Source organism: Bubalus bubalis, chromosome 12, assembly GCF_019923935.1.
Source record: "Bubalus bubalis isolate 160015118507 breed Murrah chromosome 12, NDDB_SH_1, whole genome shotgun sequence".
NCBI lineage: Eukaryota > Metazoa > Chordata > Mammalia > Artiodactyla > Bovidae > Bubalus > Bubalus bubalis.
Genome location: NC_059168.1, coordinates 35029390 through 36182822, shown reverse-complemented (window position 1 = coordinate 36182822; position 1153433 = coordinate 35029390). Strand labels below are relative to the sequence as shown.

Sequence of the window (1153433 nt, the reverse complement as noted above, 5' to 3'; positions counted from 1 at the left end):
AGCCTAGTTCCTACCACTAACTCTAGAAACTGATACCCAAAAGCCTGCTTGAAACTTCACATAGGATCTCGTAGGCAAACTTAATATTGCCAGTATGGAACTCATGATTGCTTTTTCTCAAACCTGGTCCTACACTGTTTTTCCCATCTTAAGGACCCTACCATACATGCATTACCAGAGACAGAAATTTTGGAGTCATTTGTGACTCTTTCCTTTCTCTCACACCACATTCTATAATCAAATCTTGTTAATTCTACCTCAGAATATTTCTCAAATCTGACCAAGTCTCATTTTCTCAGTCTGAAACAAGCCATCATCTGGACTGCTGAACAGCCTCGTAATTAGCCTCCCTATTACCATTCTTATCTCTGAATAATCTATTCTCCATTCAGGGTCAGAAAGATCCCTTGAAAGTTTAAATCAAAGGATGTCATTTTCGTGATTAAAAACTTTTCTACTGATACCCATTGCACTTAAGAGCAAATCTAGATTCTTGGCCCACTTATTGAGTTAGAGACAGAGTAGATTTTCTTGCATTGTGAAAAAGGTTGACTTGATCAAGAAACTGTGTGAAGGTCAGGGTACTTGGAGCAGAACGGGCATGGGGAGAGGGGCAGGGATCAAGATATGAGATAAAATATTAAGAGAGGTAGGGGGTGTTTCTTGCAGGGCCTTGTTTTTGAATATTTGTTACATAAATCTGTGCTGGCATATGGAAGCAAAAGTCATACAGCACTAAAATATTCTCTAGCGAACTTGATCATTTATAAAACAAGCCTCTACTTAAATATTTTTCCATACAAAACTCTAGTGCTTATTTTCCCCCACCCTGGCTCATTCAGTGGCCCTTCAGTTAAAAGCTCATTGTTTGAACTTTGAGGTTATGGTAAACATCCAAAAATATCAACCAAACAAATCAAATGAATCAAAAAGAATTTAACTACAGATTCTGCAATAGGTACAAGATTTCATTAAGTTTATGAAAGTGATATTAGAGAATTCTTCAAATCATATACAATGCTATTGGTAACTGAGGCTCCACAATCATACCAGTTAACAATGGAAACAAAGAAACAGAAATGTGTTTCCAGAAGGCATCATCTGAATATCAAGCAGTGAAGGGAGGTCATTAGAAAAATTGATGAGGCTCTTGATAATTTTTGAAGAAATGACTTTCTCTGCATATGAAGAGAATGAAGGAAAATAAAGGGGCCACAGACTGGGAAAAAATATTTGCAAATCACATATATGATACAGGATTTATCCCCAGAATATATAGAGAACTATCAAAACTTAATAATGAAAAAACAAAAAGGGGGAAAATATTTTAATAGATGCTTCACCAAGAAAGATATATGAATGCTAAATCAGCATGCAAAAAGATGCTCATTGTTATTAGTTATTAGGAAAAGGCAAATTGGAAGCACAAGGAGATACTACTATATTCCTACTAGAAAGGCTAAAGTTATTAATAAAAAGACTGACCATAAAGTGTTGGAAAAACATAATACAGCATAACCACATTGGAAAACAGCTTGCAGTTTCTTAAAAAGTTATACATATACCTACCATATGATCCAGCCATTCACCTCCCAGGTACTTATCCCAAAGGAAAGGAAATAAATGTCAGTACAAAGACTTATGTATTAACATTCACAACAGCTTTATTTGTAGCAGCCAGAAACTGGAAATAACTGAAACATTTATTATCAGATGAATGGATGGGCACATTGTGGTATATTCAAACAATGAAACAGTAATCAGCAAGTGTTTGAGAGAAAACATAAAATCACACTAACCTTGAAGAAGACTGTGCAGTCACTTGATCATCGGCATCAGTGGGGATTTGTTCAAGTGCAAATTCTCAGGGTCCACTTTACACCTACTGAATCAGAAATTCTCGGGGTGGGAGCTCTCTCAACCCTGCCCTAGGCTCATTTGCTGAAAGTATCAGTGAGGGTTCCTGATATGTCAGTGTTCTTTATTGTCAGTAATCTTCTATTGGCTAATTTAAGTTGAATATAAATTTATTGGAAAGCATCAGATAACTTGCAGATTTGGCAAGAAATGATAAGGAACAGTCTCAGACAAGAGACCAGGGTCAAAGGAGTCAGGGTAGTGAAATAGACTGCTTGAGATGCTGCTGACACCACCAATGTATGCCATATATTCTGTTTGACACAGTGGTCACTGTAGATGGTCACTGTTCCTGAAGGGCTGAACACACAGCCACGAATGCCAGGCTGCCTACACTACAGCTACCACAGATCCATCCATCATCCCCTCATCTTGGCATTACTTGCTCAAGATTCAAAGTACATGGTGGCCAAACCTGGATCACAAGGCTGTCGGGGAGTGATTAGAGGGGGACTCCTTAGGCTTCTGAGGGAGGAGCTTACTTCTCACCAAGACCTATGCAATGGGGCAGGGCTGGGGGGGTTGCAGTTTCCTAAATCTAGCACATGGGTTCAGATGCTGCGTAGTCAGACAGTTACAGATGCCCACTACTTTAAGTGTTCTGAATACAGTCAATTAGGTATATTTTTCAGACAGTTCAGTCGCTTAGTTGTGTCCGACTCTTTGCGACCTCATGAATTGAAGCATGCCAGGCCTCCCTGTCCATCACCAACTCCCGGAGTTCACTCAAACTCACGTCCATCAAGTCCATGATGCCATCCAGACATCTCATCCTCTGTCGTCCCCTTCTCCTCCTGCCCCCAATCCCTCCCAGCATCAGAGTCTTTTCCAATGAGTCAACTCTTCGCATCAGGTGGCCAAAGCATTGGAGTTTCAGCTTTAGCATCATTCCTTCCAAAGAACACCCAGGACTGATCTCCTTTAGATGGACTGGTTGGATCTCCTTGCAGTCCATGGGACTCTCAAGAGTCTTCTCCAAACCACAGTTCAAAAGCATCAATTCTCCAGCGCTCAGCTTTCTTCACAGTCCAACTCTCATATCCATACAAGACCACTTGGAAAACCACAGCCTTGACTAGAAGGATCTTTGGTGGCAAAGTAATGTCTCTGCTTTTGAATATGCTATCTAGGTTGGTCATAACTTTGGCAGGACCATATTCTGGCAGAATTAGTCAAATATGTTGTTTGTATTACTAATTATGGACTTAAGAACTGTCCAAAATATTTCCTCCTTATTTCTGGAAAGATATGTCTTTTCATACAAGTATTGGCTCACAGTGGTCTACAAGAGTAGATGGTGCCAGTATGTACCTTTCTGCTGCATGTTTGAGTGAACACTATGAAATAAAATGATTGGGTTCAGAACACTGCCACTTTGACTAAACTCTTAGTGGCCTTCAAATAGTGTTATTTAAAACTGAATTAATTGGACATTCACAGGCATACCTCCCACAAATATAACTCAAAATGGATCATGGACTTCAGTTCAGTTCAGTTTAGTTCAGTCGCTCAGTCATGTCCGACTCTTTGCAACCCCATGAATTGCAGCATGCCAGGCCTCCCTGTCCATCACCAACTCCTGGAGTTCATCCAAACTCATGTGCATCGAGTTGGTGATACCATCGAGCCATCTCATCCTCTGTCATCCCCTTCTCCTCCTGCCCCCAATCCCTCCCAGCTTCAGGGTCTTTTCCAATGAGTCAACTCTTTGCATGAGGTGGCCAAAGTATTGGAGTTTGAGCCTCAGCATCAGTCCTTCCAATGAACATCCAGGACTGGTCTCCTTTAGGATGGACTGGCTGGATCTCCTTGCAGTCCAAGGGACTCACAAGAGTCTTCTCCAACACCACAGTTCAAAAGCATCAATTCTTTGGCGCTCAGCTTTCTTCACAGTCCAACTCTCACATCCATACATGACCACTGGAAAAACCATAGCCTTGACTAGATGTACTTACATACAAAACATAAAACTATTAGAAAAAAATCTTTGAATCTATGACAAGGCCAAGTTCTTAGATTTGACACCAAAGGTTTGAACCATGAAAGGAAAATATTGACAAAATGGACCCTATCAAAATTCAATGCTTTTACTCTGCAAAAGGCCCTATTTAAGGGGCCTCCCTGGTGGCTCAGTGGTAAAGAATCTGCCTGCCAATGCAGGAGACACCAGTTCAATCCCTGGCCCAGGAAGATCCCACATGTTGCAGAGCAACTAAACTCTTGTACCACAACTATGGAGCTTGTGCTAGAGAGCCCAGGAGCCACAACTACTGAACCCATGTTCGTTCCCCAACTACTGAAACCCGCACGCCCTAGAGTCCCTGCTCAGCAGCAAGAGAAGCCATCAAAATGAGAAATCCAAGCACTGCAACTAGAGAGTAGCCCCCTCTGCAACTAGAGAAAAGCCCCTGCAGTAACAAAGACTCAGCACAGCCAAAATAAAATAAATGAAAAAAATTTAAACAGACCCTAATAAGAGGATGAAAAGACAAGCTACACACAAGGAGAAAATATCTGAAAGTCACCTGTCTGACAAAGGAATAGCAATTGGAATATATAAAGAACTCTCAAAACTCAACAGTAAAAAAACAAGCAATCCAATTAGAAAGCAGGCAAAAAACATAAGCAGAGATCTCACCAAAGAAGACATGCAAGTGGCCAAGAAGCCCATGAAAACACGCTCAGCAACATTAGCCAAAAGGAAAATGCAAATTAAGTCCACAATGAGACATCACTCGCACTTATCAAAATGGTTAAAATAAACAGTAACAACAACAAATGTTGGCAAGGATGCAGAGAAACTGGATTACTCATACATAGCTGGTAAGAATGTAATATGGTACAGCTACTCTGGAAAACATTTTGGTAGTTTCTTATTTATAAAACTAAACATGCAATCCAGCATGACCCAGCAATTGTACTTCTGGGCATTTATCCCAGAGAAATTAAAACTTACGTTCACATAAAAACCTGTAGACAAATATTCATAGCAGCTTTATTTGGAATAGGCAAAACCAACCCAGATGTCCTTCAACGGTGAATGGCTGAACGGAATATGGTACATCTGTACCATGGACTGCTATTCAGCAATAAAAGGGAACAAACTATTAGTACATGCAACAACCTGGATGAATTTCTACGGAATTATGCTGAGCAGGAAAAGACCCAATCCCACAAGGTTACACCCTGCATTATTCTATTTATATTAACAGCCTTGGAATGATAAAATTATAAATTTAATTATAAATGATAAAATTATAAATAGAGGACAGATTAGTAATTTTCCAGGCATTAGAGGCATGGGAGGAGTCAGGAAAGTGAATGGGAATCTTAAGGGCAACAGGAAGGATTTTTGTGGTGATGGAAATGTTCTTGTCTTGCTTGAGAGTATTGATGTAAATATCTTGATTTTGACATTGATCACAAAAAATACCAGTTTTGGGAAACTGGGCAAAGCATATAAGGGATCTCTCTGTATTATTTCTATGACTATATAGGAATCTACAAAATAAAATCTCAAAATAAAAAGATTAATTTATAGGAATTCTCAGGCAGTCCAGTGGTCAGGACTTACCACTCTCACCAGCAGGGGCCTGGGTTTGATCCCTAGTCAAGGAACTAAGATTCTGCAAGCTGTGGTATGCATCAAAAAAAAAAAAAAAAAACAAAAAGAGAGAGAGAAGAAAAAAAGATTAATTTACAAAACAAAGCAAGAACTGAAAAAAATGAATTAGATTCTGAGTCCAGAAAAGCAGCCCACTGTCTGAATGGGAATGAGCTAACACTATTTCCGTCAACACCACCACACACAGATCATGACTTCATTGCTGTTGTTTAGTCGCTAAGTGGTGTCTGACTCTTTGCAACCCCACGGACTGTAGCCCACCAGGCTCCTCTGTCCATGGGATTTCCCAGGCAAGAATACTGGAGTGGGTTGCAACTTCCTTCTCCAGGGGATCTTCCCGACCCAGGGATGAACCTGTGTTTCTCGCGCTGGCAGGCGGATCCTTTGGAAAGGCCGTCTACTCTCTGTGGGTGGGGATGAGCTACTACCATGGTCACCATCATACACAGACACATGGCTACTTGTTACCTATTATCAGTTTACTGTCTTGCCTCTTCTTTTGCCATTATCCGCCCTTTCTGTGCTCTTACCTCATTATACTCACTGCTCCCTGGCCGAACTGGGCTTACTGAAAACGCTAGGGCTTCTGCATAATGACGACTCTGCCTGGGGTGTACCTATCCAGTTGACTTCAAGACCCTAACAGCCCCCATTCAGGTCCCCCAAATATTTGGTTACTTCCCGCAATACTGTATTTGTATATCTCAAATAGCTTTTAGGATAAAGTCCAAAATTCTTAACCCAACGTACAAGGTATTACATGATCTAACTCTGCTTGCATCCTTAGCCTTATCTGCCACTCTCACCTTCTCTCCTAAGCACAGTGATCTTTTCTGAGTTTCTCAAGAGAAGTTCTTCCCCCACCTCAAGCCTCCCTTCATACTGTTTTTCTAGTCAGATCATTTCTATTATCTGTCTCCACAACTCTTCATTCACCAACTACTACTTCCTCAAAGAAATCTTTCTAGGCCTCCCAGTCTAGGCTAGGTCTCCTTGTTTTACACAATCAGAGCAGCCTTTATTCTATGAAAGCATTTAACAGAAGTGTAATTAAATACCTACAGAATGGATTGTTTACTGTCTGACTGCCCCATCAGACAATGAGCTCAGTAATGTCAGGGGCCACACAGACATAGATCTTTTGGGAAAATATTTTACATTAAATTTTAAGTTGTGTGTATTCCTAGCATATAAATCCCTTGAACCTGTTTCCATTTAATGCCACACACAACACACACACACACACACACACACACACACACACACACAAAACCTTGTATGAATGGTTGGAGGTATGGAAATTATGGAAAGTAGGTAGCCAGAATTCCATATTTGATTTAAAGTGGTACTGAGAAAGGGACAACAGAAGCCTTGTAAACAGAAGTAGTTTAGCAGAGGCAAAAGTTTAGAGCTGGGAATGACCATAAATACAGAAGCCTCCATCCTCCAAAACTGAGCAGAACTATTGGATGAGGCATTGATTTCTCACAGTCTATAGAGAGGTTTATGCTATGCTATGCTAAGTCACTTCAGTCGTGTCCAACTCTGTGCGACCCCACAGACGGCAGCCCACCAGGCTCCCCCGTCCCTCGGATTCTCCAAGCAAGAACACTGGAGTGGGTTGCCATTTCCTTCTCCAATGCATGAAAGTGAAAAGTGAAAGTGAAGTCGCTCAGTCATGTCCAGCTCTTAGCGACCCCATGGATTGCAGCGTAACAGGCTCCTCCGTCCATGGGATTTTCCAAGCAAGAGTACTGGAGTGGGGTGCCATTGCCTTCTCTGATAGAGAGGTTTACATGAGTTTTATCTAGAGCTCTTAAGAGATAGAAAGATCACAGATGACATTTGGTTACAATTTTATCTACTTACTTGTCTGTCAGCCCACTAGATAGTGAACCCCTTGAGGACAAGTACTATGTCATTCATCTTATGATCTCAAACTTGGTACTCAAGAGGCACTTAATAAATGTTTGCTGAATAAATGAATATATTGATATAATTCACTATGGAGAATTCAAGATTTATTACAGTACCCCTCTTATGAGTCTGTAAATTTCAAAAGTGATTCTTCTTAGTACAAAGTAAAAGACTGCAAAGGGTAGCATTCCAAGTATACGATAACGTATGAGTGTCTTGCTGGTATTCATATTATTCATGCAGACAATCCCATTCTCCGTCCATGAGCAAGGACTGTTCTATTTATGTTAAAACTGAGGTAGGTGGAAAGAATGTACATCCTCTTTGTGCATTTGTTATTATCTCTCCAATGACTCTATTGTTAATTTCTTCAACTACTGTTAAAAAGTACAGTACATCTCTTTACTATATTTGATCATGAGGGAAGCTACGACCTCCTACATTATTCACAGCTTGTCAAAAAAGAAGAAAACAAAGAGCTTCAGTTTGTTGAAAAACCCTTTTTTGCATTTAAATATCAAATAGGTTTTTTTACAAATAATAAAAAATAGATTATGTTTAAATCATCAATAAATAGAGCTGATGGATAGACATCATCAATGGCCATTTATGTGATATGAGGATTCTAAAAAATGCTCTCGTGCCTGTGTGTATGCTAAGTCGCTTCAGTCGCGTGCGACTCTTTAAAACCCTACAGACTGCAGCCCGGCAGGCTCCGATTACCCATAATTACTCTCTTTTGTGGCTTCCCTGGTGGCTCAGGGGTAAAAAATAGGCTGCAAGGCAAGAGAGGCAGGAGAGGCAAGTTTGATCCCTGGGTCAGGAAGATCCCTTGGAGAAGGAAATGGCAACATACTCCAGTATTCTTACCTGGGAAATCCCACTGGACAGAGGAGCCTGGTGGGCTACATTTCATGGTCACAAAAGAGTCAAACACAACTTAGAGACTAAACAACTTCCTTTTGCTCCCACGATGTCTAATATTTTAGAGTAGAAGTTCATTCCTTAAAGGTCTCTAGTTCCAGTAGCATGGCAGACTGAGTTAATGCAAAACCCCTCTTATACAGGAATGGTATATTAAACATAAAAGTAAGTGGTAACCATAGATGAGTTCATACACAGAAAAGGAAAATTTCTGGATGCTGAAACAAAGAAGAAAGGAAAGCCAGAGTGATAAGTGTATGAGTTAACCCTGCATCAACTTTGGGGTAGTTATTTGATCTGGAAACAGCAAGTGAATTGGGCTTTAATATCCACTCAAGGATAGAAGTTAAAGTCTTGAACCTAAGGGAGTTGGAAGTGAAATAATGCATAAAAACAGAACTCTCCATAATGTTGAATTCCCAGGCCTGTAACTTGCATAGGACAGAAATCCAAGTTAATACTAGCTGGAAAATGAACATAAATATTGGTTAGTACAAATCTATGATACTTTTGTGGATCTGGTATAAGCAAACAAAAAATCACTCTGGGTCACATGAGACTTCCACAGTGGGGGGTGGGGGGGGCGGAAAGGGGACAAGCCATTTGAAGATGATCTCAAATATAAAAAGTTATAAAACACAAGTAAATGAGCCATCATGAACAAAAGTCAGCAAACACACAACACATTATTATTAGAAATAATAGAAAGAATGTCCAAATAAGATGGCTCAGTGGTCAAGAATCTGCCTGCAATGCAGGAGATGCAGATTTGATCCCTAGGTTAGGAAGATCCCCTGGAGGAGGGGGATATGGCAACCCACTCCAGTATTCTTGCCTGGGAAATGCCATGGACAGAGGACCCTGGTGGGTTACAGCCCAAAGGTTGCAAAGAGTTGGACATGACTGGGCATGGAAAATTATTAAATTAAGTATGTCTAAAATGGTTAAACGGAGAAGGCAATGGCACCCCACTCCAGTACTCTTGCCTGGAAAATCCCATAGACGGAGGAGCCTGGTAGGCTGCAGTCCATGGGGTCGCTAGGAGTTGGACACGACTGAGCGACTTCACTTTCACTTTTCACTTTCCTGCATTGGAGAAGGAAATGGCAACCCACTCCAGTGTTCTTGCCTGGAGAATCCCAGGGACGGGGGAGCCTGGTGGGCTGCCGTCTATGGGGTCGCACAGAGTCGGACACGACTGAAGCGACTTAGCAGCAGCAGCAGCAGCAGCAAAATGGTTAAAATAGTCAGTCAGTGAAGTTGCTCAGTTGTGTCCGACTCTTTGCAATCCCATGGACTGTAGCCTACCAGGCTCCTCCATCCATGGAATTTTCCAGGCAAGAGTACTGGAGTGGGTTGCCATCTCCTTCTCCAGGGGGTGTTCCTGACCCAGGGATCAAACCCAGGTCTCCCGCATTGCAAGCAGAGGCTTTACTATCTGAGCTACCAGGGAAGCTAGACATTGGAACCATAAAGTAGTCCAAAGTAGTCACAGTTCCAAAGTAGTCATTGGAACCATAAAGAACAAAACTCAATGAAAAACAAAATAGGATACCTGAAAAAGAACTTAGTAGAAATTCCAAACTGTAAAATATAATCTTTGGAATTAGCTCAATGGACAAGTTAAACTGCAGATCAATACAAATGAACCAAGTTTGGGACTTCTCTGGTGGTCCAGTGGTTAAGAATCTGCTTTCCAAGGCAGGGGACACAGATTTGATCTCTTGTCTGGTAACTAAGATCCCATGTGCCTTGGGGCAACTAGACCCTGTACCACAACTACAGAGCCCAGGCAAAGCAACTACTGAAGCCACCATGCTCTACAGCCTTTGCTCTGCAACAAGAGACAAGAGAAGCCTGCTCACTGTAACTAGAAGCTTGTGCATCGCAATGAAGACCCAGCACAGACAAAATAAAATAAATAATAAAAAACAAGTGAACTAAGTTGTAAGAATTATAAGTAATAGATATGATAAAGTTAAAGCTCAACATTCACAAAACTAAGATCATGACATCTGGTCCCATCACTTCATGGGAAATAGATAGGGAAACAGTGGAAACCGTGTCAGACTTTATTTTTTGGGGCTCCAAAATCACTGCAGATGGTGATTGCAGCCATGAAATTAAAAGACGCTTACTCCTTGGAAGGAAAGTTATGACAAACCTAGATAGCATATTCAAAAGCAGAGACATTACTTTGCCAACAAAGGTCCATCTAGTCAAGGCTATGGTTTTTCCAGTGGTCATGTATGGATGTGAGAGTTGGACTGTGAAGAAGGCTGAGCGCTGAAGAATTGATGCTTTTGAACTGTGGTGTTGGAGAAGACTCTTGAGAGTCCCTTGGACTGCAAGGAGATCCAACCTGTCCATCCTAAAGGAGACCAGTCCTGGGTGTTCATTGGAAGGACTGATGCTGAGGCTCAAACTCCAATACTTTGGCCACCTCATGCAAAGAGTTGACTCATTGGAAAAGACTCTGATGCTGGGAGGAATTGGGGGCAGGAGGAGGAGGAGACGACAGAGGATGAGATGGCTGGATGGTATCACCGACTCCATGCACATGAGTTTGGGTGAACTCCAGGAGTTGGTGATGGACACGGAGGCCTGGCATGCTGCGATTCATGGGGTTGCAAAGAGTCGGACATGACTGAGCGACTGAACTGAACTGAACTGAACTGAAAAGTTATCTGGAATGAGGTAGAGAGACAAAGACTTGCAAAATATTGAGTAAGAAATTTAACACCAGAATGAAAAGTACAACGCAGGTCTGATGGAATTCTATAAGGAGAGAAGAGGAACAAAACGATTGTGAAAATAGCTGAAAATTTTGCATGACTGGTAAACCATAAGAATCTTTTATGAAACAAATCCACGGCAAGATAAATTAAAAAAAAAAAACAAACCTACAGCTAGCTCCATTGTAGTGAAATGGTAAAATGTCCAAGAAACAGAACAACTAAAATAATCACGGGAAAATTCATTGTTAGCTGTGATTGCCTTCTTATTAAAAGTTGAGTTCTAAATATACTCTAATTGGTAAAATGGGTATTATGGCTGGATTAGAGGGTTTTTGGTTGAAAAATTCAAAACTTAAAAATCATATAGGAACTAGAGGAAAAAAAACCCCTCATTTCTCAAATCCAATAATCTTGTGACTTTAATAACTGTTGCACGACAGGAGTTTAGGTATTTGATTAGAGTCTTTCTAATAGAATTCAAATATTTCTAAGTATTATGCTCTGACAACAGAGATTCATCTATTAATACCCTGTCAAAATACCCCTGCCCCTGGTCCCAAATACATCATATACAGAAAAAACCAAGGCAGGAGAAGGCATGAAACTAACAACCTGTCCTTTTTGTTCACTAATAAGTGGTTGATCATGTAGTGGGCCAGCAAGTACATCCATGTCATAAATATCTGATGATAATTATCTCTGCCAAATCCTCCAGCTTGAGGAGAAGCCTCTCTCTTTAGAATGTTTTTCATGAAGGGCTACTGCACTTTCGAGGTCTTCCAAGAAAAGTGATCACAGTCTATTTCCTAGAGGAGTCTGATAAGAAGTCAGAGTCTCCCTCTGTGGAAGGTCTGGCTGAAAGCATACTGAGTTGTTATCCTTTGGCAGAGTATCCTGAGCTCTGGGAGATAAAAAATGCCTGGGAGTTGGTCTGAGAAGAGAAAATTAACTCCAGACTTTGCATACCATCTCTAATGATGAGTAGTAGCCTTGGTCTTCTGGAGAAACTTAAGGTCTCCTGCCTTTCTCACCTGAAGGGGTCTGAATGGTGTTTTCTATTAAACTTCACATAGAATAACAGGGACTTCATCTTTTTTTGCTCCAATAATTCTTTTGATCTTTCCAGTTCAGACATCCATTCCCAGGGAAACTGAGATCACCTGGAACCACTGCTTCACCTCTTCTCTCTTCTTAGACTTCAACCAATTTAGATGTTAACCATTCTCTTTCAAATTCTCAACTCCAAGATCTCTTCTTATTCAATGAGATAAAGAGGATAAAGCACAGGCTGAGGGAAGTGCTCAAGAAATGACAGCTAAAACCACTACCGTCACTACTGCTAACATATATAACCTCTTGCTTGTCATTTGATCATATCAGCCTGTATAGCATATAATCCTGGGCTGTTAAACATTATTGTAGAAATAATAGGTCACTAATGGAGTCACTGGGTCGTGCAGTCAGATAATGGTAAATTCATGCTTCCACCCTTAACTACCAAGCAATTCTGTTTTTTTAGTCAATTTTCTGAATTCTAAGATGACTCCAAACCCTTTTCCCAACTCCTCAAATCTCCTATCCCCCACTTTCTCCCATCACTGTCATTCTCTTGCTTCACCAAAAATAAAAATAAATAGAAACCACCAGAAAGACCCCCAACTTCCAGGCACCAAATTTGCAAACGCCTTTGCTTTTGCACCTTTTTTCCCCTGCTTTCCTCCTCTGCCAACAGAAGGAGAGGATGGTTTACTACTAAAGGCCAGTGAATCCATGCTCTCTCCCACTCTCTGCATCTTCACCCACGTATTTTCAATCTCTCTCTCCACTGGTGCCTTCTCATCAATATTTCAACAGTCCACTTTCAAAAATTCTTTTCATTCCAGCTACCTTATTTTTCTCTTGTTCTTCCCACCCAAACTATCAAAAAATGTTGTCCACCTTGGATGTCTCTGTTTACTTCCCATTCATCCTTTATCATTGCAATCTGCTTTTTCCATTCCTACATTCCACTGAAACTGTTATTTGCTTTATCAGTAACTCCAATAAGCCATTCTCTGATCTCATTTAACCTCCCAGCCACCTTTGCTATTATTAACCAATTCCTCTAACTGAAACAGTTTTTTAAAAAGCTCACTTTCCTAGAACACTTACCTCTCAGACTGCTTCTTTGAGTATACTTTGCAGTCTCTCTCCTTTCTGCTGCTGCTACTGCTAAGTCGCTTCAGTCGTGTCCGACTCTGTGCGACCCCATAGACGGCAGCCCACCAGGCTCCCCCGTCCCTGGGATTCTCCAGGCAAGAACACTGGAGTGGGTTGCCATTTCCTTCTCCAATGCAGGAAAGTGAAAAGTGAAAGTGAAGTTGCTCAGTCGTGTCCGACTCTTCACAACCCCATGGACTGCAGCCTAAAAGGCTCCTCCGTCCATGGGATTTTCTAGGCAAGAGTACTGGAGTGGGGTGCCATCTCTTCTTTCTATCCATCTCTAAACATGGAGCTCCTTAAGACTGTGATCAAGGGCTCTATTCATACTATTAAATTAATTAAACAAGGAGGCCATTAGACCAAGGTGTCTCTAATGCCTTGGTGGGCTATGTAAGCAAACCCAAGTCTAAGTGTGTACATGCCTCAAGATCATGAAATCTAAACACTAAAGACAACAATCAAAGATAGCTAACTAGGCTTTCAGCTGTAGCCAATCAAATAATTTCCTTCCTTTGCTTCTGCACTTCTCATTCCCTGGCTTCTGTCCCTGCTCCAGGTTTGGTGTTGCCCAATTCCAATCAATTTTTGCTCATGTAAATCCTAAAGTTTTTTACTATGCCTCCGTTTATCTTTTAACAATACTCTATATCTCATTCCCTCCAATTCACCTATATGCTATATCCCCTTTTAGATGACCCTCCTGATCCATACATGAAAATATTTTCTAATTCCTTAGGCATTCTGCCTCCATTGATGTTTCTGCTGTGCTTTATATCTGTTTCCCAACCCAAAAATCTGACACCATCCTGACTTTTTCCCTGTTTCACTCTTCATATCCTATCAACTATGAAACTCAGGTCATTCTTGCTGAAATAGCTCTTGAATCATTTCAACCAACATGCAGCCCACCATTATGTCACATCTCCTTAAGGGATCTGCCAGTTTCCGACCCTGTCTGTTCTAATCCATCTCCACACAATATCAGAGTGATTCTTCAGAAATGTAAATTATACCATACCACTCTTATGCTTAAAATTTTTCAGCTTCTTGTTGCCTTTAAGATAAAGCTCTATAAACCCCTTAGTATGTCCTTCGAAGTCTCATTCTTCACTCCCCTCTCTGCAAGCAATCTTTATTTTGAACTTTGAATTCCTAGAATGCAAGGCTGCAGTCTGAGCTGCTTCCTCAGCTCTTTTTTCTAAATTGCCTATTTAATTAAACTATAATTGCTTTGCATAATTGTGTTCGTTTCTGCCAAACATCAACATGAATCAGCCATAGGTATATGTCCCTTCCCTCTTGAACGCTGTTTTTTCTTCTAATAAATTTTACACTCAATCCTTAAGCTCAACTTTAGGTATCATTTCTAGAACTACCTGACACTCCGTTCTGTTTCAAGTCCTCTTTAGATGTTCTCAAGACATCCTATACTTATCTAGCAATTAAGAGCAGTACTGTTCTGTAATTGCTTACTCTTCAATCAACAGCTCCACATTACTGTAAAGTCCTTGGAAGGCAGAAACCAGGTGTTCTGAAACTGCACCTCAAGGGCCTAAAAGGAGTGTCTGACACACAGCAGTGGCTCAATTAATGTTTGTTGAATATTTATTGAATTCCTTTTTCTGAAACGAAGGCGGCCAGAAGAACGCCAGAAAGACGAGATTTTAAAGGGGACAGGGTAAAAAGTCTATAAGTTACAAGTGGGGTGGACAGAGTACCTAGGTTTTTCCATAAACGGCGTGGGGCACTACGCCGTCTGTTTGCCTCCACCGAGGCCACGGCGACTTAGGGCTCGCGAGGCAGTCGCAGAGAGCGCGCGCGACCCCACGCAAGGAAGGACAATAGCTTGGAACTCAGCCTCGTGTTTCCGGTGGGACAGGCTCGCGCTCGGCCGGTGAGACCTGGGGGTCGGGGCTTCGAGCCCGGCCCACGGCGAGGAAGGCGCGGCACCCAGGGTTGCCGCCGCACCGTCGCGCCGCCGCCGCCGCCGCCGCCGCCGCCGCCGCCCCCTCCTCCCTCACCGTCGCCCCGCCCCGCCCCGCCCCGGAAGTGACCTGAGGCCCATCCGGAACCTCCGGGCCGGGTGGTGCAGCGTCACCAGCCTAGCCGGTGCGGGGCGGGCGGAGCGGCCGCTGCAGCCGCCAACGAACCCGGGACCGCGCGGGGACAGCAGCGAGCCGGCCAGGGCAGGGGGCCCAGCGATCGGGCCGAGGGCGACGGGCCGCCGGCGGCCGCAGGGCGACGACGACGCGGAGGAGGCGGAGCCCGGAGAGGGGTGGGGGCCGGGGAGGGATAGGGTGGGAGGGGGTTAGGGGGCTGTTCCTGGTCTCATGGAGCCGGCCGAACGGGCGGGCGGCAGGGATCCCCTGGAGCCGGGCGGGCGCCCGGGTCCGGACCCCCAAGGCTTCGTCCCGCAGAAGGAGATCGTCTACAACAAGCTGCTGCCCTACGCCGAGCGGCTGGACGCCGAGTCCGACTTGCAGCTGGCCCAGATCAAAAGCAACCTGGGCCGGGCGGTGCAGCTTCAAGAGCTGTGGCCTGGGGGCCTCTTCTGGACCAGGAAACTCTCCACGTAGGTGTGCCAGGGCTTGCAGGATGGGCCGGAGGCAAAGGCTCGGTGTGAGGGCGTCCGCGGTCGTGGGGAGGCTCTTTGTCCGCAGCGGACCGCTGGACACCCCCCGACTCTGCCTCGGTTCGGGCGGATCGTTTCTGTGCAGTAAGCCCCAGAGTCGCGACTCGAGCCTCCCTGCCGCTTTCCCACGGGATCTCCCCGGTCCTCACCAGCCCGCTACGTCCTTAGCAGGTGCTTCTCCCCAAGGTTTCGGGTTGTTGTCTTCCGATATTCGGGGCCCCAGGGAGCCGGAAGGCCACTGGACCCCCAGGGAAAGAGATGGGCGGTCCCCCAAGGGTTCTTCTTGAACCTTTGCGGGTGACGGGAGGGAGCAGAGGATTCGGGCGAACAACTTTTGACTTTTCCTGGTGTTGCCTCCGGTTCTTTCTTCCCCTACGGTTCCCTGCCTCTTCTTATCTCTCAATTCGTGTCTGATAACTTTCTGAATGGGAAGGAGGCCGTAGGGAACTTGTAGGTTCTGCTTTTGGGGGCTTTCTCAGGCTTTGTGGGTTTGCTTGAAAAGATTGATTTAAAATCAGCCCTCAGCGCGTTCTTGGGCCGTGTACCAGACGTTGATGTTGAGAATGGCGAGTCTGAGAACCTCGGGAAAAGTGTGTGTTACTCCTGTGTGACATTTCCTTTGGAAATGTGCGATACTAAGGAAAACAGAGAAGAGAGCTGTCAGGTTGTCCTGGGCGTTATTAGTATCGGGCTTGTGTTAGTTTATGCGCTGTTCAGATGAATATAGATTACTTAAATCAGTTTCAGTTCTATTCTTTGTTACTTTGGCGGGGGGCGAGGGGGGGGCATAACCTGGCTGTAAACAGAGTAAAATACAATTGGGGGAAAGGTTAGAGACTTTATTTGCTAGGTGGGCATCTTCACTGTGTCAGAAGAACTTTTTTAAAAAAAGAATTTTGCTGTATCTTGTTTGGTTAACTGTACATAAAATACGGTAACATTATATGTTCACGCTTGTGGGTATGGATGGGTGAACACACAAGACATAAGTCACTTATCCAGTGTTTACCCAAATCTGCTGAGTGAATTGGGTGATGACTCAGGGTTTTGCAATGCAATAGTCTTCTCTACATTTCCTCACAGGATGATTCTTATCGGCCAATTATTAGGGAGCCTCTGACAAATTTCTCATTCCTAAATGGCTGTGGTGGTGGGAATAATTACTTTTTAAATTAAGGAGTAAAACTAAAACAGTTAGTTTGCCCTTTTCAAAGAGTGACCATAAAATGTCAAGGTTAACAACTCTTCTCTTGATTAGAGTGTAAAGAAGTTTGTGGTACGGAGAAGAATCACTTTTAGTCACAACAGAAGAATGTTTTATAAATGATTACAATTCATAGTTTTTTTCAAGTGAGTTTCCTAGGTTTTTGCATTACTTGGGCACTGTAAAAATAAAGTTATTTTGTCAGTTCCAGTAATTCCTCATTTTAATCACTTAGATTTTTCAGAGAATAATCATTTTTGGGACACAAACAGCTCCTTTTAGAATCAGGATGTATAAATAGACCAGTCTGTGAATTTGTATCAGGTTTGGATATATTGAGAATCTACACAGGCATAGTTAAGCACTTTTTTTCTGACATTTTTATTGTTACTAAGCTTGGCAAATTAACGCCAGGATATTTATTGTTTTGGGCTTGTTAGGTATCTTTACCTGGAAAGGGCTAAAAATACAGTGGGGAACAGTCCTTGGTGTTTAGGGCAAGATTGCAGTTATATGGCTTAAAAACCTGCAAACCTCAAACCATTTATTTTTTAATTAACCAGGAAGAAGTGCTAGTAGATAGAATTTTATTTTGGAACCTTGTTTAAATTCTGCAAGCTGATTCTTGGGATTGCGCTATGACATTTTGAACTTGGTGGGACATGTTGTAATCTTGGGTGTATTTTTTTCTCCTGTCGTGTTAAGGTGACCTGCTTATAGTTGTGCTTGTTTTTTAAGCCTTGTGTGTGTTGCACAAGTTTACATCTACATGAGGCCAAAACATGTGATGATCGCTGGTAGTTGCCTTAGTAGTGACCATACGTAGTACTTTGTAGAAAAATGGAAAGTAGTAGTGAAAATAAAATCTAATTTCTCCCACTAGCTCTGTGATTGTGTGTCAGTATGCGTGTGAGAGAAGTGAGGGAGATGGACTAAATTATTCCTGAGAAACATTCCTGCTCTGGTATGATTTTTTTTTTTTTATCCTGTAAAGCCTAAAATAAGCCAGTGTGTATCTTTCTACAAGGACTGTTGGAGCAGTTTGTAAAGTACTGGAAATAGTTGCCCAGATCAAGTGCATTCCCAAAGAAGCCCAGAATGTAAATACTGTTCAGGGATACTGGGAGTGGATCCCCGACCAGTACATCCCCAATCTTGGTGTTGCAGGACTGGGTAGAGTTCTCCTTCAGGAGATACTCAGACTCTCCCCTCCAATTTTTTTTTTTTTTACTTTCTGTTTTATTTTGATGGCTGTAATTACCTTTCAATCCTTCTTAAGACTTGCAGGTCTTTTTAGCAGTTCTCTGTGAAGAAAAGTTATTTCTGTGTATTTTAGAAATTGTCATCGTGATATAATTCAAGGTCTCTTGTTCAGACAGCTTAAAGTATTAGTACTGCCTGTTGAGGAGAGATTGTGTGACATAATACATGAGGGGACTAGTTTTTAAGAAGCAAGGAAACAAATCAGCGAAAAGAGGTACAAACTAGTGGTCTTTGGAACATAGTTGTCAAGACACCTCCTGGACACTGAGCGAAAGATATCTGTAAATAATTGGTGTGGCCCATGTGGAGAATGAAAGGAGTTGAAGAAAGGTAATCTTGAAGTTTGCTTTTTCTTCCTTGTCCTCTTGGACTTTTCCTGAGAGGCAGTGAAGTCTAGGCAAAAGAGGTTTATCTGTACCTGGCTTTGCTGCTGTTGCCATCTTGGTCTTGCTTAACCTTTCTTAGCTTTAGAGTCCTTTTCTGGAGAGTGGGAGTGTAGACTAGAAATGGTTTTTCAAACCTAAACTTAGCAGCAGACTGTTTCATAAAAGCAAAATATTAAACACAAATTTCGATCATTTCTTTTGTGTTTCTTATTTTTAAGTAGAATTTTTATTTTAGCAGAATATGTAAGTTTGGAGTATTATGGAACAAATTTAGATGCTTTGTTTCAGTGGAAATGTTACAATTTTCTGCTGTTTTATAATGAAATGATTGTATTACACTGAGAATCATTTCATTTGCTAATTAAACTGTAGTTCCCATGGTTAATTATTATTAAGAATATTATGTGGCCTTACTAGATAGGAATTGGATTAAACTGAATCATGTATTTAATTAGATTATATAACCACTGGGAACTTGTTTATTCAAGATATACATTATCAAATATATTAACCTCCTCTCTGGAAAGTAATTCGTGACCACAGGAACACCCAAATCACATCATCTCTCTGTTGGAGAAGAAAGAAGAAAATGCTAAACACTAAATCTCAGTTGTCCATTAATATGATGTACTTAACAGAATATCTAATATTTGAGTATTGAAATTGTGAAGTACACAATAAAGATAAGCTTTTTATTTGTAAAAGATTCTTGAAATCTTGGCAAATTGCCATATTCGTCAGTGAGAACCAGTTAGAGAAAGTGATAGAAATAGAAAAAAGTTTGTCTTTGTTATTAAATGGCCACACTCAAAACAGGACCCTAAATTTTGTAGTGAGAAAGTTGATTGTTCATAGGGAAAAACAAAATAAATGAATTAATTGATTTTGGAGACAAGAATTTTTCTGCTAAAGTTGTATGATGAGTTATCTTTCACGTTTTTGTTTTGTTTTAAATTAGCATACTATTCTTTAGAGCAGATTTAGGTTCAGAGCAAAATTGAGCAGAAAGTGCAGAGTTCTCATTTACCCCCTGTCCCTACATAGGCATGCGTTTGATTTTTCATAGCAATGTCAAACATCGATTTTTAAAAATATTTGAGGCCCTTCCCATTTTCCAGGGATTTTTCTTTTAACATGTCTTGTCAGTTTTCTTTTCTCTAGCTAACTGGCTGCTTCTGCCAGAGTCTCATTTGTCATTGACAGATTCTTTTTTTTTTTTTTTTCTTTTTGAGTTTTAAAGATAGAGTGAAACATTCTATTAGATTACATGTATATTGAACTTAGCATGTTAAGATTTAAAAAAAATATCACCAGTAGAGATTAAATAGCTTGCTAAAGTCACATTTTGCCAAGTGGCAAATCCCATTAAAATTTTTTTAATTAATTAATTTTAATTGGAGGCTAATTACTTCACAGTATTGTGGTGGTTTTTATAATACATTGACATGAATCAGCCACAGGTGTGCATGTGTCCCCCATCCCTCCCAACCCTCTGGGTTGTCCCAGTGCACCGACTTGGAGTGCCCTGTTTCATGCATCAAACTTGGACTGCTGATCTATTTCACATATGGTAATATACAAGTTTCAATGCTGTTCTCTCAAATCATCCCACCCTTGCCTTCTCCCACAGAGTCCAAAAGTTTGTTCTTTATATCTGTGTCTCTTTTGCTGTCTTGCGTATACAGTCGTTGTTACCATCTTTCTAAATTCCATATTATATGTGTTAATATACTGTATTGGTGTTTTTCTTTCTGACTTACTTCACTCTGTATTATAGGCTCCAGTTTCATCCACCTCATTAGAACTGATTCAAATGTGTTCTTTTTAGTAGCTGAGTAATATTCCACTGTGTATATGTACCACAACTTTCTTACCACTTGTCTGCCAGTGGACATCTAGGTTACTTCCATGTCCTAGCTATTGTAAACAGTGCTGCGATGAACACTGGAGTACTTGTGTCTGTTTCAGTTTTGGCTTCCTCGGTGTGTATGCCCAGCAGTGGGATTGCTGGGTCATATGGCAATTCTATTTACAGTTTTTTAAGGAGTCTCCACACTGTTCTCCATAGTGGCTGTACTAGTTTGCATTCCCACCAACAGTATAAGAAGGTTCCTTTTTCTCCACACCCTTTCCAGTATTTATTGTTTGTAGACTTTTTGATATAGCAGCCATTCTGGCCAGGGTGGGATGGTACTTTATTGTGGTTTTGATTTGCATTTCTCTGATGAAGAGTGATGTTGAGCATCTTTTCATGTTTTTGTTAGCCATCTATGTGTCTTCTTTGGAGAAATGTCTGTTTAGTTCTTTGGCCCATTTTTTGATTGGGTCGTTTATTTTTCTGGTATTGAGGTGCATGAGCTGTTTGTATATTTTTGAGATTAATTCTTTGTCAGTTGCTTCAGTTGCTATTTTTTTCTCCCACTCTGAAGGCTGTCTTTTCACCTTGCTTATAGTTACCTTCATTGTGCAAAAGCTTTTAAGTTTAATTAGGTCCCATTTGTTTATTTTTGCTTTTATTTCCATAGAGGGTCATAGAAGATCTTGCTATGATTTATGTCAGAGAGTGTTTTGCCTATGTTTTTCTCTAGGAGTTTTATAGTTTCTAGTCTTACATTTAGATCTTTAATCCATTTTGAGTTTATTTTTGTGTATGGTGTTAGAAAGTGTTCTAGTTTCATTCTTTTACAAGTGGTTGGCCAGTTTTCCCAGCACCACTTGTTAAAGAGATTGCCATTTCTCCATTGTATATTTTTGGCTCCTTTGTCATTGACAGATTCTGATGTGAATAGTTGTCTGACTTTTTTCTTTAAGTATTTTTTATTATGGAAAAATGCTAAACATACACAAGAGAGGAAAGAATAATATAATGAACCTGGGTGTACCCATCACCCATGTTCAGCAGTTATCAACTCAGGGCCAATCATGTTCCTCCTACCACCACACCCTTAGACCTTTTTTTTTTTTTTTGAAGCATATTCTTCATTCATAAATATTTCTGGTATATATCTTTAAGGGAGGAGGAATGAAACAAAAAATCAATACCAATGTCATTATCAAACTTTAAAAAAGTAACAATTTATGTTGATCAGCCTCATGAAGTTGATTTGACTTTTTTGTAGAATTTGTGATTTTACTCTTGAGTTTCCATTTCATTTGCATGGTTTTGTTTAAGGTTTACTGTAAACAGACCTTGTGGACAGAGAGAAAAATAGTTCATTCATGAATGTTTTCATATTGTAACATCTTTCTTTCCCCCTCAACTTTGAAGACATAGAATCAGTCCTGGGGTAACAAGGTCTGCCTTGAATTATCTCTTCTTTTGCTTTTGGCTGTACTCTGAGGTTCATACATTAATACACAGCCTGATGCAAAGTAGTAGAGGCAGGAGTCTGAGCAAATTATTTTGTGAGTGCCTTGTATGGGATGGGCACTGTTTTTGACAATGGGGTTATATCAGTGAAAGAATTTTGCCCTCCAGGGAAGTTCCAGAGTGTTCTTTTTCTTTTAGTGCACATTTTTGTTCATTTAGAACAGAGCAAGCAAGGTATAACTCCATCAAAAAATTGGAGGGTGAAGAAAATATGAATGCTAAGCTCATTACTTAAAAATTCACACTCTTGACAAGTATGTTTTTCATGCCCTACATTGAGACACTGAAAAAGGCAGTTAGAAAAAAATTGGTAGAACAGTACCATTTGTTTTCTTTTGAGATCTGAATTTATTACTTAAAAACAATTTCTTCAAGTGGTCTTGATAAAGTGTTTATTAAATGAAATTGTCTTGAAGTAAATGGTCTTAACTGAAGTGAAAGGCAAATTCCTAATGTTTTTAAGGGGCAATTACTAGTGAATAAGTGCACGACTTCTAAACCTGTTGTTGTCATTGTAGAACCTAGAGGTTCTCTTTCTGCTGTTAAATGCTACTCATTTCTAGTGAACCTCCCTCCCCAATTTTAAATATAAAATTCAAATCTGTGTTTCCCTTTAGCCTTTGTAGAAAATTTAGACCTAAATCTCTTGTGTACCATGTGAAAAGCAAGCTGAGAACATGATAATGAGAGCAACATCTAGCAAACAACAACCAAAACCCTCTGCATTCATTGAGACTGGCCTCTGAATGTTAAAAGCAGCGCATACTATAAATATTCCCATTTGGAATCCTAAAGTTGGCTACTTCCATATTCGGCCTAGGCATTTCTTCCCTTTTAGTGTACTCTCTTGTGATTCCTTATTCATTCTTTTACATTCTTTGTGTACCTGCCTTCCCTCTACTGTGAGCTCTTTTGGGGTCAGAGTCTTTGATATTGACCTCTCCTTCATCGCACTGCCAATGGCACCCCACTCCAGTACTCTTGCCTGGAAAATCCCATGGACAGAGGAGCCTGGTGGGCTGCAGTCCATGGGGTCGCTAGGAGTCAGACATGACTGAGTGACTTCACTTTCACTTTTCACTTTCATGCATTGGAGAAGGAAATAGCAACCCACTCCAGTGTTCTTGCCTAGAGAATTCCAGGGACGGGGGAGCCTGGTGGGCTGCCATCTATGGGGTCGCACAGAGTCAGACACACTGAAGCGACTTAGCAGCAGCAGCAGCATTGCAGCCCCGGCATATTGGATAGCATATATACATTCATAGGTACTCAGTAATGTTAGAATTAACAGTTTTGTTGTCAACTAAAACATTATGCAGTTTCTAATGAATTATTACTTTGACAGTCAAAATGGAGAAAAATGAATTTGGGGTGAGATCTATTTTAATATTGACTTCCCTGGTGGCTCAGACGGTAAAGCGTCTGTCTACAATGCGGGAGACCTGGGTTCGATCCCTGGGTCGGGAAGATTCCCTGGAGAAGGAAAAAGGCAACCCACTCCAGTACTCTTGCCTAGAAAATCCCATGGACGGAGGAGCTTGGTGCAGGCTACTGTCCATGGGGTCGCAAAGAGTTGGGCACAACTGAGCAACTTCACTTCTATTTTAATATTGGGTTCAAAAGAAAGTGTATATTTAACCAAAGAAGTGGAGGGAAGGAGCCATCTTGGTTGAGGAAGAGAATGGTGTAACCTAAAGAGAGAGGGAGTGTAAAGGGAATGGGTTTTAACAGTTATTTAGAGAAGAGAGCAGATTGTATCGGTTGCATCAGGGACTTTGAAATCCTCATTTAAAAATAAAGCTATCATTATTGTTAAATATTTAGTGTTTAAAAATTTAGAGTATCATTACTACAATTTTTTGATAGATGAACCATAAAATTTTGTAATGGTCATTACCTTTTTATGCCAATTTGGCTTTAAAAATAATAATAATACCTAGATCCTAAATTTTAGAGTTAAGAAAATGTAATAAAGGCCTTTTCCCTTTCTAAGAAAAAAACTTAACACCATTGCAGCTGTGAAATGGATGTGAAAATAGTATTTTAGTTCAAGTAAGTTGGAAATTGCTTAAGAATTATTAAAAATGCTTTATAATCTTGTAATGGTAGGCAGCTTAAATAGAATGTTAGTAATCTTTGGGTTGTTAAGTGTGGGTGTTTCATTTCATTTTCTGACAATTCTCTTTTTTCCTTTCTACTTAATTTTTTTAGTTGAAGTATAGTTGATTTTCGATATATGTTACAGGTATACAAGATGATTCACAATTTTTAAAGACTGTACTCCATTTATGAAGCGAGAATCACTCAGTCGTGTCCAACTCTTTGCGACCCCTTGGACTATACAGTCCATGGAATTCTCCAGGTCAGAATACTGGAGTGGATAGCCTTTCCCTTTTCCAAGGGATCTTCCCAACCCGGGGATTGAACCCAGGTCTCCCACATTGCAGGTGAATTCTTTATCAGCTTAGCCACAAAGGAATCCATTTATAGTTACTGTAAAATATTGGTTATATTCCTTGTATTGTACAGTATGTCCTTGTAGCTTATTTTATACATAACAGTTTGTACTTCTTAATTCTCTCCTCCTATATTGCCCCTCCCTCTTACCTTTCCCCACTGGTAACCACTAATTCTCTGTATGACATTTTCCTTTTTTTAAGCCAGGGATGAAGGAAGTTTTTATAGCAAGAAATTTTATGAATGTTCATGAGTGCTTGTATTTGGACACATCCCTGAAGAGTTTAGTTGGCATAGCTTGTGTTCTAAGGGAAGGTAGGTTATTTCCAGAGATCCTAGTTAATAAAATGTTCTCAAAGTTCTGTCAACATATACAAAACAGAGGTCCCTGTTTGGTGTATAGCAGGAGAAAAATTGTGATTTAACAATCTAGGAATGATTTTAGAAGTGTGATTTTTAAAATAAAGTTTAACAGACAGATATCCTAAGACCTTTTCACTGTGTTTTTTTTTTGTTTGTTTGTTTGTGTGTGAAATTCTCATCATATTTTATCCAAAGGTTCATTTTTAAGTGTTTTAACCCGAATTTGGGGTTATGACCAAAGACCTGTGAATTCAGTTTGGTAGGTCTCAACCACTTTGGGTGTGATTTGGTTTGGTTTGTTGAACTAGACTAAGATTATTAGAGTGACTTTAGAAGTAATAAAGGTGAATGATCATGACCTTTGTTTCAATTATACATATGTTTTTGTGTATGCTACATTCTATATTTATTACTGTGGATTGTGGCCAAAAAATTTTGAAAGCTACTCATTTTTCAAGTTTCTTTCAATACTTTAGATATATAATCCACACCTACTTATTGAGCTATCAAGATACAAAAGATGAAAATAAAAAGTCTCAACGGTTTAAAAATATCAGTGCGAGTATGCACGCTCAGTCGTGTCCAACTCTTTGTGACCGTGTGGACTGTAGCCTGCCAGGCTTCTCTGTCCACGGGATTCTCCAACCAAGACTACTGGAGTGGGTTGCTATGTCCTCCTCCAGGGAATTTTCCTGACCCAAGGAAAGGAAAGGAGACCCAGGTCTCCCACATTGCAGGCAGATTCTTGACCGCTGAGGCACCAAGGAAGCCCCCAAAATATCAGTAACCTAAGGGATTTTACAAGAGACCATTCCCCATTACCACTGGAGTGGGTAGCCATTCCCTGATCAGGGGATCTTCCTGACCTAGGAATTAAACCCAGGTCTCTTGCATTGCTTCCCTGATTGCTCAGTTGGTAAAGAATCCGCCTGCAATGAGGGAGACCTGGGTTCGATCTCTGGGTTGGGAAGATCCCCTGGAGAAGGGAAAGGCTACCCACTCTAGTATTCTGGCCTGGAGAATTCCATAGACAGTCCATGGGGTTGCAGAGTTGGACACGACTGAGCGACTTTCACTTTCACTTTGCCTCCTGCATTGCAGGCAGATTCTTTGCCAACTGAGCCACAGGGAAGCCCCATAGATTGTTAAATGAGTGGTATAGATACTACTTACCATCTGTTGAGGGCTCAGTATGTGCCAGCAGTATGCTAAAGGCTTTATATTTGTTATTTCATTTGATTTTCACAATTAACTGTAGGTACATTTATTATCTCAGCTTCCCTGGTAGCTCAAACAGTAAAGCATCTGCCTGCAGTGTGGGAGACCTGGGTTCGATCCCTGGGTCGGGAAGATCCCCTGGAGAAGGAAATGGCAACCCACTCCAGTACTCTTGCCTAGAAAATTCTCTGGATGGAGGAGCCTGGTAGGCTACAGTCCATGGGATTGCAAAGAGTTGGACACAACTGAGCAACTTCACTGACTGACATTTATTATCTCAGTTTTACCTTTGAAGAAATGAATCTTACGTTATGTAACAGCCAATTTGCTTGCTGACCACAGTGCTTTTGCTCTTAACCATATGTCCAGAGTAAGGAAAGCTGCCTGGGCTGTATCACCTGGGAAAACTGCAGCTGAGCCTTGAGATAAGATTTGATTAGGTAAGGAGGAATTTGGAGGAAGATGTTTAATGTGTGGGAACAGAGGTGGAGCAAATTGAGCACACGTGTTAGTCTGTACTCAGACCATCATATTGAAATAATCAGTTGTCTGTCTCTCTCTCTAGGCTGCATGCTGTAGGGCCATTTGTTATTTATTTTTGTTTCCATTGCCTGTTGCCATGTCTGGCTCTTAAATGATAGTACAACATTTCAAGAAATGAATGCCACTCTTCTATGCTTCAAGAGAGAAGCAACTGGGAGAAAAATAGAGGCATCATTAGGTGTTAATAGTGAATGACTTTACTAGAGATTGTTGTGTCAATTTTAGTAAGTCGTAGAGGACATAACTCTGACATATAATATGCTGAAGCTCCAGTGTGTTATTCAGCCTGTGGTAGGTGGGGGTTAAGAGGAGAGTAAACCTCGGGTCTCTTTGTTCCTTTAGTGCCTTCCATCAGAGGTATTATGCTACACTTGATAAAGATGACAGACCTGGCTTTCAGGGTTTTGGAAACCTACTCTCAGTGTGTTAAACGAGTTTGTTTAACTTGGTCAGATATTCATTGTCAGTTTGAAGGTTTTTTTGTTTTTTGTTTTAAAAACAGAACTAGCCGTGGAGGAGCTACAATACTTAAGTCATTGTATTTCTCAAGGTGTACTTGTACAGTCGGTTGCAAAAAAGTTTCTCAGTGTTCACCTTGTTTCATCTCTGGTAAGAGCTGAGAGTTAAATATTAGTGATACAGAGGTCCCTGCCACCACATTTTATAGGCATTGAACAGTGGTTTGAGCTTTCGTTGAGTAAAAAAAAATAAATAAGCAGTAAACAATATCTATATTATCATTAATTTGTGTTTTTGAAAAGTATATACATATGTACATTTGTATATAAAGTCTGGAAGGATATTATCTAGGCTATTAACAGTCATAGGCAACAATTTTCAAATTTGTATGCTTGCTGTACTATTTGAATCATTTAAATAAGTATATATTGCTTTCCTGATAAAATAATAACTCCCCCCCTCCCCAGTAATATTTTCCTCTCAGTTCTCAAGGATGCAACTTATAGTTGGTTAAAAAAATGAAGAAAATGTATAGGTTTATTGTCCCATCCACAGATTTCCAGCATGGTTCAGTATAGATGTTGAAGGAACATTGTCTTATAATCTATAACTTAACTCATTATTTATTCTCTGGGTTGCCCCCCCCCCCTTTTTTAAGGTATTAATTTTTTATATTCTTTAAAGGCAAATTATCTTAAGACTATACGTTTAGCCTCACAAGTAGTTAGAGAAATATAAATTGAAACATTGTATTAGTGTTATATTTTTAATGATTTAAGTGGATTTTAAAAAGCATAAATTATGCTCCCATCAGTCTGCTTAGGTGCTGCTACTGCTGCTAAGTTGCTTCAGTCGTGTCCGACTCCGTGCGACACCACAGACGGCAGCCCACCAGGCTAGGCCGTCCTTGGGAGTCTCCAGGCAAGAACACTGGAGTGGGTTGCCATTTCCTTCTCCAATACATGAAAGTGAAAAGTGAAAGTGAAGTCGCTCAGTCGTGTTGACTCCTAGCGACACCATGGACTGCAGCCCACCAGGCTCCTCCATCCATGGGATTCTCCAGGCGAGAGTACTGGATGGGGTGCCATTGGTGCAGTGGTTCTCAAACATAGCGAGACATCTGGGAAACTTAGAAGAAAACAGCTGGTACCTGGAGCCCCATTCTAGCATAGTTAAATCACTGTCTTTCATGCCCATTAATCAGTTATCTATCCCCATAGCCTTGTGAGGAAACCCAGGTTTCATACACATGCACTGAAGGTTAAATGACTTGCCCATGGGACTGACATAGAGCAGTTTGAATCTAAGAATTCAAAGTTTTCTAAGAAAAACTTGTAGAACCAATTTGTTCATGCTTGCTTGGCTATTGTGTTGAAATACATAACTGTTCTCTCTATCCAGAGTTGATGATAATGTTGGGAGTTGCAAAGCAACTTAACATGGAAATGTAAGACATCCTCCCCTGTAGATAGCACCTTTGTTGCCTTCGTCCCAAGCAGCAGTCACTTGGAATTAACATCCTTATTTGGTTGTTTGTGATAATCTATTCCTTTTCTTGATCCTCAGTTTGATTTTTTTGAAGGGGAAATAGAACAAGTAATGTTCTTTTGGCTGTGTCTTCTTTTTTTTTTTTTTTTAATTTATTTTTAATCACTTTACAATGTTGTATTGTTTTCTCTTGTACAACAATATGAATCAACCATAAGTATATATTTATCCCCTCCCTCTCCAGCCTCCCTCCCACCCCACCAGCTGTGTCTTCTTGTCACAGAAGGTTGCTTTTCTTGCTGTGTTCCTCTACCTAGAGCTGTCTTTTGTGCCTCTTGCCACCTCTTTCCCCAGCTGCTCAGATGATACTGAACTTTAGTTCCCTATTCAGAGTCATGACAGCTCTCTAATCTTTCAAGATTGGGTCCAATAATCACTTACATATAATGAAACTTTTGGTTAAAAAAAATCACAAAATTCTAATGATAAACTGCATTTATGCCCCTCCTTCAGTATATTACTTAGTTTTCTGCTAAATGTCTCCTTACATCTGATTTTGAGTTCTTGACCTAAAGGAACAATTTGGGTCATACTGTACATGTCATTTGTTCTAGAAATGCTTTTTGAATAAACACATAATTGAGCGAAAAGAGGAGAGGTGGGTTTATGAGGAAACCTTTCATTTTATCTGTTCATTTACTGTTTCTAGCAGTGAGAAGCTATATCTACATTTTTAACATAATGTATTTCAGGACTTAGTCATGGAATGAAGTCAAAGTAATTCTCCTTTAGATTTATCTGATAATTTTACCTTTTTAAATTTTTTCTATTTCGTGGCACCTTCGGAACAGCGGTTCCCTGGTGGCTCAGACGGTAAAGAACCCACCTTCAATGCAGGAAACCTGGGTTTGATCCCTGGGTTGGGAAGATCCCCTGGAGAAGGGAACAGCTACCCACTTCAGTATTCTGGCCCGGAGAATTCCGTGGACAGAGGAATCTGGCAGGCTGCAGTCCATAGGGTTGCAAAGAGTTGGACATGACTGAGCGACTTGTACTTAGGAACAGGAGAGAAAGACTGGAGCTGATATGGTGTATAGATAGTATATATGTTTATTTTTTTGGTAGAGGGAGGAGTTGAAGTTACTGTGTGAAATAAATTAATTTTGGAGTTGGTCAAGGATTTCATTGATCATCTTAGTTTTCCTGGCTATAAAATACTTGTCGTTTAGCCCTAGCTGTCAGGTATTAAAACACATTTTAAAAAATTCTGTTGTCTACAATTTTTTTTTTTTTTTTTTTTTTTGCATTTGTGGGTGTCTCTTTAAAAAGTTTTTCTTGGAGTATAGTCGATTTACACTGTTGTGTTAGTTTCAGTTGTACAGCAAAGTAAGTTGTACATATATTCACTCTTTTTTAGATTCTTTTCCCATATAAGCCATTATAGAGTATTGAGTAGAATTCCCTGTTATGCCTCACTTTTTATTCAAATATTTTACATTTTAGTACAGTTTTTATTATGTTAAAATTAACTCTTGCACTTTTCTTTAGAGATATTTCTAATTAATCATTTGTTGGTAATATGAATGGAGCAGTATTCAACTATTGTTCTTTTTTATTTGGGAGCCATACAGGAAGCCTACTGACTTTTACAAAAACTGTTCTGCAAATTTTCTTATGTAGTCTGAAAGCGGTTTTTTAGTTGATTGTTTCAGGGCTCCCTGGTGGCTCAGATGATAAAGAATCCCCTTGCCATGCTGGAGATGCAGGTTCGATCCCTGGATTGGGAAGATCCCCTGGAGAAAGGGAATGGCAACCCACCCCTGTATTCTTGCCTGGAGAATCCCATGGACAGAGGAGCCTGGCAGGCTATAGTCCATGGAGTCCCAGAGAGCTGGACATGACTGAGTGACTAACACTTTCAGATGTTTTAGGTATAATTATAGCATTGACGTCATACTATTCTGCCTTTCCTGAAACAATTATCCCTATTTTTGTTTCCTAGTTTACTCTTTAATCTAGATTCAGAATAATGCTGATTGATAACAGTAAGAATAGTCATTATTGACTGAATATGATTTTAAAGGAAGTACCTCATGGAGGAGTCTACCTTAAGTCTGAAAGGGATTATTTAATTGACTCATATGCATGCCTTTCAATGATTTGGTTTCTTTTTGTTACACTTGATTAATATTTTCTAATTTACATTTTATTGTAATCAGACTCAGGCCAATGTAATATCCACATGTTAGAATTAAGTAAGGTTTTGTTTGTAGTGTATTTTACAACCAGTGTTTATAGGTGTTCCACAAAAAGATCGAAAAAAAGGCATAGTTTCTGTAAGCTTACAATTTTTATTTGTGTCTTTTAAAGTCAGCTTTACTAATTATATAATTCTAATTACATTTCCACTTCTGCTTTAGTGGAAGTCAGATTGAAGTGGTAAAGACACACAGTAATTTATTTTGTAGCTGTTCTTCAGCACATAAAGTTTAATTTTCTGTTTCAGGACTGTATAATAGTTGATATTGTATAATTGTATCAGGAGATGAGTAACCTCTGATGTTCCTTTTTGTGATGTTAGTGGCCATCCTGCATCTGTTATAGATGGCAAAATGGTGATACCTTTTATTCTTTATGAACTTAATTTGAACATCTTTTGCAGTTAATTATTGTGATTTATGGGGCTTCCCTGGTGGCTCAGATGATAAAGCGTCTGCCTGCAATGCGGGAGGCCCCGGGTTCAATCCCTGGGTTGGGAAGATCCCCCGTAGAAGGAAATGGCAACCCACTCTAATATTCTTGCCTGGAGAATCCCATGGACAGAGGACCCTGATAGGCTACAGTCCATGGGGTCGCAAAGAGTCAGACATGACTGAGCAACTTCACTTCATTTATTGTGATTTATGGTCTCACTTTTGGCTGATGAGAACAACTTGACTCCTATGCTCTTTATTTAAAAAATTGCTTTGGCCACTGTGCTGCTTGCAAAATCTTACTTCCCCCACCAGGAATTGAATTTGGACCACAGCAGTGAAAGCGCTGAATCCTAACCACTGGACCTCCAAGGAATCTCTCCTGTGCCCTTTTAAGTAGGAGTTGAGTAGTCTTTGATAAAGGGTCTTTTAATTAAGATAATAGTAGAAATGCAGAAATATTAATTACCTAGTTATAAGCATTGTACAACAGAAGTTGATATGAAATATTTTTACATGTTAATTTTAATTATAATAGATATTGCCTGTTTCCTTTAAAACAGTTTGTATAAACAGAGGTATACAGAAGAACATGAGTCAGTATGATCATGAAGAAGTAATATTTTATAGTGTTTGTTTTATTTTTTAATCCTAATGCATGAAAGTTTCTTTTTGTTTACATATTGTGAATGTTTTGTATCATGATATTTTATATGATGTTACATTTGACGTCCATAAAATTCTTTGAAAACAATTTTAAATGACTGCACTGTAGTCTAAAGGCACAAACCACAAATTTATTTAACAAATGAATTTAACAAATCATTCCTTTATCAGAGTTTTAGGTTTTTTTCCAAGAAATACTTATTATTGCAAATGTGCATTGAAAAGATTTTTGGTATTTTGACTTTGATATTCTGAATTTTTATTTAGGGTGTATTGCTGGATGTGATTTTTTTTTTTTTTTAAATCATCCACAAATGCTTTTAAGTACTTTCAATGACAGTATTTAAATTCTGGCTTTTAAAATTTCAAGTTAAAGTTTCATTTTTTGTCTTGTAAGTAGGACTACCCAAAGTAAAGCACTTACTTAAGATTAAATTTCTTTGCCAAATGTCTTATATGTTTTATAATAACACAGTCTTAATGTTGCTTTAAAATGATGTTAATTTTACTTTTATTTGTGGATATATTTAGAACCTTAGAAACCAAGTGATTGCTTGAAGAAAAATAATTGATGAACGACAAAGCCTGTATTGAAAACCAATTATTTTTAGCCTCTAGTTAAGCTCTAATTCTTAGTTCATGTCAATAGTACTGTATAATTTTATACTTTTTACTTAAATTTTCTAGAAATATATAGTAAACTTATCTTCAGGATGTATAGTAGAAAACCGTGACAGCATTGCACATTTGATTATATAATGACTGTTCCTGGTATGCCGCTGTCTTTACTTGAGATTAAAACGTAAAGCGTTTTACTGATAACACTATAAGGTTGTGAGGAGGAAGCAGTTGAAAAGTGCTTCTGTATTTTACTGTGTTTTCTTGCTGTGGGAGGATGGAAGCTAATGACTTGTCATCTATATATTCTGGATAGTTTAAGAAGATATCCTATTTGAAAATTCAATCATGACTGTTATTAAGGTTTTGAAGTATTTTAATAGAAATTTTTAGTCCTAAAATTTAATGTGCAAATTAATTGGGAAAAGGGAATGGACTGTCTCTAAATACAATCTAAAGTAGAATTTTTGAATAAATATAAGGAAAAACAACTAGAGTAGTTTTAAGTGAAGACTCTCAGTCTCCACTCTGAATATTTTTTTAAATTTCCTTTTTCAAGAAAGAAAAAAGAAGCAACTTTATTGCATTTACCACTCCCAGTATTTTTGATGGACTAGTTTTGGTGGGCTTCCCTGGTGGCTCAGATGGTAAAAAATCTGCCTGCAATGCAGGAGACTTGGGTTTGATCCCTGGATTGGGAGGATTCCCTGGAGAAAGGGAATGGCAACTCACTCCAGTATTCTTGCCTGGAGAATCCCATGGACAGAGGAGCCTGGCAGGGTACAGAGTCCATGGGGTTGCAAAGAATCGGACACAACTGAGTGATTAACACATACAGTTTTAAGATAGAGCCCAGGAATGTGTGTCTTAAACAGTCTAATGTCTAGTGAACATTTATGAGGTGATGTCAAGTTTTTCCAGAGTGGCTGTAAAAAGTGGTTTTGTCCTATTCTCACCCGAACTGGGTATTGTGGGCTTTTTAATTTCAGCCAGTACGGTGGTGTGAAGTGGTACCCTATTGTAGTTTTAATTTGCATTTACTGATGAGTGATGATGTTGAGTGCCTTTTCATGTGCTCACCAAGTCATCTGGATGTTGGCTTTCCAGAAGTGCCTACCTGAGTCTTTTGCCCATTTTTTTTTTTTTTTAATTTGTTTGTGCTATTTCTTATTGACTTGTAGGAGTTCTAATGCAGTTTGAGTGAGTGCTTTATCAGATAGGTATGTGTTCCAAATATCTGATTCCAAGTATCTTCGAAATGTCTTTCACTTTTCATGGTATTTAATTGTGAATAGAAGTTCCTGATTTTAATGAAGACCAGTTAACTTTCTTCTTTTAGTACTTCTGTGCTTTTCAGAAGTAGTATTCTTGGGCTGTGTTTTGATAAATTCTGAGACAGGAATTACTTTCTGGTTGGGAAGAACTATTTGCTGTTAACAGGGGAAATAAGTTTCTGAGTAATCCCCCTAAAGTTTTTGGTTTTGTTAGCAGTCCTAGCTCCTCTGAGGATTCCCCTGTTGGTCTTCTCATAGTATTGAATTTTGGAGTTTATGAATTTTATGTCCTTCATTTTTACACAATTTATATACTACAGCAAAAGTGATGTGCTTGTAGGTAAATTATTTCAAAGGCTTAGAGCAGTGTTTCTCCAGTTTTTCCACAGAAATGTCTTAGCCACAGGGGAGAGTAAGTGCCTAACCACAGGGGCACTTGGAGCCCTGACAAGGCCTGAGGTAGCCACTGGGAACAAGAGATGTTTCTTAGCAAAATTCTGTTTTATCTTTAAGATATATGCTGTTTCTTATGGATACGGTTTGTTTTCATTTGAAAGTAGCATTTAGATGATTCTAGCTTTTACTCCTCAATTTAGAGTGAAATTGAGAGAGACTTCAGGAGTTTGTACCAGGCTTTTTAAGCAGTCTGAAGTACCTCTGGCAGCCCTGGGCTTAGGGTCTTTGTGTATTGTCTTCATTAGCCCAGTTACTTTCCCTGGCCTAGGTGCTTAAGAAACATTCACTGAAAGGTAAAACTACATCTCTGGTCTCATTGCTGCTTACCCTATACTGGTTAGTTGTCTAGTACTAAGGTGAAATCATGGGATTATACCTTGGATGGACAGACAAGAGCTGAATAAATATGCAGCAGCCTGAGAAAATAAAGAGTGCTTTTACTGAACCAAGAATTTTGAGGATTTTCTAGAAAAAGAAAAACAATTATTCTCACTTTAGAAATTAAATGTGAGTTTAATTTGATCATAGTTAATGGGAAGTGCTAAAAATCATATAAGGAATATTAATGCTTTTTTGTTGATTTGTGTATTTGTCTGTAGAATGGTCTTCCTCAAAGGATTTTATGATTTTAGGCATCCAGTAATTTGTTCTAAGTTTAAGTTTGGTTTCTAAGTAGTTAATCCTTAACTATGCCATGGTCATTCTTGCTTTTGGGGACACTTTTTCCTTCAGTTTGCTTATAGTTGACACTTTTGATTACATTGAGTCTCTAAAGTTAAAAAAAAGAATGAAAACGTACAATTTTGAGATTAAAAACTGTACTTTTTGTAGCAATTTAATTTTATTATAGTTATGAGTCTAGAAACAAATAGTACAAGTTAGATAACTTGCTGTATTGTTTTAGATTCTTAGTAAGCCTGCATCAAAGATTCTTGTGGTTAAAACAGTAAACTTTTATGTCTATACTCTTTTCTTCTGTTTTATTGTGCTTTGATATGGTGTTTTAAATTAGTTTCAGTAAGTCCTTAAATAGGTTGTTATCTTGAATGAGCATTGTTTAATAAGGGAAAGGTCCAGACGGATTCTTTTAAGGTTATTGTGACAAAAAGCCAGTTAAGACCATACAACAATAAAGCATCAGTGTTATAATTGGTCATTAGAATTTTTTTTCCCCTAACTTTAAACTTTTTATTTTGTATTGGGGTATAGCCAGTCAACAGTGTTGTGGTTGTTTCAGGTGGACAGCAGAGGGACTCAGCCATACATGTACACATACCCATTCTCCCCCGGACTCCACTCCCATCCAGGCTGGCACGGAACAGTGAGCACAGTGCCACGTGCTTATACAGCAGGTCCTTTGATTATCCATTTTGAATATAGCAGTGTGTTCATGACCTTCCCAAAGGCCCTGACTATCCCTCCCTGCAACCATAAGTTCATTTTTTTAAGTCTGTGAGTCTCTTCCTGTTTGTAAGTAAGTTCATTTGTATCAGTTTTTTAAAAAAAATCCCACATATAAGAGATGTCATACGTGATTTCTCCTCTGTTTGACTTACTTCACTCAGTGTGATACTCTCTAGGTCCACCATGTTGCTGCAGTAGCATTACTTCATCCTTTTTAATGGCTGAGTAATATTCCATTGTATATATGTGCCACATCTTCTTTATCCATTCCTCTGTTGATGAACATTTAAGTTGCTTCCATGTCTTGGCTATTGTAAACAGTGCTGCAATGAACATTGGAGTGCGTGTATCTTTTCAGATCATGTTTTTCTCTGGATACATGCCCAGGAATGGGATTGCAGGTCATTAAAGGTTGATGAGAATTCAGTTATCATTAGAGGTTTCTTGTCAATAAAATACTTATTGGTAATCTCTCAATTAAAATCCCGAGTAAATCTTTCCTGCACAATGATGAATGGGTACAAAATAACATCAAAGACATTTGAAATTAAAGTGTAGCAATACATATTGTTTTTAATTGTGGCAAGCTCTTAGATTTACCCTCTTAACAACTTTTAAGTATACTATGTTGGAGAAGGCAATGGCACCCCACTACAGTACTCTTGCCTGGAAAATCCCATGGATGGAGGAGCCTGGTAGGCTGCAGTCCATGGGGTCGCTAAGAGTCGGACATGACTGAGGGACTTCACTTTAACTTTTTACTTTCATGCATTGGAGAAGGAAATGGCAACCCACTCCAGTGTTCTTGCCTGGAGAATCCCAGGTACGGGGGAGCCTGGTGGGCTCCCGTCTATGGGGTCGCACAGAGTTGGACACAACTGAAGTGACTTAGCAGCAGCAGCAGCATGTGGTATTGTTAAGGGTGTACAATGTTATGCCACAGATCTCTAGGACTTTTTCATCTTGTATGACTGAAACCCTGTTATCTCCCTGTCTCTGCCTTCCCAGCCCCTGGCAACCATCATTCTGTTTCTGTGAGTTTGATTATTTTAGATATTACATATAAGTGGTAATCATCCAGTATTTGACTTTTTTTGATGTCTTATTTCACTTAGCATAATGTCCTCAAGGTCCATCTATGTTTTAGCATGTGATGGCCTTCTTCTTAAAGGCTGAATAATATTCCTACACATATATATATATGTGTGTGTATGTGTGTGTACATACACACACACACACCCATATTTTCTTTATCCATCTGTTGATGGACATTTACATTACTTCTGCACCTTGGGCATGTGACTAATGCCCCAATGAACAAAAATGTGTCACCATATATCTATTTTTAAAGTCTGTATCAATTTTTCTTTTGCAGATATATTCGACTTTATGGGAGAAAATTTAGCAAAGAAGATCATGTTCTTTTTATCAAGTTATTATATGAGCTGGTATCAATTCCAAAACTGGAAATCAGCATGATGCAGGGATTTGCCCGTCTCTTGATCAACTTGTTAAAGTAAGTCCATTTGTTGTAATTTCTGGTAAGATTTTTTTCTTTCTTCAAGATTTAAGGGAATGAGGAGAGCCAAGTGTTCTTTGCTAAGACCAAGTCCCAGGTTACCATTTTGGAGAAAGATTGCTGAAGACTTTATCATAAGTTTAAACTACATGTGTTAATTAACCTTTTAACTAAAATTCTTTTTCCTCCATGAAGCCTTCTCTTCTCTAGCACACACTAAACTATATGTTGTCTGATTGTTTCATTTATACTAATTAGCTTTCCTTATGTAAGTTGTAAGTTCCTTGCGAAGACAGAAACTTTTCTTATCCTGGACACCCAGCACAATTCCAGAAACAGGGAGTATTCCATAGATAGTACGGGAAAGTATGAAATTCATCTACAATAATGGTGGCACATATTGTAATGCCACTTTTTTCAATTATTAATTTATTTTAATTGGAGGCTAATTACTTTACAGTATTGTAGTGGTTTTTGCCATACATTGACATGAATCAGCCATGGGTGTCTATGTCCCTATAGGATTCAGGTCCCCTATCCTGAACCCCCCTCTCGCCTCCCTCCCCATCCCACCCCTCAGGGTTGTCCCAGTGCACCGACTTTGAGTGCCCTGTTTCATGCATCAAACTTGGACTGGTGATCTATTTCACATACGATAATATACATTTCAATGCTGTTATCTCAAATCATCCCACCCTTGCCTTCTGCCACAGAGTCCAAAAGTCTGTTCTTTTTATCTGTATCTCTTTTGCTGTCTCACATATAGTGTCATTGTTACCATCTTTCTAAATTCCTTATATATGCGTTAATATACTGTATTGGTATTTTTCTTTCTGACTTACTTCACTCTGTATAATAGGCTCCAGTTTCATCCACCTCATTAGAGCTGATTCAAATGCGTTCTTTTTAGTAGCTGAGTAATAGTCCACTGTGTATATGTACCACAGCTTTCTTATCCATTCATCTGCTGATGGACATCTAGGTTGCTTCCATGTCCTGGCTATTATAAACAGTGCTGCGATGAACACTGGGGTACCCGTGTCTCTTTCAATTCTGGTTTCCTCAGTGTGTATGCCCAGCAGTGGGATTTCTGGGTCATATGGCAGGTCTGTTTCCAGTTTTGTAAGGAATCGCCATGCTGTTCTCCATAATGGCTGTGTAATGCCTCTTTTTATGCGGTGCCCTTTGAGGTTTGAGCAGCAGCAAAAGTCCTGTGCGTTGTTCTTCCTGCTGACATGTTTTACCAGTGAATGGCTGAGGATGGGGGAAAGCAAAACCCACTGTGATGACAGCAGCATTTAACAACTGCCTGCCCTGTATAGTGTGTAATGTGCACGCTCTTTCTTTAATTAGGAAAAAGGAACTTCTTTCAAGAGATGATTTGGAGTTACCTTGGCGACCACTTTATGACATGGTGGAAAGAATATTATATTCTAAGACAGAACACCTGGGATTAAATTGGTTTCCTAAGTAAGTATTTCCATTTAAAGTACTTTTGGGAGAGCACTTTTGGGGCTTGATCTTAGTTGAGAAATGTTGGGTTACTTGAGATAAGCAAGCAATATACATTTTAATGTGCTCATTTCTATGTAACTTGACTCCTAAAACCATTTATTGCCCTCTTGAAATTAAAAGATGCTCCTTGGAAGAAGAGCTATGACAAACCTAGACAGCATATTAAAAAGCAGAGACATTACTTTGCCAACAAAGGTCCATCTAGTCAAAGCAGTGGTTTTTCCAGTAGTCATGTATGGACTGCTGGAGAATTGGACTATAAACAAAGCTGAGTGCCAAAGAATTGATGCTTTTGAACTGTGGTGTTGGAGAAGAGTCATGAGAGTCCCTTAGACTGCAAGGAGATCCAACCAGTCCATCCTAAAGGAAATCAGTCCTGAATATTCATTGGAAAGTCTGATGCTGAAGCTGAAACTCTAATGCTTTGGCTACCTCATGGGAAGAACTGATTCATTGGAGAAGACTCTGATGCTGGGAAAGATTGAAGGCAGGAGGAGAAAGGAATGGCAGGATGAAATGGTTGGGTGGCATCACTGACTCAATGGACTTGAGTTTGAATAAGCTCTGGGAGTTGGTGACAGACAGGGAGGCCTGGTGTGCTGCAGCCCATGGGATTGCAAAGAGTTGGATACGACTGAGCCACTGAACTGAACTGAACTTATACCTGAAACTGCAGTTAAGAATTTCCCACCACTGTATCTCTTAACAACTAAAGTTCATCAGCATACTGGCCAAAGAAAACGAGAGATTTTTGTTTGAAATCTAGTATTTTGTCACTAAAAGTAATGCACATTTGGCATTCTTCATAGTATATCCATGTGTGTTTTAATTCTTTAGCTAAAATGAATGCTTCAGAGAGGAGCTTTGCCTATTCCAGGGGGACCCACATCCCAGAGCACACACACTTGTAGTTAAAGAAGCATCAGTTTCAGTGAATGACTATTCTTAGAGCACGGTCAAATGTGCTCCTTGGTTTATATAATTTCCTAGTAATGTTTAGACATTCCAAGATTATAAATCTCTGGGTGTTTATGGCTTCTTGTGCATACATCTTGACTCTTCCAGATCTCTCATTTTGGTACGTTTTGTATTTTATTCAGAACCTTTACAGAGCACAGTGTGATGATCTGTCCTTTTTTGAATAATAGTGATTTCAGACTTGACTGCACAGTGTCAATTTTCCCTGTTAACAATTTGTCCAGTTGTGATCTACCCCTTAAATTTCTTAATCTTTGCATGTTTTACTTGAATTTGTAATTGAGGTTTATTTTTAGGAAATCTTTTCTTCAACTTTTAATAGCTATTTCCTTTTATTGTCTAGAGTAGTTTGTTTTATATATGTATGTACTCATTTCCTGAAGAACATAATTTTATATGCCTGTATTTTTCCTTTCTCTCTTTTATAAATTAAATCTTTAAACATTTACTTCTTTCTTTTTTCTCTCAGTCCTAGACATGTTTACATGCCTACCCAGGTCAGTGCATTTAATTATTAGGCTTCACTTAAGTCAGCAGTCTTAAGTGAATTTATTTGGAAAATGACGGCAAATGGCAGACTCTAAAAGATATTCATGTCATAGGTAAATAGTGAAATGATTTAATGAAAAGAGTAAATAAATATAGGTAATTGTGAACTTATTAGGCCCTAACTCTTTTTGGACAGTGGTCACAAATATAATGGTCAGAAGGCATTTATTTCCTGAAGACTCCATGTGTTAAAACAAAGAAACCCATTTCAGTGATTAAAAATGGGAAAACCTGTCATAAAACTAAATGGTAAAATGTCCAAATGTGTTTTTACTAATATTTATTATGAAAACCCAAAATTTAACATGAAGGATTACTTTTGAGTTTTATTTCTGCTGGAAGGAGCGTAGCACAGACTGGATTGACTAGACCTTAAAATAACGAGCCTATTGAACTTTTGATTAGAATCACCATTTCATAGATTTCAGGAACCTTTAAACTGTGTTCAAATCAGTTATCTTTCTGACATTTTCCTGGTTGATTTTTTGACTACCTCTGAAAGTGTTTGATAAATCATGTGGGAGAGAAAGCAATTCCTTCAGTAATTTCTCCTTTTTCAGTAGTTCTTTTACTTGCTTCTTTATAACCAAGTGTCATACCTCCTGTCCTGACAGGTGTAACTTTCCAGAGGCAGCCACTTTTTTTTTTAAGTATTATATGGTTATTCATGAATACCTGTGGCTTTCCTCTCTAGCAATGCCACTGTTTTCCTGGAAATTTTGTTAAAGCTTATAACTGTTAGTGTTAGTTATTGTTTGTAGTTCTTCCCATTCATCTTGATACTAATTACCAAGTTATTTCCGTAACTTCACGTTATCCCTGTTGTTATGGAAACCTTCCTTAAAAGTTTCACCTTAACTGTTCTTGGTATTTTGAGGAGACATCGAGTCTTTGCCAAAATCTTTTGCTTTAAAGCCATGACTCTTGACTGAAATAGACTCAGCAACTCCTGTTGTATTCTATAGATAACTATTCCAAAGTGAAATTCATAAGTTACATGACCTTTCTACACTCAAAAATAAATATAAATTATGTTTTAACCAAAAAAGAAATAATGGGAAAAGAAATAAAGGGAAAGATATCCCAATTGAATGCAGAGTTTCAGAGACTAGGAAGGAGAAATAAGAAGGCCTTCTTAAATGAACAGTGCAGAGAAATAAAGGAAAACAATAGAATGGGAAAGACTAGAGATATCTTCAAGAAACTTGGAACATTTCATACAAGGATGGGCATGGTAAAGGAAAGAAAAGGTAAGGACCTAACAGAAACAGAAGAGATGAAGAAGAGGTGGCAAGAATACACAGAAGAACTATACAAAAAAGGTCAAAGACCCTAATAACCACCATGGTATGGTCAGTCACCTAGAGCCGAACATCCTGGAGTATAAAATCAAGTGGGCCTTAGAAAGCATCACTATGAACAAAGCTAGTGAAGGTGATGGAATTCCAGTTGAGCCGATGATCCTGTTAAGGTGCTACACTCATTATGTCAGCAAATTTGGAAAACTTTGCAGTGTCCATAGGACTGGAAAAGGTCATTTTTCATTCCAAAGAAGGGCAGTGCCAAAAAATTGTCAAGCTACTGTACAGTTAGGCTCATTTCACATACTAGCAGGGTTATGCTGAAAATCCTTCAAGTTAGGCTTTATCAGTATGTGAACAAAGAACTTCCAGATGTATAAGCTGGATTTAGAAAAGGCAGAGGAACTAGAGATCAAATTGCCAACATCTATTGGATCATCGAAAAAGTGAGAGTTCCAGAAAAACATCTACTTCTGCTTCATTGACTATGCTAAATAAAGCCTTTGTGTGGATCACAACAAACTGTGGAAAATTCTTAAAGAGATGTGAATACCAGACCACCTTACCTGCTTCCTGTGAAACCTTTATGCAGGTCAAGAAGCAGCAGATAGAACTGGACATGGAACAACTGATTGGTTCAAAATTGAGAGAAGAGTATGAAAAGGCTGTATATTGTCAACCTGCTTATTTAACTTACATGCAGAATACATCGTGCCAAATGCCAGGCTGGATGAAGAACAAGCTGGAATCAAGATTGCTGGGAGAAATACCAATAACCTCAGATATGCAGATGATACCACTCTAATGGCAGAAAGTGAAGAGCTAAAGAGCCTCTTGATGAAGGAGAAAGAGTAGAGTGAAAATGCTGGCTTGAATCTCAACATTCGAAAAATGAAGATCATGTCATCTGACCCCATCACTTCATGGCAAATAGAAGGGGAAAAAGTGGAGGCAATGACAGACTTTATTTTCTTGGACTCCAAAATCACTGCAGATGGTGACTGCAGCTGTGAAATTAAAAGACATGTGCTCCTTGGAAAGAAAGCTATGACAAACCTAGACAGCGTATTAAGAAGCAGAAACATTACTTTGCCGAAAAAGGTACATCTAGTCAAAGCTATGATTTTTCCAGTAGTTATGTACAGATATGAGAGTTGGACCATAAAGACGGCTGAGTGTCAAAAATTGGTGCTTTTGAATTGTGGTGCTGGAGAAGACTCTTGAGAATCCCTTGAATAGCAAAGATCAAACCAGTCAATCCTAAAGGAAATCAGTCCTGAATATTCTTTGGAAGGTCTGATGGTGAAGCTGAAGCTCCAATACTTTGGCTACCTGATGCAAAGAGCCGACTCATTGGAAAAGACCCTGATGGTGGGAAAGATTGAAAGCAAAAGAAGAGGGTGGCAGAGAATGAGATAGTTAAATAACATCACCGACTCAATGGACATGAATTTGAGCAAACTCGGGGAGATAGTGGAGGACAGAGGAGCCAATGTGCTACAGTCCATGGATTGCAAAGAGTCAGACACAGCTTAATAACTGAACAACAACAAAGTTTACTTGAAGCAATCTGTATTTCAAACATGCATGCACTATTACACTGTAAAACAGTATGATATTCAGGTTTTACATCTATTTATAATGAGTAAGTTTGAATTTATAAGTAAAAAAGGTCAAAACATTCTGTATCAGAAGTACAAGAAAAGGTAAGAGCAGTATTTTTAGTGGACATTAAAATAACATTTAGTACTAGGATACAAAATAACAGATCATACATCTGATGAGAGAGAGAGAAATAACTTTTAACCTCAGACTACTGCTTGGGAAAAAAGGAAGTAAGATACTCTGGCAGGTGAGCTGGCCTTATTTATAACATAGTGAAAAAATGAGAGTGTTAGTTGCTCAGTCATGTCTGACTCTTTGTGACCCCATAGACTGTAGCCCACAAAGCTCCTCTCCATGGACTTCTCCAGGCAGGAATACCAGAGTGGGTAGTCATTCCCTTCTCCAGGGGATCTTCTCAATCCAGGGATCAAACTCTGGTCTCTCGCATTGCAGACACATTCTTCAGGGTCTGAACCCCCAGCGAAGCCCCTATTTATAACATAGTGTCACAGTGATTCTTTATGTAATTATGTGGGATAGTTACTAGTATTTCCGAAGATTATTTTTGAACATTATTACATGTGAAAGAAACAGAGGCAAAGGATGAATTGAGAGAAGACACATTAGTATATGAAGCCATATAAAATTTGTGCAGTTGACTTTTGCCAACATAAATAATGTCAGTGTGTAATTTTTACAGCATGAATAGCCTTTTGTGCCCTACCCAAAAAGGATGACAGTCCAAAAAAAACATGAAGCATTTCAACAACAAAACTATTAATGAAGTTCTGTGACATCCTCATTTTTTATGTATCACTAACTGCCAATGATACTTGGTTCTAAGACTTAATCATTAATATTAGTTACATGTAGTGAAGTCGCTCAGTCGTGTCCGACTCTTTGCGACTCCATGGATTTTTGCCCACCAGGCTCCTTGGTCCATGGGATTTTCCAGGCATGAATACTGGAGTGGGTTGCCATTTCCTTCTCCAGGGGATCTTCCCGACCCTGGGATTGAATCCAGGTCTCCAGCATTGTAGGCAGACGCTTTACCATCTGAGCTACCAGGGAATATTTATATGCAAATCTGCTGTCTATGGGGTCGCACAGAGTCGGACACGACTGATGTGACTTAGCAGTAGCAAAAGTATATGCTCAAGGATTTGGTTTTGGCAAATCAGATGTGGCAACAGAATTGCCATTATGCTGTAGTTTTTTTCTTTAGAAATCATGAATAACCTTAGGTAAAATTTTCAGCAAAACCGAGTATAGCCTTCCTTCAATTTATATGTTAGTTGTATTCCTAGAGATTCGATGTCTGTTAATAAACTGAAAAATAGTTAACGTTAAAACAGCTATCTTTTATGTTCAAAAAGTTTTAATCTATATGACCATGTATTGAGATATTTGAAAGTCTTGCAATAATAATTTTTTGTTGGGTTTGGCTGTTCCGTGAATTGCCGGATATCTGGTATACATGGCTTTAATCACTAAAGTTTCAATGAGTCCTCCCTACTAATTGTGATAATCAGAAATGTCCCTTACATTTCCAGAATGCTCCCTGCATGTGGTTAAAGTCTTAGGGATTTGTTTTCTCTTTTCTTGCTTCCATGCAAGTTAAAGTTTCCTGCCTCATTAATCAGCCCTTCCTGTTTTCTTATCACTAGTCCAGCACTTTCTTTTTTTCTGTTTTTAATTCTGTAAGATGCAGGTCTTTTAGTTTCCAAACCAGTATTCTTCCTGTTCCTGTGCATCTCAGACTGTCCACTTAATACCTCCTATCCTTTCCCCAAAGAGGTTTCCTAAGAGGTATGGTATGAGGAACTTCTTGGAATTTTTACGTTTTATCTTAAACATTCATATCTTTATTAAGCTTATTAAGTCATGTTTTCATAAGTAAAAATTTCTTCCCTATGTATCTCTTAACTAAAGTTGATGCTCCAAGAAGATGAGCTATATTAGCCTAGTGGCTTGAAGTACTTACATGCCGGGCTGTATGCTTCCACTAAAAGGAGCACACGTTGCGAAGTGCAGCTCTGTTGATGCACCTCTTTTTAAAACTGGTGATTATTGTTCCAGTTTTAAGGAATCAGAAAGAATACTGGGAACTACTTTTGAGGGGGCACTTTCTTGGTGAGAGGCCGCACTGTAGGACAAAATGTGAAGCTTAATGTGTCTTCTGTTTAAAAAACAAGGTAGAAAATTATACTTAGAACAGTTTTTCAGGACTATAATTCTTGATTCATTGTCTCTCATTTCTTGTAATCTTTTTACTGTTATTATCATATTTTACTTCTCTGCAAAGGAGAACCTGTTACCGTATTTCCATTCAGGTCACACTATATAAAGTTATAACAATTAACTTTGGAAGATTTTTGAATTCTTTGGTTCTTGGACTTTTCTTCATCACATTTACCTGGATTTTTAATACCAGAGGAATCAAATGGTCTTGGTTCTTATGCCGAAATATTAGAGATACTATTTGGAGAGCCAGATAACAGTACTTTTTGTTCCTCACAGATAGTCTCTGTCCACTGAATTTCTAAGGGGGGGAGGGGGGGTCACTGAAAACATTTAAAAACGTACTTTCCACTTAAGATTCTATTTATCAATAATACAGTAGAATAGCAAGTGTTCATAAACAAGGGATAGAAGTGTGACTTTTTATAAACATTTTATTTTAGAAAATTTCTTAAAGAACCCTTTAATATGGCATGCTTTTGGAATTGGTATTTTGTTTTGAGTACTTTCGTCTTAGATGTATTCTGACACATTTTGAAACAGTTCTGTCAGCTGACTGCATGTGTTCATAACTATTTTTAGAATACTATTTTAGTAATCAAAAGTGAAAGGTTGCTTCATTTGTTAACTGTTTGTCTTTCAAGTCTTAAACTCCTGTGCCTTATGTATTTGTCTTTACTGAAACCACTGCTTAGAATGCCATGCATTTCAACATGATTTTAAAAGCTGGTTCCATTGTTTGGAACAAGGATTATAAACTTGCTTCTCCTTTCCCTTGTTCTTCTCTGTCCCATCCTCCTCCTCCTCCTTTGCTTCCTTTCCCTCTTTGTCCTCCTTTCTTTTTGCCTCAGGGGCAAAATACCCTTTTTACTCTCATCTGTTTTACTTTCTACTGGAGAAACAATCTGTAGGGGTTTTGTTTATTATTATTCAATAGAAAAATTAAAATTGGGGAAGATCTAGGTAGCTGTGAACTTACTACTAGCAACTTAAGAGCTGCTTATTGTTTACTTCATAAAAGAAGCATTTGAATCTTCGGGTCATGGTTTTATGTCATGAAACAGTGTTCCATGCACTTAATTGGAGAAGCATATTACAAGTTACAAATGTAGGCAGCTCACTAAGGAAAGGAGAAGAGGGCACATCATGAGATGGTTGGATGACTTCACAGATTCAATGGACATAAACTTAGGCAAACTCTGAGAGATGGTGATGAACAGGGAGGCCTGGCATGCTGCAGTCATGGGGTCACAAAGAGTCAGATACGACTTGGCGACTGAACAACAACAAAATTTTGTGTGAAGTGGCTGTGATGAATGACTGCTTGCTGATAAGCAGTGTTAGATTTTAAAAGATTAGCTTTGAGATGGCTAGTGTTTGACTAACTGATGGTAGATTTGTTTGATTTAGGAAAAACAGGAAACAATGGATGTATTAAGTTACAGGGAGGTTGAAGGAGAGGTATGTAGAATATACCAGGGTTACAGTTTCCTAGTTCATTTATAAAAAAGCCAGTCTGATTACTCTGAAGTTAATTTTTAGCTCAAGAATTGTGAAGTGAAGCTGAATGTTCTTCTGGCCATAGGCAGTCCATACTACTCTCATTTTGACTATATCATTTGCTGTACATTTCTTTGATTTCGTCATGAACATTGTCCAGGTTTATATAAGTCCACTATCTCAGTAACTGGAGGCCAAAGCTTTTGGCTTTCCTCAGGCTTCTCGGCTACATATTTGGCATTTACTTTATTAACATAAGGAATCATAAGGAACTTGCTTCTCAAAAAGAAAAATTCACACCGAGTCATTTGTTGAAACTGGGACAAGAGCTCAAGAATTGGGACAGGAACTTACGTTCTGCCCTGATAAATAGGGTGACAGTTGGGGGAAGACTTTCCTATTTTGATGCCATTTCCTAAATATAAATTAATAGCTACTCAGAGGCAGTAGAACAAGTGTAAAAGCAAAATTAGTACAAAATTTTAGTTCTTGAGATTGAAAATATAATTTATGTTGGCTAAATATGAAATAATTATAGTTAACATTTATTGTGCTTAATTCTGGGCCAGGTAACTGCTTTCTTTACCTTATCTTGTTTAATTTTTGTAAAAGCCTTGAGAGGTGGGTATTACTGCTTTTATACAGATATGAGGCTATATAATATTTCTCTCCTAGTAAATAGTTGGACAAGTGTTCACCTTCAAATCTATCTGACTCTGAGCCTAAGCTGTGAACCATTCATTACATGATATACTGTGGCTTTCTTTCCAACCTAACATGCCTTTATTAAGAGGGAAGAGGGTTTGAGAAAACCCACCCAAAGCTTAGTTCCTCTGTTAGATCCCTTTTGATTGATTAAAAAAGAAGAAGTGTTTTGAATTGTTGTCACCTTAACATTAGAAATTTCCAACAGTTGGGAAACTTTAGTGATTATTCACTCCCTCTAAAAATTAGTGAAATATAATCTAGTAGCATCTGGTCTTAACCTTTTATTTTATTTTTAAACAGAAACATTGTTCCCTTCATCTTGAGAGATTACAAGAATCACAAAAGGTCACTATACAGATATCACAGGTTAGAGAGATTGTACCCTTTTCTGGATAAAGAGCATAAATCCATTGGCACAGGCTTATATATAAGGAGGGGTTGAATTTGACTTCATTTAGATGAACTGAATCACATTCCCACAACACCCCATTCCTCTAGTGAGTGGAGTGACAGCTATCAAGTCTTACAGTTAACCACCTGTTCTTCTGAAGCGTGAAGGGAACTGGAGAAAGCAGAGCTATGCAGCCTTTTGTGACTGGTTTTCTAGAATCATTTTTGATATTATATGAAAGTTTGTTGGTAGAATAGAAAAGTTACCAGTAAGCATAGCAGGTTTTCTGTGTTGTACTATCAAATAGAAATACTGCCACAGAAATAGTTAAAAATAAATGTAAAGTTAACATGAAAACAGACATTAGGAAGTATAGAATTATAGATCTTCTGCTTATTTCCTTGAATCATAAGTTTACCATTTTAGAATTTTTTTTTTTTAGAATTATCTTTTTTTAAAATCTATGTTTAAATTGATCTCTTGTTTTGTTTGTAACCTGATGGACCTTCACATCTTATCTATGAGTTCTAAAATTTGTTTCTCAGTGGGGGTCTTCAGTCCAAACTAAAAGAAGGTCCAAAGATCCATGCTTTTATTTATTGCCCTGATAGAAAAGGTTTATAGAGCTTTGTAAATGAATAAATATATAAATCTATTAGTAATATATGTATATATGTAAATGAACACAGCCTTGTTATAAGCCCTTCAGAAATGCCCAGGAGTAAAAATCATAGCTGTGGTCTTCAGGGAGTTGTAAATGTAGTTGGAGAGAAGTTTGCCCCCCTCTCCCCACCTTTTTAAAAAAAAAAACACAAACAAACTAGGCAAGCTTAGATGTTGCCTCAAGTAAACTCTGTTTCTGAATTGGTGAGGTTTTTTTTGTGAGAGAAGTTAATATCTGTCTTTGATAATCAGAAAATGCTCCACGATGGCTCTCTAGCCATGTGGTCATCTTTTTTATTTTAGAATTACCTCATGTAATTAGTAGCCCAGTTTCCTCTTCAGTTAATTTTGTTCTAAATATTTACTTTTGAAATTAAAGAAGATTCTTACTGCTTCAAGTAATGAAGTTAATAGTTTTCTTTCTCGGTTATATACTACATTGATTACTTGTGCTGAGTTTGGTTTGTGTTATTCCTTAGAATTTCCTTAAGAATTTCTTAAGATTAGTTCTTAAGCTTTCAGAGACGTTGGATAGACTTCTGGACTTAAGAATTCCAAGAAGCTTAATGAGAAAGTGTCAGGTGGAAGCACTGCCTAAAAGTTACCTCTTTCCCCCATAATTTGTTCTTTTGAAATGTAGGGACTAGCTTTATTTTTACTTGTGTGCATCACAGTATAAGTAGGCACACATTTATTTTAAAATTCCAATTCAAAATCACTCTTTGTTTTGTTGATTTGTATTTGACCTCTTTTGACTGTGGCCTAGTTAATATTTGAAGTATTCCATTCTGGTGATGTGTGTTTAAACTAGTACACACTAGACTTTTCATTAAAATAGAAGTGTTATTTATAAGTTCATATACCAGTGTTTATTTTGCTTTACTAAAGTCACTTGAACCACCTACAAGTTGGAAAATAAATTACAGCCTTTAATATTCATCAACTAACTTTTTAAGTAGCTGGTCAAAAAGGTGGCTGTTGTTATTTTGATAATTGTTCCTGGCAATAAAGTGCCTTGGAGGGTTATAAAATTCTCACCGGTAGGATACAGAAAACTAGTCTCCAGCAGCTGCTGATAGAAGCACTCTAGACTTTGCTGTTTGTTTGAAGCCTCTGAGCATACTTCTTGATGTGATGTGTTGATAAGTATGGTCATTGCGCCCACTTGATGTGTTGATAAGTATGGTCATTGTAAAGATTGAAGATGATTTGCCCTTTTTCCAGTTTTCTTCCCTTTCGTTCATTGTATAGAATGAACAAAATGAAGACAAAGGAAAGAGTAGATTACAGCATTTAGGTAGTCATTAGACTTTTATGCATATGAAAGAGAAGGATTAGTTATTGCGTGTATACAGATAATATCTAACTGTGTATCTTAGAGATATTTATTAATTGAATTATATCTTTTCTTAAAATATACCAACCTAATTTACCAAATGGCTTTTTCCCCCCAGTTCTGTAGAAAATGTTCTCAAAACACTCGTGAAGAGCTGCCGACCGTAAGTAGCTTCTCAATTTATAAATCTTCTTATTGTTTCTGTGGACTTTTCCCCATCTGTAGTATGCCTTGAAAAGGAAATTAAAGATATAAATAATGTCTGACATTGGGATGTTAGTCACTGAGCACAGTATTATTTCCAACTCTTGAACTGAACTTTTCAGATTTCATTTATAAATTCAGAAAGGTTTAAGTGGTGTGGGTGTCAGTCACCCATTAGAAAGTAAGAATGCAGTAATGTGTGTATAACTGGCTTCATTTGAAAGATATCCCTGGAGTATTGTTACTAAAGTCAAAATTATTTTCCAAAATGAGCCTTGTAGGTATTATATAAATATGAATAATAAGAAGATGGCCCATATGTTTTTTTTTTTCCATTTCAGTAGAATGTTTGACTTTGAATATCCCATATTCTGATGTTTAAAGATAAATGTGGATAGAATTTAGTTTAATTAAAGTCTAGATGTATGGTCTTGAACTGTTTTTTCATTCTTATTTATCAGGCTGTTCTAAGACATATACTTCTGCTATGAATGCAGTGAATTCTTTTGAATGGAAATTTGTGTATTTATCATATGCTTATTATAAGAGTTGAAATTAGCTTATAGATCAGATTTTGTTGCTGACCTACTATACTACTCAGTCTTGGACAAATGTATTTTCAAGATATAGAATGTCTCCTTTTTAAGAAGCTTAAGAACTAACCTAAGTTATTCGATAAACTACTAGTGAGCATTGTCATTTTGTGAAATTTGATCATCACTGAGGTATTTACTGGTTTTTAGGTTCTTAGGTAATTTGTAGAATGCCAAGCTTTTATTCTGGGTTACTTGGCTGACAGTTGACTATGAAAAATTAGGAAGAGGATTTAGTGTATAAGATCTTTGAAGATAGGCAGTGAAGTGTGATTCTAGTAACACAGAGATATAAAGATATAATAAGATTAATAATACAATGTATAGGCCAAACCTCCAAGTGTATTTGAAAGGGTTTCCTTTTTTTGGCCCATATTCAAACCTGAAATTTTAAGATGCTTGTCATTATTTTAAACCCCAGTTGCCTCCCCATTTGGGTATCCGTTCCATACCCAAATGGATAATGGGTCCTCATTATCCGCTTGTCTTCATTTTGTGTTTGTCTGTACACTTCCACTTTTATTTTTCTGAATCTTCCGTGCCCCAGGGATGCTCCTGCCCATATCTTAGAGTTTTAGAATGTTAGAGCCTGTAGGACCAGATCATCTAGCTTAGTCGTTTCTTATACACAGGAGAACTCAGGGTCTAGTGAGGGTAAATGGTTTGTTCCTTAGGTGCCAAGAGGTTCCTGGGCTGATATTCTTTCTCACTTTGCTGATTATCTGTTTCTTATATAGACTGGGTTCCCTGTGACAGGATTTTTTTTTTTTTTCTTATTGCTGTTATATAGCACACAGGAACAAAAAAATACCAGCAATCATGTTTTAAATTTGTAGGTGATTTGAATCCGAGATTTATCAGCTTTATAGCATTTTTCCAGGTCCAAAGACAAGAAGAAAATTTACCTTATCTAACTTAAGTGTGACAGGCTGTTTATTTTAGAATTGTAAAAATGTGTGTTTCTTGTCAGCTAACTTGACATTGGTAGTGTGTGATATTATCTTATGAGTACATTCCCCTTTTCCCCCTTTTTTGTCAGTCATATAATGATGTAGAGCTTTTAGTCAATGATCAAGTACACGAAAACTTTCTTTTTTATTAGGTATTTTCCAGCAGATGCCACAGCTGAGATGCTAGAAGAATGGCGGCCTTTAATGTGTCCTTTTGATGTAACAATGCAAAAGGCCATCACTTATTTTGAAATATTTCTTCCTACCTCCCTTCCTCCAGAACTTCATCATAAAGGTTTTAAGTAAGTGTGTATATATATATATGCGTGTGTGTGTATGTGTATCGATAGATTCTAGAATATAGTAGGGAATGCATATATGTATGTATGCACACATGCACATATACATATATATATATGTATGTATGTAGGCAAACTAGTACAGTAATAAGTAAAAAAGAAATTACCAACTCAAGCATTATGTTTCTTACACTTGAAATGTGTGTGAAAGCTAAAACAAATATCGGTTTACAGATAAAGAGAAAATAAGGCATTTATATATCAAACCACATAAAATGTGGGCTTTCAAAGATATTGGGAGAGAAAGAATGTTAACTGCAAAAAGGAATCGAAAATTTCAATAAATAGGCAGTGATGGAAAGGTTACATTGCATAGAGTTTAGGGAAGGGAAAAATGTTTTTTAAACCTTGATTTTAACCCTCATCATGTAGTATAGTTTTTCTTGGGTTTCTCTTTCTCATAACTGCAGGTATATAATAAACCCTAGAATGAAAAATACTTAGATTGTACTTTTATGAAAAAAGTAACAGGTATAAAAAAAAACTAGAAGGATAATAGAACATATCAGTATATTATGGGTGGGAGGGCTATTATGCTTGGCCCTCCCACCATCTCTCCCAGCATGTTTTCTATAGTGAGATGTCACATCTTTTATATCTGTCAAGTCAGAAATTTTGTATCTAGCTATATATTTATGAAATTTTAGTTTTAATTACAAACTTCTAAAAACTTTTAATTTCTTTGACATTTGTGAAAATTTGTTAATATTCAAGTGTGTTTTTGCCCCTGTATTCTCTTCACTTTCTTTACTTTGAGATATTTTTTCCCACTTTAATTTAACTGCTTCTAAAACTTTGTGACTCATTTCTTTTATGGAACTATTACTGTGGTGCTAGTTAATGCTGTAATTACTAGTTGGCCTATTAAAGAAAAGAGAGTAAGGGAGAGTTGCAGGAACAGGTAGTAAAAGGAAAGCATTAAAGGAGAAGGGCATGGAGAGGAAGGAGAAGCTTAACAGTGTTAGATAAGGATAGACAGTTATTTAGCAATGAAGTAGAAATTTGATGAGATTATTCCTTTTAGCTTAAATAAATTGAAAAGGGAATATTCAGACAAAAGTAATCTTTTGTTCCATTAAGTTTGTAACTATCAGTGTTATTTTTTCAAGGTTGTGTAGTATCAGTAAGAATAATAGATTAAAAAAAAAATACAAAAGATACCTGGCTTTAAACCACTTTCTGTAAATCACTTGCTATTCATAACATTTTTCTTTTCAGACTTTGGTTTGATGAATTAATTGGCCTTTGGGTTTCAGTGCAAAATCTCCCACAGTGGGAGGGGGTGAGTATCCCATTTTTTTTCTTATATACATTTTAGTTTGGAAGTAACTATCAGATCATTTGATAAGTAACTTCAGTTCCGTCGCTCAGTTGTGTCTGACTCTGCGACCCCATGGACTGCAGCATGCCAGGCTTCTCTGTCCCATCACCAACTCTTAGAGCTTGCTCAAGCTCATGTCCATTGAGTTGGTGATGCCATCCAACCATCTCATCTTTCCTTGTCCCCTTCTCAGTTCCTTAAAATTGGCTATTAGCAATGTTGTAATCAGTTTTTTAGAATTGTATTTGCTGTATTCTAATGGCACCCCACTCCAGTACTCTTGCCTGGAAAATCCCATGGACGGAGGAGCCTGGTAGGCTGCGGTCCATGGGGTCTCTAGAATCAGACACGACTGAGTGACTTCACTTTCACTTTTCACTTTCATGCATTGGAGAAGGAAATGGCAACCCACTCCAGTGTTCGTGCCTGGAGAATCCCAGGGACGGGGGAGCCTGGTGGGCTGCCGTCTATGGGGTTGCACAGAGTCGGACACGACTGTAGCGACTTAGCAGCAAGAGAACTAGACATTTCTTTATTTTGGTTTTATCACTATCTGGAAGTATGTGCATGTACTGTGAAGTAGATGAAGAGGAAGGCCCTGTTGTACCCCCATTCGTGTGGTGCTGGACACCTGGTGGATGTTTTCTATGTGTATTTGATTAAAGACTTCTTTATCTGTTTTTTGCACTGTGGATGATGCTTTGTCATCTCCTTTTTTAACAAATAAGCATTTCAACTGCATTTGATTTTATATGGGTGATAAGAATCAGGACCTAAATTTGGAGATTTGAAAAGACTGAGATATAAATATTAAATTCAGTTGTGCCAATAATGAATATTCTGAAAAGAACAAATGGATAAAGGATGTGACTGTGACCCCTAAAAGCAACAAATGTATTTACTTAACTGTCTTTCTTTTTTGTTTACTTTCAGCAACTAGTAAATCTCTTTGCTCGATTGGCTACAGATAATATAGGGTACATAGATTGGGATCCATATGTCCCAAAGGTAAGTAAGAACATTTGAACAAGTACAGTAGCACTGACATCATCTTCACATCTTGAAGAAGTGTGTGTGGTTGCTGATTTCTAGCGCCACAGAAACAATCAAATGCTTTGATTGTTAGTAAAAACGTAAGTAATTTATAAGGATGGGTCATTTATTTTCAGAAAGTAATTAGATCATATCAAGTTATCATAAATGTTTGATTTTTTTTGTCTTACCAATGCAGGGCATGAACTCTTTAAGTTTCAGAGTGAGTAATTTATAAAGTACTAAGCATATTATTCAAGGTGTCATACATTGGTCCCTTCCAGTGAATTTTTTGTACTATATTATTAGTTCTTCTAGAGTATTCCCCACTTTTAAAATTACATTGTATACCTTCCTGGAGTAAATAAAGCTGGACAATGTCTCTAGGGGTGTTGCATCTTGGGTGTTGTTTACCATGCAGGAGAATCATCTTGGAGCTTCAGGAGGCGTGTGGTCGGGCTGTGGTTGGTTCTGGTGCACACGGGGACTAGAGCAGGGCTGGGGAGCAGCAGAAGGCAGATGCTCCCACTGCCTGTGCTTGTGCTGCCTTCCTCTGTTGCCAGCCAGTAGAAACTAAGATGGAGAAGTAAATTTCTCCCACCTGTAGCCCCCATATTTGACATATTTAATTATGTTTTAAATATAAATCTAATTGTATTAAGATATTACATGACTGATTGAAATGCAGATTAGGGGAAAATCAAGTCTTAAAGTTTAAAGAGGTAGAGAAATCAGCTAGAAAATATTTTTGTGCATCCTTGGCTTGGAATGAAAGCATAGGAAGAATAATTTTGTGTGCATTTAGAGAGGCAGAAAGTAGTCAAAATATTTCACATTGAATTACAGTTACCTACTGTTTGCCTTTTTATGCTTAACTATGTGCCATTGGCCTGTTTTGGGATACCTGAATATGAGTGCTTCATAACTGCATGCCTGTGACCTCAGAGTGTCATTTTAAAAGGTATACAGTTATTTATATGAATTCCTAAGGAATAAAGCAAATTACCAAACAGTATGTCATAAAAACCAATCAAATGAAAATATATACAGTAACACCAATATATAACACGTAGGTTATTTAATGAACGAATTACTTGCTATTTGTCAATAGTTATCCTTAATTCTTTTTTTCTTTTTAAAGGTATTTACAAGAATTCTGAGAAGCTTGAACCTCCCAGTGGGAAGCAGTCAAGTGTTAGTTCCAAGATTTTTAACAAATGCTTATGATATAGGACATGCTGTAGTATGGATCACTGCCATGATGGTTTGTAGTAAATTGTTTGTTTTATATAGTTCCTATAAATTTTGGGTTAACCATACAGAAATTCTGCATAATTGCAGAAGTCTAAATTAGTGGCTTAGTTGGTCATTTGATTCTTGGATGTTTTCTGATGCAGTAAACTTATGTTTCTCAGACTCAGAATGTGGTCATAACGTACCATTTATAAATCTCCTTAAATAATGGACCTTTAAAGTAAGGGTCAGAAGTTCAGAGTTTGATTATAATGATCGTTTTGTAGTGTATAGAAATATCAAATCACTGTGTTATGTACGGGAACTAACAGTGTTGTAGGTCAATTATACTCTAAGTAGGGGGACAGTGTTTCAAGAGATTCAGAATGTCTGTAACAGTTTTACAGACTGAGAACCAGTGTCGTGGGTAAAAGAGCTTTCCCAAGTCAATTGGTGAAGGTGAGATTTGAAAGCAGAGTTTGGCATATGCTCAGTATTAATGCATTTATTGTCAGTGTTCACATAAAACATTATACTGAACACAAAGCTTGTTGACAAAGTAATTTTAGTGAAGGGAAAGAAGCATAAAGGATTATTTTTCCGACATCATTGAAGAGAAGTAAAAATACAGTCTACATTTTTATATCATCTTTCAAATAAAAGTATTAGAACAACTTTTATACCATAATTCTCTAAGTTTTCATTCATATTGCCTCGCAGTTATCTCCTTTTTGAATTATTCTGCATGTGATACTTGATATTGTTCTGTTTGCTATTTTCTCCCTGGTTACACTGCTCAGTTGGCTGTTTTTGTTGAAAAGACAAAATAGTTGTGAGAAGTTTGGCTCTTAAATTATATAATATTTATTTTTGCCTGTGCTGGGTTTTCGTAGCTGTGGGGGCTACTCTCCAGCTGCAGTGCGCGGGCTTCTCCCTTGGTGGCTTCTCTTGTTGTGGGGCATAGATTTTAGGGTGCATGGGCTTCAGTAGTTGCGGCTCCCGGACTTTAGAGCACAGGCTAGATAGTTGTGGCACACGGCCTTAGTTGCTCCAGATCATATGGGGTCTTCCCAGATCTGGGATCGAACCTGTATTTTCTGCATTGGCAGGCAGATTCTTTACCACAGAGCCAGCAGAGAAACTCAGAAGTTCAGATAGTAAATTTCATTGTAAGATTAAAAGAAAAGAAACTTTCAAGCTTTTCTTTTTTGGTTGTTATTTTATTATTAAACAGAGGGGAAATTCCATTTTCTTTCTGATATTCAATAAGAGCAAAAACATTTGGATACTTATTATCTTTTTTAAGCAGTGAGTTGGAACTTGGACTTTAGGGGCCACAGGATTAGATAGTGATTGGCATCATTTTAGTTACTGTTGCTCACACAGTTGTTTGTATTAGCAGCTTCATTTTCTGTTAAATATGAATATTTAATATAATTAAAAGTCAACAATGCTAATTACTGTTAGAAGTTTGAAAATTTTGTTGGTATTTTGCTATGGAATTATGGTCTCAATAGTTTGATCTAAATTGGGAAATGTGAGTGTGGGTTTCATTTCAGCAGAAGGAAATGCTCCTGGTGTAGCTGGATAGTCTACTTTAGGTCTGTGCTGATTCTTTTTTTAATTGAAATATAGTTTATGTCTAATACTATGTTTTGAGTATGTGACACAGTGACTTGATATTTGCATACATTATGAATCTGTGCTGTTTCTTGAAAAAGATCATCTTGAAACAGACAGTTTCAAGGCCTTTATTATTATATTTTAGTCCTATATTCCCAAGGTTGTTCAACTTGGTGAAGTGAATGTTAGCCTTTTCCTCCTTTCCGCCTCCCCCTGCAACCCTAGTCATATTGCTTTTGGTTGGTTGTTTTGTGTGTTTGTTTTGGTAATAGATTAAGAAAAAAAAATCTTTTTCTTTTGAGTCAAAATATGGTCAAATATAACAAGTTTAATCACTTTAAACATTTAGAAGTACTAATAAATATGTGAATGCATTTGTGTACATCTATATTTCCTGCAATGAGAAATTCTTCAGTTCTTCAGTCATTTAAGGAATGCTTTTTATGCTTAATGTGGCATACTTGGTTATTTTAAGATGAATACCTTAGCTGCAAAAGTTTTTTAACTGCAAACAGTAAAAGATACTGTTAACTCTGAATTGAAAGATATCTTTTCCATTTTATGATTCGATTTCAATAAGTTGCCCTTATTTTGAGTAGACTGTCTTGAATTGACTTGTATGAAATTCATCTGGGAATTGTTTCTGACTTTTATTCAGAGGTAGAACTGGTTTTTGCCAGCAGGATGAATGTGAGCCACGTTAGTGATTTGTGTATAGGCCTGGGCCTGTTCACTCCTTGAATTTTACAGAATTACGTGGGTACTAATATTGCTGCTCTTTTATCTGAACAGGGTGGACCAAGTAAGCTAGTGCAAAAGCACTTAGCTGGTTTGTTTAACAGCATCACATCTTTTTATCATCCTTCAAATAATGGCCGCTGGCTGGTGAGTAATGTTCATATTTTACTCTGACGGTTTGGAATTTTATTTTAAGATATAGTCACATGTGACTACTCCTATTGTGTACATTTTCTGTCGTTCAACTAAGCTTTTCCTGTGTGAGCATGATTATGTTTACATTAAGGTGCCGTGTTTATAGAACATATAGAAATAAATACTAGTAACTGGTGACAGAATGCCACAAAACAGTGGAATCATCTTTTCGGTTTTATTGTGTGTATGCTTTTTTTTAAGTTGCTGGGTTATGGCTTTTCAAGTTTGACTCATGTGATGCTAGAAATTAAAACTGAAATTTGAAAGTGGTTATTATTATCGATGATTAATTGGTAAGAGTATTTTATTCTACCTAGTTAGACCATACAGGTTCTTTGTAATAAGATTATACAAACTGTTAAACAACAAGGTCCTAGTGTAGCACAGGTGACTATATTTAATGTCCTGTGATAAACCGTAAAGGAAAAGAATATGAAAAAGAATATATGTGTATAACTGAGTCACTTGGCTGTACAGCAGAAATTAACAGCATTATAAATCAACTATACTTCAATAAAATTAAAAAAATAAAAAGATAGGTTGTATTTAAAAATTATTATATAAGCTGTTATTTGAAAAATTTTTACTTGGGACAGTAGAGAGGAACTGTGAGTATCTCTGTGAGAACGACAACCTACCTAGGACCTTCTGCTTCTGTGTCCCCAGAACAAGTTAATGAAACTACTTCAGCGGTTGCCAAACAGTGTTGTTAGAAGATTACATCGTGAAAGATACAAGAAACCTTCTTGGTTAACTCCTGTGCCTGATAGCCATAAGCTTACAGATCAAGATGTTACAGACTTTGTACAATGCATTATTCAGCCTGTCCTCTTGGCTATGTTTAGCAAAACTGGTAGTTTAGAAGCAGCCCAGGCTCTGCAGAACCTTGCACTCATGAGACCGGAGTTAGTAATACCCCCTGTACTTGAAAGGTAAGTGTAGATTCACATGTTTCATTGAAGCCTCAGCTGTGTTCACTGTTACTCTGGTTATCTGTCTCTTCTACTCTTCTGCTTGGCTTTCTTTTCTTTTCTGTGGCTTGTTTTGCTATCTTGGTACTTATTCCTGTTTCTAGAGGGGAAACAAGATATTTTAACCTAATGATTGGTAACTTGATAAAGATTTATTGACGAGAAAAAGAAAACTGACATGAAATGAATATTTTGACTTATGTGCTCATTTTAGTTATTGAAGTTTTTGCTCATAAATAAACGTCTGGCTGTTTTGTTTCACAAAATGTGAGTGTCACTAAATATTGAGAACATGGCAGTGACAATAATTCTGGATGTCTGCTTCTTAGGGTCAGTGATAGAGAAGAAAATTTGTTTAGCTTTATTATTTTCATGTATTGTATGTATAACTTTGTGTGAATTATTTCTACTGTGTCAATTTCATTGTATTAATTTTGTTTTGTATGTTGGAATAGTAACAAAAATAGTTCTCCATTTGCCTCTTGGTTGTCATAATACAAGCTTGGTGTGCTTCACAGGAGAGAGCCACTCTCAGTGGTCTTGAGTGTTCATGAGCAGATTGCTTAAGCTTTCTTTTATTCATTCTTTGCTGCCTGAACTTCAGGTTTAGGATTCTTCTCTAAATGGCTTTGTTAAAAGCAGAAGAAGAATGATAGATTTTGGAGCCCAGAGGGATCTAATGGCTTGAGTTTCCTAAGACTCAGATTTGTCCAAGGTCCTTACTGGCAGCATGCAGATGACAGCCTGTTTTCTGACTCACCGTTGAGAAAGGAAAATTGGTGACATTTACTTGGCGAAGGGTATCCTACCAAAATGAGGCTCCATTATTTGTAATTGGAGTTGCTTGTGCTATCTTGCCCTGTCTTCTTTGCCATAAATATTTAAGTTGGGCGTCACTGTTCCAACCTCCTCTGTCTTTTTGTGTACATGTCTTAGGGCATTGAAACTTCGAGCGTGTCCAACTTAATTAGGAAATGGGATGAGAAAGTTAGGCAGTTTCTGCTCTATCTTCAGCCTTCACTCTTCATTGCCACTTGGTCTCCATGTGGCAGCAGGAGCTCTTGGTCAGTGGCGGGTCCCCTGATTTTCTTTGGAGAGGAGAGACTTGCCTCAAGGGACGACTTCAGTTGTTTGCAGAATTAAAATTTTGAACTCTGAGGTGTTTTGTTATTCCTTTGCTTTCCGTTTGTTTTGCCTTATTTCATTGTTTTCCAGGTGATGAATTATGACTGGTGAGATAAATTTTTAGTTGAAGGAACAAAGCTTATAAATACAAATACGATTATCTGTCACATTTTTCTTTAGTTAATTTTTGGACAAATTTAATCTCAACCAAGATGCTAAATTGACAGAATTGACAATACAATGATACTTTTTGAGACTCAGTTTTAATTTTGTCCTGTTTAGAAGTGGCTTGGCTAGCATTTTTTGTAGATTTTTCTTTTCCTCTTTTAGAAAAACAGAAACTTTTTTTTTTTTTTTTAAACCACACCACATGCTTTGTGGGATCTTAGTTTCCTGACCAAAGATTGAATCTGGGCCACCAAGGCAATGAAAGCATCGGAGTCCTAACCACTGGACTGCTAGGGAATCTCCAAGTTAAAGTCTTTTAAAAAGTAAAAAATTTTAGACACTTGATTTTACATTTCCTGAAGACATCTCTGCTAAAGCATTTTTGGCTTGTTGTATTCATCTTTTAAAATAAACATAGGTTTGGTTATATTTTTTAATTCTAGTTAGAAATCCTCCTTTTTTCCTACTTTATTTAGAAATTTCCTTATTTATTTACCTTTTCTATTAAGAAGAACTTAAACTGAGTGCGTTTCGGACTTTTTTCCCCTGTAGGAGAGAGTCTCAAAAGTGAAATCACTGAACCATAGAGTGAGTGTTCTTAGTTCTTAAATACTGACTTAGTGATCAAAGATTGCATCTGTCTTATTCCCCCTGTTTTATTCACTCTATTGTTAAGAATATTCTCTTATGTTTTTGAGAGCTGATTTCCAGCTTTAGAACACAGTCCTTTTTTAAAGTATAAAATAGGAAACACTAGAACATTTTATTAAGATTGTTTTTTCCTTTAAAAGGGAAGAGTGGAATAGTTGTGTGTTATTGCTGATTTCTAATAATCACTGATGATTAGATTAGATGCAGTCCTGTTGGAATGTTGGAATGGATTAAGATGCTGAAAGAATATAGAAATCTACCAGCTAATATTATTTACACTGTGGAATTGGCATGAGGAACTGTGGTGAGATGTCAGGGAATTAGGGAAACATGTACCTTTCCTTTATTTCTGTGATTCTGTTAACCTTGAAAGCAAATGTTCACTCAGAATACTCTGCTAGCAGACAAACCTTTAATCCAAAATGCAGTTTATGAATTTAGTAAATTGTTTAATGTGTTACATATGTTTATCTGTCATGGAAAATTTTTTCAATTCTGTTTTCAAACTGCAGAACATATCCTGCACTCGAGACTTTAACAGAACCTCACCAGCTCACAGCTACTTTAAGTTGTGTCATTGGAGTAGCCCGCAGTTTGGTATCAGGGGGCAAGTGGTTTCCTGAAGGTCCAACACACATGCTACCTCTGTTGATGAGAGCATTACCTGGGGTGGATCCAAATGACTTTAGTAAATGCATGGTGAGCATATTTGTAATTCTGTTTTCTATGTAAGTTTTAATTGTGTAAGTGGATATCCTGTTACTTTTTCTTCAGATATTCTTTAGAATACAGTAAAGTGTAACATTTCTTAATGGTAGCAGAATTATACCTGCAGATGCCCAAGTTTATACCCATGAACACTTAGTTGATCTATATCAGGTCTTCCTTAGGTTAAGTCATTTCCCGTAACTTGAATGCATTTATGATCATACAGTGTTTTAAAGCTTATTATAGATTTCCTTTTCTGTGTAAGCAGATCCATTAAAAATGATAGCATATGATTATTTGTACTTCTCTTTGCACTGGTCACAAGGAGCATGATAAAAATTACTGGGTGTGAAATGCTAGATTCCCTTAATATACAAGCCTGACTTACATATTGTTCATCTTCCCTCTTCCCTGGTCTCCAGCTTCTCCATTAGCATTTTCTATCTACACTTAGTTAACATTACATTTTTGGTGGGAAGCCAAGTAACTTCTTAGTGACCAAAGGTTAGAGAACTTTGTGCTTAAATCTAATAAATAACTGTATGAAAATAAATTTAGTACAACTTCATTACTCAGTTAACAACTAGTTAATTGTGAGGAACCTTAAAATGTTCAGTTCTAAGCAAAAAGCTTTCAGAAAAATTGTTGTGGTATTTCCCTCAGAATAATTTCTTTGGTACTTGGTAGTAGCTTATGGTATATGTGTACTTTGGAATTAGAACTCTATGTAATTAATGTTTGCTCTTTTGCATCTTTCCACAGATCACATTCCAGTTTATAGCAACATTTTCCACCCTGGTGCCTTTAGTAGATTGCTCATCTGTACTGCAGGAAAGAAATGACCTCACAGAAGTAAGGATGCTTTCTGCTTGTAAAAAGATTGGTCAGCTGAGTTCTAATTCCTACTGTATATGAATAGTAATATTTGAAAGTTTAAAAGCAGCTTTGCAGAGGTGCTGACAAATTAAAATTACTGTTTTGTGACTTGAATGATATGAATGGAGGGCCAGGTCATCACTGGTAGGATAGTCTGCGGAGCACCCACCAAAGAGGGTGGGTGAAAATAGGCTATTCCAGTAAACAACTGAAATGAAAAGGTGTATTTCAACTTTTTGTCTTGTTAAGCAAAAGGTGATGGCATTTTGTTAGGAATAAATCTGTTGAGGAAATTGGCATCATTACTGTCTGGTTTTTTCAGAACTATTTTCTTTGTGACATGTATGTTTTTACCTTACTTTTGGCATTTAGATGGTTAGCTAGTGAGATAATCCTTTATACATGCGCAAGCAGTTTGAAAACCGTTACTGATTTTTAAAATATGGCTGCCTGAACTTCTGTTTTTGGCCCTTACAAAATATGTTAATTACTACTTATTTTGGTTCCTGGGAAGTAGATGAGTTATTCTAAGTTGATAGGGGAATTTGGTGCTGTTTCTCACAGTGCTCAGTGTAATAATGTAGTATTAGACATATTTTGTAGACTATAGTTGAGTTTTATTCTGGGGGAAAAAATGAAAGCCTATTTGAAAATTTTCTGCACATTGACATATTACAGGTAGAGCGAGAACTTTGTTCTGCCACAGCTGAATTTGAGGATTTCGTCTTACAGTTTATGGACAGGTAAGCAAGTACCTCAGATCTATTTAATATCTGATAGATATTAAAAAATAACAATGTCCTGTCTCAGCAGACTTTAGCCTTGCTCTGCATTGCAACCTGTACTTAATTACTATGCAAGGGTGGTGCTGCTTCTGAGGTTACAAAGGGACAATTGATTTGTGAGCCATGTACAAATGAAATACCTATCATTTGCATTATCTTGACAATAGAGATTTATCTAATCAAATCAACCAAAAAAGTTAAGCCAGTTCTTAGTTGCTAAAATTTTATTTTCTTTGGGTTATTTAGATGCTTTGGACTCATAGAAAGTAGCACGTTGGAGCAAACAAGAGAAGAGACAGAGACTGAGAAAATGACTCACTTGGAGAGTTTGGTCGAATTAGGTCTGTCTTCTACGTTTAGTACAATCCTCACACAATGTTCCAAAGAAATATTTATGGTAAGAGTGCATTGCTGCAGAGAGCTAAATTCCAACTTGTATTTTTATTTGATGCTTTAAAAATTGAACTTCAGGTTACTTGTGTGCATATCATACCAGCTTCTCCTTCCTTTCCATGTTAAAATTTGAAAAAGATGAGGAATTCCTGGCAGTCGGATAGTTACAACTCCATGCTTCCGCTGCATGGAGCATGGGTTCAGTCCCCAGTGGGCAGCTAAGATCCCACATGCTGTGTGGTATGGCCAAAATAATAACAATAAATATATGTTAAAAAAGGCATCTTCAAACAGACACATAAAATTATATATCCATCAGTTGATGAAAATGTAATGAGAGGCTTATGGGAACTTAATCCTGTGTTTCCACTAAGAACTTTGGTTCAGTATTTGCTAATTCAGTGCCCACAGCAATTTTGTAGAGCATAACTACTACGCATAACAAGAGTTGACTGTGAAGAAACTTTATATATTTTTATTCCTTTACTTTGTTTCCATTTCTGTTTGTTCTTTCTCCATCTGAGATTATCATTATACAGTGTTTGTCCTTGTTAAAAGCTAAACTGCCTTTCAGCTGCATGAGATATTTACTAAGGTTATGTTAGTATAAAGAAGTTAACATAAATAATCTCTTATTTAACCAGAGTCTTCTGAAAGGAGTTGTTTATAATTTTCAGCCTTGTCAATCCATGTCTAGAGCTAATTCCTTCATTCAGTAATTAAAATTATCTAATTGTAAAATTAAGTAGAATGCTTCACATCATTTAGAGGAGAGAGAAATACTTACAGTTTGTAGTTGTCAGAATAACAAACTAAATATTAGATACTCCTCAATATTCCCTCTGTTTTAAATTGATCAGCAAGATAATTACATTGCATTTGCTTCCAGCAGCTTTAGTTTTGTGTTCAGCATTTCTATAGCAAATAAAATCTTGTGCCTCAAGTGTTTTGGTCACATTAGGGTCTTGTACAAAGGCTGTTCATAGACCTGAATGTAATATTATTAAATCTATATATATTCAGGTGGTTAAATTTTTCCTACTTGATTATTTTTTAGTATAGTCTGAGTAACATTTTCTTTCATGTTTAAAAAGATGTTTCATTTTTTAAAAAATGCTAGTTAGACATTTTCATTTTTACATTATCTTTTAATAGGTGGCCCTTCAGAAGGTTTTTAATTTTTCTATTTCACATATATTTGAAACAAGAGTCGCAGGACGCATGGTGGCAGACATGTGCCGTGCTGCAGTCAAGGTGAGTTGGGGTTTTTTGGACCGATGAAGTAATGAATCAATAGCCAGCAGTTTTGTGTGGTTAATTATTTTAGACATGCTTGTCATTCTTAAAATACACATATTTCTTTCATAGCTGCTTACAGCCCTTATTTGTCTCTGAAAATAGTGCTGGTGTGTACTTGTGACTGTTAAATATTTGTGCTTCTCAAAAAAAACTTACTTATACAAACAAATATGTTTTCAGTGCTGCCCAGAGGAATCTTTGAAGCTATTTGTTCCCCACTGCTGCAGTGTTATAACTCAGCTTACAATGAGTAAGTCTTAAGGTTATTATCTATATTTATGATTTTGGAACTTTTTCTTGGTGTCTACAACTCTACTGATGAAAACAGATTCTCTAAGCTGTGCAGTGTTTTAATTTTGCAGTTTGGGGTGAAATTGCTTAAAACAAGGTTATCATCCAGATTGACAGGTAGCTTAGAAATTTTACCCTATTAAATTAATGTTTTCATACATACAAGAACCATTCAGAGGTTGCCATAAAAATAAAAGGTATTTTGTGAGATGTGAAGGGGCAGGAGTCCTGGTTGGTGTGTTTATCTTTTGAAAATTGAGTTTCCACCTCCGCTGGAGCAAGCCCAGCTTAACAACGAAAGAATGAAAAGCTTCCTAAAACAGACTTTTCTCAGCTATTAGAAGTATTAAATATAAATATTTTTAAATGATGGATTTCATTGGATGTTGTTTTTTTTCCCCACTGATACTATTTTGCTATTTTTAGATGATGATGTGTTAAATGAAGAAGAGCTAGATAAGGAGTTACTATGGAATCTTCAACTTTTGTCTGAGGTATTGTAAATCTGTGGAATAAGAAAATATTTCTGTGAAAATGTTGAGTTGCTCTGAGGATGTATCCTCTGTTTTTGAAAAATTGACTTCCAAACATGTAAAGTTAGATTTGAATCTGACTACAAAAAGCAGATAATCCCATTTTCTTGTTTTGAAAGGAGTATGATAATGGTTGACTACTTCATGCCTAATGTTTTTTACTCTAATGTGGATAACTCATTAATTGAAAAATTTATCAGATTTAGCATCTTCCCCTTCCCCATATTTTAAATTTGGCCATCAATCAAACTTCAGTTTCCTGTGCAATTTAGTTCAGGAACCAAAGAACAGAGAAATCCAATTCAGTTTTGTCTCTTCAGGGGGTACACTCTTGAAAAGGATGTTACTATGGCACTTAAGAGCCTAAACACAGAAAATGCGTTTTTGATGTTAAGAAAGATTCATTGTTAGAAGATAATTAAAATGACAATCTTAAAATTAATTAAATCCATTTTAAGAAACATTGTCACTATTTTAGACAACTTTAGTAGCCAAACGTAGACTTTAAATATTGATTCCTGATCTTCTAAACAGAGTATCTTCAAATGTTTTCTTCCTAGATTACTCGAGTGGATGGGAAGAAGTTGCTTCTTTATAGGGAGCAGCTTGTAAAGATTCTCCAAAGAACCCTACATTTAACCTGTAAGCAGGGTTACACTCTGTCTTGTAACCTTTTGCATCACCTTCTTCGTTCTACTACACTTATCTACCCTACCGAGTACTGCAGTGTGCCAGGCGGCTTTGACAAGCCTCCTTCTGAATACTTTCCTATCAAGGCAAGCATTTTCAATAATCTAGGATTCCAGGATATATTGGGTTATTTTTCTAAGGGATTCAAAGTGTGGGTTTTTCCCCTGTTGTGTACAAATGTGTTGCTTTTTTAAAAAAAATTTCTTTATTTTTAACATAGATTACTAAAACTATTATTAAAATGTTTTAAACTTGAAAAGTGAGATGTAACTTGAGGGCAGAGTGCAATCATAGCCTCATAGAAACTTACTGTTACTGTTTCAGTAAACTCACATTTGAGTGGCTCTTCAGGGAGGCCTTTTTTAGGAATGATAATGAAGGAATCATGTGATGTCTAATTTTTTTTGGTGTGCATTTGTTTCATTAGGTTTGGTTTGCTTATACATTTTCTTTTAAGCCTTTTAAATTATGTGTGTGTGTTTCCCCCCTCCCCCCACTCAACTTCTCAAATTGCTGGTTAAATGCTGTCTTGTAGGACTGGGGTAAACCAGGGGACTTGTGGAATTTGGGAATCCAGTGGCATGTTCCTTCTTCTGAAGAGGTGGCTTTCGCCTTCTATCTGTTGGACTCTTTCCTTCAGCCTGAGCTCATCAAACTCCAGCGTTGTGGGGATGGAGAACTCGAAATGTCTAGGTTAGTTTTCCTTTATAATCAGTTAGTGATTGTATAGTTGTGGACTAAAACATTCTTTTCACACCTCTCCCTCTCTCTGTGGCATATCAGATGTATTCATTTTCAAGGTGTATTTTGGATGCCCCCCATAAATGTGATTAGAAAATCATTTAAGATGGTTTATAGTTTAGCAACAGAAAGTTTCTCATAATTAAACATCTGAAATAGGAAAGCTCGGAGTTTTTTCTAGTTTGATTTTAGTGCCTTCTGCTTAACATATTGTGCATATTTTGGGGAGTGTGTATAAATATGCCTGCTTTGTAAGGAAATGCCTGTTTTTCTAGATTCACTGTAGCTTTTACTGGCTCATTTCTTTTTAGGCATTCATATTTTGGTATTACTATTACCTAGAGAAATATCCCTGCGATTTTTTTTTTCTGTTCCAAAGAGCTTTAACAACAAACAGTTATTTGAAACTGCTTTATATATAGTAAGAAAATTAGCATGTATCAAATAACAAGAAATTTTTAATAAGCAAATCCACTAGGAATGGGCTTGGAAGAGGAAGAAGTATAATTGACTTATGTCAGCTGTGTGTTACTCTGAACTGCTTTTTGGAGTAAATGTTTACCTAGTCTGTTTTAAAATTTTGGCCTTGCTGTATGGCTTGTGGGATCTTAGTTCCCTGACCAGGAATTGAACCTGGGCCCTCAGCAGTGAAAGTGCTGTGTCCTAACCACTGGACTGCCAGAGCAGTCCCTGTGTTAAGTCACTTCAGTTGTATCTAACTCAGTGCAACCCCATGGACTGTAGCCCTCCAGGCTTCTCTGTCCGTGGGGATTCTTCAGGCAGGAATACTGGAGTGGCTTGCCATGCCCTACTTCATCCATTTTAAAAGATAGACTGTAGTAGGGAATCTTCTATAATAGTTTTCCCTTTTGTTAGTGGTTGTAATCTTTGGATAAACAGGGAATTAGATTCAGAATTGCTTCACAAAGGGCAAGCAGTTGTTGTTACTTGTGATTATTTAGATTATTTAAATGTAAGTAGGTCTGATATTATCAGTAAATATCTGTTTAATTATCTTGTACTATTAAGTGGGTAAACTGAAAATGTTCATCATTTTTATGGCTTAATTTTATATATTCCCACTTGATAAAAAAGTTCTTGTACTTCACCTTAGACTCTGCAAGGCTTTTGTTAAATAGAGATTTGGAGTCTTCTCAAATATGAAAATGGTTTTTATTTCTTCTAGAGATGATGTTCTTCAGAGTCTGACTATAGTCCACAACTGTTTAATTGGCTCAGGAAACCTCCTACCTCCATTGAAAGGAGAGCCGGTTACTAACTTGTAAGTAAAGATAACTATTTTATACATTTTGCTGTTTTGCCATTTGGCATATATTTTAAGACTTAGTCACATAATGAGTCACTGGTTCTGTTATTGGTTTGTTTCTGTATAACTTTAACCTTTTTGTCAATGTTAGGCTAAAAATAACTGAGCACAGTTTAGGTCTATAAACTTTAGGGCTTTATTCAGGTTTTGCATATGGTACTAGGATCAAATAACTTCTAGTGATAATCACTTGTAAAATATCAACTTACAGCTATTAAGTCTGTTAGGTTACTGAGTTAATTGAGATAAATTCTTTTTGAAAAGAAAGAAAAGCACTTTTTTTGGGGTCTACCACTGGTAAGGATTTTGTAGCAAAAAACCTGGGGTAGTTTATTTTTAATAAAAATTTGTTCTCTGTTTTTCATTGATGTTGAACCTTTGAGACCCACCAAGTTGCTTTTATTAATTTAAGTGCTTTTCAGAGTATTATTTTGAATGAATGCCTTGATTTAGTCCATTGTCAGTACTACCATTTAAGTTGAAAAAATTAAAATGAAATCAGCAATATCCAACTTGTAGGTCACTTACCAAGTACGTAGATGCTAGTCTCAGCATCCCATCTTAGATCATTTTCTCTGAACTCCAATATCTTATTGCTGAGAAAGTTGCTGAAAATCACACAAAAATAAGGAAGGAACCTTTGCCCTCTGAGAAGAACACAAGGGGAGAATCATTTGTTGATTTTGCAACAAGAATCTTAAGCTTCAAGGAGGGGTTTTAAAATGGCTTGCTTGTCTTTCCGTTTCCTACATAATTAGTCATTTGGAGTCATACTTTATTCATAATTCCCACTTATTTCACTTATCTAAAAACTGTTTCTAGGTACTGAACTTTTTAGATTACTCATTAGATTTAAGAGGGAGAAGTAGGGTCATTTCAGGTCAGGAAATCAATTTTAAGTTTGTCTAGAAATTTACTGAATTCTTTTAAAGAACTTTTGTTTTTTATCAAGCTTTATAGTTTGATATAAGAGCAACTTTACCAAAATTCACTTTTTCAAGAGATTCTAAACACTGTTTTAAAGTGAGAGACCTACAGAAATGGTTTTGACTTTCCTGATGCTCTTTAACAATATATAATATAGTGGGAACATAACTTAAGGCTAAGGCGTACCAAAAAGCTGCTTCACACATCAATTGATTATATCAGTAAACTTAGTTCTGCTTAAACATGTTGAGAAGGGTGGTCCTTTAATTCAATAGTTTGTCAAAGAACAAAGGCATGTACCTTTTGTGTATGTAATTAGAGGACTCTTTAGTATTGAATGATGATTAGGATACATTTCTGAAGGGTCAGCTCAAGAGGCTTAGAGGTTTCGGTTGAAGTCCATATCAGCATAGAGCCAAGTGCTCTATGTTAGTAAAAGGAAGCAAAGTCTTTATCCTCTCCGACTAATGTGCGTCAGGACAAAGGTCCATATATTTGGTTATTACAAAGCTAGTTAGATTTGTATATAATGAAATGCATTTTCAATAAGGAAAACAGTGCCTAATTATAAAAAGTGTATTAAGACCCCCTTTACTGTACATTATAAGCTATAAAATTGACACGAGTATCCCTTTATAGGTTTTTTTCCAGGAAAGATAATTTAGACTTAAAAGTGTGGTGTTTAGGGACTTCCCAGATGATCCAGGGGTTAAGAATCTGCCTTTCAATTAAGGGGACGTGGGATCCATCCTTGGCTGGGGAACCGAGATCATGCATGCCACGGGGCTGCAGAACCCATGTTTCTTACCTAGAGAGCCTTCATGCTGCACCCAAGAGCTCTTGTGCCATAACTAAGACCCAACACAACCATGAATAAATAAATAAATATTTGTTCAACATGTTGTATTTAAAATTTTTCACTTAGAGTAAAAATTTAACGTAATAAAATATAATGAAGTAATACAAAATTATGTTAATATAAATATGTTTATATATTTTAATGTTTTGATTGTAAATATAAAATGTTTTCTTGTATATTTAATAGCACATAGTAATGAAATAAAATATAAAACAAGGAAAACTTCAGTCATTTTAATCCTTGAACGATACACATATTTAGGGTTCTTTGTAGTTACATACCCTACTCAGGGTCATGATTATACAAAGGACAGTCAGAGATGAATGAGCATTTCTTTGCCTTTGAATTGTAAGAAAAGAGAGTTTGTAAAGTCTTCCCTGGGCTTGAATTAGTTTGTAACAGAATTCTTTTTTTTTAAAACCAACTTCTAACTGGGATCACCTTCGTCTGAAATTTTAATTTATTTTGGCAATGTGTGAGTTTTTACATTGACTTTATATAACATTTCACCTTTTTTTTGCAGATAGTAAGATAGTTTTCACCAAAGTATAATAAAACAAAGTTGGCCTTTTAAATTTCTAAAACGCTTATCGTAGTACAGTCAATAATTATTAAAATCTCTTCAGTGTAAATTGATTTGAAAGAGCTAATCAAATAATGTCAGTTGATGGTGCCATTGTTGTGTGATGGTAAATCATACTGCCTAGTGTGAAGGAAGAAGATCTGCAGCTTAATTCTTGGAGATGATCAGTAGCAGGTCAATTGGAAACTAGGAGATGAAAAGAACTCTTTATTTTGGGCATGAGTTACTCCAAAGGAGATAGAATAAAATTTACCTAGTTGGGGAGAAAGGGAAACACGTAACGGTGACCAGTGGTTTAGTGTAATGCCTGAGATGTCTAAGGAAGTCACTCCTGTTAATGTCAAGAGTGACTGTGGTAATTGGCTGTGGTATTGTAGGACATTATGCATTTTCTGAAATACCAGACCAATTTTTGGAAGTGCCTAGCAGCTCAGTTCTTTTTTAAAAAAAATTAACCTTATATATATATATATATATATATTTTTTTTACATAAATCTCAGGTAAAATATTCTAGCTGCTTTAATTATTTTTTTGTCAGATCACTTATTATTAAGTTTGTCTTACACATGTATTAGTAGTATTGGTCTTCTGGCAAATAAAAAACCACGAGTTTAGTTCTGAATTTTCCTGTAAGGAACTCTTAGTTCCTGATAGAGTATATGGGATGGTCTCAAAACCCCATTGTTGAGGGAAATAGCTACCACATGTGAAAAACAATTTTCTGTGCTATGTAATGATAGAGACTGAAAAAAAAAAAAATGAAAAGCTTAGATTAGATGAGTTGATTGTCCTAAGTATTAATTACATACCTAATGGTATCTACATTTTACTTTTTGGCCTTTTGCATTATAAGGTTACTAAGTATCTTGTACATACTATAAATTTTACTGTTTCAAAGGTTGGATGAAATAAGGGCCTTTGAGAGCAATTAAGAGTAAATTATTTTAGTTCAGTTTGAAATTTTAACAGTTTTGTCAGATACCAAGGTTACTGAATTAATCTTAAAATGTGACCTCTCTATTTTGCTCTTGGAACCTTTAGTTAATGATGTCATAGAAATACCTGTGATATAATTTATACTCATAGTTCTGCCTTTAAAGGTGTGGAAATTGGATTATGTCTTTTCAGGGTCATATAGGAATTTTGGACACTTGCTTTAATCCTCAAATCGTCATTAATTTCTCCTTTTGCAGTCCATTCTTTAGACTCTTTTAGGTCTAACCAGCTATCGCAGGATGCAAAAAACTAACATCTGTAAAAACAGGGTTACTCAAGGTAGAGGAGTCATCATTTTTCATCTCAAATATTTCTTCTTTACTTTGTGCCCCCTTTCCTCTGATAGATCTGTTAAGTCATTCTTAGTTAAATCATTCTTAGGATCTCAGCTTTTACTAACTTTTTACTGGAAAGAAAAAAATTCATACTTAAGGTCTAAGAGTTGAGACCGTTTCATGAATATGTGAAAGGATGTGTTGTTATGCGCTGAGGGGCAGGGCTAGCTAACCTCTCTTGGCACCTCCAGGAAACTACCCAGCTCTGCTGGGGGAGCTGCACACAGAAAAGGAAACAGTTACTACTCCACGGTGAGTAACCCTGTTTTCTCCTTATTTCACCTTCTGACTGTTTTCATTGATTTTTAAAAATTTGTGTGTCAGACATGGAAGTAGTTCTTAGGCTCCGAGTTCATTTTAAACCTAGCGGTATGTAAGGTTCTCTTTACTTGGCAAACCGTTTCACATGGTAGAGCAAGAGCCAGCCTTTCATTTGTGTTTATAGCTATTGCCGGTGCCCAGGATTGAACAGGATAACAGAACACAGAAATAGGTCAGTTGTCTGTTGTGAAACACTTGTTACCTTGAGGGGAAAAAAAAGATCTGTTAGTGGCTTGGCTTTTATACCTTTTATGTTTGTTTTCATTTGGGAGGGGAGGGATTTGGGGAAGGGTAAGCTGTTCTTCCATTTACAGACAGGAAGAATTATTGTTTGCAGTTGTTCTGTGACAGTTCAGCTAGCTTCCATTTGCGTATTTGATTTGTATTGTATATTTTGTTTTTATGTTATTGGTCATTTCTTCCTTTTTCATCATCCTTTCTTTCCCACCAGTGATTATTTTGATAGTTCTACTCTAATCAGATCTAAAGATTGTCATCCTGTGGTACAAGTAACATCGTTGTAGAAAACTTTGTTTTTTAAGTGGTGCAAATGTTAAACACATTTTATTATAAATTAGGTGGCTTGGTGGTACTGTGTAGTTGCTGTGAACCTGATTTAACTTGATTATTATTGTATAGTTAATATTATTTATAATATGCTGTGTTGAGTTTGTCAGAATTTTATTTTTATATTACTGTTTGTAAAAATGAACCAATGAATGAGTAGAATGAATTTCACTTGAGGTGGAAGAGTCATGGTATTTGATTTAAATTATATGTATTGTTACTACAGTATTTAATCAGAATGCAGATCTATAATTGTTGATGGCACTTTAAATCTACTTGGCGAAAATTATGTACATAACTAAAAGTTACAAGAGCAGTTTTAAGTATGGGAGAGTACAGCCCAGCGCACATAGACTTAAAATGTAGTAGCCGCAAAGAGATACGAGTCTTATTTGAGTAATGGAGAGAGATTTCTTTTAGAAAATTCTTCTTTTAAAGAAAGATCAGAAGAAATATTTAATATAAATATTTGTACTGAGAAACATTCAGTGTCAAAGGTGTCAGTACAGTTTAATTAATTTGTTAGATAAGAGATCAATTAAAGCTTAATCTTAGATAAATAAGCATAAAAGAAACTTGAGATGGATAAAAACAGATACAGCTGAAATATGTGTCTAAACAGATGCCTTCTATGCACTTCAGATATGTAAGATGTGTTTTTATTCAGGTTTTAAAAGTAAAAGCTGAAGCCATTTTAATTTAAATAAACTACTTAAATATTTTAAAATCCCATACAGGTTGATATGTTTTTAAATAATTGTGTAATAAGTGATAGTATTTTTTCAGTTTTCTGATAGGGAAACAATTCAGAGTGACACATGGATTTTTACAATTAGCATTGGGACCCTTAGATGAGACTTGTTTTTAAATGTGGTTACGGTGTAATTCGGAGAAGGCAATGGCAACCCACTCCAGTACTCTTGCCTTGAAAATCCTATGGACAGAGGAGCCTGGTAGGCTGCAGTCCAGGGGGTTGCGAAGAGTCGGACACGACTGAGCGACTTCACTTTCACTATGCACGTTCATGCATTGGAGAAGAAAATGGCAACCCACTCCAGTGCTCTTGACTGGAGAATCCCAGGGACGGGGTAGCCTGCTGGGCTGCTGTCTATGGGGTCGCACAGAGTCAGACACGACTGAAGCGACTTAGCAGCAGCAGCAGCAACAGTGTAATTGGCAGTAGTAGAAGCAGAAAGGCATAATAAAAAAACATTTCAGATTCCTAACTGATAGCCTTTTGTTTGGTTGTGTGTTTGATACAGTACAAAAATTTTCAGGATAGTTTATTATAGAGATTGCTTTTTAAAAACTCATTTGTTAAGAGTAGTTTTGTGACAATAATTAGAATGCATGCTTGGTTCAATATTATGTGATACTAGACATGGGTTGGGCAAGGTACAGTTGTATTACGTTTATTAGCAGCAAGGAGGAGACCTGTGTTCTCCTGTCATAGCTTGTGACAAGTATTTCCCTTGCTCTGTGGGGGTGGGGATTAACAGTTTTATGCCTAATGCTTGTTACTCTTTGAGCACAGCCTTTTCTCTTTCTTGGTGAAATCTAATTTCAGTAAAGATATTGAACTCCCCTTGAAGTTCACTGTGAAAGAATCTGATCTTATTTTTTACTGACTAGACTCTATGCATATATATTTTTCAATCATACACATTTTTACAGAATGTTCAAGTTCGCATGCTGTTGCCAAAAGCTGAAACTTTATGGAGTGAAAACAAGATTTTAAGAAGAATTTAAATTTGAACTTGAAATTCTCTGAAAAGCAAATTAACATTTTATATTAAGAAATATTACCATTCTTTGTTTATATTCTGTAGATTTAGTTTTGAAACTTGAGACAGTACTATTGCCGTCCTAGGCACTACATCATAGCAAGGAACATAGTTAAATAATTGGGTTTTAGTAATCTTAATGTTATTTACCCATTTAGATAAATCCCAGAATCCATAGCAACCAATTATTAGGATAGAGATAACTTAGCTCAACTTAAAAAAAAAAAAAAAAAAAAATGCAGTATCGGCGGGGGGTGTTGATTTAAAAATAGTGTTTTTCTTCTTTACAAGTAGTAGTTCATGAATTACAAGCAATAATTATAAAACCTCTATTTATTACTAATTAGGCCTATATAGGATACGCTTATCTCATGTTTCCTTGGCAATTTGCTCCTTTCTTCCTTTTCTTAGAAAGTAGTAAAATCTTTGTTTATAAAAAGTTATTGAATTGAATCATAGTTTGAAATAAAATGTTTTTCATTAAAGAAAATTTATATTTCAGATATAAAAATTCATATTCCCCAGTAGAATCTGTCCTTAGGTACCTAAAATGTGACTTTGAATGTAGTATTTTTACATCTGAACATCTTCAGAAGTAGTGGTATTTTATTGCAGATGTTAGGAGAGATCACTTTAGCTGGTTGTAAGAGGAAGAGTAATGATTATCTAAAGAAGCTTGTCTGCTGTATATTTTACAGTAAAATTTGATGGTGATTTTTTGGTGTTTATTTTAACCATTATTATAACATTGAAAGTTTACTTTTCCTTGTATAAATGTTTATCATCAGTCTTAAGCTTTTACACTTGTATATTGAATATCAGTGTTATGTTCATTTGGGCAGTGAATCCCCCCCAAAGTCATTACATTTAATTAACATTTTTTTGAAGATGAATAATACTGTACTTACTGAAACAGATAGACCATTTAGTCTTCAGAAGGCTAGAGTAAAGAATTGAAGTGTTGAAGATGAGAGATCTGTGTTAAAGATGATCATCTAAACATTCTAGCAATGACATTTTTCCCTTTAAACCTCCTTTTTGGTATTGTTAATAAATACAGGCATTCTTGTCTTTATACAGGGTACCAAGTATGGTGTCTTTGGAAGAGACAAAGTTATATACTGGACTTGAATATGGTATGTGAATCCTAATCTGAGTAAATCTGTGTGGATTATTTTTATCAGTTACTTTATAAGAGTTAAGATGGGATAATACTGTAGTTACAACTTTTCTAGTCTCTATGTAAAATGAGTATTAATTACACAATATTATCTTTGCTTTTTCTGGAGAAAGTGGGAAATTATTATATAAAGAATAGCCATTAAAGGATAGATGCTTTCTATGTGCAAAGGGAGACTTCCATATATTGTAATGCTCACTTATGGTTAGAATTGTTATTTTATACTTGAGCTAAACCCTTATATATTTGATTTATGCAAAACATTTAGCATTAATTTAATGTTCTGAATCTAACATTAATAAATTTAACACTTCCTTATTGGAGTTCATTGCATATATTAATTAATTAAATGTAATTTTTGTTTGTTTGATTTGGGTCACCACAACTGATTAAAGAATCTTACGCATTTTTGGTCCGTAATTAGTGACTAGAGCCTTTGAAATATTGGCAGAGACAGTTTTGTCTCCCTCCTCCTTGCCTGCCTAATAATAAAGGTTTATAAGCAGGTTCTTATAACTGTGCAGATTTTAAAAGATATTCTGTATCATGCCAAGCTACTAACCAACTATGATAAAGACAGACCCATTTAAAAAAAATTTTTTTTATTGGAGATATAGTTGCAATTAATTTACAGTGTTGTATTAATTTGAAGTGTACAGCAAAGTGAATCTGTTACACATATGTATCTACTTTTTTAGATTCTTTTCCATGACCCATTTATTTTCTTCCTGGATACATTATCTCTTCTTGACATAACTGTTAGTATAAACTTGAAAGCTCTGTCTGGGCTGCATTAAGTGTGTGTAAAATGCCTTTTCTCATTTTTTACAAATAGATCTATCCAGAGAGAACTACCGGGAAACAATTGCTAGGGTCATAAGGAAACTTCTTAGTAAGTACATACATGTATTTATTTTTTTTTTTACTAAGTATTTAGAAATTTTATAACATATGTGCTTTTACTTAACTATTTAAAAATTATAAATGGTGAGAATATCAGGTGGTGGGTTTTTTCCCCCCTGTTCTTTTCTAGTATATCAGGAGTCCTATGGTAATTTAAAATATTTTAACAAAAATTCTTTTCCTCCTATTATAGACCACATACTTAATAATTCAGAAGATGATACCAAGTCCTTGTTTCTTATCATAAAGGTACAATTGTTATTTACACAGTTGCATGGTTATTAATACGACCAGATTTGATGTGACAACTCATAAATATAAAATCTGAAATTCTTTGGCACAGATTATTGGAGACCTTTTGCAGTTCCAAGGATCTCACAAGCATGAATTTGACTCTCGTTGGAAAAGCTTTAACCTAGTAAAGAAATCAATGGAAAATCGGGTCAGTATTTTCACTTAAAACTCAGAATTTATTTTAAAGGTATATAATACTGATATAACCACCTAATTTAGCATTTGTTTAGCATACAGAGGAAGTTTCCCTGTAAGTAAAAATAGTAGATTTTCAAATACTATATCCTGGTATAATCAAAAGGATCCTGGAAATAAATATACTTTACTGAAACCTCTTCTGTCAATTTCCGTGCTAGTCTCTGAACTCTCAATGGCAATTTGGAGTATGATAACTTGGCAACCGCATTCTCATTATCATATAAGAACCTAAAGGGATGAAAAGTAGGAATTGTCCATAGGCATGAATTTAAAGCATCATGTTTTATTTAATCTTAATTGGTTCTCCAGGAGAGATCAATATAAGATCTCCTGGAAGCACGGAAGAAAGAATAACTTAAATCAACCATTTGAAGATCATAGCACAGTTCTTCATTGGGAGACTTTTTTTGGAAATTGAGACTGTAAAGGTTTTACGAGTTTGTTGTTTAGGCATGGGATACTTCATATTTTAAACAAAGAGATTGACATGGGGAAAGGCAGGGAGATGTACCAACATGGCATGCCTTAGGGAGCACTAGTTGTAGGAAAGAGTGGCAGGAGGTAAACTAGGTCAGTTCTAGTTTTGTCCCAAGAATGTGCTCCAGTTTTACATTCAGCAGTGGGGAAGTCATTAAAAGTTCTTAAGTAGATCTGATGTGAATATTGAAAGGATCAATATTAAATTCAGTGGATTTTAAAAAGCTCTGCCACTGCTGTAAGAATAAGCAGTAGGCAAACGAGCCTGGAAGTCAGGAGGCTTTAATAGTAGTTCAGATGGGAAAGCATAGCCTGTGCTAGGGTGGAGGTAAGGGGACTTGAAAATGAAAGAATTGGCGGGGGCTTGATAACCAATCAGTATCACAGTAATCCAAGCCTATGCCCCAACCAGTAACACTGAAGAAGCTGAAGTTGAACGGTTCTGTGAAGACCTACAAGACCTTTTAGAACTAACACCCAAAAAAGATGTCCTTTTCATTATAGGGGACTGGAATGCAAAAGTAGGAAGTCAAAAAACACCTGGAGTAACAGGCAAATTTGGCCTTGGAATACTGAATGAAGCAGGGCAAAGACTAATAGAGTTTTGCCAAGAAAATGCACTGGTCATAACAAACACCCTCTTCCAACAACACAAGAGAAGACTACACATGGATATCACCAGATGGTCAACACCAAAATCAGATTGATTATATTCTTTGCAGCCAAAGATGGAGAAGCTCTATATAGTCAACAAAAACAAGACTGAGAGCTGACTGTGGCTCAGATCATGAACTCCTTATTGCCAAATTCAGGCTGAAATTGAAGAAAGTAGGGAAAACCACTAGACCATTCAGGTATGGCCTAAATCAAATGCCTTATGATTATAAGTGGAAGTGAGAAATAGATTTAAGGGCCTAGATCTGATAGACAGAGTGCCTGATGAACTATGGACAGAGGTTCATGACATTGTACAGGAGACAGGGATCAAGACCATCCCCATGGAAAAGAAATGCAAAAAAGCAAAATGGCTGTCTGGGGAGGCCTTACAAATAGCTGTGAAAAGAAGAGAAGTGAAAAGCAAAGGAGAAAAGGACAGATATAAACATCTGAATGCAGAGTTCCAAAGAATAGCAAGGAGAGATAAGAAAGCCTTCCTCAGCAATCAATGCAAAGAAATAGAGGAAAACAACAGAATGGGAAAGACTAGAGATCTCATCAAGAAAATTAGAGATACCAAGGGAACATTTCATGCAAAGATGGGCTCGATAAAGGACAGAAATGGTATGGACCTAACGGAAGCAGAAGATATTAAGAAGAGGTGGCAAGAATACACAGAGGAACTGTACAAAAAAGATCTTCACGACCAAGATAATCACAGTGTGATCACTCACCTAGAGCCAGACATCCTGGAATGTGAAGTCAAGTGGGCCTTAGAAAGCATCACTACGCTGGTGCATTGGGATGACTCAGAAGGATGGCATGGGGAGGGAGGTGGGAGGGGCGTTCAGGATTGGGAACACGTGTACACCCGTGGTGGATTCATGTTGATGTATGGCAAAACCAATACAATATTGTAGAGTAATTAGCCTATAATTAAAATAAATAAATTTAAATTAAAAAAAGAAAAAGCATCACTACGAACAAAGCTAGTGGAGGTGATGGAATTCCAGTTGAGCTATTTCAAATCCTGAAAGATGATGCTGTGAAAGTGCTGCACTCAACATGCCAGCAAATTTAGAAAACTCAGCAGTGGCCACAGGACTGGAAAAGGTCAGTTTTCATTCCAGTCCCAAAGAAAGGCAATGCCAAAGATGCTCAAACTACTGCACAATTGCACTCATCTCACATGCTAGTAAAGTAATGCTCAAAATTCTCCAAGCCAGGCTTAAGCAATACGTGAACCATGAACTTCCTGATGTTCAAGCTGGTTTTAGAAAAGGCAGAGGAACCAGAGATCAAATTACCAATATCCACTGGATCATGGAAAAAGGAAGAGAGTTCCAGAGAAACATCTATTTCTGCTTTATTGACTATGCCAAAGCCTTTGACTGTGTGGATCACAATAAACTGTGGAAAATTCTGAAAGAGATGGGAATACCAGACCACCTGACCTGCCTCTTGAGAAAACTGTATGCATGTCAGGAAGCAACAGTTAGAACAGGACATGGAACAACAGACTGGTTCCAAATAGGAAAAGGAGTACGTCAAGGCTGTATATTGTCACCCTACTTATTTAACTTATATGCAGAGTACATCATGAGAAACGCTGGGCTGGAAAAAGCACAAGCTGGAATCAAGATTGCTGGGAGAAATATTGATAACCTCAGATATGCAGATGACACCACCCTTATGGCAGAAAGTGAAGAGGAACTCAAAAGCCTCTTGATGAAAGTGAAAGAGGAGAGTGAAAAAGTTGGCTTAAAGCTCAACATTCAGAAAACGAAGATCATGGCATCTGGTCCCATCACTTCATGGCAAATAGATGGGGAAACACTGGAAACAGTGTCAGACATTATTTTTGGGGGCTCCAAAATCACTGCAGATGGTGACTGCAGCCATGAAATTAAAAGACGCTTACTCCTTGGAGGAAAAGTTATGACCAACCTAGATAGCATATTGAGAAGCAGAGACATGACTTTGCCAACAAAGGTCCATCTAGTCAAGGCTGTGGTTTTTCCAGTGGTCATGTATGGATGTGAGAGTTGGACTGTGAAGAAAGCTGAGCGCCAAAGAATTGATGCTTTTGAACTGTGGTGTTGGAGAAGACTCTTGAGAGTCCCTTGGACTGCAAGGAGATCCAGCCAGTCCATTCTGAAGGAGATCAGTCCTGGGATTTCTTTGGAAGGAATGATGCTAAAGCTGCAAGTCCAGTACTTTGGCCACCTCATGCGAAGAGTTGACTCATTGGAAAAGACACCGATGCTGGGAGGGATTGAGGGCAGGAGGCGAAGGGGACGACAGAGGATGAGATGGCTGGATGGCATCACTGGCTCGATGGACATGAGTCTGAGTGAACTCTGAGAGTTGGTAATGGACAGGGAGGCCTGGCGTGCTGAGATTCATGGGGTCGCAAAGAGTTGGACACGACTGAGTGACTGAACTGAACTGAACTGATAACCAATGAGATAAAGGTGTAAAAGAGGAATCTGGGTTCCAGACTTCTTCCTTTAGTGACTGGGTAGAAGATTGAGGGTAGGGGAAAATTTAAAAGATAATTTTTACAAAAGTAAAGGATGTTATATTCTGTAGTAAACATACACAATTACCCAGAAAGGCTATTTATAAATGTAATGGAGTCAATGACTTTTTTTAGGGGCTGGTGTTGTATTTATAGTATTAGTATTGTATTTGGGTGAATAAAGACCAGCTGCACTGCTCTCCCACACATGGATTTGTTAATAAATCATCAGAAAAAGTGGGTGTTGGATGAGCTATTTAAAGGGAGTATTCCTATAATTAGCCATAAAATTAATAATATATTTTTAAATATGTCTCATATTATTTTAGTATAAGTGAAATACCTACAAAATACTGCCCGCAAGCCCTTCCTGTACCTTCTTTGAGCTAATTTTTTGTTAAGGGATTCAGAGGACCCCATTGTTGAGGCATTCATGGAAGATGTTGAAGTGTTTGCTACTCTTTTTTTCAGCTCCATGGGAAAAAACAACATATCAGAGCACTATTGATTGACAGAGTAATGTTGCAGCATGAGGTAAATAGCTTTTTAAAATCAAGATACCTTTTGTGGGGAGGGGCATGCCTTGCATGCGGCTTGTGAGACCTCAGTTCACTAGCTAGGGATTCAACCTGAGCCACAGCAGTGAAAACCTGGAATGCTAACCACTAGGCCGCCAAGGAACTCACCATGATGACTTTTTTTAAATGACAGTTTTTTCAGATACATATTTAATTATTGGTGTTATGTCATAATTAAATGAACTTGTACTAAAAACTTTGAGATTTGATTTACACTGGTCTCTTTTTTAGCTGCGAACACTAACTGTTGAGGGTTGCGAATACAAAAAGATACATCAAGAGATGATTAGAGATCTTCTTCGTTTATCTACAAGTTCATACAGTCAGGTAAGGCTAGTCCACACACTCGGGCGTGTCCCCCTCTTACCCATTTTGTAACACTCCATCTAAAGTATCCCCATTTTAAGGAAGGGATAGTTAGGGAGTTTGGGAATGTCACATGTACACTGCTGTGTTTAAAATGGATAACCAACAAGGATCTACTGTAAAACACGTGGAACTCTGCTCAGTGTTAGGTGGCAGAACAGATGGAAGGGAAGTTTTGGGGGGAGTGGATACATGTACATGTATGGTGAGTGCCTTTGCTGTCTGCCTAAAACTGGCACAACACTGTTAATCAGCTATACTCTGATACTGAATAAAAAGTTTTTTTAAAAAATTAAGTATCCCCATTTTAACAAGGGATTTAAATAATTTATTAGCATCAAAAGTTTATGTTTTAAATTACAAATATATTCAAATTAGTTTTGCTTCTCTTTTTAAAATAACATTTATTTTTGCTGTTTATAATTGCTTCTCAAAATTTTTTTTGAAAAATATAACTAAAGTAGATAATGCTAATGTAGCCAGTGTAATGTTGAAACCACTTAAATCATATTATGAATACCAGCCTTTGAAGGCCATATAATTCTTCCATGCCATTATGCCCGAGTTTAGGAAGCTGATACCATGTGAATTGTGGGGTGCATCCTTTTAGGTAGCATAGGACCAAAAATTCATAAGAGATTTATAAATAGCCAGTGAGTCTGTAAATTAGGAAACCAGTCTAACCCAGAGATTTTTGCCTGAAGTATTATTTTTAAAAGTTTGAAAAATGTACAGTGTATTGCTTTTTACTATAATGAGCTGTTGTTCATTACTGTTTAGTTCATGGGTTATGAATTTATACTGAATCTTTTGTTTGGGTTCAAAATATGTGGCCTATACCTAAGGTTTGCATTAAAAAGTTTAAGTTGTTTTGTGTTTTGGAAAGTCTTTGATTTTCCTCATGTAGACACAAAAGACAGTCTGACTTTTCTCATTAAGAATACACTCAGAATAAAAAGTTTAATAGTCTGCTGATTATGTTACTGAACAAATGCATATCAGTTCCATTCAGTCTCTCTTTTACCAAAAATGATTGAATGAGTGTAACTTAAACTTTGGATGTAGTTGGTGGTAGTTTGCTTTCCTTCTGATAAAAAGATGATTATTTACTCATTTTTGTTATGCGCTTTGGTATATTTTTCTGTTATTACAACAGCATGTAAATTACTACTGCTTTGTTTTAAACATTCATATGGAATTTTTTTTGTCGTTTTTCTGCCATTTAATAAGCGTCTGTTCATTACTCTTTCTTTAGGTCAGAAATAAGGCCCAGCAAACATTTTTTGCTGCCTTGGGAGCATATAACTTCTGTTGCAGAGATATCATTCCCTTGGTTTTGGGGTTCTTACGACCTGATAGACAAGATGTCACTCAACAGCAGTTCAAGGTACAGTGTTTTTGTTTTTACTACAAAATTTTTCAGCTGTGGAGAAAAGCTGAAAGAATTTCACAGTGATGGAATTGCTCACCCCCAAGGCAGGTATCTAATTCAAGACAGTTATAGACAGTCTAACTCATTGGGTGATATGTTGTTGAGAGCAGTTTAAATGGACAAAATCAGACGGGTCAAGTAAGATTAAAATTGGAAACTGTGAAATCAGTAAAATCGAAGTTACAGTGACCTTATAAGAACCGTAAAGAGGATTAGAGTCCAAGGTGGTTAAGAAGCCAGATTCGAATTGTGAATGTTCAGGAAATAAAATGATTTGATCCTAATGTCTCTTTTTATTAAAACGCATGCATACTTAGTCACGTCTGACTCTTTGCGACTGTATAGAGTGTAATCCGCTAGGCTCCTCTGTCCATGGGATTTCTCAGGCAAGAATGTTTAGAGTGGGTTGCCATTTCCTCCTCAAGGGAATCTTCCCAACCCAGGGATTGAACCTGCATCTCCTGTGTATCCTTCATTGCAGGCAGTCTTTGCTCGCTGAGCCTTTGAGGACATCCTCAGTAAAATAGGGTACCTTAAAAAGAGGAATCTACTGTCATCAGAATCATTTTGATTAATTGAACTCCTATTTGTTGTTGTGCAGTCACTAAGTTGTGTCTGACTGTGACGCCACGAACTGCAGCACGCAGGCTTCCCTGTCCTTCACCTTCTCCCAGAGCTGCTCACGCTCATGTCCTTTGAGTCAGTGATGCCACCCAACTATCTCGTCCTCTGTCATCCCCTTCTTCTGTCTTCCATCTTTCCCAGCATCAGGATCTCTTCTAATGAATCGGCTCTGTGCATCAGATGGCCAAATTATTGGAGCTTCAGCTTCAGCATCAGTCCTTCCAATGAATATTTAAGATTGATTTCCTTTAGAATTGACTGCTTTAATCTCCTTGCGGCCCAAGGAACTCGCAAGAGTCTTCTCCAGCACCACAGTTCAAAAGCATCAATTCTTTGGCAGTCAGCCTTCTTTATGGTCCAACTCTCAGATCCATGCATCACTACTGGAAAAATAATAGCTTTGACTATACGGACCTTATTAGTATTAATAAAAAGTATGCAGTATAATTAAGTAACCTAATTTTTATATAATTAGGGAGATCCTCGGCAACCAGATTTAACTACTATTTTTTTAAGTACTCCAGGCATTATACCCTAAAATGCAAAGAGTGGCAGATTTCACAGCCTTTATAAATGTAGTAGCAGAGAATTAGAATGGAAGCTAATAAAAGCACATCTTTACATTTCTATACTAATAACCGTTCTTTGAGCTAACCATCTGTTAAATGACTTAGAGAAAATATTACTGGATTGCATTTAAGTAACATGTTAAATGTGTGAACCTGTTTTACTAACCAATACCAAGCATTTAAATAATCAGTGTTGAGTAGATGTGAAAACAACACGTAGGTTTGTTGGCTACAACTAAACCGTGCCTTAGTTCTCAACTTCATTTTTTCCTGCAGGGTGCCTTGTATTGTCTCCTTGGAAATCACAGTGGTGTATGCTTGGCAAACCTTCATGATTGGGACTGTATTGTACAGACTTGGCCAGCAATTGTTTCTTCTGGGCTTAGCCAAGCAATGTCCCTGGAAAAGCCATCGATAGTGAGGCTGTTTGATGATCTTGCAGAAAAGATTCATCGGCAATATGAAACAATTGGCTTGGACTTCACAGTAAGCAAAATGATTTTTTAAATTCAAACTTTAGTGCAAACACTGCTTTGTTAAAATGCTCTGATTTTTCTAGTCTGTTTTTCAGTAATCATTTTCTTGGCATTTCTTTTTTTTTTTTTAAGCATTTTATTTCTCTTTCCTTTTAATGCTTTAGTGATCATTACTGTAAATGGCAGGGAGAAGTAGAAAGTTGAAGCATGGCCAGGAGAGAACTGCGTGGTTTTCTACCAAGAGGCCACAAAGTAGATTACATTGTTGGTATTTGCCATTATTCCTGGTATATCTGTGGCCTCATTTTTCTGAAAGTTGGTTCTGTTTTAGGAGGTCAGTTTTACTAGTCAAAGTCACAGAAGATTGACTACAGGGTTCATAATTTATAGGAAGATTAAAATTGGATGATTTGACAAATGAAAAAGTAAGTATCGGGTTCAGTAGAGCTAAGATGAGGATGCAGAGCAGATTATCATCTAAAAATTTTCAAATGCCTATTTACACACCCAACAGAATTGGGGATGGGTAAGAGACGTGAGTACAGTTGAATCCCCCTCTTTTCGAAAGTTATTTTGTTTTACATCTGTCCTCAGTTTTAAAAACCACTGCTCTAAATGTATACCTTTTTTGCAAAATATACTCTATTTGTAACTGTCAGATTATACTTTCTTTTTAAATTTTTTTTTTAAACTTGAGATGTAACTCACATACAAAAACCTTTTTAACAGAACAGTTGTGTGCTTATAATCACAATAGTCTATTCTCAGGGTTGTACAACCATCAGTACTCTCATTCTAGAACATTATAATTACTCAAATAAAGAAACCTTATACCCAGTAATAGTTGCTTCCCATTTCCCCATACCCCTGCTGCTGCTGCTGCTAAGTCGCTTCAGTCGTGTCCGACTCTGTGCGACCCCATAGACGGCAGCCCACCAGGCTCCCCCGTCCCTGGGATTCTCCAGGCAAGAACACTGGAGTGGGTTGCCATTTCCTTCTCCAATGCATGACAGTGAAAAGTGAAAGTGAAGTCCCTCAGTCATGTCCGACTTTTCGCGACCCCATGGACTGCAGCCCACCAGGCTCCTCCGTCCATGGGATTCTCCAGGCAAGAGTACTGGAGTGGGGTGCCATGGCCTTCTCTGTCCCCATATCCCTAGTCTCTGGAAACTACTGACTTGCTCTTTTTCTCTGTCAATTTGCCTATTATGGCCATTACATGTAAATGGAATTATACAATTTGTGGCCGATTATATCTGGCTTCTGTCACTTAGCATAATGTTGTTAAGATTTATCCACGGTATGTCCATACTTCATTTTCTTCCTGGCTTTTCTTTTTAATAAGATTCCAAAGTCATGTGTTGGAATAGCAGAATTACTTCAGCAATCAAAAAACCCCTCTATCAACCAGACAATGCTTAGCTCAGAAGAAATTAAAGAAGGACTTAAACGCCAACAAGAGAGGAATGTTGATGCCCTGAGGTAATTATTAATGCCTGCTTATCCAGATGTGTAACATTATAGACAGTAGGTTTTAAATATCTCTCAGATAGCGATGCACTATAACTACCTAATGAGATTTACACATTGTACTGAAGAGAAACCAAAGTGTTAGGTAGTTATCGTGAAGATCTGTTTGTCACTTTTAGCTATGGAGATAGAAAAACACCATCTTAAAATAATCATGTCATATGTTTTTTCAACATGAATTGATTTTTCTTGTAGTATACATATTCCACTCATTAAATCTTAAGTTCAATATTTATCTTGTCATAGCTCTTACAGTAGTAAGCTTTTGATCAAGTTTATATGAATTTGTTATCACGATATTAGTAAATTGCTTTTAGATTTTTGGAACCAAAGTACTTCAGCATTAACACTCAAGCAGGAGCTTTCCCAACTTTATTATTTTCTTTGCCTTATAAATGTACTCATTAATTTTTTTCCCCAGCATTTCTATATAAATAATAAACTTTATAGTCTACCTCATGTATACCTGGGTGTTGTGTAAGTAGACCACTCCTGATCACCACTCACAGATTTCCTTTTGAATGCCCACCCAGGAACAGTTCAATTGCTCAGTGTACCTAGCACTACTTTTTTTTCCTCTCTCTACTTTTTCCTCTCTTTTCTTATTTGCTTTTTGGTGTCAACCGTCTGCTTACTTCACTCTGGCTTATTTTTCATCAGACCCTTTATAGTCTGGTAATGAGGATGGTGAATTTGGCAGGAATTTGAATTACATTGCATTTTTGATATTCATCTTAGCATTGTATTAAAATAGTAGCTCACCTGAATTTTTTTTTTTTAAGGAACTATGAAAATTTGGTTAACACTTTGCTAGATGGTGTGGAGCAGAGAAATTTGTAAGTGCAAAAAAAAGGATTTTTTTAATTCCCAATGCTTTTATCTTCAATGTTATAGGGGATTTCTATCCTGAAGACCATGAATGAGTATCAGTGTGTTTTCTGATTTTTTTTCCCACTCTCCCCTTTTCAGGCCCTGGAAATTTGAGCATATAGGCATTGGGCTTTTGTCTCTACTCTTGAGAGATGACAGAGTGTTGCCTCTTCGTGCCATACGTTTTTTTGTTGAGAATCTCAACCATGATGCAATTGTAGTTCGAAAGGTACATATTTTATTTTAGCTATAATCTTGCGTTTGAGAATTTTTACATGTTGAAGTGTATTGATTTGAAATCTACCTCTCTTGGATCAGAGATGGTAATAATTCATCCAACAAATACATGAAGAGGTGTTCTCAGACGCTGTGAATTTCAACACTGGGGATATAGCAGGAAACACATTTATAGGTTATTGGACAGCCTGACTTTGAAAAATTAACCACAGGTATATTATAACATGTTACAGGAAGGAAAAGGTGTCTGAGGGATAAAGATTTTTGGTTTTACTTGAAAACTATCTGAGGCGGGTGACCTGGCCTGGCACATTGGGAAAAGATCCCTAGGAAGAAATGTCTAGGCTGAGAGAGGAAGAATAAGCAGGAACAAAGAAAGGATACAGGTTGTTTAGGCAGAGCCTTGCATGGGTTGAGGGTTCAACAGTAAGAACTGCAAAACGACTCAGCCCAAATCAGAGTTAGCACTCATGTGACTGTGCCGTCAGTGGGTGAGGTATTTCTCTGCTTTTGAGAGAAACAAAACTCAGCTTCTGCTTTGGGTCAAGGTAGCAACCCTTTGAGAGATGTAAAATGTACCTTACCTGCTTCTTTTCTAGATGGCAATCTCAGCTGTTGCTGGTATTCTTAAGCAGCTAAAAAGAACCCACAAAAAACTGACCATCAGTCCCTATGAAATCAGTAAGTATTTCCAAATGTGATGAATAGTGCTGCTTTTTTTTTTTTTTTTGAATAGTGCTTCTTAGTCAGACTTGGAAAACTTCTTTGAAATGTATAAATTATAGTTCTTGATCCAAATATTTTTCTGTACCAAGTATAGGAGATTTTTTTTTTACTTAAAAAAACTTGTTTGGCTGTGCCAGAGCTCAGTTGTAGCACGCAAGATCTTTGTTTTAACATACTAGATGTTCAGTTGCAGCATGCAAGCTCTAAGTTGTGATATGTAGGATCTAGTTCTCTGACCAGGGATCGAACCCAGACTCCCTCCATGGGGAGTACAGAGTCTTAGCCACTGGACACCAGGGAAAGCCCCTAGGAAGACTTTAATTCTAAGTATGAAATAATATTATAAAGGGAAAACAGTTGACCTAGTAAAAACTAGTGATAGCGATATTTATAAAACAGATGGCTCTTTATGTCTTTATAATACGTAAAATGTGTACCTTTTACACACTCTGGATACATGTTATCTACTTCTTATTTATCTCAGCAGTTAAGCAGTTGTACTAGTTATTTCTCAAACAGTATTTCACAGACTTAAATACCATTACCGTTAATTCTTCAATAAATGTTTAGGGGCAAAGTTAATTTGATTTTGGAAGAAATATTTTTTGGGGGCTGCACCTCATGCTTAGTTCTGGGATCTTAGTTCTGTGACCAATAATTGAACCCAGGCCCTCGGCAGTGAGCATGCCAAATCCTAACCAAATTTATCATTTGACTTATCAAATTTGTTTTAATCTCTGGTAACTCCTGAGATATTCAAACAGCTATCTTCAGTTTTCCTCCCTACCCCATTTTAGGAGGGGAGTTTAGCTATGCGCCACCATCTTTATTTTGGAAGAGAGAGAGAGAATGTGAAAGTGTACACATGGTGAAATGTAAAAATTGAAGGCATCTGGTTGAAGGATACTTGGGAATTCTTTGAGCTTTGTAATTAATTCAAGCCTAATTGAATTAATCAAACCTAACAAAATTAATTTTTTAAATTTTGGTAAAAGGAATGAAGTACGGATCAAACTTGATTTTTTTTTCCCCCTCAGATAACTATCCCAGCACCATTTAGTAGATGATAAGCCCATTTTTCCTCTTCTGATTTGAAATGCTTCATATGTATGTGGTTTTTTGCTTGAGTGAATTTTCATAGAATCTTGTTAGGAAGATAAAGTCACACTAGCACTGTGGATTGGTTGTTGAGAATAATTATTGCACAGATATTTTGAAGTTCATCAAATGTAATTGTCTTTTCCTTAGGTGGATATCCTAAACCCACCCAGATTGTTGCTGGTGATAGGCCTGATAACCACTGGTTGCATTATGATAGCAAAAGCATACCCAGAACTAAAAAAGAATGGGAGTCAAGTTGCTTTGTGGAAAAAACTCATTGGGGATACTACACCTGGCCACAGTAAGTTGCAGCTTGCCACGCACCTTACTACTGAACAGCTTATCTTCAATAAAATTTGTTTTGTCATCTGGATTTCTGTGGACGTGCTGAGGCAGTTGAAGCATAGGCACTCTGTCACCAAAGATACACAATCTCTAGCTTTTCTGCTCTTTTTTTCTTTGTTCTTGTCAACGCTGTGCCTCATCCTGCCTCTATTCTTGTCTTTCTTCTGAAACCCTTAGACTTTCTTAGTCCTACCGTTACACTTCTAAGGAGTTTAATAGTTGCTCTGAATTATATTCTTGCCTATTAAAAAAATACTACACCTGTCTAAACCAGCCCCAAGAAATACTTCTTTGTCTTTTATTGACTCTAGTAATCTATGTTATTAGGATGCGTGACCTGATAGATTTTTATTTTATTTTATTTATTTATTTTTTAATTTATTTTAATTGGAGGCTAATTACTGTATAATACTGTAGTGGTTTTTGCCATACATTGACATGAATCAGCCATCGTTGTACATCTGTTCCCATCCTGAACCCCCTCCCACCTCCCTCCCTATCCCTCCCTCAGGGTCATCCCAGTGCACCAGCCCTGAGCACCCTGTCTCATGCATCGAACCTGGACTGGCGATCTGTTTCACATATGAAAATATACATGTTTCAATGCTGTTCTCTCAAATCATCCTACCCTGGCCTTCTCCCACAGAGTCCAAAAGACTGTTCTATACATCTGTGTCTCTTTTGCTGTCTTGCATATAGGGTCATTGTTGCCATCTTTCTAAATTTCACATATATGCATTAGTATACTGTATTGCTGTTTTTCTTTCTGACTTACTTCACTCTGTATAATAGGCTCCAATTCATCCACCTCATTAGAACTGATTCAAATGTATTCTTTTTAATGGCTGAGTAATATTCCATTGTGTATATGTACCACAACTTTCTTATCCATTCGTCTGCCAGTGGACATCTCATGCTTTTTATCCATGAAGCTCTAATGTTGTTTTCTATCTATGTGTGTTACCAATACAAACTCTTACTTTGTAGGAATATGGTTGTTTATGCTGGTGTGGAGGAGCAACCTAAGCTTGGCAGAAGCAGGGAGGATTTGACAGAGGTAAGCATCTAATTTCACCATTTGTGAACACACCTGGTTCACATGTGTCTTGCTTTTGGCTATTGATTTATTAGAACTTCGTTCACGTTTTTCTCCCCCAAATTTGTGTCCTGCAGTGTAGTACAGTAAGTGCCGGCAAATGTATACTCCCTTTCTCCCCCTGCCCCAACCCTCCTCCCTTCTCTTAGGACCAGCTGACACAAGGCTTATGTCTCTAAGTCACTCTCAAGTTACTGCCTAATTAGCACTCACTTAGGTACTGACTTTTAGTTTTTTATTGCATATAAATGGTGGATAATCAGTGAATAATTATTGATAGATTTAAGTTGGAACCTCTCAGTCTTCATAGAACTTCTTTATCATTTTGAAGAATTTTAAATTTATGTCTTCCTCAGTTACATTTATGCTGTAGCTTCTGTTTTGTAATTCTGAACAAAGTTTACTTTTAACTTATGGCAGTTTATAAATATGGAAATAAATTCGAATAAATTTTAATCCCTGAATGTTCTCTCTCTTTTTTTTTTTTTTTCAATTTTATAGGCAGAACAGATTATATTTGATCATTTTTCTGATCCTAAATTTGTCGAACAGTTAATTACCTTTCTATCTTTAGAAGACAGAAAAGGAAAGGATAAATTTAATCCTCGACGTTTTTGCCTCTTTAAGGTAACTATTATTTATATACCCTTTTCATAAAGCTTAGTGATTCTCAGTTTGTAGGTTTGTGAGTTCTAAAGTATTTGATCAAAGTTTGAGTTTAGTCATCTGTTACCTTTGTTTAAAATTACTTTCGAAGTAATGCCTGTCATATTCATCTTGGCTTAAGGTTTAGGACTCAAAAAACCAGGCTTTTTAGTGTTTATCTCTAATATTTGTAATTAGCAGTAGAGATAAAATACCAAAACCCACAAGACTGTATGCATTTCATATTTGTTTGATTTTTCTTGAGGTGTGTGTGATATTTGTAAGATCAAAAAGATTATTAAGTTTTATTTCATTGATTATATTTTAATGTGATGTGGCAAATGACAAGTGGTTTTATCATTTTAACTTACAGACATTGTTAAAGCAGTTAAGTTCTAAGGTGAGAACATGGATTATTTTAAGCACAGTAGTAATATAGTAAACAAATATGAGCCTGTTATAATGGAGATGTAGTCATTTGAGTACTGAAGAACTTTTTCTTTATTTGCATAGGGTATATTCAGAAATTTTGATGATGCCTTCCTGCCAGTTCTGAAGCCCCATTTAGAACGTTTGGTTGCAGATTCACATGAGAGCACCCAGCGATGTGTTGCAGAAATTATAGCTGGCTTAATCAGAGGCTCTAAGCATTGGACATTTGAAAAGGTGATGTAATTTGTAGAGCACATTTCTTGAAGTTGCATTGTCCATTTGTGTAGCAATTCCCAACGCATTGGGTATTAACACCTGGATCAGTCCCCTCAACCTCCTCTGCCCCTCTGCCCGTGTTCAAGTGCCACCTTGGGGCCAGCAGTCCTGCTGAGGGAGTCTGATGGGGGTGGTGGTGGGAACAGCAGTGGGGCGCCCAGCAGTCCTGTGTGCTTATCTCATCTCCACGGGGTCAGCCTGCGGTGCCCATGCCCTCCAAAATGGACAGCAGAGTATGTGTTGATCAAAACATTTTCACTGCTGCACCGAGGAGACACGCATCTTTTAAAAAAAAAAATGATATTAGCACCTAAAAGATTAAACGTTTGACTCCATATTGCTTTTCTTCCCTGATAGCTCAGTTCGTAAAGAATCTGCCTGCAATGCGGGAGACCTGGGTTTGATCCCTGGGTTGGGAAGATCCCTTGGAGAAGGGAAAGGCTACCCACTCCAGTATTCTGGCCTGGAGAATTCCATGGACTGTATAGTCCAAGTGGTCGCAAAGAGTCAGACACGACTGAGCAACTTTCACTTTTGACTCTCTATTGCTTTAGAGTATAGGTCACAAAGTCGTGTTCTGTATGTGGCATTGAATATCTTTTACAATTTGAATTATTTTCCATCCAGGTATGTCATGCAAAAAGAACTTTAGTTTCTCTTGAAAAATAGGAAGCTCCTGGAATCCTGGTCTCATGTTGCTGCACTGTATCAGTTGGCTGGGGCTGTGCATGAGCGTCTCCCTTCATGAGGCACTCTCTAGCTTCTCCTTAAATCTTTTCTCATAGCCTCTGTGCTACTTTACTCATTTGGTCTTGTAGATGGTTTTGAATTTGACAGCCTTGTTTTGAATATCCCTCTTTTGAATTGTAAGATTAAGTTTTACATATCCACCTCAAGGTTAGTTTCTTTCCTAGCAAAATGCACTAGACTGAAAATAACCTGGTAAAATGTTCAGAATGCCTGAAAACATTCATATTTAATTACACGTAGGAGGATTATGAACACTTTTTAATATATTAATATGTTATTTTATACTTATTCAAATCATGTATTAAATAAAAGAATTTGTTAGTTTGTAACATTGACATTTTCCTGGCATATCATGAAACAGTTTTATGTAAACATGTTAATATGTAGCCTTGTCATCCTTTCTCTATCATTTTTGAGTTACCTCAATCCCAGAATACAGCTCCTCTCCTTTTTAGTTGTTATAAAATATAGCTTGTTTTTCTTTTTATTCAGAGTCTAATGCTAAACTGGAAATTTTATCGCAAACCATCTCTTCCCCATTTGTCTTTACATAGGTCCTTTTGACTAAAGTAGGGTTCATGGACCTGTAGCTTAAGCATCACTTGGGAATCAGAATCTGCATTTTGTCAAGGATATTTGTGCTCTCACTAAACTATGAGAAGTAGTTCAGTGTTTAGACCCATATATTCACTGCCTGTGTAACTGGAACACATTTTTAAATGCTATTTATATTAACCCCAAACTTGGAATATAAAGATGATGCTTTCAGGTAATACTAAATTGTATTGAAATGTCATTGGTTCCTGTATTAGAATTCAGTCCTGTGACTGTAAGCATGCAAAATACAGAGATGATTGAGGTTTTGTTTTAGCTCAGTGTACTATGTTATTCAGACATTTGAATAGATAACTTCTCAATAGTAGGAGAGATTTTGTAAGGAACCATATAAGTTGTCTCCTCTTTTCTTTTTTTTTGCGGGGGGAAGAGGGGAGGAAATTGCTATATTATCTGGCCATGTTTTCATGTATCATGATACCTTCTTCGATTCTTTGGGTCTTTTAAGAAATAAAGGAAAGATCAGTTTGTGTATTTGTATGTGTGGGTTTGCAGGAACAGATAGTTGAAGGAAAGTGTTCTGAGTATCGTTAACTTCTATATTTTATTTGAGTAGGTGGAGAAGCTTTGGGAACTTCTATGTCCTCTACTTCGAACAGCATTGTCCAACATTACAGTAGAAACTTACAACGACTGGGGAACTTGTATAGCAACATCCTGTGTAAGTTTTCCTCTTCATTTTTGTGTCTCACTAATGATCTATTCTAACTATTTCATACCCCATCTCAAAATATGTAAAATCTCATATTTCTTGATCCTGAAATTTTGTCCTTTTACATAACTGGAGAGATGGTGCTGTTTAGCCTTTTAAACAAGCCTTGAGTGATAACTCTTAAGTAATAATTATACCTTCTCTGCCATGATAATTGCATTTTTAGATTAAATGACAAGCCAAATCATATACCTAGAAGTGTCACTTATATATAGTAAAAGCCAGATGATACAAGGTTATAGGTGTCATTTTTGACACCAGAAACGTGCAGAGCAGTTATGCTTTGATTTAAAACAGTCTGATTAGCTGACAGTTTTCTCACTGTTGCTCTTCCTAACGTCAGCTACATTTGGATTTGACTCACCCATAAGTTTTAATTTGATTTTCTTCCTCAAGACTTAGGTTTGTTTATATTTCTAAAGTAAGGATGTCTGATTTATTTGCAGAATTATATGGCCCCTGTTTGAATTGCTACTTTATGTTTTCAACACAGGAAAGCAGAGATCCCCGGAAACTTCATTGGCTTTTTGAACTGCTGTTGGAATCACCACTGAGTGGCGAAGGAGGATCCTTTGTAGATGCATGGTAAATAAGAAGGAAACTGAGGAGGTTAACAAAAGAAAACATCTTTGTTCTTGATGTAGAAGTGCAAGTGAAGCTCTAAACCTCTAACAGCTACATATCGTAACCCTGTTCTTCTGGGAGATGACCATAGTCCATTTACATACAACTTATGATGCTACGTAGAGTTATTTCTCACTTGAGAACAAGTAGGAGAAATGAAGGCAGCCTGAGCAGTTCAAACATAAAGTAGGTCCGGCCTACTCTATTGTTAACATCTTTTCTATCAGGACGGCTCTTTTGTACCATTATGATATTACTAACTTCCTTATCACGTGATCTAATTTTTTACACTTTCCTATTAGGAAAGAAGATAGTAATCGTTTTAAGGAAAAACATACTTGGGCATAAGGAGCTGTAAAACAAATTACTGAACAATAGAAGGAAATCTAGATAATCCTGTTAATAAGAAAAGTCATTTATTATTAATATTAATTAGTAAGGAAACTTCTAATGCTTAGAGATTAACTCAGTGAGTATTCTAAAGTCTGTTTCTTTTGTCTGTATAGTAGTGGAGATGAAATGGGATACAGAGAAAATGATGTAGAAAAAAATAATAAAATCTTCCTAAAGATGCTGTTCTAAACTGTCAGCTTGAAAATGAAACAATTTTAGGTAGAATACAGACTGTTAACATGTAAAGGCAGAACTTCCCTTGTGTTCGAGTGTTAAGACCCTGCACTTCCACTGAAGGGGCATGGGTTTGATCCCTGGCTAGGGAACTAAAATCCCACATGCCACAGAGTTGGGGAGTGGGGGACAGGTAAAGGTGGAGAGGGGCACTAACCCAGCTCTCATTTGTTTTGATTTTTAGTCGACTCTATGTCCTCCAAGGCGGCCTTGCCCAGCAAGAGTGGAGAGTGCCTGAGTTATTGCATAGACTACTGAAGTATTTGGAGCCCAAACTCACCCAGGTTTACAAAAATGTCAGGGAAAGAATAGGGAGGTGGGTATTATTTTCCCTGTGGTATGGTATACCTCTTGAGTTCTTTTTATTAAATTTTGGTGTCAAATAATACATACTGTTTATGTTACTGTTGAGTTTTGTGATATACTTTTCTTCAGATTTTGTTTTATATTGTGTTGTGGGACCTTAGATGAGAGGCTCTGAACGGAAGGAGACCACAGTTCGATTCCTGGGTTGGAACAATCCCCTGGAGAAGGGAATGGCAATCCACTTCAGTATTCTTGCTTGGAGAATTCCATGGACAGAGGAGCCTGTGGGCTACAGTCCTTGGGGTCCCAAAGAGTCCGACTTGACTGAACAACTACACTTGCACTTTCTGAATGTGAAATAGAATGGTACTGTGCTCACAAGCAAGTGGGGAGTGGTCGCCACACTGCAGTTTTTAATACCTCAGAGTTGTAGGCACAGGCTCAAGTTGTAGGCACAAGTCCCTCTCCAGCCATTGTCCTGGGCAGATTTACTTTGGTTGGATCATACTTTTGAACCTTAGTTTTATCCACAATGTGGGATCTATTCTTACTGTATGTATTTTATTTTACAGTGTGCTGACCTATATATTCATGATAGATGTTTCTTTGCCAAACACTGCACCAACAGCATCACCTCGTGTCCCTGAATTTACTGCTCGAATTCTAGAGAAGTTGAAACCCCTCATGGATGTAGATGAAGAAATTCAGAACCATGTTATGGAAGAAAATGGAATTGGTGAAGAAGATGAACGAACCCAGGGCATTAAACTCTTAAAAACTAGTGAGTGGCTCAAATTAGTAGAAACTCCCTTGAAAAACAGATACTTTAGATTATCCTATTGACTTTTTTCTCTTTTTTTCAATTATTATGGTAAAATGTACATAATATGAAATTGACAGTTGAGTGGCACCAAATACTTTACAGTGTTGTACAGCCATCACTTTCACCCATCTTTGTACGCTTTTCATCTTGCAAAACTGAAGCTCTGTACCCGTTAAAAAATAGCTCCTCATTCTCCCCTCCCTCAGCCTCTGACAACCTTCAATCTACTTTCTGTCTCTATAATATGCCTATTCTAGGTATCTCATGTAAGGAGAATCATAAAATATTTCTCCTTTTATGTCTGGCTTTTTTCACTTTGTGTAATGTTTTCAGTGTTTTTCTATTCATAGACTTTTAGGTTGCTTATGCCTTTTGGCTATTATGAATAGTATTTCTATGAATGTTAATGTAAAGTTACATTTGAGTCTCTGCTTTCATGTCTTTTGGGTATTGAAAGCAGAATTGCTATACCATAGGGTAATTGTATGTTTAATTTTTTGAGGAGCCACCAAGATATTTTCCACAGTGGCCTCACCATTTTATATTCCAACCAGCAGTGTTAGAAAGATTTCAACGTTTCCACCTTTTGGCCAACACTTGTTTTCTGTTTTTATGACAACAGCTCTCCTAGTAGATGTGAAGAAGGTATCTTGTTTTGATTTGCAGTGCCCTCATTTTTCATTTTTGTTTCTTTTCATTTCCATTTTTGTTTCTTCTTTGGAGAAATGTCAAGGTCTTTGCCCAGTTTTGAATTAGGTTGTTTTGTTGTTTTTGAGTTGTAGATCATTACTAGGAGTGTAAACAACTAATTTCATTATCATTTTTGCTTTGTGAGGATGTTTGAAGGCTGGTTTTCATCTGTACTTCATGTGGTTGTTTGTAGATAAATAGTTATCAATAGTTAGCCGATTGATTCTTTTGAAAGTGATTTCAGTTCCCTGGATTGGTTGATAACCTTTGTTAAGGATCCTGTCACACTGCTGATCAAATCTGTGAAGTAACACAGATGATCTCTTTCTTTACATTGAAGAGCTCTCAGAGTGGTTGTCTGGGTTGCACTATATCATAGAATTATTCTACCTTATGTAGTCTCGAACTCAGTAGTGAAGACTGACTCTTTGTTTTTCTTTCCATAAGTTTTGAAATGGCTGATGGCAAGTGCAGGAAGATCATTCTCTACAGCAGTTGCAGAACAACTTCAGCTTCTGCCTTTGTTCTTTAAGGTAAGTTTATGTCTGAACTTAAAGCTGCATCCCCTTTTGACCTTCAAAAGAAATTATTATCAGAGGGTTTATAAGTTTTCGGGCTGTATGATTTGTGTACATCTCTAAAAAAAGTCATCACAGGAAAATCATTAGGTGATCAGTTCAATCATTCAGTCATTTCCGACTCTTTGCGACCCCATGAACCGCAGCACACCAAGCCTCCCTGTCCATCACCAACTCCCGGAGTCCACCTAAATCCATGTCCATTGAGTTGGTGATGCCATCTAACAGTCTCATCCTCTGTCGTCCCCTTCTCCTCCTGCCCTCAATCTTTCCCAGCATCAGGGTCTTTTCAAATGAGTCAGCGCTTCATCAGGTGGCCAAAGTATTGGAGCTTCAGCTTCAACACCAGTCCTTCCAATAAACAGCCAGGTCTGATCTCCTTTAGGATGGACTGGTTGGATCTCCTTGCAGTCCAGGGGACTCTCAAGAGTCTTTTCCAACACCACAGTTCAAAAGCATCAGTTCTTTGGCTCTCAGCTTTCTTCATAGTCCAGCTCTCACATCCATACATGACTACTGGAAAACCCATAGCATTGACTAGACGGACCTTTGTTGGCAAAGTAACGTCTCTGCTTTTTAATGTGCTGTCTAGGTTGGTCATAACTTTCCTTCCAAGGAATAAGTGTCTTAATTTCATGGCTGCAGTCACCATCTGCAGTGATTTTGGAGCCCCAAAAAATTAAGTCTGACACTGTTTCCACTGTTTCCTCATCTATTTGCCATGGAGCGGTGGGACCAGATGCCATGATCTTAGTTTTCTGAATGTTGAGCTTTAAGCCAACTTTTTCACTCTCCTCTTTCACTTTCATCAAGAGGCTCTTTAGTTCTTTCCTTTCTGCCATAAGGGTGGTGTCATCTGTATATCTGAGGTTATTGATATTTCTCCCAGCAATCTTGATTCCAGTTTGTGCTTCCTCCAGCCCAGCATGTCTCATGATGAACTCTGCATATAAGTTAAATAGGCCAGGTGACAATATACAGCCTTGATGTACTCCCTTTCCTATTTGGAACCAGTCTGTTGTTCCATGTCCAGTAACTGTTGCTTCCTGACCTGCATACAGGTTTCTCAAGAGGCAGGTCAGGTGGTCTGGGATTCCCATCTCTTTCAGAATTTCCCACAGTTTATCCACACAGTCAAAGGCTTTGGCATAGTCAGTAAAGCAGAAATAGATGTTTTTCTGGAACTCTCTTGCTTTTTCCATGATCCAGTGGATGTTGGCAGTTTGATCTCTGGTTCCTCTGCCTTTTCTAAAACCAGCTTGAACATCTGGAAGTTCACGGTTCACATATTGCTGAAGCCTGGCTTAGAGAATTTTGAGCATTACTTTACTAGCATGTGAGATGAGTGCAATTGTGAGGTAGTTTGAGCATTCTTTGGCATTGCCTCTCTTTGGGATTGGAATGAAAACTGACTTTTTCCAGTCCTGTGGCCACTGCTGAGTTTTCCAAATTTGCTGGCATATTGAGTGCAACAGTTTCATAGGATCATCTTTCAGGATTTGAAATAGCTCAACTGGAATTCCATTACCTCCACTAGCTTTGTTCATAGTGATGCTTCCTAACGTCCACTTCACATTCCAGGATGTCTGGCTCTAGGTGAGTGTGAGTGATGACACCATCGTGATTATCTGGGTCGTGAAGATCTTTTTTGTATAGTTCTTCTGTGTATTCTTGCCACCTCTTCTTAATATCTTCTGCTTCTGTTAGGTCCATACCATTTCTGTCCTTTATTGAGTCCATCTTTGCATAAAATGTTCCCTTGGTATCTCCAATTTTCTTGAAGAGATCTCTAGTCTTTCCCATTCTATTGTTTTCCTCTATTTCTTTGCATTGATCACTGAGGGAGGCTTTCTTATCTCTCTTTGCTATTCTTTGGAACTCTGCATTCAAATGGGTATATCTTGGGGATGGTCTTGATTCCTGTCTACTGTACAGTGTCTCGAACCTCCATTCATAGTTCATCAGGCACTCTGTCTATCAGATCTAGTCCCTTAAATCTATTTCTCACTTCCACTGTATAATCATAAGGGATTTGATTTAGGTCATACCTGAATGGTCTGGTAGTTTTCCCCACTTTCTTCAATTTGAGTCTGAATTTGGCAATAAGGAGTTCATGATCTGAGCCACAGTCAGCTCCCGGTCTTGTTTTTGCTGACTGTATAGAGCTTCTCCATCTTTGGCTGCAAAGAATATAATCAATCTGATTTTGGTGTTGACCATCTGGTGATGTCCATGTGTAGAGTCTTCTCTTGTGTTGTTGGAAGAGGGTGTTTCCTATGACCAGTGCATTCTCTTGGCAGAACTCTATTAGCCTTTGCCCTGCTTCATTTTGTACTCCAAGGCCATATTTGCCTGTTACTCCAGTAGCTTCTTGACTTCTTACTTTTGTGTTCCAGTCCCCTCTAATGAAAAGGACATCTTTTTTTGGGTATTCTAGAAGGTCTTATAGGTCTTCATAGAACCGTTCAGCTTCTTCAGCGTTACTGGTAGAGGCTTAGACTTGGATTACCGTGATATTGAATGGTTTGCCTTGGAAATGAACAGAGGTCATTCTGTCGTTTTTGAGGTTGCATCCAAGTACTGCATTTCAGACTCTTTTGTTGACTGTGATGGCTACTCCGTTTCTTCTAAGGGATTCCTGCCCACAGTAGTAGATATAATGGTCATCTGAGTTAAATTCACCCATTCTAGTCCATCTTGGTTCGCTGATTCCTAGAATGTCAATGTTCACTCTTGCCATCTCCTGTTTGACCACTTCCAATTTGCCTTGATTCATGGACCTGACATTCCAGGTTCCTATGCAATATTGCTGTTTACAGCATTGAACCTTGCTTCTATCACCAGTCTCATCCACAACTGGGTGTTATTTTTGCTTTGGCTCCATCCCTTCATTCTTTCTGGAGTTATTTCTCCACTGATCTCCAGTAGCATATTGGGCAGCTACCGACCTGGGGAGTTCATCTTTCAGCGTCCTGTCTTTTTGCCTTTTCATACTGTTCATGAGATTCTCAAGGCAAGAATATGAAGTGGGTTGCCATTCCCTTCTCCAGTGGACCACATTCTGTCAGACCTCTCCACCATGACCTGTCTATCTTAGGTGGCCCCACAGGGCATGGCTTAGTTTCATTGAGTTAGACAAGGCTGTGGGTCTGTGATCAGATTGGCTAGTTTTCTGTGATCGTGTTTTCAGTCTGTCTGCCCTCTGATGCCCTCTCTCAGTGCCTACCATCTTACTTGGGTTTCTCTTACCTGAACATGGGGTATCTCTTCACGGCTGCTCCAGCAAAGCACAGCCACTGCTCCTTACCTTGGATATGGGGTAGGTCCTCTTGGCTGCCGCCCCGACCTTGGACGTGGGGTAGGTGCTCTTGGCTGCCGCCCCGACCTTGGACGTGGGGTAGCTCCTCTTGGCCACTCCTGCGCCGTCGCAGCTGCCGCTCCTGTGCCATCGAGTGGTTAAATATTTGTTGAAATTATCTTTTTAATATTAGGTAAGAGTAAGATTTTGACAGTTAATGTGAAAAGTCTAAAGACAGAATATTGTTTCACTGAGAGCCAATTTGCAAGTAATAATAGTTTAGGAAAATACTGCTTGCTTAAAAAAAAGTTACAGTGGCATTTTTGAATATAACTGTTTCTGACTTTTTAATTCAATGTGTAATAAATCCAAAAATCAAAATGTTCAGTATATTGTATTTGGGTTTCCCTGGTGGCTCAGATGGTAAAGAACCTGCCTGCAATGTGGGAGACCAGGGTTCAATCCCTGGGTCAGGAAGATTCCCTGGAGAAAGGAATGCAGCCCACTCCAGTACTCTTGCCTGGAGAATTCCTTGGACAGAGGAGCTTGGCAGGCTACAGTCCATGGGGGTCGCAAAGAGTTGGACACGATTAAAGTGACTTAACATGCATGCATATTGTATTTATTTTATAATGTTGAATGGCACTGTATATCGTTGGTTCTAACAAACACTCGCAGACAGTAACTTGTCTCCATTGATCATATTGAAGTTTTATTTGCTGCAAGATACAACCTGAGGTGGTTTTAATCATTCATCCAATCAGTGAATGAAGCTGGTAAACTAAGATTAATGTAGTAGTTTCCAGAATTATAGTTGATAGTGATGCTGTGGTTGGTTGTGGATAAGTATAGTCTTATTGCAGATTGGGAAGGCTTAGTACAAATATCACCACTATGTGACAGCTATTGGTCAGTCCAGTTGTTGCTGTTTAAGAACCAGGGCCCTTGTTACTATTTATAAGCAAATGACACGCTAAACTTCTGATCTGCCACAGTGTGTTTTGTCTTTAGGAGATTCCAAAAGATAACACTCCTGGTAATTTTCAAAGGATTCACTACTAAAATACTTTTTAAAGTGCTCTGTAGGGCCTGATGCCCAGAATACCTTTGGGGTCTTCTCTATATAAAAGTGGACGGTGGCTATTAGTATATGTATATATACGCCTTTGTTACTTGTGAGTCCTTGGTGTAGATTTGATTTGTCTTTAGGGCAGTGGTGCTTAAAGTTTTTTCCACTGCCTTTCACAGTGGGTATGGAATGAGCTTATAGTTTCGTTAGTGGGTAATACGCAATGAATGTTAGACCAGCTGGAGTTCCACCCCCTTTCTTCACTCAGAGAAAAAGTCAGAAAGCAAATAGTGTATGAGAATGAGATTGATAGGACGGTTTCAATCCACTTGAAATTTATAAAAAATGTAAATCACTAGAATGCTGTACTGCATAGTTTGCTAGTAATGGGCCTAACAGTTGACCTCAGTATACAAATATTGAGGTTGAGAACCTCTTTTAGGTCTTCGTGGTAAAAGGGGTCCGGGTTATGCAGGTCTCACAGCACAGATGAACAGCATTATTGTGTAGACAGATGAGATGTACAGAATAAAGGTAAAGAGAGGACTATGCAGTTGACTAAACTATAGGAGGAGCACAGAAATAGTGGAGATGAGATCAGTAGTTCTGTTTTGGACACATTTGAGATATTTATTTGATTCTAAATGAACTATTGTTTTTCCTGTCCCATGAAAAGCAGTTTTATACCCCCTTCCCCAAAATAACCCTTGGAAATACAAGGTGCAAGTTTCAGTTGTTTGTGTACTCTACTTTAAGATTCTCTATTTTGCTTCAGAATGAGAGAAGAGGATTTTTAACCAAGAATAATTAACAGAGCACAGGCTTTGAATAGAGATCTAGTTTAAAATCCTTTCTGTGACAGGCGCTGTTTTTTGGTGGTCTTAAGACAAGCTACTGAACATCTAAGGTTATCTTCTTCTATGTAGTGTGAATAATAGCAGTATCCCTCACGAGGTGGAAATAAGATAGTGCCTGTGACCTAGAGAGCACAGTGTAAAATGTCTGTTACAAGTCTTTAACCAAACTTTAACCTGGAATAATCAAGAGCTCAAATGCTAATGGTCAGGGCGAGAAAGGGGACGTGTTTCCATCTAAAGGAGCAGCACTTTCTACAGGTTAGCACAGTTTAATGGCAGTTGAATCTGATCTGTGATACACTAAAAATAATAAATTTGTATGATAATGCAAAAGAAAGATTAGGATCATTCCTTTTTTATACCATTATGTTCTTATTTTGTATTTTGGTTGTAAGCATTAGAAACTAAGTGACTGTGCCAACAAAACTAGTAAATTAGCTCAATTACCCAGAGATACCTGCATAGTTCGTAGAATGGAAGTAACAGCTTAAGAACAGAGTAGGAACCACAGCAGCTCTGAAGACCTGGGTAACAGCATCTCATAGTCTCTTCAGGGTGCTGTCTCCTTGCATCTTTCTCTTCAAGATTAAGATACTCAGAAGAAAAAGTGTGCTAATACATGATCTCTTTCTCTTTAAAAAATATGGTTTGAACCGAGAAATGTACAGAATAAACCTAGGTCATCTTGTCATACCAGAAACCAAGGATGCTGTAGTTTTTAAAGGACTTGGAGCCAGTTTGAGCTCTATAAAAAAGAGTAACCACAGTGGGTTAAAACCATCAAATTTGTTGAAATGCATTGGTTCTTAATGATACTTTAAAAAATTGTTCCATTTTTCACATCTGGAGGTTAGGGAAATCATTCTGAATAAGAAAGAGGTTTTTGTATAAAACATTCCACTGTTGTTTAGTTGCCAAGTCATGTCCAATTCTTTTGCAACCCCATGGACTGTAGCCCGCCAGGCTCCTTTGACCATGGAATTTCCCAGGCAGAATCTTGGAGTGGGTAGCCGTTTCCTTCTCCCGGGGATCTCCGATCTCCCTGATCCAGGGATTGAACGCATGTTTCCTGCATCAGCAGGTGAATTCTTTACCACTAGTCACCAGAGAAGCCCATAAAGCATTCTAGGCAACAACGAAAAAGGAATGAGTGTCACTATTTTGGAAACTTATGTTTTTATAATAGTTGATCGCAAAAAGAGAAAACTGGATGTAAGTGAAGGAAATACACAATACTATTAATACTTATATTGTGCCCAGTCAGACTTGAATAAAATCAGACCTCTGGATCTAATGGCTTCTTTACAGGACAAACTAGAGCCAGTGGATGCCGCAAAGGAATGTAGTCAGGAAAGGGAGGTCATAATAAGGGAGACTGTAAAAACAAAGGACCTACCCCATCCCCCTTGTTTTAAAAGAAAGGAATTTTGAAAGCAGGTAGAGGAAATTTATAGATTCTTCTTAAATATTAAGAGACATTCCAAATGCAGTGTTGTATGGTTATTATGTTGAACCAGATTCCCCCAAAGTAATGGTGATAACATGTATGAAATACTTGGAGAAATTTGAGCACTACTGAACATATTTTAGCTGTAATGAGTGTTTATGTATAATTTCATGACATGTTTTTTAAATAAGAGACTTTGTCTTTCAGTGATAAAAATAAAATACTTATGGATGAAATATGTTTGGTATTTGTTTCAAATAATTGAGGGAGGGGGAACAATAGGGGAGCAAAAAATGAAAGGAATAGCCATGAATTTGTCATTGTTGAAGAATTGGTTGATTCATGGGAATTCATTAAACTGTTCTTTAGTTTTGTATATGTTTGTTTTTTCCGTAGAAGTTGTTAAAAATGTGATTTCTTTCATGTAAGGATGCCTTTGTACTTACTGGCTGTTTTTTAATTTATGTCTTTGTTTTGTTTTGTTCTTGTTGTTCTCTAGATTGCCCCAGTGGAAAATGACAATAGCTATGATGAACTGAAAAGAGATGCAAAGTTATGTTTATCACTAATGTCTCAGGGGTTGCTTTACCCTCATCAAGTGCCTTTGGTACTTCAGGTGCTAAATCAAGTAAGAGTATATATCAGAAACTTATATCTTTGGTTAGGATTTTGGTTTACCATTCTAAGAATTTCACAAAGTCACCTGTGATACACCCACACAATACCTGCTATTTGCATTCATTGTGAATCTTCTTTTAGCATGAGAGGAGACTTATGTCGGCCAAAGAAACAGATTTAGAATCTGTACATGGCTTTGCCACCAACGTCTGTGACTTTGTGCAGGTCACTCAACCCCCATGTTTTCTGTATACATAAAGAGCTAATTCTTGGGACACCTTGGATACAAAGTGCTTATTGGGGTGGGGGTGAGCATTCTCTTTTACCATTTCCCCTTTATTTTATTCACTTCTGTTTTCTGATCTGTGGTAAAAAGACCTAAGTGAGTGTCTATTTTCTGGCATTTTTATTTATTTATTTTTTTAAATTTAAATTTTTTTTTTTTTTTGCCACACTGCATGGCATGTGGAATCTGTGGGATCTTAGTTCCCCAGCCAGGGATCAAACCTGCACCCCTGGCAGTGGAAGCTCAGAGTCTTAACCACCACAGAAGTCCCACAGCTGCATTTTTAGTGTACTCTGTGCTCAGCTTTACCCAGTTATATGTGTGTTATATAGAAAATGGACACTTTCCCTCAGTTTTCAGATTTTTAAGTTTGATTACAGCTGAAAGATATTTTTTAATAGCCTCAAATGGTATTTTTTTATGCAGTAGACTATAATAGTTCTCCATTTTGTTTGCTTTAACTACCCTACTTACTACTATCAAAAGTAAAATACAATAATATGCAACCCTTGGAGGAGTTAAGTCATTAATTATAAATAACACTTCTAAAATTGACTTTCATCCATGTGTTCCTTTCCTTTCACTCTCATTCGTACATTCAGAATACGTAACTTCAGCTGACACAGCTTGTGTGCCCTTTTGTTTAGAAGGAAATACAAGATGAGCTTGCTCTGGCTGTACATGTAAAAGTAGAGTTACATTGGAAATTTCTATTATTTGTGGATAATGCCACTGTCATCTCATGTTCTGGTCATTTCTACTAATTTCTCATTCACAGACAGCAAGAAGCAGTTCTTGGCATGCTAGATACACAGTGCTGACCTACCTCCAGACCATGGTATTTTATAACCTCTTTATTTTCCTAAACAATGAAGATGCAGTTAAAGACATCAGGTGGCTGGTTATAAGTCTTTTGGAGGATGAACAGCTAGAGGTAAAATTTAAGTTATGGCAAACTGAAATTTGAATAAATTTAAAGAAAGCATTTTGGTGCCTCTAAAAGAGTATTTACACACTAATATGTAAAGTAACTCTAATTTTAACATAGCCCTGTGTAATTAGTTTTGATACCCCAAGTGTAAACAAACACTGGACACATTCTTGTTCTGGCTTCTCTTTGCAGTTGGGCAGATAACATTGATGAACCAAAGTCTTCTTATCTATGAAATTGCAAATGATAACACTCTACTTATTTTACTGATTTTTAAAGGGCTAATGGGTATGTGTATGAGAGCAGTTTCAAGAGAATGAAAATCTACACATAGGTGCTGTTATTCAGTAGATTTAAGGAAAGATTGTTATCCCTGTTTATTTTCCTTGGTAGAGAAATCGAAGTCAGCTTTTGCTAAGGAAACATTAATATTTGTACAAAAAGACCATGTTAGTTCACATCAGCCTAATGCAAGAAAAGCATGATGTGATAATTATGGAATAAGACGTAACTTTCTAAATTGGCCTTAGGTTAAGAAAAAGTAATTGAAAGTTTTGTGAAGTTTTTGTTTATTTTATTTTGTGGACTTTATGGGTTTTCCATATAGTGGAGCATTCCCAGTGATTATATATATTTTATTTGAGAGCACTGAAAATACATTTGTATCTATAGGAAACTGGGACTGGAAACCTATTAATTTTGCATTCCAGCTTGCTTGTGTCCTTCGGAGCAGATGTGTCTAGTTACTGAGTACTCACACCGTAGCCGTAACTCTGACAAGCTCCAGTTAAAATATTTGCAGCTCTCTGTAAATTGTTTTAGAGAGGTTTTTTTTTTCTTTTTTTTTTCCATTAAAGAATAGAAATGGAAAGGTGGAAATCTCCAAGGACAGTGTTTCCTACCTTTAGATATTATAGCAAAATGGACTGTTTTCTGGATCTTGTTTTAGAACACTTTTATAGATTATTTTTGTGTTTTATTCCATGTGGTAGGCTTAAACTTAGCTGTTACTCTATGCAACCAAGTATGAAATAATAAAAACTTTTATAATGTATTTCATATATTATAATGAAAATAGCAAAGAATATGTTAAGTACCCCCAAACTATCACACTGAAAAATTGAAGAAAAAATGTTTTGAAGGAATAAGTGGCAAAGCATTTTTTCAAATTATTACTGCCTTACAACTGTTTAGGAGAAACTATTGTGATGTGTGTAACTTTTTACAGCTTTTTTTTGTCTTCCCAAAACTTGAGTTCCCACTTCAATTTGAAAAAACTATTAGTATTTCTATAGACTGCATTTATAGTCTTAAAACAGCCTATGAAGTTTGTAAGAATTAAAACAGATATAAATTTCTACTGTGTATGCCAATTATAGAAATTATCCTGTGTCTTTATTACCAATGAAAATAACAATGGCAGTTGTTTCAAGAGATGTAGAGTCTAGGAAAGTTTGATTTTAATGTCAGGCTCTGGCACTGCTTTTACAGTTAAACTCCAGATAAGAAAAACTCAGTCAGTGGGGAAAGAATGTATGGAAAATTTTTTATAGCGTGGGTAAGCGTTTACTTTCTGTAAGCCTAGTGTTGTGACTCATCTGTTTTGAGGCCAGGACCCTTTAAGAGCCTGATGGATTCTCCATTAAGAAACTGCAAAAGAGCATTTACACAGTTTGAATACAAATATCAGGGCAAGTCCCCACCCCAGTTCCCACACCACCCTCCCTACCTCCCCAGGCTTAGGATCTCAAGTCTAATGGAAGTGATTATCTCTACAGGTTAGAGAAATGGCTGCTACCACCTTAAGTGGTCTGTTACAGTGTAACTTCCTTACCATGGACAGTCCTATGCAGATTCATTTTGAGCAACTTTGCAAAACAAAACTACCGAAGAAAAGGAAGCGTGACCCTGGTTTTGTAGGAGATACGATTCCTTCTGCAGGTAACAATACTGGTAGAAAATACCGTTTGGGAAGTAACCGGGCTTGCTCAACAAATATTTATTGGATGCTTGTAGGAGCCTGGTGGGCTGCAGTCCATGGGGTCACTAGAGTCGGACACAACTGAGCGACTTCATTTTCACTTTTCACTTTCATGCATTGAGATGGAAATGGCAACCCACTCCAGTGTTCTTGCCTGGAGAATCCCAGGGATGGGGAGCCTGGTGGGCTGCCGTCTCTGGGGTCGCACAGAGTCGGACACGACTGAAGCGACTTAGCAGCATGCTAGGTACCAGGAATAGCTGCTGTTGAGCTTTGCATATATAGAAGGGAAGACCTGGGATATAAAGGCTAAAATTGAGAAAGGTACCAAGGAATGTGTACATTGCTGCATACAGCTATTAGAGTAAATCAAGTCTGTACCCACTCACCTGAAATTGCTTTATAAAGAGAGGTATCCAGAATTAGTTATTTTTGAGGGTTAAAATATTTGTTTTTAGAATTTACAACTTATGTGTGGTGCTAGTGGCAAAGAATCCATCTGCCAGTGAAGGAGACATAAGAGACACGGGTTCAATTCCTGGGTCAGGAAGATCCTTGGAGGAGGGCATGGCAACCCACTCCATTATTCTTGTTTGAAGAGGCCCATGGACAGAGGAGCCTGGTGGGCTACTGTCCATAAGGTCTCAAAGAGTTGGACACAACGGAAGCAACTTAGCACACACACACTGAGAGAAGAAACTAAGTAGACAAAACAATTCTTGCTTTCATTTGGAGAGGGGAATATCATTACTTCACTAGGCATTTGGTGAGAGGGTGAGAAGACTCATTCTATAGAAGCTTGCACTCTAATTGAGCATCAAGGTAAACAAGACAGTGAGATCTGATTGACTATGTCATGTTTAAAGAGAAATTTAAATGTCATAGCCAAAAAGCATCTGATCTATGTTATTGAAGTATAGTTAATTTAGAATGTTGTGTTAATTTCTTCTATACAGCAAAGTAACTCAGTTCAGTTCAGTCGCTCATTTGTGTCCAACTCTGAGACCCCATGGACTGCAGCACACCAGGCCTCCCTGTCTATCACCAACTCCCAGAGTTTACCCACACTCTTGTCCATTGAGTTGGTGATGCCATCTAACCATCTCATCCTCTGTTGTTCCCTTTTCCTCCTGCCTTCAATCTTTTCTAGCATCAGGATCTTTTCAAATGAGTCAGCTCTTCGCATCAGGTGGCCAAAGTATTAGAGTTTCTGCTTCAACATCAGTCTTTCCAATGAACACTTAGGACTAATTTCCTTTCGGATGGACTAGTTGGATCTCCTTGCAGTCCAAGGGACTCTCAAGAGTCTTCTCCAACACCACAGTTCAAAAGCATCAGTTCTTTGGCTCTCAGCTTTCTTCATAGTCCAGCTCTCACATCCATACATGACTACTGGAAAACCCATAGCATTGACTAGACAGACCTTTGTTGGCAAAGTAACGTCTCTGCTTTTTAATGTGCTGTCTAGGTTGGTCATAACTTTCCTTCCAAGGAATAAGTGTCTTAATTTCATGGCTGCAGTCACCATCTGCAGTGATTTTGGAGCCCCAAAAAATAAAGTCTGACACTGTTTCCACTGTTTCCTCATCTATTTGCCATGGAGCGGTGGGACCGGATGCCATGATCTTAGTTTTCTGAATGTTGAGCTTTAAGCCAACTTTTTCACTCTCCTCTTTCACTTTCATCAAGAGGCTCTTTAGTTCTTTCCTTTCTGCCATAAGGGTGGTGTCATCTGCATAGCTGAGGTTATTGATATTTCTCTCTGCAATCTTGGTTCCAGCTTGTGCTTTATCCAGTCCAGCATTTCTCATGATGTACTCTGCATATAAGTTAAATAAGCAGGGTGACAATATACAGCCTTGACATACTCCTTTTCCTATTTGGAACCAATCTGTTGTTCCATGTGCAGTTCTAACTGTTGCTTCCTGACCTACATTCAGGTTTCTCAAGAGGCAGGTCAGGTGGTCTGGTATTCCCATCTCTTTCAGAATTTCCCACAGTTTATTGTGATCCACACAGTCAAAGGCTTTGGCATAGTCAATAAAGCAGAAATAGATGTTTTTCTGGAACACTCTTGCTTTTTTGAGGATCCAGTGGATGTTGGCAATTTGATCTCTGGTTCCTCTGCCTTTTCTAAAAGCAGCTTGAACATCAGGAAGTTCACGGTTCACATATTGCTGAAGCCTGGCTTAGAGAATTTTGAGCATTACTTTACTAGCGTGTGAGATGAGTGCAATTGTGCGGTAGTTTGAGCATTCTTTGGCATTACCTTTCTTTGGGATTGGAATGAAAACTGACCTTTTTCAGTCCTGTGGCCACTGCTGAGTTTTCCAAATTTGCTGGCAGCATCCTCTTTTAGGATTTGAAATAGCTCAACTGGAATCCCATTACTCAGTTGTATATATTTTTTCTTCATATTCTTTTTCATTATGGTTTGTCATTGGATGTTGAATATAGTTCCCCACTCTGTACAGGGAGACCCTAGTGTTTATCTGTCCTGTGTTCAGTTGTTTCCCTTTGGTAATCCCAAAATCCAATCTTCTCCCTCTCCCCAAAAACACAAGTCTGTTCTCTTTGTCTAGCAGGGTTTTAATTATGTCATATAGTTACCTAATGGGAATTTCCGATAACATAACAGTGAAAGTGTTAGTCGCTCAGTTGTGTCTGACTCTTAGTGACCCCATGGACTGTATTCCACCAGACTCCTCTGTCCAAATAAAATACCAGCATACAATAAATTCTAGTTTTTTTTAAGTTGAACACTTTGTTTTTAATAATTAAGTACCAAAGTATTTTTAGGTCTGTACTGAGAATTTGAAAGCACTTTAACTTGTATCACTGAAAAGAAAGAATAGAGAGCCTATAAAATATAGGATGCAGGATGTTTTAGTTTAGGCTTAAAAGCATGTTTTTGATAACGTGTGCATATCCAGGGTCATTTAAAGGCAGAAATTCACACATTGGAAACAGCTAGCATAATTGAAAACTAATTTTATCTCACTGTAGCAAGTACAATAGAGTCCTGTACATATCTGTTTATATAAATGCTTTTTTCTTTGCAGAGTTGGTGAAACGCCATGCTGGGGTGCTGGGACTGGGTGCGTGTGTTCTTTCTAGTCCTTACGATGTTCCCACCTGGATGCCCCAGCTCCTTATGAATCTCAGTGCACATCTGAATGACCCTCAGCCAATCGAGGTAAAAGTCTCCTTTGTTGGTTTCTTTGCACATATATTAACAGTGATAATTTTCTAAGAAACCATTTAGACTAATAATTTTCTATATACTCTGGGCCGTCATCTTCGATAAGGTTACTACTACTGCCTCTGCCAGAGCCAAGTCTGCTCATCAGTAGTTTCTAAAGTCTTGCAGAGACCCCACTGTTTTCTATATTTGAGATCTTTTGTTAGCAAGAAAATTACCATGTCTTGTGTCCTTCCCAGTCCAGTGGAAGCAAAGTGTATTGCCAGTGTTGTCAGGATATTTAAATTTTATACTTCTGTTTCGCTTGCATTTTATACCTAGGAAGTATCTAACCAAAGGCTAATGTTAAACAGGAAAATGTGATGGTATTATTTACTGAACGCCTGTGTTCCTACATTAAACAACTTGGAAGACCAATAACTTTGTTCTTTTCACTTTGACTAAGTATATATTAACTATATATTGAAACTGATTTAACAATGTGGTATGAGTTCTAATCATTTGTCCTAAAGTGAAGCTAGTACCAATTCTAAAGAAATAATTGTGGTGGCTTTTTGAGGTAAGTTTGGTTTATTGGTTGTGTAGCGCTTGGTGAAGTGTAAGATCTGAAGTCCCGAAGGATTGTTACTTAAAGGTCTCCTGAACATAACCCTGGAGAGGTTAAAGTGAAATGTATGTGGGTTGCTTATCCTACAGATGACTGTAAAGAAGACATTATCCAATTTCCGAAGGACACACCATGACAACTGGCAAGAACACAAACAGCAATTCACTGACGACCAGCTGCTCGTTCTCACCGATCTCCTTGTGTCACCCTGCTATTATGCATAGAAAGGTGAGGCAGCGAAGTATACAGAAGTCTGTTTTCACGACTTTTGCTGTGACCCAGTGGAAGTTCCCGGAGAATTTTATACTTTTTTTTTTCTCTGCTTTAGGTATTAAGCAGAGAATTGATGTGACCGCTTTTACGGGCTTATGGTTAAATAGAAGAAAAGAGCTCTTACTCATAATTGCCTCTGAGTGGGGCCTGGCCATTTTGGGTTGTCCTAGGGATTCTGGGTTCTACAGTTGTGAAAATATTTCATCTCGGTTCTTAAGTATTTGTTATCCATTCTGTATTATAGAGGTAGGACCCAGAAGCCTTTCTATTGAAATAGGATGAAAAAAGATTTCATTTATTTGCCTCTTTGAGTTGGATATTCTGTTGTCTAACTGAAGCTTTTTCCCCCCCTTTTTCCTCCTTGATACAGATGAGTAGTCCTCACTTCGAGCTCTTTTCATCAAAAATTCCAGATCCTCAGGTACCATCTGTGGTGGCTTTCTGCAGGTTTAAAAACTGCCACTGTTGAGTTCTCATTGTTTTGGTGGTTTCTTTGTCTGGTCTAATTAGTACGAGTTCCACAGATTCTCAGCTGCCATTTGATTTCCTAACTTGTCCGGAAGTATTTCCAGTATATTGATCACTTTTTCTTTGAGGCATCTGACAAAGCCACAATGTCTCACTAGAAATAATTACCCAGTATGATCATGACATACAAGACCAGACAGAGTCTAGGAACTCATTATGAAACCATTTACTTGGAATGGAGAATGCCCATCTGTAATACAGGTCCTGTCATTTCATTCATCTCAAATTATTTTGAATTCTTTGCAAATGGCTGTTGAGTTTAGATGGTGGTAGGGCTGTGAGCCATAAATCTGAAGCGTTGAGAGCCTTGGGCCTGGAGAGCCATGAAGAGGGAAAGAAAAGAGGGCAAGTCTCGAACTCAGCCAAGAACCTGATGGATTGCTCGACCAAGACACAGAAGTGAAGTCTGTGTCCACGTGTCTCCCACAGACTGGAGTTTTTGGTGCTGAATAGAAGAGCAGTTGCTGAAAAACCAGGGGTTTGGTGAATAAATTTTTGATTGATTGTTATGTATGCATACAAGTGTGTGATTTTGAAAATAAACAGCAACAACAATAAAAACCCTGACTGAATGATTTTTACCTGTATTCTTTACAAATATTGTTTGACCCTCTTTGAAAACTGTTATACTTTACTAATGGAAGACTGCTGTGTTTGCGGAAATTCTGTAATCTTTTTCTCCCTCCCCCTGCCCTTTTTTTTTTTTGGCCTGCAGAATCGTTGAGAGACTAATAAGTCTTAATATTTAATTGACTTGTTTAATAAATGTTACATAGATGTAAAAGACTGTATAAACTGTAGAGACAGCATTGGCAAGACTTTGTACAGATGCAATCTTACAAAACACCATTGTGTAATTAACTTGTAAAGATTCACATGTAGCTCTTTATTATAGTGACTTTTGGCTTTTGTACCAATTGAATGGCATTTTTTGTGTGTTTTTAAATTATTTTCTTTATCTTTTCATGCTCCAAAAGCTGAGGTGTGGGTTTGTTTGAGTTCATTTATCCTTAGAATGTCTGAATTTTTATGTAACTTTTTTGTGTGTATCTCTAAATGCGAACACCACGTGTTTGCCTGTGACCAGTTTATAGAATGCAAGGTATCTTCTAGGTTGAAGTACTTCACAAGGTGGTGAACGTCATCTTGCAGCACACCCTGTACAGTCTTCCTTAAAGGAACACTACGGTATATTTTTTAGTATCTACTTGCTGAGTGACTTGATACAGGCCTAAGCACAGCAGAGGTCCTGGTACAGTATTTAAGTGTCAGCATACACAGGCGTAATCCCTGTATAGAGTAGTGCCAACCTGATTATTTCAATTGTGTAACTAGTTTAAAACCCAATAAATGGACTGTTTTTAACACCTGGTTTTTGGTCTTCATTACAAGGAGAAGACAGTTCTGGAGCCAATGACTGTGGATTCCTTTTGCATTCATAGATCTGGATCTATAAATTCATGCCCTCTGACCAGAGTGAATCATTTAGATCAGACCTGCCCAGCTACAGTAGCTCGTAGCCACATGTGACTGTTTACATTTAAATTAAAAATTACTCCGTCTCAATAGCCACATTTCACACGTTCATTAGCCACTCGGGGCTAGTGGTTACCCTGTTCAGTAGGCACATGAGTGCTGTCAGCATGGAAAGTTCGACAACACTTATCTGGGTGATTGATTCTCAGATTGATGGGCCTGGAATGTGAATTTCAGTTCATACTCCCAGCTTATGATACTGATACCTGGTCCTGAAATCATACTTTGAGCAGTGAGGCTTTATGTTATATTGACCACTTCAGTTTCGTCCTAGCTAAGCTGTATTTAGGTGAAATTCCTAAAGTGGGGAAGTTTTAAAAATACAACATACTAGGTACCCACTGTGGCCCTCAATCAGAGTTCTTCTGGTTGGGACTCCGGTATCAGTGTTTTTTAAAAATTCCGTCAGTGCTTCAGTTGTGTGGCCATGATTGAGAACCACTGGTGAAGACCCCGAAGGCCCGTTCGAGACCTAAAATCAAGGTACCTTAATGAGTTTTTAAAATGCCCCCGGTGATTCTAATACCAGGTTTAGCAGTTGCTTATTACTTGGATACCTTAACTGCTTATATTGGGAATTACTTACCTCCTAAACGTTCTGTCAGTGACCTCAGGAATGAAAAGGAGGAGCGGGAGAAAAGGGATGAATGGCAACTGTTGTCTAAATATGCTGCATTCAAAAGGATGGAGAAGGACAGCAGGAACCATTTTAAGGGAAGGCCAGCGTTGGACAGGGAGGCCTGGACTGCTGCAATTCATGGGGTTGCAAAGAGTTGGACATGACACGACTGAGCGACTGAACTGAACTGAGTGTTAAGACTTTGGGGAAAGGTGTGTGAAGGCAGACCAAACTGCTGATTGGGCCTGGAAGATTTAGTTAAGGCTGGTTTTGGGTGGGGGTGAGTGGTAGGTAGAAGTAAGGGGAAGAGAAAGCCTGCATTCTTAATGTTGTAAGAGCCAATAAATCGTCTTTAGTTTCCAAATGCATCCTTTAAAAAAGAAAGACTTTGCAAGTTGTGTTTCAAAATTTGGGAGGAAAATTTACCTACTTCTCTTACTGTGAATGATCAGTAATGTGGCCAGAAAAGACCAGTGAGGTATTTTGTCTTACTGGAAAAATTAGCTTTCTGTGGTCTTTGTAATTGTTTTTGTGGCCAAAGGCCACCTGTCCTATTAATGTAACTGGAGTATTCCATCATAGTTGAACGTCAAGGTTTTCAGCTTTCTCTGCTGCAGATCACACCACAGTGAACATTTTCATACCTTCATGCTTAAACTTTCTTATGTTCAAGTATTTCCTTAGGATAAATTCCAAGGAGTGAGATTTGTGGGTCATGAATTTAAACATTTTTAGGGCTCTGATGTTCTTTCCTCAAAGTGCACGTGTCAGTTTCCATTGTCAGTGTGTACCAGAATGGTAGTTTCCCTGCAAACTGATAGTCTGTCCCTATCTTAACATATTTTTAGTCAGCCCTGTTTGTTTATTTGTAGATTTTCCACTTTCTGACTGTGAAGCCAGTGTTCTTTCCAGTTTGACACACTGCTGGTACATTCTGTAGACATAATTATAGTAGCTTTAGTCTTGTTGATACTAGTTTTGGAACTGGTGATTCCAGATTCTGTTCTAGACCGTCTGATCTTTTACAACTTATGACTATGTGTGTGTGTCCAGTATGAGATAATTTTTCCCATAAGTGTAACTCGTGGCATTCTCGCCAAGACCTATTGTAATATCCTTCTGTCATATGGCCACATGCCTGGAAACGAGCTGGAAATTATGCAATAGCTAATTTATATGGAGAGGAGTGTAACATTAGGTTAGTTTCCACTTTGAATGGCAATTCCACTCTAAATACTAAACGATGTTTTTTGGTCGATTATTTCTAGCCTCTGAGGTCACCATTACAACATAGATTAGAATTGCTGCAAGTGGTAGGGGAGTAGACTATTTTGTGGGAATTGGAAATTTTCCTTGAAGTTATTTGTAAATTCTGATAACACAATCAACTCCTGGACAGAATATCTACCTCATAAATTATCCAGCCCTCTTGATTTTTCTTTTGATGAAAGCAGAGTGGGGGGGCGGTGACTTAGGGAAAATACATTATACACATAAATCAAATTCTTTGGTACTTGTTGGTACCAAACAGTTCTGTTTTAAAAGATAACCGTTAGCCAAAATAAAGAGTTTCGATGGCAATACCCTAAGTACTTCGCTTGAATGGAATTCTCAAGATCCTAGTTAGCAGGCTGGCACACAAGCAAAAAAGGGCTTAACCCTCTTCCTTTTGTCTCCCAGTAGCAAACATACTTGGGAATGCTACTTGTTTGCTCTTGAGACTACAAGCCACATAATGAGTTCATTATTTTGGACACACTGGACTGTAGGATGGGAGGTTGGTTACTTTTTTGGTTCCTGTTCTTTCTTACTAAAACTAGCTTATCTAGTTTTGCATACATGGCTTTTCAAGATGTTTTACATTCAACATGGCATTGAGTGATGTCCATGATTTCTTGGCTTTTGCCCATTTCCTACCCATTTGCATGGGTACTTTCTTTGCAATTTGCTTATGTTTCCTAATAGATACTTCCTTCTCAGTGAGAGAAGGAAAAAAAATAATAATAATGTTAAAGTTGGTTTGACTTGAAGTCTGTTACAGTGACGTGATTTACAAATTCTGGGTCTCCAGGTACCACCCTGGAAGGGGACGCCAGTTTAATCTAGGAGCAAAGTATTAGCTGCAGCGTAGAGAGGAGCTAGGCAGGCGCACTTGGAAGCACCAGGAATGGGGAGAGGTGGGCGGCGGCGGGCCGGCCAGAAGCCCAGGGAAGGCCCTGGACCCCGCTAAGACCGACGTGAAGCCACCACCCCCGCCTTGTCCACGGTCTTCACTCTCTAAGGCCAAGGCCTCCATGGGTCACGCTGTGTGCTATCGGCGCCCCCACCTTTGCCCTCCTCTCCCCCCAGTCCGCCCCACTCTTCCTCCATATGTCAGCTCTTGCCAGCCTCAGGGAGCCCCCACTTCCGAGCGGCAAAACGGCGCGCCTGAGACCGCGCGGCGCGGGGAACGGAGGTCGCGGCGGCGGGAGCTGCCGGCCCCGGTGCACCACGAGGCGGCCAGGGCGCGGGGGCAGGCGGGGCACAGAGCCCGAGTGTCCAGCGGAGGGGGCGGCGCCCTCGGCGTCTCCGTAACTGCGCCTCCGCGCCCCGGCTCGCCGCGGCTCCCGGGATGCGCGGAGGCGGCGGCGATGGCCATGATGCCTCCAGCTCGGCATCCGCCGGGGCGGCGGGCGAAGCTGGGGTCTGGGCTGCGAGATGGAGGAGGAGGGGCGGCGCTGCGGCCACCAGGCAGGTGAGAGGCCGCGGGCCCCCGGAGGAGGACGACCCCGCGGGCACCGGGAGGGCCGCCGGGTGAGGGAGCCGGCAGCCGCGTGGGTTCGGGCCCGGCCGCCGCGCACCTGCGCTCCTGGCGAGGCCTGCGGAGAAACCATCTCGCTCCTGCCTTGCGCGTCCCCAGGCCCCGAGGGGCCGGTGGAACCCCTCCTCCACCACCCATACCCTGCCTGAACCCTCCTCACCTCACCGACCCTTTCCAGAATCCTTTACATGCTTCCCTAGACCGGCCTAGGCCCTCCTCCATAACCTTCTCCAGCCCCGGAGCCCCTACCCATCTCAAGTCCCCAGTCGGGGTCGCCATGCCCTCCCAGCAGTCTCCTAGTCCAGCCTCATCCTCAGGAGGATGCTCCACAGCCTCCCATCTCCCTCACCAAACGACCCTACCCGACCCCATCAGCCGCTCCGGGCTTCAAAAGTAGTTTAGTGGGGAGAAAGAGCATGGCCTCTGAAACGCAGATAAGTCTGGCTTGAATCTTAGTGACCTTGGACAAGTCATCTGACTTCTCTGCCGTTTTCCAGATATCTCAATACAAATCCAGTGGGAGTAATAACAGTAGTACAAAACCTTGTTCTCTTGTGAGGGTTAGAGTCTGAAAATGCTTGCCCTGGAGGAATTGAAGGCATTATTTGGTGCGGGGGTGGGGGGCGGGTGGGGGGAGAGTTGGAAGAAACCAGATCATGAGTTGACTTGTAGAAGCTCATGTAAAATGTTTGATATGTACTAAACTATTAAGATAACACACTAAATTATCAGAGGCTCTTCACACATATCATAATGCGAAATCATTGATGTACATTTTCACTTACTATTCCTCGCTTACTAGTTACTTGAGGGTCTCTCCTCCTTAGTTGTAATAAGATGCATATAATATGATTTCATTCCTTCTTATTATGTCCAATATGCCTTCTTCTTAAGACTGATGTTCCAACTTAAAATTTTTCCGATTTTATTATTTTTATTGCATCTTCTTCCAGGCCCTATTTATGCTCCCAGAGATAAAGAGTAGCTTGTATGCTTGCATTGAAAACAATGTTGGTAACCTCTATTTAATATTTAGGAATAAGTAGCAGATGCATTCATTTACACCCCACCCCAAATAACTGAGTTTTATAATTCTGCCAGCATAGCTTTGTCCCAAATTGTTATCTCAGCCTCCTTTTTCTTAAAGTCTCAAAAGTTAGTACTAAGACATAGGTTTACTTTCCCCTCACTTCCTTATTACTTCAAAAGTTTCTCTGCCAAAACCTTTACTTCTGATATGTCTTCTTCTTTTTCTCTCTTTTCTCTTCCCTGTCTCTGATTCCTTCCTTTTTTTCCTAATTATCCCAAATCAGAGTGATTTATAATTACCTGTACCAAACAATAATTTTTCAACCTCGCCAAAAAGGTACATGCAAATATATATACAGATATGTACATGGAACTTTGAGTTGGGAAGGAATTGCAATACCTACTTCATAGGGTTATAATGAGAATAAAATAAAGTTGATAACCTATGTAAAGCTTCTAGTAGAAGTCTCTGGCATACAATAACCACCCAATGCATTATAGCTGCTGTAACTGTCTTCTGACCTGGGACTCCCTGCCTTGATTGCTTTGCTATTTTGTTTAGCTTGGTGGTGTGCAGCCTTTAGAGAGTAACTGCTTAGGTTCAAATGCATGCTCTGCCTCTTTAAGATAGGTGCTCTCTCTGCCTCAGTTTCCTCATCTGTAAAACAGAGGTAAGTTATACTGTCTGTCTTAGGGTTGTGACGATCTGATAAGTCAGTAGTGTGGAGCACCGGGAGCAGTGCCTGGCACATCACAAGCATTTAGTAAAGGGAACATACTAATGATGATACTGCCCCAGAATTCCTGACTCAGAATTCTTTTATCAATCTATTGAAAAAATTATAATTGGAGAGAAAGTAAAAGTTGCCCCTCAACTCCTCCAAAATTTTTTTTTCCTTCTGCCTCTTATCTTTGGCTAATGTTGATGCTTCATCATTCTGTTTTCCCCTTTCCAAATGTCTCCCAGCCTGGACTCTTCATAACTTCCATCAATCACTTCTTTTTTTTTTTAAATAATTTTCATTTATTTATTTATTTTTGGCTGTGCTGGGTCTTTGTTGCTGCATGGGGTTTTTCTCTAGTTGCAGAGAGCAGAGGTTACTCTCTAGTTGTGGTGCATAGGCTTCTCACTGTGATGGCTTCGCTGGTGGAGCCCGGGCTCTTGAGTGCACAGGCTGCAGGGGTTGCAGCACATGGGCTCGGTAGTTGTGGCTCCCAGGCCCTAGAACACAGGCTCAATAGTTGGGGCACACAGGCGTAGTTGTTCCGAGGCATGTGGGATTTTCCTGGACCGGGGATTGAACCCGTGTCTTCTGCACTGACAGGCAGAGTCTTTACCACTGAGCCACCAGGGAAGCCCACCCCATCCTTTATTATTACTCACTCGATATTTCTCTTAGCATCCTAATTCCAGACTTCATCCTTCTAATGTTCCCAACCCAAATTCCTGCTTCCCTCTTCAGAAGTCAGGGGAATTTTCTATAAACAGGAGTATCACCTTTCTGCTTCTACAAATTGGATTTTCTCTTCTACCCCCTTTTTCATTGGTTAACCCCAATCTTCCAATTAACAAAAACTTAACAGTAAAAGTTTTTTTTCTTTCACTACACAGGTATTATAAAGTGTTCAGAAATGGGCACACAGTCTTTAAGTGAAAACAATAAGCTGTCCATTATTATTATTATTTAATTCTAATCATCAGGAAACTAAAGATCAGGACTAGTTCTTCTCTCCCGTAGAACTCTTACAAGGAAAGTACAGAAAAGTTGGTCCTACTTCCCAGTAGAGAAATACATGATATTTTCATGATCTGTACTTCTTGACCATTGAGAATATATAAGAGGTTATCTTCTTCCTTCATGAAGGACACAAGTTAGTTTTATGGATCTCCCCAGGACTGAAATGTGTCTGAGGCTGGAACAGGTGTACCTATTGCTGAATGCTGGGAGACTTCTGTATCGGGTGGTTCCTAACTCCTGCTTGAAGCTCCCAGTAATCCCTCACTGATCTGGCCCCTTCCTCTGCACCCTATGATTCAGCAACTAAAGGATTTACCCCTGGCTTCGCTGGAGGCCCTGGGACTCAGCTTCAGCTGGTGGTTAAATATTCTGAACATCACCCATGGACCTCCCCAGTACCATTGGTTATTCTTAAAATGCTGGATTAAAGCACATTCTTTTTGGTTGCCAAGAGCTTTGGATGTACCACTGGAAGCATCTTTGGGAGTAGGGTGGACACCAGGCCAATGGGGCTTTGCGATTTTGAACAACAAAAGACTGTGTGAAGGTATTTTAAATCTCATTGCAAGATGGGAAGAGAAAATTAAAAGACCAAAACGAAAAGTAAATTATTCTTTAGAAGTAGATGCTGTGTCGTGCTCATCTGTGCACCCTGAGTACCTGGTGTAAAGCTGGCAGAGAGTACGCGCACGTAGATATAAACTGGATGAATGCATGTACTGGGTGAATGTATGCATCCTGCTTCATCATGAGGATATTCCTGCTGGGATCATGATAACTCACATTTATATACAGTTTACAGAGCAAACTGGTAAAAATCCCAAATATAATTCTGACATCATTCATTACTTCCATTTATATAGTCCTACACAAAGTTCTTTTCCAGAGGAGAATATGGAGTTGGCCAAGAAATCACAAGCAGGGAGAAAATATAAATAATGGAAAATAAAGGATTCTTCCTAGAGAAAGAAACCGGATTTGTTAGTGATGTGTGGAAGTTTTGTAAAAGGCCACAGTATGCTTCAGTGGTACCCTCTTGCTTATGGGTTTCTCCGGTGGCTCGGACGGTAAAGAATCTGGCTGTAGTACAGGAGACCTGGGTTCAATCCCTGGGTTGGGAAGATCCCCTGGAGAAGGGCATAGCAACCCACTCCAGTATTCTTGCCTGGAGAATTCCATGAACAGAGGAGCCTGGCAGGCTACAGTCCATGGGCAAAGCACAGAGTCGGACATGACTGAGTGACTTTCACTCTTGCTTATATGTCAAGCACATGCTGTTTTTTGCTTCAGTCCTTCTGCTGTGAAGACCTGCTCCCTTCTCCCAGCCTGTCTGTCCCCCACTCCATACCCCTCACCTTTCACCCACCTAGCCCTTCCTCATGAAGACCCCCTTAGCCTCTCTCAGCCTGCTCCCTGGCCTGGATCAATCCCCCCTTCTCTTCTCTCCACACTTCACTGCCATCAACTGATTTGCCACATTTGGCTATAATTACATAGATTGATCTGCTCCAACTAGACTGTGATCTCTTTGGTAGAGAGGTTATATTCTTGGTGTCCAATGTCTGGTATCAGAATTTCTGAAGGTAACGTCTGCACACTCACCCTTTAATTACAATCTCAAGGGGGCTAGGCCTCAGTATCTTGTTTTCTTTTTTTTAACCTGCTTTCCAGCTGATGCTTAAACTAGTTTGAAAACCCCTGTGTCCTAAAACCTAAACTTAGCTGGATGAATATATTTCAAGGTACCTATGTCTTTTCTGTGTGGGGCTTTGGGAGGAGAAATGCTTTCTGGGCACTGGGTCAGAGCTGAAAAAGCCTAGTGCTTTTGTAAAAGATCACGAGATCACTCTGCTGTCTCCATTCATTCCTTTCTGTTTCTGGGGATGCATTTTTGTGCGCAGGCTTTTCTGCCTTGGGCCCCTTTTGTCAGTCGTCGCTCGTCTGTGAGTTGAGGCCCTGACTGCCTTCCCACAGAAGGAAGAGTCGTCTCTGAAGATGAACTCAACAGGCCACCTTCAGAATGTGCCCAACACCACCCTGCTCCACGTGCCTCACGCCCAGGGAGGGAACAGTACCAGTATCCGGGAGGGTCTCCAGGAACCCGTCCACATGGCCACCTTGGTGACCTGTACCTTTCTGCTCGCAGTCATCTTCTGCCTGGGCTCTTACGGCAACTTCATTGTCTTCTTGTCCTTCTTCGATCCGGCCTTCAGGAAATTCAGAACCAACTTTGATTTCATGATCCTGAACCTGTCCTTCTGTGACCTCTTCATTTGTTGCGTGACGGCCCCCATGTTCACCTTCGTGTTGTTCTTCAGCTCAGCCAGTGGCATACCGGACACTTTCTGCTTCACCTTCCACCTCACCAGCTCGGGCTTCATCATCATGTCCCTCAAGACAGTGGCAGTGATTGCCCTGCACCGGCTCCGCATGGTGTTGGGGAAGCAGCCCAACCGCACGGCCTCCTTCCCCTGCACCTTGCTCCTCACTCTGCTCCTCTGGACCACCAGTTTCACCCTCGCCACCTTGGCCACCCTGAAAACCAGCAAATCACACCTCTGCCTTCCCATGTCCAGTCTGATCGCCGGAGAAGGGAAAGCCATCCTGTCTCTCTACGTGGTCGACTTCACCTTTTGTGTGGCGGTGGTCTTCGTGTCCTACGTCATGATTGCTCAGACACTGCGGAAGAATGCTCAAGTCAGAAAGTGCCCTGCTGTGATCACCGTTGACGCTTCCAGACCACAGCCTTTCATGGGGGCCCCTGTGAAGGGAGGTGGCGAGCCCATCCAGTGTACCATGCCGGCTCTGTACAGGAACCAGAATTACAACAAACTGCAGCACGTTCAGACCCATGGATACACCAAGAGTCCCAACCAGCTGCCAACCCCTGCGGCCAGCCGGCTGCAGCTGGTATCAGCTGTCAATCTGTCCGCGGCTAAGGACTCCAGGGCAGTGGTCACCTGTGTGATCATTGTGCTTTCGGTCCTGGTGTGCTGTCTTCCGCTGGGGATTTCCTTGGTGCAGGTGGTTCTGTCCAGCAATGGGAGCTTCATCCTTTACCAGTTTGAACTGTTGGGGTTTACGCTTATATTTCTCAAGTCAGGATTAAATCCTTTTATATATTCTCGGAACAGTGCAGGGCTGAGAAGGAAAGTGCTGTGGTGCCTCCAGTACATCGGTCTGGGTTTTTTCTGCTGCAAACAGAAGACCCGACTTCGTGCCATGGGAAAAGGGAACCTCGAAGTCAACAGAAACAAATCCTCCCATCATGAAACAAATTCTGCCTACATGTTGTCTCCAAAGCCCCAGAAGAAATTTGTGGACCAGGCCTGTGGCCCAAGTCACTCAAAGGAAAGTGTGGTCAGTCCTAAGATGTCTGCTGGACATCAACACTATGGTCAGAGCAGCTCTACCCCCATCAACACTCGGATTGAGCCGTATTATAGTATCTACAACAGCAGCCCATCCCAGGAGGAGAGCATCCCACATAACTTACAGCCAGTAAACTCCTTTGGGTTTGCCAATTCATATATTGCCATGCATTATCACACCACTAATGATTTAATGCAAGAATATGACAGCACATCAGCCAAGCAGATTCCAGTCCCCTCTGTTTAGAGTCGTGGAGGCTAGCGAATCTTATATAAACTGTTTTGGTTTCTGATACTAATTGATTTTTTAAAAATTTTGGGAGACCAGAGGTACATCAAAACTTAAAGACCTAGACAGTTGACACTTAGGACTATCTTTTATCTGAAGTATTGGCATCTCTTGGTTTGCTTTGCAGTTTCTTGACATTTTAAGAGTAGATGAAAAAGTATTATTTTACACCTGACCTGTACTCCAATCTTTTGTACTAAATTTTTAAATAGATGCCAGGGAATGGTTTTGCTACTGTATTAAAGTAGGGAAGGAACTGATTATGATCATTTGAGCCAATGTTATGATTCTTTGAAGTATGAGCTGGATTTTTTAAAGACTATGAAGGTATCATCTTTACTGAGGTATTATTTTTATTAACTGGATTATAAATTTTAATCCTTTGAAGCATTCAAATGGGGTCAATATTTTTCTTTTTTGGTAGCAGGCTTATTGGAATAAATAACACATTGTTAAATCAGAAATGTATTATTTATAGCTGTATTTACCAAAAATGCACAAGCATTAGTTACTTTCTTTTCATAAGACAGTCATCTAAGAATAAAGTACTATGATTATTACCATTTCTAATTATAGATATTATTCTTTTGTGTCAGCTGAGTAGCTGTATAGTTCTTTCAAAAAGAAATCCGTTTTTTCTTGCTAAAAATGAATTATTCTATTTCAGAATGATCTTACCCAAGAAACTTAGTAAAGAGGACTGCATCTCTAGTAGAGTGATGCTCTTCTTGGGAGAGCAGGCGCTAACTGTGGTCATCTCATCAGGGTGCTGTTCTGTCATGTGGGGAGTGGGCTAGACTGTTGTATGTGTTAGACAATCTTTAATTATTGTCTAAGAAGGCGTAAGGATGAAATGGGGGTGTTTCAACTTATGCTTTCCTTCTGTGTGAGGATGGTTTGTTCACAACCTGACAAAGAGTATCTAAATAACTATTTAGAAAAAAATTTTTTGATCTTTGTTTATATATTACCATGGTAGAAAAATTCTTAAGATGATCTGTTTTCAAACTAATTGTGTTACTTCTCTCCCATGAGTCTTAAACTGGACATGGGCAGTAAGGGGAAATAGATTAAGTATTTCTACACTTTAAACTAATTTTATTATATACTCAGTGATGCCTAGCATAACAACTGTAAACTTATTTTTTTAATGTAAAAATGTTTTCATGATGTAGTTGACTTTTGAACTCAGTACGATTTTGGAACTATAGCTTCTAGAAAAGATGAGCATCAAGATACAAAACCTATCTTTATAAATTGCTATATTCAAGAACTGTTACTACAGATTGGAAGGCACTTTGTCCCTTTGGATGAAAGGTGTTCAGGTTATAGCATCCTCTCCCATGCTGTTCCTAAAATCAGAGATTATGAGAGGCATGGAGAAGATAGTTAATACTCAATTAGAACTCTCCTCAGTCTCGTCTAATAATTCTGACCTTCCAGTATCAACCAGTCATTTCTATTTCCAAGGTTTAAGTATGAGATATGGATTTTATTTTGTTTTTAAATTCAATTTTTAGGACTCTCTCCTTCCCTTCCCTCTCTCCCTTCTATCCTTTATTTTTACTATTAAATTTTATAACAGAAGAAAAAATATCCACTCTCACTTTTTTTTTTGGTAATTGAATGCTATTTTTGGAAGTCACATGACCTATTTCAATTGTGCTTTTATATTTTTAATACAACTCTGTTTTCATTTGTTAATATTACCATGAAATAGTTTGATATATAACCTCTTTTTAACAAAGAATTAGGAAATCTAATATCCTCTCCCAAGATCATTTGAAGAATGGTGGCAAATGAGGAATTAAACATTTATCTAAATTCAGAACCTGGTATTTATTTCAGTAAGCCAAACAGCTTTTAAGTAATAACATTAATCAAGAAGCTATTTCATACTTTTTAAGGTATGAATCTCTTTTTGGCCAAGCGTTTCAAATGTGACTCAATAAAAGATATTTTTAAAAATTTTCTATTGTACTTGTAAAACTAAAAATTACAGGTTTCCTTTGTGACTTTTGAGTTTGAGATGATTTTGACCCATGTTTGGCAGGTAAAAATCATAGCATAAAGAAAATTAAGCATGTGCATATGAGGTTTCAGTCTCTTTATGCTCATCAAGAAATTATGGATTTAACTTGCATGAAGTACATAGTGGGCTAGATTCTTTATATCTCTGTATCTATGTCTATATGTAGGTATATGTAGATATAGATATAGAGGTAGGAATATGTAACTTGTCTCTTCATAAGTTATATATGTCTAGCCATATCTATATCTACCTGGAGATAAAGATATAAATAGGCATATATAACTTCTTCATAAGGGCTAAAATGAAAACTTTTATAAAAGTAATGAGAATTCACTTATATGACTAATTAAGCAGGGCATATTAATTAGTTCTCTTGATGCTTTATTGTGATGCAAAGTATGTGATTCAAACATTTTATAATTGTTCTGATGTTAACCATTAAGCCAGATTTGTATTACTGATGCTTTTAATGTTCTTTTAAACTGATGTTTGGAAAATAAAAATAATGAAAATCCTGACATTTCTGAAAATCAGACTGCAATACTTTTATGTTCCTGTTCAATCACTTAAAAACCATCAGAGAATAGCTGTGTTGAAACTCCGAGAAAGTTCTTTTCCTTAAAAGACGAAATAGCTTGTTTGACCACATTTTGTAGCATGCATTTATACTCAGAATAACTGGGAATAATTAGCTCCAAAGGTTATTTACTAAACTAGGTTTATCACCTAGAGGGAAAATTTCTGACTAAACATTTCAAACACTTCTCTGAAATGACATGAATCTGGTAAAAGATACAGAGTTCTGGATATTTCAGTTTATCAATCAGGGTTTGATTTTAAGAATCAGGAAACATTAGTTTAAGAAGAAAAGGACTGAATATAGGAAGTCAGATGTCTTCTCAATCATTAGAAGGTCAAGGCTCTTCGACAATGGGTCTTCAGGAAAATTCCAAATAAATGCTACCAATAGCCAGCAGAGCTGCTCCTTCTGCTATAGCCAGGAAGGGAGGGATTCAGGAGATTTCCTTGGACCTTGGACTTCAAGGACACTGGCTGCTACACTGCCACTACCTTTACAGCCAATCTTGTTGACACCTCCAAAGCAAATGCTGAACATCAAAGCAGTGCTGCGGAAAAACATTGGTACCGGACCTTTAGTTGGCAGAACCCAACTTGCCTTTAAAACCTGAGGTTCCGAGAACCTGGAAAGTGTGGTTACACTAAAAAGGTAAACTGAAAAGAGGTTCAGGAAAGATCATGAGTTCCAATCCACTCCATCTTCAAGGGGGTCCATCTTTTTGGTGCTCAACATTTATAGCCACTCCTTTAGCTGTGCGTCCAAAGAACACCAGCAAGAACAGCGCCACTCACAACTGCTCTCATTTAAACAAAAGCATGCTTCTCTCCTCCACAGGAAAGATGCAAAGTCCAAACAACTACCCTCATTCTTGCAATGAACTTTTCTAGTTCAGTCAAAAATCTCAACTTTATATTCTGTAACATAAGGATGAGATTGTAAAGTTTACCACTGAATGGTCAGGCCACTCAAGAGGGCTGCTGTCTTGCTGCTTGTACATCCTGTGCCTGCCCTACCAGCACCCTGTGTACATGGCTAACCTTCCTACAGGCTTGCTCCAGGCCCCAGCTAGTGATTGTTTCTGTGAAAGAGGGAGTGGTGTGCCTTTCCACTAGTTTAACTAGGGTAACTAATGAGCCCACCTGATGTCAATTCCCCCATCACTGGTCATCTCCCTGCACTCTGGCATAGACTGCCGTCTTGTCCTGCCTGCTCACTGCTGCCCATGGTGGGGTGTCACTCCAGGACCTTGCTTCAGTTCCTATGATCCATTAAACCATTTGATACTGACCAGGGTTCTTGGCCTTCCCTAGTCAACACAAATTGATAAGAGGCCTGTCACAGTAGTGGGGAGAGAAAATAAGTAACAGTTCCCTTGCTCACTCCCAGAGGTGAGGAGAGCTGGTTTCTTATATGGGGTGAGGGTAGGGGTAGTCCAGAGGTCAGGCCATAGGGGTGGCTTAGGTGTTTTTCTAACCTCTTTATTGATGTTGAGTCCAGGGGGCATGCACAGTACCTTGCTTTTTCTCCCGATACACCCTGGTTGTTTTGTTTTCTTTTTTTGCTAAGTCATGTCTAACTCTGTGACCCCACAGATTGTAGCCCACCAGGCTCCTCTGTCCATGGGGACTGAAACCTTGTTTTTATTCCCAGCTCTCCAGAAGCAGCAGTTGGTTTTTTTTTTTTTTTTTTTGGACCTTTTGTATTTTTGTCCAGAATTTGCCTGAACTGTGCATCATGCAGTTACGTTCAGTCCCTTACAGTTTCTTTGTATTATGTTGTTCGAGGAGACATTTGTCCAGGTGCAAACATTGCAGCAAAGGTCCCAGGTCCCGGCCTGTCATACACTGAGTCTCTGCTGCTGACTCCTGGCTCTTCAGCCTTGAAGCTGGGCAAGCACAGGCCTTATAGGCCTGTAGGGTCCAGCTCCCAAACCAACAAACACATATAGAAAGCAGCAGGAAAAATGGGGTTAAGAATAGGAATTTGGTGGAAATGTATCATAAGGAAGAAGACATGGGAGCTAATATAGGCCTGCCTAGCTTCTTTCTTTCTTTATTTTTGGCCGTGTTGGGTCTTAAGTGCAGAGGGTGGCTCTTCATTGCAGTGCATGGGCTTCTCTCTAGTTGTGATGTGCAGGCTTAGTTGCCACACAGCATGTGGGGTCTTAGTTCCCTGATCAGGGATCAGCCCCCATCTCCTAGATTGGAAGATAGATTCTTAACCACTGGATCACCGGGGAAGTCCCAGGCCTTACTAGCTTTTGATCAGGAAGTCGAAACTTCTTCCACCATTCCCTACTTCTTATCCCTTCCTCTGAGAAAATAAATAACTTTTATAAAATAGTGGAGGGAAGGAAATACTAAGAAAACAAAACTTAAGGAACATAAAGCAGGATTACAGAAATAAGACAGCAAAAAAATGTAAATGCCTTATGTTGCTTACAAAAGACAAAGGTCCTTGAATTATAAATGATATGCAGGGAGTTCCCTGCCAGTCCGGTGGCTCAGATGGTAAAGCGTCTGCCTACAATGTGGGAGACCTGGGTTCAAACCCTGGGTTGGGAAGATCTCCTGGAGAAGGAAATGGCAACCCACTCCAGTATTCTTGCCTGAAAAATCCCATGGAGGGAGGAGCCTGGTAGGGTACAGTCCATGGGGTCACAAAGAATCAGACAAGACTGAGCGACTTCACTTTTGCTTTCACTTTCCCTGTCAGTCCAGTGGTTGGGACTCTGCACTTGCATTGCTGAGGGCCTGGATTCAATCCCAGTTCGGAGAGCTAGAATTCCCACAAGTCAGGTGGCACAGTTGTAAGAAAAAAAAGATGTGCAAAATTTGTTGCTTGGAATAGATAAATGTAAGATAAACTGATGTAAAAATTAAAAGATAGGGAAAGTAGATCATGCTTTGATGAAAAAAAAGAAGGGCATTACAACATTAATAGCAGAGAAGAACTGAAAACAAACCCATATTAAAGAAGAGAATAAATATTGATAAATAGAACACCCAAATAGTAAAATAATAACAGTATTCATTCATTCAGTGGATATTTAATGAGTACTCTGTGCCAGGAACTTGAGATACACTGAAGTTTCTGTTCTCCAGATAGTTACATTATGCTGACAAAGATAAACAGGTTCAGTTCAGTTCAGTCACTCAGTCGTGTCCGACTCTTCGCAACCCCATGAACTGCAGCATGCCAGGCCTCCCTGTCCATCACCAACTCCCGGAGTTTACCCAAACTCATGTCCATTGAGGCAGTGATGCCATCCTGCCATCTCATCCTCTGTCATCCCCTTCTCCTCCTGCCCTCAATCTTTCCCAGCATCAGGGTCTTTTCAAATGAGTCAGCTCTTTGCATCAGGTGGCCAAAGTATTGGAGTTTCAGCTTCAACATCAGTCCTTCCAATGAACACTCAGGACTGATCTCCTTTAGGATGCACTGGTTGGATCTCCTTGCAGTCCAAGAGACTCTCAAGAGTCTTTTCCAACACCACAGTTCAAAAGCATCAATTCTTTGGGGCTCAGCTTTCTTTACAGTCCAAATCTCACATCCATACATGACTACAGGAAAAATCATAGCCTTGACTAGATGCACCTTTGCTGACAAAGTCATGTCTCTGCTTTTTAATATGCTGTCTAGGTTGGTCATAACTTTCCTTCCCAGGAGTAAGCATCTTTTAATTTCATGCCTGCAGTCACCATCTGCAGTGATTTTGGAGCCCCCAAAAATAAAGTCAGCCACTGTTTCCACTATTTCCCCATCTATTTGCTATGGAGTGATGGGACTGGATGCCATGATCTTAGTTTTCTGAATGTTGAGCTTTAAGCCAACTCTTTCACTCTCCTCTTTCACTTTCATCAAGAGGCTCTTTAGTTCTTCTTCACTTTCTGCCATTCTTCATCTGCATATTTGAGGTTATCGATATTTCTCCCCACAATCTTGATTCCAGCTTGTGCTTCATCCAATCCAGTGTTTCTCATGATGTACTCTGCATATAAGTTAAATAAGCAGGATGACAATATACAGCCTTGACGTACTCCTTTTCCTATTTGGAACCAGTCTGTTGTCCATGTCCAGTTCTAACTGTTGCTTCCTGACCTGCATACAGGTTTCTCAAGAGGCAGGTCAGGTGGTCTGGTATTCCCATCTCTTTCAGAATTTTTTACAGTTTATTGTGATCCACACAGTTAAAGGCTTTGGCAGAGTCAATAAAGCATAAACTGGTTAACCAATAAGTATATAATTTTTATATAGTGCTATGTTCTATGAAGAAAAACAAAATAGTTAAGACAGAGAAAGTGTCAGGGATGTTATTTTTATGCAGGGAAGTTAGAAACTACTTGGGACAATAATAGAATTGACTACAGTATTATTTTTATTATAATTTAGTTTTAATTTCCATTATTATATTGATTTTAAGCTACATTAAATTGATTTTAAGATGCATCTTCAATTTAATAACAGCTTTGGAGAATAAGTAAACATTATTCAATTCAAGATAGATCTGAATTTCCATTATTATATTTCTTTGGGTCAACAAATTATTTAGAAGTGATTTTCTTGGTTTCCAAATGTTATATTTCAATTACTGGTTTTTAACTTGATGACACCATGGCAAGTGAGATCTATACAATTCCAGCCCTTGAAAATTACTTGACATTTGCTTTATGTTCTCGTATATATGGACAGTTTGTTTAAATGATCTGAGTATACTTGAAAAGTATGTGTATTTTGAAATTGTTGAGTAAAATGTTTTCTAGAGGTTCATTCGTTCAAGTCTATTGGTTCTGTAGTTCATATTCATATTTTGTTTGCTTGATCCAAAGAGAGAGGGCAACAAAAGTGCTTATGCACGGAAGGTAGACTACTAGTATGTGGTTGGTGTGCGTGAGGACCATGCAGAATAGTTTAGAAAGGGGAGAGAGAACTGGTTACTTGCTGGGTTGTTACAGTGGAGGTCAGTGAGGGGAGCTGCTATGGGAGTGTTATTTTAAAAATTCAGAAAATAAGATTGTAGGTATTACTCAAAATTCACTTCTGAACCTTATTACTATGTAAGCATGCATTTGTACAAAGTTATAATCAGAATGTATATCTTATCTTCTGTTTTTTTCCTGTTGAAGTGATCACATTATCAAACTTTTGAAGAGCAGATTCATTGTTGAATACTGTTGAAATTACTCCCAAACCTATATCTGTTCAAGGAAAGTAAGGTGGAGGAAAATTGCCTTCAGGCAACCTAGCAAATAAGAAAGAGAGTTGGGAATTGAATATTTCCTTATAGACTGCTCTTATAGAACTTTTTTAAGGCATCAAAACTGTGTTGGCAACAAGGAGTGTATGTCTTGGTGGAAGGTTTAAATTTAGAAACTCCAGGTGGGGCTAATAGTAAAGAATCCACCTGTCAATGCAGGAGATGTAAGAGACATGGGTTCGATCCTTGTGCTGGGAAGATCCCCTGGAGGAGGAAATGGCACCCCACTCCTGTATTCTTGCTGGGAGAATCCCATGGACAGAGGAGCCTGATGGGCTGTAGACCACTGGGTCACAAAGAGTCGGACATGACCAGAGTCTGAGCATGAGCACTTCTTGATCTAAGAGTTATTCTAGACAAAAGAATTTGTCTCCTGTTTTAGTAACATTGTTAACCTCATCTGATTCACCACCCACTGTCCACTTTCTCACTACAGCCCTGCTTCTTAAGTGATAAAAAGTGCTCCACTGTACCACCAATATGCATTCTACAAGTTCGGACTGTGAAAATGCACAAGAGCAGGTACTAACAATAGCCACTGGGCTTACAGGATAGTGTGTTACTGTTACTGTGTTAGTCGCTCTGTCATGTCCAACTCTTTGTGACCCCATGGACTATAGCCTGCCAGGCTCCTCTATCCGTGGGATCCTCCAGGCAAGAATACTAGAGTGCATAGCCATTTCCTTCTCCAAGGGATCTTCCTAACCCAGGAGATTGACCAATTTCAGAGGTTACAATGTGAAAAATTGCTTATCTTAGAACTGGTAATATAGAACGTTCAGTATGAGCTAAGGGAAAACACAGAATTACGGTCCTCATAAATAATTTTAAGGATCTTTCTTTGACACTAAGATTTTGAATAGTTCCTTGGGCAGCCACTCTTTACATCTAAAATCAATTCCTTCATAAGATTCCAGATAGGAATTCTTTTTTAAAATGAGAATGGGCAGTAATGAAAGGGCAGTGGTCTTCCAAAGAAACAGCAGAATGAGGCCATAAATAGCCTTCTCAAGCAGCTCAGTTGTAGGGGCCTGAAAATGAGCATCTACTAACTGGTTCCCTTTGTCCTGCTCCAGATACTTGCACTCCAGTTTGAAGATCTCTCCTCCCCTAGGCCACCAAGCACTTCAGGGTGGCAGCAGGTTCAGATTCCCACCAGATTTAACTTTGGACTGTGGCTCATCCTTGAGTAAGTCTCCATAACTCAGCCAAGCCAGGTTGTGGAGTCTCCCCTTTCAAGGTCATCCTCTTCATTCTGTTTATTGCCAATAATACATGGAGACTACAGTGGGACATTTTGATTCTCAGAGGTATGTTTTTTCTCCCTTATTCACTTAAAGCAGTTGTTGTTTTTCTTCTCCATTAACGAAAGAGGTCTGTGGTCTCATAAGAAAGATTTGTTCTCACTGCCTTCCTACTGGAGTTCAAGAAGAAAGGCCAAGAGTCAGCGAAGACTGTTTACAATAGCTAGGACCTGGACGCAACCTAGATGTCCACTGACAGATGAGAACAAGATATGGTACATACATTCAATGGAATATTACTCAGCCATAAAAAGAATGAGTTTGAGTCAGTTCTAGTGAGGTGGATGAATCTAGAGCCTATTATACAGAGTGAAGTAAGTCAGAAAGAGAAAAACAAATATCATCTATTAACGTGTATATATGGAATCTAGAAAAATGGAATTGATGAACCTATTTGCAGGGAAGGAATGGAGACTCCAATATAGAGAATGGACTTGTGAACACAGTAGGGGAAAGAAAGAGTGAGATGAATGGAGAAAGTAGCACTGACATATATACACTACCATGTATAAAAGAGATAGCTGGTGAGAAGTTGCTATACACACAGGGAGCCCAGCCTGGTGCTCTGATGACCTAGAGGGGAGATTGCAGGGAGGGGAGGGAGGCTCAAGAGGGAGGTGATATGTGTATAATTATGACTTATTTGCATTGTTGTATGGCAGAAACCAACACAACATTGCTAAGCCATTTTCCTCCATTAAAAAAAAAATCAGTGAAGACATCAGGTCTGTGGAATGGTGAGAGGAGAGGAAGGCAGGTGGTTAGGTAAAATGCTCACCTCTCCAGGGATCCAGGCTCTAAAGAGGGCAGGCCTAGACTGAGTTTACAACCACGGGCAAAGCAGCCAAACTCCACCACGGGGAGGACTCCGCCTTGACAGGTGACTGGGGAATGTGCTTCAGCGTGGACGAGTCAGCAGCATTGGCCCAAGGGTGAAGTCTGATTGAAGTGAGGGCTTGAAGCCAGATGCGGTAATTTTTGAGGGGTTGGAGAAGGGACAGGAGATGCAGAAAGATAGGAAACTAGGCCCCTACTTCCTCACCAACCCCTAAATATGGATTTGTTGATTGAGAAGCAGGTGCTGGCAGTGATTGTGATATTCAGTGCTTCAATACCGCTTAAACACTAATAACAATCATTTTATCTCTCTAATCCTAACCTCTCCCTGAGCTCCATGCTGGTCTATCAAGCTGCCTATTCAACAACTCCACTTGGATGTCTAATAGATGCCTCAGATTTTATTTTGTTAAATTAGATTATTTTTTCTTTTTTTTTTTTTTCCTGTGCTGGGTCCTTGTTACAGCGTGGGGGCTCAAGCTGTCGTGGTGCATAGGCTTAGTTGCCCCACAGCATGTGGGATCTTAATTCCCCAATCAGGGATCAAATACATGTCCCCTGCATTGGAAGGAAGATTCTTAACCACTGGACCATAAGGGAAGTCTCAGGTCTTAAATTTTAATGTGTACAAAGCTGAATTCGTGATTAGAACTCACTTCCCACCAAACTTGTGCCTCCTGCTGTTTTATCAGCTCAGTAAACAGCACAGAAATGACCAGTGCATAGCTTTGTCAGAGCCCTTGACTCTTCTTTTTCTTGCGTGCCATGTCGAATTGATAGAGCAATCCTGAATTATCGTGAAAATACACTCTGAATCCAACTATTTCTCAGCTCCTTCCTCCCTATAATGCAGCCACGGCAAGGGCTTCGGGTGATATGCTGGGGCCACACAGGCTTCCTGGCTCTTTCTCACATGCTTCTACTTTGTTTCCATGTCAGGGAATTAATTTCCCCAAGAATGCTTCAGTCTGGAATGGTCTTCCCCCAGGGCCTTTCCTCGTTTCCACATTCAACACAGCTCACCACCCCAACACTATATGTCCCTCTGCTATATTTTATTTTCTCCACGATTCTTATTCCCCAACATTATGTTACTGTATTAGTCTGCTCGGGCTTCCATAACCAAACCACAGACTAAGTGGCTTAAATAACAGAAATTAATTTTCTCAAAATTCAGGAGGCTAGAATTCCAAGGTCAAGATGCCATCAGGATTGGTTTCTTGTAATGTCTCTTTTCCTGGCTTGTGGAAGGCTGTCTTCTCAGCATGTCCTCACATGGCCTGTTCTCTGTGTGTGCATGGAGGGAGAGGTTTAAGGGGTCTCTGGTGTCTCATCCTCTTCTTATAAGGACACTAATCCTATCAGATTAGGGCCCCCCTTGTGACCTAATGTAACATTAATTCCGTCCTTAAAGGCCTTATCTCCAGAAACAGTCACAATGTGGGTTAAGAGCTTCAAACAAGAATTTGGGGGTGGGGGAGGGCACCCTTCAGTTCATAATAGTTACACTTGATTGTTTACTGTCTCACCATTAGAAAAAACTCTAATAAGGCAAGTTCAATTCAGTTCAGTCACTCAGTCGTGTCCAACTCTTTGCGACCCCATGAATCGCAGCACGCCAGGCCTCCCTGTCCGTCACCAACTCCTGGAGTTCACCCAGACTCAAGTCCATTGAGTCAGTGATGCCATCCAGCCATCTCATCCTCTGCCGTCCCCTTCTCCTCCTGCCCCCAATCCCTCCCAGCATCAGAGTCTTTTCCAATGAGTCAACTCTTCGCATGAGGTGGCCAAAGTACTGGAGTTTCAGCTTTAGCATCATTCCTTCCAAAGAAATCCCAGGACTAATCTCCTTCAGAATGGACTGGTTGGATCTCCTTGCAGTCCAAGGGACTCTCAAGAGTCTTCTCCAACACCACAGTTCAAAAGCATCAATTCTTTGGTGCTCAGCTTTCTTCACAGTCCAACTGTTTGTCTATTTTGATCAGCATGGTATTCCTAATACCTGTTAGTTCTTGGCCCTGGTGGGCTTCCAGTGATGACTGTTGACTAAATGAATCATATAATACATGATTGAGTGGATAAAGCCCATAAGTGATGTCAACCCAGGTTTCTGACTGGCTTACATTTTCCCCATGGTTGTTACTTTTGTATCTCTCTCTGTATTCCCAGGATGATTATCAGCAGGTCACTGATGAAAGGGGATATAGGTCTTGATTTAGAAGGAATACAAGGCACATTGTTTCTCTGTTTACTCAGTTAGGAGACCAGCTCTAAAGGCATCTTGTCTCAAGGGACCACCCTGGCTGCCCTGGAGATGCCAGACAACCTGCATTCATTCTCATTTGAATTTCTTGGCTCATAATGCAGCCTGAGGACTCTGAGGATGAAAGAAAACTTCAGCAACCACAAAGGAGTTAAGGAGAAAAGGAGTAACTGGTTCTTGGAGGGACAAAAGAGAGGATACAAATTGCTTTAAAGTAGATGACAATTTGAATAAAGGTACAGATTCAGAGAGATTTTACTTTTAATAAGAGATAGTTAACAGGTAATCTATTTAGGTCCAATGTCTTTGAGATTAATTTTACCAAAGTAAAAATATCACTTTATTGTTTATGGAAAAAATAGTGAATTTTCCTTCCTTTATTCCAATAAAGAATTCTGATTAAAAAAAAATACACTTATATGGTGCCAAGATAAGTTCAGTTTGTTTCTCTGAGTTCCATTTCTGTGACGGTTTGCCCTTTTGACACTTTCTAGAACCTTCAGCTGCTTGTAGCATGCTGATGAGTGGGGATCTTTCAAATGGGAACCTTGATTCTCATGCAAAGCCTGATGTTTTGCAAAATGTACCTTGTTCAGATGCCAGAAAGGCCTTAAAAAGTAGAGCAGTTCACAAAGAGGGCTTTATGCCTGTCTTCTGGGGCCGTGAAACTAGGATAGGTTTTGTAAACTGTATAAATGCTTTGGATTCAATACATTTCATATCTGACATTAACAAGAATTCACAAAAGCTTCTTGCTCATTTGATTGGGTTTAGCAACAGTGTATGTCAAAGAAATGTAAGAACTGATTTTATTAGTATTACTCTGAGGAAAGGTATGACTGGGAATTGTATTCTTCACAGAGAACCATAATGTTAGACATTTTCTTTGAGGAGTTCAAACTACCTCAGAACTAGCATGTTTTTAGTTCATGGGGTGGAGACTGAAAGTTTAATTTTCTTGGGAATTCCCTGGTGGTCCATTGGTTAGCTTAGGACTTGGCGTTATCACTGCTGTTTCAATCCCTGGTCAGGGAAATAAGATCCCACAAGCTGGGTGGCAAGGCCAAAAGAAGAGAAAAAATAATTTTCTTAACTTTGAGGTCAGGGGCTTTACTCAGTCATTGCCCACAAGTGGGGGAAATGAAACCCCGAAAGGAGACACAATGTACTCCTGTTAGGAAGGAGAAGCCTCAAATGGAACCATAGGAAAGCAGTGTAAGGCATCAACAAATTAAATAATGTGTGAGTGTGGGGGACACTTGAGTGAAAAAGAATACAGGCAGAAAAACTGGATAATTCTACTCCTTTCTTTCTCAACCATTGTAAAATTAAGGAAAATATTTTTTTCCTCCAAGCACCAAGCACTGAAAAATAAGGACTGTTAGGAGACCCATGGGAATTGGAATAGTTGAGTTAGATTTTATAAGGTGTGGTTAAGAGAGAAGGAGGGCTTCCCTGGTGGCTCAGGGGTAAAGAATTTGCCTGCCAATGCAGGAGACACGGCACAGGTTCAATCCCTGGGTTGGCAAGATCCCTTGAAGAGGGGAATGGCAACTTACTCCAGTATTCTTGCCTGGAAAATCCCATGAGCAGAGGAACCTGGTGAGCTACAGTCCATAAGGTCACAAAGTCGGAACGACTGAGCAACTCACACACGCACACACATACTTAGGTTTACACGCTTAAGGAACAGAAAGAGTTGGGCACAACTTAGTGACTAAAAAACAACAAGGAGGATGAAATGTCAGTCATTTACTCAGCAAATAATTGTAGAGTGTCAGTTTTATGCAAGGTCTGAGGGGAAACAGACATATTCTTTACTCTGATAAATACGAGATAAAGGAATTTTTATCATTTAAATCATAAATACAATCTGGATCTAGAGGATCTAGTTGCTCTTGCATTGTTTACTATCACAAGAGGATTATCAAAGAAGGTAGAATTTGATGGCATTTAACCAAGCCATAATTTCCAATTATTCTTGTTAGTGAACTTTCATTCGCCAGATTTGTGGGTTGCATTAGCTTAAGAAAGGTTAGTGGGGCGGGAGGGAAAGGGTGTCATATATTACCAGGACAAAATCAGTCATTTCCTGCTCCTTGCAGGACATTTTGCTGAGTCCCTCTCAGGTGGAAGATGATAATCGAGAATGGTTAACTGGCCAGATGCTCTGTGACTAGAAAGCACTGTGGCATATTATGTACAAACATGGACTCTGGAATCTAAACTGGTTCAAATGCTGGCTCAGCCAACTGTAGTTTAGTTCAACTCTTGTAGCCTTATTTTCCTTACCTGTGAGTTAAAGATAGTAATCCTGACTCACAGGGCTGTGAACATAGCATATCTATGGGCTTAGCCTAGTGCCTACTATTCAATAAATGTTCAAGAAGTGACAGTTACTTTTATTGTTATAAAAGCAGAGTCTGCGTTTCTACCTCAGGGGCATGGGGTCAATCCGTGGGTCAGAGAACTAGGACCTGCATGACACAGTGAGGCCAGGGGCAAAAAAAATAAAAAAAAAGCAGAGTCTGGGATACCCTGTTATCTGAAATTCAAATAATGACTCAAAATTGTTCACAGCTGGCTCCTTTGAGGAGTGACACTTTCTTGGAGGTGGTTAATGGAAGTTTTTCCAACCGATGATTCATTAAGATGGCTTAAGAACATTAATAACTGTTAAGTATGAAAAACTAATCCAGGAAAAAAATGTCTTCCAATTTCCTTGACCAATTATTAGTATTTTCTAATCTATGGGATAATATTTGGAGCTGATAGAATTTTTAAGTGTATCACAATCTTTTAAAAATTATTGATTATCTAGTTTTGGCTGTGCTGGGTGGGTCTTCGTTGCTGCATGTACGCTTTCTCTAGCTGTGGTGTGTGGGCTTCTTATTGCAGCGGCTTCTCTTGTTGTGGAGCTCGGGCACCCAGTAGGTTCAGTGCATGGACTTAGTTGCCCTGTGGCATATGCAATCTTCCTGAACCACGTATTGAACCCAGGTCCCCCACACTGGCAGTCCCTCAACCACTGTACCACAGGGAAGTCCTTGGATAGAATTCTTAAATGAGTAAGTTGGCCTTTATTGCGATTAAAGACCACTGGAGACTAATTTGCAAACCACTATTTTATTGAGGACAGGGAAGCTTTTAGAATCTATCAAAGTTCATTTATTTTTGGCTGTGTTACTCAGTAAATTTAGATAGTAAAACAGATTTGACTCACTGGGTTGTATAATCTAGTTTGTTGGACTTTCAAGGAGTTTAATTTTTAGTATTCTTTCTTTACAAAATGAAAATTATGTTTGTGATTCAGGCAAATATACAAGAAGCTATATTTTGTCTTAAATTTAAGGCAAAGCATAGTCTATTGAAAGGTGTTGGAAAGCAATATAACATATTTGAAATATATAATGTAGTATATGATTAGACGTGAGAGATTTCATAGTCTCACAAATGTCTTCCATAGTTGAGATGATTAACATTTCTAGAACTTTCGTTTGATTTACTTGCTTTTGATGAACTTTTTCACATATAAAAAATTCTAGAATTCTTGAAAGTTTACAAATTGGTGTGGATGCAAAACACCACAAGCCCTATATTCCATGTTAGTAATTTTGCCTCTCTCCTTTGCATTTTGTACGTCCTTGTTTATTGTTTTTTTTTTTTTCCATTTTGTTAAGTTCTGAGATTGTCAGGCCAGCCTTTATTTGCCTTGGGTTAGGGTTGTGTTAGCTATTTGGTGCAACTGGGTTAGTAATTTGGCCTGTTTATGTACTACCAAGTTTAAGCTTTGTCAGAAATCATGTCAGGCCTTTTTTGTATATCAGACTAACTGAAAAGGATAGTTCACCAAGAACTATACACAAAGTTTACTATTCAGTTTAGCCAAGATAATTTGTTGCCTTTGTTGCCAGTCTTTTTAATCAAGGATGACTGAACTGAACTGAACTGAATAGGGGTATGAGTATATAAACAAGGCCCCATCTAGTGGTATTTTGAAGAAAAGCAGGTAAAGCTGAAAAAAGTTGGAAAGAAGTCTGTCACAACCTGTCCCTTGGACTGAAAGATCCAGCTTGTCAATTCTAAAGGAAATCGGTCCTGAATATTCATTGGAAGGACTAATGCTGAAGCTGAAACTCCAATACTTTGGCCACCTGATGCCAAGAACTGACTATTGGAAAAGACCCTGATGCTGGGAAAGATTGAAGGTGGGAGAAGGGGACAACAGGATGAAATGGTTGGATGGCATCACCGACTCTATGGACATGAGTTTGAGTAGGTTCCGGGAGTTGGTGATGGACAGGAAAGCCTGGCGTGCTGAAGTCCATGGGGTCGCAGAGTTGGACACAACTGAACTTACTATTCTTCAACCTTCCTGTAAAGATGAGGTGCTGGTTATTTTCCAGATACCCTAATCAGGAAGGCTAGGATGTGTGAAATTGTTTTAAGTGCCTAAGTCAGTAATCCTCAAGCAGAGGAGAATTTATTGAAAATAAAGAGAACCACTCAGAAACATTCAAAATGCATATAAATAGGCTCTGGCATAAAGAATCTGATTTAGCACCCACCTTAATAGATTGGGCTTCCCTGTGGCTCACCTGGTAAAGAATCCGCCTGCAATGTGGGAGACCTGGGCTCAACTCGAGTTGGGAAGATCCCTTGGAGAAGGGAATGGCTACCTACTCCAGTGTTCTGGTCTGAAGAATTCCATGGACTGTATCTAGTCCATGGGGTCGCAAAGAGTCAGACATGACTAAGCAACTTTCACTTCACTTAATAGAGATTCCACTTTAAGGAAGACTTCTCAAAGTCCATTAGGCATATTATAGGTGAGCCTCTTTTCCTTCCTATTAGGTATTCAGCCCACTTACATGGAAGAATGGCTGCACAATTGAGGTAGCAACAAACAATTTGGAAATCAAAAGATTTCACAGACTACTGATAGGGGACCCGAGTTTATAATAGAAGAGTTATGGAGATACCTGGTCTAGTGCACCTCTCAAAGAAGTTTAAGCTGTTAGCCAAAACAGAAGACTGACAATTTTTATTATGACTTCTATTTTTAAGAATCTTCTGTAGTAAACAATTCCAATACAGTTTTTCAGAATTCCCCTCCCCCAACCCACTGCTCTTACAAAATAAAGAGTTTGGCTTTGACACTGCTGCTGCTGCTGCTAAGTCGCTTCAGTCGTGTCTGACTGTGTGACCCCATAGACAGCAGCCCACCAGGCTCCCCCGTCCCTGGGATTCTCCAGGCAAGAACACTGGAGTGGGTTGCCATTTCCTTCTCCAATGCATGAAAGTGAAAAGAGAAAGGGAAGTCGCTCAGTCGTGTCCAACTCTTCATGACCCCATGGACTATAGCCTACCAGGCTCCTCCATCCATGGGATTTGCCAGGCAAGAGTACTGGAGTGGGGTGCCATTGCCTTCTCCGGTTTTGACACTAACCTTTCACAATTCTAACTCTCTCCTTTTATACCTATAATATAAATGAGAAGGTAAATCTGTTTGTCTTAATTGATACAATAAATATAATTTTATAATTTATTAAAGAAATACATTTTAATGGCTTTGGTCTCTGATCTTATTATGTCAGTAGGAGACAAGGGAAGTACTAGGAAGATAAACTAACACTTACTGGGAACCTGGTGTCGAATACTGGGGCTAGGCTTTTTAAAAATAGAGAAAATTAATACACTGATACAACCACCTTATGAAGTAATAAGCAGTCTCTCTACAAAAGAGGAAGCGAGGCTGGAAATGGTTAACTGCTCTGTCCAGGATCACATAGTTAGTAAGTCAAAGAGAGTATCTGGGCCTAAGTGTGGATTCAAAGTACATGCTTATTACTGTGTGTGCTGCTTCCTGCTATTAAAACGTACAGAAAGCCTTCTAACAGTCAACTGTATTCACCTTATCTCAAATTAAAATATCTTTGACCAGACTGCTGAAAAGGAAGAAAAGTAAAAAATTTTACGGCTGCTTTTCTGTCCTTATTTGGACATGTATGCTCAAAATACAACAGGATGATGTGTGAAACAGAGTAATGGAGAAAATAAAGAAACTGAATAACCTGCCATTGACTACATGACAACACTGCTTGTGGACAGTTTATTCACTTTAAAATAGACACTGTGATATAAAGTTGTCCAGAACTAAAATCTGTAGTATATAGTAGGCAAGTACAAAGGACAGCTGGCACAGTGTGCTTTGTTAAGATAAATCATTCTAAGTCAAAAGGTAAGAATGATTTACTGTCTATACCAGGTACAGATTTTGGGGGAAAACACACTCATGTCAAGGAGATATGATATAGATAGAAACAGATAAAAGTTCTGAAAGAGAAGCAACCCATTGCAATAAGAGTCTCTTGAAGTTAATGGAGGAAAAGAAAATTTACACATGAGGCTTCACAGTGTGCCCAGTTTCTGGTTTAATACCTGGCAGAGAGCAGTTGCTAAATAAAAATTTGCTAAAAGGATTTCAGGCACTAGAATTTACATATTTAATAGTCTCTCATTTAAACAACCTATCAATTTCTTTCTTCATTATCTACTAGCTATATATAATTTACATAATAAATCTATTATTTAAAAACTTTCAATAGGTACAACAATTATATGACATTTCATTAGGATGAACTCTAAATTGCTTGGACAAGATTTATTTTGGAATCACATTATCCAAGCAAAGAAAGACACACAATCAGTTCCTAAGACACAACAAAAATGAAAAAGGTGAGACAAACGTCTGCCTTAGAAGTTTATCAATAACCTCTTATATACACATATATATTCACAAAGTGGTTGAGAGTCCTTTTATACAATCTTTTATATGAGGTCCATGACTGAGAGCTCTGTAACAGGACAATGGTCAGACAATCATCGTGACTTCCAATGGTTTTTTTCCCCTGAACTTTGTTATCCTTTAGTTGGGGAGAGAAAGAAGTCCATTTTCATCTGCTGTATCTAAAATTTTACAGATCACTGGAGATTCAACCTAAAGAACAATGAAAATAAAACCATTTTAAAGTTGCTAAGATGAATACTTTATTCGGTATTCTGCTGAATGAATACATATAAATTTGGTAAATGTATATGAGTCCTTCTTTTGGATAAGTCATCCAATGTTATTTCTACAAAGTGAATTTTTTAGACAACAATTTTTAGTCATCCATATAAAATGCTAGATAGGTAAATAGTTATTTTTAAGTAAAAGATGTAAGAAAGAAAAGAAGCAAAGGGCAAGAATAAGAAAGAAATACATAGCTACGTCTTACATAACAAAATGTAGAAGAATATGGCAAAATAATCAGTTGCACCATTCAAGAAAAGGGTAAAGAAAAATGGCCAAGGATGGGCCAGGTGTTAAAATGATCAGATTTAAGATAATGATAATAAATATAATGGAGGAAATTAGAGGAAATAAGTGGAAAACATAGACAACATGTGTGAATAGATGGGGGATTTTAACAGAGAAAATAAAACCATAAAAAAAAAAAAACCGAAGAGGAATGTTAGAAATGAAAAATATAGCAGGGATAAATTCATTCAGAGGTGGACAGGGACACAGAAGAGGAAAGAGTCAATAAACTTGGAGATAATTCAATAGAAATGATGTGACCCAAACTGACACAAGAAAAAGGTAAGAATAAGATAAAAGAAGATTTGGGGACAACTTGAAATTAGCATATTTTAATCAGAGCCCCAGAAATAGATGACGGGCAAAATTTTTCCAAAACTCAGACTCAACACTTAGGAACTTGGCATTTTAAAAAATTTTATAAATTATACCTCAATAAAAAAGATGTCAATTTTTACAGAGGTGATATGAGGGCTATATTAAATTCTGGAGACTACTGAATGTCCTTTCTAGACTTAATGCTAAACATTAAAATGTGGCCCCAAACTGAATTCCTGAATATTAGTTTTCCACTTACCCCAAGGATATACTGACAAGAGTGAGGCTCTAGCATATATACAGTGACAGCATGAGGAGAATCTGATTCTTTACACCTAAAACAGAGAGTACTTTAAGGTATTGCCCAAACCACACAAAATTATTTTTTTTTCTTTTCAAGGATAAAAATATCTTGTAAGTGGTTCTATACAATTAATAACTGAAATAGCCTAATTTGACAATAACTATTAAAATAATAACAATTACAATTATGATTTTACTATCTTATAATAAAACGATTTTCTGAAAAATTCATAATATTAATAAATATAATTATATCTTATATAAACTTTTGCCCATAGGAGGAAAATTAAAGAGAAAGGCATAAAGCATGATTTGATGGTCTAACTTACTTTAGTTTTACAGTCACCTGTCTTGGTTTGTCAGTAATATCACAAATATCTCCATTTCCATAAAAATGTGACACCATCCTGAGTCAGAAAAACAAACAAGTTTTATTACTTTCACTCATTCAGAGTAACTTTAATGGGTAGGGTGAGATGGTTAGAGGGCTCAATTTTGCAACTATATTCCTTAAAAATACATATTTTAAGGTTATGTCACAGAGAAAGTCTTTCAGGTTCTATAGAATATCAAATTGAGATACTTCTTACTGATTTAATTAATAAGAATGATCTTATTAATAACTTGCATATTATTTGCTGCTGCTAAGTAACTTCAGTTGTGTCTGACTCTGTGCGACCCCATAGACGGCAGCCCACCAGGCTCCCCCGTCCCTGGGATTCTCCAGGCAAGAACACTAGAGTGGGTTGCCATTTCCTGCTCCAATGCATGAAAGTGAAAGGTGAAAGTGAAGTCACTCAGTCGTCTCCGACTCTTAGCATGGACTGCAGCCTACCAGGCTCCTCCGTCCATGGGATTTTCCAGGCAAGAGTAATGGAGTGGGGTGCCATTGCCTTCTCCTGCATATTATTTACTTGTATACAAATAGTTAAGGTTAAACTGCTTTTTAAAAAGTTTTCTTTTAAAGTTAAGCACTTCCCCAGCTCCTCTTTTCCCCTATTCTGAATATTGTTTACTTTGTCAGTTTTCCCTTCTTCCTACCCTCCATTTAGCTGCACTCCTTAAAATAATGTAATGCAGGAGTAAGAAGGTAAAGCCTATGCTAAGCTATAAATCCCAAAGAGCAGGAACTAAACAAAAGTTTAATTTTGTTAGCCTCATACATCTGTGCTTCAACATTTGTTGCACATGATACCATGAGCTACTTTCACTTGAAAAACATAAACATTTAAAAAATATTTGATCTGTTTAGTATATTAACACTTAAATGAATATCTCTTAACTTTGCTAATTTTGATTTTGGTCAGTCCAAGAAGTCAGTACATTCTGAAAACAGATCTCTCAATACCATCTGTGCTAGGAAGGACAAAGTTAACATCTGAGAAGGAAAAAGAATGAATGATTTAAAATTCACTGGGTAATGGACTATAAGCAAAGCTAAAGCTTAGTTATTCTTGGGTAAGAAGAAATTAATTTCCTTCTGCTATAACAAGATAAACCTAATAGTCCAAAGAAATGTTGAGGCAGTTTTTCAAAAAAAACATTGTTTAACTATTTTCAATCATTACTGCACAACGGTTAAATAACAAAGGAGAATGCTAGAGTATATTTAAAGAGAATTAAGTAACTTAAAGAGGTAAAGATTATACATGAAGGGGTAAAATGCTTTATGACAGGGTTAGACCTAATACCTGGAATTGCAGCGGTGTAACACTAACACCAACACTGTCAAAGGAAGTAGTCCAAGTTCGCTGCATGCAATTGCCAGGCACTACACTTTACACCAATTACCTCATTTAAATGTCATAACAGTTCTCTGAGGCAAATACTGCTAGACATGAAAAGTGAGGCTTGCAAAGACTATGTAATTTGCCCAGGGTAGTAGGTGAATTGCTAGTGTTTGAATCCAAGGTATCTGACTTCAGAAACTCCTCTTTAACTATTACGCTGTGTTTCCTCTTAAAAAAAAACTAACCTAAAAAATGTCCCAGAAAAAAAATAACAAAAAGATTTTACTTTAAATTAACGTTTTCCAATATTCTGAGTTTCAAATATTCTAAGATCCAGAGACAAATAAAGTTAGTATTTACCTGACTGTCTGGGTACCATCATCTTGAAGGTGATAGGCTCTGGCGGTATTCTTCTTAGCCCATTCAATATGTTCTTCTTGGTTCCATGTCCCCACAACCACAGAGGTTTTCCCACTATCCTTGTCCTAATATATGAAAAAATATTTGTGACAATGAATGTTTGGTGACATCAAGGTGACATTTATGCTGATGGGCTATAAGCTACAGAACTTATCTTCAACTGCACACTGGATATCTATGTTTAGATGTAATAATGTTAGTCAAACTTGATGAGGAGAAATTTGAGCTCATTACTGTTTATTTCTTGTTTCTCTGAATTATGAAACTGGCACTTTCTAGTCAGGTTAAGTCCAGATGTAGTTATTGTGACTCTGTTGCCTTTCACTCTACATTTATCAGTCCTGTCACTTTCCTGGAGATGTTCTTGGCTTCACTCTTCTATTGGTCTATTATTACCAGCATCTCACCCCTCAACTACGAGTTTACTCTCTCACACCTAGATACTGTAACTACATACTACTGTGATTCCTACTTCAATCTCTGGCCTCTATCTCTTACTCGTTATACAAGTTTCCATATTATTCATTTGATGATGCACCCCATACTGCCCTTTACATGGACTTCTTCCTTCTCTCTCATTTTTCTTTCCTTCCTGTCTTCCTTTTTTCCTTTGTATTTTATGCCAGGGACCATGTTGGGTACTAATATACATATGATGAGTAGAATTAAAAACCCTTACAGAGGCAAAAAGGCACAGCCACTGTATAGTGGAGCTTACTGCCTAGTGGAAGAGACAGAGCCATTAAACATTCTTTTAGCAACCACACCGTAGATTCCTAGATAGACAGGTATTAGATTGGCATAGTAAACTGTTTAATAAGAGGTTGGATATAGAGATTGTCTGGGTTTGAATTCTGGTTTCACCATTTACTCCCTATGTGATTTTAGGCAAGTTACTAAATCTTTGCTTCAGTTTCCTTATCTTAGAATAACACTACTCATCTCTTATGAGCATTACATGAGTTAATATGTGTAAAGCACTTAGAATAGTGCCTGGTATACAGTGAGTACTATGTCTGTTAGCTACTATTATTTTTCTATACCCCAAAGTTCCCACCAGAGTTCCTCAAAAAGTTCTAGGTTATACTACCTTAGCTTAAGTAAGTGTGATAAAACCTAGTGTTGGCAAGTGTATAGGAAAACAGTCATTAATGGGAATGTAAACGATCCAACCTTTGGAGGCAACTGTTCAGTATGCATCTATTCTGACCCACCAAGTACATTTCTAGATGTGTGTACTATGAGCGTACTTGCAAAAGTTTACAAACGCAACTATTTAAAAATGTTCACTAAGACGCTATCACAGCAGAAACTGGAAACAACTCAAAGATCATCAATAGAGATCTAATTAATACACTGTGTGTATAGGCATAATTCTCTGTACCTGCTGAAATAAATGAAATCAGTTGTTGCTGACATGGAAAGATCTCCAAGATACTAGGTGAAAAGAACAAGTGCATTCAGTATATCCCGTCTGTATAAATAAAAAGGTTATATCAAATTTATGTATATGCATTATTTTTTCCCCTTTTGGTTGTTAACTAAGAAAATGTTAACAGCTGTTACTTTTGAAAAATGGGACAATAGTGGAGGAGAATTTTACTTTTCATTCTATTCTATATTGCTGGCATATATTCCTTTAATTAAAAAAAAAAAAAACAACCAGTGGGTATTATCTGGACTGTACTTAGATGGTACTGTATCTTTTTTGTATTAATAAATGTTATTAAAAAATACATCTACAGATGTAAAACATCTACAAAGCAGCAAGAATAAGAGGAAAGCATGATGAAATGGGACAGCACAGGTTTAATGGAAGAAAAAAAAAGTCTTAGTTTACAGATGCCACATGTATTTTTTTAGAATGATTTAAATGTGGAAAGTGAGTTGATCTTTCCTGATATGATCCATCATGGAATTTAAGATCAGCTCAAAACATCTCAAGAGGGCAAATATGGTATTTTCTAATTACCAGTTGTTATTTATTTTGGGGAATAAAGAGCCTTTTAAAACAACCAAATCAATATTTATTAATGTTCGTCTTCAGGGTCTAGTAGTTTACCTTACTAAATGAAGTACAATTCAGAATTTAAGCAGCTTTGATTCAAGTGTGAGAGAATGCTGATTTATGACACTATAAAAGAATAAAGAGCATTTAATCTTAAAACTTAAACTTGGATCATATGGAACCTTCTTTTAGCTGAGAAACTTGCTGTATCTATCCTATTTTACTGACACTAGTGACAACATTCTATCTTACCATTCACTTTCTTAAATATGAGTTATAAAATGGCTAATTTCTTAGCCAAAGCTGAAGAGGTTAGTCACAGTACTATATTATTCTCCCAGACTGACAGTAATGCAAGAATCTGAGTAGTTAACAAACCAAGTTACTTTAAGATGACTGATGTAGTCTTAACTAACAACAAGCTTTCCATTTCCCAGAATTTAGAGATGTTTTGTTGAATATTTCCATATTAAAATCATCTTATATTTAAAAGTAACACCAATCCCACTCCTCTATTTTTCCACAAAAGATTTTTCAAGCTTTAAACCATTTAGTGATAGAATGATATAAATACTGTGCCATACCTCATGGTATTGATGTACGTGTTTGCCATAGCAGAATTCATATTTCCACCAACCAACACCCTACAGGAAAGGAAACAGATCAAGTTTCAGTACAGAGAAAGGGGTACTGGGGTTTTTCTTAATATTGCCACGTGATAGTAATGAACATATATGTAGTAAAAAAATTTGTACCAGCAATAATATGGTTGAAAATCACAATTAAAAATTACTAATAAACTTAAAAAATGGACAGAGAATAACCTTCTTGGTAAAATAAAGTAAAATGAAAATTCTACTTATAAGCATATTTTGCACTGACGCTCTGAGTCAGAGGCAGAATTCCACCTTTGCAGATATTAGCTCAAGTTTTAAATGAGCTAATGTAGGGTCATAACCAAAATACAGGCTATACAATCACTGGTGCCCATTCTAGCAATTAGCCAGAATCACACACGAATTACTTATTTAAATATATATGTATTTTTTTATCAAGTAAAGGTCAAGTTTTAGCCTGTGAGTAAAGAGAAATCATAATGACTATGCCTTATAGTGAGATGTAGAGAAATGTCTGCTGGAAAGCTTCCAGAATCCTGCCATTTCTCTACAGACAAAAAATCTTTTTCAGTGCTGCTAATGTCTCTTGATAAATAACATACAAAGTGAAAGCTGTAAGATAAATACTTAAACTGAAGGGTTATTTCTCACCCCATGAAAGCAATAGGAACCACTAAGGAACTCTTTTATGAGCTGGTCATCTGTCAATTTGGATATGTGGGTTGTTCCAACAGTGAGCATTGGCTGAGAACCAACAGCAATGGGTTTGTGGATTGCTGGAAATCTCTCTTCCTTAGTTGATTGCAAATCTTCCTAAAATTAAACAAACACATATTTACAGGCTTCAGTATGACTTAAATTAACTTTAGAAAATTTGGAAAATAAAAGTTGTCCACTCATTTTTATTGTGCTTTAAGAAAATGAATTTTGCAACACTTAATAGCATAGAGAAAGCTCTAGTCAAGTGTTAGTTCCATCTACCAGTTAGGGGTATGGTGACCATTCTTAACAATACAGGGATAATTTCTACTTCGTATGTTTTGTCTCATTACTCTTAAGTACTTCACTATCTGTTAGATTTTATATTTTGTTTAAAAAAATGTGGTTACTATCTATAAAGAAAGGATAATAAGCAGTCTAATAAAGGGCTAAGTGGGAACGAATATGAATGTTAGTTGTAATTATTCAAATGTAGCAGGACCTGGTTGCTGCCCTGGAGCAAACTGTGGTGTAATAAAGGAAGGGTACAGGGAATAGCAGATTCAGAGGTATGGGTGATTCAAACAGACTGATGAAGAACTGAAACATAAAGACTTCACAAAGAGAAAACCCTTGCTTAATTCATGAAACATTAATAATCTGTGACTTATGTGAAGGTCTGTTATGTGTTGTGTGGACGTGCACATGAACCTGAGAAAGCGGTAAGAGCAAAGATGTGTGGTATGGTATGAGAGTTAAAACCAAAGACAGAAGCAGGCACTACATGCTGGAAAACTGTGTAATGCCAAGTCTGAACATTAACTTTTAGGTTTTAGACAAAGATATGGTATGATCAGATTTTTAAGTAATTACTTTTGCAGTCACAGGGAAGAAGGGATAGTAACAAACCTGGAGGTGGAGAGTCAAGTTAGGAGCTCAGAAACCCAGGCCAGAGATGAAGAGACTCAAATGTAAGGGAGTGACAAGCGGGGTGGAGAGAAGAGGACAGTTATGAAAGAAGTCAATGATTTAGAAGCTGGACGTTATCTGGGTGCTGACAGTGAGCAGAGGGGAAATGAATCTAGACCACAACTGAAGGAATGAGTGTACCAGTGAACTGAATAAAACAACAATAAAGAAATTAAACAGTAAAATGTATGTAGTTACTGTAGTTGCCATTGGCCAGTTGTGGTTCTTTTCTTGTTTTCATCTTGTATAACAGGAGTCACTGGATGGTTATGTTGGAAACCAATGAGCTTATCCTCTCTCTTCTTCAATGTTAAGAACAAAGACTGCCAAGATGCCTTCTTGTTTATTTTTAAAAAAACCTTGACTTTTACATGGCTCTTTCTACATTTATAGAATGTAGGCTCCTTCTACATTCAGAGCCTATACTATGCTCCTGGCACTATTTTAAATGCTGAATATTAAAAATGAAGGAGACATAGTTACTACTCATAAGAAGATAAGGTCTAATAGAGTAAAGCAATTACTTAGAATACATGAGACTTATAGTAAGGTCAGTGAAGAAAAGAATACTGCACAGTGAAACCTGTAGCTGAGAAAAGGGGAAGAGGTAAGAAGAAACATGACCATTTATTAATGTTTCTTTAGGACAGAACATCTACTTTTATTTTAAGGAAAATTACCCCAATAAAAGCAAGATGATAGTAGTTTCTGAATCAGGGTTTGGAAATTCAGAAAATAGATTCTTAATAAATCCAGTCATTTCCAAATTAATGTGGTATAATAACATAGGGCTTCCACTGTGGCTCAGTGGTAAAGAATCTGCTTGCCAATGCAGGAGAGGTGGGTTTGATCCCTGGATTGGGAAGATTCCCCAGAGAAGGAAATGGCAACCCACTCCAGCATTCTTGCCTGGGAAATCCCAAGGACGGAGGAGCCTGGCAGGCTATAGCCCAAGGGGTCACAAAGAATCAGATACAACAATCGGAGAGCCAAATATATATTTTGTTTAAAAAAAATTCTTTATGGTAAAGCTTAGTTCATACTTGAAAGGCAAACCATATGCCAAATATTAAAAAAAAAGTTATGTGTAATAAATTAAATTTCTAAAAAAAATTATTCTGAAATAAAGATGACCAGTTCTAAGTAATTACTCACAGTATTACCTAAGATTTCATACACAACATGTACTATCAAGATGCTAGGTATTTTGAAAGCATTATAGCTATCACCTATAGCTTTAAAAATTTTTTTCTCAACTTGTGGATTTAACTCATAAAAGAAAAATAAACTGGCACTTCTTCCTTGAAGAATAATTAAAGTTGGGTTTGTGAAGAATTTTGATGGGACTGACTTTTTTAAGTACTCGTTAGTACTGAAATCATTATTAAGAAGAAGATGAGAAAATAATTACATTTCCAATCTTTCAATACAGCACTTCAAATCAAATGTAGATTATGGTTAAGATAATGTTTCCTCCTTATCATAATAGCAGAGTTCACAACATCCACAAAGAGTCTGGCAATATTTTCACAATTAGTATTCAAGAGGAAGGGGTGATAAAGGCCTTGTTACTGCTGCTGCTGCTAAGTCGCTTCAGTCGTGTCCGACTCTGTGCGACCCCATAGACAGCAGCCCACCAGGCTCCCTCGTCCCTGGGATTCTCCAGGCAAGAACAAAGGCCTTGTAGTTAAATGTTAATTAACCCACTGTTAAATATTAACAGCATACTAGGTGGCACCCCACTCCAGTACTCTTGCCTGGAAAATCCCATGGATGGAGGGGCCTGGTGGGCTGTAGTCCATGCGGTCGCTAGGAATCGGACATGACTGAGCGACTTCCCTTTCACTTTTCACTTTGATGAATTAGAGAAGGAAATGGCAACCCACTCCAGTGTTCTTGCCTGGAGAATCCCAGGGACGGGGGAGCCTGGTGGGCTGCCGTCTATGGGGTCGCACAGAGTCGGACACGACTGAAGCGACTTGGCAGCAGCAGCAGGTATCACACAACAAGCTGGAAACTCCAAGTAATGAAAATTTAAAAAATCTTCCCTCCCTTTTAATGAAGAACCATAGGAAAAACAACCTATTTTAACCATGTAAGTGCTATAATGGAGGGCCGAATAAAATACACGCTCACAGAAGAGGAAAGATGGATCTCATATGCAGGTAATCCATTAGAAATCCTGGTTCATTTGCAAACAAAGTAACACTGAAAGCAGATGTTCATGCTTACCCCTGATGAGTTTCTATTAGTTCATCAGGTGCAGGGAGGGAGGGGAGAAGACAACAGAAGAAGAGGGAAAACAGTATATCCACAGGCAAGGAGGTTGGAAGGAATGTGGTACTTTTAGGAAATGCTTAAGTTGTTCAAAATAGCTGGTATCAAAGGAATGGAAATGAGAGATGAGGCTGAAGCCAGATCATGAATGGTCCTCTATTCTTCTTTGATAAAATGATTGTATGAACAACAATTTCATTTTGAGGTATCAGTTCAGTCGCTCAGTCGTGTCTGACTCTTTGTGACCCCATGAACTGCAGCATGCCAGGTTTCCCTATCCATCACCAACTGCTGGAGTCTACCCAAACCCATGCCCATTGAGTCGGCAATGCCATCCAACCATCTCATCCTCTGCCGTCCCCTTCTCCTCCTGCCCTCAATCTTTCCCAGCATCAGTGTCTTCTCAAATGAGTCACCTCTTCACATTAGGTGGCCAAAGTATTGGTGTTTCACCTTCAACATCACTCTTTCCAATGAACACCCAGGACTGATCTCCTTTAGGATGGACTTACAGATCACGTTAAATACCAAATGGTTAAATAAATTATCAAATGTGCATTTCAGACAGAACATTTTATCAGCTGTGTGGGAAGGATTAGAAGGAAGATGTGTGAGATTAGTTTTAGGTCTTAAGAAATGATGAAGTTCTGAACTAAAGACAGGTTTGAAAAGCAGTCAGAGGATAACACTGATAGCATTGAGAGATAAGCAAAATGACTTAGGTTTCTGACTTGGACAACTGGGTAGAGCATACAGCTTTAAAAGGAATGGTGAAGACAAGAAACGTGTCACTGTGAAAGAGGAAAAAAAGATAAGTCTGAGATAATTGAAAATGTATACATGTCCAATAGGCAGATGAAAAGGGAAGATGGCATATCAAAAGGGAAAAGCAGTAGAGACAAGTGGTTAAGAGGGACAGATTCTAGAATCAGACTGCTTTGATTGTAATCTCTAACCCATCACTTATCACTTCCCCTCTGAACCTCAGTTCCCTAACCTGTGAAGGTGGGTAATACTATATCTTATATGCTGTTGTAAGGATTAGATAATAGCTGTAAGGACTCAATTGTTGTTTAGTTGCTAAGTCTGACTCTTTTGCGACTCCATGTACTGTAGCCCGCCAGGCTTGTCTGTCCATGCGATTTCCCAGGCAAGAATACTGGAGTGGGTAGCCACTCCCTTCTTCAGTAAAGATTCAATACATGTTAATAATTGTGATTGTGATTTGTAGATGTATATTTATAATACACAGGCATGGAAATGGAAGTTGAAAGAATAGTCCTGGATGAGCTCACCTAAGGAGACAATGTACAAAAAGGAGAGAAAGGACCTGTGAACAGAACCAAGGGAACTGTAACATTTTAAGAAGCAGGAATTAGAGAAAGAGCTAGTACACAGGAGAAGAGAACCAGTGAGATAATGAACTGAAGCAAAGAAAGGAGAAAAAGTTCAAGCTTCAAATGTTCAGCTAAGATCAAGTTATGCACATGTCCAGCAAATTTAGAACCAAAGACAGCTGTTGATCTTAGTAAGAACCATTTAAGGAGAATGATAGAATGATGGTTTGATAAATAGCAATGAGTTGAAGAATAAATAAAGTATTAAGAGATGGGTTGTAGTCTATTTTTTTCAAGACGCTTAGCTGGGAAGTTCGTTTAACTAGCTGAAAAATTTAACTGAAATGAACAGGATGCCAAACTTTAAAATATTATGGAATCATGAGTGTAAGAAAATGCTAAAATAGTCTGGGAAGTACTAGAATAAGGAAAATTAAAATCAAGAGAATTGGAATTGACAATTTTGAGTCAGGAAAATAAATTACTATTACCATACTACAGAAATCATTAAAATACTGACATATGCTATGATTTTTGGAAATGGAAGCACTGAGAAAACACTGTTCGATAATTCTCATACCTCTTTGTTTCTCCTAAAAGGCACCCTTAGTATTTCTTCCTGTTGTTCCAACTGTCTCAGGGTGAGGGGTTTAAACGGCGATCCTGGTAGTGACTGGCAAAATATGTCATTCACAGGAGATGCTCTGAATCTGTTCAGTGAAAACAAAGTGTTAAAGCTAAGCATACAACATTTTAAATCGTGTGCATTTCATGTTTAAAATATTAAATCCACATCCTACCTATATTTAGGATGATTGCACAAGAGTGGTGTCAAAATGACAACTTCATATTCACAAGTTGTAACTTCAGCTACTGAAAGAATTTCATGCTTAGATTCAGGATGACATATGTACATCACAGTACTTGATCTGGGCCGGTTCTGTTTCAAACTACAAGGTGTACCATTTCCCATTCCCACTGGATAGTAGGGTGTCATCTGACCTTCGATATTTTTAGTGGGAATCTTAAAAAAAGAGTATAAGACAGACTTTTCATTAGAAATAGAGGTGGGGTGAGAATGGGAGAAGCACTTATTCTGAAAGGAAGAAAACTACATTTTATTTATAAACTAACATTTATTTAATATAATGGTAACACTTCTGTATTTTCTATAAGCTCTCCTAATGTTCTTTTGGTTCATATTCTTACTTAATATATACATATTTTCAGGGCTAATTTAATACAGCATAGAAGAAAATTTTCACTTGGTGCTAAAATTAAGATGTACATTTATATAAAGGATTACAAAAACATATTTAATATGAATTATCTTCAATAGTTACAAAGAAAGAGACCAGGATAAAATACACAAACTTCCTATACTGGGCTGGTCAAAGCTTTCTTCACTAAACCCTCAGTGGATGCCTGTGTTAGAATTTAGATTCTAGAAGTCTGAAGTTTGATTTGTCAAAAAGTGGGGCTACACAGTTAATACTATCTTCTAAAACAGAAATCTAAATATTACACTGATTCATCAGTCTGGTTACTCGTCTTTCCTGTTATTAACAGACACACTTCTCAGCATATAAACTCTTAAGTAAATCTATTCAAGGCCAACAAAAGACAAATGAAGACATTTTTATGGAATGGGAGAATAAAGGAGATCATCTCAGAAGACAAGGATTATTAAGGAGTTAGCTCCCACACTTTTATCAACAAACACAAGAAAAATTACATGGACGGGCTTTAAAAAGACGTTGTTAATAGTATCTCCAAGCAAGCTCTTTGGAGGCAGGGAGCTTATCTTGTATCACTTTGGTACCCTGTCAGTGCTATATCCAAAACAGGCAATAAATAAAAGATTCTAGAGAAAAATATTTTGAGGTTTCTTGTATGCTGTTTTCATGCTAATGTCTGGAATTAGAAAATCCTGGGTTCAAATCCCAGCTCTGAATTCACCAGCCTTATGACTTTGACCCAATTTCAGTTCTTGTCATTTGTAAAACCAGAATAATAATATATACTCAAAGGCTATAGGGAGAATTGAGCATTACTCTTGATTATATGTCTTGCACATCATCTGGCTTATAAACCAGGGCTCAAAAATGTGAGTTTTCTTCCCTTACCCTTTCCTCTTCCTTTATCATTTCACACTTTGAATTTCATCTTGCTATACTCCAGAGCCTAAATATTTTGAGATAAATGTTTTATCTCAAAGGTAGTCTGTAAAATTAAAACCTTTTAAAATAGCAATGCTATGTGTGTCTATGCACAGCTAATCAATTCCTCCAAAGCCACCTTTTTAAATTACAGGCACCCCTTTTAAGTAATTTGTAAGACTTTTTGCCATTTTACTTTACTTCTAATAAAAGTATCATTATGATATGAAACCATTTGTAGGAATATTCTCCAACAGTAAGTTATTTAACTTTATGGAAATTTTAAGGATTCAGAAATCATTCTTTAAACCACAAGGGCACTTAAAATTGTAATTAGTCACCCTAAGGAATAGTTCTTTTTTAAACAACCCTACTTTTCAGTCATCAATTATGCATTCAGATTCAATAAACATTCATGAAAGGTTTGTATTATATCTAGCATTCTACTTTGCACTGCAGAATAAAGAGATAAAAGACAGTCCCTGCTTTTAAGAGGCTTGCAGTCTGGTAGCTTGTTATTTACACATACAGTTTATCTGTTTTACCCACAAGAGATAGGGTTCAAACAAAAGAAAAAAAATGTAGAAGCTCCTATTATAATTGCTTGCAATGTTAAATAGAGGGGAAGAACCACCGCTAAGCACAGAAGTGATTTAATGCTATTACAGAAACTTTCCCAGACACATCTTTGATAAATTCATTTATTTTTGTACGATCTTAAAAGTAAATAAAAGCAATATAGGATAACTTTTGCAGAAAAACCTAACAGATTGCAAATTTTCTTTTACCAAATCCTTTGACGTATTTGATAGACAGTTAAAGAACACCTGGCTATATTCTGTCAATTAAGTTACATAAATTTGTGTTTAGCTGTTCAGAGTAAAAAATCACCAATTATCACTTGCCTCTTTCGATTTTTCCTCTTCTTCTGCTTCTTGTTCTGTGGATTAATACAAAAGCAAGTATAAATAATGAGTGGTGACTTATATACAAGACATAAAATGACTAAGTCTTCAATTTGTAACCTTAAACTTCTTTCTAAAGAAGACTCAAAGCATACACATAATTTTTATCTTACTACTTTAAGCTAATTTTCTTGAAATGGTTTCTTTTGAAAGAACAGTCATTTAATCATTTTATCTTTATCTAGGAAATAGTCTATTTGAGGCATAAAAACTGGTCACAAGTTTTCTTCTAAAATGTTTTTATCTCAGTGAAAGGTTTATTCTTAAAAGAGTTGGCCAATTTGAATAATAGAGATCAATAAAAACATTTCATAATTTGAGGGATTTATCTACATGTCTATTTCCATATATAAAGACTTTGCTTAAACCAAGCAAAAGCTAACACTATATAAATATAACACTGACATGTATATCTCACCAGATTTAAAAATTAATAGGTAGAAAAAAAGCAACAATGTTTGTTAAAGCAAAAAATAATGGAAAGATCTCTTTGAAAAGGTTTTCTAAGGCATTGTTTAGAAATTTAACTGTTTTACAATTCATAAAGTCTCCAAGAAGATCTTTTATTTTTTTTAATCGATTGGCTGCATCATGTGGCATGTGATATTTCAAGTTTCCTGACCAGGGACTGAACCTGTGCCCCCTGCACTGGAAGCGTGGAGTCTGTAACCACTAGACCATCAGAGAAGTCCTTCCCACAAGATCTTTTAAATTCCAATTTGAATATATACTTTAAACCAAATACTAACATTATTACTAAATCACTCTGTAGAAACAAACCTTTTTCAGATAGAAGGTTCTTAGCCAACATATTTCCAAGGTAGTACTCGTGAATATTTACTTTCTATATTAAAAAAAAAAAATGTAGTAAGTATTTTTCAAATACATTTTTAAAGAACACAAATTAAAAAAAAAATCTCATTATTACAGTTTTCATTTTACAATGTTCCATATTTTATAGTTTGAAGAAAAAAATACCTGACCACTTTCTTTCTCTTCATGGTACTGCCGAACGTGTTTTCCGTGACATACTTCATAAGTCCAGTAAGACTCAATCTAAGAGAGATGGATGTATACAAAAGCCACATAACTCAACTGAATTACTTTTTGATATTTTAAGCAACTGAGTAGATTTCTCCCAAGATTTAGAATAAACTTTCATTAAATGAAAGTTATTACTATGCCTCAGAAAATATGAAATTTCTGAAGCCTATTCACTGTTTTCACTAATTAGATAAAAGTAAAAATTCTGTGAAGCAAATAGGTCTACACCTGGGGTCTGTAATCAACACCCAGCCAAGGGACCATTTTCCACACAGCCTAAAAGATAACAATGAGCACTTTTTATTAAAATTGTATACAAGGAAACTTTCTTTTGATCTGAAAAACATTCAAAGCAGTTTGGTAAGTGATATATTTGATAAGTGATATTACTGGGTGTTTGACGCATATACAATACTATACAGGAATTTAAACTTTCAAGGGTTTATTGGCTGCTGGAAAATTTATTTTCTAATTATCAAGTGAACATAAAATACATACTCTGTAGGAGCAACTGCTTTGTTTAAATAGGGGCTCCAACAGCTCTCTTGGATTCGGGCCTTTATAATCCTTTTCTTCTTCCTATGAAAGAATTAAGAGTTTAATATCGTTAGTCAGGAGCTTTCTTCAACTCTGCTGTTTAGCTATTAACTCATTGGTCAAGTCACAAATGCTTGGAAATAAAAGGGGAAAAAGTCAAAAGATTTAATAAGATCCTATGGTATGCCATTTCTTTCAAAAGAATTGAAATATATGCAGCAACATGGATGGACCTAGAGATTTCTATATTGAGTGAAGTCACACAGAGAAAGATAACTATCATATGGTATTGCTTATATGTGGAATCTAAAAAAATGGTACAAATGAACTTATTTACCAAAAAGAGAGTCACAGATGTAGAAAACAAACTTATGGCTACCAGGGGGGAAGGGCGGGGGGAGGGAGATAAACTAGGGGATCAAAACTGACAGATACAAACTATTATATATAAAATAGATAACTGTTAATAGTAAGAACCTACTGTATAGCACAGAGAACTCTACTCAATACTCTGTAATGGACTACATGGGAAAACAATCTAAAAAAGAATGTATATATGTAATGTGTAACTGATTCACTTTGCTATATACCTGAAACTAACACAACACTGTAAACCAACTATACTCCAATTAAAAAAAAAAAGAACTGAAGTATAAAACACAGAGCCATAGAAAAATTTTCAATTCTTCCTTTTCTTAGAAAAAGGTTTCTGAGTATCAGTTTCCTGAACAATTCTTATACACCTACTTGAGAATTTCTAGCTATAAAAGCCTCAAATAGTTGAATCTTACATAATACACTGGGAAGTTTTAAGATACTTCTCAGTTTTCTAATTTTACATTTCATACTCGAATGCCATAAATATGTGTATAATTGTGTATGTGTATATTTGTGTCTTAAGGTTTAAAACAAAATGAAATAGATAGCTGTCTTTCACAGATCTTAAATCTGAACAAAACTTCTTAAGAAAGCACTCAATGAGTTTAATACTTCCATTTTGGAGATTGTGAAAATATTCTGTAATTAGCTCAAAAAATTGATTGAGTGGAGGAATTGAGTTTCAAATTTGTTCAGGTTCCACAGCTAACTATAGCCTATACCTCAGCCTCCTGGCTCCTAGGCTGGTGTCTTTTCCATTTTACCATGCTGCCTCTGTTTCATCTTGAAAGAAGTCATTGCCTTAAAGGATGGATAAGAGGCAGTTAGCGCACTTTAGGAGGAAGAAACGGGCAAGAGCTAAGGTAATGAGAAAGTACAAGGTACCTACAGATTTATTTACTAGCAGTTCTTTATAAAAAATGTCACATATACATAATCTAAGAATTCAGGAATAATGGGATTACTATTTTTATGGTAAGACAGCATTACTGAGAAACCTGTTGCTCAATTTTATTTTAAAGTATGAAGTTGCAATGTTTTAAATAAATGTTTGGTAACAGGAATTATCAATGTATTTACAAAAACTTACCTCGTCCCCACTTGCCACAAGGGGAAGAATGCATTTATATTTTTCTTTATGTGTAGTTGTCATGATGACATAATTATCTTCTTTATACAAAACTCCAGTTGTAGGCTAGAAATAGAACAAAAAAATGTACATTATTTTCTCTGATTAAACTAAACTATAACTTATCATTTCAACAGAGGGTTTTCAAACCTATTTACTTCCAAAGGCAGGAAAAAAGTCTACATATTTTTTAATGATAAAATGGAGACAACAGATTTTTTCTTGGTGTTACAATGTAACAGAAAAAAAAAAGGAACAAAAATATAGTTTGGAGTATAAAGGAAAAAAGGAAAAAAAGTAGTAATGCAACAGACTGAAGTTATAATATGGATTAAAAAGCATTTAGAGGCAGTGAATGTTCATGGATACACCATCACTGAATACTTATTACCACCTATACATGAGTCTACAGCAACTTACAAACATACCCTCAATTCTTTTTGATGGGACCTCTGAACCTAAGATAGTGCAATAATTTTCATATATGGGTAACATATGGATAAATGACTATGAATCCTCTGTGCTAATTTAACTTTTTTAGTATGTATAAGGGTCAGCAAATTTTTCCTGTAAAGGGCCAGATAGTAAATATTTTAGGCTTTGTGGGTCATATGATCTCTATTGCAACTACAATGGCACCCCACTCCAGTACTCTTGCCTGGAAAATCCCATGGACGGAGGAGCCTGGTGGGCTGCAGTCCATGGGGTCACTGAGGGTCGGACATGACTGAGCGACTTCACTTTCACTTTTCACTTTCATGCATTGGAGAAGGAAATGGCAACCCACTCCAGTGTTCTTGCCTGGAGAATCCCAGGGATGGGGGAGCCTGGTGGGCTGCCGTCTATGGGGTCGCACAGAGTCGGACACGACTGAAGTGACTTAGCAGCAGCAGCAGCTATACCATTGTAGGAAATAAGTACACAGGCATTATTATGTAAATGAATAAGCATGGATGTTCTGAGAAAAAAAAAAAAAACCCAAAAAACCTTACAGAAATCAGGTTTGGAGTGCGCCAGCCTAAAGGTGTATTTTGCTGACTCATGGTATATATCAACAAGACTATCGTTAAAGTGTTCTACAGTATAAAACCAAACAAATTCACAAATCAAAAAGAACCAACACAATTCAAATGAACATTTCAATTACTATAACTGGTATTATTTTACAAAAAAGAAATCTCTGCTTTGTGACAGAAAATATATCACTAACTACTAAGGCAGATGGAGAAGGAAATGGCAACCCACTCCAGTATTCTTGCCTGGAGATTTCCACGGACAGAGGAGCCTGGCGGGCTACAGTCCATGGGGTCACCAGAGTCGGACACAACTTAGTGACTAAACCACCACCACCACCACTAAGACAGACGTTTTCAAAGTCTATGAGCAGTATTCTGTGGCAATTCAGTTCTCTCTTTTCTCTTCTGACAGTAGATAAAATCACTAAACTATTTGGCAATCCCTAGTAATGAAAGAACCACTCTTATTACAGACCTCTACTCTTTCCTCAATTTAACAAAACAACTCTTAACTATAATAAAACCAGTAGTACTTGAAACTTTAAGTACTTGAAACCTTAAACACAAATAGAAATCAGGGCCATGTTTTCCCAAGATAATAAAGCAAAACAAAAAACAGCAGTAAATACTGACTGTATGAGCTATATGACAGTACCATTTGAGCCCTTTACATTATTATCTCATCAATGCTCAAAACAAGCATTGTACCCATTTTACTGAAAAGGAAACTGAAGCCCAGGGCTTAAATAATTTGTCCAAGGTAACACAGTTAGTAAACAGCACAGCCCAGAGAAGAAACCTAGCAGACTGGTTTAACATATTTGAATCAGCTTTGGTTAACATTTTCTTAGATTACTATACAGCGTGTGCTTGCATATTAAGTCGCTTCAGTCATGTCCTGGACTATAACCAAGGATCCTTATTTAAAAGAACATTATAAGTGAAGACAGGAATCAAAGAGATTTGAAAGTGAGAGTTGCAAAGCCAAATTTATGATAAAGGGATCCTTAGAAACATTTATTCAGTTTAGCCAACAAACTGCTGTTAAGACATAACATTTGTATCTTTTGGTATTTTTCAGATATAGTCAGAACATATGATGGTGAGTTGTGCAAAGAATGACTCACATTCATTTAGCTAGCAATAGATGACTTGAAGTTTTGTCAAATCATTCCTGTACTGCAGTGAAGGTGGACAGTAGCATATGTCTTAAATGCATTCCTTTCTATTTGTGAAGTACCTGCAATCTAATGTTCAGAACTGGATTAAATAGCAATACTGACTCATTTACTAAAATGTTCAGAACAGTGCTAACAATGGAAAAAGAAACTGCTTGTTTGGAACCACAGCAAAGAAAGACAATTCTTTCTTTGTAATTAAAACTATAATCTTGCGTTTTATGTCTATATGATGAAATTTATTCCTTGTTTTTAAGGTTTAGGTAAAAGGTAACAGAAATAGAAACCATCTCTATTCTTATTTGAAGATTTGTTGTTGCTGCAAAGATTTATTTTTCATTAGTTTAGGAAAGGCTGCTGCTGCTAAGTGGCGTCAGTCGTGTCCGACTCTGTGTGACCCCATAGACGGCAGCCCACCAGGCTCCTCTGTCCCTGGGATGCTCCAGGCAAGAGTACTGGAGTGGGTTGCCATTGCCTTCTCCATAGGAAAGGCTATTTTCCTCCTCAATAGAACAGACCAAATAACATTTCTTCTATCTGAAAACTCTTTGCTGAAATAGTGTATCATTTATTGGGATCACAAAGTAAACATTTTAAACAAATTTTACCCGACTTTTTTTTTTTTCCTTCACTTCTAATTACAAAGAAGTTTTAATAATGACTTTTTAACAATGGACTTTTTAATAATGGAAATTAGAGGAGAAAAGCTAACTTTTTGGCTTTTAACTTAAAAAAATTTCTGCTTCCTTTTGATTTTGTAAAATAGGTTTTTACTTAAAAAATGAATTCTGAATGCACAAAATCACAGACAGTGTTTAAAAAAACTTGTTTTATATAACTTGACACCTTACAGTATTTCCAGTGCAAGAGGCAATATTAGCGATATGATAAAAATCAGATTTTAATATAATTAGACTAATCAAGGAGGGGTGTAGTCTTCAAGATTAAGGAACCTGAAAAGTATCTTGGCAAGTGTGAAATTTCTAATGCTTGACACAAGTCTGGAGGAATTAAGACAGAGGATGAGAAAGAAAGCTATCCTGGAGAATCTGTAAAATAAACTCAATGGTACAACTTGTTAAGATATAGGACATGATTCATACCATGGAGATGGTCACCATTTCCCCCAAAGGTAGCATTTGTTTTCAAATGGGAATACATTTCTGTATTAGCAAAAGAAGTTGAAAGAAAATTAGACTTATTTTGCAGTTTTCCTTTGGAGATGTTCATGAATTCTGTGTGAAGTAATGAATAATTGAACATTTTAAAGACACAGAGATGATGTTTCAGAAGGAAAATACACACAAAACCAAAACTGACTGCTAAAAACCAGTAAAGAAAGAATATCATAATCATGAATTATTGGAAACATTAAAAAATGTATATATTTTTGGCATTTGATAATTTTTCTAAGTAAATTTGAAAGATGATGTATCATTCTGATATATCTGAATGGCAAGAGAATATAAAGCACAGAAGAGTTTTAAAGATTAAAAAACCTGAGATCTTTTAATCCAATCCCTCTCAGTTTCAGGTGGTAGAGAGAGAAAGGATCTTTATCCTAGTTCATTCAGCTGCTTAGTTACACACAAATGTCCATCCAACTGGCCTATAAAACAAAATGACGGTGCCAGGTGTGGAGGGCTGTAGTTTCAATTACACAAAGTAGGGAAGTGAAGCCTTGAGATTAAGAAAATGTTAAAAAAAGATCAATGATAATGGTTCTTGAGGCTTATTTTTGCGGGAGGGCGATAGGCCTTTTGCTAAGGCATAGGAAAATGTCTTTGGTTTTTTCCTAAAATAACTCAAACTTAAAAAAAAAAGGAAAAAAATGCTTCCCAAATTTTCAAACAAGCCCATCTTAGATTATGCTTTATTGTCAAATAAAAATAATTAAAAACAAAATTTCAAAATAAAATTGTTAAGATATAGGAAAGGTTGGTCCACCATACATTTAAATCCTTTTCCATCACCTTTTGCAGCCAGCAAACAACAGTGCCAGAAAGAAAACGGAACAGTTTGGTAATAACTTCTAAAAAGGCTAGTTTTAGTCACCTGCATATAGGTCAGTAACTTTTTAGGGCCATATACTAGCATGCCTTTTTTAATTTAAAAAAAAAAAAAAACCACATTGATGTAGAGTAAAAAATTTTAATGACCACATTCTTTAAACATTTGCCAAGTTCATGCCTAGTGTGCTCTTCAGAAATAATCAGAGGTTGGACTAAAATATTCTCATCTCCAAGTTGTAGCTGACTTATAACAAACTTATATAAACATTTTAATATATTAGTATTTTCTGAATAAGAAACCTACTGTATAGAACTGGGAACTCTCTTTAATGCTCTGTAATGACCTATAGTGGAACAGAATCTAAAAAAGAGTGGATATATGTATATGTATATAGCGTATATGTGTAACTGATTCAGTTTGTTGTACAGCAGAAACTAACACAACATTGTAAATCAACTATACTTCAATAAAAATTAATTAAAAATATCTCCTGGCATTAATGCAAAGACAAATTGGCTTCCCAGAGAAATACCTACTTAAATTTAAGAATCACTGAACTATCAGAATGGAAGAACTGAAAACAGAAAGGAGAAACAAACCAGGTATGAAATATTAGCTAAAACCAACACCAGCAAATAGAAATCTGGGTTGTGGAAATGACGACATCCCTTATCCTGGGACATTCTGTGCTGATATGATAGTATCACATATTCATGTTTTAGTGATATAGTAACAGAACAATATACTAAAATAGTCTTCCAAGTAGAACGACTGCAGATAATTGGAATAAGAATTAAAAAAAAAACAAAAAAACTTTTCAGGGGCAGGTGGGCTGTTACATTTTCTCTGATTTCCATTTTAAATAAATGAATTAATTACCATACGGTAAGTATCACAAGAGCCTATTTTTTATTGGCCGACAATGGATAGGAAGACTTTTCGGAAGTCCACTTCCCAAAGGAAGGACTGCAAATATTCATTACTTCGAGATTATAAATACGTTTTTCAATGTAGGAAAACTGACCATAAAATCTCATGTTCTGGAGTCTTAAGTAACAGTTATAATACATCAAAACTGTAAAGGACATTCTGCATAGTGTCGTTAACATGTCACCGGCCAAACAGCCCTCTCAGAGACAACTTGGAAGGGAAAAGAGCTGTGCGGTATATGTATACTGTGCATATACGAGAGAGAACACGAGTATGAGAAAGGGAACTCATATCCACAGTACAACTGACTGTGTAGGAAGGGTGTGTAATACTCCTTGAAAGAGAGAAGGTTGCTGGTGGAGGAAGAGCTGCAGGTGACTTGCCAGAGAGAAAACAGATGCGCCTGACGTGGTTCTAGAAAAGCTGCTTCCACGGGGGGGGGAGTGTTGGTAAACTGGAGAGACGGATTTCTTTAAAAGGGAGAACAGGTGACCCCTGGATCCTGAATGTGTAGGCATGGAGGCACATCCACACTACGTGTTTGCTAAGCACTTGCTGTATGAATGAACGAACGCGGGGTTAATGAAGCTTTGGACTAGGAATGAAGCATGCGCCTGCAGAAGAGGTTCTAGGGGAAAAAAGCGTAGAATACCGAGAGAAGGGGCCGAACTCTTAAGTGCCAGGAAGAAGAGAGATGGCTACCGGGTTCGCAAGGGCACTGACCAGAGAGAACTCGGTGCCGGGCCAGTTGACTCGGAAAGGTATGTCATCGCTGAGCTGGGGTAGCGCTCGGCCGCCTCCGGACGCCTCCAGGAGACCGCAGAGGACCAGTAACACCGGCCCGCCTGGGACCAGACTCCGCGCGCCGCCGCCTCCTTCCTCCATCCTCCGCCGCCGAGTTCTCCAGCCGCCGCCACAACCTCCTCGGCCCACAGAGGAGAGGAGGGGGAGGAGGAGGAGGCGGCGGCGGGACTACCAAGCGTCCAGGCAGCCCGGGGCCCAACCGCCGCCACGTCTCCTTCCGGAGAGCCCGGCAACGCCGTCCCCGCCCCCTTGGGCTTCCCACCACCGTTTCCGGGGCCGGTGGTGTATCAACATCCGGGGCCGCCGAACCGTCTGCCTACGGAAGCCTGGACGGCGGTAGCGCTTCTCTTGTTGACCACAACTGCGGTCCGGCGGCGGAGAGCGAACGCAGTGGCTTGCCAGGAGTGGACGCCCAAAGACTGGGCCTTGGGCCAGCCGTTTCCTCGGCGGCGAAGTAGCAGCACGGAGAGCTGGTGAGTCCGGGAGGCGGGCGGCTCTCAGCACAGAGTAGGCGGCGGCTTGGCCCTCATGGAGCAGCCACCGGAGAGCGGGGCTGGTGCAGGTATTCAGATGAGAAAATTCGAGGTGGCGAAGAGAAGTGAGAAGTGGTGGTGTTTCTGACTACTCTTCCCTCTCGCTGCTCCTGTTTTCCCTTTTCTCCGCACGTAGCGTCTGTACACTTTTATCTTTCCCGCTGGAAGTTTCTCTCCGCCTTTTACTGTGGGCCGTGGTCACCTGAGTACTTTCTGCTCCTGACTAACAGAGAGTAGATGGCTAAGTTTCTGCAGCTGTGGGTTCGGGGATACTGAGCCGAGAATACCGGTCGTCCCTCCGTATAAGAATTCTACGCTTCTCCGAGGGTGGCCCAGATGCAGACTCTCCTCTTGGGGAGGGCAGCTAGATTTTCCCTGCGTTTTTACCCGACGTGGGGCTCTCCCTTCATCCCAGAGTTGAAGCGCTGTGTCGCTGTTTTATGTAGGAAGCCGATACGTTTCTTTAGGTAAAGTTCAAGGCCATGTGACCCTAAGGTTATGAATTCACATAAGACTTAGACACCTCTCACCGTATTCAAAATAACACACAAAGTTTTGCATTCTCCCCGTCATTAAAAGAAATGCCATTGTTTTAATCTCTAATATAATGGGTTTGGGTAAACTTCGGGAGTTGTTGATGGACCGGGAGGCCTGGCGTGCTGCGGTCCATGGGGTCGCAAATAGTCGGACACGACTGAGCGATTGAACTGAACTGATAATGGGTCATACAGCGTCAAATATAGAGCATTTATCGTTGTCTTTCTGGAGGTGAGAAAAGCTAGACCTTCGTGCTAGATTTGCTAAAGACTGTCGTCCGTCGTGTGTTCTCTCTGCCCCTGCAATTTGCTCCAAGTCAAAAAGCAGGAAGAACATCCTTTTTCTATTTTTTGTTTTGAAAGTTTCCTATTTCTTTTTTAACATAAGGAATCCACGGCATAAAAGAAAATTAATTTTTTTCTAGAATTGAGATGTTGTTCATTGATTTACCTATTGATGTTTAGTGTGTATGTGAACAGTGGGCTTGGTAAATGGCAAATAAATGAATCTCTGTCCTCTGTCTCATGGTATAGCAAGGCAAATTACACAGACAAATAATGGTAGCCTATTATGGTAATGATAAAATAGTTAACACTTACATCACATTCCTTCTGTGCACTCGTTTAAGTACTTTATTATGCTGCTGCTGCTGCTAAGTCGCTTCAATCCTGTCCGACTCTGTGACTCCATAAACGGCAGCCCACCAGGCTCTTCTGTCCCTGGGATTCTCCAGGCAAGAACACTGGAGTGGGTTGCCATTTCTTTCTCCAATGCATGAAAGTGAAAAGTGAAAATGAAGTCGCTCGGTCGTGTCAGACTCTTAGTGACCCCATGGACTGCAGCCTACCAGGCTCCTCCATCCATGAGATTTTCCAGGCAAGAGTACTGGAGTGGGTTGCCATTGCCTTCTCTGACTTTATTATGAGCCAGGTACTATTAGATTATGGGCTTCCCTGGTGGCTCAGTGGTTAAGAACCTGCCTGCCAATGCAGGAGATGAGGGTTCCACCCCTGGGTGGGGAAGATCCAATGGAGAAGGAGACGGCAATCCACTCCAGTGTTCTTGCCTGGAAAATCCCATGGGTGGAGGAGCCTGGTGGCCTACAGTCCATGGGGTCTCAAAGAGTCAGACATGACTGAACGATTAAAACAGCAATAAACTATAGATTATAGAGTAGAGGGATGTTAAATTATATAATAGAGTAGATGTTAGATATAAGGAAGGACAGAAATTGGGTAAGAAAGTCTTGCCAGGAGAAGTGACATTACGATTGGGGTTTTAAGGATTTATAGGAGTTTATCAGGCAGCACCATCCTTCTAGGTGGTCCCTTAGGGCTTTTCAGTGTAGTCAGAGTATAGGGCAGAGTGGAGTCAGAGAAGATTAATGGTGTCTTAGAGCAACAGTTCCAATTAATTCAGTTCAAGATTAATTCCAAATGGATTAGATACTTAAATGAATAACAAAAAGAAAACAATAGGTATTAAGATTGTATATGGGTCTCCTTCCTTAATAAAAATTTAGTCAGTTGTCACACACATAAAAAAAGAAAACAATAGGAAAAAATTTAGAGGAATAATTTAGTGATCTTGTTATGTTGGTGGTGGTTTAGTCACTGAGTCGTGTCTGACTCTTGCAACCCCATGGATTGTAGCCTGCCACGCTCCTCTGTCCTCTGTCCATGGGATTTCCCAGGCAAGAATACTGGAGTGGGTTGTCATTTTCTACTCCAGGGGATTTTCCTGTCCCAGGGATTGAAGTCAGGTCTTCTGTATTGCAGGCAGGTTCTTTACGAACTGAGCCACTAGGGAAGCCTGATCTGTAAGAGAGGAAACCCTGAAATCATGGAGGAAAAAAGATGTATTTGACTAAATAGAAATGAAAAGCATTTGTCTACCCAGATTTAGTCTTTGGGACTGTAGTAATGGAAGCTCCAATAACAGCAAAACACTCAAGATAATTTCTGGTAAAGGTCATTGCTGCTTAGAAACTAGGGTTATGTAAAAGAAAATGACTCTGAAATATGCTACTGAGGTAGATGGTCAGACTTGTGTGAGGAAGTGACAGCTGAGTTATGATTTGAAATGAGGAGGAGGAAGCCACACAGTAGTTTCTAGCAGGAAAAGCTTGTGTTGGAGGGATTGAAAGAAGGCTGGTGTTGATGGAGTGAAAGAGGGCACTTTGTAGATGAAGTTTGAGAGGCTGGAAGAGGCCAGCTGGGCACAGATCTGTAAGTAGGAGAGCGATGTGGTCTGATGTACGTTCATGAAGATCATTATGGTTGCTGTGTGGAAAATGGACTGTAGGGGATGTTGTTGGCTGAATTGTGTTCCTCAAAAGGATATGTTGAAGTCTTAACCCCTGGAACCTGCAAGTGTGAACTTACTTGGGAATCGGATCTTTGCAGATGTAAAGTTAAGGTCATACTGACTGAAAGTGGGCCCCAATACAATGTCTAATGTCTTTATAAGAAGAAGGAAATTTGGACACAGAGAGGATGGAGGCAGAGATTGGAGTGATGTGTCTACAAACCAACTAAAATTTGCCAGCGACCACCAGTAGTTAGGAGAAGGCAGTGGCACCCCACTCCAGTACTCTTGCCTGGAAAATCCCATGGACAGAGGAGCCTGGTAGGCTGTAGTTCATGGGGTCGCTGGGAGTCAGAGATGACTGAGCGACTTCACTTTCACTTTTCACTTTCCTGCATTGGAGAAGGCAATGGCACCCCACTCCAGTACTCTTGCCTGGAAAATCCCATGGACAGAGGAGCCTGGTAGGCTGTAGTTCATGGGGTCGCTGGGAGTCAGAGATGACTGAACGACTTCACTTGCACTTTTCACTTGCCTGCATTGGAGAAGGAAATGGCAACCCACTCCAGTGTTCTTCCCTGGAGAATCCCAGGGACGGGGGAGCCTGGTGGGCTGCAGTGTATGGGGTCACACAGAGTCGGACACGACTGAAGTGACTTAGCGGCAGCGGCAGCGACCAGTAGTTAGGAAGAGATAGGGACAAATCCTCTCCTAGAGGTTTCAGGGAGATTTTGGCTCTGCTGACACCTCGATTTCAAACTTCTAACTTCTAAAACTGTGAAGCAGTACCTTTCTGTTGTTTTAAGCTACCAGGTCTGTGGTAGTTTGTATGACAGTGCTAGGAAGCTAATGTAGGGGCTAAGTGTGGCGACAGGGAGACCAGTTAGGAAGCTGTGGAAATGGGGAGCAATAGTCTACTTTGGAATGTATTTTTTGAGTAGAACATCTTGAATTTCCTGGTGGATTAGATGTGGCATGTTCTTACAGAGATGAATTAATGATGCTTTGCTGACAAAGGTCCATATAGTCAAAGCTATAGTTTTTCTAGTAGTCATGTACGGATGTGAGAGTTGGACCATAGAGAAGGCTGAGTGCCGAAGAATTGACGCTTTTGAACTGTGGTGCTGGAGTAGACTCTTGAGGGTCCCTTGGACTGCAAGGAGATCAAACCAGTCAATTCTAAATCAACTCTGAATATTCATTGGAAGGACTGATGCTAAAGCTGAAGTGCCAATACTTTGGCCATCTGTTGTGAAGAGCCAGCTCATTGGAAAAGACCCTGATGCTGGGAAGGATAGAGGGCAGGAGGAGAAGGAGATGACAGAGGACAAGATGGTTGGATGGCACCACTGACTCAATGGGCATGAGTTTGAGCAAACTGGGAGACAGTGAAGGACAGGGAAGCCTGGTGTGCTGCAGTCCATGGGGCTGCAAAGGGTCAGATTTGACTGAGCGACTAAACAACTATGTTTTATGAGGAACTGGTGGTGAAGTTTACTGAAACAGGGAAGAAAATAATGTGGACTGATGGGAATCATGTGTTTTGTTTGTTTTACTTTTTATTTTGAAGTGATTTCAGACTTACATAAAATTTATTTGTAAGAATCAAGCCTAGATTCTCCAGTTATTAACATTTTATATATGTGGTTTGCTTGCAATAATAATAATTTTGGAATCAATGGTTCTATTTTGGACATGTCAAGTCTTATTACTTTTTAAAATTTATTTTAATTGGAGTATAATTGATTTACTGGACGTGTTAAGTTTTAGATGTCATCAGTTAGACATCCAAGTAGAGCTAACATGTTGATTAAACCTGAGGCACAGGTGGGGAGGTCAGAGCTGGAGTTATAAATTTTGATGTTATTTGCATGTGCCTGTGTGCTAAGTTGCTTCAGTCTGTCTAACTCTTTGTGACTGTATGGACTGTAGCCCACCAGCCTCCTCTGTCCTTGGAATTTCCCAGGCAAGAATACTGGAGTGGGTTGCCATTGCTTTTTCCTGCCTGACCCAGGGATTGAACATGCATCTCTTTTGTCTCCTGCATTGGCAAGAGGGTTCTTTACCTCTAGCGTCACCTGGGGAGCTCTATATGCACGTAGGTATATTTAAAGCCATAGTGCTGGTTGCAATCCTTGAGGGAAAAGATGAGGATAACAAAAGGAAGAGGAGTCATTGCAACATTAGATACTGAACAGCATTGAAGAATTAACAAAATGGACTGGGGAGGCATGCCCAGTAAAGAAAGAAAGTCAGAAAGCTGAGATATCAAAGAAGTCAAGAGAAAGAGCTGTACCAGTTAAGTAAATGCTTTGAGGAGTTGTAGATGATGAGGATAAGTAAGTAAGCAGTGTATTTGGCAGCATGGTGGAGGAGTAGAGGAGAAAAAAGGCTTGATTGGACTGAAGTGGAGGGCTTGTTTATCTGTACATTAAGTTAAAAACATTATGCTTTTGCATTTCAGCAGAGCATATGCCAGTTTCTAAAAGCCTTGGTGCTGTTGACATTTTGGGCCGGGTAATCCTTTGTTGTGAGGGGCTGTCTTGCGTATCATATGATGTTTAGTAGTATCCCTGGCTTCTGTCCACTAGATGGTAGTAGCAGCCTTACTCCCTCCCCCTTTGCCAGCCAAGTTGTGACAATCAAAAATGTCTGCAGACGTTGCCAGATGTCCCTTGGCAGGCAGGATGGCCCATGGTTGAGAATGTATTTCTGGTTTAGACTTTAAAATGAAAAGCTTGAATATTAATGGTAAAGCTTTAGGCAGTAGCTCACTGAGTGAGAAGATATTTAGTGTCAAGCAGGGGACCTTTCTAGCACTGTAAAAATTTTACAACTGTAGTGAATACCTGCTTTGCCTGTAAGGCAAGTGTCTTGTTTGCATTATATCTTTGATGATTCCGTAAGACACTTAATCTTACCTTATATTGATGTCATTATTATGCATATCAGTTACCATAGAGGATTTTGAATATAAATATGTAGAAGATTGTCCTGAATCTGTATTAACCCCATCATTACCTAGAAATTATTTTGAAAAAATAGTCAATATTGCTTCATTTGATAGTCTTGACTTTTTTCATGTAAGTATGGTACAGAAAACACAGTCTTAAATTTTGTTTAACTTTCTGCTTCATGGATTCCAGGATAATGCCCCTTAATCCGACAAAGCTACCTTTTTCTGCCTGCAACGGAATTAGTCTTAATATGGCAATTTTCAGTTAGCCGCAGAATTATAGATCTGGGGAGAGAGCAAGAAAGTTGTGCAGTTATTTATCTAATAAATATGGTTTGGAGGCACTGTCCTCAGTTCGAAGGGTGTTATAAAAATGCTGTTGTTAAGCTGCTAAGTCGTGTCTGACTCTTGCGACCCCATGGACTGTAGCCCATTAGCCTCCTCCATCCAGGTGCTATAGAGATAAAATATTGCAGACATTCAAAAGAGGGGTGATTACTTTTAGTGAGAGATAGGGTGAATGAAGTGTGAAAACCAATTAAATAGTCTCTGTTTTAATATGTGACAAGGGGGTCATTTTATGTTTGTGGGAAAAGGATGTTTTAATAGATTCTGCTGGTGTAATTCACCTATAGGAAAACCAACCAGATCCCCTCATCATAAAATATGTAAAAAGTAAATTGTGGGAATTCCTTGGAAGTGCAGTGGGAATTCCTTGGCAGTGTAGTGGTTAGGACTCAGTGTCACTCCCAAAGGCCTGGGTTCCATCCTTGGTTGGGGAATTAAGATCCTACAAGCTGTGCTGCACAGCCTAAAAAATAAAAAAGTAAATTGTAAATGTGTTAAAGATACATATTCATATGAAGCAATTAGGAGAATATTTGTATAATTGAAGTAGGGATGATGTTTTTTAGTAAGATAGGAAATCTAGGTGCTGTAAAAGGAAAGATAGACCTGCTATAATAAACTTTTTAAAATTAGTAATTTTTAAAATTAAAAATGTGCAAACCTTTTGGCCTAGTGATTTTATTTTTTTGGACTCTCATTTAGAAGCAAAAATCCTGACACTTAAGGATGTATGTATAAAGGTAATTCATTGTGGCATTAGCTGTAATGACAGAAATTACCTTTGCATATCTTATTTTCTAATAATAAGGCATGGCTGAATAATTACATGCGAACTCTATACAACCGAATTAAGTGAGGCGATTAGGAGCAGGGGCTCAGGGGTTAGGCCAGTGAAATTCTGATCCTACCTACTGCATGTGTGACCTTGGGTACATTACTTAACCTCTTTAGAGCTCAGTTTTCTTACCTTTAAAATGGAGAAAATAACAAATGTAAGATGTAAGAACTATTAAGAAGATTCATATTTACTATGTATTTTATTAATTTAATAGATGTTGTGCCCAGGTACTATTTTAAGCACTTTATAGATATTAAATTTATAATTGACTTATTTCTCATAATAACCCTCAAAGTTAGATTTTATTGTTTTCTCATTTTACTGATGAGGAAACTGAATCACAAGAGAGGTTAGTATGTTCTAATATAATTCACGCACAGGTATAAAATTCTATATCTCTGCCATATTATAAAATATGGCTGAATAAAATTATAAATTTTTTTTCAAATTGAAATTTTTATGAGAAAGAAATGAGAACTAACCAGATGGGCTTTGAGTTAAAAGTTATCCCAGATCTCTATATTGTTTCTCATTTAGAAATATAAAGGGAAAAATCGATAAAAATAAAGACATTTGCTCAACTTTAACAGCTGGCATGCAGTCTGAGGTTGTTTATCAGTAATTACTCCAGAGACTGTGAGACAGTGATTGCCCTTTTCTGTTAATTTCCAATACTGAACTTTTTTCTCTCCCAATTTCTCCTTTATATATAATTTACTCTGTGGTAATAAGAAGACTTTAGAGGACTGGGATACACATTTTGGGAAAAATAAATGATGAGAAAAGCTTTGGCCTTCGGACATTTTTGGTTAAAATGCAGCATGTATACCGGTGACAGAATGCCAGCAAATACACAGATGGGAATATGAATACTGGATGCACTCATTTCTTAGGTACAAGGAAAAAAGGGAGATTGGAAATTTGATTTCAAACCAAGCTAGAATGTTTCTGTTTTCAATCCCATGCCTTATACTTTTGTTCATGTTTTTTCCTAAGAATTTTCTGTTAGAATGAGTTTTTAAAGCATAGTGTATGCAACACCTGTGTATAAATAGCTGTGTAGCATTCTTGCCAAGCCTGGGTATAAGAAACTTATCAAACAAAAAATGTGGCACATTCTACAAGACAACTGGCCTAAACATTGAAAAAAACTCAATGACTAGGAATATAAAAAGACTTTTCTATAAATATGTATATTATTGTCTATTATCTGTATACTAAGATATATACTGTTATCACATCTTAGAAAAATAACACTGGTTTCAACTTTCACCATTTATTGGCCTTCCCCCCCATGTAGGATCCAATCAAAGGTTATGCCTTGTATTTAATTGTCTTAAAGTCTGTTTTATTTTTAAAAGTTTTTATTGGAGTATAGTTGATTTACAACTTTGTGTTGCTTTCAGGTGTACAACAAAATTAATCTATAATATAGATATATACACACATACAGTTTTTTATGATCTTTTCCCATATAGGCTATTACAGAGTATTAGATAGAGTTCCCTGTGCTGTACAGTAAGGTCTTAGTAATTATCTATTTTATATATAGTAGTGTGTATGTCAGACCCAATTTAAAATCTGTTTTAAACTATAACAGTTCCCCTTGGCCACTGCTTTTAGAGCTCTCTCTTAAGTTTTTTGTATTATTAACGAAATAACTGCTGCCAATTAAATTTATGACTTGCCATCTAGTGTAAGACTCATCTTGATTTCAGAAGTCTGAAAGTGAAATAAATACATTAACACAATATGGCAACTTGCCCAAAGTCATAGCACTGGCAAGCAGTGGAACTGGATCTCAAAGCCAAGCAGTCTTGCTCCTGAATCTGTTCTTTTGGCCATTTCTCAGTGCTGCCATTTTGTTTTTAGTGAGTTACTGCATGTAAGGCTATTTTTAGTACAGTGCCTTCATTACATATTAAGTATGTAATGTGTGTAGCTTTTAATATAATTTTCAGTACTTCCCAGTTTGCTACTACTATATGTTTATTACATTTGCATTCTGACTTTATTCAGTTTTTCTGTGCTTTGTTTATAGGTTGATTCTCAAACTTCACAATATTGTTTATGCAACTACCATTCACTATAAAATCCAGAGGTGTAATTTGAACTGCAGAGAAGGAAATGTAATTGTGTCAGTCCTCTACCGTTTAAAATGTCCCCTTAGCTCTCTAAAATTAGTACCATCTTTGCTAAGTGAGTCCATTTTGCTCTTAAAGATATATTTTGAGCTCTGAAACACTTCGTTCTAATTACACTAGTTGCTTTTCAAATCTGATGCGTATTTATCTATTACCTATCTGTATATCTATATTTTTTCCTGTAACTCTCCTGGGTTAAATCTACTTTTTTATGTTATTCCACATCATCCTTATTTCACATTTCTCTCCCACCTTGTTGGGGTATAAATAATTACAAGTAATTTTTTTAAGGAAAAAATATAAAGTAGATATTTTAATTTTCCCAGGCCTGGTATATCTGAAAATGCATTCATCTTGCCTTCTCAGTTAATAGTTTGGGAATAGAATTCATAGTTCAATCATTTTGTTTTGCTTGAAACTTTGAAGATCATTCCTTTGCAGCTTGCTATCTAATATATCTGATGAGAATCTCAAAGCTAGTCTGATTCTCCTTCTTTGCAACTAATATTCCTTTTCCTCTGGGATATTTTATTAAACTTTTTTTGTCATTGGTTTTATCATGTTTTATACATGAACTGTGAACTTCCAGATGTTCAAGCTGGTTTTAGAAAAGGCAGAGGAACCAGAGATCAAATTACCAACATCCGCTGGATCATGGAAAAAGCAAGAGAGTTCCAGAAAAACATCTATTTCTGCTTTATTGACTATGCCAAAGCCTGTGACTGTGTGGATCACAATAAACTGTGGAAAATTCTGAAAGAGATGGGAATACCACAGCACCTGACCTGCCTCTTGAGAAACCTATATGCAGGTCAGGAAGCAACAGTTAGAACTGGACATGGGACAACAGACTGTTTCCAAATAGGAAAAGGAGTACATCAAGGCTGTATATTGTCACTGTGGTTATTTAACTTATATGCAGAGTACATCATGAGAAGCGCTGGGCTGGAAGAAGCACAAGCTGGAACCAAGATTGCTGGGAGAAATATCAATCACCTCAGATATGCAGATGACACCACCCTTATGGCAGAAAATGAAGAGGAACTAAAAAGCCTCTTGATGAAAGTGAAAGAGGAGAGTGAAAAAGTTGGCTTAAAGCTCAACATTCAGAAAATGAAGATCATGGCATCTGGTCCCATCACTTCATGGGAAATAGATGGAGAAACAGTGGAAACAGTGTCAGACTTAATTTTTTTGGGCTCCAAAATTGTGACTGCAGCCATGAAATTAAAAGATGCTTACTCCTTGGAAGGAAAGTTATGACCAACCTAGATAGCATGTTAAAAAGCAGAGATACTACTTTGCCAACAAAGGTCTGTCTAGTCAAGGCTATGGTTTTTCCAGTGGTCATGTATGGATGTGAGAGTTGGACTGTGAAGAAAGCTGAGCACTGAAGAATTGATGCTTTTGAACTGTGGTGTTGGAGAAGACTCTTGAGAGTCCCTTGGACTGCAAGGAGATCCAACCAGTCCATTTTAAAGGAGATCAGCCCTGGGATTTCTTTGGAAGGAATGATGCTGAAGCTGGAACTCCAGTACTTTGGCCACCTCATGCGAAGAGTTGACTCATTGGAAAAGACTCTGATGCTGGGAGGGATTGGGGACAGGAGAAGGGGACGACAGAGGATGAGATGGCTGGATGGCATCACCAACTCGATGGACATGAGTTTGAGTGAACTCCGGGAGTTGGTGATGGACAGGGAGACCTGGCGTGCTGTGATTCATGGGGTCGCAAAGAGTCGAACACGACTGATCGACTGAACTGAACTGATGAGATATTTCTTTCTAGCTGTGGATCTTTTTTCACTTATCCTTCATTGCACCCCTTGAGTCCTATTTGTTCACTTCTGGGAAATTTTCTAATATTATTTCTTCAATTATGTTTTCCTTGGGCTTCCCTGGTGGCTCACGAGGTAAAGAATCAGCCTGCAATGCGGGAGACCTGGGTTCGATCCCTGGGTTGGGAAGATCCCCTGGAGAAGGGAAAGGCTAACCACTCCAGTATTCTGGCCTGAGAATCCCATGGACAGAGGAACCTGGCAGGTTCCATGGGGTAGCAAAGAGTCGGACAGGACTGAGTGACTTTCACTTTCACTTTCCATTTTCTCTGTTCTATTCAGAATACCATTTGGATAGATTCTTCCAAGTAGAAAAAAGACAAAAAAAATTAGGTAATATGGAAGATCAGTTCAAGAGATCAGTTTCCTTTGATTATCAGTTCTCTTTTTTGAATATCTTTTGTCAGTGTGGTTTTTTTTTCTTTCCTGTTTCCATAGTTTCTTTCCAATTGCTCATTTTTAATAAATGCAGCATCTTCATGAATTTCTTTGAGGATAGCACTTACAAATGTTAAACATTTATAAGTTTAAAAGCTCTGCTTCCTTAAGGTGAGTTGATTGTTTTTATCCTTTTGTGCTTTTGCCATTCCTCAAAAGTATTAAAAAAAAAAAAAAAAAAGGATTTTTGAGCTTTTTGTAAGTGTGCAGAGTGTCAATTGTTGGGCCTCACTTTACTGTGAAATGAAGAAAAGAGGGTGAAATGAAGAAAAAGAGCTGTTCTTCCTCCTCCCTGTGCCCATTTGAAGAAGGCTTTATTGAGCATGAAGGTGTTCTGATGCTTTCAGGATAGATGGTTAAATTAAAAAAAAAAAAAAAGTTGTGTTTTAAGCCTGACACCAGCTTTGTTGCTGCTGGCTTCTGTGTGTAGAGGAATGAGATAAAGGTTTGGTGTGTCCATCTCATATGGATGTTTTACGTGTCCCAAGCTTTGTCCTGCAGCCCCCTTCTGCTGTCGCTAGGTTTGGTTCTTCTCCAGACTCTGTTGGAGGCAAGGCTTCTGTGCGGCTGCAGCTTGCTCATGTGTGCGCATGCTCACCTGTGCACCTGCATGTTGGTTCTAGACTGCAGTTTTCTCTGTTCTTGCTTCACCCTCAGTATAATCCCCCCTGCTTTCTCTTTCCAGAATGCTTGCATGCACTTCAGTGGGACTTTGATAGGAAGTGAAAGAAAATGCACACATGCTTAGTTTGTCTTATATAAAGTAGGTAATTGATAGGTATTGTTGAATAAATCAGGGTTATTGAGAAAAATTGGGCAAAACATACTTCTTTTTAAATTAAAAAAAAGACTTATGACCTTAGAATACAGGTACTTAAATGAATCCTTTTTTCAAAAAATGTTTATTTATTTGGCTGTGCCCGGTCTTAGTTTCGGCAAGTAGGATCTTTGATCTTCCTTTTGGCATGTGAGATCTTTTATTGTGATATGCTGACTGTTTTTGCATCATATGGAATCTAGTTCCTGAACCAGGGATCGAACCTGGAACCCCTGCTTGGGAACTTGGAGTCTTAGCCACTAGACCACCAGGGAAGCCCCAGATAAATCCTTTTAATTCTTTTAACTTATCCTGTTTCAGGAAAGAATCTAATTGGGGTTAAAACTTAAAAGGTGGGGGCGGAAAGGAACCTGCCATCTCTCACTTTTCCCCCTACCAGAATTAAAGGGCTTAATTCCATTTTGTTCCTTTATAGTGCTCAGCACAGTGCTTAGCATGTTCTAGTAATCAGTGATAGTTAATATGTTCTTTTAACTTAAACTCTTTTTATCTCTTGTTGGGGATTAATATGTGTAAAGTACTTAGAGTAGATTTTCGCATTTGCAGTAAGTGCTCCATACGTGTTAGCTACTATTCTTTGCTACATGAACAGCTGTTTTTTGTTTTGTTTTTTTTTTTCTGTGAAGCTTTCTCTGATCTTTTTTTTTTTGCTTTCTCTGATCTTGTTAGTTTGAGTTAACAATTTATCTGTCTCTATTTTGCTTATATTTTATGTCCCAGTCCTTATGGTGAGTAACATTGATTTGCTTGCTTGTGCATCTCTCCAGCAAATGTGCTTCTTGATAGCTGGGAGCTATCTTTTTCTTTTTGTATTAATTTACTCTTTATTTTTGGCTGTGCTGGGTCTTTGTTGCTCAGCAAGGTTTTTTTTCTAGTTGAGGCCAACATCTGGGGACTACTGTTTGTTTCAGTGCGAGGACTTCTCGTTGAGGTGGCTTCTCTTATTGTGGAGCATGGACTCTAGGTGCAGAGACTTCGGTAGTTGTGGCTCTCGGGCTCAGTCGTGGCAGCTCGAGGACTCAATAGTTGTGGCGCATGAGCTGAGTTGCCCATGGCATGTGGGATCTTCCAGGACCAGGGACCTCACCTGCGTCCCCTGAATTGGCAGGGGAATTCTTAACCATGGCACTACCAGGGAAGTCCTGAGCTATATTATTTATCCAGGTAGTGTTGGTGCATAAGTTATTGTTTGCCACCTATCATTAGTCCCTCTTTTTTGCTGGGTCTTAATGATTGAGGAGGGTGGTGTGACTGGAGCATGGAGAGTGTGCATTAGTAGGAAGTGAAATGTGACAAGTATGTTGACACTAGATTGTAAGTAGTTGAATACCAGATTAAAGAATTTGAGCTTTATTTCATATGCTCTGGGAGGCATTTTCATTACTGACTAGATTAGTTCCATATTTTAGAAAAATAATTGTGAGTGCAGAGTATAGAACGTGATGCAAAGAAGACATAAGATTAGAGGCAAGAAGATGTAGGAAACTCTTGCTCTTGCTGTATTACAAGGTTCTTATTTTAGTTAAGAAATCTTACAGCTCATGCTTGAACGATGTCTTAACCAACACAAAACCTAAGTCACATCACAGATAACTTCAGGGCTTCCTTGCTGACTTAGCTTTGAGTTCTTATTAAGATCCAACCAGTCCATTCTGAAGGAGATCAGCCCTGGGATTTCTTTGGAAAGAATGATGCTAAAGCTAAAACTCCAGTACTTTGGCCACTTCATGCGAAGAGTTGACTCATTGGAAAAGACTGATGCTGGGAGGGATTGGGGGCAGGAGGAGAAGGGGACGACAGAGGATGAGATGGCTGGATGGCATCACTGACTCGATGGACGTGAGTCTGGGTGAACTCCGGGAGTTGGTGATGGACAGGGAGGCCTGGCGTGTTGCGATCCATGGGGTCGCAAAGAGTTGGACATGACTGAGCGACTGATCTGATCTGATCTGATATATGTTTTAATAATGCTAAAATTTAATAGAAACAAGGCACACAACTACAACAGTGAAAGTGCTGCACGCAACATGCCAACAAATTTGAAAAACTCAGCAGTGGCCACAGGACTGGAAAAGGTCAGTTTTCATTCCAATCCCAAAGAAAGGCAATGCCAAAGAATGCTCAAACTGCTGCTCAATTGCACGCATCTTATGTGCTGGCAGTGTAATGCTCAAAATCCTCCAAGCCAGGCTTCAACAGTAGGTAAACTGGGAACTTCCACATGTTCAAGCTGGATTAAGAAAGAGCAGAGGAACCAGAGATCAAATTGCCATATTCGTTGGATCATCAAAAAAGCAAGAGTTCCAGAAAAACATCTACTTCTGCTTTATTGACTACACGGAAGCCTTTGACTGTGTGGATCACAACAAACTGTAGAAAATTCTCAAAGAGATGGGAATACCAGGTTACCTTACCTGGCTCCTGAGAGATCTGTATGCAGGTCAGGAAGCAACAGTTAGAACTGGACATGAAACAACAAACTGGTTCCAAATTAGGAAAGGAGTACGTCAAGGCTGTATATTGTCACCCTGCTTATTTGACTTATATACCGAGTACATTATGTGAAATGCCGGGCTGGGTGAAGGACAAGCTGGAATCAAGATTGTTGGGAGAAATATCAGTAACCTCAGATATGCAAATGACACCACCCTTATGGCAGAAAGCGAAGAAGAACTAAAGAGCCCCTTGATGAAAGTGAAAGAGGAGAGTGAAAAAGTTGGCTTAAAACTCAGCATTCAGAAAAATAAGATCATGGCATCCAGTCCCATCACCTCATGGCAAATAGATGGGGAAACAATGGAAACAGTGACAGACTTTATCTTTTTGGGCTCCAAAATCACTGCAGATGGTGACTGTAGCCATGAAATTAAAAGACACTTACTCCTTGGAAGAAAAGCTATGACCAACCTAGACAGCATATTAAAAAGCAGAGACACTACTTTGCCAGCAAAGGTTTGTCTAGTCGAAGCTATGGTTTTTCCAGTAGTCTTGTATGGATGTGAGAGTTGGACCATAAAGAAAGCTGAACACCAAAGAATTGATGCTTTTAAACTGTGGTGTTGGAGAAGACTCTTTCCCTTGGATTGCAAGGAGATCCAACCAGTCAATCCTAAAGGAAATCAATCCTGAATATTCATTGGAAGGACTGATGCTGAAGCTGAAACTCCCAATACTTGGGCACCTGATGTGAAGAACTGACTCATTTGAAAAGACCCTGATGCTGGGAAAGATTGAAGGCGGGAGAAGGGGACCAAAGAGGATGAAATGGTTGGATGGCATCACCGACTGGATAGACATGAGTTTGAACAAGCTGTGGGAGTTGATGTTGGATAGGGAAGCCTGGTGTGCTGCAGTCCATGGAGTTGCAGAGAGTTGGACATGACTTAGGGACTGAACTGAATTGAACTGAACAAAACTACATTTTAAAAAAATTGTGAAAATATTCATTTTCTACAAAAGCCAATAATTGGTGATGTTTTAAACTTGTTTGTTGTGTTTTCTATCCATTGTTCAACATTTAATGTGTACTGTGTGCATGGAAGTAATGTGGAACAAATTTTTTTTGTTTGGGAAAGGAGATGAATTGTTTTTCATACATTAAATTTGAGGTGTTTATATAGCTCAGCTGGAAGTACCTTACATAGATGTATGAGTTGTAAAGAGTTTGAGGAAGTAGACTAGTGATCGAAAGTTTACTAAGGATGGTAATCAAAGCCTAGGACTCTTATCAGTTTGCATATCTGATAAACAATAGTCAAAGATGTAAATAGAAATGCAGCAGAAGTGTTGAGCTTTTTTGCTTTGCAACACTCTGCCACACTTCCTTGTATTTCTGTTTACGTCTTTGACTATTGTTTATCAGATACACACACTGATCGAGGGATATCATTAGTGTCTGATGCATCAGAGTTGTAAAGAAAGATGAAGACTCAGATCTTTGGGTGGAATCAGAAAATCATTGGAGACCAGAGACTACACGGAGTGGGTGGAGAACAGCAGAATAAAGTTAGATCGGAGGGACATTTCCAATAAGGAAATAAAAAAAATCTTGTGCGTAGTGTGATTTTATTTTAAAGCCTTAGAAATTCATAAAAATAGATTGTTAGGGAGTTCCCTGGTGGTCCAGTGGCTAAGACTTTGCGCTCCCAATGCAGGAGGGGCTGGTTTCAATCCCTGGTCAGGGACTAGGTCCTACATGTAGTACCTAAAGATCTGCATGCTGCAACTAAGATCCGTTGCAGCCAAATAAACAATAAATATAAAAATACAGATTGTTAAAAGCTGAAAAAATTCACAGAAAATATAGTTAATTTTTGTTGAAAAAAATAATTGGAATATCCTATTTTGTATGTAAATTTTTATGTGATGTGATGAGAAGGAATTTTAAGTACATTTATCATATAACTGACTTTGAAAGAATCAGGGATATAAATTATAGGAGTAAGATGCTTACATTGATATTCACAACTACTCCAGTTACAATTTAAAAAAAAATTTGTTTTTATGAAAAAGATAAATTAATATGATAGAATAAAATTTTGACTATTCAGTGTTTTAAAATCAGTCTTGAAGGAATAGATCACGTTCATGCTTTCAAATATTCAGTGTTCACATCACAGCAAACTTGATTTCCCTAAATGATAATAACTTTTTATGTATGGAGATGGTATCTAGACTGTGCTTACAGTTCTTAGTAGATTGAAGAGTAACTGTTATTTATTTGGGAGTGGGGAAAGGAGATATAGTGGCCTGGAGCAGGAGGAGAAAGATCTACTTTAATATCCTCTCCATTATACAGATTTTTATTAAAATTTTCTTTTCTCAATATAAGGTTTATACTCATACTTTTCTTGAATTCCTAAAATTTAACACCTAACTAAGATTTGCCTCTTGAGAAATTATTATGCAGGTCAGGAAGCAACAGTTAGAACTGGACATGGAACAACAGACTGGTTCCAAATAGGAAAAGGAGTACATCGAGGCTGTGTATTGTCACCCTGCTTATTTAACTTATATGCAGAGTACATCATGAGAAACGCTGGGCTGGAAGAAGCACAAGCTGGAATCAAGATTGCCAGGAGAAATATCAATAACCTCAGATATGCAGATGACACCACCCTTATGGCAGAAAGTGAAGAGGAACTCAAAAGCCTCTTGATGAAGGTGAAAGAGGAGAGTGTAAAAGTTGGCTTTAAACTCAACATTCAGAAAATGAAGATCATGGCATCTGGTCCCATCACTTCATGGGAAACAGATGGGGAAACAGTGGAACAGTGTCAGACTTTATTTTTTTGGGCTCCAAAATCACTGCAGATGGTGACAGCAGCCATGAAATTAAAAGATGCTTACTCCTTAGAAGAAAAGTTATGACCAACCTAGATAGCATATTGAAAAGCAGAGACATGACTTTGCCAACAAAGGTCCGTCTAGTCAAGGCTATGGTTTTTCCAGTGGTCATGTATGGATGTGAGAACTGGACTGTAAAGAAAGCTGAGCGCCGAAAAATTGATGCTTTTGTTGGAGAAGACTCTTGAGAGTCCCTTGGACTGCAAGGAGATCCAACCAATCCATTCTGAAGAAGATCAGCCCTGGGATTTCTTTGGAAAGAATGATGCTGAGGCTGAAACTCCAGTACTTTGGCCACCTCATGCGAAGAGTTGACTCATTGGAAAAAAACTGATGCTGGGAGGGATTGGGGGCAGGAGGAGAAGGGGACGACAGAGGATGAGATGGCTGGATGGCATCACTGACTCGATGGACGTGAGTCTGAGTGAACTCCGGGAGTTGGTGATGGACTGGGAGGCCTGGCATGCTGCGATTCTTGGGGTCGCAAAGAGTTGAACACGACTGAGCGACTGAACTGAAGATTTGTTCTCTGAGGACTGAGTCTGAGTTATGTGTGATGAGGGGAGAATGAGAGAGACTGCTTGGGAAGGGAGGTCCCAGAGCTATAAAGAGACTTGCGCTTTTGCTAACAAAAATAACTTTTGCTCTAGATAGCTTACTACCTTTATGATAGATTCTTAGTCACTTGTGGGCTCCAGACCCTAGCTGCCAATTTAGTATTGTTTATCTTATCCATTTTAGTTATGTTTCTCCCCATCGCAGTGGAAATGAATGTTCCTGTTCCTGGGCTCTTTGGATCATGGTCTCCCTATAAATGTTGATGGTATATCACATGTGTATTTTCTAGTTAACTTCTATTAATAACTAAAAGTCTAGAAAGATACAAATGTGGCCCGATCCCAAAGTAATCCCTCTCCCTTGATATGTAACATGTATTAAATGGTAAAAGAATCACATTGGGAATTACAAATTTCTTTGGACTTAGGTTTATTTGTAGAATGAAAGGCTGAATCTCTGAATACATCTGTGTGATTCTGAGCTATGTATGGCATGTGACTCTTGGACAGGCTAATATTTGTGGGAATCTGTATACATCTATCAAAATTAATATCTCTATCTAACAAGCCACATATTATTTCATTACACACACAAAAAAGATGTAGGTTAGTAAAGATGTGGATTTTTAAATATATTGTAGACTCTTGCGCTTTAACAGAGACACGGACTTCTGCTTCTTACTGGATGTGTACTTGTATACAAGTTACTGTGAAAACAAGCTGAGAGGATGCTCCTGTGTGTAAAGTGCCTAGTACATCCTTATGAAATATTCATTAATGAATGTTAGTGCTTTTCTTGTTGTATAGGACAAGAGAAATGCCTTCTAGAAAGCTAATACTGAAAATGTTGGAAAATATTTTAAATTTTATATAGCTGACTAAATTACCAAGTAAGGTATTTATAACAAATTAAAAAAAAAAAACATGAAAAGGGCAGCTTTATTTTACATGAACAACTTTGGTACTAATTATTAGTTTCACATTAAATCTAATGTGATACTGAAATTCTTCTCATGTTGAAAGATTTTAGAGAGACTGCATGTCCTGTTGAGAAGGAAATCACTTCTAATAAGAACTGATCTGATTAGTCTGAATCAAGATTACTTTTGCATGTGTTAATTATACATGGTTCCTAGGTGGGTAGCATCATCACACTATTTAGTGGATACCTTTGTTAAGTGACAAGATGTAAGAAGGAAAAAAAAAAACTGTAGCAAATGATCAGGTAACACCACTTCTTACTTTAAAAAATTACAATTCTAAATGCCATTTCAAACAGCAAACTTTCATTATATATGTTTCTGTTAATTTGTAATATCAAAAAGCCTATCTTTTTTTTTAAAGTTTCAGTATAAGATTAATACAAATTGAATGATAAATTGTTAGACATAATTTGTATAATTTGTGCTTTTCTAGCTGAAAGGGTTTTTACTGTGTAGTCAAATACATTTATTCAAAAAAGGAGAGATACAGTACATTATAATTCCAAGGAAATTTTTATATTAGAATGCTAACTTTTTGGCTTAAATTGGAGTTTCATTTAAAATCTAAACAAAGAAGTTCACGATCAAGGCCAAAATCTTGTCTATATTACCATACATATCTAATTATACGTTATTTTAAGCTTATTTATTTTAAACCATGATTACAGAGTAACATATGGGAATATATTAAAGGCATAGTCTTATTATAATTACTGGACTTTTGGTCTAATTCTCCACAACTTTAAAATAGTATTGCAATATGAAACAACAGAATTGTATTTATTTAGATAAAAACAAGATCTGAACTGAGTCCTTCATTGTATTTTTCTAAAGAACTTCTCATGAGCAAGTATTCAATATCATATAGCTGGAGAATCATTCATTATATTATTGAAATGAATTTTTTCTTTAACTATATCCCAATATTTTGAGTATGTATGAGTTTCAGGCCAACTGCAATTAAACTATGAATTTAGATATTATCTTGACTACAACATTAAACACAACTAAGATTATCAAGTAAACATGTTTACAAATCATATTGCCATTGTGTAATGAAGCCATTCTCTGAAGATTAAAAGTTCTGCTTGTTTGGAAAAATCAATTAGGTCTTTTTATGCAATTGAAGTTCTGCTTTCCTTCTAAACGTTCCTTTACTAATTTTTCTAAAGAGAAAAGATGCTCATCTGCATCTTCTGGCACAAGGCTTCTCATAGAATTTGCAAGTTCAAAAAGATATTCTGTATTTTTTCCACTTGGACCAGCTGCATTAAAAATTTGTTCAGCGATGTCTTCCAGAGGTGCAGGACCAAGATAATTAGGATTATCACATGTTCCAATATATAGCAACACACTGAATGGTTCTGTTGTGGAATCTTTTGGATAAAAAATGACTGTTGTGGTCCTGTAGCCTCCTTTCTCTCTGAAATCAAGGTATGCTTTTACTTCTTCTTCCTTTCCTACTGGCAGTTTGTAAGCAACACCCCATACAGAACCCTGTTGAAAAATGAAAAGAAAGTTTTATGTAGTATTTACAAGGCTAAAATAGGTGAAGATAGATTATGAGCTAGAAGGTATCTTCTATATTCTTAGAAATCAGTGCAGTTTTGCTTCCCTTAATGTACAATGAAGAGGTATATACTAAATAATAAAGGAAATAAGCATTTTAAATTCTTCAATCTGAATAATTAATTTCCTTATATACAAGGATAATTATATTTGTTTAAATTTTTAAAATTATGTCTTTTAACTAATGGGACTTAAATGAAAAATATCAGATCTTCATTTAGTCATTAAAAATATAGTTCTAAATCTTTAATCCATAAGCATTTCACTGATAGTATGCTGAAACCCACTGGAGTGGGTTGCCATTTCCTTCTCCAGTGAATCTTCCTGACCCAGGGATCAAACCAACATCTGCATTGATAGGTGGATTCTTTACTGCTGAGCCACTAGGGAAGCCCTTATAATATATTAGTTGTTCCCTTGTTTGCAAAAAGTGTTCTATATTTTTTTTATTATTATTTTTGTTAACACTAAAAGCCATTCACTTTTATTAATAACCATGTATTGATTTCACACATAGTTGAAATAAAACCTTTTACAATCCATGGTATGATCCATGATTAAATACACATCAAAAGTACAGAGAAAGATATTCATTTTTTTATATAATGATGTGAGATTTGTGATTTTTACAGCTTACCAAACAAAGCCTAGGAAGCACTTAGCAAGCATGATATACACTAATTCCATGCCTTTTCCAGGAGGCATTTCTAATATGTTTCTAGGTTGCTGCTAAGTCACTTCAGTCGTGTCCGACTCTGTGCAACCCCATAGACGGCAGCCCACCGGGCTCCCCCCGTCCCTGGGATTCTCCAGGCAAGAACACTGGAGTGGGCTGCCATTTCCTTCTCCGAGTTCTGTATTTTAAAAGCTCTGTAATAAAGTAATCAACTATTAAGGCAATAGGTTCATTTATTTGTTCATTTCTTCACTGAGTAAACTTTCAAATATCCTCAGTAAATTACTCCATCCAGAATAGTAAATGGCAAACTCTTTGTCTAGGGAGCCTATGAACAGTGTCAGTAAAAGCAATGTACTTTAGCTGCAAAGATTTTTTGTAGTATCAATAAAATGTCTGTGATACAAGCAAGATTTATAGTTTGTAACACATTTTTTAGTTTCTTGACAACTTTTAATTATTAAACTTCAGGTTGCTAAGTATTTTGAATAAATTTACATTCTGTAGGAACAAAGTACCTTTTATTACCTCTAATTAGGAGTTTTAGTTACCAGTTTGGAGCCATTTTTTATGGATGTTTTTCCTAATGTAAGTTATGAAAGCATTTCATAATTTCACCATTATTCATCTGCTGTTGCTAGCTGCTTGATTTTTATTATTTTTGCTGCTTTGATTTTTATATATCAAAGATCTTTCTAAAGTTAAATACTTCACAATGTAAAATTTGGATCTCAATAAAATGCTTGAAAATATTTAAGAAACAGAGAACTATCACATAAGTAAGTTTTCTAGTACTCCATACTTTTTAAAAAACCTGTTGTGCTATCGATAAGATTAGGCAGTAAAGAAAGTGATAATTCATGACTGAGATTTTTGCTGAAATATTAGACTCCTAGCAAATGTGAGGAAAGCTTTAAGGCTTTCATTTAATTCTTTGTGTTCATCTGGCTGTCTGAGGGTTGGCTCCATTAATGTCAAAGTGAAGTCGCTCAGTCTTGTCTGACTCTTTGCGACCCTGTGGACTGTAACCCAGCAGGCTCCTCAGTCCATGGGATTCTCCAGGCAAGAATACTGGAGTGGGTTGCCATTTCCTTCTCCAATTAATGTCAAAGGAGACCATAAAATTCTCAGTCAACAAACTCATCAAGAAGGGAAAAATGAGACTACGCGCCATTGGCTTTTCGTTGTCTACCTTGAATTCTGCATCCCAACTTTTCCCAGCACGTAAGAAGATATACAGCTAATACAGAGAGGAATTTCTAGGCTCAGTGTAGTTCAAGTTATCTGTGATGACTGCTAATAAGATTTTACTGATTATTAAAACTGTGAAACATGTTAACACTTTATGATTAAAGACTATACAAAAAAGAATTATTATACCATACCGCAGGGTCTTCAACAAGAGTCACAACTCTTCCAGGCTGTTTTAAGAAAAGTAAAAAAAAAAAAAAAAAAAAAAAAATTTTTTCCTGAATTAAAGTTCATTAACTGAGCATTAGCAACTTACTGTTGACATGGAATATTTTAACTTCATTTGTTTATACTGAGCACTTTTTAAAAAGTACTTATTTTTTATGATAAATTTTAAAGAGAATTAAAAGAATCTATCTTATCCAAACTATCTTGGCCTTTTAAAAAAATTCTCTTAAATTTGTGTATAATAGGTATATTGTATTCACTTAGAACGGATATTAAAAAACACACCTGTGACTGAAATCAAAAGCAAAAGGAAGAAGCAACTATAATAAATATTCTTATCACTTTTTTCCTCTTCAGGGAATAAAGATTGCTATAGTGTTCCACTGAGGAACAAAACATGAAATTCCAGGGTACTTTCCTATAGAGAAGTGGTTCTCAAGTGTAGATAAAAATTACTTGGAGGTAGTTTCTGATTCTGTAAGTCTGGAACAGTCTGAGAATTTCCTTTTTTTTTTTTTTAATACAAGTCCTACCTCGTGTCAAAGGTTGTGTATTTATTGACATTAGTGAGAAAGTTGTAAGCCACAGCTTTACCTACTTGTATGCCTGCTGTGTGACACAGAGTGAACCTACACCATTCAGATATTTGTGCTATCCTTGTTTCTATTTCCCTCTAGTCTTTGTCCATTTGTATAGATAATTTGTAATCATGGAACACATGGAATTTTGGATTATGTTTTTAATTTAATTTTCCTGTTAGTCTTCTGATACTTATTAACAGGTGCATGACACTCTACCATCATCAGTGAGCTATAATTTAAACATCTTTGTACTGCTGGACATTTATATTTTGCTTTTTTTCTATTTAAGATAATGCTACAGTGAGGATACATATATTGATAAGGGGTCATGTAGGAATTGCCGTATTACCTTCGATTTCAAAGTGATTTTGGAACTATTTATTGAATACCTATTCTTTGTTGGAGAGACGATAAAACTGATTCTGGTTTTTAAAAGCTTATATTGTAAGTCTGGAATATGAACTTATTAACATATGAAATAGGTAGAGAATACTTAAGGGTTGTGATGTATGCTGTTTATTAAGTGAAGTAATAATTCTGAGTCTTGGGTGGTCAGAAAGAAAGACACAATTCTGAGTAAGGGTCTAGAAGCAGAATTAAACCAGGCCAAAGTGTCTGACTTTAGCAGAGGCTTCTCCATGAATGGAAGATGATTCAGAAAGATAACTGGAGAAATAGTCAAATTTGAAAGCTGAAGATTGGAGTTGAAATTGGGGGACAATGGAGAAAACAAGCCACTGAAATTTGGGAGAAACAGGAAATGAGGCGCTACTGTAGCACTCAAGTTAGTAGGTGACTGGCATGATAAAAGCAGATGCTTTGGGAAGATCGGTGTGTTAATTTGCTGTTCAGTCACTCAGCTGTGTCTGACTCTTTGTGACCCCCATAGACTGCAGCATGCCAGACTTCCCTGTCCTTCACCATCTCCCGGAGCTTGCTCAAACTCATGTCCACTGAGTCAGTGATGCCATCCAACCATCTCGTCCTCTGTTGTTCCCTTCTCCTTCAGCCTTCAGTTTTTCCCAGCATCAGGGTCCATCAATACAAGGATGTTCATGGCGGTAAAGTATATAGTATGCACATTTAAGTGGGAAGGAGGTAGACTGTGAACAAGTAGTGTTAGTGGTCTGTGGGACAAGCTGTGCTCTCCACCTTTCCTTGCTTCCCCTTTAACCAGCTTAGTCACTAATTCTTGGTAGCTTTATCTTCTGATTATTTTCTAAATTTGTTTTCTCATCATCCTTTAGTTTCCTCAGGGTTTTCGCTCTCTGTCTCCAGTTTGTTCTACATGGCCCTAGGTTGACTTTTTGTTGCAAAAATTGGGTTTTGAGTTTTCCTGTGCTTTAAATTTTTCAGGGTTATAATATTCTACAGAATAAAAATTCCTTTGCATGAGTTAACTACAAACCTCACTTCTTACCACTTTCCTTCTCAAGCTGTAATGAATTATTTATAATTTTTCAGTTCAGTCGCTCAGTCGTGTCCAACTCTTTGCGACCCATGGACTGCAGCATGCCAAGCCTCCCTGTCCATCACCAACTCTCAGAGCTTGCTTAAACTCATGTCCATCCAGTCGGTGCTGCCATCCAACCATCTCATCCTCTGTTGTCCCCTTCTCCTCCTCCCTTCAATCTTTCCCAGCATCAGGGTCTTTTCACATGAGTCAGTTCTTCTCATCAGGTGGCCAAAATATTGGAGTTTCAGCTTCAGCATCAGTCCTTCTAATGAATATTCAGGACTGATTTCCTTTAGGATTGACTGGTTGGATCTCATTGCAGTCCAAGGGACTCTCAAGAGTCTTCTCTAACACCACAGTTCAAAAGCATCAATTCTTGGGCACTCAGCTTTCTTTATAGTCCAACTCTCACATCCATACATGACTATTGGAAAAACCATAGCTTTAACTGGACGGACCTTTGTTGGCAAAATAATGTCTCTGCTTTTTAATGTGCTGTCTAGCTTGGTCATAGCTTTTCTTCCAAGGAGCAAGTGACTTTTAATTTCATGGCTGCAGTCACCATCTGCAGTGATTTTGGAGCCCAAGAAAATAAAGCCTGTCACGGTTTGCATTGTTTTCCCATCTATTTGCCATAAAGTGATGGGACCTTTACAAACATTCATATCTTTGAATATACCAGTGCCCAGAGTGGAATGGGCTTCCCTGGTGGCTCAGACGTTAAAAGAGTCCGCCCGCAATACGGAGACCTGGGTTCAATCCCTGGGTTGGGAAGATGCCCTGGAGGAGGGTGTGGAACCCACTCCAGTATTCTTGCCTGGAGAATCCCCATGGACAGAGGAGCCTGGTGGGCTATAGTCCATGGGGTCGCAGAGTCGGACATGACTGGTGACTAGGCACAGCACAGCATTGCACAGCAGAGTGGAATGCCCTTCTTTAGAATCCCTTGGATATCCTCCTGCCACTCTTTTTTTGTAAAGGCTTGGCTGTCTTTTGAGGCAACTTTGCAGCAGCTCCTTCTAAACTCTCATTGCACCTTTTCTCTTACAGCACTTATTAGGTATTGTTGTTTGCATAGGTGTTTTCCATTTATATGTGGGCGCTCAGTAGTAATTGTTGAAAGGGGAGAGGTAGTCAAGTCCTTGATGTAGGTGGTGACAATTGAAACAGAAAACAAAGAGCATATGTAGGGAATCATTAAGGGAAAATAGATGGGTCCCTTTGACTGCTTATGGATGAAATACACATAGACTATTGACACTACTGATATATTTACCCAGAAATATTTTATAAAACTTAAGCTGTTTGTTCCTATTATTATTGGGGAAACAATGTTAATTTGAAAGTGTACTTAAATTTTGGGGGGAGGGCATTGAAACTGAAGAAGGGGTCTTGAAAGGTGAATAGGATTGGAGGATGTGAAATATGAGCCATGTTGGGTCCTTTCATTGGGTAATGAGTAATGTTTCTGATCACCATCTAGAAATGTTAGAGATTTAGTAAATATTCATGATCATCTCTTGTGTTAAAATGTTTTCTCTTTTTGAAATTGAAATATATTCTTTCTGATGTGAACACTTTTTCACATTTAAATAAATCCTTAATTTGATAAAAAATTGCTAGTTTTGTTAGAAATAAATGAGATGCTTAATTAAACTTAGGAAGATATTAAAGTTTAATGAAGCTAAAAAGAAAGCATAATTAGGAAAGGAAGTAGGTTTGGCATTTTTCCTACAAATGTCACATTACAGTATGTAGAAATGAGTCCAACATTTGTTTAGTAACATCACATTTCATATGTACTGATGACTAGCTCACTAGGAGCTTATGTTGCTGTAAAAAACATAGTGCTATGTAGAATCGACATTATTCTGCTAATTTGCTAGGTATTTCTGTAGCCTTTTGTATTTCTGTTTGTCATACAGTTAATATTTATATAAGGCTTGTGCTCCATTATAATAGAAAATGTGAAGTAAAATAATGTTCTTTCTGCTAAAAGCAGAACAGTATATTTAGAAAATGTTTGATGCTTTAGGTTTTCCTTCAATATGCTAGGATGGGTTCTTTAAATAAAAATTGGTATCAAACTGTTAGCCATTGCAGCACCCCCACCCCCAACTTTCCTACCTTATATTTTAGAATATTTAAGTAAAAAGAGATATTGATTTTATAGCTACCTTCTTTAATATTTTATTAAAGACTCATGAATTGTTGTATTGACTTGGCAATTTCTTATCATCAGTTTGTTTTGACAGTGTACATAACTCAGTGTGCTGTGTAACAAACATTTTGGTTGAGAGTAGAGTACTGAAATATGCTGTTCTAACCATTTTCTTAAGTATTTAATACTTGGTTTTTTAAACTGAAGCCTAGTAAGGCATTCCTTTGCAGAATGGCAGTTTTAAGCTCTCAAATCTGACAACTCAAAAGGCATTTTATTTAACTTTAAAGTCTTAAATGTTATTTTACAATATTCTTGGAGATAGTTTGGACATGAAATCTCTTTTGGCCTGTAAATTTGCATTTGGTGGTAAATCACTCCCCTGTTTTCAAGTCATTGTCTACCTTAAAGCCAGATTCTTAATTTACCAACTCTAGTTGAGGTAGAATGGCTTTTTTTTTTTTTTTATGATTTTAATGCTGTGTCTCATTTATGAGCAGGTGCAAACTACAGCCTTCTTCTCTTCCCTTTTCCATGATGCAAGACTACAGGTATTTCTTTGGAATTAACCTCAATCTCTTTCTACATCTGATTTCTAGCATTTTAGATTTCCTGCTTTTGAGCCAGTATTAATTTTTTTTTAAAGAAAGTGGTAAACTCATATAATTCTTAGTATTTTAGACAACATATAAGCAATTAAACATTTTGTACTCTTTTAAAAGTTAGCTATAATAAGTGTTCAACTTATCCAAATTATTACCCAAAATTTAGTTTTCCTTATGGATTACTTGTCTTGCAGACAAAAACGAGGCTGATTTGCATAAGCAGTGAGCTGTTATTCTCTGTATTTACAGTGTATTAAGATAAATGTCCCTGCATAACTGACTGAAGAATGGATCAGAGAACTTAATTTCACATTTACAATTTAGAGGAGAACCACTGAAGAAAAAACATTAATGTTGGATATAGTATTGGTACTGTGCTACTTAGGTAACAAAGCCGGACTTAACTTCTGAAGTACCTGACAACCAAGGTGGTCAACATAAGTTCCTTTATAACCAGAGATAATTTTGGAAACTAGTTTTTCTGTGACCATAGGTGTCATAAAACCTTTGGAAAGATATAAAGAAATCCCAGAAATAACATGCACGTTTAAACTCAGACCAATGAAAATCTGGCAGAATGTAAAAATGCCAACAAACTTAATTGCTAAGAAGCTGAATTTACTAGTTGATTTTAGTATTTCAACTCCGTGGTGACAGGAAGGTTTATCTTCCCACCTTTTTGTGGCGGGGGTGGGGGTGGGGAGGGAGGGTAGCTGCCAAGAAATGGCAGGATCCCCTCTCAGCACGTTAGCCTTGTGGGAGCTTGTGCCCACGTTTCTTGCCTCCTCAAGAAGTAACTGCCGCCAGCATCTCCAGCGGCTTCAAAAGGACTGCCCTTGGTTTAGGATCCCAGAGTAGGGGGCAGGTGGCCGAGGAAGGTGCACAGAGGTAGCAGCAGTATCCTTAACCTACTGACCTTCGGCGGTGGGGTGTGAGTCCTGCAGAGCTGGACAAGGACTTGAGGAACAGTACTCCGGGGACAGTAAATGTGGGGGACAGGTTGCGCCTCACCTTGCCAGGAACTCCGCGGTGGTCGGTGCTGCCCTGCCAGAAGCGCCTGCTGTAGCCTGAGATATAGCCAACCAGCTTGTCCTGATAGGGGAAGTCCACCTTCCAGATGAGAGACCCGTAACCAAAAACCCACATCCTTCCCTTGCTTTTCCTCCGTGGTGGCTGGCGGTGGTGGCGGCGGCGGCGGCAGCGGCCGTCCCCTCTTCGTGGTCTCTGAGCTGCTGTCTTGGAGGTGCTGCCGGCAAGAGTCTACGACTTTCCGGACGCAAGAAACCGGCTGCGTAGGCGCAAAGCCCGCACTCCTTCTTGGGGGCGCAAAGCACACTGGGACTTGCAGTTCGCGGAACGGTTTCCTACTCTGTCTCAGTCAACGTTGTTATTTTGTCTCCTTGTTTAGGGTATTTGGAAGCATTGATTTCCTCTCTGGTAAGCAATGGATTTTTCAGCCGCCTCTGTTTATCACCCTACTTTTCCTGAGGTGCGTGTAGTCAGAAGACTACCGTACCCACAATCCTTTTAGTGTGGCTTTAAGGTTGGGTGTATTTACTTTTTTCAAATGGGAGGAGGAGAGAGAGGGTGGGTATCTTGGGTGGCGTGGTTTAGATACACGGAGACGAACTGTTTATGGGCACCTTATGTGGCACGTAGAAAGACATTTCTTATGCTTTGAAAACTGGATTTCTGCCCATTTAACAAGAGCTAGGGGAATGCAAGCTCGGATTGTAATCTGTATTTGACTTTATTTACATTAAAAAAATCTTTTTTACCTTTCACAAACAAAGTTTACTACAGAAGTTTTGTGGCTATGGAAGCGCTATCATTTCAGCAAAAACTGCTTATAAAAATTTTCTGTGTGAAACGATCTTAGTCATCTTTAGTATACTCAGAAACTCACTCAGAAAAATGTAGATAAATGTTTTTAGCTTGTGCATAGGCTTTGGAAGCCATATGTGGGACCTCCTGGGATCTGTGTACGTTTCTCTGTTGAAGAATTGAACAGATTTCATGAATTTATCCCGCAGGTCAAGTATCCTAAAAAACGTTTTGATCTTCAGGTTAGAGCTGCTGCTCGGAAATACTGTTCAGGAAGCTCACTTGGGCCATCAAGGCCATGTTTATGTATGTGAGAACAGAAGCCTAAAGAAATGCTTGTTCTTTTTTAATGTTTTATAGTCTTCAACTGTGTAAAAGAATACTAGAACATCCAGGTTCAAAGAGTATTATTTATACTCTTTAAGAAGTCAGCAGAAAAATGTCACAAAGAAAAACTTAATTTAAGAGTAACCAGGTCTTAACTTTCTTCAAATTGTGGTTTCACATTGCCTGGAATGGTTAGTTTCCCTCTCCCAATTTTTCTGAAAAATTTCAAACATACAGAAAAGTTAGAAATACAGAGTGTGGTGACCATTTATGTCCTCCACATGGATCCAATAATTAACATTTTGCCACAGTTGCTTTACCTTTTATTTCTCTTTATATACTTTTAAATCTGAAATGTCTGAAGCTGCTTGTGCTGTGACTTAACTGCTAAAATAATTCTAAGAATAAGGACATTCTCTTAATAACCAGAGTGCCAATATTACATCTAAGAAAATAAACAATAATTACATCATCAAATATTTATTCTGTGTTCAGATTTCCTTAATTGCCTCAAAATTTATTTTTATAGCTGATATTTTACCAGTTTAGGTCCAGCTGAGGTATATTTATCATACATATTTGTTAGTACATTATATGTATTTTCTTTGTATTCTCTTTTAGTCTAGAACATAGGTTTTATTGAAAGAGATCTTTATTTATTTGCCTTGGTTGCACACATGGGCTCTTCAGTTTTGTTGAGACATCCAAAATATTAGTCACAGCATGTAGGATCTAGTTTCCTGAGTAGGGATTGAACTCTAGCACCCTGCATTGGAAACTTGGGATTTTAGCTACTGAACCAGCAAGGAAGTCCCTAAGTAAGATAAACAGTTTATTCATGTTAACTTGTTGTATTAAGGGTTGAAGAGAATGATCCTGCTATTATAGTACATTTCTTTTGGACTCTCTTTCTCTTAAGTGCAAAGATATCCAGTTCTGTTAATTTTTTTCAGATTACTGCATATTAATCTGGATCTATTAACAGTATTTGTAACTGTGAGAAAAGCCAGAAGGGATGCTTACTTGTTTTTACTTGAATGCTGTTTTTAATGTCTTTGGAATAGTATTCTTGTGTGTGTGTGTGTGTGTGTGTGTGATTTTCCTATGTAGAAAAAAAAGTTTTTTTCTCTTAGATGAATATGTTTATAAATTGTCCTAAAATGTGTGATTTGTTCTTTTTTGTGAAACTTGGATGTAATGGCCCTCGCTACAAGTAGTGTGGTTCAGAAATGTACAGTTTAGCATTCAAGATTCTCCATAATTTGGCTACCTCTGTAATCTCAGTTTTCTACTGTGTACCTAATCCTTCCCAAGTGAATTGATTGCTTCCTTTACTCTCTGGACCTTACTCACCCTTGCTTGTTCATTTCCATACTTTTGGTTATGTTTTTTCCTTCTGTCTAGAAATGCTCTTTTGCATGTTATCTCAGTGTCACAGCCTCCCTTATCTTTTAGGTACAGCTTGAAGTAGTTTTCCCCTGCTTGACTACTCATGACTCTCTATCTATACTTCTCTTATGGCGCTTTCTGTTTTCTATTTTGAATCACATATATTTATTGTTTCTGTGAGATGGTACATAACGAGATAGAATCTATGTCTTTGTGATCTTATATGTTCCTTATTGCTGATCATTTAATTGGTGTTCAGTAAATAATTATTAACTGAATAATTAAATGTTCTGTAGTAGTAAATATCTTCACTTTCTTAGTAATGGACCAGTTGATTCAATCAGATTAAATCATAGCTAACATTAGCTCTCTATAGAATCAGTTCCTGCAGATACAGTTTTAATATTTAAATATGACCATTGTGTGTGTGCTCAGTCGCATCTGACTTTTCGTGACCCCATTGACTGTAGCCTGCCAGGATCCTCTGTCCATGGAATTTTCCAGGCAAAAATACTAGAGTGAGTTGCCGTTACCTGCTTAAAAGGATCTTCCCAACCCAGAGATTGAGCTGAGTCTCCTGCATGTGAATCCTGCATTTGCAGGCGCTTTCTTTACCTCTGTGCCATGCCACCTTGGAAGCCCCAAATATGACCATGCTACTACTGCTAAGTCATGTCAGTTGTGTCTGACTCTGTGCGACCCCATAGATGGCAGCTCACCAGGCTCCCATTCCTGGGATTCTCCAGGCAAGAATATGGAGTGGGTTGCCATTTTCTTCTCCAGTGCATGAAAGTGAAAAGTGAAAGTGAAGTGGCTCAGTCATGTCCAACTCTTCGCGATCCCATGGACTGTAGCCTACCAGGCTCCTCCGTCCATGGGATTTCCCAGGTAAGAGTACTGGAGTGGGTTGCCATTGCCTTCTCCAAAATATGACCATGCTGCTGCTACGTTGCTTCAGTCGTGTCCGACTCTACGCGACCCCATAGATGGCAGCTCACCAGGCTCCCATTCCTGGGATTCTCCAGGCAAGAATATGGAGTGGGTTGCCATTTTCTTCTCCAGTGCATGAAAGTGAAAAGTGAAAGTGAAGTGGCTCAGTCATGTCCAACTCTTAGCAACCCCATGGACTGCAGCCTACCAGGCTCCTCCATCCATGGGATTTTCCAGGCTAGAGTACTAGAGTGGTTTGCCATTGCCTTCTCCAAATATGACCATAGATACGTTTAAATTTTTCTAGCAGTACAAGAAATACTGTGTATGCTTACTTTTAACCTCTTTGCTCAAATCCACCTTTCTGATTAAATTATTTAGAATATGGCTGTAGAAACCTTTTTACCCATACTGGACTAGACATGTTAGCGTTTCCTGAACTACCTCCTAAGATCTTTAGAAAAACTGAAGGAAGGATGAAACTGAAGTGTTACTGAGAAAGGGCTACCCCTTGGGAGATAACCATTGCCCTGAAATCCTGGGTCTTAGCCCAATCTGCCTCATAGCTTGACTAACAAGAAATTGTCTTTGTAAGAGTCACATTCTGAGCTATACAGGACACTGACTCCAGGGGAACTTGAGATGAACTTTGAAGGGAGATTGTGAGAAGAGGGTAGTAATTCTGTGAAAAACTTTCTGGGCTGGTTTAGAAAAGCTGAACCCATCTCTTTATGATGCTCTTTGTTCATTTTAGCATATTCGGTCAGTGGGGCTGTTTGATCAAGGAAAGAGAACCTGAGAGTTTCGCTCCTTCTGGAAAGGACTTGCAGGTGCAGAAAAACTAGAATTACTGCTTATTTTTGTTCTTTAAAAAAAGTCTTTCACTTCTTTCTGTTTTTTTTGTGTTTAGCTTTTTCCTGTAAAGGGCTATGAAATTAATTCTTGAAGCTGAATGTTACTGGTAGTTAAATGGCCATCCCTACACAGTAGAGTATACATTTGGGGTTAACTGAGGGCCTTACGCTCTCTCATCAACAGCATTCCAATGACTGTATTTTGTTGGAGTCTGAATGGAAGAAGAAGGCTGCAGGAAAAAGTTGTTCAGACAAGGAGTGATAGAACACTTTAAACTCCCTTGATACCTTTAATATGAGCACTCTAAGGAATCCTACCCCAAACAGAGACTTCCTGGTTTAGTCTAGCAGAGGTGATGACATGACAGGTTGCTATCTCTACCTCAGGCTCTTCCTCAGCACTTATGTAATAGATGCCACAGATCAGCTGTGATCTTTTAATATTTAGGAGTACAGTATTTATTGATGATAGTGTTTTCTTTCTACCTTGTTTTGTAGATTGGTCAAAAGAATGGATTTTACAGAGGCATATGCTGATACATGCTCCACGGTTGGACTTGCTGCCAGAGAAGGCAATGTTAAAGTATTAAGAAAACTGCTCAAAAAGGGGCGTAGCATTGATGTTGCTGATAACAGGGGATGGATGCCAATTCACGAAGCAGCTTATCACAACTCTGTAGAATGTTTGCGGATGTTAATTCGTGCAGGTAAAGTTAATTCACCGTATGAAAGGCTGGACTTACAAGCTGTATTAATAAAAAAAGTGGTAATACATGACTTACTAACAGTAATATTTGTTTACCTTTCTGTAGTCATACAGTGACTGCCTCTGTGTTATTAAGAATGGTTAGATTGCCCACCTTGAATTATGTAAGCATGGTGTTTCAGCTACACATCTATAAATGTTGTCCTTTATATGTAGGTGCTTCTGCCTGGCTGATTTTTCTTGCTAAGCTAGGTGATATGGCAAAAGTATCTGCTGTTTTAATTTAAGTATTTGGTAGTTACTGGTTATGTTTATTTTTTATTCTTTCTCCAAAGAAAAAGAGCAGTGCTGCTGAAATTGAGGATGTGAGTATATTAGTCTTTTTTAGAAATACTTTATGGTTTCCTTAATTTTGGGACTCAGCAATTAGTTTGCTTTTATATTTAATGAGATACAGAAGAGAGCGGGACGGACAAGATCTCTGCTTTTATGGTGTTTTTAATCCTGTGAGGGTGGGAACAGACAATAAATACCTAAGCAGTTAAACAAGATAATTTCAAAAGGCGAAAGTGTTGTGGAAAAATAAAACAGAGTAATGGGACAGAGAGTAATCATGTACATCTTTTTCCAGCTCTGTATTTGATTGACTTCATGCTCATAGGTTGTGATCATGCTCATAGGTTGAGGTCAGCTATGTGGAAGTGTTTTTACCCCAGAACTCAGCCAGTGCTACAAACCAATACCATAAACTTTTTTTTCCTTCTCCCTCTGAGCCAGTTACACATTTGCCAGCACACTGCTGAGTGAAGAGCTCAGTAAATGAGACTAAGCAAAGAGTTTGACACTTAGGAAACAGGGCATGGAAAGAGAGCTAATGGTGATTGAGCCCTGCTTTGTGGCAATCATTGTACTAGGTGCTTGATTTACATTATTTATCTAATAAATACAAAGCTGCTATTGAGGCTTTGTTATACCCATTTTATTGTTGAAAAGATCAAGCAAGGCTTAGAGAAATGGACTTGTCAAAACTTATATAATGAACTAGGAAATTTGACTTGAATCCTTTTCTCTGACTCATGTTTTCCCACTATAGCATGCTTCCAGTGTTTAATCAAAATAAGCATTTTTAACGTTCAGTTAATTTAAACTGAGATTGAACATAACACTCCATGTTATGACATTTGGTGCACTGTTTACGTTTCATTAATCATGGAAACTCAGATTTTTCTTTTCTTTATACTTACCAAAACCAGGCATAGCTATTCAGAAGGTAGTCTTTTAGGGCTATAGCTCATCAAAATTACTGATTTCCTCATGGATTAGAAAGAAAATAATCCTTACAGTGTTTTTGGCTTGGCTTTTTGTTTGTTTTGTTTTAAGGGATGAGTGATAGGAAGGCTAAAGTCTCTAAAAATCATGATGCAGGCAGTTTGTCATGGTTGCTTTTTAAATCACATGTTCTAGAGTCTTATAGTTGAACGTTTAAAGGTACTAAAAAAATAAGATTTATGACTCAAATTTTAAAATGCATGTGTTCAGAATTTGTTTGAAGTTAATTCTATAGCTTGAATTCCCAAACTATCTCCGGTGACAAAGGCATGGATTTGAATATTTGTTTCTGGTTAAAAAGCTCATTCTAGATACACTGTTATCTCTTTCTACATCAGTGTTTCCTTTTTTTCTTTTTGGCCACTCAGAACGTGGGATCTTAGTTTCCCGATCAGGGATTGAACCCACACCCTCTGCATTGGGAACAAGGAGTCTTAACTATCGGAGCACAGGGAAGTACCCCCACATCAGTTTTATGTTATAATTTTTTTTTCCTTTTAGCTGCTGAATAAAATTAAGCATGCTTTTGACTTAATATGTTTGAACTGGCTATGTAAATCATTTGTGTTTTCTTTTAGAAATTAAAAATACCATCTTCATTGTTAATGACTGTTTTTTTTTTAGACTTGATGTTTTTAGAGGATAAGATGGCCACCCATAGTTAACATAGTTGATATAAAGGTCAAATAAAAATCTCTTGCTATTTTTATTAGAGTTCACTATTATGAAATAAATTTTGGATAAATCTAATTTACTTGCAATATATACACAAGGATTAGGGTGGACTCATTTGAAAAGACCCAGATGTTGGGAAAGATTGAAGGCAGGAGGAAAAGGGGACGACAGAGGATGAGATGGTTAGATGGCATCACCGACTCAATGGGCATGAGTTTGGGTAAACTCTGGGAGTTGGTGATAGACAGGGAGGCCTGGTGTGCTGTGGTTCATGGGGTCGCAAAGAGTCAGACATGACTGAGCAACTGAACTGAACTGATGAAGAATTTCAGTAGTACGTGAACTGTGAACTTCCAGATGTTCAAGCTGGATTTAGAAAAGGTAGAGGAACCAGAGATCAGATTGCCAGCATCCGCTGGATCATTGAAAGCAAGAGAGTTCCAGAAAAACATCTATTTCTGCTTTATTAACTATGCCAAAGCCTTTGACTGTGTGGACCACAACAAACTGTGGAAAATTCTGAAAGAGATGGGAATACCAGACCACCTGTCCTGCCTCCTGAGAAATCTGTATGCTGGTCAAGAAGCAACAGTTAGAACTTGACATGGAACAATAAACTGGGTCCAGATTGGGAAAGGAGTACATCAAGGGTGTATATTGTTACACTGCTTATTTAACTTACATGCAGAGTACATCATGAGAAAAACTGGGCTGGATGAAGCACAAGCTGGAATCAAGATTGCCGGGAGAAATATCAATAACCTCAGATATACAGATGACACCACCCTTATGGCAGAAAGCGAAGAAGAACTAAAGAGCCTCTTGATGAAAGTGAAAGGAGAGTGCAAAACTTGGCTTAAAACTCACCATACAGAAAATGAAGATCATGGCATCCGGTCCCATCACTTAATGGCAAATATGGGCCAACAGTGGAAACAGTAACAGACTTTATTTTTTTCAGGGGCCAAAATTACTGCAGATGGTGACTGCAGCCATGAAATTAAAAGTCACTGGCTCCTTGGAACAAAAGTTATGACCAACCTAGATAGCATATTAAAAAGCAGAAATATTACTTTCCCAACAAAGGTCTGTCTAGTCAAACCTATGTATAGATGTGAGAGCTGAACCATAAAGAAAGCTAAGCGCCAAAGAATTGATGCTTTTGAACTGTGGTGTTGGAGAAGACTCTTGAGAGTCCCTTGGACTGCACAGAGATCCAACCAGTCCATCCGAAAGAAAATCAGTCCAGAATATTCATTGCAAGGACTGATGCTGAAGTCCAATATTTTGGCCACCAGGTGCGAAGAGCTGACTCATTTGAAAAGACCCTGATGCTGGGAAAGATTGAAGGTGGGTGGAGAAGGGGACGACAGAGGATGAGATGGTTGGGTGGCATCACCAACTCAATGGACGTGAGCTTAAGTAAACTCTGGGAGTTGATGATGGACAGGGAGGCCTGGTGTGCTGCAGTCCATGGGGTTGCAGAGTTGGACATAACTGAGTGAGTGAACTGACTGACTGACTGATGGAGAGAAGAAACAGGATTTTCAGAGGGTAGGAGCATGTATATGACTTGTTCTAGCAGGTGGTGACATTTTTGGTCTCAGTCTTCTTTGAGTTTGGTTGTTCTGTATGGTTCTGATTCACTAACTAGAAAAATCCAACTAAAATGAAACAAAAGGTCTATATAACCTATTACTCACTTTCAGAAATGTTTTCTGAATTCCCCTGCCTCATCCCTTAAAGTTCGTACTTTATTCAGGTCCTCTGCCTTTTAAAGAAAGATTATAATTAGAACTTTTCTGAGTGATTCAAAAAAAAAAAAAAAAAAAAGACCAGTGGAGATTGGTCAACATACAACGTAACTGACTACGTTGTAAAAGTCTAGCTAGCATACAGTTTCATATAAGGAGGTATTTTTAAAGTGATGGTGACCTCTGAGCATTTCTAGTCTTAAAGGGTGAAGTGAGGTTTCTTCTGCTGCTGATGACAGTGGCATCTTCCTATCTGTACCAGTTAACCTGGTATTGTGGGTTAATCTTAGAAGTTTCCAAAGCAGGTTTGACATTTCTGTCGTTCTTTATGCTTTCTATACCCTTGTTTTATATGATTCATAATTCTCTTGTCCTTTTGTGGCTCAGCTCTTGCATTATATTGTCTTTTATTATATAATTTCTGCCTTTTTGAACTTCATCTAATATTAGTGACCTGTCAGAGATTCCTAAAGCATTCTATTAGTACACTAAAGTATGAAGGTGCTCAGGCCTAGAAAAAATAATGGAAGAGTCTTAAATGGTGAGAAAGGCTTTGGCTTACCATTATTTTGGATCCAGAATCTAGCCTAGAAATCAGTCATACATGGCCTTCTCATTCAAGTTGGAGAAAACTCAAGTGTAGTATGGATTACTTAGAAGTTTAATATGCATATATATGTATATATTATATATATATATAAAAAATATATTTCACTTTAGCTTTCTGTATAAAGTTTTAGCACAAATCACAAATTTGCTTTTCTTCTTTCTTGTATTGGAAGTTTGGTGTAATTGGTATTGACAGTTAATCATGCCGTTCTATATTAAACTATTTGCTGACTAAAGGTTACTTAAACTTTTGTAATTAATTATAACGTTATGAACAAGTGTGTTTACGTGGTAAATAAATGATCTAACTCATAGTGCTTTATATTAGTTCATATTAAGAAAATATTACGCTGGGTATGATAACAGATATTAGAAATCCTTAGATAAATAAGGCAATTTAGCTTAGTGAATGTGTATTCAGGGTTATTGCAATCATTGTCAAGACTATCATGACAGAGGAAGAGAGCTGGCTAAACTTTGAACATAATGATAGTGAGAATTTATAGTCAAGGAACAGAGTGAGGAGATTCATGAATGGAAAACCAGTAAGAGGGGGTAGCAGAGTAGGGGGATTCTTGCTAAACTGACTCAGCAGGATTTTTTCTGGAACTGTGCTAGGGAGGCCAAAGATACGACTGGGGAGTGTGGGGCCTGGGACGGGGTCTAGATCTATTCAAGAAGGCTCAGAAGAGACTGGCTAAAGTTTTATCAAGGAGAGGATCGTCATCACTCCCCAGCCTCCTTACTGGCCTCCCTTCAGGTCCTCCTGCTCTCTGTTCTCCTTTCACATAAGGAGTATTCTTCACTGCCTCTCCTTCCCCAGCACCTGCTCATCACTGAAATGTCAGCTCATGGGTCCCCTGCCCTCGGAAGTCTTCGTTGATCTCACAGACCTCAGGCTGGGTCTTCCTAACTAAAGATCATGCAGAAACTGTTAGAATATCTCCTGCATTAATAGAGATTAGGATGGGGACTCTTTATTACAGTCTCAGCCTGTTGTCACAAAGGCATCACCACCACTGGAGGTTCTGTGAGCAGAGCATGAATACAGATGACTGGGAAACTGCTTGGGTATTTGTTTAAAAGTGTTAAGTTAATGAAAATTGCTTATTACGCTATTTTGCAATTTAAAAATAAAGAGTGAAAAATTAAAAGATTCAAAACCAAGTTAATGTGTTGCTTTGAACTCTTAGTTCTTTATCAAGCTCTACAGCTATGTCGATCTCTGCATTAATTTAAAAAGTACTCGTGGGTGTATTCCCTCATGTTTTGTAGATTGTTTTTGTTAATAACAAGTAATACAATTAAGTTTAAGGGGGAAAAAAAGAGTTGTGTTCAGATGGACCACATTATTCTATTATTCTAAGTTTAACACATGGTTTAATTTTTAAAGTCTAGGCTCCCCTCAATATTTTCCTTGTTTTATTTTTCTAAATTCTTTGTTATTCTTATCTACTCTCCCCAACCCCTATCAACATCAGTCACTTTACTAGTATAAAACCAGTCAATCAAGTAACATTCAGTTCTGTTGACATTTTGCTTAGAATTATAATAAATTTATTATTATTTTGGGAAGAATCAGCATCTCTATCATGTTGAAATTTTCTTTTTGGGAGCTATTTATGTATCTGTATCGAACCTATATCTCTGTATAAATGTTCTATAGAAAATTTCAACATATATAGAAATAGATTACAGTTTTGTTTTTTTTTTTTTAATTTGTTTATTTGGCTGTACCAGGTTTTAGTTGTGGCATGCAAATTCTTAGTTAGAGCATGTGGGACCTAGGTCCCTGACTAGGGATTGAAACCAGGCCCCCTGCATTGGGAGTGTGGAATTTTAGCTACTGGCTCACCAGGAAGTCCCTTAATGTGATAGTTTTGTGGATAGCTGAATAAATGTCTGTTTCTGACTTATCTGGGGAACACTTTCTTGGTGATAGGAACTTTTAAAATAAAACTACTCTATCTTGCCATTTAGTTGTGTATCTTATAAAGTTGGGGGCTGATTTTTTAAATTTGTGTTGTAGCTTAGACCCCCAGTAGTGAGTTATGATTATAAGAATTACTTAGAACCAATGATTATTTTAGTCAGGAGCATTAGTTTTAATTCTGATATTTCAAGAAAGATACTACTTAAAAATTGTCTACTTTTTGTTTTTATCAGTACTCTCAGAAATGCCTTCCCCAGTCATCTTACAGCCCATCCCTCTATTGTGGGTTTAGAATCTGATTGTTTTGGAAGCCAAGTAAGAAAGTCACTTAATATTACCTTTTGTTGTGGAGTTTCAGAAAATTTAATGTGGACATTATTTCCATAACTTGAGTTACCAAAACTTAGAGATTTTCTTAACAAACCCCAGAAAACTTAAAAGTCAGTTAATTCATAAGTTGCTTATTTATTGTTGGTTACAATTCAATTTATTTGGAGTGCATTTTATTATTTAGAAATGCAGTCTTCATTAGTGAGTAGAATGTAGTTTTAGCTTAGAAAAGGTGTATTTTAAACTGCCTTCATCTTATTAGTTGAGTGCAAAGAAATAATGCTACAAATGAGACCATTTTCCTCATGGAAATTCGGAAATTCAAAAAATCAAGTTTGTTAATATTTCAGTAAATCTTTAATCTTGCTCTTATGTTTCCTTTTAATTCCTGCCACTCTCTTTCCCTCAATTACCAAAAAATAGAGGAGAAATGAGTATGTGGGCAGAATCTGTGTTAAGACTACTGGAGAGCTGTTTACACTGTGACCCGTATAGAACTTTTTCTTGGTTTTCTAGAGTTTTAAACTACAAGACCTCCCATTTATACTTATCTTTTAATATTTTATTAAATTCTTCTTAGAATCTTTGCTTTTTAATCCCAAGAAATAGAAGTGATATCTTCTAATTGATAGTTTATTCTTTCATAGATTCATCTGAAAACTACATCAAGACAAAGACATTTGAGGGCTTCTGTGCATTACATCTTGCTGCAAGTCAGGGACATTGGAAGATCATACAGATTCTTTTAGAAGCTGGGGCAGATCCGAATGCTACTACTTTAGAGGAAACCACACCACTGTTTTTAGGTGAAGTATGTTATTTATGTTACAGATAAGAATTTTTATTTTTTTATTTTATATTTTGCTTAAGAAACTAAGTCAGATTTTACCTCAAGCTGTTGTATGTACGGCAAATATTATATTGCCATTTCTTTGATTTTGAAACCAGAAAGGTGTTTTTAAAGGTTCTTCTTCATTTTCTACCCTTGAGTGATAGCATCTGGGAATAATCTTTTTTGGGGGGGAGGATATCTTTAAATGTCTATTTAAAGTTATAAAATCTTTTGTAAATTGTAGTCACCATTATTGTTCTCAGTGTTGCTCTGAAGACCAGGTACAGTTTAAATTGTAGCAGTAGTTACAAGGTTACCTGTGAATATTTTATGTTTGCTTCTGTGTTTTCTTAGCATTAAAAAATTAAAGTTTTATGGAAGAAATTAACAGGCTAAATCTTTAATGCCAGTTAATTTGTTGCCTATATGGATCACTATTCAGGCTTATTCCTTTATGGTCTATTTTTTAATTCATTAAGAACAGAGGCCAAAGTCTAAAGGGCATACTTCCAGTACCTGTCTTTTATTCTTCCCTCCTTATCTTTCATCATATTTGTCTTCAAGCACTCTGTGGTCCGTAAAGTTTAGTGGAACGTGAGAAAATTAAGAGAATAAATTATTTATATAGAATCAAAGTATTTGGACTATAGTTTGGTTATGCCACATGTTATTTGTAAGTTCACTTGTTTACTGTATGATTCAGTTTCCTCACTTACAAAATGAGAGTAATAGTACCCACCTAGTCTTTATTAGGCTGCAAATAAAATGTCTATGAAAATAATTTTTTCCTTGTGAATTTAAAAATACATATTCTTAAAATTTGTGTACAGTAGAATTCATTCTTTTTAGTGAACAGTTGTATGAGTTTTGATGTATGTATAAAAATGTGTAATGACAGTGATAATCAAGACACAGAAGAGTTCATCACCTTCCAGAATTTCATCATGTTTCATATTTTTATCAGCGTTCTCTCCTAACTTTACGCCTACAACCACTGATCTGTTTTCTGTTTTCATCCCTATATTTTGCTCTTTTTTTGGCCCTGCCGTATGGCTTGGGGAAATCTAAGTTCCTTGACCAAGGATTGAATCTAGGCCATGGCAGTGGAAGCCCAGAGTCCTAACCACAAGACTACCAGGGAACTCCCCTGTAGTTTGCTTTTTAACAAAATGTCATAAATATATGGGCTTCACTGGTGACTCAGACGGTAAAGAATCTGCCTGCAGTGTGGGAGACCTGGGTTCAATCCCATGGTTGGGAAGATCCCTTGGAGGAGGGCATGGCAACCCACTCTAGTATTCTTGTCTAGAGAGTACTCACGGACAGAGGAGCCTGGTGGACTGTAGTCTGTGGGGTCACAAAGAGTGAAACACGACTGAGTGACTAAGCACATAAATATATATGAAATAATACAACATGGGACTTTTGAGACTGACTTCTTTCACTTAGCATGCTGCTTTTGAGCAACATACATATTGTTGCATGTATCAATAATTCTTTCATTATTGCTAAGTAGTATTCCATTGTATGAGTGCACCACAGTGTATCCATTTATCAATTGATGGACATTTGAATTGTGATGTTCAGTGTTCAGTGATTGTGAATAAATCGCTACAAACTTTTGCATGTAGGTTTTGTTTTAAATATAAGGTTTCATTTCTCTTAAATTAATATTTAGGATTGTTAGGTCATGTGGTAAGCATATATTTAACTTTGGAAAAGTTTGGAAGTGAAGTGAAGTGAAGTCACTCAGTCGTGTCTGACTCTTTGCGACCCCATGGACTGTAGCCTACCAGGCTCCTCCGTCCGTGGGATTTTTCAGGCAAGAATACTGGAGTGGACTGCAGTTTCCTTCTCCAGGAGATTTTCCCGACCCAGGGATTGAACCCAGGTCTCCCACACTGTAGGCAGACACTTTACTGTCTGAGCCACCAGGGAAGTCCAAGTATATATTGAACTTTGGAAAAGTTTGGAAATTTCTTACAAAGTGACTCTACCATTTTGCATTCTCTCCAGTAATGTTTGAGTTTCAGTTGCCCCACATCCTTACCATGTCATTTGGAACTGACAGCTTTTTCTTTTGCTTTTTTACATTTTAGTCATTTTAATAGGAATTAGTGGTATCTCGTTGTGATTTTAATTTGTATTTTTCGTGATTGCTAATGACATTGAACATCTTTTCTTGTGACTGTCATTTTTCCTTTTTTTTTCTATTCTGTTATTAGACAAAAGTGTGTTTTGTTTTGAAATAATTTCAGATTTATGGAAATAACATTACAAAGATTCTTATATGCCTTTCACCCAAAGTTTGTTCTTTTGTCTTTGTCCACTGTATCATTTTTTCTCACTGTATACCCATATGTCATTTATTGGAAGCATTTTTAGATTAAATTATACACAGAAAGCTTCTTTACCTACTTTTGTGTGAACTTCCTAGAGGCAATGAAATTCTTTTATATATCTGCTATAAAGTAATCAAGATCAGGAAGTTAACATTGATGCAGTACTTTATTTAATCTACAGATTGTATGTAATTTGCAGATTTCTCAGTTTTGCCAGTTGTTCCACTACTCTCCTTTTCAGCAAATAAATTTTTTTTTATTGGTTCCGGGTCAGTCCAGGATTATTTTTTATATTTAGATATTATGTCTCTTTAGCCTCCTGTAACAGTTTTTCAGTCCTTATCTTTTATGATTTTAACATTTTTGAAGAGTTTAGGCAATTTGTTTTGTAAAATGTCTTTTAGTTTGGATTTCTCTCATGTTTTTTCTTGGGAAAGTGCAGGTAATGTATTTCTCCAGGAATACCACAGAAGTGAAATGATAGTGCATTTTATCAGGAAGAAAATGATCTATTACTGATGATATTAATTTATAAAAGTGTTTTCAATATGTGATATATACTGTTATGAAGATGTTTCATGGAGGCCTTGCTGTAATATGATTTGTATTTCCTGAGGGGGAGATTACTTTTATATAAAGTTTCTTTTTTCCCACATTCACATTTGATCCACCTTGAATATTCTGTACAACTGCATAGAAAGCTTAAGCTTTCACTGAGGCTGTGCTGTGTGCTATCTTTATTCATAGAGACGTGAACAAAATGAATCAAGACCTGTCAGAGATAAAGGGTTCAGAGTATTAAAAGAGGGAAACAAAAGTCACCCTGGGATGACAGGGGAAGATATTGTGTGTAGAGTACTGTATTAATAGTAACAATAATACTTATTTATCAGAAAAGTGTACTAAGCCCTGTGTCAGGTGTTTTAGGTGAATTGCCTTTATTTTAAACTGCAATTCTATGAAATATGTACTGTTATTATTTCAACTCTCACAGATGAGGTGATGTAAAAACACTGTATTTTAGAATCAGGAGTGCTGTATATAAGTTTTGATCTTGCTGTTGCTTGTGCATTGGTTAGAATAGCGTTTCCCGAATTGATTCAGTGAGCTAATACATGTTCATTGACAGAAGGATTCCAGATCAACATACATTTGAGAAATACTATGTCTTGTATTCCCCCAATGCAGAAAAACAGAAAACAGTAGCCATGTAGTTTTATGTGTCTACCTAGTCTGTATCCACTGTGCTCCATGTTATCCTATTTTAGTATCTTCATAGTTCTTATCACTGGCTGCAGTTATATATTTGCTACTTTGTTTATTGACTCCCCTCATTAGAAACAATGTTCCATGAGAGCAGGGATTATATTTTGTTCACTGTCCTAACTCCCAAACTTAGATCAGAGGCTGGGATACCATAAAGTGAAAGTGAAAGTCTCTCAATCGTGTCCTACTCTTTGCAACCCCATGAACTATACAGCCCATGGAATTCTCTAGGCCAGAATACTGGAGTGGATAGCCTTTCTTTTCTCCAGGGGATCTTCCCAACCCAGGGATCGAACCCAGGTCTCCTGCATTGCAGACAAGTTCTTTATCATCTGAGCCACCAGGGAAGCTTCCTACTAAATATAAATATTTAGTGATTTATATTTCAGGATATAGTTAACTTGCAATTTTTATGTTAATGGAGGAAGAGTGATCAAGATAATTCAAACCAGCGAATAACTTTTAATCACTTATTTTCAGTCATTTATTAGGATTTATTTAGCTTAAATAAATCCTATAAATTCTGTACTGCTAAATAGGATTTATTTAGTTTCTTTGGCAGCAAATTTTCCACCCTAATTATGTTTTGTATCGGGTAATACAGAAATATTTTGACTTAAGCAGTGACTTTAAACCAAGGAGATGTAGTACATAGAGTACTTCTACATGCTCAAGTACTGCATCAGTTGTTTTAGATTCTTGTTTGGAAGTAGGGAAGTAGAGTATTTTTTAAAAAGGAAGAGAATAGGAAAAGTACAAGCCTGAGCTTTTGCAAAAACATAGTGATGTAAATGGATATATGACTCTCCAGTTAGGTATTTCTTTTTTTTTTTAATTTTTTTTTGGAGGATAATTGCTTTACAATATTGTACTGGTTTCTGCCATATATCAACATAAATCAGCCACAGGTATTCATATAGCTCCTGGCTCTTGCACCTCCCTCCCATCTCCCACCCCATCCCACCCCTCTAGGTTGTCACAGAGCACTGGGTGTACTCCCTGTGTCATTGAGCAAATCCCTACTGACTATCTGTTTGACATATGGCAATATGTATGTTTCAGTACTATTCTCTCAAATCATCCTACCCTCTCCTTCTCCCACTGAGTTCAAAAGTCTATTCTTCATGTCTGTGTCTCCTTTTCTTCCCTGCATGTAGGATCGTCAGTATTGTCTTTCTAGATTCCATGTGTATGTGTTAATAATTAAGATATTTGTCTCTTTCTGACTTACTTCACTCTGTACAATAGGCTCTAGGTTTATCCACCTCATGAGGACTGACAGGTACCAGACCACCTGACCTGCCTCTTGAGAAATCTGTATGCAGATCAGGAAGCAACAGTTAGAACTGGACATGGAACAACAGACTGGTTCCAAATAGGAAAAGGAGTGCGTCAAGGCTGTATATTGTCACCCTGCTTATTAAACTTATATGCAGAGTACATCATGAGAAATGCTGGACTGGAGGAAGCATAAGCTGGAATCAAGATTGCTGGGAGAAATATCAATAACCTCAGATATGCAGATGACACCACACTTATGGCAGAAAGTGAAGAGGAACTCAAAAGCCTCTTGATGAAGGTGAAAGAGGAGAGTGTAAAAGTTGGCTTAAAGCTCAACATTCAGAAAACGAAAATCATGGCATCCGGTCCCGTCACTTCATGGGAAATAGATGGGGAAACAGTGGAACAGTGTCAGACTTTATTTTTTTGGGCTCCAAAATCACTGCATATGGTGACTGCAGCCGTGAAATTAAAAGACGCTTCCTCCTTGGAAGAAAAGTTATGACCAACCTAGACAGCATATTGAAAAACAGAGACATTACTTTGCCGTCTAGTCAAGGCTATGGTTTTTCCTGTGGTCATGTATGGATGTGAGAGTTGGACTGTGAAGAAAGCTGAGTGCCGAAGAATTGATGCTTTTGAACTGTGGTGTTGGAGAAGACTCTTGAGAGTCCCTTGGACTGCAAGGAGATCCAACCAGTCCATTCTGAAGATCAGCCGTGGGATTTCTTTGGAAGGAATGATGCTAAAGTTGAAACTCCAGTACTTTGGCCACCTCATGCAAAGAGTTGACTCATTGGAAAAGACTGATGCTGGGAGGGATTGGGGGCAGGAGGAGAAGGGGACGACAGAGGATGAGATGGCTGGATGGCATCACTGACTCAATGGACGTGAGTCTGAGTGAACTCCGGGAGTTGGTGATGGACAGGGAGGCCTGGTGTGCTGCAATTCATGGGGTTGCAAAGAGTCGGACATGACTGAGCAACTGAACTGAACTGAACTGAATGTGCAACAGTTAGAACTGGACATGGAACAACAGACTGGTTCCAAATAGGAAAAGGAGTATGTCAAGGCTGTATATTGTCACCCTATTTCTCTTATATGCAGAGTACATCATGAGAAATACTGGGCTGGAAGAAGCACAAGCTGGAACCAAGATTGCCGGTAGAAATATCAATAATCTCAGATATGCAGATGACACCACCCTTATGGCAGAAAGTGAAGAGGAACTCAAAAGCCTCTTGATGAAAGTGAAAGTGGAGAGTGCAAAAGTTGGCTTAAAGCTCAACATTCAGAAATGAAAATCATGGCATCTGGTCCCATCACTTCATGGGAAATAGATGGGGAAACAGTGGAACAGTGTCAGACTTTATTTTTTTGGGCTCCAAAATCACTGAAGATGGTGATTGCAGCCATGAAATTAAAAGACGCTTACTCCTTGAAAGAAAATTTATGACCAACCTAGATAGCATGTTAAAAAGCAGAGACATTACTTTGCCAACAAAGGTCTGTCTAGTCAAGGCTGTGGTTTTTCCAGTGGTCATGTATGGATGTGAGAGTTGGACTGTGAAGAAAGCTGAGTGCCGAAGAATTGATGCTTTTGAACTGTGGTGTTGGAGAAGACTCCTGAGAGTCCCTTGGACTGCAAGGAGATCCAACCAGTCCATCCTAAAGGAGATCAGTCCTGGGTGTTCATTAGAAGGACTGATGCTAAAGCTGAAACTCCAATACTTTGGCCACCTCATGCGAAGAGTTGACTCACTCATTGGAAAAGACTCTGATGCTGGGAGGTATTGGGGGCAGGAGGATAAGGGGACGACAGAGGATGAGATGGCTGGATGGCATCACTGACTCGATGGACACAAGTTTGGATAAACTCTGGGAGTTGGTAATGGACAGGGAGGCCTGGCGTGTTGCGATTCATGGGGTCGCAAAGAGTCAGACATGACTGAGTGACTGAACTGAACTGAATGTGCCATTATATATCCTCCTCATGGATGGTTGGATGGCATCAACAATGAAATGGACAGAACTTGGACAAACTCTGGGAGATGATGAGGTACAGGGAAGCCTGGCATGCCGAAGTCCATGGGGTTGTGAAGAGTTGGACATTACTTAGCAATTGAAGAACAACAATGTTCCATTGTATATATGTACCACAATTTCTGTGTCCATTCATCTGTCGACGGACATCTAGGTTGTTTCTATGTCCTAGCTTTTGTAAAAAGTGCTACAAAGAATTTTGGGGTACTTGTGTCTCTTTCAGTTATGGTTTTTTCAGGGTGTATGCTCAGGAGTGGGATTGTTGGGTCATACGGTAATTCTGGCTTCTCAGGTGGCACTGGTTGTAAAGAACCTGCTTGCCACTGCATGAGACGTAAGAGATGCGGATTTGATCCCTGAGTCAGAAAGATCCCTTGGAGGAGGGCATGGCAGCCCACTCCAGTATTATTCTCTAGAGAATCCCATGAACAGAGGAGCCTGAAGGGCTACAGTCCATATGGTTGCAAAGAGTCAGACATGATGGAAGCGACTTAGCATGCACACACACACGCATGGTAGTTCTATTCCTAGTTTTTTTTTTTTTTTTTAAGGAATCTCTATACTGTTCTCCATAGTAGTTGTATCAGTTTATGTTCTCACCAACAGTGCAAGAGTGTTTCCTTTTCTCCACATCCTGTCCAGTATTGTTTTTAGATTTTTTAATGATGGCCATTCTGACAGATGTGAGGTGATACCTCATTGTAGTTTTGATTTACATTTCTCCAATAATGAGCAATGTTGAGCATCCTTTAATGTGTTTACTAGCCAGTTGTATGTCTTCTTTGGAGAAATATCTGTTTAGGTCTTCTGTCCATTTTTTGATTGGGTTGTTTTTCTGGTATTGAGCTGCATAAACTGCTTGTGTATTTTGGAGATAATCCTTTGTCAGTTGTTTTGTTTGCAATTGTTTTCTGAGGATTGTCTTTTAATCTTGTTTATTGTTTCCTTTGCTGTGCAAAAGCTTTTAAGTTTAATCAAGTCCCATTTGTTTACTTTTGTTTTTATTTCAGTTACTCTAGGAGGTGGGTTAAAGAGGATCTTGCTGTTAGTATGTCAAAGAGTGTACTGCATATATTTTCCTCTAAGTGCTTTATAGTTTTTGGCCTTACATTTAAATCTTTAATCCATTTTGAGTTTATTTTTGTATTTGGTATTAAAAAGTGTCCTTGTTTTATTTTTTTTACATGTAGCTGTCCAGTTTTCCCAGCACCATTTATTGAAGAGGCTTTTTTCCATTGTATAATCTTGCCTCCTTTGTCAAAAATAAGGTGCCCATAGGTGCATGGGTTTATCTCTGGGGTTTCTGTCTTGTTCCATGGGTTTGTATTTCTGTTTTTGTGCCAGTACCATACTGTCTTAATGACTGTAGCTTTGTAGTAGAGTCTGAAGTCAGGAAGGTTGATTTCTCCAGCTTCATTCTTCTTTCTCAAGATTGCTTTGGCTATTCAGGGTCTTTTGTGTTTCCATACAAATTGTGAAATTTTTTGTTCTATTTCTGTGAAAAATACCATTGGTAGTTTGATAGGAATTTCATTGAATCTGTAGATTACTTTGGGTAGTATAGTCATTTTCACAGTATTGATTCTTCTGATCCAAGAATATGGTATATCTCTCCATCTGTTTGTGTCATCTGGAATTTCTTTCATCAGTGTCTTGTAGTTTCTGCATACAGGTCTTTTGTCTCCTTAGGTAGATTAATCCCTTGGTATTTTACTCCTTTTGTTGCATTTGGTGTTTCTTAAGTAAGGTGATCTAGGCTCTAGTGTCTGGTCTGCACTGTGAAATAAGACAAATTTTAGTAATCTGCTTTGCTTGCCTGTATCTTTCTCCCTCTTTTAAATAACTGTAGTGATCTGTGTTTCACTCTATAGTGGAAGAGTCTTTTTTTTTTTTAATTAATAGAAAATCCAGAACACTTCAAGGTTTGAACCAAACTATGGATGATAATTTCTAGATGAGGAAGAGTGGTTGGACCACCTGGACTTAAAGTGAGAAAGAGGAACTGCCCATGTAGTATAGCTTCTTTCCCCATCTGTAGAGTTTATCTTCCAAAGTTGTTCATTGCTGAAACTTTGGAGTATGTTGCCTCTTCCCCCAAGGGAAGCTATATTCCCCTTGCATGTCATTGTACCTATCCTGTGGCTCAGAGTGAACTTAAACTGGGTGATCAATGGATAGAAATTTAATACAGAATTCTGAAAACTGCAGGTAGCTGGAAAAGTCATCAACATCAATGGTGTGTCACTGTGATTGAACTGAAGGCTGAATGCAGAGAGTTAGAAAATTTATTACTCCACTGTTTGTAATGGGAATATCTTCCCTGTACAGAACTCACCAAGATTTTCATAAAATTGAGTTTGGAAGGCAGATTTTCAGTTAGATGGCAGTAAGAATTAAATTGAGAAAACCCCACAAGAAAGGGGAAATGTACCAAACATCTCTGTATCTTTCCACATGAAAATTGTTCTTACAGAACATCATTTGCTACATGCAACTTAAAGTTTATGTTTGACAAGGAGTCTGCCCTTTATTTCTTTTCTTGCCTTCTTTCCCAGCTACTTTTCCTTTGCTTCATAAATGCATTCACAGTAAGTATTCTAAACTGCTTTGTAAATAAGAATACCTTTATGTATAAATATAGAAGATTCTAAGTGAAAATATAGCTGATTATGAAGGAAATAGGTTTTCTCTTTATTTTGCTAAATTTAAAACAACACTGATAAATTGGAAGCTAAAATCCAACCTACTGTGACTTCATAGGACAGTTTTCTGTGATAACTGCACAACATGCTGTTTTGGCTTTTGATGGACCATTTTTCATTTTTTGTTCTTCAGAGTCTGCTTAGTCTGTGTAACCTTCAACATTAAACGTAACCTTCAACATTAAACATAACCTTCAACATATTTATTAGTAAAGTGTTTTATAAACAATGTTATGTGAGGCTGCCTATTTCAATGTGTATGTTTGCTCAGTCATGCAGCTGTTACAACTCCATGGATTGTAGCCCGCCAGGCGCCTCTGTCCATGGAATTCCCCAGGAAAGATTACTGGAATGGGTCACCGTTTTCTCCTCCAGAGTTTCTTCTTGATCCAGGGATTGAACCTGCCTCTTCTGTGTCTCTTGCATTGGCAAGAGGATTCTTTATCACTGAGCCTCCTGGGAAGAGGTGCCTATTTCAACATTAAATATATAAAATATGTCATACTTAAGCTCATGTGGCTTATCCTTTGATTCTGTTGGTATATTACAGAGTTGAACAAACCAACATAGATTTCATTTTTCACTTGTATTTTCATGGATCAGTGATTATTCATAGAGTTATTTTTTGAGGTGCTATGAATTTTGAGGTTTAGCATTCATATATTTAATATTAATTAAACTTAATCTTTGGAGTTATTTTTAGATCTTTAAATAGAATGATTAATCATCTTCTTCAAGGATTGTAACCTTAGCATTTTTATTTGAGGGCATGTTCTTGAAAAGAGAAGTTTGAGTTTTCTCAGGTTTGAAGTATGGCTGTTCACTAAAAGGTTACATTTTAAAAATGTTAATTTCTTGTTCTGTTTACTTTCTTGATGTAAAATATCATACTGTTTTATGTTTTAAGACTATATGTTTTTGTTCCATAAGGTAAGCATGCTGCTGCTAAGTCGCTTCAGTCGTGTCCGACTCTGTGTGACCCCATAGACGGCAGCCCACCAGGCTCCCCTGCCCCTGGGATTCTCCAGGCAGGAACACTGGAGTGGGTTGCCATTACTGGCATCTTAATACCTTCATTTTATTTTTTCTTATAGTTCTGTGATTAAATAGCTTAGAAGTTTATCAGCAGTTATTTTGCCATGATTTTTCCAGTCTTGCTTGGAAGACTAAATTGTTTTCTTGAAATGAGTCATCTAAAAGGACCCATGAAGATAATGTTCCTCGAATTCTTTCATATTCATAATTGAATAATGATTTTATTTATTTTTAAATTATTTTTGGCTGTGTGGCTCGACTTGTGGGATCTTAGTTCCCCGATCAATGATTGAAATGGGCCCTCAGCAGTGAAGTGCAGAGTCCTAACTGCTGGACCACCAGAGAATTAAATGATTTTATATTAATATAGCAGTTTAATTAGGTAAATTTGGGACACATTTTTTTGAGAAACTTTGTAGTGGATATTTATTATATTCTAGAGTTGAAGTTGGAGGCCTCTGATTTTCTTTTTATAGTGGCAGTATTTTGTGTCTTTCAGAGTTTTCTGAGACATGAAATGCTATTTCAATATTTATTTTAGTAAGTCTTTCTGTAATTATATCTTTAAATATTTATTCTGTTATTATGATGGTCTTCTTGGGCTCCAGTTATTAGTTTATTGTTTGTCCTTTTTCATATCTATCATTTACTCTAAACCTGTTGTGTTTGTTTTTACTTTTCCTGCTTTGTTCCTTTTCAGAAATGTCTGTTTTCTTTAGTATTTTTTACAGTTTCAATTGCATTTCTATGATAACTTAATTTTTTCCAGGTCTTTTCTAAACTGTCCAGGTTTATATTACATCAGATATTATCCAGTCATCTTTTACCTGAGCACTTATATCTCAGTTCGGTTCAGTCGCTCAGTCACGTCGGACTCTTTGCGACCCCATGGACTGCAGGATGCCAGGCTTCCCTGTCCATCACCAACTCCCAGAGTTTACTCAAACTCATGTCCTTTGAGTGGGTGATGGCACCAAAATCTCATCTTCTGTAGTCCCTTTCTCCACCCACCTTCAGTCTTTCCCATGCATGCTAAGTCACTTCAGTCATGTCCGACTCTGTGTGACCCCATAGACGGAAGCCCACCAGGCTCCCCCGTCCCTGGGATTCTCCAGGCAAGAACATTGGAGTGGGTTGCCATTTCCTTCTCCAATGCATGAAAGTGAAAAGTGAAAGTGAAGTCGCTCAGTCGTGTCCGACCCTCAGTGACCCCATGGACTGTAGCCTTCCAGGCTCCTCTGTCCATGGGATTTTCCAGACAGGAGTAATGGAGTGGGGTGCCATTGCCTTCTCTGAATCTTTCCCAGCATCAGGGTTTTTTCAAATGAGTCAGCTCTTTGCATCAGGTGGCCAAAATATTGGAGTTTCAGCTTCAGCATCAGTCCTTGCAATGAATATTCTGGACTGATTTCCTTTCGGATGGACTGGTTGGATCTCTGTGCAGTCCAACGGACTCTCAAGAGTCTTCTCCAACACCACAGTTCAAAAGCATCAATTCTTTGGCTCTCACTTTCTTTATGGTTCAGCTCTCACATCCATACATGATTGTTGGAAAAACAATAGGTTTGACTAGATGGACCTTTGTTGGGAAAGTAATATTTCTGCTTTTTAAATATGCTGTCTAGGTTGGTCATAACTTTCCTTCAAGGAGTAAGCGTCTTTTTATTTCATGGCTACAGTCACCATCTGCAGTGATTTTGGAACCCCCCAAAATAAAGTCAGCCACTGTTTCTATTGTTTCTCCATCTATTTGCCATGAAGTGATGGGACCCGATGCCATGATCTTAGTTTTCTGAATGTTGAGTTTAAAGCCAACTTTTTCACTCTCCTTCACTTTCATCAAGAGGTTCTTTAGTTCTTCTTCACTTTCTGCCATAAGGGTGGTGTCGTCTGCATATCTGAGGTTATTGATATTTCTCCTGGCAGTCTTGATTCCAGCTTGTGCTTCATCTAGCCCAGCGTTTCTCATGATGTACTCCACAGTTAAATAAGCAGGGTGACGATATACAGCCTTGACGTACTCCTTTTCCTATTTGGGACCAGTCTGTTGTTCCATGTACAGTTCTAACTATTGCTTCCTGAGCTGCATGTTCTCAAGAGGCAGGTCAGGTGGTCTGGTATGCCCATCTCTTTCAGAATTTCCCACAGTTTATTGTGATCCACACAGTCAAAGGCTTTGGCATAGTCAATAAAGCAGAATTAGATGTTTTACTGGAATTCTTTTGCTTTTTCAGTGCTCCATCAGATGTTGGCAATTTGAAATCTGGTTCCTCTGCCTTTTCTAAAGCCAGTTTGAACATCTGGAAATTCACAGTTCACGTATTATTGAAGCCTCGCTTGGAGAATTTTGAGCATTACTTTACTAGCGTGTGAGATGAGTGTTATTTCGCAGTAGTTTGAGCATTCTTTGGCATTGCCTTTCCTTGGAATTGAAATGAAAATTAACCTTTTCCAGTCCTGTGGCCACTGCTGAGTTTTCCAGATTTGCTGGCATATTGAGTGCAGCACTTTCACAGCTTCATCTTTTAGGATTTGAAATAGCTCAACCTGAATTCCATCACCTCCACTAGCTTTGTTCGTAGTGATGCTTCCTAAGGCCCACTTGACTTCACATTCCAGGATGTCTGGTTCTAGGTGAGTGATCAAACCATCATGATTATCTGGGTTGTAAAGATCTTTTTTGTGTAGTTTTTCCTTGTATTCTTATCACCTCTTCTTAATATCTTCTGCTTCTGTTAGTCCATACCATTTCTGTCCTTATTGAGCCCATCTTTGCATGAAATGTCCCCTTGGTATGTCTGATTTTCTTAAAGAGATCTCTAGTCTTTCCCATTCTATTATTTTCCTCTATTTCTTTGCATTGATCACTGAGGAAGGCTTTCTTATCTGTTCTTGCTATTCTTTGAACTCTGCATTCAAATGGGTATATCTTTGCTTATCTCCTATCTTATCTTTGCTTTTTGCTTCTCTTCTTTTCACAGCTATTTGTAAGGCCTCCTCAGACAGCCATTTTGCTTTTTTTGGATTTCCTTTTCTTGGGATGGTCTTGATCCCTGTCTCCGGTACAATGTCATGAACGTCCGTCCTTAGTTCATCAGGCACTCTATCAGATCTAGTCCCTTAAATCTATTTCTCACTTCTACTGTATAATCGTAAGGAATTTGATTTGGGTCATACCTGAATGGTCCAGTGGTTTTCCCTAATTTCTTCAATTTAAGTCTGAATTTGGTAATAAGGAGTTCATGATCTGAGCCATAGTCAGCTTCTGGTCTCCTTTTTGCTGCCTGTATAGAGCTTCTCCATCTTTGGCTGCAAAGAATATAAATAGTCTGATTTCGGTATTGACCTTCTGGTGATGTCCATGTGTAGAGTCTTCTATTGTGTTGTTGGAAGAGGGTGTTTGCTATGACCAGTGGCACAACTCTGTTAGCCTTTGCCCTGCTTCATTCTGTACTCCAAGGCCAAATTTGCCTGTTACTCCAGGTGTTTCTTGACTTCCTACTTTTGCATTCCAGTCCCCTATAATGAAAAGGACATCTTTTTCGGGTGTTAGTTCTAGAAGGTCTTGTAGGTCTTCATAGAACCATTCAACATCAGCTTCTTCAGCGTTAATGGTTGGGGCATAGACTTGGATTACTGTGATATTGAATGGTTTGCCTTGGAAATGAACAGAGATCATTCTGTCGTTTTTGAGATTGCATCCAAGTACTGCATTTCAGACTCTCGTTGACTGTGATGGCTACTCCATTTCTTCTAAGGGACTATTGCCCACAGTAGTAATGGTCATAATGGTCATCTGAGTTAAATTCACCCATTCCAGCCCAGTTTAGTTTGCTGATTCCTAAAATGTCGACGTTCATTCTTGCCATCTCCTGTTTGACCATTTCCAATTTGCCTTGATTCATGGACCTAATGTTCCAGGTTCCTATGCAATATTGCTCTTTACAGCATCAGATCCTGCTTCCATCACCAGTCTCATTCACAACTGGGTGTTGTTGTTGCTTTGGCTCCATCTCTTCTTTCTTTCTGAAGTTATTTCTCTACTGATCTCCAATTGTGCCTTTTTACACCAGCTTCATTTTTTTCCTCTTAAAATTTACAGCAAAAGGTTTAGCCACAGTTTTCATTCATTTTCTGGCAGTATTTTTATAATAAGAGTTTTGTGTTTTTGCTGTGTTTTTTGGTCTACCAATAGTTTTCCCCATAACTTTCTTCCCCCTTTTTGGTGTCTTTAATAGATGTGTGCTTGTTCCTTTGTGATAACTTATCTGGAAATGTGAGATTTTTGCCTAGATTTCACCTTTGTTTTAGGAGAATTTCAATAGGACGGAGCTTGAGCCACGTTCCACACTGGCTAATTTTCCTTTTGACTCATGGTTTTCAGAGAAGGTGCTGGCGACCCACTCCATTACTCATGCCTGGAAAATCCCACGGATGGAGGAGCCTGTTAGGCTGCAGTCCATGGGGTCACTAAAAATCGGACATAACTGAGCGACTTCACTTTCACTTTTCACTTTCATGCATTGGAGAAGGAAATGGCAACCCACTCCAGTGTTCTTGCCTGAAGAATCCCAGGGACAGGGGAGCCTGGTGGGCTGCCGTCTATGGGGTTGCACAGAGTCGGACATGACTGATGTGACTTAGCAGCAACAGCAGCAGCATGGTTTTTGGGTGTGAATTCATTTGTTGTTCAGTTCCTCAGTCATGTTTGACTCTTTGTGATCCCATGTAGCACACCAGGCTTTCCTGTCCTTCACTATCTCCTAGAGTTTGCTCAGACTCATGTCCGTTGAGTCAATAATACCATCCATCCTTCTCATCCTATTTTGTCCCCTTCTCCTACTGTCCTCAATACTTTCCCAAAAGCATCATGGTTGTTTTAGAAAAGGCAAAGGAACCAGAGATCATATTGCCAATATCCAGTGGATCATTGAAAAAGCTAGAGAGTTCCAGAAAAACATCTATTTCTGCTTTATTGACTACACCAGTGCCTTTGACTATGTGGATCACAACAAACTGTGGAAAATTCTGAAAGAGATGGGAATACCAGACCACCTGACCTGCCTCTTGAGAAACCTGTATGCAGGTCAGGAAGCAACAGTTAGAACTGGACATGGAACAACAGACTGGTTCTGAATGTGTCAAGGCTGTATATTGTCACCCTGTTTATTTAACTTATATGCAGAGTACATCATGAGAAACACTGGGCTGGATGAAGCACAAGCTGGAATCAAGAATCCTGGGAGAAATATCAATAACCTCAGATATGCAGATGACACCACCCACAAAGAAGAACTAAAGAGCCTGTTGATGAAAGTGAAGGAGGAGAGTGAAAAGTTGGCTTAAAACTCAACATTCAGAAAACTAAGATAATGGCACCTGGTCCCATAACTTCATGACAAATAGATGGGGAAACAGTGGAAACAGTATCAGACTTTATTTTTTTGGACTCCAAAATCACTGCAGATGGTGACTGCAGCCATGAAATTAAAAAATGCTTCCTCCTTGTAAGAAAAGTTATGACCAACCTAGACAGCATATTGAAAAGCAGAGACATTACTTTGTCAACAAAGGTCCGTCTAGTCAATGCTATGGTTTTTCCAGTAGTCATGTATGGATGTGAGAGTTGGACTATAAAGAAAGCTGAGCACCGAAGAATTGATGTTTTGAACTGTGGTGTTGGAGAAGACTCTTGAGAGTCCCTTGAACCGCAAGGAGATCCAACCAGTCCATCCTAAAGGAAATCAGTCCTGAATATTCATTGGAAGGACCGATGCTGAAGCCAAAGCTCCAATACTTTGGCCACTTGATGCGAAGAGCTGACTCATTTGAAAGGACCCTGATGCTGGGAAAGATTGAAGGCGGGTGGAGAAGGGGACGACAGAGGATGAGATGGTTAGATGGCATTACCGACTCAATGGACATGATTTTGGGTAAACTCCGGGAGTTGGTGATGGACAGGAACACCTGGTGTGCTGAAGTCCATGGGGTTGCAAAGAGTCGGACATGACTGAGTGACTGAAGTGAAGTGAACTGAACTGAACTTTTCCAATGAGTGAATTCATTATCTTTCACTGATTAGTTGATATAGGCAGCTGTGGGGGTTTTGCAAGGCAGCTTCACTTCGTGCAAGTCCAGACCAACTAGTCCTACAAGTGTAGCATGTTTGTGTTATTCCTTATTTAGACCCAGCTCTTCTGACTTTGAGATTTCAACTCTGTCCATATGTATTCTTCCTTCCAGTTCATGAATCTTATCCCTCTGCTGGACATTTATGTTTTGCCCCTCAGAGGGAGCCTCCATCTCACCTCTGAGAAGTTTACTTTGCTGGCTACTTGTGAGAGGTGCAGTTGACACTTTCTGCCCTTTGTCCCACAAGTACCCACGATTAACCTCTGTTTTGAAAGCTCCTACCTATTTTTGATCTGAAGTTTTAGTGGGATTTGTAGTTTTGCTAAAAATGCAGAATGTGTTATTTCTTATTTTCTTTGCTGATTTTGGATTAATTGCTCTTTAATGCTTTCTAAGAAGAGTAAGGGGAACTACTTTATCCACAGTATTAATATTGGAAGCCCATATTTTTAAAGTAAGACAAAAATTCTTGATGTCAGTAGTTTGTATAGTTTAATATTCTAGTATATGGTAGAAATAGACTTAAATGAGCCATTCCTCACCCCATCCTGCTCATACAATGCAATCTCTGTTCTCTTTAGATACCATAGAGCAGTGCTACTCAAAAATGTCAGTGTGTTGATAAGGGGCTTGAGCCATAACGTAAATCAGTGATTTACATTTGTGCAATTTCCTTCATCAAAATAGTTTTCTTTCAAGAAAAATGTCAGCTGAACTAAACAATATGTTTTATGGACATAATTGATTTATATTCTGGTAAAAATTTCTCATTTTGTTGAGGACTGATAACAGTTGACCAACAGGCTATGAACAGGATTGAGTAGCACTGCTGTACAGTATGGATGTGTGGCTGTTAGGTGGGATCATTGCATAGTTAATGCAGTTGTTCCTTTGTTTATGATTATTATTGCCACTAGCCAATTGTGTAATGAACATCACTGGTTAGCATGGCTGAAATAAAAGTGTTGCTTTTCTATAATTAGGAGTCTTTGGGATGAGGGATGTTTTGCCATATACTTTTTCTTTGCTAGGGACTCCTCAGTGTAGTGGTTTATTTCTCTAAGCCATACTGTGGAGAGATCATGCAGAGGTGGCTCCTTTAAGGAGGATACTGCTTTATGAGAATTTCAGGAATGTGAATTGGATAATTATAAAGAGTTGTAGAATTCACTGTTATAATTCTGGATGAATATGTAAATTTAAAGATGTGCTGTCTAAAATGTTTCTCTCAGCTCTGTTGGTGGGGAGACATGTGGAGAAATAATAAAATAGTAGAATTTTAGTTTTTTGTCTCCTAAGACTTCCATGTGATTGAAAGATGTGCTTTTCTGGATATGGTCTCTGTTGTCTAATTGCCCATTTGACTTCTCTGTATCAGAAATAGAGACATATCATGGAATTAGGTACTTTCATAAGCTTTGTTATTAATATATTCTTAACATAATAAACTTTGCCCATGAGGTCATGGTTTTTCCTATCAATATACCTTTTTAAGATTGTTAGTTATTGGGAGACACCAGATCCTTTATAAGAAGTGAACTTTTCATTATAACTTTAGAAAAATATTTTCTAAGCAATAAAATACTACATTTTAGACCAAAGATTGGCTCCTCTTGTGGTTCAGCTGGTAAAGAATCCACCTGCAATGTGGGAGACCTGGGTTTGAACCCTGGGTTAGTTTTGTTTGTTTTTTAATTTTATGTCAATTTAGTAGTTCTCCCTTATCTGTGGAGCATATGTTGTTCCAAGATCAGCAGTGGATGCTGGAAACCTCAGATTATACCAAACCATGTGTGTACTGTTTTTTCCTATAAATGTATACCTATGATAAAGTTTGGAGAAGGCAATGGCACCCCACTCCAGTACTCTTGCCTGGAAAATCCCATGGACAGAGGAGCCTGGTAGGCTGCAGCCCATGGGGTCGCTAATAGTCGGACACGACTGAGCGACTTCACTTTCACTTTTCACTTTCATGCATTGGAGAAGGAAATGGCAACCCACTCCAGTGTTCTTGCCTGGAGAATCCCAGGGACGAGGGAGCCTGCTGGGCTGCCGTCTGTGGGGTCGCACAGAGTCGGACACGACTGAAGCGACTTAGCAGTAGCAGCAGCATGATAAAGTTTAACTTAAATTAGGCCCAGGAAGAGATTAATGGGCTTTCCTGGTGGCTCAGCTGGTAAAGAATCCAACTGCAATGCAGGAGACCTAGGTTCAATCCCTGGGTTGGGAAGATCCCCTGGTGAAGGGGAACGCTACCCACTCCAGTATTCTGGCCTGGAGAATTCCATGGACTATAGTCCATGGGGTTGCAAAGAAGTCAGACATGACTGTGCGACTTTCCTTTTCACTTCTCAGACTAAAGCTTCAGGGCCAAGACACATTATAGAAATATATTTGAATATATAGGAACAGTGCTTGAAACTATGTATATATCTTTAATGGGAAAGACTTACTTTAACTGTTCTGATTATAAAATTTGTTTATTTTTTGGCTTCTCCAACTTTATTTTTTATATTTGAATTTAATTCTTTTTTAACACTGCAAATATTTTGTATTGGAGTATAGCCAATTAACAATGTGATAGTTTTGTGAATGGTGAAGGGACTCAGCCATATGTATATATGATTCCATTCTACCTTAAACCCCCACCCCCATCCAGGCTGGCACATAACATTGAGCAGAGATCCATGTGCTATACAATAAGGTTTTGTTGGTTATCCCATTCTGATTATAAAATTTAATTATGAGATAAATACCTGTGGGTAGTCCAGCTTACCCAGTGACATTTTTGAAATAATTTTCCATCTTTGCCAGTCACTTTATTAAAATGAAAGTTTGAAACTAACATGTACCATCAGTGGAGTTAGTATAGTACTTTGCTGTCCTAGGAATAGGTAATCTTAGAAAAACATAAAATCTGAGGTCATAGAATTCGTAGGATGAATTCACAACAGTGGAAAAAAATTTATTTTTCATTGCTTGTCTAGATTCCTTTCTAGTGCCACCAGATGTCAGTGTAATCACAGGACCAGAGAAATACACAGTAGATAAAGTTGTTGCAAATATTCTTTTTTGCTTTGTGAAAGAGATAGGGAAAAGGTTTGCACAGATTAGATAAGCAATGAAAATTATTTTATTGTTGAATTATATAGAAAAATGAAGTGCATAATGGAGAATAGATGCAGAACTTCAGAGTGTAGATGCAGTTAAAAATTCATGTATAAATCAAAGGTACTAATATAATATATAGGTAATCTCTGAGACCCCTCAGAAATCACCAACTTCTTGCTGTAAGTGGAGGAGATGTCCAGCCTGTGGTTAAACTGTTCTATACATGCTTCATTTCAGTTCATTTCAGTTGCTCAGTCGTGTCTGACTCTTTGTGACCCCATGAATCTCAGCACGCCAGGCCTCCCTGTCCATCACCAACTCCCGAGTTCACTCAGACTCAGGTCCGTCGGGTCAGTGATGCCATCAAGCCATCTCATCCTCTGTCGTCCCCTTCTCCTCCTGCCCCCAATCCCTCCCAGCATCAGAGTCTTTTCCATTGAGTCAACTCTTCGCATGAGGTGGCCAAAGTACTGGAGTTTCAGCTTTAGCATCATTCCTTCCAAAGAAATCCCAGGGCTGATCTCCTTCAGAATGGACTGGTTGGATCTCCTTGCAGTCCAAGGGACTCTCAAGAGTCTTCTTCAACACCACAGTTTAAAAGCATCAATTCTTCGGCGCTCAGCCTTCTTCACAGTCCAACTCTCACATCCATACATGACCACTGGAAAAACCATAGCCTTGACTAGACGAACCTTTGTTGGCAAAGTAGTGTTTCTGCTTTTCAATATGCTGTCTAGGTTGGTCATAACTTTCCTTCCAAGGAGTAGGCGCCTTTTAATTTCATGGCTGCAGTCACCATCTGCAGTGATTTTGGAGCCCCCCAAAATAAAGTCTGACACTGTTTCCACTGTTTGCCTATCTGTTTGCCATGAAGTGATGGGACCAGATGCCATGATCTTCATTTTCTGAATGTTGAGCTTTAAGCCAACTTTTTCATTCTCCTCTTTCACTTTCATCAAGAGGCTTTTTAGTTCCTCTTCACTTTCTGCCATAAGGGTGGTGTCATCTGCATATCTATACAGCCTTACTGATCATGATATTTCTCAGTAGAATTGTGGTCAAAATCTGAGCCTCAAGATGAAAGAGTATATTTCTAGCTTGTAGATGTAAAACTCAACTCACTACAATTTTTGCGTTTCGACAGAACTTGTCTACAGGAGTTCCTTAGAACACAGTGTCACTTTTGGCGTTTTTCCAAAAGAGCATTCAGTAGGATAATCACGTTTTTAAAAGTCCTTCCTTTAGAAATTTATTCTTTAATGAATGCTGCATTAAATAATGATCATTGCTTACTATTTTTAGTTTGAGTTTCTTATTCCTAGATTTATTACTTATATTTTGTGTAGCTCTTTATTTCTTACCCTGTTTCTCCCAGATGAGAATCCTGTGTTGAGTCCACGTGTTCATGAAGTCTTTGTGTGGGCCTTGTGACTGCACTCAGTGTGCTCCATGCCTCAGCCTAGTTTTGATTTTGGTTAGAAGTTTCATGTGCGGCTGCTTCCATTTCCTTCATTTCATCTTTTCAACAATATTTGATATTCAGGTTATGTTATCCCAGATTACTTCTTTTTCCCTCTTAAATATAGGAAATGGAAAAACTGTGTTTCTTCAACAGTATAAATGTCTCCCTATAAATTATTGCAGGAAATGATGTTCTCATATCATTTTTGCTTTCTTAGACTTCAGTTTGTACAGTTTCTTCAGCACAGTAGTCTGACCTGTTGTGGGAAGAGCAGTGTCCCTGTCCTCAGAGCTTCTGGTTTTTCTTTTCTGCTGTCTCAGCTAGAGTCTTATAGACAGAATCTGTTTGGATTGAAGAAAGGAAAGCCTTTCTCTCCACTCTCTGTATTGCCTGGGGTCTGTCTTCAAAATGAGATGTTTTATTTCATCTTTATTCTTTATCCTTGAACTTTGGTCCCTGTTGGATGGCAGTGTAATATCAAATCTTATGATTCTACTTTCTTTTTCTCTTTGAGAATCCACAGTACTTTTCCAGGTTCCAGAATTACTCATTTCCTTTCTCTCCTTGAACACCTGTCTCAAACCATAGGAACCACAACTAATGGCCTGGCCCCCTGTCCTCATTGCCAGGCATGTATCTTGGAGGTAGATATGCCTAGTATTCTAGGTTAAATTCCAGTTCAGTTAAATTCTAAAATCTAGACCAAAGCTGTCCGGTGGAACTTGCTGCTACTGCTGCTGCTAAGTCACTTCAGTCATGTCCGACTCTGTGTGACCTCATGAACAGCAGCCCACCAGGCTCTCCCATCCCTGGGATTCTCCAGGCAAGAACACTGGAGTGGGTTGCCATTTCCTTCTCCAATGCATGAAAGTGAAAAGTGAAAGTGAAGCCTCTCAGTCGTGTCCAACTCTTCGCAACCCCATGGACTGCAGCCCACCAGGCTCCTCCATCCATGGGACTCTCCAGGCAAGAGTACTGGAGTGGGGTGCCATCATCTTCTCCGATGAATGAGTCTACCTATTTGTAAAAATGTGACTGATGAAAACAGTGCAATCACTAGGTTAACACACTGTGTGAGTTCAGTTGTCAAGAGGGACCAACTCAAAGGACATCACACAATCTATAAACCAGCTGGAAGGAGCCATCCAGACTTTGCCCTGCCGAACCGTTTCTGGGCGATGATTAGACAAGTCCTCATAGATGATATACTGTGTGCAGAAGCGCTGATCAGAACCAAGTTTGGCATGGTATGCGACTGTATTGATGGTTTGAGTCACGTCACTGTCTGGCTTGGGCTTTCTAATGAGGATGTGGGCCCCACTGGCTGCGACAAGCTTAAAAAGGTTGTCCTTTGGATAGTGTTTGAAGGTTCCCCCAAAATAGAAGTAACATCCATCAAACCACTTTGGCAACAGCTGTTCTCTGTTGAGCCTGCTTTTCTGTGGTCCTTCAGGAATTTCAACTTTTCTTCCTGTTCACATTCTTTGCTTGGTAGACATGCTTTCACCCATTCGAATTTTAGGATCCAGCATCCACTGAGAATTCCAAGCATACATTTCAGGGTGCTTTGAACTGTATCACCAGGAACAATGATATGAGTTACTGTACTGTCAAACTCAGCACATTTTTTAGCCTTAAGAACCCTTGCAATCTCCAGAAATTGAGAGCAAGAATGAAGTGTAGTGACTCCTGAGAAGACAGTCTCTGCAAACTATCTTCCGTCCAAGAAATCCTTGCCATTAGGTTGTAATGGGAAGTGTGGGCATCACAACAGAATTTCCAGTCCTGTTTCTAAGAGATGCAGAAGCAGCAGTCAGAGCACTGGTGGAAACTCTGTTAAGCAAACAGTGCTCTCAGAAACATGCCATTGCCTGGCTGTTCTTCACCACCTTCAAACAAAGTTGGTGACACATTAAGGAGGAAAAGCCGTACTGTATTGGATGAATCCGTTAGCCTTTCACCAGCTACACTGCCTTCTACACTGAACAGTCCAAGTTACAGACGAATGATGTGTAGTCCCTCAGCAACAAAGCTGTGGCCCATTAGCCTTACAGCTGTGAAGAGAAATCATCGAGGAGAGACTTTGCTCCATATTGCTTCAATTAAGGGTGACATCCCTTCTGTTGAATACCTCTTACAAAGTGGAAGCGACCCAAATGTTAAAGACCATGCCAGATGGACACATTGCACTAAGCCTGCAGTCACGAGCACCTGAAGGTGGTGGAGTTGCTGCTCCAGCACAAGGCGTTGGTGAGCACCGCTGGGTTTCAGAATGACTCACCTCTTCATGACGCAGTGAAGCAGGGGCATGTGCACATTGTCAAGCTGTTACTTGCCTTGGAGGCTCCAGGGAGGCAGTCAACATATTTGGTCTGCGACCTGTGGATTATGCAGACAGTAAAAATATGAAATCGCTGTTGCTGCTACCGGAGAAGAAGGAATCATCATCAACCAGTCATTGCTCAGTAGTAAACACTGGTCAGCATCGGGATGGGCCTCTTGCACTTATAGGCAGTGGACTTTCTTCCGAACAACAGAAAATGCTCAGTGAGCTTGCAACAATTCTTAAGGCTAAAAAATGTGCTGAGTTTGACAGTACAGTAACTCTTGAAAGTGTCCTAAATTTGTACTGTCCAATCACTAGCCTAGTGTGGATCTTGAACAGTTTCCATGAGGCTAGTTTGATTGAGGTATTCAAATTTTCATTTAATTTTAATTAATCAGATTTAAGTAGCCACATATGGCTGCTGGCTTCTGCATTGGAGAGTGCAGCTCTTCGTACATCCTTAAATGAGCTATAGTCCTCTTCTGTCTTTGGAATGTTGGTCCTCTTTGCCATAGCATGTAGTACTAGGTGGGTCCCATGTAGAGAGGTGAGGGAACAAAGAAGACACCAACTTATTCTGTCAACTTTGCTTATCAGTAGGATGGTAGAAATTGCAACTGAATTTCCCTCATTATTCTCAGTTGATTAGGTGATTATCAGACTTATGCTCCAAACCATCTAAAGAAGTGTCTTTAGGTCTGTGAAAACTTTGACAGGAAGTGGAAGGACAAAAAAAAAGTGTAAAGGTTCTGTGTTAATAAACATCTGCCTACCTGTAGACCCAGTTCTGTTTTTTGAAAGAGAGAAAAATCAGGTAAGTGAATGACTGTTCATAGAGGAGGTGACCATGGAAAGAAAGGATTATGGGCTTTGAATTCCTATTTTGAATGGGAAATAGTGTATATGTTTGTAAGATCAGTTATGGCTGTGGAGGAGGAAAGTTAAACACAAGCATTTATTAAACTAATAAAGCTGATTTGTGGGTGATTATCATGGAGGAAATAATTTGGACAGTAAATTGGGGAAACCTGAGAGTCTGCACTCTCATTTTGAAGGGGACCTGAATATGCAGTTCCTGTAATGCTGGTGATGTTTGCTGCAGTTAATTGGGTTGATGGTCAGAAGAATTGATTCCGCAAAGGCGACAGACTGACCTTAGGGTACATGGAGTGTTGGTGACCAGTAAGAGAAGTTTAATCAGAGGTCTGTATAATTGAGGTAATTTTAATTATGGCCTAATTCCTCATGATTGAAAAGCTAATAACCTTCTGAGTATCCTATTTGTAGAGTTTGTTAGGAAGAGAAGTTGACCAGTAGTTTATCAGGAAGTGGGTAAGGGGACTGAGGGAGGGAAAAAAGGAACATTTATTGAGCACTTAATATATTTTACTTATATTAATTATTTAGTCAAAATAAAAACCCCTAGGTAAGTAGATTAGTCCTGTTTTATAAGTGTGAATGAGGGAATAACTTGCTCATAGCTGGGCAGAGTGCCTGACTACACAGTCTGTGTTCTTTCCATTAGAGTTAGGACACCATTATGATCCTAAATTATAATTCAGATATGTTTGAGACATCTGAGCATTTGTGTGAGCATGAACCAGTAGATGGCAAATTTGGGGGTAGAATTAATGGTTTTCAGGTGGGGATTTTTATTTGCGTGACCGGGAGGTAGGGGGGCTTTTGGGAAACATGGGTATTGGAGAACAGCCTGGAATTCATATTTGAGCCCTGTAGTGAGAGGAGCTGAAAGCAGAAGGTGAAGGATATGTTTCTGTGAGCAGCTCTGAGAGGAACAGGGTTATTAGTGGCCCTACGCTGTAGGAGGCTTAGGGACAGAACATGTTGAAGGTTAGGGTACAGGGCATCTTTTCCACGGGTGCTCAGATACATAGCATGTTGCCTATACAGTGGGACTGCAGGGAAACCAGCAGTACTTCGGCATCTTGCATATTCAGAATTGGGAGATAAACCTATGGCCTGGGTGACATTCTCATTGGCACTGTGCCAGTTATAAACTTCAAATGGCCTTTACAACTGTGAACCACCAGGAAGGTGTCTCAGAGCAGAAGATGACAGGTTTAGGAGACTAGAACTAGTCTTTGTTGGGGTAGAATTTGTTAGGTAATGCAGTTTCCATATAATGCAGATGGGGCCATGAGCTAGTGAAAAATACTAAAAACTTTTATTGTGAAGCATTTAAAATGTATTTGAAAAGAGAATATAGTGAACTCCAGTATACTGTCAGCCAGTTATAGCTGTTATCAAATTGTTTCTTCTGTAACCCCAATGTCAGGATTTGAAATTGTAGTTTACAGTTAACGTGACTTGACTTGTACCCAAGTTAATGAGTCCCAAAGGAACTCAGAACAAAGACAGTGTTATATTTTGTTTATTTATTCATATCTTGACGACTTTCAAAGAGAATTTGAGGTAACTGATGCTTAAGGTAAGAGTAAACATTACACATCTACCAGAATGGCTAAAAAAGAAAAGATTGAAAATGCAGAGTGTTTATGAGAATGTGGAGCAACTGGAAGATAGATTGCTGGTGGGAGTGTGAATTTGTTTTAGCCACTTTGAGAAACTGTTTGGAAGAATTTACTAAAGCTAAATATGTACATATCTTCTGTCCCAACAATTCCATCCTTTGGAATATATGCAAAAGTAATGTGTATCACTGTTCACTAAAAGTGACATGTACTAGAATATTCTTATTGTTGCACACTCTTTAACAGCCCCAGACAGAAAGCTATCCAAACAGCATCTACCAGCAATAGAGCGGGTAAATAAATTGTGTTCTATTTACACAATTGCACAATTACACAATTTACACAATTACACAATGAAATGGTATACGGCAACAAAAAGGAGTGATCGGCAACTGGAGGCAATAATACTGACAGATCTTATTAATATAATGTTGAACCAGAGAAGCTAGATGTAATAGAGTTCAGATCTTCCTCAACTTAGGAAAGGGTTACATCCCAGTAAACCCACTGTAAGCTGAAAATGTTGTAAGTTAAAAATCCACTTAATACATCTAGCCTACCAGACGTCATTGCCTAGTCTAGCCTACCTTAAATGTGCTCATGACACGTTCATTAGCCTACATTGTGCCTTACATTAGGCACAAACATCTTATACAAAGCTTGTGTTATAATAAAGTGTTAAATATCTCATGTAACTTATTGAAACTATACTGAAAGTGAAAAACAGAATGGTTGCGAGTGTGTCATTTGTTTATCCTCGTGATTTGTGGCTGGCTGTTGGGGAGCTGCAGCTTGCTGCCACTGTCCAGTGTTGTGAAAGATGGTCATACCACATGTTGCTAGCCCAATCAAAATTCAAAGTGCAGTTTCTTCTGAATGTGTCTCCCTTTTACATCATTGTAAAGTCAAAAAATCATTGTTGAACCATCTTAAGTTGGGGACTGTCTGTATTTTCTGGCTCTTTGCAGAAAGTTTGCTGACTCCTATTCTTTTTAATATTACCGGGACTAGTTGAGGGAGTCCTAACTAATAGCTGGGAAGCTTGGTCTCCAGTCTGATAGACATTAGCTCTGTGACATTGGGCAGATCACTCAACTCCTCAAGATTTATGTTCCGAACAAGCAGGTGATGAGCTGTGCTCCTAGAAGTTGCTACAAATTCATTTTTCCTTAAAAAAAAAAAAAAAAGGCAAAAACACCTAACTTTTTTCAGGACTTACAAAATTTGACTTCTTTCTACCTTTGTTGCTTTATTTCCTCTCCTAACCATCTTATTATTCCTTACACATACTCAGCTCTTCTACCTCACTGCCTTTACACTTCTTATTTCCTGTTTGGAGTACTCGCCTTCCACTTTTTTGCATGCTTACTGCTTCTTGTCTCTCTCTGTTCAGAAGTTTCTCTTTCAAAGAGATGATGTCTGTCCCATTTTCTACTGTGGCATTCTCCCAACCAAGTACTAACCAGGTCCGACCCTGCTTAGCTTCCGAGATCAGACCATAGCATTCTCAAACTCAGTTACTGCCTGTTACTTTACCTGGTTAGTTTCACTTTTTTTTTTTTTCCCAAAAAATAATTTCACAGTTACTTTTGTTAGAACTTATTTTATCAGTGTGCTTACTTATTATCAGTCCCACTAGAATAGAAGTTCCATGAAGGCAACTACTTTGTAGGTTGGTTGCTTTCTATGCCTCTTGTGCTTAGTACTGTCTTTGGCACGGTTGAATGATTGGATTAATTATTGACTATTGCTGAGTCTTAAAGGACATGGTAAAATGGTCAGTTTTCTTTTGAATGCAAATAAGAGCCCTGGTGATTGGATTAATTATTGACTATTGCTGAGTCTTAAAGGACATGGTAAAATGGTCAGTTTTCTTTTGAATACAAATAAGAGCCCTGGACTGGAAAAGGTCAGTTTTCATTTCAATCCCAAAGAAAGGCAATGCCAAAGAATGCTCAAACTACCACACAGTTGCACTCATCTCACACGCTAGTAAAGCAATACTCAGAATTCTCCAGGCTTCAGCAATACATGAACCGTGAACTTCCAGAAGTTCAAGCTGGATTTAGAAAAGTCAGAGGAATGAGAGATCACATTGCCAACATCTGTTGGATTATTGAAAAAACAAAAGAGTTCCAGAAAAACATCTATTTCTGCTTTATTGACTATGCCAAAGCCTTTGACTGTGTGGATCACAATAAACTGTGGAAAAGTCTGAAAGAGATGAGAGTACCAGACCACCTGACCTGCCTCTTAAGAAACCTGTATGCAGGTCAGGAAGCAACAGTTAGAACTGGACATGGAACAACAGACTGTTTCCAAATAGGAAAAGGAGTACATCAAGGCTGTATATTGTCACCCTGCTTATTTAACTTATATGCAGAGTACATCCTGAGAAACGCTAGGCTCAATGAAGCACAAGCTGGAATCAAGATTGCTGGGAGAAATATCAATAACCTCAGATATGCAGATGACACCACCCATATGGCAGAAAGTAAAGAAGAACTAAAGAGCTTCTTGATGAACGAGAAAGAGGAGAGTGAAAAAGTTGGCTTGACGCTCAACGTTCAAAAAAATAAGATCATGGCCTCTGGTCCCATCACTTCATGGGAAATAGATGGGGAGCAGTGGGAACAGTATCAGACTTTATATTTTTGGGCTCCAAAATCACTACAGATGGTGACTGCAGCCATGAAATTAAGACTCCTTGGAAGGAAAGTTATGACCAACCTGCTGCTGCTTCTAAGTTGCTTCAGTCGTGTCCGACTCTGTGTGACCCCATAGACGGCAGCCCACCAGGCTCCCCTGTCCCCGAGATTCACCAGGCAAGAACACTGGAGTGGCTTGCCATTTCCTTCTCCAGTGGATGAAAGTGTAAAGTGAAAGTGAAGTCACTCAGTTGTGTCCGACTCTTAGCGACGCCACGACTGCAGCCCACCAGGCTCCTCCGTCCATGGGATTTTCCAGGCAAGAGTACTGGAGTGGGTTGCCATTGCCTTCTCCCAACCTAGACAGCATATTAAAAAGCAGAGACTTTAGTCAACAAAGGTCTGTCTAGTCAAGGCTATGATTTTTTCCAGTAGTCATGTATGGATGTGAGAGTTGGACTATAAAGAAAGCTGAGCCCCGAAGAATTGATGCTTTTGAACTGTGGTGTTGGAGAAGACTCTTGAGAGTCCCTGGAACTGCAAGGAGATCTAACCAGTCCATCCTAAAGGAAATCAGTCCTGAACATTCATTGGAAGGACTGATGCTGAAGCTGAAACTTCAGTACTTTGGTTACCTGATGCCAAGAACTGACTCTTTTGAAAAGACCCTGATGTTGGACAACAGAGGATGAGATGGTTGCATAACATCACCGACACAATGGACATGATTTTGGGTAAACTCCAGGAGTTGTTGATGGACAGGAAGGCCTGGCGTGCTGCTGTTCATGGGGTCGCAAAGAGTTGGACATGACTCAGTGACTGAACTGAACTGAACTGAAGAGCCCTGGAAAAAAATTAAACTATTATTATAGCTAAGTTGGTTTCAGTGGCTTGTTGTTTGCACCCCCTTTTATAATCATTTAAATTCTTCCACAGAGCTGTCAAGTATGTGTATATAATCATCCTTAACTTACATATAATGTGAAGTCTTAAGTACAGTGACTACTTCCAAAACACTGGTTTGCTGATTTTCTGGGATCTGTAAGTGAATATGGCTTTTGTTTTTGTTTTTAAAATCAAATTTTGTAAAATTTCAGGCATTATTTCTTCAAGTATGTTTTTTTGGTGCCTGATTCTTATTCTTTTCTCCTGGGACTCCAGCTAATGTATGGTGCACTGTTTGATGTTGTGCACAGGGCCCTAATATACAGTTGGTTTTCCTTTAGTGTTTTTTTTCCCTCTCTCATTTCTTTAGATTGGATGATTTATATTAATGTCTTCAAGATCATCAACTCTTCTACTATCTCTGTTCTTTCAAGCACATCTGTTTCTTTTTTCAGTTCTAGAATTTCCATTTAGTTCTTTTTTTTTTTTTTTAAGTTTTTTCCCTCTGCTCAGATTCTCTCTCTAGGCTCTCTGTATACCATAGATATTAACATATTTTTATAGTAGCTGCTTTAGTTAATCTATTCAATCCAGAATCTGGACCGTCTTGGGGTTAGTTTCTCCTTACTACTTTCTGACTTGTATACTGGACATTGTGGATAGTATTTCATAGAGACTTGAATTTTGTTATCCTCTGAGAAATAATGATTTTTTTCTTTTTTAAAATAATAGATTATTTACTGGCTTATCACCTTAAATATGTTTAGATTTGGTTTTATGCTCTGTTGAGATCATATTTTCCAGGTCTGACCTCCAGGAGGACTCCACTCCCATCCTCTGCCTGCATTTTGATCAGAGCTTATTTAGGCTTTATTAGAGAAGGTCTGGAAAATCCCATGGATGGAGGAGCCTGGTAGGCTACAGTCCATGGGGTCTCTAAGAGTCAGACACGACTGAGCGACTTCACTTTCACTTTTCACTTTCATGCATGGGAGAACGAAATGGCAACCCGCTCCAGTGTTCTTGCCTGGAGAATCCCAGGGACGGGGGAGCCTGGTGGGCTGCCGTCTATGGGGTCGCAGAGAGTCGGACACTACTGAAGCGACTTAGCAGCAGCAGCAGCAGCAGAGAAGGTCTAGAGTAGTGCTTAGTCTTAGATGTCTTTATTCCGAGGGCTCTGCCTTTTGGATTTCTTAGATAGATGCCCGGAGTGTTAATGAGGTATTGAAGTAGCAAGCCATGTGGTTTCACCACTCTGACCGGGCCAGAACTCCTAGGAGTTCCATTGCCCCTCAGCGCTGTTTGTCTTCTGGTTGTCTGTTCCACTCTTAACTCTTTAGCAGTTCTCTGGTAAGATTCATCTTCCTTGTACATGTGTAACCCGAACCTCAGGAAGGATTCTTTGCAGACTTCCACAGTGGGACTTCCCCTCAGCACAGTTCTCTTTTCTCTTGGGCTTTGCCCCGCCAATTTCAACTGCTTAAACTCTGATCTCTCAGCTCAGCGGACTGCTGCACTCTTCTGGGCTGTTTCCTGTTCTTGGAGTATTCTTTCTTCAACCTTACTCTTTTTATGCCTGGACTTGAGCTCACTGCCCCATAATCTAGAAATGTCCCCAGGCAGATGGCTGGGGTCATCATGGATCTCACCTCATGTATTTCCTTCCCTTTCTTTAGGAGTCACAGTCTTTTGCCCATGGTTTAATACTAGAAAAAGTTGTTCTCTGTTTTCTATTGTTACAATGGCTCGTTTAGTGCCGTTATATTGTCATATCAAGAAATACAGTTCTGAAACCTGTTCTGTTTGGAGAGGAATGAATTCTTAAAAAGAGAAAATCTCATTTTATTTTAGATATTTACGTTTCATTCACCTAGTCAATGCTTATTTGTTGTTGGTCTTTTGTCTGAGATTGGCCTTGAGCACGTAAGGGGAAGGGGACCCAGTTTCTCTCCTCAAGAAGCACAGTTTCCTTATGATAAGGAGGAACAAATATTAAGTTCAAATTTGGGTATTTTTTTAAATTAACTTTTATTGAAGCATAATACACTTGGTCATGGAATGGTTCCCACTACCCCTCCAGTTTGTTAACTTGTTATATAAGAATAAGAAGTTACTCAGTTCTTCCAAAGGAGAGGCTTTGATGGTAGTGTTACCAGCCAGGGTTCTTGGCCTCCTTAACCAATAGAAATTGATCAGAGGCCAGACTAGAAATTCAAGCAAGGCTTTATTGGAGCCCCTGCTATAGCAGTGGGAGTGAGAACAAACAGCAGGTTCCCTTGCTCATTTCCTAAGTGGGGGCGAGCTTGTTCCTTATGTGGGGTGTGGGTAGGAGCGTGAGGAGAGTTTGGGCCAGAGGAGTGGCTTAGGTAGCTTGCCAGCGTCTTATGTGGTGGTGTGTGCAGGGGGCCTGCGCAGTACCCTGCTTTTGCCCCTGACCCCCTTTTGCTCTAGGCTCTTCAGAAGTGGCATTTGGGTTTTTTAGTCTCTCTTGTCCAGAATTTGCTCCATCTATGCATGCATAGTACTTTTTAGTAGCACACAATCTCTTGTTATTGTTGCTCGAGGAGATGTTTGTCCAGGTGCAAGCATGATAGCAGGTCTCAGGTCTCAGCCTGTCTCAGTAGGGTGTAAGCTCTAAATACACTTTTCTAAACCACTATTTTTTAATTATTACCTGTTAGTTAACCAGTTGCTTTGAGATAATTAGCCAAAGGTATAAAAGTACTGCTTTGCCACTGAGAAATTTTTTCACTAGACATACAGAAATCAGATATCTTAGTGTATTTATGATACTAAAATTTTTCTCTCTGACTTCTGTACTATATTTAATAATCAAAACAAAATTTTTTTCTACTTTCATTTTTAGAAGGTCAGCCTAATTCATGGAAACAATCTTATTTTCACTCTGTTTCATATATCACCACTGACAACCTGATAATCTTCAACTCAGGGTCTTGACTGTAGAGTGATTTTTGCCAGCAGTCACTGATAATGATGTATGAATTGGATATGAAACAAATTTACTTCCTTTTCTATCCTGACCTCCACCCCAAAATAGGTTGATTTTAATTGATTATAGAAAAATAACTTAGCTTGAAAAACTGTCATTCTTTGCCTGATAAAATGTCCTTGAATATTAACTTAGAAATAAGAGAAGTTAGGTTAAACTACTTCAGTGATACTATTTCAACCAAGGTGTTTGAATATCTGAAACCTTCCAGTATAAGAGAATTCTTGATTAAAGAACTTCTTTATCCTTATGAGGGAAATTTAAGGATTTTATCTTTCCATTGTTTCATCTATATTACCATTTTTCAAGTGTGGTCCTTTGTCCAAATGTCTAGTGCCTTTTTAACTTTTGACTGAGACTTGTTGATTCTAACTTCTTGCCTCCTACAACAGTAGAAGATATAGAATAACTGTATGCTTGAAATGAAATTGAAAATCTTGTTTTTCAAAACACGTTTCCCGTCATCAGGCACAGAAATCAGAGCTTCCTATATACATCTCTGCTATCCTTGTAGGTACTGATATTTCTTCACAGATACAGTTCTAAAAAGTTAGTGTAATAGCCTGATACCTACAGAATTCACAGTGTACATAATTTGCTAATGGTGTATGTGTGTACTTACTTTGTTAATGTCTAACTATCTTCTGGCGTTCTATTTTTTCATTAACTCCTCCAGAATTTCCCTTCATAACAAAATTTTGTGGTGGATAATATTGTTAAAGTTCAGCCCCACTGTTTGTTGTATCAAGTTAATAGCATTATACCTATGTCCATCCTCATTAGGTAGGGTTCAGTTCAGTTCAGTTCAGTCGCTCAGTTGTGTCCGACTCTGCGACCCCATGAATCGCAGCACGCCAGGCTTCCCTGTCCATCACCAACTCCTGGAATTCACTCAAACTCACGTTCATCGAGTCAGTGATGCCATCCAGCCATCTTGTCCTCTGTTGTCCCCTTCTCCTCCTGCCCCCAATCCCTCCCAGCATCAGAGTCTTTTCCAATGAGTCAACTCTTCGCATCAGGTGGCCAAAGTACTGGAGTTTCAGCTTTAGCATCATTCCTTCCAAAGAAATCCCAGGGCTGATCTCCTTCAGAATGGACTGGTTAGATCTCCTTGCAGTCCAAGGGACTCTCAAGAGTCTTCTCCAACACCACAGTTCAAAAGCATCAATTCTTCGGCACTCAGCTTTCTTCACAGTCCAACTCTCACATCCATACATGCCCACTGGAAAAACCAGAGCCTTGACTAGGCGGATCTTTGTTGGCAAAGTTATGTCTCTGCTTTTGAATATGCTGTCTAGGTTGGTCATAACTTTTCTTCCAAGGAGTAAGCGTCTTTTAATTTCATGGCTGCAGTCACCATCTGCAGTGATTTTAGGTCTCTATCGGAGAAGGCAATGGCACCCCACTCCAGTACTCTTGCCTGGAAAATCCCATGGACGGAGGAGCCTGGTAGGCTGCAGTCCATGGGGTCGCTAAGAGTCGCACACGACTGAGCGACTTCACTTTAACTTTTCACTTTCGTGCACTGGAGAAGGAAATGGCAACCCACTCCAGTGTTCTTGCCTGGAGAATCCCAGGGACGGGGGAGCCTGGTGGGCTGCCGTCTATGGGGTCGCACAGAGTCGGCCACGACTGAAGTGACTTAGCATAGCATAGGCATGCAAACTCTTCCTTCAAATAATCTATTTTAGTGGAACTTGGGAGTTATTTAGTAGAACCCTGCTTATTTGAACTAAAAGGGGACTCCAGACAAACTTAGGAGTGTTGTTAAAGAAATGCATATTATTTCACTACATGCATTTCTTTAACAACACTCCTAAGTTTGTCTGGAGTCCCCTTTTAGTTCAAATAAGCAGGGTTCTACTAAATTTTCACTGGTTAATAAAAGAACATCATTGTAACAAAGAGTGTTGTTTATTATGCTAAAAATATCTAAAGTACAGACTTGGAGTATTATGCTTTCAGTTTGCTTGTCAGTTACTGTTGTCATTTGTGATGAAATGGTAATAATAGCCAATGTTTCAATTCTTTTGAGACCGTTTCTCCAGACTGATGCTGTTTCTTCTTACCTGTTCATCCCATGCCCCTTCCAGTTACATTTTTAACAAAATAGAAACATATTGTCTCCATTATCAGAGAGAATAAATATTTGCCTCTTGCTTCCATTTCCTCTATATCTTTTAAGATACAATTGACAATAATTTTGTGTGTGTTCCAAAAGAGTATATATATTAAGGATTTGGGTTGAGATAATTGTGATAAATGTTTTATACTTGAAGAAGGAGTACACATATGTTTTGATTTGTTGATAGAAATGGTCACAGTATTGTGAGTTCTGGGCTGAATAAATGATGGAAACATCCCCAGAGTGCCCAGTCATACAAACATGCCTTTTTACTGATGATAATTTTTTTAACTGCTGTGTTGCAGCTGTTGAAAATGGACAGATAGATGTGTTAAGGCTGCTGCTTCGATATGGAGCAAATGTTAATGGATCCCATTCTATGAGTGGATGGAACGCCTTGCACCAGGCTAGTTTTCAGGTAAACTCTGCATTTATTATTTCATTTCCATGTAAATTGTGTGTTTTACCCTTTTAAAATGACAATTCTATATAGTCTTTGCTTCCTACTTGCCTGTGATTTATGGTGGTTCATGCAGTACAGAAAGGCAGTCTAAATGGTAATGATCATTCTGAATAAGCCTGCTGCTCGTAGTTCTAGCAGCTTTGGGCTGCAGGGATTATGTAAGTTTTTCAAATGTTGATAGCATAGTTAAGAGGCCATCAGAATATTTGGGATATATAAATTGATAGGAGCAATGGCTTATTATATTTATAGCACTTTGTTTAGATAACTGTGATAACACCTTAGTGCTTGGGCTTGCAAACTAATTTTGCAGGATTTTATAAGGATTCTAATTCCTAGAGATCGTTGTTTTATCTGTTTATGTTTAATGGGCTAGCTTAAGGTACAGAATAATGATTAACACTTTCTTCCCATTGCCCAAAACACTTTTAAAAAAGAGTTTTCCTTTAGGGAGGATAAAAAGCATATACACACACAACAATAAAAAAAGAGATATCTTCTATTTTCTTTGTTTTCTCATTTAAAATATGAATCTGTGCCTTAGGGAAATGCTGAGATCATAAAATTGCTTCTTAAAAAAGGAGCAAACAAGGAATGCCAGGATGACTTTGGAATCACACCTTTATTTGTGGCTGCTCAGTATGGCAAGCTAGAAAGCTTGAGCATACTTATATCGTCGGGTAAGACTGATCCGTTAGCCTTTGCACTATTACGATCATGAGTTTAATGCTGTTTCTTCCTAGGAAGAGTAATTCTTAACTAAATATAAATCAGGTTCTGAAATTTATTGTCTTATGTTAGTGGTAAATAAGAGTACGTACAAGTTAATTTGTAAGCCTGGTTACTAAGTCTCTATTAACTAACATGATACAATGCACAACTATTAACTTACCTCAGGAGAACCTTAATGATCTATTGCTAAAGCAGGTTTATTGGCAAGTTGAATGATGGGGCTGTCCTTCATTATAGCTACCTGAACGGTTCCAACTTTCTCGGGCACATGACTAATACAGTCTTAATTAATCTTTTAGATAGCTATTTTGTACATTAACCCTCTGACTTGTGTATTTTGGTTAATTGTGTGATATTTAAATGGGTTTATTTCAAAGCCTGTTTACACTATTATGTTAATAAATAGCAACATAAACCTGCTTAAAAGTTTTTCAGTGACAACCATTACATATTCAGCACTTGGTCAGAGAAGATGGTGTTGAGGTGGCATGCTTATTACTCTGTGAAATTTCTGTGACCAGAAACATTTGTTTTATAAGGGCTCTTCAGTTCTTCTGACACCATTGCTGTGCGCACAGTGCTAACCTGACAAAATATGGATAGTCAAGAGCAGATGGGAGAGACACCGGATTTGCCACCACACAATGTTTTTTTAATACCTAGGCTTTTCACATATCTTCTATAATATCTAAACTTTTAATAAATTACCAAAACGAAGTTTATTTAGAGCACATATTTTCTTATTTCTGCTTTCTCCTTATAAACCTTGAAATACTCAGGTTAACATAGTAAGCAAGAGAAACAAGCATTCGTTAAGTGTAAAATTAAGATATGTTACAAATATCAGGTCTGTAAATCTTTGGAGTTGAGATAATCCCTAAAATCATTTATTCAAGCATGTATTTTGTTGTTGTATTAAGAATCCCAGACTCTGAGCTGTTTAAGTGACGTGCCAAAGATCTACAATAGAAGCTATTCACTGGTGGAATCGGGACTCGGACACAGGACTTTGATTTCTCATCTTCCTTCCTCTGTGCTGTACCTTCCCACAGACTGTCATGATGCATTTTATGACTTCCAGTCCCCAAAATTCCAATTATTAGTGTGTAATACTTAGAATGAAATAGGTTAAACTGCAGGTTAGTTACTCTCTCCTCATGCTAAGCCTGTCTCCTGGAACACTAAGCACCTGTTTTTTTTTTTTTCCTCTCTGAATAGTTATGAACAGCAAGTTGAAAAGGTATATAGGTATGTTTATAATGTAACTATACATGTTTCTAACTCTTTAAAATGACTTTCAGTGAATTCTTCCTCATTACCCAACTTTTTTTACCTGAAATTTTACAAAGACTGGTTCCTTATTCTTATACATTAAAATTGTCAATCAAAACAAAATATTGCTTAAAAAAGAAAGTTAAGTAGGTTTCTTTTTTGACTTAATCTTTCCTCAGCTATAGTGTTCATTTCTTTCTAATGCTGACAGTAGGTGAGGCATCCACCTTGTACAAGTCAAGAAGATTCAGTGTATCTAGATGTGTTGAATACCCAGTTGGAATTTCTGACTCTTCCGTGAATTCTGACTTACCATTTGTATTTTGCATTGTTCTTACGCATGTCAGGGCTTTGGTTTATTCAAGGTGTATTTATGAAACCTCCTTTTAAATAAAAAATTGTCTTCCCCCTTGAGGATGATGATTTTTCCACTGAGGTGTATTCCAGAAATTTAAAAATTTTCATGGTCATGTATTAACACACACATACTTAGCATACTTAGCACATTATTTGTCCATGAGAAAAGTTTAAGGAAGTCTGCTATTTTTGAAACCTTCACAGAAATTGAGGTCACTAAACTTTTTCACATCTTTATACATTTGCTTCTAAATAATTGATTAGATTTATGCTTAAAAATTCAGCTTAGAAATCCATTTAAATAGAGCCTTTTCCTTTTATTGTGGGCTCTGTTCATCACACACTGGTCATGAAGAAAAGGAATGTAATAGAGAGTATAGTCAACATTAGTTTAAAGTTATAGCCCCTGTGTATATCATTTCTACTGGAATTTTTTTCACGACTCAGCCTGAATCAATTAGTGGCATCTATAAAGTCTCATAATTTAGATTTTTTTTCTTATTCTTTCAATAATGATCAGAAATGTTATCTGTATTTGATGATTTGCATATTTTTTTAAATGATTGCTTATTAGACCCTCAGAGTGTTTGTTGGAGGAAGGGTTAGAATGAAATGAATCCTTCATAGGGTAAAATTCATATTTTAGCTTAAAAATGAATTCTAAAATATTAATCTTTTTTTTCTTGTTAACATAAAAGCAAAAACAATTTAAATGATTACCAATAAGAAATTGAAAATTAATGTTTCAACAACAGTATCCATTAAGGAGGACAATCTGTTGTACTATGAAAGCCTTGTAAGGCAGCTGCTTTGAATTGTTTGTTGATTGTCTTTTTTTTATTTTTGCATTAAAGAGGGTTATATGTTAAATGTTTTATTTTAGGTGCAAATGTCAATTGTCAAGCTTTGGACAAAGCTACTCCCTTGTTCATTGCTGCTCAAGAGGGCCACACAGACTGTGTGGAGCTTTTGCTCTCCAGTGGGGCAGATCCTGATCTTTACTGTAATGAGGACAATTGGCAGCTACCTATACATGCAGCTGCACAGATGGGCCATACAAAGTAAGTGCTAAAAATGAAAAGTAAAAATGGTCTCATAATTCAGAGCTAGTAAGAAATTAGATCTTCTGGACCAGACCCTTTACCTCCAGGCATAATCTTTGATGTTCCCTTCTCTGCTGATTTGCTTAATGGTTAGGTCCACCCCCGCATCTGTCTCCCATGCCATCCCCTGAAGTTCATAGTCTTGCACTTTCTTAGAGTGAGGCAGAATGGCCCAGGAGACTGTCTCAGGGTGTTAAATCTTCCCTCTGACTTGCTTAAGCTACTCTTCCACTCCTTTCCAGTTTTATCCTAGACATCTTGAGGTACTGATCTGATGACTTTATTCAATGTACTTATATTACCTCCCTGACCCCAGAAAGGTTTTGGATTTGTGATCTCTGTTGGAGTTCTTTTTCGTGGGGTCTAGGCAGTCCTCCACATCTTGAACCCTTTGACTGGACTTCTCTTTGTCTGATTTCAAATTCAACCTGGTTCTTTATTCTGCCTCTGTTACTCTTCTTCCCTAGCCAGAAAGTCAAATGAAATTTTTGGAGAGAGAGAGAGACTTAAAGAAAGTTGAAACTCCCTGAAATTGGGAGTTCTAAGAATCTTAGAAATTATTAAACCTGGTTTTACCTTGAGAATATGGCAGCCTATCTTAATATGGATTGGTACCAAACAGTTTTTTTTTTTTTTTTTTTTTAATTTTATTTTATTTTTAAACTTTACATAACTGTATTAGTTTTGCCAAATATCCAAATGAATCCACCACAGGTATACATGTGTTCCCCATCCTGAACCCTCCTCCCTCCTCCCTCCCCATTCCATCCCTCTGGGTCGTCCCAGTGCACCAGCCCCAAGCATCCAGTATCATGCATCGAACCTGGACTGGCAACTCGTTTCATACATGATATTTTACATGTTTCAATGCCATTCTCCCAAATCTTCCCACCCTCTCCCTCTCTCACAGAGTCCATAAGACTGTTCTATACATCAGTGTCTCTTTTGCTGTCTCGTACACAGGGTTATTGTTATCATCTTTCTAAATTCCATATATATGTGTTAGTATACTGTATTGGTGTTTTTCTTTCTGGCTTACTTCACTCTGTATAATAGGCTCCAGTTTCATCCACCTCATTAGAACTGATTCAAATGTATTCTTTAAAAATATATATTTAAAGTTTTTAGAGTCTTATTACTGCAGTAGTAATTTTTATAGCTATTGTTGTTGCTGTTGCTGTTGTTGCTGCGTCGCTTCAGTCGTGTGCGACTCTGTGCGACCCCGTGGACTGCAGCCAACCAGGCTTCTCCGCCCATGGGATTCTCCAGGCAAGAACACTGGAGTGGGTTGCCATTTCCTTCTGCAATGCATGAAAGTGGAAAGTGAAAGTGAAGTCGCTCAGTCGTGTCTGACTCTTAGCGACCCCATGGACTGCAGTCTACCAGGCTCTTCCGTCCATGGGATTTTCCAGGCAAGAGTACTGGAGTGGGTTGCCATTGCCTTCTCCCAAGCTATTGTTAGTATTATTTAATTTAAAAAGTAATAGTGAAATGGTCTTGTCTTTAGTATTTAATATGTTTGTATAGTAGAAAAGCAGATGCTGTAATTAGGTTATTATGCCACTAGGTGTCATGGTATTTTACTGTTTTCTTAAACATATTTGTAATCTTGTTTGTGCCTTGTTGAAGAATTTGGTCATGGACAGGAAGGCCTGGCATGCTGCAATCCATGGGGTTGCAAAGAGTCGGACACGACTGAGCTACTGAACTGAACTGAAGAGTATATTTTTTCCAACTCACTTAAACATTTTTAACACATTTTTTACATGTAAGAGACACTCGACAGGTTCTTTATTGTAGCAAAATACTTAGGTTTAAAAATTTGATGTTTTTCTTAACTCTTGATATTTTATTTAATCATAAATCTACAGTTATACTCTGAGCTTAAAATTGATTTCAGAACCCTCTTGAGAATTTGCCCTTATTTGTTCTCAATTTTGAGAATTCTGTTGGTCACTGATGATTTTCTTCATAGTAAATATAGGCTCTCCTTAAATATTGTTATCTTAGTCCTATTTTACCTAAGGAAAAGTGGCAAGGAGAAAGAATGTTACAAATATACTTTGGTGTAGCTCTCCCTTTCTTTTCCCAGAAAGAGGAGAATTTCTGGCTTATATTATCCTTATAGTGTAGGCTAGTCCTTTCTCTCCAGCTGAGTGCTGGAGGTAAGTCTACAAATAATCTAAGAACTTTTTAATGATTTTTGTTTAGAACTTTCTCTCGTTAGCAACCGGTCTTTTAAATAAATCTGCCATAACACATAAAAGAACTCATATTCTTTTCTGAGAATAGAATATTTTAGCAGAAATTCTGATTTCTTCCTGATGTAAATACTGTTCATTTCATGTCTCTTATCATCCTAAAAAATTCTTACTAATTAGAAAAATAAAACTTTGGTTGCTACTTTACAAAGGAAAATAATTTATTGTCTTGATATAAGTTTGTATTTAGTGTAATGAAGTTTTAAATAATTTATTAGATCCTAAAATATCTCATATAAAATTTGAATTCTGGGGACTCGAGTAGTGGTGGTAATGTAAACAATTAGTAAAAAAATTAAAAAGGACAATATGTTACCTAGTTACTTTTATAGGAACATTATTTAGTTTTTCAAATATGTTTCAGGGCCTTCTTATGAAGCAACAGTAATAAGCATTTTGGAGTATGTAGCTTGTAATAATTTATTGTACGTAGAAAGTACACTGAAGACAGACAGACTTCTTAAATTCAATCAATGGGTGACTCAAACTATGTCCTGTAGAAATGTCTGCAATTATGTATATACAGAAACATACTTCTGAATTTGTGTATTTGCAGAATCTTGGACTTGTTAATACCACTCACTAACCGGGTTTGTGACACTGGGCCAAACAAAGTGAGTCCTGTGTACTCAGCAGTGCTTGGAGGGCATGAGGAGTGCCTGGAAATGTTGCTCCAGTCTGGCTACAGCCCAGATGCCCAGATGTGCCTCGTCTTTGGATTCAGTTCTCCCTTGTGTATGGCTTTCCAAAAGGAGTATGTATATCTACTTTACTTTCATTCTTTTTGGCTGTATGGAGATGTGTTTCCAAATGATTTTCTTTTGTGATAAAATAGCATGTCTTAGAGCTAAATTGGGAACTTAAAAACAGAAAAACAGACAAAAACAAAAGCCTCTATGATGTACCTTTGGTGGTTTCACTAATCAAACTATAACAAAGACAAGGTGATGATGTCAGGTTTTTTTCCTTTTCTCTTTGGAGCTGGATGATGTTTTTTGGTGTAGCAATTTTAGGGGATATATTTAATATATTAAAGTAAATGCAGGAATTCTCTGATGTCTTTGATCTTCAAAACACTTCAAGAATTAAAACAAACTTTAAGTTATACAATGACTAAGGCCTGAGGATTTAATGTTTAACATGGTGACTATAACTGACAACATTGAATTATAAAATTGAAATTTGCTGAGAGTAGAACTTAAATGCTCTCAAAAAGATAATTATATGAGGCGATAAATGTTTCCATGATGTATATGTGTATCAAATCACCACATTTTATACTTTAAATATCTTGCAATCTTATTTGTCAGTTATACCTCAGTAAAACTGAGATAAAAAGATAAAAAAGATTTTAAAATTTGTCAAGTATTGTATTGACTGTTTCAGGTTATTTGTCATTTGAAATTTATAAGCCTTGTTAAGAATCTAAAATAAAACTTTATTTTTATAGATATTATAGCACTTTTAATGTATTTGGTATATAGCATTTATTTCTGTAGGTCACACTAATTAAATTTAAAAATTTTAATGTTTCTTTTGCTAGTCTACCATGATCCTATGAGTAGAATAAATGAAGAATTATTGATAGATTATTGATTAGCTTCTGGCCAAACTAGACAAGATTTGTCTATCTGACTCATAAGGTTTTAAAATAGAATAAATAAAAAAAGGCTTTATGTAAGAAAAGCCATATTGAGTAAAATCTGTGGTCCAACCAATAGTAAAATAAGTTGTGCAGCTAGAAGCTGTTATTTTTAATGATGCAAAAGAGGTTTGTGGGCTAATCTCAAATTTCATTGGCTTTCCTAAATTCACCATTACGGATTGCTAGCTATGACTTAAAAATTTATCAAGAACTTATTTGCTAAGCTTTTCTTTCTCTATCATCTCAACATTTGCTGTTTAAAATAGTAGTTCATTTTTATTTGTTCTGAACTTAAGCTTCTAGGTACACACTGTACTCTGAGTATTGTAGTTTTGGTTAATCTAGTATCTGGGATCCACTCTGTGCATAACTTTCATGATTTCATAGTTCACTATATAGTTTCTTTGGTTTTATCTTTCTAAACAGGAGGCCTAGTTACTTTAGTTTGCCTCACTAGGGCTGTACTGTTGACTTTAGTTGATTCAGTTGTTATTATATATATGTTTCCATTTTTTTTTATTATTAGATTAGAATTGAACATTTTTTTATTTGATAAGAACATAATAGTTTTGTATAGTTGTATGTCTGTGTGTCCAGCATATCAAGAATCTGTTTTAGCCTTCATCTTAGCTTTTGGAGGAATGATATTTTTGGTTCTTCTGTCATAGCAGCTTAGCTCATAGTCTTATAAGTGTAGTTTGAATTAAACATGTTAAACCATAGCAGTGCTCCTATTAACACCAAAATACCTTAAAATGAATGTTTTTCTGGCCTGAGGAATTGGGTAGAATAGAACCCTCTGGGACAGGGTATGAGGGAAATCCTGGAGAAAGAGAGCTGGAGAAAAGGTTTTCTTGATTCTGTGTACAAACCTACATATGTCCAGGGCCTATCCAACCTTTGAATTCACAGGGCAGAAATTATTGACAACAAGATTTGAACTATCACCCAAGTCTCAGGTCCAAGTGGCACATTTCATGGGGCCAGACTCAAAGCAGCATAGCAAAGGCTTGAGAACTGAATTTGCATTGAAGTAACTGTCTGTAGAGGTGAAAAAGAAATTGTAGTCTAAACCTAACTAGGTTATATACCTCCTAAAACAAACAAACACATTCAGTATTATGGTCAAAGAATTATAGCAGGACCCAGGGCCCAGAGTCTACACACAGCATTACTATTCATAATATCCAGGATACAATCTAAAATTACTTGACAGAACCAGAAAAATATGACCAATTTTAGAGGGAAAAGACAATTAACATGTGTCAGCCCTGAGATGATGTAGATGTTGGAAATATGTAATGAGGTAAACACACTTGAAATAAATGGAAAGGTAGATATTTTCAGCTTAGAAGTAAAAATTAGAACCAAATGGACTTTTTAATAAAAACTGAAAAGTGTAATATCTGAAATGAAAAGTTAGCTGTATGAGCTTCATAGTGGAATGGAATTGACAGAGGAAAGAGTCAGTTACCTTGCAGATAGACCAATATAAATTATCCAAACAGAAGAACAGAGAAAAAGAAGATTGGGGGGACAGAAAAGAATAGAGCCTCAGGGACCTGAGGGACAATATCATCAGTGTTGACATTCATGTCATTAGGATCCAGAAGAGAGGAGGAGATTGTGACCGATAATGGACAAACACATCCCAACATTAGATAAGGACACAAGTTTATAGATTTAAGAAGCTAAGTAAACCAAAATATGAGAAGCTCAAAGAAAAGCATGCTTACAAAATAATCAAACTGTTGGAAACTTAAAGAAGTAACATTGTGGTTTATGGTGGTCTTTGGTCACAGACATGAGCAATTAGACTTCGTTTTTTACTATTCTTGGCAGTGTTGCTATGTGAAGTGGCCCTATGTATCATAATTGAAATCTTTTTTAGTGACTTTAAAAGGACTTGTCATGTATTTGATTCCATGTGGGAACTTATAATTGGAGCAAATGTATTTTTAATTAGTAAGGTAGGTTTTCAGTAAGAAAACTCGCTGGAAAATGCTATTTGTTAGTCCATAGGAAAAAAGCCAAAACATCAGAATATCTCTTTGATGAGGGTACATTCTCTCTGTCTTTACAGTTTACTTTTTATTTGTTTGCCAGAGCCATGGCAGTAGACTTAATTTTGAAACATCTTTGCCATTATTTACCTACCCAGTGGGAAATTTAATTGAAAGGGAAACATTTCCCAAGAGACTAAGGCTAAGAGATGGTAGCTTTATTATCACATATGCTCACATTTAATATTTGTATATACATATAGTGCACTGCACAGTGTCTGGCACATCAGAAAAAAATATCAAGGTTAATTCTCTTCTTCATTTCTGGAGGACATATCTTTTGCCATCCTCTGTTTATCTAAGAATAGCATCAATTAAACTTTTAGTCTTTAAACATTTACATAAGCTAATGTCAAATTCTTAGTTTGCATGTAATCGCTCTACATAAATGGGAAAATCATTTGATTATTTTGAAATTCAGTGTAAAGCTGATCGAGCAAGAAAACTGTGAATTCTTCCAGTAGGTTTTGTTTTAGTATTTCAAGAGGGTAACATAGATAGTGCCTGGGGAAAGAAATTGAAAAATTTGTTAATTTTTTTATTTCTTTCAATATGCATCTGAAAATTTGAGTTCTCTAGGTTACATACTTAAAATTATTTAAATTAATTAGAATTACCTTTCTAAAGGACAATTGACTAATTTTGTTTAAAAATAGCTTTTTGTTCTGTTTCTTCTTAAGCCAGTGTATGAATTTCCTGTATTACATTTACCAATTATGAATAAGAATTTGAGTTTTGGTCACAAAAATAATACCAGGGAACTTGGAAGACTATTTTCCAAAATTAATAATTAGATATTTGAACTTTCAGATATTTGGTAATAGATAATAAGTTTAGTGGTGTAAGTTTTTTTCTAACATTACAATAGTAAAAAATGTTGATCAGTTTTCACAATCAGTAACCAGACCAAAAAATAAAAAATAATTGCAAGCCATAATGGAAACATGATTAACCTAACAATATAAAATAATTACATGCAGTTTGGGGAATTAAGTAGAGTGATATGGAAAGTGGAAGTGCATACATGCACATGTTTTCGTGTCGTTCCCCCCCCCCCCCCCCCCCGCCCCCGGCCAGTCTGTGTTTTTGGTTGGTGCATTTAATCCATTTACATTTAAAATAATTATCAATACATATGATCCTATTCGGAGAAGGCAATGGCAACCCACTCCAGTACTCTTGCCTGGAAAATCCCATGGACAGAGGAACCTGGTAGGCTGCAGTCCATGAGTCGCTAAGAGTCTGATATGACTCAGCGACTTCACTTTTACTTTTCACTTTCATGCATTGGAGAAGGAAATGGCAACCCACTCCAGTGTTCTTGCCTGGAGAATCCCAGGGACGGGGGAGCCTGGTGGGCTTCCGTCTGTGGGGTTGCACAGAGTTGGACACGACTGAAGTGACTTAGCATCAGCAGCAGCATGATTCTATTATGGTTTTCTAATTTGTTTCAAGTTTATTTTGTGTAGATCTTATCCTCCTTTTGTGTTTCCTGCCTAGAGAAGTTCCTTTAGCATTTGTTGTAAAGCTGGTTTGGTGGTACTGAATTCTCTTAACTTTTGCTTGTCTGTAAAGCTTTTGATTTCTCCATCAAATCTGAACTAGAGCCTTGCTGGGTAGAATATTCTTGGTTGCAGGTTCTTCCCTCATCACTTTAAAATATATTGTGCCATTCCCTACTGGCTTGTAGAGTTTCTGTTGAGAAATCAGCTGATAACCTATGGAAGTTCCCTTATATGTTATTTGTCGTTTGCCCCTTGTTGCTTTTAATATTTTTGTCTTTAATTTTCACCAGTTTGATTACTATGTGTCTTGATGTGTTCCTCCTTGGGTTTATTCTGCCTGGGACTCTCTATGCTTCTTGGACATGGTTGACTATTTCCTTTCCCAAATTAGGCAAGTTTTCAGCTATTATCTCTTCAAATATTTTCTCAGATCCTGTCTCTCTCCTCTCCTTCTGGGACCCTATAATGTAAATGTCAGTGCATTTAATGTTGTCTTAGAGGTCTTTTAGGTTGTCCTCATATTTTTTTTTTCATCCTTTTTTTAATATTCTGTTCTGTGGCAGTGATTTCCACCATTCTGTCTTCCCAGTCACTTATCTGTCCTTTTGCCTCAGTTATTCTGCTGTTGATTCTTCCAGTGTATTGTTCATCTCTGTTTGTTCTTTAGTTCTTCTAGGTCTTTGGTAAACATTTCTTGCATCTTCTCCATTCTGTTTCCAAGATCCTGGATCATCTTCACTGTCATTATTCTGAATTCTTTTTCTGGAAGGTTGCTTATCTCTATTTTATTTAGTTGCTTTTCTGAGATTTTTATCTTATCCCTTCATCTGGGACATGATCCTCTGCCTTTTCATTTTGCTTAATTTTCTGTGATATGGTTTTCATTCTGGTGACTGTGGGATTTTCTTGCTTCTTCTGTCTGCCTTCTGGTGGATGGGGTGTCTTGTCGTGGTTTCTCCTTTGTCTTTGGACATGGGGTATCTTTTTTTGGTGAGTTCCAGTGTCCTGTCAGCAGTTGTTCAATGGCTAGTTGCAGTTTCAGTGCTCTGCTATCTTGAATTGATCTCCAGTTTTGTTTTGTTTTATTTTGGCTATGCTGAGTCTTTGTTGCTGAGTGGGGTTTTCTCTAGTTACAGGGAGCGAGGCTACCCTTCTTTGTGGTACGTGGTCTTCTCCTTTTGGTATCCTTTCTTGTTGTGGAGCATGGGCTCTAGGGCACAGGGCTTCAGTCGTTGTGGCATGTGGGTTCAGTAGTTGCAGTCCCTGAGCTCTAGGGCTTCAATAGTTGTGGTGCATGGGCTTAGTTGCTTCATGGTATGTGAGATCTTCCTGGACCAGGGATTGAACCCACAACTGCATTGGCAGGCAGATTTCTTTACCACTGATCCATCAGGGAAGCCTGTGGTATGAGTTTTGAAATTTTATTTGTATAGTAACAATGTGTTATTATAGTAATGTTGGTTTGGTATAAGATCATTGTATAAAAGATTTAATCAACGCTTATCTGACTTTAGTTATTAATGAGTCAAAAGTTTTTTTTAAGTTAGTTTATTTTAATTGGAGGATAATTACTTTACAATATTGTGGTGGTTTTTGCCATACATTGACATGAATCAACCATGAGTGCACATGTATCCCCCCATCCTGAACCTCCCTCCCACCTCCCTCCCCACCCCATCCCTCTGGATTGTCCCAGAGCACCAGTTTGGGGTACCCTGCTTCATGTATTGAACTTACACTAGTCATCTATTTTATATATGGTAATATACATGTTTCAGTGCTATTCTCTCAAATCATCCCACCCTCGCTTTCTTCTACACAGTCCAAAAGTCTGTTCTTTACACCTGTGTCTCTTTTGCTGCCTTGCATATAGGATTGTCATTAATGTCTTTCTAAATTCCATATATATGTGTTAATATACTGTATTGGTGTTTCTCTTTTTGATTCATTTCACTCTGTGTAATAGGCTCCAGTTTCACCCACTTCATTAGAACTGACTCAAATGTGTTCTTTTTCTTAGCTGAGTAAAACTCCATTGTGTTTATGTACCTTACTGTTTTTCTGCCGATGGACATCGAGGTTGATTCCATGTCTTAGCTATTGTAAACAGTGCTACAGTGAACATTGGGTACCTGTGTCTCTTTCAATTCTGCTTTCCTCAGTGTGTATGTCCAGAAGTGGATTGTTGGGTCGTATGGCAGTTCTATTTCCAGTTTTTTAAGGAATCTCCACACTGTTCTCCATAGTAGCTGTATCAGTTTGCATTCCCACCAACAGTGTTTTCTCCACACCCTCTCCAGCATTTATTGTTTGTAAACTTTTTGATGGCAGCCATTCTGACCAGTGTGAGATGGTACCTCATTGTGGTTTTGATTTGCATTTCTCTGATAATGAGTGATGTTGAGCATCTTTTCCTGGTTAATTAGCCACTTGTATGTCTTCTTTGGAGAAATGTTAGTTTAGTTATTTGGCTCACTTTTTGATTGGTTTGTTCATTTTTCTGGTATTGAGTTGTATGAACTGCTTGCATACTTTGTCAGTTGTTTCCTTTGCTATTATTTTCTCCCATTCTGAAGGCTGCCTTTTCACCTTGCTTATAGTTTCCAAAACTTTTGTTTTCTTATTTGTATGTTTTCTGGCATTTCTCCTGAGATCTAGAAATTTAACATTTCTGATGCTCTTTGCACTGTTGGCCTGTTACGTTATGGTAAAGTTATCTGCTTTTACAAACAGTATAATTAATATCAAAAAGTGATGAAGATAATAAATAATGGCTCTGGGTTTTCCTTTATTTTTTGTTTTATTCAGCCAATTTAACTTTTTAGCTCAGGATTAGCATTCTGAAACATTTTTACTGAGTATCCCTTGGAGAGAATAGGCTTCTATTTGAAGCAGTGACCTTTAGCTCTTCTCATACTCCAAAGCATGATGGAAAGTTGTCTTGTCTCCTCCACTACTGTACAAAAGAATTCCTTATCCTTTGGGGCTAACAAGTTAACAGCTTCAGTGACATGAAGCCAGTCTTTCAGGGGCATAGCTGAGTAATTCAACTCAAATGAGAAAATACAAGAAAATGACTTCTTTAACTGGAATGGGTGAAAGAGATGGGAAGTTGAGAAATTACAGGAAATTTAAACAAATATTAATGCCTTTTATATATGGCTGTAGAAAGGGCTCCTGGCTTAACTGACCTGATTATGTTTTTCTAATCAATACTGATCATTGTTATCCCGCTAATTTTATAAAAATAATTGTGTCCATTCTTATCATTATATCACACATGAATACATCTGACACAATGTAATGTTTTTATTTTATTTTCAGCTGATGGTTAAAAGCCATTCAGTAAAACTTACTATATGACCTTTTAATAATTCAGCTAAAAAGTCGGTTGTAGGTTTTGTTGGGTTATTAAGATATTTGTCCATTTCCATTTGTTTAAAAGAAACCTTATTAACATGTTGAATTTCCTTTTACTGTGCTTCTTTTTTATCTGAGCCTGTTTCTGTGCATAGTTTTGAACTTAAAAGGGCAGTATGATGGAAAATGTACAAGCCCCCAAGTAAGGTTTAGACATTGCTTTTTTGGTTTTTAAACTTCTCTTTCTCTGTGTATTATAGTTTTCACTGTTACATAATATGAAGTCTCTTAATGTGTCATAAGTAGTTCTTGATATTTGTGTTAAATAAGAAGGACTACTCTAGGACTTGAAGAGTTTTTCTTATTCACCATCAGGGCTTGAAAGAGAATTTGTATTAAGTGTTAAGAGGAACACATACATATTCCCATGTAATTTATATTTTAACCAAAGTTTTATCTAAGCCTTTATCTTGCTAACTGACATGTAATAATCAAGGGCATTGTAGAGCACTGAAGTTACTTGAGTTGCTGGAGCTTGTTATGTATATTTGAGATGTATAATGTAACAGAAGCTCAGGGCATGCTGAAAAAGTTTTATGATCCTCCAGTTGTATTTTGTGTTTATTATTGACCATGTAAATGGTAGTTCTGTTGAAAAAGGGTTTATAATGTAGCAGTAGGTAGTTTATAAAAGCCTTTTAGGAGTGTGCTCTTATTCCTTCTAATACAAGGCAGTGTGATAACTGGAAGGAGTTAGAACTGTGTTTTGTAGAATACTCTTTCTATACATTGTTAATAGATAATACATAGGATAAAATGGGTTCTTTAGTTAATTAAGTTTGGAATACACAGGGTTAAGCAGTGGTAATTAGATTTGTTTCCTGAAGGGCTTCTAAGAATTTTTCTTATGGTGGTGTGTTTTATGAATTCCTAAGGAGGGATGAGTCTACCAAAGTTTGAAAAATTTGGAAACATAGGATGAACTTTACAATAAATACACTATTATTCCTGTGTTTACAGACTTTTGGGGCATTTTATATCCTCTTTATTATGCTTTTTTCTGATTAATGATTGGATCCATTGCTTTAATTCTAAAGGTACTTCCTCTGAAGTGTATCCAGAGTTTGAAGAAAAATACTTGCGCATACATTTTAAAAATGTAACTAGCATACTGTTTAAGTTCATCCTGTATTTCTCTCTTATATGGACTAGTGTATACTATAAAGGGTCTCTCAAATATTTTAATTATGGAGGCTTTTTTAACATAGATCATTTGCAGGGACTAGTGTTCCATGGAACATACTTGAAGAAACAGATCTGGCCTTAAAATAATTCCCAATTTGACTATTTCCTGAGATGTTTTGTTTTTATAATGTAGGAGAGATATTTCTGATATTTGTGATATCATATTCACTGTTGGATTTTGATTTGCTATTATTATCCCAGTTTTACAAATTACTAGTTTTGTGATTAAGTTTCAGTTTTTGCATCTAGAGTGGAGGTGGTAATAAAAGTTACTTTTTAGGGTTATTGTGAATATTAAGGCAAATCTTCCATGTAACACATTTATCATAGTTGCCTGGTGTAGAACAGATAAAGGTTGTTATTATGGAGAGTTATATGTGCACATGTTCTTCTAACATTTAGAGATGGTTGGTTGGTTTATCAATGGCCTTGTCCTTAAATTTTTCTTAGCATGAATCACATGGCGAGATGCTATATTTGAAACTTGAATGGGAAAGCCTCTTGGTTTTATAGTTTTTTTCCTAAACAGAAAATAGATTCTCTAGCTATCTGTGGCACTTAATATAACAGGGGCATTTAGGGCTCTCATTTACCTTTGTATCTGCAAAAATACGTCGTCCTCTCTGAGGGCTAAAGCACCTGTGGTTAGGCCATTGATACTTTCACGTTGCTTGAGGGAAGAGTTCAGCCAGTTTCTGAAGTGCACATGTAAACATATATGCCTTGAAAATTAAGGGTTCTTGAGAATTGTGTATCACATTTTTAATGAGGCAGTGTCTCCAGCTTTTCCCACTTTCCTATATGTTTGTTGGAATGTGTCCAACAGTCCATGTCATGTGTTACTCATCTGTTTTGTGGTGGAATCAGCAAGTAATAACTGCTGGATAATGAGAGCCTAATGAGGTCAGAGTGGTTGAAAGAAATCGCTTATAACTGTTTAAAACCATCAGTCAGACGTATATCCTGTAAGAGTGGATATGGATACATATGCATGGTTGAGTCACTACACTGTTACCTGAAACTGTCACAGGATTGTTTGTTAATCGGCTAAACCCCAATACAAAAAAAAAGTATATCCTTTAGCGTTTCTTGTGGTGCAGGACTGTTGGCAATAAATTCTTTTAGCTTTCCTGTATCTGAAAATAGCCATAAGAAAGAAAAGTATATACAGGGCTCTTTTCAAGAACAGTGATAAGAATGATGGTGTTTCCAGGAACAAATATCAATATATACTAGACAGACAACAAAGTTAATTAATTTTTATAAAGAAAATTTTAGAATTATAGCTTTTTATTTTCTAATTGTTATGTATATTGTTGATAATAAAGAGAATTAGTATTTAATCTTTTAACTGAAGAAAAGAAGCACAAATTGGAGAGCAAATAAAACAGATTTACAAAAATTTACATAAGTGATATATATGTATATGATGTTTAACTGCTTTGAAACCTTGGACTCAAGTTCTCAGAAGTAGTTGGTCTCACATGACAATGGTTTAAATGTTTTATATTTGTTTTTTATATTCTTTTTATGATTCTTAATTATTTAGGTTCTTTAATACTATGAATAATGAATTTTTTTTATTTCTTGTTATTTAAAATAGCATTAATGTCAATTTCAGAGGGAGACTTATTTTATTCTTGCATATTTTCTTTCACAGCTGTCTGCGTAGTGAATGTACATGTTTATTGAACTTTGTTAAAGTTATATCATAAACAGTTTTTTAAATGTGATCACATAACCATCATAATTTTGGTTTTTAATGACTATGTCATATTTTGCACATATCTCCTCCTCTGTTAAACAGTTAATTTATTTAAAAAATCTGTTATAGACAATACTGTGGTTAATATATTTGTGCAAATAACATATAATTTATTTTTGTCTCAGGTAGATTCCCAGGATTCATGTTTATTATATTTAAATTTGTGGCATTTTACTTTGCATATCATTTTGTTTTACAAATACTTATATAATGCTAATTCTGTGTGCCAGGATGGTTAAGTAACTTGCTCAAAGTCACACAGCTAGTAAGTGGCTGAGCAGTCTGGCTCCAGTCTGTGCTCTTTATAACTTTGCTATAATACCTCTTTTGACACCTTTTGCCAATTAGCTCTCTCATAAAAAAGTTAAACTTACTTTCAGTCATTTTAAGCACAACTTAGCAGGATGATAATTTTTAAAACAGGTAACCAATTCAGCAGGTATAAAATAATACACTTTCATTCAGTAAAACACTTGATAAAGATTAATTTTAAAAAATGTAAAGCTTTAAGTTTTTGTTCATAAAAAAGGCTATTTGATTGCTATCTACCACTAGAAATTTAAAAGAAAGAGGGAAATTGATCCTGTCTTTTTTGACTGATCATATTGTTTATTAACTTTGTTTAGCAAGTATTTTGTAGTATAGATAATTAATTGTGCATAAAAAATCACAATTTGAAGAGTTTTACTTGTCAGTGATAATTTTATTTAAGGTAAGTGTTTTAAATTCTAAGGGCATGACTTGTTCATAGTTGAAAATTAAAAACCATGCAACGTGGTGTAAATTAAAAGACACTTACTCCTTGGAAGGTAAGTTATGACCAACCTAGATAGCATATTCAAAAGCAGAGACATTACTTTGCCAACAAAGGTTCATCTAGTCAAGGCTATGGTTTTTCCTGTGGTCATGTGTGGATGTGAGAGTTGGACTGTGAAGAAGGCTGAGCGCCGAAGAATTGATGCTTTTGAACTGTGGTGTTGGAGAAGACTCTTGAGAGTCCCTTGGACTGCAAGGAGATCCAACCAGTCCATTCTGAAGGAGATCAGCCCTGGGATTTCTTTGGAAGGAATGATGCTGAAGCTGAAACTCCAGTACTTTGGCCACCTCATGCGAAGAGCTGACTCATTGGAAAAGACTCTGATGCTGGGAGGGATTGGGGGCAGGAGGAGAAGGGGACGACAGAGGATGAGATGGCTGGATGGCATCACTGACTCAATGGATGTGAGTCTGAGTGAACTCTGGGAGTTGGTGATGGACAGGGAAGCCTGGCGTGCTGCGATTCATGGGGTGGCAAAGAGTCAGACACGACTGAGCGACTGAACTGAACTGAACTGAGTCTCAATCCACTGGACATGTAAAACCATCCACTATCACATCTGCCATTCTTTTTTTAAATTATTTTTAATTGAAAGATAATCACAATATTGTGTTGGTTTCTGCTGTACATCTAATTACAGTGTTGTGTTGATTTCTGATATACATCAACATGGATTAGCCATAGGTATACATATGTCCCCTCCCTCTTTAGCATCTGCTATTCTTATTTTCCAGTCATAACTACTATTAACTATTTGTAAGAATTTTTTTTAATTTGAAAATCTTCTCTTCCCTTCCCCTTCCCCCCCTTCCCCTACCTTCCTTTCTTTTTACTGATGGAGCTGTGACTTCTTTGGAATTGTAAATATTCTTTTGAAGTATGGAGCTCAGCTAAATGAACTTCATTTGGCATACTGCCTGAAGTATGAGAGGTTTTCAGTATTTCGCTACTTTTTGAAGAAATGTTGCCCATCGACACCATGGGACCATATATCTGAATTTATAAATCACGCAATTAAAGCACAGACAAAATATAAAGAATGGTTGCCATCTCTGCTACTTGCTGGATTTGACCCACTGAATCTACTGTGCAGTTCCTGGTAAGAAATCCTACTACTGTGGACTTGACTCTTTTCATTTCCCCCAATTTCTTGAAATCCCTGTGTTTGGAAGAGACAGTTACTGTGTGTGTTTTGATTGTGATGGCTGTGTTGGGATGAAAGAATTGGGGACCTGCTAATAGTGAGATTGAATGTAAGGATTGTTTATTGCTAAGTCATGTCTGACTCTTTTGTGACCTCATGGACTGTAGCCCACCAAGCCCCACTGTTCTTGGGATTTTTCAGGCAAGAATACTGGAATGGGTTGCCATTTCCTTCACCAGGGGATCTTCCCAACTCAGGGATTGAACCTGCATCTCCTGCTTGGAAGGCAAATTCTTTACCACTGAGCCACTGGGAAGCCCTGAATGTAAGGATAGAATCCTAGAAAAAGGTCAGAGGCGGTTAGAAGAGAACAGAAAGGAGTGGGTGCCAGTGAATCCTCTCAAAAGGGCTGTTTCTTCTAATTGGGCCATCCCTCATGCTTCTTTTAAAATGCCTGCAACAGAATGGTTGTAGCAGCTTTGGTGATTTCTAGCATCCCTTAGTCAACTAGATGGACACGCCTATCCTGTAGCGTCTTGTCTGTTTGAACTTAGTCTCTCTCAATAAATACTGATTTCTGAAGCAGCTGAGGATACAACTGTTTACCTCAAGTGGTTTCCCAGAAGGGCATTGCCTATGAGTGATTATATGAAAGTTGAGTCAGAATTTTTCTAGGGCAAAAGGATAAAAGTTGTTCTATAAGCCTTTGCAGGAGTTACGTGTCTAGATGAACTGAGAAATTATTGATAATTGTAGCAGTGAGAGAACTCTTTTGGCCTGATAATTTGAGTCAAGTGAGAAAATAGAATAAAAGTCTCTAGGAATATAGAGAACATGGGGTGTTTTATAAAATTTCAATGAAATATTTGGAAGATTTCATTTTTGTGCTTCAGAACTACCATTTACTAAAATAATTTTTGGGCAAGTACTGAAATTTTGGATTTCAGCAGAAGAGTGCTTTGATATCTTGTTATTTAAATTTTGCTTTTCAAAGTGGTCCTCTCTGGGATTCATGCAGGCAACACTGGTGCTTCCTACTTGTAAATTTAATTTGCATTTCTGTGACTCCATCTTCTACCTGGTGGCCTCTCCATCTATATTGTAAAGAAAAGATCTTTATTTGGCAGGATCCCAGTATATCACCTTTTTATTATGTCTACCATAATATAGAATTCAACAATTTTCTCTAAGCAGAGATTTAAAATTTTAGGTTTAGGACTATCATGTCTTTCTGATACTGAATGTTTCAGTTTGGTGGCTTGTGAGGAAAAACTGCTATCTGATAGGTGGTTTGAGGAATATAGAAGTAAAGCAAAATTTAGATACATGTTCTAATCTCCACTTTACTTTTTGTTTATAATTTGCAATGGTTTGAGTCCCTGATTGTATTTACTTCTTTTTCCAGCAGTTGATTGATTAATACATCATTATCTGTCAAGTACTCATTGTTGTAACTCTCTGTATACCATTTCAATAAATTTTCACAAAAATTCATAGTATTTTTTGATAACTGAGATATAAAACTATTGACAATTAATTGAGAAATATAATTTTTAAAAGTTATTTGTATATGTTTACTTGTCCTAAGAAACCCCCTTTACATGTGCACATGTGCGTGCACACATACACTCACTGCTGAGATATGAATACTCACTACTGAATGCTATATCTAGCTATTAACAGAGCTATTTAAGTACCTTTAACTTTTTACTTAGTGGATTTTATTGTTGTGTCTGGGCTTCTGACAACTAGTAGCAGTTGCCCCTCACCATTCCCTCCCCAAAATGCTTCTGTAAATCCAGCTCATAGAGATACCGTGGGCAGTCCTGGCAGGGTGTTCCCTTTCCTCTGTCACTCCATTTTGTTCTTACTCCCGAGGCACCCGCATTTTTCTCAGCCACACTCCTTGTGTTTTACTACTGAAGCTACTTACTCGGCTCCATCTTACTTCCTATTACTTTCAGCCTTCATGCTCCATTCTGATTTTTAGTTTGTTTATTTCTTTAACCAACACTTAAAATATTGCCTGATATACAGTAGCTACTATGATTGATTCTTTACTGTTAACTCATTTAATATAAAATATAGTAGACACTATTATCATTAATTTATGGAGAAGGAAATTGAGGCACAGAGTGTTCGACATACTTGCCAAAGTTCACACAGCTATTTAGTGCTAGAGCTTAAGATTTGGACCCAGGCTGTCCAGTAGTATAGCTCAAGTCTGTCTTTGTAGCCCCTATGCTATTCTACCTTAGTCCTGTGTATCCTCAGGATTGTGATAATTTTGTCACTTAATTTCAGGTACCTTGTTAGTCTCTCAGTTGTGTCTGACTGTTTTCAACCCCATGGACCCTGTGTCCATGAAATTCTGCAGGCAAGAATACTGGAGTGGGTATCCATTCCCTTCTCCAGGGGATCTTCCCAACCCAGGAATCGCTCCCGGGTCACTTGCATTTTAGACAGAATCTTTACCATCTGAGTGACAAGGGTACTTTAATCTGTTGCCTAAACTGGAGGAATCTGGGCCAACTTTTCTCTTTCCTATTCCTAAATTAAGAATAACCTATATAAGGAAAAAATTAAATGTATCCTCTTTTCTTTCCCTCCTCGGACAACTACATAGACTGTTGGAAGAAAAGGGAATTATTTAGCTTTATCCTCCTAAAAGGCTTCTAAAATCGTCTTCTATCCCTAGTTCTTCTATGGGGTTCCCTGCCCCTCATGTGAAAACTTGCCTATTTGAGATTTTTTTGTGGTAATAAGCCACTGGATTTGTGCTTTGTTTATTGGATGTGTTTGGATAGAAAAAAGTTAATAAACAGTAAACTACAGATTATTTTTAGTAAATTGTAAAACTTTCAGCTATTTGAATTGAGAACAAAAATTGTGTGTATTTTACTCTGAAGGAATAACTTTAGTTACTTTATTAGAAAAAACACGATAGAAAATTTCACTTTAGCAGTAAAAATGCATAACACGGTCAAATTTTTGTTCGCTTATCTTTTATTGAATGGATAAAGCCAGTGTTTATGCTGAATGTGATGAATGTTTTGCTTTCTTTGATCAGTTTACATTCAAAGATCTGTTTTAAAAAATTATCCCATAAAAATTCCAATATGTTGTTAAAGTGGATTTTGGTTGTATTTTATTTATATCACATGTATGTCGGTTGCTTAATCTTTGTCATGTCAATTACAAATGTCTTTCCTAGATATTGCTTGTCTTAAATAGTCTTTAAAAATGTATCTGACTAAATAATTGCCTGTCACAATATAAGCTGCAGAGTTGAAATATTTTAATGCAAGACTAGGTTTCCCTCTCACCATCAGTGCAATAGACAAATAATAGAAAGTGAATGTCATCTGTGCATTTAGTTGATTAACTGTCAGTCATTTATGATTGTACATCTGCTTTGTACAATGTAGTGGTTAATGTAGTGCAGTAACAATACATTTTTAGTGGCACTGTCAGCATTGGTAAAATACTCAACATTGTATTAACTAAAGCTGTGTAAACAGATTTATTGTGTGTGTTTTTAGATAACTGCATAAAAATGACTTTGTGTTTGATCACAGTGAGATTTAAACCACATTAAGGTAGAAAAATGAAACCATTAGAAAAGAAATAAGGAACCAGAACTGAGAAACCTTTGGTGTGGGTTCCTAGAAAGTGAAGGAGATTGTTTGCCTTTGAATATATTTTATCATTTCATGTATTCTCAGTATTTTCTGATAAATTGTGACTTCACTGAGAACTTCTTGAGAAGTAAAATGTTTCCCCGAGTGTTTGTGCTGTAGTTTCTTTTTCCTTATATGAGTTTGCTTTTTTTTTTTTTTTTTTTGCATTTCTTTTCCATGGGGATGGTCTTGATCCCTGTCTCCTGTGCAGTGTCACGAACCTCATTCCATAGTTCATCAGGCACTCTATCTATCAGATCTAGGCCCTTAAATCTATTTCTCACTTCCACTGTATAATCATAAGGGATTTGATTTAGGTCATACCTGAATGGTCTAGTGGTTTTCCCTACTTTCTTCAATTTCAGTCTGCATTTGGCAATAAGGAGTTCATGATCTGAGCCACAGTTAGCTCCTGGTCTTGTTTTTGCTGACTGTATAGAGCTTCTCCATCTTTGGCTGCAAAGAATAGAAGCAGTCTGATTTCGGTGTTGACCATCTGGTGATGTCCGTGTGTAGAGTCTTCTCTTGTGTTGTTGGAAGAGGGTGTTTGCTACTGGGATTTCTTTGGAAGGAATGATGCTAAAGCTGAAACTCCAGTACTTTGGCTACCTCATGGGAAGAGTTGACTCATTGGGAAAGACTCTGATGCTGGGAGGGATTGAGGGCAAGAGGAGAAGGGGACGACAGAGGATGAGATGGCTGGATGGCATCACTGACTCGATGGATGTGAGTCTGAGTGAACTCTGGGAGTTGGTGATGGACAGGGAGGTCTGGCGTGCTGCGATTCATGGGGTTGCAAAGAGTCGGACACGACTGAGTGACTGATCTGATCTGCTCTGATATGAGTTTGCATGTTAGAGAATTAAAAATTTGGGAAATAATTTTCATACTCTAATCAGTCATTTCAGGAATACTTTGGACCCTGAATTACATAAAGTAAGTTGTCTTTGAGATGACAAGTTTAGAGTATTATTCAGTTTGTTTCTTTTTATTTTGCCCTTTCTTTTGTCCTTGCTCAGTAATGTCTCCAAAAAAGCGACCTTGAAAAGAATTTCTGGTTTTGAAGTAGTCACCAGAGACCCTAATGATTTTATTTTTCTTCAAACAGTGTGATGTTAGGGGAGTATCTAATTGAGTACAAGATGAGTAATCTTATTAGAATTTAAGTTGTCTTTACGCTTTGACTAAATTTCATGTGTACAATGTTATAAGGCCCACTGAGAATATAATACTGAAAATTCCAAGTGGGTTCTAGTAATATGAAATATTTATATAGTATTTTATAGTTTTAAAAGTCTGTTCAGCTATTTTTATGAACAGTCTCCTGAAATACACAGGGTAAGTGTTATTCTCATTTTAGAGACCAGTGTCTAGGGCTTAAAGAATTTAGGCAACATGTTTGTAAGTAGTAGAAGTGTTGTTAGAAATCAGAACTTTTCTTAGGTCATTGGCCTTTCCATTAGGATTCAAGTACTTACAAAATTTGGGAAGTCTCTTTTGGGTAGATTGGTAGGAAATCTGACATTATTTTGAAAAAAGAGAAGTAGAACTGTTTATCTTCACTTCTTTCAGTCCTTAAAGACAAAACTTGTTCTGGTAATCCTCTAGAGTCATATCTATAACGGGGAAGGTTCTTGGGAAATAATTTTCATACTCTATAATCAGTCATTTCAGGGATACTTTGGACCCTGAATTACATAAAGTAAGTTGTCTTTGAGATGACAAGTTTAGAGTATTACTCAGTTTGTTTCTTTTTATTAGAACCGTTGTAGTAAATAAATCTCTGAGGGTTGGTCAGAAATAGGCTGTCTCTCCCATACACCAGTTTAGGGACAGCTTTGGCTTCCCTAATAGCTCAGTTGGTAAAGAATCTGCCTGCAATGCAGGAGACCCCAGTTCGATTCCTGAGTCAGGAAGATCCACTGGAGAAGGGATAGGTTACCCACTGCCATCTTGGGCTTTCCTTGTGAGTCAGCTGGTAAAGAATCCGCCTGCAATGCAGAAGACCTGGGTTCAATACCTGGGTTGGGACGATCCCCTGGAGAAGGGAGAGGCTACCCACTCCAGTATTCTGGCCTGGAGAATTCCAAGGACTGTATGGTCCATGGGGTCACAAAGAGTCAGACATGACTGAGTGACTTCCACTTTTGGGTGTTTAGGCTTTATCCTTTCACTGTTAAGTGTCTGTAAGGATGACCAATCTAGATTTCGCAAGATGGTCCACTTGGGAGGAAATAATGGCATATCCACTAATGACAGTGACACTAAATCTGTCTTTTCTCACCACTGCTGCTGGGGAATAGCAAGGCGTTCTATCTCTGCTAGAGTGAGCGACTTCACATTCACTTTTCACTTTCATGAATTGGAGAAGGAAATGGCAACCCACTCCAGTGTTCTTGCCTGGAGAATCCCAGGGACAGGGGAGCCTGGTGGGCTGCCATCTATGGGGTCGCACAGAGTCAGACACGACTGAAGCGACTTAGCAGCAGCAGCAGCAGAGTAGAAACTCCTCTTGTCATCTTTCAGACAACTACATGCACAGTCACTTGAGTTTCGTGTAGGAACCTGATTTGATGATTTTTCCATATCCACTGAACTTGCCTTTTGTTTCATTAATATTTTCTTTGCTGCAGTTGTCTGTCTGCCTCCACATCAGGATGTTGTAAGAATTGGTATATGGTATTTGTTTTCACAGTGAACCTTTGGTGAATTTTGTATCTAAATGTGTATTAATATCTTGCCAATGTAGGATTGACTCAGTCAGTGATGACATTCTTATCTTCACTTTGGAGTTTACTAATTGGAGGAGACTTCCTCCAGCTGTTGAAAAGATGCTCTCTGCTCGTGCCTCAAACTCCTCTTGGGCTCTACAGCAACATATTGGTAAGAAAGTACAATTTTTAAATATATGTCACTACTTTTTTTTCTCTGTCTTCACTAGCTGTGTTGTAATTTTAAGTGATAAGACCCACTGGAGAACATAATTAAATTGGACATCATTTGCATTTTCTTTATGTGGGGAGAGGATGATGGGACTGTGAGGGAGATCATAGTAATTTCCTTAAACATAAATCATATCTGATTTTATAAGTTTAGCCTAAGGAGTGTGTAAAGAATAACAGGTATTCAGTGATATTTTAATGATACCCTTTTGTTTTTAGTAGGGTTATGCAAGCAAAAGTGAATCCTAAAAATTGTGTTGGTCAATATTTAGTTTGTGGTCAGAAAAATGCTAAATGTAATTTTCCTCTTTGGAGTGTGTGTTGATGTGTGTGCTCTCTTTAATATTTTATTGTCTCTAAAAGGAAGTATCACCATTCTTTATTGTTAACTTTTCTTACTGAATGTATGCCAGTGTGTTGGTAAGATATAACTGTGCAGGTGAGCTGGGTAGAAATTTTGTGAATTGATTGATATTTTAAATGACTATTTTAAAACAAATTATCAACTTACTCTCACTTAAAAAAAAAAAGCTTTTAAGCTAGTTAAAAAAGAAAGAGGACGCAATAGAAGATTATACACAAGGGAGCCGAATTAAACTAAATATAACCTAGGCAAAGTATTTCTATTTACTTATGTAGATTTATTTTAATCTATTTTGTTCACCAGATTATGTCTTAAGTTAGGAAAATTATTTCTTCATTACTATTTTTGCATGAAATATCACTCTTCATAAAACATGTTGAGTAGGTTTTCAAAAAGTGAACTTAGCATATGTAGAAATATCTTCTAATTTCTTGGAAAATTACATTTAAGTAAATTTTCTCAGTCAAAAACAGACATTCAGGAAAATATATTCTTGAACTGAGGTATATTCAAACTCTTAGGTTTATTTTTGCAGAAAAAGTATAATCTCTTTGGAGTCTCTAAACCTTCCAGTACAGAATTTCTTAAATGATAATGTTAGAAAGCTCATGTGCATGAGAGAATTGTATCTGCTCTTGCTAATTATGTATGCAGTGGTAGAGGGCAAATATCTATTTGGGAACAAAAAGGCAAAAAGAAGGAGCATATGCCAAGTGGGAATGGCACCCCACTCCAGTACTCTTGCCTGGAAAATCCCATGGATGGAGGAGCCTGGTAGGCTGCAGTCATACTTATGGGGTCGCTAAGAGTCGGACATGACTGAGCGACTTTACTTTCACTTTTCACTTTCATGCATTGGAGAAGGAAATGACAAGCCACTCCAGTGCTCTTGCCTGGAGAATCCCAGGGACGGCGGAGCCTGATGGGCTGCCTTCTGTGGGGTCGCACAGAGTCAGACACGACTGAAGCGACTTGGCAGCACAGCAGTAGCAGCAGCATCAGTTAGTAAAGATATATGAGAGTTTATTCTGAAGACTTTAACATATGGCAGGTTTGTCTAGATGAAGGTAAGAATTGTACATGAATGCATTATCCTGTGGTAGACTAAATCCATCAAGGGCTTCTTGTTTAATTAGGCACTAGGTGGAGCTTGCTAGGGTAATAATCATCATCTCTTAAGAGGATTTTATTTCGGCTGAAGATTTACAAAAGCCTTTCTCAGAGGTATTAATGTAGCTAATGCTTGTCTAGTCTGTTTCTCTTGCCACAACCTCTTTTGGTTCCAGTCCCATATATCCAACTGACTTTTGGACATCTCTTCTTGGTATCCCACATTTTGACATATTCAGAATTTGAACTTGTCATTTTTCCTATAAATCCTGATGTTCCTTCTGTCTGTTTCCTCGTTCAGAAGGTGAGGTGATTTGAGAGTGCTGCTTACCAAGAGAGTGGGTTATTCCTGGCAGCTGTTTGTTATTTGTTTCATCCCTCGCAGAGGTATTCAACAGGAGTGATTTTTGCTCCCCACAAGGGATAGTTTGATTGCCACAATTGGTAGGGGTGCTGTTGCCATCTAGGGGACAGAAGCCAGGGAGATGCTGCTAAATACCCTACAGTGTACAGGACAGCCCCCACAACAAAGAATACCTGACCTGAATGTTGCTAGTGACCAGGTTTAGAAACCCTGATCCACCTTGACTCTATGTTACCCAGTGTTATAAAGGTCTTTTACTCCTATATCAGGAAGACTTTTAAAACCCTGTTCTTACTGCAGACTACTCAAGAAATGCTTGTGTTCTTGGTTTCCCAAGATATTCTCAGTTATTCCAGATATTCCACTGAGAATATCTTCTGCAGGTAACGGGAGCTGTTATGATGATAGATTTTAAGTAAGGCTGGAAGGAAAAGATATGCCTGTCTACTCACTTGCCTGAGTTTCAAATGGGATTGTGATTCTCTTTCTTTCTGTAGTTCAAGACTGTCTTCATGTACCCAACTCTTTTTTTCTTTAGTTTTCAGGACATGCAGTTTCTGTATGTTGGTCATCTGTACTCTTCCCTCCTTTATTTGGATTTTGAGATACAGGATTTCTAAGCAAAAGCATGGCCAGAGTTTTAACACCGAAGGTGGTGAGCTCAGAAACACAGTTCTTTGATTACCTTCTAAGTATAGGACAGTCTTGCTTTCACCCCAGTTTCTCCAGTAACTTATCATGGTTTTGAAAGCTACCTTGTCAAAATATTTTGATTTTTTTTGGAAAGGATGCTTCTTGTGGCTCTGCTACTATTGGTAAGCCCCTAGAATAATCTCAGTTCTCTAGCTCCTTTAGGTATACCAGTATCTTTCCCAAGGGAAAGATTTTCTCTATTCTTTTCCTAAGCTCTTTTCAAGTCTTGGAGATGCCTTATACTTGCTCAAAATTCTCCATTCCTCATCCTTTTCCTCCTTAAAAACATAGCACCTTGCCCTGATAGTTTAAAAATAAAAGAAACAGTCAGTTCCTTGCTGCTCATCTTTTACTCATTTAGTCAGATTTGTTTTCAGATGTTCTTTTGCATTAGAAAGGAAAGTATACTGGGTAAAATTTGCTGACTGGTTGCAGTTTTAATAGCAATTTTTTGATCATGTACCTGTATATACCTCTTAGAAACATCATTTTAAATGTACATAGCAATACACTTCTTAATAAAAAAAAAAATGCAAACCTCTGGCCAGCTGACCAAGATCAAGCCTAGGTGATTATGTGCTTCTGGGAAAAGCACTTGGCTTTAGTTCATCCTGAACCTTTAGTGATCAAATATGAACAATTCTATCCAGAGTATTACATGGATCTGGATTCTACAAAGGATCCTATAAGGGCCCCTTGAAACTCTCGACTTATTTTTTTCAGTGTTCTTCTGTTTTGTTCTCAATAGGATTTAAAACAGTTTATACGTATAGATTATCACACAAAAAACAGTAAAACAAGTTCAAAGTGGAAGCAAAAGAAAAGCATGGAGTCAGGAAATGTTTATCAGTGTAATCTGAAACTTGTCTGTGGATACACTGTAAATTTGGCTGTGACTGAGCTCTACAGTTCTTGCTCTAGGTTACAGAGTTCATAACATAAAACAAACTCATTGCTTAGAAGTACAGATATTCTTGGATGTTGTGCTAGACAGTTGCCTAGAAAACATCTTGGTAGCCATGGTTTCTTTATGTTACCAGTTTCCATTGTGGCCTGTTGCTGTCATACCAAGATATTGAATTACCATGATAATTCAATAAAAGGACTTCTTAAGGGGGCCTTGGTACTCAGGTCTCTGTTGCTCTGACTTGACTGGGGCTAGATTTATACTATCTGGAGGGTACCCGAGTGTACTTTGAGCAGTTGTCTCTAAATACTGTAATGCTACTCTCAGTTTTAAATAAGTTATAGTTAGCAATGCATTCAAAATTAGACTACCTAAGAAGTATTAGAGTGCAGCTGCTTTGTGTTGCAGACTGAGAGCATATTTCTAGGAAACAGTCGATCTTAAAAGTAGAGGTAAAAGAGAAATGAAAAAATAAAGGTTGATAGGCTAAGTATTCTATTGTGAAACCCAGCAAACACATAAGAACTCCTGCCTAAATATGGTAGACTGAGTGAGTATAAAAGTTTATTTATTTTTTATTATTTTTTTATAAATTTATTCATTTTAATTGAAGGCTAATTACTTTACAATATTGTAGTGATTTTGCCATACATTGACAAATATTCCAAGTTTGAACCAAGTTTCCTATGAAACTTTAAGCAGCACTGCTAGTTTTGAGCAATGCTCCTTGTTCATATACTCTTTAAGAAAAACCATTTGTGGTCAGTACATCAAGCTAACTATTTGTGGTAACTTATCTTGTGAGATTGTTATATTTACAGTTAAAAACTAGGGAATAACAACCAGAAACAAAATATAGGTTTAGGAGTCAGTCAGTCAGTTCCATCCCTCAGTCATGCCGGACTCTTTGCGACCCCATGGACTGCAGCACACCGGGCTTGCCTGTCCATCACCAACTCCTGGAGCTTGCTCAAACTCATGTCCATCGAGTTGGTGATGCCATCCAACCGTCTCATCCTCTGTCATCCCCTTCTTCTCCTGCCTTCAGTCTTTCCCAGCATCAGGGTCTTTTCCAGTGAGTCATTTCTTCACATCAGGTGCCCAAAGTATTGGAGTTTCAGCTTCAGCATCAGTCCTTCCAATGAATATTCAGGGCTGATTTCCTTTAGGATTGACTGGTTTGATCTTGCAGTCCAAGGGACTCTCAAGAGGCTTATCCAATACCACAGTTCAAAAGCATCTGTTCTTTGGCACTCAGCTTTCTTTATGGTCCAACTCTCACATCCATGCAGGATTACTGGAAAAACCATAGCTTTGACTAGATGGACCTTTGTTGGCAAAAGTAATGTCTCTGCTTTTTAATATGCTGTCTAGCTTGGTCATAGCTGTTCTTCCAAGGAGCAAGTGTCTTTCAATTTCATGGCTGCAGTCAACATCTGCAGTGATTTTGGAGTCCAAGAAAATAAAGTCTGTCACTGTTTCCACTGTTTCCCATCTATTTGCCATGAAGTGATGGGACTGGATGCCATGATCTTAGTTTTCTGAATATTGAGTTTTAAGCCAACTTTTTCACTCTCTTCTTTCACTTTTATCAAGAGGCTCTTCAGTTCTTATGTGCTTTCTGCCATAGGGCAGTGTTATCTGCATGTCTGAGGTTATTGGTATTTCTCCCAGCAATCTTGATTCCAGCTTGTGCTTCATCCAGCCCGGAATTTCACATGATATACTCTGCATATAAGTTAAATAAGCAGGGTGACAATATACAGCCTTGATGTACTCCTTTCTCAATTTGGAACCAGTCCATTGTGTCCATGTCTGGTTCTAACTGTTGCTTCTTGACCTGCATACAGGATTTCTCAGGAGGCAGGTTAAGGTGGAGAAGGGAAGGGCAAACCACTTCAGGATTCTTGCCTTGAGAACCCCATGAACAGTATGAAAAGGTTTGGGAATAGTTGATCCTTTCTGGTAGTAATTTGTTCCCTGCTTTATTGAGATATAATTGACATATAACATAGTATAAGTTTAAAGTGTACCTTTTTAGTAATAATTAGCTAGCATTCCAATTGCCTACTCAAGCCATATCTGGTTTAAAGTAATCAGGCATACCAGTTTTCAAAAGAACATTTGATTTTCTGTTCTCTATGAAGAGCATGTTTCTTATTCAAAAGTAGTGCATGAAGTTACTTGTTAAAAAGTTGGATGTTCAGGTACAAATTTATTTCAGGCTAATGGAAAATTTTAACTCTTCTGACTGTTTAACTCCATGGTAATGATATGGTGCCAGTCTGCCTGGACATCAGGTAGAGTAAAGTGGTTAAAGATTGGAGCTCTGGAACTATACACTTCTACTACTTTCTAATTGTTCAGTTCAGTTCAGTTGCTCAGTCGTGTCTGACTCTTTGGGACCCCATGAATTGCAGCATGCCAGGCCTCCCTCTCCACCAACTCCCGGAGTTCACCCAAACCCACGTCCATCGAGTCGGTGATGCCATCCAGCCATCTCATCCTCTTTCATCCCCTTTTCCTCCTGCCCCCGACCCCTCCCAGCATCAGAGTCTTTTCCAATGAGTCAGCTCTTCGCATGAGGTGGCCAAAGTACTGGAGTTTCAGCTTTAGCATCATTCCTTCCAAAGAAATCCCAGGACTGATCTCCTTCAGAATGGACTGGTTGGATCTCCTTGCAGTCCAAGGGACTCTCAAGAGTCTTCTCCAACACCACAGTTCAAAAGCATCAATTCTTCAGTGCTCAGCTTTCTTCACAGTCCAACTCTCACATCCATACATGACCACTGGAAAAACCATAGCCTTGACTAGATGGACCTTTGTTAGCAAAGTAATGTCTCTGCTTTTGAATATGCTAGGTTGGTCATAACTTTCCTTCCAAGTAGAGAGGTTATTTAATATCTCTGAGCCTTGATTTCCTCAGTTATAAGAAGAAGTAATAATAATATCTCCCTTACATTGTTGTCACAATAAGTTTTGTCATTATGGCAGAGATGGACTGTATTTATTTTTAATTGGAGGATAATTGCTTTACAATGTTGTGTTGGTTTCTGCTGTACAACAGTGTCAGTCAGCCATAAGTATACATATATTCCCTCGCTCTTGAGCCTCCCTTTTACCCCACTCCCTAATCCTACCTCTCTAGGTGGTCACAGAGCATCAGACTTAGCTCCTTGTGTTATATAGCAACTTCTCAACTACCTATCTGTTTACACATGTTAATGTATATATTTTGATGCTACAGAGACAGACCTCATATAATTGAGTTTCGTTTCATTTTGCTCTTCCTTAGAACACAGGAAGAATGCATTGTTCTTCTTTTTATGTGATTGGTTTAAGTGGGCAAAGCATACGTCATATTGGATGTGAATACTCAGTGCTGTCACTTTCCTTTGCTGGGAAAATCTGAAAGCCATGTTTGAGATGACAGTGACACGAGATAGAAGTAGCCTGGAACACTGAGTTGTCACTTCAGGACACTTCCCTTGGAGAATCACCTGACCCAAAGAGGATTTGTATGAGCAAGAAATAAACGTTTGTTGTATTCGAAGACACTGGGTTTTAGAGTGTATGTGTTATCACAGCATAACACAGCCTGTAACCAAACTAACCTGTAATCAGATCCTGCCCCAGAGTTATTGACCAGGGACAGACCATTGAAAGCTATGCATGTGTGCTGTCACTTCAGTCATGTCCAGCTCTTTGTGACCCATGGACTGTAGCCCACCAGGCTCTCTGTCCATGAGATTTCCCAGGTAAAATACCGGAGTGAGTTGCCATTTCCTTCTCCAGCGGATCTTCCCAACCTAGGGATTGAACCTGCATCTCCTGCTTGGCAGGCAAATTCTTTACCATCTGAGCCATCAGGGAGGCCCAAGTTAAATAAGCACAGTGACAATATACAGCCTTGACGTACTCCTTTCTCAAATTTGAACCAGTCCATTGTTCCATGTCCCATTCTAACTGTTGCTTCTTGTCCTGCACACAGGTTTCTCAGGAGTCAGGTATACCTCAATTAAAAATAAAACCCATTAGTAATTGCCTGTCATCTTTAAAAACTGAACATGTGACCTTCTATTTGTAGAGTAGGAAACTTGTGACCTCCCAGACGTGAGCCATGTTATGAGCCTTCACAACTTAAGCAGAATCGTGCTTTGCTTAACAGTGTCCTGCACACTGCCCTTATTACTGGATTTAAGAGCCAAGCTTGTGGTTTTTATTTCTTGTTTGTTTTTTAAGTTAAGTTTATAGTTAAATTTTAACAAGATTCCATATACTCATTTATAATTTCATAATTTTAGCTTTACACAGCCTCTTATAAATCCAAGTGATGGATTTTAGTTTTGTGTGTGTGTGTGTGTGTGTGTGTGTGTGTGTGTCTATGTGGTGGGGAAATCTGACGTAGCAAATCCACATTTGCTGGGACATTTTGCTGTTAAAACTGATTTGATTTTGTCAGCAATCAGTTGCTAAGCTAAGAGGAGAAAATGTTGCCCTAGAACAACTTAATGTTGCTAAGATACTTAATGTCCTAAGTATCACATCAGGTCACCAGTATTATTTAAAGCCCATTTTACTGTTCCCATATACTGCATTGGATATATATGCAGGCAGACCCCTGGGACAGCTATATCCTAGTTAAAAGAAAATTCTTTTTCAGATCCCAAATATTTATTTTATGGTGGGAGGGCAGACAGGACAGAAACTTTAGTTTTTGATAACTTGTTCATTTGAGAACTTGTAACCACTCAATCTGTAGTTTTAGTTAGTTCTAAATGTGGAGCATAAGCATAAGTCTTTAGTGAAGAGAATCTATCATGTAAATATTTCTGTAGGTGCACATTTACAAATTTAGCTGTTTATATTTATTAATTGCTAGTGAGTGAGTCCTTTAATTATATGTCAGCTATGTATCAGATACTGATTTAGAATCTGTGAATGAAAAACACAACTCTTTAGTGGAATGGCTAAAAGGGAATGATGCAGGGTCATGGCAGAATTTCTTTTTAAGGTGAGAGACACTTGAACATATACATTAAGGGATCTCAGTTTTTTTCAGAAAAACATTAAGGATTTGGAGATTAAAAACAATAGCTTATATAATAAGATTTCAGATAAGCCAGAAGGAGATGGGTAGACTCAAATAGTCCCCTTCCTTTGAGAAGAAGAGACGAGAGTGAGTAGATACAGATAAGTTTATAGTTTGAGTATTTGAGAAAGAGCGCATAGAAGATTTCCTGTTTTTACTTAGGAGTAGGAGATAAAATCTTGCTGAAAAGGAAATTGAAGTGAGAATTTGGTAGGAGAGCCTTGATTTAGAATGGTGGTTGTGGGAAACTGGGAACCAGTATAAGAGATTTGCCGAGCAGCCCTGTAGACCTTGTGGAAGTTGAAAGTGGTATACTTTATATGGTTATTTTTTCCTCAGATTGCTTCATTTTCTGTGTATTGGAAAGAAGGAAAATGGTTAGATTGGTCTGGGAATTGTCAGAGCAGGTACAGCAGAGTTGAGGATGATAAAATAGGGTAAGTGATAGGCCTGTGGATGCCAAGTAAGAAATCAGAAAGGAAAGGGATCTGGTAAATTTGACAGCAGGAGAAGTTGGGGCCCATGGTCTCAATAATATTAATGACCAGGGGTAGTGACAGTAAGGGAGAGTACACTCTGGAAGGATAGGAAGTGGCGTATGTTGGAATTTAAAGACAGAAAAATGCGAGTCTGAAGATGGTGCAGAAGGACTGAAATTGCCACTGAGGCACTATGATAGGTGTGACAAGTTGTGGAAGAATGAGAAAATTATAGCTCAGAAATTGATCAAGGAGGTAAGTTTTGGGGGAGGATCAGGCTTCTGTGAGGACAAGAGGTGAAAAGAGTGTTCTGTACAGGGTTCTAGATGAAGGTGGGCTTGTATATGATAAAATGAGGGGTTCCTGATAACTTTATGGAAAGGTTTTGGGGAGAGTTAAAATCTATAATATTGAGCTTAATTAATCTTTTCTCATTGTCTCAGACTGCTGTTTTTATTAATAGTTCCCTAAATAAGTTAGGGGAATGAAGAATGAATTTTTATTTTCTAAAAGAGCTGAGACCATGATTTATTTTTTCACTTGATTACTATAGGAAAATGCTTATGCTGGATGATTTTACTTAATTTTCAAGTCTTCCAGGCTTGAGAGAGAGGCATCTTAAAAACGGGAGAGAGGAAGATAAAATTGCTTATTGGTGATCAAGTTCCTTTTTACTTTCTCTTTTCTGTAATAGTGAGGTTATAGTTGTAAGAATTGAACTTTGATTTTTTTTTTCCCACTTAGCATATATGGCTGAGTGTCTTGTACATATGGGTTAGGTTAGTGCTTCCAAAAGTGAATGACCTGGCATCCATATTTGTGATGTACCTTAGTGAATTGTAGTTTAGATTTGACTGTTCAGTGGCTCTGTGGTTACATCATCTAGTTTTAACTTAACTAATTCTCGAAAATTGGTTAACTGGCTTAAAAAGATTTCTGTGAAAAAATGTTTTATGTGAATAATGCTAAATAAAGGTATCAGTACAAGTGAACCACCAAGTAATCATAGAACTACCTCCTGTTCTTCCCAGATAGTCATGTCATATGATGAAAATACTGACCACCCAATCTAAGCTGACAGCAAGTTCAAAAGTATCAAGAAAAGTATTTAAAATATAGTTCACCTTAGAAAAATAAATAAAAGATGGTTCACTTTTACTCATGTTAGCAGTGAGCCTTGATGTATGTAATGTGCATTGAGATAATAAGGAAATGAAAATATTGTAATCAGCAGGACACTCTTAATGAAAGCATCCAAAACATAAGTTCTGTGATTTTACATGAATATTTAAGTCATATGATGCTCAGTCATTGTTTTTATAAACTGACTAATAGTGAAAAAACAAAAAGTTACATACCATTGGGGAAATGCATGTTCTTATTGACACAGTAAAACACACTGAAATAATATCAGGACAAAGTAAAATGTATTTCTTGTTAGCAAATACTGTTGAAAGGAGTGTAGTAAACATTGCTAAAGAGTTAAAAGAATAAAAATATAATCCTGCAAGTAGGATGTGTGGTACATTAAGTTGGAAGAATATAACTGCCTCAGCTTAGAGTATTTGTTAAGATTCTGCTTCAATTAAAAAAAAAATACAGTTGCTTTTCTGAGAGTCACTAAAGGAAATATATACCAGAAATGATATATTTGTAACAATGATGACTTATTTAATAGAATTTTTTTTGTTGTTGTTTGGAAAGCTGTGTAAGACTGTCTACTGATGGAGTGGTTTACTTTTCAGTAAATGTGAGGAAATGGAGATAACATCACAAATGAAATGAGTTGATTGCATCATTAAGAGTCAGGCTAATACAGGAAAGGAATTGAAACCAGAATTGCTTGAAGTATTAATAATATTGTTGTGAGTAATTTTATAAAAAACACAACCTTTAACATATATAGAATCTTTGTAGTACTTTATTAAAAAGAGTCCTTTAACTTAATGATAAATTACATACTTTGGGGAAAATACAGCTGTTCGTCTTTAATCTTTTTTTCCTTGAGGATAAATAGCTATGAATAGAATAAAACCTAATACATATATCATGAAATTCTATTGATTTAAGGTAAAAATGATATTGTAACTGAATGAAAAGGCAACAGCTTTTTGAAAGAAATTTTGCTACGAGATGATCTTAAAAACAGATGCTAAGAAATATTTCTATTATTACAAGATTTTCTTTTCAAAAACAATGTACATGACCTAAGTGTGTATTGACACACTTAAACTACATGGAAATAATTTCCTAAGATTTTGAATACATTTAATAATAATGTGAAAAAATGAAACTTTCTAATTAGCTTGTAAACTGATACCAGGGAAAATAGAAATTTGGCAGATGAATTTTGATAAAAGTTTTGCATAATATAGTGACTTGCCATGTTAGATATGGACCTAACAGAAGTAGAAGATACTAAGATGAGATGGCAAGAATATACAGAAGAACTATACCAAAAAGATCTTCATGACCCAGATAATCACGATGGTGTGATCACTCACCTAGAGCCAGACATCCTGGAATGAGAAATCAAGTGGGCCTTAGGAAGCATCACTAGGAACAAAGCTAGTGGAGGTGATGGAATTCCAGTTGAGCTATTTCAAATCCTAAAAGATGATGCTGTGAAAGTGCTGCACTCAATATGCCAGCAAATCTGGAAAACTCAGCAGTGGCCACAGGACTGGAAGAGGTCAGTTTTCATTCCAATCCCAAAGAAAGGCAATGCCAAAGAATGCTTAAACTATCGCACAGTTGCACTCATCTCACACGCTAGTAAAGTAATGCTCGAAATTCTCCAAGCCAGGGCTTCAACATTACGTGAACCATGAACTTCCACATGTTCAAGATGGATTTAGAAAAGGCAGAGGAACCAGAGGTCAAATTACCAACATCTGCTGGATCATCGAAAAAGCAAAAGGGTTCCAGAAAAATGTCTATTTCTGCTTTATTGACTATGCCAAAGCCTTTGACTGTGTGGATTGCAACAAACTGTGGAGAAACAAACTTACAGAGAAGGGAATACCAGACCACCTGACCTGCCTCTTGAGAAATCTGTGTGCAGGTCAGGAAGCAACGGTTAGAACTGGACATGGAACAACAGACTGGTTCCAAATAGGGAAAGGAGTATGTCAAGGCTGAATATTGTCACCCCGCTTATTTAACTTATATGCAGAGTACATCATGCAAAATGCTGGGCTGGATGAAGCACAAGCTGGAATCAAGATTGCTGGGAGAAATATCAATAACCTCAGATATGCAAATTACACCAGCCTTATGGCAGAAAGTGAAGAACTAAAGAGTCTCTTGATGAAAGTGAAAGAGGAGAGTGAAAAAGCTGGCTTAAAACTCATCATTCAGAAAACTAAGATCATGGCATCCAGTCCCACCACTATATGACAAATGGATGGGGAAACAGTGGAAACAGTGACAGACTATTTTTTTCCGGGGCAAAAATCACTGCAGATGGTGACTACAGCCATGAAATAAAAAGACACTTACTCCTTGAAAGAAAAGTTACGACCAACCTAGACAGCATATTAAAAAGCAGAGACATTATTTTGCCAACAAAGGTCCATCTAGTCAAGGCTGTGGTTTTTCCAGTAGTCAGTCATATATGGATGTGAGAGTTAGACCATAAAGAAAGCTGAGCGTCAAAGAATTGATGCTTTTGAACTGTGGTGTTGGAGAAGACTCTTGAGAGTCCCTTGGACTGAAAGGAGATCCAACCAGTTCATCCTAAAAGAAGTCAGTCCTGAATATTCATTGGAAGGACTGATGCTGAAGCTGAAACTTCAATACTATGACTACCTGTTGCGAAGAGCTGACTCATTTGAAAAGACCCTGATACTGGGAAGGATTGAAGGCAGAAGGAGAAGGGGACAACAGAGGATGAGATGGTTGGATGGCATCACTGACTTAGTGGACATGAGTTTGAGTAAACTTCAGGAGTTGGTGATGGACAGGGATGCCTGGTATGCTGCAGTCTGTGGGGTTGCAATGAGTTGGACACGACTGAGCAGCTGAACTGAACTGAAATATCCACACATTGGAGTTAAGTACTCAAAAGACTTTTCACTAATTGAGTGTGTAGCCAAAACATTTCAATTTCACTAGATTAGAAGATGCTTAGGATTTGTATGATATATTGTACAGTTTATAATGTTTTGATTCAGAGAGGTGTCAATTATGTTCATAGTATAGATGAGACATTATGCCCATTTCATAGAAGAGGAGCTGAAGGTTGAAGCACTTAAATGACTTGTTGAAAGTCACACAACTGGTTAATAATGACTCCTCAACTCCAGCTCAGCTTCCCTGATAGCTCAGTTGGTACAGAATCTTCCTGCAGTGTAGGAGACCCCGGTTTGATTCCTGGGTTGGGAATATCTGCTGGAGAAGGGATAGGCTACTCACTGCAGTATTTTGGGGCTTCCCTTGTGGCTCAACTGGTAAAGAATCCGTCTGCAATGCGGTATACCTGGGTTCGATTCCTGGGTTGGGAATGTCCCCTGTAGAAGGAAAGGCTACCCACTCCAGTATTCTGGGCTGGAAAATTCCTTGGACTGTACAGTCCATGGGGTCACAAAGAGTTGGACATGACTGAGTGACTTTCACTTTTGCTTCACAACTCCAGCTCAGGGCTTGTTACTAGGTGGTGCACTTTCCATTCATTCTCTTCATTGCTGTTCTGCTGGTCATTCTTTAAGTTTTCATTTCCTGTCCTAATCTATCTCTCTCTTTTTTTTTTTTTTTCCTAATCTATCTCTTATTTATACTCCAGCATCTTTAGATAGTTTCTTTTTATATTTGTTTAAGTTTTTAGTTGTAGTAAGTGGAAGAGAGAGAGAGACTGTACAAGTAAGTTAAGGAAGACTGAGAACAAAAGGATGGAACCATAAAGACATTATATTAGTGATGAAAATACACATTGTAGTAGATGGCCCAGAAGTTAGATGAATGCATTTGATGTGGAAAACCCTGCAGAGGAACCATAGAAATAAAGTCAAGGCAGATACATCATTTAAATATTGGCATGAGGGCAGGCTAGTGATGAAATGGTTCTGGAAAATATAGGTAATGGGTTTGTATGATGTATATGTATTGCTGTACTATAGTAAACTTGGCATTAACAAGCATAATTAAGAATTTTGGGGTTTATTTTGATCATTTTCATTTTACTACAATTTCATATAACATGTGGCCTTCTATTTTGATTGTTATTTGTGCATACGACAAAGTTAACAAAATTGAAAACTTCTATGTAGAAATGAATAGGTAAAGGTTGCTTGTCTGCTCATAGATCTGTAAGTAAACTGGGTTTAACATATTAACTTGAAAATGATTGGGTCAGAAAAGTGACCCAAATATAGTGTGGTTTTATACATCATTTTCTAGACTATGATCAGTGCCATAATGTTGGAAAAGAGAGATTTATTTAACAAATCTGATTTTAACAGGTTTTTATGAAATTTATGTTTTACATACAATTTCTGGGCTTTTCCATATTATAAATTCAAGGCTTGTCTTGATCTTCTCTCAGTCTAGTGGCAACACATCTGGAAATACTATGCATCACTAAAACTTTCATAGGAATTTTGCATGCCTTGAAATATTACATATATGCTTATACAATTCCCTTAGTATTCACTGGCATATTAAACTAAGATGGCATTGATGAATATATTACTGTCTATGTTAAAATGAATATAGTTCTTACCTTTAACTGTTTATCAGGCCAGTGATCTATTGTGCTCACAAGAGGAAAATCAAAATAGTGCATTAAAAGTAGAATCAGTAACTGGAGTAACTATACTCTTTCCTTTTTAAAATTATTAAATGGAAAGATCTCTTGACATTTATAATAGTTTCAGTGGTTTAGAAGATGTTAAGAGAATTATTTGGGAAGGAAAGTTACGACCAACCTAGATAGCATATTCAAAAGCAGAGACATTACTTTGCCAGCAAACGTCCATGTAGTCAAGGCTATGGTTTTTCCAGTAGTCATGTATGGATGTGAGAGTCGGACTGTGAAGAAAGCTGAGCACTGAAGAACTGATGCTTTTGAACTGTGGTGTTGGAGAAGACTCTAGAGAGTCCCTTGGACTGCAAGGAGATCAACCAGTCCATTCTAAAGGAGATCAGCCCTGGGATTTCTTTGGAAGGCGTGATGCTGAAGCTGAAACTCCAGTACTTTGGCCACCTGATGCGAAGAGTTGACTCATTGGAAAAGACTCTGATGCTGGGAGGGATTGGGGGCAGGAGGAGAAGGGGGCAACAGAGGATGAGATGGCTGGATGGCATCACCAATTTGATGGACATGAGTTTGAGTGAACTTCAGGAGCTGGTGATGGACAGACAGGGAGGCCTGGCATGCTGCAATTCATGGGGTCGCAAAAAGAGTTGGACATGATTGAGCGACTGAACTGAACTGAACTGAACTGATCACCAGTTTAGAAAACCCTAGACATGGGGTGCAATCATTTGGATCTGGTATCAGCTCTGTTGTTTCTGTACAGTGTCAACATGGGCAAGTCATATAAGCTTCCCATAATAAATGTGTAAGTGTGAAAATGTTAGTACTTAGTCGTGTCCAACTCTTTGTGACCCCATGAATTGTAGCCCACCAGGCTCCTGTCCATGGACTTCTCTAGGCAAGAATACTGGAGTGGGTAGCCATTCCCTTCTCCAGGGGATCTTGCCAACCCAGGGATGGAACCTGGATCTCCTGCATTGTAGGCAGATTCTTTACCATCTGAGCCAGCAGGAAAGTCCCTAATAAAAGTGTACTGGTCCAGTTTGGCTTGATCACAGATGATTAAGCTTTCTACACACATACCCGCATAAACAGATGAATGGTTTATTTGGTTGTAAAAGATAGAGCAATAGGGCTCCTGTGATGTAGTCAGATGGCTCTGAAAGGCTTGTCTGCACTACAGGAGACTGTGGGACAGCTAGAGGCACACTCCTTGGTCAGACTGAGGAGTTTGTAAGTCAGTGTAGTCTGTCAAATTGATGAAGCTGGAGAAATATTAAGGATTCCTTAGCTCTGAGCCAGCCGCTCTCCTCCAGGTTGCACAGCCATCCTTTATCTTCCTTTTGGATTTTTAATAGCTCTCTACATTAACAAGAATGTGCAGAAAGAAAGGTTTCAGTTTAACCAGGTGCATACTAAACTGTAATATAATATGAGTAGAAATTATCTTAAACAGTCTCACTTTAACTCACGTGCTCTGTAGTCTTACCATTTTCTCTGTCAGTTCCTTCTGGCTGTGCCCATGGCATAATCAGTGTTTGCAGTGCTTAGGACATTTTGTCTGTACCAACCGAGGTGTGGGTGCTTACCAAGAATCAGTTGTGCTCATTTCTGAAACTTTTATTACATTTGTGCATATCCAGTGACATTAGGGCCAACTATTGTTCATGATCTCAGAGGAAGAGAGGGCTTCCTTATGTGTAACAGTTGAACATGGGCCACCTACTTGTTGAAGTTGAACCCTACTTACTACTCCTTTGGAAAACTGTTGGGGTTTGCAGTTTGAGCTTGGTTTCCAAATGGTTTCCTGCTGATCACTCCAGTGTTCCCCTTATCTATGTTTTCTCATCTTGGAAGTGAGACTGATTCTTCCTATAAGTTTACAGATAAGCGGAAAATTTTAAAGAGTATTAAATATGGAAACAGCGGAAGTAAATGTTCTCTATATTGTTGTGCTGTAGTCTTATTTTTATAGTGGGGAATCTATGTGACTCATGCTTTAAGGGAATACTCTTCTTAGACTTTGGTTTTATTTACAAAATAAGATAACTCTGTTGCTTTTCTAATTTGGCATTTTGAAACACTATGACTTGAGTTACCCAAATTCTGAATGAACTAAACTTAAACCGGTAAGCTTAAACTAAAATCTAAGATGATGGACTAACTTCAGTGATTTGGAAGATATTACTGATGGCAGAGAACTAGCATGTCTCAGGCCCTGTGGGTTATTATTAAAGAACCCTAGACTTGAAGTCAGACCAGCAGGTCTGATATCAGTTGGGCTCTTGATTGTACTTGTCTTTACTGCTCTGATCCTGGTCTGGTAATCTTTGGTTCATTTCACAGGCATTTATAAAAGATTTCTTGCACTTACAAAAGGCATTAGGTTTAATTCACATAAAACCAGTATCTGTTTTTAGTACGCCTAGTTTTCATGAACATTAACTTCTTTAGTTAACACTTTTCATGTTAGTAAAACCACTGTCATGTGATTCTTAATTAAGCATATGTGGGTTATCCTTTTAATTGGTTATTAGCTTTTAGCAGCAGGGGTTTTAGCATGTATACATATACATGCATGTTTTGGGGTCATATGCACTTGAGTTTGAATCCTGGTCTACCATGTATTAGATGTTTGGCCTTTGAAAAGTTACTTAAATCTCTTGTTCTCTTGTCTCTATGAGAGCATGCAAATATGTACCTCACAGTAAAGGAAGATAAAAATAGAATGTGTATGGGCATATGGCATAGTAGGCTTTCAGTAAAGGTTCCTTTTCTCTCTCTATCAATTTTAAAATTTCATTCTATATCATGGATAAAAAGAGCAAAACGAATATAAGCTACATATTTATTCACTTGATGTGGTACGTCTGGAGACCATTTGCAGCGAGAGTGAGTGGGAAGTAACGTTTGCTATTGTGCCCTTCTATCGTTTCTAAAGTTAGATCACCCATTTCTTAAGTCCCAGCTGGTATTGCCAGATACTTAGAATTTGAACATTAATTCTATATGGTGCTGGGTATTGACTTTGGAATGTGTGGCCAGAAATTGGAGGAAGAAGAACCAGGAAAGTTGTAAAATGAATAAATAAATGGAGTTTATTTTGGTCATCTTGGCTCAAGTAATCTTTCAAAAGTAAGTCTAAGTAACATACCACTTGTTTTTACTAACAGAGGTGAGGGGGAAAAAGGGCATTTACCTTAATGGATTGTTACACTTTCTGGTTCAACATTTTTATCTTTCTTTTTATGTTTGTTTCTCCAGCCTCTGTTCCATCCCTGACCCACCTTTGTCGTTTGGAAATTTGGTCCCGTCTAAAACTAGGACACCTACAGTCTGATGACTTTATCCGTCAATTGCCTCTTCCCAGAAGCCTACATGATTATTTGCTCTATGCAGAGGTTTTGAGGATGAATGAAGTTCCAGAACTGGCAGTTTTTCAAGATGGAGAAATCAGTGAAACCACTTAACACAGTTTTTGTCTTACTCTGAAAACCACCAAGATAAGGAGCCATGGAGTACAAATTCTTCACAATTTTATGGTCACAAAAGATGATTTTTGTTTGTGTGGTTGGTTAGGCTTTAGAGGGCAGTGGTTTAATGGAAATGTTTACAACTAGGCTACCTGGTAAAAAAAAAAGTGTTGTAAACTTCATGTAAGTTACTTTATTGCAGTTTTATCATCAGTACTCTTTATGTTGTAATATTCATTTTCTGCTTTATTCTGTTAATGAACTGTGAATGCTGCTTCTAGTGCTAAACATGGCCTATTTCCACCTATGATTCTGTGTTTACCTAGGGCTAGAGCTTAGAAGAAAAGGCATAAGTCTTCACTGGAAGTATACACACAGTGAAGTTGAGTATCTCTTATGTTTATAAAAGAACTGTATTATATTCTGTTCTCATCTCTTAATTTATTTGAAATTCATTGGCTTTTCACAGGTAAACTCAGGGGAGAATTCTCTTTTTAAAGACTATAGAAAATAAATCATTTTGCTGTTTATTTTTTCCCCCCAGTTCTTTGATACTCTTTTTGGCTAAAAAAAGATTCCTGTTTCTGCAAAGGCAAGAACAGACTTAAATTCAAAGACATGTTGAAAAAAATTAGGTCGATATTGAGATAAATGTGCATTTTACCACATTTACTTAGTATTAATTAGGAGACTGGGAGAGACATTTCTGTGGTATCTTTTTTAAAGAAAGAAAGGTATGTATTTCTGAGTTGCTCACGATCAGATGAAACATTGCAGGTCCATTCAGTCTCCAGATCAGAGGGCAGCTTTAATCTTATGAAGCAGTGGTTGCTAGTTCTGTTAATGTTATAGTGTGTTTCCTTTTTACTATCTGGGTACGTTATCAAATAGTCCATGAAATTTAAACCTTAGAGACTAGGTTAATGAGATACTACCTCATTGGTTTTACACTTGTTTGCTAAGAATCTAGAGTCAGAGAGGACTGAATGTTGTATCAAGTGAGCTATGATAAGAGGCTGTGGGCATTTGTCTTGAGAGAAAGGTTTAGGAAAGCATACTGTCATGTTAGACAACTAGAGATGGGGTCCAAGGGAAGGCAAGTATTCTATCCTATTTGGATTCTGTGACTTAAGATAGATGGGAGTGGGTCAGTCAGATTCATCTCTGATAGACTTTTGCTATTTGATAAAAGCAGTGATGATGGCATACCAAATGATGGAGACATTAAGGTCCAAAAGGATAACTAAATTCAGCTTAGATTGGAACTACAGTTGCTGCCTGTGGGGTGGAAATAGAGTTTGAAGTGGGTATACATGCAGAAGTAAGGGTGTATAGGGAAGAAACAGGTGGAAATTCTAATAGTAAATTCTAAAAAAAAAGTGTGTACTATGTAGTATTTTTTAAATGTCTGTATCTTTATTTTTTTTAAACCCTAATAGTCTTTGCTTTTAACATAATCAGTTTTTTGTTAGGGTCCAGTGTACATAGAATGTTTATCTTGAATCTTTTCATGGTTTTTGGGTGAAATCTTTTCATATGTTTTTGTGTATGTTTAAATATGTAATAAATTCAACTATTCATAACTTATCATTGAGCTCTTATTCTTAAAAACTTAAAAATATTTCAGATACATTAGACCCTTAGTATTTAAAGTATAAATGATTTTACTTATTGTATGCAATATCTTTCTTTTAGGCTATTTTATAATACATAAATATTATTTTTATGACTAATAGCAAGGACTCAGTAAGAAATCCAATCCAGAAGTATCTAAAAGTAAGTAAATTACACTAACAACTTCTGATCAAAATGATACATCCAGGTAGTGTGAACTTGAAGCTCTGCCCTACATGTACCATGGTGCTTTAGTATTCTTAAAGTCTCAGTGAGCCTGATGAAGAACTCCATACAGTGGTTTTCTAATGGTGGTACATAGTATCAGAGCAGGACACAAATTGGTTTTAATAACAGTTGTCAAGAGTTTATCCTACATTGATTTGATGTTGTCCCTTAAGTGCATTTCCTGCTCAACATTCCTGTCATAGGACATCTTTCTGTGATGATTTCATATAATAATGGTAATCTGGACATCACATTTTCTTAAGTAAACTTTTTATTGACATTTAACACATATAAGAAAAGTATACATATCATAAGTATACAAACTGATTATAGTTGACCCTTGAACAACATGGGAGTTAATGGACTCCTACCCTCTACAGAGTTGAAAATCTGCTTATGACTTGCAGTCAGCTGTCTATATCTCTGAATTCAATTATGGATCTAATCAAGTATGGTAGTTTGGATTGCAGATTGTGTAGTATTGTAGTGTCACTGTTGAAAAAAGTCTGTGTATAAGTAAACCTGCACCAGCTCAAACATGTTGAAGGGTCTACTATATTTTTACAAAATGAAAATGTCTGTGTAATCAGCATGCAGTTCAAGAAGCAGAACATTATTAGCATGCTGGAAGTTCCTTTTGTGGCCCTTTTAGTCTCTGTGTTCTTGCCAGAAAGGTAACCACTCTTCTGGGGTTTAGCACCAACAATCTGTTTTTCCTGGAATCATCCACTATGCCCTCTTTAGTTTCCTCCTACTTTTGTGTGCATTTTCCGATTCATTTATGTTATCATGTATAATAATAGTCATTGTACATCATTTCTTTGTTTCCCTCTCCCTTTTGCCCATGTAGCAAGTGTCTTGATATGCAGCTTTCTGCATCCCAGATCAGTTACCTACCTCCATGTCCCATGACCACTTGTGACATTGATAATATGTTACATGATCAGTTGATATCTCAAACTTTGGATCTGTTCTCGCCTAAGTTTATCTGTAAACCTGTATGAAAATTGTAATACTTCATAGATCTTGAAGTATAGTCTCAGGTACAGTTTCAAGACCTCTGAGTACTTTTGATTGGTTATTCTAAAATTCTACTATAATTGTGTTGGGCCTCAAAAGCTTATAAATAATAACTGTGATAAGAATGTAAATAACTGTGTCTTCTGAAACAGTGGACTTGGTTCCATCAGCATGAGGTATAGAAAGAAGTTGAAAAAGTCTGTCTAAAAGTTTGTCTTTCATTTTTTATGCTCCTCTTTATTCTTGGAGACCTTCATGGATCACAGCCTTGTCTTGGCGAAGGGGCTTTTGTAACTCATTGAGGCTATGAGCCATGCTATGTAGGACCACCCAAAATAGATGGGTCATAGTGAAGAATTCTGACAAAATGTGATCCTCCGGAGGAGAGAATGGCAATCCACTCCAGTGTTCCTGCCTGGAGAACCTCATGAACAGTATAAAAAGGCAAAAAGATGTGTGATACTGGAAGATAAGGCCCCTCAGGTCAGAACATATCTAGTATGCTCTTGGGGAAGAGTGGAGGGCAATTTCAAATAGTTCCAGAAAGAATGTAGCAACTGGGCCAAAGTGGAAACAACGTTCAATTGTGGATCTGTCTGATGGTGAAAGTAAAGTCCAGTGCTGTAAAGAAGAATATCGCAAAGGAACCTAGAATGAATCAAAGTAAATTAGACATGGTCAAGGAGGAAATGGCAAGATCGAACATCAATATCTTAGGGATCAGTGAACTAAAATGGACGGAAATGGGTGAGTTTAATTTAGATGACCATTATATCTACTACTGTGGGCAAGAATCTCTTAGAAGAAATGGAGTAGCCCTCATGGTCAATGGAAGAGCCTGAAATGCAGTACTTGGGAGTAGCCTCAAAAATGACGGAATGATCTCAGTTTGTTTCCAAGGCAAACCATTCAACATCAAAGTAATCCGAGTCTATGCCCCAACCACTAATGCTGAAGAAGCTGAAGTTGACCAATTCTGTGAGGACCTACAACACATTCTAGAACTAACACCCAAAAAAGATGCCCTTTTCATCAAAGGGGGTTGGAATGCAAAAGTAGGAAGTCAAGAGATAACTGAATAACAGGCAAGTTTGGCCTTGGAGTACAAAGTGAAGCAGGGCAAAGGCTAACAGAGTTTTGTCAAGAGAACACATTGGTAATAGCAAACACCCTTTTCCAGAAACCCAAGAGATGACTCTACACATGGACATTTCTAAATGGTCAATAATGAAATTATATTGATTGTGTTCTTTGCAACTGACTCATTTGAAAAGACCCTGATGCTGGGAATGATTGAAGGTGGGAGAAGAAGGGGACGACAGAGGATGAGACGGTTGGATGGCATCATCGACTCAATGGACATGAGTTTGAGTAAACTCTTGGAGTTGGTGATGGACAGGGGAGGCTTGGCATGCTGCAGTCCATGGGGTCGCAAAGAGTTAGACATGACTGAGTGACTGAACTGAACTGATTGGACCAGGTGCCATGATCTTAGTTTTCTGAATGTTGGGTTTTTTAAGTTGCCATTATCTTCCTTACCTCCACCATAGTTTGGCCTCAGGTCAAGCAACAGGGACCAGAGATCAAATTGCCAACATCTGTTGGATCATCAAAGCAAGAGAGTTCCAGAAAAACATCTGCTTTGTTGACTATGCCAAAGCCTTTGACTGTGTTGATCACAATAAACTGTGGAAAATTCTGAAAGAGATGGGAATACCAGACCACCTGACCTGCCTCTTGAGAAATCTGTATGCAGTTGAGGAAGCAACAGTTAGAACTGGACATGGAACAACAGCCTGGTTCCAAATAGGAAAAGGAGTATGTGAAGGCTGTATATTGTCACCATGCTTATTTAATTTCTCTGCAGAGTACATCATGAGAAACTCTGGCCTGGATGAAACACAAGCTAGAATTAAGATTGCTGGGGAAATGTTAATACCCTCAGGTATGCAGATGACACCAGCCTTATAGCAGAAAGTGAAGAAGAACTAAAGAGCCTGTTGATGAAAGTGAAAGAGGAGAGTGAAAAAGTTGGCTTAAAGCTCAACATTCAGAAAACTAAGATCATGGCATCTGGTCCCATCAATTCATGGCAAATAGGTATATAAACAGTGACAGACTATTTTTGGGGGCTCTGAAATCACTGCAGATGGTGACTGCAGCCATGAAATTAAAAGATGCTTACTCCTTGGAAGGAAAGTTATGACCAACGTAGACAGCATGTTAAAAAGCATCTAGTCAAGGCTATGGTTTTTCCAGTAGTCATATATGGATGTGAGAGTTGGACTATAAAGAAAGCTGAGCTCCGAAGAATTGATGCTTTTGAACTGTGGTGTTGAAGAAGACTCTTGAGAGTCCCTTGGACTGCAAGGAGATCTAACCAGTCCATCCTAAAGGAGATCAGTCCTGGGTGTTCATTGGAAGGACTAATGTTGAAGCTGAAACTTAAGTACTTTGGCTACCTGATGCGAAGAGCTGACTCATTTGAAAAGACCCTGATGCTGGGAAAGATTGAGGGTGGGAGGAGAAGGGGATGACAGAAGATGAGATAGTTGGATGGTATCACTGACTCAGTGGACATGGGTTTGAGTAGGCTCCATGAGTTGGTGATGGACAGGGAGGCCTGGCGTGCTGCAGTCCATGGGGTTGCAAAGAGTTGGACACTGAGAAGCAACAGGGAGGGAACACAGCCCCGCCCATCAAAGAAAATTGGATTAAAGATTTACAGAACAGGGCCCCGCCCATCAGAACAAGACCCAGTTTCCCCCCTCAAGACAGTGTGTCCCATCAGCAAATTTCCATAGCCTCTTATCCTTCTCCATCAGAGGGCAGACAGAATGAAAGCCACAATCACAGAAAACTAACCAAACTGATCACGTGGACCACAGCCTTGTCTAGCTCAATGAAACTATGAGCCATGCTGTGTAGGGCCACCCAATATGGATGGGTCATGGTGGAGAGTTCTGACAAAACGTGGTGCACTGGAGAAGGGAATGGCAAACCACTTTGGTATTCTTGCCTTAACCCCACGAACAGTATGAAAAGGTAAAAAGGTATGACACTGAAAGATGAACTCCCCAGGTTGGCAGGTGCCCAATATGCTAACTGGAGATCAGTGGAGTAATAACTCCAGAATGAAGAGATGGAGCCAAAGCAAAAACAACACCCATTTGTGGATGTGACAGGTGATGGAAGTAAAGTCTGATGCTGTAAAGAGCAATATTGCATAGGAACTTTGAATGTTAGGTCCATGAATCAAGGCAAATTGCAAGTGGTTAAACAGGAGATGGCAAGAGTGAACATTGATATTTTAGAAATCAGTGAGCTAAAATGGACTGTAATGGGTGAATTTAACTCAGATGACCATCATATCTACTTCTGATGGCAAGAATCCCTTAGAAGAAATGGAGTAGCTATCATAGTCAGCTGAGCAGGATAAAAACATTCTTTTTTAAAAATTCTGTATCATTTGCATTAAAGGAGCAATACAAAGAAATGAAAACTGCTGAATGGGCAAAGACTAGAGCTCTCTTCCAAGAAAATTGGAGATACTGGGGAACATTTCATGTGAAGTTGGGTGTGATAAAGGACAGAAATGGTAAGGACCTAACAGAGGCAGAAGAGATTAAGAAAAGGTGGCAATAACAGAAGAACTATATAATAAAGGTCTTAATGACTCAGATAACCAGATGGTGTGATCACTTATCTAGAGCCATACATCCTGAAGTGTGATGTCAAGTGGGCCATAGGACGCATTACTTCGGACAAAGCTAGTGGAACCGATGGAATTCCTGCTGAACTCTTTCAAATCCTAAAAGATGGTGCTGTTAAAGTGCTGCACTCAATATGCCAACAAATTTGGAAAATTCAGCAGTGGCCACAGGACTGGAAAAGTTCAATTTTCATTCCAGTCCCAAGGAAGGGCAATGCCCCACCAAAGGGCAATGCCAACGAATGTTCAAGTGAAGTGAAAGTTGCTCAGTTGTGTCTGACTCTTGCCACCCCATGGACTATACAGTCCGTGGAATTCTCTAGGCCAGAATACTGAAGTGGGTAGCCTTTCCCTTCTCCAGGGGATCTTCTCAACCCAGGGATTGAACTCAAATCTCCCACATTGCAGGTGGATTCTTTACTAGCTGAGCCACAAGGGAAGTCCAAGTGGATCACAACAAACTGGAAAGTTCTTAAAGAGATGGGAGTACTAGACCACCTAACCTGTCTCCCGAGAAACTTGTATGCAGGTCTAAAAGCAACAGTTAGAATTTGACATGGAACAATGGACTGGTTCAAAACTGTGAAAGGACTATGACAAGGCTGTATATTGTCGTCCTGCTTATTTAACTCATATGCAGAGTACATCATGTGAAAAGTTGAGTTGGACGCATTCCAAGCTAGAATTAAGATTGCTGTGAAATATCAATAACCTCAGATATGTAGATGGTATCACTCTGATGGTAAAACTAACAAGGAACTAGGGCTTCTCTGTTGGTTCAGACGGTAAAGGATCCTCCTGCATTGTGGGAGACCTACGTTCGATCCCTGGGTTGGGAAAATCCTTTGGAGGAGGGCATGGCAACCCACTCCAGTATTCTTGCCTGCAGAATCCCCATGGACATTGGAGCATGACGAGCTACAGTCTATGGGGTTGCAAAGAGTTGGACATGACTGAGCGACTAAGCACAGCATAGCAAAGAGGAACTAAAGAGCTTCTTGATGAGGGTGAAAGAGGAGAGTGAAAAAGCTAGCTTGAAACTCAACATTTAAAAAATTAAGATCATGACATCGGGATCCATCACTTCATGGAAAATAGAAGGTGAAAAAGTGGAAGCAGGGATAGATTTTCTTTCCTTGGGCTTCAAAAATCACTGTGGACAGTGACTACAGCCCTGAAATTAAAAGATCCTTGCTCCTTGGAAGGAAAGCTACGAGAAACCTAGACAGCATATTAAAAAGCAGAGACATCGCTGTGCTGACCGAGATTCACATAGTCAAAGCTGTGGTTTTTCCAGTAGTCATACATGGATGTGAGAATTGGACCATCAAGAAGGCTGAGCGCCAAAGAATTGGTGCTTTTGAACTGTGGTGCTGGAGAAAACTCTTGAAGGTCCTTTGGACAGCAGAGAGATCAAACCAGTCAATTCTAAAGGAAGTCAACCCTGAATATTCATTGGAAGGACTTTAGCTAAGGCTGAAGCTTCAATACTGTGGCCACCTGATGGGATGAGCTGACTCATCGGAAGACCCTGATGCTAGGAAGGATTGTAGGCAGCAGGAGAGGGGAGTCGGAGAGGATGAGATGGTTAGATAGCATCACTGAGTCAATGGATATGAATTTGAGCACACTCCAGGAGATAATAGTGGAGGACAGAGGAGCCTGGCATGCTGCAGTCCATGTGGTTGCCAAGAATCAGACACTACTTAGCAACTGAACAGCAACAACTATATTGTTGGAGGTATATTCCCCTAATTATATTTCTTGTTTGATCATAGAAATATTTGAAGAAGCACTTTCAGTTTGATTATTATCTTAGTACTAGCAGGTCTATAGTACTGTTGTGGAAAGATTTTAAATGATGTGAATGGTTAGGTAAAAGGCTAGTGTCAAGTTTCTAGCAATATAGCCATTTTCAATTGTGTGATCGAGTGTTTTAGATCTAACTCTTAGGGAGAATAACCAGTAAAATGTCACACTGGCTTCCATTTTCATTGGTTCATCTTCAATTAAAGTAAATGGAACCTCACCCTGCTCGCTTATCCAAATACTCAATTTAAAAAGGATCTCTAAGCCAAAGGGATCTCTAAAACTTTACCTTTGACCCTTTGGTACTAGTAATTCCCCTGACTTTTCCTGTGCCAGAGCACTTGCCTCCTCCTTTTTCTCTTACCCCAAGCAGCCACATAACTGAGGTGTCAAGATTATGTGTAAGTGAGAGTCCAAACCAGTAAATTGCATTATCCATTACTCTGTGTGACCTGGATACTTATTTGAAAGATAACCTGGAGTGAGTGTCCCTGCATCAGGAAAGGAGTGCTAAGTACAGTGAACTAGAGCTATATAGAGCTAATACCAGATGTCTGAGTTTATACCTACATATTCTCCCTAGAAAGTGGTGTTTATGACTTCAGGTAAATAGGGCCCATGCTTGAAGGCTTAGAGACTGTCATAATAGTATATGAACATGCTTGGTATTTTTCTCTTTATCCTTTTTCATTTTTTAATAAAACATCTAAGGAAAATTTAATATTCCTGTGTGCAACTTTGGGGTTTTTTTGTTTTGCTTTCTCTTCCATTTAGAGATGGAAGAGAAAGCCTCGTTTCTTTTTGAGGCTATTGTTCATCTATATATTATTATTGTTGTTAATTAAATGAAAAGTGGTCATTGAATCATAATACCTGGAAATAAGTAAACGTTTTCTTTTTTGTTGGAGTTAATAAAAACCTGTGGCTTTCATGAGACAGGGAACTGATTATGCTTAGTATTTTTGTTACATTTTGGTAGGAAAATGTATAGCCTTGTTTGTAATGACATGTCAGTGTTTACACTGAGAGGAGGCCAGTCTGAATTATATTTTTTATAGAAACATATACATATAGCCATAAGAATAATAGCATTTTAAGTGTTGCATTTTAAAAGGAAAAAATTATTAAAACTCAGGAAGAAAAGGGAAGAAGGAAGATGGAGCTATAGTCCTATAATCCAAACTTAGTATTTCTATTTACTTATATGTTGTAATATTTTCTTTCCCTTACATTTATAAAAATCTGTATAAAACTTTGAGGACAGTTTTTGTTTTTTCATAGTTAAAATCAGTCTCACTTTACCATTTTGTACCTTTTTCTATATTGTTACTGATACCTGTAGCCAGGCTCAAGCCATGACTTATTACAAATTATGAGTTGGTAGGAAAGAAAAATAATGAGGCATTTCTGACTTGATTTCTTTCTTAAGACAGCTGCATAAAGCAAACAACCCTTTCCTCTTTGTGTGAGAAGAAAAAGAATGGAGGTGAGAGCCTGTGCTAGTCATCTGGTCCAGCCCAGGATAGTTATGTGATTGCATAGCCTCTGCAGTACTCTGTTATAACTATGTACAGTGTGTGTTTTTAAGGATGGAATTTGAAATACCATTGTTGCAGTAAAAATTAGTGTCTGCATGATTTTTCTGTCTCTTGGCTTCTTTTTCATGCATATCACTAATAGATAAAGCAGAACAGGTGGTAATTGCCATTGGCGCACTGTGACTTGTGAATAGCATCTGTTTATGTCTTTTTTACCATCAAATGGTTAGCATAACCTTCTCTTCACTACTTTTCTATATGGATGATGAAAGTCTTATCATGAGTCATTGTAAGGTGCTAATTAACACTCTTTTTCTAATATGATGGAATAGGTGAAGAAGAAAGTCCATCTGGTCTCTAAATATGACTATGATTTGAATCAAACTATTAAACAGAAGTCTTAATACTTTTGAGGTTATTTTGGAATATTGGATCAAGTAATATGTGCCAAAGAGATCAATTGCATGCCAGAGTAGTTCCATAAATAGATGCATTCGTTAGTAACATGCAAGCTAAATTTAGATTTTGACACGTCAAAATTATTTATTTTAGACAATAAAACATTCAAATCCTTATGGTCATCTAGCTTATAATTACTTCATTTTATTCAGCCCACTCTTGAATGTCTTAGTGTCATGTTTGTTTATGTGTGCTGATGTAAGTGCATACCTTTTTATTTATTATGAAAAGTTCAAAGCATATGAAAAAAATAAGAATTATATAATGAGCTTCCATGTTCCCATCACCCAGCTTTCATAATTATCACCTCATGGCCACTCTTTGCTTTCCCCCACAAGTTCCCTTTCTTCCATATCCATTTTGAAATGAATTGCAGACATAACATTGGTAAATATATTAGTATATATCCTTAGAAGTCAGATTCCCTTCTAAAAAGCATAATGATAATACCATCATTATACCAACTTAAAAATGAATAATTTCTTCATATCAAATATCCAGTTAGTATTTGCATGTTTTTAATTGATTGGTAGCTTTTTAAATGGTTTTCTTAAATCCAGATCCAAAAATATCACTGTGATGTGATTTTTTTCTTTGAAATTTTTTGGTTGAAAATACTAGGTTGTTTTCTTACAGAGTTTCCCATGGTTGACATTTTGCTAATTGCTTACTCATACTGTCATTTAACATATTCTCTGGTTTTTTTCTTGTCTTAGTTATATATTCCTGTGTAATACATTGCCTCAAATTTAGCAGCTAAAATAATAATTAACTATGTAACTTATTTTATACATAGTAGTTTGTAACTTTTTTTAATTTTTTATTTTATTTTTAAACTTTAAAAAATTGTATTAGTTTTGCCAAATATCAAAATGAATCCGCCACAGGTATACATGTGTTCCCCATCCTAAACCCTCCTCCCTCCTCCCTCCTCCCTCCCCATACCATCCCTCTGGGTCGTCCCAGTGCACTAGCCCCAAGCATCCAGTATCGTGCATCGAACCTGGACTGGCAGCTCGTTTCATACATGATATTTTACGTTTCAATGCCATTCTCCCAAATCTTCCCACCCTCTCCCTCTCCCACAGAGTCCATAAGACTGTTCTATATATCAGTGTCTCTTTTGCTGTCTCGTACACAGGGTTATTGTTACCATCTTTCTAAATTCCGTATATATGCGTTAGTATACTGTATTGGTGTTTTTCTTTCTGGCTTACTTCACTCTGTATAATAGGCTCCAGTTTCATCCACCTCATTAGAACTGATTCAAATGTATTCTTTTTAATGGCTGAGTAATACTCCATTATGTATATGTACCACCACTTTCTTATCCATTCATCTGCTGATGAACATCTAGGTTGCTTCCATGTCCTGGCTATTATAAACAGTGCTGCGATGAACATTGGGGTACACGTGTCTCTTTCCCTTCTGGTTTCCTCAGTGTGTATGCCCAGCAGTGGGATTGCTGGATCATAAGGCAGGTCTATTTCCAGTTTTTTAAGGAATCTCCACACTGTTCTCCATAGTGGCTGTACTAGTTTGCACTCCCAACAACAGTGTAAGAGGGTTCCCTTTTCTCCACACCCTCTCCAGCATTTATTACTTGTAGACTTTTGGATCGCAGCCATTCTGACTGGTGTGAGATGGTACCTCATAGTGGTTTTGATTTGCATTTCTCTGATAATGAGTGATGTTGAGCATCTTTTCATGTGTTTGTTAGCCATCTGTATGTCTTCTTTGGAGAAATGTCTATTTAGTTCTTTGGCCCATTTTTTGATTGGGTCATTTATTTTTCTGGAGTTGAGCTGTAGGAGTTGCTTGTATATTTTTGAGATTAGTTGTTTGTCAGTTGCTTTATTTGCTATTATTCTCTCCCATTCTGAAGGCTGTCTTTTCACCTTGCTAATAGTTTCCTTTGATGTGCAGAAGCTTTGAAGTTTAATTAGGTCCCATTTGTTTATTTTTGCTTTGATTTCCAATATTCTGGGAGGTGGGTCATAGAGGATCCTGCTGTGATGTATGTCAGAGAGTGTTTTGCCTATGTTCTCCTCTAGGAGTTTTATAGTTTCTGGTCTTACGTTGAGATCTTTAATCCATTTTGAGTTTATTTTTGTGTATGGTGTTAGAAAGTGTTCTAGTTTCATTCTTTTACAAGTGGTTGACCATATGTCCCAGCACCACTTGTTAGAGATTGTCTTTAATCCATTGTATATTCTTGCCTCCTTTGTCAAAGATAAGGTGTCCATATGTGCGTGGATTTATCTCTGGGCTTTCTATTTTGTTCCATTGATCTATATTTCTGTCTTTGTGCCAGTACCATACTGTCTTGATAACTGTGGCTTTGTAGTAGAGCCTGAAGTCTGGTAGGTTGATTGCTCCAGTTCCATTCTTCTTTCTCAAGATCGCTTTGACTATTCGAGGTTTTTTGTATTTCCATACAAATTGTGAAATTATTTGTTCTAGCTCTGTGAAGAATACTGTTGGTAGCTTGATAGGGATTGCATTGAATCTATAGATTGCTTTGGGTAGTATACTCATTTTCACTATATTGATTCTTCCAATCCATGAACATGGTATATTTCTCCATCTGTTAGTGTCCTCTTTGATTTCTTTCACCAGTGTTTTATAGTTTTCTATATATAGGTCTTTAGTTTCTTTAGGTAGATATATTCCTAAGTATTTTATTCTTTCCGTTGCAATGGTGAATGGAATTGTTTCCTTAATTTCTCTTTCTGTTTTCTCATTATTAGTGTATAGGAATGCAAGGGATTTCTGTGTGTTGATTTTATATCCAGCAACTTTACTATAGTCATTGATTAGTTCTAGTAATTTTCTGGTGGAGTCTTTAGGGTTTTCTATGTAGAGGATCATGTCATCTGCAAATAGTGAGAGTTTTACTTCTTCTTTTCCAATTTGGATTCCTTTTATTTCTTTTTCTGCTCTGATTGCTGTGGCCAAAACTTCCAAAACTATGTTGAATAGTAATGGTGAAAGTGGGCACCCTTGTCTTGTTCCTGACTTTAGAGGAAATGCTTTCAATTTTTCACCACTGAGGATAATGTTTGCTGTGGGTTTGTCATATAGAGCTTTTATTATGTTGAGGTATGTTCCTTCTATTCCTGCTTTCTTGAGAGTTTTTATCGTAAATGGATGTTGAATTTTGTCAAAGGCTTTCTCTGCATCTATTGAGATAATCATATGGTTTTTATTTTTCAATTTGTTAATGTGGTGTATTACATTGATTGATTTGCGGATATTGAAGAATCCTTGCATCCCTGGGATAAAGCCCACTTGGTCATGGTGTATGATCTTTTTAATGTGTTGTTGGATTCTGATTGCTAGAATTTTGTTAAGGATTTTTGCATCTATGTTCATCAGTGATATTGGCCTGTAGTTTTCTTTTTTTGTGGGATCTTTGTCAGGTTTTGGTATTAGGGTGATGGTGGCCTCATAGAATGAGTTTGGAAGTTTACCTTCCTCTGCCATTTTCTGGAAGAGTTTGAGCAGGATAGGTGTTAGCTCTTCTCTAAATTTTTGGTAGAATTCAGCTGTGAAGCCGTCTGGACCTGGGCTTTTGTTTGCTGGAAGATTTTTTTTATTACAGTTTCAATTTCCGTGCTTGTGATGGGTCTGTTAAGATTTTCTATTTCTTCCTGGTCCAGTTTTGGAAAGTTGTACTTTTCTAAGAATTTGTCCATTTCTTCCACGTTGTCCATTTTATTGGCATATAATTGTTGATAGTAGTCTCTTATGATCCTTTGTATTTCTGTGTTGTCTGTTGTGATCTCTCCATTTTCATTTCTAATTTTATTGATTTGATTTTTCTCCCTTTGTTTCTTGATGAGTCTGGCTAATGGTTTGTCAATTTTATTTATCCTTTCAAAGAACCAGCTTTTGGCTTTGTTGATTTTTGCTATGGTCTCTTTTGTTTCTTTTGCATTTATTTCTGCTCTAATTTTTAAGATTTATTTCCTTCTACTAAGCCTGGGGTTCTTCATTTCTTCCTTTTCTAGTTGCTTTAGGTGTAGAGTTAGGTTATTTATTTGACTTTTTTCTTGTTTCTTGAGGTGTGCCTGTATTGCTATGAACTTTCCCCTTAGGACTGCTTTTACCGTGTCCCACAGGTTTTGGGTTGTTGTGTTTTCATTTTCATTCGTTTCTATGCAAATTTTAATTTCTTTTTTGATTTCTTCTGTGATTTGTTGGTTATTCAGCAGCGTGTTGTTCAGCCTTCATATGTTGGAATTTTTAATAGTTTTTCTCCTGTAATTGAGATCTAATGTTACTGCATTGTGGTCAGAAAAGATGCTTGGAATGATTTCTATTTTTTTGAATTTACCAAGGCTAGCTTTATGGCCCAGGATGTGATCTATCCTGGAGAAGGTTCCATGTGCGCTTGAGAAAAAGGTGAAATTCATTGTTTTGGGATGAAATGTCCTATAGATATCAATTAGGTCTAACTGGTCTATTGTATCATTTAAAGTTTGTGTTTTCTTGTTAATTTTCTGTTTAGTTGATCTATCCATAGGTGTGAGTGGGGTATTAAAGTCTCCCACTATTATTGTGTTATTGTTAATTTCTCCTTTCATACTTGTTAGCATTTGTCTTACATACTGCGGTGCTCCCGTGTTGGGTGCGTATATATTTATAATTGTTATATCTTCTTCTTGAATTGATCCTTTGATCATTATGTAGTGACCTTCTTTGTCTCTTTTCACAGGCTTTGTTTTAAAGTCTATTTTATCTGATATGAGTATTGCTACTCCTGCTTTCTTTTGGTCCCTATCTGCATGGAAAATCTTTTTCCAGCCCTTCACTTTCAGTCTGTATGTGTCCCCTGTTTTGAGGTGGGTCTCTTGTAGACAACATATGTAGGGGTCTTGTTTTTGTATCCATTCAGCCAGTCTTTGTGTTTTTGTTGGGGCATTCAACCCATTTACGTTTAAGGTAATTACTGATAAGTATGATCCCGTTGCCATTTACTTTATTGTTTTGGGTTCGAATTTATACACCGTTTTTGTGTTTCCTGTCTAGAGAATATCCTTTAGCATTTGTTGGAGAGCTGGTTTGGTGGTGCAGAATTCTCTCAGCTTTTGCTTGTCTGAAAAGCTTTTGATTTCTCCTTCATACTTGAATGAGATCCTTGCTGGGTACAATAATCTGGACTGTAGGTTATTATCTTTCATCATTTTAAGTATGTCTTGCCATTCCCTCCTGGCTTGAAGAGTTTCTATTGAAAGATCAGCTGTTATCCTTATGGGAATTCCCTTGTGTGTTATTTGTTGTTTTTCCCTTGCTGCTTTTAATATTTGATCTTTGTTAATTTCAGGCCAGGTTCTTACTCTAAGCGATGCAGCCCGCGCCACGCCTCCGTGCCCAGCCCCCGCTTGCTAATGGCGTGTGCAGGAGTCTGCGCTGCTTCTCCACTGGGGGAGTTACCGTAGGGCTCGCAATCTGCGAGTTTTAATTGTTTATTTTTTCTCCCTGTTGTGTTGCCCTCTGTGCTTCCAAAGCTCGGCACAGATTCGGCAGTGAGAAGGTTTCCTGGTGTTTGGAAACTTCTCTCTTTTTAAGACTCCCTTCCTGGGACGGAACTCCGTCCCTCCCTCTTTTGTCTCTTTTTTTGTCTTTTATATTTTTTCCTACCTCCTTTCGAAGACTTGGGTTGCTTTTCTGGGTGCCTGATGTCCTCTGCCAGCATTCAGAAGTTGTTTTATGGAGTTTACTCGACGTTTAAATGCTCTTTTGATGAATTTGTGGGGGAGAAAGTGTTCTCCCTGTCCTACTCCTCCACCATCTTGGCTCCTCCCCTGAGTTTGTACCATTTTATCCCCTACCACTATCATGCCCTTCCCCTCTTCGCTCTTCCAACCTGTAACCACTAGTTTGTTCAGTAGTGGTTTATTCACTGTATCTGTAAGTCTTTCTGTTATATTCATTCATTTCATTTTTTTAGATTCTGCATATAAGTGATAACATACAGTATTTGACTTCACTAAGCATAATACAGTCCAGGTCCATCTATGTTATTGCAGATGGCAAAACAAAACCTTGTGTGCACCAGGAACCAAGGATCCCACGAGACTGAGCCAGACCTGCCTTTGAGTGTTTGAGTGTCTCCTGCAGAGGCACAGGTCAGCAGTGGCCTGCCACTGGGATAGGGGCTCTGGGTGCAACAGACCAGAACAGAGGCGTGGCATGTGGCATCAGTCCTCTTGGAGGACATCACCATTATCTCACCATAGAGCCACTGAGCAGAGTACCCACAAACTGGAAAACAATTATACCAAAGAAGTTCTCACATTGTTGGGAAAGTTGTAGGGCCCACGACAGGTTTCCAAACCTGGGGATCTGGCAAAGGAACTGAGAACCCCCAGGGAATTTGACTTTGAGATCCAGTGGGATATGATTACAGAACTTCCACAGGACTGGGGAAACAGAATGTTGGAGGGCACAAAGAAAATCTTGGGCACATCATGACCCAGGAGAAAGGAGCAGTAACCCCAAAAGAGACTGAGCCAGGCTTGTCTGTGAGTGTTCAGCAATCTCTGTCCAAAGCATGGTTAGACTGTGGCCTGCTGTAGGGATGAGGCACTGAATACAACAATCCTGGAGCCACAGCATTCTGGCATAAGTCCTTTCAAAGAAGGCTGCCAGCAGCACCATTACCCCTACCATAGTGTGGCCTGAGGCCAAATGCTGGGAGGAAACACAGCCCATCCATCAACAGAAAATTGGATTAAAGATTTACTGAGCATCAGATCAGATCAGTCGCTAAATCATGTCCGACTCTTTGCGACCCCAAAAATTGCAGCACGCCAAGCCTCCCTGTCCATCACCAACTCCTGGAGTTCACTCAGACCCACGTCCATTGAGTCAGTGATGCCATCCAGCCATCTCATCCTCTGTCGTCCCCTTCTCCTCTTGCCCCCAATCCCTCCCAGCATCAGAGTCTTTTCCAATGAGTCAACTCTTCGCATGAGGTGCCAAAGTACTGGAGTTTCATCTTTAGCATCATTCCTTCCAAAGAAATCCCAGGGCTGATCTCCTTCAGAATGGACTGGTTGGATCTCCGTGCAGTCCAAGGGACTCTCATGAGTCTTCTCCAACACCATAGTTCAAAAGCATCAATTCTTTGGTGCTCAGCCTTCTTCACAGTCCAACTCTCATATCCATACATGACCACAGGAAAAACCATAGCCTTTACTAGATGGACCTTTGTTGGCAAATTAATGTCTCTGCTTTTGAATATGCTGTCTAGGTTGGTCAAAACTTTCCTTCCAAGGAGTAAGCGTCTTTTAATTTCATGGCTGCACTCACCATCTGTAGTGATTTTGGAGCCCAAAAAAATAAAGTCTGACACTGTTTCCCCATCTATTTCCCATGAAGTGATGGGACCAGATGCCATGATCTTTGTTTTCTGTATGTTGAGCTTTAAGCCAACTTTTTCACTCTCCACTTTCACTTTCATCAAGAGGCTTTTTAGTTCCTCTTCACTTTCTGCCATTAGGGTGGTGTCATCCGCATATCTGAGGTTATTGATATTTCTCCCGGCAATCTTGATTCCAGTTTGTGTTTCTTCCAGTCCAGCATTTCTCATGATGTACTCTGCATATAAGTTAAATAGACAGGGTGACAATATATAGCCTTGATGTACTCCTTTTCCTATTTGGAACCAGTCTGTTCCATGTCCAGTTCTAACTGTTGCTTCTTGACGTGCATACAAATTTCTCAAGAGGCAGATCAGGTGGTCTGGTATTCCCATCTCTTTCAGAATTTTCTACAGTTTATTGTGATCCACACAGTCAAAGGCTTTGGCATAGTCAATAAATCAGAAATAGATGTTTTTCTGGAACTCTCTTGCTTTTTCCATGATCCAGCGGATATTGGCAATTTGATCTCTGGTTCCTCTGCCTTTTCGAAAACCAGCTTGAACATCAGGAAATTCATGGTTCACATATTGCTGAAGCCTGGCTTGAAGAAGTTTGAGCATTACTTTACTAGCGTGTGAGATGAGTGCAATTGTGCGGTAGTTTGAGCATTCTTTGGCATTGCCTTTCTTTGGGATTGGAATGAAAACCGACCTTTTCCAGTCCTGTGGCCACTGCTGAGTTTTCCACATTTGCTGGCATATTGAGTGCAGCACTTTCACAGCATCATCTTTCAGGATTTGGAATAGCTCAACTGGAATTCTATCACCTCCATTAGCTTTGTTTGTAGTGACGCTTTCTAAGGCCTAGTTGACTTCACATTCCAGGATGTCTGGCTCTAGGTCAGTGATCACACCATCGTGATTATCTGGGTTGTGAAGATCTTTTTGGTATAGTTCTTCTGTATATTCTTGCCATCTCTTCTTAATATCTTCTGCTTCTGTCAGGTCCATACCATTTCTGCCCTTTATCGAGCCCATCTTTGCATGAAATGTTCCTTTGGTATCTCTGATTTTCTTCAAGAGATCTCTAGTCTTTCCAATTCTGTTGTTTTCCTGTATTTCTTTGCATTGATCGCTGAAGAAGGCTTTCTTATCTCCTCTTGCTATTCTTTGGAACTCTGCATTCAGATGTTTATATCTTTCCTTTTCTCCTTTGCTTTTTGCTTCTCTTCTTTTCACAGCTATTTGTAAGGCCTCCCCAGACAGCCATTTTGCTTTTTTGCATTTCTTTTCCACGGGGATGGTCTTGATCCCTGTCTCCTGTACAATGTAATGAGCTTCAGTCCATAGTTCATCAGGAACTCTATCTATCAGATCTAGGCCCTTAAATCTATTTCTCACTTCCACTGTATAATCATAAGGGATTTGATTTAGGTCATACCTGAATGGTCTAGTGGTTTTCCCTACTTTCTTCAATTTCAGTCTGAATTTGGCAATAAGGAGTTCATGGTCTGAGCCACAGTCAGCTCCTGGTCTTGTTATTGCTGACTGTATGGAGCTTCTCCATCTTTGGCTGCAGAGAATATAATCAATCTGATTTTGGTGTTGACCATCTGGTGATGTCCATGTGTAGAGTCTTCTCTTGTGTTGTTGGAAGAGGGTGTTTGTTATGACCCGTGCATTTTCTTGGCAAAACTCTATTAGTTTACTGAGCATGTCCCCACGCATCAGAGCAAGACCAGATTCCCACACAGCCAGTCCCTCCCATCAGGAAGCTTCCACAAACCTCTTGCACTTATCCATCATTGGGCAGATGAGAATGAAAACCACAATTACAGAAAACTAACCAAATTGATCACATGAATCATAGCCTTGTCTAACTCAATGAAACCATGAGCCTTGCTGTTGTAGGCCCACCCAAGATGGACGGGTCATCGTGGAGAGTTCTGATAAAATGTGGTCCACTGGAGAAGGAGATGGCAAACCAATTCAGTATTTTTGCCTTGAGAACCCCATGAACAGAATGAAAAGGCAAAAAGATAGGACACCAAAAGATGAACTCCCCAGGTCGTTAAGTTCCCAATATGCTACTGGAGAAGGGTGGAGAAATAGCTCCAGAAAGAATGAAGAGGCTGAGCCAAAGTGAAAACAATGCCCAGTTGTGGATGTGACTGGCGATGGAAATAAAGTCCAATGCTGTAAAGAACAATATTGAATAGGAACCTGGAATGTTAGGTCCATGAATCAGGATAAATTGGAAGTGGTCAAACAGGATATGGGAAGAGTGAACATCAACATTTTAGAACCAGTGAACTAAAATGGACCAGAATGGATGAATTTAATTCAGATGACCATTATTTCTACTACTGTGAGCAAGAATCCCTTAGAAGAAATGGTGTAGCCCTCAAAGTCAACAAAAGAGTCTGAAATGCAGTACTTGGGTGCATCCTCAAAAATGACAGAATGATCTCTTCATTTCCAAGGCAGACCACTCAGTATCATAATTAAGTTTATGCCTCAACCACTAATGCTGAAGAAGCTGAAGTTGAATGGTTCTATGAATACCTACAAGACCTAGAAAGAACTAACACCCAAAAAGGATGTCCTTTTCATCATAGGGGACTGAAATGCAAAAGTAGGAAGTCAGGAGATACCCAGAGTGACAGGCAAATTTGGCCTTGGAGTACACAATGAATGAAACAGGGTAAAGGGTAGCAGAGTTTTGCCAAGAGAACTCACTGGTCATAGCAAACATCCTCTTCCCACAACATAAGCAATGACTCTACACATAGACATCCCCAGAAAGTCAATACCGAAATCAGATTGATTATTTCCTTTGCAGCCAAAGATGGAGAAGCTCTATGCAATCAGCAAAAATGAGACCAGGAGCTGACTGTAGCTCAGATCATGAACTCATTGCCAAATTCAGACTTAAATTGAAGAAAGTAGAGAAAACCCCTAGACCATCCACATATGACCTACATCAAATCCCTTATGATTATACAGTGGAGGTGACAAATAGATTCAAGGGATTAGATAGAGTGCCTGAAGAACTGTGGACTGAGGTTTGTAACACTGTACAGGAGATGGTGATCAAAACCATCCCCAAGAAAAAGAAATGCAGAAAGGCAAAATGGTTGTCTGAGGAGGCCTTACGAATAATTGAGGGGAGAAGAATAGTGAAAGGCAAAGGAGAAAAGGAAAGAGATATCCATCTGAATGCAGAGTTGTAAAGAATAGCAAGGAGAAAGATTTCTCAGTAATCAGTGCAGAGAGATAGAGGAAAACAATAGAATGGGAAAGACTAGAGATGTCGTCAAGAAAATTAGAGATACCAAGGGAACATTTCATGCAAAAATGGGCTCAATAAAGGACAGAAATGGTATGGACCTAACAGAAGCAAAAGATATTAAGAAGAGGTGGCAAGAATACACAGAACTGTACAAAAAAGATTTTAATGAGCCAGATAACCACGATGGTATGATCACTCAGCTAGAGCCAGACATCCTGGAATGTGAAGTCAAGTGGGCCTTAAGAAACATTACTATGAACAAAGCTAGTGGATATGATGGAATTCCAGCTGAGCTATTTCAGATCCTAAAAGACAATGTGTTAAAGTGCTGCACTCAATATGCCAGCAAATTTAGAAAACTCTGCAGTGGCCACAGACTGGTAAAGGTCAGTTTTCATTCCAATCTCAAAGGCAGTGCCAAAGAATGTTCAAAGTGCTGCACAGTTGCACTCATCTCACATGGTAGTAAAGTAATGCTCAAAATTCTCCAAGCCAGGCTTCAACAATACATGAACTGTGAGCTTCCAGATGTTCAAGCTGGATTTAGAAAAGGCAGAGGAACCAGAGATCAGATTGCCAATATCCACTGGATCATAGAAAAAGCAGAATTCCAGAAAAACATCTGCTTCATTGACTACAGTAAAGCCTTTGTGTGGATCATGATGAACTGGGCAAAATTTTTGGAGACGGGACTACTAGCCCACCTTACCTGTCTCCTGAGAAATCTGAGGCAACATTTGGAATCAGACATGGAATAACAGACTGTACCAAATTGGGAAAGGAGTATGTCAAGGCAGTATACTGTCACCCAGCTTATTTAATGCCTATGCAGAGTACATCGTGCGAAATGCCGGGCTGGATGAAGCACAAGCTGGAATCAAGATTGCCAGGTGAAATATCAATAACCTGAGATATGCAGATAACACCACCCTTATGGCAGAAAGTGAATAGGAACTAAAGAGCCTCTTGAATGAAGGTAAAAGAGGAGAGTGAAAAAGCTGGCTTAAAACTCAGCATTCAGAAAACGAAGATCATGGCATCCAGTCCCATCTCTTCATGGCAAATAGATGGGGAAACAGTGGAAACAATGACATACTTTATTTTCTTGGACTCCAAAATCACTGCAGATGTTGACTGCAGCCATGAAATTAAAAGATGCTTGCTCCTTGGAAGAAAAGCTATGGCAAATCTAGACAGCATATTAAAAAGCAGAGACATTACTTTGCTGACAAAGGTCCATTTAGTCAAAGCTGTGATTTTTCCAGTAGTCATGTATGGATGTGAGAGTTGGACCATAAAGAAAGCTGAGCATGGAAGAATTGATGCTTTTGAACTGCGGTGCTGGAGGAGATTCTTGAGAGTCCCTTGGACTGCAAGGAGATCAAACCAGTCAATCCTAAAGGAAATCAATCCTGAATATTCATTGGAAGGACTGGTGCTGAATTTGAAACTCCAATACTTGGGCCACCTGATGCAAAGAACTGACTCACTGGAAAAGACCCTGATGCTGGGAAAGATTGAAGGCAGGTGGAGAAGGGGACAACAGAGGATGAGATGGTTGGATGGCGGCACTAACTCGATAAACATGAGTTTGAGCAAGCTCTGTGAGTTGGTGATGGACAGGGAGGCCTGGCGTGCTGCAGGCCATTGGGTGGCAAAGAGTCAGACACGACTGAGCAACTGAACTGAAAATGTCTTGTTTTTGGCTGAATAGTATTTGTGTGTATGTGTGTGATCTTCTTTATTTATTCACTGTTGATGATTTTTTTTCTTATCTTGCTTATTGTAAAAAATGCTGAGCAGTACTTTGGGGTACATATATCTTTTTGAAGTAGTGTTTTCATTTTCTTTAGATATATACCCAAGAATAGAGTTGCTTGATCATATGGTAGTTCTGTTTTTAGTTTTTTGAGAGACTTCCATGTTGTTTTCCAACCAGGCTAAACCAATTTGCTTTCCTTCCAACAATGTACTAGAGGTTTCCTTTTTTCTACATCCTCTCTAACATTTGTTATTTGTGGTATTTTTGTTGATAGCCATTTTGACAAGTGTGAGGTAATAATAGCTTATTGTTGTTTTGAGATGCATTTCTCTCATTATTAGTGATGTTGGGTATCTTTTTATATACCTGTTGGCCATTGTTATATCTTCTTCCTAAAAATATGTGTACTGGTCTTCTGCCAATAACTTAAGTTGTTTGGTTTTTTGATATTGAATTGTAGGAATTGTCTTATATTTTGGATTCCAATCTCTTTTCATTTATATCATTTGCAAATAATTTCTCTCATTTAGTAGGCTGTCTTTTTGTTTTGTCAATGGTTTCCTTTTTTTAGGTCCCAATTGTTTATTTTTGCTTTTGTTTCCTTTTCCTTAGCAGACTGGTCCCCCTAAATATTACTACCATGTATTCCAATGAGTGTTCTACCAACTTTTTCTCCTAGGAGTTTCAGTTTTTGGTCTTACATTTCCTGAAGCTATCTTTTTAATCCACTATTCTTATTTCTATAGTCAAAGGTTGCATAGTTCGCAGAGCCCAGTGCAAAATGAGAACATGGGGCTTTTTGTTCAAATTTCAGGATGGGAACAACAGACCATTGAACCCAACATGGAGCCATTCTAGAGCACAGAGACCTGTGTGATGGCACAGATGATAAAATCAACCGTGGATTTAGAGACTTGATTAGATTGACATCTGATTCTTACACACTTTTTTCCCTTACACTACTGCTTCATAGCTGAAGAGAACTTTATTTCTGTGATGTTGGCAGCCACTAGTGATTCTTAGCTAGATCTATTAATTAATTATAGATTCATTTTTCTACTGGCTGTAATACTTTAAAAAAGAGAACTTCCCTTAATTATTTGGTTATCCTGACATCTAATACATATAGGAAAATAGTACAATGCTTGGTTCTTTTGAACAATGAATTGATTCTCTAATTTTTTAAAAAAGATGATCGATAATTTTTTATTATTAACATGAACATGGATTTTTTTTAGTATATTGTAATCCATTGTAGTTATTACCCTTATTGATAGTCAGATTGTTCCATTTTAAGCTAACAAGTAGGCTTTGATAGTTTTCTTTTCTGATGATAAGAAATTCTGTTTATTGTGTCTTGTTTCCTTCCTCAGAACTGGAATTAGCTACTTTTCTAAAGAGCTTTGTTTACTTTTTTCAGAGATGCTATTTATAGACTATAATACACATAGAGATTAATCTCAGCATTAGGGATGTTCACTTCTTCTAGTTTCATCATTGTTCAGTGAACAGAACTAAGAAATAAGTATATGTTAATTCTGTTCATATTCTGCAAATTGATTCTTCAAATCCAGGAGTACATTTTTAAACTATAACTTCAGTGGTCTTACATCTGCTCATTTCCTTTGTTTTATGTTGAAAATCCTACTTCTCAGTGATGATAACAATAACCCATTTGTTTTATACAAGATTTACACACAGTAGTCTCAATAACATTTTCTACACTACCATCAATAATATTATAATATTGTTTAAAAATTTCCTCCCTCTCAGGTTCTTTTTGTTATTTAAGTGTATCTCACTAGGGTTATGGGGCTTCCCTAGTGGCTCAGAGGTAAAGAACCCGTCTGCAATGCAGAAGCCACAGGAGACGTGGGTTCAATCCCTGTGTCAGAAGATCCCCCAGAGAAGGGTATGGCACCCCACTCCAGAATTCCTGCCAGGGGAATCCCGTGGACAGAAGAACTTGGTGGGCTACAGTCCATAGGGTCACAAAGAGTTGGCCACGACCACAGCAACTTAGCATGCATGCACACACACAGGGTTGTATGGTCAAATTGTTGTTTCAGTCACTTGAATACACAGGATTATATGTTTGATTTTCAGTCTTATAAGGATTTTTAAAATTTAATGTTGCTTCATAATTGTAAGAGGTATTTATATGGTTCAAAGTTAAATGTAAAGAAAAAAAGTATATTCAGATAAATCTGGCTTCTGTTTCCTGTTCATCCTCTTTTCTGACTCTTTCAAGAGAAGTTTTTTTTGGTATATTTTATAATTTTTTAAAATTTGTTTGAAACAAAAGCATATGTTTTCAAAGCCCTTCCTTATATAGGGGTAGTATATACAGTTTTCTCCATCTATTTCATTTAATAATGTATCCTGGAAATAATTCTATAGTAGTATATAGTCTTAATTTCTCTTCACAGCAGCAGTGCTGATATACCATGATTTATTCAGCATTTCCCCTATTGATGAACATTTGGATTATTTCCAGTCTTTTGCTTTTAAAACTTGTGCTACAGTGAATAGTTTTGTGCTCTTTGTGTGTGGTTTTTTTTTTTTTTTTGGCCAGTTTTGCTTTGGAAGATTCCTAAAATTGGGATTGCTGTGTCAAAAGGTAAAATGCATACATGAATTTGCCGGATACTGCCAAATTCCCCTTCAGAGGCAAATAGTGTATACCTGTAATGTAGGAGAGTGTTATTAGAGAAGATTGTAAAACTCTTAGCTATTTGCCAACCTGATAGGTGAAAAATATGTATCAGTATAGTTTCAGTCTGTATTTCTCTAATGGAATATCTTTTCCGTGGATGGTAGGAATGGATCCAATATTAATGATTTCTTTAAAATGTATATGGATATCCTAACAACATTTATTAGAAAATTCATCTTTTCCCCTTTTATTGAGATACTACTACTGACACTACATATCAGTACACTTTTTTGTTTTCCACTCTCGTGTCTTCTGATTATGCACGTGTACTGAACTGTTTTAATAATAGAGGACTTGTAGTATGTCTTAAAAACCTGACAAGACCAACTCCTCACATTGATATCTTCTTTTCTTTGTGACTGTTTTCCCTTTTTGTTCTTTCAGGCTAAATTTATTAATTAGTTTAGAGAAAAGTGACTTCTGAATGATGTGTCTTCTGATGATGTAATGTGCAAGAACACTGTTTTACCTGCTGTTCAAATTTACTTTTATATCTTTCAGAAGTATTTCCTAGTCTTCTTCATTTATGCTTTTTAACTGGGTTTTTGTTTATAAATATGAAAGCTGTTGATTTTGTGTTAATTTTGTCATCTACCACTTTACTAATGTCTCTGTTTTTAGTAAGCTTTCCCGTTGATTTCCATTGAATTACTATTATTGTTTCTACAAATATATCATTATGCCATCTAAACACACAGCTGTTTCCATCTTCCTTTCAGTTCTTAAACCTCAAAACTTCCTCTTATCGAATCATACTGATCAGTGCTTCCATCCTTTGGAGTGCTTCTGGATAGGTGAACACCTTGAGGTGCTGGGACAGCGGTGCACCTAGAGGAGTTATGGAAGTTCCTCGCCTCTTGTCACCTTCCTTGCACCATGCAGCTCTTTCATTTGGCCTCTCCTGAGCCATATTCTTTGTAATAAATGAGTAACAGTAAGCAAAGTGCTTTCCTGAGTTCTTTGGCCCATCCTAGGAAATTATTGAACCTGGGGAGAGGGTTGTGAGAACCCCCAGTTTATAGCCAGTTGGTTAGAAGTATGACAGGCTTGGACTTGTGACTGGGTCTGAAATAGGGATACTGAGCCCATAACTTGTGGGACCTGACACTTACTCTTGGTAGATAGTTTCAGAATTGAATAAAGTTGTAGTACACCCAACTGGTGCCAGAGAATTAGTGAGTGTAGGGGGAAAAAAACATACATTTGGTGTCAAAAGTGAAATAAATATTAAGAGTAATGAGAAAAATAAATGTTGTATATAGAGGACTGGAAGGAAATGTTTTTTTCCTCCTCTATTACTTAGTGTTGACTGTTCTGGATTCATTTTCCCAGGTGAATGCCATTTCAACATATAGGCAAAAGATTTTTTTTTAATTCTTAAATTTTTAGTCTTTTCTGAATTCCATTTCTTTAGTTCTCTTCTTCAGTGACTCTCTGTTGTATACATTTTGAAATCTACTTTGTCTACCTTCTGAACCCATTGCTTTCCTTCAAATTATTATTTTTTTCATTTCCTTTTGAATTAAGTTTTTTTTTTTCCTTTTCATCTTTTATTTCTCTTTCAGCATTACTGATTGTGCATATTTGCTGTGTGTTCCTTCTGGTTTAGTATTTACTTCGGAAATAAATTTTTTTAACTTTAAATTGTTTTCTAAATTTTTTCTTCTCTCTTTTCAAATCTGCAGTCCTCTCATTTGAGTTTTTTCTAATTCTGGTTAAATGTCTGATCATCTTTTTAGTTTCTTCTTTAATTTTCATTTTGAAATACAAGGTTATAGTTCCCATGACATTCCCATGCCATGTCTCTCTGGCATGCTTATATTATCAGTATGGTGCTACTCTTGTCATTCTCTTTTATCTTTATATTTGCTTTTAATGGAATTCTACCCTTTTCCATTGCTTTTTTTGTATTGAATAGATATTTTCTAGTGTACGAGTTTAATTCCCTTGTCATTCCTTTTACTATGTATTTTTGAATTATTTTCTTAGTGGTTGCTCTGGGGATTAACACCACAGTCTGTAACAATCTAGCTCAGGTTAATATCAGTTTAAGTTCAATATTCAGAAACTTGACTTCTATATAGCTCTATTTCCCCCTCCTTTGTGCTGTTATTGTCATTCAATTAAATCTTTATGCATTGTGTGTGTGTTCCTTTCTAACCATTGCTAGATTTTATGGAGGCCAGATACCTTGTGTCTTTAATTCATAAGACTTTGGATCAAAAGCTGAATTTAAAAACTTGAGAAACTAATCTGAGTAAACTCACCTGCAGTTTGGCTTGATGCATACTTGTCCTTAGTCCTGAGCCTATTGTTAGGATAAACAAGTCTGGGGGTTGGGCTTTGAGAGAGGATTGAGTATAATTTGCATGTGGGGGGGATGTAAATAATTTTTGGTTTACAGAGTGAACTCTAAATTGACAGGCCTCCCATCAAAACAGTTTTGGGTATGAATTGGCTTTAGCTTTAGTGACTTGCTTCTAGCCAATAGAATGTGTTAGAAGTTATAAGAGGCTAGGTCATAAGACACTAGAGGGTTTGTTCTGTGCTCATTTGCATTCTCCCTCTCACCTCACCCTTAAAACTTAGCTGCCTAGGTGTTGTGGCCAACAGCCTCAGCAAAAGTTTCCACCAACAATCAGTATCAACCACCAGACATAAGCTAATAGGTTTTCAGGTGCTCCCACTCAAACTTTGAGCTTCCCCAATTGTCACTGGGCCTACCCTGATGGCTCAGTGGGTAAAGAATCTACCTGCAATGCCAGGGACACAGGAGATGCAGGTTTGATCCCAGGTGAGGAAGATTCCCCTGGAAGAGAAAAATGGAAACCCACTCCAGTATCTTGCCTGAAAATGCCCACAGACCATGGGGTGGCAAAGAATTGAGCACAACTAAGCAACTAAGCATTATCATCAGTAGACACTAAGTGGAAGATCTTTGAGCTGTCCCCACCAATTGCTGCTCCAATTGCAGATTTGTGAGCAAAATAAATGTTTTAATCCACTACTTGAGGTGATTTTTAAAGCATCAGTACTCACCTCCAAGTATGTGTGAAAATTACTCAGTCATGGCCAACTGTTTGTGACCCCTTGAACTATACAGTCCATGGAATTCTCCAGGCCAGAATACTGGAGTGGGTAGGCACTCCCTTCTCCAGGGGATCTTCCCAACCCAGGGATCGAACCCAGGTCTCCCAGATTCCAGGAGGATTCTTTACCAGCGGAGCCACCAGGGAAGCCCAAGAATACTGGAATGGATAGCCTATCCCTTCTCCAGCAGATCTTCTCATCCCAGGAATCAACCCGGGGTGTCCTGCATTGCAGGCAGATTCTTTACCAGCTGAGCTACCAGGTACCTACCACCCAATTAAAGTCATAGCTAACATTGTTTCATTTATATTCCCACCCATTTTCCCAACTAGTTTGAAGCAGATTCTGAAATTCATATCATTTCTTCCACAGATATATGTATGTATGTATAGGTATATATACACACACAAATACTCTTTTTAAACAACATAAACATAATGTTTTTTTAATCACATCTAACAGTTACTGAATATTGTCAAAGAGCCAATGTTTGAGTTTCCCTACTCACAAATTTTTTTTAACACATTATTTGTTTGAATCAGGATACAATTAAATCCCACATTCTATAATCAGTGTGTCTTTTAATCTCTTAAAAGTCTATAGGTTTCCTCAACATTTTAAAGGACCTCCTTTGTACAACGTTTTAGGACGTTTGTACACTAAGATCAGTTCAGTTCAGTTCAGTCGCTCAGTCATGTCCGACTCTTTGTGACCCCGTGAATCGCAGCACGCCAAGCCTCCCTGTCCATCACCGACTCCCGAAGTTCACCCAAACTCATGTCCCTCGAGTCAGTGATGCCATCCAGCCATCTCATCCTCTGTCGTCCCTTTCTCCTCCTGCCCCCAATCCCTCCCAGCATCAGAGTCTTTTCCAATGAGTCAACTCTTCGCATGAGGTGGCCAAAGTACTGGAGTTTCAGCTTCAGCATCAGTCCTTCCAATGAACACCCAGGACCGATCTCCTTTAGGATGGACTGGTTGGATCTCCGTGCAGTCCAAGGGACTCTCAAGAGTCTTCTCCAACACCATGATTCAAAAGCATCAATTCTTTGGTGCTCAGCTTTCTTCACAGTCCAACTCTCACATCCGTACATGACCACTGGAAAAACCATAACCCTGACTAGACGGACCTTTGTTGGCAAAGTAATGTCTCTGCTTTTATAGATAGCCTTAAATTACTTAGTACAAAAGAGATATGCAAAGACTATGAAACGAAGAATATGATGACAGAAACTGGATGAATATAGTGTTGAAAGATTTGAAAAAATAAAAAAAAAATACTTTTATCATCTTCAGGCTGTAGGGGCTGTGGTATTCAGAGACCTATGCAAGGCAGAAAAAAGACAAAAATAAAGAATGGAAAGTTTCACCATGTCCCAAAAGACTTCACAGATGTCAAGTGTAATGAGCCAAAGGAGTAAAATATCTGTTTTTTCATTATTTCCCTTAGAACAACTCCATTTGAGACTATTGATCCTTGCAGCCAGTTTGAGCTTTCATTCTCAAGTCTTTATAGTTCTTCATCTGCCAAAGCTTCTAAGATAATTTGAATCACAAACTCACAAAATTACTGAGGAGCCCTTTAAAATTGAGATTTTACTCTGGGGGAAGATAGATGTGAGAGCAGTTTTACTGTAACAAGAGTAACCATAAATATTTCAAGTGTGATTCAGACAGAGAGGGGGACACCTCAGCAGAAGGGATTTTCTTGCTTATTCAATGTTGGTGGTACATTGGGCTGTGCAAGACCAGTTGTTCCTGTTTACAAAAAATGCAGATAATAGTGGTCTTGACAGTGCTTTGACTATCTCTCTCCAGAATATTTCTAAATCTAAATGGGATGCTTTTTAAGTGGTTCAGAGGGCAGTTTATTCATTTTGTCCTTTTTTAATCCCCTAAAGACTCACTGCAAGAAATAGGGGATATTTATGATCTGTGACTAATACCTAGTAATGGTGATGAACAATGACTTTTGTCACTTAAGAGCTACTTGAAGAAGGAGAAAGACCTTCAGTGATCATCCGCAGGGCATTTTTAAAATTTAATAAACTACTGTTACTGCTTCAGTAATAAAAGTGTAATGGTTTGTTAGACATAAAAGTTGCATGAAATTTATTTAAAGACAATTTTGGGGTCAGAATGGGAGAGTTACACATGTAATTATCTTGTTGATCAAGGTGAAAAAGAATAACTTGGTTTTAGTGAAAAACATAAGACAGCATGCTTATTTTATTTTCTTTATTTATTATGGCCTTGGGAAGATATTAGATATTGGTAGTGGCTGCAGTTTCAGAGCAATAATCCTATGGCAATAAGACTTCATATCATTTAAATAGATTGGGCTTTGGAGGGGAGGAGATGGGTGTAGAATTCTAGAGAGCACTGGCAATCAAATGAACTTTTTGTTGAGCTTAGACAGTAGCATGTTCAGGCTCAGGATGATTTGGGTAGTCAGAACTTCTTCCCAGGATCTTTTGAGTCCAAACACGAATAGCTACAGGATTGGGGGCAACCCCCACAGTTAATGGGTGACACCTTAATTTTATCTAGAGGTCAGAATTGGAAAGACCCAGTAACTATATCAACCATCCAAAAAAAAAAAAAAAAAAAAACACCCCACAAAACCCTGAGATTGCTTAGCTACCCAAAAGTTGCTATTTTCTTCTTTATTGTCTAATATAAATAGCCATTATCTTTGTACTAGCTGTATATTGCTACATAACAAATAACCACAAATATAATGCTTTATAACACCACACATTTATTATCTTACAATTTCTGCAGATCAGGAATCTGGACAGATTAGCTGAGTCTTTTGCTTCAGGGTTTCTCACGATTTTCTTTTTTTCCCTTTTTAAAATTTATTTATTTATTGGCTGTGTTGCATCCTCACTGCTGTGTGCGAGCTTTCTCTAATTGTGGTGAGCAGGGGCTACTTGCTAGTTGCACTACAAGGGCTTCTCGTTGAGGTGTTTTTTCTTGTTTCACAGCACTGCCCCTAAGGTGCATGGGCTTAAGTAGTTGCAGCTTGAGGACTCCAGAGCACAGGTTCAGTAGTTGTGGCACATGGGCTCAGTTGCCCCGTGGCATGTTGGATCTTTCCAGACCAGGGATGGAACCAGTGTCCCCTGCATTGCAAGGTGGATTCTTGACCATTGGACCACCAGGGAAGTCCTTTCATGATTTTCAATCAAGGTGTCATCTAGGGTTAAGGTCTCATCTAATAGCTTTACTGGAGAAGGCAATGGCACCCCACTCTAGTACTCTTGCCTGGAAAACCCCATGGACGGAGGAGCCTGGTAGGCTGCAGTCCGTGGGGTCGCTAAGTCGGACACGACTGAGCAACTTCACTTTCACTTTTCACTTTCATGCATTGGAGAAGGAAATGGCAACCCACTCCAGTGTTCTTGCCTGGAGAATCCCAGGGACAGGAGAGCCTGGTGGGCTGCAGTCCATGGGGTCGCACAGAGTTGGACACGACTGAAGCGACTTAGCAGCAGCAGCAGAGAAGCATCTGCTTCTAGGTTCATGTAGTTGTTGGGAGGATTTAGATCTTTGCAGCCTGTTGAACTGAAGGCTGCAATTTCTTGCTGACTATTGAGCAGAGATCAACTTCACTCTTAGTTACCTGTTGACCAGAGGCCACACCCAGTTCCTTGCCACATGAATCTCCCTGACATGGATGCTTGCTTCATCAAAGCATGCAAGGCAAAAAGGCAATAAAGAGAGTTTGCTGGCAAGGCAAAAGTCACTACTGTGTAACTTAATCATGAGAGTGACGGATCTTTGCCATCTTCTATTTTTAAATGCAAGTCACAGGTCACATCCACACTAAATGGATTACATAAAGTGTGAACACCAGGAGGTATTGACAGTTGTGAGCTATTTCAGAGTTGGCCTACCACAAATATTATTTTATTAATATTAAAAGATATGTTCTTTTAGAAAATAAAAGCAGTATGGATAAATTTAAAAAGAATCCTGCAATCTCACTATCCAGAGACAAAACCACTAATATTGGTATATATTCTTCCAGCCTTTTTTCTACTTTGTATGTTATTAAAATGAACAAAAATGTAGTCATAACGTGATACACTTTTGGATAATCTATCTCATTTAATTCTTTAAGGATTCTTGCAAGATACTAAATAAACTCTGATACCATTTTAAATGGCAGCATGTATTTTTGCCATAATTTAAACTTAGTTTACTTAACCAAGGGTTACCAACTTTTTATGTAAAGAGAAAGATAGTAAATATTTTAGGCTTTGGGGGCCATACAGCCTTTGGCAACTACCCAACTCATAATTTCCATATGTTATAAAATATTATCCTTCTTTTGATTTGTTTTATCATTAAGATGTCAAAACTATTCTTTGGTCATAGACTGGATGAAAAACTGGTGAGTTGGGATTGGCCTGTGAGTCATAGTTTGGTTTATCCTATTACTTCTAGATAGATATTCTAAGAGTTTCGTATTTTTGGTACTATAATTAGTACTTAGACTAACATCTTGTTAGCTAAATCTATGAGCCTATTTATGATTACTTACTGAGGACAAATTCCACTTCCACTTTTTATTTATTTATTATTGAGGTATGCGTGCTTTCTCAGTTGTGTCCAACTCTTTGCAACCCCATGGACTGCAACCTACCAGGCTCCTGTGTCCATGGAATTTTCCAAGCAAGAATACTGGAGTGGGTTGCTATTTCCTATTCCAAGGAATTTTCCCGACCCAGGGATCAAACCCACACCTCCTATAGCTCCTGCATTGGTAGGCAGATTCTTTACCACTGAGCCATCTGAAAAGCATTATTGAGGTATATATACTGCTGCTACTGCTACTGCTACTGCTAAGTCAATTCAGTCGTGTCTGACTCTGTGTGACCCTATAGATGGCAGCCCACCAGGCTCCCCTGTCCCTGGGATTCTCCAGGCAAGAACACTGGAGTGGGTTGCCATTTCCTTCTCCAATGCATGAAAGTGAAAAGTGAAAGTGAAGTCGCTCAGTCATGTCTGACTCTTAGCGACCCCATGGACTGCAGCCCACCAGGCTGCTCCATCCATGGGATTTTCCAGGCAAGAGTACTGGAGTGGGGTGCCATTGAGGTATATATAGTTGATTTTAATATAGTAGTTTCTGGTGTACAACATAATGATTCAAACTTTTATAATTGGATTACACTCCAATAACATGGTTATTATAAAGTGTTAGCTATGTTCCCTGTGCTGTACAAAATATCCTTGTATCTTACTATTTTATACATTGTAAATTTGTATCTCTTTATCCTCTACTCCTATCTTGTCCCTCCTACTAACCACTTCTCTCCTCACTGGTAACCAACTAGTTTGTTCTCTATATTTGTGACTCTGTTTCTTTATTGTTATATTCACTAGTTTGTTTTATTTTTTAGATTGTGAGTGATAATATACAGTATTTGTCTTTCTCTGTCTGACTTATTTCACTAAGCATAGTACCCTCTAAGTCCATCCATGTTGCTGCAAATGGCAAAATTTCATTCTTTTTATGACTTAGTAATTTTTCACTAAGTATATATATGTGTGTGTATATATATACCACATATTTCACTGTGTGTGTATATATATATATATATATATACCTCATATGGACTGTTCATGGTCTTATATATGTACATGGACTATATATGGACTGTACATCGTCTTATATAAAAAGACTGTACATTGAGTTATACATGGTCTACACATGGACTTTATAGTCCACAGGGTTGCAAAGAGTTGGACATGACTGAGCAACTTTCACTTTCACTTTCATCTTCTTTATGCATGTATCTGTTGATGTACACTTAGGTTGTTTCCATATCTTGGCTATTGTGAATAATGCTAAGCACAACATTGAGGTGGATGCATCTTTTCAAATTAGTGTTTTTATTTTCTTTGGCTGTATATGCAGGAGTGAAATTGCTAGATCATATGTATTTCTGGTTTTAGTTTTTTGAAGGACCTCTATATTATTTTCCATCCTGGTGAAACCAATTTACATTCCCTCCAACAATGTACTAAAGTTCCCTTTCCTCCACACTCTTGCTAGCATTTGTTATTTGTAGTCTTTTTGATGATAACCATTCTGACAGATGTGAGGTAATACCTCATTGTGGTTTTGATTTACATATCTCTGATGATTAATTGAATATCCTTTCATATACCTGTTGGCCATCTGTATGTCATCTTTGGAAAAATGTCTATTCAGTTCTTCTACCCATTTTTTAATTGGGTTGTTTGTTTTATTGATATTTAGAGCTGTTTATATATTTTGAATACTAGCTGTTTATCAGCCATGTCATTTGCAACTATTATCTCCCATTCAGTATGTTGGCTTTCCATTTTATTGATTTCCTTTGCTATGAAAAAGCATTTAAGTTTAGGTCCAATTTGTTTATTTTTACTTTTGTTTCCTTTGTCTTCAGAGACAGATCCAAAAATATATTTTTGTGTCAAAGAGTATCCTGTGTTTGCTTTCTTCTAGAAGTTTTGTGGTTTCTGGTCTTAAATTTAGGTCTTTAATCATATTTAGTTTATATTTGTATATGGTGCAAAAAAAAGTTCTAATTTCGTTCTTTTACATGTAGCTGTCCAGTTTTCCCAGCAGTTCTTATTGAAGAGACTGTCTTTTCTCCATTGTAGATTCTTGCCTCCTTTGTTATAGATTGATTAACCATAAGTATGGGTTTATTTCTGGGCTCTTTTATTCTGTTCCAATGAGCTATGTAGCTCTTTTGTGTCAGTACCATACTGTTTTGATGACAATGGCTTTGTGATATAGTCTGAAGACAGTGTGATGCCTCCAGCTCTGCTCTTCTTTCTAAAGATTGATGTAGCTATTTGTGGTCTTTTGTACTTCCATACAAAATTTAAAAGTATTTGTTGTGAAACTGTGAAAAATGCCAGCATCTTCATTTTTTGCCTTGTCTGTTCTCTCAGACCCCTTGGGGAAGATGTATCATTTAGGTGCATTCTCTGGGAAGAGTTTAACTGGATCTCTGCGGTCATAGAGCAGGTCTTGTATTCCCGACAGGGGTGCATAGAGGCCAATGGGCTCACGTGTGTTTTTGCTTTTTTTTTAAATTAATTAATTTTAATTGTTTTTTAAATTATTTTATTTTTAAAAATTTATTTATTTTAATTGGAGGCTATTACTTTACAATATTGTAGTGGTTTTTCCATACACCAACATGAATCAGCCATGGGTGTACATGTGTTCCCCATCCTGAACCCCCCTCCCACCTCCCTCCACATACTATCCCTCTGGGTCATCCCAGTGCACCAGTCCTGAGCACCCTGTCTCATGCATCAAACCTGGACTGGCGATCTGTTTCAAACATGATAATATACATGTTTCAAAGCTATTGTCTCAAATCATCCCACCCTTGCCTTCTCCCACAGAGTCCCAAAGACTGTTGTATACATCTGTGTCTCTTTTGCTATCTCACATATAGGGTTATTGTTACCATCTTTCTAAATTCCATATATATGTGTTACTATACTGTATTGGTGTTTTTCTTTCTGGCTTACTTCACTCTGTATAATAGGCTCTAGTTTCATCCACCTCATTAGAACTGATTCAAATATATTCTTTCTAATGGCCGAGTAATATTCCATTGTGTATATATACTACAGCTTTCTTATCCAGTCGTCTGCTGATGGACATCTGGGTAGCTTCCATGTCCTGGCTATTACAAACAGTGCTGCAATGAACATTGGGGTACACGTGTCTCTTTCAATTCTGGATTCCTCGGTGTGTATGCCCAGCAGTGGGATTGCTGGGTCATATGGCAGTTCTATTTCCAGTTTTTTAAGGAATCTCCACACTGTTCTCCATAGTGGCTGTACTAGTTTGCACTCCCAACAACAGTGTAAGAGGGTTCCCTTTTCTCCACACCCGCTAGAGCATTTATTGTTTGTAGACTTTTGGATAGCAGCCATTCTGACTGGCGTGAAATGGTACCTCATTGTGGTTTTGATTTGCATTTCTCTGATAATGAGTGATGTTGAGCATCTTCTCATGTGTTTGTTAGCCATCTGTATGTCTTCTTTGGAGAAATGTCTATTTAGTTTTTTGGCCCATTTTTTGATTGGGTAATTTATTTTTCTGGAATTGAGCTGCAGGAGTTGCTTGTATATTTTTGAGATTAATGCTTTGTCAGTTGCTTTGTTTGCTATTATTTTCTCCCATTCTGAAGGCTGTCTTTTCACCTTGCTTACAGTTTCCTTTGTGGTGCAGAAGCTTTTAATTTTAATTAGGTCCCATTTGTTTATTTTTGCTTTTATTTCCATTACTCTGGGAGGTGGGTCATAGAGGATCCTGCTGTGATTTATGTCGGAGAGTGTTTTGCCTATGTTTTCCTCTAAGAGTTTAACAACATTAATCTTCCAGTCCATGAATGCAGTATCTCTTTCCATTTGCTTGTGTAATCTTCAATTTCTTTTTTTAAAAATTGTCTTATAGTTTTCTGAATATAGGTCTTTTATCTCCTTCAGTTCAGTTCAGTCGTTCAGCCGTGTCCGACTCTTTGTGACCCCATGAATCACAGCACCCCAGGCCTCCCTGTCCATTGCCAACTCCCGGAGTTCACTCAGACTCATGTCCATCGAGTCAGTGATGCCATCCAGCCATCTCATCCTGTGTCGTCCCCCCGACCCCTCCCAGCATCAGAGTCTTTTCCAATGAGGCAACTCTTCGCATGAGGTGGCCAAAGTACTGGACTTTCAGCTTTAGCATCATTCCTTCCAAAGAAATCCCAGCGCTGATCTCCTTCAGAATGGACTGGTTGGATCTCCTTGCAGTCCAAGGGACTCTCAAGAGTCTTCTTCAACACCACAGTTCAAAAGCATCAATTCTTTGGCGCTCAGCCTTCTTCACAGTCCAACTCACATCCATACATGACCACAGGAAAAACCATAGCCTTGACTAGACAGACCTTTGTTAGCAAAGTAATGTCTCTGCTTTTGAATATGCCATCTAGGTTGGTCATAACTTTTCTTCCAAGGAGTAAGTGTCTTTTAAGTTCATGGCTGCAGTCACCATCTGCAGTGATTTTGGAGCCCCCAAAAATAAAGTCTGCCACTGTTTCCACTGTTTCCTCATCTATTTCCCATGAACTGATGGGACAAGAAGCCATGATCTTCGTTTTCTGAATGTTGAGTTTTAAGCCAACTTCTTCACTCTCCTCTTTCACTTTCATCAAGAGGCTTTTTAGGTCCTCTTCACTTTCTGCCATAAGGATGGTGTTATCTGCATATCTGAGGTTATTGATATTTCTCCCAGCAGCCTTGATTCCAGCTTGTGCTTCTTCCAGCCCAGCGTTTCTCATGATGTACTCTGCATATAAGTTAAATAAACAGGGTGACAATATACAGCCTTGATGTACTCCTTTTCCTATTTGGAACCAGTCTGTTGTGCCATGTCCAGTTCTAACTGTTGCTGCCTGACCTGCATACAGATTTCTCAAGAGGCAGGTCAGGTGGTCTGGTATTCCGATCTCTTTCAGAATTTTCCACAGTTTATTGTGATCCACACAGTCAAAGGCTTTGGTATAGTCAATAAATCAGAAATAGATGTTTTTCTGGAACTCTCTTGCTTTTTCCATGATCCAGCGGATGTTGGCAATTTGATCTCTGGTTCCTCTTCCTTTTCTAAAACCAGCTTGAACATCAAGAAGTTCATGGTTCACATATTGCTGAAGCCTGGCTTGGAGAATTTATATCTTTAAGTAGGTTTATTGCTTGATATTTTATTCTACTTAATTCAGTTGCAAATGAGATTATTTCCTTAATTTCTCTTTCTGATATTTTGTTGTTAGTATATAGAAATGCAACAGATTTCTATTATTTATTTTATATCCTGTAACTTTATCAAGTTAATTGATGAATTCTAATAGCTTTTTTGGTGGCATTTTTAGGATATTCTATGTATAGTATCATATTATCTAGTAACAGTGACAGTTTCACCTCTTCCTTTCCAGCTTGGATTCCTTTATTTCTCTTTTGGTCTAATAGCTGATGCTTGTTGTTGTTATTCAGTCACTAAGTCCTGTCCGACTCTTTGTGATCCCATGGACTGCAGCACCCCAGGCTTCCCTGTCCTTCACTATCTTTCTGAGCGTGTTCAAACTCATGTCCATTGAGTTGGTGATGCCATCCAACCATCTCATCGTCTGTCGCACCCATCTCCTCCTGCCCTCAACCTTTTCCAGCATCAGGGCCTTTTCCAGTGAGTCAGCTCTTTGCATCAGGTGGCCAAAATGTTGGAGCTTCAGCATCAGTCCTTCCAATGAATATTCAGGGTTGATTTCCTTTAGGCTTGACTGGTTTGATCTCCTTGCAGTCCAAGGGACTGTCAGGAGTCTTCTCTTCTCCAACACCACAGTTCAAAACCATCAGATTTTCAGTCCTCAGCCTTCTTTGTGGTACAGCTCTCAACATCTATACATGACTATTGGGAAAAATATGATAACTTTGACTAGATGGACCTTCACCAGGAAAGTGATGTCTCTGCTTTTTTAATATGCTTTCTAGGTTTGTCATCTTTTCTTCCAAGGAGCAAGCATCCTTTAATTTCATGGTTGCAGTCACTGTGTAAGGTGATTTTGGAGCCCAAGAACAAAAAGTCTGTCACTGTTTCCTTTTCTCCCCATCTATTTGCCATGAAGTGATGGGACCAGATGCCACAATCTTAGTTTTTTTAATGTTGAGTTTTAAGCCAATGCTATGCTGAATAAACGGAGAAGGCAATGGCACCCCACTCCAGTACTTTTGCCTGGAAAATCCCATGGACGGAGGAGCCTGGTAGGCTCCAGTCCATGGGGTCGCTAAGAGTCAGACACGACTGAGCGACTTCACTTTCACTTTTCACTTTCATGCATTGGAGAAGGAAATGGCGACCCACTCCAGTGTTCTTGCCTGGAGAATCCCAGGGACAGAGGAGCCTGGTGGGCTGCTGTCTATGGGGTCGCACAGAGTCAGACACGACTGAAGCGACTTAGCAGCAGCAGCAGCATGCTAAATAAAAGTTATGATAATGAGCAGGCCTTCTTGTCTTGTTCCTTATTTTGGAGGAAATGCTTTCAGCTTTTTGTTGTGTGATATAAACTGTGGCTTATTATATATGCCCTTTATTATGTAGAGCTTTGTTCTTTCTAGAACTACTTTCTGGAGAGTTTTTAAAAAAATTATAAATGGACATCGAATTTTGGCACAAGAGTTTTCTGCATCTGTTTATATGACCATATTGTTTTTGTTCTTCAGTTTGTTAATGTGGTGTATTGCACTGATTGATTTGTAGATATTGAAATATCTGTGTATCCTATGGATAAATCCTACTTGAACATGGTGCATGATCCTTTAAATGTATTGTTGAATTCAGTTTGCTGATATTTTGTAGAGGATTTTTGTCTCTGTGTTCATCAGGGATATTGGCCTCTAATTTTCTTTTTATGTGGTATCTGTCTGATTTTGATATCAGAGTGATTCTAGGCTCGTAGAGTGAATTCATGAGCATTCCTTTTTCTGCAGTTTTTTGGAATAGTTTGGCAAGGATAGGCAGTAACTCCTCTCTAAATGTTGGGTAGAATTACCTATGAAACTGTCTGGTCCTGGAGTTTTGTTTTTTGGGAGGTTTTTTCTTATTATTCCTGATTCAATTTCATTATTAATAGTGGTCTGTTAATATTTTCTATCTCTTTCTGGTTCAGTTTTAGGAGATTGTACATTTCTAGTAGTTGATCTATTTCTTCCAGGTTGTCCATTTTATTGCCATGTTGTTGTTTGTAGTGGTTTGTTTTTCTTCATATTTTTGTGTTGGCATTTGTAACTTCTCTATTTTCATTTCAGATTTGTGTCCATTCTCTTTTTTTTTTTTTTTTCTTGATGAGTCTGGCTAAAGGCTTATCAATTTTGTTTATCTTTTCATATAAATAGAGGTCCCAGAGCTGGTTTTGGACCACTGGTGCACGGTGTGGCCAATTCCTGACACAGTTGGTTGTCTGGATGGTGATGTTCTAAAGCTTGTGTTGGCCTGCTGGTGGGTGAACTGGGTCCTCCCATGGCAGGCCGTGGGGCTGAGGTTGTCCTAGGGCTTGTGTCCACCCACTTGTGTGTGAAGCTGGTCCTGAGGCTAGAGCAGACTTGATGGAGGGTGGTGCCTGGGCCCAGGGCATTCTGGGGCTTATGCCTACCCCACTGCTGGGCAGGGCTGGGTCCTGCTATCTGGTTGCAGGGCTTTTGGGGTTTTGATTTTAGTGCCTACACAGTGGTGTGTGGGTTGTATCCTGAACCCTCTACTGGCTGTAGGTTCAGGGTGTCTTAAGACAGCCTGTCTGCTGGTGGTTGGGGGTGTGTGGACCTGCCCAGTTAATTGCTTGGCATGAGGCATCACAGTACTGGTACCTACAGGCTGGTCGGTGGGGCTGGGTCTGGGTCTCAAGCCTAATAGGCTGGAGGAAGGATTCCAAAATGGGCCCTTGCTATCACCAGTGTCCACATGGTAGAATGAGCTCCCCAAAATGGCTGCTGACAGTATCTGCATCCCCATGATGAGCTCCGTTGCTTCCTACCTCTCCTGGGACTCTCCAAAATTAGCAAGTAGGTCTGACCCAGACTCCTTTTAAATTACTGCTTCCACCCTGCGTCCTAGAGTGCATATGATTTTGATGTGTGCTCTTTAAGGCCGGAGTGTCTATTTTCCACAGTCCTCTGAATATCCTGAAAGTAAACTCCACTGGACTTCAAAACCAAACCTTCTGGGGGCTTGTCTCCCAGTACAGATTCCCTGGCTGGGGAACTTGATGTGGAACTCAGATCCCTTGCTTCTTGGGCCGAAATTCTGCAATGGTAATTATTCTTCCTTTTGTGGGCCGCTCACCTGGGGCTGTGAGTCTTGAGTATACTGCAGCTACACCCCTCTTACCTGTCTTGTAGTTCCTTCTTCATATCTTCAGTTGTCTTTTCTGGTAGGTTCCAATCTTTGTCATCGATACTTCTGCAAATAGTTGTAATTTTGGTGTGCCTATGAGAGGATATAAGCTTAGGGTCTTTCTACTCTGTCATCTTGAGAACTCCCAGAGGATGCATTTCTGAAAGTGTAATTATTGGGCCAAAAGTTAGGCACATACAACTTTTAAAAAAATTTTATTATTTCTCTCTTTGCTGTGCTGGGTCTTGGTTGCAGCACACAGGATCTTTGATCATTTCTGCAGCACTTGGGATCTTTTAGTTGCAGCATGTGAGATCTAGTTCCCTATGTGGGGATCGAACCCAGTCCTCCTGTATTAGAAGCGTGAAGTCTCAGCCAGTGGACCACGGGGAAGTTCCTAACTTTGCACATAATTGGTAAGTTACCCTCTACAAAGGTAGTGTAAAGTCCATCCTCCTACCAAAATATGTCTGTCTTCTCTACCACTGGGTATTGTCTTTTTAGGAATCATTGCCAATTCGATAGGTTAAAAAATGTCAAAGAATTTCCCTTTTTACAAATAGTTTAGATTATATTTTAAATTAACATTTGAAAATTTTATTTCAGATCTGTGGTTTTTTTTCTTCCTCACTGTACATCTGGATGTCCTAAGATAACTTTCTCAGTTGAAATGACATGCATATGACTGAGAGCCACTTAGCTATTAAGAATCAGTAGTATTCTGCTTATGCCTGGTACAGGAAATTATTGATTACAACACTGGTAAAATCTCTCCCTGTTTGAGCCATTGACTTTATATCACCAGAGGGAAAATAAATAAGTTGGCAATATAGACATTTTATAGTATTTAAGATAATATGCTAATTATACCAAAGAAGGAAATATGCCAATAGCTTTGGGCTATTTTGGTGAATGAAAAAAATGTAAATTTCAAAAATGTAAATCCATATCTATATTTATATATACTGTATCTTTCACGGCTTGATTCTGTTTTCTTCTTAAAGCTCAGATGTGTTCATGTCACTTCTGTTATTAATTTTTTTCTGATTCCTTTTTTTGCTATGAAATCTAGACTTTTTCGTATAATATTGAAGATTAAATAAGAACCATTTCAGTCTTTTAAATTTCATATACTGCTGCTCTTCCATAGGAAGTAATACTGAAAATAATATCAAGCAACATTTATGAAGGTTTAAATGATAAACCAGATATTGGGGTAAGTGCTTTGAGATAGATATTATTTTTACTATTTTAAAGATGGGAAAATAGGTTTAGTGACTGTAAGTAGCTTTCCCAAGATCAAATGCTAAGTAGAATTTACTTTTCCCTCGCACCTGGCCTCACTACCCTAAATAGTAAAATATATTTATTCTTTGGTAATGTAAGGTTCTCAGTTGACTGCCCTGTCTAGCAGAGTCCAGCAGGGTCTCAGAGAAAAGGTGTTTTCTCCCCTCTGCTTTGGAGGACTTAGAGTTCCATTTGGTTCAGCAAATTATTTCAAATAACAGTGATGGAGATGAACTTTGGAACAATATGCTAATTTCCCTCTTCTGGACACATGGAATATAGCAGAATGCCCAAGATGGGAAACAGAGCACCCATAGAGTATTTCATTGGATAATAAAATTCTTCAGTGGTTTTTTTTGAATTGATGATCTTTGGCAGTTATATATTTTATTTTTATACTCCATGACAAAATGCAGCAATAATAATTTAGGGCATGAGGGACAGTAATAGGTTGTCAATTATTATTACTTTTAATGAAATGACAGTCTCATTGGAAATGATGGGGGATTAATGATTTAAGCAATAAGCCAAAATCGTTCCACCTTGTCCAAAAGAGATTGAAGAAACATCTCCCTTCTCAATAACTTTTCCTCCCTCTGGTTTAGAGGACATGATTTGAAAGCTGAAGAAATGCCTAAATTTGTTAGGGAGGATAACATGACTCTACAAATTGCTGGGGTTCCTCCCTCCCTGCTGTTGTATATGAAATAACTATGAGCTCTGTTGAAGATGCCAATACTGCATAGTGTACATTGTTGCCAGTGGCAATGCTTGGCATCTGAAGAGTCATTCTATGCATATAAACCTGAGGCTTCTTATTAGAAAGCCCTAAGGTAAACAGTCCTAGGGCATTGCTGGTTCCTGACTCCCCTTCCTATCACACAAAGGACATTCCTTTATAAGGAATTGCTGAAGGGACTTTATCCCTTTCAGTCATTTTCTCACATTGGATTCTGCATCAGGAGGCTCACAGAGGAACATTATTTGAAATTTTACTTATCAAGAAAATTTGCAAAGGAACTATGATAGTGTTTAGTTTTTCACCACCCAAAGTATGCAAAAGTGTATGGTTCATTCATTAGCCTTTGTCATAAAATATTCTTATTGGTGTTCAGTTGCTCAGTCGTGTCCGACTCTTTGCAATCCCATGGACTGCAGCACTCCAGGCCTATAGAAGGAAAAAAATGGATCCCAAGTTTTTCCCTGCCTCCTTCTTTTCCTTCCATTTATTGAGAGACAAGTATCCATGTGAGGTTGGTGACTTTCTTGACTCGCTGTATAGTTAAAGCTACTGGAAAGCTGTATAAAGAAAGGCACAGCAACAGCCTTTTCACAAGCAGAAGATTGTTCCAGATGCATCTCTTCTCACTGGCCTCTTAGGATCTTAGATTTGGTTGGTTCTGTTGGCTTTAGTGGACGCTTGGTCTTCACTTCTAGCCTCTTTCTATAGTGATTCAGGTGGATGGTCTGCCTGGGTTTCAGTTTGGCTCTTCTCAAGATGTTGCAGCTCACCTATGGGTAAGTTATAGACCTCTCTGTGCCCAGGCTCTGGATATCTCCCACCTGGCCCAGACTACAGCCACTGGGCTTCCACTTCCCTGGAAAGAGGGCACTGAATTCAAGGCAGTGTTGAAGGTACTGAGGGAAGAGGTACTTGAGGGGAATATAAAAAATTAGCAGGTAATGTTTCCTACTCTTTAGAAGTTATAGTCAGGAAGGATAGATGAGTGGCACACTTGAAAGATAATTTATGATTTAAATAATATGATTCGTTCTAATGAGGTGGATGAAACTGAAGCCTATTATACAGAGTGAAGTAAGCCAGAAAGAAAGACACCAATACAGTATACTAATGCATATATATGGAATTTAGAAAGATGGTAACGATAACCCTGTATGCGAGACAGCAAAAGAGACACAGATGTATAGAACAGCCTTTTGGACTCTGTGGGAGAGGGCGAGGGTGGGATGATTTGGGAGAATGGCATTTAAACATGTATAATATCATATGTGGAATGTATCACCAGTCCAGGTTCAATGCAGGATACAGGATGCTTGGGGCTGGTGCACTGGGATGACCCAGAGGGGTGGTACGGGGAGGGAGGTGGGAGGGGGGTTCAGGATGGGGAACATGTGTACATCCGTGGCGGGTTCATGTTGATGTAGGGAAAAACCAATACAATATTGTAAAGTAATTAGCCTCCAATTAAAATATGTATATTATATTAAAATATTTATATTAAATATATTTATATTAATAAATATAATATATTTATTATATATTATATTTATATAAATATAATATATTATATATATATATGATTTGTTCTAATGAGGTGAATGAAACTGGAGCCTATTATACACAGTGAAGTAAGCCAGAAAGACACCAATACAGTATACTAATGCATATATATGGAATTTAGGTATATATATATAAAATTATATATAATATATAATATAATATATATTATAATTAATATAGTGTTTATTATATATAATATATTATAAAATATAATATATTATATTAATAAATATATATTTATTATATTTATATATAATATAATATATTTATATTTAAAAAATAAATACTATGATTCATAGGAAATTATAGGATAGCTATGAAAAGCATTCAGCAAGTATTTATTGTGTATCTATGCTCACAGTATTTTTTATTTTTCTAGCTGTGTTGTACTGTAATTATTATTGGCTATAGTTGAGAGAGAATATGTCCTGTTAATATTTTGGTATTGGCTTAGTATATATTATATGAGGTATATTTATTTTAATGAAATTGATTAGAATATGCTTAATTAAAAGTCGTACTTATGCAGAGTACATCATGAGAAATGCTGGGCTGGAAGAAGCACAAGCTGGAATCAAGATTGCTGGGAGAAATGTCAATAACCTCAGATATGCAGATGACACCACACTTACGGCAGAAAGTGAAGAGGAACTAAAAAGCCTCTTGATGAAAGTGAAAGTGGAGAGTGAGAGAGTTGGCTTAAAACTCAACATTCAGAAAACGAAGATCATGGCATCTGATCCCATCACTTCATGGGAAATAGATGGGGAAACAGTGGAAACAGTGTCAGACATTATTTTTTTGGGCTCCAAAATCACTGTAGATGGTGATTGCAGCCATGAAATTAAAAGATGCTTACTCCTTGGAAAGAAAGTTATTACCAACCTAGATAGCATATTGAAAACAAGAGACATTACTTTGCCAACAAAGGTCCGTTTAGTCAAGGCCATGGTTTTTCCAGTGGTCATGTATGGATGTGAGAGTTGGACTGTGAAGAAAACTGAGCGCCGAAGAATTGATGCTTTTGAACTGTGGTGTTGGAGAAGACTCTTGAGAGTCCCTTGGACTGTGAGGAGATCCAACCAGTCCATTCTAAAGGAGATCAGCCCTGGGTGTTCTTTGGAAGGACTGATGCTAAAGCTGAAACTCCAATACTTTGGCCACCTCATGCAAAGAGTTGACTCATTGGAAAAGACTCTGATGCTGGGAGGGATTGGGGGCAGGAGGAAAAGGGGACAACAGAGGATGAGATGGCTGGATGGCATCACTGACTCAATGGACGTGAGTCTGAGTGAACTCCGGGAATTGCTGATGGACAGGGAGGCCTAGCGTGCTGCAATTCATGGGGTTGCAAAGAGTCGGACACGACTGAGTGACTGAACTGACTGACTGATTAACTGACTTATGTTTTATATTTAGTTTTGAAATTTCATGCTTTCAGTATATCTAATGGGAAAAAATTAAGCATTTGTGGTTTTTTTGGTTTGTTTTATTGACAACAAATTACATAATACTGAATATGCTTTAATTTTGAATTATTTAGAATGCACATTGTGGGCTTAACCTCAGGGGAGATCAGATGAGGCTTGTAGACACATTGGAATATAAATGCATTACCCAGATATAAGTGGATTTATGGTGAATATGGTATTGGATAGTATATTAAATTATACATTGAATAATTTATATTCAATGTATATGTATCTTCAAGATATATATAAAGCACCTGGCCCTGCTGCCAAGGTGCACAGTAGCCCCTTCAAATTGCCTAGAGAGTATAACTGTTATTGAGAGTTTTCAGTGTGCCAAAGAACTAAGACAAGGATCCAACTAAGCAGAATGTGAAGAGCTTAAGTGCAAGGGTAGTGGGAGGAAGAACTGTATTGAGAATTGAGTAGCCTAATAAAGAAAAACATTCCAGAAGGAAGGGAAAAATTGCCAGTTAATTTCTTGGCAAGGATGTAGTTTTATTTTGATCCTCATGTTGCAAGCATCTTCACTTAGCAGTTTAGATGCTAAGATGGAATTATGTTCAGTGACTAAAGTACTCCACTTGTTTCTTAAGTTCACAGCCATCTTAGAAAGTATTATAGTACTTAAAGTGTTCTGGAGACTTGGTCATTAAATATTTTGTGTGAAATGTGACATGCTGAAAAGTTTCAGAAATTGAGATATGGAGAGGAAGATCAAACTTCCCATGGGTTGCTCTTTCCTGCCCACACAGAAACGTTTTTTTAATACAACTCTGACCATATACTAGTGTTTGCTGATTGGGATACATGTATTTTGCTATTTTATACCCCTTTCCTCTCTCAAATTTGGTACTCTAGTATGCTCCAGTGTTCTTGCCTGGAGAATCCCAGGGATGGCAGAGCCTGGTGGGCTGCCGTCTATAGGGTTGCACAGAGTTGGACACAACTGAAGTGACTTAGCAGCAGCAGCGCAGTATGAAATAAAATGTATTTTCATAAACAAAGCGATTTTCCCCTTGTAATACTACTTCAGGGTATTTTAAAATATATGTACCAGTCAGTCCTAAAGGAAATCAATACCTGAATATTCATTAGAAGGACTGATACTGAAGCTGAAGTGCCAGTACTTTGGCTACCTGATGCAGAGAGCTGACTCATTGGAAAAGACCCTGATGCTGGGAAAGATTGAAGGAAAGAGGAGCAAAGGGCAGCAGAGGATGAGATGGCTAGATAGCATCACCAACTCAATGGATATGAATTTGAACAAACTGCAGGAGATAGTGAAGGACAGGGAAGCCTGGTGTGCTGTAGTCCATGGGGTTGCAAAGAGTCAGACATGATTTAGCGACTAAACAACAACAAATGTTGAAAGTACTTGAATGTTTTCCTCAAGGAAATTTCTGTGTAAAAGTATGGTGTATGTTATACATGTGTACATATGGGCTGGTGAAGATCTGTGTTAGAAAGGGCAGTCTCGTATATGCAGTCTTTTGGCCCCCACTTGGTGGTGTAAGAATGAACCTTGGGCTTAGAACACTTCCTCACTAAGAGACAAAGCTTCCTCACTAAGCTTGTGCTGGGTTTATCAACTTGTATGGGAACATCTTTCCCTTTTCAGGCTCAATGCATGCTCTTTTGTCTCCTTTAGAAGTTTGTTTCATATAGCACTTGTCCTCCAGAAGAGTGAACAGGGTCTTTCTACCGTGGTACCTGAGAGGTGCAACATAGGAAAATTGCCCTGAATATGTTTCTGGTAGAGACCCACAGGCTGTGGGGGGTTGACACCCACTATTGAAGATAATCTTCCATTGTCTTTTCTCTATGTGTAAAGAATTCTTTCATCCAGGGCTTGACTGCATTGTATTCTTCTTGACTAATCTGACACTAAGATGCAATAGGCAGAAGCATGTAGAGTCCTGCCCTGGAATTTGTAAACTGATTCGAAGTAATCTGCTTGACAGTCTCAAAAGGAGCTAGAAGAGTGCAAGTGATTTTATCTGAGATTGGCTTGCTGATATGGATTGAATATTTATTTGTACCTCCTCTAAAGTCATATGTTGAAGTCTTAATTCCTAATGGAGGTTGGGTTCTTGGGAGATAATTAGGTTTAGATATGTCATGAAATTGGCACTCCTTTGATGGTATTAGTGCCCTTTATAAGAAAAGGAAGATATTAGAAGGCCCCTCTTTCTCTATCATGTGGCTTTACTGAACTAAAAGTTCATTCAGTAAAAGAACTCTTACCAAGAACTGAGTCTGCTGGCATCTTGATTTTGGACTTAGCCTCCAGACTATGAGAAATAAATGTTAAGCCATGGGTAAGTATATTGTCAAAAATAAAATCTTTCTAATGCTGTTTTTTAAAATAATGGAAATATTGGTATACCCTAGACAGCAGAATTGGATGACCCTGAGCTTATCTCCTTCGGTGAAAGTGGAAGTTACTCAGTCATGTCCGACTCTCTGTGACCCCATCAACTGTAGCTTGCCAGGCTCCTCTGTCCATGAAATTCTCCAGGCAAGGATACTAGAGTGGGTAGCCATTCCCTTCTTCAGGGGATCTTCCCAACCCAGGGATTGAATGCAGGTCTCCCCCATTGCAGGTGGATTCTTTACTGTCTGAGCCACCAAGGCAACCCATAGGCACACCAAAATTACAACTATTTGCAGAGCAACTATCTATGAGAACAACCTAAAGACTAGCAGAAAAGAGTTTCTACAACTAAAGATATAAAAAAAGAAACAAGACAAGTAGGAGGGGTGGAAATGCAGTAGAGTCAAGACCCACACTTGCAAATGGGTGACCCATAGGCAGAATAATCACAATTGCAGAGGTTCTCTCCAAGGAGTGAGGCATCTGAGACCCACATCAAGCTCCCCAACCCAGGATTCCTGTACCAGAAAGACAAGCCACCAGAATGTCTGGTTTTGAAAACCAGTATGGGGCTTCCATATAGGAGAGCCAGAAACGTAGGAAATGGAGCCTCTGCACTTCAAAGGTGCACACAGTATTCCACAGGCTCTGACTTCCAGTGAAGAGGCAGTAATTTGAAAGGAGCCTGGGTCAGACTCAGAGGGCCTTCTGGAGAGGCAGAAAGCGGCTGAGATTTTCCCTGGAAACATATAGACGTTGGTGGCAGCCATTTTTGGAGCTTGTTTTATCATGAAGACACTGGTGCTGGCAAGCACCATTTTAGAGTCCTCCCTCTAACCTATTAATGCTAAAGGCTTAATTATCTGCCAGTGAACTGACACCAGCCTTGGGCCCTCTGTGACCTAGAGCTGTTCCTCCTACCTGTAGGCTGGCACCAGCCCCAGACCCTCATAACACCATACAACCAGCTGCTCCAGGACCTAGCCCCACGTAGCAGCTGGTCAGCACCAGCCCCATGACCCCCTGGACCACAGTCAATTGTGCCTGTACAAGGCTCCACCCACCAGTGATCTGGCGTAAACCCCCTTGGGACTGGCAACCAGCTGTCCCAGGACCTGCTTAACAGCTACTGCATGAGCCGGGGCCTGGAAGTCAACCAGACTGCAGTGTGCCCACAGTTGTCAGTCCTACAATGAAAGAGCCCATGCAGGCCATTTGGGGGCACACCAGAAGGGAGTGTGCATCTGGATCTCACAGGATATCCTATATAAGGCTACTTCTCCAAGATCAGGAAATGTAACTGACCTACCTAATGCATAGAAATAAAACAGAATTAGGCAAAATGAGTACATAGAGGAATATGTTTCAAATGAAGGAACAAAACTAAACCCCAGAAAAAGAACCAAGCAAAGTGAGGATAAAGAATCTACCCAATAAAGATTTCAAGGTAATAATCATAAAGATGCTCAATGAAATTGGGAGAAAAATAATCACAATGAGAAGTTTGGAAAACAGTTGGAAACTGTTGGAAAATATAATTAAGAACCAAACAAAACTATATATATAGTAACAGATAAAACACACTAGGAGTCAACACTAGCTTAGATGATACAAAGCAACAGATTAACAAACTGGAGGACAGAACCAATTAGTAGTGGAAATTACTAATGCTGAATAGAAACAATAAAAAAGAATGTAAAAATATGAGGATAGTTTAAGAGACCTCTGGGACAATATTAAATATACTAATATTTGCCTTATAGAAACACAGAAGAAGAAGAGAGTGAAAGGGGCAGGGAACTTATTTGAGGACATACTAGCTGAAAACTTAACCTGAGAAAGGAAACTGACAGCCAAGTTCAAAAAGCAGAGTGTTCTAAAACAGAATCAACCCCAAGAGGACTATACCAAAATGCATTATAATTAAGATGAAAAAAATTAAAGATACAGAGAGAATTTTAAAAGCAACAATGGAAAAACAACTAAAATATGTTCAAGGGAACATGCATAAGACTAGCTGCTGACTTTTCAGGATAAACTTCACAAGCCAGAAGGGAGTGACTTGATATATTCAAAGTGATGGAAAGAAAAAAGCCCATGACCAAGAATATTGTACCTGGCAAAGCTATTAATCAGATTGAAGGAGATATAAAAGAATTTTACAGATGAACAAAGGCTAAAATATTTCAGCACCACTCTAATTGGAAGATAGAAGACCACAACTAGAAATAGGAAAATTCTGAAAGGAACAATATTGTTAGTAATGGTAAAAGTAAAGGTAGCAAATCAACCACTTATAAAGCTAATAGATTAAAAGACAAAAGTAGTAAAGTCAACTCGGATTGACCCTTAAATAGCATGGGGATTAGGGACGCACATGCTTTGAGCAGTTGAAAATACACATGTAACTTATAGTTATCCCTCATATATAAGCTTCCATGTCCACAGTTCCTTCATATTTGAGGTTCCACATCTTTGGATCTAACCAACCACTGATTGTGTAGTATTTACTATTCAAAAAGATCCACATAGAATTGTACCTGTGGAGTTTAAACATGATTTGCTCCAGGGTCAACTCTATATTCATAAAATGTAGTTAAGGGATACACAAAACAAGTATATAAAATGTTGTCAAAAACAGTAAGCATAGTGGGGGAGTAAAAATGCAAGGCTATTAAAATGTGTTCAAACTTATGAGATCATCAACTTGAAATAATTATGTGTGTGTGTATTTTTGTTCAGTTGCCAAGGCGTGTCCAACTCTTTGTCCCCCCATGGGCTGTGCATGTGTGTATACTCATGGTAAAACAATCTCAAAATCTTGTAATAGATAAAATAGACAAAGATAAATGAATCCAAACACAAAAATAAAATAGTCCTCAGAATCAAGGGAAGAAAGCAAAAGAAGAAGAAATAGAAAAGAGCTACAGAAATAACCTGAAAACAACAAAAGGACAGTAAGTACACAGACTAGATGCTCCTATCAAGACAGAGAAATTGATTCCAAAACAAGACCCATATGTATGCTGCCTACATATATATGAAGATACTCACTTAAGATCTAAAGACAGACTGAAAGTGAGGAAATGAAAAAAGATCTTCCATGCAAATGGATATGAAAAGAAACCCAGAGTAGCTGTATTTATTTCTGACTAAACAGATATTGAAACAAAGACTATAAAAGGCAAAGAAGGACATTCCATTTCCAGTTCAGTTGCTCAGTCGTGTCTGGCTCTGTGACCCCATGAACCGCAGCACGCCAGGCCTCCCTGTCCATCACCAACTCCCAGAGTCTACCCAAACCCATGTCTGTTGAGTTGGTGATGCCATCCAACCATCTCATCCTCTGTCGTCCCCTTCTCCTCCTGCCCTAAATCTTTCCCAGCATCAGGGTCTTTTCAAAATAGTCAGCTCTTCTCATCAGGTGGCCAAAGTATTGGAGTTTCAGCTTCAACATCAATCCTTCCAATGAACACCCAGGACTGATCTCCTTTAGGATGGACTGGTTGGATCTCCTTGCAGTCCAAGGGACTTCCAAAAGTCTTCTCCAACACCGCAGTTCAAAAGCATCCATTCTTCGGCGCTCAGCTTTCTTCACAGTCCAACTCTCACATCCACACATGACCACTGAAAAAACCATACCTTGACTAGATGGACCTTTGTTGACAAAGTAATGTCTCTTCTTTTGAATATGCTATCTAGGTTGGTCATAACTTTCCTTCCAAGGAGTAAGCATCTTTTAATTTCATGGCTGCAATCACCATCTGCATTGATTTTGGAGCCCCAAAAATAAAACCAGCCACTGTTTCCGCATCTATTTGCCATGAACTGATGGGACCAGATGCCATGATCTTCGTTTTCTGAATGTTGAGCTGTAAGCCAACTTTTTCACTCTCCTCTTTCACTTTCCTCAAGAGGCTCTTTAGTTCTTCTTCACTTTCTGCCATAAGGGTGGTGTCATCTGCATATCTGAGGTTATTGATATTTCTCCTGGCAATCTTGATTCCAGCTTATGCTTCATCCAGCCCAGTGTTTCTCATGATGTACTCTGCATAGAAGTTAAATAAGCAGAGTGACAATTTGCAGCCTTGATGTACTCCTTTTCCTATTTGGAACCAGTCTGTTGTTCCATGTCCAGTTCTAACTGTTGCTTCCTGACCTGCATACAGGTTTCTCAAGAGGTAGGTCAGGTGGTCTGGTACTCCTGTTTCTTTCAGAATTTTCCACAGTTTATTGTGATCCACAGAATCAAAGGCTTTGGCATAGTCAATAAAGCAGAAATAGATGTTTTCCTGGAATTCTCTTGCTTTTTCAATGATGCAGCGGATGTTGGCAATTTGATCTCTGGTTCCTCTGCTTTTTCTAAAACCAGCTTAAACATCTGGAAATTCACAGTTCACGTATTGCTGAAGCTTGGCTTGGAGAATTTTGAGCATTACTTTACTAGCATGTGAGATGAGTGCAATTGTGTGGTAGTTTGAGCATTCTTTGGCATTGCCTTTCTTTGGGGTTGGGATGAAAACTGATCTTTTCATCCTGTGGCCACTGCTGAGTTTTCCAAATTTGCTGACATATTAAGTGCAGCACTTTCACAGCATCCTCTTTCAGTATTTGAAATAACTCAACTGGAATTCCATCACCTCCACTAGCTTTGTTCGTAGTGATGCTTCCTAAGGCCCACTTGATTTTACATTCCAGGATGTCTGGCTGTAGGACAAAACATAATGATAAAGAGATTGAATCAATAAGATATAACAATTGTAGATATGAACCTAGCATAGGAGTATTTAAATACATAAAGAATACATTAACAAACATACAAGAGATTGACAGCAACACAATTATAGAAAGGGGCTGTATCACCCCACTTACATCAATAGCTTATCCAGACAGAAAATCAGAAAACATTGATCTTAAATGACACATTTTATTTGACGGGCTTAATAGATGTATAGAGGACATTCAATCTAAAAACAATATAGATTCTTTTCAAGTGCACAGGGAACATTCTTCAGGATAGATCATATGCTAGGCCACAAAGGAAGCCTCACTAAATTTAAGAGGGTTGGAATCGTATCAAGCACCTTTTTGACCACTGTAATATGAGATTAGAAATCAACTACAAAAAAAATAAAAAATAAAAAAGGGAAAAAAGTGTAAAAGAAACCTGCAAAAAACACAAACACGTGGAGGCTAAACAATATGCTATTAAACAACTAATGAATCACTGGAGAAATCAAAGAGGAATTTAATAAAATTCCATGGAGATGAAAACACAATGATCCAGAATGTATGTGACAAAGCACATAAAGCACTTCTCTAAAAGAGTTTATAGTGATATCAGCATATCTCAAGAAACAAGAAAAATCTCAAACCTTAAACCAAAAGGAACTAGAAAAAGAACAAAACCAACATTAGAAGGAAAGAAATTATAAATTCAGAGTTGAAATAGATGAAATAGAGGCTGAAAAGAGAGTAGAAAAGATCTATGAAACAGCTGACTCTTTGAAAAGAAGAAAAAAATCAGTGAGCATTTAGCCAGACTCATGAACAGAGAGCACAAATCAATAAAATCAGAAATTAAAGAGAATTTGCAACAGACACCACAGTAATACTAAGAATAATAAAAGTTTATGATAAGCAGTTATATACCAATAAAATGAACAGCCTAAAAGAAATGGATAAATTCCTATAAATATACAATCTCCAAAGACTGAATCAGGTAACAAATTCATTACTTTATATGAATTTGAATCAGTGGTGAAGCGAACAAACTCCTAATAAACAAAAGCCCAGGACCAGATGCCATCACAAGTGAATTCTACCATGCATTTGAAGAAGAGTTTACACCTATCTTTTCCAAAAAATTGAAAAGTAAGAAGGGCTACTGAGGGACTGCCTTGGTGGTCCAGTGGTTAAGAATCACCTGGCAATGCAGGGACATGGGTTTGATCTGTGGTCCAGGAACTAAGATCCCACATGTCATGGGGCTGCTAAGCCCATGCCCCACATGGGATCCCTTGCACTCTAGAACCCCTGAGCCAAAACTACTGAAGCCTGCATGCCCTAGAGCCCATGCTCCACAAGAGAAGCCACCACAATGAGAAGCCCATACACCACAACTAGAGAAAGCCTGCACAACAACAAAAAGCTCGTGGGCCACAACAAAGAACCAGCACAGCCAAAAATAAAAAATAAACCGCCAAACTAAACTAAAGTGCTTCTGAGCTAGTGATATGAGATCAGCATCACTGACACCAAAACCAAAGATATCACAAAAAAGAAAAATACAGGTCAATATTGCATATGAACATTAATGCAAAAATTCTCAACAAAATATTAGCAAACCAAATTCAACAGTATATTAAAAGGACCATGATTAGGGGCTTCCCAGATGGCTCAGTGGTAAAGAATTTGCCTGCCAATGCAGGAGACACTGGTTTGATCCCTGGGTCAGGAAGATCTCCTAGGAGGAAATGGCAGCCCACTCCAATATTCTTGCCTGGAGGATCCCATGGACAGAAGAGACTGGCAGGCTACAGTCCATGGGGTTGCAGAGAGTTGGCTATGACTCAGTGATTGAACTCACACTCATGCAACCATGGTCACATGGGATTTATCCCAGGGATGCAAGAATGGCTTAATATCTGCAAATCAATTTGTGATACTTCATATTAACAAATTAAGAATAATAATCATATAATCATTATAAAAAATTATGCAGAAAAGTATTTTGACAAAATTCAACAATGATTTAGTATAAGAACTTTCAACAAAGTGGTTATAGAAGGAATATACCTCAATAAAATAAAGGCCATACAAAGTACAAACCTAAAACAAACATCATACTGAACAGTGAAAAACAAAGTATTTCCCCTAATACCAGGAACAAGGCATGAATGCCCACTCTTGCTATTTTTATTCATCATAATATTGGCCTATAGTCCTAGCCATAGTCATAGCCACAGCAATCAGACAAGAAAAAAGAAATAAAAGGAATCCAAATTGGAAAGAAGTAAAACTATCACTGTTTTGCAGATGTTTGCAGATGTCCTAATACTATATGTATAAAATCCTAAGGACACCAGCAAAAAACTGTTGAAGTAGTAAATGAATTCAATAAATTAGCAGGACACAAAATTAATAAAAATCTGTTGTGTTTCTATACTAACAATAAACTTTCAGAGAAATTAAGAGAACAGTCATACTTATAATCACATGAAAAAGAACAAAATACCTGGGAGTAAATCAAACTGAGAAATAAAAGACCTGTACTCAGAAAACTATAAGACATTGATGAAAGAAATTGAAGACAATGCAAATAAATGGGAAGACATTTTGTACTCTTGAATTTCAGGAACTAACATTGTTAAAATGAGCATATTACCCAAGGCAATCTACAGATTCAATGCAATCCCAATCAAAATACCAGCAGACCAAGAGTATATTCTAAGGAGTGTAATTCTAAAAGAATTAAGTCAGAGAAGACAAATACCATGTGATTTCACTTATGTATGGACTAAAAAACAAATGAGGAAACATAATAAAACAGAAACGAACTCACAGAGAACAAACACGTGGTTTCCAGAGGGAAGAGAATGGGGGGATGAGTGAAATAGGTCAGGAAGATTTAGAGGTACAAACTTGCAGTTATTAAATAAATCATGGGGATATATATGTACAGTGTAGGGCATAAAGCCAATATTACAATAATCCATATGGTGACATGATACATATAATTTTCAAGGTTATTTTGTAATGTATAAAAATGTTGGTCAGTTTTGTACCTAAAAGTAATATAATAATGTAAGTCTGTTACATTTCAAATAAAAATAGATTAAAAAAAATACATTAGAGCCACTATTTTATTTCATTCAAATCAGGCCTGAAGGAAAATGAATAAGACATAGAGACTTGAGGTCTTTCTAGGAATTACCCAAGGAATGAAGGATTTTCTATGGCATTATGGACACCAGGTTGAATAGTTTCCCATGATAACTATATAGTATATTTGAAGTTAATGGTTACATTCCAAAGTAGGTAACATTAGAGTTGGAGCTTCAGCTTCAGCATCAGTCCTTCCAATGAATATTCAGGGTTGATTTCCTTTAGGATTGACTGGTTTGATCTCCTTGCAGTCCAAAGGACTCTCTAGAGTCTTCTCCAACACTACAATTAGAAAGCATCAATTCTTCACACTCAGCCTTCTTTATGATCCAGCTCTCACATCTGTACAAGACTACTGGAAAAACCATAGCTTTGACTATGCAGAACTTTGTCGGAAAAGTAATGTCTCTGCTTTTTAATATGCTATCTAGGTTGGTCATAGTTTTTCTTCCAATGAGCAAGCATCTTTTAATTTCATGGCTGCAGTCACCATTTGCAGTGATTTTGGAGCCCCCCCAAAAAAATCTGTCACTGTTTCCATTGTTTCCCCATCTATTGGCCATAAAGTGATGGGACCAGCTGCCATGATCTTTGTTTTCTGAATGTTGAATTTTAAGCCAGGTTTTTCACTCATCTCTTTAACCTTCATCAAGAGGTTCTTTAGTTCCTCCTTGCTTTCTGCCATAAGAGTTTTTTCATCTACATATATGAGATTATTGATATTTCTCCTGGCAGTCTTGATTCCAGCTTGTGTTTCGTCCAGGTTGGCATTTTGCATGATGTACTGTGCATATATTAAATAAGCATGCTGATGATATACAGCCTTGATGTATCCCTTTCCCAATTTTGAACTAGTCCATTGTTCCATGTCTGGTTCTAACTGTTGCTTCTTGACCTACATGCAGGTTTCTCAGGAGGCAGCCAAAGTAATCTGATATTCCCATCACTTTAAGAATTTTCCACTGTTTGTTGGGATCCACACAGTCAAAGGCTTTAGTGTAGTCAATGAAGCAAAAGCAGATGTTTTTCTGGAATTCCTTTGCTTTTTCTATGATCCAATGAATGTTGGCAATTTGCTATGGTTTCTCTCCATTTTCTAAATCCAGCTTGTACATCTGGAAGTTCTTGGTTCATGTACTATTAAAGTCTAGCTTGGAAGATTTTGAGCATTACCTTGCTAGCATGTGAAATGAGTACAATTTTGTGGTAGTTTGAGCATTCTTTGGCATTGCCCTTCTTTGGGATTGGAATGAAAACTGGCCTTTCCAGTACTGTGGCCACTGCTGAATTTTCCAAATCTGCTGGCATACTGAGTGCAGCACATTCACAGCTTTTAGGGTTTGAAATAGTTCAGCTGAAATTCCATCACATCCACTAGCTTTGTTTGTAGTAATGCTTCCTAAGACCCACTTGACTTCATAATCGAGGATGTCTGGCTCTAGGTGAGTGATCACACTGTTGTGGTTGTCTGGGTCATTAAGATCTTTTTAGTATAATTCTTCCATGTATTCTTGCCACCTGTTCTTAATATCTTCTGCTTCTGTTAGGTCTATACTGTTTCTGCAGAGAAGAAAATCCCATGGACTGAGGAGCCTGGTAGGCTGCAGTCCATGGGGTCGCTAAGAGTCGGACACGACTGAGCGACTTCACTTTCACTTTTCACTTTCATGCATTGAAGAAGGAAATGGCAACCCACTCCAGTGTTCTTGCCTGGAGAATCCCTGGGATGGGAGAGCCTGGTGGTCTGACGTCTTTGGGGTCGCACAGAGTTGGACACAACTGAAATGACTTAGCAGCATACTGTTTCTGTCCTTTACTGAGCCCATCTTTGCATGACATGTTCCCTTCCATCTCTAATTTTCTTGAAGAGATCTTTAATCTTTCCCATTCTATTGTTTTCCTCTATTTCTTTGCATTGTTCACTTAGGAAGGCGTTCTTATCTCTCCTTGCTATTCTTTAGAACTGTGAATTCACATGGGTATATCTTCCTTTTCTCCCATGCGTTTCACTTTTCTTCTTTTTTTTTCCTCAGCCATTTGTAAGGCCTCCTCAGACAACCATTTTACCTTTTTGCATTTCTTTTTCTTGTGGATGGTTTAGATGGAAAAAGACCCTGTTGCTGGGAAAGACTGAAGGCAGGAGGAGAAGGAGACAATGAAGGATGAGATGGTTGGATGGCATCACGGACTCAATGGACATGAGTTTGAGCAAGCTCCAGAAGATGGTGAAGGACATGGAAGCCTGGCATGCTACAGGCCATGGGGTTGCAAAGAGTTGGACATTACTGAGCTACTGAACAACAAAGGTGTGTGTTGTGCTCACTTAGTCTTGTCTGTCTCTTTGACCCCATGGACTGTAATCAGACAGGCTCCTCTGTTCATGGAATTTTCCAGGCAAGAATACTGAAGTGGGTTGCCATTTCCTACTCCAGGAGATCTTCCCAACCTATGGCTCACACCCATGTCCTTTGGATCTCCTTTATTGGCAGGTGGATTCTTCATCATTGCACCACCTAATGTGTTACAAATATATTCAAGGGTTGACCCTTGAACAACATGACGGTTAAGTCACTGACATTGTGCAGTCAAAAATATGAGCATAACTTTGCAGTCAGCACGTATCCATAGTTCTGTTTCTTTGATTCTGCATCTGAGGATTGTACCAACTGAAGGTTGTGTAGTCTTATGGTATGTATTTATTGAAGAAAATCTGTGAATCAGTGACCTATGCAGGTCAAACCCATGTTGTTCAAGGGTCAAATGTAATCTGTGGGTTTTGGCTATAAAATACTAAGTATGATGGTCACAAGACATGGAAAAGATATAACTTTCTTCAAGGGCCAGTTCCCAGCCTTTAAGTTCTTGTTTTCCACCAGGATCTTGTTTTCATAGTATGGCACATATAACACCTACCACTGAGTTTTGCAACTGTTGGTAAAAAGCAAGTTGCAAGAATTCAGAGAGTTCTTTTACTTGCTATTTGTTTAAATTGTCTTTGTAACCTTGAACTTGTCACCTAATTCTTCATTCTTATTTGAAAAACCAGAAACTGTGTTGCACAGGGGTTTTTTGAAGACTTGATAATTGTAAATTATCAAAAAAGTGAACTATTAGGTGATGAAGCACACATGTATGTATGTTTATTGTAGAACTTGGTCTTATGTGCTCATTACTTTGCAACATGATTTTACAGTTTTCTCTGGGTCACTCTTTTCCTTCCTCTGAACAAAGTTATGTGTGGTTTCTGAAATCCTTATTTCCTGTAACTAAAGATTTTGTAAAGAGTGTACACTAGAGTACTGTAGTTGCTCTGAAGATTTAAAAAGGTATGTATTTATTCTGAGTATTGATTTAATAAGATATATTTGTTAATAAAAAGATTTATTTTTTTATTTTGACTGCACTGGTCTTCGTTGCTGCACACAGGCTTTCTTTTGTTGTGGTGAGCAGGGGGTGGGCTGCTCAGTGTGATGGCTTCTCTTGTTGTGGAGTACGAGCCCTAGGCCCACAGGTTTCGGTAGTTGCGGCTCATGGACTCAGAAGTTGTGGCTTGCGGACTTCAGAGTGCTGGCTCAATAGTTATGGCATAAGGTCTTAGTTGACCCACAGCATGTGGGTCAGGATCTTCCCAGATCTGGGATTGAACCCGTGTTCCCTGCATTGGCAGGCAGATTCTTTACCATTGGACCACCGAGGAAGCCCATTTTTACACTACATGAGTGCAGGTTTCTCAAATGCTGAGTTTCTCACAATGGGAGCATTTATCTCCCATTAATTTGTTCTTTTGCTAAAATCTTCCATTACTCTTTAGTATTGTAAGGCCGAAACATGGTAAGCTGCTGCATGATAATCTGAATTTTCAGCCCCAAGTACTCTTAAAGCTTTCATGACTACCTTTTTCTTTCCAGTTTTAACTGCTTCCTCTGCTCACTGCTCTCCATGCATGTTTGACACATGTGGTCATTCTTGCCCCTCCTTGGAATGTTGCCCTGCTCTCCTTTCTTATCTGAGACTTACCCATTTTGCAAAGCACAGCTTATGGCTACCCTGATCTCTTCCCTGTAGGATGTGTTCTCCCTCTTTTGAGTATCTGTCTACTTGTTCCTTCATCCATCTTTCTCCCATCTTTGTTTTGTCTCAAGAATGGATTGGAAGATCCATTATGAATGCAACTCTATTTATACTTCTTTGAATCTCCTTAATTTCTAAGTTTTGCAAACCTAAGTATGATTAGTTGATGGATGTTGTGGATACACTATTTGATTCCACCCACTAGTATTGGGAATAATGTTTAATATTTCCCCAATGAGACTATTTCATATTTTAAAACTTTTTAAGCTTGTTATTTTGTACTGTGGTATAGCAGTTAACAGTGTTATGATAGTTTCAAGTTAAAAGCAAAGGGACTCAGCCATACATATGACATAACATTAAATAGAGTTCCAAATACTATACATAGTAGGTCTTTGTTGCTTATCCATTTTAAATATTGCAGCATGTACATGTCCATCCCAAATTCCCTATCTTCTCCTCCCAGCAACCATTGTTTATTCTCTAAGCCAATGAGACTATTTCAGATAAGTCATATAAGGTTACCAAAGGATGAACAAAAGATAAGATAAATATCACTGGTGAAATTAATGTATACATTTAAATTTTGAAATGCTCAATATAAAAGAGACCACAAAATTGCTTGTGTTTATTAGTATCATGAATTTCTTTAGTGAAGTCTTTTTTTTTCATGTTAATCTCAGACTCCTAATTTATCTCCCCTCACTTCAGTGAAGTCTTTAATTCCTAACCATATGTAATTTTTAGTGCAACTAAAAAGTAGAATTCAACCCTGAAACTGGCTAGTTCTTTTGGCAGACAATTATATGCTTAAACTTGAATTTCCCCTAAGCTATTTGCTTCTTTATTTAAGTATTTCTTCATAACTTTACCATTTCTTAAATATGTTATTTCATTCATTCAATAGTTTTGCATTCACTGAAGGTTAAAACAGGCCACAATGAGTAAACACATTAATAAAGTGATTATTCTACAGGAAGTAAGCAGAGGAACTTAGATATCATGAGTCCAGTGAAGAGCATTCCAGAGGAAAGGAATAGTAAGCATAAACTTCTGGAGGTAGAAGAACTTCAGTAATGGAAAGAAAATCACTGTGATGGTCCACTGTGAGGCAGGGTGAGAATAAGAAGAACCAAAGTTGAGGAAGGGGCCAAAGGCTGGATCAAGCAAGTCCTCATGGGTCACAAGAGGAGTTTGGGTTTTATTTAAAAGACAATGGGAAGCCTTTGAATGGTCTGAGGCAGAGCAGTGATATGATCTGATTGAATTTTGAAAAGGATCTCTCAGCCTATTATGGGAAGAATGAATTGGAAGGATCATGAGCAGAAGGAAAAAGGCCTGTCAAGAGATTGGTGCCATGGTGGCTTGGGCCAGAGTGTCAGCAGTGGAGATGAAGAGGAGTGTATAGTTTTGTTTCCTTTTTTTTTTTCTTCTGAGTGTATGGTTTTGAGGTAAATTTGGAGATGGAACCCACAGAAGTTGGTGGTAGATGGGATGTGGCGGGTGAGGTAAGGGATGAATACCATGACTTTTCACCTATATGCATACTTACTCCCCCAGTCATTTTTGCTTTTACTAAATATAAGACTTTCAGATCTTAAAGAAAGACTAACAAAATGAATAGAGAAACAAATGCATTCATGGCTTTAAAAATACTGTGAAGTACTTGCTTAAAATTCTGAACACTTACTTGGTCTTACAGTGGATTTTGGCCAAAGGCAGTAAAATTATAACATGCACATCGGGTGCATAGCTGGCCAGTTTGTGGGATCATTTTGAAAAGTATAATGAAAAATGTTTCTGTCTCTTGAACCACTTCCGAATGTAATGTAAGTTCTACCAGTCCAACTAATTTTATATGCACAGAAAGTGGTACAACTCCACAGGAAATATAAATTTTTCATTGACTAGCAGCCTGTAACTGCTTTAAGTGTAATTACACATTTTTCATTTAAGATCAATTTCACAGAATCATTTTTATGACCTAAGGCTGCCTTCTTAATAATTGGGTGCAGCTAATTTATTAGGGTTTGCATGTGTTGGTATTGCTGTCATTCTTGCCTGGGTTTAATAGAAACAGGCTTCACATGGATATGGAAAAGACTCTGTGGTTTCGTATTTATTTCCCTTATGCCAATCCAGTGAACCCTGTTTTGTTTCTTGGCATATACAGTTCAGTAGATATAACCTGTTCTTCAAACATCTCAGTAGACAGATGATGATATTTTCCATCCAATACCAGGGAAGATGCCCCCTCAGAACACTAAATATGATCTATCTCAGTTGAAGCAGCGTGAATAATTCATGAAGTTTAGGAATAATCAGGTTCTAGGCTTTGGGAAATTTTTAGTTGATGTGAAAAGGTTAACTTTTTTTTTTTCATTAAAGGAAAAGATCCTAAGAAGCTGTCTTCTGTGGCAAGATTCAAGTATTGTAGAGATTCCAGTAAAGCAGTACAGGGCTGGGGGTAGGTAGGGAACCATGTCATTTTCTGCAGAGGGATGTGTACTTTTATACACACTTAATTCAATATATTTGTTTTAACCTTCATCTCCTCTCTTATGTAAATAGAGCAAGAGGCCTGACTTCACTGACTGGGAGGAGTCTAGAATTAAGCGTTGCATCCCAAAGCTCGAGTTCTTTGTCATATGAACCATTAGGATGAACTTGGCCCTTGGGAATTTGTCTTCTGACTGTGCTCTGAGTCAGGAGTCCTAGAGAAGTAACCAACAGTCTTGCCCAAGGAGGCTCTTTGTGGACTGTGACTCCACTGTCTATTTCTTCTAGTAAGGGCAGCTTGGATTTTTCAGTCTTCCTTCCATGAGAGATATAGATCTTTTCCTTTTTCTCAAGTATGCTAACAGCGGATCAATGTAGATGTTAAGTATGAAAATGATACATTAGTCCTGCATGAGAAGTTGACCAGCAGGACAGTAGTCTGTGAAGTGGCAAAACTGATGCTTCTAGGAAGAGCATTTTATTGGTAGGACTGTGTGGAGGAAAGGCGTTTGGCAATGGTACTTTGGGTAGGTTTTGAGTGAATTAGGGAATTTGGATGAACAGTTAGAAAGGAGAGGGCATTTTAAAAGGCTAGTGATGGGAATGGACATGGCTTGTTAGGTAATAGTGGGGATATCAGTTTGGCATGCACAGGAGGTCTATACCAAGGATATACATTTGGGGCCAGGTTATAGAGCCTTTGAATGCTGGAGTGAGGCATTTGGACTGAAGGCAGTGGTGAACTTTTGAAGTCTTTTGGGTAGGGACAACATAACCAGTATTTAGGAAACAGGGTTAGTAGCAGGATTTGAAGTTAGTTGGTAAAGAAAGAACTCCAGGGGGGGTTCTAAGATTTTTGGCCAGTGCACTTGACTTTAGGGTTAGTTACATGACCACACATGTAGGGAAATTCAATGGTCTTTTCTCCTTATGAATTCCAGTGATGGGCCCCATTTCCTCAACCTCCAAAATGAAGAGCCACTTAGAGCAGCAGGTGAGGCTCCTTGCAGCATTTCTCCTGAAATATAAATGGCAGGATAGCATTTATGGCAGAAACTTGGACAGTGTTACTTCAGAATTGATCATAATTGCCCTATGACTTTGCACTTGCTCCTGCAGCATGTTGGAACATGGAGTGCATAGTCTTGTGAGCTTTCCTTATCTTTGACCAGACCATGCATCCACAAGATGGCCTGAGATCTCCAGACACTGATATTTGGGGGTTTTGTCCCAAAGCTCCTTGGGACACTTGTTCCTTGGAAGGAAAGCTATGACAAACCTAGACAGCATATTAAAAAGCAAAGATATCACTTTGCTGACAAACGTCTGTATAGTCAAAGCTATGGTTTTTCCAGTAGTCATGTACAGATATGAGAACTGGACCATAAAAAAGGCTGAACACTGAAGAACTGATGCTTTCGAATTGTGGTGCTAGAGAAGACTCTTGAAGCTCCCTTGGACTGCAAGGAGATCAAACAAGTCAATCCTAAAGGAAATCAACCATAAATATTCATTGGAATGACTGATGCTAAAGCTGAATCTCAATATTTTGGCCATGTGATATGAAGAGCCAAATAATTGGAAAAGACCTTGATGTTGGAAAAGATTGAAGGAAAAAGGAGAGGATGGCGACAGAGGATTAGATGATTAGATAGCATCACCGACTCAATGGACATGAACTGGAGCAAGCTCCAGGAGATAGTGGAGGACAGTGAAGCCTGATGTTCTGCAGTCCCTGAGATCACAAAGAGTCCATGGGCTCACAAAGAATACAACTTAGCGATTGAATAACAACAACAACCCAAAGCTCCAGGGTACATAGGAAAGCTGGGAAAACAGCATAAATGTTGAAAATTAGGCAAGGACTTCAAGTCAGAGGACTGTGAATTCCCTCAGGGCACAAATCCATTTCACTATGCTCATCCATAGTATATATACAGTAGTGATGAATACATATCTTGTACACACACTCATTGGTACAGCATCTGGCACACAGTAAGTGCTTTACAACATCTGTTGAATGAATAAGTGAATGTTGTTGAATACTCTGCACATCCTCTGGACCTCCCGGCTGCCTCACTGGATGAGCTATCTGTGTGTATGCATGTATGTTTGTATCTACTTATCTATCTTTCTAGAGAGAGATTGAGGTAGACTAAGACCAAGATCTTACCAAGGTCTTACATCAGACTATGTCCTTAAGGAAAATCAGTGAGAACTGAATGAATGAGGGAGAGAGAAATGGTCATTTGTAGGACTGTATGATCAGCAGCTTGAGGCCTACATGAGATTGGTTCTCTGGTCTAGTTCCCTGGGGCTTTTGGAGGACCGACTGAGAGATGAAACCTTATAATGGCTTTAAAACAACCCCTTTACAATGTTAGGCTTCCTTCCATGTTTTATGGTTAGAACTATGGCTCTGTGGCTCAGTGACCTGTCCAGAAATGTTGTTTACCATGTTTGTGGACCAAACGAAGAACGGGATGGTGTCATCCTAGGGCCAAGGCCATGCTTGAAATAATAGAGATAAAGCTAGTGGATCAGGTTTGGGTCTTAACCATGAAAAGCTTTGTTTACATCGGAGCTTGGACTGTCTCCATTGGAGGGAGCCATTGCAAAATTTTAAAGAAGGTAACTGTAATCCTCTCATGTATATTTTAGAAACATAACATGGTTGAAATGTACATGGAATTGGAGAAGAAAAAAATGGAAAGCAGAGAAATCAGTAAGAATGCCATTAGCATGCCCAGGAGACCAGTGCGGTGAGGTAAAGGTGATTTTTCAGAATTTCTCTATCTGATGTCATGTTGTGGGGATGCAGTTTGGTCAATGATGCAGCTAAATCTACAAAATGGCAGAATTCTTCTATATTTCCACTATAGTTTAGTAAGTTAGGGGGTTAGTTATGTCCATCAATAAATCGACAAATTGTTAGTCTGGGATTTTGCCATCTGGCGGAATTGCATCTCCTTATATTTTATTCTTTGCCAAAAGGCATGTTTTTGGTTATATTGCTTTTATACTTGTAGAAGTTGAGTTGGAATCACATAAAATATAACAGAGCATTATTTACTGAGAAGCACTAAAGAGATGGACCCCTCATACCTCAAAGTAGTTGCCTGATCCATCATAGCATACAAGATGTAGCTAGGGAGGAATTTAGGATTGGGCTCACCTTCACAAAGGGTAATAAACATACAGGTTCCCTGGCTTTGGTCAGATGCACTGTGAGAACTGTTCTTTGCTTAGCCTGTTAAATTTCTTTTTCCTCCATGCACCTACCTGACATAATCACAATTCCTGGGACTGCACGGGTGTGGTCTGAGTTTAGTCAGAGCCAGGTATGTGAAGTAGCTTTTTAAACATAAGTTTGGTGGAAGAATCTGATAATTGTGTTCTTAGCTAAAAGGAAGGGGAAGCCGTCATCATTTGTTTTCACTCCATGAATCCCTTTTTTTTTGCGGTCCCAGAGTTACAGCTTCTGGAGTAATCATGAAAGAAAGGGAGAAGATAGCCCAGTTTTGACAAAAGCATGGTAATTAAGAAATAAAAAATTTCTTCTTCTTGATTGAAGGATCAGCTAACAGCCTTGCTTAGTGCTAATTTGGAGGTCCCACCTGTCAGAGAAAGCTCACCTCTAGCATTTTTAGACCAGGGTTTGGCAAACTTGTCCTGTCAAAGGCCAGGTGGGTAAAATTTCAGCCTTTGTAGGCTATACAAAGGCTTCTGTCAAGATTCTCAACTCTGCCACTGTAGTGAGGACAGTAGCCACAGACTATACCTAACTGAATAAGCATGGCTGTGCTCTAATAACTCTTCATTTATAAAATAGGTGGTGGCAAGATGTGGCCTATGAGCTGTGGTTTGCTGACTGCTAGTCTAGGTGATACCTATATAATAGAGAAGTGGCTTAAGGTAGATATGACTTCATTATCAGACTTATACTACATCCCCCACCCACCACCTAGTTTTTCATGTTTGCCGCTAGGTGCCTTCCTATGGAGAAGGCAATGGCACCCCACTCCAGTACTCTTGCCTGGAAAATCCCATGGACAGAGGAGCCTGGTAGGCTGCAGTCCATGGGGTTGCTAGGAGTCGGACACGACTGAGCAACTTCACTTTCACTTTTCACTTTCATGCATCGGAGAAGGAAATGGCAATCCACTCCAGTGTTCTTGCCTGGAGAATCCCAGGGACAGGGGAGCCTGGTGGGCTGCCGTCTATGGGGTCGCACAGAGTCGGACATGACTGAAGCGACTTAGCAGCAGTAGCAGCAGCAGCCTTCCTACAAATAAAACAGAAAATTATGTCAGCCTCCAAACTTTGCAGCTTGATTTATTTAAGAACTGCAACCATGTCAAGGTAAATAAAAGAAATGCCAGAAGTCATTATGGGTATGTTGGCAAATATCATATTTGTTGATGGACTGGATAAATGCTAATCATGGGATAGTGGGTGATCATATAAACAGGTAGAAATTTATCTTTTTTATTCTTTTGGTATACTCAAAAGAGGACTGTTGTTTGTTTGTTTGTTTGCATGGCTGTGAATACTTGGGTTTCTTAGTTCATGTTCCATTGACTTTCCAGCTCTGGTTTTATCATTGCTCCTAGGTTATGATGCTGCACTGGGGACCATTAGGTATTAGGTTGCCTTTCTATTTTTTTTTTAATAGGTGAGAAAACCCATTGTATTCAACCCCTCTTATGCACTTGTTTATATAGTCTGTCTTGCCTGTTTCTTGTTCTAGTTCTACAGATCCCTGAGTGATGTCACCTGGTACAACCTATAGCATCTTGCTCCCCACTCAGGGTTTTCTAGTTGAACACTGCTGTGGACACCCATGCCCACACCACAATCCATGAATAGTGAACTTTCAACAAATGGGTATGGGAACCAGCAGATAAATTCTTTACCTTTCTCTCCTATGTGGGATGATCCTGAAATGCTGTTTATACAACTTCTCGAGGATGCAGTCCTACAAATCAAGCAACCAGTCACACTTAGTGGTGTGACCAGTTCCATGATGCATCAGTGTATTGGCTCTTGGTCCTTCTGCACTCTTCTGTCCTTCCCTCCTGTTTTCTGGAATCTTACTTTTTAATTAAATACTAGCTACAAGTCTTCTGGCTCAGGCTCTGCTTTCTGGGGAACCCAGGCAAGGTCTCTGCTCTAGGAATAAAACAGCTTACAAACCAAAGGAATTGCCAGCCCTAAGAGAACACATGCAGGAGAAGATCTTGTGGATGTCTTGTAGGGAAGAAATGCAGGTGCGGAATATAAGCCTGGGGGAAGCAGCTCCTCAACTGGATTACTCAGCAGCTTGATGGCACTAACAGTCCCATTTAAAATATATATATATTTTTGGCTGCATTAGGTCTTTGTTGAGGTGTGCAGGATCTTTGCTGTGTGACACGGGTTTCTGTCTAGTTGCCGTGCATGGACTCTAGTTTGTGTCATGCAGGCTCTCTAGTTGAGGCGCCCAGGCTCAGTAGTTGCGGCATGCAGGCCTAATTGCCCCACAATGTATGGGATCTTAGTTCCCTGACTAGGGATTGAACCTGTGCCTCCTGTGTTGGAAGGTGGATTCTTAATCGCTGGGCCACTAGGGAAGTTCCAGGATCCCATTGTTTGTTGTAAGGGAGGTGGTGATCACCCTGGCACGTGGTACTGCAGTCATTCATGCTTCTTTCACCCTAGTTCACTGGGATGCTGTACAGGTGGAAGAAGAGGTCCTGGGTAATGTGGTGAGTATACTGATGGAGCAGTGTGGGGCGTGATGAGGACGATGGAGTGCTATGGCTTCTGTTAACTGCATTACTCTTATTTTATACAAGTCTTTAAAAAATTTCTTTTATTGAAGTATAGTTGATGTACAGTAAGTGACTGAGTTATATATATGTATATGAAGTGAAGTGAAGTTGCTCAGTCATGTCCGACTCTTTGCGGCCCCATGGACTATAGCCTACCAGGTTCCTCTGTCCATGGGATTTTCCAGGCAAGAATACTGGAGTGGGTTGCCATTTCCTTCTCCAGGGGATCTTCCCAATCCAGGGATCGAACCCGGGTCTCCTGCATTGCAGGCAGATGCTTTACCCTCTAAGCCACCAGGGAAGTCCATATACGTATATATGTGTGTGTATACACACACACACACACACACACACACACACACACACACTTTCTTTTCATATTCTTTTCCATTTTGGTTTATCTCAGGATACTGAGTGCAGTACCCTATACTATACAGTGAGACCTTGTTCTTTATCCATTCTCTATTTATAATACTTTGTGTCTGTTAATCCCAAACTCCCAATCCTTCCCTCCCCTACTCACCTCCCCCTTGGCAACCACAGGTCTGTCCTCTCTGTGAAGTCTGTTTCTGTTTTGTAGGTAAGGTAGTTTATGTCATATTTTAGATTCCACATATAACTGATACATGTGGTATTTGTGTCTCTCTTTCTGACTTACTTAGTATGATAATCTTCCTTCCATATTGCCACAAATGATGTTATTTAATTAGTTTTTCTGGCTGGGTAGTATTCCATTGTATATATGTACCACATCATCTTTATCCATTCCTCTGTCAATAGACATGTAGGTTGCTTCTGTGTCTTGGCTATTGCAAACAGTGCTTCAGTGAACATAGGGGTGCAAGCAGCCTTTTGAATTCTAGTTTTGTCCAAATATTGTTCAGGGGTGGGATTTCAGGGTCACATGGCAACTCTGTTGTTATTTTTTTGAGTAATTTCCATACTGTTTTCCACAGTGGTTGTACCAATTTACATCCCCACCAAAAGTGTGGGAGAGTCCCCTTTTCTCTATACCCTCCCCAAACATTTGTAGAGTTTTTTTAATGAGGGCCATTCTGACTGGTGTGAGGTGGAACCTCACTGTAAGTTTGAGTATGCATTTCTCTAGTAGTTAGCGATATTCAGCATCTTTTTATGTTTAACTGCGTTACTCTTAAAAACAAATAAAAAAGACAGTAGTAGACTATTATAGTCAACTTCCAATGCATGACATGCTTTGAAGCCAGAAGGCCTCTGATGACAGCCCTGAAGGAGGCTGTCGCCACTTGCAGATTCAGGAAGGCTGCGTGGAATTGTAAGGATCTCGTTAGAAGAGTGGCAGAGCTACAAATGAGGCTGAATGAGTAAGCCCAGCAGGTCTTTTTTGTCAGAGTCAAGGCCGTGGTTGGAAACAAGTGGGGCCCAAAGGCTTGAGATGGACCCATTTGGTAGATGTGTCTGAGAACAGTACATCCCCAGATTGTCCTGAAGGCCCCAGGATGGCAGAATTAGCCCCTGTAGTCCGTGAAAATGACCTCACCTGAGGCAGATCCTTGAAAGAAAATGCTCATTCTCAAGATCTGTCCCTCCCACACTTGTAAATCTCCAGCTGATAAAGTAAGGTCTTCCCACTCCAGTACTCTTGCCTGGAAAATCCCATGGACGCAGGAGCCTGCAGTCCATGGGGTCACTGAGGGTCGGACACGACTGAGCGACTTCACTTTCACTTTTCACTTTCATGCATTGGAGAAGGAAATGGCAACCCACTCCAGTATTCTTGCCTGGAGAATCCCAGGGACAGGGGGAGCCTGGTGGGCTGCCATCTATGGGGTCTCACAGAGTCGGACACGACTGAAGCAACTTAGCAGCAGCAGCAGCACAGCCTAAAAAGGGAAGAAGTAGCTTAGATGCCAAAGGTATTGCAGATCTTGGAGGAACCTGTATAGGAGGGGATCTTGTGCGTGGGTGACTGCAGAGTCTGGATGGAGAGACTTTATTGACACAGGGCACTCACCTGTGCCTCTAGGCTCAATGTTCTGGCAGTAACATCTGGAATCAGCACAGAAAGCCATGGGAACTGCCTCTGCTTCACTTCTCTTAGTGCTTCCTCCTCTGATCTTACTGATGATTTCACTTGCACCTGGAGGACCCATTTTGCCTGATGGTCTCACATCTTAAGAATTCGCTCAGAACACAAAGTAACCGCTGGCTGATATTTGTTCTGGCTTATTTTTGTGAGTCTGTAGGAGGGAAGGATGGTGTACTCTGTTCTGCATTTTCTAACACATCCTCATCTCAACCCTGGCGCATGTGCCTCCCTTCTCTGTGAACAGCCTTGGCCAGCAGCCTCAGGAGGCATTGAGGATGTAACTCATAGCAAGCAGAATGTGGCACTGTCACGGAGGCTCAGGGTTCCCAGCTGGGTATGTGACATCTCAGAAGGTGGGAAGAATTCTGTTCCAAATCTGATCTTAGGATTGGAACCAAGTTCTAGCAATCCCTTCTCACAGAGACATAAGGATGGTGAGAAAAAATAAATGAGGAATATCATGGCAAAGCAGGATGCCCACTCTTGGTCTGGCCTAATGCCTTAATGGGAAGGTATACTGCTCGCAGCTACCCTGTTTCCAGCTAATGTTGTTGTGAATAATTATTACTTTCCCTCCAGTAATGGTCCTTCCAGCTCATTTACCCAGCAGTAAAGATTCTGATTCAGCATTGTCTCTTTTTTTTAAAACCAGCCTCTAGGATTTTTCTATTACTTTTCTTGATCGTATTAGTTTCATGCTTCAGCTGTTCATGCTTCTATAACTGCATCTGCATTTTTGTCTCCAGTCCCAGGCTGATTTCAAACAATATCATCAGTGTTAGAGCCTTAGAAGGGGAAAAAATGAAAAGCTCCAAGTAGATTGAGTGGCAAAAAAAGAATGAGACAACATCTGGGCCATCAAAAGCCCCTACTGCTCAAACCTCCTGGTTCGCAAATGAATTTATAGTGAGTTTATTCACATATTTTCATTTGAATGTGTCCCCTAACCTCATTCCTAGTTTTGAGGCAATGATAAAATATATTTTTTCCCAGCTTGGTCTTTTCCTTCCTGATGAGCTTCGATTAGAGGCTCTAAACTTCTTAGGGCTTGTTGAAAAGCTATGAACTTTGTTACCTTGAAACCTACTTGATGAAAACAAAAGAAGTTGTGCTTAACCTCTCTTAGCAGCTCATCAGTTGCTTTTCTTCAAAGGTTCAGCCCTGAGTTTGGCTCTTGCAGTCAGAGAAATTCACCAGATTGGAAATACATGTTAACCTGCAGTGCCACAGGTACATTCCAATCTCAGAATTGTGACCATACCGTTGTACCGTTATTAGTTGTGTTATACTAAGTAAGTTATTTCACCTCTCTGAGCTTCCTTCTGTCAGTTGTAAAATCTTACTGAGCTGATGCAAGGTTAAAGTTTGCTAAGCGACTCACATAGAGCACATAGTAGGTATACAGTATATGATTGTTTATATCAGATAAGAAGGCAAGTTGTGTATATGTTGGTGCTTCTGCATCTAGTGTCTGCTTACTTGCAGCCTAGGATTGGGTTTGCACAGTACATCAAAAAACAGACTTTAAAAGACCAATAAGAATTTCATGGAGAGAAAGAAAAAGCACTGGTATTTATTTATTACTATCAAACAAATTTGTTTTTTTATATGCTGAGCAGATCCTCCTCAAGCAAAATTATCAATGAAATAGGCACACCATTAGATTAGGAGATACATCGTCAAGTACAATCAACTTATTTGCCCATCACAGCTAAGTATTACACAACACACAGAAGAATAACAACTAATATTTATGGGTCACTTTGTATATTCCAGGTGCTTGATGATTAATATTTCATCCAATCCTCACAACTATCCTGGGAAGCAGGCACTGTTAGCTCCTGTGTGTTCCCAGGGAGGACCCTGAACCTGAGAGAAGATGGGTAACTGATGAGTCACCTGGAGCCTCACGGCCTGTGGTTAAGGAGCAGCTGTACCTCAGCCCAGGTCTCTGACTCAAAGTTCTGACTCAGGTTGCCCTGCTGCTCCCTTCTCTGGTGCGTTATCATGATGACCTTTAACACCAGGCGAGCAGCAGTACTGCCTTAGCTGCAGCCCTACTGGGGACACTGCAAGCCATATTGAAGCCTAAGGCACAACACAAATGTGTATCTCTAGATACACTGATCAAAATATCTTTCTACATTTTGAAACACTCTATTGTCAACTGTCATAAACATGCAGAGTTGGGGACACAATGGCCCCTCTGCCTGGAAACCTTGGGCTAATAGGAAAGTAGTGTTTATGTTGCAAAATAAGAGTCTTAAGCAAACAAACAACAGCAGCCTACTTTATTTAAAATTTTGATACTTTGTTCATCATGGAATTTTTCAGTATTAATTTTGATTTTTAAAAGTACCACATTAAAATATTACATATCTCGATTATAGAGTTTTTTGGTGTCCCTTCACATTTTTGTGCTTGAGATACAAGCCTCACACACCTCACCTGAATCTTGGCCCTGCTTAGTTGGAGTAAAATTTCAAGGAGAGAATTGTCTTTGTTTTTTTTTTTTGTTTGTTTGTTTTTTAACCTAGCTGAAGGGAAGATGAGGGATGAGACTCCCAAGGGCAGAAGCAACCAACAGTGACCACTAAATTGAGCTATAGGGACAAGGAGGGGAATTTGATTTTGTTTTCTTTCTCTGAAAGAAAGAGGGAAAGAGAGAAGGAAGGAAGGATGGTGATACAGAGCCAGTGATGTGAAGAGTAGCTGGGCTGGGTGGGGAGCAGGGCCAGGAACACTCCCAGGTCTAAAGTGGCTGCAGACAGTTGTGAATGATGCCATGTATGGTTCCATTTGAAAAGGCATGTGTCCTTGTGGTGTGAACTGTCGTTGCCTCACTGAAATCTTCACTAAATCAGATTTAACCCATATACATTTCAGGTTGTTCAGATTAAAAAAGGGACTAAGTTCATGCTTCATGAGTGTTGTGGGGAACAGATCAATTTCAGCAGGATCCTGGAGGCAGAGGGCCTAGGCGAACCTGATTCCCTGGGAATTTGTACAAATTGTGGGAAAGCCCTGCAGTCTCTCTCTGGTGGAGTTCTGTGGGATGGTGGAAGTGGATGAATCCCTCCTCTTTCTGAAGTCTCCCTGCTGCTCTGCTCTCTGCTCGATAAAACTCACCGGACTATTAGGCAAGTTTATGAAACTTTTATTGAAGGGACAAGGGAGTCTCAGAAGAGTGGTTCTCTGTGAGCCTTATCTTACTCAGAACCACACAAATGGGGAGGCCTTTTCAGGCTTAGAACTTGGCTAGGAGGGCATTTTGTCCTTCCCTCCAATCTCACTCCCATGGGACACCCCTCTTCAAGGCCCTGAGTCAGGCTTGCTCCCAAGCCACACTCTGTGATGTTCAGCAGCAGCTCTGCTGTTGGGGGCTTCCTGCAACTGCAATAGCAACCAGTGTCTTAGGCTTTTGCCAAGGGTTGTGGTGAGGTATACGGTGGCCCCTGGGCCTGTACATGGGGGTCAGTGTGGGTGCTCTGAATGAGGATCTGTTTTGCTAGAAAGGCATTTCCATGGCTGATTTTCTTACTCACCTCCTTAAGAAGTAAGCCCCCTCACCAGAGTAAGCATTCATTTTTCTTAGAAACCACACAGTTCAGTCTCATAGGACAAGGAATGTTTTCCCTATCCAGCTTGGCTTTGGCTTTGCAGTTTTCAGAAGAGTAGGTCCTATCATTGCTGGGCTGAGAAAACATTTGGCTCTTTCCTGCCTCACCTGGGCCTGACTTGTTTCAGAGAGAAACCATGTCTGCTGTAAACATTATTTTTATTATCTGATTGGCACCAGTTCCAATCACACTTCATTAATTCCACTCATCCCTTTGCAAGTTAATATTAAAACCACACATGATTTGGGAGTGAATAACTTTTTACACCCCTTACCCAAAGTAAAAGTTCTTATAAGCACAAATATCTGACCAGTCACTGTTTCAGTCATGATGTAATTCTTGTCCCAAGTCGATCATTTCTTCTTGGAAATAAAATTAAACATGTAATAGAGTAATAGAGTGACCTTGTGTTCCCCAGTTGGTCCCTTAACACTCACACACACTTCTTTTACCTGCCATACTCCAGTGGGGATATTCTATGCCAGCCAAGCCATTTTCCTTTCTGTTCCCCAAATGTGCTATTTTTATTCCTTTATAGATGAATGTAAACTTCTCTAGCAGCAGACCTACAAGTACAGTTTACTTTACCATTCAAAGTGGATGTACATTGTCCTCTGAAATTATTGGTTGGGATTATATTGCTTCTCTTGCAATTATTAAACATTTCTAACCAATACCTCCAGACTCTACCCTTTCTTCTGTAAATATTTGACCATTATAGAATTTCAATAGTAACATAAATGGAATGTTTATAATATGCCAGGCACTGAGACCAGACTTTTACGTGTTAAGAGACATCCTGATTGAATACAAATCTCTGGAGTCAGGGAGTCTAATATTCAAGCTGAGGCCCTGCTGTGTACTTTGATCACCTTGAGAAAATGCTTAAACTCTTTAGTTTATGCATCTGTAAAATGAGGATACTTACAAGTATCTTGTGCAGAACACAAGACCTTCAAGATCTGGTCACCACTTTCCCTTCTTAGTCACTCGTCTGCTCAGGAAGCTTCTGTTCCAACCAGTTATGTTCTTGGACACAACAGGTTCTTCCTTTTCTCCATGGCTTTGCAGGTGAGGGTACTGTTTGCTCACTGTAGAATGTTCTTCCCTCTGTTCATGGCTGTCATGAATTCTCAAGTCATTAGCCTAAGGAAAGCCTTAGAAAGCCTTCCCCTACCCATTGAGGGCAGGACCATTGAGTCCTGTCGTCTTTTAACTTACTTTGCAGAGTTACTGATGTTTTTCCTTGTCTGTCTGTCTTTCTAGATAGTAGGATCTTTAATACTGAGCCCTGAGTTCCAGTTTTTTGTCCTCAGGAGGAGTCGTGTATTTCTACCTTTTAGGCTCAAATTGATGAACAGACAAATCACAGAAAAGGAAATCTGAGTAGTTTAATAAACTTATGAAAAGCAGCTCAACCTCACTGGTGATGAGGAAAAGTTTAAAACCACAGTTAGATGTCACTCCATACTTTTCAGAGTGACAAAAATTAAAAAGTCTGATAAAACCTTTTTTTATCTGCAAAGATGTGGGCAGCAGATCCTGCCATGCACTGGTGATGGGAGTGGCAACTAGAACAATCACTTTGGAGTAATTCTACAACAGCAAGTAAATATGGAGATGTGAGTGTGTTAAGATCCAACAATTCTAGTCATAAATATTGCACAAGAAGAAAAGTACAAGTGTTTTCATTGTGGCATTATTTGCAATGCTGAAAGTCGAAGATGATTTAAATGCTCATCACCAAAAGAACAGATAATATATCATGATGTGTTTATGAAGTGAGATACTATATGTATCAACATGATAAATTTCACACACTCACCATGAGTAAAAAATAAATTGTAAAGGATGCAGTGTATCATTTACTTAAAGTTTAAATAAGCATGCAAAACAATATCAAATATTATTTAAGTACACCAGCATATGTAGAAAAAAATATAAAGGGATGCTCATGAATGATACACCAAAATAAAGTTTATGGTCATCTCTGTGAGAGAGGGAGCAAAATGAACATAGGAGCCTAATGTATTTGAAATGTTTTATTCTTAATCTGTGTAGTGGGAACATAGATGTTCACTTTATTGTTCTTAATTACTCTATTGTCTCTGGTACTTAATTTTTTTCAAATGAACAAATCTTTCATTATTAAAATAACTTTTAAGGCCCAGGTATTGGACTTGGACTTGAATTAAAATCCTTATTCTTCTCTTTGATATCATGACTTGACTATGTTTTAATAGGATCCCTGTTAAATAGACTGAAAAGCATCAAAAGAAAAAGCAGGAAGGCCGGACAGGAAGCTTTTGTGGGAATCAAGGTGAATCTTAATTTCCCCATAAATAAAATGAAGATAGTAAGTCCATATTCCACAGAGTTATGTTAAAGTCAAATGAGATTAACTCAGGTCAGGAAGATAACTCAGCATCTGACACATATATTGAATATTCAATTAATACTACCTGTGATAAACCTAGAAGACTCTTATAAATTTGTTAAATTTCAAATGAAATAATGTCAGTTGCCATAGGGGGTCAAGGAGAGGGAGGAATGGGTAAAGGTGGTCAAAAGGTACAAACTTCCAGTTATAAGATAAATAAGTTCTGGGGATGTAATATCTACCATAGTAACTATAGCTGACAATACAGAAATACATATTTGGAAGTTTTAAGAGAATAGATCTTAAAAATTCTCATAATAAGAAAAAAAATTATGTTCGCGTGAGATGATGGATGTTGACTGGAGTTATTGTGGTGATCATTGTGCAATATATGCATATATCATGTCATTATGTTGTACATCTTAAACTATACAATGTTATGTGTCAGTTATATTTGCAATAAAACTGGAAGAAAAATGATATTAGTTATCAATAACAAATATAACATCAGTTCCCTTTCTGCCCACCAGACTCCTCAAACCCTCAGTCCTAAAGGTGAATGTTGCATCCAGGTTTTCAGGTTTAGAGTTTCATTATGTCTTTTCTTTAGGTCATGGCTACACAGGTCAATATTTGTCTTTAAAGTTGGGTTAATGTCCCTGATTTCTTGGCTAATTTGCATAATTGAGGTGCTCTGGGCAGGGTCTATATAAATACATGGTTTGTTCAACTCAGAGGAGAGTATTGACACATTAAATGTTCTCTCTCACCCACATGCACACCCTTTGCAGTTCATCCTGCCCCTTGCATTACTCTTCTTGCTTTAAGTTTTTATTGGCTTTCAGGTTACTTCAAACTGAATCCCCTTAGCCCACGCCACTCTGTTGCCCATGCTAGCCTTCCTTTCCATCCTTTCTCTGCCCCAGCAAAACTGCTTCCACCACTGCATCAACAATCAGGTGTCAGGACAGCCCTGAAATGTGCAGGCCTGTTGTCAGTCTGACCTCTCATGGAGGGATAGAAAAATCAAGGAACCAAGGACAGATCTCCCATGCCTGCTGCAGAGGAGAATAATATAAAGAATAGTGCAGTAGTAACTAGGCAGACATCAGAAAGCTGGGTCAGGCAACACGCCAAATTTTGTAATAAATTTTGTAATAATTCCCTCCTACTATTTAATTGAATAATAGCTGTAAAGTCAGTTATGAACATCATGACTTAATTTTCTAATTAATTGAAACTACATAGAGAATCTAAAAGTCTTAGGAAACAAATCTTTCTGTGCTGCAAACCTTGCTCAAATATCCTGGAGCTGAAATTCCAGGATTCAAATCCCAGCTCTGCCTCTACACAGAGAGGTAAGTATTTAACTTATGACCTTTGGTAAAACATATTATCTCTGTGCCTCTTTAAAATAGGGGGAATACTGTCTATTTCACAGGTTTGTTGTAAAGATTAAGTAATTGATTATGTATAATTTTAAGTGATATGTGTAATCTTAAATGAAGATTATATATAAATCATATAATCCCTAATAATAGAAAGTATGCAATAATTATTAGCTCTTATGCTCTGCCTGCAATGTGGGAGACCCAGGTTCAGTTCCTGGGTTGGGAAGATCCCCTGGAAAAGGGCATGGCTACCCACTCCAGTATTCTTGCCTGGAGAACTCCATGGACAAAGGAGCCTGGTGAGCTACAGTCCATGAAGTCACAAAGAGTTGGACATGACTGAGTGACTAACACTTCTCTTCATTCTCTGCCTAATCTGATTGGACCAGAAAGTCTTTTGTGTCTTCATGTTAGTTGTTCATATTTTATTTTATTTTTTTAAAATTTAAATTTATTTATTTTAATTGGAGGCTAATTACTTTACAATATTGTATTGGTTTTGCCATACATCAACATGAATCCTCCACGGGTGTACACATGCTCCCCATCCTGAACCTCCCTCCCACCTCCCTCCCTGTACCATTCCCTCTGGGTCATCCCAGTGCACCAGCCCCAAGAATCCTGAATCCTGCATCAAACCTGGACTGGTGATTCATTTTTTTTTTTTTTTCTCTCCTTTTTTTTTTTTTTAATTTTATTTTATTTTTAAACTTTACATAATTGTATTAGTTTTGCCAAATATCAAAATGAATCCGCCACAGGTATACATGTGTTCCCCATTCTGAAACCTCCTCCCTCCTCCCTCCCCATACCATCCCTCTGGGTCGTCCCAGTGCACCAGCCCCAAGAATCCTGAATCCTGCATCGAATCTGGACTGGTAATTCGTTTCTTATATGATATTATACACGTTTCAATGGCATTCTCCCAAATCATCCCACCCTTTCCCTCTCCCACAGAGTCCAAAAGACTGTTCTATACATCTATGTCTCTTTTGCTGTCTTGCATTCAGGGTTATCATTACCATCATTTCTAAATTCCATATATATGTGTTAGTATACTGTTTTGGTTTTTTTCTTTCTGCCTTACTTCACTCTGTATAATAGGCTCCAGTTTCATCCACCTCATTAGAACTGATTCAAATGTATTCTTTTTAATGGCTAAGTAATACTCCATTGTGTATAGTTGTTCATATTTTAAAAACACAAGCATGAACACTATGAGGGTAATCATTTTGCAATATGTAAGTATATTGAATCAACCCTATACACCTTAAACCTATACAATATTATATGTCAAACTTTACCCCAGTAAAGCTGGGAAAAAAAGAAAAGCACAAGCATGATTTGATTATGTTTTAACAGGATCACTGTTAAATAGACTGAAGAGTATCTAAGGAAAAAGGAAGACCAGAGAGGAGGTTTTTATGGGAATCAGGGTGAAGGATTATGGTGGTTTTGACAGAGTGGTAACAATTGAGATGGTGAGAGGTCTATACAACAACATCTCCTAAATCTGTGCTTTGTGGTACACATCTTTATCACAAATCAAATGTCTCTCTGTGAGTGTGTGTGTGTGTGTTATATGTATGCATGTGTATGTGTATCTCTGAGCTCTATTCTATTCAGTTTATATATTTCTTGGTGAGCACCATATTATTTTTAGTACTAAGGTTTTGTGATATGTATTAATATCTGGTAGAATAAGTACTACCTTTTTGCTCTTCTTTTTCAAAGTTAACTTAGCTGTCTGTGTTCTTTTATTTTGCTATAAATGTTTGTAATAAATTTATCAAGTTCCTCAAACCAGGTTTTGTTTGGGATTATACTAAGTCTGGAAGTTAATTTGGAGAAAATTGGCATCTTTAGCATGTTGCTATCACATCCATGAACATGGTTGAGCTTCTCAATTTATTCATGTCTTCTAAAAAAAGTTTTTATTGAAGTATAGTTGATTTATAATCTTGTGTTAGTTTTGGGTGTACAGCTAGGTGAATCATTTATACATATATCCCCTCTCTCTCTCTTTTTTTTTTTTTTAATGTTCTTTCCCTATCTAGGCCATTACAAAGTATTGAGTAGAGTTCCCTGTGCTAACAATAGGTCCTTATTACTTATCTATTTTATGTATGCTGCTAAGTCGTTTCAGTCATGTCCGACTCTGTGCGACCCCATAGACGGCAGCCCACCAGGCTCCCCCGTCCCTGAGATTCTCCAGGCAAGAACACTGGAGTGGGTTGCCATTTCCTTCTCCAATGCATGAAAGTGAAAAGTGAAAGTGAAGTCACTTAGTCGTGTCCAACTCTTAGTGACCCCATGGACTGCATGCAGCCTACCAGGCTCCTCTATCCATGGGATTTTCCAGGTAAGAGTACTGGAGTGGGGTGCCATTGCCTTCTCTGATTTTATGTATAGTAGTGTGTATATGTCAGTCCCAATCTTCCAATTTAATACTCCCGCCTTATCCCCTGGTAACTGTAAATTTGTTTTCTACATCTGTGACTCTACTTCTGTTTTATAAAAATTTTATTAGTACCCTTTTTTTTTTTAAGATTCTACACATAAGTCATATCTTTTATAACCTATAATTAGAATCTTAAAATATTCTCTTTGAAGGCCTTATATGTTCTTTCTTAAGTTGATAATTCATAAATATATTCTTGTAAGGAGTTTTTAGTAAATTGATTTTGTTTCTAGAAACCTTGTCTAGATTCTTATTGGAGTTCATAGTAGATCTCTTTATATTCTTATGTTTTCATATTTTATGTAATGTATTAGTTTGGAACTGAAGTTTATAGTTCTTGGCCTGAAAATTGAATTTCTAATTTTAATAAGAATAAAAAATTCAAGATTCCTACTTTTCATAAGCATTAAACAAGATGTACAATTCTCAGTTCACTTCAGTTCAGTCGCTCAGTCGTGTCCAACTCTTTGCGACCCCATGGACTGCAGCACACCAGGCTTGCCTGTCCATCACTGACTCCCGGAGCTTACTCAAACTCATGTCCATAGAGTTGGTGATGCCATCCAACCATCTCATCCTCTGTTGTCCCCTTCTCTTCCTGCCTTCAATCTTATGTACAATTCCAGGATCTTAGCAAAACAGCAATTAAGAATAAGTATTTATGCCATTATATTCCACCAAACCACATTCCCAAACATAGTCTATCTCCTACTGTGGTGGTGATAACAGCAGTAACGAAACAATTCTAATCTTTCAGCTTAAAAATATTCTCAACATAGTAATTCAGAAGCAGATATGAATATCTCAATTCCTTATGTGTTTAATTACACAGAAGTTAAATGTCGTATTTTTATTTTTATTCATAATACATAATTGTCTTTACTGATAATATGAATACTAATGTTATATTGTTTTCAATTTTGTTCACATATTGCATATATCAATTTGATGCAAGGCAAGATTTAGAATTATTTATCAACAGTAAAATTCACCAGGTTTCTAAATATTTAAACACAAGTCTATAAAAGGAATCTATCTTCCATTTTATTTATTTACATATTCTCTCACATAAAAGCATACAGAAATCCATCAGTTTTTAACCAAATCAGAATTACAGTTTTTCAGATTTAAAAGGGTTGCCCATTTGTATAGATTTACAGAGAAGACTAATTGTGAATTTCTGTGAGTTACTCAAATTACAAATTATATGTCATATAACATTTTAGTAAACATAAATATTCAAACTTGGTAGTAATTTAAAAATATTTCTAACAGTACTAATTATTTTTCTCCTTAATAAAACGGCAAGTGATATCATTTCTAGTTGGGGATAGTCCAATGAAAACACTAGCATAATACTTTGTTTCTAGGCCATTTATAAGAACACTCACACAGGTTCATTCTCTGGGACATGATATTCTTCCATTTAGGAGTTTGAAATGTTCCAAAGGAAAGGAATACATTGTATGCCAAAGATGTTTCTTGAAAATTTAGAAGCAGCATAATTAGTCAACACCAAGGAAACAATTAATTTATGGCATGTCCACCTCATGAAATTCTGGGCAACCATTGAAATTTGAATGCTGTACAGCTTGTGAAAAAGCATCTGTGTTGCTGCGTAAAGAAGGAAAATCTATCAAAACTAAACAATTACAAGATTTTGACTATATGTCTAAAACAGCAAATTCCTTAATTGTTACTAGGTGAGGAGATTTTGGGAGACTCCTTCATTCTTCAGATTTTTTGTGGTGATGAAAGTGAAAGTAAAAAAGGGAAGCCCAAGAATACTGGAGTGGGTAGCCTATCCCTTCTCCAATGGATCTTCCTGACCCAGGAATCAAACCAGGGTCTCCTGCATTGCAGGTGGGTTCTTTACCAACCGAGCTATTCAGTTCAGTTCGGTTCAGTTCAGTCGCTCAGTCGTGTCTGACTCTTTGTGACCCTGTGAATCGCAGCACGCCAGGCCTCCCTGTCCATCACCAATTCCCGGAGTTCACTCAGACTCACATCCATCGAGTCAGTGATGCCATCCAGCCATCTCATCCTCAGTCGTCCCCTTCTCCTCCTGCCCCCAATCCCTCCCAGCATCAGAGTCTTTTCCAATGAGTCAACTCTTCGCATGAGGTGGCCAAAGTACTGGACTTTCAGCTTTAGCATCATTCCTTCCAAAGAACACCTAGGACTGATCTTTAGAATGGACTGGTTGGATCTCCTGGCAGTCCAGGGGACTTTCAAGAGTCTTCTCCAACACCACAGTTCAAAAGCATCAATTCTTTGGAGCTCAGCTTTCTTCACAGTCCAACTCTCACATCCATACATGACCACTGGAAAAACCATAGCCTTGACTAGACGTTGGCAAAGTAATGTCTCTGCTTTTGAATATGCTATCTAGGTTGGTCATAACTTTCCTTCCAAGGAGTAAGCGTCTTTTAATTTCATGGCTGCAGTCACCATCTGTACTGATTTCAGAGCCCCCAAAAATAAAGTATGACACTGTTTCCACTGTTTCCCATCTATTTCCTGTGAAGTGATGGGACCAGATGCCATGATCTTCGTTTTCTGAACTTTGAGCTTTAAGCCAACTTTTTCACTCTCCTCTTTCACTTTCCTCAAGAGGCTCTTTAGTTCTTCTTCACTTCCTGCCATAAGGGTGGTGTCATCTGCATATCTGAGGTTATTGATATTTCTCCCGGCAATCTTGATTCCAGCTTGTGCTTCTTCCAGCCCAGCGTTTCTCCTGATGTACTCTGCATAGAAGTTAAATAAGCAGGGTGACAATATACAGCCTTGACGTACTCCTTTTCCTATTTGGAAAAAGTGTCTTGAGTGTCTCCTTTTGTGCTGGGTGCTATACTAGACATGTTGTATACATAAGTTATTATTTTCACAACAACCTATCAATATTTCTCAATCTTTAGTGAGGATCAGAATACTCTGGAAGGCATGTTAAAATACAGGTTGCTGGGCTCAATCTTCAGAACTTCCAGTTTAGTAGGGTTATTGTATGGTTTAAGAATTTGCATTTATAACAAATTCTTCAAAATATTGGTGCTGCATGTCCAGTGCTATGTTGTTGTTATTGTTCAGTCACTAAGTCGTGTCTGACTGTGGCCCCACTCTTTGTGGCGTGCTGCAGCACGCCAGGCTTCCCTTCATTATCTCCTAGAGTTTGCTCAAATTCACATCCATTGAGTTGGTGATGCCATCCAACCATCTCATCCTCTGTTACCCCTGTCTCCTCCTGCCCTCAATCTTTACCAATGAGTTGCACTTTGCATCAGATGGCCAAAATATTGAAGCTGAAGCTTCAGCATCAGTCCTTCCAATGAATATTCAGGGTTGATTTCCTTTAGGATTGAGTGGTTTGATCTCCTCTCAGTCCAAGGGACTCTCAAGAGCCTTCTCCAACACCACCACAGTTCAAAAGCATCATCAATTCTTTGGCACTCAGCCTTCTTTATAGTACAACTCTCACATCTCTATATGACTATTGGAAAAACCATAGCTTTGACTATATGGACCTTTGTCAGCAAAGTGATGTCTCTGCTTTTTAATATGCTGTCTAGGTTTGCCATAGCTTTTCTTCCAAGGAGCAAGCATCTTTTAATTTCATGGCTGCACTCACCATCTGCAGTGATTTTTGGAGCCCAAGAAAATAAAATCTGTCACTGTTTCCATTGTTTCACCATCTATTTACCGTGAAGTGATGGAACTGGATGCCATGATCTTAGTTTTTGAATTTTTAATTTTAAGCCAGCCTTTTCACTCTCCTCTTTCACTTTCATCAAGAGGCTCTTTAGTTTCTCTTCACTTTCTGCCATTAGGATGGTATCATTTGCATATCTGAGGTTGTTGGTATTTCTCCCAGCAACCTTGATTCCAGCTTATGATTCATCCAGCCTGGCACTTTTCATGATGTACTCTGCATATAAGTAAAATAAACAGGGTGGCAATATACAGCCTTGTCATACTCCTTCCCAATTTTGAGCCAGTCTGCTGTTCCATGTCTGGTTCTAACTGTTGCTTCTTGACCTGCTTACAGGTTTCTCAGGAGACAGGTAAGGTGTTCTGGTAGTCCCATCTTTTAAGAAGTTGAATGTCCACCTAATATTTGTATGTTAAAATCCTAATCCTAATCTTCAGCATAAAGGAGGGGGGCCTTTGAGAGGTAATTAGGTCATGAGGGCAGTGACCTCATGAGTAGGAATAGCCCTCATAACAGAGGCCTAAGAGAGTTACATCTTTTGCCTTGTGAAAACACAGCAGAAAGACAGCTGTCTGTGAACTAGGACGCCATATTTACCAGTGCCTTGATCTTGGACTTCCCAGCCTCCAGAACTGTGATAAATAAATTGCTATTGTTTATAGGACACCCAGTCTATAGTAGTCTTTTATAGCAGCCTGAGCAGACTAAGGCATCCAGGGTCTATACTTTCAGAACCACTGATTTTTTAATAAAGGCATTTCTTCTGCTTTACAAATGAGAAAATTGACAGTCAGAGGTTTAACAACAAAGCTAGTAAGTTGTAGGGCCGGAATTTAATCCCAAGATTGTCTAACTTAAAGTTTGTTCTTTTAGCTCTGTGCTTCACTTGTTCTTTAAGTGTGATCCTGTTGCTCAGCCACAAAGTCTGTCAGTTATGTTGTCAGGGTCATCCATCCAAGGTGCTGCACAGCTAGATTATTGGTTACTCAGAGATTCCACAAAGTGGCATATACTTGGAGGAATCAGAGTCTGGCCCTCCAGGCCCCAAAATTCAGAGATCTTGTTGGCATTCCTGAGTTGATTGGGCTGATGGGAGATTCTTTTCATGAAAAGTCTCAACAGGCTGACATACAAAGTCTGGATACCAGCTTAATAATTTACTATGACAAATTGAATTGCCTTGGGACCAGAAATTCCTGGTTGACCTGACAGGTGTGCTCTCCCTGGAGACATATTATGTGCATGGGAAACAAAATTATCAAAAGGCCGCTTGTCAACCATGGATGCAGGACTAGGGCACTTAACATGGCTCCAGTATTTCATGTTGTTATCTCTGTTGGCATGTTCCAGTGCATATATTTCCAGAAAAGAGATAACACATCAGGTGGATTAGCATTCACATTAGACTGAGCAAGTGCTTCACTGGTCCCTGGATGCTGCTCAGATGGGGCCACACTATTGGCTGCTGGGAGTCCCCTCTCCCCCATGTTTCTAAGACCAGTTTTTCTTCTTTCCTTCATAGCTTGAATGTGATGAAAATCAAGATTTGTGAATCTGTGACCATTATGAGCTGAATATTTATGCCCTTTCCAGGTTCATATATTGAATCCTAACCACCGAGTTAAGTAGGCGATGATCATGACCAAAGAGGGTTATTGGTCATTCACACTTATGCAGAGCAGTGTGTGCTTAAGAGCCTAAACAATATGCATTCAAATCACTTATGAGCTGTGTGACCTTAGGCAAGTTACTTAGTCTCTCTGTGCCCAGTATCCTTATTTACACAATAGGGATAACGAAAGTATCTAAAAGGACTATAGTATCCTTTAGATACTAAAAGTATCTAAAAGTGTCTATTAAATAAAGTGACTAAATGATTTTGAGCTTCCTTTATGGATCAGATGGTAAAGTATCTGCCTGCAGTGCAGGAGACCCAGGTTCTATCCCTGGGTCGGGAAGAGCTCCTGAAGAAGGGAATGGCAACCCACACTAGTTTTCTTACCTGGAGAATTCCATGGACAGAGGAGGCTGGCGGGCTACAGACCATGGGCTTGCAAAGAGTTAGACACGACTGAGTAACTGACACACACAAATGACATCATTAGTAAAAAGAATAATTTTTTTGAGCAGTTCAGAAAGCAACTGGAAAGGTTTGGGTAGGCTTTGGTATCTTCTCTTGGAGCTACTCTCTGAAGGTATTTCCATGCCTTCTATTTTATCACCTCCTAAGGATGACTTGCCAGTGAGCACTTGATAATGTGTTGTTGTTCAGTTGCTAAGTCATGTTTGACTCTTTGCAACCCCATGGACTGCAGCATGCCAGGCTTACCTGTCCTTCACCATCTCCCAGAGCTTGCTCAAACTCATGTCCATTGAGTGGTGATACCATCCAACCATCTCATCATCTGTTGTCCCTTTCTCCTCCTGCCTTCATTCTTTCCCAGCATCAGGGTCTGGAAGGCCACTTTCTTAGGTGTTCCCCAGAAGTTCCACTAGAGGTGACAGAACCTCAACATGGTTGGTGTAAAGCAGGAACAGTGTGTTTTAATCAATTGTGTGTGGTCGATGGTGGTTAAGAATTACAGATTTTCCCTCAGAGAAGATACTTTCTTGGTTTGGTATGGATCAATGTAGGCATCTGTATTCTGTCTCCAGAATACTGAAAAATTACCTCTTCCTGAGAAAGGACACAGACTGATATATGTGTGACTGCTTCACTAATGCGCTTACAATATGTGTTTGTTCAGAAAAAGTCTTTGCCTTGTCAGCTCCCATTTAGAGGAACGTTTAGGGTTTGAATTTCAGGACATTCCAGTTTAGAAGTTTCTTTAATTTGTTATGCTTCCCTTTATGCCTAGAACTGCATTTTTTAATATCAAGGCAGATGGTGTGTAAACTCTTAGGAACTTTACACCCACAGTTTGCTTGATATGCTCGTAAGGCATTTCTTTAGAGTATAAACTTTCTTCATTCTTATTATGACATAGCTGCTAGATTTTCATCAACCAGCTTAGAAGAATTTAGGTGTATCCTACCTGTGTTTGTACCTTAAGCAGTTATTTCCAGCTTTTATTTCTTGTAATTTGATATGTATTTCTTTTTCTCTTTCAAGCAAATCTTGCAATATTTTCTATAGATATTTCATTAAGGAGGAATAGACGTTGAGGTCCCGAGTGTGTGAAAAATGAACTTATGCCAAGTTATGCTCAAAGTCTTTGGATGGTAATGTGTTCTGAATAATGAAATAGAGGTTGGTTTGTTTTTTTTTTCCCCTTTGTTACAATAGAGAAGAAGGCTGCATGATTTTAGGTCAGGTCTTTTATATATGAAGTTTTAAGGTGGGACAGAGATGCACACTGGCCAACCTATTGATGAAGTGGATTAGAATTCAAAGGTTTAGTTGTTTGTTTTTTGTTTTTTTTACAAGTGTGAAGTGTTAACTTTCTACAATCCCTGTTCTTACTGTCAGTCTTTTCAAAGACAAATATTTATTACATACTCATTATTTACCTAGCATTGTATCTACTTTCATGAGGAACTTAAGACTCCTCTGTCCATGGAATACTAGAGGCAAGAATACTGGAGTGGGTAGTCATTCCCTTTTCCGGGGCATCTTCCCAACCCTGGGATTGAACCCAGGCCTCCTGTATTGCAGGCAGGTTCTTTACCATCTGAGCCACCAAGGAAACCGTAAAAATATTTATTGTTGTTGTTGTTGTTCAGTTGCTAGGCTGTGCCAACTCTCTGCAACCCTGTGAACGGCAGCATGCCAGGCTTTTCTGTCCTTCACTGTCTTCCTGAGTTAGAGCAAACTCTTGTCTATTGAGTTGGTGATGCCATCCAACAATCTTATCATCTGTTGCCCCCTTTCTTATACCCTCAATCTTTCCTGCCTTCAGGGCCTTTTCCAATGAATCAGCTCTTTGCATCAGGAGGCCAAAGTATTGGAGCTTCAGCTTCCGCATCAGTCCTTCCAATGAATATTCAGGTTGATTTCCTTTAGGCTCAACTGGTTTGATCTCTTTGCAGTCCAAGGGACTCTCAAGAGTCTTCTCCAACACTCCAGTTCAAAAGCATCAATTCTTCAGTGCTCAGCTTTCTTTATGATCCAACTATCACATTTTTACATGTCTACTGGAAAAACCATAGCTTTGATGATACAACCTTTGTCAGCAAAGTTATGTCTCTGCTTTTTAACACACTGTGTAGGGCAGACACTGAGAATCAGTTGCCAAACATAGCATACCTTCTGGAGACGTGTTTGGAGGAGTCTCCTCTGGCCACTGTGGAATTGTGGGCAAATCGGCTAAGCACTCCTGATCTTACTCCTTTTCAGTCAGACATTGGAGTACAGGTTCCTGAAGACCACTGCCAGCTCCTGGACAGAGCTTTTGTTAGAAAATGTGTGTTCCCAACAAGTTCCTGGAATTCTTTAAAATCTCATGGATTTGAATGCAAGAAAAGGGAAAATGTTTATTATCTCTAGATTAACCTTCCTGCTGGGCTTTCAAATGGATCTGAAATATCCATTTACATGCTACAACAGTAAAAAGCTTCTCAAAGGTTATTTGAAATCTGAGCTGATTGCAAAAGGATTGATTACCAGCAAATGTGGCAAAATGACCAAGAGGGATTCAGGACAACGTCTAACACACTGTGATGCTCAATAAAAGGTCATTGACTAGAGATGAGCTTAAGAATTTCTTAGCAGATCATGAACATTCATGTGCTTTACTGCTTTCCCGACTTCCTCCGTGCCCCAAATCTTTCCTCATTTCATGCCCAAACTAGTTACCAAATGTTGGCAGAGGAAAGCTGGAGTCCTGCTGTGTTTATTTTGCTTTTATTTGTTCTGGATTTAGAGTTAAAACCTTCCAGTAGATGAACTGTATCAAGGGCTTTTCATTTCATATCGTGAAGTGTGTTGTTATGCACAGTTCATTCTATTAAAAAACGAAACATGTAGATCTAAATTAAAATGCAGACTGTGGATCCTCAGAGGGGGCTTCTGAAACATCGGGTATGAAATGTTGCATAGGTTTCTTGTTAACCAGAAAATGATTTTAGCAAGCAACCCTTCCTGCAGCCTTGGGAAGGAGCTGGGATATTGTGAGCCTCTGAAGCTGCAAGGTGGGTGCTGGATATTATGCACATTTATCTCGGTTGCCAGGAGCTCTACATTGCCATCTGTCTCAAGCCTTACCAGAGCTACCTGTGGTTTAAAGGCTGGAAAAGTCTGGACAACAAGGAGGCTTAGGGAAATAATGTGGCAATAAAATATTTGCAATTTTTTGGTGAACTCTCCTCTTGAAACTGTGTGCGGTGTTCAGCTCTTTCTCAGATTTCATGCTGTGAGGATACCTTCATGATGATTTTTTTTAAAACAGCATCAGCTTCCTACGGTGGACACAGTCATAACATGGTGTCTAGGAATACAGTTATCAGCGCTTATATTTAAGCTATTTGGTAGTGCTCTCAGTGGAAAGAAGTCTGGGGAAAGAGGTCTCCGTTAGAGGAGCTGAAATTGTTCACTAACCTTGGGGTCCTCTATAGCCAAAGGTAATAACAGCACTAAAACCGTCATCAGTAGAGTTCAGAAAAATCCTCCTTCAGGCTACATTTCCTGTAATTGTCTCAATGCGGTGGCATTAATACTGACACCTGCCCCTTCTGTCTTCTGCAACTGCATTCTAAAGTCACAGCTTTGGGAATCAGATTGAAAATTGTGGTTACTCAGTGAACTGTGGACCACTAAGGCCTTAACTAGGTATGTGAAGGGGAAATGGAAATTGCCCAGGTAAATGAAAATGTCACAGTACATATGTTGTGTTTTTATTTCAGCCTTAAAGACCAAAGCCTGAGTCATGCAATATAATCTGAAAAAATGAAGCAAAGACTTGTAATGGTAATTGGCTAACAGCTCTAAAAGATCAAGTATGGGCTAGCTATGTTGTTACTTGCTCTGTGACCTTGGTCAGGGTCCTCTGTGAGTCCTGTTTCCAGATTTCTACAATGAGGAGCAGTGAGGATCCCATGACACACACTCACCAAGCCCAGGGCTTGGCACATTGGGAGGTTCAATATTTCTACATTTTTATTTCCGTCTCTTTTCCTGTCCCTCTTTTATATTGTTTTCTGTGAGACAAAGTTAAATAGTAGAAGTAGCAAGGTGACATCAGAAGTCATGCTTTCATGTTTATTTAAAAACAAAAATCAGTATTGAAGAGATTTTCCTTGATGACACCAAGTAAATAAGTTATCTAATATGGACAGTAACCAGAATAAAAATAATTTTACTTTTTGCACGATCACATGATTTCAAGATGTTCTATTCTGACCCTTAGCACCTTGCCTGTCCTTCTGCATTTCCTCCATGACATTCCTGGCATCCTTCATCAATAAATGCTTATTAAACATCCAGTTGATTAGAAGTAGAGGTAACTTTAGGACCTTTGAAAGGCCTCGGCACTAGGAAATGGGGAAACTAAGTCTCGGGGCTCCCTCTGACTTGTTGTGGTTCTTTGGGCAGCTTCAATGAGATAATTATTAGAAAAGTCAATGTCAAAGTCCTTTTTGCACTCTCTCCTTGTAGATGGAGATGTTGTGAGCCTAGGTCCTTAAAGGGCTTCCGGTGTTCAGCTTGGTGATAGAACGAGAGTAGTACTTCATGAGTTCTTGAAAGGCAGGTGTGTGGGTTAGAGGTCCCAAGCCCATGCGGTTGGATAGGTAAATGATGGAGGATTGGTGCCCAAGAAGAGCAGAAATGGTGGAGACTCATGAGTTGGAGGGCATAGTACTTGTAACCTTTGCTCTAAATTCTTCTGAACTTGTTTAAATGCTAACCTGTAAAAATGGCATCTGTTGCTGGACTGGCTTCAGGTTGCTGCTTGACAGATTCCAGTAGGAATGGCAGGTTGGAAACTCAGGTGAACCGAGAAAGGTGCTGACCTGCCTCTTCTGGGTATTGTTCTTTTGGAGAGGGATGGGCCCCAGTCTTTGTTTTTTTTTTTTTTCCCTGTTTCTAAAGGTTTCAGCCTCATTAGAGCCTCTTATCCTGGGAAATCAGCAGAATCTTAACTGCTGAAATTTCTCTGAGTCAGCATGAAATGCTGATGAGCTTCCAGTCACACCTTTGGTTTGTTTTGCAATTCAGAATTGGGTTTCCCTGCTGTGGCTGATGCAGTTGGCTTTGGTTATAGTGTAATAAATTCAAATAAACATTTATGAGGGTAAGTAATCATATTTTATGCAAACAAATTATTCTTCCTTAAAAGTCACTTATAAAAAATGCATGCTATTTCTTTTCTCAGTCAGCATATTAAGCTAATAAAAGTTATTGTCTCATCAAAATTCCTTTCACGACTGTTTATTGTCCCATTTATGTTAAATTTAGAAGACTGGTCTCCATTTTGTTTCTCCCCTCCTGCCTATTGAAATTTTATACTCTTACCACTTGTATAAGAAATCATGATTAGTTCATATATCCCATTATTATTGCAAAAAACTAGAGATAGCTCCTTCTGAGAGAGGACAATGTCCGTTAAAAGTGTACATAGTTTCCAAATTCAAGGAACATGATTTACTAGCTTATTAAAATTTAAATTCAGTTTGAGTGCCCAAGAATCTATGCTTTCGAATTGTGGTGAGGGAGAAGACTTGCAAGTCCCTTGGACAGCAAGGAGATCAAACCAGTCAATCTTAAAGGAAATAAACCCTGAATGTTTATTGGAAGGATTGATGCTAAAGCTGAAGATTCAATATTTTGGTCACCTAATGCAAACAGCCAACTCATTGGAAAATACCCTGATGATGGTAAAGATTGAGGGCAGGAGGAGAAGGGGGAGATAGAGGTTGAGATGGTTGAATGTCATCACCGAATCAATGGACATGAGTTTGAGCAAACTCCAGGAGACGGTGAAAGACAGGAAAGCCTGGTGTGCTGCAGTCCATGGGGTCACAAAGAGTTGGGCACAACTTATTGACTGAATAACAAATTAAAGCTAATGGCTTTGTGATGCCAAGTGTCTTCTTGGTCAAATGGTCTAATACTTTCTTGGCTTATTTTAGGTATGCAGTTTGCTTCCCTATGGAGGAATGCCTGGTGGCTGCTAAGGGATGTATGTAGGATGTTATGGAGAACATTCTTCAGTCCCCTCCTATGAAGGTAGAGCACAGTAAACTTCAGGTTTGTCACCTTGATATACTCATTTGAACATGTGCATTTGTTCCTGGAAGGTGCGTCTAGGGAAGAGAGTGAGGAGATATGCTTTTGTTTCTAAGGGAATCTGGAAGGGAGGTTAGGAAAATGAAATTATGAAAATGAGGGATTGAGGGGAAATCTTTGTAGGGCGCAACTATTCTGAAGTATTCTGCTGGGAGGGACCTGCAGGGGAACAAAATTTGTCACCCCAAAATGTCTCTTTGGCATGCCAGTTATTCCTAGCTGAAAGCAATCAAGGCTCAAAGACTTGGGAAGAAACTTTGATCTTCCTTCTGGTTGTCTAAAGAATGTAGACAGGAACCTATGAGGAAGGGAGTGATCATTACACCATGAACCAGGTGTGTAGACAGGAAAGAACCCAGCAAAGTCTGTTAGAATTCCTCTCTGTGTCCCAGACACGACTGAGTGACTGAGCACACACTGTGTCCCATTATCTCTGCAGGGCCCAGCAAACATTTATTTAGCAAACACTTGCTTTTTCACATCTATGTCAATTGCCTTCCTTCTCCTCAACTCCCAAACCACTACCCCCAATATCCTCTTTAGTCTTTAGCTGAAGATGGTAGTTAAGCAGAGGTTTTCAGCCATTTTTGTAAATTACTCAGTTTTCCTGTGACTCTCCCATGTATTCAGTTCAGTTCAGTTCATTCATTCAGTTGTGTCCAACTCTTTGTGACCCCACAGACTGCAGCACTCCAGGCTTCCCTGTCTGTCACCAGCTCGCACAGCTTGCTCAAACTCATGTCCATTGTGTCGGTGGTGCCATCCAACCATCTCATCCTCTGTTGTCCACTTCTCCTGTCTTCAGTCTTTCCCAGCATCAGGGTCTTTTCCAAGGAGGAGTCAGTTGTTCGCATCAGGTGGCAACAGTATTGGAGTTTCAGCTTCAGCATTAGTCCTTTCAAAGAATATTCAGGATTGATTTCCTTTAGGATTGACTGGTTTGATCTCCTTGCAGTACAAGGGACTCCCAAGAGTCTTCTCAACACCTCAGTTCAAAAGCATCAGTTCTTCAGTGCTCAGCTTTCTTTATAGTCCAACTCTCACATCCATACATGACTACTGGAAAAACCATAGCTTTGACTAGACAGACCTCTGTCAGCAAAGTAATGTCTCTGCTTTTTAATATGCTGACTATGTTTCTCATAGCTTTTCTTCCAAGGAGCAGGCGTCTTTTATTTTCATGGCTGCAGTCACCATCTGCAGTGATTTTGGAGGCCAAAAACATAAAGTCTGACACTGTTTCCATTGTTTCCCCATCTATTGTCTATGAAGTGACGGGACCAGATGCCATGATCTTTGTTTTTTAAATGTTAAATTTTAAGCCAGCTTTTTCACTCTCCTCTTTCACTTTCATCAAGAGGCTATTTAGTTCTTTGGTTTCTGCCATAAGGGTGGTGTCATCTGCGTTATCTGAGGTTATTATATTTCTCCCAGCAATCTTGATTCAGGCTTGTGCTTCATCCTGCCCATCATTTTGCATGATGTACTCTGCATCTAAGTTAAATAAGCAGGGTGACAATATACAGCCTTGACGTACTCCTTTCCCAATTTGGAACCAATCTACTGTTCCATGTCTGGTTCTAACTGTTGCTTCTTGACCTGCATACAGATTTCTCAGGAGGCAGATAAGGTGGTCTGGTATTCCCATCTTTTTAAGAATTTTCCACAGTTTCTTGTGATATATACAGTCAAAGGCTTTGGCATAATCAATAAAGCAGAAGTAGATATTTTTCTGGAATTCTTTTGCTTTTCTGATGATCCAACAGATGTTGGCAGTTTGATCTCTGGTTCCTCTGCCTTTTCTAAATCCAGCTCGAACATCTGGAAGTTCATGGTTCATGTACTGTTGAAGCCTGGCTTGGAGAATTTTGAGCATTACTTTGCTAGCTTGTGAGATGAGTGCAATTGTGCTGTAGTTTGAGCATTCTTTGGCATTGCCTTTCTTTGGGACTGGAATGAAAACTGACCTTTTCCAGTCTTGAGGGCACTGCTGAGTTTTCCAAATTTGCTGGCATATTGAGTGCAGCACTTTCACAGCATTATCTTTTAGGATTTGAAATAGCTCAGTCGGAATTCCATCACCTCCACTAGCTTTGTTCATAGTGATGCTTCCTAAGGCCCACTTAACTTTGGACTCCAGAATGTCTGGCTCTACATGAGTGATCATACCATTATGATTATCCGTGTCATGAAGATCTTTTGTGTATAGTTCCTCTGTGTATTCTTGCCATCTGTTCTTAATATCTTCTACTTCTGTTAGGTTCATACCATTTCTCTCCTTTATTGTGTCCATCTTTGCATGAAATGTTCCCTTGGTATCTCTAATTTTCTTGAAGAGATCTCTAGTCTTTGCCATAATTCTATTGTTTTCCTCTATTTCTTTGCATTGATTGCTGTATACATGTTATTAAACTCTTGTTTGATTTTCTCCTCTTAATCTGTCTCATGTCAGTTTAATTCCTGGATCAGCCAGAAGAACCTAGAAGAAAGGAGGAAAATTTCTTGCTCCCTTACAGACCCTAAGCAGATAATCATGATTTGTAAGTGTCCTCAGTGAGTGGCCCACTCTGTGCTACCGACTATGTTCTCTAAGGAGCATGCAGTCTGCTTGGGGAAACAGCCAAAGCCATCTGAAACCACAGGCTAAACCAGACTCCCCAGATATTGCAGTGGTGTAGAAGGCTCCTGCTGAGAATGCAGCTCTCTGAGAAGAAACCCTCTGAAACCCACTTGAGTTCAGCTTGCAACTCACATGAGTGAGTCTACAGTGTGGTTACTTCTTGACAGTCAAATATAATTCTCTAGAGTCACTGCTTCTGTATATTACAGGTTCCATTAATAAGATGATGGCATCTTACTGGACAAAACCTTGTATACCCAGAATAAGCACCTGCATATTATCCCCCAAAAGCCTGAGATGGAGGAGACCATGTCAGAGCACAAAACATGTATAGGCTTGTGTCAGGTAATAAGGGTCTCGATCGTATTTGCCCACTTACTGGCTCTGTGACCTTGGGCAGATCACTTAACTGTTCTGCACTTTGGTTTCCTCATCTACAAAATAGGGTTAATAGAACCTACTTCCTGGGGCTGTTGTATTAAAGAAGAGAACATATGTAAAATATCCATGATGGTACTTGGAATAAAATAGGTACTCAGAAATTGTACCTTTATTACTTTTATTGTGGTGATTTCCCATAATAGTAACTCTAACATAAAACAGTTAAACTGATTTGCATGTACTACTTAGATATGCAGTCACTCTGGTTATTTAAATCCATTTTTATTCCATATTCAGTTTGAGGTATAGTTCCTGTCATGAATATTACTTTCAGTCTTTATACCAGAAACACTCAGAAAATTATTGCTAGCAATGTATAATAATTACAGTATTTTTGAATTCATGTTTTAAAAAATAACCAGTCATAGTTATAAATACCTAAGTGTAATATTTCCCTTTACTGAAGGGAAAATATTTTTTATTTATTGTAGTTCTAGCTCTGAAAATAAACACCACAGTGTAAACATACCAGCAAGGCTGTCTTGAGTTTAAAAATCAGTTAAAATAAATTTAATATCAGGGACAGATAATGAATGAACACCTCAAACCTCTCTTTGAGAATAGATAAATTCTAAGGGTAAAGGTGCTGAAAAGTAGCTAGTCAAAATGAAATGTTGTCTCAAATTCTGGGTGAAACCAGTGTGTTATCACCATCATTGTTGATAAGTTTCCTGGGCTTTTGTTGTTGTTGTTAAGTCACTAAGTCATGTCCAACTCTTTTGTGACCACATGGATTATAGCCTGCCACGCGTCTCTGTCCATCAGGTTTCCCAGGCAAGAATACTGGAGTGAGTTGCCATTTCCTTCTCCAGGGGATCTTCCTGACCTAGGGATTGAACCCACATTTCCTTCATTGGCAGGCAGATTCATTACCATTGAGCCATGGAGGAAGCTCTTGCTGGGCTTACTAATGTTTTATAATTTGGCTTTGCCTTTCATAGAAATGAGGTCTCACCCTGCAAAAATATCAGGGGTCTTCACATTCACAAGTGAACTTTCCAGCTCAGAGAAGAACTGCTAATATTTGAAAGGTGTGTTGATGTTTGTAAGTAACTCCAGCCAGGGACTTCCCTGGTGTTTCAGTGGTTAAGAATTCTCCTTGCAATGCACCGGATGCAGGTTCAATCCCTGGTCAGGGAATAAGATCTCACATGCTACAGAGCAACTAAGCCCTTGTGCCCCAATACTGAGCCTGTGCTCAGGAGACCATGCGTCACAACTAGAGAGTCCGTGTACCTCTCTGAAAGCTCTCTCATGATGCACTGAAGATCTCGAGTGCTGCAACCAAGACCTGATGCAGTCAAGTAAATAAACAAATATTTTAAAAGAAAGCACATCCATTTCCCACAGGACCCACAGTTTTTGATTCTGGAGTCAGAGTAATTATCACTACACCTCTGTAGCTTCTGCCCCACTGTCCCCATGTAGCTTCTGCCTCTCTGTCCCCAGCTGGTCTCTGTTCCTGGGGTCATTCCTCCCTCTGTTCTTTCCATCAACCGCCTTTCCTCCTCTATGTTGACACTGACTCCCTTGAGCTGTTGTATTTGTTGCTATGGTCCCATTATTCTTGATTTTGCTTAATTGCATTCTCCCACGATCTATGTTGTGTACTTCTTGGGTTGCTGGATTCTTCACTTCTGTCCCTGGAGACCACTGAAGTCACATTCTGAGTCACATTCTGAATCATTCTGATCTGGCCATCAACTTACTCCACCTTTGGCCAAGCTTCAACTCCCTCCACCTGCAAGGAAGTCCTTCACATGAACTGGTCACTGTGTGAATTGATGGTCTGTTTTGAGCCTTGCTACAATCGGGTGAGTCCATGTTGCTTATATAACCTAGAGCTAAGAGGAGTTCATTTACTATTTTTTCTCTCTTGAATTAATCCTCTGGCTTCGGAACCCACTCCATGGGCCAGATGATGTCTCAGGCGGCCATGTGTGTGTATGTCAGTGTAAGAGTTCTCTCTCTACATACAGTGGAAAAATTTTTCTGTCAGTTTAAATGCTGTTGCTATAGGAGATTGTGTTCAAGTTACAATCTGCGATCTGTTAGTGGGTCATGAAATCAACATGACAGGTTGCAGCCAAGTAGAAGTTTTTCATTAAACAATAAAGTAGAATTAAAAAATATCAGAGAGCATCTTAATGTGGATGTAGTGTCTTTACATCTCTTTCTCTCTTCCTATCGTCTATCATGTTTGTATGTGTATATATATGCTGGGTTGTCATATAAGTGTATTTCTCACTGAGGTTCCCAACCAAGAAAGTTTGAACTAGAATTCAAATTCTGGTAGAATTAGAGCAGAATTTCACCAGGAAGAATATTTTCTTTTGTTTTGAAAATTAAATACCTCCTTGGGATTATGGCTTCATAAAAATTGTGATCCCTCTGTGTACCCTTTCCCCCACCTCCATCCCAACCACAACATGACCTGCTCAGAAGAAGGCATTCAAGACAGAAAATGATATGTGTAATAAAGTTTCTACCTCCACTGCCACTATCCTAACCTCTTTCCATGGTTAAGAAAGCCCAGGGTTTGGGGTCTCTGCAAATAAATAAGAGAGGCATATGGGAGACGTTGCTGGAGGCTGAGGTTTTTGTTTTTTTTTTTTAATTTTATTTTATTTTTAAACTTTACATAACTGTATTAGTTTTGCCAAATATCAAAATGAATCCACCACAGGTATACATGTGTTCCCCATCCTGAACCCTCCTCCCTCCTCCCTCCCCATTCCATCCCTCTGGGTCGTCCCAGTGCACCAGCCCCAAGCATCCAGTATCGTGCATCGAACCTGGACTGGCAACTCGTTTCATACATGATATTTTACATGTTTCAATGCCATTCTCCCAAATCTTCCCACCCTCTCCCTCTCTCACAGAGTCCATAAGACTGTTCTATACATCAGTGTCTCTTTTGCTGTCTCGTACACAGGGTTATTGTTACCATCTTTCTAAATTCCATATATATGCATTAGTGTACTGTATTGGTGTTTTTCTTTCTGGCTTACTTCACTCTGTATAATAGGCTCCAGTTTCATCCACCTCATTAGAACTGATTCAAATGTATTCTTTTTAATGGCTGAATAATACTCCATTGTGTATATGTACCATAGCTTTCTTATCCATTCATCTGCTGATGAACATCTAGGTTGCTTCCATGTCCTGGCTATTATAAACAGTGCTGCGATGAACATTGGGGTACACGTGTCTCTTTCCCTTCTGGTTTCCTCAGTGTGTATGCCCAGCAGTGGGATTGCTGGATCATAAGGCAGTTCTATTTCCAGTTTTTTAAGGAATCTCCACATTGTTCTCCATAGTGGCTGTACTAGCTTGCATTCCCACCAACAGTGTAAGAGGGTTCCCTTTTCTCCACACCCTCTCCAGCATTTATTACTTGTAGACTTTTGGATTGCAGCCATTCTGACTGGTGTGAAATGGTACCTCATAGTGGTTTTGATTTGCATTTCTCTGATAATGAGTGATGTTGAGCATCTTTTCATGTGTTTGTTAGGCATCTGGATGTCTTCTTTGGAGAAATGTCTATTTAGTTCTTTGGCCCATTTTTTGATTGGGTCATTTATTTTTCTGGAGTTGAGCTGTAGGAGTTGCTTGTATATTCTCGAGATTAGTTGTTTGTCAGTTGCTTCATTTGCTATTATCTTCTCCCATTCTGAAGGCTGTCTTTTCACCTTGCTAATAGTTTCCTTTGATGTGCAGAAGCTTTTAAGGTTAATTAGGTCCCATTTGTTTATTTTTGCTTTTATTTCCAATATTCTGGGAGGTGGGTCATAGAGGATCCTGCTGTGATGTATGTCAGAGAGTGTTTTGCCTATGTTCTCCTCTAGGAGTTTTATAGTTTCTGGTCTTACGTTGAGATCTTTAATCCATTTTGAGTTTATTTTTGTGTATGGTGTTAGAAAGTGTTCTAGTTTCATTCTTTTACAAGTGGTTGACCAGATTTCCCAGTACCACTTGTTAAAGAGATTGTCTTTAATCCATTGTATATTCTTGCCTCCTTTGTCAAAGATAAGATGTCCATATGTGCGTGGCTTTATCTCTGGGCTTTCGATTTTGTTCCATTTATCTATATTTCTGTCTTTGTGCCAGTACCATACTGTCTTGATAACTGTGGCTTTGTAGTAGAGCCTGAAGTCAGGTAGGTTGATTGCTCCAGTTCCATTCTTCTTTCTCAAGATCGCTTTGACTATTCGAGGTTTTTTGTATTTCCATACAAATTGTGAAATTATTTGTTCTAGCTCTGTGAAGAATGCTGTTGGTAGCTTGATAGGGATTGCATTGAATCTATAGATTGCTTTGGGTAGTATACTCATTTTCACTATATTGATTCTTCCAATCCATGAACATGGTATATTTCTCCATCTGTTAGTGTCCTCTTTGATTTCTTTCACCAGTGTTTTATAGTTTTCTATATATAGGTCTTTAGTTTCTTTAGGTAGATATATTCCTAAGTATTTTATTCTTTCCGTTGCAATGGTGAATGGAATTGTTTCCTTAATTTCTCTTTCTGTTTTCTCATTATTAGTGTATAGGAATGCAAGGGATTTCTGTGTGTTGATTTTATATCCTGCAACTTTACTATAGTCATTGATTAGTTCTAGTAATTTTCTGGTGGAGTCTTTAGGGTTTTCTATGTAGAGGATCATGTCATCTGCAAACAAGGAGGCTGAGGTTTGAGGGTACAGAGGACAGAAGGACAGATGGATGGAAGGTCAGATAAACATGTAAGCAAAGCTGGTATCATGGAGGTAAGAGAGCGAGGAGAACCCATATACAAAATTTTAAGGAGTGATGGGGTTGGAGGAAGGTGGCAGTGGGGAGGAAGTGAGAGAGAGTACCTGAAAAACTTCAGCACATGGATGTACATTAGTCAGCTTTAAGTTACATGTTCTACGCTGCACCCCATTACTTTCAAATCCTCACACAGAAGCTTGTTTTGCTCACAGCCTTGTATTGGTCGTGTTCTTCAGAAAGAAGTCAAAAGATAATAGTCCTAGAGCTCCTAAGGTAGAACTAAGAGTACCAGTTAGCATCTAGAGAACTTCTGTGAAGCAGGATTGACTCAGGTGTGGAAGCCAGATAAGCCTCTTTCCCTCAAAGACACCAGGTGCCATTTGAAAAGGCAGGAAGGATAAGTACTGATATCTTGTGGTGTTGATGTCCTCCAGCCAAAAAACACCAGGAACAGAAAAGCAGTGAAACAAGCTGAGGCACTGCTTGTTAAACTGTGTGGCATCCCAGGGAGAGGATGTTCATTACAGGATTTGAGGTTGTGTTGGTGATGTGTGGGGAGGTTTTAAGGAAACAGAGCTTTGCTCTGATTGGATGCTATCAGAAGGAGGGGTAGTTCTCTGATTGGGTATCTTAACCAGACTAAAGGAGAGGCTCAAGGTGTAATTGTAAAGAAACAGCAGTCACTTTTGTTACCAGGGATGGGGATATTTCGGTGTTTTGTGGGTTGGACAATGTTCATGGTTAATCTGTGTTTATGCATATGGAATTGTCCTGTTTCTGTCTTTACCCATCATGGCCACAGAGTGGCCTTGTCTGACATTGATGTTCCATAAAATTGTTTATGTTCAACAGAAGAACACCCAACTGTGTGTGCCAGGCCAGTTCCTGGATTTCAGGGGCTGCTTTTCTCTTTCCCAAGAGTATTATTGTTTGAATCATTTTACCTGAGTGTTAAGATAGGCTTTAAGATTGGGGACATCAAGGCGACACACATACTTGTGTGGTTAATATGTAATGTATTTTATATATACATAAAAGTTGCCTAGGTAGTTGTTGTCATGCATGTTAAGTACTAAGCTCCCTCCTTGAAAGGAGGGGACATTCACATCCTCTCATTAATAAAGGAAATTCCCCATCTCTCTTGTGAATCTCATTCATACCATCAAACTTGCAAATTAACAAATTAGAAAGCTGTGCCCCTGACTTAAACGTTTTCTAGTGTAATTTGAGCCACAAGGTCATATGTCTTTAATGATGAATAGAACTGATTACCTCCATACATTATAATGGGATCCTGTGGCTATGGAGTTGCAGCATTCTTACTAAAAACCAGAAACCCCGCAGATAGTCTGAAGCAGGCAGCTTCCTCAAGGCAGCTGGTGGGGCTGGGGAATGGTGCTGGCAACACAACATGTCTATGTGCTAAATTCAGCTGAGCTCCATTTGAAAGACAGCTGCCTGGGCTGCAAAGGAAAACTTAGATCTATAATGAATCACTGCACAGCAGAGTGGGTTAATACAATGTTATCACCAAGAAATCATTTATAATGATGGTGGATTATACAATGCAGCAATATGCTGACTTTAATTCTAGTGCCATATGGCTTTAGGTTTAAGTTTATGCCTTTGAGGGGGTGGGATGAGATGGTTTAAGGCTTTTTACATAGAGAAGATCATAAAAGCATGATGTTATTTTATTAGTAGAGTGGAAATCTCAATAAAATATAGACCCAAGACAGAAAATAAAGATGGAGGGGAATATAGCAAATGCAGGATGACTTTTATTATTTTGTAGTCAGTGAGAACTGTGGGATATTTATGGTTTCTTTTCATGATTCCTGAAACAGTAGGTGATTTCAGAATGCCCAGCTTCTACTGTGGGGCTGTAGCAGTAAGTGCAAACCTGTCTCTGAGTACTTGGATTAGGGGTGGCATGGAATGCATATGTCCTAGTCAAGAATTTTGCTGGAGTAATGCTGAATTGAGTGATGATAATTCTAGTAATAGCTAATCATTTTGAAGTATGCAGTATCAGATACTGGGTAAAGGTTTTCATACCTATCTAACTAATTCTCAACACAAATCTTTAAGGTTGAAAATTGCAATATTTCCTGTCGTATCAGTAAACAAGGATGTTACAGTCATCAGCAATTCCAGTGCTCCAGGGCACTCAGGAAGGAGAAGAATTCCTGTGATTGACAGCCATTAGGCTGCAGCCACTCCCTCTGGGGAGCTCTGAGGAACTTAGGATGTGAAAAACACAGGATACTGGCCCTGGATACCTGAGATGCGTATGAAAGAAATTATTTCAGTGAGCCCAGACTCTTGCATCTTCCCATACATAGAAAAGCACTAAGTTCCTTAACTTGGGATATCTGAGTTTTTGTTGCAAGCTTCTATATAACCTAGTTACTCCCCCTGCCTCCTTGGAGTAGTTCTCTCAAGGCTACTTGAGTTGCTGCCTCCTGGGCTTAAGTCCTAAAAATTTCACTGAATAAAACATAACTCTCAACTTTTAGGTTGTGACTGTTTTTTAAGTCAACAAGGTACTAATTCTGTTATTTTACAGGATTGGCACACTGAGGCTTTGAGTAGTTAAATCATTTGTTCAAAGTCACACAGCTAATAAATACAAGGTTTAAACTGATATAAATAGAAGAGAAAATGAAAATATTCAGTGATTGGAATACCAAGAAGTGTTTCAGAGGTAGAAACATCTGTTTGGATTTCTTGGTCCAATTAAGGCATTAATTGAGGATCCACCCTGCAGGGTGTCAACAAAGGCACTGGATCTCCGCTGTCCTGTAAACAAGCCATCTACACGAATGAGAGTGCAATTAGCCTCAAGGAGGAGTGGGGGAGGCCTGGACATGGAGGCCATGGGGCCCATGGCAGTAGAGATGGTTACCAAGAAAGTGACAGGCTTCCATGAAGACACCTGTAGGCCACATTCTACTTTGACATATATCTTATGATTTAAAATGCTACCTACAAGTGCCCGCAAAGGTTACAGGCTCCCTGTTTCTCAGAAAAGACCTTTGGAGTTGAGAGGTGTCACTCAACTTGCTTAAAGTACACAGGACAAAAAGCTGTGTCTTCTAAGTGCAAAACTCATTTTGGATCACAGCAGGTGCAGGTCACCTGCACTGAGATAAAAGACTTCACCAGATGCCCTTCTCTGTACGTCTTTCCCCTGTTCTAGCCAAATGCTCACTCTGGTGTCAGCTGTGAGTCTTGGGTCTGCCAGGTGTTGGGACTGATGCCCCCATCTCCCCAGCTGCTACAATCAGCAGGGCTACAAGATCAGTTGTGCGTCATCTGGCCTGACTGATGACTCTGTCTAAACTCCTGGGCTCTCCTTGTTCACCCTCCTGAGCTCTGGTCTGTGGTTGCCTGTGACCTGGGATACCTGTGCATCCTTCAGATCCTGTCTGCCTCCTGTTCTCTGTCCCAGCCACTCCACTCGTCTAGCACCTGCCTCAGGTCTCGAGCCCTGTGCTTCATTATCCCTTAGCTCTCCAGGGCTAAATCAGTCTTTTATTCTTAATTTGGGGAGTAGTTTATGATATAAAGAGCTTCCCTGGTGGCACAGCTTGTAAAGAAGCTGCCTGCAATGCAGGAGACTTGGGTTCAATCCCTGGGTCAGAAAGATCCTCTGGAGAAGGGAATGGCTACCCACTCCAGTATTCTTGCCTGGAGAATCCCATGGACAGAGGAGCCTAGTGGGTTGCAGTCCATAGGGTCGCCAAGAGTTGATAAAATATTGACTTTATTTTTTCAAATATAAAGTTACATTAAAATATTGAATATGCTTTTAAAAAGACAGGTATTTCCCTACCACTAGACCCAAGACATATCTGATATTCCTCTCTGAGATTTTACACTGAAGTGAGTAAAATCCTCTAGCATAGTGGTTCTGAAACCTGATTTCCCATTAGAACCTTTGGGAAGCTTGAAAGAATGTTTGTGGCCCACCACTCTGCACTCCAGAGACTCTAATTTAGCTGCTCTAAAGGGTGGGCTCAGGAAACCACAGATAATTCTAACATGTAGCCAGGATTAGAAACTATTAAGCTAGGACTATCAGTGTTTTTAATGTTAGGTGAAACTTAAGATTTGCCTTAGAAGGTAGGACTGCCAGATTTAGCAAATAAAAGTCCAAACAAAAGTCAACTTGTTGAATTTGAATTTCAGATAAATGACAATTTTTATTATAAGTATATCCCACACAATATTTAGGACATATTTTCACTAAAAATTATTTGTTATGGAGAAGGCAATGGCAACCCACTCCAGTACTCTTTCATGCCTGGAAAATCCCATGGACGGAGGAGCCTGGTAGGCTGCAGTCCATGGGGTAGCTAGGAATCGGATGTGACTGAGTGACTTCACTTTCACTTTTCACTTTCATGCATTGGAGAAGGAAATGGCAACCCACTCCAGTATTCTTGCCTGGAGAATCCCAGGGACGGGACAGCCTGATGGGCTGCCGTCTCTGGAGTTGCACAGAGTCGGACACGACTGAAGTGACTTAGCAGCAGCAGCAGCAGGCATCTTGCAGGGTGACAATATACAGCCTTGATGTACTCCTTTTCCTATTTGGAAGCAGTCTGTTGTTCCATGTCCAGTTCTAACCGTTGCTGTCTGACTTGCATACAAATTTCTCAAGAGGCAGGTCAGGTGGTCTGGTATTCCCATCTCTTTCAGAATTTTCCACAGTTTATTGTGGTCCACACAGTCAAAGGCTTTGGCACAGTCAATAAAGCAGAAATAGATGTTTTTCTGGAAAACTCTTGCTTTTTCCATGATCCAGTGGATGTTGGCAATTTGGTCTCTGGTTCCTCTGCCTTTTCTAAAACCAGCTTGAACATCAAGAAGTTCATGGTTCACGTATTGCTGAAGCCTGGCTTGGAATTTTGAGCATTACTTTACTAGCGTGTGAGATGAGTGCAGTTGTGCGGTAGTTTGAGCATTCTTTGGCATTGCCTTTCTTTGGGATTGGAATGAAAACTGACCTTTTCCAGTCCTTTGGCCACTGCTGAGTTTTCCAAATTTGCTGGCATATTGAGTGCAGCACTTTCACAACATCATCTTTCAGGATTTGAAATAGCTCAACTGGAATTCCATCACCTCCACTAGCTTTGTTCGTAGTGATGCTTTCTAAAGCCCACTTGACTTCACATTCCAGGATATCTGGCTCTAGGTCAGTGATCACACCATCGTGATTATCTGGGTTGTGAAGATCTTTTCTGTACAGTTCTTCGGTGTATTCTGTGTATACTGTCACCCTGCTTATTTAACTTCTATGCAGAGTACATCATGAGAAACGCTGGGCTGGAAGAAGCACAAGCTGGAATCAAGATTGCCAGGAGAAATATCAATAACCTCAGATATGCAGATGACACCACCCTTATGGCGGAAAGTGAAGAGGAACTAAAAAGCCTCTTGATGAAGGTGAAAGAGGAGAGTGAAAAAGCTGGCTTAAAACTTAATATTCAGAAAACAAAGATCATGGCATCTGGTCCCATCAGTTCATGGGAAATAGATGGGGAAACAGTGGAAACAGTGTCAGACTTTATTTTTTGGGGCTCCAAAATCACTGCAGATGGTGACTGCAGCCACAAAATTAAAAGATGCTTACTCCTTGGAAGAAAAGTTATGACCAACCTAGATAGCATATTGAAGAGCAGAGACATTACTTTGCCAACAATGGTCCGTCTAGTCAAGGCTATGGTTTTTCCAGTGGTCATGTATGGATGTGAGAGTTGGACTGTGAAGAAAGGTGCGTGCCGAAGAATTGATGCTTTTGAACTGTGGTGTTGGAGAAGACTCTTGAGAGTCCCTTGGACTGCAAGGAGATCCAACCAGTCCATTTGAAGGAGATCAGCGCTGGGATTTCTTTGGAAGGAATGATGCTAAAGCTGAAACTCCAGTACTTCGGCCACCTCATGCGAAGAGTTGACTCATTGGAAAAGACTCTGATGCTGGGAGGGATTGGGGGCAGGAGGAGAAGGGGAAGACAGAGGATGAGATGGCTGGATGGCATCACCGATTTGATGGACATGAGTCTGAGTGAACTCCAGGAGTTGGTGATGGACATGGAGGCCTGGCATGCTGCGATTCATGGGGTCACAAAGAGTCGAACATGACTGAGCGACTGAACTGAACTGAACTGAACTGAAGCATCTTTCATTTTATTTGACAAACTTATTTTTAGGGAGAATCCCTATAGTTTAGAAAAAGGATTTTTCTTTTTCTTGTTTGATTGATACTCAAATTAATGCTGTTCTTTGTGCTCATGTTCCATTGAGAAGGTGTATAAAACCAAGGATTCCTGCTTACGCTCTCCCAGAAATTTCTCCAGGAGAAAGCCTTACATATTCAAAGAAATCAGCATTTCAGCTAGCAGTAAATTTCTCACTGTCTAGTTTCCTCTCACTTTTGCATACTCTGGTTGGTGGCTTATCCAGCCAACTTTATAATCAGACCAACATGCTAGTTTCTTTTTTGAAACAAATTATCCCATAAGTCAATTTTCCTAGCTTAGAACAAAAAAGTATGCCAAAGAGCTCTTTTTCAAAGAACTATGGGAGACCTAGGAACAAAGTGTTGCAGTTGAAGTGGGAGGAGCGTGTGATGGGATATGGAAAAGCATGTGTTATATTGGCTTTGCCAAATGGAAGCAAAGTGATTGTAAACCAAGATTTCATCAATAATGCATCTTTATTTTGAAGACATTAGAGGTAACTAAGTGTTTACAAGCTTTATGACAGTTCTGACATTTTAATGGACCCTTAAATGAAGTGAATTATTAAAAAGCAGACTTTGGATGAGGTCATGGACTCTTTAAGTTTAGGAATCAATAGAAATAGACTGTGTATGCCAATATGCTACAGCTATGCCAGTAATTTGTGCTGTCAGGTTATTATAATGGAACAATGAGAACCTGCCTTCTTCCCCTTACCGCCCACCCCTCTAACATTTGTCGAGATGATCAGATACACAATACGGATCCAATACTGAAAGCCTCATCTTTTTCAGTTCTCATTTGGAAAATATACCTATGTGTTGATTAAATCATTAGGCTGAAAATAGCAAGAATAAAAATAAAAAGAAGATAGAGATGGTATATATCTCTTCTTGTCTTTTTCTTAATGATCTGATTGGTTTTTGTTTTTTTTTTTTTTTTTTTGCCTGATTGCAAACATCTGGATTGCTCCAAACATCAAGTGTTACTAGTATTTCAAAATTAAAAAAGAAATCTTTTCTCCAAGTGGAATATTCTGTACAAGACCAATCTGTATGTAATACAGATAAAAAAGCAGAGCTTTTCACTTGAAGAGGGGGCCAGAACCAAGCTCTAATTTCTCAATTCCTCCTACCCTCATCTGAGATATTTCTGCAGAACCCTTAGCATTCTATGGAGCTCATGTGCTTAGTTGCTCAGTCATTTCCAACTCTTTATGACCCTATGGACTGTAGCCCGACAGCCTCCTCTGTCCATGGGATTCTCCAGGCAAGAATACTGGAGTAGGTCGCCATGCCCTCCTCCAGGGGATCTTCCCAACTCAGAGATCAAACCCAGGTCTTCTGCATTGCAGGCAGATTCTTTACTGTCTGAACTATCAGGGAAGCCCATGGAGCTCATAGAATCTATGAAAACCACTTATATAGATCATCAAATTTATTTTAACTTGTTATTTAACTTCAAGTTGTTTGGATATTTGCAGTCATTCAGATGGTTATTAATAGGACCAACCATTGTTCATTTGTGAAAGGATCTGTAGAATATGGCAGTTTAGTGCTCTTAGTATCAAAATCTTGTCAGAGTGCTCAGTTTTCAATGTATTGTTGGAGAAAAAGAGATGTCGAGAGATTTGCATTCAATGGCAGTAGCAAATGCCACTTGTCATTCATTTTAACTCATCCTTTTGAATTGGAGGCTGTAAGGCCTTAGTGTTCCGTACTTGTATCTGAGAAAGAAAGTAAGTGCCCTGAGCACAAAGGCATTTGGGACATAGGAGAGAAACAGTTCTGCAAACTCTTGCTGTGGTGAAGACTGAGGGAGGTTCATGGAATGCCCTCTCCTAGATGTGCACTGGCTGTTGAACACTTTCACAATTCAGAAATCAGGTTCTTAAACTTGAACCACATTTTCTAAATGGTATGAGAGAAATAAGTGAGCAGGGAGAAAAATATCAAAGAGGTTTTAAAACTTAGAATGCCTTCAGTTGAAAATAACAGAAAAGACATCTAAAAGTGGCTTAAAAGTAGGAATATGTATTCTCTCATAGAACATGTTCTTAGGGAGGGCAGTTCTCGGCTTGATTACTTCTGTGGCTCAGCATCATCTAGAACCCAAGTCTTACCATTTGTCTGCTTCGCCATCTTTATCTAGTATTTTCTCTCTAATCTGTCTTCTTGTGATCACAAGGTGACTGACATGTTTCAGGCATCATACGCAGGTAACCACTTTGATGGAAAGGTCTTTTTCTATCATTGAGAAAAATTATTCTAGAGCCCGCTGCACCCCCACCCCACCGCGCCGCCCTGATTTCTCCTTGCATATCATTGGCCAACATGGTGAGACAAGCCTTAAAATAATCATAGCAAAAGGAACTAATTGTCTTGGGCCAGTCGTGACTAACCACCTGGAGCTGGGGAAGAGCCCAGTAACCCTAGAAGCACTTGTCTCTTCTGTGGTTATCAGGAAAGAAAAGGAAGAGTTTCAATCAGTAGCATTTACCACTGGTTCCAGATTTGTTACATTGCCATTTTTTTGTGGAGGGACATTCAGTGATCTCCAGTGAGCCCTAGAAATGTTGTAAAAAATTTAAAGCTAAGCTCCTGTGAACTATTTTTAATTTAAAAATGAATAAGCTAAAGAACAATTTTTATTATTTTTTTAAAATTTTATTTTATTTTTAAACTTTACAATATTGTATTAGTTTTGCCAAATATTGAAATGAATCCGCCACAGGTATACATGTGTTCACCATCCTGAACCCTCCACCCTCCTGCCTCCCCATACCATCCCTCTGGGTCGTCCAATTTTTAAAAAATCTATTTACAGTATATACCAAAACAAACTCCAGATGGATTTGAGGTAAATACAAGAAACAAAACAAAACACCTCTTCATAAGTTCTAGAGAAACTAGAAGAAAATAGAAGCTCATATCAGAGGAAAAATGTGAACTGTCTTAGCTTTGGAGCAATATAAAGTAATAGAAGGAATAACATAAAAGTGTTGGTACATTTGAATGTAAAAAATTATGAATTTTTGTATAATGAGAAAGCTAATAAAACTGGACAACTGGCTGGAAAAGCATTTTAATCAAAGATTTTTACAAAAGGTTAATATTTCTCCCTAAGAAAGGCAATGCCAAAGAATGCTCAAACTACCACAAAATTGCACTCATCTCATTCTCTAGTAAAGTAATGCTCAAAATTCTCCAAGCCAGGCTTCAGCAATACATGAACTGTGAACTTCCAGATGTTCAAGCTGGTTTTAGAAAAGGCAGAGGAACCAGAGATCAAATTGCCAGCATCCACTGGATCATTGAAAAGGCAAGAGAGTTCCAGAAAAATATCTACCTCTGCTTTATTGACTATGCCAAAGCCTTTGACTGTGTGGATCACAATTAACTGTGGAAAATTCTGAAAGAGATGGGAATACCAGACCACCTGACCTGCCTCTTGAGAAATCTGTATGCAGGTCAGGAAGCAACAGTTAGAACTGGACATGGAACAACAGACTAGTTCCAAATAGGAAAAGGAGTACCTCAAGGCTGTATATTTTCCCCATGCTGATTTAACTTATATGCAGAGTAAATGCTGGGCTGGAGGAAACACAAGCTGGAATCAAGATTGCTGGGAGAAATATTGATAACCTCCGACATGCAGATGACACCGCCCTTATGGCAGAAAATGAAGAAGAATTAAAGAGCCCCTTGATGAAAGTGAAAGAGGAGAGTGAAAAAGTTGGCTTAAAGCTCAACATTCAGAAAATGAAGATCATGGCATCTGGTCCCATCACTTCTTGGGAAATAGATGGGGAAACAGTGGGAACAGTGACAGACTTTATTTTTGGGGGCTCCAAAATCACTGCAGATGGTGACTGCAGCCATGAAATAAAAGATGTTTACTCCTTGGAAGAAAAGTTATGACCAACCTAGACAGCATATTAAAAAGCAGAGACATTCCTTTGTAAGCAAAGGTTGGTCTAGTCAAGACTATGGTTTTTCCAGTAGTCATGTATGGATGTGAAAGTTGGACTATATAGAAAGCTGAGTGCCGAAGAATTGATGCTTGTGAACTGTGGTGTAGGAGAAGACTCTTGAGAGTCCCTTGAACTGCAAGGAGATCCAACCAGGCCATCCTAAAGGAAATCAGTCCTGAATATTCATCAGAGTGACTGATGTTGAAGCTGAATCTCCAATACTTTGGCCACCTGATGTGAAGAGCTGACTCATTTGAAAGGCCCCTGATGCTGGGAAAGATTGAAGGTGAGAGGAGAAGGGGACGACAGAGGATGAGATGGCTGGATGGCATCACCGACTTAATGGATGTGAGTTTGAGTAAACTCTGGGAGTTGGTGATGGACAGGAAGGCCTGGTGTGCTGCAAAGAGTTGGACACGACTGAGCGACTGAACTGAACTGAATATTTCTAATCTGTAATTTTATATTCAAATTTATAAGAAAGTATATTCATTAAGACTAGAATAAGTATAAAATAGAGGAGGAGATAATTCACAAGAGGGGAAACAAGTAATAAATATGCAAAAAACTCCTACAACCTTGTTAGAAACCAAAGAAATTCAAATGAAAGCAAACTTGAGATGCAATATTGTACCTCCTAGCAAAACTTTAAAAGATTATAATACAATCATGATTGTAGTATAGCTGATACATCTGTTCATTGCTGAGGAATTGATGTATCTTTTTGAAAAAATACATATGACAATATGTAATGATAGCCACAAAGATGGTCACAAACTTTTTATTGTAATTCAAATACAAAAAGTTTATTTTGACCAAATAAATCAAGAAAAGCGAGAAGCTGTATATTCAAAGATATTCACTGCAATAAAAGCTCTAGAAGGAAAAACTGGAAACAACTGAAATGCGCAATACATGGAAATGGTTTAATAAATTATGATCAAATATTAATCAAATATTTAAAATGGTAACTTTGAAGACAATAACTAGGGAAATGTTTCTGACAAAATATGAGAAAATGGCAAAAGTCAGAATTGTATTTGCATTATGGTAATTATATAAAGCATTTCCATATGGAAGTGTGAAATGGAATGCTGTGCTGTGCTAAGTTGCTTCAGTTGTGTCCGACTCTTTGCAACCTATGAATTGTAGCCTGCCAGGCTCCTCTGTCCGTGGGATTCTTCAGGCAAGAATACTGGAGTGTGTTATCATTCCCTTCTCCAGGGGATCTTCCTGACCCAGGAATCGAGCCCTCATCTCTTACCTCTCCTGCATTGGCAGGTGGGTTCTTTACCACTAGTGCCACCTGGGAAGCCCATGAAATGGAATATCTACTGCCATATCAATAAACAAGGATGTAACAGCCATCAGCAACTTTGGGCCTCCAAGTGTGAATGAGGGCTACCGAAACGGAAAAGAAAGCCTGTGATCCGGCAGATGTGCCTACCCCGCTCCCAGGTGATTGCTGAGTAGATCAGGGGAATGTGAGAAATCAAAAAACAGGTTGTTGGCCCCAGATAGCTGAGATCATATGAAAAGGATGACTTTAATAATCCCACACTCCTGCATCTTCCCATACATGAAGCGGAAGTGTTTGTTACTCAGTCGTGTCTGACTCTTTGAGACCCCATGGACTGGAAGAGTGCTAAATTCCTTAACTTGAGATATCTGGTTTTCCTTAATTAATAGTAATCTTTGATGTTCAGACTGCCTGCCTTCCTTTGTTATAAGCTTGTATATATCCTTGTGTATATCCTTATCCCTCTCCCACCTCCTGGGAGCAGTCTCTCAGGGCTACCTGAGATGCTGTATATCAGCTTGAAGTCCTAAAAATTTCCCACCAAATAAAATAACTGTATTTTCAGACTGTGAATATTTTTTAGTCAACAGAAGATAATATGCAAACAGAAGATAATATGCAAAAATGAAAATCATATTGGGAGGAAGGGCTATTTGTATACATTAATTGTACAAAATATTTTTTTATTGTAGCTGTTTCAGTCATCTATTCCTATGTAATAAATTAGTGGCTTAAAAAGCAAGCATTTTTAATTTCTCAGTTTCTGTCATCAGAAATTTGTAAGCAGCTTGGATGATCCTGGCTCATGGTCCCTCACAAGGTTGCAGTCATTTGAGACTTGGCTGAGGTTGGAAAATCTGCTTCCAAACTCACATATGTGACCTCAGTTCCTTGTTTGCATGGGTCTCTACAAGGTTTCTTGAGTGTCTCATGGACCTTCTCCTAGAGTGAGTGATAAGAGAAAAAGGAAACAGAGAAAGAAAGGATGAAAGGAAGGAAGAAAGGAAGGTAAAGAGAAGGAAGTAAGTAAGAAAGACAGATGACACAGGAGGAGGAGGAGTGCCTTTTATGACCTGGTCTTCCATTCTTCTACTGTCATTTCCTTTGTATTCTATTTGTCAGAAGTGGGTCACTAAGTATAGCCCACATTCAAAGGGAAGGGAAATAAGCTATATTTTTTGAATGGAGGCATGTCAAAACATTTGTGAATATATTTTATTTTTTTAAATTTTATTTTATTTTTAAACTTTACATAATTGTATTAGTTTTGCCAAATATCAAAATGAATCTGCCACAGGTATACATGTGTTCCCCATCCTGAACCCTCCTCCCTCCTCCCTCCCCATACCATCCCTCTGAATATATTTTAGATTGCCAGAGTTATTTAGATTTCTTTTCATTTAGCAATATGCTGAGACAGAAAAGTGGATGACCCATTTAACATGTATGAGGTGTATGTGTTGAGTTAACATGTATGAGGTTTATGTGTTAGCATGTATGAGATATATGTATTGAGTGAGGGGAAGTATTAAAACAAAAAGAGGAAGTGACCCATCATGACAAAATTAAAAAGATAAAGAAAACAGACTGTGCTCTCAGGTAAAGATAATAATTTCTGTACCTGTGGGGGCTGCAACAGTGGTATTGCTGGTTTGCTCCTCATTAAGGTCTAGAGGAATGGGTAGAGGAACAGTGTCTTGCCAGCAGATGACAAGAAGTTTCCTTTCTTTCTAACAACACTACATAGGATAAGCATAACATTTTCTTAGCCACCTCTGAGGGGCCTTGTCTGCCTTGAAAGCTCTGTTTGTTGGGTATACATTTCATCTAGATGAACAATTACCTCTGAGTCATCACAATGCATTTGGAATTCAATGTTTTTTTTTTTTTGTTTAAATCACAGAACATGAGTTATGGTCTGTAATTACTAAACACACATGGAAATATGAAAAGCAAATGCCAGTTAGTGCTAAAGCTACAGCTGAGTAGACCAGAGCATCCTGCTTGGATTCTGAACTGTTTTTCATTATTTATATTCAGCTTTCAATTGTCTTTGGTACTGGGCACTAGACACCTCACTAGGCTATTTTTAAGGTTCTGGTTTCCTCCTGCTCAACTCTTGGTGACTTTAAATGTTTCTGGGTCTTCTGTTAGACAACATGTGGGAAATATGATAATGATGATGTTGAGAATAAAACTCCATGGTGTCTCTGAAGGGGAAGGTTGGAGAACTTTCAATGGATTTATTTATGTATTTGGCTGTGTCCAGTCTTAGCTGGGGCATGCAGGATCTTGATTGCGTCGTGTAGGACCTTTCCTTGTGGTGCATGGGCTCAGTAGTTGTGGCACGCAGGCTTACTTGCTCTGTGGCATGTGAGGTCTTAGTTTCTCGACCAGAGATGGAACCAGAATCACCTGAATTGCAAGGTGAATTTCCAGCCACTGGACCACCAGGGAAATCTCTTCAATGGATTTTTGAAAGGTTGTTTAATCCTAGGAGTCAATGTTATCTAGTGAACAGAGCATGGACTTTGGAACTGAAATGACCAGAATTTGATGCCTTGCTTCATCACTTTACTCATTCAGTAAAGGTTTATTGAGTCAGACATTGTGATGGATGCCAGTGATATAGCAAGGAAGAAGCTGTGGCACTCTCAAAGAGTTCAGTCTAGAAGAGAATACAGATGAGAAAAAGCGCAGGTCAGTCCAAGGTGCTAATAGGAAGCATTTACCCACTCTTGGTGGTGGGAAGTTCCAAGTCAGGAAGGATTTCAAAAAAAAAAAAGAAACATTTGCACTGAGCTGAAGAGCGGAGCAGGAAGAACAGGTACAAGGATCTGGAAACAAGAGTGAGTATTGACATGTTGTGCATCTGAAGTAGGTCTGGATGGTTGGATGGCAGACATTGCTGATTAGTTGACCTGAGAGCCATTTCTATCTTCTGTTTTCTTTCCCATCTTCTCTTATAGAGGCCTCTCTTGCAGCTAATGATGACTATGTGGTAAAAGTTCTGGGCAATGAGATATTAGCACAGTTTGCTGGAGGAAATCTGGAAAGTTTTTGTTTTTAGGATTAAGGAGGAAAACTTGGTTGCCACAGGCTTTTGCCCTTCCTCCTCCTTCTTCCTCTGAATGCTGATAGAATGCTTGCAAGAACATCTACCATTTGTGATCCTGAAGTAACAACACAGCATATTGGAATAGTGTGAAAAAGAAAAGCAGAAGGAGCTGATACCATAGAGTTATTGTGATAGCCCTGCGTTTCCTACCTGGACTTCTTAGATGAAAAAATAAATATGGTAAGCTACCATATGCTACAATTCTAACTGACAGAGAATGTATCATCAGTTTGAAGTTTGAGCTAAGAAAAAAGATGAGGTTGTAAACCATGTTAAGAAATCTAAGCCTTGTCTCAAGGGTGATTGGAAACCTTTGAGAAGTAACTTAATTTCTCTAAGCCCCAGTTTCCTCATCTGTAAAGCAGGAAGAGTAATGTTACTTGTGAAGATTAAATGGGATAATGTATTTAAAATATCCAATAGTGTTGGCAATTAATAGGCAACTTAATAATCTACAGCTGTTTCTCTGGTAATAACAATAATGAAGAAGAAAAAGAATTCAATTATCTGTGCAACCCTGAATTGGCAGATATAATATACAACTGCTTTGTTTTCTGTGTCTTTCTTCTTCATTTATTCATTCATTTACCAAATATAAATTAAGCAACATTTGTGTGACAGGTGCCATGTTAGGCCAAGATTGAAATGATCCTTGTTCTCATAGAATTTAACATTCTATAGAGAAGAGACAAAAATAAGCAAGCAAACTGGGAAACAAGATAATTTCAACTATGATTGACTTGCTGTACAGGTTGTATAGTAAGTTGGTGACAGAGCTTGGAAGTGAGTCTCTCATAGACAAAAGAGTTCCTAATGAATTAAAAATACCAAAGAGTCTAAAAAGACCAAGGGAAACACAAGGTAAGATTAATGTGCTTCCTTAAACAGCATTATTAGATGCTATGGAGCGTACATTGTGGAGAGGAAGGTTACAGAGAGGGAGAAAGAGCTGGGGGGCCCTAAAAAGCCCTCTCTTTAGACAGTTTCTTGGGCTTTTAGTAAAGTTGCTTCTCTGTCTTGAACACAGACCAAGCCCAGTGGCACTCCCTGGCCTGGGAGTACAACTCTACCTTAGCCTGCATGAAGGAGCTAGCATTTTATAGGAAAACAGGGATAATTTTAAGGGAGTATTTGTATGGACTTGGAATTAGACTGGGCTGAATCTGAACCCCAACCCTTTACAGCTGTGTGATTTTAAGAAAGTAACTTAATCTTGCTAAGTCTTGATTTCCTAACTATACAATGAGCAACAATAATACTTATTAACTGCCTAAGGTCATTTTGAAGATTGAATGAGCTAACCTATTCCAAACATTGTAAGCATTCAATAGGTCTTAGCTCTTTTGTTGTTGTCAGCTTCCCGAGGGGCAGAATCTGACCTACTATCTCACCCATCAAACTCAACCATCGGTTTAGGGAATTCACAATCTCCTTCTCTCTTTTTAAATTTTTTAAAAGAACCGTTCTATTTTAATATGAATGATTTTATCCACTTAGATCTTGTAAGGAGTCTCTAACTATTACTGGAAGTCATTTGGTGCTCTCAGAGGAAAGTTCTCTCTGCTGGGATTAAATCTTTCAGCCCAGGACACTTGGATTTACAAAGTAAGTGGACTGTCCGTTAGCCCTCCACTGGGAGTTTGTTCAGAAACCAGGATATTTCAGAAGAACTGTACAAAAAAGATCTTCACAACAAAGATAATCATGATGGTGTGATCACTCACCTAGAACCAGATATCCTGGAATGTGAAGTCAAGTGGACCTTAGAAGTCATCACTATGAACAAAGCTAGTAGAGGTGATGGAATTCTAGTTGAGCAATTTCAAATCCTGAAAGATGATGCTGTGAAAGTGCTGCACTCAATATGCCAGGAAATTTGGAAAACTCAACAGTGGCCACAGGACTGGAAAAGGTCGGTTTTCATTCCAATCCCAAAGAAAGGCAATGCCAAAGAATGCTCAAACTACCACACAATTGCACTCATCTCACACTCTAGTAAAGTAATGCTCAAAATTCTCCAAGCCAGGCTTCAGGAATACATGAACTGTGAACTTCCAGATGTTCAAGCTAGTTTTAGAAAAGGCACAGGAACCAGAGATCAAATTGCCAACATCTTCTGGATCATGGAAAAAGCAAGAAAGTTCCAGAAAAACATCTATTTCTGCTTTATTGACTATGCCAAAGCCTTTGACTGTGTGGATCACAATAAACCGTGGAAAATTCTGAAAGAGATGGAAATACCAGACCACCTGACTTGCCTCTTGAGAAACCTATGTGCAGGTCAGGAAGCAACAGTTAGAACTGGACATGGCACAACAGACTGGTTCCAAATAGGAAAAGGAGTACGTCAAGTTTGTATATTGTCACACTGCTTATTTAACTTATATGCAGAGTATATCATGAGAAACGCTGGGCTGGAAGAAGCACAAGCTGGAATCAAGTTTGCCAGGAGAAATATCAATAACCTCAGATATGCAGATGACACCACCCTTATGGCAGAAAGTGAAGAGGACCTAAAAAGCCTCTTGATGAAAGTGAAAGTGGAGAGTGAAAAAATTGGCTTAAAGCTCAACATTCAGAAAATGAAGCTCATGGCATCTGGTCCCATCACTTCATGGGAAATAGATGGGGAAACAGTGTCAGACTTTATTTTTTTGGGCTCCAAAATCACTGCAGATGGTGACTGCAGCCATGAAATTAAAAGACGCCTACTCCTTGGAAGAAAAGTTATGACCAACCTAGATAGCATATTGAAAAGCAGAGACATTACTTTGCCAACAAAGGTCCATCTAGTCAAGGCTATGGTTTTTCCAGTGGTCATGTATGGATGTGAGCGTTGGACTGTGAAGAAAGGTGAGCACCTAAGAATTGATGCTTTTGAACTGTGGTGTTGGAGAAGACTCTTGAGAGCCCCTTGGACTGCAAGGAGATCCAACCAGTCCATTCTGAAGGAGATCAGCCCTGGGATTTCTTTGGAAGGAATGATGCTAAAGCTGAAACTCCAGTACTTTGGTCACCTCATGCTAAGAGTTGACTCATTGGAAAAGACTCTGATGCTGAGAGGGATTGGGGGCAGGAGGAGAAGGGGACAACAGCGGATGAGATGGCTGGATGGCATCACTGATTCGATGGACGTGAGTCTGAGTGAACTCCGGGAGTTGTGATGGACAGAGAGTCCTGGCATGCTGCGATTCATGGGGTCGCATAGAGCCGAACATAACTGAGCAACTGAACTGAACTGAATTTATGTGAATTGGCATTTCTACCTGCTCATTTGTTTTTTCTATATAAGCTTGAATGTGGCTAGTGTCACTTTGCAGGGGCTTTCTCATTTTTTTTTTTAAGTCAGAAAATGTGGTATACATTGATCAAATATTTGTTGAGCACTTACTATGCTCTGGCAATATTTTTAGAGCACACAGTATCTAACTCTTCTGGTGCCTCTCAGGCCATGGAATTTGGGTGGCCACTTGATAGTTGTGTATGATCGAGGCAAGACTGCTTGTAACCAGATGAGCAGCTTGTTTGCCTGTGAATGATCATTGGGCCCTGGAGGACTGCACCTCTTTCCTCAGTTTCATCAATTGTTGAAAGATATCAGCCTTTCATTTAGTTTGGCAATTTTTTCTTCCCTCTATGAGAGACTACTCTTGCACAAACTTTACTGTTGTGACACCATGATTTTAAGATCCACCACCTCCTTATTGGCATCTCTCTGAGTCTGTTTTTATGGAGAATAACTTTTCCTTCTGTACCTGAGCCTCCTGCCACACCATGATGTTAACCAGTTGTGGAAACCATTTTTCTGTGTGTGACCAGTGTGGACCCAGGCAGGTAGACCAATGTAATTTCTCTTGTCTTGAGTTGTGAGGGTAAAACACCATTGTCATCTCTTTATGGATTGGTCCTTCACGAGGACAAGTCCTTGTGGACCTGATGTATTGTAAAACTGAAAAAATAATAGATTATAAGAAAAATCCCAAATAAACAGGAAGACAATTTAAGGACTGGCGTTCCTCAAGAGAAACTGCTCTATTCTCAAAGCCATAGATGATGAGCAGATATTTTTAACTCAGAAATTATTTCTGTGAACAACAGAAATCCAGACTGTTGGCACATTTCCCCCATGTAACAAGGTGGAATTGTTAGCTCAGTGACTCATTGTTAGAGCTGGCATGTCGAAGGTTCTCTTGGCCTCTTTGTTTATTCATGGTAGCAGAATGTTCAAGCTTATGATGCCATATCTGTGTTCAAGGCAGGAGGAAAAGGGGGAGAAAAAGGTAGTGCCAAACACATTTTTCTCACTTACTAGAAAAGTGAAACTTTCCCCAAAGGCTTAGACAACTCATTACCATGACTGAGACACATTCCCCTCAGCGCAAGAATGTCTGGGAAAATGGACAGTGGGTGGTCATGACTGATTTACACAATCAAAATTCATTCCATGGGATGGGAACATATTTCCACCCCAATCAAAATTAAGGTTTTATTAGCCAGAAAGAGAAATACACATTGCTTAGACATGTGTGCCCACAGTTTATTTTTGGTGTCATTTTTGCCATCAGAAGCCACAGGGAATGGGCCGTTGGGAAGTACTTCAGAGCACAATTCTTCCAACTTTATTCCCACTGTGATCCCAAGCACAGCAGGAACCAGGAACCCTACCTGGTAAGTGGGGAAATGTTCTCATGTTGCAATTCCTGTCTTCAGGGGCACTTCCTCCTCCAGTGCGCTCCTACATGGAGACCAGCAGGCTTACCTCATTTCCCAGCCTCCCTCTGAGCTCAGTTCCAAAACCTTTTGATGGCTGCAGAGTAAACAGCAGAGGCTTTCTGCCTGTGGCAGCCACACAAAACTTTTTGGGCTGATAATAGAAGGGAAAATGAGGTGTCAGTAATAGGCGATTATTTCAGCCAACAGATGCTCTTTGTGTTTAAAATGAAAAGCAAAGCAAATCTCTAAACCCTCAACATTAGAGATTCAGAGATAATGTGTGATGAAAGAATTTAGTTAGTATCAGACCTCTACTCAGCAGAAAGGAAACACAGGTTTCATCATTAGTAGCAGGTAAGTGTAAGGTATAGTTCGGGCGGAGGCAGAAAAGAAGGAGAGACGACCTCAACGGAGGTAGGTTACTTTTATTCAGGCACGGAGGGGCGACAGTAGGCTATCAACCAGGCTGAGCACGAGGGGGATGGGGGAGGCTTCATATTTAAGGAGGTTTGTGGAAGCGATAAGGGAAACGTTAGTCAGGTGGGACGTTTTGGGTATTCTTTAGTCGAGATGGCATTTGTAGTTGAACAGGGGGTGATAAGTCCCTGGCAGATGTAGGGGGTGGGAGGTTTCTGGGCAGCGGGTAATAAGTCCCAGGTGGATACAACCGGCCTGGAGCATCAGGGCAGGACCTAAAGTTCTGTTTTGTTTTCTCTGAAGTTAGATGATTGAGCAAGGGCCTTTGAGACCATTGTTTTCTTTTCTAGGCCCAAAGACTCCTTCAGTAAGTATAGTGTCTACACACTGACTTTTAATTTCAGCCTCATCTTATGTTAGTGTTCTCTTGTTCTGGCATGTTTCCTCCCCAGTAGCAATAAATTAAAATTACGACCAGTTGGTTTGTCCTCATATTTTGGGCATTGAAGGCTGGAGGTAGTTGTGAGGAGATGGCAGCAAGACACACTGGGGATCCTGCAGACAAGAGTTTGTCACCACGTCCCTAGGGCACCTCTTCACCAGGACCACACTTGCAGCGGTGCAGGCGAGAGCTGCCCTCTGCTGTGTGCTGTCCATGCTTGGCTGTTTGGCAATTATAAACGCTTACATTGGTATTTACATTACCTTTCCAGAGTGGAGCTTGGGCATGCATTCAGGATGAGAAAAGCCTTCTCATGACTTAGAAAGGAGTGTTAATCTTGGCCCCTTTCATGGTAATTTCTCCCTCCTGCTTTGGGGGCAGCCATGTTGAACTCAACTGAAGGAGTTCTGCGTAACAAGTTCTTTATTTTCCTATCTGGTCTTCTATCTTCTACTGGCTTCTGACTGAGGTTTGCAATTCTATTCCAAATGTCCAGAGTGGCCCCATTACTGATGCTGTCCTGAGCGGGGGCTGGACAGTTTGACTGTGCTTCTCTCTTTAGTCAGTTGTGAGCTGTTGAGGACTAGCCAGAAACACTGATGAAGCTGGGGCAGTACACTTCTTCTCAGGATGGAAGCCCATTCATCTAAATGGAAATCTCCGGTGAGCTGCCAGCCTTACCCTCGATGGCAAAGACCCAGACTTACAGTGTTCTACTAGAAATGAATGAAGGACGGGGGAGAATTCCCCAGGCAAGTGGTCCATTCCTGTGTTTAAAACCATAGGTGAAGTTTTCTTTCAGGATTTATGTTTAACTCGCAATTGAGTGAAAACACAAATTCAGGCTTATTAGTAAAGAAGCTTTGATTATTGTTATGTCTTTTATACATTTAATAGAAAGCACTAAGAAACATGGAACTTAAGCACTATTTTTGGCTGCAGGTAATTTTAAATGAAAAAATGAGGTTGGCCCTGTTTTCTTCCTTCCTTCATAATTTGCTTATAAATGTAAAAATTTTAAACTTACCACAAGGAGAATAATTGAAACAAAATGACTGAAAGGCAAAAAAGACAAAAACAAAACTGCAACATAAAACCCTAGTATCTTTCTTTAAAAAATTTTTTTATTCTTTATTTTCTTTAAAACCAAAAACATTTTGTCTTGGGGTATAGCTAATTAACAATGTTGTGATAGTTTCAGGTGAACAGTAAAGGGACTCAGTCATACATATAATACATGAATCCATACATATACATGTAACTGAGACACACTTCTTCTCAGGATAGAAACACATTCATTGCTCCCCCAAACCCCCATCCCATCCCAGATGGCACATAATACTGAGCTGAGTTCCATATGCTATATGATAGGCTTTTGTTGGTTATCCATTTAAAATATAACAGCATGTACATGACCTTCCTGAAGTTCTTAACTATCCCTTCCCCCCAGCAACCATGAGTTTGAGAAAGTCTGTGAGTCTCTTTCTGTTTTGTAAGTTCATTTTTATCATTTCTTTTTAAATTCCACATATAAGAGATGTCAAATGATATTTCTTCTCTGTCTGACTTACTTCAATCAGTATGACACTCTCTAGGTCCATCCATGTTGCAAAAAATGGCCTTATTTCATTCTCTTTAATGGCGGAGTAATACACACACACACACACACACCCCCCCCCACATCTTCTTTATGCTTTCCTCTGTCGATGGACATTTAGGTTGTTTCCATGTCTTGGCCATTGTGAGCAGTGCTGCAATGAACATTCAGATGCATGTATCCTTTTGCACCATGTTTTTCTTTGGATATATGCCCAGGAGGGTCATATGGTAGCTCTATTTTTAGTATTTTAAGGAATGTCCATATTGTTCTTCATAGTGGCTGTATCAATTTACATTCCTACCAACAGAGCAGGAGAGTTCCCTTTTCTCCACAACTTCTCCAGAATTTGTTTGTGGATTTTTTGATGATAGCCATTATGATCGGTGTGAGATGATATCTCATTGTAGTTTTGATTTGCATTTCTCTAATATCTAGAGATTTTGAACATTTTTTCATGTGCCTATTGGCCATCTGTATGTCCCCTTTAGAGAACTGTCTATCAGGTCTTCTGCCCATTTTTTGAGTGGGTTGTTTATTTTGATGCTATTAAGTGTCATAAGCTGTTTATAAATTTTGGAGTTAATCCCTTATCAGTCATATCATTTGCAAATATTTTCTCCCAATCTGTGGGTTGTCTTTTTGTTTTGTTTATTGTTTCCTTTGCTTTGCAAAAGCTTTTGAATTTAAGTAGGTCCCATTTGTTTATGTTTGCTTTTATATCCATTATTCTGGGAGATGGATTAAAAAAGATTTTGCTGTGATTTATGTCTGAGAGTGTTCTGCCTATGTTTTCCTCTAAGACTTTTATAGTGTCTGATCTAACATTTACATCTTTAATCCATTTTGAGCTTTTTTTTTTTTTTTATGGAGTTAATTGATGATCTCATTTCATTCTTTTACATGTGGCTGTCCAGTTTTCCCAATGCCATTTATTGAAGAGACTGTCTTCCCAGCATCGTGTAGTCTTGCCTCCATTGTCATAGATTAATTGGCTATAGGTGCATGGGCTTATTTCTGGGTTTTCTATCCTGTTCCATTGCCTAGTAGCTTCTTGATTCCCATTTCTTTTGATTCCTTTAAGTTTTCCCTTATCTGCCTTGCAGGTGAAAACCCTAGAATGGCAGAAGGAAGAAATCATCTTTCAGTAATTCCAGAAAAAGCCAGTGTTTATACCCTTGATGGAGTGGACTTATTTCCCACAGGACCCTGTGTGTCCCTGACTCCGCATCCCCCAGTTCCCTGTTGGGTAGGTTTGTCAGCCCTGGCCCATTGCCTGAGATGACGATCCTGGGACTTCGGGCCTGTTCAGTGTTTATAGGGAAGTCTGCCCTGGGGGCTTTGCGGGAAAGGATGTTGTGGGTGGAAATTGTCAGTTTTAACCTTTCTAGACTCTATTATCTTATTTCTATTGTATGTTATTTCCTGATTTGAGGTTTTACAAGTATGGTTTCCAGAATTATTTTAACTTGACCTTTTCACGGATAATCACTTTCACAGGAACCTTCTGTGAGGAAGTGCCTTAAGATTGCCATGTGATTTTGTCGCTGTGACATCTTAGTTCATAGATGATGAAACTGAGGTGGTCTTTTTGGGGGTATTTATCTTCATTATAAGGGACAACATGCAGCAAGTATGATATGAGGCTTAATATATATAACCCATGCCTCTTGTGTTTGAGCTTGTTACCTTTACTCTTAATATGGTCATGAATAATAACATTTTCTCAGGAATATATTCTACTGAGCTGATTTAGGAAGAATCAAAATAATTTTTCTTTTATCTTGTACAGTAAGAATATTGCTACTGTTTAGTACTGTTCAGTTCAGTTCAGTTCAGTTGCTCAGTCGTGTCTGACTCTGCAATCCCATGGACTGCAGCACAGCAAGTCTTCCTGTCCATCACCAATTTCTGGAGTCCACACAAACCCATGTCCATCGAGTCGGTGATGCCATCCAGCCATCTCATCCTCTGTCGTCCCCTTCTCCTCCTGCCCCCAATCCCTCCCAGCATCAGAGTCTTTTCCAATGAGTCAACTCTTCTCATGAGGTGGCCAAAGTACTGGAGTTTCAGCTTTAGCATCATTCCTTCCAAAGAAATCCCAGGGCTGATCTCCTTCAGAATGGACTGGTTGGATCTCCTTGCAGTCCAAAGGACTCTCAAGAGTCTTCTCCAACACCACAGTTCAAAAGAATCAATTCTTTGGCACTCAGCTTTTTACACAGTCCAACTCTCACATCCATACATGACTACTGGAAAAACCATAGTCTTGACTAGATGGACCTTTGTTGGCAAAGTAATGTCTCTGCTTTTTAATATGCTAAATAGGTTGGTCATAACTCTCCTTCCAAGGAGCAAGCGTCTTTTAATTTCATGGCTGCAGTCACCATCTGCCGTGATTTTGGAGACAAAAAAGTAAAATCTTTCACTGTTTCCATTGTTTCCCCATCTATTTGCCATGAAGTGATGGGACCGGATGCCATGATCTTCGTTTTCTGAATGTTGAGCTTTTAGCCAACTTTTTCACTCTCCACTTTCACTTTTCTTAAGAGGCTCTTTAGTTCTTCTTCACTTTCTGCCATATGGGTGGTGTCATCTGCATATCTGAGGTTATTGATATTTCTCCCGGCAATCTTGATTCCAATCTTGAATCTTATGCTTCATCCAACCCAGTTTTTCTCATGATGTACTCTGCATATAAGTTAAATAAGCAGGGTGACAATATACAGCCTTGACATACTCCTTTTCCTATTTGGAACCAGTCTATTGTTCCATGTCCAATTCTAACTGTTGCTTCCTGACCTGCATACAGATTTCTCAAGAGGCAGGTCAGGTGGTCAATATAATTAAAAACCAAATCTTCTCCCAACCCAGAAAACCCCTTCACAAAAATAGTAGAGAAATAAAACACTTTTATTATTGAATGAGCATTAAGCCACGATGTCATGTATAGATCAGGTAGCCCACTAAGAGACTGCAAAGACAGGAGGGCATCTCACTTCTTACATAACCCAGCAGATACTGCCCACTCCATACGTGTTCTGAGACAGACAATAGTTAGTCATCAAGGAAGAGGACTTGATGGAGCCAGTTGCCACAAATAGTTCATCCCAACTTTATCTGGTAACTGGGGCAACTGTCTGTGTTAGCATCTTGGCTTGATCCAGAAGAAAACAGGCCTCATGTCTTTATGACAGGAAGTAGCTTTGCAAATTGGAGAAGCTCCCCTTCTCCACCCCCCTCCCCCCGCCACAATGAGGTTAGGCTCAGACCTTCCCACTGAAACTGGGAGGGAGGGGTGCTACCTCCCTAGATATTTGCCTTTCAAAGGGATGGCTCCTAGGTCCTGTGAGAAAGACATTCTAGGTCCTAGAGCTGACAGATGGCCTTCTCATTTTCAGAAGGATTTATATACATCTCAGAAGGAGAAAGTGAAAGTGAAGTCACTCAGTCTTGTCTGGCTCTTTGTGACCCCATGGACTGTAGCCACGAGGCTCCTCCATCCATGGAATATTCCAGGCAAGAGTACTGGAGTGGGTTGCCATTTCTTTATCCAGGGGATCTTCCTAACCCAGGGATCGAACCCAGGTCTCCCACATTGCAGGCAGATGCTTTTACCGTCTGAGCCACCAGGGAAGGAGAAAATACTTAATGATTATAAATTTTCCAAAGTCGCTGTTCTGAACAAAAGGAGGTAGGAGAGTCTCTTCTATCATTTTCTACAGGAAGAATTAGGCCTCATATTAAAAAGATTTTTGTCCTTACACTACTACTGACTCCCGTAAAAAATGCCCTGGGCGTTAGCCACAGACGAGCTAACCATACTAAACATAGGACAACTTCCGAGAGGAGAAGCTGTGCCTCCCAGGCTCTAGCATGCTTTGGTCCTCCATCAGGAGGGCGTGGCTGCCTGTTGGTTGATCTGTGAGCTGCACCCAGGCAATTGGAGACTCCTCACTCCCTCCTTCTTGGAATATATGTTCTGGCCACCATTTTCATAGCTGGAGTCATTGCAGGGATGCACCCTTCAGAGAGCAATGTGATATTGAGACCATCTGGACGATATACATGACTAAACCCAGTTAAGGCCTCTATATGTTCTTCTAAGATTCTGTCTCCTAAAGCAAAGGAGATAAAAACAGAAATAAGCAAATGGGGCCTAATTGAACTTAAAAGCTTTTGCACTGCAAAGGAAGCTATCAACAAAATGAAGACAACCTACTGAATCGGAGAAAATACTTGCAAATAATATGACTGATGAGGAGTTAATATCCAACATATATAAACGGTTCATACAACTCAACATCAAAAAAACAAAAACAAAAAGAAATATTTTCTGATTAAAAAATGTTCAGAAAAACTGAATAGACATTTTTTCCAAAGGGGAAATGCGGGCAGCCAACAGACACATTAGAAGATGCTCAGCATCGACACTCATCAGGGAAATGCAAATCCAAACCACAGTGCGGTTTCACCTCACATCTGTCAGAATGGCTTTCGTCAAAAAGAACATAAATAAATGTTGGGGAGGATATAGAGGAAGGGAACCCTAGTGCTCTGTTGGTGGGAATGTACATTGGTATAGCCTCTGTGGAAAACAGTCCAGAGGTTTCTCAAAAAGCTAAAATTAAAACTACCACATGACCTAGAAATTCTACTAGATATATATCTGAAAGAAACAAAAATGCTAGTTCAAAGGATAAGTGTACCCCAATATTTATAACAGCATTCTTTACAATGGCCAAAACATGGAAGTAAGCTAAGTGTCCATCAACAAATGAATGGATAAAAAAGGTGAGGTGTATATGTCAATATATACAATGGAACGCTGTGTATGTGCTCAGTTGCTAAGTCCTGTCTGACTCTTTTGTGACTCCATGGACTGCAGCCTGCCAGGCTCCTCTGTCCATGGGGTTTTCCAGGTAAGAATACTGGAGTGGGTGGCCATTTCCTTCTCTGGTATATCTTCCCAACCCAGGGATCGAACTCACATCTCCTGCCTTATCAGGCAGACAATGGAATACTACTAAGCCATAAAAAGAGTGAAATTCTGCCATTTTGCAGCAACATGGAAGGCATTATGCTAAGTGAAATACATCAGAAAAATACAAATATATTATATCACTTATATATGGAATCTTAACAATATAGCAAACTAGTGAATATAACAAAAAAGAAGCTGCTTCACAGATATAGAGAACAAACAAGTGGTTACCAATAGGGAAAGGGAAGTTGGTAGGGGCAAGAGGTAGGGGATTAAGAGGTATAAGCAATTATGTACAAAATAAGCAACAAGGATATATTGCACAACACAGGGGATATAGCCAGTACTTTATAATAACTATAAATAGAAAAAAATACATAAAATTTAAAAATTTAAATTTAAAAATTATAAAAATATATACAATTTATATATAAAAACTATAAATTAAAAAAATCATGAATCACTGTATTGTTCACCTGTAAGTTATATAATATTGTACATCAACTACATTTCAGTTTTTAAAAAGGAGAGAAAGATACAGATTCCTTGTCTTGTGGCCACCCAAGACAAAGCTTGCATGTGTGTTCCTTTGCTTATTAAAACTGCCACCTACCAACCTGGAGTGGTCTAGGGTCTCTTTTCATGGTATCTCCCTGCCCTCTGTGTATGGGAGCCAGTTCCAGATTTCACCGGGGAAGCTCCTATGGTTTCGAACTAACAGCCTGGAGAAGAGTTAAGCAAGAAACTTGTCTAAACTGTAGATTCCTGAATTCCAACCTCCAGTCCCAACCGCAGAGAGTTTAAATCAGTCTGTTTAAAAAAAGGACTCAGTAATTTTAATATTTAGCAATACCCAGCATGAGTTTAATCCAGAAAACCCTCAGATCACAACTTCAAAAAACCGTATCCGAGTGGACTGAGCTCTGAAGACAGAGGGGTCGGTCTATCCTTGGATCATTACTAGCTGAACAGGCTCAGGAAAGTTACTTCTGAGTGTCAATACCTTTATGTACAAGGACACTTGTCAGGATGTGAGGATGTTAAGAATGAGCATAAAATGCCTCGAGCAGTACCTGCAGTGTATCATGTATCATGTGCTCAATAAATAGTCGCTACCATCCCTATTATTATTGCATAAGCCATTAAACATAATGTTTATTTTATTTTATTTTTTTTTGAATTATTAATTTTTAATGCCTTGATGTTAATAATGATGTGATCTGTACATATTTAATAGATATGAATAGTAAATCCTGTACGAACCTGAGGAGGCAGATATTTATCTCCAACATAAAGTTGAAAGGCCACATAAACTCTGAGATATTTGTATGACTAAGGTGAACCTGACCTCATAAATACATTCAATCAGACTATTTTTGCGAGTGACAGAAGTGAACTTGAGCCAGTATAATCAAGATAAAAGAAAATTAGTCACATTTATTATAAGGATGGTTTTCGCTGGTAAAGTATCCACAGATATTTGGCAGAATTCATGGATTCAATCCCTGGGACGGGAAGATCCCCTGGAAAAGGAAATTGGAACCCACACCAGTATTCTTGCCTGAAGAATCCCATGGATAGAGGAGCCTGGCAGGCTATAGACCATGGGGTCGCAAAGGGTCGGGCATGACTGAAATGATTAAATAGCAACAATTATTAGGATCCTGGCTGTTGTCAGAAATGCATGAATAGGAATCTAGTCGCTGAGTATTTGGTAGATCTGGGAGGATGAATGCCTGTGCTGGAGGTGCCTCTTCTTGTCTCCGTTTGTGTTTGAGAGGCTGTTCCATTCTCCCTCCTCTGTAGACTCCCTCCTGCTTTGAATGTAAACCTGAGCCCCCGGATGAGGTGGGAGCCAGAAGCTCTTGCTGGCAACTTGGAAGTGACAAGCATGAAGATAAAGCCAAGGACTGGAGGGCAGACAAGGGAAAACAGAGAGCTGGCATTCCTGGCAGCTTGATCCAGTCACTGTATTGTCCCAGGACCGCCTGTGCTGGACTTCCTGTGATGTGAGGCAAATAAACTATCACTGTTCAGGCCAAAAGTGGGATTTTCTGCTACTGATGGCTGAGCAGTCTCCTTACTGTGAGGGGGATTTGCGTAGTTAAGTCTTGTCACTGTCATTCCCAGTGGCCCTGGGGCAATTGCGTTTGTTCTCCTCTGGCCACATGTTTCAGGGAAATTGTGCCAGATTCAAACTCAATATTGAGTTTGACTAGAGTCTCCCCTCCCTCAGGGGACACGTGCAGTCTGGCCTCTGTTAACTGATTCTCTGTGTGGGCTGCAGTCAGCTCCCGAAGGTGGGCCCGCCTCTCGTCCCTGTCATGACCGAGAGGCAATACACAACTTTCCCCAACAACAGTGTGTGTTTCTTGTCCTTAAACTGTGTCCTGCCCAGGGTCTCACCTCTCAGTGGGCCTCCTGGGACCTCTACCAAGTCTGGTTTCACTAAGGAGTGATAATCCCCACAGGGAGCCATTTTGCCTTGTCTGGTTAACATTTCTGTTTTATAGTCTGCGCACTGGCATTGAGCTGAGGTAACCCCTGCACTGCAGAGGAGGTGAAATGGGGGGGACGGCACTGGGTTTGGGGTCCCACTGTTATATTTACATCATTTCTTAAACACATTATTTCCATCTCACCTTGATGCTGGGTGCCATTTTCTGCACAGTCATTTGCTTTTGCTTACTCACTGATGTTCTTGTCATCCTTCCCAAACCATCTTGTTTACACTATAATCAGGGAAGCCTTTATGACGGATCTGGCAGAGGACTGCTCAAATTCCTGCACATGGATTGGCTCACATTATCAACAGCTAGGACCATGCCTGCCATTATGCTCTCTGGTCCTGTGTCCTGTGCAGGGTGGTGAGCTGAGTAGGAAGCTGCCTTCCCTGTTTGGGCATGGCCATCTTACTCTTTCTCTTCCTCTGAAAACTCTGTCAGGCTGTCAGTATCACTTGAGCTCTGCCTTTCTAGAAGAGACCAGGAGAGGCCTGCCTGTGTTAAGTCTAAACCATGTGTTTTAGCCCCAGTTTAATGAAAATCTCTGCAGTGGAATGAGGAGCACAAGTTTCCTTCATACTAATCAAATGGGTCATGTTCTCTTGTCTCATGGAGTTTATTTCCATCAAGAACATCTCAGGGGAGAGAATCCAAGATAGAATTCAGGTATCCCGAGTCCTCTAGTCAAATAGCAGTTAATAATACTCCTAAGCCATTCTAAACCCTACAATTTATTATCATTGCTAATATTGCAAAGTATTATTAGTATACCGTCTTATTATCATGTTGATTCTTTCTGTTTAGGGAAGGGGTTACCAATCTAAGTTGATGACCTTTGGAAGCTAGGTAGGTAGTGTGAATGAACAAAGTAGCCTGTCTTGTGTCTCCTCCAGATTTCTTGTTCTCTTGTCTATGATAGACACGTGGGTTCAGAGAAACATTTCTCTCTTTTGCAGGGAAAACAAGGTCAAGTTCAATGATAAATGACAGCTGAGACTCATCTTGGTACTAGAAAAACCCAGGGGAATTTCAGAGACTGTGGAAAACTGAAAAATGAATGCCCTGTGTAGGGAAGCTGCTCTGCTACTCATATCCAGCTGATTAAATCCATGTGGGAATACAAGCTTATTGTCACCAGAAGTTCTATATTTAAAAAAAAGCTTCAGATATTTTATTTTTTTTGGGGCGCAGAAATTCCTCAATTTTAAATATTAGTTCAATGTTTTCAAAAACAGACTGTGTGGATTTACAAAAAAAAAAAAAAAAGAAAGAAAGAAAGAAAGAATGTCTGGGAGCCACCAGACTATGCCTTTTGGCTCAGAAGATGAAGCTCAGACCACTTAGCTTGACTCATAACCTTCATGGTTCTACCTGTACCACCTCTTGCTTCCTTTCTTACTTCTCTCCAGACGCACCACAGCCATTCAGGGCTACACTTTGCACTTTCCCCTTTCCTGGGCCTATACTTTTGCAGGTGGCTTTACCTTGGAATGTCCTTCCATGGCCAATTAATTCTATAAATAATTCATTCTTAAATATCCATATCAAAACCATCTCCTGTTTCAAGTGTTTTATAACCTCCCTGCCACTTCCCAACCGGGCAGAGCTACAGTGTCTTGTTTCTCTGGGATTTTTGAGCAAAGAAGAGTCTTCTTACAGGAACTTAGCAGAGTCTTTTGTAATTATTGTGTGCACACTCATCTTTCCTGCGCAACACTGAGGACCTGTTTAAGTGTTCCTAGTACTCTGTGCCATGTGTGGCCCTGGGTCAGTGCTCAGTGACTATTGTGTGAATAGATGAATAAACAAATTCATTCTGCACTACACCTATGCTGTAGTTCATTTTCTTGCAAGATGCCTTCACATTTGTTGTCTCTGTGCATGTGACATCGGTTATCACTTTATGGTGCCCATTTTGAATGGCCTAAAACATAACTAACTCATCCTAGGAATATTTATATATGTTGCTGGCCTTTCAAGGTGATACTGCTCTTTTCCAAAGGAAGACATCTGAAGTGGTATCCTTACTCCTGAGCAAAAACATTAAAATTTAATGCAATCGCTTCATGCTTTGTTAAGAACTTATCTGATCAAGAAGGGATAAGTAAGGGAATATGACATGGGGGACTTTTTTTTTCTTATACTGCTCTTTTTCCAGTGCAGTGGCAGAATTAATAGGGGAGTTAAAAAAAAAAAGGATGAATATGTATGTTATATCCATTGACAAAGCAGTAAAAAGTAGTTAGCTGTGAAATTCCATTTGTATTTAAGTTTACTATTCTAAGTACTATTAGTACTTAGTACTGTTCTAACAACTGTGGTGTTGGAGAAGACTCTTGAGAGTCCCTTGGGCTGCAAGGAGATCCAACCAGTCCATCCTAAACGAAATCAGTCCTGAATATTCATTGGAAGGACTGATGCTGAAGCTGAAGCTCCAATACTTTGGCCACCTGATGTGAAGAGCCCACTCGTTGGAAAAGACCCTACTGCTGGGAAAGATTGAAGGTGGGAGGAGAAGGGGACAACAGAGGATGAGATGGTTGGATGGCATCACCAACATGATGGACGTGCATTTGAGTAAGCTCCGGGAGTTGGTGATGGACAGGGAAACCTGGCGTGCTGCAGTCCATGGGGTCACAAAGAGTTGGACACGACTGAGCAATTGAACTGAACTGAACCGAACTAATTCTATGTACACTCTAACCCCTCCCTCTGACCATCCAAGCCACTTGACATTTTTCTCGTCTTACAGCTTGGAGGTAGGAAATTTTTAAATGTCTCTTTTGGGCTTCCTTTGTGGCTCAGCTGGTAAAGAATCCGCCTACTATGTGGGAGACCTCAGTTTGATCCCTGGATTGGGAAGATCCCTTGGAGAAGGGAAAGGCTACCCACTCCAGTATTTTAGCCTGAAGAATTCCATGGACTGTATAATCCATGAGGTTGCAAAGAGTCGGACACGACTGAGTGACTTTCACTTTCACTTTGGGGTTAGTTTTTAAAGGAAAGCATGCTAAATACAATGGCTAAATTATAAATTTAATCAAATCTGTAATTTAAATAAGACCCCAATAATAATAGGCTGAAAGCTTGTCAGGCTGTGTTGGGTCTGGTTTGTTTTACATCAACACTGGAACTGCAAAGCATAGCCTTTTAAGTGCTTTTACCCATTAGCTTCATCAAGTAATTGCAGGTTTGTAGCCATCAATAACAACGAAGCTTGACACCTTGGGAAGGAGAAGGGAATCTTTCCCCTTACAGATTAGGCAGGAAAGAAAAGTGCCTTAAATGCATTGCAGGCATGTGAGTGTTCAGAGAAGAGAAAAAGTCAGATGAGTGCACGATGCAGTAGCTTTGACCTGCTTAAATTCAGAACACTCATTTCATTCCTCCTTGGTCCCTTTGACTCATTTAGCATCCTATAGGGTCTCAGTAGGCTCACTGCTGGTCATCTCAGCATGAGTAATCTTCAGAAAGTGCTGTTTCTTGTAAATGTAAATTAGAAAAAAAAACTGGTGGTGAGAGTGGGCAAACAGATAGCAAGAGATGGCTTCCTAATTCCAGTTTGTTTAAACAGGGAGGGAAAAAACCACAAAGAAATGAGAAAGTACAAAGGAAAAAAATCTAATTTATCTGAAACCAAGAATTTCTCCCAAATCATTTTTTGAAAAAATTTCATGTTCTTGGTTGACCCTCATCTTGGACAGGTCACAGTTTTCTCTGATCAGAAATATTTATTAGTGTCTCTGGAATGAACAATGGTCTCTTTTGCTCTAAGATGTTTGTGTCAGTAAAAAAAGAGTCACATATGTATCTAGGTTAAGTTAACATTAAAAAACGTTGAATTTGGGACATTAAATTGCCAGATACTTTTTCTCTTGGCTGAGAAAAATTGTTGGGCGCTTTCTTGATGTTATTAAAATAGACAATTTTACTTTTGGTTCAAAATTTACTGAGGCAAACATAAGAGTTCGAGGTATCACTTAAAATTAGTTAAAGCTGGTTTGGAAGGGATGCATTTTGGAGAGAGAAGGTCATACTTAATGTCACTTTAGTAGTTATTCTTCAAGGTTATGAAGTGTTATGGGCAGTGGATGCATATGAGAATTACTTTAAAGTTTACTAATGCCCAGGCTTCCTGCAGATACTCTAATTTATAATGAGGAGAATGGAAGGAGCATTGGAGTATGTGTATGTGTGTATATGTGTGTGTGTTTAACATTCCCTCAAGTGATTCTAATGTGCATTCAGAGTTGAGAACTTCTAGAATCATAAAGATGGGGTGACCTGCTATTGTGAATTAAATTATGTTTCCTTAAAAGATTTGTTGATGTCCATCCATCACAAAGCCATGGACATGGAGGTCTTTCCAGATAGAGTTAACTGTTCTTAAGGGTTCAAGTAACACCTAGCACCTCCTATGCCACTGAAGGAGTGTCTTGGAAATTAAGTGCAAGGCACATGAATGGTGGTGAATTCCCAGGGACTTGAAAGTGACAGAAAGCCTAATCCCTACAATTGTTAGCCTTTTTGGAAATCATGCAGCCCATAAGCATATACTATTTAAAAAATATCGGACAACAGAAATACCCTCCCCCACCCCCTAATAATGACTTGAGTGGGTAGAGGAAGTGATAAGTTCCTGGCCTCAAATGGAGCTTTGTCTTTTGAGGGTGGGGAGACAGAGTGTGGAGTGATGAGGTTCCATCACTACTTACATGCCTCAAAAATATATAGAATATATCCACAAGCCAGATGCTTTGTTTTCATGTTTGTTTTCAGACATCTGAGACCCTGGTTCAATTTCTGGATTGGGAAGATCTGCTGGAGAAGGGATAGGTTACCCACTCCAGTATTCTTAGGCTTCCCTGGTGGCTCAGCTGGTAAGGAATCTGCCTGCAATGTGGAAGACCTGGGCTTGATCCCTGGGTTGGGAAGATCCCCTGGAGAAGGGAAAGGCTGCTCACTCCAGTATTATGGCCTATATAATCCATGGAGTTGCAAAGAGTCAGACACAACTGAGCTACTTTCAGCCCTCTCGCTAAAAACCCACTTCCGTGTTTAATGTTCTTTTATGCTGACCTGCACTACCAACACTGCCCTCAAAATCTAACCATACTATAGGATATTCTGTCATGTGGACTAGGTTCCTGGGAAGCTGGAAGTCATGATTCTTTTAACTTTTAAACTGCCAGAATAGGAAGGAGAGAGAAAACATTCTTACCTATTTGATCACCAGATCACCAGTATGAGCAAAATCCAGAACTCAGTTCAAGGATGACCTGCAGCCATTCGTGTTCATGGGATTTGACCGCTGGAAACCCAAGGTTACCCAAGGCTGCAAGGTTACCATTGTGAAGAAATGACTCAAAGGACTCCAGGTTCTCTCTTCAAGTGTTGTGATGTCTCCACAAAAAAGACTTCTTATGGATTGGGGTGGACCAGAAAGCATCCAAACACCCAGAAAAGGACATGATCAAAGCTGATCTTTTTATACTGTAGTACTTTGCTGTTAAATAACCCAATATCATATTTGCATTTATCTTTTGTTCATCTACTTTCACTTATCAATAGTATTATGTAATAGAGGAAAATGGAAAAATGCAAATGAGTTCAGTTCAGTTGCTCAGTTGTGTCCGACTCTTTGCGACCCCATGAACTGCAGCACGCCAGGCCTCCCTGTCCATCACCAGCTCCTAGAGTCCACCCAAACCCATGTCCATTGAGTCGGTGATGCCATCCAACCATCTCATCCTCTGTTGTCCCCTTCTCCTCCTGCCTTCAATCTTTCCCAGCATCAGGGAAATGAGTCATTTCTTCACATCAGGTGGCCAAAATATTGGAGTTTCAGCTTCAACATCAGTCCTTCCAATGAACACACAGAACTGATCTCTTTCAGGATGGACTGGTTGGATCTCCTTGCAGTCCAAGGGACTCTCAAGAGTCTTCTCTAGCACCACAGTTCAAAAGTATCAGTTCTTCGGTGCTCAGCTTTCTTTATAGTCCAACTCTCACATCCATATATGACTACTGGAAAAACCATAGCCTTAACTAGACGGACGTTTGTTGACAAAGTAATGTCTCTGCTTTTTAATATGCTGTCTAGGTTGGTCATAACTTTCTTTCCCAGGAGTAAGTGTCTTTTAATTTCATGGCTGCAATCACCATCTGCAGTGATTTTGAGCCCCCCAAAATAAAGTCAGCCACTGTTTCCACTGTTTCCCCATCTATTTGTCATGAAGGAATGGGACCGGATGCCATGATCTTAGTTTTCTGAATGTTGAGCTTTAAGCCAACTTTTTCACTCTCCTCTTTCACTTTCATCAAGAGGCTCTTTAGTTCTTCTTCACTTTCTTCCATATTGTATATATGTACACCTGAACTGTTTATTTGAGTTTTGTTAAAGAGATGTCACAAAGGGCTTATGAAAATCATTTTTGAATTGATAATTAGAAAATTGTATAAGCAATCCTGTGATCTACCAATTTGTTTTATCTCAATCAGGATTATGAATCAAGAATTACTGTGTATTTCAGTCATTTTGATTTGAAGTAACTCCAAGTATAAAATGATTACATGTAATGATGTCTCCCAGCCCTTCCATGTGGATATTTTTTAAGTGTACTTGTATTCTAGACCAAAGTAAATATGGCAGAATTTTATACATGAAAAAATAATTTTGCAAATACTTTTTATAATTGTATTATTTCTTTAAAATGTTGAAGCTTGTGTTAGTTTCAGGGAGAGGTGTATATTTTGATAAAAAATACTTGACTTTGTAATTCTGTGTATTCTGTATAATATATAATAGAGCCATTTTAAGACCGCCTTGTCACATTTTTTGTTAATCGTGAAAATGTTATTTGAAGTGATGTTTATGCATTGAGTACATAATGACCAACTAGAGTTAAAGTAAGTGTGAACAGTGAAACATATTGTATGCTGTACAAGATATATTGTAATTTGCTGTTTTAGCATCTGTATTTTGGTTAGAAGATATTATTAAATGCAGATGTTAAGGGTTGGAAAAGTCTAATTTTATTTTTAGAACTAATGGATATAAAGTCAGAAAGAAAAACACCAATACAGTATCAGATAGATCAGATCAGATCAGTTGCTCAGTCATGTCTGACTCTTTGCGATCCCGTGAATCACAGCATGCCAGGCCTCCCTGTCCATCACCAACTCTCGGAGTTCACTCAGACTCATGTCCATCGAGTCAGTGATGCCATCCAGCCATCTTATCCTCTGTCATCCCCTTCTCCTTTTGCCCCCAATCCCTCCCGGCATCAGAGTCTTTTCCAATGAGTCAACTCTTCGCATGAGGTGACCAAAGTACTGGAGTTTCAGCTTTAGCATCAGTCCTTCCAAAGAAATCCCAGGGCTGATCTCCTTTAGAATGGACTGGTTGGATCTCCTTGCAGTCCAAGGGACTCTCAAGAGTCTTCTCCAACACCACAGTTCAAAAGCATCAATTCTTCGGCACTCAGCCTTCTTCACAGTCCAACTCTCACATCCATACATGACCACAGGAAAAACCATAGCCTTGACTAGACGAACCTTTGTTGGCAATGTAATGTCTCTGCTTTTGAATATGCTATCTAGGTTGGTCATAACTTTTCTTCCAAGGAGTAAGCGTCTTTTAATTTCATGGCTGCAGTCACCATCTGCAGTGATTTAATGCATATATATGGAATTTAGAAAGATGGTAACGATGACCCTATATGCGAGTTAGCAAAAGAGAAACAGATGTATAGAACGGTCTTTTGGAGTCTGTGGGAGAAGGCGAGGGTGGGATGATTTGAGAAAATAGCATTGAAACATGTATGTTATCATATGTGAAACAGATTGCCAGTCCAGGTTCGATGCATGATACAGGGTTCTCAGGGCTGATGCACTGGGATGACCCTGAGGGATGGGATGGGGAGGGAGGTGGGAGGAAGGTTTAGGATGGGGAACAGATGTACACCCATGGCTGATTCATGTCAATGTATGGCAGAAATCACCACAATATTGTAAAGTAATTAGCCTCCAATTGAAATAAATAAATTAAAACAGAAATTCGATTTTGCTTTATTAAAATAGCTTATTCCTATGTTGTCTCTTTTTAAACATTTTAGTGTTAATTCTTTTGTGTAGCCAAAGCAGCAATTTCATTTGTACAAGTCACAGCATTGTTTCACATATGATTCATTCAATATATTTCTGTTTCCTTACTTGTTTACATTCCATGGTACATGCTTACATGCTTAGGACTCAAATGGAATATGACTTTTTAAAAAAAGCAGAATAAAAGAGACTGGAAAAAAAAATTTGTTGATGTCCTAATTCCCGGTTTTTATTTGTGAAAGTGAAAGTCGCTCAGTCGTGTCCAACTCTTTGCAACCCTATGGACTATGCAGTCCATGCAATTCTCTAGGCCAGAATACTGGAGTGGGTAGCCTTTCCCTTCTCCAGGGGGTCTTCCCAACCCAGGTCTCCCACATTGCAAGCGGACTCTTTACCAGCTGAGCCACAAGGGAAGCCCTTTTATTTGTGAATACAGTCTTATTCAGAAATAGGGTCTTTACAAATCTAATTGGTTTACACATACACACACATATTAGTTGTTGTTTTTGAAGTTGTTTAGTCTCCAAGTTGTGTCCAACTCTTTGGCAACCCTGTGGACTGTAGCCCTCCAGGCCCCTTTATACAAGAGATTTCCCAGGCAAGAATACTTGGTTGCCAAGGGTTGCCAATTCCTTCTCCGGGAGTTCTTCCTGACCCAGGGATTGAACCTGTGTCTCCTGCATTGGCAGGCAAATTCTTCACTGCTGAGCCACTAGGGAAGTCCACATAAATGTGTGTGTGTATACTCACATATATATATGTATATATTTATTTTTTAATGAATTATAGTTGATTTATAATATTGTGTTAATTTCTGCTGTATAGCAAAGTGATTCTTCTTTTTCATATTCTTTTCCATTATGGTTTATCACAGGATATTGAATCTGGTTTCCTATGCTGTATAGTAAGACCTTGTTGTTTATCTATTCTATATATTATGGTGCTTAGTCACTTCTGTCGTGTCGGACTCTGTGACCCCATGGACTATAGCCCGCTAGGCTCCTTTGTCCATGGGATTCTCCAGGCAAGAATATTGGAGTGGGTTGCCATTTCCTTCTCTGGTGATAAAGTATGAAGTGAGTGAAGTGAGTGAAATGAAGTCACTCAGTCGTGTCCAACTCTTTGCAACCCCATGGACTGTAGCCTACCAGGCTCCTCTGTCCATGGGATTTTCCAGGCAAGAGTACTGGAGTGGGTTGCCATTTCCTTCTCCATGTATTATAGCTACCTCTGCTAATCCCAAACTCCCAATCCATTCCTCCTCTACTTCCCCTCCCCCATGGCAACCATAAGTCTGTTCTTTATGTCTGCGAGTCTGCTCCTGTTTCATAGATCATTTCATTTGTGCCATACTTTTGAATCTACATATGGGTGACATCATGTGGTATTTGTCTTTCTCTTTCTGACTTCCTTCATTTAGAATAATAAGCTCTAGGTCCATCCATGTTGCTGCAGATGGCCTTATTTCATTCTTTTTTATGGCTGAATAGAATTCCATTATATATATGTACCACATCTTCTTTATCCATCCTGCAGATATTAGTTAACTTAAAATGAGGTCACACTGGATTAGGGCCCTAAATCCAATATGAATGATTAGAAGACGAGAGACACAAAGAGACACAGATACACATGAAAGATGACCATGTGAAGACAGAGGCAGAAACTGGAGTTATGCTGCCATAAGCCAAGGAATACCAAGGATTGCTGGCCAGCACCAGAAGCTAGAAAACACAAGAAAGGTTTGTTCCTTCCGGTCTTTGGAGGGAAGATTTAGAACTTCTAGCCTCTTCCAGAACTGTGAGATAATACACTCCTATTGTTTCAAGGCACCTAGTTTGTGGTAATTTGTTATGGTAGCCCTAGGAAACTAGTAGGAGAAGGCAATGGCACCCCACTCCAGTACTCTTGCCTGGAAAATCCCATGGATGGAGGAGCCTGGTAGGCTGCAGTCCATGGGGTCGCTAGGAGTCCGACATGACTGAGTGACTTCACTTTCACTCTTGACTTTCATGCATTGGAGAAGGAAATGGCAACTACTCCAGTGTTCTTGTCTGGAGAATCCCAGGGACAGGGGAGCCTGGTGGGCTGCCGTCTATGGTGTCACACAGAGTCGGACACGACTGAAGTGACTTAGCAGTAGCAGGAAACTAGTACACCTATTGCTCTGCATCTTTTAAAAGTACAGCATGAACTTGTAAGACACTAAAAGAAGCCTCATCTTAATAAGATTTGTTAGATCTTAAAAGAGATTCCAGAATGAGATTCCAGGCTGTTAGCTATTAAAATAATGAGACCAACCACATAAGTTTTCCCAGGACTAAGAAAGTTTTGGGGATGTGGAGCTTTCAGTGAGTATAAAATTCAGAAAAGTCCCAGGAAATCCAGGACAAATTGTTCACCCCAAACAGGATGGAGTCTTGTCCAATCAGATTGTGAGAAAGTCCTTAATGACAGTAGCTAAGCCGATGTGGCTCTTAAATTGGGACAGAACTTAAGTAAAAGCTTGTTAAAACAAATGATTCTGAACTACTCTTGACTTTGGTTTTTTATTTCTTGTATTAGTTTTCTGTGAAGATCAATGTGCTGTTTTTAGACTTTTTAAACATGAAGATTAGCAAATAACCAGATTTCTTTTAACCAATGAACCTGTCACAAGTGAGTAGTTCTTCTGTTTCCTGTCTATTAAGAAAACCAGAGATTAGATGTGGTTTCAGGAGAAGCCTAATGATCTGAGTCTGGCCAGATGATCCCCTTTCAAGAAACACATGGTCATCCCAGAGGAGGCAGGATTTCTATTACATGAATGAGAAATGAAAGGAGCCAGGACCTGAGGTGAGTGAGAGTACCACTCAAGGAATCGTGCAGATGAGCCGCTTCTTGGTAAATCTCATTGGAGAGCCATCCTGATGACTTTTAGGTAAAACTCCCTTATGAAGAAATGGTCATGTCACAGGAGCCAAACCACTTGGCTGAGTTCTAAGATCCACTCTCTTCATATTGAGTCTGGTTATAGGATGAGTCATGTTACACTTTGTATTTCTGTCTGTCACTCATGACAGTGCTTGTAAGAGTGCTAGGTTGGAACTATGATTCTTGAAAGAAAAGAAATATGACTGTGGTGTCTTTGGAATGATGGGCCATTCATTTTCTTTGGTGGAAATTGCAAACTTTTCCTTAGTTAGTATTTTCTAATAGCAAGTAGCCCATGCATTTAGGACAAAACTTTAATTAAATATCTAGTCCAGTTGGATTATTGCCAAGAGGCAGAAGGTATGCTTTCAAAGACACTCACATTTCAAGTGCTACCTTCGGGGAAATAGTGATGTCATGCTTCATACACAGAAGTAACTGTGGGGGCCAGAATAGGACAAAGCCCATTGTATTTTTAATGTTCCACGTTCCATATTGTTGTTGTTCAACATGGACGCTCATTGGATAATGTTAATTTTGAAGAACTATCAAAAGCATTTCATAGACTCTTTGTAGAGACTCACGTTTTTAATGAAAAGTACTAAGTTTGGTCAGGACTGGGAAGAGGCAATCTTGGGGACTAATGCTTTTCTATTCTTTGTGTAACTTTTCTATTCCTAGTCATCTTCTTCTGAAATAAAATCTGAGAATAAAAGGATTGACTCAGCATTTTTATTTTCAGAATATTCTGAAAATTGACCAATAGCTATAAAGCACTTTTCAACTTAAAAACAAAAAAAAATTATTGATGCAGAATAGTGCTATTAACTGGCAGCATGTAACCTCAAGGCACCCAGCCACTGTGTTGGAATCTACACTCACAATCCTGTTGGTGGTTCTCTTTGTGTAACAGGTAATTCCAGATTATGAATCTCTTCCTCACATGACAAAGGCATCTCAGTCTTGGTCCTTTTTGGCCACAGTGGTTAATGGGGATGCCCTGTCAGCCTTATTAGGCAGCATTCTTTACTCTAGACGGAGAAGGCAATGGCATCCCACTCCAGTACTCTTGCCTGGAAAATCCCATGGACGGAAGAGCCTGGTAGGCTGCAATCCATGGGGTCGCTAAGAGTCGGACACGACTGAGCGACTTTCCTTTCACTTTTCACGTTCATGCATTGGAGAAGGAAATGGCAACCCACTCCAGTGTTCTTGCCTGGAGAATCCCAGGGACGGGGGAGCCTGGTGGGCTGCCGTCGATGGGGTCGCACAGAGTCGGACACGACTGAAGTGACTTAGCATAGCATAGCATTTACTCTAGACACCTTCATTAACATTCCACTGACCTCTGTTTCTAAGAAAAAATAATTGGTGATATGTCAAAAGGCAACAGAATGTTCTTCAAAGCTGTTCCTTTTTCTGGGCAAGGGATGATGGTAGAGATGGTATTTATACCTCTGATTTTCTGATTTCTATGTCATAACCAAAGTTGCCAAAGTTATTAGTTTTAGATTCCATTTGAACTTGGCTTTGCACAATGCAAGAAAGCCTCTATATTTAAAACCCACTGCCACAACTAATAGATAAGTCTGAGGCAGATAATCCTCCCCTAGCACACAACTTCATAAATAAGCCATGCGACCCTCTGCATACTCACACTGATTTTTCCTAAGAAATCCATTCTATTCAGTCTTTTAATTTCCCCAGTGTTCACAGCCATGCTGGCATTTTCAAGAGATAAGCCCACACACTTTTTCCTTAGGAAAAAAAAAGGTTTGACTAAAGCAAAATGTGTTCTGTGCTAAATCATTATTTTCAAGCAGTGCCTTTTGTTTTCTTGTTTTTTGATATAATCAAAAGGATGAATCTTAGTCCTGGGAAGAGCACGGCTGCTGATCATGCCAAAACTGGATCTGCCTTAATGTGAACAACTGCTTTCCTCCCCCTAGAGCTGGTGAATGCCACCCAAGAGGATTTGGGGAACCCCAAGTCTCCAAAGCAGAAACAAAGGGAAAGACCTGTTCAAGATTGCTTTAGTAACATGCAGTTAATTTTAATATTGATTTACATAATACCCTCTCTTTTAGCAGTAATTTCACTGCTTAAACCAAGTGGTATTGAAAAAAAAAATGTTTCCAGCTGTCTAACCTCAGAGGCTAACCAAGGAATGCTGCCCTTGTAACAAAAAGCATAACATCCCTTCTTGGCAGAGCCTCTGAAGACCTGGTCTAGGCTGCTAATTCATCTTTTGAGCATTCTTTTAAAAAAAATTATTTTATTGAAGTATAGTTGATTTATAATGCTATGCGAGTTTCTGGTATACAGCAAAGTGACTCAGCTATATATATATATATATGCATATTTTCTTTATTTGTTGTTTATTTTTAAAATTTTACTGGCAGTGGTTGGGATTGGGTTCTTAAAGCTGTCTTGCCAATGACAACCAAAGTTACTTGCTAGAGCAGAAAGCAAGAAAGAAGCAAAACATCTTAAATTATACATTATCTTTAGAATGGGCCTGTGGTTGGGGTCTGGCATGTAGTCATCAGGGGAAGAAATTGGAGGAGGTAGAAGTTTTCATGTAAAAAAAGGCTCAGCAATTGCTTTTAATGTTAAATCCTGTAACTACCCTACAACTCAGCAAGCCTGCTTCTAGGTATTTACTTAGGAGAAATAAATCATATGTTTACCAAAGCAGTTGTACAAATATGTTCAGAGCAGCTTATTTTTCATAGCCTCAAACTGGAAACAGCTCAGTTGTCCATTACCAGGAAGGTAGAAAACAAACTCTGATATATTCACGTAATAACCAATAAAATACAGACATGGATGAACTTCGAAAATACTGAGTGAAAGAAGCCAGATGCAAAATAGTACATACTGTATGATTCTATTTACATGAAGCTCTAGAATAAGAAAGACTGATCTATGGTAATAGTAATTTATATTGCTAATTAATTTCTATTACTAAATCAACATTAATAATAGTAATTTCTATTACTATTCTAATTTAAACCAGGGTTGCCTCTGCATGGTGATGGTGAGATTCACTGGAATGAACACTGGGAACTTTTTGTGGTGATGGAAGTATTTTATATCTTAACCAGCATTATGGCTACACAGATATATACATTTAATAAAACTTATCAAATATACACCTAAAAATCTATGTGTTTTGTTATTTATAAAAATAATCTCAATTCAAAAAAAGGAATAGAAAACAAAGAAAAAATAGTTCAGATTTTCTATTGTTCAAATTTCTAACTGATTAATGTGGTGGCAGTCAGCTAATTAGCAGATCTTTGCAGTGTGAAAAAAATTTTGTTCTCAACCTAATGGTTTGTTTAACTGTGCTCACTAGGAACTCTTAATCCATCAAAAGGATTTTAAGACCCTGATAATTAGTTTTAGCTCTATAAGAGGGCACACAGACGCAATTCATCTTCTTGCCAGGATTGACAGACGCTATTTTGATAAGTACAGGAACCATCAGTTCAAGTTATTTGTCATTAGACCAAAGTAGGGTTTAGATGAGTGGAATCTTTTTATTTGTTAAGAGTTGATAGGTTGACAGTCGCACACACAGTTTTTCTTTCACTCTTTGCTTGTACTAAAATTCTGAATCTAAAATTTTAGAAGAGTTAGATACATCTCCACTGTACTGGGCATTTTGCTTCTGAAAGTCCTGTCTGAAAACTCAACTGCATTTGGCCATAGGAATCACACAGGGCATTTGGTCCCACCTTGAGCAGTTGTCTTCCTAGAGTCATGGGAATTAAGCAGATTCAGGAACATAAAACCAGAGGTGCCAGTAAGCTCCAGCTGCTTTTAAATTCCAGATTTGTGAATCTAGGAGTCTCGGGAAGCTAAGAGGACACCTGAAGATTCATATGTGTTCTATGGACATGAGCTGTAACAAATCAGAGCACCTTTTTTTTAGTACTTAGTGTTTTAATTCCTTATTTAATATTTGGGTACAGTTGTCACTGAAATAAAGTTATATATTTGGGGACTCTGTTGGATGCCGCAAGGTTTGCTAGGTTATTTTTGTTCCTGTTTATTTCATAAAACCATTCATTTGTCTGTTTAGGAGTTTCATGTGGAATTGCAGGTGTGAGTTGAAAGCCAGATGTAAACTAAATTATAACATATGCAGAAGGGACCCCTTACAGATGGCAAATGCATATTTTTCAGCTGACCTACTCCTCAAGTAATAGTTAGGGGGAGTAAAATATTTTCTGTAGACTATGCAATTTCCATTTTATTATTATTTTTTTAAAGCTTCAAATTTGTAATTCAACAGCATTGATGGGATTGAGTAGCAGAGAAAGAGAAAGGGGAAGAAAAATTTGACCCAGAAACAAGTTCATTGATAAACATGTATGAAGCTTGTGGGAACTCAGATTAGATCTCCTTGCTGGGGTAATGGGCAGGGAGAGGGGATGTGAAGACACAGGAGTTCACACTAACTGGAACACATGCAAAAGCAGTCGATAGGGTAAGCAGAGTGGGACTGCAGCCTCAGAAACACCAGCAGTATCCTAATAATTATAAAATGGAAACATTGTGGTTGATTGCACTACAAAACTTAACAACTTCAGGTCATTCAATATTTTTAGCAATAATTCTAGGAGATGAAAGGAATTACAATGTAAAAAGCTATACTTTAAAACATTTGAATACTTAACTCCTAAAGCTTAAAACATGACATTTTCTATAGTAATTCACAATAGAGTTTAAAAGGAGCTTATGACTCTCCTGGTTGGAATTGGCCTGATCAGATTTGGGAAATTTAACCCAAGATAGCAGGTGCCAAACATATAATTTAGGGAAACAAATTATGATCTTGAAAGTCAAAAGTCCACACAGAATTTGATCCTGTAAGCTGAGAAGCTCTATTTTAATGACAACCCCTGGACACTTTTTGGCTACTTGTCCTGAGGTAGAGTCCAACTTGCCGGTTCTGAGGGCTCAGTCTGCTGTGATGAGGATGGGAGGCTCATTTTACTTCATGCTGGGTATGGGAGTGCCCTGAGTGGTCGTCTTTCTCATGTAAAATTCACATGACCATTCTGGCTTTGGTAAATCTCCACTGACACCCTAACTGAGGGAGCTATAGACCCAGGCAGCTTCTGTGCTTCTTGAGGCTGCTAAGAGCTCTGTGTCATATTTGTTTTCGTAAGAAGTGGCCTTCCAAGGTGTGAGTCCTCAAGGCTCATGTTTCCCCTGTCATGTGGATAAAACTTTAGGCTTTATCTTTATTTTATAGTGCTGTGACTCTTTCCATGTGTAGAGTCTTCTCTTGTGTTGTTGGAAGAGGGTGTTTGCTATAACCAGTGTGTTCTCTTGGCAGAACTCTATTAGCCTTTGCCCTGTTTCATTCTGTACTCCAAGGCCAAATTTGCCTGTTATTCCATGTGTTTCTTGACTTCCTACTTTTGCATTCCAGTCCCCTATAATGAAAAGGGCATCTTTTTTGCATGTTAGTTCTAGAAGGTCTTGTAGGTCTTCATAGAACCATTCAGCTTCAGCTTCTTCAGCATTACTGGTCTGGGCATAGACTTGGATTACTGTGATATTAAATGGTTTGCCTTGGAAATGAACAGAGATCATTCTGTTGTTCTTGAGACTGTATCTGAGTACTGCATTTTAGACTCTTTTGTTGACTATGATGGCTACTCCATTTCTTCTAAGGGATTCCTGCCTGCAGTAGTAGATATAATGGTCATCTGAGTTAAATCCACCCATTCCAGTCCATTTTAGTTTGCTGATTCCTAAAATATTGAGGTTCACTCTTGCCATCTCCTATTTGACCACTTCCAATTTGCCTTGATTCATGGACCTAACATTCCAGGTTCCTATGCAGTATTGCTCTTTACAGCATTGAACTTTACTTCCATCACCAGTCATACCCACAACTGGGTGTTGTTTTTGCTTTGGTTCTGTCTCTTCATTCTTTCTGGAGTTATTTCTCCACTGATCTCCCGTAGCATATTGGGCACCTGCTGACCTGAGGAGTTCATCTTTCAGTGTCATACCATTCCCTTCTCCAGTGGACCACATTTTGGCCACCTGATGCAAAAAACTGACTCATTTGAAAAGACCCTGATGCTGGGAAAGATTGACGGCAGGAGGAGAAGGGGACGACAGAGGATGAGATGGTTTGATGGCATCACCGACTTGATGGACATGAGTTTGAGTAAACTCTGGGAGCTGGTGATGGACAGGGAGGCCTAGCGTGCTGAAGTCCATGGGGTCACAAGGAGTCAGACGTGACTGAGCGACTGACCTGAACTGTGGTTCTGTCATCACCAAGACTCCTGCCAGGCCTGGGCCAGCCAGTGCTCAGCAATGTGCTGGGCAGCCCAACACAGCCGCTTCCAGATCAAGCCCCTTTCAGAAGAGGAGTGCAGCCAGACACTCACCAGTGGCTCTCACCTTTGGTAAAAAATTAGCTCATTTTTGTTAAAAATGTAAACAAACTTCTTGGCCAACCCAATGGCTTCTTTGTTTTGTTTTGTTTTCTTGTTTTTCCTGCTCAGAGAACTACTTTGTGTACCTCAGATATGTCATTGTCTCCTGCAATTTTTTGGGGGTTGTGGAAAACAGTTCTTCTGCCTCAATTAAGGAAATAAATGGATCTTTCTAGGTTTTTCTAATTTTATTTTATCTGCTCAGTGTTTCAAGGGATTACGGTTTCTTTCCTTTTGATGAAACACTAAAGTTTCTCAAGTTCTTTTTCCTTCCAAGTATGATTTTCAAATAAATTGATGTATTCCATTCCCTCCTGTCCAGATAGTCACATTCTAAACCACAATGCTATTCCTGTTGGAGATAAAATAGAAGGCTTTTGTTAGTATAATGATTCCATTTTTATGAAGTGGTAGTTTTCAATCAGCTGAATCAGTAGCCACAGCTTAATTGTAAAGTGGCTCACATCCACTACTTTTTGAGTCAACATGTATTTTTCCTCCTTGAAAAGCTAACTCATGCCCACAAAAGGATCTGACACTCATTAACATTAAGCTGCAAACGTCTGTGAACCTTAATATAAAGTCTTCATGAAGCAATTGGCATTTTAACATCTATCCTGTCAGAAGATCAGTGGGATGTTGGTTACCAGCCAGCATGAGTGTTCCTAGGGCAACAGGAGCTCTAGTCCCTAAAATGCATAGAGCTGTGAGGTCCTCCAAGGTCCACCTGCTCAGGTAGGGCTCCCTGATACATTCCAGGTGTTCTGGACTTTGAAGACTTTGAGGTAAATATTCTATGAGTGCCCTTTGTGGAAAGAATCTATTTTAAGAGTTGGTTGTTTTCCTTAATATTCATTGTTCAACTCTTCCAGATGACTGGCAAATGCAATGCTTTTTCAGGCATGGACGAAAACCAAGTCCTACGTCCGACCCCAGTACAGGTACATGAGAAATAAGAATGAGGCTCTTGCCAGCTTTGGGTTTCAATCCTCACTCGTTAGCTGAGGAGATGACAATTTTAAAGGATGGTAAGAGACAAGACAATACCCAAAGAGCCATTTCTGGTTTCATTTTGTGCTTCATTGCTCACCTTAATTCTGTGCTGCCAGAAGTGAGGTGCCTCAGATATCCCTCCTGCCTGGGGATTGCATTCTGTGACATTTCTACAGAATCCATGCCTTTAAGAAGCTTTCCATCCCCTATCTCACATCTCAGGCCAATGCTACAGAAAGGTCATGGGTGTTCCTAATTCGTGGGAAGGGAATACAAGATACTCTGTTTTGGGGTCCAGTATGTTTCCCTTAACTACGTATTTCTTGTCAAATGAGGGTGTATGTAATTTTTTAAAATTACTATTAGTAGTTAACATTGTATAGTACTTTATATATTAAAAAATATAATTTTATTTACTTTTGTGGCTGTGCCAGGTCTTCACTGCTGCGCAGGCATTTCTCTAGTTGTGGAGAGTGGGGGCTACTCTCTAGTTGCGGTGCGTGGGCTTCTCACTGCAGTGGCTTCTCTTGTTGGGGAGCACAGGCTCTAGGGTGAGCGGGCTTCCGTAGTTGTGGTGCACGGGCTTAGTTGCCCCTCTGTATGTGGGATCTTCCTGGATCAGGGATTGAACCCATGTCTCCTGCATTGGCAGATAGACTCTTTACCACGGAATCCCCAGGGAAGCCCTTGTATAGTACTTTAAACTTTCCAACTCACTTCTATATTGACTGTCTGTTGATCTCTCCAAATGGAGGAAATGAGTTTGCGTATGGATCATAATGTTAGAAGATGCTATCTTAAAGAAAATAAAACAAGGAGGGAGAGAAAAAGAGGAATTATGTTTTATCTTATGTTTTAACATGAATTCCCAGTATGAGAAGATTTTTAATTATTAACTTATTCTCTTGTTATAAGTCTCATTGGATTTTCTATTTTGTATTGAGTCAGTTTAATATTTTATGTCTTTTTAGGAATTTGTGAGATTCATCTAAGTTTTCTGATTTGTGGCATCAGGTTATTTATAATATTTTCCTTGTAATATTTTTAATTTTTGCAAGGTCAGTAGCAATGCTCCTCCTTTCATTTCTTTTTTTTTTCCTTTGTCAATATATTAGTTCTCTGTGGCTGCTGTAACAAATTACTGCAAACTGGATGGCATGAAAATATTTTGTACTGACTATGTATTGAAACAATAATTTGGCTATGCAAAACACTTTATTGAAATCAATTTCACTTTTTAAATGTGGCTTTTAAAAAGTTAACAGGCTATCTGTGGCTCACCTTATATTTCTATCAGAGAGCATTGCATTAGAAGGTCTGTTTCTTTCTTGAGAGGCTCAAAGGAGTATGATAAAAGGAGTCTGGTTCTATGGTTAAGAGCCTCTGTGGGTGGTTTAATTATCTGACCCTGGATCAAGCCACAGGGCTAGATGCCCATATAATAGGACTAAATTATCTTGTCCACTGGAATCACTTCACCATGGGTAACTGTAGCATGTCATAATAACATTGTTGAGAATTTGTCCACTTATTCATTCATTCAGTAAATTTGCCAGATACTGGGATTTGGGATACAGGAGTGAACAAAACAGAGGAAAATCTGATTCCATGAAACTCATATTCTAGTTGGTTATGGGCTTGAAGTTAAAGGCAATAAACAAAATGGATATATTTTATGGTATGTTAAAAAACTTATGTAGAAAAATAAACCAGAGAAGGGCAGGGTGGGGAAGGAGGAAGTAATTGCAATTTTAAGCAGAGCTGTTGGGGCCTCACTGAGACTGTGCCACTTGAGGCTAAGACCTGAGGCAGTGAGGGACTGAGCCCCGTGACTGACAGGTGGAGAGTATTCTGAGGAGGAGACGGTGACTACAAAGGCCTGAGGCATGAGTGGATCTGGCTCCTTGTACCTCCTGCCCCTCAAACTGTTCTGTAATAGCAGAACAGGGTTTTGCATATGAGCATATTGTTTTAATACTGATGCTAACTTAGAACATGACTTCTTCTAAGAAATTGAGATCTTTTCTCCTTTCTGGTGACACAAACATGTATGTTACCGGGCAGATTTTCTCTTTCTTTTGGGTCTCAGGAAGTTTGGAAGCAACTCAACAGGCTGTTATGACCTATACACAATGCTTTTTCATTGTTATCCTCACCTTGTTCTAGTTTAGTTCATGCTTCTCTGATTTTCATGCTTAGTCCTTTTTAATTTTACTGCAATGTGTGTGTGTGTGTGTGTGTGTGTATGAGGATACCAACTGCATGTTGGAAGAGGCATTGAACACGCAGGGAAGCGAGAGAGACCAGTAGCAAGATCCACAATTTAAGTGTTGTCAGCCATTCATTCAAAGCATCCTGTAAGCACCTATCATGCGCCTCTCGCTGTGGAATGAAAGAAGCTGCCATGTATAAAAACAAACTCACTTGTGGATAATTGTATCTTTGAAAATGTATTTAATTTCTGGCCGACTCGCCTATGCATCTGTGTCTTTATATTACCATGGGTCAGTTAAAGGTTGTAATCTGATTGTAAACCGCAACGTGAAAGCACTCTGTACCACCAACTCTTCCCCTTTATGCTTTCCATGATGGCTACATGTAAAGTCTGTAGCTGTTGCATCAGCTTTAGAGTTTGAGGCTGGCTATCTGTTCAAATGGGGCTTCCCCGCTGGCTCAGCAGTAAAAAGAAATCTGTCTGCAGTACAGGAGATGCAGGTTTGATGCCTGGGTGAGGAAGATCCCCTAGAGGAAGAAATGGCAACCCATTCCAGTATTCTTGCCTGGGAAATCCCATGGACAGAGGAGCCTGGTGGGCTACAGTCCACAGAGTCTCACAGAGTCAGACATGACTGTGCATGCATGCATCGCATCTTATCTGCTCAGGTGACCAAATTAATACAATCCCAATTTCTCTTTCCAAAGATGTTCAGAAATCTTTCTTAGAAATACTTGGGGCTCCTTTTCATGAGCTAACACACACAAACTTTGAATTCGTTGATTTTTCTTTGGTTGGTAGAGCAGATGGATTGCTAAGGAGTGAGGCACATTTGTGACCGTGGGTGGATACTTTGTGTGGACATTATGCATCTCTTGGAGATTTTGTTGTTGTTGTTGTTGTTGTTTTCACTGTTCTCACCCATGCATTTTCTTCTTCTGCTCCGTGGCTCAGGCATATCTTTTGTGGACAAAAGGAGAAAAAATAATGACAGTTTTGGGTTTGCAGAATGTCTGAGGTCATTCGTACCCAGAGAGATAAGAAAGTTTATTAAGTGTGCACCTGCTGAGGTACTAAAGAGAGGCAGAAAGTGTTTGTCCTTCATCTTTATTCATGAAGCCCTTGAGGGTGACGGGAAAGGAGACTGGCGATTAGGAGACCAGGCAGCCTCGCAGACAGTCAGCCTGTGCAGACACATTCAGTCGTGTGAGTCCCGGCTGCCTCCGTTGATGTGCGTACAGGGCCTTGCCGGGCTGGCCACCCTAGTGTGCTCTGCATTATTAATGCCTTCCCGGGGCACTCGTTGGTATGCTGCGGACGAGGCTGGCTTGGCGCAGTCTCATCTCCACTGAACCCATCCTGTTCACTGTGGTGACACCAGGGCTCCCAGAATGAGGCAGAATTGAGCAAGCACAGCTGGAAGGCAGCAGATTGTCTGGAACTGAGAAAAACACGCATTTAGTCAATTTTAAATTAAGAGGCTTTGTTTACGTTTTCTCAGCTTCTCTTACAGAGTTAGTCAAATTTTAGATTTCCTCCAAAATTAAACAAGTGTCAGGAACAGATGGCAGGTTTATTTTACTTCATTCAACCTGTTCAAGGAGTGTGAACTCGGGGACTGAGCAGTGTGACACAAATTTTCATGTTAAATTGTCAAAAGAAAGCTTGATGCATGGCTCCCCTAAAGAGAACGATTTACATACATGTGAGGCAGTACCCTGGCTTTGGACTGGTCTGTTGTCTGGTGTGTGGCTTCATCCTCTTGTCCCACGGAGCCAGGCTGGTGGGAAGGCAGCTAAATAGGAGGGCAGAAAGACAGGTTTGTACTTGGATTTCTGGCTTCTACCTATCAGGTTTCTTTTAGGGTGAAAGCTTTAGTAAATGTGAATGGCATGGCTAAAATAAAGTTTATTGATGGTGTCAATGATCTCTGTATCAGTGATCCTAACTCCGCTGCCACTTTCAAACCAATTCAGATTGTCTTGTTGCCTTAACTTTTCTGTATCTCTTCTACCCACCATGATCACACTGGAGGGAGAAGGGGAGGGAAGCTGCTTCATTGGCTTTTCAAACAAGGTCCAAGACTTTGTTGCTTCACATTTGAGCTTGCATTTGGGCAAGGCTGACATTGTGTGAAAAACCTAAATAATTTAGACAAAGTTTTACTTGTGATGCCATGACCAGAGTTCCCCACTTTTTACTGATGTGAATAATTGTTTTGCAAGTGCTTTGAAAAACAATTAGATATAATCGCATTGAAATATTTTCTTTGCTTTGGAACTTCTTGTCTCCTAAATGAGGCATTTCATTTGGGAACTAATGGTGGTAAATGGTGGAGAGACAATGATTTTTTTAATGGATAATTTGAGTCTCCATTCCCTACTTCCCACCCTTTCCCCTTAATAGCATATCATGAGTTTTTAAATTATCCAGATAACTACTTTAATCCCCCACGTAATATTGGATTTGTAGAAACAACACATAATATCAGGTTTTTAGGTAAACGTCAAAATACTCTAAATCTCCCGCTTGTTTTAATCTGTTACCAATGTAAAATGACTGCAAAAGTCAATTTCTAATTAAAAATAGAAAAACACTCAGATCAATAGATGCTCAGTTGGTTGGTATTCAGCTAGGACTTCTCTCAAAGGTCCCATTTCTTATTGAATATGCATGCCTGATGTTCTTAGCTACTCAGCAAGGCTTCAGTCATAAAGTAATTTAATACATTGCCATGTAATTCTTACATGAGGTAAACAATTATCCAGATAGCTCAAAGCTTTTAAAAATTTTGTTTTTAGTATCTACAAGCCTCTGACAAACACTAAAAATGTAACAGACAATGTTAAATCTTTTCATTAATAGTAATAGAAAGAAAACACTGACTGTGTCTTTAAAGCATACACCCAGAGAAATGTTCTCATTGCTCACTGTAGCAGGTTTGCAGAGAAGTGATAAGGTAAAAAGATGTAAGACAAATGGCTGGGGAGAGAAGTTGTCTATGAAAAGACTTGCCTCCAAATATTGATGGAATAATTTGTCACAGGATGATTGTGGAGGTGTGCTTTCCTACTCATAATCAGCTGTGTGTGGCCTGCCCTCAGCCTGATACTTATCAAGGTAAAAAGAAAGTGAACTCCTGAATTCTTGTAAGAAAGAAAAGATAAAAGGGTTAAGAAATAATTATTTAGTTTATACTTAACTTTGGGAGAGCCCAAGACATAGTAGGTATATAAAGATCAGTTCAGTTCAGTCGCTCAGTCGTGTCTGACTCTTTGCGACCCCATGAACCGCAGCACGCCAGGCCTCCCTGTCCATCACCAACTCCCAGAGTTTACTCAAACTCATGTCCATTGAGTGGGTGATGCCATCCAATCATCTCATCCTCTGTCATCCCCTTCTCCTCCAGCCTTCAATCTTTCCCAGCATCAGGGTCTTTTCAAATGAGTCAGTTCTTCGCTTCAGGTGGCCAAAGTATTGGAGTTTCAGCTTCAGCATCAGTCCTTCCAATGAATATTCAGAACTGATCTCTTTCAGGATGGACTGGTTGGATCTCCTTGCAGTCCAAGGGACTCTCAAGAGTCTTCTCCAACACCACAGTTCAAAAGCATCAATTCTTTGGTGCTCAGCTCTTTATAGTCCAACTCTCACATCCATACATGACTACTTATTTGAAAGCATAAACATGAATCTGAAGCCCACACTGATTAAATATAGTTTGTTTTTCAGTTCATGAATGTAAATATACTGCACTATATATTTTCATAAGTGACACTTCATATATTTTAAGCATTTACTGATAAACAATAGAGTTAATGATAATGGCTATCATTTTCTGAGTTGCTTACTCTGCATCAGATATTGTCTTCAGTGTCTATTGATTGGATCATCACAATGACCTTGTAGGTAATCATTTTATGAGTGAAAAAAATCTAGGTTCAGAGCACTAAAGACACTTTGGTCACAGTGAAGGTCAGAACATTTGAACTCAAATCTGATTGATTTTTTTATGCTGACTTGATGGGAATCTAATCTATGGTTGAAAACTTAAAAAAGAATTTTACTTTTCTTATAGCTAGTAATATTTTAGAATCTTATTTTTGAAACTTGCCTGTCTCCATTTAAAACTTTCTGAAGATGTCGGCCTGTTTTGTCTAAGCCCTACAACACCCAGTGACTTCTCAGCTTGTGGCAGGAATTGAGGGAGAAACTAAGACTTCCAATAGGAGAGTGAAAGATCGAATCATCACAAGTATCTAAACATCCTTAGAAAAAGTGGCCAACTGAGTCAGAATATAAAAAGTCCCAACAAGTTGATTGAAATATGAAGGACTAACAGCTAATATGTTAAAACCAACTTATTTTTATGCAATTATTAGTTTACAGAGTATTTGCCTTCTCTTGGGAAGTTAAAATCCAAGCATGTAGAAGTGATTTTTATTATGGTGATTTGTAAATATATCCCACATGTTTAAAAATCTCAGCTTCCTTCCATAGTTGGTTAGGACTTACGTGGAAATTTGCAAATAGGCTTAAATTGTTCCCCCTAAGGGTCTTCCTCGGAGAAGGCAATGGCACCCCACTCTAGTACTCTTGCCTGGAAAATCCCATGGACGGAGGAGCCTGGTAGGCTGCAGTCCATGGGTCGCTAGGAGTCGGACACAGCTGAGTGACTTCACTTTCACTTTTCACTTTCACGCACTGGAGAAGGAAATGGCAACCCACTCCAGTGATCTTGCCTGGAGAATCCCAGGGATGGGGGAGCCTGGTGGGCTGCCGTCTATGGGGTCGCACAGAGTCGGACACGACTGAAGTGACTTAGCATAGCAAGGGTCTTACTATGCTTTTGTAGCAAGTTTATTAAAGAATGAAAAGGACATAATGTTATATAGGCAAAATACTGTTTACATTGTTGTCTAGGAATTATTTCCTTTAATACCTTTGAAATCATTCAGAGTGCTGGAAAAGTAGGAGGTGAAAGATAAACAGCAAAATTAAGCTTGAGTACTTAGAACTTTTGGAGGAAATTCAATTTTACTAAAAATAGTCATCAATTCTTTCTCTGGTAAAATTTTGAGTAATGTGAGATATTTGTATGTTCTCATTGATGGGATCTAAGGCTGAGAGAGATGGACTGTTCTCAGCATTTCAGGGAAGCTCACCATGCTTAAATGTTATTTGTTGTTCTGTTCATGAATGTAAATATACTATACTATATATTTTCATGATTGACATTTCATATATTTTCAGTATTTACCTATAAACAATAGAGTTAATGATAATGGCTATCATCTTCTGAGTTGCTTACTCTGCATCAGGTATTGTCTTCACTGTCTTCAGTGTAGCCATGAAGAAAGGAATGATGATAATAGGCAACAGAAAAATATACTGTTTAATTCAAGGAAAATATGGGCAGTTCTCTCTACAAAGGAAGGAACTAACATAAGAAAGGAAGTATTCATTTTCAATTGGCTCCAGATTGTGAAAGATGCTGGGGATCAGACTGAATCTAATTTCAATTCTCTAAGACTATTTATTGAACATCTACCAGTGAATTGGTTTTATTTTAGGATCTATTGGGATAAAACAGTAAGGAAAAGGGGCAAGTTGCTCCCTCAAGGATATTTTAATCCAAGTGGACATGTCAAGAGAAATATTGAAAAATTAGTGTATACACACACTTTCCTTATATGCATAAAAATGAAAGCTGGAGATATGTGAAAGGGCCCACATTTGGCAGAGAAAAAGAGGGAGAAATCAAATGACTTACCTAGTCACTGAGCTTCTGCATGGACTCCGTGCCTTCTGCTCTCTTTGGAGATGGTGTTAGCTGAAGAAAACTGCCTCACTCACTCTCATGCTTCCTTTCAGACATCCCCACATCTAATACGTGATCAACACTTGTTATAAAGACCTGGCTCCTTTGTTCCAATTTAGGATGACTCAGAAGGGTCCTCATGGCTCCAGACCTCCTTGTGAGGTGGGAGCCTTTGTTGGTCCTGCATTGCAGCGTAACTTCTTCCTCTTCCCAGCCATGCCTCCTTTCCCATGCTTCTGCAGAAGCTGGTGCCTAGATCTACCCACCAGCCTCCGTCTCACCATCTTCCTTCCATAGGTTGAGAAAGACAACCAATGATAGCTTCTTGGGTCTATGCATGCCACACCACACTGCTTTTTTTCAGCCTCACTGCTTGTTTCGGACTTTGTTCCCATCTGCCATTCTCTGTGTATCTGTCCTTTTCGTGTCCATTCACTTTTCACTTTTCCTCTTTGTTCTTCCTCCAAAATATAGATCTAAAATAAATGTATTTTATTATATTTATCAAGCAGTGTTAATTGTATCCTGACCTTAAAAAGTACTTTTTCTAGTTTTGTTTCTTTCATATTACACTCTCCTTTCATGCCTTCTCATTTCTCTCTCTCTTTTAAAAATCTATAATCTAACACACTCTCCCATCAAATATAAATTAAAAAATTAGCTCAAACAGCTGCATCTTACTTTTGAAAATATATCTTGGCCCTTAACTAGGGTGACAGTATGTTTTAGTTTTCATTATTTTTACAGCTCAATTAATAATACTGTCCCCTTTTGCTCTCAAAAGTGTCCTGTTTGAGATGAAAAATTATTTATTCACTTTATCCTTAATAGTATTTTGTGGGTTCTTTTTGATCTGCAATGGAAAAATATTCCCCTTTTGTACTTTAAGTGGACATATATCTAATAAAAATTTAATTTCAAAGGAAATAAAAATTGATGTATCATTATCGCTAAACAAAACAAAACAAAATGGCTTTGATCTGACTCAGAAATAAGCCCTTGAACTTTTAGGATTAAATTAAACACTTTAAATGGTTGGGAAGAAATTTGATTTAAAACAGTAACTCAACTAATAACTACCAATAGTCTCTATAATAGTTTGTGACATTTCCTGAAGATTCATACATGTTAACTAAACTCACAGAGGCTTTATTTTGAAGAACTGCTTCACACTTTAAACTCTGAGGACAAAATTCATTCATTCTTGCAAAAGGCCTTGACTTAGCGTTACGGCCAGGACCTGTTCCAGACATTTTGGGAGCATAGTAGTGTTTCTGCTTAATAAATAATTGTACGAGAGAAGCCCAACTTATGAATAGATCAAAGGAAAAAGTAAAACAATGATAGAAAGTAACTGGTTGATGGAACTGATATTCAAGGAAGGTCTTACAGAGGAGGCAATATGTGAATTATGATCTGGATGATACAGATTGGGGTATACAGTGTTCTATGAAGAAGAAACAGTGAGAGCAAAGGCCTAGAGGTGGAGATGAGCTTTTGTATCATGGAACAGAAAGAAGACCTGGGTGTTCGGAGGGCAGTGAGTAGGTGGGAAAGAAGAATAAGTGAGTCTGGTAGTATGGAAGATTTGCAGGATTTTATTCCAAGCAGATTAGTAATACTGGGATAGATACTGGGATATTTTAAGCAGAATGTGACATAATTTGACTTTCACTTTTTAGAAGATTACCTTGGCTCCAAGAGTAGAAGCTGAGAGACAGTCAGGCTGTAGCAGAGATCTCAGCAAGTGAGGATGGTGGCTTGGTTCTATGCTGGGAGTGGAGGACATGGAGTCAAGAGGTTTGCGGTTGGATTGGATGTAGGCGAGAAGAGATGGTGAGTCTGTCTTCTAGGTTTCTGGCTTGAGCAGCTGGTAGGTTGCATCATGTAATGTGTTGAGGAGGACTGGAAGAAGACTGGCTTTTTATCTGTTGATGGAGGCAATTAAAAAAACCTCTTGGGCGGTATAAAATTTAGAATGTATCTAAAAAGATGTTAAATGGGATTTTTCCTGTTGTTTTGAATTTTTAGCTGAAGCTCAAAGCTGAGAACAATAAGCGACCATTGTTCCCTTTTTCTTTTCTTTTTTTTAATTTAATTTAATTTTTAAACTTTACATAACTGTATTAGTTTTGCCAAATATCAAAATGAATCCGCCACAGGTATACATGTGTTCCCCATCCTGAACCCTCCTCCCTCCTCCCTCCCCATTCCATCCCTTTTTCTAAAGAGATGTTAGACTCACTGTCACTTGACATCTTAAGAGGTGGTCAAAACTAGTCCTGTAATCTGCCTCTAATATCTAACACAGAGAAGGATTTTTAAAAGGTGGTTCATGGAAGCAGAATGGTGTGGCATTTTGCATCTCTTTTTGTGAAGGAGAGAGGTATTTTCTACCCCACAAACTGAGAATGGGGACCCAGAGCCCCTTAGAGAGATTGCCAAAAGGAGTACACTAGCCTGCTCCTTCTCATTAGTAAACAACTTTGTAAGTACTGTGTTCCTTTATTGCCCAAGTCTCCTAGTTGGGCTGGAGGTGGGAGGGAAGTATTGCTTGTGCTCATTGCATGTTTTGTTTGTTATCCTAGGTTTTTATGCACATGCACTGTGAAGCATTGCTTCCTATGATGCCAGCAAAGATTTCAAATTTCATTGGTAAGACAAAAGTTCAGTTGGGTAAATTTTCTTACATCAGATCAATATTGGGATCTTAGCACTTGTAGTTGAATCCAATGTCCTCAACTTTTAAATAAGGTAATGAGGGCCAAAAACATTAATTGACATATGCCCTAGGTTATAGTCAGTGAAAGGTATAGCCAGGACTGGCACCCAGATATCCTCTATCTTGGGAATAATTCTTGCCTTAACTATCGTTGTTTTATCAGAGTGGAGGAAACAAAAGAAATTCTATTTTGGGATTCTTTTAGAAGTTGACTAGTAATAGGGATAAGAACAAGCATTTTTTGGTCTTGTCTCCACTGCTCAGAGACACTTACTCTTTACGTCTCTAAAATCTTTCAGTGTGAAAATTCTTTGACATTGTAATTTAAGTAGAAAAAAAATAATTGAAATGCTGCTGATAGCTTATTACATCTTCTCCTTCTTTCTTATACTTTTCTACTATGTCTTTTCTTCTCCTCCTATATTCTTAGCTTTTTTCTGTTTTGCTGGCTAACTGCTGAACCTCACTGAGTTAAATACCTTCTTCCTAAACTCTTCTTTAGCTGCCCCTTGCAAAGAAAGGCGAAGTAAATAACATGTGTGTTTCACCTTCACAGTGACAAATTTCCCTTGGCATTGTATTTAATTAGATTACAGTGAATGCCATGCTGTGCGGTACTATGTTTTATTAAGACCAAAATGTGGTTCCATGATAAAACATGCTGTAAGCCCTGCAGTGCAGTGCAACACGGAATTTGTAGCAACACCTGTGTCTGCTACAGTGTAGATGGTAAATACTAACTGAAATATCTATGTAAGGGAGAAAAAGGCCAGAGGAGATGCTATTATCCAACTGAAAACACTGTCAGCTTGAAGAATAAAAGCACAGTTTATAATAAAAAATTTCAACTTTTATAGTAGTGTGAGAAAGGACTATTTTGTTGTGGGTTTAGCATTGTGGTCTAGGCAGGCATTGCTGCAGAGTGAGATTAGTGAAGCACCTGAGTGTTCATCTGTTCATGTGTCCATTGTTTTAGTAAATATTTATCAATCACTTGCCTTTTACATACCATGGAGGAAATACATGGGATGGTTTCTCTCTCAAGGAGCTTGCACTGCTGATCCACTTGTGAGCCTTGTTTTCTGTATTATTGAAGTGAACTCTGGCCCAATGGTAAGACTTTCAAGAATGATTCTAATCCAACCAATGTTTGTTGACTGGCTATGTGACAAAAATTAGACTAGTTTCTTTCTCTGTTCTCTCAGAGCCTTGGCTGTGTTTTAAAGGTAAATATTTGCTTTTTCCCTTTTATTTTCATTTTTTTTTTGGTTTGGCCATGATATGTGTTAAAAGATATGTGGACTTTTTTTTGTGTGAGGTTGCCTTAACCATTGGCTCTGTTTTTATCTTCTCCCATGGCATAACTGGGGACTCATAGGAAAATATGCAAAGAGACAAAAAAAAATATGGCATGGGAAGAAGCCATATGTGAGAATGTGTCACTCTCTTAGTCAAAGGATGCTGTGCTGGTTGCTGGTATCCATGGAGTGTATTCCAATTTTATGTAACCTGTGTTTAGTTCTGGGCTGCATCAGCTTCTCACAAGGCAAATTTGTCTGGAGTCTGATGCCGGTAAAAAGTCAGAGTGAATGCTGATTGGCATGTGAGAGTTTTCACTTCAGGAGCCAGAACCAGTTAGTCTAGAGGACAGACTTTCCAGGAGATTTTAAAAGCAGTATGGAGACTTTTCTGGTGCCACAGTGGGTAAGAATCCATCTGCCAATGCAGGGGACATGGTCCCTTGTCTGGGAAGATTCCACATGCCTTGGAGCAACTAAGCCCATATGCCACAACTGCTGAATCCCTGTTCTAGAGCCCACGTGCCGCAACTACTAAAGCCCACGTGCCCTAGAGCCAGTCGCAGCTACTGAAGCCAGTACGCCTAGAGCCTGTGCTCTGCAACAAGAGAAGCCACCGCAATAAGCCTATGCACTGCAACTAGAGAGTAGCCCCTGCTCTCCACAACTAGAGAAAGCCTGCACTCAGCAACGAAGACCCAATACAGCCAAAATAAATAAATAATGACATAAATAAAAGCAGTATTGAAGTGAACATAATGAAATCACTATTTCAGGCCTTCCCTTCTATTTGAGACCTTGAAATACCATGAAATGGGGCTGTATTGCTAGCTAGCACCTGCCCTGCCATGGACTCTGAAAAGAAAAGCTTTTGTGGGCTGTGGATTTTCCTAAGTTAGGTAGAATCCAGTTTCCTTAAAGGGCCATTGGTCTAAATCTAAAATATTTCTGAGAAGGTAGCTGGTAGTCCTCTTCAGTGGAAGTGATGGAAACTAGATGGTGTCACAAGACTATTTAGGGATGAGGCACCGTAGCTGCGTTACTAGGACAACAGAGTTTGATCTGTCCCAGCAGTGAGCCCCATCAGGGTTAACACTGGTAGCTGAAGAGCAGCAGTTCTGGTATTCATGAAAATTTCAGCCCCAAAGATGATCTATTGCTGTGACGTGGGTACCACTAGAAAAAGGAGTTACTGACAAAATGTGACAAATAACACAGCTAGATTATACATGAGAAGAGGCTTAAATCTTCCAAAAGCTAATGAATAGATAACAATGATAGCTCAGTCAATGCTGATAAATAATGACAAGTTGCTGGGTAGTGTAATACAGGATTAATTTGTGCACCATTCAGCATACCAGATTTTAAAAAGTCCAAGAGTCAAGTATGTGTAGCATTAAATATGAATGACTGGAATGAAGATGGGACGAAGTGAAAGTCAAATCTGCATGTGCCATTAAATGTGAGCCCACAGTACCTAAAAGCATTTTTTTCAATCTCTTGGAGGATCAAAGGGTACCCGCCTCTTAATGTGTATGTATCTTTTAAATGGGAAAAAGAGTCAATGTAAATAAAAAAGAAAACTGAAAAATGGACAGCTTATTCAGAAGGAATTGCTAATGTGACTTTTGATTCTGACTGTTTGGAACAGTGTGAGCAGTATTGATATTTGGGCCTGAGAATGAAAGGCAAAGAACTGAAGAACAAAGAGCGGCTCTGGTTGGCCATGGACGAGAGTAGAATGGTAGATAATGAGGCGAGGACAGCCAGACACGGAGGGCCTTAGATCTCTGGAAGGATGACAGATGAGAAAGAGTGCCGTCAGGGCAGAGAATGTAGAATCATGATGTCTTTGATGAAACTTCTTCACATCAGTCTAGGTATGCTATAAAGCGGACGGAAAGAAATGAAAAGCACTGTCCAAAGGCCCATCTTTGAGTTCCGATAATGACTAGATAGAAGACAGAACACCTACACATCCATATGCAGACTCTTTGAAGACACCCATGAGAAAGATGTCACTGAATCTTTTATGCATTTATTAGATCGTTTGGAATAAAGTGTTTTGGTTAAAGGCAAAGATGTATGTCTAGCTAGTGAAAAAATAAAGAGACAAACTTACTTGTCTCAATCCAGGGAAAACTAGAGTGGAGACTGTCACCATGTCCTGAGGTGTGGTGTTGATATAGGACCTTTCTTTAGACGTGTAAGCTCCCCAATCCATTAAACCTTTGATATCTCTGTTGCTAACTCGGGGCCCTTTCTTTGGTCTTGAAGCTGGGCAAGTAGAGACCTTGTAGGCCTGCTGGGTACACCACAACAATTGGCAAAGCCAAACAGGAAACCGAGGAAACTCCTGTGAGCGCAGAGATGTCAGGAACCACAGGACAGGAAAAGGAAAGTTCTGGTGCTTGTCCACTAGCATGGGGGCCCCGCAAGTTGTGGGTGTGATCCCCGTCTGACTGTCCACTAACAAGTGGGGTCCCCAAATTGCAGGGGTTATCCTGAGGTGGCTGTCTACTAACGTGTGGGGCCCAAAAGTTCTAGGGGTGATCCCAAAGTTGCGGGGGAAATCCTGGGGTGGCTGTCCTCTAGGGAGTTGTTCATTGTCTTGACTGTTCTTAATTAACGAGAGCTCCCAAGAGGTCTGGAGAGCAATGGCCTCTAATGGCTCTGCTATTGTATCAAGTGACCGTTTTGTATTGGTATTTCTCTTGTGCCTTTGAGATGTAAATCATGTAAATGATCTACCTTGGCTCTCTGGAACTTCAGTCTTCCGTGATCTCTAAGTAAAGGAGGAAAAAAAAAGCTTTTAGGTAAATTCACCTGGTCTTCCCAAGTGGCGCTAGTGGTAAAGAACCTGCCTTCCAATGCGGGAGACCTAGAGAGGTGGGATCCCTGGGTCAGGAAGATCCCCTGGAAGAGGAAATGGCAATCCACTCCAATATTCTTACCTGGAGAATCCCATGGATAGAGGAGCCTGGAGGGCTATAGTCCATGGGGTCCCAAAGAGTTGGACACATCTGAAGCAACTTAGCACATAGCACTATAGAAATAATTATGTTTTGGGAATGTATAAAAAGTCTCTCGAGATTCTGGTAACTTGAAACTGAATTCATTGATTATCTGGGTTATTCTTCTTCTAAGTCACTTCAGTTGTGTCTGACTCTGTGCGACCCCATAGATGGCAGCCCACCAGGCTCCCTCGTCCCTGGGATTCTCCAAGCAAGAACACTGGAGTGAGTTGCCATTTCCTTTTCCAATGCATGAAAGTAAAAAGTGAAAGTGAAGTCGCTCAGTCATGTCCAACTCCTAGTGACCCCATGGACTGAAGCCTACCAGGCTCCTCCATCCATGGGATTTTCCAGTCAAGAGTACTGGAGTGGGGTGCCATTGCCTTCTCCAGGTTATTACAAACAGGATAAAATATTGGAACACTAATTGCCTGGTGGGTCTAACTTTACCTACCTTTGCCTTCTTACGAGAGGAAGACTAAAGCATAAGTTTTCTAATCAGGAAATGTAAAATTACTTGGTTCTTGGTTTTTGCCAGAGAGTAAGATTTCTAAGGGTTAAGATTATAATTGGTCATAATTCTAATTAGTGTAACCAAGTTTCTTTATTGATTACATTGTAATCAGAAGCTTCAGTTCAGTTCAGATCTGTCACTCAGTTGTGTCCGACTCTTTGCGACCCCATGAACCGCAGCACGCCAGGCCTCCCTGTCCATCACCAACTCCCGGAGTTCACTCAGACTCACATCCATCGAGTCAGTGATGCCATCCAGCCATCTCATCCTCTGTCGTCCCCTTCTCCTCCTGCCCCCAATCCCTCCCAGCATCAGAGTCTTTTCCAATGAGTCAACTCTTCGCATGAGGTGGCCAAAGTACTGGAGTTTCAGCTTTAGCATCAGTCCTTCCAAAGAAATCCCAGAGCTGATCTCCTTCAGAATGGACTGGTTGGGTCTCCTTGCAGTCCAAGGGACTCTCAAGAGTCTTCTCCAACACCACAGTTCAAAAGCATCAATTATTTGGCGCTCAGCCTTCTTCACAGTCCAACTCTCACATCCATACATGACCACTGGAAAAAATATAGCCTTGACTAGACAGACCTTTGTTGGCAAAGTAATGTCACTGCTTTTGAATATGCTATCTAGGTTGGTCATAACTTTCCTTCCAAGGAGTAAGCGTCTTTTAATTTCATGGCTGAAGTCACCATCTGCAGTGATTTTGGAGCCTCCAAAAATAAAGCTTGTCACTGTTTCCACTGTTTCCCCATCTATTTCCCATGAACTGATGGGACCAGATGCCATGATCTTCGTTTTCTGAATGTTGAGCTTTAAGCCAACTTTTTCACTCTCCACTTTCACTTTCATCAAGAGGCTTTTGAGTTCCTCTTCACTTTCTGCCATAAGGGTGGTGTCATCTGCATATCTGAGGTTATTGATATTTCTCCCGGCAATCTTGATTCCAGCTTGTGCTTCTTCCAGCCCAGTGTTTCTCATGATGTACTCTGCATATAAGTTAAATAAGCACAGTGACAATATACAGCCTTGATGTACTCCTTTTCCTATTTGGAACCAGTCTGTTGTTCCATGTCCAGTTCTAACTGTTGCTTCCTGACCTGCATACAGATTTCTCAAGAAGGCAGATCAGGTGGTCTGGTATTCCCGTCTCTTTCAGAATTTTCCACAGTTCATTGTGATTCACACTGTCAAAGGCTTTGGCATAGTCAATAAAGCAGAAGTAGATGTTTTTCTGGAAAACTCTTGCTTTTTTGAGGATCCAGTGGATGTTGGCAATTTGATCTCTGGTTCTTCTGCCTTTTCTAAAACCAGCTTGAACTTCTGGAAGTTCACCATTCACGTACTGCTGAAGCCTGGCTTGGAGAATTTTGAGCATTACTTTACTAGCATGTGAGATGAGTGCAATTGTGTGGTAGTTTGAGCATTCTTTGGCATTGCCTTTCTTTGGGATTGGAATGAAAACTGACCTTTTCCAGTCCTGTGGCCACTGCTGAGTTTTCCCAATTTGCTGGCATATTGAGTGCAGCACTTTCACAGCGTCATCTTTCAGAATTTGAAATAGCTCAACTGGAATTCCATCACCACCACTAGCTTTGTTTGTAGTGATGCTTTCTAAGGCCCACTTGACTTCACATTCCAGGATGTCTGGCTCTAGGTCAGTGATCACATCATCGTGATTATCTGGGTCATGAAGATCTATTTTGTACAGTTCTTCTGTGTATTCTTGCCACCTCTTCTTAATATCTTCTGCTTCTGTTAGGTCCATACCATTTCTGTCCTTTATCGAGCCCATCTTTGCATGAATTGTTCCCTTGCTGACTCTCATTTTCTTGAAGAGATCTCTAGTCTTTCCCATTCTGTTGTTTTCCTCTATTTCTTTGCATTGATCGCTGAAGAAGGCTTTCTTATCTCTTCTTGCTATTCTTTGAAACTCTGCATTCACATGCTTATATCTTTCCTTTGCTCCTTTGCTTTTTGCTTCTCTTCTTTTCACAGCTATTTGTAAGGCCTCCCCAGACAGCCATTTTGCTTTCTTGCATTTCTTTTCCATGGGGATGGTCTTGATCCCTGTCTCCTGTACAATGTCACGAACCTCAGTCCATAGTTCATCAGGCACTCTATCTATCAGATCTAGGTCCTTAAATCTATTTCTCACTTCCACTGTATAATCATAAGGGATTTGATTTAGGTCATACCTGAATGGTCTAGAGGTTTTCCTTACTTTTTTCAATTTATGTCTGAATTTGGTAATAAGGAGTTCATGATCTGAGCCACAGTCAGCTCCTGGTCTTGTTTTTGTTGACTGTATAGAGCTTTTCCATCTTTGGCTGCAAAGAATATAATCAATCTGATTTCGGTGTTGACCATCTGGTGATGTCCATGTGTAGAGTCTTCTCTTGTGTTGTTGGAAGAGGGTGTTTGTTATGACCAGTGCATTTTCTTGACAAAACTCTATTAGTCTTTGCCCTGCTTCATCCTGTATTCCAAGGCCACATTTGCCTGTTACTCCAGGTGTTTCTTGACTTCCTACTTTTACATTCCAGTCCCCTATAATGAAAAGGACATCTTTTTTGGGTGTTAGTTCTAAAAGGTCTTGTAGGTCTTCATAGAACCATTCAACTTCAGCTTCTTCAGCATTACTGGTTGGGGCATAGACTTGGATTACTGTGATATTGAATGGTTTGCCTTGGAAACGAACTGAGATCATTCTGTCATTTTTGAGATTGCATCCAAGTACTGCATTTCGGACTCTTTTGTTGACCATGATGGCTACTCCATTTCTTCTGAGGGATTCCTGCCCTCAGTAGTAGATATAATGGTCATCTGAGTTAAATTCACCCATTCCAGTCCATTTTAGTTCACTGATTCCTAGAATGTCGACATTCACTCTTGCCATCTCTTGTTTGACCACTTCCAATTTGCCTTGACATTCCGGGTTCCCCTGCAATATTGCTCTTTACAGCATTGGACCTTGCTTCTATCACCAGTCACATCCACAGCTGGGTATTGTTTTTGCTTTGGCTCCATCCCTTCATTCTTTCTGGAGTTTTTTCTCCACTGATCTCCAGTAGCATATTGGGCACCTACTGACCTGGGGAGTTTCTCTTTCAGTATCCTATCATTTTGCCTTTTCATACTGTTCATGGGGTTCTCAAGGCAAGAATACTGAACTGGTTTGCCATTCCCTTCTCCAGTGGATCACATTCTATCAGATCTCTCCACCATGACCCGCCCATCTTGTGTTGCCCCACGGGCATGGCTTAGTTTCACTGAGTTAGACAAGGCTGTGGTCCTAGTGTGATTAGATTGACTAGTTTCCTGTGAGTATGGTTTCAGTGTGTCTGCCCTCTGATGCCCTCTTACAACACCTACCGTCTTACTTGGGTTTCTCTTACCTTGGGCGTGGGGTATCTCTTCACGGCTGCTCCAGCAAAGCGCAGCCATTGCTCCTTACCTTGGATGAGGGGTATCTCCTCACCGCCACCCTTCCTGACCTTCAACATGGGATAGCTCCTCTAGGCCCTCCTCCGCCCGTGCAGCGAAGGCTCCTTGGACATTGGGTTGGTCCTCCCGGCCGCCACCCCTGGCCTCGGGCGTGGGGTAGCTCCTCTCGGCCACTGCCCCTGACCTCTGATGCGGGGTAGCTCCTCTCGGCTGCCACCCCTGACCTCGGACTTGGGTAGCTCTTCTCGGCCGTTCCTGCACCCTCGCAGCCTGGCACTCTCGGCTGCTGCCCCTGATCTCGGACGTGGGGTAACTCCTTTTGGCCACCACCCTTCTGGCATGGGGTCCTCCCGGCTTCTGCCCCTGACCTTGGACGTGGGATAGCTCCTCTCGACTACGCTTAAGTGCACTGGTCGCAGCTGCCCACACTTAATCAGAAGCTTAACCCTGTCTTTTAAAATCTTGTCTTTTATAGACAATTATTTGACTCTGATGCTTTTGCAAAAGAACTTCATCTTTAAAAAGATTTATAGGAAGGACCTTTGACAGTAAAAGGTCTCTGATAAATTGCTGAACTGGATAAGAATTTAAAGAAGGCTAATGGAAGGCCTGATGGCTTCATAAAAAGTTAACAAAATATTAGTTACTGAGTGAACTGGTGAATATGGTTATAATGTTTATGAATTTTGTCTGGAATAGTACTGGTTTTGCTCTGTGTTTTCCTGATATAGGGAAGGCCTTCCCTTCAAGTTGGGTATAGTTTATAGCAACTTTGTTTGTAGAATTAAACCATTTCCCTGTTTCTCTCTGCCTTGTCCCTCCAGAAATGGAGACTGTTGGGCTCTAAGCAGCCTCATCAGGTGAGTGGAAAACACTGTCTCCTGGCATGTGTAAGAATCTTGCTATTTTGGGGACTTCTAGAAGAGAGAGGTCAACCAAGATGGAGTCTGATGGCAGGCCATTGACATGGCTTTTCTGACCTTGAGAGACCTTGAGAGACCTCAGACTGAATTTTGGGAATTCAGTCTGAGACTCCTGAGGAGTTCCCCCTTGACCAGTTTGAAGGAGCTCATATAGTCAATTGACCAGACTTATTTTGCGAACAAATTAGTTTTTGTTGGCTGTTTGGTGGAGACAAGGGTATTTTACAGATAAGAATATTATATTTCAGTGGATGTTAAATTCTAGTTCTGTTCACTGAGGCCTGTATTTATGAAAGTTATTGTATTTGCTATACTTGTGCCCTGATTTTCTGGAAGGAAAGAAAATCCTATAGTGAAATTGCCATAGAGTGTAACTAGTCATGAAGTGTGATGCTGCTTGCTTTAAAAGTGAAAGTGAAAGTGTTAGTCGCTCAGTCCTGTCCGACTCTTTGAGGCCCCAAGGACTGTAGTCTGCCAGACTCTGTCCATGGAATTCTCCAGGCAATAATACCAGAGTGGGTTGCCATTACCTTCTTGAGGGGATAATCCTGACCCAGGGCTCAAACTTGGGTCTCCTGCATTACAGGCAGCTTCTTTACCATCTGAGCCACCTAAGTCTGTTGCTAAAAGCACAGGTACAATGCTTGTGTGACAATGGGTATAATGTATAGCCTATATAGTATTTCCCCATTAATTTCCCTCTGAGCCTGTTCATGAGACCTGATTATTTTTCTCCCAACATATATAACTAGGCAAATGTAAAGGAGGCCTAGCACTGAGGGACATGATTTGAACTTGTGTTAGGAGCCTGCACCCCAGCAGGGAGGGATTAATATTTTGATAATAAGTGCTTTCTATTGAAAGATTTACAATCAAAGAGGAATTGATGGAAAAATCTGCCTATACTGAGGTATGGGGAAGTCATTCTGGCTTATGCATGGTTGAACTTAAATTTTACTGATCAGAGAAGCCTATTTTGTGGTCTTTCTGACATGCCTTGTACATCTGTTTTGGCCATTGAGGAAAAGAATGCATTTGAAAGTCAGAATGGAGTAGCTGTGTTTCAGACATCCAAGATAAAACTAGGTGGCCATTGTATATGTAACTTTGGACATGTTCCTGTATTACTGAAAACTTGAGTTTTCTGGACTGTATTGCAGACCAGGCCAAAAAAACAAAAACAAAACCAAAAACAAAACTATGCAGGTGTGGTATTATCTCAGAATGTGGTTACTGCTTGTACTTTGCTTAATTGTCATAATCTTCCCTGTGTTGTGCCTGTTATATGTCTTACGTTTTGTCTCCAGTCTGAGAGAGGAAATCTGTTCAAGGTCTGAGGAGCCACACTGGCCTCACTGCGAGATGAATCTAATTGCTGGGTCTACAGCGAGATGCTGTTGTCCTCATCCTCAGGACTTCCATGAAAAACTGACCCGGCTATTGTGACTATGTGTGGACTACTCCCTGTGGGGAAGAAAGACTCTCACCATCTTCCTGTCCTGCATGCCAGTGCATCAGAAAGACCTCTGCTAGTAAACATTACCATACAACTGACTGCCCATGACCCTCCCTGGGCTATGCTGTGTTGAATGGAATAGGCTGTCTTCAGGACACACAAGTCCAACTAGTGGGATTAACTGTTTTTTGTTTGGAAAGACCTAATGGGTCCACCCCTAATGGTACTCAACATAACACACAGTGACAGATCTGTACTGTGACTGCAGACTCCTGGCTAGGTCACCAAAATGTTTCTTTTAAGGATGAGCCTTCCCCTCCACCTGAGTGAGGTTCTGGGTTTGTGAAAACCAGGGGTGGCCTGTCTGTATTGTATTTGTGGTATCTGGTTGCCTTGCCCCTCTACATACCTGACCCCAGGGGTGTCGTGGAAGAGGGGCAGACCACAATTGTAAAGGTTGTGCAGAGTATGTAGGGGTGGAGTGCATGGCCAGGCCACTCAAGATGGCTGCTCTTTCATTCTCTGTACCTCCCTGCCTAACCAGTGCCTGCTTTACTTACACCTACTCACAGGACTACACCTGACCTGTCTCCTGAGAAATCTGTATTCAGATCAAGAAGCAACAGTTAGAACTGGACATGGAACAACAGACTGGTTCCAAATTGGGAAAGGAGTACATCAAGGCTGTATATTGTCACCCTGCTTGTTTAACTTATATGCAGAGTACATCATGTGAAATGCTGGACTGGAAGAAGCACAAGCTAGAATCAAGATTGCCAGGAGAAATATCAATAACCTCAGATATGCAGATGACACCACCCTTATGGCAGAAAGTGAAGAGGAACTCAAAAGCCTCTTGATGAAAGTGAAAGTGGAGAGTGAAAAAGTTGGCTTAAAGCTCAATGTTCAGAAAACGATGATCATGGCATCTGGTCCTATCCTTCATGGCAAATAGATGGGGAAACAATGGAAACAGTGTCAGACTTTATTTTTTTGAGCTCCAAAATCACTGTAGATGGTGACTGCAGCCATGAAATTAAAAGATGCTTGCTCCTTGGAAGAAAAGCTATGACCAACCTAGATAGCATATTAAAAAGCAGAGACATTACTTCACCAACAAAAGTCCATCTAGTCAAAGCTATGATTTTTCCAGTAGTCATGTATGGTTGTGAAAGTTGGACTATGAAGAAAGGTGAGCACTGAAGAATTGATGCTTTTGAACTGTGGTGTTGGAGAAAATTCTTGCGAGTCCCTTGGGCTGCAAGGAGATTCAACCAATCCATCCTAAAGATCAGTCCTGAATGTTCATTGGAAAGACTGATGTTGAAGCTGAAACTCCAATACTTTGGCTACCTCATGCAAAGAACCCACTCATTTGAAAAGACCCTGATGATGGGAAAAATTGAAGGTGGGAGGAGCAGGGGATGACAGAGGATGAGATGGTTGGATGGCATTACCGATGTGATGGATGAGTTTGAGTAGGCTCCAGGAGTTGGTGATGGACAGGGAAGTCAAACGTGCTGCAGTCCATGGGGTGGCAAAGAGTCGGACACAACTGAGCGACTGAACTGAACTGAACTCACAGGACTGACCTTTCTACATACTTGCCCCAGGCCCCAGATAGTGATTGTTCTTGTCAAAGGGGTGGTGAGGGGTGTGACCCTTTCCCTGGTAACTAAGAAGCCCACATGATGTCAATTCCTCTAAAATTACTAACCTCCCCCTGTCCCCTGGAGAGTGAACATTGCCACCATGTCCTGCCTGCCCTCTGCCACACAGGATGGGATGTTGCTCCAGGACCTTGATTCAGACATGTAAGCTTCCCTATCCTTTAAACCATTGATGTTTAAAAAAAAAAAAAAATCCAGGGAAAACCAGTTTTTTACATCTAAATGATGCGGTTGAAATGGGTCTCCCTATTTAGTCAAATAAGCAGCATTGAGCATATCTGGATACCCTTGCCTCCCTCCAGACATCATCTGAAGACAGAATTTGATGAATTTTGTCTAACAGGGTGATCAGAGAGACTCTTGGGAGTTACATTCAGTATAGCAAGATGTGACCCTTGTTTATAGGTTGTTACTGCTACCACTTAACAAATAAGCATTTACTTAATTATTTCTGTTCCTTGGTTTATAATTAATGAAGAAATCAGTTTGGAGGTGTTTTAAATGGAAATGGGATAGTTAGAAGTAATGACTGTTTCTACATATAGGATACTGAAGTATCCAGCTGAGAAGAGAATGATTCAATCATGCTGCCGCCTTTCTTTCTCCCTTGCCTTTTCCCACCTTTCAAGAAAGGAATCTTGGAGCCCAGAAAGCTGCCTTCCATGCCCTAACAATTCCTAAGAATCTTTCAGTAATCAGCATCTCCCTTATGCCCCATTCAAAAATATAGAATGAGAGAAAGGCACAAGAGATCCTTCAGTTGTGTCTGACTCTTTTCAACCCCAAGGACTATACATTCATGGAATTCTCCAGGCCAGAATACTGGAATAGGTAGTCTTTCCCTTCTCCAGGGTATCTTCCCAACCGAGAGATTGAACCCAGGTTTCCCACATTGCAGGCGGATTCTTTACCAGCTGAGCCACAAGGGAAGCCCATAAGAGATCCTAGGTCAGAGAATACTAGTGCCTTTTACCACTCACAGTAAATCTCAACCACCTGCCTCATTAGACAAAACCAACCAACCAAACAAGCTATTTTTGTCAGCAGACAAGAGGATGTTTTTCTTTGAAAGGGTGTGCTGCTTTGTATTACCAAATTTGTTTCCCCTGACTTCCCTGGAAAAGTTGGAAGATTATTAGAAATGGCAAGGACCACAAAAGAGTTATCTAGTTGCCCTGATAGAATATATTAAAACCATATTTTAAGAAACATAGCATTTGCTCATATATTTGTTTATTCATTCAATTATTTATATTTCAAGGTTTTAGGGCTATACTTCTGCTGCTGCTTCTAAGTCGCTTCAGTTGTGTCCGACTCTGTGCGACCCCATAGATGGCAGCCCATCCGGCTCCCCTGTCCCTGGGATTCTCCAGGCAAGAACACTGGAGTGGGCTGCCATTTCCTTCTCCAATGCATGAAAGTGAAAAGTGAAAGTGAAGTCGTTCAGTCGTGTCCGACCCTCAGTGACCCCATGGACTGCAGCCTTCCAGGCTCCTCCGTCCATGGGATTTTCCAGGCAAGAGTACTGGAGTGGGGTGCCATTGCCTTCTATAGAGTTGAGCAAAAACATGGCTTTATAGACTTTATTCTAGCTGGGGATGTAACTAGTTGTGTATGTAACTAGGCACACACATGAGGATATGAGATCACCATAATAATGAGGGTACTTGGAAGCTGGGCACCAAGTTCTGTAAGCATATAAAACACAGAAGCTGAACCTAGACTTGCGGGTTAAGAAAGCCTTGACTTGGATGTTTACGGATGAATAGAAGGTAGTTAGATGTGGTGGGGGCTTCCCTGGTGGCTCAGTGGTAAAGAATCCACCTGCCAATGCAGGAGATGCAGGTCCCCGGGTTGTGGAGATCCCCTAGAGAGGAAAATGGCAACCCATGCCAGTATTCTTGCCTGGAAAATTCCATGGACAGAGGAGCCTGGCATGCTACAGTCCATGCAGTTTCAAGGAGTTGGACAGGACTGAAGTGACTAAACAAAATCAAAGATGTGGTGGGATGGGGGAGAGTGTTCAGGTAGGAGAAATCCCATGAGTTCCACCTCTAGAGGCAGCAAGGTTTTTCTTAAAATTCTCCAGACACAATATTTAACTAGGTTCTAGGGCTCCCTGCACCATGAAAGTTTGGTTGCATTATTTACTAAGTGAAAATAAGTAGTTACCTTCTCTGAGCTTCAATTCCTGAAAGGAAGATAAAAACAGCAAAGGATAAATGATAGTAGCAAGGTCATTGGGTTGTTTTGAATGAAATGAGCTAATGGTATAAACTATTTAGAACAGTGCATAGCACATTCTAAATAATTGCTAGTTATTTTTATTAGATGTTGGCATCCTAAATTCTTACAAGTTTTTGAATCAGGAAAAATCTTTTTCATGTAGCTTAAACGTTTATCAAAGTAATACATATACTATTCTTACAACTTCAAAGTTTAACATCCTTTACTAATTGCCTAATTTTCATTTATTTTCCTCTCATATTTTCTCTTTTATTTCTCTCTTTTTGTAACGTTTCTTCAAAATTATTTTCTCTCCTTTCTGTTCAATTTTTCATTTCCACTGTCATAATTTTAATTTATAAGAACTTTTTTTTAAATGGTTTTTTGAATGTTTCTTTTTAAAAATGGAATACCTTTCTTGTTTTATTGGTGCAACTTATTATTTTATCTTTCTGATGATTATTAATTATAAGACTATGGGTAAGTTTTCTTCTTCATAGCCTCCAAGTTGCCTTTTGATTTGTTTTATTATAGTCTCAGACTTTTATGTAGATGCATTCTTCAAATGTCTGATGATTCTTTACTGTATATTTAAGTGTGAGGTCCTAAAGAAGATTGGAAGCTTTATTTGAGCTCATTTGCTATGGTCTTTACTACAGGGAGATCTGGTTGGGGTTATCTGGAGGCCTCTGGTATCAGTTATTAGTCCATTCTTTGGGACTAGTCAGATATGCAGAGAGGATTTTGTATCCTTTGTGTGTGTGTGTGTGTGCATGAACATGTGTGTGTTTATGTTTATGTTTGTATATGTGCTTGGCTGTCAGCATTTGGGAACCAAGTAGGGGAAGAAATCTGGGAGTGTTACTATCAGTATAATCATTCCTTGGTGTCTGTGAGGAACTGGTTCCAGGACCATACCAGACTGGTTGACCCCCATAACCAGAATCCTTGGCTGTTCAAGTCCCATATATATAAAATGGTATTAGTGTTTGCATATAACTTCCCCACATCCCTCTGTGTACTTTAACGCATCTCTAGATCAACATTCAAAAAATGAAGATCATGGCATCTGGTCCCATCACTTCATGGCAAATAGGTGGGGAAACAATGGAAGCAGTGACAGATTTTGTTTTCTTGGGCTCCAAAATCACTGCAGATGGTGACTACAGCCATGAAATTAAAAGATGCTCGCTCCTTGGAAGAAAAGCTATGACAAACTTAGACAGCTTATTATAAAGCAGAGACATTACTTTGCAGGCAAATTTTCTGGTCAAAGCTATGGTTTTTCCAGTAGTCATGTATGGATGTAAGAGTTGGACCATAAAGAAGGCTGAGTGCCAAAGAATTGATGCTTTTGAACTGTGGTATTGGAGAAGACTCTTGAGAGTCCCTTGGACTGCAAGGAGATCCAACCAGTTAATCCTAAAGGGAATCAATCCTGAATATTCATTGGAAGGACTGATGTTAAAGCCGAAGTTCCAATACTTTGGCCACCTGATGCAAAGACCTGATTCATTAGAAAAGACCCTGATGCTGGGAAAGACTGAAGGAAGGACGAGAAGGGGACAACAGAGGATGAGATGGTTGGATGGCATCATCGACTTGATGGACATGAGTTTGAGCAAGCTCTAGGAGATGGTGAAGGACAGGCAGGACTGGTGTGCTGCAATCCATGGGGTAGCAAAGAGTTGGACATGACTGAGCAACTGAACAACAAAAAGATCATTTATAACACCCGATAAAATATAAATGTAAAAAGGTATGTAAGTCAGTCAGAAAGAGAAAAACAAATATAATAACAAATATATATGGAATGTAGGAATGAACCTATTTCAGGATGAACCTATTTCAGGACAGGAATAGAGATGCAGGCATATGAACAGACTTCTGGACACAGCTGGGGGAAGAGAAGGTGGGACCAACTGAGAGAGTAATATTGAAACATATACATGACCATATGTAAAATGGATAGTCAGTGGGAATTTGCTGTAATGGTGCAGGGAGCTCAACACAGTGCTCTGTAACAACCTAGAGGTGTGGGATGGGATGGGGGCATGGGAGGGAGGCTCAAGAGGGGATACACTTATGGCTGATTCATGTTGTTATATGGCAGAAACTAACACAACATTGTAAAGCAATTATCTGTCAATTAAAAAAAATTTTTTTTAAGATATGTAAATAGTTGTAAATATACAGTAAATGTGCTGCAGTAGTTGCTGACATCCAGAAAATTCAAGTTTTGATATTTGGAACTTTCTGGAAATTTTTTGCTCTGTGGGTGGTTGAATGTGTGGATGTGGAACCTGAGGATATGAAGGACTGATGGTATGTATATATTTATTTAACTTCCTTTATTTCAGTACAGTGGCTTTTTTTTTCCAACTGGGCATGGTCTCCCCCAGTCCAGGGGCCCTTAAACAGAGAATAAACCTTTAGACCTCCACCAGAGCTGGGGAAGCGGATTCACACGGTTGCACTGAATGAAGGCGAGAAATCCTGGGTGTCATTGTATTTGTTCTTAAACAGATTTCCAACCAGTCATCCCACTTTTATCTTCACCTTCACCCTTATATCAAAAGGCACTGCTATTTTCTGGGCCTGTTGGAGGGGGGTCTGTGGTGTAAATTGGGCTTGTTCTTTGTTCTTTTCCTGCAGTCTAAGAAAAATCAGCTTATTTAGGGCCTGCTAAGCCAGAGAACTTGAATTTACTTGCTTTCCTAACTTCCAGTTTATAAAATACGTTATTGCTTTCTCCATTGTTCTTTTGAGTTTGTACCTTTAAATTCTCCTTTATTGTGATTTTTAGAGAGCTTGAGGGAAAGATACATGTGTTCAGTCTACCATCTTTAGCTGAAAGTGAAGGTATTCCTTGACTCCAAGTATTTTCTTATAGAGAGCACTTAACATGGTTGAAGTTTTTTTCTGCTCCTTCTCCCCTTTACTTTACATATATTTTCATGTAGAAAAACCAAAAACCAATTTTTAGTAACATTTCAGTATAACATTCTTATTACCACCAACACTGGTAGTATATTTTCTAATATAAATTCAACATGTTCAGACTTTATGGAAAGGTAAGTTCAAATCACATTCTTTATGTTCTTTAGTAGCTGTTGGTTGGTTTTAATAAAACTGTAATTGTAGTTGAAAGAATGATAGTTAATTCTTTAGAGCTCAGGGACTCATTGTCAATCTGGGAATTGTTTAAATTCCTCGATTTCTATTTCCTTTCTTTAATGCTGCTTTGCTCAGCCTTTCATTTCTCACTAAGGTCTTCCTCCATTAAATTTTTAGAAAAGATAGGAAGTAAAATAAATTCCAGTTACTATCTTTGGTTTAGTTTGATAAAAGTTTCTCAAATGCTTATAGTTTTGTACCAGGCACTGAAGATATGAGCATAAGACTTGGTCTCTACCCAGCCTAGCTCCTTAATTAATAGTTCAGTTCTGAGAAAGTTGATATTAAAATATACAAGACTTTGTTTCTGGTTATCTGTGTATTTTATTTGATATACCCTTTCTACTCATTTAAAAAATTTTATTGTAACTTTTTGGTTTAATCTTTTCAAACAAAGTCAAAACATACAAAGCACTGCTGCTGCTGCTGCTGCTAAGTCGCTCAGTCATGTCCGACTCTGTGCAACCCCATAGACGGCAGCCTACCAGGCTCCTCTGTCCCTGGGATTCTCCAGGCAAGAGTACTGGAGTGGGGTGCCATTGCCTTCTCCGTACAAAGCACTGCCTACCTCTAAACACTTTCCCTAGTAAGTTAACAAATGACTGAAATCCACCATTAATATTCATGCCTTTATTTAAAGATCTGAACCCCATTAAAATATAAAAAAGGCATGGTCCAATTCATACCTCAGTACTCTCAGATTCCTTCCTATCAGTAGATTTGGCGCAAATGGAAAGAACATGGGGCTCTTGGTCATCTATAGGAGATGGTAAGAGATTAGAGGGGATTAAGAGAGAACAGTTCAGTTCAGTTCAGTCGCTCAGTCATGTCCAACTCTTTGCGACCCCATGAATCGCAGCATGCCAGGCCTCCCTGTCCATCACCAACTCCCAGAGTTCACTCAGACTCATGTCCATCGAGTCAGTGATGCCATCCAGCCATCTCATCCTCTGTCGTCCCCTTCTCCTCCTGCCCTCAATCCCTCCCAGTGTCAGAGTCTTTTCCAATGAGTCAACTCTTCACATGAGGTGGCCAAGTGCCAAAAGTAGATCACTAATTTCTCAATGTTTCTTATTCACTTTTGGATTAAAAAAAAAAAAATCTAATCTGTTTTGTTTTTTTTCTGATTCTAGGAAATTAACAATCCTTGAATGATCTTTGTAGCAATTCTCAACTAACTAGCATATTTAATTGACCAAAACATCTTTGTTGCCAACTGTTATGGGCCATTGAGTGTTTATGATGGATCATTAATTCCTGGAGGGAGGAGGCCATGTGTGTCTTTTATTTCTCTTATATCCCTTCTCAGTGCCAACACCTGTCCTCCCAGCAGGAGTGGTGGTGCCTCGGCTAAAGTTGTTGATTACTGAAGGTGTACTGCCATCCTGCTTCATTCCACCCAGCATGTTTCCTCTAGGCCTAAATGTTTTTAAGGCTGTCTTTTCCTATTGAGCCCTCAGATCTGTCCTTTTTTCCAGCTAATTGGCCTGGCCCTTATTACCCCTTGCAGTTGGAATTGATCCCTAGAAGCTGAAAATAGCTCCAGTTAATAGTTCATGGATCACTGAGTTGTCAGGCCCTGCAACCTGTATTGACTATCATTAAAGGGAGGTTGGATATTGAAGGGGCTGGGGAGGCTTCTAAGTGTTTAGATGAGGAGGTTATAGTGTCCCTTACCTTTGCAGAGAGGCAGAACCCCTGGGGAGAATTTCCAGGAGGTGATCCTTTAGGATAGGTTTATTGAGGGGTGATAGAAAGGTCCAGATAACCCATTCTTCAGCTATTCTTTCTTACCAGTTAAAAAAAAAAAAAATGTTTGCACTTGAGTGGCTAGTGCTCAAGCTCCAGGGTCATTCTGCTGCTGCTGCTGCTAAGTCACTTCAGTCGTGTCCGATTCCTAGCGACCCCATGGACTGTAGCCTACCAGGATCCTCTGTCCATGGGATTTACCAGGCAAGAGTACTGGAGTGGATTGCCATTGCCTTCTCTGCCGGGGTCATTCTACTTGGGTTCAAATTCAAGCTTCAATATTCTCTGTTGCAGTTTTAAGAAAAGTTACTTAACCTTTTTGTAACTCAGTTTTCTCATTTGCAAAATAGGGATAATAATACTATCTATCCCTTAAGGTCACTGGGTAGGAATTAAATGAGTTAATATAGGTTAAATGTTTAGAATGTAAGTGTCTGGCATGTGTGGGTGCTCAGTCGCTAAGTTGTGTCTAATGCTTTGTGACCCCAAGGGCTGTAGCCCGTCAGTCTCCTCTGTCCATGGGGTTTTCCAGGCAAGAATGCTGGAGTGGGTTGCCATTTCCTCCTCCAGGGGATCTTCCCGACCCAGGGACTGAACCTGCATCTCCAGCTTTGCAGGCGGATTCTTTACCACTGAGCCACCTAGGAAGCCCCAAGTGTCCAGTAGATGTTAGTAATCATCATTATTATCGTCCAGATGATCAGATCAAAGGTGTCTTCAAGGATCCAGGCGATTTGGAAAATCCCTGACCTCCACATCCCTTTGAATTGCTTCCTACAAGGAAGAAAATAATGATCTGCTCTGTGTAAACCCTCACTGTCACTAGCTTACTAATTAGATTTCCAACTTATCATAGCCCAGAGGGTGACAGACAAAATTAGAGTGTGGAAGAAAAAGTTGTGCCTAAAAATAATGAGAAATTTGCTAACATGTGTTGTTGCTATGGAGGCAGCGCTGTGTAGTGTGTGGGGAAGCAGCAGTGGATGTGGCAAGAGATGACTTCCACCCCCCGGGCAGACCACTTAACCTCTTGGACCCTCTGATTTCTCTCCTGTAAAATGATAATAAGAATATCTGCCTCACAGAGCATTTTGAGAAGTAATTACACAAACATGGGTGCATGTGTGTGTGTGTGTGTGTTGATGTGTGTGCATGTGATGTGCCAGGTACCCTATTAATTGCTCAATAAATAATAGCTAATATAGCTCAATAATAATAGCTAATATTAATTGAGCAATTAATAGGGTGCCTGGTGTATAACAACATTCGTAAGCGTTAGCTGTTTTTCTTATGATGTTATATTAAGGAGTGAAGTCGCTCAGTCGTGTCCGACTCTTTGCGACCCCATGGACTGTAGCCCACCAGGCTTCTCTGTCCATGGGATTCTCCAGGCAAGAATACTGGAGTGGGTTGCCATTTCCTTCTCCAGGGGATCTTCCCGACCCAGGGATCAAACCTAGGTCTCCGCATTACAGGCAGATGCTTTAACCTCTGAGCCACCAGGGAATAAACAGGTATATGGCTTTTTTCCTGAGTCAGCCTGGCTTAAGAATACTTTATAAGAAGGCTCTGTGTATTTGCTACTGAGATTATAAGAATTCAAGGAACAAATAAGGCAAAGCAGTGAAGAACACAGGGGAATATTGTGTCTGAGGGCTCTGAGGATAAGTAGGCATGGATGACCTTATCTGGAATATTAACCTGGTAGAAGGACCCCTCTGACAAGGTGGATTCTACCTGAGTATTGAGTTTAGGACAATCGTAAGCACCTGGGCTTCCCCTGTGGCTCAAATGGTAAAGAATCGGCCTTCAGTGCAAGAGTCCCGGCTTCGATCCCTGGGTTGGGAAGATCCCCTGGGGAAGGGAATGGTCAATCCACTCCAGTATCCTTGCCTGGAGAATCTCATGTACAGAGGAGCTTGGTGGGCTGCAGCCCATGGGGTCGCAAAGAGTTGGGTGCGACTAACACACACAAGCACCTGGGCAGAGTACAACAAAAGAAATAGTCTGTTAAGTTTTGTTATTCAGAGATCTACTTCCCTTGGACAATCGAGTAATCAATAATAAACATTTTTTTGGCCTCATCCTACCCTATCAACTATTCTCTTAGTAGGAAAAATTCTTCCGTTGCTTTCCTTAACACCATTCTCTTGAGGATTTTTTCTGTTTCTGTGATGGCTTCTTCGTCAATCTCTTCTATGTGTTGCTTATCCTCTCAGATGTTGATGATTCCCAAGTATCTCTGCCTCTTTCCCCCTCAATTTATACACTGTGACAGAAAGAATTAGCTTTTTACTTCCAAGTCCAATTTCTCCTTTGTCCTCTGCAACAGATCTTCATTTTATATGGGCTCACCTTGGATAAAGACATGATTTCCCAGCCCCCTTGTAGCCACATGATGAAGAAAAGGTTATTTTGTGTGGTATTTCAAGGAAGAGGAGTTTTTTTCTCTTCTGCCCGTCATCTTCCTCTTGACCCATGGTGAAGATGCAATGGTGGATCTCTAGCAGCCCTCTTGGACCACAAGGGGGCCTTGGGGATGGAAGCCATGTTTTAGGGTGGTGGGGCAGAAAGACAAGACCCTGCCGTAACAGCCCTCAGTTGCCTTCCCCTGAAATTATTTTATATGAGAGTGAGAATTTCTATCTTGTTTAAGCTGTTGCTATTTAGCTATTTTAGGTTTTCCTCTTATGTGCTTGGCACACTTCAAAGAAAACGCAGGCATGGGTGATGAGGTGATTTATAGGAGAAGTTGATGGACTGAAGTGTAGGGGCCATATTTTATTTTGTGGGCACCATCTAAGGTTCTGAGAAGCTTGTACAGATGTGGGAATATGATGTAATGTGCCTTGTTGTTGATTGAGATGGAACTTTCTGCCAGACTGGGGGCTCAAAGTTAGATCCACGTTGGCATGAAGAATGTGATGTTTCTTGTAAGTTAGTAAAGTCAGATTCATCTTGATGCATTCCTAGATGATCTTTATTTATTTATTAATTTTTGGCTATGCTAGGTCTTTGTTGCTGCACAGGCTTTTCTCTAGCTGTGGTGTGCAGGCTTCTCATCGTGGTGGCTTCTTTTGGTGCTGAGCATGGGCTCTAGGGCTCGCAGGCTTTAGTAGTTGTGGCTTCTGGGTTCTAGAGCACAGGCTTTGTAGTTGTGGCACATGGGCTTAGCTGCTCTGTAGCGTGTGGGATCTTCCTGGACAAGGGATCAAACCTGTGTCTCCTGCATTGGTAGGTAGCTTCTTTAACCACTAAGCCACCAAGGAAACCCCATAGATGATCTTTTACACAGACATTCTATAACTTCCTTTTTTTCTCCTTAGTATATTGAGAACCCCTTTCCATGACAATAAATGCACATGTATATAATTTCTTTTAATGAGTGCCACATAGTCTTCTGTACAGATGTGCTGTGATATATTTAACCGATCTTCTTTCTTCTTTCCCAGTACTTGCCAGCTAGTAACTCAGACAGCATATTGGACTGTGGTGCTTGCTGTCACTCATGCATGTATTGGGTGACTTGTCCCTGAATGCTGCCCCACTTCCAGTCCAATGTCATATGACTCTTGACTAGCTTCTGGTAGGCGTTCTCCTGACTCCTTCTGTAGGTTTAGCTGGTCCCATGCTGATACAGGCCCTCTGAAAGGACCTCAGAGTTTTTTTGTGTGTTATGAGGTATTCATGTCCAGATATGTTCATGTCTTACCCATGTTAAGCCCAATTCAAATACCATTAACTGCTCAAAGTCTTCTCTGACCCACACACCAAATGAGAGTCATCTCTCTTCCATCCTAACAGTATAGATCCTTTCCTGTGGTTCTTGTTTGATTTCTCATCTATCTCTTTAGGTCCTAGCCCACCTTATCTCCTCTCTCTAGATCTTGAGTTCCTTAGATAAAAAGATTGATGTTTGACTCATTTCCCAGCCCCAGTAATCACAACATATTTTCACAGCTAGGGCTGAGGAGATGTTTGTGGGGGTGAATGGCATTTCTTTTTATTTTCCTCATGGTATTTCCTCATAGTATTCTTGGTACCCTTGCATCTCAGTATCATTTAGAGGCTTGCCATTTTGATAAAATCTCAGAACTCTAGAGATAAATTTTGAGTGTCTGAAATTACACTTACCATCCTGCAGAAGCAGGTAGCAGGAAATCAGTTTTATAAGTGACATAACCGCATGGTCCTGTGTTGTTTTGATGCTTCAAGAGACATGATTAAGGCAGTAAGAGTGGTTTTCCTACTGTTTCACATCTGGAGATTGTCTCAGATTGCTTTTGACCTAAACTCATCCACCTGCAGAATTCTTTAGCCCTGAAATATTCAGTTAAAACATGTAATGTCTTAAAGTGATCAGGCAGCCAGCCTGACCCGAACCAAAGCTTTTCAAATGGCTGACACACTAGGAATCCTGGGCACTGGGTTTGGATGAGGTTCCTTTCAGCGCTAAGTGGGGATAAAGAGAGAGAGGAGAAGTGGATTGCTTTTTTTTTTTTTTTTCTAGGTGGGGATGTCTAGAAAGCTTAACGAGGCCATCTCTGGGTTTTGCAGTCTGCTGATGGGAGGCCTGGTGTGACGGGCAGTTAATGTTTAAGGACAATGAACTGTCTTGCTGCGTGATCTCTGCAAGATGGTCTTTTATGGTCTCATTGATGAGTCATCCTCTCTGGGCAATCAATTTTTAGCTTGCTATACTCGCTCTGCTTTCCCTATGAATAAGTTTATTTATAATCTTCAATCCTCTATTCCTGTGTGGTCTCTGGTTTTGAACTTTGGCTGGGCACTGACTGGGAAACTTCAGGCCGTTTAGGTGTGGGGTATGTATTTCAAAGTCAAATTGTCTAGACATCTGTTATAGAAGCTGGTGCAACTCTGCTGAGCGTGACACTTGGGAGATGAATTTCTTTATGGCTGGCCTGGCATCGTTAATTTTAGTAAAAAGTTTTTGCATTGTAGTTTTATCCACTAATAGTCTGAAAGTGCTCTGCATTACTAATCCCACAGGCAGGGAGAGATGAAAGCTTCTGACAGAGTCTATGACAGGAAAATATCACCGTTCCAACACCTGATTACTCACTGAAGTTTCCAATGAATCTGCCAAGGTCTGAGCCATCTGCTCCACCTAGAGGTTTTTCTTTTTCCACTTCATATGAGAATGTAAATATGCCAGTAATGCAGGTATACATAAAAAGCATAACAACAAGAGTGATGATGGTGATGGTTACCATTTATCAAGCATCAAGTATCAACCAGGCACTGGACCAGATGCTCTGTGCATATCACTAGTTCCCATCCCTGACTGCCACCCGGGGTGATAAGACAACAAAAATATGCTGGAGTCCTACCCTCTATCAATTAAATCAGAATATCCTCCAATGTTACTCCCAGAGTTCCCTTTTTAAAAATTAACATGAATTTTACATGATTATTAAAGCAATGGATAATCTTTGTAGGATATTTGGATTGGACAATAAAAAGTAAAATTAAAATCATATATGATTCTACCACCAGGAAATCCTCTGTTAACATTTTTAAACAACTTCATTGAGGTAGAATTGAGATGCAATAAACTGCATATGTTTGGAGTGTGCAAATTGAAGTTCTGACACCCTATTGACATTTTGATGTATTTCCTTCTGATCCCTTCCTTCTCTTTTCCTCCCTCCCCTCTCCTCCATTTCCCTCAACACATATAATTGGTATTAGAAGGCATATACATTTTTGTATCCTGTTATTAAAATTTTTTTTAATTTATTTGGCTGCATCAGGTCTTAGTGGCAGCATGCAGGATCTTGAGTTTCATTGCAGCATGCAGGATCTTTTAATTCCAGCATGTGAACTCTTAGTTGCAGCATGTGGTATCCAGTTCCCTGACCAGGAATTGAACCTGGGCCCCCTGTATTGGGAGCATGGAGTTTTAGCCACTGGACCACCAGGGAAGTCCTTCCTGTTCTTTTTTAAATTAACATTTATCATAAGTATTTTCCTGTGTGATCTTATTTCCTTAAATAAATGAATTTAATGGCTGCACAAAATTTTAGCCTTTTGGTTCTCTTATAATTTAACATTTCTTTATTGTTGAATAATTACATAATTTCTGCCTTTTCATTATTAGAAACAAAGATGCAATGAACTGTTATAAACCATTGTTGTTGGATTAGAATTCTTTATTAAAGGCCTTTGGTCAAGTTAAAAAAATCCTTATGCCTCAGCTTTCTCATCTGCAAATGGGGGCTAATGTTAATATCTACCATAAAAGGATGTTGTGACAAGTAAATAAAATATTGCTTTAGTATAGCAATATTTAGCACAGCACTAAGCACTTTATAAGTGTTTAATTTATATTGGCTATTATTGTTATCATCACTGACATCCAGATATCTGTGTGTATGCCCTTCCTCCCATATTAAGTGGAGCCTCTTTGAACACAATAAGATATGTTATGTGTTTTTTCTCTTTTGAAGGTGACCCCACAGTGATAGGCACATAAATTTTAATAAAGTCACTGAATAGATCCATTAGTCAATTAACTGACCCTTTAAAATGGGTTTTCAACCCCCTCAGACTGTTACAACTCCCCTCCAGCCTGAAAAATTGACATGGACCCCACCACTTGTCTCCTCTTCTGCCATGCTCGTCCTCTTTTAATGGATCCTGGCTACAGGGGACTGAGGTCATGGGAGACCTGCAGCAGGGGTGTTCAGGAGAATGAGAATGCTCTTTCAGTGAGCACCTCAGTTAGTTTCCCTAGAAACAACCGAGAGGGCAGGAGATGGGAAGAAAAAGAGGACAGAATAGATGCTGGAAGGGAAGGTAAGAGAAGAACTGAAATGGAGGTAGGAGTCAGCTCGTAGTGCCCTCTGGCCTGATAGGAGTGGGAGTGAAGTTATATGAGGGGCAGGGAACTGTGTTAAGGATGATTGCTGGATGCATGTGTTCCCCTCTTTCTGTGCCTAATCTATGTAAGTGAAAGCAAGTGTACCACAGTCTCAAGTTATTGCAGATCTTAGGATCTACTGATGAGTGCGAGGCAGCCATGAGCAGCAGGTGCCTCCCAGAATTTGCCACCACGTTTGGGGGTGTATAACCATATGGGGATTGGAGGCAGAGCTCTAGACGATGGGTGTTGCCTCTTTCAGCATTTCAGTTACTTCATCTCTGGGCAGGATAATCATTTTGGCTTCTAACTAGTATTTGTTTTCTATTTTTCTTCTTCCTTTTAAGCAGGTTTCTAGGCCTTTAGTGAGTCTGGGAATCAAAGATTCAGAAAATTTTGGCTGTGTGAAAATAGAAGCTGCTGGAAGTCAGTGTCTCTTTCTTCTTTTGGAATAGCTAAACCAAAAAACCAGATTATACCTTGTGTTCTCAACAGGGAAGGGAGAGAGGGGGGAGAGGTTTCCAGAACCTGAGATGCTTTACCTTTATGACAAACGCATGCTTGGCTTCATGGTGGCACCCTGAAAGTTGCAGTGGCTCAGAGGGGATGCCGCACAAGCAGCCTGTGAGATGGGACTCGAGGCACCGGGAGTCTAATAGAAGCAGAGGGCCACCATATCTCCAGGGACCACAGCGGACTTGCTCAGTGAGGATGACAGAATAGCAAAGATAAGCTAAATGTCAGTTCCTGCCTCTGTTTTTTTTCGAGGATCACACATTGCCAATAATGTCAGTGAATTTCCCCCTGGCCTGGCAAGGTAGAGATTGCGAGTCAGAATGAAATTGCTTAAAACAAATGAAAGAAATGGGTATTTCTTGCAAGTCCAAGATTTCATATCCACTGAGCTTATAATTCTTTTTGCATCTCAGGAATGAATATAACATTTCCCCTTGTCACATGGAGGAGGTATAGTTACTATGAAGGTGGAAGTGGAAATGATAAGGACTGTAAGTTCTGTGAGGGCAGGGATCTAATCTGTAAGTCTTCAGTAAGCAGGTATTGAATATGTGATAAGTGAATAAATAAACCAAATATAAACAATTGTTTTTGCTTGACAGGTGTAGGTAGAAAAACTGGGAGATGTACTGGCTCATTCTTTATGTGAGGTGGCATCACCCTTTATTTCTGTGGCCACTTTAGTCCTGATTACTTTCAGCTCACACACCCCACAGAGGACCACCACAGTGGACCACCCAGAGGCTGGAGAATGTCCTCTGTGGTCCGCCTAATAACAGTCTGCCCTGACACTGGAGAGTCAGAGTCGGGGAAGGCAGACACATCCAGTGGCCTTTCTTTAGCCTTGCTGACTTGTCATCAGGCCTATTGCCTAATTTCCCTTAGGCTGCTCCAGGTTCTTTTTAGACACATGATCTAGGAGTTACACACCTGCCTGATCAATAACCCCAGGCATCAGAAGAAGTCATATCATATCCCAAGCCTCTCACCAGCGACACAGCCTGTTTTGGGCTCAGCGCCTCTGTAGCTGGCACAGAAGCAGCCTTCTATTTCTTGTTGACCGCTCCCATTTTCCAACTTCATGGTGCAGAAAGCCCTGATTCAAGCCATTTTCCCCATTAACACTACCTGTGCATGAATGCCTCATTGCTTTCCAAATGTCAAACTCTAATAGAATAATAGGCTTTAACCTAAAGCAGACAGCAAGGCTGATCAGGTGTTAAAGAAGGATTATTAATGAAAATGAGAAAAACAACATATTTAAGAGACAGAGTCAAACGAAGAGAACAGTGGGATGGCAGTTTCCTGTTGCTCGAGGGAAGCAGCTGTAAAGGCACAGCGTCTGCTTTCACAACAGCCATGGGGATGCTCTGTCTCGGGGAGTAATGAAGATTGCACCTTTCATCACAGGGGGGCAGCAAATTTCCTGAACATTAGCTCCTTGCTTCTCACTGAGTCCCTGAGACAGATGTCACAGAGGGTGGGGAGAGATGCTGGCAGGAAGCTGTGTTCTGGAACTACCAAGAATGTGGGCTTGAAAAGTGAAAAGTGAAGTGGAAAGTCGGAGTGATTGCAAGTTGCTTTGGGACCAAAAAGGCCCAGAACAGACTGAGGACCATGAGAGCAGAGCTGAGCAGAAAAAGCCCCACTTCAGTGCTGAAAGCAAGGATAAGTGGGTTTATCTGCCACGCTTTCCGGGGGGTGGATATCTAAGGAAAATTCCTTCATTTAAGGAAAGTTCGTTCCTTTCTGGTCCTGGTTTTACTGGGACAAGAGTAGCTGTTCTTCCTCCCTCAGGTAGTGGCCATGACTCAGTAATTCATGTGATAAAAGTGCTCTCAGGTTGAATTGTAGATTTTATCTGTTAACATTTATTTAACAATTTACTTAGTACTTTTGCACCGTGATGTGGGAGGCACTATGTTTCAGGCAAAGATACGTGAAACAAGTCTTTCGAATCTACATGATGACACGGTAGGGCAGGCAATGCCCTGCCTACAAGATGACTCAGTTTTCTATCTGGGGAAATAGGTGAATGGCGACAAACCTCCATTTAAAGAGCAATTTAAATTTAGAATCATGAGACTTCAGAGGAAGAAGAGCTCATTTCTGGCGTGAGAGCCTAATGGAAAGCTGCCCTTGGAAATAGGGGTCAGGAAAGCTAAGACTCAAGGCTGGGCAGATAGGGTGGAGGTGGCATTCAGGAATAAGGATGAGAACAACATGGAATGGAGCCAAGTGATGTTCAGAGAGTGGAGGGTATCCCATGTGTGTGGAGTGAAGGGCGCATGTGGGGTGGGTGTAAGATGAAGCTGGAGTGTGAAGAAGCAGCATGAGAATGAGGGTCAGAGAAGCCAGGCAGAGAAGTGGAAAAAGGTCCCATTTGAAGCTAATGGGACCTTTGTCAAAGGAGTCTTTCCAGTGACTTGATTTTTGTTGGATGGTATAGGGAAACAGTGGAAACAGTGTCAGACTTTATTTTTCTGGGCTCCAAAATCACTGCAGATGGTGACTGCAGCCATGAAATTAAAAGATGCTTACTCCTTGGAAGGAAAGTTATGACCAACCTAGATAGCATATTCAAAAGCAGAGACATTACTTTGTCAACAAAGGTCCATCTAGTCAAGGCTATGGTTTTTCCTGTGGTCATGTATGGATGTGAGAGTTGGACTGTGAAGAAGGCTGAGCACAGAAGAATTGATGCTTTTGAAGTGTGGTGTTGGAGAAGACTCTTGAGAGTCCCTTGGACTGCAAGGAGATCCAACCAGTCCATTCTGAAGGAGATCAGCCCTGGGATTTCTTTGGAAGGAATGATGCTAAAGCTGAAACTCCAGTACTTTGGTCACCTCATGCAAAGAGTTGACTCATTGGAAAAGACTCTGATGCTGGGAGGGATTGTGGGCAGGAGGAGAAGGGGACGACAGAGGATGAGATGGCTGGATGGCATCACTGACTCAATGGATGTGAGTCTGAGTGAACTCCGGAAGTTGGTGATGGACAGGGAGGCCTGGCATGCTGCGATTCATGGGGTCGCAAAGAGTCGGACATGACTGAGCGACTAATCTGATCTGATCTGATGGGGTGGATTAGAGCAAAGAAAGATGGGAAAGTACCGTTAGGAGATTTCTGGAATAATCCAGATGTGATATATAAGAGCTGAACTAGGTTGATGATAAGGAAATGAAAAGTGAAAGTGAAAGTTGGTCAGTCATGTCTCACTCTTTGTAATCCCATGGACTATACAGTCCATGAAATTCTCCAGGTCAGAATAACTGGAGTGGGTAGCCTATCCTTTTTCCAAGGGGATCTTCCCAACCCAGGGATTGAACCCAGGTCTCCCACATTGCAGGCTGAGCCACTACGAAAGCCCACTTTTGAAAAGAAAGGAAAAAAGGCAAGAAGTTGAAAGAAAGAAAACTCATTAGGTACCATTGGATATAATGATCCCAGGAGAGAAGAAGGCCAAGAATAGGAAGGAGAGGGGTTAGGAATGAGCCTGAAGAGAGGAGCTGAAATAGAACTCAGAAGGGTCTTGGGGCCATCCTCCAGTGCCAGGCTTCATTCATTAGGTACGTGGAACATGTAAACATTCAAGTAAGATGAAGATGGGATCCACTTTGTGTTTTAGGAGGATTTCTGTCTAGGCTGGAGTTCAGAAAACCTGGTGAAAGAGAGAACTGTCAAAGATTTTATAATCTATTGTTCAGATAAAAAATTATGGGATATGATCAAGGACAACAGAAAAGGAGTTATTTTTAAATTAGAATGTAGAGGGGAAGAGAGAGAGGCACTGAAGTTGACTCAGTTTTCTATCTGGGGAAATAGGTGAATGGTGACATCTGTTACTGGAAACCAGGGAAACAGGCAAGGAATGGCTTTGTGGAGGGTGGTGAGTGGTTCAGCTTTGGACAGGCTGAGTAGGAAGTGATATTAGGACATAGAGGTAAAGATATTTGCAAAGTAGTTGGAAATAAAAACCAAGAGCTTACTAGAGAGACACAGGAAATGAAAATGGATTTGTGAGTGAGCTGCAATGGTGTGTAAGTTGCAGCAGAACTTAGAATATAATAATTGGACCAAGGATGGGCTCCTGGGTTAACTTCAACCATTATGAAGCATTTTATAGTCTTGGTAGAGTTCTAATAGCTGCTATATCTTTTGGTCATTAGAGCTCTGCCAGGTAGGTGATCAAAGTTGCATTATAGGCTGAGAGTTTTGGGAGGGCAATCACAAAGATGGGGAGACCCAGTGGCCTGATATCCTATTTTTGTGGAGAAAATTTGTCCATTTTTATTCATTATTTCTTTATTGCTAATGGGTCTTTGGAGGAAACATTCTCCTCTCTACTCTTTGAGCTGAACTTTTTATCTGAACAGATCACCAGGAGAGAAATTTCTTTTAGAAGACAAAGGGCCATGAAGTCGATAAGATATATGTTGTATTAGTCAGGAATGCTTTCAGCAGCAGGTAACTTAAAGAGGTTAAAAAAATAGCAATTTGTGTTTCTTATATAATGAGAAATCATTGAATAGGTGTTGGTTCAGTGGTTCAGTGATGTTGGATCTACTGTTTCTAACTTTCTTGGCTTTTACCTTGTGGTTGGTAAGTGGTTTCCATACTCTTGAGTATCAGGTCCACCTTCAAGGCAGGAGAAAGGAAGGGTGGCACCTATACTGATTTATTTTTAATCAAGAAGCAGAAACCTAACCATAAACGCTACAGAACGCTCTTACTTTTTGTTGCTCAAAACTGTGTCATGCCTTCACTTCGAGCTTCTCAGTGTTTAGAAAAGTGAGTCTTTCATTTTCCAGCCTCTATACTAGAGCCAGGCAAGAAATAAGGAAATGGGAAATGACATTTGGTTGGCCAACCATATCACCTATCATGCTGCTTTGTCTCTAGCACAGTGTTTATTATTATTGTAAGAACTGCAACCATAAAAACAATAGAGCAGTGAAAATAATCCCTGGTTATTTTATAGCATGTTTCACTTAAGATTTTTGTTTCATATTTTCCAAAAATGTCATTCTTTCCTTACAATTCTAGGAGGCTGGTATTCTTTGATAGAGGAAGAAATTGAGTCCAGGTGTGGCTGAATGGCTTGCCTGTGTCCTCAAGTTGGTTGGTAGCAGAGCTGGAAGGATCTGATTCTGGTCACCTGCCCATGGGAGCAGAGCAAAATTGATCAGAACAAAGACCTCAAGTCTCCTGACCTCCCCCCATCCCAAAGCACTCGCCATTGAACCACAAGGCCTTTTGTCCAAATGCTTATTATTCCAAGTTCTGATTTCTTCATGTCTTTACAGAAGGGTTAAAATTTGTGCTTGGAGTTTCAGGATATCCTTCGGGGCTTCCCACACTGTCCTTGGTCATGGATGTGTATGGACAGTAAGAGGCTGGAGAAACACTGCTGAGTCCTTTTCCTCTTTGTGATTATAATTTTCCCTCCTACTTTCCCTTATGGCTGAATAGAAGTAGGTTGAGAGACAAAAAGGACTTTATTAATCATGAAATATAATAAAGTATCTAGGAAACTTGAAAAGTAGGAAATTGTAAATAAACAGCAACAAAAAGCACACATATAACTGTAGCCCAACTGCTGGTCACCCGGATGTCCTGAGATTCTCCAGGAGGCCAGGATCACCCTGCTAATAAGTGAAGCGAAAGTTGCTCAGTTGTGTCCAACTCTTTGTGACCCCATGGACTGTGTAGCACACTAGGACCCTCTGTCCATGGAATTCTCCAGGCAAGAAGACTGGAGTGGGTGGCTATTCCCTTCTCCAGGGGATCTTCCTGACCCAAGGATTGAACCCAGTTTTCCTGCATTGCGGGTAAGTTCTTTTTACCATTTGAGCCAATTAAATTGGTCTGCAAACCCCAGACCATGAGTAGTGAGACAGTGTCCCTCTTTATACCTCCTGAAATTCCTGGGGGAGGGACATATATTTTTCCAGTGAGCTCCTGTTCTAGTTTTTCTCCTTTTGCTTAATTATTTCAGTTTATGATCTATTTCACCAAAAACAAATAGGTAATATCAAACAGTGCTGTACTTGTGCTTAGTCGCTCAGCTGTGTCTGACTCTTGCAACCCCATGGACTGTAGTCTGCCAGGCTCCTCTGTCCATGGGAATTCTCCAGGCAAGATACTGGAGTGGGTTGCCATGCCCTCCTCCCTTCCCAACCCAGGGATCAAACCCAGGTCTCCTGCATTGCAGGCAGATTCTTTACCTTCTGAGCCACCAGGGAAGCCCATACCAAACACTGTGTAATAGTATTTTGAATCTTATCACTTTGTGCTGGTTGCTGTTCTAATTCTTTCTTTTTCTCAAAGTATCACCTACCTGTGGCTGTGTATCCTTCAGACTTCACTGAAGCTTCAGTGTCCTGCTGGGAATTCCCAGAGCTGGGACTAGGCTGAGGTCAATGCTGCACAACCCTGAAATTTTGCATCCTAGGTGCCTCTCTTACCATACCCTAGTCTGGCTCTGAGGATGACATTCTATCACAGAAAAGCAAACAACTTAGGACTGAGTGATAAACATTTCTGTGCTTTAAATATCCAAGTTGTCCATCTCCAGAGCGATTATTGACTATCTCCTGTGCAGAGTCTGGGCTACCTTTCTTTTGAACCCTCTCTGTGACTCATTCCTTATTACTGTTTAGAATGCTACCCTCCCCTGGCCGCTTCTTTGCCTTATATTTCCCTTTAACTCTTCGAACCTGTACCCCCAAACACTTTAGCCTTCATTTGTAAGAGGCTATTGAAAGTTTTGGCTAAACAAAGACCTTGTCCTACCTAAGAAGAACTCTGGTGCAATCCTTAACTGCAGACTGTCAGGCTACAGAGAAGTGGCAGATCAATATACCTGGACCAAGTCTTTGAAGGTGATAAAAGTCTGCAATCAGCTGACCACACTCTGAAGGAGACCTTCCCAGTAGGAAGTACGGCTGTGAGGTGGACAAAGTCATGACCTTGAAGCTGATAAGCCGGGGTGGTGGAACTGGGTACATGCTTGCAACATACAGATCATGTGGATTTGAACCAGTCTCTTAACTGCCTTGAGTCTCAGTTTACTTATCTGGAAATAGTGTGGCGATTATATGAGATAATGCCTATGATGTTTTTTTAAACTATACAGTGCCTGAGAATAGTGTGATTATTATAACAACAATAAAAATGAAGACAGGCTCAGGAACACTTGTTAAAGCAGATTTCTTATTATCTCATAGAGCTGGGTGACATGAGGAGCCGGACTGAGGTAAGGTACCTGATGCGATGGGCCGCAAAGCCCTGCACCAGGAAGGGAGCCCACCAAGTTTTCTGCTCAATGACTTACTGCAGGATGTTGCCCCTCACAGAGCTCTGCTCTCAGGAGTTTCAATTAGGAAGGGGCTAAAGAGGCAAATCCAGTTAATGACTAATTGCTCAAAGTGACAGAAGAATTTTGACCACACTCCTAATAATGACTTAAGAGACAATTTGGTACATGGACGAGTGGGTCGAAGCAGCCTGAGGAAAACACACAAAAACCTCTTCTCTCTTGAGGGTCTGTCTCTCATTCAAGGGTATTTTGAAAGCACCCCTTGATTGGGAGTCTGTTGAGACTTGGCTGCAGAAATAATGTTCAGGACTCCCTCTGTGTCCTGTGTGTGAATTTAATTCTCAGTGTCAGCCAGAGAACAGGGTGAAATTCTGTGCAGTATTTAGTGCTAGTGCTGGGAAAATGGTTGCCACTTGGCTCTGTTACTTTCCTTTTATTTATGAGAGGATATCATACCCTTTAAAACAAATGTTTTGCCTATTATGACATCTCTTCTTTATTGGCTGATTGAAAACATGGAAAATTATAGCTAAAAATTCTATCCTAGCAGTTCAAATCAGAGGAGCTATATCACAAAAAATTAATGAAGCAAATACACTTGTTGGGAGTTAGGGTGGGAACATAGCTTCTTGAATGATGGAGGTATTCTTCAGAACTGCATGTTCAAAGAACAATAGAAATTACCCTCACTTTTCCCTGAGATGTACAGGAGAGTCTCAGCAAGCAGTGGCTTGCTGAAATGAGGAAGAGATTTTTCCATTGTTCTAGTTTTTTTTTTCCCAGACATTTCTAACTAGAAATAACTGGGAAAATTATTTCTGAAATAATGAAACAAGGCACACATCTTATTAATTGATAGCCAATGAAAAAATTTAAATGAACAAAAATCCTGAATTAAGACAGTGAGATAAAATATTAACCTTAATTCAAAGTTTCTTAACAGTAGTAATTAAATACTATTTTATTTAATGCAGAATAATTCATTTTCTCATGTCGCTGGGAAAACCTATTGGCCTGTTTGCAATGAAAGGCGCTGATGTATGCTCTAAATATTCCCAGGTCCAAATGCAGGAAGGAGGAACATTCCCATTTGTGGTTTAGGACTTAATAAGTGAGGCAAAATTCCTTTATCATTCATGGGGAATTGAAGTGTAAATTTTTAAAAATCACAGTAGCAGAAGAGTCAAATACATTTTCCACGGTCAGCCCTGCTTTATAATTAGGATGCTATATTTCAGTTGCAGTACATTTTCAATAAGTGGGACTGAATTTTAGAGAACTGGTACAATTTATCAGATGATGCTTACAGCTGTGATTCAGTAAAATGTCTGCATGTAGAGGATCTGCAAATACTGCTAGAATCGAGTCCTTGTGACTTAAGAATATTACATCATTTTGACTGTAAATGTTGATATCAGTGGGTTACGATGTCTGTAATTCACTTTAAATACTTCAGCATAGATTGGATAACATTAAGAATGTTTGAATTAGTTTAAGCCACATTTTAAAGGGAACCAGTTGACCTAATCAAAAGTTCATGTTCCAGGAGTGATTTTAATGAAGAATTCATCAGAAAAGCCATACTCCATATGAGGCTACTGGGGCCTTCTGTGATATTTATGATTTGGTCAACTCCAGAGATTGTGCTACTTCCATGTGCATAGGAGGGAATTAGATAACCCTTAAGCATCTAAAAAATGTTAGCTGTTCTAACCTACCAACTTAATGGTTGTATACATTGAATTGGCCTGAGCCGTGATCTCAGTCATGAGCTCCTCTTAGATGATGGTCACGCTCTTTCTGTGATCCATGATGGTGCTGACATGTGGTTTGTGCTCAGTGCAGAGTTGTTGAATTAGTGAGTGCATTAATTTTTGCTTGGCACTTTTGTTTTAGGTGAGTTATTTCTTGGGGTCCTGATGTACTTATCATTTAGCTATCAGTGTGAAAATGGAAACTAGGTAGATGTATGGCTTAATAATTATGCAAATTTATAGTACTGGTATGTAATATTGTCATAAATTTAGCACTGATGTCCAGTTAAAGTCTGCTTGATATCAGGAGTAGAAAAATGAAACCAACTATTATAAACATTGTTTACAAACTATTTTTATGTCTGACATTGCTTGATTTAGTCAGTATGACTTGGAGATAAATTTTAATTTTGGAGGTAAGCTAACCTTCATTGTGGATAATCCACTTAAGATAGTTGAGGCAATCAATCACTGGTTGTAACTGGGAAAATGACACTGAATCTGTCCCTCTTTTTTTCTTTTTCAGCTTTTCTTCTCTCTGTTTTCCTCTCTAGCCCTTCCCATTACAACGAATTTTCTTGTTCTAATATCTGTCTTGTCATTTGCAAATTAAGCAAATATTTTAGAAGCCACTCTTCTGTACAAAGCACTGTGCTAGTTGCCTAGGAGGCACAGGGATGAAAAAGGCACAGTCCCTGGCCCCTCGGTCACATGGAAGAAATAAGGGAAAACTTTTTCTTTTGGGGGAAATCATGGGACAATTCATTTGATCTGGACCTTTAAGGACAGGTGGGGGCTTCTTGGATGATGGTAAGAGCTTCCTGGTAGAGAGAAGTGGGTGAATTGAGAATTACAGAGGGGGAATGTTCTGGGTGTGTTTGCATAAAGGTAAATAGTCTAAAGTCAGGTCTCCAGGAGAGGGTGGTGGGTGTCATGTTCATGTATAACTGTCCATGTTTTCAGTCAATAAAGAAGAGATGCCACAGTAGGCAAAGCATTTGTTTTAAAGTGTATTGATATCCTCTCATAAATAAAAGGAAAATAATAGCGCTAAGTGGCAACCCAGAACGAGCCCTGAATTCTGCATAGAACTCCACCCTATTCTTTGGCTGACACTGAGAATTAAATCCACGCACAGGGCACAAACAAAGGGAGTCCTGAGAATTATTTCTTTTTTTAAAAAATAATTTGATTTATTTATTTATGGCTGTGCTGGGTGTTTGCTGCTTCATGGGCTTTTCTCTAGTTGCAGCAAGCAGAGACTACTCTGTAGTTGTGGTGTGCAGGCTTCTCATTGCAGTGGCTTCTCTTGTTGCGGAGCACAGGCTCTAGGACACTCAGGCTTCAGTAGTTGCAGTCCCCAGGCTCTAGAGGACAGGCTGTATAGTTGTGGTGCAAGAGCTTAGTTGCTCCTCGGTGTATGGAATCTTCACCGACCAGGGATTGAACCTGTGTCTCCTGTATTGGCAGGTGGATTCTTAACCACTAAGCCAACAGGGAAGTCCCCTGAGCATTATTTCTGCAGCTATGTCTCAACAGACTCCCAGTCAAGGCGTGCTTTCAAAATGCCTTTGAATGAGAGACAGACCCTCAAGAGAGAAGAGGTTTTTGTGTGTTTTCCTTAGGCTGCTTCTACCCCCTTGACCATGTACCGAATGGTCTCTTAATTGATCATTAGGAGTGTGGTTGAAATTTGTCTATCACTATGAACCATTAGTCATTAATTGGACTTGCCTCTTTAGCCCCTTCCCAATTGATACTCCCGAGAGTGGAGCTCTGTGAAGGGTGACCTCCTATAGCAATTCGTTGAGCAGAAAACATGGTGGGCTTCCCTACTGGAGGAGAGCTTCAGTGCCCACCACACCTCAGGTACCTCACCTCAGTCCAGTTCTATATTTACCATGTCCATGGGTTTTCTTCTTCCTGTTTATTATGGCTGTGGTCACAAAGATTGAAAAAGGGCAGTAGAAGATGAACCAGTTGAGATGGGCAGTGGTGGGTGTAATAAGGCCTCTCATGCTATGCTGAGGAACTTGAGTTTCAATTTGTAGGTGAAAGGGAGCCAGTGAAGAGTTCTGCTTGCAGGATGGCAGATGCATCGTTGAGGGGACAGTATGAACTTGGGATCCTGCTCGGCGTTGAATCCAGACTTTACCACTTACTATGGTGTGACCTTGGCAAGTCACTTAGCCTTCCTGTGCCTTTATAAATAGTACCTCTTCCCTAAGGTTTGCTGTGAATATTAAACAAGATAATACATGCAATGAGGCTTCCCAGGTGGCATAAGTGGTAAAGAATCTGCCTGCCAATGCAGGAGATACAAGAGACCCAGGTTTGATCCCTGAGTCGGGAATATTCTCTGCAGAAGGGCATGGCAACCCACTCCAGTATTCTCGCCTAGAGAATCCCATGGGTAGAAGAGCCTGGAAGGCCATAGTCCATGGGGCCCCAAAGAATCAGACATGACTGAGCACACACACAGGGATAGACTGGATACATGGAATGAACTAGAATTCTGTCTAGCTCATAAGCGCTCAGTAAATATTAGGATCAACATGCTTTATATACTCATGCATGTTCTTCAGTGGTGTGTATAGACAGGCATAGATGAACACAATTTAGTCCTTGTGATAACATGGGGACAGGCTGGGCCAGGGTTATGTTGCATAACTCCAGGGGCCTCTGAACAAGTAAATGATCTGAGCAGGCCTCGTGCTAAGGCCATTTGGCTCCAAGTCCCCTGCTCTTTCTCTGGCATCACTGTTGCCCTAGCAACAATAAGACCTTCTCTCCTCAATGATAGCTCTAAATATTTCTGAATGATGGCATTTTATGGCTTTTTTTAAAGATAAATACATTAGGAGACCCTAGGGATTATATCAAAGCAAAGATTTCTTTTCAGCACCTAAGGATGGGTACTAGTCATTCAAAAGTTTTCAAGAGAGAGGCAAGGGTATGCATATATATATATATATATCCCCAGCTCCTGTTAAAATTACCTTGAATTTTGGAAGATTTTGTTCACGTTTCAGACCTCCTTTCCCTGAGGTGCTATTCTGGATGGTCAAGTGATGAGCAGGAGGTTTCAAAAGAAAGAATGGTATATTTCAGGTGTGCTGCTTAATGATGTTCAAAAGAAGCTATTGTAAGTGATTGGAATGTGAACCCATGGGCAGGGTGCATTTTAATTTCCATTTAAAGTGGGGAGCAAGCCTGTGGGGAGCCAGCCTGACCTCATTTAGCTGGCGAAAGGTAGGTATGTGCATAGCTAATAATGAAAGTATCTTCCATCTGTAAAGGGTTTTATGCTTTGAAAATTTCTTTGACACACTTTATTATATTTTGATCCTTCCAATAGTTCCAAGGAGGCCAGAATTATTCTCTTTTTGGATACATGGAAAATGAGACTCAGAAAAATGCAGCAATGAGCCCAGTGTCACCAGGTTGTCCACGATCACATGGACACAACTGAAGCTCCAGAGGTCACGTCTGGTGCTGTTTCTCTTACAGTGAATCCACCCATGAGATAAGGTGGAATTCCCCTTTTTAAAGTCAAAATTAAATCATTATTATACCAGATATCACTTCTGACTGCACTGTGAATTCATGGCCCAGACAAGCAAAACACTTCATTTCTCTGGATCTTAAAATACTCTTTTGAAGGATCTCAGAGGAGCCTAAATTTCCCCCATATATTAAAATTGTATGATTCAGGCTCTGCGTCAGTTAACCAGAGTCTGTGTTGGTTGGGATCCGAGGTTTGGCCAGACAGACTGATCCAGGATTTCTCTGGGGAGAAACTCCACTCCAAGCTTGCTGACAGCCAAGGATGTTGAGCAAGGGGTCCTTGGCCTATGTGTCCCCTGAGAACTTGAGTGTTGGGGGCCCAGGGGCAGCAGCAATGGTGCTGGTGAGAGCGAAGGCCAGGACAGCACCCTTGAGTGCAGCATCTGCCTGGACACAGCCATGGAGGCCACCATCAGCCTGGGGGGCCTCCTCTTCTCTTGGCCATGTTTACATCAGTGGCTGGAGACAAAACCTAACAGACAGGTGTGTCCCATTGGCAAAGCTGGCCTCAGCAACAACAAAGTCATCCTGTTCCACAGCAGGGGTAGCCCTGGGAAGCAGGCCCCCAGAGAGCAGACCCCTCCTCGCCCTCAATGCCAGAGGCCAGAGCCGGAGAACAGAGGGGGATTCAAGGGTATGGATTTAGAGATGGTGGCTTCCAGATATATTTTGGAGTTGGGGTCTTTCCCTGTGGCATGTTTGCCACAGCATAGACCATGAACGATGGGTGGCCTCCTGCAGCTGTCCCGGGAATGCCCCAGTATGTGGACAAGCAGTTTCTTTTATGCCCCTTGCTCTTTGCAGCGCTGGTGATCATGTTCTGGTTATTGATTGCCTAATGCTGGGCTCCTGGCCCACATCCACAGCAGGGCCTTTGGATTGGTGATACTTCCTTGATGTTTTGCTTTCTGGCTAATCCTGACCTTTGGAAACAGTGGGGTCAGTGACATGTCAAGGAGTCTTGCTTCTCCATCAGAGTTTTGGGACTTAAGACCAGTTGAGGACCCTGGAGTATGGCCACTGACCCTGCTGTAATCTCAGGCCTTAGCATTGAGTCGTCCCTTACCAGTTATACCGTGAAATCCTATTCCAGTGGGCTCAGCAGGTCTTGACTCTGCACAGGGAAGAGGCAGAAGGAGAACTATCAGTACAATTTCACTTGAAGTTAATATTACATAAACATAGGGATGAACAAAATATGGAAACTTCCTTCCATCTCTTTATCCCTTGGTGAGTGGCCTCTGAAGTCAATTGTTGTTGTTGTTCAATCACTAAGTCATGTCTGATTCTTTGCAACCCCATGGATTGTAGCACACCCGGCTCCTCTGTCCTTCACCATCTCCCAGAGTTTGCTCAAACTCACGTCTGTTGATTTAGTGATGCCATCCAACCATCTCATCCTCTGTCACCCACTTCTCCTTGTGCCCTCAACCTTTCCCAGCTTCAGAGTCTTCCAATGAGTTGGCTCTTCCCATCAGGTGCCCAAAAGATTGTGGCACTCCTCATACAGAGGTTCCCCTTCCCCTTCCAGAAACAGACAGTGCTGTTCTGTCTTATTTCCTCCTCCTTCTCCTCAGAAGAGATGCAAGAAATTGCTGTCCTGTTAAGATCATAATTACAGCAGCTGGAGCTGGAGTCGAGTCATGAACTCACCAGAGACCTAAAGATCTTTCATTGCTTCTGGGCCATGCTCAGTGTCTTTGGTTCCAGAATTGTTTGAATGACCTCCTGATTTCCTGGCATAGATTATCCCCAAAGACATGTGGTTACCCATCAGCTTCCCCCCAAAACTATGCACACCTGCCTCCTGCCTGAGGACACCAATGTAGGTGACTGACCAGGTCAGAACCGACTGTGTTAGGAAAGACCTGCTGTCTGGACTTAGGTGGGATTCTGAGCTTGGATGCAGGGACAACTGGGCAAGCAGCCCATCCCCAAGGCTGCAGAAGCTCCTGGTGTATTCCTTTGCCAAAGGAAACTGGGGCCCTTGTCAAGTCATCCCAACAGCATATGGAAGACCACTCTTCTCAGAAGCCAAATTGTCCTTAATGAAGAGGGAGGGACAGGAGAGACCTGCCCATAACTCTGATTTTTGTATGGCTCCAAGACCCCCCATATGTGTGCTGAAACCAGAGAAACACACGACTCTAGAGCAGGCAGCCCCTGGTGGTTGGTAAAGCCAGATACAGAGCCTAGGGGCCTTAGCACGAGGATAGAATGTATTCTTCCTGTGGAAGTTCTCCCTTGGAAACTTCCATGGAGTTTTTCTTGTCAAACCCTTGATTTGATTTTCAACTTCACAAGCTTGTGGCTTCCCTGGTTGGCTCAGATAGTAAAGCATCTGCCTGCAGTGCAGGAGACCCAGGTTCGATTACTACATTGGGAAGGTCCCCTGGAGAAGGGAATGGCAACCCACTCCAGTATTCTTGTCTGGAGAGTTCCATGGATAGAGGAGCCTGGCAGGCTACAGTCCATGGGGTCACAAAGAGTCAGACATGACTGAGTGACTAACACTTTCACTTTTCACAAGCTTACAGAGTGAAGTGAGTTAAAAAGAGAAAAAACAAATATTGTGTATTAAAGTGTGACTTTCCAGGTGGCACAGCATGGTGGTGTAGTGTTAAAGACTCTACCCGCCAATGCAGGAGAAAGGAGACGTGGGTTTGATCCCTGGGTCAGGAAGATTCCCTGGAGAAGGAAATTTCAACCCCCTCCAGTATTCTTGCCTGGGAAATCCCATGGACAGAGGATCAGGGCAGGCTACAGGCCATGGTGTCCCAAAGAGCTGGACATGATGGAACATAAACACATACACATTAATGCATATATATGAAGTCTAGAAAAATGGTATTGATGAATCTAACTGCAGGGAAGGGATGGAGACGAGATGTAGAAAATGGACTTGGAATACAGTGAGGGCAGGAGAGAGTGGGACAAACAGAGAAAATAGGATTGATGTCTATACACTACCATGTGTAAAATAGACAGTTGCTGAATTGGCAAATAACACAGGGACCCCAGCACAGTACTCTGTGATGACCTAGAGGAGTGGGAATGGGTGGGGGAGGGAGGCTGAATAGGGAGGTGATATGTATATAATTATGCCTGATTTGTATTGTATGGCAGAAACCAACACGACATTGTAAAGCAATTTTCCTCCAATTAAAAAAAAAAAACAAACAGAAACGATATTGTAACAAATTCAATAAAGACTTTCAAAATGGTACACATCAAAAAAATTTTTTTTTAATTTTATGATTCTCTCAGTCATTTGGTTTCTGGAACACTAGGTTATGTGGTTCCTTACTTAACTTCCAGGAATGACAGGGGCATTTTAATTTGCTTCCTAGGAATGGCTGACTATTTTGGATTTTGTAAGCACATCTGAAAAATTTTAAACATGTTTTCTTTTATCCCATGGCTTGTGGGAGGAGATTAGCTCAACTAATGAGGTCCATCTTTTCCCCTAATGTGAGTAAAGTAAAGTTACGGTGCTATTAAAAATGCATTCAAATTGATTGGCAGAGATGCCTGTAGGTATAAAGAAGGGAAGGAAAAGTGGAAAGATGGAAGGAAGGAAGAAAGGAAAAACAGACTGTCCTGGTAGAAGTTATAAACTGCAAAATATATGTATTAGAACAGAAAAAGGCATCAGCAAAGTACAGCAGCAGAGAGTATTAAGGAAACCTTTTAAATCCATGATTCTAGCCACTTCTCTTCATAGGCATGGATCACATACTCAAAGAGATTAGATAACTTACCCAGAGTTTATGGTGGACAATAGAAGTGCCAGGACTGGGAAAATCAGGAATCAATTTTTGAATGCTCGTTATGCCAAGGGCTTAAAAAATGTTCTCTCCCAGTGTGATGGCTTGAATTGTAACCTCCTCCCCCAATTCCAGGTTCACGTCCTAAGCCATAATACTCCAGAATGTACTGACTTTATTTGGAGATAGGGTTTTTTATAGAAGTAATCAAGTTAAAATAAGCAATAGGGTCCTAATCCAACATGATTGGTGTTTTTATGAAAAGGGGAAATCTGGACATAGACATGGATATGGAGAGAACACCATATGAACTTGAAGATGGCCACCTACAAGCCAAGGGGAGGGGCCTGGAACAGAGCCTTCCCTCATAGCTCTTAGAAGGAACCAAGCCTGCTAACCCCTTGACCTTAGACTTTTAGTCTCCAGAACTGTGGTACAATGTTTTTGTATTTTAAGCTACCCAGTTTGTGGTACTTTTTTATGACAGTTCTAGAAATTGATTTGGAGAAGGCAACGGCACCCCACTCCAGTACTCTTGCCTGGAAAATCCCGTGGATGGAGGAGCCTGGTGGGCCGCAGTCCATGGGGTCGCTAAGAGTTGGACAAGACTCAGTGACTTCACTTTCACTTTTCACTTTCCTACATTGGAGAAGGCAATGGCAACCCACTCCAGTGTTCTTGCCTGGAGAATCCCAGGGACGGGGAAGCCTGGTGGGCTGCCATCTATGGGGTTGCACAGAGTCGGACACGACTGAAGCGACTTAGCAGCAGCAGCAGCAGAAATTGATTGATCCCAGGACTTCCCTGGTGGCTCAGTGGTAAAGAATCTGCCTGCCAATGTAGGAGACGCCAGAGATGCAGGTTCGATCCTTGGGTCAGCAAGATCCCCCAGAGTAGGAAATGGCAACCTGCTCCAGTATTCTTACCTGGAAAATTCCATGAACAGAGGAGCCTGTGGGCTGTAGTCCATGGGGTCTCAAAGAGTTGGACGTGACTGAGCATGCATGCATGCATATCCTATTAGGCAGACATTGTTTTCCCTGTCTTGTAGGAGGAGCCTGAATGGTGTTAACCTGGGGATTTGGGACCACAGTCTAGGTAAGTCAGATTTGGAGGTCACACCTCTTCTGTTATGTGAGGTGGCTCCTCTGGGAGGGTGAGTTACAATGCAAATGGATCTCCTGTGTCCCTCCTTTGTCCCATAGTGTTTCTGCATGAAACTCCCCATTAAAAACCTCAAAGCATTTAGTGACCATTCAACTTCCTTCACAGTCAAGTTATGTAGTCTTTCTTTTAAAGAGAGGGTTTTTCGTCAAGTGTTTGCAACTGTGAGAATAGGTAGGCCTTGGATAGAGAGAGCTAAGCCCTCAGCTTTAGCAGTTGGAGAATTTAAACACTTCATGCTCTCCAGTGGTTCATTTCACTTTGAACCCAAATGCCTACAGCTGCAACTAGAAATAGTATAATCAGTCAAGTGTCAGGTCACGTCCTGCAGAAGTTAAGATGCAGCACTTCTTTTCAACAGCAGAAAGCCCACTGTGAATGGGGCTAAAATGTGAGGTTAGGAGGCCTGCTGGAGTGATATTAAACAGTGTTAAAAGCAGCTTCGGTGCAGGAGATATGTGTCTGTACCTAGGTGGTTCCACTTCTGGAAACAGAGTTCTAACAAATAGTTTCTCTCAATGGTAGTGCATAAGCTCTGGTAGATTTCTAAACTGAGATAACGATTTTATAGAAAAATTATGTTTTATAGAATCATGTTTTGTAGAAGAAGCACATTTATGTACTTGAAATTTTTTTGTGTTTTGAAATGTCTAAATTTCAGCTTTCTAGCTGTGAAATGTGGTAAAAGCTCCCTTATGGGGTTGTGAGGGTGAAATAAGATGTGTGTTGGGAGGTTTGGGAAAGTTAAAAGCCCAACTCTAAGGGGGAGTTTTAACCAGACTGTAAGTTCACCCAGGTAAACATTAAAACAGCCATAGAATCCATTGATTCAAAGTTATAGCAAAAGTTCCTTCCTCCTAATTTTGAGTCTGGACTGAGTGTACTTGTGTATATCATGTTTTGACCCTTTGGGGGAAAAGCAAATTTAAGGTCTTGATATTATTGACTGGTATCAACTCATACTTGATAAATAACTTAAAGCTTCATCTAAAGGACCTAACAGAAGCAGAAGATATTAAGAAGAGATGGCAAGAATACACAGAAGAACTGTACAAAAAAGATCTTCATGACCCAGATAATCACAATGGTGTGATCACTGACCTAGAGCCAGACATCCTGGAATGTGAAGTCAAGTGGGCCTTAGAAAGCATCACTATGAACAAAGCTAGTGGAGGTGATGGAATTCCAGTTGAACTATTCCAAATCCTGAAAGATGATGCTGTGAAAGTGCTGCACTCAATATGCCCCAAATTTGGAAAACTCAGCAGTAGCCACAGGACTGGAAAAGGTCAGTTTTCATTCCAATCCCAAAGAAAGGCAATTCCAAAGAATGCTCAAACTACTGCACAATTGCACTCATCTCACACACTAGTAAAGTAATGCTCAAAATTGTCCAAGCCAGGCTTCAGCAATGTATGAACCGTGAACTTCCTGATGTTCAAGCTGGTTTTAGAAAAGGCAGAGGAATCAGAGATCAAACTGCCAACATCCGCTGGATCATAGAAAAAGCAAGAGAGTTCCAGAAAAACATCTATTTCTGCTTTGTTGACTATGCCAAAGCCTTTGACTGTGTGGATCACAATAAACTGTGGAAAATTCTGAAAGAGATGGGAATACCAGACCACCTGATCTGCCTCTTGAGAAATTTGTATGCAGGTCAGGAAGTAACAGTTAGAACTGGACATGGAACAACAGACTGGTTCCAAATAGGAAAAGGAGTTCGTCAAGGCTGTATATTGTCACCCTGTTTATTTAACTTATATGCAGAGTACATCATGAGAAACGCTGGACTGGAAGAAGCACAAGCTGGAATCAAGATTGCCTGGAGAAATATCAATAACCTCAGATATGCAGATGACACCACCCTTATGGCAGAAAGTGAAGAGGACCTAAAAAGCCTCTTGATGAAAGTGAAAGTGGAGAGTGAAAAAGTTGGCTTAAAGCTCAACATTCAGAAAACGAAGATCATGGCATCCGGTCCCACCACTTCATGGGAAATAGATGGGGAAACGGTGGAAATAGTGTCAGACTTTATTTTTCTGGGTTCCAAAATCAGTGCAGATGGTGACTGCAGCCATGAAATTAAAAGACACTCCTTGGAAGGAAAGCTATGACCAACCTAGATAGCATATTCAAAAGCAGAGACAGTACTTTGCCAACAAAGGTTCGTCTAGTCAAGGCTATGGTTTTTCCTGTGGTCAGGTATGGATGTGAGAGTTGGATTGTGAAGAAGGCTGAGCGCCGAAGAATTGATGCTTTTGAAGTGTGGTGTTGGAGAAGACTCTCGAGAGTCCCTTGGACTGCAAGGAGATCCAACCAGTCCATTCTGAAGGAGATCAGCCCTGGGATTTCTTTGGAAGGAATGATGCTGAAGCTGAAACTCCAGTACTTTGGCCACTTCATGCGAAGAGTTGACTCATTGGAAAAGACTCTGATGCTGGGAGGGATTGGGGGCAGGAGGAGATGGGGACGATAGAGGATGAAATGGCTGGATGGCATCGCTGACTTGATGGATGTGAGTCTGAGTGAACTCCAGGAGTTGGTGATGGACAGGGAGGCCTGGCGTGCTGCGATCCATGGGGTCGCAAAGAGTTGGACACGACTGAGTGACTGATCTGATCTGATCTGAAAGGTTTTCTATTTCTCTTTGTGTTCCTGGTTCTAATGAATCAGACATGATTTGCACTGGTCACTGTCCAAAGTTTGAGTGAAAAAAAATGGTTAAGAAGGCAACTGGCTATGTCATACTCAGAGTGCCAAACCCAGCCACACGGCAATGTCTCACTGTTCTTTCTTCCAAGCCACCTGGATGGGTTTATGGGAGTCAGAAGGAAAGGAGAGGTCATATGTGATTTGGAGAAACTCGATGGTTGGAGGTGGCAGAAGGTGCCTGTCAAAGTAAGTGTGTGAGATCAAAGTATATGGTGGTGGTTGAGACTGTGGCTCTGGAGATAAGCTTTCTGGTTTAATTCTAAGCCTTGGTGTCCTCGTCCCTAAAATGGGAATGACGGAAGTGTGCTGATGAAATGAGTCACCCTTGTAAGCCTCTGAGGCCCTTCTCATTGTGCTCACTGCCGGCTTTCCTTACTCTCTTCTAGCGATGGTCGGTTTCTGTGTCCTCTCCCCCATCAGGCTCTGAGCTCCTTGAGGAGCCTCCTGGATTCTTCTTCATCTTTTTATCTTCTTACATAAATATTGTTGAGTGGATGAGCTATAAGAGCTCTGGAGTATTGTTCACCTTCACTCTCAGCCTCAGCTGACATTCCCAACATTGAGGATAAGGTGGAAGTAAGTTAGACAGGATTTGTTCAGTCAGAAAATTGCAGAAGTTAGAATGGATAATGGCTTACATTTTTGAAACTCTAATTCTCGATGTAGACAAGACATGCAAATATAACAGATCATGGATAGCACCTAAGTGTCAGTTGCAATTGTTTTAAAAGTTAAGGCTCAATGGTGGGCAGGAACTCTAGTTAATATATTGTAATAACCTATAATGGAAAAGAATCTGAAAAAGAATGTATATATATATGTATAACTAAGGGTCAAAAGAGGCATTGAAGGTTTGTTACTATTTAGAGAGTGTAGCAAGTGTCTGCTTAGAACAAAGTGGCTGAATATAAAATTTGTCTTCAAGGAGCAGCACCAAGGGTAAGGTCATTCTTTTACAGATATTGAGTGGCTCATTTGTCATTACGGTCCTATGCTGTCCTGCCTGTGTCTTTCTTTCTGGCCTCGAGTGGCCTTGCCTTTGTCTCCATCCCATCCTTCCTCTCTTGCTGTGTTAGGGGTGTTGGTGTCATGCTGGTCCTGTCATAAGGGAGGGACCACTTGTCCTGATACTTCCCAGCTTTCACTCTTTCCTTATCCCACATTGATCAAAGCAAAGTAAGCACTCAATAGATGTCGGCCGAATTTAGTTCCTGTCTCCCTCTCTTCTGCCCTCTCTTTTCCCCAAAGCCAAACAGGCTGAAACCAGACACATGTAGCTTTGAGACTCATGCAATTCAACACATTTTCTAGGGTCAGAAATGAATTATTAGATTAGCTCACGTGCTGTGAGGAATAGTAAATAAGCATATAATTCAGTGGGTTTTATACCCACAGTGGATTTACATTTTCCCAGCTCTCAGTTTTGAAGTCTTATTGATCTGTAAAAGGAAACATAGGGCTATTATCATAAATCCCCTAGAATACAAGGGTCCTGCAAATAGATTCAATGGCATGAGTTTGCGTGCTGTGAACTGTTGTGGGGGAGGTGCACTTGGAAGTGGAGGGGTGGGCTGTTCCGTGGGGACAGTTTCCTCCTCTGCTGTCACTATTGGAGCCACCAAGAGGTTGTGAAGCTCATGATCTGTGTGTTTCTGTGTCTGTCTCCTCACTCCTTGTTCATGTAGGATTTATGAAAATGGTTTATTGGAGGGTAGAGTCTGATTGTCCTTTAGAAATTATATTTTCAAAATTTCTTGTATGACTTGACTTTTTGCAGAAATATTTATAAAGTTAAAATTTAAATGGTGTGTGTGTGTGTGTGTGTGTGTGTGTGTGTGTTGTGTGTATGTTGAGAGTGTGTACTATGAAGGGCCCAGGAATGGTTTAGAACCAGCTGGGCCATTTCTACGTTCAAGATAAAAACAAGAAAAGAACCATTTACCCTATTATGGAAAAGAATCTGAAAAAGAATACACACACATACACACATATAAGGAAAGAAGGAAGTATTAGTTGCTCAGTTGTGTCCGACTCTTTGTGACCTTATGGACTGTAGCCCATTACGCTCCTCTGTCCGTGGAATTCTCCAGGCAAGAACACTGGAGTGGGTTGCCATTCCCTTCTGCAGGGGATCTTCCTGACCCAGGGATTGAACCCAGGTCTTCTGCATTGCAGGCAGATTCTTTACTGTCTGAGTCACCAGGGAAGCCTATACACACACACACACACACACATATATATACATACATACAAACACACATACACACACAGATCAGATTAGATCAGATCAGTCGCTCAGTCATGTCCGACTCTTTGCGACCCCATGAATCGCAGCACGCCAGGCCTCCCTGTCCATCACCAACTCCCGGAGTTCACTCAGACTCACATCCACTCAATATCTGTAAAAACTGACCTTACCCTTGATGTTGCTCCTTGAAGGCAAATTTTATATTCAATCACTTTGTTCTAAGTAGATACTTGCTACACCCTCTCAGTTCAGTCGCTCAGTCATGTCCAGCTCTTTGTAACCCCGTGGACCGCAGCATGCCAGACCTCCCTGTCCACAACCAACCCCCAGAGTTTACCCAAACTCATGTCCATTGAGTCAGTGATGCCATCCAACCATCTCATCCTCTGTCGTCCCCATCTCCTCCTGCCCCCAATCCCTCCCAGCATCAGAGTCTTTTCCAATGAGTCAACTCTTCGCATGAGGTGGCCAAAGTACTGGAGTTTCAGCTTTAGCATCATTCCTTCCAAAGAAATCCCAGGGCTGATCTCCTTCAGAATGGACTGGTTGGATCTCCTTGCAGTCCAAGGGACTCTCAAGAGTCTTCTCCAACACCACACTTCAAAAGCATCAATTCTTCGGTGCTCAGCCTTCTTCACAGTCCAACTCTCACATCCATACATGACCACAGGAAAAACCATAGCCTTGACTAGATGGACCTTTGTTGGCAAAGTAATGTCTCTGCTTTTGAATATGCTATCTAGGTTGGTCATAACTTTCCTTCCAAGGAGTAAGCATCTTTTAATTTCATGGCTGCAGTCACCATCTGCACTGATTTTGGAGCCCAGAAAAATAAAGTCTGACACTATTTCCATTGTTTCCCCATCTATTTCCCATGAAGTGATGGGACCGGATGCCATGATCTTCATTTTCTGAATGTTGAGCTTTAAGCCAACTTTTTCACTCTCCGCTTTCACTTTCATCAAGAGGCTTTTGAGTTCCTCTTCACTTTCTGCCATAAAGGTGGTGTCATCTGCATATCTGAGGTTATTGATATTTCTCCCAGCAATCTTGATTCCAGCTTGTGTTACACACACACATAATTAAAGGTCAAAAGGGGCATTGAAGGTTTGTTACTATTTAGAGGTGGAGAAGGCTCTTGAGAGTCCTTTGTACTGCAAGGAGATCCAACTAGTCCATCCTAAAGGAGGTCAGTCCTGAGTGTTCACTGGAAGGACTGATGTTGAAGCTGAAACTCCAATACTTTGGCCATCTGATGTGAAGAACTGACTCAATTGGAAAAGACCTTGGTGCTGGGAAAGATTGAAGGCAGCAGGAGAAGGGGATGACAGAGGATGAGATGGTTGGATGACATCACGGACTCAATGGACATGAGTTTGGGTAAACTCTGGGGGTGGTTGTGGACAGGGAGGTCTGGCATGCTGCGGTCCACGGGGTTACAAAGAGCTGGACATGACTGAGCGACTGAACTGAGAGGGTGTAGCAAGTGTCTGCTTAGAACAAAGTGATTGAATATAAAATTTGCCTTCAAGGAGCAACATCAAGGGTAAGGTCAGTTTTTACAGATATTGAGCGGCAGTTGGGAAGGGCAGTTGGGAAACCTGTGTTCTACCTCTTTGGCTCTGTTCAGTGGAAGGACATGGACTGCTTCTTTGGTGCACCATGCCTAGTGGACTAGGTTGTAGGCATTTTCTTATTCTGCCTTGTGAACAAGCTCCCTTGGAGGCAGAGCTGTGCTAAGCAGTACTTCCTCAGCTATGTGCATTCTTGCACAAAGAAGGGACCATGAATGTCACTTGCATATATGAGTGGACAGAACACTGATGCACAGTACAACTCCATAGAAGGCAGCAGTCAGTCTTTAAGCTGAGGAAATATTTTTTTTTATAAGATATATTAATAGAAAGTATTCATAAAGCAGCATTTCCCAAAGTTGAGTTCCATAGAAGACCAGTCTCTCTCCCCCAAAAATGCACAAAAAGGGTGGGCTTGGAGCTCTAAGGTTTAATATATTTGGGAAATGTTTGTGAACTAGATCTTCCTTTTGGAAATTCATGATGTAGACTAACTTGTCACAGGCTCTGAGAAGTCTTACAGTGAAGACTCTCATCTAACTTTGTTTTATCTAGTGTTTCTCAAACATAGTTTACTTTGGAATAGTTCTTTTTTGCATAATATCAATTAACATCCTAGATAATGATGTTTCTTGTAACACACTTTTGAAAGTGCTAAAGTACAAATCTTAGGGTTAGCAGGAGGAGGATTATTTTGAATTGTACTGATTCTGGCAAAATTATTTTCTTCCTGTCAAAATATAGAGAGGCCTACAAAATGCCTTGTACTCAGTACTACACAGAAGGTAATATTTTACAGTAGGTATTGTTGCCAAGTGAGCATCAGGGAAGCAATGCCTCTCAGGGTTTCTGCAGTGGTACTGAATCTATGCAAAGGCAAAGGAACAAGAATTGCTTTGAGTTGCAGAACTCTGGTACTGACTGAACTCTGACCTGTTGCATAAATAGAATCTGAAGCTTCTCTGCAGCTGCTCAGTGAGTATTTACTAATTACCTACTAGTCTCTAACCCTCTGCTGAGCTCTAATGATGCAACTGAGAAAGGCTCAGCCTTTGTTCTTGTGGACAGTGCGGAAGATCTGAAAGGACACAGGCAAAACCACTGTACCACAAGACACCCTGTGAACAGGGAAGCCTAGTGGGTCATTATCTGCAAAGGAGAAGCCCCTAGTTGAACCTCACTGGGGCAGCAAAGTTTGTTGGAAGAAGGTGGCAGGCATGTAGAGGTGTGAAGGATGAAGGGGACATTGGGAAGAGCATCATGGACAGAGGCAATGGCCTGTGCAAAACCTGGGAGGAGAGCCAACATGGTATGTTTGGAGAACTTAGAGTAGATGAGTGGGGCTAGAATGCTGTGTTTGAGGAGTACGACTGACTGATAGACAGAGTGCTGTACATGTTACTGCTGGATCATGAGGGGCCCTGACTACCATGCTGCTGAGTGTTTTTTTTTTTTTTTTTTAATCTCTGTGATTAGTTCAGGGGACTGGTCCAAAGAGGCAAGCAGCCTGTGGGGACATCCTGGCATGTGAATTGAACAGCTGAGAAATAGGAGGGACTGGATCAGTGGATGACTTAGGACCAGACAATAAGAGAAAGATCTGGATAAGAGTATCTTCCCACACCCACTCATCTATGGATTTCAGTGACATGCTAGTGAGGAGAAATGAGCAGTTAGGCCAGAAGCCCCCCAAACCCATGCATAGTATTGGATGCTTGGTGGTTTATGTGAGTTCACACCTCTTTCTGTGGCCATATTATTTGTTAGCATTCTGTGTGTTATTTATTACAGAGTCCTCATTAATGAATTCTTGGCTAATCTTTCTTGTTTATCTCCTCATTTATTCTGTAAGTGTTTATTGAGCATCTGGCAGGGCCAGGTGCTGAGGATATGATACATGACAAAAGTTACAGTCTGCCCTGCAGTCTAGAGTGGGAGGCTGACGTTACTCAACGAATCTTAGTAATAAACATAAAACCACAATTGTGATAAGTGCCGTGAAGGAGAAGTAAGTACATGGCGGTGTGAGATCAGAGTCTTCAACATCAGGAAAGCCTTCCTTGACAAAGCAGGCTATAGGCTGACAACTGAAGAGTGAACACAAGTTAACTAAGTGTACAGGAGGGGAGAGCAAATAGCACCTATAGGAGGTGGGAGCTTGGTGCATTCAAGCAACTGAAGGGAGTGTGGCTGGAGCCCAGGGAGTAAGGGGTGGTGGTGGTGCAGTAGAGACTGGGAGTTAGAAGATTCTAGTCTCTGTGGAGCCTCAGCGCTGTAAGGAATTTGCTTTTGTTCTAAGAGCAATGCACAAGCTTTGAACACTTTTAAACAAGAGGTTACGTTATCAGATTTCTGTTTTATTTTTCTTCGAATGTCAAGTATCTTCTATATCCTTTTATTATCATCATAATCTTTGTTTGCATCAAGATACATAGCAATGACAGCAGGTTTCTTTTTAAAGCTTTCTATTAAATACTAAATATCTTTCCCCATTTTAATTTTACGTTACTCTGCTGAGAAAAAAATTAAAACAAGTTATCTGAAGCCGGACACACTTCCATGATTAGCTGGGCTATGTAAAAGCTGGTGACTTTGTTCTTTCTGCTGTCTGAACATGTCCAGGCTCTACAAAGTTGGGATCATATTATAATTATTTTTGAAAAGTTTACTACAAATGGATGACCTGTTAGAAGCCAGGTTTCAAAATAAGGATGAGGGTAAGAGAGGGATATTTTCTTTCAGAAACAAAATTTCTGAAGAGTGCCAGTCCAAAAAACAGTTGGGGGAGGGGTAGAATCTCAACATGAACTTCAAACTACTGTCTCTGTGACGGGATAGTAGTGGCCTGGCCAAAGCACAGGATGATCAAGGAGGGGGTCGGCTAAGTTTGACTATTCTCAACTGTGTTAGCTGGGGAATGGAGGAGTTTATTGCCCAGTGGGTGTCAAATGGTTTGACGCTTGATTGGTACTGAATTCTCTAAGAAGTTTCTTCTCAGATTTGTGATTTGAGGTTATGCTGATCGCATCATGGAGAATATATTAGAGGGAGTGAGAATGGATCAGAGTGTGTAGATCTGGCTATTGTGAGAATCCAGGCTAAAGATGGTGGTACCTTGGACTAAAGTGGTGGATGTGGAGGTGGAAAGAAATCAAAGCCTTCAAGCGCCATTTAGGGAGTAAGATTTATGGTCATGGTGATGCATTGTGTGTAGACCAGGGAGAGAGAATAGGTCTCCTAGACTTTGTGCAACTAAGGTAGAGATTTTAGAGAAATGATTGTACGATCAGTTTTAGTTACATAGGAGCTGAGAAAAGAGTTCTGGAGACTGAGATGTAATTTGAGAGCATTGGTGTTTGAAGAGTGATTGGTGCTGTGATACATGTGAAAAGTGTTTGGGAGACACTAAAGACAGGAGGACTCAAGCTGAGGAAAGACTTGAGGGGACCCAGTCTTCAGAGGAGCCTGAGAAGGACCAGCCAGAGAAGAGAAAAATCAGAAACATGAGGTATGAAAGAAAAGGGAAGTGATTACTTAAAAACAAAAGATGTGGTCATCAACGTTGATTTGCCATGGGAACATCAAATATGATGAGGAATAAAAATGAAAATTGGATCTAGTAACATGGAGGTGATTGTTGACCTTAATGAGAATTGATATTTTTTAGAGAGGAGGGGCAAGGGTCTGAATGGAACTTCTTTCATACTATCAGTCAGAAGGACTCCCTCATGATTCTGGGTATTTTTGCTGTGAGCGACTTTGCTGTAGACATCTTTGCCACAAACATTTTTGCCATATAACTTATTGGCTGTAAGGCAATTTTTCTGTGAAAGATAAAATAACTGGCTGAAGGTCTGGTTTGACAGTTTGGTTTCAACTGGTTGGAATGTGTTAGCATGTCTTTGGTTAGAAACATTATTGATGGCTTCAGTGAGCTGACAGAGAGTTGAACCCACATTTCCCATAGAACTTTGGAACATCTACCAACGGACATGTGACAATATGCCAAGAACAAATAATGGGATAGAAGCTTCCACAACATGACACAGACTTCAGTTACCAATATGCATCCCAGTGCTTGGAAATCGAGACTCTTCTTGATGAAGAAAAAGTGTGATGCCGAATGAGGAGATGAATCGACAAGCAAAAAAAAAAAATTTTTTTTTTTTAAGATTTTACTCTCAATAAAAGATTTTGAAGACAAGTGCTTAGGTACAACTCACAAAATAAAACCAGTTACCTTCACAATATTGCCATAAATCTATACATGTTTTAAGTATATTCAAATATTTTGTGTTTTGCAACAAATTCTTTTTAGTTTTCTTGTTCCTTTCTCATGTTTCATTATTTCCATTTTAATGACCCTCTTTTTTCATTATTTTAACTTTTATGGCAAAATTGCCTTATGGCTAATTAGTTATGCAATGAAAATGTTTGCCACAAAAAATACTTGCATCAAAGATCTTTAGGGCAAAGAAACTTATGGCGAAAATATTGGACACATCCTTCATATACTGCAGTATAGAGGCAAGTAAACTAGATGGACTCAGTAGCTGTGTGTATTTCCAGGCTTGATTCTCTGAATGTAAGATCAGGTAAACAGTATCCGTTATACAGTGGTATGGAAATAAGCCCTTTCCTCTGGACTACATGTTGAGCACACACACACACACTGAATGTGCTTTATTTAAGTACCCTGAGGTACATGATTACCTTTTGTCTCACTTATCTTTAACTAAAGGGTATTCAATAGACTCTTGTTAGATTATAATTGCTTTTTTTTTTAAAATTATAGTTTTTGTTTAAAAGTCTTTTGAAATACACTAAAATGCTGAAAGTGCTTCATCAAATTTTTCTGTGTTGAAATGAAGTAGAAGAATTATTAGACTTTATGTTGTTAAAAAAACAAAATCCTCTACTTTTACAGCCATCCCACAGAGAACCTGAAAAAAAAAATGGAAAAACCCCACTTTTTCCCCAGAAGGCTGTAGCTGATTAGTTTTGGTAGATACTGAATGCCTTCAAAATTCCTGCTTAGGTCAAACTCCTTGAATATAATTTATCCTTTGTTTATCCTCTTGGGCAATGAGAATAAGAATTTGTCTCCAACTTGTATTACCCCAGTTTATTGAACCACTCTGCAAAAACTGAAGTGTGATTTACGGTAATGTTTCATAACAGCCAGTATTAATAAAATGGGTAAAGGTTTTGCAGGCTCTAAATTTTGGAGGAAAAAAGAATATTATAGATTGCAATTTAAAAAAGAACTGGGTTAAATTCAGTTTTCAGACACAAGGGCTATCTGTCTGCTTATATTTCTGCTGGTTGTGTGAAAAATGCATTAAGTACCACACACTTATTTAAAAGCCATTTTAATCTTATGTGACCAATGATAGAATGCCATATACTTTCAGAAGGCACATCCATTTTGTCTCGTTCTTGAGGGCAGTAGTTCTCCCCATGTGGTCCTCGGACCAGCAGCAGTAACATCAACTGGAGACTGTTGGATGTAAATTCTGCAGCCCCACCCAGATCTATGGGCTTCCCAGGTGGCACAGTAGTAAAGAATTCGCCTGCCAAAGCAGGAGACAAAGGAGATTTGTCTTTTGATCCCCGGGTTGGGAAGATCCCCTGGAGGAAGAAGTGGCAACACACTGCAGTGTCTTTTGCCTGGAAAATTCCATTGGCAGAGGAGCCTGGCAGGCTCCAGTACATAGAGTCATAGAGTCAGGTAAGACTGAGCGCGTGCGTGCACCGGTACACACGCGCACACACACACACACACACACACACGGACGCACACACCCCAGACCTACAGGAAGAGACACTCAGGGGCTGAGACCCAGGAATTCCTGTTTTGACAAGCCCTGCACACGGTGCTGATTCATGTACAAGTTTGAGAGCCACTGATTTGGGGGAAGAAATATCTCAGTGTATGTTTGTGTCTGCACGTGTATGTGTCCATACTAAAGTAAACACATTTAATTTTTATTTTAGTAAAATGTAAATAAACATTTACACCTCAAAATAAACGTCAAAAACTGTCTCAAAGGGAGAGGAGAAATCAGAATATTTTGCTCGCTCTATGAATGTATGCTCATTTCACTTCTGACTCTTCATGGTTATAGTGTCCTGGGTTCTCCCTAAGCAGTGGCTGTCCCTTGGATTGTCATTCAAGGATTCCAAGAACAGGGCTGTTGATGATTCAGTCTTTGTTACTCTCACCAGGGAGCATGGAGATCATTTCTTTTAAGATTCCATCTAAAGAGCACTTACCACAAGCCAGGCACTGTGCTAAGTATACTTTACATTCAATATCTTGTTTAAGCCTCAAAACAACTCTTTAAGTAGGTATTTTAATCTCTACATCACTCATTAGGACACCGAAGCTCAGAGAGGCTTAAAAATGTACTTGAGCTCACTCAGATGGTCAGCAGCAGACACAGGATTTAAACCCATGTATTTAGTTATTATATCTTGCCAATGTGGATGTCACCATCACGAAAGGGCTTTCTTGTTAGCTATTCCTGTCAACTTACACCTTGAAGCCCAGGGCTCCAGCTTTCTTTTCCCAACCATGATTGGCTTGGAGCTTTTGAATTTGACAATACCATATACTCAGTTAAATAAAGAGTCATTAGCAGGATACCCAAGGATGCTTTTGAGAATTGTGGAGAATGGAGGAGAGATGAACTCGAACATGAACATGAACACTTACGAGAAGCTGGAGGAAATGGGATCTTCATTATATAGGGGTAGAAAGCCCAGCAAAATTGTATCTTGCAATTCTGTGGAAAGTGGAATTTGGAAACGATGAAGGAATATTTAGCTGAGGAGTTTTCCACCATAGTGTTGAACACGTAGTCTGGTTTCTTTTTTGCTACTCATAGTAAGATGTGAAAGGGAAAAGACAAATTGAGGTAAGAAATTTTAAATAAAAAGGAACCAAGATTTGATGATTTGGGAAATTCTCAGCCTATCTGGATTGCAGAAGATGTTAAAAGTAAGAGATTAGCAGACAGAAAATTGTGTTTTCAAGAAAAATCTGAGACTGTGGCTGGACAAACTTCTGCTAATACCTCAGAAAGATCAAAAGGTCAACCTTCAGTCACAGAAGAACTTCTTTGAAGAGATTAAATTTCCTCAGAGAATGATTGGGGCTGTATTAGTTTCCCGGGATCCACCATTTATATTTGTAAACCATGGATGAGAAGGCAATGGCACCCCACTCCAGTACTCTTGCCTGGAAAATCCCATGGACAGAGGAGCCTGGTAGGCTGCAGTCCCTGGGGTCGCTAAGAGTCGGACACGACTTCACTTTTCACTTTCGTGCATTGGAGAAGGAAATGGCAACCCACTCTAGTGTTCTTGCCTGGAGAATCCCAGGGATGGGGGAGCCTGGTGGGCTGCCGTCAATGGGGTCGCACAGAGTAGGACACGACTGAAGTGACTTATCAGCAGCAGCAGGGATGAGAAATTTGGGTATTTTCTAGTTGTTTTTTGTTTGTCCATTTGTTTTTAGTTCCACAGGCTCCTCCATTGCTATACTGAAGTACATTCTCTTTAATCAGTGGTGCCTATATGGAGGGATGGAATTGGTTGGTGTGTGTTCATATGGTACGCCTCCTTTGTTGCCATGGGAACTTTTATTTCCACAAGAGCATGGCTGTCCCCAGAAGGGCACCTCCTAGACTATACACTCTTAAAAGCTTTCCTTTTAATTTTCCAGATGCCAGTTTTCCCATCTGAGACCTGTTTTTAGTATGTTTCCACTTAGGGTGGATTCTCTCCTTCTGGGGTTTATTCTGTCCGGTTCCTACCACTCCCAGACCTTCTCTGCCTTCCCTCCTCTCCCCTCTTGTCCCCTTCCTTCTCCTCTCTTTCCTCTCTTCTCTGCCCTGACTCTCCACTCTGGATTTGGATATTTATTTCCTTATTTACAAGTAATTTGAAGTTTGTAATATTTTTGGATTCATATTATTGGTTTGGATCATGAGCAGTTGTGTTTGTTCTCCTTGTCAATGTGTATATTTTTGTAGGAGGTGGAGAGATTCACATTTAAGTGACTGCATTATTTTACGGCAGGGATTTTAAGCCTTGGTGTACCCTTGACATTTTGGGAGAGATCACTTTCTATAGTGGGGGGCTGCCCTGAGCATTCTAGGAGGTGATGACAGGTTGAAATCATAATGGAGTCGTCACACTTCAGGCATACAAAGTGGAGTCGGGGTGGGGGGCATTGAGGACCTGGTCTCAGACACAACCTGTCCCACTGAGAACTTGAACGTTCTGTGAACTGTACCAAAGTCAAGGATGCTGCCAGCCATTTTAAACATCTGCGTCTGTAGCTGCGAACTTGTGGTCTCAAGGTTGTTTTCTCTTTTAACTGTTTAGCCATTTCAGACTACAACCAATCCTTGCCTAACAGGCACCCTTGCTTCCTGCCTGCTCCAATTATAATTCTCGACAAACAACTTATGTAACCAACTGTGACCTTGAGCTTTTAACCTTTATACGCACTCTCTATTTTGTAGTCCAGAGGAACAAAGTTTAAATGCTTCTTAAATCTGTGTCTACCAGGCTGCAGTCTTAACAAACCCCAAGTAAACACCTTTTTACTTCAATAAGGTCTTCATTTCTGAAATTTTGGTTAATAGATGTTTAGCAGCATCCCTGGCCTTTACTCACTACATGACAGAAACAGCCGTCTCCCTGGTGTGACAACTCAAGATGCCTTTGGACATTGCTAAATGCCCTCGAAAGGGAAAATCACCCCTCAGTTGATCACCACTGTCATATAGGGATTTCTTCTGTCTCCTTTTGCTTCACTTCTATAATTTATTGGAGATTTTCTCGATTTTATTTTTCATTTCTATCATCCTGATTTAATATTCGTTGTTGTGCTCAGTGTTCCTTTTAAAAAAATTAAAACTATATTTTTATTTTTCCCATGAATGCAGTATCTTTTCTTTTAAAAGCATTATTTATAGCTATTTATTATTTTTAATATTTATCTTAAAATCAGTTATTTAAAAATTTGAGAATTTGACATATGGTTGATTTACAATGTGTTAATTTCTTCTGAACAGCAAAGGGACTCAGCTCTACATATATATATATATATATATATATTTCATATTCTTTTCTATTATGGTTTGTCACAGGATATTGAATAAAGACCTTGTTGTCTATCCATCCGATTTAAAATAGTTTGAGTTGTCTATTGTTTTGATTGCTGCTTTGACTAGCTTTGTTTCCTCTAAGTTCTCTTGTTCTGTTAGTTTATTTTGTAGTCATTCTTCTGGGAGAGTTGTTCTAATGTTTGATCACCCTTGGGTAATAATTCATACCTAAGAGTGAAGCACCAGAACACTAACTGGAACCTGTTTGTGTGGGCATGGGGCATATTTGCTGGTCTTCATGTAGGGTCATTGGATGATAGTGATCCCATTTCATTGAAGAATCCTTAATATCAGTATCTATTGGTCTTTTGACCTGATTAGTTTTGCCAGAGAGGATGTGTGTGATCAATTTTCTGCTGGCCAGTTTGGGTGAGGCTCAACAGAAGGGACCAGGGGTGGAGGGTAAGGTGGTGGTGGGTTGTGGTCTCACCTTTTAGTGTGTAGATTTTTCCTTTATGTCTCTGGCTTTTCAGTAAAATACTTTCCAACCTTTGCCAGGTTCCTCTGATGCCAAATCCTTCATGGCTTAATTCTTTCTGAGGGTAAACATGCAATCGTCTGCTGGGGTATAGAAGGAGATCTGGGGATTTGTTGCCCCAGATTTTGAACTACTTTTTCTGTTTTTCAGTCCTATTCCTTATCCTTAGAGACACCTGATGCCTGCAGTTTTCGAGCATTGCATACTTCTTTTTTTCTATCACCTATTCCCAAAGGAATAACTTTTCATTTTCTGTGGTCTTCTAGGTCAGCTGCCTCTTACCTGTTTTTCAGCTCTTAAAACATTTTTTTAAATGGGAAAGAGTTGAGATATATACAAATACACAGCAGCCTTTTGTGCAAATAGATGAATATATTCCATCTGTTGTGTTCAACAGGAACGGCAACATCTTTACTGTAGGGTATTGGCTCACAAAGTGTCCTTGGATCAGCAGCATCAACGTCTCCATGAAATGTGTTACCAAAGCAAATTCTTGAGCTTCATCCCAGACCTTAGGGATCAGGAAACCTGGGAATGGGGCCCAACAATTGGTTATTACAGCCTTCCAGGTGATTCTGATGCACTGAAGTTTGAGGATCACATCCATCATAGATGACCATTAGAACTTTCTAAAAATCAAGACATCTGCCTAAATAACCTATTACAAGATCTAACATTCTTTCCAAACTTTTTTTCTGTTTTAGGGAAACAATTTAGTTTTTCAGTTGTTTGGTTCCTATGAGCTCATTTCTAAGATATCTGGGAATTGAAAGGGCATTTTAATTTTAAATATATTTGATTTTGGACATTTGCTGTTTTTGTAATGTCTGCTTATTTTTCCTAAAAGGCTGCTCATAATTTGAAAATCATTTTTTATTTCTGCTTTTCCTTTATACACTATTTAACTACATTGCCCTCTATAACCCCTTAAATGGAATTCAAATGCATTTCAATTACTTATTTCAATGTTTTTTGAATATTTTTCATTTTTATAGTTATATATTACAGAACACTATGTATCCTAGAACTCTAATTAAAATTCCTTGTTTACCTCTATTTCCTCTCAACTTACTTTCCAAATGTCAATATCTTCAGCTTTTCTTGCCTCAATTTTAAGCTACCTAACAAGAGTAAATACTGAGATGACTTTTTTCCTTTTTATCCTGGAATATTTATTATTATTTTTAGAATTACAAGAAACGGGATGAGTTAGAGAACCTTTCTCTTACTCACACTTAATGTTTACCTGTCTTTGTCCTCACCTGTCAACAGCTTGAGCCAGGAGCATAAATCTGGGTCTCAAGAATCCACAGCTTGCAGGGTGATCTTAGTGATGACACTGGGCATATCAGTGCCTCCTAATAGCTGACTTCAAACGTAGGAAAAGGAACACCAGGGCACAGCTTCTAAGAATAAACTATCTTAGCGATTACATTTGTATAAACCTATTTGCAGTTTAAAAAAAAATATAGTTAATCTTAACAATTAGGGTAGGGTAGGTAAGTAGGGTCAGTTGTGTCTTTATTTGCTTTACAGATGAGGGAACGAGATAATTAGGTAACTGGGACAAGGTTTTTATCTTAGTTTACTAGGGCCAGCATAACAAACTACCACAGGCTGGGTGGCTTATACAATAGGAATTAATTTGTAGTTCTTATAGTTCTGGAGGTTAGAAGTCTAGAACCAAAGTGTCGGCAGACTTGGTTTCTTTTGAGGCCTCTCTTTGTTTGCTGCTGTCCATCTTCTGTCTGTGTCTCAGTGATCTTTTCTCTCTGTACGCATATCCCTGGTTTCTCTCTCTCTCTCTCTCTCTCTCTCTCTCTCTCTCTGTGTCCATAGTCCCTCTCTTAAGTCTATTATTCACACTGGCTTGGGGCCCATCTAATGGTCTCATTTAACTTAATCATCCTTCTAAGGCTCTGTTTCCAAACACAGTCATATTCTGAGGTTCTGAGGGCTAGACCTTCAACATAGAAATTTGGGGAAACATAATTCAGATCATAACAATAATAGGGAGCAGTGGTTCCTCTGATCGCAAGACCAGCTCTTTCTAATTGACCGTGATGGAGGAGAAAGTACAAGATGAAGTTGGAGATAGACAAGAGAAGTAGAAAAATGAAAGAAAGTCCATTTAGGACAAATGCCAGTCAAGATGGCTTCGGGCTATTCTCCAAGGAAACTTCTTGTCTCAGACTTTCTAAATTGTTTAGATTTCTAATTTATTTTTCTGTTCTTAAAAAAAATCTATTCTGTACCTAGCAGATGTTTGTGCTTTCTCTTTAAGCTCTATTGAAAAGCTTCTAATACTGCAGTCTGGCTCAGCTTGAGCTTTTGTAAGTAGAGAGACAAAGTTGCTCGTTCAAACTCAAGCAAATCGCATCTAACTATTTTTAGGTGGTCTGTCTCCTAAAAGCAACATGGAGCTTGAGGAAGTCTGTGATGTTTATGGCTTTCAGGTGCTAGAAAGTCTTGAGCTCCACATAAAGCGCACTCCTCTGCTTGAAGTATTCCCTGTCCTCCTGTTCTGTTGCTAAAAGCTTCAGGGTTTGTGAATTAACGTAGTACCAGATTCTCTCTTTCTGCAAATTCCCAGCCAGTTTTCCTCCTCACTATTTTAGGATTTTAACAAAATAAGATTCTTCTCTCACTGAAGACAGTGAGAAATTACCCTTCTTTCCCCCAAATTATATAATAGAATTTAAGAATGACTGAGATTCATTTTTTTTTTAAATAGAAGCACAGATGTGCCAAGAAAGTAGGGTTTAGTCTCTGGGAATATGAACATTTTCAGAAACTTTGTGTCCTTAAATCTCTTTCCTATTTCTTAAACTATGCACAGGAGTCTTTTGAGGATCAGATTTAATGTGTGATACATTAAAGCCCAGGTTTTAAACTGGAATTTCTGAAAGTGTGGACTGAGCCACATTAAAATCCCTTGGTGTTTACATGAGAGTCACTTGGTGTGTTTGTTAAAAATGCATATATTAGCCATAGACTTCCTGATTCACATTCCAGGATTCTGAATATAACAAGCACCCGGGAACTTTTCCACACCCAAGTGTTAAGAAGTACTGCTTTGAATGAGAGTCTGTTAAAATTAATCTTTTTTCTGCCTTTTTCTTGTTCTAAATCTGCTTTCAGTTTTGACACATGGTTGTAATAGAATCAATCCAGTCTACTATGTACCTAAAGTTTACACTTTGCACATGTGATATTTGGTAAGTGCTAGTGTTGATGGACAGGGAAGCCTAGTGTGCTGCAGTCAGATCATGGGGTCTCAGAGTCAGAGTCTGACAGGAGTGAGTGACTGATCTGAACTGAACTGATGTGTGTATACACCAGGCTTTCCAGGTGCCGCTAGTGGTAAAGAACTCTCCTGCCAATGTGGGAGATGCAGGTTTGATCCCTGGGTTGGGAAGATTCCCCTGGAGGGGGAAATGGCTATCCACTCCAGTATTCTTGCCTGGAGAGTTCCACAGACAGAGGAGCCTAGTGGGCTACAGTCGGACATGACTGAAGCAACTTAGCACGCTTGCATGCAGGTATATACACATGTGTGCAACCTAAGGAATGGATGTGTTAGTCATGCAGTCGTGTCTGACTCTTTGTGACCCCAGGGACTGTAGCCTGCCAGGTTCCTCTGTCCATGGAATTCTCCAGGCAAGAATACTGGAGTGGGTTGCCATTTCCTTCTCCAGGGGATCTTCCTGAACCAGTGATAGAACCCAGGTCTCCTTCATTGCAGGCAGATTCTTTACCATCTGAGCCATGGAGTGCTTTACTTTAATAGAAGAGATAAACACAATATGTGAAGGAGTCCATCTGTGCTTTAGGTTTTATCCTATCTTAGTCTTTTTCTTGGTGAAGGAAATGGCAACCCACTCCAATACTCTTGCCTGGAGAATCCCGGGGACAGAGGAGCTTGGTAGGCTGCAGTCCATGGGGTTGCTAAGAGTTGGACACTACTGAGTGACTTTACTTTCATGCATTGGAGAAGGAAATGGCAACCCACTCCAGTGTTCTTGCCTGGAGAATCCCAGGGATGGGGGAGCCTGGTGGGCTGCCACCTATGGGGTCACACAGAGTCGGATACGACTGAAGCGACTTAGCAGCAGCAGCAGCAGCAGCCTTTTTCTACTGGGAACCAGAGTTTTCTTTGTTAACTCCTCTGTGCATAAATAAAGCAATAGACTAATGGCTCTTGCGAAGTTTGTGGATACCTCGGAGGGGAGCTGGCTCATGATGGGTAACTCTCTACTTAAGGATCTGGTGGTTCAGTAACTGTAGTGGAAGCATGTTCTGCCATTTGTCCTGTGACTTCTTGAACCCCATGTTCCATAGTGGCATGTACTGGCAATTTTACTAGCAGATAATTCAGCTATACCTTCTAAAATTATAGGCATAGGCTGTGCCTACTAACAAAATGCTAATGACTGTGTTCCTGAGTCATTCATTTTTTGTGTGATTTCTACTCCTACAAGGGAAGAGCTAAAGCCTTCTTTTCTTTCCTGCCCTACAAGCGTATAAATGGTCTCAGAAGCTTCTGTATTTCAGGGATTCTAGAGGCAAATGCTGAGGGAGCTCTTGGGAAAGATTTGGTTTAGGAACCCTGTTTTAACTAGTCATTCATTGGACTGATCATTGAAAGAACAGTGAAAGGTAACCCTGGGGTCTGAGTCTGATGACTGGATCATTCTATGAGTGGCGATCTTATGAGGGTAGGTGAGTTTTATGGAGGAAACATCCAAGAGGACATATCCAACAGGATGTCCAGAGAGGGGGGCACTGCCTTAGATATTTGATATAGTTAGACTTTCAGAGTTGGGAAAAGTTTATGACAGCTGCTGAAAGGAATGGAACAACGACTAAAGAATCGTAAGCCCTATTGTGGGCTTCATTGGTTTTAGATACCTTGGTTCTAGAGTGCAATCAACAGAATAATTATAGAACTATCTCTTGCTATACTCCAGGGCCAGAACATGTGAAATGTGATTCTCAAGACTATTGTGTCTTGATTATTCTTCTAACTGAAGCTATTGATTCTAGTCATAAATGTTCTAGGTTTTCACTCTATTATGTATTCTAAGAGCTGGTGGAATAGCTATGAATAGGGGATGAAAACGCCTTGGATACATTTAATTGGTACTGAAAATTATTATAAATTACTTGCCTAAATTTTATAGTAAATCACTGTGTGCAAGCATGCTCAGTCATGCCAACTCTGAGAGCCCAAGGACTGGAACAAGTCAGTCTCCACTGACCATGGAATTTTCCAGGCAAGAATACTAGGGGTTGCCATTTCCTCCTCCAGGGGATGTTCCCAACCCATGGATCAAACCTGTGTGTCCTGCATTGGCAGGCAGATTCTTTACTACTGAGCCACCTGGGAAGTCCCATACTAAATCATAAATCACTACATGAACACAAATGAGATGAAATAATGAAAGAAAATAAAAGAAAAGCGAAATAAAAAAGACTAAATCTTAGCATTTCCCAGTTCACTCAAAGATGTAAATAATTTTAGTTTGGGCCTTCCACAGTGAGAAAGTAGCAAAGAATATGTGTTTTCTTTCTTTTTTTTTCTTTCTAAGACAAAAAGAAAATTTTGAACAATTGACAGGTCTTTATTATCTAGAAATATCTGATTACTTTGAGTTAATATGCAGGGTTCAGTTCTACATTATTGAGCTGAGTGCTGCCCAATAAAATATTAGCCACATGTGCACTTAAAAATTTTTAGTAGACTCATTTAAAAACTAAAAAAGAAATAGGTAAAATAAATTTTAGCTATCTATTTTATTTATTTAACTGAATATATTCTAAACATTATCATTTCAACATGTAATAAATATAAGATAATCATTGAGGTATTTTGCATTCTTTTTCTTACTAAATCTGTGAAATTAGATATGTATTTTAAACCTATGGCACATCTCAACCTGGACTTTCCACATTTAAAGTCCTCAAGAGCCACATGTGGCTATTGGCTATTATTTGGAATCTCAGATATAGAAGAAGCGTGTATTTCGTATTAATGTAAAATATTATTATGTGTTCACAAGACTGCTTGCTGAAATTTTGTAATATACTCTGGAATTTTCCCAGCTAATATCTCTTTGAAGTTTAACTAATTAGAAGAATCTAAGCTACAATGTTTTACCTTAAGGGTTTTTAGGGATCAAGTCTAAAACCATTTTCTAAAGTGAATTTCCTTTTTTGGAAGATAGGAAAATCACAAGTGTTTGAACAAATGAGTTTGTTTTTCTTTTTATTTGACTTTAGAGACAGTAAATTTTGAATTTTAATCTAATATTTGCATGATATATATTTTTTTCCTTGTGAAACAGAAAACACTGATAATCTCTGAAGATTTGGGGAATTACAGCTAGAATTACCACTCCATGTTGGATGTGTTTATGTGATTACAATACTTGCTTCAGTGTATTGGGTGTGAGGACAGCTTCCCAGGGATTTTCTACATCCCTATTAGACATGGAAGTAGTTGGATGATTTCCTTGTTCTTGAGAATGAGTTATTAACAGGAAAATCCATTGGACTGGTGCAGCTATTTGGACAGAAACAAGGGACATTTTGTGTTTGGGTTGCAGACTGAGTCAGTTCAGATAGGGGTTTCAGTAGATGCCTTCACAATTAGATGGTATTTCTTTATTATTTATTTAGCAAATAATTAAATAATGCTTACTAAAAACCAAAAGCTATTCAAGTGCTTAATAAATATTAACTCAATCCACATGACAACCCTTGACATAAGTACTATTATTATTCCACCTTACAGATGAGATGACTGAGGAACAGAAGGGTTAAGTGCCTTTCTGTGTTCTCATAGCTAGTAAGTAGTGGAGCTGGGATTCAAATCCAGGCTTCTGTCTCTACATCCACACCCTTCCCTCCTCCACTCCTATCAGATGTTCCCGCTGGTTGTCAGTGAGAGCTTCTCTCTAGACCCCTTGGCAGATGTCAGTGCCCCATGCTTCTGAAATCCTGGGAGAGAGGTCACTGAGATTTTATTTTCACCACTTCCTCAGAATAGTATATTGAAGCATGAATTTTAAGTTATTAAAAATAAAATTACCACATTTAAAAACAATTTGAGTTTCATAGCTGCCACACAATTTTTCAATGTCAGTAACTGGCCTCTTAAGTCTGGTTTGTCTATATGCAGACTCTTCAGTGTTTTGGAATGCTGAAGAACAATGGGCAACCCATAGAGCCACTAGATGAGAGTGAGGATTTTGGGGGCTTAAGGCAGAGAGGAGCTCCTCTTCCATCATCTCCAGTGTAACCTAGATGTGAGTGGCAATTCTCCTTAGTTTTTCCTGTCAAAGGGCAAACAGGACAAATCAGGCAATGTCTAAACAGGAAGTTCCTTCTATTGAATATATTTTTAGAAGAGCTAAGATTGTCTATAGTTCAGTATGAAAACAAGGGTTGTATATGGGCTAGCCCAAGATGGCAAGGTTGAGAGGCTTAAAAACTTCTGCAACAATGTCAAAAGACACAGAAACAAAAACATTTTCCTTTTGTATAACTTAAAACAGAAGTCATCTTTGCAGCCAAAATGGAGAAGCTCTATACAGTCAGCAAAAACAAGACTGGGAGCTGACTGTGGCTCAGATCATGAACTCCTTATTGCCAGATTCAGACTTAAATTGAAGAAACTAGAGAAAACCACTAGACCATTCAGGTAGGACCTAAATCAAATCCCTGACAATTACACAGTGGAAGTGAGAAATAGATTTAAGGGACTAGATCTGATAGAGTGCCTGATGAACTATGGATGGAAGTTCATGACATTGTACAGGAGACAGGGAGCAAGACCATCCCCAAGAAAAAGAAATGCAAAAAAGCAAAATGGCTGTCTGAGGAGGCCTTACAAATAGCTGTGAAAAGAAGAGAAGCCAAAAAAAAAGGAGAAAAGGAAAGATATACCCATTTGAATGCAGAGTTCCAAAGAATAGCAAGGAGAGATAAGAAAGCCTTCCTCAGAGATCAATGCAAAGAAATAGAGGAAAACAATAGAATGGGAAAGACTAAAGATCTCTTCAAGAAAATTAGAGATATCAAAGGAACATTTCATGCAAATATGGGCACAATAAAGGACAGAAATGTTATGGACCTAACAAAAGCAGAAGATATTAAGAAGAGGTGGCAAAAATACACAGAAGAACTGTACAAAAAGATCTTCATGACCCAGATAATCATGATGGTGTGATCACTCACCTAAGGCCAGACATCCTGGAATGTGAAGTCAAGTGGGCCTTAGGAAGCATCACTATGAAAAAAGCTAGTGGAGGTGATGGAATTCCAGTTGAGTTATTTCAAATCCTAAAAGAGGATGCTGTGAAAGTGCTGCACTCAATATGCCAGCAAATTTGGAAAATTCAGCAGTGGCCACAGGACTGGAAAAGGTCAGTTTCCATTCTAATCCTAAAGAAAGGCAATGCTAAGAATACTCAAACAACTGCCCAATTACACTCATCTCACATGCTAGCAAAGTAGTGCTCAAAATTCTCCAAGACAGGCTTCAACAATATGTGGACCATGAACTTCCAGATGTTCAAGCTGGATTTAGATAAGGCATAGGAACCAGAGATCAAATTGCCAACATCCGCTGGATCATGGAAAAAGCAAGAGAGTTCCAGAAAAACATCTATTTCTGCTTTATTGACTATGCCAAAGCCTTTGACTGTGTGGATCACAATAAACTGTGGAAAATTCTGAAAGAGATGGGAATACCAGACCACCTGACCTGCCTCCTGTGAAACCTGTATGCAGGTCAGGAAGCAACAGTTAGAACTGGACATGGAACAACAGACTGGTTCCAAATAGGAAAAGGAGTACATCAAGGCTATATATTGTCATCCTGCTTATTTAACTTATATGCAGAGTACATCATGAAAAACGCTGGACTGGAAGAAACACAAGCTGCAATCAAGATTGCCGGGAGAAATATCAGTAACCTCAGATATGCAGATAACACCACCCTTATGGCAGAAAGTGAAGAAGAACTAAAGAGCCTCTTGATGAAAGTGAAAGAGGAGAGTGAAAAAGTTGGCTTAAAGCTCAACATTCAGAAAATGAAGATCATGGCATCCTGTCCCATCACTTCATGGCAAATAGATGGGGTAAACAGTGGCAAAAGTGACTATTTTTTTGGGCTCCAAAATCACTGCAGATGGTAATTGCAGCCATGAAATTAAAAGACGCTTACTCCTTGTAAGGAAAGTTATGACCAACCCAGACAGCATATTAAAAAGCAGGGACATTACTTTCCCAAAAAAGGTCTGTCTAGTCAAGGCTATGGTTTTTCCAGTAGTCGTGTATGGATGTGAGAGTTGGACTATAAAGAAAGCTGAGTGCCAAAGAATTAATACTTTTGAACTGTGGTGTTGGAGAAGACTCTTGAGAGTCCCTTGGACTGCAAGGAGATCCAACCAGTTCATCCTAAAGGAAATCAGTCCTGGATGTTCACTGGAAGGACTGATGTTGAAGCTGAAACTTCAGTACTTTGGCCACCTAATGTGAAGAGCTGACTCATTTGAAAAGACCCTGATGTTGGAAAAGATTGAGGGCAGGAGGAGAAGGGGATGACAGAGGATGAGATGGTTGGATGGCATCACCGACTCAATGGACATGGGTTTGAGTAAACTCTGGAAGTTGGTGATGGACAGGGAGGCCTGGCATGCTGCAGTCCATGGGGTGGCAAAGAGTCGGACATGACTGAGCAACTGAACTGAACTGAAAACAGAAGTCATGCTGAATTACCCCAGTATTATTTTTAACTGTGGATGCTGAGTCCAGTGGCTTGTGTTGTTGCCTGATTGAGCACATGATTACTCATTTGTCCCTTATTTTCTGTAGGAATAGGTTACTTTCATGTTGAATTATTTCACACAAAGGCCCAAATGCAATGGAGTTTTTAGTTGTTGGGGAGGGCTGCTGAGTACCTTGACCCAGGTGCCCTGTAGTGTAGTATTGTTCCCTGAAACCTTTCTTAGAATACAGCCTTATTGATAGTTTTATGTTTTCAGTATAGAAAATGGTGAAAGGACTGTACTGTTGGGAACAGTTGCTTTTAGACACATTTGTTGTTGCTGTTCAGTTGCCAAGTCATGTCTGACTCTTCTCAACCCCACAGATTGAAGCACACCAGTCTTCCCTGTCCCTCATCATCTCCTGGAGTTTTCCCAAGTTCATGTCCATTGAATTGGTGATGCCTTTCAACCATCTCATCGTCTGTTGTCTTCTTCTGCCTTTAATCTTTCCCAGCATCAGGGTCTTTTCCAGTGAGATAATTCTTTGCATCAGGTGGCCAAATTATTGGAGCTTCAGCTTCAGCACCAGTCTTTCCAGTGAGTATTCAGCATTTATTTTCTTTAAGACTGAGAAGTTTGATCTCCTTGCAGTTCAAGAAACTTTCAAGAGTCTTCTCTGCACCATAGTTCAAAAGCAGCAATTCTTTGGCACTCTGCCTTCTTTATGGTTCAGCTGTCGTATCTGTACATAACTACTAGAAAGACCATAGCCTTGACTATATGGACCTTTGTTGGCAAAGTGATGTCTTTGCTTTTTAACACACTGTCTAGTTTTATCATAGCTTTCCTACAAAGAAGCAATTATCTTCTAATTTCATGGCTGCAGTCACCATCCACAGTGATTTTAGAGCCCCCAAAGAGGAAATCTGTCATTGCTTCCACCTTTTCCCCTTCCATTTGTCATGAAGTGATGGGACCAGATGCCATGATCTTGGTTTTTTTAATATTGAGTTATAAGCTGGCTTTTTCACTCTCCTCCTTCACCCTCATCAAGAGGTTCTGTAGTTGCTCTTTGCTTTATGCAATTAGAATGGTATCATCCACATATCTGAGGTTGTTGATATTTCTCCCGGGCAATCTTGATTCCAGCTTGTAACTCATCCAGCCCAGCATTTCGCATGATGTGCTCTGAGTATCAGTTAAATAAACATGGTGATAATAAACTCCCTTCTCCATCCTGAACCAGTTAGTTGTTCCATGTGTGTGTGTTAGTCACTCAGTCGTGCCCGACTCTTTGTGACCCCATGGACTGCAGCCCACCAGTCTCCTCTGTCCATGGAATTCTCCAGCCAGGGATACTGGAGTGGGTTGCCCTTTTCTTCTCCAAGGGATCTTCCTGACCCAGGGATCAAACCCAGGTCTCCTGCACTGTAGGCAGATTCTTTACCGACTGAGCTACAAGGGAAGTTGTCCCATACAAGGTTCTAACTGATGCTTCCTAACCCAAATACAGGTTTCTCAGGAGACATAAGGACTAATTTATCTCTGGGGATGACTGTGGGACTGTGAGATTGTGTAGACCAAGAAGAGTATGAACATAAATAGAATTGATTAATATTGACTAACATATTAAGGGACTACACATGCCAGGTACTATCCTAATTTCTTTACACTTATATTATTAAAATGTCACAAAATTCTATCAGCTAGGTACTATTATTATTGCATTTTAAAAACCAAGAAATGGATGCTCAGAAAAGTCAAGTAGCTTGCTTAATATGTCAGAGCTGGGATTTGAACCCAAGTTTGTCTGACTTTATTCTTATAACCATTACACTATACTGAGAGAACATGGAATTAATCTCAATGTAGGAGACAAGAATGTTGGGATGTGTGTGTGTGTGTGTGTGTGTGTGTGTGTGTGTATTGGGAGAGATTTGGTCTAGACCAAGTTTAGCAAGTTATTTTAGTGAAGGACAAGATAATAAATATTTTAGGCTTTGTGGGTCACATATGGTCTCTATTACATAATCTTTTTGTTTTTCTGATTAATACTTTAAAACGGTAAAATCTATCAGTCTGTACAAAAACATGACAGACTGGATTTGGCTTGTGGGCTGTAAGTTGCTGATCCTTGTTCCAAAACCTTTTTATATTGATATACTCCAATAATGAGTATAATTTTTGAAAGGAGATTTGAAATAAGAAATTCCTATATTTATCTATGGCATCTTCTAACTTCAAATTCTATGTTAGTAGGGCAATAGGGCTGCATTCTTATAAAGTAGAAATATTTCACTAAACTTGATAAACTGTAAATAGTTCATATGATATAGGCGTATCTTCATATATTTAATGTTGTTTAGTCGCTAAGTCATATCCAACTCTCTTGCAACCCCATGGACTGTAGCCTGCCAGGCTTCTCTGTCCTTGGGACTCTCCAGGCAAGAATACTGGAGTAGGTTGCCATTCTCTTCTCCAGGGGATCTTCCTGACCCAGGGATTGAACACACGTCTCCTGCATTGGCAGGCAGATTCTTAACTGCTGAGCCAACAAGAAGCACATATTAGTGTGTATATATATATACACACACAGGTATACATATGCACAGATTGACATACATGAAGTTGATTTCCCAATCTAGTACCCAGTCTATTTTCCTATAGGTTATACATTGCAAAAAACCCAAAATAGCTATGGAATAAAAATTTGGTGTGCATTATTGAGTTTCAGGATGGGAAACACTAGGAAGTTACATCCTTATGTTCTCTTCCAGGTTTTAACCCAATCAGGATAAAGGGGTTTGTTGAAGATCAAAATGTTGGCTTTGTTACTGATAGGACTATGTGGAAGAACATAGTTTAGGTGTGAGTTTCTAATTATTGAACTTGGAAATTAGAGTTGTCCACCTTGTCTTTGGCTGCACTGGATAACAACAGCTGTGCTTCCACAGGGCCAAATCTTTCCTGCTCTGTACCATATGCCTCTGAAAGGGTGGACCAAGGCAGTGTCTTCACAGGGAGGCAGATGTGGGTGAGAGGAGGGATGAGTTCTGCAGGTCAAGTCTCCCTGCCCCTAACTTGACCATCACCCCATTAGAGCCAGAAGCAAGAGGCTTAGCCTGAGATTTCCAATTACGGTGTTAGTTTTAGTATCCAAAGTGCAGACCAATCCTGAATGGAAGAGTTGATGCTCAAGTGTGAAAGAAGCACTGGTAGCTATTTTATCATCATTTTATGGGAAACTAGATGGAAACCCTAGATGTCAATTTCACCTTTTTCTTAGCCTGGAAAGGTAAATCTGCTTGGTGCTTTGTGTGTTTTGTCCTGGTCAGTGACATAATGTCAATCTAATGATTTATTGTGCTGCTGAAGTGCTGGAAGTGATGTGGGCTTTGTCGTTTGCTCTGTGGTGGCTTGTCACCCAGGGGCAGGGATGTCTTACATCTGACCAAGCACCCCTCAGCGGCCCAGTGACAGAACTACAGTCATTGTTTTCAATGTGTTCAATTCTGGTCATCTAGGTCAGTTAGCCAACTGGTGGGGACAGAGGCTTGTTTGAGTTAGCTTAAATCAAAGCATCAGAAGCCGAAAAGGATTAAATTGCCCTAGTATTCGCTCTTCCTAACACCAGCCATTGCATAACACAGAAAAACCACTGATTTTTCTCCCTTATCATTCCCAGCTCCTTGCTTTTACTGTATAATTGGAGTGTGGGGCTACAGGAGGGGTGCGGTCATCCTGTCAAGGTCAAGTGGTTTGCTTATTCCTCCCCTCTACACACCCAAGAATCTCAATTAACTTCAAGCAGAAAAGAGCTGGCCTCCCTGCTGGCTCAGAAGGTAAAATATTTGTCTTCAAAGCAGGAGACCTGAGTACAAGCCCTAGGTCAGGAAGATCCCCTGGAGAAGGGAATGGCAATCCACTCCAGTATTTTTGCCTGAAGAATACCATGGACCTACCTGGTGGGCTACAGTCCATGCGGTCGCAAGAGCTGAACATGACTGAGCGACCAAACCACCACCAGACAAAAGCTACAGTGGAGGTTTCAGCCCTGTGGATGCCCTCAGATTGTTGGATGAGCAGATTAATATGTTTTCATCAGATTTTACCTGGAAAGTTAATCCTATATAATAGTTTGTCTGATTTGTGTATTTATTTAAATAGAAAGGATTTAGAAGTCATATGATTGCATTTGTTTTACATTTAATGAATTGTGTTTGTTAACCTGTATTAAGGTTTTTTTAATTTTTTTATTTTAAAGAATAGGAAACAGCAATGTCATGAGCTGGGCAGAACTGAGGGCCCCATTATGGTTAACAGGTACTGATCAAACATCCTCACACAGCAAAGTACAGTAATATCAGTGCTTCCTCAGGATGGGCCACATGCTGTGTTCCAATCAATTTATTAGTCCTGTGTTTATCTTTAGCCTACTAAAATGCAGTATTTCTGGTTTTTCTTTGTAAATGTGTTCAATCAGGAGGACATTTTTTGTGAATGGCAGGAAGGCTGTGTTGAGAGTCAGAGATGAGATTTCTCTTGTGTCATTTAGTAATTCATAAGGAATGGAGGTGAACAGCAGCTGAGCATTGGAAGAAATAAGGGCATTTTGAGTCTGGGGGTCCTCTTAGGTAATTTATGGCAGACACAGAGAATTGATAATAAATCCCACCTCTGTCATAGGAATATAGTACAGGAGCTTTAGGGAGGTTTGAAATTAGTTTTTGCTCAAGGGGTGTGATTTCAGAAATTCACTATTTGATTATGAATCACAATAGTTACACTTGAAATCACTGTTGACTGAAGTATCACTGCCTGGTCCCCCGAGAATGGCTTCTCCTATTCTTTCCTTTCCTTCCACATCTTTGAAGAATCATTTACCAAATGACAATTTCTGTATGAGTAACAAGGTAGCTTCTGATTTTCTCTATTTCCTCTTTTCTCTGATAAAACACTGGAATTGATTTACCTTCATTTCCAACTTCAGATTTCACCCCCAGGGCATAAATGACTCACGGCTGATCATGCTCTAAAAATGTGGATTTTTAACCTTTCTTTGCTTAATATATTTATGACAAGGGTCAGAGAGACTTCACTCAAAAGCAGACGGGGGTTGGGCGGTTCTGCGAGTGAAAGATTTTTCTCTTGCTTTTTAATTTAAGAAAGTTGAAGACAAGTCAGCAGTAAAAGTGAGGCTGGAGAACAGAGCAATCTAAGATTTGGCCACAGTACTTGGTTGCTCAGCAGGACTGAAATGATTTAGTAGAGCACAGATGATGTTAAGTAATAAGTAGGCAAGATCCAAAAGATTAATTGATGGGTTACACACATCAGACATGCAACCCTCCTCCTGGAAATGGGTCTCCTCTCCTCTCCATCCTAATAGGGAGGGGGACATGTCATCCAGCTCTCACACTGAATTATGCCTCTTGGTAACAACTCCAGAATGGCATTTAAATAAATGCCTGTGTGAGAACCTTTCACTCTTTTCTTCTTAGTACAGTGATTGGGAATAGAGGGTGAATTATAAGCAATAAAAAAGATGAAGAAATGACATCTTCACCTCACATCTACCCTTCATGCAGACTTAGAGAATGGTGCAGCTGTTTCACAAAGTAGAATTGAAATTGCATTAGCCTCAGAAATGAAAATATTGTGTGTTGCTGGGTATAAGTCTGAATAGTTAGTTGCTAAAGAGCTAGTCAGTACAGAAATTTCTCTTTACTGTGTATCTAACAATATAATATGGTATGTCTATATTTATTGTCTATGAAAAGACTTTATGATACACTTGTTAAGAGAGATAAAAGTCCTCAAATAGAATGAGATTTGTGATTCTACTTTGTATTGAGTTGGCCAAAAAAGTTCATTTTTGTTTTTTCCATAAGAAAAACCCCAATAGAAAGCATACATTGATATATGTTTAGAAAAATAAACCTCAAAATATTAATAGATATTAAAAACACTTATCATTTGGTGGGATTATGAGGAGTTTTTTTTTTTTTGTATTCTAATTTTTCTAAAAGGGAGATGTTTGTGTGTTAAGAATAAAACACAATTATCAAATTAAAAAGAAAACTCTGAGTCAGTTGAGTTGTCTATCAAGGGTTCATAAACCTGAGGTTTCTTTATGAATTGCAGGTGAAGCACAGAACCTTTGCACAGAGGTTCCCAGAGGCTTTATAACTTAGACTCATCATTTCTGAAGCTGCTGCCTCCTTTAACAGCTTGAAGGGCTGAGAGCCTGAATAGGGGAAATCTTAGAAGTCTCCCAGGCCCTAGTCAGGGCTCCGACTCAACTGATTACCATTCTGGACAAAGTATGTCATATTCGGAAGGGAGACAGGAGCCTGGAAATTATTCCTGGTGAAGACCTTTCTACCCCTACCTGTTCAAAATGATTGAGTTTCAGTTTCTCTACTTCCTCAAAGCTTTCTTTCATGTCTCTAGAAAACACAGAAGTTTTTGTCATGTGGCTATTTTCATTAAAAACAAATATCAAGGATGACCAACTCAGAAAAGACACTGTACTTGACTATTTAAATACATTCACATCTCCATGTTTTCTAATCATTTGCCCAAGGAGGTACCCCAGAGAGCAGGAAGTCCATTACTTTCTACTTAAGGGTCAGCTATCTCTATCCTAACACCCCCACCCCAACTTCCAAGAACTCAGGCTTGTTTATTCAAAAGGGAACTGACTGTTTCCACCAGAGCCAAGCAGAGGAGTCCTCCATAGCTCTCTCTCTCAGAGCCACAGGGTATTGCTGTTGGACTAGGTTCCTGAGGTTGTGGTGCCTAGTCCATATGGGAAATATTGTACCCAAGCTGGGACTCCAGGGTGACTGTTTTATTCATGTCCAGCCTGGCCACCCGCAAAGCACAGGACATAACTGTCTGTTCTTTCAGACCAGACCTCCCTGCCCCAAACCCTTGAACTTGAGTCACCAGCCTAGACTTGCCAAGGAAATTGATTTCATGGAGATTTTTGTCTTCCCATGCCACAGAGGGTCTTGGTCAGAGCCTTCTTGGTCCTTCCTGGTAGCTTTGAACGTCAGGATCAGGAATGCCATGTAAGTACTTCTCATCTCCTTTCTCCCAGTGCTCAGGGATCCTCTTGTAAAAGAATCTAGTGGGAGTTTTGGTCAGTGTGATTAAGCTCTCTGTGTTTGCTTATTTTGGAAAATCAAAATTAGGTTCCTACCCTCCCTTCCATGGAGACTGGGGAGAAGGGTCCTATCTTTCTTGATGATTACATTTTAAGGAGACGGCTTTCAGATCCTTGAGTTAGACATTCCTGGGTTGTAGAAATTTTACATCTCAAAGTGGAGTAGCCTGTCTAATATTTAGTCAAGATGAGGGGAATATTAAGGTTGTCTAGGTCAGTAGCAGCCTTGATGTAATGAAAACGTTCTATTTCACCTCCTCTCACTCCCCTCCTCCATTAAGTAACTACTGTCCTGTTACCTACAGCTCAGGGAGTTTCTGAGGGTGAGTTTTCTATGGAAGGGGCTAACAGGGTTATAGCAAATTTTGTCATAAAATCATTCACAGCATAAAGTGCTTTTCCAACTTCATTGTAATCCATGAGTGGATACTTCATATAATGCTTTGGGTACAAAGGAACTTAAGAAATTATACTTCCTTAAGGAAATGCTGAACTACAAGCTGGGGAATCTATATTTTTTGTCTTTGTGACAACATTGTAAGTTTTCTGCTGCAACCTTATAAACAAACTAGAGCCAATATTCCCTCTGCACCTCCAGGTTAGAAACTCAAAGAAAATTTACTTCACCACAATGCCATTTCTTATTGTATGCAAGTTTAAGATGTGTTGTAATGTGTCTTCATTTGCTTTTATCCCATATAAGGGAGTTAGTAAAATTTATTAGGCTGATAGGTTTTTAGAGACTATTCTGAGTTCCGTATAAATTACTGTAAGATCCACATAGGGAATTACAGCCAGAATTCTTAGTTCTGTTTAGATCAAGACATAATACAGAAACCTCTGTCCAATTAGGAACTCATTCTGTTGTCTCTCTCTGCCTATCAAGTTGGGTTCTACAAACAAGAATATTTCCTGAGTACCTTCACAAGGGACATCCTGTGTTGTGTTCATCACCAGTGAGAAGTAACTTGATGTTTTCATTGCTAATGACTCTCTTGCAAAGTGTATTGACACTTTAGGCATTTGGGAGTCAAATCAACATATAATGAGTGTTCCTGTTCTGTGAGACACACCCACACACTTCTTGCCCACAAATTACTCTATATCTTAAGAGCCAAGATATAGATGTGTGGATAGTGAGGTCATGATGGACTGCTTATATAAATCTTAGGAATATCAGCAGAGATTTCATTTTGAGGTATGTGACTAATTACAAAACAAACTGAAGATATTATTTATCACAAGAGGTGAGAGGATTGAAGAACATGTACAAAATGGACCTTGTTAAGATCTCACAAAGCCTGCTTTGTTTTTCTTTCATTCTCTTTTGTATAGGGCAAATCTCCTGAAAAATTCTCCATGCATATACCTATTTCTTCTTGCCTTCTTTCCTATGCTCATTCTTTACTGCAGATAAATAAATCCATTCTTTTCTAAAATTGAAGTATGGTTGGTGTACAATATTATATAAGTTACAGATGTGTATGCGTGTGTGCTCAGTCCCTTCAGTCGTGTCTGACTCTTTGTGACCCCATGGACTGTAGCCCACCAGGCTCCTCTGTCCATGGGATATGCCAGGCAAGAATACTGGTGTGAGCTGCCATGCCCTCTTTCAGGGAATCTTCCTGATCCACGGATTGAAGCTGAGTCTCTTTCGTCTCCTGCATTGAATTCTTTACCCACTGAGCTGCCAGGAAAGCCCAAGTTCAGGTGTACAATATAATAATTCACAATTTTTGAAGGTTATACTCTATTATTGTTCAGTCGCACAATATAATAATTCACAATTTTTGAAGGTTATACTCTATTATTGTTCAGTCGCTCAGTAGAGTCTGACTCTTTGCAACCCCATGCACTGTAGCATGCCAGGCTTCCCTGTCCTTCATCATCTCCTAGAGCCTGCTCAAACTCATGTCAATTGTGTTGGTGATGCCATCCATCCAACCATCTCATTCTCTGTCGTTCCCTTCTCCTCCTGCCTTCAATCTTTCCTAGCATCAGGGTATTTTCTAAAGAGTCGGCTCTTCACATTAGGTGGCCAAATTCAGGACTGATTTCCTTTAAGATTGACTGGTTTGATCTCCTTGCAGTCCAAGGGACTCTCAAGAGTTTTCTCCAACACCACAGCTCAAAAGCATCAATTCTTCAGTGTTCAGCCTTCTTTATGGTCCAACTCACATTCATACACGACTACTGGAAAAACCATAGCTTTGACTAGATGGACTTTTGTCAGGAAAGTAATGTCTCTGCTTTTTAATATGTTGTCTAGGTTTGTCATAGCTGTTCTTCCAAGGAGCAAGTGTCTTTGAATTTCATGGCTGCAGTCACCATCTGCAGTGATTTTGGAGCCCAAGAAACAAAGTCGGTCACTGTTTTCATTGTTTCCCCATCTATTTGCCATGAAGTGATGGGACCGGATGCCATGATCTTAGTTTTCTGAATGTTGAGTTTAAGCCAGCTTTTTCACTCTCCTCTTTCACCTTTATCAAGAGGCTATTTAGCTTCTCTGCACTTTCTGCCATAAGGGTGGTGTCATCTGTATATCTGAGTTTATTGATATTTTTCCCGGCAATCTTGATTCCAGCTTGTGCTTCAACATTGTGTGAACCAAGAACTTCCAGATGTTCAAACTGGATTTAGAAAATTATTTAGAAGAAGATTTAGAAGAGGAACCAGAGATCAAATTGCCAACATCTGTTGGATCATAGAAAAAGTGAGAGAATTCCAGAAAAACATCTACTTCTGCTTCATTGACTATGCTAAAGTCTTTGACTGTGTGGATCACAACAAACTGTGGAAAATTCTTAAAGAGATGGGAATTACCTTACCTGCCTCCTGTGAAACTCGTATACAGGTAAAGAAGCAACAGTTTGAACTGGGCATGGAACAATGGAATGTTTCCAGATTGGGAAATGAGTACATCAAGGCTGTATATTGTCACCCTGCTTATTTAACTTATACCCTATTATAGTTATTATAAAATATTGGTTATTATTCCCTGTGTTACATACTATATTCTTATAGCTTTTTAATTTACATTTTAAAAATCAAGTCTTTTTAATCATTAAATAAATCTGTCAATATTATAAAAACATCATTTGCCTTTTTTTCAAGAAACAAATTTATAGTGACATGATACTGAGTAATAATAAATCTGATTCAAATGTTAAGATAAAGATGAATGTAAATGTTTGCCTTGTAGCTTATACATAATAGTTTGTACCTCTTAATCCCCTACTCCCATATTGCCCTTCCTCTCTTTCCTTTCCCCAGGTTTGTTCTCTGTAATCCACGAGTCTGTTTCTTTTTTGTTATATTCACTAGTTTGTTGTATTCTTTTAGATTCCATTTATAAGTTTCCACTTACATACACAGTATTTTTATTTCTCTATCTGACCTATTTCACTTAGCATAATACCTTCCAAGTTAAACAGATTCTTTTTAAACTCACTGTCATATGTAATGTTTCTGCCTCTACACCAGGGCTCCCCTCTGATGGAATGTCTTCACTTCAACTCTTTCCCTCTTTTGCTCCCTCTACCTTGCTAACTTCTCTTAGTTAAAATAGGTAATGAAGGTTCATCCACTTTATCCTCTATTCAGATCCACAATAGATTAATTAGATCGTGCCTGCCCACATTGGGAAGGACCATTTGCTTTACTCAGTCCACCAATTCAAATGCTAATCTCTTTTGGAAATACCTTTGTAGACACACCCAGAAAGAAGGTTTACTCAGATATCTGAGCATCCCACAACCCAGTTAAGATCACACATAAAATTGAGCATCAGAGGCAGCATCAGTATAACTGAACTTAGGTTTGGCAGCTGGCTGCTCCAAAGCTAATACTCAAGAAGTGAGTGTTGGCAGAAAGTTGCTCTAGTCAGAAAAGCTGGCAATCTGGGGAGAAGGTGGACTCATGTCCCAAAAGCAACTCAGAAGGTCTGCTCAGGGAAAAAGGGGAGAAAAGGAGGAAAGAATCTCAGTTAATCATTGAGGCAAGAGAACAACTCTGAGCCATTTTCCATTGCTTGCAGGCTGGTTGACTCCTCATGATCTTTCTTCAGATGTTATTTCATCTACAGGATTGCCAAGTGGGCTGTTGCAGGTAAAAAGCTGATCATTCTTTAACTACTTAAATCTTCATTTCCACTTCTTTTAATCTAAGAGAAGAATCTACAGATTAGGCAAGGTATTGTGAGAATTTAGTAGAGCTAAGAGACCGGGGTTCAATCCCTGGGTGAAGTTCCCTTGGAGAAGGAAATGACACCCCACTCCAGTACTCTTGCCTGGAAAATCCCATGGACAGAGAAGCCCGGTAGGCTACAGTCCATGAGGTCACAAAGAGTTGGACACAACTGAGCGACTTCACTTCACTTCAAGTTAGGAGTTAGGTTGAATATTAAATAGTGATCTCATTTCTTAAAGGTTTAAACAGAACAGAAATAGGCAAACATAAAGAGGCAAAAAAGCTGCTCACAAATCCCAACTTGTCAGACATCATTCCATTTCTATGGAATTATGGGCAAAAGTCCATCTTCTATAACTTCATGCTGACATAGGGTGTGAACATGAGACTGTGGCATCCCTTTGCTGACCATTTTAGTTGCCTGCTTACAAACAGGCAGAGCAAGTTATAATTATTTTGATGCCCACAAAGATATAGATGATTATGAACAGTAAAATTAATCCCATTCTCTTGAGGCAAGTTCTTGGAATTGTGCTAGCCATAGATATAGCAGCTTATGTCATGGCTACAGTCTGACGGTAGCTTTTCCCTTCTTGTAGCAGTTATAGTATCTGTAAAACAACTCAGGAATGTGTATCAGACACTGATCTGTGACTCTATCATCCTAGTCATTAGCTGCTTGAGCCTCCTCCTTTGTAACTCATGGAGGGCTGAGAGATTTCAGTTTTCTACAAATAAAAATGCAGGGGGGACATGGAGGAGCCTCTGTATTTGGAGTGGGGATGCAGGGTTCTCCTCCGGTTCATTAGCATCTTATAGATATTATTAGAAATAAAAATTCTTGGGCCCCATCCCATACCTACTAAAGCCTCATCTCTGGAAGTGGGGCCTAGGAAACTATGTTCTAATTTGCTTTCCAGGTGATCCTCATGTACATAAATGTTTGATAAATACTGTGTTTAAATGTTCTGCTCTGTCCTCTTGATGGGGTGCCTCTGTCCTCAGGCTTTAAAACTCTCTGTACTGAGTCTGTTTCTAGAGCTTGTATGGGTCTCTCCCCCAGGTCCATTGAGAGGCAATTTTGGGGGATGAACATGGACATGTGAGGGTGTCCACACACATGTGTGCCAGGCCCCTTGATGGGCAGCATGGAGCTGAGGGCAGGAAGAGAAAGGCAGTGGGACACAGGCTAGGGGCTGGTTTTTCTGTTCTTCTAGTTCTAAATTTGAGCCTACTTTTTGGGTTGTTTTGAACTTAAATTTATTAAGATAGCAGTAGAGAACATATTTTACTTGACTTTTTGCTAACTTGATATTGGGCTTGCCTGGTGGCTCAGTGGCAAAGAATCTGCTTACCAATGCAAGAGACACAAGTTTGATCCCTGGGTTGGGAAGATCTCCTGGAGAAGGAAACGGCAATCCATTCCAGTATTCTTGCCTGGAAAATCTCATGGATAGAGGAGACTGGAAGGCTATAGTCCATGGCGTCACAAAATAGTCAGACATGACTTAGCAACTAAACAACAAAACCAGCTTGATATATATCATTTTGATATTTAGATACATGGTATGAGGGCCTCTGTTTGTACCCTCTGCCTGGGCCTGCAAATATTAAGGTGGAGTCTGATGTAAAGTTTTAATATTAGTTTCCTTTTTGAGTCTTCCACTGGACTGGAACTCCTCGGGGATAATGACTCAGTTTTATTTGACCCTAACTCCATTGCCTCCTGCTGTGCCTGGCATAAGTGACTTAGTGAATGTGTGCCAAATGGTGAATAAATAAATGAATGCCTTTATGAAAATTGAGGCTGTTGGGGAAAGCTTGCCGGGGAGACGCTGGGCCCACATGGTGTTTGTTCCTTGAGCAGGACCAATGAGGCCACAGCAGGCAGATGGAGTGTCCTCAAGCAGACAAGACTCTCTGCTATTATCACATAAATTGTTAGAATTAGGGAAAATAAAGGGGATATAGCAGTGACATGATGTCACCTGATGGAACTGATTTTTCAGACCAAACAAAACTAAGTGGACCTTAAAGTCCAAGCAAGGTGTCAAAGAGAACCGAATGCCACAGATAAATTATAAGTAATGAAAACAGCTGTCAAACTAGTATGAAATCTTGGCCTACTACAATTAAATGTTCAATACAAACTAATTAAATTAGCAGTTCCCAGATGTTGGCTTTACAGACTGTATAAATTATTCATTGAGTCAAGAAGCTCTGTCTATACCAGGGCCTTATTTTGATGGTTCTTTTTGTTTTATGGTTTTTTTGTGTGGCATTCGTTTCTGATTTTTTAAATTGAAGCATAGTTGATGTATAATACACTATTATGTTAGCTTCTGGTGTACTACATGATTTGACATTTGCATACCTTATGAAATGATCATCACAATAAGTCTAGTAATCTCTGTCCCTATACAACGTTGTTATAATGTAATTGACCATATTCCTTAGATGGTATATTGCATCATTGTGGCTTGTTTATTATATAACTGGAGTTTTGTATCTCTTAATCTCCTTCACCTATTTCCACTACTTCCGCCCTGCTCCCTTCTGTTCTCTGTATCTGTTTTTCCTTTGTCTTGTTTGTTATGCTTTTTAGGCTCCATGACTAAGGGAGATCATGCAGTACTGGTATTCTATTTCTGACTTACTTCACTTAGCAAAGTACACTTTAGATACATCCATGCTGCAAGGAGATCCAACCAGTCCATTCTGAAGGAGATCAGCCCTGGGATTTCTTTGGAGCGAATGATGCTAAAGCTGAAACTCCAGTACTTTGGCCACCTCATGTGAAGAGTTGACTCATTGGAAAAGACTCTGATGCTGGGAGGGATTGGGGGCAGGAGGAGAAGGGGACGACAGAGGATGAGATGGTTTGATGGCATCACTGACTCGATGGACGTGGGTCTGAGTGAACTCCGGGAGTTGGTGATGGACAGGGAGGTCTGGCGTGCTGCGATTCATGGGGTTGTAAAGAGTCGGACACGACTGAGCGACTGAACTGAACTGAATGCTGTTGCAATTGGCAAGATTTTGTTTTTATGGCTGAGTAAATTCCATTTTGTGTATGTGTGTATCACATCTTCTGTATCCATTCGTGTATTGATGGACACTTTCATATCTTGGATGTTGTAAAGAATGCTGCAATGCACATTGGAATGCATATATATGTTTAAATTAATGTTTTTGTTTTCTTTGGGTAAGTACTCAGAAGTGAAATTGCTGGATTGTGTGATAGTTCTATTTTTGATTTTTTGAGACCCTCCATACTATTTTCTGTAGTGGTTGCACCAATTTATGATCCCACTAACAGTGCATCAGTGTTCCCTTTTCTCCATATCCTGGGCAGCACTTGTTATTTCTTCTTTTTTCGATAGTAGCCATTCTGACAGATATGAGGTGACATCTCACAGTGGTTTGATTTGTGTTTCTCTGTTGATTAGTGATGTTAAACATCTTTACATGTGTCTGTTGGCCATCTGTCATCTTTGGGAGAATATTTATTCAGGTCCTCTGAATAAATTTTTTAATCATGTTGTCTATTTTTTTTGGTGTTGACTTGTATTGATTCATTGTGTGCTTTGAATATCCATACTGGGTTATTGTTTGCAAGTATCTTTTTCTATTCAGTAGGTGGCCTTTTCATTTTGTTGATAGTTTCCTTCACTGTGCAAAGGTTATTAGTTTGATGTAGTCTCATTTGATTATTTTTGCTTTTATTTCCCTTGTCCGAAGAGACAGATCTAAAAAATATTACTAAAGCAAATATTTTCTTCCAGAAGTTTTATGATTGATTCTTTTGCATATAGCTGTCCTGTTTTTTTTCAATACCATTTATTAAACAGGTGATCTTTTCACCATTGTATAGTCTTGTCTCCTTTGTTGTAGATTTACCGTATAAGAGTGGGTTTGTTTCTGGGCTCTCTATTCTGTTCCATTGATCCATGTTTCTGTTTTTTTTTGTTACTACCATACTGTTTTGGTGATTGAACTTTGTAGCATAGTTTGAAACCAGGGAGCATGATACCTATAGCTCTGTTCTTCTTTCCCAAAAATTGTTTTGGCTATTTGGAATCTTTTGTGTTTCCATAAAAATTTTAGAATTATTTGTTCTAGCTTTGTGGAAAATGCCATTGCTATTTTGATAGGGATTACATCAAATCTGCAGATTGCCTTGGGTAGTCTGGTCATTTTAACATCAACTCTTCTAATCCATGAGCATGGTATATCTTTGCATTTATTTGTCTCATAGTCAATTTCTTCCACCAATGTCTTATAGTTTTCTGAGTATAGTTTTTTTACCTCCTTGGTTAGATTTACTCTTAAATCTAGGTATGCTGCTGCTAAGTCGCTTCAGTCGTGTCCGGCTCTGTGCGACCCCATAGACGGCAGCCCACCAGGCTCCCCCGTCCCTGGGATTCTCCAGGCAAGAACACTGGAGTGGGTTGCCATTTCCTTCTCCAATGCATAAAAGTGGAAAGTGAAGATGAAAGGGAAGCCGCTCAGTCGTGTCCGACTCCTCTTCGTGACCCAATGGACTGCAGCCTACCAGGCTCCTCCAGCCATGGGATTTTCCAGGCAAGAGTACTGGAGTGGGGTGCCATTGCCTTCTCCGAAATCTAGGTATAAATCCTAGTAACTCCTACATATCTTATTCTTTTTGATGCAATTATAAATGGTTTTTTCTTAGTTTCTCTTTTTGATAGTTTGTTGTTAGTGTATAGAAATGGATCAAATTTCTGTATATTAATTTTGTATCCTTTGACTCTACTGAATTTATTAATTCTGATAGCTTTTTGGGTCGCATTTTTAGAATTTTCCCAACATAGTAGTATCATTCATCTGCACAGTGATATTTTTACTTTCTTTCCAATTTGCATTACTTCTATTTCTTTTTCTTGTCTGATTGCTGTGACTAGGACTTGGCAATCCTGTGTTGAATAAGTAATGGTGAGAGTGGGTATCATTGTCTTAGTCCCAGTCTTAGAGAAAAATGCTTTTAGCTTCACACTATTGAGTATGATAGGAGAAGGCAGTGGCACCCCACTCCAGTACTCTTGCCTGGAAAATCCCATGGACAGAGTAGCCTGGTAGGCTGCAGACCATAGGGTTGCTAAGAGTTGGACAAGACTGAGAGACTTCACTTTCACTTTTCACTTTCATGCATTGAAGAAGGAAATGGCAACCCACTCCAGTGTTCTTGCCTGGAGAATCCCAGGGATGGGGGAGCCTGGTGGGCTGCTGTCTATGGGGTCGCACAGAGTTGGACACGACTGAAGCGACTTAGCAGCAGCAGCAGCATTGAGTATGATGTTGGCTTTGGTCCTTTTATGTTGAGTTATGTTTCCTCTATATACACTTTATTGAGAGTTTTAATCATATATAAAATTTTTTGACAAAATTTTGAATTTTGTCAGAAGTTTTTTTGTATCTATTGAGATGATCATGTGATTATCTTTCTTTTTGTTAATGTTGTATGTCATGTTAATTGGTTTGCAGATATTGAACCATCCTTGCATCCCTGGAATAAATCCCATTTGGTCATCATAGTATATTATCCTTTTATTGTATTGTTGAATTCAGTTCGCTAATATTTTGAGGATTTTTTCACTTTGCTAATCAGGTATATGGGCCTGTAGTTTTCTTTTTTAGTAGTGTATTTGTCTGGTTTTAGTATCAGAGTAATGGTGGCCTCATAAAATGAGTTTGAAAGTGTTCTTCCTCTTCAATATTTTGGAATTTTTTTGAGAAGAATAAGTATTAACTCAAATGTTTGGTAGTATTCCCCTGTGAAGTCATCTGGTCCTAGACTTTTGTTTATTGGGAGTTTTAAAATTACTGATTCAATTTTATTACTGATAATTTGTCTGTTGATATTTTCTATTTCTTCCTGATTCAGACTTGGGAGATTGTATGTTTCTAATCTGTGTTAATTCTTTTAGTGTATATTTCATTTCAGTTATTTTATTCTTCAGTTCTGAGTAGTTCTTTTCTATATTTTCCAGTTCTTTGTTGAAGTTCTTACAGAATTCTTTCATTCTTTTGCTGAGTTCAGTGAGCATTTTTATGACCATTGCTTTGCACTCTTTATTAGGTCAGTTATTTAGTTTTCATTTCGTTAGTGGTTTTTCCCTGAGGTTTCATCTTGTTCTTTCATTTGGAACATATTCTTCTGTCTTCTCTCTCTTTTTACTTTCTCTGTTTATCTCTATGAAATTAGGTGAAGCGGTTACTTATCCTGGTTTTGCAGGTGTGTCCTTGTGTGGGCATGTCCCTATATACTGTGTGTGTGCCCAGTGGCTTTGATGGGAGAGTTGAATCTGAATTGAGTGTAGGTTGGGACTTTTTCCACCATGCACTGGGACATTGCCTTATCAGAGCAGGATTGGGACAGAGGGAAAAGGCTAGAGCTGGAGTTTGGCATGGGCTAGGCTTCTCCTGGGATACGCAGGTGGCTGCACCCTGGCCAGGGGTAGACTGGAGCCAAGAAGGGCTAGAACCAGAGCTCAGTGTGAACCACAGCTTCTCCCAGGGCATACTGGCCATTGCTGCCTTGGCAAAGGACAGGATGAAGCTACAGGACCTGGAGAAACAGCCTGGTACAAGCCATGGCTTCTTCTGGGGTGTGATGATGGTTGCCTTTTTCATGGGGCATGGGGCTTGAGCCATGTGATGATGGTCACTGCTTTGTGGGGAATGGGGCAGGTGCGGGATGGGGGGCTGTGACTTGTGGTTTCTCCTGGAGTTTATTGGTAACCAGAGCCCAGTGTATTTTGGGGACAAGCTGGGATGGTCTGGGCAGACTGGCCAGAGAACAAGGCACTTTTTAATCTGCTGCCTCTGTGTTGGGACTGAAAGTGAGCAGTTCTGTATACACACCCTTTAAGAGTGGAGTCTCAGTTTCCCACAGCCCTGTAGTAAGCCCACTGGTTTCCTAAACCAGCCTGGGGGGCTCATTTTCTCAGTGTTGATCTCCTGTGCTGGGATGTCCAATGTGGGGTTTGCACCCCTTGCTCGTTAGGGTGGATTCCTAAGTTTGTGATATCCCCCTCCTCTTTGGGGTGACCCACCAGGCTTGGGACTTCTCAAGTGGTTGTAGTGGTAAAGAACATTCCTGCCAATGCAGGAGATGTAACAGAGGCGAGTTCAATCCCTAGATTGGGAAGATCCCCTGGAGGAGGGCATGGCAGCCCACTCCAGTATTCTTGCCTGGAGAATCCTATGGACAGAGAAACCTGGCAGTCTGCAGTCCATAGGGTCATATGGTCTTGGACACAACTGAAGCCACTTAGCACACACACACATACACACACACACACCAGTCTTGTAGGTTCTGACTAGATCACTTTTCTTTTCTTCCTACCTGTCTCAGTGTGGTGTTTTCTTTGTATCCTTGGTTGTAGAACTGTTCTGATGGTCTTCAGCTCATTCTATGTATTGCTCTATATATTGTTCTGTATGTTTCATATAACATGTAAGTTATAAGTTCTATACTTTCTGTATAACATTCTATATGTTGCTCCATATATTGTCGTAGTTTTGTGTGTTCATGGAAGAAGGTGAGTCCAGGGTCTTCCTACTCTGCCATCTTGATCCTGCTTTGTTTTTGTTGTTGCTGTTGTTCTGCTTGGGTATTTTTCACTACTCTCTCTTCCAGTTCGTGGATCTATTCTTCTGTATCATTTGATCTACTTTTGATTACTTCTAGTATATTTTTATTTTATCTATTATATTTAGCTCTGTTTGGTTCTTCTTTATATTTTCTAAATTTTTGTTAAAATTCTCAGTGTGTTCATCTATTCTTGAGTTCATTGAGTATCTTTATGATCATTATGTTGAACTCTATATTAGATTGCTTATCTCCACTTTGTTTATATTTTTTTCTGTAATTTTGTCTTGTTCCTTCATTTGGAACATATTCCTCACTTTGCCTAATTCTTTGTGTTTATTTCTGTATATTCAGTAGGCTAGTTACCTTTCCTGATCTCGGAGAAGTGGCCTTATGTTGGAGAAGTTCTAGGGGGCCCAGCAGCTTATATGTTCTAAGAGGGCCCCTTATGTGAGCTGCATGGGTTCCTTCGTTGTGTCACAGCCACCTATTGCGAGTGTGCTGGTGGGTGGGGCTGGCCCCAGCCCAGCTGACTGCCAGGCTCTACCTGATGTAGTGGTTGCAGGTCCAATGGTCAGGCAAGGACAGGTCCTGGGATGACTGGCTGCAGGGCCTATGGGTGCTCAGGGCTAGTGCCAGCTTGCTGGTGGGTGGGTAAGACCCCCAGGGCAAATAAGCTGGAGAGAGCACTCCAAAATGGCACTTACCAGCACTCCAGTACTCTTGCCTGGAAAATCCCATGGATGGAGGAGCTTGGTAGGCTGCAGTCCATGGGGTCGCTAAGAGTCAGACACGACTGAGCGACTTCACTTTCACTTTTCACTTTTGTGCATTGGAGAAGGAAATGGCAACCCACTGCAGTGTTCTTGCCTGGAGAATCCCAGGGACGGGGGAGCCTGGTGGGCTGCTGTCTATGGGGTCTCACAGAGTCGGACATGACTGAAGCGACTTAGCAGCAGCAGCAGCATCAGTGTCCTTGTGGTAGAATGAGCTCCCCAAAATGGCTGCTACCCAGATCCCTAGGGGGATCCCAGATGCATAAGTGGATCTGACCCAGGCTTTTTCAAATTACTTCTTCTGTTCTGGAACTTGGAGCCTGTGAGCTTTTATATTCTGCTCTTAAAAGATCAGAATCCCTGTTTTCCACAGCCCTCTGGTTCTCCCATACATAGGAGCCAGGCTCCTCCATCCATGGGGTTTTTCAGGCAAGAATACTGGAGTGGGTTGCCACACACTTCTCCAGGAGATCTTCCTGACCCAGGGATAGAACCCCTGTCTTCTGTATTGCAGGCAGACTCTTTACCATCTGAGCCACCAGGAAAGTCCCCATACACAAGCCCTTCAGAGACTAGTCTTTTCAGGGCAGCTTCCCTGGGCTGGGAGTCGGATTGTAGCTTGGATCCCTTGCTCCTTGGAATTGTTGTTGTTTAGTCACTAAGTCGTGTCTGACTCTTTGTGACCCCCTGGACTGTAGCCCGCCAAGCTCCTCCAAATCCTGTCCATGGGATTTCCTAGGCAAGAATACGGGATTGGGTTGCCATTTTCTTCTCAAGAGGATCTTTCTGACCAGGGATCGAACCTGTATCTCCTGCATTGCAGGTGGATTCTTTTATCACTGAGCCACTGGGGAAGCCCATGCTCCTTGGGAAAACCTCTGCAATTGTGCTGATTCTCCTGTTTGTGGGTTGCCTACCTGGGGCTGTGGGTCTTGACTGTACCCTATATCTCTGCCCCTCCTACCCATCTTGTTTGGTCCCTTCTTTATACCTTCTGTTGTGGAAAATCTTTTCTACTGGTATTCAGGTCATTCTCATAGATAGTTGCTCTCTAAGTAGTTGTCATTTGGGTATGCCAGTGGGAGGAGGTAAGTTTAGGGTCTTCCTACACTGTCTTCTTGGCACATGCCCTAGTTTGGTTTTATTATAATGCTTCATGTCAGATATACCCCCAAATAGCAGCATAATTGGACAATTAGGCATGGATGCTGAACATTTAATAAGTTTTTATACTCTTTCTTTGAAATTCTTCTTTTTCTCCTCTAAACATTTTACCTGAGTCTCTTAATAAATGATGGTTTGTATAATACAGCCAACCCATAGATATTCATTAAAAATCTACTTTGTGTGCGAGGCCCTGGGCCAGGCTGGCAGGAAACTGTGAAGGCTGTTCTGTTCCACAGAGAGCTGAGGGTGCAACTGAGAAGCTAGGACACATATGCAAACAGTGAACCACGAGTCATGTGCCCCAAGTGCCAATTATCTTGTGCAAAGTAGGCAATCTTTTCAGGGTGAAATCCCTTCCAGCTGAGGAGATAAGGGTTGTCCATGAGGAGTGTCCAGCGTCACTCCAACATCCCTTTGAGCGGTGTTTTTCCAACTGTATTGACCTTGAGTTGTAAGTGAAGTGACCTTGACAGTAAGTGAAGTCTTTGATCTCAGAACCAAACAAATTTATGGGTATGAATCACTGAACTGAAGTTTCACTGACAATACTTAACCCTTTCTATGTGTTGTATGCTTTCACCTATTCTATTTTTTTTAATACTCTGTTCTATAAAAAATATTCTCCCTTATGGAAAATAATGCAGGTTGTCCTCTCAATAAACTGTTAAATGCCCCACTAATTAGCTATCATCCACAACCTGAAAGATACTGCTTTGGAGACCTGACTTAAAACCTTTCTGCTTCTGTGTGGTCAGGCCATTCAAGATGGCTGTTCTCTTGCTCTCTGTACATCCCTTTTCCACCAGTGCCTCCTTTACCTGCACCTCACTGACCTTCCTACATACTGGCTTGACCAACATGCTTGTTCGGGTTTTTCCCTAACATCTTATGGAAAAATCCAAACAAACATTTTGGCCAACCCAATACTTGCTGTAGGCAGGCCCCAGCTGGTGACTGTGCTCTTCAAAAAGGCAGTGAGGGGCGTGACCCTGTGCTGGTTTCCTTGGTAACTAACGAGCCCACCTGACGTCAATTCCCCTATACTAACCTTCTGGTCGGGGGTAGTGCAGAGTGGGAGTGAAAACTGCTGCCTGGAAGTGCCCACTGTCTGCTACACACAGTGAGGTGTTGCTCCAGGACCATGCTTCAGACAGGTAAGCTCCGCTGTCCATTATACCACTGAGTCTGTGTTGCTGACTCTGGGTTTTCTCTTTGGTCCTAAACCTGGGCAAGTGCAGGTCTCAGTTTGTAGGCCCATGGGCAGAAGCCTAACTGCTTCCTGCTGTGCCATTTGCCCTCCTCTCTTCTTGATATCCTTCTGTGATATGAAGCTTATGAAATCACCAGTGTCTACAGTGGATTAGCTGGCGGTAATTCTTGGTGTCTGCCTAGGATAGGAGGTCCTTCTACAACAGTTTGAGGACTTAACTTCTCCTTTCCTCCCCACCCCACCCCATCAGGTTGGGGCCGCTTGTGTGGAGTACATAATAAAGAAGAACTGTGGAACCCCTTTGCCAAGCTGACCCACATCCAGTTATTTGTTTCATGTCTTTTTGATCAATTTCCAGATGGTTTTCAGAGAGGAGTAGTAGGATGTGTGAAGAAATAAGTTTGGGATGTGGGAGGAGTGTTTTAACAATATTTTCTTGCCCTTGAGGGATTCCTTCTCATTGAAGATTAAGGTGATTATTCCTAGAGTCAGTTGAATATTAATCTGTCTTAAGGAAACCTTTTTTCTGGACAAATTTATATAATGATAGTTGCTTTTAGGATATCACCAGGTATTTGAATGGAAGAATGCTTCATAAAATGTTACCATCTGTTTATACACCTAAACATTCACAAAGAATCTTATGTTCCTAGCCCTCTGTTTATTGTGGGTTAGCATTGTGCCAGGTTATCCTGGCACATGAAAGCCTCAGAGTCTAGGATGAGAGACAGACATGTAAACTCAATCCCATGAAAGCTCTATGTAGAAGTTTATGCAGGAGACCATGGGCCACAGGAGATGCAACCCTCAACTTCCCATGAAGATCAAGGCAGTGTTTTGGAAGAAGTAATATTATGAGGAAGGAGGTGGAGTTTGCCAGTAAAGAGGCTGAACTTTCCAGGGGGAGGGAAGAGCTTGTGTGCTGCTGCTGCTAAGTTGCTTCAGTTGTGTCCAACTCTGTGCCACCCCATAGATGGCAGCCCACCAGGCTCTGCCATCCCTGGGATTCTCCAGGCAAGAACACTGGAGTGGGTTGCCATTTCCTTCTCCAACAGCATGTGTGAGAAGGCATCAAATACATGAAAGAGCCCAGAGCTGCAAGAAGCTTGGTGAGGGTGGTGGAGAGGAGAGGAGAGGAGGGGGAGAGATGTGCAGAGGTGTGACAAGGAAGGAGCTTTCATGCCATGCCAACATGTGTGGAGTTTAGCCAATGAGATCTGGGGAGAGATGCATTTAAGGATTATTAGTAGAGGAGTGATGTAAGTAGAATTTACATTTTGGGAAGATCACTCTGGTAAACAGCATATTTCTAAGGAATTAAATTGTTCCCAAAGGCCTCATATAAAGACCACGCAATCTTAGAGTGGAAAAGAGGAGTATAGATTAGTGTTTCTCAACCTTGAAAATGCATCACCTGGAAGGCTTGTTAAACCAGGTTGCTGGAACCCACGCACAGAGCTTTTTTTTTCAGTAGATCCAGGGCGGGCCCTCAGAATTTGCTTTTCTAACTAGTTCCCAGGTGATGCTGATGCTGCTGGTCCAGGGATCACACTTTGTTCATTGAATGATGTTTTAGGAAAAACAGTGACCCCCAAAGATGTCTATCCTGATCCTTGGAGCCATCACTACATTATGCTGGCTAGAAAAAGGGAGTTAGGGTTTTGGATAGAATTAATTTATAATTAAGTTATTAATTAGTAAAGCAAGATTGCAAGAGAGCTGACCTGAAAAGAGAGTAGCTTGGATTATTCAGGTGGGTCCAATGTAATCACAAGTGTGCTTAAAATTGTAAGAGATACAGACGAGGAGAATCAGAGGGAGATGTGACATCGCTGGCTTTGAAGGAGGAGGAAGGTGTCTGTGAGTCAAGAAATGGGAGCAGCCTCTAGAAGTTGGAAAAGGTTAAAAGATAACTTCTCACTTAGAGTCTCCAGAAGGAGCATGGCCTGCTGATGCTTGATTGCAGCCGTCAGACTTTTAATCTACAGAACTGTTGCATAGTATAGTTGCACTGTTTTAAGCCAGCTTCCCTGGTTTTTGCCCTCATGTCCAACTCAGGGCCAACAGAAAAAGCCAAATACGCTTCCAAAACAATCACATGAGGTGCCCTGCCTCCAGCTTCCTCACGCCAACAACCGCCCACCAGCGCACTGCTGAAACCTTCCTTTTTTTTTTCCTCTTCTTGTTTTCTCTATAAAGCCTTTCCACTACTCTGCCTGCCTCTGAGTCTCTGCCAATTACAGAGGATGGTGGGTGACTCCCTTGCTGTAGCAAGCTCTGAATAAATAGCCTCTGTTTGTTCTCATTTGGGTGGTCTGCACTGCTTTCCATGAGAGATAGTGCTCTATTCTGCCCCCCTCCTTTTTTTTTTTTGTTTTTTACTCACTGATTATTCTAATGCAGGAATTTTCAGTGGAGGGGAGTTTTGTCCCTCACCCACCTCCCTGAACAAGGGACATTTGGCTATGTCTGCAGACGATTTGGGTTGTCGCAGTTGGGGAATGTTACCAGCATCTAGAGGGTATAAGCCATTATAGGAAATCTGCTAAACATTGACTATGTATAGGAATGTCTCCAACAAAGAGTTGTCTGGACCAAAATGCAAATAGTTCTGATCTATTGACAGAAATTTCTAGTCCTTGTGCAGTAGAGAGGTGCTGTGTGGAGGTGTCTTTATTTTTATGTGAGTGAGACAGTGATACTAAAATAAGAGGTGGCCAGCAATCTGTGTATTTATTGTGACTAGGCTTGGTCTTGTAACATAGTCCTCATTTTTGCTTCCAAAAAAGAATATGACCTCCTTAACCCTGAAGGAGCAGGAAAGTCTAGCATTTAATTTTGCTCCTCTCCTTAGTAACTCCTAGAGATTTATAGTATATGTAAAAATATGCCAATATATTTGCATCTATTTATCTTTATAGATACACATGAAATATGACTATAACATGAAATTTCCATGTATGAGTTGTGGAAATGATCTCTTTACTTCATTGCTATATCATATACACAGACACATACATACATTTGTTTCTAGTGGGTTCTATTTGCAAAGCTACTTTCCTATTTCTCTCTCTGCACTGGTGCCCCTGTCCAATGGAGTGGTTCGTTCAACCTTTATGTATCTGAGACTCTCTCATCTATGGATCTTCAGAGCTGATTTGTGATGCATGCTATCGAAGCCTTCACATTCTTCATGCATTTAAAACAGAGCTGTAGTTGGAGATTTCTTCCACAGATCAACCTCTAGTGTTTCTGACTGACATGCTCAGGAAGGAAGAGGTGAGGTAAGCTGTTAGCTTGGAGCAAGGCATTTTCAATCCTTTTGCTCTGACATTTTTCAAGCTCACAGGCTAATTAATCAATTTCATTAAAAAAAGAGAGCACGTTGCCATGGTATCATGAGGCATGTTTATATGGCAACATTAAGATTTCAAAGTATTTTTAATCTTTAATTACCTACTTCCATTTTTTTTTTGAACTGGTTAAGTCCTTAAAAATTTTTTCCCTTTTGATTATGTGATTTTCTGGCAGTGTTTTCTGATATTGAGATACTAATTGAAACACAGCTGCTTCTCCGAGAAGAAATAAGATCACCTCTGGAGCCCTGGTTGTGTGCAAGATTTGATTAAAAAGTTCCACAGAGGGCATTGTACCAGCTGGCCTTCAGTACCCGTGCTTATACACAAGAAACCACTCATTTATCTCCAGAGACATGACCCAGAAGGAGTTTTATCTATAACGGATGTAACATATGCTTGCAAGGATTCAGAATATTTCTAGAAACATATTCAATTCTAGCTTTTTCTTTCCCTATAGGATCACAGAAATGTTTAGTGTTCATGATAAAACAGGTAACTTTTTACCTTGAAAAATAATTTTCTGGGAGTATCAAGAGACTATGCCCCGATTCATTTAAAAAGCTGTTAACTACTTGAAGTAACAAGTAACCCTGATTTAAAGAGCCCTTTTCTAACTCCTAGTCATTAAAGAGACCAGTGAAGTTATGGAGAGGATGCCATGGAGATTTTGAATTAGATCAGACTGAAACTTTCTTATTAAAGTAGACTAGGAATAACAGCAAAAACAAGTCAGACAAAAACACTCTTCTGTATCTTATGAAGGATGTGAAAATGTATGCAGTAATTTTTTTCTTTTTGATTTACTATAAACTGTCTGTGCTTAGTGGGGTTTGGAATCTTACTAAAAAATGAATACATGGAAAATACAAATGTGTATCTGTCTTTTATTAGGGACAGTCTAACTAGTCTGTCCTCCTCTGGGCCTTTTTTATGCATTGCTATTAATGTTTAATCTGTGGCTTGAGTTGTAATGTTCGTTTATAAGATGTGCCCATTTATAAGATCTACCTTCCTGAACTGACACCTTAGAATTTTCAGGAAGCTCAACACCATTAGTGGTGCTTTTGCAAGAAGCCACTTCTTCAAGGACAAAGGTAGGATCCCAGCAAAGTGGTCTATAAAGACCATTTCAGAAACAGTGTCTTTCAGTGTGGAGAGGCTTCCCTGGTGGCTTAGATGGTAAAGAATCAATCTCTGGGTCAGGAAGTTCCCCTGGAGAAGGGAATAGCAACCCACTCCAGTACTCTTGCCTGGAGAATTCCATAGACAAAGGAGCCTGGTGAGCTACAGTCCATGGGGGTCCCAAAGAGCCAGATATGACTGAGCAACTAAAACTTTCAGTATGGAAACCTCAGACACCACCACCAGGAATTCTTGTTTCTATTTGCAGACTGGCTTACGAGCTTCTGTGTGACCTGGGCTGGCCACTCTCAAGCTTGTGATGACTCTGTCCTTTTAGATTCCATGTGAGAACAACTGGAATTGCCTGATAGGATTACTGGAAAGCCAGTCTAGTTGGTTGAGCTCTGTAGTATAAAAAGTGCTTTATTTTCGGCTATGTCCTATATTAAAAAAAAAAAAATCACACACTGAAAAAAGTACTAAAAAGCTGTCAACACATTTCTTCATGGAACATTTTAAGTATGATTGCTGCTTCTAGTAGCTTTTGAGATAGGATAAAGGTATTATTACAAATTGGACTTTCAGCTAGAATGATCCATCTAGGTAAAGTCGACGTTGTCTAATATTGCATTTTGGTCATATAGCAGTGACCTTCAGCTGTGACTCCAAAGACAATACAAATTCTGAACCCTCTGCAATCTAACAATATTAATTAAACTAGTATTGAGTGTCTTTTAAACGTCAGGGTGTGTGTTAGGGCTGGAGCTGCTACTAAAAGGTAAGATATTGGTCCTGCTTTCAAGATATTAGACTCTCTGATACGATGGACAAAAGGACACAGATAAGAGAAGTAATTTGGGTACAGTGTTCATATATCTAGCTTTTTTGACTTTGGTTTGCAGTTTTAGTGTCTATTCCAATTTGAAGTTTGCAATAGGAAGTTCTCCTAGGAAGTATTTAGTTCCTCTCCCAGTTGTTTTAGGAACATGTTGGAGGGTTGATCTAGTTCAGCCCCTTGCCCTGTGACATCCTGAAAGGCAGGTTGATGTTAATGATGAAGGGCTGGGTTTGAGGGAGAAGAGGTATTGAGATGAAGGCTGGGACAGGCTGGCTTGCGGGGAGCTTTGCTCAGGTTGTACATTTGTCAAATGGGAGAGTGACATGTGGTTAAGAATTCCATCTATTGATTCACACAGGCAGAGGCTCTCCCCAGAGTGGCTCAGCTGCACGCAATATGCATGGGCTCTGCACTGAGATCAGTGAGCTGAATGATGGCAGACCAGCACATGTGGCTGAATGAGTCCCTGTGGATTACGGCCAGGGAGGAACCGTGAGCACTCTTCGTTCAAGCAGGTAGGAGACATAGTGGGTGTCTGAGGCTGCTTGGCTGGCTCTGAAGCCAGATTTTGCTGCTGCTAAATGACCTTCCATGGAAGTCATGCATGGTCATTTTTTTTTTTGGTCTCCCAATTTAAGATTTATGTGTTAAACATAATCACATAATCCCAGTTCTATTGCTCACTTTCAAAGCAATTAGAAGTCTTCAGCTGATGTTGTTCCAGGTGAGCCATAAATACACCTGAAGGTCAGCTTTCATCCCACTTTGGAGGAAAATATATATAAGAAAGTGTGATGAGGACTCAGGAAGCTAGGGAAACTGATAAAACAGTTTACCCTTCACTTGTGTAGTTGGCGTGGTTACTATTCAGAGAAAGCAGTGATTTTTTTTTTCCCTTGGCAATTACATTTTACCTTCCTATAAAGAAAAATGATGCCAAGCCTGGGTGTGGTGCTGTCTGCACTCTGGTGTTTTGTGTAGGTGTTTATCCCAGGCCTTTGGCAGTGTGCCAGGAGTTAGCATGCTGGCCTGTGGCTGGGGGCCAGTGTGTTCTGATATAGAGCCCTGTGATAGGAGTGCCAATGGGGACAGAGGACCCAGTGTTTCCACAAGGACAGGTGCCTTCTCCCTGTGAGAGGCAGCAGCGCTGAGACAGCACTGGCTGGCGAGGAGCCAGACTCTGGAGTTGGCATCTCAGCCCAGGTGCAGTTATCTGATGGGTTGTCATTTAATCTCCTTGCCTCAGTTCGCTTCTTCTCTCATTGTTAATATCAAGTCAGTAATAGCTGCCCCTCCCTCATTACAGGACTATTTTAAGTTCCAATAGGATAGTGATTTAAGGTACTCAAAAAATGTAAAGTGAATTAGCACACATAAATATGTATAGTCATATTGTGGCATCAGGGCTCTATCAATTATTTTTACAGATAATTGAATATTATAAATCAAGCAATTAAAAATTACCATCCTTTAATAAAAGAAAAACCTTTCAAAATATATGGCACATTTTATGGCCATTAAAACTCAGATGACACTGAACATGAGAGTAAACAAGGAGTTGGTAAGTATTTTTCTGTAAAAGGCCAAACAGTAAATAATTTATGCTTTGTGGCCATACAGTCTCTGTCAAAACTACTCACCTCTGTTGTTGTAGCACTCAAGTAGCCATAGAAGCTTTGTTACCCAGGGAGTGGGGCTATGCTTCAAAAAACTTTATTTACACAAACAGGCATTGAGCTGAATTTGGCTCAGATGGGCTGTAGTTAGCTGCCTGTTTGCCTAGTCTGACTTTAAGTGGATGCAGAAATGGTTTGGAGAAGCACTGAAATATTTGTGAATAAGATGTTTAGCTGATTGGGAGCAAGCCTGGGAGAGGCAGCAGGTACAGGATAGCCAGTCTGGAGTTTTTGGAGGTGGTGATCATTAATGGGGTATAATGGATGAGGATCAGGGAAATACCGTGTTTTTAGAGGAGTGACTATTTAAATGCTAAGCTGGGTTACCTAGAGAATGAGGAGGTAAGGGGGTCAGAGTGGTGAACATTGTTGAGATCAGTGGGTTGGTGTTTTTAATGAAGTCAAGCAGTCTTGCAGTGGGAATAATATGAGTACACTGGAAGGATAAATGATGGTGGTCGGTGGGCAGGAACTGGAAATTCCTGTAAGTGGTTCCACTAAGATTGGTGGGAGAGGTAGAGGTGAGGTGAGATAGGGGGAAAAAAAATCAAACTTGCTAGAGGTGAGGAAGTCAAGAGACAGAGAGGCTGTGATGGTGAATGGCTCATCCTTGGAGATATTGACGATGTCAAGATTGATAGAGAAGTAGACAATAAACTAGGTGCTAAATCCACTGGTAAATGAAGGGGAGTTCCTGAGAGGCTCATAGGGGTGTGAGAAAGTCTGCAGCTAATAACTCGAAGTGTTTTGGACTGAAGGAAGAAAGATGACAAATGATCTGGAAGCAATTACTGTGACAAACACTGCCCAGATACGCACTGATCCTGGTGGTGCTTCTTCCTGGGCATACAAACACTATTTCTTAGCCTTCTCTGTCATTAAGAGTGGTCAAGTGATGTAGTTCTGGTCCACAGAATTAGGATGGAACTATGCTCAGCACTTCGATCCTGTCCCATAGAAGCCTTCTATGTGCAATGCTCCATTCTCTCTCTTCTGCTGTCTGCTTGATGGAGACAGAGCATCCTGGAGGAACCCTGGGGGATGCCTAGCCACTGAATAGAAGGATCCTGGGGTCCTGAATATTTGCTGCTTTTGGTAGCTAGTTTGGACTTTATAGGAGCAAGAAAAAACTTATATTGTGTGAAGTCCCTAGCATTACTCTCATACACATACCCTAACTTTTGCTTCTGAAGTACATGGAGTGTGAGAAAAAAATTTTAAAAAATCATAACAACCTAAACCTTAAGAGGGTTTTAAGGAATGTGGTATCATCTGGAGACAACCAGATGCATAATTATAATATTGACTCTAACAATAACAGCAGCAGTGACAATTCCACCATCATCTATTCGACCTCAAAGGCTGTAGGATGTGAGAACTCTGTCCTAGATACTGGGAATACAGTTGGAGGTAGGGATGGCTTTTGGTTTTGAATCTATCGGCTCATTTCCTGTGAAGGCCCAGACATTTTTCACTGGGACTTATTTTTCCTTGTCTCTTTCATTTCCTGCTTGCTTAATTGTGATTTTTCAGATTCCAAATGCAAACCCTTTTGGTATTCTACTTGATATCTTAGTTTCCTCAGAGATCACCATGGGACTTGGCCTCTCTTCTGCTATTCTCTTCACAATCTCCTTAAACTTTGGCTTCCTTACTTGTGAAAAAGAAATAATAACCAATACCTCAAAGAGCTAGTATCAGGAATAAATAACATGATTTCTGTGAGTAAATAACTTAGCACTTTCTGTCTAGCACATAGTAAATCCTTGATAAATGTCAAATATTATTGCCATTGATGGGTCAAGAATTAAATTTATCCAAGCCAAGAAAAGAAAATTATTTCAAGCAGTTGTTCTCAAAGTGTGGTCCCCAGACTAGCAGCATCAGTACCCAAATTCTTGGGCTCCACCCCAGTCCTTCTGAAAGAAACTCTGGAGCTGGGGCCCAGCAATCTGTGATTTAACAAGCCCTCCAGGTAGTTTTGATGCTCACTGGAGTTTGAGAACCATTTTTTTTTTTTTTTTTACAGGTTTTGGCTCTGTCTGTTATTTTCATTTGAGAACAGTTCTTCTGAGGAGAGTCCAATTAATTCCTTAAGCTATTAAGAATAGGAACAGAGAAAATCCTCCAGACCATTAAACATTACTGCCTTCAACTGAGAGCAGGGAGTGGCGGAGTATATGAGACCCTGGGATCTGACCCTGGGTCTTGGACCACACATCGACCTCTGTAGTTTGTCTTGTTTTCATCAACACTACAGAATGTATTTCACAGGCCGGTGACCTTGCAGTGTAAATGCCAGCAACGCCAGGGTGCTGGCAGGTTTATAGCTATAACCCCTCACTACAAAGGGAATGGTCAGATGGAATTATTTTGCCATTTGAAGTGGAGACGCTGGTTTAAAAGCAGCTGGACTCTTGGAGACATCCGCTTAAATATCTTGGTGGATGGCTGAGTCTGGGGCCGAGATCCAGAATGGCTTGTCTGTGACCTTTTTGGATCGATGTCCCATTTGTGCTTTCTGTCTGGCTGTCTTCTGCCTTTTGGCTAGACTAGGTCTCGAGATGTAATTTTTTTTTTAAAGCCACAAATACACACTGGTCAGTCTGAATCTTACTGGTCCTGTTGTCCTATTTCTTTCCTTTCCTGTGCCTTGCTGGGTACTGGAGCTTGGAAAGGAGGTGGAGCCTTCTCAGCTGACTTTCTTACTCCACAAAAGGGGAAACGTGTCTTGAAATGTGAAATGACTCCCCCCAAGGCCCCACAGTAGTTCTCATTTCCAGGATTATAAGCTATCCTTTCATATCTCCTCTCTCCATCCTTTCTTTGTTGATTTCTTCATGCACCTTATTTTGGCATGGATATTCCCCTCGGGAATGTGATTGTGTTGTTGAGTAATGATTTTTTTTCTACAGGAGTCCAAATGACTGCTTTCAGTCTACTGTTTTTGCTGCAGCAAGAATTCATGTCTGCAGAACTGGGTCAGATACTTGTTGTGACTCAAATGTTCAGGTTTCAAGAAACACTTTTTTCTTTAGAGTTGGGTTACTTTCCTTCTGTGAAGTTGTGATTGGTCCCAGAGAGGCAACTTCACTGCTGGGGAACAGCTGGTTGCTCCAGTGGATCTTCTGACATTCAGAGACTTTCAGTGTGGCCCACGGGTTGCAAGCCTGGTCTTCCAGGCTGTCTAGCGGGGCAGCGTTCCCACTGAGCAGGTCTGAACGCCAGCCCTGGAGTTCAAAGATGGCTGCTAGAGCTGCTCTGAAATCAGGGTAGGTGGTAGATCTCTAACTTCCTTTAACAGAATCTCTTTATCTTTCACTTGTGCTCTTTTCCCATTTATTTTCACCATTACTTCATCCCAGTTTAACTGATCAACTCCAAAGTTCAAGAAAGAGTTCTTACAGACTCTTTGTGTCTCCCTAAAATTCGTATGTTGAAACCTAATTCCTAATGTAATGATAATAGAAGGTGGGGTATTGGGAGGTGATGAGGTCATAGGGTCGAAGCCTTATGAATGAGCTTCATGCCCTTACAAAAGAGACATGAGGGAGACCTAGTCATCTGAGGATACAGTGAGAAGACAGCCATCCATAAATTAGGAAGTGGGCACTCACCAGATGCCAGATCTGCCAGTACATTTAATCTCCAGACTTCCCAGCTTCCAAAACTGTGAGAAATACATTTCTGTTGTTTACAAGCCACCCTGTCTGTGGTATTCTGTTAAAGCAGCCCAAATACAGTAAGGCAGAGTGATTTCAAAATCTATGTGCATTCTTAATGAGTGGGCTCTTGAAGGTTCAAAGGATTGAAGCTGTAGAGGTAAAATGACACACCATGTTTAAAATTTTTCCAAGATGAACTCAAGAGTGTGTGCTAAATAGGTGATCTCAAGCATCTAAAGTATATCTCCTGTTATTATCCCCTGTGATAATATACTCTGACGCACCAGGGACCACTGTGATTCCTGTGTGAGGAGGAGAGTTTCAAATAGTCTGGTATGGGTAACACATTTGTATTTGTCTCATCAGGACATCAACCCAATTATAATCCATGGTCTGTGTGAAGTTCTGGTTTGTGTGAATGGGTTATAAATACTTTTGCATTGGCTGCCAAGCATTAGAATTAAAAACTGATTAAAGTTAAAGAAAATGAAGAGAAAGATGGAGTGAGATGGGCAAAAGAGTGTGTGAGAAAGCCCTACAACTCAATGGCAAAAACCCCCTGGCAACCAGATTAAAAATTGAGCTAAGAACTTGAATAGACATTTCTCTAAAGAAGACATACAAATGGTCAATATGTATATGAAACAATGCTCGAGGTAACTAGTCATCAGAAACCTACAAATCAAAACCACAAGGAGACACCAACTTCTACCTGTCAGCTGTTATCAAAGCAATAAAACACAAGTGTTGGCAAGCATGTGGAGAAATTAGAACCCTTGGCCACTTTGATGGGAATGAAAAATTGTGCAGCTGTTATGGAGGATAGAGGTGCATCAAAAAAACAAAAATAGAACTAACATATATATGAATCTCACTTCTGAGTGTTTATCCATAAAAGACAGAAATCAGAATCTCAAAGAGATGATTGGCCCCTGCAAATTCATTAAAGTAATATTCACAAGGGCCAAGATGTGAAAACAGCATAAATATCCATTGTCAGGTGAATGGATAAAGAAAATAATAGAAAAATATTTGGCCTTAAAAAAGGAGATTTTGCAGTATGTAACAACATGGATGCATCTTGAAGAGGTATGCTAACTGCAATAAGCTAGTCACAAAAGGACAAGGACTACATGATTCCATTTATATGAGGTCTCTGAAATAGTCAAATTCATAGAAATAAATAGTGGAATGTTGATTGCCAAGGGTGGAGGGGGGAAGGGGAAATGGGGAGTTACTAATACTAGGCAATGAGCATGAAGTTTTAGTTAAGCAAGATGAATACTTTTTAGAAATTTGCTATACAACATTGTACTTAGAATCAACAATAGTGTATTGCACATTAAACATGAGATCTAGCCTCTTAGTGAATTTTAAAATTTATTGAAGTATAGTTGATTCACAATGTTTTAATTTCTGCTGTACAGCAGAGTGACTCATATATATATATATATCAGTTAAATATATATATATATATATATATATATATATAAAAGCATCTGCTAATCCCAATCTCCCTTCCCCCACCACTTGGCAACCACAAATCTGTTCTCTATGTCTGTGAGTCTGTTTCTATTTTGTAGATATGTTCATTTGTTTCATATTTTAGATTCCACATACAAGTGATATCATATGGTATTTGTCTTTCTCTTTCTGACTTTGTTTAGTATGATAATCTTTAGGTCCATCTATGTTGTTGCAAACTGCATTATTTCATTTTAAAATGGCTGCTTAATATTTCAGTGTGTATGTGTATATATATGTTTGTGTATACACACTCATGCACACACATACACACCACATCTTCTTTATCCATTCATCTGTCCATGGATGTTTAGGTTGTTTTCATGTCTTGGCTGTTGTAAATAGTGCTGCTGTGAACATAGAAGTGTATGTATCATTTCCAGTTAAAGTTTTGTCTGGGTATGTGCCCAGGAATGGGATTGCAGGATCATATGGCAACTCTGTTTTTAGGGTTTTTTTTTAATATAAATTTATTTATTTTAATTGGAGGTTAATTACTTTACAATATTTGTTTTGCCATACATCAACATGAATTCGCCACAGGTATACATGTGTTCCCCATCCTGAACCCCCCTCCCACCTTCCTCCCCATACCATCCCTCTGGGTCGTCTCAGTGCACCAGCCCCAAGCATCCAGTTTCATGCATCGAACCTGGACTGGCAATTCGTTTCATATATGATATTATACATGTTTCAGTGTCATTCTCCCAAATCATCCCACCCTCTCCCTCTCCCACAGAGTCCAAAAGACAGTTCTATACATGTGTCTCTTTTGCTGTCTCGCATACAGGGTTATCGTTACCATCTTTCTAAATTCCATATATATGCGTTAGTATACTGTATTGGTGCCTTTCTTTCTGGCTTACTTCACTCTGTATAATAGGCTCCAGTTTCATCCACCTCATTAGAACTGATTCAAATGTATTCTTTTTAATGGCTGAGTAATATTCCATTGTGTATATGTACCACAACTTTCTTATCCATTCATCTGCTGATGGACATCTAGGTTGCTTCCATGTCCTGGCTATTATAAACAGTGCTGTGATGAACATTGGGGTACACATGTCTCTTCCAATTCTGGTTTCCTCAGTGTGTATGCCCAGCAGTGGGATTGCTGGATCATAAGGCAGTTCTATTTCCAGTTTTTTAAGGAATCTCCACACTGTTCTCCATAGTGGCTGTACTAGTTTGCATTCCCACCAACAGTGTAAGAGGGTTCCCTTTTCTCCACACCCTCTCCAGCATTTATTACTTGTAGACTTTTGGATCGCAGCCATTCTGACTGGTGTGAAATGATACCTCATAGTGGTTTTGATTTGCATTTTTCTGATAATGAGTGATGTTGAGCATCTTTTCATGTGTTTGTTAGGCATCTGTATGTCTTCTTTGGAGAAATGTCTATTTAGTTCTTTGGCCCATTTTTGGATTGGGTCATTTATTTTTCTGGAATTGAGCTGTAGGAGTTGCTTGTATATTTTTGAGATTAGTTGTTTGTCTGTTGCTTCATTTGCTATTATTTTCTCCCATTCTGAAGGCTGTCTTTTCACCTTGCTAATAGTTTCCTTTGATGTGCAGAAGCTTTTAAGGTTAATTAGGTCCCATTTGTTTATTTTTGCTTTTATTTCCAATATTCTGGGAGGTGGGTCATAGAGGATCCTGCTGTGATGTATGTCAGAGAGTGTTTTGCCTATGTTCTCCTCTAGGAGTTGTATAGTTTCTGGTCTTACGTTGAGATCTTTAATCCATTTTGAGTTTATTTTTGTGTTTGGTGTTAGAAAGTGTTCTAGTTTCATTCTTTTACAAGTGGTTGACCAGTTTTCCCAGCACCACTTGTTAAAGAGATTGTCTTTAATCCACTGTATATTCTTGCCTCCTTTGTCAAAGATAAGGTGTCCATAGGTGCGTGGATTTATCTCTGGGCTTTCTATTTTGTTCCATTGATCTATATTTCTGTCTTTGTGCCAGTGATGACTGTGGCTTTGATTTGCATTTCAAATCATGAAGTCAGCCAGGTTGATTCCTCCAGTTCCATTCTTCTTTCTCAAGATTGCTTTGACTATTCGAGATTTTTTGTATTTCCATACAAATTGTGAAATTATTTGTTCTACTTCTGTGAAAAATACCTTTGGTAGCTTGATAGGGATTGCATTGAATATATAAATTGCTTTGGGTAGTATACTCATTTTCACTATATTGATTCTTCCGATCCATGAACATGGTATATTTCTCCATCTATTAGTGTCCTCTTTGATTTCTTTCACCAGTGTTTTATAGTTTTCTATATATAGGTCTTTAGTTTCTTTAGGTAGATATATTCCTAAGTATTTTATTCTTTCCGTTGCAATGGTGAATGGAATTGTTTCCTTAATTTCTCTATTTTCTCATTATTAGTGTATAGGAATGCAAGGGATTTCTGTGTGTTGATTTTATATCCTGCAATTTTACTATATTCGTTGATTAGCTGTAGTAATTTTCTGGTGGAGTCTTTAGGGTTTTCTATGTAGAGGATCATGTCATCTGCAAACAGTGAGTTTTACTTCTTATTTTCCAATTTGGATTCCTTTTATTTCTTTTTCTGCTCTGATTGCTGTGGCCAAAACTTCCAAAACTATGTTGAATAGTAATGGTGAAAGTGGGCACCCTTGTCTTGTTCCTGACTTTAGAGGAAATGCTTTCAATTTTTCACCACTGAGGATAATGTTTGCTGTGGGTTTGTCGTATATAGCTTTTATTATGTTGAGGTATGTTCCTTCTGTTCCTGCTTTCTGGAGAGTTTTTATCATAAATGGCTATTGAATTTTGTCAAAGGCTTTCTCTGCATCTATTGAGATAATCATATGGCTTTTATTTTTCAATTTGTTAATGTGATGTATTACATTGATTGATTTGAGGATCTTGAAGAATCCTTGCATCCCTGGGATAAAGCCCACTTGGTCATGGTGTATGATCTTTTTAATGTGTTGTTGGATTCTGATTGCTAGAATTTTATTAAGGATTTTTGCATCTATGTTCATCAGTGATATTGGCCTGTAGTTTTCTTTTTTTGTGGCATCTTTGGCAGGTTTTGGTATTAGGGTGAAGGTGGCCTCAGAGAATGAGTTTGGAAGTTTACCTTCCTCTGCAGTTTTCTGGAAGAGTTTGAGCAGGATAGGTGTTAGCTCTTCTCTAAATTTTTGGTAGAATTCAGCTGTGAAGCCGTCTGGACCTGGGCTTTTGTTTGCTGGAAGATTTCTGATTACAGTTTCAATTTCTGTGCTTGTGATGGGTCTGTTAAGATTTTCTATTTCTTCCTGGTCCAGTTTTGGAAAGTTGTACTTTTCTAAGAATTTGTCCATTTCTTCCACGTTGTCCATTTTATTGCCATATAATTGCTGATAGTAGTCTCTTATGATCCTTTGTATTTCTGTGTTGTCTGTTGTGATCTCTCCATTTTCATTTCTAATTCTATTGATTTGCGTTTTCTCCCTTTGTTTCTTTATGAGTCAGGCTAATTTTGAGTCTGGTTTGTCAATTTTATTTATCCTTTCAAAGAACCAGCTTTTGGCTTTATTGATTTTTGCTATGGTCTCTTTTGTTTCCTTTGCATTTATTTATGCCCTAATTTTTAAGATTTCTTTCCTTCTACTAACCCAGGGGTTCTTCATTTCTTCCTTTTCTTTTTAATTTAAATTTATTTATTTTAATTAGAGGCTAATTACTTTACAATATTGTATTGGTTTTGCCATACATCAACATGAATCTGCCACGGGTGTACACGTGTTCCCCATCCTGAACCCCCCCCCCCCCCCACCTCCCTCCCCATACCATACCTCTGGGTCATCCCAGTGCACCAGCCCCAAGCATCCTGTATCCTGCATCAAACCTGGACTGGAGATTCATTTCTTATATAATATTATACATGTTACAGTGCCATTCTCCCAAATCATGCCCCCTCCCCCCAACACTGAGTCCAAAAGACTGTTCTATACATCTGCGTCTCTTTTGCTATCTCCTTTTCTAGTTGCTTTAGGTGTAGAGTTAGGTTATTTATTTGACTTTTTTCTTCTTTCTTGAGGTATGCCTGTATTGCTATGAACTTTCCCCTTAGGACTGCTTTTACAGTGTCCCACAGGTTTTGGGTTGTTGTGTTTTCATTTTCATTCATTTCTATGCATATTTTGATTTCTTCTGTGATTTGTTGGTTATTCAGCAGCGTGTTGTTCAGCCTCCATATGTTGGAATTTTTAATAGTTTTTCTCCTGTAATTGAGATGTAATCTTACTGTATTGTGGTCAGAAAAGATGCTTGGAATGATTTCAATGTTTTTGAATTTACCAAGGCTAGATTTATGGCCCAGGATGTGATCTATCCTGGAGAAGGTTCCATGTGCGCTTGAAAAAAGGTGAAATTCATTGTTTTGGGGTGAAATGTCCTATAGATATCAATTAGGTGTAACTGGTCTATTGTATCATTTAAAGTTTGTGTTTTCCTTGTTAATTTTCTGTTTAGTTGATCTATCCATAGGTGTGAGTGGGGTATTAAAGTCTCCCCTATTATTGTGTTATTGTTAATTTCCCCTTTCACACTTGTTAGCATTTGTCTTACATATTGCAGTGCTCCTATGTTGGGTGCATATATATTTATAATTATTATATCTTCTTCTTGGATTGATCCTTTGATCATTATGTAGTATCCTTCTTTGTCTCTTTTCACAGCCTTTGTTTTAAAGTCTATTTTATCTGATATGAGTATTGCTACTCCTGCTTTCTTTTGGTCTCTATTTGCATGGAAAATCTTTTTCCAACCCTTCACTTTCAGTCTGTATGTGTCCCTTGTTTTGAGGTGGGTCTCTTGTAGACAACATATATAGGGGTCTTGTTTTTGTATACATTCAGCCAGTCTTTGTCTTTTGGTTGGGGCATTCAACCCATTTACTTTTAAGGTAATTATTGATAAGTATGATCCCATTGCCATTTGCTTTATTGTTTTGGGTTCGAGTTTATACACCCTTTTTGTGTTTCCTGTCTAGAGAATATCCTTTAGCATTTGTTGGAGAGCTGGTTTGGTGGTGCTGAATTCTCTCAGCTTTTGCTTGTCTGTAAAGCTTTTGATTTCTCCTTCATATTTGAATGAGATCCTTGCTGGGTACAGTAATCTGGGCTGTAGGTTATTTTCTTTCATCATTTTAAGTATGTCCTGCCATTCCCTCCTGGCCTGAAGAATTTCTATTGAAAGATCAGCTATTATCCTTATGGGAATCCCCTTGTGTGTTATTTGTTGTTTTTCCCTTGCTGCTTTTAATATTTGTTCTTTGTGTTTGATCTTTGTTAATTTGATTAATATGTGTCTTGGGGTGTTTCACCTTGGGTTTATCCTGTTTGGGACTCTCTGGGTTTCTTGGACTTGGGTGATTATTTCCTTCCCCATTTTAGAGAAGTTTTCAACTATTATCTCCTCAACTATTTTCTCATGGTCTTTCTTTTTGTCTTCTTCTGGGACTCCTATGATTCGAATGTTGGGGTGTTTAACACTGTCCTGGAGGCCTCTGAGATTGTCCTCATTTCTTTTAATTCGTTTTTCTTTTTTCCTCTCTGATTCATTTATTTCTACCATTCTATCTTCTACCTCGCTAATCCTATCTTCTGCCTCTGTTATTCTACTACTTGTTGCCTCCAGAGTGTTTTTGATTTCACTTATTGCATTATTCATTATATATTGACTCTTTTTAAATTTCTTCTAGGTCCTTGTTAAACCTTTCTTGCATCTTCTCAATCCTTGTCTCCAGGCTATTTATCTGTGATTCCATTTTAATTTCAAGATTTTGGATCATTTTCACTATCATTATTCAAAATTCTTTATCAGGTAGATTCCCTATCTCTTCCTCTTTTGTTTGGTTTGGTGGGCATTTATCCTGTTCCTTTACCTGCTGGGTATTCCTCTGTCTCTTCATCTTGTTTATATTGCTGAGTTTGGGGTGTCCTTTCTGTATTCTGGCAGTTTGTGCAGTTCTCTTTATTGTGGAGTTTCCTCGCTGTGGGTGGGGTTGTACAGGTGGCTTGTCAAGGTTTCTTGGTTAGGGAAGCTTGTGTCAGTGTTATGGTGGGTGGAGCTGTATTTCTTCTCTCTGGAGTGCAATGAAGTGTCCAGTAATGAGTTATGAGATGTCAATGGTTTTGGAGTAACTTTGGGCAGCCTGTATATTGAAGCTGAGGGGTGTGTTCCTGTGTTGCTGGAGAATTTGCATGGTATGTCTTGCTCTGGAACTTGTTGGCCCTTGGGTAGTGCTTGGTTTCAGTGTAGGTATGGAGGCATTTGATGAGCTTCTGTCAATTAATGTTCCCTGGAGTCAGGAGTTTTCTAGTGTTCTCAGGGTTTGGACTTAAGCCTCCTGCGTCTGGTTTTCGGTCTTATTTTTAGAGTAGTCTCAAGACTTCTCCTTCTATACAGCACCATTGATAAAACATCTCCTTTCAAAGACAATGGGCTGCTTTTCTGGGTGCCTGATGTCCTCTGCCGGCATTCAGAAGTTGTTTTGTGGAATTTACTCAGCGTTTAAATGTTCTTTTGATGAATTTGTGGGGGAGAAATGGTCTCCCCGTCTTATTCCTCCGCCATCTTAGGACTGCCTGTTGTTTTTAGTTTTTTGAGGAACCTCCATACTAGCATTAGTAGTGGCTTGACCAATTTGTATTCCCACCAACAGTGTAAGAGGGTTTCTTTTTCTCTACACCCTCTTTGGCATATATTGTTTGCAGATTTTTTAATGATAGCCATTCTGACATGTGTAAAGTGGTACCTCATTGTAGTGTTGATTTGTATTTCTTTAATAATTAGTGATGATAAGCATCTTTTCGTGTACCCATTGACCATCTTTATCTTTTGGGGAGAAATGCCTATTTATATCTTCTGTTCATTTTTCAGTTGGTTTTTTAAAAAAATTATTTTATTAGCTGTTTGTATATTTTGGAAATTAAGACCTTGTGGGTCACTTGCAAATATTTTCTCTCAGATTGCTTTTCATTTTGTTGATGCTTTCCTTTGCTATACAAATTTAGATTAGGTCCCATTTGTTTATTTTTGCTTTTATTTTTATTACCTTGGGAGACTGACCTAAAACATTGGTATGATTTATGTCAGAGAATATTTTGCCTATATTTTCTTCTAGGAGTCTTGTCATTTCTTACCTTACATTTAGGCCTTTAAGCCACTTTAAGTTTTCATGTGTGTGTGCACGAAGATGTGTTCTGGCTTCATTGATTAACATGCAGCTGCCCAACTTCCCCTATCACCACTTGCTGAAGAGACTGTCTTTTGTTCATTGTATATTCTTGCCTCCTTTGTCAAAGGTTAATTGTCCTTAAGTGTGTGGATTTATTTCTGAACTCTCTATTTCGTTCTACTGATGCATATATTTGTTTTTGTGCTAAATTCCGTGCTGTTTAGATTATTGTAGTATCTAAATGGTATTGTTTGAAGGCTGGGAGGGTTATGCCTCCTGCTTTGTTCTTTTTCTCAGTTGCCTTGGTAATTCTAGATTTTAGTTCCATATAAATTTTAGAATTATTTGTTCTAGTTCTGTGAAAATGTCACAGGTAATTTGATAGGGACCTTACTTTGTTGGTTTTTCAGTGTTCTTACCACAGTGGAATTTTAAAAAATTAAATAAATTGAAAATGCAAAAAAAAAAAAAAAAGAAACAGATGCTACCCTCAAAGCCAGACAAAAAAGAGTCCATGCAATTCTACTTATATAAAAAATCCTAGAAAATGCATAATAGTCTCTAGTGACTGAAAGCAGATAATGTTTGCCTGAAAGTGGGCAGAGAGGGAAGGAGGGAGCAGGAGACCCAAGGACACTTTTGGCAGTGATGGATATGTTCATTATCTTGATTGTGGTGATGGTTTCATGATTTGTACATATGTCAGAACATCAAGTTGTGCATCTCACAGAATCTCAGTTATATTTTAATAAAGCTCTGATAAGTATTTGCTATTTTCACTCTGTGACTAAATCTAGTAAAGCACATTTGTTCAAATGACAACCACATCCCCACCCCAGGCCATTCCTTTATTCTCTTGGTACATCTTGTGTGATAGAGATAGATGAAAAGTGAGAGAGAAATCTAGTAGGTTTTGTACCTTTGCTCCCCATCCCTCTATTCCTTCTCTCTTTTTTCAATCCCTTCTCCTCCCTCTACTTTTTTCTTCCCAACCCTCCCCAAAGTCACCAGAATGTGAAAGGCTACATCTGTTTCTGCAAAAGCTATTTTGCAGTGCAATTAAGCATTTCTCACCTTAGCTCCCCAGGAAGCTAGAGACTTGTGTGATCACTGGCATAATGGATGGTACCCAAAGCCCTAGCCCAGGTGTGTGGAGGCAGCACACACATCCATGTGGGTGAGAGGATGCAGCTTTCTGGTGCATGATGTAAGGCTGCTGCTTCCGTCCTCAGGTCTCTTCAGAACTCAGAGCAGCTGCTACCCTCTAGGTGACTGACAAGTCCTGCCATCGTTCACCCACCCAGGCCAGCTGACAAACGGAGCTGGTGCATTGCAGCCTGAATAAATGGTCCTGTAGCCATCTCTGGTTTCAGGCTGAGGGAAGAGATGAACAAGATCTATGACTTGATGGAGTTCTTTCAGTCTGGAGAGAAAAACTGTTTAGAATTTATATCCATGCTCTTTTCCTTTCAGAAAACTTGAATGGGCTCCTAGATATTTTTCTGATATATGGTACCCATTTCCCTATCTGGATATAACAATGGCTACAGTATCCAAATCCTTTGCAGATAATTATTTAGTTTCTGTTATTTTAGTTACTAAAAATAATACATATGTATCTATAATCTAAATGAATATTAAGCATAAATGAGTAATAAGTAGCTAATAAGTAGTGCATTAATTAGTTCAGTCTGACCATTCTGTTGCTTTTCAAAATGAATTAATGATAAAATAGGGATACAGTTAGAATTTTGGGTATTGAGTCCACATTAAACTTCTGAAACAACTATGTTCTCCTCTGACTGGCTTGCCTAACATTATACTATCTGAGACCTCAATTTGTTCTCTAATGAATACCTCTATAAGAGGAGAAATTATATAGACTAACTTTCTTTATATGCTTCCAGCTTAATTATACAACTGTATTGTCACAAATTGACTGAAACAGCCTATTTCAATTTTTTTCCCCTCCATAACCAGCTCTGAATAGATGAACAGAAATAGCTCTCTTCATGTCAGAAACTTTAATTAAACCATTCTGAAAATAAGCATGTGGAAGTACTGGCAGGACCTTAATTTAATCACATTTCCTGCTCAAATGTTCCTGTTGCTTCCTTGAAGGGTTGAAGGTTAGGCTTAGTTCTGCCCCCATTGTTGGGGAAATGGACAAGCAGAGTCTGTGGGATTCAGGAGGCTGTGACCTTTGGTCTTTTGGTCTCTCACACTAAATTAAAATCAGGGTCAGAGGAAGGCATATGGCTGATGGAATATTCTAAGAAATATTCATATGACTGGGTCACATGAAATTAATTGATCCCTATTTACATATTCATGTCATAAATCTTTTAATTTCTTTGATTTCATTTTATTGTTTAATAAAAGTTTATGTCATCATGTATTTGCAAGGACTGCTTTAGGCACTTAAATAGTTACTCCTTTAAATCTTGTAACAGTCTATGAGGTAGAGCCTTTTGCTAGTCTCATTTTATGTGTGGGGACTTAAATAATTTTATTGATCACTTCAGCTATGTTTGAACCCGAAAAAGCAGTCTCCAGAATCTGGGCTGGTAGGCACTGTTTCTTTCATCAAGAAGGAGTGCCTACTTGGCAGGAACCAGCTGCTGCTTCATGTCTGCTTATGCACTGCTGTTACCCCAGCATCCTGCCTTCAAAATAAATTTCTCCAGTGCAACCGTCCCAACTCAACCCACTGGCTGCCCATGGGCTGATTTCTAGATTGTGTGCAACATTCAGTTTTCCTGTATATTTCTTCCAGAATTGTCTCACTTTCTTGGCTTAAAAAAAATTTTTTTTTCTGCTTAAGTATTAACTCTTGGGCTTCTCTGCCCTTTCCTCCCCACTCTCCAGCAGTCACTTCTTCTGGAATGGTATAACTGTGCCCTTTCACAATTCATTCAGGGAGAAGAATGAAAGCAGAAGTGAAATACAAAAAAAAAAAAGCATAATAATACCATATTAGAGGATTATTTTTTTTTTAAGCCCCACACACATTAATAGCTTTCTAGCAAGAGATACCTTATTCTTGAGGAGAAGAGGAAGACAGAGGATGAGATGGTTGGATGGCATCACCAACGTGATGGAAATGAGTTTGAGCAAGCTCTGGGAGTTGGTGATGGACAGGGAAGCCTGGCATGCGGCAGTCCATGGGTTCGCAAAGAGTTGGACATGACTGAGCAACTGAACTGAACCATATTCTTGTCCACATATATGTTAAATGTTAGATGGTAGGTAGCTTTGAGATTTTACATTTTTTTCAGTTGAAAAATAATCACCCTTTCATGGTGGGATCAATACTTCCATTAGAAAAACAATCAGTATTAAAGAATTTGTAATACAATGCTAAAATCAAAAGCAGTGAAAAGCCAGGGAGAAAGTTTTTCAATATAACTGAATTTAATTAGCTTATAAACTGTCCTACTGGCACATGAAGCCTTGTTTAGAGTGATACTAAAATAAAATAATTTGAGGTGTTGGATATACATTGACAAAGATCAGAATGCTCACAAGATTGATTGAATTAGTGCGATTCCTCTGTGCTGTTATTCTCTTCTGTTCCCAGTGAATGCAAAGTTAGTTTAAATCAGAGTGAAGGTCATTAAACCATAGAATTTATTTTTTTTTTAAGATAGTTTGTTGAATTTTTCTGAAAAACACCTTCTGTAGGGAGTGATTCATTTATATGGCTCTGCAAGTATAGGCCATTCATCTTCTTTTTTCTTAACCATCTGTGGTTATTTCACAGGAGTTCAAGTTGAGCCACTTCCTTAGACATCTTTAAAACAGTGTGATGAGTTGCTTATAAAGAACCTAAATTTCTGTAAGAGATTTTGGCTATTAAAAGCCCTACCTTTAAATAACTGTTGATCAATATGTCTTTAAAAAAAAATGTTGGAGAAGGTTTGGCAGCATTGAATTCATTTACTCACTTATCTTTACTTAAAATAATGGGAGAAAACCCAAACCAGGAATGACATCAGTCTGTATACTGTGGTTAAATTTTTTCAGCAAAACCTTTCACAAAGTGTTGTGCTATGAGGGGTGTATGGGTCAGCTAGGTGGCTTCTCTCTGCTCCTCAGGACTCCACACCACCCTAGGACCCTCCCACCTTCCCTTTCTCCCTCAGCTTTGCAGTCTTTTGGGCCAGAGTTTCTCCTGCCTCCCAGAGCTCAACAGTGTCCACTGGCTGCGTCTTCAACTGTAGCTACTACTGTGATAATAGGTGCAAGTGTTTAGAGGAGTTTCTCTATCAGGTAATTTGTATTTAAATAGAGATTTTAAGACTCTGCCCTTACAGCTATCTTAAAGTGTTTTTTTTTTTTTTTAAATTTTATATTATAGTTGATTTACAATGTTGTGTTAGTTTCAGGTGTACAGCAAAGTTTTTTAGTTATACATTGCCTATATCTATTCTTTTTCATTCTTTTCCCATACAGGTTATTACAAAATATTGAGTAGAGTTCCCTGTGTTATACAATAGGTCCTTGTTGACTATTGTATATATAGTAGTACATATATGTTAATCCCAACTTTCCTCTTTGGTAACCATAGTTTGTTTTTGAAGTCTCTGAGTCTATTTGGTAAATAAGTTCATTTGTATCCATTTTTAAGATTTCAGGTATAAGTGATGTAATATAATATTTATCTTTTTCTGTTTGGCTCACTTCACTAGTATGACAGTCTCTATGTCCGTCGATGTTGCTGCAAATGGCATTGTTTCATTCTTTTTATGGCTGAGTACTATTCCCTTATATATGTACCATATCTTCTTTATCCATTCTTCTGTCAACAGACATTTAGGTTGTTTCCATGTCTTGTAGTGTTATCCATAGTCTCTGGATATGTGCTCGGAAATGGGGTTGTTGGATCATATGGTAGTTCTACTTTTAGTTTTTTTTAGGGGACTCACATACTCTTCTCCATAATGACTGTACCAACTTATATTCCCACCCACAGTGTAGGAGGGGAACCCTTTTCTCCACACCCTCTCAAGCATTTGTTATTTGTAGACTTTTTGATGATGGCCATTCTGACTGGTGTGAGGTGCTACCTCATTATAGTTTTGATTTAATAATTAGTGATGCTGAGCATCTTTTCATGTACTTTTTGGCTATCGGTATGTCTTAAAACTATCTTTTAATGTTGGGAACTTTAACTTCTTACATATTGGATTCTTCATTTCTGTGATTTTTCATCAGGACAGCTATTGTCTTGAGCTTCCTGAGTGATGCCCATCATTTAGTGATCATCCTGACCTTCTACCTGACCACCTCTTCAGAAGTAAAGAGCTGAAGACTGATCAGGGTGGTCCCCAGTACCCAGCTTGGGTCGTTTGGTCAACATCCCCTCTGACTAGTTGCTGAGCTATGTTGTTTTGTTTAGTTGTTTAGTCATGTCGGACTCTTTGAGACCCAATGGACTGTAGCCCACAAGGCTCCTCCGTGGGATTTCCCAGGCAAGAATACTGAAGTGGGTTGCCATTTCCTTCTCCAAGGTTATCTTCCCAATCCAGGGATTAAACCCACATCTCCTGCATTGGCAGGTAGATTCTTGACCTCTGAGCCACCAGGGAACCAACTTTGGGTGTTAACTCTTTTGAATTTTGACCCTGCCAATAGGAAGCTAACAAGGTGGAACTAGCTTTGGGGGAGCCAATCAGTGATCAGTGCAGATAGACACAATTTTGAAGATCAAACCACAGTGAAAGTTATATGACTTAGAAATATTCTAAGAAGCATTGTAAGAGTAACAACAAACTTCATAGAAGTCTTCTTTCTGGAGAGAGGAGTTAATTATGAGACATTTATTTGAAAGAGAATAGGCTGCTCCAAAGAAAAAAAGAATGGGCTTCTCTGGTAGCTCAGTTGGTAAAGAATCTGCCTGCAGTGCAGGAGACCCAGGTTCAATCCCTGGGTCAGCAGGATCTCCTGGAGAAAGAAATGGCAAACTGCTCCAGTATTTTTGCCTGGAAAATCCCATGGACAGCGGAGCCTGGTGGGCTACAGTCCGTGGGGTCACAAGAGTTGAACATGGCTTAGTTACTAAACCAGGCTGCCCGAAACACACTCTTCTCAATTGTCAGCTGTTTTTTTATTCTCTCATACTGTATGAACGCGTGGAAAGTTCTGTCCTGAATATAGACCAGGATGAAGCATTAGGAGTTTATGTCTTAATAAAGTGATTCTTACTGATGTGTAGGTAGCTGATGATTCAGAATGAGGTCTTGTCTTAGCTACAAAAAATAGTAGGTCAAATTTATGGCAGGTTGGAAGTTTTCAAAGAGAATTGTCATATTTCAGGTGTAGAGATTACCTCATATGATATTATATATCTATCTATGAGAGCTTGACTATAGTGTGAAGCACTCATATTTATACCTTTAATATATGACACAGATTTTGATTTAGACACAAATTTGAGGAAAGGGGTCTTTATAAGCTTGCCAGTCATGTGGAGGAAGCTGGAGGTTCAAGTCAATGATTTAAATAATGTATCACATACAGCCCAGCTACTGTTGCAGACATTTACACATTCTCTCATTGATATTTCTGGTGATACTGTGAGGTCAGTATTGTTAATTTACTAATTTGAGAGATGAAGCTCAGAGAGGTTATACGATTAGATGTTCAAAGTCCTTTACACAGCAGATGTCTTGAAGCATCTCCTGTGTATTTGTCTATGCGCATCCGTTTTGTAAAGATGAGTAAGTCACATCCTTTGCTCTTAGGAAACTTCTCTGTTAACTCCTATTATCCATTTGGTCTTTCTTTGATATTAAATGGATGTCTCAGCTCCATGTAAAGCAGAAATATTTGCTAAGTGATCTGCCATGGTGTATATTGTGTGGGATTAGGAAGAGATTAGGAGTGGATTCAAGATGTGAAGGATACTGAAGGATACTGTGAAGGATACTCAGGAGGCTGAACTCTCTAGGTCAAAGGAAATTCCTTGGGTTCTGAGAGTTCAATCTGTCCTTACAGGTTGAAAGCGTAGAACAGAAAGATTTAGATTTAAAAATCTTTATTGAAAAGTCTGTTCTCTATGTCTGCATCTGCATAGCTGCCCTGCAAAGAAATAATCAGTACCATCTTTCTGGATTCCATGAATGAATGAAAGTTGCTCAGTCATATCTGACTCTTTGTGACCCCATGGACTACACAGTCCATGGAATTCTCTAGGCCAGAATACTATAATGGGTAACTGTTCCCTTCTCTAGGGGATCTTCCCAACCCGGGGACTGAACCAGGGTCTTCTGCATTGTAGGCAGATTCTTTACTAACTGAACTATCAGAGAAGCCCATACACAGGCTTCCATATATGTGGATTCCATACACAGGTGTTAACATACAGTATTTGTTTTCCTCCTTCTAACTTACTTGGGGCTTCCCTGGTAGCTCAGATGGTAAAGCATCTGCCTACAATGTGGGAGACCCAGGTTCAATCCCTGGGTCGGGAAGATCCCCTGGAGAAGAAAATGGCAACCTACTCCAGTACTCTTGCTTGGAAAATCCCAGGGACTGTAGCCTACCAGGACTACATGGACTGAGGAGCCTGGTAGGCTACAGTCCATGGGGTCGCAAAGAGTTGGACACGACTGAGCGACTTCACTTCTTCTTTTTCTTCTTTTAACTTAATTTACTCTGTGCAATATGCTGTAGGTTCATCTGTGGCTGATTCATGTTGATGGATTGCAGAAACCAGCACACTACTGTAAAGCAACTATCCTCCAATTAAAACAAAATAAAAATAAAATTTTGTTGAATGAATGTTCATTATTGATAGGTTCCTTTACATGTAATTTCCTATCCAATACTTGAAACAACTCTATGAGAAAGTTAACCTTGTTTTCCTGATGAGGTGCCTGGAGCTGTGTGATGCTGTATAAGTTATATGGCTAGTATTTGAAGAGATATGGGTTCAGTTTCAAAACTGCATCCTACCAAGCAGTTATATGGAATATTTCACTTTTGCAGATATGAAAAACTGAGGGGAAAGTTTTGAATGGAAATCTGTTCTTTCCAGTTTCCAATTAAATTTAGTACTGAGAGAAGAGTATTGGATTTTTAAATATTAATAGTTCATTTCATTGAAGTGAATAAGCAACTATGGTGCCAAGGTGTTTATCATATCATATTTTAAAGGTCTCTTATAATATGAATGGAGAAGGCAATGGCACCCCACCCCAGTACTCTTGCCTAGAAAATCCCATGGACGGAGGAGCCTGGTGGGCTGCAGTCCATGGGGTCGCTAAGAGTTGGACTGACTGAGCGACTTCACTTTCACTTTTCACTTTCATGCATTGGAGAAGGAAATGGCAACCCACTCCAGTGTTCTTACCTGGAGAATCCCAGGGATGGTATAATACGAATACACTGTCAAAATTTCTAATGCTGGAGAGAAGTATGTTAAGATAAAGCAATTGAAAAATGATTGAAGCTGTTATTAAGCATAGAGCCCTATATCTGTGAGACAATATGCTGAGAACAAATACTCTACAAATTAAAACAATTTTCATTTATAAATAAATTACAAGTGTGTAAGTTTCATAGCTAGACAGTAAGTTTTTAAACTCATTCTAGCCCAAGCTCCTAGTGAACATAGTTGATTGCATTGAGAGCCTATAAGCAGCTGATTTTTGCAAAGCACTAACTCTGACAGGAACTTTCAAGCAGTTCTAATTCAGAGGTCACCACTGCAAGGTGATTCATTAGCTCTTTAATCATACATATATGGCCAAAGCCACACTTCCCTGATGCACATAATGGATATGGCAAACACGTTCTGCATGCACCACCGTGGCTGACCTTTGAAAGAACTCTACTACCCTTATAGGGTGAAGCTTCTGTTTTTGTTTTTGTTTTTTTAGTTTTCTGTATTCTAATAATCTTTACCCCTCAGTGTGATACCTCCACTAAATACTGCTTTTATTCTAGTTGCTTAAGGTTGAGTCGCAGGCATTAGAGACAACTGGATGAGTCTTGCAAATTGTTTAAATAAGATTTAAAAATGTGACGGAGCCTGCAGAATTTACATGGGCTTTGTCCACATTTCTACTAAATTTCTCAGCTTTCACTGAGTCCTCTCAATGGCTAGAGAAACAGGAGATTCACAGAGTCCCTATTTCAAAAACGCCCATGATGAGTAGGGTCCACAAGCCTTCTGTATACTCTTGCATGTGGCCATGGAGATACATCCATGCCTGCACACAGCCACAAAGAATTAGTATGTTGGGGCCTGTTTCCTATTCTATCTTGTCAAAGGGACACACCTCTCTGTTACTAAAATCACTTGAAATTCAGGAACTGATGATAATTCTGCAGAGTATTCTCTAAGTGGTTTTCCATATTAATAGCATCTGTCCATTTGCATCTCCTTTTCTGTCCTCTGAATTTTCTTTAACTGCTGTCTCTTCCTTTGTTAGATATAGAATTAGTGAGAAGAGTTGGAAGAAAGTTCTCAGAGTTTCAGGGGTAGGAGGAGTAACAGAACAGTGGAAGGCCTGTCCCTCCTCCAAATAAGTGTTTGCTTTCTTAACACATCTGCTATGTGACTGGGGTTACACATAGCATTGCGGTCAGAACACAGTGTGACATGAATACTGTAGAGGTGGCATTAGCCTCATTAGCAGCAAGCCATGAAGGCAACATAAGAGGCCTGCCATAGAGTTACAGGAGTCTTCTTCCCACAAAAGCATCCAGAGTTATAATCCGAACTCTGCATAAAATAAAATAGGTGGGGCTGCCAGTTTTCCACCTCTTTGAGGTCTGCTCCCAGGGTTTAACAGCTCTGTACACTGAGGGTTACTGTCCTTCTGGAAAACAGGAGCACAAAACTTGTCATCTGTAGTCAGTGTCTGTCCAAAAGAAGCTATACATTTTTCGCCATCTAAGTAAAAGGCAAAGTCAGGAGCATTCACTACTGCAGGAGGCAAGCGAACAGTTCTGTTTTCATGCAACAACCAAGGGAGTAAACATAGAAGTATGTTTTGCTTAGGATTATCTTTGATGGTTTAATGAGTCTTTATGAAATTTCAGGTGTATTCCCAATTCTCGGATTGGCCCATAAACTGCATGTTTTAATTACTTTGGAGCATAGAGGGAGATTTTGTTAATCCTTAGCTGTAAGATGCTTGAGTGATTTGAATACTTCAGCCCCTTGGTCAGTAGCATGCATATTCTATATGGAGGCCACATTAACTATGCAAGAAGCCAAATGAGGACCTGTGAGAATGGTGTTCAAAACATGGTCTCAGCAAAAGGGATCTATTGTTGATTAAACTCCACCACAAACTCTCAATGAAACCCACAGCTTCCTATACTCTCAGACCAAATATTCATGGCTAAGTCTCTCAGGATGGAAGCATCATTACTAATAAGTTTTGAGGCATATTTTTTATTAAGTTTATTTTATTAAAAGTTTCAGAAAGAGACTGACATAAATTTACTATAGAAGTGTCATTCACTGGGGTCTTTATCTGTGAAAGATCAAAATTTGCATCTTGAATCCAATTAAAGACATTATCTTAGAATTCAAATCTCCTGAAATGTTTTGGTGACCCTTTTTCTATCCCCACCATCATTTTTGCTTGCATTTGAAAAATTATCATATTAGTAGGAGATAAGGGTGTGAATGTGGCTTCCCAGTTTATGCTAGTGGTAAAGAACCTGCTTGCCAGTGCATGAGACTTAAGAGATGTGGGTTCAGTCCCTGGGTGGGGAATATCCCTTGGTGGGGGGCAAGGCAACCTACTCCAGTATTCTTACCTGGAGAATTCCATGGGCAGAGAGACCTGGCAGGCTTCAGTCCATAGGGTCGCAAAGGGTTGGACATGACTGAAGCGATTTAGTGGGCATGTGTTCACGCGCGCGTGCGCACGTACACACACACACACACACACGCACACAGAGGTGAGAATGCTTAAAAACGGAGTTTAGAAATTAACACCTTAAGCTATAGATGGGGAAACAGTGGAAACAGTAGCTGACTTTGTTTTTCTGGGCTCAAAAATCGCTGCAGATGGTGATTGCAGCCATGATATTAAAAGACGCTTACTCCTTGGAAGGAAAGTTATGACCAATCTAGACAGCATATTAAAAAGCAGAGACATTACTTTGTCAACAAAGGTCCATCTAGTCCAGGCTATGGTTTTTCCTGTGGTCATGTATGGATGTGAGAGTTGGACTAGAAAGAAAGCTGAGCTCCGAAGAATTGATGCTTTTGAACTGTGGTATTGGAGAAGACTCTTGAGAGTCCCTTGGACTGCAAGGAGATCCAGCCAGTCCATCCCAAAGGAGATCAGTCCTGGGTGTTCATTGGAAGGACTGATGTTGAAGTTGAAACTCCAGTACTTTGGCGACCTGATGCGAAGAGCTGACTCATTTGAAAATACACTGATTCTGGGAAAGATTGAGGGCAGGAGGAGAAGGGGACGGCAGAGGATGAGATGGTTGGATGGCATCAGCGACTCAATGGACATGGTTTGGGTGGACTCCGGCAGTTGGTGATAGACAGGGAGGCCTGGTGTGCTGCTGTTCATGGGGTCACAAAGAGTGACTAAACTGAACTGAACCGAAGCTATTTGCAAAAGTGATTATGTACCTAATTCACATTGTTCTCCACCAGAGTTAATTAGGAAACTGCATTCCAATTCCAGTGATTCTGTCGGAGTTAACGTGTTTCTGGAACTCTCCTTTGGAAATGTTTGTAAATGTCAGTTAATAAGCCCCACAAGCCTTCTTCAGTTATTTATTTATATTAACTCCTTTTTGAAAATTCTATTATTTACCTTATTTACCAAATTTTATTTCAAATAATGTTTGGCTATTCAAAAAAAGCCAAAAATATTTAAATATGTTTTTTAAAAAATAATGTATTAGTTTATTAATTGTAACAAAAGTAAATATTATACTAGTTTAGAATGTTGATTCAGAAAACGAAGATCATGGCATCTGGTCTCATCACTTCATGGGAAATAGATGGGGAAACAGTGGAAACAGTGTCAGACTTTATTTTTTGGGGCTCCAAAATCACTGCAGATGGTGATTGCAGCCATGAAATTAAAACACGCTTACTCCTTGGAAGGAAAGTTATGACCAACATAGACAGCATATTCAAAAGCAGAGATATTACTTTGCCAACGAAAGTCCATCTAGTCAAGGCTATGGTTTTTCCAGTAGTCATGTATGGATGTGAGAGTTGGACTGTGAAGAAAGCTGAGCACCAAAGAATTGATGCTTTTGAACTGTGGTGTTGAAGAAGACTCTTGAGAGTCCCTTGGACTGCAAGGAGATCCAACCAGTCCCTTCTAAAGGAGATCAGTCCTGGGTGTTCATCGGATGGACTGATGCTAAAGCTGAAACTCCAATACTTTGGCCACCTTGTGCAAAGAGTTGACTCGTTGGAAAAGACTCTGATGCTGGGAGGGATTGGGGGCAGGAGGAGAAGGGGATGACAGAGGATGAGATGGGTGGATGGCATCACCGACTTGATGGACATGAGTTTGAGTAAATTCTGGGAGTTGGTGATGGACAGGGAGGCCTGGCATGCAGCGATTCATGGGGTAACTGAACTGAACTGAGAATGTTGATAACAGAAACTGGGTGTAGGTTATCTGAAAATTCTCTAAAGTAACTTTGTCATTGTTCTGTAAGTGTGAAACTATCCCAAAATTTAAAAAAAAAAAATTTAAAGGACAGCTCTAATACCTGAGAAATGTTGCCTTTTCTAATATTGACTTTCCTCATTGAGAAAAGAGAAAATGAAGAATAAGATTTAAGAAACTGACCTTTTCTGAGTATCTCTTATGTTCCAGCATCTTATGTATATGTTCTCAGTTACTTCTCATGGTAATCCAATGACAATAGTTATTATTACAATCTTATATGAAAAGAAGAAGGATGCTTAGAAAGGTTAAATGATTTGGCTGAGGACAAATAGCTGTAATATGTGGTAAACTTGAGAATTCAAGCTCATTTTACCTAAGTCTGTCTTCTCTCCATCACATAATATTTCTTCTTTAAAACATGTGTCATAGGCTTTGAAATTTCCAAGAGCAGTTTCTAAAACAATGTCAAGTACAAATTCCCCACAACTAATCACCTTAAACAGGGTAACAGTAGATAAAAAATTTCTGGTATGAATATTCTTAAAAACTAGTCATTGCTTTATAATTAAAGTTTTTACTTTTCTGATGGTGTCCATGAGGGCAGCAGATCTTTCTCATTTGAGGGAATTGAGCTTTCACTTCAGGGACAGTGGATCTCTTAGACCAAGCCCTTCTCTGAACTTGTCATCAGGCCAATGCATCCATTTGGTAGAAAAGCCCAATGTGTGAAAAAATGAGGTTGGCTGTAGGAAATGTAGGCCAAATAAATGCTTCTCTGTTAATGGAAGATTTGGGGCTTTTGCCAACATTATGGCTTATTCAGGTTACCATGGAGAAATAGAGGGCTCTGCTGATGAGGCCAAAGAATGACCTGCTGGCAGCGGGTTTTCACATCTGTGGGGCACTGCCTAGGTGCTCCACTCTTCCAGCTGCCAGCTCACAGGTGGGTGCCTCCCCATGAACTGCCCTCGGATGAAGGGAGCTGCCTTACCGAAGTTTTGTACCTCCTCTGGGCTACCTGCTTCTAATACAGATAGATGTTGGGTTACAAAGACCCAATCCCCTTGCCTCAGTATGAAGCATCTTTGAAGGGCCTCCCCAGCCTCAGAACTCCCTTTGGGATTGGCTGAGGCCTCTCTTTCAGCTCCCTCACACTTCCAACGTCATCCTTTGCTCAGGAGTACTTCTTTTGCTGCGTACAGGTATGGATCCAAGGGAGCCTTGAGATCCATATGCAAATCTCAGAGCCACTTTCCTGGGGAGAACGATCTATGCCACTATCTCAGTGTGTTACTGTCCTCTCTCCTTATGGGAAGAATCCAGGACTTTAAAATGCTCTCTTAAAGTTATAGACATCACTCTTTCCAGGAGACCCCCTCTCACTAGGTTAGTGCCCTCTTAGCAGGTCCTCCAATCTTAGTTAAGTACCTGCCCCAGTAGAACATTTTTGTCACCAAATTGTAATTGAATTGTACTTAATTATGCCAAACTAGTCAAGCCTCTTCAAAGAATTTATATTGGTTTTGCTCCAAAGATAATTTGTGACATAACCACAAGCATTGGTGGGGTAAATCCTGGAAACTTTATTTCTTGCTTTTCAATGCCAGTTAATTCTTTTAAAAATGAGTAAAGAATTGAAATGATTGACATCCTGAAGAAAGAAATCAAGAAAGAAAGCCTGAAAACAGATTTGCCTAGAGATAACATTTTTTCTTGTTTTATATGTGATTCTGAAACAGAGATGTGTATACCACAGAATATTGATTCAGAATTCATGATGTTTCCTTCCAACCAAGAAATGTCTACTTTAAACTGGAGGAAATCATACTGTGCTCCACATAATGTAACTATTTTTACTGATGATGGAATTAGCACCCGTGAGTTAATGCTCCTAATGGCATCTTCTCAGATCACTCCAGCTCATGGTACCAATCCTTTTTGCTGACTCTCCATTGTCTGCTTTGTTTGTGCCACCTATTAAGAGTTAAACACAGATGGGCACTGAATACATTTGCAGAGGTACTTGTATTCAGAGACTCTGGCCTTGAATAAAGGACTAACTCAAACCAGACTGTAAATACTCCCCAACAGAAAATGTCCCTGTGGTTTCCCACATAGAAGTAAAGCTTAAGTGAAGATATGAATTTCATAGGCTCACTGTTTTTCAGTCTCTCAGTTGTGTCCGACTCTTTGTGACCCCATGAACTGCAGTACACCAGGCTTCCCTGTCCTTCACTATCTTCTGGAGTTTAATCAAACTCATGTCCATTGAGTTGATGATGCCATCCAATTATTGGCTCATAGGGTCTTAATTTATGAGCTTTCCAGGAGCTTCCTACTATGGTCAGTGGTCTGGGAGTCAATCCCTTAATATCTGTATTGTTTTTCTCTCATGGAAGGTGTTTTATCTTGCCTCCTCCCTGTGAGAACACTCTTATTCCTCATTTACTTACTGTCCCAATTTTGCTTACTGCTTTACTTACTAATCTAGATTTTTGTGGTTTTCCTCGTTATAGTGACCCTATAAGCCAAGCACAAGAGAAGAACTGACTAATGATGGACTACAGCCAGCCACACAGTCAATTCCTCTTGAAGATTTCACTTATTTTCAGAGCTAGGTAGATCTTGTTGAAGTTGCTGGTCTGCTTTAACCCTGGAGAGTCTTAAATCCCCCTTCATCCCTTTATGCTAGTGATGCTCTTTTCATTACTGGAATTGTTTGAGCTAATAAAGAGAAGCAAGTAGTTTGTGTTTTAACACAAAGCCAATTTTCTTACTGCTAATCATTCTCATGAAACTTTATACTCAGTCCCATAACCACTTGTCTGTTGCATTGAATACCAATGACTCTCTTTTATTGATGTTTTACTCCTCGCATATGTCTCTTGTCTCTTTAGTTAGAGTAAGTGCTCACTGAGGGAAAGGTTCTTGCCTTGTATATTTTTTAATCTTTCAAGAAGCTTAGAATTTTGCTTTGTGTATAACTTGCTGGGCTAAATATACTTTATTATACTTAGCATTCACTTCCACTTCCTTTTTATCCCTCCAACCAATTCATGTAAAAGGGGCTATGAGACTAAAAATGACATTTCTTAGGCTCCTTTTTTTAGCTTTTGGATGGATATGATTTACAGTCATGAAATGAGATGTTAATGTATGGTATTGTAAGGGAGATAGATGGAGGATGGCTTTCTTCAGAGGTATCAGCTGACCTGCAGACTCCTAAGGATGGAGACGTTTTCAGCATCCAGATAACAGGTTCTACTCTCTGGTCATCAGCTTGTGAGTGTGGAGCACATGGATGGGCACAGCAGTAGTTCAGTAACCTCTGGGTCACAGCTTAAGGGGTCATGATTTTGAAGCAAAAAAAAAAAAAAAAAGAAAATCCAGCCTGTGACAGCATCCTGACTTTTCTGCTTTTCCAGTCCTTCCAACAATTTTGAAAATACCAAATTCCCTATTAAGTCCTCTTCTTATTGAAACACGTAGAGTGTTCTCTATTTCTTGCATTGAATCCTGACTGACACGATTGCTCCACATCATTTGTTGGTGTGGTAAAAATATCTCATGCCTGTCCAGATTACGCACACAGAGCTTCTGTATTATAATTCTATTTCCTTTTATGTTTCCGATTTCTGATGGACTCTGAGGGCTTTCAGAATGCTAGGGACCCACCTATATTCCTTTATTCACTTTAAGGGAGGCAGAATCAGCCCCTGCATTCTTCAGAACAAGTGCAAACATATTTAGTTGGTCAGTAACAGAATTATAGCAAATGGGATAATAAAGATAGAAGTTTTGATTTAAAAAACCCAGTTAATTATTGGCAGGTGAATCCTTTCAGAATCTGAATTTATTTACTCAATGCCCCAGTTTAACAGTGAAAAATTTATTTCATTGGTCGCTAGTTTTAAAGTCTTGACTAAATCTCACATGAGTGCTTTTAATTGTGTGGTACAAATCCACATTCTAAATTGAATATTGTGGACTATTCAGTTTTCTGAATGTAATTTTGCATATAACAGGCTTATCACGGAGAGAGCTCAAAACACATTGAAAGATGAGGATTAATGAGGCATGAATCCTAAATCGTTTGGCTTGGCCCAGACTGCACTTCTGGTTGTGGAGTTAGGACCACATCCCAGTTGCCTTGATTCTAGTCCGCTGTGTTCTCCCCTGGCCTTCCTTTTGTCAGAGGTCTTTTGGGTCTGTGATTAACTGAATCCTTTAATTTGAGCTTTCAGTCATTTTTTCTCATGCGTGTCTTCCCTTTGGGTCTGTAAATGAGAACTCCATCCTCTGGCTTGGCAACCTTAGCTCTTGTGAGTACAATGATGCCTGCTTATATATTTTGGGGGGGGGTTCTGACTTCTGATATTTTTATCTTTTTATTTTATATTGGGGTATAGCTGATTAACAATGCTGTGATAATTTCAGGTGGACAGAAAAGTGACTCAGCCATGCACATACATGTATCCATTCTCCTCTAAACTCCCCTCCCATCTAAGCTGCCACGTAACATTGAGCACAGTTTGATGGGTGCTAATATTAACATGGCATTTTATAAATACCTTTCACAAATTTTAGTTATTTGAGCCTCTCAAAACCTTATAAGTAAGTAAGGCAGGCAGGTATTATTATATTAACCTTGTTTTATCAACAAGGAGAGAATTTCTCTGAGAATCTATCTCTGAGAAAGATACAAATATTTTAAAATGAAGGATGGAATCAGTTTGAATTGAAAAACTACTTCAGTAGTACTTCTGTAGTTTAAAAATGTTTGTAGACATTTGAACCATGTGCCCCAGAATTTTAAGTCAATAATATTAAAATGCCTAAGCCTCAAGGTAGTCTGTGGTTAACGAGTGACAGGGTCTTTCATTAACTGACTTCTGCAAGTTAGCATAGTTTACAAGCCAGAGAAGAGGTAAGAAAGATACTTTGCAGGTGAATTTGTGGGCTTTTGGCAGTTTTAGCAATCTAGATTTTGATTCCAAGGCAAAGGGATTCGTCCAGCCTCTAGTTTCCTTTCCTTCCAGTCTCTAGTTTCCTGGTCCACTAGCTATGAATGACTCAAGGGCAAAAAAAGAATGCTTTATTCATTTGTAAACCAAATTTCTTGAACACTGCAGAGGACACAGTCAAATGTCCACAGCTATGCTAGTGGCTCTTATTCCAAAGTTCCTCTGAATTAATTCATTATCTTGTGAAGTATTGTGTTGAATGCATAGCCTCAAATGCTAATGTGAATCTCCAGTCCTTCATTTGATATTCTTTCCTAGTATGAAGCAATCAATTTTCTTGTCATGGTGACTCTTTATAAATGGTTGCTATTTATTACATCTGCTTCTATTCTATCTCCTTCCACATTTAATTCACTCTTCTACTTTATTTCCCTTTTGTTAGATGCCGTTGGTAAATCACAAAGTACAGATAGACTATGAGTGGAACATTTCCCCCCTCTGTTCTAGACAAATGCTCTTTAACCAGAACATTGTGAAAATTAAATTGAGATGAATAGATGGAACACTGAGTTATTCTCCAGGACTTTGAAAAGACCCAGTGCTGTGGCAAGGGCTCCACTTTCCCCTCTGCACCTGTCACAGTTGTGTTCACATTGAGGTATAACATTATGAGTCTTGACTGCCTTGGCTTTTCCAGTGAGCTGAAATGGTTGACAACTGGTTGACAATTCTTCTGTGAGGACTTCCAAGGAACAAGAGTATCTGAGGCTGGCTCTGTCATCATCCTGTTGGTGTTCCATTTTCATGCACAGCCTTCTTTTCTAAGGAAAAAAAAAAAAAGGGCTTTTTTTTTTCCAAGAGTTTTACTCAGAATAGAATTCCTTTTTGATACTTAAGTTATGGGGCTTCCCAGGTGGCTCAGGTGGGTAAAGAAGCTGCCTGTAATGCAGGAGACACAGGAGAAACAGGTTTGATCCCTGGTTTGGGAAGATGCCCTGGAGGAGGGCATGGCAATCCACTCCAGTATTCTTGCCTGGAGGTTCTCATGGACTGAGGAGCTTGGTGGGCTACAGTCCCCCATGTTACAGTCCACAACTGAAGTGACTGAGCACGCACTATTCAAAAAAAAAAAAAAAAAATACTCCTCCTGCCACATCCTTCCAAAGTCTAAGAGGAACTGACTTGGCGGTAAGTATAGCATTTATTTGCTTCTCCATTTACTAAGAAATTCCCAGAGGACCCTTTCCTCAGAAATACAAGCTTGAATCGTGCCCAGTCCTTGTTGCTAATGCTAAGAGAGATGGCAATACTAAAGCAAGCAGCTATTAGCAGTGGCATTTGGACTGTAAGTGGTTTGCAGATGCTGAGGGTGAAACATTTCAAAATGGAACTGAAAGGAAAAGCCAAATTCGAATTGATAAGGAGGCTGTACATGTGCTTCATTTAACTTCAGGCAGACTTTTGAGTACTTGTGTCATATGCAAATATGTACAACAATGCTTGAAATTGGATTTCCATTTTACTTAATTAGATTAGTGTAAGACCTGCATAATAATCAAGAGTAGTAACAGGGCTACTGCTGGGGTTCACAATCTCAAAATGACTGCTAGTTTTGAAATTTAATCTGTCTTCTTGGAATGAGGTTAGTTGGTTGATTTTTGGTGTAGCTAGGGTTGGTTTTAGGCTTCCCTGTGGTTCAGTGGAAAAGAATCTGCCTGCCGAGCAGGAGACATAGGTTTGATTCCTGGGTCAGGAAGATCCCCTGAATGAGGAAATGTCAACCTACTCCAGTAATCTTGCTGGGAAATCCCATGAACAGAGGATCCTACAGTCCATGGGATCACAAAAGAGTCAGACACGACTTAGCGACTAAACACCAACAAAGGCTGGTTTTACTTGTATTTGTGTGGTCCAACTAAAAGACCTCAGTTTTCTTTAACTTGAGTAGGTAGATAAAAATAGAATGTTTTAAAAATTCTGAAGAAGTAATTAAGGGTTTTTTTTTTTTAAATTAAAGATTTCCTGCTCTAACAAAAATAAGTGCAAGTACTATTTTTTCCCAAGTTTTAAATGAAATGGGTAATGAAACCTCACTGCATGTTTTCTCTCCAACATGAATAATAGGAATTTGAAATCCATTATAATTACAATTAGGGTGTTTTCTCTCCAGGTTTTAGATATCTACAGTGTGTGGCCTGCAAAGAGAACAGCTTTACATAATTACAAAAGACAAGGAAGATTGGTTTCAGAAAAGCCAATAGTGGAACAGACGATTACACATAAAATTCTGGGCAAGAAGACAATGACAATACCAAGAGAGAGAGCGCTCAAGAGAGCGATACTAAGAAACCATTCAGAAATCAAGAAAACCCAAATAGCATTTATCCAAGCAGAGAGCAGCTCTGCAGTGTTCTATTAAGCAAAAGGAAGGCAGATGTTCCATCTTGTCCCTGTTGGGAAGATTTTCATTTGTAGCTGGGTGATGTTTTTAAATAAGACTTTCCTAAGTACTGCTTTGTAAAAGGAAATCTAATTTCATGACAGACAAGAGGAATTTTGGGCCACTCTGGTAGCTCTCAGATGTGCAGTTCAAACTTTGACTTAAAAAGCACATGTAGAAATGGAAAAAGTTTAAGCCTTAGAGTTAAGGACCTTATGCCTGCCTTGGCCATTAAGTCAGGCTATCTGCCTTTTCATGCTCCAGTTTCTTCATTGGCTGAGCAGATTATAATAACACACTGTGACTGTGTGAAATTGGTTGGTACACCTCTTAACTTCCCTGAATCTCAGTGGTTTTATCTGTAAAGTAAGATCACTTATGACTTTAGAGAATTTCAAGGTAAGGGGCCTTCATTTTTCTTGTAAGCTAATTTTCAATTAACTCTGTATTTCTCATATTCTGTGGCCCTGCTATTTGCCTTTTATGTTTCATGGAGTGTCAGTGCTTTAAAGAATATAAAGGGCTACTTAAAAATCAAAGTGGGATTTATTGTTAATATAAAAGCAGATTTTGGAAAAAGTTCCAATTTTTAGTCAAAAATGTTTATAAATCATATACCCAGTCTGAGGCAGAACACTTGGGGGAAATTTCTTACCCTAATATTAGTAAGCATAGGGGATAGAATTTGAACCCTGGTCTGATGCTGCTACTGCTAAGTCGCTTCAATTGTGTACAACTCTGTGCGACCCCATAGACGGCAGCCCACCAGGCTCCCCCGTCCCTGGGATTCTCCAGGCAAGAACATTGGAGTGGGTTGCCATTTCCTTCTCCAATGCATGAAAGTGAAAAGTGAAAGTGAAGTCGCTCAGTTGTTTCCGACTCTAGTGACCCCATGGACTGCAGCCCACCAGGCTCCTCCGTTCATGGGATTTCTAGGCAAAAGTACTGGAGTGGTGCCATTGCCTTCTCCGGGACCCTGGTCAGATTGACCTAAGTCTATGTGCCTGATGATTATCTATATTGATAGGTAGATGACTGTTGCTAAAAGCTAAACTTTGTTCAGTTCAGTTCAGTCGCTCAGTCGTGTCCGACTCTTTGCGACCCCATGAATCGCAGCATGCCAGGCCTCCCTGTCCATCACCAACTCCTGGAGTTCACGCAAACTCACGTCCATTGAGTCAGTGATGCCATCCAGCCATCTCATCCTCTGTCGTCCCCTTCTCCTCCTGCCCCCAATCCCTCCCAGCATCAGAGTCTTTTCCAATGAGTCAACTCTTCTCATGAGGTAGCCAAAATACTGGAGTTTCAGCTTCAGCATCATTCCTTCCAAAGAACACCCTATTAAGAGTTTATTTGAGCAAGAATCTATTTGAATCAGGCAATGTTCAATCTAGCAGATAGAAAGGAGCTCTGAAGACCTTTATAAAATGAAAGACTTTTATAGCGAGAAAGGAATGGGAATGAGGAAGTTATACTAAGCAAAATAGTGGGATGGTTATTGCAAGGTTACTTTTCTTTTAGGGAATGACAGGGGTGTATCAGGCACACTGCCTAACTGTTAATCAGATGATTCCTGATTGACTGGCTTAAGATTCCATTTATGAGAGCTATAAGTGCAATTTAGTCTTGGTTTGGTGACTCAGCTGGTAAAGAATCTGCCTGCAATGTGGGAGACCTGGGCTCGAGCCCTAGGTTGGGAAGAACCCTAGACAAGGGAAAGGCTACCCACTCCAGTATTCTGGCCTGGAGAATTCCATGGACTATACAGTCCATGGAGTCACAAAAAGTTGGATACGACAGAGTGGCTTTCACTTTCTTTTCTTTCTTTTGGTGACATGGGGCTTAGCCTGATCAACTCTATTTTGGGGCCTGTTGTCTTTTTTTTTTTTTTTTTAAAGCAAACAAACATTATTTATAATTGTGAGAATGTCCACAACTAAAACTGGTTTAGGGGAAGTGCTGAAAAAGGGGTTTGAAACTTCTTCATTCATTTTCTTTGGGTTCTTAAAGGGCTTAAAAAGTCCCTAAAGCACTTTATTGCTTCTTTCAATGGCCTCCACAACATTAAGAGAGGCTTCCCTGGTGGCTCAGATGGTAAAGAATCCACCTGATGCCTGGGTTTGATCCCTGGGTCAGGAAGATCCCCTGGAGAAGGGAATGGCAACCCACTCCAGTATCCTTGCCTGGGAAATCCCATGGATAGAGGAGCTTGGTGTGCTGCTATCCACGGAGGGCGGGGATGGGGTCACAAAAGCGTCAGACATGACTCAGCAGCTAAACAACAACCACATATCCCAATATGCCATACTATAATGGAATGGTTTGTTTAACTTTGGTCTCCATCCACTAAAATTACCAGCTTTAGGAGAGCAGGGACTCTTGTTTACTTTGCACCTCTGGAATCACTGAGATTGCCTGGCTCAGTAGTAGGAGCTCCAAAAATACTTCTTGAAAGAAAAAGTAGGCTCATAGGGACCTAAAGTCACAGCTGTCATGTGGAGATTATACACCAAGACTTTGTGTATTATACACTAAAGATTATACACCAAGATTTTGTGTATTATACACTAAAGATTATACACCAAGATTTTGTGTATTATACACTAAAGATTATACACCAAGATTTTGTGTATTATACACTAAAGATTATACACCAAGATTTTGTGTATTATACACTAAAGATTATACACCAAGATTTTGTGTATTATACACTAAAGATTATACACTAAGACTTTGTAACAGGAAACTTGAGGCCGCATTTTGTGATTAGAAAATGTTTAAAGAAGACAAATAGCAAACCAATTTGTCTTCCAGAAAGGATAATTTAGAATATTAATGGGGCTGCTGATAAGTTAGTCAAGAAAATTAAGGATGCACTCACAGTGTTTGTGCAGGTAGAGATTGATGACAAGAGCTGGTTTAGAGGGACACCAGCATGTCTGAAAATCAGCCAAGCTGTGACTTGGTTTCTGTGGGCGTAGTAATCTCTCCTGTGTACTCAAGGTGGTTATAAGTGGTAGATCAGGCTTGGTTTCTTAAAGTGCTTTTCCAAGAAATGTCTCTATAATACAGAAAAATTAAGGATTAGAACAGAGAACTTATCTGAACTGATAAAATGAAGAGAATGAAGATACTGAATTCACTAGAACTTGGAATTAAGTCATTTTAGAGAAAATGAAATTTTCAGAATGATATAACTAAAATTAGAAGAAATGATTTAAAGATACATGGATATATATGAAAAACCCAGTTTAACATAACATTTTTTATTGCAGAGTTTTTAAAAGATATAACCCAGCTGTGCATTAAGAGCTTACAAGTTTTCCTCTTGGATTCTCAAAAGGTCCAGTTGGCTCATGGACTTCCTAGAAGTGCAACTTTGCACACTGGAAAGTTGCATGGATGTATAGCACCCCATCTGAGGTGGCCATTGCATGGTGCTAGGCAAATATCTGTGATGTGGTTTGAAGTTCAGGAGGAAAATGCTGAGTTTCTCAAGTGATGAGCTTGGCAGCATAATCTGTATTTAAAAGCTTTTTTTCCTAAAACACCAATGACTGCATACTGTTTGCATATATTCATTGACTTTTTTTCTGGAAGGAGAGTTTGGATAATTGTACCTGTCTTACATTTCAGCGGGCTGATCATTTTCCATGATGCTTTCATATTTGGGTCTCATCAATAAACACAGATTGGTCAGTGAAACTGAGATGGGCCTGGTCCTTTCTTAGCTGGAGATGGTCTTCCACTCCTCTCCCTTCCCCATTTTCTCCTCTAACAGCCCTCAGGGCTCTTTGTTTGCAAGCAACACATACCAATTCTGATCAATTTACAACAAAATGGAATTTCTTGAAGGGTGAGAGTGAACACACAGGTTTGGAGAGAAGGTCCAATCATCAGATGTGGAGCAGACAAGAACCAGGCAGGTCCAGGTTAGTCTTGGTAGCAGAAATGTCTGTACAGGTTGAGCTCTCAAATTAATTTTCTCTAGCTGTTTTCAGCATTTGCATCATGATTCAATTCTTAAAAAGGATTGTCTGATTTGTCTAGCTTGATTAGGTGAGGATAAGACCTCTGATCCAGTGATGGGGAGTTTATTATCCTCAAAGAAATCAAGAATGTGAAATAGATAGTGAGCAATGAGAAAGTAACAAATATACCCAAACCCTGTGGGTTAAGAGAGAACTAAAAGGTAAGTACACTGCTATGCCCTGTATGCACCATAGCAGTTTAATTTCTGTTCCTGACATTTAATTTTGAACACTTCTAGTTTCTTGATATTATTTCCTTCCCTAGTTTATCAGAGTGCTGGTAGACCATTAGTTGACTGTTTTTTTTTTTTTTTGGTGTCTCATATGATGAGTACTCTTGCCTGGAAAATCCCATGGACGGAGGAGCCTGGTAGGCTGCAGTCCATGCGGTTGTTAAGAGTCGGGCACGACTGAGTGACTTCACTTTCACTTTTCACTTTCATGCATTGGAGAAGGAAATGGCAACCCACTCCAGTATTCCTGCCTGGAAAATCCCAGGGACAGAGGAGCCTGGTGGGCTGCCGTCTATGGGGTTGCATAGAGTCAGACTCAACTGAAGTGATTTAGCAGCAGCAGCATGATGAGATTATAGGCTCTGTAAAGTTCCAGTCTCCTAATCTGTGTCCTGTAGGTGAATGAGAACAGAATTTGGAGTACAACAATTTAGGTAAGAAGTTACTAAACAGTGTTCTAGAATTACTGCTTCCAGTGGTTTTAATGTTGTAGCTTTATTGGCATATTTTCATCACAATACTTCACAGTGGGATATCTGCTTTCAGCTTGGTCCATATTTAGGAAGAGACTTCCTATCTTAAGAATTTTTGTTGTTGTTAGTTTTGCTGTAAGAATGCTGTGTGTGTGTTAGTCATTCAGTCAAGTCTGACTCTTTGCAACTCCATGGACTGCAGCCCACCAGTATCCTTGGTGCATGAAATTCTCCAGGCAACAGTACTGGAGTGGGTAGCCATTCCCTTCTCAGGAATAATGCTGTGTAACTCCGCAAATTGCAGTGGCTAGCGACAAAATCTATTTCTTACTCCTTGGTCTGAAGGTCCAGGGACTCTGGTGGACTCTGCTATTCTTGGTTGGGCTTAGCGGAGACAGGCTGAGTTTGGCTCCAGGCTGCACTTGAGGTTTAAATCTGGTCTAAAATTGTCCTTCTTTGAAACCAGTGGCTACACAGAGTATCCTCTTCTCATAGTGGATACAGAATGCAAGGGGCTGGTGAAACTTGCTAGGACTCTTAAGCTCTCAGGTTGGAAGTGACATGTATCAGTTCTGCCTATGTTCCATTGGCCAAAGCAAGTCAGGTGACCAAGCTGAGTGTCAGAAAAACAACAGTAGGGGTAGAGATGAAAGAACAAATTGTAAACAAATCATACAGTCCTTCACAGGATTTAAAAATGCGCTGTTGTCTTCATGCAGCTGCACAGGGATTGCTGCAGAAGACAGCTGGCTGAATGTCCTGATTATAAAGAGAATAGAAAGCTGTGGTACCACACAGGCAGCATTAGCTGTGGTATGGGAAGGAAGAAAAGCTTTGTATAGGAATCAATGATTCAAAAATTTTGTATTTAAGAACACTAAACAAGTGTCTAGGCAGGGATTGTGTACTCAGCAATCAAGAACAGACATTTTGTAGATGGCAGAGGACCTGAGCAGCATGAAGTGAAGAAAAGAGGGGTCCAGATCAGACTCAAAGAAAACTGAGGCTATTCTTTTGGCCAAGCTGGTCAGATTTTAATCACACCCTGTGAAAAGGAATTAAAGATTTGTTTCAGGACCAATCATTTACCTTGTATGGTTTATATATAAACTTATATTGTAAATTATTTGATTTAGAGAAGGTTGCAAAAATCTTTGACACAAAACAGTGTCCACATGACAGCATATTCTCCAATATCTTTCAAATTCAGTATTTGTTTTCAGGGTAGCTCATTCAGTCATTTTCAATGAGAGTTTTGATTACCTTTATGAAGCCCTTGATTGTAGTTACCATATGGCTGGATAGGCACTGTTCAATTTTTTCTTTTAACTTCTCATTTTGTATTTGGGTACAGCCGATTAACAATGTTGTGATAGTTTTAGGTGAACAGCAAAGGGACTAAGCTATACATATATATGTATCCCTTCTCTCCCAAACACCCGTCCCATCCAGGCTGCCATATATCACTGAGCAGAGTTCCATGTGTTATGAAGTAGATCCTTCTTGGCTATCCATTTTAAATATATCAGTGTGTACATGTCCATCCCAAACTCCCTAACTATCCCTGTCCCTCATTCTTCCCCCAGATGCCATAAATTTGTTCTCTAAGTCTGAGGCACTGCTTAATTTTTTTTTTACAGAATAACATATGTATGTTTTTATGAATAACATTTTATTCTTTTATATCTCAAAGAATTGAAGTACAGACACTCCAAATAAAATCAATTTATTTTAAATACAAAGTTAATAAGCAATATATATAGATATCAACCTATTTGATATCTATCAAATATTTGAGCACAAATGACATGAAATTAATTCCTAAATAATGTCCAAATAATACTCTAATCCAGTCAGACCTCATTTTAACTTGATCACATTTGGAAGACCTTCTGTTCAAATAAGCTCATATTCATAGAGATTAGAATTTAAGCATATCTTTTTGGAAGATATAATTCGGCCAACTACAGATGTATATCAGAGTGAAGTGATAAGATGACAATCTCCTCAGTTGACAAGATGTTACCAACAGATCAGCAATACCCTGAAGCTGATCACTGCTCACTCCTTATAAATGGTGTAGTGGAAGCATTACATTTCTAAATATTTTCAAAACAGTGATAGATGCTGCTAATGAGGTTTGGAAGAATAAGGCGAACTGATCATGAGTAGTCATAGTCTCTTTATTGTTTTCAGATAATAATTGAAAATTCAACTTTCAAATAAATGCAAAACAGTAAGTCTAGGGTCAATAAACCTATTGAGAGAAAACAAATCAAGTGATCATACAGCATACTAATTAGCAGTGGGATTACTATATAAAAACCTTTGAATTATCAGGCTGCAGTATCCCTCCTTTTAAAAGAAGAAATTGATTAGGACAGAGATGGTCCAGAAAGAGAGAATATTATAAATAAGAAATAATGTTACCATGTAAGCTATCTGAATTGATGGGTTTGCATTTAGACCTACAGCTATAAGGAAATCGATCCATTTCAGATGGTAGCCACAATAGAAGGAAATTCTGTCATGGTTTGACTTAATGTGGTGAAAAATGCAGAAACCTTTTGATAATGTTCATAAGATTTTTAGCTAGTTTAGTGGGCAGTTTTGTCTTCTATCCTAATTAACAATAAAATATTTCCAGTAAATGCAAGGGAGGTTATTTCAGAGCTTCTGTTTAAATTGTAGAGCTGTTGTAATTTTACCACTTACAATGTTGGTCTAGCTGAAGATGGTGTTTTAGAACATCATATATACATGATGGCAGGGTTTTCATAAAGCATCATCTACATGCACTCTGTATTCATAGAGTAATGAATAGAGTAACTGCAATGAAGTTAAAAATGTGTTAGTACAATGAGTTTTTAGAAATTTAAGGATTCCATGGGTTGGTTTAGCTTGACAGCTCCACCCTCTTATGGGTGGATCGATGGTTTAATTTTATGTGTCAGCCTGACTAGTCTATATGACTATTTGTGTGGTCAATCATTAGATGTTGTTGTGATGGTCCTTTGTAGATGTGATTGACATCTATATCTGACTACATAAAGGAGTTGCTGTGTTGTGCTCAGTCACAAGTAAAGGAGGTTACACTCCAAAATGAGAGTAGGTCTCATTTAATCAGTTGAAAATGTTAAGAGCAAAACTGGAGGTTTCCCAGAAGAGAAAGAATTGTGTCTCAAGACTGTAGCATAGGAATTCTGCCTGTGTTTCTCGCCTATTGGCCTGGCCTACAAATTTAGACTTGCCAAATGTTTCCTATTGTTTGTGTTTCTCTCAAGAATCCTGACCAATGCAGTTGCTTTAGACTGTTACTGAGCATCTACTTGTGGTAATGGCTGTAAATGTGGCAACAGGTACTTTGATGCCCACATCCACTCTAGGATAGTATACAGAGTGCTCAATCCCAGGTAGGAACAAGTTTATTTGAACATCCTTTTGTAAGCAGCACCAGAATCTTGAAGACCATTTCAGTTCTGTCCTTTCAGCTCAGCTGAGTGTTTCTTGATATTTAAGCTTTTTTTTTTTTTTTTTAAATTAGGGCTTTATAATGATAACAAAAGAATACATTGAGAGTGATACTCCACACTCCAGTATATGGTTACATATAAAATATATTATTCACATGTAAAATAAACATGATCACATATATAGTAAACTACTATTTTGTGGTTCTGATGTCTATTTTCCAACTTTGTAATGCAATGAATTAATAAAGCCCACTAGGTGGGAATTCTTTCACTGCTGGCCCTGTCCACACCATCACTATTATTGTCTTGATTCTGTAGGTAGACTGATTAGCTCTTGATTCTTAATGACCTTCTATTGTATTCAGTCTCTGTAATGGCAGGGTTACTTCCTTATACATTAAGGTTCTTATACTAAACGTAGATAATTCTCAATATAAGTCTATAGTTTCTTAAGGAAGTAAAGAGTTTACAACAGCTGTATTCTTTCTCTTACTCTCTTGCTATCCTTGAATGGTAATTTACCAAGGCATATTTCTCAAATGCTTATGCTGAGTAGTGTGCGAGACAGGGGATGAATAAAACACGTGTGGTTTCTTGCACTTGTCACTTTCACAACTCCTCCATAAATAAAGGCCCTGCTGAAACAGAGGACATGTCGATCTTCAGTACGCCACCTTCCAAATGCCTGGGAATCACTTGAGAAAGGATCTCTCTATGCATTGGCATCTCTTCTCTGCTTTTGGAGGACTTGGGATGGGGAAAAAGTCCTCCTTTCTTAAGATAGTTTGTTTGGGACATTAATGAGATTCTTTTGGTTGGTTTGGGATAGGTGATTGTTTATAGTTTAAATATTTCTTTTTTTATTATTTTTTTTGAGTTTATTTATTATTTTTTATTTTTAAACTTTACATAATTGTATTAGTTTTGCCAAATATCAAAATGAATCCGCCACAGGTATACATGTGTTCCCTACCCTGAACCCTCCTCCCTCCTCCCTCCCCATACCATCCCTCTGGGTCATCCCAGTGCACTAGCCCCAAGCATCCAGTATCGTGCATCGAACCTGGACTGGCAACTCGTTTCATACATGATATTTTACATGTTTCAATGCCATTCTCCCAAATCTTCCCACCCTCTCCCTCTCCCGCAGAGTCCATAAGACTGTTCTATACATCAGTGTCTCTCTTGCTGTCTCGTACACAGGGTTAAATATTTCTTATGTGCCTGTGTAAAGTAGAATTCTCTTTTCATCTCTGAACTAAAACACTGTTAATAAGTGGACTCTTAAAAAACCTTATAAATCCTCATATTGAAAGGAAGATGACTTTTTGAGAAGCAGTTGACCCTTGATCAATGTGGGTGTTAGGAGTGCCCACCCTCCATGCAGCTGAAAATCCACAGATAATTTATAGTCACTTTCTGTATATACTGTGTGTTTCTTTCTGTATATACTATGGTTCTGCATCTGCTGATTCAACTAACTGCCTATTGTGTAGTATTTACTGTTTAAAAAAAATCTGTGAAGTGAGCCTATGCATTTCAAACTTGTGTTGCTCAAGATTCAATGTACTATGTCCTAGGTTGTCAACTATATTTTGACTTTCTCCTCTGTGCTTGAGTCCAGATTACCAGGTGGAAGAATGATAGGGTAGTTAATTGAAATTCTTTTAAAGGAAAATAAAGCCCATGTGCAACCACTAGTCTATTAAAATATGTTCCTGTTAAAGAAGGAGTATTTGAATAAAAATTCAACTTACTTTTTAAAAAAAGCCAAATTAGAAAAATTGAAGGTAAAATGAAAGGGTATCTTAAAAAATATTCTGGAAGTTTCTAGTTACAATATTCCAAATTGATCATGTTAATATTCTAAAAAAAATAATACCTGCATGGTTTATTATTCTCCAGGGATACCTAGTCATTGGAGTTGTGCTATTTATTGGTTAGATAGTGTTGGGAAAGTGAAAAAGAGGTACTGACAGAGAAATTAATGAGTTGCTGAATTTTCCCTGAGGTTTCCAAGTGCGTGTATACATAATGATTTTAGTTGCTTATTCTTTTTTCTTCCCACATTACTTCCAATGTCTACTTTGTTTTTGTACAAATTTTTGTTTCTCAAGAAAAATTTCCAAACAATATCATTATTTCTCCAAACTTCTCTTAAAACCTTTTCCTTAGTTTCCATTATGCGTAATTTCATTTTTGTTTTTTCACTACCAAGTGTCTTAAGTGAAATTTTAATAATCTCTTAGCTTTTTACTGTTCACCAGTTTACTGTCCTAAAAAATATGGATTTGATCCCTGGTGCTTTACAGAAACTACAATTGATTATTCTATTGCCTCAGAAGATAAACTTAGCCTTTTCTTTCAGCTGAATTCTATTATCTATTATTGCCTAACAAGTTATCACAAACTGAGCGGCTTAAACTATATACAGTTTATTACACCAACATTTTTGTGGGCCAGGAATTTTGAGCACTGCCTAGCCATGGTCTTTGCTTTAGGGTGTCTCAGAAGGCTGCAATGAAATCATTAGCCAATGTTTGGATCTCATCTGAAGGTTCAAGTGGGGAAAGAGCTACTTCTGAGTTTGCATAGTTATTGGCAGGATTCAGTTTCTTGACACTGTTGATCCAGAGGCACCAGCTCTTTGCTGGGCTCTTGACTGCTTTCAGTGCCTTGCCATGTGTACCTGTCCATAGGGCAACTCACCGCACAGCTTCTTGATTCATCAGAGCAACCAAGAGGGAGCTTCTGTTGTCTAGTAAAGTAGAAGTTACAGTCTAACTTCCTGTAATATAATTATGAAAGTGCTACTCCATCATCTTTGTGGTATTCAATTGATTGGAAGCTAGTTGCTAGGCCAGTTGACTCTCAAGGGAAGGAGATTACACAGGGCATAAGTATCAGGAGATGGAGGTCACTGGGGCCCATCTTGAAGCCTGTCTGCCACAGGGATTGTTTTCTTTTTTTGGGGGGGGGTATTTTTTATCTGACACTGATTTCATTATTTTCAAAGTTGTTCTGGCCTAAAACTTGAGAGTTCTTTATGATTTTGGTTTTTCTCTCTCTTTGTCTTAAATTTTTCATCTGTTTCTGGACTTGTGCCACAGTGGAAACAATAGAAAATCAAGTTACAGTCCTAACAATTATAGGAATGTCTGGGAAGTCTCTTAAATTGTCCTGGCTACAGTTTACTCATCTGTAAAATGAGGTCTAGTACTAAGTTACAATTCTTATCAGTTATAACATTCATTGACCTCAGGTATCTTGAGTTTTCCTATGTGAATCTGTTTCTTTCTTTTCTTTTTCCATTTCACTTCAACCAGACCATCATTCCATTTTCATTTTGCCATTTGCCAACCCAGGACTTTATAGTAACTTTCAGTTGCTTATAGGATAAAAGCCAACTTGGTCTACTTTTAAAGTCTGTCTTCATTCTAACTGGAATTATATCCCCAGCTTTACCTTGTATCCTACTTCCTTCATGGGTTTTCTACCTATGGCTTGACTAAGCCATCCACTCATCACACCTTAATTTTCTTCTTTTTTTTTTCACATTATACTCCTTGCCTGATTGTCCTTCATACTTTCCCTCTGCTTGTGTATTTCCTACCTATTCTTTGGAGTCCAGCTGAACTCTCACCTTTATAACATAGATGTTAGTATGTTGGTTTTGAATTTAGAAAGACTTGGGTTCAAATTAAGGCTATGGTTTTTCCAGTGGTCATGTATGGATGTGAAAGTTGGACTGTGAAGATGGCTGAGTGCTGAAGAACTGATGCTTTTGAGCTGTGGTGTTGGAGAAGACTCATGAGAGTCCCTTGGACTGCAAGGAGATCCAACCAGTCCATCCTAAAGGAGATCAGTCCTGGGTGTTCATTGGAAGGACTGATGCTGAAGCTGAAGCTCCAATACTTTGGCCACCTCATGCAAAGAGTTGACTCATTGGAAAAGACTTTGATGCTGGGAGGGATTGGGGGCAGGAGGAGAAGGGGACGACAGAGGATGAGATGGCTGGATGGCATCACCGACTCTATGGACGAGTTTGAGTAAACTCCGGGAGTTGGTGATGGACAGGGAGGCCTGGTGTGCTGTGATTCATGGGGTCGCAAAGAGTTGGACATGACTGAGCGACTGAACTGAACTGAGGCTTCAAATCCTGGCACTTTATATATAAGCTTTTTTACTTAGGCATATTTAAACACTTTGAGTCTGATCTTTAAAACAAGACTATTAATACCTTGCTCATTAGTTATTGTAAAGATTTGGTAAGATAACACATCAGGTGCTTAATACAGTTCCTAGTACATAACAAGGGACATGGAAATTATTATTGTCCCTGATTTCTTCTAATCTGTTTTAATTTTTCTTAATGTAATTTATGACATGTTGTTGGTTGCTCTTACTCATTTAACACATTTTTTAAATGCCTCTCGTAGTTAGTTGACTATTTTTCTTTGGTACAAGTTTTATTATACCCTAAATTGTGCATTTCTAACCCCTTTATATTCTCTTATCATCTAGAACAGTGATTTGCAGCACATTGATTACCTTCTCCTAAATATGTCATCCATGTTTATGCTGCTGTAACTATGTACTTTTTCATCAGCTCTTCTTTTCATTCTCACACTATCAATTTTTTTCATTCTTTTTGGCTCAGCCTTAAGCATCTCAATTATTCATTCAACAGATATTTATTGAGAGCTCATTACATGCTAGCCACAGTACTCTGCTCTGAGGGGATGTACTGAGGAGCTAAAACCAGCATCTTGTCTGACTTATGGAGCATACAATCTAGTTGGGAGAAAACTGACATTTATCAAATATTCACAGACCCAGATATACATGGCTCCATGAGAAAACTGACCTATTATCAAATAATCATAAAAAGTTGCATGGCCTGATGAGTTACTCTAATAGGGACATTTGATTGGGATATTTGATACTTGAAGAATGAATAAATTCATCTGGATGTAGAGCTGATAGAAGAGCATCATGTAGGAGGGAATATGGTGACAAAGATCAAGGGCAGTAGGTTAGGTGACGTGGAAGAGCCACTTTTTGATCACCTTCATTACACATATTTGGAGAAGGCAATGGCAACCCACTCCAGCACTCTTGCCTGGAAAATCCCACGGATGGAGGAGCCTGGTAGGCTACAGTCCATGGCGTTGCTAAGAGTCAGACACAACTGAGCGACTTCACTTTCACTTTTCACTTTCATGTGTTGGAGAAGGAAATGGCAACCAATTTCAGTATTCTTGCCTGAAGAATCCCAGGGACAGAGGAGCCTGGTGGGCTGCTGTCTCTGGGGTCTCACAGAGTTGGACATGACTGAAGCGACTTAGCAGCAGCATTACACATATAATGATCCTGGCTTATTATGCGTTCTCTCATTGTAATCTTAATAGTTTATTCTAAAATATCAAAACAGTTGAGAAGCTACTACCTATTTTGGAGAATGTATTCTGCAATCACACGATCTGTTGCCTCCAAGTCCAGTTTTGAGCAACAGGAACTGAAAGACAAATGTAGGAAAATGTCAGAGAGTAGGTGTGACCTTGGGGATAAAGGGGCTTGGAGGGATAGCAGGGACCAGATCACACAGGAAATTATATACCAGGATAAGGAGATGTGTCCAGAGGGAAATCATAGGACGTTTTTTTTTTTTTCTCTCAAGCTTTTTTTTTTTTCTTTTTGGCTGCAGCATGTGGGATCTTAGTTCCCAAACCAGGACTCCAACTTGCACCCCCTGCATTAGGAACACAGAGTCTTAACCACTGTACTGCCAAGGAAGTCCCCATAGGATAGTTTTAAGCTGGGGAGTTATGGGATCAGGTTTGCATTTTGAAAGAGAAACTTTGGCTACTATGTGGGAGCAGAGGACTTTCCCAAATCACATTTTGTCACTTGATTTTGTGTGAAAGGATGTCACTGTATAATTATACAATTAACACTTATTTTAGTTTACATTGTATTATAGAATTATCCCTCACTCAACCATATGTTACAGTAAGTAGGATTTGGTTTGCTGTTAGTAAAAGAAGCTTAAACAAATAGTAGCTTAAATACACAGAGTTTTTCTCTCATATAAAGAAACCTGGAAGTAGGCATTCCAGGATGGGTATGAAAGCTTAAGAATCATCAAGGAACAGTGATGCCTTTTACTGCTAAACCATCTCAGTGTATACTGCCTCATGGCCCAAGAAGGCTATTTGAATTCCAGACATCACAGTGGTTTAGCAAAAAAGAGAAAGGATTGATGAAAGGCAAGTCTTCTCCCTTTAAGAACATTTATTGGAAATTATACACAATGTTTCTGTCTCCTAGAACTCAATTACATGCCAGCACCCAGTTCTAAGGAATGCTGGGGTATACAGCAAATTTTCTATGGTGCCATGTGGCTAACTGAAAGTGAATTATTATATACCTATGGAAGAAGGTGAACATGAGTGTTTGGGACAAATTTGGATTCCATATTTTTGGCCACACTTTTTTCTTAGGGAAGTAGGCACAAATCATATTAAGCTTCTAAGGCCAGGATCTGTGGAACATAGGCAAACCTATCCATCAGGTCTGGATATGAATCCTTATATTCTGGTAACCCAAAAACTAAAACTCAGGTTGTCTTCCATAAGCACATCCAATATTCAATAATGGAGAAGAAGCAGGCTAATTTCAATAAAATCTCCCATTCAGAGATGAGAATCGAAAACACCCATCAGTCACCAGTCCTTAGAAATTCCAAATTCCCTATGGGCTGGAACAGTATGGGATAAGTTCCTTGAGTACCTGGATCCCTAGCTCTTTTGGAGGAACTCCCTTGTCCATTATGCTCTGTGGTTCTGGCTTTGTTCCTGGAAAGTTTTTCATTTCCCTTTACTTTCAAGGATACCTCTGAGGACAATCATGGGTAGTAAGCTCTTATGGACGGCCTTGAAACTTTTTCAGATCATGTACTGTTTTTGCTGTCTTTCGGAATGAGGAGCTCAGGAATTGTAGTTTGGAGGCTAGACCGCTATAGACTTGTATTTTCCAAAGATACACCAATTCTTCTTAAAACCTTCCTATTAATTCCCCATCAAGAAGTAGAGTCTGTGTCCTCTTCTCCATGAAACTTGGAACTTTTGGACTGCCTCAAACAATAGTGTAGGGAAGAATGGTACCATGTGACTTCCAAAGCTAGGTCATACAGGATACAACGTCTACCTGATTAACTGATAAACTTGCTCCCTGGAAACCAGCCACCATGTTAACAGGAAGGCCAGGTCACATGGAGAGGTCACATATAGTATTTGGGCTCGGGGACTTAGCAGACGTTTATTAGGCAACAGCCAGCATCAAACACCACCAGACACACGAATGAGGAAATTGTTATGATGACTCCAGCACCAGCCACTGTCTGGTTGCAACTACATGAACAACTCTAGGAGTAAACCACCTAACTGAGCACAGCAGTCTCCCAAAACTGTGAGGGGTGACTGCAATCGCCATTAAGTATTGTAGTTTCATACCACTGAGTTGAGTTCAGTTCAGTTGCTCAGTTGTGTCCATCTATTTGCGACCCCATGCACTGTAGCATGCTAGGCTTCCCTGTCCATCACCAACTCCCAGAGCATGCTCAAACTCATGTCCATTGAGTTGGTGATGCCATCCAACCATCTCATCCTCAGTCATACCCTCTCCTCCTGCCTTCAATCTTTCCCAGTATCAGGGTCTTTTCCAGTGAGTCAGTTTTTTGCATCAGGTAGGCAAAGTATTGGAGCTTCAGCTTCAGCATCAGTCCTTCCAGTAAATATTCAGGACTGATTTCCTTTAGGATGGACTGGTTGGATCTCCTTGCTGCCCAAGGGACTCTCAAGAGTCTTCTCCAACACCACAGTTCAAAAGCATCAATTCTTCGGGGCTCAGCTTTGGTTATAGGCCGACTCTCAACCACTAAGTTAGGGGTTGTTTATTAGGCAGATGATTAATACAAGGCATATGCAGACTAGACATGAACATTTTGCCAATACAATTCTCTGACACAAAATAAAACAGAAAAACAGTCTTTCAATGTGTTCAGTTTTGGTCAATTTCATGTATAAATGACCGCAGTCAAAATTCTTGAATAAACCTAGTTTTTAAGACTGTGATTTTTAAGACTTTTAAAACTTTTAAGACTCCCCTCCACCATGCCTCATATTATTGGTGATTGCATCAGGAGTGAAGGAAACACCTATAATACCATCTTTGCCAGTATGTTCCATCTTTGTAGGGTGGGCTTAAATGTAATTTGCTGAAGTCTTCAACCTCTTAGTTACCCCACCTCCCAATCTCCCCCTACTGCTTCAAAATAGTGAAACTGTAAAATTCAAGATACTGAAGCTGTAAAATTTTTCAACCTAGCAATGTTCTGAATCATTGAACTCTCCATAAACCTACATTTCAGGAGGTAGGTAGAGGGTGCCTCCCTTAGCAAAGTGATGAATTACCTTCTATCTCTGCTTGCATACTGGCTGGCTCTAGCCTGAGTTTAACTTTTTCTTGTAGGTCTTTGTTAAAAGTGAAAAGCAGTAGTCAACAATCATCAACCAGCATTCTGAATCTTTCCTTTTATTTCCCCTAGAGCTGCAGCCTTGGTGGGCATGTTATCTGCCTTGTAAGGTGAACAAATTTCAGTTTGACTAAGAATTTAGACTGCCCTTAAAGCTGTCCTGTCATAAAACAGGGGTCACTCAGTTTTTACTCTGCAGTAACTATATCCTTATTGCACTAGATGTCTACCACATCCATGAAATCAATGACTTTTTTTTTTTTTTAAAGTTCAGCACTTCTAAGAACCCACCTTCTCAATCATTTTGGATTAGATACAGGTATGAGTAATTGATAAATCAAAATAAAATTGCCCTACACAAGACAGAATTCTTTTTCTGCGTAACAGGCAGTGCAGGATTTGTGTGGTAGCTCCCTGACTATCAAGATTCACCTCCTTCTACCTTGATACTCGGACATTCTTAACCTGCTGCCTCATGATCCAGAATAGCTGCTGGAGCTCTAATCATCACACCTACTTTCTAGCCCATAGTAAGGAAAAAGGGAGCAAAGAAGGGTGTGCCTTTTCCTTTGATGTTTGTTACTAGAAGCTGCACACAAAGCAACCACTTATATTCCATTTGTTAGCAATTAGTCACCTGACAATACTTAACTGGGAAGGAAGATGAGAAATGTCTTTATTGTGGGACTTTCCTGTAGTTCAGATGGTAAAGAATCTGCCTGCAATGCAGGAGACCCAGGTTCAATCCCTGGGTCAGGAAGATCCTCTGGAGAAGGGAATAGCAATCCACTCAGTATTCTTGCCTGGAGAATCCTATGGATAGAGGATCTTGGTGGGCTACAGTCCATGGGGTCTCAAAGAGACACAGCTGAGTGACGAACACTACTACTTTTACTACTATGTACCCAGAGTAGCTCTTACTTACATTCTCTTTAAAATCACTTAACTCTGTTTTGTACTTCCTTTACTAGTTTTCTCATGCATTTAAACTTTTAAATGAACTGTGCTATGAAAGGAAAACATTACTGGGAGTTTTTCATCCCCAAATGCTTCCTTTCTGATTAGGCTAAGAAAATCAAGCCTTGCCTGTGTCCTTGGGATCCAGACTCCCAGGACTTCCCTCACCCCTGTTAACTAAATCCCCTAAACTGACCCTCATTAGCCATTCTCCCAGAAAGCACTGGTCCTCCCAGAAGGATTTATTATTCAAGTTTTGTGAAGGCAATTAGAAGTTTATAGTAAGATTTAAATTTGATAGGAACCCCAGTGGCCTTTTCTACATATCAGCTAAATAACCTGACCCAGGTTGCTCCCCCTGCGCCCCCACAGTTTAACAAACTTTGTTGAATCTGACACTAGAAGAACAAATTCTGTTTGCTCCAGTGAAAGCTTCTTTTTGTTTATCAACAATAAGTTGATGGGAGATAATGATTTTTCTCTCATTATATCTAAGAGGAAGATTAATGAGGTATTTAGGTGATAAAACTCACCAACTTCATTTGAAAATGTAAACTGATAGCTTACTATGTAACAGTGCTGGCTGTTGGGGCTAGAGTGACAAACAGAGCAGACCCTGTCTTGACCACGGTAGGCTGCATAGTGGCCTGCAGAGGGGATTCAAGTCCTAATCCAGGGGGCCTGTGAATACGTTACTGTACATGGCAGAAAGGTTTTGCAAATGTGATGAAGTTAAGGATGACATAGGAGATTATTCTGGATTATTTGAGTGGTCTCTAAAAGCAATTGCAAGGGGTCCTTTATAAGAGGAAGGTAGAGGGAGGTATGAGAGAAGAAGGTAATGTGCTGATGGAAGCTGGGCTAGAAAAGGCAACCTGATGCAGAGCCCTGAACCTAGCAGGGAGCAGCTTTCAGACGTGTGGAAAAGCAATGAGAAGCCTTCTCCCCTAGAGCCTCCAGCCTTCCGTTGTTGTCAACCACTATGCTTGTGGTCATTTATTATGGCCACAGGAAACAAGCACACTGCCTTTAAGAGAGTTGACAATTGAGTTGGTTAAAAGGCAATTAAAGTGAACTATGAAATAATGCTTAATCATAACCTTATGAAAGCAATATGAGTTAGCCTGGAAAGACAGTGGTGGTAGTCTAGTCACTCAGTCATGTATGACTCTTGGGACCCCATGGACTGTAGTCCACCAGGTTCCTCTGTCCATGGTATTTCGCAGGCAAGAATACTGGAGTGGGTAGCCATTCCCTTCTCCAGGGGATCTTCCCAACCCAGGGATAGAACCAGGGTCTCCTGAATTGCAGGTGGATTCTTCACTGTCTGAGCAGGGAAGAGGCAAATCAGAAAGAGACGGAAGCTCTGTGTTTCTAAAAATCATTCAGTCTCTTTGAAGTGAAGAATACTTTATGAAAGTGATGGATAGTGGCAAGAAATGAGGCTGAATGAACCATTAAGCAGATGCTACATGATGAATACACAAGTCATACTAAGGAGTTTCTGCTTCCTTCTTAGACTTGGGGAGACATTAAAGAGTTCTGAGCACAGTTATGGCATAATTAGGCCTGCATTAAAAAAAAAAGTGCAAAACAACAACAGTAAAAACCCAAAAGAAACCAAAAATCCAAACAACTTCTTAGCTATAGGGTTGAAGTATAGGTCTCAAATGTATAGCTATATATTTGAGAGTTCCTAATTCCATATTATTATTTGCAGAACCCGTTCTTGGATCATTGAGGTTCATATACATCAGACAATTTATATTTTTATTTGTCTCTTTTCCTAACAATTAAAATTCAATTGCAAATCTTGGGTTTACATATCTACCCTTCTATAGATCTCTTGCTTGCTTTCTCTTCTCCTGAACTCAAGACATATATCTATATGTTTACTCAACATTGCTACTTAGATAGTAATATTGTTGTTGTTGTCAGTCACTAAACGATGCACAGTTCTTTGTGACCTTATGAACTGTAACATGCAAGGTCCCTCTGTCCTCCGCCATCTCAGAGTTTGCTCAGTTTCATGTCCATTGAGTTGGTGATGCTATATAACCATTTCATCCTCTGCTGTCCCCTTTCCCTCCTTCCCTCAGTCTTTCCCACTATCAGGGTCTTTTCCAATGAGTAAGCTGTTCACATCAGGTGGCCAAAGGGTTGGAGCTTCAGCAGCAGTCCTTCCAATGAATATTCAGGGTTGATTTCCCTTAGGATTGACTAGTTTGATCTCCTTGCGTTCCCAGGAACTCTCAAGAGTCTTCTCCAGCACAATTTGAAGGCCACAATTCTTTGGTGCTCAGCTTTCTTTATAGTTCAACTCTTACATCCATATACGACTACTGGAAAAACCATAGCTTTGACTAGATGAGACCTTTGTCGGCACAATGATGTCTCTGCTTTTTAATATGCTGTCTGGGTTTGTCATAGCTTTCCTTCAAAGGAGCAAGCATCTTTGAATTTCATGGCTGCAGTCATCATCCACAGTGATTTTGGAGCCCAAGAAAGTAAAATCTGTCACTGCTTCCACTTTTTCCCTTTCTTTTTGCCATGAAGTGATGGGACCAAATGCTATGATCTTAGTTTTTTGAATGTTGAGTTTCAAGCCTACTTTTTAACTCTCTTCTTTCACCCTCAGCAAGAGGCTCTTTAGTTCCTCTTCATTTTCTGCCATTAGGGTGATGTCATCTGCATATCTGAGGTTGCTGATATTTCTCTTGGCAGTCTTAATTCCAGCTTGTGCTTCATCCAGCCCAGCATTTCACATGATGTACTATACATAAAAGTTAAATAAGAAGAGTGACAATGTACAGCTGTGTTATACTCCTTTCCCAATTTTGAACCAGGCTTTTGTTCTGTGTCAGGTTCTAACTGTTGCTTCTTGACCCACATACAGGCTTCTCAGGAGGCAGATAAGGTGGTCTGGTATTCTCATCTCAATAATTCTCCACAGTTTTGTTGGGATCCACACAGTCAAAAGCTTTCTGGTAGTCAGTGAAGCAGACATAGATTTTTTTTTTTCTGGAATTCCCTTGCTTTCTCCACCATCCAGTGAATGCTGACAATTTGACCTCTTGTTCCTCTTTGAAACCCAGCTTGTATCATCTGGATGTTCTTGGTTCACACACTGCAGAAGTCTAGCTTGAAGGATTTCGAGTGTATCCTTGCCAACATGTGAGATGAATGTGGTTGTACAGTAGTTTGAACATTCTTTGGGATTGCCCTTTTTTTGGTATTGGAATGAAAATGACCTTTTCCAGTCCTGTGGCCACTGCTGACTTATCACACTTGTTGACATGTTGAGTGCAACACTTAACAGCATCATCTTTGAAGAATTTCAAAAGCTCAGCTGTAATTCTGTCACTTCACCAGCTTTGTTGGTAGTAATGCTTCCTCTAGTCCACTGGACTTCACACTCCAGTATGTCCAGCTCTAGGTGAGTGGTCATATCATCATGGTTATCCAGGTCATTAAGATCTTTTTATACAGTTCTCCTGTGTTTTCTTGCCACCTCTGCTTAATCATTTCTGCTTCTGTTAGGTCCTTACCATTTCTGTCCTTTATTGTGTCCATCCTTGCATGAAATGTTCCCTTGATATCTTCAGTTTTCTTGAAGAAATCTCTAGTCTTTCCCATTCTATTGTTTTCTTCTATTTCTTTCCATCGTTCATTTAAGAAGGCTTTCTTATCTCTCCCTGCTCTTCTCTGGAACTCAGCATTCAGTTGGGCATATCTTTTCGTTTCTCTCTTGCTTTTACTTCTCTTCTTTCCTCAGCTATTTGTAAAGCCTCCTCAGAAAACCACTTTGCCTTCCTGAATTTCTTTTCCTTTTGGGATGGTTTTGATGACTGCCTCTTGTACAGCATTACAAATCTCTATCCATAGTTATTCAGGCACTCTGTCTACCAGATCTAATCCCTTGAATCTATTTGTCACCTCCACTGTATAATCATAAGAGATTTGATTTAGGTCATACCTGAATGGCCTACTGATTTTTCTCTACTTTCTTCAATTTATGCTTGAATTTTGCAATAAACAACTCATGATCAGAGCCACAGTCAGCTCCAAGTCTTATTTTTACTGACTGTATAGAGCTTCTCCATCTTTGGCTACAAAGAACATAATCAGTCTGATTTTGGATATTGATGGTCTGGTGATGTTCATGTGTACAGTTGTCTCTTGTGTTTTTGGTAGTGAGTGATTGTTATGACCAGTGTGTTTTCTTGACAAAACTCTCTTAACCTTTGCCCTGCTTTATTTTGTACTCCAAGGTCAAACTTGTAGCCCTGCTGTGGCAAAGGGGCTTGGGTAACTCAATGAAGCTGTGAGCCATGCCCTGCAGGGCTACCCACGATGTACGAGTCATGGTGAAGAGTTCTGACAAAATGTGGTCTATTGGAGGAGGAAATGACAACCCACTCCAGTATTCTTATCTGGAGAACCTCCCATGGAAAGTATGAAAAGGCAAAAAGGAATGATGCCAGAAAATGAGCCCCCCCACCACCGCAGGTTGGGAGGTATCCAATATGTCCCTGGGAAAGAGCAGAGGGTAATTACTAATAGCTCTAAAAAGAATGAAGCAACTGGCTAATGCAGAAACAATGCTTGGTTGTGGATATGTCTGGTTAAAGTAAAGTCCAATACTGTAAACAACAATATTGCATAGAAACCTGGAATGTTAGGTCCATGAATCAAAGTAAATTGGATGTGATCAAGTAGGAGATGGCAAGAGTGAACATTGACATCTTAGGAATCAGTGAACTAAAAGGGACAGGAATGGGTGAATTTAATTCAGATGACCGTTATATCTACTACTGTGTACAAGAATCCCTTAGAAGAAATGCAATAGCTCTCATACTCAACGAAACGACAGAATGATCTTGGTTTGTTTCCAAGGCAAACCTTTCAACATCATAGTAATCCAAGTTGGTGCCCAACCACTGATGCTGAAGAAGCTGAAGCTGATAAGTTCTATGAAGACCTAGAACACATTCTAGAATTAATACCAAAAAAGATGTCCTTTTCATCATAGGGGATTGGAATTGATAGTAATCCATTTCTCAAATGTACCATTCCAAAACTCCTCAATCCCTGCCCACTCTCCAGGAATCTCTGATCTTTTTACTGTCTCTGTAGTTTTGCCTTTCTCAGAGTGTGGTATATTTGGAATCATATAGTAAGCAGACTTTTCATACTGGCTTCTTTCACTTAGTAATATGCATTTAAGTTTTCTCCATGTCTTTTCACAGTTTGATGGCTCATTTCTTTTTAGGACCAAATAATATTCCATTGCCACAGTGTATCCATTCACCTATTGCAGGACAATTTTGTTTCCAGTCCTGTCATGGCAAAGGGGCTTGTGTAACTCAATGAAGCTATGAGCCATGCTGACCACGCTATGTCAAATTGCCGAATAAAGCTGATATAAATATCCATGAGCAGGTTTTTATGTGAACATGAGTTTTTAACTCATTTGGATAAATACTAAAGAGTGCATTTGCTGGATTATATGGTGAAAGTATGTTTAGTTTTGTATGAAACCATTGAACTGCCTTCCAAAGTGGCTGTACCATTTTGCATTCCCACCGGCAATATATGAGAATTCTGTTGCCCCACATCCTCACTAGCATCTAATGTTGTCAGTGTTCCAGCTTTTAGCCCTTGTAATAGGTATGAGTAATATCTTATTTATTGCTTTAATTTGAAATTCCTTGATGACATAATGTATTGAATATCTTTTCATAAGTTTATTTGCTCTCTGTATATAGTCTTTAATGAGGTGTCAGTTAAAGTGTTTGACTCATTTTTTAGATAAGGTTGTTTGAATTTTATTATTGTTGGGTTTTAAGAATTCTTTGTTATTTTGAATAACAGTTCTTTATCATATGTCTTTTGAAAATATTTCCCCCCACTCTATGGCTTGTCCTCTAATTCTCTTGATTTTGACTTTTATAGAACAGAACTTTTTAATTTTGATGAAGTATAGTTCATGAATTATTTCTTTTTTTAAGTTTTAAATTTTATATTGGAATATAGTTGATTAACCATGTTGTGATAGCTTCAGGTGCACAGCAGAATGGCTTAGCCATTCATAAATACATGTATCCATTCACTCCAAACTCTCCACCCATCCAAACTGCCATACAACATGGAGCAGAGTTCCTTGTGCTACACAGTAGGTCCTTGTTGGTTTTCCATTTAAAATATAACAGTGTGTACATGTTGATCTCAAACTCTCAAGCTATCCCTTCCTCTGTCCTTCCCACCTAGTAATCATTAGTTCATTCTCTAAGTCTGTGAGTCTATTTCTGTTTTGTAAATAAGTTCATTTGTATCATTTCTTTTTAGATTCTGCATGTAAGGGTTATCATGTGATATTTCTCTGTCTGACTTCATTCAGTATGACACTCTCTAGGTCCATTCATGTTGCTGCAAATGGCATTATTCATTATTTTCAATGGCTGAGAAATACTCCGTGACGCTTTACCGTCTGAGCCACTAGGGAAGCCCATATATGTACCCACATCTTCCTTATCCATTCTTCTGTCAATGGACATTTTGATTGCTCCCATTTCTTGGCTATTGTAAACAGTGCTTCAGTGAATATTGGGGTGCATATATCCTTTTGGACATGTTTTTTTCCAGAAATATGCACAGAAGTGGGATTGCAGGGTCATATGGTAACTCTGTTTTTAAGGAACCTCCATACTGTTCTTTGTAATGGCTGTCCCAATTTACATTCCCACCAACATTGTAGGAGGGTTCCCTTCTCTCCACATCCTCTCCAGCATTTATTGTTTGTGGATTTTGGTGACAGCTATTTTTACTAGTGTGAGGTGATACCTAATTGTATATTTGAATTATTTCTTTCATAGATTATGTCTTTAGTGTTGTATGTAAAAAGTCATCACCATATTGCAGCTCATCTAGATTTTCTTGTTATTTTCTAGGTCTTTATTGTTTTGTGTTTTACATTAGATCTATGATACATTCTGAATTAAGTTTTGTGAAAAATGTCTTTTTTAGATTTTTTTTTTTTTTGGTACTTGTTGTCCAATTGTTCCAGTACCATTTGTTGAAGAGATAGTGCTGTCCCATCATATTGCCTTTGTGCCTTTGTCAAAGATCAGTTGACTATATCTTTGGGGTTCTCTGTTCTGTTCCATTGGTCTGGTTGTCTATTCTTTCATGAATATTACACTGCCATGATTACTGTAGCTTTATAGTTAGTCGTAAAGTTGTGTGTCAGTCTTCCAATTTTGTTCAATAGGCAACGACTTTTGCAATTGGTCAAGTCAAACACCTTGAAGTTGCCTTTGTCTCCTCTACTTTTCTCATATATATACAGTCAGATAGGAGAGTTTAGATAGAAAAGAGACCCAGAATCTGATCACTTCTTGCCATCTACACTATTACTTTCACAGTCCAAGCCATTGTTACTTCTTGGCTATGTTACTGTAGCTGCCTCTGAATTAAATAGTCTCTTCAATCCTACCCTGCCTCCTTATGGTTTATTCTTAATGCATCAGGTAGAATGATTCTGTCAAAACTTCTCTCTCTCCGTAATATCCTCCAGTGGATCTCTAGCTCATGTAGAGTAGAGGTCAGTGGTCTATTGGGTTTTACATGAGCTACTTTCCATACTCTACTTGTGGATGTAACTTCTACTGCTTCAGTCTAGACACATTAGCTTCCCTGGTGACTGTCAAAAATGCCAGGCATACTCTCATCAGGGCCTTTATGGTTCCTCTGTCTGTAATGATGTCCCACTCATGTGTCTGGCTTCCTCATGCCCATCAAGTCTTTGCTCAAACATCATCTTCTCAGTGGGGCCTTCTCTGACCACTGTGTTTAAAATTGCAAACTCCCCCAATTTTCCTTCACTCTAGCAGCACTCTATACACTCTTTCTGTTTTGTTAGCTCCATAGCACACTTATAATTTAATACTATGTAACTTCTTTATTATTATTTTAAAGATATATCTCTCCTCTACTCCCTTGGAAAGTAAAGTCTATGAGGGAAGACATTTTGCCTGTTTTGTTCATTACTTTGTTTTTAGTTCCTGAAACATTTTCTGGCATAGTAGGTGCTTAATAAGTGAATGAGTGGGTGAATGCTCTGTCAATGACAGCTTTATTTGGAGATATTTCTGTGCTTCTCATTCAGGTATGCAAGCTCATTTGACATTCACAATATACAACTAAGAACCAAGTAGGTCTGCTGGCCTGTTCCATTTTAGACAAAAGAAAGATGTGCCACTGGAAGGCTGGTGTGTAAGCAGTGAGCATCAGTATATCTAAATATACACTGACAAAATAAACTTATATGACACACTATTTAAAATAATTGTGTTTACTCCCTTATCCTGGAGCTTCTTACCAGGTTTGCCACACATGCAGATACTGATCCTTTCATCCCCTAAGGAGGCTGAGTGACTAGAACTCCCAAGCAGCACTCTCTCAAGGGAGCAATCTTGTCTGGGGCTTCTCAGAGTGGGGGCCAAGAGCAGAGAGTCTGGAGCATAGTCTCTGAATGTGCTGGGGATGGTAAAAGACCTCTGGCCTGGCTTCTGTACTGGGGCAGCCTTTTGCTTCAACATCTCCTCCAAACTGCTGCAGAGCGTTCTGCTACCTCTCATACGAAGACATCCATGCAGTACTGGGTCGTCTTATGCTCTAGGTATACTGGCCAAGGGTGCGGTTTAAGGTGATGCCTGCTGGGGGTGGGGAGGCTCACTGGGGTTCCTCATGACTGCACTTTTAGACAGAAATCCAAAAACGCCTTCTTGTCCAATATTAGACATTTCTGTCCATTCTCCATAGATCAGTCCTATTAGTGTGTGCAAACTAGCTGCAGGGTTCTGTTTCACTAATATATGTGTTCTGCAAATCAGGGCTTCATCATTATTTTGAAATACTTGATATGAAAAGTTCAGTTGGATTTAAAATCTCTTCATGTTATTATAAGAAATTGTACAGTTACATTTGTCAAGGGAAGAGCTCTTAAATCCTTTAAATATAATTTCAGCTGTTGTAAAATTTTGAATGGTTGCATAGGAAGATTTATATTTAAAAAAATCATCTGCTAGTAAGAATAAAGTTGCTCTCTGTGCTGCCCATCAAAAATTTATAGAGACCATCATTAAAATGTCTTGAACAGGAATTGAATAAAACCATTTGAACTATAGCCATGCACATAGCTTGTTAATTCAGGTTCCCCCCCCACCCCCAATGGTTAAAAGAGCTTCATTAAAAATGTTGAAAGATTTTAATTGGAAGTTCCATAAAAATGCTATGCTTAATACACTCCCTACCTTTTTGCATTTTATTTTTCTTACCCAATAATGAGGAAAAGGTAATGACTTTTTAACCAGGACTTATGTAGAGGTCTGTCAGTCTCCTTCAATTTACTTCAGTGTGTTGAACAAATATTACCATTTTCTTGATGGTCTTTGGCATAAAAAAAATTGGGGAGGGGGTACCACTGAGAGGGTAATAGGCAGGAAGGCCAGGGGTCTCCAAACGGAGGAAATAGGCTGAAAGTGTCCGACAATTTTTCTCTCTCTCTCAAGTGGCAGGAGGAAACAAACTAGTGTTCTATTTTTTCCCCTTCTTGATACAAATTTAAAAAGAGGTTTCTCTTAAAATTCTGTGTTGCCATAATGACACCTGGTTCCACCTGAACTTAACTCTTCTCAAGCCTTGAGCTAACCAGTGCAATTTTTTAAATGGAAATGTTTGTCTTAAGATATGTTAATGTACTATGCATTTACCCCAGACTCTGTCTTCAAGTCAGTTTCACTTAAAGGCTCAGAACTTACTTGACAAACCAGTATGTTATACTCATACATTGTTCTCCTAATCTATGTTAATGAAACTATACATTTGTATGGGAATCTGTCTTTTTTTCAAGATTCATGTCAATCATTTTATGGCCAGGGATGACTCACCTGGTGCCAAGATTATCTCAAAATGCATCTTCTGGGTGAGGGGCCTGGTGCCATTCTCGGAGTTTTGAGACATTTCCTTTCTTTCATTAGCAGACTGCTAGTAGCTATATAACATCCAGCTAAAGACTAGCGGGGTGGCGGCAGGGGCGTGGGGTGTTGGGGGAGCCGTGGGGGGGGGGTGGTATTCTTTCTGCCCTCTTCTGACGTCTGTGTTAGAAGCTTTCTATATCTCTTTTATACTTTAATAAAACTTTATTACACAAATGCTCTAAGTGATCAAGCCTTGTCTCTGGCCCCAGATTGAATTCTTCTCCTCTGGTGGCCAAGAATCCCAGCGTCTTTCAAGGTTCAGCAACAACCTTTCACTACCCTATGCTGTCCCTTCTTTTCTTGATCAGATAGACTTCTGACTTCAACAAGGAACAATACAACTCAGCCTGTGAAAACCACCAGGAGAGCTGGCCCTGTCATTTCTGGGTCAGAGATGCAGCTAGGCAGGACAGACAAAGCCATTTAAACTCAAAAACTCTTGGATTATTCATACTATTAACAGGGCACTAATGGGAGGCATGCACCCTGCCCCAAAGTCTCAAAATTCACTGGCACAACCCATCGTTTTAAGTCTTCTGATTGACAATGAAACTCTTTCCTTATATGATCCTGGTAGTTGTCCTCTGTATTGGTGTATCCTCCATACTTATTTTTTCACTTGTGATTACAGGGATGTCAGAACTGAATGCTTGCTTCCTTTTTTCATGTCTAATTCCCCTTAAGAATCTATTGTCCAAGACACTTGTTCTTCTGTTAGGTTGAATCATGCTTATCTAATTCTACAGATAGAAAATATCAAAATTTTGTAAAAGAAACATGCACACTATTCCCAAATGTGCATTGTCTTATAACTATGCCTTTTATTTTTAAAATAATTTTATTTATTCATAGGCTGTGCTGGGTCTGCATTGCTGTGTGGTCTTTCTCTAGCTGTGGGGAGAGGGGGCTACTCTCTATTTGTGCGTGGGCTTCTCATTGTGGTGGCTTCTCTTGTTGTGGACCACAAGCTCTAGGGTGACCAGGCTTCAGTAGTTGCAGCTCCCAGGCTCTAGAGCACAGGTTCAATAGTTGTGGCACATGGGTTAGTTGCTCTGAGGCATGTGGGATCTTCTCATATCAGGGATCGAACCCATGTCTGCTGCATTGGCAGATGGATTGTTTACCACTGTGCTACTGTTGCAGGAAGGCAGACCCCTTCCAGGGCCCCAAACTGGGCTCTGGTCTAACACTGGGAAATGAATTGTCTGAGGAGACACATGTGCTGACAAAGCAAGAGATTTTATCAGGAAAGGGCACCCAGGTGGAGAGCAGTAGGGTAAGGGAACCCAGGAGAACTGCTCTGCCTTGTGGCTCGCAGTCTCAGGTTTTATGGTAATGGGATTAGTTTCCAGGTGGTCTTTGGCCAATCATTCTAATTCGGAGTTTTTCCTGGTGGTGTACACATTGCTCAGCCAAGATGGATGCTAACAAGAGGGATTCTGGGAAGTGGACGGACACGCGGTGTCTCCTTTAGACCCTTCCCGAACTCTTCCAGTTGGTGGTGTTTTATTAGTTCCATATTCCTTATCAGGATCTCCTGTCGTAAAACAACTCATGCAAATGGTTACTATGGTGCCTGGCCAGGGTGGGTGGTTTCAATCAGTGTGGTTCCCCTAACACTACCACGGAAGCCCTGCCTTTTCTTTTAAAGACTCTTTAATCAAATACATTTTGTACATTCATTATTTAATCCAATACATTTCTGCTTTCCTTGATCAGTACATTTCCCTTTGGCTATTGCCAATCAGACTATCTTTAGGCCTGGGGAGGGAGAAATCTGGTTCCTGGTAATGTTCAGAAGTCTGGTGTATCATTTCTGATTTAAAATTGTGTTATGAACTTGATAATTCCAATCAAAGAGAAGCCAAGGCAGTAGATCTGCAAACAATTTAGGCAATGTGTAGCTAGTAAATGTTTTCAAATTAAAAAATAATCTCAATTATTCTCCTTTGAGTCTTTTTTTTTTTGGTTTGTTTTCTAGCTACTGTATTGCTTTATATAGATCTCATTCTTTTTGACTAGACTGACATTCCTTTTCATAAAGTAGCCTGTCTCTAATTACACCTAAATGCTTGACAAGATTAGAATATATTCTCTCTTCTCATTACCCATCTAAAAGAGAAACTCACTTTGTGAAGATGTAATTTTATTTTTCCATTTGAGGAGCAACTGAAGATTCACTGAAATGTGAGGAGTGGCAGCATCACTTTCTGTTTTGTTATCTGCACAGCATATTGCAGCAAATTATTTTTCGGATAAATTTTATTCACAAAGGAGACCATAGCTCACTTTTCACATTTTTAGGATATTAAATGCCATGGCTGTTCCCCAATGCATTGTTAAAGGAATGCCTGCAAGATCCAATTCTTTTAGTCAGATCTTCACACTAAGAACTGTTCTCTGTGGAGGAGGCCCTTTGCCATGTAGTTTGGATGTCAGAAGCCAGCTGATTGGTGACAGAATAGAGCTTGGATGTAGCAATTCTGCTTCCTAGAGGTTTGGCTTTCTTCCAAATATTATACTAGTCTGAGCAGAGCTGATTTATAGGAAGCAATTCAGTTGGAGGCATACTGCATCAAATTTGAGTGCTCATCTCACTGTAGTCTATGGACCATGCTATCAGAATCACCAGGCATGATTAAACATGCGGATTTCCAAATCCATTCCAGACTGTGTGAACGAGTCTCTCTGGAAGTGGGATAGGGAATCTGAACTTGCCGTTTGTATCCTTTCCCACATTTCCAATGGTAACTAACATCTTGCCAGACTTTAGTGTATTATGATAACCAGGATATTGATACTGATACAGTCAAGACAGAAAAGTTGAAAATCCTTCAAACTGACCTTTTTATAGCCACACCCACTTTTCTTCCATCTCCAACCTTCCTTTACCTCTTGGATCCACTAATCTGCTTTCCATTCTATAATTTTATCATTTCAAGGATTTTATATAAAAGGAACCATACACTATGTATCCTTTTGAGATTGGCTTTTTAATTCAGGATAATTCTCTGTAGATTCAACCTGCTTATTGCACGCAGCAGTTGCTTCCTTTTCGTTACTGAGAAGTATTCTGTGGTATGGAGAGTATCACAGTCTTAATCATTAGTTTTAGTGATTAAGTTTTAATCATTAACCCACTTAAGTGCATTTCCAGTTTTTAGCTATTATGAATAAAGCTGCTATAACATTTGTGTAAGTTTTTTTGTGTGAATAACAGTCTTTTTTTTCTCTGAAATGAATACCTGGTCATGCAACTGCTCCATAGTATGGTAGTTGCAACTTTAGTTTTTTTTTTTTTTTTTTTTTTTAACTTGTCAGTCTTTTCCATAGCAGTGATCCACTTTCTTTGCATCCTCGCCAGCATGAGGTATTGTCAGTATGTTTTATGTTAGCCATTTTGATATGCGTATAATGGCCTTTCACTGTGGTTTTAACTAACATTCTGTAATAGCTCCACGTTGAACCTCTTTTTTATGTGTTTGTCATCTGCATATTCTCTTTGGGGAAATATCCATTAATGTCTTTTGCCTATTTTCTAACTGTAGTTTTTAAGACTTAAAAAAAAAATGAAATGTAATGTTAATAGCAAAATTGTAGGGAAAGTACAGAAACTTCCCTTGTACTCTCCACAAAAGCAGAGCCTCCCCTATTATTAGCATCCCCCTCCCCACCACAAGGGTGTTACATTTGTTACAACTGATGATCCTACATCGATACCTAATCATTACCCAAAGTCAGTCCATGCTTTGCATTATGGTTCACTCTTGGTATGAGATATTCTGTAGGTTTGGACAAATGTACAGTGACGTGTATCCATCATTATATCACACAGTATTTTCAACACCCTAAAACCTTCTGTACTTCACCTGTTTATCCTTCTTCTCAGCCCTAACCTCTAGCAACCACTGATTTTGTTTTTTTTTTTTTTTTGCTTTCTATGCTTTAGCCTTTTCCAGAATGTTACATAGTTGGATCATACAGTATGTAGCCTTTTCAGATTGGCTTCTTTTATTTAGTCATGTGTATTGTTTCCTCCATGTCTTTTCAAGACTTAATTTCTTGTTAACACTGAATAGTATTTCATCATCTGGATGCACAACAGTTTGATTGTCCATTCACCTACAGAAGGGCATCTTGTCTGTTTCCAAAGTTTGGCAGTAAGCATAAAGCTGCTGTAAATATCTGTGTTCAGATTTTTGTGTGGACATAAGTGGCTCATCTGAGTGAATACCAAGGAGTGCAATTGATGAATCGTACCAGTGAGAGTGTGCTTACCCTTCTTCAGGGGATCTTCCTCAGCAATTGATCTGGGGTCTCCTGTGTTGCTGGCGAATTCTTTATCAGCTGAGCTACCAGGGAAGCCCTTAATTTTGTAAGAACCACCAAATTGCCTTCCAAAGTGGCTGTACCATTTTGCAGTCTCACCAGTAACCTATTAGAATTCCTGTTGCTCCACATCCTCACCAGTATTTGGTGTCATCCTTATCCTGGATTTTGACCATTCTAATATGTGAGTAATGCTATATTGTTTTAATCTGCATTTCTTTGATAACATATGATATAGAACATGTTTTCATGTGCTTATTTGCCATCTGTATATCTTCTTTAATGAGCTTTCTTTGAGTATTTTTTTCCTGTTGAGATTTGAAAATTCTCTATATATTTTATACAGTAGTTGTTTTTTAATTTTTTTGATATGTGGTTTGTTCATATTTTCTCCCAGGCTGTACCTTGTCTTTTCATTCTTTTTCCAAGTTCTTTCACAGAGTAAATATTTTTATTTTGATGAAGTTGAACTTGTCAGCTTTTCCCTGTATGGATTGTATTCTTGGTGTTAAGTTGAAAGAAATCTGCCTAGCTCTAGGTTGCTAACTTTTTCTCCTATATATTTTTTCTAAATGCCATGTAGTTGGGTTTTTTATAGTTGATCCTGTGATCCATCTTGAGTTAATGTTTATACAAGGGATGAGACTTAGGTCAAGTTTTATTTTTGTTTTTCCTTTGAATGCCCTTTTTGTTATGAAAAAGCTGTTTTCTACATTGAATTACTTTTGCATCTTTGTCAACAATCAGTTGGATACATTTGAATGGGTCTGCTTCTGGGTTTTCTGTTTTGTTTCATTGAATTGTGTCTGTCCTACTGGAAATACCACACTGATTTTGTGTAGTTATGTGATGTCTTAAAATCTGTTGGAGAGATTTCTTTCATTTTATTCTCTTTTCAAAATAGTTTTAGTAATTCTAGTTCCTTTGCCTTTCTATATACATTTTAAAATAACCTTGTCTAGATCTAAAAAATTTTTGCTGAGATTTTTTTTTTAAAAGGAATTGCATTAAACCTGTGTATTAGTTTGGAGAAAATAGACATCTTTATTATTTTGAGTTTTCTGATTCATGAACAGGGCTTCCCTGGTGGCTCAGTGGTAAAGAATTTGTCTGCCAATGCAGGAGATGCAAGTTTGATCCCTGGCTCAGGAAGATGCCCTGGAGAGGGAAATGGCAACCCACTCCAGTATTCTTGCCTGGGAAATCCCATGGACGGAGGAGCCTGGTGGGCTACAGTCTGTGGGGTCACAAAGAGTTTGTTATGGATAGGCAACTAAACAACAACAATTCATGAACACATCTCTGTTTATATACTCTTTGAGTTATTTCATCAGCATTTATTAATTTTTAGCATATTTAGATTTATACCTAGCTTATTATTATGTTTCTGGTGATTGGTAGTATTACGTTTAATTTTGTTGTCCACATGTCCATTCCTAAAATATAGACATCCTCTTGATTTTTGTGTGTTTATCTTACATCCTGTTGTCTTACTGAATTCACTTATTTGTTCTAGGAGGTAGTTTTTTTGTTTTTGGTTTTTGTTTTGTCAGTTACTTGGAATTTTCAATATAGACAATCTGCAAACAAGGATAGTTTTATTTCTTCCTTTCTAATCTGTATGCCTTTCATTTCCCTAATATAATAATTAGAAATTCACTATTTCTAGTTCATGTGAAGAGGAGAAATGAGAGTCGGCATCCTTATCTTGTTCCCAATCTTAGCAGAAAAGCATTTAAATCTTGTGCTGTTATGTGTAACACTTACTGTACCCTTTTTGTAGCTTATCTTCATCAGTTGAGGATGTTACTCTCTATTCTCATTTTTCCGTGGGTCTTTATTATTGTGAGTGAGTCACTCAGTTATTGTGAGATATTATTATTATTATTATTGTGAGATAGTCACTCAGTCAAGACCACCTCTTTGTGACCCTATGGACTGTAGCCTTGCCAGGCTCCTTTGTCTATGGAACTCTCCAGGCAAGAGTATTGGAGTGGGTTGCCATTTCCTTCTCCAGGAGATTATCCTGACCCAAGGGATCAAACATGGGTCTCCTGCATTGCTTGCAGATTCTTTACCATCTGAGCCACCAGGGCAGCCTACTCTTAAGAGACATTTCTTAATGGGTATTAAATTTTATCAAATGATTTTCAGTTCAGTTCAGTTCAGTTGCTCAGTCATGTCCGACTCTTTGCGACCCTATGAATTGCAGCATGCCAGGCCTCCCTGTCCATCACCAACTCCCGGAGTTCACCCAAACCCACTCTTCCTCTTTTCCCCAGTTTAGATATAATTGAATTATATCTCAAATATTTTTTCTTCACTGAATATAGAATTGTGTTTTTTCTTCTTTAGCATGTTTATATGGTAGATTACATTGATTAGTTTTCAATATTGAATTAGCCTTGCATTCCCCTGTACTGCCCACTTGGTCTTGGTGTTTAACTCTTTTTATAGTTTATGTTACATTATATTTGCTCATATCATGTTAGCCAGGCTCCTCTGTCCATAGAATTTTCCAGGAAAGAATACTGGAATGGGTTGCAATTTCCTAATCCGGGGGATATACTTGACCCAGGGATCAAACCTGTGTCTCTTGTGTCTCCTGCATTGGCAGGCGGATTCTATACTACCATGCCACCTAGGAAGCTCTTCTAGTCTATGTATTTAGTATAGAAATTTTGCTTTAGTACTGCTTTAATAGTGCACCACAAACTATAATACATTACATTTTCATTTTCATTCATTTTAATGTATGTTTTCAGTTCCCTTAAAACTTCCTTTTTACTAATGGATTATTTATAAATGTGTTCATTAATTTACAGTCATCTTTCTCTTACTGATTTCTAATTTGATTTCATTGTGGTCAGGGAGCACATTTTGTATGATTTTAATTGTTTTAAATTTGTTAAAAGTTGTTTTATGGCCAGGCATAAGGTCTATCTTGGGCTATATTTACTGGAAAATAATGTATATTCACCTTTTGTTGGGTGAAATGTTCTATAAATATTAATTAGTTACTATTGGTTGGTGGTGTTGAAATCTGATATTTTAATTTTAGTTTTCTGTTTGTTATTTGTTTTTGTTTTTTTTTTCCTTATTTTTATGCCTCACATGCTTTACTTGAACATTTTTTAGAATTCCATTCTGATTCATGTATAGTTTTTTTTTTTAAATTGAAGTATAGTTGATGTATCGGAGAAGGCAATGGCACTCCACTCCAGTACTCTTGCCTGGAAAATCCCATGGATGGAGATGCCTGGTAGGCTGCAGTCCATGGGGTCGCGAAGAGTCTGACACGACTGAACGACTTCCTTTTCACTTTCCGTCTGAACGACTTCCTTTTCACTTTTCATTTTCATGCATTGGAGAAGGAAATGGCAACCCACTCCAGTGTTCTTGCCTGGAGAATCCCAGGGACAGGGGAGCCTGGTGGGCTGCCGTCTATGGGGTTGCACAGAGTCGGACACGACTGAAGTGACTTAGCAGCAGCATAGTTGATGTATGATATTATTTGTTACAGGTATACAATATGAGGATTCACAATTTTTAAAGGTTATACTCCATTTATAGGTATTAGATAATATTGGCTATATTCCTTGCATTGTACAATATATCCTTGTACCTTATTTTATACATAATTGCTTGTACCTCTTAACCCCTACCCCTGTATAGCCCCTCCCTCCTTCCTCCTATACACTGGGAACCAATCATTTATTTTCTATTTCAGTGAGTCTGTTTCTTTTTTGTTATATTCACTAGTTTGTTGTCTTTTTTAGATTCCACATGTACATTCTATTATATGCCATTCGCCCTTTTTTATCTGACTTATTTCACTTAGCATAATACCATCCAAGTTCATTCATTTTATTACAAATAGCAAAATTTCACCCTTTTTATAGTTGAGTAGTATTCCATTGTGTATATATATACATTTATATGTAAATATATACATACCACATCCTCTTATCCATTCATCTGTTGATGGACACTGAAGTTGCTTCCATATCTTGGCAGTTGTAAATAATACTGCTATAAATTTTGGGATACCTGTATCTTTTTGAATTAGTGTTTTTGTTACTTTTCAATTTATATTGGAAGTGGAATTGATGAGTCATGATAGTTAATGACTCATAATTAATTTTTAAATTTAATTAGAATTAAATTTAATTTATTTGAATTTCAATTAATTTTTGGAGAAATCTCCATACTATTTTCCATAGCAGCTCCACCACTTTACACTGCCACCAATAGTACACAAGAGTTCATTTTTCCACATGTCCTTGCCAATATTTGTTATTTGTGCTCTTTTTGATAATAGCTATCCAGACATGATATTGTGATTTTGAGTTGCATTTCCCTAATGATTCACAATATTGAGTATCTTTTCATGTGCCTGTTGGCCATCTATCTGTGTGTCCTCTTTGGAAAAATGTCTATTCAGGTCTTCTGCCCATTTTTTTAATTGTTTTTTTTTGTTGCTGTTGTTGAGTTGTATGAGCTATTTCTATATCAGAAAGAGACATTAAGGAAGTAAACACATTGACTGTTGCATCAAAAAGAACAAAATACCTAGGAGTAAACCTACCTAAGGAGGTAAAAGAGTAATACTCAGAGAACTATAAGACACTGATGAAAGAAGTTGGAGATGACATAAACAGATGGAAAAATATACCATGTTCTTGGATTGAAAGAATTATTATTATTAAAGTGATTTTAGAGCCCATGAAAATAAAGTCTGTCTCTGTTTCCATCTTTTCCCCATCTATTTGCCATGAAATGATGGAACCAGATGCCATGATCTTAGTTTTTTAAATGTTGAGTTTTAAGCCACCTTTCACTCTCCTCTTTCATCTTCATCAAGAGACTGTTGAGTTCTTCTTCACTTTCTATTAAAGTGGTATCATCTGTATAACTGAGTTTGCTGATATTTCTTCTGGCAATCTTGATTCCAGCTTGTGATTCATCCAGCCTGGCATTTTGCATGATGTATTCTGCATATAAATTAAATAGGTAGGGTGACAATATACAGCCTTGACGTACTCCTTTTCCAATTTTGAACCAGTCCTTTGTTCCTTGTCCAGTTCTAACTGTTGCTTCTTGACCTGCATACAGGTTTCTCAGGAGGCAGATAAGGTGGTCTGGTATTCCCATCTCTTTCAGAATTTTCCAAATTTTGTTGTGATCCACACAGTCAAAGGCTTTGGCATAGTCAATAAAGCAGAAATAGATGTTTTTCTGGAACTCGCTTGCTTTTTTGATGATCCAGCAGATGTTGGCAATTTGATCTCTGGTTCCTCTGCCTTATTTAATCCAGCTTTTATATCTGGAAGTTCTTGGGTCACATAGTATTGAAGCCTAACTTGAAGGATTTTTGAGCATGACCTTGCTAATATGTGAGATGAATGCGATTGTGCAGTTGTTTGAACATTCTTTGGCACTGCCCTTCTTTGGGATTGGGATGAAAACTGACCTTTTCCAGTCCTGTGGCCACTGCTGAGTTTTCCAGATTTGCTGGCAAATTAAGTGCAACACTTTAACAGGATCATCTTTTAGGATTTGAAATAGCTCAACTGGAATTCCATCACCTCCATTAGCTTTGTTCATAGTAATGCTTCCTAACACCCATTTGACTTCACACACCAGAATGTCTGACTCTAGGTGAGCGATCATGGTTATCCAGATGATTAACACTTTTTTGTATAGTTCTTTTATTTATTCTTGCCACCCCTTCTTAATTTCTTCTGCTTCTTTTAGGTTCATGCCATTTCTGTCCTTTATTGTGTCCATCTTTGCATGAAATGTTCCCTTGGTATCTCTAATTTTCTTGAAGAGATCTGTAGTCTTATTCTATTGTTTCCTCTATTTCTTTGCATTGTTCACTTAAAAGCTTCTGCACATCAAAGGAAACTATTAGCAAGGTGAAAAGACAGCCTTCAGAATGGAAGAAGATAATAGCAAATGAAGCAACTGACAAACAACTAATCTCGAGAATATACAAGCAACTCCTACAGCTCAACTCCAGAAAAATAAATGACCCAATCAAAAAATGGGCCAAAGAACTAAATAGACATTTCTCCAAAGAAGACATACAGATGGCTAACAAACACATGAAAAGATGCTCAACATCACTCATTATCAGAGAAATGCAAATCAAAACCACTATGAGGTACCATTTCACACCAGTCAGAATGGCTGCGATCCAAAAGTCTACAAGTAATAAATGCTGGAGAGGGTGTGGAGAAAAGGGAACCCTCTTACACTGTTGGTGGGAATGCAAACTAGTACAGCCACTATGGAGAACAGTGTGGAGATTCCTTAAAAAACTGGAAATAGAACTGCCTTATGATCCAGCAATCCCACTGCTGGGCATACACACTGAGGAAACCAGAAGGGAAAGAGACACGTGTACCCCAATGTTCATCGCAGCACTGTTTATAATAGCCAGGACATGGAAGCAACCTAGATGTCCATCAGCAGATGAATGGATAAGCAAGCTGTGGTACATATACACAATGGAGTGTTACTCAGCCATTAAAAAGAATAGATTTGAATCAGTTCTAATGAGGTGGATGAAACTGGAGCCTATTATACAGAGTGAAGTAGGCCAGAAAGAAGAACACCAATACAGTATACTAACGCATATATATGGAATTTAGAAAGATGGTAACAATAACCCTGTGTACGAGACAGCAAAAGAGACACTGATGTATAGAACAGTCTTATGGACTCTGTGAGAGAGGGAGAGGGTGGGAAGATTTGGGAGAATGGCATTGAAACATGTGAAATATCATGTATGAAATGAGTTGCCAGTCCAGGTTCGATGCACGATACTGGATGCTTGGGGTTGGTGCACTGGGACGACCCAGAGGGATGGTATGGGGAGGGAGGAGGGAGGAGGGTTCAGGATGGGGAACACATGTATACCTGTGGCGGATTCATTTTGATATTTGGCAAAACTAATACAGTTATGTAAAGTCTAAAAATAAAATAAAATTAAAAAAAAAAAAAAGAAGCCTTTCTTATCTCTTCTTGCTATTCTTTGGAACTAGATTCAGTGCAGTCTCTATCAAAATACCAATGGCATTTTTTCAAAGAACTAACACACAATTTTTAAATTTGTGTGGAAACACAAAAGACCATCTTGAGAAAGAAGAACAGAGCTGGAAGACTCATGCTCCCTGATTTCAGACAATACTACAAAGCTACGTTAGTGAAGAAGAATGGTAGTATCACAAAAACAGACACACAGATCAACACATAGAACAGGATAGAAAGCCCTAAAATAAACCCATGCATTCATGGTCAGTTAATCCACAACAAAGGAGGCAAGAAGATACATTGGAGAGTCAGTAAATGATACCGGAAAACAGTATAGCTACATGTAAATGAAATTATACAACATTCTCTAACACCATATACAAAAATAAACTCAAAATGGATTACAGACCAAAATATAAGACCAGAAATTATAAACTCCTAGAGGAAAATATAGACAGAATGCTCATTGACATAAATTGTAGTAATAATTTTTTAGATCTGTCTCCTAAGACAAGGGAAATAGAAATATCAAATGGGACCTAATGAAACTTAAAAGTCTTTGCACAGCAAAGGAAACCATTAACAAAATAAAAAGACAACCTACAGAATGTGAATAATATGACCAATAAGAGATTAATATCCAAAATATATCAATATCTGTAGTGTTTTTGAGTATATCTCTTTATATAGTTCTTTTGTGGTGGCTCTAGATATAACATTACACATGCAAAATGTTATAAGTGTCAGGAAGCATTTAACAGGAGGCTTCCTGTGTGCTCTTTTGGATCTGTCAGGAATTCTCTGCTCCTTATTAATTCCTGAATATTCAGGAATTCAGAGGAGAGGCAAGCCTCTCCTGGGACTGAGGAATCCAGGCCTTTCCTTCATTAGTGTTTCTATATGGTGATAAGTACCCTCTTCCTTCTTGTGAACCATACGGTAAAAGTGATTGTTTACACCTCTCTCTCTCTTTAATATGGATTGCCTATGTTTTGTAAGTCTGGAATTTTAATCTGTATCTTTGATGAGAATAGTTATCTTGTAAGACACTATAAATACCTAGACAATGTTGAATAAAGCACCTTTGCTCCATCAGAGCTCTGGTCCCTGTGTCTTTCTTTCTCTCTCTCTGTCTGTCTCTCAGTCTGATCCCCTGGAGTGCAGAGGCTCTCTGAGTTCACTTTCCTGCCCAGACTTCTAAGACCCTCTCGAGAAGGTGCTCTGCGCCTTCACCCCATCAAGAGGGCGCCTGAGGCCTCCATGAACAGAGCAAGCCCCGTGCAGGGGCTTTGTTGGCTTTCTGTGTAAACCAAGGAATATCAGCGTCTTTCTCTCCTTTACTTTCTTATCGTCGACTCCGGACCACCAGGTTCCGGTCCATTAAAGGACCCCAACAATAAGAATCTACTGGTGTAATCACTTTGCCAGTTCAAGTGCCATATAGAAACCTTACTTTCCTTTACATTTTGTTTCTCCTCCCTTGTTTATAAATATATAAAAACAATTATGGTATCTGTTAACTTATACATGTTTATAATAAAATTATATTATTATTTTATATACATTTAGAACCTGATGGGCTGCCGTCTATGGTATCGCACAGAGTCAGACACAACTGAAGTGACTTAGCAGCAGCAGCAGAACCACATTAGATAGTTATAATTTTTTTTTCAACCATCAAACATAATTTAGAACTTTAGAGAAGAAGGAAAGTCTATTGTATTTACCCATATTTCTGCTTATCAAATTATTTATTTCTTATTTTTGTTTCCACTTGCTGTTGGAATAAATCACCAAAAATGTACTGGAATAAAACAACACCAATTTATTTTCTTATATTTCTAGAGATCAGAAGTTTGAAATAAATTTCCCTAGATTAAAAGCTGAGGTATCAAGAAGGCTGCATTTTTTTCTGAAGGCTTTTGGGGAGAATCTGTTTGACTTTTCCAGCTTTTAGAGGCCACCTGCATTTCTTGGCTCATTTTGTCTTTCTAATCTGGCAAGATTCAACCTTAATATCTTGTTGTTTTCCCCAACCAGAGTTAGGATCTGTGGTGCTGGCTAATAAGTTCCCAGGTAGAGATATCCATGAATCTTACTTTAACTTTCCCTGGAAATCTTGTTTTCACTTTCCTTGGAATTTAGTCCTGCCAGTTTATGATCAATGATACTTCATCATTTTCTCCTGAGGCATAGCTTATCTCTATGTTTTCTAATTCCTAAAACAAGATTTCTGTTTTTTTGTTTGTATGTTTGTTTGTTTTTAGTACTGCTTCCCAGTTTTTCTCTAGCTACAACACAGGCTGATATATGTGGATGCAACTCTCTGATACCTATCTGTTGCTTGGCCTCCTGGTTATGTGTAGTCTTGATGTTATATCTTTGTACTATATCCAACTTCTGGGAGTCTAGTATTCCCTTAAAATACTGCAGGCTTTAATATTGAACATGACTTTAATCTTGAACATGACTGAGCTTCCTATGTCCTTTGAACATTTCCTTACTCCCACTGCATAGGCATCATTTTGCTCTCATAGTTGAGTTTCATTTAACATAGAATTTTAATATTTAGTGAAAATGGAAAAAAATCTTGGAAAGAAACCTATGCTAAGAATGGCTAATTCAGCTCCATCAACTTTTTATACACCACATTCTCCTTTTTAAAATTTATAGTGGCCTAACCACGACACTTTTTCGGGGCTCCAAAATCACTGCAGATGGTGACTGCAGCCATGAAATTAAAAGACGCTTACTCCTTGGAAGGAAAGTTATGACCAACCTAGATAGTATATTGAAAAGCAGAGACATTACTTTGCCAACAAAGGTTCATCTAGTCAAAGCTATGGTTTTTCCTGTGGTCATGTATGGATGTGAGAGTTGGACTGTGAAGAAGGCTGAGTGCCGAAGAATTGATGCTTTTGAACTGTGGTGTTGGAGAAGACTCTTGAGAGTCCCTTGGACTGCAAGGAGATCCAACCAGTCCATTCTGAAGGAGATCAGCCCTGGGATTTCTTTGGAGGGAATGATGCTAAAGCTGAAACTCCAGTACTTTGGCCACCTCATGCAAAGAGTTGACTCATTGGAAAAGACTCTGATGCTGGGAGGGATTGGGGGCAGGAGGAGAAGGAGACGACAGAGAATGAGATGGCTGGATGGCATCTCTGACTCGATGGACGTGAGTCTGAGTGAACTCTGGGAGTTGGTGATGGACAGGGAGGCCTGGTGTGCTGCGATTCATGGGGTCACAAAGAGTTGGACACGACTGAGCGACTGAACTGAATTGAACTGAACCACGACACATTCTTTGGTACAGTGGGTCTGGGATTCTGTGCAGTTCTGTGCCTATGCTCATAAATTATCTCGTGTTTTGGTTTTAGAGTTTCACATTTCAGTTTAGAGTTTGAGATGATAATTTTCACTGCTGATAGTCACTGTGCTATTTATTCAGGAGGCCATAGACTATGAGGCAAAATAAAACTCCAGCTCTGGAGTCAGACTTCTTGGGTTGAAGCTTGCTTCCATCAATTACTAACAGTGTAAACTTTGGCATTGATTTCACTTCTCTAAGAATATTTATTATTATAACTGGGAATAACAATAATAATGAAATTTGTATATTAGATTTTTAATTAAGATTAAATCAAATTCTAGGTATTAAGATAAGTTTCACAGTTCCTGGCATGCAATAGCTTCTCAATAGATGCTATGATTTTTTATTACATATTTATAGCAAAAATGCAGACTTAGAATTCTAAGCTTAACATTAAGATTAACTGTTAATCTTACCAATGATTAAAGTTTGATTAGAGTTACATTTGGGCTTCTCTGGTGGCTCAGTGGTAAAGAATCCACCTGCCAATACAGGATACATGGGTTCAATCCTTGGGTCAGAATGGGAGAAGGAAATGGCAACCCACTCCAGTATTCTTGCCTGGGAAATCCCATGGACAGAGGAGCCTGGTGGGCTACAATCTGTGGGGTCACAAAAGAGTTGGACTCAGCTTAGTAACTAAACAACAGCAACAACAATTTTACATTTTGCAAATAACCAAAACAATCTGTCTGTTAACTGTCCACCACACACTTGAAGGATTGTCATCTATCAACAATGAATCCACTTATTAATTATAAATAGCACATGGAAATTTATAACTTCACTTCCAAAGCCAGGCATAGATGTGGTTCACAGACTGCATTGCCAGTGAAGGTAATTGAAATGCAAGTTCTTGGGCCCCTCTCCTGACTACTGAATCAGAAGCTTGGGTGTGTGGGGGTGGGGTTGGAGGTTGGGGGTGAGGTTCACTAAGCTGCGCTTCTTAAGCCCTGCAGGGGATTCTGACGCACAGTCAAGTTCAAGAATGGCATTTCGATGAAGTTTGAACTGCTCTGTGCTGTTTCTGTCTCATTGCTGTTGCTGTTGCGTTCACTGTTTTTCCTTTTGTCATGCTCATCATATACCAATAGCTGATCAAAAAACCAAAAGGCCTGCATAGAATTAAACGTTTATGTTAGATTTAGGGGGAAACCATTTTTTTATCTAAAGATAGAGAATAGCTAATTTCTGAACCAAGCGGTCACCTCTCCTGTGAACAGTCACTGGAAATGCCTTATTTCATTTGATTTTCTGTTCAATAGCAACAGCCAAGGCCTCAAGATCTTTATTTTCCTTCCTTGGAAATAACTTCAGAGAAATGGATTTGTTAGTGTCTATGACTGCCTTGGGGATTGTTATTTTAAGGAGACTCTTAATTTAATCTTAGTATAATCCATTTTTTCTTTTTGTGTTAGTGTTTCAGTGCTTATTTCAACACATGAATAAACTTACAGTGACTGCTTAAAAGCATTTTGGGCTGCTTAAAAGCATTTTGGGTACAGCTTGGGTAGTTGTAAATATAATTTCATTTATTTTGAACAGATAATTTCTGGATAAACAGTAATTCAGTTGCTAAAAGCTATCATTGTCATGTTTTTTACATCTTCTAAGCATGCAAAGTGAAGCATAAATATTACATAGAATTGAGAGTGGTGATATTGGGCTTATGTAAATTGAGTATATGGATTCTCAAGAAATAGCATGTTCTTTCCACTTACTTTTATGGGAATCCTAATATATTCAGAAAGTTGACAGGACTAGCTTTAAAGCAGACAAACCTGCACAACTTCAGCTCTCCTATCTCCTTCATGAGGAGTTTGGATAAGTTTTTTAATATCCCAAAACTCGGACTCTTATTTAAAATCAAGGCAAGAAGGCCAGTTCTAGAGGTGTTTGAGGATTAAATGAAATAATACAGGTAAAGCATCTGATGTAGGGTAAACATTCAAAAAATATTACCAGTATGTCTGAGGCATTTTATACATTATAGTTTTGATTTACATTTAGTACTCTGTGTTTGATGAGGCAGTTTATATACCTTTTCATTTTTGGTTCCTTGTTTGAGCTTTCAGTTTTTCAGAGTTATATAGGATAGATCTCTTTATTAGTTTCTTTTTTTCGCAGAAGTGTTTAATGACACTTACTGCCAGATTTGACATTGCTTCATGAAACTTTAGAATCAGATCCAGGAGTGGCTGATCTTGGAGGCTATCCATTAATAGTTCAAGGTCCCTCTTTAACAAGGTATCTGAGGCTCTGACAGAGGAAATGACATACCCAAGGCCTCAGAGCTAGTTGTAGGCATAATGCTATCTGTTCCTTATTAGCTGGTAACTTGTTAGGTTGCAGAGAGAAATGGATCTTTGTCCAAATCTTTCCAGCTTTGTCTTGACCATTTTCTATCTCACACGTCGTGTTTCTGCAATATGTATAATACTGAGGGTTTTCTTGATTCCAGTTCTGCTGATGTTATCTTCTTTGCCTGAAAGACCCTTTCTACTCTTTCCTATTTCCAACTCATTTCTAACTGTGATTCACAAAATAAGAGTTCTTGAAGCTCCCACAGTCCTGTCTCCATTCCTCACCCCCTCCACCCCACACAAGACCTCCCAGGCTGTGAGAGACCACACTGTGTTGTTATGATAAACTGATATATCTGTCTCACTATATTACAAAACTCTCAAGTGCTGGGAACGTGTCTTATTTATTTCTCTATTTTCAATATCTAGTGTAGGGTCTGGCACATTTTATAAGTTCAGCTGATGCTTGTTGAACTGAGCCGTTGTTTGGCTTCTGCAAATTGTATTTTGGATTATCTTTACATGTCATTGTGATGTTCTCCAGTCTAATACTTTCAGACCTTAGTTTTCATGACTCAAGGTTTATTTCTTAATTTTGTACTCATTAAGTAGCTACAAAAATGGGCCCTGTGGTCCAGAGACCTGAGTTCTTCAGCTTTGCCACTTATAAATTATGTGAAGACAGAAAATTTACAAAGTCTCAGTGCCTTGGTTTCCTTCTTTCAATTTTTTTGTTCTGGTGGTTAAAAAAACACACACACACACATAAAAAAATGCATAACACATAGATTAAAAGATTGTTATAATACAAATACCCCTGTCTCTGCCACAGAGGTTGGGAATCAGGACATCGCCAGCCTGCCAGAAGCTACTCTCAGTCCTTTCCTGATCACAGCCCCTCTTTCCACACTAAAGCTGACCTTGATTTTGACCTTATTGATAATTATTTCTGTAGTTTTCCTTCTTTCTTTCTTTTAAATATATATTCTTAAATATTTTAGATCAGTTTTGCCTCTCTTTGTACTTTATATAAATGGAAACATACATTGAACGTTACTTAGTGTATGACGTATTTAGAAATATAATTGACATTTTTTTATTGTGGTGAAAGACATGGAATTTACCATCTCAAGCATTTTTATGTGTACAGTTTAGCAGTGTTAAGTACACACATTATTGTGAAACATATCTCCAGAACTTCTTCATCTTCCAAATCTGAAACTTGATGTCCACTAAACAGTTTCCCTTTCCTCCTCCCTCAGCCCCTGACAAGCCCCATTCTTATTTCTGTGAATTTGACTACTTTAGATGCCTCATGTAAGTGGAATTTTATAGTATTTACCTTTTTGTGCTTGGCTTATTTCATTTAGCATAATGTCCTCATCCATTTAGTAGCAAGTGACAGAATTTCCTTCCTATTAAAAGCTGAATGCTACTCCACTGTATGTACATGCCATATTTTGTTTATCCATGCTTCTGTGGAAGGACATTTGTATTGCTTCCACCTCCTGCCTATTGTGAATGGTGCTGCTATAAACATGTGTAAGCAACTAATTCTTTGAGACTCTGCTTTCAATTTTTTGGTTATACATCCAGAAGTGGAAACTTTAATAATTTTCTTGGTATGGTTTAGTTTTGTAGTTTCTGTAGAAGTAAATATTACAGATAAAAATAACATTGACTATGAATTTATTGATCAGTCTGATCTACTTGCTAGCAATTATAATGGGATGAAGTTAACTCTTAGATAAATTTCAGGCAGCAGAGAAGCTAGGATTGGCTGCCATCACTTTCAACCTTGATAGGCTTTGTATATCGACAAGAGAGATACTAGGGGAAACTAACGGGATTTGAAGTCATAGGAATTGTTTGAAGAACAGAAGGGCTAGAACAGTTGTTCCTAAATTGTAGTCCACAAAACCTGGGGTCTCTGAGACCCTTTGATAAGATATTATTTATTATTTTTACTGAACTGATATTTATACAATGGCGCAAAAGGAATGACAAAACTGTTGATACCTTAATTGTAAATCAAAGCTGTAGCTTTAAACTGCATTCTCCACCACCATACATGTACTATCATTAAAAAAAAAAAAAAAAGAAAGAAAAAGATTGTTCTCAACAAAGCAGTAATAAATATTTTATTAAAATTTGGTCCCTGAGTACATGTCTTTTTAATATTTTATATTAAAAATAGAATACATGCATAAAGCACACTGAAATATGTGAATTGTCTTTAGAAGAAGCATTTGTATGATTTGGTTGCCAGCTGCAATAGCCACTTATGGAACACCATTTTTGAAATACAGACAGAAAAACTTATCAAACTTGTACATTTAGTCAGCTATTTTCATAAGTATAAATGAAATGAGGCTGTTTCTTCCATACACAATACTTACCAGTGAAGAAATTTGAGTGAAAATTAGAATTTTGGAAAACTTGTATTTTTCATTGTAAGCTTGATAGCTTCCCAATAATTGAAGATTTTTTGATGAGTTTGGTGATGTATTAATGAATTTGGTTTTTATATTATTTGATAGAAGGTACCAGAAAGTGAAGAGGAACTAAAGAACCTCTTGATAAAGGTGAAAAAAGAGTGGAAAAGCTGGCTTAAAACCCAGCATTTAAAAGACTAAGATCATGGCATCTGGTCCCATCACTTCATGGCAAATAGATGGGGAAAACGTGAAAAGTGTCAGATTCCATTTTCTTGGGCTCCAAAATCAATGTGGATGGTGACTGCAGTCAGGAAATTGAAAGAAGCTTGCTCCTTGGAAGAATAGCTATGACAAACCTAGACAGTGTATTAAAAGCAGGGCCCTCACTTCACTGACAAAGTTCTGTATAGTTAAAGCTACGGTTTTTCCAAGTAGTCATGTATGGATATGGGAGTTAGGCCATAAAGAATGCTGAGTGCTGAAGAATTGACACTTACGAACTGTGGTGCTGGAGAAGACTCTTGAGAGTCCCTTGGACAGCAAGGAGATCAAGCCAGTCAATCCTAAAGGAATTCAACCCTGAATATTCATTGTAAGGACTGGTGCTGAAGCTGAAACTCCAATACTTTGGCCACCTGATGTGAAGACCTGACTCACTGGAAAAGACCCTGATGCTGGGAAGGACTGAAGGCAGGAAGAAAAAGGAATGACAGAGGATAAGATGGTTGAATGGCATCACTGACTCAATGGACAGGAGCTTGAGCAAACTCGGGGAGATAGTGATGGACAGCAAAGCCTGTCATGCTGCAGTTCACGGGGTTGCAAAGAATTGGACATCACTTAACGACTGAACAACAACAACCAACATTTGGGAGGTTTGCATAACTCATGAACCAATATTTTCCAAATGACCAAAGCTGACATTCGTAATCATGTGTAAGTAAAACGTCCATTTGAAATACAAGATAGATAAGTGATTTTAACATAAGTATGAGTATACAAAATTCATTGACATAGTTCCAAATTTCACATTGCAGCTAAACTTTAAGAAAGTACCATTTGTTCACTTTGGACTTAGTATGCATATGTAATATCCAAAATTATCTGAAAATGCTATTAAAATACTCCCCTTTTCAACTAACCTTTCATGTCTTTTAAACAAAAGAACATAGTGCAATAGAGAATTCAGTAGTCTTCTACTGAGCCTATTAAAAGATATTTGCAAAGCTGTAAGACAATACCTTTCTTCTCACTACTTTTATGTTTTAAAAATAAAGGCACTTTTTATTTTAAAAAATGTGTTTTAACCTGTCATTGGTTATTATGGCTATTTTCATATAAATTATTAATTAAATATATTTAAAACTTCTAATATATTAATAGTAAACATCAATACATATCACCTACAAAACCAAAGTTCTTTTTGGTTGTTAATAATTGTTAATAATGTAAAGTGGTCCTGAGACACTAACTACTGGTCTGGGGAAAACAATACACTTCTGTTCCTTATTTCTTTCCAGATGTTTCTACTTGATTTTCTAAGTGACTTGATCTAATAGCAGTAATTTTATACATTTACACAAACATACAATATCTGTTTTCAAGTTTAAAAACAATTTAAACAAATTTTTTATTTTTATTTAAAATTAATTTACTTTTATTGAAGGATAATTGCTTTACAGAATTTTGTTTTCTGTCAAACCTCAACATGAATCAGCCATCAGTATACATATATCCCCTCCCTTTTGAACCTCCTTCCCATCTCCCTCCCTATCCCACCCCTCTAGGTTGATACACAGCCCTTGCTTGAGTTTCTTGAGTCATACAGAAAATTGCCATTGGCTATCTATTTTACATATGGTAATATAAGTTTCCATGTTATTCTCTCCATACATCTTACCCTCTCTTTTCCTCTCCCCATGTCCATAAGTCTATTCTCTATGTCTGTTTCTCCATTATAACCCTGTAAATAAATTCTTCAGTACCATTTTTCTAGATTCCATATATATGAGTTGGAATACAATATTTATCTTTCTCTTTCTGACTTCACTCTGTATAATAGGTTCTACGTTCATCCACCTCATCAGAACTGACTCAAATGCATTCCTTTTTATGGCTGAGTAATATTCCATTGTGTATATGTACCATAACTTCTTTATTCATTCATCTGTTGATGGACATCTAGGTGGCTCCCATGTCCTAGCAATTGTAAATAGTGCTGCACTGAACAATGGGATACATGTTATCTCTTTCAATTTTGGTTTCCTCAGGGTATATGCCTAGGAGTGGGATTGCTGGGTCCTATGATAGTTTTATTCCTAGTTTTTAAAGGAATCTCCATACTGTCTTCCATATTGGCTGTTTCAATTTACATTCCCACCAGCAGTTCAAGAGCATTCTCTTTTCTCCACACCCTCTCCAGCATTTATTGTTTGTAGACTTTTTGATGATGGCCATTCTGACCGATGTGAGGAGATATCTAATTGTGTTTTGATTTGCATTTGTCTAATAATGAGCGATGTTGAGCATCTTTTCATGTGTTTGTTAGCTATCTGTATGTCTTCTTTTGAGAAATGTCTGTTTAGGTCTTTCCCCCACTTTTTGATTGGGTTGTTTGTTTTTCTGGTATTGAGTTGTATGATCTGCTTGTATATTTTGGAAATTAATCCTTTGTCAGTTGTTTCATTTGCTGTTATTTTCTCCCATTCTGAGGGCTGTCTTTTCACCTTGCTTATTATCCTTTGCTGTGCAAAAGCTTTTAAGTTTAGTCAGGTCCCACTTGTTTACTTTTTTTTTTTTATTTTGGTTATTCTAAGACGTGGGTCATAGAGGATCTTGCTTTGATTTATGTCATCAAGTGTTCTGCCTATGTTTTCCTCTAAGAGTTTTATAGTTTCTTTAATCCATTTTGAGTTTATCTTTGTGTATGGTGATAAAAATCCCATGGATGGAGGAGCCTGGTAGGCTGTAGTCCATGGGGTCGCTAAGAGTCAGACATGACTGAGTGACTTCACTTTCACTTTTCACTTTCACGCATTGGAGAAGGAAATGGCAACCCACTGTGGTGTTCTTGCCTGGAGAATCCCAGGGACGGGGGAGCTTGGTGGGCTGCCGTCTATGGGGTCGCATAGAGTTGGACACAACTGAAGTGACTTAGCAGCAGCAGCAGCATGGTGATAGGAAGTGTTCTAATTTCATTCTTCTACATGTAGTTGTCCAGTTTTCCCAGCACCATTTATTGAAGGGGCTGTCTTTGCCCCATTGTATATTCTTGCCTGCTTTGTCAAAAATAAGGTATCCATAGGTGCATGGGTTTATTTCTGGGCTTTCTATCTTGTTCCATTGGTCTATATTTCTGTTTTTGTGCCAGTACCATACTGTCTTGATGACTGTAGCTTTGTAGTATAATCTGAAGTCAAGAAGGTTGATTCCTCCAGCTCCATTCTTCTTTCTCAAGATTGCTTTGGCTATTTGGGGTCTTTTGTGTTTCCATATAAAATGTGAATTTTTTTCTTCTAGTTCTGTGAACAGTGCCATTGGTAATTTTTCTGGGCTCCAAAATCACTGCAGATGGTGATTGCAGCCATGAAATTAAAAGACTCTTAACTGCTTGTAAGGAAAGTTATGACCAACCTAGACGGCATATTAAAAAGCAGAGACATTACTTTGTCAACAAAGGTCCATCTGTCAAGGTGAGATCCAACCAATCCATCCTAAAGGAGATCAGTTCTGGGTGTTCATTGGAAGGACTGATGTTGAAGCTGAAACTCCAATACTTTGGCCACCTGATGTGAAGAGCTGACTCATTTGAGAAGACCCTGATGCTGGGAAAGATTGAAGGCAGGAGGAGAAGGGGATGACAGAGGATGAGATGGTTGGATGGCATCACCAACTCAATGGACATGGGTTTGGGTGGGCTCTGGGAGTTGGTGATGGACGGGAAGGCCTGGTGTGCTGCAGTTCATGGGGTCTCAAAGAGTCAGACTCGATTGAGTGAGTGAACTGAACTGAACTGAATTTGATAGGGATTGCACTGAATCTGTAGATTGTGTTTGGTAGTATAGTCATTTTCACAATATTGATTCTTCCTACCCAGGAACATGGAATATCTCTCCATCTGTTTATGTCATCTTTGATTTCTTTCATTAGTGTCTTAAATTTTTTTTGTGTGCAGTTCTTTTGTCTCCTTAGGTAAGTTTATTCCTAGATATTTAATTCTTTTTTTGCAATGATGAAGGGGATTGAGTCCTTAATTTCTCTCTCTGATTTTTCATTGTTAGTATATAGAAATGCAAATGATTTCTGTGTATTGATTTTGTATCTTTCAACTTTGCTAAATTCACTGATTAACCCTAGTAATTTTCTGATACTATCTTTAGGGTTTTCTGTGTACAATATCATGTCATCTGCAAACAGTGAGAGCTTTCCTTCTTCCCATTTGGATTCCTTTTGTTTCTTTTCCTTCTCTGATTGCTGTAGCTAGGACTTCCAGAACTATGTTGAATAATCCTGGTGAAAGTGGACATCCTTGTCTTGATCCTGATATTAGGGGGAATGCTTTCAGTTTTTCACTGTTGAGAATAATGTTTGCTGTAGGCTTATAATATATGGCCTTTACTATGTTGAGGTAGGTTCCTTCTATGTCCATTTTTGAAGAGTTTAAATCATAACTGGTTGCTGCATTTTGTCAAAAGCTTTTTCTGCATCTATTGAGATGATCATATGTTTTTTTATTTTTCAGTTTGTTAATATGGTGTATCATGTTGATTGATTTGCATATATTGAAGAATCCTTGCATCCCTGAAATAAACCCAACTTGATTATGGTGTATGAGCTTTTTGATGTGTTGCTGAATTCTGTTTGCTAAAATTTTGTTGAGGATTTCTATATCTATGTTTATCAGTGATATTGGCCTGTAGTTTTCTTTTTTGTGTGTTGTCTTTGTCTGATTTTGGTATCAGGGTGATGTTGGCCTCATAGAATGTTCCTTCCTCTGCAATTTTTTGAAAGGATTTTGGAAGGATAGGCATTAGCGCTTCTTTAAATGTTTGATGGAATTCTCCTGTGAAGCCATCTGGTTCTGGGCTTTTGTTTTTGGGGAGATTTTTGATTACAGCTTCAATTTCAGTGCTTGTTATTGGGTTGTTCATAATTTCTATTTCTTCCTGGTTCAGTCTTGGAAGATTGAACTTTTCTAAAAACCTGTCCATTTCTTCCAGGTTATCCATTTTATTGCTGTATAGTTGTTCATAATAGTCTCTTATAATCCTTTGTATTTCTGCATTGTCTGTTGTAACCTTTCTTTTTTCTTTTCTAATTTGTTGATTTGATTCTTCTCTCTTTTTTTCTTGATGAGTATGGCTAAAGACTTGTCAATTTTGTTTGTCTTCTCAAAGAACCAGTTTGTAGTTTTATTAATATTTACTATAGTTTCTTTAATTTCTTTTTCATTTATTTCTGCTTGGATCTCTCTGATTTCTTTCCTTCTACTAATTTTTTTTTTGTTTTGTTTTTGGTTGTTCTTCTTTTTCCAGTTGTTTTAGATGTAGTTAGGTTGTCTATTAGATTTTTTTTTGTTTCTTGAGGTAGGATTGTATTGCTATAAACTTCCTTCTTAGAACTGCTTTCACTGTATCCCATAGATATTTTGAGTTGTTGTGTTTTCATTTTCATTTGTTTCTAGAAATTTTTTGATTTCCCTTTTGATTTATTCAGTAACCTGTTGATTATTTAGAAATGTGTTGTTTAATTTCCACGTGTTTGGGTTTCTTACAGTTTTTTTCTTATAATTGATATCTAGTTGTGGAAGACGCTTGATATGATTTCAATTTTCTTAAATTTACTGAGGTTTGATTTGTGACCCAAGATGTGGTCTATCCTGGAGAATGTTCCATGTGCACTTGAGAAGAAGGAAGGTGTAATCTTCTGCATTTGGGTGGAATGTCCTGAAGATATCAATGAGATCCATCTCATCTAATGTTTCATTTAAAACTTGTGTTTCCTTATTAATTCTTTGTTTTAATAATCTGTCCATTGGTGTGAGTGGGGTGTTAAAGTCTCCTACTGTTGTGTTACTGTTAATTTCTCCTTGTATGTCTGTTAGTGTTTGTCTTATGTATTGAGGTGCTCCTATGTTGGGTGCATAGATATTTACAATTGTTATGTCTTTCTCTTGGATTGATCCCTTGATCATTATGTAGTGCCTTCCTTATCTCTTGTAATCTTCTTTATTTTAAGGTCTATTTTGTCTGATATGAGTATTGCTACTCCAGCTTTCTTTTGCTTCCCATTTGCATAGAATATATTTTTCCATCCTCTTACTTTCAGTCTACATGTGTCTTGAGGTCTGAAGTGGGTTTCTTGTTACACAGCATATATATGGATCTTGTTTTTGTATCCATTCAGCCAGTCTGTGTCTTTTGGTTGGATCATTTAATCCACTTACATTTAAAGTAATTATTGATATATATGTTCCTATTGCCATTTTCTTAATTGTTTGGGGTTGATTTTGTAGATCTGTTTACTTCTTTTGTATTTTTTTTTGACTATATAAGTCCCTTTAACATTTGTTGTAAAGCTGGTTAGGTGGTACTGAATTCTCTTAACTTTTGCTTGTCTGAAAAGCTTTTTATTTCTCCATCAATTTTGAATGTGTTCCTTGCTGAGTACAGTAATCTTGGTTGTAGATTTCCCCCTTTTGGTACTTTAAATATATCCTGCCATTCCCTTCTGGCCTACAGAGTTTCTGCTGAAAGATCAGCTGTAAAGTGTATGGGTTTTCCCTTGTATGTTACTTGTTCCTTCTCCCTTGCTGCTTTTAATAGTCTTTCTTTGTGCTTAATCTTTGTTAGTTTGATTAGTATGTGTCTTGGTGTGTTTCTCCTTGGACTTATCCTGTATGGGACTCTTTGCACCTCTTGGACTTGATTGACCATTTCCTTTTTCATGTTGGGGAAATTTTCAACTAGAATCTCTTCAAAAATTTTCTCATACCCTTTCTTTTTCTCTTTTTCTTCTGGGACCCCTATCATTCGAATGTTGGTGCATTTGATATTGTCCCAGAGGTCTCTGAGACTGTCCTCAGCTCTTTTCATTCTTTTTACTTTATTCTGCTCTTCAGAAGTTATTTCCACCATTTTATCTTCCAGCTCACTGATTCATTCTTCTGCTTCAGATATTCTGCTATTTATTCCTTCTAGAGTATTTTTAATTTCAGCAATTGTGTTGTTTGTCTCTGTATGTTTATTCTTTAATTCTTCTAAGTCTTTGCTAATTGATTCTTATATTTTCTCCATTTTATTTTCAAGGTTTTTGATCATCTTTACTATCATTATTCTGAATTCTTTTTCAGGTAGTTTGCCCATTTCCTTTTCATTATTTGGACTTCTGTGTTTCTAGTTTTTTCCTTCATTTGTGTAGTATTTTTCTGCCTTTTCATTATTAAATTTTTAACTTACTATGTTTGAATTCTCCTTTTCCCAGGCTTCAAGGAAAGTTGAAATCTTTCCCTGAAGAACATTGAATTCTTTCTTCCTTTTGGTTTCTTCCCTGCTAAGGTTGGTCCAGTGGTTTGTGTAAGCCTTGTATAGGGTAAGATTTGTGCTGAGTTTTTGTTTGTTTGTTTGCTTTTTTGTTTTTCCTCTGATGAGCAAGGCTGAGTGAGGTGGTTATCCTGTCTGCTGATGATTGTGTTTGTATTTTTGTTTTGTTTGTTGTTTAGATGAGGTGTCGTGCACAGGATGTTACTGGTGGTTGGGTGATGCTGCATCTTGTATTCAAGTGGTTTCACTTGTGTGAGTTCTCACTGCTTGATACTCCCTAGGATTAGTTCTCTGGTAGTCTAGGGTCTTGGAGTCAGTGCTCCCACTCCAAAGGCTCAGGGCTTGATTTCTGGTCAGGAGTGAAGATTCCACAAGTGGTTTATTATAGCATTAATTGAGATTAAAACAAATATCCCAAAATGAGAAACCAAAGATGCTGCTAAGTCACTTCAGTCATGTCCAACTCTGTGCGACCCCATAGACAGGAGCCCACCAGGCTCCCCAGTCCCTGGGATTCTCCAGGCAAGAACCTCAGGCAAATGGCAGTTATAAAATCAGACAAATAATAATTAAAATAATGGAATATACACACATATATATACATCCATGAGCAAAGTAGAAACAGTCCACCAAAAATAAAGTACAGTAGCTTGACCCAGTGAACAAAGGAAATAAAAAAATCTATTAACCAGTTAACAACAAAACTGACTAAAGTGCAAACTGGGAAACAAAACTAAAGCAAGTTGCCAAGTGGAAAATAAAGCAATTAAAACTAAACAAATATGTTGAGAGGAAAGGAAAGAAGGAAAAGAAAAAGAATAGATATGCAAAGTTAAATAGAGGTAGATGAAGATTTATACACACTAAAGATTAACTGAAAGGGGAAAAGAACAGTAGTAAAGGAAAACAAAGGAATAAATGTAAAAATATAATCAGTTTAAAAAAATTAAAGTTATAATAAGAGAAAAGAAAAAAAGAAAAAAAAAAAAAAAAAAGGAAAGCTCCACAGACTTGCAAAAGCCCAATGTAGAGGCAGAGGTTTATAAAAACAATAAAAGTGTGAATAAATATACACTTATACATATACACCCATAAGCAAAATGAAAATAGTCCAACAAAAATAAAGTACAATAGATTGACCCAGCGAACAAAGGAAACCAAAAATTATATCTACCAGAACAAAACTAACTAAAGAATAAACTGGAAAACAGAATTAAAGCAAAGTGCCAATTGGGGAGCAAAGCAATGAAAATAAAACTAACAGATATGTTGAGAGGAAAGGAGAGAAAGAAAAGAAAGAAAAAATAGTTATGTAAAGTTAAATAGAGGTAGATAAAGAATATTTATATACATTAAATTAATTAATACATTAAATTAATGCATAAAGATTAACTGCAAGGGAAAATAACAGTAGGAGAAGCAAACAAAGGACTAAATATAGAAAAAATAATAATAGGTTTAAAAAATTAAAAAAAGAGAAAAAAAAAAGGAAAACTCCACAGGACTGCAAAAGTCCAACGTAGAGGCAGAGGTTTATAACAACAATAAAAAATGTGACTGAGGAGAAAAAGCACAAATACTTAATTAGATTTCATAGTGCCAATAAAATTGACAACTACAACAGCGGGGGCAGGGAAAGAAAAAAAAAAAGAAAGAGAGAGAAACATCCAAAAGAATCTACAGAACAAGTCAAAATATACTAATACAATTATGTAAAGTTTAAAAATAAAATAAAAAAGAATAATAAATGTTTTTCTTGAGTCACTGCTGTCAGAGCCCTTTCCCTCACTGGGTCACAATCCACCTTGCCTCCCTAGGATGCCCTCCAACACTGTGCTGATCTCTGGGCCTGCTGTGCTGGCAGCTCAGATTCTAATCTGGTCATACTCCTGTGTGTTCTTTTTTTTTTTTTAAATTTAAATTTATTTATTTTAATTAGAGGCTAATTACAATATTGTATTGGTTTTGCCATACATCAACATGAATCCACCACGGGTGTACACATGTTCCCAATCCTGAACCCCCCTCCCACCGCCCTCCCCATACCATCCCTCTGGGTCATCCCAGTGCACCAGCCCCAAGCATCCTGTATCCTGCATCGAACCTGGATGGTGATTCATTTCTTATATGATATTATACATGTTTCATTGCCATTCTCCCAAATCATCCCCCCACCCCTCTCCCACAGAGTCCAAAAGACTATTCTATACATCTGTGTCTCTCTTGCCTCCAATGTCCACAGCTATCAGAACTAGTGCGTTTTCTTTTGTGGGAGGTCTCAATGATCCATTATATATTCCATATACACAGAATCTGCCTAATTGATCATGTGGATTTAATCTGTAGTTTGTACAGCTGGTGGGAAAGTTTTGGGTCTTCTTTCTTAGCCACAGTGTCCCTGGGTTTCAACTGTGGTTTTATTTCCACCTCTACATGTGGGTCGTCCACTGGGGTTTGCTCCTGAGGCTCCCTGGAGAACTTGGGTTTGCCCCTGTGAGGGCCAGGTGTGGAGGTGGTGCAGCTGCTTGGGTGGTAGGGATTCTGGCAGCACCAGGTACTCAGGGGAATTGGTGGCTAGGGCAGCAGGAAATATAGTGCTCTAGATTGGGGGCAGGAGGAGAAGGGGACAACAGAGGATGAGATGGCTGGATGGCATCATTGACTCGATGGCTGTGAGTCTGGGCGACCTCCGGGAGTTGGTGATGGACAGGGAGGCCTGGCGTGCTGCGATTCATGGGGTCGCAAAGAGTCGGACACGACTGAGCAACTGAACTGAACTGAACTGAGAAGGGTATGGCAACCAGTATTGGCCAATATGCTCCAGTATTCTTGCCTGGAGACCCCCTCTCCCTGACAGAGAAGCCTGGTAGGCCACAGTCTACAGGGTTGCAAAGAGTCGGACACGACCAAAGTGACCCTGCATACATAGACACAAGACTTTTTTGCCTGTGGCACCTCTGGCCCAGTGACAGCTGAGCGTTAAGGTGGTGCAGCTTCTTGGCTTGTGGGGACCCTGGTGGCACCTAGTGTGCAGGAACATGGACTGCCTCCACCGCAGGGGTTATGGCCCTATAAGAGTCTTTTTTTCAAGCCTCTTGTAAACTGGCGATCAGAAGACCTCTTTGGCCAGTCTTTCTCCATAGCTCCACCCATTGAGGCACGTAGAGGGCTCCATTGCCTGGGGTCCTTCTCTGTTGTTCATTGTGTCCGACACATAGAGGGGTCCCCCTGGGTGGGGTCTACTCTGTAGATCGGTGTATTAGGACCCTGGGTGGGGTCCTACTCTAGTTCAGGGCGTCAGGCATTTGATGGACCAGCCTCTCTATTGTTCAGCTGCAGATGCTGGTGTGTGGGGGAGAGATAGGCTTTGGTGATGGCTCCACCCCCTACACATGACTCAGCAGTATCACCCTGCTTCCATGGCTGCCTGGCTTTCCTTCACCGGCATTTCCCACCACAATCTCCTCCCTCACATCCTCTCGATCTTTCTCTCCACAGTCAACAGCAGCCCTCGCCCTGGGATCACTCCACACTCCCGAAACTCCAGATCCCAGCCGCTGCCCCTTCCAGGGGACCAGCGTTCCTGTCCAGGGTATGTATGGCTCTGGCAAAGACTGTCTGATTCTCATTCCACTTAGGCTGCCACAGATCAGCTGTTTCACTCTCAGCCTTAAATGTTTCTCCTCTGACTCAGACAATTAATTGCCCTGATGTGGGGATCAGACCCCTGCTTCAGTTCCCCCACCCACCGAGGGTAGGTCCAGTTCTACTAACACTCCTGTTTTTTTCTCCTAGTTCCTTCATCCTACCAAGTTTTGCGTGGTTCTATGTATTCTGTTCTGCTGGTCAGTTACTCCTGTCCACTCAGCTGGTGTCCTGAATGCACTTCTGTGTCTGAACATGTATTCCTGATATATCCATGAAGAGAGATGTACTTCACATCCACCTACTCCTCCACCATCTAGTTTTTGTTTTTTTTTTTTTTTAAATTTTTGTGTGGGTGGGTATTTTACATCATGCTAAAGTGGTTCTCAGTGTTAATCAAATATGTGGCATCATCTCAAATATTCTGGAAAATCCCATCTTTCTTTCTTCCTTGGCTTTCAGATTTCAGAGCAACGGGACAGAGATTTGACCTTTTATTCTTTTGCCTCAGGAGTTGTGATTTTGTGTTCAACTCTCTTCCAGGCAAGGACTATTTTTGCTTAGGGCTTGAAGATATTTTTAGATGCATACAAAAGAAAATCTGGAATATTTCATGAGTGTTAGACAGGTGGATCATTCTTTTTATTTCTTGACTACATAAAAATGTGATAAAACTAAATATGATGTAGTTCTATTCTAAATTTGAACTATTGATAAGATGCTAACTAGGACATTGAAAATGAACCTCACAATTCTACTCACAGACTCCCTTAAAGGGTCTATATCTGGATTATTATTTAAGATATATGTTAAGTTTAAATTCTCCCTCTGGCCATTTCTGACAGCTTTCCTGATATATCAGGCTATACATTTCTGTAGCTAACACTCATAGTCTCATGGAAAGGAACTTGGAGAAATGAATGGGAAATACAATTAGTGTGTGAATGAAATAGTGGTGTAAATAAACACAGGATATGTCTATTGTTCACAATTGTCTGAGATTTAAAGCAGAAGCTTTGGAGTGATATATTCCAAAGTGTATCACTAAAAATGCTAAATTCAGAGTTAACCGTGTAGGCTTTGGGCTTCCCTCATGGCCTAGAAGGTAAAGAATTCCCCTGTAATGCCAGAGACCTAATTTCAATCCCTGGGTTGGAAAGATCCTCTGGAGAAGAGAATAGCTACCCACTCCATACTTTTGCCTGGAGAATTCCATGGACAGAGGTGCCTGGTGCACTACACTCCATGGGGTCACAAAGGGTCAGACATGTGTTACTGTTTGAGAAAATTGAAACTGCCAATCTAATTATGTGCTTATCAGTACAAGTTGTTGAAATTGTTACCTACCTGCAAGTTTAAAACATAGGCTTTATAAGAAATTTCTACACTTAAAACCTCTATTTTGGGGAGCATAATTTCTACATCTAACACCTACATTTCTTGTGCGTATTTAAGGCCTTTCATAGGAACCTAGGTAAATCTTTAAATCTTTCAATTATTTAAAAATATTTTAACCATGTTGCATGAAGCCTTTATGAAATGTCCTGTCTATCCCTCTGGTGTCATCTTTCCTCATTTCTCCAGATGTATGCAATATTCCAGTCACGTTGAACTCTTTGAAATGTCCTAAACACACCATTCTTTCCCTTTGTATAAAAATCTGCTTTATACATATTGCTTCTTCTGCCCACTATGCCCCATATATTTTTCTTCCTAGATGATGTGTAATCAATTTTCAAAAAATAGTAATAGCACCTTACATTTTTTGTGCTTATATTTTCCAGCAGGAGGATTCCTTCCAGGGACTGCTGGTGGGCTCTTGTTAAACTTAGGAATTATCTGAGGAGATACACATACAAGAAAGCAAAAGACTTGTTTGGGACAGGGCACCTGGGCAGACAGCAGCAGGGTAAGGAAGCCCAGAACTGCTCGACCATGTGGTTTGAAGCCTTAGGGTTTACCATGGTGGGGTTAGCTTTGTGGGTTTCCTCTGGCTAGTCATCTTGCCTATGCCAGTATGTGGTTTGATTCAATTCCCATCCTGGAGGTGTGCCATCTCTCGATCAAGATGGTTTCTAGCATGAGGGTTTCTGAGAGGTTGGCAGGACATGTTATGGGTTGGTGTCTCCTCCCTCCTTTTGACCCCTCCAGAATTCTCCTCGGAGAAGGCGATGGCACCCCACTCCAGTACTCTTGCCTGGAAAATCCCATGGATGGAAGAGCCTGGTAGGCAGTTCATGGGGTCACTACAAGTCAGACACGACTGAGCGACTTCACTTTCACTTTTCACTTTCACGCATTGGAGAAGGAAATGGCAACCCACTCCAGTGTTCTTGCCTGGAGAATCCCAGGGACGGCGGAGCCTGGTGGGCTGCCGTCTATGGGGTCGCACAGAGTCGGACACGACTGAAGCGACTTAGCAGCAGCAGCAGCAGAATTCTCCTGGTTAGTTTTCTGCAGCACTGTGTTCCTTATTGAGACCTCTTGTAAGACAAATCACAAAGTGGTTATTACTGTGCCTGGCCAGGGTGGACAGTTTTGGTCAATGGTTTCCTAACATACTTATTATGAACAAGGTACTTTTCTAAGTGCTCAAACATATTTTGATTCTTTTGATCATCACACTGTTCTATGAAGTACTGTTATTGCTCCCATTTTAAAGAAGAGGAAACTGAGGCACAGAGAGTTTAAATGACAGTTCAAGGACACTGAGCTCATAAGTGATGAAATAATTATGTGAACCCAGGCTCTATGGCTCCAGAGTCCACACTTTTAATCATTCTATAATGCTGCTACCATTTCTAGAAAGACTTCCATGATGTATCTGGGAAGAGAAAAGCTTTTACCTTTGTTCCTCATTCATACCTTGGTTATAGCACTTCCACTGCTGCCATGATTTGTTCAATTAGTGAAACTATGAAGAGCAGGAAGTGTGTCTTATTCAACTTTGTATCCTTAATAGATTACCTAGAAGAATGCTTGTTGACCAAATGAAGTGACCACTTGGAAGAAAAATTAAAACATTATAAATGGCTTTCCTACTTTGAAATTTGCCCCTAGAGTTATAAATACTGTTACAGATTAACTGTTTGTAGATTTGTTTTTGCAAATATCATTTTTTTTTTTAAATAGTGAAGCTTCACTTGTCTCTTCTGTAGAGATTTATTAGCAGAACTGAAGATGACGGGACATCCATCACAATTTGTGAGTGTTAGAATGAGAGTAAGAAGCAACCTTATAGAGCAGCATGACTGTCACTCTTCTTCTCCCTCCTTCCCTCCTTTCTTTCCTTTCCTGAAGAAACTTTCCTGAGCTCAGTGAAGAGACTTTCTCTTAGAATCTGGTCTTCCTGACCCCCAGAGTGACTTTTCCAGCAGAAAGTGTGAAATTTCTTTCTTAAGTTCTTCATTTGTAAGTTAGATTAGTATTCTCAGTTTCTGTGCTCAGGGCATGTTTGAGCTCTACAGTGAATGCCGTATGTGCATTTTTAGACAGTAGTTCTGAAGGATTGGATATTTCTTTACAGGTCAAACCTGCTTTGTTAAAATTTTCCCTTCTGTCAAACAAGTTCCACATTTACAAATGAATTTCTTTTTGATTACACAGAAGTGCTTCCATGCTATCTCATTAAAGATGAATTTTCTCCCTTTAAATTTAAATGTAACTGGAAGAGCTGCCAAAAATCTGAAATACTGTTACAGAAGCAGTTTTCTTTAAATTCAGAGTAAAATAGAAAGGCATCCTCTTTTTAAAAAAAATTTTTATTCAAGTTTCCCTTTATAATTAATTTTTATTAAAGTCTTTGCTAATGGGAATACTTTGGGCAGCTAAAACATTTTCTTAAGAATGTGTAAAGAGTAGAAGGAAACTGGGGGTGGTAAGCGAGGAAAATCTGTGAGAGCTTTCTGTCAGTACTAAAAGGAAAAGTATAGGAACAAATTGTAAATTTAGTCAGAGCATGGATTAAAATGTATTATTTGAAAAGCTACACTTACTTGCCGTCTTTGAAGGCCATGGTCAATGTAGTGGCTACAGTGGTTCAAGGTAACTTGATTAAAATGGAAAGGTATAATTTCAAAGAATTAACATATTCCAGTGCTGTGAAAGTATGATGAGAATGGGTTCACAGTGGGCTTCCCAGGTGTTGCAGTGGTAAAGAATCTGCCTGCCAGTGCATGAGACATAAGAGACATGGGTTCCATCCTTGGGTCAGGAAGATCTCTTGGAGTAGGAAATGGCAACCCACTCCAGTATTTTTGCCTGGAAAATTACATGGACAGAGGAGCCTGGCAGGCTGTACAGTCCATGAGGTGGCAAAGAACTAGACCCAACTGAGTGACTGAGTACACACACATGGGGTCACAGTGGGCTCATGGTACATCTCTTCTTATCATTTACAGTGATCCCAAAGACTTAACCTTAAAAGTCTGTTAGGTTTTGATGCAATGGGAGAACCACTTCTCAAAGCCTAAAATGTCTGAAGAGTATTCAGGTTCCTTAAAAAAAAAAAATCTGTTAGTATTAAATCAAAGAAAAGAATAAGGTCAATTGTAAATCCAAATTTTTATGCACAATGCATATATTCCAGATTCAGTGATGTGTGAGCGCCCCCCACCCCCACTTCCCTTCCAAGCTCTTCTCAACTATCAGCTCTTGGGAATAAGGAGGTAAAAACACTTTCCTTTTGTATTCATTAAAATAGCACCTTTGTTTGAAGACACAACCATTCCAAGTGGAAATCTACTTTAATTAGAACTTGCAGTAGGTAAGATCTCTTTTTCAACTGAATTACTTAATGCTGTGGATTTTTAAGAGCTTTCCCCCTCTGTCTCTTTAATTTCTATTTTCAGAGATAGATAGAACTGGAGTCCATTTTGGGACAAATCTGGTCTATGTTTTAACGGTGAGCTTGCTATGAAAATTCTTAACTCCAAACTGTTTGGAGAAGTCAAGAGTGTATTTTCAGTGCCATCTCATTGCCTAGGGATAAGAGATGATGTTTTCAAAAATGTTTTTGAAAGATGCTGTTTGAAGGAAGGATTGAGGTTTTCTTCAGGTACTGTGCTCTGCAAAAAGGCATGGCTTCTTGCTGTTTTAGACGAATATCCCTAGAATAGGCAGAAATAAAGAACAATTAAAGATATTCCTATAGAGACACACAGACAATAGGCAAAAGAGAATGAATCTTGCTGATTATATGAATAATTCAAATTCATTTGTATTTATTGAGTTCAGTTCTATCACTCAGTTGTGCCCGACTCTTTTTGTGACGCCATGGACTGCAGCACACCAGGCTTCCCTGTCCATCACCAACTCCTGGAGCTTACTCAAACTCATGTCCATTGAGTCAGTGATGCCATCCAACCGTCTCATTCTCCTTCATCCCCTCTCTTCCTGCCTTCAATCTTTCCCAGCATCAGGATCTTTTCCAATGAGTCAGCTGATCGCATCAGGTGGCCAAAGTATTGGAGCTTCAGCTTCAACACCAGTCCTTCCAATGAATATTCAGGATTGATTTCCTTTAGGATTAGCTTATCTGATCTCCTTGCAGTCCAAGGGACTCTCAAGAGTCTTCTCCAACACCACAGTTCAAAAGCATCAATTCTTTGGTACTCAGCCTTCTTTATGGTCTAACTCTCATATCTATACATGACTACTGGAAAAACCATAGCTTTGACTAGATGGACCTTTGTTGGCAAAGTAATGTCTCTGCTGTCTACATTGATCATAGCTTTTCTTCCAAGGAGCAAGTAAGTATCTTTTAATTTAATGACTGCAGTCATCATCTGCAGTGATTTTGGAGCCCAAGAAAATAAAATCTGTCACTGTTTCCATTGTTTCCTCATTTATTTCCCATGAAGTGATGGGACTGGACGCCATGATCTTAGTTTTTTGAATGTTGCATTTTAAGCCAGCTTTTTCACTCTCCTCTTTCACTTTCATCAAGAGGCTCTTGACTTATTGAATGGTTTCTATCAAAACATTGAATTGGATATTTTAACCCTAAATGGTCTTCATTGAGTCAGAGAGATACTGGGAATCAAAATGAGGGATAGCAATGTGGGAACCAACGGAAGAAAAAAGAACCAAACTAGAAATAAACACATAGAGTTACAAAGCAAAATTCAACCAAGTAAGTTTTTAAAATCAAGTTGACTTCATTGAGCAATCCATAAATCAGACAGCATCCCATCAAGTAATAATTTGAAGTCTACAGAAAGGGATAGGTTTTTAAAGGGACGACACTGATCCAGACCTGCCTTTGAGTGTTTGAGAGTCTCCTGTGGAGGCATGAGTCAGCAGTGGCTGACTCCAGGGACGGGGCTCTGGCTGCAGCCGACCTGGGAGGCACAACATGTGGCATAAGTCCTCTTGGAGGAGGTTGCCATTAGCGCCACTATAGAACTTCTGAGCCCATGGCCCACAAACTGGAGAACAATTCTACCTAAGAAGTTCTTGCACTGTTGCAAAAGTTCTAGAGCCCACAACAGATTTCCCAACCTGGGAGTCTGGCAAAAGGACTGAGAAGCCCCAGGGAAACAGACTCCTGGAGGGCACAACAAAACGTTGTGTGCTCCCCAGAACCCAGGAGAAAGGAGCAGTGACCCCACAAGAGACTGAATCAGACTTGCTTGTGAATGTTCAGGAGTCTCCGGTGTAGGTATGGGTCGACAGTGGCTTGCTGTGGGGTCAAGGGCACTGACTATGACAGTCATGGGAATTGAAGTGTACTGGTAAAAGTCCTCTTGAAGGAGGTCAACATTACTCCTACCATATTGGCCTCAGGCCAAACTACAGGGAGGGAACACAGTCCCTCCCATCAGCAGAAAATTGGATTAAAGATTTATTGAACATGGCCCTGACTACCTGAGCAAGACCCAGTTTTACCCACAGTCAGTCCCTCCCACCAGGAAGGCTCCACAAGCCTCTTACCTTCATCCCTCAGAGGGCAGACAGAATGAAAACCACAATCACTGAAAGGGAAGACAGAGAAGCCATAACCAAGCAAGAGATTTTTTTCAATTTAGGTCATCTCCTTTTGGGGACAAAATGTTCTTAATAGATGGGTTATATCCTCTTCCTTTGGATGGGGGACGGAAAAGTTCCCATGTGACAGATTACCTCATTAATGTTGGTCAGAAAATTCTGATTGACCACTTAAGACTACATCCCTTGAGGAGATTGAAGCATCAATTAGGTTGGATATTAAGCCCCATTTGGTGGCATAGCCTAGCACAAGTGTCTCCATTTGGGGCTTATTTACTTTTTGGCAGTGGGGTGAATGGTAACAACAACAAAAAAGTAATGAAAATGAGCAAGGATATTGGAGTTTTAATTCCTCTTTTCTCTGTCACGACCTGTATGACTTTAGATCTGTGTCTGAGAAGTGTAGATGGTCATACTTAAGCTACTCATGTAATGGGATTATAGTAAGGATAATAGTTCAGTTCAGTTCAGTTGCTCAGTTGTGTCTGACACTTTGTGACCCCATGGACGACAGCACACCAGGCTTCCCTGTCCATCACCAACTCCTAGAGTTTACCCAAACTCATGTCCCTCGAGTCGGTGATGCCATCCAACCATCTCATCCTCTGTCATCCCCTTTTTCTCCTGCCCTCAATCTTTCCCAGCATCAGGATCTTTTCAATGAGTCAGGTCTTTGCAAAGTATTGGAATTTCAGCTTCAACATCCTTCCAGTGGACACTTTGGACTGATCTCCTTTAGGATGGACTGATTGGATGTCCTTTCAGTCCGAGGGACTCTTAAGAGTCTTCAACAGCACAGTTCAAAAGCATCAATTCTTTGGCACTCAGCCACAGAACAGGAAAAGGTCAGTTTTCATTCCAATCCCAAAGAAAGGCAATGCCAAAGAATGCTCAAACCACTGCACAGCACTCATCTCACACACTAGTAAAGTAATGCTCAAAATTCTCCAAGCCAGGCTTCAGCAATATGTGAACCATGAACTTCGAGATGTTCAAGCTGGTTTTAGAAAAGGCAGAGGAACCAGAGTTCAAATTGCCAACATCAACTGGATCATCAAAAAATCAAGAAAGTTTCAGAAAAACATCTATTTCTGCTTTATTGACTATGCCAAAGCCTTTGACTGTGTAGATCACAATAAATTGTGGGAAATTCTGAAAGAGATGGGAATACCAGACCACCTGACCTGCCTCTTGAGAAACCCATGTGCAGGTCAGGAAGCAACAGTTAGACTGGACATGGAACAACAGACTGGTTCCAAATAGGAAAAGGAGTACATCAAGGTTGTATATTGTTACCCTGCTTATTTAACTTCTATGCAGAGTATATCATGAGAAACACTGGGCTGGAGGAAGCACAAGCTGGAATCAAGATTGCTGGGAGAAATATCAATAACCTCAGATATGAAGATGACACCACCCTTATGGCAGAAAGTGAAGAAGAACTAAAGAGCCTCTTGATGAAAGTGAAAGAGGAGAGTGAAAATGTTGGCTTAAAGCTCAACATTCAAAAAACTAAGATCATGGCATCCAGTCTCATCACTTCATGGCAAATAGATGGGGAAACAGTGGAAACAGTGGCTGACTTTATTTTTTTGGGCTCCAAAATCACTGTAGATGGTGACTGCGGCCATGAAATTAAAAGATGCTTACTCCTTGTAAGGAAAGCTATGGGCAACCCAGACAGCATATTAAAAAGCAGAGACATTCCTTTGTCAACAAAGGTCTGTCTAGTCAAGGCTATGGTTTTTCCAGTGGTCATGTATGGATGTGAGAGTTGGACTATAAAGAAAGCTGAGCCCCGAAGAATTGATGCTTTTGAACTGTGGTGTTGGAGAAGACTCTTGAGAGTCCCTTGGACTGCAAGGAGATCCAACCAGTCCATTCTGAAGGAGATCAGCCCTGGGATTTCTTTGGAAGGACTGATGTTGAAGCTGAAACTCCAATACTTTGGCTAACTGATGTGAAGAGGTGACTCATTTGAGAAGACCCTGATGCTAGGAAAGATTGAGGGCGGGAGGAGAAGGGGACAACAGAGGATAAGATGGTTGGATAGCATCACCAACTCAATGGACATGGGTTTGGGTAGACTTCAGCAGTTGGTGATGGATAGGGAGGCCTGGCGAGCTGTGGTTCATGGGGTCGCAAAGGGTTGGACATGACTGAGCAATTGAACTGAACAGCTTTCTTTATAGTCCAGCTCTCACATCCATACATGACCACTGAAAAAACCATAGCCTTGACTAGACGGACCTTTGTTGGCAAAGGAATGTCTCTGCTTTTGAATATACTGTCTAGGTTGGTCATAACTTTCCTTCCAAGGAGTAAGCGTCTTTTAATTTCATGGCTGCAATCACCATCTGCAGTGATTTTGGAGCCCTAGAAAATAAAGTCGGCCACTGTTTCCTCTGTTTCCCCAACTATTTGCCATGAAGTGATGGGACCAGATGCCATGATCTTCGTTTTCTGAATGTTGAACTTTAAGCCAACTTTTTTCACCCTCCTCTTTCACATTCATAAGAGGCTGTTTAGTTCTTCTTCACTTTCTGCCATAAGGGTGGTATCATGTGCATATCTGAGGTTATTGGTATTTCTTCCAGCAATCTTAATTTTAGCTGGAGCTTCATCTAGCCCAGCATTTCTCATGATGTACTCTGCATGTAGGTTAAATAAGCAGAGTGACAATATACAGTCTTGACATACTCCTTTCCCAATTTGGAACCAGTCTTTTGTTCCATGTCCAGTCTAACTGTTGCTTCCTGACAGGCATACAGATTTCTCAAGAGGCAGGTCAGATGGCCTGGCATTCCCATCTCTTTCAGAATTTTCCTCAACATTAAAAAAACCCAAAAACTAAGGTCATGGAATCTGGTCCCATCACTTCATGGCATATAGAAGGGGAACAAGTGGAAGCAGTGACAGATTTTATTTTCTTGGGTGGTGATTGCAGCCAGGAAATTAAAAGATGCTTGCTCCTTGGAAAGAAAGCTGTGACAAACCCAGACAGCATATTAAAAAGCAGAGACATCACTATGTAGACAAAGGTCTGTGCAGTCAAACCAAGGTTTTTCCAGTAGTCATGTATAGATGTGAGAGCTGGACCATAAAGAAGGCTGAGTGCTGAAGAATTGATGTTTTCCAATTGTGGTGTTTGAGAAGACTCTTGAGAATCCCTTGGAGATTCTCAAGGAGTCTGCATGGAGATCAAATCAGTCAATCCTAAAGGAAATCAGCCCTGAATATTCATTGGAAGGACTGATGCTGAAGCGGAAGTGGCAATACTTTGGCCACCTTGTGTGAGGAGCCAACTCTTTGGAAAAGACCCTGATACTGGGAGAGATTGAAGGCAAGAGGAGAAGGGGACGGCAGAGGATGAGATGGTTAAATAGCATCACAGATTCAATGCACATGATTTTGAGCAAACCCTGAAAGAGCAGAGGACAGAAGAGTCTGGAGTGGTACAGTCCATGGGGTCACAAAGAGTCAGATATAAGTTAGTGACCAAACAACAACAAAAAAGTGTAACAAAAATAGAGACACCTTGAAAAATGAATGATGGAGGGTAAATATACTCTTACTTATTATTTCTTAGCTAGACATTTTTCTTTACTTTTCAATGATTCAAAGAGCATAAAAGTCAGGTCCCATTTCATAAGCCCTTTGAACAATTGAAGATTTCCAATGCCTCAATAATGATCTATGACATAAATTCCAGAGAATCCTTATTTTGACAGGATTTCAACTGTAGAAGCAAAAGTATAGTGCACTCAAGAACAGGCAAGTTTCACTAAGTTCAGTTCTGTGGTTGAGATGGACATGTCTCCTTCACTTCATCTGTTCTATGCTCATCTATTTCAGGACATGATAAATGTGCTAAAGATTTCAGAAACTTCAGCCTTTTATGTCTTATGCCATTGTTTTGAACTGCCCTTGTTGTTTAATCAAAGCCACACATTAAATTTGCTTCTGTATTAGAAAGCAATAAAAGTTAAGACCATCATTCTTTAGGGATTCTGAACTGTTTTTTTTTTTTTTTTTTTTAAGTATAGAGCAAGTAGCCCTTTGTGCTTTTTTATAGCCCAGAGCTAGACAATTTCTTGTTGATCTGATATGAAGTAGAATCTCTTTTCTGCCTTTGGATCTGTTTAGATTTTAAGTCTTAAAGCTCAACATTCAGAAAACTAAGATCATGGCATCTGGTCCCATCACTTCATGGGAAATAGATGGGGAAACAGTGGAAACAGTGTCAGACTTTATTTTTTTGGGCTCCAAAATCACTGCAGATGGTGACTGCAGCCATGAAATTAAAAGACGCTTACTCCTTGGAAGGAAAGTTATAACCAACCTAGATAGCATATTCAAAAGCAGAGACATTCCTTTGCCAACAAAGGTCTGTCTAGTCAAGGCTATGGTTTTTCCAGTGGTCATATGTGGATGTGAGAGTTGGACTGTGAAGAAAGCTGAGCCCCGAAGAATTAATGCTTGTGAACTGTGGTGTTGGAGAAGACTCTTGAGAGTCCCTTGGACTGCAAGGAGATCCAACCAGTCCATTCTAAAGGAGATCAGTCCTGGGTGTTCATTGGAAGGACTGATGCTAAAGCTGAAGCTCCAATACTTTGGCCACCTGATGCGAAGTGTTGACTCATTGGAAAAGACTCTGATGTTGGGAGGGATTGGAAGCAGGAGGAGAAGGGGACGACAGAGGATGACATAGCTGGATGGCATCACCAACTTGATGGACATGAGTTTGGGTGAACTCCGGGAGTTGGTGATGGACAGGGAGGCCTGGCATGCTGCAATTCATGAGGTCGCAAAGAGTAGGACACGACTGAGGGACTGATCTGAACTGAACTGATACCATGTAGAATTACTCAGAAATATATTTTTAAAAACTTATAAGTACTTGAAAAAAGAGAAATTGAAAAAGTTAAACATTCTTGAAAGAGTTCTATATATATCTTGTTATCATTAAACTCATCCTTTCTGATAGAGCAATTTAAAGTCAAATTATCTAGACAAGCATATAATTTCCAAGAGCCAATGATGGAAAGTTAAGAAGAAGAGGAAATATGTTACATTCTTAGATGGAGGAAGCTTAATGTGTCTTCATAATAAATAATGTCTTCTTAATCATTTTGTAGATTTCTCTTAAGAGAAATATACATAAAAGAAAGGCTCAGGATCAATGGCGTGAACCCTAGATCTAGGGGTTTTGGATGACTAGAAAGGAGGGCTGGAAAGAGAGAATTCTGATGGCTAAAATAAATTCAAATAGATTGTACTGCATGTCTTTCCCTATGTGCTACCTCGTTAACTAACTCTGTTAATGCTTTTGGGCTTCCCTTGTAGCTCAGTGGTAAAGAACCTGTCTGCCAATGCAGGAGATGTGGTTTCGATCCCTGGGTCGGGAAAATCCCCTGGAGAAGGAAATGACGACCTATCCCAGTATTCTTGCCTGGGAAATCCCATGGACAGAGGAGCCTGGTGGGCTATAGTCCATGGGGTTGCAAAAGAGTTGGACGCAACTTAGCAACTAAACAACAACAGCAACATTAATGCTTTTGTGAACTCAAGTAGTACAGCCAAAGCACATTAGTACCAGGGATGAATTTGGAATGAGAGTACTAATATTCCAGACTGGAAGAATTAGTGCTCCTTCAGGTTTTTCAGTTACTTTTTCTGTGTAGCTTCGTTTGTAAACTCAAGTTGCTTCATTTGTAAAATGGGAATGGAAGCACTTCACTTTTCTTAATTTAGCAGGAAGCTGATTCATATGATGTCTTCAAGATAATGACTTTCATCTCTGTGATCTATTCCATGTCTAGATCTGAGTAAAAGGTGATTTTGTTATGAAAAAATTCAATAAAAAATAATGAAAACTTTCTCCCTACCTAGTCTGAGTCTTGAGTAATTGGTCCTAGCTAGAATGAAGCTGGAGAAGATTTTCTGAGTTCATTTTAATCTAGCCAAAACATATCAGGCCCCTCCAGCTGATACAGGACTTGTGTTTAATTATGCACTTGTGGAATGTGGTTCTTTAAGTTAACAATTACCAGATGTTTTGTGGTTAAGACATATCCTAGTCTGACATTGTTTTTAAAACTTATGACTACAGATTTGTTAATATGCTTATAATTCTTTGATATATCTTGAGCTATTTGGAACGTCAAAAAACCACAAAGATGATTACTACTCTGATTAGATGTGTGTGCCTTTCTACTCTTAACAGAACATAGTCAGCCAATTCATTCTTAAATGAATTATGCACAAAATATAGAAGTCTTGTTCAAGCTGAGTAGTTAACCAAGAAAATTGTGTATCTTTGTAACCTTCACCATTTGATAAAATCTATTTTGATTACTTTTTACTGTAGCATTTTCTTACAGTAACGTAGTGTTTCAGCATCATCTCTTTAGTGGTAATTAAGGAAATTATTGAATTAAGGCAGGATTCCTATCATTTCCTTAGTAATTAATACATTCTGCTTCATTTTAGTCTTCTCTTGGTCAAATAATTTTTTAAAAGAATGACAAATTCAAAAGAAGAATTGTTTTGATGAATTTAGGTAGGGGGAATTCATTTCTGAAAGGTTTGACACTTTACATTTTAGACTTTCAGTGAGAATGTAAGAAGCAGAAAACTGACAGCCCGTAACCCAGCTGGATAGTGCTGGTGTGGAGATGGAGAGAGGTGGTACTCTCTGGTTCAGGTTTATTTCCTGTTTTACAAATATACTTTGTTTGTTAAATTTATTTTTTTAAATGGTTTTTATTGTCAGTCTGTATAACATAGAATTGGTTCATTTTGCTTATTGTGTAAAAAAGTAATGAGTACATTCTTATTAAAAATTATGATTCTCCCTCATGCTTTCCTTACCAACCTAGAATAACACTGATTTGCCCTATATCATTCCAACTGATTTATATATTATATATTGTACTACATAAATCATATATATATATACACATATGTATGCATATTTATGGAGAAGAAAATGGCAACCCACTCCAGTATTCTTGCCTAGAGAATCCCGTGGACAGAGGAGCCTAGTGGGCTGCTGTCCATGGGGTCGCACAGAGTCTGACATGACTGAAGCGACTTAGCATGCATGCATGCATTGGAGAAGGAAATGGCATTCCGCTCCAGTATTCTTGCCTGGAGAATCCCAGGGACAGAGGAGGCTGGTGGGTTGCCGTCTGTGGGGTCACACAGAGTCGGACATGACTGAAGCTACTTAGCAGCAGCAGGAGCATGCATATTTATGTATAAATTGTGTATCTTAACAAAGCATGCATTATGACTTGTCCTTTTTAATAATGAATAGAGGAACTTGGAAACATTCCCATCTTAAAACATATACATATAGATGGTAGTTCAGTTTTTCTTTTTTTAATTAAAGCATAATCATGTTGTATACACTGCAGAGATACCTGTTATTTTGGTTCAGGTAATATATCAAGCTTATCTCTCAGATCAATGCATATAAAATGAATGCCCCGTAATTTATGTAACCATTCAGCAATTTGATATTTTCAGTTTTTACTCTTATAAAATATACACTGACAATATTTTTACATGCATCTTTGTTATCAGATAGAGCAATGCTTTAGTATAGGTAACTGTACATAGAAAATAAAGGACCAAGGGTGTGAACATTATAAACTGTGTTAGTTAATGCCATATTATTCTGAGATGGGCATTACCAATTTACGTACTCACCCATAAGGCATGAGACTGCTTGATTCCCCAAATTCTCACAATTACTGGATAATGTTAATGTTAATGTAAATTAATCATCTTAATTTTTGTCAACCTGATAGAAATGATATTGTTTTAATTTTCCTTCATATAATTGCCAGAATTTGATACTCTTACTCTTTTGTTATTTCTTCTATGTATTACCTGTTTATAATATTCCCTTATCTTTTCTATTTAATTATCAATTTTCCTTTTGATTTGGAGAAGTTCTTAATATAATCCACATCAGTTTGTCACTTGTTTTTAGTTTTACAGATAGGGTCTTGTTTATTATTTTAAAATTGGGATGTAGTTGCTTCATAATACTGTGCTGGGATTCCCTGGTGGCTCAGATGGTAAAAATCCACCTGCAGTGTGAGAGACCTGGGTTGGATCCCTGGGTTGAGAAGATCCCCTGGAGAAGGACACACCAACCCACTCCAGTATTCTTTCCTGGAGAATCCACATGGACAGAGGACCTGGTGGGCTACAGTCCACAGGGTCTCAGAGTCAGACATGACTGAGAAAATAAGCACACTGTGCTAGCTTCTGCTGTACAACAAAGTGAACCAGCCACATGCATATATATGTTCCCTTCCTCTTAGACCTTCCTCCTGCCCCCCATTCCACCCATCTAGATCACCACAGAGGACTGAGCTGAGCTCCCGGTGCTGTATAGCAGGTTCTCATTAGCTATTTTACACATGGTAGTGTGTACACATCAATTCCAACCTCCCGGTTCATCCTGCCTTCTCTTCCTCCATCCCCTGTGTCCACATATCTCTGTTCTCTGTGTCTGCGTCTATAATTCCTACACTCCAACTATAGGTTCATCTGTACCATTTTTCTAGATTCCATGTATATGCAGCAATATACAATATTTTGTTTTTCTGACATACTTCACTCTGTATGACAGTCTCTAGGTCCATTCATATCTGTACAAATGACCCAATTTTATTCCTTCGAATGACTAATATTCCATTGTATATGTTCCGCATCTTCTTTATCCATTCATCTGTCATTGAACAGTTTGGTTGATTCCATATCCTGGCTATTGTAAATAGTGCTGCAGTGAACACTGTGGTGTGTGTGTCTTTTTGAAATTATTGTTTTCTTAGTGTATGCCCAGAAGTGGAATTATTTGGTCATGTAGTAGTTCTATTTTTAGATTTTTTTTTAAAGGAACATTTATATTGTTCTCCATAGTGGCTGTATCAATTTAAATGTCCATCAATAGCACAGGAGGGTTCCCTTTTCTGCACACCCTCTCCAGCATTTATTGTTTGTAGATTTTTTGATGATGACCATTCTGAAAGGTATGAGGTGATACCTCACTGTAGTTTTGATTTGCATATCTCTAATTATTAGTGATATTAATTTCATGGCCTCTTGGCCCTCTTTTAAATATCAAATAGTCATCCTTTTTTTCCCCTGCAGTTTGTTTTTGTGTATGGCATGAGAGGTCTAGGTGAAGATATTATTTTTAGATGTGAGTGTTAGTAAGTATGCTATACTTTGTCCTCAGGTTGATTCTAAAAATTATAATCCAATAAGTAGGTTTTACAATAGTATAAGTATGTGAATGTTGTTCCCTGTAAAACCAAGTAGTACATTTGGGCCCTTAGAAAAGAAACAGAATCTATTGACATTAATTTCATGCCTCTCAAAGGAACATGATGTCAAGGATTAATTTTTTCTCTTTTTTAAACACTCAAACACTTGCTCGAAAATGGTACCACATTTCAGTTTGCTTCATATTTAGACTGTTAATTTTTGTACAATTTTTATCTTTTAGGTGTTTTTACTCATCTCTTATATGAAGGCTTTATTCTAGTTACCAGTGGGGTAGAAAGGAATGCCAGTAGTAAAAAGTAATGTAAATTTAACTTTGAGATACCTGATTTTAATTTTTATATGCCTATGAATAAGACTGAATTTGCAAATGTGTATGATGTATTTCATTTACTAAGATGCTAAAGATTTTGGATTTGGAGTCACACATTTGACTCGCATGGTTAAAAGCAGGCCAGGATCCTCGGTTCTTCTTGGCCTCATTTCAAAGCATTCTCTTCACTTCTGGATCTTTCCACGTGAGCACATCATTAGTAAGTCCTGAAATCTGGGGTTCAGGTAGAAACTAAGTCTGGTATTCTCATCGAGATTTCTAAAATGGGGTGGGATCCCAGAGAAGCTGTTTGTTTCTTAGCAGGGGAATGAGGAAAAGGAGCTGGACAATGTACATTCTCCCTAGGTGGCTCAGAGAAATGATGAAGAGGCTTTGGAGAAAGCCATTAAATCTCTGGAAATGCTTGTTATCAATACAGCAACGTGACTATTATGTGACACAGAATAATGTACAGTAAGGTCTTTTAAAATCAGTCAGTTGCCACAGAGTTATTTTAAGACACTGAAGACTTTCTGAGGTTTTCTCAATGCCTAATTATTTTTAAAATGATAGATTACATGTTTAGAATAGGGGCAGGTGGGGAGAGAAATGGGGATACCAGCTTTAGAGCATATAGTTGGTAGAAAAGTACTTCTAAAAGTTTTGCCTTGAATGATGAACTAACACGCTGGTTGGGCTTATTTACTGCAATTTTCTCCTCTAGTTTCCTGTTACTGAATGGTCCATTGACACTCTTTACCTCTGGATTGGAGATTCTTGGCCAATATTCCAACACAAGAATTGACGCTTATCTTATTTACATTTCTTCCTTGTTTAAAAATATACGCAAAAAGAAAAGAAAAAGAAAACACCAAAAAACCGCTGAATTGAAATGCATTGTCTTTTGGTTGGGTTGGGAATCCCAACCATGTTATGTGACCATGACAGAAATTCATCCATCTAGCTCTAGCATCAATGTCTACTCAGAATAAAGTATGAATTCCAGCCTTAATATTGGTGTGTTGTAACTCACCACGATTGTTATCATCCTCTATTAAATAAATCTGCAAGCCATGCTGAGGCCTGGATGTATGTAAATAGCAGTCATAAAAATGATATTTTATGAGGCTGGAGTGAATGTCATGGTTTTCTAAGTTTATGTGCTTATCAAGTCCTAGACAAGCCACCAATAACTGTGTAGCACTGTATTTTGAAGTAACACTGAATGACTAATCTAGGGGAGGAGTGGATAGGGTTGATAACATACTTCAGTTATTAAATAGTTTATTTTAGCATGTCCTTTGAGTTTAAATACTTGGGGTTGACTGTGACTGAGGTTACACAGCAGCAGGAGTGAAAATATTTTCTGTAGAAAATGAGTGGCTGAGACCATTAAAATTGTTTTTTATGAGGGAAGAATGTGTATTCTCTCACAGAGCCCACTATTGATCACTTTAAGGACAGCCTGAATAATGGAGTGACTTGTCAAATTTTTATGAGTTGACATTTAGGAGTATTTTTTATTTAAGAGTGACAATTGAAAGGTGGTTTAATGCCATGTTAGAAAAAATGGAGCTGCTAATCTTATATACAGGATTATGATTATGGAAAAGAAGATGACTTGAAATTATAGAACAAATTATGTTTGCTTTCAGATGCTCTCTGGGGGCAGGGAGCAAGTGCTGGAATTGCTAGGTTTTAAAAATTAAGAACCAGTGTGTGAAAATTAAAATGACAAATTGCTATATATTTCTACATATAACTTCCTGATGTGATTTTTGTCCCTTTAAAATATTTAAAGTTATACAATGGGCTTCCCTGGTGGCTCAGACAGTGAAGAATCTGCCTGCAATGTGGGAAACCTGGGTTCAATCCCTGGGTTGGGAAGATCCCCTGGAGAAGGGACCAGCTACACACTCCAGTATTCTGGCCTGGAGAATTCCATAGACCATATAGCTGCCCATGGAGTCTCAAAGAGACAGACATGAATGAGTGACTTTCACTTTCACAGGCTTGACATGATATCAGAATTTATTTGGCCTAAAATAATTAAATATCATTGTAGCTGTTTATAGTATAGAGTATTTGTGTGGCTGTTAAAAAGATGATCACCTCTACAGTATGCATACTCATTATGGCTTCTGTGACCTCTTCTCTGGGGTTCTTAGGTTCAACCTGTGCAGTCGTATATATTGTCTTCCCTCCCTGATAGATACTTGTGTGGAATAACTCACCTTCTGGACTTTGGATGTGATTATTTGCTGGGTTGATGCCTGGAGTGATGGCAGCCACATTGTTATCTTGATCTGAGAAACTTGAAAGCAACACTTTGAAGATGACAAAATGGAGAGAGAGCACTTAGGTCTTTGATTATTCCATTGTGTCACTAAATTAACCAGCTGGACCAGTCTCTTTCCAGATTCTTTTTAAGTGACATAATAAATGCCTTTATCCTTTAAGACCTATGTAGTTATATATTTTGTTGCTTAACACAGAAGACATTCTAACTGGCATATCTTTGTCTTTGGACTTTTCTTCTTAGCTAGGTAAATATTTGTCTTATATGTAATTATAGCACATCACTGTTTGGACCAGTCACTGGCATGCCTTGAAGCTTTTTTTCATTTGAAATAGGTTTCATGCATTTTTTCCATGTTTTATACATACATACATATATATACATATGTATGTGTGGAATACTTGTGCTTAAAACATGTCTTTGTTTCATGGGTGTGCATATGTTCCCCATCCTGAACCCCTCTCCTACCTCCCTCCCCATCCTATCCCTCAGGGTCATCCCAGTGCTCCAATCCTGTGCACCCTGTCTCATGCATGGAACCTGGACTGGTGATTTATTTTACATGTGATAATATACATGTTTTAATGCTATTGTCTCAAATCATCCCACCCTCGCCTTCTCCCACAAAGTTCAAAAGTCTGTTCTTTACATTTATGTCTCTTTTGCTGTTTCACATAAAGGGTCATCGTTACCATCTTTCTAAATTCCATATATATGTGTTTTTCTTTCTGACTTACTTTGCTCTGTAGAATAGGCTCCAGTTTCATCCACCTCATTAGAACTGATTCAAATGCATTCTTTTTAATAGCTGAATAATATTCCATTGTGTATATGTACCACAGCTTTCTTATCCATTCATCTGCTGATGGACATCTAGGTTGCTTCCATGTCCTGGCTATTATAAACAGTGCTGTGATGAACACTGGGGTACACGTGTCTCTTTCAATTCTGGTTTCCTCAGTGTGTATGCCTAATAGTGGGATTCCTGGGTCATAAGGCAGTTCTATTTCCAGTTTTTTAAGGAATCTCCACACTGTTCTCCATAGTGGCTGTACTAGTTTGCATCCCCACCAACAGTGTAAGAGGGTTCCTTTTTCTCCACAACTTCTCCAGCATTTATTGTTTGTAGACTTTTTGATAGCAGCCATTCTGACTGGTGTGAGATGGTACCTCATTGTGGTTTTGATTTGCATTTCTCTGATAATGAGTAATGTTGAGCATCTTTTCATGTGTTAGCCATCTGTATGTCTTCTTTGGAGAAATGTCTATTTAGTTCTTTGGCCCATTTTTTGATTGGGTCATTTATTTTTCTGGAATTGAGCTGCAGGAGTTACTTGTATATTTTTGAGATTAATTCTTTGTCAATTGCTTCATTTGCTATTATTTTCTCCCATTCTGAAGGCTGTCTTTTCACCTTGCTTATAGTTTACTAGTTGTACAAAAGCTTTTAGTTTAATTAGGTCCCATTTGTTTATGTTTGCTTTTATTTCCATTACTCTGGGAGGTGGGTCATAGAGGATCCTACTGTGATTTATGTCAGAGAGTGTTTTGCCTATGTTTTCCTGTAGAAGTTTTATAGTTTCTGGTCTTACATTTAGATCTTTAATCCATTTTGAGTTTATTTTTGTGTATGGTGTTAGAAAGTGTTCTAATTTCATTCTTTTACAGGTGGTTGACCAGTTTTCCCAGAACCACTTGTTAAAGAGATTGTCCTTTCTCCATTGTATATTCTTGCCTCCTTTGTAAAAGATAAGGTGTCCATGGGTGCAGGGATTTATCTCTGGACTTCCTATTTTGTTCCATTGATCTATATTTCTGTCTTTGTGCCAGTACCATACTGTCTTGATGACTGTAGCTTTGTAGTAGAGCCTGAAGTCAGGCAGGTTGATTCCTCCAGTTCCATTCTTCTTTCTCAAGATTGCTTTGGCTATTTGAGGATTTTTTGTATTTCCATACAAATTGTGAAGTTATTTGTTCTAGTTCTGTGAACTAGATAGCTTGATAGGGATTGCGTTGAATCTATAGATTGCTTTGGGTAGTATACTTATTTTCACTATATTGATTCTTCTGATCCATGAACATGAAATAGTTCTCCATCTATTTGTGTAATCTTGGATTTCTTTCATCAGTGTTTTATAGTTTTCTATATATAGGTCTTTTGTTTTTTTTAGGTAGATTTATTCCTAAGTATTTTAATCTTTTCGTTGCAATGGTGAATGGAATTGTTTCCTTAATTTCTCTTTCTATTTTCTCATTGTTAGTGTATAGGAATGCAAGGGATTTCTGTGTATTAATTTCATATCCTGAAACTTTACTATATTCATTGATTAGCTCTAGTAATTTTCTGGTGGAGTCTATAGGGTTTTCTATGTAGAGGATCATGCCATCTGCAAACAGTGAGAGTTTTACTTCTTTTCCAATCTGGATTCCTTTTATTTCTTTTTATTCACTGATTGCTTTGGCTAAAACTTCCAAAACTATGTTGAATAGTAGTGGTGAGAGTGGGCAACCCTTGTCTTGTTTCTGACTTTAGGGAAATGCTTTCAATTTTTCACCATTGAGGATAATGTTTGCTGTGGGTTTGTCATATATAGCTTTTATTATGTTGAGGTATGTTCCTTCTATTCCTGCTTTCTGGAGGTTTTTTTTTTTAATCATAAATGGATGTTGAATTTTGTCAAAGGCTTTCTCTGCATCTATTGAGGTAATCATATTTTTTTTTCCTTTCAATTTGTTAATGTGCTGTATCACATTGATTGACTTGAAAATATTGAAGAGTCCTTGCATCCTTATGATAAAGCCCACTTGGTCATGATGTACGATCTTTTTAATATGTTGTTGGATTTTGTTTGCTAGAATTTTGTTAAGGATTTTTGCATCTATGTTCATCAGTTATTTTGGTTGTAGTTTTCTTTTTTGTGGCATCTTTGTATGGTTTTTGTATTAGTGTGATGGTGGCCTCATAGAAGGAGTTTGGAAGTTAATCTTCCTCTGCAATTTTCTGGAAGAGTTTGAGTAGGATAGGTGTTAGCTCTTCTCTAAATTTTTGGTAGAATTCAGCTGTGAAGCCGTCTGGTCCTGTGCTTTCATTTGTTGGAAGATTTCTGATTACAGTTTCTATTTCTGTGCTTGTGATGGGTCTGTTAAGATTTTCTATTTCTTCCTGGTTCAGTTTTGGAAAGCTATACTTTTCTAAGAATTTGTCCATTTCTTCCAAGTTGTCCATTTTATTAACATATAGTTTTTGATAGTAGTCTCATGATCCTTTGTATTTTTGTTTTGTCTGTTATGATTTCTCCATTTTCATTTCTAATTTTGTTGATTTGATTCTTCTTCCTTTTTTCTTGATGAGTCTGGCTAATGGTTAGCCTATTTTATTTATCTTCTCAAAGAACCAGCTTTTAGCTTTGTTGATTTTGCTATGGTCTCCTTTGTTTCTTTTGCATTTATTTGTGCCCTAATTTTTAAGATTTCTTTCCTTCTACTAACCCTGGGGTTCTTCATTTCTTCTTTTCCTAGTTGCTTTAGGTGTAGAGTTAGGTTATTTATTTGACTTTTTTCTTGTTTCTTGAGGTAGGCTTGTATTGCTATGAACCTTCCCCTTAGCACTGCTTTTACTGAATCCCATAAGTTTTGGGTTGTTGTGTTTTCATTTTCATTCATTTCTATGCATATTTTGATTTCTTCTGTGATTTGTTGGTTTTTCAGAAGTGTGTTGTTTAGCCTCCATATGTTTGTATTTTTAAGTTTTGTTTTTTTTTCCTGTAGTTGACATCTAATCTTACCACATTGTGATCAGAAAAGATGCTTGAGATGATTTCAATTTTGTTGAATTTACCAAGGCTAGATTTATGGCCCAGGATATGATCTATCCTGGAGAAGGTTCTGTGTGCACTTGAGAAAAAGGTGAAATTCATTGTTTTGGGGTGAAATGTCCTATAGATATCAATTAGGTCTAACTGGTCCATTGTATCATTTAAAGTTTATGTTTCCTTGCTAATTTTCTGTTTAGTTGATCTATCCATAGATGTGAGTCAGGTACTAAAGTCTCCCACTATTATTGTGTTACTGTTAATTTCCCCTTTCATACTTGTTAGCATTTGCCTTACATATTGTGGTGCTCCTATGTTCAGTTCAGTTGCTCAGTCATGTCCGACTCTTTGTGACCCCATGAATCACAGCACGCCAGGCCTCCCTGTCCATCACCAACTCCTGGAGTTCACTCAGACTCACGTCCATTGAGTCAGTGGTGCCATCCAGCCATCTCATCCTCTGTCGTCCCCTTCTCCTCCTGCCCCCAATCCCTCCCAGCATCAGAGTCTTTTCCAATGAGTCAACTCTTCACATGAGGTAGCCAAAGTACTGGAGTTTCAGCTTTAGTATCATTCACCCAAAGAAATCCCAGGGCTGATCTCCTTCAGAATGGACTGGTTGGATCTCCTTGCAGTCCAAGGGACTCTCAAGAGTCTTCTCCAACACCACAGTTCAAAGCATCAATTCTTCGGCGCTCAGCCTTCTTCACAGTCCAACTCTCACATCCATACATGTGAAAAACCATAGCCTTGACTAGATGGACCTTTGTTGGCAAAGTGATGTCTCTGCTTTTGAATATGCTATCTAGGTTGGTCATAACATTCCTTCCAAGGAGTAAGCATCTTTTAATTTCATAGCTGCAGTGATTTGGGAGCCCCCAAAAATAAAGTCTGACACTGTTTCCACTGTTTCCCCATCTATTTCCCATGAAGTGATGGGACTGGATGCCATGATCTTTGTTTTCTGAATGTTGAGCTTTAAGCCAACTTTTTCACTCTCCACTTTCACTTTCATCAAGAGGCTTTTTGATTCCTCTTCACTTTCTGCCATAAGGGTGGTGTCATCTTCATATCTGAGGTTATTGATATTTCTCCTGGCAATCTTGATTCCAGCTTGTGCTTCTTCCAGCCCAGTGTTTCTCATGATGTACTCTGCATATAAGTGAAATAAGCAGGGTGACAATATACAGCCTTGACGTACTCCTTTTTCTATTTGGCACCAGTCTGTTGTTCCATGTCCAGTTCTAACTGTTGCTTCCTGACCTGCATACAAATTTCTCAAGAGGCAGGTCAGGTGGTCTGGTAGCCCCATCTCTTTCAGAATTTTCTGGGAGCATATATATTTATAATTGTTATATCTTTTTCTTGGATTGATCCTTTGGTCATTATGTAGTGTCCTTCTTTGTCTCTTTTCACAGCCTTTATTTCAAAGTCTATTTTATATGATATGAGTATTGCGACTCCTGCTTTCTTTTGGTCTCCATTTGTGTGAAATATCTTTTTTTCCAGCTCTTCACTTTCAGTCTGTATGTGTCCCTTGTTTTGAGGTGGGTCTCTGGTAGACAGCATATATAGGAGTCTTATTTTTGTATCTATTCAGCCAGTCTTTGTATTTTGGTTGGGGAATTCAACCCATTTACATTTAAGGTAATTATTGATAAGTATGATCCTGTTGCCATTTACTTTGTTGTTTTGGATTTGAGTCTATAAAGCTTTTATGTGTTTCCTGTCTAGAGAAGATCCTTTAGCTTTTGTTGAAGAGCTGGTTTGGTGGTGCTGAATTCTCTCAGCTTTTGCTTGTCTGTAAAGCTTTTTATTTCTCCTTCATGTTTGAATGAGATCCTTGCTGGGTACAGTAATCTGTGTTGTAGGTTTTTCTCTTTTATCACTTTAAGTATGTCCTGCCATTCCCTTCTGGCTTGAAGAGTTTCTATTGAAAGATCAGCTGTTATCCTTATGGGAATCCCTTTGTGTGTTATTTGTTGTTCTTCCCTTGCTGCTTTTAATATTTGTTCTTTGTGTTTGATCTTCATTAATTTGATTAATATGTGTCTTGGGGTGTTTCACCTTGGGTTTATCCTCTTTGGGACTCTCTGTTTCTTGGACTCAGGTGGCTTTTCCCTCTGCATTTTAGGGAAGTTTTCAACTATTATCTCCTCAAATATTTTCTTATGGTCTTTCTTTTTGTCTTCTTCTTCTGGGACTCCTATGATTCGAATGTTGGGGCATTTAACATTGTCCCAGAGGTCTCTGAGGTTGTCCTCATTTTTTTTAATTCTTTTCTCTTTTTTCCTCTCTGCTTCAATTTTTTCCACCATTCTCTCTTCCACCTCACTTATCCTATCTTCTGCCTTAGTTATTCTACTGTTGGTTCCTTCCAGAATGTTTTTGATCTCAGTTATTGCATTATTCATTATTGATTGACTCTTTTTTATTTCTTCTAGGTCCTTGTTAATCATTTCTTGCATCTTCTTAATCCTTGTCTCCAGACTATCTGTAACTCCATTTTTTGTTTTGTTTTGTTTTTTTTTTTCAAGATTTTGCATCATTTTTACTATCATTATCCTGAATTCTTTTTCAGGTTATATTCCCTATCTCCTCCTCTTTTGTTTGGTTTGGAAGGCTTTTTTTTTTTTTTTTTTTGTTTCATACATGATATTACACATGTTTCAATGCCATTCTCCCAAATCTTCCCACCCTCTCCCTCTCCAACAGAGTCCATAAGACTGTTCTATACATCAGTGTCTCTTTTGCTGTCTCTTACACAGGGTTATTGGAAGGCTTTTATCATGTTCCTTTGCCTGCTGAATATTTCTCTGCCTTTTCATCTTGTTTAGGTTGCTGTGTTGGGGTGCCCTTTCTGTATGCTGGAAATTTGTGGTACCTCTTTATTGTGGAGGTTCCTCCCTGTGGGTGGGATTGGACGAGTGGCTTGTCAAGATTTCCTGGTTAGGGAAGCTCGCATCAGTGTTCTGGTGGGTGGAGCTGGATCTCTTTTCTCTGGAGTGCAATATTGGCCACCTGTATTTTAATGCTTAGGGTTATGTTCCTGCATTGTTGGAGAATTAGCTTGGTATGTCTTGCTCTGGAACTTGTTGTCTCTTGGGTAGAGCTTGGTTTCAGTGTAGGTATGGAGGCTTTTGGATGAGCTCTTATCGATTAATGTTCCCTGGAGTTAGGAGTTTTTTGGTGTTCTAAAGTTTTGGATTTAAGCCTCCTGCCTCTGGTTTTCAGTCTTATTCTTATAGTAGCCTCAAGACTTCTCCATCCATACACCACTGATGATAAAACATCTAGGTTAATGGTGAAAAGATTCTCCACAGTGAGTGACACCCAGAGAGGTTCACAGAGTTACATGGAGAAGAGAAGAGGGAGGAGGGAGATAGAAGTGACCAGGAGAAGAGGGGGAATCAAAAGGGGAGAGAGCAATCTAGCCAGTAATCAATTCCCTATTTGCTCTCCAGAGTCTGGAACACTCAGAGAGATTCACGGAGTAACACAGAGAAGAGAAGAGGGAGGAAGGAGACAGAGGTGACCAGGGAGAGAGGAGGGGGAGTCAAAAGGAGAGAGACCAATTTAGTCAGTAATCAGTTTCCTAAATGTTCTCCACAGCCCGGAACACCCAAAGAGATTCATAGAGTTAACTAGTGAAGAGAAGGGGGAGGGAGGAGATAGAGGTGACCTAGGGGAGAAAAGGGAGAGTCAAAAGGGGAGAGAGCAATCAAGCCAGTATTCACACTCCTAAGTAAAAATGGGTACTGAAAATTGGATTCTTAAAGGTACAAAATTGATAACAAATACCAAAAAGCAAAGGTTAAAAATCTAGAGTGGAGGTTAGACTCTCAAAAATACAATATTAAAAAAACAAAAATCACAAAAATTATATAAAAAAATGAAATTTGCTTTAAAAATAGGGTATTTTTCTTGCACGGTAATAGGTTTTAAAAATGAAAATTAAAGGTATAATGAACTTAAAAATTTTTTTAAATTAAAAATAATAATGGTAAAATATATCTAGGAATTTCTCTGGACCTGTTGAGGGCAGTGTGCATTCAGCTCAGTTTCAGATAGTTCCTTGTTCCAGCTTATACTTCTTCTCAATGTCTATAGGCCCCTTCCAATGTAGTCGATGCTAACTACAGGGTTTTAATCTGTTGCACCTGTCACTTCCAAAGTGGTTCCCTCTTCTTTGTTTATTTTGGTTTCCTTTGTTTGCAAGTCTCTTCAGTGTCTAATTTCCACCCTGACACAAAGGGGTGAAGGTGGTCATTTATTTAGGCTCACTTGTTCAATTGTGCTGTGGGGAGGGAGGAACACTGCAAACAAATATCAGTGGTGTGTGTGGGGAGTGCTTGCAGTGTCTGGGCCACACTGGGTTTGCCCCCGCTCACAGCATGTGTGCTTTCCTGGTCTACACTGCTCAGGCTCCAGGTTGCTCTGCAGGGAACTGTCTAAAGTGGGCCCTGAGTTGTGTGTACTTCCCAGGTCTAAGCCACTCATTTTTAGGTTCTCGGGTACTCCACAAAGGCACAGACTCGGTTGGGACTGTGTTTTGTGCCCTTCCCAGGTCCGAGCAGCTCAGGTGACCAGGTGCTTGGTGAGAACACTCGCCCCAGGGTGGGCAGTGCGTCTTATCACCTCCCTGGTCCCAGCCGCTCGGTTTCCTGGGTGTGCAGTGGGAATGCCATCTCAGGTGTGCTGTGTGTCTCCTCTGGGGAACTGATCTCTGGCGTGACTCTCCTGGTGGATGTCAACCATCCAGGATCCCAGGAAGACTTGGTTAGCAACTGGGAGCCTGCTTGCAGTTTGGTAGAGGATGCCATCTCTGGGGCTGAGTTTGCCCCTTGCCTTCTGGCTCTGGCTGTCGCCCGCCTGCCTCTTTGCCTCCAGTGGGGGGAGGGGCCTGTCCTCAGCAGGCTATCTCTCCTCTGGTGTTAGCTCAGTCCTTTGTTCTGTGAGCGGGTTTGACAGTGCTTTAGGTTAGAGCTTTTTGCTGGTAAGTTCTCTCTCTCTCTCCTCTTTTTTTATTCTCTCTCTGGCTATCCCACAGTTTGGGTTGCTATCTCAGGTTAGCTCCCTCAGATTGTCCTCAGGGCATTCAGGCCAGGTCCTTACCCTAAGCAGTGCAGCCCGCGCCTCCCTGTTCAGCCCCTGCTTGCTGGTGGCAGATGCGAGCGTCTGGGCTACTTCTCTGCTGGGAGTTACAGTTAGGCGCGTAATCTGTGGGTTTTATTTATTTATTTTTCCTCCCGGTTATGTTGCCCTCTGAGATTCCAAAACTCCCCACAGACCCGCTGGTGAGAGGGTTTCCTGGTGTTTGGAAACTTCTCCTCTTTTACGACTCCCTTCGTGAGATGGGTCCACATCCCTAACTCTTTTGTCTCTCTTTTTATCTTTTATATTTTGTCCTACCTCCTTTTGAAGACAATGGGGTGCCTTTCTGGGTGCCTTGTGTCCTCTTCCAGCGTATAGAAGTTGTTTTGTGGTATTTTCTCAGTGTTCAAATGATCTTTCGATGAATTTGTGGTGAAGAAAGTGGTCTCTCCGTCCTATTCCTTTGCCATCCTTGGACAACCCATGTTTAATATTTTTTTTAACTTTTTGTTTTATATTGGAGTATAACTGGCAATGTTGTGATAATTTCAGGTGAATAGCAAAGGTGTTATTTTTTTTTTTTCGTTGCAAATGTGTTAGTTTTTAATATTAACAGAAACATACTTGGTTTATACTTATTTCCTTAAAATATGTCTGAACAGATAAGGCTTTCCCCACTTTACAGCATAATTAATGAGTCCAGAAAACAGAAGGTTGGGGACCAAAATTACAAGCCTAATAAATGATTTCTTCTCAGATGCTGAAGAGTCTCCTACCTTACAAACTTGACCTTCTGTCCTTCCCTTTAAAATGGACAGGACTTGTAGGCCTGCAAGGTCAGTAAGTTTGTTCCTGTTCTCTGTCTTTGGAAATAATTTAAAACATACATCATCTCTTAAGGTCTTAGTATAACTTTTTTCAAAAAGCACCCTAAAACTGCTAAGGAGGCAACCTGTTTAAGCAGCTCCTGAAAGGGAAGGGAAGAAACAAGAGGACAGATGATTGGTTTAAAGTGATCACAGTCTTTTGATAAGATGAGAGGTTGTCCTGGTCATGGGAGCACGATTCAGGAGAGACTTTAGAGTTGTTGAAGGAGCAGGTCTACTCAGCCATACGTATGCATGTATCCATTCTCCCCCAAACTACCCTCCCATCCAGGCTCCCACATAACATTGAGCAAAGTTCCCTGTGCTGTATGGTAGGTCCTTGTTGATTATTTTAAATATAGCAGTGTGTACATATCCATCCCAGACTCCCTAACTATCCCTTCCCCCGTTCTTCCTTGCCTTGTTTCATGCATTTGAGGTAAGAAGGTAGTAGCACTGGTGGCACTTGAAAATATTACCACACGGAATTTGTAGTCTTGTGAACGGAGAAGGCAATGGCCACCCACTCCAGTACTCTTGCCTGGAAAATCCCATGGACGGAGGAGCCTGGTAGGCTGCAGTCCATGCGGTCGCGAAGAGTCAGGACTGAGCGACTTCACTTTCACTTTTCACATTCATGCATTGGAGAAGGAAATGGCAACCCACTCCAGTGTTCTTGCCTGGAGAATCCCAGGGACGGGGGAGCCTGATGGGCTGCCATCTACGGGGTCGCAGAGAGTCGAACACAACTGAAGTGACTTAGCAGTCTTGTGAAATGTGTGTTCTAATTTATGTTGAATAAAGGCAGCTTTGTCCCAAATGCCGGTTTTTAGGATTCCATTTTCTTCCCTGAGCTTCACACATGCCATGAGAGCTGATGGCAAGGATACATCTGGCATTTTGAAATTTTTCTTGAAACACCCACATGAAGTCACTGAGCTCTATGAACTCAAGGGCTTCTTTCACCTATTTTTCCAACTGGGTAATGTCTTTATTAACCAGAGCAGTGCAGACTGTGTATGATGGAAGGTCAAAACCAAAATGATTTCATTTTTCTTCCTCCCACATTGCTTTTCAAACAAAGTTGTATATAATCTTTTTGCTTGAGTTTAATATGTTTTTATTTAGTTTTTGACTTCTCAGGAATAAATAGGTCAGTTGAGTTCAGTCACTCAGTCATGTCTGACTTTGCAACCCCATGCACTGCAGCACACCAGGCTTCCCTGTCCATTACCAACTCGTGGAGCTTGCTCAAACTCATGTCCATAGAGTCAGTGATGCCATGCAACCATCTCATCCTCTGTCCTCCCCTTTACCTCTCACCTTCAATCTTTCCCAGCATGAGGGCCTTTTCCAGTGAGTCAGTTTTTTGCATCAGGTGGCTAAAGTATTAGAGTTTCAGTTTCAGCATCAGTCCTTCCAATGAATATTCAGGATTGGTTTCCTTAAGGATTAACTGGTTTGATCTCCTTGCAGTCCAAGGGACTTTCAAGAGTCTTCTCCAAGACCACAGTTCAAAAGCATCAATTCTTCTGCACTCAGCTTTCTTTATGGTCCAACTCTCACATCCATACATGACTACTGGAAAAACCATAGCTTTGACTAGACAGACCTTTGTTGACAAAGTAACGTCTCTGCTTTTTAATATGCTGTTTAGGTTGGCTATAGCTTTTCTTCCAAGAAGAAAGCATCTTTTAATTTCATGGCTGCAGGCACCATCTGCAGTGATTTTGGAGCCCAAGAAAATAAAGTCTGTCACTGTTTCCATTGTTTCCCCATCTGTTTGCCATGAGGTGATGGGACCAGATGCCATGATCTTAGTTTTTTGAATGTTGAGTTTTAAGTCAACTCTCTCACTTTCCTTTTTTACTTTCATCAAGAGGCTCTTTAGGTTTTCTTTGCTTTTCTGCCATAAGGGTGGTGTCATCTGCATATCTGAGGTTATTGATATTTCTCCCAGCAATCTTGATTCCAGCTTGTATTCATCCAGCCTGGCATTTCACATGATGTACTGTGTATACAGGTTAAAAAAGCAGGGTGAAAGTATACAACCTTGACATACTCCTTTCCCAATTTGGAACCAGTCCATTGTTCCTTGTCTGGTTCTAACTGTTGCTTCTTGACCCGTATACAGATTTCTCAGTAGGCAGGTAAGGTGGTCTGATATTCCCATCTTTTGAAGGATTTTCCAGTTTGTTGTGATCCACACAGTCAAATGCTTTGGCATAGTCAGTAAAGCAGAAGTAGATTTTTTGAGGGGGATTTTAATATGTTTTCCAGAGAAGGCAATGGCACCCCACTCCAGTACTCTTGCCTGGAAAAACCCATGGACGGAGGAGCCTGGTGGGCTGCCGTCTATGGGGTCGCACAGAGTCAGACACGACTGAAGTGACTTAGCAGCAGTAGCAGCAGTAATATGTTTTCATTTAGTTTTTGATTTCTCAGGAATAAATAGGTACTGTAGACTTATAGACTCTGAAGTTGACTATGACAGTAGAGCATAGCTTATATAGCCAGTTGTCATCTAATTGCAATGAAATTCTTATGTGTATGTTATAATGGCAAACTTATATTTGTTTCCTTTTGTTATCTAAAACTTTTGTTATTAAATTCTTGGTCAAGTGAAGATATAGTTGCTCAGTTAAAAAATATTTATTCTTCCCTCTGTTGAGTTAAACTAAATAGGCAGGAACCATTGGCTCCATTAAATATTCTACCTCCAATATCAGGAATGCTGCTGCTGCTAAGTCACTTCAGTCGTGTCTGACTCTGTGCGACCCCATAGATGGCAGCCCACCAGGCTCCTCCGTCCCTGAGATTCTCCAGGCAAGAATACTGGAGTGGGTTGCCATTTCCTTCTCCAATGCATGAAAGTGAAAAGTAAAGTGAAGTCGCTCGGTCGTGTCCGACTCTTAGCGACCCCATGGACTGCAGCCCACCAGGCTCCTCTGTCCATGGGATTTTCCAGGCAAGAGTACTGAAGTGGGGTGCCGTTGCCTTCTCCATATCAGGAATAATCCCTTATTAAATGTGATCCTTCATTCTCTGAAGTCCATGTTCTATACCAAGGGATGTTCTCCTGTGCTAGGTTCAACTGGAAATGTCATAGTCATCCTTCATGTCTCAGCTTAAGATAGTGTCTTTTAGATAAGATTCTTCAATGTTTTTCTTTCTCTGTTTTCTAAAAGTGATCTCACTAAGAGGAGTGGCAAATAGTATATGCTCCATAATAGCTCCTCTGCTCCAGACAGACTTACTCATGTTGATGATGGGAGTTTAGTCTTATTCATTGATTATTAGTATGTACATTATTTAAAAATTAAAAAAATTATAAATATTTGTTGAATGATTTACAAAAAAATGGTCCTGTCCAACTCTGAATTCTTGCAAAATATTATGCAAGTCATTGCAGTGAATCAAACTATCATGTGCCCAGTTGTACACAAACCATCCTCTTAAGCCAGGCAATAGTACATCTTCTGAACTGGTAGAGAGTGAACCATTTGGGACCTTAATGAACTCAGTCTCTCATAAAAAAACAGAAAATATGGCAAAACAACAAAAATAACAATTTAAGAATGATGGAAATTAACCAAAGACAAAGAACAAACCATATGGCATTCGTGCAAGAGAAAGATGAAAGGATCTTTAATGTTTTAACTGGAGGCTAGTCTCATCCTCTTTGTTTTCCCAGTTCCGTGTCATGGTGCTAGCTGGCAGCCTTGTGAACAATGAGGACTGACATCTTTTGGAGCTCCATTAAATGTTCTATCCCCAGACAGTACATTCCCTGGCCCCCCCCTCCCCACACCACCCAAATTTGCAGCTTCCTGGAAAATCTCTATTTCCAGGGTGATATGACTGCAAAGAGATCCAACCAGTCCATTCTAAAGGAGATCAGTCCTGGGTGTTCATTGGAAGGACTGATGCTAAAGCTGAAGCTCCAATACTTTGTCCACCTCATGCGAAGAGTTGACTCATTGGAAAAGACTCTGGTACTGGGAGGGATTGGGGGAAGGAGGAGAAGGGGACGACAGAGGATGAGATGTCAGTTGGATGGCATCACCGACTCGATGGACATGAGTTTGAGTAAATTCTGGGAATTGGTGATGGACAAGGAGGCCTGGCATTCTGTGATTCATGGGGTTGCAAAGAGTCGGACATGACTAAGCGACTGAACTGAACTGAACTGATGGCTATCTGATTACACTTAGAACTGAGTTCAGTGGAGATGCCCTGCCCCCCACCCCCAGGATGTTACTGAAAATAGTAGTAATATCACAGTTGCCTAAGGCTTTGATTTCAGTTTGGATGAACAAATCCTGAGTGGAAACTTAAAAGGATTACACTCCATGGCTAAGTGGTATTTATCCCATCAATGCAAGGTTGGCTTAAGAAAACCAAACAGGAAAAAAGGATAGAAAGTACATAAAAGTCATCTCAATAGATGGAGAAAAAGCATTTGCTAAAATTTTTTTTTCAGGATTAAAAAAGCTCAAGCTAGATATACAAGGGAATTTACGTCATCTGATAAAGGATATATGCAATAAACCCACAATTAACACCATGCTTCATGTTGAAAGTCTGAATGCTTTCCCTGCTAAGATCAGCAATAGACAAATATGTTCACTCCCATCATTTCTGTTCAATATTGTATCATGGATCCTAGCCATGGAAATTTGCAACAAAAGAAATAAAAGATATCCAAATTGGGAAACAGAAATAACTGAAACTAGGAGATCAAATCAGTCACTCCTAAAGAAAATTAACCCTGAATATTCATTGGAAGGACTGTGCTGAAGCTGAAGCTCCAATACTTTGGCCACCTGATGAGAAGAGCCGACTCGTTGGAAAAGGCCATGATGCTGAGAAAGATTGAGGGGAAAAGGAGAAAGGAGTGACAGAGGAGGAGATAGTTGGATGGTATCATCAAGTCAATGGACATGAGTTTGAGCAAACTTGGGGAGATGGTGAAGGACAGGGAAGCCTGATATGATGCAGTCCATGAGGTGAGAAGAGTCATGATCAGGAACTGATCATCAGAAGAAGACATGATCGAGCAACTGAAAAACAACTTTTTTAGATTCTTTTTCCATATAAATCATTAGATTATTGAGTAGAGTTCCTGTGCTATACAGTAGGTTCTTTCTTATTAATTATCTATTTTATATATAGTAGTATGTATATGTCAATCCCAGTGTCCCAATTTATCCCCCCTTTATCTCCTTGGTAACCATAAGTTTGGTTTCTGCATTCTGTGACTCTATTTCTATTTTGTAAATTAAGTTCATTTGTACCACTTTTTTTAAGATTTCAGACATAGGTGATATCATATGATATTTGTTTTTAATCTGACTTACTTCACTCAGTATGAGACTCTGTAGGTCCATGTCTATTGCTGTAAATGGCATTATTTCATTCTTTTTATGTCTGAGTAATATTCCATTGTATATATGTGCCACATCTTCTTTATCCATTCATCTATCGATGGTCATTTATGTTGCTTCCACGTCCCTCCTATTGTCAACAGTGCTGCAATGAACATTGGGATGCATGTATCTTTTCAAATTATCATATTCTTTAGATATATGCCTAGGAATAGGATTGCCTGATCATATGTAGTTCTATTTTTTTTTTAAAGAAACCCACATACTCTTCTTCATAATGGTTGTACCAATTTACATTCCCACCAACAGTGTAGAAAGGTTCCCTTTTTCTTCCACCCCCTCTCCAGCATTTATTGTTTGTAGATTTTTTGATAATGGCCATTCTGACCAGTGTGAGGTGATACCTCATTGTAGTTTTGGTTTGTAGTTCTCTAATAATTAGTGATGTTGAGCATCTTTTCATGTGCTTTTTGGCCATTCATATGTCTTCTTTGAAAAAATGTCTATTTAGATTTTATGCCCATTTTTTGACTGGGTTGTTTGTTTTTTTTAATATTAAGCTGCATGAGCTGTTTGTATGTTTTGGAGGTTAATCCCTTGTCAGTCACTTTGTTTGCCTCAGTTAACCTTAAAACCTTATTTTGCAGAAAGGCAATTTTAAGCTCCAGATTATGTTTGTAAGCCTCAAAACACCAATTGAAATAGGCCTACCATTCAGTTATGGAGATTTTTGAGCTATTGTAATCCAAATTGATTTTAAGAGAATTAAGTTTGGGGATTCAAAAATTCCCCATAATGGCCATTGATATTCTAAATTACCTTGGTCAGTTAGGCCTATTTAGTTAGAAATGCAGATGAGAAAGGACCATGGTTTTTAAACACAAAATCAGCCAGAGTCCCTATGGGTGGGCTCTCTCAAAATATTTAGATAGCTGGGATCCCAATTCTCAGAGGTTTTTCCCTAGAGTAAAAGAACAATTTTCAATCAGCTTGTACAGCTTCCAATTCAAATAGCTTGTGACTCAGCTTACAAGGTCATACTAGCCAGTTTCAAGGAAATAGGTAAATCAACTATTCTAGGGTTGAATTTTCATTTACATCATGGTTATAATATGGAAGTAATAAGCAGTGAGAATTATGCAACATGCCTGATAGAGTACTTTACACACCCTCAGTAATTGTAGCTATTATTACTATAAGCATGATTTTTTTTTTTTTTTTTAACAAGAAATGGCTTGGGGACTCAATATTCACCATTATACTTTCAAACTTTATAGGTAACACAGGGTGAAAGACTCAGGAATTTGAATGACATAATTTAGAAAGAAGATATAACTGTTTAACATGAAGCTTATCATCAGTACCATTAGTTAAAGGACGTGTATAGGCATAATCAGGGGCCTCCGTGGTAGCTCAGCAATAAAGAATCTGCCTGTCAGTGCAGGAGACATGCATTTGATCCTGGGTCAAAAAGATCTCCTGGAGAAGGAAATGGCAACCCAGTCTAATATTCTTGCCTGGGAAATCCCACAGATAGAGGAGCCTGGAGGACTATGGTTTGGGGATTGCAAAAGAGTCAGACACAATGTACTGACTAAACAACAACAGAAGTAATTATAAATCTTCTTGATTCCTGTAATAAAATTGCACATTTATAAGAAGTCATTCATTTCTGTTGATCATTGCTTTATAAGGTACTGCCAGCTCCTAGAGGAATATTAGTATTGGGGCAGCAGAAATGTGCACTTTAAAAAATGATGCCCTCATCAAGCTGTTAATCTAATTCATAAAATTTACATATGTTCTTTGAATCCTGAATATTCACTGCTTTCCCCAGACTTTAGATGAAGTGAGTGCTTTGAGAAACATTGTAGCACATATTCAGGCCTCTTAGATTTTCAAGAGTTCTTTATGAATTTGCTTCAGGATAGAATAAAAGCATATGTAATTCAGGAAGGGGCTAACACTAAGCCTTTGAATATGTCGCAAAGCAGCAATTTGATACATTAAGTCAGAATCTGCAATAAAGTGTTTAAGTATTTAAGAGGGTTTATACTGCTGGCGGGCTACAGTCCAAACGGTCATGGAGAGTTGGACTTGACCGGGCCACTCACACATATACTGTTGTTATTATCCTGTTACTTAAAACATTTTTGAAGAAAATATATATTGCACTAACACTATCAAAAACATAGTAATAAATTTAAAATGAATTTATTTACCAACAGATCAACATTTATATTTTTAATAATATTTGCAGCTTTTGCACACTACCCTATGTAATATTTAGATAATGTAATTATAGGGTAGACACTGTTTTGTATTTTCTTGTGATACAGTATTATTTTAAATTATTGTGTGGCCCTTTCTCTATTGTGAAAGAAGCCTTATCAAAAAAAAGGTATCTCATCCTTACCACCAGAAAATGTCATGTGTCATTTCAGTGACAAACTAGATTTTCAATACAGTGGTATAGAATCTGCCTGCCAATGCAGAAGATGCAAGAGATGTGGGTTCAATCCCTGGGATCTCCCTTTGAGTAGGAAATAGTAACCCACTCCAGTATTCTTCCCTGGAAAGTCCCATGGACATAGAAACCTGGCAGGCTACAGTCCATGGGGTCACAAAGAGTTGGACATAACTGGGTGACTAAGCACAGATTTTCAACAACTGCCCTGCATTGAAACAAATGACTGGAGCCCGTAAACTCTGTAAAATAAAACTAGGTCTCTTTTACTCACACAAATGACAAAACAAAGCAATGCTAAGTGGCTCTTGCAAGGAACACAGCTATCAACTTTATAGCACAGTGTATTTTGCATGCAAATATGCTTCCAGGCATTGCTGTTGAGGAAATCAGGAAAAAGTGCTTTTTTTTTTCTTTTTTAAACAATCAGCTGTTTCCTAGAATTTTGATTGAGTATGGTAAGATTTAAAGTGCAACAGGGGAGAAGAAATGGTTTCCCTTTCCCATCTATTTTCCTATCCCAGCTGGTGGTGCTTAATGCTAGGTGCATTTAGGAAAGGCTTAAAACCCCGTCAGAACAACCAGTTGTCCAGTCCTACACAGCAGTAATGGCTGGGGTATATGGTAGTAATAATAAAGATAAAAGAACAAGCCAGCAATCTCTGTGCGAACCCTGAGGCTGAGCAACAGTGCTCTTCCAGTAATGGCCCCTTTGAGTCATAACAGCTGAGGGCAAACTCAGTGCATGCTGTTGGCATATCTCTTCTCCATCACTTCCTGTTTCCATATCTAAGGACTTATGATTTTAGCTTCTTTTGACCTCAAATACATTGTTCAAAGTTGTACTGAAAGTCTGTTTCGTATTTCTGGGATCCCTGTAAAATGTTTGACTCAGTAATTCCCACTGAGTAGAGCAAAGCCCTCACATTAATTATTATGCCTTGGATATAGAGAAACGTTCCCTTTTATTGGCTTCAAATTTAATATCCTTTCTTATTCTTCTTATATAAACAACTAGGAAAGATCTTAATAAATTTCTTGTCCATCATTTTAAGATGAATTTTTTCATGTTACCAACTCTTTAGCTTTTGTGATTAAACAATCGTTAATTATTTTTAGTAAATCATTCATTACCATAGTTTCTTGAAAACAATATAGTTCTCTATCAGGTATCTATTGCCACAAAGCAAGCTACCCCAAAACTTTATAACTTAACACAATGATGTTTCTGTAGGTTGGCAGTGCAGGCTGGACTCAGCTGGTGGTTCTTGTCTGGGCCTTGTTTGGATATGCTCAGCTGGTCTGGCTTGTGAGTCTGAGTTCAACTGCTGGGGAGGTGGGACTAGCTGGTTTAGGAACCTCAGCTAGGATGGCAGGGCCTCTCTATGTGCTGTCACTCTCCACTAGGCTTATTTCATGGGGACCATATAAGCACGAGAGAACAGAAATGGGAGAGCAGCAGCTGCACGTTGTCTTGAGGTTCAAGGGACCCATCCCACCAAAATGCTATAAAGGTGACTCTAAAATTAAGATGTTGGAGATAAAGGAAGAAACCTTTGCTGAGTCTCTCTTATCTGATTAAAGCCAGAGTTTTCTGAGAATGAATTTGCTATAAATCCCCTTTCTGTGGGAGCTTCCAGTGAGAAAGGAGACTGCCCATTAGCACTGGGATGAGAAATTTCTAAATATACTTTATCAGAAACTTCCATATCTTCCAGCTTTTCCTCCTGGAAGCCTATATGTTTTCCAAAGAAGCTCTCTCTCCCTCTTTCCCCTATTAAACTGGTATACAAAGCCTTTATTCCTAGCTGTTTGGTGATCCATTCCGTATGGGATGACCCCACATGCCTGTGAATTAAATTCTTTTCTTGTTAACCTGTCTGTTGTCACTTAATTTTCAGGTCCCTGAGTGCCTAAGTACTGGAGTTTCAGCTTTAGCATCATTGAGTCTCAGTGAACTCCGGGAGTTGGTGATGGACAGGGAGGCCTGGCGTGCTGCGATTCATGGGGTCGCAAAGAGTAGGACACGACTGAGCGACTGATCTGAAGTGCCTAAGTTGGTAGAGGAAACATTTTCTTCCTAGTAAAGCCTAGGTTCAGCACTGATGCAAAGTATCTTTGCCACCTTCTGTTAGTGAAAGCTGGTCACAAGGCCAGCTAGAGTCAAGGGATGAGAAAATAGACAAGCTTTTGATATGAGGAGCTGTAAAATGTTGTTACCATTTTCCCAAACCACTATCACATTTTTAGTGTAGGTGGAAAAGAGAAACAAAGTTGCTTGAAAAAAGAAGTTTCTGTACTCCTTTTACCCAGAATTCATGATGATTAATGTCATTTTTCATTCCTTAAGTCTCTATCAGACATTTTCATGTCATTTTCTTGTTTATAAAAGATAGGCTCACGTGATTACCATTTTAATAATATATTGTGAAAATGTTTAACATCAAAATTTACCACAACTTCATATGGCAACCCACTCCAGTGTTCTTGCCTGGAGAATCCCAGGGATGGGGGAACCTGGTGGGCTGCTGTCTCTGGGGTCGCACAAAGTCGGACACGACTGAAGCGACTTAGCAGCATATTTAGTATTGGTATTCATTAACATATGTCAGGACATACATTGAACTTATCTATTTCTGAGCATTTTGATTACTTTCTGTTTCCTATTATAATAAACAATGCAATAATGAACATAGCTGTAGGTATACTCTTGTGTTTGCCTTTGATTTATTTTTCCCTGAGATAATTTTCAGGAAGTGGACATGAGCCTTAAAGATCCTGTGTGTTAATACAGACCTTTTAAAAAATTTCTAAATTTATAGTTTGCCCCTCAAATAAGTATAGAATTCTACTTCTCTCAAGGCTCATTCCACACAATTAATTACTTATACAATTTTAGGTGTTTCGTCTTTATGGCTTTCCTGATTATGCCTATGTTAATATGTTTCTATTTCTTGAGTTTTTAATTATTCAATTTCTATGAGGACATCAATATTTTCAACATGAATTCCTGGAAGGAACTCTGAAACATCTTTATTATGGTCAGAAACATCAGAAAATCTGTTATAACTTTTTCTTGTACACATTCTTCCTGGAGATTTCTCTAGGCTTTGTATATAAGATTACTATTTGTTATCCTAGGAATCCTCTTTGCTTTGAGCTTGAATCCCTGTTTCCTATACCCTATGTTTTTCTCTTTATTGATTTAGTAAATTTTTTGAGTGGAACATATTTTTCAGTAGTTTCCCAAGAAATAACTCAGAGAAGATGAAGTTTTGAAAATCTTTCATAATTGAAAATGTTATAAATTCTATCACATTTGATACCTGGCTTGGTTTGGTATAAAAATGTGTTGGAAATACTCTTTTCACAAATTTGAAGTTGTTTTTCCATTGTCTTCTAACTTCCAATGTTCTTGCTAAAATTTCTTTTGCCATTTTAATTCCTAATGCTTTGTATGTCCTCTTTAACTTCTTCCTAGAAGTTTTTAAGCTTCCCAGGTGGCACGAATGGTAAAGAACCTGTCTGACAATGAAGAAGACTTGAGATGCAGGTTTGATCCCTGGGTAGAGAAGATCCTGGGTGAAGGAAATGGCAACCAACTAGAAACCCATGGACAGAGGAGCCTGGTGGGCTGCAGTCCATGGGGTCCCACAGAGTTGGACAAGACTGAAGGAAATTAGCACCAGAAGTTTTTAGAATATTCTCTTTCTTCTTGGTGTCTTGATATTTTGTGATTACATGCCTTGATAGAGGTCTTTTGAATTTAAATTTTGGATCTCTCTGTGGGTTCTTTCAGTTTATAAATTCATGATTTTGTTACCTGGGAAACACTAGATTTTTTTCCTTGGTAAATTCTTCCCCTATTTTTTATTCTGTTCTCTCTATAACTCCTGTTATTCAAAGGCAGACTACCTTGCAAAATCCTTTTATATTCACATCTTTTCACCATTATTTCCAATACACTGTCTTTATAGTCTTCTTTATTGAAGATTTTTCTGTTATATTTCAATCTTTATTAATGTTGTCTTATAATAGTCTGCCATCATATTTTGAAATTCATCAAGTTTGTGTGGTGTGTGTATCTTTGAATCTCCTCTCCTCCCTATCTCACTCTGTCTTTGTCTCATTTAGTAACATTTTGGTCTCTTCCTGGCTGTAAGAATGATTTTGTCTATAGAAACGGTTTTGTCTTCCAGGTCACTTCTTCCTTCATTGCCTCTATGTTATATGCATTCCTTTGTTGTTTGCTTTAGTTGCCGCCTTCTGTGAGAGGTGTGCTTCAAGGGTGTGGCGGCTCTTGCCTCCATCTGTACTCAGCATGGAAAGCTCACTGGGCAGGGCTGTGTCTCTCATAGACTGAGTCAGATGGTGCAGGGTAATCAGCCTATTTTGTTAGGGGCTCTCCAAATTTTAATTTCAATATCTTTTCTTGTAGGTTAGCCATTTTCCCAAAGAAGAAGCTCCAGTCTCCTCTCTGGGATATTATAAACTTTGCAAACAAATTCCTAGGGTTCAAAGGGATCAGGGAACTGGAGGGTTCATTTTTATGAATGCAGACTCTGGATTATTACCTTCTTTTCAGTAAGGAGCCTCATTCCTAACCCCAGCTGTATTCTTTGTTCCCCAGTTCAGAAAAACTGAGGTTAAATCCCTCCAGAACAGTTCACATTTTTATTGTTTAAACTAGAGATACCCTTTTGGTTTGAGGGTTCATAGAGCTATTGCATATGTAAGTGTTTTCATGGAAAATATTGAGGTCAGCCATGTAAAGAAGTATTTTTAGAGGATGTGCTAAGTTGCTTCAGTCGTGTCCAACTCTGTGTGACCCTATGGACTGTAGCCTGCCAGGTTCCTCTGTCCATGGAGTTCTCCAGGCAGGAATACTGGAGTGGGTATCCTTTCCTGTCTCCAGGAATCTTCCTGACCCAGGGATCAAACTTGGGTCTTCTGTGTTTCCTTCATTGCAGGCAGATAGTTTACCACTGAGCAACCAGGGAAGCCCATTTTTAAGGGATACATTCCCCATTACAGAGTCCAATTTTATAGTTTTGGTGCTTAGACAATGACAGATTTTCTAAATTTAGATCATTCAGGTTCTATCACCTTTGAATCTGGTAGTATAGAAATGTAATATTACATAAAAATTGTTGCATTTAATGTAATGATTCATTTACATGTAAAGTAGAAATCAAAGTGGATGGGAAATTTCCACTTCAGTTTCCCTCCTTTTGTTCTATTTAAAACAAGAACAATTAGCATATTTAGAACTGTCTTGCTGTTATCAGATTGTCAGTTGGTGGAGCTCATTATAAGCATGAGTCCTAGTTTGAACATATGAATGAGAGGCTTATTTTGAAACTATATAGTGCATATGAGTTTGAACTAAAATGGGTAATCTGACTGGGACACTCAGGAGTCGCATGCTTTGATCTCCATTGGCTCTACCATGGCCACTGCTGCTGCTGCTAAGTCGCTTCAGTCGTGTCCGACTCTGTGCGACCCCAGAGACGGCAGCCCACCAGGCTCCCCTGTCCCTGGGACTCTCCAGGCAAGAACACTGGAGTGGGTTGCCATTTCCTTCTCCAATGCATGAAAGTGAAAAGTGAAAGTGAATTCGCTCAGTCGTGTCCGACTCCTATCGACCCTATGGACTGCAGCCTCCCAGGCTCCTCCGTCCATGGGATTTTCCAGGCAAGAGTACTGGAGTGGGGTGCCATTGCCTTCTCTGACCGTGGCCACAGACTCATCCATTTTCTAAGCAGGTAGTAGTGGTCTGAGTTAGGTTGAGGAAGAAGTTGCTACTTCTTTTTGTTTTGTTCCCTTTTATTTGTGAGCAGAGTTAGGAAGAAAATACATGGACAGTTCATTATTTGTTTCAGATTATTTAATGTAAGTTTGTTAGAATCTAATATGTTTTGATCAAAATGAACAATAATTTGGAGCTAATCCAAATTTAGATTTGTGGCTTATTATTTATTTTTGAAATGAGAAAATAAGAGTGGAGTCTCAGGTTTGTGAGAAGTTTGCTCTACTGGAAGTCTGCTCTGTACCATTCTGAGGAGCATAGTCAAGTTGATAATAGATAATTAATAAGGTTGAATAATGCTTTTAATAATAAGATGGACAGAATAACATTTTCAGAAGTAATCAGATCTGGAAATAAAATATTTTTTCTGGATTAGCTCAGCCCAGCTTGAGAATCGGGATATTTGTAGTCAGGATAAAACCTTTTGGTTGGGATATTAGGGGAAATATTACAGGTGGCTTAGTGGTAAAGAACCCCTTGCTAAGGCAGGAGTCTCAGGAGACTCAGGTTCGATCCCTGGGTCAAGATTTCCTGGAGCAGGAAGCGGCAACCCGTTCCAGTATTCTTGCCTGGAAAATTCCATGAGCAGAGAAACCAGATGGGTTACAGTCCATGGGGTTGCAAAGAGTCAGACATGACTGAGCTACTGAGCACTCACTCATGCACTATTAAAAAAGTAACAGGGTAAGATTGTAATCTAAGCTATAGTTGAATAATATATGTAAATGTGATCAAGTATGTCAAACATTTAACCAGCAAAATTAACTCAGCATTGTTTGGTCAATCCTATATATGGTATGTTTGGCTTGCACCACTATGCTGTTTTCCATGTTTCTGTGGCCTTATTTTCATTCAGTTGTAAACACCATTTTAATCTTCAAGGACCAGTGTAGTATAAGAAGGTAACAATCATTTACCAAAGGTGAAGTTCACAATATACCTCTTTTAAGAAAGTGCTGGCTTTCTAAGAGAAGATAAAGTTCCCATCTAAGCAAGTTGTAGAGGAGCTTTGTTAGCATTTTGTTGGCAGTGTTATTATGTTGACTTCATGAAAAAAAGAAAGTATCTGTCAGCGGGGATATAGGTTTGTATGGTAATCTTTGCCATGGACTGCAAATGTCCATGTTTCTCTAATGTGGCAATTTATGGCAATATGAGTTGTTGGGAACACTTGGTATGATCTGATTCAAGAATGGTCAAATCACATCTCATACATGTTCCTTGATTTGGATTCAATATCTAGGTTAGGTTTGGGGACTTGCTAAGTGTGACTTTACAAAGGCAGATATGGCTGGTGAGTGATAAAGCAGTATTTTTAAGAGCTTGACAATATAAAGTGCTATTATTATCAGATAACTGTAATGGAATGTTTTTCAGTAGATGCAAGTAACCTCTTAAGCCTGCTATTATTATTTGATGAGACAATTTAGTTTTCCAATTTGATGTGGCCTTTGAGGTCACTAAATTTGGGTAAATCAAATATTCAGACCAAGTTAAACTTGTCAGAAAATTTAGACAATTTTCTCATTAAAATACTGATTTTTTTCTCCTCTTTCAACTGCTCCTGCAATGTGAGGATGATGTGGATCATACAGGAATTTTTATATAAGAAAGACTTGATTTGTTTGTTTTTTAATCTGAACTGTGAGATTGTTCACAATAAAAAAAATAAAAGCAGGCAATCCTGTTGTTATTACAATAAAATCAACTCTTCTGTTAGGGTGGGTTTCTATAAATCTAGAAATTATACATACCATCATCAGATAATAGTCATATCAATTTACCTTGGAATATTGAATTAAAACTATTTATAAATTTAAAAAAGATCTCAGCTACTTATATTTGTCATAATTCTTCTTAACTTTTTTCCTATATCATGAACTTGACAGATCAGGCATACGAAAGGACAGTCTTTAGCAGTTTTTAAAAATTGGAGGCAAATCAATATATCATACCTGACTTATTATCTCAGGTGGCACTAGTGGTAAAGAACCTGCCTGCCAACACAGGAGACATAAGAGACGTGGGTTTGAACCCTGGATCAGGAAGATCCCTTGGAGGAGAAAATGGCAACCCACTCCAATTTTCTTACCTGGAGAACCCCATGAACAGAGGAGCCCAGTTGGCTACAGTCTACGAGGTCGCAAAGAGTCGGACACTGCTGAGTGACTGACACTTGCCTATCTGAGACATAGAGTACATGAACAAGATGTGGAAGAAAAGTCTGAGAACAAATGAGGCTATTATCTTGGAGTTTCCACAGATTTTCAACTTTGAAAATTGCTCTGGAGGACTCTAGACCAGTCTTCCCCAAGAAACTCTCAAAAGATCACCTAAGATTACTAAGGGAAATGTTACATCTTTCATGATCAGAAAGCTGATGATTCAACTTCTTCTTTCAGGATCATACCAATTTAGTTTCAATCCAGAAATTAAAAAGTGACAGGCAAACTGATGGCTACAGGAAAATCTTGCCTTAGCTACAATCTAGACATCACCCTCTAAACAACAGCAACAAAGAAATCAGCCTCTACTGTTTTCATCAATAAAACTCTCATACTCTCTCTCTTCCAAAATATCCTAATTCCCAAAGCATTTCATAAAAGTTTATCTGATTCCGTCACCTCCCCTAGCTTTATTGATAGCAGTGCTTCCTAAGGCCCACTTGGCTTCACACTCTAGAATGTCTGGCTCTGGGTGAGTGACCACACCATCATGGTTATCTGGGTCATCAAGATATTTTTTGTACAATTCTTCTGTGTTCCTTCCATCTCTTCATGATCTCTTCTCCTTCCAATAGATCTTTACCATTTCTGTCCTTTATTGTGCCCATCTTTGGATGAAATGTTCCTTTGATATTTCCAATTTTCTTGAAGAGATCTCTAGTCTTTCCCCTTCTGTTATTCACCTCTATTTCTTTGCATTGTTCACTGAAGAAGGCCTTCTTGTCTCTCCTTGCTATTCTTTGGAACTCTGCATTTAGTTGGATGTACTTTTCCCATTCTCCCTTGATTTTCATTTCTCTTCTTAGCTACTTGTAAAGCCTCCTCAGAAAGGTACTTTGCCTTCTTGCTTTTCTTTTTCTTTGGGACTGTTTTGTTCACTGCCTCCTGTACCATATTACAAACCTCTGTCCATAATTTTTCAGACACTCTGTTTACTAGCTCTAATCCCTTGAATCTATTCATCACTTCCACTGTATATTTATAGGGAATTTTATTTAAATTGCACCTGGCTGGCCTAGTGGTTTTCCCCGCTTTCTTTAGTTTAAGCCTGAATTATGCTATAAGAAACTGACAATCTGAGTCACAGTCAGCTCCAGGTCTTGTTTTTGCTGGCTGTATACGGCTTATCCATCTTTGGCTACAAAAAATATAATCAATCTGATTTTGGTCTTGAGCATTTGTTGATGTCCATGTGTAAAGTTGTCTCTTGTGTTGTTGAAAAAGGGTGTTTGCTATGACCAGTGCCTTCTCTTGGCAGAATTCTGTTAGTCTTTACCCTGCTTCATTTTGTACTCAAAGGTCAAACTTGCCTGTTACTCCAGGTATCTCTTGACTTCCTACTTTGGCATTCCAATCCCGTACAGTGAAAAGGACATCTTTTTTTTTGGTGTTAGTTCTAGGGGGTCTTCTAGGTCTTCATAGAACTGATCACTTCAGCTTCTTCAGCTTTGGTGGTTTGCACATAGACTTGAATTACTGTGATGTTGAATAGTTTGCCTTGGAAATGAACCGAGATCATTCTGTCATTTTTGAGGTTGTACCCAAGTTTTGTATTTCAGACTCTTCTGTTGTTAATGAGGGCTACTCTGTTTCTTCTATGGAATTCTTGCCCACAATAGTAGATATAATGGTCATCTGAATTAAATTTGCCCATTCCCATCCATTTTAGTTCACTGATTCCTAAGATGTCCATTTTTACTCTTGCATCTCCTGCTTGACCATGTCCAATTTACTTTGATTCATGCACCTAATATTCCAGGTTCCTATGCAAGACTGTTCTTTATAGCATTGGATTTTACTTTCATTACCAGACACATCCACAGCTGAGCATCATTTCTGCTTTGGCCCAGCTGCTTCATTCTTTCTCAAGCTATTAGTAGTTGTCCTCCGCTCTTCCCCAGTAGCATATTGGACACCTTCCGACCTGGGGGACTCATCTTTCAGTGTCATATCTTCTTGCCTTTTTATACAGTTCATGGGTTTTCACAGCAAGTATACTGAGGTGGTTTGCCATTGTCTCCTCCAGTGAATCACATTTTGTCAGAACTCTCCACTATGACCCATCTGTCTTGGGTGGCCCTGCAAGCCAGGGCTCATACCTTCCTTGAGTTATGCAAATCCCTTCACTGTGACAAGGCAGTGATCCATGAAGGGGATATAATCACTTAGGATGAGACTAATTTTTGCCTGGAGTCATTTTCCAGATTTGGAATAGGGAAGTAATGACCAAACAGAGGTTAGTTATCTCAATAAGCTGAAGAGACAGAAATCAGAGTCAGAGAAAATAAGGCATTGGGATTTATGGGGCATAATGCCAGACAAGAGGGAACTGCTTAGTGAAGGAACTGGAAATCTGTGCTGCATTGCATTGGGTCTTTAGGAAAAATATCATATTAATATTATGCAAACTCATTCAGAAAATAGAGCGGGGGGTACTTCATAACAGACATTAAAAAGCCCAACTCAACCCTGATGCCAGTAATAGAAAAGATCATTACAAGAAAAGAAATTACAGATCCATCCCCTCATGGACATAGATGCAAAAATCCTTAAAGTAGTCATATTGAAGGAATAATACTAAGAAGGATAATACTATTAAACCCTCAAGACTAAGAGGATTTAAGATGATGAATTCATGGTTGGTTTAATATTTAAAAATTAATAAAATTCACCATGTTGAAAGAAATAGGAGTAAAATCATATGATCATCTCAATATATTGATAGTTAAGTGAGTAAGTGAAGTCGCTCAGTCGTGTCCTACTCTTTGTGACCCCATGGACAGTAGCCTGCACCAGGCTCCTCTGTCCATGGGATTTTCCAGGCAAGAGTACTGGAGTGGGTTGCCATTTCCTTCTCCAATTGATAGTTAAAGTGCTTGACAAAAGTCAACACTATATGGAAAAAAATTAACAACTCTAATCATCCTATTTATAAGAGTCATTAGATATGAATTATAAACCTAAACATGAGTTAAAATATAAAACTTACATAATAAAACTTAAGCAGACATTTTACTGATCTTAGAAATTTCCTTGATAGGACTCAGAAAGCATTAACCTTAAAAAATAAAGATGATAAATTGAACATTATCAATATTAAAAAGTTTTTGCTCATCAAACATCTTTAAGAAAATGAACATGAAAGAAAAAACTTAGGAATAAGTATACAAAATAGAAAAATTTGACTATGTATCTTGAATGTATTAAAAAAAAAACTCCTATAATTCAATACTTACCGTATTTATAACCAGATTAAAAACGGGAAAAAGACTTTGAACATACACTTCACAAAGAATATTATACAAATGGCCAATGAGCCTGTTAAAAAGTTTCAACATTGATCATAAGGGAAATTCAGATAAAAGCTGTGACAAGACATCACTGGAATGACTAACACTAACAAAAAAGACAATAGCAGATGCTAGTAAGTATATGAAATAGCTAGACCTCTCATATTCTGAAGCTTTTAAATATTTATTCAAGAGAAATGAGTACATATGCCCAGATGTAAACTTGCACAGATACACACCTAGTATCTAAATTGCACAGAAAAAAGTAAAAGTATCTCTATTTGAAGATGATATGAAAGTATATATAGAATAGTCTAACTAAAAATCTCAAGAGAAATGAAAAGATAGGTAGGTCCACACAAAAACTTGTATACAAATATTCATCGCAGCATTGTTCATAATAGCCAAAAATTAGAATAAAAAATTCATCAACTGATGAATGGATAAATATATTTTCTGTAGTTATTTTATTAACATTTTGTACATCTGTATCATCTATAATTATGCTTCCTTTTTTATTCCTGATACTATTTCTCTTTTGACTTGGTCAATCTTTTCAGATATTTGTCAATTTTATTAGCCTCTTTAGAGAGCTAACTTTCAGCTTTGTCTTCTTGATAATATTATTTTCTATTTCATTAATATCTTATAGCCCATTATTTTCTTCTGGTTTCTTTGGTGTATAATTTTTCTTCCACTTTTTAATAGAGATGCTTAGCTCATTGCATTATTAAAACCATATATGTATATTAACTATATTTTCTCTCTGAATTTTGCTTTAGATATATCCACAACTATTAATACGTAGCATTTTGTTCCATTCCATTTAGAATATGTTTTTTTCTGTTCTTTTTTGACTCATTTTAAATTTCAGAACATGGGACTTTCTACCTATCTCTTTCTTATTTTATCTTCAAATTAATGCACATGTGGTAAGAAAATTCTTTTAGATTTTAATTCTTCCACAATTTTTGAAATTGCTTTACTGGTCATTATGTAGTAAGTTTCTGTAAATATTTTAGATGTGCACAAAATGAAAGTGTGCTTGAAATCTTTGGGGTGGAGTGTTCAATATTTGCCATTAGCTCCATTTCAGTGATATTTAAACACTGTTGTATCACTAATATTTTGCCCGCTTGTTCTATTAATTCTAAAAGAAATGTAACATTTTTGTTACAATTTGTGTATTTATTGTTTTAGTTCTATAAATATTCTTTTCTGATATATTTTGAGAATATTATTTTTTAAACTTTTTATCTCCACTAGATCTAAAGAGATAAATTGTAATCTTTTAGGTATAATCTAGGTTTTCAAATTAATTTACATTAGTTCTTCAAAGTAGATTTTGTGATTAAAAATAATTTTTCTTTGTGTTTGGTTATTTTCTTTACAATAATTTTAAAATCTCCTTTATATGTGGTTTTTGTTTTTTAAAAATTGTTTTCTGGTCACTTACTTTGTTGATTCTTTTGAATAGTTCTCTACCTCATTGACATCTGTTTTTGGTTTCGCTTTTCTGTCTCTTTAATCTACTTTTAATTTGTTCTTTCTTTTTGCCTTGAGAACTTAATTCATATGTTTTTATTATTTTATTTTTATTGAGATAAATATCTAAGATTGTGAACTTTCATCTGATCACTTCTTTGTTTCCTGTAAATTAAAGAAATTCTGCAGTTGCAATGTGAATATTTTCTATAACTGAAGCATATTTTAGACAGCTTTTGAATTTCTGATGGAAGGGCCTTTAAAAAAATATTTTTGTTGATTTTTATTCTTTTGCTCTGTTGTCAGATAAAATTATTTGCTTTATTTATGTGATATGGAATTTGTTGAGGTTAATGTTTATGTACGTTTGAAAAGAGGATGAATTCTTTGTTATTGGGTGCAAAGTTTCATATACATCTGTGAAATCTATGTTCAGTTCAGTTCAGTCACTCAGTCGTGTCCAACTCTTTGCAACCCCATGAACCAGAGCATGCCAGGCCTCCCTGTCCATAACCAACTCCCGGAGTCCACCCAAACCCATGTCCATTGTGTCGGTGATGCCATCCAACCATCTCATCCTCTGTCCTCCCCTTCTCCTGACCTCAATCTTTCCCAGCATCAGGGTCTTTTCAAATGAGTCAGTTCTCCACATGAGGTGGCCGAAGTATTGGAGTTTCAACTTCAAAATCAGTCCCTCCAATGAACACTGAGGACTAATCTCCTTTAGGATGGACTGGTTGGATCTCCTTGCAGTTCAAGGGACTCTCAAGAGTCTTCTCCAACACCACAGTTCAAAAGCATCAATTCTTCTGCACTTAGCTTTCTTTACAGTCCAACTCTCACATCCAACTCTCACATGACTACTGGAAAAACCATAGCCTTGACTAGATGGACCTTTGTTGGCAAAGTAATGTCTCTGCTTTTTAATATGCTGTCTAGGTTGGTCATAACTTTCCTTCCAAGGAGCCAGCGTCTTTTAATTTCATGGCTGCAATCACCATCCGCAATGATTTTGAAGCCCAGAAAAATAAACTCTGACACTGTTTCCACTCTTTCCCCATCTATTTGCCATGAAGTGATGGGACCAGATGCCATGATCTTAGTTTTCTGAATGTTGAGCTTTAAGCCAACTTTTTAAGTCTTCTCTTTCACTTTCATCAAGAGGCTTTTTAGTTCTTCTTCACTTTCTTCCATAAAGGTGGTGTCATCTGCATATCTGAGGTTGTTGATATTTCTCCCGGAAATCTTGAATCCAGCTTGTGCTTCCTCCAGCCCAGCGTTTCTCATGAGGTACTCTGCATAGAAGTTAAATAAGCAGGGTGACAATATACAACCTTGACGTACTCCTTTTCCTATTTGGAGCCAGTCTGTTGTTCCATGTCCAGTTCTAACTGTTGCTTCTTGACCTGCATACAGGTTTCTCAAGAGGCAGGTCAGGTGATCTAGTATTCCCATCTCTTTCAGAATTTTCCACAGTTTATTGTGATCCACACCGTCAAAGGCTTTGGCATAGTTAATAAAGCAGAAATAGATGTTTTTCTGGAACTCTCTTGCTTTTTCTATGATCCAGCGGATGTTGGCAATTTGATCTCTGTTTCCTCTGCCTTTTCTAAAACCAGCTTGAACAACTGGAAGTTCACAGTTCACGTATTGCTGAAGCCTGGCTTGGAGAATTTTGAGCATTACTTTGCTAGTGTGTGAGATGAGTGCAATTGTGCTTATTGATACATATTTTTTTCTTCTTGACCTTGTAATGTGAGTGATGTATTAGAGTCTCTGATTATTCGTCTGTTTATGTGTCTCTGTACTGATTTGTTTTTGCTTTATGAAGGTGGTTTCTTATTTAGTATATATATTCTTATATATTCATTAATGTTATATCTTCATTGTAGACATGACCTTTATAATATTTAATACTATACAGTGCCCTTCTGTGTCTCATTTATTGCTTTTGGGCCAGAATTCTACTTTGTTTAATATAAAATCACAACCTTTGTTTTCATACTCTTTCTATTTGCCTAGTATGTCTTTGCCTATCCCTTTATTTAGTTTTGCAAAACCATATCACTTAGAATATTTTAATATATAGCACAGAGTTGAATTTTGCTTTGTGAAACAATTCTAAAATCTTTCCCCTTAAATAAGAAAATGAAGACAATTCACATTTACTGATATGACTGCTCTTTTGAGTCTTAACTCTGTCATAATATTCTATATGATATTTAATGTGCTTTTCAAAACGTTTTTGATATTCAGAAGGTATGTAATTTTTATATAAGACTTTTCTTTATATTAATATTTTTATATTGCTCTTTGTCCCTTTCTTCTTGTTTTGCCTCCTTAAATCATTTTGTTGGGTTTTATCCTATCAGTCATTTTGCAGTCAGTAGCTCATTCTTCTTTTCACTTTATGATTTTCCATTTCTCCTTTCCCTGAACCTGTATGGTTTATATGGCATTCTGCTGTGTGTATGTGTCTTAGTCGCTTATTTATGTCTAACTCTTAGTGACCCCACAGACTGTAGCCCACCAGGCTCCTCTGTCCATGGGATTCTATAGGCAAGAATACTGGAGTGGGTTGCCATACCCTTCTCCATGGTATTCTGCTACCTATATCCATAGCTTTATTTTGGTCTTATAGTTACAATTGAATGTTGTAAATGTTCTCTGTCAACTGTTTTGCAGAAGTGTCCCCACTAAAATTGTGGTTGGGTGAATCTTATTCCAAGAAGTTTCTTTGGAAAGGAGTTGTGAATACAGTTTTCTTTGCATTATTGTATGTTTAATGAATTGTCTGTGATTTTAACAGTTGAACAACAACTTGATTTGGTATAAAATCCTTGGCTCATGATTCCTTGAGTTTTTTGAAAGTGTTGTTACATTATTGTCTTTTTTTAATATGTTGCTAGCAGCAGGCAAGTGACATGAACATTTTATTTAGCTCAGAAGATTTTTTGTTTAATAGTTTCTGTGCAATATGTTTTGGGGTTGACCTTCTTTGTTCATTTTTCCCAGGAACAAGATGAACTCTTTTACTATGTTGATTCAGGTCACATTTCATTTCTGGCAGTTTCTTAGATTGTAGGTTTAGATAGTAATTCTATTCCTTTGCTTCTTTCTTTTTTATAAATATATATATATATATTTCTATACATGTTGGGTCATCTTGTTTGTCTTCTATATATATTTCAGTTCCTTTTTATTTGCACCTCTATTTTTATGTCATTTTTAAATTTTGGGATCTCTTTCATTTTTATCCTCTGTCTCCTCAGTGTTTATCTATTATCCCTAAAGAATTTTGTAGTTTAGTTTTTATTTCTGAACTGATTTTGTATTTTCTTCAATCTATTTCTGGTGTTTGATCAGCTCTCTAAAAACTCTATTTTCTATTTTCCTGTCTGTTTCTATTCTGTGTCTAAATTTGGGATTTTCCTCTTTAAAATACATTCCATAGTTTATTGGAGAAGGCAATGGCAACCCACTCCAGTATTCTTGCCTGGAAAATCCCATGGATGGAGGAGCCTGGTAGGCTGCAGTCCATGGTGTCGCAAAGAGTTGGACACGACTGAGTGACTTCACTTTCAGTTTTCACTTTCATGCATTGGAGAAGGAAATGGCAACCCACCCCAGTGTTCTTGCCTGGAGAATCCCAGGGACGGCAGAGCCTGGTCGGCTGCCGTCTATGGAGTCGCACAGAGTCGGACACGACTGAAGCAACTTTGCAGCAGCAGCAGCAGCCATAGTTTATTGACATTTACTTTACATTGGAGAAAGTTTTCCTGTGGGATGTGTGTATGTGTGTGTTAGTTAATGGGTTAACTGTGGTCTGTACCAGTTCCTCCCACCCCCCGGAATGCCTGAGGCACCCCATGTATGCCTCACAAGACCTTAGGTTAACTTCTTGCCACACTGTTTTTGGAACTGTACCAGGTTAATATATATTTAAAATGTTAATAGTATCAGGACCTGGTTATCTGGTTATTGATTTTGCTTAATGTACAAAGTAAAGAATCTGCCTGCACTGCAGAAGAGTCAGGTTTGATCTCTGGGTTGGGAAGATTCCCTGGAGGAGGAAATGGCAACCCACTCCAATATTCTTGCCTGGGGATTCCCATGGACAGAGGAACCTGGTGGACTATAGTCCATGGTGTCACAAGGAATTGGACATGACTGAGTGACTAAAACACAATGTATGACTCCTGACTTATGAACTGTCGTGGACTTGCAAGGCTGTGAATTGACACAGACACTGCTATGCTGCATAACTAGGGTTTTCTTGATAAACAGGAACATAGTTGGCAGATTTTTCACGTGGAGCTGGTCCACCTGTGTTGACCTTCCTTCTTGCAACCAACTGTTCCCATTCAGGGCTGCAGTCAAAGACTTCTTGATAAAAAATACCAATGATATGCATGATAAACTCAGTGTTTAGCTAAACCTATTTATCCTGTGAATCTTATTTTCATATCAACTCTTAGATCAGTGTTGATTGCCATTTATGGAGAATTTTATCTCAAAAGTTTTCTTATATTAAACATGCATGGATGTTAGAAATCTTTTTCTGTGTATTGTATAGAGTGTTGTATTTTCTGGGACCCGCAATAACCTATGGGAGGTTTTAAGGGTTTGAAGTGAAGTGAAGTGAAGTTGCTCAGTCGTGTCCGACTCTTTGCGACCCCATGGACTATAGCCTATCAGGCTCCTCCGTCCATGGGATTTTCCAGTTAAGAGTGCTGGAGTGGATTGCTATTTCCTTCTCCAGGGGATTTTCCTGACCCAGGAATAGAACCCAGGTCTCCTGCATTGCAGGCAGACGCTTTACTGTCTGAGCCAACAGGGAAGCCCCCTGGGGTTTGGGTTTACTCTATTTCTTAGTTCAGGTTACCTCTTGGTTGTGTTCCAGATACTACGGCTTCAGAACTAATTGCTGAAATTTATGCTAGATTTGGTAGAGATAGCTCATTTCTGTTTCATTTTATGTTAGTTGGGGCAGCTCAAAGTCATGGGCTGAAATCATCTAAAGCCTTGCTCAATCACAGGCCTAGTGTTTGATGACAACTATTGCTTGGAGTCTCAGATCTGCCCCCATGTGGGTTTCTGTGAGGTCTTTCTACATGAGCTTCTTTGGACTTGCTCAGATAATGGTGCATGGGTTCCAAAAACAAGTGTCCTTAAAGTAAAAGACAAATGGAAGCCAAATAGTCTTTTGTGACCTAGCCCTGGCAGTCATGTAGCATTATTCACAATACATTTTATTTAATGAAGCAGTTAAAAAAATCCTAATCAGGTTTAAGAAGTGGAGAAATAGGCTATGCCTCTTGATGGGGAGTGGCATGGTTCTAGAAAACATGTGAGACTAGAAATTTTAGCAATCATTTCACCATCTTGAAAATTGTCAGGCTAGTAATTTCTTCCAAAAGGAATTAACCAGTTTGGGTGGAATTATAAAATTGGCTTAGAATATAGAACAATATTTCTGAAACTTCTGCCATCCACAGACTATCTAATACACAGCCGAACTACCAATTTTAGATGTCAAAAAATTAAGTTTATAGCAATAAAAATACAGGCATAATATTTATAGAACTGATTTTTATTTATACATTTACTAGGTTGATATTATTTTAGCTTTTAAATAATGTATATATTATCAAATTACAACTATCTGAAGCAATAGATCATATCTCAAAACAGGTGGTTTCTTCTCTTACTTCTTATGCATTTATATCAGAAATCACCAACTATTAGAGAGCATTGAAAAAGGCAAATGTCTTACTTGTGTTTGGATGGAATATAAATATGGAAATTATGGGGAGGTCTTTCAGCAAAGATTTCAGCTTTTGGTTAAACGCTCAGAGGAGGGTAATGCCCTTGAAAGCAGGAAGACTGAATGTTTCTTAGAATAAATGGTGATTGATATTCAGCTTTGGTTTCATTCAGCTTTGAAAAGCAATACATTCTTTTGAAATATTTGGTTTTATTTTTAAAAATGTATCCAATAATCATTATCATCTTCTTTCCTCAGTGAATGAAAAAAAATCAAGTATTAAGAAAGAATAAAATTATCTTAGATTGAGTCATTCATATCACAGTTTGGTCTTTTTAAGACAGCCTGATATCTTATTCTCAACATGTAAAAAATCATAATATTTTAGAACTTTTAGATTCAAGCTAGTAAATATTCTAAATATATTCCTGAAGTATTCTACTTTAGTTATATAAAATAGTAGAATTATTCTTTAGCTATTAATGTCATGAAGAAATACTATCTTTAATTTAAAAACACATATAAGCATCTTTCTATTAAGCAGTCAACGTAATCCAGTGTTAATCAGCAGAGTTGTGTATTCAGGCTCATATTTTTCCCAGAGCCCATTGAAATGTCATATGCTCAGTGGCTTCAATTAGATTGTATCTGTCTCTACGCTATTTCCTTTAACACTGGCTTAAGAACCACTGACACAACCTGTTCTTTGAAAAGGCTGTATGTGAAGTAAAACTCAGGAAAAACTACTTATTCCCTTAGTAATGTTCTTCATTACTGTATACATAACTCATGCTGATCAGTACTGGTCTCAATGTATCTTTCTTAAGTCTACATTCCATCTTATAGATTTTTAGCATTAAGGCAAAATGTTATTGGCACATCTCCCTTGTGTATGAATTATACTCTGTCAATAATACTATGTCAGATTCATACTCTGAACATCATTGGTTTTGTTCAACTCTAAATTGAGATGTCCAATGGAATATCCATGTGATAGTAACTTAACTCTTATATTGTATATCTATTGTATTAATTTTCTATGGCTACTGTAACATATTACCACACACTTGGTGGACTAAAGCGACACATGTTTATTCTCTCACAGCAGACAGAATTCTAAAGTCAGCTTCAGGCTGGAATCAACCTGTTGCCAAAGGGTTTGCTCCCTTCAGAGGCTCTCTGGGAGAATCCCTTTGCTTAATTAACTTTTCCAGCTTTCTTGGTTTGTGGCCCTTTCTGTCATTTCAAAGCCAGCCGTGTAGCACTTTGCTTAACACAACTGTGAGGGACACTGCACCATATTTTACTAATGGATGGATTATCCTTTGTATTAGAAAAGAAAGGTGAAAAGTATAGGTCTGATGCAGATGGGTTGATGTATTTGGTCAGGATAACTTGTGATTTTTCTTTTAATTCTGTTTTTGTTATTGAAGAGGCAGAGTTGTCAGCAGAGGGAAGGGAGTATTAAAGTTTGAAGGGGGAGGGAAGATGAAAAAGAGAAATGACTAGGAAAACATAGCAGCATGGAGACTTGTTGACTTGTGGTCATGAATTCAGGGTAAGACCAGTCAACACAGTTGTGTGTTTTCTTATTTATTTATTCCATTTTATTTGGTTATTTAATATCTTTTTTTAATTGAAGTATAGCTGATTTACAATGTCGTGCCAATCTCTGCTATACAGCAAAGTAATTCAGTTAAACACACACATATATATATTCTTATTTTATATTCTTTTCCATTATAGTTTATCACAGAATATTGAATATAGTTCCCTGAATTATAGATTAGGACCTTGTTGCTTATCCATTCTAAATAGAATAGTTTGTATCTAACAGCCTCAAACTCCCAGTCCAATCTCTCTCCTTCCACCTTTCCCCCTTGGCAACCACAAGTCTGTTCTCTGTGTCTATGAGCTTGTTTCTATTTTGCAGATAGGTTTATCTGTGCCATATTTTAGATCCACATATAAGTGATATCATGGTATTTGTCTTTCTCTTTATGACTTCACTTAGTATGATAATCTCTAGTTGTATCCCTTTTGCTGAAAATGGTGTTATTTCACTCTTTTTATGGCTGAGTAGTATTCCATTGTGTACATGCACCACTTCTTCTTTGTCCATTCATCTGTTGATGGACATTTAGGTTCCTTCCATGTTTTGTTTATTGTGAATTATAGTTTTGTCTGGGTATGTTCCCAGATCATAGATCTAGATCATATGATAATTCTATTTTTAGTTTTCTGAGGGACCACAAAACTGTTTTCCATAGTGGCTGCACAATTTACATCCCCATCAACAGTGTAAAAGGATCCCCTTTTCTAGTGGTATGTTTCTTAGTAACATGTAAGAACACAGGGAGGATATGGTCATCGAGGGTATACACAAAGAATAATTATAACAATAGGCCATGGGACCTAAGCCAATTTAGAAGGAAAATGGGGACTACATGTATGATCATGTAGGATCATTGTCATTCTCACTGAATAATTTGGGAAGTCCCTCCTTAAGTAGGTAGTGATTGATAGGAGAAGCTGGTTGCAGTATGGGGTTTTGTGGCAGATTCATTTTGATATTTGGCAAAACTAATACAATTATGTAAAGTTTAAAAATAAAATAAAATTAAAAAAAATAAAATTGGGATTGCAGAGGGTGTTTGGTTACGAGTATAACAAGGTTCAAGTTATAATCATAGGGAGTAGATGACTGAGATGGAGTTTAGGACAGGATTACTGAAATAAGGAGGCCAGTGAACTTAGAGGGCAGCATATTAATAGGAAAACTTATGGATTCAGAAATAAGCAAAACACAAGTAATGGTAGAGAGAGTGAGAATCAAGAGCTAAGTCTTCTGGGAATGAAGGAGGGTGACTCTAAGGTCTGTAGTTAATGGCAGTAATGAAGGCTTTATGGTGTTATGATCTGATGGCATGAGCTTCTAGGAGGACTTATGAAGATTTTAGGAAACTTTGAGGCCCCATGTCTTTGAGTTTGGAAAAAATATCCATTTCATATAATAACGACTAAGTAAGGTTTTTAAGAGACAGCGAGATTTTGTTTGGAACGAGAAAGAGAAGCAAATATTTGGAGTGAAAGGTTATGGTAGAAGGCATTTTACTCATGGCAGATGATTACTCTGAAGGTCAAGAGTTTTTTTGTTTTTTTTTTTAATGTGGGGTCAGTGGCTGGTCCATATCAGGCAGAGTACAGAGCTGTGTGGCGGTGAGGGTCCTGGTGAGGAGAGATGGCCTGGGACTCAGGTGTCCTTGGTGGCCAAGCAAATAAGTACATAAGGCATGATGTTAGGTGCATGGGAAGGTTCATGGCTGTGGCAGCATCGGCAAGAACCCAGACTCTTCTGTAGTATGACCTTGGTAACAGGAACTACTCTGTCTCACATTTCATGGTTCCATGTGGAGAAATCTTCCTGGCCTTTCCCATTGCACTGCTTTTACTCCCAGTCCTGTTGCGAGGGAGAAGACCCTGTGATTTGTGAACTCAGAAGAAGGCAGCGGGTAATCTCAGCTCAGCCGTGTCTTCTGTTCTTCTTCATGTCAGCCTATCTGCAAGAGAGCTGCACTCTGCCATGCCTCTGCCTCATGGGAATGGTCTTACCTCTGTCGGGGGAGATGTGTGACTGTCCTGCTGTGGAATAAGAGGGGTGATAAATTTAATTCAGGGAGACTGCTCTGTCCAGAGCCACCATCCACAACACAGCTTTTTCAATAACTGGTAATTTGTTCCCCAGATCTCTGACTCAGGTAAGGAAGCAGAGTATTGTTGCCAGCCTTTGTGCTAACGGAGAACTCTCAGAGATGCTTTGTTCCCTGCCCATTTCCGAATCTGGTTCCTCAGCCTTGCACTGATTCTGTACTATGCCCTTAATTGTTCCTCAAATAAATCCCTATTGGCTTATTGTAGCTAGACTCAGTTTCAGTGGCTTTGAACCAAGCACTGTAACCAGTACAATCATTTAGTCCTTGTTCTGGACAAACTTCATTGGTTTGCCAGAAAGGTGGTTATGCTTTGCTTGGAAATGGCTAAAATGGCTGCATGTTAGTCTTTGACATTTCATTATAGACAGCCACTGGAGAATGAATCACCAGTCTGGGAAAATCCAATTTTCAGATAATTGTCATTGTACTTTTATTCGCACTCTGCTGTTTTGACTGCTTATGCTAAATTCTCAGACTCACAGATTCACTTGACTGAACATGTAAAGATTCACTTTCTGTGGTCTTTTTGGAGTCAAGTTCAAATGTGTTTATGACATTCTCATGAGTTGTACTTTTTACATTATAATTTTCAAAATTATATTTATTCATCCATGCACAAGATTAGAGCCATTGTTCCATTTTGAGGGAATTGGTGGCATAATGATAGACTGTAATACACACAAAATTATAAATTTAACAACTGTAAACAATTACACAGAAATGTTAATGCAGTGGCTTGAACTGACTACATGCTGTCAACATCAGCCAAAGTAAACAGACCTATGCTGTCTTTGAAGTACTTTTGTGACCTTTACAGACTTAATCATTAGTAAGAATCTCACAGGGATTCTGTAAAAATCATTACTAATCTTATTGTTCTGTTTATCTCTTGCTGTGTTACAAACTACCCCAAAACTCATTGCCAGAAAACAAGACCATGCTACATCTCAGTTCTGTGTGCTGGTTGGGCATGGCTTGGCTGGTTGATCTTCCTTCTCTGCTTGGGATTGAGTGGGATGACTCACCAGTGTTAAGTGATGATGGCTAGGCTGGCTGGGGGCTCTAAGATGCTTCACTTGCATGCCTGGTGTTTATGTGAATGGAGGTCTGTGGTCAGCTGGACACAGCCCTCTCTCCAGGTAGTCAAGAGGTCTTTCTCTGTGGTGTGTTAAAGAGGGATGATGAGTTTCTAACACAGTGGTTTCGGGATCCAGTAAAGACTATCCCAGAAGACATAGGCAGAAGCTTTAAGGTTTTTTAGTAACACAGACTTGATGGTTCAAGAAAGTCACTTTTACATTTATATGATGTGAATTGCTAAGACCAAGCTGGCTTCAGCGGAGGGAAATTATCCTTGCTGTTGTTTTTTAGTTGCTAAGTCACATCCAGCTCTGTGTATCTGACTTATTTGTAACCTCATGGACTGCAGCACGAGTTCTATCCTATCTCTTCTTAATGACAGAAATGTCAAACATATTACAGCCATCTTTTATCCACACTGTAAATTTTAAGTGAATGTGAACAACATTGTTCCATTGCTTTTGTTTCTGAAATAAAGTGTCTGAGGTCTGCTTGACCCTTGAAACAACCAGTGCTCCATGTATCATTTTGAGAAAAGATTTGTCTAGAAGATAATAGTCGTCCTAAAAAACCCTTAAATTCCTGATTGCCAGTGCTAATTAAAAACATGCAATATGATCTCCAGCCCTATTGGGCAAGTAATATTGTATAATAGTTACTATGGTCTCTGGAGGTAGACTTCCTGAAGTTCAAAGCCAGATGCTAAGACTTATTAGCTATACCATATGAACAAATGTCTTAATTTGTCTATTTTATATTTCTCATTTTCTTCCTCTCTATCTGGAGATATCTCCCATGTCACTAGGTTTTTTTTGAAATTAAATGAGAAAATAGAGGTAAAGAATTTAGTACAGTGCCCAGCACTGACATTACTCAATACATGTATATTAGTGATTAATATTGATAAATGTATTTAGGCCCCTGAGGCTCACTGGATGCTTCCTTAAGAACAACAGATGTTTAGAGAATGTGATATTGAAAAATCTGTAATCTGTGCTTTCCAATGATTCTTTTTTAAAGCTAGTAAGACATTCTGTTGATTTATATAACAGAAAATTGAGGATCAAGAGACAGTTAAGCTTGCAAGGACTCTTGGACTGATAGAATACAATGGGGAGGTGGAAATAATATGTCGATATATTGAGAAATAAAAAACTGAACCCAAACCAAACATTATTCTAATGTTTCTGGCAGATTCTATATATGTCCTTTTCTGACCTGAGCTGAATCATTCCTTTTTAGGCAACCTCAGGAGGCAATCCCCACTTTTAAGAGGTCAGCATATTGATGCCAAACAGGACATAGCACATTATAGCCCAGAACTCCTGGACCTGAGCAGTCCTCTGGCTTCAGTCTCCTGAGTAACTGACATGACAAGGGCATGCCTGGCGAAGACCTTCTTTTCTTATTTCAACATGAATTCAGTCACAGATTTTTTTTTTTTTCTATTTGAATACTTTGAACACAGCATGGGTTGTTGTTATTTAGTTGCTAATTCCTGTCCAACTCTGAGAACCCATGAATTACAGCACGCCAGGCTCCTCTGTCCTTCACTATCTCCTGGAGTTTGCTCAAACCTCATGCTATGTCCACTAAGTTGGTGATGCCATCCGACCATCTTATCCTTTCCCACCTACCCTTCTCCTCCTGCCCTCAATCTTTTCCGGTATCAGGATCTTTTGCAATGAGTTGGCTTTTCACATCGGGTGGCCAAAGTACTAGAACTTCAGCTTCAGCCTCAGTCCTTCTAATGAATATTCAGGATTGATTTCCTTTAGGATTGAGTGGTTTGATTTCCTTGCAGTCAAAGGGACTCTTAGAATCTTCCCAAGTGCAACAATTTGAAAGCATTAATTCTTTGGCACGCAGCCTTTTTTATGGTCCAACTCTCACATTTGTATGTGACTACTGCAGAAACCATTGCTTTGACTATGTGGACCTTTATTGACAAAGTGATGTCTCTTCTTTTTAATGTGCTGTTTAAGTTTCTCATAGCTTTTCGTTCAAGGGGCAAGCATCCTTTAATTCTGTGTCTGCAGTCACCATCTGTAGTGATTTTGGAGACTAAGAAAATAAAATATCTGCTATTTCCACTTTTTCCCTATCTATTTACCATGAAGTGATGGGACCAGATCCCATGATTTTAGTTTTTTGAATGTTGAGTTTTAAGCCAACCTTTTCACTCTCCTCTTTTACTTTCATCAACAGGCTCTTTAGGTCTTCTTTGCTTCTGCCATTAGTGTGGTATCATCTGCATATCTGAGGTTGTTGATATTTTCCCCAGCAATCTTGATTCCAGCTTGTGATTCATCCAGCCCAACATTTCACATGATGTACTCTACATAGAAGTTAAATAAGCAGAGTGGCAATATACAGCCTTGATGTACTCCTTTCCCAATTTGAAGCAATCCGTTGTTCCATGTTTGGTTCTAAACTTGGTTGGTGTTGCTTTTTGTCCTGCTTACAGGTTTCTCAGGAGACAGGTAGGGTGGTCTGGTATTCCCATCTCTTTAAGCGTTTTCCAGTTTGTTGTGACCCATACAGTCAAAGCCTTTAGTGTAGTCAATGCAGTATAAGTAATGAGCAGGAAAAAAAAAAAATCCCGTATTGAGATCTCAAAGCTTTCATTCTAGAGTTTCTTGTATCATTCGGGTTTAGATTTGGCTCTGCATGTGACATAAATCTAGGCAATACTGACTTAAGCAAGATAGAAAGTTCTTTCTCTGTCATAGAGCGTGGAAACAGGCAGTTCAGAACTGGTATGGCAGCCTGTAGTTTGTGGACCTGGGTTCCTTTCATTCTGTGGCTCTGTCATGTGTAACTTTAATTTCTAAGGACAGGGTCCAGGATGACTTCTGGAGCTCCAACCATTATATATGCTTTCTTGCCTTTAGCAGAGAGGAAAGAGGAGAGAAAATTATTCCTCCCCATTTTCAGGATACTTTCTGGAGAATCCAAATGACACTTTTTCTTTTACACCTTCTAAGATTCTTTCTGACACCAAATATGTGATATCTTTTCACACCAATTCTCCAATTACTGGACACTCAGTATCTTACAAGTTAATTCAGTTCTGACAATATCTACCTGGAGTTAGTTTCAGACCCCATAAAACTGTCAGATCCTACTTCATATACCAGCTGTAAATGGTCTACGCTACCCACACTGTTTTGTTTGGCTGACCAAAAATTCAGGGATTCCCATGATCCCCTCTCAGATTTGATAATTAGTTAGAATGACTCATGCTGCTGCTCTTAAGTCACTTCAGTCATGTCCGACTCTGTGAGACCCCATAGACAGCAGCCCACCAGGCTCCCCCGTCCCTGGGATTCTCCAGGCAAGAACATTGGAGTGGGTTGCCATATCCTTCTCCAATGCATAAAAGTGAAAAGTGAAAGTGAAGTCGCTCAGTTGTGTCCGACCCTTAGTGATCCCATGGGCTGCAGCCTACCAGGCTCCTCCATCCATGGGATTTTCCAGGCAAGAGTACTGGAGTGGGGTGCCATTGCCTTCTCCTAAAATGACACATAGAACCCAGAAAAACATTTTGCTTACGTTTAGTGGTTTATTGTAAAGGATCCAAATGAATAGCCAGATGAAGAACTCTTTAAAGGTCTTGAATGCAGGAGCCTCTGTTTCATGGAGCTTGGGCACACCTTCTTCCTAGCTTGCAGATGGGTTAGCCAAACCCAAAGCTCCCTAGTCTTACTGTTGAAGAGTTTTGTAAGAGCTCAATCTTTATCCCCTCCCCAGAGGTCCTGACACCGAAAGTTTTAACACTCTAATGACAGATTTTTTTGGAGACTAGCCCCAACCTGAGGTTCTCCAGGGGGCCCACCCTAAGTCACGGTATTAGCATAAATAAGCTCACAAGTGATCTAATGGGGCTTGTTTTGAATAACAAAAGACACTTCCATCATTCAGGAAATTTCAAAAGTTTTAGGAGCTCTGGGCCAGGAATTTGGGATACAGAGCAAATGTTTATTTTTTATTTTAACAGCAAGTTTACTGACCATAATTTAGTTGTGGAGATTGGAAAGTGTTAGTCATTCAGTTGTGTCTTACTCTTTGCAATCTCACGGACAGAGCCTGCTGGTCTTCTCTTGCTGCAGAAATCAGTAATCTAGAAACCAAGCACCACATTCATAGAGTTGGAGAACTCAGGGTTATTATGCCAGTGGGCCCAGAGGAGTTAACACTCCAAAGTCTAAGCCCCGAACAAAGGAGTTACAGAGTTTTTTGTACAGACGGACAGGCACGATTAAGCAGGTTTGCGTGTTTTCAGGGGCTAGGGCAATTGCAAAGAGCAGGACAAGGGTGAGTAAGATAAGCTCCAGTTCCTAATATTGTGAGTCCCCACTTTCTGAGACCTATGTGATCTAGACTTTGCAAGAAGCAAGCTGGGTTACAGAGGCAGAAGGAGCAGGAGGTTATGTAAAATTTTAACTTTTCCTCTTCATTCCCCTCTCTTGATGCTTCTCTCGCTCGTTGTAGAAAGCATCATCTCATGTTTTGGTAGGGCATTCAGAGCTTCCCATCATTTAGGGGGATATATTGAGCTGTTTCCTTTTGTAAGTTTATGGATTTAATCCTAGAGGTTATGAACTGGTAATTACATTGAGAATACAAGGGCCAAACAAGAGCACCACAAAGAGCATGAAGAGAACTGTTAGAGGGAGAAGTCACAATGCCCAGCTCCAGATATTACCCCAGGAGTTAGCTACTTTCTCTTTCCTTTTTATGATTTGTTCCCTTAGCTGTTTGGCCATGTCCCTGAAAATTTCTGATAGGTTTACATAATAGACAGCATTCTTCATTTAAGAAGAGACAGAGTCCTCTCTTTTCAGGTGTCAGTAGGTCTAGCCCTCTCCTATTCTGTAAAACCACCTCAGCCAGGGAGTCTAGTTGGTCCTGTAAGGCCACAAAAGGTTTGCCCATTCTCTCAATGTCATTTGTGAAGCCCTTTGATAGTGTATGGGACCTAATTAACCTTAAAAGCTTCTGCACATCAAAGGAAACTATTAGCAAGGTGAAAAGACAGTCTTCAGAATGGGAGAAGATAATAGCAAATGAAGCAACTGACAACTAATCTCGAGAATATACAAGCAACTCCTACAGCTCAACTCCAGAAAAATAAATGACCCAATCAAAAAATGGGCCAAAGAACTAAATAGACATTTCTCCAAAGAAGACATACAGATGGCTAACAAACACATGAAAAGATGCTCAACATCACTCATTATCAGAGAAATGCAAATCAAAACCACTATGAGGTACCATTTCACACCAGTCAGAATGGCTGTGATCCAAAAGTCTACAAGTAATAAATGCTGGAGAGGGTGTGGAGAAAAGGGAACCCTCTTACACTGTTGGTGGGAATGCAAGCTAGTACAGCCACTATGGAGAACAGTGTGGAGATTCCTTAAAAAACTGGAAATAGAACTGCCTTATGATCCAGCAATCCCACTGCTGGGCATACACACTGAGGAAACCAGAAGGGAAAGAGACACATGTACCCCAATGTTCATCACAGCACTGTTTATAATAGCCAGGACATGGAAGCAACCTAGATGTCCATCAGCAGATGAATGGATAAGAAAGCGGTGGTACATATACACAATGGAGTATTACTCAGCCATTAAAAAGAATACATTTGAATCAGTTCTAATGAGGTGGATGAAACTGGAACCTATTATACAGAGTGAAGTAAGCCAGAAAGAAAAACACCAATACAGTATACTAACACATATATATGGAATTTAGAAAGATGGTAACAATAACCCTGTGTACGAGACAGCAAAAGAGACACTGATGTATAGAACAGTCTTATGGACTCTGTGGGAGAGGGAGAGGGTGGGAAGATTTGGGAGAATGGCATTGAAACATGTAAAATATCATGTATGAAACGAGTTGCCAGTCCAGGTTCGATGCACGATACTGGATGCTTGGGGCTGGTGCACTGGGACGACCCAGAGGGATGGAATGGGGAGGGAGGAGGGAGGAGGGTTCAGGATGGGGAACACATGTATACCTGTGGTGGATTCATTTTGATGTTTGGCAAAACTAATACAATTATGTAAAGTTTAAAAAAAAAAAAAAGATATTTGGCCCAAAGATTAATAAAAGTAGGAAAGCTGCTGGGGGGCTATCCAGGAGAACCAGGTCCAGACATTGATTTGTGACACGAGTATTTCTCTAGGTATGAGAGGATGCAAGAATTTGGACTCATAAAAAGCTTTACCTGAAAACATCTGACTGTCTGAAGGCCTGTTTTTCTGGGTTTTCCCCAGAACACAGAGTGCTTTATTATTTGTCTCCACCCTGAAGTCCTTTCAAGGGTATGTTGAAGGTCAGCATCTTGTAGTGGTCATGATTTAATCTTTGTAGAGGTGGCTGGCAAGGGCCAACTTTCAGTCAGCAGGACCCCTTCATAGCCTCATATTTGACTATGTTTTGGGAGCATTTCATGGTCATTGTGTCCCGTGGTGCTGGGAAGGCTCATTCCCAGGTCTAACAAAGATTCCGTTGACAGGCCACTCAATGTGTTGTCACTAGGCCAGGCCTTGTAAGTAGCAAAAGTCTCTGGACCATACCTGTCTAACTAGCCTCTTAGTCCAGGAAAATATTTCCTCTTGTTGCTTCTTCCCATATCTAGAGTTACATTATTACAATTATTGATCTCAAATGGAATGCTGCATATCAGCATTTTATCACAGGTTCAGTCACTCATTTGGTAACATAAGAAATAATCTTCTGAAACAAGCTGCATAGAAAATAATATAGCTAGCAGTTAATAGTAAGGTCACAAGCAAGAATTTAAGTCAAGAACTTTCATTGGGTATAGCCAGGTATATCCCAGGTCATCTGACTCAGTTAAACGATTATAGCCAAGTGTACATCATGGAGCATCTGACCTTTATCCAAAGATTGGTTACTGAGATAAGCTTTAGAAACAATCTTAGAGTGTCCTTTTTAATAACTTAATTAAATCTTTTAGCCATATAACATAGCAAGGAACTATTTCAGAAGTGAGTCTTAGTAAGCACAGACCTTAATTAACAAAACTAGAACTTAATATTCAGTGAAACATACTTTCTTTTTTGGCGGGGAGAACTCATTGTGAGGACATTAACACTGTAGCCAGGGAAGGCTTTAACCCATCAAATAAAAATGAGGACTGTCAGGAAGCTGGAAGAAGCCAAGCAGCCGTCTTGGATTTCCCATGGCCCTGGCTTTCTTATTTTTAGCTGTTGTTTATCCATTTTTAATTTCCTGATTTAGGAGCAGACTATGGCCATGTTTTAAGGATAGCAAAATGATATCAGGATAGCAAAAGTCTAACCATGAAGGGTTATTTTTTTGTAGAGGCAGAATGAGCTTTGTCTACGTGTACCATAATCTTAAATGTTTATTTACCAAAGTAACAAAAGATTTTAAAAACAAATATAAATCACTTAAAGGCAAAGAAATTCACAATCTGTTATCAAAAGTTGTATTCTACGAAAACTTTGTTCTCTAAACAGAGAGAAGACCAAATTCTAGTCTGGGACCTGCTTACTGTTGATAGCAAAATTTGTTTATCTGCTTAATCTTAGAAAGTCTTTTTCATAAAACTTGAAAATCTAGTAGTATTCTTCTAAAGGCATGAGAGTAAAACCATAGAAGGCCTGTTTAAAATCTGATTCTATTGCAATTGACAAAGAAACCCGGTCATAACACTTTAATATGATAACAAGAATTATAATTGACCATATTTTATCAGGGCATATCAGATCTATATGAATTTCACGTAATTTTAGGATATCTATATTAGTAACATCAACCATATAGTATAACCTGAAAAGATTTTTTTTCACCCCTTTAACAGTACTTCCCTTGTAATTTAACATGTCCAGTGAACCCAGGTAGCTTAATAGCTCTTTGGGATAACTCAGGGGCCCTCCGAAGCATCCCAAAAGTAGCTGGAGATCAAGTTATTTAGGAAGTTTTGTTGATAAATATCAAAAGGGTTTATAACAGTCAGGTAGGATCATATAAGTTACTGTGAAATAATAGTTATTCACTTAGCCAAAGCTAACAAAAGATTTCAAAGGTAAATATAGAACAGATCAATTAAGAGGTAAAGAATCTTAAATCTATCATTAAAAGCAGGTCAACATCTGAAGAAAGTATGTCCTCTTAACAGAGAGAAAGGCTGAATTCAAGTTTTTTGCCAGCTTACTTTAAACTCATTTAGGTAAACTTAATTAAATTTATTTCAAACTTTGTCAGTCCTTTAACTGTGCACAAAACTTTTTTTTCCAGGCTCCACTTTCCACAAAATTTCTAATCACTTTTTGTAACAGTCATCTGTAAGTCAGACCTACTTTCTTTTCCCTTAATAAAATGTAATTTTATTTTTTATAGCTTCTTTATTAAAAACATACATCCTACTTTCTTATTAGATTAGCAAACAAACATTAATACTAGATATTTAATAATTGAATATTTCCTAATTCACATGAATCTGAAATTTATTTAGGTTAATTTTTCTTGTATTTAGAATTGTTTGATTTGTAAGCACTTACTTTTCTTTAGGCCAACTAAATTAGAACTCATTTACAACTAGAACAATATTATCAGAAAAAAAGATATACAGAGACATACATAAATCCAGACAGACAGACTGACAGAGATCTTACAGTTTTCTGTTTGAGATTTAATATATCTTTTTGACCCCTTTTTTTTTCTTCACTTGAAGTTCTAATTTGCCAAGGCTGAGGTCTCAGGCAAAGCTGGCTGTGTATTTCAAGGACATGGAAAGGGTTAACTTCAAGCTTTTCCCTGGGCAGGACTTTTAACAATCTAGTTGTTTTTAATTGCATATGCAAACAGAATTGGTTTTGCAGTTTCCAAAAAGAAAAATTTCTCTCAGTCCGTTCAATCAGCAATCATGCACTCACAGTCATTCAGAGGCTATCACATCGCCTCCCTTCTCCTGAATCCCCAGGTTTTGTTAACTGTTGCTGCCTTCCTGGGAGCCCCAAGGAGGTTATCATTCACGATGCCTCCCTTCCTCCCGAGTCCCAGGTTTCCTTAACTGTTGCTCCCTTCTTGGGAGCTCCAGGAGGTGATCAGTCTCCTCTTCTACCTGTTGGGGTAGGTTCTGCCGAGGACCAGCTCCAGGTCCTTACCTTACCCTGTGGCCCTTCCTGGTGAGTTGGTCTGTCCCTCCAATGAGTCCAGTTGGGGCTTGGCTGTCCAGAGAGTCAGAACACTGGTCCAAAAGAGGACCCAGAATACCATCAGGTGGCGCGCCTCTTTGTTCATCTCAGGGTTCCTTCGCTCCATCCCGGCTGACCCACCAGTCTGGAGGCTCAAGGGGCTGGCCTGGTTGGAATCTTGCTGGGGCCTCCAGAAATGTTGCAGAAACTAGTAATCGAGAAACTAAGCACCACACTCGGAGAGTTGGAGAACTCAGGTATATTATGCCATCAGGCCCAGAGGAATTAACACTCCAAGCTCTGAGCCCTGAACAAAGAGGTTACAGAGTTTTTTATACATGGACAGGCATGATTAAGCAGGTTTGCAGATTTGTAGGGGCTAGGGCAATTGCAAAAAGCAGGACAAGGGTGAGTGAGATAAGTTCTGGTTCCTAGTATTGTGAGTCCCCACTTTCTGAGACCTATGGATCTAGACTTTGAAAGGAGCAAGCTGGGTTACAGAGGCAGAAGGAGCAGGAGGTTACGTAAAATTTTAACTTTTCCTCTTTACTCTGTCCATGGGATTTCCAGGCAAGAACACCGGAGTGGGTTGCCATTTCCTTCTCCAGGGGATCTTCCCTGGAGTCTGCATTGCAGGCAGATTCTTTACCGTCTGAGCCACCAGGAAAGCCCATAATTTAGTTATGTGACCTCATCTAGCTGTAATAGAGTCTTAGGGATGTGGTCAATGATGATATTATTATAAAGAGGGAAAGAAAGGAAGAGTGGATAAGGGGACAACTTCCCTGCTCCTTCATGAATGAGTTTTCTGTCCACTGATGGAAGCTTCTGGGCTGTAGGCCTTCATGCTCTGGTGTAGGCTTGGATTCCATTGGGATGATTTCCCTACTGCTGGCATTAGCCTCACTGATGCTGTAGTCCTGAACATTGTTCGTTGGTCTGAACTTTAATCTGGGACTTTAATCATAGTTAGACTATGACCCTACTTGTCCATATGTCAGTTCCGATTTCATTCAGTTTGGTTTTTTAGATTGTAAGTGTTATGGATAGGAACCATGTGTAGTCTAAAGGTTGTGCCTACTTCCTTGACATTTTAATTGAAAATACATTTATCTGAACACTTATCAAAATATTCAGCATTACTCAAAATAATTCATCTTGATCCCCAACTTTAAGTAACTGAAATGAATTTATTACTTTTGGAGAGCTCTCCTTCAACTTGTAACACCTTTTGCCTTGTCTTTGAATTTTACTTTTTATCTCTGTTCTTTACTTCTGATATGCTTTTTTTATCTTTTAAATCAATGATAAATTTGTTGCAGAAATTCAGAAACATCTGAAAGTTCAGAAATAACACACCAATTTATTTGTTTCCTCTGAAGGACTTTATCAAAAGCCCACTGAGAGTGTAACTTCATTTAAACCAGGCATTCTCGTCAGTTTCTCTGCAATCTCCTTATCTCTTAGATTTTCCTGGAAAGTCTTAAGAGGTGATCTACCTCAAAATTTTCCCCAAAGGTTCACAGTTCAGACTTTGTATTTTTGGCTTTTGTTCTTCAAATGAATTTCGTATTGGTTGCTCTCAGTTTTACCAGTGAGAGAACGTATCGTTTTATGTGAGCCTGGGATGACCTTTCAACAGTCTTTCAATTATTATTGAACATTGTCAGCGTGAAATAGAGGAAAACAACAGAAACAGAAGAAATAGAGGAAAACAATAGAATGGGAAAGACTAGAGATCTCTTCTAGAGAATTAGAGATACTAAGGGAGCATTTCATGCAAAGATGGGCACAATAAAAGACAGAAACAGTAAGGACCTAACAGAAGCAGAAGAGATTCAGAAGAGGCGGCAAGAATACATAGAAGAACAGTACCAAAAAAGGTCTTAATGACCTGGATAACCATGATGGTGTGGTTGCTCACCTAGAACCATATATCCTGGAATGTGAAGTCAAGAGGGCCTTAGGAAACATTACTACAAACAAAGCTAGAGGAGGTGATGGAATTCCAGGTGAGCTATTTCAGATCCTAAAAGATGATGCTGTTAAAGTCCTCCACTCAGTATGCCAGCAAATTTGGAAACCTCAGCAGTGACTACAGGACTGGAAAAGGACAGTTTTCATTCTAATCCGAAAGAAAGGCAACGCCAAGAATGTCAAACTACCATACAATTGGATTCATTTCACATGCTAGCAAGGTAATGCTCAAAATCCTTCAAGCTAGGCTTCAGCAGTACATGAACTGAGCATGTCCAGATAGACAAGCAAGATTTAGAAAAGGCAGAGAGGAACCAGAGATCAAATTGCAAATATCCACTGGATCATAGAAAAAGCATGAGAATACCAGAAAAGCATCTCCTTCATTGACTATGCTAAAGCCTTTGACTGTGTGGATCACAACAAACTGTGGAAAATTCCTAAAGAGATGACAATATCTGATCACCTTACCTGCCTCCTGAGAAATCTGTTTGCAAGTCAAGAAGCAACAGTTAGAACTGGACATGGAACAACAGACTGGTTTAAATTGGGAAAGGAGTATGTCAAGGCTGTATATTGTCACCCTGCTTATTTAACTTCTATGCAGAGCACATCATGAGAAATGCTGGGCTGGAAGAAGCACAGACTGAAATCAAGATTGCCGGGAAAAATATCAATAACCTCAGATATGCAGATGACATCACCCTAATGGCAGAATATGAAGAGGATCTAAATAACCTCTTGATGAAGGTAAAAGAAGAGAGTGAAAAAGCTGGCTTAAAACTCAATATTCAAAAAACTAAGATCATGGGATCTGGTCCCATCACTTCATGGGAAATAGATGGGGAATAATGAAAACAGTGACAGATTTTATTTTTGGGGCTCCAAAATCAGATAGAAGTATCATTTGTGATATATTTCAGAAAGATTGACCTATTGTATGATGTTGAGAGGTATTATGGTGGAAGTTCTTACGTGCTGTTACATTCAGATTCACAAAGCCCATTAGAAGGGCGGCAGAAGTCCAATGGGGTCAGCACAAAATTTTTGTCTGAACACCTGAATTACTGGGAGAATTGAATTGGCAGTTGTGTGTAAAGTTATTTTGGGGAGCTTCAGTATGTTGTAAAGTGTAACAAAAGTTTTCTGGAAACCCATGGTGACTTTGGTGTTTTGCCCATGCTTGCAAGAAGCACTCAGTCTAATGTGGGAGATCAATTCGCAGGCATCACTAGCTATTGGATAGTCAACCTCTGTGTATTGCTAGGTCTGGAGACACAAACAAAGGTCTTCAATAACACGTGTCCTAGCTCTCAGAAACACTAGTCCCGATTTTTCCTTTGCAATTGTTCATATATTTCAGTTTTACTATTTAAAACTGAATTTCAGTGCCTCCATTTCTTTGTATCAGTTAAATGCACTACTGTGATTCCCAGATTGGAAGGAACCCTGGGGGCCTGTTCCCTTCTTAGCAGAACCAGAGATCTCCTCTGATACAATAGCTTACCAAGTTAGCACGATCAATTTAATTCAGTCTTTTATTAGTCACTTTAGACAATTTAACCAAATTAACTAATTCTCCAAAGAGCATAATGTGAAATTAGGTATTCAAGTATGATATCCTTTAAAAAGTGTTACAGACAAGTCACAAATAATAGTTTTTTCTTTGTAAGATGAAAATATGCCAACCAACCTATGTCTTTGAACCCAAGATTTTTTGCCAAATTATTTCTTATATAATAACAGCAATGCAATTCTGTATTTCTAGTAACTTTCTTTAACTTCAAATCCCTTAACTGGCTATATCTTGTTTATTCTTATGTGTTACTTGAGCCTTGCTGCTGCTGCTGCTGCTAAGTCACTTCAGTCATGTCTGACTCTGTGCGACCCCACAGACGGCAGCCCACCAGGCTCTGCTGTCCTTGAGATTCTCCAGGCAAGAACACTGGAGTGGGTTGCCATTTCCTTCTCCAATGCATGAAAAGGAAAAGGGAAAGTGAAGTTGGTCAGTCATGTCCGACTCTTTGCGACCCCATGGACTGCAGCCCACCAGGCTCCTCCGTCCGTGGGATTTTGCAGGCAAGAGTACTGGAGTGGGGTGCCATTGCCTTCGAGCCTTAGGGCAATACAAATTCCAGTTTGAGTTCAAGCCAAGTTTAATCATATCTTGACATAACTGGAAAACTGTTGGATTTGTTGATTCATTTATTCACTCTATTAATATTATCTGAGTGCCTGTTATGTGCCAGACACTGGCCTAGGCATTTGGAATAAAGCAGTGAACAAAACAGAAAAAAAAATTCCTACCTTCATGGAGTTTATACTCTTCCTTGTTTTACAGTGTGGATGTAGAAGGGACAGTCCGTAGTTTCTGGTGCTATATTTGTATTAGGCTCTATACAGACTGCAAATAGACCAGCTAGACACCTGGCATAATCAGAAAACTTCAGTAGTGGGGAGAGGCTGTCTTTGGATTCTTCTCAAGACTGACAATGAACTCCTGACTCAGTATGTGGTGAGTGGTGGTGTTTGTGTGTGAATGTGTGTGAGAGAAAGAGAAAGGGGTAGGAGGATAGAAGACAAGGGAAGAGAAAGTTTAAAGTGTTTCTGAAAGTACAAAAGGGAAAGAGTTCATTCTACAATTTATGAGGGAATGGTTTCCATGTATTTATAAACACAAGTAAAAGAATATGCTCAGAAATACAGGAGTACTTGGCCAAAGAGCGGTGTTCTATGTGAGGAAGGGGGAAGAGGCACCATTCCTGTTAATAGACCTGAAGGCTGATGAGGAGCAGTATTCTATGTGAGGAAGGGGGAAGAGGCACCATTCCTGTTAATAGACCTGAAGGCTGATGAGGAGCAGTATTCTATGTGAGAAAGGGGGAAGAGGCACCATTCCTGTTAATAGACCTGAAGGCTGATGAGGAGCAATATTCTATGTGAGAAAGGGGGAAGAGGCACCATTCCTGTTAATAGACCTGAAGGCTGATGAGGATGTCTTTTCCTAGAGATTTCTTCCTGACCTGCAGCTGGGCTTACTGCTATGGCTCATTTACATCTCAGCAGAAACATCATCTTTTCTGAGAAAGTGGAGTAAATATGTCTCTTTTTTTTGTTCCCATTGTACCTGTGTCCTACTGTGGCATCTCTTGTGTTGGCCAAAAATTTCATTTGGGTTTTCCTAAAATATTACAGAAAAACGCAGATGAACTTTTTTTTTGGCCAATCCAGTATTATCCCATGTTGCAATTGCATGTTGTTTTCACCTAGACTGTAAGCACTATAAGGCCAGGACCATTCCCTCTGTATTCTGTTAGGGCACAGCTGAGTGCCTGCCATATAAGTAAGAGCTTAGTAAATACTTACTGGATCTATACTCTTCTGCTACTCCATTTCCTTGTCATTTTTATATGATTGTAGAAGATAAAAAGTATTTTCCAGGAAGTTTGCTAAAACTATTGCACATGATATGAAAGAAATAATTACTAATTACTGTATTTGGAGTATTGCTTTTTTCTTCTTAATGTAATGCTTTCCACATATTTTTTTCAGTTCTCATAAAAAGCCCATGAGGTTAAATTGCTTTTGAGATCTTCTGTGTGAGTTGGAGGAATTAAGGATTCAGTCTTTTTTTTTTTTTTTTAATTTGGAAGAAATTTTTGTTATTGATAAATCATTGAAACAGAGTATCGAGTAGATATTTTAAAAGGCTTGTGGGTGTGTTTCTTTTTTTCTTTAATTGAAATACAGTTGATTTACAATATTGTGCTAATCTCTGCTGAATAGGAAACTGACTCAGTTTGGATACAATTTCCTCTGCTATATGGTGGGACCTTGTTCCTTACCCATTCTAAACATAATACTTGTATCTACCAACCCCAAATTCCCAGTCCACCCTTCTCTCTTCTTCCCTTCCCCTTGGTAACCACAGTCTGATCTCTGAGACCCTTTGCATTTTTAAACTTGATTACAATTTATGAAAAATGAAATGTGATCAAAAACAAATTTACTGATACTCAGAATATTTATATTAAATAATACATGCATTTTAAAAACTATAGTTGTTTTCTGTATAAAAACTAGAAAATACAGGTGAGCAAAGACAATTAGAGAGTAACTCTGCTAACCAGTTGTTTTTGTGTGTAAATATAAAGTACTGAAACTGGACTGTGCTCAGGTGCTTCAGTCGTGTCCAACTCTTTGTGACCTATGGACTGTAGTTTGCCAGGCTCCTCTGTCCATGGGATTGTCCAGGCAAGAATACTAGAGTGGGTTGCCGTGCCATCCTCCAGGGGATTGGCCCAACCCAGGAATCAAACCCATACCTCTGGCATCTCCTACATTGCAGGAAGGTTCTTTACCTACTGAGCCACGTGGAAGCCCAAAACTGGACTGGCTTCTCTCAAATAATGTCATGTTGTAGTTTCATTGATAACGTGTTTTATTTCTCAATGATACCTAGAATAGTGATGCACCTTACATTTTTTGGATTCTTAGATTTGATGAAATAATATATGTGTGTGCAAATGTAAATATAACAGAAGAGTAACTGAAGACAATTCCAGCTGCCTAATTTCCTGCATTGCACATTTCATCCTCAATCACACAGAACAGCAAGAAAAAACTAAAACCACACAACAACCACTCAACAGAACTTGAAGACTGAGAATGCCCAAATTTCAAAATAACTATAAGTAAAAAGAAGAAGAAGAAGAAAAAAAAGAAACATCAAATCCCAGAAAGTGATCTCTTACATTCCTATCCTCCTGTAAGGCATCCTGACAAACAAAGACAGGCTTTAAAAAGCTGCAGGGAAGAGAAGAGAGGAGCTAGAAACTGGTCTAAGTTTGGGCTAAAATTACTGACAAAAGGAGTAAGTCCACATTAAGTCCAAAAATGAAAAAAAGTATTTTGGGCATATCAGGGCATGGTCTACAAGAAAATAACTAAAAGTTATGTGATTTGATTTTTTGCTTCATTTTTATGCTTTCTTACGGGTTGTTGAAAAATGCAACTACTTCTTCAATCCAAAATTGAGAAATTCTTTGAAAGACAGACACCTTGTTCTTCATTAAAACCCTTAATTGATAAAGGCAACTTCAAGTAAACGCTTTCATGAGTATAAATAGCTCAGGAAAACAGGGGAAGGGCATAACTCTCCTACAGAGGGTTGATAGGCTCAAAGCACTTAAAATTAAGTCTGGTGAGAAAGAAGCAAATTTCAAAAGAATGAGGATGTGTATTTTTGGCAAATTGAGCTACCTGGAATCAGTTTAAAAAGCTAAGTTTTGATAAAATGTGGATATCCAAACAAAAGAAAAATCCTCTGTCTTATATTAGAAGGGGCTTGTGAGATACATTCTCAGTAATTTTCAAGTGTACAATACAGTTAACTATAGTCACCACACTGTAAGATCTCCAGAACTTATGCATCATACAGCTAAAACTTTGTACCTTTTGACCTTCTTCACACATCCTTCGTACCTCCATCCCTGCCAGTTACCATCTATGAGTTCTGTTTTTAGATTCCACATATAAGTGAGATCATAGAGTATTTATCTTTTTCTGTCTTGTATCACTCAGTATAATGCCTTCAACTTTCATCTATGTTGTTCCAAATGACAGGATTTCCTTCCTTTTTAATGTCTGAATAATATTCCATTGTATATGCGTATGTGTGCATGTGTATAAAATAGGTTTTTTTTCTTTATCCATTTTTCTGTCAACAGACACTTAGAATTGTTCTGTATATTGACTGTCATAAGCAATACTATAGGGAATATGGGAGTGCAGATAGCATTTTGAGATAGTGGTTTCATTTCCTTTGGATATGTATCCAGAAGTGGAGTTGCTGGATCACATGGCAGTTCTATTTTTTTTTTTTTTAGCATTGTTCTCTTTTTTGATGAGAAATATTTGTTGCCTTTACATTGTCCTTGTCCTGTCACAGTGTCTTAGTTATATAGTCAACAGATAATTTGTTCTTTTTCTGGATCAAGAGGAGTTGTGTTTATATTTGATGTTGAGATTGTCATGAGATTCTTAACTTTATGTTTCAGATCTTGACCACTTAGAACTTTTACATATTTGAATTAGACAAAAGCTTGATCTTTTAGATGCTGAAAGGAAGTCCTCAAATATTTATGAGTAAGATGATGGATTGTTGTAGATTGTATTATTGACTTCAGTTATTTACTGATGTCCTTGAAATTTACATATCCCCCACATGCCATAAAACTTGTAGTACCTTAATTTTGTGGTGACTTCTATGGGAGGTATCTGTTTTCCCATCTCATTGATGTTGAGTTCTTTTCAATGAGACTTTCTTTAGTTTTAGAATGTAAATTTAGGAGAGTTTAGAGAAAAAAATCAGAGAAGCCACTGACTTGCAGGTGGCATTTCACATCAGTGAAAATGAACCTTTGTTATTATAATCCACTGAAATTTTGGACTGTTTGTTACTGTAGCATAACAGCAAAAGCTGACTGACGCATATGATCTGCTTTATGTTCTTGAATAAACACTCAGGGTTTCCATGTGGGAAATGAATTAAAGGGATAAAAGAGTGACATTGGAAAAAAGTTAGAAAACCATATCAGTATTCTGAGAGAGATGATCGGTGTCTTGGATTTGGGTAATAGTGACAGAATCAGGGAATGAGAATAAACAGGGCTGGGTGATTGCTTACATATGATGATATGAGAAATTTGTCAGAAATTTTAGGTTTTGGTGGAAATAACTGGATGGATGATGATAAGACAGACAGCAATGAAAGAAAACTAGATATGGGGCAGAGAAAGCAGTTATGAAGACATAAGTTTAGTTCCAGATTTCTATAGGGTATCTTAATGCAGAAGTTGAGTAGCAAGTTGGATATATGAGTTCAGAGAAGAGGTCTCAATTAAAGATACACAATTGATATTTATCAACATTTAGATGGAGGCCATAGGAGGGCCTGAGACATCTGAGGAAGAGAATGTAGAATGAGAAATTATGATAGCCTATGGAAAGTCTGCCTCAAACTGTAACATTTGAAGATCAATCAGTTCAGTCACTCAGTCATGTCCGACTCTTTGCAACCCCATGAACTGCAGCATGCCAGTCCTCCCTGTCCATCACCAACTCCTGAAGTTTACCCAAACTCATGCCCATCGAGTCGGTGATGCCATCCAGCCATCTCATCCTCTGTTGTCCCCTTCTCCTCCTGCCCCCTCTCAAGAGTCTTCTCCAACACCACAGTTCAAAAACATCAATTCTTCAGCACTAAGCTTTCTTCACAGTCCAACTCTCACATCCATACATGACCTCTGGAAAAACCATAGCCTTGATGATAAGTGACTCCTAAAAGTAAGCAAGAATAGAAGGAGAAGAACCTTGGGGAAGGGGCTGCTTCTAGGAAATGTAGGAAATATACAAGGTTAGCAAGGAGAATTTTGTAATGTCATAAAGTAAGAATAACATAAAAGAAAAAAAAAACTCCAAATGATGGCAATAGGTCAAATGTACACAGGAGTCAATTGAAAGAACTCCTAATGCCCAAAGCTAGAAATTTGAGCAACAAATACAGCAGTATTGGATTATAATCTGAGGTATAAAATAAATATCTTTGAGTCTAGACTAATGTAAGCAAATGATTAAATAAATGGTGAAGAAGAGAACTTCCTTATGCAGAAGAATTCCAAATAATTTATGGAGGTACTCTGCCATCAAAAATGTAGAATACAGCTTCCCTGGTAGTTTAGTGGTTAAGAATTTGACTTGCAATGAAGGCAACACTGGTTTGATCCCTGGTCCAGGAAGATCTCACATGCTTTAGGGCAACTAAGCCTGTGACCACGATTACTGAGCCTGCATTCTAGAGCCTGGCCACAGCTACTGAAGCCCATGTGCCCTAGAGCCTGTGCTCCACAAGAAGAGGAGCCACCACAAAGAGAAGCCTATGCACAACAATGAAGACCCAGTGCAGCCAAAAAATATGTAGAATGCAATTCTCTACTGCATTAGCGTGGACTCTGCATGGTGTTTTCCTTTCAAAAGAAGATTGGCAAGAGTAAAAAGAATAACTTTACAATAGAGAAACTTGACAAATACTAGTTTAGCCAGGTGATCAAGCTCATCAACACTGATGAGTCATGTTGATGGCATGTGTATTTGTTACAATGTGATAAAAATGTCACTTTAATTCTGTGGTGTTCCTTCCCACAAACACATACTCCAGTCTAATTATGAGAAAACATCAGGAAAGTTCTAGTAGAGGGGCATTCTGAAAATTATTCGCCAATAATCCTTAAAACTGTTAAGGTCATAAAAAAAGGAAAGTCTGATAAACTGTCCCAGGTTAGAGACACTTAAGGAGACTTGATAACTAAACATATGTGGCATCCTGGAAAAAAGAAGGACCTTAGGTGAAAACTAAGAAAATCTGAATTAAAGATGAACTGTAGTTATTACTAATGTGTCAATATAGGTTTATTAGTTATAACAAACATACCTTGATAAGAGTAAGGGAAATTGTGTATGTGACATATGAGGTATCTCTGTACTGTCTTTACAACTTTTCTGTAAATCTAAAACTGTTATAAAAATAAAATTTATTCTTTAAAAGTGAAGTGAAAGTGAAGTTGCTCAGTCATGTCCTACTTTTTGTGACCTCATGGACTGTAGCCTACCAGGTTCCACCATCCATGGGATTTTCCAGGCAAGAATACTGGAGTGGGTTGCCATTTCCTTCTCCAGGAGATATTCCTGACCCAGGGATTGAACCCAGGTCTCCTGCATTGTAGCCAGACGTTTTACCATCTGAGCCACCAGGGAAGTCTTTAAAAGCTGCAAAGATTAAAACCAAGAGGTGGAAGACAGTGAAGAGAGTGGCCTTGAAAGTTGCAAGTGATAAGTTTCCTGTCTGTGACTCTCAGTGATAAGTAAGTTGATAGAAAATTGTTCTTTGGATTTAGTAACATGGTCATCTATCCCCAGAACAAGAGTAGTTCCAGTGGTAGAAGGATGGGAGTAGAAAGCAGATTGAAGTAGATGAAGAGTAAATGTGATTTGAAGGGAAAGAAGCGTTATGTGGAGACATTGTCAAAAAGGTAGCAGAGAAGTGTAGGAAAAAAGATAGGAGGAAGGTTGGAGGATTCAGGAATGATGATTGTTCTTATAAACTTGAGATGAATGGGAAAGTAGATGAAAAGTATTCATCAAGAAGGCAATTATTGAAAATATAGGAGAGTGGAAGTTTAATTAATTGAGTGATGAGATGTGGGATCAAGAGCACACCTGGATAGACCAGCTTTTATTAGAAGGCTGGGCATACCCTCCATTGAAACGGAAGACAGGAATGAAGGATAGATGCTGAAAGAGGGATGTTAGGGGAGATAACTCTAGGTTAAGGGAGTGTCTCTGTTATGGGTTGAATTGTATCCCCCATACAGGATGTTGAAGTCCTAATCCCCAGTACCTGTGAATGGGACTTTATTTGGACACAGGATCTTTGCAGATGATTAAATTAAGGTGAAAGCATTGGGGTGGACCCTAATCTCATATGACTGTGTCCTTATAAAAAGGGGACATTTGAACACAGAGACTTGAAGAATGCCATAGAGATGACTGAAATTGTGGTGCTGTGTCTGTAGGCCAAGGAACACTAAAGATTGCCAGCAAACCACCAGAAACTGGGAGAGAGGCATAGAACAGAATCTTTCTCACAGTCCTCAGAAAGAACAAACTTGATCTCAGACTTCTCACACCTTCGTCTCAGACTTCTGTCCTCCCAAACTGTGAGACAATAAATTTCAGTTAGTAAGCCACCCAATGTGTGGTCCATTGGTATGGGAGCCCTAGCAAATTGATACAGCCATACCTCATTTTATTGCACTTCCCTTTATTGTGCTTCATATATATTGTATTTATTTTTTTTTACAAATTGAAGTTTTGTGGTAACCCTGATTGAGCCAGTCTGTTGGTGCTATTTTTCTAACAACAGTTGCCCACTTTGTGTTTCTGTGTCACACATTTTGGTAATTCTCACAGTGTGAAAAATCCTCTACCAGCAAAAAGTTACAGCCAGCTGAAAGCTCAGATGATGGTTACCATATTTAGCAATAAGGCATTTTTAAATTGAGGTATGCACATTTTTTTAGACATAACATGATTGTGTACTTAGTATACTATAGTATTAACATAATCATAAACTTTTATGCATTGGGAAACCAAAATATTTGAATGACTGACTTTATTGCAATATTCTCTTTATTGTGGATGTCTCTGAGGTGTACCTGTGCACCGTTTGATAATTATCATTTTCACTGTGAAGTATTTGGCGAAAGCATCCTCTGAAAGTAAAGAGGATGGGGGTGGTGGTGGGGTTGGAGTTGGAAGTTAAAGTCAGAGAGGAGAGGAAATGTAGGAAATTCAGTTTTATAACTCTTTAATACAATGTTTGAATAAGACTTTTCACTAATGCAGATTGAACTTTCTCCTAGGGATTAATGGGATTGTGGGAAATGTTCAATGAATATTTTTATAATAATGCTTTAAAAATTATTTTATTTTTGGCTGCACCGGCTCTTGTTGCGGGCAGGCTTTCTCTATTGCAGCGTGTGGGGCCTCCTCTCTAGTTGCAGTGCATGGGCTTCTCATTGCAGTGGTTTCTCTTGTGGAGCACGGGCTCTAGAACATGGGCTTCAGTAGTTGTGGCTCATGGGCTCAGTTCTTCCATGGCATGTGGAATCTTCCTGGATCAGGGATCAAACTGGTGCTGCATTGCAGAGTGGATTCCTAACCACTGGACCACCAGGCAAGCCCTCAATTAATATTTTATATCACTAACATTTATATCCTATGGTAACAATGTAAGATTTAAATTTTAAAAACTTTAAAAAGATAAATTTTGTATGATTTACTTTTTGAGGAATCTAAACCAAAAAAAAAAAAACCCAAATTAAACAAAACAAAGACTTACAGTTTCAGAGAAAAAAAATATGTGGTTGCCAGATGGGAAGGGATGGGGGAATGAATGAAATAAATGAAGGGAATTAAGAGGTAAAAACTGTCAGATATGAAATAAATAAATCATGGGAGATATTGTACAGCATAAGGAATATCATCAGTATCAACAGATGGTTACTAGATTTATTGTAATGATAATTTTGTAATGTGTTTAAATGTGGAATCACTAAGTTGTGCACCTGAATTTACTGTATATTTTAGTAATACAAAAGCAGCTCACTGTCAGTGATTAATTGTGTTGCCATATCTTCATTATGATTCCTTTTCATTTCCTAGAAAGGAATTTTTTAATAGTTGAGCATAGCCTACAGGGTTCCCTGGTGGCTCAGACGATAAAGCATCTACATGCAATGTGGGAGACCTGGGTTCGATCCCTAGGTTGGGAAGATCCCCTGGAGAAGGAAATGGCAACCCACTCCAATACTCTTGCCTGGGAAATTCCATGGATGGAGGAGCCTGGTAGGCTACAGTCCATGGGATCGCAAAGCGTCAGACATGACTGAGCTACTTCATCTAGAGCCTACAATAGGCTTGTGCAATAGAACTTTCTGCAGTAATGGAAATACCTGATATCTGTTCTGTCCAATATGGTGGCCACTAGTCCTGTGGGGTTACTGAGCCCTTGGAATGTACCTGTTGTAATTGAGAAACTAAATTTTAAAATTTAATTAAATTTAAATGGCCACCTGTAGCTAGTGACTACCATACTGAAAGTGTTGGCCTATAAACTAGCTCTAGTTTTATCTCCTAAAGCAAAGACAGACATATGCTTACTCTCTAATTCTCAATTATAAGTGTTAATAATATGGATGAGTATAAATAACTTGGCCTTCCTGGATTAATTCATTTCTTCTTTCTTTTGGTAAGCATTTATTGGGTACCGAGTATGTAAGTTGGTGGCTGGGTACACAGATCATTTTTTTTGGAGAAGTAAAAGTACTTAGGAAGATTAAATTTTTTAAACATGCTGATTATCTAGTTAAATGAAATACAAGATATTCTATTCAATATCATCAAAATCTTGATGAAGACAGAAAACTTGTTCATGAGTTAGTTCCACATATATCAATTATTCTTTTTACAGAGTCTACACCTTTTCTCCATATGAGTGAAACTTTTACTTTCTCAACAGCAACACTGGTAATCAGACTTTTGTGTCTGCACATAAATTGCTTTAAAATAATTAAAAGTTGCCAGGAATCCTAGGAATCCACATGCATTCAGTCTAAAAGATGTTCCCAAGTAAGTCTTTTGATTTCTATCCTCTTTTAATAGATACATAAAACTCTATAAGTAATCACTCCACTAACAGATTTACCTTCTCTTCTAGTAAGCGATTATAGTAAATAAAATTTGAGGCTCTGTCAAAGCTGTGGCCTCAGTAGATGATATAAATTTGCTATAGTGAATGGAACTTCTACAGTGAGACATTTATTAAGAAAAAACTTCTTAGTAGTCTAGACAAAAAAACTTGACAGACCTTAGCTATGAATTCTAACCAAACTTACACTCTTTTTGTTACACTTGAAAAATCTTTCTGACCCTGAGTTTTCTCTTTTCAAAAAATAATTTTATACAGAAATCCCTCTGAAGAGTCTTCGGCATAAGGAGATAACCACATCTGAGGAAAATGTAATTTTAGGGTGTAGGATTTCATAGCAGCCCCATATGTGTATATTATCAAAAATTGGAAATAACTTATCCCTGAAATGTTATGTTTCTTTTAAAATAAACTGTGTATTGTTACAGAAAGGAACTCATGGCAAATTGTTGGTGTTCATCAAAATACAGTAATTATGTACCACATCTTCTTTATCCATTCCTCTGCTGATGGACTTTTAGATTGCTTCCATGTCTTGGCTATTGTAAATAGTGCTGCAATAAACATTGGAGTGCATGTGTCTTTTTGAATTATTTTTTTTCTTCTGGGTATATGCATACAAGTGGTATTGCTGGGCCATATGATCTATTCTGGAGAGTGTCATAGAGACAGAAGTGAGTCAGAAAGAGAAATATAAATATCATGTATTAACACATGTATATATGTGGAATCTAGAATATAGAATAGATGATCTCGTTTGCAAAGCAGAACTAGACACACAGATGTAGACAACAAATATATGAATACCAAGGGGGAAGAGGGCAGTTGAAGGAGATTGGGACTAAAATATATGTACTATTGATATATATATATATATATATATATATATATATGACATATATGTACTATTGATACTGCATATAAAATGGATAACTGATGAGAACATGCTGTACAGCACAGGGAACTCTACTTAATGCACTGTAGTGACCTGAATGGGAAGGAAGTCCAAAAGGGAGGGGTTATATGTATATATATGAATGTGTATGGCTGATGCACTTTGCTGTACAGTAGAAACTAGCACAACATTGTAAAGCAACTATACTCTGATAAAACTTAACTTAAAAATACACTAATGGAATTTAACACAGGGTCATGATATTTGTGGGGGCTTTTACACTTTGCTTTTATTTCTCTGTATTATTTGAATTTTTTATCTAGTGTAAGTTATTTTCTTCAAAAATTGTAATACTGTGTTTACAAGTAAGAAAGATTGAAACACACTTTTGGGTTATATTAAGCAGGGTGTTTTCAAAGAAATAGAACCAACAGGATATGTGGAGAGAGAGAGAGACAGAGTGAGTAGAGGGAGGGAGGGAAAGAGGAAAAAAGAGAGATAATGACTTATTTTAAGGAATTAGCTCATGTACTTGTGGAGACTTGGTAATTCAAAATCTGCAGAGTAGACCAGCAGATTGGAGACCCAGAAAATAGTTGCAGGTCAAATCCAAAGGCCATAGCTAGTGAAATTTCTTCCTGCTCAGGGGAAATCAGTCTTGGTTCTACCAAGACCCCCAACTGATTGTTTGAGGCTCACTCACATTATTAATTGTAATCTACTTTATTCAAAGCCACAAATTTAAATATTAATCTGATCCAAAAAATTTTCACAGAAACATCCAAAATAATGTTTCACCAAATATCTGTACACTGTAACCCAGTCAAGCTGACACACAAAATTAACTATGTATATATGTACACACACACACACACACACTATATATATATCACATCTTTATCTTTTTATCTATTGATGGACAGTTAGATTGCTATCATATCTTGGCTATTGTAAATAGTGATTCAATGAACATAGACATGCATGTATCTTTTCAACTCAGTGTTTTTGTTTTCTTCAGGAAAATACCCTGAAGTGGAATTGCTGGATCATAGTAGTTCTGTTTTCATTTACAATTCTATGGCCAGTACATGAGGGTTCCTTTTTCTCCACATTCTCACCAACAACTTATCATTTATTTTCTTTTTGTTGAAAACCATTTTGATAAGTGTTAGGTGATATCTCATTGTTTTGATTTGCATTTCCCTGATGAATAATATATTGACATATTTTCAAGTGTTTGTTGGCCAAATCTATATATTCTTTGAAAAAGTGTCTAGTCAGGTCTTCTGACTACTTTTTGATATTGAGTTCTTAACATATTTTGGACATAACCCCTTATCAAATATATTGTTTTGCAAGTATCTTCTTTCATTCCATAGACTTCCTTTCTATTTTTGTTGATGGTTTCCTTTGCTGTGCAAAAGTTTTATTTTGATGTAGTTCTACTTATTTATTTTTGCTTTTGTTTTCCTTGCCTGAGGAACAGATTCAAAATAATATTGCTAAGACCAATGTCATAGAGGTTACTGCCTATGTTTTCTTCTAGGAGTTTTATGGCTTCAAGTCTTACATTTTAGTATTTAATCCATTTTGAATTTAGTTTTGCATATAATATATGAAAGTGGTCCAGTTCTTTTGCATGTAGCTGTCCAGTTTTTGCAACATTATTTATTGAAGAAGCTGTCTTTTTCCTGTTGTATATTCTTGGCTCTTTTGTCACAGAGTAATTGAGCATATAAGCATGAGTTTATTTCTAAACTCTCTATTTTGTTTCTTGATCTATGCTTTTTTTTTTTTTTTTGCCAATATATTGTTTCAATTATTGTAGCTTCCTAGTATAGCTTGAAATCAGGGAGAGTAAATACCTCTAGCTTTGTCCTTCTTTTACAAGATTGCTTTGGCTATTTTGGTGTCTTTTGCATTTCTACACATATTTTAGGATTGTTTGTTCTAGTTCTGTCACAAATGTTGGTGTTTTGAAAGGGATTGCATTGAAGCTGTAGATTGCCTTGGGTAGTGTGGACATTTTAGCAATATTCTTTCAGTCCATGAGCATTCTTTCTATTTGTTTGTGTCATCTTCAGTTACTTTCATTAATGTCTTACAGTTTTTAGAGTATGGATCTTTTACCTTCTTCTTTGTTAGGCTTCCTTAGTGGCTCAGACTGTAAAGAATCTGTCTGCAATGCAGGAGACCCAGGTTTGATCCCTGGAGAAGGAAATGGCAACCCATTCCAGTATTCTTGCCTGGAGAATTCCATGGACAGAGGAACCTGGTGGGCTACAGTCCATGGGGTCTCAAAGAGTTGGACACGACTGAGCAGCTAATACCTTCTGTCTTTTGTTAGATTTATTCCTAGGTATTTTATTATTTTTGATGCAACTATAAAGGAGATTGTCTTTTAAATTTCTCTGATAGTTCATTGCTGGTATATAGAAACATAACAAATTTCTGTGTATTAACTTTGTGTCTTGCAACTTTACTGAACGTGTTATTCCTAGTAGTTTTGTGTGTGTGTGTGTGTGTGTGTGGTATCTTTAAGGTTTTCTTGATACATCATGTCATCTGCAAACAGTGACAGTTTTACGTCTTTCCTTTCAATTTGGATTCCTTTTTTTTTTTTTCTTTCCGATTGATTCTTTCCAACTTGGACTTCCAATACTGTATTGAATAAAAGTGGTGAAAGTGGGCATTCTTGCCTTGTTTCTAATCTTAGAGGAAATGCTTTCAGTTTTGCACTGCAGGGTATGATGTGGTCTGGGCTTCCCTGGAGGCTCAGAGATAAAGAATTTGCCTGCCAAAGCAGGAGACATGGGTTTGACACCTGGGTCTGGAAGATTCACTGGAGAAGAAAATGGCTACCAACTCCAGTATTCTTGCCTGGATAATTCCATGGACAGATGAGCCTGGTGGGCTACAGTCCACGGGTCACAAAGAGTTGGACACAACTGAGTGTTGGCTGCGGGTTTGTTGTCTGTGGTCCTTATTATGTTGAAGTTGGCTTAAAGCTCAACATTCAGAAAATGAAGATCATGGCATCCGGTCCCATCACTTCACGGGAAATAGATGGGGAAACAGTGGAAACAGTGTTAGACTTTATTTTTTGGGGCTCCAAAATCACTGCAGATGGTGACTGCAGCCACGAAATTAAAAGACGCTTACTCCTTGGAAGGAAAGTTATGTCCAACCTAGATAGCATGTTCAAAAGCAGAGACATTACTTTGCCAACAAAGGTCTGTCTAGTCAAGGCTATGGTTTTTCCTGTGGTCATGTATGGATGTGAGAGTTGAACTGTGAAGAAGGCTGAGCACCGAAGAATTGATGCTTTTAAACTGTGGTGTTGGAAAAGACTCTTGAGAGTCCCTTGGACTGCAAGGAGATCCAACCAGTCCATTCTGAAGGAGATCAGCCCTGGGATTTCTTTGGAAGGAATGATGCTAAAGCTGAAACCCCAGTACTTTGGCCACCTCATGCGAAGAGTTGACTCCTTGGAAAAAACTCTGATGCTGGGAGGGATTGGGGGCAGGAGGAGAAGGGGACGACAGAGGATGAGATGGCTGGATGGCATCACTGACTCGATGGACGTGAGTGTGAGTGAACTCCAGGAGTTGGTGATGGACAGGGAGGCCTGGCGTGCTGCGACTCATGGGGTCTCGAAGAGTTGACACGACTGAGCTACAGAACTGAACTGATGCTGCAGCAGCATGCTCCCTCTATGGGCTTCCCTGACTGGTAAAGAATCCACCTACAATGCAGGAGACCCTGGTTCGATTCCTGGGTCTGGAAGATCCCCCAGAGAAGGGATAGGCTACCCACGCGGGTATTCTTGGGCTTCCCAGTAACTCAACTGGTAAAGAATCTGTCTGTAATGTTGGAGACCTGGGTTCCATCTCTGGGGTGGGAAGATCCCCTGGAGAAGGGAAAGGCTACCCACTCCAGTATTCTGGCCTGGAGAATTCCATGGCCTGTATAGTCCATGGGGTTGCAAAGAGTAGGACACGACTGAGCCACTTCACTTTCACTTATTCTCCCTCTATATCCACTTTGTTCAAAGTTTTTATTATAAATGGATGCTAAATTTTGTCAAAATAATTTTATGCTGCTACTGAGATAATCATATAATTTTTATCCTTCTTTTTTTTTTGGTTTGTGTTTCTTTTAAGAATTAAAAATTTTTATTATTTGCTTTTGACTGTTTGGGGGCTTTGTTCCTGAGTGCAGTCTCTCTTGTTGCAGCAAGCAGGGGACCACTCTCTAGTTGTTGTGTGTGGGGTTTTCCTTGTGGTAGCTTCTCTTGTTGTGGAACACGGGCTCTAGGGTACCTGGGCTTCAGTAGTTTCTGAGTGAGGACTTAGTCTCCCCACAGCATGTGGAATGATCCCAGGATCAAACCAGTGTTCCCTGCATTAGCAGGCAGATTCTTAACCACTGAACTATCAAAGAAGTCCTTATTTTGCTAATGTGGTGTCACATTGATTGATTTATAATTTTTGAACTTTCCTTGAATTCCTGGAATGAATTCTTCTTGATGTGTATGGTTCTTTTAATGTATTTTTGCATTTGGTTTACTAACATTGTGTTGATGATTTTTGCATCTATGTTTATCATTGATACTGGCCTGGGATTTCTTTTTTTGTGTGTGTGAGGTCTTCGATTTTGGCATCAGGATGATGCTATCCTTGTCTATAACTTTGGAAGTGTTCCTTCCTCTGCAGTTTTTTGGGATACTTTGAGAAGGATAGGTGTTATCTCTTCTTTAAATGTTTCTTAGAATTCATCTGTGAAGACATTTGGCCCTGGACTTTTGTTGGAGTTTTCTGATTACTGATTCAATTTCATTACTTGTAATTGGTCTGTTAAGATTTTTAATTTCTTCCTGATTCAGTCTTGGTAGGTTGTATGTTCCTAGGAATCCACCTGCTTCTAGATTTTATTATTATTATTTAAAAACATTTAAGCTGCTATTGTTGAGGAGGCTGTAGATGTTTACACATTAATTACCTTTATTTTGGAAAATTTTCATTTACTTTCCCCTGTTTATGTCATATCTTCCTGTACTTATTACTATTTTTCTCTTTTATCTAGCCAGTCTTCCTCTAAACATCTGTTTAGAGTGAGCACCCTTCAAATTCTGTTGCCAAACTTAAAAGAGTCCAGTATAATCACAGAAGAGGCTGACTTCTTTAAATATCATGGGAATCTAGAATATTCAGAAGACCCATTCTAATCCTCTAAGTTTTTTTTTCATGTGCCCTTTTAAAATTAATGAATTTGAAATGTAAGTTATTTATGCAGGTATAGAAAATAATCTCTTTCTTGGAAGATTTAAATCATAATTGGCATAGTCAAGAAAGATTCAAAAGTGTAAGTTTATTTGGCAGAGAATTTGTTCTTAATTATAGGTATGCAGAAGCACTGAGCTCTAAACAGATCCCAGCATCCTCACTGAATCCAGTTAGGCAGATACTGTCTTCTTTGTTTAAGACTGCATCTTCTTTATTTTTATTCCTCATATAAAGAAAAAGACACAGTTGTAGTATTAAAACCAATTTATGATCAAATTCTCTGTTCATAAAAGAAAGCAAAATTGAAAAATGCCTTTAATTAATTTGAAAAAGAGTTCATATTTTATAGCTGACATGTTTTTGCCCTTTTTCCAAATTTTCGGCACAAAGAGGTCATTCATACTAAATGTATGAAGAGAAACTACTTTAATTCATTTTTAGACTTTATGTTTTGTCTGGGTTCAAACAACACACAAGCCATTTTTCAAGGGATTAAAAAGGCAAGGAAATTAAAATAAGCTTGCATGGTAAGCAAGTAGTAATCAAAAAACTTCTTTGCCTGAATTATTTGTACTTTTAAATGTTGAAATTGTCTTTCAGCTATTCACATTCCCTTGTGCAGTTTTTCAGAAAGCAAACTAGGAAAAGTGTTAGTGAATTTAAGAAGGCTCTGTCTTTAGTGAGAAGCTTTTTATTTTGTTGCCAGATTTATTTTCCAGTTTGAATTAGAGATGACCAAAATGTATCCTGATATGGCCACTGATTTCACCAAAGTCATTTGTTAGAACTACTTTCCTTTTGGGGCCTGAACTTATTTCCTGTACAATGTTCCAAGTGAAGTGAGGGAAAGAGCAAAATGAGGGAAAGAGTGAATGTGTGTTTTTTATTTTTTTCATCCTAAATTTGTCTCTTTGCTTATACAACAGGAATTGGATATATGCGAACAGGCATTGATTTCTGATGATACTCTTTGCAACACTCCACCTTTCATAATAGATAAACTGTAGCCTCTGAAGAGAGACTTGTTTTAGATTTTTATTGGCTATTCAACCTTGAATAAATTATTTATTTCTCTGAGTTTCATTGCTCTTGTCTCTAAAACAGGGATGGTATATTTACCTTTGTAGGCCTGGTAAGAGAATTCTCATAGTGCATCTGAACAGCTCCTGGCCAATAGAATGTGCTCAGTAAAGAAATGTTGCTATTTTAAAAGAGATTAAATTTATACAGCAACATTGAGCCTACAATAGTATGAAAGATTACATCCCTCCCCCACCAAAGGTTTCTTTTTCAAAATTTGAAATGCTCTCATTATGGTGGATGGATGAATGCCTGAGGAACACAGGGATGTCATTTCTCCTTGTCTCTTTCCAAGTATCTGACGCTAATATTTAAGCTGGAAAGAATAATTAATGACAATGCCTCAGGAGGCTATTTACACATTTATTGTGGAAAACACCAATTTGTTAATTTAATTGAGATTCTGTGTAGTGATTACAATTGTTCTTACATGAAAATACTGACTGATTCTAGGTCCTGGCTAACAAGTGAAATTAGGATAAATTAATATAAATTGATGACCACTGAGACTGAATAAAAAATGCGAGAGTGTTACTTAAATGATTAAAGTTGATGAGCAAAGTGTAAGTAGAATACTAATGAAGGTATTTGTTGGTCATTTAAACTTACAGCTATTGGCTTTTAGCTCTGTTCTAGCTCTTTGAAAAGTACATTTTAGGTACAGGTTAACAGTTTTGAAACAGTACACATATACTGAAATTGAACAATTAAGAAAGTGACGGGTTTCTCTTGGAGTGGGAGACTGCAGATAATCAATTGGAAATAGGCTAGAATGATCCAGGTGATAATAGATTAGGATTAGAGACACTGGAATGAACTCGTGTCTTGCTTGCTATAGAGAGATTTGGACAGATATTTATATGTATGTGTATATACATGGTTTAATATACACACATCTGCTTCCTGTTCTGTCAGCTAAGAGGCCAGAGGAATGATGACACTCCAGTAGTTTCCAGCACACCTAGAGCCCAGCCCTTGGCTCAAATACCATTGTCCTATAAAAGGGCTCCTTGGAGGAAACAGCTAATTCTATGGCCACTAAATATACAAGATGAGCCTAGAGAAATTTGTAGTAACATAAACTAAAATCAAAGTGTTAGTCATGTCCCACTCATTGAGACCCCACCTAGTTCTTCTGTCCATGGAATTCTCCAGGCAAGAAGACTGGAATGCGTAGCCATCCCCCTCTCCAGGAGATTTTTCTGACCCAGGGATCAAACCTGGGTCTCTTGCACTGCAGTCAGATTCTTTACTGTCTGAGCCCCCAGGGAAGCCCAAACATACAGTTAGGAATGCTCAGAAAACAAAGCAAACAAAAAGAAAACAAAAGCACAGTGATGGAAGCATGTATAGGAGGTGCTTGAATGAGCTCCCAATGGTCAAAGCTGAAAAAAAAATTGAGAGAAAAATAAGAAGTAGTAGTGGATTATATCCCAAAGTATAAGATAAGTATTTCTGGGTCCATACTGAGATAAATAAATGGTTGAATAAATGAAAAGAATAGTTGACAAATCTCCCGTGTATAAGAATTCTAAGCAATTTATATAAGTAGCTGTTCTCAAGATGTGAACCATCACTCTATACTATAAACATAGATTATGCATGGTGACTTCCTTCCCCAAAACACACTCCTTTACAGTAGAGAAGCAGGTAGATACATACCACCTCAGCCAGGTGCCCAAGGTGAACATCACCAGTGATAAATCATGTTGGTAGTATGTATGCTTGATATGATATGATATGATGTAAATGTTTGGTGCTTTATCTCTGAGGCCTGCTGCTACTGCTAAGTCACTTCAGTCGTGTCCGACTCTGTGTGACCCCATAGAAGGCAGCCACCAGGCTCCCCCATCCCTGGGATTCTCTAGGCAAGAACACTGGAGTGGGGTGCCATTTCTTTCTCCAATGCAGTAAAGTGAAAAGTGAAAGTGAAGTCGCTCAGTCGTGTCCGACTCTTCATGACCCCATGGACTGCAGCCTACCAGGCTCCTCCATCCATGGGGTTTTCCAGGCAAGAGTACTGGAGTGGGGTGCCATTGCCTTCTCCGTCTCTGAGGCCATCCATCCCTAAATCCATAACTCCAGCTTAATTAGGAGAAACATCAGACAAATCCCCGTAGAGGAATATTCTACAAAATTCTCACCTGTACTCCTGAAAGCTATCAAGGTCACCAAAAACAAAGAAAAGTTATGAGAAATCATCCCAGTCTAGAGGAGGTTAAGGAGACATGATGACTAAATACAATGCTGTATCCTAAATAGTATCTTAATATGGGAAAGGGATATTGGGCAAAAACTAAAGTATAAATAAAATGTGATCTTTATTTAATGGTAATATATGGATTTAATAAATAATAATGTATCAGATCCAGGTCATAGCACCTCAGTCATATCAGTGACTAGTGGCCAGATGTAGGGTGTAAATTGCATACTTGAACTGGTAACTTTCAATTGATATAAGGCATTATGTAACATTTTTCTTAAAGTATCTTGTTATTTTCTTCAGAAATTTTTTAAACTTTGGAAAGACTACTCTTTCTTTTTTTGGTTCTAAATAATTTAAAGCATTGATCTTGTTTGATAATGTTTTCATGAAATTTTATTTTTGCAAAATGAATGGAAACAAATTCTTTTCAAAATCTTATGAACATTCTAGTAACTTTATTACCATATGCTTTCTTTATAGTTACTGTTATGTATTCTAGCAAATTAAACACAAACTGAATGTTTGTGTTGCCTCCCCCTCAAATTCATATGTTAGAACCTAATCCCCAGCGTAATAGTATTTGGAGGTTGGGGCCTTTGGGAAGTGATTAGGTCATAAGGGTGGAGCACTTGCGAATGGCTTTAGTGTCCTTATAGAAGAGACTCCAGAGAACTCCCTCATCTCTTCCACCGTGTGAGGGTATAGGGCAATGGCAGTACTCTATGAACCAGGAAGCAGTTTCTTACCAGATTCAGAATATCCTGGTACCTTGATTTTGGACTTCTTGCCATCTAGAACTGTGAGACACAAATTTCTATTGTTAATAAGCCTTCCAGTCTATGGAATTATGGTATAAAAACTCAAACCGACTGGCACCAGCTATCCTAGGTGTTCCATTTCAAAGTATTTTCCAGCCAATAAGTTTCATTAAAAAAAAGTGTTTTCCCCTCTTTTGGCATTATTTAAAATATTCATTTAATTGGATAATCTAAATTTGCCTTGAAGAAGAACAAGAAGAAATTCAACTGCAGTGTTGCAGTAAATAACCTGAATTTAATTCAGGAAAATTTATTAAACACATACAATACTACGCATTTGATATGGCACAGTGAGCAGGACAGAATTAGTCCATTTTCTCATAGAGCTTCTATAATAATTGAGAGTAAGACTTTGGAAAACCAATTACAATTCATACAAGTGTTGTGGGTAAGAATGACTGGTTGTCAAGGGAGCCCAAGAGCTGAGGGGTGGGGATAGGGACAGGATCTAAACTAGGCTTAAGAAGGTAAGTAATGATGTTTAATCTGAGAATAATAGGCATTAACCAGGTAAGTGGTTCTCATCATGGCTGTTTGGAAATCTGTGGGAGTGTTTTAAGTTGTCACAATAGTGGAGATTGCTACTAATGTTTAGTGTCTGGGTCCAAGGATGACAGATATTTTGCAGTGTGTGAGATGGTTCTACACATCTAAGAATTAACTACTTGAATTTATATGACTTCATAATGCTGCACTATTAGAAAGATTGTGGTTTGTCTGCAAGAATACCATACTACCTCATTTTGTCTGCTTTGATAATCTATATTTCATCTTGACTTGTTATTTGTTTTTTGATTGTTTTGTTTCTATAAATAAGTTTACTCTGTTATGATTTACCTAATTCAGGTTTTTATCTGAGTGTTTACCCTTATCTTTGCTCTTTGATTTTCTGTACTCTGCCTACAAGTGATCTTTTAGGTTCAAACTTACTCATCACTAGCAGGAGAAAATATCAGATTAGGTCATGATGGCTCCAAACATAGCCATGCTTGAGCACTCAAATATATAAATGTGGTATTTTATTATACTTTCCTTTTGTCTTGCCTTCACATTAGGCCTCAGCCATTCATACTGTATTGAATTTTTGAAATTCATGTGTGTAAGGAGGTGTGTATGATCGATAACTTTTGTTCTAGGAGTACAATGAGAACATCATGAACTACTTGTTATATAAAAGGAATATTAGATCTGATAGAGTTTAGGTTTGTCACTATAATCGGGGGTGCTTCTAGCATCTACTGGTGTTGAGTGCCAGGGATGAAGAATATCTTGGCATGAATGGGTCAATTCTGCTCATTAAAGAAAAACTCTGCACTCCACACAGATTTTAAAAATGTCATTGGACTTTCATGGAGATCCAATGGTTCTATGCAATAATACCATCCTTGCTCATTCTTTCCTTTTGACAACCTATAAATTTGCTTTTCACTTTATTCCTATGTCAATTAAGAGTATTTGGCACCTTTTATCACAGACAAATGAGTCTGGTGTTATAACTCATTCTACTAAACTTTTACTCTCATGCCTCCTGGTATTTTAATTTTTCTATTCTTCAAAGTATAGAATAGCTTTTGATTTCCTTCCCTTAATTCAAGCTTACTAATTAAACCAAGTTTAAGCATCTGAAAGTACTTCGTTGCATCTTCCAGTAGACATGCACAAGCTTTGTGTAACTTGAAATACACAATAGTTTTAGTTAATTTTATTTGTACTCTGAATCTTTTAGCTAATATATTTTTGAAATTAAAATGAAATATATATTTTTATTTTAAAACATCTAAACATTTTGGTAGTGTGGAAAAAATGTCTCCAGCAATCTCAAGGAAGAATACTTTGGAACCTCAAATCAGAGAAATAGCAAATCATTCACTTGGCTTGAATTCAAAGAACTTAGAAAGTAAACTTTTACCAACAATTCAGTAAATTATAAAAGTTAATACATCTGTCTCTAGAACTTCACCTTGTCCATCCTAGGGTAACTGAGGCTCACTCCTCAGTTCTGTCTCATTGATAATAAAGATCATGTCTACACCCACTTTTAACTCAACTTTGGCAGTCTTGGACCCAATAGGAAATTCTGATATTTTCAGCATATGGCCACCACGCTATCAATCTTAACAGCTGCTACCTAGACAGAATTCTACAACATCATCTCTAGCTCAGTGATATATGTATGCATAAATATGCATCATGCTGCAAGAGTTTTCATCTGCCCTGTGGAGGGGAATTAGATTTGGAAAGAACCTTGGGAATGTGTTTGTATTAACATCATAATCTCCAGATGAGAGGACTGAGGCTTAGCAAGGAAACCAGTTTTCCTGCTGTGCCTAGTTTTCCTAACCCCCAAATCCCTTATTCTTTGAACATAGTTACTTTATGAAAGTGTTACTTTAGAAAATGATTGCAAGAGGTATAAATTATTTTTCCAATAAAATTTTATGTGATTTAAAAAGTATTTTATGGTCATTGAAATAAGTTTTGATGGGTTGCAATAAAAAATAAAAATAAAACATAAGTGGCTTCTTTTGAGGCTCTCAACCAATTAGCCGGGAGGACCCCATGCCCAAAGGGCGGCGGCCAAGAGGAGTTACGCCACGACCGAGGTCAGGGGCAGCAGCTGAGAGTGTCAGGCAGTGACGGCGCAGAAACGGCGGAGAGGAGCTACCCCGTGTCCGAGGTTGGGGGGGCGGCGGAGAGGAGCTACCCCACGTCCAAGGTCAGGGGCAGCGGCCGGGAGGAGCAAACCCACGCCCGAGGCCAGGGGCGGCGGCCGGGAGGACCAACCCCACATCCAAGGATCGTGGCTGCGCCAGCACAGCAGGGCCTAGAGAAGATACCTCATGTTGAAGGTCAGGAAGGGAGGTGGAGAGGCGATACCCCTCCTTCAAGATAAGGAGCAGCGGCTGCGCTTTGCGGGAGTAGCAGTGAAGAGATACCCCACGCCCAAGGTAAGAGAAACCCAAGAAAGATGGTAGGTGTTGCAAGAGGGCATCAGAGGGCTGACACACTGAAACCATACTCACAGGAAACTAGTCAATCTAATCACTCTAGGACCACAGCCTTGTCTAACTCAATGAAACTAAGCCATGCCTGTGGGGCAACCCAAGATGGGCGGGTCATGGTGGAGAGATCTGACAGAATGTGGTCCACTGGAGAAGGAAATGGCAAACCATTTCAGCATTCTTGCCTTGAGAACCCCATGAACAGTATGAAAAGGCAAAATGATAGGACACTGAAAGAGGAACTCCCCAGGTCAGTAGGTGCCCAATATGCTACTGGAGATCAGTGGAGAAATAACTCCAGAAAGAATGAAGGGATAGAGCCAAAGCAAAAAGAATACCCAGCTGTGGATGTGACTGGTGAGAGAAGCAAGGTCCGATGCTGTAAAGAGCAATATTGCATAGGAACCTGGAATGTCAGGTCCATGAATCAAGGCAAATTGGAAGTGGTCAAACAAGAGATGGCAAGAGTGAATGTCGACATTCTAGCAATCAGCGAACTAAAATGGACTGGAATGGGTGAATTTAACTCAGATGACCATTATATCTACTACTGTGGGCAGGAATCCCTCAGAAGAAATGGAGTAGCCATCATGGTCAACAAAAGAGTCAGTAATGCAGTACTTGGATGCAATCTCAAAATGACAGAATGATCTCTGTTCGTTTCCAAGGCAAACCATTCAATATCACAGTAATCCAAGTCTATGTCCCAACCAGTAATGCTGAAGAAGTTGAAGTTGAATGGTTCTCTGAAGACCTACAAGACCTTTTAGAACTAACACCCAAGTAGGAAGTCAAGAAACACCTGGAGTAACAGGCAAATTTGGCCTTGGAATACAGAATGAAGCAGGGCAAAGACTAATAGAGTTTTGCCAAGAAAATGCACTGATCATAACAAACACCCTCTTCCAACAACACAAGAGAAGACTCTACACATGGACATCACCAGATGGTCAACACCGAAATCAGATTGATTATATTCTTTGCAGCCAAAGATGGAGAAGCTCTATACAGTAAGCAAAAACAAGACCAGGAGCTGACTGTGGCTCAGATCATTAACTCCTTATTGCCAAATTCAGACTTAAATTGAAGAAAGTAGGGAAAACCACTAGACCATACAGGTATGACCTAAATCAAATCCCTTATTATTATACAATGGAAGTGAGAAATAGATTTAAGGGCCTAGATCTGATAGATAGAGTGCCTGATGAACTATGGACTGAGGTTCGTGACATTGTACAGGAGACAGGGATCAAGACTATCCCCATGGAAAAGAAATGCACAAAAGCAAAATGGCTGTCTGGGGAGGCCTAACAAATAGCTGTGAAAAGAAGAGAAGCAAAAAGCAAAGGAGAAAATGAAACATATAAACATCTGAATGCAGAGTTCCAAAGAATAGCAAGAAGAGATAAGAAAGCTTTCTTCAGCGATCAATGCAAAGAAATAGAGGAAAACAACAGAATGGGAAAGACTAGAGATCTCTTCAAGAAAATGATAGATACCAAGGGAGCATTTCGTGCAAAGATGGGCTCGATAAAGGACAGACATGGTATGGACCTAACAGAAGCAGAAGATATTAAGAAGAGATGGCAAGAATACACAGAAGAACTGTACAAAAAAGATCTTCACAACCCAGATAATCACGATGGTGTGATCACTGACCTATAGCCAGACCTCCTGGAATGTGAAGTCAAGTGGGCCTTAGAAAGCATCACTACAAACAAAGCTAGTGGAGGTGATAGAATTCCATTGAGCTATTTCAAATCCTGAAAATGATGCTGTGAAAGTGCTGCGTTCAATATGCCAGCAAATTTGGAAAACTCAGTAGTGGCCACAGGACTGGAAAAGGTCAGTTTTCATTCCAATCCCAAAGAAAGGCAATGCCAAAGAATGCTCAAACTACTGCACAATTGCACTCATCTTACATGCTAGTAAAGTAATGCTCAAAATTCTCCAAGCCAGGCTTCAGCAATATGTGAACCATGAACTTCCTGATGTTCAAGCTGGTTTTAGAAAAGTCAGAGGAACCAGAGATCAAATTGCCAACATCCGCTGGATTATGGAAAAAGCAAGAGAGTTCCAGAAAAACATCTATTTCTGCTTTATTGACTACACCAAAGCCTTTGACTGTGTGGATCACAATAAACTGTGGGAAATTCTGAAAGAGATGGGAATACCAGACCACCTGACCTGCCTCTTGAGAAATCTGTATGCAGGTCAGGAAGCAACAGTTAGAACTGGACATAGAACAACAGACTGGTTCCAAATAGGAAAAGGAGTTTGTCAAGGCTGTATATTGTTACCCTGCTTATTTAACTTCTATGTAGAGTACATCATGAGAAACACTGGACTGGAAGAAATGCAAGCTGGAATCAAGATTGCTGGGAGAAATATCAATAACCTCAGATATGCAGATGATACCACCCTTATGGCAGAAAGTGAAGAGGAACTAAAAAGCCTCTTGATGAAAGTGAAAGTGGAGAGGAAAAAGTTGTCTTAAAGCTCAACATTCAGAAAACGAAGATCATGGCATCTGGTCCCATCACTTCATGGGAAATAGATGGGGAAACAGTGGAAACAGTGTCAGACTTTATTTTTCTGGGCTCCAAAATCACTGCAGATGGTGATTGCAGCCATGAAATTAAAAGACGCTTACTCCTTGGAAGGAAAGTTATGACCAATCTAGATAGCATATCAAAAACAGAGACATTACTTTGCCAACAAAGGTTCGTCTAGTCAAGGCTATGGTTTTTCCTGTGGTCATGTATGGATGTGAGAGTTGGACTGTGAAGAAGGCTGAGTGCCAAAGAATTGATGCTCTTGAACTGTGGTGTTGGAGAAGACTCTTGCAAGTCCCTTGGACTGCAGGGAGATCCAAACAGTCCATTCTGACGGTGATCAGCCCTGGGATCTCTTTGGAAGTAATGATGCTAAAGCTGAAACTCCAGTACTTTGGCCACCTCATGCGAAGAGTTGACTCATTGGAAAAGACTCTGAAGCTGGGAGGGATTGGGGGCAGGAGGAGAAGGGGACGACAGAGGATGAGATGGCTGGATGGCATCACTGACTCATTGGATGTGAGTCTGGGTGAACTCTGGGAGTTGGTGATGGACAGGGAGGCCTGGCGTGCTGTGATTCATGGGGTTGCAAGGAGTCGGACACAACTGAGCGACTGAACTGAACTGAACTGGTTCATTGATTACACACCAGGCACTTTTCTAGGTATTGGGAAGATTTTGGGGCTAAAACAGTCAAGGTTTATGCCATCATGAGGCTCAACCTTGAGTTAAGGAATAATCAGTTAGTAATCAAATAAATATTATCATTGCAGGTAGAGATTAGTCTTGTTAGCAAAATAAAATGGGGTAATAAGATAGACAGCTTTGGGCAGTAGGTTGAAAGTAGGGGACAAGAATAGGTTAAAGGAAGGAAACAGGCTTTTTTGAGGAGGTAATGTTTCATCTAAGGCCTATAAAGGAAACAGAGTCATTCTCAAATGGGAACAGGCCAGCTGGGCGTGCTTAAAGACTAGAAGAAAGGTTGGATTCAATTCAGTTCAGTTATTCAGTGGAGTCCGACTCTTTGTGACCCCATGGACTGCAGCACGCTAGACCTCCCTGTCCATCACCAACTCCTGGAGTTTACTCAAACTCATGTCCATTTAGTCACTGATGCCATCCAACCATCTCATCCTCTGTTGTCCCCTTCTCCCGCCTTCAATCTTTCCCAGTGTCAGGGTCTTCTCAAATGAGTCAGCCCTTTGCATTAGGTGGCCACAGTATTGGAGTTTCAGCTTCAACATCAGTCCTTCCAGTGAATTTTCAGGACTGATATCCTTTAGGACTGACTGGTTTGATCTCCTTGCAGTCCAAGGGACTCTAAAGAGTCTTCTCCTACACCACAGTTTAAAAGCATTAGTTCTTTGGCACTCAGTGTTCTTTATAGTCCAACTCATACATCCATACATGACTACTGGAAAAACCATAGCCTTGACTAGATGGACCTTTGTTGGCAAAGTAATGTCTCTGCTTCTTAATATGCCATCTAGGTTGGTCATAACTTTTCTCCCAAGGAATAAGCGTCTTTTAATTTCATGGCTGCAATCACCATCTGCAGTGATTTTGGAGCCCAGAAAAATAAAGTCTGACACTGTTTCCACTGTTTCCCCATCTATTTCCCATGAAGTGATGGGACCAGATGCCATGATCTTCATTTTCGGAATGTTGAGCTTTAAGCCAACTTTTTCACTCTCCTTTTTCACTTTCATCAAGAGGCTCTTTAGTTCTTCTTCACTTTCTGTCATAAGGGTGGTATCATCTGCATATCTGAGGTTATTGATATTTCTCCCGGCAATCTTGATTCCAGCATGTGCTTCATTCAGCCAAGCATTTCTCATGATGTACTCTGCATAAAAATTAAATAAGCAGGATGACAATATACAGCCTTGATGTACTGTTTTTCCTATTTGGAACCAGTCTGCTGTTCCATGTCCAATTCTATCTGTTGCTTCCTGACCTGCATATAGGTTTCTCAAGAGGCAGGTCAGGTGGTCTGCTATTACCATCTCTCAGAGTTTTCCTCAGTTTAAATTTTCCACAGTTTATTGTGATCCACACAGTCAAAGGTTTTGGCACAGTCAATAAAGCAGAAATAGATGATTTTCTGGAACTCCTTTGCTTTTTTGATGATCCAGTGGATGCTGGCAATTTGATCTCTGGTTCCTCTGCCTTTTCTAAATTCACCTTGAACATCTGGAAGTTCATGGGTCACCTATTGTTGAAGCCTGGCTTAGAGAATTTTGAGCGTTACTTTCCTAGCGTGTGAGATGAGTGCAATTGTGCGATAGTTTGAGCATTCTTTGGCATTGCCTTTCTTTGGGATTGGAATGAAAACCGAATTAACTGAATAAAAAATAAATTAATTGCAAACGTGTAATTAAAATGTGACAAAAACAAATCCTGATAACTTTGGCAAATTCAAAGAATGACAAATGGAAGTTTATTGTGAATTCCCCATCATTTCTGTTTTAAAAGGTATACTAAGTTGTTCATTTGGACGGTGGTATTGTTTTATTTTAGAGACTAGAAAAACACATATGAATGTTTTCACAGTTTCTTTTGTTATCTTGGTCCTCACTTCTGTATCCCCCAAAATATCTTTAATTAAAAAAAATTAACTTCTATTGAAGTATAGTTGCTTTACAATGTTTTGTTTTAGTTTCTCCTGTACAACAAAATTAATTAGCCATGTACTGACATATATCTCCTCTCTTTTGGATTTTAAACTGCCAATTTTCTACCACAGAAATTCTCAGGACACTAACTCTTAGGTTTGGGAATAAGAAATTATCTATACAGTTTATTGCTGGAGTCACAAAAAGGTGAATCATATTCTCAACGTTTAGGTAACAGCTAGATACCTAGTTGGAAATAAGCATAGGTGTGTTTGAATTAAGATAGCAAATCAAATCCCAGTCAAGCTTAAATTGCCCATTTAATATCTACTGAGTAGATAGTATACATTTGAAAATTTGGAATAAACAAGAAGAGGAAAAAGAGAAAAGTGAACTCCTTGTCCCCCCACAGGTCCCTTGAAAAATTCTGAAATGGAGGTTCTTTCAAATATCCTGCCACCTTCCTTTTGTACTTCTCTTCCATTCCCTAATATTGCTCAGTCCAGGTGCCCTGAACTTACTATGCCAGTGTTGCTTCATGTTTTCCACTGAGGTATTCTGTTGAGGGATGCTTCTTTGCCCTACCGAGAGCAATAAATGGTGGTCCAAAGTTAGCTTCCTTGTGTTCTATTTCCCTCCTGCCCCTTTCACACAACTTACCTTACGTTTGCTAGACAGTTTGAGTGGACAATAGAGGCTCAACTCTTTAAGAAGTGTTTGCATTTTAAAAAGAAGGTGTTTGATAACTCAGATGCATATCCATTTAGTGGAAGTTTAGACAATACACATGGAGCACTGAGCATAGTGCCAGGAACTTCCTACAACTTACTTCTCATCCAATTGCTAGTAAAAGTGAAAAAACAAAAAAATTTGCCTTGGGGAGAAGATACTATGATTTATTGTGGTGGTGTTGCCATTTAAGACCTCGTGAGGAGCGCAGATTTAGGCTGGGGAAAATGGTCGTATGTGGGGAAAGTGGGTCTCAGGTAATTTGAGTATAGTAGTTTTTTTAGATTTCTTTGCAAGTTGGGCTTGACTCATAATCTTTGTTTCTATCTTCCTTGAAGAAATAAAGCCATGTATTACATGACCGTTTTATGTTTCTGACTATTTGTTTTCTTGTTTGTGTGTTTTTGGAACATTATACTAGAATGTTAGTTGAGGTTTCTAGATCACTGGTATTCTTCCACATTTTACTTATTCACTGAAATTTACTACAAGCTTTAAACTTCTTCCAACCTTCATTGAAACCCATAGAGTTTAGATTCCAGACTCTCTGGTGGTCATTGATAGATTAAGTGAAGATGGAAGGACTCATTTTATGAGTTATATCTAAGTTAGAAATGCCTTACGTATTTTGCTTTTGTGGTTTTGTTTGTTTTCTTGTGCATGTTAAAAAAAATCTTTAAATACCTAGAAAGAGTGTACCATGTAAACTTAGGACCAACTTATGAAACAAATATATAAAGTGAGGGGAAGAAGTGATGCATGTATTTCATGCTATGCACAGTATACACAATATATGAAGGGCTGTTTTTTTCTTTTGGTCATGACTCTCCCTTTTGATTTCTTTAGAGAATACTCCAATGTCTCTGGATAAGTTGCATTTTCTTCTGTACAAGTTTCTTTTATGGATCTTAAGATGTTTTCAATGTATTATTAATAAGTAGCACAATTCAATATTTATGTGTTCACCACATTATACAAGTCAGAGTGCGTATTCTTTGTATTTTCAGTTTTATAGGAGGTGATTCTAATTTTTCTTTCACTTATCCTTTCTCAATTGCTCATTGAAAGTCTGGCTATTCTATTAAGCTTCATTCAATTTTCTATGATAAATCTCACTTCTCTTCAAAAGCTTTCTTCCAAAGTCCATCATTTCTCATGTTATTGCTCTTTCTACAGACACTCATCAATATTTGAAAGCTGCTATATTATGAATTTTGGCTGCCTGAGATCTCCAGCTTAGATACCACATCAGTCTGTTTCTAGTTATAATTGCGTCTGACCCTCTGACTTTTCAACAGTCTGAATAAGGGGAAATCTTGTATTAGTTTCATAAAAACCGCTTTACTTTTTTTTTTCCCTCTCATTAATAAAGAGAGAACCCCAAATACTTTATTCAGTGGATTAATATCTTGTTTTTATCCTTTGGTGGTAATGGTGAAGGTGAGAACAAATCTACTTTTTTCCATATTTTATAATATGAACAGCAAACATTTTTTTCTGAAAGGTTTAAAAATAGTTATTAATATAGGTTCATTATGGTAAAAGTAGTAAACAAAATTAAGAAAATGTAAAGTACCATTTCCTTTTCTTTTTTAAAAAATTGTATTTATTTATTTTAATTAGAGGATTATTACTTCCCATTCCCTTTTCAAATAAATAATAGTTATGAAAATTGGAGTGTAATCATCCAAAATTTTATGGGCATATGTATTTTTCTTTAAAATATTAAATATTATTGTAAAGAGCAGTCTTTTTAAATTCTGAAGTCTGTCACTATTGGAATTTGAAACATAGAATGGTCCCTAAATTTCTAAGATGAAAATGACATCAAAAAAATCAATTAGGAATTTAATTAGAGACTAAATATTTGGTGTTAATGAGTTTAGAATCTATAACAACTCTATTATGCTTCAAGGTGTCAAAAAAAAAAAAGATTCACCTTTTAGGGGGAGTCTTTAGTCTTGATGTAATCTGTAGTGAAACAGAATGTGTATCTAGAAAAGATGGGATATATAGAGAAGATGGGCATTGTGCCCATATGTCTGGCTTTGCAGGTTTGAGCTGAATACTTTGAAGGTGGCATGAAGGAAAGTGTTTATTGGTAAGAGTATCACGGAAGAAGGTACCAGGGCAATTCATTAGCATGTTTATTCTGTCTGATTTTATTTAGAGGGTATCTTCACTAAATTTTGTTCAATTTAAACAATCCTATGGTTCCTCTTATTACTATTAGAATTCCTTATTACTGGAGTTCTGAAGAACACTTTGTTCACACACAACATTTTTTATGAAAGTCTAAATTATTTTTTATCATTTGCTTAGATTCTACCAATTAAGGAAATTACACAATTTCATGAAAGATGAAGATTACATCTTTTCCCTTTAAAGATATATTTTATAGAGAAAAGAGGAAATGAACACAATTAAGCATGTCTCATGCCTGTAAATCCTTTTTCTGTAATAGCATAAATTGCCAAATTTGTTTTTGTTTTCATGATTGTTAAATCTAATGCTTATTATAGTCATATCATCAGAATGAATTCATGGTAATATAATTTATTAATTCTTAAGTGCTTAGTGAGAAAAACTCCCCTATTAGATAAGAATGGGGCTAACATGAGGCAAACTCATTTTTAAAATCCCAATTTTATATGATTCTACACAATTGTGATTAAATATCTCATGACAACTTTACAGATAAAACACTAGGATGGTGACTGACTGAAATGAACTTAATTTCCATTCGGCATTTATCTTCTAATTGTTTAATGATTCACCAGCAGTGTTCTTTGCATATAGCATAATTTTTGGAAAACAGTACAGAACTCAATATAGATAAGCTACTGCATTTTTTTCTTAGCTAAAATGCTTCTGAAATTTTTGGAAACTGAGAAAATATTGTAAGAGAATCAACATAAAATTAGAAAGTATTAGTAAATAACAAAGGCAACAAGTTAATGGTGAAATTAGAAAATTGCTTAGATAAAGTAAATTTACTAAAATATGAAATTAACCATTTTCCATTTTAATGTTTGAAAGTCAGGATAGTTTACCTGCTTTCTTTTAGTATGTGGAAGGAAAAACTGGACTTTGTCATGAACATATTTGTACCATTTTTAAGATTAATGGAGTTTCAGTTTTCAAGAGGTTATCAATTTCTGAGATCTGTAAAGACTTCACATGGGCATGGTTTTCTTGTCTGTTTTTTAAGGTTATGGAATGTACAGTCACTTCTGAACTTCTGTCTTGAGTAATTACTGAATACCTTGCAGTTGTTAACTCAGGGCAGATTTTATACACTTAAACCTTTGCCTTGAATAAAGTAGGTCTGAGTCCTCAGGTTAGGCAATTGGCTCTTGTGATCTTGAAAGCCAGTTGGAATAAGAGGATTTCTTAAGGAAAAGCTTGGGCAAGGAAAATTTCTTGTGCTTTCACAGTTTTTAAGCTTGTGGATAAGATAGATAAGACCTATTTGTGAATATATCATTAATAGAATATGAGAGAGTGAATTCTTAGGTAGGTTGATAAGAAGTTTCAGGTCCCCAAGGAGGAGAAAGGGGTCTGGGGCTCTTGAGGAGCACACACCAGTATGAAGTTCTCAAGGAGGAGAAAAGGACAAACTTTTTTTTCTACATTGCTTTGTCTTAGTCAATATAACAATGTATCTTGCTTGAGGACCTGTTTCTCCTTAACAGGAACCTTCTGACTAATACTGTCATCTTAAGATGTATGTTGTGGGAGTGGGTCTGGCAAGACCTTTACAACCTTGAGACAAGAAAGCAGAGACATTACTTTGCCAACAAAGGTCCATCTAGTCAAAGCTGTGATTTTTCCAGTAGTCACGTATGGATGTGAGAGTTGGACTATAAAGAAAGCTGAGCACCGAAGAATTGATGCTTTTGAACTGTGGTGTTGGAGAAGACTCTTGAGAGTCCCTTGGACTGCAAGGAGATCCAATTAGTCCATCCTAAAGGAAATCAATACTGAATATTCATTGGAAGGACTGATACTGAAGCTGAAGCTGCAATACTTTGGCCACCTAATGCGAAGAACTGACTCATTGGAAAAGACCCTGATGCTGGGAAAGATGGAAGGCAGAAGGAGAAGGGGACAACAGAGGATGAGATGGTTGGATGGCATCACTGACTCAATGGACATGAGTTTGAGTAAACAACAGAGTTGGTGATGGACAGGGAGGCCTGGCGTGCTGCAGTCCATGGGGTTGCAAAGAGTTGGACATGACTGAGCGACTGAACTGAACTGTAATAATCAATTGAAAAAGTATATAGCTCCCTTGCTAAGACTAGTGGGTGGGGCACTCTCCATCCCACTTTTGATGTCTATGTTAGAAGCTTCCTCTGTCCCTTTTTATACTTCAATAAAATTCTGCTACACAAAATCTCTTGAGTGATTAAGCCTTTTCCCTGGTCCTGAAGCTAAATTTTCTTCTTCAGAGATCATGAATCTAATATCTTTCACTGTAAGCTATCAAATATGTCATTTACTGGAAACCTTATGGATCAATTTCGTTCTACAAATAACACCTTGAAGTAAATATTTTGTAGATGAGCAGATGCTCAGAGTGATTAAATGCATTCTTTATGATTTCACAGATAGAAAGTAACAGAATTGGGATCAAATCCAGATTGAACTGAGGCCAAGATCCATGTATATTTCCACACTACCTGTACTTGTGAAGTAAGGAGGTATGCAAATTGGAATAGGAAATGCCCAGGATGCATACTATCACAATAAAATAAGCCTCCTCTTTGGAGGCCAGATTAACTGTGAATATGTGTGCACCACCAAAGATACTGTTAAATCAAAGCATGGGTTTGTATTTCTGTGGAAAGAAGGTCCTTAGAAACCAGCACATCTGCCAACCAGGCTATGGTATGAGTTGATGCCCATTCCATTCTGAGGTAGAGACGGATACCATAATTTGACAGTCTGACACCTGGATTGTGTTTCATTCTAAAAAAGATGTCCTAGTTTGTCTAATTTGCCTAATGTTTCCTAACCTGTTTCTGTAAAGTGATTTTAGACTTGACAGATAATACAGACAGCTATGCTTTGCAAATGTCACTGTGAAAGGTTTTCTTTAGACTTTTTATTCACCAAAGGTTTATTATTCTAATCTTGCAATTGCACATTAGAAAATCCTCTAAAGAGATGGATAGAACTGTTTAGACATAGTCAATCTATTTTTAAAAAATGTTAGAGACCAAGACAGTTTCAAAAAAGAAGTTGACTCAGGGGTTCATTTCTGGGTAGTTGCACAGTCAGCTGTGAGCTCTGCCACACAGACCAAGAGCATGTTCTTGCTGATGCCAGTTCTGCCTTGAAACTCAAGTTTCTGCTTGGAGATGAGGCTGAGTATGGATCAGATAGCCATTCAGTTCAATTCAATTTGTTTTTCACCCTGCAGGTCTTAACCTAATTTCATTCTCCATTGGAAGGGGATTCTGGTATGGGTACATTTGTAACTTCACTGAAGTATCTGGCAGGAGAAATTTCCATCCCTAGACAGAGGAAGAAGGTCAAGAGGACCATAGTCACTTAGTTCAGAAGAGATATATTACACACTTGCTTTCATGGGGAATAGATTCCATCACTCAGTGTGTAGCAAGACAAGTGGGTGAGCATCACCTCTGCTCTCTCTTATGTATATAGGGCTTCCCTTGTGGCTCAGCTGGTTAAGAATCCACCTGCAATGCAGGAGACCTGGATTCAATCCCTGGATTGGAAGATCCCCAGGAGAAGTGAAAGGCTATCCACTCCAGTATTCTGGCCTGGAGAACTCCATGGACTATATAGTCCATGGGGTCACAAAGAGTTGGACACGACTGAGTGACTTTCACCTTCACTAGAATAAGAATTTAGAGGGCTTCCCAGGTGACATTGGTGGTAAAGAATCCACCTGCCAATGCAGGAGATGCAAGAGATGTGGGTTCAATCCCTAGGTCAGGAAGATCCCTTGTAGTAGGAAATGGCATCCTACTCCAGTATTCTTGCCCAGAAAATTTCATAGGTAGAGGAACTTGGCAGGCTGTAGTCTATGGGGTCACAAAGAGTCAGACGTGACTGAGTGACTGAGCACACACAAGAATTTGGACTTTATGTGTCTTCTTTATTAAAGTGATTTTTAAGTGATACATTCAAATTCTCCATAGACATTGATTAACTTAGTACCTTCCTGCCAAAAATGCTTGCAGATTTAGTTTTATTCCCCAAAACAAAACTTTAAAACCAAAAAAATACTTCTGTGAATGCTCCAGAATTTTTAGGGGCATTTTCTTACATATCATACATGGTTATGTATGTTTCCCACTCATAAAAAGTAAATTTGTTGTTGCAGATAAGAAATATCAGCCATTGTCTAAATTTCCTCTTTTAACATACTTTAAAGGGGATAATTTTTTAGTCAGTTCCTGGATAGTTTGAATTTCTGATATTCAGAAAACTCTATGTGGTTCTTGAGCAGATAGCACCTACCTGTGTATAGGCTAGTTCTTGCCTTTCCTTGCAATGTGGGAGAGATGGGTAGGGGCTGCCAGTCTCCATTAGGAGAGGAGTACAACTGACCTCAATTCACCTCTTTCCTGTTCTTCACTCTACTCCTTATAACTCAGCTATGTGCTCATAAGTTATAGAATGGGGAAAATGTTTATATTCAGTTCAGTTCAGTCGCTCAGTCATGTCCGACTCTTTGCGACCCCATGAATTGCAGCACACCAGGCCTCCCTGTCCATCACCAACTCCAGGAGTTCACTCAGACTCACATCCATTGAGTCAGTGATGCCATCCAGCCATCTCATCCTCTGTCGTCCCCTTCTCCTCCTGCCCCCAATCCCTCCCAGCTTCAGAGTCTTTTACAATGAGTCAACTCTTCACATGAGGTGGCCAATATTAGAAGATACATATATGAATTTAGTTCTGATGCTGAAATAATTTTAAGGCTCTGGGGTTGGATGCAGTAGTTCACTTCTCTTTTGCATTTCATGTTCCTGCAGGGCTGTTAGGGGGTCTGAGTCCCACTATATCACTTGGTGACCTAGGCTTCAGCACTTCTGGGTGCCCATATAGAACCTTCAGCCTGCCTAGTTTCTTAGTCTCCATTCTAGGAAAGGAGAGTGTTGTAGAATCTCCTATGAGTTTTCATTGCCTTGAACTGGAAGCAGCACATATCAATGTCACTGCCACTTCACTGGAAAGAAATAGTTGCATGACTTCATCTAATTGCAAGGAGACCAGGAAACGTAGGGGAGAAAGGGGACAATGGACTATTTGTCTGCTGTGAAATTCTATTTCCAAGCCTCAATAACAGGATAATATATTTAAAGATGTGGATGAGAGAATGCAGATGGTTTGAGAGAGGTAGGAGGTAGGAACTGGAGCATTAGTATTTAGTAAGTTTAATGTTAAGACAGGTGTTGCTATTATAAGATATTATTATAATATTTGGAAATTTTGTTAGAGGATTAATTGTGAACTTTGACTCAAGTGGTAGAGACCGCCTGCAATATGGAAGACCCAGGTTCAATCCCTGGGCTGGGAAGATCCACTGGGGAAGGAAATGACAACCCACTCCAGTGTTCTTGCCTGGAAAAATCCCATGGACTGGGAAGGCTGACAGGCTACAATCTGTAGGGTTGCAAAGAGTTGGGCATGACTGAGTGACTAACACTTTCATTTACAGGTTTAAATCCCTAGAAGTGGAGTTTATAGAAACATTATGGCAAAGATGCTCCATATTTTATAAAATAAATTCCTGTTTTTCTTAGGGTGAGGGCCTACAGATACTTTATTTTGATTTACTTATTTTGATTTCCATTGAAATGAGTCTTAAGATCTTATCACTACTCACATTCATCTTATCTATTTAAATTTAAATCACCACATGTTTAAGTATTGATATATAATTTTATCTACACAGGCCCTTGTCATTACTACTGTAATTTCATTAATTCTTCAGATTATGAAATAATGAACATGGGCCATTTATCTTGTAAAAATTTATATTCAGTCTTATGTCACAAGTTCAAGAAACCTTTAAGCCTCAAGAAAATGAAAGCCCAGAGGTATCAAGTGCCTTGTCCAATGTTTAACTATTTTCTGCTTTGTAACAACACTCTTCTAATACTTGATGGATGGGATTGTCAGGCACAGACATAAGGAAGGAACAGTTGTGACCCTTAAGGATTTCATTTTATGGCAGTGGCTCCTGAACTGTCCTCTCTATGATAATCCCCTGGACTTCTTGTTAGAAACATGGTCTCACAGGTTTGTGCACTGCTTTGGGTTTAGTGGGTCTAGGGGATCTACGTTTGGACAAGCATGTTCCTCATGACCATGGTGCAGCTGACCTGCAGATGTTTGGCTAACTACTGGCTCACATCACAGATCGTACACGTCCATCCTAGTCTCTCCCCTCCCTTCTCTCTCCTCTGTTCTGCTCTATTGAGGGAGAAAAACTGAGAAGAACTTATTAAGTTGAAATGTTTACTTATGTATCAGGGCTCTTGTGTGCAGTGGCGTTGGACTCTGTGTGACCCCATGGACTGTAGCCTGCCAGGCTCCTCTGTCCATGGAAGTTTCCAGGCAAGAGTACTAGAGTGGGTTGTCATTTCTTCCTCCAGGCAGAGCTTTTAGTTGCAAACAGGAAACATTACTCTGGCTGTTTGAAGCAGAAAAGAGATTTATTAATGGGAATGAGACAGAATACCTCTGGAAAGGCTGGAGAACTAAACATAGAGATAAGCTACCAGGCAAAATGCCTAAAATCTACCTCAAAGAAGTTCCAGAGGATAAACCATTGTTGCATGTCTGGGCAATGATGCTGCGGCTTATGCAGATGATGCTTCCAACTCTAAGCACTAAATACTCCCACCAGAAGCTCCACACCAGCTCCCCTGGCCATGTCCAGAAACTGCTTGGAGCTGCCACCGCTTTCACTAGGAAGGATATATGTGGTGCTTGCTTTACTGGGCTGATTCAAAGAGGAGCTCATTTCATCTGATGGGCAGGGCTTGGTCACAGTCTGCATCTGGCACCAAGACAGGCTGGGAAAGAAATACCTGGCTTTTGTGGTGGGAGGTGCCCCCGTCTTCCACCAAGAGTTATGAGGTGATGGTGGCTCCAAGCTACTATGTTGTCTGAAAGAGCAATACCACATTTATTACAGTTGAATTTGGGACATATACAACTTTCTCCTTTTGCCTTGCTGATTATTAGATTATGATGTTGAATTAATTAATGGTCCTGTGTTTATAAATCAGTTTTTATCACATGTAAATGTCAGCATACTTTTTATAAAGTCCTGTTTTCAAAGAAATGTTTAGTTTCATATCCTTCTGATTTAGGAATATTTTGTTTAAAGACCAGTACCTATGTTGATTGAAAAAAAATTCTCTTTTCCATCTCAGAGAAAATTTAGAAAAGAAAGGAAATCTTTTCTTAGAGTTTTGTGGGAGAAATTAATGTTTTACAATGTCAAACAGGAGAAAAAAATTCTCTTCCTCTAGAGGAAAAATATTATTGAGCAGTGAAAGGTTTCCTATTGTGAGAGAATATCTTGGATGATTCAGTATATATGTAATTCTTTTTTCTCAGTGTATTTTTTACATAAGAGCAGATAAGAGGCTCTTGATTTCTTTGGACAGGATGTGCTCTGCAGGTAGGTTTTGTTCTTTGCCCTTCAGCTTCTTTATTGCTAGGTACTGTGTTAGGAAGTATACTGGAGAAAGAAACTCTCAATTTGGTTACTTTAAAACAGGAAAAATGCAACAATAGGTGAAAAATGCTTCATTTGTTCATTTGGCAAATGTTTATTGACTGCCTATTCTACAAAAGTGTTATTTCATGGTCACTACTTCCAAGAAGCTCACAGACAAGTGGAAACTGACCAATAATTGAATTATAAACATTGGATACTGTAAGAGTAGAGAGAAGACATATTTAACTTAAACTGGGAGGGTGTCAAAGCTGGCTTTCTAGAATCAGTAATGCCTTTCAGTATCTTAACGATTAAGATAGAGTTGGCATCCTACTCCAGTACTCTTGCCTGGAAAATCCCATGGACAGAGGAGCCTGGTAGGCTGCAGTCCATGGTGTCTTGAAGAGTCAGACACGGCTGAGAGACTTCACTTTCACTTTTCACTTTCATGCATTGGAGAAGGAAATGGCAACCCACTCCAGTGTTCTTGCCTGGAGAATCCCAGGGACAGGGGAGCCTGGTGGGCTGCCGTCTATGGGGTCGCACAGAGTCGGACACGACTGAAGCGACTTAGCAGCAGCAGCAGACAAACAGTGGCTATGGGAAGTATAACAGGGAACACAGCATGGGTCAGAGGTAGTCACATGGCTCAGAGGCATGAAGGGGCATTTAGCAAAACTTTAGAGACCATGGTTCAGAACTAGGAGAGCTAAAACTGATGGGACAAGTTAAGTGGGGGCAAGTCTCCCCTCAGGACAGTGGAGAAGTTAGGTATCTGTTAGTATACATTCCTGATCACAGGTTGATGGCTCAGATGGAAAAGAATCTGCCTGCAATGCAGGAGACCGTGGTTCAGTCCCTGGGTTGGGAAGATCCCCTGGAGAAGAGAATGGCAACCCACTCAAATTCTTCCCAGGAGAATTCCATGAACAGGGGAGCCTGGTGGGCTGTAATCATCCATGGGGTCACAAAGAGTCAGACATGACTGAGTGACTTTGACTTTCACATTCTTGGGGAGATCAGCAGGAAAGAAAATCTAGAGCACAAGTGAAAGGTTGGCTTTGCTCAGGCAGTGGTTTCTCATCTATGAATATGGACACGTAGGAGGGTTGGGAAGATCCCCTGGAGGACGGCATGGCAAGCCCACTCCAGTATTCTTGCCTGGAGAATTCCATGGGCAGAGGAGCCAGGTGGGCTACAGTCCACAGGTTTGCAAAGAGTCAGGCATGTCTAAAGCAACTAAGCTCACAGCACAGGAGGAAGTAAGGGATGCAAATAGTTTTGTGTAACAGAGGCTTCCTAGAGGTGGGGGAGGAGGGGGAGGCAGCTGCTGTGCCATTTCCTGAGACCTCAGAGGGAACAGGTGGAATAAGGAGCCTAAAGGGACTGTGAAAGCTTGAAATCAAAATCTAATGGGACATATGTTCATTTGTACCCCTTTTTTAAGATTCCACATATAAATGATATCATATATTTTTTATTTCTGTGTCTGACTTATACTTCACACAGTGTGACTATCTCTAGGTCCATCTACATTGCTCCAAATGGCATTATTTTATTCTTTTTTTATGGCTAGTAGATAGGGGGTGGAGGAGGAAGAAATTAAGAGCTTGGGATTGACATATATATACTACTATGTATATATAAAATGGGGCTTCCAGGTGGGTCCAATGGTAAAAAAAAAAAAAAAAATCCACCTGCCAATGCAGGAGACACAGAGTAGGAAATGGCAACCCACTCCAATATTGTTGCCTGGAAAATTCCATCTACAGAGGAGCGTGGTGAACTATATAGTCCATGGGGTTGCAAACAGTTGAACATTACAGAGCATACACATGCTCTGGTGTATGCTGAGCATACATACATGTATAAAATAGATAACTAATAAGAACCTGCTGTATTGCCCAAGGAATTCTACTCAATAATCTGCAGTGGCCTATATGGGAGAAGAATCTAAAAGAAAAAAGAATGGATATAAGTATATTTATAACTGATTCACTTTGTTCTATATCTGAAACTAACACAACACTGTAAAGCAACTATACTCCAATAAAATTTTTAAAAAGAAGCCAATGGGACAAAATAATCAACAAAGGGCCATTTCATAGCCTACTTTCTTTTTCAAAAATCTAGCTTGGCTTTACATTTTTTAAATGGAAATATATTCAACATGAAACATTGTGTAAGTTTAAGTTGTACAACGTGTTGATTCGATACATCTATATATTGCAATGTGATTACCATTGTATTATTAACTAGCCCCTCATGTCGCATAGTTATCATTTCTCATTGTGGCGGGAATCATTAAGATCTAATCTCTTAGTAAGTGTGATGATTGTAATGCAATATTGACTCTAATCCCTGTACTGTGCATTAGATCTTCAGGATTTATTTATCTATTAATACTAGGTGCAAGTTAGCCTTACTTTATTATGTTTCACAGGAGCGTTGGGAGAGACTGGGAGGGAGAGATGTGATCAGCCACATTCACAACCAAGTGAAGCTAGAAATCTTAGGCTCTCACATTCTGTGTACCCAAACTAGTCTTCCTTTGCCAGATAGGGGGGAGGCCAGAAGGATGGGATGGTTGTGCTCCTGCGTTTCTCTTTCTTTTTTTGCTTTCCATGATCAAATTCCTGGAACCATTATTCTGGGTGTTTGGCTTTGTCTCTAAAACTTTGCATCTCTAATGTGTGATGTGAATTTGCCCTGCTGCCTTCGTGTAGCTGCTAAGACTCTTGGTACCTTAGCAGATAACCCATCTCAGACCCAGGTGCATCATATCTAGTGCTTAGACTATGGCAAACTATCTCTTGCACCAGTGGTTCAGACAATATGGTTACTAAATGTGATGTGTTTTGCATCCCAAGTTGCTGGAATTTTTATGAGTTCTTTAATGCTCCACAGAGACAACAAGGTAGAATATTTGAAATAGATGTCATGTTGGGGTGTCCAGGAAAAGGTGGCCATAAAGGAAACCACCTGCTTCACTTTCTTGCATGAATGACTTTAGAATATTTTGCCCTTCTTATTTGAGTTTCTGAAATGCTCATGGTACCCACATCTGTCTACAGTCCTACCACAAAGGGATGTTGAATGTTTTTATTTGCATCTCTAAATTCCTGCAAAAGTTTTAATTTTATTTTACCCACTGGTAAATGTAATAAACAGTGATACTCAGGGAGTACAGATTTAAGCTTGCCTTTCCTCTCTGCATAAAAGTGCATGCTAATGGTTGCTGGATAATTAAAATTAAACCAAGTTTAATAGATGAACAAATTAAAGCAGAGCAAAATGTGCATGCTTCCGTAAGCAGCACACACATTATCAGAGAGGGTGACTCTAATTATTCAAAGATATAGCAAGAGCTATCGAAGGAGCTATTGATTTTTTAAGATAGGAAAGTGTTTTCAGTATTAATGAATTGTATTTGTTTACAAGCCAAATTGTAATACTGTAGAAATTAAAAAGGAAATTGGACCAAAGCTATACAAACCTCACATACTAATCAGGATTTATCAATTAACAGGTCAAGATCTGTTGCTACTACTTTTAACATTTACTGTAAATAACAAGGTAACACATGAATTTATTTTCTTTATAAAATATTATAATATTTCGGACCATCCCCAGGTTTCTATTCCTTTATGAGAGGTAACACTGGACATCAGTTTGGTGTGGATACTTCCAGATGATTTCCAATGTATTTTAAATACATTTGTCTATATATATTCATACATGTTTTACAATGTTGTACTGTGGATTTTTTGTTGAATTGTTTTTTGGTTTCCAAAATAAATGAGATCATCTCTAGGTACCTTTCTCTAAAATGCATTTATCATTCAATCATATGTCTTAGAGATGTCTTTGATGATACATAACAAATCTACTTCAATATTTCCCTTTATTTCATTTTTTCCTCAGTATTATTTGTATCAAAGCAATAAATGCCCCTGATTGAAAAATCAAAAAGGACAAGAAAGGCTAATGTTAAGATGCAACAATTTCTGCTTCATGGCCACCAGCCCCACTTCTCATGGGCAACCAGTCTGAGCATGTGCCTGTTGGTATTATATCCAGGTGTCAAAATAATCTATGCCCATATCATTATTAGTGAGTTTCAACTGCAGACAGTATAGTGACTTCCTCCTTGATGAACTATGATTCCCCTTATGTTGTTGCTACTTCCCTTCTCATTTTCCTCCAATATGGTCCTAACATTGCATGAAGTTTCTCTATTGGCTCTCTTTGCAATAATATTATAGTTAAAATATTTAAATGTTTGTCTCTTATCAATCATGTATAGATATATGGATTCTGATTTTATATAATTGATGCTACCTTTTCTTTCTGATTTCCTTTCCTTTTCACCCTTCCAATTTATTTTATAGCCAATACCCTTTAGAGTGTTAACTGGGATTATGTGCTTTGTTAAGTTGAATCTAAAAGTTGAAAACCAACAAATGGCATTTACATTCTTGTAACTATGTAGTTAAGACATATACAAAGTATATATGCTATCTATGATTTTTCAGTATATAGTTTTCATTTTGTGTTTTGATGGCATTTTATTTTCTCACATTATTTGCCTTTATGATCTTATTTTCAAAAACTCCTTTCAGTAAACTATGGACTCTTCCTTTCCAGAGATCTTCTCAGGGTCATCATTCAATTGTTCCCATTCAGACTATTCTCTAGGCCTGTTCCCATCTTTTATCCTCACTGCTTCTCTAGAATGTTGATCTCATTTCTTATTTTCATGTCTTTTTTGATTTAGGGTTTTCTCAAGTAACTTACTAGGAAAAGGTATCTGAGGGGTAAATTTTTGTGCATGATGAACATATTTTTTTCTCCCTTAAAACTTGATTGATAACTTGGTTGACTAAGGATTAAAGTTTCAAGGTTATTTCTCCTTATGATAATGAAGGCATCTAATATTATTGTGAGCAGTCTGAAGGTGATCAACTTCCTGTGTCCATAACCTTGTTTTTTTTTTTTTTTTTTGCCCCCTCTTTATTCTTAGCATTGTAAAACTTTCCAGCTATTTCTCTGACTTTGGGTCTTTTTCTTTTAACGTAGGTCTTTTACTTTGGAATCTCATGTCTTTCACTCATGGAAACTTTACTGTTTATTACATAATTTTTCTCTTTCATTATCTCTCTCTAGAATTCCTATTAGAATGAAATGTCTGATGCATGGGTCATGCAGATTAATTCTTCATTTATATTTTTTAATTCTCTTCTTTTTATTCTCCTTCTTGGTATATTTGACTTTACATCCAAATTGTCCTTTGGTTTTTTAAAACTTAATATACTTTCAGCATGTAAGTATTTCTGTTTTTTTCTTTGACTCTTCCTTTTTAAATGATCTCTTATTTTTCTATGGAAAAATAGCATCTTGGGATTTCTGAAGATAGGAGTTAGAGGTTTTTAAATGCTTCATTCCCCCAAATTATTCTTTCCCTCTGGCATCACTTTTTTTTTTTCTTTTTAGATCTTTATCTGTGTCTTCCCTTTGGTATTTTTGTTCAAATGTTAGGTGATTGCAATGTTAAGGTCTTCTTTCCTCTTTTTAGGATGAGGATGTAAAAAGCCACTTGGGGAGCTGTGTGCAGGGGTTGGGGGTAGGCCTTGTCCTCTGGAGGCCTCTGCTCTAGGATAGTTGCTCAAATAACTCAAAGGCCAGAATAGATGTCTTCTGTTTGTGGTTGTTCCGTGAGGGGAGAGGTGACTGCAGCAACGCTCTGCACCAGCTTCCCAGGAGCCCTCATTCAGAAGGGCCCCACTTTTGGCTTAAGATTCTGTGTTTCCTATCTTGAAATCAATAATGATCTTATCTTTGAAACTGTTTTCTAAGTCAAATTCAACAGGACAGTGCGGCATGTGCGGAGGTTTTTAGCTCAAGGGGTCCCACCCCCTCTGCATAACAGGTTTGCTGTCTCCACTCTATGCCCTCTGGATCCCTAGCTACTCCAGCAGTACCTCGCCCATGATCTGGTGATCCTTGGGGTGTGCCGCTCGGGGCAGTGACTGGGCTGTGTGTGTGTTTCTGTGAGCTTGTGTCTGTGTGTGTAGTGGGATTGCTAGGGGAGAAAGCAGGTTGTGTTTCACTATTGTCCACCACTCCCTGGTCACAGGTGGCCTGGTCACAGATGTGGGGTGGGCTGAGCTTGGTTGCTGGTCCCACAGGGCCACAGTACCTTTGGGGCAGCTCTGCAGGTGTCACTCAGTGGAGGCTCCTCACCTTTCCAGGTCTAGGAATTGAACACATCTTACAATTTTCAGAGTCATCTGTCCTTTGTGGCCCTTCCCTGCCCTCGGGTTTGCATTTGCAATTTGCACTGGGTCTCCTAAATTACACAGTCTACTCTGAGTGTAGATAATGAGATAATGAGAATTGGGATCACTTTGTCATCGATGTGTGCATTTAAATTTAAATGAGTACATTGACCTGGCTCTCCAAAGTGGCTACCCTTGCATTATTATTACTAGAATTTCCCTATACTCTCACCTCAGTTTTTAACATTGTTATTTTTTAATTTGGCCATTCTTGTGATTGACAGATGGCCTCCCACTGTTTTTTATATTACCCTGCTTATTAGTGAAGTTGACTACTTTTTCATCTATTGTTTCATATTAATCTTTTCATACAATTAACATTTTTATATGGCTAATCTTGTCATGTAATTAATCATTTGTATTTTCTTTACGTGAATATTTTGTGTTCCAGCCTTTGTTTTTTTGTCTTTTTCTTTTTGACTTATGTAGTTATCTATATGGGCTTCCCAGGTGGCACTAGCAGTAGACAATCTGCCTGCCAACGCAGGAGATACAAGAGTTGTGGGTTTGATCACTGGGCCAGGAAAATTCCCTGGAGGAGGGGATGGCAATCCACTCCAGTATTCTTGCCTGTAGAATCCCATGTACAGAGGAGCCTGGTGGGCTCCAGTCCATAGGGTTGTAAGGAATCAGACATGACTAAAACAACTTAGCATGCAGCACATACAGTTGTGTGTGTGTGTGTGTGTGTGTGTGTGTGTGTGTGTATACGGCGGAGTCTGGTGGGCTGCCGTCTGTGGGGTCGCACACAGAGTCAGACACGACTGAAGTGACTTAGCAGCAGCAGCAGCATGTACACTTAGTATTTGCCAGACACTATTCTAAATTTATGTATAACGTCATTTAATTACAACAATATTTCAAGGTAGTTTACTTTTATTATTTTCATTTTACATACTAAAAAATTATGGCACTGAGAGGCTAAATACTATGAAGGAGCTGACACAGTTAGCAATTCTTTGTTATATCCATTGTAAATATTTTCTCCCTATTTTTTGGTTTATAGGGTCTTTTGTTTCCTGGAAAATTTAAAATTTGATCTTATAAAACTCATCAAACTTTTAAAATGTCTTTTGGCTTTTCATGTCTTGTTTAAAAAGATTATCCCAATCTCAACTTCATTTACATTGAAGTTTAGATTTTTAAGCATAGCTATTTAATCTGCTGTTTATACTGAGATTTTTTTCATTTTTCTTGACTTTTATGTGTGAAAAATTTTACTTAAAAAATGTGAATGGCCAATTGTTCCAATAGTTCATCTTTTTTGAATAGTCTTTTACCCATTGATTTAAGTGACATCATGTCATACTCTAGATTCACATATATTCTGTGTTTTGTTTGAGTTCTTAGTTCCTTTCTAGTTTACATTCTTAGTTATTATAGTTTGTGATATGTTTGGATATCAGGTAGGCATTTGCCCTTTATTTTTCTTCTCCAAAATTGTCTTGCATATTATCGTGTATTTAGTTTTTGCTGTGAAGTTGAGAATCAGTTGATGAGGTTTGGTGAGAAGTCCACTTGTCAACTCCATATGGATAGCATTGAAATTGCCATATTGTTTGGAGACAGTTAACATTTTAATTTTAATTATATGTTATATTACTGTATTTATTCATCATTTTTAACATATAGAAAATATATTTTAGAGGTTTTTTAGAAATGAAAATCTTGCTTGTATTTGTATAGTCTTAGTCTTATCTAAGTATTTCCTAGTAGTTGTTATGGTAAGTGGCATTTTTTTTCTGTTATGTTTTCTCGTTGGTTATAGATAATATAGAGGAAAACTATGGATTTTTATACACTGCTCTGGTATCTGATCATTTTCCTTTTTGTACGTCAATTAATTTTTAAACTAATCCTCTTGTTGCTAGGTCTTCAACTAGTATTGCTAACTAGGTCTTCCTTTTCAATGATTTGCCATGATTTCCATTGAAAGACAGCAAAGCCTTCTGAGCCTTATTGTCATGAGAACTGCTTCTCAAGGACTTCATGGTCATCGTGTCCACCCTTACCCCAAACTCATTCCCACTGTACTTTACCCAGAGGCTAGTTTTGTTGGTGTACTAAAATGATGAAAGTAATTCAATTCCTAAATTATATTTTGGAATAATTAGTGCATCCTGCCAAAAGATGCTTGAAAGAGCAGGTGTTCTCCATAGCTCTTGACAATTTACATTGGCCAAATGTTTCTGTTTAAATTTGGAAATTTGGTCTATGTGGGCTCAAAAAACAAGGCTTAGTTTTGGACAAGGGGAAAAATACCTTTAAAATAGCTTCAAAAGGATTTACGTGACATTAATTTTGGTTAGCTCCTTTGATGACTTGGTTCTGGGAACAGGGTTGCCTAGTAGAATACAGGCTGCCTAGTTATATTTGAATGTCAGATAAACAACAAATAATTTTTAGTGTACATTCTATGTAATATTTGAGGCAGATTTATTTCATGCAATATTGGGGACATACTTATAGTGAAAAATTGTTGTTTATCTGAATTTATATTTAATTGGGTGATTTCTGTTTTTCATTGACATCTATTGACACTATCTGGAAAGGCTTTGTGAGCAGACATAGATGTTGCAGTATGTAGACACCAAGAGTAACAGTGTGACCATCTGTTCTGATACAGGAAGTAGCAAAAAATAAAAGATAAAAGATTTCACTTTTTTTGATTTCAGTTTTTTTCAAAACACTTTCACACAAAAAGACTTTGAAGACTATTCATTTACCTTAGTCTGTTCAGGGTTGGAAATGATGAATCTTTCAGCTTCTTTCTTCAGCTTAAGACCCTGTTGTGAAAGTAGCAAAAGAGTCATATAATGTTACATGGAAAGTATTTTAAGATTTCTGTCACTTTTTGAGTTACATGTTTGGATTAGTTCATTACAATTTTATTCACTTAATTACTTAATTTACCTTGTATTTTACATTGGAGTATAGTTGATTAACAATGCTGTTAGTTAACTTGAAACTTACTAGCAATAAGTTTGAAACAATATTGGGCAGAGTTATCTGTTCTGTGCAATAGATCACTGTTGGTTACCCATTTTAAACATAGCAATGAGTACATGTCAATCCCAAACTCCTTAATTTCCCTCAACCCACCTCCCCTCCCATCCCCCTGGTAAGCATAAGTTCTCCAAGTCTATTTCTGTTTTGTAAGTTCATTTGTATCATTTTTTTAAAAGATTCTACATATAAGTGATATCATACAATATTTATCTTTCTCTGCCTGACTTACTTCACTCAGTATGACAATCTCTATATCCATTAATGCCAATGCAAATGACATTGTTTCATTCTTTTTAATGGCTGAGGAATGTTCCATTGTATATGTGTACCACATCTTCTTTATCCTTTCCTCTGTTGATGGATTTCTATGTTGCATCCATGTCCTGGCTATTGTAAATAGTGCTGCAATCAACATTGGATGCTTGTATCCTTTCACACCATGTTTTTTTCTCAGTATATCCCCAGGAGTGGAATGCAGGGTCATATGTTAGCTCTATTTTTAATTTTTTAAGGAGACTCCATACTGTTCACTACAGTGGCTGTACCAATTTACACTCCCACCAACAGTGTAGGAGGATTCCCTTCTCTCCACACCCTCTCTAGCATTTGTTGTTTGTGGATTTTTTTTTTTTTTGGATGATATCCATTCTTACTGGTATGAGGTAATATCTCATATCTTTGATATGCATTTCTATAATTATTAGTGATGTTGAACATCTTTTCAGGTGCCTCTTGGCCATCTGTTATGTCTCTTTGGAGAAATTTCAATTTATATCTGCTCTCATTTTTTTTTTTAAATTGAGTTATTTGTTTTGATGATATTAGGCTGCCTGAGGAAGGCCTTTTTATCTCTCCTTTCTATCCTTTGGAACTCTGCATTCAAATGGGTATATCTTTCCTTTTCTCCCCTGCTTTTCACTTCTCTTCTTTTCACAGCTATTTGTAAGGCCTCCTCAGACAATCACTTTGTTTTATTGCATTTCTTTTTCTTGGGGATGGTCTTGCTCCCTGTCTCATGTACAGTGTCAGGAACCTCTGTCCCTAGTTCGTCAGGCACTCTGTCCACCAGATCTAGTCTCTTAAATCTATTTCTCACTTCCACTGTATAATCATAAGGGATTTGATTTAGGTCCTACCTGAATGGTCTAGTGGTTTTCCCCACTTTCTTCATTTAAGTGTGATTTTGGCAATAAAGAGTTCATGATCTGAGCCACAGTCAGCTCCCATTATTGTTTTTGCTGACTGTACAGAGCTTCTCCATCTTTGGCTGCAAAGAATATAATCAATCTGATTTCAGTGTTGACCATCTGGTGATGTCCATGTGTAGAGTCTTCTCTTGTGTTGTTGGAAGAGGGTGTTTTCTATGACCAGTGTGTTCTCTTGGCAAAACTCTATTAGTCTTCGCCCTGCTTCATTCTGTACTCCAAGGCCAAATTTGCCTGTTACTCCAGGTGTTTCTTGACTTCCTACTTTTGCATTCCAGTCCCCTATAATGAAAAGGATATCCTTTTTGGATGTTAGTTCTAAAAGGTCTTATAGATCTTCATAGAACCATTCACTTCAGCTTCTTCAGCGTTACTTGTTGGGGCATAGACTTGGATTGCTGTGATATTGAATGGTTTGCCTTGAAAATGAAGAGATCATTCTATAGCTTTTGAGATTGCATCCAAGTACTGCATTTTGGACTCTTTTGTTGACTATGATGGCTACTCCATTTATTCTCAGGGATCCCTGCCCACATTCAGTTCAGTTGCTCACTTGTGTCCAACTCTTTGCGACCCCATGAACCGCAGCACACCAGACCTCCCTGTCCATCACCAACTCCCGGAGTCCACCCAAACCCATGTCCATTGAGTTGGGGATGCCATCCAACGGTATCATCCTCTATCATCCCCTTCTCCTAATGCCCTCAAACTTTCCCAGCATCAGGGTCTTCTCAAATGAGTCAGCTCTTCACATCAGGTGGCCACAGTATTGGAGTTTCAGCTTCAACATCAGTTCCACCAATGAATACCCGGGACTCATCTCCTTTAGGATGGACTGGTTAGATCTCCTGGCAGTCCAAGGGACTCGCAAGAGTCTTCTCCAACACCACAGTTCCAAAGCATCAATGAATTCTTCGGTGCTCAGCTTTCTTTATAGTCCAACTCTCACATCCATACATGACTACTGGAAAAACCATAGCCTTGACTAGGCAGACATTTGTTGACAAAGTAATGTCTCTGCTTTTCAATATGCTGTCTAGGTTGGTCATAACTTTCCTTGCAAGGAGTAAGCATCTTTTAATTTCATGGCTTCAGTCACCATCTGCAGTGATTTTGGAGCCCAGAAAAATAAAGTGTGACACTGTTTCCACTGTTTCCCTATCTATTTGCTATGAAGTGATGGGACCAGATGCCATGATCTTAGTTTTCTGAATGTTGAGCTTTAAGCCAACATTTTCACTCTCCTCTTTCACTTTCATCAAGAGGCTCTTTAGTTCTGCTGCACTTTCTGCCATAAACTTGTCATCAGTATATCTGAGGTTATTGATATTTCTCCCAGCAATCTTGATTCCAGCTTGTCCTTCCTCCAGCCCAGCGTTTCTCATGATGTACTCTGAATATAAGTTAAATAAGCACAGTGACAATATACAGCCTTGACGTACTCCTTTTCCTATTTGGAACCAGTCTGTTGTTCCATGTCCAGTTCTAACTGTTGCTTCCTGATCTGCATACAGGTTTCTCAAGAGGCAGGTCAGGTGGTCTGGTATTCCCATCTCTTGAAGAATTTTCCACATTTTATTGTGGTCCACACAGTAAAAAGCTTTGGCATAGTCAAAAGCAGAAATAGATGTTTTTCTGGAACCCTCTTGCTTTTTCTATGATCCAGAAGATGTTGGCAATTTGATCTCTGGTTCCTCTGCCTTTTCTAAAACCAGCTTGAACATCAGGAAGTTCACAGTTCACGTATTGCTGAAGCCTGGCTTGGAGAATTTTAAGCATTATTTTACTAGCGTGTGAGATGAGTGCTTTGTGCAGTAGTTTGAGCATTCTTTGGCATTGCCTTTCTTTGGAATTGGAATGAAAACTGACCTTTTCCAGTCCTGTGGCCACTGCTGAGTTTTCCAAATTTGCTGGCATATTGAGTGAGCACTTTCACAGCATCATCTTTCAGGATTTGAAACAGCTCAACTGGAATTCCTTCACATCCACTAGCTTTTTTTGTATACCCATTTGAATGCAGAGTTCCAAAAAATAGCAAGAAGAGATAAGAAAGCCTTCCTCAGTGATCAATGCAAAGAAATAGAGGAAAACAATAGAATGGGAAAGACTAGAGATCTCTTCAAGAAAATTAAAGATACCAAGGGAACATATCATGCCAACGTGGGCTCAATAAATGACAGAAATGTAGGGACCTAATAGAAGCAGTAGATATTAAGGAGTGGTAGCAAGAATACACAGAAGACCTGTACAAAAAAGATCTTCACGAACCAGATAATCACGATGGTGTGATCACTCACTTAGAGCCAGACATCCTGGAATTCTTGCCCATAGTAGTAGATATAATGGTCATCTGAGTTAAATTCACCTATTCCAGTCCATTTCAGTTTGCTGATTCCTAGAATGTCAATGTTCACTCTTGACATCTCCTGTTTGACCACTTATAGTTTGCCTTGATTCATGGACCTAACATCCCAGTTTCCTATGCAATATTGCTCTTTACAGCATCAGACCTTGTTTCTATCACCAGTCACCAACATGGGTTCAATAAAGGACAGAAATGGTATGGACCTAACAGAAGCAGAAGATATTAAGAAGAGGTGGCAAGAATACACAGAAGAACTGTACAAAAAAAGGTCTTTATGACCCAGATAATCACGATGGTGTGATCACTCACCTAAAGCCAGACATCCTGGAATGTGAAGTCAAGTGGGCCTTAGGAAGCATCACTATGAACAAAGCTAGTAGAGGTGAAGGAATTCCAGTTGAGCTGTTTCAAATCCTGAAAGATGATGCTGTGAAAGTGCTCACTCAATATGCCAGCAAATTTGGAAAACTCAGCAATGGCCACAGGACTGGAAAAGGTCAGTTTTCATTCCAATTCCAAAGAAAGGCAATGCCAAAGAATGCTCAAACTACTGCACAAAGCACTCATCTCACACGCTGGTAAAATAATGCTTAAAATTCTCCAAGCCAGACTTCAGCAATACGTGAACCGTGAACTTCCAGATGTTCAAACTGGTTTTAGAAAAGGCAGAGGAACCAGAGACCAAATTGCCAACATCCACTGGATCATGGAAAAAGCAAGAGGGTTCCAGAAAAACATCTATTTCTGCTTTATTAACTTAGCCAAAGCCTTTGACTGTGTGGACCACAATAAAATGTGGAAAATTCTTCAAGAGATGGGAATACCAGACCACCTGACCTGCCTCTTGAGAAACCTGTATGCAGATCAGAAAGCAACAGTTAGAACTGGACATGGAACAACAGACTGGTTCCAAATAGGAAAAGGAGTACGTTAAGGCTGTATATTGTCACTGTGCTTATTTAACTTATATTCAGAGTACATCATGAGAAACGCTGGGCTGGAGGAAGGACAAGCTGGAATCAAGATTCCCGGGAGAAATATCAATAACCTCAGATATGCTGATGACACCACGTTTATGGCAGAAAGTGCAGCAGAACTAAAGATCCTCTTGATGAAAGTGAAAGAGGACAGTGAAAATGTTGGCTTAAAGCTCAACATTCAGAAAACTAAGATCATGGCATCTGGTCCCATCACTTCATGGGAAATAGATGGGGAAACAGTGGAAACAATGTCACACTTTATTTTTCTGGGCTCGAAAATCACTGCAGATGGTGACTGCAGCCATGAAATTAAAAGACGCTTACTCCTTGGAAGGAAAGTTATGACCAACCTAGACAGCATATTGAAAAGCAAAGACATTACTTTGTCAACAAATGTCCGCCTAGTCAAGGCTATGGTTTTTCCAGTAGTCATGTATGGATGTGAGAGTTGGATTATAAAGAAAGCTGAGCACCGAAGAATTGATGCTTTGGAACTGTGGTGCTGGAGAAGACTCTTGCGAGTCCTTTGGACTGCCAGGAGATCCAACCAGTGCATCCTAAAAGAAATCAGTCCTGAACATTCATTGGAAGGACTGATGTTGAAGCTGAAACTCCAATACTGTGGCCACTTGATGTGAAGAGCTGACTCATTTGTGAAGACCCTGATGCTGGAAGAGTTTGAGGGTAGATTGAGAAGCGGATGACAGAGGATGAGATGTTCACATGGCATCACCGACTTAATGGACATGAGTTTGGGTAACCCCCTGGGAGTTGGTGATAGACAGGGAGGCCTGGCGTGCTGCAATTCATGGGTTTGCAAAGAGTTTGGCACATTGAACGACTGAACTGAACTGAACTGAAGCTACCTGAGCTGTTTATAAATTTTGGAGACTAATCTGTTGTTGGTCACATCAATTGCAAATGTTTTCTCCCATTCTTTCGTTTGCCTTTTCATTGTGTTTATTGTTCCTTTTGCTGTACAAAAACTTTTAAGTTAAACAGGTTTCTTTTGTTTATTTTTATTTCCATTACTGTCAGAGACAGATGGGGAAATATACTGCTGTGATTTATGTCAGTGTTCTGCCTATGTTTTCCTTCAAGAGTTTTATAGTATACTCTCTCACATTTAGGCCTTTAATCCATTTTGAGTTTGTTTTTTGTGTATTGTGTTGAAGAATGTTCTAATTTCATCTTTTTAACAAGTAGCTGTCTAGTTTTTTCAGCACCATTTATTGAAGAGACTGTCTTTCCTCATTATAATGTCTTGCCTCCTTTGTGATAAATTAATTGACCATAAGTGCATTTGTTTATTTCCAGGCATTCTTTCCTGTTCTGTTGATCTATATTTCTGTTTTTGTGCCAGTACCATCCTATTTTCATGACTATAGGTTTTTAGTATAGTCTGAAGCCAGGCAGCCTGATTGCTCCAGCTCTGTTTTTCTTTCTCAAGATTGCTTTGGCTGTAGGGTCTTATGTGTCTTCATACAAATTTTAATATTTTTTGGTTCTAGTTCTGTGAAACATGCCATTGGTAATATGATAGGGATTGCATTGAATCTGTCGATTGTCTTGGTAGTATCATCATTTTGATGATATCGATTATTTCATTCCAAGAATGTGGTATATTGCTCCGTCTGTTTGTGTCATCTTCATTTTGTTTCATGAATGTCTTACAGTTTTTGGAGTACAGGTCTTTTGTCTCCTTAGGTAGTTTTATTCCTAGATATTTTATTCTTTTTGATGTGATGGTAAGTGGGGTTGTTTATTTAATTTCTCTTTCTGATCATTTGTTGTTAGTGTATAAAAATGCACAATGAGCCAGTACCTATGGGCTGCATCAAAATCAGTTCTAAGAGGGAGGTGCATAATAATATGATCTTATCTCAGGAAAGAAGACTCTCAAATAAGCTACCTAAACTTACACCTAAAGCAACTAGAGAAAAAAGAACAAATAAAACTTAAAGTTAGTAGAAGGAAATAAATCATAAGTAGCAGAGATAAATGAAATACAGAAGAAGAAAATAATAGCAAAGATCAATGAAACTAAAATCTAGTTCTTTGAAAAGATAAAATTGATAAACTGTTAGCCAGATTCATCAAGAAAAAAAAGGAAGAGTGCTCAAATCAATAAAATTAGAAATGAAAAATAAGAAATTAAAACTGAGATCATGGAAACACAAAAGATTATAAGAGACTGCTACAAGCAATGTTATACCAATAAAATGGGCAACCTAGAAAAAAATGGATAAATTCTTAGAAAGGTAAAACCTTCCAAGACTGAACCAGGAAGAAACAGAAAATATGAACAGACCAATCACAAATAATGAATTGAAATTGTGATTTAAAAATTCCCAACAAACAAACATTCAGGACCAGATGGCTTCACAGGTAAATTCTATTAAACATTTAGGGAAGAGCAAGCACCTATCCTTCTGAAACTATTCCAAAAAATTGTAGAGGAAGAAACACTCCCAAACTCATTTTATGAGGGCACCATCACCCTGATACTAAAACTAGACAAAGATACTACAAAAAAAAAAGAAAAAAGAAAAGAAAATTACAGGCCAATATCACTGATGAACATAGATGCAGAAATCCTCAACAATGTACTAACAAATCAAATTCAACGACGCTTTAAAAGTATTATACACCATGATCAAGTGGGATTTATCCCAGGGATGCAAAGATTTTTCAGTATTCCAAAATTAATCAGTATGATACACATTAACAAACTGAATAAAAAGCCATATGATCATCTCAATAGATGCTGAAAACTTTTTTGACAAAATTCAGCATCCATTTATGATAAAAAAAAAAAAACCAACTCTCCAGAAAGTGAGTATAGAGAGAACCAACCTCAACATATTATAGGCCTTATATGACAAAGTCACAGCAAATATCATATTCAATGGGAAGAGCTGAAGACATTTCCTCTAAGATCATTACAGTTTTAAAAAGATAATTGAAGTTATGAAAAACCAGGAGTTAGGGCTCTGATTTTTAGTAGTATCTCAGTGTCTCTGTAACTCTGTGACTGTAGCAGGCATGAAATAAGGACTGTTCATAAATACACTGGGCTTCCCTTATGGCGCAGCGGTAAAAGAATACACTGGCAATGCAGAAGACACAGAGACATGAATTCCATCCCTGGGTCAGGAAGATCCCCTGGAGAAGGAAATGCCACTCCACCCCAATAATCTTGCCCTGAAAATCCCATGGACGGATGAGCTTGTGTGCATGGGATTGCAAAAGAGTCTGACATGACTGCGTGACTAAGCAACAACAACAATAAATGTACTGGTTCTCCTCGTTACAGGAATCTGGTGGGATTGGATTTCCCAGTCTCAAAGGCTCGTGACTTGGTTTGGTTAATTAAATATGATTTGAAACTTTAAAAGTCAGTTTATTTACTATGTCCTTACTCCTGCCATAGTGCTCTTGCAACCATGTGTTAAGATGAAACTTCAGATTGCTTGAGTCCCTGAGTGACCATGAGGAACAAAACTGATCCCTCAGACACACACTGAATATGTAGTATGAATGAAACATAGTTTAAAAGGCTTTTAATAGTTTAAAAGGTTCTAAGGCTGGTTGTTCCTGCAGTGTAACATAGCCCACACTGACAGATACATGTGCCTGTCCTCAGTCACTAAGTTGTGTCTGATTCATAAAGACCCTATGGTAGCCCACCAGGCTCCTCTGTCCAGGGGAGTTCCCAGGCACGAAAACTGGAATGAGTTTCCATTTCCTTCTCCAGATAGACACATGTGGTATTGGCTTATTGGTTGGGTGCTGACTGGCAGAAAACTGTTATTAAAGATGAGACAAATGGTGAGCCATCTCCTGTGATAACTGGGAAGGGAGTTAGTGTTCATAACCCCTGGAATAGGACATGGGAACACACTTCAATATTCTTGTCATGATAATCACATGGACACATGAACTATCGTCTACAGGGTTGCAAAGAGTTGGACACATGAGTGACTGAGAACAATGTACTTTCCAAAATTTATCTCTAGGAGATAGAAAATAGAATGTTAGCAGTTTGTGCATTGATGTTTACTTGATAAGGAAACTGAAGAAAGGTGAATCCAGATAAACATTGGCCTTTACAAGCAGGAACAAACTGATAGAGTCCACAAATTCAAATAATTGTAGGGTTGTAAGAGGCTACATTACAAAGCAAGAGAGTTCCAGAAAAACATCTATTTCTGCTTTATTGACTATGCCAAAGCCTTTGACTGTGTGGATCACAGTAAACTGTGGAAAATTCTGAAAGAAATGGGAATAGCAGACCACCTGACCTGCCTCTTGAGAAACCTATATGCAGGTCAGGAAGCAACAGTTAGAACTGGACATGGAACAACAGACTGGTTCCAAATAGGAAAAGGAGTACGTCAAGGCTGTATATTGACACTGTGCTTATTTAACTTCTATGCAGAGTACATCATGAGAAACACTGGGCTGGAAGAAGCACAAGCTGGAATCAAGATTGCCAGGAAAAATCTCAATAACCTCAGATATGCAGATGACACCACCCTTATGGCAGAAAGTGAAGAGGAACTAAAAAGCCTCATGGTGAAAGTGAAAGAGGGGAGTGAAAAAGTTGGCTTAAAGTTCAACACTCAGAAAACTAAGATCATGGCATCTGGTCCCATCACTTCATAGCAAATAGATGGGGAAACAGTGGAAACAGTGTCAGACTTTATTTTTCTGGGCTCCAAAATCACTGTAGATGGTGACTGCAGCCATGAAATTAAAAGACGCTTACTCCTTGGAAGGAAAGTTATGACCAACCTAGATAGCATATTCAAAAGCAGAGACATCACTTTGCCAAAAAAGGTCCGTCTAGTCAAGGCTATGGTTTTTCCAGTGGTCATGTATGGATGTGAGAATTGGACTGTGAAGAAAGCTGAGCACCAAAGAATTGATGCTTTTGAACTGTGGTGTTGGAGAAGACTCTTGAGAATCCTTTCGACTGCAAGGAGATCCAACCAGTCCATTCTGAAGGAGATCAGCCCTGGGATTTCTTTGGAGGGAATGATGCTAAAGCTAAAACTCCAGTACTTTGGCCACCTCATGCGAAGAGTTGACTCATTGGAAAAGACTCTGATGCTGGGAGGGGTTGGGGCAGGAGGAGAAGGGGATGACAGAGGATGAGATGGCTGGATTGCATCACCGACTCTATAGACATGAGTTTGATTGATCTCCGGGAGTTGGTGATGGACAGGGAGGCCTAGCGTGCTGCAATTCATAGGGTCGCAAAGAGTCAGACATGATTGAGTGACTGAACTGAACTGAAGAGGCTACATCCTCCCCATATCAAAAAGGAAAAAAATAAAATTGAGATAGATTTTGATTAAGAAAGGCTGATTAGACTCAATGTATGATCATTACATGTATCGTTAAATCCTCTAGAACAGATAAAATATCTTCTTCAATGTCCAACTAAAGATATGGTACCAAGTAAATCTTGCTATTAGACAAAGTTGCTCAGAAATAAAAGATTAATGTGAGCAGAGCCCTCAGCTAACCTTTGTTGTACTCATAGTTAGACCAAGAAATGAATATTATTTTTTTCTAAGTCACAGAGCTCTTGGATTCCAAGACTGGGATGTCAACTTTAACTTCTTATGTTTTTCTGTAAAATGGGATTAATTATATGTGCCCTGAACAACACTTTAAAATGGGTCCTAAGGAAACTTTTAGAGGTGATCCATATGTTCATTGTCATAATTTTGGCCATGGTATCAATTATATATATGTCAAAACATATCAAAATGTACAGTTTAAGAATGTGCAGTTTAATGTATCTCAATAAATCTGTTAAATACACCTACAAAAATAATACTTGTCCTGTATACACCACAAGACAATTGTGAGATCCATGAATCTGTTAAGTGGCACAAAATTTGTTGGACATCTTTCATATGCTTAGCTTATGCTAGGCTTTAGGAATCCAGACCTGATTTTTTCTTATGGAGTCAGAAAATTTTAAATACTGTATAATCATTAAGCACAGTGGGCTTTAGCTCACAAAGAAAGCTCTGCTCTCTCAGTGTTAGAAATAAAGCTGTCAAAGAATTCCTAGAGGAAATAGAGTGCACTAAATTTTGAATGCCTGAGATTTGTGTCTAGGCAGAGACTATATCGATAATAGTGGGAGAAGGTACAAAATTGGGAATCAATAAGGATTTTTGGGGTGGTGGTACTGGGTATGATTGGAATAGGAAAAAAGACAGATCATTAGTCTCTTGTTTGTTAAGTCAAGAAATTGGACCATTTCTTAAATCCTGAATCATCAAACATTTTTAAATATAGAGGGAAATAGAACAAAAGCTGCCTTTTTAGAAATACTATGGCAACAGTCAAAGAAAGTTTGGAAGGACAGAAAGTACTGGGTAGGTTTATTGAGGTGATACAAAATACTGCAGTGGCCGTTGGGTGGAGAGAAGGGGAAAGATTTGAGAGATGTTTAGAGAATGTCTAGGAATTATTACGATTTGGGTAATGACTGACTCTGAGACCTCTGGCATAAGTGGGGATAGATGAGAATGCAATATAAGAAAGAAGATTTTTGAGGGAAAGCTAGTGTGTTCAGTGTTCTCAATGTAGAGTTTGCTATTTGTCTGTGTGTTGTAAGAGAAGAAAAGTTAAAAATATATAATTGGTTTTATAGAACTTGTTCCTAGACTTAAGGTCTGAGCAAAAAACATGGATATAAAAGTTATCATCTAGGAAATGGTGAAGCTTGGGTTTTGTTGAGAGTGGCTAGAGAGAGGGATAAGGGCAGGAGGCTAAGTGTGAAGTTATAGTGTAATCATATATGACAACTCCCTTTTACTGAGTACCTACCATGAACCAAGCACTGTATAGAGAGATTTACATGGATTATTATATTTAATTTCAATCACATCCTATAAGACAGTGATTGCTATTTCACTTGCCTTACAGAGGAGAAAACTAAACCTCAGAGAGACGGCTTGCCCAAGGTCATGGAGCTGGTGAGTGGTAGAATTAGACTCAAAATCAAGTGATCTGATGTGAGAGTTAGCAGGCTTAATCACTGCATTTTGGGAGAGAGTAATGAAAACAACCAGGAAGGCGTGACCCAGGCATTAGGATAGAATTTGGATGACAGGTATACCTGGGAGAAAAAACAAGAGAGAGAAGATTTTCGAAGAAAACTCAACGAGTGAAGAATTATGTAGTGAAAGGTTCTCAGTGTTGTGGAAACATCAAGGAAAGTAACATGGCTGTTTCTGATGGTTGAGGCAATGTTAGCGACTATGATAAGAACGGAAGAAAATAGTGATTTGAGTAGAAACTAGACAGAAGACTCGTGGCCAGGGATGATCTGTTATTTGTGGGGGGTGTTTTGTTTTGATTTTTTAAATTGGAATATAATTGCTTTACAATGTTGCTAGTTTCTGCTGTACAACAATCTGAATCAGCTATATGTATATATACTTCTCTTCCTCTTGAGTCTCCCTTCCTCTCTCCATTCCACCCTGCTAGGTCATCACAGAGCTCCCTGTGCTATCCAGCAATTTCCCACTAGCTATGTATTTTACACATGGTAGTGTATATATGTCAATGCTACTCTCTCAATTTGCCCCTCACTTCCCCTCTGTGTCCACAAATCCATTCTCTACACCTGGACCTTTATTCCTGACCTGAAAATAGGTTCATCAGCACCATTTCCCTAGATTCCATATATATGCATTAATATACAATAATTATTTTTCTAATTCTTAAGTCCATATGATAGGCTCTAGGTTCATCTATATCACTACAACTGACTCAGTTTAGTTTCTTTTAATGACTGAATAGTATTCCATTGTATATCTGTACCACATCTTTTTTATACATTTCTCTGTCAATGAACATATAGGTTGCTTCCATGTCCTGGCTATTGTAAATAGTGCTATGATAAACATTTTGGGTACATGTGTCTTTTTGAGTTATGGTTTTCTCGGGGTGTATGTCCAGTAGAGGGGCAAGAAAGATGTGATCATGTTTAGAGGCTAAATAGAATCAGTAGGGTAAAGAGGAAGGAGATAGAAAGATGATTGAAATTGGGAACATGGGTGGAGAAAGCAAGAAGAAAGTTAACTTCAATAGATGAAAGGGCACTTTTATTGCAAAAAGAATGAAAGAATTAAGGAAGATTCATAGTCAGCAAGTTTGCAGGGAAAGGGGAGAAAGTTGATATCTATAGTTATTTCCTCTACAGACATAAAAACACTTTGGGAGAGGCAAGTACTGTGCATATACAAATTAAACTTTTTAAGCATTGATAAGATGAACATTTTCTCAAGTTACTTAATAGGATTAAAACAAGCAAGTCTTAAAAGTATGTCTTTCAATCTAGAAAGGATGTCCAGATTTGTCTTTTTCTTTTTAGTCTGTATTAGCATTTTTGCTTGGTGACTAGAGGACAGTCACTTTAATATGAGCTTAATTATATTCAAGAGGCATTGCACTGGCTGATGAAGTCAACAGAAGTTTTCAAAGATTAGATTCCATATATCCCCTCTGGAAAAGTAAATGCCCTCCCTGTCTGTCACTCTGCCTGCCCTGCATGTTTCCATGTTAACTTGATGCCTGACACAGGAAACTCAGTATCTTAGTCAGCTCCAGCTGCCACAGCAGAATATCACAGAATGTTTTGTCTTAAAGAACAGACATTTATATCTTACAGTTCTGGAGGTGGTAAGTCCAAGATTAGAGTGCTTGGTATGTTTTGATTCTGGGAGAGCCCCTTCTATTTGGCTTGCATATGATTGCTTTCTTGCTGTGTCCTCTCATGGCAGAGAAGGAGAGAGAGAAAGAGAGAGAGATGGAGAGAGAGAGAAATCAAGTGAGTTCTCTGGCTGATCTTGTGATCTCATCATGAGGACCTTATCCTTATGAGCTCAAAGAAACCTAGTTAGCTCTCCAAAGCTTGATCTCCGACTTATCTTTGCATTGGAGTTGGGGTTTCCCTAAACATAGGTATTTAGAGGGGACACAACCATCCACTCCATAATACTCTGTGGTCCTGAAAGACTTGTTTCCTTAGATAATCCCTGTTCCTTCTACTTTTATATTATCAGTTAAATCAGAATCTTACTGATCTTTGTTTACTTAAAAGGATTCAGTTGGTGTTATACTTTAAAAAAATAAATATATACATATACATACTATACTTTATTTGCTAAATCAATGTGGAAACTCATTTGTCTTTTAAAATCACAAGTCTCCTGTCTCTGACCTACAAAAGGCATCATAGAATGCATATTTGTGCATGCCTAGCAGAACACATGACACATGACATAATAAATATATGCCTTTTTAACTTCTAAGACTTCTAAATGTCTTTTACAAATTTTACGCAGGATTTTTGTTGTTGTTGCTGAGATTTTTGCTATGCCCTCATGGGGATTTTTGTTTTGTTCAAGCAGAATTTCCTGAAATCAAAAGCAGGGCCTTTAGTGGATACTGCCTGCCTGTTATTTCTTTAGAAAGCTGTTTTCCAATCTGCTGTCGGGTATCAAAACAGCATTCTAAATAGATGAATTATTGAAATGTTTGAGGATGACAAGGGAGCTGAGAAAGGTCCCCCACAGAGGCTGGGTTGGCATTTGGGAGAGAAGTGCCTCGGGCTACCTAGCGACAGACAAGGTAGCTCCGAATGAGGGATGTTTTCCAAGCTTATTGCTGGCAAATACATAACATCTGAGTGATCAGTGATGAGTGGGCTTATGCCTTGAGATGACAAGGCAACAAGATAATGACACCTAAAAATCTGATTGTGCTATTTGATAGAGAAAAGGCCATGTTGGGAGAGGATTTTGAATTGTGTTTTTCTCTATCCCTCCCTCCTCTCCTCTCTTTCTTTCTCCTTTACTTCCTCCATCCCCTGCTCTGTATTTCTTTAACTGAGCTGTTTCTTGTTCTGGTATGATATATACTTTGCAAATATGTGTCATTTAGGTCCCTCAAAATGCTGAGAGGTAGGTCATGTTATGTCCTTTTTAGATTTGACAAGATCAAACAGTAAGTGGATGCAAATTATTTTGGAATAGTTTATGCAGCAAATACCATCTCTTCTGAAATCCCCAGTAAATCTAGCATTAATCACTAGTATTTTATAGAAGTGGATTTTTGGAAGGTGGCTTGAAAAGGAGTTTGAGAACTCTGCTGAAATGTAGGTTATGCTGCTGCTGCTAAGTCACTCAGTCATGTCGGACTCTGTGCGACCCCATAGACAGCAGCCCACCAGGCTTCTCCATCCCTGGGATTCTCCAGGCAAGAACAGTGAAGTGGGTTGCCATTTCCTTCTCTAATGCATGAAAGTGAAAAGTGAAAGTGAAGTCGCTCAGCGGTGTCCGACTTTGTGTGACCCCATGGACTGTAGCCTACCAGGCTCCTCCATCCATGGGATTTTCCAGGCAAGAGTACTGGAGTGGGGTGCCATTTCCTTCTCTGAATGTAGGCTGTACATTGAATGAATATCTAACTCAAAGTGAGGGAAGCAACTCAGATTGCTTCCAGGAAGAGGTATGATTTGAACAGACTTGTAAGAATAGGATTCTGCCAAAAGCACGTAAGTAGGATATAAGGTATATCAGAGAGAGAGAGGAGCACGTTCTAAGGCTGAGAGTCAAGAGCAACTACAGCATATTTGAAGAGCTGTCAGTTGTTTACTTTTGGTACAGGAGGGTTATAAATAATAAAGAATATCACATAGGACTATGTTTCAGTTTCTTTCTTCCTGTCTTTACTTAATCATGGGTCCCCTTAGGGTTATACCAACAGTCAACATTCTGAATAAGCATAAAAGGTATAGAATATTGCAAAGCAGCTACTTCTGTAAAAAAATTTAAAAAGTGATTGTGAAGGAGAGATTCAAGTATAATAGGCTATTTTAAATCATTAGCCAAGGAGATCCAACCATTGTATTAAATGTATTTGTTCTAGTATTGTGCTATATCTATCACTGCTGCCTTTATTTTTTTTGTATGTATATTTCAAGATTTTGGTAAATTCACATTTTTACTTTATTCTCCCTTCTCTAGCCTCATATACTTCTTTTTAAAAATATATTTTCCTTTAAAATTTTATTGGAGTTTGATTGATTTGTAATGTAGTGTTAGTTTCAGGTGTACAGCAAAGTAAATCAATTATAAATATATGTATATACAATATTTTTTAGATTCTTTTTCCCATATAAGTCATTACAGATTATTGAGTACAGTTCCCCCTGCTATACAGTAGGTTCTTACTAGTTAACCTACTTTATATATAGTGGTGCGTATATGTCAATCCCAGTCTCCCAATCAATGCCCTCCCTTTCTGCCCTTGTGACCATAAGTTTGTTTTCTTTGACTCTATTTCTGTTTTGTAAATAAGTTCATTTATAACATTCTTTTTAGATTCTGCATAAATTGATATTATAAGATATTTGTCTTTCTATGTGGGACTTACTTCACTCAGTATGACAATCTCTAGGACCATACATATTGCTGCAAATGGCGTTATTTCATTCTTTTTTATGACTGAGTAATATTCCATTGCATGTATGTACCATATCTTCTGTACCCATTTATGGACATTCAAGCAGGTTCCATGTCCTAGCCATTTCTAAATAGTGCTGCAGTGAACATTGGGCTGCATGTGTCTTTTCAAATTATGGTTTTCTCTGAATGTATGGTTTTTTCAGGAGTGGGGTTGCTAGATCATATGGCAGCTCTATTTTTAGTTTTTAAAGGAAACTCCATACTGTTTTCCATAGTGACTGTACCAATTACATTTCTACCAATAGTGTAGGATGGTTGTCTTTTCTCCACACCCTCTCCAGCATTTATCTGTAGATTTTTTGGTGATGGCCATTCTGACTGGTGTGAGATGATACTGCATTGTCATTTTGATTTGCAGTTCTCTAATAATTAGTGATGTTGTGCATCTTTTCTTGTGTTTCCCAACCATCTATACGTCTTCTTTGGAGAAATGTCTATTTAGATCTGCCCATTTTTTGATTGGATTGTTTGTTTTTTTGATATTAAGTTGCACGAACCATTTGTATATTTTGGAGATTTGTAGATAACATTATTTGCAAATATTTTCTCCCATTTTTGGGTACTCTTTTTGTCTTGTTTTTGGTATCCTTTTCTGTGTAAAAACTTCTAAGTTTAATTAGGTCACATTTATTTATTTTTAAAAATTTTCATTACTCAAGGAACTGAATTAAAAAACATCTTGCTATGATTTATGTCAATACGTTTCTAATCCATATTGAGTTTTTGTTAGGGAGTGTTCTAATCTCTTTCTTTTATATGTAGCTGTCCAGTTTTCCCAGAACCACTTATTAAAGAGATTTTCTTTTCTCCATTGAATATTCTTGCCCTGTTATTGTTAAGGGTTTTTCTTTCTTTTTTTTTTAAAAAAGCATTGAAGTAAAACAGATTTACAATATTATATTACTTTCAGGTGTATAACACAGTGGTTTTTATAGATTGCACACCATGCAAAGTTATCAAATATTGACTATGTTCCCTATACTGTAAATACATCCCTATGAATTATTTATCTTATAATTAGTAGTTTGTACCTCTTAATCTCTATCACCTATTTTGCCTCTCCCCTTCCCAAGTTTGTTCTCTGTACCTGCAATTATATTTCTGTTTAAATTGTTCATTTATTTTTTGATTCCATGTATAAATGAAAACATACATTATTTGTCTTTCTTTGTCTTACTTTACTAATACCCTCCAAGTCCGTCAGTGTTGACACAAAGTGGCAAGACTTTATTCTTTTTAATGGCTGAGCAGTAGTACATTGTATATATATGTTTTACATCTTATTTATCCATTCATCTGTTGATGGAGACATGTTATTTCCGTATCTTGTGAGGTCAGGGTTTTCCTGCTCACCTTCTTTATCCTGCCTCTGACCTGCCTTTTCACCTTCAGAATTAAATTGTTGCATTTATTTCAGGAGCAGACATTTTCCACCTCAATTGAGACTGCTTTAGCTTATTTCACTGTGATGAATACTTAAAAAGTTATGGTCATGCTTTATCCCTGCCTCTTGGGGAAGCATGTTTTGCAGTCTCAGTATTTAAATGTGCACTTGGGATCCATTTGTGGCTCAGTATGATGGTAAGACAAGACTTGGAGGAGAAAGCCAGGGCACTAGTGCTTTTGTGTGTAACTCTGCCACTAACTAGCTTGAGACCTGGCACAAGTAATTTAGTCTATCTGGATCTCAGTCTTTTCCTTTATGGAAAAAGTAATTGGATTAGGTAATATTAAAAGTTGACTCCTTGATGTAGAGTTTTGTGATTTATGTATACTTGAGGTAAGTGAAAGGAATTTAATATGAAACCAGAAAACTTATTATTATGCATTTTATCAAGAAATGACATGAAGTGAACAAAAGTGATCTTTTGAGTTAACAGGAAGCTTAAATTTGTTTTCCAAAAGATTAACTATGGCAAGGAGAACTAACTCAGGGGACCTTGTGTATTATATTGATTTTCTTCTGGCATGCCACATATGGCCAATGGATCATACAGGAATGTATATAGTGGCATTAGGTGACCAAGAAGTACCAATCTTTTATCTTCATTCAGAAAATATTTTTTCATTTTGTTCTCTTGTAAAGTTAACACAGGGTCCCCTCCAGTTCAGTTCAGTCGCTCAGTCGTGTCTGACTCTTTGCAACCCCATGAATCGCAGCACGCCAGGCCTCCCTGTCCACCACCAACTCCCAGAGTTCACTCAGACTCATGTCCATTGAGTCAGTGATGCCATCCCTAAATACCTCTAAAGTTATTCTAAAGTTAAAACTTCAGCTAACTAGTACATATCCAATATTATGCTGTATAGGTTGTTATTTTAAAGTAAATTATAGGAAAATTTAAACCAACTTAGCAAGGTATCATACAGTGGGATTATATTGGAAAATCCTTTCAAAAGCTAATCTTGGCTCCATATGGATTTATTCTCTTGAAATGGGGTGGGCATCTCTTAAGATTAATTATTTGTTAGGCTCCTTAGCTATTCCAAGAGGATGCCAGCCATACTTCAGCTGATATGTATTTTGAAGTCTTTGGATTTTTAGACAACTTTAGACTTTTAGGCATTTAATAGTTTTTCAAGGGGTCACAATACCAACCTTATCATCATTGTATGAAATAAAGTATAATGTAGAAGTTAATAGCACCAACCCTGGAGTTACATTTTCTGAATCTAAATCGGTTGCCACCCCTTACTGAGGGAACTTGACAAGTCACTTCTTTTTCACAGTTTCCTCATTTGAAAACTAGAGGTAATGGTAAGGATTAAATGAATGAATATATTGTAAGAAATCAATATGTTAATATATGGAAAAGTTTAGAATAAACAATTCCTGGCACATAGCATGTGATATCCAAGCATTAGCTATTACTATAATATCTTCACTATCATCATCTCTAAGATTTTTTAAACATACAGTGGAACAAAACAATATTAGGGAGGACTGTGTGGAAGATTTAAAATCTGTCTATTCTTCTAGATATTCCAGACTTTACCCAGATGGTCAAATCATGTCTACAGAGAGGTGGGATTTTGAACCTGTACTGATAATGTTTGTTGTTTTAGTCAGGGAAATTACACACTAAGGTTTTGTTCTTTGCTTATAAGGTATATAAGCAAATTCCGATTGTATGGTTCTTCATGGAGACACTAATTCCAATTGTATGGTTCTTCATGGATATGCTCCTCTGGGCTAAGGATATAGACTCCTTCTATTGTGTGGGACTGCCATCTTAAATATGGTCCTTCAAGGTCACTGTGGAAGAAGAAAGTGAGGGGGTGTTATGCCCAGGCCTCAGCAGAGGGCACATCATTGTGCACTGGCCAGAATCCAGTCTCATGGCCCCAACCTGCCCTCACATGGCTGGGAAATGGAGAGTTTCCGTGTGGATAGGAAGAAAAAGTGAGGTTGAGGCAGTTTCTCTTACATATGCTCCTGCAGAGTCACTTTCTACAAGGCTTTGATCAAGTCAGTATAAGAAACAGTTCAATGCCACCACATCTTGTTTTTATTGAAGAGTGTCATCTTTATGTTAATCCCCAGTGGAGTACTGGGTCTGATCTTAGTTTAAGAATAGTTGTATCTATTTTAGGAAAATTGTTAATGTTTTTCATACGAAAGCTGAACTGAGATTATATTTCTCTTTTCCAATTGGCAGACTGCTCAAATGTTTAGAACCAAATTTGTGGCCCATCTGGATAAAATATATTTCTTGCTCAGTTTTATGCCCCATAGACTTGGTTTTCTTACATTGTTTCTTTCACAACTAGTTCATATTAGTTTTTTGTTGTATTTTATAAATCTTATAAATTATAGCAAATATTTTTTGGAGTAAACAAGATGGCTAATAAGTATAGGTAAAGAAATTCCTTTATGTAGATGTATATATCATGGGAATAGTTATCACTGAGTTAATTGGTTGGCAAAGATTCTCTTCCTTAAACCTCTTGAGAAATAAGACACACCCACTAGTAACCATGGGTCAATTTGGTAGTGATTCTCAACTCAGGAGGTGGGGATAGACCCTGTAGGAAAGTTTATCAGAATGTTGAGTGGGGAGGGAGGAAGGTGAGATTTATCCCCCTTTATATACACCTCAGTATCACTGGTACAGACAGACATTTAAATAGTAAAGCTCTCCTTCACTGCAGTAATACAGCTCCATCCTTCCTTCATAGTTCTGATAAAATGCTTTATATTTATCTCATATGTAAATCTCTATCTAAGAAAAGGGAACGTTCTTTCTCAGAGGACCAGGGAACCTTATCACAATTCAAGTTCAGCTCAAGAGTTGCTTTTGGGCTAAAGTGGATAGATATCTTCCTGGCCAGAGAGAAGTGAGGTGCGAGCCTGCTGTGGACAGGATCTCTTTTCTGAGAAAAACTTGGTTTGTTTGAATTATCCTTTCCTTAACTTCTCATTAACTTAGAAAGGTTTATTTCCTTTGCTGTGGCTATTTCTCCCAAAGGAAAGCAGAATCATACTCTCCAGCGAAGGGCAGAATGCCAGAGAGGAAATGTACATTTCAAATGTACATTTGAAATGCTAGCACTTTGAAAGGAATTGTGTGTCTTTCCTACCACACTATATGTTTGATAATTTCATTTAGATATTGGTGAAGACTCACTGGCTTAGCTAATGCTGTTATGCACACTTTGTAAGTAGAAAGAGGACACAGATTTACCTTAAAGATACAACAGATGAAGCTGGAAAAAGATGGCGTATTTATGATTAGTGTGCTCTGTGCTCGATGTCACCAGCTGAGCCTCTAGCTGTTTCTGTGGTTGGCTGGTATACTATCTTGTAGGCTTCTTGTAAGTTAGATGACGTGGTGACCAACGTTCTTGATGACTACTGATGTTGGCTACCTCCTGATAGTCATAAGTTTGTGCAGCCCCCTCCCACACCGTACCAGGACTGGTCTGTGTGCGCAATACCATAGAACAGAAATGATGGTATTTCTCTTCTGAGACGAGCATATACACAATTGCAGTTTGGGTGCTCTCTCTCTCGGATATTTTGCTCTGAAGGAAGTAGGCTGCCATATTGTGAGAAGTCCGATTCAGAAGCCCGTAGAGTAAGGAACTGAAGACTCTGACCAACAGACAGTGAGAAAGGACGACCTGTCAGCAACCACATAGGTGAGGTTGGGAGCAGATTATCTGGACTCAGTCGAATATTGAGATGACTATAATTCTAGCTGACAGCTTCACTGTGACCTGGTGAGAAAGCCAGAGCCAAACTTCCTAGTTAAGCTCCTCCCAGGGTCTTGATGATTAGGAACTGTTGGAGATAATAAATGCTTTGTTTTGGTCTGAGGAATTTGGGGTAATTTGTTATATGGGGATAGATAACTAATACAGATAAGACAGAATGAACATAAATCTTTCCTCCCAAATACCAGAAAATAAATCACTGGGTTTTCTTGAACATTGAAAGATACCTGACTTTTCTTTCTACTTCAAATTCTTTCCTCCTTAATAAATACACTTACCACTTGGCATTGCAAAGGACATTAGATTCTCTGCTAATGTTGAAACCCATTTGACAGTATCTTGTAGTGGTGATTGAAGAGATGAGATTGCTCTCAATGCTTAGGGTAAAGAGAATTCCCTCCAACAAATCTTGCAGTAATGGTCATTATTAATTATCATCTAGGCAGCTTATTCTATTTTCTGCATTCTTTTGGAGATTCAGAGAAACATCTCCTGTATTGGGAAATAAAATAATTGATTAAGACAGAATCAGTTTCTGGTCAGAGGTTAGCTTTTTCTCTCTACATGTTCTCTTCTCCTGTAGTATTTAGGATAATGGACAGAGAACACATTTCAGGAGCAAGATATTATGTCTTAAATTTTTCCATGAGATGCTGCAAAGCATCATGGAACAGATCCTTCTTTAACATAAAACAGCTGAGTGGGGAAACTCCTTCAGACAACTGGTATCAAGTGTCTATCTTAATGTTTCATTTAAATGAAAAGTGCTTAGTATTTTACTAATGTTTTAATTTATAATACAACTTCCTTTGTAAAGTATAATAACCATAGTTTTACTTCCATTATCTCAGAGATTCAGATGATAATTACCCTAATTTAATAAAGGCTTCCCTCAAAGCTCAGTTGGTGAAGAATCCACCTGCAATGCAGGAGACCCCAGTTCAATTCCTGGGTCAGTAAGATCCCCTGGAGAAGGGATAAGCTAGCCACTCCAGTATTCTTGGGCTTCACTTGTAGCTCAGCTGGTAAAGAATCCACCGGCAATGTGGGAGACTTGGGTTGGATCCCTGGGTTGGGAAAGTGAGATAGTACTAAAGGGTTCTGTGATTTGTCCAAAGCCTTTTAGATATTCAGGAGCGTTCATGACTAGAACTTCCATTTCCTACCTTCATTGCAGGCCTTTCTTTAAAACACAAGAATAAGCAGTTAGTTGAATTCAAAGAAATTTCCTATATACTCAAAGACTGGCTTTTGTACCATAAGGATGGGCCAAGATAGAGAGGTCCTGGGAAGTTTCTTAAATGGGACTCATTAATTCTCTGAGATAGTGGGTATAGCATTTAAAAATTTTTTCTCTTCCTCTCTCTATATATATTTTTAGTTTTGTTTTCTTGTCTTGGTTTTGTGTATATATTTTAAACAGCTTGGAACAGTTTGGACAAGAGCATACAATTTTTTATTACTACTTAATAAAATTAATTTTGATTAAAATAATACTAATGCTAAAATTGAATGGTACTTGTTTTTCTTGGATAACACAGAATTGTATAATATGATAAAAATATTCAGACTATGTTTGAGATTCAACCATGCTGTGTAAATAAAACATACCCCAGAAAAATCACTTTTGCTTGAATCTGCCTAAATTTGCTCATCTATCTTTACTGCACCTTGGCTGAAGTGTGTCGTAAAGGGCACACACTTATTCACAGGGCTGCCAGATATAAGCAGAGACTACTTCCCATCCAAAGCATGGTTAAAAGTAGAGTTAATCTTCATCTGGAGTGAGCTTTATTTCTGTTCTTTTGTCCATGGAGGACATAAATCAGTGCTTCCTTGGAAATAATGTTCTGGTATATGAGTTAAAATTATAATGAATCTAAAGAGAGGCAAGTGAATAAGTCTAAAAATAGATTCCTGTTCAGCAGAATTCATACCCCTCTCCCTTGGACACAATGCTCCTGTTTGTCTCTCTATAGCAGTCAAGAGCATGGAGTTTTGCAAGGGCTTTGTCCCTTGCCTTAATGCAACATGAGCACACCCAAGATCCAGGACCATTTGTCTCTTGTGCAAAGCAATTAAACTGCCAGATTCCAGTTGTGCAGCACCCTTTGGATTTTCCTAACATTAATTTCTATATGAGCCAAGGCAAATGAGCAACTGGGAAACCCAATTAGTCTTCCCAAGGCTTTCTCTGTGGACTATCTCATTTCTCCCCAATGAGAAGACTGTTATACAATTCTGCTGTGTGAATACTAAACATCCATTTATTATCTTAAAATAAGGAAGTACTCCTAAGTAACATCTCATAAATCCCAATTATATAATTTCAGTTTTAATCATTATGCAAATCTAATGAGCCACCTTTGATTTTTGTTGCTCTTGAATATCTTTCAAAAATATTAAAAAAAAAAATCATTACCCACAGAAGTATAGAATAGATTTAAAGAAGGCTGACCAGATAGGTGTTAAATAACTTGAGGAATTCCATCATTTATGAATAAACAAAACTTGGAACTGTGTGTGATGTTTGAATTGAAAGTTTGCCAAGGTCATTACTGTCATCATTGATATGGTTAGTATATGCTCTAACAGAGGGATTTTGATGTCTGGTGTTCTAATATATTTATTGGACATTATGCACCATGACTATTTAGGTACATGAGCCCTGCATTGCTGGTAAGGACATTGGCTTTCTGGTTGCTGATCCCGGCAAGATGCCCAGGCCTCTGTGAAGGTCTCAAGAACCGTTTTCCTCTAGACATAGCCAGGTCCTAGGGGTTCACTCCACTCCTTATGTGTAGGTTCTCCCTGGACTTTTGAGGGGCAGCCGGAAACTCAGTCAATTTTTGTCAAATGAAGGACTGAATTTTTCAGAACAAAGTTTGAGAAAAAGAAGTGAACATTTCCCCAAATCTAATTCTTTAAATAAACACTTTCTGCTTTCTTGTGAGAGTTCTGTCACTTGAGTGACATGGCTTCTTCTGAGTCTTCCTGAGCCCTCCATTGTATCCTCCATTGTATCCATTGTATCTTTCAGAGTGGCTCTTTCATAGACAAGACCTGGGAAGAGACAAAGTCTTGAGATCTCAGAGCCTGGGTATTTAAAGGGACCAGGAATAACTATGAAACAGGCGGAGCCCATGAGTGGACTTTGGGGCAGTTGTGAGTCCCCTGAGATGCCATGCAAATTTTAAGTATTTATCTATTTTTGTATATGTGTTTTTTTTGGAGGGGGGGCTTGTGGAAAGAGAATCCATAGCTTTTATCAGATACTCAAAGGGTGTGGACTCCCAAACCACGAAGAATCATTGCCATTGAGGGTATCAGCAGTAATTACAGACAGACTTTGTAATGTAATTGCTAATGCTACCAGTATCCTAAGTGCTGGGGTTTTAAAAATGCAATTATGAAAGTGATTCTTTAGAAATAGTTTGCTGGGAGACACACAAAATGATATTTGAATAAAAAGCCATGTTATCCAAATAATCAAGACATTGAGGAATGCTTCATTGTTCAAACTTAAACTCAGAGCTGACTGATTTTTTCAGATATGCAAGTTCTTTCCTTGTTCAGCTCTCATAGACTCTGGAACAGAAGTTGAGTGATAATGGAGCATTTGCAAATTATATCTTTCAGGACAACAGAAATGGAAGCTTCATTTTTCATTCTTTTCAATCTAGTAGAGCTCTGATCTCTCATGCCTGAAATATATATATATATATATATATATATATGAATCTATCTTTTCTACTGGCTAAATATTCAAGATAAAAAGGAACCTTCTAGAAGCAGAATAAGTTGAGCACATTGTGTTTTATCTTTATGATGAAATGCCGACTTCCAAAAGGCAAATCCTTCTTTTGAAAAAGTTAAATAGGCAGTTATAAAAAGAGATGGATAAAATTTGGAGGGCTAAGAAAAACCTGTAAAATTTATTCAATCATGGATATATTTCCATTTATTTTTAATTAGTCCTGATACATACATACATACACATATGTATATATACACACACATACATATACGTGTGTGCTAAGTCTCTTCAGTTGTGTCTGACACTGTGTGACCCTGTGGACTGTAGTCTGCCAGGCTTCTCTATCCATGGGATTCTCCACTCAAGAATACTATAATGGGTAGCCGTGCCCTCCTCCAGAAGATCTCCCTGACTGAGGGATTGTACTCTCATCTCTTATGTCTCCTGACTTGGCAGGTGGGTTCTTTACCACTACTGTCACCTGGGAAACCCATATATATGTATGTGTATGTATGTATGAGACTTGGTAATTAAACAGCAATATGTATGTACACACACACACACACACACAAACACTCTACAGTGAAAAAGAGAACAGAATGGCAGGCCGCCTAGTGTTTGTATGGAACTTAATAAGTATTGTCTTGTTTTACTGAAGAAAATTTAATAAGTAGCAAACTTTCAGTCACTTGTTTATTCATTCATTTATTCAGCAGACATTTGAGGTTTACAAGGTGCTAGTGCTTTTGTTAATCTCCGATGTGAAAATATGAACAAGAAGTGCTCTCCTTGAAAGCCAGCCTTTCAGTCAGACAAACTCAACACAACCCAATATGTTCAGGGTCAGTATTGTCAGTGGAAGTGGGTCATAGGGAGGTATTTTACTGTGAGATCTCCTAGGGGTAAACTTGCTGCTATTACATGTTAGTTTTGTGACCATGGTCAGTCAATGTACCACTGAAGACCTCAGATTCTTTATTTTTAAATTAAGTAGCACAACCTCATAGAGTTGTCATGGGTATGTAAAAGCCTGAGTAGAGTAACAATAAATCCTACATAACTATTAATTGTTGTGATTAATTTTTTAAAGTAAACAAAGTACTTGGGAACACAGAGGTGGGAGCTTTGGAAAATACTTAGAAAGGTTCTGGAAAGATACTACAGAGAATATATTCTCTGAGCTGAGTGTGTTTGGGGTGAGAATGATCTTCAGAGGAATAGATAGCATGTAAATACAGAGATGCTTGGTGGAGGAGGGTTAAAGCTATGAAGAAAGGGGCTTTCTAGGATGCTTATATTGTTTTTCCTTCTTATGTTCAACTTACTTTTTTATGGAAGTATAGTTAATTTACAATATTGTGTTAGTTTCAGGTGTACTTCATTAGCGATTCCATTTTTTTTCTGATTATATTCCATTGTAGTTTATTATAAGATGTTGAACATAATTCCCTGTGCTAAATAGTAATTTCTTATTTTTTATCTATTTTATATATAGTACTTTGTATCTGCTATTCTCATACTCCTAATTTGCCCCTTCCCATCTCACTTTCCCCTTTGGTAGCCAGAAGTTTGTTTTCTATGTCTGTGAATATGTTTTTGTATATAGATTCATTTGTATTATTTTTTTGATTCCCCATATAAAGAATATCATGTATTAGTCTTTCTTTTTCTGACTTACAGAAATAAAGTATTCTCTAGGTTAATCCATGTTGCTGAAATGGCAGTATTTCGCTCTTTTTAATGTCTATGTGGAATGGCAATGCACTCTGGTATTCTTGCCTGGAGAATTCCATGGACAGAGGAGCCTGGTGGGCTACAGTCCATAGGGTCGCATAGTGTCAGACATGACTGAGAAACTAACACACACACACAATATCTCAACTTAGTTTTTTATCTCTCTTATAAAAGCACAACTTGCCTTTTAAAGACGTTCTATTCTTGATATCAAAAAGTAACTTAGGTCTAATGAGAAACTGTCATTTTAGGGCCTCTTTATTCCCAGGTAGCTAGTTTCTCAATGTGGATTTATTAAATCCATAATTTAACTAACAAATATAGATTTTCAAATAGAACTATATTTAATTTAAAGGCTAAGGTTTTTAATTTTTGTCTTTATTTCATATATGCATTTCTAAAATATTCCTATTCTTTATCAACCACCTTTTACTGAGAATTCTGTTTTATACAATGTGTTGTTTCATTCATGATTTAGTACTAAATTCTGTTCTTTATTTGCTGTTTTAATTAATAGTGCCTATCTCATTCTGCCATTCCACCCTAAGCAAAAGCTTTTGGAATTTACATATAATTATGTCTGCATGTGTGTACATATATGTATCTTACCAATTTGTAAACATAATTAACACACATTTTCCTAACTCCCTGAATATTTTATGAGATACTGAGAAAAGCAGAGTACAGAAATAGAAATACGGCAGTGACTGACTGACAAGATGAGAAAAGTGCTCTATTTCTTCAGTTGTCAAAAATGCCCTATCAGTTTCATTAAAGTGTATTTATCTGTGATCATCTTTAAATTTAGCCTGAACTCAAGGTCTTGAACCTATGATACTTGAATCCATACAGATGGTGTATCCAGTACGGCAAATAACATTTTGTTATGGGCTCCCCTTATAGTTCAGTTGGTAAAGAATCTGCCTGCAGTGCAGGAGACATGGATTCGATCCCTGGGTTGGGAAGATCCCCTGGAGAAGGAAATGGCAACTCACTCTAGTATCCTTGTCTTCAAAATCTCATAGACAGAGGAGCCTGGTGGGCTGCAGTCCATGGGGTCGCAGAGTTGGGCATGACTGAGCGACTAACACTTACTTACTTGTTGTTTAGTTGTTAAGTCATTTCCTACTCTTTTGTAACCCTATGGACTGTAGCCCACCAAGCTCTTCTGTCCATGGAATTCTCCATGCAAGAATTCTAGAGTGGGTTGACATTTCCTTCTCCAGGGGAACTTCCAGAAACAGGGACTGAACTGGTTGGCAGGTGGATTCTTTACCACTGAGCCACCAAGACAGCCCAAATAACAGTTTACTTGTTACTTTGAGGGACACAGACATTTTGAACAGACTTAGAATTTTTTAAAAAAATCCTTATCAGTTAATGTTTTCAAAATCAATACATATTGTCAGTGCATGCAAATGCTTTTAGAGAATATAGTACCTTCTCTGCACACAAGGGTACTCAACGACTGCTAGCCTTAATTTTCAGATATATTAGACATCAGGGTACTTGAAATACTATTATTTTAGCAATACCTATTCTCATGTTTAATAAAATTCTTATCTATGAAAACATCTGCAAAGAATTCAGTGCTATTAATCTAATTGAAACTATTTGATGACACTGAGATGAATGTTAAAATGACTAATATATTTTGGCGACAAATTTAATTTGCTCTTAAGTACTATAGCAAATGACATTCTTCTAGATCTCTGAATGGTATTGATGTTTATGTGTTCAGGTGTTGCACAAATTAAGGAACTAAATCACTTTCATAGGTAGGAGTTAAATGCAGTAGAGAAGCCATTAAAGTAATTTACAGCTGATGATACGTCAAAGCAGTTTCCTATAAAATCCTACAGAGATGGGAGGGAGTATGAATCATTGAGAATTAAAGAATTTTTGTCTCTAATTACTTTAGCTCTCTTAGGAACCACACATAAATTTTTAATGTAAAAAATAAAGACAACAAACACCAGAGAAGGAACATTATATTTAATGCTGGCTCATTCTTTTTTGTTTGTTTTTCAACACCAGAATTCGGGGATGAGGCTCAATTTGTATATTTGATCTTGAGTGCCTTCTCTCTTCATCGTCTCTAAAACAACATCAGCAACAAATTGTTCATGAGGCCTGTGAGATTTCATTTATTTGTCCTATTGTTTGACTAAAATGAGTGGAGAATGTTTAGAAAGTTTGCTGTCAGTCTGTTTTATTTTTTATGCAAGTTAAATCCTTAGACTTAAAAATAATTTTAGGTACCCTTAAATTTGTATATGAAGTGCAAGTGTGTTAATTGCCATTATTTAACTTAATTAAGATTGCAGTAGGCATCTATTGTTTGCATCATGTAACATCCATTCACTGTTTTCTGGATAAATCACCTCAGTTTTCTTTTGGGAAATCCTCATCTATTCTCCATGCATGAGGGCAGGGTGTGTGTGGCTGGTATGTACCTCAGATCTCCCGATTGGAACATCATATTCCCACAGCCACTGTGGTTGGCTCAAGGATGAATATATGAGCAGAGCTACTTTGTCACCTTGAGAATAAAGGGCCTTGAGAACAAAGTTAATGTGAAAGAAAGTAGAATGAAATAGCAGGGAGAGGCCAGGTGTCAGTGACTTTTGGCCCTTGGAAAAAAGACCTAGGTATTTTAGCTATTTCATCTAAGAAGTTCCCCTTTTCATTTATGCTGGTTTGAATTGGGTTTTCTGTTAACTTACAATTGAAAGAATCCTGGTCAAAACATACAGAAATTTTGAGCTGGAAATCAATGAGTTGCAAGGGTAGTAGGGGTTAAAATGTAGTACAGCTTCATTCCTGTAGCCAATTTCAGAGGCAGGGATTTGTTTTCTGTCTAAATATCATTTCTTTCCAAATAAGATTGCTAAAACTTATGCCTAGATGTAGGCATGTATAAAGAATCAATCTGGCAGTTTTGAAATAAAAATCCTGACAAACTAATCCAAGTTCTTTTATGTTTTCTGAAATAAATGACCTTTTCCTACATTGTGCCTCTGAGATGAAGACAAATCTAGGTTTCAATTTTTCAATAGTCCTAAGGGGAATGTGGCAGCATCCACATCTGCTGTGCCCAGTGCCGGAGGCAGCAGAGACTGGCCTGAAGGCTGACCTTGACCCTGCAGGCTTTGAGGCACAGAGCTGGGCAAGCTGTGCCCATGTGCCTGCCTTGAACTTAGCATTGGGCCAGCATGACCAGAGAAGATGCCCAGATATGTGGTGACATGGAGATCTGCATGCAAGCCTTGCATGAAGAACCTCAGGAAAGGCTGGCTCACCTGGCCTTGTAGAATCAGCTTTCTGGAGACTTTTGCAGGAATACCCATTAATGAACCATCTTACTTAGCCTGCTTAGTGTTTCACACTTAGTCCCTCTATATGCTATGCTTTGTTTGGGTTATGCTTTTAAATGTCCATTATATTTTCCCCATCATTTATTTGTAGTTTCAGTAAGATCAAGGTGTCTATTAGCTCAGTCTACCATGTTGATGTAACCTGAAGTCTGCAATAAGGTTTTAAGAATTAAATTCCCCTAGTAGTCATCATTGTACTGGGGTCATTATAGGGTTGTCAGGTAATTGCAGATTGTGTGTGAAATGGTTAGCTTAGAGCCTGACCCAGATAAGTGGTTATATGCAAGTTGGTGTGGGCAGTAGAAGAAATGGACATATGTGCAGTCCAACATGTGTCTACCTGGCCAAAATTAAGAAAGTATTCTGAAAAGAAAAGGGTAAATTTTCCCTAGCTTCTATCCCTTGGTCCCATCAGGTCTTCATCACTGATAAACACTCTCAGACAACTTCACTGAGCTGAGGGAAAATATCAGTTAATTGAGTTTTGTATGTAACCAAACACTCTTTCAAAAGTGAGGGCAAAATGAAAAAAACAAAACAAAACAAAACAACAGTCCGAAAAAGACTTGGAGAATTTACTAATCCGTGGTGTTTTATAAAGGAAATAAATGTAATTCAGCAAAAAGAAAAGTGAACCCAGAGGGAAGGTATGAATTACAAAAAATATAATAGAAACTTCAAGAAATGAAATTTAACCATTGATGGTGCTTCCCCCAACACAAATAAGATAAAAGCTCAATGCAATAGTAAGATATGTTGTAAAGTTCAAGGGTGCATAAATCATTATTAAGAAGAGTATATAAAGTTGAAAATTTGACTTTTAGAAAATTCACATATTAGGAGATACCTTAACACTTTAAGAAAGAGTTTTCTTCACTTTAAGAAAGATTAAAAGGAAATTTTTAATCATTAGCTTTCAAACAAATATATAAGAAGTTTTTTTTTTTTTTTTTTTTTTTTAAATCAGTCTAATCAAAGACAGGAAAAACTGAGGCCAAGAAATGAATGGTAAGTAGAAACTACAAAATAAGATGGTAGAAATAACTGTAAATGCATAAATATTCAGAAAAACAGTTGTCTAACATTATTATAAGTTACAAGCAATCTTGCCAAGTTACAATATCATGTTGACTTCAGGTTACAGAAATATATTTGTTGTTTTCAGTCACTAAGTTGTGTCTTACTCTTCGCGACCTCAAGGACTGCAGCATGCCAAGAGTTTGCTTAAATTCATGTCCATTGAGTCATGATGCTATCTATCCATCTTCTCCTCTGTCATCCTCTTCTTTGCCTTCGATCTTTCCCACCATCAGGGTCTTTTCCAATGAGTTGGCTCTTTACATCAAATGGTCAAAGTATTGGAGTTTCAGTTTCAGCAACAGTCCTTCCAATGAAAATTCAGGGTTGATTTCCTTTAAGACTGACTGGTTTTATCTTCTTGCAGTCCAAAGGACACTCAGGAGTCTTTACCAGTATCACAATTTGAAGACATCAGTTCTTTGACACTCAGCCTTCTTTATGTCCAACTCTCACATCCATACAAAACTACTAGAAAAACCATAGCTTTGACTATGCAGACCTTTGTCAGACCTCTCCTTTTTAATATGCTGACTAGGTTTGTAATAGTTTTTCTTCCAAGGAACATGTGTCTTTTAATTTCATGACTGTAGTCACCATCTACAGTGATTTTGGAGCCAAGAAAATAAACCCTGTCACTGCTTCCACTTTTGCCCCATCTATTTGCCATGAAGTGATGGGACCAGATGCCATGATCTTTGTTTTTTGAATGTTGCATTTCAAGCCAACTTTTTCACTCTTCTCTTTCACTCTCATCAAGAGGACTTTTAGTTCCTATTCACAATGCAAGATTTCTGCCATTAGAGTGGTATCACTGCATACCTGAGGTTATTGATACTTCTCTTGGCAATCTTGATTCCAGCTTATGATTCATACAGCCCAGCATTTCACATGATGTATTCTGCATATAAGGTAAATAAGCAGGGTGACCATGTATAGCCTTGTCATACTCCTTTCCCAATTTTGAGTTGTTCCATGTCTGGTTCTGTTGCTTCTTGATCTGCATACAGATTTCTCAGGGGATGAATATGGTGGTCTGATACTCCCATCTCTTTAAGAATTTTCCACAGTTTGCTGGGACCACACAATCAAAGGCTTTAGCATCGTCAATGAAGCAGAAGTAGATGTTTTTCTGGAACTTCCTTGCTTTCTCCATAATCCAACAAATGCTGGCAATTTGCTCTCTGATTCCTTTGCCTTTTCGGAACTCAGCTTGTACGTTTGGAAGTTCTTGGTTCACATGCTACTGAAACCCAGCTTGAAGGATTTTTTAAAAAATAATTTAAAAATATTTTAAATTTATTTTTTAATTGAAGGATAATTGCTTTCTAGAATTGTGTTGGTTTCTGCCAAACATCAACATGAATCAGCCATAGGTGTACATATGTCCACTCCCTTTTGAATCTCCCTCCCATATTCCTCCTCATCCCACCCCTCTAGGTTGTCATAGAGCTCATGTTTGAGTTTCCTAAGTCATACATCAAATTCCCATTGGCTATCTATTTTATGTATGGTAATGTAAATTTCCATGTTACTCTCTCCATACATCCCACCCTCTGCATCCTCTCCTAACCCCCTCATGTCCATAGTGAAGGATTTAGAGAATAACCTTGTTAGCATGTGAAATGAGTGCAATTTTATGGTAGTTGGAACATTCTTTGGCATTACCCTTCTTTGAGATTGAAATGAAAACTGACCTTTCCCAGTCCTGTGGCCACTGTTGAGTTTCTCAAATTTGCTGGTATATCAAGTGCAGCACTCTAACAGCATCATCTTTTAGGATTTTTAATAGCTTTGCTGGAATTCCATCACCTCCACTAGCTCTGTTTGTAAGATGCTTCCTAAGGCCCACTTGACTTCACACTCCAGGATGTCTGGCTCTAGGTGAGTGACCACACCATCATGGTTATCTGGGTCCTAAAGACTACTTTTAGTTCTTCTATGTTCATGCCACCTCTTCTTAATCTCTTCTGATTCTGTTCAGTTCAGTTCAGTTCAGTCACTCAGTCATGACCAACTCTTTGCGACCCCATGGAATGCAGCATGCCAGGTCTCATTGTCCATCACCAACTCCCAGAGTTACTTAAACTCATGCCCATTGAGTCGGTGATGCCATCCAACCATCTCATCCTCTATTGTCCTCTTCTCCTCCTGCCTTCAATCTTTCTCAGCATCAGGGTCTTTTCCAATGAGTCAGTTCTTTGCATCAGGTGGTCAAAGTATTGGAGTTTCAGCTTCAGCATCAGTCCTTCCAATGAATATTTAGGACTGATTTCCTTTAGGATGGACTGGTTGGATCTCCTTGGAGTCTGAGGGACTCTCAAGAGTCTTCTCCAACACCACAGTTCAAAAGCATCAATTCTTCGGAGTTCAGCTTTCTTTATAGTCCAACTCTCACATCCATACATGACTACAGGAAAACCATAGCTTTGATTAGACGGACCTTTGTTGGCAAAGTAATGTCTCTGCTTTTTAATATGCTGTCTAGGTTAGTTATAACTTTTCTTCTAAGGAGCAAGCATCTTTTAATTTCATGTCTGCAGTCACCATCTGCAGTGTTTTTGGAGCCGAAGAAAATAAATTCAGCTACTGTTTCCACTGTTTCCCCATCTATTTGCCATCCAAAGTCTTCTGTTAGGTCCTTACTGTTTCTGTCCTTTATTCTGCCCATCCTTGCATGAAATATTCCCTTGATATCTCCAATTTTCTTGAAGAGACCTTTAGTCTTTCCCATTCTATTGTTTACCTTTATTTCTTTGCATTGTTCATTTAAGAAGACCTCTTATCTCTCCCTGTTGTTCTCTGGAACTCTGCCTTCAGTGGGTATATCTTTTCCTTTCTTCCTTGGTTTTCACTTCTCTTCTTTCCTCAGCTATTGTAAAACCTGCTCAACAGCCAGTTTGCCTCTTTGCATTTCTTTTCCTTTGGGGTGGTTTTGATCACTGCCTCCTGTAGTGTTAGAAACCTCTGTACGTAATTCTTCAGGAAATCTGTCTTCCAGATCTAACTCCTTGAATCTATTCATAACCTGCATTCTATAATCATAAGGGATTTTATTTAGGTTATACTTGAATGGCCTAGTGGTTTTCCCTTCTTTCTTCAATTTAAACCTGAATTTTACAATAATAAGCTCATGATCTGAGCTACAGTCAGCTCCTGGTCTTGTTTTTGCTGCCTGTATAGAGCTTCTCCATCTTCAGCTGCAAAGAATATAATCAATCTGATTTTGGTATTGATCATCTGATTATGACCTTGTGTAGAATCATCTTTTAGGGTGTTGGAAAAGGGTATTTTCTATGACCAGTTTATTCTCTTGACAAAACTCTGTTAGCCTTTGCCCTGCTTCATTTTGTACTCCAAGGCCAAACTTGCCTGTTATTCCAGGTGTCTTTTGACTTTTGCATTTCGGTCTCCTATAATGAAAATGACATTTGTGTGTGTGTCTGTGTGTGTGTTAGTTCTAGAAGGTCTTGTAGGTCTTCAGAGAACTGTTCGACTTCAGCTTCACTGACTTCAGTGATTGGGGCATAGACTAGGGCAATGGTTTGCCTTGGAAACAAACCAAGATCCTTCTGTTGTTTTTGAGATTGCACCCAAGTACTGCATTTTGGACTCTCTTGTTAACTATGAGGGCTACTCCATTTCTTCTAAGGGATTCTTGCCCACAGTAGTAGATATAATGGTCATCTGATTTAAATTTGCCCATTCCTGTCCATTTTAGTTCACTGATTCCTAAGATGTTGATGTTCACTCTTGCCATCTTCTGTTCGACCACCTCTAATTTACTTTGATTCATGAACCTAACACTCTAGGTTCCTATGCAATATTGTTTACAGCATTGGACTTTACTTTCACCATCAGACATATCCACGACTAGTGTTGTTTCCTCTTTGGCCTAGATGCTACATTCTTTCTGGAGCTGTTAGTAATTGCCGTCTGCTCTTCCCCAGTGGCATTTCTGACATTTTCTGACCTGGAGGGGTCCTCTTCCAGGGTCATATGTTTTTGCCTTTTTATACTGTAATAAGAATATTCGATGCTAAACTGCTTACAATGGTAAAAAACTGAAAACAGTATAAATATTCACTAGAGGAAAATTAATAAGCAAATTATAACATATTCATATAACATCTATAAAAAATCAAAATGATTATGTGCTCCAAGTATCATCATGAGGTATAATGTTGAATAAAAAAAAAGAAAAAGTAGTTTGTGAAGTTAAATACCTATATAGTGATAACTTTTCTTTAAGGTTTAAATATGCAATTCAATACTGTACAAGAAAGAAGAAGGTGAGCATATATATCAAGCTTATTTGGAATGATTCTGTTTTTAAAAAATGTGAAACAAGTTAAGTAAAAAGAGAATGTTATTAAAAAGTTACATCATAGTTACATGATGCATATTTTGGTTTTATTTTTTAAAACATTTACACGCATGAGTAGTTTATAATAAAAATATTTTTTAAAATAGGAAGACAAAGATGATATAATCAGAATAAAATAGGAAAAAAGAGCAAAAGATGTCAATAGTAATTACAGAGGACATCTGAATGACCAATATATATACTCAATTGCAATTGTAACCAGGTAAATGAAACTAAAGCAAAAATACAAGTTCACGCTACCCAAATAGGCAGAAATTAAAAAAAAAAAAATTGAAAATGCCAAATTGGTGAAGGTATAAGTTAAGATGACCTCTGATGGAAATTACATACTGTAATTCCTTTGTAAAACAACTTATAACTTTGAAGATAAGCATCTCTTATGGACAAAGTATAATTTTATTTTAGAAATCCCTTCATGCAAGTGCACAAAAACAGAAGTGTTCATCAGATCATATGTGAGTGGAAAACTGAGGACCAACCGAAATATACATAAAAGACTGAAAAAATTAAGGTCTATTCACATGATGAAATACTGCATCAATTAAAATGAAAAGAAAAAAACTAAGTCTGAATGTATCAAGATATCAACATTAATCAATATAAGCAATAAATGTTTAATAAAAAATTGTCAAATGTTGCATGGATCATTGTACGAATTATGCAGATTAAAAACATATAGACTCTTTATTTTGCTTTTTGATTCGTTTGTCACCATGTCAAGAGCACACTACCCTAATTACTATTGTTTTAGAATAGATCTTGATATGTGTGGCAACATCTATCTACCTTGATCATTTCCAATAATATTTTCTCTATTCCTGGTCTTTTATTCTTTCAAATAAATTTCAAAAGTAGTTTGTCAAATTTAATTAAGATGTATTGATATTTTGTTTGAATGACATTGAGTCCATTACTCTGATAATTTAGTGGAAATTGATACCTTTATGAGACTGAGTCCCTCTACTCATAAAAAATGATACTTCTAGTTTTAAATTTTCTTCACCAGTATTTCAATGTTATACTTTCTCCAACAATATATTGTGCATCATTCAGCATTATGTTGTTGTTTGTGGCTGTCTTGTCCCACTCTTTTGAGAGTTGGGCAAAAGAGTAGCCTGCCAAGCTTCTCTGTCCATGGGGTTTTCCAGGCAAGAATACTGGAATGGGTTGCCATTTCCATCTCCAGAGTATCTTCCTGACTGAGGGATTGAACCTGCATCTCCTGCATTGCAGGCAGATTCTTTACTGCTGAGCTACCAGGGAAGCCTATTTTTTGGCATTATGGGTAACATATATATTTTGGGGCTTCTCTGGTGGCTTAGAGGGTAAAGCTTCTGCCTGCAATGCAGGAGACCCAGGTTCAATCCCTGGGTCAGGAAGATCCCCTGGAGAAGGAAATGGCAACCCACTCCAGTACTCTTGCCTGGAAAATCCCATGGACAGGGGACCTCGTAGGCTACAGTCCATGGGGTCACAAAGAGTCGGACACGACTGAGCGACGACACATTTGTTTTGTTTATATATTTGTTGGCTGCCTGTTATCTCTGTTTTCTCCCACATTTACCACCTCCCCAGTTAAAAAGTGTAAGATACCTTAGAAAATGAATGCAGCACTTACTCTTTAGAAATGAAAAATATTCTATTTCCTAACATGTCCCTATAATTAATGAAGTTGTGGGTGAGTAGAGGGCCATTAATATATGCCAGATTCTACCATGAATGCTAGTCAGAAATTAAGGGAAAATTAATTGCAAAGAATACACCACTGTGGCAAACATGTCAGAAGGTATGATTTACTAACTGTGTCTAGACTGTCTGATCCAGACAATAGTTGGCAGGCCAGCCTGAATTATGACAGATGTGGCTGACCGATCATCATATATGGGCAGCATTAATAATGTACTTCAAGAGAATGTAAATTTAAAGTGGAAGATTGTGTTTACGAGTAGGGGAGTTGGAGATATTGCCCTGATTTTGTTCTTTTTCTTCACTAATCTGCTTACATATTAGCCATTCTAATGTTATGGTTCAGAATCAGCCAAGTTGTGGGAATATTTTTTCACTACTAAACTTATCTCAAACAACAATAAGAAGTTCTCTTAGTAAAACACATCCCAAAGAGCATTTATTTGTTACAGTTACCTATGTGGCCTTTGCTGTCATCTGAGTCTGTCTATAAACTTAGAATCAAGTATCTAAAAATAAATTATTACTGTTGTACCTCAAATGGAGGTTAAAGCTGGGAGGTAGGATAGTCCAGTTGCTACTTGTATTTAGGAACCATAAACCAACAGTAATTAATAAGTAGTTTTGGCAAAGCTTTGAATCTGGATCCATTGCCTACTTGCTGATGTGGGGAAGACCATTCAGTACCCTGTGGAGCATTTCCAGAATGCTTCTGCCCATTTGTACTACTAGGGCCTTTGGGTGATTTCAAGACTGATGAAATAACACTCTATGTAGAAATGTTTATTGATCCCAGCTTGTCTCTATATTTCATATCAGATAGTAATGAATTTGGAGGCATTTTTGGCTTCTGGTTATAATTTCTGAAGCAAAACTTAGTGCTTATCTATTTAAAAATATATAGCTCTTTGACTTTCTCCTTGGAGAGTTGTAGTAATCAAGAGCAAACAAATCTTAAGTGTGAACTGTTCACGTACCTAGTATGAATTTATTCAACTGTATGTTTATATATTGGCTTACATGTTCCTTTATGTTCCCTGAATGCATCTTATGGTTTGTGTGCCTTGGGTTGTAATTTTCAAGAGGACAGCATGCATTGTGGTTAAATGTTGTGGGCCACATTATAAGCAAGTAGTTGCATAACAGGCGCCATTTGAAGATTGTAGTGGTTGTGGTGGTGGCTCTGTATACACCTGTCTTCAGCATTAGCATCATGGACCTGATTTGCATCATGGACCTGATTAGCATCATGGACCTGATTAGCATCATGGACCTGATTTGGAGCTGGATGTAATTGGTTTGCATGTAAATCTGGACGTGTGTTAGCATTGTTCTATAAAATCAAAGAATTGGTTTCCAGCTTGCCTGCCAAACAGGAAACCATTCTTACTAAAGAGGAGCAGGAAAAACCTCTGACAGAGTTTTAGAGTGAGAGGATGCACAGAAAGAACCACAGTCTGAGGGTTCAGGATAAGAAGCATGGTGCCACGCCAGCTGGCATCACTAGATGTGCATGCACCTTGTGGAGCTTCCTGAAGAAAAGCCAAAGCTCCTTAGCCAGGACTTTGATGAAGACTCTTCTTTAAAAGGAATTTTATGCTAGAGCTCAAGACCAAGAACCTTTGTGAGAACAGTAGTAGAGTGAAAACTTTGTCCTAGCACATCAAAATAAAAGGTGGAAAAAACTAAGGTATCAGAAAAAGATACACATCAGATATGTTTAGAAGATAAGGAAAGTTAATCATGAAAAAATTACTCAGTGCACAGGGAGGATGGGATGGGTCTAGTTGACACCTGGGACATAGGGATTCCTGAATCCTTGGGTGTGTGGGAGGCTGGGAGGTCAGAATGGAAAGGAATGTATCTGTGAAAGTCAGGTGTCTGGCATGGAAATTGGATATTTTCTGGTTAAGACCTCCCTGAGGTGGCTTTCACTGGCAGGGAGCAGCAGAGGCAAGAACAGGTGTGTTTATCCATCTGCCACGCAGTGTCTTATTTGTTCTCCTTGCTCAAGGCCCTTGTATGTCTGAAATTATCCTAGGCAGATGTGGTTGCCATAGCAGCAAGACATCTGTTACTTTCAGTGGTGATAAGATCCTTGGGGCCTGCAGTGATGGCCAGTAGGTGATGACAGTCACAGGTATGTAGGAATTGGGAGAGCAGATATGAGATACCTCAGAAATCTTTATCCCACCACCTGAGTCAAAGAGGAGGGAAACCAAAGGTCAGACTCAGCAGATTCCTCGGTGTCAGCAGGACGGAAGTCAGGGAGCTTCCCAAGAAATTATGATCTGTAGCCCATGTTATCTCTGCCACACGTCAGAGCATCACTTGGTCCCTCATTCAGCTTAACAACTTTGCTCCACATTTTTTTGTCCCTTTAAATTTGGTCCCCCATTTCTGAACATCCACAGAATCTTGGTTCCGTGCACAGAACAGTATAACAAGGATCTTGGAAGTCTTGGGAGTATTTTGTGGCTGCTGCCATTGAATTGAACAAATGGAGTAAGGATTTTGGCTTTTGGACTAAGGGAAACTAATCAAGTTTGCTCTTGCAGGTTGCTGACATATAATTCCAGTTGAGTTCAAGTATTCAACATATCTATAATATAGTGAGAACAATGGCTGTTGCAAATATTGTGGTAAGGTGGAACAAATATTATTGATGGTTGCTTTGTGTCAGATGCTGTGAGGAGAATCTTACGATCCACGTGGGGTTATTAGGCACACATAGTGAGGAGAGGTCATTGGTGGTGCTAGTGGTGAAGAATCTGCCTTTCAGTGCAGAGGATATAAGAGATGCAGGTTTGATCCCTGGGTCAGGAGGATCCCCTAGAGAAGGGCACGGCAACCCATTCCAGTATTCTTGCCTGGAGAATCCCATGGACAGAGGAGCCTGTTGGGCTACAGTCCATAGTGTCGCAAAGAGTTGGACATGACTGAAGCAACTGAGCACACAGCACAGTGATTGCCCAATAAATGCAATGGACGTTCAAGGCCAAGGGAGACCAGGGAGAGAGAAAGTCACAGCTGAGCTGGAGAAATCATAGAATGCTTTGGATTAGGAATTAGGGGGATGTGGGCATGGAGTCAGTACATACCTGCCTCTTATACTGGAGTAAGTCACACAAACTTGCTGGAATGCCTGAGTTCTTTTCGGCTAATAAAAAAAAAAGCAGTTTGGTCACAAATGATTTTCAGAATTCCCTTATTGTTCTAGCCTTAATGGTTTCAGGGTCTCCCTAAAATTAAGAATTAAATCAAACTTGAGGAATTTAGGATTTTGTTATGAGAATGAAGGCACAGGACTTTTCAGGAGCTGGAAACACATGAGCCGAAGTGTGGGACAAGGCAGTGTAAGGTTCTTTTTTAGGGATACATAGTGGTTTGTCCTAAATATTATAAATAAAATGTCAGAAGCCAGATATTTGGAATTAAAACTAATCAATACTACATGGTGGAGGAAGGGGGCAGTATAAATGGATCTAGGCTCATAGTGAAAGGTGTTGATTTCAATTTATCCTTTTTTAACTGTGGCTCACTTGAATCTTTAAAGTTTCTTATTGTGGCTTTTTGTCAATATCATCCTTCAAACTTTAGCAAAAAGCACACATTGAAGAATGATTCTATGTTCCTATATTTTTAACATTAAAGGAAATGGGGCTACATCTTTGATTTCCTGTCCTAGGGACCTGTAGTCTGTTAATAAGACATCACCACCCTCCTTGTCTAGTCCCCTGAGAACATGTGGTAATGGTGAATGTGGGTCCATATCATGAATTTTTGGAACATGTACATTTAGAAGCAGTGTATCTGTTACACAATATGCAGTGTCACACCAACAAGATAAATGAACAAAAACTTATAAATTTTCTCAGATTCTGTGGGAAATGGAGAGTGACACTCCAGTATTCTCAGATTTACGTGGTTCTAATTTAAGCAAATTAGCAGCAGCACTGTTTTAGGGGGTTAACAGCTTTTGTGCAGAAATGATGCCAAGTTTGTTTTGGTTTTGATACATCATCCTCACAAGGTTGCAGTCTTCTTATTAGCTGCCTTTTTATCTCAAAGGCTAGAAGATAGTATATCAAAGGGATTATTTTGATTAGATACTAGATATTTGCTTTCTATTTATAGTTTTAATCAAGTTTCCAAATGATTCATATTTGGAATTATATTCAACAGAACAATGAGTATTGAATATTTCCATTTTGAAGCTACCAGCATGACTTTTCTTGTTTGCTTTCACAGAAATATTTCTAAAGATAATTGGAATTGTGTGTAAATAATCACACTGTAAATATTTAAGTGTCACTTTCCCTTTTTAAAGCAAGGATCTTATCAGTGAAAAATGTAATTAGATTGCTAGCAGCAGTGCTTGAATTAACATCTCTAGTAAAGAGAATATTATTTCCATTATACTTCTCAGGACAAGTAAGATAAATGAGGAGTGGTATGAGTTATCATAGTAATTTGTTACATTACTGTGGAGTAACAAACTAGCCTTATATGCCTACTTGACAATGGAGACAAGTTACCAAAGAACAATGCCTAAGGTTTCGTATAAACTCATTAGCCACTCTTATTTGTAATTGAATAACAGACTAGGTGCAGGAGAAAGGTCCACACAGTTTAGGTAGATTACATAAAGTTTTAACCTATACTAGTTAGACTTCTCTAAAGTACTCATTAACATTGTGAATGCTCTCTATTCCACTCATCCACCCACCTAGCAGCTTGGCAATCTGGAATACACTGGCTTATCATACAAGACATGGTAATCAGAAGTTGCATCTAGATGTTGCTGTTAATGGGTAGTCAAATGGTCTTGAAGTCATTATCAATGGAAGCACTGTAATACTCAAGAAGCTTTTATATCACTGCCTCTCCTCGTATGTGGAGATGTTAGTTTTTCCATTATTGAGTAGTATGGTTGGGGATGATTTCTAATATTGTCTATGGATATGTGATTAAGTGAATATAATTGAAGCATATACAGTTATAATGAATTTGATTTTGGATGTGAACCAAACAGGAAAAAACTGACTATATGAACTGTAGAGAAAAAGATGGATGTATGTTATTGATGGTGCTTAAGAGAACTAGTGTTCAGGGAACAGGTTTGTTGAGTCTAACATGCTACAGAGGCAGAAGAAAGATAATAAATTACCTTGGTCAAGATGTCTAGAGATACTGTAGAAGTAGAGACACAGAAGGGAACAGCCTTGCTCCCTAGTGGTTGTAAATGAGGATAACTCATGAAGATGCCTTGATCCCTTGCATGAAAGATTACTTACTTAATCAGATTTTAATTGAGTGCCTTATGTTCTAGGCCAACGTCTAGGCAACTAGAAATATTTAATAGAACAAAACTGTCTCTCACTGGAAATTTACATTCTAGTGAGGATACACAGGTGACAAACAAACAAATATATAATTTCTTTCTCCAGAGTATAATAAGCACTATGGAGAAAAATGAAGTAGGATAGGTAGAATAAGGAGTGACAGGTAGAGGGAGGTTTTATTGCTGTTTTATAAAGCTGGTAGCATTTGGGACACCAGTTCCTTTTTGAATGGGAGATATTACAGCAGGTGGATTTTCATAGGAATGATCTAAAAGGGAAGGGATAGAGGGAAATATCATGAGATGAGTTACTGACTAAGGATGGAGTATGGGGTCCAGTATAAAAGTGGAGTCTTGGATGTAGATTGAAGCCTGGATAAGTGTGATGATGGGATGGGGAGGGAGGTGGGAGGAGGGTTCTGGATGGGGAACACATGTGCACCTGTGGCTGATTTATGTTGATGTATGGCAAAAAAAATCACTATAATATTGTAAACTAATTAGCCTTCAATTAAAATAAATTAAAAAAAAAAAAACCTGAGGCTAGTGGAGAGGTACAGTTAGTAGTAGTGCCATGATCTGGCTGTGGGAATAGGTGCTAAGTTTTAGGACAAGGTCATTGGGGAGGAGAAATTCAAGGAATGAGTAACAAGGGTATTATTGGATAGCTATCTGGTGGATATTGAAATCAACAAAAAGTAGGACAGGAGGGGTATTGAAGAGAGTTACAGTGAACCAAAGGCTAAATTCTTCAAGGGATAAATGACATGATCCAGGGGTTTTTAGATTGCAATAACAGTATTTAAAAACATAAATATAAAACATTTACCACTTGGAGAGAGACGCTCCTGTCTGAGCCTTCCTCCCTGACTAGAAGACTGGAGAGCAGTTCCGGTTTGCATTGGCTCAGTGGGACTATCCTTTATCTGGAACTTCAGAGACATTGAAAACCAGAAGGTATACAAAATTGATAGTTAAATGTCATCAGTCAAATCAGTCAACTGAAGAAATGGGTACAATTAGGTCATCAAAATGAGGTAGTGCTTGGGTAAAGTAAGAGATATGAGGACCAGGAAGAGGAGAGCATAGGAATGTATGGGGGTCGGATAACTGGAAGGTGACTTAGAGATGGGAAGGACAGAACAGTGAGGCAGAAAGTGGGTGTTATGTGGGCCTTTTAGAGGTCCCTAAAGTGAATGTGGGCCTCCCTGGTGGCTCAGATGGCAAAGCAAATGTGACAGAATTTGTCCAGCTTTACTTAAGTTAAAGGACCAAGATCAGAATAGATCACACTCAATTGCCAAAGAATGTTGTCTTTTTTGTATAATGACTATTTTACAGTTATGACCACCCCAACCAGTGCAAAATCCCATCTCTCCATTCTGACCATTGCTTATCAAAGTTGATATTTTTATCATTTCACCAGCCTCTTTTATTTGGGCATATTGGTGCAGGAAAATTGAGAAGCATTTTTCTTGAATTAAGAATGTTACATCAGTTTTACTGGAAGGACTGAGGGTTTTCATTTGAGACTACCCCACTGGAGGACATTGGGAGCAGCAAGGCAGCATTTGCTGATGACTTCAGGGTGGATGATGGCTTCCCTGGTAGCTCAGACGGTACAGCATCTGCCTGCAATGCAGGAGACCTGGGTTCGATCCCTGGGTCAGGAGGATCCCCTGGAGAAGGAAATGGCAACCCACTCCAGTATTCTTGCCTGGAGAATTCCATGGACAGAGGAGCGTGGTAGGCTACAGTCCATGGGATTGCAAAGAGTCAGACACGACTGAATGACTTCACTTCACTTCACTTCAGGGTGGATGAACAGTAATTAATATAAGTAGGGTAGGATGAGGTGTAGTGAGGTCCTGTTTACCCCACTGATGCTCTTGGGACCCTGGCTGCTGTCTTTTGTACTGACATTTAAAATTCTCCTTTTTCCATCATGTGGTCTGCTCCTCTTATTGAGTCTTTTTATGTTCACAGCCTGTGTAAGATTTTCTAACTAGAAAAGCTGCTCAAAATGCAGAACCTTGCTTCCCATCTCCTCTTTTTACTTCCTGCTGCTGTTCTTGAAAATAATTGCTGTATATAATCAATCCACAAAACTCGAGAATAGGTAGAACCTTTACAGAGTCTACATTATAAATTTAAGATCGCAATCTCTTCCTTTTCACAAATGCCAAAGATGGGGGTCTCTTCTTTCATTTCTTTCCTGTCAAAAAGGCCTAAGTTTAGTTTACTTTTTTTTTATCATCCAAACATTAATTTTGCAAAGCTAAGGAGCTTTTCCAGTTGGAATTTTAAAAGATAATATACCTGAACCCTAAAGCCCCCAATCAGAGGTAATACTTTAGGGACTTTTTCTGGGAGTAAGGATTTTTTTCACATTCCTATTTATCATTTAGTAGATTTCCTGTCTATATGCAAAAATAAGGTGTGAGAGTATGCATTCATCTGTATTTTCTATTAAGGCAAAACGGGCACATATCTTCAGTATTATACCATATTGTACAGGTTATAAATGAACCCTTAGAATTTTGACTTTCAGTCTTGACATAAACATATTATTTACTTACTTTCCTTAATTTATGCTATTTGGTTGTGAGATAAATGAGTTGATTAGAAATAGATTTCTGAAGTTTGAATGTTTTTGGAGAGGACAGTCATTTTGAGTTGGTGCATTATAAAACTCTGGACATGGCCATAAAGTTATTGTCATGTATCTCCTTAAGTGAAAGTGAAAGTTCAGTTATTGTTCCAAACCTTTTTCATACATATCCAGCTTTTACCTTTCCATCATACTTTAGGTAACCTTGCTTTACTTTAGTTGGGAGATTTTGAAGCATCTTTGAAACCATTTGGCTGCCTCAGTTTTCTCCTACATTAAACTCACTTTATCTTTCAAGGTAAACCACAGTGCTATAACATGGCCACAGTTTTCTAATTGACTCTTGTCCAGGCTGTTTTTAGGGCCCTTCAACTGCAGTTGGTGCTTTTGAGAGATCAATCTAAGAAGAATCTGTATAATAAACTTATTTAATCTAGATTCTGTTTATATCCAACCAGTGCTTCCTATGAAGCATTTTAACATAATTTTTACATTTCTGAGTTTTTAACTTTGATTCACTTTTGTTCAGATATTATATAAAGGTGTTGTATTTGCTAGTACACTTGAGAATGTGTAAAATGTTGCAGATTAGAAGTATCCTAATGCCAAGATTTAAAATGAGGATTTTATATGATTCTTTTATAATCTGTATAGCTGGTCCATTGAAGATGTATAACTGGGATGAAATCTTAGTTGTATTAACTAGAAATTTAGCTCACAGTTATCCTGGGAGCAAAGTACTGATTCATTTGTTCATTAATTCCACAAATATTTATTGACCACCTGCTGTGTGCCAAGCATTATAATATAGGCATTGGGAATACAGCAGCGAAAAAAATGGGATAAAAATTTTTGCCCTCAATGAACTCATTCTCCTCTACAATAAACTTCATTAATAACTAAAATACAGGGTGATAAGTGCTAGGAGAAAGAACTAAAGAAGAAAAGGAAATATAGTTGTTGCTTTGGAGACTGAAACAGTAGATTGGTGAGGGAAATACTCATTAAGGAGGTGATTCTTAAGTAAAGATGTGATTTATGAAGAAGGAAAATAACTTGCCTTTTAAAGTGAAGGCAAGTGAAGGAGCATCACTCTTTATGATTACATAACCACAGACTGGTGCTTTCTTTACCCTGTGTTTTATTGAGTTAGAGGTGGGGATCAGAGCAGGGGTAGATCTTTCTAGATCTTGAGCCAGTGGAGCAAACTGTGTGTCCAGGTTTGAGTGTTGTATGTGTTTTTTGACTTAGGTAACTGGGGACCTAGAAATTAATGTCAAAGTTGGAAATGACTCCCAGAAACAATCTGGCTTAACCCTTTCACTGTATGATGAGAAAATGGAATTGCCCCCTAAATGCTTGTTAAGCTAAATTGACCAAAATACTATTTGTGAAGACCCGGCACTAAACCACAAATCTCTTTCCTGGTAGAGTGTTTATTCATAATACTGTTATCAAGGCTGTTGCCCCAGAATCATACCCCTGACTCTCCATCCAACATAAACTATTTACAGTACTCCTATGTAAGTTTCAGAAGGAAGCTGCAAGGAGTTATAAACCTGTTAGAACCAGCTAGGCCCAAGATGGTAGAAGATTTGACTTCCAGTAGACCTTGAGTCCCATTATATGCTCATTGTAATACCTTAGCTTGCTAAACGACACACCCATTAGCATCTTGACAATTGATGATTACATGACAACAACCAGAAAAGAGCATACCAAGACTGAGAAGGAGAGTTGCATCAGTTCTGGGTCCAAACCACACCCATGTTCTAAAATAAGTCATATATATTCCTTCCACTCTTTCTAATCCTCTTGATTTTCACCTTGACTCTTCTATATATAGTACCTCCAATGGAACTGGGTTGAAAAGTGGATTTGCAAACTAAGTTCCCACTTCTCCATTCTTTAGCCATTGAGTAAAGCTTGTGCTGTTCCAGCCTCAGTATTGGTTTCCTTACTGGCTGCATGAATCTGACTAGAGAAAGCACCTCCCTGGCTGAGACAAAGGGTGTCGGCCCAGATTAGGATGCTGGCGCTGGTCCAGCTGATCCATTCAGTAATATATTTCACGTTCTTGCTGCACCACCACTGCCATGATGGTCATTGTGAACTATTTTAAACTCAGTTTATATAAGATGTGACTGGGAAACTTGGGAAAATAATCCCCAGTGATTTCTCTTCTCTATCATTTCTCTTCTTTAAAAGCAATGAACATTGTCATGGCATTGATTTCTGAGACATTGACAACATCACAAGAAGTCTTAAATGGAAGCTCTGGGTCTCCCATTTCAGTTCACAAGACTTTCTTTCAAGTTTTATTTTTTCTTTCTCTTCTCTCTTTAAATGGGCACAGCAGTTGGTTCTCTCTGAGCTACTGATTAGGATTTGATTGCAGTGATTATTTAGTTCTCTGTGCATCATTCAGCTCTAATCTACCCCACTCCACAAAAGACATTTGTGGTTGAATGAAGGTGTGCACATGTACTTCAGCAGGGACCCGTTTAAAGCACAATGCATCCTAGAAGCTCTTCTATTTAATGCAAAATATCCCCTAAATTTTGTAATTATGAATTTGAATTTTTAGTCTTTTGTATACCTAATTTTACAGTTCCCTAGATACTGAAGTTGAGATTTGTAGCATTTCGGGTTGGTGAGCAGGTTGTTTATGAAGTAAGCCTACATTAATGCAAAAGCTGCTTCGTCTCTCTTATATGCCCATTGCATTAGAGAGATGACTTCTGCAATGTGTAATCATAGAGGACATCTTCAGATACTGCTTTTTTGCTAGGCCCACTGAAAATTAAGGATGTTTGTGAGATCAGTTGTATAACTAGAAGATATCTACTAGCTAGACATTTTTTTCTATTAGCTAGACATCTTAACCTACTTAAGATATTTTTTTACATTGACCAACCCTAGAGAAAGAATGTTCTTGATCATTAATGTATTTAATACATTAAATATATTTAATTGTTTCAGATAATGCAAATTGTTACTTACCTGGACTGAAATCAAGTAAATATTTCTAGCAGTGGTGGTCTTCAAAAGATGCTGCACACATAGCCTAAGCTATATAAACAGGTATAGGTTAGTTGACCATGGATTCTGTCAATTCTTTTCATTCGTTTAAAAAATTGTCCAAGTGTGCATGCTTGCAGAGTGCAACAAATACTTATTATGAGTCCATAATGCCTTGGTGGTGGTGGTTTAGTCGCTAAGTCATGTCTGACTCTGGCGACCTCATGGACTGTAGCCCACCAGGCTCCTCTGTTCATGAGATTCTCCAGGCAAGAATACTGGAGTGGGTTGCCATTTCCTTCTCCAGGGGATCTTCCTGACCCAGGAATTGAATCCGGGTCTCCTGCATTGCAGGCAGATTTTTTCCCAACTGAGCTATAAGGGAAACCCCCATAATGCCTTAGATTCTGGGTATACAATAGTGAACAAGAGAGAGTTTTATCCCTCAAGGCATTCATCCCTTACAATGGATGATAAGGAAACTTCTAAGGCCATTTTGTTGAATTATATATGTTATGTCAAGCATCCTGAATGCATTGCCCTATGCATGGTACTAATAATACAGAGAAGATTAATGAAGTACTCTTGCCCTCAGGGAACTTACAGACTAATTAGAAAGCAAGATGTAAGCACATGACTGGATAACTAGCAGTGTAAGGCCTTGTACAGTGACAGATGAGTGATGCTCATTTGGTCCTTTCCTCTGTGTTCCAGACACTGGAACTGTCACTCTGTCACTCTCCTATACTCCGTGGAGGGAGTTCCCAGATGCCTCCAGTGATTTTAATTTCTGAATTTAGAATTCTTCCCTGTTTTACTTTGATCTTTGATTTTTAAACTTCTTTCTCATAATCTCTGAAAGTTTCAAAGGGAAAATATCTAGTCACTCTATTCTCATAGAATCCTCTCTGCTTGGAAGAATAATAATTCAGCGCAGGGGCTGGATTTTCCAGGCATATTATCTCCATTGAACCATTTAAATCCCTTTTTGCTCTCAGTTTTTGATCATTTCAGATTGCATCTGGCGAAGACCCCATTATTGCCACAAACTCTTTAATCAACTCAGTGACCTTCATCACATGGTAGGCAAAGATCCAGAGAGGTAATTTTAGCAGAAGTGAATCCCAAATGTTTGATTTGATGAAGGGATAAAATCACTCTATTCAACCTAAGTGACCCTATTTGGACTTTTTATTTAACAAAATCCTGGATTAGCTTAGATTGTCAGTGACCATCCTTGCATCAGATAAAATATAATTACAAGACAATGTTAACCTCTTGAAATTGGTTTTAAAAGGGAAAGAGATACAATTTGGTAGAAAAAGTGAGAGAGAAAAGGAGAGAGGGCTTTAGAGTAGATTCAGTAGATTTTTTTTAAGATTCTTTATTGCAGATGCTAAATTCAGATTTCTAAATGTGAATACAGCATGTCAGAGTGCTTTGTCATGGTGCAGACTGCATCATTTATTCTGTAGATGACTGAGCAGAGGAATGCTCTCAGGTTTTATGACTAAACCAGAAATACATTTCCTTTCTTATAGATGCCTAAATAATACATACTCCATAAAGCCTCTAAATATTCTTTTATGGGAAAGGGGTTTTGGTCTATGTTTATATAAAGAGATATATTTGGTTCTTTCTTGTTTTAACTGTTGGAGCTGACTTTTCACTTATATCACTGCCTACAATTTCTCTTTATTCCAGTCAGTTTTGTATTCTGATATTGAATTAATCTTTGGGAAATGCTTATATCACTCTTCTGCTCTGAACTTTAGCCTCATGTTGTTTCTCTAACAAAGCTCAAATATTTTATCCTCTTATTCTAAACAATCAGTTCATTTTTTAAAATGTTATTTATGAGTGTTTCAAGCAAATGAAACTACTGCTATTTGTCATATCCAATATAAACTTTTCTATTTCTAAGCCTTTTCCTTAAATATACTCCCTGTTTTCTTAAAATATGTTTCTCTGAACTCTTTTACAGCTAAAGCTTTTCTATATTTTGAGACTGAAAGGCCACTACTTTTACAAAGTTTTCCAGGATCTCCACTACCATAAGTCATCTTTCTCTGGCTTAAACTCCCAGTAAGTTTTATTTGTGTATTTTGATTGTCTACTACTTCTTATCATAATCCATGTTATGTATATGTATACCTGTGTAGATACACACAGAGTTTATATGTATATCTTACTTACATTGCTAGACTAACCTACTGAAGAAAATAATGATATAATCTTCTTCATTGTGCCTTATCTTGGTGTACTGTCTTCCACACAATAGGCATCTAATAAGTGTTCCTAATTTAGAATTTGATATGAGGCTTGTCTGTTTTAATCTATAGCCAAAGATGTAGAATTATGGAAATGCAGAAGTAAAGAGATCCTCACCATAAATAATTTTACTGTGGAGAACAATGAAAGTGATTGTTTCATGATGAAACTATATAAGAGGGTATGTGGTAGCCCCTCCATATCAGTCAGAATTTCTGTCAAGGGAATAGAAGGGCATGAAAATAGCTTGTGTAGTTAATTCACATACTGAAAAACATTAAAATGTGATGCAATTGAAATATTACAGTATATTCAAAGAGGAAGAGTAACAGCATGTTTTAGACTACAGTATTTGGTCCTGGTACCAATAAAGAGGAACAATAGGGTCAGAAATCAAAGGCTACACACAGCTTAGCAGCTATAAATACTTGATTCAGAGAGGTGGCTCTCATTTTTCATGGCATTCAACTAAAGAATTGTGTGGGTTGAGTTTAATATTTAAGATGCAGGGTACACATATTTGCCACCTCTGAAAAAGGAAAGCAAAAGTGGAATAGAATGAATGTTTAAAACCATATTCAAGAAAATGTATTGATATAAATGAAGATCTGAATGTACATATTAAGAGATCCATTTGTGTATGTAAAAACGAACCCAGGGTATTATCTATGAGACAGCAAAGACAGAAGACAGAGTCATTTATAAAGGAAAGGAAGTAGGTTGACATTGACTTTCTTAATAAATGTTCAGAACAATAAGTAAAGGAATAATATCTTCAAGACACTTAAGAAAAAAGATGAAGGATATTATTCCATTCAAGTTGTACTTTAAATTTGTGAAGGTTATAGGAAAAATATGGAACATTCAAGAATTCAGGAGATATTGTCCCTAGGAAACTACTACAAATAAAAAATTTAAAAAGTGGTATGGGGGACTTTGACAGAGAGATCAGTGGTGAATACTTCATATATTTAACTCTAGGTTGAAGATCTTAAAGTTGTAGACAATGGTTAAAGAAGTGTTTGTTAGTGGTAAATGTAATATCAAAGTAAAAATGACAGAAAGGTTGGAGGGAGGAAATTAAATGATTTCTTTGGATATTATCTAAAGCTGACAAATAATAGAAGCTTTACTATATTTAAGTGTACAAAGATTAGGCACTTAAGAAAGATATGAATATTGACTAAAAGAACATGATGAAGAAGAAAGGGTGGAAAAGATGTTATAAATGAATTTTATTGTGATATAATCATGACTCAATATATATTGTCCAGAGGAAAAGAGGGGCTATTACTAAAAATATTAATAAAAAGACAACTGACATAATAAAATTTCAACTTCTTTGATGCCAGAAGAATACAGACACAAAATTAGTGGCATATAGCTAATAATGAAAAGAACTCCAAGGAAATCTTAAATATCATTCCTTGATGTTGTTATTAACAGTGATGTTGATATTGTTACTTTGTGTTTTCTTATATATTACAGAATAAGCCAATAATTAAACAGAGATTTTTCCAGTGTATGAAAAACAAATACTAGTGTTGAATCAAAGAAATTAAATGAAAATCCTGTAATGTTAAATTTATTTCATGATAATATGATATCTGTTTCTGTTCAGTGGAAGGACATGAGAGCAGTGGCAGCTTATCTGGAATCAGCATTGTAATGCCCAAATTTTGTTTTCTAAATACCATTCACATAAAGGAATCGGGATTCTTTGGAGAAACGGCTGACTGTGGACTTGAAGGAAGGAAAATTCATGGTGAATTTAGGAAACCTTATTGTGCTAGAAAGCAAGGAAACCCTTACAGCCTGAAGGGTTGAGTCAAAGGGTCAGAGGGACAAGCACTAAGAGGTTCTCATTTGGCCAAATTTGGCACATTTTGTACATCTGAAAGAATATGACTATAGTTGATTGAAACACATAAGTATTCATGGGTCCATAAAGATATAAAAGAAGAAAACATTAAAAAAAAAATGAATTATGTGCCACCCTTGGAGGCAACCATTAAATTGAATCCTTCTGAAAATTGGTAATTAAAGACCATTATTATACATTTATCTTAGTTCTTCAGTGGGAACTCTAGTTGTGGCAAGCTGCTGCTGCGACTGCTAAGTCACCTCAGTCATGTCTGACTCTGTGCGACCCCATAGACAGCAGCCCACTGGGCTCCCTCATCCCTGGGATTCTCCAGGCAAGAACACTGGAGTGGGTTGCCATTTCCTTCTCCAATGAATGAAAGTGAAAAGTGAAAGTGAAGTCACTCCGTCATGTCCGACTCGTAGTGACCCCATGGACTGCAGCCTACCAGGCTCCTCCGTCTATGGGATTTTCCAGGCAAGAGTACTGGAGTGGGGTGCCATTTCCTTCTCTGATAGTTGTGGCAAGCTAAATACTCTAATTCATGAGCAAACATTTTCTCTGTGGAAGAATATTATGTAATAAATACAGAACAAATGAAAAAATTAAAAAATGCACAAATAATATTGATATATGCTATGTATTTCTATGTTATGTATATATATATACACACACACACACACACACACATACACACATATATCCAGGAAAACCTATTATTTTATACAAAAGTTTTCTGTTAATATTTTTTTGCTGAAAAGCATTCATTCATTCAACAGTCATTTGAGGACCTAGTATGTACCTTTCTCCACTGATCTCCAGTAGCATATTGGGCACCTACCAGCCTAACTCATAGTTTCATTGAGTTAGAAAATGCGGCACTCATCTCACATGCTAGCAAAGTAATGCTCAAAATTCTCCAAGCCAGGCTTCAACAGAACATGAATCATGAACTTCCAGATGTTCAGACTGTATTAAGAAAAGGCAGAAGAACCAGAGATCAAATTGCCAACATCCGTTGGATCATCAAAAAAGCAAGAAAGTTCCAGAAAAAACATCTACTTCTGCTTTATTGACTGCGCCAAAGCCTTTGACTGTGTGGATCACAACAAACTGTGGAAAATTCTGGAAGAGATGGGAATACCAGACCACCTGACCTGCCTCCTGAGAAATCTGTATGCAGGCCAAGAAGCAACAGTTAGAACCAGTCATGGTACAACAGACTGGTTCTAAATCGGGAAAAAGGTATGTCAAGGCTGTGTAATATCACTCTGCTTATTTAACTTATATGGAGAGTATATCATGAGAAACACTGGGCTGAATGAAGCACAAGCTGGAAACAAGATTGCCGGGAGAAATATCAATAACCTCAGATATGCAGATGACACCACCCTTATGGCAGAAAGTGAAGAAGAACTAAAGAGCCCCTTGATGAATGGGAAAGAGGAGAGTGAAAAAGTTGGCTTAAAACTCAACATTCAGAATACAAAGATCACGGCATCTGGTACCATCACTTCATGGCAAATAGATGGGGACACAATGGTAACAATGAGATACTTTTATTTTATTGAGCTCCAAAATGCAACTGCAGATGGTGACTGCAGCCATGAAAGTAAATGATGCTTGCTCCTTGGAAGAAAAGCTATGACCAACCTAGGCAGCAGTTTTTAAAAAGAGACATTACTTTGCCAACTAAGGTTCATCTAGTCAAAGCTATAATTTTTCCAGTAGTCATGTATGGATGTGAGAGTTGGACCATAAACAAAGCTGAGTGCTGAAGAATTGATGCTTTTGAACTGTGGTGTTGGAGAAGACTCTTGAAAGTCCCTTGGACTGCAAGGAAATCCAACCAGTCCATCCTAAAGGAAATAAGTCCTGAATATTCATTGGAAGAACTGATGCTGAAGTTGACACTCCAATATTTGGCCACCTGATGTGAAGAACTGACTCATTTGAAAAGACCCTGATGCTGGGAAAGATTGAAGGTAGGAGAAATGGATGACAGAGGATGAGATGGTTGGATGGCATCACCAACTCAATGGACATGAGTAAGCTCTGGGAGCTCATGATGGACAGGGAAGCCTGGACTACTGCAATCCACAGGGTGTCAGTCAGACACGACTGAATGACTGAACTGAACTGATGTGCCTTTGGAAGAAAAATGATATCTACGGATTTTTTTTGCATTAGGTTTTCAGTCAGGTCATTTAAATAAGCATTATAATTTTTATTTATCTAAAAATTACTGATGTTTATCATGTTTTCATGTGCAAATCAAAATTGCAATGAGGTATCACTTCACACCAGCCAGAATGGTCACCATCAAAAAAATCTACAAACAATAAATTCTTGAAGAGGGTATAGAGAAAAGGGAACCCTTTAGCATTGTTCATCGGAATGTAAACTGATACAGTCACTATGATGAACAGTATGGAAGTTTCTTGAAAAACTAAAAATAGAACTACATTATGACCCAGTAATACTACTCCTGGGCATATATGCTGAAAAAACCATAATTCAAAAAGACACATGTACCCCAATATTCATTGCAGAATTATTTGCAATAGTTAGGATATGGAATCAACCTAAATATCCATCAACAGATTAATGAATAAAGGAGATGTGGTCAGTACAATTCAGTCATTCAGTAGTGCCTGACCCCCTGCAACCCCATAGACTGCAGCACACCAGGCCTCCCTGTCCATCACCAACTCCTGGGTTTACCCAAACTCATGTCCATCTAGTTGGTGATGCCATCCAGCCATCTCATCCTCTGTTGTTCCCTTCTCCTCCTGCCTTCAATCTTTCCCAGGATCAGGTTCTTTTCCAGTGAGTCAGTTCTTTGCATCCGGTGGCCAAAGTATTAGAGTTTCAGCTTCAGCATCAGTCCTTCCAATGAATATTCAGGACCGATCTCCTTTAGGATTGACTGGTTTGATCTCCTTGTTGTCCAGTGGACTCTCAAGAGTCTTCTCCGACACCACGGTTCAAAAGCATCAATTCCTTGGCACTCAGCTTTCTTTATGGTCCAACTCACATCCATATATGACTACTGGAAAAACCATAGCTTTGACTAAATGAACATTTGTCAACAATGTGTCTGCTTTTTAATATGCTGTCTAGGTTGGTCATAGCTGTTCTTACAAGAAGTAAGTGTCTTTTAATGTCATGGGTGCAGTCACCATCTGCAGTGATTTTGGAGCTCAAGAAAATAAAGTCTGTCACTGCTTCCACGCTTTCCCCATCTGTTTGCCGTGAAGTGATAGGACCAGATGCCATGATCTTAGTTTTCTGAAGGTTGAATTTTAAGCCTTATTCACTCTCCTCTTTCACTTTCATCAAGAGGCTAGTTAGTTAGTTTCTTCACTTTCTGCCATAAAGGTGGTGTCATCTGCCTATCTGAAGTTATTGATATTTCTCCTGGCAATCTTGACTCCAGCTTGTGCTTCATCTAGGCCGGCATTTCACATGATGTACTCTGCATAGAAGTTAAATAAGCAGAGGGATACTATACAGCCTTGACATACCTCTTTCCCAATTTAGAACCAGTCTGTTATACCATGACTGGTTCTAACTGTTGCTTCTTGACCTGCATACAGATATCTCAGGAGTCAGGTCAGGTGGTCTGGTATTCCCATCTCTTGAAGAATTTTCCACAGTTTGTTGTGATCTACACTGTCAAAGGCATTGGTGTAGTCAATAAAGCAGAAGTAGATGTTTTTCTGGAACTTTCTTGCTTTTTTGATGATCCTATAGATGTTCACAATTTGATCTCTGGTTCCTAGCCTTTTCTAAATCCAGCTTGAACATCTGGAAGTTCATGGTTCACATACTGTTGAAGCCTGGCTTGAAGAATTTTGAGCATTACTTTGATAGTGTATGTGATGAGTGCAATTGTGTAGTAGAGTGAACATTGTTTTGCACTACTTTTCTTTGGGATTGGAATAAAAACTGACCTTTTCCAGTCCTGTGGCCACTGTTGAGTTTTCCAAATTTGCTGGCATATTGAGTGTAGCACTTTAACAGCATCATCTTCTAGGATTTGGAGTAGCTCAACTGGAATTCCATCACCTCCACTAGCTTTGTTTGTAGTGATGCTTCCTAAGGCCCACTTGACTTTGCATTCTGTGATGTCTGGCTCTAGGTTAGTGATCATACCATTGTGGTTATCTGGGTCATGAATATCTTTTTTGTCTAGTTCTTCTGTGTATTCTTGCCACCTCTTCTTAATATCTTCTGTTCCTCTATGTCCATACCGTTTCTTTCCTTTATTGTACCCATCTTTGCATGCAATATTCCCTTGGTATCTCTGATTTTCTTGAAGAGATCTCTAGCCTTTGCCATTCTATTGTTTTCCTCTATTTCTTTGCATTGATCACCGAGGAAGGCTTTCTTATCTCTCCTTGCTATTCTTTGGAACTCTGCATTCAGATGGGTATATCTTTCCTTTTCTCCTTTGCCTTTAGCTTGTCTTCTTTTCTCAGCTATTTGTAAGGAGTTGTGGTAAATATACACAATAGAATATTACTCAGCCATTAAAGGAACAAAATTGGGTCATTGTAGATATATGGATAGAGCTAGAGACTGTTATACAGAGTGAAATCAGTCAGAAAGATAAAAACAAATGTCATGTATTAATGCATATATGTTGAATCTAGAAAAATAGTACAGATGAACTTATTTGCAAAGCAGTAATAGAGATACAAATATAGAGAGCTAATATATGGACACCAAGGGGGGAAAGGGGCATGGAATAAATTGGGATATTGAGATTGACATGTATACACTGCTATGCATTGGATAGATAACTAGTGAATGCCTGCTGTATGGCATAGGGAACTCTAGTTGGTGCTTTGTGATGTCCTAGGTGGAAGGAAAATCCAGAAGAGAGGGATATGTGTTTACATATGACTGATCCTCTGATTTGCTCTATGGTAGAAATTAGCACAGTGTTGTAAAGCAACTATATCCCAATACATAAAATAAATAAAAAATAAGAGTTATGAATGTCATTAAACTATATAATTTCAGAACTGGAAGGACCAAAAGAAGTCATTTGGTCACTCCCTAATCCACACCCCTTCTCACTTTCTAAACAGGAATCACATTATCCAAACTCATATAATGGATACTTTATGAATCCTATCAGTAACTGAGGAAAGAGAAAGAAATTGACAAACTTCTAAGTAGGTAAAAAATCATTGCACCATATGAATGTTTAGCATATATTTTTAAAATACTAAGTATGTCTTTCATTAATCTGTTTTTAACCTTCAGAAAATTAAAACACACAGATGGCCAATCTAGGTCATTATGATTTTTTTCTTTTTTGACCAAATTGATATTTCCTCTAGATTGATATCAGACTTGAGCTGTGTGACTAAGGCAGCAGTTCAGGGACCAGGGCAGGCAAGTGCCCTCTCCACTCAATAACCAGCAAACTAATTTGATGTTCCTATTGACTTGAATCTGTCTGCTTTATATCTTGAGCCTATGAGTGTGTGACCTCTTCTGCAGAGATCTGCTGCTTCTGGGCATTTTGTAAAGTGCTGAAATTGTCTGGAAAACTGCTCTCTGTGTTTTGTAAAATAATGGAAAGGGAGCATTTCCTATCTGCCTCCTGCAGTGATTTCCCAATAATAAAATTGAAGATGTACATTTAATTTTATTTCCATTTAGTTCTGAGAAAAATCTTGAGGTATTTTAGTTTCTAACTATGACTCCTTATCTGTTATCTTTTCTGATTAATTATGTCTCCTAGCTGTAATTTCTTTTTGACTCTTCTTCATAAAAATGAGCTCCGTATTTTCCTGAGTCATTTTCCTTTTTTGAAACAAAGTAGAAATACAGAGGATAATATTTGGCCAGAATCTCAATCTTGAAACTCCATCCATGCTTTAATGTGTTTCACAACTAGGCAATTAAGAAACTAGCCTTCCCTTTAATCATCTCAGGAAATTAAAGAGATTTTTTTCATGGTTAAATGGCATTTCTGAAAACAATCGAGAGCACTTTTTGTAATTTATGCTGAAATTTTGTTTTCTTTGAACTTCTGTGTGTATATTGGTCACTTAAGAAACAAGGAACTCAATTTTCTCCTTTTCCTTTCTTATTCTTACCTTTGTAATTGTCCTTTTGAAATCTTGTGTGTGTGTGGGGGGGGTGGTGGTGGCAAAAGGAGCTTTTCAATGTACAGGCAACTCTGCTTTTGTTTTAGCCATTATAATAACAAAGCATGTTATTTTATGGAGGTTATGAAGCAATTTAATAATTTGTTTTTGTGCTCACACAACATCAGGCCTTCCATGGGGGCCTTGAAACACTTTCTGGATATATTTATTTCTCCAGGTCCTGGGTCTTTATAGACAAGAAATCTAAAATGGATTAGGTAGGAAATAAACTTTGTCCTAGGATTTGCACTTATGTCACTGTCCTCTTTTTGCCAGGACTGTTGTTTCTGATTCCCTGACTGAACTCTTGAGACCTTGGATCTGCCTGGATTGACTTGCCCTGTCAGATGTTTTCCCTAATGAAACTCCCTCTCCAGACTCCTGCTCACCCTGGCCGCAGGCTCCCGGTAAGTTTTTTTGCTAAGGCTATGATGTCATTGCAGGCTGGCATCCCTTTTCTTCATTCCTGTATCCTCTAACTTAGCATCTTGCCCAGAGTGGGAACTTGATAAACAATGACTGAATGATGGCATTGATTGCAGCACACAGTAACTTGGTCAGAGGTTATGTTGGAGATACTGGGCTGCTGAGAATTTGTGTGGAATCTTCATGTGAGAAAGCCAAAAAGGATGGAGTGGGTACTGAATTATTTACTTGTACACATCTCTTCTTCCTCTTCTGTATTTATTCACATTGAACTGAAATAAGTGTTGATCAGTGCAGGACTGGAAATAGACCATCCTTTGAGTCATATTCTCATTGGCTACCTGGTTTTTCCAGTTTCTATCCTTCATGCCTCCTGTCAGAATGATATGAATCCCCTTTACCTGAGTAATAGTGGAGGGAGGGAATCATAACCATCTTCATTTCAAAGGTAAAGTGCAATGTCTACATGACTCTGGGAGAGAGGGAGAAATTTGGATTGCGAGAAGTTCACAGCTCAATGACAGTAAAAAAAAAAAAAAAAGAAAAGAAATACTTAAATCTAAACTTTTTTGATGGGGCAAAATGTTTTAGGAGGATCAAGAGGCAAGAAACATATAAGTTGTGCCTTCTGTGAACAGCAGGAGCGTAGGGGTCAGGGAAGGAAAGAGACAAGAGAAATGCTCTGAAGATTGGAGGCCTCAGTGTGCTGGGATCCTGACCACAGGCAGCTGTTGAGCTGTAAGTGTGCCTATGAGAAAGCCAAGACTTTCTTGAAGTCTTGAGTAACTGGTGCCTTAAACATGGGCTTTTGTGCCTGTCCTCTTGGAACAGGGTTCCCTGTAAAAGCATGTATGCACTTCATTGACTGTTCAGATGAAGGACAGAACTCTGCCTTCTGTTACTTTGGTTATCTTCTGCCAGCCTCCTTCAGAAGCCAGGAAATGTCTTCCTCTTTATATTTTCAACTTAAATGCATCATGTGGATTTGTATGGCTGCTTTAAGATAGGGATTTGTTTTATTCTTTTTTTTTTTTTTTCCTTTTCTTTCCTACACCTTATCTTGCCATTAACCTTAGACTAGGAAAATGAAAACTCTGGGGGCACTTTGGAGCTTCAGCTGCCCAGACAGCAGAGGCTGAAGGGTTCTCTCCTCTCTGTGTTTTTATGTCCTTTCAAAATGTCAGTTAGTACTTTTAAAATAAAGTCTGCCATCAAAGACATGCTCTTCTCCTCCCTGTCTGGTGTGCCAAAGATAGACATTACTCTGTCTGCTTTAGTTCTCAGTTTCCTGTCATGTTTGGCAAAAATTTAATTGCCTCTCCTTTCAGAACAACTTTTATTTGTTTTCTTTGCTTCAACATTTCCTCTAAAGGAGAGTTCTTGCAGCAGGGGAATGCAGACAGCTTTTGTTTTTGCCGCTCCATGATTGGCTTCCCAGTGTCTTTTAAAATGAAATTTTGTGCCCAGAAAAGATGCCATGGAGGCCAGGCAGTGTTGCCTTATCCAAGGGTGACAGTTCACGTAGGGGGCCAAGTATACTCAGGTTTAATTGCAGGCTGGGGCTCAGAGCAGACAGTGGCATTTCTTTTCTACCTTTGAGTACTGTTCTTGTCCTGTCCTTGCAGACCGAAGTAGGTAATAATGTTAATAACAATAATACTGCCTATCAGTCAGCTTCTCTTACCCCATACTTAACGTTCGTTCTCTTTAGAGGGTTCTTGCTCTCCATCTTGGTGATTTTAGACTAATCCTTCAAAACCTGGCTCTCATGTCATAAGGAATTAACACACTTTCTGCTCTGTTGCCATAGCATTTTTCACATTTATTGTGTATTGACTCCCTTCATGGTTAAAGGATTCATTGTACATGAACCTAACAGCTTAGCACTCCCATTGCTCCCACCCAAGACTGTGAGATGTTTAAGGTTAAGGAATAATAAGGTCTCTTATACATTCTCAAATCCCCAACTTTTAGCTCAGGGTCTGATACATAATAAAATATATTTATCATAAAATCTTAAATGAGACAAAAATGTAAATGGTACTTTTGCATATAGATCTCCCTGTACTTGTCCCATTGGATGCAAGTTTATGTTCCTGACAGGAAAATGGCTTTAACGGGAACTGATTTTTTAAGTATTCACATGAGATCCAAGGATAAAGGAAAAAAGAAAAGTGTTGAAAATGAGTAAAGAAGGGTGACTAGCTGTCTCCTTTGGATTTTTGCAAGAAGTCAGAATCTCTTGAGATTCATAAACAAAGGGAATGATAAGGCTTTACAACTGAGGAAATGAAAGAATATATTCACAATGGTAATATGAACCAACATGAACAAGAAGACATTCTGAGAGGGGATGGGGAGTTCAAGCTTTCCAGGTAAAAAGCTTTGAAGCAGAGTTGAGGACACTGCCACAGGTCTTGAACAAAAAGGAGGAGTGACCCCAAGTGTGAATTCCATTTGGGGGACAAAACATTAGGAGAGGTTGCAACCAGAGCTGGGGACTCTGGAGTCTCAAAGAGAAAGTGTGTTGTAAATCCAGGTGAGGGATGAACTATGTGTGGACTGTGTTGTTAATACCCTCCCAGACAAGTCAACAAGGAGAGGATCTCCAAATTCATGACTCTGTCATGTGTCTTTCACCATTACCTAATTAGGCAGTGTGTTATGGCAGGAGAAGCTCTTTCAGGGGAAAGCAGGCAGGTGGCATGAGTTGTCATTCTTTCCTCTCACACATCAGCTGCATAACCTGAAGGAAGTCACTAATCCTCACTGGTTCTCAGTTGATTTATTTGTAATATGATAATAACTGTACTTTATCTGTGTTAGAGGAAATTATTACATGGAATGATTGAGCTCTTCAGCTATTATAAAATCTATGTATCTTCCTGGAAATCCTACAGTGTCACTTAACATGGCTATTCTTATGTGTCTTTTTTTATATAAATTTATTTATTTTAATTGGAGGCTAATTACTTTACAATATTGTATTGGTTTTGCCATACATCAACATGAATCTGCCACAGGTGTAAACATGTTTCCATCCTGAACCCCCTCCCCACACCATCCCTCCGGGTCATCCCAGTGCACCAGCCCTGAGCATCCTGCGTCATGCATTGAACCTGGACTGGTGACCCATTCCACATATAATATTACACATGTTTCAATGCCATTCTCCAAAATCATCTCACCCTCTCCCTCTCCCACAGAGTCCAAAAGACTGCCTTATACATCTGTATCTCTTCTGCTGTCTTGCATACAGGGTTATCATTGCCATCTTTCCAAATTCCATATATATGCGCTAGTATACTATATTGGTGTTTTTCTTTCTGGCTTACTTCACTCTGTATAACAGGCTCCAGTTTCATCCACCTCATTAGAACCAATTCAAATGCACTCTTCTCAATGGCTGAGCAATACTCCATTGTGTATATGTACCACAGCTTTCATATCCATTCATCTGCTGATGGATATCTAGGTTGTTTCCATGTCCTGGCTATTATAAACAGTGCTGCGATGAACATTGGGGTACACGTATCTCTTTCAATTCTGGTTTCCTCGGTGTGTATGCCCAGCAGTGGGATTGCTGGGTCGTTTGGCAGTTCTATTTCCAGTTTTTTAAGGAATCTTCATCCGTTCTCCATAGTGGCTGTACTAGTTTGCATTCCCACCAACAATGTAAAAGGGTTGCCTTTTCTCCACACCCTCTCCAGCATTTATTGCTTGTAGACTTTTGGATTGCAGCCATTCTGACTGGTGTGAAATGGTACCTCATTGTGATTTTGATTTGCATTTCTCTGATAAAGAGTGATGTTGAGCATCTTTTCATGTGTTTGTTAGCCATCTGTATGTCTTCTTTGGAGAAATGTCTGTGTAGTCCTTTGGTCCATTTTTTTATTGGGTCATTTATTTTTCTGGAATTGAGCTGCAGGAGTTGCTTGTATATTTTTGAGATTAATTCTTTGTCAGTTGCTTCATTTGCTATTATTTTCTCCCATTCTGAAGGCTGTCTTTTCACCTTGCTTATAGTTTCCTTTGTGGTGCAGAAGCTTTTAAGTTTAATTAGGTCCCATTTGTTTATTTTTACTTTTATTTCCAATATTCTGGGAGGTGGGTCATACAGGATCCTGCTGTGATTTATGTCAGAGAGTGTTTTGCCTATGTTCTCCTCTAGGAGTTTTATAGTTTCTGGTCTTACGTTTAGATCTTTAATCCATTTTGAGTTTATTTTTGTGTATGGTGTTAGAAAGTGTTCTAGTTTCATTCTTTTACAGGTGGTTGGCCAGTTTTCCCAGCACCACTTGTTAAAGAGATTGTCTTTTCTCCATTATATATTCTTGCCTCCTTTGTCAAAGATAAGGTGTCCATAGGTGCGTGGATTTATCTCTGGGCTTTCTATTTTATTCCATTGATCTATATTTCTGTCTTTGTGCCAATACCATACTGTCTTGATGACTGTGGCTTTGTAGTAGAGCCTGAAGTCAGGCAGGTTGATTCCTCCCATTCCATTCTTCTTTCTCAAGATAGCTTTGGCTATTTGAGGTTTTTTGTATTTCCATACAAATTGTGAAATTATTTGTTCCAGCTCTGTGAAAAATACTATTGGTAGCTTGCTAGGGATTGCATTGAATCTATAGATTGCTTTGGGTAGTATACTCATTTTCACTATATTGATTCTTCTGATCCATGAACACGGTATATTTCTCCATCTATTAGTGTCCTCTTTGATTTCTTTCACTAGTGTTTTATAGTTTTCTATATATAGGTCTTTAGTTTCTTTAGGTAGGTATATTTCTAAGTATTTTATTCTTTTCATTGCAATGGTGAATGGAATTGTTTCCTTAATTTCTCTTTCTATTTTCTCATTATTAGTGTATAGGAATGCAAGGGATTTCTGTGTGTTGATTTTATATCCTGCAACTTTACTATATTCATTGATTAGCTCTAGTAATTTTCTGGTGGAGTCTTTAGGGTTTTTTATGTAGAGGATCATGTCATCTGCAAATAGTGAGAGTTTTACTTCTTTTTTTCCAATTTGGATTCCTTTTATTTCTTTTTCTGCTCTGATTGTTGTAGCCAAAACTTCCAAAACTATGTTGAATAGCAGTGGTGAAAGTGGGCACCCTTGTCTTGTTCCTGACTTTAGGGGAAATGCTTTCAGTTTTTCACCATTGAGGATAATGTTTGTTGTGGGTTTGTCATATATAGCTTTTATTATGTTGAGGTATGTTCCTTCTATTCCTGCTTTCTGGAGAGTTTTTATCATAAATGGATGTTGAATTTTGTCAAAGGCTTTCTCTGCATCTATTGAGATAATCATATTTCTTTTTCTTTCAATTTGTTAATGAGGCGTATTACATTGATTGATTTGCGGATATTGAAGAATCCTTGCATCCCTGGGATAAAGCCCACTTGGTCATGGTGTATGATCTTTTTAATTTGTTGTTTGCCGGGTGCCAGTGTGAGGACCTCTGCCTGTGGCAAAGGTCATGAGGAAGGAGGCTTGGCATACGCAAAGGCCGGATCGAGCCTCAGGAGTCCCCCTGGAAATTCTCGAGCATCTACCCCCAAAACCAGAGTCTGCCTATTTTACTGCATTGTGCTCTCACCTACACCTCTGACTTTACGGGGGGCTGTCCCCCACCACCTCTCTCTGAAAAAGAGTTAACTTACAGCTCCAGTTAATAAGTTCCTGGGTGTGACAAGAGTGTTTCAACCTACAAACTCCTTTGGAAGTCCTCTAGCCTGCCTGAATAGGTTTTTCCGGCCACATGTGATTGTTCAGAGCCTCCCAACTGTGAGAGGCATGAGATGTTCTAAACTGTCTAAATACAGATTCCTTTGAGCAGTTAAAAGATTGATTAGAAATTGTATTGGTGAAGGGTTTTTCACTTGTTGGGCCAATGTTTGCTACTAAGTTTCCATATCCCTTACCTACTGTGTCCCTGGGAGTGTATTGATTAATATAATTGGTGTACAGGAATGTAAGTAATTGCTTTAATGTTTGTAACCTTGGACCCTTGAGTTAATTCTTTTCTTGTTATAGCCCACCACACCTTTGCCCTATAGGAATACAACTGTAATGCTTTTGGAGGGTGGCGCCTGGCTTTAGAATAATCACCATTAGAGAAAAATAAGTTTTCTGAAGAAAGGATCATAAAATGTTAACGGGCCTCCTGGCCAGAAGATGATGTAAATCACCTAAACTTTTGCATATGATACGTTTGCAGGAAGAAAGCCTGGCTTACTGTTGACTCTACCCCTTCCCCCATTATCCTCTATGCACAACTTAAGGTATAAAAACTACTTTGGAAAATAAAGTGCGGGCCTTGTTCATCGAAATTCGTCTCCCCATGTTGTTCTTTCTCTCACCTTCTGGCTGAATTCCCATTTGGAGCATGGAGGTTCGTCAGCCTACTAATTATGCCTGGGCTTCTAAGATCCAACCGGGGGGGCCTTAGTGTCTCCTTTCCTTTGGGAGAACGGGAGGATGCCTGCGGCCTACGTAGGTGACACAAATTCCTTATCTTGGAATTTTATTAGCTTTCCACGTAAACCAAGTTATTCAGCCTCTTTTCTCCACTGAATTATCTCACTGAGCTATCTTTATTTAGCCACTTTTTATATCTTTAATTCTATCGTATCCTGATTGCCGAAGCCATCTCCCCTTTGAATCCTCTGACTCCACTGGGGCTGGACCCCGGCAGTTGTTGGATTTTGATTGTTAGAATTTTGTTAAAGACTTTTGCATCTATGTTCATCAGTGATATTGGCATGTAGTTTTCTTTTTTTGTGGCATCTTTGTCAGGTTTTGGTATTACGGTGATGGTGGCCTCAGAGAATGAGTTTGGAAGTTTACCTTCCTCTGCAATTTTCTGGAAGACTTTGAATAGGATAGGTGTTCGGTTCAATTCAGTTCACTCACTCAGTCGTGTCCGACTCTTTGTGACCCCGTGAACTGCAGCACGCCAGGCCTCCCTGTCCATCACCAAATCCAGGAGTTCACTCAAACTCACATCCATTGAGTCAGTGATGCCATCCAGCCATCTCATCCTCTGTTGTCCCCTTCTCCTCCTGCTCCCGATCCCTCCCAGCATCAGAGTCTTGTCCAATGAGTCAACTCTTTGCATGAGGTGGCCAAAGTACTGGAGTTTCAGCTTTAGCATCATTCCTTCCAAGGAATACCCAGGGCTGATCTCCTTTAGAATGGACTGGTTGGATCTCCCTGCAGTCCAAGGGACTCTCAAGAGTCTTCTCCAACACCACAGTTCAAAAGCATCAATTCTTCGGTGCTTAGCTTTCTTCACAGTCCAACTTTAACATCCATACATGACCACTGGAAAAGCCATAGCCTTGACTAGACGGACCTTTGTTGGCAAAGTCATGTCTCTGCTTTTCAATATGCTATCTAGGTTGGTCATAACTTTCCTTCCAAAGGAGTAAGTGTCTTTTAATTTCATGGGTGCAATCACCATCTGCAGTGATTTTGGAGCCCAGAAAAATAAAGTCTGACACTGTTTCCACTGTTTCCCCATCTATTTCCCATGAAGTGATGGGACCAGATACCATGATCTTCGTTTTCTGAATGTTGAGTTTTAAGCCAACTTTTATACTCTCCTCTTTCACTTTCATCAAGAGGTTTTTTAGTTCCTCTTCACTTTCTGCCATAAGGGTGGTATCATCTGCATATCTGAGGTTATTGATATTTCTCCCGGGAATCTTGATTCCAGCTTGTGTTTCTTCCAGCGCAGCATTTCTCATGATGTACTCTGCATATAAGTTAAAAAAGCGGGGTGACAATATACAGCCTTGATGTACTCCTTTTCCTATTTGGAACCAGTCTGTTTTTCCATGTCCAGTTCTAACTGTTGCTTCCTGACCTGCAGATAGGTTTCTCAAGAGGCAGGACAGGTGGTCTGGTATTCCCATCTCTTTCAGAATTTTCCACAGTTTATTGTGATCCACACAGTCAAAGGCTTTGGCATAGTCAATAAAGCAGAAATAGATGTTTTTCTGGAACTCTCTTGCTTTTTTGATGATCCAGTGGATGTTGGCAATTTGATCTCTGGTTCTTCTGCCTTTTCTAAAACCAGCTTGAACATCTGGAAGTTCATGGTTCACGTACTGCTGAAGCCTGGCTTGGAGAATTTTGAGCATTACTTTACTAGCATGTGAGATGAGTGCAATTGTGCAGTAGTTTGAGCATTCTTTGGCATTGCCTTTCTTTGGGATTGGAATGAAGACTGACCTTTTCCAGTCCTGTGGCCAGTGCTGAGTTTTCCAAATTTGCTGGCATATTGAGTGCAGCACTTTCACAGCATCAACTTTCAGGATTTGAAATAGCTCAACTGGAATTCCATCACCTCCACTACCTTTGTTTGTAGTGATGCTTCCTAAGGCCCACTTGACTTCACATTCCAGGATGTCTGGCTCTAGGTGAGTGATCACACCATTGTGATTATCTGGGTTGTGAAGATCTTTTTTGTACAGTTCTTCTGTGTATTCTTGCCACCTCTTCTTAATATCTTCTCTTTCTGTTAGGTCGATACCATTTCTGCCCTTTATTGAGCCCATCTTTGCATGAAATATTCCCCTGGTATCTCTAATTTTCTTGAAGAGATCTCTAGTCTTTCCTGTTCTGTTGTTTTCCTCTATTTCTTTGCATTGATCGCTGAGGAAGGCTTTCTTATCTCTGCTTGCTATTCTCTGGAACTCTGCATTCAGATGCTTATATCTTTCCTTTTCTCCTTGCTTCTCTTCTCTTCACAGCTATTTGTAAGGCCTCCCCAGACAGCCATTTTGCTTTTTTGCATTTCTTTCCCATGGGGATGGTCTTGAGCCCTGTCTCCTGTATAATGTCATGAACCTCCATCCATAGTTCGTCATGCACTCTATATATCAGATCTAGTCCCTTAAATCTATTTCTCACTTCCACTGTATAATCATAAGGGATTTGATTTAGGTCATACCTGAATGGTCTAGTGGTTTTCCCTACTTTCTTCAATTTAAATATTAATTTGGCAATAAGGAGCTCATGATCTGAGCCACAGTCAGCTCCTGGTCTTGTTTTTGCTGACTGTATAGAGCTTCTCCTTCTTTGGCTGCAAAGAATATAATCAATCTGATTTTGGTGTTGACCATCTGGTGATGTCCATGTGTAGAATCTGACAGAATGTGGTCCACTGGAGAAGGGAATGGCAAACCACTTCAGTATTCTTGTCTTGAGAACCCCATGAACAGTATCAAAGGGCAAAACGATAGGATACTGAAAGAGGAACTCCCCAGGTGAGTAGGTGCCCAATATGCTACTGGAGATCAGTGGAGAAATAACTCCAGAAAGAATGAAGGGGTGGAGCCAAAGCAAAAACAATACCCAGTTGTGGATATGACTGGTGATAGAAGCAAGGTCTGATGCTGTAAAGAGCAATATTGCATAGGAACCTGGAATGTTAGGTCCATAAATCAAGGCAAATTGGAAGTGGTCAAACAGGAGATGGCAAGAGTGAATGTCGACATTCTAGGAATCAGCAAGCTAAAATGGACTGGAATGGGTGAAATTAACTCAGATGACCATTATATCTACTACTGCGGGCAGGAATCCCTCAGAAGAAATGGAGTAGCCATCATGGTCAACCAAAGAATCTCAAATGCAGTACTTGGATGCAGTCTCAAAAACGACAGAATGAGCTCTGTTCGTTTCCAAGGCAAACCATTCAATATCACAGTAATCCAAGTCTATGCCCCAACCAGTAACACTGAAGAAGCTGAAGTTGAACTGTTCTATGAAGACCTACAAGACCTTTTAGAACTAACACCCAAAGAAGATGTCTTTTTCATTATAGGGGACTGGAATGCAAAAGTAGGAAGTCAAGAAACACCTGGAGTAACAGGCAAATGTGGCCTTGGAATACAGAATGAAGCAGGGCAAAGGCTAATAGAGTTTTCCAAGAGAATGCACTAGTCATAGCAAACACCCTCTTCCAACAACACAAGAGAAGACTCTATACATGGACATCACCAGATGGTCAACACCGAAATCAGATTGGATAGGTGTTAGCTCGTCTCTAAATTTCTGGTAGAATTCAACTGTGAAGCTATCTGGACCTGGGCTTTTGTTTGCTGGAAGATTTCTGATTATAGTTTCAATTTCCGAGCTTTTGATGGATATGTTAAGATTTTCCTTTTCTTCCTGGTTCAGTTTTGGAAAGTTGTACTTTTCTAAGAATTTGTCCATTTCTTCCATGTTGTCCATTTTATTGGCATATAATTGATGATAATAAGTAGTCTCTTATGATCCTTTGTATTTCTGTGTTGTCTGTTGTGATCTCTCCATTTTCATTTCTAATTTTATTGATTTGATTGTTCTCCCTTTGTTTCTTGATGAGCCTGGCTAATGGTTTGTCAATTTTATTTATCCTCTAAAGGAACCAGCTTTTGGCTTTGTTGATTTTTGCTATGGTCTCTTTTGTTTCTTTTTCATTTACTTCTGCCCTAATTTTTAAGATTTCTTTTCTTCTACTGACCCTGGGGTTCTTCATTTCTTCCTTTTCTAGTTGCTTTAGGTGTAGAGTTAGGTTATTTATTTGACTTTTTTCTTGTTTCTTGAGGTATGCCTGTATTGCTATGAACCTTCCCCTTAGCAGTGCTTTTACCGTGTCCCACAGGTTTTGGGTTGTTGTGTTTTCATTTTCATTCGTTTCTATGCATATTTTGGTTTCTTTTTTGATTTCTTCTGTGATTTGTTGGTTATTCACCAGTGTGTTGTTCAGCCTCCATATGTTGGAATTTTTAATAGTTTTTCTCCTGTAATTGAGATCTAATCTTACTGCATTGTGGTCAGAAAAGATGGTTGGAATGATTTCAATTTTTTTGAATTTACCAGGGCTAGATTTATGGCCCAGGATGTGATCTATCTTGGAGAAGTTTTGAGAAAAATGTGAAATTCATTGTTTTGGGGTGAAACAATGTCCTATAGATATCAATTAGGTCTAACTGGTCTATTGTATCATTTAAAGTTTGTTTCCTTGTTAATTTTCTGTTTGGATGATCTATCCGTAGGTGTGAGTGGGGTATTAAAGTCTCCTACTATTATTGTGTTATTGTTAATTTCCCCTTTCATACTTGTTAGTATTTGTCTTACATATTGCAGTGCTCCCATGTTGGGTACATATATATTTATAATTGTTATATCTTCTTCTTGGATTGATCCTTTGATCATTAGGTAGTGTCTTTCTTTGTCTCTTTTCACAGCCTTTGTTTTAAAGTCTATTTTATCTGATATGAGTATTGCTACTCCTGCTTTCTTTTGGTCCCTATTTGCATGGAAAATCTTTTTCCAGCCCTTCACTTTCAGTCTGTATGTGTCCCCTGTTTTGAGGTGGGTCTCTTGTAGACAACATATGTAGGGGTCTTGTTTTTGTATCCATTCAGCCAGTCTTTGTCTTTTGGTTGGGGCATTCAATCCATTTATGTTTAAGGTAATTATTGATAAGTATGATCCCGTTGCCATTTACTTTATTGTTTTGGGTTCGAGTTTATACACCGTTTCTGTGTTTCCTGTCTAGAGAAGATCCTTTAGCATTTGTTGGAGAGCTGGTTTGGTGGTGGTGAATTCTCTCAGCTTTTGCTTGTCTGTAAAGCTTTTGATTTCTCCTTCATATTTGAATGAGATCCTTGCTGGGTACAGTAATCTGGGCTGTTATTGTCTTTCATCACTTTAAGTATGTCCTGCCATTCCCTCCTGGCCTGAAGAGTTTCTATTGAAAGATCAGCTGTTATCCTTATGGGAATCCCCTTGTGTGTTATTTGTTGTTTTTCCCTTGCTGCTTTTAATATTTGTTCTTTGTGTTTGAAATTCATTAATTTGATTAATATGTGTCTTGGGGTGTTTCGCCTTGGGTTTGTCCTGTTTGGGACTCTTTGGGTTTCTTGGACTTGGGTGATTATTTCCTTCCCCATTTTAGGGAAGTTTTCAGCTATTATCTCCTCAAGTATTTTCTCATGGTCTTTCTTTTTGTCTTCTTCTTCTGGGACTCCTATGATTCGAATGTTGGGGCGTGTAACATTGTCCCAGAGGTCTCTGAGACTACCCTAATTTCTTTTAATTCGTTTTTCTCTTTGTCCTCTCTGATTCATTTATTTCTACCATTCTATCTTCTACCTCACTAATCCTATCTTCTGCCTCCGTTATTCTACTGTTTGTTCCCTCCAGAATGTTTTGATATCATTTATTGCATTATTCATTATATACTGACTTTTTTACTTCTTCTAGGTCCTTGTGAAACCTTTCTTGCATCTTCTCAATCCTTGTGTCCAGGCTATTTATCTGTGATTCCATTTTGTTTTCAAGATTTTGGATCATTTTCACTATCATTATTCGGAATTCTTTATCAGGTAGATTCCCTATGTCTTCCTCTTTTGTTTGGTTTGGTGGGCATTTATCCTGTTCCTTTACCTGCTGGGTATTCCTCTGTCTCTTCATCTTGTTTATATTGCTGTGTTTGGGGTGACCTTTCTGTATTCTGGCAGTTTGTGGAGTTCTCTTTATTGTAGAGTTTCCTCACTGTGGGTGGGGTTGTACAGGTGGCTACCAAGGTTTCCTAGTTAGGGAAGCTTGTGTCAGTGTTCTGGTGGGTGGAGCTGTATTTCTTCTCTTTGGAGTGCAATGAAGTGTCCAGTAATGGGTTATGAGATGTCAGTGGGTTTGGAGTGACTTTGGGCAGCCTGTATATTGAAGCTCAGGGCTGTGTTCCTGTGTTGCTGGAGAATTTGCATGGTATGTCTTGCTCTGGAACTTGTTGGCCCTTGGGTGGTGCTTGGTTTCAGTGTAGGTATGGAGGCGTTTGATGAGCTCCTGTCGATTAATGTTCCCTGGAGTCAGGAGTTCTCTGGTGTTCTCAGGGTTTTGACTTAAGCCTCCTGCTTCTGGTTTTAAGTCTTATTTTTACAGTAGTCTCAAGACTTCTCCATCTATACAGCACTGTTGATAAAACATCTAGGTTAAAGATGAAAAGTTTCTCCACAATGAGGGACACCCAGAGAGGTTCACAGAGTTACATGGAGAAGAGAAGAGGGAGGAGGGAGATAGAGGTGACCAGGATGAGATGAGGTGGAATCAAAAGAGAAGAGAGCAATCTAGCCAGTAATTGCTTCCTATGTGCACTCCACAGTCTGGACCACTCAGAGATGTTCACAGAGTTACACAGAGAAGAGAAGAGGGGGGAAGGAAACAGAGGTGGCCAGGAGGATAAAGGGGGGAATTAAAAGGAGAAAGAAAGATCCAGCCAGTAATCAGTTCCCTAAGTGTTCTCCACAGCCTGGAACACACAAAGAGATTCACAGAATTGGGTACAGAAGATAAGGGGGAGGGAGGAGATAGAAGTGACCTGGTGGAGAAAAAGGAGAGTCCAAAGGGGAGAAAGCAGTCAAGCCAGTAATCTCTCTCCCAAGTAGAAATGGGTACTGAAGATTGAATTCTCAAAGGTACAAAATTGATAACAAATACCAAAAAGCAAAGATTAACAATCTAGAGTAGAGGTTGGATTTTTAAAAATACAATATTAAAGAAAAAAAAGTCACAAAAATTATAATATATATATATATATATATATATATATATATATATATATATATCAAGTTTGCTTTAAAAAATAGGATCTCTCTTTTTTTTTGGCAAAGTAATAGTAGGTTATAAAAATGAAAATTAAAGGAGTAATAGAGGACTTAAAATTTTAAAAAATTAAAGAAATTAGAGAATGATAGTAAAAATATATCTAGGACTTTCTCTGGTGTTGTTGTGGGCAGTGTGGGGTCAGTTCATTTTTGGATAGTTCCTAGATCTGGCTTATATTTCTCAAGATCTATAGGCCCCTTCCTATGTAGTCAGTACTAACTACAGGGTTTTAATCTATTGCACCTGTCACTTCCAAGGAGGTTCCCTCTGGTTTAGCTTCTTCTGTTTGCTGGTCTCTTCAGTGTCTAATTTCTGCCCTGACACAAGGGGGCGGTGGTGGACACTTTTTTAGGCTCACTTGTTCAGTCGTGCTGTGGGGAGGGAGGGACTCTGCAAACAAATAACACTGGCGTGTGCTCACAGTGTCTCGGCCACACTGGGTTTGCCCCCATTCACGGTGTTTGTGCTTTCCATGTCTACACTGCTTAGGCTCTAGTTTGCTCTGCCGGGAACTGTCTGAGGCCAGCCCTGGGTTGTATGCACTTCCCAGGTCTAAGCCTCTCAGGTTCAGGCACTTGGGTACCCCTCAGAGGCACGCAGACTCGGTTGGGGCTGCATTTTGTGCCCTTCCCAGATCCGAGCAGCTCAGGTGACCAGGTGTTTGGTGAGTGCGGTCGCTACAACTTATCGCCTCCTCCCCTGCCGCCCTTCTGGGTGTACAACCGGTGCCCCTTCTCAGGTGGATGTTGACCGTCCAGAATCCCAAGAAGTCTTGGTTAGCAATGAAGCCTGCTTTCAGTTTGGTAGATAATGCCTCCTTGGGGCCATGATTGCCCCCTTCTGGCTCTGGTTGCCCTCGCCTGCCTGTCACTGGAGGGGGATGGACCAGTCTGCAGCCAGCTAGTTCTGCTCAGTCCTTTGTTCTGTGAGTGGGCCTGACAGTGTCATAGGTTAGGGCTTTTCTCGTAGCTCTAGTCAGTCCCTTGTTTTGTGAGCAGGTCTGGCAGTGTCTTAGGTTAGGTCTTTTCGCGAGGTAGCTATCCCACAGTCTGGTTTGCTATCCCAAGTTAGTTCCCTCAGATTGCCCTCGGAGCATTCAGGGCTGGTCCTTACTCTAAGCAATGCAGCCTGCGCCTCCCTGCCCAGCCTCCACTTGCTAGTGGCGGATGCAGGCGTCTGCACTGCTTCTCCACTGGGGGAGTTACTGCTGGGCACGTAATCTGTGGATTTTGATTATTTATTTTTCCTCCTGGTTATGTTGCACTCTGTGGTTCCAAGGCATGCCACAGACTCAGCAGTGAGAGTGTTTCCTGGTGTTTGGAAACTTCTCTCTTTTTAAAGACTCCCTTCCCAGGACGGAGCTCCGTCCCTACCTCTTTTGTCTCTCTTTTTATCTTTTATGTTTTTTTCTATCTCCTTTCGAAGACAATGGGCTGCTTTTCTGGGTGCCTGATGTCCTCTGCCGGCATTCAGAAGTTGTTTTGTGGAATTTACTCAGCGTTTAGATGTTCTTTTGATGAATTTGTTGGAGAGAAAGTGGTCTCCCCGTCCTATTCCTCCGCCATCTTAGGACTGCCCCCCCCCACCCCGTGTCTTTGTGTAATTAGTTGATCATATTCACAATGGGTAATTGTCACACAGCACACTTGCGTCATGTGATCCTAAGCAGGACTATCTTGGAAAGGACTTTGTAGTGTTGAAAATCTACATTTAAGAGAGATGAACTTTATATTTTAATAAGAGCATTAAATGTTAAAAGTTGATTTTTCCTTAAGATCTGAAATGTGTAGGGTTGAAGTGATATTTAAATATTACATAGCAGTAGAATTCTCAGAAAAACATAACTTTCTTTTAACTTGAATAATTCTTGGCACTTTGAACTCATCAAAGATATGTCTAGCTTTCTGAAGAATTAGAGGTTCCAGAAGGTTAAGACTATTTCTTAAAATGATTTTTTTATTTCTTAACAGAAGAAATAACATTTAATCAGGTAAATAATCTCTTTTCGTTTCCACCCAGCTCTCAAACACTGTATAAACACAACCATGTTTTTAAAAATATTTTTAATGACAAGATAACATACATATTTATTGTAAGAAAAATGAAAATGAAATGGAGCCTAAAGAAGAAAATTAAAATTATTCTTAGAAATAACTATAGTGAATATTAACATCTATCTTTCAATGTATCTGTACGTATCTATCTTCTAATGTGTGTGTCTGTCTGTTTATGTGTATGGAATCACACATATGCATATACATACAGACGTATACATACATAAATACACAAACATAGATACCATTTTATACCTTGCTTTATTGTTTAATAGATTATCATTTCAGAGTCATTCAAATTATTTTAAATTTTAGGAAAATGCAAATAATAAAGAAAATAATCAGAGCATAATAAAAAATTAAAAATTTCTTTGTCTTTCTTTTCTCTTTCAAAGTTCTACTCTCCATAGATTACTGCTTTCAGTTATTTCAGCTTCAGATTTTCTAATTAATAAACTTAAGTGTCTGTTTCTTAATTTTATCCCAATAACTATTACTCCTTGATATAGAAGTTGAGAAACCAGGACTAAATTCCTACCTTTCTTTCTCTTCTCTATACTTCCTCATTTTAAAAGTTATATTATTACTGTGTTTTGTCTTTTGGTGGGTTTACTTATATCTATGACTTATATTCTGAAAAGTACATTCTATAATGAATCGACTTTGGAAAATATACCATAGCTCTTATGTATGTAAGATGAAGAAAGAACATACCTCATTTTCCTTCAGTCTTACATCAACAAGGTGTGTAACACTGATCCTTTGACCTGTAACTATAATTATGCTTCCTATGTTTCATTTCAAAGTTAATTATAAAAATTGAAGACCCAAATGAACTAATGTAGCTGGTAAAAGCATTGGCTGCAGAACTCTACCACATGACTTCAAAGTCTAGTTCTGCCACTGTCCGTCTGGCCTTTTCAGTTGTGGATATATTTCTTAACTTCTCTGTGCCTTCATCTCCTCTTATGTAAGATGATCATAAAATAGTACCTACCTGATAGTGTTGCTGTGAACATTATGTAAGAGAGTACTTATCAAGTTCCCAGAATAATGCCTGGCACATAGTAAGTGCTTAGTAATATCATTTTACAAGGAGCCCCATGTTCCTTGGAGGAAAAGCTATGACAAACTTAGACAGCATATTAAAAAGCATAGACATTACTTTGCCAATAAAGGTCCATATAAGTCAAAGGTATGGTTTTTCCAGTAGTTGTGTATGGATGTGAGAGTTGGACCATAAAGAAGGCTGACTGCCAAAGAAATGATGCTTTTGAAGTGTGGTGCTGGAGAAGACTCTTGAAAGTCCCTTGGACTGCAAGGAGATGAAACCAGTCAATCCTAAAAGAAATCAACCGTTAATATTCACTGGAAGGACTGATGCTAAAGCTGAAGCTCCAATACTTTGGCCACCTGATGTGAAGAGCTGACTCATTAGAAAAGACCCTGATGCTGGGAAAGATTGAAGGAAGGAGGAGAAGGGAATGACCAAGTATGAGATGGTTGGATGGCATCACTGACTCAACGGACAAGAGTTTGAGCAAGCCCTGGGAGATTGCGAAGGACAGGGAAACTTGGCTTGCTACAGTCCACAGAGTTGCAAAGAGTCGGATATGACTTAGTGACTGAACAAAAACAATATGTTATATGAATGACCCTGTGTCACTAAAGCTGTGCTGCTCAAGGGATTATGTTCTAGGAATCAAAGTGAAATGGTTTACTTCTGTTCATCTCATCGATTATTCAAAATCCTGTGATGTATTAGTTTACTTCACATTTGGACTACGACTTTCTTGTACAACTTTTTGTTTTGCTTAGAATTTCTGATTGTTTTTCATTTATTTTCTGCTAATGAAAGAGAAATTGCCCATATCACATTATCACATTGTTAACCTCTTCAGGAACCTATTTATTACATCCATTTAAATAGAGATTGAAAATAAAGCAGCAACTTAAAGAGGCTTCATTTTTGTAGATTATTGAATTTGATTTGATGTCTATCATGAGGCCTTTTAAGTATCAGATTAGATTCTCTGTTTGACCTCAAAGACCAGCTCAACATATCAATTGCAAGTAGAATTGTTTGACTTCCCCCCCTCCCCCCCGTGGTACTTTCTCCATTTCTTATTATTCTGATTTAATGTGTCAGATATGACAGCTGTATGTAATCCTGACTTTTCAAGAGTTTAGTTCCTCTGGAAAAATTTCCTGGAGAAATAAACTAGGGTTTTTTTTTCTCGCCTCTTCAGGTCAGTGCTTCACCTTCTTTTCTCTGTGCACTACCTCTCTAGTACTTTATTTAAGGCCAGGTCTCTTAGACTGAAGTTTGAAATTGTCCAAATAGCCTTAGTGATTCACTTCCCTGAAAGGAGCTGTGCAGGAAAGCCTTGTTCAGAGCCATCCACGTTTGGATAACTATCTATGTTAGGGGAACGAGAAATAGTTCAGCATTTCTGTAGTTAAGAGAGTATCTGAGGGAGTAATAAGGATAAGGCTGTATAAGTAGACAGGGGTAATGGTGGGGGAGATTATGAAGGATGTAGAACAATTTGGAAAGGAATTTTAAATTTGTTCTATCCTATAGGGAGGGGAATGATGGAAAATATTTTAGGAGAGAAGTGCAATGATCAGACTTGTGTTTCAGAAAACAAATCTTTGATGGAAGTTTTGAAGCTGATTACAAGGAGAGCCTGGAAGGAGAGAGAACCAATTGGAGGCTACTGCATTTAAATTTTTGGCAGTAGAATTTTAACATCAAAACATTTTTTGATAGAATTAATCATATGTACTATTCAGTTAGATATGACAAATCAAAAGCAGAGCTGAAGACCGTGTTATACTGTGAGAATAAGAGTAGGTTTTAGAGGAGAAAGTAAAGAATCCCGTTTTAGGTGTTTGCATGCCTGTGGGATATGCAGATAGAGATGTTTAGTTGGTCCAGTGAATTGGGTATGCTCCTTTTGGGAGATTCTTTGCATAAGAAGGCTGAAGACAGGAAAATCCCAGGGACCACAAGTGTTTAAGGGATGACTGGAGGAAGAGAGGTCGGTGTTAGGGAATGCATCTTGTTCATCTGTGTGTACCCAGTGTCCAGCACAGTCTTTCACAGAAATACTTAATGGTGGATTCTATGGGACTGAAAAGAGACTTTAGGAATGAAGACATGATATCAGGAGTAATAGTGACCTAAAAAGCAAAGACAGAAATATATTTAAGCAAGAAGGACACATTAAATAAGATGAGGAATGTCCTTTGGATTTGACAGTTAGGAGGTCATATTCTACATTAGGTAGGTAGTTTAGTGGGATGGTAGGGCCAGAGCCCTCTTGCAATGACTTGACGGATGTGTGCTATATAAAGAGGAGACAGAAGCTATATTAGTCTTTGAAGAAGTTGAATTGTGAAAGGAAGAGAAATGTGGCATTTATAAGATAAAGGGTAAGAATCTTATTGACTAATAAGCATTCATATTTGATATTTTTTTCAAGGATAAAGGGATGTGAGAAAGGACAGACTATAGAATGGAGAGCAGAGGAATGACCTTTCACTTGATACTGAATGTTCATTCTCTAATATTGGTCACTTGTGTGTGTGTGTCATTTACCTCCAAGAAGACCATTGTTCACTAAGACAGGAGTCTCACCCTATATTTCTATTCTTCCTCAGACAATTAATGCATGGTGTCTTTATTACTGCTTGAGTTACAGCCATTCCATATCACTGTATAAGGAAATATTTAAAGGCAATTCTCTGGATAATTCCTTACTTATTTGTTTTTAAAAGTAGACTCAGTGTTGAAACAGAGCCACAGATCTCTCAGCGGTCAGCTGCAGGCCTCTTGCTGCATGGGTTGGTATGTAGTTGGACGCTCGAATTGGCCCATTTAGTTTTGGCAGATTTGAACATTGTCACCTCTCTCTAAATAGTAAAATTGGCTCTCTTTTGGTCAGATCATAGAGTTGCTAACTCTATAATTTGGATCAGGAAAGCGTGTTCTCTCTCCAAAAAACAAAAGAAAACCTAGTGTGATATTATCCCCATTTCTTTCCATTTCACCTGTTCTGAAACTTTCTTTTTGGAGGGCAAGGATTTTACAAGAGCTCTGGGCCCACAAGGCTTCTTCTATGAATAACTGGCTTTTCAATTTCCTGCATGTCTTTGCACATTCACCTCTCTGCCTATATTCAAGTGAAAGAGGAGACATGTTTCACAGTGAAGCCTTGAACTTGGTGATACCAGTAGATGTCACTCTGGACAGCAGGATGGAGCATCCCTGTTCTTAGCTGTGGTTCAGAATGAGCTGTGGTATTCCTGCTCCTAACCACTTTGAGCATCTCAGGACTGACACATCTGAATTATGACATTCTCTGCATTGCCAGTTTTACCTTTATGTTGTGAAATAAGAGGGCTGGGAGAGCTACCATTTCATCTAATTCTCATTCAGCTAGAATGCCAAATGCTTACATAGTTATACCAGTTGACTAGGCAAGAAGAAAATGGTTCAGGGAAAAAATGGAGGAAATTCCGCTGAGACTTAAGGCAGGGGGCACACAAATAATTTCCTGAGTGTATGTGGCTGGACCCAGACTAAACTGACCTCTTCCCATCTATATAATATTACTTTCCACTCTTGCTCTAATCAGTGATTCTCGATAAAGCTTCTGAAATAGGGAAAAAGAAGAATCTTCCTAAAATTCTCAGAAAACTAATAAAGTTCATAAGTTTCCTTAAATCTTTTTTTCCTTCCATACTCCACCCCCTCTTCACAACTTTTGAAATCTGCTTTAGCACCTGATAAGATCAATGAGCAATTGCAAACAGGTAATGTTGGGGAAAATGAGTCTAGTTAGACAGATTTATATTTTGTAGGCATATGTTTACGGTTGTCATGGTGTATACAATTGTATATCATTATACTTTCTTTTAAAATTGCTGCCATTGAGGACATAGTAAATAATGTGTATGAGATGGTATATGTCAGTTTGATATTCAGTTGCCTGAACAAGAGCAAGGACTGTGCCTCTCATGAATCACCCTCACAATGAGTCTTTGATACTCATTTTACCTTGTGTAACCCCTGCCCAGTTCTGGGTCAAAGTTCTTGGTTGAGCTTTCATGCTTGACTTGGAATTCTCTTCTATCTCCCTTATCAAATGTATACAATCCAGTCAACACTCAGGACCCATCTCAAATTTTCCTCCCCTCCCCTCCCCCCCCCCAACGAAGTATTGGTCAGGCAATAGGGTTATTAAGAAAGTGAGGAACAGAACAGTAAATGCAGGAAAAATAAGGATTTTTCCTTGGGAAGTAAACGTGTTACAGATGTGGGGGTTAGATACAAGGGCTCTGGAAGTTCATGCAAGGAAAGATTACTTCCAGGAGGTGTGATGGGACACATTTGTTGAGGAGGAGATTTGACATTCATCTTCTGAGGCTGAGAAGTGTGTGACTGCTGGCAAAGAGTGAGGAAGAAAGTCCTTTAGGAAGAGAAGATATAAAGAAAAATAGAGATGGGCAAGGCTGAAGGGGGGATGGTGGCCCTAAGCTACTAGGGAAGCATGGGTCCCTAATAACTAGAATTAATAAGGATCAGGCTGGTAAGACTTCCTGCCCGCATTCCCTCTCTTTACTGAGACTGAAGACTAAGGAGCCATAATAAATATTTTCCCTAGCCTGTGTGGCTCTCTTCCTTTTCTCTGTCAGCTGTGATTTCCTATCAATCCTATCTTCCATATTTTCTTTATGATATCTTCTTGAATGGGAATCAATGTGAAGATGCCTGTTTAATAATGTGTGTGAAAGTCACTCAGTCGTGTCTGACTCTCTGCGACCCCACGGGCTATAGCCTGCCAGGCTCCTCTGTCCATGGAACTCTCCAGGCCAGAATACTGGAGTGGGTAGCCGTTCCCTTCTCCAGGGGATCTTCCTAACCCAGGGACTGAACCCAGGTTTCCCGCATTGCAGGGAGATTCTTTATCATCTGAGACAACAAAAGACAATACTTGGCTTCTCTCTGTATCTTGTCAAGGTTTGAGAACCTAGGACTACTACTGATTACCAGTGTGGTATTGTCTCAAAATATGTTATGAAAGACAGGTATATAGAACTTAAAGGCAAAATCTCTTAGATAAAGATGTAACACTCTTATTGAGCAAGAGGAGAAAGAGACACAGACAATGCTGCTTTAATTAAGAGTCTTCTTAATATTTCCTTTATAATTTCCTTCTTGCAGGGTTACATAGCTGTTGAATATATGACATTGCATTGAATAAGTGATTACCTTTCAATTCTAAAAACAGTTTTCTCCCTAATAACTATATTTTCAAAATTCTATTTTAATGCTGTTTTTTTTTCAGAGGTTAAGGATGATCCCAACATTTTATAAAATGAGAATAGGTGTGCTTCCAGGGGCTTTCTTTAAAATTTCATATTATTTTATTCTCAGAAATTAATATATTTACTTACTTGGAAAATAACCGACAGGGTAATCTATAATTTAGATCAGCGGGGAAAGAAAAGGATGACATCCCATTATGTGAAAAGTTTTATGCTAAATTGTCTCTATCCAGTTGTGTGTATTTACCATTCAGCTATATAATGCAGTGAGCTATTGGATTTTCCTATAAGGTATAAAATGTTTATTAATCAAAATGTGTTGGTACAAAGGAGAGGATTGTTTGCTTTGAAAACTAAGGAAAGGGCATAAAGAAGAGAAAAAAAAATTAAATAGCATAATATTTCATTCAGTTTGGAGTTAATGAACATAGAGATCACCTTATTTGAATTCCTGATACTTTTCATTTTATCAAAATTCATTATGTACATAAAAGCTATGGAGATTTCAGATCTATTTGTTGTGGACCTAGATGACTCAAGAAAATTAGTGTTAACTTATAGAAACTTTGTAATAAGGATTCTATGATGTCATTTAAATTAAGGCACATGGTTAATATCTTTTAGTATTGACTTGTATAGTATTTGGGGCTTACCTGATAGCTCTGTTGGTAAAGAATCTGCCTGCAATGCAGGAGACCCTGGTTCGACTCCTGGGTCAGGAAGATCTGTTGGAGAAGGGATAGGCTACCCACTCCAGTATTCTTGGGCTTCCCTTGTGGCTCAGCTGGTAAAGAATCTGCCTGCAATGTGGGAGACCTGGGTTGGGAAGATCCCCTGGAGAAGGGAAAGGCTATCCACTCCAGTATTCTGGCCTGGAAAATACCATGGACTGTATACTCCATAGGATCTCAAAGAGTCTGACATGACTGTATAGTATTTACTTGGCTGTAATATAAAGGTGTAAAAGGATTTCACTCCAATGTTAGGGTAAATATGGTCACCCTTTTTCAGAGCTTTCCATTTTACAGAAGAGTTTTCTTCTCTTAGACTCATAGTACTTAGGACTTCTTATAGTACGTTACATAGGCCACCTAATATATGAGAACAAAGACCATGTTTTTTCTACCTTCCTATCACTGACAGAATCAAAGTGAATTGAACTTAAAATGGGTAAATAAATATTTATAAGTAAATGTCACAGCCCACTCTACAGTCCAGTGTTTAAAACCAAAATGCTAAACATAAAATTACAATTGGGTTAAAAGAAACGAAAATCATGTTGGTGCTACATCCTTTGTATTGTAGTTTAAGCCTTTTGGCTCCAACTCTTACCATGAAAGGTTGAAACAAGCACATGAAAGAACGTAGACACTTTTCATTTCCACTGCTTTACATGTCAGTAAATCTCTTTCTTCCTGCAAAAGTAGCACCTGAATACAAACCTACTACTGTGATTCTGATTCAAATCTGAAATAGTTTTCTAAGATGCAAATGCATAGGAGAATTCCAATATTATATTATAGATGTAGGAAGGGAAAAAAGTCATTTATAAATTATCTCCACATAATCTAAATTATAAGATTCCCAGGTGGTGCTAGTGGTAAAGAACCCGCCTGACAATGCAGGAGACTTAAGAGATGCAGGTTTGATCCCTAGGTCGGGAAGTTCCCCTGCAGAAGTAAATGGCAACCCACTCCAGTATTCTTGTTTGGAGAATCCCATGGACAGAGGAGTCTGGTGGACTATGGTCCATGGGGTCCCATAGAGTCAGACAAGACTTAAGGGACTTAGCACCAATCTAAATTATGTTCAATATTGTCAGCGATTTTCTTCATATAAGGCTTTAGATTGCAAACTTCTTGTCATGGCTATCCAGGAGCAAAACTTCTGTCTTTCCAGACAAAGATTAATTTCTTAAGTAACTTTCTCTATAGGGCTCAGTAGTATAAACTGGAGAGGCCTTGGCAGGTACCAACTTGGAACGCTGATTATTCTCTTTAATGGAAGACACATCAATCAAGAATATTAATGTTCACTCTGCTATCCTAGATGTATTTCTGAGGTTAATAATAATACTAATAATAATATTACTAGGATAACAATAATACTAATATTCACTGATACTTGAGTGTTATTTAGGTTCAAGGCACTGTTCTTATCTCTTAACAGATATTACATCATTATAGCAAACCAATGAGCTAAGTAATTGTATTATCTCATTCTCTCGATGAGAACACTAAGGCATATGTCATTCAGGTTATTGCTCCATGCCCTTTGTGAAAAGCATGTGTGCCAACTAATTATCCTGACTAAGGCTAATCTAGGGGTCATAAGTCAGGGCCTATACTTATATAACAATAGGATAGACACATTTGAGTTTGAGAAAAAGAGAGAAATTTTACTGTATTTCCTAAGCATGCTAACTAATGGTATGAGTTCTTAAAATCTCAAATTAATTTTGCTCTTTAATCCAAACTTTAAAATAGGTTTAGGGTTGTTAAACACTCCAGTCAGCTAGCAATCTTTAGCTGTAGGTTATAAACCAGAATGTTGTGTTCAGTACTTAGGTCTGCTCTTTAACATTACTAATTTTTTAAAGAAAATGTGTTGCATGAATATGGTTATTGGGCATATTTTTAACAATTCTGAATCTGTCTGAATAATGTAAACTTTGATTTTTGTGGGAAAATTAGCTTTAGTTTGAGTTTCTCACAAATGTACAGTAAATGCCAATCTGTAAGCTTGGTAGAAATGCTTCAGTTTTGTTTATCTGTTTGCCACTGGAGTCGGTGTGGAAATTTGAAGCTATTTATGGCATGTATCACTCAGATGTTTCTCATTAAAAAATTAGAATCTATCAGAATAAAGGAAAACTGAAGTAGGGAACAGATTTGAAGCTGAGATTTCCTCTAAGATGAAGGTTGCATGTAGCTTGCTTTTGGTTAGACAATGAGACCTCCTGATGGTTCTTTGTGCAAGGGCATTTTTGCTCTTAAAATTTTGGGAATCTGGAGTCCTGAGTTCTATTTTTGTCTATACCATGACTCTGGGCAAGTTACACTATTTGTGTTTGTTTCCTCAACCACAAAATGAAAGAAAGGAATGATTGGATTACATCATCTTCAAGACCCTTTCCAACAACAAATGCATCATTTTATCCTGTTCTAAACAGAAAATGGCACAGATAAGCTTTACCCCAGTTTGAAGGGGAGCCAACCAATCTAAAATGACAGTGATAAAAAATGGTTAATATTTATTGAGCACTCACTGTGGGCCAACTACTGTGCCGAGAGATTAGCATATATTCACTAATTTTCCTTGTACAGCACTGGGTTGTTGAAACTGGTAAGGATCAGGGTTCTTGGTCCTCTTAATCAATAGGAATTGATCAGAGGCCAGACTTGAAATTCAGGCAAGGTTTTATTGGAGTCCCTGCTGCAGCAGTGGGAGCAAGAGCAAGCCACAGGGTCCCTTACTTGCTTGCAAAGAAAGAGGCAGTTGAGCTGGTTCCTTAGATGGGGTGAGGGTAGGGGTGTGTTCAGGGGTACCTTAGGTGGTCTCCCATCTCTTTGGTAGTGGTGTGTGCAGGGGGCATGTACAACACCCAGCTTTTGCTCCCAACCTCCTGCTTTTGCTTCTGGCTCTTCAGAAGTGGCAGTTGGGTTCTTTTGGTCTCTTTGTATCTTGTTGTCCATAATTTGTCCCAACCGTGCACTGCGTGCAGTTATTTTTAGTCCCTTACAGTTTCTTTGTATTTTGTTGCTGGAGGAGACATTTGTCCAGGTACAAACATTTGCAGCAAAATGTCCTAGTTTCAGGCCTGTCTCAAGACTTCCCACTTAAAAAGGAGGAGGCAGGGGAATAGAGACACAGGTAAAACTTGAAGATCCTTCTTTTTGCAGCCAGTAAAATGTAGAGCAGAAATCCCAATCCAGTGAGCAGGACTTCAGGACCCAGAGCCCAAGACAGTAATATGCCATCCTAGAGGGATTAGAATACTTCTGTGTAGAATTGTTTCTTCCCTGTGTTCTCATCCCCAGTAGGGATAATGGAAAAGATGGAGAAATACTTAATAGCTGGAAAATCTACTCTAAATCTCTTTGGGGACTACTTTATCACTTTGAATGATTTCCAGAACATTCTTCTTTCATGCTTAAGCAAAATGCTGATATAGTGTTATGTTGGCAGAGGTTGTAAAGTGGCTGTCAGGTTGGCATTATAGTGCTACCTTGGGCTTTTTCGATGTCCAGCTCAAAGCAATATTTATATGAGAGACCACAGAGGCTGAATTGCAAAACCTTTCTCATTAAGGCCTTGCTGGTGGCACTTGAGTGTGTCAGTTTTAAGCAGCCACAGGCTCTGGTGAATAGTTGGGGAAACAGAAGACATGCTGCACACATGTGCTCCTCTTTGATGGAATTAAAATTACAAAGACACAGTTCTCCAAAACATTTTGTGGGAGGCATGTCTATGCATTATAAGTGTTCTCTTAGCTTTAGACTATTTGTTACATAATTATATTTTTAAATTTAATTTATTTTTGGCCATACTGAGTCTTCCTTGCAGTGTGTGAGGGCTTTCTCTAGTTGTATTGTGTGGACTTATTGTGGTGCTTCTTTTATGCAGAGTTCATTGCCCAGGTTTTTAGAATCGTGAGGATAGAATGGCTCTTGGATCCGTGGGAGAATATGATAGCTGCGTTGATAATTCTATGAGCTGGAAGGGAATTGAAACTCTAAGGTGCACGGGCTTCAGTAGTTGCAGCACATAGGCTCAGCAGTTGTGGTTAGCGGGCTCCAGAGTGCAGGCTCAGCAGTGGTGCACGGAGTTAGTTGCCCTGTGCCATGTGCTATCTTCCCGGACAAGGGATCGAACCCATTTCCTCTGCACTGGCAGGTGGAGGATTCTTAACTAGTGGATCACTAGGGAAGTCAAGTTTTCTTTATTATAGAGATTTCCTGGTATTCATTCATTCATGTTTACAGTTTATGAACTGTTTTTAGAGTCACATGGCTTGAAAATTGCTAGAGAAACTTATGGCTGATGTGTTAGTCAAAACCACACAGAAGTGAGAGTGAGGCATGGCCCCATCCAATTTTAATGTAATTTTTCATTTCACTTGGAGGGCCTCACATAATGTGTGAAGGGAAGTCTATCTCCACTGCTCTAACAGGTCAGAGAATCTGATTTTAGGTGGCTTTTTCAAAAAATATTCTAGTTAAGACAGTGGTAAAAGTTTATTCTATTAAATCAGACCTTTCAAGTACCTCTGGTGGGCAGGTACTTTCACCCCACTGGTGAAAAAGGGATTCCCAGCCTATGGTTATGGAGGTGACCAAACATATAGTACTCAATACCAGACAAATGAGACTGACAACAGTTTATTAATCCCATTACTCATTGCCCAGGTTTTTAGACTCACAAGGATAGAATGGCCCTTGGATCCATGGAGAATGTGATAGGTGTGTTGATAATTCTATGATCTGGAAGGGAACTCAGGGATAGCCAGGAACTGTGCCTGGTTGCTTTGATAAGGAACTTTGTTTGGCTGTGAATCTGATCTGTGGGAGTGGAGTGGGATTGGAAATTGCAGTTAGGTCATTTGAGGTTTGACCAGATGTCAAGGCCCGTAATATTTGGTCTTAACTTGAGGCCTTACACCAGACACTGCAAAATTCAACCATTGCTCTTTGTGTCTAGATCTTCCTTCTGTGTTAATCTGTTTGGGATACTATTAAAAACACACACACACACATACTGGGTGACTTAAAAAAATGGAAATTAATTTTTTCATAGTTCTGGAGTCTAGAAGTCCATGATCAAGGTGGCAACAAATTCAGTATCTGCTGAGAACACTCTTCCTATCTTGTAGATGACTGATGATCTGTTTCTTCAATGGCCTTTCCTTGGTGTGTGTACATAGGAGGAGAGAGAGAGCGAGAGAGAGAAGGAGAAGGATAGAGAGGAAGGGGAGGGGGAGAGAGGGAGGGAAAGAGAGTATCCATTGTGTTTCTTCTTTTAAGGACACTGGTCCGATAAGATCAGGGCTGTACCCTTATAACCTCATTTAACCTTAATTACTTTCTTAGAGGTCCCATCTCTAAAAACAGTCACATTGGGGTTTGCAGCTTTAACACATGAATTTGGGGAGAATTCATTCAGTCCAAAACACCCGCCCCCCCCCCCCCCCCCATATTTTTCAATACTCCTCACACTTTTCATAATCAGTTAGTATCTATTTCTTTTCTGATAGATTGAATCTTGAAATGTTACTAGTTCCTACCATAGTCTCCCCCACAAAATAGATGCTCTACAATTTGTTGAATAGAGAGAGGAATTTGGATTTTGTTTAAGATACTCAAAACATATCCAACTTTCTTCAAAATTAACTTCTGAATATCATTAGTTAAGGAAATAAGAGATTTGGTCAGCATATTATATTTTTCTTTTTGTCTTTACTGTTCAAAGGAGCACCGATCGTGGTTTTAGTTTTGATTCCTAGATCTGCTGATACCTAATATTTGTCACATTTTGGGGCTTTATCTGTAATATGGAATCAATGATACCTATCCTATGTCTCCGTCTGTGAAGATAAAATGAAAGCATGAATATGAAAGTTCTATATAAGTTACAAATCACCATACAAAGCAAGATAGGATCTAAGAACACATTGCACATACTACAGCAGCATTACTTTGACCGGATTTTTAAAGAGTCTGAGATGCTGTTAAAAATGTCAGTTCCATTCTCCTACATTGGATTTACTGAGTTATTGTATCTGATAGGACCCAGACATTTGAATTTTAGCAAAACCCCAGGTGATTCTAATGCATATTAAAATTTGCAAGCCAATGTACTCTGTTACAGTTAGTTGAAATGAATTAAATAAAAACATCCTCAAGTTCACAAGGAGATACTAGTTTTTAATCAAGAAAAAGCAAATAGTGAAATTGAGTAATTTCCCCCAAATAGCGGCTTCCCATGGCTCAGTTAGTAAAGAATCTGCTTGTGATGCAGGGAAGATCCTTTGGAGAAGGGATTGGCAACCCACTCCAGTATTTTTGCCTGGAGAATTCCATGGACAGAGGAGCTGGGCTGGCTACAGTCCATGGGATCTCAGAGTTGGACACCACTGTGAGACTAACTTTCAGCCTTTCAGCCCTTAAACAGCAAGAAGGGAATGGGTTTACTTGGTTTCTATTGTGTATTTGCTCCAGATTCAGAGCTGTGAATTTAGTGATTCCCAACCCTGATTGATTTCAGAAACACATGAAAACTTTATATCAATTCCTGACCCCGTTTCAGTAAGTCAACTGCAGGATCAGGAAATCTGTTTCTCAAATGCGCATGCGATGGTTATAGACATTGGGGGCAGGCCATTGAATTATGGTAAAACTGATTGTAAAGCCAATAAAATTCACAATTTCTTTACTTAACAAACTTCCTATGTACCAATATCAGTGTTGACTTATGAGATAATGACATTCATTAGTCCTGATACACAAAATGTAGTTTTAAAAAAGGGTGACAAAACTTATTATAGGCCTTGCATCTTTTTGTTCAGTATTGAATTGTGTATCTACTTGGAATAGAGTCACTTTTTTTTTTTTTTTTTGGTTTAAGATGTGCAATTGAAAGCTGGAAACTGACAGAGCCTAGCTGTTCTGACTGAATGAGTTTTAACTTTCAAAGTCTTATGATTTTTATTACCGTCTTCTCTACCATCCCAAGGTTTGAGATGGAATCTGAACACAAAACCTATCACAAATTTATCTGAACACAAAATCTACTTTGTAAAATATATTTTTAATAGTATTTATTCAATTGGAGAGAAGTGAGTCTTAAACACTTCGTTCAGTTCAGTTCAGTTGCTCAGTTGTGTCTGACTCTTTGTGACCCCATGAACCCTAGCACACCAGGCCTCCCTGTCCATCACCAACACCCGGAGTTTACACAAACTCATGTCCATTGAGTCAGTGATGCCATCCAACCATCTCATCCTCTGTCGTCCCTTTCTCCTCCTGCCCTCAATCTTTCCAGGCATCATGGTCTTTTCAAATGAGTCAGCTCTTCACATGAGGTGGCCAAAGTATTGGAGCTTCAGCTTCAACATCAGTCCTTCCAATGAACACCCAGGACTGTTTTAGGATGGACTGGTTGGATCTCCTTGCAGTCCAAGGGACTCTCACGAGTCTTCTCCAATACCACAGTTAAAAAGCATCAATTCTTGGGCACTCAGCTTTCTTTATAGTCCAACTCTCACATCCATACATGACTACTGGAAAACCATAGCTTTGACTAGATGGACCTTTGTTGACAAAGTAATGTCTCTGCTTTTTAATATGCTGTCTAGGTTGGTCATAACTTTCCTTCCAAGGAGTAAGCGTCTTTTAATTTCATGGCTGCAGTCACCATCTGCAGTGATTTTGGAGCCCCCCAAAATAAAGTCTGACACTGTTTCCACTGTTTCCCCATCTATTTGCCATGAAGTGATGGGACCAGATGACATGATCTTAGTTTTCTGAATGTTTAATTTTAAGCCAACTTTTTCACTCTCCACCTTCATTTTCATCAAGAGGCTCTTTCAGATGCTTGTACCCCAGTGTTCATTGCAGCACTGTTTACAATAGCCAGGACATGGAAGCAACCTAGATGTCCATCGGCAGATGAATGGATAAGAAATTTGTGGTACGTATGCACAATGGAATATTACTCAGCTATGAAAAAGAAGGCATTTGAATCAGTTCTAATGAGGTAGATGTAACTGGAGCCTCTTATACAGAGCGAAGTAAGTCAGAAAGAAAACCACCAATATGGTATATTAATGCATATATATGGAATTTAGAAAGATAGTAATGATGACCCTATACGTGAGACAACAAAAGAGACACAGATGTAAAGAACAGACTGTTGGACTCTGTGGGAGAAGGGGAGGGTGGGTTGATTTGAGAGAATAGCATTGAAACTTGTATATTATCATATGTGAAATAGATCGCCAGTCCAGGTTCAATACACGAGGCAGGGTGCTCAGGGCTGGTGCACTGGGATGACCCTGAGAGATAGGATGGGGAGGGAGGGCCAGGATGGGGAACACATGTACACCCATGGCTGATTCATGTGAATGTATGGCAAAAACCACCACAATATTGTAAAGTAATTAGGCTCCAATTAAAACAAAAACAAACAAACAAAAAAAAGAGGCTCTTTAATTCTTCACTTTCTGCCATAAGGCTGGTATCATCTGCATATCTGAGGTTATTGATATTTCTCCTAGCAATCTTGATTCCAGCTTGTTCTTCCTTCAGCCCAGTGTTTCTCATGATGTACTCTGTATAGAAGTTAAATAAGCAGGGTGACAATATACAGCCTTGACGTACTCCTTTTCCTATTTGGAACCAGTCTGTTGTTCCATGTCCAGTTCTAACTTTCACTTCCTAACATGCATACAGATTTCTCAAGAGGCAGGTTAGGTGGTCTGGTATTCCCATCTCTTTCAGAATTTTCCACAGTTTGTTGTGATGCACACAGTCAAAGGCTTTGGCGTAGTCAATAAAGCAGAAGTAGATGTTTTCTGGTACTCTCTTGCTTTTTTGATGATCCAACGGATGTTGGCAATTTGATCTCTAGTTCCTCTGCTTTTTATAAATCCAGCTTGAACATCTGGAAGTTCATGGTTCATGTATTGCTGAAGCCTGGCTTGGAGAATATTGAGCATTACTTTGCTAGCGTGTGAGATGAGTGCAATTGTGCAATAGTTTGAGCATTCTTTGGCATTGCCTTTCTTAGGGATACACTTCTTTAAACTTCACTTACCCAAATGCTTGCATGCTAAGTCACTTTAGTCATGTCTGACTTTTTGTAATCCTATGGGTAGCCCACCAGGCTCCTCTGTCCATGGGATTCCCCAAGCAAGAATACTGGAGTGGGTTTCCATTTCCTCCTCCAGAGGATCTTCCCAACTCAAGGATAGAACCTGAATCTCATTGTTATATAACTTACGATTGTATCTTCCGAGGCTTTCAGACATTCTCATGATTCTTAGTGAAGTGAAAGTTGCTCAGTTGTGTCTGACTCTTGTGACCCCATGGTCTATACAGTCTGGAATTCTCCAGGCCAGAATATTGAAGTGGTAGCTTTTCCCTTCTCCAGGGCATCTTCCCAACCCAGGGATCAAACTCAGGTCTCCTGCATTGCAGGTAGATTCTTAACCAGCTGAGCCACAAGGGAAGCCCTTTGATTCTTAGTGAGTGAAGTGAAGTTATTCAGTCGTGTCGGACTCTTTGTGACTCCCTGGACTGTAGCCTACCAGATTCCTCCGTCCATAGGATTTTCCAGGCAAGAGTACTGGAATGGGTTGCCATTTCCTTCTCCAGGGGATCTTCCTGACTCAGGGATCGAACCCAGGTCTCCTGCATTGCAGGCAGACACTTTACTATGTGAGCTACCGGGAAAGCCTGGGGCCCCTGGTGCTGATAAGCCCCCCCCACCCCCAGGCCCTGAGTGATCCGCATCACACCTGTCTCTGCAGGACCTGTCGCTGAGTCTGATCTCCCCTCCTTTCTCACCCAGTTCCTCAGGTGAGGTGGTGCTCAGGCCCTGTGTTCTCACTGTTGTCGATCAATTAGGTGATTCTTAAAAGAAGCCTAAATGCTGAAAAAGTTCTGTTCACTACCCTCCTTTGAGAGAAGAAGAGAGATGGAATGGCTAACCTATCATGGGCCATGGACTTAATTAGTTGTCAAAAACTGCTAAAATGCAAGTCTTCTGGACATAGTTCACTTCTTACTGAATCAGGTGGGCAAAATACATCCCATCCATATATGAAAAGAATGCTATTGTTACATCGCATGAAAGTGAGTTTAAATGGATGTGGATATTGTCAACATCAGGCATCAAATAATTTTTCGACCTTCCCTCATTGTACTTCCAGTATTCAGAAATTAGCGGGGGCAAGAAAAGATTATGCTACTCCTGCCTTGTGTATCTGCTTCTCGAAACTGTAGCCCATAATTCCTCTTATTGGTCAACTTCTCGGGACATGATTTATAGTTTTCCAAGAACAGAAGTAATTTAAAGGCTCTAAATTCTATTAGAGATTAATTTTAGATAAGGGCCAGAAAGTATTTGACACATTAATGGAATTAACTTCATGGAATCATCTAGATACATATAATGCTCATTAAAAAACAAAGTGGAACACTGAAGCATAGGCAATGATTGTTTTGAGAGCTCTGGATAATCAAAAAGCAATCTCAGGTTATTAGCATACAAGTTTTTAAATTCATCTTATCTTTGTTACTGATTGTGCTATATTATATAATTTTTCTTTTAAAGGAGAGTTGGCAATGGCACCCCACTCCAGTACTCTTGCCTGGAAAATACCATGGATGGAGGAGCCTGGTAGGCTGCAGTCCATGGGGTCGCTACGAGTCGGACATGACTGAACGACTTCACTTTGACTTTTCACTTTCATGTATTGTAGAAGGAAATGGCAACCCACTCCAGTGTTCTTGCCTGGATAATCCCAGGGACGGGGGAGCCTGGTGGGCTGCCATCTCAGAGGTTGCACAGAGTCGGACACGACTGAAGTGACTTAGCAGCAGCAGCAAGGACTGCCTTAAGTCACAGATACATCAAAAGACCCTTCTGATAAGATGTAGTAAAGAGAATTAGAGAAAGGAGTTAACTCTAACAAAATTTTTGTATTTTGACAGAACCAATACTCACTTTTTAAGTATCCCTAGTCTGTAGTGTTTGTTACAGCAGCCCAAGCAAGCTAATACAATTATATACATATGGATATGTATCCTCTTAACATCTTCCCACCTTGTCAGAGCCTAGAAATCTCTTGAAATTGTATGTAAAATATTTTTAGAAGTAGGGCTGGCTACATACTTTCTGGGTTTTCTTGCAAAATGAAAACATGGGCCCTTTGTTCAAAAAGAGCAAGAAAGTACCTTTCTTTTTTATAACCTATAGTACCTTTAAAGTACTAAAATACAATGTTTTTTAAATTTCTTCCATGACGTGTCTTTCAACTTGCCATTCTTAATTTCCCAATAAAGAAAAATGAAAATATTTAAAAGTATTAGTCTGCATTTTACCATTTATATTTATTGTGTACTGCAAGTTTGAAAGGCAAATAATTTTACTAAAGCATTTAACTTGTACACAGAATCACCAAATTTGTACAGTTCTTAATTTGTAGTTTGTACATATATATTTTGTTCTTACCAGAACAGTAGAAACACTGCACATAACTAACGCAACAGTTTTTACCATTTCTTGGTACACATACAGTCAATCAACACTCAATACTGATGGCTTTCCCATATGTGAAGAAGGATTTAAACGAACTATGGGTTACCTTGTCTTTTCCTTCTATAACATCGTTTCAGCATAGTGGGTTGGCTAATGCAGGGAAGGGACAGAAACAAGAAAGGATACAACAGGGCTCCTTGGTCATTAGTTTTCTTTCTGTGTTTGAAGCAAAAGTTTTGATTTGATTTGAAAGAGTGGCCTCTTGGGGCAGTTAGTGCCCTGCTTCCTCGTTAGTAGATGCTCATGTTTGCCTTGTTCTTGTTTTGAGTCTTAGTGAACGTCCACATATTGGGGGTTCACTGAATTCTGTGCTCATGGGTGTTGCAAATTCTGTATACAGATAGAGTGGCAAGGACAGGGGACATGTGTATTTTCCATTCTCCTCTGCTCATGTTCCATCATCCCACTGAACTTCCCTTACAAAGCATACGTTCAAAGGTAAAATCATTAAGAATTCAAGATAGTGACATCAGAGTATTAAAACAAGCATGAGAACCTTCTGAACAAGGGACCTTTTGTGACTGCACAGGTCGCATGTGTATGAAGTCAGCATGTGTAGGGGTGTGTGTGTGCTCATGAACATCCAATAGTATTTTCCTAGCAAGAAGATGCGGAGAAGGCAATGGCAACCCATTCCAGTACTCTTGCCTGGAAAATCCCATTGACGGAGGAGCCTGGTAGGCTGCAGCCCATGGGGTCACGACGAGTTGGACACGACTGAGTGCCTTCACTTTCACTTTTCACTTTCATGCATTGGAGAAGGAAATGGCAACCCACTCCAGTGTTCTTGCCTGAAGAATCCCAGGGACCGGGGAGCCTGGTGGGCTGCCGTCTATGGGGTCGCACAGAGTAGGACACAACTGCAGCGACTTAGCAGCAGCAAGAAGATGAAGACTCTTTTTCATACTTTCAAATGAGTGTCTGGCCTCACAAAATGAAGAGAAGATACTGTTTTAGAGGGATTGTGTTTCAGAGCAGAACTTTGTCACTCTGCGAGGGAGGTGGTCATTCTTATTTTCCTCCTCTGGAGAGAACTGATGCTAGTAGATTTGCTGGTACCAATTGCAAGGCATTAATTGAGCCAATAAGTTTGGAAATATGCCTCCAAAACTTTTACTGAAAGGAAATATGGGTGTTCCAATCACAAAGCATCTGAGCTAGGGTATCTATCAACTTCATTTTTATATATAAGAAAGAGGGGCTCTAGAAAGGAGCTTTCCTGAAGAGCTTGTAACTGTTTAAAAAGTATGTCCTGAGCTTTGTCCTTTAGGACTACACATAAAGCTAGGGGAGAGAGGGGCTCTCAGATGGCCAAAGAAAGGCTGAGACTTTCTTAAATATTTGAAAATAATGCTTTTGGCAAAAGCAGTTGCTGTTCAGTGGTGAGTAACATCTTGGGTCACATGCGGCTGGCAAAATAAATTGCCTGCATCCTGCCTCATCACCTCTGTTAGACATTGATATCACACAGTGTAAAAATGGGTGTTTTACGCAGGGAAAGACACTGACATTTGTGTGCACCACTCTGGAGTCTTTGCTGCTGGTGAATGCTGTGATAATTACACGCAAATACTCATTCAGTCTGCCAACCATTTCTTTGTAATTGACAGTTCCTGACTCCTGGGCTTACTGGAGAATTGTATACTTGGTGCAGCTCAATAAAAGCCAGGAACGGGTTTGTATACATTGCTCTGTCAGGCAGAGTTCTGAGATGTTGGAGTCGTTCATTACAGCCTTTGCTGCATCATCCCACACAACTCCAGCCAGGATTTAGTCACTTGAAAGATTGTTTTCAAGCTTTTAAAGTAAGATGGTTTGTACTCTGAGATAGAAACTAAGAACACCATGAATTTATGGTTCTAACAATACTTTTCTTAGTCATTTAACAATGTGGAGTGGAGAATTTTTTAAATGTTTATTAATTAATACTTACAGGTTGGAACAAATTATTTCTTTCTTTGATTTTGCCCAATAGAAATGGAAATAATTTGAAAAAAGATAGTATAGAGACAGTAGGTGGCAAAATGCAAATGGTTTCTGTCTGTGAAACAGAAATGGCAAGGTTAGGAAAATTCAGAGGTTTCTTTTTCCCCTTCTAGTTTCAAACTCAATATAATGTCAGAAATAGTCAACATAATGGATCATCGCTATTCAACAAATGAAGCAGTCCCTGTTTACAATAAAAACATATGGTAATTTAGAAACAGCAAACACATGCTATAAACATTCTGGGACTGAAATATTTACCTAAAGGCTTGGCTGATCAGTTGCATTTTATGCGCTTTATCAGACGCCTATTCCTTAAGTGTCAGAAAAGAAAGGCAAAGGAATGCATGCCATCAGTGTCAGGGAAAGGGAAAGGTGACTGACACATGGAACACATGATTTCTATACATGCTTTGCTTCCTGTCTCTTAAAAATAATGTGGATAAATGAAAACTCTGAGGTCCTTACAAGTATCTCATTTTCTGCTAAGTTTTATTAATTTTTTTTCCTTTATTACTTGGTTATGATTTCAATCTTATTTCTTCATTTGTTTCTAGACCAAATTCTCAAAATGCATGCCTGTCATGAATCCTCTTTCCAGGCATGCACGATCAGTTAGAAATAAAAGGCCCAGGAACTGTTGTTGGCAATAATTTTTTTCCTTATTGGGCTTGCCACTTCTGCTCTGTTTTTGTCCTAAACTGCCAAGTTCCCTTTGAACAAGGAGCTTTTTATTCCAGCTAAGAGCATTCACCTTCGGGGCCAGGAGACCTGCCCTGACTCCTGCCTTTTCTTCTCCTCCCCAAACATCAGGGTCTCAGCAATAAAGGGGTGTTAATATTCTAAATTTCATATCTCACAGGATTACAGTGAGCATGACATGAGTTAATAAACATACTCGGCACTAGACTTGCTTAACATTATTGAGATTTTTATTGTAGTATTAGAAAGAGAAAGCAAGTTCTAATTAAAAAAAAATGTATAGACTGTTTAAACAGTTACCCAAAGCCTTCAATTGGTCCTCTATATACTGTCACCTGATTTTATAATCTCTATATCTTTCTTGGAATGTGAAGTCAAGTGGGCCTTAGAAAGCATCACTACAAACAAAGCTAGTGGAGGTGATGGAATTCCAGTTGAGCTATTCCAAATCCTGAAAGATGATGCTGTGAAAGTGCTGCACTCAGTATGCCAACAATACTGGAAAACTCAGCAGTGGCCATAGGACTGGAAAAGGTCAGTTTTCATTCCAATCCCAAAGAAAGGCAATGCCAAAGAATGCTCAAACTACCGCACAATTGCACTCATCTCACACGCTAGTAAAGTAATGCTCAAAATTCTCCAAGCCAGGCTTCAGCAATACGTGAACCGTGAAATTCCAGATGTTCAAGCTGGTTTTAGAAAAGGCAGAGGAACCAGAGATCAAATTGCCAACATCTGCTGGATCATGGAAAAAGCAAGAGAGTTCCAGAAAAACATCTATTTCTGCTTTATTGACTATGCCAAAAACTTTGACTGTGTGGATCACAATACACTGTGGAAAATTCTGAAAGAGATGGGAATACCAGACCACCTGACCTGCCTCTTGAAATTTGTATGCAGGTCAGGAAGCAACAGTTAGAACTGGACATGGAACAACAGACTGGTTCCAAATAGGAAAAGGAGTACGTCAAGGCTGTATATTGTCACCCTGTTTATTTAACTTCTATGCAGAGTACATCATGAGAAATGCTGGGCTGGAAGAAGCACAAGCTGGAATCAAGATTGCCGGGAGAAATATCAACAACCTCAGATATGCAGATGACACTACCCTTATGGCAGAAAGTGAAGAGGAACTCAAAAGCCTCATGGTGAAAGTGAAAGAGGGGAGTGAAAAAGTTGGCTTAAAGTTCAACACTCAGAAAACTAAGATCATGGCATCTGGTCCCATCACTTCATGGGAAATAGATGGGGAAACAGTGGAAACAGTGTCAGACTTTATTTTTCTGGGCTCCAAAATCACTGCAGATGGTGACTGCAGCCATGAAATTAAAAGACGCTTACTCCTTGAAAGGAAAGTTATGACCAACCTAGATAGCATATTGAAAAGCAGAGACATTACTTTGCCAACAAAGGTCTGTCTAGTCAAGGCTATGGTTTTTCCAGTGGTCGTGTATGGATGTGAGAGTTGGACTGTGAAGAAGACTGAGTGCCGAAGAATTGATGCTTTTGAACTGTGGTGTTGGAGAAGACTCTTGAGAGTCCCTTGGACTGCAAGGAGATCCAACCAGTACATTCTGAAGGAGATCAGCCCTGGGATTTCTTTGGAAGGAATGATGCTAAAGCTGAAACTCCAGTACTTTGGCCACCTCATGCGAAGAGCTGACTCATTGGAAAAGACTCTGATGCTGGGATGGATTGGGGGCAGGAGGTGAAGGGAACGACAGAGGATGAGATGGCTGGATGGCATCACTGACTCTATGGACGTGAGTCTGAGTGAACTCCGGGAGTTGGTGATAGACAGGGAGGCCTGGCGTGCTGCGATTCATGGAGTCGCAAAGAGTCAGACACAACTGAGTGACTGAACTGAACTGAACTGAAGAGCATTCCCCTTGGGGGCCAGGAGACCTGCCCTGACTCCTGCCTTTTCTTCCCCTCCCCAAACATCAGGGTCTCAGCAATAAAGGGGTGTTAATATTACAAATTTCATATCTTACAGGATTACAATGAGCATGACATGAGTTAATATACATACTTGGCACCAGACTTGCTTAACATTACTGAGATTTTTATTGTAGTATTAGAAAGAGAAAGCAAGTTCTAATTAAAAAAAAAAATTGTATAGACTGTTTAAAACGTTACCCAAAGTCTTTAATTGGTCCTTTATATACTGTCACCTGATTTTATAATCTCTATCTCTTTCTTGCTGCTTCTAAAATTAGCCCTTGGCTTCTTTTCTTCCTTATCGTTCTACCTCTTGTCCTGTTTCTTCTATAAGGAAAGCTTCTTTTCTTCTCCTAATGCACTAAATGATTTTGTTAAGGCAGTTCAAGACTGGTGTCCTTCAATGAGTTTGCACTGGTTGTTCCGTTTGGCAGTCAACACCTCTGACTTTTGTGTCCATAGCCTTTTCTTATGTGATCTGTTGCTTTTTGTGTGCTTATGTGTGTTATAGCTTTCTCTAATACGCTTATTTAGATAAATTCCAAAGTACTACATTTTTCTACATCATACCTGTTAAAGCAGTGCCAAATATCTTTCTTTCTCTCTCTCTCTCTCCATACACACAAAGGGTACTTAATAAATGCTTGCTAAACAAATAAACTATCATCAGCATGCCTCATCTAGGAGTTACAATGAAGTAATTTCTATTTGGAAATCTAGTTTTTCTTGTGCATTGTTATCCTAGCTCTCTGCCTCAGTTTCCATATATACCATTTAGAATATTTTCAGTTATGGCTACATAAAAATGCATTTGAGGATGTTTTACATTTTTTAAAAAATATTTTATTACTAATATGTAAACATTACATTGCTGATGATTCTTCTGATATCAAACCTCAGATGCTGGCCATCTAGACAGGGGACAGCAAATATTTTCTTTCAAAAGTTAGGGTCAGATAGTAAATATTTTAGACATTGGCCACACACAGCCTTCATCGACATATATTCCTTAATATTTTTCTTTTCATTTTAACAACCCTAACAACATTCAAACCATTTTTAGCTTACTGGACAAACACCAAAATGCTGCAGACCATGGTATGTGACTACTGATCTAGATCTCTTGAACTTCAGCTCTTGATGGTTCCATTGCACAGAACTTTCAGTGCATTCTGCCTACTGTACTCTATGCAATTTTTAAAGAGTGAATTTTCCTTGTGGAAATTATTTAAGAAGAGCTGCAAAGATGAAGTATGATCAGTAAGGAACCAGAGGAGTGTTCCTTCAGTATCAAGTTCTTTTACTATCATTGCTGGCTTCACAGCAATTCTGTTAACCCTAACAGCTTGTGACAGCTGGCTAATTCATGGAAGCCTCACCAATTAACCTGTGCGATGTCTCCGTAGGCCCAGGATAATTGTGTTTGGACTAAATATTCCAGGTGGTGTCTTAACATGCCTTTAGGGACACTTCTAACACCCTGGGGGAGATTCCAGGCATGACACCTGTGGGCTCGACCCCAGAAATTTTCCTTGGAGGACAACTCAAATGCCATGTTTTTCAGAAAGCTTTTCTTATTCCCAAGATCTCATAATTTTCTGAGCCCCGTGACACCTGATTGTCACTTTCGTGTCTTTTAATAGCTTTTCCTGACTTCATCTGTAGCTATTCAAATCCTGTTTTTATCCTCTGTGTTACAGCTTATGTACGAAGGTTTTTTTTTTTTTTTTTTCCTTATGTATTTAAAATGCCTCTCTCCTGGTAGATGTTCAAAAACATTGAACTGAATTCAAAACCTACTGATACCCAATTAAGTGATATGTTTCCTGCACCTTCTGTTGGCTTTTAAAGAGATGGAGAACAATCGGACTAAATGATTTACTGCGAGTCTTTTTCCATCAAAAGAGAGCCTAAAGAGAAATGGTTTCCCCACAATATAATTTTCTAGGAGTCTATTCCCTTGCAGTCTTGTCAAATTTGATACATTTAATCATTTCTGAGTCTATGATTAATTCTGGAAGTCTGGCACTTAAGTTTTTAGTAGTTATTTTTAGTCAAACTGTGTCCAAAAAAAAAAAAAATCCAAAAAACTGACTCTGACTTTTTTCCCTTTGGGGTCAGATTCCCACATCCTTTCTTTCTCTTTCTGTTCTGAGAACATATTCCAGGGAAGTCAGTTCTGTTCCAACACTAGAGCACCTGTTAATAGCCACTTAACCATCCCAAGGAGGCATAGATCTTCATCCTGGGCCTGTAACAGTAGGTAAAGAGAAAGCTGGCTTAGTCAAAGTCTTTCTCACCAAACTGGAATATGATCTGACTGCTTGGAGAGGCATCTGTGCAAGCAGGCAACAGCTTTCCTAAATTCAACCAAAAAGGAAGGGGAAAACATATCCTACTGAAGACTCATGCTTTGAAATTTCTTTGGAGAGCACAACCGAGTCTTTGTATAAATCTTACCTGGTGTATTTGCCAACAATAGTTGGTGGAGGCATAGAGAGAAGGAGGAGAAATACCTGAATTAAATGGCTGCCCTGGCAAATTAGTGTGAGAGCAAGTTCTCATTTGACCATCTGGACAATAAGTTATTTGCTGGTGGTCATTCAGAGAAAATAAAAATTGTCCATTTGATGTGTGAAACGTATTTTCTTTAGTTTTTTGCTTCCCCTGTGATAAACCAGTGAATTTCCCTAAGCTGTTTAGCTGTACTATGGGGATTCAATATTGATTCTAACCTTGTAAATGGGGGTAGAATGTGAAGCTGGCTGATGGGCCCCCTAGGGAAGGACACTATGTTTTAGGTCTTTCTTTTATAGAAAACTTAGAGATAAGTTGCTCCATTTCAAAGAATGAAAGTAGACAGCCAAGGAAGACAGCCCTTTTCTTAATCAAATTAATATGAACAGGCTGCCTATGGTATGATGAGTACAAAGAGAAAAAAAGTGGCTTATACCTGCCTTTTTGGTGGACAGTGTCCAAAGTGCTGTTTGCATAAGTGACAGTGAGTGTATTGCATTTTAGAATGTGCAGTGCACAGAGATTATGAGAGCGAATTCTTCCTGTCAGCTGGACCCTTTTGTATCTTGGGTTCGTTGTTAAGTCAGTTCGCTTGTGGTCTGTTTCCTCTGAAATTTGACTTAAAGTTGAGGGCAAAGATAAAATCAGCTGAGAGAGGAAGTTGACAATCTGGTAAATAGCTGTGGCTTTTCTCTTTTAGGCAATAGGTGAGATAACCAAGGATCAAAGCAGTGAATAATATTTCCTTAGGAAATAAGTTTTCTGCTGCTGTCAGATGGTCTTGAATATTCAAAATTGCCCACCAGATAAGCTGACCTACAAATACACAGGGAGACTCGGGGAGGACTGACCTCCCTACCTACCCGAGATTCTTGGCAGCAGTATACAGACTTTTCTCGCCTAGGTGGCAGCAAGGTTCAGGGGTGGATGGAGACTAGTGTACGCTGTTCTTTGAGTTTTTTTTTAATGGACAGCCTGGTTGGGGGGAGGGGGTCTTTCCTCCTTTCATGGAAAATCTATCTTACAAGAGGAGATGAATAGAATAGAAAAGATAGACCTTTACATGTAAATGAAGTGGTGTATGGATAGAGACAGCAAAAGACTGATTCTTATGTATTGTTTCTTTAAATAGCATGATGTTTTTCTTTGGACCTCTGCATTATTCTAGTAATTGGCCTATTTTATACATTTTCACATTATTTTGCACAGAATAACACTGTATAAATTCAATTTTTAAAAGTCCTCCTTTTAAATAGTGTCAATCCCAACTAGTTTGGTTCTATTAATGAATCAACTAATTAACTTACTGATGTTTTAAAAAATTACTGGGAATACTGTATGCCAGTCATTGTACTATATACTGTCAGATAAGAACCAGGAAACTTTCCTACACTAAATTCTTGTACTTTTTAAGCCATAATCATGTGATTGCAAGTTTTTATTTTGTTTGCAATTGTATTGTACATGCAGTTTGTACAGTAAAACTGAATTTTAATTTCTTAACAGCAATTAGTGTTTAATACTTTTATTAAATGTCCTATGATACCCAGAACAGAGTAAAGCATATAGTACTCAGTTCATTTCTTTTGACTGTCTTTGGTTAAGTTTGAGAGTGCTTTTTATATACTGAGAAACAATGACTGTTTCTATACCCACAGGCTGAATTTTTTCTGTGCTGTCTCTTCCCTCTCAACCTGAACTTTGATCATAACTTTATATGGGAAAAATATAAAATCAGACCTGCCTTGAGAAGTGGGAAATTTGAGAAAGCCCATCCTGGGTCGGGAAGATGCCCTGGAGAAGGAAGTGACAACCCACTCCAGTACTCTTGCCTGGAAAATTCCATGTATGGAGGAGCCTGGTAGGCTACAGTCCATGGAGTTGCAAAGAGTCGGACATGACTGAGCAACTTCACTTCACATCAGATAAATATGTAAGAGAAAAACTCTGAGGCAAATATGAGCTAACATCTTGAGAAATGGAGCACAAATGAAGTGGTACAGGTATGTGAACAGTATCCTCTTCAGCTTCTTGTCCTCTGTACCATCGTAATAAGTGGTAATCCTGGAATCATTCTTTGATTCTTCTCATTTACTCTCACTCTATGGCAAACACTTTATCAGGTCCTGTCAATACCACTTCCTGAATCGTATCCCCAAACCAACCATTGAATACGACCACTCTGGTTCAAACCACCAATCTGTCACCTGGACTTTTGCAGTAGTCTCCCACACAACAGCCACTTGACTTTAAAAAATAGAAACCATTTGATGCTACTTCTGTGCTCAAACCTCTGTTTCACAGCAAAATAACAGTAAAAATAAAATGCCCAGGTTAAGCATGAAGTTTGGTCTATAAGGCGCTATAAGAACTGGTCCTTGTCTATCAAAGCGATTGTCTTCTGACCTCCTTTCCACCTCTTCCACTCCAGCTACACTGTTTTCCTGCTGTTCCTTGAGCTTGCTGATCTTATTCATGTATCTGGGCTTTTGGGCTTGCTATTTCCTCTGCTCCAAATGTTTATCTTTGATTTTTGAATGGTTCTATTACTCCCTTCTATCCTAAAGGAGACCAGTCCTGGGTGTTCATTGGAAGGACTGATGCTGAGGCTGAAACTCCAATACTTTGGCCACCTCATGTGAAGAGTTGACTCATTGGAAAAGACCTTGATGCTGGGAGGGATTGGGGGCAGGAGGAGAAGGGGACGACAGAGGATGAGATGGCTGGATGGTATCACCGCCTCAATGCACATGAGTTTGGGTGAACTCCAGGAGTTGGTGATGGACAGGGAGGCCTGGTGTGCTGCGATTCATGGGGCCACAAAGAGTCGGACATGACTGAGCAACTGAACTGAACTGATCGCTCCCTTTATTTAATTTTTGATTCAAATTTTACCTTCTTTGATAGGCCTTGTTTATTTTAGTATTTGAACATAGGCCTAATTGTTCTCTTTACTCTGTTTCTTTTAAAATTTATTTGTAGCACTTTTAATTATCTGATATCATATTCTTTATTTTTTTAGTGTCTTTTTTTTCTACCATAATGTAAACTAGATGAAATTTGAGGGATTTTTTCCCCACCCCATGAGTAATGCTGGAACACGCAGGTACAAAATAAGATTTACTGAATAAATAAATAAAGGGAGTAATGCTATAGCTATTTCTGGGGGCAGGTGTTCAGTGCTGGTACAATGATCTTGATTTGCTTCATGCCATTTCTGTTTGTTGAACCTGACCTTGTGTTAGTAATTTGTTAAAGAGTCAGTGTCTCCTTTGGATCACCTCTGTTTTAGGCATGGGGGCCGCAAGCCACTCAGAACAGGACAGAAATAGAGAAACTTCCAAGTCACAAGGTAGAATGTCATAGAATCATTGCCAAAACAGTCTTAATTGTTTCAGTTTGTAAGTGACAAAATGAGGGTCCATAAAAATAGTAGCTGGAAATACCTGCATGTTCTTGGTTGTTCATCCAGGATTTTTAAGTGTATTAAGTTATTTGATCTGTCCTTCTATTATGTAGGTATTATTATGTTTCATACTTGATGGATGAGGAATGAAGTTTCAGGCACAGTTGCCCAGTGTCTCCCAACTATCAGTAAAACTGGATTCAAACCGCAGTCTCATAATTACCACTTAAGTAATATTTAATGTTTTTATTCCCTGGGGACAAAATGTTCTAGTCTAAAGAAATGGTTTTGCAGAAAATCCCAATCAGCTCTCCTAATTACTGTCTGATTATATTTCTTATATTCTAAGAACCATAGTTTTAACTTTAGTGGATATATGTGTGTGTGTGTGTATATATCTATATCTATATATCAGGCTTCATTGGTGCCTCATATGGCAAAGAATTTGCCTGCAATGCAGGAGACCTGGGTTCAATCCCTGGGTTTGGAAGATCCCCTGGACAAGGAAGTGGCAACCTACTCCACTATTCTTGCCTGGAGAACTCCATGGACAGAGGAACCTGGTGGGCTACAGTCCATGGAGTCACAAAGAGTTGGATATGACTGAGCGACTAACACTTTCACACTTTTTTTCACAGAAGATATTATACCACCTGCTTCATATCATTGAGAGAAGTGATTGATCATGTATTATGTGCTCAGCACAATGCCTGGCACATGTAAATGCTATTGCTATTAATAAAGTATTAACTACTTTTATTCAACCCCTTGGTACCATTTATGGGTATTGCATTACCACAGTTACTTTCTTCCTAGAAGAAAAACATTTCATAGACATCTGGAAATCCAAGGGACTGTAGAGACATCTTACCTTTACTGCTGCTGCTGCTAAGTCACTTCAGTTGTGTCCGACTTTGCGCAACCCCATAGACGGCAGCCCACCAGGCTCCCCCGTCCCTGGAATTCTCCAGGCAAGAACACTGGAGTGGGTTGCCATTTCCTTCTCCTATGCATGAAAGTGAAACGTGAAAGTGAAGTCGCTCAGTCATGTTCGACTCTTAGCGACCCCATGGACTAGGTGGTATATAAGCATGATTTTTAAGTCAAATTTGTTTCTTACAAAGCACTGTGGGAGTTAATGGAAGATATATTTCGCCACTGGAGAAGGACATGGCAACCCACTCTAGTACTCTTGCCTGGAAAATCCCATAGACAGAGGGGCCTGGTAGGCTACAGTCCATGGGTCGCGAAGAGTTGGACACGACTGAGCAACCTCACTTTCGCTTTTCACTTTCATGCATTGGAGCAGGAAATGGCAACCCACTCCAGTATTCTTGCCTGGAGAATCCCAGAGACAGAGGAACCTGGTGGGCTGCCGTCTACGGGGTCACACAGAGTCGGACACAAGTGAAACAACTTAGCAGCAGCAGCATATTTCACCAGTTTTGGCACAAGTCACTCTCCAACTGGTATCAAAAGTCCAATGAATCATTAAACACACTTTATTTTCAATAGAACCACTGAAGAGAAAACGGAAACTTGTCGTTTTCCCTTTAAGGCCATGCACATTACTGAGTTTTCCATCGGCTTGCTGTGCACACATGACTTTTAAAATGAAAATACTATTCCTGTGAAGAGGATGATCAAGGTAGACTGCAACGGATTGTCAATGCAGTAGTTTGGGATGTCAGTAATTCTTAAGCTAAAAGGAATGCTTTCATGATTCAAGAGGATGCCTCTAATTTTACATTTGTTGTCATCTTTCATTTGTTTTCCTATTTTGGAAACATTTACCAACTGCACTTATTAGGCGGCTTCTGATTCCTATGGAAGAATGGTCTGTCTTAAAATTTGTGATACAAGAGGAAGATAGGAGACATTTGTATTTTGATTTCAAAGTATTTTAAAGATTTGATTGTTTATCTACTGTGAGCTTTTGTATTTCATTATTTTAGGCAGCACACAGAAAAGGCTACTTTGTATATTTTTTTTCTGAGACACTTATCAATGAAGCAAGCTTAAAGTACTTTTCCAAAAGAAATAATCACATGTAATTAATATAAAGAAATCAATTGGATCTATTTATTCTCCTCTCCTTATTACAAGAATATATTTAACCTTAGAAGTAAAAACAAGAAGTTTCAGTGTTATTACTTCACATGGCAGAATCACTCAGCTGTGTTTGAAGTATGGATTAGCTGTGTCTTTGGTAGCTGCTGTGACTATCATGCCCCTTAGGTACCCTTCAAGGAAGTTGGAGTAGGACTTTTCAACCAGAGAACGATAATACGATCCTTGGATTCATGGTCCTGGAATATTATCCTTTGGTTGATTTCTGAACTTTATAAAATTGTGAAAGTGAAAGTTGCCTAGTCGTGTCCAACTCTTTGTGATGCCATGGACTATACAGCCTGTGGAATTCTCCAGGCCAGAATACTGGAGTGGGTAGCCTTTCCCTTCTCCAGGGGATCTTCCCAACCCAGGGATCGAACTCAGGTCTCCCACATTGCAGGCGGATTCTTTACCATCTGAGCCACTTTAAGACACCCTAAACAGACTATTGTAAGTATTTACATAAAATGAAAGTGCAGATGAATTTTTTTTATCAGCTTGTTCTAAATGACTGGAAACTGCTATCAATAGGCCAACTAATTATACCTGAAATCCTCAAGGTAAAAAAATTCTGCTTAATAAGGGACTGATATACCTGTCCCCATTTGCCAGAATCCCATGAAAACATGGCCCAAAGGAGGACATTCACTTTCAAACTATTGGGAAGTAAGAAGCATGAAAAATCAAGTATAGAAGGGACACTTTAGAAACTTCAAAGGACAAGAAGAATAAACAATATAGTAATGTGATGTGAACAAAAATTTCAGTGGGGGAAACAAAGGACTGTTCTTATTAAACCGTCATTTGTGGATTGGTCTTGCCACACTTCTGAGCGGACTTCACAAAAAAAAAAAAAAAAAAAAAAAATCATCTCTTCTATCTGTGATTGTTTTGACTGGTGCTTTCTAAAGTTCTTGGGAGGTAGATCATACTGGGAAAATTTAATCAATTCATTTACTCTCAAAACATAGAACCCTTCATTACTCATCTTTGCTGAGCTGGGCTATAATTCTGATTCCCATGAAAATTTCTTGGCTTGGGAGAAGACATCTGTGTCACTAAGGCAGTAAGATGTACCACCCAATGAATTCAGGGCTTTCTTTCATCAAAGTATAGTACTGAGAGTAATTATAATAATCAAGATTTGGCCCTTAATGAAAGCCAATCTGCAAACAGATCTGAAATGAAAACTCTTGAAATCTGTTATTTAAGGCAGCTTAAATATCTTAGGAATCCATGGACTAGGAAAGTCCCAGTTATAGCACTCCAAGTTTCTACAAATATTCTCTTTGTACAAAAGCATGCTTTTTAACAAGTACTATGCCATTGAAGAGGAGAAGGCAATGGCACCCCACTCCAGTTCTCTTGCCTGGAAAATCCCATGGGCGGAGGAGTCTGGTAGGCTGCAGTCCATGGGGTCGCTAAGAGTCAGATACGACTGAGCGACTTTACTTTCACTTTCATGCGTTGGAGAAGGAAATGGCAACCCACTCCAGTGTTCTTGCCTGGAGAATCCCAGGGACGGGGGAGTCTGGTGGGCTGCCGTCTATGGGGTCGCACAGAGTTGGACGCGACTGAAGCAACATAGCAGCAGCATGCCATTGAAGAATAGCAGGAAGGAAGGCATAGAGTTGCAGTGACACATACTATTGTCATTCATACTAGCCATTCTGCAGACTTTGTCACCAGTCATTTTCCTTTCCTGCTAATTTACATGGTTGCTTCTTCACTGGGTGGTTTTCTATGTGTTAAGCTTTGAGTAATTCATTCTTACACCACTCTCCTCCCCTTCCTTGTTTATTTATCACAGAGCCTATAAAGCTCAGTGACATTTGACTTTGCTCTGTTGCTGACTGGGTCATGGAATGCAGAAAGCATGTATGTATCATTGAGTGCATCTCTGAGTGATGGTCTCAGCATCATGTCACATCACATCATGCTTGATGTAGACACATGGCTCAATTCTAAGTATCCACATGTAATCGGGAAGTGAGCCTTCACAGCAGTCTGAGCAGTGGTTTCAGATAACAGGAAATAGAGCAGATTGACCTCTCCATTTTTACCACTGCAATTATAATGAACCCTGTTAGAAGTTGTGTGTGTGTGTGTGTATATATATATATATATATATATATTTATTTATTCACATCTCATTGATAAAACAAATTTTGATAATAAAATTTGATAAACAAATTTGATAAATATTTGATAATGATAAAATTTGATAAACAAATTTTGTTTTGATAATACAAAACAAAAGTATCTGTATAAGACAGGCATTTTCTTTCTGAATTCTTCTCATAATGATGAGGCAGTGCCCCTCCTGGGTTTATTATTGTGATGATAAGATCTAATTCCTGGAACCAGGTATTAATCTAAAGGAATCTATTGACAGAATGAGCTACATGATAGTTATTAGGGATTTGCAATGTGACAATCAAACTAAGGCTATTGAAAAAAAGTTAGACTAGGCCATTGAGAGATTATTTCTGCAAAATGTCTCCACTATAAAATCAATCCAACCTGATACATTAGGCTTCTGTTGCTTGATAAATCAGGAGTATGAATATATTAACCAGTAACACTGAATACTTCCAATTTTAAATTTTTCCTTGATTAAGAACTCTAAGGCACTGAATATTAGTCCTCGAAACTCCTTTGCCTTTAATCCTCCATCCTAAGTCTTTTCCACATTAGAAGCTAATAAAAACTAATCTGAATAAAACAAGATTCTTGAAAATTAATGAAGTAATTAATGAATAATAAGTTGATGAACCTATATTTTTAATATTTGTTGTGTTCCAAAAAACTCAAGAATCTACAATAGAGAGAGATGGAAATGTTTCTGAAGCTTTCACCAGTGGAGAAGTAGGTTGTTCTTTAAAGAATGTGAAGTTGACATACACTTCCCTGGAACTCAGGAGTGTTAGACGGAGGTATTACCCTCGTCATCAGAAGCATTGACTTTCATAAGCACTGGTGGTCCAGTAAAGCTTTCCTTAGTGCTCTCAGTCTCCTGTTCCATAGCCCTTCTGCTCATTTTACTCTATTTATTTATTTTTCTCTGTTATGCTTCTCTTTCATTCTCTATCAAAGCTTCCTCTCCTAGCTATGCCTGACAACTTAATGTGATTATTGGATAAGTGAGGGGTGTTTCAGAAACAGTAGACTGAATTGGTTAACCCTGAAATGATAAACATGGTTAAAAAAAGTATGCTCTATTTTTAGGTAAATTTATCTTTGGTCTATAACATTACTCTAAAATATTTACATTGCCATCAGCTAATATTATTTATCACAGACTCACTGGTAGGTTGTGTTTTAATATGCTATTGTGAAAAAGACTTCCTCATTTCAGTTGATTCAGCATGCATATGTTATCGCTGCTCAGAAAGCTAATGAAAACTTTAGTTACATTCATAATGTATTGTGTTTTGATCAAGGGCAGTAATATTCCCTTTGTTCTCTGTGCTGATCCTGCTACATCTGGAATACTGAATTCACTTCCAGATGCCTTATGATTGTGTATTGGACCATTCCAGTTGGATTACAAATAAAAGATCAAATGTATACACGTATTGATATAAAAAGACATATTGTTTGCTTAAATTTAAAGATATTGCAGGAACCGATGGCCTCTGAAACAGTCTTTCTGATGTGGGGTAAGAGTGAAGTTAAGATTGGATCAGGGTTAGAATGAGGTGAACAATGGGCTGGGAGTGAGCACAGCGTGTCCCTAGGGTGATTTGGGTACAAGTTGAGCTTTAGGCAAATTTAGAGTGTTGAGGGAATGGGAAGAAGCTCGTGAGTGAGTCTAGAGAGGACCAAGGAACACTTTCAAGCTTGCATAGCAGATTGATACATTCTATGAATTTAGGGCACACGTCAGGCTTACCAACATAATACCTCTAGACAGAGTCAACCTAACAATGGACAAAATTAACCTTAGCAGACTGCTCCTGAACTTTTTCACCATCTTTATTATATTCAGTCATCTGAGCATCTTTTATGTCTGCTACAGCTGCTGCTATTTAGTTGCTAAATCGTGTCTGACTCTTTGCAACTCCATGGATTGAAGTCTGCAAAGCTCCTCTGTCCATGGGATTTCCCAGGCAAGAATACTGGAATGGGTTGACATTTTCTGCTCCAGGGGATCTTCCCAACCCAGGGATTGAACCTACATCTCCTGCATTGCAGGTAGATTCATTAGTGCTGCGCCACCAGCTCTTGTGCCTGAAAGTAGATGTAAGTGTTAGTAGCTCAGTCATGTTCAACTCTTTGTGATCCCATGGACAGGTAGACTGTAGCCCACCAAGCTCCTCTGTCCATGGAATTCTCCAGGCAAGAATACTGGAGTGGGTAACCATTCCTTTCTCAAGGGGGATCTTCCTGACCCAGGGATTGAACCCAGGTCTCCTGAATTGCAGGCAGATTCATTACCATCTAAGCAGGAAAGCCCTTATGCTCTTATGCTTGTGTATGTGTGTTAGTTGCTCAGTCAAGTCTGATTCTTTGCGACCCTATGGACTGTAACCCACCAGGCTCCTCTGTCCATGGAATTCTCCATTCAAGAATACTGGAGTGGGTTGCCATTCCCACCCAGGTCTCCTGCATTGCAGGCAGATTCTTTACCATCTGCGCTACTAGAGAAGCTCAAACGATCCTCAAATATGGAAAGGGAATTGATGAAGATGTTAAAGATTAAGAGTTACCCCAGGCTTAATTGTATAAGTTGGGAGTTTGTCAAGAAGAATAATTGGGAAGCCATAGTTCTTGTCACCTAATAACTGAAATGAGGGGCATAATGTGAAATGAATAGCTCTCTTGGCCTTGAGCTTATCAGATATCAGAGTTTAAATGGGTACCTGGAGTTTTGTGGGAGATATCTGAGGAAAGCTTTCTAATAATAAGGGCTATGCAGGGATGGTATGAACACCCTTATAACCAGGGGGTTACCCATTTCTACACATGTACAAGAAGAGGCTGGTGAACTTTGCCTGAATTGGAAATGTTATTGGGGGATCTCAAAGGTCTTTTCTGAGACTGTGATTCTGAGAGGCTCTGAATTCTTCAACCATGAGTTTCAAGATTTTCCTGTTTCAAAATTTTCCCTGAATCTGAAAATTCAGATCACTGAATTTTCTTCTTGAGGTAAAAGCAGAAGTAAAGGAGGTAATGTCTCTAAAGCATCTAGCACATACCCCTTTTTCCTAATCACTGTCTTCCTTTGACTCTTAAAGAAAACATATCAGAAGAAAATTGAGTAACTGAATAGGATGTGCTGTTTAACACAGCAGCATTTCTGTTGGGTGAGAAACAGCCCGTCAGGCAATGGAAGATTTATGGTGTGACTTACAAACACAGTTGATTGAATATTTTCATTTTAGACTTCCCAAACTGTTGCTGACCACCAGTTCTTTGTACTTCTATTTTTGCTCATTTTTAAAAAGCTGTTTGAAACTCCAGCTGCTAAGGCAAGAATGCTCTTTTTCACTGGCAGCATTTTCCTCCATTGGCAGAATCCACAGGCAATTGCTTTGATGCTTTTTTGGAGTTACATTTGGTCTCTGTCATAATTCATGTAAAGATAAGCTGATTGGGTTGTCTGGTTGGTCCCAGATGCTTTTGGCTTTAATGTCCCATCAATTCTCTTTGAAAATGAAGTCCTGGGCCAATCTTGGGTCTCAGGAGACATTTGCAGATGACTTGTTCATGATCAAAAGGCAACATAATTTCCTGATGTCCATATGCTTTCTCTGGAACTTCTTTTGGTGTCCTCAAAAGTGATGTTTCTTATAAGTGGATGGCAGATCATCATTTAGAAAAGGTCTCTAAGCTTCAGAAGTGTCCCTGCAAGTGAGAGTGATGAGGGCTGAACTGTTTTCTCAGAACTCCAGGGAGTGGGTTCTAGAATCCAGAGCCATAAAATCATCCCCCACAGAAATAAAAAACTGGGTTTATTGTTTACTTTTGCATCATGATTATATTAAGTGGGGATGTGTAGAGTAGAAATTATCCTCATTTTTCAGTCTTACATTAATATCTGATCACATAATTCCTCCTAGACAGTTACTTGCAAATCACTTTGTTATAAAGAAATTCAAGGGGCTAGGTAAACCAGTGGTATGATCATGTACAACATAGATTTTCTGGAACTAAGGCTTTAAAGATCGACAGAAAACCATGCAAGTGGCATCTTTGAACTCCATCTGACATTCTACATGTTTATTTATTAATGGGCAAAAGATTTAAACATACATTTCACCAAAGAATATATACTGGTGGTAAATAAGAACACAAAGAAATACTCAACATCTTTACTCATTAGGGTTATATAAAATCACAATGGGGTACAAATATGCTCTAAAATTGGCAAAAATTAACTGACCAAAGTAAGTTTTGGCAAGGGTGTGGAGAAAATAGAACTCTCTTGCACTGCTGGTGGTAATGAAAACTGTACAAACACTCTGGAAAACTATTTGACAATTTCTTAAATATTTAAACATGCACTTACTGTATAATCTAGCCATTCCATTCTTAGATATTTACTCAAAAGAAAAAAAAAAACACCTCAGCACTGTCCGTGTATATGCAAATATTCATAGCATCTTAATTTGTAATAGCCAAAAGCTGGAAATGACTTAATGTCCTTCAATGAGTGAATTGATAAAACAAATTGTGATACATCCATCAATGAATTATTACTCAGCAATAAATTTTAAATGATTAAAATATGTGTGTATGAGAGTGTATGACACTCTATATGTTACACACTTCTGCATCTCTTTAGGAGCAAGCATGGAAGGCAGATAAAGATCCTTCTGTTTTCTACATTTGTTTTCCAAGAAGGACACATCCAACTAGAGGAGACCATGCCAAGGCTGAGCAGCAGGATTGCTCTAAGAGCCAGAGTCTGTGCTTTTTGTGGTCTCAGAGGGACAGTGTGGCACTTAAATAATAGGCTTATTCAAGTTGAGCTTCTGAGTCTCATTTTTCTTTCCCCAACAAATAATCCCCCTTTAAAACTTCTTTTGGCGGGGGGGGGGGGGGGGGGGGGGGGAGGGGAGAGATGTTTGGGCTAACTCTGTGTATAGTCCTGATTGAAATGGTTCCCACCTTGCATGTAACAGAGGAGGAATGATAAAATCCCTAATTAGGAAAATTTAAGAACACCACATAAACCTCTGAAATAATGCTTTCATTTGTGTAAGGAAGAAAAATGAAGATGATAGTGCAAATTCATAAAGTTTTTGGGTGGTGTCAAGGAGCAAATCATTCCCACTTTAAATAAAACAGCTCAGAAGTACAATCAGTGACATCAAAACCATCTGTCAGCTACCTGTTCTTATCACTCATCTTAACCTTTGCCTTCCAGGGTTGTGAGCATTCCAGAGACTGTTGGAAAGATGTGTGTGTCTCACAAGCAGCCATCATCAGGACGCAAACTACTGAACTGAAATAGTGAACTCGTCAACAATGATTAAAGTTATAGTATTTTTAGAAAGGGGAAAGCTCTGTGTTGGTACTTCATGCAAGTGATTTGAAATATTTATTTCAACAAACCTAAGTTTGATATTAGACCACCTTTACTCTATAAATTGAGGCTGTATAAATTGCCCAAGCTCATATAGCAATCCCATGGACAGAGGAGCCTGCTAGGCTACAATCCATGGGGTAGCAAAGAGTCAGACATGACTCTTTGACTTAGCATGCACACACTCATATAGCTGGTAAAAGTTGAGCTGAGATTTGACTCAATTGGACCTCAAACTGACTCTAAAATCTCACTCTTTCCAGGGCCTCTGTTTTCTTTCTGGTGGACAAGATAAGTTGCTTTCTAGACATTGTAATTTTTCTCTCTCTTAGAAGGTTCCTTTTATATTTGACTTTATATTGTTTAAGTATGAACTTGAAGGACCTTCCTAACTGTTACCTATCTCTACTTCCCAGAGATATATCATCACAGAAATAATTTAAAATATTCAGATGCATGAAAATTTGGTGTTACTTTCAAATATCTAATTGTCTATAGGCAAATAGGTCTGGATATTCTAGGGGCACCTGAATTCAAGAAGTCAAAACCTGAAGATTATCTTTCACACTGATAGTTCTGTTGTATTTTTCTCGGTTTCTGTGAATGTCCTAAGCCTCCACCCAAACTGCTAATCTCTGAACCCGGGTTTTATCCCAGATGTCCTTTCTTTAGCTTTCTCTTACCTGTTTCCCCTTCGCATTCCTTCAACTAGTGCTTCAAGTCCTTAACCTTTTCTTACCCTCATTATTCAATACTGATTGCCAGTCTTTCTGCATGCAGCCTAGTACCTCCTGGATCCAAATTCTCCACTACCACTAGAGAGAGAGAGCTTTTGAAAAATAAGTAATGTGATGTTTTATTCCCCTTCAAAACTCCAGACTTTTTAGGGCGTCAGAGAAGGCCATCCATGGTTTTATCTTGTTTACTATTTCCAGATTTCCACTGTGTCATGTTCTTCTGGCATTTCATCCCAAAGGCAGATACATCTACTTGAAATTTTCCAGTTTTGTTTTTGTCATACAGATCATTCTGGTACATCGTTCCATTCTCCCCATTCATTTACATAGTAGAAGGTACCTATTTATCTTTTGATATTCAGCTCAACAACGAATGGCTTTCCAAAGCCATTCTAACATGTTCCTGTAGATAGATAGATTATCTCCAGCTAAGCATTCTCTTCTCTGTTTCCTCTCTGTATTCAGATGTCTGCTGTTGCAAGTTTAAGTTATTTCCTTCTTTACTTTTCTATCTTCCTTGACTGTAAGTTCCTGATGGCAAGATCTGTGGCACCAGGATCTAGCCAGGGCATGGCTCAATTGATTCGCAGCAGTTTGGGGAAACAAATAAATTGAGAGTAAAACCAAGATCTCAAATCTAAAGACTCTAAAAGACAGCATTCTGGCAATGGTCTAAAGGAATAGATCAATAGTGAGCTGAATAGTCAGGATTACATATTTTGCACTTATATTAGTTAAGAAACTTCTTAGAGAATCCATAAATTAGTCTACAAAACCTACTCTGAAGTTTTGTTAGTATCTATACATGAATTGTCATTTTTCTATAAATGTATTTCAATGTGGTCTAGAAAAAAATGAGTTAGCCTAAAACAGTGCCAAAATAACGACTTCATCCCTAATAAAGTGAATGAGTGTATTATCTTAACAAGATGTTGGGTCTAATTAATGCTGATAAAATAGAATATTTTCTCATGCCTATTATGAAACAGCATAAAGTAGACCAATGTAATGGCAAGCACCTCAGAAAATTAGAAATGATTCATTAAATGTGAGATACAACTAAAGAAAAAATGTTAGAAAAATCAAATATCAAAAAACTGATAATCTAAATTATCTATATTTACATATATTCATAATTTATTTTCCCCAACTGTCTGTATTTAGCTCATTTGGAAGTCATGTACAAGTTGCAGCTGTTGCTTAAGTCATGTGTTTCTATATTCTGAGATAATAAGAATCAATTTAAATTCCAGTGCCTCAAAACATAATCAACTTCATATAGACTTCATTGCTTAAGGGCAGTGCAGAAATTGAGAATGTATGGTCTTAACAACTTGGGGTTCTAAGAAATGCAAGTTATTCTCTTTTCCTTTGTTTCTGCTTAAACCACTCTGTTTTGAGTATACCTTTTGCAGTTCACTATTGGATGATCTATTTTTGTTTTCTTCAAATTTATGTCATTTGGTTAGAATAAAAAGCATATAGGCTCACAAATGACAATTTTTAACTGGGAGAAAATAGATTAAATAAAACCAGGGTGTAGGCACCAAAGACCTTATGTCTTCTCATTGGGGTTTGGAATGGGGAACCAACAGCTGAAGCGCACTAGCCTCCATGGTGAGGGCCCATGAGTTCTGACACGCAAATGTGCAGCCAGCTGCCTTAACTCACATTCATGTGAATGTGGACAAGTTGTTTTAGTTTGGTAAATAGTTCTTAGGCATTGTTAGAAGCACATTTATGCAGGTCAGTCTTTCAAATTATAATTGATTTGGTCTACATTTGCTAACATTTACTCATGGTGGTGACGCTGTCCCAGTGGTTTGTACTTTAGTTGTTCCACATGTGTATGGGTATACTCAGCACAGTCAGAGTTACTGAGTAGCTCTTCTTTTTTGCCTCTCTTTATTTTTCATTTCTTCATCTTTTAGTTATTTTTTGCCTCTTCCTGCATTCACTCACTCACTCTAGTCCCCTCTGAATATTAACCAGGTACTGAGCTCCTCAGTTCTGGGCTTGTAACCTATGCCTTTTCTTTAAGAAAGGCAGCTGTGCACTTGGTAAAAATCCTTTCTCCTCACACTTCCCCCTCTTTCCTTCATGCTGCCGCTCCATCCTCCGCTCTCTGAAGTTGTGCATGCTGTCATTTATTGGGTAGATATTGCATGTCAAGTCCTGTATGGCCACTGCATATATATTATTACATCACTTCACACAACCACCTATGAAGGAAAACCAGTTACCTCATATTTCATCCAGGAGAAAAAACAGAGCCCAGTGTAAATTGCCTCAAAGTTTAGAGTTAGTGAGTAAATAGGCCATGAACAAAATCCAGAAGTGTCTGACTCAAAAGTCCATTCTCTTCTATTGCTTCATTTTTACTTCTTTAATAGATTTTTAACTTAACTTACAACTTCTAAAAGTTTTAGAAATCAAGACACTGAACTTGTTACGAGGGCTTTTTTATGGCTGTGACATCTCTAATGTTGGTTTGACTTTCAGAGAGATTACTTTTCAAAATGAATTTGTAGAAAAGTGGGGAGTGTACATTGAAGAGTGATTATTTTCAAAATTCAATTGAATGCTTATACTTTTATAACTAAAACAGTAATTGGAACATAAAATATTTTGACAGCACTTAAGTTTTTATTTTAGAGTAACAGGTCCCTTAATAAGGATCTGTTTAACGGCTGCTGCTGCTGCTGCTAAGTCGCTTCAGTCGTGTCCGACTCTGTGCGACCCCACAGATGGCAGCCCACCAGGCTCCCCCGTCCCTGGGATTCTCCAGGCAAGAACACTGGAGTGGGTTGCTATTTCCTTCTCCAATGCATGAAAGTGAAAAGTGAAAGTGAAGCTGCTCAGTCATGTCCGACCCTCAGCGACCCCATGGACTGCAGCCTACCAGGCTCCTCTGTCCATGGGATTTTCCAGGCAAGAGTACTGGAGTGGGGTGCCATTGCCTTCTCTGCTGTTTAATGGAGACCTTTACAAATTGAACAAATGCAGAGCTCTCCCTCCCAGTCTGACAAGAAGGTCAGCCATCTGCCCTCAGAATTTGAATGATGGGGCTGTCATTTAGGTTGGTGTTGGAAATCAAACTATTGCTATGAATTTCTAAATTACAAAGTGAAGAGAGGAGGACGGTTGGTTTATCAGGATGATATGGAAATTATCTTCAAATTCTTTCCCCTAAATGTCCCAGTTTAGAAGCCACGAAGTATTTTCTCTGGTTTGGGCAATACTAGACCACCTCTCCAGAGAAGGCAATGGCAACCCACTCCAGTATTCTTGCCTGGAAAATCACATAGATGGAGGAGCCTGGTAGGCTGTAGTCCATGAGGTCGCACAGAGTCGGACATGACTGAAGCGACTTAGCAGCAGCAGCAGACCACCTCTCAATCAGACTAAAAAAATAAAATAATTTCCTGTTTTAAATCAGTAATTATTTCCTCAGATTCCAGTGTGCATTTAACACTGTGCTCCATATTATGGATAATATAATATACTTTTAGATACGATACTTGAGCCCAATCTAAAACATTTGGGCTTGCAGTACAGTTGTTGAAATAAATACTTATCAGTTCCAAGAGATTTTGAAGATCAAGAAGAGGAATAAACTCCACAAGTGAAGCTCTTTACTCTGTGGAAAATTTTTGTTTGATTAGAGCAACACACTCACATCCTCAAATAGAATACAAACTGACATAATAATAATAGTTTCCACTTCCAGTGTGTGATTCCAACTTATCAAATAGTCTAGGTTGCAATAATACAGAGACATTTGTATCTAGGAGAAAACTAAAAGGTTCTTGGTATAGTAAACATGCTTCTAAGTGGGGAGATACATCAAATATCATTTTAGCATTCTGGGTACTATGACAGGATATATAGGTAGGTTGGAGGGGCAGTATGTGTGGAGCAGAAAACACAAATGAGATGGAGATGAACTTATAGAGATATATGCAAGAAGTCTCTCAACACTATGTCATTAAAGACCTGTGGCGGATTCATCCTGATATTTGGCAAAACTAATACAATTATGTAAAATTTAAAAATAAAATAAAATTAAAAAAAAAAGACAATAAACAGTGTCACCTTCTAATCTTTCATCTTAAAACTGTGTAGATTCATAATTAGAATTAGATTTTGGATTTTTCACCTTTCCTCTAATGAGGTAAAGCCACATTAGCTTGGTGGTTGCCTTACCTGTTGATGCTAGATACTAGATAAAGCCCTAAGATATTGCTGTTATGGTGATAAGAAAGGAAAGGGAATTATACATTCTTTGGTAATATGTAGGGTATTTGAATCACAAAGCCATCTGGTGAGAGCCTTTTAGTGTGGGATTGATGTGTCATACTGCCCACTCCATCATGATGGCATGAATGATGAGGTCCATAAACGTTCCATATAGCTGGTAAGTCGGAGTGGTCTCTATCCTTAGTACTTTAGGGAAGAAGAACTAAGGGTCCATTTATTCTTGTGTAAATGAAATAAATGTATTAGTAATTATAGTTTTCCATCCAGTCAACTTCAGTTAGGCATTTGGATGCAGCTTTGGCATAATTTGGCTGCAAAGAATATAATCAATCCGATTTCGGTGTTGACCATCTGGGGATGTCCATGTATAGAGTCTTCTCTTGTGTTGTTGGAAGAGGGTGTTTGCTATGACCAGTGCATTCTCTTGGCAAAACTCTATTGGCCTTTGCCCTGCTTCATTCCATATTCCAAGGCCAAATTTGCCTGTTACCCCAGGTGTTTCTTGACTTCCTACTTTTGCATTCCAGTCCCCCATAATGAAAAGGACATCTTTTTTTGGGTGTTAGTTCTAAAAGGTCTTGTAGGTCTTCACAGAACCGTTCAACTTCAGCTTCTTCAGCATTACTGGTTGGGGCATAGACTTGGATTACTGTGATATTGAATGGTTTGCCTTGGAAACGAACAGAGATCATTCTGTCGTTTTTGAGATTGCATCCAAGTACTGCATTTCGAACTCTTTTGTTGACCATGATGGCTACTCCATTTCTTCTAAGGGATTCCTGCCCACAGTAGTAGATATAATGGTCATCTGAGTTAAATTCACCCATTCCAGTCCATTTTAGTTCGCTGATTCCTAGAATGTTGACATGCACTCTTGCCATCTCCTGTTTGATTACTTCCAATTTGCCTTGATTCATGGACCTAACATTCCAGGTGCTATGCAATATTGCTCTCTACAACATCGGACATTGCTCCTATCACCAGTGACATCCACAACTGGGTATTGTTTTTGCTTTGGCTCCATCCCTTCATTCTTTCTGGAGTTATGTCTCCACTGATCTCCAGTAGCATATTGGGTACCTACCGACCTGGGGAGTTCCTCTTTCAGTACCCTATCATTTTGCCTTTTCGTACTGTTTATGGGGTTCTCAGGCAAGAATACTGCAGTGGTTTGTCATTCCCTTCTCCAGTGGACCACATTCTGTCAGACCTCTCCACCATGACCTGCCCATCTTGGGTGGCCCCACACGGCATGGCTTAGTTTCACTGAGTTAGAAAAAGCTGTGGTCCATGTGATTAGATTGACTAGTTTTCTGTAATTATGGTTTGTGTGTCTGCTTCTCGCAACACCTACCATCTTACTGGGGTTTCTCTTACCTTGGGCGTGGGGTATCTCTTCATGGCTGCTCCAGCAAAGTGCAGCCGCTTCTCCTTACCTTGGACGAGGGGTATCTCCTGATGACCGCCCCTCCTGAACTTGAACATGGAGTAAGTCCTCTCAGCCCTCCTGCGCCTGTGCAACCACCACTCCTTGGACCTGGGGTAGCTCCTCTCAGCCGCCACCCCTGACTGCAGCTCAGATCATGAACTCCTTATTGACTAATTCAGACTTAAATTGAAGAAAGTAGGGAAAACCACTAGGCCATTCAGGTATGACCTAAATCAAATTCCTTATGATTATAGAGTGTAAGTGAGAAATAAATTTAAGAGATTAGGTCTGATAGATAGAGTGCCTGATGAACTATGCACGGAGTTTCGTGACATTGTACAGGAGACAGGGATCAAGACCATCCCCAGGGAAAAGAAATGCAAAAAAGCAAAATGGCTGTCTGGGGAGGCCTTACAAATAGCTGTGAATAGAAGAGAAGCAAAAAGCAAAGGTAAAAGGAAAGATATAAACATCTGAATGCAGAGTTCCAAAGAATAGCAAACAGAGATAAGAAAGCCTTCCTCAGTGATCAATGCAAAGAAATAGAGGAAAACAACAGAATGGGGAAGACTAGAGACCTCTTCAAGAAAATTAGAGATGCCAAGGGAACACTTCATGCAAAGATGGGCTCGAAAAAAACAGAAATGGTATGGACCTAACAGAAGCAGAAGATATTAAGAAGAGGTGGCAAGAATACACAGAAGAACTGTACAAAAAAGATCTTCACAACCCAGATAATCACGATTGTGTGATCACTGACCTAGAGCCAGACATCCTGGAATGTGAAGTCAAGTGGGCCTTAGAAAGCATCACTACAAACAAAGCTAGTGGAGGTGACGGAATACCAGTTGAGCTATTCCAAATCCTGAAAGATGATGCTGTGGAAGTGCTGCACTCAATATGCCAACAATACTGGAAAACTCAGCAGTGGCCACAGGACTGGAAAAGGTCAGTCTTCATTCCAATCCCAAAGAAAGGCAATGCCAAAGAATGCTCAAACTACCACACAATTGCACTCATCTCACACGCTACTAAATTAATGCTCAAAATTCTCCAAGCCAGGCTTCAGCAATACGTGAACCGTGAACTTCCAGATGTTCAAGCTGATTTTAGAAAAGGCAGAGGAGCCAGAGATCAAATTGCCAACATCTGCTGGATCATGGAAAAAGCAAGAGAGTTCCAGAAAAACATCTATTTCTGGCTTCTTGACTATGCCAAAGCCTTTGACTGTGTGGACCACAATAAACTGTGGAAAATTCTGAAACAGCTGGGAATACAAGACCACCTGACCTGCCTCTTGAGAAATTTGTATGCAGGTCAGGAAGCAACAGTTAGAACTGGACATGGAACAACAGACTGGTTCCAAATAGGAAAAGGAGTACATCAAGGCTGTGTATTGTCACCCTGCTTATTTAACTTCTATGCAGAGTACATCATGAGAAACACTGGGCTGGAGGAAGCACAAGCTGGAATCAAGATTGCTGGGAGAAATATCAATAACCTCAGATATGCAGATGACACCACCCTTATGAAAGAAAGTGAAGAGGAACTAAAAACCCTCTTGATGAAAGTGAAAAAGGAGAGTGAAAAAGTTGGCTTAAAGCTCAACATTCAGAAAATGAAGATCATGGCATCCTGTCCCATCACTTCATGGGAAATAGATGGGGAAACAGTGGAAACTGTGTCAGACTTTACTTTTTGGGCTCCAAAATCACTGCAGATAGTGATTGCAGCCATGAAATTAAAAGACGCTTACTCCTTGGAAGGAAAGTATGACCAACCTAGATAGCATATTCAAAAGCAGAGACATTGCCAACAAAGGTCCATCTAGTCAAGGCTATGGTTTTTCCCATGGTCATGTATGGATGTGAAAGTTGGACTGTGAAGAAAGCTGAGTGCCAAAGAATTGATGCTTTTGAACTGTGGTGTTGGAGAAGACTCTTGAGAGTCCCTTGGACTGCAAGGAGATCCAACCAGTCCATTCTAAAGGACATCAATCCTGGGTGTTCTTTGGAAGGACTGGTGCTAAAGCTGAAACTCCAATACTTTGGCCACCTCATGCAAAGTGTTGACTCATTGGAAAAGACTCTGATGCTGGGAGGATATTGGGGCAGGAGGAGAAGGGGATGACAGAGGATGAGATGGCTGGATGGCATTACCGACTCAATGGACAGGAGTTTGGGTGAACTCCGGGAGTTGGTGATGGACAGGGAGGCCTGGTGTGCTGCAGTTTATGGGGTCGCAAAGAGTCAGACATGACTGAGTGACTGAACTGAACCGATTGACATAATTTTGTAAAAAATTAAAAATTTTGGAGCAGATTTGCAATTAAACTGTAGTTTACTTTATATGTGTTAACTCTGTGCTTGGAATTTGAATGAACCTGATTTTTTTTATTTTTCATGGTTTTGGAAAAGAGGGAACATTATATGATATAAGACATCTTGTATTTTGCTGACTACCTAAAACTTTCTCTCTGAAATCTGGTTAATGCTTTCTTGATTTTTCATGTTATACACATTAAAGATCAGTTGACTAGGCAGATTGTGAATGCCAGTCTCATTTTTTATTACAAATAAATTAGGTAAATTTATCAGTAGACTAGGTAGCCTTTAAAAAAAACAACACAGTTTTATTTGTTTAGCTAACGCTATTACTATTATTTTCATAGAAAAATGTGTTATGTGGTTATATCCAACTCCAAATGTAATGATTTGGGACTGTAATTCCAAAATTATTACATCTAGCTATAATTTCAAAGGTCTATAACTTGTAGGAAAAAGACTACAGTGTGTAATCAAAGCAGTTGTAGTAGAAAAAATTTGAGTCAATCCATTTTCAAGATAGAATATAATTATAATGATCATGGATATGGATAAATTGGATTTGTTAAAATAACAGTATTTGTTCTAATCTCATTTTCGTCTCTTTATTTTTAAGTATTGAACAGCAGTTTAATTCTTTCTGCCTCCTTTTTCCGTTTCTCTTTATATCCCCACTATCCAAGTCAATCAGGAATTAATTCCTCTTATCTCCTTGCAATATTCTTGAATCTTATCTTACCATTTTCTTTCCTTTGCTACCAATCATATCTAAGCCTTTATTTCCTCATACTTGGATTATTGCTTTGTTCTCTAAAAGTTTCTCTCCCACTAACACTGTTTCCCAAAAGGTCACATTTTTATATAGTTTTTGGATTAATCTTCCAAATGGAGAATTTTCATTAAGTATTTCATTAAAGCAAATGCTTTTACACTCACTTTACAATTTTCACCGTTATGATGAAGGCCCACTTCCTGTCCTAGTGTATGTGATATTCCATCAGCCACCTACATCTGCATTCCCAACCTTATCCTTGCTTTAATCCTCTTCTGGATTCTATGCTAAGACAGAATGGTTTAACAGCTGCAACATTCCACCTTCTAATGTGCTCATTCACTCTATCCCCAGCACTCCAATTTGTACTGTCTTCATTTAATTCCATCAAAACCTAAGATACAAGTTTTACCTCCTTGGTAAGAAAAATAATTGATGAAACTAACTTGCAATGCTTTGTCTACTTCTGAGCTTTCATAGCACTCATATCTATACACCTTCATGGTGATCTGAAGGATGCATGTGTTTGTATATGTGTGTTTATATTTGTATATACATATGCATTCATACACATATATCTCTTTCTCAAACATCAGTTCAGTTCATTTCAGTTGCTCAGTCATGTCTGACTCTTTGTGACCCCATGGATTGCAGTATGCCAGGCCTCCCTGTCCATCACCAACTTCTGAAGTTTACTCAAACTCATGTCCATTGAGTGGGTGATGCCATCCAACCATCTCATCCTCTGTTGTCCCCTTTGCCTCCTGCCTTCAGTCTTTACCAGCATCAGGGTCTTTTCCAATGAGTCAGTTCTTTGCATCAGGTGGCCAAAGTATTGGAGTTTCAGCTACAGCATCAGTCCTCCCAGTGAATATTCAGGACTGATTTCCTTTAGGATGGACTGGTTGGATCTTTTTGCTTTCCAAGGGACTCTCAAGAGTCTTCTCCAACATGACAGTTCAAAAGCATCAATTCTTCGGTGCTCAGCTTTCTTTATAGTCCAACTCTCACATCCATATATGACTACTGGAAAAACCATAGCTTTGACTAGATGAACCTTTGTTGGCAAGTGATGTCTCTGCTTTTTAATAAGCTATGTATGTTGGTCATATCTTTTCTTCCAAGGAGCAAGCATCTTTTAATTTCAAGGCTGCAGTCACCATCTGCAGTGATTTTGGAGCCCCCAAAAATAAAGTCTGTCACTGTTTCCCCATCTATTTCCCATGAAGTGATGGGACCAGATGCCATGATCTTCGTTTTCTGAATGTTGAGCTTTAAGCCAACTTTTTCACTCTCCACTTTCACTTTCATCAAGAGGCTCTTTAGTTCTTCACTTTCTGCTATAAGGGTGGTGTCATCTGTATATCTCAGGTTATTGATATTTCTCCCGGCAATCTTGATTCCAGCCTATGCTTTATCCAGCCCAGCCTTTCTCATGATGTTCTCTGCATATAAGTTAAATAAGCAGGGTGACAGTATACAGCCTTGACTTACTCCTTTCCTGGTTGGAACCAGTCTATTGTTCCATGTCCAGTTCTAGCTGTTGCTTCTTGACCTGCATACAGGTTTCTCAGGAGGTAGATCAGGTGGCCTGGTATTTCAATATCTTTCAGAATTTTCCACAATTTGTTGTGATCCATACAGTCAAAGGCTTTGGCGTAGTCAGTAAAGCAGAAGAAGATGCTTTTCTGGAACTCTCTTGCTTTTTCGATGATCCAACGAATGTTGGCAATTTGATCTCTGGTTCTTCCATCTTTTCAAAATCCAGCTTGAACATCTGGAAGTTCATTGTTCATATCGTGTTGAAGCCTGGCTTGGAGAATTTTGATCATTACTTTGCTAGCATGTGAGATGAGTGCAATTGTGTGGTAGTTTGAGCATTCTTTGGCATTGCCTTTCTTTGGGATTGGAATGAAAACTGACCTTTTCCAGTCCTGTGGCCACTGCTGAGTTTTACAAATTTGCTGGCATATTGAGTGCAGTACTTTCACAGCATCATCTTTTCAGATTTGAAATAACTCAATTGGAATTCCATAACCTCCACTAGTTTTGTTTGCAGTGATGCTTCCTAAGGCCCACTTGACTTTGGACTCCAGGATGTCTGGCTCTAGGTGAGTGATCATACCATCATGATTATCTGGGTCATGGAGATCTTTTTTGTATAGTTCTTCTGTGTATTCTTGCCACCTCTTCTTAATATCGTCTGCTTCTTTTAAGTCCATACCATTTCTGTCCTTTATTGTGCCCATCTTTGCATGAAATGTTCCCTTGCTATCTCTAATTTTTCAAGAGATCTCTGCTGCTGCTGCTAAGAGGTTTCTAGTATCTCCCATTCTAATCTTTTCCTCTGTTTCCTTTCATTGGTCACTGAGGAAGGCTTTCTTATCTCTCCTTCCTATTCTTTGGAACTCTGCATTCAAATGGGTATATCTTTCCTTTTCTCCTTTGCCTTTCACTTGTCTTCTTTTCACAGGAGGCCTGTTTTTAAGGCCTCCTCAGACACCTATTTTGCCTTTTTGCGATTCTTTTTCTTGGGGATGGTCTTGATAACTACCCCGTGTACAATGTCACGAACTTCTGTCCATAGTTCTTCAGGCACTCTGTCTATCAGATCTAATTCCTTGAAGCTGTTTGTCACTCCCACTGTATAGTCCTAAGGGATTTGATTTAGGTCATACCTGAATTGTCTAGTGGTTTTCCTTACTTTCTTCAGTGCAAGTCTGAATTTGGCAATAAGAAGTTCATGATATTAGCCACAGTCAGCTCCTGGTCTTGTCTTTGCTGACTGTATAGAGCTTTACAGGCATAATTATTGAAGATGAGGTCACACTAGATAAGGATGGGCCCTAATCCTATTACTGGCACCCTAATAAGAAGAGAAAACACACAGAGAGGTTGTCACATGCAAACAAAGGCAGACACTGGAGTGAGGAGTCCAAAAGCCAAGGAGGTCAAGGATTTCCATCAACCTGGCTAGGAAGCTTCCAGAGGTGAGAGGATTTCTTCCCCTGGAGTCTTCATAGAGCATCAAACTGCCAATGCCTTGAATTTTGTCTTGCTCCCAGAACTCTGAGAGATCACATTCTGAGATTCAAGGTAGGCATGAATTTTGGGGGCTGCTGCTGCTGCTGCTACTAAGTCGCTTCAGTAGTGTCCGACTCTGTGCGACCCCATAGACGGCAGCCCACCAGGTTCCACCATCCCTGGGATTCTCCAGGCAAGAACACTGGAGTGGGTTGCTATTTCCTTCTCCAATGCACGAAAGTGAAAAGTGAAAGTGAAGTCGCTCAGTCATGTCCGACTTTTCGCGACCCCATGGACTGCAGCCTACCAGGCTCCTCTGTCCATGGGATTTTCCAGGCAAGAGTACTGGAGTGGGGTGCCATGAATTTTGGGGGCACATTATTTAATCCAGTGTGCTACTTTAGGACTATTTTAAGGATTTAATGAGATAATTCATGTAAAGTGTTTGGTGAAATTCACTGATACATGATGAGTGCTCATAAAGTTAGATATTGATATGGTTATTACTACTACCAGATAGATACCCTTGATATCATCAAAGGATCATGTATTTGAAATCAGAGACTTTAGTCATTTGATCACGCTGTTAAAGATGTTTTTAAAATCCAAAGCTCAAATATTTAATAAAGAGATAAGCCATTCTCTATAAATATAAACTAACTACTTTAAAACTATTAGAAGTTTTGAGGGAGCACATGTTTATGAAAATATAGCCATAAAATACATAAAAGGGATAACATTTCAGAGGTATTATTAGGATACTTTGAATCTCGTGGAAACAAGATAGGAAATTAAGGAAAGAATAAGGATATCACTGGAGGAAAATGTTCTACTGTGCAGAGATGTTTTGTTGTTTAGTCTCTAAGTCCTGTCTAACTCTTTTGCGACTCCATGGATGTAACCCTCCAGGCTCCTCAGTCCATGGGATTTCCCAGGCAAGAATACTGGAGTGGGTTTCCATTTCCTTTTCCAGGGAATCTTCCCGACCCAGGATCAAACTCATGGCTCCTGCATTGGCAGGCAGATTCTTTACCATTTAGTCACCAGAGAAGCCCTGTAGAAATGTTAGAAAGCTTAACTACTCAGTCTCTGTTATCCTTTGTTCTTCTTTATCAAGGAAAATAAATTACAAACTGACAAGTAGAGTGTAAGGAAACATAAGTAAGGGAAAATGGAAGCTCAAGCCAGATAACTGTGGGTTACTTTCTCTTTTGAATCAAGTCAGTTCTTCAGAACTAAGGGAATACTTTTGGGATGGAGGTTGAACAAAGATGCAGAGGTGGAAAAGTAGCCACTGTTTTTAATTTTCAAGAATTGCAGAAAATGGAGAGATGCTAGCAAACAGGGCCTTGCAGAATTCCTGGCTTAGATATAGTATTTGCCATACTGTTTTCCTTTTTAAGTAGACTAATAAAGTTGGTATCTCCCCCAAACAAATTTTATAAAACTGATCATTGAATTCACTAAGAGTAACTAGGTCAAACTTTTCCTTTTATAGTAAATGATACAAGTATTTGAATAATACAGGTATTTGAATCTCAGCAGAACATGTGACAGTTTTTTTATAATGTTTTCAGTAACAAGTATAATAAATATGAGTATGACAATATCCTAGTTTGGGAAATTTGTAACTGGCAACATAACTTTATTCAAGGAATTTTACATGCATATAAAACTTAGAAAAATATAATAGGTAGGAGGGTGGGGTCACCTTTAAAATTATCATAATATGGATTTCTGGTCAAGATAGGACCATGAGTTAATGCTGTAATTCATATTCTCTGCTTCAAACACATAGATAAACTATGACAAGGCAAAATAAAAATTACACTGCTATGCTAAAATACAAAACAAAACTAAATCATAAACAAAGAAAAAGAATCTCCATGGATCTGACTCAGATGGAAAACAAAAAAAATGATAACTGTAGATGGACTACACAATTTCTGGCCCTTGACCTCAGCATAAAGTTGTGGTTTCATTCGACCCTTTAGGGACAGAAGAAATCCCCCCAAGTACTTCATGGGGGATGGGACCCTGAAGAAGACTCCTCGATTGTATCCAGGGACTGCTCAAGAAGCTTATGAAAGTAAACTGAGAGAAAAATAAAACCTTGCCATTATATGAGGTATTGGATGTAAGCAAGCAGCTGAAATAGAGATTTGCATGATCCTCTATAATCTCCCAACCAGGTCTGGACTAAGCTGTGCTCTGGACCACTAATTGGATCTGTGATTTTATCACCACCACAATGGGCACGAGTCCTCAATTTCCGTTAGAGTCCTGAGGGCTTGGAAAGTGACAACTGCAAAACCTTTCCATGTGGAGGAAGAACACAGAGAAGGATGGGAAGACAAAATAATAACAGGAACAAAAACTAAATATTCAAAATGGGCACTCAAACCAAAATTCAGATATGCATAAGTAATTGTAATCGCAAAAGACAGCCCATCAACACTCAAAACATGGATTTATTCCCAAAGAAACTAACCATAGTAACCATAGCACAAGGGATTTTAAATATGTGTCTAGAATACTTAAGACAATTTTTTATGAAAAAGCATAATGTTATAAAATATGTAAGCATAAATCAAGGAAGGACAGATGGTTATGTAAAAGGAATGTTAATAATGAAATATGTAGTCATTAAAATATTTTTAAATGGAACAAATTAGATGAACTCTAGATTATACCTGGTGAGTGAGTTTTTGAACCAGAACATGATGGTAAGAAATTCACTCAAACTAGCACACTGAGACAAAGAATATGAATGAGTAGTGAGTAGATATAAAAGGGAGACTTAAAAGTTCCAACATAGACCTAAAGGAGCTTTACAGGAGAATTGCAAGAACTATAGAACATAAATATTTGAAGAGATAAAATGTACAAATTTCCAGAATTAAATCCCTGAATCTTGAGACTGATAGAATGAATAAAACAAATCTACAACTTGGAAGATTATTGTGAGACTATAGTATATAAACAATAAGGAGAGACTCTCTTGCTAATTTTACTAATTAGCCACCATTGCTTATTTTCAAGAATTGCAGAAAATGGAAGAGATGTTAGACAAAAGGCCTTGCAGAATTCCTGTCTTAGATACAATATTTGCCATACTGTTTTTCTTTTTAAGTGACTGATCACTGAATTCACTAGAAGTAACTAGCTCAAACCTTTTTTATAGTAAATGATATAAGAGATGAAATAATACAGGTATTTGAATGTCAACAGAACATCTGACAATCCAGTAAGACAAGATAGGTTTCCCTCAAAGGAATAACACTTCAGTGGAGAGCTGACTTCTCTACACAAGTATATACTAGAAAATAGTAGAACAGTGGTTTGTAAGTGCTGCAATCAGATGATATCCAGCCTAAAACTGTTTAGCAATCAGGAGTTTTTCCCCTAGGCCTATATAAGTTGAGTTTTTAAATGTTAAAAATTATTAAATATTTTAGGAGAAAAGTTTTTAGTGCAGACATTAAAACCATGTAAAATGTGTACTGACTACAAAACAACATTTAAAAAGACAAATGTAAACCACAAGAATTAGAGACAGGAGGATAATTTTCAGTGGGTAATGGAACTTCATATTTGAGACATATTTGGGATGAGATGGAAATTTAGCATAACCTTTGCTTTGTTATAATAATTTATAGTTCAATGTGTTACAAATATAAGGACAGTTACACCTAGGGCTACTATTAAAAAAAAAATCAACAGTTGGAAAGGACATTTAGAAATTGGGACACTTGTGCCCTTTTGGTGGGAACATTAGCTGGTGCAGCTGCTATGTAAAACAGTGTGGAGGTTCCTTCACAAATTAAAAATAGACTAGCCATGTGATCTAGTGATTCCACTTCTGGGTATATATCTAAAAAAAAATTAAAAGAGAGTCTTAGATATATTTGCACACTCAAAGTCATAACAGCATTATGTACAATGAATAAAAGGTAGACACAATTCAAATGTTCATTTACAGATGAATGGATAAGCAAAATGTGGGATATATAGTCAGTGGAAAAAAAATAAAAAAATAAAAAGGAAATAAATTCTGACACATGCTACAACATGGATGAATCTTGAAGATAGTTTACCTTCAAGATGAACCTTGAAGATAGATTGGCTAAAGGAAATAAGCCAATCACAAAATGATAAATACTATAAGAATTGCCTAGAGTAGTCAAATTCACAAAGACAGAAAGCAGAATGGTGGTTGCCAGGGGCTGGAATGAGAGAGGATGGACGGCTATGGTTTAACAGGTATAGAGTTGCAGTTTTGCAAGGCAAAGTAATTCTGGAGATGCATGGTGGTAGTGGTTGCCTAACAATGTGAATGTGTTTTATACCACTGAACTATGTACATCTAAAATAGTTAAGATGGTCAATTTCACTGTTTTTTTTTTTAAACCACAATAAAAAATTAAAAATGTTAATTATTGAAAGAATAGATATATAATCTATGACACACACCAGCAAAGGGAAAATATAATACTTTAGTAATTCCAATAAAGGAAATAAAAAGGGAAAATAAAACCAAAAGACAGGTTAATACATAGAAGAAAATTAGGATGATAGAAGTCAGTGTGATAAATCTCAATACATTATCATATATTCAATATCCTGCCTTATGATGATACTTGGAGTACAAAATGAAGCTGGGCAAAGGCTAACTGAATTCTGCCAAGAGAATGCACTGGTCATAGCAAACACCCTTTTTCAACAGCACAAGAGATAACTTTACACATGGACATCACCAAATGGTCAGTACTGAAATCAAATTGATTACATTCTTTGTGACCAAAGATGGAGAAACTGTATACAGACAGCAAAAATAAGACCTGGAGCTGATTGTGGCTCAAATCATCAGCTTCTCATAGCAAAATTCAGGCTTACACTAAAGAAAGCAGGGAACACCACTAGACCAGCCAGGTGTGGCTTAAATCAAATCTGCTATCAATATGCAGTGGAGGTAATGAATAGATTCAAGGGATTAGATCTAGTAAACAGTGTACCTGAACTATGGATGGAGGTCCGTAAAATTGTAAAGGAGGCAGCAAATAAACCATCCCAAAGAAAAAGAAAAGCAAGAAGGCAAAGTGGTTATCTGAGGAGGCTTTACAAATAGCTGAAGAAAGAGGAGAAGTGAAAAGCATGGGAGAATGGGAAAGGTACACCCAACTAAATACAGAGTTCCAAAGAAAAGCAAGAGACAAGCATGCCTTCTTCAATGAACAATGCATAAAAATAGGGGAAAACAACTGAAGGGGAAAGACTAGAGATCTCTTTGGGAAAATTAGAAATATCAAGGGAACATTTGGCTCAAAGATGGGGACAATAAAAGACAAATGATAGAGACCTAGTAGAAGCAGAAGAGACCAAGAAGAGATGGAAAGAATACATGGAAGAATTGTGCAAAAAAATGTCAATGAACTGGATAACCAAGATTGAGTGGTCAATCACCCAGAGCCAGATATTCTGGAGTGTGAAGTCAAGAGAGCCTTAGGAAGCACTGCTGTCAGTAAAGCTAGTGGATGTGGTGGGATTCCATTCGAGCTATTCAAAACCCTAAAAGATGATATCAAAGTGTTGCATTCAGTATGTCAGCAAATCTGGAAGACCCAGTAGTGGCCACAGGACTGGAAAAGGTCAATCCTCATCCCAGTTCCTAAGAAGGGCAGTACTAAAGACTGTTCAAACCATTAGGCAGTGGCACTCATCTTCCATGCTAGTAAGGTCATGCTTAAAGTCTTGCATGCTAGGCTTTATTTAGCATCATGTGAACTGAGAACCTCCAGATGTCTAAGTGCTGGGTTTAGAAAAGATAGGGGAGCCAAAGATAAAAATTGCCAACTTTCCCTCTATCACAGAGAAAGTAAGGGAATTCCAAAAAAAAAAAAAAAAAAAAGCTACCTCTGTTTAATTGACTACACTAAAGCCTCTGACTGTGTGGATCATAACAAACTGTGGAAAGCTCTTAAAGAGATAGGTATACCACCACTGGAGTGGCGGCTACATGGGGCTGGAGCAACTGTGTGGTGATACCCCACATCCAAGGGCAGAAAAGCCCCAGCAAGATGGAGCAGTGGCTGCACAGTGCTGGAGTGATGTTGAGGAGATATCCTTAGTCTAAGGGCAAAGGGAAGCCCCAACAAGATGGTAGAAGGGTCGATATCACGTTTAGAATCAAACCCCATACCCACCAGAGACACTCGGAGGGCTCAAAAATACCTTGTGCACAACAGGACACAGAGACCCCACACAGATTGAGACAGAACTGTGTTTGGGTGTCAATTCAACTTAGATGCAGAGTACATTATGAGAAACACTGGGCTGGAAGAAACACTAGCTGGAATCAAGATTGCTGGGAGAAATATCAATAACCTCAGATATGCAGAAGACACCACCCTTATGGCAGAAAGTGAAGAGGAACTAAAAAGCCTCTTGATGAAAGTGAAAGAGGAGAGTGAAAAAGTTGGCTTAAAGCTCAACATTCAGAAAACTAAGATCATGGCATCTGGTTCCATCACTTCATGGGAAATAGATGGGGAAACAGTGGAAACAGTGTCAGACTTTATTTTTTTTTTTGCAGATGGTGATTGCAGCCATGAAATTAAAAGACATTTACTCCTTGGAAGGAAAGTTATGACTAACCTAGATAGTATATTCAAAAGCAGAGACATTACTTTATCAACAAAGGTCCATCTAGTCAAGGCTATGGTTTTTCCAGTGGTCATGTATGGATGTGAGAGTTGGACTGTGAAGAAAACTTGAGCACTGAAGAATTGATGCTTTTGAACTGTGGTGTTGGAGAAGCCTGTTGAGAGTCTCTTGGACTGCAAGGAGATCCAACCAGTCCATTCTGAAGGAGATCAGCCCTGGGATTTCTTTGGAAGGAATGATGCTAAAGCTGAAACCGCAGTACTTTGGCCACCTCATGCGAAGAGTTGACTCATTGGAAAAGACTCTGATGCTGGGAGGGATTGGGGGCAGGAGGAGAAGGGGACGACAGAGGATGAGATGGCTGGATGGCATCACTGACTTGATGGATGTGAGTCTGAGTGAACTCTGGGAATTGTGATGGACAGGGAGGCCTGGTGTGCTGCAATTCATGGGGTCACAAAGAGTCGGACACGACTGAGCGACTGAACTGAACTGAACTGAGGAGGTACAAGTCAGCAGTGGACTACTGCGGGGGCAGGGGCTCTGGGTGCAGTAGACCTGGGTATGGCATAAGCCCTCTTGGAGATGGTCACCATTATCCCACCATAGAGCTGTAAGAATTTACACAGGACTGGGGAAGCAGACTCTGGGAGGGCACAAACAGAACCTTGCCCACACCAGGACCCAGGAGAAAGGAACAGTGACCCCACAAGAGACTGACTCAGACTTGCCCATGAGTGTCCAGGAGTCTCTGGCAGAGGTGTGGGTTGGCAGTGGCCTGCTGCAGGGTTGGAAGTATTGGGGTAGCAGTGCCTGCATGGGACCTTTTGAAGGAGGTCACCATCATCTTCATTACCTCCATCACAGTTTGGCCTCAAGTCAAATAACAGGGAGGGAACATAGCCCCTTGGACTGCAAGGAGATCCAACCAGTCCATTCTAAAGGAGATCAGTCCTGGGTGTTCTTTGGAAGGAATGATGCTAAAGCTGAAACTCCAGTACTTTGGCCACCTCATGCAAAGAGTTGACTCATTGGGAAAGACCCTGATGCTGGGAGGGATTGGGGGCAGGAGGGGAAGGAGACGACAGAGGATGAGATGGCTGGATGGCATCACTGACTCGATGGACATGAGTTTGGGTGAACTCCAGGAGTTGGTGATGGACAGGGAGGCCTGGTGTGCTGCGATTCATGGGGTCTCAAAGAGTCGGACACAACTAAGTGACTGAAATGAACTCAACTGAACTGAACACAGCCCCACCCTTCAACAGATAATTTGATTAAAGATTTACTGAGCATGGCCCCGCCCATCAGAACAAGAACAGTTTCCCCCTCAGTCAGTCTCTCCCATCAGGCAGCTTTCATAAGCCTCTTATCCTTCTCCATCAGAGGGCAGACAGACTGAAAACCACAATCACAAAAAACTAACCAGTCTGATCACATGGACCACAGCCTTGTCTAACTCAATGAAACTATGAGCCCTGCTATGTAGGGCCACCCAAGACAGCAAGTCAGAGTGGAAAATTCTTAAAAAAATGTGGTCCACTGGAGAAGGGAATGGCAAACCACTTCAGTATTCTTGGCTTGAGATCCCCATTAACAGTATTAAAAGGCAAAAAAATAGGACATTAAAAGATGAACTCCCCGGGTTGGTAGTTGCCCAATATGCTACTGAGGATCGGTGGAGAAATAACTACAGAAAGAATGAAGAGACAGAGCCAAAGCAAAAACAACACCCAGTTGTGGATGTGACTGGTGATGGAAGCAAGGTGAGGCTGTGAAGAGCAGTATTGCATAGGACCCTGGAATGTTAGGTCCGTGAATCAAGGCAAATTGGAAGTGGTCAAACAGGAGATGAAAAGAGTGAACATTAAATTTTAGGAATCAGAGAACTAAAATGGACTGGAATGAGTGAATTTACCTCAGATGACCATTGTATCTACTACTGTGGGCAAAAATCCCTTAGATGAAATGAAGTAACCATCATAGTCAACAGAAAATGCAAAATTATCTCTGTTCATTTCCAAGGCAAACCATTCAATATCACGGTAATCCAAGTCTATGCTGTGACCAGTAACGCTGAAGAAGCTGAAGTTGAATGGTTCTATGAAGACTTACCAGACTTTCTAGAACTAACACCCCCAAAAGATGTCCATTTCATCATAAGGGACTGGAATGCAAAAGTAGGAAGTCAAGAAATACCTGGAATAACAGGAAAATTTGGCCTTAGAGTACAGAATGAAGCAGGGCAAAGACTAATAGAGTTTTGCCAAGTGAACACACTGGTCAGAGCAAACATCTTCTTCCAACAGCACAAGAGAAAACTCTACACATGGGCATCAGCAGATGGTCAATACAGAAATCAGATTGATTACATTCCTTGCAGCCAAAGATGGAGAAGCTCTATACAGTCAGCAAAAACAAGACTAGGAGCTCACTGTGGCTCAGATCATGAACTTCTTATTGCCAAATTCAGACTTAAACTGAAGAAAGTAAGGGAAACCACTAGACCATTCAGGTATGACCTAAATCAAATCACTTATCTGCCTCTTGAGAAATCTGTATGCAGGTCAGGAAGCAACAGTTAGAACTGGACATGGAACAACAGACTGGTTCCAAATAGGAAAAGCAGTACATCAAGGCTGTATATTGTCACCCTGCTTATTTAACTTATATGCAGAGTACATCATGAGAAACGCTGGACTGGAAGAAACACAAGCTGAAATCAAGATTGCCGGGAGAAATATCAATAACCTCAGATATGCAGATGACACCACCCTTATGGCAGAAAATGAAGAGGAACTAAAAAGCCTCTTGATGAAAGTGAAAGTGGAGAGTGAAAAAGTTGGCTTAAAGCTCAACATTCAGAAAACTAAGATCATGGCATCCGGTCCCATCACTTCATGGGAAATAGATGGGGAAACAGTGGAAACACTGTCAGACTTTATTTTTTGGGGCTCCAAAATCACTGCAGATGGTGATTGCAGCCATGAAATTAAAAGATGCTTACTCCTTGGAAGGAAAGTTATGACCAACCTAGATAGCATGTTCAAAAGCAGAGACATTACTTTGCCAAAAAAGGTCCGTCTAGTCAAGGCTATGGTTTTTCCAGTGGTCATGTATGGATGTGAGAGTTGGACTGTGAAGGGTGAGCACTGAAGAATTGATGCTTTTGAACTGTGGTGTTGGAGAAGACTCTTGAGAGTCCCTTGGACTGCAAGGAGATCCAACCAGTCCATTCTGAAGGAGATCAGCCCTGGGATTTCTTTGGAAGGACTGATGCTAGAGCTGAAACTCCAATACTTGGGCCACCTCATGCGAAGAGTTGACTCATTGGAAAAGACCCTGATGCTGGGAGGGATTGGGGGCAGGAGGAGAAGGGGACGACAGAGGATGAGATGGCTGGATGGCATCACTGACTCGATGGATGTGAGTCTGGGTGAACTCCGGGAGTTGGTGATAGACAGGGAGGCCTGGCGTGCTGTGATTCATGGGGTCGCAAAGAGTCGGACACGACTGAGCGACTGAACTGAACTGAACTGAACTGAAAATGACTGCAGGAGGTAACTTCAGCCATAAAATTAAAAGATGCTTACTCCTTGGCAGAAAGGTTATGACCAACCTAGACAGCATATTCAAAAGCAGACATTACTTTGCCAGCAAATGTCTGTCTAGTCAAAGCTATGGTTTTTCCAGTAGTCATATATGGATGTGAGAGTTGGACTATACAGAAAGCTGAGTGCCAAAGAAATGATGCTTTTGAAATGTGGTGTTGGAGAAGACTCTTGAGAGCCCTTTGGACAGCAAAGAGGCCCAACCAGTGTGTCTTAAAGGAAATCAGTCCTGATATTCATTGGAAGGACTGATGATGAAGCTGAAACTCCAATATTTTGGCCACCTGATGCGAAGAACTGACTTATTTGAAAAGACGGTGGTGCTGGGAAAGATTGAAGGTGAGAGGAGAAGGGGACAACAGAGGACAATTGGTTGGATGGCATCACTGACTCAATGGACTTGAGTTTGAGTAATCTCCAGGAGTTGGTGATGCACAGGGAGGCCTGGCGAGCTGCCGTCCATGAGGGCTCAAGAGTTGGACACGACTGAGTGACTGAATGGAACTGAATACCAGATTGTCTTGCCTGTCTCCTGAGAAAACTGTATGTGTGTCAAGAAACAATAGTGAGGACCCTGTATGGAACAACTGATTGGTTCAGGATTGAGAAAGGAGTACGATTGGGCAGTCTGCTGTCACCCTATTTGTTTAACCTATACACTGAGCACATCATGAGAAATGCTGAGCTGGATGAGTTACAAGCAAGAATCAAGATAGGCAGGAGAAACATCAAGAACCTCAGATATGTGGATGATACCAGTCTAATGACAGAAAGAGAAGAGAAAGTAAAGGCCCTCTTAATGAGGGTGAAGGAAGAGAATGAAAAAGCCAGCTTTAAAGTAAATATTTAAAAAAACTAAGATCATGGCACCTGGCCCCATTACTTTATTGCAAATAGAAGGAGAAGAGGTAGAAGTTGTGACAGATTTCTTCTTCTTGGGCTCTAAAATCACTGCAGATGGTGACTGCAGCCATGAAATCAGAAGATGATTGCTTCTTGGCAGGAAATCTGTAACAAACCTAGACAGTGTGTTGAAAAGCAGAGACATCACACTGCCGACAAAGGTCCATATAGTCACGGCTTGGTCTTCCCAGTGGTCACATACAGTTGTGAGACCTGGACCATGAAGAAGGCAGAGCACCAAAGAATTGATGACTTCGAACTGTGGTGCTGGAGAGGACTTCTGAAAGTCCCTTGGACCACAAGCAGTTCAAACCAGTCAATCTTAAGGAAATCAACCCTGAATACTTACTGGAAGGACTGATGCTGAAGCTGAAGTTCTAGCCTTTTGGTCTCCTGATGTGAATAGCCAACTCATTGGAAAAGTCCCTGATGCTGGGAAAGATTGAGAGCAGAAGGAGAAGAGGGCATCAGAGGATGAGACGGCTGGATGGCATCACCGTGCAATGGACATGAGCTTGGGCAAACTTCGGGAGATGGTGAGGGACAGGGAGTCTTGCCATGCTGCAGTCCACGGTGTCGCAAACAGTCAGACATGACTGGGTGACTGAACAACAACAACATGATGGTACTAACAACAGAAAGACCTAGAGAAAAACCATGCCGGATATTTGAACATAAAGGGATAGAAAAGAATTTATCAGACAAATGTGAACTAAAAGAAAGCTGCTGTGTCAAAATTAATGTTAGAAAAGATAAAATTTAAGGCAAAAATCATGTATAGGACTAAATAGAGTTACTATATATTAATCAAAATTAATCCACCAAGAATATGAAAAAGTTATATACTTGGCACCATTCTGGTTACTGGAGAGGAAAAGTGAATGCAGAGCCAAAAGTTCTGGTCCTCATGGACAGAACACAGGCAAATTTGAAAAATATACAGTCATAGTGGGAGATTTAATCACACCTCTTTGAAGCTGAGGGGAAAATTTTTAGAAGGATTTAGAATGTTTAAATAAGAAAACTAGTGAGCCTGATCTAAAATGTATTTAAAATTATACATGCCATTTGTAAAGATATATATTTTTTTCAAGTGCCCATAGAGCTAAAAACTAAATAACCAGGAATAAATTTAACAAAAGTGCTTAAGGATCTTATTGAGAAAAATATAAGATACTATTGAAGAAGGTTTTAAAAATCTGATTAAATGGAAAGATATAAAATTGCCATGTATGTGGTTACTTAATGTGAAAAATATCACTTAATCTATACATTTAATTCAGCTTCTATTTAAATCCTAATAGGAACTTTCCTGTGCAAACTGATCACTAAAATGTTCGTTGAAGAGCATAAAGTCAAGTATAATTAAGGCAGTTTTGAAGAGAAGTGTATTAGAGTTCTCCAGAGAAACAGAACCAATAGGATGTAATCACAGGAAGAGATTTGTTATAAGGAATTGGGTTACGCAATTATGGAGGCTGAGAAATCCCATGATCTGCCACGTGCAAGCTGGAGACACAGGAAAGCTGGTGGTTCAATTTCAGTACAAGTTCAAAGGCCTGAGAATCAGGGGAGTTGATGGTATAAATTCCAGTCCAGTGGGGATGAGACTCATATTTTAGTTCAAACAGGCAGACAAGAAGTAAGTAAGGGGCAAATTTCTTTTTCCTCTATCTTTTGTTCTATTCAGGCCCTCAGCAGATTGGATGGTACCTACTCACCCTGGGGAGGTGAACTACTTTAGTAAATCCATCGACTCAGATCCTTATCTCGTTGTGAAACACTCTCCTAGACACAGCAGAAATAATGTTTAATCTGGTCACCTCTTGGCCCAGTCAAGTTGACACAAAAAATTAACCATTGCAGAGAGGCACATGGTAGTAGTGCTTCCCTACAAGACACCAAGGCTAATTATAAATTAGGGCGATTAAAATAGTGTGGGGGGAAATGTGGCATTATTTCAGAGAGTATATCGAATGATGGAAAAGAACAGAGAATCCTGAAATGAACCATTAAAATACAAAATATGACAAATGACAGAGATGCCATTATAAATCAAGGGGAAAAGACTAGAGCAGTTAATAAATGGTGCTGGGACAAATCTTATCTCTGTGGATAAAAAATAACATCGTTTTATCCATAGACACAAGGATATGAGCCAGGAAGATGAAAAACAGAAATGTGGAAGCCAGAATTTTAAAACTTTTAAAACAAAATGTATGTTATTTTTATGACCCTCTGGAAAGAGGGAAATTTGTTTAGACTGGACACAGTAGGCACAAACCATAAAGAATAATATTCACAAATTTGATTGCATTAGTGCTATAAAAATATCTGTATAGCTATAAATAAAAGTCACATGTTAGAGAGACTTGAATGATTTATGTCAGAATATATAAAGTTAAAAAAAAGAGATACCAGTAACTCAGGAGAAAAAAAAAAAGTATACAAAAAAGCAATTCATGGACAAAGAAAGCTAGATGCTCAAACACTATAAGCAAAGGCACTTTAGCCTTTTGGTAATTAGAGAAATGCAAATAAAACAACAATGAAATAGAATTCCCATCAGATTAGCATAAAGTATCAAGTCTTAAAATACCAACTGTTGTCAAGATAGTGGAGGAGTAGGCTCTTGGTGTGTGTCTAAATTGGTTTAATCCCCTTACAGTGCTCCTTTATACTATAGCCAAGTAATTTAATGTTAAGGTTTATACCCTAGAGAAACTCTTTCACATGTGCTCAAGCACACACATTTTTGCAGTATTTAATTTTTTATTTTGGTTATTCAGAAGTTAAAATAAATTGACTGGAGCTGTATGTATCAACCCAGACAAATCTCAGAAGTTAAATAGAATAAAGCAAGCTTTAGAATATGACATATGTTTAGTTGACTCTTGAACAACATAGGCTGCCAATCCTCTGAGCTGTGGAAAATTATCTGCATATAACTTGTAGTGTGTGCTAAGTCACTTCAGTCATGTCTGACTCTTTGAGACCCTATGGGCCATGGCCCACCAGGCTCCTCTGTCCATGGAATTCTCTGGGCAAGAATACTGGAGTGGGTTGTCATGCCTTCCTCCAGGGGATCTTCCTGACCCAGGGATTGAACCTGAGTCTGTTATGTCTGCCTGCATTGGTAGGTGTATTCTTCACCTCTAGCAGCAGCTGGGAAGCCCCATATAACTTATAGAGGACCCTCTGTATCCAAGGTGACTCCATATCTGTGGTTTCATTCCCCTTGATTTAACCAACACAAGATTGTGTAGTACCACAGTGTTTATTATTGACAAAAATCCACATAAAGGTGCACCTGTGCAGCTCAAACCCCAGTTGTTCCAGGGTCAACTGTGTGTGTATATCTGTCTATCTGCCTACCTATCTACCTATATGTCTACTGAGAGACTGATATCATTTATGCAGAATTTAAAATATTAAATATTTCTATATTGTTTATAGGATATGTACATATGAGCAGTGAGCAAAACTATAAAATGCAGAGAAGTGATTTGAGGCAAATTCAGTATGGTGGTAAGTTCTTGGGAAAAAGGAAAGGAGTTAGGTTTTGGGAGGATCACACAGGATGATTCAACCATGTTGTGAAATTGTTGGTTGTTGTTTGATTTACTTTGTTCTGATTTGCTTTGTTTTAATATTTAAAATAAACATGGCCAAACATGAAAACTGTGAAAAGTTAGTTGGTGTGTAAGCATTTATTGTTTTAGGTTTTTCTGTGTGTTTAAAACATTTCACAATAAAAGTATATTGTAAATTTATTTTAATATTGGCCTAAAATAACATGGAGAACAAGGCAAACTTTCAAGCTAGTTTCTAAAATTAGATCCAAGAGACTGGCTGACTTAAGAGTGCAAATGAAAATGTGTCATGGCACTTAGTTAACTGTAACTCTTTAGAGATCAAAAGTAAAATAAATGCAGTCAACTCATTGCATATATATTTGGGGTGAAAAAGAATTCAGTTGCCCAAATTGGAGGGACTAATGGCAGGGAGTAACCTCCTTTTTCTTGGAAAGTTTTAAAACAGAACCAGTGACCACAGTCAGTTTCGGAGGGATGGGCATAGTATTTTCTGTGTAAGAGTCAGTGAGATAAGTACTAAGGTCTCTTTGGACAATTGTTGCTAAATATGATCATTTTATTTTCCCTTGTCAATTAAATAGGCACTTCTCACAGGGTTTTCAGGTCATCTCTTTTCACACGAACAGTCATTATCCTGTGACCATGCACACATTTTTACATTCTTATTTTAGGTGGTCTCAACTTTGGATTAGGCTTTGTAGTAGCTAAAATTATTCTCTTTCATGAGCAAATATTTCATTAAAAATGTCAGATGAAATCACTATTCAGTAGCATTTAATAACCACTTACTTAGTGCTACTCTCTAAGCTTTGTTTGTCGTTTCCTTAGATTAGAAAGAATTTTTAAAAGTCTAACAAATTCAGTTTTTATCCATGTACTGCTGCTGCTGCTGCTAAGTCGCTTCAGTTGTGTCCGACTCTGTGTGACCCCATAGACGGCAGCCCACCAGGCTCCCCCGTTCCTGGGATTTTCCAGGCAAGAAGAACACTGGAGTGGGTTGCCATTTCCTTCTCCAATGCATGAAAGTGAAAAGTGAAAGTGAAGTCGCTCGGTCATGTCCTACTCTTTGGGACCCCATGGACTGCAGCCCACCAGGCTCCTCTGTCCATGGGATTTTCCAGGCAAGAGTACTGGAGTGGGGTGCCATTGCCTTATCCATGTACACTATTCTCCAACTATTGAAATCAAGTTATTCAATGGTATTAAAAATAAACTGTATCAATATTATTGCATTGTTTTAGAGGTAGAAGTACAACATCTAACATTGTTTGCAGCTTAGCCTGCAATTTATTTTCCTATTTGTGTTAGAAGTAGAGAAACCAACCTTGGCCTCTGTCTCTGGAGATCACTTGAAAGAAACAGAGGCATGGTCCACTAAGATCACCCTAAAAACCATTTAAAAATTTATTAAAGACTTGAGTTAGTAGTAGGCAGATGGAAAATATAAGTATCCAAATAGAAAATAGATGTTGTGGTGCAGCAGGAAACATAGCTATATAGCCATGAAAAATCAATGGAAGTAACTCAAAAAGGTAATAAATCTCTCTTAAAGAATATTGTCATGTTTTCTGAGCCTGCAACTATAGCCTATATTAAACTTTTTATCTGATGAGTTAAAAGTCCCTTGCACTTTCTTATCTAGTAACAAATTAAGAGTGTTTTCTTCAGTGATTGAGTGGTGGGATAGAGAGATTTTTTCTGGAAAAAAAAACAATCTATTGAAGCCCTGTGCAATTATTCTGATAGGATCTTTGCTGCAGAAAAAACAAGAAACTATATAATTGGTTTCTAGTTTTTATGAGTAAGAATATAGTGGTGTGACCCAGTTGGTCATTTCCTGAATCCTGAAGGAATGCCTGTTCCACAGCCCATGTCTCCAGATCACAGATGCATAATTTGTCGGGTATTAGCTGCCTGTTTGAATCAAAATACATATAAAATGATGGTAATGGAAGGTGGGGAGGATGTCATGTTTATAGAAGAGTGACTGCTAAATAAGAAAGAGAAGTAATTTTTGGAATGTCTGAAAATTTTGTTCTTTTACTCAGAAAGTCCCAGAAAAGATCTAGTTGTGTTGCTAGAAGGCAGTTAGTGGGCATTTTTCAAGCCAGAGACTGAGAACAATGTTTCCACTCCAAACAATTTTAGAATTTGTGTCTAAATGAGCAACTGAAAGCTTCAGGAATGGGTGGTTCCTCATGCTGCCTGGACTCTTTGCATAGTGTTTGTGTCTGTCAATTCTTGCCACTTGTCTTCCCTGTGATGATATCTATTCAGAGAGCTCTTATGGAAAGGACTTTTTCTTAGTGAGTTAAACATTTATAAAGTGTGATATCTTAAGAGAACTCATCACTGCAGAAACATACTCCATGGCTAACATTTCCAGGTTGATTAGAGGCATTTCTAAATTGCTCTGGATCACATTGACTTGGTGGCTTTGAAAGTAATAGAGGGAAACCTTCAAAATAGTTCGACAATATTGGCAGTGCTTCAGAAAGAGGAGAACCAAATGGAAATGTCCCAGGGGAAAATGCACTGCTGAGACAGTTGTAATAGAGTGGATTAAGACAGGACAATGCATATCATGTTTTGCTCATGTATCAAGGCCAGATACAAACATGTTCTGTGGTCTTTTGTTATGAACCAAGCTTTCACTGCATATTGACAGCTCTAATTTTGTTACAAGGACATAATAGATTCATTACTCTCTTAGTATCCTAGTCTGAAAATAACATAGATATTTTTCTTTCAATATTATTTGAAGAAGGTTGCTTATGAATAAAAGATGTACTGGCTTTATGTGTTATACATTGTTTTGGCAAACATAGTTATGGTCCTCAGCTGAGATTTTGACACAGAAACATAGTAACTATATTTCTATTGTGTACAGAAGTTATTCTAGACAAGCAAATGTAATAAAAAGGTACTTTCTAGTCTACCAATTTATGACAGAAAATTTATCAAAGTTTTGTTATTGTATACTGTGTTTTGGCATGTAATTTTTAAGAAGTCTTTATTGGTTGATCTTAATATCATGAAAGGTGAGATAGATTGACAGGTTTTCTTATGATGTATAATATATCCTTTATGACTTGCTTTTTGGATAGCAAAATTGCCAATTCCTTTTTTTAACCTTCATATTTAAGGGGAAAACAAAATGCCACCTTTGTTTCGATTCTTCAACAGCCCAGGGAAGTACAATAAATGATATCATGGCCTGGAATTGAATTTCTAGCACTAAAATGAAATTTTGTAGAAATTTAACATCTTCTGCTTCAGAGGCTAGACAAATTCCATTCCAGTATATAAAGTGTCTCATTTGTGTCTATAAATTTTTTTCTTTTTTGGCAGGAGGAGGGAAGAAGTATGAAGGTGACAGCAGAGGATAGATTTGATTTGACTTTGTCCCCACATGGCTGAAGTGATTCTCTAGGAGATCTTAGGGAAAATTGGGAAGGGGTTGATGGCCTCTGTATTTGAAGAGAAGTAAGCATGAGACAGATACATGATTTTTGTCCTATTATTTGATCTTGTTTACTTTTTTGAATTATATTTTTTCTTGTGTACTATTGTATACTGGACTTCACTATTTTGTATACTATTGTATATTGTATACTATTGTATGCAATGTTTTATACACTATATTGTATACTATTGTATACTGGACTATATTATTTTGTGTACACTATTTTGCATATACTAGAAGGCAATGGCACCCCACTCCAGTACTCTTGCCTGGAAAATCCTATGGACAGAGGAGCCTGGTGGGCTGCAGTCCATGGGGTCGCTTAGAGTCAGACACGACTGAGCGGCTTCACCTTCACTTTTCCCTTTCATGCATTGGAGAAGGAAATGGCAACCCACTCCAGTGTTCTTGCCTGGAGAATCCCAGGGATGGCAGAGCCTGGTGGGCTGCCATCTATGGGGTCACACAGAGTCAGACATGACTGAAGCAACTTAGCAGCAACTGCACTATATTGTATAGTGGACTTCACTATTCCCTTTGGTGGGTATAAAAAAAGATGTACTCCATGAAAGCTTTCTTTTCACAAAGTTTTTCTTTTAAAGAGAGAGTTATGCACATATCACAAACCATCCCCCACAACACACATATTCATGTACACTAAATGCTATAAGAATGCTTATAACAGATATATAATCTGCTTCATGAGTTCCCAATTCTAATCTCAGAGCTTCAGAGCCACTGATTTATAGCTGTTTCTAGTTTGGTCATTTTCTTCTCATCAATAAACATTTATATATATAATTCTGGATTTAGACATTAAACTTCTTAATATGCCAAAGATTTAGCTTTACTGCACTCAATATGCCAGCAAATTTGGAAAACTCAGCAGAGGCCACAGGACTGGAAAAGGTCAGTTTTCATTCCAATCCCAAAGAAAGGCAATGCCAAAGATGCTCAAACTACTGCACAATTGCACTCATCTCACATGCTAGTAAAGTAATGCTCAAAATTCTCCAAGCCAGGCTTCAGCAATACATGAACCATGAACTTCCAGATGTTCAAGCTGGTTTTAGAAAAGGCAGAGGAACCAGAGATCAAATTGCCAACATCTGCTGGATCATGGAAAAAGCAAGAGAGTTCCAGAAAAACATCTACTTCTGCTTTATTGACTATGCCAAAGCTTTTGACTGTGTGGATCACAATAAACTGTGGAAAATTCTGAAAGAGCTGGGTATACCAGACCACCTGACCTGCCTCTTGAGAAACCTATCTTCAGGTCAGGAAGCTACAGTTAGAACTGGACATGGAACAACAGACTGGTTCCAAATAGGAAAATGAGTACATCAAGGCTGTTTGTTGTCACCCTGCTTATTTAACTTCTATGCAGAGTACATCATGAGAAATGCTGGGCTGGAAGAAGCGGGCTGGAAGAAGCACAAGCTGGAATCAAGATTGCCGGGAGAAATATCAATAACCTCAGATATGCAGATGACACCACCCTTATGGCAGAAAGTGAAGAGGAACTAAAAACCTTTTGATGAAAGTGAAAGTGGAGAGTGAAAAAGTTGGCTTAAAGCTCAACATTCAGAAAACAAAGATCATGGCATCTGGTCTCATCACTTCATGGGAAATAGATGGGGAAACAGTGGAAACAGTGTCAGACTTTATATTTTGGGCTCCAAAATCATTGCAGATGGTGATTGCAGCCATGAAATTAAAAGACGCTTACTCCTTGGAAGGAAAGTTATGACCAACCTAGATAGCATTATTGAAAAGTAGAGATATTACTTTGCCAACAAAGGTCCGTCTAGCCAAGGCTATGGTTTTCCAGTGGTCATGTATGGATGTGAGAGTTGGACTGTGAAGAAGGCTGAGCGCCTAAGAATTGATGCTTTTGAACTGTGGTGTTGGAGAAGACTCTTGAGAGTCCCTTGGAGTGCAAGGAGATCCAACCAGTCCATCCTAAAGGAGATCAGTCCTGGGTGTTCATTGGAAGGAGTGATGCTAAAGCTGAAACTCCAGTACTTTGGCCACCTCATGCAAAGAGTTGACTCATTGGAAAAGACCCTGATGCTGGGAGGGATTGGGGGTAGGAGAAGAGGATGATAGAGGATGAGATGGCTGGATGGCATCACCAACTCGATGGACATGAGTTTGAGTAAACTCCGGGAGTTGGTGATGGACAGGGAGGCCTGACGTGCTGTGATTCATGGGGTAGCAAAGAGCTGGACACGACTGAGCAACTGAACTGAACTGATATGCTCTATCAGATAGAAAAGTGTCTAACTATAATTTTTTCCTCCATTTTGTGGCATGCTTAGAACACTTTTCAGTTTCTGTTGGTTGTTTTTATATCTTCAAATATTAATGATTAAATCTCTATATCTGTGTCACTATCTACATGAAGTATGTATCTTTTAATGTGTGTTTATTTTTATAGTCATAGTTGACTTATTATCTAAGGTCAAAAGGGAAAGTTTGAAACCAACTTACGTGGCAAACTTCCCTGGGAATGCCTTGTGTAACATAGCAGCCTTATCAATGCACTGATTTTCACATGGTGCTCTGTAGATCACTAGGAGTATCTTCAGGTGTTTCACTATCGATGATCTTTCTCTTCTGCTATTCTGCAGATCATTTGTCTTTTTGTTTTTCTGTGTCCTATGTTTTGATTTTTGTTTTAAAATGAGGCTGGTTTCCAGGATACATGGATTCTAGCCCAGCTCTTCTAACTTGCTTTGTTACTTTGACTAGTCGTTTTGGCTCTCAAAAGCAGCACCAAGCAACAAGAAGATGGGATTGTATTGGGCTGCTCAGGCTGCCATTACAAAGTATCATAGACTGAGTGGCTTAAACAACAGAAATTTACTTTATCATAGATCTGGAGGCTAGAAGTCCAAAACCAAGGTTTCAGCAGGGTTGGGCATTTTCTGAGGCTTCTCTCAGCTTGTGCATGGTAATCTATTTTTTTTCTTTTTAAGAATTTTAAAACTTTATTTTTTAACATTGAAGCCTTAATTGGCTTGACTCAATTTTTTGTCTTTTTTTAAAATTTATTTATTTTAATTGAAGGATAATTGCTTTGCAGAATTTTGTTGTTTTCTGTCAGACTTCAACATGAATCAGCCTTAGGTTTACATATATCCCCTCCTTCTTGAACCTTCTCTTTTTTAACTTTTTATTTTATATTGGAGTATAGCTGATTCACAACATGGTGATAGTTTCAGGTGGACAGCAAAGGGATTCAGCCATACGTACACATGTACCCATTCTCCCCTACACTCGCCTCCCTCCCATCCAGGCTGCCATATAACACTGAGCAAAGTACCCTGTGCTACATAGTATTTCCTTGTTGGTTGCTGTTGCTTAGTTGCTAAGTCATGTCCAACTCTTTTGTGACCCCTTGGGCTATAATCTGGCAGGCTCCTCTCTCCAAAGGATTTTCCAGGCAAGAATACTGGAGTCAGCTGCCATTCCCTTCTTCAGGGAGTCTTCTCAGCCCAGGGATCAAATCTGTGTCTCCTGTGTTTGAGACAGATCCTTCACCACTGAGCCTCATGGGAAGCCCCCTTGTTGGTTTAAATATAGCAGTGGCTGCGTTTATATTGTGTCCTCAGATGGTCTTCTCTCTGCCTCTGTTTTTTAATTTTTTCTTAATAAGGACACCAGTCATTTTGGATTATATCCCACACCATTAACCTCATTTTAACTTAATTATTTCTTTAAAAATCTTATATCCAAATACAGTCACATTCTGAGACTTTTAGCATATGAATTTGGTGGTGGTGGGGGGCACAATTTAGTCAACAAGATTGGTAATCTCCAATTTTATTTGACTCTAAAATTAAATGAATATTGCTAACCAAGAAGCAGGGACTTGTTCATATTTAATATTTATTATTTAATTTGTAGGTAAAGACAGTATGATGCAGAAAACAATCACTGGTCTTTTCACTGTGTCTTACACAATTGTACAATAGATATTTCTGCCTCTAGGTTTTTCCCTCTGACTTAGCTGCTGACTGGTAATCAAAAATTTTCATTCCTGGGTCACCACAAAGGGCTACATGTAATGTTGGGTATTAAAAAAAAAATACAAACATAAAACAGGAACAGTTAAAAAAAACCCAGCCCAGGTTTATCCAATAGGAAAGTAAGTCTTAGAACAAACATCTGGAAGGGCCAATGGATCACAATTTCTTACTGTAAATATAAGCAAGTGATTAAAAGCCAACTTGGTGACTGGGTGGTAAAAAGAATTCACCTGCCAATGCAGAAGACACTGGTTCAGTCTCTGGACTGGGAAGTTTCCCTGGAGAAGGAAATGGCAATCCACTCCAGTATTCTTGCCTGGGAAATCCCATGGACAGAGCAGACTGGCGGGCTAGGGTCCATAGGGTTGCAGAAGAGACGGACATGACTTAATGTTAATGTAAACATTAACAACAAAAGCTGATTTACCAAATTTAACTCTGCAGTTCGAGAGTATGGTTCCAAATATTACTCCTGACTAGTTGCAAGAAAGGTAAATGCTAATATCCTCTACTCAGAATTAAGGAACTTCCTATCTTTTGGATACATCCTGACAATATAAGATGAAACCAGTTGTCTATTTAATACATTTTTGGGGCATGGATCTTTTGCTATAACTGCATACCCAGTGTGAAAAGAGGTCAGGTATACACAGGATATCTTTCCCCAGCATTTTATTTTCAATGTCTTTTTTATTTACCTTTAAAAAGCTTGTTTTTTTCTTTAGTCTAATAATATTAAGGGGGGTACTTATACCATTATCATGATATAATTTTTAATATAATGTAGTTATATTTAAATCTACTGTTTTTCTATTTATTTTCTGTTTAATCCCAATGGTTCTTCCATTCCCTGCTGCTGCTGCTGCTAAGTCGCTTCAGTCATGGCCGATTTTGTGCGACCCCATAGATGGCAGCCCACCAGGCTCCCCCATCCCTGGGATTCTCCAGGCAAGAACACTGGAGTGGGTTGCCATTTCCTTCTCCAATGTATGAAAGTGAAAAATGAAAGTGAAGTCGTTCAATCATGTCCGACTCTTCACGACCCCATGGACTGCAGCCTACCAGGCTCTTCTGTCCATGGGATTTTCCAGGCAAGAGTACTGGAGTGGGGTGCCATTCTATTCCCTAGGGTTAGCCAAATAACCTATTGAATTTAGTATTCAATATTGAATATGAAGTATTGAAAATGGTGTTATCTTTTGGCTATACCCTTTTATATTTTTTGAAGAAGTCACTCTAACAGTATCATGACTTATTTTAAATTAATATTATACTACTTGATGTCTAATGTAGCCAACTTAAATAGTATAATTTCATTCATCCCCTCCCAATCTTTGTGCTGTTAGATTTTTTCAGCTCTAGATTTGTTTACTTTATAGGGTAATAGTCACAAGTCATAGAAAGTAGGGCTCAGATGTACCCTTGGGAGGTCACCATTCAGCTCTATGCTATCACTTTTCTATTTAAAACTCTCCAGTTTCTTCATCTATCCCTCAGAGTTAAAGACAAAGTCCTAAAAATGGACTGCAAGTTCTTATACAGGACTCCCTGTCTTTGACCTCATATCTAACTAATTTTCTTTTTTCTCTTTCTACTCCAGGAACACTGTCATCCTTTAATTTTGAAGCATAGCAATCATGTACTCCTCAGGGCAATAAACTTAATGGAACACTTTTGCTCCAAATTCCAAGCTCTCACGCCTTCATTTTAGGGCTTTGATCTGAGGTTTCCTTCTTATTGAGGCTTTTCTGGACTTTCTGTTTAAAATTGTAACTCTTCCAAGCATCCTTTCCTATTTCCCACAGTCAGTCATTGTCTTCCCCACCCCCCGACAACATATCACTCATTTCTAATGTATATTCTATTTATTATTTTGCTTACTGTCAGCCTCAGTGACAGTGCAGATGGAAAATGAGAGTACTATGAAGGCAGAAGTTTTTGTTTATTTTGTTTACTATATTAAACATAACACAATAGCATAGGGAACTATACTCAGTACTCTGTAACGATCTCTATGGGAAAAGAATCTAAAAAAAAAAACCAGTGGATATAAGTGTAACTGATTCACTTTGCTGTACTGCAGAAACTAACACAACATTATAAAACAACTAACTATACTTGAATAAAAATTAACTTTAAAAAACACATAGTAAATAGTAAGTATTTCTTGAATAAATGAATATATGTTTTGAGACTTCCATTTTCACTATTGAGAAATCTGTCAGTTTGGTTATTTTTATTTTGTGGATAAAAATACTTTCTGACTAATGATATTCTTATAGAGTTTCTGGTTTCATGGAACAGTAGCTATGAACACATTTATTTTTATGTATTCTGCTTAATGTAGGTTATATTTCCACACCTTGGATTCATTTCTTTCTTTAGCTCTAGAAAATTTGTAGCAGTCATACTTTATGTGTAACTTCTCTTCTTTCTCTTCTCACCTATGGGACTCTGATGCTATCTTCTTTCTTTCATTATTTTTTCATAACATCCACCATAACTACTATCTACTACATATCTAGTACATATCCAGTATCACAGATGCTACACATCTACCACATAACTACTGTCTGCTACATAACGATTATCTACCTCCTACTTGCTTTGGATCTTTTTTCCCTCACCTTTTTCCTTCAGGGAGTAGAAAGTGACTAATATACATTTGATGCTTAATGAAACCTTATTGAATGCTTATAGAATGGGTGAATAAATAAATATTAGCTGTTTTCTTTCTATTCTCAATATTGAACTTCTCTTTCAAATTTTCCATCTGCATTTCTATCTGTGCTACATATGAAATAATTTCTTAAATGATGTCTCTGAATTCATCTTTTCAGTTTTGCTTATTCCGTTGTTTATCTATTAATATTTTTATTTCAACCATTTTTAAATTTCTTTTTTAAGGCAGATGTATTAAAGTTAATTGATGCACAATAAACTGCACACATTTAATGTATACAGTTTGATGAGTTTGCTCACTACTGTAATCAAGGCAATAGCCATATTCACTTCAGTTCAGTTCAGTCACTCAGTCATGTCTGACTCTTTGCGACCCCATGGACCACAGCGCACCAGGCCTCCCTGTCCATCATCAACTTCTGGAGTTTACCCAAACTCATTTCCATTGAGTTGATGATGCCATCTAACCATCTCATCCTCTGTTGTCCCCTTCTCCTTCCACTGTTAATCATTCCCAGCATCAGGGTCTTTTCAATGAGTCAGTTGTTTGCATCAGGTGGCCAAAGTATTGGAGTTTCAGCTTCATCATCAGTCCTTCCAATGAATATTCAGAACTGATTTTTCTCTAGGATGGACTGGTTGGATCTCCTTGCTATCCAAGGGACTCTCAAGAATCTTCCCAACACCATGCTTCAAATGCATCAATTCTTCAGCACTCAGCTTTCTTTATAGTCCAACTCTCACATCTATATATGACTACTGGAAAAACCAAAGCTTTGACAAAATGGACCTTTGTTGGCAAAGTAATGTCTCTGCTTTTTAATATGCCATCTAGGTTGACATAGCTTTTCTTCTAAGGAGGAAGCATCTTTTAATTTCATGGCTGCAGTCACCATCTCTAGTGATTTTGGAGCCCAAAAAAAGTCTGTCATTGTTTCCACTGTTTCCCCATCTATTCGACATGAAGTGATGGGACCAGATGCCATGATATTAGTTTTCTGAATGTTGAGTTTTAAGCCAACTTTTTCACTCTCCTCTTTCACTTTCATCAAGAAGCTCTTTAGTTCTTCACTTTCTGCCATAAGAGTGGTGTCATCTGCATATTGATATTTGCAGATATTGATATTTCTCCCGGCAATCTTGTTTCCAGCTTGTGCTTCCTCCAGCCCAGCGTTTCTCATGATGTACTCTGCATAGAAGTTAAATAAGCAGGGTGACAATATACGGCCTTAATATACTCCTTTCCTGATTTGGAACCAGTCTGTTGTTCCATGTCCAGTTCTAACTGTTGCTTCTTGATCTGCATACAAATTTCTCAAGGGGCGGGTCAGGTGGTCTGGTATTCCCATGTCTTTCAGAATTTTCCACAGTTTGTTGTGATCCACATAATCAGAGGCTTTGGCATAGTCAATAAAGCAGAAGTAGATGTTTTCCTGGACCTCTCTTGCTTTTTCCATGATCCAATGGGTGTTGGCAATTATTCTCTGGTTCCTCTGCCTTTTCTAAAACCAACTTGAATATCTGGAAGTTCACGGTTCACATATTGCTGAAGCCTGGCTTAGACAATTTTGAGCATTACTTTACTAGCATGTGAGATGAGTGCAATTGTGTGGTAGTCTGAGCATTCTTTGGCAGTGGCTTTCTTTGGGATTGGAATGAAAATCGACCTTTTCCAGTCCTGTGGCCACTGCTGAATTTTCCAAATTTGCTGGCCTGTTGAGTGCAGCACTCTCACCGAATCATCTTTTAGGCTTTGAAATAGCTCAACAGGAATTCCATCACCTCCACTAGCTTTGTTTGCAGTGATGCTTCCTAAGGCCCACTTGAAATCACATTCCAGGATGTCTGCTCTAGGTGAGTGATCACACCATCGTGATTATCTGGATCCTGAAGATCTTTTTTGTATAGTTCTTCTGTGTATTCTTGTCACCTCTTCTTAATATCTTCTGCTTCTTTAGGTTCATACCATTTCTGCCCTTTATTGTGCCCATCATTGTATGAAAAGTTCCCTGATATCTGTAATTTTCTTGAAGAGATCTCTCTCTATATAATGGTATATACCAAATATATATATATATATATATATAATTTGATACATAAATGAATATATTTACACACACAATTTTCTGAGTCTTATATAGCACCATATATAAAACAAAACCTGTAAACCTACAATTCAGAAGCTTTTCTTAGAGATAATTTGCATTTGTTTAACCTGGCAGCAGCAAATCTTTAGTTTTCTTCCAGAATCTTGGCTTAATTCAAGAATCTTGAATTCAGCTCTACCTTTTTACTCTTTGCCAAGACTAAATGTCTTATTGCAGTGCTGTTACTGACACTTGTCTTCAGAGCAACATGACTTTCATATTTGCTTACTACTTTCTGATTTTAATTTCTGATTTCACTTTTCTTTTTTTTTTTTTAATATCTCCTGCATTTATCCCTTACCTCCTTGAAGTACAAAAATGTAATAAGCATTATGGATGAATATGTTCTTATCTCTATGTACCTATATGTATATTTGTATGTGTATATATATAGTTTTTTTTCTCCGTGAACTTTCATTTAATCTAGAATATCTTGGTGTGTTTTCTCTACTTTTAATTGAATTTCTTATAGAATTGTGAGAATTTTACTAAAAGGATACCATACTTGGATAAATAATCTATTGTTAACAAATATGGAAGCATCACTGTGTAAGTCTATCAGTTATTTGTATCATTAACAGTAAATATCTGTGTGCTCATAAGGTCAGGTCTACCACTAAAAGGACATTATAATTCTGTATGGAAAGTGAAAGTGGAAGTTGCTCAGTCATGTCCAACCCCATGGACTATACAGTCCATGGAGTTCTCTAGGCCAGAATACCAGCATGGGTAGCCTTTCCCTTTTCCAGGGGATCTTCCCAACCCAGGGATATAGCCCAGGTCTCCCGCCTTGCAGGTAGATTCTTTACCAGCTGAGCCACAAAGGAAGCCCTTTGTATACCTACAGAATATTTCTGACAAATAAATTAAAACTGATTTTTCTGCTAATCTCCTTTAGTGAGATGTTTTTAATATTTTTCCTTTGATGGGAAAAAATAAATTACCACTATATCCCTTTGCAAACAACTTTGGAACTGACAATTATTGTTGCTTTTTGTTGGTATAAAAACATGAACCTGTACATTTAATATTAGCTATGGCTAAATGCTTCCTCCATGTATCTGTTTTTCTGTCTTTTATCTGAAAACACGTCCTAATTGAGTAGCACTCAAAAACCTGGTGCAGATTTTAGACTTGGGAAGAACTTCAGGATAAATACTTACTATGCAATAGTATAATGTTTTAAGACCTGTAGAGGAAGTCAGTGGTCTTTTTTTTTTTTTTTAATGGAGAACTGTGCCTCCTATTTAAAATACAGGCTCTAGTGGTTGCTGTTGATATAGCAGTCGTGGGCATTGTGACAATTTCTTATTAGATATTTTGCATAGTTTTGGAAGAAATCATGCTGATAGGTTTCCTGACCTAAAGTTGATCTTTCTTTCATTATCTAAGAAATTCACTGACATTTAATATTATTTTTATTAAAATAGAGTTAGAAATTATTTTATTTAAAAGTTAGCAATTATTTAGGATGTAGTATAAGTATCTTTAGAAATCTTTTAAGCTTTACCCGTAAAAACCTTTGACTTGAGAATTCTTACTGCTAGACTTCATCCTTCCTTTTTCTCTATGTTACACTTTCAGACCAAAGCAATTAGAAGTGTGCAATTTAGAGATCAGAGAGGGTAGAAGGACAGGAAAGAAGGAAGGGAGGAAGGGACAGTAAAATGTCATATTGAAGAAAGAAGAAGCTGTGTTCTGCTTTAAAAAACGCAAAAACTATCTGGGGTGCCCAAGCCTCCACATACAAAAAAATCCAATTAAAATGATGAAATGAATGACCAAATATTTCTCCAGTTTTTAGACAGATGGGCTGTGTGTTTTAAGTGAATGTCTTAGTTTTTATTTAAAACTGTTGAACTGTGTTATCATCAAAATCTTTCAGGTAACACATTTAAAGAAATAAGCGTGTGTGCTAAGTTGTGTCAGTCACGTTCAACTCCGTGACCCCATGGACTGTAGTTTGCCAGGCTCTTCTGTCCATGGGATTCTCTAGGCAAGAATACTGGAGTGGGTTGCCGTGCCCTCTTGCACAGAATCTTCCCAGACCAGGGGTGGAACCTGCTGTCTCATGTCTCCTGTATCTGCAGATGGGTTCTTTAGCACTAGCGCCACCTGTGGAGTCCTTAAAGAAGTATGTTTCCTTTTAAATTATGAACATTTTGCTCTCTTGCTTAAGACTTTCATTTCTCAATGTGATATGTAAAGCCAATCCACAGTGTACAATTTATTTATTTGTTTTACTTTTTTTTTTTAATTTTATTTTTAAACTTTACATAACTGTATTAGTTTTGCCAAATATCAAAATGAATCCGCCACAGGTATACATGTGTTCCCCATCCTGAACCCTCCTCCCTCCTCCCTCCCCATTCCATCCCTCTGGGTCTTCCCAGTGCACCAGCCCCAAGCATCCAGTATCGTGCATCGAACCTGGACTGGCAACTCATTTCATACATGATATTTTACATGTTTCAATGCCATTCTCCCAAATCTTCCCACCCTCTCCCTCTCTCACAGAGTCCATAAGACTGTTCTATACATCAGTGTCTCTTTTGCTGTCTCGTATACAGGGTTATTGTTACCATCTTTCTAAATTCCATATATATGCGTTAGTATACTGTGTTGGTGTTTTTCTTTCTGGCTTACTTCACTCTGTATAATAGGCTCCAGTTTCATCCACCTCATTAGAACTGATTCAAATGTATTCTTTTTAATGGCTGAATAATACTCCATTGTGTATATGTACCACAGCTTTCTTATCCATTCATCTGCTGATGGACATCTAGGTTGCTTCCATGTCCTGGCTATTATAAACAGTGCTGCGATGAACATTGGGGTACTCGTGTCTCTTTCCCTTCTGGTTTCCTCAGTATGTATGCCCAGCAGTGGGATTGCTGGATCATAAGGCAGGTCTATTTCCAGTTTTTTAAGGAATCTCCACACTGTTCTCCATAGTGGCTGTACTAGTTTGCATTCCCACCAACAGTGTAGGAGGGTTCCCTTTTCTCCACACCCTCTCCAGCATTTATTACTTGTAGACTTTTGGATCGCAGCCATTCTGACTGGTGTGACATGGTACCTCATAGTGGTTTTGATTTGCATTTCTCTGATAATGAGTGATGTTGAGCATCTTTTCATGTGTTTGTGAGCCATCTGTATGTCTTCTTTGGAGAAATGTCTATTTAGTTCTTTGGCCCATTTTTTGATTGGGTCATTTATTTTTCTGGAGTTGAGCTGTAGGAGTTGCTTGTATCTTCTCGAGATTAGTTGTTTGTCAGTTGCTTCATTTGCTATTATCTTCTCCCATTCTGAAGGCTGTCTTTTCACCTTGCTAATAGTTTCCTTTGATGTGCAGAAGCTTTTAAGGTTAATTAGGTCCCATTTGTTTATTTTTGCTTTTATTTCCAATATTCTGGGAGGTGGGTCATAGAGGATCCTGCTGTGATGTATGTCAGAGAGTGTTTTGCCTATGTTCTCCTCTAGGAGTTTTATAGTTTCTGGTCTTACTTTGAGATCTTTAATCCATTTTGAGTTTATTTTTGTGTATGGTGTTAGAAAGTGTTCTAGTTTCATTCTTTTACAAGTGGTTGACCAGAGTTCCCAGCACCACTTGTCAGTGTACACATTAAAATGCCAAGTTTTGCCTTTCTGTATGGCTTCTATTGTTGTCACCCAGAAAGAGGAAGTGTTAAATCTCTTTTCTCCACGTGGAGAGGAACTCAAGGAAGCTGATTAAGAGCCTGGGAAGTGAAGTGAAGTCACTCAGTCGTGTCCGACTATTTGCGACACCATGGACTGTAGCCTACCAGGCTTCTCCATCCATGGGATTTTCCAGGCAAGAATATTGGAGTGGGTTGCTATTTCCTTCTCCAGGGGATCTTCCGGATCCAGAAATTGAACCCGCGTTTCCTGCATTGCAGGCAGAGGCTTTACCCTCTGAGCCACCAGGGAGCATGGGAAAAGAAATTAAAAATGATTATCTGCCTTGTAATAGTGATGAAAAAGTACCTATTCTCTTTCTATAATTCAAAAGTTAATAGCACTTTGGGATTGTAGAAAATGTAAAATCATCAGGGTGAAGGCTGAGACCTGTAGCCCATTATAAGGGAACCCTGTTCTGTTTGGAATTCCAAAGGCAAATTTTATCTGGTAAATCTGAGCATATCAATTCATATTTATCCATTACTTGCACAAAAATAACTAATATTCTCAATTTATGCTTCTAGTCCCGAATTATGACCCTTTTCTAACCTCTTGAAAACGTTGCCAAACCTTGTCCTCTTTTCATCATGTCTTCCCATTTCCTTTTCCTCCATCTAGACTTTTGTTTTCTTCTAATACTACTTGTGACTTGGAGGTTGTGGTCAAAGGCAGAAAAATAGCATGCAATGAAATGAAAGAACTCTTTCACATTCTTTCTCCTCTCTCTCTCTTTTTATCCTGAAGGAACACTGATGAATTCACATTTATTTCCATGGCTCCAGGATCTGAGCTAGTGCAATAACTCTGTCCCCACCAACATTACAATTTCTTCCCTCACCCAGGTTAGCTCTAATGATGTAATCTTTGAGTAATCTTTGCCAATTTTTGTTAAAGTATTCAGGAAAAATGAGATCTATATCTATATGTGAATTTCACAGGTAATACCTTAACCTGTGAGGTAAAGCTTTAATCCCCAATTCGATTCCTGGGTCAGGAAGATCCCCTGGAGAAGGCATAGGCTGCCCACTCCAGTATTCTTGGGCTTCCCTGGTGGCTCAGCTGGTAAAGAATCTGCCTGCAATGCGGGAGACCTGGGTTATATCCCTGGGTTGGGAAGATCTCCTGGAGAAGGGAATGGGTACCCACTTCAGTATTCTGGCCTGGAGAATTTCATGGACTGTATAGTCCATGGGGTCACAAACAGTTGGACACAACTGAGCAACTTTCACTTCACTTCACTTCAAAGCTATTGAGGGTGTTGCACAAAGCGTGTCTTTATATAAGACGCTAATCAAAGTTTTCCTTTACTTCAAGTAAAATCTCTGTATTACTCCATTTCTGCAGCACATAAATAGGCCTATCTTGGATATGAAAGAAACATACTATAGAAATATATGAAAGTCAACTTCCTCTCTCTCTTTTTGTGATCAAACTAAAACTGAAGTGGAAATCTGAATATGTGAGGCAGATTGGTAGAATACCTTAATAGAGGAATAATTAGGATATTAAAATAGTTGTAGATTTTGCTCTTCTGTTTGTCAAGAACATACAATTGCATTTTTTAACCTAGGTGGCTTCATTTTGAATTCAGATTTAGTGGGGCATCCTCTGGTAAGAACGGGGTCAATTAGGATCCAATGACCATTTCTTAGGATCTTCTTTGAAATGAGAGAACACTACAAGAATACAGAGAAGCTGAGAACAAGAGCGAAAGTAGGAGCTCCAGAACTTGGAAGGTATGCCGATATATATATCTTGAAAATATATTTTTTCCTCCCTCATTGCATGAGAACAAGACTACCAAAATACTACTCGAACTTTGGTTAAAACCAAAATTATGAGTCTCAACTTCCTGGGTATCCTCTAATGCTAAGCATTAGTAATATATTAGTTTTATATAATTTATTGTATATTATATAATTTATACTATATTAGTAATATATTAGTTTATTATTTTAAGCATTGGAGTTATTTAAGTACTTAGCTATTAAAAGGTCATTGTAGTCAGAACTGGGTAAACTTAATTTTCATCTTTATGAATGAACTTACTGAATAAGATAGTTTTCATCTTTCTACATTAGTTTGTCATCTTTAAAATCAGGATGTAAACCCCTAGTTTATAATATTTTTGTGGATATTAAGTGAAAATAAGTATTTACCACACACATTTGTTATTGTTGTTCAGTCACTTAGTCATGTCTGACTCTCTGAGACCCATGGACTGCAGCACTCCAGTCTTCCCTGTCCTTTACCATTTCCTGGAGTTTGGTCAAACTCATGTCCATTGAGTCAGTGATGCTATCCAATACCATTTAATAATTTAGTTTTACCATTCTTAAGTAGGATGAACAAAGTTACAAAATGTAATTCCTTTTATTTTAAAATCCCTCATTTTAGATAGGGAACATTTTATTTTGTTTTAGCTCTGAGAATGTAATTATGTACTGTAATCACGTTAGTGATACTGAATTGAAGTATGCATGAGTTAGTCTGCTTAAATCTCCTTAGGCTTAAATGTACTTTGTATCTGTGTGCATATAGAGCCCAGTGTCTAGCTGAAAAGGTGAAACGATTTAGTGAAAGCACTGTGTATTTACAAAGTTTAGATATTGGGATAATAAAGTAATAGACCTTTTGCCTGACTTGTCTTTCATCTGGAGGTGTCTTATGATCGCAGCTGAGGTCCTGTCTATCCAAAGGATGGACAACACAGTGGTAATTTGTTTGAATTAGTATGTTTCTAAATCTTTGAACTTACCCAATTTCTTAATGGGAGAATATTTTAATCTGTGTTTAATTGAAAGAAAAAAAAATCTATATTTTTGCTTTTTCTTTTTTTGGGGGATACACTTGATAGACATTTAAACTCTGAGTGTTCTTTTTAATGTAAAAACTGAATTGCCTTTTCATGTGCTTTAAAACAAAATCCAAGCTAAAATATAAAATTTCTTGCCTCATTTGTTGACAGTGTTAGTCCTTTTATAGAAGTCTCCCAGACTTGCTAAAAGTTCAAAATGACTGAAATTAACTTTATCTATTGAAAATTCCCCCTAGAAATAGAATCTTACTGAGACAAAATGTCAAATCTCATGCCAACAATAAATTAGAGGTGGAAAGAACCTACTAAGTTATTACCTCCATCCAAGTAGCAAGAAATTTTCTGTCTCTGACAGAAAATTATTTTGATATATAATTTATCTCATAGCAACACTTGGAAGACCTTCCAAAGCTTCTGCAAAATTGCCATGTGTCAGGGTGATGTATTTTTAATTTTTATAGCATTTATCTAAAGTGAAGAGTGTGAATGTATAAATTAGTCAATCTGAGTTGACACATGTAGAGTGAAAGGGAAAGAGCACTGGGGCAGAGACAACAGGACTAGAGGTTTATAGGTATTCAACTCCATACCCTGCCACTTGATAGTCTAATATAGATGAAAGTGCTGAGCTCATAACAGATGATTAACACAACTCCTGGTATTTACTTATCAGGTATTTCAGTGATTTTAATCAAAATCTACATTTAATAACTTATATATACATAGACACATATGCATTTGGTAAGGTATATAATAGTGCAGCAGGACAGTCTGTTAGAAGTGTTAAAATTTTTGCTTCTAAATTTTTTATAGCAGTATTAAGATATTGTTTCTTTGAACTTTAATAACATCTCCAAAGTGTGAATACAATCTGGCTCCTGATTCTCTAGTAGTTTCTTGCAGGTAGATTTTTTTTCTTTTTATCTTCCACAATACCTCTGATGCAGTACTGAAAATACACCTTAAAGTTTTTTCTTTTAAAACACTATTTCTGTCTCAGTATTGAAAACACACAATGCTTAGAGTTGTTGAAGAAAAGCATTTTAAAGTAAAAAATGGTTCTAATAGAGAATTAAAAAATCTCTGGAGGCCTATTAGTTGACCTGAGCACTCTGTCTTCTATCTTTGAACTATGAATCTACTCCCACTCTTCTCCTTGGGCCAAAAAGAATTGCAGGAGGCAACCTAGATAGCATATTAAAAAGCAAAGATATTACCTTGCCAACAAAGGTCTGTCTAGTCAAGGTTATGGTATTCCCAATGGTCATGTATGGATGTGAGAGTTGGACTATAAAGAAAGCTGAGTGCCAAAGAATTGATGCTTTTGAACTGTGGTGCTGAAGAAGACTCTTGCAAGTCCCTTGGACTGCAAGGAGATCCAACCAGTCCATCCTAAAGGAGACCAGTCCTGGGTGTTCATTGGAAGGACTGATGCTGAGGCTGAAACTCCAATACTTTGGCCACCTCATGCGAAGAGCTGACTCATTGGAAAAGACTCTGATGCTGGGAGGGATTGGGGGCAGGAGGAGAAGGGGATGACAGAGGATGAGATGGCTGGATGGCATCACTGACTCGATGTACATGAGTTTGAGTGAATTCCGGGAGTTGGTGATGGACAGGGAGGCCTGGCGTGCTGCAATTCATGGGGTTGCAGAGAGTCGGACACGACTGAGCGACTGAACTGAGCTGAACTACAGTTGTCAGGTTTCCCAGATGGCTCAGTGGCGGTAAATCCACCAGCAATGCAGGAGACTTGGGTTTAAACCCTGGGTTTAGAGGATCCCCTGGAGAAGGAAATGGCAACCCACTTCAGTATTCTTTTTTTTTTTTTTGCTTGTATACTTTTTTTTAAAATTTTATTTTATTTTTAAACTTTACATAATTGTATTAGTTTTGCCAAATATCAAAATGAATCCACCACAGGTATACATGTGTTCCCCATCCTGAACCCTCCTCCCTCCTCCCTCCCCATACCATCCCTCTGGGTCGTCCCAGTGCACCAGCCCCAAGCATCCAGTATTGTGCATCGAACCTGGACTGGCAACTCATTTCATACATGATATTTTACATGTTTCAATGCCATTCTCCCAAATCTTCCCACCCGCTCCCTCTCCCACAGAGCCCATAAGACTGTTCTATACATCAGTGTCTCTTTTGCTGTCTCGTACACAGGGTTATTGTTACCATCTTTCTAAATTCCATATGTATGCGTTAGTATACTGTATTGGTGTTCTTCTTTCTGGCTTACTTCACTCTGTATAATACGCTCCAGTTTCGTCCACCTCATTAGAACTGATTCAAATGTATTCTTTTTAATGGCTGAATAATACTCCATTGTGTATATGTACCACAGCTTTCTCATCCATTCATCTGCTGATGGACATCTAGGTTGCTTCCATGTCCTGGCTATTATAAACAGTGCTGCAATGAACATTGGGGTACACGTGTCTCTTTCCCTTCTGGTTTCCTCAGTGTGTATGCCCAGCAGTGGGATTGCTGGATCATAAGGCAGTTCTATTTCCAGTTTTTTAAGGAATCTCCACACTGTTCTCCATAGTGGCCGTACTAGTTTGCATTCCCACCAACAGTGTAAGAGGGTTCCCTTTTCTCCACACCCTCTCCAGCATTTATTACTTGTAGACTTTTGGATCTCAGCCATTCTGACTGGTGTGACATGGTACCTCATAGTGGTTTTGATTTGCATTTCTCTGATAATGAGTGATGTTGAGCATCTTTTCATGTGTTTGTTAGCCATCTGTATGTCTTCTTTGGAGAAATGTCTATTTAGTTCTTTGGCCCATTTTTGATTGGGTCATTTATTTTTCTGGAGTTGAGCTGTAGGAGTTGCTTGTATATTCTTGAGATTAATTGTTTGTCAGTTGCTTCATTTGCTATTATCTTCTCCCATTCTGAAGGCTGTCTTTTCACCTTGCTAATAGTTTCCTTTGATGTGCAGAAGCTTTTAAGGTTAATTAGGTCCCATTTGTTTATTTTTGCTTTTATTTCCAATATTCTGGGAGGTGGGTCATAGAGGATCCTGCTGTGATGTATGTCAGAGAGTGTTTTGCCTATGTTCTCCTCTAGGAGTTTTATAGTTTCTGGTCTTACGTTGAGATCTTTAATCCATTTTGAGTTTATTTTTGTGTATGGTGTTAGAAAGTGTTCTAGTTTCATTCTTTTACAAGTGGTTGACCAGATTTCCCAGCACCACTTGTTAAAGAGATTGTCTTTAATCCATTGTATATTCTTGCCTCCTTTGTCAAAGATAAGGTGTCCATATGTGTGTGGATTTATCTCTGGGCTTTCTATTTTGTTCCATTGATTTATATTTCTGTCTTTGTGCCAGTACCATACTGTCTTGATAACTGTGGCTTTGTAGTAGAGCCTGAAGTCAGGTAGGTTGATTCCTCCAGTTCCATTCTTCTTTCTCAAGTATTCTTGCCTGGGAAATCCCATGGACAGAGGAGCCCATCAGGTTATAGTCCTTGGGGTCACAAAAGAGTTGGACATGACTTGGTGACTAAACAACAGCAAATAACAATAGTTGTCTTTTTCTCCTATAGCTGTGTTTTGAACTTAAGGTAGCTACTTGTTCCTAGCCAGGGTATCTATCAGGTTCCTCCTTCAGTTTCAGAGGAATTCTGCCACACTCTTAATGAGAATATGCATGCTATTTTTAGGGTCAGACATCTCTGAGGGGAAATCACTAATGTAAATCTGTCATTCCAACTTCCCATCTCCTATTAGTAACAATTTCCCTTTGCCCCCTTTATGTGTTTTGCTCATTAACACCTGTCATTTTTTAGGATCTTCTGGTTTTCAGATACCATGCTAAGTTCTTGAAGATGTAACAAGTGAATGAAATATGCTGACTGCCTTTAAGTCACTAATAGTCAATCTCTTTGAATCATTTCTTTCTCTAAGCTTCTGTACCTGTTTTTAAGTGACATCTTTTTCTCCTATTAAATTTCTATCTTGCAGTATCTCTCTCTACCACACCTTTGCGATGTCATTGATCTCATGACTGTACACACCACATGAACACTGACCAATACCAAAAGTACATTGGTGGCCCCTTATTTGCACTGAGTTCCAGTTCCTGTATGCAATTTACTACTCCCTACTCATTGTCTCAAAATTAAATCATCCTGAAATAAACACATGATTCCATCTTCTCCAAACTTGCTCTTTCCACACCTCTCTCCATCTCAGAAAATGGACTTTTCTGCTGCTGCTGCTGCTGCTAAGTTGCTTCAGTCATGTCGGACCCTGTGCGACCCCATAGACGGCAGCCCACCAGGCTCCCCCATCCCTTGGAGTCTCCAGGCAAGAATACTAGAGTGGGTTGCCATTTCCTTCTCCAATGTATGAAAGTGAAAAGTGAAAGTGAAGTTGCTCAGTCGTCTCCGACTCTTAGCAACCCCATGGGCTGCAGCCTGTCAGGCTCCTCCGTCCATGGGATTTTCCAGGCAAGAGTACTAGAGTGGGGTGCCATTGCCTTCTCTGGTTTCTTTCTGAGGTCTAAGCAAAAAACATTGGAGTCTTTCCTAATTTTGGTTGTTGTAATAGTTATTAAATCTTGTTGCCTCTAATACTTTCAGCTCTGATTCTTACAGCTGTGATACTTTAAACCACCTCTATTACTCTAACCTGAATCGCTGTTGTACTAGTTCTCTGTGCTACATAAACAAATGGCCATACATTCACAGCTTAAAACAACATATTACTATATTAATACATTTATTATCTCACAGTTTGTAGGTCAGAAGTCTAGGTGTAGTTTTCCTGGGTGTAGTCTGTGTTCTCTGGTTTGGAGTTGTACTTCCTCAGGGTCCGGTCCAGCTGTTGGTCTAATCGGCAATCTCATCCAAGGTGTGACTGGGGAAAGGTTAGCTTCAAAGTGCCAATAGGTGATTGTCAAAACCTATTTCCTTGTGGCTGCATAACCAAAGCTTCAGTTTCTTGCAGGAGGCTGCCATTAATGATTCAAAACCTTCTGTTGATTTCTGATCCAAGTGCTTCTTGAACATACCTTGTGGAAGTAAGCTAGTAAGAGGAAATTTCTCCACTGGCTTTGCAAGCAAGATGAAGTCTTAAGGTAATCATGGTAATGGCATCCCATCATCTTGACCATTTTCCACTGGTTAGAAGCAAACAAGTCCCATACCCAGAGGAGAGGATTGTCCAAGGGTGTAGACACCAGGAGGCAAGTATCATTGAAAGTCACCTTTCAATGACAACAGGAGTTGTCTGCCACAACTGTCGTCTCTTGCCTAGATTTTTGAAATTGCCTCTTAACTCCTTCCTGGTTTTCCCCTCTCCCACTCTCATTAAATAGTTAGGATGATCTTTAAAAAAAAAAAAAAAAAAAAGCCACATCACATCATTCCTGGACTCAAAGCCTTAAAAGGGTTTCATTTCATACACAGTAAAAGCCCAAGTCTTTGTAAGGCCATACAGGATCTGAACATTTACCTCTCTGATCTTACCTTCAGAGGGAACTGACTACTTTTCTGAAGTGCTTTTCTTGGTTATCCATATTATTCTCTGTATTCTCTTACCTCTTTCAAGTCTTCACTTTAAAATTATCCTTTAAGTGAGGCATTACTAGGATACCTACCTACTATTTAAAAGTGTGACATTCAACTATTCTTCTTTGCTCTGTTTTCTTTCTTAGCATTTGTTACCATCTGATAGCATATATAGTTTTACTTTTTAAATTTATACTGCCCACTCTTCTCCCTTGAATATAAAATTCATAAAACATGGCTCCATGAGACTGTTCTAATTCCTGCTGTATTTCCAGCGTTTATCTAGTGGACACACAACAAATATATGTTGAATAGATTAATGATATATCTCAGTTAGGCCTCATTTTCTTAATATAGATTTCTTATTATCCAAATCCATGGAAATATCTTATAAAAATTCCATTGAAATAATTTTCTGTTCAAATTTTCCCTTTATCTTTACAAGTTTATTCATATATATATATAATTTTATTATATGTAAACTATATAGTTTTATATATTTTTATATATGTACATATATAATATAAATATGTAGTTTTATTTCTCTAAACATTTTGGGAATTCTTGACGAGTGAAACAGCGGCTCTAACTAGAATGACTTGTGTTGGTTTTCTTAACTATTTGTTCATTGGTTTTGAAACTCACACATTAAGGACTTCTAGTAGAGTGATATTTTAATATGCAGCATGAATCTTTTTGTAGAAGTCCTATTTGGTTATAGGGCTTCCCTGGTGGCTCAGAGGGTAAAGCGTCTGCCTGCAATGCGGGAGACCTGGGTTCAATCCCTGGGTTGGGAAGATCCTCTGGAGAAGAAAATGGAAACCCACCCCAGTACTCTTGCCTGGAAAATGCCATGGATGGAGGAACCTTGTATGCTACAGTCCATGGGGTCGCAAAGAGTCATACATGACTGAGCAACTTCACTTCTTACTTCTATTTGGTTATTACATAAAAACTAGGTTACTTCAATCAGGGCTTTCAGAGTTTTACTTAGGACTCTGATTGGGCTTGTTAGTTGATCAAGAGTTTTTGCTACTATTTGGCAGTTAAGGACTGGTCAAATAAGGTTCTATCTTAAAGATACGGTTTTATTTTAAAAATCTCAAAACAATAAACAATGAAGGCTTCGATGTGTCTTTTGCAGGAAAATATTCTTTTTTATTTTTAAAATAACTTTATTGAGGTATAATTGATATACAGTAAACTTCACTTGTTTAAAGTGAATAGTTTTTTTTTTTTTTTTTTGACCTTTATATCCATGAAATTTTTACCATGGTCAAGATAGTAAACATACCCATTACCCTCAAAGGTTTCCTTTTGGCTCTCGGTATCAATAATTCTTCTATCCTCCCTTAAATGTGCTGCTGCTCATTGGTTCCCACTGAGCACCATTTCTGAAAGAAACCATTTCTGGAAGAAAGAAAGATTCTTCTTTCTGTTACTATAGATTCATTTGCATTATATCGGGCTTTGTGTAAATGGAATCATACAGTATGTAATTTTCTGTCTTATTTACTCAGCAAAATTATTTTGAGATTTATCCTTGTGTATTCATCAACCCCTTTTATTGCTAAGGAGTATTCCATTGTATAAATATGCTATACTTTAATTTTTTACATTCACTTTTTGATGGACATTTGGGTGGTTTCTAGTTTTTTTTTTACTTTTGTAAATAAATATTCTATGTATATCTCTGTCCAAGTATTTGTGTAGGTACATATCAAATTGTTTTCCAAAGTGGTTGGGATTTCCCAGCAACAACATATGAAAGTTCTAATTGCTCCGCATCCTCTCCAGAACTGGATAGGGTCAGTCTTTTGATTTTAGACTTTGTAAATAGAGTCAAGTGGTATAACATTATGATCTTAATTTTCTTTTCCCTGGTTACTAAAGATATTTACATCTTTTCATGTGCTTATTTGATATCTATATATCTTCTTTGGTGAACTGTCTTTTCACATCTTTTGCAGACTTGTAATAGAATTTTTTCTCTTATTGAATTTTGAGAGTTCTTTACTCTGGATAAAGTTCTTTATAAGACATATGTTTTGTCAATATTTTCTTTTAGTTTATGAATTATACTTTAATTTTCTTAATAATGTCCTTTTGTTAACAGTGTCTTTTGATGAGAAGTTTTATTTTTGATAAGGTATAATATATCAGTTAATTTTTTTTCTAGGTCAAGATTTTGGTATTTTATCAGAACGATATTTAAAATCTTAAAATGGCATGATGAATTAAGAAGCACTGACTTCTTTAAGATATACTTTAATATAGAAATAACATACAAATCTAGAAATAAACTATAGCCCAGTTAGTTTTTATATGCTTTGACCAATAACGAAATCTCATTGAATTTAATGTATTGTGTTTCTACCTTTAACTTTTCATCTGCCTATCATTTATACACATGGGTATTTCCCTAGGCCTGGGTTTCTTGACCTTGATGCTATTGATATTCAGGGACAGATAATTCTTCATGGTGGGGGATAATATCCTGTGTATTTTAGGATGTTGGCAGTATCCTTGGCCTCTATCCACTAGTTTCCATGGAAACCTCCAACTGTGATGATCAATAATGTCTGCAGATATTGCTAATTATCCCTGGTGGGCAGAATCACCCTTGGCTAAGGATTATTCTAGTCTATTGTACTGATGGGCCTAATACTCCCTGCCCCAGACTGCCTAATTTAATACTTTAAGTCAGATGATGAATCCAGGAAAATATAGTTGTTCCTTTCTCCCTTGATTTGGCTGCTAATTATATTAAGAGAGAGAGACATCCCTTGCTGAATACATATCCATGTAAATAGGCCCTAAATGGTACATTAAATTGTTATTCAATGGAATCCAATTCCATTTTCTATTTTAATGTGAGTAGACACAGGAAAACCATTTGAGTCCTTTTCTTGTGATAGACACAAAGAATTCTAAGTGTACTGTTATTTCTAATTCTAGAAGTGGTGATTTTCTACTTCATAAGAGTTACTCAATGCTCTTCTTTTTCATCAACAGATGATACTAACTTGTATATGAGTTTTTATGATAGCTTACCTCAGGTAGAGAATGTATTATTCACCAGTTAAACTGACTCCTAGTTGCCAACATTTGTACAATTTTAGCTCAAAATATAAATAACTTTATCTAAATTATACAAAGTAATACAGAAAATTTTGAGGGCAAAGAGAAGGAAGAAAATACTTGTAAAATAATCACTACCTTTAGTTCAGTTCAGTCGCTCAGTCATGTCCAACTCTTTGCGACCCCATAGACTGCAGCATGCCAGGCCTCCCTGTCTATCACCAACTCCTGGAGTTTACTCAAACTCATGTCCATTGAGTCGGTGATGCCATCCAACCATCTCATCCTCTGTTGTCCCCTTCTCCGCCCACCTTCAATCTTTCCCAGCATCAGGGTCTTTTCAAATAAGTCAGCTCTTCACATCAGGTGGCCAAAGTATTAGAGTTTCAGCTTCAGCATCAGTCCTTCCAATGAATATTCAGGACTGATTTCCTTTAGGATGGACTGGTTGGATCTTCTTGCAGTCCAAGAGACTCTCAAGAATCTTCTCCAACACCACAGTTGAAATCACTACCTTATATATCACTTAATGTTATTCTTTCAGTTTTATAATACCCATGGGCTTAATTTTTTCCAAAGTATCCACTCCCTATTTCAGACCATTTGTAAGATTTAAAGCATAATTTGGGATAGTATTTTAATTTCTCCTTTGCTGGGGTTCCCTTGGAAAAGATTGGGAATATCTTCTCCCATGACAAAGAGATGGTATTTCTACTATTCTATAGGTTTCAGAAAACAGTTGAGCTTCTTGTCTTCCTCACGGAAATATAAGATTTGAATTTCATTTTTTCCTTTGGGAATGCATATTTACAAATGACACAGGATGAAGTTTGAAAACAAGCAAATGCCAATGACAGTAGGAAATTTCTTGGAATAAGAGTCTGCAGGAATTGTTGGCTAAGACTGAACATTCCTTTTAGGCTTATGACACATTAAGAGACTGTTAGTGCAATTAAAGGAGCTCAAAAGGAAGATGATAAGAGATGCTGATGAAATTCTTGTTTTGAAAGCTGACACCAAGTATTATGATGTCAGTATTAACAGAACTACCCTGTACTGTGGTGACTCAAATAGTGATAGTTAGGTCCTTCTGAAATAATAAATTTGTGGTAAACCATTTATTTTCAGAGCAGGGAAACAAGTGATTGTTGCTTTGAGGCCTTTAGGTCACCAATAGACATCACATTATTTTAATGGGTGAGCCAGTTGTCATTCACCCAAATTACAAGGCAAGTTGCTGGAAGGCAGCATTATATTGTACCATCATGCTGAATGTGGGATGTCATTTTTTCAATTCAGGCTGAGAAAGTTAGAGAAGAATGGTGATTAAATGCTGGGAGTCATTGAGAGTTTGATCTGATTCCACAAACTGGCAGAATTCAGAATGGAAATTCCTGTTACCACCCTTTCTGTGGCAGGGTGAAATGATTGCTAGGGTGGAAGGATCTTTCTCCTCCCTTGCTCCCTTTTCCCTTCCATTTCTTTCTTTCTTCCCTCCTTCCTTTTCCTATTCAAGATGTCAAGAAATTGAAATTCTGTTTTAAAATCTTATTTTATCTCATTAAACTTATTTTTTTCTTTTCACTTTTGCCTTTTTATTACCCCCTTTCCACTTTTTCTCTCCCTAGTCTTTTTCTCTCAATCACTTTGATCTTCCTTATGTGATTTCTTGTCCTTTCATAATTGCAGTTTGTGATAAATACTAACAAGGAGCTACTGTATAGCAGGGAACTCTTCTCAATAGTCTTTATTGACCTACATGGGGAAAGAATCTAAAAAGGAGTGGATATATGTATAACTGATTCGTCTTTCTGTGTAGCAGAAACTAACACACCATTGTAAATCAAGTATACTCCAATAAAAGTTAATTTAAAAAAGATACTAGGAACACAAAAGAATTAGCCAACTATATCTCAGAAGCAGAATTGGCTGTTTCTCTGGTTAGCTGTTTTTCACTTTTGTTTCACATTGGTTTCAAAACTAGTCCTGCTTATGCCCCTGAGGTTCACTGTCATAGAAGTAAAATCATTACTAATTAAAGTTACATATTACATGGAAAGCCAAAAACAAAATAAAATAAACAAATAAAATATATTATTACATATTAATAAGTTACATATTACCATGGAAAGCCAAAAACAAAAGTGTGCTACTTCTCAATTCTTATTTAGGAAATGGGAAATCACATTATATTTTGGGGTAAACAGGCCATGTGGCTCAGTAGAGCATGTTCTATGCACCAAATTATTTAGTAAGCAAGGATGCTACTATATTTCAGTAAACTTGTATACAGTAAAAAATAAAAAAGATACCTATTTGTCTTACTAAAAGGAGGCAGTGTAATAGGCTTCTCCTAGCTCTGTGACCCTGGGCACATGATTGAAATTCTGCAGGGCTCATTTTTCTTATAGAAGATAGAAATAATAGTTTCTTCCTTGTGACTTCACAAGATTAAATGCATGTAAGGCAGACTATTCTAAAAGCTCCAGAATCAGAGCTGTATTTATTTTTTGCTCTGTCATTTGTGATTGTGGTAATATTTAACCTTTGTCTGATAATCATCTGTTATATGGAGATTGTTTTCAAGAGTAAATAAGATAATACATATTGGGCACTTAGGCTCTTGTAACAGGTGTGATTGTAAATGTTATTACATAAAAATGTTTTCCTTTTTAAAAACTACTTTTGCTATAAAATATTAGATGCATAAGATCATGTTTGTGAGATTTATCCTTGTTTTTACATATAAGTATTGTCTATGCATTCTTACTGCTGTTACAGTGTTCTATTGAATGAAGATAATTAAATCATCCAATCAGTTGTACCTGGACATTTAGGTTGAGTCCAGCTTTTGACTGTTAATAATGAGGCTGCTATGAAAATTCTTTATCTCTTGGTGTATATGAATGAATTTTGGTGGAGTCAATACACAGGAATGAAATTGCTAAGTTATAGAGGGTGAGTGGCTTCAGCTTCTATAGATAACACCAAACTTTAAGAGTGTACCTGTTTCTCTTTATCCTTGCAAGCACATACATTGTCAGTCTATTTAATATTGGATACTCTGGTGGGTGTATGTGATATATCACTATGGTTTTAATTTGCCTTTCTCTGATGATTAACGAGAGTCCCTTGGACTGCAAGGAGATCAAACCAGTCAATCCCAAAGGAAATCAGTCCTGAATATTCATTGGAAGGACTGATGCTGCAGCTGAAACTCCAATACTTTGGCCACCTGATGCGAAGAACTGACTCATTGGAAAAGACCCTGATGCTGGGACGGATTGAGGGCAGGAGGAGAAGGGGATGACAGAGGATGAGATGGTTGGATGGCATCACCGACTTCATAGACATGAGTTTGAGCAAGCTTCAGGAGTTGGTGATGGACAGGGAAGCCTGGCATGCTGTGGTCCATGGGGTCACAAAGAGTTGGACACAACTGTGTATGTGTGTTAGCTGCTCAGTTCTGTCTGACTCCGTACAACCGCACGGACTGTAGCTTGCCAGCCTTCTCTGTCCACAGAATTCTCCAGGCAAGAATACTGGAGTGGATTGCCATTCCCTTCTCCAGGGGAACTTCCCAATCCAGGGATTGAACCCCGGTCTACTGCATCACAGACAGGTTCTTTACCATTTTAGCTACAGGGAAGTCCTTATTAATGATGATTAATGAAGAGGACAAATTTTTCACTTGATGGTGGGCCATTTGAATATATCCTACTGTGTGGTGTCTATATTCTGCATTTATACTTCCTTTATTGATTTGATGGCAAACTCCAATTTAATTCTATGACTTGCCTTCAAATTCTTGACACTTGTAGGAAAAAATAATTTAATTTTAATGCAGTCAAAATACCAGTCTTCAAATCTATGGTTAGTGCTTTTGATTTTTCTGTTAAAAAGAAACTTAAAATATTTTCTTTCCCCAAGATTTTATGATATTCTTCTCTATTCCTCTAAAAATTTGATTGTTTTAGTTTAAAATCCACTGGGAATTGATTTTTTGTATGGTAGAAAGGAGGAGTAAAGTTTGTTTTCTTCTTACATGGATGTCTAATTGTCCCAGCATCATTTATTGAAGATCATCCTTTTCTTGTGGCTTTATAGTTCACGTTTGTGATCTGTCAATAGAGGTTCCATATATCTATATATCTGTTCTAGAATCTTAATTTTGTTTCATTGGTCTATTTTTTCTCTTTCTGCCAATGCCATACTGTTTTGTTAATTGTTACTTTATAATAAATAGACCAGATTATCACTTCTTAGTTGGAGAAGGCAATGGCACCCCACTCTAGTACTTTTGCCTGGAAAACCCCATGGACGGAGGAGCCTGGTAGGCTGCAGTCCATGGGGTCGCTAAGGGTAGGACACGACTGAGCGACTTCAATTTCACTTTTCACTTTCATGCATTGGAGAAGGAAATAACAACCCACTCCAGTGTTTTTGCCTTGAGAATCCCCGGGACGTGGGAGCCTGGTGGGCTGCCATCTATGGAGTCACACAGAGTTGGACACGACTGAAGTGACTTAGCAGCAGCAGCAGAAGCAGTCACTTTATTTTAAAATTTTCTTGACTAGTGCTTCCCAAAGCTGTGTGTGAGTCCCTAAGAACCTCTCAGAGGGTACCTGATCCAATCTTTTCTAGTTATGAGTGAGGCTGGATATTCTTTACAATCTTCAACCAAACAGCATATGCAATAGATTTAATTCTGAAGAAGATTTGAGAAAGTGGTAGAAATTAGCAAACATGCAAAACAGGTTTTGTCTCTTCATGTCTGACTTATTTCACTTCCAGATCATCTGTGTTGTTGCAAAAGGCACAATTTCATTCTTTTTTATGGGGTAAGTAATATTCTATTGTGTCTATATGTCGTATTTTCTCTATTATAAATAAACCTAAGAGTCCATATATCTCTTCAATTTAGTGATTTTATGTTCTTTGGATAAATATACAGAAGTGGAATTTTTGGATCATATATTCAGTTCAGATCAGTTCAGTCGCACAGTCGTGTCCGACTCTTTGCGACCCCATGAATCACAGCACACCAGGCCTCCCTGTCCATCACCAACTCCCGGAGTTCACTCAAACTCATGTCCGTTGAGTCAGTGATGCCATCCAACCATCTCGTCCTCTATTGTCCCCTTCTCCTCCTGCCCCCAATCCCTCCCAGCATCAGAGTCTTTTCCATTGAGTCAACTCTTCGCATGAGGTGGCCTAAGTACTGGAGTTTCAGCTTTAGCATCAGTCCTTCCAATGAACACCCAGGACTGATCTCCTTTAGGATGGACTAGTTGGATCTCCTTGCAGTCCAAGGGACTCTCAAGAGTCTTCTCTAACACCACAGTTCAAAAACATCAATTCTTTGACGTTCAGCTTTCTTCACAGTCCAACTCTCGCATCCATACATGACCACTGGAAAAACCATAGCCTTGACTAGACAGACCTTTGTTGGCAAAGTAATGTCTCTGCTTTTGAATATGCTATCTAGGTTGGACATAACTTTCCTTCCAAGGAGTAAGCATCTTTAATTTCAGGGCTGCAATCAACATCTGCAGTGATCATATATTAGTTCTATTTTCATTTTTTTGAGGAATCTCAAACTGTCTTCCACTGTGGCTATACAGATTTACATTTCCATCAACAGGGCACGAGGATTCCTTTTTATCCACAACTGTGCCAACATTTGTTATTTTTGTCTTTTTTATAGTAGACATTCTAGTAGATGTGAGGTAGGTGATTTCTCATCATGGTTTTTGTTTCCATATCCCTGGTGACTAGTGATGCTTGAGTATCTTTTCATGTACCTGTTGGCAATATGTAAGTCTTCTTTGAAAAAAAATGTCTCTTCATATCCTTTGCCTATTTTTTAATTGGTTTGTTCGCTATTGAGTTATATGAATTCTTTATATATTTTAAGTGCCAACCCCTTATCAGATAATACCATTTGCAAATATTCTCTCATTCAGTAAGTTATCTTATCACTTTGTTGATTGTTTCTATTGCTGTACAATAACTTTTTAGCTTGCTGTAGTCCAACTTATTTATTTTTGCTATTGTTGTCTTTGTTTTTGGAGATAGATCCAAAAAAATCACCACCAAGACCTATGTCAAGGAGCTTACTGCCTATGTTTTTATCTAGGAGTTTTATGATTTCAGGTCTTACATATTTAGATCTTTAGCCCATTTTGAGTTAAGTTTGTATATTTAATACACAAATAGAATAGTAAAATGGTATAAAATAGTGGTTCAGTTTTATTCTTTTGCATGTGGCTGTCAAGTTTTTCCACTACCATTTAGACTGTCCTTTCTTGATTGTATATTCTGGGTATACTTTTGTCATAAATTAGTTGACTTTTGTTGTTGTTATTTAGTTACTAAGTCATGTCCAACTCTGTGACCCCCGTGGACTGCAACAGGCCAGGCTGTGAATTAACTTCTAGGCTCTCTATTCTGTTTTGTTGATCTATGTGTCTGCTTTTATGAGTTCTGGCTATTCTTGATCTTTGCATTTTCATATAAATTACAGAAACGTCTTGTCAAGTGTAAAAAGAAAACGAAAAATCTATTTCCGCTTTCACTGTGACTGCATTGAGCCTCTAGTTCAATTTGAGGGATAATTGTTTAATGTTAAGTCTTTTGAATATAAAATTTTACATCTTAATTTATGTTTTCTTACATTTCTGTCAACAATGTTTTGTAGAGTTTTGTGTAGAGACCTTACATATTTTAGTTTGATATTTTTTGTGCTACTATAAATAGAATTTTCTTTCTTTTCTTTTTTGTTTTTGTTGCTTATATACAGAAATACTGTTGAATTGTGTATATAGGTCACTAATTAAGATTTTTCTGCATTTTATTTTGGATTTTCTACTTATGTAATCTTAAGTCCCCTGATAAAGGAAATTTACTTACTTATTCATTTCCAAGTCTTATACTTTCATTTCTTGCCAATTTTTCTTGCTGGATCCTGTAGTACAGGGTTGAATAGGAATGATCACAGCAGATATATTTTTCTTGAACCCAATTTTAATGGAAAAGTTTTCAACTGTCAGTGTTAAATGAAAGCAGCTTTATGTACCATAGGTTTCCTGTAATTATCCATTCTTGTATTAGGGAAAGCATGAAAGTCACTCAGTCGTGTCCAACTCTTTGCGACCAGGCCAGAATACCAGAGTGGGTTGCCTTTCCCTTCTCTACGGGATCTTCCCAACCCAGGGATTGAATCCAGGTCTCCTGCATTGCAGTTTATTTACCAGCTGAGCCACAAGGGAAGCCCAAGAATACTGGAGTGGGTAGCCTATCCCATCTCCAGTGGGTCTTCCTGACCCAGGAATCAAACCAGGGTCTCCTGCATTACAGGCAGATTCGATACTTACTGAGCTATGAGGAAAGCCCTTATATTAGGGAGGTTTATATTTCTAGTTTGCTAAGAGTTATAATCATGAATGAATGTTAAATTTTGTTCAATTCTTTATCTGCATCTATTGAGATGATTATATAATTTAAAATATTTTTCTTTAGTTAATATGGCATACCACATGGATTGATTTTAAACATTATTCTGATATTTTTATTCTTGAAATAAATGTACCTTTGTTGTCTCTCTTACATACTTCTGAATTAGTTTTCAAGTATTTTGTGAAGACTTTTGTATCTATTTTATGAGTGAGATTGACTGGTAAGTTATCCTTCTCAAAATGTCCTTACAATATCTTGATACTCTAGTTGAGCTGATCGTAAAAGTTTGGTAGAACCCTTGAGGCTCCTGGGGCTGATTTTCCCTGTAGGATCATTTTAAACTGTGTGTTCAGTTTCTTTCAAAGTTATAAGACTCTTTATATCTTGGTAAATTTATATTTATTGACATGACATTTTTAATAATATGCATTATGTATGTACAGAATGTCTAGTGAATCTTTGCTGGTGTTCCCTTTTCTCTTCCTGAATTTGATATTTTTTAAACATTTGCCTTATTTCTTTTTTGAAAATTTACCTTAGGAATTTATTACTTTTATAACTCTTTTCAAAAAACCAAATTCTGGCTTGCCAGTTCTTTCTATTGTATATTAATTTTTTATTATATTCTTATTGTTATTTCTTTTAATATATTTTTAAATCACTTTCCTAACATTTTTATGGATCCATAATTTATTAATTTTTCAGTCCTATCCCGTCCATAATTTCATGTATGAAATTAAGGCTACAATTTCCTGAGTAGTATAGCTTCAACTATTTCTTATAAGTTTGATATGTAGAATTCTAGCCAACTTTTAAAAATGTTCAAAATATGTTCTAATTTTCTTGTACTTTGTTATTTACCCATGAGTTCTGGGACAGAAGGTTAGTCTATAATTTTAGATCCACCCTTGCTGGAAATAGATACATTTTATCCTTTTTGAATATCAGAATGGCCTTTGTCTGTGTCTACCTTCTGCAATAATTCTAATCTTCAGTTTAGTTCAGTCACTCAGTCGTGTATGACTGTTTGCAACCCCATGGACTGAAGCATGCCAGGCTTCCCTGTCTATCACCAACTGCTGGAGCTTGCTCAAACTCATGTCCATTGAGTTGGTGATGCTATCTCATCCTCTGTCGTCCCCTTCTCCTCCTGCCCTCAGTCCTTCCCAGCATAAGGGTCTTTTCCAATGAGTCAGTTCTTTGCATATGGTGGCTGAAGTATTGGAGTTTCAGCTTTAGCATCAGTCCTTACAATGAATATTCAGGACAGATTTCCTTTAGAATTGACTACTTTGATCTCCCTGCAGTCTAAGGGACTCTCAAGAGCCTTCTCTAATACCACATTTCAAAAGGATTAATTCTTCGGTGCTCAGCTTTCTTTATAGTCCAACTCTCACATCCATACATGACTACTGGTAAAACCATAGCTTTGACTATATGAACCTTTGTTGGCAAAATAATGTTTATACTTTTTAATATGCTATCTAGTTTGGTCATAGATTTCCTTCTAAGGGGCAAGCATCTTTTAATTTCAAGGCTGCAATTAAAACATCTGCAGTGATTTTGGACCCCAAGACAATAAAGTCAGTCACTGGTTTCCACTGTTTCCCTATCTATTTGCCATGAAGTGATGGGACAGGATGCCATAATCTTAGTTTTCCGAAGTTGAGTTTTAAGCAAGTTTTTTCACTCTCCTCTTTCACTTTCATCAAGAGGCTCTTTATGTCTTCTTTGCCTTCTCTATCTACTATGGTGGGCACAAATCCCTCAGAAGAAATGGAGTAGCCATCATAGTCAACAAGAGTCCAAAATGCAGTTCTTGCATGCAATCTCAAAAATGACAGAATGATCTCTGTTCTTTTCCAAGGCAAACCATTCAATATCACAGTTAACCAAGTTTATGCCCCAACCAGTAATGCTGAAGAAGCTGAAGTTAAACAGTTTCTATGAAGACCTATAGGACCTTCTGTAACTAACAACCAAGAAAGATATCCTTTTCATTAAAGGGGACTGGAATGCAAAAGTAGGAAGTCAAGGGATACCTGGAGTAGCAGGCAAATTTGGCCGTGGAGTACAAAATGAAGCAGGGCAAAGGCTAAAACAGTCGGAATCAAGATTGCTGGGAGAAATATCAATAACCTCAGATACGCAGATGACACCACCTTTATGGCAGAAAGGGAAGCAGAACTAAAGAGCCTCTTGATGAACATGAAAGAAGGCAGTAAAAAGTTGGCTTAAAATTCAACTCTAATCTTTTCGGTTTTAAGACCTCCAACAGTGGTCTAATGAAATTGTTTCAGGAAGGGGAATTCCTTCCAGGGACCAAGAGTGGGCTCTTTCCTAAAACTCAGAAATGAATTGTCTGAGAAACAATGCATGCTGACAAAGCAAGAGGCATTATTGGGAAGGGCTGCCAAGGTGAGTGCAGCAGGGTAAGGGAATCCTGGAGAACTGCTCTGCCAGGAGGCCCACAGTCTCGGGTGTTATGGTAATGCAGTTAGTTTCTGTGCTGTCTCTGGACAATCATTCTAATTCCAGATCCTTCCTGGGGGTGAATTCATCGTTCAGCCAAGATGGATTCCAGCAGGAGATATGCAATGGGTCTCCTCTCTCATATTTACCTTTTCCTAATTCTTCTGGTTGGTGGTAGCATATTTGTTCCTCATTCCTTATCAGGCAGGACCTCCTGCTGTAAGATGACTCATGCAAGTCGTTTCTATCCAGCCTGGCTAGGGTAGGTGATTTCAGTTGCTGATTCTCCTAATAAAATGATGGTGTGATTTCCTATGTACAATATTTAGATGTTCTAGAATGTAATTTATTGGTCAAGTGATAGTATCATTTTACTATCATTTTAATATAATTACATTTAATTTTAAATGTAAGAGCCAAGAAATATTTTCATTTGAATTTAATTGATAATGAATTTTTTATGATAACATTGGGAAGTTTTTATTTAAGCCATTTCTAGGTGATGATATTGAGGCCATATTAGCTCAAATGGTAAAGAATCTGCCTGCAATGTAGGAGACCTGGGTTTGATCCCTGGGTTAGGAAGATCCCCTGGAGAAGGAAATGGCAACCCACTCCAGTATATTTGCCTGGAGAATCCCATGGACAGAAGAGCCTGGTGGGCTACAGTCCATGGGATTGCAAATAGCTGGACATGACTGAGCAACCCACACTTTCACTTTCATTAACCGTAAAGAAAATTATATTCTGATCTATCAGCTATTGTATATAAGTCATATAAAACTTAGATCAGGGTTTCTAACTGTGTACCCTCCACACTAGGGAGGTTATTTACTGTAGTGATAAGAATGTGAGTATTGGAATATCAAGAGTGGTTTTAAGTCATGACTTACTAGCTATGTGACATTAGACATATTACTTAACCTCTCTAAGCCTATTTTCTAGGTTGTTAAATGGAGATGGACTGTCCCTATCTCATGAAATTGACATGAAAATTAAATGAGATTATGTGTATAAACTGCTTAACACATTTCCTGGGACTCTGAATACTTAATAGATCTTCACTGTTCATTTTACTTTGAGGACTATTTCAGTTGGTCTTCTGTATCCATGGTTTCCACATCTGTGGATTTAACCAAAGTCAAGTGGAAAATCAGTGCCCATAGATACAGAGTATCAACCCCACTGTGACATTTTGTATGAGGTACTTGAGAATCTGTAGATATTGGTATCTGTTGGGGTCCTGGACCCAATCCCCCGAAGATTCTGAGGGATGACTGTATTGTATTTCATTTAATTTTATTAAGGAGGACCTCATTCTCTCTGATTTCCTTTAAGTAATATTCATCTAGATGTATATTATCAAGTGGATATATTGATATATATATTATATAGATATCTATATATCTATATATTATATCTATAATATCTATATATAGATATGATATATAATATGTATCTATAATATCTATATATAGATATCTATAATATCTATATATCTATATATTATATATAGATATATATAATATTCAAGTAGATATGTAACAACCTACAGTTCAAACTGCTCTTGACTGTAATTTTCAAAAAACCGCTTTCAAGGAATGCTCCTCTGACTGTGTATATGTGCAGTTGTTTTGGAGCTAACTACAAAGCTTACATTTATGCATGTTCAATTTTATGTGTTTAGATTTTTTTGATACTATACCTACCTTTTATTCATTTATCTGTTATGATAGTTATCATGTTTGACCACAAACAACAGTGTTCATTCAGGCCATTGATGAAAATGTTAAACTCATTGGAACCAAGGTGATACTGAAGTAAATTATGTGTAATATAAGATAACTTGAAAATCTTAATGCATCTCCCACTAAAAGAAACAAATTTAATTTATATAGGCCTTACTCTGGTGGTTCATACAGATCACTATAGTCTTTTCTAAGAGTGAATAGACTTTCATGTTTAGTGATATCTCCAGATTTTTCATGGACATCAAGTCAATAAGTTAGCTTATAATTTCCATAATTAAAAGCCTAGAACATAATTTAAAAAAATTTGATACCAGAATTTTACTGGAATTTCCCCACAGATTATTGCCATGAGATCATTTTTACACTTCCCACATTATGATCATTTGTGGAAAAAACTGCACTTATTTGAAGGAATCACTTACTTTTTCCTACATTTTTTCATGAATAAGCCAAAGCTTAGTCTTCATTCTTAGAAACAGCCAATACTTTTTACTATATTTTTAATTGCTAAGAACTTTTCATAATTTGGCAGTCTATTTTTCTGATGGTACTGCGTACCTACTTATATATTTCATTATTGTCTGATTAAGTTGACATCAGCTCTCTCCCTCCCTTTGTGTGGCAATAATTTATTCTGATGGTGAGAAATAATAGGTCTGCAGTGTGCGTGTGTGTATGTGTGTTTGAGTGTATATGATTCTTTCACTAGATTGTAGTATCTTTCTCTTTAGCAGAGCAGTTAAGCTTTAAGTGTTCTTATGAAGGCAAAGTAAAATTAAGTGCATTAAAAACCATCAGGAGAATGTTAAGATTATAATATATGCTGGCTTTAAATATATATTAATTCCATTAAATATGCACATATATAAAGTGCTAAGTCAAATAATTGAATAAGAAGACTACTTTTCAAAAACCATTATTTCATTAGCTTGTTACAGAGTTACCTACAGAATTCTGTAATTTTATAAGTACAAAGAACATTAGCAAGCACAGAATTAAGAATTTTTATTTTTCAGTGGACAGAACAGAGGCCAAGAGAGGGGAAATAACTTGCCCCCAATCACATGTTTTGGTGGTGAATGGGGCCACATTCATGTCTCTTGATTTCCAGTATGCTTTGATCATTTGCTCTTATAATCTAACAATCTGCCACATGGTAGGAATGGATTTTCTTTCACAGGAGAAGATTTAGTATGTCCTGTTCTGTCTTATTGTGGGAGGAAAAATTGGCAAAGTAGAGCTTGTTTGAAATAATTGCTACAATAAGAAAAAGAATCCACTAGTTTCTCCTTTACTTTGATGTTTGAATTTGCAGAAGTGACCTTTGGGATCAAAGAAATAAAAGATATATTCCAGGATCATCATGTGTGGAGGAGGCAGGATCAGGATTGTGGCAATAATATGAAATTCTAAGGCCTTAAAGGCTTCTTCATTAATTACCTTTGAAAAGTTGTGGTTTTTGTTCTGAACAGAAATGAAACCATGGGCTTCAGGAACAGAATAAAAATATCTAATTCCTGAGGCCTATTCAAGATATTCCTCATAACCTTTACACTGGGCACAGAAAAATGTAACAGATTTCGTGAGTAGACATTTGACCTTTCTTTTCTATTGAAACCATCTTTGGAGTCTCTGTCTCTTTCTCTTACCTGTTGGATACCTCTTCAAAATCCATCTCTTACTTCTCTTCTGCATTACCGTGATCCCCTTGCTCATCCTTTGTCTGTTCCCTTCTCCAAAGACATTGCCTCAAAGTTAATTTCTCACAATTCCTCCTGAGAAACTCTTTCTCTAGTAGCTTGATATTTGAGAGGAACAGGGAGAGGATTTGGGGGCATCCGAGAGCTGTGTCACTGCTCTCAAGGGTCTTTCTCTCCTGGAATGTTCATCTTCTCAGTTTTCTAAGTGGCAAGTGAGAAAAATGCACTTTTAAGTGCATCAACTAGAAGGTTCTATGATGAATGTTATGTTGTTAAAAAATAATCCTGTTTCCTAAGGTATCATATAAAATGAGCAATCTTTATATCCTCATTAGCAAGTTGGTAGTAAAATTTAAAGGTGATTATATCTCTATGCAAATTTATCAAGAGTGTTTCTTTTGAAATCTGTTTCAGAAGTAATTATATTTGGAATGCTGAGTGTATATGCCCCCTTTTTACATATATATTATCCTTAAATAGCATTGGCAATGGCACTGAGGTTATAGGTAGGCAGCCCAAGTGTTTTCTTCCCTTTTCTTTTTTGACATGCTTAGCAAAATAGTAACATTAAATATATTGAAAATGGCAATATCTTAATCATACATGTTTTTCTCATATCTGTGTGGTTGCATAATTATTAATGCCTCTGTGGCTCATATTTTTTTATAGAAATATGTCTTTCATTTATCACATACATAACTACAGCCTTCTTGAATGGAAGAACATAAAAGAAAGCACATAATCAGATTTTATTTTTTGTATCTTCTCATCAGTTGCCTACCTATGTATACAAAAATGAATTCCATTTTAGTTTATATACATGTTACTTTGCGCAGTTGGGAAATAAATTCACTATAAAATGACAGTGATTAAAAACATCACTCCCAGATAATATTTTTCACTTTGACAAGAGTTTTTAATATCTTGATACAATGGAGCAATCCAAATTTGTTCCGTTTCTGGGGTCAAAATGCTGCTTTTTTGTTACTTGTTTTCCTGGAGCATCTCCACAGTACAGCAAATGCAGTCATCTGTTTTGTCTGTAACAATGGTTAAACTGACAGGTCTTTTCCAGGATATCCAAGTCCAGCTGTCATGGAATCATAGGCTATCGGGCCCCTTTCTGAACTTTTGGAGAGAGAAAATTCACTGCTTCATGAGGAGACTAATTTTTTCTCAGTTTATTGAGTTGTTTTTGATATATTACATTGGGTAAATTTAAGGTATACATTGTGATGATTTAATACATATATATTGCAGAATGATTACCACCATAAGATTAATTAATGCATTCATTTCCTCACATAATGAACTTTTTTTGGTAAGAACACTTTAAGATTTAGTCTTCTAACAAATTTAAAGCATTTAATATAGTTTTAACAACAGTCACTGGAGAAGGCAATGGCACCCCACTCCAGTACTCTTGCCTGGAAAATCCCATGGATGGAGGAGCCTGGTGGGCTACAGTCCATGGGGTCACTAAGAGTCGGACACGACTGAGCGACTTGACTTTCACTTTTCACTTTCATGCATTGGAGAAAGAAATGGCAACCCACTCCAGTGTTCTTGCCTGGAGAATCCCAGGGACGGGGGAGCCTGGTGGGCTGCCGTCTGTGGGGTCGCACAGAGTCGGACACGACTGAAGCGACTTAGCAGCAGCAGCAACAACAGCAGTCACTATGTGGTTCATTGGATCCTCAGAAATAGATCTCTCTAATAAATAAAGTTCTCACCTTTTGACCAACATCTCCACATCTCTCCCACCCCCCTAGCCTCTGACAGTCACTACTCTTTGTTTCTATGAATTTGACTTCTTTTAGATCCCACATTTAAATGAGCTTGTATGGCATTTGTCTTTCTCTGTTTGTCTTATTTCATTTAGCATAATGCCCTCAAGGTTCATCCATATTGTCACATATCACAGAATTTCTTGCTTTATCCATTTATCTATTGATGGACACTTAGGTATTTTTTTCATCTTTTCCACATTACAGGCAGATTCTTTACCAGCTAAACCACAATGGAAGCCCTTTTATTTCTTAGCTATTGTGAATGCTTTAGTAAACATGATGGAATACAGATATCTTTTCAAGATAGTGATTTCATTTTCGTCAGATATATATCCAGAAGTGTGATCGCTAGATCATATGATAGCTCTATTTTTAATTTTCAGGAAACTTCTATACTGCTTTCCATAATGGCTACACCACTTTACCCTCCCACCAACATTGTACAGGGTTCCTTTTTTGAGGAGACTGTTTTAAATTCTAGACAGTTTTAGGTAAAAAATTGTTTACTGTTTAATCCAAGTAGTTTCGTTTCTGTAATGTCTCCATTCCTTCTTGTTGTTCCCTACTGAGCCACAAAACCCTGGCTTAAACTGTGTGACCTTAGACTTGAAAACAGCTCACTTTGCTTCTCAGCATGCCTTCTCCTCCCTGATCCCAGTACTCTCCTTTCACTAAGGTGCCATTCTAGCACCCCACTTCCAACCTTACCAGCTAGTCTTGGCTCTCCCTTAGATGAACTCAAGAATGTTGAGGTTTCCTCTGAAATGACAGAAAGAAGGTGGCATAGGAAGAAAATAGAGAGGGAGATAGGGACAGAAAGATATGCAAAGATGCTTGTAGAGAAACAAAGAAACAGCAGAAGGCAGATGTTCCAGAAAGGCAGAGGATGACCAGGGGCTGGGTTGGCACAAGAATACATTCCCATAGGCTTCTGAGTCTTAATATTGTACTTCTTTTAATGAAGCCCTGGGCAGGGTATTAAGTATGTCAGCAGTCTCCTAACACTTTTGATTCTCATTGAGATGCCAGCTGAAACACCCCCTCTTCTTCTCCTTTTTTCTTTTTACAAACACAATACTATTTAGCATTCATTACCACCTGATTCTGTGTCTGAATAAACTTTAGACTCATTGAACCCTACAACATTCATAAAAGATTATACTGTGTTTATTAAATCTGTTTTACAGATGGAGAAACTGAAACACAAACAGCTTAGGCCACTTGTTCCTGTGTATACAGTGAGTAAATGGCATACCAGACATTCCAGCCTATCCCATGCTTATGTTTGCACAACTTTGATTAAATGTACTTTTAATATAATCCAGACTGGACTTCTCTGTTGGCTTAGTGATAAAGAACCACCTGCCAATGCAGAAGATGCAGTTTGATCCCTGGATCAGAAAGATCCCTTGGAAAAGGAAATGGTAACCAACTTTAATATTCTTGCCTGGGAAATCCCAAGGACAGAGGAGTCCGGCAGGCTACAGTACATTGGGTTGCAAAAGAGCTGGACACGGCTTGGTGGCTAAACAACAACTTTTAATAAAAACCAGAATACATTTTACTATATTAATTTTCTTTTTTGAAAAATTTTGCCTATTGTTTCATCCTATCGTTTTTAACCTTAATTCACTTTTTTGTGTGCATGTGTGTGTGTGTGTGTGTGTTTGTTTTTTTGTGTGTGTTTTGTTTGTGTGTGTGTGTGTGTGTGTGTTGGCCTTTTCTCTGTTTCTCTTAATAATCAAATAATGAGCATATTACCTTTCCTCATCCAAAGCATTCATGGACTTGATACGCAGAATGGTCAAGGATGGATTACAATTGTATATGCTGTCGGCCTCTTTTTCCAAGTGATATTGATTCATGTGGCTATACCTTTAGATCAAGACATTTACTTATTTTAATATAATCTAGAATTAATTAGTATCCAGTTATATTTTTCCATCTTATCCAGGATTTTATAATAGTCTAATACTTGTCTATGCTCGTTTATACCAACTGTTTCTATTCTAATGGTTTACCAGAAGCCCTGTCAAATATTTGAGTAAAATTATGTACATTCGAATATTTCCCAAGTAGTTTCAATAGGATAATTTTTCAAGGTAATTGATACTTCAATGATTTTGAATTATGTAAAATAGTTTTCTACAATTAGAGATTTTTCATCGACTCCTTAAAATATAGATATAAGTATATAGTTAAAGATTAGTGTGCCTGTGTATGTATACATGTGTAGATGTGTTTATTTATAAAATTTTTAGATGTATACACTTAAGCCAACTTTATAAAATTTTAATTTCAGAAAAAGAAATTTGACTGTTTATAGTATTAATTATAGTTCTAATCCTAGAAAATTTCAGAGCTCAAGTAGTGAAAGCAGCTTAAGTGGTGAAGAAAAGTATTTCTGTCACTCTTTTGCCTTCTAGAATCATCCAAGTTCTAATTTTATATCATAGTGAATACACAAACCTTTTGACTTTGAGGGAATCTTGGGTAGCAAGGTGGTGTGTTGAATTTCTAAATCAAAGCATAGCCTGTTTTAATTTTCTGCATTCACCTCTCAGTGTCTTTCCAAATGGACTGTTAGAAAATAGAATTAAAAATTATGCATATTGCAGAAATACTGAGTCCCTGGCTTTCTGTAGGGGTATTTGGAAAACTCATTGTCAGTTAGGTATTAAACCTTGCCTGAGTATTTTATTAAATGCTGGGCCATGACAAGTACTCAGTGAGAAATGCTTGAACAAATGGTGCCAGGTTGATGTCCACTGGCAATGGCATGAATTGTCCAACTTCCTTATCTCTGTTTCTGCAGCTTCATTCACTTATCAAAGAGAGAGAGAAGCCCAACCATTTTACAAACAGAAGATGGTCAGAGGGTAAAACAAAATTAGCATGTACGTCAGTAATTGCTCAATCATCTCCCCCCACAAAATCATTGCAAATGACTCTTTTTCTTTGTAGGAATAATTGTGCACCTGCTTTTCACAACACAAAAGCTGGTTTTGCCTTTGTGCATAAAATGTGATTTGGAGAGTTTGGAGATCATGCAACCACATATTTACATAATCAAATGACAAACTGCAATTTATTTTAAGCTCATGGATTCTTTGTTATTCCTTACCCGACAATCATGTAAATAATGCCAAAAGCACTGGTGTCTGTCTGACACTTGGGGGGTTAGGTTTAGTTTGTATAACTCTGTATCAAGGACATATGGTAGAGTAATGAATACGTATGATTCTAGGACATTCTACTGAAAATACCTCCTATTTTTCTGGTACATGCCAAAGCCATTTTTAGAATCTTTTCCCATCTACTCACCTTGTGCATATTACAATTTTTGTTCCCCAGGGAGAAAAGAAGTAAAAGGTTTCTTGTTGATGATCCAAGAAATGTGAATAAAGTTGTTGGCAGATGGTTCACACATTTCATTCTGAAATATCTTATAGTGACAAATAACAAAGTGTATATAATTAGCTCTATGCAGATGGCATGCCAAGTGTTGATATTCATCTCTGCAGACTTTTTACAAAGACACTATTTTAAGAGTCAAGATTCAGAGACAGCCCATGAACTGTCTAGAAGTAGGCAGGGTTTTACAAAAAAAGATCATGGATATCAAGTAAGATTTCCTGGGCCAAGTTTCAAGTTTCAGTCCTATATCCATGTTGTACTCCAGGAGGCATGTGCCAGTGAATTTAGGGGTCTGGGTTTATTGCATTAAGCTATATAACTCTTCTTTCTTTTCCTCCATCTAGCCATGCCTTTAAACCTACTGTTATTTTTACCAAGTACACTTTGCTCTCAGATCACTTCATGGCTGGAGCCTCTTATCAATCAGATTTTAGCTTAAATGTCACCTCTTCAAAAACTCTTTTCCTGTTGATCCAAACACTTCCTATTCTTTTGCATGACTGCTTCCTCTCATGTTATCCTGGTCTATTTTTCTTTTAGCTTTATCATTATATTTGAGATAAGTGATAAGTGAGGGCTTTAACCATCTGGTTCATGGCCATATCCCCAGCGTCAGTTACAGTCCATGGCCTGTGCAAGTTCTTACATATTATTTACAAGAATGACTTTTGTAACTCACTCCTCACTGGTCAAAGGAATTAAGATGCTTAAGCTAATATCTTTTCTGTATTTATCCAATATTAGTATATACAGCCAAAGTTAACACACTAAGCCAGTGTTATCTGTGCTATAAAGATTTTATTACATTTTTTCCCAATACTTTCTTTCATTTAGTTTGATAGCTACATATGGTAGGCAGAGAATATGGAAGCAGACCAGGACTGAATATAAATAGAAAGTAGAGTTTGACATACTTGCTTATTTTCTTTTATAGTTTTTTCTAGTAAATGGATATCATGTCAGTTTAACTTATTTACGTATTGTCTGCCTTGAGGCCGTGTGCCTAACAGATACTATGTGGTATTAATGACATACTGGATATGTTGGAAAAGAAAGCATTGTCTTACTGAAGAAATTGGATTTCATTTCCATTTTGCTTCCTTCATAAATTTATTATTATGATTAAAAATATTCTGTGCCTGGGTTCAATAATCTATATATAAGAAAATATTTATAATATGCTTCTGGATTAGGTGGGGCTAATGAAAAGAATGTAATCCAAAGAAATAGAAGTAGACATTACTTTGCTCTTATTTTGAATTAATCATTTAAAGAATAGCATTCCTGAATTTCCATTTTGGAATCACTGTATTTTCTCATAAATTTTCTTGTGTTTCATGGGACTCACTGCTTAAATGACTTTTTTCAATCTCAGTCCACTGATCTTTTGAGATTTCTGTTTCTTTAAAGCAATTTGAGTGTTTGTCTTGATTCATAGTCTGTTGCAGCTCTCATTATTTGCACCTCTGGTTTTAAGCAGGAACAGTTGAAAATTTTGAGAACTTACTCAGTGAAACATAAACAACAGGTTTAAAGTACCAAAATGGAACATTACCTTCTTCCCCAGTGTCTTTTTAATTGTTAAATTTAAATGCTTTAGACTGAGTATCCATAAAGTGCAATGATTGCCTCAGCTGGGACTCTGCTGTTTTCCAGTTTCTTCATATATTTTTTAAAAAATGCAACTCTTTTGTTTGTAAAGATGTTATAGATTCTATGTATTTTCTCTATTCTCTAAGCTTTTCGTGCACAAAGGGATCCTTATAATAGCCTTGTTTTCAACTCTCATTGCAAAAGTTGGGCACGTTAAAGTCAACAAATCTCTAAACTCTTAATATACGAGGATTCCCATGGGCCTCAAACTGCTGTGAATGGAGAACAGCTGGTCCTAATTGCTCCCTAATGGAAAGGCATCATGGAAAGCAGGTTTCTACATGGTAACACTTCAGAAGCCATGTTATTGTTCAGTCACTCAGTCGCATCCAACTCTTTGTGACCCCATGGACTACAGCATTTTAGGCTTCCCTGTCCTTCACTATCACACTAGACTAGAACTTAACAACAAATGTGTTTCTTTAAGCAAATGAAAGAAAACTTGAGTAAATTACCAATTTCTTCTCCTAGCTCTATGGATATCCAATTTAATTCATAAATTCATTTTCTCCTTTTTTCTGTCATAAATTCCAGTCCAACTTTAGGGTCATTGTCTCCTTGAAATCTTCTAAGCCAATCATGACTAGCATAAGATGAATTTAAATAGTCTGTTTGTCTTCTTCCATTGATGAGCTTAGAAATTAATATTAATAGAGGCTTCAGAGGATCCATTGGAGTGATACAGAGACTGTCATTCATTTTTCACTAGGTAAATGAAGCTTCTGAAACATAGATTTCATATTTTTTTCTGACATGAAGTCTAATTGGCTATTCTTTTCCTATATGGATAGAGGGCTATGTGATGATAGTTACAGAAGACACCTCCTCTTCTCAGATAAATTTATTTCACTTAGAAAAGATTTAGGTCTAATGTTATGGTATTGACCCTAAGTGCAATAGGAGTACAGAGAAAGAAGAGACTAATGTGGTTTCAAATAGATCTAGGAGACTCGGAGAAGACAATGGCCTTTGAGTAGAATACATAGAAAGCACGGCTCATCATTTCAATTGTGAGGAGCCATGAGACAAGCCCAAATTGAGGGGCATTCTTCAAAAAATAACTGTCCTCTATTCTTTGAAAGTACCAGTAACATGAAAGATAAAGAGAGGAGGAGGAACTTTTATAGATTAAAGAAGACTTAAAAGATGAGAATTGAGTAGTCCAGGATTATCTTTTGCTTATAAAGGATACTATTGGGACAGCTAGTGAACTTGGAATAATATCTACAGACTACATACGATATTGTATCAGTGTGCATTTTCTGATTTTGATAAGTACATTGTGATTGTGTAAGAAAAGTCCTGTTGTTAGGAAATTTACACCAAAGTGTTTAGATGGGAATGGGTAAGATGCCTGAAACTTCTCTCAAATGGTTCACAAAAAAAAAAAAAAAAAAGAAAAAGTACGTAGACAGGGAAAGGAGATAGAAGGAGAGAGAGAAAACAAGTTTGGAAAAAAATGCTAAAAGTAATGGTAAAGGCTACAGTACAAGGATGCTATGTGAACTATTTAGTAACTTTTCTGTGAGTTTGAAACTCTTTCAAAATAGAAAGTTAAAGACCTGGCCCTGTGTTCTGAATCCTTCTCTTAGAGCTGAGCCACAAAGGAAAGGGCTGGCTTCTCTGGTGAGTGTTATGCCTGACCCACCTGATCTCTCTTTCTAACTGTGGTAGTTCTTCTAAACCTTTCTTAAGCATTGAAAAAAAGTGCACTTTCAATCCGCAATCTCTTTGGTTAATGACCTCTCTCAATTTATTTACAACACCTAGCATTTTAAGGTGCTGCTGCTGCTGTTGCTGCTAAGTTGCTTCAGTCATGTCCAACTCTGCGCGACCCCATAGACGGCAGCCCACCAGGCTCCCCCGTCCCTGGGATTCTCCAGGCAAGAACACTGGAGTGACTTGCCATTTCCTTCTCCAATGCATGAAAGTGAAAAGTGAAAGTGAAGTCGCTCAGTCATGTCCGACTCTTAGCAACCCCATGGACTGCAGCCTACCAGGCTCCTCCATCCATGGGATTTTCCAGGCAAGAGTACTGGAGTGGGATGCCATTGCCTTTGCCGTTTAGAGGTACTAGGATTTGTATATTATTTTTCTACATTTATACTCAATGGGTAAGATGCCTGAAATTTCTCTTAAATCGTTCAGGGAAAAAAAAAAAAAGTATGTAGACAGGGAAAGGAGATGGAGAGAGAGAAAACAAGTTTGGAAAAAAATGCTATTTATTTTTAAAATTTATATTTTTATTTTTAAAATTTATATCTCTATACCCTTCCAATATTCCCAAAACATTTATGGTGACTTACCATCAAGGGTAGACAAGAGAAGATTTAGAAGGTAAATTATATCAATGTTGTTTCCACTGTGTGTTAGGCACTACACTGAACATTGTTTATAAACTGATTTCTCATAACAGTACAATGAGATATTATAAATATTATTGATGAGAAAAGAGGCTCAAAGAGGTTATGAAATTTTTTCAAGTTCACACAGCTAGTGAATGGTAGAGTCAGAATTTGAACCTATGGTTGTCTAATTTCAAGTTCAGTCTCTTTACTGCTGTGCTGCTCTCCACATATCACATATCTCTACATAAGTTAAAGATCAAAGTACATTTGGTGAAGATAGAATGGGAAGAAAATTATATATAAATATTGTATAGGTTAGTGGTATAATTGCAATAAGAGATAAGTTGTTTTCATTGATGCAAAAATGGAAAGATAACAGTATATCAGGGGAGATAAACTACTGAGTGGAATCAAATTCTAAGAGTGTTCAAGATCTAGGTGTTCTCTGTCTCTAAAATTCCAGGACTTAAAGAACACACTGGTCTTCAAATGCTTCTTGAATTAAACTACCACTGAAAATTACTTTAGCTCAGAATTTCACCAGATATCTTGAAAAACATGCACTTACAGGGCACTTACCAATCTCTTTCACAACTGGAAAATAATGATCTAGAAATTCTTGACTCTTAAAGAGAAAATTTTAAACAATTTATGTTGAGCCAAACCTAAACATCATTTTTGAGAGGGCCAAGAAAGAACTGTAATAAGGGACAGAAATGGGGATCCAGACATTATTTCTTTGTGTCTCCTCAGTTCAGACACTTAAGGTATTTTCTTGACTCCCTCGAACCTGTCCTATTCACATCCATGATTTCATGAGTCAATGAATCATAATTGTATGCATTCTGCATGTTTATTGAGCACTTACTATCTTCCAGGCTTAGTTGTTGTTACTGAGGTTATGTAAATGAACAAGACAGACAAACATTTTTAGGACTTGTGTTCCAATGGGTGAGAAAGGCAAAAAAGGAGCAAAATAAATAAACTCTTGGAGAAGGTCCTGTCATATTTTGGCAAGTGGGCTACAAGGAGTATATATGTGGCATATGATGCTGAACAATGTGAAAGGACTATGGATAGTTAGGAATGGCCTCCCTGAGTTAGGTGATGGTTGTTGTAAGACTTGACACACTGTGGGTTCCATCTAAGTAGTGGAATAACCAAGTTCAGCAGGTGAAATGGTAGGTGCAAAAACCATGAGAAAAGTAAGTATTTGATATTTTCTAGCAGAGAAGGCAATGGCACCCCACTCCAGTACTTTTGCCTGGAAAATCCCTTGTGTGGAGGAGCCTGGTAGGCTGCAGTCCATGGAGTTGCTAAGAGTAGGACACGACTGAGCGACTTCACTTTTACTTTTCACTTTCATGCACTGGAGAAGGAAATGGTAACCCACTCCAGTGTTCTTGCCTGGAGAATCCCAGGGACAGGGGAGCCTGGTGGGCTGCCGTCTCTGGGGTGGCACAGAGTCGGACACGACTGAAGTGACTTAGCAGCAGCAGCAGGAAGAGAAAGAAAGCCAATCAAGCAGTGTTATTTTGAATGAAGAGAAAAATAGAAAATTATGTCAGCAAATTAGGAACATGATAGGCTTTTTTTTTTATTTTATTTTATTTTTAAACTTTACAAAATTGTATTAGTTTTGCCAAATATCAAAATGAATCCGCCACAGGTATACATGTGTTCCCCATCCTGAACCCTCCTCCCTCCTCCCTCCCCACACCATCCCTCTGGGTCGTCCCAGTGCACCAGCCCCAAGCATCCAGTATCGTGCATCGAACCTGGACTGGCAACTCATTTCATACATGATATTTTACATGTTTCAATGCCATTCTCCCAAATCTTCCCACCCTCTCCCTCTCCCACAGAGTCCATAAGACTGTTCTATACATCAGTGTCTCTTTTGCTGTCTCGTACACAGGGTTATTGTTACCATCTTTCTAAATTCCATATGTATGCATTAGTATACTGTATTGGTGTTTTTCTTTCTGGCTTACTTCACTCTGTATAATAGGCTCCAGTTTCATCCACCTCATTAGGACTGATTCAAATGTATTCTTTTTCATGGCTGAGTAATACTCCATAGTGTATATGTACCACAGCTTTCTTATCCATTCATCTGCTGATGGACATCTAGGTTGCTTCCATGTCCTGGCTATTATAAACAGTGCTGCGATGAACATTGGGGTACACGTGTCTCTTTCCCTTCTGGTTTCCTCAGTGTGTATGCCCAGGAGTGGGACCGCTGGATCATAAGGCAGTTCTATTTCCAGTTTTTTAAGGAATCTCCACACTGTTCTCCATAGTGGCTGTACTAGTTTGCATTCCCACCAACAGTGTAAGAGGGTTCCCTTTTCTCCACACCCTCTCCAGCATTTATTGCTTGTAGACTTTTGGATCGCAGCCATTCTGACTGGTGTGAAATGGTACCTCATAGTGGTTTTGATTTGCATTTCTCTGATAATGAGTGATGTTGAGCATCTTTTCATGTGTTTGTTAGCCATCTGTATGTCTTCTTTGGAGAAATGTCTATTTAGTTCTTTGGCCCATTTTTTGATTGGGTCATTTATTTTTCTGGAGTTGAGCTGTAGGAGTTGAAAGAAGTTTGAATTGTGTTCTAAACATGATGGGCGGTCACTGGAGGATATTCGACTGCAGTATTATATGATTTGGTGAACATTTTAAAGTTATCTTTTTGACTGCTTTTTGGGAATTGGATTATAGAAATGCAGGAGTAGAATAACTGAGAGGATGTGGTTGGTTATGACAATAATCTGGATAAGGATTAGGGAAGTAGCTATTGCAGTGGAAATGAGGGGACAGATTTACATTTTGGGGGTAGAGCAGTCAGGTAGGACAGACTAACTGCTGGACTGGAAGTGAATCAGGAAATCAAGGATGACCATCTAAATGTTTGGCTTAAATAACTGGCTTAAATAACTTGAATAGCTAGTGCCATTATGGAAGAAAATTTTATTTTAGAAATGAAATTACTTCCCAGAGTATAGAGTACTCTATAAATATAGGACTAGAAAAATGACCTTATTAAGGTGTTAGTTTTTTTATCCTCTACTCCATTGGGTCATTTTTATAGCAAACATTTTGAAGAATATCAAATGACCTTTTTTCTTAGCACATATATTTCTTCAAAAAATCAGAATGCCAGGCTTTTCTATTATTATATGAATAAAAGAGAAAAAGCTTGCATACTTATTTTTAGAGGCTTAGCTGACAACAAATTAATGATACGAAGAATTAATTTTAGAACTTTCTAAGTACATCATTCAATCACAGACAAATGGTGACCCATAGATGAACAAATATTGATGACTATCCAATGTCCAAAACTGTCTGGTAGATAATTACCACATAATAAAATTTTTTAATAAATGCATGAATTAAGCTATGAAATACTTCCCAAGAAATGTGCTTTGAAATCTGCATAGCTCCATGATGTGGTCTTTGAGTAACTATAGCAAAGTGGCCAGAAAGAAGAAAATCCATTTCTTAGAAACACTAGGTTAAGGGCCAAGGCTCTTAAAGTGAAATATTTCATTTTCCTGCTATAGGAACAGATAGAGCAACATCTCTTCCTTAAGTATTGATAGGCACTGTTTTGTCAGAAGTGCACCAGGATCAACAAGATTCTACTGAGATTGTTTTGAAGACTGGCAGGATTACAGAGAATGCTCAGAGCACCAGGTGTTCTCATTGGACCCTGTGACTCAAACTCTGTATTTTGGGTTGAGTTAGTCTCAACAGCTGTCTGAGTTCTGATCAGCTTCACTGAGCTTTTAATACTAATTTACTTTGTTATCCTTGAAATTTGTAAACAAATGAAACTTTGCATAAAGTTATTAGACCATGGTCTTTCCATAATTTAGCCCAGTCCTTTTCTAAGTTTTAGACAAATGCATTACTTTACATGGTAAACACTTAGGCTGAGTATTTTATATAAGGTCATTAGACCTTTAGGTTTGAAAGTATGCCATTTGGTATGTTTTTGTTGTTGTTATTGTTTAACCATTAACCTATTTATTTTCCTGCTGCTTAATTTACTTTTGCTGTTATCTGTGTATATGTACAATCTTGTTTTATATATATTTTATGTTTCCTGGGTTTTATAATGTATAAGAGTATCTTTCTTAGGTAGTAAGTGGAAAAATAAGTCAAAAAAGTCTGTGCTAATGCAAGACGTGTCTGAAGGCTAATGGTTTGTTAGGCTGGTGACAAATTCATGAAAAGTTAATTGGTCAGACTTAGCCCTGGGTGACCTAAACATCTTTCATGTGAGCTCTCCCATTTTGGTCAGTTTGTGAAAGAGATTTCCTTTGCTTAGTCTGCATTCCAGCATTAACATCATCAGATTGTTGATCATACAGCTCTTTCCTAGCCTCTGCTTGGTTTGGGAACCCAAGACATTATTTGTAAGCACATACTGTTCACCAGTCTTAATGGCCTTTATTTCTTGTCTGTTCTTGGTTTGTCTGTGTTAGAGTTACAACCCCCTATTGGAAGAACTCTGTTGACCAAATCACTAAATAAAATCAGCAGTCTATTGTTCTTGATCAGCATAGCTCTCTTTTATTATTAAAAAAATCATTAATTTACCTTTCTATCTCAGATATTGAGGGGTGTTCTCAATATCCTTTGACAATTTGGGTTTGTCACTATTTGAAATTTAAGACAAAGATAAATTTATAGCTTACTAGAGTCAGGCAGAATTGTGTTGGTCAGGCACAATCCACCCAGTGAAAGAAACCTGCTAATTTTATACATAGTTTTGAGTAGCATGGGATTTAGGGACAGAGGTGCAAATGGTTTGCTCACATCTATGTATGTGTGATAACTGTTGATTGGTTGGCCTTCAGTACTGTATTCACTGGAAAGAATTCATTCCTGATTGTCTGACATCCAAAACCAAAAAGCTGTCACTGATTGTTTGGATTGTAAAAGTGTATTCACAGAGACAGATTTTTAGTGATTGATCAGTGGGTTTAAAACCAGTTCTGGTGGCTACTTGTTAACATAGCTGTGGGACAATCAGTCATTTCCTAGGAGTATGGGAACCTCTCTGTTTTCAGACCTCTATTTTCTTTCTCATTCAGCCAAAACTGCTTCTGTCAAGAGATGGGCTTCTCAACCTCAGTATTATTGATATTTTGAGTCAGATAATTCTTTGTTGTGTGTGTTTATGGTGGAGAGGCTGTTCTGCACTTTGTAGGATATTTAACAGTGTTTTTGGTCTCGCCCTAATTAATCGATGCCAGTGCAGCCATCTTTCCCCAATCATGGCAACCAATAATGGGCTCCAGACTTGCCAAATGTCCCTTTGGGGGTTGGAGACTCAAGGCTAGATCACCCAGATAAAAAACATGGGTGTAGAGAAATGAGTCTCTCTAGTGAAGCCTAGACTTAGGAAAAACCACAGTAGGCTAAATTGGAAGGGTCGGATCTTAAAACAATGAGGAAAAGTATGAAGGCAAGAATAATAGGCTAGTGTGGGTAAAGGACTGTGGGATATAGGAGAATCTTGTTCTGATCGTTTTGTGAGGAAGCTGTCTACTTTGTGTCATCAGCTTATTGCAAGGATCTTTAGTAAGTAATAAATTTCCTCAGAATGTCTGCTCCTGGAGGGCTGCAACTTCTGTATATCTAAAGGGAGTAACTTTCCAGTTCTAACACAAGGTCTCTTCCATTTTTTCTCCAGAGAATTGGGTCTGATAAGGGCAGTAATGTTTAAGTAAGAGGCAAAGTATGCATAATTCAAATCTGTGAATAAATGTACCAGTTAAATATGTCCTGATATCACTGATAAATATGTTGGAATGTTTTAGGTAGAGAACACAAATTTAATAGGCTTTTGTTTCTGCCACTATGAATATTGTGAATTTTTATAGGGACATAATTCAACCAGTATAGAAGCTCAATAATACATGTTTATAAACAATGGATAGAAGCAAATAAATAAACAAAATTAAATAGAATCTATTAAATAAAATCCATTTGGAGATACTTAGAGGATCCTTTATAGCATGGTTCTAATCCTTGTTGCACTTTTATCAATATATAAAACTGTATAAAAGTTATAAAAGATCAAAGTTATCTAAGGTCCTGCCACTCAGATAAAAGACCTGCTAACATTGGTAATAATTCTTTCTGTCCTTGCTCTCTGTTCACACACTTACATACATGCATTATATTATACATAGATGGAACCATATGCTTTGGACAACCTCTCTTGTTAGTAAGTGTGTTGTGTCCATGTATGTATAATAACTTTATGATATGTAAACATTTCTCCATGGTGTATTTGTACCATAATTTAAATGGTTAGTTATCTGTTGATGGGCACGTAAGTTTATAATTTTTTTACTGAAACAAATTACAATACAATGAAGTGAAGTGAAGTTGCTTAGTCATGTCCAACTCTTTGCTGCCCTGTAGAGTATAGCCCACCAGGCTCCTCTGTCCATGGGATTTTCTAGGCAAGAATCTTGGAGTGGGTTGCCATTACAATAAACATACATTTATTTATATATTTTTTATAGATATTACTGAAAGACCAAAATTTCTGTGCTTTGACATTTTGATTCATATTGCCAATATGGCCTGCAGAATTCCCTAACACTTGATCTGAGTGAATACTCTGAAAAGATGCAAGTTGATAAACTTGTGCCATGGGTGATTAAGGGCAGTTTGACTTACTCAGAGTCATTTATGTTTTCCAAGAAGACACCTGGAGAATGGAATTATTTAATTCAAAAGGAAAGAAATATTTAAAATATGATTTGTAGGAAATTGTTTTAAAGTCCCACAACAGAAACCATTTATAACAGTTAAGAAAGTGATACATTTATAAGGCCTGAGAAACAGACAATTAATTTAAAGTTGGAAGGATTAGGTAATCCTTTTCTTTTTAACTTGTATGCTTTCCTCAAGGAATTGGTTAGGACCTTTGATTACTAGCTTCCATTTTAATTACAGGGATAATAAGTGGGTAAAAAGTGATTTAGGCATTCAGAATACACAGAATCCTTTTTGAAACAATAATTTACATATTTAATCTTTTAATTTTACCTTGACATAATGCTTGTATAGCTAGACACCTCCTGATTAGCCCCTGGAGGAAATTCAAAAAAAGAAAAAAAAGAAACTATGATTAGGAGGTGAGTAGACAGAGAGGAAAGGGTGAAGAGAGAGCTGATTTCTGTGGGTGTGAGGTAAAAGAGTATAAAGGATTCGAGTAAGGAGAAAGAATACTTGATGGATTTTCCTGGAAGGAAGTTACACATTAAATACAGAAAAGAGAATGAAAAATTGGAATTTGACACTCTGATCACTGTAATTATCAGTAATGGTCAATTGTAATTATTATAATTTAGAAAAATGAAGGAATCTGGCTGGCACTCAGGCATTTAATTACCGTGTTATGACCACACCATTTGGAAAGCTTTCATTTGCATTCATGGAGATGAATAATTTCTTTTTGATTTCATGAGAAGAAAGCAAATTTCCTCTGCTTTACTTATATCTTACAATCTGCTGGAGAAACTTTGCACTCAGATTCCATTTATGCAAATGATCTGCATTATGAGCACAGAAGTATAGCAACTTTTTCTTTCCTTTGTTGTAAGCTCTTCTCTTTTGAGAAAAGCATTTCCAGTTCTCAGTGCCCTATACCTCACCACTCAATAGTGCGTTCTAGCTGCAAAAATCTCCCTAAAGTGGAACAACTCATTGGCTGAAACCTTATAATATTTCTGTTTGCATTTATGGTGACTTTATACTCTTATTCTGACAAGAACTTTCATATTCTTTGTGTCTCAGCTTTACTGTGAGAGAGTTTATGTGTCATTATTTTTCAGAGATTAGATCTGAGCTAGAGAATTGATTTTTTGCTTATTTCTTTTCTCACTTTTTGCTTATTCTGATATTCATTTCTATGAGGTGAGGCAAGGGTTTGAATTAATTTTCTTAGAGACTATTTGTTATACCAGTGACATGTTAAATAAGTCATATTTCCTCTTGGAATAGAAATATCAGTTTAATCATACATTAATTTCTCCTATGCATTTATATCTATACATACACATATAACATGCATGTATTTTTTTATGGACTCTCTATTTGTACTCTTTTTTTCAACATTATACTCTTTTGATCACAACAAATACCACATAAGTCATATTTTTCTAACCCAATGATATAAAAAGAAGAATCCCTAAAGAATAGTATAAAATTTTTTTAAATTCAGTAGATAATAGATTAGGTATATAAACTGATAATTCACAGAGGAAGAACTGCTATAACCCCATAACAGTGAAAAAAATGAACCAACTGTGAATTGAAATTCATTGTGAGACTGTGATTTCTACACATTAATGAAGGAATTGAAAGAAGTAAGTTAGAATTAAGAAAAGAAAAAGAACAGATGGTGGCAAAGGAATTCCTAGTGACTATCCCCTCCCTGGTAACATCAATTTGAACAACTATCCATGTAAGAAATTACCTTCAGAAGAGCCAAAGATTCCAGGTGAGGGAATACAGAATATTATGGGTGAAGCATAGAAATAAGAAAAGATGTACTGAGGAGGGTAGGAAAGGTAGTTTCTCATGTCCCTCCCACCCCTCCCTAAGCCTAGGTAGCCTAGTACAGAGATACCTTCTCCCTACGGAAGAGGACTGAGGTCAGCAGCCTGCTTCACCTGAGACCCCAGAGGTGGCTCACTTGGCACCAGGCCTACTCTTGTGGCCCTAGATGGCTTCCTGCAAGTTCCTTCATATGCTCAGAGGTCTTGCCTACTCCAGCACTTGCTGATTCAGTATTCAAAATCCTCCCAACAAAGAAAAGCCCAGGACCAGATGGTTTCACAGTGAATTCTACCAAATGTTTTAAAATAGAAAGTATTAACAGCAATCCTTCTCAAAACCTTCCAAAAATTTGGAGAACATTTCTAAACTCATTTTATGAGACCAGCATTACCCATTTCAAAGCTGGAAAAGGACAGTACAAGGAAACAAAACTATATGGTCCAATATCCTTGATAAATATAGACGTAAAAATTTTCAACAAGTAATTAGCAAGCCAAAGTCAAAAAAGCATTTAAAAGGATAATACATCCAAGTTAGATTTTTTTCCTGGGATGCAAGTTTGCTTCAACATATGCAACTCAGTAATGTGCTGCTCCACATTAATAGAATGAATGAAAAAAATGATATGGTCACTTCAACAGATGCAAGAAAAGCATTTGACAAAATTCAGCATCTTTTCATGATAAAAACAACAAATTGGATATAGAAGGAACATATCTCAATGTAATCAAGGCCAAACTCACAGCTAACATATACTCAATGGTAAAAGACTAAAAACTTTGCTGCTAAAATTGGGAACAAGACATGTGTGCCCACTCTCACCATTGCTAATCAACATAGTGCTGTAAGCCCTAGCCAGAGCAGTTAAGCAGCAAAAAGAAATAAAATGTATCTGAATTGGAAAAAAAAGTTACAATTGTGTTCGTTTGCAGATGACATGATTTTGTATATGGAAAGTCCTAAAGACTTCACCCCAAAATGTTAGATGAGCACCGAAGAATTGATGCTTTTGAACTGTGGTATTGGAGAAGACTCTTGAGAGTCTCTTGGACTGCAAGGAGATCCAACCAGTCCATTCTGAAGATCAGCCCTGGGATTTCTTTGGAAGGAATGATGCTAAAGCTGAAACTCCAGTACTTTGGCCACCTCATGAGAAGAGTTGACTCATTGGAAAAGACCCTGATGCTGGGAGGGATTGCGGGCAGGAGGAGAAGGGGATAACAGAGGATGAGATGGCTGGATGGCATCACCGACTCAATGGACATGGGTTTGGGTGAACTCTGGGAGTTGGTGATGGACAGGGAGGCCTGGAGTGCTGCAGTTCATGGGGTCGCAAAGGGTCAGACACGACTGAGCGACCGAACTGAACTGAACTGAAAGAGGTAAAAGACTTGTACACTGAAAGACTTCATGAAAGGTATTTAGGAAGATACTTTCCAAATAAATGGAAAGATATTCCATGCAGATGGATTGAAAGAATTAATACAGTATTGTTGAAATGTTAAAACTACCCAAAGCCATCTATATTGAATCTATATTCAATCCAATCCTGATAAAAAATTCCAATGGCTTTTTTTAATACAATTTGAAAACACACCTAAAATTTGTTGTAAAAAAACAACAACAACCCTGAATAGCCAAAGCAATCTTGAGAAAGAATAAAAAAGCTGGAGGCATCACACTTCATGATTTCAAACTATACTACAGAGCTAGAATAAGCAAATCTTTACATTACTGATATAAAAACAAACACATAGACCAACAGAATAGAATCAAGAGCCCCAAAATAAACCCACATATATGTGGTCAACAGGTATTTTATAAGGGAACCAAGATATTCAATGAGGAAACCATAATCTATTTAATGACATTAGGAAAACTGGATAGCTACATGCAAAAGAATGAAATTGGACCTCTATCTTACACCACTCACAGATATTAAACCAAAATGTATTAAAAACATAAATATAAGAACCCAAAATATAAAGTTAATAGAAGAAAGCAGGTTAAAAGTTCTTTGATATTGGTCTTAGTAACAACGTTTATTTTATTTGACACCAGAAGTACAAGCAAGAAAGCAAATATAAACAAGTGGGACTACATCAAACAAAAAGCTTCTTCACAGCAAAATAGACAATCACCAAATGCAAAGGTGACCTATACAATGGGATAAAATATTTGCAAACCATCTTTTGATAAGGGGTTAATATCCAAAATGGGCTTCCCAGGTGGTACTAGTGGTAAAGAACCTACACACCAGTGAAGGAGACTAAGAGACCCAAGTTTGATCCCTGGGTTGGGAAGATCCCCTGGAGAAGGGCACAGCAACTCACTCCAGTTTTCTTGCCTGGAGAATCCCATGGACAGAGGACGTGGGCTAAGGTCCATAGGGTTGCAAAGGGTTGAACACAACTGAAGTGACTTAGCATGCATGTGATATCCAAAATATAGAAGGAGTCCATACAACTCAATAACAGAAGTAAACAATCCAATTTTAAAAATGGGAAAATTACTTGAGTAGGCTTTTTCCCAAAAATGGCATATAGATGGACAACTGGTATATGAAAAGATTTAATCATCAGGGAAATGCAAATCAAAATCCCAATGAGGTACACCTCACAATTCTTAGAATGATTATTATCAAAAAGAGAAGAAATTATGAATGTTGGTAAGGATGTGGAGTAAAGGGAGGCATTGTACGGTGTTGGTGGGATTGTAAATTGGAACAGCCAGTACAGAAAACAGTACAGAGGTTCCTCAAAAAAATGAAAAATGAAATCACTGTGTGATTCAACAGCCCAACTTCTGGGTATATTTCTGAAGGAAATGAAATTACTATCTTAATAGTTAACTATACCCCCATGTTCATTGCACATTATTCACAATAGTCAAGGCAATGAAATAAATTCAGTGTCTTTAGATTGTTTAAGAATAAACAAAAATTTAAATATATACACACACATACATGTGTATATATTTAAAATTTATATTCCTTTACATTTATATAGGAATATATATATATATGTGTGTGTATAATAATACAATTATATTCCTTTATATAATTTGGCCATATGAAAGAAGGAAATCTTGCCTTTTGTGACAACACGAATGGACCTTGAAGGCATTATACTAAGAAGCATTTCAGAGGTGACAAATACTGTATGTTTTTACTTTAATGTGGAATCTAAAAGAGCTGCACATTAGAAATAGAGATTCGAATTCTAGTTGTCATGGGCTCTGGGTTGGGGAAAGGCAGAGATGTTGGTCAAAGAGTATAAGCTTCCAGCTATAAGATGAATTATTTTTGGGGATCTGATGTACAGCATGGTGACTATAGTAACTTACCACACATATAAAAATGGTAACTATGTGAGGTAATGGATGTTTTAACAACCTTGCTATGGTAACCCCCCAATGTATATGGGTGTATCAGATCATCACATTGTATACTTTATGTTTTATGTGTGAATAATAGCTTAATGAAACTGGAAAAAAAGAGAAAGAAATTCATTAGATTATATATATTTGAAGCAGAAATAAAAATGGAAATGAGATTATCTTTTTATTATTTTTACCTTAAAAATATACATGTATTATTTTTGCAGTTAAAAAATTGAGTACAATGATAACTAGAAACAAATGCAATTTCTGAACACCTAGAGAATCAGAAAATGTTAACATGATTTCAGAATATGAACTGTTCTCATTACATGTCTTAATCTGGAGTCTCCAAAATCAGACCCTGAAATAAGGATTTATGCTCAAGTAGTTTACTGGGGAAGGATACTAAAAAATTCTTGACTGTGGGAAAGAACACAGGGAAGGGATGGCAGTTAATATGTGTTTGTGCTTAGTCGCTCAGTCATGTCCAACTCTTTGGGACCCCATGACTCTTTATCCTGCCAGGCTCCTCTGTCCATGGGGATTCTCCAGAAAAGAATACTGGTGTGTGTTGCCATGCTCTCCTCCAGGGGATTTTCCCAACCCAGGAATTGAATCATGGTCTCCTGTATTGCAGGAGGATTCTTTACCAGCTGAACTACCAGGGAAGCCCGACCTAGGGTATGTTACTGAATATTTGGCCACTGTGAGTTGTTATTGGGTTTCCTAGGTAGCACTAGTGGTAAAGAACCCGCCTGCCAATACAGGAGATAAGAGACACAAGTTTGACCCCTAGATTGGGAAGATCCCCTGGAGAAGGGAGTTATTCTGGCCAAGGGACAAAAGAAATAAGGTATGTACATAAAATCATATAAATATTAATTTGTGAAGGAGACATTAACCTTAATTTTTTGAAAATTATTCAAATAAGGATATTGCATCACTTTAAATAGAGCCTCATCTGCAATTTGTGGACATTTAGTTGTGTGTGTGGGTTTGCGTGTGTGTGTGTGTGTGTGTTTGTGTGTGTGCTTGTGTATATGTTCTCCCTATTCTTAGAGTGAAATTTAACTGGCAATCTATAGTTAAAAGATGAACCGAAAGGCAGACAGACTGCAGTTTCTTATATATACCTTTTTCTCTGTCTTTATACCTGGTAACTGTCATGTACATAATCTTGTATGTTTATATCAGTTTCTCTCTTTAAAAGAATCTTTCTTTTTCCTAGATATGGTCATTTTATTATTAGGCACAATGTTTACAACGTTATGGAACTTCAAAGACACTTCAGCATTTTAAGAGTTGTTTTAATTATTTTCAGAGTAGACCATGAGCATCTGAAAGCTGGAGAAATCTCTCTCAAATATGTGAAGTTATCTTATTATCCAGTCTTTGTAAATGAATTGCAAATAGATTAATTTTTAGCAATAAATATAATCAGTTAAATTCTCATTTGGTGGCTTTGTTGTTGAATGAAAGGGGAAATCTTTGTATGAATTTATTTGATCAAGCTTTCTGTGCACTTGCCACATTCCTTGCTGGCCATTGACTTGACATCCAGCTGAGTTCAAAATGACTGAGCAATGAGGTGATTTCTCTCTTCTTTCTGTCTCTTTCATAGTCGACCTTGTTTAGAGCCTGTTTATTGATTTTTTTTCATTGTAATACATTATGAAGTTGTTTTTACAGTACTGTTCCAATGGGTTATTATTTACTTAGATTTGTAGAAGGATTAATGATAAAGATTCCTGTAAGTAGCTAAAATAGAATTTGTAAATATATGGAAAATGGCAGTAATTAATATGAGGGTAGGGTTCAAAGACAATTTTACTTTTTTAAAGTTTGAAAATGACTGGAGCAAAGCTGTATATACAACAATAAACACTGATAGCCTCTTCAGGCAAAAAATAAAGCCTTTTTCCCTCTGTAGCTCTAGCAGAATCAAAGCCCATAAATCTCTTAGGTATTCCAAATTGTAAATCTCATTTCTGAAAATGGTTCTGGGGATGATACCATGATTAGAAAACAAACTAAAGGCAATTATTAGCAATTGACTGTGATTTACAGCCATTGCTGGTAATCTCTGAGTTTAAGAGAAATAAGCTTCCTTTCAATTTCTTCTATGTCCATACTTTACCAACTATAAACCTTGATGACCTAGTTTTGTCATATGTTTCATTCCCCCAAGGGAAAAAAACAAAAGCTGAAGTGAACTTCACCTTTCCTGTATTCACTTTAATCCACATCAATATTTTAAAGAGGGTTAATGGCCAAGCCTTTATCCTGCTGTGTAGAGTTCTGTAAATAGCCAGGCTAGGGCCTTTACCTGGAGGAGATTTTTCAGTCAGAACTCTTTGCTGTGGCAGATACCCACCTCAGCCTAACTTAAGCAAAAAAGGGTATTTATTGTCTCTAATAACTCAGAAGTCCAGAGAAGGATTAGTTTTCTGGCTCAAAGCAAGGGATGCAAATGAGGTCATTGGGTTGTTCCTTTGTGCTCTTCCCTTCCCTCCTCCCTCCTCCCCTCCCATCCCCTCCCATCCCATCCCTCCCCATTCCATCAATTCCCCTCCTCTTTCTCCCCTCCCCCACTCTAATTCCATCGATTCCCCTCCCCTCATCTCCTTCCCTTACCCCTTTTTTATGCTCTGTTTTATGCTCTCTAGAAGAGGTCACATCCTCTTCTACTGAAGCCAGTTTTGTATCCTTTGATTCGTATCTGGTCAGCCTAACAAACTCTGCCAACCTCTTGGCCTGAAAGAAAACAACTATTTTATTATTATTATTTTTATCATTCTTTGGATCAGAAACTCAGGGCACAGACAGATGGCTCATCTCTTATTTGCTTCATGATGGCAGGAGGTTGAGTATCCAGGATGCCATCTTTACCTACACATCAAGCACTCCAGCTAAGATAGCAAAAAGCATCCATGCTGCTGCTGCTAAGTCGCTTCAGTCATGTCCGACTCTGTGTGACTCCATAGACGGCAGCCCACAAGGCTCTCCTGCCCCTGGGATTCTCCAGGCAAGAACACTGGAGTGGGTTGCCATTTCCTTCTCCAATGCATGAAAGTGAAAAAGTGAAAGTGAAGTCGCTCAGTCGTGTCGGACTCTTTGCGACCCCATGGACTGCAGCCTACCAGGCTCCTCCGTCCATGGGATTTTCCAGGCAAGAGTACTGGAGTGGGGTGCCATTGCCCTCTCAAAAGCATCCATAATGATGATAAAGTAATAATGGTGGACTATAGGTTTCACTGTGTCCCCCTCCCTTTAAAAGGAATCTTATAATACCATGTTAAGTGTTAGATTTTATTCATCCTATATATATATATATATATATATATATATATATATATATATATATTCTTTTCAGTTACTCTAAATGGTTTTAGAGAAAGCACTGTCTATTTTATTTTAAAAACTTGATTGCGTGTCTAGAAATAATCATGTAGTTTTCTTAATTTGTCACTATGATAGTTTATGGTTATAGATATTTATTATTAAATAACTTTTGCAATTCTTGTAAGTAGGGTAAAACACTACTATGCCTCATTTTAATAAAAATTCAACTTTGATCTGTTAGTAATTTAAGGTGTTTATAAGTGAGATTTTCCAAAATTTCCTTTTCTTCTTTCTTTTGTCTGAGATAGGTATCAAGTCATGGTATCTCATAATATTAATTACATATCCTTTCAATGTTTTTTTCCTATGTAAAACATAACATTTTCCTTGAACATTTTGGGAGAAATGACTATAAAATCATCTAGAACAGGAGCTATTTTAATGCAATATTCCAATAATGTTTTCAATTCTTCTATGATTATGTGATATTTAGTTTTTCTATGCTAGAGTTTTCCCAGGTGGCCCTAGTGGTAAAGAACCCATCTGCCATGCAGGAGACAAAAGGGACTCAGGTTTGATCCCTGGGTTAGGACGATCCCCTGGAGCAAGGCATAACAACCCACTCCAGTATTCCTCCCTGGAGAATCCCATGGACAGAGGACCCTGGTGGGCTACAGTCCATGAGTGAGCGAGAGACAGAGAGAGAGAGAGTCACGGGGACCAAAGCTCTGATGGTGTTTTAATCAACATGGTGTGGGCGCAAAGGTGTTTTAATCAACATGGTGTGGGCATATATACTGTATTGCTGCTGCTGCTGCTGCTGCTGCTAAGTCGCTTCAGTTGTGTCCGACTCTGTGCGACCCCATAGATGGCAGCCCATCAGGCTCCACCGTCCCTGGGTTTCATCTTACAAGGCAGTTATTCTCAGCAAAGATAAAGATTAAAATTCCAGACTTACAAAACATAGGAGATCCATATTAAAGAATGAGAGAGTTGTAAACAATCACTTTTACCATATGGTTCATAAGAAGGAAGAGGGTACTTACCACCGTATTGAAAAACTATCGAAGGAAATGCCTGGATTCCTCAGCCCCGGAAGAGGCTTGCCTCTTCTCTTAATTCCTAATATTCAGTAATTAATAAGGAACAGAGGATTCCTGAGAGATCCAAAACAGCACACAGGAAGCCTCCTGTTAAATGCTTCCTGACAATTTGGGATGAGATTAACATTTGATTTGGAAGACTGCCTAAAGCAGATTGCTGTCTTTAATGTGGATGAACCTCATCCAATCGACTGAAGACCTGAGCTAAACCAAAAAACTGAGTAAGAGCAAACTACACCTGCCTCACTACTTCAGCTGAAACAGCAGTCTTTTCCCACGTTTAGACTTGAACTGAAAAATCAGTTCTTGGGTGTTGAGCCTGCTAGCTTTCAGACTGGAACTTACACCATTAATTCTCCTGGTTTGGAGGCTTTTGGATTTGTACTGCAACTATACCATTGTCATTCCTGGTTCTCCAGCTTGACAATTTTAGGTCTTGGGACTTCTCACCTTCCATGGTCACATGAGCTGATTCCTTATTATCTATCTTTCTTCCTGTCTCCCTATACACCTGCATGCATGTGTGTTTGCACATACTCATATTATTGAGCCTTAAGATCCAGTGAAGTTTACTTGGCTAGGTTTTGGGTTTTATTGAGATCCTTCATTTATTTCCTTCCGATTTTTCCCTTTGGAATGGGAATGTCTATTCTATAACTGTCCCCCACTGTATTATGGAAGCATATATCTTGCCTGGTTTCACAGGTTTAGAGCTAGAGAGAAATCTTGCCTCAAGATGATTCATGCCTCGAGTCTCACCTGTATCTGATTTAGATGATATTTAAGGGAAACTGAGCTTCAGACTTAACGTTGGAATGAAGACTGTTGAGGCTGTTAAGATAGAATGAACATATCTTGCATGAGGGAAGAACATGAATTTTGGAAGGGTCAGGGGTTGAGTGCTATAAACTGCATTGTGCTCCCACCAAGTTCATATGTTGAAGCCCTAATGTGACTATTTTGGAAATAGGGCTTTTAGGAGGTAACTGAGCTTAAATGAGGTCATAAAGGTGGGACTCTAATCGGATAGAATTGATGAGTTTATTTAAAAAGCAGGAGAGATGTCTCTTTTTCTCTCTATTCACATGTACTGAGGAAAGGCCCTGTGAGCAGACAGTGAGAAGGCAGCCATCTGTAAGCCAGGAAGAGAGGTCTACCAGCACTTAACTTTGCTGGCACCATGATCTCAGATTTCCACCCTCCAGAACTTTGAAAAATAAATCTGTTTAAACCACCAAGTATATGTTGTTTTGTCATGGCAACCTGAGTTAAGACACTATTATATCTCCTTTAAATGTGTACAGTTTATAATTTGCATATTCATTATTTTTATTAGATTTTTCATAGATATGTCACTTTTTATTAAACAGCCATGTCTTAGGTTTATAGGCAATTGTACTTATCATTCCAGTTCCTAAATCACCTAGTTCAGTTTCCATCAGTTAGCATTTTGTTATTTCTTTAACTTTGTTTGCTTTCCTTCAGTTTCCTTTGTGCAGTCAAAATAATATTTTGAGCTGAATGTTTTGTTCATTTTTTGCCTTTTCCTTGTTTCCACATTTGAAAAGGACAAGACATTTCCTCTGAATATACCTCGTTAGCACATACAACTTATGCTGCATCTTATAGATTTTGAAAGGCTGTAGTTTTATTTCAGTGTGGTTATAGGAAAGAAGATCCTTCTGAAACAAAGCAGGCACATATATACTAATTTTCCTACTGAACCCATTTGTCTATCTACAAGTATATTATACATTCATATATGGAATGATGATTCTCAAGTATCTGATAGGATTTAAAAGAATTAAATATCTCATTAGTTTATAATTTTACACATTTTGGGGAGAAGATAGTCTGTGCAATTTTCTTTCTACCACTGTTGAATTTTATTGGTTCTGTAAAAATATGGCAAATTTTGTGATTCTTCCACATATAGGCAAAAAAGGCAAAAAAAGTTTTGTTTTCAGGATATAGAATACTGTATATAACACATTAATTTAGCATCATTATTATTTTATTTCAATTGTCCATGGTCCAATTAATTGTTTCTATTTATCATTAATTGATAATAGTATATCAGCACAATATAAAAGCTAAATCTTTAAATGAGTAAAGATCATTTGAATAACAAAGCTATAATGATGAGAAGAATGTAGATATTTCCCTACCTTATTTTGTCTCCAAGCAGACAACAGCTTGTCACATGTACACACATTTGTGCTATACCAGTACATGGTTTCCTAGTACAATTTGTTACAAATTACTGTAACAAATTACCACAAATTTAGTGCTTAAAACAACACAGATGCATCAGCTTATAGTTTTGGAAGTAAAAACACTGAAATGATTTTCACTGGGCTGAAATTACAGTTTGGGTAGGGCTGACTTTTTCTGGAGGCTCTAGAGAAGAATACTCTTTCCCTTGCCTTTTCCAGCTGCTAGAAGCTGTCTACATTCCTTGGCTCATGGCTCCATCCCCCATATTCAAAATTAGCAGCAGCCTAACTTTCATTAGGTCCATATTTTCATCAGATCCATATTTCTCTCTCTTTTGTTGTCTAACCTCTACTTCTGTTGTTATGCCTCCTTCTCTGACTCTGTTGCTTCCCTCTTTCACATGAGGCCACCGATACATTGAGAATAAACTCTCAGTTTCTAAAATCTTAATTTAATCACATTTATAAAATGACTTTTGCTGCTGCTGCTGCTAAGTCGCTTCAGTCGTGTCCAACTCTGTGCAACCCTGTAGACGGCAGCCCACCAGGCTCCCCCATCCCTGGGATTCTCCAGGCAAGAACACTGGAGTGGGTTGCCATTTCCTTCTCCAATGCAGGAAAGTGAAAAGTGAAAGTGAAGTCACTCAGTCGTGTCCGACTCTTAGCAACCCCATGGACTGTAGCCCACCAGGCTCCTCCATCCATGGGATTTGCCAGGCAAGAGTACTGGAGTGGGGTGCCATTGCCTTCTCCGAAAATGACTTTTAAATGTAAAAAAAAAAAAAAATACTCATCAGTTCTAGGGATTAGGATATAGACATCTTTAAGAGGTCATTATAGTGCCTATAACACCAGACATCTCTAAAGTACTTTTCCTCAAGCTTTTCATGGTTGACAGTCTTGTAACTATAAATACATTGCTGCTGCTGCTGCTGCTGCTAAGTCACTTCAGTTGTGTCCAACTCTGTGCGACCCCATAGATGGTAGCCCACCAGGCTCCCCCGTCTCTGGGATTCTCCAGGAAAGAACACTGGAGTGGCTTGCCATTTCCTTCTCCAATGCATGAAAGTGAAAAGGGAAAGGGAAGTCACTCAGTCGTGTTTGACTCTTCGCGACCCATGGACTGCAGCCCACCAGGCTCCTCCGTCCATGGGATTTTCCAGGCAAAAGTACTGGATTGGGGTACATTGCTAGTCATTTGCTTTTCATCATAAGTGGAATGTAAATGTGCTGACCTTACATAATCACCTTTTTTTTAATACTCAGGAAAATGTTTAATACAGTGAATTTTAGAATCACTGTGTAACTTTATGATGACTTTGATGTTTGGTTGGATTATTTATGATTCAGTAATGGGCTATTTTGATTTTTGTATGTTAGTCTTCAATTCATTTAGCAGTACAATAATGATTTTTATCATGTTTCAAAATGTGCCCCGAAGATTCTGATTAGAATTATTACTAACCTGCTAATGGGCAGTATGAAAAATAAAAACTAATTGTAGGTTTTTATAAAGGTAGAAGAGTTAATTAATTGCTTTTTCCTGTCCTCAATCCCCCAAGGAAGAATAATATAAGTGCTATGCTTCTGTAATCTAAATGAACTTGTTTTTTAGTTTCTTGGAGCTGGTAAGGAAAAAATATGGCAATTATTTGTCAAATATACAATAAGCCATGTTTTATATGCATTGTTTTCCTAATTTTGACCCCATATAGAGTTAACATATGAATAAAGTATAGAATTAGCATCTTTTATTTATTTTTAAGGATATATGCAAGTGTCAATGAAATGCTTAATAATGATTTTATTTTCTGCATAGTTCATCAAACCAGGAACCTCTGGTCATTCTAGTTTACAACAGTTTTGTATTTGCTCATTGACAGATAAAATATTTATCCTAGTCCTGGACACTTTACTAACTGAAAGCCTGGTGCTATTTGAAGGGAAAAAAAGGGAAGAATAAAAGAGTTCTGAAGGCTATGTATTTATCAGCCAAAATATAAAACATCTCAGAGTGATCTGGTTAAGAACAGCAGCAGCACACATACCTGTGAGAATTCATTTTCTAAAAACTAGATTCACCACTGCAAATTTCTAAAGGTCAAAGAAATAAGAAGGTAGGAAGGGAAAAACAAAACAAGCAAAAACCTTAAGTCATATATTGATCTTCGTGGGTTTCCAGTATAGTTACACAGTGATAATTAACATCAAAATTTGACCTAAAGGATTAAGGGGATTAAAATTAAACTTAACTTATTTTTAGTACAGTGTCTTTACTAATATAGGTCTTAATGGTAATGATATTACATAGTTTCTTCAAATGACCAAGTTGCCATTCATTTTATTGATAAATACTAAGTAGAAAATTAAACACTATACTAAACCAAAAAATAAAGACCTACCAAGGCTATAGGATTAGGATGCCTCTTACAGAATCTAAGTAGTGAATAAGCTTCATACTGGGCTTCCCTGGTAGCTCAGTGGTAAAGAACCTGCCTGCCAATGCAGGAGACAGGGGTTTGATCTCTGGGTCAGAAAGATCCCTTGGAGAAGAAAATGGCAACTCACTTCAGTATTACTGCCTCGAAAATTCCATGGACAGAGGAACCTGGCAGGCTACAGTCCATGGAGTCACAAAGAGTCGGTGACACCCAGACTTCATACTGTGAACTCTAAAATATGGATCTTCTAATAATTTAAACTTGATCAAAAAATAATGCAAAATATGTAGGAGGAAAGGAAAGAAGAAAGAGAACTCAGAAAAGAGGAGATGATCTTGAGCAATTTCAGTTCAGTTCAGTCACTCAGTCGTGTCCGACTCCTTGCAACCCCATGAATCGCAGCAACCAGGCCTCCCTGTCCATCACCAACTCCCAGAGTTCACTCAAACTCATGTCCATTGAGTTGGTGATGCCATCCAGCCATCTTATCCTCTGTCGTCCCCTTCTCATCCTGCCCCCAATCCCTCTCAGCATCAGGGTCTTTTCCAATAGATCAACTCTTCGCATTAGGTGGCCAAAGTATTGGAGTTTCAGCCTCAGCATCAGTCCTTCCAATGAACACCCAGGACTGGTCTCCTCTAGGATGGACTGGTTGGATCTCCTTGCAGTCCAAGGGACTCTCAAGAGTCTTCTCCAACACCACAGTTTAAAAGCATCAATTCTTCGGCACTCAGCTTTCTTCACAGTCCAACTCTCACATCCATACATGACCACAAGAAAAACCAAAGCCTTGACTAGATGGACCTTTGTTGGCAAAGTAATGTCTCTGCTTTTGAATATGCTATCTAGGTTGATCATAACTTTCCTTCTAAGGAGTAAACGTCTTTTAATTTCATGGCTGCAATCACCATCTGCAGTGATTTTGGAGCCCCCCAAAATAAAGTCTGACACTGTTTCCACTGTTCCCCTATGAAGCGATGAGACCAGATGCCATGATTTTCATTTTCTGAATGTTGAGCTTTAAGCCAACTTTTTCACTCTCTTCTTTCACTTTCATCAAGAGGCTTTTTAGTTTAATTTAAATATTTTCATAAAAGTTTATATTTAGTCACTGATCTTCCCATTTTTGGAAAGGGTATTAGTGAGTGAGGATGAACATGCTTTGTTTAACCCCTAAAACTACTTAAACACTATGAATTTGAAGGATGCTAAGCAGAAAAAAAACCTAGAGCCAGACATCCTGGAATGTGAAGTCAAGTGGGCCTTAGAAAGTATCACTACGAACAAAGCAAGTGGAGGTGATGGAATTCCAGTTGAGCTCTTTCAAATCCTGAAAGATGATGCTGTGAAAGTGCTGCACTCAACATACCAGCAAATTTGGAAAGCTCAGCAGTGGCCACAGGACTGGAAAAGGTCAGTCTTCATTCCAATCCCAAAGAAAGGCAATGCCAAAGAATGCTCAAACTACTGCACAATTGCATTCATCTCACATGCTAGTAAAGTAATGCTCAAAATTCTCCAAGCCAGGCTTCAGCAATACGTGAACCGTGAACTTCCAGATGTTCAAGCTGGTTTTAGAAAAGGCAGAGGAACCAGAGATCAAACTGCCAACATCCACTGGATCATGGAAAAAGCAAGAGAGTTCCAGAAAAACATCTATTTCTGCTTTAATGACTATGCCAAAGCCTTTGACTGTGTGGATCACAATAAACTGTGGAAAATTCTGAAAGACATGGGAATAGCAGACCACCTGACCTGCCTTTTGAGAAATCTGTATGAAGGTCAGGAAGCAATGGTTAGAACTGAACATGGAACAACAGACTGGTTCCAAATAGGAAAAGGAGTACGTCAAGGCTGTATATTGTCACCCTGTTTATTTAACTTATATGCAGAGTACATCATGAGAAATGCTGGACTGGAAGAAACACAAGCTGGAATCAAAATTGCCAGGAGAAATATCAATAACCTCAGATATGCAGATGACACCACCCTTATGGCAGAAAGTGAAGAGGAACTAAAGAGCCTCTTGATGAAAGTGAAAGTGGGGAGTGAAAAAGTTGGATTAAAGCTCAACATTCAGAAAACGAAAATCATGGCATCCGGTCCCATCACTACATGGGAAATAGATGGGGAAACAGTGTCAGACTTTATTTTCGGGGGCTCCAAAATCACTGCAGATGGTGACTGCAGCCATGAGATTAAAAGACGCTTACTTTTTGGAAGGAAAGTTATGACCAACCTAGATAGCATATTCAAAAGCAGAGACATTACTTGGCCAACAAAGGTCTGTCTAGTCAAGGCTATGGTTTTTCCTGTGGTCATGTATGGATGTGAGAGTTGGACTGTGAAGAAGGCTGAGTGCCAAAGAATTGATGCTTTTGAACTATGGTGTTGGAGAAGACTCTTGAGAGTCCCTTGGACTGCAAGGAGATCCAACCAGTCCATTCTGAAGGAGATCAGCCCTGGGATTTCTTTAGAGGGAATGATGCTAAAGCTGAAACTCCAGTACTTTGGCCACCTCACACAGAGTTGACTCATTGGAAAAGACTCTGATGCTGAGAGGGATTGGGGGCAGGATGAGAAGGGGACAACAGAGAATGAGATGGCTGGATGGCATCACTGACTCGATGGACATGAGTCTGAGTGAACTCCTGGAGTTGGCCATGGACAGGGAGGCCTGGTGTGCTGCGATTCATGGGGTCGCAAAGAGTCAGACATGACTGAGCAACTGAATTGAACTGAACTGAAGCAGAAAAATATTAAAGTGTAATAAAAACTTGTTTTATTTTGTTTTAAAAATTTGAATAGTAAGCATAATAATTTTTGTTTTAATATTCAGTTCAGTTCAGTTGCTCAGTCATGTCTGACTCTTTGTGACCCCATGAATCGCAGCATACCAGGCCTCCCTGTCCATGGCCAACTCCAGGAGTTCACTCAGACTCACGTCCTTCGAGTCAGTGATGCCATCCAGCCATCTCATCCTCTGTTGTCTCCTTCCCCTCCTGCCCCCAATCCCTCCCAGCATCAGGGTCTTTTCCAATGAGTCAACTCTTCGCGTGAGGTGGCCAAAGTACTGGAGTTTCAGCTTTAGCATCATTCCTTCCAAAGAAATCCCAGGGCTGATCTCCTTCAGAATGGACTGGTTGGATTTCCTTGCAGTCCAAGGGACTCGCAAGGGTCTTCTCCAACACCACAGTTCAAAAGCATCAATTCTTCGGCACTCAGCTTTCTTCACAGTCCAACTCTCACATCCATACATGACCACAGGAAAAACCTTAGCCTTGACTAGATGGACCTTTGTTGACAAAGTAATGTCTCTGCTTTTGAACATGCTATTGGTCATAACTTTCCTTCCAAGGAGTAAGCGTCTTTTAATTTCATGGCTGCAGTCACCATCTGCAGTGATTTTAGAGCCCATAAACATAAAGTCTGACACTGTTTCCACTGTTTCCCCATCTGTTTCCCATGAAGTGATGGGACCGGATGCCATGATCTTCATTTTCTGAATGTTGAGCTTTAAACTAACTTTTTCACTCCCCACTTTCACTTTCATCAAGAGGTTCTTTAGTTCCTCTTCACTTTCTGCCATAAGGGTGGTGTCATCTGTATATCTGAGGTTATTGATATTTCTCCTGGCAATCTTAATTCCAGCTTGTGCTTCTTCCAGTCCAGCGTTTCTCATGATGTACTCTGCATATAAGTTAAATAAGCAGGGTGACAATATACAGCCTTGTCGTACTCCTTTTCCTATTTGGTACCAGTCTGTTGTTCCATGTCCAGTTCTAACTGTTGCTTCCTGACCTGAATACGGATTTCTCAAGAGGCAGGTCAGGTGGTCTGGTATTTCCGTCTCTTGAAGAATTTTCCACAGTTTATACTTTATACAAAAGAATATTATAGCATGTGTAGGTTAAAACACATAAAAATATAACCAACATGAGCATATTAATGTTGTTTGAGAAATAATGCTCTACCAGAAATCTTAAAACTGTTTGATTCCTCCCTCACCAATATGATCCTCCTTTCTCTACTCATAAATGGCTATATTGTCAATTGTATTTATATAATTTTTTGCTTTTATAAGTTTACCACATATTTAGTTTTGTATGTTTTTGAATGTCACATAAAACTGGATGTCCCTCTAAATATTGCTTTTCAAAGTTATTGATAATATGTTTCCAAGGTTCATCCATGTGTGTTTGTGTAAGTTGTCCAATGTGGATAGAATAATCTAGTTGGTAAATATTCAAATATTTATAACTCAGGCTTCTTCCATGTATATTTGGATTCTTTCCACTTTTTTTTACTATCACAAAACAACATTTCTATGAACATTCTTGGATGTGCCCTCTGGTGTACAGAAGGAAGAGTTTCCTCTGGTGTGCATGAATAGGAGTAAAGTTTCTGAGTTAATGCTTTTTCAGTCATGCCCAACTCTGCGACCCCATGGACTGCAACATGCCAGGCTTCCCTGTCTATCACAAACTCCCAGAGCTTTTTATTAAGGTATTTTATGTCTAGAAAGCTTTCTAAACTCTATTATTATTATTTTGGGTTTTATCCATAGATAATCATATATCTGGAGAAGGAAATGGCAAGTATTCTTGCCTGGGAAACCCCATGGGCAGAGGAGCCTGGTGGGCAAAAGTCCATGGGGTTGCAAAGAGTCAGACACAGTTTAGTGACTAAACAACTACAAAATCATATATGTATTACAATAGCAATTTTCATTATCCTCTAATCAGTCTTTCTTTTATTTTATTTGCTTCTTATACATACAGAATTCCATATCTTGGCTATTGTGAATAATACTACAGTGAATGTGAAAGTGTAAATACCTTGTTGATATCTTTTTTTTTCATTTCCTTTCAATAAATACCTAGAAGTAGGACTGCTAAATCTTAAAGTAGTTCTAGTTTTAATTTAAAAAGTGACCTCCATACTATTTTCCATAGTAGTGAATCTGATATATAATACATTTCCACCACAGCACACAGGACTTCCCTTTTTAAATTACAATTTTGTGTGGGTATATGCCCAAGAGTGGAATTGTTGGGTCATATGGTAGTTCTGTTTTCAGTTTTCTGAGGAACTTCCATACTTTTTTCTATAGTGGCTGTACCAATTTAAATTCTCAACAGTGTAGGAGGGTTCTCTTTTCTCCATACCCTCTCCAGCATTTCTTATTTATAGACTTCTTAATGATGGACATTCTGACCTATGTGAACTATACTCATAGTAGTTTTGATTTATATTTTCTCTAATAATTAGTGATGTTGAGCATCTTTTCATGTGCTTACCAGCCATCTGTATGTCTTCTGTGGAGAAATGTTTATCAAGGTCTTCTGACCACTTTGACTGGGTTGCTTTTGTTGTTACTGAATTATATGAGCTGTTTGTGCATTTTGGAGATAAAGCCCTTGTTGGTTGCATTATTTACAAACATTTTCTCCCATACAACAGGTTGTCTTCATTTTATTATGATTTTCTTTGCTGTGTAAATCTTGTAAGTTTGATAGGTCCCATTTGTTTATTTTTGTTTTTATTTCTTTTGTCTTGGGAGGCTGACCTAAGAAAACATTCGTATGATTTATGTCAGAGAACATTTGCATTTCTTTTATTCTAGGAGTTTTGTGGTGTTATACTTAATATTTAAATCTTTAATCCACTTAGAGTTTATTTTTTTGTATGGTGTGAGAGCATGTTCTTACTTCATTGATTTACATGCAACTGTGCAACCTTCCAGAACCACATGCTGAAAAGACTTTTTCCCATTTTATATTCCTGCCCCCTTTGTCAAAGATTAATTGACCGTAAATGTGTAAGTGTATTTCTGGGCTCTCTATGCTGTCCCATTGATCCATATGTCTGCTTTTGTACCACTACCAAACTGTTTTGGTTACTGTAGCTTTGAAGTATTGTCTAAAGTCTGGGAGAATAATGCCTCCTGCTTTGTTGTTTTTTCCTCAGGATTGCTTTGACAATTCTAGACCTTTGATGGTTTTATATAAATTTTTGGATTATTTGTTCTAGTTCTGTGAAGAAAGCCATGTTTAACTTGATAGGAATCACAATAAATTTGTGGATTGCTCTGGTAGTACTGCCATTCTAAAAATATAAATTCTTCCAATCTGGTGAAATTTTAAAAGAAATGTTTGTTTGTTTGTTTGTTTTTACATTTCTTTTCTGATATTTAATTGTTAGTGTAAATACATATCACTGATTTCTGAATGTTAACCTTATATCCTGCTACTTTGCTGAATTATTTTATTACATCTGTAGTTTTTGTGTGGAGTCCTTAGGATTTTCTATATATTGTATCATATCATGTGCATATAGTGGCCAAAAAATATATGCACCTGTATGTTCATAGCAACACTATTCACAAAAGTCAAGACATGGAAACAACCTAAATGTCCACTGACAGATGAATGGATAAACAAGATGTGGTACATATATACAATGGCATGCTACTCAGCCATAGAAACTAATGAAGTAATGCCATTTGCAGCAACATGGGTGCAAACCAGAAATTATCATATTAAATGAAGTAAGTCAGAAAGAGAAAGACAAATATCATATGCTATCATTTATATTTGGAATCTAATATATGCCAAAAATGAGCCTTTCAACAAAACAGAAACAGACTCACAGACATATAGAAGAGACTTGTGGTTGCTGAGGGGGTAGCGGAGAGGGAGAGGAATGGAGTAGGAGTTTGGGATTGTTCAGTTGCCCAGTCATGACTCTTTATGACCCCATGGACTGCAGCATGCCTGGCCTCCCTGTCCCTCACCATCTCCTGGAGTTAACCCAAGTTCATGTCTAGTTTGGGATTAGCACATGCAAACTATTATTAATTTATTTGGAATGGATAAGCAAGGGCTTACTATATAGAACAGGGAACTATATGCAGTCTCATGGGATAAACCATAATGAAAAAGATTATTAAAAATATATACATATATATGTAACTGAGTCACTTTGCTGTACAGCAGAAATTAGCACGTCATTGTAAATCAACTATATTTCAATTTTAAAAAATAGAGAATGAAAAAAAATTCCCTTTTCTCCTCATCCTTCCCAATATTTCTCTCTTGTCTTTTTAATGAAAGCCATTCTAACATGTGTGAAATGGTATCTCATTGTAGTTTTAATATGAATTTCTCTGTAAGTTTCTTTTTGTGAGTGGTGCATGATAGAACTCTAATTTCATTCTTCATGTGGCTATTCAACACCACTTATTGAAGAAACTATCCTTTCCCCTTAAGAATTTGGATCACTTGTTAAATATCAGTTGACAATATATGTGTGGGTTTATTTCCAGGTTCTTTTTGTTCAATTGATCTATGTGTCTCTTTTTATGCCAGTACTTTATTAATTTGATTACTACTGTAGAATGGATTGACATGAGGAAGTATGATGCCTCCAGTTTTGTTCTTCTTTCTCAAGGTCACTTTGGCTATTTAGGTCTTTTATGATTCTAACAAATTTGGGGATTACTTTTTCCATATCTGTGAAAAATGCTATTGGGTTTTGGCAGAAATTGCATTGAATGCATATTTGGCTTTGGGTAGTATGAACGTTTCAACAATATTAATTCTTCCAGTTCATGAACATAGGATATCTTCCCATTTGTTTGGCCTTTTTAATTTCTTTTGCCAAGTTTTGCAGTACAGATCTTTACCTCTTTGGTTATATTTGTTCCTAAGTATTTCATTGTTTTAATGCTATTCTGAATTCTTTATTTCTTTATCAGGTATCTCATTGTTAGTGTATAGAAACACAACTGATTTCTATGTGTTGATATTGTGCCCAGCAATTTTTGAATTCATTGATTGGTTCTAACAGGTTTTTGGTGATGTCTTTAGGATTTTCTCTATAGAAGATCATATTATCTGCAAAGGGTGATAATTTTAATTCTTTCCTTTGAATTTGTGTTTCCTTCACTTTTTTTTCCTTTCCTAATTTCCCTGGGTAGGACTTCCAGTACTTTGTTGAATAGGAGTGGTAAGAGCTGGCATCCTTAGCTTGTTCCTGACCTTAGAGGCAAAATGTTCAACCTTTTACCATAGATTACAGTGTTAGATGGGGACTTATCATATGTGAGCTTTATTATATTGAAGTATGTTTCTTCTATATCTAATTTGTTGATAATTTTTATTATAGAAGAATGTATTTTGCTGAATGCTTTTTATGCACCTATTGAGATGATCATATATTTATAGTTCATTCTGTAAATGTGGTGTACCACATTTATTAATTTGCATGAGTTGAATCATCCTTGTGCTTCAGGGTTATATTCATCATGGTGTATAATGTGCTGTTTTAATGTGCAGTTGAATTTTGATCACTAGTATTTTTTTTTTGAAAGTATTTGCACCTATATTCATCAGGGCTATTGGTCTGTAGTTTTTATATAGTGTGCTTATCTGACTTTGCTATCAGGGTAATGTTATCTTCATAAAACAAGTTTGACAGTGTTTTCTCTTCAGTTTTTTGGAAGAGTTTGAGAAGGATGGCATCAGTTCCACTTTAAAACTTGGTAGCATGCACCAGTGAATGCTGGGAGAATTAAATATGTCCATGAGACTCTACCAAGGGTAGATATATAGAAGCTTGCACTTGGATTCTCCTGGCATTCACCCATGTTCTGTTTTATCTTCCTGACTTTAATCTGTATCCATCTCTGCAATTAACTATAACTATGGATATAACAAACCTTCTGAGTCAAGTGAGTTCTTCTAGCTAATTACTGAGCATGAGGGTAGTCTTGGGGTCACAGTATAGTTCAGAAGTGAAACTTACCAGAATGACACTGACTCACTGAAATATGGCAAAAACATTATTTGGGAAAAGGAAGGATGAAGAGACTGGAGGATGACAAATCTTTGAAACCTAAGTGGCTACCAAGTCACCTATGATATAGGACAGCAGCTGTGAAGTGATTAGTTACTCTAAGTAAAAGTTATCAATGGAATTTAGAATTGATAGATCTATTTCTTGAGGAGTTGGCTCACTGGATGTATACAAAAACACAAAATAATGAGAGATAAGCCAAATATGAAATTCTTGGTTATTTTTTTTTCTGTAGTAGATAAAATGAAAGAAAAGGACAGGGTTGGTGTAGGTCTTGGCATTAGATTTTGACCTTCCTGTGCTTTGCCCACTAGCTTCAGGGCTGTTACCTATAGGAAAATGTATTATAGAAAAAACAGGTAGCACTTTTAGTATCTATGGTCTTTAAGAAGGTAGTTCAGGTGGCAGGGGTAGATGTGAGTGTCATTACAAAACCAAGAAGCTATTGAAACTGGGGAATATTGTGAAAGAGTTGTCTGATTTTATGGATTAATATAATCAACTTCCTGAAGAACTTTTACTAGAGTAAATTGTGAGGTTGACTAACTTTGAATCAAATCTTCTCAGTTTTGAATCCTTTGAAATGGAGGTGTATGTTTGGGTTGATACAGCACCCATAGCTTGCTATTGAACAACAAAAACTGGCTGCTGCACATTATCCAAACACATAATAGGTTTCTTCCTGAAGGGATAGCTAGCTTGGTGGACTGAAGAAAAAACAAGATAAAGTTTGCTTATCCTGAGAACTGTCCTTTCCCTCCTTCACATGATAAGTGGAACTCCCCAACTAAAGTGGCTGATATGCTGCATATGAAAGGCATGCTGGAATAATTTTATACTTATTAGGATATTCATCCATTTAATAGTCTCTTCAACCATATTGTGGTAAAAACTATGATTCTGTGTGCGTGCTAAGTTGCTAGTCATGTACAACATGCGGTGCTATGGACGGTAGCCCGCCAGGCCCATCTGTCCATGGGATTCTCCAGGCAAGAATACTGGAGTGGGTTGACATTTCCTCCTCCAGGGGATCTTCCCTACTCAAGGATCTAACTTGAGTCTCTTACATCTCCTGCATTGGGAGGTGTGTTCTTTTCCACTAGTGCCATCTGGGAAGCTAAATACTATGATTAAATGGGTCCTTTTTGCATGGGTACTCCATGCCCCATGCTGTAAAAATCAGAGAAAGATCAAAAAAGTAGGTTGCAAAGATTTGTTGTCTCAACTCCCCTTTCTGAGACTCAAAGATTCTAAGAAAATTAGAATGATTCACAGTGATTGAGGAAAGACAAAGAAAATAATAGTCAAGAGATCCATCACAGCAAGCTGAAAGTCTTTAAATAGTTACTATGGAATTGGATGAATAAAAGGCCCCTGATGGATTCTAAACAAAAGCCTTCAAAGATTGATAAACAGATGGGAGCCGCTCCTGGTTCCCTAACATTGAAGTGCTCTAGACAAATCTTCCATATTTACCCTAGTTTAGAGAAGTTTAAAAACCCAAAAGCAAAGGTCATAATAACATATATGACCTCAGGTTACCAGAGGGTGATAGTCTAACTAATAAGGATGAGGACTGATCTAAGTGACAGGGTCTCCTGGCCTGACCCTTGGTGGGGCCCAATGCCACATGCACATGTGTGAACAAATGAGAAAGGACAGGATGTTGGGGAGAATCCTACCTGGAGCTACTTGTCACGGAAACCCCAAACCTATTGAAAAAGTCCTAACAGGGGCTATAGTTAAAATGAGATGGTATAGAGATGCAATAGTCAATGGGACTAAAGTAAAAGCTTGGGTGAAAAGTAGAATGTTTGAAGAGACTTTATGTGACATGATCATGTCTCCTTTACCTAAATGTATTATTTGAATGGATATTATGTCTGACTGGAGAATACTTCTACTTAATATTATAAAGCAGAAGGCATATAAGTTTGTCCTTCAAGTAGTATTAACTGGACAGGCTAGATGAGAATTTATAGTATATCCTGTACAGGTTATTAATTTAAAACAGTGTTAAATAACTGGTAGATGGAAAGAGATTATCACTTTAATGAATGACATGTTAGAAATTGGAGTACTGATACCACTAAATTTTCTGTATATCTGCCCTTTGTGACCCATCCACAAAGCAGATGGCCCAGTAGAGACAAGTAGTAGATTATCAAGGCTTGAATGGAGTAGTACTATCTCTAGTATCAGCAGTCCCTGGTTATGGTATAAAAAGAAATACAAGGTAAAGGAAACTGGTACTAAATGACTGATCTTGCAAATGCTTTTTGCTCCATTCTGATCTTATGGAAGGGCCAACCGGTTTGCCTTCATCTGGGATGAAATCCAGTTTACCTTTATTATGTTGCCATAGGGTTATTTGGAGTCATCAATTTACTGGCATAATTTTGCTAGAAGGAATTTGGATTTGAGGCATGTCCCAAGTATGGCAATACACTATCTTGATAATATGATAATATCATAAACTAAAAAATAAACTAGAACAGACAAATTTTATGGTGATACACATGAATAGCAGAGGCTGCTTGATAAATCCAGGAAAGATGGAAGAACCCACTCAGATGGTAAATTTGTTAGGAATAACCTGGGCAGGAGACTCATGACATTCCGCAAAAAACTGAAAGCAAATCACTGTATTTCCTATCTCTGGAACTAAGCAAGAAATCCAGTAAATGGTCAGGGTGTCTGGATTTTGTAGGATGCATATTCCACGACTAGTAATATTGTTGTTTAGTTGCTAAGTCGTATCGGAATCTTTTGTGACCCCATGGACTGTAGCCTTCCAGGCCCCCTCTGTCCATGGGATTTCCCAGGCAAGAATACTGGAGTGGGTTGCCATTTCCTTCTCCAGGAGATCTTTCTGACCCAGAGATTGAACCCGCATCCCGTGCCTTGGCAGGCAGATTCTTTACCATTGAGACACTTTAGCCTCTATCTATAAAACTGCCTGAAAGAAGATGGTTATTTGAATGCGAACCTAAATAACACCCTAGTCTATCAGAATTTCAAAAAGCAGTGTCTCAGTCACTGCATTTCAACTTTTATAACTAGCACTTACTCCTTGGAAGGAAAGTTATGACCAACCTAGATAGCATATTCAAAAGCAGAGATGTTACTTTGCCAACAAAGGTCCATCTAGTCAAGGCTATGGTTTTTCCTGTGGTCATGTATGGATGTGAGAGTTGGACTGTGAAGAAAGCTGAACGCTGAAGAATTGATGCTTTTGAACTGTAGTGTTGAAGAAGACTCTTGAGAGTCCCTTGTACTGCAAGGAGACCCAACCAGTCCATCCTAAAGGAGACCAGTCCTGGGTGTTCATTGGGAGGACTGATGCTCAGGCTGAAAGTCCAATACTTTGGCCACCTCATGTGAAGGGTTGACTCATTGGAAAAGTCCCTGATGCTGGGAGGGATTGGGGGCAGGAGAAGGGGACAACAGAGGATGAGATGGCTGGATGGCATCACTGACTCGATGGACATGAGTTTGAGTGAACTCCGGGAGTTGGTGATGGACAGGGAGGCCTGGAGTGCTGCGATTCATGGGGTCGCAAAGAGTCGGACACGACCGAGCAACTGAACTGGACTGAACTGAATTAGCACTCAGATACAATTTTGGAAGAATCTGTAACTTGCATAGACTGGAGGTTATGGCAAAATCCCATGAATGCCACCTAACAACAACAGCTACAGTTTGTACCAGAAAATTTCCACTTGTGGTGGTATGGTACAAGCCACTCCAGAGACGGCTATTGACTTGTTACTGAATGTTACTAGGATAAAATAGATACTGAAACCTAAAATGCCTATAATGTCCTGGGTAATATTAGAGAAGCACTCTAATAAGGAAGTCAGTGTCCAGAAGAATTCAATAATATAATGGAAATGGTTTGTATAGGGACACACTACCTGAGGAATATAAGGAAGTACTTACCATATCCATGAACAGATAGCCTCTTTTCCTCTTGGACTGACTTGGAACCATCCGAGTTGTTGCCTGATCCTACTGCCATATGAGGGGTGCACTATGAACAGACTTCAACTGATCAAAAGGAAGATGCTTGGTTTATGGATAACAGTTCCAAGTCTACTCTTTGACAGCCCACTACACCATGAGTGACTCTTGGGAAAACTGTGATTGATAAAGGTAGCAACAAATCATCTCAGTTGACTTACCAGCATGCTGCTTCCTTGTAGTGATGGAATAAACAATCAGAAGAACCCTGATGTTTGGGTGTATATAGACCCATAAGCAGTGTCTCTGCCATATAGTCAAGCAGAAGGGCAGTGAAAAACTTTACAGTTAAAAGTAATACCTGTATGGAGCATGGATCTATCACTATCACTATAAGAACTTATTTGGTACATTAAGGTAGTGTAGGAGCAGGCAGCTAGATATGAGCAGAGAAAGGGGTTGTTGTTGTTCAGTCACTCAGTTGTGTTTGACTCTTTGTGATCCCATGGACTGTAGCATGTCAGTCTTCCCTGTCCCTCACCATCTCCCAGAGATTGCTCAAACTCATGTCCATTGAATCAGTGATGCCATCCAACCATCTCATCCTCTGTCATCCCCTTCTCCTCCTGCCTTCAATCTCTACCAGCATCAGGGTCTTTTCTAATGGGTCAGCTCTTAGCATCAGTTGGCCAAAGTATTGGAATTTCTGCTTCAGCATCAGTCCTTCCAATGAATATTCAGAATTGATTTCCTTTAGGGTTAATTGGTTTGATCTCCTTGAAGTCCAAGTGACTCCATGGTTAATAGGTTGGGCATAGGTGGTACTGGTCCTCAGGGAAACACTAAGGTGGGGTTCACTGTGTTTGCTAAGTTGATAGAGAAGAACATGAATTGTGCCCACCAGCACAGGACTAGAAAAGAGCAAAGAGAATAAGAAAAATGGCACCCACCAGCAGTCCCCTCCCTGGAAGAAGTTCTATTAGATCCCTGCTGCTCCAGCACGTGCCATAAAATTAGCCAATGAGTCTCCTCACATGATCCCGGCACTTTTCAAGGTTCTGCCTCTGCACTAGGACTGGGAGTGAGTTTGTGTATGAGCCCTTCAAGAGCAAAGTTTCAGTTCCTCATATTCGTTTTGCTTTTTCAGACTTAAGTCCTACTAGTTTTAAAAGCCAAGAATTACAAGTGGGAGGTCATCTTCTTGGTGTAGATGCCCTGGACCGGGGAGCTCTATGTGGGGATGGACCCCTCACTCCTGAGACGGGACCTCCTCAGTTGTGATGTCTTTCCCACTTGTGGGTCTCTGTACCAGGGACGTGTGTTCTGACTACTATATCTCTGTCATTCTACCTGTCTCAGTGTGGCCTTTTCATTATATCCTTTGTGATAGAAAAATCTTTTCTGCTACTCTGCATTTCATTTTCAGAGATAGTTGTTCTCTATGTATTAGCTGTAGTTTAATGTGTCTTTGGGAGGAGGGAGGCCTGGGATCTTCTTACTCTATCATCTTGATCTGGCCCTTACGTGATTTTTTTAATGATGTGTTGGCATACAGAAACTTCAGTCTATATATTCTATCTTCAGTTTTTAGTTAATGATTTTGTTATCATTTCTTCTATTGCATTTTGGGTGACAGTGATTTTCATCTTATGCTGTTGGAATTTTCCATTAAAATATATTTCAGTTAAAATATATTTTAATATATGACATGAAATGTGGATCTGACTTTATATTTTTTTTCACAACAGTTAGGTAACCAGTCCACGTACATTTCAACTCAGTCGAATTCACGGGATGTGTCTTTTATTTTAGCATATAAAAAATTAAGAGCAAAAAGACAAAACCAGACATATTGAAAAGTTTTTTCTTTTACTTCTACCTTTCCATCATTGAAGTTTCTTTTACCTTTATTATTTTTTAATGGAGTATAACTCCTTTATTGGAGAAGGCAATGGCACCCCACTCCAGTACTCTTCCCTGGAAAATCCCATGGATGGAGGAGCCTGGTAGGCTGCAGTCCATGGGATCGCTAAGAGTCGGACACGACTGAGTGACTTCACTTTGACTTTTCACTTTCATGCATTGGAGAAGGAAATGGTAACCCATTCCAGTGTTCTTGCCTGGAGAATTCCAGGGGCGGGGGAAGCCTGGTGGGCTGACGTCTATGGGGTCGCACAGAGTCGGACACGACTGAAGTGACTTAGCTTAGCTTAACTCCTTTATAGTGTTATGCTAGTTTCTGCTGTACAACAATGTGGACCACTATTGTTGCTGTTTAGTCACTAAGTTGTGTCCAACTCTTTTGCAACTCCATGGACTGTATGTAGCTCACCAGGCTCCTCTGTCCATGGGATTTCCCAGGCAAGAATACTGGCATAGGTTGTCATTTCCTTCTCTAGGGAAACTTCCTGACCCAGGGATCAAATCCGCATCTCCTGCACTGCAGGTGGATTCTTTACGGCTCAGCCATCAGGGAAGCCTGGATCAGCTATATAAACATATCTTGAACCTCCCTCCCACCCACTTATCCCAGCCCTCTAGGTCATCATACAGCCACAAGCTGAGTTCCCTGTACTATACTATAGCTTCCCACTAGCTAGCTATTTTACACATGGTAGTGTATATCTGTCAATGCTACTCTCTCAATTCATCCCACCCTCCCCTACTCTCCCATCATTTGTGTTTAAATATAATACAGTTGCTCATTTTATTTTATATGCTTGCATCATTAAATAAAACACTACATAGATTTTATTTCTTCCCAAATACTGGCAAAGTTTCTTTTTTCTCTACTCTTATTTCTTCTTGGCTAGTTTTGCCAATTATAATATAGATTGCTTGTGGATGGATATGTCTAAAAGGATATTTATATCCAAGCACAGCTAATTCTAGTCACAGATCTAGTGTCAAAATAAAGTAATCGGCATATATCCTGTTCCCTGCCTTTCTTCACCAGTTTCAGATTCTGTTTCAGGAGGCAAAAATACAGCCCCTTTTTCTTCTGCAGTGACAATCCAAGTGAGATAACAGAGTGTTCAATTAGCTGAGCTAATGGAGCAACTCTCCCAGTTAAACAGTGAGAATGGTTTTGAAGCCTTCATGCTTCCTGTTCAATTTCAGTCTTTCTGATAACATTTTTAACTGCCTAGTGAATTCTTTTTATTTAAGGGCATTCTTCCCATTCTTTATTAGTAGTTTGATAGTCCAGCTAAATCACAAAGATGTCAACCTTGTTGGCCCATGGAGCAACATTTGAGTCTTAAATGCAATACTTTTCTACAGCCCATCTTACCTCTTCCATCTTTGAAATCATTCAATTTTAGGGGTGGATTACCAGCTGTGGGAGAAATCTTTGCCATAGTCTTCCTCATAGTTTGCTCCAGACCTGCTGTCTTCCTGGATAGGAAGCTTTCAAATGTCTGAGAGAAGGAAGTTGAATTGTCACTTTCCCTGAAATATGCGGTGTTGACAGCAAGTGTAGTAATTAGCAGAAAATAAGGAATGCCGATATAGCACTGGGACTAGTAGTTAGAATCTATTCTTTTAACTCTGTCAGAGCTGGAGGAAGCTGTGATGAGCTGCTGTGTCTGTGGCAATGGGAGAGTACTGGATTTGCACTCAGAAAATCCGAGTCTGAGAACAGGCTCTAAAACTTACTGTGAAGGTTGATACACCCTTCATCCTTCAACCTATTTCCCCATCTTTATTACCTATGATTACCTGAGAGATGACTTTGAAAGTATTTTATAAATCCAGCATCTTGTACAAAGTAAAACAAAATGTTATTATTGTTATTCCTGATATACAAACAATGAAGGAAGGAAGGAGTTTTATTTATAGACCTTTTCTAGGAAGACATGTAGAATAAGACTGTGTGGTGGATGACAGGAAAAAGCAAACAAACAAAAAAACAGAATTAAAGATGATCAGTCATCTTATAGGTTGCGTAAGTTCCAGGTATGTCCTTCAAAATCCAGTCAGAACATTTAGACTTTATTTACTTTGCTTGAAATAGATACCATGAGAAGATGCTATTTTCTTACTGAGTAGGTAAGAGCTAAAATCCAAGTCTTTAAAAATAGGTTCATGTATTTATCCATCTTTCCATCCATCTATCCACTTATTCATACATATGATTAATATGCATTCTGTATTGATTCTGCATAAGGTACTATGTTAAGCTATGTGATTCCAAAGACAAAAAAGACAAGGCTTCTGTTTTGAATGTTCTCTAAGACTTAAAGAATATATGCATATAGCAATTGCAGATGTAGGTGTTCTTTTTAAAATTAAAATATTAAAAGAAGGCCAGATAAATAAAATTAAAGGTATGTATGAAATCATTCTTAGCTACAAATTTAAAGTCTGTTTTGTATCATTTTTGAGGGGCCCCTGAATACTCTTCTTTTTTTCCATTTTCAGGCTGTTCAATTTTACTCTGAGATGGCTAGTGTGTAATTCTTATTTTAAAACATCTAGATCTATTTAAACTTTTCTTATTAAGTCAGAACCAGTATACTAGTTGAAACAATTGTGTTTAAGCATCTTCTAGTCTGTGTAGCCAAGTTACCAGATTTGAAAACAAGACTATTGAAATAAGAAATAACAAGAGTATTGAAATAAAGCTGAACCTTCCAAAATACATGGGCCCTAAACAGGCTAAGAATTTAGTTTACATTCAAAGGTTTTCTTTGTGCATGTGTTCAACATTTATTTAAAAGGCTTAAAAGACACAGGCTAAGGCATATTTTGTTGTTTGGTACTTTCTATTGTAGAGAAAGAAGTCAATCATTTTATATTTCACTAATTGTTCTTGGGTAGAGACATCTGAGTTAACTGGCAACAAATCTGAGATTTACTGAAGTGATGTTTTAGTACTTTTTATAAGTTGGCTTGGTTGGCAGCTAACCAGTTGGCTTCCCATAATCTGGCTCAGAAATAAGCCATGCCTATTCTTGTCTTTTATACTTTACCTCTGCTTAGAGGAAAAACATCACCCAGGTGTCAGGGAAGAATCAGATCTCAGTGTTATCAGCCTTCTGATCTCTGTTCCACTCCCTCACCTTTAGGGAATTCTGATTAAACAGCTATCAAGGACTACAGGCTATACTTAAATTAGGCTTTCCTTTCTTCCTCCTTTCTTTAAAAGTACAGAGAAATTTTATCAGAGAATATTTAGAAACTATATAAGAAAATAAAAATTACTCAAGAAAGGCAAGATTACTCATATTTTAGTGCATTTCTTTCTATTTGTTTTATAAATATACATGTCTAGGTAAATGTGCATGTATACATTTCAAAATAAGACTTTTTAAATTAATATTTTGTAACCTTTTTTGTTTGCTTAAAATACAAGCATGTTTTTAAAAAATATTATTATACAACATAATTTCTTATCTGTACTCCAATGCATGGCTTTACTAAAGCTGACTTGCCAATCCCCTGGTTATTTCTAAATTTACATTACAAACTATTTTATAACATCTTATAGCTTTCATGTATGTATATATATAATTATTTTATTTGATGAACTATTTTACTATAAGTGAAATAACTAAAGAAAGTGCATATATGAGACATATATTAGAAAAATAAATTTCCAAATTATATCCCAGAAATGTACAAATTTATATATCTTTCATATATGTGACTACAAACTCTGTCAAAAGCCTATTTTTACAAAATAAAATTCCGTGAGGCATTTCTTTTCTTTTTAAGCATCATAATATTCATAACAGAAGAAGAATTAATTTAATTCACTTTTATTATAGCTTTCTTTTAATAAATATTCTAATGAATTCTAATGAGATAGTCTTGAAATGACAAAAAAGGCAGACTAATTGAGAATTAAAGTAATAATTATAATTACTTTAATAATGTGAATGGATAAGAAGTAACAAATATACAAAATCAAAGCAAAAGAAAAGCAATCAATTAGTTGAATTAGTGTGAATTAAAATTTAATAAATTGCTTAACAGAATGGAAAAAGTTACGCATCATGACAGAAGTTTTTGTTGTTGGTTTATTGCCAGTAACCTACAATGTTCTGCAAAATTTTAGTTTTTGATAATGTTTTCCTACAAATACAGTTCTAATAACATATTAATACCAAATGTATAGGACCAAATGTTTATAGGACTAATGAAAAATGCACTGAAAAGGATAAGATGTATTCGAACCTGATCTGCTATTAGTATAGATAAAGTTGTGATACAAAGTGAATCAGCAGTTTCATCGCCCAAGAGCAGAGTGACTCAGGTAATTCCCTACTCTGGAATTACCAAATCAGATCCTGCATTTTAGCAAGATCAAGGGATTTCTATTATGTTAAAGTTTGAGAAGCACTGACTTAAAAGCAAACAAAGAAAAAATTTTATCCCTTTTAAATAAAAGATGTTTACCAAAACATCTTGTCATTCTCTTCTTCCAAGGGTTAATGATAGAATAAACATAAGTAACATAGATAAAGCATATAACATGATTTCTTGGCACCCAATAAGTGTTCAAAATTGATAATGGTAGCAAGTTAATTAAGTTTTAATGATTGTTTGTTTGTATTAAAGTCGCTCAGTCATGTCCGACTCTTTGCGACCCCATGGACTCTAGCCCACCAGGCTCCTCCATCCATGGGATTCTCCAGGCAAGCATACTGGAGTGGGTTGCCATTTCCTTCTCCAGGGGATCTTCCCAACCCAGGGATCAAACCCAGGTCTCCCACACTGCAGGCAGACGCTTTAACCTCTGAGCCACCAGGGAAGCCCAGTTTTAATGTCCTCATCTGTAAATGGAGAAGGCAATGGCAACCCACTCCAGTACTCTTGCCTGGAAAATCCCATGGACAGAGGAGCCTGGTAGGCTGCAGTCCATGGGGTCGCTAAGAGTTGGACATGACTGAGCGACTTCACTTTCACTTTTCACTTTCATGCATTGGAGAAGGAAATGGCAACCCACTCCGGTGTTCTTGCCTGGAAAATCCCAGGGACAGAGGAGCCTGGTGGGCTGCTGACTATGGGGTCGCACAGAGTCGGACATGACTGAAGTGACTTAGCAGCAGCAGCAGCATCTGCAAATTAAGGAATGATAAGAATTTACGTGTTTTTTGGAAGAGTATAAAAGTATGATACATGTAGATTGTGTGTAAAACATTGTAACATGACTGGTATTCATGTATTATCCATAGTGGATGAATCTGTAATGCTCCCTTGATTTGGCATGATGCCACCATGATCCTGATCAGTATCACTACATCTAACATTACTATGTGAACATTTTGCTTTAAACATGACAGACATTACATTTATAGTGATGAGTAGATATTGTTATTCCCATTTTATAGGTAAGAAAACTCCTGGTAAGAGGGTTTAAATGATTTGCCCAAGTTTTCTCAAGTAGTAGGTAGGTAGTCAGGAGCTTAAAGCCATTAATGTCTGAATTCAAAGCTCATGGTTTTTCTTCCAATTATTAGAAGGTGAATGAAAAATACATGGTTGATTTGATGGCCCTGTTCTTCTAGCAGAAAAAAAAAAAAAAGCTAATTTTGTGAACCAGCAAGGGAATAACTTCTTTGTCAAGGTCTCTAGTCTATAGATCAAGTTTCTTAATTGCTTCCTGCAGAAGGAAATGGCAACCCACTCCAGTGTTCTTGCCTGGAAATTCCCATAAATAGAGGAGCCTCGTGGGCTACAGTCCATGGGGTTGCAAAGAGTTGGACATGACTGAGCATGCATGCATGCTGGTCTATCTTATGGGTCTGAATTCTTTAAACCAATTTAACTCTTCCACTTAATGTTTGAAATACAGAGCATAGTATATTATAAAATATTGTGAGATGTTTGTAAGTAGAAGATGGAGTGGTCACCAAAGTTTAGTTTACTGTAAAATTTGTGTAAAAGAAAAGCAAACAAGCTGTTCTAACAGCATTGTCTTTACAAAAGAATAATATAAGATAGTTAAATTTTGTCAAAATCCATCCTTTTGAGAGTTGGAGCTGTGAAAATTTGCTGTCTTTATAAGACAAGGTATCAGGTGAAGGGTAAAATGTGTAAGTAAACATTTACTCTGGAACATCACATCTCCCAGAGGAAGGCTTTTCTACATCTATCTCCTTTCTGATATGATGCTTTGGCAGGAAGTTTTTATTTCTAACTGACAGAAAAAAATAGGGATGATTCCTGAGGACTTGAAACTTATTGGTTTCAAACTTTGAAACTTCAAAGAATTTCCTTCATGCTGATACTTAGTTTTATAACAACTACAACTGTTTAAAATGAGCAATAGATGAGAATGAAAGTTTAAATGGTCAGGTGATTTGGACAATCTGACCTTATTTGTTAGTGAAATGTCTATGATATATGTTCTATAAGATAAATCAATTTTTCTTTAAAAATAGATATTTTATTTGGTTTGTAGATACCTGTGTAAAACTGAAATAAGGAATACACTTCTTTCTGAAGATTGGAGATGGGCCTGGAGAGTGAGGCTGAGCCAGACAGACTCATGGGTCTCTTTGGTATCTACCTCATTTCCCTTTCCCATGGGCCCCAGAATTTGGTACTACTGGAACAATCTAAGAACATTCACAAATTTCATTATAATTCAATGTCAAGTCTTTGGACCCAAGAAATTAATCAGGCAAGTAAGCAAAACAGAGGAGGCCATAGTGTTACGAACAGTTCAAGTATAGAAGGTAAATGTCTTTAAATTGATTAAATGTAATGTGAAGCAAAAAGTGTGGCAAGTCTGTTAAAGAGTTAATGGGACTTAAGATTTTACATAGACCATGGTGTCCTCCTTCTGATCAGAGCCCTTGTGGAGGCTGCATCAAATTCTAGGTAAGGACATATACAAAGTCAATGTTGGCAAGTGTGAGATAGCCAGAGGAGGAGGTGGAGGAGTGCAGTGTTGTAATGTTGAAGGTTCTGAGAATCATATTGTGTGTGGAACGTATGAGGAAACTGGACCTTGTCAATACAGGAAAAGGACAAATACAAGAGATGACAAGAGGCAAAACCAGGGAGTTCTCTTCAAACATTTGAAACACTTCTCTATGGCAAAGGGTTTAGATATCATCAGGGTAGCTAAACAAGGGCCAAGGATGGAAATTCCAGGGATAAAAATTTGACTTAATCAGCAATGTAATTATAATCAATTAAATAAAGTTCTTTTAAAAGGACTTGTGGGTAGAGTAACATGCTTTCACCAGAAATGCTTAAATAATGGTTAAATCAGTATCTTTCAAACTTACTCCATACAAAAAATAACCTAGGCTTCCTGGTGAAAATACAGACTTCTTGATTTTCCCCTGGAGTTCTGATTCAACAGGTCAGGAAAAAGGCATAGATACACATAATTTTTAGCCGGCATATCATGTAATTTTTATAAGTAAGATAGTTTGGGAAAGCCTTTGCTGTTCACCTGCTAGCGATGTAGCAGGAAGTTTCTTGATTTTGATGAGAAGACTGTTTCTCTGATGCTGAAGATTCTTTTTAAATTTCTGTAGATTCTCAAAAGACTTAGTGATTGACTTTCATTGTGATCACTGTAGTAACATTTTAAACTCATATTAATTTGAGACATAATATATACACCACTGTGGATAAGGTGTTTTATCTTAAGGTGTGAAGATATTTTTAGAAAGTTTAGGAATAAGTTAATCATCAGTATTCAGGTTTTTAAAAGATGTGCATATTTTCATACTTCAGTATGGGATTTTCCTGTATGTCATTCCAGAAAAAATAAAGGTGCATCTTGCTGGTTAATATGATGGATACCTTTTAAAATAACATCCTAAGGTTGAAAAAAATACTATTTTTCATAGCATAAGCTATTAAAGTTTTAGCAATTTATTAACCCACAGTTCAAGATGTGTATTTTTGGATGATTCAGAAAAAATTAGACTCTGACATTTCAGACTGTGGAACTGATGGCTGTTAGCAGAAACATGCACTTTTAAATGATTATTTTACAAGTGAGTTACAGTAACCATCTAGGGATCTATGTGCTTCTGACTTTGTGTCAATTTTGTTTCTGTGATAATTGAGCCAACTCTGGGATAATGTCAGAAATTTTATTTTGCAAAATGAAGAAAAATGTGTCAAACTAAACTAAGGAAACATTCAGAAACCCTTTCTAGTTTTTGGGAGCAAAACCAATTTATCAGCATTCACTGTCACTTTCTTTTACTTCTAGAGGGGAGAAAATGGAAATTTAGACACAGGCAAACTTGCCAGCATTTGTTCTGGAGGAAGAATAAGAATAAGGAGAATTAATATACTGGTCATTAGGTGGAACAATAAAGCTGATAAGGTTAAGGACTTCTGAGCAGCTTGGAAACATGGTTATGTAAAAAAAAAGAATCTGGCCAAAGGGTTTTCAATTTCCAAGAAGAGCATGACCTTTGGGCAAACACACAATGCTATTTCTGTGGCTTTAGAATTTGTCCAAAAATTCTTTGATTCTCTTCCTCCAGGAGGTAGAGCCTGTATTTACTTCCCCCAAGTGCTGTCTTATTTCCTGTCTTCTAATAGGTAAAATAAGGAGGAAGTGGCAGTTTGTGACATCAGAGACTAGGTAATGAAAAGCCTCTGTGGATTCTGTCAGATTGTTCTAACTTGTTCCTTCCAGAATCATTCAGGCTGTGAGGAAACTCGGGTAGTCTATGCAGAGGTCCATGTGGCAAACAAGTCTGACCTAGATTTCTGACACAGAAAAACCTCTGGATAGTAACTTTTTGTTGTTTTAGATACCGACTTTTGAGGTAAAAGTTGTTACTCAGCAATAGGTAACTATGTAGTCACTTACTTCCATGTTTTTTTCTACACCTGTTAGGAGTCTTTTGGGTCCTATTCTTCTGCCCAACTTAATTACTGTGTCTTTTAAAAATAAATGTTTGGGTTTTTGTATACGGTTCAATCAATATTTTAGAAGAGACTTGAGACAGGTTTGTATCCTTTCTAGCTAAATCTTGTCTCTGTTATAAAAACGAAATATGGTGGCATATAGGGAAGAATAAATAAGTATGTATATTTTGCTTTCTAATATAATTAATTGTATCTATGGGGTTAAAAATAAATGCCCTTATTATTTAAGACATTTTAACTGAAAGCCTTCCAACTGATACATTCTAACGGATCTCTATTTACCTTTACATAATTTCAGATACATATGTGTTATCTATTTAGAAATTGTTAGAAAGAAATCCCCAGAGATTCTTGTGAAAATGGCCTTTCTTCCCTTAGTACTGGGAGAATCCCTTTTGCTCTATTTAAATATGTTATTCTTGGCAAAAATACCACAAAAATGATGTGTGCCCTTCTCAGTGTACTATATCAAGTATCACATGATATTTGTATGTCTCATTGTTGGTGATGCTAACTTTGAACACAGTTGAGGTGGTATGTTCCAGGTTTTGTTAATATAAAGTTATTATTTTTCACCTTGTAATTAATAAGTATTTTGAGACCATGCACATATCCTATTTAATATCATGTTTTCCTATTAATTTTATCGGAGGATAATTATTACTGTGCTGTTTGACAAATGGTGATTTTCTATTACTGCTTATGCATTTAATAATTGGAATTCTGCTATAAGAAAGAGCATTCCCTTCTTCCCTTTAGCTTATTCATTCAATTATTTCTTTAGAATTATTTGGTACTATTTTTGTAACTTTCTTACAAATATAAAATTATTTCAAAATAAAAGTTAGTAAACTTTAAAAATCTCTTAATGTTCAAATGTGTAAGGCATAGAGGGATCTGGTAACTTGCGCACAATTGCACTCATCTCACACACTACCAAAGTAATGCTCAAAATCCTCCAAGCCAGTCTTAAACAGTATGGGACCTGTGAACTTCAAGATGTTCAAGCTGGATTTAGAAAAGGTAAAGGAACCAGAGATCAAATCGCCAACATCTGTTGGATCATTGAAAAAGCAAGAGAGTTCCAGAAAAGCATCTACTTCTGCGTTATTGACTATGCCAAAGCCTTTGATTGTGTGGATCACAACAAACTGTGGAGAATTCTTCAAGAGATGGGAATACCAGACCACTTGACCTGCCTCCTGAGATATCTATATGCAAGTCAGGAAGCGACAGTTAGTACTAGACATGGAACAACAGACTGGTTCCAAATAGGATAAGGAGTATGTCAAGGTTGTCTATTGTCACACTGCTTGTTTAACTTCTATGCAGAGTACATCATGAGAAATGCTGGGCTGGATGAAACATAAGCTGGAATTAAGATTGCCGGAAGAAATATCAATAACCTTAGATACGTAGTTGACATCACCCTTATGGCAGAAAGCAAAGAAGAACTAAAGAGCCTCTTGATGAAAGTGAAAGAAGAGAGTGAAAAAGTTGGCTTAAAGGTCAACATTCAGAAAACAAAGATCATGGCATCTGGTTCCCTCACTTCGTGACAAATAGATGGGAAAGCAATGAAAACAATGACAGTCTTTATATTATTGGGCTCCAAAATTACTGTAGATGGTGACTGCAGCCATGAAATTAAAAGATGCTTGCTCCTTGGAAGAAAAGCTATGACCAACCTAGACAGCATATTAAAAAGCAGAGACATTACTTTGCCAACAAAGGTCTGTCTAGTCAAAGCTATGGTTTTACCATTAGTCCTGTATGGACGTGAGAGTTGGACTATAAAGAAAGCTGAGCGCTAAAGAATTGATGCTTTTGAAGTGTGGTTTTGGAGAAGACTCTTAAGAGTCCCTTGAACTGCAAAGAGATCCAACCAGTCCATCCTAAAGGAGATCAGTCCTGAATATTCATTGGAAGGAATGATGCTGAAGTTGAAACTCCAATACTTTGGCCACCTGATGTGAAGGGCTGACTCATTTGAAAAGACCCTTATGCTTGGAAAGATTGAGGGCAGGAGGAGAAGGGGACAACAGAGCAATAGATGGTTAGAAGGCATCATTGACTCAATGGACATGAGTTTGGGTAAACTCTGGGAGTTGGTGATGGACAGGGTGGCCTGGTGTGCTGCAGTCCATGGAGTCGCAAAGAGTTGGATGTGACTGAGCAACTAAACTGAACTGAAATAATGTGTACATCACTCAAATAACATTAACAGAATTCTCAAAATCACCATTGACTTTTCCAACTATAATATGATATCTACTAGAGTATAATCATTGTATATGGAAGTTTAAGACAAATATTATTATAGTACTCATGTCTTTCAATTATTGGAATTCATCCTAGTAAACTTCCTTTCACTGTGTATATCTTCAAATTCTAAATAATGAATGAATTTATTTTTAAGGAAAGGACCATATGTTGAGTGGTCTTTAAGTTTATCCCAGTTTTTCCAGTGTTAGTATTAGCTTGAAGAATAGAGAAATAAGCAAAATAAAAATATTTTATTTATTTTTTAAAATCATTAATCTCATATTTTGATTTATATGCTGTCAAGGAAACTAAACTTCATTGAACTGGTACCACTCAACTGAGTCTATTTTAGGTTTTTATACATATATGAGATAGTACTTATTCACACCGATAGTATTTTCATCTATATTGTTTTTCTTTAGTTGCTAAGTCATGTCCAACTCTTATGCGCCCCCATGGACTATAGCCTGCCAGGCTCCTCTGTCCATGGTATTTCCCAGGCAAGAATACTGGAATGGCTTGCCATTTCTTTCTCTGGGGGATATTCCTGACCCAGAGATTGAACCCGGGTCTCTGGGTAGGTGGATTCTTTACCACTGAGCCACATGGGAAAACCCTTTTATCTGTATTAGAATAATGCATTCACAAAACAACTTTTGTGGTGGGTACTATTTTCATCTTACACATGAGAACATGGAATCAGAGATGTGAGTTATCTTTTTCATGTCTCATGTCTCCAGTGAAAACTATAAGGATTCTGATTGGAAACCCCATAATTTTTTCCTTTATATTATGTTACAAGAACTATGTTCAACCAAATTATTCCATATTAATTGAGATAGTAATAATTTTTATCTGTATTTTATTTTCTTTGCTTTCTAACACATTTTCTTTTACTAAATCCTTTGGTCCTTTTTACAAATTTATTTCATTATTGTGGTTACTGGCTTGGAGTGGATGTTGGAACATATCCATTTTCTTGAAATGCAGTTTGATAGGGCTGTTTCACAGGGATAGAAATAGAAAGGACATTAAAGTCTCTGTTATTGTGTTTATGGTTACTTGATGTTATTAGAAACTGACTTATGATTGGTAGAGTATGGCTTCTAGTCTTCTTTACAGTACATTGTTTAAAGCGTTTCCATTTTTTTTTTTTTTTTTTGACCGAGAAAGATACAACCTGAAAGAGCTTTCTTTCAGATACAGCGTTAGTAGCTCTATTTTCAGTCAGCATTAGTTGGCAAAGAGGTGTCCAGGTGATTGCCCTTGGCTTTATCTTGAAGAATGTGTCTCTGGAAGATTTCCCAATGAGTTTGGATGATGTGAATGGTGAAGAAATAGCAACACTGGCTGGTTAGAAAAAAATAGGAATACAAAGGGGAATTCATAGCATACACTACATTTTCAAAAGAATGATCCTTACTAGAAGATGAAAGGTACAAATCAACCTGAAAATAAATTTTGTGCAGCCAGAAATGGAGTATCATGTGAAAGATAATGCTTCTTTTTTCAAAGAATGTGTGATTATCCATAATCATAAAGTCTGCATGGTTTATAAATTGAAAATGTTATAATGATTAATTATATGTGTCATCTTGACTGACCATGGGATTGTTGGATAAAACATTATCTCTGGGTGTGTATGTAAGGGTATTTCTAGATACAACTGGCATTTAAACCTGTGGACTCCGTAGTTTGTTCTCCCCCATGTGAGTGGGTATCATCCAGTCTGTTGAGAGCCTGAACAGATCAGAATGCAGAAGGAAAGAGGAATTCAGTCTTTATTCCTGCTTCACTGACTGAGCTGGGACATCTTATCTTTTCTAGTCTTCACATGAGGATTTATACAGCTCTCCTGGTTTATAAGATTTCAAATTTACACTGAATTTTACCATTGGCTTTCCTCAGTCTCCAGCCTGCAGATGGGAGATCATGGAATTTACCCTCCAAACTGCATGAGATAATTCCTCACAATAAATCTCTATAAAAGAAATATATTTATTTGCATAGATTCATTACATATAGGATTACATATTAGCATAATATATATTTCTATATAATAGAGATATATATCTAATATCTATATAATGTTTATCTATATAGATAGATATCCTACTAGTTTTATGTTCTCTTGAGAACCTTGACTAATACAGGAGGAACAAACTATTTTAAAACAAATGATCTTTAGCACTTTGTACACAACTGCTGTCCAGTAAATATTTATTGACATTGATCAATGCCTTTATCTGGAGTCAATGAATTGAGTGCAGTACCTTCAAGAATTAAAGTCATAGTGTCTTAGATATGAAGAGCTGCTCATATCATCCTTGTGACCAAAAGCCTATAACTATTTAATATCTAAGATCTGTGGCACTGTCAAGTAAGAGAATATTGTTATAGTAATAGGAAATAGTTTTTAATGTCATAATTTGATTCATTCCTTTTCTTAATCTTCTAGTGGAAAAATAGCATAAAAATAAATCCAACTGGCTAATGAATTTTTGGAAGTAAGATCATAGTAATCAAATGTCATTTTTATCACATCACATCAAGAATGTATGCTATCACCATGACTCATCACTGTTTTTGTTAATTTGACTAACTTGCTCAGGTAGTGTTTATTATTTTCATTCATAGTTGCTCTTATTATTCTTCTTACTTATTTTCATAGTATACTCTTTGGAAGGAAGTTGTTACTTCAGCCCATACTTAAGGAATGAGAAGCCATGTTCTACCTCTTTGAGGATGAATGAAGTTTGTACATAAATTAGTGGGAATTCTCCTGCATGGGAAACTTGTTTCTCCCATGTATGTATTCAGCCATTTATTTACCTAAAAATATCTCCATGTGCTTCATCTTTTCAAATCTCTTCTTCCCAAATTCTTTGTTACCACTGATCCATTCACAACTCTATGGTTTCTCCTTTTCTAGAATATCATATAAATGGAATCATGTACTGTGTCACCTTTTCAAAGAAGTGGAGACAGTGGCTTTCTTTTTTCTCTTAACAATATTTATTTAAGATCCATTCATTTTTTGCATGGCTTGATTACTCATTCCTGGTTATTGCTGAATAGTATTCCATTAGACAAATTTGCCACAGTGTGCATCTTTTCATCTACCGAAGGACATCTTAGTTGAGAAAGTCAAGTGCAGTAAGTCTCTACATATGAATGAGTTCTATTCTGAGAGTGCATTCATAAGTTCAATTTGTAAGTCCAATACAGTTAGCCTGAGTACCCAACTGACACAATTGGCTATATAGAACTGTACTGTAATAGGTTTATAATACATGTCACACAAACAATACGTAACACACAAAAAAACCCAGAAAACATTTTAATCTTATAGTACAGTACCTTGAAAAGTACAGTAGTGTAATACAATAGCTGGCATATAGGGGCACATTTGCATCTTTGAAAATTTGCAACTTGAAGGTTTATATATAGGGGATTTACTGTATTTAATCCAGGTGCAAACATTATTTTGACTCAAAATTGGCTACAATTTACTTAAATGCTTCAACCACTAATTAATTCTATTTTTAACATCAGTACTGCCACCTACCTCCAGCTGGAAACAGATGCCCACAGACATAATATCCATTAAGACATAGGATTCCCTGTGGTCTTTTTCAAGAGTCATCCTGTAATAGAGAGGCTGAGCAGCACACTGAATATTTGAAATCACAGAAACAAATGGAGAAATACATTCCTGTGTCATTTGGGACACTATAAGAATTGAATCAGGGGAGACTTCTTTAATCAGGTAAATCTTGAGTCAGCTCTTCATAACTTATGAATAATTATGGAGACTAGATTAGAAGAGGATTTGTATTCCAGAATCGTTAAAGAACATGGAGCTCTAACTGCAAACTTATCTCACTCTTAATTTTCACCAAAGAAAATATGGAGGCAGAAATAAAAATGCACTTATTTGTGCATTTGCCATCTTTTATGAGTTTCCCAATTTGACAGTTCATGATAATGTAAATTTAAGTTTGGCTTTTCTCAAAGTGGGTGGCATTTGATCATAAGTGTAATTGGGAAATTAGAAAATTCTAGTATGAGGAGTTTAAGTTAAAAAGTGGAACTATTGTCATGTGATTCAGGAGTGATTTCCATAGAGTGGAAATCAGATTGCGTGACTTTAGAAAATAGCTCCAGAATTCAAAATTTTAATCCAAAAAGTGTCTGACACTCATACATTCACTGAGTAGAAATACTATTACTCCTGTCATGAGAAGAGTGATAATATAGAAGGTATGAAGGTTTTATTTTTTTAAATACTGTTTCATTTTAGATTTCCTGAAGGCTTTTAGTTGATGAGGATAATAATAGCATTATTATTGATATATTTATGAACTGTAAATGACAGTGCCAGGTACATTTATGGTGATATCATTCTATATTTGCCACAGATGTATGTGATATCTACTATTATCTATATTTAAAAACATTAACATGTTCAAGGCCACACAACTTTTAAGGATGTCACTCTAACTCAAATCTGATCCGATTTAAAGCTAAAGCCCTTTTTCTTAATGACTATGATACACTGATAAGCAATAATGCTTGTACTAACCCCGTCTAAAAATCAATTTATTGAGATATAATTTACATGAAATACAATGTACCCATTTAAAGTGCACATTTAGATAAATTTTGGGAAAATTTGCACAGGAAGGAAATCATCAGCACAATAGAAGTGTGGAATATATCCTTCACTTTAAAGAGTTACTTTGTGTCCCTTCTGATTCAATCCCTCTTTGTTATTCAGCTAAATCATGTCCAACTCTTTATGACCCCATGGACTACAGCATGCCAGACTTCCCTATCCTTCACTATTTCCCTGAGTTTGCTCAAATCCACGTCCATTGAGTTGGTGATGCCATCCAACCATCTCATCCTCTGTTGCCCCCTTTTCCTCTTGCCCCTCAGTCTTTCCCATCATCCGAGTCTTTTCCGAAGAGTCAGCTCTTTACAAAAATCCCTCTGTGCCTACATTATTTCTTTTAGTAGTATTTGTTTTCTCTAGAGATTCATCTAAGCAGTTTATACTATGCAATCTTTGGTATCTGGCTTCTTTTATTTGTGAAAGTGTTAGTTGTTCAGTCGTGTTTGACTGTTTGTGACCCCAGGGACTGTAGCCCGCCAGGATCTTCTGTCCATGGAATTTTCCAGGCAAGAATACTGGAGTGGGTTGCCATTCTTTTCTGCAGGGGATCTTCCCAACCCAGAGATAGAAACTGCACCTCTCCCATTGCAGGCAGATTCTTTACAGTCTGGGCCACCACTTAGCAGAACATTTTTAGGCTTATTTGTGCTGTGATTTTGTTCAATAGGCGCTTCAAGTTTCTAAGTAGTATTCTGTTGTATATGAAAATAAAAAGCTCATTCTCCTAATGATGAACATTTAGGATGTTTCCAGTTTGGGGCTGTTACAAAAAGAGTTGCTATGAAAATTTAGGTATAAATCTTATTTGAGCATAGGTATTTTTTTGGTCAGTGCTTAGGAAAAGGATTGTTGAGTTGTATATGGTAACTATATTTTTAATTATTTGAGTAACTACCAAACTGCTTTCTAAAGTGGTGATGCCATTTTGCATTCCCACTGGCAATGCATAAGGCATCAGTCCTTACTATTGTCAGAAAGTTTACTTTTAGTAACTCTGATGTGTGTTTAGTAGTGTCTCACGGTAGTGTTAATACACATTCACCTGATGATTAATGATGTTGAGTATCTTTTTATGTATTTTCTTTGATAAGCGTTTATTCAAATTTGGCCTATTTTTAATTGGTTAGTTGTATTCTTATCAAATAGTAAGAGCTCTTTTTATAGTTTGGATTCAAGTGTCTGTCACATGTAATGTGATCATTTTCTTTTACTTTGTAGCTTTTCATTTTCTAATGTGTTTCTTTTTCTTCTTCTTTTTGAATGAGGTCTAATTTATCAATTCTTTTCTTTTATGATCTGTCCTTCTCCAGGACTACATAGGAAATCTAGCCTATCCCAGCATCATGAAAGTTTTCTTTTATGTTTTCTTCTAGACAATTTATACTTTTGGTCCATAGACTTAGGACTATAGTGAACACTGAGTTAATCTTTGGATATGGTTGATGATCAAAGTTCGTTTTTTTCAAAATTACTTCATTGCTAAATGTTGAAAATACTATCCTTTCTTTATTGAACAATTTTCTACCTTTGTTGAAAATCAGTTATCATATATGTGTGAGTTTATTTCTGAATGCTTTATTCTATTACTTTGCACTCTCTCTATATAGTTATGCCAATACCACACGGTCTTGATCATTATAGCTTTATGGGTATGTCTTGAAATCAAGTAACATAAGTCCTCCATGTTGTTCAGTTTTATAATTATTTTAGTATTCCTCATTCTTTTCATTTCCATACAAATACTAGAATCAACTTGTAAAATTTATTAAAAGTGTCTACAGAAATTTTGAGGGGAGGTTGGTGGAATTGCATTAACTCTATAAGTCAGGTTGGCAAAACTTTAACAATATTGTCTCCCAATAGTTAAGTATGGTATGTTTCTCTTAGGAGTTCTTTAATGTATTTTACTCAAGCTTTACCATTTTCAACGCATCCATACTCTTTTTAAAGTGTCAGATATCCAGTAAGTCTTTAAGATAAACCCATCAGATCAGATCAGATCAGATCAGTTAGTCATGTCTGACTCTTTGTGACCCCATGAATCGCAGAATGCCAGGCCTCCCTGTCCATTACCAACTCCCGGAGTTCACTGAGACTCATGTCCATTGAGTCAGTGATGCCATCCAGCCATCTCATCCTCGGTCGTCCCTTCTCTTCTTACCCCCAATCCCTCCCAGCATCAGAGTCTTTTCCAATGAGTCAACTCTTCGCATGAGGTGGCCAAAGTACTGGAGTTTCAGTTTTAGCATTATTCCTTCCAAAGAAATCCCAGGGCTGATCTCCTTCAGAATGGACTGGTTGGATCTCCTTTCAGTCCAAGGGACTCTCAAGAGTCTTCTCCAACACCACAGTTCAAAAGCATCAATTCTTCGGTGCTCAGCCTTCTTCACAGTCCAACTCTCACATCCCTACATGACCACAAGAAAAACCATAGCCTTGACTAGACGAAACTTTGTTGGTAAAGTAATGTCTCTGCATTTCAATATGCTATCTAGGTTGGTCATAACTTTCCTTCCAAGGAGTAAGCATCTTTTAATTTCATGGCTGCAGTCACCATCTGCAGTGATTTTGGAGCCCAGAAAAATAAAGTCTGACACTGTTTCCACTGTTTCCCCATCTATTTCCAATGAAGTGATGGGACCAGATGCCATGATCTTCGTTTTCTGAATGTTGAGCTTTAAGCCAACTTCTTCACTCTCCACTTTCACTTTCATCAAGAGGCTTTTTAGTTCCTCTTCACTTTCTGCCATAAGGGTGGTGTCATCTGCATATCTGAGGTTATTGATATTTCTCCTAGCAATCTTGATTCTAGCTTGTGCTTCTTCGAGTCCAGCGTTTCTCATGATGTACTCTGCATAGAAGTTAAATAAATAGGGTGACAATATACAGCCTTAACGTACTCCTTTTCCTATTTGGAACCAGTCTGTTGTTCCATGTCTAGTTCTAACTGTTGCTTCCTGACCTGCATACAGGTTTCTCAAGAGGCAGGTCAGGTGGTCTGGAATTCCCATCTCTTTCAGAATTTTCCACAGTTTATTGTGATCCACACAGTCAAAGGCTTTGGCATAGTCAATAAAGCAGAAACAGATGTTTTTCTGGAACTCTCTTGCTTTTTCCATGATCCAGCAGATGTTTGCAATTTGATCTCTGGTTCCTCTTCCTTTTCTAAAACCAGCTTGAACATCAGGAAGTCCATGGTTCACATATTGCTGAAGCCTGGCTTGGAGAATTTTGAGCATTACTTTACTATACAGTCAGCAAAAACAAGACCAGGAGCTGACTGTGGCTCAGACAATGAACTCCTTATTGCCAAATTCAGACTTAAATTGAAGAAAGTAGGGAAAACCGCTAGATCATTCAGGTGTGACCTAAATCAAATCCCTTATGATTATACAGTGGAAGTGAGAAATAGATTTAAGGGCCTAGATCTGATAGATAGAGTGCCTGATGAACTATGAAATGAGGTTCATCACATTGTACAGGAGACAGGGATAAAGACCATCCCCACGGAAAAGAAATGCAAAAAAGCACAATGGCTGTCTGGGGAGGCCTTACAAATAGCTGTGAAAAGAAGAGAAGCAAAAAGCAAAGGAGAAAAGGAAAGATATAAACATCTGAATGCAGAGTTCCAAAGAATAGCAAGAAGAGATAAGAAAGCCTTCTTCAGCGATCAGTGCAAATAAATAGAGGAAAACAACAGAATGGGAAAGACTAGAGATCTCTTCAAGAAAATCAGAAATACCAAAGGAACATTTCATGCAAAGATGGGCTCGATAAAGGATAGAAATGGTATGGACCTAACAGAAACAGAATATATTTAGAAGAGATGGCAAGAATACACAGAAGAACTGTACAAAAAAGAGCTTCATGACCCAGATAATCACAATGGTGTGATCACTGACCTAGAGCCAGACATCCTGGAATGTGAAGTCAAGTGGGCCTTAGAAAGCATCACTATGAACAAAGCTAGTGGAGGTGATAGAATTCCAGTTGAACTATTCCAAATCCTGAAAGATGATGCTGTGAAAGTGCTTCACTCAATATGCCAGCAAATTTGGAAAACTCAGCAGTGGCCATAGGATTGGAAAAGGTCAGTTTTCATTCCAATCCCAAAGAAAGGCAATGCCAAATTATGCTCAAACTACTGCACAATTGCACTCATCTCACATGCTAGATAAACCCATAAACTATTAATATTACTTCTTTGGTGGCCAAAAATTAAATAATTATATTTATTTTCTTTTAACTGGAAAAATCACTATGAATGTCTAAGCCCGAGGGACTAAATACTAAACATATTTCTAAATACTGGTAGTGATGAATTTCCACTTGGAGGAAGACATGGTATTTGAACTCATATAAACTAGAGGAACAATTTTTATTTAATGCACATTTACTGAGTACTTACTATATGGCATTGTTTTAGATGCTAGGGACATAGCAGTGAACTAAGACAAAATTCTTGTACTTCTGGAGCTTTAGTTATGAACTTTTATAACGACAGAGCATCATTAATATGTCAAGTTGATAGCAGGGAGCAACAATTGATTACAGTCAGGTAGCAATAATTTGAAGTAATAAGATGAGCAAGATCAAATTAGTAATATGCAGAACAGAAGGAACTTCAAAGTTGGTATTTATTAATGAAGAAGAGACTTTAAAATTATAGTCATAGAAACATTATCACCTTTGTATAGCACTTCATATAGTACTATGTGTTAACATTTTTCAAAATCTGAAATTGAGATAGTGGATGGCCCTAAAACATCAATTATTTCTCAGTGATAGCACCAAGTGAAAACACTGATAGAAAACTGGTTTAAAACCTGTCCAGTAATATTTGTTATTAAAATGACTTCAATTTCATAGCAGTGAAGTTTGTAAATACGGAATAAAATGTCCTGGAAACTATAAAATGATTCACTCTGAGATCAGCTTTGGATTTTAAAAGGATGTCATAGTAATTCAACTAAAAGTTATCTTATTAAATCTGTGTCTAATTTATGCTGAGCCACTAATATGTGGTTGGTAAGAGTGAAAGGTTTATTGTATGTTTCTGGCTATGGTGGCTTGCAGCAAAATTTGCTGAAAGATGTAAAACTGAATAGCATATTTGACATTAGAAGTAGTGAAAGGCAAAATAATACTTAAATGAAAGTCATACTGTCCTTAATGTGGTGGATTTTTAAAAAGTGAAACCCTAATGTTGCTAAAATTATCACTGTAAAAATTAGCCCCCCATTACTAATTTTCAACATATATTTAAAATATTTTGGAAGCCATGCTTTGAAATTAATTTAGAAAAAAAATTTTAAATTAGTATTTATTACTTAGTATATATAATATTTCATTGCATAAATCATTTCATTTAATCCTTTCAGTAATCTAAGAAGGTAGGTACTACCATTTTCTCATTTCATAGATAAAAATCTAAAGTTAAGGTTGATTTATACTTATAGTTTCAAATAGCTAGTAAGAGAGAGAGCTGACAGATTCAGACATATCTAGCTTCAAGCTTATGTTCTTTAACACTGTATGACTCTGGTTAATAATTAATGTATAGTGAAGGAAAAATAGAAGAACTTATGGAATTTTATTCCTCTAAAACGACCATTTCAGCAGTAAGCCTTAAAATATATATCAATATCAGTGGCTTTACTTAAGTAGTTGAAGGAAAAATTATAGGATATCATATAATTTAGTTGGTTGGTTACCTTTTTTCTCCTCTTAAAGAACTAGGAATTACTTACATGCTATTATCCATTTAAAACAAATACCTCTGAGTGTCTTATGCCAATAAGATTTAATTTTTTTTTGGTTAATTTATTAAACATGGAATTTTAAGTTCAAGCTAATTTGTAAAAGCACAAGGATAAAAAAATCAAGCTAATGAGAAAGCTCTGTATCACCCTTTCTATTGTACTTGTGCAAAAATAATGCTTTCAGTGTTTTAAAAGAGAAAAGTACAATTAAGAATGTATATGAACATATAGCTGTGAGAAAACAGAATGCTGAACACAGCATTAAAACATAATAAGAGTAAAGACATATAATAGAAAATTTGAGGTCCAAAATAATTGAAATTTAGAAAAGATTATTTAGCCATAACTTGGAAGAGTTTATTAATGTAAAAAAAAAAAACAACCAAAAATATTGAAACATCACATCCATCTAGGGATAATGAAATATTTCTTATTGCCATTTTGTGGAGGCAGTTAAATTGAAATGTTTTTAAACTTGAAGACATAGATTGATGCAAATGGAGAAATGAGTTAAATTTTAGATTAAATGTAATATATTCAGGAAATGATCTTATGAATACTTTTATTGTTTCAAGTAAGATTTATAAGGGGCTGGGAATAGACTAGTGCAGATCCATCAATAGCACATTATCAGGAGAGGCTGGCTACTTTTCAACGTAGTATGGAAGATTAGGAAAGGACATACAGAAAGTTAAAGGAGAAGATATTCAGAAGAATAACAAGAGAGGAGATTTATATGGTAGCTTCCATAAAGTAATGACTTTGAAGTGCCTTTAAGAAGAGAAAGATAGCAAATCAGCTGTTTCTCATTCTGTTTAAAGTAACAGATCCAGCAGCCCAGGAATAGGAAATAGAGGAGACAGCAGCCTCTGCAGAGTGCACTGGGAGGACAAGTCACAGGGAGGCGTGACGAGATTGAGGAACAATCCAGTACTGATGCTCCATGGCAGACTGCTGAGCTAGACTTGCTAAATGACTGGAAATGGAGTTTCAGAGTCAGTTCAAATAAACGTGGGTGTTTTGCATATCTCTTCCCTGGGTCATGAGGCTTTCCATGTAGCTCAGTGGTAAATAATCTGCCTGCCAAGCAGGAGACATGGGTTGGATCCCTGGGTGGGGAAGATCCCCTGGAGCAGGAAATGGCAATCCACTCTAGTATTCTTGCCTGGAGCATTTCATGGACAGAAGTGCCTGGCGGGCTTCAGTCCGTGGGGTCACAGAGAGTCAGACAGGGCTTAGCAACTAAACGGCAGCAGCAGCAGCAGCAGCAGCCCCTCGGTCACAGCAAACCAACATAGCATGTCAGTTTCTTGGAGCTGATGGAAAAAATTAGTACCATTGTTTCCTTCCAGTGGTGATGGGTCCAATATTGTGTTTGGAAACACACTTAAGCTATGTCTACTTACTTTTGATATTGTGCTCTCATTCTGTCCAAGTGGCATGACCTGCCTGGAAGTCAGCTTTGTGGTTGGCGGAGGCTTACAGCTCTCAGCAGCAGTGACTGGGCCCATTTGTAGTCCACAGTATATAGTGATTTTATGTGATCACATAGTGATTTTATGATGATTTTATAGTGATTTTATGATGTCACAGTCTAATCAGAACAGTTAAAAAATCATTTTAGTACTGAAGTGTAGCAGGTAAGGATTTGCATTTATAGCCTCAAGAGATAGAAGTTAAATTTTTAAAATTGCAGTTTGAACACCTGGCTTCCCTGGTGGCTCAGATGGTAAAGAATCCACCTGCAATGCAGGAGACCTGGGTTCAATCCCTGGCTTGGGGAGATCCCCTGGGAAGGGCATGGCAACCCACTCCAGTATTCTTGCCTGGAGAATCCGCATGGACAGAGGAGTCTGATGGGCTACAATCCATGGGGTCGCAAAGAGTCGGATGCGACTGAGCGACTAAACACATGAACACTTGAGATACAGCTCTTAACCAATGTTTAAGTGTACAATGAAAGTGAAGTCGCTCACTTGCGTCGGACTCTTTGTGACCCCGTGGACTGTAGCCTACCAGGCTCCTCCGTCCACGGGATTTTCCAGACAAGAGTACTGGAGTGGGTTGCCATTTCCTTCTCCAGGAGATCTTCCCGACCCAGGGATCGAATCCGGGTCTCCCGCATTGCAGGCAGACGCTTTACCCTCTAAGCCACCAGGGACAATACAGTATAGTTAACTCTAGGCACAGTGTTGTAGAGACAATCTCTAGGATGTATTCATCTTACTTAACTAAAACTCTATGCATATTGATCAGTAACTTCTCATTTTCCCCTTCCCCCAACCTCTGCAACCACCATTCGCACTCTGATTCTATGCATTTGATTATTTTAGATACTTTATGTAAGTGGAATCATGAGGCATGTGTTTTTCTGTGATAGGCTTATTTTACTTAGCATAATGTCCACAAAGTTCATATGTACTGTCACATGTTAAAGAACTACCTTTTTTTCAAAGGCTGAATAACATTCTCTTGTACACGCACACAATGTTTTCTTTGTCCATTCATCTGTTTAAGGACATCAGAGTTGTTTCTGCATCTTGGCTATTGTGACTCGTGCTGTAGTGAACATGGGAGTGATGTAGTATCTTTTTGAGATCCTGATTTCAGTGATCTCAGGTAAATGCCAGAAATGGGATTTCTGAAAGCTTCTTTTCTATTATCAAAAGGAGTATGTATTTGAGTACCTTTCCCAGAGTCCTTGCCAGCTCCTGTGCAGTGCACAACTCCAGGCAAGCCATGCAGGTGGACAATGTTGTACAATGGGTGTCCCAAAGCTGTGCAATGCCCTGCCCCCTTGTCAGGATGAAAAATATAATCCTGTCAGTTTGAAGCTTCTAACCCTACATCCCTTTGTTCCTGAGATTTTTCTCTACATACAGGGCATGGTGGGCATCATTCATCTGATTTTTTATGTCATTCGCCCTGTTCACATATCTGAAATACCGTTGGGTGATTCTCTGTCCTGTGGTCCTTCAAATTGTTAATAGGTGGAAAATTCTCTGAGGAAGGACATGTCAGGCCCCCTGCTGGAGGTAAAGTTGAGATTACAGCTCATAATTGATAAAGAGTTTTTCTTATATTAGGACTGTCAAGGTTTCTATTCAAAGATTTTAATGTTAATTGACTAGTCTGATTTCTTTTAAATTTTTTTATTGGGATAAAAGTCACAAAATATAAAACATTATTTTAACCATATTTACCTGTACAGTTCAGTGACACCAAGTACATTCACATTGTTGCATAACTCCCACCATCATCTATCTCCTGAATTTATCACCTTCCTAAACTGAAACTCTGCCCCCATTAAACACTAACTCCCCATTCTAACCCCCTCCCCCACTAACTCCCCATTCCACTCCCAAGCCCCTAGCTCCTGGCATCTATCTGATTCTATGAGCTTGACTGTTCTAGGTATCTTGTATAAGTGGAATCAAATACTGCACTTGTCAGCACTTAAAGTATATTGGAATGTGTTTTTAAGGTTAATATATGTCCTATACCTTCTTTTTTTTCCCTGTGTTATACAGTAGGTTCTCATTAGTTATCTATTTTATGCATGTTGTTCTGTGCTTAGTCTTTCAGTCGTGTCTAACTCTTTGCAGGCCCATGGACTGTAGCCCTCCAGGCTCCTCTGTCCCTGGAATTTTCTGGGCAAGAATATTGGAGAGAGCTGTCATTTCCTTCTCTAGGGGATCTTCTTGACACAGGAATTGAACCTGTTTCTCTTGCATCTCCTGCATTTGCAGTCAGATTCTTTACCACTAGGGCCATCCGGGAAGCAACAGGATATATATGCCATAGCTAAACAAACAGTAATGGGTAAAATAAAATTCACAAAAAGGAAAATGAGGAACCTTAGGCAATTATTTTGTAGATAAGAGAGGAACTAAGTTTTCAAAGGTCTTATGTCAATCCTAAGGAATTAGTGAAGAGATAGGCATTGAAATGTTTTAGGCAAGGAAGTGGCATGGTCAGATGTGAGCTTTAGGTCCCCCATACTGATGTCATTAAGAGTTGAACTGAAAAGGCTACACCAGTTAGACAGAAAAGGAAGGGATAGGTTTTAACTAAGTAGTGAATGGAGAGAGGGAACCTCATGTAGATATAGCTGACAAAGAGAGTGTCAGGAGAAACTATAGTGGGGAAGACAGCACTACATTCTTCATGCATGACTTTCTGTCTCCTCAATCAGATTATACCCATCTTCAGATTGAGACAATGTTATCTATTCATTATTTATTCCCCATAAACTCTAATAGAGATTTGGCTCATAGTTTTTGCTCAGTAAACATATTTTATTTATTTGACCAATAATACTAGAATAAGATCTCTGTGTTCTGATATTTTAATCTGATTGTGTTTTGTATACTTGTGTGCAGTCAATCTATTCTAGAGGCTTTCTGACATGGTATTATCAATTACTGGGAATTTTGTGAAACTCAGCCCTCTTTATTTTATCTTCAATAAACCTGACTTGATAATAGGTATTGATGTAAATAAAGTTTAAGTGTTTTACCATTGTCATTATGTCATTGGGATGCTAATTGATTTTAATACTAGACCACATTTATGGCTTATTTTATTATTGATATTTTATGTACTCCTGTTCTCCTTGATGGCAAAGAAAACACTGCATGTAACTTCCCTGTTCTCTCTCTCTGTGTTAAAAAAAAAAAACAAACTAGTCAAATCTAGTATGTATAAGTACATAAATGTATGCATATATGAAAAAATAATATATATACATATAAATACCTGGGTGTATATATATATATAAAATATATTTTTTCATATGTATAGTGTTTCTGATTCACTGACATAGACTGAAAAGCTCACAAAGTCATCTAAGTAGCAAAATCCATAAGTCTCATTACTTCAAAAAGTCTATTTAATAGGAATCATATATTTACTCATGACAAGGCAACAGAGCCTATTGACTACATTTCTTGCTTTTTAATTGAATTATAATTAGCAATATTATGCATGCAGGCATGCTAAGTCGTTTCAGTCGTGTCTGACTCTTTGTGACCCGATGGACTGTAGCCCTCCAGGCTCCTCTGTCCATGGGATTCTCCAGACGAGTATACTAGAGTGGCTTGCCATTGCATACTCCAGAGCAATATTATAGTTTGTATTATAATTATAGTATTTATAGTTTACATATGATATTAAAGTTTACATACAATATTAGTTTCAGGTATATAGCAGTGATTCAATAGCTTTATATGTTGTTCAATTTTCACAATACGAGCAGTTACCATCTGTTACCATATAAAGTTGCTACAATATTTTTGACTATACACACTATATGTCTATTCAGGTTCTCCACTCCTTTTTAAATTGGGTTGGTTGTTTCTGTTTTTTGATATTGAGTTATGTGAGTTCTTTATATGTTTTGAATATCAAACCCTTATTGAATATATCATTTATAAATATCTTCTCCCAGTTAGTAGATTGCCTTTCATTTTATTGGTCATTTTCTTTACTGTATAAAAGCTCTTTTAGCTTGATATAGTTTCATTTGTTTATTTTTGCTTTAGTTGCTCTTGCCTGAGGGGACACATCTAAAAAAATACTGCTGAGACTGATGTCAAAGAGGATACTGCCTATGTTTTATTCTAGAAATTTTATGGTTTCGGGAATTACATTTACGATTTTAACTCAGTTTTGAGTCTATTTTTTTATATGATATATGAAAAGTGATTTAATTTCATTCTTTTGCATATAGCTGTCCACTTTTCCTAATACCATTTATTGAAGGGACAGTCTTTTCCCCATTGTATATTCTTGATTCTTCTGTCCGTTGTAGATTAATTAATCATATGACCGTGAGTTTGGACTCTATTCTCTTCCATTTATATGTGTCTCTTTGCGCAAGTTCGACATGGTTTTAATTACTGTAGCTTTGTGGTTTGATTTCAAGCTTGGAAGAGTGATACTTCCAGCTTTGTTCTTTTTCAAAAGTCTGTAACTATTTTCAGTCTTTTGTAGTTCCATTCAAATTTTAGAAGATTTATTATAGTCCTATTAAAAATGACATTGGTATTCTGAGAGATTGTATTGAACCTGTAGTTTGCTTTGGGTAGTATGGACACTTTAATATTAATTCTTGCATTCGATGAGCATGGTAAATCTTTCCATTTATTTGTGTCATTTTCAGTCTCTTTCCACAAGGTCTTAGAATTTTCAGAGTACAGGTTTAAGAACTGTATTCTTTGTTTAAATATAGTCCTAAGTATTATTATTTTGATGCAATAGTAAATTAGATCATTTCCTTCATTTCTCTTTTACATAGTTCGTACTAGTTTATAGAAATGCCAGAGATTTCTTTTTTTTTTTTTCAGAGATTTCTGTATATCAGTTTTGAATCTTGCAACTTTACTGAGTTTATTTATTGTTCTAATACTTTTTTGGTGGAGTCTTGGGTTTTTCTACATAGTATCATGCCATTTGCAAATAGTGCCCATTTTCCTTTCCAATTCGAATACCTTTAATTTCTTTGTTTGTTTGTTTGATTGCTGTGTCTAGGACATCCAATACTAGGTTGAATGAAAGTGCCAAGGGTGAGCATGCTTCTCTTTCTCCTATTCTTAAAGGAAAAGTTTTCAGCTTTTCACCATTGAGTATAACGTTAGCTGTGAGTTTGTTTTATATGGCCTTTATTAATTTGAAATAAGTTTCCCCTATACCCACTTTGTTGAGAGAGTGTTTTTAGCATAAATGGATGCTGAATTTTTTCAAATGCTCTTTCTGCATCTATTGACATGATCAAATGAATTTTATCCTTTGTTTTGTCATGATCGTATGATTTTTATACTTTATTTATCTTTGCAATGTGATGCATCCCACTGGTTGATTTACAGATACTAAACCATGCTTGCATCGCTGGAATGAATCTCATTTGATCAAGGAATATCATACTTTTAATGTATTGTTGATTCACTTTGTTACTATTTTGTTGAGGATTTGACATCTATGTTCATCAGTGAGCATTGGCTTGTAATTTTCTCGTGTTGTAGTATCTTTGAATGGTTTTGATATCAGGGTTATGTTGGCCTTGTGAAATAAATTTAGAAGTATTCCTTCCTCTTTCCTTTTTTGTAATAATGTGAGAATAACAGGTGTTAACTCTAAATTTGGTAGAATTAACTTGTGTAGCCGTTTGGTTCTGAACTTCTTTGTGTGTGTGTGAGAGGGGGTTTGATTACTGATTCAATGTTGTTACCAGTAATCAATCTATTAAGATTTTCTATTTCATCATGATTCAGTTGTAGAGGATGTGTTTCTAGGAATTTATCCTTTTTTCTCTGTTGTCCATTTTATTGATGTATAATTGGTCATAGTAATCGTTTATGATCCTTTGTATTTCTGTGGTGTCAATAACTTCTCTTATCTGATTTATTTATTTGGGATCTTTTTTTCTTGATGAGCCTGGTTAATGGTTTGTTGATTTTATCATTTAAAACAATTGACTCAGTTTATTAATCTTTTCTACTATTTATTTTTTAGCCTCTATTTTATTTATTTCTGCTCTGATCTTATATCATTCTTTCTAATAACTTTGGAATTTGTTCATTCTTCTTTACTTTAAATGACAGATAGGTAGCTTATTTGAGATTTTTGTTTTCTCAGCTAGGGTTGTTTCTCTCTGAAATTCCCTCTTAGGACTGCTTTTACTTTGTCCCATAGAGTTTGGACCATTGTGTTTCTATTTTCACTTGTCTCAAGATATTTTTTTAATTTCCTCTTTGATTTGCTCAGTAACTCATGGTTATAATAAAGAAGCAAGCTGTTTAGTATCCAAATGTTTATGTTTTTCCAGTTTCCTTGAATTTGATTTCTAGTTTCATACTGTTATGGCCAAAAAAGATGCTTGATGCAATTTTAATCTTTCTGTATTTATTGAGATTTATCTTGTGGCCTAATATGTGATCAGTTTTGGAGAATGTTCAACATGCACTTGAAAAGTATATGTATTCTGCTGTGTTTGGATGATATGTTCTAAAAATATCTATTAACTCCATTTGATTTAACATGTTATTTAATGCTAGCATTGGCTTATTGAAATTCTGTCTGGATGATCTATTCATTAATGTAAGAGGGGTATTAAAGTGCCATACTGGTAAAGAATCTGCCCACGACACAGGAGACCTAGGTTCAATCCTTGGGTTGGGAAGATCCTCTGGAGAAGGGAAAGGCAACCCACTCCAGTATTCTGGCTTGTAGAATTCCATGGACTGTATAGTCCATTGGGTCACAAAGAGTTGGATATGACTGAGTGACTTTGATGTCTATGTCTCTCTTTATTGGTTAATATTTGCTTTATATATTTAGGTGCTCCTATATTGGGTTCATAAATGTTTATAATTGTTACATTATCTTGTTGGATTGACTACTTTATCATTATATAGTGCCCTTTCTTGTTTTTTGTTATAATCTGTTATAAAGTCTATTTTACCTGATATGAGTGTTGCGATGCAAGCTTTCATTTTGCATGGAGTATGTTTTTTTCCCATCTTTTACTTTCAGTCTGTTTTTGTCTTTAGATATTAAGTGAGTCTCTTGTAAGTAGCATGTAGATTAGTCTTGTTTTCCTTTATCCATTTAGCTACCTTAATTTTCTGATTGGAGCATTTAGATCGCTTATGTTTAAAATAAAAGTGATAGGTATGTACTTATTGCCATTTTGTTACTTGTTGTTTTTGTAGTTCTTTTCTATTTTTTCTTCTCTTCATTTACAGCCTAATGGTTTCCTTTAGTGTTGTGTTTGGATTTCTTTCTTGTTACTTTCTGTGTGTCCAGTTATTCTGAGGTTCTTATATATTGATCTGTATATATAGCCATCTATTTTAAGCTGTTAAGTCACTGGGCTCCCCTGGTGGCTCAGCTGATAAAGAATCTGCTTGCAATGCAGGAGACCTGATTTCAATCCCTGGGTTGGGAAGATCCCCAGGAGAAGGGAATGGCTACCCCACTCTAGTATTCTTGCCTGGAGAATTCCATGGACAGAGGAGCCTGGTGGGCTAGAGCCTATGGGATTGCAGAGTCAGACCTGACTGGGCGACTGAACAACACTGAAGTTTGAAGGCATTCTAGAAACACTGTATTTTATGCTGTCCCAAATTTTGTTTAGATGGCATATCTTACATCTTTTTATCTTGTGTATCCCTTAACTACATGCTGTAGTTATAGTTAATTGTGTAACTTTTGTCTTTTAATGTATACTTGCTTTTTAAGTGGCTGATCCACTGTTCCTACTATATATTTGCCTTTACCAGTGAGATTTTTCCTTTCATATATTTTCTTATTTCTAGTTGTGGCCTTTTCTTTTCCACTTACAGAAGACCCTTTGACATTTCTTGTTAAGCTCTTTTAATGCTTATGGACTGCTTTAAATTTTGATTGTCTGTGAATTGCCTCATATTTCCTTCAATTCTGAATGATAACCTTAGATACAGTACACTATTTTGTATTTTTTCCCCTCTCCACACTTTATATAATATATATACTACTTTGTATAGTAGTATATCCTGCTATTCCCAGGGGATTCCCTTGTATGTGATATGTTGTCTATCTGTTGCTGACTTTAAGGTTATCCGTAACTTTTGCCATTTTAATTACAATGTCTAGAGTGAGTCTCTTTAGGTTCATCTTGTTTGGGATATTTTTTTTTCTTCTGTGCTTTCTATACCTGGATTCTATTTTCTTTCTCAGGTTAGAGAAATTTTCAGCCATTATGTCTTCAAATAGTTTTTCTGTCCCTTTCTCCTCTTTTTGTATACCTATATTGCAAATGTTACTGATACTGTGCTTGATGTTGTTCCAGAGGTCCCTTAAACTCTCCTCACTTAAAAAAATTTTTTTTCTGTTATGATTGGGTGATTTCCTCTTCTCTATCTTCCAGATTACATATCTATTCTTCTGTATTCTTTAATCTGCTCTTGATTTGCTCTGGTGTATTTTAAAATTTTAGTTTTTGCATTGTTCACTTATGATCATGTTTTGTTTTTTTTTAATTCCAAGTCTTTGTTGAAGTTCTCTCTCAGCTTTTTAATTTTTCTGAGTTTGGTAAACATTCTATGATCCAGTTTTCCCTGGGGCTTTATTTGTTCTTCTGTTTAGAATATATTTCTCTCTCTTCTCATTTTGTTTGACTTTTGCTTTTTGTTTGTATGAATTAGGCAAAACAGGTACTTCTCCTGGCCTTGAAGGAGTGGTCTTCCGTGGGAGCATGCCCTGTGTAGACTACTTGTGCCTGGTGGTTTGGCCATCTTAAGCTCAAGTGGTGTGACCTGGGTGCAGTCCCTGGAGAGTGATGTGCCCAAGGCCACTTTAGCAAGGTAGCTGGGTCTAGAGTGAATGTGGTCTGGGGGCAGTTCATGGGGAGCATTGTGCCTGAGGCTGCCTTGGTGGGGCAGCTGCAGTTGGAGCAGGCACAGACAAGAGGAAGTCCTAGGACGACTCAAGCAATGTTGCTTGCTGATACCTCTAGCCCTAGAGAGGGCTATAGCAGTTTCATGCTCATTTTGCAGAAACCATAAGATTAGTAAGTGGATTTCTTTCCCATATCATCTAGGTGCCCTTTAAACTGCTAGTTTTTTTTTCTTTTTTTTTTGCTGTGTCCCATGGTGGGTGGCTCTGTACTTGGGCCCCTCAGCAATATTCCTCCCCATTGAAAGTCACTGCATTGGAGCTGGGGTTTCCATAGATACTTGTATCTGTTTGCTACTCATTTCTATGTGGTCCTTGTATGCACAGTAGTTATTCAACGAGTCTGCAGGTCCTCTTGAGGAGTTGCTCTATATGTAGGTATAGATTTGGTGTGTCCATGGGAGAAGTAAGCTCAAGGTCTTCCTATACTGCCATCCTGTAACCTTCTCCACATTTCTTTTTCTTTGACCAGAATTATGTATCAACTCAATATGGTAACATTCATTTTTCTCATACTTATTTTTGACTAATGACTTAAAATACTCACATACCTATACAGATGAAAAACCATTACTAATATATGCAAATTGGTAGAACAAATCCTTCAAAACCTGAAATCTGACGTGAGTAAATAGAGAATGGGATCCTCGGATGTAAAACAAAAATCAAATCTCAGACACAGGAAGCATAATGCAGACTGAATTCATGCCTAATCAGCCAACAGGTAGTTGGAACAAATTCCTCAACAAACATTCATTAAACACCACTATGTATGCATCAAGCCCTCATTTTTGGAGTCCATGATACATCAGTGAGCAGAACAAAAGCATATCCCTTATTAGTGGAGCTTGTGTTCTAGTAAGAATGAGATTTTTATACAATCCTGCCAAGAAGCAATTTATTGGATTGTGCTGGATTTCAATTAAGAAATATTGATGATCTGTAGAGAAGGAGGAAGTGTCTCTATGATATTAAGAATGGCTATAGAAATCAAAACACAATAGAAATTTCTGGGTAAATGTCAAAGACACACTGCTTCTTTTAGTAATTTTGTGTAAAACCTGTCTCATTTTTCTCTAACAATTTCTATTTCTTGATATGAAGACTCTTCTCATTTGTAGAGAATTATATCATTTATCTGGTGACTGAGGTTATTTTGTGAGTGGCCTATTTTATGCCTCTTCTTTTCCACCTAAGTGTGATTGTACAATATGCTGTGTGCTATTTATTGATTAGTTGTACTGTGAAGGGACAGGAAATGTTACATATTGATGACCCATGTGAGGGTTTAGTCCTGTTAAGCTATATGCACTTGTTTCTTTTAGGACAAAATATGAAGTAATCATCCTGAAAATTTTATCTTTGGAATCTGCTCCTTTCAAAGAAAGCAAAATCTATAAATAATTTATGGCTCTTTCAAAAAAACAAAACAATAACATCTAAACTCCCAAAGCATTTGGTAGCTGGCTCCATTTTATTTGGAAAAATAACAATATTTTAAAATAAAATCTTACTAAAATAAAATCCCAGTGTTATGCTTATGGGAATGCTAGATAGTGATTGTTAGACAATGGTCACAAGAATTATATACTTAAAAAAAGAGAGAGGCTGTGTAATGAAGGATTATCTTGATAATTCTAACTATAGGAACATAGAACCCTCCTGCCAGTTCAGGAGACATAGAGACGCTGGTTCGAGCTCTCTGTCAGGAAGATCCCCACTCCAGTATCTATCCCTGGTAGTTCATTATGAATGGATGTTTGAAGTGATTTTTTGTTTTTTAAATTTTCCTTTGAAAACCATAAATGAAGAAAATACATTAAAAATACACATAATTCATATAGAGTTTGGACATAGTCACAAATGGACTCACACTATTTTAGGGAGGTCTCTGATTTGCCATTGTGTATAAGTGTATATCGAGTTAATTTCCAGATATGCAAGGTTAAGAGCATGATGTTGTTACATTTTTACTTCCAGGTGCTAAGGGTTGAGTTCAGAAGACAGTGGCATAATCAGAAACTTGCCAGTGCGTTCTTCAAGGTCACATTCTTCCAGTCTACAAATCTAGGTAGGCAGGTTTTAGTCAATATTCCACACAGCAGTAGGTAGGCACAAAATAGATGTATTGGAGACAGTATTGATTCTGATGTCTGTTGCTGCATGTATACTCCTAGAAAGTCCCTCCTTTTTTTTTTTTCCTTTCTTTTCCTTAGAGGATAATTTCTCTCTCCTTTAAAGATTCCTCTCTGAGCATCTACTCTTGCAAGAAAGGCCACTTTCTATGACGAATTCCTGTCATTGCCTATACTGTGATGTAAGTAATAATTTGTATTATTAACAAAGAAAAATGCAATAAGAAAAGTCTCATATTTATAGGATACCCCACTACATTTAGTACTGCCATGTATTTATCACTGAAAATGTCTAATTAAATGGATATAAAGAGATAAGAGGCAGATTGAATTAAGAAGATCAGCACTCTCTGATTGTGTGTTATTTGGTTATAGTTAAATTCTGGTCTCATTGTTAGCTATACAGCCTTTCCTAGATTATACTAGAATGTTCTGCCTTCATTATGTGATGCATTTTTGTGATGGGATACCACAGTGACCCCTGGTCTTTAATGAAAAAGTGGATAACTTACAACATCTAGGGGTCTTGAGACCAAAGGTGTTTGTTTTAGTGGGAATCATATCTGAGAAAACCTGAGAAGAACATGGCAGTGAAAAGCAAATACTGATTTGGAGAGTACAGGCTTCCCTGGTAGCTCAGAGGTAAAGAATCCAGCAGCAATTCAGGAGCCATAGGAGACACAAGTTCAGTCCCTGGTTAGGGAACATCCCCTGGAGGAGGGCCTGGCAACCCACTCCACTATTCTTGCTTGGAGAATCCCATGGACAGAGAAGCCTGGGCAGGCTACAGTCCATAGGGTCACAAATCATACATGACTGAAGTGACTTAGCACACAGTACATCACTCAGAGATGAGGATGTTCTAGAACAAGAGAGGAAGACAGAAGTGAATTACTCCCTCTAGACCTGAGAATCAGTAGGAAATATGAAAGCAGAGAGGAGTGGTGACAGCTGACTCAGCAATATGCCAGATTACTCCAAGGCTCTTGATCTCCCTAGTATCTTGCTTCTTCTCTCCTTCCTCTGTCTCTTCCAGCCATCTTTCATAGAACCTCCATCTGGTATTTAATGAGCAATTCCTTGTTGCCAGACTTGGGGCTCAGTGCTAAGGAGATAAGGTGATGCTGACCTTGGGGAGTTATTTGAGATCTCTGATAAAGGTATGAGAGGATAATTACAGGTTGCTTGAGGGGCATGTAGAAGGGATTAGGATCCCACATCTCAGAGTTAAGAATCAGTACAACTCTTCTCAGATGGAGAGGGGAGAACGTGATGGTTTTAAGGGTTTCTTAGGGAGTCAAGAGAATCAGTGTGACTAGAACCCAGAGAACTTGGTTGTGTGTGGCCAGGGGAGTAGTGCAAGAGAGGAGTGCATGAGAAGGGATAGGTAGAGAAAGTCTGAGAGATAATCAGGAATCGATTATAAATCTCTTTTAAAAATATAATAATTTGGACATTATCCTGAGGACAATGGGGACCTGTTGAAGGATTTTAATCAAGAAGTGACATGATTAGATTTAGATTTTTAAAAGATTGCTTTGGCTGCCATGTAGAGAGAGGATCAGGAGGAAATTAAATTTATCTATTATTCATTAAGGCATTAAAATTGGTCAGGCAGCATTTTCACAGGCAAGACTTCTCTTCATTGACTCAAAAATTTTAAAGGCAAGATTTGAGCTCTTGTTTTGTGACTTAGAAAAAACATAATGAAGACAAATAAAAATGAGAGAGCAACCATGTTTACTAATGCATGGTGTTTACTTCTCAGATTTAAGAATTATTTTTATAATAATTTTTCCCATATGTCTCTAGGCACACACACCTTCTGTAACTAAAACAGCAATTACCATTCTATCTGGATTTGTTTTAAAATATAAGTCAAGGGAGATCAAAATTGTCCTTCCCTTATTGTCTTATTTGAAATAAACATAAATCCATATAAAAGCTTATCAAAGTGATTTACCATGGCTTGACCAATTATCTCCCACCTCCAGGCCATTCTTGGTTAATGATGACTGGGCACATTTCAGCCTGTCTGACACTAAGCTCATAGCTTAGGGGTCCCCAACTGATAACAGTAATTATTCACAATATTTGGATTGTAAGATGGCCTGGTTTCTGCCACAATGCCCTTATTTCCTGCTTCAAAGTCTTTGTGAACAGTATAGTGACATGGGCAACTTCAAGGGACTGATATTATGAGCCTGCAGGTTGGGGATTTCTCTTCCCAAGACTAGTCACAGAGTCTGTGTTTGATTACTTCCTCAGGAGAATTGCTCATCGCACAGAATTATCACACAATTGAACACAGCTGGCACTCTGGCCTCAAGAGAAACCAGAAAAAGACTGGGGAGGATAAATGACAGGTAGGTCAAACATAGGCTTAAGAAAGGCACCTGGAAAATAGAGAATCTCATTATAAGTTTAGGGATACATTAAATCCTTGGAGATTTCTTTTCACACTCAGCTGAATTCTACTAAAATTGCAAAGTAGTATCATTTGATTGTTAGTCTTCCTAAAATCAAATTTAATATAGTTTTATACATGTTTTTCTAATGTATTCTCATCTTTTTTTGTGAGCTGCATGGTCTATTATTGTCAGTTGGCAGCTGAGGAAAATGAACAAAAATATTAAATAACTTATCCAAGGTCACATAATTAATTAAAAAAGAACAAGGAAAATATTCCAGTTCAACTTCCTAACTCAGCTTTTTTCCACTCAGTGGTAATCAAAACAGATTTAGATGTAATCTTTAAGGTCTACAAATAAAAAGTTACTTGGTCCATAGTTTGGGGTTTGATTTGAACATTATTCCTCACCCCATCACCTTTTTGAAACTGGAGCAAATACTAACAAAGAAAAGAAAATATTAGAATACGACAAAATTTGATTTTGTGAGGAATTTTTTATCCTGTCTTGGAGGTTTTGTTTTTTTCTTTCTCTGTCTAAACACAAGTTCCTTATTGTTTTCCTATTTACTTCCTTATTTTAAGAATAAAAATAGAAGATTGGAAGGAATGGATATGGGAATCTCAAAAACTCATTTGTTTAACTCAAATATGAGAGTATCAGATACTGTCATAGCAGTGTAGAAGACTAAGAGGAGGAGAAAGCTAAGCTTAACAAAGTGCCTCAGTGGGTTTCATTGAGTTCCCACAGTGCTACTGTAGAGGGCACTAGTGGGACGATTTAAGGTAAAAAAATGAGACAAAATTCCCACATTAGAGAAGTTTTGCAGCCTAATTAGAGAAATATACACATTTGAAACAATTAGGTAACTGTACAAGGTAATATGTGAATAAGTGTAAAAATGAGTGATTCTTGGCTACAGTTTGTTTTTGCTGAAAATAAAATATCCTAAAGTTATTCTAAGCCACAAAGCATAAAAGGAGTTAGATTGGATACCTGAATATCTTTGCCCAAGGCAGGAAATGCAGCAAACATCACAAGAATGCTGTTAGAACCCTGGTCAGCAACTGCCTTCAAACTTCATCTCTGTTCCCTTTGCATACCTACCACATTCCTTCCTTATTTTTCTGTAGATCAAGATTTTCCTGCTTTATTATGCACATGGCCAACCACAACTCCCATGTTATTCTGAATTTTATATTTTTCATCTAAGTAATCAAGCCAGGGTTATTAGCTATCTATCTCTGAGTCCCAGTTCGAGTTATTATGACCGAGGTCTGACTGGTTCATCTTGGGACAAGTCACTACTTCCTCATTCAGTCAGCTGTGGCGGAGTTGGAGAGCCATGCATACAAAACAAATGCAGGCAAGCTTCTGGGGGAAGAAGAAAGTTCTATTAAAAATGTGTCATATCTTAGTAGAAAATCTTATACTATTTATAAGAGAAACTAATTCAGAAAAAAATTATGGGCTGAGATGTTTGCTGGAAGGCCTTGGGAACTGGTAGAACATAAAGAATCAGGAATATTTAGATTAGTGCAAGAGGATGGAGGCAAGGGATAATTACAGATAGAGCAATAGATATGGCACAAATGTAGAGATGAGTCAGGTGTGTTTGAGGAGCAATGGGTGGATGGATTTTCCTGGAGTTAAGTGTTCATGTAGTATAGTTTTGGGGAAATGACTCAATATTGATTATAATTAAGTTTGCATGGGGTTCCAAGCTATTAAGGCACTCAAATTCAGCTTCTAAAGCTTCAGTTCTGTTGCTCATTCAGCCTCACTGTGATTTCCAATACTTCTGTATCAGCAGCTATGGAGGGTAACCACAGTTATTGTGAGGACAGAGAACAGATGTCACGATTTTAGGTGAGTAGCAAGGAAGCAGAAATAAGACATGTAGGCCTATATTTTGAGAAGTTTAAAAGTAAAGGGAAAGAAAATTTCAGAACAGAGTATGGGTTTGGGTATGTTTTTATGGTTTTAAATGGATATAGAAACCTTGAAGTGCTTCACCAGAGGTGAAGGAGTGCCTGAGGATGAGGAGAAAGAAATGTTTAAATGCAAAGTTCCAAGAAAAATGGCACAGGTGGAGGGGTCAGCTCTCCAGAAGAGTAGGCACTGCTCTTCCTTGGTTAGCCGCGCCAATTAAGGGATGGTGAAATGTGAAGACATTTCAAGACAATTAGTCAACAAGCTTCTTTATTCCTAGTTTCCTTCTTTATCAACAGATAAAAATATGTTTGATACAAAGGTTTTGTGAAAATACCATTAGCAACTGTGTATAACTGCTTAGAACACAGTAGAAACTGAATTTTTGGTGGCAATAAGTGTCATGTTGAATGCTAGTAGGCTAGACTCACTACAGATTCCATCAACTTCCTCATGTTCCTCATACTCCTTGCTGTTGGCTGGGGTCACGGGATCATGCTGGTCGTGGGCTACGAGCAGAAGTGATGCAGATTCCTTCTGGGAAAACATGTGACTAGCCAGTGATTCTCCCATTGTCTTTCCCTCTGTCCAGCAAGGAAATGTTCCATATGGTAGGGACACTGTCAGTCTGAATGAAGTAGTTTCACCTTCTATCTCATCTTGGCTAGCATCAGTCATGTGTCATGATGAAAAAAATGGACTATTCAGGGTTAATTGTTAAGTCTGTATAACCTAGCCTATCCTGATTATTACTACCACCACCAGGCTAATGGCAGTTTCCACACCCTAGTTATCTTGTTTCTAAGAATATATGTTAAAGTAGAGCCTAGTTTAAGTATTTCTATCTAGCACTGGGAATGCTCCATAAAGTTAAATTTACTTAGCTTCCTTTCAGAGTGGTTCAGAAAGAACTGTTTCAGCATGGACCAAGTGCCATGTGCTGGGAGTTGAGGACACAAAGTTAAAATAATAACTATAGTGAGTATGTATCCAGTTGCCTTATTCCAGGTGTAGTGTGCCTCACAACGAAACTATGAGTTTCACAGTCAACTCCATTTTACAAATGAGGGAACTGATCCCAGAGAGATTAATTACTCTACCAAAAGCATAGAGCTAATGGGTGGTAAAATTAGAATTCTAAGGCACTAGAATTTAGATTTTCAATCACTTTGTTATATTTTCCCCTTATTCAGCGGTATCTACCCCAGGGAAGTCCAGAATCTCTGGAAAGAATTCTAAAATTCTAAGCCATGGATTGGGTACGTTAGAATTAGCTGAGAAATGTTTACAAAAAATAGGTATTTCATGACCCCTTCCTAGACTCAGAGTCAGAAGCTCTATGCTAAGGTTTCGCTTATTCTAGTTGCCAAACAGGTTTGGGAACCACTGTTAGGAGTAATATAGGCACTTAAAAATTGTAACATGATGAGAGAAAAGAGAGATTATTTGAAAAGTCCAACAGAATGTATATGGGACAGTTAATTCTGCTTCTGAAATTATAAGGTGAGTTTGTAGTTGAAAGAGGAGGGGGAAACAATTTGGTTAAAAAAAAGAAAATCCATGACATAAGAGAAGCAAACAGAAAAAGAATATTTAGTCCATTTAACCTCAAAATGTTGGGGTTTCATAGGTCTTAATTTCCCTTCTTTCTCTACATTTTCTCCTAAAGTGATCTTAATTATTGCTATCGGTCTAAATACTACCTCTATATGGTTAAGTGCATGTTAAGTCGCTTCAGCCATGTCTGACTCTTTGCTACCCTATGGATTGTAGCTCATCAGGCTCCTCTGTCCATGGGAGTCTCCAGGCCAGATACTCGAGTGGGTTGCCTTGCCCTTCTCCAGGGGATCTTCCTGACCCAGGGATTGAACCCACGTCTCTTATGTCTCCTGCCTTGACAGGGGTCTTCTTTACCACTAGCGCCATCTGGGAAGTCCTGCTTCTATATTCAGTTCAGTTCAATAGCTCAGTCTTGTCCTACTCTTTGCGACTCCATGAATAGCAGCACGCCAGGCCTCCCTGTCCATCACCAACTCCCAGAGTTCACTCAAACACACGTCCATCGAGTCAGTGATGCCATCCAGCCATCTCATCCTTTGTCGTCCCCTTCTCCTCCTGCCCCCAATCCCTCCCAGCATCAGAGTCTTTTCCAATGAGTCAACTCTTTGCATGAGGTGGCCTTTAGTGACTTCCAAATTTATCTGTTCAGCCCTGAGTATCCCCTAAGATCAAGGCTCTTATTGGAATTGGTTACTGGTCTTTCCTACAGATATTTCACAAGCTTTGAAAACTTAATACATCAGAAACTCTTGATTTCTCTCCTAAACTAATTCTTCAAAACTTTTGAGTCTTCATAGATGACACTGGTCCTGTTACCTATTGTTGCATAACAAAGGATCCCAGAACTTAGTGGTCTAGAGTGATAATTTATTTTTATTATTATATCCCATGATTCTGTACATCAGGAATTTGAGCAGGGCACAGCGGGAATCACCCACCATTCTGCAGACATGCCATAATATCTGGGGCCTCAGCTGAGATTGGGCTTCCTTGGTGGCTCAGCTGATAAAGGATCTGCCTGCAGTGTGGGAGACCTGGGTTCGATCCCTGGGTTGGGAAGATCCCCTGAAGAAGGGAAAGGCTACCCACTCCAGTATTCTGGCCTGGAGAATTCCAAGGACTATATAGTCCATGGGGTCGCAAAGAATTGGACATAATTGAGCAAGTTTCACTTTACTTCACTTCAGCTGAGACAACACTACTGGCTGGAAGTTGGAAGAGCTGGGGGCTGGATGGGCAGGTCTTCCTCTCTGCACCTCCTTGTCACTCCTGCCCTGCTGGAACCTCTGCCTGGCTTTCTCGTAGCATGACTGACTCACGGTAGTCAAACTTGTATCTGAAACTCCAAGACACTAAAAACAAATGTCCCCAGAAACATGGGCAAAGCTTCTTCTAGCCACACCTCAGAAGTCCTAGAATGTCCTTTCTGCTGTATTTCTGCCTCAGACAAGTTCAATCTAGAATAAAAAGGGTATGTGGTACAGTAATGGTGAGAGTGGAGTTTATAATCTATCTCTCAATGAAGAGACTAGCAGAGAATTTGTAGCCAAGTTTAATTTACCACAGACACCATCACTCAGTTGCTCAAGCCTGATATTAGTGATTAATCCTTAATTCCTTCTTTCTGTGGTCTCCAGTAAATCTTGGTCTCACCTCCACAACTTATCCTGAATCTACTTCTTCTGACATTACCATAGTCCAAATTGTCACCATCTCTTGCTTGCAGATGCACCTTGACTTCTTTCCCAGTTGTCTTTCTTGCCTTCCTATGATGGTATTCTCCACCTAGAAGTCAGTGTGATCCCATTACTTCTGATTAAACTACCTACTCCCTGGCTTCCTTTTACATTGAGAAAATCCAAATTCCTTTACAGGGCTTATCCTGATCTATCCCCTGCTTAACTCTCTAACCTTATGTCAAATCATTTTACCCTAACTCATTACACTCAAGACACACTGCTCTTCACACAGGACCTAGAGCAGTAGTCCTCAATGGGAGAAATTTTGCCCACCCTGCAAGAGGCATTTGGCAATGTGCTGAGGTGTTATTTGCTGTCATGCAGTGGGTAGAGACTGGAGATGCTTCTAGATACCCTCCCAGGCACAGGAAGACCCCACAAGAAATGCTGATTCTGACAAAGGTTGAGGTATTTCTGTCTGTCAACCAAAGAAGTGCTACACTGTGCAATTCACTTTGTCCCAGCAGCTTTAAAATATGATTCTTTACACATTAGAAAATGTGGAGAGTTTTCATTATTTCAATTATTTGCATAAATTGATGCTTTGCTACTATTTTTGAATCATATTATTTCAAATTTGAATCATTCAAAACCATATAAAATGCATTGTGTGTCATTTCCAGTCTACCTAGTTTAGGAAAGAATGAAGTAGCATTTTCTCTCTACTGCTCCATCTTTTTTTTTGGAGGTCTCAGGGCATGTTGAGAATGGCTTGCCTTCTCTTGTTAGTAATCAGCAGCAACTCCCTGTGATTCTATAGCTTTCTCAGGGACCTGGTTACCACTGTTGCTATGGAATCTGATTGGACCTTAGACTCTAAAGGTTGATGGTGCCTTAGTCCTTGGGGTTTAGCTCAATTCCCTTCTTCCCAACACTCCTTCTAGTACTTGCTAACATGAACTTGGATTCCAACATTATCCCTGACCCTGAAATGCATTTATCGACAATATTCTGAGCAGCATGAAACATACGCTTTGGTCAACCTTAATATAGATTAAGGTATTCCAGGAAACATAGATTTGTGAATTCTTCCTTTCTTGTTCATCTCTGCCCCTACTACTTGCCTACAACAGAGTCTCTGCAAGGGAGGGTGACTGGCTACCTCTGTATAACATGAGGATAATACTTTTTCTGGCCCAACCCAGACAGAAAAGGAAACAAAGACATACACACTTGCATTTCATCAGGCACTTGGTTCATTGGGGGAAAAAAAGCAGGATATCAAGGAATACCCAATTTAATCATTTGCCAATTCTGCTTTTGGAGGTAAAAAAAGTCCTTTGAGGTCAGATTTCCTGAGAGTCTGATTGAAGTATCACTGGCAACTGTGAAATCTGAAGGTTCAATTGGGGGTAGCCACCCCAGGAAAATAGCTGATTCTTTCTGCTCACCTTTCATTTCACTCTTAAAGAAAATTTTCAGGGACAATAACCTATAGAAAGCTATTGACACTTTAGGTTATCCTCAAGATAGCTAAATGGAGAATAAAAATTTATTGTAAGCATCTGTGTAATACTTTGAAATACACATAGGATTTCTTCCTGCTTGTTTTGCATAATATCTGCACTCAGCAATATCAAAGGAAAAAATGAGCTCTTTTTTATAAGCTGTTGTGTGCCTGTTTTGTTAAGTAAAATCCCTTAGTCTCATTAGACCAAAAAAGACTATGACCTCTTGTGGAAGCTAGGTGAAGCATTTTATTGCAATAAGCATTGTGTAGGCAAAAACACATTGAAATACGTGTGATAGTTTTCATGATCCCCTGATCATAGCAGCTTGAAGTGGTTTCTCCCTGTTGTGAGCTCCAATATCATGTATCTGCTCTGGTCATAATTCCTTTATATATTATTATGTTTCATGATTATTTAGTATATTTACTTAACATACTACATGTCAGCCATTTTTTGGTGGCTGAAAGTGAAAAGTGAAAATGAAGTCGCTCAGTGGTGTCTGACTCTTTGCAACCCCATGGACTGTAGCCCACCAGGCTCTTCCATCAGTGGAATTTTCCAGGCAAGAGTACTGGAGTGGGTTGCCATTTCCTTCTCCAGGGGAACTTCCTGACCCAGGGATTGAACCCGGGTCTCCTGCATTGCAGGCAGACACTTTACAGTCTGAGCCACCAGGGAAGCCCTTTGGTGGCTGAGATTATAAATAAAACACAGTTTCTTCCCCTAAACTACTCACAGCCTACTAAGAAATTGCATAAAAATAAATATACAATTACAAGGGTTTATAAAAAGAGTGCTAACAGAGATTTGTGGATAGTGCTTTGAAAGCTCAGATGTATTGGTAATATATACCCTATTTTTTGAACTAATTTGTAAAAAGAAATTTTTCCCAGTGGCCATTCCCATAATAACTTGAATTTATTTGGAAGATATTCAGTGTTTATTACTTTAGTTTCATTTTTGGGAGAGGATATCCTATAGAATTGTTAAAGTACTATTTTTATTGAAGTACAAAATATACAAATGGCATGATACAGCCTACATTTATATTTCAGTGAAATATCTAAAGGAAATATGGCCATGACACCGCACCCCAAAATGGTGTGCTAGAGATGACTTGTACCCGCTTGTAGGATCCAAATGTTAAACATGCAGGAATTTTGCCACTAGATCTTCAAATTCTGGTAACTTAACATCAGGCAGCATGACTATATGTAACTTTGAGGAACTTTGTTTCAGAAAACAAGTTGCTAAACATTTAACATCACAAATTAATCACTGTTGATTAATAAATAGAAAGTTAACAGCATCTCTGAAACCATTCCTAGGTCCACTTCCAGTCACCAGCCATTTCATTTTAGAAGTAGCCACCAACTGACATCTAGTTAATTTACTATTTTGGAATTGTATAGCTTGAGGAAAGAGCTGATTTATGGAAGATGTGAAGCTTGAATGATTCGTGGGCTCTCTTGAAATAAATACTTAATTATAAGTACAATATTTGTTACAGGGCCTTAGATTGAATCTGAGCAAGTTAAAGATTATCCATATTCTCTTCATAGTAAATCTAACTCTGCTAGCATGTACATTTTCTTTCTTTTTTTCTGGTCTTGTTTCTATCATTTACCATTGTATTTGAGAGGTTCATCTGTGTTGTTGCATGCAGCAATCTGTGCATTTCATTGTTTGAATTACCACAATGTACTTATCTATGCTATTGTTGTTTACAATTTGAAGCTTCTACCAATACTTCTGTTGTAAACACTTGTTTTTTTTTTTAATTTAATTTAATTTTTAAAATTTCACATAATTGTATTAGTTTTGCCAAATATCAAAATGAATCCGCCACAGGTATACCTGTGTTCCTCATCCTGAACCCTCCTCCCTCCTCCCTCCCCACACCATCCCTCTGGGTCGTCCCAGTGCACCAGCCCCAAGCATCCAGTATCGTGCATCAAACCTGGAGTGGCAACTCGTTTCATACATGATATTTTACATGTTTCAATGCCATTCTCCCAAATCTTCCCACCTCTCCCTCTCTCACAGAGTCCATAAGACTGTTCTATACTTCAGTGTCTCTTTTGCTGTCTTGTACACAGGGTTATTGTTACCATCTTTCTAAATTCCATATATATGCATTAGTATACTGTATTGGTGTTTTTCTTTCTGGCTTACTTCACTCTGTATAATAGGCTCCAGTTTCATCCACCTCATTAGAACTGATTCAAATGTATTCTTTTTCATGGCTGAGTAATATTCCATTGTGTATATGTACCACAGCTTTCTTATCCATTCATCTGCTGATGGACATCTAGGTTGCTTCCATGTCCTGGCTATTATAAACAGTGCTGCGATGAACATTGGGGTACACGTGTCTCTTTCCCTTCTGGTTTCCTCAGTGTGTATGCCCAGCAGTGGGATTGCTGGATCATAAGGCAGTTCTATTTCCAGTTTTTTAAGGAATCTCCACACTGTTCTCCATAGTGGCCGTACTAGTTTGCATTCCCACCAACAGTGTAAGAGGGTTCCCTTTTCTCCACACCCTCTCCAGCATTTATTGCTTGTAGACTTTTGGATCGCAGCCATTCTGACTGGTGTGAAATGGTACCTCATAGTGGTTTTGATTTGCATTTCTCTGATAATGAGTGATGTTGAGCATCTTTTCATGTGTTTGTTAGCCATCTGTATGTCTTCTTTGGAGAAATGTCTATTTAGTTCTTTGGCCCATTTTTTGATTGGGTCATTTATTTTTCTGGAGTTGAGCTGTAGGAGTTGCTTGTATCTTCTCGAGATTAGTTGTTTGTCAGTTGCTTCATTTGCTATTATCTTCTCCCATTCTGAAGGCTGTCTTTTCACCTTGCTAATAGTTTCCTTTGATGTGCAGAAGCTTTTAAGGTTAATTAGGTCCCATTTGTTTATTTTTGCTTTTATTTCCAATATTCTGGGAGGTGGGTCATAGAGGATCCTGCTGTGATGTATGTCAGAGAGTGTTTTGCCTATGTTCTCCTCTAGGAGTTTTATAGTTTCTGGTCTTACTTTGAGATCTTTAATCCATTTTGAGTTTATTTTTGTGTATGGTGTTAGAAAGTATTCTAGTTTCATTCTTTTACAAGTGGTTGACCAGAGTTCCCAGCACCACTTGTTAAAGAGATTGTCTTTAGTCCATTGTATATTCTTGCCTCCTTTGTCAAAGATAAGGTGTCCATATGTGCATGGATTAATCTCTGGGCTTTCTATTTTGTTCCATTGATCTATATTTCTGTCTTTGTGCCAGTACCATACTGTCTTGATAACTGTGGCTTTGTAGTAGAGCCTGAAGTCAGGTAGGTTGATTCTTCCAGTTCCATTCTTCTTTCTCAAGATCGCTTTGGCTATTCGAGGTTTTTTGTATTTCCATACAAATTGTGAAATTATTTCTTCTAGCTCTGTGAAGAATACCGTTGGTAGCTTGATAGGGATTGCGTTGAATCTATAGATTGCTTTGGGTAGTATACTCATTTTCACTACATTGATTCTTCCAATCCATGAACATGGTATATTTCTCCATCTGTTAGTGTCCTCTTTGATTTCTTTCACCAGTGTTTTATAGTTTTCTATATATAGATCTTTAGATTCTTTAGGTAGATATATTCCTAAGTATTTTATTCTTTCCATTGCAATGGTGAATGGAATTGTTTCCTTAATTTCTCTTTCTGTTTTCTCATTATTAGTGTATAGGAATGCAAGGGATTTCTGTGTGTTGATTTTATATCCTGCAACTTTACTATAGTCATTGATTAGTTCTAGTAATTTTCTGGTGGAGTCTTTGGGGTTTTCTATGTAGAGGATCATGTCATCTGCAAACAGTGAGAGCTTTACTTCTTCTTTTCCAATTTGGATTCCTTTTATTTCTTTTTCTGTTCTGATTGCTGTGGCCAAAACTTCCAAAACTATGTTGAATAGTAATGGTGAAAGTGGGCACCCTTGTCTTGTTCCTGACTTTAGAGGAAATGCTTTCAATTTTTCACCATTGAGGATAATGTTTGCTGTGGGTTTGTCATATATAGCTTTGATTATGTTGAGGTATGTTCCTTCTATTCCTGCTTTCTGGAGAGTTTTTATCATAAATGGATGTTGAATTTTGTCAAAGGCTTTCTCTGCATCTATTGAGATAATCATATGGTTTTTATTTTTCAATTTGTTAATGTGGTATATTACATTGATTGATTTGTGGATATTGAAGAATCCTTGCATCCCTGGGATAAAGCCCACTTGGTCATGGTGTATGATCTTTTTAATGTGTTGTTGGATTCTGATTGCTAGAATTTTGTTCAGGATTTTTGCATCTATGTTCATCAGTGATATTGGCCTGTAGTTTTCTTTTTTTGTGGGATCTTTGTCAGGTTTTGGTATTAGGGTGATGGTGGCCTCATAGAATGAGTTTGGAAGTTTACCATCCTCTGCAATTTTCTGGAAGAATTGAGCAGGATAGGCGTTAGCTCTTCTCTAAATTTTTGGTAGAATTCAGCTGTGAAGCCGTCTGGACCTGGGCTTTTGTTTGCTGGAAGATTTTTGATTACAGTTTCAATTTCCGTGCTTGTGATGGGTCTGTTAAGATTTTCTATTTCTTCCTGGTCGAGTTTTGGAAAGTTGTACTTTTCTAAGAATTTGTCTATTTCTTCCACGTTGTCCATTTTATTGGCATATAATTGTTGATAGTACTCTCTTATGATCCTTTGTATTTCTGTGTTGTCTGTTGTGATCTCTCCATTTTCATTTCTAATTTTATTGATTTGATTTTTCTCCCTTTGTTTCTTGATGAGTCTGGCTAATGATTTGTCAATTTTATTTATCCTTTCAAAAAACCAGCTTTTGGTTTTGTTGATTTTTGCTATGATCTCTTTTGTTTCTTTTGCATTTATTTCTGCTCTAATTTTTAAGATTTTTTTCCTTCTACTAACCTTGGGGTTCTTCATTTCTTCCTTTTCTAGTTGCTTTAGGTGTAGAGTTAGGTTATTTATTTGACTTTTTTCTTGTTTCTTGAGGTGTGCCTGTATTGCTATGAACTTTCCCCTTAGGACTGCTTTTACCGTGTCCCACAGGTTTTGGGTTGTTGTGTTTTCATTTTCATTTGTTTCTATGCACATTTTGATTTCTTTTTTGATTTCTTCTGTGATTTGTTGGTTATTCAGCAGCGTGTTGTTCAGCCTCCGTATGTTGGAATTTTTAATAGTTTTTCTCTTGTAATTGAGATCTAATCTTACTGCATTGTGGTCAGAAAAGATGCTTGGAATGATTTCTATTTTTTTGAATTTACCAAGGCTAGCTTTATGGCCCAGGATGTGATCTATCCTGGAGAAGGTTCCATGTGCGCTTGAGAAAAAGGTGAAATTCATTGTTTTGGGATGAAATGTCCTATAGATATCAATTAGGTCTAACTGGTCTATTGTATCATTTAAAGTTTGTGTTTCCTTGTTAATTTTCTGTTTAGTTGATCTATCCATAGGTGTGAGTGGGGTATTAAAGTCTCCCACTCTTATTGTGTTATTGTTAATTTCTCCTTTCATACTTGTTAGCATTTGTCTTACATACTGTGGTGCTCCTGTGTTGGGTGCATACACTTGTACATGCCATTTAGTGCAAATGAGTTACATTGCATTGGGTATATACCTGCAGTTGGCATTGTGACATCATGGGGTGTTCATGTGTTCAGCTCTAGTAGAGAGTGACAAAGGGTTTTTCTGACTGGTGATAAAAGTGTACGGTCCCAACAGCAGTGTATGGGAGGTCCAGTTCTACATTCCTGACAAATGAGGGTTTTGTGAGACTTGAAATTCACCATTCCGGTGGGTGTGAATTGCCCTGATAACCAGTTAGCTTTAGTATATTTTAAAGCAAGTTTTGGCCCTTTTGATATTGAGATTTTCTTTTGTGTAGTGTTTGTGCATTAAAAATTGGGTTATTTATTTTTAATGTCTTATAGCAGTTCTTTTTATATTGTGGATATGAATTCTTTGAGGGATATATGCAATGCAAATATTTTCTCTCATTTTGGGTTTCACTCATTTAAAGTTACCTTTTAATGAAGTCAAGTTCATGATTTTAAAGAAATTTAATTTTACATTCTATTTAAGATTTATGAAATCTTTTCCTCCAACAAAACATTAAGAATACTCTGTGTTTTTTCTAAGAGCATTATTGTTTTTGTTTACTGAAAAATATCTATCACTATGATGGAGGAATTTCCTATATCTTTTACTTCTGTCAAGTTTTGCTTTATATAATTTGAATATTATTCACTGCAAAGAAATTTAGAATTATAATGTGTTCCTGGTGGGTTTGATATTCCCTTTATCTTCAGTAATACTTCTTGGTACAGAGTCTATCCTTTCTGATATTTCTATGCTTATAATAGTTATCTTTTATGTACTATTTATATTATACACTTTCCCTTCCTTTATTTTCAATATATTTGTATCTTTATTTTAATGTAAGTCTATTTGATATGCTTCTTCCAGCCCAGTGTTTCTCATGATGTTCCCTGCATATAAAATAAATAAGCAGGGTGACAATATATAGCCTTGACATACTCCTTTTCCTATTTGGAACCAGTCTGTTGTTCCATGTCCAGTTCTAACTGTTGCTTCCTGACCTGCATACAGGTTTCTCAAGAGGCAGGTCAGGTGGTCTGGTATTCCCATCTCTTTCAGAATTTTCCACAGTTTATTGTGATCCACACAATCAAAGACTTTGGCATAGTAAATAAAGCAGAAATAGATGTTTTTCTGGAACTCTCTTGCTTTTTCCATGAACCAGTGGATGCTGGCAATTTGATCTCTGGTTCCTCTGCCTTTTCTAAAACCAGCTTCAGATCAGATCAGATCAGTTGCTCAGTCATGTCCGACTCTTTGTGACCCCATGAATAGCAGCACGCCAGGCCTACCTGTCCATCACCAACTCCCGGAGTTCACTCAGACTCACATCCATCGAGTCAGTGATGCCATCCAGCCATCTCATCCTCTGTCGTCCCCTTCTCCTAGTGCCCCCAATCTCTCCCAGCATCAGAGTATTTTCCAATGAGTCAACTCTTCGCATGAGGTGGCCAAACTACTGGAGTTTCAGCTTTAGCATCATTCCTTCCAAAGAAATCCCAGGGCTAATCTCCTTCAGAATGGACTGGTTGGATCTCCTTGCAACTGCTGAGGCCTGGCTTGGAGAATTTTGAGCATTACTTTACCAGCGTGTGAGATGGCTGCAATGCTTTGGTAGTTTGAGCATTCTCTGGCATTGCCTTTCTTTGAGATTGGAATGAAAACTGACCTTTTCCAGTCCTGTGGCCACTGCTGAGTTTTCCAAATTTGCTGACATATTGAGTGCAGCACTTTCACAGCATCATCTTTCAGGATTTGAAATAGCTCAACGGGAATTCCATCACCTCCACTAGCTTTGTTCGTAGTGATGCTTTCTAAGGCCCACTTGACTTCACATTCCAGGATGTCTGGCTTTAGCTCAGTGATCACACCATCGTGATTATCTGGGTCATGAAGATCTTTTTTGTACAGTTCGTCTGTGTATTCTTGCCTTCTTAATCTCTTCTGCTTCTGTTAGGTCCATACCATTTCTGTCCTTTATTGAGCCCATCTTTGCATGAAATGTTCCCTTGGTATCTCTCATTTTCTTGAAGAGACCTCTAGTCTTTCCCATTCTGTTGTTTTCCTCTATTTCTTTGCATTGATCGCTGAAGAAGGCTTTCTTATCTCTTCTTGCTATTCTTTGGAACTCTGCATTCAGATGCTTATATCTTTCCTATTCTCCCTTGCTTTTCACTTCTCTTCTTTTCACAGCCATTTGTAAGGCCTCCCCAGACAGCCATTGTGCTTTTTTGCATTTCTTTTCCATGGGGATGGTCTTGATCCCTGTCTCCTGTACAATGTCACGAACCTCATTCCATAGTTCATCAGGCACTCTATCAGATCTAGTCCCTTAAATCTATCTCTCACTTCCACTGTATAATCATAAGGGATTTGATTTAGGTCATACCTGAATGGTCTAGTCTTTCTTCAATTTAAGTCTGCATTTGGCAATAAGGAGTTCATGGTCTGAGCCACAGTCAGCTCCTGGTCTTGTTTTTGCTGACTGTACAGAGCTTCTCCATCTTTGGCTGCAAAGAATATAATCAATCTGATTTCGGTGTTGACCTTCTAGCGATGTCCATGTGTAGAGTCTTCTCTTGTGTGTTGGAAGAGAGTGTTTGTTATGACCAGTGCGTTCTCTTGGCAAAACTTCATTAGCCTTTGCCCTTTCTCATTCCGTAAGCCAAAGCCAAATTTGCCTGTTACTCCAGGTGTTTCTTAACTTCCTACTTTTGCATTCCAGTCCCCTATAATGAAAAGGACATCTTTTTTTGGGTGTTAGTTCTAAAAAGTCTTGTAGGTCTTCATAGAACCATTCAACTTCAGCTTCTTCAGCATTATTGGTTGGGGCATAGGCTTGGATTACCGTGATATTGAATGGTTTGCCTTGGAAATGAACAGAGATCATTCTGTCGTTTTTGAGATTGTATCCAAGCACTGCATTTTGGACTCTGTTGACCATGATGGCTACTCCATTTCTTCTAAGGGATTCGTGCCCACAGTAGTAGATATAATGGTCATCTGAATTAAATTCACCCATTCCAGTCCAATTTAGTTCGCTGATTCCTAGAATGTCGATGTTCATTCTTGCACTAGCTGGAATCAAGATTGCTGGGAGAAATATCAATAACCTCAGATATGCAGATGACACTACCCTTATGGCAGAAAGTGAAGAGGAACCAAAAAGCCTCTTGATGAAAGCGAAAGAGGAGAGTGAAAAAGCTGGTTTAAAGCTCAACATTCAAAAAACTAAGATCATGGCATCTGGCTCCATCACTTCATGGGAAATAGCTGGGCAAACAGTGAACAGTGCCAGACTTTATTTTTTGGGGCTCCAAAATCACTGTAGATGGTGATTGCAGCCATGAAATTAAAAGAGGAAGGAAAGTTATGACCAACCTAGATAGTATATTGAAATGCAGAGATATTACTTTGCCAACATAGGTCTGTCTAGTCAAGGCTATGGTTTTTCAAGTGGTCATATATGGATGTGAGATTTGGACTGTGAAGAAAGCTGAGCACCAAAGAATTGATGCTTTTGAACTGTGGTGTTGGAGAAGACTCTTGAGAATCCCTTGGACTGCAAGGAGATCCAACCAGTCCATCCTAAAGGAGATCAGTCCTGGGTATTCATTGGAAGGACTGATCCTAAAGTTGAAACTCCAATACTTTGGCCACCTCATGCGAAGAGTTGACTCATTGGAAAACACCCTGATGCTGGGAGGGATTGGGGGCAGGAGGACAAGGGGACGACAGAGGATGAGATGGCTGGATGGCATCACCGACTCGATGGACATGGGTTTGAGTAAACTCTGGGAGTTGGTGATGGACAGGGAGGCCTGGTGTGCTGTGATTCATGGGGTCACAAAGAGTCGGATATGACTGAGCAACTGAACTGAACTGAACTGATTCTATATGCAGTTGTTTTTATCCAATCTGACAAACTTTGTAATTTAGAGTTTTTAGTTCAGTTACATTTAGTAAAGTTCTGATGTATTTACTTTTAAATCTACTATCCTATGATTTGATTTATAGTTCTCCAATGTGTTCTGTGTTCCTTTTTGCCATGGTAATTTTTCTCATTTTATAGTTTTTTGCAAATATTTTACACTTTTCCCTATTGGCTTGCTAGGTATACCTTTGTTTACTATTTGTATTGTTTGCCCTAAATTTTACAACACATCATCTGACTTATTCTAAAAAATTAGTATTTTTACCACTTCTTCTATTTCTAATTAGACTTTTGCTGTTTTTTTCATATATTTTATTAAACATATGTCAAAATATCACAAGACAACATTCATATTATTTTACATAGTTAATGGCCATTTAAATTTAGCCACATATTTATTTCTATAATTCTCATTCCTTCATGAGCTGCCATGATTCTATGTTCATTATCTAAATATTAAATGTCCTTTAATATTTATTTTAGTGCATGCCTTTTTTCTTAATTATAGTAGCTTTAGACTAACTCCTGAAGTCAGATTATGTCCTCCAACTTTGTTTTCTTCTTCAAAATTATGTTGGCTCTACTGCATCTTTCACACATCTATATAAATTTAAGGTCACCTTGTCAATTTCTAGAAATAAGTTAAAACTCATTTTATTCTTTGACTTTTACTATTAGTTTCAGTATCTTTTTTGAAGACTGCTTATTTTTATATACTTGATCATGTTGTCTATGAATAAAAGGATTTTAGCTTCTTAATTTCCAACCTGTATGACTTTTCTTCAGTTGCACTTGGTAGGACCTCCAAAACTATGTTGAATAGAAGTGCTGAGAAGGGACAGAAAAGTCCTGTTCCCAGACTTAGGGACAAAAGTTGTCTTTTCCCTTTAACAACTTTTATTAGCTGTAGATATTTTACAGATGCCTTTTATTGAGTTGAGGGTATGGTTTTCTATTCCTGGATGTTGAACATGTGTTAGTTGCTCAGTTGTGTCCTACTCTTTGCGACCCCATGGATAGTAGCCCACCAGGTTCCTCTGTCCATGGAGTTTCCAGGCAAGAATACTGGCAGGAATTTCTTTCTCCAGGGGATCTTCCCAACCCAGGGATCGAACATTGGTCTCCTGGATTGCAGGGAGATTCTTTACCATCTGAGCTAAATGAGCTAGATGTTGAGGGTTTTTATAAATGGGTGTTGCATTTTTAAAAAAAAATTATATATGCTGTATATCGAAACAGTCATGTGTTTTTTCTCTTTATTTAGTTAATATGGAGAATCATATTGTTTGATTTTCATGTATTAAACCAAATTTATACTGCTTCAATAAATCCCACTTGTTCATGATGTATTAACCTTTTTGTAAATTTTTGGCTTCCCCAGTGGCTCAGTGGTAAAGAATCCACCTGCAGTACAGGAGATGCAGGTTCAATCCCTGGGTCAGGAAGATCCCCTGGAGGAGGAAATGGCAGCCCATCCCAGTATTCTTGCCAGGGAAACCCCCTGGACAGAGGAGCCTGGTGGGGTACAGTCCATAGGGTTGAAAAGAGTCAGATAGGACTGAGTGACTGAGCAGACATGCATACAATTTGCTAACATTGCTAAAGATTTTTGTATCTATATTCATGTAGTATGCTACTGCTGCTAAGTATATTGCCTGTAATTTCTTTTTTTGTAATATCCTTTTTTGATTTTAGATATCACAACTAAGACTAAACTACAACAACAGAGTAGCACTGGCCTCATGGAATAAATTGGCAATGGTTTGTTTCTCCTCCATATTCTGAAAAGGTTTGCATAAAATTTGTTGTTATTTAGTCACTCTGTCATGTCCAACTCTTTGTGACCCCACAGACTGCAGCATGGTAGGCTTCCCTGTCCTTCACTGCTTCCCAGAATTGCTCAAACTCATGTTCATTGAGTTGATGATGCCATCCAACCATCTCATCCTCTGTGGTCCCCTTCTCCTCCTGCCCTCAATCTTTCCCAGCATCAGGGTCTTTTCCAATGAGAATTTTTTTTTTTTGCATATAAATAGCATTTTTTCATTTCTAAGTGTATAATAGAATTCATCAGTGAATCATCTGTCTCTAAAGGATTTTTGTATATGTGTGTGTATGGAGAGGAGGGAGTGGGAAAGTTCTTATTTATGAATTTGGTTTCTTTAGCTATATAGTTACACTATATCTCCTTGAGTTAACTTTGGTTATTTGCACATTTCAAAAGTTGGCCTGTTCATTTACACTTTTCATTTTATTGACATAAGTTTTTCATTATCTTATTTTAATGTGTGCAGGATTGGTAGTGATTTCCCCTATTCTATTCTTCTTTGTAGACATAGATTTTGTCTTCTTTCTCTTTTTTTTTTTTTCTTGATGAGTCTAGCTTGAGATTAATACTTTTTATGAATATGTTGTTTTTCTGTAGTGTTTATATCTTTTCTCTTCCACTGATTTGTACTCTTATTTTGTTCCTTTTATTTACTATGGGTTTAATTTTCTTTTTCTAGCTTATAAAATACAAGAAAACTGATTTTATATGTCTTTTCTAACATAAGAACTGAAACTATATATATTCTGTGAGCACTATTTTAAATTCATCCTATAAATTTTTATATGGTATATTTTTATTTTCATTCAGTTGAAAATAATTTCTAATCATATATGAGATTTCTTTATTTTACCTCTGTGGTTTTTAGAAGTATGTCAATTAATGTCCATATATGTTTGTTACTCATTATTAATTTAACTCATTTGTGATCAAAAAACACATTTGGTATGATTATAATCCTTTTAAATGTATTGAAAATTATTTATGGACCAGCAGAGGTCTGTCTTGGAGAGTGTTTCATGTGCATTTGAAAAGAATTGTATTCTCTCTTGTTGAGCGGAATGTACTAAAATGTTAACTAGATTCATATTTATTTTGTGCCTGCTTGTTTTATGAATTACTAAAAAAGGACTTTGAAATTTCTTGCTCTTATTATGGATTTATTTGAATCTCCTACATCTGTTTTTGGTTCTTGTCTTTTGAAGCTCTAATTTTAGGTACCTATCATTTAGGATTTGCATTTCTTTAAAGAATTGTACCTTTTAAATGTACAGTAGATTCTTTTTATTCAAGGTAGTTTTGTTCTACAATGTCACTGAATACTGAATTAGTGAATAGTGGTATATTGCTCCCAGGGAAATTATATACACATATGTACATGTATGGCATAGATTTTCATCTTAAATCCTGGAAACAAGGTGTCCTGTCCTGCTAGATTCTTCTTTATTTTACAGAAAAACATAATGAGCTTCAAAAGTGTGAAGTGACTTGCCTGAGGCTGCACCACTAACATATGCCAGAGCTAGGATGTGAGCCCTGTCCATCTGTTTCCAGAGATGTGTATTACTGCACTACATCACACTGCCCTCTGCTGTCTCTTCCTTTTGGTCATCTTGGTGTGAGAACTGAAAAAAGAAGGCAGAGCACTGCTTAGTTCAACCTCAGCTGGAAATGTGCATGTTGGAAGGCTAAAATTTGTCCCTCCCTACTCTGCCCATGTCCAAGAATAACCATGAAAATATGGGGTTGATTGGGGAATTAAAAATGTTAGCCAGGAGGTGAATTCACAAATATGGAATCCACAAATAATAAGGATCAACTGTACTTCAACTGATAAGGATAAGGAATATTCCTTATTCTGAAATCTATTTAATCTGACATTAAAATAGCCACTTTTCTTATAATGAATGTGTTTGCATGGTATTCTTTTTCCATCTTTTTTTTAACCTGTAGTTTATATATTTTATAATTAAAGTGAGTTTCTTTTAACTATAGTTGGGTTTTGAATTTTTATAAAGCCTAACAACTTGATCCTGCTGATGTTTTATCCATTTATATGTGATGTTATTACCATTATGATTTAAATCTGCTATGTTTCTGTTTCTTATTATTCTTGTCTGTACTCTAGTCATTCTTTTTTTCCCATTATTTTTGCGTTAAGTGACTTTTAGGATTACAACTTATTCACTAGTTTCCTGTTGCTATACCTCTTTGATTTGTTTCTTTAGTTTTTTCTCTTGGGCAGAGATTCTTGTAAGTCCTTGAGCCTCTTAAGGTCAAACTTTTCACAATGATGCTAAGTATGATTTGCATTTTCATCTCTTTATTTTACAAATGTACCATGGGGTTTTCCAGAAACTAAATATCATGTCTGGTTAAACAGATTAAAGATGCAGCAGGTATGAGAATCTAGCCATCTTTTCTTAGACCAATGTTAAAATAATTTTCAAGATGTGAACTAGTGATACTTTTCACTACTCTTTTGTTACACATAGTATTTGTCATTAAAATATGACATGTATATTAACATACAATGAGTTTATCATTGTTTTTAAACATTTAAAAATTAATATTCAGTATGATAAACACTGATAGAATTAATATAAATAATCTCTCTAGAGTAGGGTATCCAGTAATTTTAAGACTCTTGAGTTTTTCTAAGATCAAAAGTTGGAAAACTACTGCCCTGACTTTATGATATGCATCTCTAACTTATCACAGTCTGCTGCTGCTGCTAAGTCGCTTTAGTCATGTCCGACTCTATGCAACCCCATAGACGGCAGCCCACCAGGCTCCGCCGTCCCTGGGATTCTCCAGGCAAGAACACTGGAGTGGGTTGCCATTTCCTTCTCCAATGCATGAAAGTGAAAAGTAAAAGTGAACTCTCTCAGTCGTGTCCGACTCTTAGCGACCCTACCTGCAGATAATACCATAACATATTGCCTATAGTATAAGAGCTCTGCAATGGTATTTTTTCATCTTCTATTGCTTTGATACTTTTTATTCCTACAGATGTTATAAACTCCACAAAACACAGTTAATGTTTTCTCTTTAAACAGTCTTTTACCTATATATTGGGTTGGCCAAAAAGTTCATTCTGATTTTTCTATAGGAATAATGGAAAAATGCTGGATCATGGAAAAAGCAAAGAGTTCCAGAAAAACATCTATTTCTGCTTTATTGACTATGCCAAAGCCTTTGACTGTGTGGATCACAATAAACTGTGGAAAATTCTGAAAGAGATGGGAATTCCAAACCACCTGACCTGCCTCTTGAGAACCTGTATGCAGGTCAGGAAGCAACAGTTAGAACTAGACATGGAACAACAGACTAGTTCCAAATAGGAAAAGGAGTACGTCAAGGCTGTATATTGTCACCCTGCTTATTTAACTTATATGCAGAGTACATCATGAGAAAAGCTGGGATGGAAGAAGCACAAGCTGGAATCAAGATTTCCGGGAGAAATATCAATAACCTCAGATATGCAGATGACACCACCCTTATGGCAGAAAGGGAAGAGGAACTAAAAAGCCTCTTGATGAAAGTGAAAGAGGAGAGTGAAAAAGTTGGCTTAAAGCTTAACATTCAGAAAATGAAGATCATGGCATCTGGCCCCATCACTTCATGGGAAATAGATGGGGAAACAGTGGAAATAGTGTCAGATTTTATCTTTTTCGGCTCCAAAATCGCTGCAGATGGTGACTTCAGCCTTGAAATTTAAAGATGCTTACTTCTTGGAAGAAAAGTTATGACCAACCTAGATAGCATATTCAAAAGCAGAGACATTACTTTGCCAACAAAGGTCCGTCTAGTCAAGGCTATGGTTTTCCCTGTGGTCATGTATGGATGTGAGAGTTGGACTGTGAAGAAGACTGAGCACCGAAGAATTGATGCTTTAGAACTGTGGTGTTGGAGAAGACTCTTGAGAGTCCCTTGGACTGCAAGGAGATCCAACCAGTCCATTCTGAAGGAGATCAGCCCTGGGATTTCTTTGGAAGGAATGATGCTGAAGCTGAAACTCCAGTACTTTGGCCACCTCATGTGAAGAGTTGACTCATTGGAAAAGACTGTGATGCTGGGAGGGATTGGGGGCAGGAGGAGAAGGGGACGACAGAGGATGAGATGGCTGGATGGCATCACTGACTCAATGGACGTGAGTCTGGGTGAACTCTGGGAGTTAATGATGGACAGGGAGGCCTGGTGTGCTGCGATTCATGGGGTCGCAAAGAGTTGGACACGACTGAGTGACTGAACTGAACTGAACTGATACATAAGAAACAATCTATTAAAATATAATAGTAACAACAGCAGCAGCAACAACAACAAATATATTTGATAAAAGTAGAAAAAACATTTGAAAGACCTGGCTAAGGATCTACAAATAAAGAATGTGAAGAGCTAATCCTCACTCTAAGTATAAAAGACTTGAAGGGAAAAGTCATAACTAAAAAGATACATCTTGAAATTTGAGGCTTAATATGTCCATTCTCTCCAAATCAATCTATGGTTACAACTAATGCATAATAAAAATTCAAGTGGATGAATTTGATTGTAACTTTTTATCTTGAATGAATAAGAACATGATATAAAGAAACATTGTCTTAAATGCCAAGGAGGAGCCATGTTTTATCAAATAGTAACATATTATAAAGTCATAACATTGCTAATATAGGAATAAGTACCTGGAAAATCCCATGGATAGAGGATCCTGGTGGGCTACAGTCTATGGGGTCATAAAGAGTCAGACACAACTGAAGTGACTTAGCACAGCACAGCACAGACATTGATTATGATCTTTGTAGCCAAAGATGGAGAAGCTCTATACAGTCAGTAAAAACAAGACCTGGAGCTGACTGGATCAGGTTCAGAACCACTGTGGACAGTGAATGCAGTCATGAAATTAAAAGACACTTGCTCCCTGGAAGAAAAGCTATGACAAACCTAGTGTTCTGTGTGTGCTTAGTCGCTGAGTCCAACTCTTTGCGACTCCATGGACTATAGCCTGTCAGTCTCCTCTGTCCATGGGGATTCTCCAAGCAAAAATACTGGAGTGGGTTGTTATGCCCTCCTCCAGGGAATCTTCCCAAACTAGGGATAGAACCCAGGTCTCCCGCATTAACAGGCAGATTCTTTACCATCTGAGCCATCAGGGAAGTCCATGACAAACCTAGACAATGTATTAAAAAGCAGAGACGTCACTTTGCCAAATAAGGTCCATTTAGTCAAAGCTATGGTTTTTCTAGTAGTTCAGTATGGATATGAGAGTTGGACTTCAAAGAAGGCTGAGCAGTGAAGAACTGATACTCTTAAACTGTGGTGCTGGACTCTTGAGAGTTAATTGGATAGCAAGGAGATAAAATCAGTCAATTCTAGAGGAAATCAACCCTGAATATCCACTGGAAGAACTGATGCTGAAGCTCTAATACTTTGGCCACCTGATGCAAAGAGCCAACTCATTGGAAAAGACCCTGATGCTGGGAAAGATTGAGAGCATGCTTAGAAGGGGTTGACAAAAGGATGAGTGGTTGAATGAGTCACTGACTCAATGGACACGCACTTGAGCACACTCTGGGAGATAGTGAAGGACAGGGAACCTAGTGTGCTGCAGTCCATGGATTCACAAAGAGTTGGCTATGGATTAATGACTGAACAACAAGTCTGAGCTCCTTATTGCAAAACTCAGGCTTAAATTGGAGAAAGTAGGGAAAACCATGAGGCCATTCAGGTTTGACCTAAATCAAATCCCCTATGATTATACAGTGGAGGTGATGAATTCAAGGGATTAGCTCTGGTAGATAGAGTGCTTGAAAAACTGTGGACAGAGAATTTTAACACTGTACAGGAGACAGTGACCAAAACCATACCAAAGAAAAAGAATGCAAGAAAACAAAGTGGTTGTCTGAGGAGGCTTTACAATTAGCTGAGGAAAGAAGAGAACTGAAAGACAAGAGAGAAAGGGAAAGGGAGAAAGAGAAAGGGAACTGAATGCAGATTTCTAGAGAACAGCAAGGCGAGATAAGAAGGCCTTAAATGAACAATGCAAATAAATATAGGGAAACAACAGAATGGGAAAGACTAGCGATCTCTTTAAGAAAACTGGAGATATTAAGGGAACATTTAATGCAAGGATGGCATGATAAAGGATGGAAACAATAAGGACCTAAGCCTAAGAGATTAAGAAGAGTTGGCAAGAATATACAGAATAACAATACAAAAAAGGTCTTAATGACTTAGATAACCATGATGGTGTGGTCTCTCACCTAAGCCAGACATCCTGGAGTGTGAAGTCAAGTGGGCCTTAGGAAGCAAGCAAAGCTAGTGGAGATGATGGAATTCCAGCTTAAGTATTTAAAATACTAAAGGATGATGATATTAAAGTGCTGCACTCAATATGTCAGCACATTTGGAAGACCCAGCAGTGGCTGTAGAACTGGAAAAGGCAGTTTTCATTCCAATCCCAAAGAAGGGCAATGCCAAAGAGTGTTCAAACTACTGTACTGCTAAGTAGCTGCTAAGTAACTTCAGTCATGTCCGACTCTGTGCAACCCCAGAGACGGCAGCCCAGCAGGTTCTCCCATCCCTGGGATTCTCCAGGCAAGAACACTGGAGTGGGTTGCCATTTCCTTCTCCAGATGCACTCATTTGACATGCTAACAAGGTTATGCTCAAAATCTTTCAATCTAGGTTTCAGTAGTACATGAACTGAGAACTTCTAGATGTACAAGCTGGGTTTCAGAGAGGCAGAGGATTCAGAGATCAAATTGCCAAATTCATTGGTTCATGGAGAAAACAAAGGAGTTCCAGAAAACCATTTACTACTGCTTCATTGACTATGCTAAAGCCTTTGATTGTGTGGAACACAACAGACTGGAAAATTCTTCAAGAGATGGGACTACCAGACCACCTTACCTGTCTCCTGAGAAACTTGTATGCAGTTCAAGAAGCAACAGTTAGAACTGAACGTGGAACAACTGGTTCAGATTTGAGAAAGGAATATGACAAGGCATATACTGTCACCTTGCTTTTTCAACTTATATTCAGAGTACATCATGTGAAATGCCAGGCTAATAGATTAGATAGTAGATTAGAAGGACATGAGCTCACAGCTTCATACAAAAACACCAAAATGTCAACTTACTGCTGAACAACCATCAGCAACAACAACAACAAAATTCTGGAACCTACCATAAAAGATACCCTACATCCAATGAAAAAGAAGCCACAATGAGACAATAGGAGAGGCACAATCAGAATAAAATCTTTTCCAGCCACAGTGCATGAGATTAGAAATTGATGATAAAAAACACAAACAACGTGGAGGATAAACAGTATGCTACTAAATAATGCATGGATCACTGAAGAAATCAAAGTTAAAAAGTACCTAGAGACAAATGAAAATTAAAGTATAACGATACAAAACCTATAGGATGCAATATAAGTACCTAGAGACAAATGAAAATTAAAGTATAATGATACAAAACCTATAGGATGCAATAAACTTCCCACTATAAAAGGGAAGTTTATAGTGATACAATCTTATTTCAAGAAACAAGAAAAATCTCAAACAACCTTATCCTTATACCTAAAGCTACTAAAGAAAGAAGAAGAAGAACAAAAAAACCCTAAAGTTAGTAGAAGGGGAAAAGGCAGAAATAAATGAAATAGAAATAAAGAAAATAATGACAAACAATGAAAATAAAAACTAGCTCTTTGAAAGATAAACAAAATAGATAAACCTTTACTCAGACTTATCAAGAAAAAGGAGGAGGAGTCAGATCAACAAAATTAGAGATGAAAAAGGACATGTTACAACTGACACCACAGAAATGCAGAGGATTTCAGCATAGAAGAGACTACTGCAAGTAAGCACAAGCCAAAAAAATGGACAACCTAGAAGAAATAGACAAATTTTTATAAAGATACAATCTCCCATGACTGAACCAGGAAAAAATAAATAGGAATAGACCAATCACAAGCACTGAAATTGCAAGTGTGATTAAAAAGCTTTCTACATACAGAAGTCTAGGACAAGATGGCTACACAGATGAATTGTATCAGAACAACATCACCCTGGTACCAAAACCAGACAAAAATACCAGAAAAGAAGATGAAAATATTGATGAACACAGATGCAAAAACACTCAATAAAGTATTAGCAAACTGAAACCAATAACATATTAAAAAGATTGCACACCATGATCAAGTGGGAATTATTCCAGGGATGAAGAATTTTTCAGTATCTGCAAATCAATCATTGTGAAACACTATATCAAGTTGAAGAATAAAAACTATGATCACCACAATAGATGCAGAAAATGCTTTTGAGAAAATTCTACACCCATTATGATAAAAACCTTTCAGATAGTGGGGAAAGAGGGAACTTACCTCAACATAATAAAGGACTTATATGGTAAACCTTATACCTAACATCATACTCAGTGGTGAAAAACTAAAAGCATTTTCTCTAAGATCAGGAACAAGACAAGGACATCCACTCACATCACTTTTATTCAAAATAGCTTTGGAATTCCTAGCCATGACAATCAGAGAAGAAAAAGATGTAAAAGGAATCCAAATTGTAAAAGAAGAAATACATTTGTCATTATTTAAAGATGCTACCAGAAAACTACTAGAGCTCATCAAAGAATTCAGTAAAGTTGCAGGAGACAATATTAATACACAGAAATCTGTTGTTTTTCTATATACTAAAAATAAAAGATCCAAAGAAGATGTCTCTTTACATCAAATAAACAATCCCATTTACCATCACATCAAAATAAATAAAATACCTAGGGATAGTCCTACCTAAGCAGGCAAAAGATCTGTACTCTGAAAACTATAAGATGTATCAGCAAAGAAATCAAAGATGACACAAAAAGATGAAAAGATATACCAAGTTCTTGGATTGGAAAAATCAATATTGTCAAAATTACTATATTACCCAAGGCAATCTACAGATTCAGTGCAATTCCTATCAAATTACCATTGGTCAATTAATCTATGACAAGGGAGGCAAAACTATACAATGGAGAAAAGATAGTCTCTTCAATAAATGGTGCTTGGTAAACTGGACAGCTACATATAAAAAATGAAATTAAAATATTCTTTAACACCATACACATAAATAAATGCAAAATGGATTCATGACCTAATTTAAGACTGGATACTATAAAGCTCTTATGGCTGAGCCCCTTTGCTGACCACCTAAAACTATTACAACATTGTTATTTGGTGATATTCCAATACAAAATAAAGTTTAAAAAAGTTAAATAGAACTATAATGAGATATCACCTCACGTTATTCTGAAAGACTATTATCAAAAAGTCTACAAACAGAAATGCTGGCGATAGTGTGGCAAAAAAGGAACCCTCCTGTAGTGCCGGTAGGAATGTAAATTGCTACAGCCATTATGGAGATCATATGCAGGTTCCTTAAACTGAAAATAGAGCTACCATATGATACAACAACCCCACTACTGGGCTTATATCCAGAAAAAAATATGGTCAGAAAGGATATTTCCAGCAATGTTCTTTTCAACCCTGTTTACAATAGCCAAAATGTGGAAGCAAACTAAATGCCCATCAACAGATGAATGGCTAAAGAAGATATGATACATATATACAATAGAATATTCCTCAGCCATAAAAAAGAATGAAGTAATGCCTTCTGCAGCAACATGGGTGGACTTGTAGATTATCATACTAAGTGAAGTAAGTCAAAGAGAAACATCGTATGATATTGTTTATATGCAGAAAAATCTTAAAAAACATATAATACAAATGAACTGATTTACAAAACAGAAGCAAACTCAGAGAACAAACTTATGGGTATCAGAGAAGGGTGTGGGGGAGGGATAGGTGGAAAGTTTGGGATTGACATGTACACACTGCTATATTTAAAATAGATGACCAATAAGGACCTACTATATAGCACAGGGAACTGTGCTCGATACTCTGTAATAACTAACATGGGAAAATTTTTTTAAAAGGATAGATATGTATATGTACAACTGAATCACTTTGCTGTATACCTGAAACTAACACAACATTGCTAATCAACTATACTCCAAAATAAAATAAAAATTACCAAAAATATTTAACGAACTAAAATATTTAAAATAAAATACAGTAAAATGATATTTATGAATTTAAAATAAAATCAATAATTCCTAAAAACCTGATGGTCAATGGCTAAATATAGCTAATATATAAGCTCAATTTACAAATTCATTATGGAGCATGCCTGTACACTTATGCATGGCAGAAAGATTCTTTTCCATCTGAGCCACCAGGGAAGCCCAAAAAAAAGCACATGACCTGCTAATTTGTAAAATACCAAATTCAATTCACAAAGAGATATAGGACAAGATTTTTTGCTCAGTGGTAAGAGGGGAAATACAAGAGACAAGGATTAGGCCACTTGAAAGAGCGAGTAGGATAATTTAGACAAAACCCAAAAAGAAGAGCAAGGAAAATGAGCAAGATAAGATGTGTGCCTAGTTGAATTACTTTTTATTATCAACATTTCACTCCCTTGGTGAAATGCACTTTCTTGCCACAATAAAGTTAAGTTGGGCTTTATAATTTTCTTTGGCTAGATTTTGGCTATAATTTTCTTTCAGGCAAGAGTTTTTAAGAACCACTTTGTATTTTACAAGATTTTATTTTATTGGCTAACATAATGGAGAATATACATATAGACACTGCTCACCTGGATCCAGAGGGAAAAGCGTTTGCAGCAGGCCCCCCATCTCATGCCCCAAACCACAATGGAAATGTCTGGGGAAAAATAGACCTTTGCTGTTGTAAGCCACTGAAATGATAGGATTATTTATTATTTCAGCATAACCTAGTTGTCTGGTACATCTGGTCAACTTTATTTTTTGCCCTCCTGTGGGAAAGTTGTTTGGAAGAAATGCCAAACAAAAGAGATTATCTGCTCAAGAATGTATATAAAGAACAGAAGGTTTAGTGGGAGAGTAATGTTCACAGATTTACTTGTCATGAGTAAAGAGATTTAGGTAGAAAGTGATGGGATATAAATGTAGTATAAAGGGAAAAGATAATAGAAGGTAGATGGTCAAATGTCTGGACAAGAAGTCTATATTTAGTTGAGGACTTGAGTGACACAGAGCTTCAGTTTGAAGACAATTATGTTTTTCTTCCTTTTCTTATGATTTTTATTAACTATTACTTTGCCTAAAGTATTTCTATGGGAAAAGAAATAGGATGGAGGAGCAGCATGCCAAATTATCAGTGAATAAATGTCCCATTCTATCTCTGCTTCAATTATATTATCATAAAACTCCTAAGACCCTTTAACTAGAGTTTTTACCAGGAGAATCCTAATAATCAATCTTGTCAACTGTCCATTTTCTAGGGTGTCTAAAGAATGGAAAGAAATCCATAGAGACTGCAGGTATAGAAGTTATGGGTTAATATAAAGCTTTTTGTATCATAAACAAGACTGCAATGCAGGTGCACATAATTCTAGTCTACTGTAGGACCTAATAAAGTACCCTGGCTCAGCAGTTGAAAAGCTAGGAGTTGCTATTTTTGTGCAAAGATTTCAGACCCATGGCAGGATACTGAGCCATAAACTGTGTTTGCCTCTTTGGATGGTAAATGACCTGCTATTCTGCAGTGTGTTCACTGTGAGAACACTGAGGACATGAGCAGGTCACAATTATCCTTTGCGGCTTATCAACTTTGAGATATCCTCAATGTGAGTTCAACTGCTTCCGTGGTTTCCTTTCTTTTTTTTTTTTTTTTTCTGGACTGGCAACTTGTTTCATACATGATATTTTACATGTTTCAATGCCATTCTCCCAAATCTTCCCACCCTCTCCCTCTCTCACAGAGTCCATAAGACTGTTCTATACATCAGTGTCTCTTTTGCTGTCTCGTACACAGGGTTATTGTTACCATCTTTCTAAATTCCATATATATGCGTTAGTATACTGTATTGGTGTTTTTCTTTCTGTCTTACTTCACTCTGTATAATAGGCTCCAGTTTCATCCACCTCATTAGAACTGATTCAAATGTATTCTTTTTAATGGCTGAATAATACTCCATTGTGTATATGTACCACAGCTTTCTTATCCATTCATCTGCTGATGGACATCTAGGTTGATTCCATGTCCTGGCTATTATAAACAGTGCTGCGATGAACATTGGGATACACGTGTCTCTTTCCCTTCTGGTTTCCTCAGTGTGTATGCCCAGCAGTGGGATTGCTGGATCATAAGGCAGTTCTATTTCCAGTTTTTTAAGGAATCTCCACACTGTTCTCCATAGTGGCTGTACTAGTTTGCATTCCCACCAACAGTGTAAGAGGGTTCCCTTTTCTCCACACCCTCTCCAGCATTTATTACTTGTAGACTTTTGGATCGCAGCCATTCTGACTGGTGTGAAATGGTACCTCATAGTGGTTTTGATTTGCATTTCTCTGATAATGAGTGATGTTGAGCATCTTTTCATGTGTTTGTTAGCCATCTGTATGTCTTCTTTGGAGAAATGTCCATTTAGTTCTTTGGCCCATTTTTTGATTGGGTCATTTATTTTTCTGGAGTTGAGCTGTAGGAGTTGCTTGTATCTTCTCGAGATTAGTTGTTTGTCAGTTGCTTCATTTGCTATTATCTTCTCCCATTCTGAAGGCTGTCTTTTCACCTTGCTAATAGTTTCCTTTGATGTGCAGAAGCTTTTTAAGGTTAATTAGGTCCCATTTGTTTATTTTTGCTTTTATTTCCAATATTCTGGGAGGTGGGTCATAGAGGATCCTGCTGTGATGTATGTCAGAGAGTGTTTTGCCTATGTTCTCCTCTAGGAGTTTTATAGTTTCTGGTCTTACATTGAGATCTTTAATCCATTTTGAGTTTATTTTTGTGTATGGTGTTAGAAAGTGTTCTAGTTTCATTCTTTTACAAGTGGTTGACCAGAGTTCCCAGCACCACTTGTTAAAGAGATTGTCTTTAATCCATTGTATATTCTTGCCTCCTTTGTCAAAGATAAGGTGTCCATATGTGCGTGGATTTATCTCTGGGCTTTCTATTTTGTTCCATTGATCTATATTTCTGTCTTTGTGCCAGTACCATACTGTCTTGATAACTGTGGCTTTGTAGTAGAGCCTGAAGTCAGGTAGGTTGATTCCTCCAGTTCCATTCTTCTTTCTCAAGATTGCTTTGGCTATTTGAAGTTTTTTGTTTTTCCATACAAATTGTGAAATTATTTGTTCTAGCTCTGTGAAGAATGCTGTTGGAAGCTTGATAGGGATTGCATTGAATCTATAGATTGCTTTGGGTAGTATACTCATTTTCACTATATTGATTCTTCCAATCCATGAACATGGTATATTTCTCCATCTGTTAGTGTCCTCTTTGATTTCTTTCACCAGTGTTTTATAGTTTTCTATATATAGGTCTTTAGATTCTTTAGGTAGATATATTCCTAAGTATTTTATTCTTTCCTTTGCAATGGTGAATGGAATTGTTTCCTTAATTTCTCTTTCTGTTTTCTCATTATTAGTGTATAGGAATGCAAGGGATTTCTGTGTGTTGATTTTATTTGCAACTTTACTATAGTCATTGATTAGTTCTAGTAATTTTCTGGTGGAGTCTTTAGGGTTTTCTATGTAGAGGATCATGTCATCTGCAAACAGTGAGAGCTTTACTTCTTCTTTTCCAGTTTGGATTCCTTTTATTTCTTTTTCTGCTCTGATTGCTGTGGCCAAAACTTCCAAAACTATGTTGAATAGTAATGGTGAAAGTGGGCACCCTTGCCTTGTTCCTGACTTTAGAGGAAATGCTTTCAATTTTTCACCACTGAGGATAATGTTTGCTGTGGGTTTGTCATATATAGCTTTGATTATGTTGAGGTATGTTCTTCTATTCCTGCTTTCTGGAGAGTTTTTATCATAAATGGATGTTGAATTTTGTCAAAGGCTTTCTCTGCATCTATTGAGATAATCATATGGTTTTTATTTTTCAATTTGTTAATGTGGTGTATTACATTGATTGATTTGTGGATATTGAAGAATCCTTGCATCCCTGGGATAAAGCCCACTTGGTCATGGTGTATGATCTTTTTAATGTGTTGTTGGATTCTGATTGCTAGAATTTTGTTCAGGATTTTTGCATCTATGTTCATCAGTGATATTGGCCTGTAGTTTTCTTTTTTTGTGGGATCTTTGTCAGGTTTTGGTATTAGGGTGATGGTGGCCTCATAGAATGAGTTTGGAAGTTTACCATCCTCTGCAATTTTCTGGAAGAGTTTGAGCAGGATAGGCGTTAGCTCTTCTCTAAATTTTTGGTAGAATTCAGCTGTGAAGCCGTCTGGACCTGGGCTTTTGTTTGCTGGAAGATTTTTGATTACAGTTTCAATTTCCGTGCTTGTGATGGGTCTGTTAAGATTTTCTATTTCTTCCTGGTCGAGTTTTGGAAAGTTGTACTTTTCTAAGAATTTGTCCATTTCTTCCTCGTTGTGCATTTTATTGGCATATAATTGTTGCTAGTAGTCTCTTATGATCCTTTGTATTTCTGTGTTGTCTGTTGTGATCTCTCCATTTTCATTTCTAATTTTATTGATTTGATTTTTCTCCCTTTATTTCTTGATGAGTCTGGCTAATGGTTTGTCAATTTTATTTATCCTTTCAAAGAACCAGCTTTTGGTTTTGTTGATTTTTGCTATCGTCTCTTTTGTTTCTTTTGCATTTATTTCTGCTCTAAGTTTTAAGATTTCTTTCCTTCTACTAACCCTGGGGTTCTTCATTTCTTCCTTTTCTAGTTACCTTAGGTGTAGAGTTAGGTTATTTATTTGACTTTTTTCTTGTTTCTTGAAGTGTGCCTGTATTGCTATGAACTTTCCCCTTAGGACTGCTTTTACTGTGTCCCACAGGTTTTGGGTTGTTGTGTTTTCATTTTCATTCGTTTCTATGCAAATTTTGATTTCTTTTTTGATTTCTTCTGTGATTTGTTGGTTATTCAGCAGCGTGTTGTTCAGCCTCCATATGTTGGATTTTTTAATAGTTTTTCTTCTGTAATTGAGATCTAATCTTACTGCATTGTGGTCAGAAAAGATGCTTGGAATGATTTCTATTTTTTTGAATTTACCAAGGCTAGCTTTATGGCCCAGGATGTGATCTATCCTGGAGAAGGTTTCATGTGCGCTTGAGAGGAAGGTGAAATTCATTGTTTTGGGATGAAATGTCCTATAGATATCAATTAGGTCTAACTGGTCTATTGTATCGTTTAAAGTTTGTGTTTCCTTGTTAATTTTCTGTTTAGTTGATCTATCCATAGGTGTGAGTGGGGTATTAAAGTCTCCCACTATTATTGTGTTATTGTTAATTTCTCCTTTCATACTTGTTAGCATTTGTCTTACATACTACGGTGCTCCCGTGTTGGGTGCATATATATTTATAATTGTTATATCTTCTTCTTGGATTGATCCTTTGATCATTATGTAGTGACCATCTTTGTCTCTTTTCACAGGCTTTGTTTTAAAGTCTATTTTATCTGATATGAGTATTGCTACTCCTGCTTTCTTTTGGTCCCTATTTGCATGGAAAATCTTTTTCCAGCCCTTCACTTTCAGTCTGTATGTGTCCCCTGTTTTGAGGTGGGTCTCTTGTAGACAACATATGTAGGGGTCTTGTTTTTGTATCCATTCAGCCAGTCTTTGTCTTTTGGTTGGGGCATCAAAAGCTTTTCAGACAAGCAAAAGCTGAGAGAATTCTGCACCACCAAACCAGCTCTCCAACAAATACTAAAGGATATTCTCTAGACAGGAAACACAAAAATGGTGTATAAATTCGAACCCAGAACAATAAAGTAAATGGCAACGGGGTCATACTTATCAGTAATTACCTTAACCGTGGTTTCCTTTCACACTATTTAAACTTCCTTTCTTCTTTTAAATCCCGTATCTAACCTTGACTGAATCCTCTTTCTCTTCTGATTTCTATAATATCTATGGACTCCATATTTCTGTCTTAGTTCTCATTTCATTCTCTGCATAATCTTTTTGGTTGTTCCTTCCAGATTTCAGTGTTAGATACTTGATACTACCTACCTCTGTGTCTCTGAATCAAAATTTTACCACTGAGATCTAGAATTATATCTTGTTTCCCTGATACCTCAATTTTAAATTGTCCTAAATGAGTTTCTAATTGTACTTCTAATGTACAACTAATGGTACCATCATTTACTGAAACACAAACTCAATAGCCTAGGTGAAGCCCATAATTTCCTTTTCTTTTATTCTCTGAATCTTTTTAATCTTAAGTCCTATCTGTCAAATTTCTTGATTCTTCCTTAATTTGTCTCCTTCTCTTCATCTCCAACTTAATTGAATGTTGTCACTTCTTACACAAACTATTGTAATAACACTTCAGAAAGTCCCCTTGGCTCTTGCCTTCTCTTCATCCAGTTTACCCACCATGATGTCTTACCATCTACACTGAGAATTATGATTCTAAAACACAAGTTAGGTCCTATTACTCCACTTCTTAAACGTTCCAGTGTTTCTCCATTGCCTAATCTGTATCATTCATCTTTGTGTACACACAAGACTCTTTGTACCTAGAATCTTGTCCATTTTTCTATTTCCACTCATATCACCTGGTGTCCCTAGAAGTGACCTCATTGTGTTCCTTCATGCCTCTTAGCTGTACACATATTCCTCAATCTGAAATAGCCCTCTACTGCTTGTCTACTGGTCAAATGTTGGGCAAACTCCTACTCTACATTCAGGAATTAGTCTAAGCACTCCCTGCGCAAAACACTGGGTGAAAAGTGCTTGTATATCAGGCTGTACCTTCCTTTTCAAAGCCTCATATCAGTATTATCAAACATAGCCCTTTGTTTACTGGTCAAGTTTTTATAATAGACTGAATGCTCCTTTAGGAAAAAAAACTCTATCTTCATATACTCACAGCTCAGTTCAGTGGCTGGCACATAGTAAGTGATCAATAACAAGTGTTAAATATACCAGTGAACAAATAAATGCACATATCTTTCTTTGGCTTTAAAAGAATACAGTATATCCCCTCTTCCTGCTGCACTGGGAACAATAGTTTGACCTTGACCACTTATTAGTTTTATTTGCTCATGAGATTAACAAAGGTATAACACTTTAAGCCTGTAGGACAGCAGCAGTACTGGGTGAGGGCTGAGGGCTAACAATGCTGGATTTCTTGTGCCCTTGTGTACTTTTGGGGATAATTAAAACTTATTTTTCTATTCTGGTTAGTGTCTTGCATGCCCAGATAGAAGCAAAGGTAATCATGTTAAGAAATCTTTCTCTGTTTACATTTTTAAAAGAACCTTTTCTTCCTAGAAGAAAAAAATTTAGTTGTCATTTTTTTCAATTTAAATGTCAAAGTGAAACTTTTTTTCAGTAATCTGTACAAAATGTGTACTTTTGATACAGTAACCTATATCCAGGTTGGTCTGAAATTGTTGCTGATTTTGAACAATTTAGACTTTATAGGTCATACAGTGATGTATTTCCTTGGTTTCTGGGATCTGGCACTATAACATGCTCTGGGAGGTGAAGCTGGGTCGGGGGAGGTTAGTGTTTCTATTTAATAAAAACCATTATGTTATACAAAGAACAAAGCAATTGTTTCAGACAAGGCATGTAAGAATTTGGTTAGATCTGAAGACTCAAATGAAAATGAGATAAGCTAATTTTGATTCAAAAGCTGCAGACTCTGCCTAGTAGTGAATGAAGGGTTCTCTGAGGTTGTTGTCATGGCAACCAGCACTGGAGGGAGCTAAGCTTAGAGTGCCCTTGTCCTCCAGCACTGTCAGGTTAGAGATCCCCTATCTGGAGGAATGGTGCTGGTGAACTGGTAGTGAGAAATCACCAACTGAACCATGTACCCCATTTAGCCATTTATTAAATCTGTCTTTTTGTGCACATGTGTACAGCTAACTATAATTAACTCATAGTTATGATTCTATCCTACGTCCCATCAGGTTACAAACTGGAAGTGCTTCCAACAGAAAACCAGAAGCTTTCAGGGTCTTCATCTGCCTTTAAAAAATATTTTGCTGAGAATTTTCTCAATTCATCGCATTTCCACATGGGCCTCTGTTTGCTTTGGGGAACAATTAGTTCTGGACTTACTATAAGAAATGCTTGTTATCTACCTCTCTCTATCCCTGCCTTGGTTACTCCCTTAACAGCCCCATATAGTAAGCTGTCAACATGTTAAGAGAGAATTGATGGCATAATGATTTTCTCAACGTAGGGAAGAGACTGAGGGGACATACAATCTCTATCAGAAGGTTTACCAGAAGCACCTTTAAGTAAAGATTCCATCTACAGCTCTTGAAAAGCTCTTTTAAGGAGCTGGCAGTGGTTTCTGAAACAGAATTTTTGTTAAAACTTTTCTAAATCCTTCCTCCTCCTCCTTATCCTCTATTATTCACCCATATCACCATTATCCCAACAATAAGTTTACAGTGAACTCTTGTGGATTGCTTCTAGTATTGCTTAGTGACAGTTTACATAGGTAAGAATTTTGGAAACATTTTAAAAGTGGAATAATAACAATATAATAATTTCCAAGTCCCTAATGTGAGACTGTGCTAAACACTTTATATACTACTAGTTCTTTTAAATCTTGGCAATCCAATGAAATGATATTTTCATCTCCATATTATAAATGAGGAAATGAATCTTAGAAAGGTTAACAACTTGTAACAAGGTCAACAACTAGCCTGTGTCAGAACTAGAACCTGAAAACAGACTTTTCTGGCTCCAAAGTCTGGTGTTCTTAACTGCTCTATTGCCTCCCAAAATCAATATAAAGCTTTAATATTGATGTTAACATGATAATTTTCTTCTCAATAATCACTTTTGGCTTTCTATTCTTATTAGGCAGAATTCATATCATATGCCTACTGTATGTTGACTTGAAATAGACTTTAGATATTTTTAAAATATTTCTCAGCAAAGATGGGTTTATTCCAGATAAGCAGAGAACTGCAAGTCAGAATCTGCAACTGTGTTGATCTATGTGCAAGTTCCCCTGTAGCAAAGAAAAGAGAATGCTTTTATAGTGAGGAAGAGGAAATTGGGAGGGCTGTAGAAACAATGAATACATGACCTTTCATTGACCAAGTCCTCACCAGGAAAGCAGAGGAGTCTTTCTCCTTTGTGCTGGACTCTGCTACCATCAGTGCGAGAACTCCCCAGTCTTGTCTCTCAACTCTACTTAATTTAAGTTTCTATGTATTAATTTTTAGCATTTCATTCTTGATCAAGATCTTCCTGTGAAAGCATCACTGATCGACAATCAGGTCTTCTAGTTTCAGAGGGTTTTTTTTGTCACTCATGTTAAGGAAGTATCTTTCCTCATGTAGTATCTCATGTAGTGGGGAAAGTGCCCAATTTGGAACCCTATTAAGGCCGCATTTGAGTAACAAAGAAGGGTAGGAGGGACATCGCTCAGATACTTTTTTAAAGTTTAAAGTTCATATGTTATCAAATCATAGATATTGGAGATTATCTGAAGCATTAAATCATTATCAATGGTTGGCAACAAACTTCCAATAGGCCTGATCTGGATATCTTGGGAAAACATCAGATGTTGTCTGCTTCAATTTTTGAACATCTGCTAATTGGGATGTCAAGGACAGAAGGGTTCATATCAAACTTTCCTTTAAGACTTTAAAAGGCTATATTTTCCTGTTCTTCCCATAAAATTGGGTCAAGTCTGCTGCTGTTGAGTAAAACATATTGAGGTTGGCAGTAAGAGACATTCATTTTATGCAATAACCAACCTGCCTGAGAAAACCTTATATCTGGCACTTTGTCTGGGGTTTTGGGAAACTGAGGACACAATGAAGTCTTTCTGGATTTAAGTGTAGCCCTGGTTCTGATATAAGATGCCCTAAATATCAAGCCTTGGTTTGGGCAAACTGCAGTTTTTCTTTGGTATCCTTATATTCCTTTAAGGCTAAAGCTTCAGCAAGTGGATGCTTTTTTCCTGTGAGGAGGCTTGAGAAAGAGGGAAAAGAAGCAAATCATCCATGTATTGAAACAAAGTGCAACCTCTAGGGAGCTTTAGGTCATCCAGATCAGCCTTCAGGATTTGAGAGAAATAATAAGGGCTCTCTGTATAATCTTCAGGCATTACTGTCCAGGTAAATTTTTTTCCCCAAGTGAAGTCAAAATGATTTTGGCTAGCTTCATCAACTGGCATACTAGGGAATACCCTGTGTGAATCAATTACACTAAAGAATTTACTTTCAGTGGTAATAGATGGTAGTATGGTATAATGATTAGGAACAATAAGGTGTCTATGGCTAACAGCATTAATTTATTGCTCAAAGTTCCTGGAAAATTTCTACCCTCATCATGTAGATTTTCTCACTGGTAAAATGAAAGTGTTACAGAGACTAATACAAGGGATAATGAGGCCTTAAGCCTTGTAATCTTCTATCATAAGCTTTATGCCTTGAAGGGTTTCTTTATTTATAGGGTATTGGATAATTATGGGAAAAGGTTTTGAGAGGTCTGTTTAAATGTTGATGGGAGGTTCACTGAGAATTTTGCCAACATCAGTTGGAGAGTTTGCCCATCAGAAAGTGGTAGCTGATTCATTAGGGACAAATGATCAGTGTTTCCAGAATCAGCTTTAGTGCTGTCAGGGATAGAACAAATGAAAAATCTCAAAGGGTCATTTAATTCATCTGGTTGGGTATTTCATTACTTATTGTCACTTCCTAAAATTATTTCCCCCTTTTGAGAGAAAGAAATTCTGACGAGTTACTACTCTGAGAATTCTTGGCCTAATTCATGGATAAGAGTTAAGAACTAAGGAGAAAAGGATCTCTATCTGTCAAAGGGCCTTACGCAAAAGGAAATAGGTTCAGAGACAGGAACCTCCTGAGATTCTTGGAGATTCCCACTACTTGAGAATGGCTTTAGTATTCCAATGCAGGGGTTGTTTTATAGTCATGAGGTTGAGCAGTGAGAGTGTGGCTCCACTGTCAGTTTGGACTAAAAGAGATTTGTCCCCAATCTGGAGAAGTGTTTCTTTCAAGTCATTTAAAAAGGAAGAAAGTGAAAAGTCACTGTGATTGCCAGGAAAGAAGGGGAGTCTTCTCTTGAGCTCTGCTCTCATGACAGGTGTGAGAGGTCTCCCTCTTTCTCCTGATTCTATTTAATTGAAAAAATGAAAGTGAAAGTCACTCAGTTGTGTCTGAGTCTTTGCGACCCCATGGACTGTAGCCTGCTAGGCTCCTCTGTCCATGAAATTCATTCTCCAGGCAAGAATACTGGAGTGGGTTGCCATTCCCTTCTCCAGGGGATCTTCCCAACGCAGGGATTGAACCCAGGTCTCCCGCATTGCATTGGATTCTTTATCGTCTGAGCCACCAAAGAAGATCATTTAATTGAGGTTCCTGTTTAATCATTTGTTACATGTGTGCCAGCTGATATTTTAAGCACTTGGATTAGTTATAAACATGACAGGTTAGCACTCTGAGTTTTGGATTCTACAATTTAAGGGTGGGGGTGCTAAAGTCAAACAAGAAGATAAGCAAACAAGATTATTAGAGGTAGTGATTCATGCTCTGAGGGTGGGGGGGGGGAGCAGTAATGGAATGTGTCTTGAAGTTTCTGTGTATAATGGTAGAGTAATTTAAGAACATGAAATCATTAGGGAATAACTATTTATGAAGGGAACATTTCCTCCAAGACTCGAATAGTGGGAAAGGGACATTCTGTCATGGATTAGGCTACAAAGTTGTCTAGGCAGAAGTTCTGAGGGAGGAATATACTTAGCATGTTTCAGAAATTCAAAGAAGGTCAGTGTGAATCAGGGAAAGTGAGAAATGAAAAAAAAGGATGATAAAGTGTAAAATTAGTAGAGTGGACAGGGATCAAATCATGCAGAATAATACAAATTGTGAGAAAATGATTAGATTTTATTCTAAATACAAAGGAGAAATGTTAGAAAACACTAAGCAGGGTGATAACATGATCTGCTTTGTGTCTTTAAAACAATCCCATGACTGTTGGGTAGAAAATGGATTATAGAAGAAAGGACAAGAATATGGGCAAGGAGATCTGTAAAGAAATTATTAGTGTAATCTGGGTTAAAAGGAGGGTGGTTTGGATTAGCTGGTGACAGTGGAACTGGAGAGAACTGGGCAGAGTCAGGATACATTTTGAGAGTACTATCAATCAGTTCAGTTCAGTTCAGTCGCTCAGCCATGTCTGACTCTTTCTGACCCCATGGACAGCAGTATACCAGGCTTCCCTGTCCATTACCAACTCCTGGAGCTTACTCAAACTCATGTCCATTGAGTCAATTATGCCATTCAAACATCTCATCCTCTGTCATCCCCTTCTCCTCCCGCCTTCATTCATTCCCAGCATCAGGGTCTTTTCCAATAAGTCAGTTCTTAACATCAGGTGGCCAAAGGATTAGAATTTCAGCTTCAACATCAGTCCTTCCAATGAATATTCAGGACTGATTTCCTTTAGGATGGACTGGTGGGATCTCCTTGCTGTCTAAGGGACTCTCAAGAGTCTTCTTCAACACCACAGTTCAAAAGCATCTATTCTTCAGTGCTCAGCTTTCTTTATAGTCCAACTCGCACATTCATATTATCACATCCAGTACTATCAATAGATCATGCTACTAGATTGGCTACAGAAGTGTCAGGCATAGGGAGGAATTAAGGACAATCCCAGATTAATGTCAACTCTGTAGTTTTGAACTTGAGTGACCAGGTAGATAAATATGACATTTATTGAGACGTAGACAACCAAGTAAGAAGCAAGTGATAGAGTTGGGGTAATCAACAGCTTCATTTTAAGATTAAATAAAAAGTCTTTATCCTGGTTTCCATCTATATGTACCTATATCTAATTAGGTGCTATTTATACAGTAGTATTTCATATCTGTTCATTGGGTTAACATGTGGAAAAATCAGTTCACTTACCTAGTTTCTCTTAAATTCAGGCAAAATCCTCTACTGTGAAAAGCTTACTGATTCTGGAATCCTGTTGTCCAATTTTGGAACAGGTCAATTTTGCTCCATTTAAATCACTAAATAGGCATAATCACTTGTACTCTAAATTGTAAAATTTGCCTCCTCCAAATTCACCAGACTTCTGCAAAACCTTTATAAAACCTTTATTAACCCACTGCAAGAAATATTCACTTCCTAAGTGAATACTTTATTCATATAACAGCCAAAGCTAGAGAGCCCAAATATCACTTAATCAAAATTAGCTTTCTTTTCCTTGAAGTAAATTGCAGATTCTTGCAAATAATATAGAATGTGACCTATGTTCCATATGATAAGTGAAATGCCTCCAATCACCCAGATTGCTCAACAAGACAGACTTATTCTTTCACTCATATTTTAATTGCTGTAATGTCAGCCTCAAAGCTCATTATGTTTTGAAGGCACTGTATCTTTGGTGTAAAATATTTTTATTGAGAAAATGAATTTTTTTCCTGCCTTGAGAATAGCTCCCTAATTAGAAAGCTCATACCATTAGTGCAAGTATATCACATTAAACATACACTCTGATGAATTGATAATTCATTTCAATCCCAAATTATAATCATTTTATTACCTTTCTGCAAGAAAGAAACCTCGAGTGAAAAGAGAAAAGCACTATGATATTTTGAAAAATTGGACTGTTCTTGGCTCACTTAGGATTTCTTGACAGTCACGGTTGCCTAGATGGTTTATAATAATTTTATTTATTTATTTTTGTTTTATTCTTTCAGCAGTCAATTGGCATTTGAACCTACTGCCTCCAACCTGTCACCCTACTGAGACCGTGACATAACTATTTATATATAATTTTGCAATAATCTCAAAATTTTTTATCTTTGAAGGAGCTGCAAGAAAATTACTGTCATCATTAAAATATCTTCCATTTATTCTAATCATTATAGTGATCATATGAAGAGCATGGTCTATATCTTCCTGCAGACACTGAGTTGTGCCAGCAGAGAATGATTGTCTGCTATTGTCACAGAATCAGCAGTTTTAGGCAGCATATAATACATTAGCTTTCAAATTTTCTTCATTAGAAACTCTCCAAGTTTAATTTACTCCACTGTATGGAGGTTAAAGATCTGCTGGTAAAGCATTCATCATTAACAGTGATCATTCATCGTCACATTTGAGTAGGCAAATTCTACTTTTGGAGATTTTCCTGCTAAGGAGAATTAATGAGAGCTGTGAAATCACAGTCAAGCTCCAGGCCACAACTCTAAAGGTTGAGACTTAAAAATTGAGAAGAACCTAAGAATCTCAGTCAAGTGGCAGAGTTGGGTCCTTGTCAGGGTAGACAGGCAGAGAACAGAGACAAGAAGGGAGGCTGGAGTGACCTAGAGAGCCAGCCTTAATAATTTTGCCAGCTTGACTAAACTTTTGATGGGTGTCTTCCTGACTAGAGGCTCCTGACTTTTCTTTCTTAGAGAAACCTGCAACTGTAAATTCTTTCTCCATTCCTTTTGAGATGTAAATCATGTATAACCCAGGAATGTCTTTCTCAAGAACCTGGGAATCTTCCCTTTGAACTATAATCATCAAGAAAGATGACCTAATCAGTTGAGAAAAATCAATGAGGACTTCAATCTTTCAAAGTGGATCCTATTGACCACTTACATGAGAATTACTCAAATAATTAATGAAATGCACATATCTGGAGTATTGCAGAAAGTCTTAAATTAGCTGGGCATGAGCCTCAGAATCTCTTAAATAAGTTCCTGAGTTCTTTCTTTTACATACGAAAATCTGAGTATAACTGCTGTAGAGCAAGTGATTACAGTAAGCTTCATTAAAAAAAATTAAAAAGTAAAAAGTCATGAAAAAGAATTTCAAACAATGGAAAGGAGAATTTTAATTCTGTTTTTATAATGATAAAAGCAAAGAGATAGAGGTTTTCAATCTATATTGCACTGCGATAGAAATCTTAAATCACTTGATTTTTCTCCCTTTGTTATTTCCCCCCATAAAAGACATCATCAATTGAGACTGTATTGTCCTCCTAACATTTTCTATTGGAGAAAATTCCAGGATTTTTTTCATTTGTTCATCAGAATGTACATGATTATGTTTGGCATTGCTTCTGTGTACATCATGCTGAATTTCTCACTGCAACTGAAATTTCTTCTTATTGAAGCCATTAGGATTATGGAAAACTAGGGATAGTTACAGGAGAAAAGCTCTTTCCTTTTACTTTCCTTTTTCTAAGCAAAAAATTACATGTAAAAAAATCTATTCTCTTATTTGTAGAATAAGGAAAATGATGTCCTAAACCAGGTCCTAGAAAATTGCCACAAGTCAATGACTTACAGCACAATGATTTAATTTTTAGAGGCCCCTTTTTTCTGGAAAATGTGTCTCTTGATCCCTTTATCCCTGTAATTAACAACTTCTATATCTTTAAAATCAATTCTGAAGGAAGGTTCTCTGTCAGCAATTATTTAAAATAGAAAGTATAAATTTATTATATCAGTTTTTCTTTCTGATATTTCCACTTTAGGAAGCTTTCCACCATAGGTCAAACATTTTACACAAGGAGGAGGAGTGAGTAGTTCTAGAAGCAGGAAGGCCTTTCTAGTGTCTCTAAAATTAACCCATTTCCTCCTAATAACACCATCTTCTCTAAAACAAATCTTTTCCTGAGAAAGAATACACATCCACTTCCCTTCTCCTTGGTGAAAAGAAAGTAGTTCCCCCACAACATGAAAACCATGAAGGAAAAGAGGCAGAAGATCAAGTGAGGGAAATGTAACTAAACAACCTACTAGCTTGGGACTTTGCAATCTGTGTTTTCTTATTCTTTTGCCCATTTCTTATCCACTACTACAGATAGAAGCATTTGGATTTGAACGTGGATTTTCCCTGCCACAGCTTCCTACCTGCATGGACAAGAGAACCCTGGCATGGAATGGGGGCCTTAACGATGATCTCAGACCTAAGTCAACAGAAATGATACACTAGACCTTGATTTCTAGATGGAGAACCAGGAGTAAGTGAGGCTGCTAGAGTTCGCTTCTACGTACACACACACACACACCTTCCATAATTAGTAATCAGTGGCGGAAGTGCAGGAAATCATAAGTAGGTTAAATTGCTTTTTTGTTTTCATGCTCTCCTTTGTTTGCATTTGTCCTGGTTTGGAAAACCCCTCTCTGTGTGGGAAGCCACACTGCAGCACTTGGTACAATTAAAGGCGCACTGAGAGACTACAGTTTAAAGAGCTCTCTCAGACAGAGCCTTTTATTTTTAGGAGTGGATAGCAGGGGCTCTGTAACACACTTAGATTGGGAGAAACACTGTGCCCTAAGACAATAAGGGAGGCTGTGAGACTTCCAGCCATTCAGAAGAGGATCTCATGCATACTCAGAGAAATGAGCTTTGGAGATTTTTTTTTTTTTTAACCCGTGTAACTTTTTTTTTTCCTAATAAAGCTGAAGATAATCAAGTTTTTCTTTTCAACATAGTAAAATAGCATAGCTAGAGGCATGAGGGAAAGCTAAGTGGCTATAAATAGAGAGATGTGGTGAAGGCCAAGTACTGATGGAGTGCAGACCAAAGGTTTGGGGAGGTGATCAGAGCAAAAAACTTAAAAGGTGACATGGGCTAGGAAGACATACAGGAATAAGAATTTTGCATCTGGGCAGGACCTGAGAAGTGTGTATGCAAAGGTGGATTGGTTGTAGCATTGCTGCCTGGCAGAGTCATCCATTTTTTTCTCTTCAAAAAGCACTATGTATCAAGTCTTGTGCTAGATCCAGAGGCTACTTAACAGAATACATGAGGGCTACTTTCTGGAATAATATAAAGATATAAATGTAGTAACTGATAATTATGTTTAAATAGGATCCAAATAAATAGAAAATACAGAATACAATGAAGCTGCCAAATGAAAATTAGTATTTGCAATCTACTACTTACTGGCCACTGCAGTGGCCAACCTTCAGCACACCCTGAAAGGAGTTCAGGGTGCAGATCAGGAATGAGACACTATACTCAGAAAAACATACAGAACAGGCCTTCAAGACAGAGATTTTCAGAAGAAGGTTCTATGACCCCAAATGCTTGTATTTTCTCATATTTAGAAAAGCACTAAAATCATTACTTGCCTGCTCCTTGTGACTAGCAGCAAGCCCCTGCCAAAATGCATGCTTGACTGCACATATCCCCCTCCTCTAAAATCATATATCAATATAATGTTGACCTTCCCCTCCACCCCTTCCCAGCAATTCCCGAGGGCTTTCTGAGATGCTGTCTCCCAGCCTATAGTTCTCGTTTTGCCCCACATTAAACTTAACTGACAACTCTCATGTTGTGCATTTTTTTCAGTTGACGTTACCAAACTTTAAAATATTTTTATTTTGAAGTTTTCATAAATTACATATGAAAGTATTTGCAAAATTTTAAGAATAAAAATGAAACATTAAAGATATGTCCATGTACCTTATTCTTTAACATACATGAGCATAAATATGGACTCGTACTTTATATCCACATGTAGACATCTCCATCTGCAGATGTATTCTTGATGCATTAAGACAGTATGTTTCTGGCACAAAAATAGAAATATAGATCAATGGAATAGGATAGAAAGCCCAGAGATAAACCCACACAACTATGGTCTCCTAATCTTTGACATAGGAGGCAAGAATATACAATAAGTGGTGTTGGGGAAACTAGACAGCTAAATGCAAAAGAATGAAATTAGAACACTTTCTAACACCACACACAAAAATAAACTCAAAATGGAATAAAGACCTAAATGTAAGGTTAGATAGTATAAAACTCTTTGAGGCAGAACCCTCTTTGAAATAAATCACAGCTAGATATTTTTTGACCCACCTCCTAAAGAAAATAAAAATAAAAAATGAGACCTGATTAAACTTAAAAGCTTTTACACAGCAAAGGAAACCATAAATAAGATGAAAAGACAACCCTCAGAAGGGGAGAAAATATTTGCAAATGAAGCAACTGACAAAGGATTAATCTCCAAAATACACAAGCATTTCATGCAGCTGTATATCAAAAAAACAAACAACCTGATCAAAAAGTGGACAGAACACCTAAATAGACATTTCTCCAAAGAAGACATACATGTGGCCAAAAAACACCTGAAAAGATGCTCAACATCACTATTTATTAGAGAAATGCAAAATCAAAACTACAGCAGCAGTGGTCAGAATTTCCATCATCAAAAAAATCTATTAACAATAAATGCTGGAGAGGGTATGGTAAAAAAGGAAACCCTTTTACACTGTTGGTGGGGATGTAAACTGATACAGCTACTATGGAGAATTAGTATGAAGGTTCCTTAAAAAACTGAAAATAGAACTACCATCAGTTCAGTCCAGTCGCTCAGTCATGTTTGACTCTTTGCAACCCCATGGACTGCAGCACACCAGGCTTGCCTGTCCATCACCAACTCCTGAAGCTGGATCAAACCCATGTCCATCGAGTCAGTGATGCAAATCAAACATCTCATCCTCTGTCATCCCCTTCTCTCCCTGCCTTCAATCTTTCCCAGCATCAGGGTCTTTTCCAGTGAGTCAGTTCTTCCCATCAGGTGGTCAAAGTACTGGAGTTTCAGCTTCAACATCAGTCCTTCCAATGAATATTCAGAACTGATTTCCTTTATGATTGACTGGTTTGATCTCCTTGTGGTCTAAGTGACTCTCAAGAGTCTTCTCTAACACCACAGTTCAAAAACATCAATTCTTCAGTGCTCAGCTTTCTTTTTTTTTTTTTATAGTCCAACTCTCATATCCATACATAACTACTGGAAAAACCATAGCTTTGACTAGACCTTTGGCAGCAAAGTAATGTCTCTGCCTTTTAATATGCAGTCTAGGTTGGTCATAGCTTTTCTTCCAAGGAGCAGGGGTCTTTTAATTTCATGACTGTAGTCACCATCTGCAGTGATTTTGGAGCCCCCCAAAATAAAGTCTCTCACTGTCTCCATTGGTTCCCCATCTATTTGCCATGAAGTGATGGGACCTGTCATGATATTAGTTTTTTGAACGTTGAACTTTAAGCTAGTTTTTTCACTCTCCTCTTTCACTTTCATCAAGAAGCTCTTTAGCTCCTCTTCACTTTCTGCTATACAGGTGGTATCATCTGTGTTTCTGAGGTTATTGATATTTCTCCCGGCAATCTTGATTCCAGCTTGTGCTTAATCCAGCCCTGCATTTCACATGATGTACTCTGCATATAAGTTAAACAAGCAGGATGACAATAAAGAGCCTTAATGTACTCTTTTCCCAATTTGGAACCAGTCTGTTGTTCCATGTCCAGTTCTAAGTGTTGTTCTTGACCTGCATACAGATTTATCAGGAGGCAGGTCAGGTGGTCTGGTATTCCCAACTCTTGAAGAACTTTCCAGTTTGTTGTGATTTACACAGCCAAAGGCTACCATAAGACTCAGCAAATCCCAGTCCTGGGCATGTACCCAGAAAAAAAACATAATTCAAAAAGAAACATGCACCCCAGTGTTCACTCCAGCACTCACTATTCACAATAGCCAGGACATGGAAGCAATCTAAATGTCTATCAAGAGAGGAATGGATAAAGAAGATATGGTACACATACAATATGGAGTATTATTCAGCCATAAAATGGAACAAAATTGGGTCATTTGTAGTGATGTGGATGGACCTAGAGTCTGTCATACAGAGTGAAGAAAATCAATGAGAAAAACAAATATCATACTATATATGGTATATACCATATATATATATATAAAATACTGATGAACCAATTTGCAGAGCAGGAATAGAGATGCAGAAGTAGAGAATGGACATGTAGACACAGGGAAGGAAAGGTGGGATGAACTGGGAAGGTAGCATTGACATATGTACACTGCCATGTGTAAAATAGTTAGCGGGAAGCTGCTGTATAGCACAGGAAGCTCAGCTCGGTGCTCTGTGATAACCTAGAGAGGTGGAATAGAGGATGGGTGGGAGAGAGTTCCAAGAGGGAGGGGATATGTGTATATATATAGCTGATTGATTTTGATAGAAACAACACTGTAAAGCAATTATACTCCAATAATTTTTTATAGATCTCCAAAACTCCAGTTGAAAGAAGATTTTAAGGAAATAAATAAGATGATAAAAGTAGACAAGATTTACTAGAATACCTATTCATTTGCAACACACACATGAAAAGTAATCTCCTGAGGAATATTTTCATAATTCAGATGAATTGGAACCATAAGTAATTATGATGACTCTATGTACAGATTAATTGTCAATATGCTACTTCAGCTTATTTAAAATTAAAAACTTCATTTTATATTCTAAAATTATAAAATAGATCTAATGTAAATGCAATTATTTTAATTATCAGATTTTTTTCAATGATCTATTTAATTGAAATATTATTTCCTATATAGAATACCTGCTAACTCCTTGAAGAGATTTGAAATAGCTGCAACAATGACCTCATTAGTATAGAATAATAATTTGTTGAAAATGAAAAATAAGCAAATAGGTAATATGACAGATTACAAAAAATGAGCACAGTCTTTCTTCCCTCCATTTGCACTATACCTATGATGTTCTTCTCAGCATGAGGGGAGTCTATTTCCCACTCCTTAAATCTGGTGTGATGTTGAAACTTACTTTGTCTCTGAGAAAGCAGTAGGATAGAGATGTGCTAGTTGTGAGTCTAGGATTCTGTTAACTTTGCATACCGCCTACCCAACCCTCCACAGCTGCCATAAACATGTGAACAATCTTTGGCTTGTAGAGGATAAGAGACCATATGGAACTAAGACCAATATGGATCAGACATTCCTCATCCATGTTAGCTGCTGGTTGCTGGCATTTCAGTGAACCCAGTTGAGAACAAAAAAATCCAGAGCTGAATCCACCTCAAATTGCCAACCTACAAAACTGTATATTATGTAAATGGATGTTTTAGCCACTCAAATTTTGGAATAGTTTGTTACACAGTGATAGCTAAACACTACAGGAAATGAATGAGATGAGCCACAGAATAGAATTTTTAAAATAACATGGCTTTAACTTCCAAATCTATAAATCAGTAGCAAATAGAGCAACGTTATAACAATACCCATCAGATCTTACTGAAACCAAGAAAACTAGAAGAATCTTGGTAAGTAAAACACAGTTACTGAATTGTATTTTTCTGATTTCTTATTTACACAGTGCAATTTCCAGTAAAAACATTTTTCATCTCATAGTAACAATCATTATTGCTCCTATTTTAGTAACCTATAAAGAACATACTTACAAATTATATAAAAATGCAGGTCTAATTTTTTTATTTCAATGATGTTAAGTTTTTATTTATAGCAAATGACAAAAGTCTTTAAGATAAATCCTAATAAGCAAATAGTAGATCGTTGAGAAAATGTTGGAATAAATAGCAACTTCTAGTCCTAACAAACTATGAAATATTAGTCAATTCATTTTCCTTCCGTAGTTCTACCAATGAATAAAAAAGTCCTCTGACCACCTAGTCTTAGAGGGTGTCTATCAAGATGAAGTGAAATGGTTCATCTTAAAATACTTCACAAAACATAAACCACTCAGTTCAGTTCAGTCACTCAGTAGAATCTGACTCTTTGTGACCCCATGGACTGAAGCATGCCAGGCCTCCCTATCTGGGGTTTACGTGAACTCATGCCCACTGAGTCAGTGATGCCATCCAACCATCTCATCCTCTGTCATCCCCTTCTCCTCTTGCACTCAACCTTTCCCAGCATCAGGGTCTTTTCAAATGAGTCAAGTCTTTGGATCAGGTGGCCAAAGTATTGAAGTTTCAGCATCAGCATCAGTCCTTCAATGAATATTCAGGACTGATTTCCTTTAGGATTGACTGGTTGGATCTTCTTGCAGTCCAAGGGACTCTCAAGAGTCTTCTCTAACACCACAGTTCAAAAGCATCAATTCTTTGGTGCCCAGCTTTCTTTATAGTCCTACTCTCAAATCCGTACATGACTACTGGAAAAACTACAGCTTTGAATAGACAGACATTTGTTGGCAAAGTAATGTCTCTGCTTTATAATATGCTGTCTAGGTTTGTCATAGCTTTTCTTCCAAGGATCAAGTGTCTTTTAATTTCATGGCTTCAGTCTCCATCTACAGTGATTTTGGAGCCCCCCAAAATAAAGTCTATCACTGATTCTATTGTTTCCCCACCTATTTGCCATGAAATGATGGGACCAGATGCCATGATCTTAGTTTTCTGAATATTGAGTTTTAAGCCAACTTTTTTACTCTCCTCTTTCACTTATATCAAGAAGCTCTTTAGTTTTTCTTCACTTTCTGCCATAACGGTGGTGTCATCTGCATATCTGAGGTTATTGATATTTCTCCTGGTAATCTTGATTCCAGCTTGTGCTTCATCCAGCCCAGCGTTTCTCATGATGTACTCTGCATATAAGTGAAATAATCAGTGTGACAGTATACAGCCTTGTACTCCTTTCCCAATTTTGAACCAGTCTGTTGTTCCATGTCCAGTTCTAACTGTTGCTTCCTGACCTGCATACAGATTTCTCAGGAGGCAGGTCAGGTAGTCTGGTATCCCCATCTCTTGAAGAATTTTCCACAGTTCATTATGATCCACACAGTCAAAGGCTTTGGCAGAGTCAGTAAAGCAGAAGTAGATGTTTTTCTGGAACTCTCTTGCTTCTTCAGTGATCCAGAGGATGTTGGCAATTTGATCTCTGGTTCTTCTACCTTTTTAAAATCCAGCTTGAACATCTGGAAGTTCATGATTCACATGCTGTTGAAGCCTGGCCTGGAGAATTTTGAGCATTACTTGGCTAGTTTTTGAGATCATTGCAATTGTGCAGTAGTTTGAGCATTCTTTGGCATTGCCTTTCTTTGGGATTGGAATGAAAACTTGCCTTTTCCAGTCCTGTGGTCACTGCTGAGTTTTCCAAATCTGTTGGCATATTGAGTACAGCACTTTCACAGCATCATCTTTCAGGATTTGAAATAGCTCAACGGGAATTTCATCACCTCCACTAGCTTTGTTTGCAGTGATGCTTCCTAAGGCCCACTTGACTTCACATTCCAGGATGTCTGGCTCTAGGTCAGTGATCACACCATCATGATTATCTGGGTTATGAAGATCTTTTTTGTATAGTTCTTCTGTGTATTCTTGCCACTTCTTCTTAATATCTTCTGCTTCTTTTAGGTACATACCATTTCTACCCTTTATTGTGCCCATTTTGCATGAAATGTTCCCTTGGTATCCCTAATTTTCTTGAAGAGATCTCTAGTTTTTCTCATTCTATTGTTTTCCTTTGTTTCTTTGCATTGATCACTGGGGAAGGCTTTCTTATCTCTCCTTGCTATTCTTCAGAACTCTGTATTCAAATGGATATATCTTTCCTTTTCTCCTTTGCCCTCATTTCTCTTCTTTTCACTGCTATTTGTAACACTTCCCCAGACAACCATTTTGTCTTTTTGCATTTCTTTTTCTTGGGGCTCGTCTTGATCCCTGCCTCTTGTACAATGTCCCGAACCTCCATCCATAGTTCTTCATAAAGCATTATGTAAATGTAAAGTTATATCATGCTTTTACATCAGAGGAATAGCCTTTCTTCTAGGTTGAATAAATAGAAAAAGGAGAAAGAATTAGTCTCTAGTAAAGACTAATCACTTTATTTTGTGAGATAAAGAAAGCACTTTGTTGCCCTTCCCTGAGAAGTTGAACAGAGACCATCTGGTGGGTCCTCCAAGCATTTCATAATCGATCTCACATTTCATTAATCAACTATGGGCATTTAAAAAGGCTACCTGTCCTCTTCTAGTTATTGCTTAAAAGGAAAAATTATGCCCTGGGTGACTATGTTCTGATTAGTAATATTCACTGTGCTCTTTCTCATATGTCATCAGTTCAGTTCAGTCACTCAGGCATGTCCGACTCTTTGCGACTCCACGAACCACAGCATGCCAGACCTCCCTGTCCATCACCAACTCCCAGAGTCCATCCAAACCCATGTCCATTGAGTCAGTGATACCATCCAACCATCTCATCCTTTGTTGACCCTTTCTCCTCCTGCCCTCAATCTTGTCCAGCATCAGGGTCTTTTCAAATGAGTCAGCTTTTTGCATCAGGTGGCCAAAGTATTGGCATTTCAGCTTCAACATCAGTCCTTCCAATGAACACCCATGATTGATCTCCTTTAGGATGGACTGGTTGGATCTCTTTGCAGTCCATGGGACTCTCAAGAGTCTTCTCCAACACCACAGTTCAAAAGCATCAATTCTTCAGTGCTCAGCTTTCTTTATAGTCCAACTCTCACATCCATACATGACCACTGGAAAAGCCATAGCCTTGACTAGGTGTACCTTTGTTGACAAAGTAGTGTCTCTGCTTTTTAATATGCTGTCTAGGCTGGTCATAACTTTCCTTCCAAGTGGTAAGCATCTCTTAATTTCATGGCTGCAATCACCATCTACAGTGATTTTGGAGCCCAGAAAAATAAAGTCAGCCACTGTTTCCACTGTTTCTCCATCTATTTCCCATGAAGTGATGGGACCAGATGCCATGATCTTAGTTTTCTGAATGTTGAGCTAAGCCAACTTTTTCACTCTCCTCTTTCACTTTCATCAAGAGGCCCTTTAGTTGTTCTTCACTTTCTGCCGTAAGGGTGGTGTCATCTGCATATCTGAGGTACTCATATTTCTCCTGAGAATCTTGATTCCAGCTTGTGGTTCATCCAGCCCAGCATTACTCATGATGTACTCTGCATATTGTCCTCAGTTCAGCTCAGTTCATTTCAGTCACTCAGTCATGTCCGACTCTTCGCAACCCCACGAATCACAGCACGCCAGGCCTCCCTGTCCATCATCAACTCCCGGAGTTCACTCAGATTCACGTCCATCGAGTCAGTGATGTCATCCAGCCATCTCATCCTCTGTCGTCCCCTTCTCCTCCTGCCCCCAATCCCTCCCAGCATCAGAGTCTTTTCCAATGAGTCAACTCTTCGCATGAGGTGGCCAAAGTACTGGAGTTTCAGCTTTAGCATCATTCCCTCCAAAGAAATCCCAGGGCTGATCTCCTTCAGAATGGACTGGTTGGATCTCCTTGCAGTCCAAGGGACTCTCAAGAGTCTTCTCCAACACTGCTGTTCAAAAGCATCAATTCTTCGGCGCTCAGCCTTCTTCACAGTCCAACTCTCACATCCATACATGACCACAGGAAAAACCATAGCCTTGACTAGACGGACCTTTGTTGGCAAAGTAATGTCTCTGCTTTTGAATATGCTATCTAGGTTGGTCATAACTTTCCTTCCAAGGAGTAATTTTAATTTTAATTCTTTTAATTTCATGGCTGCAGTCACCATCTGCAGTGATTTTTGAGCCCAAAAGAATCAAGTCTGACACTGTTTCCACTGTTTCCCCATCTATTTCCCATGAAGTGATGGGACCAGATGCCATGATCTTTGTTTTCTGAATGTTGAGCTTTAAACCAACTTTTTCACTCTCCACTTTCACTTTCATCAAGAGGCTTTTTAGTTCCTCTTCACTTTCTGCCATAAGGGTGGTGTCATCTGCATATCTGAGGTTATTGATATTTCTCCCGGCAATCTTGATTCCAGCTTGTGTTTCTTCCAGTCCAGCGTTTCTCATGATGTACTCTGCATAGAAGTTAAATAAGCAGGGTGATAATATACAGCCTTGATGTACTCCTTTTCCTATTTGGAACCAGTCTGTTGTTCCATGTCCAGTTCTAACTGTTGCTTCCTGACCTGCATACAGATTTCTCAAGACGCAGGTCAGGTGGTCTGGTATTCCCATCTCTTTCAGAATTTTCCACAGTTTATTGTGATCCACACAGTCAAATCCCCCACAAATATATAAAGTCAAGGGAAGCTTATAAAAATATTATGTTCACTAAGGACAGCTAGGGGAATGAAGGGGGAACAGAGTGGGGGATACAAATAGAGAGACAGAGTAAGCGGGGGCAGACAAGTGTTCTGAAACAGTAAACTTCAAATGCGTTTCTCTTGGTAAATCATGGTTCTTAATTTTGGGGGACAACCTGTTGTTAACACTATGGAGTTCATAATGACTTGCTTTGCTTTTTAATCTTTTAATCTACTTACATGAGAATGAAGTGCTGATAAAATTAGGGTTTTAGTGTCTATGCCTACATGGACCATTTTTCTCTGCCCTATAGAATTATCCTATGTTGAGCTGAGCCCTTATCCCCAACCAAGTCTACTAAGAGTATGTGTTATGGGTCCTTACGGGTCTATAGTGGAATAAGCAATCATAGAAACAACTAAACAGCCTGTCAGTTGGGGGAGGGTTATGTTCTCATATTCTCCCTCTCTCTTGCCCCTTCCTCTGTCCCTTCCTGCCTCCCTCCCAGCCTACTAAGTTCAAAGATTCCTTGATTTCTTTAATAGTGACAAATCTTTCAGGAAACAGTTAAAAATAACACTCCAAGTTGAAATATTCCTGAGAAAGTTCAAAATTCATTTTAACAATTGCTTAAGTTATCACTAATAAATCCTCTCTGAAGGTAGCATATCATAGACTGGAGGCAGTCATGGAATTGTGAGATTACCCTAATGGAAAATTGAGAAAAAACAATAACAGTTAGAGAACAGCATTGGTTTTGATTTTGAAGATGAACTTAGTAGATGTCACAGCCTGGGCAAGGAATTACCCTACATAGGAAGTAATGTGGATGGATCAGATTAAAACAGTATAGGAACAACAATTCAAAGGTAGTGTGCTCATAAGGGTGAATCATTCAAGCCATTTCGGTTGAGAGCACAATCTAGTGGTTAGCAGCTTCTGGTATCTACTTTGCAGTCTGGTCATTGCATGGTATAGACATAGTTCTCAAACTTCAACTCCAATGGATTAAAAGTTTGTCTTCAGTTACATCAAATATTTTCAGTTTATTTTATTAAGGAATCAGAGCAAGGGAAAAGTCAAATAATATATTGGTCTAAAAGGTTAAATCACCAGCAGAGGATTAAAAGGCAATGGAAGAGAAGGCTCCTCTGAGGATATTTTGTGTGAGATGACCTGGAACAGATCCTCTTACTCACAATAACCAATTACTCACTACACCTTGCTCTTTTCTAGCAGGTATTATTGGCAATGGCAGTTACTGCAGGATTTAGTCATTTCAGCAGAGACACCCAGATGTGAAATGGGTGCTGATTATGGTTGGCAGGCAAATAAGATATTCTTCTTACATAAGACTGAAGAACAATTCCAAATTCAAAGTGTGGAGGCTCTTGAAAATAAATCTAAACCAAACAAAAAAATCCCCATCTTAAAATTTTGATAACTGGATCACATCTATCCTTTCTTCTGGCCACTCTAATAGCTACCATTTAGAAGAAAACTCCAGCCTCTGTATTGTATCTAAGCATTAATCTACAGGGTAATTACATAAGCCCTATAGTGAAAGTTTAGCTAACAAGCTTTTTTTCTGCAGGGTGAAAAATTTATTATTTTGCTTGTGGCAAGGTCTCAATATGATATCAGAAATGAATATCAGGTATTCTGTGGTTGAATTAATATATCCATTTGAAACTATAATTCTGCCTGTGAAAGAAATAAGCGTTTTTCATTCACATCTTGTGATTTTTGCCAATTTGTTATTCAACTCCATGTTACAACTTTATGTAAAACAGAAGCTTTAGAGTAATATATAGACTGCCACTGCACTTCAGAAAGGGAATGATTAAAATAAGCCCCAAAGAATTAATCATCTCTGCCTATAATAAAATCTTACACACAATTTTTGGTGTATACTGACATACTTTGAACTATATCAGAAAGTCAACTTGACAGAAAATAAGTAATATTTCTTATTAAATCATTTTTTAAAAAAAAGATTTTGGGGATGAAAACACATTTTCTTTACCTTTAGTCATTTTTATTCTATTACCTGTTCTTCCTTATAATTCACATAGAAAAATTGACTAGCCTTAGAACATGGTTCCATTTGACACATGGATAACTTTGTTATCTAAAAGATACTTTGGCCTGATTGAAAGGTATGAAGTTAGAAATTAAACCTGCATTCTCAAATTGGGTGGTGTCAAAACAAAACCATAGAATGTCCTTATGCCTCAAATGCATCATTTGAATAATGAGGAAAATAACACCAAAGTTATTGTGGGAAGTAAATGGTATAAATTTCAAAACATATTTTAAAATTACAAATACAATATAAGTATTAGTTAAAATGGTACTGTAGCAATCATTTAATAAACACAGTATTCTTTTGATGAAAACAAAAAGGACAAAATAAGTAATCTTATTCCCCATTTTATAGCTGGAACATACTTCATGCTAGAGTTCACTGGATGACTATAATCAATAAAGAAAAATGTACAGCCTCTGTGTTTATATATTATACAAGAAAGGATTCTGTGAATAACATAGATGCCTCAGCTACATTCTGAACAGAAACTTCACCCTACTGTTCAAGTCATAATTAATTAGATAAAGGATGGACACCTTAGTAATGGAAGTAATCATTAAGTTGCCGAAGTACATGAGACAACATTAGAAATCTTTCCAATTGAAGTTTCTCTATATTAGGTAGACACTGACAGAATCATCAATTCAATCTTGCAAAGAGTTTGAAATTAGTCATCAAGAACAGATCACAGAGTAACAACATAGGAGCATAGGAGCTGGTAAGTGGTGTCCGTAAACAGAGATTATAGGCAGGAGAAAGCACCAGGCATAAGAAAATTGAAGCCTTGAATAAGCAAAGCCAAAGACTGAGAAAGGAGTGGAGAGTTCGTTAGTTGAGAGAAAGTATGAACAATGAGGTGAGCATAATTGACATTAGGAAAAAAATGGAAGCAGAGATAGAAAGTTCTTATTACTGTGTATCAGAGTAGAGTTATAGATTCTTGGTGCTGAAGGGCCAGAAAGATAACTTAATTCAAAAAACTGCAGCATTTTATAAACCATAGCCAATTAAATCTGACTAACTGACTTTTGAGTCAACTCCTTGTTCTTCATTGCTGCTTTTCCTTGATAAGGATTAGTCAATAATCTCCATAAATTGAGGCAGTATCTGCATTCTCTACAACTGAAAAATAGCTTATCTTGGCACAATGGAAACGTGGCAATGAGATCCATATTCTTTACCTCTGAAGTTAGATAATATATTCATAAGAGATCTAGATAACTATTTGTAGCTTTTCCAAGACTCTTACTGCCTTTTTTTCAGTTAAATTTAAAAACAAAATAATCAAAACCTCAAAATATCTAATAATATCAAACCTCAAATTATCTTACCTACAAATTAAGAGTTGATCCTTCAGGTTATGAAAGTTGCTCTTATCTTCTTTATTTCCCTCTAATCTGAAGCCAGATGACTATACTTTAGAAACTGGTAGAACTATATCAAAAGAACTAAGATTTAAACCCAAATCCCTACACCATCAAATTGACAGTTGTTTAGAAGCAATCTTTTCACAGGGTTAAAATGTGAACGAATGTGTCTTATATTTATAACCCATTGTATTATGTAAATACCCATACACATATTCGCATCACATACCACACACACGCACACAAATTTCTACCTTATTTGCTGCTTACAATCATATAAGAAGGCAAATTATATTACCCTTATTATCCACTTGTCAAATGAAGCAGCATGGGATATTTAAATGCTTTGTCCAAGATTCAACAACAATTCAGAAGTGGAACTAAAAGTCAGGAGTCCTGGCTAAAAGTCCATTCACCTATATGTGGTGCCACACTCCTTAATCACACCCATCACAGACGTGTCAACTTAAGAAAGATTTCAAAGACTGTTAGTAGACGTATAGTATATTTGAAAATGCCTGAATTTCAGGGAAAAATGTGCAATGTGTGGGAGGTATTGGGGAGGGAGATAAAATGTTGTGCTCTCAGAAATTCCCATCACTCGACTGCCTATATAATACCCATTGCACCGTGGGCTGCACTTTCTAGAATGAGTTAACCATCTAAGTCTCCTGGGTGGTGGCCTTCAGCCCAAGGCAGTCAGCTTTAGGTCTGGGAACATATTCCCAACTTTCAACCAATGCTTGCTTCCCAAAGGCAGGGAGAGAATAGGATTTGTTATTGAAAAGAGAATAAGTCTTCTCTTCACAGAGATGTGACTGTATTGATATAGAACACTGCCCAGGAATCACAAATAACTACTGTGAACTGATGATGAGAAACCTTAGAAATCAAAACAAAATGCTAAGCTACAGGTCTAGCTAGGAAAGAAAAAAAAAACAAAACAGCAGAGTTTTAAAAAATAGACATCAAGTATGAATTTTTCATTACTTTTGAAAGCAGAAATATAGACTTTTGGCAGATGAATTATTTTATGATAATCTCACTGTCTTTTAAATACATGAATGGATACAAGAAAAGTGAATTTAGTTTGGGGAGAATGATCAAGTTATGTGAGGTTGCTCTGTGAACATGAATTCTACAGATACCAGAAATTCTGAAATATTCCATCAAATCAATCTGTGGCATGATGAAACTTCCTTGAACCATACTAAGCAAGCACTCTGCCAAGTATGGGTTAGTTTTTCTCTAGTTCTGCTGTAAAACTGTTAACTTAGATCTTCCTTCATCATCAATTTGAAGATTGCCTTGGGCTTCCCTGGTGGCTCAGACAGTAAAAGCATCTGCCTACAATGCGAGAGACCTGGGTTCTATCCCTGGGTGGGGAAGATCCCTGGAGAAGGAAATGGCAATCCACTCCAGCACTCTTGCCTGGAAAATCCCATGGATGAAGGGGCCTGATAGGCTACAGTCCATGGGGTGGCAAAGAGTCTGACTTGACTGAGTGACTTCACTTCACTTCACTGGTATTGGATCCTAGGTATTTTTTTCTTGATTACTCTACTTTAGTCCAATAACTCCCTCAGAAAATATTCATGGAAGGTAATCATTTTAGACATTTCATATAAAAATACCTTCATTCTAATTTATACTAATTATTGGTGTCAGTTATGATAGGCTTGGTAGGTTAGTGTGTTTAAAAAAGTGAATGTGTTAGTCACTTCATCATGTCTGACTCTTTGCGACCCCAAGGACTGTAGCCCACCAGTTTCCTCTGACCATGGAATCCTCCAGGCAAGAATACTGGAGTGGGTAGCCATTCCCTTCTCCAAGGGGTCTTCCCGACCCAGGGATAAAACCCTGGTCTCCTGCATTGCAGGTGGATTCTTTACCATCTGAGCTGCCAGGAAGCCCATGTCCATGTTCAAGTGTTCCATGACATCAAAATCTCCTTAGACATCAGTCTTTATGGTTTGACTAATTCTCTTTCTTCTATTTCTTTGTATTTAACCAGTACTTTCTGGGACATCCCAAATTTATTTTTCATACTTTATTGAATTTATCATATGTTGTATTTTTAATACCTACAGCTCTTGGTTTTCCTCTCATTAATCCTTAATAGCAGCATGACAACCTGTTCTTGATTCATGGGTACATTTTCTTATCTCTCTGAGGAGATTAATATTTTTTTCTAAGTTTCTTATAAATTAATTATCTGCTTTTCCTATAAATTGTATATTTTTCTGCTTGTTTGCTCTGGTGTCTGACTTTGGTACTAGAGATTTTCCTCAACGACTGCTGGTTCTTGACTGAATTCTAATACTAAACAATGGGAACTGAAGAGTTGACTGGGAACCAAGAGAACCCTATGAAATTTGTCAACCATGGGTCTTCTGAGAGGTGCTTGACATTTCATTGTGGAAAAACACCACCGTATATATCTTAGGTCTTTTCTCCTGAGCGTTTCTGATTTCCCAAGGTATAATAATAGCAAGGGCTCCTCTCATGTCTCAACAGGTAAAGAGTCTGCTTGCAATGCAAGAGATGCAGGAGATGTAGGTTCAACCCCTGAGTCAGGAAGATGTCTTAGAGAAGGGAAAGGCTACCCACTCTAGTATTCTTGCCTGGAGAATTTCATGGACACAGGAATAATAATAAACAAACACTATCGGAGAAGGCAATGGCATCCCACTCCAGTACTCTTGCCTGGAAAATCCCATGGACAGAGGAGCCTGGTGGGCTGCAGTCCATGGGGTCGCGAAGAGATGGACACAACTGAGCAACTTCACTCTCACTTTTCACTTTCATGCATTGGAGAAGGCAATGACAACCCACTCCAGTACTCTTGCCTGGAAAATCCCATGGACAGAGGAGCCTGGTGGGCTGCAGTCCATGGGGTCGCAAAGAGTTGGACACAACTGAGCAACTTCACTTTCACTTTTCACTTTCATGCATTGGAGAAGGAAATGGCAACCCACTCCAGTATTCTTGCCTGGAGAATCCCAGGGACGGCAGAGCCTGGTGGGCTGCCGTCTATGGGGTTGCACAGAGTCAGACACGACTGAGGCGACTTAGCAGCAGCAGCAGCAGCAGTGCTTATTATATGCCAGACAGAGTTCTAAGTACTTCTAAAATTCTTTTTAATCTCTACAACTCTATATAAGAAAGGTATTAGTATTATTTTTATTCCAGTGTTGTATATGAGGACACTGAGATAAAAAGAATTAAAGCTACTTGCCCTAGGTCACATAGCTAACTAGTAGTATAGAAACAGGCAGCCTGATTCCAGTGTCCTCTACATGATATTACCTATTAAGTTCACACTGGGAGAGTGTAACTTCAGTTACTTGGGTTAAAAGGGCCAGGATATCATCATTCTGTGTGTAGATAGATATTCAATTAAATTCTGTTTTTCTATAAAGTATCCCTGACTTCAACACTGCCAGATGCCTCCTCTTGTACTCATCTGGTTCAGAGACTTTGTTTTACCCTTTCTAGAGAATAAACCTCAAGGCTTCCGCAGGATCATAGAAGGAAAACTGTCCTACTTTTTGGCAAGAAAGGAAAATCTGCAGTTTAAAGGCTTCCCTGGTGGCTCAGACAGTAAAGAATCTGCCTGCAATGCAGGAGACCTGGGTTTGATCCCTAAGTTGGGAAGATGCCCTGAAGAAGGGAATGGCAACCCACTTCAGTATTCTTGCCCGGAGAATTCCATGGACAGAGGAGCCTGGCAAGCTACAGTTTATGGAGTCCCAAACAGCTAGACATGCCTGAGCGACCAATACTTTCACTTTCAAAGCCTTTTTAAACAGACTTTTGGCCAAGTCTTTTTTTATTACTTGTATGCTATTCTCACTTCCAGTGGAAACTGGTGCCATAGATTCATGAGCTTTGAGGTACACTTGTGTGTGAGTAGGTGTGTAAATCATGTTGCTTCACAGTTGTCATCGTTGCCAACTTAGAATTAATTTTAGATGGCTAAAATATTTGCCACATATTCTTTTGGTTTTCAGTCCCTGAAATTTTGTTGTTATCATCTCTTTTCCCATTTGGGGGAATTTATGCTTTTTTAAAAACCCCTTTACGATTTCAATAAGGTATTAGTAGAGAGCAGAGACAAATTTTATTTTCAAGAGTTTGTGTGAACTGGGGATTTGTTATGTATTTTTCATTCACAAACATCTATTTTAGATGAACTACTCTCCTAAGGGAAGAATGGCAACTAATCTTGGCAAATTTAGTTATAAGATATCACACCTGGGATTTGGGAGAATTATTATTTGCTAAGAATTCCACTATATACTAGGCAATGGGATAAACACTTTAATCACCTTTACTTGCTAATTTGCTCATTTGATAAATATTTATGTGCCAGGTTTTATGAATTTTGTGCATAGATTCCAATAAGCAGTTGTTTCAGTATAAGGAGATGTGACCCTCGGGAGGCATTTGGCAATGTTTGGAGACATTTTGGTTGTCAAAACTGCTGGAGGCAGGGGGGATGGTGCTATGGGCAAACATCCAGTAGGCATAGATGTTATAGAAATGCTGCAAAACATTATATAATTCATAGGACAGTCCCCTACAACAGAGTTATCTAGTCCCAAATGTTGGTAGCACTAAGGTTGAGACACTCTGAAATAAAGTCTTGTGAAAATAATAACTGATTTAAATGATAAAAACTGGTTTCTTGTACCAGGGCTGACTTAGCTACTCTGATTCTTGTGCCTTGGTTCTCTTTGATTTTATCAAAAAGGGAGCTTCCATTGCATTGTGATAAACCTGCTACTCTACAGGATATTTTGACCCAAAGAAGGGAGAATTTTCCTGTTTACTTTTCATTGTCTGCTTTTGTTAGAATGGAGTAGAAGACTGCTCTCCTTAACTACAGTTCAGCTGTAACAGTAGCAATAAAGGTTTATGAGGACAACCCAAGATAACCTGCCCCTAGCCTTAAGAAAACTGGTCAGAAAATGTGGTGGAGGCATCGTTCACACTTCAGCTCACAAAAACAGGAGGAAGCAACCTCTTGCCTCAGAGAAAGCTGGCTCGTCATGGGAATGTGAACTGCCACATCACCTTTGTGAATTAAAGAATTGTTCTCATTGTGCCAGAAATGTAAACTAGATCCCACAACTGAAGGTTTCTAAAGTTGTTAGACTTTCTGAAGAACATCTCATGGGGAAAAGTCTATTTAGGAAAAAAACATACAGTTTCCTTGAGTCATAAAAGATTTATTGTGTGAGGGATTTGTTATACCAGAGAACAAAGATACTGTAAGAGAAATCATCTTCCATAAAATTGTACCACTGCTTTCAAATATAATGAAAAATTCATAGCTCATTTTTTTTCTCCAGCAGAGTTGATCATTTTAGAGTGAGAAGTCATATGTTCTGTATTATCTTTGATTTTAATGTGGAAAAAGAAAAGGTTTTTATTTTTCTATGAAATCAGATGATAGTATCATTTCTACATAAGTGTCTCTTCATTGCTGTCTTCTGACCAACCCTCCCCTTATTTCACCTGCATCTTTAAGGATGTCTAAGTCTTTCCTACTATGAGCTTTGGGCAGTGGGTCTTTATCACATGTGTGTTGGCAGGGGAGGATTATTATTTCCGTAAAAAAGAACCAGGAACCAAGTATAGAAAATTCAAAGCTTTGTCTATGTTGTCCTATTGCTCTTGGGTTTCAAAATACAGGCTCATAATATTGATCAGTTTGTACAATGCAACTAGCAATTTTGAAAGCAATATGGTCACTTTTTTGCAATAAGATCTCAATTAAGGTAAATACTTCTGTAATTATGTCATTCACATTTTGGCCCATTTTCTAACATGGAGAAATGAAATGAACATGTGAAAATGAACATGAAATTACCTTCTACTATCTTGTCTAAATCTTTATCTTTTTCTCCTGAATACACTACTACCATTATGCATGCTCTTTTCAATTAGAATATAAGGAGTAATCAATTTTTTCCCCACAGAAGAGATGTTTAAAATTACACAATGGATATTTAGGCAAAGCCTATTATATTCTTCAAGTTAAACTAAGAGTTGCCAGATGCAGCAGAAACAAGAAAGTAGATTCGTGAGTATTTGTGTTTCAGTTCAAAAATACTTAAATAATTAATCACTTCAAAATTTTAGCTAATTCTTTGAAAGGAAATGAATTTCCTGGGACCTTTTATATTTCATACCTTTCTTAAGAACTTTTGGTACTTAAGTGAACATGAACATTTCTCTCAAATATCATACATATTTCAATAAGGCTCAGTTAAAACTTTCCATAAAATCAATAAAAATGTAATTCCAAGAGTTCTTCCTATATACTTAGGATGGTTTGCAGTCATCCTTGAATAGCAAGTTATCTTCAGTTTAGGTGTTTAGTTGTGTCCAACTCTTTGCAATCCCATGGACTGCAGCACACCAGGCTTTCCTGTCCATCACCAACTCCCAGAGCTTGCTCAGACTCATGTCCATTGAGTCGGTGATGCCATCCAAACAGTTCATCCTCTGTCATCCCCTTCTCCTCCTGCCTTCAATTGTTACTAGTGTCAGGGTTTTTTCCGATGAGTCAGTTCTTCCCATCAGGAGGCCAAAGTATTGGAGTTTCAGCTTCATCAGTGCTTCCAATGAATATTCAGGACTGATATCCTTTAGGATTGACTGGCTGGATCTCCTCACAGTCCAACGGACTCTCAAGAGTCTTCTCCAACACCACAGTTCAAGAGTATCATTTTTTTAGCACTCAGCGTTCTTTATAGTCCAACTCTCACATCCATACATGACTACTGGAAAACCCATAGCTTTGACTAGATGGACCTTTGTCAGCAAAGTAATGTCTCTGCTTTTTAAAATGGTGCCTAGGTTTGTTATAGCTTTACTTCCGAGGAGCAAGCATCTTTTAATTTCTTGGCTGCAGTCAGCATCTGCAGTGATTTTGGAGCCCAAGAAAATAAAGCCTGTCATTGTTTGCATTGTTTCCCCATCTTTTTTCCATGAAGTGATGGGACCAGATGCCAAGATCTTAGTTTTTTGAATATTGAGTTTTAACCCAACTTTTTCACTCTCCTCTTTCACTTTCATCAAGAGACTCTTTAGTTCCTCTTTATTTTCTGTTATAAGGGTAGTGTCATCTACATATCTGAGGTTATTGATATTTCTCCCAGCAATCTTGATTCCAGCCTGTCCTTCATCGAGCCTGGCATTGTGCCTAATGTACTCTGCATATAAGTTAAATAAGCAGGGTGACAATATACAGCCTTGACATAGTCCTATCCCAATTTGGAACCAATCTGTTGTTCCATGTCCGGTTATAACTGCTGCTTCATGACCTGCATACAGATTTCTTAGGAGGCAGGTCACGTGGTCTGGTATTCCCATCTCTTTCAGAATTTCCCACAGTTTGTTGTGATCCACATAGTCAAAGGCTTTGGTGTAGTCAATGAAGCAGATGTAGATGTATTTCTGCAACTCTCTTGCTTTCCAGTGACCCAACAGATGCTGGGAATTTGATCTTTGGTTCCTCTGCCTTTTCTAAATCCAGCTTGAACATCTGGAAGTTCAACACGGTTCATCTACTGTTGAAGCCTAGCCTGGCGAATTTTGAGCATTATTTTGCTTAGCATGTGAGATGAGTGCAATTATGTTGTAGTTTGAACATTCTTTGGCATTGCCTTTCTTTGGGATTGGAATGAAAAACTGACCTATTCCAGTCAAGTTATCCTATTTTACCATTTTTGTCTCACATAACCTTGAAAATCTTCTTTATTAGTTTCCATCCCCATTGAAATGCCAATCATCCTAAAAACTTGTGAGCCTTGCAAGTGGACAATAAAACCAAACGCACTCCTTTTGACTCGATTAATTGTGTAAACTTAATGTCTATTTCTTCTCTAAGGTTTGTGATGTTAAGCTCAGCCTTTATGATTGATTCACTTAAGAAGGATATTGGGATAAGTGCTTGGTAAATTCTAAGTCAAGCAATCAAAAAACTGAGGAAAAGTACAGCCACTATGGAGAACAGTATGGAGGTTCTTTAAAAAATCAAAAGTAGAGCTACCATATGACCCTGCAATCCCACTCCTGGGCATATATCCAGAGAAAAACAAGATATGAAAGGATACATGCACCAAAACATACATTGCCACACTGTTTATAATAGCCACAGCACAACCTAAATGTCCATCAACAGAGGAATAGATAAAAAAGAAGTGGTACATATATACAGTGGAATATTACTCATCCATTAAAAAGAATGAAATAATACCATTTGCAGCAACATGGGTGGACCTAGAGAGTGTCATCCTGAGTGAAATACATCAGACAGAGAAGGAGAAATACCATATGACATCCCTTGCTAAGTTGCTCCAGTCGTGTCCAACTCTGTGCGATCCCATAGACGGTAGCCCACCAGGCTTCCCCATCCCTGGGATTCTCCAGGCAAGAACAATGGAGTGGGTTGCTATTTCCTTCTCCAATGTAGGAAAGTGAAAAGTGAAAATGAAGTTGCTCAGTCATATCCGACTTAGCAACCCTATGGACTGCAGCCTACCAAGCTCCTCCATCCATGGGATTTTCCAGGCAAGAGTACTGGAGTGGGTTGCCACTGCCTTCTCCGATGACATCCCTTATACGTGGTATTTAAAAAGGAATGATACAAATGAACTTATTTACAAAAAAAGAAAGAGATTCACAGACTTAGAAAGCAAACATAGTTGCTGACTGGCAGGGATAGTTAGTGAGTTTGGGAAGGTCATGTACACCCTGCTATATTCAAAAGCATAACCAACAAGGAACTATTGTGTAGCACAGAACTCTACTCAATGTTATGTGCCAGCCTGGATGGGAGGGGGTTTTGGGGGAGTTGGATACATATATGTGTTTGGCTGAGTCCCTTCACTGTTCACCTGAAATTACAACATGGTTAATTGGCTATACCTCAACACAAAATAAAAACTTTAAAGTTTGAAAAGAACAAAATAGATAAATTAAAAGAAAAAACAGCAAAAATGAGAGAATATGGGAGAAACCCTGAATGTGCTTCTTGACAGCAGTAATGCAATGCTGAGGTGCACAGCCTATGAGCCAGACTGCCCAGGTTTAATGCCCATCCTTACCTCTTAGCTAACTGTGTGACCTCAAGAAAGTAACTTGGTGTCTCCAAACTCAGTTTTCTCATCTAAAACATGAGGAAAATAATAGTACCTATTTTGGAAATTCTTGTGAGTATTAAATGAGGTAAAACATGTAAATACATAGAACCATGCCTAGCATATAGCACTAGTTCTTTGAGTGTTTGTTCTTATTACTTCATCACCTCAAAGAGTCTAAGTCTGAGAATAAAGGATGAAAGGACCAAGTGTCTGGCAAGTGCAAGGCACACTGGATAGGCCTGAAAACTTCACCTTCCTGAGAGCTTTCTAACTATGCATGAGGGGTGAAAGAATGAAACAAGAAGACAAGACCAGGGATGCAGACATGGAGCTGAATCCAATGCTGAATCCCAGCACTGAGGCAGCGCCAAGGACGGCAGCCACATTCAATGATCTGACACTCCACCTCCTCTACCTTAGTTCAGTTTAGTTCAGTCGCTCAGTCATGTCCGACTCTTTGCAACCCCATGGACTGCAGCACGCCAGGCCTCCCTGTCCATCACCAACTCCCAGAGTTTCCTCTACCTCAGATCAGATCAGATCAGATCAGTTGCTCAGTTGTGTCTGACTCTTTGCGACCCCATGAATAACAGCACGCCAGGCCTCCCTGTCTATCACCAACTCCCGGAGTTCACCCAGAATCAAGTCCATCGAGTCAGTGATGCCATCCAGCTATCTCATCCTCTGTTGTCCCCTTCTCCTCTTGCCCCCAATCCCTCCCAGCATCAGAGTCTTTTCCAATGAGTCAACTCTTCGCATGAGGTGGCCAAAGTACTGGAGTTTCAGCTTTAGCATCATTCCTTCCAAAGAAATCCCAGGGCTGATCTCCTTCAGAATGGACTGGTTGGATCTCCTTGCAGTCCAAGGGACTCTCAAGAGTCTTCTCCAACACCACAGTTCAAAAGCATCAATTCTTTGTCACTCAGCCTTCTTCACAGTCCAACTCTCAATCCATACATGACCACAGGAAAAACCATAGCCTTGACTAGACGGACCTTTGTTGGCAAAGTAATATCTCTGCTTTTGAATATGCTATCTAGGTTGGTCATAACTTTCCTTCCAAGGAGTAAGCATCTTTTAATTTCATGGCTGCAGTTACAATCTGCAGTGATTTTGGAGCCCAGAAAAATAAAGTCTGACACTGTTTCCACTGTTTCCCCATCTATTTCCCATGAAGTGATGGGACCGGATGCCATAATCTTTGTTTTCTGAATGTTGAAGCCAACTTTTTCACTCTCCACTTTCACTTTCATCAAGAGGCTTTTTAGTACTTCTTCACTTTCTGCCATAAGGGTGGTATCATCTGCATATCTGAGGTTATTGATATTTCTCCCAGCAATCTTGATTCCAGCTAGTGTTTCTTCCAGTCCAGCATTTCTCATGATGTACTCTGCATAGAAGTTAAATAAGCAGGGTGACAATATACAGCCTTGACGAACTCCTTTTCCTGTTTGGAACCAGTCTGTTGTTCCATGTCCAGTTCTAACTGTTGCTTCCTGACCTGCATACAGATTTCTCAAGAGGCAGATCAGGTGTTCTGTTATTCCCATCTCCTTCAGAATTTTCCACAGTTTATTGTGATCCACACAGTCAAAGGCTTTGGCATAGTCAATAAAGCAGAAATAGATGTTTTTCTGGAACTCTCTTGCTTTTTACATGATCCAGCAGATGTTGGCAATTTGATCTCTGGTTCCTTTGCCTTTTCTAAAACCAGCTTGAACATCAGGAAGTTCATGGTTCACATATTGCTGAAGCCTGGCTTGGAGAATTTTGAGCATTACTTTACTAGCATGTGAGATGAGTGCAATTGTGCGGTAGTTTGAGCATTCTTTGGCATTGCCTTTCTTTGGGATTGGAATGAAAACTGACCTTTTCCAGTCCTGTGGCCACTGCTGAGTTTTCCAAATTTGCTGGCATATTGAGTGCAGCACTTTCACAGCGTCAATTTTTAAGATTTGGAATAGCTCAACTGGAATTCCATCACCTCCACTAGCTTTGTTTGTAGTGATGCTTTCTAAGGCCCACTTGGCTTCACATTCCAGGATGTATGGCTCTAGGTCAGTGATCACACCATTGTGATTATCTGGGTCGTGAAGATCTTTTTTGTACAGTTCTTCTGTGTATTCTTGCCATCTCTTCTTAATATCTTCTGCTTCTGTTAGGTCCATACCATTTTTGTCCTTTATCGAGCTCATCTTTGCATGAAATGTTCCTTTGGTATCTCTGATTTTCTTGAAGAGATCCCTAGTCTTTCCCATTCTGTTGTTTTCCCCTATTTCTTTGCATTGATCGCTGAAGAAGGCTTTCTTATCTCTTCTTGCTATTCTTTGGAACTCTGCATTCAGATGTTTATATCTTTCCTTTTCTCCTTTGCTTTTCACTTCTCTTCTTTTCACAGCTATTTGTAAGGCCTCCCCAGACAGCCATTGTGCTTTTTTGCATTTATTTACCATGGGAATGGTCTTGATCCCTGTCTCCTGTACAATGTCACGAACCTCATTCCATAGTTCATCAGGCACTCTATCAGATCTAGGCCCTTACATCTATTTCTCACTTCCACTGTATAATCATAAGGGATTTGATTTAGGTCATACCTGAATGGTCTATTGGTTTTCCCCACTTTCTTCAATTTAAGTCTGAATTTGGCAATAAGGAGTTCATGGTCTGAGCCACAGTCAGCTCCTGGTCTTGTTTTGCTGACTGTATAGAGCTTCTCCATCTTTGGCTGCAAAGAATATAATCAATCTGATTTCGGTGTTGACCATCTGGTGATGTCCATGTATAGAGTCTTCTCTTGTGTTGTTGGAAGAGGGTGTTTGTTATGACCAGTGCATTTTCTTGGCAAAACTCTATCAGCCTTTGCCCTGCTTCATTCTGTATTCCAAGGCCAAATTTGCCTGTTACTCCAGGTGTTTCTTGACTTCCTACTTTTGCATTCCAGTCCACTATAATGAAAAAGACATCTTTTTTGGAGGTCTTGTAGGTCTTCATAGAACCGTTCAACTTCAGCTTCTTCAGCATTATTGGTTGGGGCATAGACTTGGATTAATGTGATATTGAATGGTTTGCCTTGGAAACGAACAGAGATCATTCTGTTGTTTTTGATATTGCATCCAAGTACTGCATTTCAGACTCTTTTGTTGACCATGATGGCCACTCCATTTCTTCTGAGGGATTCCTGCCCGCAGTAGTAGATATAATGGTCATCTGAGTTAAATTCACCCATTCCAGTCCATTTCAGTTCGCTGATTCCTAGAATGTCGACATTCACTCTTGCCATCTCTTGTTTGACCACTTCCAATTTGCCTTGATTCATTGACCTGACATTCCAGGTTCCTATGCAATATTGCTCTTTACAGCATCGGACCTTGCTTATATCACAGTCACATCCACAGCTGGGTATTCTTTTTGCTTTGGCTCTATCCCTTCATTCTTTCTGGAGTTATTTCTCCACTGATCTCCAGTAGCATATTGGGCACCTACTGACCTGGGGAGTTTCTCTTTCAGTATAGTATCATTTTGTCTTTTCATACTGTTCATGGGGTTCTCAAGGCAAGAATACTGAAGTGGTTTGCCATTCCCTTCTCCAGACATTCTGTCAGATCTCTCCACCATGACATGCCCATCTTGGGTTGTCCCACGGGCATGGCTTAGTTTCATTGAGTTAGACAATGCTGTGGTCCTAGTGTGATTAGATTGACTAGTTTTCTGTGAGTATGGTTTCTGTGTGTTCAGAGCTACATAAGTCCAAAATAGCTTATCAACTTTCTTTAAACATGAGAGGCCACAGTAGCTGGATTTATCTTTTTTTAAGTGGTGGGTTTTGGGGAGGTTTCTTTGTTGCTTATTTTCCCCAGACAGCAAGTTAGAGAAAAATATCAGACTGAATTGGACCAAATTCCAGATTTTTCCTCCATAGCTATGTGACTTTGGGGAAGGTATGTATTCTTCTTTTTTGAATATCTCTAATAAATATTTCATAGTTTTGTTTGTGTGGAAGATTAAATGATTTACTCTCTATAAAATGACTCACATGGGTCTTGTGGTACCTAGTACATAGGAAGTACTCAATACACATTAGACCAACTTTCCCTGCAGAACAAAGGTCAGGCAGGTTTGTTTGTAGCCTGTGATAAAAGACTGAAATTCAGTACGCTTGAGGTTCCTTAGCTCTACACAAGCTCACTCCATGAGCAGCATCTACCTACACCATTCTACTTCACTCCCCTGGGAATCAGGCTTGAGGGGAACCAACACAAATGTGAAGATCCTGCTAGTTTTTGCTCTATCAATAATAAGGAAAGGCAAGGCCAAAGAATGTTCAAACTACCATGCAATTGCATTTAATTCACACACAAGCAAAGTATGCTCATAATTCTCCATGCTAGGCTTCAAGTGTATGTGAACCAAGGACTTCCAGATGTTTGAGCTGGATTTAAAAAAGGCAGAGGAACCAGAGATCAAATTGCCAACATCTGTTAGATCATAGAAAAAGCAATAGAATTCCATAAAAAAATCAACTTCTGCTTCATTGACTATGCTAAAGCCTTTGACTCTGTGGATCACAACAAACTGTGGAAAATTCTTATAGAGATGGGACTACCAGATCACTTTACCTGCCTCCTGAGAAACCTGTATGCAGGTCGAGAAGCAACAGTTAGAACCAGGCGTGGAACAGCAGACTGGTTCCAAATTGGGAAAGGAGTACGTCAAGGCTGTATATTGTCACCCTGCTTATTTATCTTTTTTTTTTTCTGATATAATACTAATAAATCATGTTGGTATGTGTGGTTGTCACATAGGATTCACAGGAGATTTAAATTCACAGTTGTCAACGTAAAGGATTCATGCTATTTAGCTTCTTCATGAATCTATACAGAGTACATCATGCAAAATGCCCGGCTGGATGAAGCACAAGCTGGTATCAAGATTAAAAAGTGAAGTCGCTAGTCATGCCCTACTCTGCAATTCCATGGATAGTAGCCTGCACCAAGCTCCTCCATCCATGGGATTTTCAAGGCAAGAGTACTGGAGTGGGTTGCCATTTCCTTCTCCAGGGAATCTTCCCAACCCAGGGATCAAACCCAGGTCTCTCACATTGTAGATAGACGCTTTACTGTCTGAGCCATCAGGGAAGTCTTAGGCAGACACTTCACTGTCTGAGCAACCAGGGAAATCAGTATTAAGATTGCTGGGAGAAATATCAATAACCTTAGATATGCAGATGACACCACCCTTATGGCAGAAAGTGGAGAGGAACTAAAGAGCCTCTTGATGAAGGTGAAAGACAAGAGTGAAAAAGCTGGCTTAAAATTCAACATTCCAAAAACTAAGACCATAGCATCTGGTCTATCACTACATGGCAAATGGAGAAATAATGGAAACAGTGGCAGACTTTATTTACATGGGCTCCAAACACTGCATATGGTAACTGTAGCCATGAAACTAAAAGATGCTTGCTCCTTGGAAGAAAAGCTATGACCACCCTAGACAGCATATTCAAAAGCAGAGACATTACTTTGCCAACAAAGTTTCATATAGTCAAAGCTATGCCTTTTCCAGTAGTCACATATGGATGTGAGAGTTGGACCATAAAGAAGGCTGAGCACCAAAGAACTGATGCTTTTGAACTGTGGTCTTGGAGAAGACTCTTGATAGTCCCTAGGACTGCAAAGAGATGAATCCAGTCAATCCTTAAGGAAATCAATCCTGAATATTCCCTGGAAGAATGGATGCTGAAGGTGAAGCCCTAAAACTTTGGCCAACTTATGTGAAGAGCTGACTCATTAGAAAAGACCCTGATGCTAGGAAAGATTGAAGGCAGGAGGAGAAGGGGATGACAGAGAATGAGATGTATAGATGGCATCACCAACTCAATGGACCTGAGTTTGAGCAAGCTCCAGGAGATGGTGAAGGACAGGTAAGCCTGACATGCTGCAGTCCATTGGGTCACAAAGAGTCAGATTTGACTGAGCCAGTGAACAACAGCAGCAGCAGCAAGCAATCTCTAATCTCTGAAAAAAAAATCCTCTTAAATGAAGATTTAGTATGTCGTGTTTGAAATCTATGGCAGGAAGTTTATGGAGTAGGTTCATGCTTTCCTTCCATCAGGTCGAGTCAGTTTGTTCCAGATACTAATAACAATCATGAGTATAAAATATGTACAAATAGTTAACATTTGTTAAATGGCTAATATGCACATGCACATGCATGTATGGATGCGAGTGCATGCACACACACACACACGCCCAGGCACTGTTGTAAGAGTTTTGCACATATTGATTCATTTAATTCTCACAACAACCAAATGAGCTAGGTATGAATGAGGCAAAGAACCTTTAAAATATGTGATCGTGATCACACAGCTAAAAGAAACACACAATTTTTTTTTTAATTTTATTTTTAAACTTTACAATATTGTATTGGTTTTGCCAAATATCGAAATGAATCCGCCACAGGTATACATGTGTTCCCCATCCTGAACCCTCCTCCCTCCTCCCTCCCCATACCATCCCTCTGTGTCATCCCAGTGCACCAGCCCCAAGCATCCAGTATCATTCATCAAACCTGGACTGGCGACTTGTTTCATACATGGTATTATACGTGTTTCAATGCCATTCTCCCAAATCTTCCCCCCTCTTCCTCTCCCACAGAGTCCATAAGATTGTTCTATACATCAGTGTCTCTTTTGCTGTCTCGTATACAGGGTTATTGTTACCATCTTTCTAAATTCCATATATATGCGTTAGTATACTGTATTGGTGTTTTTCTTTCTGGCTTACTTCACTCTGTATAATAGGCTCCAGTTTCATCCACCTCATTAGAACTGATTCAAATGTATTCTTTTTAATGGCTGAGCAATACTCCATTGTGTATATGTACCACAGCTTTCTTATCCATTCATCTGCATGGACATCTAGGTTGCTTCCATGTCCTGGCTATTATAAACAGTGCTGCGATGAACATTGGGGTACACATGTCTCTTTCCCTTCTGGTTTCCTCAGTGTGTATGCCCAGCAGTGGGATTGCTAGATCATAAGGCAGTTCTATTTCCAGTTTTTTAAGGAATCTCCACACTGTTCTCCATAGTGGCTGTACTAGTTTGCATTCCCACCAACAGTGTAAGAGGGTTCCCTTTTCTCCACACCCTCTCCAGCATTTATTGCTTGTAGACTTTTGGATCGCAGCCATTCTGACTGGCGTGAAATGGTACCTCCCACACAAAAAATTTATCCTATAAATGTGGATTTATAATGTCATTTTCCTTTTAATGGATGCCAACTTTTTTTTTGTCATTGGTAACATTTTTTATACTTAAAAGGTAATCTTGCAACATCTTTTTGAGTTTAGTTAACTTTCACCTTGATTCATGCTTCCCCCACCCTCTAAGATCTTAAAGAAGCAGCTGACTAGGTTCATTAACAGAGTCCTCATTACATTAATATCAGTATTATATCATAGTATCCCAGATTATACAGTAAAAATGCCCAATAAATTGTGAATGAGTGACTCAAACAAGGTTTCAGTTATCTATTATCACCTAATGAACCACTCTGAAAACGGCTGGCTTAAAACAGTCCTTCTTTATTGTCTTATGCACTATTTTGGGTTGACTGGGCTAAGCTGGGCAGATCTCTCTGGCTGTCCCTCATGCAAGTGCAATCAGTTAATAGCTAGGTTGAAATCATCTGAAGGTTGTACTAGGCTGGAAAACCTAGTTGACCATTAATACTGACTGACATCTGAGAGCTCAGCTACAGTTGTTAGATAACCCTTTCATTTAGTTTGAATTTATCAGAGCCTTGTGGCTGGCTTTTGAGCAGGAATGTCCCAGGGACAAATATCCCAAAACGGAAGAAGAAGCTGCCTGGTCTATTAAGCATTAGCATTGTATCACTTACTCTAGGGCTAAAATATTAAAATATGACATTTGTGAGCCCTAGGCACTCTTGCTTTCATGGACACCTTCTTCTATTAGACAAATAAATTTACATAATTATACTTTATGACACTGTTGACAAGAAGATAAATATATGTTACAATATTTTCTTAAGCCTACATGTTCATTTTTTAAATTCTGATTTTAAAAGAAATGAAAACATTATCATGGGTCCCTATGTGGAGAAGGGAATGGCAATCCACTCCAGTATTCTTGCCTGGAGAATCCCTTGGACAGAGGAGCCTGGTGAGCTCCAGTCCATGGGGTCACAAAGAGTCGGATATGACTGGGTGACTGACACAAAAGTGTCATGGCCCTAGACATATCTGATGGGTACGTTAGCTCTGACTTCCTTTTCTATTGATCAAAGCAACTACAGGGCCCACTGGATTCAATGGGATAGAGAAATCTACTCTATTTTTTGATGGTGGAGGGACAAGGTAATATTGCAGATGAGCAGGCAGATGGGAGATATTATTATAACCATATTTAGAGAATAAAATCTTTCAAAATGATCATGCTTCTGAGAAACAAGAGTTTTTGCTGTCTTTGTTTAAATGCACGCATAAAAACACTAAGATCTACTAATACAATAGTCATTGAGAAGGCTTAAATAATATTTCCTAGTATTCAGGAAAATATAAAACAGCTATACTATCTTCAAAATTCTAGCATACAAATATAAAGATATATTATAGGCCCAGGAAATTGTTGCTGCAGCAATCATAACTTTATAGAAATTTTCAATAAATTTAAATGAGTTCATGAAGGAATATCTACCTCTATGCACAAGTCAAAAACATAGTACTAAGGAAATTGATGTTATGCTAGAGTGTTTCAATTTCAATGCGAGGTAGAAACTAATGGAGTAAACGTGTCCATAGCATAACATAAAATAAATTCAAGAGTTGTGAGTATCCATGTTGGTTTAACAGACCTGGTTATTTTCTACCTCAAAGATTGATAAACTTTGTTGCTGAAGACAATTCTTTCTATGTTCTGAGAAAGTTAAGTTTTTCTCTCCCTCCTCCTCCTCTTTCTCCCTCTCTGGCCACTTTCACCTTCTGAAACATTTTCCAAATAATAGAAATGCCACATGTAGATGACAAAGCGAAAATTTGGTACATTAAAGATTAGCCAGCATATTTTTCCTCTTCCTTTTGTAGAAATACAAAATTACTTTTATACCTGATTAATATACTAGACTGCAATGTTATAAGTTCACTTGCTCAGAGCCATTTCAAAACACCAATTATAGTAGCACAGGGCTATCTTGGAAGGCTAGAATGAACAGATTGTCTGGTCTGTGGAAGATTGATTTTACATGTATAAGACAAAAACTATTTGAGTCAAAAGAAAGAGCCAGTTGTCTGAGTCAATGTTCATACAAAATACTCATCTCAAAAACAGGAGATGTATTAAGAATGGACTAGATGACCAGACAATTTTAAAATATAAAACAGAAGGTGATGCTTAAAATAGAAGCAAGAAGTTAGATAGCAATTCTGGCATTCCAAATATAGGAGAAATTAGTCTTTAGCTACCTAACATACATTCTTTTGGGAATTTCATCCCCACTGTTGTTGGGGAAATTGACCTTCTCACTAACCCTTTTTGGCCCCAGGATGGATGTGATTCATATTCAAGTTTCCATCTTATCGACTTATGGAACTCTGATCCAGTTGATTTTACTTAAGGATTTTCTGAAATAATTCTTAAGAAATAATCATTGTAATGGATATTTGTTGACTATTATGTACCAAGGACTATTCTAAGCATATTGTATATATTGGATCATTTAATTTTCTCAGTAATTCTAAGAGAAATAACACTATTAGGCACATTTTACAAATAAGGAAACTGAAGCAGAGAACTCAGACAACTTGCTTATTAAGTAGAATATTCAAATCAAAATTAAAACCCTGGCGTTCTAACACTAGGGCCTGCAACCTATATCTCACCTTTGGGGCCTTCACAGTGGAAAGAACACACATGGTTACAGGAAAGTTCCACAGAGAATATTAACATGGTCAGTTTTAATTGGTCTAGAGAGTTGCATTCATTGCCAAAGATATAAAAATAATGCTCATTATGATAAAATCCTTATAATTACAGATATACTCATACTTGTGAAGTTTTCAAATATTTAAAATATTCAATTTGCACTCCCTTCTTGAAATCTTTTCATATATATATATATCATATGAACTTTTTACTAGAAATGTGTCCAAAAAAGGACCATTTCATTTTACTGGAATTCTAATAGAAATTAGTTTCTCTCAGCTGATTAGAAAACATATATCTCAATGCTAGGAAAGCAGCATGGGTGTCTGCACTGTTTAATGGCAGATCCATCCCTGACTCCAGCCTTTTCTGGATCGAGGATTTGAGGAATGAACATCGTCACTTGTATTCAAGGTTCTCCAAGATAGAGATAAAAATCTAATTTCTAAAGCACTACTTAGAGAGTAGCCAGAGGACTCTCCTTGTTCCGTCAATAAATTAAAAGCCTCTGTCCGTGGCCCATCAGTCCTATCCCTCCCCTAGCTCCTACGTTCACCCTGACGATAAATCAATAGGCCAATCCTAAAATGTTTCAGCAGCTGTAGAGAGGGGTGTATTTGCTGGTACCAGACTCTGTGCTCCTCGTACACTCTCTGGACACAAATAATAGAGCTCTCACTTTGATGTGTGGGGTTAAGAGAGAACACTCTATAAGTATATATGACCCATCAGAGTCTATAAAATAAAGTTGCTTCTATTCTTGAAATTGGTTCTACAACTCAGATTGTATAGTCATAGTGCAAAGTAGTCTGTCTGTCCTGAATAGCCCAAATTTGTTGCTTCCTTTGATCCTTTTATTCCATAAGGCTTCTTATTCTCTGTGTCTCACCTACCCGTTTCATTGAGGTCAAACTTTCTGGCCCTTAGGTAAGCCCCAAAGTACAGAGTAAGTCAAATAATGATAGGGTTGATTATTTTTTTTCCCTTCCCACGATTACTCTCTCCATGGAAGAACCAGGGACTGCTATCCATTATTATACTTGAAAGGGAATAAAAATGTAAAATAGTGCCAAGAGACTTTTTGGTCTTGTTCTCCTATCTAAATGTTCAATTTTCATTGTAGCCTTCATATGCAGAATTATTAACTGAAACCACCTCCTACAAAGTACCACATGATTCTAGAAATGTAGCATCAAAAGCATCAGCATCTTTTACCAGCATCTTAGCTTTCATTTTACTGACAAAAATACAGTTCTATGCTAGCATTTATTTTTCCCAAGCTGTCTTTATATTCTTCTCCTAAACTTCATTGTAAAAATTCTACATTCTGTTGACCCTCTTTTACTAATAGTGCCAACTTTCAATTTCATTTTTCTAATTATTTGCATAGGATAATTCATTTAGGTATTGTTTAGATTTTTGAAGATTATGATAATTTGACTTTTCTGCTTGAGAAGAAACTGCCCCTCCTCGGAGTAGCTGGTTCTTAGTGTAAAGGACTCAGTCTAGAACATGCCTTACTTAAGCAAACTAACCACTAAAGAGCCCTGCCTCTTTTGACTGGCTGATACATCCAGGAGGTAATATTCCTCTCTCTGCCTTAATCATCACAGAATCAGCTGGTGGGGTGGTGGTTTGGTCACTCAGTTGTATGAGACTCTTTTGCAACCACATGGACTGTAGCCCACCAGGATCTTTTGTCCATGGCATTTCCCAGGCAAGAATACTGGAGTGGGTTGCCATCTCCTTCTCCAAGAGATCTTTCTTACCCAGGGATCAAACTGTGTCTCCCGCATTGGCAGGTGGCTTATTTACCACTGTGCCACCAGGGAAACCCTGGCAAACATGGACTACCCCTGAAAGCCTAGAACTTACTGAAACTATTCATGCTAGCTAATCCTAAACTGTTTACTCCAGCTTGTCTCATCTTTTCTGCATAAACCCAAATAAAGGCTGTGGCCTTAGTTCCCCCTCAATCCTGCCCCTTCTGCCTCTTGACCACCTTTGTGTCTTTCTTATGTGCCTCCAATCTCTAGGATGATCTGTGAGTATCATACTTCATTTTCTTACTCAACTCCTCTATCTTCTCTTGGGGCCATGTCTGACTGATCATCACAGAAAAGAATCAGAACAATTTCTACTGGACCCAGGGATCTCTTAATTGACAAAAATGTTACTTAAAATACTCTGCTTTACGTGAACTTGTCTGCAGAGGGATTATTCGTTACAGCATATGATGATAAATACCTCAATAGAACATGGTGTTCAAAGCATGAAAGTGAAAGTGTTAGTCACTCAGTCATGTCCAGCTCTTTGTGACTCCGTGGACTGTAGCCCTCCAGGCTCCTCTGTCCATGGAATTCTTTAGGCAAGAATACTGGAGTGGGTTGCCATACCCTTCTCCAGGGGATCTTCCCAACCCAGGGATCGAACCCAGGTTTCCTGCATTGTAGGCAGATTCTTTACTGTCTCAGCCACCAGGAAAGCATGGAAATACGAAAGAATGCTTGTTTTGGTGGAAAGATGAGTAGTTCCAGATGTTAAGAGATTGGAGAAGGGGTATAAGTAGGGTTACAGAGTAAGGAAAAATAAACATATACAGAGGAAAGGGGTCATTCAAAGTTTTTTTGTTGTTGCTGTTATAGCAAGAAAATGAACTTTTATATAATGGTTTTCAACTCTCTTCTGTCTGCTCTGATACACAAGGGAGAAATTTACCTGAAAGAGGGAAAAACAAAACCTTCAGTTGAGTTCAGTTTGGTTGCTCAGTCGGGTCTGACTCTTTGCAACCCCATGAATCACAGCATGCCAGGCCTCTCTGTCCATCACCAACTCCTGGAGTTCACCCAGACTCACGTCCATCGAGTCAGTGATGCCATCCAGCCATCTCATCTTCTGTCGTCCCCTTCTCCTCCTGCCCCCAATCCCTCCCAGCATCAGAGTCTTTTCCAATGAGTCAATTCTTCGCATGAGGTGGCCAAAGTACTGGAGTTTCAGCTTTAGCATCATTCCTTCCAAAGAAATCCCAGGGCTGATCTCCTTCAGAATGGACTGGTTGGATCTCCTTGCAGTCCAAGGGACTCTCAAGAGTCTTCTCTAACACCACAGTTCAAAAGCATCAATTCTTCAACACTCAGCCTTCTTCACAGTCCAGCTCTCACATCCATACATGACCACAGGAAAAACCATAGCCTTGACTAGACGGACCTTTGTTGGCAAAGTAATGTCTCTGGTTTTCAATATGCTATCTAGGTTGGTCATAACTTTCCTTCCAATGAGTAAGCATCTTTTAATTTCATGGCTGCAGTCACAATCTGCAGTGATTTTGGAGCCCAGAAAAATAAAGTCTGACACTGTTTCCACTGTTTCCCCATCTATTTCCCATGAAGTGATGGGACTGGATGCCATAATCTTCGTTTTCTGAATGTTGAGCTTTAAGCCAACTTTTTCACTCTCCACTTTCACCTTCCTCAAGAGGCTTTTTAGTTCCTCTTCACTTTCTGCCATAAGGGTGGTGTCATTTGCATATCTGAGGTTATTGATATTTCTCCCGGCAATCTTGATTCCAGCTTGTGCTTCTTCCAGCCCAGCGTTTCTCATGATGTACTCTGAGTATATGTTAAATAAGTAGGGTGACAATACACAGCCTTGACGTACTCCTTTCCCTATTTGGAACCAGTCTGTTGTTCCACATCCAGTTCTAACTGTTGCTTTCTGACCTGCATACAGATTTCTCAAGAGGCAGATCAGGTGGTCTGGTATTCCCATCTCTTTCAGAATTTTCCACAGTTTATTGTGGTCCACACAGTCAAAGGCTTTGGCATAGTCAATAAAGCAGAAATAGATGTTTTTCTGGAACTCTCTTGCTTTTTACATGATCCAGTGGATGTTGGCAGTTTGATCTCTGGTTCCTCTGCCTTTTCTAAAACCAGTTTGAACATCAGGAAGTTCACGGTTCACATATTGCTGAAGCCTGGCTTGGAGAATTTTGAGCATTACTTTACTAGCATGTGAGATGAGTGCAGTTGTGCGGTAGTTTGAGCATTCTTTGGCATTGCCTTTCTTTGGGATTGGAATGAAAACTGACCTTTTCCAGTCCTGTGGCCACTGCTGAGTTTTCCAAATTTGCTGGCATATTGAGTGCAGCACTTTCACAGCATCATCTTTTAAGATTTGGAATAGCTCAACTGGAATTCCATCACCTCCATTAGCTTTGTTCATAGTGATGCTTTCTAAGGCCCACTTGACTTCACATTCCAGGATGTCTGGCTCTAGGTCAGTGATCACACCATCGTGATTATCTGGGTCGTGAAGATTTTTTTTGTACAGTTCTTCTGTGTATTCTTGCCATCTCTTTTAATATCTCTTGCTTCTGTTAGGTCCATACCATTTCTGTCCTTTATCGAGCCCATCTTTGCACCAAATGTTCCCTTGGTATCTCTAATTTTCTTGAAGAGATCTCTAGTCTTCCCCATTCTGTTGTTTTCCTCTATTTCTTTGCATTGATCACTGAAGAAGTCTTTCTCATCTCTTCTTGCTATTCTTTGGAACTCTGCATTCAGATGCTTATATCTTTCCTTTGCTCCTTTGCTTTTTGCTTCTCTTCTTTTGGGAATATCTAAAACAGTTACCACCATGCTTGCTAAATATAACTCCTTTCTCTAGCTCTCAAAAAAGTTAGAATGAATATTGCTTAAGAAAAACAATATTAAACAATTATTCTAGCATCTTTATTATATAAAGCATATAAATCATATAAAAAATTTTCAGCTTTGTTAGTAGTAACAAAAAATATGAGACTTATTTCTCATCTGAGCATAATCCATTTGTGTCTTTACAAAACATTTGAGAATCACTGGAAAAGAACATGGTTTGGGTGCAGGGAGAACACTGAAGGTAGAACACCAGCCAGAAATGAGTGAAATTGTACAAGTCACTTCCAAGTTTACAAGTGACAACAGGGGTGAGAGCAGAGGAAGACTAAATATATCTGAGGATCAAATTGTTGTTCAGGTTGAAGGATAAGAATAAAATCCTAGTGGCTAAAATGTTTAGGCTAATCCTTGGATGATGAAGTTATCATTGTAAGAAAAGTAGAATAAATATGAGGCACATATTTAGTGGTGAAAGGAAATGATGAACAGAGGAAGATAAATGTATCACATGGGAATGCATTGTTCTGCAAACTTACACTTCTCACTAATAGTAACAAATAAATAGGGTTTTTTTTCTTTCATAAATAAAGTTCAGACATTGACAGGTATTGGAGTTGATCTTCTACTCAGGGAGATCTTCAGACATGCAGGCTTTTTCATTAAGGTTGAAAACATTGAGACATGAGTCAGGAGCCTTGAATAAAGATAAGTGTGCATAACAATTTCCGAAAGTTGGTAATAAAGGGAAAGGAGGAGAAATCCAAAATTAACATAAAAGAAATGAAAATAGAATCCCAGGGATAGTGGAGCCTGGTGGGCTGCCGTCTATGGAGTCGCACAGAGTTGGACACGACTGAAGCGACTTAGCAGCAGCAGCAGCAAAAAACAAAAACATGCTGCTAGTATTGGGGAGATTTAAGAACAACCATGAACTATGGGGAAAGGAGAGTGAAGAAAACAACAGGCAATAATAAAGAGAATAATTAATGTCCCAGAATAATGGTAAGCATTTGTGTCAAGAGCACAGGTAGGTTCTGGATTTCAGAGAAAACTGTTTTGTTTTGCTTTTTAAATCTAATTTCTGTGTTCCTTAAAATTCTCTCCAATGCTCATGTATCACAATTATTGAAAGAAAGAAAAAATATTGTTGGTTTCATTTCATGTCACACTTGGAATCAAGTAGAGATTATATATGTACACAGTACACGCATTCACATTGTTCCTTTTCCCTTTTTCACTGAGATAAAAGGGAACAATATAGGGAAGGAAACTGACTCAGATACATTTAGAAATAGACAGAAGGAAACTTAAAGAGATTCACTAACTGTGATCTTTCTCTCCCTTAGAATACTGCTTAGACTTAAAAAAAATTAGCAAATTAATACATTCTTTATTCTCCTTGAAAAAGGGAATCCTCTATACCTGTGAAGTAGCTATTACAGAAATGCTGATGATTTGGGTCTTGTGAATGTACAACTCAGTTCATAAATTAAGGGGTTAGAAGACCTGGATTCATGGGTGAAACCCTGTCTTTTCTATCAGAGCTGTCCAACCTCAGGTTTAAAAGCCCAAATCCTAACATTTGAGAAAAAATAGCAACAGCAGAGATTGTAGTTTTTTTTTTTTTTTAACTCTGAAACTGAAAATAATCAAAATGACACTAACAAAGTTCCTGTTTATCAATATCAATTTCCCTGGGAGTCACGGAAATACCACCTTTGGATATCTGAATAAATAACTTCCAAATTTTCTAACTCTAGCATGTTAAATTCTAAAAGCAAACTACACAAAAGATTTGAGGCTATAGAGAACGTTATCATACATGTAATACAAAATCCAGCCCAACCTCTTCAAAATGCCTCAATAACCTTCCATTGTATTTGACACTTTGGACTCCAATTACCTCTTCACATCTGCATAGGATAAGTGTCCATTTACTTGAAAGGTATGGTCCTTTACATTGCTCACATAATGCTATCCTTTTAGTGTGCTATAGGATGGCTTGCTGAAAATAGCTTTAAGGGAAAAAAAAAAAAAAGAGTGATTTTCTTTCATTTTCCCACCTTGCAGTTAGCTATTAAGGAGGAAGATTCCAGCTTCATCTTAGCCATTTACTGTTATCAAAACTGTAGAGTTACAGCCCTCTGTTGCTGGAGTGGGAATAATCATTATAACAAAATATCCAAATATGATCCCATTGCTCCTCCAGAAAAGATATCTTTCACTTCCTGGACTGAACTATTCCATGATACTCATTTATCTTATGCCTTTCTATATTTCACAATAAAAGAACCTCCATGTACTTAAGTAGAGCTAAATTAAGCATCTTCCTAAGACATTTGAGACTTTCAACACAACCTATATACATGTGACAAAATGAGCATGAAGACCTCATTAGTAGCATCTAAGTACTATTCAAGACCAATTAGGACATCCAACAGCAGTAATGTGCTCTACTTGAAAAGATTTCTTGAAAGACAAAAAACTTAAGAAACACCTCTAATAGAGACCTTCATGCAACTTCTCTAATTGTAAATATAACCAACAAATATTGGCCTATGTGTGTGTGTGTGTGTGTATAAGAGAGAAGTATGTTGGCCTTATATAAGTGATAAGGCCAACATAATTCTCTCTTCATGTCATTACCCTGAGAAGAGCTGAAACAGCTACCTTTTAAAATAACACAGTTAAGCTCTTTCACAGACACAAATTGGGCCTTTTGAGAAGTAAGGGCTAACAGAAACAAAATCACTGCAGAGAAAAATGTGAACGTGGTTCTCAGGACACATCTGTCGTTTATGGCAGCCCCAAATCTTTTAACTATCCTTGCCCCATTCTGGTGGGTTTCCAATATCATCAAGCTAGCCTTTCCTTGGTAGAAGCACTAAATGAACAATCCAAGGCTTCCTTAACATGAGGTGTAGACATTTGATCAGCTTTCATCAGGAAAATAAAGGCAAAAGTAAACAGTTTGTGACTGAGGAGTTCTGGCAAACAAGACCTCATGAAATTGTTGGGTTCGCTGAACCAGCTATAGGAAAAGGTTAGTTTCTGATTCCTGTGTGTATAGATTCAACTAACTAGTGGAAAAAGCAAGGATATTTCTACTGAAACAGTTTTGTGGTAGGATAGGCATTTCTCCTGCTTTAAGCTATATAGCATCTAAGATTGGTACCTGGCTCTCATAGATATTCTGTAAAATATCAAATTCCTTATAATAAATCTATTTTATACTTTATCTAGAATAAATTATCTTGTCTAAAACAAAACGCTGACTGATAGATTGTTTGGTTTAGAAAAGGTTAATGTGTATCTAGGATTCCTGGATGAAAAGCCCAGGCTAACCTTTAGATGTGTGCGGCTAATGGAAGCAGCTCTAGAGGTCATTTACTATTTCAGAACCTATGGGTTTGACAAGCAGTTTTGCTGTTGTCAATCTTATTTTGATGTCTGTCTGAACTCCCAATTGTGAGGAGGCATTTCCTCATCATAAAATAGTATATTAACATAAATATGTTTAAAAATTATAATGTGATTTTGTATAGACTAACTCAGTTTCCCCAGAGGTGTACTACCTCTAGGTAATTTCACTACTATTATTTTATGTTCAAAGATTTTCAAAGAATTCATAGTGGTTTTGCTATACCTCTAAAGTTCCTATATCCTAAGTCTATGAGAGTAGTTCCTGAGGATTTAATTTCTAACACCACACTACCATGAAAGGAGATTAGGAGTACCACAACTGATAGTCCTATCATTAGCCCTAAATGCTTAAAAGGAAAAAAAAAAAAATCTTTGGGGAATGCCCAGATTACCCGCTATACTGTCACACTGCTTCTAACACTCTATGAATTGCTATTTATTATGTTGAATGTTTATTGTCTGCTATATATGCAGAGTACATCATGAGAAACGCTGGACTGGAAGAAACACAAGCTGGAATCAAGATTGCTGGGAGAAATATCAATAACCTCAGATATGCAGATGACACCACCCTTATGGCAGAAAGTGAAGAGGAACTAAAAAGCCTCTTGATGAAGGTGAAAGTGGAGAGTGAAAAAGTTGGCTTAAAGCTCAACATTCAGAAAACGAAGATCATGGCATCTGGTCCCATCACTTCATGGGAAACAGATGGGGAAACAGTGGAAATAGTGTCAGACTTTATTTTTCTGGGCTCCAAAATCACTGCAGATTGTGACTTCAGCCATGAAATTAAAAGACGCTTACCCCTTGGAAGGAAAGTTATGACCAACCTAGATAGCATATTCAAAAGCAGAGATATTACTTTGCCAACAAAGGTCCATCTAGTCAAGGCTATGGTTTTTCCAGTGGTCATGTATGGATGTGAGAGTTGGACTGTGAAGAAAGCTGAGCGCCAAAGAATTGATGCTTTTGAACTGTGGTGTTGGAGAAGACTCTTGAGAGTCCCTTGGACTGCAAGGAGATCCAACCAGTCCATTCTGAAGGAGATCAGCCCTGGGATTTCTTTGGAAGGAATGATGCTAAAGCTGAAACTCCAGTACTTTGGCCACCTCATGCGAAGAGTTGACTCATTGGAAAAGACTCTGATGCTGGGAGGGATTGGGGGCAGGAGGAGAAGGGGAGGACAGAGGATGAGATGGCTGGATGGCATCACTGACTTGATGGACATGAGTCTGAGTGAACTCTGGGAGTTGGTGATGGACAGGGAGGCCTGGCATGCTGCGATTCATGGGGTCACAAAGAGTTGGACATGACTGAGCGACTGATCTGATCTGATCTGATGCAAGTACTGTGGAGAAGGCAATGGCACCCCACTCCAGTACTGTTGCCTGGAAAATCCCATGGACAGAAGAGCCTGGTAGGCTGCAGTCCATGGGGTTGCTCAGAGTTGGACACGACTGAGTGACTTCACTTTCACTTTTCACTGTCATGCATTGGAGAAGGAAATGGCAACTCACTCCAGTGTTCTTGCCTGGAGAATCCCAGGGACGGGGGAGCCTGGTAGGCTGCTGTCTCAGGGGTCGCACAGAGTCAGACATGACTGAAGCGACTTAGCAGCAGCAGCAGCATGCAAGTACTGAAGAGGGTATGGCAACCCACTCCAGTATTCTTGCCTGAAGAATCCCATGGACAGAGAAGGCTGGCAGGTACAGTCCACAGGGTTACAAAGAGTTGAACATGACTGAAGTGGCTTAGCATGCACACGTGTAAGTGCTACGTGGGCAAGAGTCTTCATTTTATTTAGTGAGGTAACCTAAGCCCCTAGAACAGTGTTGGTATAACTTTGAATTAATATTTATTCAATGAAACAAGTTGGCTACAATTAGCCTCCAAATAAGGGGACAGATACTCTCTCTGTGACTTACTTTCAGTTCATAATTCTCCATATGATGAGTCTTATTCATCACTGATCTCTGGTATATATTTCAGGGACAATTCTGAGTTTTCTCCTTTTCTTACCAAATAAACTTTGACTTCCTAAAGGGTCAAAATGGTAGTTAATATGAATTTTTTTTAATTTAATTTTATTTTTTAACTTTACAATATTGTATTGGTTTTGCCATATATCGAAATGAATCTGCCACAGGTTCAGGATGGGAACACATGAACCATCTTTTTAAATATTTATTTTCATTTTTTTGTATCCCCCAAAATATAATTGAATTTAACATGGGAAAAACATAATAAAAAAGCAAATAAATATCCTTAATTGACAAGAATTTTGGATATTTTATCCTTTTAATGGAAGTTTAAATTGGAAACTTTTTCCTGCCTAGTGTAGCTATGTTTTTCTATCTAGTTTGATATACTATAAATATAGATCAGTTTATTTTGCAGCCTGTCAAGGCAAAGTGTGGCAGAAACAAGAGAACTAGATTTGATTTTAAGCACAGAAATTCTTCCAACTTCTGGTAAAATATTACTTAAAAAAATCTGAACACCATAAACTTTTAAAAAAAAAAAAAGTTAGTGTCCCATATCAGGCACCTGTATATGCATTAGCTTATTAAGTGCTTACAACAACCCACAGGAATGGGTATGATAAGTCAGACCTTTAGAGATACAAATGGTACTCTACCCTTTACTTTTACATTGATTTTTAACATATGCTCTGCAAAATAAGATTCTAATAGCAATATGATATTTTATTCACTCCAAATTTGAAGTAATTTTATCATATAAGACAGGTTGGACTTGTGATCATAAAGCAAGTCCATAGGTAAGTTCACAAAATGGAAGCTGGCTTCATCAGGGCAAGCAAAGTAAAGGGGCCAGAGAGAATCCTAGCGAGACAAATGTCAGACTTTTGCAACCTCATTTTGTGACATTCTGTCACTTTTACAATATTTTATACATTAGATGCAATCATGAAGCCCAGCCCACAATCAAGAGAAGATTACACAGTATGAATACCAAGAGGTGGGAGTTATTGGGTCTTGGAGAGACTTGTCAAGTAGTATTTCAGATGTTTGTTTCTATTTTCACAGACCTGCCTCAACTTTCTTCCTCTCAAGGGATAATTTAAGAGGTGATCACAAACCTGAGACTTCCCATCACAGGTCCTATTAGATCTTCATGATATGGCACCAATATGACCTGTTGCTCATATTTACTCTGGTTCTGGTTGCTACACATCTTCCTGATTTTATAGTTATTGTGAGTAGATGGGCTTTTTTGTACTCCACTCTCTATCTGCCTCAGGTCACTTCTCATCTTCCAGTCACAACAAAGGTACACGCTCTACCATTCACTAAGTGTTTTTGTATGCCATGTGCTTAGGAGGTATTATTCAATTAAATACCTACAACCTCATGAACAGTATGAAAAGACAAAAAGATATGACACTGAAAGATGAGTCCCCAAGTTGGTAGATGCCCAATATGCTACTGGAGAAGAGCAGAGAAATAGCTCCAGAAGGAATGAAGAGGCTGAGGCAAACTGGAAACAATAACTAGGTATGGATGTGTCTGGCAGTAAAGTAACATCTGAGGTTGTAAAGAACAATATTGCATAGGAACCTGGAATGTTAGACTCATGAATCAAGGTAAATTGGAAGTGATCAAACAGGAGATGGCAAGAGTGAACATCGACATCTTGGGATCTGTGAACTAAAATGGAGCAGAATGGGCAAATTTAATTCAGATGACCATTATGTCAACTACTATGGGCAATAATCCCTTAGAATAAATGGAGTAGCCCTCATGTCAACAAAAGAGTCCAAAATGCGGTACTTGGGTGCACTTTCAAAAACAACAGAATGATCTCTGTTCATTTCCAAGGCAAAATATTTAATGTCACAGCAATCCAAGCCTATGCCACAACCACTATGCTGAAGAAGCTGAAGTTGAATGGTTCTATGAAGACCTACAAGACCTTCTAGAGCTAACACCAAAAAAGGATGTCCTTTCCATCATAGGGAATGGAATGCATAAGTGGGAAGTCAAGAGATACCTGGAATAACAGGCAAATTTGGCCTTGGAGTACAAAATGAAGCAGGGCAAAGGCTAACAGAGTTTTGCCAAGAGAATGTACTGGTGATATCAAACACCCTCTTGTAATAACACAAGAGATGACTCTACACATGGACAACACCAGATGGTCAATACCAAAATCAGACTGATTCTATTCTTTGCAGCCTAAGATGGAGAAGCTCTATGCAGTCAGCAAAAACAAGACAGGGAGCTGACTGTGGCTCAGATCATGAACTCCTTATTGCAAAATTCAGTCTTAAATTGAATAAAGTAGGGAAAATCACTAGACCATTTAGGTATGACCTAAATGAAATCCCTTATGATTATACAGTGGAAGTGATAAATAGATTCAAGGGATTAAATCTTGTAGACAGAGTGCCTGACGAACTATGGATGGAGGTTTGTAACATTGTACAGGAGGTGGTGATCAAATCCATCCCCAAGAAAAAGATGCAAAAAGGCAAAATGGTGGTCTGAGGTGGCCTTAAAAAATATCTGAGAAAAGCAGAGAAGCAAAAGGCAAAGAGAAAAGGAACGATATACCCATCTGAATGCAGAGTACCAAAGAATAACAAGGAGAGATAAGAAAAGCTTCCTAAGTGATCAGTGCAAAGAAATAGAGGAAAACAATAGAATGGGAAAAACTAGAGATCTCTTCTAGAAAATTAGAGATACCATGAGAACATTTCATGCAAAGATGGACACAATAAAGAACAGAAACATTATGGACCTAACAGAAGCAGAAGATATTAATAAAAGGTGGCATGAATACACAGGAGAACTATACAAAAGAGATCTTAATGACCCAGATAACCACGATTGTGTGAACACTCACTTAAAGCCAGATATCCTGGAGTGTGAAGTCAAGTGAGCCTTAAAAGCATCAGTACAAACAAAGCTAGTGGAGGTGATGGGATTCCAGATGAGCTATTTCGAATCCTAAAAGATGATGCAATTTTAAAGTGCTGTACTCAATACGCCAGCAAATTTGAAAAACTCAGTAGTGGCCACAGGACTGGAAAAGGTCAGTTTTCAACCCAATCCCAAAGAAAGGCAATGCCAAAGAATGTTCAAGCTACTGCACAATTGCACTCATCTCACACACTAGCAAAGTAACGCTCAAAATTCTCCAATCTAGGCTTCAACAGTACATGAACCAAAAACTTCCAAGATGTTCAAGTTGGATTTAGAAAAGGCAGAAGAACCAGAGATCAAATTGCCAACAACTATTGGATCATAGAAAAAGCAAGAGAGTTCCAGAAAAACCTACTTCTTCTTCATTGACTACGCTAAGCCTTTGACTGTGTGGATCATAACAAATGGTGGAAAATTCTTCAAAAGATGGGAATACCAGACCACATTACCTGCCTCCTGAGAAACCTGTATGCAGGTCAACAAGCAAGAGTTAGAACAAGACATGAAACAACAGACTGGTTCCAAATTGGGAAATGAGTATTTCCAGGCAGTATATTGTCACCCTGCTTATTTAACTTATGTGCAGAGTACATCATGAGAAACGCCAGGCTGGATGAAACACAAGCCAGAATCAAGACTGCCGAGAAAAATATCCATAACGTCAGATATACAGATGACACCACTCTTATGGCGGTAAGCGAAGAGGAACTAAAGAGCCTCTTGATGAAACTGAAAGAGGAGAGTGGAAAAGCTGGCTTAAAACTCAACATTCAATAAACCAAGATCATGGCATCAAGTCCAATCACTTCATCGCAAATAGATGGGGAAATGATATAACAGTGACAGACTTTATTTTCTTGAGCTTCAAAATCACTGCAGATGGTGACTGCAGTCATGAAATTAAGATACTTGCTCCTTGGAAGAAAAGCTATGATAAACCTACACAGCATATTAAAAAACAGAGACGTTACTTTGCCAACAAACATCCATATACTCAAAGCTATGGTTTTTCCAGTAGTCATGTTTGGATGTGAGAGTTGGACCATAAAGAAGGCTGAGAGCCAAAAAACATGCTTTTGACCTGTGGCGTTGGAGAAAACTCTTGAGAGCCCCTTGAACTACAAGGAAATCAAGCCAGTCAATCCTAAAGGACATCAATCTTGAATCTTCATTGGAAAGACTGATGCTGAGCTGAACCTCCAATACTTTGGCTACCTGATGCAAAGAACTGACTCATTAGAAAAGACTCTGATGCTGGGAAAGATTGAAGGCAGGAGGAGAAGGGGATGACAGTGGATGAGAAGTTTGGATGCATCCTTTACTCCATGGACGTGAGTTTGAGCAAGCTCTGGGTGATGGTGAAAGACAGGGAGGCCTGGCTTGCTAAAGTCCATAGTGTGTCAAAGCGTCGGACACACTGAGTGGCTGAACAACAACAATACCTACAACCACTGATGGGATAGGGATCATTTCAATTTTACAGGTAAGAAAACTAAGGCTTATAAAAGGTGTATATCAACATCATGAAGCTAATGAGGGATAGTTAGGGAATTTGAGAATGTCATGTACACACTGCTATATTCAAAACGGACAACCAACGAGGACCTATTATATAGCACATGGAACTCTACTCAATGTTATATATCAGCCTGGGTGGGAGTGGGGTTTGGAGAGGAATGGATACATGTATATGTATGGCTGAATTCCTTTGCTCTTCATCTGAAACTACTGCAACATTGTTTATTGGGTATACCACAATACAAAATAAAAAGTTAATAGTTCAAACAAAATAAGGATAGGTATATGTCAACATCATGTAGCTAATGAGTGAAAAACTTGGACTCAATCACAGATCTACTGAAATGAAGAACTCAGGTCTATAACCTCTGCTTTCTCCCCCTAAATCTCATCCTTGATATAACTTTATATGCTGTTATTACATCTTACATACTAGCAAATAGGACTTACTTCTCTGTATTAAAAACAATTTCACTTTAATAATAATGTCTTGTGCTTAAAATTAACTTTAATGGTAGTGATAACTGCACTGAGCTTAGAGTAAGCCTCTATTTCTGACCTTTTGTGTTGTATTAGGTGTTATAAAAGTCATCACTTACAAATGAGGGGAAAATGACACAGGGGATAAATAATTTGCCCATTTTCACAGTTATTATGAAGTAAACAGCTGTGCCTCACTTTAATTCACTTGCTCTTTGCACTGTTATATGCTGTGTTTTGATTATGTTTTCTTCTTGCCTGTGAAATGTCAGTGTGATTAAATGACAAATGATAACACTGGCAACTTCAACTTGCCACCTTCCAATCCACCCTTCATTCATTACCTTTTTAATTTGCTAAGTATTCACATATTTGCACTTAGAGTGTGGCAACATAATCCATGCCAACTTCTCTCCTTGGGGCTGATGTGACCTCAGTGCCTAATACAGCCTTCATCTGTTCCATTTCACCCAATCTTCTTGAGTCAAAAACCTCCTTCTTCAGCTATTACTGGCTGACCTCAGTCCCCTTGCACAACCCACTCAGCATAAGCAAGGATTTTCAGTTGCCCACAAAGTCGGGGTTTGAAATACATTTCCATTACTGTCCCTCCCCACTACACTCCACCACAGCATCACCAACTCTCTGCTTGTCAGACACCTTCTTATCTGTAAGATGTGAGTATCCTGGGGAGAGGGCAAAACCTCTTCATTCTACTTAGTCCTCTGGAAGCCCAGTTCCCAGTCATTAAAAACCTCAGCTTCATCTATTGAATCTATTAGGCATAAGGCACTGTGGGAGTCTTGAGAGAACACCTCACATTGACTCATTTGCTCCCCAGGCAGCCAGAGAACCAGGACGAAGTTATATATTGTCATGGCATTTATTGAGCCCAATTCTGTCCTTGGTTTGCAGAAGAATATCATTTATGGTTAAGAATACCCCAAAGTTGCCATTTATCTTACCCTTTCTCTGAAAACTGTCAATGCTTCTGCTTGAGTTTTGTGGAATGGTTACCCTCTAAAAATTATTCTCTATCTCATCTTTTTATTCCTTTGTCCACTTTCTACCTATTGTTCACTGATTGAAACCATACCCAGCACAATCAGGGCATCTAAAGCACCCAGTCAATACCAAATGCTTTTTCCTTCAGTTACTGGTACAAGCTTGAAAGTCAGATTTATTGTCCTCTTATTTCTCTGGTCTCCAAACATGTAGCTTCTTATTTTAATAATGTTGACTGTATTTGTTCAGGTTAAAGCTTGTGTGGGTACAGTTTTTTTTTTTTTAAAAGAACAGTTTTTTTTTTTTTTTTTTAAAGCTGCAGCCCAGCATTGCTATTCCCCAGGACCAGAAGCAGAGGATATATACTTTTCTTACGTTAAAGGGTTACCTCTGTAAAGGAGACTACAATGTAGTCATAATTGTTATTTGGCAAATCAAACTGCAATGTCTTTCTTAGGGGCAGCATTGTATAATTTGGGAGGAGGAGAAGTTTGGCTCTCTTGCAAGGGATAATCTGCTCATCACTACCACTTTTAATTTTACCAAGTTTACCAACTGGATTTGCCTCATTTGCTCTTGATTTACTGTCTTCTCATTGAGAAATGACACTAATGAGTACAGATCAATGCAGTCTCCTAGACAGAAGGGCACATAAGCTAAAATTGCCTGGGCTTCCACTTCTGGAAGGGAATCTCCTGCTCTCTGCTGGGGGCCATGTGCAAGTTGAATAGCTTGTCTGAGCCTCAGCTGGCTCACATAAAAGGGAATAACAGTACTTTCTTCACATTGTTGGTGTGAGGATTAAATGAACTAAATTAAATAAAGTGCTAAGTACAATCCCTACCACAAGTAAGTGCCCCAAATATGTGACAGCTCTTGCTAAGGAGAAAGAGAGGACCAGTGGGCATCTCCTTATTCCCTTAAAATCTCTAGCTGGGGTGGATTATGTCCTCTGGGGAAATACTCACAGCCTCCAGCCTGTACTGGCCTATGTATCCCTTATTAGCAAAGGCTAACAAGGCCTGTGTCCTTCCAGGCCTGCACTGTGAATCAAGGAGTTGATCATGGGAGCTGCAAGCAGGTACCCTCTCCTAGTTTTCATCAGGAAAAGGAACACCTCCCCAGTATGTTCTAATCTTATCTAGTCTTATCAAATCATTCTAACAGTTTATATCATTGCCTTTCTTCCAGTAGAATAGCAGGAAAATGCAACATTTTAAATAACTCTGGGTGTAGGCATGCCTAACCTCTTGCTCAAACCCAGACACATAGGATTCTATATCTAGCAAAGTGTGCTGGCTGGGCTTCATGAACTCATTTGCACTGAGGCCTGTATATTCCCTTGACATCCAGAGGCTATCATTACCTGCTAAGATCCCATCGGAAAACAGCTCAAGAAACAGGAGCTGTAGGTCACCAGGGGCTCCTTGAACTGAAATGAGAGACAGCAGGACAGAGTGAAAAGCACTGGGCCAGGGCTCAGCTTTACCATTAATCACCTGCCTGAACTTGACCAGTCATAAGGCCTCCAACCTTCCAATCACTTTAGCTGTAACATGAGAGAACTGGACGAGATCAGCATTTTTCACAGTGTTTCATGGAATATCAGCCCCAAGGGATGGGCCATAAAAAAGAGAGCTCTGTGATTAAGTTAGTTTTGGAAATGCTACCTATCAACCAAGTTTGGAAGAGCTGTTTTGGGAAATCTACCGGGTTTATTAGGGCACAGTTTTTTAAGATGTTTAAGCTTGTTTCAGCCAGCTGTTTCTAACCTGCTTGACCACTCTTTCCGTTTGTTTTTCCTCCTATGTGCTATTGTTAAGTTCCTCATTTCGGGTACCCACAGACAATTCTGTGAGAGACATAGTCATCTATAGAGTATCATCTAATCATGACTCCAAGTTAGTCTCTGATTTATGAGATTTCTGATTTAAACTAATCTCCAGGCAAAAAGACAGGCCACAGAGGCAGGTACAGTCGATGCTCTGGCGTTCATTTATACCTGCTCGAAAGCTCTTTGTTTGGAACCATTTCTGAAGGTTCAGGCTGAAGGAATTTTTCAACAATAGGAGCAGACCCACAGGCACAGAGCAAGCCAGAAGTGGCAGAGTAAATGCTCCTGGAATCAGCTCAGGACAAATGACAGAAAAGGATTTAGTGGATAAATGCTCCAGCTTCATCATCCTCAGGTGAGATAACTATGTTCCACACTGACTCCCAGAATACCCCAGTAGGATTAAACTTGAATTGTCCTTAGCAGGAACTTTGTGGATAAAGAAAGATGTCATCTTAGGTTGTTTCACTTATCCCCCACCCCCCACTGGGACCCTGTGATCACCTTCCAAGTGAACTATTGTATTAGAATCCTTGTCACAATATGTGCTACTGGGAAAACCCAAGGTAAGTCAACCACCCTCCGTACTGAATGATGACCCTAGATTGTAGCACTCCACTGATGAAAGTATGCAAAACAAGTCTTCAGGAGACTGAAATTGTAAACTAAGTTCAAAAATCATGTTCTGGAAGCAACTAATACAATGAGCATTACACCAAATAGAAGTTAGTAATTAGAAAAGATCCCAGGTGGATTTTTAAGCATCCTATTAGTTTGATGGTCCCCAAGAGAGAATGCAGCAGGGTCCATGGGACTGCAGTGCACTTACTTATTTGACACTTCTCCTTCTCATAAGGGTATATAGATATTGGAGGGAGGGTTGTTGGAATGAATTACAAGGGAAGCTTTAGTTATATAGCGCATTCTAACAAGAGCTGAAATTAAAAAGATTAGGAAGTAATAAAACAAAAATGAGAATGACAACTGTTCCATTATTTTCAAACATATTTAACCTCATTGAAGAAAAGCTTTAAAATCAATCCTATCCCACTGATGTTAAAATAATTTAATATCATGAAGAATTGTTCTTATATATAAATAATCATCGTAAGTAATTACTCATCAGTAATTCTCTATAAGATAGAAGGGACATAACAGTTTTCTGGGTCATTAAAGATTACTTGGCCATGAAGGTAACAATATTGAAATACAGTATCAGAGTGGAAAAGATCTAACCAAACCTTCCACAGGAGGACCTAACCTTTCCAAAGTTCCCTCAGAGAACATCTGTAGTGATGACTGTTTTACCATTTCCCTAAAACAACCCATTTCCTTGCTGAGTGGCTGCTGCTTATATTGAGCTAAAATCTGACTCCCTCTACCTGTTGGTTCTTATTTTACCCTCTATTTAGAAATACAATTTGCCTTCTCTTATTTGACAGCTCTCCTTTATATAGGAAAAATAATATTTCTATTTTAATCATCAGCTGCAAATTATAGAGTTAGGAAGTTTAGCTCTATTTTTGTAATGAAAATACTATTTCTCCTTTCTCCTCAATGGCATTATTTCATGGATGTTGTCTATTGTAACCATGACTGATGATATTATCATTCTAAAATTATATAGTGACTTGCATCTAACTTTAAAAAATTCTGAGTAATGGCAAAGATATTCTACAACTTCACTTAGTGACCAAGTCTTGAGCCCAACTGTGCTATGGTGGTCTAATTATCCCTAATTACCTAATTTGATGCTTTAAAACTTGGGATTTTGAATACCACTAAGATCTTCATAGAAATTGAATCTGCACAGAATTAGCCAGGCATTTTAAACAGACGAGCTGACACTCCACAAGTTGGATACTTAATTATGAATTTGATCCTTTAAGCTCTATCATATTAGGATATTTTGGAATCAAATGCCTGTTTGATAGTGTGATGCCTCCATGATAGATGATAGCCTGGATTACTGCCAATAGGGTAATGGAAAGATTACAAAACTGGCGGGGAAGTTACAGGATGAGTCAATGTTTCTGAATGATGAATTTGAGTCAATGTTATATAATGGGAACAAATAGAATTTAAAGATAGACATTGAGTTATAATATATACTCTTCAAAATGTATGTGATCTTGGCAGGTGGTGGTGGGGGGAGGAATGTGTGAGTCTCAGTTTCCAGGACTATAAAATAAAAATAATTAAATTTTTTATCCTTATTATTTGCAAAGTGATTGTTAATGTTTAAATCAAATGCTTCTATTAGAAACTTCCATTATGAAGTACCATGCAAATATATATTATTTTTTAATTTAAGTCTTTACTATCATATGCCTCCATATGATTTGTCTTTCCTCAAAAAAAAAGAGAGAGAAAACTAACCTGATCCGAGACAAGAACTGTTTATATATCTGAAAATAATTAGTTTTATATTATCAAAATTTGAATCCCTTCTATCATCTGTCCTGACCACTGTCATTTACTAATCTGTGTTCACAGTAGCACCCTAGTGTGGTATGGCTGGACTTGGAGATCAGGATGCACCCTAGTGTGGTGTGGCTGGACTTGGAGATCAGGATGCATTATGGTACGTTAAGGGCAAAACTGCAAGTGAATTAAAGAGACAGGGTTTCCTCTTGGGTTCATACTAAGAGTGCTTTAAGGAGTAACTAAAAAAAATGAAGACATCTAGACTCCTTGCTGAACAATTACATTTGGTAACTTATAAAATAATACTGACTTCTCTATCTGCTCACATTTTATTTGGCAGTAAAACACCGCATAAGTCACCTTGCTCTAACATCTTCAAGTAACTCTATCTGTACTGAACCCAACAAACAAAATCATGTGTGTAGGGAGCCAACAGATTACAGTTACCAAAACTTGTTTTGAAAATATATTGTATTTGATATTTTAAGGTGGACAAAGTAAAGGCTAGGATCTTGAACGTTTTTCCTTGGTAGGTCTGGAATTTTGTCTGGGCAGCTGTTTTTTTTTTTTTTTTTTTTTTTAAGTCCTCTATATGATCCTAATGAACATGAAAGTTTAAGAATCCTTGCTTTGGGCTAGCTACCACTGTTTATTTTGTTTCATTTTTATAGCCAAGTCTACTTCTCCCTGTGATTCAGATGCTTTACAACAAACTCTTCACTGCTTCTCTTTATGAACTAAAAGAGCAAGTTTTTGCAGAGTTGAGATAGGCCACATTTCTTCTGTGCTTTTAAACTCTATTAAATGAGAACAGACAATAGCAAAGGGGCATACATGTTATAACAATGGTGTAGAGAATGAGAAAAGAGCTATTGATGATAGAGATTTCAACATATTTGATACTAAAAATCAAAAGGGAGAAAGCTAACTACTAAAGGAGGTAGAGGAAAATGGAGCCTAGACAATATCAAGAGCAAGATTCACTCAGTGAGAGAGACAGCCAGGCTGCTAAGACCACGGAGACATTCATAAGTGTAAGGTACTAAGGTAGGCTGGGGTGAGAATTGAAAGTGAAGATAGGACTGCTATTAATTTAAACATAGTTAAATTGCTCAATCCTCCAGATATGATTTCTCACAGCTGTTTTCTCCCAAGGCAAAAACAATAGCCACAACAAAAAGCGAAACACAAAAAAAAACCCTATAAGAAATGTAAATCAGTCCTAAACAGATAAGACAGACCATAACCTAGCGTTATAAGATTCCACCCAAGCGTGAATAAATAGCCTTTTGCCTATAGGTGTGTGTGTGTGTGCATGCTGAGTCACATGATTGAGTCCTACTCTGTGTACACCTGTAGCCAGCAGCTTACCAGGCTACTCTGTCCATGGGATTCTCCAGGCAAGAATACTGAAGTGGGTTGCCATGGCTTCTCCAGAGGGTCTTCCCTACCCAGGGATCAAGCCCACATCTCCTATGTCTCCTGCGTCAGCAGGTGGGTTCTTTATCACTAATGCCATCTGGAAAGCCCTTTGTCTATAAACTGTGAGGCAAACCCATCAATGTATAAGCCCTGCAAATGTATACAGATCCTCCAGTCAGCTTCTTTTTTGTCTCCTTCCTAAATGCAAACAGATAACAAGTATCCCACAATATATGATCAAAGCCTACACATTATAAAAGATTTAAGATGAATAAACAAGAAAAAATGATGCATAAAAGGGAGATAGATCAAGGAATATAGAAGACTTATGCATTAAAATATTCAGTGCAAAGCAGTGTAAGCCAAGGATATATTTTATCCATATATTAAGATCATGGTGCCATGTGAAATAAACAACAAACTGTTTTTGAGAAACTTTGTGAGGAAAACACAAACTGTTTCTGAGAAAGTAAAGAAGAGTACCAGTAGAGAAATCCATCAGACCTGAAAATAAAGTCAAGATAATTAGCTAAAGAGTATGGGGAAGGCGATTTCAATAAAGGCATAGAGAAGCATTCTAAGAGTTACAACTTTTAGTGGGCATTCCAGAAAAGGAGTTCAGAGAAATAGGGAGAATTACCTCACAGAAATAATGGAGGAGAACATTCTTCTCCAGGTTAGATTATACCAAGTATCAAAATAATTAATAAATATACTTACATGTGCTACTATTATAAAATTTCAGGATATCCAAGAGTTGATTCTCTTACTCTTGGAGGTAGAGAAGTATACATGTTGGGAGGTGCTTATTTAACTTATATGCAGAGTACATCATGAGAAACGCTGGACTGGAAGAAACACAAACTGGAATCAAGATTGCCAGGAGAAATATCAATAATCTCAGATATGCAGATGACCCCACCCTTATGGCAGAAAGTGAAGAGGAACAAAAAAGCCTCTTGATGAAAGTGAAAGTGGAAAGTGAAAATGTTGGCTTAAAGCTCAACATTCAGAAAATGAAGATCATGGCATCTGGTCCCATCACTTCATTGGAAATAGATGGGGAAACAGTGGAAACAGTGTCAGACTTTAATTTTTTGGGCTCCAAAATCACTGCAGATGGTGACTGCAGCCATGAAATTAAAAGACGCTTACTCCTTGGAAGGAAAGTTATGTCCAACCTAGATAGCATATTGAAAAGCAGAGACATTACTTTGCCAACAAAGGTTCGTCTAGTCAAGGCTATGGTTTTTCCTGTGGTCATGTATGGATGTGAGAGTTTGGACTGTGAAGAAGGCTGAGCGCCGAAGAATTGATGCTTTTGAACCGTGGTGTTGTAGAAGACTCTTGAGAGTCCCTTGGACTGCAAGGAGATCCAACCAGTCCATTCTGAAGGAGATCAGCCCTGGGATATTTTTGGAAGGAATGATGCTAAAGCTGAAACTCCAGTACTTTGGCCACCTCATGGGAAGAGTTGACTCATTGGAAAAGACTCTGATGCTGGGAGGGATTGGGGGCAGGAGGAGAAGGGGATGACAGAGGATGAGATGGCTGGATGGCATCATTGACTCGATGGACATGAGTCTGAGTGAACTCTGGGAGTTGGTGATGGACAGGGAGTCCTGGCATGCTGCGATTCATGGGGTCGCAAAGAGTTGGACATGACTGAGCGACTGAACTGAACTGAACTGAATTTCTCAAAAATAGAAAATTACAATGGAGGCAGTAATACTGCATGCTAGAAAACAATGGGACTATTTCTTCAAAGTATCAAGGGAAAGTTTTTTTCAAGCTAGAATTTTAAAGTCAGTGAAATCCTTACTCAGCCGTAGTGTTATGAGATTCCAGAGTTGATGGACTCAATGCAGAAGAGGAGGGAGGGAAGGCCCAGGAACAAAGTTGTGCAGCAGGGCTAGAGAGGAACAAAGCCAGACTGAAGTAGGAAGCTTGATGGTCCTGGGACAGAGGCTCCAGAATAAAGAGAGAGGGAAGACTCAACAAAATACCAGATATAATAGAGATCATGAGCAAAACAACTGGGGATGAAAGAAAAATACAGAAAATACAGAAAAAGAGAACAAAAAGTTGTACAAAACCTGTGGTGGATTCCTTTTGATATTTGGCAAAACTAATACAATTATGTAAAGTTTAAAAATAAAATTAAATTAAAAAAAAAAAAGAAAAGAAAAGAAATTCATGGCATAAGACTTACCTCTAAAGTGAACCATAGTTACATAGTAATTGTAATGTAGAATAAATAGTATTCTAATTATTGTCTATCAGTTTAATTAAACAAGGATATAATTTTACTAGAACACAAAGGAGAATATATAAGATCTTGTGTAAAAAGCTGAAACTCATGTATCATGGTAAGAAGCCAAGAGATCTTGTCTAAAATCATTAAGAAATACTGTAAAAAGTCACATACTATTGAGGGGTAAGAAGCGACTCCCTATAGTAAATGCTGAAGAATTTTAAATAATTGCATCTGGAGAGGAAATCTGGAAAAGCTTAGAAAAGGGAACTTACTTTTCTTAAAAACTTCAATAATTATTAATTTATTTTAACCATGGGAATTTTAATCACAGTTTGAAAAAAACGCTTTGAAAATATTAAGTGCTTATGACAACTCTGAAGGAGTGGAGGTGGTAAAGGCTTCCAAAAGCTACTGCAGGCATTGAAGGGAGGAATAGCTTCTTGGTATTAACACATGACTGATTTTAAGCATTATTCAGATATTATTTCAAAAAAAAATTAGATATGTTTGTTTCAGTTATGTGATACAAAAACTTGTGTTTTTCCATGAAGTTTTATCTTACTCTTTCCCTTTTAACTTACATTTAGAAAGAATTTCAGATTTACAGAGAAGTCACAAAAGTAGTGCAGAGTTCCAAAATACACTTCGCGCAGGTTCTCTTATTGTTAACATATTATGTAACCATCAACACCATCAACACAAGGACACTAACTAAGACTGATTCACTAAATCTAACTTATAAATCTTATTTGAATCTCACCAGTTTTCCACTAGCACCTCTTTTTCTGTTTCAGGATCCACCCAATCTCCCACATTCTGTTTAGTTGTCATAGCTCTGTGGTCTTCGCTACTCTCTGGCAGTTCCTCAATCTTCCTTTGTGTTTTATGATCTTAATGCTATTGAAGAGCCAGCTACTCTGCAGAATGCCCTTCAAATTGGATTTGTCTGATGTATTCTCACAACTAGATTAAGGTGATGCATTTTTGGCAAGAATATTACAAAAGTTATATGTACCCTTGTCACTTTATCATATTGGAAGGAATATGATGTACAAGGATTTCCTTACTTCGTTAGAACGGTGTCTGCTAGACTTTTCACAGTAAAATGGAATGATTATTCTTTATGTAATTCTTCCTATTCTTTATGCAATTACATCCTTTATGTAATTCATTCTTTATGTAATTCACAGTGATGGGTCCTTAGCCTTTCTAACTAACATTTCATCTAAGTCATTAAATGTTCAATACATACAAAATGCTATTTAACTGTTATTATTTGAAGCTTTAAAATTTTTCCTTAAAACGTATTCATTTCTTCATTCAATAAGCATCTTTTTAATTATTTAGGACATGCTCCATAAAACACTATGTTCAGGTTGGTGGTTATTTATGTTGTTGACTATGATCTTATTCAGACTAATACAAATTTGACTGTACCCTGTATAATATCTATAAACAGGAATTGTTATCCTAAACACGTCTTTTGGCATTGCCTATGATATGGGGCTATAGTGGAGTTTCTCCCTTCTTAGCAGTGACTGTTGTGGGGTGGGGTTGTTGGCAGCGGGCAGTGCGGGGGTGGGGGTTGCTGCCTTCTGAATGAGTTCCACATTATGAAATCTATGCACAATGGAGCAGATCAGAGATACACAAAGTCTCTTTAGACAGAACATTCTCGTGATCAGCCTTCCTTGACTGTAAATTGATTGAATGCATTAACAAACTTAAAGAATGTGTTCCATCCAAATGGGATGAGTCAGGCAATGAAACACAGAAGAGTCAATTTGTAAACATGAGCAGCATCTCCCCATGCAGGATCCAGAGGAGAGTTTCCATCCCCTTCAGAACAACTGCATTCAGGCCTACTGTAATCAAATCTCCAAGTGCTGCAACCAGAGCCTCGTGTTTTGAGCCCAGCAGACAAATCATGAGTTTAAGACACCAACACAGCAAAGTCATTAAAAAAATTATGTTTTTTTAAAAATTAGGTTCAAAAGAATATAATATTTGATATTTCAATGAAACTATAGAACTATTCATCATGGGGAAAGTAAAAATTTTGTTAGACTTTCCACATTTTTGTGTGGCTTTATAGTGTTTACTTTTTGAATAACATAAGGGAAGTGGGGAGGCACACTAAAATGTTTACGGCCTCAAAAGATCTTAATCTTGCCCTATTCTGATCCTGTGCCCACCAAGCAATCTCAGTGTTATAATTTAGCTTCTGTGTAGGAGTTGTTACATGGTTTCCTGGAAGAGAAAGTTGACATTAGCATTCCAGTCATATAACAGCTATTTTTCTCATTGTAAATCAATAAATAGGCATTCTGGTTTTATGCATTGGTCTGTGAGCTTGTTTAATTTGAGTCTGCCCCTGAGATATGAGGTACTCTCAGTGAATGACAATATCAGGTATCCAGGTCTGTCAATCTAAAACCCAGAGTTGGGTCAATGTAACCAAATGCAAACAAAAGGAAACCTTTTGCAAAAGTGTCATCTAGTTCCTCCTGGAGACAACTTTTTAATTAAATTTTTACTTTTTAAACATCCATCCATGTTTGAGGATTAACTCTTTAGAATAAAAGCTCTTTATCAAGAAAGCACCATATGTTCATGTTCAATGAAATTAAAAAAAATATATATTAATGGCCAGCAAGAAAAACAAAGTTCATTCCAAGTCTATACCTATGTGGATGGAAAAGTCTTAACTAACCTCTTAGGAGCAAGCTTAATTAGGAAAATAGACTTAGTAATAAACAGCATAATGACAGAAGTTAAGATGCAAAGAGAATCATTCCCTGAATACCAGTATGTGGTGATTTAGCTGGACTTGATAATCGCTTGTTCTTCTTCTAAAGAGTAAAATCTAGAGAAATAAGACAACACATGCAAAACTCTTAGGACAGAGATACTTCCAAATCTATGATGAAATATAGGCTAGGGGAACTACTTTCAATAAAAGACATCTCTTGAGAAGAACATAGATAATAGAGTCAAGGTTTTTAAAGAAAAACCTTCAATCAAGAAAGCTGGTCTGGGAGATTCAGAAAATGATACTGGGCCAATTGGCAACAGTGAATGTGATTTCATCTCTCTAGGGTTTATTTTCTTGATCTATAAACTTAGAGGTTTACTTAAAAGTCCTATAATTCTAGTATCAAAGGAGTTCTCAGATAAGTAGGGGTTCAGAGAAGAAAGGAAAGTGTGGGCTGGGATAGTTAGACACAGCTTTAAGGGTTAGAGTCCTTAAGAATAGGTAGAGTAAAATTGGGGAAAATCAGGAAGACAGAAAAGCTTTCATGAGAATGCAGGAAAATAATTTTTCTTCTAAAGGAAATTGCAATAGCTCATTAGATATCCCATATCTACCTTGATGCAAATTTTCTCTTCAATACCCTTTTAAAAATAAACATATATTTACCATCAGAACACACCCTGATGCTGGGGAAGACTAAAGGCAAAAGGGAAAAAGGGCAGTAGAGGAAGATGGTTGTATAGCATCACTGACTCAATGGACATGAGTTTGAGCAAACTCCAGGAGATAGGGGAGGACAGAGGAGCCTGGTGTGCTGCAGTCCATGGCATTGCAAACAGTGAGACACCACTGAATGACTGAACAACAGCAAATATCTAGTATCTATTTTTCAAAACCAGATAGGTCATCAGCATCCCTCTGTGAAGTTTCTCTAGCCTCCTGCCCACTATTTCCCTGATTTCCCCTGCTCCTGCAGTTCTACAGTGCTCACTCTGCCTTGATCCCAAGATGTTCTCTTTTGGATTCATGAGCTCTTCCTCTGTGCTCCACATGACTCTCTACTCCACCCCACTTCTCTGGCAAACACCTTTCAAATCATCCTCAAGGGCCCAGCAGAGCACACCTCTTCTTCTATGAAGTCTTCTCCTTCCTGCCCCACCTCCTTTGAAAACCCGCGGACCGCTTTCTTTGGCCATCACTTTTGGCGCACGCAGTGAATCCTGGGTTATGCCGCACCTTTGGTTGCTTGCTTATGCAACAGCTTCCCTGTGAGTTCTCTTAGGTGTGATGCGTCTCATTTGGCATTGTCACCTCAGTAGCTAGCGAAACAGGTAGTATATAATAGATGCTCACTGAGGTAAACATACACTCACCAGTGAAAATGTTGGGTAAGTTAAGTGAACTCGAGGTGACTGTTACTCCTCTCCCTCTTTCTTGCCTTAAAAAACGAGATCCCATGACTCACATAGAGAATTTTTATTTTTTAAACATCCATCCATGTTTGAGGATTAACTCTTTAGAATAAAAGCTCTTTATCAAGAAAGCACCATATGTTCATGTTCAATGAAATTAAAAAAAAAAAATAATGGCCAGCAAGAAAAACAAAGTTCATTCCAAGTCTATACCTATGTGGATGGAAAAGTCTTAACTAACCTCTTAGAGACAAGGTATCACTCTTCTCTTCTTGCCATACTTAACTGTTTTGGTACTATGAGTGTTTGCCTTCAAAAAAAAGGTTTCAATAATAGATTGCTAACTAGGCATAAATGAAAGCAAAATGAGGGCTCCACAAGAAAGACATTTTATGAATCATCGCCGCCTTAAATTTCTACCCTAGTATTTTGTCCAAAGGGCTCTCACTCACTAATGACTTGGGGGAAAAAAAAACATGCAAAAAGAAAGTTATCAGATCTATCAATTGTGCTTACAACTAAAGCTATTGTCACTTTCCCCCTGAAAATGTTAAATAAAGGCCAAGTCAGATTATAATTTAGCTAACATTTTTTTCTTTTCACAATAAGCAAAATAGATGCCAAGTGGAGTAGAAAGTATTGCTTTTCTCCTTCTCTAATGGACTGATGACTGCCTGGGAGAGACTAACGAGCTTTTTGGAGTCCACAACTTTCTCAGTGCCCGGGACACATCAGGCTTGATGCTATTCCTGCCATTTAAAGATAATGAACCATCATCCTTTGTCACAAATAACTTAGTTCAGTTCACTTGCTCAGTCGTGTCCGACTCTTTGCGACCCCATGAATCGCAGCATGCCAGGCCTCCCTGTCCATCACCATCTCCTGGATTTCACTCAAACTCACAAAGCTAGCAACCTTAAGCAAGAAAAACTGCTTACTAACATTTCACACCATTAAAACATACCCAACTTGCTTCATTTTTGTTCCTTTGCTACATTCTTGCTATTTTTCTAGGGCTCTTTCCTGATACTTAATTCAATAAGAGTTTCTTCTTTTGATTACCCTCATCATGCTCTTTCTCATTTTGTTTAATTTCTTTTAAATCCAACTTTTCCAAACCTTGTAAAGTCCATTATAACACACAGGGTATTCTAAACATTTGACTAAGGAATATTTTAGTCTCCCTTCTCTGGGTTTTCTATCCAGTGATCTTAAAACTACTTTCAAAATAGTATTTTAAAATTGTTCTACACAGACCTTGCTTCAAACTAAAAAAAGCAGTATAGCTACAGTATTCAGATATTACAATGAAATCCTTTCCTATCTAATTTATAACTATTCAGATTTCATTTAAAGAGTATTGACACATTTTATCAAGGGCTCTCACTTCAATTTTAAACAAAAACATAATCTGGCAGGGGGTGGGGGGGTGGGTAGAGGGTAAGGAAAATGAAAAAGTAGTTACATAAGGAAATAAAAAAGAAGAAATAGGTACATAAGAGCTTAAATGCTTTAAATTGCTAAGTTTTCGTACTACATTATGTCCTGTTTTTTTTTTTTTTTTTAATGATCCAGAAAGGTTCATTGGGACCATTTCTAAAGCTCTAGATGAGTAATGTACTGGAGTGCTTCTGGAATACCAACAGAACTGAGATTGAATCTTCGTTCACTATTTCCTTAGAAGACTCTCTAGGATTTGGTTTATTTATCAAAGGTAAAGTGCAAAATTTCAACACAGGTGGTCAGGGATTAACTCACAGCCCTAATGTGCACTGACTTCTTTCTATCCTTCAAGTTCATACTCTATACAATGGAAATTATAACTGTATCTATGTCATAGGGTTGTTGTGAAATGAGATAATACATTTATAGGACTTAGGGCTTGGCACATGATGAACATGTTATAAGCTCATCATGCTAATCATACTATTATTATCTGTATAAAGATTATATCACTTATTATCACATGCAATTGTCATATGGCATAAATTAAATTACAACTATTTTTGTGATGATTTGCAGTTTATAGAGCATTTTTCACATGCCCAGAGATATATTTAATATGTTCATATCCTTCACAAATAAAGTTTTGTGTTAATATATGCATTAAGAAATAGCTGTTTCAGCCTTTATAAAGAATCATCTATAAAAACCTATGAACTATAAAAAGAAAATAAATGATATTATTTAAATAAATGCTGGAGACAGTATGGAGAAAAGGGAACCTTGCTGGTGGGAATGTATTGGGTTGGCTAAAAAGTTCATTCCAGTTTTGTAACAACAGCTTACAAAAAATCCCAAATGAACTTTCCAACATCCCAATAAATTGATACAGCCATTATGGAAAATAGTATGGAGGTTTCTTAAAAAGCTAAAGATAGAACTACCATATGACCCAGCAATCCCACTACTGGGCATATATCCAGAGAAAACCATTAGTGAAAAGACACATACACCCCAAAGTTCACTGAAGCCTTATTTACAATAGTCAGGACATGGAAGCAATGTAAATGTCCATCAACAGAAGAAAAGATAAAGAAGATATGGTACATACATATAATGGAATATTACTCAGTCATAAAAGGGATGAAACTGGGTCATTTGCAGAGATGTGGACAGACCTAGAGACTCATACAGAGTAAAATAAGTCAGGAAGAGAAAAACATCATTATATTAATGCATATATGTAGAATATAGAAAAATGGTAAAGATGATCTTATTTGCAATGCAGAAATAGAAACACAGACTTAGAGAACAAACATATGTATACCAAGCCGGGAAGCTGGGATGGAATGAATTGGGAAATTGGGATTGACATATATACATCTCTATGCATAAAATAGATCACTAATGAGAACCTACTGTATAGCACATGGAACTCTACTCAGTGCTCTATGGTGACCTAAATGGGAAGAAATCCAAACAAGAGGGGACATATGTATACGTATGGCTGACTCACTTTGCTGTATGTGAGAAACTGACACAGCAGTGGAACGCAACTGTACTCCAATTAAAAAAAAAAAAAAGATAGGGCACATATATACCATGGAATACTACTCAGCTATAAAAAAGAACGAAATAATGCCATTTGCAGCAAAATGGATGCAACCAGAGATTATTATACTAAGTGAAGTAATCCAGAAAGAGAAAGACAAATTCTGCTTATATCACTTATGATATCACTTATATGTGGGATCTAAAATATGACACAAATGAGCCTATGTATAAAATAGAAACAAACTCACAGACATAGAGAACAGACTTATGGTTACCAAAGGGGAGGGCAGGGAGGGAGAGGGATGGACTGGGAGTTTGGGGTTGGTCAGTTCAGTTCAGCTCAGTTGCTCAGTTGTGTCTGACTCTGCGACACCATGGACTGCAGCAAGCCAGGCTTCCCTGTTCATCACCAACTCCCAGAGTTTGCTCAAACTCAAGTCCATCAAGTCAATGATGCCATCCAGCCATTTCATCCTCTGTCGTCCCCTTCTCTTCTGCCTTCAGTCTTTCCCAGCATCAGGGTCTTTTCCAATGAGTCAGTTCTTCACATCAGGTGGCCAGAGTACTGGAGTTTCAGCTTCAGTATCAGTCCTTCCAATGAATATTCAGGACTGATTTCTTTTACGATTGACTGATTGGATCTCCTTGCAGTCCAAGGGAATCTCAAGAGTCTTCTCCAGCACCACAGTTCAAAAGCATCAATTCTTTGGCGCTCAGCTTTCTTTATAGTCCAACTCTCACATCCATACATGACTACTGGAAAAACCATAGCTTTGACTAGATGGACCTTTGTCAGCAAAGTAATGTCTTTGCTTTTTAATATACTGTCTAGGTTGGTCATAGTTTTTATTCCAAGGAGCTAGTATATTTAAATTTCTTGGCTGCAGTCACCATCTACAGTGATTTTGGAGCCCCCAAAAAATAAAGCCTCTCACTGTTTCCATTGTTTCCCCATCTATTTGCCATTAAGTGATGGGACTGGATGCCATGATCTTAGTTTTCTGAATGTTGATTTTTAAGCCAGCTTTTTCACTCTCCTCTTTCATCAAGAGGCTCTTTAGTTCTTATTTGCTTTCTGCCATAAGGGTGGTGTCATCTGTGTATCTGAGGTTATTGATATTTTTCCTGGGAGTCTTGATTCCAGCCTGTGCTTCATCCAGCCTGGCATTTCGTATGATGCATTCTGCACATAGGTCAAACAAGCAGGGTGACAACATACATACGTGACATACTCCTTTCCCAATTTGGAAAGGTCTGTCTAGTCAAAGCTATGGTTTTTCCAGTAGTCATATATGGATGCAAGAATTGTACTATAAAGAAAGCTGGGTGCGAAGAATTGATGCTTCTGAACTGTGGTGTCGGAGAAGACTCTTGCGAGTCCCTTGGACTGAAAGGAGTACATCAAGGCTGTATGTTGTCACCCTGCTTGTTTGACTTATATGCAGAGTACATCATGGGAAATGCCAGGCTGGATGAAGCATAGGCTGGAATCAAGATTGGATTGGTAGATGCGAACTATTACATTTAGAATGGATAAACAACAAGGTCCTAATATGTAACACAAGGAACTGTTAATATAGTCAATATCCTATGATAAATCATAATGGGAAAGAATATTTAAAAAATAATGTATTAAGAAAAAGAAGATAAATGATACTGTTTAAAATATATTGCAAAATAATCAGGCTCCTCTGTCCATGGGATTCTCCAGGCAGGAATACTGGAGTGGGCTGCCATGCTCTCTTCCAGGGGATCTTCCCAACCCAGGGATCAAACTCACGTCTCCTACATTGCAGGCAGATTCTTTACCATCTGAGCCACCAGGGAAGGCCAATCATGATAATATGTAACATTTATTGTATAGTGTCTATACATATACAACATGGTAAGTGCTCTATTTGCATTGCCATATCTAACCATCATACAAACCTCTGAGGAAGGTATGTGAATTAAATTAAATTAAAAAGCTACATGAATAGCTCAAGATTATATAGTTAGTCTAGTCAAGGCTATGGTTTTTCCTGTGGTCATGTATGGATGTGAGAGTTGGACTGTGAAGAAGGTTGAACGCCGAAGAATTGATGCTTTTGAACTGTGGTGTTGGAGAAGACTCTTGAGAGTCCCTTGGACTGCAAGGAGATCCAACCAGTCCATTCTGAAGGAGATCAGCCCTGGGATTTCTTTGGAAGGAATGATGCTAAAGCTGAAACTCCAGTACTTTGGCCACCTCATGCGAAGAGTTGACTCATTGGAAAAGACCCTGATGCTGGGAGGGATTGTGGGCAGGAGGAGAAGGGGACGACAGAGGATGAGATGGCTGGATAGCATCACTGACTCAATGGACGTGAGTCTGAGTGAACTCCAGGAGTTGGTGATGGACAGGGAAGCCTGGCGTGCTGCGATTCATGAGGTCGCAAAGAGTCGGACATGACTGAGCGACTGAACTGAACTGAAGGCTTTGAACCCAGGCAGTCTGACTCTAATTCTTATATTACCAATAAGTGATTCACTCTTCACAGACCATATAGTACCTTTAAAACAAATCAGATAAATAACTAAAACTGTGTGTTAGAATGGTAATTACTTACCATTGAATCAATTATTGTTACCTCTTATCTTTAGTTTTCAGGCTAACTATAAGATAATATACTTTGTGCTTAATTTTCTGTAGTTCTAAATGATGATATATGCTGTGGTACCTATATACAATGGAATATTACTCAGCCATTAAAAAGAATACATTTGAATCAGTTCTAATGAGGTGGATGAAACTGGAACCTATTATACAGAGTGAAGTAAGCCAGAAAGAAAAACACCAATACAGTATACTAACACATATATATGGAATTTAGAAAGATGCTAACAATAATCCTGTATACGAGACAGCAAAAGAGACACTGATGTATAGAACAGTCTTATGGACTCTGTGGGAGAGGGAGAGGGTGGGAAGATTTGGGAGAATGGCATTGAAACATGTAAAATATCATGTATGAAACGAGTCGCCAGTCCAGGTTCGAAGCACGACACTGGATTCTTGGGGCTGGTGCACTGGGACGACCCAGAGGGATGGTATGGGGAGGGAGGAAGGAGGAGGGTTCAGGATGCGGAACACATGTATACCTGTGGTGGATTCATTTAGATATTTGGCAAAACCAATATAATACTGTAACGTTTAAAAATAAAAAAAAAGAAAAAGAAAAAATAAATGATGATATAATGAGGTATGAAATTATTTTTTTTTAAATTTTGATTAGAAATCTTTGGACCTCATTAAGCCATGGGTTGGTGTTTTTCACTTTTTTTTCTAGAAAATTTTCAGCCATGGTGACCTTAAGTAATACCTCTATCCTATACCCCTGAGCAGCAAAGTTCTAGGTAAATTCTAACCTACCTTTTTGTACACTAATTCATTTTTCTATAGTTTTTAATTTGGTGTTAAACACACCTATTGAGTTCCTAATGTGGGTTAGTTTTTTGTTTTAGTTTCAGAATTTCTACTTGGTTATTTTTCAAGCCTACTATTTTACTTTTTATAATTTCCTACAGATATTTAATAAATGTATGTCTTTCATTTTTTTAAAAGATAATAAATTTGTTTTTAATATTTGTTCAGTTATTCCAGTCTGTTTATCTTTTATCTGCTGCTTCACTTTTTTGTTTGCTTATTTCTGTATATGCTCAGTAATATTTGTATTAAAAAAATTATTTGTAGAAACAACTTGAGGCTTAAATAAAAGCCTCATTCTAACTGAGAAGATTGTTGTTTACTTCTGCAATCTCTTTGGGGCTCCCTACCAGTCTGAGAACATTTTCCAGATCATCCAGAGTACAGGCATCTTGGCTGCACGTTCACCTAAGAGGACATTTATCTCTGGTTCAAGTTTTCCCTGACAGTAGAAACATTCAGAACCTTAGTATGTCAGATGAACTCTCCACCTGGGTGAGACACTGTGTTTTAAGTTTTGTCCTGTTAGTCTCATAAGACCACCATAATGAAAGGTCATTTTCTTAGCCTTTTGTTTTCAAATAAGAAAATGTCCTTAGGAAAAAGTTCATATTTAAGATTTGACCCTACATTTATGATTTCCCATTTATTCCAGCATTTTGGCCTGGTAATTCCTTGCCTTAAAAAACAACAACAAAACACCTCTTTGGTGCATTTTAAGTTTGTCCCAAATAGAACAGTTGCTCTAAATTTCCTAGCCTGCAATTAGTAGAAGCAGATGTTTCAGCTCCATACACTTATCAATTGTTATATTTAGTTTGCAGTTCAAAATTGTCCTTCCCTTGGACTGATATCAAATATTCCTTAAATAACATTAATTACTGGTACTAACACCCACCCCAAGCAACTTATTAGAAATCATGGTGAGAATCCAGCTCTTGGCTTTGCAGTCTGAAGCAGCAAACACCTATCAAACATTTCAGTGTCTTGGCCCTTTTCCAGCTGTACTGCTCCCAGGAAACTCCAGTAACCCCTCCAAACTAGACATCTAAGGAGAGGTAGCCACTTTAAGGAGAAAGGAGATAAAGGTCGTGTGGTCTTTAAAATACCTCGAAGGAATACTAACACTTTAGGTTAATAGATAAAAATCATCAGCGTGACTACATGTACCAGGCCATTCCCTTATTCCTAGTGGCACTGATTCTGGATTAAGATGATCTGATTTCTATCTCAGTTGTACTGTTCAGATGTTTTCCTCGCTTCTCATATGTTTCTTATATCTTAGGCTAAAGGAGAGTTATTATTAATCACAGAAATTTTGATACCAAAGAGTTATTTTTATGGTCAACCTAGCAAACACCAGTTTTTGGCTCTGCCAGTCCCTGGAACACAAGAACACTAGAAGTTTATTTTCATTTGCTTATCTCACCAAAATGTTAGCCATTTCATCAGGAGTCCATCTCATATCAGTGAACTTAATTCCCACTGGCATGGCTTTAAAAGAACATTTTATTTTTTTGTCTACCAACTTACTAAGTCTTTGATTAATCAATGCTTTCCCAGGTCTATTGCTTGATTTTTTTTTTCAAATGAAGCAGTAAACATAGGGTTGCTACCTCTATCTTCGTTCTAATGATAATGTGTCTTTTAAAAATTTCATTTAGGAACTGTTCATATTTATAGAAACTTACATATGACATTATATAATTAAAAGCACTATCATCAGTTATTTATTGATGAGCCCCAAATTGTATGCATACCAAGCCAAAAGGAAGAATTCAGTGTTTGAGAAGTTTTAAGAGTAATAGAAAAGGATTCATTAATTAGTCAAATCCATACACTTTTAACCTGAAAGCACACTTGATACCATTTAATAAGGATTTACTGGAGCATAACTTTTGCTCAGAATGCCCGGAATGAATAAAAGTATAAAATATGATCCCTGTCTTTAAAAGATACAATGTTTTTCATATTGTTGGAAGAACAAGAAATAAAGTGAGAAGGGGTGAGAGGTGGCAGAGGTAGGGAGCCACAGGAGGGAAAACATATTAGGAAAAATACATGAAGCATGAATATATTAAAAGCTTCTGCCGTAGCAGGTGGAACAAAAGCCTGGATAAAAAGTTTTGATGTTACTAAGGACCTAAGATTGTTAGCTGTGGAAATCATTAATTGTCATCTACTATGGATTTTATGACCAACCTAGATAACATATTGAAAAGCAGAGACATTACTTCGCCAACAAAGGTCCATCTATTCAAGGCTATGGTTTTTCCAATAGTCATGTATGGATGTAAGAGTTGGACTGTGAAGAAAGCTGAGGGCTGAAGAACTGGTGCTTTTGAACTGTGGTGTTGGAGAAGACTCTTGAGAGTCCCTTGGACTACAAGGAGATCCAACCAGTCCATTCTAAAGGAGATCAGTCCTGGGTGTTCTTTGGAAGGACTGATACTGAAGCTGAAACCCCAGTACTTTGGTCACCTCATGAGAAGAGTTGACTCATTGGGAAAGACTCTGATGCTGGGAGGGATTGGGGGCAGGAGGAGAAAGGGATGACAGAGGATGAGATGACTGGATGGCATCACCGACTTGATGGACGTGAGTTTGAGTGAACTCCAGGAGTTGGTGATGGACAGGGAGGCCTGGCATGCAGCAATTCATGGGGTCACAAAGAGTTGGACACGACCGAGCGACTGAACTGAACTGATGGAGCCCTTCTACATTTTCTGGACAAGAAAATAAATGATGAGTAAGAGTTTATGGTCATTATATATTTTCTCACTATGTCTAATAGAAATTAAAGAATGAGTTTGTGTTTGGTAAAAGTTGGAGAAAAAAAACCTAGAGAACACCTTAAGAATCAAATATTTGAAATGGCCCAAAAATGTTTTCAGAAAAATGTCACCAGCTTAAACCTCTGGATATTAAGATATGGTAAGTCTGGTACAGTACCTGGGAATCATATAAACATGTTTGGCAATCACTAGCTGTGAGAGAAAATAAATGCTAGTCTAAGGTAATAATGGTAGAAATGGAGAAGAAATTTATTAAAGAGAGTTTCCCAAGAGGAGGCTCAGTAATCTTTGGATTCCAGACATGAAAGGTAAGAGAAAGAAATACTTTGTATCAAAGATGATTCTGAAATTGTCACCTAATAGGTATATAACAAATCTTATTAACTGATTCAATACCATTAACATTTTAAAGTTAGATTTCATAAGAATAATTGAAGGAAGAATTGAAGGAAAGCAAACCATTAGTCCTTAAACATACAGAGAAAGTGGGAAAGAGCAAAATTAGAGCAGAATACCAAACCCCTAACCTCCCCTGAGTTGACTTGTAATTCAATTACAGTGGCAAATCAACTACATAGGAGAAAAAAAAAAAGCATATAATCAGGGAGTAATTGATCACATTTAATTTCCCTAGATGCATAGCTCAAGAAAGCGGAAATACTTTGACATTATCAAGTAGAAATTTTACCTAGCATGAATTTTTGGGGAATTATTTTCTCTCTAAAGGCAGCTTTCATTTGTGTTAATCCTTAAAATGGGTCAGTCTGGAAGCAATGAAGATAAAGAGAAAAATCAATTTCTAGTGCATGACCATGAGTCAGAACAGTCAGTCTTTTTTTTATTAACTCTTAATGAGTGAACTACTTTTTGGAATGAAGGAGGGATATACTAACAATCTCAATGGATTACTTCAAGCAAGTCTCTTTTTCTCCCTCTGCTTATCTCTTAACCTTGAAAGACAGGGAATTGGACTAAATAGTCTCTGAAGCTTTACTGGTTCTAAGCAGCTTCTGCAGTATCAGCTGAATGGTTGATGTTCTTAAATTACTAAATGTACTATCTAAATTAGCATTTAAGAAATGTGAGAGGTTCATAAAAAGCCCAGGAAGAAGGATAATAGGATAATATATATTAAAATTATTATCCAATTCATTCCTTTTTATGAATTAATATTTATTATTTATTATTGAAAAAAGAGGGAAAGGATGTTATTATCATCATCACTTTTTTAAAAAAGTGTGAAAGTTCAGCATTTGTCATTATTATTTTTTTAATGCCACTATGTAAACTGCATTAACACAGACATACAATTTCTTCAGGGATTTCCCAGATGTAAATTAAAGTTTTCCTATAGGATAGCCAGCTTATCATTTATTATAGCCATTAAAATGAGTAAATTCTATTTTTGAGAGGGAGAAAGACAAAAATAATAATTAACATATCATTCTAGCTTAAGGGGCTATTAATTTCAGTGAACTGTATAAGCACATACTTTCATGGCACACAAACGTGCCTTTGTCTTGCATTGTACATTTAGTGTTTCTGTTACAGGACTACACACAGAGGTATCTCTACTGATAGAAAGGGATAGGAACAGATTTTTCACAATTTCTGGTAGCTGCTGCTTCTCAGATTTATCATTTCTTCTTCATTAGTCCTCCTCAGGGTCTTCCCTTCCAATGGTCACGTCTATTTCGCTCTGACTATCCGTCAGAGTCAGGTGCTTACTGCTAGCTTCCTTCCTTCTCTCTTTAGGCTGCATGAATGCACCAACTATGTTTGGCCATGGGACAACTGGCTCTAGCCTTTCTGTTTGGCCATGTTGGATACCACAGAAAATATGCAGATGTAAGCTATGATGAGTTTGCTATGTAAGCAAACTCATGCAGCATGCTACTGTTGCTTTATTTCTAAATGGAATACATTACTTTTTACTTCATTTATACAAAATATTTGAGTTGGGCCAAAGGTGGGATTATTAAGTGGAGTTAGGCAACTACTTAAAAACATATTGTGTAGTATGGGCAGACTAATTCCCTGATTGCTAGGCTCTTCAGGCTATTTCCTAATATTGTGAAATATTAAGGGATACTGAAACTGACATCAAGGGTCCTAGGAGATCAGTTGGAAAGAGTCTGAGTGTGGTTCTTAAGTGTTTTTCAAAGATGCACTGACTAGTTTGGACTAAAAGATGCCCGAGGACACTGGGCTAAAAGAAAATATACAAGACTTCCTTGGACTGAAGTAAAGGGGAAAAAATGTGGGGGAGTGGCCCAGACAGATCATCAGTGCACAGCTACTTAGAGGGAAGAGGGGAAGTTTCAGAACATTATGGACTAAAATCAACTTGCTATTAGTATGTGGTCTCTGGGAAGAAGAGCCCTTGTAATAGAGAACTGTATCACTAGGATTCAACAGCTAAAATCTCCGAATGCTCTTAGAAAGAACTGGTCAAGAGATGCTCACTCCTAGGAAACTGGGTAAAGAGACTGAGGTTAGGAGTTTAGGAAAGGAGGCAGGGATGGGCTGAGGCAATAGGCTTGGGTTCAGAGAATAGAACCCCACAAAGAGTCTGACTACTATCCTTCACCCTGAAAGAATGACTTTACATTCACGCATGCCACTGACTCTGTATACTCTAGTGCAAAAATCACTGGAAAATATTGACCTTGCTGATATATGGAGTAGGGGACTTGAAACGTTGACATTGGAGTATTGTGACCTACTTGTACATACCAACAGGTCTTAGTCAAGGTATATTGGTCATGCATATTCTATAAACAGCTTGGTCACAATATTAAAAGCTAAAATTCTGGAGATTTTATAATGTTCCTGGTACTTGTAAGTGTTTAACATGGATAATATAATGTAATACTTACGATTATTAGTACTCACACTTCTGTGTAGTTGGGGTTGTTCACATTTTATAGGTAAGGACACAGAAATACAGAGACGTTAAGTAACTTGCCTGAGATCACACAGCTGTTAAAGGTAGGAATGGGATATGAAATTGGACATCCTAAATCTAAGGGACATGTATAATACATTACTTCTTTGACAGTCTCAAAGCGAGAAGAGAAACGAGAACCGTTTCTATAACATTTGTCTGTACAATTGTGTGTGTATATGTATGTATGCTGCTGCTGCTGCTGCTGCTAAGTCGCTTCAGTCATGTTCGACTCTGTGCAACCCATAGACGGCAGCCCACCAGGCTCCCCCGTCCCTGGGATTCTCTAGGCAAGAACACTGGAGTGGGTTGCCATTTCCTTCTCCAATGCATGAAAGTGAAAAGTGAAAGTGAAGTCGCTCAGTCGTGTCCGACTCTTAGCGACCCCATGGACTGTAGCCTACCAGGCTCTTCCATCCATGGGATTTTCCAGGCAAGAGTACTGGAGTGGGGTGCCATTGCTTTCTCTGTATGTATGTGTGTGTATATATATACACATATATGTGTGATGTATACATATGTATACATGTATGTGTGTATATGTATACACATGTATACATGTATACATATGTATACACACTTACTTTTTTTTCCAAATTCTTTTCCTCACTGCCTCTATTAGGTCTGCTTTTCCAAAGTAAAATTAATGCCATGGTCTACTGCATAATGTAAATAGCTCAAACAACCAGTTCATTGGTGAAAAAAGTAAATAGACTATTATCTGATAACAGATAATTAAAGTTGTCCATATTTATAGAGCTCCCTATTTGCCCAGTGCCCATAGCTATCCCAAGACATCTAGCAGATATCTTTAATTCACAGACTGCTCTCTTAATGCCTTCTACAGGAGCTCTCAGAGCCATGCAAGATAATTGCTTCTGTTTGAAATAGTGTCCTTCTCTTCAAATAGCAGTTAATTTAGGAAGCAGTATGCTAGACACCTTTATTACACAACACTTTATTACACAACACTTCTTAGTACACAGATTCCTTGGTACACTTGCTCTGGTCACTGTTGCTTTCACTGCAAAGTACAGAGTGGAGCCCAGGACTCTATGCAGCCTAAAAAATGACAGAATCTCAAAACAAAGTTCTCTGTGACACCATTTACCCAAAGGGCAAGACTCATGTCTCATCCACCATACACAGTGGATGGTGAGGCCATTTGTAGCCTTCTTCACTACTGTTGGGACTTCCCTGGTAGCTCAGTTGGTAAAGAATCTGCCTGCAACGCTGGAGATCCTGTTTTGATTGCTGGGTCAGAAAGTTCCCCTGGAGAAGGGATAGGCTAACCACTCCAGTATTCTTGGGCTTCCCTGGTGCCTTAGTTGGTAAAGAATTTGCCTGAACTGCGGGAGACCTGGGTTGGGAAGATTCCCTGGATGAGGACATGGCAACCCACTCCAGTATTCTTGCCTTGAGTATCCCTATGAACAGAGGAGCCTAGCGGGCTACAGTCCATGGGGTCACAAAGAGTTGGACATGACTGAGCGAGTGAGCACACAGACATCACTACTGTTGGGTAGCTAGGTTCCTCTGAACTCTTGAAGAACAAAAAGAAAAGAAACTTCTACATTTTGCACCATATTTAAATCTTATTGACAAAAGAAATTAAGGAATGCTTAAGTAGAACAGGTAAGGGAATAAAATCAAACCATTCTACAGCTGTTACAATTCTACCTCTGTTTCTCTTTAGCTAGCACTAATGTCTGTATCTTGTATGAATTTTTAATTAAGGTAAATTATTGAATTATAGTTCTATCTACCCAAAAATTTCCTCTCACTCCATGAGTCTATAAGCTATATCTTTAATGAGAATACCGAGTTCCCTTTTTACTTCTAAAGGGAAAAATCATATTGTCAGTTTGCAATTCAGAACTGGTTTTGCTGTTGTCTGCTGCCATATTCTTGACTGGCACTGATGTATTAGAGAAAGAAGTTACTGAAGCCTTGTTGCAGGCACTTCTGCATCCTTAGAATGTGAACAGAATATATGAGTCAGGAAAAATCTCTTCAACACAAGATAATAAAAAGTTCAATTTGGTACTGTTTCACTTATGTTTGGGCAAGGCAATAAGACTTGTATTACCTTCCTCCAGATCCTGTGTTAACTATTCCAAGTGTGTGTGTTTTAGGTGGTGGTCTTTAGGTAAAAGGCTGTTTTTGTATTTTTTATTGAAATGAACAGCTCCAAGCAAGGGATGAAATAGATAGAGATTTACATTTACCCCAAGGGGGAAGCTTTAAGTACAGTGGTTAGATCTAATGATCATACATCATTAGAAATGCAAATTGCGTACTCTAGGGACCAGAAGCAGAGAAGGCAATGGCACCCCACTCCAGTATTCTTGCCTGGAAAATTCTATGAATGGAGGAGCCTGGTAGGCTGCAGTCCATGGGGTCGCTAAGAGTCGGACACGACTGAGCGACTTCACTTTCACTTTTCACTTTCATGCATTGGAGAAGGAAATGGCAACCCACTTCAGTGTTCTTGCCTGGAGAATCCCAGGGACAGTGGAGCCTAGTGGGCTGCCATCTATGGGGTTGCACAGAATCGGACACGACTGAAATGACTTAGCAGCGGCAGGGACCAGAAGGCATAATTCTCGACTTCAGAGGTTTTCACGTAAAGAAACAGTGCTGTTCATTTCCTAAGGTTTTCAGATAGCACCACGGCAAATTTGGAGTGGCCTGTGATAGTCCCAGATCGAGAAAGATGTAAACTTGTGAATTAATAACAAAGATAATGTAATATTGCTTTGATTTTTAATATAAAGTGTTTCAGTCCTGGAGAGGGAGATAGAGTTCAATACTACTCATGATAATACATCCTGCTTTTCTTACTAACTTCATTCATTATATTTCATACCATTTTACTAGTGCTGTGTCCTTCTCTGTCTTTATTTTCCCTTAAAGAATTAATTTGAAGTTAAATGCTACCATGGGGCAATAGAAACCTTTTTAATGAATGTGGTTTAGATATTGCATTTATTGCAAGTGGTACAAGAGATTCTATATTCAATACAGCGTATATGCTGAGTGCCAGGTACTGTTCCAAGAGCCTTACACACATTTAATTTTCACAACCCTGCTAGGAAGATGCTATTGCCATTCCCATTTTATTGATTAGAAAACTGAAGCATAGAAAAGCTAGATTAAATTTCACACAGGCGGAAAATAAAAGAATATGGATTTGTATCTACAAAAACCAGTTTCAGAGACTGTGTTTTTAACCAGGCTAGCTATGTAATAATTTAACATCCAAATTGAGATAATTTTGAGAGTTGAAAAGGACCCTGCTTATAATTAAACTGGGAACATAGATGTAAATTAAGGTGATCTAAAGCAAACAATGGAGAAGAAAATGGCAACCCACTCCAGTATTCTCGCCTGGAGATTTCCTTGGACAGAGGAGCCTGGTGAGCTCTGGGGTTGCAAAGAGTCAAACTTGACTGAGTGACTAACACACAACACACAAAGCAATCAATGATATATGGTCACCCTACTGTTAATCTCCATTCTATGCTGCTCCAAGTGTATTCCTACACTTACTATGTTATCAAACAGAAGTAGGGTAATTGTAGCCATATAGTAAATATAGGCCTTTTATCATTTATAGAAGTGTTGTTCTGGAAACATACACACTTAGAAGAACAATGCAGATAGTGGAGTGCAGTTTATTACACCAGCAGGCCCAAGGCAGAGTCTCCTCTTAGACAAGGACCCCAACTAGTTTTTGTGAAAACCTTATATAACCTAAGTGTATGTGCCCAAACCCACTTCCCCAAATTCCCTGAAGTGAGTCTGAACAAAGGAAAAGAAAGACACAATCAAAGTTAACCCTTGATTCATATGCCTTAAGTCTAGGTAGTTAACAGTGGACAATTATCAATAGGCCTGTGGTCATACCCCAATAAGCATAATAGAATGTATGATTCTATTCAGTTACACAGATAATTAGGGTATTCTTTTAGGGAAGGAGAGCCCTGAGGATCTTCCTTCTGGGGGCCTGGTTTTCCAGTTGGTATGTCATTTCCATAGATGCTGGACATATAGCTCAAAGTCCCTAGTCCGGCCCAAGATGGACTCCTGCTTTCAATATAGAGCCTGTTCTGTTTCCTCCTTCAGAAGGATGATGAAGTCTTTCATCAGTAACGAATCCATTTCTCAGTCTCTACTACAATATAGAATATATGCTACTATTAAGGGTGCCACTTTAATTACATATTTTCAAGTGTCCACCAGCTTCTCTGTCAGAGGGAATTACCTACATCCCACATACTTAAGAAAGATTTACTGCTATGAGAATAAAGTCCAACTTTAAAATTCCCATCGCATAGTCACTCATCACAAAATAAAACTAATGCTGACAAGTCAAAACAAATTCAGCAACATCAGTTTTGTCAGTTTTCTGCTATAACAATATTATTTCTAGAATACAGATCAGGCTAAATTATCATTAAGGTAACATCATAATACTGTGTTTAATGAAAATACAAAATGAAAGTACATTTTAAATTTATTTCTAACTCATTGAATAGAGTTATGTGCTAAGAGACTGATGGAGTCTTTTCTAAGGACAATGAGGATTTAACTGGAAAAATCTCATTTGCAGAGAGTAACTCAATCTCAGCAGATACCCCTGGAATTCAACTACTCAGAGTCAGAGCATTTCCTACACATGAGAAATTTTCTTTAAAGGAAAGATATGAAGCAGCCATAAGTCAAATGCAGGGTCATTATGTGTGCAAATTTGTTCTTATAATAAATGGGATTAAAGACTCTGAGCTTTAAGCAAGCCACTGGAATAAATGGGCATATGAAGGAACTTTAACCAGAAGGTAGTTTCTACTTTCCATTTACAGAAATACCTCTATAAAAGCCTGTGTATACTAAACCATCATTTATTTTGAGCTTAGATGTCAAGATGTAGCATATCTTAGTTGAATTATAAGAAGTAGTCATTCCAGTAATTTTGTCATTCAGTGAGGGGTAGGGGAGGGAAGAGAAATTTGATATTTGCCTAAGCAATTATGTGGCACAATCATCTAGTTAAAGGTTAAAATAGTGAATGCCAGAGAATATCAACAGGAATGGTGGGGTAAAGATCTCTGAAAACCTTCTTCCCATAAAATCAATGAGAATAATAGAATTATCTATAAATTTAGATGTCCATAAGGTGCATTAAAAAACTTTGATACATACTTAGGAATCTAGAAGTCCTTGCACATATGGGCTGTGTATATGCCCTGGAAAGACCAAGGAAGGGCCTAAACTCTCAAATAGACTAACCTTGAGGCTCTGTGCAAATAGGAAGTAAAAGCTAAGGAAGCTATAACCTTCTTGTTGGAGTTTTGAAGGCATACTTGCACAATCATACCAAGCTCCTATACAGCTCTGATCTCTCTTTCCTTTATACTGCTATTGTCACAAATTGCATTTATATAAATTGTGTGTTTATCAACAGAGATTGTTACCAATTGTTATTGCTTTATGTAGTTGCCTTCTAATTCAGACAGGAGGAAAGATTATAAATAAAAAATAGATGTATTTTCTTTTTTAGTGTACTTTATCATACATTAAGTATTAATCATAGCCTTTTGAGTAATCACAAATTTTTAAAAAATACTATAGTAATGCAAAACAGAGCATTTTAAATGATGCACTAAAATCATCTCTTCAATACAAATCAAGGCATTAATAGAGGAGTATGGAAACAACAATTCATAACACATGCAAACAACAAATAGCAAAATGAAAGATGTTAAATCATAATTATCAATAATTAATTTAAATGGAAACAAATTAAAATGCTCCACTTAAGAGGTAGAGATTAGAAGAATGAATTAAAAATGATCTAACTGTAAATGAATGGAACTTATATGCCAAATAAACAATAAACACAGAGATCTGGAGTGGCCATGCTCATTTCAGACAACATAGGGTTTACGGAAAAAACTGCTTGTAGAGAAAAAGAAAAATATTTCCTAATAATAAAAGTGTCACTCAATCAAGAAGATGTAACAGTAGTAAACATATATGGACCTAACACCAGAGCTTCAAAATACATGGGGCAATATATGACAGAATTTTAAAGAAAAGATAATACAGCACTGGTAGTTGGTAACGTTAGTATTTCATTTTCAATAATGATTAGAACACCTATCCAGAGAAACAACAACTTGAACAACACTATAAGCTGACTAGACTCAATAGATGTCTACATAATACTCTATAGAGTAGCAAAACATATATTCTCAAATGCACATGAAACATTTTCAAAGAAGACCTTATACAATCTCATGAAATGAGTCTTAATATATTTAAAAGGATTGATGTACAAAGTATGCTTTCTGACCAAAATGTAAAAAAAAATTAAAAATCAATAGCAAAGGGAAATGTGGACAGGTCACAAATATGTGAAAATTAATAATTACATTCCTAAATAACTAATGAATCAAAGAGAAAATCACTAGGAAAATTAGAAAATATTTTGAGATGAATGAAAATAGACAACATACCATACTTATGAAGCACAGTGAAATGATTCCTGCCCACATGGAGCTTTTAGGTAGAGACTAGCAACAGATACAATAAATTTTCCTGTAAGTAGAGCTGACAACTATTGTGTAAAATAATTCCTATCTGTGTCACAGTCTGTTTTTCATCACAGTTCAGCACACAGTCCACTCTGTTACATGGCATGTTTGGAGGAATAGACTTTTTTTGGAAAGGAAAAACTAACAAGATTCTGTTAGTAAAGCAGAAGCACACTGGTTCTGCATCTTTCCTCCTTCCCAGAGAGGCAAACTGGGGCCAAGGTACTCAGCTGGATATGCTAGAGGCACCTATAAACCAGAAGAGGGATTCTTCCGTTTTCATAGGCAAGTGTGAAAAAGCATTATTTTTAGTGGAGGAATACTCAGAACACTTTGGTCCAAGACAGTCTGGCTTTTATGTCACCTGCTTAGAGCTACTGTCTGGGAAGCTGGAACTGGCAGTTGGAACCTTCTCCCAGTGCTAATCTGTATTTTCAAACAATAAGGACTTACAGTCTTCCATTTTTCATTCCTCCATATACTAACTGAGGAAAGGAGCCCATCAAACTATGGAAGCTGACATGGGTTCAAGGTCCAGACCTGGACCCTGATAGCTCATTGTTTAGGCAAAATTGAAAGTAATTATGTATCTCTATCCCAGACTTGACTCAAAGGATTTTGACTATTAACTGAATCAATATTCTCAATTTCATATGATTTTTTAGCATATTTGAAAGATACTGATTATCACATTTTAGAATTAAAAAAAAATGTAGATGAGTAAACCATGGACTAATGAAACCTCCCTTCCATCTTGAAATGAAGGGATTGCCCATGATGACGACCACATACTGACAGACTAAAGAGATTTCAGCCTCAGACTCTCACTCTCTCTGGAAACACTATTGTCATGGTACATTTAGCAAATGCTTTATTATAATTGAACTTCTATGGAACTACATATTATGCAAATAAATTAATTATCATTTGTAGCATTACAATGGCTAGTAAATCAATTCATAATTATATGACTCTTCAAGTAAATAGAATAACACTCTTTAAATTTCCCTGCTGAAGAGCTAATGCATAATATGCTCAAATAGCAAAGCAATAAAACAGTGAAAGGTAAAGCAACATTGTATGCTGAATCACAAAGCAACATTGTATGCTGAATTGTTTATATATCAAAATAGTATTAAATAGTATTTAATATTAAATAGTAGTAATATAGTAAATATTTAATATTATTTAATATTTATCAAATACTATTAAAATAGTAGTAATTATCAATTGCCAGATGCAATAAAATTGTGAGGAGAAATTTTGCTGATCAGATGTCATGTCTACTGATTCTTTTCATAAGTTTAGAAGCATCCAATGAACAACTGTTTTTTAACATTTTTAATATTTGTGAAACACTTAGAAGTAAAAGGGATCTAAATATATCTAAAATATAATAGAAATGATGCATCTTCAGGCTAGGTAAGGAAATAAAATTCCATCTCTGCAGGGTGCCTAGAAGCAACTATAGCAGGTACTGAGCATAAAATGAAGCCACAGTGACAGCAAATTTTGCTCTCCATCCCTTTACCTCTGAACACACCAAATATCCAGAAGAACTGCCCATAAATAGATCCAATATGCTTTTATCTTCATAATCAGTAGCTGACATCTGACTCCAGAACAGACTATTTTTTGACTCAACCATCTTAATTTCTATCATTTTCAAATCTGGAATATTGATCTCAAGAAGCCTCCTGTATTAAGAGGAGATTGTTTTGCCAAACAAGAATGATTGATGAAGTAAAATTTAAAAAGATAAAGAAAAAACTCACCCTCTCATTGCACTTGCAAAACACACAGGTTGGACAAAATACTGCTAGTGGTATTATTTTTGGCATCTGAACGGAGAAAGCCTCTCTAGAAATCAAGATATAATCCAGTTGAGAAGACAGACATCAGATGAATCTGGAGCTCTAGAGAGACAGTGAGAATAAAGCATCAGTAAGAAACCATTCCTTATTTTGTGTTTATTTTCTTGTAGAAGTCTGAGGATCCTGTCATCCAAAGAATGTCTATAATCCAAATATCCAGGGAAGTGTTTGATTTATCCCAGAGGCTGCATACATTTAAAGGCCTTCACTAGGTAAAATAGCCAAGTTGGCTTATTTTATTTTATTGCTACAATAGAAACTGCATATGTACATATACACTAAGAGCCATGCTCTGAAGAGCAAATGGAATGTATAATGAGATATGGCTTTGACATGCTTGGTTGGCAATGTTTTCTCCATTCCATAGTAAATCACAAGAATGGCAGCAACATGCTGTCAGAATGTAAGATAAATAATCATTTTCCTAAGTCCCAGGCAGTTTCAACCTCTAGATGAGAATAAAAACCAATTTAGAAGCAGGTTTATTTTTGTGGAATGTAGTCACGAGAGCCCAGTTCTAACAACAGGGGGCCTGGGCTCTCTAAAATACTTATCTGTAGCCTTGGAAATTCATTTAAATCTCCAAGTTCTAAAATCTATGAAATGTGAAGATTTGAAACCTTACCAATTCACCTGTGATACAATGTTGTAAGCTTGACATCAAATAATATTAAAATAGTAGTGATTATCAATTGCCAGATACGATGAAATTGTGAGGAGAAATTTTGCTGATCAGATGTCATGTCTACTGATTCATTTCATAAGTTTAGAAGCATCCAATGAACAGCTCTTTCCAGCACTTTTAATATTTGTGTAGCACTTAGAAGCAAAAGGGATCTGAATATATCTAAAATATACCAGAAACGATCTATCTTTAGGCTAGATAAGGGAATAAAACTCCATCTCTGCCTAGAAGCATTTGTAGTGGAAATTAGTAGAATCCAGGAAAGTGGAAGTGGTGGGCTAGCAGGGCTGAGTAAAAATTTGGCTTGATATGAAAAATCTGGTAGATAAAAAACAACTAGCTGTGTGTGCATGCATGTGTGTGTGTGTGTGTTTGTATGTGTGTGTGTGTCTGTATGTGTGTGTGTGTGTGCATTCTCTTCTGCTGAGTGACCCTGATTTCACTGGGGCCACCGTCACAGTCGGGTGAAGGAGTCCCTTAACAATTCAGGCCCTGGGGAAGCTTCAATTACAAAACTGAAGCTCAGGGTGTGGGACCCAGAGTCCTTCTAAATTGCAGGAAGTCTCGTGCTGACCTATTGTACTGAAAGACACTGATAGCGTTTGGTACTTCTCAACCCACTTCAGAAACCAAAACTGAGCTGAAGATACTCCTTGATTTTGCTAAAATTATCGAGTCCCTCTCTTTGCTTTCTTTAGGGGGAAAAAGAAAAAGAGATATTCTGACAGAGAAAATCGCTTAAACACAGACACACATACAAAATACCATACAATTGCCTTTACTGACTCTTCTTCCTATGTTAGGTTTTTGCAGAATTTACTCATTCCACTCTTTCTGTGTAAAGTCAAGATTTGAAGCAATAACTATAAGAGGTATTTTACTAAGATCTCTGTAGGTGATTGGGCCCAAAGTTGTTCAACATAAAAACTCAAGCAAGGCATTCTCTACAGAAAAGCCAGCGTGATCTTTACAATAGCTAAACCTAAGCATATTCCTGCCATGCTGAAAATCTCCAGACTATTGCCTCCCACTGCTCTTAGAATAACAGCCTAAGTCCTTACTGCAGCCCAGATGTGCCTCCTTGCCTGTAGTGCATTTTCTGCCTGCCTCCTCATTTGCTTTTCATACCCCACCTCCCTGGATCACTGCACCTGAGGGCACGGATTCTTTCTGTTTCCCAGACACGCCAGGCACATTTAAACCTTTAAGACTCTGCACTTAACTGCTTCTGCTTGAAAACCACTTCCTTTAGCTAATTCTTATCCTTCTGATCTCATGTTAAATGGCTCTTCCTCTGCCAAGCCTTTTCACTGACCTTAACTAAAGTTTTCTTCTCTGCTTGCTGCTCTGTTAGCTTTTACAGTCAGTAACTAACTTATACAATATGTATTCATATGTTTGTCCTTATCTCTCCCCTCCCACCACCCCCACCAGAATGTCACCTCTGTGAGATCAGTGATCTCATCCTTTTATGTACCATCATATCTGCAATGCCTAGAACAAAGTTTTGTACACAGTACAGACTCAGTTTGTTAGGTGAAGGCAGTTGCCCTAAACTCTGCAATGTTTTTAAACAATTGAAATCAATTCAGCTCGACAGCCATGCATATTACATATTACAGAATATTTGAGATAGAATACATTTGAGAACCAGCTGCCCTTTTTAATTTTACTAGAGATGAAATGCTGAGAAGGCAATGGCACCCCACTCTAGTACTCTTGCCTGGAAAATCCCATGGACAGAGGAGCCTGGTGGGCTGCAGTCCATGGGGTCGCTAAGAGTTGGACTCGACTGAGCGACTTCACTTTCACTTTTCACTTTCATGCATTGGAGAAGGAAATGGCAACCCACTCCAGTATTCTTGCCTGGAGAATCCCAGGGACGGGGGAGCCTGGTGGGCTGCCGTCTATGGGGTCGCACAGAGTTGGACACGGCTGAAGCGACTTAGCAGCAGCAGAGATGAAATGAGACTTCACATAGACAAAAGTTTTGACTAGGGTTGCCTACCTAAGAGTTACATAGTTACCCCTGGGCCTGTAGTCCTACTACAACCATATTACAGAAGAAAATAAGTCCCCAGGAGGGAGAAAAGGAACAGGCTGAGCTGACTCCATCTGGAAAGACAAGGAAACTCCATCTTGCGCTTTCAGTGAGCTTTGGACTATGTGCCTGGTAGCCGTGGGGATAATACACCTATGGCTAAATTGGCTTCCCGAACTGATAAACACCAGATTCCATAACAAGATTTCCTGTCACCAAAAAGAATGTAATAATCCTCTATGTAGTCAATCACCTTAGTAATCTTTATGGCACCCACTGGTGTAGGCTATAATGTATATAACCAGCTGACCCTTCTGATTATGAATCATGGCTGTAACCTGATTGTATCTCCCTTTAACACTTTCCAGGCTAGGTTTAAGGAATTTGGGGATATGGGCTTGAGCAGTGCACTTAAAGTATATAAGGTTTTCACAAAAGTCAGTCGGGGTCCCTGACTAAAGAGGAAACTCTGTCTCGGACCCTCTGGTGTAATAAACTACACTTCACTATCCACACCGTCCTTCTGAGTGAGTTTGTTTCCTGGAGCCTTTGGCTATAACATTTGGTGCTTTGGCCTGGAAACTCCTCACTTTGAGGAGACAGGTCCCATTTGGGGCTACTCCAAGACCTCATGGCTCAGATCTTCTAGATGGGAGAAGGCGCCTCGCCCTTTTGGAAAGATTCCTTTCCTTGATGGCTGGATCTTTCACGTTAGTGGGTAGTGGATGGCAGCAGGGGAGTTGAGCACTCAGGTAAGGAGCGTTCATGAGCTTCCAGCAGGGTGGAAGAGGGAGTCTGATTAACCCCCTGGGAGGGAATGGAGAGCACACTGACCATGAATGTTACAAAGGAGGTGATGTCTGCGTCCTCCTGAGGTAAATTGTGAGAGGCGATTGTGAGAGGGATTTGGGGGGAAGAAACTTGGTCTTTGTGTGCTCATATTCTGCCCTCCCCAAGGAGGTGTCCCATTTGCTGTGAAATTCTTGACCCCTTCAGAACTGTCAGGCTAGAAGGAGGGGGTTACATAAGTGAGTACGAACTGGCTTTTTCAGAGACAGCCTGGGATGTGGGATATTTAACCCATCTGTGTTTTTATCCACACCCAATCAAGCCCACCAATGCAGAATGGACTTTAAAGTTAAGAAGAAATAGTCGTGGCCACGTTGTGTTCTGGTTTGGCCATGCCGACTGGTAGGTGAAGACACACTGATCCCCCTTCTCCTGGGATCTGTCAGGTAAGGCTCTTCTCACCCCAATTAGGAAGGAGGCAGAATGGCAGAGGACACCACAAACTAAAAAATAGTGGAAGCAGTCAATGCAGTAATCACAGGAGAGCCAGGACACCCGGATCAATCTCCATATATTGACTCATGGCTAGAGTTAGCTCAAGACCCTCCTCCTTGGATGAGGTTCTGTATCCAGAAGGGAAAGGGAAAAATATTTAATGGCACAAAAATTGACTGATGATAAAAAAGAAATTCTATTCTACAGGATTTGGACGGGGATGACGTGCCCCCTCCCCCATACCGGATGATGACGCACCCGCCACCCAGTGCTCCACTGGAGCCACCTTGGTGCCCTATCCAGGGCCAGCTGGAGTTCCTGCAGAAGCTGCTGCTCCTCTGCTAGCTCTCCCGGGGATCATAGAGACACCATCTGGGCAGGCTCCGATCCAAGCGGTGGAGACCTCTGGTCAATGCCATCAGGATTCCACCTCAGCCCAACCTCCTCACAGTTGGGGATTGTATCCCCAACTCCCGGTGAGTACTGATGGGAAGGGGGAAGAAAATACAGGAATTAGACAGAGGCTGTGCTCCGCCAAGGAATGGGGGAAAGAACCCCACTACAGATGCCCCTCAGAGAGCTACTACAGCCTCCAGTTCAGGACGCATGTGGGCACTACC

The 1153433-nt window shown here is 38.5% G+C and overlaps 5 protein-coding genes, 3 long non-coding RNA genes, 1 other non-coding gene and 2 pseudogenes across 24 annotated transcripts; 5 read left to right on the top strand and 6 right to left on the bottom strand.

Moving 5' to 3' along the window:
* The first annotated feature begins 15625 nt into the window (after window positions 1–15625).
* PSME4 (proteasome activator subunit 4) lies at window positions 15626–115022 on the top strand. Its single transcript, XM_006044748.4, has 47 exons — window positions 15626–15895; window positions 37193–37333; window positions 38690–38806; window positions 50242–50286; window positions 52023–52172; window positions 53448–53511; window positions 54484–54558; window positions 55724–55846; window positions 58231–58323; window positions 59038–59303; window positions 61799–61985; window positions 62757–62846; window positions 63549–63613; window positions 63902–64052; window positions 65204–65302; window positions 65528–65597; window positions 66065–66132; window positions 66732–66947; window positions 67397–67554; window positions 68789–68884; window positions 76383–76438; window positions 77318–77374; window positions 77579–77634; window positions 77729–77827; window positions 82004–82066; window positions 82342–82437; window positions 83732–83863; window positions 85378–85587; window positions 86923–87059; window positions 87890–87943; window positions 88077–88206; window positions 88814–88895; window positions 90189–90342; window positions 91374–91443; window positions 91984–92109; window positions 92641–92793; window positions 94757–94861; window positions 95406–95497; window positions 96348–96479; window positions 97042–97250; window positions 98430–98515; window positions 105731–105859; window positions 106914–107069; window positions 108845–109007; window positions 112110–112243; window positions 112946–113084; window positions 113500–115022. The coding sequence occupies exons 1-46, from the start codon at window positions 15654–15656 to the stop codon at window positions 113078–113080; spliced, it is 5532 nt and encodes a 1843-aa protein (XP_006044810.2). The 5' UTR covers window positions 15626–15653; the 3' UTR covers window positions 113081–113084; window positions 113500–115022.
* Window positions 68215–68287, bottom strand: TRNAE-UUC. Its single transcript has one exon. It is a non-coding gene; the product is annotated as a tRNA-Glu (tRNA).
* Window positions 115023–118356: 3334 nt separating the features above from the next.
* On the top strand, window positions 118357–127590 carry GPR75 (G protein-coupled receptor 75). 2 transcript variants are annotated; one of them, XM_044925906.2, is made up of 2 exons: window positions 118357–118546; window positions 123527–127590. In XM_044925906.2, exons 1-2 carry the CDS (start codon window positions 118510–118512, stop codon window positions 124996–124998), a joined length of 1509 nt encoding a protein of 502 aa, XP_044781841.2. In that variant the 5' UTR covers window positions 118357–118509; the 3' UTR covers window positions 124999–127590. The 2 variants fall into 2 exon arrangements, with proteins under 2 accessions (XP_044781841.2, XP_006044812.4); XM_006044750.4 differs by having other exon boundaries at window positions 118390–118546; window positions 123282–127590.
* Window positions 127591–143411: 15821 nt separating this feature from the next.
* ERLEC1 (endoplasmic reticulum lectin 1) lies at window positions 143412–167588 on the bottom strand. The gene is made up of 14 exons (XM_006044756.4): window positions 167427–167588; window positions 161528–161632; window positions 160021–160101; window positions 159457–159534; window positions 159259–159322; window positions 158419–158453; window positions 156155–156378; window positions 155935–156064; window positions 150724–150885; window positions 150040–150099; window positions 147388–147512; window positions 145627–145704; window positions 145254–145329; window positions 143412–144313 (listed from the first exon to the last, which is right to left on the bottom strand). Exons 1-14 carry the CDS (start codon window positions 167586–167588, stop codon window positions 144242–144244), a joined length of 1452 nt encoding a protein of 483 aa, XP_006044818.1. The 3' UTR covers window positions 143412–144241.
* Window positions 167589–167803: 215 nt separating this feature from the next.
* On the top strand, window positions 167804–290166 carry ASB3 (ankyrin repeat and SOCS box containing 3). Of its 5 annotated transcripts, none has more exons than XM_006044751.4 (10): window positions 167804–167980; window positions 201459–201667; window positions 208944–209102; window positions 244294–244406; window positions 244996–245131; window positions 247696–247873; window positions 250733–250930; window positions 263418–263675; window positions 270150–270283; window positions 288371–290166. In XM_006044751.4, exons 2-10 carry the CDS (start codon window positions 201472–201474, stop codon window positions 288574–288576), a joined length of 1578 nt encoding a protein of 525 aa, XP_006044813.3. In that variant the 5' UTR covers window positions 167804–167980; window positions 201459–201471; the 3' UTR covers window positions 288577–290166. The 5 variants fall into 5 exon arrangements, with proteins under 5 accessions (XP_006044813.3, XP_044781837.1, XP_044781839.1 ...); XM_044925902.2 differs by having other exon boundaries at window positions 167804–168069; XM_044925903.2 differs by lacking the exon at window positions 167804–167980 and adding an exon at window positions 196993–197073.
* Window positions 186600–196924, bottom strand: CHAC2 (ChaC glutathione specific gamma-glutamylcyclotransferase 2). Of its 2 annotated transcripts, XM_006044754.4 has the most exons (3): window positions 196648–196924; window positions 190800–190835; window positions 186600–188666 (listed from the first exon to the last, which is right to left on the bottom strand). In XM_006044754.4, the coding sequence occupies exons 1-3, from the start codon at window positions 196780–196782 to the stop codon at window positions 188271–188273; spliced, it is 567 nt and encodes a 188-aa protein (XP_006044816.1). In that variant the 5' UTR covers window positions 196783–196924; the 3' UTR covers window positions 186600–188270. The 2 variants fall into 2 exon arrangements, with proteins under 2 accessions (XP_006044816.1, XP_006044817.1); XM_006044755.4 differs by lacking the exon at window positions 190800–190835 and having other exon boundaries at window positions 187112–188666.
* On the bottom strand, window positions 231582–240227 carry LOC102407585 (annotated as a pseudogene).
* Window positions 290167–487817: 197651 nt separating the features above from the next.
* LOC102404720 lies at window positions 487818–488394 on the top strand (annotated as a pseudogene).
* A 51575-nt stretch (window positions 488395–539969) lies between these two features.
* LOC112578050 lies at window positions 539970–1043568 on the top strand. Of its 10 annotated transcripts, XR_006543315.1 has the most exons (8): window positions 539970–540527; window positions 546261–546417; window positions 638256–638349; window positions 810367–810467; window positions 818964–819094; window positions 1023360–1023457; window positions 1041444–1041537; window positions 1043031–1043568. It is a non-coding gene; the product is annotated as an uncharacterized LOC112578050 (long non-coding RNA). The 10 variants fall into 10 exon arrangements; XR_006543317.1 differs by lacking the exons at window positions 1023360–1023457; window positions 1041444–1041537; window positions 1043031–1043568 and adding exons at window positions 817617–817707; window positions 873533–874904 and having other exon boundaries at window positions 539971–540527; XR_006543322.1 differs by lacking the exons at window positions 1023360–1023457; window positions 1041444–1041537; window positions 1043031–1043568 and adding exons at window positions 817617–817703; window positions 873533–874904 and having other exon boundaries at window positions 539972–540527.
* LOC123328477 lies at window positions 1008874–1010065 on the bottom strand. The gene is made up of 2 exons (XR_006543327.1): window positions 1009929–1010065; window positions 1008874–1009838 (listed from the first exon to the last, which is right to left on the bottom strand). It is a non-coding gene; the product is annotated as an uncharacterized LOC123328477 (long non-coding RNA).
* Window positions 1043569–1068950: 25382 nt separating the features above from the next.
* Window positions 1068951–1152935, bottom strand: LOC123328476. Its single transcript, XR_006543325.1, has 3 exons — window positions 1152781–1152935; window positions 1148705–1148845; window positions 1068951–1069156 (listed from the first exon to the last, which is right to left on the bottom strand). It is a non-coding gene; the product is annotated as an uncharacterized LOC123328476 (long non-coding RNA).
* Between the last annotated feature and the right edge of the window lie 498 nt (window positions 1152936–1153433).

What these genes read in the sequence shown, in the direction of transcription:
- PSME4 (XM_006044748.4), top strand. Translation starts at nt 15,654, where the DNA reads ATGGAGCCGGCCGAACGGGCGGGCGGCAGGGATCCCCTGGAGCCGGGC. An exon ending in AAAGAAATGACCTCACAGAA is followed by an intron (nt 62,847 to 63,548) that starts GTAAGGATGCTT and finishes GACATATTACAG; the next exon opens with GTAGAGCGAGAACTTTGTTC. An exon ending in GCAGGGAGGATTTGACAGAG is followed by an intron (nt 91,444 to 91,983) that starts GTAAGCATCTAA and finishes TCAATTTTATAG; the next exon opens with GCAGAACAGATTATATTTGA.
- GPR75 (XM_006044750.4), top strand. Translation starts at nt 123,376, where the DNA reads ATGAACTCAACAGGCCACCTTCAGAATGTGCCCAACACCACCCTGCTC.
- ERLEC1 (XM_006044756.4), bottom strand. Translation starts at nt 167,588, where the DNA reads ATGGAGGAAGGAGGCGGCGGCGCGCGGAGTCTGGTCCCAGGCGGGCCG. An exon ending in CCGGCACCGAGTTCTCTCTG is followed by an intron (nt 161,633 to 167,426) that starts GTCAGTGCCCTT and finishes TTCTATTTCTAG; the next exon opens with CCTACAACTGGAGTTTTGTA. An exon ending in CAGGTGACTGTAAAACTAAA is followed by an intron (nt 145,330 to 145,626) that starts GTAAGTTAGACC and finishes TCTCTGTTTTAG; the next exon opens with GTGTAAAGAATCAGATTCTC.
- CHAC2 (XM_006044754.4), bottom strand. Translation starts at nt 196,782, where the DNA reads ATGTGGGTTTTTGGTTACGGGTCTCTCATCTGGAAGGTGGACTTCCCC. An exon ending in ACCGCGGAGTTCCTGGCAAG is followed by an intron (nt 190,836 to 196,647) that starts GTGAGGCGCAAC and finishes TTCTTAAAACAG; the next exon opens with CCTGGAAGAGTTGTGACTCT. An exon ending in CTCTTGTTGAAGACCCTGCG is followed by an intron (nt 188,667 to 190,799) that starts GTATGGTATAAT and finishes ATTTTTCAACAG; the next exon opens with GGTTCTGTATGGGGTGTTGC.
- ASB3 (XM_006044751.4), top strand. Translation starts at nt 201,472, where the DNA reads ATGGATTTTACAGAGGCATATGCTGATACATGCTCCACGGTTGGACTT. An exon ending in GCGGATGTTAATTCGTGCAG is followed by an intron (nt 201,668 to 208,943) that starts GTAAAGTTAATT and finishes ATTCTTTCATAG; the next exon opens with ATTCATCTGAAAACTACATC. An exon ending in TGCACCAGGCTAGTTTTCAG is followed by an intron (nt 244,407 to 244,995) that starts GTAAACTCTGCA and finishes TCTGTGCCTTAG; the next exon opens with GGAAATGCTGAGATCATAAA.